Source organism: Homo sapiens, chromosome 12 (genome assembly GCF_000001405.40).
Source record: "Homo sapiens chromosome 12, GRCh38.p14 Primary Assembly".
In the NCBI taxonomy this organism is placed as follows: Eukaryota; Metazoa; Chordata; class Mammalia; order Primates; family Hominidae; genus Homo; species Homo sapiens.
In genome coordinates, this window is record NC_000012.12 from 61,640,774 (window position 1) to 62,458,980 (window position 818,207).

At 36.6% G+C, this 818,207-nt stretch overlaps 2 protein-coding genes, 2 long non-coding RNA genes, 1 other non-coding gene and 5 pseudogenes across 25 annotated transcripts, besides 18 other annotated features; 4 read left to right on the forward strand and 6 right to left on the reverse strand.

Moving 5' to 3' along the window:
* Positions 1–22,673: 22,673 nt before the first annotated feature.
* Positions 22,674–61,994, reverse strand: LOC105369793 (uncharacterized). Its single transcript, XR_945013.4, has 7 exons — positions 59,059–61,994; positions 45,660–45,720; positions 44,998–45,060; positions 41,337–41,541; positions 37,524–37,640; positions 35,965–36,139; positions 22,674–28,392 (listed from the first exon to the last, which is right to left on the reverse strand). It is a non-coding gene; the product is annotated as an uncharacterized LOC105369793 (long non-coding RNA).
* Positions 58,487–59,686: an enhancer, noted in NCBI's record as "MED14-independent group 3 enhancer chr12:62093041-62094240 (GRCh37/hg19 assembly coordinates)". NCBI's record gives its function as "activates an origin of replication core promoter dependent on BRD2, BRD4, P300/CBP and CDK7 cofactors, and independent of MED14, by STARR-seq in HCT116 cells {active_cell/tissue: HCT116}" and the evidence as "EXISTENCE:reporter gene assay evidence [ECO:0000049][PMID:35650434]".
* A 5,505-nt stretch (positions 61,995–67,499) lies between the features above and the next one.
* TAFA2 (TAFA chemokine like family member 2) lies at positions 67,500–619,261 on the reverse strand. 6 transcript variants are annotated; one of them, XM_024448962.2, is made up of 6 exons: positions 618,706–619,261; positions 617,990–618,069; positions 226,547–226,653; positions 114,099–114,251; positions 112,849–112,973; positions 67,500–69,644 (listed from the first exon to the last, which is right to left on the reverse strand). In XM_024448962.2, exons 1-6 carry the CDS (start codon positions 618,769–618,771, stop codon positions 69,633–69,635), a joined length of 543 nt encoding a protein of 180 aa, XP_024304730.1. In that variant the 5' UTR covers positions 618,772–619,261; the 3' UTR covers positions 67,500–69,632. The 6 variants fall into 6 exon arrangements, with proteins under 6 accessions (XP_024304730.1, XP_047284730.1, XP_047284729.1 ...); XM_047428774.1 differs by lacking the exons at positions 617,990–618,069; positions 618,706–619,261 and adding exons at positions 550,486–550,631; positions 551,139–552,000; XM_047428773.1 differs by lacking the exons at positions 617,990–618,069; positions 618,706–619,261 and adding exons at positions 550,486–550,933; positions 551,139–552,000.
* On the forward strand, positions 135,109–135,658 carry RPL21P104 (ribosomal protein L21 pseudogene 104; annotated as a pseudogene).
* Positions 163,425–164,071: an enhancer, noted in NCBI's record as "OCT4-NANOG hESC enhancer chr12:62197979-62198625 (GRCh37/hg19 assembly coordinates)". NCBI's record gives its function as "activates a minimal SCP1, AML or CMV promoter by ChIP-STARR-seq in primed H9 embryonic stem cells {active_cell/tissue: H9 hESC(primed)}" and the evidence as "EXISTENCE:reporter gene assay evidence [ECO:0000049][PMID:30033119]".
* KRT8P19 (keratin 8 pseudogene 19) lies at positions 238,471–240,199 on the forward strand (annotated as a pseudogene).
* RPS3P6 (ribosomal protein S3 pseudogene 6) lies at positions 380,786–381,402 on the reverse strand (annotated as a pseudogene).
* On the reverse strand, positions 488,175–496,701 carry LOC124902950 (uncharacterized). Its single transcript, XR_007063341.1, has 2 exons — positions 496,665–496,701; positions 488,175–495,233 (listed from the first exon to the last, which is right to left on the reverse strand). It is a non-coding gene; the product is annotated as an uncharacterized LOC124902950 (long non-coding RNA).
* Positions 551,392–551,925: an enhancer, noted in NCBI's record as "H3K4me1 hESC enhancer chr12:62585946-62586479 (GRCh37/hg19 assembly coordinates)". NCBI's record gives its function as "activates a minimal SCP1, AML or CMV promoter by ChIP-STARR-seq in primed H9 embryonic stem cells {active_cell/tissue: H9 hESC(primed)}" and the evidence as "EXISTENCE:reporter gene assay evidence [ECO:0000049][PMID:30033119]".
* Positions 553,295–553,589: a silencer, noted in NCBI's record as "tiled region #3206; HepG2 Repressive DNase matched - State 8:EnhW". NCBI's record gives its function as "represses a minimal TATA promoter and a strong SV40 promoter by Sharpr-MPRA in HepG2 cells {active_cell/tissue: HepG2}" and the evidence as "EXISTENCE:reporter gene assay evidence [ECO:0000049][PMID:27701403]".
* Positions 592,288–592,460: a silencer, noted in NCBI's record as "fragment chr12:62626842-62627014 (GRCh37/hg19 assembly coordinates)". NCBI's record gives its function as "represses an EF-1alpha promoter that drives an FKBP-Casp9 reporter gene in an ReSE screen in K562 erythroleukemia cells {active_cell/tissue: K562}" and the evidence as "EXISTENCE:reporter gene assay evidence [ECO:0000049][PMID:32094911]".
* On the reverse strand, positions 593,320–594,827 carry KLF17P1 (Kruppel like factor 17 pseudogene 1; annotated as a pseudogene).
* Positions 618,887–618,956: an enhancer, noted in NCBI's record as "active region_6576". NCBI's record gives its function as "activates an Ori minimal core promoter by ATAC-STARR-seq in GM12878 lymphoblastoid cells {active_cell/tissue: GM12878}" and the evidence as "EXISTENCE:reporter gene assay evidence [ECO:0000049][PMID:35858748]".
* Positions 619,217–619,276: a silencer, noted in NCBI's record as "silent region_4604". NCBI's record gives its function as "represses an Ori minimal core promoter by ATAC-STARR-seq in GM12878 lymphoblastoid cells {active_cell/tissue: GM12878}" and the evidence as "EXISTENCE:reporter gene assay evidence [ECO:0000049][PMID:35858748]".
* Positions 619,357–619,466: a silencer, noted in NCBI's record as "silent region_4605". NCBI's record gives its function as "represses an Ori minimal core promoter by ATAC-STARR-seq in GM12878 lymphoblastoid cells {active_cell/tissue: GM12878}" and the evidence as "EXISTENCE:reporter gene assay evidence [ECO:0000049][PMID:35858748]".
* Positions 619,507–619,866: an enhancer, noted in NCBI's record as "active region_6577". NCBI's record gives its function as "activates an Ori minimal core promoter by ATAC-STARR-seq in GM12878 lymphoblastoid cells {active_cell/tissue: GM12878}" and the evidence as "EXISTENCE:reporter gene assay evidence [ECO:0000049][PMID:35858748]".
* On the forward strand, positions 619,586–619,681 carry MIR6125 (microRNA 6125). Its single transcript, NR_106740.1, has one exon. It is a non-coding gene; the product is annotated as a microRNA 6125 (primary transcript).
* USP15 (ubiquitin specific peptidase 15) lies at positions 619,631–775,616 on the forward strand. Of its 16 annotated transcripts, NM_001351165.2 has the most exons (24): positions 619,631–619,730; positions 653,406–653,533; positions 662,017–662,147; positions 663,900–665,285; positions 674,017–674,143; positions 680,691–680,836; positions 685,099–685,160; positions 708,448–708,534; positions 714,558–714,702; positions 733,617–733,762; positions 740,717–740,890; positions 743,067–743,225; positions 743,305–743,529; positions 748,658–748,741; positions 748,832–748,926; positions 749,024–749,215; positions 750,091–750,206; positions 750,384–750,656; positions 751,043–751,113; positions 751,499–751,614; positions 752,280–752,429; positions 755,522–755,625; positions 760,414–760,502; positions 763,420–775,616. In NM_001351165.2, the coding sequence occupies exons 11-24, from the start codon at positions 740,801–740,803 to the stop codon at positions 763,600–763,602; spliced, it is 1,947 nt and encodes a 648-aa protein (NP_001338094.1). In that variant the 5' UTR covers positions 619,631–619,730; positions 653,406–653,533; positions 662,017–662,147; positions 663,900–665,285; positions 674,017–674,143; positions 680,691–680,836; positions 685,099–685,160; positions 708,448–708,534; positions 714,558–714,702; positions 733,617–733,762; positions 740,717–740,800; the 3' UTR covers positions 763,603–775,616. The 16 variants fall into 16 exon arrangements, 11 of the variants coding, with proteins under 11 accessions (NP_001338094.1, NP_001338088.1, NP_001338095.1 ...); NM_001351159.2 differs by lacking the exon at positions 733,617–733,762; NM_001351166.2 differs by lacking the exon at positions 663,900–665,285.
* Positions 620,087–620,136: an enhancer, noted in NCBI's record as "active region_6578". NCBI's record gives its function as "activates an Ori minimal core promoter by ATAC-STARR-seq in GM12878 lymphoblastoid cells {active_cell/tissue: GM12878}" and the evidence as "EXISTENCE:reporter gene assay evidence [ECO:0000049][PMID:35858748]".
* Positions 620,860–621,360: an enhancer, noted in NCBI's record as "H3K4me1 hESC enhancer chr12:62655414-62655914 (GRCh37/hg19 assembly coordinates)". NCBI's record gives its function as "activates a minimal SCP1, AML or CMV promoter by ChIP-STARR-seq in primed H9 embryonic stem cells {active_cell/tissue: H9 hESC(primed)}" and the evidence as "EXISTENCE:reporter gene assay evidence [ECO:0000049][PMID:30033119]".
* Positions 621,361–621,861: an enhancer, noted in NCBI's record as "H3K4me1 hESC enhancer chr12:62655915-62656415 (GRCh37/hg19 assembly coordinates)". NCBI's record gives its function as "activates a minimal SCP1, AML or CMV promoter by ChIP-STARR-seq in primed H9 embryonic stem cells {active_cell/tissue: H9 hESC(primed)}" and the evidence as "EXISTENCE:reporter gene assay evidence [ECO:0000049][PMID:30033119]".
* Positions 623,406–623,455: an enhancer, noted in NCBI's record as "active region_6579". NCBI's record gives its function as "activates an Ori minimal core promoter by ATAC-STARR-seq in GM12878 lymphoblastoid cells {active_cell/tissue: GM12878}" and the evidence as "EXISTENCE:reporter gene assay evidence [ECO:0000049][PMID:35858748]".
* Positions 624,087–624,266: an enhancer, noted in NCBI's record as "active region_6580". NCBI's record gives its function as "activates an Ori minimal core promoter by ATAC-STARR-seq in GM12878 lymphoblastoid cells {active_cell/tissue: GM12878}" and the evidence as "EXISTENCE:reporter gene assay evidence [ECO:0000049][PMID:35858748]".
* Positions 626,974–627,023: a silencer, noted in NCBI's record as "silent region_4606". NCBI's record gives its function as "represses an Ori minimal core promoter by ATAC-STARR-seq in GM12878 lymphoblastoid cells {active_cell/tissue: GM12878}" and the evidence as "EXISTENCE:reporter gene assay evidence [ECO:0000049][PMID:35858748]".
* On the reverse strand, positions 693,341–693,424 carry RNU6-595P (RNA, U6 small nuclear 595, pseudogene; annotated as a pseudogene).
* Positions 704,421–704,621: a silencer, noted in NCBI's record as "peak1750 fragment used in MPRA reporter construct". NCBI's record gives its function as "represses an SCP1 promoter by STARR-seq MPRAs in K562 erythroleukemia cells {active_cell/tissue: K562}" and the evidence as "EXISTENCE:reporter gene assay evidence [ECO:0000049][PMID:32103011]".
* Positions 755,976–756,270: a silencer, noted in NCBI's record as "tiled region #15489; K562 Repressive non-DNase unmatched - State 15:Elon". NCBI's record gives its function as "represses a minimal TATA promoter and a strong SV40 promoter by Sharpr-MPRA in K562 cells {active_cell/tissue: K562}" and the evidence as "EXISTENCE:reporter gene assay evidence [ECO:0000049][PMID:27701403]".
* Positions 794,336–795,145: an enhancer, noted in NCBI's record as "H3K27ac-H3K4me1 hESC enhancer chr12:62828889-62829698 (GRCh37/hg19 assembly coordinates)". NCBI's record gives its function as "activates a minimal SCP1, AML or CMV promoter by ChIP-STARR-seq in primed H9 embryonic stem cells {active_cell/tissue: H9 hESC(primed)}" and the evidence as "EXISTENCE:reporter gene assay evidence [ECO:0000049][PMID:30033119]".

The window sequence follows — 818,207 nt, forward strand, 5'->3', positions numbered from 1 at the left end:
AAATTATCATCATGTAATAATATTACCTTGATCATCTGTGGGTCTGTTTCTAATGTTTGTTTATTTTGATTGTTTTTAAAATTGTCTTGCCTCCTTTCATGTCTAATAAATTTTTATACCGTGTTATACTTGTTTATAAAAGAACTATAAAAGTCCCAGGAAATAATGTGCTTCATTAGAGGTGATTCCTGTGTTAGGTAGATAGTGTAAGGGTATATTGTCCTTTCCTTTCCTCTGTTAGGTTGATAGTATAAGGGTATATTGTCTGTATGGCCTTTCTATACTTCCTGATTTCCTCAGCCTTAAAGAGCTGAGGAAGATTCAGTTATGATTTTGGAGCTCTTCAGTTTAGCTTTTAATCCTCCATCTCTACTTGGCTTCAAATTAAACTATTTCAAAGAAAAGACCAGCCATGAGTTAAAACAGGCCTTTTTCTCCTATCAGGTCTTTGTTTCCTATTTCTGAAACACTAAAAATTTGAAAGAGATTTTATTCTGCTATTTAGTATCTTTTAACCCACTTATTTATGTATTTATTTATTTTTATTTTTATTTTTTTGAGATGGAGTTTCGCTCCTATTGCCCAGGCTGGAGTGCAATGGCATGATTTCGGCCCATCGCAACTTCCACCTCCCAGTTAACCTACTTCTTGAACCTCTTATGCAGGTCAAAATTTAGCAAATTTTTCATGAAAAAATCTAACCATGGATTTTAGGCTCCTCGTGTTTCCAATGTCCCACAAGTCCTGGGCAACCACTGAAATCTTTATTATTTTCTCTTCACCCAGAAGAGGTCTTCTGTCTATACCCAGCCTGCTCCTTAGCCTAAATCTACCATAGGGCAATGCCCACAAAGGAAAATAAATAACTGTTGAAAATAAGAATTCTTCTTAGGAATTTTAACCCACCTAGTTCTTATTACTTCTACAGATTACTAATATCTTCAAAAACATAAGGTTTTATTCCATATAACTTGTCCAGCCTTTTCTAGTTTTTGCAGTGAAACTACTGACCTCCTATTACCTACTATATTCTATCAAAAGCAGAAATTAGTCTGCTATATTTTAATTTCAGATAATTTTTCTTAAGATTTTCTGGTCATGTTTTTAGAAGCCAAATAGTTGTACATCCTAACCAACCATTCATTCATCCAACACCTATTTATAGAATACTTATCAAGCAGTTGTTTTATTGATTATTATTTCTATCACAAATTATTTTCAGATCTAAGTACTTCCTTGGAGTCTTCATCAAGGAACTTGATGAAGTTGGAACTTCATCAAGGAACTTGGAACTTCCTTGGAGTTCCGTTGTTTTATGCGGCAATTTTCAAAGGTAATGAAATATTACCTTTCATTTGCTCATTGTGTATTAGGCTATTATAAAAAGACTACTGTCTGCTTAGTGTAAACAGATACAAAAAGCAATGCATGATCCATTTACATGGATCCATAGGAATTAATCTGGTTCACCTTTGTGGAACAAAGGCATATCTCTGCCCTAACTCCTTGATTCTCTATCAGAAACAGAAATAAACTATTTCAGTACAGCATGGCATGCGTTGCTTTCTTATGTAGGCTTATTATATGAAAGAACACACTTTCAGGCATGTACACACACACAAATTATATCTAGCAGAATATCATATGCTAATGTGCATCATCTTTAACTCCCTGCTTTATTGCTTCCTAGTAGATGTGGGCCCCAAAGTATGCAGAATGTACAAATGGGTCCTAGAGAAAGGATGTTCCTGATTCTGCTTTAGATACCAATACTGCATCACAAGGGATTGATTGCCAATTTTCTTGATGCTACATAATCTGCATCACAAAACTAGAAGCATATACCAAGAAGAACTGAAACCACTTCATAGGAGATAGGCCTACTCTATTTCAAAATGGCGAAATATGTCACAATGCTATCTCTTCTGCTCAATCTGATCTATGGTTATTACAATTTATCCCCAGTTTCATTCAAATGGTATTCCTAAATGCAGTTAATTTCAGATAAATTAATCAATGAAAACATTAATTCAATTTATACAATGTAACTAAAATGATAATTATAAGATTGCAACAATAATAATACAGGTCAATATTAGTTGCATACCAACCGGCATAGAGCATTCAAGTATCCCTGATTACTCGCTCCCTTAAAGAGAAGCACTGATAGAGGTAGGTAAAGTATAAGGATAAAGTACAAGGATTCCATCTTGCAGTGATCTCAGAGGTAGCTTTTTGGGTAATAGGGAAAACAATTAAAAGTCCTGCTTCTTTGCACCATGGGCTCTTTCCCTTTTTCTGGAATAGAAGGGATAGCATCTTTTTGGAGTGAATACTTTGCATCCTCCTTTGAGACCTTGATTCCTTGCAACCCCTTAAGGCTGGTACAAAGTGGCTGTTAATTATTTTGGAATGGCTTCTTGTCCTGGGGAAGCCTAAATCTGTAGTTTCAACAGAAGGCAATTTTGTACCACAGAAAACATTTTACCTACTACAATGAGCAGGACAGCCCTCTACAACAAATAATTATTCATCCCAAAATATCAATGTGTTGGGGTTGAAAAACCATGGCCTACAATTACCAGATTAAAAAAGAAGAAAAACATAGGTGACACAGGTACTTACATTATGCAAGTCAAAATACTAAGTACTTCAAAGTACTCCACATTTATTATTTCTAATTTTTATTATCAAAACAACTCTATCATGTAAGTATTATTACCTCCATTTTACACATAAAGGCATTGTATCGGGAGGGATGGATAGATAGATAGAATTTTAAATATTACAAATAACCCTAAAAGTATATTAGCATTTTTTTTTTTGAGACAGAGCCTAGCTCTTTCGCCCAGGCTGGAGTGAAGTGGTGCAGTGGTGCAATCTCAGCTCACTGCAACCTCCGCTCCCCAGGTTCAAATGATTCTCCTGCCTCAGTCTCCCAAGTAGCTGGGATGACAGGCACCCACCACCATGTCCAGCTGATTTTTGTATTTTTAATAGAGACGAGGTTTCACCATGTTGGCCAGGCTAGTCTCAAACTCCTGACCTCAGGTGATCCACCCACCTCAGCCTCCCAAAGTGCCAGGATTACAGGCATGAGCCACCACTCCCGGCCAGCATATTTTAATTAACTAATTTTTCCAGTATTCAGAAAATACTATGACAGTTCAAACTTCCAATACCTTGCCTGATAGCTCACAGAGCCACGATTAAATCCAAGTCTGTTTCACTGCAAAAGGTGTTTCACTCCCCTTTCCATGGTATCATTTTAACTCTAATAACAGATAAGCATATGACAGCATTTCATTCATCTGAGCCATTGGTGACAACTCGTGCAACTGCTCTGTTGCTCTCAGGTGTGACTAAACACAGAGAGGATCAGTCTGAATATATTCACATGTGCGCAGCTTGATACAGTTTTACAAAATATCTCTGATACATTATCTTATCCTCCAAACAAACTTTGAAGTAAATAAAATTGTGTACACCAGTATGCATATGAGAAAATTGAGGCTCCATAAATTTAGGTAAGTGGAGGCTCAAACCCAGATCTTTCTAATTCTTTTCATTAACTTTACTGAAAAAGCCATTCTTACCTGAGCTTCTCTCATATCCACCATAAGTGTTCCTCCAGTGTTTCTCAAACATTGGAACAAGGTGACACACATAGACGGTGATAATATTTCCTCAGTCACTTTGGGCAAAGAAAGGTGTTATTTGCTCATCATCCTGGAGATTCACCTATTCCAAACCTTCACTAGCCACAAGAGCGGCAAGGGCCAATAATTTGGAACACCTGTATCCCACACTAGTGCGTTGTAGACACTGATTGAGATGATCTAGTTAGTCTCACATGTAAGCTTTCTGAGACTTCTCAGTTTTCTCCATTGTTCACTAAAATGTGGTAGACAAAACTATTAATATTATATCAATAAGAGCATGTTATATATAAAATTTTATAACCAAACTCAAAATGAATATCACCCACATCAGATGCCCTAGCTATACAAACATATTTTGATGTTTACTAATCTTTTAAACATTATAGGACTATTAATTCAAACACTATTCAAAATATTGCTGGGGATGGATTAAAAAAAACAGTTGCCTCCTAAGAGAGCACAAGTGGCTAGGATGTTTCATTCAATATGTTTGCTCTCTTCATCAACAGAAATCAGTAAGAAAAAATGAATTATGATATAATCATGTTCTTTTCTAGTGCACCATTAATCCCTATCTTTGCCTGCTATTATAATTCACTTTACCAAACAAAAACAATATTTGTGATATATTAGCTCAAATTTAGTGTAATGTGTCAGGAAACAGAAATATGAATCTCAGACATAATAACATGTCAATATGAGTAAATTTCTTTCTGTGCTTCAGTCACTTTTCAGCTTATTTCTCCCCCACTGGATTTTGCTCTCTTCAAATAACACTTCCCAGCCCCCATCACACCATTATAAATAAGTTTTAAACCTTTTGAATTAAATAATTTCACAGTTTCCTCTTGGCTAATCTTTTTCTCTAGCTCATCTAGAATTTATATGAAATGTGAACAGATCAAATAATCACATGCATTCTATTTCTTACTTGAATGTGATAATTGTTAACATCTTCTTGCAGTATTTTCTATTACCATGAATAAGATCCTATCAATTCACTTCATCAAAGATGCTGAAAAGATTAACCAGAATATATTAAATATTCTAGCCTATTTGATGAGTTTTTGTTGAATTGTGATTGCGAGAGATGGTATAATTTTCAAATATGATATCTCATATTAGAATATGTCTAGTAGTTTTTTAATAACTAGAAGCTTTAAGCTGCTATGTTAACAATATTTAGTAATTTAATAATTTAGTCTCCTGGTAAGAGAAGTCACATGCTTATGGAATTCCAGAAAATGAGCTGCCTGTCACCTGTGAATGAATTGTCCAAAACCTAGCCCCAACAATTCAAATATTATAAGTTCAGGTACCCACTCTTCAAAAAAAATCTGATATTTGTACCCCGTACTTCTTTTTTACATAGAAATTAAACTGAAAAAAATCTTTGTGATTGACCTTTTTTTGGTAACCAAAAAAACTTAGCTCTAACCCAAAAGTAAATTTTAAACTATAAACCATGTTTAGAACAGCAACTCCTGCCTACAGCTACACACACACACACACACACACACACACACACACACACACACACACGCAGGTACACACACACAAATTCCTTCTCCCTGTTTCTTCTAAGTAGAGAACTATGTTTATGAATTGAGAAAAAAATTTGAAAATAGCTTTTAAATTATGACTCATAATTTGTGGACTGTTAACAGAAAGCTTTTTCAAATGTAAATCTGTTTAGGTCTCTCCTGTGTTTAAAAAGTCTTCAATAATTCCAACTCCCTTCCTCTCCCCTCCAACTTCCAGATAAACCCTAAACTCTTTGTTAGGCACCCAAGGCCCTTTATAATTAGACCTAAGCTTATTTCTTGTCTCTCACTCCTCATTATGCCTTTAGATTCATTCAAGTCTGTCTGATGCTTCTTGAATCTGCAAACCATGACTACTGTTAATTCATGTCTTTGCCTAGAAATACCTTTCCCAGGTTTCTACATCTGAAAAGCTCAAGTTTTCCCCCACAACGAGAGTCATCGGCATCCCTGCCTTATTTGCTCCTATGGCCCTAGTCTACTGCTCAGTCTTATGCTACCTTGTTCAGACCTCTTCCTCAGAGCACAAAAAATTTCAAAAGAACAAGAATGTTTGATCCTCCTCCAAGAAACATAAAGGAGCTTAGAATGTGCATTTTGTACAGTAAACTTACACATTTCAGCCTAAACTTATTTTTCCCAATAACCCTATTTTTTCAGTTAATTTGTTTTTCATCGTGTTGGATTATATCACTACATTTTTAAATAAATAAATATAGCTCTATTAATTTAAAAGCTGGCATTAGGATTCTATTAGAGAAAATTGTCTTTATTAGGAAGCACGTATTTAAGCCAGGGAGAAAAGGTAAGCTGGGAGGGAATGTGTTGGTAGGCTTCAAGACAACAAAAGAGATCATTAGATTGCAACAACAGCGAAGAGGAATTCCTGGTAAGAAAGAGAGAGAAAGCAGAGAGGAGGGGCAGAAGACAGTATAGTAGAGGGTTTTAGTTTGAGTTTTGACTATCACAGAGGAATTTAGGAATGGAATGATTTTAAGATTAATATTAAGCTGGTTTTATTAATGTAATGCAAACCTTCTCATCTTCCAAACACTGAGTAAATATCCTGCATCAAGGAACAGAATTCCACCTCCGTGATGTCTAGATTTATATTAAGTACATTGAGGATGATGTAAGAGGATCTCTAAACTAAGCTAACTGTGGAAGTGGGAGTTTAGAGTAAGGTGAAACCATGAGAAGGTAGAAACTCCTTAACTTTCCAAGAATATGGTGCTAGGCACTGGCCACAATCTATGGAAAATAAGTTAAGTCAATTTAAGCTGTACTTTGAGGACAGTGTGACTCCATCTGATAGCTACTATAGAAGAAAATCAATTATAGCACCATTAACATAAGACTTTGTTTGAAAATGCTTAGCAGGAGAAGGCTCTAAATGATTGTTCTAATTTGGGAACCAAGGGGGATAATTTTTATTGGATTTTAGCAAGAGAGGTTGCATCATTTTCAGATAATTTTAAGAACAGCGTAAGGACAAAAACAAATTTGAAATAAGAGGTTTAATTCTTCTGTTGAAAATAAAGGAAGAGCATTCTCTCACTCCTTTTCTTGGAGCATTTACTTTAGAAAGCTTATAAAAGTTCCTTTTCTGGTTTTTTTGAAATGTATATAAATTTTTCCGGAAGCTAAAAAAGCATCTTGCCAGCTTTGTGATCCAGGGATGTCTTTCTCAAGGACCTAGGCTCCATATCTTTGAAGTATAAACATCAAGGAAGATAGCACCCTTGCCTCTCAGTCTCTGTGGGAGGGTAGGAGCCTAACTTTAGCCAGGGCCTGGCTCCAAGTTGCAAAGCTGCCTCCTGTCATAAAGATGTATGTTTTTCTTTTATATAAAATCAAGTTTCTAATATAGATGGTCTTCCTAATTACACAGTGAATTTAGGATGAACTATGTATAATAAATGGTGCCGTCAGCATTCTTGCTTGAGGACTAGTTATTATTTATCTTGAGAACATGAATGTAATCATTTGTTACTGCCTAGCTACATAAAATGGTGAGATTTCTTTCTGTCTTTGCAATCTCTTAGTGGATTGCCTGCAATATCATATCTCTGTTTAATATTTATTCAATAATAAAACTGTTTTCATTTTCTGCTGCATTTGTGGAGAAGTTTTCTGGGTTGGGAGAATAATTTGTTTTTGTTTTTACTTATATTTCTCTAACAATATTTGGTCAAAAAATGGTTCTCTCAAAAAGAAGGAATTGTTCTTGTGTATTAGCAGGCATTAGGCAATTTGCTGCCACTGGAAAATTTGGATTTTATTGAGAGAGAAGGAAGGAGGGGTTGTTACACAGTTAGGAGCTAAGATCTTGTGCAAAAGATGGTGGAGAAGAGCAGCTGGGGGAGACAGGAGGGAAGCAAAGACATGTGAGGACCACAGTGGAGAATTCTCATTTCTTCAATGCCTGTTACGCTGGGTTACAGAAATTAGCAAACATAATTATTTATTGATCTTAATTCTCCCTCTCCCACAAACACACTGACATCAAAAGGATTGTATGATTCATAGTTGAATCCTCAGCATCTAGAATTTTCTACCATCTAATAGATACTGAAATTAATAACTGATAAACTTTGCCCAGTCTTAGGCCTCTACCACAAATTAATTTTAGAACAGATCTAGATATTTTACAATATGCTGGTAAAAAGCTGAGGTCACGGCCTGGGCAACATAGTGACATCCTGTCTCCAAAAAAATCTAAAAAAACATAGCTGACTGTAGTGGCACACATCTGTAGGTCCAGCTACTCAGGAGGCTGAGCTGGGAGGATCACCTGAGCTCAGGAAGATTGAGGCTACATCATACCACTGCTCTCCAGCCTGGGTAACAGAGCAAACCCGTCTTGAAAAATAGATAAATAAATAAGTAAATAATAAAAGCTGAGGTCTTACAGATGAAAATGAACTTTTAGGACAGGCGCGGTGACTCACGCCTGTAATATCAACACTTTGGGAGGTCAAGGCCAAAGCGGGCAGATCGCTTGAGCTCAAGAGTTGGAGAACAGTCTGGACAACACGGAAGAAACCCTGTCTCTACAAAACATACAAAAATTATCTGGGCGCGGTGGCTTGAAACTTTAGTCCCAGTTATTCAGGAGACTGAGGTGGGAAGATCACTTTAGCCTGGGAGGCGGAGGTTGCAGTGAGCTGAGATCACACCACTGCCCTCCACCCTGGGTGACAGAGTAAGACCTTGTCTCTAAATAAATAAATAAACAAACAAACAAACAAACTTTTATGTATTTAATGATCTTATTTCTCAGATCCTTTGTTAAAAAGAGTAACTGGGCTCACAAGAATCTATAATCATCTGAAATCATCAATTTCAATTTGCTTTAGCAATTTAGCTTTTTTCCTGTGGTAGTTTTGTTTAGTTAGTTGGTACTTTGGTTCGGTTTGATTTTTAATCTCTATTTTAATATTCTCTCTGCTCACCGTCCTAGCACCTTTTCATTATCAAACATTTCTTCATTGTGCACATGTTCCATAGTTTTTCCAATAATAGATCATTATGTAGGGTTCTCCCTAAAGGACAAAGATGGTAAAAGGAAGAACACAGAGAGTTAAAGAAATCAAACGACATGGTTAAAGAAATAATAATCTCAACTCAATTTATCTTAGTTAATTTGCTATTAGCATCATCAGTGCTTGCATCTTACTTATATTGCAGATCCACTTGGAAGAAAATACTGTTTTCTATGTGCTTGCCATAGCATAAATGCAATATTGCAAGGAATCTCATAAAAATTTCCCTTCTTTTATTCTTGTTAGATGTGGCTCTGTAACTTTGAAAATTCCTTTTCAAGGTTACGTTCTGGGATTTACAGCTCTGAAACATGAAGTTGGTGAATACATAACTAACTCCCTTTGCTTAAAAAAAAAGTCAAGCATATGGGAGATGAATGTATAGTGAATGCTTTCTCGAAGACAAACACAAATAATTAGCTATGGAATCTCACAATTACAGAAAAGCAGGAAGGATATATAGTCTAAATCACACATATAGAGATTAGAAAATGAATGGCTCAAATATAATTTACAACTGAAGAAATGGAATTTTGAAAATGAAAGAACGTTGCTGAATTTTGCTTTAAAAACTTAGGAAAGGAGACGGGATGACTAGAAAAGGTGAGGGAAAGACTGAAGTTGATACAGTGGCAACAAGAAAGTAGATCATCATAGAAGCAGAGAAGCTGATACACAAAACGGGCACATTAGTAGAATAGCTGTTGGTGTGCAAGACTTGCCCTTGTGTCAAGGATGTTTCCATTCCATGACACCAACCAACAGATTGCTTGGACTGTTTCTTACACTTCTCTACTTTATCTTCCCTCTTTATAAAACAGCCCCATCCCCTGAAGAGCTTGAATGAAAACTCAAAATTCACTATTTAGCACAACGTAAACTCCAGATATTACAAAACTGTCTCACTTTAAAATATTTTCTCCATTGTCTCCCCTACTATACTTGTACTTAGCAGATTATGTGGATGAATTTTTGGTTTTTAAAAATAGTGTTCTAATAAGGGATTGTAAATGTTGTTTACAGAAAACAAAAGTTAAAGAAATAACTGGAGGCCAGGTTTTGTGACTCTCATGCCTGTAATCCTAGCACTTTGGGAGGCTGAGGTGAGCGGATCGCTTGAGCCCAGGAGTTCGAGAGAGGTCTGGGCAACATGGTGAAAACCTATCTCTACAAAAAATACAAAAATTAGCCAGGCGTGGCGGTGTGTGCCTGTAGTCCCAGCTACTTGGGGGACTGAGGCAGGATTGCTTGAACCCTGGTGGTCGAGACTGTGGTGAGCAGAGATGGCACCACTGCACTCCAGCCTGGGCGACAGAGGGAGACCCTGTCTCAAAAAAAAAAAAAAAAAAAAAAGATAGAGAGAAAGAGAAACGACTGGAACAAACACTTACAAAGGAGTAAGATAAATTTCTGTCTCAATTATGATTGCTTTGAATTTCTTCATCAATTTTTCCTTTACATAATCCAATTCCTAGTAAAAATAGGTTTCAAGAAAACTGAGAATTTAAAGATATGGCTTTCTCATTCTTAGTATACATAACCTCATGGTATTGGACACTCTTACCATTACCATCCACCTATCAGGAAAGATGCTTATATAGCCCTAGAAAATGCCATACCCAGCCCAGAGAGCAGCTTTAATCAAATTTTTAATCTCAAGGGGTTAAGTAATCATTACCTCCTCTGCATCCTCCACTGTAACTCTAATTGCCCTGTTATAATCATGACTGATTCTTTTACCAGCTCTCCCACCAGACTGGGAGATCTCAGAGGATCAGAAGCACACTCCATTTATATTTCTGTCATCAGCATTAAGTACCTTTCTTGACTTAATAATGTTTGCTGACTCAATGAATAAATCATAATTTCTCTGAATACAAATAATATTTGCTAAATTAGGCCCAGGATGAGGACATAAGTTTTATCTAGCATGTATCTCTGGACAATTGATAGTGACCAGCTGGGAAGATGTGTTGAGAAGAACTCTGATATAAATATAATTATAAATAGAAAAATGTAAATAAATAAATGCACATATAAATACACACACACCCACACACTGTCTGAAAATACTGCTATAATTAATTAGCAGTATTTGTTATGAGAATAGTATTGGCATGGGAGACACTATTTGGTGTCTTGAGACCTGATGAGAAAAAAAAAGTATCTAATATATTTAAATTCTATTTTATCATTATTTTTCAAAAATGCTTTATGTAATTTAAAACATTTCATTTCCACAGAAACAATGTCTCCTACTTTAGAGATATATAGGAGATTTGAGATTTAAGTCATTTTTCAAAGTTTATAGTTTATATGGTCAATAACTTGCTAATCTGGGTCTCAAACACAACTTCTAATAACAATAACAAAATGCCAAGATATCCACAATACTCCACCATTGCTTTCTTCTTTATTACCTGTAATTACACTCAGCTCATGTACAAGCACTCCTGAGCATATATGAATGCCTACATTTTGAGCATAATTATAGCAGAGAAACAGACCAGCTGGAAAGTGCTAACTGAACAATTTTACAAAAATATATCTGGATGTGTCTCTTGCAAACCCCAGTTGCATTTACGGGTACTAATTATACATTCTTATACAATTCAGCGCAAAGTCCTGTAGAGTCCCAGTGTTTGGAGCTTATTCAAGAGTTAGCTTAACAATGGAAATGTTCAGATAGTGATTGAGCTTTGATGGTAAAATAAAGACCAAGCTCTTTCCTGTTTGTCTTGTATTGCCCGGAAAAGTCAAGTTAGCATAAATCAGCAGATACCTTTAACAACTGTGATTCAAATAAAATGTAGTTCAACAATACCTTAGGGAAAGAATAAGACAATCTCAAGGAGGCTGGCCCAAGGCATTAGCATATTTGATATTATTTTGTTTTTTGATATTATTATTTTCTATGATTTTATCATATTTTATGTTATATTATTATATTATTTTATTATATTTTATATTATTATTTTGGTATTATTTTGTTTTATTTTGCCAGACACAGCTGAGTCTTTGATCCATTGAAAATATGTAACAGGGTGCTTTAAATTGGGGGTTAAGGGATAAGAAATTTAGGGTTGACAGAGCAGGCCCAGGGACAATGGTTAGGAAGGCTGTACGTAGGTGTGGGAAGACATCTTATTCTCTCTCTCTCTCTCTCTCTCTCTGTATATATACATATATATATATTTTTTTTTTTTTTTTTTTGAGATGGAGTCTCACTCTGTCACCCAAGATGGAGTGCAGTGGCGTGATCTCAGCTCACTGCAACCTCTGCCTCCTGGGTTCAAGCGATCCTCCTGCCTCAGCCTCCTGAGTAACTGGGATTACAGGCATGCGCCACCATGCCCGGCTTAATTTTTGTGTTTTTAGTAGAGACGGGGTTTCACCATGTTGGCCAGGCTGGTCTCGAACTCCTGACCTCAGATGATCCGCCTGCCTCAGCCTCCCAAAGTGCTGGGATTACATGCATGAGCCACTGCACCTGGCCTTATTGTCATATTAAAGTTCTGGTTCTCCCACTTACTAGCTGCATGACGATGTGCAAATAGATTGCCCTCTGCCGTCGGTGCTCTCACTAAACAATTGGAGTTTTTGTGAGTATCAGATGAATGAATCTATGCAAAATGTTTAGGAAAGTGCCAGAAACATGGCAGACACTAGTAATAAAAATAGAGTTGTCAAAATTTTTCTTATTGTTTTAATACAAATAGTGGCAATAGTAGCAGGAGTGGTATTAAGACAGCTGTATCTGCATTGCTATAAAGGAATACCTGAGGCTGGGTAATTTATAAAGAAAAGAGATTTATTTGGCTCATGGTTCTTCATTCTGTACGAGCATGGCACCAGCATCTGCTCAGCTTCTGATGAGGCCTCAGGAAGCTTTTACTCTTGGTGAAAGGTGAAAGGGGAACAGGCATGTCCCATGATGAAAGAGGGAGCAAGAGAGAGGGTAGGATGGGAGGACATGGTCAAGCGACCAGCCCTCATGTGAACTAACAGTAAGAACTCACCCAATACCATGGAGAAGGCATCAAGTCAATCATTAGGAATCTGTCCCCATGACCCAAACAACTCCTCCTAGGCCTCACCTCCAACACTGGGGATCACATTTCAATAAGAGATTTGGAGGGGACAAATATCCAAACTGTATCAACAGTTTATATTCTTAGACATAGGGGAAAGAACATAAACTCTGAAATCTAAATACCTGGATTTAAATCCAGCCCCTGCTGATTATAAATAAATCTATTAACCTCACTGTTCTTAGGGTCATCATCTATAAAATGGATCTAACATTTAATTGAAAGCTCATTTGAAGACCAAGGCCCTGCATAGCAAAAAAAAAAAAAAAAAAAAAAAAAATCTTTGTAAACTAAAAAATACATATACAAACATGGGTCACACCATTCCTTCATATCCTCTGCAGAGTCAATCTGTGAGCTAAAGTGCATAAATATTCCTAAAGTATCTCTCACAGGTCTACTGTAGATGTCTGCTATGATCTGAATGTTTCTATTCCTCCAAAATTCATGTATTAAAATGTAATCCTCAATGTATTGGTATTAAGGGCCTTGGGAGGTAATTAGGTTGTAGGGGCCAAGGAAAAGCTTCCCCTTCGCCCTCTGAATGTTTGCTCAAAAATCAACACACAAAAGGAGATTAGCTGGTGAAAAGTAACACAAATTTATAAACATGCATGTAAAGGAGAACCTTAAAGTGATTACCCCAACCCCCAAATGGGGTTCAGAAGCTTATACACCATCTAGAGGTTACAGAACAAATGGGGACTTGGATTGTGCAAAAAAGATTGTGGGAATGGGAGGAGACCTGGCTGGCAAACAGGGCCTTATTATGTAAATTAAGTCTCACAGGTAGCAGCCCTCAGAAAGAACAGATAGTATAATAAATGTTTCTTTCAGAAAAGGTGTCAGACTCTCGGTTTTTCTTCCTTAGATCCGGAAAGGGAAGGTCTCAGAGAAAACCCGGCTGCACCACTGCAAATTTTCTCTACAGATGCAAGTCTCCACAATGAAAAACAGCTCAGCTACTTCTGTTACGTGCCCTCTGAACAGCCATCTCAAAACATGTCAAAGTAGTGTATTTGGGGGAAAACTATTTCCTTCACTCTCCATTTTGAACTTTAAAAGTCTTCACAAATTAAAAACCAAGTCAATTTCTTTGGAGAGATTTGGGTTAGAGATTGTTAGATAAGAGATAGGCAAAGGAAGGAAAATATAAACTGGGATAAGCAGAAAAGAACAAATTTAAATATATCATCTCGTATCTTCTTGAATCAGTCTCAGTCCTGAAAATAGATCAGGTCAGTTAAACAGCTGTGCTCCATTCCAGAAGGTGGCACTGCAGATGAGTTAGGCCTCTATATATGAAACAGGCAAATAGAACTTTGAAGGCACCAAGCCAATCATGAGGAATCCGTCCCCATGACACAAACACCTCCCACCAGGCCCCACCTCCAACATTAGGAATCACATTTTAGTACGAGATTTGGAGGAAACAAATACCCAAACCATATCAACAGTTTATGTTCTTAGCCATAGAGGCACTTTACAGAAAGCATAAGGACTTGGATTGTCCCAAAACAGGTTATGGGAACAGGAAAAGGAGGCCTGACTGGCAAAAGGGGACTTGTTATGTAAATGAAGCCTCACGGTCTCACAGAAAACCGTAAGAAGTGCCAATAAGAGACATTTCCATGGAAATAGAAGAAAAACAGAGGTTAATGTCTGGTGTAATCTATAGATTAGTTTTTTTTTTTAAATCTCTGGAGCATCTTTAGATTGCAGTAGCAATCTGACAAATTTTCCTAGATTAGAGTTTGAATTAGATATTCAAGCAAGCCTTCTGAGTAGTCTATACATCAGCTGGCACAAAAGCTGTTTACATGTAAGTTGCTGTGGTGATTTCCCCCAGCGTTTATATCAAGTTGTCTAGTTTCAGTTAGCAGGACTTCAAGAAAAGCACAGCTTTAATGTCCAGTGATTCCAACTATGAAAAATGGGAGAAAATTTTGAAAATATTAGTTTGGAGATTTTAGCTGGGAAAGAATTCAGGATACAGTCCAAATTGTAGGCAAATAATAAAAAGCCAAAAACAATGGTCAGGGCTAGAATCTAATAACAGGTGTGCCACAGTTTTCTACTGAAACATAATTTTTTTTCTCTCTAGTCTCCAATTTTTACCAAAGATTAATCATAATAGGACCAATTTATTTTCAAAATAAGTTTTAGTCTTCTTATATTAGGCTTATTACTGGCATAAAGTACAGCAAGACTAGTGATCGGCCACACAGGCTCTTTTTAAGTTGGCTTCGCTGGAAATTTTTATAATGAATTTCAGATTAGACTCTATAGGGACTCTCAAGGCTAGGAAGTCAAGTCAAGGATTTGCCATTGGATTGTGCCTGCAATATCTGTCCAAATTGGATGCACTGCTCTGTTCTCAAGGTCCCCAAAATATCCTGAGGTTCCTAAACCTGTCAAAAAGTGACCTCCTTTACTTACTTCAAGGTCAGGAACCTTGTAAGAGAACCATGTAGACAAAGTACCAGGCCAGTCTTTCTTTGGGGCTTTTTATAGGCTCTATAAAGTCAAGTTCAAGTCCTCAAAGCAGCCTAGTCATGAAAATATGCTAGTCCAGTCAAAGTCTTGGTGAAATAACTAGTGTCTCAAATTTTATCCTGTTACAAAAGAAAACAGATTCTTATTGAATTTATGCAAATAACTATATTGTCATAAATCAAAAGCACTCACAAATAGTTTCCAAATTCTGAAGAAATCAAGTAGAGAGAAAGGTAAATCTTTCCATTTTGTAAGCTATACAAAAGTATACATTAATCAATTATTGTAAGCTACAAATAGCTCAAAAAAGTTTTCTTGACTCTGAAAACAAAACAAAAAGAATCAGCAATGTTTCAAACAAAAAAGTAATAAAAATCATTTTAGTTGTCTATCAGTTCACTACTATATAATTAATTTTATTCCGCTTTATGTCGGGTTAATAAACCTCATGAATGCATCAGCATTTTAATTAGTCCTGAAAGTTTTTTTACCTCGTCCAATGGTATGATCTCTAAAGTTATCAGAAATCTGTATTTAAGTGTACTTGTCAGGGTCCCTTTATGAATTTCCTTGAAGAGAAAGCACATTTTTGACAGTAGTTCATTATAAATTGCCTTTTAGGAAGAATTAAAGTAAAACAATAATTGCCCATGGATGACAAAATACTTAGAATAGACATGGTTAAAGACACAATTGAAAAAAAAATTGGGTTATTTTTGTGGCATAAACCATACACCATAATAATTATAATCATTACTGACAACATGTACCAAAACATATCAGAATTTTAGGAATTTCATATAATTTTGAAACACATATTAATAACACATTTATACAAATATAATTCAAGGAAAGTTAAACATAATTTCTTATTTGACAATGCTTCCCACATGATTTTAACATACCAAATAAGCCTAATATGTCTCCTTTGAACTTCTAAGGATTATTTTTGGAATGTGAAATTTGAATTTGGGAAGTTATTAAATAGCAAACTTTTATAATACTTGATATTAAAATATGAAAACTTTTAAACACTTGATCAAATTAGAATCATAGCTTCCTCTAAAGTAATAGTCATCTCTCTATTCAAAGTGATAATTCAAAGATGTCAAGAAGCAAAATCTGATAGAGAGGAGACTTAGTTTCCCAAACAATCAACAGACCTAAAAAAGAGCATGAAGTATATTGATTCTGTATCTCCCTTCTCACCTCTTTTATTTATTTATTTATTATATTTATTTTGCAGTTTACTAAAAATATAAACAAAAATATTTTACTATCTCTCATTAATACTACATGAAAATCTTGTTCAAAAAAAATCAAATTTTACCTTTTATATCAGTGCATTATTATTGTTAAAGCTAATTATAAGGAAACATTATAGTCTGTCTAATCTAATCAGCTTTGACCACACAAGATAATATTTCTATAAACCTTTTATAACCTCTTACATTTTTTCCATTCTATTTTTTCACCAACTTTGATATAGTTTGGATCTGTGTCCCCACCCACATCTCATGTTCAATTGTAATCCCATGTTGGAGATGGGGCCTGGTGGGAGATGACTGGATCATGGGGCAGAGTTTTCATGAATGACTTAGTATTATCCCCTTGGTATTATATAGAGAGTGAGTTCTCACAAGATCCGGTTGTTTAAAGTGTGTAGCACCTCCCCATTCCCTCTTGATCTGGCCCCTGCCATGTAAGACTCCTGCTCCTGCACTGACTTCTGCCATAAGTAAAAATTCCCCAAGGCCTCCCCAGAAGCAAATGCTGCCACACTTCCCGTGCAGCCTGCAGAACAGTGAGCCAGTTAAACTTTTTTATTTTACAAATTACTCAGTCTCAGGTATTATTTTTTAACATTTTTTTTTAAGTTCTGGAGTACATGTGTAGGATGTGCAGATTTGTTACATAGGTAAATGTGTGCCACGGTGGTTTGCTGCACAGATCAACCCATCACCTAGACATTAGGGCCAGAAACCATTAGCTATTCTTCCTCGTGCTCTCCCTGCCTGGACCCTACCCCAAAAGGCCCCAATGTGTGTTATTCCCCACCATATGTCCATGTGTCCTCATCATTCAGATCCCACTTATAAGTGAGAACATGTAATGTTTGATTTTCTGTTCCTGCATTAGTTTTCTGAGGATAACAGTTTCCAGCTCCACCCATGTCCCTGCAAAGGACACGATCTTGTTGCTTTTTATGGCTGCATAGTATTCCATGATGTATATGTATCACATTTTCTTTATCCAGTCTATTGTTGATGGGCATTTTGGTTGACTCCATGTCTTTGCTATTGTGAATAGTGCTGCAATGAACATATGCATTCATTTATTATATCTTTAAATAGAATGATTTATATTCCTGTATGTACATAAAGGAATTTATATACACATATAAAGCATTTATATAAAGCATTTCCAGTAATGGAAATGCTGGTCAAATGATATTGCTTCTTCCAGATCTTTGAGCAATTGCCACACTGTCTTCCACAATGGTTCAATTAATTTACACTCCCACCAACAGTGTAAAAGCATTCCTTTTTTGCCACAAACTCACCAGTTTCTGTTGTTTCTTGATTTTCTAATAATTGCCATTCTGACTGGCATGAGATGATATCTCATTGTGGTTTTGATTTGCATTTCTCTAATGATCAGTGATATTGAGCTTTTTTTTTTTCATGTTTGTTGGCCACATGAATGTCTTCTTTTGAGAAGTGTCTGCTCATGTCCTTTGCCCACTTTTTAATAGGGTTGTTTATTTTTTTCTTGTAAATTTGTTTAGGATTATCATAGACTAGAAATTAGACCTTTGTCAGATGGCTGGATTGCAAGAATTTTCTTCTATTCTGTGGGTAGTCCGTTCATTCTGATAATAGCTTCTTTTGCTGTGCAGAAGCTCTTTAGTTTAATTAGATCCCATTTGTTAATTTTTGCTATTGTTGAAATTGATTTTGGCATTTTTATCATTAAATCTTTACCCGTAACTTTGTCCTGAATGGTATTGCCTAGATGTTCTTCTAGAGTTTTTAAAGTTTGTGGTTTTACATTAAAGTCTTTAATCCATCTTGAGTTAATTTTTGTATAAGGTGTAAGGAAGGGGTCCAATTTCAATTTTCTGCATACGGCTAGCCAGTTCTCCCAGTACCATTTATTAAATAGGGAATACTTTTATCATTGCTTATTTTTGTCAAGTTTGTTGAAGGTCATATGTAGGCATGCTGTATTATTTCTGAGTTCCCTATTCTGTTACATAGGTCTATGTGTCTGTTTTTGTACTAACACCATGCTGTTTTGGTTATTGTAGCCTTGTAGTAAAGTTTGAAGTCAGGTAGCATGATGTCTCCAGCTTTGTTCCTTTTGCTTAGGATTGTCTTGGCTATACAGGCTCTTTTTTTGGTTCCATATGAATTTTAAAGTAGTTTCTTCTAATTTTGTGAAGAATGTCAGTGGTAGTTTAATGGTGATAGCATTGAATCTGTAAATTGCTTTGGGTAGTATGGCCATTTTAATGATACTTATTCTTCCTATCTATTAACATAGAATGCTTTTCCATTTGCTTTTGTCCTCTCTGATTTCCTTGATTAGTGGTTTGTAGTTCTCCTTGAAGAGGTCCTTCACTTGCCTTGATAGCTGTATTCCTAGTCTCTTTGTAGCAATCGTTAATGGGAGTTCATTCATGATTTCACTCTCTGCTTCTCTGTTGCTGGCATATAGAAATGCTAGTGATTTTTTGCATATTGATTTGTATCCTGAGACATTGTCAAAATTGCTTATCAGCTTAAGAAGCTTTTGGGCTGAGATGATGGGGTTTTATAGATATAGGATCATGTCATCTGCAAACAAAGATAATTTGACTTTCTCTCTTCCTTTTTGAATATGCTTTATTTTTTTCTCTTGCCTGATGTCCCTGGTGAGAACTTCCAATACTATCTTGAATAGGAGTGGTGAGAGAGGGCATCCTTGTCTTGTGCCAGTTTCCAAGGAGATTGTTCCAGCTTTTGCCCATTCGGTATGATATTGGCTGTGTGTTCATCCTAAATGGCTCTTATTATTTTGAGGTATGTTCCATTAATACCTAGTTTATTGGCTGGGTGCAGTGGCTCATGCCTGTAATACCAGCACTTTGGGATGCCAAGGTGGGTGGATCACTTGAGGCCAAAAGTTCGAGACCAGCCTGGCCAACATGGTGAAACTCTGTCTGTACTAAAAATACAAAAATTAGCTGGGTGTGGTAGTGGGTGCCTTTAATCTCAGCTACTCAGGGGGCTGAGGCAGGAGAACCACTTGAACTTGGGAGGCGTAGGTGACAGAGAGCCAAGATCACACCACTGCACTCCAGCCTGGGCGACAGAGCAAGACTTTATCTCAAAAAAAAAAAAAAAAAGGAAAACCTAGTTTATGGAGACTTTTTAACACGAAAGATATTGAGTTTATTGATGGCCTTTTCTGTGTCTACTGAGATAATAATGTGGTTTTTGTCTTTAGTTCTGTTTTTGTGATTAATTTCATTTATTGATTTGCATATGTTGAACCAGGCTTGCATCCCAAGGATGAAGCCAACTTGATCGTGGTGAATAAGCTTTTTGATGTGCTGCTGGATTTGGTTTGCCAGAATTTAATGAGGATTTTTGCAATGATGTTCATCAGGGATTTTGGCCTGAAGTGTCCCTTTTGTTGTATCTCTGTCAGGTTTTGGTATCAGGATGATGCTGGCCTCATAAAATGAGTTGGGGAGGAGTCTTTCCTATAAATTTTTTGGCAGTGTTTCAGAAGTAATTGTACCAGCTCCTCTTTATATCTCTGATAGAATTCAGCTGTAAATTCATCTGGTCCTGGGCTTTTTTGGTTGGTAGGCTATTTATTACTACCTTAATTTCAGAACTCATTATTGGTTTATTTAGGGATTCAGCTTATTCCTGGTCCAGTCTTGGGAGGGTGTACGTGTCCAGGAATTTGTTCATTTTTTTCTAGATTTTCTAGTTTATGTGCATAGAGGTGTTTACAGTATTCTCTGATGGTTGTTTGTATTTCTGTGGGGTCAGCGGCAATATCCCCCTTATTATTTCTGGTTGTGTTTATTTGATTCTTCTCTCATTTCTTCTTTATTAGTGTAGCTAGCAGTATATCCATTGTATTAATTTTTTTAAACACCAGCTCTGGGATTCATTGATTTTTGAAGGGTTTTTTCTGTCTCTATCTCCTTAAGTTCTGCTCTGATCTTGGTTATTTCTTGTCTTCTGCTAGCTTTGGGATTTGTATGCTCTTGGTTCTCTAGTTCTTTTAGTTGTGGTGTTAGGTTGTCAATTTGACGTCTTTCTAGCTTTTTGATGTGGGGCATTTCGTGCTATAAATTTCCCTCTTAACACTGCTGTAGCTGCATCCCAGAGATTCTGATACATTGCCTTTTTGTTCTCATTAGTTTCAAAGAACTTCTTGATTTCTGCCTTAATTTTACTATTTACCCAGTAGTTATTCAGTAGCAGGTTGTTCAATTTCCATGTAGTTGTGCAGTTTTGAGTGAGTTTCTTAATCTTGAGCTCTAATTTGTTTGTGCTATGGTCTGAGAGACTGTTTGTTGTAATTTAAGTTCTTTTACCTTTGCTGAGCAGTGTTTTTCTTCTAATTATGTGATAATTTTAGAGTAAGTGTGATGTGATGAGAATGTATATTCTGTTGTTTGGGGATGAAGAGTTCTGTAGATATCTATCAGGTCTACTTGATCTGGAGCTGAGTTCAGGTCCTGAATATCTTTGTTAATGTTCTTATCTCAATGATCTGTCTAATATTTACAGTGGGGTGTTAAAGTCTCCCACTATTATTGTTTGGGAGTCTAAGTCTCTTTGTAGGTCTCTAGGAACCTGCTTTATGAATCTACATGCTTCTGCATTGGGTGCATACATATTCAGGATAGTTAGCTCTTCTTGTTGAATTGAACCCTTTATCATTATGTAATGCCTTTCTTTGTCTTTTTATCTCTTCTGGTTTAAAATCTGTTTTGTCAGACACTAGGATTGCAACATCTGGTCTTTTCTGTTTTCCATTTGCTTGGTACATTTTTCTCCATCCCTTTATTTTGAGTATATGTGTATTATTGCATGTGAGATGGGTCTCTTGAATACAGCACACCAATGGGCCTTAACTTTTTAATCCAGTATGACATGCTGTGTCTTTTAATTGGGGCATTTAGCCCATTTACATTTAAGGTTAATATTGTTATGCATGAATTTGATCCTGTCATCATGATGCTAACTGGTTATTTTTCAGACTTGTTTATGTATTTGCTTCATAGTGTCACTGGTCTGTGTACTCCAGTGTGTTTTTGTAGTGCTGGTAAAGGTATTTCCTTTCCATAGTGCTTCCTTCAGAAACTCTTGCAAGGCAGGCCTGGTGGTGACAAATTTCTTCAATAATTGCTTGTCTGAAAAGGATATTATTTCTCCTTTACTTATGATACTTAGTTTGGCTGAATATGACATTCTGGGTTGGAAATTCTTTTCTTTAAGAATGTTGAATATTGACCTCCAATCTCTTCTGGCTTGTAAGGTTTCTACTGAGCGGTCTGCTGTTACTCTGAAGGGCATCCCTTTGTAGGTGACCTGGACTTTCTTTCTTGCTTCCCTTAAGATTTTCTCTTTCGTTTTGACCTTGGATAATCTGATGACTATATATCTTTGGGTTGATCTTCTCGTGGAATATCTTACTGGGGTTCTCTGGATTTCCTGAATTTGAATGTTGACTTGCCTTGCTATATTGGGGGAATTCTCCTGGATGATATCCTAAAGTATGTTTTACAACTTGGTTCCATTCTCCCTGTATCTTTCAGATACCCCAATCAGTCGTAGGTTCAGTCTTCTTACATAATCCCATATTTCTTGAAGTTTTTGTTCATTCCTTTCAATTCTTTTTTCTCTAAGCTTTTCTGCCTGTCTTATTTCAGAAAGATAATCTTCATGCTCTGAGATTCTGTCCTCCATTTGGTCTGTTTGACTATTGATACTTGTAATTGCATTGTGAAGTTCTCAAGTTGTGTTTTTCAGCTCCATCAGGTCATTTATATTCCTCTCTAAACTGGCTATTCTGGTTATCAGCTCCTATAATGTTTTATCATTATTCTTAGCTTCTTTGCATTAGATTACAACGTGCTCCTTTAGCTCAGCAAAGTTCATTGTTAATCACCTTCTCAAACCTACTTCTGTCAATTCAGCCATCTCAGCCTCAGGTCAGTTCTGTGCCCTTGCTGGAGAGGTGTTGTGATCATTTGGAGAAGAGGCACTCTGGCTTTTTGAGTTTTCAGTGCTTTTGTGTTTCTTCTTTCTCATCTGTGTGGACTTATCTACCTTTGAATCTTTGAGATTGCTGACATTTGAATGGTGTTTTTGTGGGGTGTTTTATGTTGATGTTGTTGTTGTTGTTGCTTTCTGTTTGTTTATTCTTCTTTTGACAATTAGTCCCCTGTTCCCTAAGGCTGCTGCATTTTTCTGGGGGCCCATTCCAGACTCCATTACCTGAATCCCTCTCACATCTGGAGGGGTCATCAGTGAAAGCTGCAAAACAGCAAAGATGGCCTTCCTGCTCCTTCCTCTGGGAGCTCTGTCTCAGAGGAGCACTGACCTGATGCCAGCCTGAATACTCCTGCAGGAGGCGTCTGGAGACCCCTGCTGTGAGGTCTCACCCAGTCAGGAGGTATGGGATAAGGGACCTACTTAAAAAAGCAGTCTCACTACCCCTTGGCAGAGCAGGTACACTATTCCAGGAAGAACCCCCTGTTCCAGATTGCCCAGACTTTTCAGAGCCAGCAGGCAGAAAAAACTAAGTCAGCTGAACCGTAGAGACCACAGCCGCCCCTCCCCAAAAAGCTCCATTCCAGGGAGATCAACGTTTCATAAAACCCTGACTCAAGATGCCAAAACTCATGCAGATTGGCCTGGCCCAGTGAGAGGGATGGATTGGGGTCTCACTTAAAGAATCAGTCTGACCACGATCTGTAACAGTAGCTGTGCTGCAACTGTGGGGAATTTCTCTTTTCTGGACTGCCCAGACTCCCTGGAGCTGGCAGGCCAAAACAGCTGACTTGAGCCACAGAGATGGTAGGCACCCCTCCTCCAACCCTCCCCAGGAACTTGGTTGTCTCACACAGTCTCCAGCCTGCTGGCCTTGGCTTGCTGGAATCCCAAGGCAGTAGGTATTAACTTGTGAGGTGCCATGGGAATGGGGCTTACTGAATGACACTGCGTGCCTCTGTGGCTTCAGCTCCCTTCCTAGGGGAATGGACAGATCTCCTCCCTCACTGAAGTTACCAGGGCTGGAGTATGCAAAAACTCCTGAGTCTCCGTGCTTGCCCAAGTGGCTGCTGAGAGTCTGCACAGCTCTCTGCTTCATACCCAAGGCTGTGGTAGTGCAGGCTCACAAGGGAATCCTGATCTGCAGGTTTCAATGATCTGTAGGAAAAGTGTGGTTTCCTGGGTAGAGTCAATCACTCACTGCCTCCTTTGGCAGGGGGTAGTGGCTCCTCTGGCTCCATGCCACTCATGGGTGGGCCATCACCCTACTCTGCCTTTTCTCACTGTCCAAGGGTCATGCTGAACACCTAGTCAGTCCCAGTGTGAGAACCGGGATACCTCAGTTGAAGGTGTAGAATTAACTCACTGCTTTTGTTCTTCTCTGTAACAACTGTGGACATCAGCTGCTTCTAATTGACCATCTTGGCCTGCCCCTGGTATTTCTTTATAGCAATACAAAAATGGACAAATACAAACTTTTTAATATCCATTTAGTTTTAACAATTTTTCATATTTTTTGAATTTAAAAGAACCTTTAAATAGCCTCTAAATAAGACAAAATTATTTTTCCTTTAACAAAAGCCACATTTAATGCCTTTTAAAAATAATCTTCCTTATTAAAAAACATTCCATCTTTCTTACACATTTTGCATATTGAATTGTTTCTCATATCTAGTAGTTTTAATTGCATAAATTAATTACAATGTTAACTCTTAGTAACCCTTAATTTTGGTGGAAAACTAAGGAAATAAGCAGTTTTAATTATGTAACAGATGCAGAGCTCAGGACAAAAAAACAGAGTTGTGAAGACAATGTCTGGAGGACTTAACCCTTCCTAGCATGGCCAAGAGGCACAGCTAGGCCAGGAAGAACTTTGGGTATCTATTTCCAACACTCACTCTGGCCACTAGTCTAGTCTTCAGAATCTAAAAGCTTAAAACCAAGACATAAACTTACAAAGTAAGTCAATATCAAAAGTATCACTGAATATTTATCAGAAACATTCTAATCCTATCAAACGAATATATCCAGGCAAAAATCTCTAAATTAAATTTTGAAAACATTTGTATTATATTTTACCAGTAATTTAAAAACTGGCTTTATATACCAAAGATTACTAAAGTCATGTGAACTTTAAAAGAATTTGAGATTATTTACTTAATCTATGAGTACTCATATACTTACAAGTTAATTTGATATCATGCAGATAATATACAAACAGATGTGTATGATATGTATACACATATATACATAAAAATACAGAGAAACACAAAAAAACTTATAACTTTTATTTTAAAATTTTATCCAGGAGGCAGGTAAAACTTACTCGTTTAAAAGGGCAGTTGGATTTAGATTTTGCTTTTGTAAATAGAAAAGATTAAAGTTTATCTGTCTCATATGGCCCACGCACTCACCAAGTTTTAGAGAAGAAAAGAGTAGCAAATTTCTTTATCAAGACACAGAAAAAAATAAAATTTTTTAAGAAGGAGTTTGGATTTGTTAGAGGGAGATTAAAAATGGATGCCAAGGTAACATAAAATCATAGAAATTAATCACAGGATTTTACACAAAAACAGACAAGTGACTCTAGAGAAAATTTTAAAACCTTTTCAAAATAACCAGCTGAATACCAGAAAGTCATATTTTGGAGAGCAATCTAGTTAGATAGATGGCTTTTAATTTAGTCTGTTTTCTAACTGCATACCTGAGCTCAAGGCAGAGTCCATTAATGAATACAGTCAACCAAGCATTTGCAGTTTCTAGGGCCTAATATTTAATATATAAAAAGCAGGCACAACTGGAAGGTAGAATACCCAGATCCACATAAATTAAAGATTTTATTTTTACACTGGATTCTAGGTCCCCACAAAGAGGAAAACACCATGCATGAGATTAGGCCGTGCAATGTTCCCACAGTATACCTCACTAAAAAGAGATCCCCCACAAAGTTGGTGCATGACCCAATGCCAGTCAGCCCACTATGATTAGCTCGTCGCCCATGGGAGTCTTATACATTGGTGGTGAGCACTCCCATATATTTCAAGTGTTCAAAGCATCCATTTCTTATCTAAGGTGCCAAGAAGTGCATATCCCCTTTCAGTAATAACTATTTATTGCAACCACTGTCAGCCACCTCTGAAACTATAGCCAGTAACCCACCAGCCATTGCACATACAAAGGTTTCCTCTTATAGTACAAAGTAACTCCTGGTACTCCCAAAAGCCAAAGAGATCAGGTGATTCAATGCAAAAGAGAGCAAAGCTGTAAACGAGGGCAAAGTAGATTTTCAGGATCCACTAGGAAGAAGAGAGAAGACCCCAGAATCAGTGTGTGTGGTGTCTTTTTCTATTTTCTTCTAGGTATTTCAGGGTTGTTAGAAGTCTCTTCTAGATTTCTTCATGTGGTATCAAAGATGGCAAAGAGGAAGGAGAGGCAAGGAGTAGAAATAAATGGGGGGGAAATTAAAAAAAAAACAGAAAACAGAGGGACAAATTACATAATCTTAAAAAGGGGTTCAGACAACTGAAAAAAAAATTCAAAAACAGATCCAAAATCAGAAAGACCTTGAATATCAGCTTCTAATTAATATGACTTCTGACAAAGGAGCACTTTAAAAAAACTTTTAAAAAGTCTCTAAGTATCAGATTTTAGCCGGGATAAATAGTTGATATCCCTGATATTACTGGCTTTTGAACCTTATTATTTTTACCAACGTTCCTCTTCCCAACAATAAATGGGTCCTCCCAAAAGGCAAAAGTCAGAAAATATCAAATGAAAGGGGTCTGGCTCTTTAACTGGGAATTGAATCCAGGCCATAGTGATGGAACAGAATTGTATCTTCTAGATTACAAGGTAGGGCAGCTTTCATTGTCAGTTCTGTGTGGGGTCTAAAGCAGGCAGTCTGAGCATATAAAGAATTTTAACTTTGTTTTAGGTCAGGTAGATTTTAGCATTTTAATTTAGTCAAAAGATTTTCTATCATGACACTATTATATGTTTTTCTATTAATTTGATGTCTCCATAAATACAAATAAATAAAACAATTTTTTAAAATGAGAGATCTCTAAAAACTTTTTTTTGTAATTTAGTAGTCTGTCTAATGTAAATGATCCACTAATGATTAGAATTTCCAATAGTGTACTTATTCCAACGGTGACTCAACCCAGTGGCAACTTCATAGAAAGCTCAGGGTGTAATTTTATAGGTTTAGAATAAGACTAAATTGATGTTTTTTGGAGAAGGCATAGGAGAGGCAATCCCAAAGATCTCTCTCCAGAACTTTTGCTTCAAAGAATAGGTTAAGATAGCAAAAGTCTCTTGTTGCCACTGATGGTTAAGGATGGTGTTTATGTGTACAGGGCCTGGTTACCCACAAGTTTGTGGGTGCTGCTCATCATAGATCTGTCAATCCATGACACCAGCTAGGCCCTCCTGGGATTAAACATTTCCTGGACTAACAAGGCTACAAGAGTTGAGATGACAAAAGTTCGTGGGAATGGAATGTCTTAAGACAAGCTCCCCTGAGAGCATGACACATTCAGAACAAAGAGTGTGTTGCATAGAATCTTATGTGTCTTGGATTCCTAATCTTTTCAGATTGGCCACCAGATGTGACCCAAAAATCATTCCCCTCCCCCTAGATGGTGCAGAGCCAGAGTGTTCCCACTGTGTCAAAAGTCAAGCCCTCAAAGACATAAAACAAGACAAGAGGGGAAACTCATCCAGTTTTTATTTTGGGGACAGACAGCAAATTTTATATACCATTCTGATCAGAATGGCAAAACTGACTGGTCTGCAGGGCCAGCTTGAGCAATGGGATTATAGTGGTTTTAGGCCTGTGTTTTACCCTATAATATCCCTTTTATGACAGAACAACATGGAAAAACAAAGGAAAATACTGTGTATTAGTCAAGGTTCTCTAGAGGAACAGAACTAATAGGATACATGTATACATAAAGGAGAGTTTATTAAGGAGTATTGACTCACACAATCACAAGGTGAGGACCCACAAAAGGCCCTCTGCAAGCTGAGGAGCAAGGAATACAGTCCGAGTCCCAAAATCTCAAAAATAGGGAAGCCAACAGTGCAGCCTTCAGTCTGTGGTTGAAGGTTCAAGAGCCGAAAAGCTGAAGAACTTGGAGTCCAATTTTTGAGGGCAGGAAGTATCCAGCATGGGGGAAAGATGTAGGCCAAAAGACTAAGCCAGTCTAGTCTTTCCACATTTCTTTGCCTGCTTTTATTCTAGCTGCACTGGCAACTGATTAGATTGTGCCTATCCAGATTGAGGGTGGTTCTGCATTTCCCAATTCAGTGACTCAAATGTTAATCTCTTTTGGCAATACCCTCACAGATACACCCAGGAACAACCCTTTTCATCCTTCAATCCAATTAAGTTGACACTCAGTATTAACCAACATAGTCTGTTTTGGGTATGATAGGAATCAAACAATATGAATATTTATACCATAAAATATACCAGCATTGCTATACCCAAGACTACTCACACAAATTTTTTTCTCCTATTAATCAGAACTTTGCAGAGAAAAAGAGAGACAAATAGTGGGTTTTTAGCGTCAGCTCAGTCAAATTCCACAGGAAGAGAGACCAGGAGCCTGGCTGGTAAAAATTCTTACCTTTCTGTTGGCTTGTCAGGTCCTGGGTTTCTTTCACTGTGGCTCCCTGAAAAGCAGAGCAGCTTTGATGAGATCCTGTTCACAGTGCCAAAACTGTAGGGGTGAAGGGCTTCCCCTTAGCCCTCTGAAGGTTTGCTGAAAAGTCAGTTCACAAAAGGAAATGAATCAGTAACATGGCATACAAATTTATTAACATGCACATGAGAAAGAATCATAGAATGATTACCTCACTTTCCTCACCCCACACCCTCACCACTTGAAGTTCAGAAGCTCATATACCATCTTGAGGTTACAGAAAGAATGGGGACTTAGATCATGCAAAACAGGTAATAGTGACAAAGAAGGTTATAAAAAGAGAAGAAGAGGAGGCCTAACTAGCGAAGGTGGTCTTGTGTGTCTGGCTGGCAAAAGTTGTCTTGAGAGGTGAATGAAGTCTCACAGCCCTGAGAGAAAATAGATGGTAAATGTTTACATCAGACTTTTAAAGGTGTCAGACTCTCAGTTAAACTTCCCTAGATCCAGATGAGGGAGGCTTTCAGAGAAAGCCTGGCTGCATCAATGCAGATTCTCTACAGATGCAAATCTCCCCCTCAAAAGGCAGTTTAGCAGGGCTACTTCTGTTTGCATGTCCTCTGAACAGCCATCTTGAAATATGTCAAAGTAGTATATTTTGGGATAAAATATTATTATTTCTTTCAAGATCACAAGGGCAGAGTCCTGTGAGTAAAATTAGTGCCATTATAAAGAAGTCCTGGAGAGGCTTGTTTGCTCCTTTGCTGACCCCCTGTATTAGTCCATTCTCATGCTATATATTAGTCTGTTCTCATGCTGCTAATAAACACATACCTGAGACTGGGTAATTAATAAGGAAAGAGGTTTAATTGATTCACAGTTCAGCATGGCTGGAGAAGCCTCAGGAAACTTATAATCATGACAGAAGTGGAAGCAAACATGTCCTTCTTTACATGGTGGCAGGAAAGAGAAGTGCCAAGTTAAGGGTGGGAGAGCCCTTTATAAAACCACCAGATTTCATGAGAACTCACTACCATGAGAACAGCATGAGGGTAACTTCATTCATGATTCAATTATCCCCACCTGGTCCCTCCTATGACATGTGGGGATTATGAGAACTAAAATTCAAGATGAGATTTGGGTGGGGACACAGCAAAACCATATCATTCAACCCCTGGCAATTCCCAAATCTCATGTACTCCCATTTTAAAACACAATCATGCCTTTCCAACAGTCCCCCAAATTAACCCAAAAGTACAAGTTCAAAGTCTTATCTGCAACAAGGCAAGTGCCTTTGACCTATGAGCCTGTAAAATCAAAAGCAAGTTAGTTACTTCCTAGATACAATGGGTAAATTGGGTAAATACGTCCATTACAAATAGGAGAAATTGGCCAAAACCAAGGGGCTACAGCCCCCATGCAAATCCAAAATCTAATAGGACAGTCATTAAACCATAAAGTTCCAAAAAGATCTCCTTTAACTCCATTTCTTACATTCAGGTCACGCTGATGAAAGAAGTGGACCCTTATGGCCTTGGTCAGCTCTGCCCTTGTCGCTTTGCAGGGTACAGCCCTCCCCCTGGCTGCTTTCATGGCTGTTGTTGAGTGTCTGTGGCTTTTTCAGGGACATGGTGCAAGCTGTTGGTGGATATAACATTCTGGGACCTGGAGGAGAGTGGGCCTCTTCTCACAGCTCCACTAGGCAGTGCCCCAGTGGGGACTCTCTGTGGAGCCTCCAACCCCACCTTTCCCTTCCACACTGCCCTAGCAGAGGGTCTCCATGAGGGCTTCAGCTCTGCAGCAGACTTCTGCCTGGACATCCAGGTATTTCCACACATCCTCTGAAATCTAGGCAGAGGTTCCTCAACATCAATTAATGACTTCTGTGCACCCACAGGCCCAACACCACATGTAAGCCTCCAAGGCTTAAGGCTTGCACCCTCTGATGCAACGGCCTGAGCTGTACCTTGACCCCTTTAGCCATGGCTGGAGCTGAAGCAGCTGGAACTCAGGGCTCCATGTCTTGAGGCTGCACAGAGCAGGGGGTTCCTGGGCCCAGCCCACAAAATCATTTTTCCCTCCTAGGCCTCAAAGCCTTTGATGAGAGGGGGTGTCGTAAAGGTCTCTGAAATGCCCTGGAGACATTTTCCCCATTGTTTTTGTAATTAACATTCAGCTCCTCATTACGTATGCAAATTTCTGCAGCTGGCATGAATTTCTTCCCAGAAAATAGGTTTTTCTTTTCTTTTGCATAGTCAAGCTGCAAATTTTCCAAACTTTTATGGTCTGCTTCCTCTTGAATACTTTGCCACTTGGAATTTCTTCCGCCAGATACCCTAAATCATCTCTCTCAAGTTCAAACTCCAACAGATCTCTGGGGCAGGGGCAAAATGCTGCCAGTCTCTTTGCATAGCAAGAGTGACCTTTACTCCAGTTCCAAAGAATTTCCACATCCCCATCTGAGACCACCTCAGCGTCGACTTCATTGTCCATATCACCATCAGCATTTTGGTAAAAGCCATTCAACAAATCTCTAGGAAGTTCCAAATTTTTCCATATATTTCTGTTTTCTGAGCCCTCTAAGTTTCTAAGAAGTTCCAAACTTTCCTACATTTTCCTCTCTTCTTCTGACCCCTCTAAACTGTTTTAACCTCTGCCTGTTACCCCATTCCAAAGTCACTTCCACATTTTTTGATATCCTTAGAGCAGCACACCACTATCTGCATTACCAATTTACTGTATTAGTCTGTTCTAATGCTACTAATAAAGACATACCTGAGACTGGGTAATGTATAAAGGAAAAAGGTTTAATGGACCCACAGTTCAGCATGGCTGGGGAGGCCTCAGGAAACTCATAATCATAGCAGAAGGGGGATGCAAACATATCCTCCTACACACGGTGGTAGGAAGGAGAAGCGCCAAGCAAAGGAGTAAAGTCCCTTATAAAACCATCAGATCTCGTGAGGACTCACTCACTATCACGAGAACAGCATGAGAGTCACCACCCCCATGACTCAATTACCTCCCACCAGGTCTGTCACATGACACAGGGGATTTATGGCAACAACAATTCAAGATGAGATTTGGGTGGGGACACAGCCAAACCATATCACTGCTCTAAAGAATCGCTGCTCTAAAGAATTGCCCAACAAGGACTTCATGTCTAAAACACCAAAAGCAATGGCAACAAAAGCCAAAATTGACAAATGGGATCTCATTAAACTAAAGAGCTTCTGCACAGCAAAAGAAACTATCATCAGAGTCAACAGGCAACCTACAAAATGGGAGAAAATTTTCACAACCTACTCATCTGACAAAGGGCTAATATCCAGAATCTACAATGAACTCAAACAAATTTACAAGAAAAAACAAACATCCCCATCAAAAAGTGGGGGAAGGACATGAACAGACACTTCTCAAAAGAAGACATTTATGCAGCCAAAAAACACATGAAAAAATGCTCACCATCACTGGCCATCAGAGAAATGCAAATCAAAACCACAATGAGATACCATCTCACACCAGTTAGAATGGCAATCATTAAAAAGTCAGGAAACAACAGGTGCTGGAGAGGATGTGGAGAAATAGGAACACTTTTACATTGTTGGTGGGACTGTAAACTAGTTCAACCATTGTGGAAGTCAGTGTGGCGATTCCTCAGGGATCTAGAACTAGAAATACCATTTGATCCAGCCACCCCATTACTGGGTATATACCCAAAGGACTATAAATCATGCTGCTATAAAGACACATGCACACGTATGTTTATTGCAGCATTATTCACAATAGCAAAGACTTGGAACCCACCCAAATGTCCAACAATGATAGACTGGATTAAGAAAATGTGGCACATATACACCATGGAATACTATGCAGCCATAAAAAATGATGAGTTCATGTCCTTTGTAGGGACATGGATGAAATTGGAAATCATCATTCTCAGTAAACTATCGCAAGGACAAAAAACCAAACACCGCATGTTCTCACTCATAGATGGGAATTGAACAATGAGAACACATAGACACAGGAAGGGGAACATCACACTCTGGGGACTGTTGTGGGGTGGGGGCAGTGGGGAGGGATAGCATTAGGAGATATACCTAATGCTAAATGATGAGTTAATGGGTGCAGCCCACAAGCATGGCACATGTATACATATGTAACTAACCTGCACATTGTGCACATGTATCCTAAAACTTAAAGTATAATAATAATAAAATAAAAAAAGAAAAAAGAAAAAAAAAACGAATTGCCCAAGATTGGATAATTTATAAAGGAAAGAGATTTAATTGACTGACAGTTCTGCATGGCTGAGAAGTCCTCGGGAAACTTATGATCATGGTGGAAGGGGGAGCAAACATGTCCTTCTTCACATGATGGCAGGAAGAAGAAGTGTGAGAACCAAGCAAAGGGGGAAGCCCTTTATGTAAGCATGAGATCTCACCCCTTATATAAGCATAAGATCTCATGAGAACTTACTATCACAAGAATAGCATGGGGGAAACTGCCCCCATGATTCAATTATCTCCAGCCAGCTCTCTCTCCAAACACACGGGGATTATGGGAACTGCAATTCAAGATTTGAGTGGGGACACAGCCAAACCATATCACCCCATTTCACCCTTGGATGACATAACAACAAGATGCTGTCTATGAAGCAGAGAGCCCTCACTAGACACCAAATCTGTTGCCACTGTGATCTTGGACTTTCCAGCCTTCCGAACTACGATCAATAAATTTATGTTTTTTATTAATTACCCAGTTGAAGGCATAGGTTATAGCAGTCCAAGTGCTCTAAGACGGTGTCGTTTTCCACAGTAGAGATTATTTTTGTAGGTTATACAAATACTTCTGAAGAACATTTAAAGCTACATGTCAGTCATACCATAGTGTAGGCATAGATATGTAACAGATTTATCCCACTCTCTTCCACTCTGATAACTAAGAGTAGATTTGAATGGAGGGCTGAAGGAGGAAGGCAAAATTAAAAGGATAAATAGAGCATAAAATACTATTTTGGAAGGGCAGAAGTGGGTAACCGATGGCATGAGCAAGAGCATTAGACCTCAGAGAAAGAAGACACAGGTAGGATGAAACACCAGTGATAAGTTTCACTCACAAATAACACAATTCAGTTAAGTTAGCTCTAGCTTGAACACAAAGGGTTTTTGTCTTTTTATTTTTTATAAAACCTATAAATAATATATTATTGGCCAAAATATTTTGCTTAGTTTGTTTGATGTGAAAGTCTTTTTTTTCAAAAGAGCTCATGTTTTTCACATGTTACTTCCCAGCTTACTAATTTAGTCCAGTTAACTATAGACACTACATATACATTCTCATTTTTTTAAACTATTGAGAGGAAAAAAGACCTCCACTATTCTAAATATTTGGTATTTCTTCTCCAAAGATTCTACCATGAACAGTATGCAATTCTAATGTTTTATAATCCCTAATACTCTGTAAAGGAAAGAACAAAATTTTGGCTACTAGAAATCTCTCCGTAATGACACTGTCATCCTGAAGGAGTAGTGAACAGTGAGAGAGGCTATTTTCCAGGGGGTCTTGGTAAAATGAGCTACATCTCATTTTATAGCAGGTATTATCTTTTGCCTATTCAATACGGAAATGAGCAATCTCATTTAGCAAAGTTTTGAATGCTTTATTTCAAAACTGCAACTGCATGAGCCATAGAAATTATAGCAGCAGTCTTCTCAATCTCAATTCAAATGTCATTGATATTTGCCTTCACTTACCTTTTTTTATTCTTTGAAAGCATAAACTCTATCTTCTCCTTTTTTTTCATCCTAAGTACCCATATGTAGATTTCCCTGAGAAGAACAACTTTACTTTATCTGTAACCTTTTGAAATACAGTATGGTAGTACTAATTCACACACAAGTTTGTAAATTGTCCATGATTCTAAATTGTGTCCTATAGCACCCTTAATTAATGGCTGAATTTAATGTGTTCCTTTTTAGTTGTTCTATACCTAGTCCCAGCAAAGTCATGGAAAGGTCTCTAAGGAGATTAAGAATTAACACTTTGAGTAATAACAAGAATATGGAATGAAATACAAAGGTAAGAAGAGAGAAGATAAGAAATACAGTTTTCAGCAAATGTTATCCCCCAAAATATTGTTTTAGCAAAGTTTTCAATGCTTTAGATGAATCTTTATCTCACTCCATACTGCACTCAACATAATGTCCAGCTCAAAGGGCATTTCATATATGCCTATTGATGACACAGATATGATGGTTATTACCAGAACAAGAAACCCAAATTGCCAGGTTTTATTACGCCCGTTTTTGTGTATTCTCTCTCAAATTCCTAAGTTATTTAGAATAACAGAACATTATAATTTCCTATTTATACTATGGGCCAAAATGCTATTGTTTTTAACATTCTCAACATCCATCTCTGGACAATGTTTATTGAGATCTTGGATGATCATACGTGGAGTTGGGTAATCCTCATCTTTGAAAGTTCCCATTTGCAAGTACTCATATATACTTCCTGGGAAGGTGAATAGGTTCGCGGTAAAAAAGGACATTCTCTGAAGTGTAGTAACATAAAAATATTTCTGATGCATTACAACAATCCCATTGAAACGTAACTTCAAAAGGAACACCAGTGCTCCTGAGAGGGAACACCATAAAATAGCCTGGACTAATGATGTAGCTGCAATCCCAAGACCAAAGTGTGTTTGTAGGATACAGTTAGACTCCAGCAGGACTTGCACTGACAGTGGAATCCATGCTGGTCTAGTCTCCGTGACACCTTCTGCAAATTTTGTGGAAACACCAAGGGCAAAATCCCCAAACGGACATAACACCACTGTTGGCCCCAGGGGGTGCGGCAGTACATCCCTTGGCGAAATGAAAGCAGGATCATTCTCTTTTCTACCTCACTAAACCTGGGCATGTAACTTGCAGCAGAAGCCACAGACTTCTGCTTTTTCTACTAGCATCAGAGCCCTGTCTTCCCCACAGACACAGTGACTCCTCAGGCAAGTGAATCCCCTTGATTGCGGCAGCACTGCCTCTGGCCAACTAAGATATTTGTGATTTTCATCCCAAGTTTACCACAGACCTCCAGGTGAGAAACACATTCCTAGGTTGATGAGTATCTTTAAGGTTTGGATAAAAAATCGGACGAATAAACCAAGGAAAAGGGTGATTTTTTTTTTTTTTTTTGACTATGTAATAGGTGGGGGCTTAGAGCAATGAGACCTGGAGGAAAACGTAAACATGGCCTTGTCTGATACTGAGTTGGCTGACTGGTATACCTAAACTTTTCGTCTCCATAATCCAACCTGCAAGAACTCTGGAGGTTATCTGGAATGAAAACAAACTAACAAATAAAACTAACGGTACTGTAGAGTTTTACTTGGAATTATAGTAAATTAAAATGTCCACTCAGTGGTACATCTGTAAAGAAGTGCCATTTTTTCACTTGCCCTAGTTTTCCTGCAAAGTGTCTGTGAGCAAGTCTAGTAGGGCTTAGTACACCAGAATTGTCCCAACCAACCTTCCTGCAGAGGAAGTGCACATCCCTCAAACTGAATACTGATCTCCATGAGTTTATTTTCCTCTCTTCTGAGACCATCCTGCTCCCATTGGCCTCTTTCAGCTGATGCCTCAAAGCCATGATTCTCATATTGAGTAGTCTGACATTCCTAAAGCATTGACTCACCTCTCCTTGCTTACTGTCACCACCTTTCCTCTTGCTCCTCCCTTCATCCAGGTGCTGTGTTCTTGATCACCTTGTAGACAGTCATTTCAAGCTTCCAGCTTTCTCCAGCCAATCCATTGACCCCTTTCCTAATGGCACTTCTAATTGCATGATGTTCAGTGGATTTTTTTTCTTTCTAATTTTAAAGGACATGAAATTGGAAAGGTGTAAAGAAAATTGCTGCATTTTAAAATAAACAAAAGGCTATCACTAATTTGGAGTTCATAACCTTTATTTTTTTTCTATGTTTATGATCAGAAACTTTACAAAAACCATTCTGATTTTGTCATTATTTTGGAAAAATAATTACATACTAAATAAAAACATGCAAAACCTTGTTAATTTGTGTCACATAGGTTCCTTTTTTTCTTGGGTATGGATAAATTACATCTTTTGGAAAAGATTTAAAGGAAAAAGAGAACCAAAATATCTATAATCAAATATGTACCATAAACCTAATAATTAGAAAATATAATAGTGCAGCAAAAAAGTAAAAATAGTATGAGGTATGAGTAATGAGAGGATAGCATTTTTCACAAGACTCAGTCAAAGTTATTAGCTCACTACACCTCCATGCCAGAGTAGCCAATAACACAAGATCCTGTTATCTTCACATGCCAATCCCACCAAAGCCTAGAGAGAAATGACAAGTGGCATTCACTGCAGGAGACTAAATGAACATTTGAAGAGAATGAAGCTACCTTGATTCAAGGATCACATGGATCTGTGCAGTAGCAAACAGGAAAATATAGGCTAGTGCTATATAAATATAGCTGATGAAAACTCCACATCTTTAATATCTGAATTGTACAGACAATTACAGACAGACAGCATAAAACTATTAGTACCTCGGATAACAAGGCTGACACAAGTAAATGATCACATCAGTGTGGTAACCAGGCTTGTTTGCAACAGACAGCAGGATTAAAAAAACAACCAAACTCCATATTGTACATACAAAGATGAGGATAGAGGCATTTAACATATGTAATCTAAATTAAATATGGCTCTAATTTTCAAGTGAGGAAGGTATACCAAATTGCTATTGCAAAGATATCCAGAAAGCAATGGTTCAAATAAGATAGAAGTTTACTTCTAAAAAGACTGGTGTGCAGGCTCCATTCCTTCAAGCTGTCTAGGGTTCAGGTTAGAAGAACAGCTCTACTACCCTCTGGGCATTGCACAAGTGAGTTTCCAGCCAGAAATACCAGTGAAAAAGAGATAGAGGGCATGAAAAAGACTGTTAAAGCCCAGTCCAAAGGACTTTTCATTTCTGCTAACATTCCACTGGAAGAAGTAGAAAGCAGAACTTGGTATATAGATAGTATAATTGAATTTAATAGGAGGGCTACACATAAATAAAAATACATTTTATTTTTGGTTTGAGAGAAATAGATGGTTGGAGAATGTTTGGAGGGATGATTGTCATTTATTAATAGTTTTATAAATATTATGTAATTCATTTGATCTAGTTTGTGCAATGACTGGTAACGGATGTTTTTTCATGAACACATACTTACAGGCCATACTCTCAATTGCTTGTGTCTGTCAGATCCATTCATTTTCACTATTTCCCTACTAATAAAATATTGGAAATGTGGCAGAGGGTTTCATGACAACTCTCAGGATTTCCTGATCTGGGAAAAGAGGGAATATAATATTAATCTTATGGCAATATATCCAAAAGCAGAGTTCAAAGAGCATGTTTAACATGACTCTTTTGAACTAGATCATTTGAAAGTCATAAGAATCCAGGTACTACTCTCTTAGTTTCCCATCACATTGATCTCAGCAACATACAAATAAAGAGAATAGGTTATTCTAAATATATGTGTATATATATATATATAATGACTGTATAACTCTTCTGACCTGTGAGCAGTGGCAGCATCTTTGGAATGCTGTATAGAAACAGGACAGCACCATTTTAAAAGACACTTCTATCAGTATTTCTTAGGATTTTAAGTTCATTTCACTGGCAAGAAACTGCTCCTTTATACCTATAAAAATCAATGTCTTCTAGCACAGTTTTATTTGTATATCAGTATTTCTTATGTTAAGTAGAAGAACACAGTGAGGAAAAGAGCATAGCAAACCCCTTATATTCTGGTTAAAAATAAAGGCTTTGCAGACAGGCCAGTATGTACCCACTACTTGCTAGTTTTGAATCCAGCCAAGTTATTTAAACAGTTTAGGGCTCAGTTTTCTCATCTGTAAAAGGGATATTGTGCATATTTTATAGTATGATTTGAGGATTAAAAGAGAGGATATGCAGAAAGCACTTAGCACAGTACCTGGCACACGGTAAGCAGCCAAAAAGCATTTGACAGTTATTTACTGTTGTTTACACTCTGATTGACCCTGGGTTTAAGAACAATCTTGACCATTGTTATAAATTATTGTAAAATATTGCTGCAGTCTCTTCACAGGTCTACAATCTGAATGTCTTTCATTAGTATTTAAATTGATAGTAAATATGTACACTTCTAAAGCATTTCAAGATTATGTTTTCCTGTATGTTTCAGCGGTGACTGATGGTCAAAACATCTGAGACTCCCTATGCCTGGGAAACTGGTAATGACGCTTATAGAGCTTATTGAAAGTGCCATTTAACAAAATATATTAGCCCATTCCAAATGTCATCTCTACCTCTATTGTATTTCAAGTTAAACGCCATGCAAAAACAGATCTAAAAGGCTCCATTACTTGCTTATTTTCAAGGGCATGAGGAAAAATGTCACCAGCTTACAAAGCAAAAACTAGAGTCTCTAACTAGTGCCTCAGACAAAATGGCGGAAAGCAAGCTAAGCACAGAACAGTCACTGGTAATGATTCACCACTTATCAGGAATAATTGACATTTCGTGATTTCCAAATCTTCTTTCAAAATGTAATCTGTTCATTTCATTATTTTATGGCATCTTTTTTGTATCCATTACTTAACATTTCCTTCCACACTCAATGGGGGAGGTTTCTCTCTCCTGAAATGTCACCCTACATAAATAAGTGTAGTGCAAGCCTTCCATCACTGTAATGGTTAAATGATGGCAAAGCTGAGCAATTGAAACAGAAAGAGAAGTCACCTTGACAGTCCTGTAACTGGGAAAAGCAGCTTAAGGCACCAGAGCTTTTACTGTGAATGAGTTGAACAAGTTTATATCTATTCACCAAACAAAATATATTTAAATAATATTCCAGCATTGAGACAAATCAAAGAAACTCTTTTTGGAGATTTTAATACTCTATTACAATAAAACATACTTTTGAAAATAAAGAAAAAAGAAATCATAGTTTCTCTACATTATGCAGATTATTGATGTCACTCTGGGAACTTTTACAAAAGAATGTGGCTAAAATAAAAAAATAGGTGAGGTGTTTGCTATTGACCTTTAGTATAATTTCTAGGAATTCTTCAGGGTTTAGGTTTTGCTTTGTTGTTGTTATTTTTTAATATCTTATAATAGGTATTATAAAACCATTTAATTAGGCAATCTGGTATATCTGGGAAGTTCTGCTATCCAAAATAGACATTAGATAAACATAAATAAAGGCCAAGAAACTTAGAAAATAATGATGCCTCTTTAATATACAGATTACTGGAGCGGGATTTTTTTCCTGAATTAAACACGTAATTTTATTAAAGTGCAATTTGGCATAACTATTACATTTTTAAATATTGTCCTTATTATTTTTTGCCCACTCCAGGAAATGACAGCACTTCACTTTATATAAAGTGAAGTTAATTTTTAGATCACTTTGAGTCACAAAAATGTAGAATATTTTATAATTTTTAGTTGGGGCAAAGACTTCATTTTAATGATTTGAACAGAAATTAAACTGCCACCTCAATGCTATTGACATTTAAATCCCATGTGAGAAATACTGCATGATCCAACAAAGAAAATTAGAGCGCTTTTTGTAAAAAATTAGAACTCTCAGTCTTAATGTTTATTGCCTAGCAAACAGACTTTTCCTAAATGTAATGAAATGTAATGTGTTCCTGCTTTGATGCATTAACATTTCCCATCACACTTTCAATGATGTGGTGATTATTGCTTTAAAATTAAGTTAAACTTTGGCGTGCCTCAAAGTCGAAGTTCAAGAGCTATTTAGTTGTTGTATAAAATTTTTCTGGAAGTGAAAGAAATATGAAAAAAGGTGCTGAGGTGAAGTGATTAGGAATATGCCTTGTGACACCTCACTAGGCAAACAGAGTTGCTTCATGGAATAGTAACAGAGTAACTTGTTTTGATGGATGCAATAGAGACCCTTTTAGTAAATTCAGGTGCCAGGCAAGTAGGGAATATCTGAAATCCCACACACGGACTCTAGATACAAGCTAAGTCATCTTTGTGACAGGTGACACAGAAGGGAATTGATATGATTTGGCTGTGTCCCCACCCAAATCTCTTCTTGAATTGTAGCTCCCGTAATTCCCACATGTAGTGGGAGGGACCCAATGGGAGGTAATTGAATCATGGGGGCGGGTCATTCCTGTGCTGTTCTCAGGATAGTGAGTAAGTCTCAGGAGAGCCAACGGTTTCATAAACGGGAGTTCCCCTGCACAAGCCTTCTTGTCTGCCGGCATGTAAGTCATGCCTTTGCTTCTCTTTTGCCTTCCACCATGATAATGAGGCCTCCCAAGCCATGTGGAAATATGAATCCGTTAAACCTCTTTCCTTTTTAAATTACCCAGTCTCAGGTACATCTGTATTAGCACCATGAGAACAGACTTATACAGCACTGCTCACCTGTCATTGGAATTTCCAGTAACACCTGATTTTTCAGCTAGGAATCCCTGTCCAAAACAGTTCTTCCCAATAGCTTATTGCCTATGCATAGGAAGCTTATAGTTTCTCTCTAATTTTAGAAACACACACATTCACAGATCCTCACATGTTGGGTTAATAGGATTTTTTTTTAACATCTTACCATTTAGACTTACTACTCTTTTCCTTCATTTAAAATACAATAAAAACAAAGTTAATGTCATAAGCCTCTAGCCATAGCACTGAAAAATCCAGAACCACCTACTGGAAAATCAAGAGATGAAATTTTTAAATTTGCCTGTGTTCTATTTATATATATTTGTGGTTTCTGAAGTTTAAATATTTATTTACCGGTATATATCAGTGGTGATTTTATTTACCAAATTAAAAATAATGTGGCATAGTGTGACACATACAAGCATACTTATGAAGAAAATATAAGAGAACTTTTTTGAAATGAGGATTTCTTTTTTGTAATTTCATTTGCTGTTACGGTATAAGTGGTTTTTAACTACATGGATGAATTGCATAGTGATTAAGCCACAGAATTTGGTGCATCCCTCACCTGAACAGTGTGCATCATACCCAATATTATTCCTCATCCCCTCCAAGTCGGCTGCTTTTGACTCTCCAGTGTCCATTATACCGTTCTGTATGCCTTCGCATACCCATAGCTTAGCTCCCACTTAAAAGTGAGAACATATGGTGTTTGGTTTTCTATTTCTGAGTTACTTCACTTAGAATAATGGTCTCCAGCTCCATCCAAGTTGCTGCAAAAGACATCATTTCATTATTTTTATGGCTGCATAGGATACTGTATATATACCACATTTTCTTAACCACTCGTCAGTTAATGCACACTTAGGTTAGTTCCATATCTTTGCAATTATGAATTGTGCTGTGATAAGCATATATGTGCAAGTGTCTTTTTGATAGAATGACTTTTTTTCTTCTGGGTAGATATCCAATAGCAGGATTGCTGGATTAAATGGTAGATCTACTTTTAGTGCTCTGAGAAATTTCCATACCATTTTCCATAGAAGTTGTACTAATTTACATTCCCACCACTGATGTATAAGTGTTCTCTTTTCACCACATCCACACCAACATCTATTACTTTTGACTTTCCGATAATGACCAATCTGGCTGGGGTAAGATGGTATCTCGTTCAGGTTTTAATTTGCATTTCCCTGATGATTAGTGATATTGAGCACTTTTTCATGATTTTTGGCCATTTGTAGATCTTTTGAGAAATGACTAATCATGTCATCTGCCCACTTTTTAATGGAATAATTTGCTTTTTTCTTGCTGATTGGGTTGAGTTCCTTCTAGAGTCTGAATATTAGTCCTTTATGGCATAAATACTTTGCAAATATTTTTTCCCATTCTGTGGGTTGTCTGTTTACTCTGATAATTATTTCTTTTACTTTACAGAAGTTTTTAGTTTAATCAAGTCCCATTTATTTAGTTTTATTTTTGTTGCATTTGCATTTGGAGTCTTAGTCATAAATTATTTGCCTAGGCCAATGTCCAGAAAAGCTTTTCTTTTAGAATTTTTACGTTTTCAGGTCATATATTTAAGTCTTTAGCAAAATGGATTAAAAAAAATCACAAAGTAAATATCTGCTGTCTTCAAGAGACTCACCTAACACATAAGGATTCTTTTAGACTCAAGGCAAAAGGGCGGAAAAAGATATTTTATGCAAATGGAACCCAAAAGTGAGCAGGAATAGCTATTCTATATCAGATAATACAGACTTTAAAGTGACAGCAGAAACAATGACAAAGAAGGTCATTATGTAATGATAAAAGGATCAATCCAACAAGAAGATATTACAATTCTAAATATATTTGCAGCTATCTCTGGAGCTCCCAGATTCATAAAACAGTTACTACTTGACCTAAGAAAAGTGATATATAGTAACACAACAATAGTGGGGGACTTCAACACTGCACAGAAAGCACTAGACAGATCATCAAGGCAGAAAGTCAATAAACTGAAAACACTGGACTTAATCTGCACTCTAGAATAAATGGACCTAACAGATAATTACAGAACATTCTACCCAAGGACTGCAGAATATGCATTCTTCTCATTAACACATGGAACATTCTCAAAGATAGATTATATGATATGCCACAAGGCATATCCCAATAAATTTTTAAAAATCAAAATCACACCCAGTATCTTCTTAGAGCACTGTGGAATGAAACTAGAAATAAACTCCAAAAGGAACCCCAAAAACTACAAATATATGGAAATTAAACAGTCTGCTCCTGAATGACTTTTGAGTTAACATTAAAATCAATATAGAAATTTAAAAATTATTCAAAATGAATGATAATAGTGACACAAGTAATCAAAACCTCTGAGATACAGCAAAAGCAGCTCTAAGAAGAAAGATTATAGCACTAAATACCTACATCTAAAAGTCTGAAAGATCACAAATCAAGGAACATCACACCTCAAGGAACTAGAGAAACAAGAACAAACAAAACCCAAAGCTAGCAGAAAAAAAAGAAATAACAAAGATAAGAGTAGAATGAAATGAAACAGAAGGAAAAAAATACAAAAGATCCATGCCACAAAAGTTGGTTCTTTGAAAATATAAATGAAACTAATAGACCGCTATCTATTAATAGATTAACTAAACTAAAAAAGAGGGAAGATTCAAATAAACTCCAATAGAAACGAAAATGGTGACATTACAACTGACACCACAGAAATACAAAAGATCATTCGAGACCACTGTGAACACCTCTCCACACACAAACTGGGAAATATAGAAGAAATGGATAAATTCCTGGAAACACACAATGCTCCTTTGCTTGCATCAGGAAGACATAGAAATCCTGAAAACATCTATAACAAACAGTGAGATAAAATAAGTCATGAAAAAAAAAAGGCCAACAAAAACAAAAGCCCATGGCCAGATGTATTCACAGCTAAATCCCACCAGATATTCAAAGAAGAATTGCTATCAATTAAACTAAAACTACTCCAAGAGATAAGAGAGAATCCTCTCTGACTGTGAAGCCAGTATCACCCTGATAACAAAGCCAGGATAGGATGTAACAAAAATGAAACCAGAATTTCCTTTCGAAAATGAAGTATATTGTTTCCTGGGCCTTATTGTGCCTTGTGGAGGGGCTATGTCTGGGCAGGATACTGGCAGGGCCAGTCCCAGACTGAACTGGGGTTTTATCCCAAACCAGATCAGAGTAAAAGGGTAAAAAAATTGAATAAGTATGGATGTAACCATCAGCCTAGGGTTGAACCTGGAAGTTCCATCAACATAAGCATTGATATACTTTGCTGAAAGCAAATTCTTAAAGAGCCAAGCCTGACAATTGTCTTCATATTTCAGTGACCTTTTAAAACTATTACAATAAATCCATAAAACAGCTATAAGCTGCTATACTATAATAGAGCCAATGGATATCCTGACATTTTCCCCTCTGTATTATCTTTTTTGGTTCCATAAGCAATGCTATAAATTTTAAGTACAACTACTCTTTTATAGAAAAAAGTTATTTAACATAAAAATCAGCCTTCAGCATTGTTTGACCTCAATATTACAAAATTATAAATTCCTTTATTCTCAGCTAAGCAATGTTCAGTTTCTTGTATTCTACACAATTATTTCATTGTCTTTATCAAGCCAATGTATACCAGAAAAGCAAAAGATGCAATAAGCTTCTTCTTAGCTTCAACTATTTGAATCATTAATTAAATTCTCTATTTTACTTGGCATGTGTAAATAAAGCCACTGATGACTGTTTAACTATCTTTCTTTAGATGACATTCTTTCTCTGGACTTATGGTCCCTGATGAAGTAGCCCCTGTGTCACTTTCGATTGCCTTGTCTCTACATAACAAATATCATGATTATCAGTTTACTATTGGATTGATTTAAAACTCCAGGTTAATGTTTAGGTCTACTGTAGTATACATATTTTTGCATAGACTAGATTGACAAATAGAAAAATCCGATTTCCTCAAATTATCAAGACTCATCTACATGGTAAGACACCAGAAGCAATTATCGTTTCAACCTGTTCCACAGGAAAGGAAACAAAATGAGTTTTGTCTTCTGGCATAATTGCTTATGACTTGTCCCTACAAAGCTTTACAAAAGTGGAAAGGTGGTAAATGCCCAGATAATCTGATCAAAGCATACAATCATAGAAAATTATTTTTCACATCCCTTCTTATCCAGACTTACATTTATAATACTGAATCCATTAATTCCCAGGTTTCTGCTTTCTCAGCTTCTTGAAGATAGATTCTAAAAAAAGAAAAGAAAACTTATTATCCAGTCCACTGGTACCCTAGAAGAAGCCCAGTGTGAGTTAAAGGTACAGTTTGTCCTTGCAATTTTAGTATTTGCAGATCTATTAAATATTATAAACAGTTGGCCAGGCACGGTGGCTCACGCCTGTAATCCCACCACTTTGGGAGGCCGAGGCAGGTGAATAACAAGGTCAGGAGTGTGAGACCAGCCTGGCCAACATGGTGAAACCCCATCTCTACTAAAAATACAAAAATTAGCTGGGAGTGGTGGTGCATGCCTGTAGTCTCAGCTACTCAGGAGGCTGAGGCAGGAGAATTGCTTGAACCCAGGAGGCAGAGGTTGCAGTGAGCCAAGATTGCACCACTGCACTCCAGTCTGGCGACAGAGCAAGACTCTATCTAAACAAAAATTACATGAATGCTTGGTTTTTGAATCTGGATTCTTTCCCTGTCATCATATCTCAAATGAATTTACTGTTCTTACAGAAAACTTTCCATTAACATTGGTGACAGAGAGAAAGCCAAGGACTTTAAATAATAGAACTCAAAACCAAACGGGCTCTTGTATTACACTTCAGAACAGGTCTTCCTTACCAATGGTGCCACTGCAAACAGGTGACTACCAAAACAGCAAGATACACAAAAGAAACATCTCCTGGTGAAATAACAGACGGAAATATTATATAAATATTATGTAAATAATACATAAATATTCCTGTCAGTTTTTATATATAGATGACAATGACAATAGTATATCAAAATATTATACAATTAGATGACAATAATATATTAAAAATCTCACAAGTAGTAGAGAGCAAACCCTCAGTAACAAGAAAAATTGAATTAAATTTCAACGCTTTTAGTTTAACTGATTTGAACCTGGATATATACCTGTTTTCTCTGGTGATTTTAATTTTGGTGAAGAAATAAAAGTTTCCATTATCTGAATATCCCCTTATTTTACCTTTTATCCTAGTAGAACAAAAGTACTTTTAAAATAAATGTATTGTTTGTGAAACTGCCCAATAATAATAATGAGGATGATAACAACTTACCTATCAGAACCTGCCTGACTTTAATTATTTTGCTAAATTCTCGCAACTGCTGAATTTGATGTCATTGGCCTTATTTTAAAGATGAAGAAATTGGTACTTAGAGACCATTAATAACTTGTACCAAGCAGTGGATCTAAACTGGAACCCAGGTCTTTCTGATTGCAGATTGCAAGCTCTGAACTGCTAAGCTAGACACTTGTCTTTTTAAAGTAAGAATTCTTCCACTGAGGGAGGTCATAGCTACAGGAAATTCAGCAGCATCCTCTCTTCTGCAGAAGAATTATGATTTCTGAATTATGAAACTCACTGACTAGACTCTTATTGGAAAAAAATCATTAGAGATGACAACCCTCCTGTCCAGGAGGCAAGTAAATGTATTGTTTCAATAGAGAATATGTTGCGTTTGTGTCTAAGACAGTGATAATTACGTCACTCCCTAATGCATGGAAAAGAAGCCTTTGCTGTTTCTAGTAAGCTGTTTACAGCAAGAACTTTATAGAATATAAATATAGTGTCTATTATATAGCATTTTCTACCAATAGCATCATTGTTCCCCTCCATATGTTCTTCCGCTAGGTGTCTAATGAGTTCCTACGTATGAAAAATGACAAGAGAATCTGAGGAATAATTCAAGCAACTGTGGCATATGGAAACTGTTTTCTAGTCCCTTTGCCATGATTTCTAGGCAAAACAGCAGGAATACTTGGCAGCAGAGGCTAGAAAAATCATCATCCCTGACTGCAACTTCGACTGAGTTATCTGGCGTAAATGTCAGGCTTTGAGTTGACAGTGATAATGATAAACAAGGCAAAATTTCTGTCAGAATTTGATACATACATTCTATTGTTCATTCCATAGTGAATATTTCTCTGCCCCTAAGCTTAATTCCACGAGTCTATGAAAGGAGTCATTAGGACTTTTGCATCCAGTGCATTTAGCTTTCCTTCATTTATAAAGCTCTCTTGTGTTTCTGAGTGTTGTGTGCTCCTCTGAATTCTTGTGAGGTTTTGCCAGATAAGCTTTTTTCAATAAGACAGTTACCAATCTATAGTTCTGCTTCTTCTCCATTCAAGGAAGGACACCATAACACTTTTGAGACAAGGTAGTAGAGAGATGTAATATAGTGAGATGTGATTCTTCATCCCCTTTATCCTTCCTGATCCTTAGACGTAATGATTGTGCAACTGTAATTTATTCTGCATTCCACCTACAGACATGTATCTACTCATCAATTTACCCATTCACAAATATATTGAGGACACTCCTAGACAGAACAAGTCAATAATTCCTTCCACCATACATTGTTCAGTGCTGCCTACTAGTATATACATTTACTTATTTAACTACATGCCGGTACCCAGTTTGGACTTAGGCATTTATGACAGTAACAGAATTGATACAGTCTTCATTTGGTATTGCCACTATTTTTGTTTATTTTTTTAAATTTTAAGTTCTGGGGTGCATGTGCAGGATGTGCAGGTTTGTTACATAGGTAAATGTGTACCATGGTGGTTTGCTGTACCTATAAACCTATCACCTAGGTATTAAACCCAGAATGCATTAGCTATTTTTCCTGATTCTCTCCCACACCCACACCCTCCTGCAATAGGCCCCAGTGTGTATTGTTCCCTCCATGTGTCCATGTGTTCTCATTATTCAGCTCCCTCTTACAAGTGAGAACATGAGGTGTTTGTTTTTCTGTTCCTGCATTAGTTTTGCTGAGGATAATGTCTTCCAGCTTCATCCATGTCCCTGCAAAGGATATGATCTTGTTCCCTTTTATGGTTGTGTAGTAGTCCATGGTGTATATGTACATTTTTAAATCCAGTCTACCATTAATGACTGAATTTGGGTTGATTCCATGTCTTTGCTACTGTGAATATTGCTACAATGAACGTGCACATATCTTTAGAATAGAATGATTTATATTCCTTCGGGTATGTACCTAGTAATGGGACTGCTGGGTCAAATGATATATTCAGTTCCAAATCTTTGAGGAACAACCACATTGTCTTCCACAATGAATGAACTCCCATTAACAATTGCTATGAAAAGAATAAAATACCTAGGAATACAGCTAACACAGGAAGTGGAGGACCTCTTCAAGGTGAACTACAAACCACTGCTCAAGGAAATAAGAAAGGACACAAACAAAACAGTCCATGCTCATGGAGAGGAAGAATCAATACCATGAAAATGACTATACTGCCCAAAGTAATTTATAGATTCAATGCTATTTCCAGTGAAGTACCATTGACATTCTTCACAGAATTAGAAGAAACTCTTTTTAAATTCATATGAAACCAAAAGAAAAAAGCCTGTATAGCCAAGACAATCTTAAGCAAAAATAACAAAGCTGGAGGCATCATGCTACCTGACTTTAACTACTAGGCTACAGTAACCAAAACAGCATGGTATTTTTACAAAAACAGACACATAGACCAATGGAAAAGAATAGAGATCTCAGAAATGATACAGCACACCTACAATCATCTGATCTTCGACAAACCTGACCAAAAAAACGGGGGAAAGGATTCCCTATTTAATAAGTGGTGCTGGGAGAACTGGCTTGTCATATGCAGAAAAGTGAAATTGGACCCTTTCCTTACACCTTTCCTTACACCATACACAAAAATTAACTCAAGATGAATTAAAGACTTTAATGTAAAATCCAAAACTATAAAAACCCTAGAAAAAAATCTAGGCAACATCATTCAGGTATATAGGACATAGGCACAGGCAAAGATTTTATGATGAAATCCCAAAAGCAATTGCAACAGAAATGAAAATTGACAAATGGGATCTAATTAAACTAAAGAGCTTCTACACAGCAAAAGAAGCTATCATCAGAAAGAACAGACAACCTACAGAATGGGAGAAAACTTTTGCAATCTATCCATCTGACAAAGGTCTAATATTCAGAATCTACAAGGAACTTGAGCAAATTTATAAGAAAATAAACATTAAAAAGTGGGCAAAGGACATGAACAGACACTTCTCAAAAGAAGACATTCATGCAGCCAACAAACATATGAAAAAAAGCTCAACATCACTGATCATTAGAGAAATGCAAATCAAAATTACAATGAGATACCATTTCACCCCATGCGGAATGGCGATTATTAAGAAGTCAAGAAATAACAAATGTTAGCAAGCTTGCAGAGAAATAGGAACATGTTTACACTGTTGGGAATGTAAATTAGGCAACTACTTTTCATTTTAGCCATATTAATTGTTTTGTAGTAATATCTCATTGTTTTTTGTTTTGCATTTCCCTAGTGGCTAATGATTTTGAACATGCTTTCATGCACTTATTTGCCATATTTATATTCTACTCAGTGAAATATTTATTCATGCGTCTTCTGTCCATTTTCTACTTGAATTGCTTGGTTTTTAACTGTTGGTTTTTGAGAATTCTTTATATATGCTAGACATTAGTTCTTTATTGGATATGTGGTTTAAAAATATTTTCTCCAAGTTTGTAGCCTGTCTTTTCAACCTTTTCATATAGTCTTTCACAAAGCAAAGGTTTTTAACTTTGATGAGGTCCAAGTTAGCATTTTTTCCTTTTATGAATCATGTTTTAGTCTCAAGTCGAAAAAGTATGTGCCTGCAATTATATCCCAAATATTTTCTTCCATAGTTTTCTAAAAGCTTTACAGTTTTACATCTTACATTTAAGTCCATAATCTGTTTTGAGTTAGCTTTTGTATAAGTGGAAAGTTTAGGTTAAGATTTTCTGTTTGTCTGTTTTGCCTATGAATATCCAAATGCCCCAAGACCATTTGTTGAAAGGTTGATTTATATTTTGAAAAATCCATTCTGACTATTGTCTGGAGAATGGAGGGTAGGAATAGGAATAGGCTGATTAGTTAAGAAACTTTTTCATTTGTATAGGTAGGAGATTATGGTGAATAGGACTGAGGTGACAGGAAAGGAAATAGGGAAAACTAAATGCAGAGTATTTGGAGCTATAGAGTTAATAATACTTGCTGATGAATTTGATGTGCAGGTAAGAAAAGAAGAACAGAATCAAAGATGATTCTAAGTTTTTAACATGAAAACCTGAGCATATGTTGATTATATTTACAAAATTAGTGGAAACTGAAAGAAGGCTTGGAGGTTGAGACAGAATCAAAAGTTCTATTTTGTCCATATTGTGTTAGACATCTGAGTGGAGATGTCAAGTAGGTTGTTGGAGTAATGTAATTGGCATTCAAGGGCAAGATCAGGGCTGAAGATACACATTTGGGGAGTCATCAGCATGGATGACATTACTTAGAGAGAAAGTCTAAAAAGGGAAGAGAAAATCTGTAATTATTATTTTGGATCAAGCAATATTTACATATGTATAGATTTCCTAAAAGTGAACAAGTTAACTACAAATCTAATTTTAATTATTTATACTTGATATGAATCTGTGATTAGAACATGTTAATATATTTTACTGCATACGCTTACTGTATAAAATATTATTAAGGATCTAACTGAAATGATAACAGAACTCAGGTTAGAATCTTGTGTGTGCCATATGCCTCACTGCACCTATAATAAAAGAATCCAGGGAAATAAAAGGCCTCAGCTTGTCATCAATAATAGTTTGTCTTTCAAGGATAGCCTCCATGAAATAAGCAAAATATATTGAAATAAATTACCACTGGCCAAACATTATAAGTTTCTTTTACCTCAATAACTGTTATTCTAAGTGAAAGCAACCCTCAAAATTCTAGTAAACTCTCACATTTTCTCCATTCCAAAGAAATCCTGAGTGGATTAGTTCTGGATATAGCAAAAGATTCAATTCTGTTTTGGAGTGGATCAAAGCTTATTTCTGGGAATCCTTAGTCAAAGATATCAGTGGATTCCTATAGGCTAAAAGAAAGTTGGTTCAAGAATGACTAAGCAATTGAAACTGAAGAAGAGTTTACCTAAAAATATTGATGTGACTACACAGAGAGCTCTATAATGAGCGCCAATTACTGTAAAAAAATGTACAAAAGACCATAGCATTTTAAATGTAGATTTGTATAGTTTTGTATAAATATTAACTGAAAGTCATAAACTGAGACATGGAAAGTTTTAGTAAAACTAATCTCTTTACTTTCTTTTAAAAGCAAACCAAAATCCCCATGTTTGGGCTAGGTGCTGTAATATTATGCTGTTAGGTGGTTGAAGGCAAACTGCAAAACATAACAGAAAGTACTGTACAAGTACTTTGGAGTTTGAGAAGCCTTAGATTTGACATTCAGCTTTTTTTGTATACATTTTGTAGCCCTGAGATAGTTACTTATATACCCGAATCAATTTTCCCTGTAAATTCACAATGATTATGCATATTCCCACATGAATTTAGAAAGTATAAAATGAAATTAAATAAATTAAGTTTCTGATATTATAGTAGGTGCATCTTACTGTACAATACCCTTTTAAAATTTCTTTTTCACTTCTATCTGCTCTCTCAAAAAGTATTACTCCTTTACAAAAGAAGTGTAAGTCACAGAAAAAATTAGGTATCAGATGCATATGTATGAGAAAGGAGATTATTTAATGAATTTATATCTCCATTTCACATAAATTATCTCTGAGAATTAATGAAAGAACTCATAGATGACAGCACCAAATGATAATTAGCACTTGAATGATAATCATTGAGGAATCATGGTTAATGTAGATCACGGATAACAAAGATAGTTCCCATTTCAAAGATTGAAAGAATAATTTATACAAAGAGTTGGTGTATCTATGTCTGGGTTACACAATAATTCTGAGAAACATAGAATTTCTTTGACCACAGTGTTAACACAGCTACAGTGAAGCATGACTAAGCCACTTACTTTAAACAAAAGACATGTAAACCTCCATATGATAGTCTGTTCAAATTATATGAAGATTTTACCTACTAATAATAGTAGGTGGGAACATTTATTTAGGAATAATGAGTTCGATGTGAAAGAACCTGGGCTTGTGAAAACATCATGTGTGTTATCATCGCTGTGCAAATATGCGAAGATGACTTCCAGTCAGCATTAAGGAGCACATGGTAATCCACTTATAGTGTTGGATATTGCTCATTTCTTCTTTTATTTTTTTTCTAGTCCATAGGAGTCATGATCCGGATAAATAAACAGCATTGATCTACATACAAATTTCCTCCTGAGAATCTGGCCTTTAACCTTGGCCTTATTTGTACAGCATTCAAATCAAATGACCTAGGAAATTACAGGCATCATTGCATATTGCTCACAGGGTTTACAGCATTTTCCTATACAGAGCTGTAGGAAACTCCATGACTGATATCAAGTTACTACCCATGAGCAAGACTCTAGCCAAATGTTAGGGATTTGAATCTTCCTTCACCATTTACTAGCTGTAGGACCTGTGCAAATTGCTTAACTGCTGATTGCTTCAATTTCCCCATCAGTAAAATGCAGATAGTAAGAGTACCTACTTCATGAAGTTCTATGAGGATTAAATGAGTTAAAATTTGTAGACAACTTAAAATCATACATGACATCTCCAAATAAATGCTTGTGAAGTAAATATTTAATTAAAATAAGACTGCTAAGTGACTTACAGCTGGTCTTTTGAAGAAAGCCAGTTTCATTTATAATTGGGAATGAAAGATCAAATATAATCTGATTCAATGCTTAGAATAGCATAAAAGTGTCATAAACCTATAATATTTACTCATACCTATGAATGTTTAAAAGAAAATGTGTCCATAATTATTATAATATTAAAAACTTGTAAGAGCCACAGTATAGTGTAACCTTGTTTCAATTAACAATGTAATGTCAAAGCTTAATAGCTCTCACTGATAGAAAATATGACGCAGATTTCACAAAGAGCATCAAGAGCTGTGTGTCTTCTCTGGCACATTGTAATAATGGTAATAATGTTAGAACACATTTGTCTAGCATTTTAACTTTGCAGAAAACCAACCAATCTTTCACTTAATCTTTATAATAGTCCGTGGTGGTAGATAGTGATGAAGCAGGAGACAGCCAAATGCTTAGGCAAACAGGGAAGGGTCCCCAGAGAACTTCCAACACACCCAGGTCATTATGCACAGGGGACTTGCCTAAACATGCCTGTGGTACAAAATTCCATCCCTTAACATATGTGCAGTAAGGGAAATAAATCAATGTGAAGTGGCTCAGACTAAGGACCCACATACACACTGGAAGAATGGGGTGGGAATTCACTCCTTATTCAGGGGAGGAGCCTGGCCTCTTCACCTTGCCTGGTATTCAATTTGTGAGGTGGAAACCTGCATGCAGGACCCCTTTCTTTTTTGTTAGCTTTCCTTTCACTTAATAAATCCTGCCTTCCTCACCTTTCAATGTGTCCATGTACCTAGTTTTTCTTGGTTGTGAGACAATGGCCACAGGCATGCTTGCATGACAGATGGGTGGCTGGCAGCTCCCCACCCCACCCTCCCTCCCAGCTGGGGAGCATGGCCATGTCTACCACATGTGTGTGTGGCACCCAATGGCCACACAGGGCAGGACTGAGCCACAGCCACTGTCTGGGACCCAGGATGGCCCTGGGCTGGGCTCCATGCAGCCAGCTGGCCCATGTTCCCCCACCATGCATTCATGGAGTCTTCCCATCCCCTATCCCCTGGCTGAGGGGTTCAATTCGGTTGGATAGCAATTAAAAGTTTCTCCACCTGTTGGAGAAACTCATTTGTGTAGGAATAAGAGGATATTCCCCCAGGCATCTTCTCCACCAGCACTTAAGCTGTTTTTATTTCTCCACCCTGTCAGGAGTTAACTTTTATGCTAGAGAATTTCTCTTGAAAGATGTCTTATTAGACCAGGACCCCAATTCACAGGACACCATTTTTCTCTTCCTTGTTTGAGAAGGACCCAATCCCACAGCTTCACCTCAGCATTTGGCTTATTGATAAGGAGGCAACAGCCAGTCTGGTGAGGGACATCTGGGACTTGAGTCCATGCACACCCCGGGGAAGTTCTTTTTTCACAAACTCAATTCCAAGCTTTGGGTCAAAGCCCTAGGAAAGAAAACTGGATCTGAGGGATCCAGAGGCAGAAGACAATGAAGGTTAAAAGGCACAGTGCAGGTGAGCATGACTAATTCTTGCCAATTAAGCCAAGCCTCCTGTTTCATGGATAGACGTCATGTTAGTAACCATGGCTCAAATGAAGTGCAGGGAACTCAAAGGCTACTGACAGCAGGGACAAAGTCAGCGCATGAGTCAAAATGGATAATCCCACCCACTAGGCTCCCTGTTAGCATGGGTGAAAGCTGCATTGGCACCCATGGGTGGCACCCTGTCAAGGTCACTGGGACTTGGGGATATAAGGACAGAAGAAGAAAAGAGGGTTTTTTCCTTCTTTCCCTCATGAACCCTGGTATTTTCTAGGAAGAGAAAGGAACTAGGGACACCTTGCTCCCCTCTTTCTAGATGAGTGGCCATTCATCTTCGGTCTTTATCCCTTTTGAATGCACCCTGAACACCTGGGGCTCCTTTGAAAAGAAACACCTTCTTTTTTCCTTTTTCCTCCTCTGTCCTCTCTTTACAGATGGTAATTGTGTCCCCGTACTACAGGACACTCCCCTTGGATGCATCCTTCACACTGAGAAAAGTTAACTTCCCAAACCTTAAACTGGTTGGCTTAAAATTGAGCTCTGGGGAAGGAAACCCAGAAGACTGACATGCTGGCAAAAGGATGAAAGTTTCTTTTTTTTTTTTTTTTTTTTAACCAGTTAGAATTTTGACCACTCTTCTTGTGCAAACTAGTAAAAGGAATGATAAGGATCATTGTTTATATTCTCTGTTAAGTTTTGATTAATGAAAAAGGATTTATGAGGTTGGCCTTAAGCTGTAGCCAATCTGGTGTGCATCACATGTCTTAATTGAGGCTTGTTGGTGTCACTTGAGGTTACTTTTGATAAAGTTCAAAAGCCAAAAATATTGGCAACTTGGCATGGCTAAAGTCAGATAATAAGGGATTTAAAAGGATTTTCTTAAAGAATGCTCAATTTAATTAAAAGTGGATATCCAGATTATGGGTATAACTTAAAGACCTTTATGTTTTATGTTTCTCTTCTTGGGTTTTGTTTTGCTGGAAAAAGTTTTTTTTTTTTTTTCCTCAGTCGACTGAATTACTTTTCTCCACCTTGTCTTGCCACTCCTAATGCACCCATGAGAGGCCCTAAGGTAATTTCTGATGGCCTGAGACTCCTTGGGAAAACCAAAAAAGGTACCACATATTCCATTTTGGGAGAAATGTCTATTTTCTTTATTGAACTCCGGGAGTTAGAGGTGAATAGGTCCCTCTCAAAATCTGCTTTTATCTTCCAGCTATACCTGTTTATTAGGCGCTAGAAACTACGTGTTTTCCTAGCCCTGCTCTTAAAGGGCCCCACCCAGAGGCCAATAAACCAATTAAAAAACTGGCAAATGAAAAATATTATAACTACTGGATCTTCTTCTGTTTGTGTAGTTATATATGTGTTGTGTGTGATGTCTATAAAAAAAGAGCTCTAATTAATTGGCTTAAAGAAAAACACTTTTTTGAAGGAAAAGTAAAAGCTGTAATGCCTTTCAGTTCATGTGACTTTAATGTTTGAGAAATAAAAAGCCTTAAAGATTATTGGCAAAACACAGATGTCATTAAAATGTAAATAGGTGGTCTAAATTATGCAAGTCAGGTACTAGGTTTGCTAGATGTTTTAAGATTGTAAACTGCTTCTTTGGTCTTTGAGAACTGTTCGACTTGCCTACCTTACAACTTGGTAAGGCTTGGGGACATATGGAATTAACCACACCATTAACGATGGTTGTAGGAGTCAAACCTTATTAATACATAGTGCATAATTAAAACAACTTACTAGATTTTACATTAAAATTAAAAATTGTTAAGAGGTACCTTATAACGTGTAATTGAGACCACTGAAAATAGATTTACATGCAAGGTGTGTAAGAAAATTAAAATGTGTTTTTTAGTAAAAGATTATACAAAGGCATAGAAATGTAAATTTTTGCCTAGGGTCAAAAGTTTGTGTTGAATTATGTAAGATAAAAGTAAAAGTTTAAACAAGTTGTGGAAGGTTTCTAAAAAATTAATCTTGTAAAAAGAAATTCTGTATGGACATTGGCTAAAGTTAAAAGGATATTATTTTTCTGTGAACTGAACATTGGAATAAAAGCACAGCAGGTTTTTCTTAGAGCACTGATTTGCTCTTTCACAAAAATTTATAAAGGGTTAGAAAATGTTTATAAGAATCTTATCTCATGGTCAAATTGGTTAAGATTAGATAGAATTTTCTATAAGGTTTCATAAAAAAGTTGGGGTTGACATTAATAATAAACTAATACGTTTATTATTGAAATTTGGCTTTCTCTCCCTTGTACAAGATTTGCATGTAATAGTAAAGGATAATGAAAATTTTTCATTCGCCTTGCAGATAGACTGCCAAGGAAAACAAAAAAGAAGACAGGAGACAAATTGTTTGAAAAGCTGTCTTCTCTCTTAATGAGTAAAGGTTTTTGGCCTCGTTTTAAAATTTCTGAGTCATCATTTTGGCAAAATAAATAACATGGTAATCTGGAATTATATTTCATAATATCTAGAGTTTTAAACCTCTAACATATTTAACAGGCTTCCCAAAATCAAACCTCAGTTTCAAGGTTGTGTTTCCTGACCCCTAGTTTTGAATGATATAGAGGGCCCCTAGAGCATCCAGAAGAGAAACAAACAGGATTAGCTGAGATGTTTAGGTATGTGGGATTGCCAAAATGATTTTTAATCTTCAGATTATATTTTAGTGAATAATATTATGTATGTTTCAAAGTTATATGGAATTTCTAAAACTCTCATGTCTGAGTATATGCTATCAATCATAATTAAGGTTGTTAAGTTGTTGTAAACCACAGGAAAAAAACAAATTCCTTTGTCAATTGTGTTTCTAACTGTAACTACTCTGGACATTTTGTTATTTGTGGATAATTCTTATCTTGTTTTAATTCTCTTCAAAAGATAGTTTATAATCATCTATAGAACTTTGACAGGTGCTCTCAAATGCAGGTTTCTGATAACTTTGGAGATTGTGGCTTTGGAATAAAGAAAAAACGTACAGGACTCATGAAGAGCTGAAATGTTCGTGAATATCAAGCAGAATAACAGTTAATGAAATGGATGGAATTAATAGAAAGCTGAAGTAATCTTTTTTTAACTTTTGCTTAAAACATTGCTGATTCTTGTTTTGTTTTTCAGAGTGAAGGAAATTTTTATGTTGAGCTATTTACAGTCTTTAATAATTGAGTAAGGTATACTCTGTGAACAAAATTTGGAGCATGTTTGTCTCTCTGCCTGATTCCTCTAGAATTTGTAGACTATCTTTGAGTATTCTTCACTTATAGCAATATGATTGTTTGTATTAGTGCAATAAGAGTCAATTTTCTTTTGCAACAGGATGCAATTGGAGAAACTGGTTGTTTTACCAAGGCCTTGACTGGAAGGGTATGCTTCATTTTAAGGAATCAAGTTTGACTTGCAGAGCTGATAAAAGCCCCTTGGGAAAACTGGCCTCATACCCTGTCTACACAGTCCCTGTACAGAGTTCCTAACCTGTGGTGGGTAAAGAATGCCACTTTCTAACAGGACCAGGAAGCCCATGTTCTTGGGACTTCAAGAAGAGAGGAATTCACCCAACTCATAGTATTTGAGGGTACAAACCCATGGTTGGGCTCAGCTTTAAAAAGTCCTATATGAGATTCCTTGTGGAATAGAGTTTTATCAAAGTGAATTTTAAAAGCCTATATAAAAATAATTATTCTTGATGCACTTTATGCAAATAATAAGGCCAAGTATAAGACTAAAGTTTATTTTGCAAACAACTCAGTCCTACTATGATTTGTTTTTAACAAAAATGAGGACTGGAGAAAGAGAAATTATGTGTCAAAACTTGTCATACATTTGTCATTAAATTCTAGACCCATTAGTTGTTGTTTTTTTTTGCCTACATTTTATACTAACCCTGCTTATTCCTGTGAACCAACTAGCTATCTCTGTCTGCAGCTCGAAAGAAAAAAAAGGGATGGGTAATATAAAAATTGGATCAATATTCTAGTTCTGGGCAATTATCCTACAAATCCTGCCAGGTGATAGGAATAAATAGGGTGCCCATAACCCAGAGGTTTCTTTGTTTGGGAAAATAGGACCAAGGGAACTAGCCAAAGCCAAGCTCCATGCACCCAAATCTTAGTAGGTATAACTATAGCTACCAGTTATCTGGCCGTGTAGGCATCCTCTAGATTTCTTAGCTGTCCTTACCCCCATCCTTATTTAGTTTTGATCCCTGTCTTCTAATAACTTATTTTGTCTCTTCTTGCCTACAGGCCATTGAACTCCAAATGCAACCAGAGCTTCAAATGATGGCCCATTTTTACCAGCGATCCTTAGATAGGCCTCTGAGGGACATCTGACTGCCATTTTCTCAAAACAGTGCCCCTTGTCAGCAGCAAGTGGTCAAGATCAGTCTTCCTCCTTTTCCTTATCTTTATTCTAATGGTAATTAAATGTACTTCTTTAGAGGAGGGAATGATAGAGGCAGGAGATAGCCAAATGCCTAAACAAATAGGGAAGGGTCCCCGGAGAACCTCCAACCCACTGATGTCATTGTGCACAGGGGGCTTGCCTAAACATGCCCACAGTGAAAAATTCCATCCCTTAACACATGTGCAGTAAGGGAAATCAGTCAATGTGCAGTGGCTCAGACTAATGGCCCGCATGCCCACTGGAAGAATGAGGTGGAGCCACCATCGTTCCTTAGGCAGGGGAGGAGGCTGGCCTCTTCAGCTTGCATGTAGTGGCCTGGTATTCAATTTGTGAGGTGAAAACTTACATGCAGGACCCCTCTCTTTGTTGGGAGCTTTCCTTTTGCTTAATAAAATTTGTCCTCCTTACCTTTTAGTGTGTCCATGTGCGTAATTTTTCCTCGTTGTGAGACAAGAACCCAGATTTAGCTGAGCTGAGGAGCAAAAAATCCTGCATCAATAGAACAGATATTATTATTTATATTTCACAGATCAGAAAACTAAGGCCCAGAGAATTTAAGTAATTTCTGTACCTAGGGTCACAATGTATCAGTTCAGGGCTCACATTCCCTAAAGTGCCTTCAGATAGTGCCTAAATCACAAATCAAAACTTCTGTCATTCTCATTCTTTGCATTCCTTTGAAAGAAAGCAGGAAGAAAATACCTCTTTCAAATTGAGGAAGCTCAGCGGTCTTCTGTTTACAGTCATCCAAGATGGGCAACATAAAACTCTAGTTGTAGTCATGCACATAATGGTCTCTGTAAACAGTGCTTCCTGGATTTTTGTACAGGGCACATCCTGCACATCCACATGAGGAATATATGAAGCAACTACTTTTACTCATGCAAAAGCCTAAGTCAGAAGCAGAAAGCTGCAGCAGCAACAGAATCGACATCCTGATTTCCATTTCATTGTGTGGTTTCACAGTAAAGAAAGGAAAAAAAGATGAAATCAAACAAAAGCAACTTTTAGAGAAAATCTGTCACTCAAGTTAAATTTTCTCTTACTTGAAATTCACCCTGTGTATATTCAATTGAATAGAATGACATTTGATTGAACTGACTGGGAAAGAAACTGACAAGATACATCCGGATTCAGGCTCTCAAATTTGGTTTATTGTTTAGTGCAGCAACCCCTGAAATTAAATGAACACATACAGGAGTCTCATCATAATGCTATCTGTGGAATCCTGTTATAGGGAGACAGTGCTATTACAAAGTCCTCCCACAGTTAAACTCCCAAGATGGACTTGATATTCTGCAAAATAGCACAATGGATTTAAGTGAGACTGGAGCTTATTTTTTTCCCATTTTTTCACTTAAATTAGAAATCTTGTAATTGGATTTTAAAAAGCTCCTTGTGAAGTAATTATGTGTAATCTATTTTCAAGTATTCTTTCTGAGTAAACCTGTAAGAGACAGAAAGTCAAGTATTCTTGCTGAATAAACCTGTAAGAGACAGTAAGAGATATCTCATACCTTTCCTTTCTTAACTGCTACACAGTTCTCTTTGAAACTGTTTCCAATAATGAGTCATTTAAAAGAGAAAATGGGCCTTTTTAGCTTTTGAAAACTTAATGGGAAACACGAGACAAGAAAAGGAGGCCTAATGTTTAGCCAGAGGTAAAATGTAGAGGGTTATATGAGTTTTACATAGTATCATTAGAAATGCTATCAGAAATAATTAAGCCAACAAAATCTTAAGCATCTATTAGTGTTCAGACATAACGACAACATACATATGTAGCTGTCATGACAAAACAGCAAATAATTCAAAAATTAATTTTGTAAGAGTTATCACAGAAGCAATTCACACACACACACAAGCCCTGAATATAAAAGGTGACCACTACTGGGGCGTTTATAGTAAAATACTTGAAATGACTGACAGTGAAATAGCACTGAAATAGATTGTTTGTGTACTCCAGAAAACAACATTTTAAAATGTAATTTGAGTGTGTTTCCTAATGCTTTCAAAGTAGAAAAGAAAATGTTTTCCATAAGAGTTCACCAGCATACACTGACAACAGTGATTAGATAATATCCTTCTGCTATTTAACAACACAGAAATTATGAGGAGTCATTTAATCCCTCAGATTGCTTAGCTGTGACACTTTTGATGTACAGTACTAGAGATTTAACTATCAGCCAGAAAACAAAAAGATTAACACGACATTTGCCCATCAAATCACAATCACAATCGTGTTCCATTTGCCAGACTATTCTCTAACAGCTGATATTCAGCATCTCTACGTAAGGATAAGTTACTCAATCAACAAAAATCAAACTCAGATACTACCAAGTGTGTCTATGTAGTATATATTAAATCCTGCAATGATTCCTTTAATAAGCAATGTCTTGGTTGCTTGCTGCATCCCAGGCACTATTACACAACAAGATAACTGAGAGGAAGAGATTAGGCTTGCAGAAGTTAGAAAGACAGCAAACATATAAGCAATTACAAAGGAAAGCAACAGGAGTGTGGCAGCTAAGTCTGTCTATGGGGGTCAGGAGAGACTTGGCAGAGGCAGGCACTGTGAAGGAAAGCTATGGGGTATTTTTCTGTGTCTCAAATCATTTCACAAAAAAAAGAGGATTTGAAAATGGGTTCCAGATAATCACCTCATTGGCAACTTTAAATCCATGTAAAATATTTTCAATTCAAACTATAAAATGTCAGTCTCATATATATATGTATACACACACATATATATATACACATATATATATACACACACACATATATATACACATATATGTATATATATTAAGATTAAATATTTAATATCACTTACTCTTTGTTGAACCCTGATTTAAGTCCCTTTGGGGAGTTTGGCTTTGGGAAAACTTTCCTTCAAAACAATCGCACCAACAGTAATCTTGTAATAACATCTCAATGTTCACACACTTAATATTATGGTGGAAATATTAATTAGTCAAGAGATTTTGATAATTTAAATTTAAGTATATGAATAGGGAAAGGCCAGGGGAAGAAGGAGTAAAGTCCAACCTCAGAGACAAATGAGAGGTTTGTAGGAGAACGGTGCATTTAAAGAACTGTACAAAGGAACTTGGGTGTGATGGGTTAGTAGCACAGGCACAGTGTATATGAAGAAGTGGACAGAGGCCAGCTAATGGAATGCCATTTACGTTTGATACAGAGTATAGGTTTCCTATGAGGTTTACAATGAGGAGCTATGAAAGAATTTTAAATTGTTGTATGTAAAAATCACATGGGCCTGAGAACATTTTTCAGATAAAAAAGCAAATTTTGTATTTAAAGGGAATGAAACTAGCATAAAATCACTACTGGTAAGTGATTGGAAAAAAAAAAAAAAAAAGACCCAATTCTTCGTCTTTTTCAATATCTAACCTTGCAATGTGACCTTGCAGCAACTTCCATCAAGAAGCGGAGTCTCTCCACTTCAGGGATATGAGCTGGCCCTGCTTTAAAAGAAAGAATGTGGCCAAAGTAATGGTGTGCCAGTTCTGAACCCGGGCCTCCCGATACTCATTTTCTCAGAACCCTGCTTTTGCTATGAGAACAAGCCATACTAGCTTGCTGGAGGATCAGACACCACTTGGTTCTCAAGCCAAGTTGTTCCAGTAAGACCATCCTAGACCAGTTTTCAGCCAGATACTCTCAATACATTTGAGAAAATCTAGACAACCTCAGCAGAACTGCCTGCAAAACCACAGATACCAATAGATATGGGAGTGAGTCCAGCCAAGACCAGCAGACCCTCCCAGCTGACCCGCAGACTTGGGAGCAATCATAGATGCTTATTGTTTTATGCCATCATGTTTTGGGGTGGCATGTTGCATAGCAGTAGATAACTGCTATAACACCCTAACAAATCTTCCCTGATGCATTATGGGTAAACACAAAGACAGAAAATTGTACTTCCAGTTGAAAATCAAACATAAACCCTTAGAATACAAACCGATTGAAGTCTGTCTTCTGAAAAATACTCAGGCATTACTGAAGTTCATAATTATCAATATGATCTACCCTTATCAAAACAGTAAGCTTCTTTTTGGAGCATGTTCCTCCCTATTCTTCAAAATCTCCCCATTTTACTTTCAGCCAATTCTCTCTCCAGTGCTGCCATGCAGCTCCAGTGCTTCATGGAATTTTTCTGGATTCTTAAGCTAAGTTGCTAAAAACTCAGTTTATTACCCCTCCCAGAAGGGTTATCATTTGAAAAGAAGGTAAAACTTACTACTTATATTTTATTCACAGCACCTAAAACAGTTTTGGTGCAGAGTAGAAACACAAAAATATTTGTTAATGAATTAATGGATCTCTCTCCCTTATTACCCTTCCCTGTTAAAACTGCTCTCCATTTTCAAAGCTATTTCTAATCTCTACCCCTCCCTAGATTCATAAACATTAATCTATTTTACTTGCCCTCCGAGTCAGGCTATACCCTTTCAATGTCATGTATACTAACTCCCTACTATTTACCACTATGGATGTTAAAGTCTTGGCTCTGCTACTGACTATATGACACTAGGGAAATTACCTATCCTTTCTATGCCCCAATTTTCTTATTACAAAATGGTAATAACAATATTGCCTGTCTCAAGTAACAGTAAATTAAATAATATATGTAAAATATATAGAAAGAACTTGTGTCAGAGTTAAGTACTCAAAAGAGGCTAGCCATTTTTTAAATCTTGCCTATCTTCATACAAAGATGATGCCAGCTATTCATTTTCACCCCTGCTCTGTCCAGATTGCAACACTGATGGACAGTGACACATCTCTACCCATTAAATGCTCTATATTGTGCCTTTACTATCTTTTGGGCTCTCAATGTCTAGAATCACCAAAGTTTGTTTCTGATATTTTCTGCTCTCATTAGGAAGAGCAGAAAACCCAAGTCCATCCCTTGTAAACCGAATAGATAAATCCTGTCTTCTGAAGACCTGTGTATGTCATTCTCTCAGCCCAGAGGCCTTTAAACATTACTTCCCTTGGCCCCACTTTTGAATTTCTCTCTAGCTTCTCTCATCCTTGTTCATTTATCTCATTGAACAGAAGTATATATTCCTTTCTCACACTAACACTTCCATTTAATATTCCCATCCTCACCTATTCTTCCTCCAGGATGTTGATCTATTCCTTTTTTAAATCAATTTCTCTTTCTCCACTGACTGTTTGCCCTTGGCCAATAAATTCTTCTGGCCTCTCCTGCCAGAAAAAATATTTTCACTTAGTCTGCCACTAAGGTTACTCATTTGCTTTCCTTTCAGCCACACAATTCTAAAAAAAAGGTGATTTAAATATAACAGCTGCACACATTTCTCTCTTATTTAGTACATGTACCAGCTGGCCCAGACGCTTTTATGTCATATATGATATGAATCTATTATTTTCCATCAACATGATTCTTATGCAATTGAAGAGCAAACAGAACTGTCATATCTTCTGCAATGAAAGAACCACCATTTAACAAATAGTTACCATTAGATTCTGTGCTAAGCTCCTTGAATGTATTAACTCATTGAATCTTCACAACAATCCTATAAGGTAGACAGTGAAAGCATTTCCATTTTACAAATAAATAAGGATGCTGAACTTAATTTTTTCTCATTTATCTGTTTATGATCTTGGAGCTAAAACTTAACTAAATCTCAGTAGCTCAGGCACAAACTGTTAATCACCCATGTGCTAATCATTACTCTGATGATTGCTCTTTGACTCATGAGCTATCATACTACCAACACTGCTCTGTTGAAGGTCACCAAAGGCCTAACTCCAAGTGCTTCTTCCCTGTTATAACCCCGTAAGATTTACTATGGAACTTCTTCCTTACTCTGCATACATTATGTGTTGCTTTCCGTCTAAATATGGATACTCCTTCCTTCATGGATTACTGTGTTTTACTCCTACACTTTTTACCTCTCTCTTTCCCTGCCTCATATTGCAGCATAGATACAAAATACTGTTATTTCTCTTGTATTAAGAAAATTACATTCCTTTTTCATTCTGCTTCATTGGCATAGCCACTACCTTACTTTTCTTTTTCACTTCCCATTGAAAAAGAAGTCTATATATGCTAGTTCCACTTTCAAATTTTTTATTCACTCCCCAACCCACTGAAATCTCAATTCTACAAGCATTCCATTGAAACTGCTCTTTCCAAGGCCAACAATAATCTCTAATTACAAATCCAATAAAACCTGTTCAGTCCTTATCTAACATGATCTGTCTAAATGTTTCATTGGCACTTTAAACTCAATAGACTTAAAAAATGAACTCATTGTTTTTGCCACCTGCCCCTCACCCTGCTTTACCTCCAAGTTTTTCTCTCATGTTTAGCTGAATTTCTGTTTTTCCATTTTAGTAGGCTCAGGACCTCCTGTAGTTTTCTTCCTCGTCTTCCTTTCATTCACCAATCATTTCACCCATCATTTCACCCATCTCATTTCAACCTTTGCAAAAACCTTCATTAGAGGCTCTTAATTCTGGATGCATGCTAGAATCACCTGGGGAACTGTTTTAGAAATGCCTATGCACAGACCCTAATCCCGGACCGATTTAGAGAATCTCAGAAAGTTAGTTGGGGATGGACGTTTTCTAAGGCTTCTCAAGTAATTGAAATTGCAACCAGGCTTGAGAGTCATAGTTTCACATTTTTGTCAGTCATATAGTCCAAACTCAGACTCTCAACAACTCTCTCCTAGATTACTTTAATACTTTCTAATTTCTTTGCATGCCCACAACCTCTCTTCTTTAAGACTTTCAAATACATTTTTGCTAAAATCTGTAAAACACAGCTTTACGGAACATGCACTGCCCTGCCATGTTCACATAACTTCTAGAATAAAATTCAATTGCTTTGCATAACAAGCCCATCCAGGAAAATGCTTAAGGTAAAGTGCATACCATTTAGTAACTTGCAATATATTGGAGAAAAACAAATATAAAAAATCAAAATAAATACGAAATGTTCATAAATCTATGTACCCACTTTCCCATTGGTTAGCATAGTGCCATAAAAACAGGGGCATGGAGAAAATATCTTCTGAAATAATTTGAAAGACCATTTTTAAGACTAAGCTTCAGCTAACCCCAAAATTCAATCTAGTCAAACATGCTTGTGTCTAGTAGGAATTCAATTATTGTCAGTTAATTGCCAAATAATTGTAATGTCTATACTACTTTTCCCAATCTCACACAGTGCAAGTTAAAGCAATGAGAAAGAAATCTCCAAGAAATCTAAATATATTTATTTCAATGTTTTCTTCCCAAAGCATTATATATACAAAACAAGGACAGGAAGGAAGGAAGGAAGGAAGGAAGGAAGGAAGGAAGGAAGGAAGGAAGGAAGGGAGGGAAGAAGGGAGGGAGGGAGGAAGGGGGGAGAGTGGGGTAGGGGAGGGAGCAAAGGGAGGGGATGGGAGGGGAGGGGGGAGGGAGGGAGGGGTGGAGGGAGGGGAATTAAGGTAGGAAGGAAAAAAGAAAGACCCTTACTTTGATAGAAATAATAACATTCTACCATGAGTTCTCTATGTGGGTAGCAGGGACAGAAGATACTCAGTATATGTCTCTCCAAACTTTTCACTTTCTCCAAGCAGAGTGTCCAGTGTCATCCTAATTCTCCCCATTAAATTAGTGGGTCAAAGTGAGAAAGGGCTGGATAAGGAACAAATACAATTTGATTTCTTTGTTTCTTTGCATCGCCCTTTCATATGGATACATTATCTATGAATTGAGAAAATGATCAAAACTTGGAAAAGATCAAGTCTCATTTAATCACTCAATTAATTACTATGCTATTAGTGATTATTATCGAAAGTCACAGTCGAATTGTATAGCATTGGTTGTAAATGGTGCAAGTATTGTTATGGGAAATAAAGAATAAAATCAAAATTTCTTTTTATTTTAATCAGATGCAGATTCTCAGATCTCTTCCTACCCGTTAAAAACAACAGCATATTTGAAATCACATATAGTACACTCTGATGTTAAAACTGGAAGTTTCTATTGTGTTAAGGCAACAAGAGTGTATAAAAAATAAAGTAAAATAAAACTATAGGATATTATTCCAAAAATAGAGGACTTTAAAAGAATTATCACAAATCAGTCACTCATTGGCCCATAGTCTCACACTGTAATCTCATCCATGTTCCAGCATATTACAATGGATGGACACCAATTGTAAAAGGATTACACACACACACACACACACACACACACAGAGTTCATGTGAAAACTAGTGAGATCTGAATTAGGTCTCTATTGAGTTAATAGCATTATACCAATGTCGATTTCCTGGTTTTGACAATGTTATATGGTTTTGTAAAATGTTATCACTGGGTAACATGGGTAAAGTTTTCAAAGAAACCCTCTGTGCTATTTTTTGTAGCTTCCTGTGAGTCTTAATCTTTAAAAATAAAAAGTTTTAAAAAAACTTTAAAAGTTAAATTATAGTCATATTTGTGATTTTAATATTTTCATACATATTTTGAAAGATAAAGAGATCATTATCTTTAACAATTTTCATAAAATGAATTTTACATATTGCTAGCAAATTATGCCAGTGGTACTCATAGTCAAGATGGGCAAGTAGCGTAAGTGTTAAGTATATCTATTTCAATTGTATCCTAGCAAAGAAGCATTCATATATTGGAACCTTGTGTAAATGGCAAGATTTGCCATGGATCTTTATTTTAAAAAAAAAGATTGAAGAATTTATGTCATCTTCCCCAGGAATTCAGAGGTTTCCCTGGATAATAACTGAAATGCTTTTAAAATAAAACACAGAAAACAGATCTATATATGTAATTTATGAAAGAGAGTCCATTTTATATCCCAATTTTATTCACCTTTTCTGAATAGTCACAACATTAATCTACTGGGGATAATCTAGTTAGTATATTTGAAATTCCATGTTTTTTTTCTATTATATGCATGTATTACACTTGTATATAATACAGAGTTTCCAGTGTTGATTTAAAGAACATAGTTTAAAAAATGAGAAGCATGATGTATAATTTCAAATCTCAAACAAACCTAGGACAAATTCATAATTTCCAAAAAGTATAGTTTTTCACTTGGTTACAAAGAAATTAATGATATTCTAATTGATGCAGAAACCCCAGGGCAACTTTTTTTTTATAATTTCATATAGTCTTGAGCCATTGTGAAAATCCACTCAAAGCCATCTAATTCATTTTATGCATGATTAAAATGGAGGCAGAAAGCCATTTCATTCCATGAACTTATGAGACAGTGGATTTTAGTTCAATGTGAGATACATACTTTTCAGATTTTATTTTTAACCAATTTTACATTTTTAGTTGCTCTTCCCAGGAAAGTGTCTGAGTAGTGTTTTGGCCTTTGAATATTGTCACAAACTAATAGACCAAAGCTCCCCAGGATATATGGGCCTCTATCCTGGAAACCAACGTATGTCTAACTGACCACGTCAGTGAGTTTTTAGAATACAAAGTATTTCCATACCTTCTTCCATACCACCTTCCATGATGGAAATTCTAACAGGACAATTTTTGAAGCATCTTCTGAACAGCCTAAAATGAGTAAAACACAGAAATCCTTCTCCTTGCATTCCTTCAAACTATAGGTTTACACAATATTGTTACAGAATGGCTATGCACTTTTCTTTCTTCTCTCCCTTCATATCACAAATGAAACAAAATAAATGTAGTACAAAATTATACATTCTATAACTTAGAAAAAAAAAGTACATACATGTTTAAGGCCTTTAAATATTTATGACTTTCCTGTAGAACCAAAACCATAAACGTTAAAATCGCTACAAAAATGTCACAAAATATTGGCCTAACAAATTGTTTGAATAGGAAAACTGTAAGCAAATATTTATAAATTTGAGACTGAGGAAAATGAACAATTTTTTCTATCAACAGATTGAACAAATATATAAGCATTCAAACAGTCATTGGGATCAAGCAAAAGAAAGTCTTTTAAAATGAGATAGGACAGTTTTTTAAAAAATACTGGAAGAAATCTAAGTGAATAATGTTCAAGCTAAGAAATCAGAAACTCACATGCATCCCTGTCAATTTTTTTGAAACTGAAGGCTACCCATTAACTTGACTGCTCACTGCTGATTTCTGTGAAGGGAATAAGTAAACATAAAAAATTAAAGAAAAGCTCACTTAAAAAAAAACAGAAAGGGAGAGTGCTCTAGAGGTACAAAGTATTATATAATGAAAATGGCAATCCAGTTCTAACTACTACCTATTTGACAAAGAGCTTCAGCAGGGTGTTGTTAGCCTTAGGGAAATATGTCAGCTTGTCTATACATTCTTATATGATTGATTTATTCAGATAACTATTACTTGCCAACATTATTACCAATGGATATATATTTCCATTCCTTTAACAAAAGCAACTTTAAGATGTTAAAACATGTAGGCTTTCTGAGCTCCAAGATTAGGATATAAATAAAATTGTCTCAGTCTACACCATGCCAGAGGAAAAGTTCTCAAAGGAAATGTCATTAAAGCCATGTGTAGTCCCACTAGCAAATGAACATAGGACCCAGGAACACATCCAGGACAGAAGGACAGTGCACTTGGGATACAGCTTGCAGAAACAAGAAAAGTAGTCACATCTGGAGCCAATAACTCAAAAGGTGACTGTCTCTAACATCACCCTGAAAAAAACAACTCTTCACCAGCTCCTCAGACAGTGACTTCAAATTCTTTTAACAATTTACAAGTTGAACACAGTTCAAATCTGCTGAAATCTTCATGACATGCAAGTTCATGTCTGACTTTTAAAAAGTCTTGATTTCAAGAAGAGGCCATGAAATCCCTTGGAAATAGACTATTGAGCGCCTCTTTCAAGTGGTATAAAAATCTTCAAGATCACCTCAGGAGTTGAGTTAAGTTTCTATGCGCATGTTCAATGTCATCAGCCTTGAGGATCACTTGATTTCTCCTGGGTTAATGGGTTACCTACAAAGGAAGGAGAAAATATAGTCAACATTTCATAACATACCGATAATCTTAAAACTAAACACAATTAAAAATTAATAGATAACTCAAAATGCTGGTGTTTGCTATATCAAATGCATTACTTAATTTTAAAGGACTAACAGATGCAGGTATTTCCATCATATAAAAATATACTTTTTTTCTCATTATCATCTCACAATATTTTTAAAGCCATTTGCACAATTATCCAAGTGAATATAACTGTGACTAGAATTATCCCAACTGGTGACAACAATATCCCTCTCACACCCAGAGAGTGATTCTGGAATCCTTGTTTTTTTGCACAGGCTTGGTAGCCATAACCCAAATATCACAAACACATCATACTAGGCCTCAGTGAAGAAAGACCTTTGTCCCCAGCAACACAGTCACATCATATTCTCAAAAAGCCCTTGGGGATTGGTTCCATAAAGTTCATTTTTGAAATAGTTTAAAAATTGAGGGTTTATTTGAGTCAATTATATTTGAAAAATTATATTTGAAAAATTATATTTGAAAAAAATCTGTTTATGGGGGACAAAAATATCTGAGGAAAGAAACAATAAGGAATAGAAAAATGTTGTACCAAATGTTAAAGGTGCCCCAAAATTTTCATAAAATTGATTGGAATATACTATTAATGCTATTTTAAGTATCACTAAAAACATTCATACTAACTTCACACCTACTAAAGTCCAAAGACCATTTGTGTACAGGAAAAAAGAATAATAAACAGATAGAATACCTGATACATATATACATACATATCTACGTATGCATAGATACAGAGGAAAACACACAGGGAGAGGGAGAAGAAGAGAGAGGGAGAAGGAGGGGAGAGGAAAAGAGATTTTGAGAGAGAGAGAGGATAGAGGGAGAAAGAGGGGAGAGGAGAAGAGATTACCAACACAGCAGAAATATCTCGATTTCTGCTGTGTTAATAAATTTCTAATTCTATTCTAATATCAGGCAGGGTATTTAGAGAGTTACCTAACAGTTCTTTTCTAGGAATGGCTAAAACAAAAAGTGATTTTAAAAAATTATTGTCAAAATTTTGATTTTATTCTATTAAGTGACATTGTTACTTGTCCTTTGAAAAACATTACAAAAGTCTGTTTGGTTTCATTGTTTTCTGATCAATTATGTAAAAAATGAATATATTAAACAAAATAATAAGCTAGTTCTAGACTTTGCTATGGCTAGTCTCAAATTATACTACCAAAGGGAGATGGTACAAAAGGCAAAAAAGTGTTTTCATGCATGGAGACAGTCATCTCATTTCTGTCTCAGTGGTCTGCTAGCACTCCCAAGGAAGGAGTTCTTTGCCTGCATATTTGAAGTGTTTTACTCCCATGCACAGAACCATGGAAGAAGTTGTGCCAAGGATGGAGGGTTGGAAACACATGAAGAGCCTACTGAATCTTTGAGATTCTGGGAGCAGGAGATATCTTAGGCATAGCATTGATCTCATTATCAATTATCAACTATCAATCTGCCTGCCATTCAGGAGTCATCATATACAATTTCTGTGAAGGGCTCCCAAATTGAGTATGAATGTGGACCATATTTTCAAAACTAATGCTGAAAAGACAAGAAAAGAGAGGGGAAGCTATATGTGTGTGTGTAAAAGATGGAGAGAGGAAATTGAGAGAGAAAGAGAGAGAGAGGAAATTGAGAGAGAATAAATGGTTTAGCCTCTGCTGTTGCTCAGTGTAGCCAAATGGAGAAACATGGCGGAAATGAACTGCATAAATGTGGTGCCATGACTCTATGATAGCAAGTGACACGTCCTCTTGATCCACTTCAAGCTCAGGTTCTAAGTAATCTATTAGTGAGTATAATAGATGCATTCCTATATCTTCATTTCAAGCTAAATATTTGACTCTACTAGTTTATATAAAGTTGAGAAATGATCCTCTCAGCTATTTACATATTAAAACTTTGCTCTCATATAATTTTGAAAATAGACATCTAAATTAAAAGTATAATACAAAAGGCTTATAAAACTAAAACAATTTTTTTCTCCATTTCTGTAGAGAAAAAACATAGATATATACACACACATAAACATACAAACACATATAAATAAGGATATAACCCATATCCTCAAAAACATCATAAACATCCATTTTCATGATGATATCTTTCTATCAGCTAACATAATTGCTAGAGAAACAAAACTTAAACATGACTAAAAGAAGTAATTGTCTAAACACACATGGATTACAGCATAATTAAAGCAACCTATTCTCACACCTAAGTTTTACACAATATTCCTGGATTACTAATTTTAAAAATATCCTAGCATATGAGATGAAGAATATGGTATAAATCATTTCTAATATTAGATGAAAGTATACAATCTAATACTTGATTTTTTTTTTTTGATTATTTGATTTTGACCAAGAGGACACATGGTGATTCGGCATCAAGAGCTCTGTATTTAGGCCAGAATGGCAGTATTGCCATGAAGATCAAGTATTATAATGTTATTTAACACCTAGCTTTGTCAACCCTGACCAACTATAAAAATAAAAGGTCTGGATTTTAGGAGGGATTTTTTTGCTTTTGAATGTATAAATCTTTAACAAGAGAGCCACTAAAAGTAGAATGAAAGAATCACACTATTAAATTTAGCCTAAAGCTTCCTCCTTACATATTTTAAGTTCAGCCTAAAGGTTTCTCTGTACATCATAAACTGTAACCTAAATGGAGGTGTAAACACAATGTAGCCCACTCTTACACCAATCACCGAGTTTTGGCCAATCAAAGGTGGCCAACTGTTCAAACTGTGTTCAAATGAGGCAGATGCTGAGCTGTAACCAATCTGGCTGTTTCTATACCTCACTTCCGTTTTCTCTATGTCACTTTCCTTTTTCCGTCTATAAATCTTCCACAACGTGTCTGTGCTGGAGTCTCTGAGCCTACTCTTGCTTGGGAGACTGCATGATTCACAAATTGTTCTTTGCTCAATTTAATTCGGCTAAAGTTTTTCTTTGAACAATACTAACAGACATTCATGAAAGTTTAGAGAACTGCATTGAAGGAATTAAAGCCTAACTAATGACTCATCCTTTTCAACACAAAATAAGGATGAACATGTATAAATATCTACCAGCACCCTCCCTGACAACCTCAGGGTTTGCACTAAACAAGATGGGAAAACCAAAGGTTTAAAAATGTATAGGAAAATGATTCTAAATATAGGTACATTATCACCAGTTGAAAAAGTTTACTATGCAAGGTCCAAATACTATTTGCAAATGAAATTATTACCTAAAATTAAACAAAAATATCAACCTTTTATGATTTGTATGCTTATTTTAAATAAATATGAGTGACCCAAGTTTAAATTCTGGCATGCTGGGGGGGAAACATATTTTAAATGTCATTTTACCTTTTGTAGACCCTAAACTGGAACACCCTGATATGCAAGATTTGCTTAAGCAATATTTATACAATCCAACATTTTAAAAAGTATAAGGAATCGTTAATATATCAAATTAAGCATTGCCATATTTTTACAACTTAAATAATACTCTTTCATTCAAACTGTATTTTTTGGAAGAGGCCAAGTACTAAGTTATACCTTCTAAGGAAGATTTTTGGCAAGTTTTCAGTAACTAAAAGCAGGAGGTTGCAATAAAATCAGTTTTACAGGATGGGAGATAGCATTTGCTACCATGAATGCACACTATCTTCTTGTTCTGAGGGCAATAGATATAAAATACTGCATGAGGGAGAGAAATGGCCCTATGATTGTTATGGTTATGCCTTGAGCTTCATGCGCTATAATCACTATCTCAGTAAATTTGCCTTTCCAAAGGCAATATTTTACATAGCTGTTCTTTTTTACGCAAATCTTATTTGTGTGTGCTGCACACCAGCCAGTTTGGTAAGTGAAACTACTGGGCTGCTGAACACATATAAAATGCAGAAATAATAATAGCTTTTCTGTCACAAGCAGGACGCTACCCTGGTAGCAATCAACCAGGATGAAGATGCTAATCTGGTAACATTAAGCAAAAAGTAGTAATTATTTAAGATCAAGGCACCCACTTATCACAGGCCAACAAAACAATTATAGGGCCCTGATTAGATTTCTAAACAACTCATGCTAAAATCATGTCTTTAAGTCTGTTCAACAATTTAAATTGAGAAAATAAAACCTGGTTAATGACATATATGGTATTAGTTAAATTTGAAATTAGGTGAACTCAATTATTTATACAGTTTCCATTTTATTGTTTGAGTATTGTGAAATTTCCTCTGCCAATCTTCAAGTTAAATTACAAAGTTGGAAGGAAATTCAATAATCTATTCTGTCCTTTTATAAAATTCTTAAATCTTAAAATTCTTACAATCATTATATTGAAGCCTAAAATTCCTTGTTCCCCCTGTTCAAGTCCTGCTGACTAGGTTATCCGCAGGAGGTAACATATTATGGTGAGAGGCATAACGACAAATAGCTCAGGCTTTGTTCGGCAGACTGCCCAGGTTCAGATCCTTGCCTTATCACTTTCTAACACTATGGGGTTGAATAAATTATTTAAACTAGCTGACCCTTGGCCTCCCTGTGTGTAATACGCTATTGTGATTAAATCAGATAATCCAGACAAAGTGCTTGTCCCATTAAATGGCTTTTAAATATTAGTAGGTGGTAGAAGTAGAAATTCTCAAACAAGATACAAAAGGTGATACATAGGATACCTATTGGAGGGCGGTATTACTTCTTATTTCTCTAAAAATATTGACTTAATTTTCTGTTGCTTATAGTGATTCATCTTGCAATTATTTCTTTTCATAATCTTGTTATGTTAATAATAAAAGTCACATATTAAAAATGAAGCACTGGCCAGGTGTGGTGGTTCAGGCCTGTAATCCCAATGCTTTAATTAATCTATTTATTTTTATTTTATTTTATTTTTTTTGAGATGGAGTCTCGTTCTGTCACCCAGGCTGGAGTGCAGTAGTGCTATCTCGGCTCACTGCAAGCTCTGCCTCCTGGGTTCATGCCATTCTCCTGCCTCAGCCTCCCGAGTAGCTGGGACCACAGGCACCCACCACCACGCCCAGCTAATTTTTTTGTATTTTTTTTAGTAGAAATGGAGTTTCACCATGTTAGCCAGGATGGTCTCAATCTCTCGACCTCGTTATCCGCCCACCTCGGCTTCCCAAAGTGCTAGGTTTACAGGCATGAGCCACCGCGCCCAGCCAATCCCAGTGCTTTAAGGGGCTGAAGCAGGAGGATTGCCTGAGGCCAGGAGTTTGAGACCAGCCCGGGCAACATGGCAAGACCCCTCAAGACTCTACAAAAAAAAAAAAAATTAAAAATTAGCCAGTCGTGATGGTGCACACCTCTAGTCCCAGCTACTCAGGAGGCTACAGGGAGGATTGCTTGAGCCCAAGAGGTCATGTCTATAGTGAGCTATGATCTTGCCAATGCACTCCAGCCTGGATGACACAATGAGACTGTCTAAAAAAAAAAATTGTAAAAATAAAAATTAAGAAAAAAATGAAGCACGACTTTGATGTTCCATGAAGGTAGGCTGCCTGTTTTCAATGCTCAGTTCTGCTGATGATTTACTGGGTAAAACAGAAATACTATTAGCATCTGCATCATAGATTGTCTGAGCTGAGAAGTAAATGAGTTAATAGGTTACATGCTTAAAACAGTATGAGGAACCTAATGAGTGCTAAAGAAGTATTAACTATTATTATTCAGATATGTGTAAATTTTTGGCCATCCAATGTATTAAATTCCCAGGTTTTGCCTCTGATTGTTTCTGCACATATGTTACTAGTCTTCTCTGATACAGAATTCCATTTTTTTCTAACTCTTTGTCTTTCTAATAAACCAGCTACCATCAGACTTTGCAGAAAGGATACATATTTAGGAAGTTGGCACTTCAGTTTATCTACACTTAAAAAATAAATGGGATATTATTATGCCAAAAAAATGCAGATTTGCAAATTTCCCTATTCTTTATTGATGGTTCCTCTATTATTTTTCTTTGAGTTCTACCCTATATCCCAGATTTTTTTAAATTTCAGTTGTTCCATTTGCTAGTCTACAACATATTTGTGAAATCACTGCCAAATCTCCACAGCATCAATGTAAATCTTATATGATATTAGCTTAATTTAAAAAAAATTCTTTTCTCCAATATGTTCATTAAAATCATGTTATGAGGAACTATTAAACAATATTTATATAATAGAAGTGAAAATGCATTATGAACAATAGAAGTGAAAATGCATTATGAACATTGCAGTCAATTTCATTTTAAAAAGTTAAATTTTCACTAAAATATCCATGTTATTAGATGAACATTTATTTTTGGACTGATGAGCACTCTTTAGTTAAACAACTGGAAGACAAGAAAATGTGGTAATACTTCTAAGAGGAGGCAGAAGGATTAAATGCAGTGCATGGTCAATCCTTTTAAGATGGCTGCTTAATAACATCACAAATAGGCACAATTTCAAACTAACATTACAATAAATTTAACTTATTCGATAAAGGTAAAAGGGGGAATAGAATACCTTCATCATTCTAAGTGCTGATTTGAATGAACTCTTCCTTTCTTTGAATATAATTGCTACTTCACTGCAAATGTATTTTTTTAATGTAGCTCTTACACATACATGAAATAAGCTCTTGCTTCACTTTTTGTGTGCTAAATGCGCAATTAAAACATCATTACTCTGCAGTAGCAGGTTTTCTCATTTAAGCTTGAGAAAAGCTGCCATTACATTGGTCGTAACTATATGTGAATGCACTTGTCATATCTTAAAGCACCTCATGCAATGAGGTATTACGAAATGAAAGACACCTATTGGTCTGGGATATTCACGCATGAGCAAGCTGACCAGACAACTTTCAGGTAAGGTAAGGCACTATAAGACAATGACATATGAATCACTTTTATAAATATACTCATCTATGTGAAAATTAAGCCTATATTTTACTTTCATGATGATGGAGGTGACTCCTAGAGACCTGAAAACCATTGTATTTTCATACCACAGCTTAGTTTTACCTCCAAAGAACTGCTTTTGCTAGATTGGCCTGAACATTTATTTTAACACTTTGAGATATGTTTAATACTTCAGCTAGGATCAACATTTCCACTAAAGGACCTTGAACTATACTCAGTTATCTATTTTATAAATTCTTGAAAAATTTAACAGCCTTGGGTGAGTGGAAAGAGTAATTTCAAACAACAGCATTTCTGTAGCTAACTGATTATATTTAGGTGTAAATCAGTGTGAGTCTCCAGACTTGGCATATAATCTTTCTAGACTTCTGGAAAGAAACAGAATACCAGATATGCCTGAATGGGACAGCCTCATTCTGCAAATCAGGAGACCAGGGTTTTATACCAGTGTTTCTACCTGCTGGTTCTAGAACTCTGGATAAGTCACTTAAAAAAATACCTGAAACTTGAGTTTTTATCTACCAAGCACATTGGTTGGAGTCAGTGAGCTTCTGACTCACTTCTTGCCTCCAACTACTATGACCTTTCTTAAGAAACACTACTTCTAAATGGGATAAAATGTCGTTTTGATGGCCTAAATTCTTCAGTGGTATAACCACTTTGAAGACTTCATTTTCTAAAAGGCCTAATCATTATATCAGAATGCAGAACTAGTGAGCTCCTACCACATATACAACATCTGTCAATGGCTTTCAGCTTCCTATGCTGTGCAAATGAAGATCTTGACTGGAAATGAATCTTTTGAACAGATGGACCTGCGCTGTTTCTTGGAACTTTGAAAGCTGTACAGTGTGCCTGCCATGAACTATTCTATGTGACTCATGGAAGTAGATGACTGTTTGCGTTGCCATTTATGCACATTCATCCACTCAGAAGCAGATCAGCCGTTTCTCTCTGGATGACATTCAATGCTAGCAAAACAAAGCATTTTCTGATTTTTAAGTAGCTAATAAATTCCTTTGACACTTTAAAAAACATTTGTTAAGACAAGACTTTGCTTCCCCTTCTCTTGGTACCCCAACACACACACACTGTGTTTGTTTCAGGTGCAGAATCACACACACAAAATTAAGATAATGGTGAAAGTCAACAGCATATGGAATAAGTAGAAATCTCTTGAAGACATTCAAAAAATCCTTAAGTCAGGAAAACAATTATTTTAAATGCCTCAAGGAAATCTTAGCAGGCTTTTTAAGATATTTATTCTATATGCCAGCATAGTTCATACATTTTTACAGACAGTTGAAATTCTGAACTCAATTCAAAGGTACTTTACCTGCTAAATTTGATATTAAGTTCATTTTTTTAGACTAGGCTTTCATTTGTAGAAGAGTAATTTGAATTGATAGTTTTTATCCCCTTTCTGCCAGAAAGCTTTACTTTATAAGTTTCAATCTGGTCAAGAATCACCAGTCTCACTACAGAAGCTTTAAAAATTGTACTTTAAAAAATGAGTTTAAGATAGTTGGAGTTAGGGGTGAAGAAGATATGAAACTTGGAAGAAATTCCTTTTCGCAGCCTAGAGAGCATTTTCTATTAACTTCTTTGTTGGTTTGTGTTACAAACACAAATGGCTCTTAGGGACAACCTTTCCTTGAGATACTGAAACCACCTTTGCAAAAACTGTATCAGGAAGAAAATTATGGCAGTTGGGGGGGATCTAATCTAGCCAAACCCTATCTTGCCTTTGGCATTCAACCTGATCTTAATTATTTCTGGGTTTAAGCCAAGCTAACTTTGGAAGACATTCAGTTTATAGTTTAAGTAATAGTAGCCTTTCCCCAAAACTCAACCGCCTTTGTAAAGCTAAGGAAAGATCACCAGGGTAGGAGGATAGAGGAGCCTGAATTCTGCTAAGGCATAGACATAAACAATTGCCAGCCATTGTTCTAGATGTCACAATGGATGCAAATTCTCCAATTACTCCTACAGATAACATCACTGTTGTAGAACCTAATATGGGTCTTTTGAGATATCTTTTCAGGGTTTTTGCATGCCTGACACCAATGGCTCCACCTGGTCCCAAGCAATTCAGCCCACAGGAGGACCATTTCCCACACCTATATGACTGCATCCCCAACCAACAGTAGCAAGCAATCATTCCCTAGCCACTCCTAGCCCTTCCCTCAAACTATCTTTGAAAAACCCTAGCCCCCAGATTATCAGAGAGCTTGATTTGAGTAACAGCTTCATCTCCTGTGTGGCATGGCTGGCCTCTGATCAATTAAATTATTTATTGCAATGCCATGGTCTCTATGAATTGATTTTGTTTGTGCAGCGGGCAAGAAGAACCCTTAGGGCGGTTACACACCTGTCTGAATGAAGAATATGTTGCTGTCACTTAAAAGGACTTGATGTAACCTGTGAAAGGACAAAAGCAGTACCAGAAGTTTGTGAGAACATGCCAGAAGCAGCACATGGAGATGGAGCATTCTCTCCGCTCCATCCCTATCATCTTCCATAGAATTAAGAGATGATCATTCTATATGTGGTAAATCTTTTATTTTAAAAATCCCCTTCTGTAAATTTCAAACTAAAATCCATTTTCTGAAGGATAGGGCAACACAGATGGCGATGTTTAACATGTTGGGTGCTTTTGCTTTTTTTTTTCTTTTTTCAGTTTCCTAGATGTAATTCTTTTTGGACTTTTCTGATAACAACCATCATAGTTCAGTAATCTTGAATTTCCAAAGTGTGTCAAAATATAAATGCTTAAATCTAATTATTTATAATGCTTAGATGCAGGTATGAAATAATATTCAATTATGGGGCAATTTAAATATATAAAGAATGGACCATTAGGTAAGAATGCAGCCTTTATTTGGTTTATGGAGATTAAGTGAAAGTCTGATGGCTCAGTACTTTTCATGCTTATTTCCAAATAATAGCACTTTGAACACTAACAGAAGTCCAAGAATACACCCAGATTTTTGTAGTATCCATTTCCTATTTTGGGGAAAACAATACTGCAGAGCCATTGTAGGTGACATAACATAATGGCTCTTTGTGGCCAATTATTTATTCAGTGTACGGGCCTCACATCAGTTTAAAGAATGATGCCTCTCTCTACTTTTTAATAACAATAATCCAATGCCTTTCTTTACTGACCACTGAGGCAGTTCTTTGCCCTCTGACTCCCTAAAGCTGTACCAAGTTCATTGTCCCCTCTGAAATCAGGGGCACTTAAATGCTAATGGTAACCACAAGAAAGAATAGGTCACAGTTAATCCTGTTAGCACCATGTACACACCTGCTGCTTTAAACCAAGACGGGAGCTCATTTCTGGAGTTGTTTTGAATCTTTACTTCTCAATGAAACTTCTGTCCCTTCCTTAGAATCCGACCAACACTAGGATTCGCCACAACTAGTGCTCCAACATGGAGCCAAAACTTTTTTGAGTGTGGAGAAATCAAAAATTGTCATCAGGCACAGCAGAAACCTTCTCTTTCTACTTCTCCATTCGAACTTGAAGAGTTTTACACGTTTGCCTAAGGAACAAACACATGTCAGGCACTCCACTGTTTAACAGATTATTACAGAAAGCAAACCTGGGAGAAAGGGGACATTACAACAAGCATAAAGGGACAACAAGACAATAATGTCCTTTACCTCCAAAAAAGCTCACAGTGGGGATAGGTTTGTATCTCTCTTAGAAGATTATATAATCTTAGTACATCATTTTTTAATTTCAAAGAGACACACACCTTTAAATGGGACTAAAATAAACAGTTTTTACAAGAAATTTAAAAAAAAAGGACAGTAAGCATTTCTTGTGAGTATTTGGGGAGCATTCTGCACAAACCTAAGAAAAAAGTTCATTAAAAGCAAGGAAGAAAGTGGACAGAAATCAAGACATAGTCATCTAAGCGCAAAGTGTAAAATAACTGTAGAAACAATATTAGGTAGTAATAATAAATTATAATTCAAAGATAAAATATTTGTGATCTTAACCATTCATAGCCTTGCCTGATCATCCATGCCTAGAGTAATTTATAATTTGCTGAGGCAGGAATTTGAACCATACACACTTTAAGGGTGATAAATGGAACCAAGTCACTTAACCAACATATGGATCTAGTCACCCCTGGGCGGCATTCATTTTTCAAGCCAACTTTGTTGCTCTCTAATCATTATTAATTATGTAATCCTCATTAACAGTCAGAATGAGATTCATGACATATTTCAGTTGTAACTTATGATATTTTATAGATATAGATAGATGTTTAAAAGTTTTATTGGCCAGGTGCAGTGGCTCATGCCTGTTATCCCAACACTTTGGGAGGCCAACGCGGGTGGATCACCTGAGGTCAGGAGTTCGAGACCAGCCTGACCAACATGGTGAAACCCCATCTCTACTAAAAGTACAAAAAATTAGCTGGGGGTGGTGGCGGTTGCCTGATCCCAGCTACTCTGGAGGCTGGGGCAGGAAAATCGCTTGAACCTGGGAGGCAGAGGTTGCAGTGAGCCAAGATCATGCCATTGCACTCCAGCCTGGGTGACAAGAGTGAGACTCTCTCTCAAAAAAAAAAAAAGTTTTATTTATACTCCCTTTTCCAAAGTACTCCAGCGATATCAAAACATACTATTTGAATTTCAAATATTTGAAGAATAATTCAGTAGTTGAGAGGAAAATATGAGTAACAATAATAAATAATAAATCGTATGTAAATTGGCTATTAATAGTAATTTAGGCTCCGACAATAGAGGGGTTTTGGTTGTATAAGTTAAAAGTAAAGTAAAGCACTTTCTACATAAATTTGAGAGGTTGGAATAGTTAAAACTAATAGCAAGAAAAAAGACTAATCATGTAATTAGAAGAAAAATATATTTTCTAATTTTGAAAATATTTGTGTTATTGAGTAATTAGAACAGGCCCCTGTTTTCTTATCACTGCTAATCCTGGCCTCTCCCTCCTAAACCAGAAAATGTAAGATTTAAATGATGGTTTGAGGAAGAGTGGAACTTTTGTATTCTGGCCAGAGTCGAGTCTAGATGCCTTTATTTAGATATATCAAAGCCAACACAGTTGTGAAGTGGGTCAGTGTTATGACCTGCAGTGGACACATGTAGTTGAAGATAAATGATAAAGACTGAGAAAATTTAGGAGAGTTTCAGTTTTTTGTTTTTCTGTTTTTAAGAAAAAGCGAGTCGCATATGGAGAAATACATCATCTACACATTTCCAATCCTCCATTTTCTTTATGTCGTTCAAAAACATAGAAATGTTTTCAGGGACTTTTTAAAAATTTCATATATACCCATTGAACACTTTAAGAGTAGAATAACTTTTTCCTATATGTCTTATCTCTAATCAGTTTCTAATCATCTTTCTAATCTATTTCCTACTCTTGGTCCCACTACTACACTCTTTATTCCACCTGGTGTGTATAATTGCAATAATGCCCTGACTTGTCTTGTTCCCTGCTGTTCCTCCTCCTCTTTGCCACCATCATCCTGAAAAGAAAAATCTATAATACTATCCTATTACAGGAAGAAACATAAACTTATTTATGATATATAACATCCTTCATGATTAGACCCCAAACACCCAGATTCATCTCCCCTTCTTCCCAATGTCTCCACAAAACATGCATGCACCACTCTAGTCATGCCTACTTAATCCTAGGACTTGATGTGCCCATTCATGTCCCCTGATCTTTGTGTTTGTTTTAGCTTTGCCTAAAATACACTTGTTTCAAATCCCAGAAGAAATGTGGCCACTTCATGATTTATCCGATCAGCACTTTGTCATAGTTCTATTATAAAACATATTTCATCATATTATGATTATTAATCTGTTTCTCTCACTAAAATACGAGGTATTGGAGAAAAAGAATATTAGCATACATTTTGTTTCGTCAGTGCTAAGCAGCATATCAGGCACATAAATGATGCCTAATATTTATTAAATGAAAGATTGAAACAATGGATGCATGGAGAGATGAATAAATAAATGAACACGTGAATGAATTAATATAAGGAAAAAGGCGATAAGTAATTTCAGAAGAAGGAAAGCTAGAATCGATATTTGGATTCTCTGTAAACAGCAAGGGGGGTGATTAGGTGACCCAAAGGGTCAGTTCCTCAATCTTTAATTTTTCTAGGATTATCCCTATGATTCTGCAGTTTCAGCATCTGAAATTATAGATACACATGGGTCCTGACATTCAGCTTCACATTTTCACCTCAGATATTTAAATTTATTCTCACTTGGAAAAGGTCTGATTTTAAAAACAAAATTAATTCATGAAAATAATGATGCAAGTAGATAATAGCAATCTGTGATGCTCTAATTGGTATTAGACTAATCACTTGGGATGTGGAAAATGTCCAAATGAATGCATCAAGGTTAATGCTGGCATATTCATTACAGTTAATATTTCAGTTAGAAGCTATCCCTTAAAAAAATACACCTATCTCCTGAGTAATTTCCATACAGCTGCTTAACACTGTCAGGAAATTCTTCTCATGAAATATTTCATGAGACAATTACCCTACACCAAGGAATTACATGCTCACTTGACATCAGATATGGTGGTGCAAATGAAATAGCATCAAATTTCCTGTAATAGAACACAGTAAACAAATAGCACAATGATTGGTTCACCATTGCCCCAAAATAATATTGTGCATGCAATCACTTATGTGCATGCACACAAACAGAATTATGTACTGTATATATTACAGTTCAGGATGGCTGACCTCTCTCCTGCTTTATTTTTCCTATCAAATCTGGAGACTAGTATTTTTAAAGCATGTATGTGGCATGATTTTTATTTTTTATTGTTGATACTTTGATTTGGGGTTTCCCCCTCATAATAGTTTCTGAATGTGGAACTGCATGAACAAAGAGAAGACACATTTTATATTTTTTGGTGTTCTTTTCTCTTTTTCTTTCTTTCTTTCTTTCTTCCTCTCCCTCTCCCTCTCCTCTCTCCTTCCTTCCTTTCTTCCTTCCTTCCATTTCAATACTTTTGGGGGAACAGGTGGTTTTTGGTTATGTGGATAAGTGCTTTAGTTGTGATTTCTGAGATTTTTGTACACTCATCCCCTGAAGAGTGTACACTATACCCAATGTGTAGTCTTTTATACCTCACCCCTCACCATCCCTTCTCCCCGAGTCCCCAAAGTTTATTGTATCATTCCTATGCCTTTGTGTCTGCACAGCTTAGCTTTCACTTATAAGTGAGAACATACAATGTTTGGTTTTCCATTCCTGAGTTACTTCACTTAGAATAATGGCCTCCATCCAGGTTACTGTGAAAGAAATTATTTCATTTCTTTTCATGGCTGAGTAGTATTCCATGGTATGTCTATGTGTGTGTGTGTGTGTGTGTGTGTGTGTGTGTGTGTGTGTGTGTGTGTGTATACACCAGATGGGTGTATATGTATATACACCCAGTAGTGAGATTGCTGGATCAAATTGTACATCTACTTTTAGTTCTTATGGAATCTCCACACTGTTTTGCATAGTGGTTGTACTAGTTTACATTCCCCCCAGCAGTGTAAGTGTTCTATTTTCACCACATCCATACCAATGTCTATTATTTTTTGATCTTTTAAATTATGGCCATTCCATTGTGGTTTTGATTTGCATTTTCCTGATAATTAGTGAGGTTGAGCATGTTTTTATGTTTGTTGGCAATTTGTATATCTTTCTTTTTTATCTATTTATGTCCTTAGCCCACTTTTTGATGGGATTATTTGTTTCTTGATGATTTGAGTTCCTTTGTAGATTCTGGATATAGTTTTTTGTTGGATGCATAGTTTGCAAGTATTGTCTCCCACTCTGTGGGTTGTCTGTTTACTCTGCTGATTATTACTTTTGCTGTGTAGAAGCTTTTTATTTCAATTAAGTCCCATCAATTTATCTTTGTTTTTGCCACATTTGCTTTTGGGTTCTTTGTCGTGAATTCTTTGCATAAGCTGGTGTCTATAAGAGTTTTTCTGATGTTGTCTTCTAGAATTTTTATGGTTTCATGTCTAACATTTAAGCCTTTGATCCATCTTGGGTTGATTTTTTTATAAGGTGGGAGATGAGGATCCAGCTTCATTCTTCTGCATGTGGCTTGCCAGTTATCCCAGCACCATTTGTTGAATAGGGTGTCCTTTCCCCACTTTATGCTTTTGTTTGCTTTGTCAAAGATCATTTAGCTATAAGTATTTTGCTTCATTTCTGGGTTCTGTATTCTGTTCCATTGGTCTTTGTGCCTATTTTTATACCAGTACCATGCTGCTTTGGTGACTATAGCCTTATAGTATAGTTTGAAGTTCAGAAAATGTGAGGCCTCCAAATTTGTTGCTTTTGCTTAGTCTTGCTTTGGCAAAGCAAGTAACCTGGATGGAGTTGGAGGCCATTATTCTAAGTGAAGTAACTCAGGAATGGAAAACCACACATCGTATGTTCTCACTTATCAGTGAAAGCTAAGCTATGCAGACACAAAGGCATAAGAATGATACAATAAACTTTGGGGATTTGGGGAGAAGGGTTGGTGAGGGGTGAGGTATAAAAGACTACACAGTGGGTATAGTGTACACTCTTTGGGTAATGGGTGCACAAAAATCTGAGAAGAGTTTCTTTTTTCTTTTTTTTTTTTTAGAAAAAGCAAGTCACACGTGGGGAAATAACATCATTTACACATTTCTAATCCTCCATTTTCTTTACATTGTTCTAAAATATAGAAATGTTTTCAGGGACTCTTTTTTTAATTTGATATATACCCATTGAATGTTTTAAGAGTAGAATAACTTTTTTCTATATGTTTTATCTCTAATTGGTGGGCTCTTTTTTGGTTCCATATGAATTTTAGGATTTTTTTCTTCTAGTTATATGAAGAATGATGGTGGTATTTAGATGGGAATGCATTGAATTTGTAGATTGCTTTTGGCGGTATGCTTATTTTCACAATATTGATTCTACCCATCCATGAGCATGAGATGAGTTTCTATTTGTTAGTGTCGTCTATGATTTCTTTCAGCAGTGTTTTGTAGCTTTCCTTGTGGAGGGTTTTCACCTCCTTGGTTAGGTGTACTCCTAGGTATTTTATTTTTTGTGCAGCTATTGTAAAAGTAGTCAAGTTCTTGATTGGATTCTCAGCTTGGTCACTATTGGTGTATAGCAGTGCTACTGATTTGTGTACATTGATTTTGTATCCTGAAACTTTACTGAGTTCATTTTCAGATCTAGGAGCTTTTTGGATGAGTCCTTAGGGTTTTCTAGGTATCCAATCATATCACCAGTGAACAGTGACAGTTTGACTTTATCTTTACCTATTTGGATGTCCTTTATTTCTTTTTCTTATCTGATTGCTCTGGCTAGGACTATGTTGAATAAAAGTGGTGAAAGTGGACATCCTTGTCTTGTTCCAGTTCTCAGGGGGAAGAATGCTTTCAACTCCTCCCTGTTCAGTATAATGTTGGCTGTGGGTTTGTCATGAATGGCTTTTATTATCTTAAGGTATGTCCCTTCTATACTAATTTTGCTGAGGGTTTTAATCATAAAGTGATGATAGATTTTGTCAAATGCTTTTTCTGAGACTATTGAGATGATTATGTGATTTTTGTTTTTAATTCTCTTTATGTGATGTATCACATTTATTGACTTCCATATGTTAAGCCATCCCTGAATCCCTGGTATGAAGCACACTTGATCATGGTGGATTATCTTACTGATAAGCTGTTGGATTCAATTAGCTAGTAATTTATTGAGAATTTTTGCATCTATGTTCATCAAGGATATTGAACTGTAGTTTTCTTTTTTTATGTTATCTGGTTTTGAAATTAAGGTGATACTGGCTTGATAGAATGATTTAGGGAGGATTCTCTCTTTCTGTACCTTTTGGAATAGTTTCTGTAGAATTGGTACCAATTCTTCTTTGTTTTATAAATTCAGCTGTGAATCCATCTGGTCCTGGACCTTTTTTTTTTGACAATTTTTTTTATTACCATTTCAAACTTGCTGCTTGTTATTGGTCTGTTTAGAGTTTCTATTTCTTTCTGGCTTAATCTAGGAGGGTTGTATATTTCCATGAATTTATCTATCTCCTCTAGGTCTTCTAGTTTCTGTGCATAAAGGTGTTCATAGTAGCCTTGGATGATCTTTTGCATTTCTGTGATATCAGTTATAATATCTCCCATTTTGTTTCTAATTGAGCTTATTTGGATCTTCTCTTTTCTTTTGTTGGTTAATCTTGCTAATGGTGTATCAATTTTGTTTATCTTTTCAAAGAATCAGCTTTTTGTTTCACTTAACTTTTGTATGGTTTAGTTACACTTTCATTTAGTTCTGATCTTTGTTATTTCTTTTCTTCTGCTGGGTATGGGTTTGGTTTGTTCTTTTTTCTCTAAATACTTATGGTGTGACCTTAGATTGTCTATTCATGCTCTTTCAGACTTTTTAATGTAGGCATTCAATGACATGAACTTTCCTCTTAGCACTACATTTGCTGTATCCCAGTGGTTTTGATAGGTTGTGTCACTATTATCATTCAGTTCAAACAATTTTTAAATTTCCATCTGGATTTCATTGTTGACCCAACATGAATCATTCAGGAGCGGATTACTTAATTTCCATGTATTTGCATACTTTTGAGGGTTGTTTTTTTTTTTTTTTTCAGTCGATGTGCAGTTTTATTCCACTGTGGTCAGAGAGAGTACTTGATATATTTTGATTTTCTTAAATTTATTGAGACTTGTTTTGTGGCCTATCATATGGTCTATCTTGGAGAATGCTCCATATGCTGATGAATAGAATGTATATTGTGCAGTTTTTGGATAGAATGTTCTGTAAATATCTGTTAAGTCCATTTGTTCTGGGGTATAGTTTAAGTCCATTGTTTTTTTGTTGACTTTCTGTCTTAATGACCTGTCTAGTGCTGTCAGTGGAGTATTGAAGTCTTCCACTATTATTGTGTGGCTGTCTGTCTCATTTCTTAGGTCTAGCAGTAATTGTTTAATAAATTTGGGATCTCCAGCATTAGGTGCATACACATTTAAGACTGTGATCTTTCTCTGTTGGACTAGTCTTTTTATCACTATATAATGTCCTTCTTCCTCCTTTTTTTAATTGTTGTTGCTTTAAAGTCTGTTTTGTCTGATATAAGAATAGCTATTTCTGCTTGCTTTTGGTGTCCATTTGCCTGGAATATCTTTTTCCACCCCTTTGCCTTAAGTTTATGTAAGTCCTTATGTGTTAGGTGAGTCTCTTGAAGACAGCAGATACTTGGTTGGTGACTTCTATCCATTCTGCCATTCTGCATATTTGAAGTGGAATATTTAACATTTAGGCCATATACATTCAATGCGAATATTATTGAGATGTGAGGTACTATTCTATTCATCATGCTAGTTGGTGTCCCAATACCTTGATTTTTTTTTCATTGTATTATTGTTTTATAGTCCCTGTAAGATTTATGCTTTAAAAAGTTTCTATTTTGGTGTAATTCAAGGTTTTGTGTCAAGATTTAGAATTTCTTTTAACAATCTTATAGTATTGGCTTGGTAGTAGCAAATTCTCTCAGCATTTGTTTGTCTAAAAAATGCTTTATCTTTCCTTCATTTATGAAGCTTAGTTTCACTGAATACAAAATTCTTGGCTGATTTTTTTTTTCATTTAAGAAGGCTAAAAATAGCACCCCAATCTCTTCTAGCTTGTATAGTTTCTGCTGAGAAATCTGATGTTAATCTGGTAAGTTACCTGATGCTTTTGCTTCACAGCTCTTAAGATGGCTTCTTTCATCTTGATTTTAGATAACCTGATGACTATGTGACTAGGCAATAATCTTTTTGCTATGAATTTCCCACTTTTTTTCTGAGGTTCTTGTATTTGGATATCTAGATCTCTAGCAAGACCATGAAAATTTTCCTCAATTATTTTATCAAATAAGTTTTCTAAAGTTTTAGATTTCTTCCTTGGGAACACCAATTATTCTTAGGTTTGGTCGTTTAACATAATCTCAAACTTCTTGGAGGCTCTATTAATTTTTTAAATTTTTTTCTTTGTTTTTGTCAGATTGAGTTAATTTGAAAGCCTTGTCTTGGAGCCCTGAATTTCTTTCTTCTACTTGTTCAATTCTATTGTTGATACTTTCCAGTGTATTTTGCATTTTTCTAAGTGCATCTTTCATTTCCAGAAGTTGTGATTGTTTTTTATTTATGATATCTATTTCTCTGGTGATTTTTCATTCATATTCTGTATTATTTTTTAAATTTCTTTAAGTTTGTTTTCACCTTTCTCTGGTGTCTCCTAAAGTAGCTTAATAATTGACCTTCTGAATTCTTTTTCTGGCAATTCAGAGATTTCTTCTTGATTTGGATCCCTTGCTGTTGAGACAGTGTGATATTTTGAGGGTGTTATGGAACCTTATTTTGTCATATTACCAGAATTATTTTTTCTGGTTCCTTCTCATTTGGGTATACTATGTCAGAGGAAAGATCTGGGACTCAAGGGCTGTTGTTCAGATTTTTTATCCCATGGGGTGATCCCTCGATGTGGCACTCTTCCCCTTCTCCTAGGGATAGGACTTCCTGAGAGAAAGACTGCAGTGACTGTTATTGCTCTTCTGGATCTAGCCATCCAGCAGAGCTACTGCGCTCTGGACCAGTATTGGATAGTGTCTGCAAGGAGTACTGTGATGTGATCTGTCTTCAGGTCTCCCAGCCATGGATACCAGCACCTGCTGTGGTGGATGTAGCAAGGGAGTGAATTAAATTCTGTGGGGTCCTTCACTGCAGTTTTCTTTAGTGCACTGGTTTTTCTGAACACTGATTATGCTAGCAGTGAAGCTGTCACATGGACAGACTCAGGACCTCTGGTTAGCCAGGATGTTATAGGCAGTGGAATTAGCTGGTGTATTTTTCTTCCTCGGAGCAGGGTTGTTCTAAGTTGTTATAATATCTTGAGTTAGTTGGCATCCAGCAAGGAGGTGGTGGTTTCAAGAGAATATCAGCTGCAGTAGTACAGGGGAGACAGAAGCTTGCCCTCAGGTCTCCTGAATAAGTATTGGGTTTCTCAGGCAATGGGTGGGGCCGTAGAGCTCCTACAAGCTTACGTCTTTTGTCTTTGCCTACCAGGGTAGGTAGAGAAAGACCATCAAGTGGGTGCAGGGTTAGGTGTGTCTGATCTCAGACTCTCCATGGGCAGGGCTTGCTGCAGCCACTGTGTGGTATGGGGATGTGGTTCTCAGGCCAATCGATTCATGTTACAAGGGGATTATGGCTGCCTCTGCTGCTTCATACAGGTCACCAGGTAAGTGGGGAAAGTTGGCAGTGACAAGCATCACCCAACACCTACACAGTCAACAGGCCAGTCTCATTCCTGCCATGCTCCCCCAACAGCCAACAGAGCCAAATTTACATCCAGGCCTTCAGTGTACAGGGCTGAGATCTTGTCCCAGGCTACAAGCCTTCCCTCTGAGAAAGCAGGCAGGGATTTCAGGCTTTGCCCCTCCCTGTCTGTTGTGCCTTCTGTGCTCATATCTGCACTTCCAATTTGCACCCCCACCATAGGATTCTGCCCAGGAAATTAGCACTCAGTTGAAATTATTACAAAGTTCAACTGGAAGTCTCCTTCCCCTTGTGGCCCTTCCCCAATTCCATTGACTGCCTTCCCCAAGGACCCCTGTGAGATAAAGTCAGAAATGGCTTCCCTGGGGACTGGGAGTACCTCCAGGGTTCTTCCCACTGCTTCTTCTACTTTCGTATCTTGCTCTGTTCTCTAAATTTGTTTCAGCTCTAGGTGAGGTTAAATCCTTCTCCCATCATCTGGTTTTTCAGTTTCCCCAGTGAACAAGATGGACTTTACCCCTCCAAACTTGGGTACTGAGTTTTTTGTCTGTCTTATGGAGTTTACTGGCAACAAGCTACATCTTGTGAATTCTTTTGTTTTTTCTGGTACGTTCCTGTGGTGGTTCTTGAAGCAAAAGTTTACAATGTTAGTCTCCACACGCTGTTCTGTGTGTCCAAGTGGGAGCTGCAAGTTAGTCCTACCTCCTATCTGCCATTTTCCAGCAGTTAATTTTTGCTTAGCAGAAGTACAACACATTTTTTGGCTTAGACTAGGACCAAAAAATTGGGTTTTGGTTAAAACTGCTGCTCATTCTGTTACTCAAGGAATCCTGAAACCCTGCTCATTCTTCTTTTACTTCCGCCTCTCAGATCATAATTGTTGCATCAGTAGACAACTTAATAAACTTCCATGTTCTTTTGTAAAACCCCGAGAATTATTCTGTGAGATAGTCCCCATTTATGATTTACTGCTATTAATATTATTAGTCTTTGTTACTAATTATCATTATCCCCAGTTTACAGTTGAGGACACGGAACCTCAGAAAAATTAAGTGAAACTTCCCAAAGATGCAGGGAAGCAGGAAGAAATAGTCTGGGGAAAAGATTCTTAGTTTTGGGCTTCAAAACCAGTGAAACAGGTTATGTGTTCTAGGTTCTTCTATTTCTTCATTTAGCTAATATTTATTGAGCATGTACTAAGTGGGAGGCACTATCCTAGGTGTGAAGAAAAAGATAAAAATCACTCCTCTGTGGAACTATCTACAGAGGCAGGCAAACAACAGACATAATACATAAAATTTTAATGTATTTTAGGCCCTGCCAAGAGAAGAATTAAGTCGAGAGAAAGAGAGGGACTTTTGAGACAGGGATGTACAATTTTAATTGATGTAGATGAGGAAGACTTGCTGAGAAAGTGAGGTTTCAGTAAGAGCATATGGAGATAAGAGAGCCAGTCAAGTGGGTAGCTGGGAAAAGAGCATTTTAGGCAGAGGTAACAGCATCTGCAGAATATCTGAGATGAAAAAAGTACAAAAGGGTGGTGTGGTGTCAGTGAAATAAGCAAGGAAGAAAGTAGTAGGAGATGAGATCACAGGTTTGTTCATTTGTCTGTTTACTTCCTTGTTTATTCGATGAATAACTCAATGAATTATTCAATGAATCTTACTGTGCTACCACGTTATTTACTAAGGCTAAACCGTAGGCAAAAGCAGACATGGTCCTTGCTGTCATGGAGTCACACTAAAAAGAAATGCAATGAAGTTTCCGGTAACACACATGACTTTGTAACTTCCTCCCTCAGAAAGCCTCATGCTTGGAATTGAAACTGAATAGAGGTTGGATGGGCATGAGAGACAATGCAGACCTCTATTTATAAGTCCTGGAGGCCAGTGTTCTGTTCCTTCTGTTCAGATGGTGATAGTTAGCAATGTTTTGGGGAGAGACAAGGAGGTTCAGATGGTGATGGTTTGCAATGTTTTGGGGAGAGACAAGGTGGAGTGAGCAAGTGATTTTTTGTGTGTGTGTGTGTGTGTGTGCGTGCGTGCGTGCATGTGTTAAGCAACAGAAGATTTTCCTGCTAAATGTTTTCAGCTGACTGATGGGAGAAAATTCCTGAATGCATGGTTTATATTCACTTAAATTTTAGCTATATTGAAATATTCCTTAGTATAGAAAACCAATCTAGAACAAGAAGTCTGTCCATGAGGAAATCTTTGAAGGCATACCCCCATCTCTTATACACTCAATCTATTCAGCTGCTCTTGGGTTAATGAAATCCAAGAGAAATTGAGCTCAGTCATGAGAAAACATGCCATGTCTTGGCTTTTAGGGGGTTCTGAAAGAAAGAAATAGATAAAAATCTGAACTAACATGTCCTTCGCCCACTTTTTGATGGGGTTGTTTGTTTTTTTCTTGTAAATGTGTTTGAGTTCATTGTAGATTCTGGATATTAGCCCTCTGTCAGATGAGTAGGTTGTGAAAATTTTCTCCCATTTTGTAGGTTACCTGTTCACTCTGATGGTAGTTTCTTTTGCTGTGCAGAAGCTCTTTAGTTTAATTAGATCCCATTTGTCAATTTTGCCTTTTGTTGCCATTGCTTTTGGTGTTTTAGACATGAAGTCCTTGCCCATGCCTATGTCCTGAATGGTAATGCCCAGGTTTTCTTCTAGGGTTTTTATGGTTTTAGGTCTAACGTTTAAGTCTTTAATCCATCTTGAATTAATTTTTGTATAAGATGTAAGGAAGGGATCCAGTTTCAGCTTTCTACATATGGCTAGCCAGTTTTCCCAGCACCATTTATTAAATAGGGAATCCTTTCCCCATTGCTTGTTTTTGTCAGGTTTGTCAAAGATCAGATAGTTGTAGATATGCGGCGTTATTTCTGAGGGCTCTGTTCTGTTCCATTGATCTATATCTCTGTTTTGGTACCAGTACCATGCTGTTTTGGTTACTGTAGCCTTGTAGTATAGTTTGAAGTCAGGTAGCATGATGCCTCCAGCTTTGTTCTTTTGGCTTAGGATTGACTTGGCGATGCTGGCTCTTTTTTGGTTCCATACGAACTTTAAAGTAGCTTTTTCCAATTCTGTGAAGAAAGGCATTGGTAGCTTGATGGGGATGGCATTGAATCTATAAATTACCTTGGGCAGTATGGCCATTTTCATGATATTGATTCTTCCTACCCATGAGCATGGAATGTTCTTCCATTTGTTTGTATCCTCTTTTATTTCCTTGAGCAGTGGTTTGTAGTTCTCCTTGAAGAGGTCCTTCACATCCCTTGTAAGTTGGATTCCTAGGTATTTTATTCTCTTTGAAGCAATTGTGAATGGGAGTTCACTCATGATTTGGCTCTCTGTTTGTCTGTTATTGGTGTATAAGAATGCTTGTGATTTTTGTACATTGATTTTGTATCCTGAGACTTTGCTGAAGTTGCTTATCAGCTTAAGGAGATTTTGGGCTGAGATAATGGGGTTTTCTAGATACACAATCATGTCATCTGCAAACAGGGACAATTGGAAATCATCATTCTCAGTAAACTATCGCAAGGACAAAAAACCAAATACCGCATGTTCTCACTCATAGGTGGGAATTGAACATTGAAAACACATGGACATGGGAAGGGGAACATCACACTCTGGGGACGGTTGTGGGGTCGGGGGAGGGGGGAGGGATAGCATTAGGAGATATACCTAATACTAAATGACGAGTTAATGGGTGCAGCACACCAGCATGGCACATGTATACATATGTAACTAACCTGCACATTGTGCACATGTACCCTAAAACTTAAAGTATAATAATAATAAAATAAAAAAAACTAAACTAATATTTGAAGCACAGAGAAAGGAATGTATTAGGCCCTATCCCATTTATGGCAAACTTGTTTGAAATGTGCAGCAGAGACAAAGCCAAAAATTATTTGGTTCAGTTAGGCTCTTCCTAGTCAAATATTTATTTTCATGACTTGGAGGCTATATAGCCTGGGTTTGATCCCAGTTCCACTGCTTACTCACAATGTAACTTGGGCAACCTCTTTTTATTTTTTTTAAATAAAGAAATATATACATATAGAATTTACCATCTTTACCATTTGTAAGTGTACAGTTCAGTGGTAATAACTACCTTTATATTATTTTCCCCTTCATCACCCCTTCTTTCCCTGTGCCAAATACCAGTATACTCACTATTTTTATGAGTTGACAACCTCTTTATGTCTCAATCTCCTCAACTGTAAAAGGATGATAATAATCAAGTCTTTCTTATGGGGTGGTTGTAAGAATTAAATGAGCTAGTATGTATAAAGTTCTTGGAGTTGTTTGGCCATAGTGAGGACTTAATAAGTGTTAGTTAGAACTTAATTAGAGTTAACCAATTCTTGTGAAAATAGAAGTAGTAGGCAGGCACTAACACAAGCAGGAAGTCATTTATGTGGTTTCCTCCTGAGGAATTAGGCCTTTTATAATTAGAAAATATCCTTCTTTAGCAATAGTATTTGCTGCAAATTCTTTGGTATTGATATTTGCATAGTGTATATCTTTCCCATTATTGTCTTATTTTCCATTTTTCTTAATTCTTATAGTTTGGATGTATTTCTGTTAAACAGCATATACTTGTGTTTTGATCTTTTGATCCAGATTGGCAATCTTTGTATTTGCCTTTCTTAAAAAGTTTATTTTATTCATAATTGACACATAATAATTGTACATATTTATGTGATACAGTGTGATGTTTCCATGCATATATACATTACATAAAGATCAATTCAGGGTGATTAGCATATTCATCATTCTAAACATTATTTATTTGCTTTTTAATTGAATTATTTACCCCATTATCATTTGATATAATCACTCATATATCTGAGTTGCAGCTACCATTATTGAGTAACTTCTATTTATTCCACCTGTTCTAGATTTATTTTCCCTCCTCTTTTGCCTTCTTTTGTATAGTTTTTATTAGTCCATTTTTTTTAGTTGACTTGGAAATTACACATTCTTTCACAAATTTTTTAATGTTTGTCTTAGTGCAGCAGTTCTGCAGCTTAATAATTCACTATTGTATATTATTTTGTTTTTGTTTACATTGCCTTATCTTCATGTTTGCCTGGTTATTTTTCATTGTATGCTGAATATATTTGCAAAATTATTTGTGGAGTGATTGTGAGACTGGGGCCATAATCTTTCCAGAGAAGAATTACATTTGCTTTTGCCAAGCATGCCTTAAACATATCTGCTCACCTCAATCTAATTTCAGGTATTAAAGTGATTCAGACTGAGCCCTGTGAGGGCTGTTCTACTTTTAATTCCCTCTTCCTCCTGGGGTGTAGCACTTTGGGTTTATAATAGGAAATAAGAGAGATTTACCAGGGCTCCCCTTCTCAGCAATCCCTGGCTTACTATGGCAGAGTCTGCTGGGTTCTGCAAGGTCGTCAATGCACTTTTATCCACTGAGCCACTCCTCTAATGTTGATAATTGCCTCCATGGGTTAAGTGATTTCCAAGAGCCGACTAATCTCTGTTAGTCTTCATCCTTCCTAAATTCTGGACAAGTAACTCTTCACTTTCTTGTTGGCTTTCCAATGCCTCCAAACATATCATCTTATATTTTGTTAAGTTCTTCAGTTTTCTTTTATGGGATGAGGGGAGGAGAAACTTAACGATATCACCTGATCTATTACTAAAACTGAAAGTCAAGTTATGTGGATTCAACTTTACTGATGAATTTGGTATTGATGAGTCATTCATAAAATTAATAATTGAAATTTATTATTGGTATTTTTCTGCCTGCATAGTACTTCTGCATTGCAATCATGCTTAGACTGTCTTCTTTCTAAACTTGCTTTCATCTAATACTTAAAATAGACATTAGCTAATTGTTACTTACAATTGGAATGATTACATTTTCCATTTTGCTTGGGATAGCTCTGATTTACCCCGTTGTCCTGAATTCCTGTTGAGTTTATCCTGGAAATATGTCCTACTATGGACAATAAATTATATCATCACCCACATAGAGTAATTATTCTTATAATGGAAATTTACTTTTAACAAATAACTCCTAGATGTAAAGTCTTCAGGCTGTGAATGAATGACTCTCTAATGCAAGAATTTCAGCCATTGTGATAGGCAAAAAAGAGGATTCCTTGAAGCATAAAACATTTCTGAAATCCACTAAATCACATCAAGTTGCTAATAAATGTTAAAGTTTGGCATTGAAGAGGTATATATAGATATAGCACTGCACTAATTTCTTCAACTTTCCCATCATAAAGATGAGACATAGAGATAGTAATGTGAAAGACTGACTATAATATTGTCAGTTAGTATTGTAGTCCAGGGTCCTGAACTCTGAGAATCACATTAAAGTGATGGCACACACTACTACCTTTGAGATAAAAGAGTTGTTATAACAAGGAGGTCAAATAGGCATCTAAAAAAATCTAGGTCTATTTTAAAACACTGCAATATTGGGATTTTATATTACCTAGTGTGCTCTTCAGTTTACCAACGAGATTTTTTAAGTTTTTTTCTATTACATTTTAAAGAAAAATTATATTATAATGAAAATTTTCTGATTTTGCCTAAAATTGAAACATGAAAATTGCATATCTTTTTCAATTTCTCCTAACTTTTTTTCACTTCTTTACCATGAATAATTAAAATTTGACTAAAATGGAATGTGTCCTACACATACTGAATGTTTATCTAATAGTAATAGTGATGAGAAAGACAATGATGAATATAGATTTTCAGAGAATCAGATGGGTAATACATATAACATAGTGGTTAAGAGCATGGGGTTAAGAACATCATCTAGTCTTGGGATTATGCTCACTTAAATATTTATTAATTGTGTGGCCCTGTTATTTCACTAAAAAAAAAAACTTAGTTTCCTTACCTATAAATGAAGACAATCCATATCTTATTACACTGCTATGAAGGTTAAGTGCAATTATGCCTCCAGCAAGAATATAATAAACAGCAACTTTTAAACATTTTCAAAACATATTTTGAAATAAGTATTTTTAAAATAAATTTATTTGCTTAAAATTATCATTATTCTATTCCTGCTACAAAATATGAAATCTAATTATTTAATAAATAAGGCAGTAAGCACAAATGTATTTCTAGCTCTTTAATACTATCATTATCCTTCACAAAGCATAGAACAAAGCTTGCTCTATTTTTGAGATTATACTAGAGTCAAGACAAATTATAAAGAATGTATGCTACGTACATAACATCTCCTAAGAGCAAAAACTTACATATTGTAACATATTTTGGTTAAAATGTACTGAGGTCCAAAAATCACTTAGGTTTTATTGGTTATTCCATTAATAGGAATTATTGGCCTCTGCTAATTGCTGAATATCTATAAACACTTTCTGCATCAGTTTCTACTTGGTGTTTTGTGATTTAGTAAGAACATTAACGTTATATTAGTAATAGCAAAATGGGCAAGGGTGACTCAGCATTCAATAAACAAGTCTTTCCTGCTGCAACAACCACTCCAGGCTAACCTCATCTAAAATTGCAACAGGCAAACAACTACAAAAACTTAAAATGAAAATGAAAACACACACACACACACACACACACACACACACACACACAAACCTAGCTCATAAACCCAGGCTAATACTCCTCCCTCTCCAGTTAACAAAGCATTTTTAAACGTAAAAGATTTGTGCATGCATATGAGGCTATCTTTGAATTATACCACTGGACATAGAAATACTAGTTGAATAAATGTCAATAATTGTGATTGTCAGAAAAAGAAGAATTGTCTCCTTCACCTGGTAGGCCTGATAAGTCCATAAGAGATGTTGCTGAAAACCCAATGTCTGATGGCTATAAATAAGAAAAAACATTTCTGCTCTTGCAGCATATCCTGGGTAGAGCACCTTTACAATTGTGTAGTCCAACAGTCCCCACCTGACCCACCTATGGTAAATAACTAGAATGGCCCCATGTCTGAGGCCAGGTGGAGACTGTTCTCAAGCACTGAAATCCATTTAGTACAGTTCTATGGTTTCTTTCTAGGATGAAATTTTGTGGCTATTCTAAAAGAGACAGACCAACCTCCAATGAATTTGTGCTTTCTCTTCAAAGCCCTAGTTTAAGTATGAATAGAGATAGTAGAGGAAGTTTTGAGTTATTTCCACATTAGTATTTCTTTAACAAGACTGACTGCTGTGGAATAATAATGTTAATATTTGAGTTATGAGAAAACTGGCCCATTTTATTAGCCTATTAACAACTTGCTTATCTGTTTTAGTTAACAAGCACATATAGCCCTTATACTTGGCCAGAAACTGTTTTAAGTGTGTTACATATATAAACTAATTTAATCCATGTGAGAAATCTATGTGGCAGATATATTATTGTCATCATCTCCCAGATGTGGAAACTGAGGAGTATTGATGTAAAGTAACTTTCCCAAGACCACCAGCTAATACATGGCAGTTGGGATATGAACTCAAGTAATGATTCCAGAGACTGGGTTCTTAATCATTATGCCATCCTTGAAGGCACCAGCAGTGCTCTGTAAACTGTGCAATGTTGAGGTAACATTGCACAGTTACCTCAAATGGTTATGGTGGGTGAAATGGAGAATCAAAAATTACCTGATACACCTTGACAATGTCTCCATCTGTCACTAATTTCAGTAACCTCAGAAAGGCTAAACCCTTAGTGAGACATCAACAGTACTACAGAAAATAATTCTATTATGATCTGTAGACATTTTTAATCAACTTATATAAACAATTTTGTTTCATGTTATGAATATTTATCTTTACCTTCAGTATCATATAGTGATGTGAAACAGTTTTACTGAATAGGATCTCCTTAGACCATTACGTAGGTACAACGTGAATTATTTTAAAGTTACCATTAACAGCTTTTATCATAATTTCCCTTATTCATAAGGGAATTCACTTAAAACCCATCTAAGAAGTCCTCAAAGCTATAATCTGGAGGCAGAGTGCTCTCAACAAGTTGATTTCATTTGTGAAATTTAATCTCAAACAATAGTTGGACTGTCTGGCCAGACATTTGCCTTCGGTAATCTCACAAATCAATCATATGTTGTAATTGAAGTTGGGGGTTGAGATTTCTAATCATGATAGTTGTTTAGATTATCCTGACTGTCGGCCAATGTGTCTGAGAATATTCAATTTGATTTCTTTCAAGATAGAATAAATGCATCTCAGTATATGAATCTTAGAAACAGGCTGACCAAATCAACTCTCCTCACAATTACTCAAACAGCCTTTTCAAATATAGAGTATTTTAAAGTTGCAAAGCAAAGATTGCATTCAATTTGCAAGCATTCTTTGAAAATAAATTTACACTGCCTGATATTACCCAGTTTCTCTTTCTCTTTCTCTGTCTCTCTACCATCCTTCTCCCTGCCCTCACCAGTTTTCTTTTAACAGGACCAAGAAGAGAACAGAAAATGCAATGTAAGTGTAAAATATGTTTGTCCCATCATTCTCAGCAAACACAGGAACAGAAAACCAAAACACCACATGTTCTCACTCATAAGTGGGAGTTGAACAATGAGAACACATGGACACAGGGGTGGGGGGGAATATCACACACCGGAGCCTGTCAGAGTTGGGAGGCAAGGGGTGGGAGAGCATTAGGAGAAATACCTAATGTAGATGATGGGTTAATGGGTGCAGCAAACCACCGTGGCACGTGTATACCTATGTACAAACCTGCACGTTCTGCACATGTATCCCACAACTTAAAGTCTAAAAAAAAAAAGTCTAAAAACAAATAAAAAAATAGACACTGGAGACTCAGAAGGATGGGAAGGTGGGAGGGGAGTGAAGGATGAAAAGTGGCTTAATAGGTACAATGTACATTATTCAGAAAATGATTACACTAAAAGCCCAGACTTCATCATTATTTGAAATACTCATGTAAAAAAACTCACTTGTAGCACTTAAATTTATATAAATAAGCAAATTTTTTAGATGCAAAAAAAAAGTTTGTCACCAGAAGAGAATAAGCAATAAAATATAAAGGTAAAATAGCCAATGGTAAGCAGAACCTCAACAAAATAATCCTTTATTGACTTTAGGCTAATCCTACCATAAATCATGGGAAGCCAACATTGCTACTTAATAGGAAAAAAAAAAATGCCATAATACTGAACCATGAGAGCAAAGCATATATTTAACAGCTAAATAACTCATGTTAAACAAGTTCAATATTAAACATTATAATAAATAGAATTCTATGGCTTAGTATAAGCTATATGTATTATTTTTTGTTTTAATTTGGCAATTTGAGTTTTATATCTTAGATCACATTTCAACTGAATGGCTGATTTTGCTAAAACTAATATACATTACTTCAAAATTTTTAAAGTGTTTTATCAGCTTAAAACATTAAAAATATGTGCAATGGTATCAGGTTCCAATATTCTTATTCGCTCGTGGGAATCTTAAATTATTTTCAATTTAATTAGAGTTATTAGTGTAGCCCCAATTTTTTATATGCAAATTATCTCCCTTCCCCTGTCTCTCCTCTCTCTCTGCTCTGTGTGTGTGTGTGAGTGTGTGTGTGTGTGTGTATGTGTCTCCATCTCTCTTGCATGTGTGTGTATATATATTTACATGCATACACACACACACATATATATGTGTATGAAGATAGTCTAGTTGAGAAAGCATTTTATTGAATTTTGTTCTATTATGATAGTACTATACAGATATAAAGGCAAGAAAAAAATTCAGTTCAATCTTGACATCATGGAATATAATATTTAGATTCTGTTAGATTGCATTTAGTTGCTATATACTAAGGAGACAAATTATAGGTAAATTGCCCTTGAATGGCATCACAATCTGGTATCATTGAGTGTTAGAAGAGTTATGGGCCATGCAATATTAAACTGCCAATGTGCTTTCGTGGCACTTACACAAACTTCTGTCCTGCCACTTCTGTACATGACAATGATTTACTGACTTTCTATCCAATTGACTGTGAACTTGTGAACTCTTGGACAGCAAAGAGTCATAATTTTTAAAAAATCTGAATCCCCAAAATCTAGCACAATGTCTGGCACATACCCACATAGAGTACATTCGATTTATCTTCACAGAGTGAATGAATGAATGAACAGACAAGCTTCCTTTAAACAGAGTTTGTTAATTCTGCTAAGGAGATTCATATTTATTCTTTTAGACAGAGTCTCACTCTGTCACCCAGGTTGGAGTGCGATGGTGAAATCTCAGCTCACTGTAGCCTCCACCTCCTGGGTTCAAGCAATTCTCATGCCTCAGCCTCCCGAGGCCGGGACTGCAAGCATGTGCCACCATACCTGGCTAATTTTTGCATTTTTAGTAGAGATTGGGTTTCACCATGTTGGCCTGGCTGGTCTCGAACATCTGGCCTCAAGAGATCCGTCTGCTTCTGCCTCCCAAAGTGCTGGGATTACAGGCATGAGCCACTGTGCCCAGCCCATATTTATTCTTATTTTTAAAGTACTTTAAACAGTGCATTCTGTTTTAAATGGATGTATATTCTGCAGTGTTTACAATGTGTTAACAATGACATCATCCAACTAGCAGGCAAGTTTTAGGATTATAATAAAACAAGTAATGTTCATCTAATGGACAAGAACTCAGTATTTCTTGTAAATCCCACATTCAGAAAGAGACATAAAGCCACATAACCTGTCTGTAGGTTCCATATCCTTGTATCAATTGAAAGCCCTGGATCCCTGGAACTCTATTTCTGCATTCCCCCAGACTCTGGTCTTTCTTGGTTTTCTGTCTATTTCTCTGTCTACACTTTTTGTTCCTTACAGGTACTTTCTTCCACATTAGTTGTTAAAATGTCTTTGACGCTCTTCTTTTTCTATGCATTTCTTTTGAGAGAGCATTCTTGATTAACTATTTCAATACCACCTAGGGAATAATAATTTCCAGATTTCTATCTTGACCTCTAGAGCTATATATCAAATTATCCTCCAGATATCTCTACCTCATAGTCTCATTAGCAATTACTATTGCAACAATAAGTCAAGCAAGAAATATGTAAGAAGTATGTGAGTCTGAATTTTTCCTTTCATTTACTTTTCATGTTCAATTAATTACCAAGCCCTATCAATTCCCTTCCCTCTGCACCCACACTACCATCACCTCCCTACCTTACTTCAGGCCCATTAACTCATACCTCCTTCAATTCTGTTGACCCATTGCAGCCAAATAGACATTATGAAGTATAAATCAGACCCTTCTCCTCTCCTGCTTGATTAAGGTTCTTCGATGATTCACCACTGCATGGAGAAAAAATCCAAATCTTTTAACATGGTATTTAAAAGCCCATCATGATACAAACTCAACCTGCCATGATTCCCCTCACAGGGATTCCTCATTACATACTTCCCCTCACACACATTGTTACCCCATGAAATGGTTTCAATTCCATGAGTAAGATATGATCTTCTATTCCGTCATGCCTTCATATAAGCTGTTTTTTGTTTTGATAGCTTGATGTAGACAACTCTGCGAATTTCTGTTCATCCCTTAAAAGTCACAAATATATGCCATCCTAAAATGAGGAAATTACTGTTTCTTAAGGCAGCCCATTCAATGTCATCTAGAGTTGACACTGAGAAAGTTATTACTATAGCCTTAGTTGTATTCCTTGTAGTCACACAGAACAAATCTACATTTTTTTCTTTCACATGCTATATCATCAAATAATTTAACGCATATTGCTCCTAGTGCTTTAATTCCCTGAGGTAAATCTCCACAAAATCCTTTACATTTGCCTCTTTTCTTCTACCCCATTAAAAGTTGGTATCCAGGACTTTCTTGACCACATCCAGATGAGGTCTGATCACTCTAAAGTAAAGCTCAACACCACCCTTTATATTAGGTGCACTTCACAAACAACTCTCCACTACTCACAGGTGAAGTGACAAGTCCTGAACAGCCTTGCAGGGAGCTAGAAATCCTGAACTTGTGGGAACATTATGTGTTATTTCTCAGCTGCATCTTCACCCCACTCTCCAGAGTAAGAAAATAAAATTGGATCTGAAGTCATTGATTACAAGAGTTAAATTTCACATAAAACGTGTGATGGACACAGGAGGGAAAGAGCCATGGGAGAACGTACATAGGAAAGATTATCCATATTTTTTAATAGGAGGTTTGCCACTCACAGTAGAGGAAAAAAGCACAGAAGCACCACTAACTATGGCTTCTTGAACATACCTTTCTATTCCCCAAGTCCTACGAGGTGCCATTTTTCTTTTATTAAGCCATTTTAGTAACCAAAACCAGGTAAAAGTGTTGCCTCTCCCAGGAATGCTTACCTTTAAACAAATATCAAGGTCTTAAACATTAGATATAAAGCCCTGACAGAATTTTATCTATCAGCCCTCAGGTAAGAGACAGAAATATTGCTCTCGCCACTTAGTTCATAGAACAGAAGCAGTCGCCTAAAGATGTACCTTGCAGTTGTAAATGAAATTCTATGGTGCTCAAACTGGTCCTATTACAATATGTGAACATTCACAATTAACTGTAAGATTATAAGCACAACATTTGGAGTAACATCTACAGATTAACACCTGGCTCAAATATTGCAGAAGCATCTACATCTTAGAGGAACTTAAAAGCACACATATATCGCCCATTTCTCATTTCAATTACAAAAATACAGGCCAAGTTTTGGACATAGAGCCGGATGATATATTTTTTTGCATTATTTTTCAATAACTCTTTAAACAAATACCAAGGTAGACACTCTTGGCCCTATTAAATTATATTTAATTAAGTAATCAGCTCTTAAATTTAAAATATCAGGTTTAAAATGTTACTTTCTTTTGAGACAGAGTCTCATTCTGTTGTCTAGGCTAGAGTTCAGTGGCACAATCATGGCTTACTGCAGCCTCAACCTCCTAGGATCAAGCAACTTTCCTGCCTCAGCCTTCCAAGTAGCTGGGGGTACAGGTGAATGCCACCACATCTGCCTAATTTTTGTTTTTTACAGACTGGGTCTCACTATGTTGCCCATGTTGGTCTTTAACTCTTGGCCTCAAGCAATCCTCCCACCTCCCACCTCAGCTTCCCAGAGTGCTGGAAACCTCTGCACCTAGTCTAAAAATGTTACTTTTACTAATGCTACTTCATGGACACCTAGCTTAGTGTCCTGTCTACCTTGAACTCAATATCTAATTAAAGAAAAAGATTGCCTTAATATATTAATCCATTTTGTCCAAATCTCTTTAAAACTTAACATTAGTATAGTGACTACATGCTCCCTTAAGTGTTATGTTTCACATCTCCATATCATTTGAGTTTAAATATTATTTAATATAAATATCACTTAGTTTCTGAATCTCTCATTACTATAGAAAAAAGTCTACCTACTCTTCTTCAGAAATATCAAATTTAAGGTGTTATACCATATTTAGTTTTTCATTAAGTTAAACGACCTAAATTTAGTAGTTATTAATGTAAAACATAAAACTTGCTCTTCCCACAGTTCTCTCCATCTCACATAATGGCAAATCCCTCATTCTATTTGTTTAGGACAAAAGTTTAAGTCAGTTGTGACATTACTCATGTTGCCTTTCTAACCTTAATTCTACCACTTGCCCTAGTTCACTCCACTCCAGCCACAAGCATCATTTCTACCCCTTGAATATGATTTGCCCAGCAAAGCTCTCATCTCAGGTACTTTCACTTCTTCCCTCTGCCTGGATAGCTTGTCCTCCATTTAGCCATGTAGCTCATGCCCTCACCTCCCAAGACCTCAATCAACTATGCAAACTCCCTTGCTCAGCAACACTCCCCACTTCCCTTCCCTGCTTAATTTTCTTCCCATGGCATCTATCAACATCCAACATACTATATATTTACTTACTTATTTTGTTTATTTTTTTGTATCCTCCCATGTGGTATGCAGAATTCCAAAGATATACTCCCGAGATTTTCATCCCTTGATTATTCAAACAAACACTAATCTAAGCACTGCTATACAGAGATTCTGCAGATGTAATTATGGTTGCTAATCAGCTGATGTTAAGAGAGGGAGATTACCCTGGACTATCTAGGAGGACACAATGTAATCATCTGTACCCCGAAAAGGCAGAGAAAGCCAAAAGAGCCCACAAGAGAAATGCAGTGGAAGAGGAAGAAAGGGAACAGATGGGGGAAGGGGAAGTCAAAGAGCTTCAGAGCATGAGACAGACTCAACATGCCATTGCTGGTTTGAGGTGAAGGAGGAAATATGATTAGAATGACAGGCACCCTGAATAAGGCCAGAGAGCCTCCTGATGATGGCTACCTTGGTAATATGGTTTAGTTGTGTCCCCACCCAAAATCTCACCTTGAATTGTAATCCCTATAATCCCCACATGTCAAGGGTGAGGCCAGGTAGAGGTAAGTGGATCATGAGGCTAGTTTCCCCCATGCTGTTCTCATGATAGTGAGTGAGTCTCATGAGATCTGATGGTTTTATAAGCATCTGGCATTTCCCTTGCTTGCACTCACTCCATCCTGCCGCCCTGTGAAGAAGGTACCTGCTTTTCCTTTGCCTTGTGCCATGATTGTAAGTTTCCTGAGGCCTCCCCAGCAATGTGGAACTGTGAGTCAATTAACCCTCCTTCCTTTATAAATTACCCAGTCTCAGGTATTTCTTCATAGCAGTGTGAGAATGAACTAATACACAAAGAAACAGTCACCTCAGTCCTACATTTGCAAACAAACAAATTCTAACAATAGCCTGAATGAGCTTGGAAGTGGATTCTCCCCAAAGTCTCTGGAAAGAAACAAAGCCCTGTTGTGAAAAGGTGAAACATATCCCTTAATTTCAGTCTTGTGAAACCCAGAGCAGAGACCCACCTGAGCTACACTGTGCCTGGACATCTGACCTAAAGATAATTACTGGATATTGTATTAAGTCATTAAATTTGTGGTAATTTGCTATGGCAGCAATAAAAAGATGAATATACCCTATTAGATTACAGGCCTGATGAAGGCAGGGATTTTCATCCAGTTTGTTTTGTTTTGTTTTGTTTTCAGTGCTCTGACCAGAATTCAGAATAGAATCTGACAATAGGAGGCAATAAAGACTTTTTGAATACAGCATACATATTCTTTCTCACAAAATCTGTATTTCACAAAGTCTTTTGAAGAGCTTCTGCACAGCAAAAGAAACTACCATCAGAGTGAACAGGCAACCTACAAAATGGGAGAAAATTTTCACCACCTACTCATCTGACAAAGGGCTAATATCCAGAATCTACAATGAGCTCAAACAAATTTACAAGAAAAAAACAAACAACCCCATCAAAAAGTGGGCAAAGGATATGAACAGACACTTCTCAAAAGAAGACATTTATGCAGCCAAAAAACACATGAAAAAGTGCTCATCACTGGCCATCAGAGAAATGCAAATCAAGACCACAATGAGATACCATCTCACACCAGTTAGAATGGCGATCATTAAAAAGTCAGGAAACAACAGGTGCTGGAGAGGATGTGGAGAAATAGGAACACTTTTACACTGTTGGTGGGACTGTAAACTAGTTCAACCATTGTGGAAGTCAGTGTGGCGATTCCTCAGGGATCTATAACTGGAAATACCATTTGACCCAGCTATCCCATTACTGGGTATATACCCAAAGGATTATAAATCATGCTGCTATAAAGACACATGCACACGTATGTTTATTGCGGCATTATTCACGATAGCAAAGACTTGGAACCAACCCAAATGTCCAACAATGATAGACTGGATTAAGAAAATGTGGCACATATACACCATGGAATACTATGCAGCCATAAAAAATGATGAGTTCATGTCCTTTGTAGGGACATGGATGAAACTGGAAATCATCATTCTCAGTAAACTATGGCAAGAACAAAAAACCAAACACCGCATATTCTCACTCATAGGTGGGAATTGAACAATGAGATCACATGGACACAGGAAGGGGAATATCACACTCTGGGGACTGTTGTGGGGTGGGGGGAGCGGGGAGGGATAGCACTGGGAGATATACCTAATGCTAGATGACGAGTTAGTGGGTGCAGCACACCAGCATGGCACGTGTATACATATGTAACTAACCTGCACATTGTGCACATGTACCCTAAAACTTAAAAGTATAATAATAATAAAAAAGAAAAAAAAAAGAAATTTTTAGCCCAAAAATGTTGCATAAAAATATTTAAAATTAAAATGTGGAAGGTAAGTTGTTTTGAAAGCTCTTCATTCAGTAGTTTGTTTCTCTTCAAGTTAGCAGCGGCTATCAGTTCTATGAATTGGACATAGGAAACAGTCAAATACCACTTCCTAAAGCAGTGTTTTTCAATCTACAGGTTGCAACACATAAACAGGTGATAACAGCAATTTATGAGGTTGAGATCATCAGAAGGAAGGAAAGGAGGAAGGGAGGGAGGGAGAGAGGGAGGGAAGATAATAAAATCAAAACATTATAATGCAACCTTAATTTTAATGTAGCATACATGAGTGTGCATATGCATGTTGTGTGTGTAGTAGATCACTAAGTAAGATGTATTTCTTACTGTGAGTTGCATTAAAATAATTAGAAAAACGCTAAAGGTCATTACAGTCTGTGCTGTGGACCAGAATGTAATTTAGGGCCTGACTGGAAGTGAGATGAAGACAAATGAATGGGGATGTGTCTGTTAAGAAAGAGCTGATCAAGAAAGAACCACACTATTCTAAACCTGTACTTAAATTTGCAAGGCTAGAGAGAGCATGATGATTGAAGAATTTACACGAATTGCACCACCTTAAGGTAAGGAAATGAACTTTTTTCCTCTTGCTGTGTACATCATTTCCCATGGGTCTGAATTAGCACCCCTGGACACTGTTTAGATCCACCAGCAGAGCAGAGTCACTGAGATTTGGTATGAAATCCAAATGGAAGAGTACAACCTGAGGCTTTAATCAGCAAAGCATCACAAGATGCTATTTCTTTTCTTCCTTACAGTGAAAGGATTAAAAACCTAATACTTATCTATCTTCTGAGATTTTCAGTTATTACTGTCATTTAAATGTAGCTGGAAAGGAAGTTAGAAATCTTCTTGTCACATGGAACCCAAGAATAAACCTTGGTTAGAGAAATTTGAAATTGAATCTAGCACAACTTCCTCATTCTTATGCTATTCTATTGTTACAATATTACTCTTAACTTATATTTACCACTGATTCCAGTGTTTGTTGTCAATAGACTGCATATGGGTAAAGGAAAGAATAATGTGGTTGGGTGTGGTCGCTCACACCTGTAATCTCAGCACTTTGGGAGTCCAAGGTGGGCGGATCACTTGAGGCCAGGAGTCAGAGACCAGCCTGGGCAGCACAGCAAAACCCCGTTGTTACTAAAAATAAAAAAAAAAAAAAATAGCTGGGTGTGGTGGGGCATGCCAGTAATCCTAGCTACTTGGGAGGCTAAGGCATGAGAATCGCTTGAACTCAAGAGGTGGAGGTTGCAGTGAGCTAAGACTGTGCCACTGCACTCCAGCCTGAGCAGCAGAGTAAGACTTTGTCTCAAAAAAAGGAGAAAAAAAGAAAAGAATAACATAACTGTACACTACTCATTCCTCCATTCAATGGCATACTCCTTGTGGGCTTGGATCAAGCCATGCATTCTCTTTAGTATCTACTATGGTTGGGTAAATTGAATAAGATAATACCTGCAATGTACTCAGCAGAGTGCCCAGATCACAGTAAGAGCTAAGTAAATGCTTCTGTATTTGCTTTTGTTGTTTTAATTCTAATATGAGTACTATTAATATAAAATGTGCTGCATAGGAAATTCTTAATATATTTTGATTTTCATTGCATTATACAATAAAATAATATCATAATGCATACCTTTAAAATCAACTTATATTTGAAGGAACATTTAAAAATTACAGAGCTCTTATCTGCTCAAGCCACTTTAAATAAATGCATAAAGTGAAAGATTTCAATTAGTTAAAAATTAGCCAGAAAATTTCTTCTTAAGTATATGAAAAGTCAATAGACCTGGGACATATGATTCATAAAGGTAATCTTCCTAAAAACAATGTAAAGTCTTATATAATACGAAGTTAGGTAAGAGACCAAGTTTCTCTAACCTGATCCTTAGGTAAGAATCAACATTAAAAACTGCACTGACCACTGTATTTTGTAGCTTGGTGTCCATACCATTAGGCAAGGACTATAAATCCTAAAAACAGAATATTATTTCCTTTAGATCTTCCACGAAGAAAGAATATCAAAACACCCCACACACACACACACACACACAGAATCACAGTCTGTTTTTTTCCGATGATTTCAACCATGTTAAATATTTTCTTTTCTTATATTTTACAAGCTCTGCAGCATCTTTCCCCCCTGTTACTTTTGTGTTGTATAATTAGCTTATAATTATGCACTCTTTCACACTGGAAAGATGATTCTTTTATTAATGACCCTTTGAAAAGTTCTTTATTTGTCTTTGAAAGTGAGTTTGAAATCAAAAGGCTTGAATGACTTTTCCTTTCCTTCTGTTTAACTTAGGAGATCTTAAAAGTAATAAAAGAGACGGTTATAGATGTCACAGAAAGTCATAAATTTTCCACCTTTAGACTGAGAAATGGGGTTTGGGAAACAACTGTTGCATCTTCCACTCTTTCCAAATTAAATGCTTGGGTGTGTGAAGAACAGGTATGCAACAAAACACTCAAGTTCCAAAAATGACTGTCTATTCTTTACCTTTTCCCCCTGTTAGCACCAATAGGAAATGGGTCAGAACCAAAAAAATTCCAGAATCCGATAGAAAAACAGAAGAAGAGTATAATTCACATTTGTAGTAAGTACAATATAGGCTCAAAATTAGTCTTAAGTGGAAAAATCACTCAGACCCTGATTTGTAGTCAATTCGGGAAGGTGCCACTCATCTCTGCTGAGGCCATGCAAGCCTTATTACTATTTCTGGCTGACTGCTATTTATTTAACAGGCTTACCCAAGCACTCCAGATTGGCTATGGGCCATTATAAGGGAGAGTGTACATTATTGCATATTTTAATTATTTCTCAAGCCATTTTGCTTGCAGTGATAATCCCATAAGACCAACATATCTTGCATAAGCAAAGCAAATAGCTTTTGGCTGAGACAGCTCTTGAGTTATTTTGTAACCTATTCCTACATAACTTCTGGCCTTTCCAATTGTGGCTGGGACCTGCCAAATCAGGAGTTCAATGGCTTTTTGGCTCATGGTGATCACAACCACATTATTGAAAACAGACATATGGACAGTAATACCAATGATTAAAATAATGACTCAAATTTGTTTTCAAAAGTAGTGCTATTTATGCATGATGGAAACACTTCTTCTATCTGCCTCTATTCAACATTTCCTCTATCCAACACTTCCACTGTGGGCAAAGTAACACATGCCTAGAGCTATTTTAAGAATTTTTCTTATCGCCTCCAATCTTTTCACTATTTCAGTGGAGATGGCTGAGCAATAATAGCCTGATGACCTTGAAAACTTTTTGCTTCATTTGTAGCACCAGGGAAATTTGCCCAAATTGTTTGGTGGGCCAAACTAAATTGCACATTTTTGCCTTTCTATTTGGAATGCCATAGTGTTCCTTTGGTTGAAAATGTCTAAGTAGCTCCATTTTCACAAGCAGCATTTTTCTTGTGAAAGAATAAAAGGATAAGAATTTACTTTGGTTGTACTCAAGAAGCTCCTTCTTTCAAGTCTTTCTCTCTCCTCTTATATATGATGATTTTTCTTTTCAAAATGGGAGTGACAGACTCTTAGAAATAGAGGGTATCTTAAAAGAAACTAAATCTAAACACCTACTGTTGTATGAAAACCCTCTATAATGTCTTAAATAAGGTCCTCCATTACCAGCTATTCTTTGGGACAAAAGAGATTAAAGAAAAATAGAAAGTGCTATCCTCTATATAGAGGATAATGTCTTATAACTAAAACAAATTATAGGATGTAGATGTGATTTTCCCTACTCATGAGTTCTCAGTCTCTCATCCACCTTGTTTCATTACATTTGGAAGAATTTGTGAAGCAGACACTCCATTTTAAATTTGGGTCATTGAGAATATGGTCAACAGGCCAAAAGGGAGTAAAACAGCACTTCCAAATTTTTTTTTTTCCATGAGAATTTAGACTGCATGGTCTTGACCTTTTCATTTCAATGATCCAGAAAGTTAGAGATATTTTTAAAGGTCGACCTCTTAAGAAAAGAACTATACGATATTTTTACCATTATTGCTTAAGAATAAGTTAAATTATTAGTACAAAGTACAGGTTAAAAGATTGGGTTTTGGAATGGAACTACATGTTTTGAAACCTGGCTTCCTAATTAATTAGCTATATGTCCTTGGGAAGTTACATAACATTTGGAAGTTTTGGTTTACTCATCTGTAAAAGGAGATAATAACACTATCTTCTCCACTGGGCTATTAGGAAGATTAAGTGAGCTAACTCATGTAAAGCATTTTGTTCAGTGTATGGCATATGTTTTAAGTATACAATAAATAATAGCTTCCCCTTGTTCACTGAAGTAATAAAAACAAAGAATTTGGTTGTCAAGAGCTCACAATTTTAAAAATTTGTTTCAGAATCTCAAAACGTTAATGAATTTCCTTAAGTCCTGTTTTTGGACTGAGAATTAATAGTGCTAGGGAAAATATTTTCATGGTATAAATAGCTTATAAGGAAAATTTACATTGCCAGAATGTTTTTAACAAATTAATACGGATTATATCATGTGCTAGCTCACTGAATAATATAATTATCCTAACTAATTGATCATGCATCCAATGGGTTTTGAAAAGGTGTGACACTTAGCTAACAGGTTAGAGTCAAGAAAAATTTCATGAAATATGTTTTTATTCATGCCATTTGAAACTTAGTCACTTCTGTGTATGTCTGATCAGTCAATGTATTAAATATATTACTTGGCAGACTAAATTACATATCTAGATGAGATCATAAAATAAGCCTCTTGTATATGTCTGGACAAGGTTTAAAAGTCTGCTATATCAAGTAGTATTGTAAATTAGCCAGTCTCTACTTTTATGTTACTTTTTATAAAACATCAATTTATACCATTACTCTGTTCTATTCTTCAAATATTCAACTCTAATTTATAGTATGCTTTTCCTAAAAGCAAAACAAAACAAAACCTTCCTTTGCTAATTCTATAAAGAAAAGAATTCAAATTCTGCCAGTCTGGAATACCCATGTGGCAAATTAGGAAATCAAAGAACAAAGCTATTTTTCAGTTCTCTACCATCACCGAGAGGTCAGTAATTACAAAGCTGAAATACATCAGTGTCTTAAGAATATTCTTTTTGTATTGATCTTGAGAATCTGAAACTCTTCCTAGTAGCCCATTACAATAATTGTAAATCTTAACCACTAGAAAACTATTTAATGATTCAGATATCAGGGAGATCAAAATAATTACTTTCATAAAACTAAAAGAATCTCAGTTAAAAAACTGTATTAAAAGTAATATATAAAATAATGTTTTCAGAATTTATTTAGATTACTATACATTAGAAAAATAAAGGATTGGGGTCACCCTCCCAGAATTTAACATGCATCCTCAGTGGGGAAAGGAGGTTCACATTACCCTCAGTATTTTATGAAGGAGCAAACAGTGTTTATTGATCAGATAATATGACAGTTGATGGTACTCTATGGAAGATGTTGTTCTGAGTGAAATAAAAATGTTTTATGAAAAAAGCGAACTAAGAAAAAAATGGGGAAAACATATCTTGCAAAACTATACTCTTCCATTCCACAATTGCCACTTAAATTGGTTACTGCACAAGCTCCGTTCTCTATTAATTCAGAGACATTCTGTTTTCCCAAGCTTGCTGTCCACTTACCCTAGTTGTTTTGACTTTATTCCCAGAGGAACAGCTCCATCCTTTCCGATCCGGAAGAACTTTACATTCTTCTCCCTCTAGACATGGCTGCATATGGCACCACCATTTCTGTTCCACTATTGAAGCTATAAGAGAGAAAAAAAATTGACTCAACATTTTTTTCTTGGGACTTATTTCTCTTGTTCACCTTTAAAGAGGAACAAAAGCCACTAATTTTTCCTACCAGTGGGAATACAGGTATTTGAGGTATGCCTTTCTTTTTGTTCAAAAGGACAAAACCTTTCAAGATTTTCTAACTAAAATAATTTTCTTTAAAACATTTTTTATTTTATTGTAATGAGAACACTTAACATGAGATCTATCCACTTAATAAAATTGTAAGTGTAGAATGCAGTATAGTTAACTATAGACACAATATTACAGGATTTTCATGTGAAAATAGACTTCATGAAAGCTAAGATATTGAAAATAAACTATGCAAATGTGTATATGCACCAATTTATATAAATATATAAGAAAATGGACCTATGACCAGTTTTTAGAGTCAACACTTTATAATCAATATAATATTCCCATGAATAAGATGGTTATCAGGAGGGTGTTTATCAGAGTTATCATAATTTTTTTAACTGTGTGCTATAACCTCATCACAAGCAATATATTATAGTAATATGAGCACTTAACAAATTACTATTTATGGTAACATCAACTAAATAAATGCATATAAAGATTTATGTCCTACTATAATTAGGTGAACCCTCAAGGAAAAAAATTAATATATTATTGCATCATCATAAAAGTTGATATTTTATGTTAATTCTATCCACAACTAAATGTTCACTCATATACATGGTGCTATTTTTTTTAATTCTTAAGAATATCCATGGGTTTAAGAACCCATAATATTAAATCATCCATTTTCATCTTTCCTTTTCCAATTAATTTACACATAATCCACCTCCCACCATCCACCGAGAAATCAACATTTCATGGTATCAAAATAAGATGCACATTAATTTAATGGAACCTCATTATAATGCCTTTTGTAACAGAACTGCATAATATTTTAGACCTCTTTCCAGAGGATTTTAGATTTCAAAATGCCACCCAAATATTCTAGTTTCAACTTATCATGGTATTTGTAGTATGTTCACCCAGGATTGACCTCCCATTGAGAGCATTATAGTGGGGTTCTAGTTCTAAGCCATCCTTGGCTGTGCTGTTACAATAAGGAATGGAAGAAGTCACACCATCCACACATGATGGAGCAGCTCGCGTGGTGCCTGCCACCTGCCCAGGGAAGCAGGAGCACTTGACTGTTTGTGACCGTTCTTCTATCTTGTTCTTATTACAGCATCTGTGGAGTGCCACCACCTCACAAGTTCCCGTTTTAACATGGTGAGCTGCACAAACAAAAAAGATAAGACAACATTGAGAAAGCTTTGGACACTTCCCCCCACCCTTCTTTTTAATTAGCAGTACATTAAATATAGCTCTATAAGGGGTCCACCAGGCATGAAACGAGAAATACAATGATGCTAACTCCATAATGCAGATTTGATTTCTTTTCTAAATGTGGTAGGAACATTTCTGTCAGTGAATGCTTGGTAAAGCAGGAACAATTAGTGACTAGATTAGAATAAGCTGTTAAAAGTCTGATACAGAAGCAGTATGTGCCGTCATCAAAAACATTTATTTGCATATGACTTTTTAATGCCTTTTTGTTCAATGCATTAATCAAAGTAAAATAAACCTCTGGCCTAGGTACCCTGCAATGGGACTGAGGCCAGCCCCATTCTCAAAGTGGGTGGTTGCTGATAAAGCTTGTGTTCTTCTAGGGGAGAGTAAGAGGACTAGGCAGGAAGTGGAGGCAGACAGTGGGCACCCACATGCTCAGTATTCTTCTGCTCAGTTTCCCTGAAAATGAACAAATCCAGTGATTCTTGAAATTGCCACCATTTTTCTGGAAGATCCAACCAGTCCCAGAAGCCAGAGTCATTCCTTTCAATTTTGCCTGAGAGGGCAACTGTCACCAAATGGTACCATGAACTTGGATAATTCGTATCTGGCAGCCAATTGCCTGTAAACCCAGTCCAATAAGCTGTCAGGCTTCCATATTCATTTTGTCAACCTTGAATAAGGACACTAAGTGTGTTGGATTAATGAAAATTTTGGACCTTACTCATCATATTATGATAAGATTCTAGTTTGTCTTCATTATTTTTTTTCAGCATTTCTTCTTCAAATAGTAATCCTACTGTGAAAAGATAAAACTTTTGCCTGCTAAAATTAAAAACAGCTTAAAATCAAACATTTGTTAAAAGATTATGCTTTCAGTAATTTTAAAAGTGTAATTGTTATAAAAACAGATATTACAATGGAAAAGCAGGAGATCTTAAGTTGTTTAATGGCATAAACATAAGGAGACCCATTGCAAATGAGATCGGCACATCATACATTTATATTAATCTTCCCATTGAAGATGAGTGAAACCAATGTGCAATAAGTCAGGCTAAGTAGTTCGCTCAGATTTTTCTAAGACAGAGCAAATCACACATATTTCCTACCTCTTATCCTTCTGTGTGAGACCAAGAAACTCAAGTGTAACATACAGCTTTGACATATAATCCTCAATAGAACCTTCAAGAGGCAGATACCATTTCTGCCACTGTAGATATAAATTGGAATGTTTTCTGTGTTTGATTCAAACACAAATCTATCTCTATGAAAGCAAAAAAATAAGAGGCAGACTTCTGTCCCTATCTTCTCGTGCTCTGGGTGAATATTTTCTTAGCTAAGAATGAGTCCATTTGTTTTAATTTGCCAAATGGTTTATATTACATTATACACGTTAATATTCTGCCTTCTCTACATTTCTTTATTAGGTCACATTTTAAGCGAGTGAATACCACACATCAGCCATGGTCTTGAGTACTGGAAACACAGCAATGAATAAGGGACACAATCTGTTCCTGCCCTCAAAGAGCTTATGTTTCTGAGGAGAAAACAAATAATAAGCACCCACGGTAATAATTAAGGCAATGTTAGATTTTTAAGCTCCTTGAAGAAAATACAGTAGAGTAGAGTAGAGTAACATGATTCAGAGTAATTTTGTAGGAAGGGAATGCATATTTTTTCAAGTGTCACAGGAAACATCTCTCTTTGAGGAGATAATCCGAATCATGAGCTGAATAATGAGAAGGAAGTCTCTAATATGAAGATCTAAGAAAGGAGGAACAAATATTAGAGCAGCAAATAACAAGGTCATGAAGTAGGGGGAAGTGTGGTATATCCCCAGGGCAGCAAAGATGGCCAGGGTGGCTGGAGTGTGGCTAAACAATTGAAAGTTTGAGGGCAATGTATCAGAAACATAAGCAGATCATGGAAAGGCTGGTACACTATGGTAAGGAGATTGGATTTTATTCTTCCTGCATGGGAAATCTTTGGGTAGAAATAGTATTACATCATCTATCTATTAGAATTTTACTCATGCTGCTCTTTAGAGATTGGGATGAAGAAGGCAAGAGTGGAGACCAGTTATGAAGAGGTGTAGGAGTCTCTGTGATCAAGGATGAGACTTAGACTAGATTAACAACAGCAGAGATGGGGAGAAGTAGCAGCTTGGATATATTTCAGTGTAGAGTTGATTTGATTTACCAGTGGGTAGAATGTGCGTCATGAGGGAAAGAAGAATCAAGAATTACCCCTAAGCTTGGACTGAGCAATGAGAAGTTGATAGTTCTGATGGATAGAGAAGGCCTAGGAAAGAGGAATTTGTCAGAAGATGGATGAGGTTAGTATATCTGTACTTCTGTTGGGGCCATGTTAAGCTTAAAAGATACCAATGCAGAGATGGAAATCAAGCAACAACATTTATAAAATAAAGCTTAGGGGAGATATTTGGGCTACAGAGGCCGTCTTGAGTGATCTAAGCCTACAGATGGTATGTAAAGCCATGGACTGAACAAGATTACCACGGAAAAGGTTTCACCAATAGAAAAAGAAGAAAAAAGAACAGTCTAAAATCTAGATCTGGAATGGGAAGACAGCAAGAAGACCGATAAGGAGCTGCACAAAAGGAAAAAGATAAAGAAATGTGTGTGTGAAGGAATGAAGAAATAGAAGACAAAAGAATAAAAGGTTTCAAAAAGGAGAGATTGATCATCTATGTCAAATGCTGTTGAAAGGTCCAATTAAAAGAAGAGAAATAATTGTCCATTTAAAAAGTAATACAGTGTAGTGGCCAAGAGTATAGACTCCAAAGTCCGAGTACCTGGATTCGAATCTAAGTTCCTTCTAGTAACTACTTGATCTTGGTACGTTATCTATTATGCATGGGCAGCTGAGTTTTTCTCATGTCTAAAAGAGGGATATTAATAGCACAATCTTCATAGGATTAACTGAGGATTAAATGAGTCATGTATAAAGTGTTTAGGACACTGCCTCCCCGTAGCAGGCACTTCTGTAAGTGTTAGCTATTTCTATTGCTGTTAACATTTGATCTTGGTAAAAATCATGTTAGTGGCATGAAAAAAATAAAAGCATTATTGAAGTAAGTTTAGTAGAGAAGGAAAGGTAAGGTTGTTATAGTTATAAAAAGTCTTTCAAGGAGTTTTTCTGGGAAGGGAGAAAGGAAATGAAGCAAGAGCTGGAATGAATCATGGGGTCAAGGGAATTTTTTTAAACGGATGCTTTAAAAGGATGCTTGTTTGCTGGAGTGATCTAGTAGAGAGGGAAAATGACAACACAGGAGAGAAAATAGATCATTAACAAAGAATGTTCTTAAGAAAGAAAAGTAAATTGTGATCCAGGGCCCCTGGAGGGTTGACATTAGATTTGTGTGAGGACACAATCCATTTTAACAAGAGGAAGGTGGGATATGTAGGTACAGAGTCAGGTAGATGTGAGTGGATTCGGTGGTGAGAAGATAAGGTAGTTTCTTACCTGATTTCATCTATTTTTCCTAAGAAATATGGCAGCCCTTGGAGAAGAAAAAAAGAGGGTCTGAAATAGATACCTAAGAAAGAGTGAATTTACCAGGAAAGAGTGGTAGGAATACCAGGCAGGGAGTTAGCTGATGCACACTGTGAATTGCAGAGAACACAGCAGAATGGGAGATGGAGTGAGACTGCAGAGCAGAGTGGAGATAAACATCTCTAAGATGATAGATTTCTGGGGATGCTTGGACTTCTGAGAGTGATTTAGGGAACCAGGGATGTGAGTCATGATGAGATTACTCCTCTAAATCTCTGAATGGAAGCCAGGGAAAGATGATTAGGGCTTCTTCAGATAGTGACATCAGTAGGCAGATCACTAAGGTGAGATAGCTTCTGGGAGAACATTATGGTGGCTAGGGCTCTGTTCTCTTTCATGGTCCTATAACAGCCAGGAGCACATGGTGAGTTTCCCCTGATCTCTCCTCTGAGAAAAGAGGCACCATTCTAGCACCAAGGCCAGCTTCCTTCTGTATTTCAAGGAGATTTTATTATATGTTGAAAAAGAAAGGAGAAGTGAAAACTCATCTGTTTTCCATTTCCATACAAAATCAAAATTTATTTCTATTTTGCCTGACTAAATAAATAAGAGGACAAAGTAACTGTGGCATTCACTAGTCCTGTTGACCAAATATGTCTGGTTCTCTCCCTTCTGGACGAAGGTTGTACTGTACTTCACCACTCCATTTAATTTAGATATAAGGGCATGACGTGCTTTGTCTAGTGAAATGAAAGTTAAAGTAATATGGGCCACTTATGAGGAGAAACTAATATCAATTCTATATGGAAGCTTTAAGAGCTACTGTGTAATTCAGCATGTTTCTCCCCACCAGCCAGAGCAACGAATTATGTTGTTGATAGCGGAGGCCACATCAATCTGAATCCCCAACTGAAGAGACATGGAACCGACTCACCACCGATCATGATGGGCATATGAGTGAGAAACAAAGCCATGTTGTTATAAACCTCTAAAATTAGGATGTTCTTTGTTACTGCGACCAACTCAGCCTACTATAACTACAAGGTAATACTTTCACTGCTTCTCAGATTGTTCAGGAGGGTACACTTTCCAAATGTATTAGTCGGAGAATAAGTCAGGGAAGCATGATATCCCAAAGCCCAAGTCATCCTAGCTTATTTGAGTCAATGCAGAGTCAAGATGAAAAATAAAATATTTAAATATTTCTATAATGTGAGGGGTTCTGAGAAACTATTCTATAATGGGATAATGACATTGGGTAAGTTTGGCATGCCAGAGCTCTGGTGAAGAAAGTGTGCCTCTTTCTTCTTGGAAGAGAAAGGAAGTGAAATGATGATCACAGGGCACAATGGAGAGTAGGGAAAGAGAGGTATGCCCTCCTTCAGAGAGCATGATGCTAGATGTTAGGAGATTAATAGTAAAGTTGACCAGGAAGGGACAAATGGTAGCCTGATAGATGCAGGGCTTTCCTGCCCAGTGCTTTTTTTTTTTTTTTTCACTGCCTATGAACAAAATGTAGAAACATGTGGTAGTTTCCTGGTGAGAAATGAACTTTGTAAAAACCTCTCTCAGCCTTTGTCCTTCTTATTAAAACTGAAGGTGTAAAACTTTTTATGGGGAAGAGAAGAGAGGTAACCTTTTAAAAATAGAATAGATGATAGATACAGATAGCTAAATATATAAATGAAATAGATGATAGATAGATGATAGATAGATAATCTTGTGCTCAAAAACTTTGAAGGCATTGGCATTGGTAGGAAAAATATCAAAATATATATATATATATATGCGCCAGTAAATATGTCAAGTGAAGTGAGATACTTCAAAGAAGGAAATTAGCCTAGCAGGATTTGAACATGAAATATGTATGCATACGTTTAGTTTTCTTATTTGTCTGCTGTATATCTTAAAGTCTTGTTATGATAACCAAATTCTTGTAGACAAAGACTAATTTTTCATGTAAACTGCTCAGTATGTGGTATGTGTTTAATAAATGGTAAACAAGCAATTTAAAAAGATAAAACTAATTCCTGTGGTTTTTCTTTAAAAGGTTAATGAGACGGGAGGAAATTCAAGCAGTTACTAGAATTCTCTACACAGATTCAGACAGAGCTTGTGATAAACTAACCTAATTGAATATTAGTGCTTTCCAAATTAACAAAATAGGCTTCACAGAAGATCAGTTAGTATCATATTAAAATGATGCAAGACCCCCGGAGAAGATTTAAATGAAAAAGAACAAACAATTTTATTCATGTCACAATTCCCAAGTCACCAAAAAAAAAAAAAAAATTCTGAAATTTTTCCTCCATGGACGTGATGCATAAACACAAAGTATTCCCTCCTACTTTTTTGTGAAATGACAGCATAGACATATAGATTTCATTAAATTCTCATGAAACAGGGATACAAAGTCTTACCCAGCTCTAATTTCTGCCTTCCAAGGTTATGGCCCTTATGTCTCATTTCAACAATAGGACCTTTGGCTCTATGGTACCCCAGAAACACGGCCTTAGGATACTGCCTCTTAAATCATATCTTAGATTTCTAAATATTTTCTGAAGCTATTATGACTGGTATATTTTGAAACGAAGTCCCATAGGCATTTTACCAAAACCTCTGCTTCAAGCTGCTTTTTTGATGTAGTGAAAGAAACTTATTCATAAAAAAGAAAATCAAATTAAATGACATTTGACTTATACAGGCATAGATTTTTAAAAATTATACATAATAATATTCATTGCATTATATATACATAATATGGTCACATCTGATTGATCACTTGTGAACCAACCATAAATACATGGGTATGAAAATATGGGTTCACAGTAGAATAATATTTATGCAAATTATTCACCTTAAATAGTAGTTACTGGCCATAGCTTAATATGAGCACTAACTTATGTATATTACATTCTATATGTGAAAATAATTTATACACTCCATAAACCATTTATGAAATAATGGTGATTGCTAACATTGACTGAATATTTATTGTGTGATGAGCATTATTTCATTTTATCAATGCAATAACCACTGACAAGGAAACTATACCTCCAATTTGCAAGGGACACAGAAATGTTAAGAGACACAGAAATGTAAGTTGGCCAAGATAAAATACTGAGTAAGAAACAAAATTAGAGATAAGAATCCAGATAACTTACTTCCAGAAATCATGATCTTGACCATTATCTTATAATGCCTGATATGGTTTATATCTGTGTCCCCACTCAAATCCCATGCTGAAATGTAATCCCCAATGCTGAAGATGGGTCCTGGTGGAAGGTGATTGGATCATGGGGCAGTTCCTAATGGATTAGCACCATCCCCCTAGTCCTGTTCTTGTGAAAGAAATTTGGTTATTTAGAAGTGTGTAGCACCTCCCCTCTTGCTCTCTCTTCCTCCTGCTCTGGGCATGTGAGATGTCTCACTCCCCCTTTGCCTACTACCATGATTGATTGTAAGTTTCCTGCAGCCTCCCCAGAAGCCTAGCAGGTAGCCAGCATCATGCTTGCTGTACATCCTGTAGAACCATGAGCCAATTAAACCTCTTTTCTTTATAAATTACCCAGTCTCAGGTATTTCTTTCTAGCAGTGTGAGAACAGACCTTTCTATGCAAGAAAGACCTTTCTATGCCTTCCTGAAGTTCTAAACACATGCAGCAGACTCCAATTCCAGATTATGTGGAGGAATGCAGTAAGTGTATCACTGTCCTTACACATAGTGCTTGATAACCTTGAAAGAGCTTAGCTTGACCTATACTATATGTGAATAAACTCTAAAGCAAGTTTATTCCTTTTCCAAAGAATTGGTTTGTTCACCTCTAAAATGGCTTTCTAGAGTCTTTATGAAGACCAAATGAGATAATGTGTGTGAAGCTGCCTTTAAATTATATATTACTTAAATGTTAATTACCTTTATTTTTATGATTAGTGTAATTAACGAATATCAAAGTAATGCAATATGCATATAAGCTGCAAAGAAGTGGCTGTTAGGGGAAGTTATCTACATTCTATAGAAGTTCTAATTTCATTTTTTATATATATATATATATACATACACATACAGTTAATTGTGTTGACTTGAGATGCCTATAAAAAAATCAATCTGACATCAAATCTACAAAAGAGAGTAAATTTAGCGTCAAGTTGTGAATTTGTTCCTACTTGGTTTCCTCTACACTAGATTTCAGTTCTTATTTGCATTCTGATTTGTCTCATTGATTATGAAATTTTGTTTGTCTCTATATACTCCTATTTAATAGTTTACCCAGCCTGACTAGCTCCCTGGAGAATCTATATTGTACCTTCTAAGCAGAAATAAAGCATCACCTACATGCACCAATAGGCAACTGAAATGCGAGCTAGTTAGTGGATTTAGGTTGCTGTAAATCACTTTAAATTGAAAAAATGTGCTGAAACAAAACTTTCTGAGACAGCTAATTTCTCACTTTAATTCATTAGAATGGGAAAATAGCTCATATTTTTTAGACTTTCATGCTGAAGCAATCTAATTAACAGAAATAGTAATTTAAATAGCTCAATGAAATTTCAAAAGTTCTCATAATTTATGAAGTCAGGATGATCAGGAGGAAACAACCAAGTGCCGATGACATGTTTACAAATTCTGTTTTTTAAAACTGTTCCACTTTTATATGGAAAAAAGAAAATGAAATTTTGGGGTGGGAAAAGATTGCCACTAAAGAAAGGATAATATCCATAAAATTTCAATTTAACAGTATGGTCTCTATTAACAAAAGCAAATTCTCAACCAGAGAATGTCCCCCAGTCTCTTTTAAGAGAAAGCGACAAAACAAAGGGAGATTCACTCATGGGATAATGCTTAGATTCTTTGCCTCTCACCTCAATCATGAATATCTTCCCACCCACATTTTAAATGACAGTCGATGTTAAGAAAGGTGTATCTAAAGGAATAAGTGGACCCTTTATACACTGTCCAGCAACTTCTGCTTGTAAGGCCTGTTCTGGAAAAGAGGTACGAGACCACTGAAATCCATCTCTTCAGAAATTTAAAGTAAAAGCTGCAGAACAGACACATGGAAATTGACACATGAGCCAAAAGTATGTCTGGTATCAGGAGTCAGGTAACCCACAGAAAGCTTCGCGCATGCCTCACGGTAAAGAGGGATGGAGCTCGGAGGAAGCAATCAGGAAAGGGAACCAAGCACAGCAGCAAAGAGAGGTCAGAGAGAAGGGAGCAGGTGGTCCATGAGCTGCCTTGGTGTATGCCCTTCTGCAGATTTTCCTGTTTTTTTCTGAATTCCTGAAAACATTTTCCAGAATATGTTTCAATTGGCCCCCTTTTTTTTCGTGAGGTAACTTGATGATGTCTCTGTTCCTTGATCCAAAACTGTGCTGACTAAATGATTTCCTTGTTTAAATTAAAGCTATAATTAACAAAAGCTCATTATCAGCCAGAAGTATTCTCCACCTTCATTTTTAAAAGGAAAAAGACAAATTCCTACCTTCTAAGTAGGATCCAGGAAACATAATCTAACAGTCACACCTCCTACATTTACCTCATACTGAAAACTGATACTTCAAATGATGACCCTAAGTCCATTTACAATTACAATAAAGGAGAAATGGTCCATTTTAGATTAGATGATTGATTGATAGATAGATAGATAGATAGATAGATAGATTTTTAATGGCAAAGTTTGAAAAGAAAATTTTCTGATTAATCTTAAATTATACAAAACTGTAAAGAAATAGAACATCCCCAATTCCCAAGCATTGTAGGAATCACATTGTTCTTTTATGATTAAGATTATTCCTATAAGCATTCCTAGGAAGGAGTGTAGTGCAGACCAAGTGCTTTCTGAGGGAATGACCCAATGGGAGAAAGAGTGTTGAAAAGACAGATTCAGGATTGGGGCTCTCATGTGTAGTTGTTTGTCCCTGAAGAGTGTGACTTGGAGTAAGGCATTTAGGTCTCTGGATCTCTTTCCTTATCTGTAAAATGAAGAAATCAGACTAGATTTGGAGTTAATTTAGACTTAGAGATTTCTCCCAATTCAAAAGTTTAATGAATTTGTAAAATGATTAGGTTTCATTAAAATGAAGACAATCTTTTAAACCTTTCAGAAAATGAAAATCTAAATATTACAGATTTTTAACCCCTTCAAACTAAAACAAATTAACTTCATTTTAGTCCCTAAACTTAGTGAGAAACTGAGGAGTTTATGAAATTTGTAGTTTAGATATATTTCTTATCTGTATGAAGTTATAAGTCTTAACTGCACAGTATAATATTCACTATAAAGTCAATCCGCACCCACACTTCTTTATGTACAAAACAGCTTGATTATGGTCAATTCCACGAGAGAGATCTAGTTCAAATAGTAATATAGGACAGTGGATTGGCTGAGGATTCTGAAGTCAGATGGTCTAGGTTCAAGTCCCAGCTTTAGAAGAAAGTGCTTTCCTATGCATCAAACCTTTTTCTTTCCTCCTGGCTTCACAGCTAGGCTATTTTCCAGTCTTCCTTGCAGTTAGATATAGGCAGTGACACAAAGAATGTGGGCAGAAGTAAGTTATGCTTTTTCAAGTCCAGGCTTATAAAAACCTCCCACTCCATCACCCACTCTCTCTCTTCTCCTTTCAGGTAGATGTTAGTGCCAAGAGTGACCTTGGAAACCATGTGTAGAAGATTGCAGAGCTACCATAAACCTGAGTCTCTGAATGACTATGTAGAGGAGAGACCCACCCCTACTACCAGCTGGATTTCACATAAGCAAGAAATACATTTAGGCTATGTTAAGCCAATGTAATCATAGGCTATGTTAAGCCAATGATTTTGATGTATATCTGTTATAGTAGCAAGCCTTAGCTTAACTAATATTCCTAGTAATAATGATATTCCTAGTAATGGACTTAGGAAGGAGTTGGGTGCAGCTCAAGTGCTTCTTAAGGGAAATGACATAGGAAGTAGAAAGAGCAGAGAACGGAAATATATAATTTGAGAAAATTGTTTTATCTCTGTAAGCATCAGCTATTCATAGGTGAAATAGGAATTGTGATATTACCTACCATTAAGTGCTATAATGAGGGTAAATTGAGCTAACCTTCATAAAGATGCTTAAACTTAGTGTTAGCTATAATTATTATGGAGAGTAATAACATCTAAACCAGACCCTTGTATATATTTATGTAATGCAGATATCTAAGAGATAATCATAGATTTTTTTAGAGACTTAAAAATAAAGTCCAAACTTGCCATTTTGTAAAAAGGGAACTGGTGATGAGAAAACATAATCCTAATTCTATATCACAGAGCTAGAGAGGAGGAGATAGCTAACTAGAACTCACTTCTCTTAATTTCTAGTTAGTTCACTGTCAGTTCCATTAACTCCTCCACCCCTCATTTCTTTGGTCACCAAATCCCTGTAAGTCTGCCTTTTGTAAACCCTTTTGATTTTCCTCTCTTCCCTACAACTTCACTTCTACTGATTTAGCTTAGGCATCCTTAACATTTCTTTCTTGCAAAACCACAAGAGCCTGTGACTTATTTCCCTACTTGTTAGCTTACTTCCCTATACACACATAAACACACACATACTACCATGGAAGATCCTTCTAAAAGTAATTCTGCAATATAGAATCATTTGTGGCTCTTCATTTTTTATACAATAATTCAAACTCCAGGCATTGCAAAAGCATCCTTCCCTCAGCCTACATTCGTCTTCTCTAGCTTCACTTTCCTGTGCACATGTGTTGCATCCTACACTGAAGGCACATAAACTATTATCAGAGTCTTATACAAAGCATACCTTCACATCTCTTTGTCTTTGCCAAGTCCATCTCCCTGTTTCTTGATTCCTTGCCCTCTTTTAATCTTTCAAGATTTAGAGCATCACATCCTCTACTCTAGGAAGCTGTTACTTAGCCCGTTAGGTAGACTGAACCATTCCCTGCTCTGATTAACAATTTCTTACTTATCTCTGTAACGCGTGTAATTGTCTTTTATATTTACTTTTTATATCTCTGTTTCCCCTACTAAATTTTGTGGACCAAATCTATGGCTTTTAATCTATGAATATCCAGCTTGAGACACAGTTTGAGAGCCAAAATAGAAAATTAAAATAATTGAAGAACAAATGAATAAATGAATGGTTTACTACAAGGGTTCTCAAAAGAAAGAAATAAAAACAGTAAATTTAACATTTTTTTTCCAGTCCAGGCTTAGATAAACTTATTGGAAATTGTAAAAACATTTGACATTGTCTCTTTGTGAATATGTGTGTATGTGTGCTTAACTTTTTTTCTAATGGAGAGCCAAGTACAGTTTTAGGAGAGATAAACCCTGGATGGGGAGGTAAGAAGCTCTGGCTTCTAGAACTTGCACTGACACAAACTGATGGTTTCATCTTTGACAAATCAGTTAATCTCACTAAGTCACAATTTATCATCTGTGGGATAAAGTTGGTGATATATGATGGTAGGGCATTTAATATCGTAGTAAAGAAAAAAGTGACATCAGCTAAAAGCATGTTTATATTGTTATATTATAGAAGAAACTTATGACATAATCAATGAAAGCCTGCTCATCAGAGAAGCAATGTGGCATTGGACTCTGACCTAGGATATCTTGATTTTGGTCCTAACTGGTCAGGAATATTATTTCAGAAAGCACTTTACTTATTTGGACTTTAGTTTCCTCAACTATAAAATTAGAAGAATCTCTAGATTTCTTTCCAACTCCAAAAATGTATTGTACAGTGTGATATGTAAAAAATTTAGATGAAGAGAGGCATTAAGTCATTTAATATTAAGAAGTGATTATTCCCTGCAAGGATGAACTTTTACTGTTTCCTGTATCTAATTTTGCAGATTTATAATTCCATACCCTTCTGTATGCTAAGAGGTTTTTTTTTCACATATGTGGTATGCTTTGAAGCCAGCAAGAGCCCTATAAACAGAGGAAATCAGTATTATTTAAGAATGAACAAAATCTTTGCCTTCCAACTACAATCCAACAAAATCTTTTCTCACACACGGAAGGTTTGCTTTGTTCCCAGTGATTGACATGAAAAGCAAATTTAGGTTATCTTTTCTCTACACTTCAGCAATTTCAGTAAGGAACATCCAGGTTCTGAGTGTCACTCTAGATTAAAAGGATATAAATCCTTAGTCAAATTATTAAAGAGGACAAGGATGAAGCTCATTTTTTTTTTAGTTTTTAGAAAAAAAAAGCTAATAGCTCTTTGAAAACTTATATTCTGAACTACCCATTCACTAGCAATTTTACACTGTCATCTCAACTAAGCTTTTCATTGTTGTTGACATCTTCTGAAAATGTCCTCTTAAAAATGACTTTAAAATTCACTTATGATGTGAAACTCAAATTAAAATAGAGAAGCAGTAAAAATGTATTAGGAGAACCACTTGTCAGCAAGTCAAGAAACCTGTGCTTTCATTTGTATTTCACTACTAACCATGAGATCACTGCCTAGTCATTCACACATTGAAGATTCCCTCAACAGGCATTGTGCTATCTCTCCTGGAAATATAAATCCAAACCATCTCTACTTTTAAAAAACCTAGAAAGCAGTAGAGGGAGAGAACCAGGCACACAAAAACTAAAATAAATTATCCATGAAAGAAAGAATAGATAAGCTGAACTTCATTAATAGTAAAATTGGAAATTTCTGCTCTGCAAAAGACACTGTCAGTCAAAAAAAATGGTGAAAAGTAGGTAGAACTAATAGTAGGTAGGACTAGGCAGCTCCCACTCGGATGGACAGAGCAGCTTGTGGAGACTCATACTGTGAACTCTTGCTCCAAGAACTACCGCAGGGACATACCAGGAAAGCTGAGAGAATTCACAGACCCTTTGAAAAAAGTGGCTTGCCACTGTAGGTTTCGTGAGATGGCCAAAAAAACTGTGAGTAACCAAAGTGTGAGGGGGAAGGTCCACCTCCAAACAAACATCCTCACTGGTGAATCTGAAGGTCCAGATCATGGGAGAAGGATTTGACCTTACCTGGAGCTGAGATGAATTTAGAGAGCAAAGTGAAATATAAGAGTAGAGGAAGCAGCTGGAAGAGTGCTGTGGGCACTCTCGGTCCCCAGGGAAGGCATTCCTGATTTTGTCTCACAGGGGTCCTTGGGGAGGTCTGCCAGTGGAATTGGAGAAAGACCACAAGGAGAAGGAAACTTCCAGCTGAATTTTGTAACAATTTTGACTGAACATGAAGTTTCCTAGACAGAATCTGGGGGAGGGGACAAATGGGGAGTGCACATAGAAGCACAGAAACTGCAGCAAATGGGGAGATGTGAAGCCTGAAAGCCCTGCCTGCTTTCTCAGCAGGGAGGCTTGTATCCTGGGGCACCTTCTCACCCCTGCTCACTGGCTGCCTTGAAATGAACTCTGTGCTGTTGGTGGGGCATGGTGGGAGTGAAATTGTTCTTCAGGCTGCATGGAAGCTGGCTGAGGCCTGTCACTGCCAGCTTTCCCCCACTTCCCCACTTCCCTGGTATGAAGCAGCAGAGGCAGCCATAATTCCCCTGGGAACATAACTCCATCAGCCTGAGAACTATATCCTTATCCCCCAAAGCAGCTGCAGTAAGACCCACCAAAGGAGGGTCTGAGCTCAGACATACCTAACCCTACCTCCACCTGATGGTCTTTCTCTACCCACCCCGGTAGTCAAAGACAGTGGACATAATTACTGGGGGGCTCCAAAGCTCTTCCTACTGCCTGAGAAATCTGAATACTTATCCAGGCAACACTAGTGCAAGCCTGTAACCTCCCTGCACTACCACAGCTGATGCTCTCTTGAAAGCACCACCTCTTAGCTGGAGGCCAACCAACACAAAACCATTGCATTAAAAAAAACTACAACAAAGGACACTCACAGAGTCCACTTTACTCCCCTGCTACTTCCACCACAGCAAGTGCTGATATTCACAGATGAGAGACCTGAAGACAGATCACATCACAGGACTCTTTGAAGACACCCCCCAGTACTTGCCTGGAGCCCAGTAGCTCCAATGGGTGGCTAGACCAGGAAGAGAAATAACAATCACTGCAGTTCAGCTCTCAGGAAGCCCCATCCCTAGGAGAAGGGGGAGAGCACCATAATTAAGGGAGCACCACATGGGAACAAAAAATCTGATCAGCAGCCCCTGAGTCTCAGATCTTCCCTCTGACAGTCTATCCAAATGAGAAGAAATCAGAAAAACAGTTCTGAAAATATGACAAAACAAGGTTCATTAGCACCCCCAAAAGATCACAGTAGCTCACCAACAATGAATTCAAACTAAGATGAAATATCTGGATTGCCAGAAAAAGAATTCAAAAGGTCAATTATTAAGCTACTCAAGGAGGCACCAGAGAAAGGTGAATATCAACTTTAAAAAATCAAAAAAATGATACAGGATATGAACGAGAAAATCTCTAAAGAAATATATGGCATAAACAAAAAACAATCAGAACTTCTGGGAAGGAAGGACACAATTAGAGAAATGCAAAATACACTGGAAAATCTCAGCAATAGAATTGAAGAAGTAGAAGAAAGAATTTCAGAGCTCAAAGACAAGGCTTTCAAATCAACCTAATCAGACAAAAACAAAGAAAAAAGAATAAAAAAATTAATAAAGCCTCCAAGAAGTTTGGAATTATGTTAATCAAACCTAAGAATAATTCATGTTCCCAAGGAAGAAAAGAAATTTCAAAGTTTGGAAAACATATTTGAGAAAATAATAGGGGAAATCTTCCCTGGCCTTGCTAGAGATCTAGACATCCAAATACAAGAAGCTCAAAGTACACCTGGGAAATTCATTGCAAAAAGATCACCACCTAGTTACATAGTCATCAGGTTATCCAAAGCCAAGACAAAGGAAAGAATCATAAGAGCTGTGAGGGAAAAGCATCAGGTAACCTGTAAAGCAAAACCAATCAGATTAACAGCAGATTTCTCAACAGAAGCTATACAAGCTAGAAGGGATTGGGGTCCTATCTTTAGCCTCCTTAAACAACAAAACTAATCAGCCAAGAATTTTGTATCCAGTGAAACTAAGCTTCATAAATGAAGAAAACATATAGTCTTTTTCAGACAAACAAATGCTAAGAGAATTTGCCACTACCAAGTCAACATTACAAGAACTGCTAAAAGGAATTAGAAATCTTCAAATATATCCTCAAAATACACCAAAATAGAATCTCCTTAAAGCATAATTTCACAGAACCTACAAAACAATAATGAAATGGAAAAAAGAAACCCAAGGTATCAAAGCAATAACTAGTACAGTGAATAGAAGAGTACCTCACTTTTCAATACTAATGTTGAATATAAATGGCCTAAATGTTCCACTTAAAGGATGCAGAATGGCAGAATGGATAAGAATTCACCAACCAAGTATCTGCAGTCTTCAAGAGACTCATCTAACACATAAGGACACACATAAACTTAAGGTAAAGGAGTAGAAAAAGATATTCCATGCAAATGGACACCAAAAGTGAAGAGGAGTAGTTATTCTTACATCAGACAAAACCGACTGTAAATCAACAAATGTTTAAAAAGACAAAGAAGGACATCATATAATGAGAAAAAAGACTAGTCCAACATGAAACTATCATAATCCTAAATATATATGCACCTAACACTGGAGATCCCAAATTTATAAAACAATTACTACTAGGCATAAGCATGATAATAGTGGGGGACTTCAATACTCCACTGACAGCACTAGACAGGTCATCAAGACAGAAAGCCAAGAAAGAAACAATGGACTTAAACTATACCCTAGAACAAATGGACTTAACAGATATTTACAGAACACTCTACCCAAAAACTGAAGAATATACATTCTATTCATCAGCACATAAAAGATTCTCCAAGATAGACAATATGATAGTCCACAAAACAAGTCTCAATAAACTTAAGAAAATTGAAATTATATCAAGTACTCTCTCTGACCACAGTGAAATAAAACTGGAAAGCAACTCCAACAAAACCCTCAAAATTATGCAAATACATGGAAATTAAATAATTTGCCCCTGAATGATTGTTGAGTCAACAATGAAACCAAAATTGAAATTTTAAAAATTACTTGAACTGAACAATAATAGTGACACAACCTAGCAAAACCTCTGGGATACAGCACAAGCAGTTCTATGAAAAAAGTTTGTAGCATTGAATGCCTACATCAAAAAGTCTGAAAGAGCACAAATAAGCAATCTAAGGTCACACCTCAAGGAACTAGAGAAAAAAGAACAAACCAAAACCAAACCCAACAGAAGAAAAAAAAAATAACAAAGGTTAGACCAGAACTAAATGAAATTGAAACAAAAAAAAAAACAGATAAATGAAACAAAAATATGTTTCTTTGAAAAGATAAACAAAATTGATAGACCATTAACAAGATTAAATAGGAAAAGAAGAGAGAAGATCCAAATAAGCTCAATTAGAAACAAAAAGGGAGAAAGTACAACTGATACCACAGAAATACAAAAGATCACTTAAGGATACTATAAACACCTTCATGTTCACATACTAGAAAATCTAGAGGAGATGGATAAATTTCTGAAAATATGCAACCCTCTAGATTAAACCAGGAAGAAATAGAAACTCTAAACAGAGCAATAACAAGCAGTGATATTGAAATGGTAATAAAAAATTGCCAAGAAAAAACAAGTCCAGGATCAGATAAATTCACAGTTGAATTCTATCAGACATTCAAAGAAGAACTAGTACTAACCCTATTCACACTATTCCAAAACATAGAAAAAGAGGGAATTCTCCCTAAATCATCCCATGAAGCCAGTATCACCCTAAAGCCAAAACCAGGAAAGGACATAACTAAAAAAGAAAACTACAGACCAATGTCCCTGATGAATACAGATGCAAAAATCTAACTGAATCCAACAGCATTATCAAAAAGATAATACACCATGATCAAGTGGGTTTCATACCAGGGATGCAGGGATGGTTTAACATATGCAAGTCAATAAATGCATTACAGCGCATAAAGAATTAAAAACAAAAATAACATAATCATCGCAATAGATTCAGAAAAAGCATTTGACAAAATCTGGCATCCTTTATGATTAAAACCCTCAGCAAAATCAGCATAGGAGGGACATATATTAAGGTAATAAAAGCCATCTATGACAAACCCATAGTCAGTATTATACTGAACGGGGAAAAGTTGAAAGCACTCCCCCTGAGAACTGGAACAAGAAAAGGATTCCCACGTTCACCACTTCTATTCAACATAGTACTGGAAGTCATAGCCAGATCACTCAGACAAGAGAAAGGAATAAAGGGGATTCAAATGGGTGAAGAGGAAGTCAAACTGTCTCTGTGTGCTGATAATATAATCATATACCTAGAAAATCCTAAAGACTCACCCAGAAAGCTCCTAGGACTGATAAATTCAGTAAAGTTTCAGGGTACAAAATTAATGTACACAAATCAGTAGCACTGCTATACACCAACAGTGACCAAGCTGAGAATCAAATCAAGAACTCAACTCATTTTATGATAGCTGCAGAAAAAATAAAATACTTGGGAATATATCTAACCAAGGACATGAAAGACCTCTACAAGGAAAACTACAAAACACTGCTGAAAGAAATCATAGATGATGTAAACAAATGAGAACATATCCCATGCTCATGAATGGGTAGAATCAATATTGTAAAAATAATCATACTGCCAAATGCAATTCACAAATTCAATGCAATTCCCATCAAATTACCACCAGCATTCTTCACAGAAGTAGAAAAAACAATCCTAAAATTCATGTAGAACCAAAAAAGGGCCCACACAGCCAAAGCAAGACTAAGCAAAAGGAACAAATCTGGAGCCATCATATTATCCAACTTCAAACTATACTATAAGGCTATAGTCACCAAAACATCATGGTACTGGCATAAAAATAGGCACATAGACCAATGGAACATAATAGACAACCAAGAAATAAACCCAAATACATAGAGTCAAGTGATCTTTGAGAAAGCAAACGAAAACATAAAGTGGAGAGAGGACACCCTTTTCAACAAATGGTGCTAGGATAATTGGCAAGCCACATGTAGAATGAAACTGGATCCTCATCTCTCACCTTATACAAAAATTAACTCAAGATGAGTCAAAGACTTAAACCTAAGATTTGAAACCATAAAAATTCTAGAAGAAAACATTGGAAAAACCCTTCTAGACATTGGCTTAGGCAAAGCGTTCATGACCAAGAACCAAAATTAAATGCAACAAAAGAAAGATAAATATATGGGACTTAATTAAACTAAAAAGCTTCTGTACAGCAAAAGTAATAATCTGCAGAGTTGACAGACAACCCACAGAGTGGGAGAAAATATTCACAAACTATGCATCCCTCAAAGGACTAATATCCAGAGTCTACAAGGAATTCAAACAAATCAGCAAGAAACAAACAATCCCATCAAAAAGTCGGCTAGGGGCATGAATAGACAATTCACAAAACAAGATATACAAATGACCAATAAAAATATGAAAAAATGCTCAATATCACTAATTATCAGGCAAATGCAAATCAAAACCGAGTAGAATGAACATAATCCAAAAATCAAAAAATAATATATGTTGGCCTGAATGTGGTGAAAAGGGAACACTTTTACACTGCTAGTGGAAATGTAAACTAGTATAACCACTATAGAAAACAGTGTGGATACTCCTTAAAGAATTAAAATTAGATCTACCATTTGATCTAGCAATCTTACTCCTGGTATCTATCCAGATGAAAAGAAGTCATTATACAAAAAAGATACGTGCACATGCATGTTTATAGCAGCACAATTTTTAGCTGCAAAAATATGGAAACAGCCCAAATGCCCATCAATCAATAAGTGAATAAAGAAAATATATATACCATGGAATACTACTCAGCTATAAAAATGAATGAAATGATTACATTCACAGCAACCTGGATGGAATTGGAGACTATTATTTAAAGTGAAGTAACTCAGGAATGGAAAACCAAATATTGTATGTTCTCACTTATAAGTGGAAGCTAAGTTATGAGGACACAAGGGCATAAGAATGATAAAATGGACTTCAGGGATTCGGGGGAAAGAGTGGGAGGATGGTGAGGGATAAATGATTATATATTGGGTACAGTGTACACTCCTCTGGTGATGGATGCACCGAAATCACCACTAAAGATCTTATCCATGTAACCAAACACCTCCTGTTCTGCATAAACCTATTGAAATAAAAAATAAAAATTAAAAAAATAAATTAAAATTGGTCTTTGAAAATAAAGACATTGTCAAGAGAATCAAATGACAACCACAGACTGGGTGAAAATGTTGTAAAAGATATATCTGAAAAAGGATTGTTATCAAAAATATACAAAGGACTCTTAAAACTCAACAATAAGAACACAACTCAAGTTTAAAAAGGAGCCAAACCATTTAGCAAACACATCACGAGAAAATATATGTAGGTGGCAAATAAGCCTGTGAAAAGATGCTCCAAATCATGTGTCATCAGATAAATGCAAACTGAAATGAGATATCACTATACACCTCTTAGAATGACCAAAATTCAGAATATCAAATTCTGGCAAGGATGTGGAGCAACAAGAACTCTCATTCATTGCTAGTGGGGAATGTAAAATTGTACAGCCCCTCTGTAAGACAATACGGTAGTTTCATACAAAATTAAAGATACTCTAAACATATAATCCAGCAATAGTGCTCTTTGGTACTTACCCAAAGGGGTTGAAAACTTATATTGACCCAAAAACATGCACATGGATATTTATAGCAGCTAAATTGCCAAGACTTGGCAGCAAAGAAGATATCCTTCAACAGATGAATAGATAAACTGTGGTACATACAGACAATGGAATATTATTCAAGCTAAAAAAAATGAGCTATCAAGCCATGAAAAGACATGGAGAAAACTTAAATGTGTGTAACTAAGTGAAAGAAGCCCAATCTGAAAAGGTTACATACTGTATAATTCCAACTATATGCTTTTCTGGAAAAGGAGAAACTATGAAGATCAGTGATTATCAGGGAGTAGGGGAAAGGGAGGGATGAATAAGCAGAACACAGGATTTTTAGGGCAGTGAAAATAGTCTATACGACACTATAATAGTGGATACATGTCATTGTACATTTGCCTAAATCCATAGAATGTACAAAACCAAAGTTAATCCTAATGTAAGCTATTAAATTGGGGTGACGATGTGTGAATGTAGAGGTAAGCCGAAAGTCTCAGTACCTTCCTTTTAATTTTGTTGTGAGCCTAAAACTACTCTTAGAAAAATGAAGTCTCCCTTTGGCAGGAACTTCCATACTTCAGTAATATGCCAAAACGACAAACACCAATGGAAAGAGGAGAGACACCTGATGTATGTTTCCTAGCCCTTTTAGAAAACATGGAGTTGTTCCTTTGACCACACACATGCGAATCTATAAGAAAGGTGATATTGTAGACATAAGGGAATGGGTACTGTAAAAAGAAATGCCCCACTAATGCTACCATGGCAAAACTGGAAGAGTCTACAATGTTACCTAGCATGCTGTTGGCATTATTGTAAACAGACAATTTAAGGGCATGATTCTTGCCAAAAGAATTAATGTGTGTATTGAGCATATTAAGCAGTTTAAGAGCTGAAATAGCTTCCTGAAACATGTGAAGGAAAATGACCAGAAAAAGAAGGAAACCAAAGAGAAATAAAGGTACCTAGGTTCACCTGAAGCACCATCCTGCTCCATCTGGAGAAACACACTTTGTGAGAACCAACGGAAAGGAGCCTGGGCTGCTGAAACCCCTTCCCTATGAATTCATGCATAATAGATGTTAAAAAAAAAGACCTCTGGACCGCATAAAAGTCAACGAACATAAAGTGATTAAGAGCCATGATGCAAATAGTCACAGCCACAGACTATACTAGGATAAAGAAAGAAGGAGGGGTCAGGTCTCCTCAGTGACAGACAGGCATGAGAATGGGGATTAGGAAATAATTCATAAAGATGATGCTTAATCTGAATTTTGTGAGATGCCTGAAAGCTAGCCAAGTCATATCAGCAAAAGTGGCCTCATTTAGTTTTCTGATCTAAACTAGATGATGTCTAAGCTCCCTTCTGGTTCTAAATTTCTAAATTTCTATGTTCAATTTTAATAAACATAAAGATATTTATATATTTCTGTTTTGTTTACATGTGGATATGTTTAACCGTGGTATGTATACTATCTAAACCCTATATTGAAATTTCTCTAATATAATTTTTCTAAAGAATAAGTAATATCTCTTAAATATTCTTTAACTTCTCAGTGTTAATCTTGTCCATAATTAGAAGCATTTGGTCCTGGAGTGTGTTGTAAGTGTAGCTTTATGCAGGGGAAAAAACGTAAGACATAGTGTGAAATGTAGTTAGTAAGTGGATACTGAGCAAGCGGCATTCCAGGAATTAATTTTCTTGAAAAGATCCCTGGTGTTAGTTTGTTCTTTTGGTAATTTGCCTTTGTCTCCTGAAAGTGAACATGCAGAGTAACATGCCCTCCTGGGCCAGGTAAAATGGCCAACATCCAGCAAAACCAATTAATGAATCAAAGACTAAGGCAGCCTTCTGGGGGGAAGCAGCAGAGCAACTAGTGGTTACAACAGGAAATCAGACAGATGCCAACTGTGTGGCTTTGAGCAAGGTACTTACATGTAAGCTTCAGTTTCCTCATCTGCAAATCAAGAATAATAATCCTGTTTTGCAGTATTATCGGGAGGATTAAACAAGATAAGGTAGGGAAAGCTCTTAACACTGTTTCTGGCATGTTGACAGTACTCAGTGATAACTGGCTATTATTATTATCATTATTATAAATTCAGGGAGAGTCCAATTATCCTATTATCCTTGTGAAAGCAATCTTCAGGATAATAGGTACAACAGATGTCAATGGTTTTAAGTAAAGTTAACTTATGGATCTAGTCCTCAGCAACTTACCTTTTCTTACCTAAGAGTCAATAGAACACATAAATAGGGGCATAGTAATTGAGAACATAGATTCTAGAGTCAGACTACTTGCACTCAAATTTTAGCTCTACCACTTATTTGCTGGGTAACCTTTGCCAAGGTTACTTAACCTCTCGGTGCCTTAATTTTCTCACTTGTAAAATGAGAAAAATCAGAGAAAAATATCTCATAACCTTGTTGTAAGAATTTAATTAATACATATAAAGCACCTGCTACAGTATCTGGGTTCAGTAAGTACTCTGTAAATATTTGCTTTTGATAGAAATAACTTTTCTTTTAACCCCTGTGGAGAGGTAGGAGGTAGTGTCATCAATGACTCAGTGACAGTGAGAGAAAGGGTGAGGTTGATGGTAACTTCTTACCTTGGTAGTAGCAGCAGTCTCACAAATGCCTCCTGAGGAAAAGGGATAACTGGGAGCTCATTCTTTAGGGTCAAATAGACCCAAACAGGAAATCTTTCCTATTGTGAATGACCTTGCGCAAGTTATTTCACTAAAAAGTCTCAGGTGACTCAGTGTTAAAAAGGGAATAGCAGTATCTACTTAACAAAAGTGTTCTAAGGATGAAATGAGATCCTGAATGTAAAGTGGTTCCCTCTTTACTTTTGGAGATTGTTGCAAGGGCTCACCCTAAGGATTAACTGGATTCAAAGCTCATTCCTTGACTACTGTCTTGTACTATCTCTCGAGCCTAAGGGGCAAGGAAGCTGCCAAGAAAAACTTTCAAACCATTCTGCTACCATCCCCACCCCCCAACTCTTGAGCTTATTACTTCATTATATCCATCTGGCTTCTCACCTGGGACTCAGTGAGAGTTCTAGTGACTCCCTGTGAACATCTACTACTGACAAACGCTTGCCACCAGTCATGATGCTGCCTTTCAGATTCCATACCACACCTCCCTCTCACCCTAGCTCTCATTCTCATTCCCTCTCCCTCTCATGCATGACTTTACTCATCACTCATTTACTATTTATTAGATGCCCATGGTAGGCTAGACAAAGGAAAGACAAATGTCCTGCCCTCAGGGAAAAGACAAACACTGAACAAATTATGACATAGCTTGAAAACTGTATAGGAGACTGATCCAGGAAACAGGCTATGAAGTTATGTCGACCTGGGTTTGAGCTCCGGCTCTCTCACTTATTAGCTGTGCTCTTGAACAAATTATGTAATTCCTATAAACTTCTATTTCTTCTTTTGGGAAATGTGAATACCAATGTTTACTTTTAACTTGAAAATACCTGCCCTCCATCACCATCTAGCCCCCATCTGCTTCTGGGAATGTGCTCTAGAACAAGAAAGAAAAACAAATTACTTTACCAGTTATCCTTGCTTATAGAGACTAGTGGGAAAGGATACCTTGCTTAAAATGTGCCCTGTTGAAAAGGCAAAGTAAAAACAAGTTACGTTTTCAAAGCTTTGGTCAATCTTTCTGTAAATAAAAGGTCACCACCAAATCTCTGTTTTTGAAAACATAAGGCAATAAGCCCTGCTGGAAAACAAACCACATTTATCATCATAATGTAAAGCTGTGTGTTCACTGTGGGCAGGTATTTTTGCATATTATGTTGCATTTAAAGGAACGTTTTTCTTCTTAAATTATGCTTAAAAGATAGTCTGAGAAGTACATTTTTCCTTTGGAGGTAGTGATGTGTGTGTGTGAGAGACAGAGAATCCAAAGAGAGTTTAATCCAATAATTGCACCTCTGAAAGCTAAGTAGAATGAGGAGAAACACCCACACTATGCACTGGTAGAAACCCCTCAGAAAGAATCAGAACTTAGAGTGGCAAAGCTAAAGTGACCCTATAATTTATCTTCCAAATCAAAACCCATTTGAGAGTAAAAGGGCATGCTATTAATAATTATTCTGAAAAAATAGGTGTTAACTGGAGCTGCCTTAGTGCAAATTGGAACATATTTTACAACCACCACAGCCTATGCTCACCCTGAAGTGTTCTGCTAAAGCCTACCTTTGCTAACTATGATCTTATTCTAAGCCAAATACCCAGGTTTTTGAACATGTGCTGCTATAAATTATGTTCTATGAACTCTCCTAGTGGGGATAAATCATAGAAAAGACTAAAATCAATTGGTAGGGAGGAGATTTTCCCATGTGAGAATAAAGATTTTCTACTATGAACATTCAGTGACATTCTCTTTCTCTGAAAAGCTGCGATAGTATATGCTGGGCAGGGCTTGAGACTTGCCCAGGTATGCTGCAGGTGGCCACTAGCCCTCACTCTCAGGAAGCAAAATTGCTGAATCTATGGTGTCTTCTTACTGGATCTGTTCTTTTCCCTTTTTATGACTATAAATATTAATCCCCAATATAATATCTCTATTAATGAAGAGACTGCAGCCAGATGCTACAGTGATTTTAGGCAAAACTTTCTAACCAGAAGTGTAAGTCATATTGGGCTTAGAGATGTGTTTGAGGACATCAGATAACAAGAGTTATAATATTAAATATGAAAATCATTAGATGCAAATGAAAACAATGTCAAATATCCCAGAAGATAATATATGTGATTCCAAGTCACAGGACATATGGAAGAGAGGGCAGGAAGCAGATTAAAATCAGGAGTAAGAGCACACAGGTAGTGAAGCAGGATAAATGCCAACAGGTGTACATGTGCTATGACAGGACACATATCACATGCGGAAGAAACTAATAGTGCAAGGACACCAAGTCAACTTCAATCAAATCAGTAAGAACCAGAAACCTTAAGGTTCTTTAGCAGAGTAGACAGCATGGAGGTATAAAAAGAAAGCAGTGTGGAAGGCAGGTGACCAAGAAGACCTTAACATGCCCCTCTGCCTGGCTTAACTTTGTACAGAATTTTTCTGACTCTAGGCCACTGACATCTCCTTTCTTACAGCATTTACTTTAGAAAACTTGTAAATTCTTTATTTGCCCCTTTGTATTAATATAAATCTTCTCCCAGTCTCTTGCCAGTTTTACAAGCCATGAATATCTTTCTCAAGGGCCCTGGAGCCATATATCCCTTTGACATTTAATCAAGAAAGACAGGGCCCTGTTGCTGTCTCTGTGGGAGGGTAGGAGCCTAACTTTGATAAACAATGATTAGCAAATACAGATGGCCCAGTCACATTCACCAATCTCCCTGCTAAAGTCCTTCAGTACTTTCTCACTCGCTCCTTCCAGTGTTTAAAAATTCTCCTGTTCTTTATGTCACCAGAGTTGGGTTCAATTTCTCTCCTCTATGGCAATAGTCTTCACTTATATTGCAACGGTCTTAAATAAAGTCTTCCTTGCCATTTTTAACAAGTATCCAGTGCAATTTTTCTTTATAGGGACTGGTTGTAGATCAACTGCTTGGACAGCTCAAAACATCATAAAATCTAAATCAAATTTGCTCGAGTCAGACAACTGTAATTTCAGAAGCTCCTGAGAGCTTCCTCCCATCTAACTATCTAAAAATAATCCCTCACCAGCTCACAAGGGAAATTAAGTTTTTCTAAAAAGGAAAAAGCCTCTCCTACAATCAGAGATAAAAGGCTGGTTGAGGTAAAGCTTCAGTGTGAAGGCATCTCAGTGACAGCATAATCAGTCAATCAGCAGGTATAAATGGGTCATTGTAAGATCCCTTCCTATTTGGACTGGGGAGCAGGAAGCCTGAGAAGGATAGAAGAGCCAGGAGAGGGAATGTGGAGGAGAATAAAAGGCAGGAGAATGAGGGTATAGACAAATTTCACAGGATTTACCACTTTGCCTAGGTTCTGCCTCATCTACCTCCAACTGGGCTAAGATTAAAAGAAGTGGAATCTGAGGTATGTTTGACATGCAGCTGCAAACACAGGCAGCACACTTGGCTTGATTAGTGAAGATGTTTGTTTTATTAAACATATTTTACTTCTTGTAAAGCAGCTTAGACTTTAGCATATCACCGTACTTGAAATCTGACATTGCTTTTCCATTTTCCTTTTTATAATATGCATTCCATTTTCCTTTCTATAATGTGCATCAAATTAGTGTGTGCATGTGTGTTTGTGTGTGTATGTGTGTGTACCATGGCCTCAGGCAAAGCAAAAGACTAACAATCCCTCATGAAAAACAAAGCCCACAGTGATAAGAATGTTAGAAATACACGATAAAAATATGTCTTAAAGTTTTTAATGAATCTTACAGAAAAAATATTATAATGCAATTATAAACTGGTACCAAAAAATCAAGAGATTTTACTAAATAACACATAACCAACAAAATAACTAAGCCAAAATAACAGCAATTACAATTAAGAATCAAAAAGCAGTAATTTTTACTTTTGTTTAGGGATGGTTGCCGGGGGAAAAAGTAAAAATTGAAATGTATGAGATTTCATGTCATTCACCAATGAATAAAATTCACAAAACTCTTTTACATGTTTCAATTTTTTTTCCTGTGACTTCTGATCTCAGAGTCTCCCTTAGAAAACAGTGGGATTTGAGACTAGGAGGAACGGTGGAATACATGCCTACTAAAGATGTATATATTTCCATGAAACTATTTGATCCCGAAGGTATAAAATATAAACGAAATTCTAATGTCCCTCAACCATCTAAATGGGCCCCTCCTCACAGCTGAGCATTCCAAAGTTAACCTCAAAAATGAGTTCAGGCCATGATGAGAAGAGGGGAGCCAAACATGGTTCGTTATACCCGCCTCCCTTTGGAATTACTGATAAAGACTATGTTTGATAAGAAACATTTACAATCTATTCTCTCTGAAGCCTGCTACTTGGAGGCTTCCTACATGATAAAATCTTGGTCCCCACAACCCCTTATTGTAACCAGGCATTCCTTTCTATTGATAATAATTCTTTCAACCAATTCCAATCAGAAAATCTTTGAATCTGCCCATGACTTCCAGTTGTGCCACCTTTCTGGACTGAACCAAAGTACATCTTACCTGTATCGATTGATGTCTTTTGTCTCCCCAAAATGTTTTTTACACATGTTATACAAAACCAAGCTGCACCCTGTCCACTTTGGACTTATGTTCTCAGGATCTTAAGGGCTATGTCATGAGCCATTGTTCACTCATAATTGTTTCAGAATAAATCTCTTCAAATATTTTACAGAGTTTGACTCTTTTCATTGACAAAGGTTAAATTATAGGCCCCAAAAAATAAATTTGCAAGGACTTTTTCCATCCTTTTATTAGTTCACCAGGTTTCAAGTTCCTTTCTAATTCAGGCACTGTTTAGGAGAAGTTTTAACTAAAGTTGACATTATAGGTAATGCAGTATTTATAAGCTAGGTGAAGCAGATATAATTATTTTCTGTTTTGTTAAAATATTTAGTAAAGACTTTAAAACTGTTTCCCCTAGGAAAATTCCAAAAAGCACATTAATTTCCTGATAATAAAGAGCACAACTGACATTTATCATTTTTTTCCAGGAGGTTCCAAAATTTAATCTTAAAGCTTGAGGAAAACATTTATTCTTGGAAAATTTATGCTAACATACTTTACATACTTAGTTTTCAACATACTTTTACATCAAAGGGTCAATAAGTTGTTTGAAAACTAGCTACATAAAACACTGCTTACAGATAATTAACTACCTGATGGACAGCCCCAGGCAAGAAAGTTTAAAGTGCTTGGAGCCCACAAAAGATCAATCAGAAATAGAAAAAAACAAAGCTATAAAGGAATATTGCAAGGAATATAAAAATTAGTATTCATTTTACACAGAATTGTTGAATAATGCTTCCTTGTTTTGGTTAAGAAAACTTCATACGAATAGACTTTGACTTCACATGTCTAATTATACAGGACAGAATCAACTTTATTTCTGGTAATAAAATTAAGAGCTTATGACAATTTCTCTTCTTTACCACTCGTGTACTTGGGCAGTTATCAAACTCTATTGTACGAATTGGCTTCCTCTACTAGGATAGGAATTTCTTGAATTTGGCACAGAGTACATGTTCAATAAGTGTTTATGGAATTGAAATTAATGAACACTACAGATATGCCAGATAGGAAGCTAACAAAGTATTCTTTATTTCTTATCCCAGACACAATGTTACTTACTTTATTAATAGAAAAGCACTTCAGAAAAGGATAGTGAGCAAGAAAACCTGCCCTTTATACAGGTGAGGCAATGGGTAGTTAGTATTTAAAATTATTTTAAATTTAACTCATTGAAATTCTTACATCCTAAGAAAAAATCAACAACTCTACTGCAAACTATAGAAGTCAGTGTCCTATATTGATATTTCTTGAGAAAATTTAATTCTATTAAGAAGGATAAGCAGCATGCTCTTCAAATATTTATGTAGCCTAATCTTCCATTTCAAGGCTTTTACTAATAGCTTATTTAGTCAGAAGAGAGAAACACATTGATATTTTTACTTAATAAACTCAGCACAATCAACATCAGATGATGTATAAGTGGAAGATTAAATAGAAATAGGAGGCATAAAAACAGCATGGCTACTTTATGAAAATAGCATAACCTATATTTTGTCCCCAAGGTTTGGGGAGCTATGTTTTCTCCTGTGAGACTGAGGCCATCTCTGGAAAAGGGAGGGGAAATACTGGAAGAAGAAAGGATATAATCTAATTATTTTGGATAGTTAGAAATAAGACCCCTCTTTACAAAAAGATAGGGAGCTAAATAATGAGAGAGGGTTGAGTGAGAGACCCAGGAGACTGCCTCCCACTTTAAATCATTTGAAGTTAGGGTGACAGAGTAGGGTCTGAGAAGTTGTTTTATTGTTAGAAGCATGGTTCAGTATCTGGGAGCATAGTACTGCCAAACACATCAAGAGAGGTGATGTAAAAGATGACCCCTCAAGAAGGTGTGAGGCATAATCCATCTCTCGTCCTCAGAGTGGCTCAGATCAGAAGTGAGCACAGCCCTCTTCTGCTTCAAGTTTAAAGGGTTGGGTTTCTTCGTTCTCTTTTAATGGTACTGATCCACAGTTTGAGAAAGAAAGTTTGGGAAGAAAATTTCTCACAGTCCAGTAAAAGGTAAGAAAATATTTTAGAGACAAATTTGGAGTGCTCAAGACTTTTTATTAAAAAACAACAAAGGTAGAAATTTGTCATTAGTTCTAATTAAACTAAGTAGGAGTTTTGATGTATCTTGTGATATCTCCCTCCCATTTTTCAAAAAAAAAAAGTTTATTTCAAATTTACGTTACATAAAAGGGAAGTTTTACATATTTAGTCTTTTTAAATTCTCTAATTTTTAATTATTTTCTTTTCTCTCTTTTCCTCTTCATTTTCTTTTCTTTTTTAATTGACATATAATAATTGTATATATTTATGGAACACATAGTGATGTTTCCATACATACAATGTACTGTGGTCAGATCAGAGTTATTAGTGTATCCATCACCCTGGACATTTATCTCTTTTGTAGGTTGGGAATATTCAATATCCTCCTTCTAGCTATTTGAAACTATATAATATATTATTGTTAACTATAATCATCCTTCAATGCTGTAGAACATTAGAATTTATTCCTATCTATCTATAATTGTGTATCCTTTAACAAATCTCTCCCTATTCCCTCCTTCCCTCCTGCCCTTCCCAGACTCTAGTATTCTCTGTTCTACATGTTACTTCTATAAGATCAACTTTTTTTAGCTTCCATATATGAGTGAGAACATTCAGTGTTTAACTTTCCGTTCCTGGCTGATTTCATGTAACGTAATGTCCTCCAGTTCCATACATGTTGCTACAAATGACAGGAGTTTATTCCTTTATGGCTGAATAGTATTCTTGTGTGTGTGTGTGTGTGTGTGTGTGTGTGTGTGTGTGTGTTTGTGTGTGTGTGTCACATTTTCTTTATTCATTCATCCATTGTTAGACACCTAAGTTGTTTCCATATCTTAATCTGAGGGTCACTTTATTTTCTGACTCATAAGGAATCACAGTAATTGAACATGATATCACATTGTACTAGAGGGTAGTTTTTCCATGGAAGCAATGGCCAGATTATTTCTACTTGTTGGCAATGAAATAATAACTATAAATATTGAAGGTGCACCTCTTATGACTTTATGAACTCTGCAGATACCTATCCTGCCTTGAACTTTCTGGAAGAATTTGGAGTATCTCTCTGCACTTCAGTATGTGAACAAACATATTACTTATTGACTCCTACATGTTGAATCTGAGACAGGCAAAAAAAAATTAATGTCTTATATATATGACCATAAGCATGCTCTATGATGTTCACATGACAAAATCAGCTAATGACACATTTCTCAAAATGTATCCTCATTGTTAAGTGATTCATGACTGTAATTACCAATCTAGGAAGAGTTTAAGCCCACATGAAAATCACAAACACAGTATGAAACTTAAAAAAAATTAGGGAGGGGGAACCATATGGAGCCTAGCTGACTCTGAGTTGAGGAGATAGAGCTGTGAGTCTTGGGAGACAAAATCAGCTAGAGTTCACAGAGATTACTGGAGACGAGAAGCTGCATAGAGAGAGGGCAGGAGTATTCAGCAGAGTACTAATCAGCATTTGCTTATGAGGAAACTATCCAATCAAAGGGAAAGAAACATCCACAAAGATTAAAAGAAACAGAAGCCACAGATCACGTGGGACTTGGAAAAGTGTCTGGTTTCAAAAGCCAGACTAGGAAATCTTACCATGCATAAGGACTTGTACTGTACTCAGAAAGCTCTTACCTCAGGAGTAGGGGATAATTAGTTCTTGACTAAATTCTGCTATGGTCCTGCCTTACTTACCTGAAAAGCAAGACTTAGAAAAAATAAAACCATTTCCAAGTAACCTGTGTCCCAGAACAAAGTTTGACAACATTTAAAATTCAAAAATACCAAGCAGTCAAAAAAGGTAAAATCTAAAAGTCTGTCATCCACTCAAAAATGACCAGCCACGCACAGAGGTACAAAAAAAGTCCTATAATGAAAATAAATTTAAAAATTGAAATTGATCCAGAATTCACACACATTAGCATTAGTAAACAAAGACATTAAATCAGTTATTGTGCCCATATCCCATGTATTTAAAAGGTGCTAGGAAAGATAAATTGAACATGTTAAACAGAAAAGTCAAAAATATAAAAACAACCAAGGTTGAACACCTAGGGATGAAAACTACAATGTATGTAATGAAACAATACACTAGATAGGATCAATGTATTATATTCTCCAATGTATTGGAGAAAAGGAAGTATACTATTATAAGGTTTTAATACTATACGTGAAAGAGTATAATATTAATAGAAGGTAATTATTTACTTGAAAGTTATAGATGTGCACTATATACTCAATCATCCACTATAATAATAAAAAGTTATAGCTAACAAGCCAAATAAGATGATACAATGAAATTATAAAATTTACTCAATCCAAAAGAACTCAGAAAAAAGAAGGGAAATGAATAAAGAACAAATGGGACTAATAGAAAACAAATAGCGAGATTAGTGATTTAAACTTAACCGCATAAGTAATCACATTAAATCAAAGTCTAAATACTCCCATTAAAAGAGATGAAAAGATTAGATGAAACAGCAGAACCCAACTATTTACTCTTTAAGAAACCAACTATAAACCTTGCAGGTCAGGAGAAAATGGGATGACACATTTAAAATACTGAAAGAAAAAAAAAACCTGTTAGCCAAGAATATTATACTCAACAAAGCTATCCTTCATAAATGAAAGAGAATAATGCCCTTCCCTGACCAGCAAAAGCTGGTCTTCTTCACCACCAGACTGATCTTACAAGAAATGCTTAAGGGAATGCTGCAACTCAAAGCCAAGAACAATAATTACTATCATAAAAACATATGAAAGTATAAAACTCAGTAGTAGACGTAAGTTTATATTCAAACTCAGAATACTCCAATACTCTAAAGGTGCTATGTAAATCTTTCATACCACTAGCATAAAGGTTAAATATCAAAGTGGTTAAAAATAACTGCAGCTACAATTAGTTGTTAAGGAACACAAAATATATATAGATGTAAATTAAAGCAACAAAAATGTAAATTGTGAAGAGGAGGACGAAAGTCTAGAGTACTTTTCTGTGACCAAAGTTACACTGTTATAAGCTTAAAGTAGTCTGTTATAACCACAATTTTTAAATCTTAGTTTCATGGTAACCACAAAAATAGACATACCAACAGACACACAAATAAGAAAAAGGAAAGACCCAAAGCTTACCATAACAGAAAATCACCAAACCACAAAGGCAAACAATAAGAGAGGAATAAAAGAACATGGGAGCTACAAAGCCACCAGAAAATAATTAACAAAATGGCTGGAGTAAGTTCTTACCTAGCAATAATAACTTGAATCTAAACAGTTAAATTATCCAGTTAAAAGATATAGAGCGGTCAAATGGATAAAAAACAAGACTCAACTGTGTGCTGCTTATAAAAGACTCACTTCACCTATAAGAATGCAAAAAGACTGAGAGTGAAGGGATGGAAAAAGATATTACATGCAAATGAAAATCAAAAGCAAGTAGGAGTAACTATAGTTGCAGCAGATAAAATAGACTCCAAGTCAAAAAGTGTAAAAAGGAACAAAAAATGTCATTATATAATGATAGAAATATCTATTCAGCAAGAGAATATAACAATTATAAATATATATGCATCCAGTGCTGGACCACCCAAATATAGAGAGGAAATATCATTAAATCTAAATGGAGAGACAGACTGCAACACAATAATAACAGGTTATGTCAACACTCCCTATTCAGCAATGGATGGGTTATCCAGACCAAAAACATCAACAAAGAAACACTGAATTTAAACTGCACTCAAGCTCAAATTAACCTAATAGATATTTATAGAACATTTCATTCAACAGCTGCAGAATACACATTTTTCTCAACTGTAAATGGTACATTCTCTTGAATATAACATATGTTAGGCCACAAAATAAATCTTAATAAATTTAAGAAGACAGAGATCATATCAAATATCTTTTCTGATCACAATAGTATAAAGCTAAAAAAGGAATAATAAAGATTAGAGCAGAAACAAATGATATAGAGCCTAGAAAACCCATACAAAACATCAACGGAATAAAGAACTGGGTTTTTAAAAAGATAAACAAAATTTTGATAAATCTCTATCAAGACTAAGAAAAAATGAAGAGTAAAATAAATGCAGAGAGGGAAAATGATAAAACTGACACAACTGAAATATAAAGGATCATGAGAAACTGCTATGAACAATTACATGCCAACAAACTAATAATCTAGAAGAAATGAATAAATTCCTGGACACACAAAACTATCAAGATTGAAACAGGAAAAAATATAAAATCTGAACAAACCAATAACAAGTAAAATAACTGAATCTATCAGTACTAAAAGTTTTTTTCTATTAACAAAAGCCATATGTTTATTGGCCACATAAATGTCTTCTTTTGAGAAGCGTTTATCTTCGCCCACATTTTGATGGGGTCATTTTTTTCTTGTAAACTTGTTTAAGTTCCTTGTAGATTCTGGATATTAGCCCTTGTCAGATGGACAGATTGCAAAAATTTTCTCCCATTCTGTAGGCTGCCTGTTCACTCTGATGATAGTTTCTTTTCCTATGCAGAAGCTCTTTAGTTTAGTTAGATCCCATTTGTCAATTTTGACTTTTGTTGCCATTGCTTTTGGTGTTTTAGTCATGAAGTCTTTGCCCATGCCTATGTCCTGAATGGTATTGCCTAGGTTTACTTCTAGGGATTTTACAGTTTTAGGTCTTACATTTAAGTCTTTATTTCATCTTGAGTTAATTTTTGTATAAGGCACAAGGAAGGGATCCAGTTTCAGTTTTCTGCACATGGCTAGCCAGTTTTCCCAACACCATTTATTAAATAGGGAATCCTTTCCCCATTGCTTGTTTTTGTCAAACTAACACATAAACAGAAAACCAAACACTGCATGTTCTCTCTCATAAGTGGGAGCTGAGCAATGAGAACACACAGACACAGGGAGGGGAACATCACACACTGGGGCCTGTCAGGAGGCTGGGGGCTAAGAGAGGGATAGCATTAGGAGAAATACCTAATGTAGATAATGGGTTGATGGGTGCAGCAAACCACCATGGCACATGTATACCTATGTAATAAACCTGCACATTCTGTGCATGTATCCCAGAACTTAAAGTATAATTAAAAAAATAAAAATAATTATAGCATCTATTACAGGGATATAACAGCATTTAAAAAAGCCAAAGACTTGGTGGTTTCACTGCTAAATCCTGCCAAACATTTAAGGAAGTAATACCAACTCATCTTAAACTATTCCAAAAATGAAAGAAGAGGGAATATTTCCAAACCCATTCTGCAAGGCCAGCATTGCCCTGATATCAAAACTATACAAGGATGCAACAAAAAGGAAAACTACAGGCCAATATCCCTGAGTGAACATAGATGCAAAAAATTCTCAACAAGATACTAGCAAACTGAATTCAATAGCACATGATAAAGATCATTGACCATGACCAAATATGATTCATTCCAGTGAAGCAAGAATTGTCTAACATACAAAAATCCAATAAATGTGGTACCTCAAATTAACAGAAAGAAGGACAAAACAATATGACAATTTCCATAGGTACAGGAAAAGTATTTAACAAAATTCAACATCCCTTCATGATAAAAAAAAAAATCCCCAAAATTAGGTATAAAGGTACTACCACAACACAATAAAGGCCATATATGGCAAACCCACAGCTAACATCATACTAAATGGAGAAAAGCTAAACACTTTTTCTTTAACATCTGGAACGAGAGAAGTGTGCTCATTTAAACAACTTCTATTCAACTGTACTGGAAGTCCTAGCCAGAGTAATGAGGCAACAGAAATCAATAAAACTTATCCAAATCAGAAAGAAGAAAGTCAAAGTGTTTCTGTTTGCAGAGGCTATAGTCTTATGTATAGAAAATCCTAAAGACTACACCAAAAATCTCTTAGAACTAATAAACAAGTTTAGTAAAACTGCAGCATACAAACTTAACAGCTAAAAATCAGTAGTGTTTTTATGCATTAGTAGTGAATTATCTGAAAAAAATGAAGAAAACAATCACTTTTACAATAGCTACCAAAAAGCAAGATACCTAGGAGTAAATTTAACCAAGGAGGTGAAAGATCTCTACACTGAAAACTATAAAATGCAGATGAAAGCAACTGAGAAGTACACGAATAATCTGATAGACATTTCTTGTTCATGAACTTGAAGAATTAATATTTCTAAAATGCTCATACTACCCAAAGCAATCTATAGATTTAGTGCAATTTCTATTAAAATACTAACGGTGTTATTTATAGAAATAAGAAAAAAATACTAAAATTTGAATGAAACCACAAAAGACCCTGAATAGCCACACCAATACTAAGAGGGGAAAACCTAGAGGCATCATATTACCTGATTTCAAAATATACAACAACACGATAGTAGCCAAAATAGGATGGTACTGACATGAAAAGAAACACATAGACCAATGGAACGGAAGAGCAAGCCCAGAAATAAATACACACATCAGCACTGATTTTCGACAACGGTCCCAAGAACAAATATTAGGGAAAAGACTGTCTCATCAATAGATGGTGCTGGGTAATTTGTATATCCAGTTGTAGGAGAATGAAACTGGACATGTATCTTTTGGCATATACAAAACTCAACTGAAAATGGATTAAAGACTTAAATATGAGACCTGAAACTATAAAACTGCTAGAAGAAAACAGAGAGAAAATACTTCTTGACATTGGACTGGGCAAGAATTTTTTTATAAGACCTAAAAAGCACAGGCAACAAAAGCAAAAACAAAGAAATGGGATTACATCAAACTTCAAAACCTTCAGCATACAAAAAAGCTTCAGCATAGCAATGGAAACAATCAGCAGAGTGAAGAGAAACCATACAGAAAGGGAGAAAATACTTGCAACTATACATCTGACAAGGGGTAAATATCTAGAATATCTAAGGCACTCAACCCAATAACAACAACAAAAATAATCCAATAAAAGTGGGCAAAAGACCTGAATAGACATTTCTTTAAAAAATTAAAACATACAAATGACCAAAAGTACATGAAAAATGCTCAACATCACTAATCAACAGGGAAATGAAAATTAAAACCACAGTGAGATATCAACTCACTCCAGTTAAATGGCTGTTATCAAACAGACAAAAGATAAGAAGTGTTGGTGAGGATGTGGAGAAAAGGGAAAACATGTACTGTTTGTGGGTATGTAAATTAGTATAGTCATTGTGGAAAACATTTTGGGAGTTCCTCAAAAAATTAAGAATAGAACTACTATATGATCCAGTAATCCAACTACTGGGTACCTATCTGTAGAAAATGAAATCAGTATGTTGAAGAGATATCTGCACCACAATGTTTCTTGCAGCACTATTCACAATATCCAAGATATGAAATCAACCTAAGTATCCAGTAATGAATGAATAAAGAAAATATGGTACATATAAAAACAATGAAATACTACTTGGCCAGAAAAAATAATTTGTTTTCATTTGCAACAACATGGATAATACTGAAGACAACTGTGTTAAGTGAAACAAGTTAGATACAAAAGGAAAAATACTACATAATCTCACTCATATATGGAACCTTAAGAAGTTGATCTTACAGAAGTAGTGAATAGTGAACCATGATTACCTGAGACTGTGAAGGATAGGGAAAAGGATGGGATGTAAAGGACAGGGAAAAGGATGAGATGGAGAGAGGTGAGTCAATGGATACAAAGTTACAATTAGAAAGGAAAAATAAGCCCTGGTGTTTTATTGCACAGTAGATTGACTACAGTTAACAGTAAGGTACTGTATATCTCAAAATAGCTAGAAAAGATTATTTTAAATGTGGCCACCACAGAGATGATAAATGTTTGAGGTGACAGATTTGCTAATTACTATGATTTGATCATTACACAATGTATATATGCATTGAAACATATCATTGTGCCCCATAAGTACAATTATTTTGTGTCATTAAAATTTTTTAAAAGAAATTAACTATAAATATGAAGACACAAATAGGTTAAAATGATAGAAAAAACATACCATGCAAACACTAAACATAGAAAACTGATGTGAGTATATTATTTTCACACAATGTTTATTTCAGTGCAAATAATATTAACAGAGATGAAAATAAAAAATACTAGCAGGGACAAAGTGGTCAGCTCATGAACAGAGAATAAGTCTTAAGCATTATGCATAATAACAGAACTTTAAGAGAAAAAAAATAACTAGAAGGAAAGATAAAATCACTATTATATTCAGAGATTAAACACCTCTATCTTTAAATAACTGACTTAAAAAGTAGAAAAAAATAGTAAGAATATAGAAAATTTGCACAACATTATCAATAAGCTTGACCTAATTGAAATTTAGAGAAAATTACCAGTCAAATATACATTTGTTTAGTGCACAGAACATTTACCAAACTATACTATATTCTGGGCCAGTTCTAAATTACTCGAGTGAAATACGTTATAGAAAGGGAAATTAAAACTTGTTTTTAACTAAATTTTTAAATGAAAACAAAAATAAAACTAATCAAATGTGAGGGATGGTAGGCACCTTATAGCACTAAGCATCTATATTATAAAAGAATAAAGATCTCAAAACAATGACCTCAGCTTTCATCTTAAGAAACTGTAAAAAGGGGAAAATTATACCTAAAGTAAGGACAAAGAGGCAATAATAAAGATTAGAATTAAAGTTGGTGAACTACAAAATAGAAAAACAATAGAGAATATCAATAAAACCAAAATATGATTCTTTGAAAAATTCAATAAAATTCATAAACTTCTACTCAAAGTGATCAAGAACAAATGTTAGAAGAAAAAAAAAACTCCATAAGAAAAATTTTAAAAGTGATGGTACTACAGATTTTATAGATAATAAAAGGGAAAAAATTAAAAAGTTGTGCCAATAATTTGAGCAATTTAGGTGAAATGGGTAAATTCTTTTAAAAACATAAACTACTAAACCTCACTCAAGAAGAATTGGATAACTCAAATAGCTCATATCTATCAAATAAATTGAATTTTTAGTTAACAACCTTCCCACTATGAGAATTCTAGGCCCAGTTGGCTTTATTTGCTAATTCTACCAAGCATTTAAGGAAGAAATTATACCAATTCTATGAAAACCCTTTCAAAAAACTGAAGAGGTATGACTATGTCTCAACTCACTCTGTGAAGCTAGCGTTATCCTGATAATAAAAACAAAACACATTGTAAGAAAAGAAACCATGGGAAAATATCCCACATAAACATAGATGCAAGAAGTTTTATTAGCAAAATAAATCCAACAATACATAAAAACGATAACACAAAGTGACCAAGTTGGGGTTTACTAGTTTAATATTTGAAAAATAAAGTAATAACTGAAAAACATATCTAATGAGCTGAATAAATTCAACACAAACTTTTGACAAAATACAATATCTATTCATGACTCTAAAAAATAAGCTCTCAGCAAACTAGGTATAGAAAACAACTTCCTAAACTTGATGAAGCATATCTATGGAAAATCTACAACTATCATACATAATCCTGAGAGACTGAACATTTTTTTCTAAAATCAGGAACAAGACAAAGAAGTCCACTCCCACCACCTGTATTCAACATTTTACTGGTAGTTCTAACTAGTTCAGTCAGGCAAGATAAAGAATTATTTCTTTTTATAAAGTATCCAGATTGGAAAGGAAGAAATATTTGCTGACAGCATGATCACCTATGTAGAAAACCATAAGCAATCTACAAAAAGATATTAGAATTAATTGAGTTTACTATTAACATAAAAATCATTTGTATATCTATATATAAGAAATCAATGTTTACAAATTGAAATTTTAAAAATGTATAATTTAGAGTAGCATCACAAAATATGAAATACTTTAGGAGTAAACCTGAGAAAAGATGTGTAAGATCTTCACACTGAAAATTATAAAACATTGATAAAAGAAATTAAGATCTAAATCAATGAATAGATATATTTTGTTCAAGGGTTAGAATACTTAATATTATGATTTCGATTCACCGTGTATTTATCTTTAGGTCCATTGTAATCCTAACTGACACCAAAAGCCCAGCAGCAATGTTGTAGAATATTATAAGCAGCCACTAAAAGTCCTACAGAAATGCAAAGGACATAAAATGCCCCCAAAAATTGACAAATGGGATCTAATTCAACTAAAGAGCTTCTGCACAGCAAAAGAAACCACCATCAGAGTGAACAGGCAACCCACACAATGGGAAAAAATTTTTGCAATCTACTCATCTGACAAAGGGCTAATATCCAGAATCTACAAAGAAATCAAACATATTTACAAGAAAAAAACAAACAACCCCAATAAAAAGTGGGCGAAGGATATGAACAGACACTTCTCAAAAGAAGACATTTATGCAGCCAACAGACACATGAAAAAATGCTCATCATCACTGGCCATCAGAGAAATGCAAATCAAAACCACAATGAGATACCATCTCACGCCAGTTAGAATGGTGATCATTAAAAAGTCAGGAAACAACAGGTGCTGGAGAGGATGTGGAGAAATAGGAACACTTTTACACTGTTGGTGGGACTGTAAACTAGTTCAACCATTGTGGAAGAGAGTGTGGCAATTCCTAAAGGATCTAGAACTAGAAATACCATTTGACCCGGCCATCCCATTACTGGGTATATACCCAAAGGATTATAAATCATGCTGCTATAAAGACACATGCACACGTATGTTTATTGCGGCACTATTCACAATAGCTAAGACTTGGAACCAACCCAAATGTCCATCAATGATAGACTGGATTAAGAAAATGTGGCATATATACACCATGGAATACTATGCAGCCATAAAAAAGGATGAGTTCATGTCCTTTGTAGGGACATGGATGAAGCTGGAAACCATCATTCTCAGCAAACTATCGCAAGGACAAAAAACCAAACACCACATGTTCTCACTCATAGGTGGGAACTGAACAATGAGAACGCTTGGACACAGGAAGGGGAACAACACACACCAGGGCCTGTTGGGTGGGGGAGGAGGGAGGCATAGCATTGGGAGATATACCTAATGTAAATGACGAGTTAATGGGTGCAGCACACCAACATGGCACATGTATACATATGTAACAAACCTGCATGTTGTGAACATGTACCCTAGAACTTAAAGTGTAATTTAAAAAAAAAACTAAGCAAAATAAACTAAAAAATGCAAAAAAATAAATAAATAAAAAGAAAAAGAAAAATAAAATAAGATTTTTTATAGAGCTAGAATAATCAAGACTTACAGTACTGACATGAAGATAGATAAATAGATAAGTGGAACAAAATAAGGAATTAATAAATAGATCCACACATATATGGACAATTGACTTTCAACATACCTATTAGAAACGCCAAAATTAAAAACACTTACTACACCAAGTGTTAGTGACAGTGATACTATGAAGGAAAAAGAAAAACTAGAAGTCTCATACTCTCCTAGTGGGAATATGAAATAGAACAACCACTTTGAAAAGCTGTTTGGCAGTTTCTTAAAGCACTAAGCATAAACCTACCATATGATACAATCATTCTCCTCCTAGCAATTTTCCCAAAAGAAATGAAAACATATTTCTAGACAGACTAGTTAATGTTTATACCAGATTAGATAGATGATTGCTAGAGAGATGATAGATAGATCTACATGCACATACACATTTTAACTCAAAACTGGAAATAACCCAAATGGCCATCCACAGGTAAATAGATAAACAAATTTTGGCATAACTATACAATATAATACCACTGAGAAATGAAAATGAACTATTTATATTAGCAACAACATGGATGTTTCTCAAATAATTATTCTAAGTGAAAGAGGACAGATTCAGAGTGTATATTGTATTTTTCCATTTGCATGAAATTCTTTTAAAAAATGCAACATTATCTACAATAACTGATCAATGTGTAATAACAAATCAATGGTTGCCCGTGAATTGGGAACTAGGGTGACTGGGAAGAGTAGGGAGGAGGAATTTTTGAAAAAGAAGAAAACAAGGAGAAAAAGTTATAACATTAATTCTCATGATCTAAGAAAATAATTTCTTAAATGGAGAAAAATAAAGCAGAAATGAAATTTGAAAATTACTATTAAAATTGTGCTTTGATTTGAAAAGTCTTGAGTGTTTAGCAGTTTTAAGTCCAGCTATTTGTCTTTGTGCTTAATAGATGAGAAAATAGTGCCTTCCTTCAATTTATCTTAAATTTAGTGCTGATCAACTTTGAGAAGCATCCTTGTGTTCCTAGATTATAAGAAATGGCATGGAGTCATGGTTAACCTGAAATTTACTGACTGTATAGTTTAACATAAATATAAAGGCAGAAAAACATCTAACAACTAGCAAGAAGTACATGTGAAGAGGTCATACCTCATTATACCTCTCTCAAACAGCTGTTACAAAACTCTCTCAATCAGTCTATTAGTTACAGAGAGAACAGCTGTAAATTCACAAGAGTAAATCTTGGTAAGTATTTACCACACAGATGTCAGACTAGCTACACTGGAAGAGCTGATTTCACTGAGCAATTAGCCTATTTAGTCCAATTGGTTGTAGAATGGTTAACAGAGTTTACGTAGCATCACACACCAATAGCATCACTAGTAGCCTTTAAAAGTGAGGCTAATGAATAGTTTACCACAGTAACAATGCTGAGCATGCCCTACCTCACAGTGCCAAAAGAAAAAGAAAAATCATCCATCAGCTCACTGCCAGCTACCAGTAACAGCATCTGTGAAGGAAGACTTCTGCTCCTTTGGAGAAAAAAAATCCAGAAAAAGTAAAAATGTAAGCATTCTCTAGGGAGCTTTGCACTAATGAGCCAGTGAAATTAAGCCCCAAACAGTCCCGGGATACTGCCCATGAGCTGCAATGGAAGTTGGATGGATTTATAGCTGCTGAGTGAGGAAATGGTTTGGAAGAATTACACAGCAAATTGGCCTAGATCAGCTGGGCACAAAAGTCTGAAAAAAAAAATATAAAACCACAGATGGAGTCCTCCATGTAGAAACTCTAAGACCTGGCCAATTTTCAGCCATCTGAATTCAGCCTCCTTGGTTTATAGACTCATTTTATTCAATCAGTGCTTCGGCACTGGTGAGAACGTTTCTCTGAATTGTTGATCTCATCTTCCACAAAGGGAAGAGACCCTTTCCATGGCCATGGGGACAGACAGAACTTTATTGCTAATGCTGCAGTTAAAACTAGGCACAAGCTAGACGCTGGTTCCTTAGATTTGCCATGCAAGAGTTTGCTGTCAGTCTATATTAGACTTTCTCCTGTATGAAATTTTTGTCTTTAAATTTTTGAAATTCAAGCACAGTAAGAAATACATTTTATATCATATACAGTGTCTACTCATATAGAAATGATTTTCAAAATATTTAATAACCACTGTGTAATGGGCATGAATCTATTAGAATAGGGCATTAACCAAAAAGAACAAGGTATCAACCACATACGACTATATAACCACCATATAGATGCTGATTGGCTAAATTATAATGAAACAGAAGTTTTAGTACCATTCACATTATGAACAATGTATTCATATGTTTTATTATTCTTTTTTTTGGTTTACATGCTGATCATGATCTATTAATTTGCTATTAAATTGCTTTCATGATCAGCTAATGCATCATGACCTATAATTACAAAATCATTTCTCTTAACTATTTGGTCTTTTTTTTGTGTGTATGAGTCTCTGCTGATTCCAGGGCCACCTGGACTTTATTTTATTTATTTTTTATTTATTATACTTTAAGTTCTGGAATACATGTGCAGGACGTGCAGATTTGTTACATAGGTATATGCGTAAGTTACACATAAAATTTACCATTTTTAGTGTACACTTCAGTGGCATTAAGTGCATTCACAGTGTTGTACAGCCATCATCACCATCTATCTCCAGCACTTCTTCATTTTCCCTAACTGAAACTCCATACCTGCTAAACAATAACTCCCCATTTCCCTCTTCCTCCAGTCCCTGACAACCCCCATTCTACTTTCTGTGTCTATGAACTTGGCAACTCTTGGTTTCTGTGGTTCATTTTTAATGCATAATGTTTCTAAGAAATAGGACAATAAAAACACATGTGAAGTGAAGGAAAGGTGAAGCTGGACAAGTAATGAGAGTACAATAGGACAACTATCAAAATGCAAAGTTCTCTCATACTTACATATTACATTGTTAAACATCTTGTAGAAATATATTAAAGACCAGTGATAAAGAAATCTACTAAGCTACATGAGATACTAAAAATGTTCTATAGAATGTTATCTAAGATAATTGATTACATAATCTTTCAGAGGAAACACTAAATGCCAACAATTTTAATTCTCTATTTTTCCTTCACTGGGCCAAGTGCCAATAGTTTGAACTCAGCAAGAAGCAGCACATCTTAGAATAGCTTTTAGCAAAGAAACAGAAGCATTAGAAAATATAGCTTCCTTTATCCTCAGCTCTACTGGGCTTCTAATGACTAGTATCAAATATGCATATATGCTTTATTATCAACTTTTGTGATTAAAATGTAGTTTTTACTTTTAAACTCATAGAACAGATAATAATAACATGTGGATGAAGAACAGTATCACAGAGTCTGTTTATATTACTCATAGCATATGTTTGGTTCTCTTTCTCTTCTCACAAAAATAATAATGTGCTGTTTATAGTTCACTTCTTAGCAGTGTATTTTTTCCACTTTTGAGAAGAAGTCACACTATAAGTGTTATTAACCATTTAGACTTTGTTCTTAAGCATCTTGATCCTATCTTGAGATCATGTTTGATAAAAATGATGAGAGGGGAGAGTGCTAAGACGAAAGTTAGAGCCCTTCCAAAAGGGCAAAGAACAAATCCCCTCTTAAGATAAGACTACTATCGAAGTCTCACCATAACCCTATAAGCAATCAGAAAATATATTCATATATACATTTAAAGGTGACAAACTGGCCAGACACGGTGGCTCACGCCTGTAACCCCAGCACTTTGGGAGGCCGAGGCGGGCGGATCACGAAGTCAGGAAATCGAGACCATCCTGGCTAACACGGTGAAACCTCGTCTCTACTAAAAATACAAAAAATTAGCCGGGCGTGGTGGCTGGCGCCTGTAGTCCCAGCTACTCGGGAGGCTGAGGCAGAAGAATGGCATGAACCCGGGAGGCGGAGCTTGCAGTGAGCCGAGATTGCGCCACTGCACTCCAGCCTGGGCGACAGAGCAAGACTCCGTCTCAAAATAAAATAAAATAAAATAAAAAATAACGGTGACAAACTAAGGATCCAGAAGGTAAATTCTTTATCCAAGTGGTGGAATTTGGGCAAACACAGAAGTCACTGGTGTTCTGATCAAGTTCTTTCTCCTTCTGGGAGAGTATTAATCCTCCCATTTCTTTGAATAAAATCAAGTAAATCACATTGTCCACAAACACTGTCATTTGGAATGGTAAATGAATAACGGACATTTTTATATGACTAATAACTAACAAGATATTATATAATTAGTTGAAATGACACTTAAAAGACAAAAATATTTGAAGTAATAAAATTAGTGATCAAGAGATAATATAATTAGTCATAGTAATGAATAATATATCCACTATCTATGTGCCAGATATAATGTTAATCACTTTTATGTACAATACCACTTTTAATCTTCACCACAACCTTAGGAAGTTGGTAATATTCTTGGCTGAGAACTCTATTTTCAAGTTTAAAAGTTCCTGAAGGAAGAATTTATATTTGGGACCTTGCTTTCAGAAAATAAATTTGACAGCTTGATGCAATTTACATTTATTAAAGGGAAACTGAAGGTAAGAAAACTTGATTCAATAATGGAAATCAGAAAAACAAGAAAGAGATTTATTTGAACAATTGAATTAGTGTTCAGGGCCCAATACTGAAGGAGAAACACCTGAAAATATGGAGCAAATACTCAGGAAATTGGCCTATGAAAAGAATCAGGAAGTGATTTGCTACAACAGTGAAATCTATGATGTTTCAAAAGTATGGAGGTCATTAGCAATAATAGAGCTCAGAATTTTAGCAAAAAAGGAGCAAAAGCAGCAAAAAGAAGGAATGTTTAGATAGAAGAGAAGCAGGATAATACCAGGTACAGAAATAAATGGGAGATAGCTTGGAGAAGGAGATAGGTAGGCAACTATGTCAAATGCTTCAGAAAGCTAAGGAGAAGATAGAAGGTAGACAACTATGTCAAATGTTTCAGAAAGCTAAGGAGGACCTTTATGGAGAAAAGTCCTTTGCTGACCTTCAAGAGAATATTTATAAGTCATAGGATCAAAAATAGTCTCCACATGGGGCAAAGAGAAAAAAGATAATGAGATGCCATTTATCATTCTTCTAGAGTAAGATACTGCAAACACTTCAAAGATCACTGTAGTACATGTCAGTTGTAAAGAATGTCTAAGAGGAATCTCATTTTACAATAGCTACAAGAAACTACCTAGGAATAAATTTAACCCAGGAGGTGGACTCTGCAGTGAACACTACAGAAAACTATAAAAGAAATGAAAGATGACACAAATAAATAGAAGATATCCCATGTTCATGAATTGGAAGAATTAATATTGTTAAAATGTCAGTACTACCCATAGCAATCTACAGATTCAATGCAATCCTTATCAAAATATTAATGTCATTATTTGCAGAAATAAAAGAAAATTATTCTAAAATTTGTATGGAACCACAAAAGAGACCAAGTATCCAAAGCAATCCTGAGCAAAAAGAACAAAGCTGAAGGCATCACATTACATGACTTCAAAATATACTGCAAAGCTATATAGTAACCGAAACAGCATAGTACTGGTATAAAAACAGACACAAAGAACAGAGAATCCAGAAATAATTCACATATTTACTGCCAGTTTATTTTTGACAAAAGCACCAAGAACATAAATGAAGAAAGAACACTCTCTTCAATAAATGGATCTGGGAAAATTAAGTGTCTTATATGCAGAAAAATGAAACCAAACCCCTATCTCTCACCACATACAAAAATCTACTCAGTGTGGATTAAAGACTTAAATGTAAGCCATGAAGCTTTAAAACTACTAGAAGAAAGCATCGGGGTAATGCTTAAGGACATTGGTTGAGCCAAAGATTTTATGGGTAAGACTTCAAAACCACAGGCAACATAAGCAAAAATAGACAAATGGAACTATATCAAACTAAAATGGCTCTACACAGCAAAAGAAACAATCAATAGAATGATGAGATAACCTATAGAATGGGAGAAAATATTTGCAAACTATTCATCCAACAAGGGTCTAATATCCAGAATATGCAAGGACCTCAAACAACTCTACAACAACAAAAAACAAATAAACCAACTTAAAAATGGGCAAAGGATCTGAATGGATCTTTCTCAAAAGAAGACATACAAATAGCCAACAAGTATACTTTTAAAAGCTCAATATCATTAATCATCAGAGAAATGCAAGTCAAAACCACAGTGAGATTTCATGTCACCCTGGTTATAATGGGTATTATCAAGAAAACAAAAACTAATTGCTGGTGACAATGTAGAGAAAGGGAACTCTTACACATCACTGGTGGGAATGTAAAAAGTATAGCCACTATTGAAAACAGTATGAAGGTTCCCCAAAAAACTGAAAATAGAGCTACCATATGATCCAGCAATCCCTCTGTTGGGTATTCATCCAAAGGAAAGAAAATCAGTATATCAAAGAGATATATGCACCCCCATGTTTATTGCAGCACTATGCACAAAAGCCAAGATATGGAATCAACATAAATGTCCATCAATGGGTGAATGGATAAAGAAAATATGGTCCATATATGCAATGGAATATTATACAGCCACAAAAAGAAAGAAATTCTGTCATTCACAGGCACATGGATGAGCCTGGAAGACATGTTAAGTGAAATAAGTCAGGCACAGAAGGATAAATACTGCATGTTCTCACTCATATGAGGGAGCAAAAAGTGTTGAGGGCATAGAAGTGGAGAGTAGAACTGTGGTTATCAAGAGACTGGGAAGGGTAGAGGGGAGGTGATGATAAGAAGAGGTTAGGCAACAGATACAAAATTACTACAGCTAGATCAACAACACAGTAGGGTGACTTTAGTTAACAATAAGCTATTGTACATTTTCAAATAGCTAGAAGAGAGGATTTTGAATGTTCCCAACAGAAAGACAGGATAAATGTTTGAGGCAATGAATATAATAATTACTTTTATTTGATCATTACACATTGTATATATGTATTGGAATATCACTCTATATTCCATAAATATGTGCAATTATTATATGGTAACAAAAAGAAAAAATTACTTAGAAAAAAAGGAATCCTCAGAGGAATTCACTGGGTTGGTTATTTTTAGTGTCAGAGAGCTCCATGGGTGCATTGTTCAATACTGCAAGCAATATAATTTAAAACTCCTAGCTGTCTCTTAATAACAGTTTCTAGACAATGGGAAAAAACTGTTCTGTTTTTAAAGAATGAATAGCATAAACAAAATAGGTGTTTAATATTTTGTTCCTGTGGAGCATAGATCTGACCAATACTTTATCCAAGGAATACAAAGGATAAATAAGACAAATTTAGAAAAATAAAAGATATATTAAATGACTGGCAATACTTACTAGTGAGCATGCCTGCTGTTTCTGCTTGAAAGCCAAAGTACTATTAGTTCAAACTCTCTGACTAGGGAAAAGCTGCCTTGGAATTCTAAGTGTACCATGCAATAGAATAGAAAATGTAAAAGAGAAATCATTGATGGCAATGTTATAAAATTAACTCTCTAGTTACACAAAACAATGTCTGGTTTCATTTAGGGTAGATAGATTTTATCCAGATTCTCTAACCAACTTTGTTCTCAGCTTTAAGCACTGATGCTCTATTCCTTCTATATACACTAAACAAGAAGTTTCTATGATTAAGAGCAATATACTACAACAATAATTGTACAGCTTATGGATTAAAAATAGTCTAAATCCCCCTTTAGCATATATATTAACAGACTCCCTTATGCTGACATAATACTTGAACATAAACATCATTTTCTCTAAAATTGTATCCAACATGCTATTAGATAACTATAGTTCATTGATTTATTTAAATTAATATTTTTATTATTTTCTAAAGTCAGAAGCATAATAACTTCTTCTATGGCTAGTTAAATGAATTATTGAGAACTTTGCTATTATACATCACTGAAATAACAAAAATATAGTACATACTTCATAATAAAATGGCACATGTATACATATGTAACTAACCTGCACGTTGTGCACATGTACCCTAAAACTTAAAGTATAATTTTAAAAAAATGACAATAGCTATAATTTATATATCACTCCATATGTGCCAAGTGTTTACTCATCTTACATATGTTAATGCCTTTAACATTCATAGTAAGCCTACATGAAAAGCATTATTAATCCCATTATTATTACTCAGCAGACTGAGGAGAGAAATAGTACTTAATTCAGTGCATTTGTTCAAAGATTCCTAGTCAAAATTCTTATCTTCAACAGACAGTGTAGATTCTTGTGAGACCTGGAGTATCAGTTCACAGTTCTCATTCAAGTCAAGACAATAATATAATGGCTTCCTATACTTTAAAAGAACTTCAAGGCTCATATTTCTCTTTTATAAGTCTTCAAAATTTAACAAGCAATTGACATTAGTGTCCATTTCACTATTACTGTTGTTAACATTATTATGTCTATCTTTAAATATATGTCACTCATTATAAACATATATGTCAAGAACTTGCCATAAATGAAGACATTCTGGTTTATGCTGCTTTCTCAGCAATTCAAATTCAAGGAGACTTGAATTAGCTCAGCAAGCACTCTCTCCTTGATCATCTTCAAGAGAAAGGCAAAATAAGAGTACTTCAACTAGCTCCTACTGACAGACAAGTATGTGCTAATGCACCCAGGAAATGGATTAGGTAAAGTTCAAAGCAGACAATTGAGTTAGGAACTTCATTTTGTATTACAATGATTCTGGGTGACATGCATACAGTTTATCAACACTGTTGAGTCCAGTTAAGTTTCTATGAAACAAGTTTCTACAGCACTCTGTGGAATTATTACCTGGAATAAATTCTAACACCTTTGAAGCACTTTCTGGCTCCCATTATTTTAAGCACTTTATACCCATTATCTCATTTAAACCTGACATTAACCCTTTACAGCTATACCTGCTATTATTACTACTTTTCAAATGAGGAAAGTAAGGCACACAGAAGTTAGGTAATTTACCTAACATACACACCTCATAATCAAGAGAATCATGACCCAAAATAAGAAAATTTCAGAATTCCAATGGTATCTGGAAAGTCACCTATACCATTTCTATAGTATTTATACTTCTACATAAAAATAATCAAACATACTCTAAAACAGCAAAGCAAGCTTTGCTATACTTATTCATAATGAACAACAAGCTTAAAACCATAATTAGTATACAGTATGAATGTTAACAGTATTCCTAGCCCAAAGTTAACAACTCTATTTTATCTGTCTAGAAAAGGGTATATGTCTGGTATTTACAAGTAATAAATATAACATATATTATAATCAAATTTTTTAGGATTATTTAATAATTATGTTTAAAATAAATGACATCTGAAGAAATGCTTTCTAATACATGGCACAATATTTACTCCCTAAATTGTTATTTTTCAAAATATATTAGCAGTTGGCACTTCTACAAACTGGTACCTGATAGCAATTAAGACCTGTGCCACACACCAGTGAGATTCTGTACATTACCTCATTCGTGATCCAATTTTTTTAAATTCAAAAGCCCAAATTTCAATAAATATTAACATCATGCCATACTATATTTACAATATATTTATATTTTTCATTGTAAACAAAAATGCACTTAAAGTACATTTTGAATTTTTGCCAAGTAAATGTTTTCAAAAGATTCATTGTCCATTGCCCAAATGTTAAACTCTGGTAACACTAATTAATATAGTGGCAGATATGATCATAGTAACACCATGGCTGTGTTAAGTAATTCCTTTGTGCAGGGTATGTTCCTCAAGATGCCCCAAACAATCCTCTTTTGAATTTCCAGAATGAATATATACCTGCAGAAACAGGACCTATATTTAGTAGATTAATGTGGAAATGGCAACTTATTTAATTGTAACTTCTAAGAATATAGAGATATCAATAACTGGAACTCACTAATACATCTTAATATGATGATATTCTATTCCTAGAGCCCTGAGCTGAGATGATAAGATTTCACCCTAAATTTCTGATGGTTTCATCTTGATGAAATTAACAAATTAAACTAATAAATCAAATTGTTTATTATGTGACTCAGAAACACATAACACTAACTACAAACATATCTCACCTTAGTCCCTACAATCAAAACACAGAGAGAAAATAATGGAAGGTAACAACAAACTATTAAGATTTGTTACTTGAGTGTGAGGGATGGAGAGGGTAAAGAACATAACTAGTCTTCCCCACATTGTGTTGTGTCTTTGCAGAGGACATGTATGATTTTTACTTTTGTATTTTATATGCTTATATAAATGTATACCAGTTAGAAAAATTGCATATGATATTGTTTGGCTATGTCCCCACTGAAATCTCATCTTGAATTCCCAGGTGTTGTGGGAGGCACCCAGTGAAAGGTAACTGAATCATGGGGTCAGGTCTTTCCCATACTCTTCTTGTGATAACTAATGAGTCTCACGAGATCTGATGTATTTTAAGGGGGAGTTTCCCTGCACAAGCTCTCTTCTCTTGTCTGCCTCCATGTAATATGTGCCTTTCACCTTCTTGCATGATTGAGAGGGCTCTCCAACCACACGGAACTGTAAGTCCAAGTCTTTCTTTATAAATTTCCCAGTCTTGGGTATGTCTTTATCAGCAGTGTGAAAACAGACTAATACCATAAATTGATACCGGTAGAGTGGGGCACTGCTGAACAGATACCCAAAAATGTGGAAGTGACTTTGGAACTGGGTAACAGCACGGGGTAGAATTGTTTGGAGGGGTCAGAAGAAGACAGAAAAATGTGGGAAAGTTTGGAACTTCCTAGAGACTTGTTGAATGGCTTTGTCCAAAATGCTGATAGCAATATAGACAATAAAGTCCAGGCTGAGGTGGTCTCAGATGGAGATGAGGAACTTGTTGGGAACTGGAGCAAAGGTGATGCTTGTTATGTTTTAGCAAAGGGACTGGTGGCATTTTGCCCCTGCCCTAGAGATTTGTGGAACTTTGAACTTGAGAGAGATGATTTAGGGTAACTGGTGGAAGAAAATGCTAAGCAGCAAAGCCTTCAAGAGGTGACTTGGGTGCTGTTAAAGGCATTCAGTTTTATAAGGGAAGCAGAGCATAAAAGTTTGCAAAATTTGTAGCCTGATAATGCGATAGAAAAGAAAATCCCATTCTCTGAGGAGAAATTCAAGCCAGCTGCAGAAATTTCCATAAGTAACAAGGAGCCAAATGTTAATCCCCAAAACAATGGCGAAAATATCTCCAGGGCATGTCAGACGTCTTCATAGCAGGACCTCCCATTACAGGCCAGGAGGTCTAGGAGGAAAAAGTGGTTTTGTGGGCTGGGCCCAGGTTCCTCATGCTGTGTGCAGCCTAGGGACTTGGTGTACTGTGTCCCAGCTGCTCCAGCCGTGGCTGAAATGCGCCAATGTAAAGCTCAGGCCATGGTTTCAGAGGGTGCAAGCCTCAAGCCTTGGCAACTTCCATGTGGTGTTGAGCCTGAGAATGCACAGACGTCAAGAATTGAAGTTTGGGAACCTCTGCCTAGATTTCAGAAGATGTACGGAAGTGCCTGGATGTCCAGGCAGAGGTTTACTGCTGGGCTGGGGCTCTTATGGAGAACCTCTGCTAGGGCAGTGTGGGAGGGAAACATGAGGTCAGAACCCCCACACAGAGTCCCTACTGGGGCACCACCTAATGGAGCTGTGAGATGAGGGCCACCATCCTCCATACCCTAGAATGGTAGATCCACTGATAACTTGCACTGTGCACCTGGAAAAGTCACAGACACTCAACACTAGCCCATGAAAGCAGCCAGGAAGGAGGCTGTACCTTGCAAAGCCACAGGAGTGGAGCTTCCCAAGACCATGGGAACCCACCTCTTGCATCGGCGTGACCTGGATATGAGACATGGAGTCAAAGGAGATCATTTTGGAGCTTTAAGATTTGACCGCCCCACTGGATTTCGGACTTGCATGGGGCCTGTAGCCCCTTTGTTTTGGCCAATTTCTCACATTTGGAATGGCTATATTTACCCAATGCCTGTAACCCCATTGTATCTAGGAAGTAACTAACTTGCTTTTGATTTTACAGGCTCATAGGCAGAAGGGACTTGCCTTGTCTCAGATGAGAACTTGGACTATGGATATCTGAGTTAATGCTGAAATTAGTTAAGACTTTGGAGGACTATTGGGAAGGCAAGATTGGTTTTCAAATGAAAAAGGATGTGAGACTTGGAAGGGGCCAGGGGCAGAATGATATGGTTTGTCTGTGTTCCCACTGAAATCTCATCTTGAATTCCCACGTTGTGGGAGGGACCCAGTGAAAGGTAATTGAATCATGGAGGCAGGTCTTTCCCATGCTGTTCTTGTGACAGTGAATGAGTCTCATGAGATCTGATGATATTATAAGGGTGAGTTTCCCTGCACAAGCTCTCTTCTCTTGTCTGCCACCATGTGAGACATGCCTTTCACCTTCTGCCATGATTATGAGGCCTCCGCACCAAATGGTCAATAAACCTCTTTTCTGTAAGTCCAATAAACCTTTTTTCTTTGTAAATTTCCCAGTCTCGGGTATGTCTTTATCAGCAGCATGAAAATGGACTAATACAGTACATAATTGTACATGTGTGTATGTGGTACATCCCCCACCTCATAGAAAATACCTGTAGTAACTCCATGGGAAAACTAACCTTAAAATATGATTAGGATTTAGATAAGCTGATGAGCAAAACAAGGTGTGAGGAAAATGGAGGTAGAAATGAGAAAAAAGTCATGTAGTTTAGCAGGAAGTTACGGTTGGGTCCATGTTTTTAAAAGCCTTTAAGTTTAGACAGAAAAGCTTAGCTTTTCAGGATGAAAGTAACATTGAAGGACTTGGTCTGAAAGTAGTAATGCAAGATGGGTTACAGAAGGGAAAGACTGGAATTAACGAGATCAATGTTGTCACAGTAGCCTTATATCTTTGCACAGTGCCTGCAGCGCATACGGAATCAGCAAATGTTTATTAAATGCAGGCACAAATGAATTAACAACTATATCAAATCTGTTACTAATTGTGTTATCTAAATTGTATTATTAAATGTATTATCTATTACATCTATTACATAAAGGTGACTGCTGTAATAACACCTAAGCGAATGTGACTCATCTATTGTCCATAACCACCATTTCTAAGTCTAGAAATAGACTTTTTTTTCTAAGTCTAGAAATAGATGAGTCACAGATGACACCCAAGTTTGAAGTATGTGAAAGCACATAGCTTGAAAGTGTGTGTGCGTGCATGTGCACGTGTGTGCATAAAACAATGCCTATAAATGAGCAGAAAGCATAGGGTTCAACGTGCAATCTCTAAAGTCAGGCTTCCTGGATCATATCACAGCCTTAATACTCACTGATTAGCTAACCTCAGGCAAAATTATTGAGCCATTATGAACCTCAGTTTTCTCATATTTAAAATAGTTATAAAGCATCTTCCTTATATTTAGGATGACATTAAAACAGTACTTATTGTGTAAGTTTAATTGGGAAAATAAATAAACTGTTTTAAAAATAGTGAGTATCAATAAATGTTAGTTATTATTCTTGAGTTTTGAACTTTACTTTTTCACTAAGTTACCTTCCTGCTGAGATTGTTCTTTCCACCAGATGTGGTTCAGAAGTAGTTGACCAAGTCTTAGGGCATTTGTCATAATAAAAATATGTCATACATAGCTCTTTACTGAAAGAACAGAACAGGCACTGATTATTAACTAATCCATGATTCCAAAAGAATCATGATTTAGAGCATTTTTAATTTAAAAAAAAGCATTACCCCTACATTTTGACTAATGATACTACTGGGTTTTCTTCCAGACTTTATGTCTTAGTTTTTTTACTATAAGGGAAAACCAATTTTTACTTATGGTTGAGGGTAGAAAAGCTTATTCTAAAGTTTCCTTGTGAACCTACTTCACCCTGTTGTCTTCAATATGAAGAATCAAGTCCTTCTCAGCTTTAACAGCCACCCCTAACATCGAAAGGGAAATCTCAATACCTCCATGCACAGTGATGTGTTTGAGACCATCAATGTGCCAACATTTCCAGGTGGTGATTTCTAATTTCTAATTAGGCAACTTCCTAACCCCACAATGTTTTCTGAAGACATAGCTGACCACCCCTCCACATCTGCCAGGGAATCATAGGAGTTGTTAAAGTCCTTTTGGGAACCACATTTCCTTCTCTCATGATCTTTGCCATCTGAATGAAGTCTTCCCTTGTGTAAAAATAAATACAAGTTTCCTGTTACTATTCCTGTATAATTTACAGTTTTCCCAAATACTGATAAATGCATACCATAACATTTTTCTTCAAAATAAACCATGCCCAACATTTTAAGAAATTCTGCCTCTATGGTTTTTGATATATCAAACTTAAACCCAGCTTCCTAAAATGAGTTATACTCTTTCTCTAATGGGGGAAAATTGTTTTTAAGAAGGCTTAGCCATTACTTTGTTTTTTTTTTTTAAGGAATATCTGTAACTTTAGATCATGACTCTTGTGTTTTTAAGTATAGATATTTCCACTTATTAAGTACACTTAAAGAGATTAAATGTAGCCTTAAATAAAGAAGACAATATGAGGAAAAGCAGTGCTGGCAATTGAGGGCAGATCAGACTTATTGTTTTACACAATGATTTCTATTACTTAAAGGTGACTGCTGTAATAACATCCAAGTATTAATAAAGTTTAAATAATGTGGCAGAAATAGCTATCTATCTCGCAAAGATTTATAGTCTTTTCCATGTTTGAGAGTTGTTGCTAGAAAGCAGCTGCCCAGATAGAGACTACATTTCCCAGCTTCCCTTGTGTCTTGGTGGGGTCATGTGATTAATTTCAGGCCAGTAGAATAAAGGTAAAAGTGAAGTGTTGCACTTCCAGGCTTGGGTCATAAGAATCTGCTGTACAATCCTCAGTGATCTCTTTCTTCCTCCCATTTTGGCAGTTGGAAGTACTTGCCCAAGGTGACCTTATAAATCATGTGTGGAAGAAAAAAGAGTTCAGTCAATTTGTGTTTTTGAAGATCAGGTAGAACTGAGACCAACCTACCACCATTCCTGCCACTGCCAAGTGGGTGGGAATAAACTGTTTACATTGGGTTAATCTATCGAGAATTGATGATTTTTTTTTTCTTTACAGAAGCTAGAGTAATCTTAATTAATACATGTAGACAAATCACTACACAGTAAAGAAAAACTATATTAATGTTATATAACTTATATCTAAATAAAAATAAGCGTTCCTTAAAAAGGGAAGTTTTTAAACGGCAATGTCCACAGAGTAACACACAAATATTAGTTATTAGTAGTAATAATGCATATGAGCATTATTTTTATAATTTGGCTAACATTTATTGAGTGCTTACAATGTTCAATTCTTCATGTATTATCACATTTAATTCAGAAAAGCCCTACAGTTGAAGAATATAAAGCACAGAGATATTAAGTTGCCCAAGATTATATAGTATTAGTTGGCAGAGAAGGGATTTAAAATACTCCATATATTGGAAGATTATTGTGTGATTAGTGAATTAAAGAAACTATTAAGAAACCAGCAAGAGAACGGCAAACTTGTAAGTTCACGGTTCATTAAATTAGGAAGTTTTTATTTGCAAGGCATGATGACATTCAAAGACTGTGGGAAATAGAAATACGTAAAGGACATGAACTATGACACAAGCATATTAAAATCTAGTTGGGAACATGAGCCATATACAAAAATAACCACTATATATCTGTATATAGTAAGTATCCTATAATATTGCAGAGTATTGTGAGACTTTAGGTGAAAAGGGTCACTTTTAGCAGGGAGTCAGAGCATACTCTTCGTAGAAAATTACAATTAATATTGGCCCTGCCTGAATGGGTAGAATTCAATAGGCAGAAGCAATTAAAAGCCCTTTCAAGTGGACACATAAATATCTATAATCAAGAACAGGAAACGGATTAACAAAGAGGTAGAAAGACAATTTGGGATCAGTTGATTGTGGATCTTGAATATCAAGCTAAGGTTTTGACTTTATGAAGCAGATAACAGAAGTCATTAGCAGAGTTATACACTAGGTAGATAAATCTAATGATCAAGTATAGATTGAACTAGTTTATAATGAGACTGAAAAGCCCTATCCTCTTTCCCCTATGTGGTATATTGTAAGAGATGTATTGTGGCTATGTGATTAATGATAGTGAGAAGGCCTACTCAAAAATCTCATGGGGCCAAAACTATGTGACACTTAGCAGCATGATGCAACCTGGCCTGGGAGTTTCCAGGAGACAAGACCACCTCAGCACAGATGCAATTCCTAGAAACCTTAAAACAAAGCTTACTCTTACAAGAATAACTTAAACTCCCTCTGAAGGAAACTCCTAGTAACTGACCTGGACTGAAGACATAATAAGAAAGGGGGAAAGATCCCTTAAACTCTGGGAATGGTGTCTCCAAGTCAAGACCCTCCCAGTCAGATGGCCATCTGATGTCCTGATTGTATCTGGCCCATGCCATTGCTCTGCTCCCAACATCTGCCTTGTAAAAGTACTGCCAGAATAAACTGCTTCAGGGTCAGATGGTGTCTGAGATTCATCATTGACGTGAATAGGACTAAACAGGAGAACTCACTCCTGAGGAAGCTAGTGACCTAGGACAACCTAAGACCCCCAAACATGACATCCCCCGAACATGAACAATAAAATTATATATGTTCCCATCTTTTTTTTTTTTTTTTGGACACAGAGTCTCACTCTGTAACCCAGGCTGGAGCGCAGTGGCACAATCTTAGCTCACTACAACCTCTGACTCCAGGATTCAAGTGATTCTCCTACCTCAGCCTCATGAGTAGCTGGGATTACAGGCGCCCCCTGCCACGCCCGGATAACTTTTGTATTTTTAGTAGGGACAGGGTTTTACCATGTTGGTCAGGCTGGTCTTGAACTGCTGACCTCAGGTGATCCACCCACCTCAGCCTCTCAAAATGCTGGGATTACAGGCATGAGCCACCACGCCCAGCCAACTTTTCTTTTCAATAAATGTTTACTGAAGACAGTTCAGAAAATACAGGTAAATATAAAATAAAAAATATCCTCTTGTTTGCTATTATCTCCTTCCCTAATTTTCCCTTGAAAATATAAACAAAAAATGCTTTGCAAAAATAGTTTCAAACAATACTTAAAGTTGTGTAACCCACTGTTTAAACTCTATCATCATCATGATTGTGTAGCATTCCATCAATTGGCTAGATCATAATATATCTAAAAATGCCCGATTACTAGAAAATTAGATTGTATTTATGTTTACTATCATTATATGACAAATAGCCCATTTTTAAACTTTGACAATTTTATGTTCAAAAATAATCTCATTGCTTTAATTTGCACTCCTTGGATTATCAGTAGTAAGTTGAGCTTTTTCCATACTTTTCATAGTATGTCTTCCTAGTGAATTGCCTACTCATGTATCTGCTGCTTATAAAATTATGTATCTTTTTCTTACTTATTTTTTGAAGACTTAATCTATATAGTAAGAATATTAACTTTTTTCTGTCATATATACTGCAAAACATCTTAGCCATTTGCCTCTAAATTAATTTTTGGCATTTCTGTCATACAAGATCTCTCAATATTCAGATAAGCAAATCTACCAATTCTCTCTTTTAGGATTTTTTCCTTTCTAAAAGATTTTCCCAATAACAAAAGTATGGTGAATATTAGCCTGCAATTTGTACAAGTATTTTAATTATTGATTTGTATTTTTAACATTCCTCCTCCAAGCTAAAACTATATATTCTTCATGTTTATTTCCATCAACACCAATTTTACTGGCTGAAACTACTAGTGTAATATAGAAATTAAGAATATGGACTCTACAGTCATACTTCCTGAGTTAAATTCTGGTTTTACTTACTAGCTGTGACTCTGAGAAAATTATTTTACTTTTTGGTGTCTCAGTCTTTTCATCTACAAAATGCAGGTAAGAAATGTACCTATCTCATACTGTTGTGAAGCTTAGACAAATTAAATCACATAAAGTATATAATACACTCTCAATAGGAGTTACTTTTATTATTATTGAGACATTCATTTGCAATACACCAACAAATCCAGGCCTTGTGCTAAATATCGGAGCACATCAATATAGTAACAGTTGAGCAATCTGTCCTACAGAAGTTTACATTCGAGAAAAGGCACACACTGTATGCAAACAATAAGCAGAATCATTGCAGTTGTGACTATTTCAATAAGGGAAATAAATGCAGTAATAATATCTCTTTTGCAGTAGAGAGCCAAAGAGCTTCACCAAGAGAAATGGGGAAAGAGGCAGCCAGCTGAGAAATTTGAAGAAGAGCATTTGTGCCAGAGGGAGTAAAAAGTGCTAGGCCTCATGGTGAGGGAAGGTATTGGTATATTTAATCAACATAAAGAAAACTAACTAGAGAGCTATAGTGAGCAAGCTAGGGAATGGGGCAAGACGAAGTTGTGGAGGTAACAGGAGCCCCATGATTCAGGGCCTTGTGAACCAACTTAAGGAGTTGAGATTTATTCTAAGTTAAATGGGCAGACATTGAAGGATCTTAACCAGGGAACGGTGTGGTTAAACTCTCTCTGAATCTGGTCAAGATCTGATTCAGGTTTTTAAAAGGCTGTATGGGCTGCTTGAGGAAGAACAGTTTAGAAAAGGGCAAGAGTAGGAGCAAGAAACACATTTAGAAGGTGGGGTACACAGAATAGTACCCCTTGCCTATAAAGATTTCCTCACTGTGATTCCAAGGACCTGTGAGTATGTTACCTCACATGCCAAAAGGGACTTTGCAGATATTTTTCAGCAAAGGATCTTGAGATGGAAGATTATTCTGGATTATCTCAGTGGGTCCAATGTAATCACAAGGACTCTTATAAGAGCAAAATAGGAGGGTCAGAGTCCGAAAAGGCAATATGACAGTGGAAGCAGAGAAAGAGATTGAAAGATGCTATGCTGCTGGCTTTGAAGATGAAGGGTGAAGCCACAAGCCAAGTAATGTCAGTGGCTTCTAAAAGCTAAAAAGGACAAATAGATTTTTCCCTAGAGCCTCCAGAAGGAACAAAGCCCTGCTAACATCTTGATTGCAGCCCAATTCATTTTGAATCTCTGACCTTCAGAAATGTAAGATAATTAACTTGTGTTGTTCTAAGTCACCTAGTGTGTGGTAATTTGTTACAGCAGCAATAGAAAATACAGAAGAGTTTTGCATTAAGTAATTCAGGTGAAATATGTTACTATTTCATGGAGTAGAGTAGTCATGGCAGAAATAGTAGAGAGGAGGACATATATCTACTATATATTTTCTAGGAAGATAGGCATTGGATTGGATCTATAAATTTTAACTTGAACAGGTAGGTAGATAATGAAAACATTTATTAAACTGGGTAGATTGTAGAGTAAACCAGTTTGGCATGGGAGGAAAAAAGAAAATCAAGAATTATGTTTTGAAAGTGTTAAGTTTCAGATGCCTATTAGACATTCAAAAGGAAATAAAAAGTAGGCAATTGAGGCTGGGCGTGGTGGCTCACGCCTGTAATCCCAGCACTTTGGGAGGCCGAGCTGGGCGGATCACGAGGTCAGGTGATCGAGACCATCCTGTGAATGGTGAAACCCCGTCTCTACTAAAAATACAAAAAATTAGCTGGGCATGGTGGTGGGCACCTGTAGTCTCAGCTACTCGGGAGGCTGAGGCGGGAGAATGGCGTGAACCCAGGAGGTGGAGCTTGCAGTGAGCCGAGATCGTGCCACTGCACTCCAGCCTGGGAGACAGAGCAAGACTCCGTCTAAAAAAAAAAAAAAAGTAGGCAATTGAATCTATTTATTGGGGGCTCAATATAAAGGTAAGAGTTGGAGACATGAATTTGAGAGACAGAATTTGAGAATCGCAGTATTTAGATGGCATTTACAGCTAGAGGCTAGATAAAATTTTTTCTCTATGCACTAAATGTTTATTGTGCATCTGCTTTTCTAAAAGCTGGGCATACAACAGTGAACAAGACAAAATTGTCGCTGTTCTCATGGAGCTTCTATTCTAGTGGAAGGAGATAGATAATAAACCAAGGGGATAAATTATAATATAGGAAGGGAGAAGCACTATAGGGAAAATAAAAAAAAGATGGTGTGGGTCTCAGAGCTATTTTATTAATTTTATTTTTAAACTTTTAGGCTTGAGGGTGCATGTGAACATCTGATACATAGGTAAACTCATGTCATGGGGGTTTGTTGTACAGATTATTTCATACTCAGGTATTAAACCTAGTTCCCAATAGTTGTCTTTTCCTGCTCCTCTCCCTCCTCTCACCCTCCACCATCAAGTAGACCCCAGTGTCTGTTGCTCCCTTCTTTGTATTCATGAGTTCTCATCATTAGCTCCCACTTGTAAGTGGAAACATGCAATATTTGGTTTTCTGTTCCTGTGCTAGTTTGCTAAGGATAATAGACTCCAGCTCCATCCATGTTCCTGCAAAAGACATGATCTTTTTCTTTTTATGGCTGCATAGTATTCCATGGTGTATATGTACCACATTTTCTTTATCCAGCTGTCATTGATGGGCATTTAGGTTGATTCCATGTCTTTGCTGTTTTGAATAGTGCTGCAATGAACATTTGCATGCATGTGTCTTTATTGTAGAATAATTTATATTCCCCTGAGTATATACCCAGTAATGGAATTGCTGGGTCAAATGGTAGTTCTGCTTTCAGCTCTTTGAGGCATCACCATACTGCTTTCAACAATGGTTGAACTAATTTACACTCCCACCAACAGTATTTAAGCGTTCCTAGGGCTATTTTAAGTAGAGCATTGGGATAAGTTATTTTTCAGAAATTGACAAGATGTATTAGAGTTTAGGGTAAAGAAGCATCCTTAGACTGGGAGTCAGAGAAGTCTTTATTGAGGAGGTATTTAAGCTGAGACTTGAATGACAAGGAGGCAGCCATACTTATTGCTGGATTTATTGTCCTTCTCACATCTGACTGAACACTTGGAGGACAAAGATATTGTCTAACTTTTTTTGTATGCATAGGGTCTGGCACTAAGACAGCCAGATTATTATATATATTGTAATAGTATGCCTTTGAGAAATTGTAAGTAAATAATAAGTATTTACTGTCTACCAGGTTGGAAGCCCAAAAGAAATAAAAGAATTTTGTTGCTACTTCCATAGCTCGCAGTCTATTTGAAGAGACTACACATAAGCACAGTAATTGAGATGGCAATATATGAAGCAGCATGACATGTACTGCTATCTTATATGCTACATGAGGACATCCTGATATAGTGACTGGAAAGTGGGCTTATATTAAGAAGACAAGATTGTTAAACCTACCCTTGTGTGTAATCAGATGGGGAATCTTCACAAGTAACTTAACTTCTATGTATTTATTTCCTAATCTGTAAATAAAAATAAACATATTTTCCTAACCTACCTTCATGTGACAAGGCCTAGTCTGTCACAAAGCAAAAAGAATAATAATCATAGTTATTATTATTATAGTGAAACTAATACATATTAAAATAATACATCCTAATTATTATTAGGATAATATTTAAGTGTCAAAATATGCCATAGAGATATAGACTATATGATAAGGAACTTATATGGCTTTGACTTACTGGAAATCTTACACATACATGATCAATTCCTAGACAAGAATTTTTTCTCCCAAGAGAGAGCTTTTTATTTTTTCAACTCCAAAGGTTATCTTAAAGTTAGTGTTTTAAAGAGGTTCTTTTTGTGTTAAGTGGCAGCTAGGTACGCCCTGGGTCTTAAAGACAGATGCCATATCTCTTCCCAATTCTGATGCAGATTAGTGCTGCACAGAGCAGCCATAAAAAGGCCACAATGAGTGAATTTTAGCAAAAAGCAATAACAGTGATATGTAAAAATGGCCAAAATAAACATAAATCAGCTACCTCAAAATGACATATTGACACAATTCAGTGGTCTCCTCAACCAACCTCTACCTACCTTCAGGCATTTTTTTTCCCCAAGTGCTCCAAACCTCATTCTCAGAAACTTTAAATCACAGGGATGGCTCTAGGGAGCCTCTGCTATTCAGTTACCTTCACTCCTTGCTTCCATCATCCTTCAGCAACACCCAAGGCTGCCAACTAGCCAAAGCAGACTCTCCCCAGTGTCCAACATCAGCTGTATCATTCCTCCTCATAATTCAGAGCAGGATGCCTGCCATCCTCACCGGGAGAACAGAATCCACATCTCCCTCTATTGGGACTTTCAGCTGATCGACTTGGATCATTTTTCTAAAGCCTCGACTTTCTCTTTACCCTCCTTACTCTTCATTAAATCTTCAACTCATTCTGTCTGTTCTATATTGTCACGTCTGTCTTTTTCTTTATCAAATAGAATCTGTCAAACCCCATTCTATAAAAATTGTTCACTTCAGTGCTTATTTTTTTTAACCTACACTGAATAGGTAAATGTGCCACAATAATTATTTGCTTGGGATAAGTAACATAACTTCTCAGGTCCTCAATCTTCTCATCAGTAAAATTGGGATGAAATGGACTACAATTAGTGGATTTTAAACTTTTGTTAAATACTGAGATTCCCTACAGCCTAGGTGACAGATCGAGACCCTGTCTCAAAAAAATACACACACACACACACACACACACACACACACACACTAGGATCCTTCAAGTGCTATTGTATACCCATGTATAGAGCAAAGCCCTCCAATGGAGCACCACTCTGAGGCAGGTGGTAATGGAACTCTGGAGCTCTCCCACGTGATGCAGCATCACTCTTCCTTACTGGGGTCCCTGAGATAGTTCCAACTCACAAAACCCAAAGGAACACATGATAGTCTTAATAAGCTGCATTCTAACTTTAATATCCAAAGACTCTATTCAAAATGCTTGTATAGTGAGAGACTGAGTAGCAAGGAAGCTATAATTTTGTTGTATGTCAACTTTTATTTTATTGAAATGCCCATAAGCAGTTTAATTCATTTAATTCCCTACAATAATGCTATTATGCTTATGGCTACCAATGAAAAGACTGAGACTCAGAGAGTAAAACTTAAATTTCCATATTTTATAAAAGGCTGTAAGGCGATTCAAACACTTGCTTCTTCCATTGTTGCACATTACCTCTAGACCCGATCATGACTTCCTAACCTAGTCCCCATCCAGCCATTATTACTGATTAATTAGATTCCCTTCCATATTTTATTGTGAATATGTTTAGTATATATCACCTACTGTTGATGTTTATATTTACTTGTCTAGTAAAAATAGAACAATAGGATGGAGTAGGTTTGTGTAGAGCACTAAGAAATAATAATTTGACTTAAAGAGAGAAACAGAGAAGGTAGCATTGATAAATTGATAGTTAAATGTTTTCAAAATCTGATACTTACTTCTAAATGTACTATAAAAATCGTGACTACCCAGAAACAGCATTACTTCAAAGAATGTATTTTTAATTCCTATAATCATATCCAAAGCAGTTCATAGCATGCACTGAATTTCTCACTTTTAAAAAGTCTTTCCAATGATAAAATGTGAAGATAAGCAAATGTAATATCTTATAATCAGCTGAATTCCATATCCTTAGAATACCTCTTATGCAAATCTAAATATCTCTGGATAATTACAGAAATAGTATTAATTGTGGAAAACAGGCTAGGATGTGAAGTCAAAAACTTGTTAGATACTGCATTATCATTCCCTATTTATCAGCTTATATTTTTCCTCAGATTCTATATTATCTTTGCTCGTTTTTCCTCTGGCAGGTGTTCAAGGGTGAATTATGCAATTAAGAATCCAAAATTCCACTGCATCCAGATGCCTAATTTGCTAACTATTCATTTGCCAAAAATGCATGTTTACTATCTATTACATAATGACTACAGAAACAACTTCTGGTTTCCATTTCATGAATTGATACTGAGAATATGACAAATGTCCTGGAAGGCATTTTTCAGTGCCCATTCCCATGCAATTTTATTAATTTCATAAATTTACCAACATCTGGGGAGAAAAACTCTCCCCTCAACAGTTTTAAGTTCCAAAGTCATTGTTATTTTTCTTTTCAAAATCCATGGACAAGTTTGTAGAATAATAATGAAATTTTAGTCTCTAAATTTTGTTAAACGTTTAGCTGATCTTGAAAGGAGCCACTCTACCTTATCCAGAAACATTTTTTAATATGTTTCCACAAGTCTTTATAGTCATTGTGAATTCTTAAAGAAAACTGCATTTACATCAGTTTGTCCCACCCCAACAGTTACCAATACTCCTCAGTACATCAAAGATTTCATGACATTATAGATCAATGGTGATGTAGTGATGGTGAATCTATGTCATTTACATTAACAAGACAAGTTTATAAAATGGTGGTGTGGGGATGGAAGGGAGAGGTAGTTGAAATAACAGGAAAACAATAATTAACATTGTATTGTGTTCCAACCCTAAATCTGTCTCAACATATCCAAAATAATGTGGTAAATATAAGTTGATGTTCACTACAATGTCTACATTCATGTCCTCTCTGATTTTTACTTAACTCTAATAAGCAGTAATAGTGTGGTACGTATGTAACTATCTATCTGCCTCACTCTCTTTTTAGGAATTCCCAATATTCAGAATAATATCTCTCAGAGTAAGGAATATAAAAAGAAGAGAAGGAGGAGAAAGAAAGGAAGGAGAAAGAAAGGAAGGAAAAAAAGGAAGGAAGAGGAAAAAAAGAAATAAAAAAAGATAATTCGATCTTAATTATACTACCTTTTGTTTCAGCCCTGCTAAACAAGGCACTCATTGAGTATTTGATGACTGGATAAATAAATGAAAAAACAAAGTGAAAAGAACTCTACTGGAAAAAGGATATGAATTTCAGTACAAGCTTTTTTCCCCAGCTAGAATACTGTAAAACTCACCTGACCTCTTAGGATTTCATATGTTAAATGAAGAAGTGTGACTAGATAAACTGCAATTCTAACACTAATGTTCTATACAATTGTTTTAACAAAGAAATAAGTATATGGAGATTCTTATTCTTTGTTTTGAAAATATTTGATTACATTGGACAGGTGTATCCATAATCAATGGACAGATGTATTTATTCACCAAACTTTGAGAGGATGTCTGTACCTTCCCTAATTGTTGGTGGGAGTGGAAGCTTTTTTTCTTGTTTGCACACATTAGGCATTCATTCAATAATTAGCTCCTTTTTACTCTTTTCTAAAAACTACCTACCTATAGTGTTGACACTTCATTTGATAGGGGTACACACACACACACACACACACACACACACACACACAATTATTTGGAGGGTGCTGAAACATCTTATTACCATCTACACTAATTGCTGTACATAACTTACTTCCTCTAGTTAAAAGGTAAAATACTTCATACTGATGATTAAGTATTTGTAATATAGGTTAATGATTTGAAAATTCTCACATTTTTACCACATGGCATCTATTTTTATTGGTTCCTTTTCATAGCTAATCTAGGAAGAGGTTAGAAAACCAAGACACACCTACAATTAAATAAAAGTTCTCTTCCAGAACCTAAGTAGGAGTTTTCATCTTTAGACAGCCTACTGAGTGTTATCTTTTAATAAACTGGATTGCAAGCAAAAAAGGGAAAAAGAAAATAAGCAGGGAAGGAAGAGAGGGAGGAAGTGGTAAAGAGACAGACAGACCCTTAGAAACAAGAGCTATTTCAGAGCTGTCCTAGGAAACTGTCTCTGCATCATTTGGACTATGACTCATATTAACATGAATTTGCAAGTAAGAACTCTAATAAAAACATATTTATCCTCTATCCAGCACATCTTCAAGAGAACATTAATTGTAACAATGTATAATTGACTTTATGGAATTTAAGTTTACAGAAAAATGTTTTTAAAAAATTTCTGCTGTGCCTCAAAACTTGTTCCAAAAACTTAAGAAATGAGAATGCTTCAGACAGTTTGCCAAATTTTAAATGCATTTTATTCCTGTAGAGTTTTTAGTTTATAAGTCATTTTCCTAGGCATTATCACCTTTGAGTTTTACAATCTACTTCTGGAGTAAACTGAAATAATTAGCCCCACTTTTTAGATAATTACAGTTTAAGTATTGAATTAATTAATTTAAATATGAGCTAAGACAGAAAACCAATTATAATATAAAGCCAGAAATGCAAGAAATGTTATGATAGGCATCATGGAAAGTCTATTTTTGAATATATTTTGCAAATGTTATTTTTCTCATTGATTCTGAAGGGTTCATTTACATTAAAAGATACAATTAATTTATGTACTAATTCAATCTGTGGCTACTATAGGTTAAAAAATACTCATTTTTCTCTTCACTGAAGATGAAAGAACATGAATTCAAAATATTGAGAAGTAGTTCTCTCACGTCTAAATCTTGTAACCTGAGCACCGCAGGTTCAAAATAAATCATCTATTTTGACACTCATCAATGCATATGTCCATTTTCTATGACATTTTAAATAGCATAAAATTTGGAGCAGTATCCAGTAGTAAAGGAAACAAATGATGTTGCTTTCAGTCCTGCTCCTATTCCAATCTACTAAAAGTTCAAAATCACCTAAATATTCTGTCAGAATAGAAACGCAACTGTGAAGTATCAAAATGCATAGAAAGTAAAATTGCTACCAAACTAAGAAAACAGTAAGTAGAGAAAATGTTCATTCACTGTGCACCTTCCTGGTGTTAAATGTCACTTCCTCTGAAGGTGTCCCCATCTCTTCAGACACAGGAATTATTTTTTTCCCATGGATTTGTTCCAGAGTTAGTTTATATAACCATGCTCCTAGAACATAATATGATGGTTTTTGTTTATGTTTCCTGCTTTCCAGAGACTAGGAAATACTTAAAACTAAGCCTTGACTTTTGTATTTTTGGTGCCAGCATACTGTCTAATATACAGTATATGCATAATATCACATGTATCAATATGTAAATAAGTAAATGAATGAGTGATTCATGTTGAAAGAAATACTAACATATTCTTTAAGAAGTAGACCTCAACCAGGAAAGGAAAAAGAGTCAAGCCTCTAGCCAAGGTTTATTTTAAAAGTGTTTCATGTCTTCATGATTGATTATTTTGACTGCTCATTCATTCCATATGCATTCTCTACAGAGTTTTATCAAACATAGGAAATACTCTTTTAGTTATTTTTTTATTCTCTATAAATAAATTAATGGCTAGCATATACATTAAAAAATCTCATTTAGAAACTTTTTAAAAGAATCTTTTAGTTTTATTCTTCATACACCAAAATAAGTAAAATATCATTATAATTTACTCTGTTTCTGTTTTCTTTTTTTTGAAATAGGGTCTCACTCTGTTGTCCAGGCTGGAGTGCAGTGGCATGATCATAGCTCACTGCAGCCTGAAACTCCTGGCCTCAAGCAGTCCTCCCACCTTGGCCTCCCAAAATGCTGGAATTACAGCCACGAGCCACCGCACCCAGCCCTAACGTTTACTCTGTGATATCAATTTTAAATGTTGTAAAAAAAAATTCCAAAACCTGCATCTTTGGATCAAAGCCAATGTCAGTATACTATATTTAGCTGAATAAATTACAGGCACCCATTAACTTTGCTAAGAGCTCAGGGTCTCCAGGTAGGCCACAAATACCCCTTCAATCCTGGGCAAGTTACTCCGTCTCGGCATTGCTGTTTGCAAATCAGTAAAATAAGTAGTTGTACCACATAGCAGGCCAGGTCCTGTCCTGGTCATCGCATTCTGCATTGGTGTAACTCCTTGTTAGGAATCTTAGTATGAACTCTGCCATAGTTTCAGCCCTTGAAACAACCAGCAAATAAATGTAGCCTTCCTTCCCCCTCCAAACCCACCATGTTCTTTAATGTCTATATCCTATCAGTGAGAATTCAGACATGAATGTTTAAGGAAAATGGGAGGAGAGTGCCCATAGAATAATACTCACACCAGAATCTGAGATAAGACTCACGCATGATCAAATAGGAACCACACACCAAAAGTCTTTGTGGGGAGACTTTAGGTAAGCCCCTAAGATACCCAACACCAACACCTGGTGTCTATAGTCTTATAGAATGCCCTCTTTTTGAGTGTGAGTGTGAGACCGGTGATTTGATAATAGTCAGCAGAAAACAGCAAAAGTGACAGGATGTCACTTCACAATTCATGCTATGTTATATAATACTGTCTTGCTAACAAACTAGCTTTAGATTCTCCCTTGTCAGCTGTGACGAAGCAAGTAGAAATGGACACTACAGGAACTGATAGTAACCTCCAGGAGCTGAGAGAAATCTCAGTCCTACCACTTCAAGGAAATAAATTCTGCCAATAACATGAATGAGCTTAGAAACAAATTCTTACCCAGTTGAGCCTCTGATGAGACTGCAGACCCAGCCAACATGTGAGTTGCAGACTGGTAAGACCCTGAAGCATTGAATCCAGCAATGCCATACCTGGACTCCTGACCCACAGAAACCATGAGATAATAAATGTGTGTTGTTTAAGCTGCTAAAATTATGGTAAGTTGCTATATGGCAATAGGTAACTAATATAGCTGTGAAGGTAATGTTGGTCTCTTCATTCCCACATTTTGTATAGAGTATGTATTAGTGCCATACACTTAGGCAGTAAAAATCATACTGACCCATTTTTATCTCCTTTAGCAAAATAATTGTAGATATATCTATTTTATTTCCAAAAAAAGTCATAATGTTTTATTGTCTCAGAATACTGAAATAAAGCACATCTTAGATAATGAATAAAGAATTTATGCTAAAAGAAACTGGCTGGTTCTTTGGCCATTCCTTGCATCTAGAGTTTACCAATACTTATAGTAAGAAGTCTTAAATTCATTTATTTATTCACTATATATTTGATGTACTCCTGTTTTATAAAAACTGCAGAAAGTGCTCTGGGGGATTCAGAGATAAATAAGACATGGTTACTGCCCCAAGAAAAATTATAACTTTGTCGCACTAAGTTTTGTGAATGTGTTGTCAATGCAAGAGTTTAAATTGTTTGTAATACTGTATGTCTTAAAGGATCACAGTTTCAGAACAGAAGAAAATAAATGCAATGCATCAAAGTGAAATTGCCTATATGAGCCCATCTATGATGTTTGTATTAAATGGTTTCAGATAAATTCCCATGGGAATAATATTGACTCTTATGGATGGGTAATATCTCAATAACCAGATACATGGAGGAGAATATTTTATTGGAGAAACTTAAAGGTAAGAATGATGGGCATATTCAGAGAACAAGTGATTTGGGCTTGAAAGCCATCATGGTTTATTGGAAAAAGCAAAAGTACAGAACATAGTGTCAATTAAAAAATAATGAGGGCCTGAACTAGGCTGGAATGGAAAGGAGGATCCAAACAGAAAATGAAGACACTGCGGATGTGGACCCTAGAATAAGCACAGCAACTGATTGTGTGAGACAGTTGATAGAGAGAAACAGAAACGACTTTGAAGTTTAAAACCTGGATTAAAGGGAATAGAATTATCATTAACAACATTAGGAGGGTTAAGAGGCAGTATTGGTTTGTGGGGAGAAAATAGCTGGGTGTGATACACATTGGATTTAAAGGGCTAGTGAAACAGGGTATTTGAGGAGGAGAAAGGTAAGGGCAATAAGATCAAGAATATTTGGCAATAAGGAAACCGCTAAAACTGCACTTTCAGATGAGTGTTGGGTTTATGATGGGTAAAAAAGTAGGTTAGTAGAAAAAATGGAGTCAAACGACAAAGCAACAAGGATCTTGAATGACAACCTAAGAAAAATTAAAGGGAGATGGGTGTTTCTAATGCTTTTCAGGGTGCAGCACCGTCTTACTACAAGTCAAAAGAGGAGCTCTAGTCTAAGTATTTTCAAAATGTGAAAAGAAATGTTTTTTGAAAGACGCCATAGAAAAAGATAAAGCACAAATTTTAAATATAATTTCATTATTTTTGGCACACATGCCCCTTTGAATATAGCACATCTCTTTTCTCTTAGGGAAAATTAATGGAATAAAAAAGACCTCCTATCCCTATTTAAGTCATTGGATCTGTAAAAATGGAACATAACCAAAACTGTGATGAATGAAACAACTGATGAAAGTTCAAAAAAATCAAAAGTTATTTTATATATATCCTTTGAGCAATTTTCTGACATACTTTCCATTTCTTAATACAGTACCCTGAGTTGAAGCAATGACAACTAGAAGCAGGATTATAACACCTATGTTTTCAGTTATGAAAAGTGAGTTATTTCTGATGATGAGTGTGAGCTGCCAACAAGCACATAACACCATGCCCACTAGTCCTATAATTTGCTTTTGTTTTAGAAAATTTTCTTGTTTTCTGCAGTTTCCATTTTCAGAGTACGTGTAGCACACAACCTGACAGTACTACCCTTTAAAAAAATATTTCCAGAGCATTTAACAAAGTTCTATGCAGAGAGGATGTTCAAAACTTCTAATTAGTTCATCTGTGTGTGTGTGTGTGTGTGTGTGTATTTGTAAATTTGAAATTCTATATGTGAGAAAATTGATGTAAAATAGCTGGCAAAGTGATTGCTTAATAAATGCTTAAAAGAAACATGAAATCTGAGAAATGCAGAATGACAAAAACTGTTGAAATAAAAGAAAATTGGGGAACAGTTATCAGCTTAGAATCTATGTCATTCAAAAATATAAAGTGTTAATACCACCACAAAGCAAATAATTTATGAATATTTGAATGCCAATGTGTCATATGGGCTTTTTGGCTCAGGAGATACTAATTTCCCAGTGACCAGAGTATCTCACCTTAAATGCAAAGTGTAATCCTCAGATTTGACTCACAGCAAGATGCATTATGCATGGCCCAGCCTGTGTTCCTCTCATTTATTCATACTCTCTGAACTCTGTCTCTCTCTCTCTCTCTCTCACTTTCTCTCATTTAGAGCTACTATTAACATTTTGTACTTTTTTCTTGGGTTTTATGATATATATGTAAGAAAATGACAGAAGATCAGTAAAGAAATACTGCTTTAATTTCTAGAGGCAATATTTCATTACAAATATCAGAAAAAAATTACACTGACAAAATGACCTATACAGCAAGGACTGCAGGTTGTTCTCTACTATGCATGCCCTCCTTCTATAATAATAGAACTTCCCAATCTTTAGCTGGGCATATAACCACTTACAATACACCAAGCCCATTCCTTTGCAATTGCAGGTAGATATATGATTCAGTTTTGGTCAAAGTGATGCCAATAGAAGTCTGATGTGGGTTGTGCCCTTAAAAGGAAGCAGTTTACCTTCTCCTTCCCCTGCATTTTTGCCATCTGGGATGATGGAGATGAGGAGATCACACTAAGGGGCTTGAGCAACAAGAGAGAATTCTTCACACTTGAATTCTTGCAGCAGAGCACTAGTATCATTCTAGAATTTTATGAGAAAGCAATAACCTTCTGTCTTGTTTAAAGAAGTATTACTTTGGATCTTAAGTCATGTTGCTGAACTTATAGCCATGTGATTCCAAAAAGCTAGTGTATATTACTGAGGAAACAGGAGGTTCTCTACCATTACTTGTTCCTAGATATCATTTTAATTTTATCTTCCTTTCAAATTTTTAGTTCTACTTTGAAAAGATGCATTATATTCAAATCATCTCAGAGCCGGAAAAGGGTTTTTTGTAACATTTAGTCTGGCGTTCCCTGATGTGTATTTAACTGAATAAGCAGTAGTCATCAGTAGTCATGAATAAAGGAGATATAAATAAATGGCAATAAAGTAAAACATGTTTAGAAAACAGCTAAAATTCATTCTCTTCGTGAAGAGTCACAATGCATATTAGCATATAAATATATGAATAGTCCTAAAATAGAGGGAAATATTTAACATTTTATTTTCCTATCAATAGACCATAGAAACATTTTTAAAACAGTATAGATTAACCTACTTTGTAACTACTGCTCTGTGGAACATTCTTTGGGGAAGTTTGAATTTCTAGATAGTGCATAAATCCTCCATGTGTTCAAAAAATGACTCTTTAGTCCTTGCTTGAATGCCTTCCAATAACAGAAGTCACTACTTCAAAAGATGATCCATTTCATCTACTTCTCACTTTTAAAAATAAAGACATTAATGAAGATGGATATTAATTATTTCTATTAAATGTGAGAATGTTTTTGACCTCAGTAACATTTGCCACAATGCATTGTTTTATTTACCAGGTTAGTAATGGCAACAGAAAGTTCAATGATCTCATTTTAAACAACCTGTGTACTCAGCCTACCTAACATTTCAATTTCCCTTCAGCAGCATTTGATCAATCCTTTTTAGTGTATCATGTATTCTACATGTGAGAGAGGAAGGAGGAAATTGAATACATTTTTCTTTAACTCAATAATCTGATAACACAGCAAATATCACTGAAATAAAGTCAATTATTTTCTGATGACCAAAACGACCATTTTGTTACTTGCTGTTTTGTTACAAATTCAAGAATCGTAAAACAAAAGAATTCTATAACTAAAATGCCCATTTAGTCTTTCTTCAGATTCCATTTCCTAATCAATAATTGTTGCCTCAACACATGGTCATAAATCCACATGTGTGTAGGCCACATTAAATACTCATTAGTCATGGTAATAAAGTGTGGTCTATTTGAATTTTAAAAATAATATGAACCTATGAAAATGGGAGAATGTATAGTAGGGCCAACTTTCTAAGTGTACACAGTAATACACTTGGCATTAGTAACTGATGGACTATAAAATGAAATATGGTTTTACCAAGATTACCAATATTTGGGAGAAAAAATTTATTTACATTATTTTTGACCAATTTTTGAATCAAACTGTTATCTTGACCAATACATTTGTTATCAAGTTGCTTTTAATCAGATCATTTACTATCTTTTCATGAAGTCACCAAATACATAGTTCAAGAATTTTTTAGAGCTGCATTCAATAAATTTAACGAATCAAATTGATTTTAATCAAATCTCTTGGCCTTCACCAACAGTAGCTTTCAGCATTAAATTTTAAAACTTTAATTAGAGAATTAGCAGTGATTCCACTGAGCTCTGAGTAATATGTAAACTTTTGAATAGCCATCTGATGACTCCACATAGACAGTATGACCTGAATACCAATATATTCTTGAATAAATTAATAATGTTCTAGTTTATTTTCCCAATTATAATTTCAAATTGAATTTATTTAAATGTCACATTAGTAAGATATTTGTGAGTATTAAGTAATTATATTTAAAACTACAAAAGTCTCAGGACACATTTGGCTCCTGAGCTGTCTATTGGACACTTATAAGAATATAAGAAGGTAGATATTTTATAGTACTGCACTGAAGTTTGGCTCCAACCTTGATTTTAAGCCTAAATCTGCTTTTAGGTTTGAGTGTTAGCCATGGATTTGAGAAGCTTGAACAGTTAAAATTCTATTTTAATGCCGTATCAGGCATTATTGAACTCGTATATGATTAATGATCATGTAATGGATAGATTATCATCATTTCTTATCACAATATGAACAAAAATAAAATAAAAACAGCAAATCACTTGCATCAATTGTTAATACATGAATAGGTAACTTGGAGAAAATCTTATATACTTTATATATTGAACAATTATTTTTCACTAATGCAAATTTACTTTTCTAAGAGTAAAATGCCACAATAATTTATATTTAATAGTGAAAGGTGTTAATTTCACATCAGAAAATGATTTAAAACAGCCAAAAAGTTAAATATATGACAGCATATGAATTTAATAAATATCAAGAAAAAACATATCAGCTAGATAAATTTTTAAAATATCTTTATCTTTTGTGCCAAAAATATTTATAAAATATAAATAGTAATTAAGTTAGAATAATAGAAGTAATGTCATAATGCTAATCTCTGTAGGATTATTTACTTTATAAGCATTGATAAGATTTAAAAATCTTTATTTCAAATCATCTTTAGCCTAAATATAAAGAACACAAAGTACAAAAAGAAGCCTTAAGAGAAAAATGTCCTACCTCAAAATATCTCCCTCCTCCATCTATTTAGTGGACAGTAAGCAATTATTTTATATCACAAACAATGCAATAGCATGTCTTCAAGAACATTGTAGACAATAAGAATGCAGAGAAGTTATTGTTCCTGTGCTATAATGTCAACAATGTAAACTTTGTATAAAAAAATACTTGTACTGGTATATTTATCACAGCACTACTCATAATAGCAAAGATATGGAACCCACCTGTATCTACCAATGGTTGACTGGATGATTGGATAAATGTTATGATCCAATGGATCCAATGAATGATTGGATAAATGCTATATATATATGTATATGGTATGTATATGTATATGTATATATTATATATGTATATATAACATTTTATGTATCTAGTCATCCACTGATCAACACAGGTTTATTCCATATCTTTTATATCATATATCAATAAATGTTATAAATGCTATATATATGTATACATACACACATATATATACATATACATACATATATACATATATGTATGATACACACACAATGGAATACTAGTCTGCCATAAAAAGAATAAAATCATGTCTTTTGCAGCAATAAGGATATAACTGGAGGCCATTATCTTAAGTGAAATAACTCACACAGAAACACCAAAACCACATGTTCTGACTTATAAGTGGAAGCTAAATAACGTGTACACATGGGCATAGAGGGGAAATAATAGTCATGGGAGACTCAGAAAAATGGGAATGAGATGGGGGAATGGGAGATGAGAAATTACTTAATGAATACAATGTATACTATTCGAGTGATGGTTGCACTAAATGCCCAGACTTATGGGCTTCTTGCCACTTAAATTTATACCAATAAAATAAAATAAACTTTGAGTACTTGATATTGTAATAATGAAATTTAATATTAACTAAAAATCTTATCAAATTTTAGATTCATTCCCATACCTCAGAATTTAATTCTACGATGAAGATATTTCACTTCGGCCTTGGTTCAGCTGAATATTTTTTTTAACAGCGGGCCAAATATGTATTTAGTGAAACTTTACCAAACATATCAGAATTTTTACAACTAAACAAGCATTTTATTCATATCAATTCCAATAAATACATATTTTTTCTAGATTTTACTTTTAAAAGTTTTTGAACTCCATTTTGTCAGAACATTGTCTTTGTAGACTAACAATTTAGTTTTGAATTAGTGGGTCACCCTAGACAAATGATTTAAATTATTTGAGCCTTCAGTTTCTGTCATGGATAGTAACATCTACTTTGCAGCAGTGTAAGGATTTAATTGGATCACATATATAAGGACCTTAGCTCAATGCTTGGTATGTAAAGATTTGCAAAAATGAGTAATTTTCACTTTCTTCTTCCTTGGTGCCTATGCCTTTAATCTTTGAAATTGCTGTCATTAACAGTTTATGGACCATACAGGAAATTAAAATAATAGAAACACGGAAAGTTGGAAAGAGATGGAAACTCTGAGAACATTTACTCTATTATTTTCAACTTCTTGAGTAGTAAAATTCTTTCTTAAAATAAAATCCTATATCTAACCCCAATATATAAAACTGATCAAATCAAAGCTACTTTGATTGAAGCAGAGACAAAGGGCCCTGAATCCACCAATTTTCTTCTCCTTTACCCTAAGCACAGTGGGTTCTAGATCACCTCACTCCTATGGAATTTCAGCCTTTTGTAATGAAACAACAGAAAGTGTGAAGCATTAAAAATACTGTTTTTCTGGAAGACTGGCTTTCCCCCAAATTGTGTGCCTTGTGCAGGTCACTAAAACTCTTCGATTAAACTCTTTAGCTTGTTTTAATTTTTAATTTTTTTTATTTTTTATTACACTTTAAGTTCTAGGGTACATGTGCACAACGTGCAGGTTTGTTACATATGTATACATGTGCCATGTTGGTGTGCTGCACCCATTAACTCATCGTTTACATTAGGTATATCTCCTAATGCTATCCCTCTCCCCTCCCGCTACCCCACGACAGGCCCCGGTGTGTGATGATCCCCTTTGGAAATGAGCGGTCTGAAATATTCCGTTCTAAATCTAATTCATTCCATCTATTTTCTTTCTTTTGTCATCAAACTTCTTGAAGAAAAATATATAAATAATTTTATCAAAATTTACCAATTATGGCAACTTGTAATTTCAAAGATGGTAGCAATGAAATCTTCCTTCACGCTTGCTCTTCTTCAATGTGATCTTGCCACTCAATCAAGAGACAGACACTAACTTTCCTCCCCTTAAGCCTAATTACCCTTTCTTAGATCAGTGCTGCCCTTAGTAACTCACTTGTACCCAACACCATAAAGCCGCAGAATAGCACTGTATGGATTTCCTAGACTAAATCAGGAACGGCCATGCAACGTTTACCTGCTTCCCTTGCAAAGCTCACCTGCCAGATGTTCCCTCTGGACACTTTCTCTAAGAAACAACCCTGCCACCACGTTGTGGTGAACCCAAGCCAGAAGAGAAATCACTTGCAGGTGCCCTGGTCCATACTCCCAGCTGAACCCAGACTTCAAGCTATGCCAGACCAGGCACTAGACATGTGAACGACCTTCAGATGATTCCAGGCAGTCATTCAAGTCACTCCAAGCCAATAAAGTGTTCCCAGCTGAGACCCCAAACAAGCCACCCCCACTAGGCTTTGTCCAAATTCCTGATTGAAATAATTCATTAACATAATAAAATGGTTGTGCTTTTGCCACTAAGTTTAAGGTGGTTTGTAATGCAGGAATGTTACACCAGAACATTAACAGCCCTACTGCTGGCCATATCCAGTGTCCTTGACTCATGTTTCATCCTCTTCAACCTTGCAAGCACTCTTTAAAACTCTGTCTAAATATTACATTCATGACATAGGACTTATGATTCTCTTCCTATCATAATCTTTTTTAAGTAAAAATCCTTATTGGATTTCTCATTTCCTCTAGCAAACTCTTAAAAGAAGGTGTTTGTAGAGATCACTTCCTCAGCTCTCTTCCCTGCCATTCTCTCTTGACCAGCTCATCCAATACTAGGATTTAAATTATCACTTGATTTATTCGTCAATTCACTCAATACATCTTTGTTGAGCATCTACAATGTGTCATTGTAGGGACTGATGTGGGAGACATTATATAATATATAAATATATATAATATATAAATTTATAAATATATAATGTATAAATAAATATATATACATATATAAATATATATATATTATATATATGATTCTCCAGTTCTCCTCTCCTTTTAGGCCATAAGAAATACACTTCTCAGTTTGGTAAAAACTATTCCACTAGATGAAGCCAAAGAAATATGAATGGAAATAACATGTCATGAACCAGAACCATGAATTTAAAGTGAGACAAAGCATCATTATTTTCCCCACCTCCTTCCCCCAGAAACATTCAAATTTATATTCCTGATTCTCGAGTCCAAACATATCACTCTTTGTCCCCATTCAATCTTCAATGAATATCTATGGCCTAGTCAGTAGAGTCAACTAACAAAGCCCCAAGATCACTTATAGAGTAGCCCCAAACTATCTTTATGAATTTATCTCCATCTATGGTGTAAGAACTCTCAGTTCTTGCTCTCTCAGTTGATTTTATCATTTGACTGGATTCTTATTTTTTCTTAATTAAATGACAGCCATTTCTCTGTTATTCTCTATTCAATAATATTGATAATATATAATTTATTTAAGCCACACTAATTATTCTTCAACTTAAATCGTGTAACTTCTATCATGGTTCTAGTTGCTTCAAATTTAATTCTTGGAACATGATCGTTTTTCTGTCATTTTCTTAATTTTTCTTCCTCTGTGACTATAATCCTCAGTAATTGCTTTTGTTGTCTATAAGAACTCTCTTGCCCACCCAGATAAACAAGGGTGATTCCCTATTCAAAGATGCCATAAACATCCTCATTCCCTTCATTTCATTATGCTTTTGTACTCCATCTATAGCCCCAGATTTGATTATCTCAAACCTGACTGTGCATCAGAATAATTTAGGGAGTTTTAAAACACACATAATCAAGCCCAACTCCAAGAGCTGGTATAGAGCCTGGAGATGCTCTATTATTAGTAAATTTCCTGCATGGTTCAAGCCAAGGTTGGTCTCTAAACAAAGGATAGAATCACTATACCTCCTGATCCCATCAAAATTCTACTTTTCCTTCAAGATCCATGACAATAGTAGTAACAACTATTGCTTACATTGTGTTTATTCCATGTACCAGGCACTTATCTAAATGCTTTTATATACACTAGGTCACTTAATCCTCACAAGCACCATAAATCAACAAAGTTTAGACATAGCTTCTGCCCCAATCTCCACCGTTTTGCTCTTGGGCCCAGTTGTGGACATGCATTCAGCTTATAGGGATCTCCTACTTCTTCCCACTCAGGAGAAATAAAAATCTGGCCGCATAAGCAGGAAGTCAGAAAGATCAATAGCATCAGGCTGTCTGCTGTTGCCACTTGCTGTTGGATTCCTTACCTGCATATCGGCTCTTATTTCTGCTATGAATAACTCCACTGATTCACAATATTGAACTTAGCCTGACCCAGTGACTTTGGCTTCTACCGAGGGAAATCTGGAAGCCTGATAGTTCCTTCAGGCCAGTCTGCAGCTCCATTTCCAATAGAGAACACCTGCAGGTTATAAGTCTCCATACAGCAGAGTACTGACCTAGTGTATGAAACTTTGTACAATGTTTTGCTAAAGGGTCAACACATGCTTTCCCAGGTCCCTTCCTGGGAAAGATGTCAACTCATGGGAGACTATCCTAATTAGATAACTTCAAACAGTGACAACCTTGCAGATAAAAATAAGTGGGAAAAAAACTGTAAGACATATCTAGCTAGAATCCTATCAACAGTTGATTTTATTATTGGACTGGATTATTTTTCTTGATTAAATGACAACCATTTATCTTTAATATCATTTCTTATTTGATAAAATTGATAATATTGCATAACTTATTGAAGCCACACCAATTATTCTTTACCTTAAATTATATAATTTATATCTTTCATGGTTTTTGTCACTTCAAACTTAATTCTTGGAACATGTTCTTTTTTCTGTCATTTTCTTAATTTTTCTTCCTCTGTGACTATGATACTCCAGAATTGCTTTTGTTGTCTCAGCTGCTCTGTCTGGACTGCTTTCTGCTCTTCTAACTAAATGCTAATCAATTTCCACTCATTGCCTGAGGGGAAAAAAACATTTCGATTTTAAACTTTCCTTTCTTCTTCTGACTATAAAATAATACATAAAATTTGGAGGCAAGAAAATAAAAATCATACACAACCCAGAGGATTACTGCTAACAGTAATGCTATTCTTTCCAGCATTTGATATATGTAGATATAAATAACGATACTCACTTTCAAATTTGGGATAATGCTATAGATAATTTTTACTATACTTACAAAAATTAATACCAAATTTTGAGCACTTTCCATGTTCTTTGAAAAAGATATTTTGGGGGGCCTGGCTTATTTTTTTACTTTAGATTCAAGGGGTGCATTTGCAGGTTTGCTACATGAGTATATTAACTGATGCTGAGGTTTGGGCTGCCACTGATCCCATCACTCAGATAGTGAACATAGTAGTACCCAATAGGTAGTTTGAAAAAGATAATTTTAACATTTGGGAAGACTAGGGTTTTTAATGATTTTATAATACTTTTCCACACATGACCATGATTAATTTTTTTGTATTGTTGTAATGAGTTTTACTATTACAAATCGATTGCTATTTTTGCTTCAATGAACAATCATATTGCTATTTTTAAACTGTCATAAAGAACTTTGAGTAAATATCCTTAAACATAGATCTTGGACATACATAGGTCGAATTTTTCCCCATGTAGATTTCTAAAGTAAAATATTACTGAATAAAATGGTGCAAACATTTTGTTCCTTCCTTCATTCAATAAATATTTGTTTCGTACCTATTTTGTGTTAGACTCTATTTTAAACCCTGGAAATACAGCCATGGATAAGAGACAGCACCCACACTTAAGCAGCCTTCAGTTCAGCAGGGGATATAGTAATTACACAATTGCCCTTATCATCTTAAGTATGGAAATAATGGTAAATACAGTAGAAGTTCCCTTAATCAACTTACAATTATACAATTCTGGAATATCTAATGTCCTCCAGTCCTAGCCTTAGACTAATGGATTCCCCCAACACCACATACTCTTGGTTGGTTAACTACTTGCTCCTACTGGTTAAATTGTGTAGTTACCGAGAAAAAGTTTTATGTGCCCCCAAACCTATTTATATCAGTTGTACATGTTACTGTGATCACATAATTAACTATATAAAAACTGATGCTATTTGAATGTGAAATGCTTGAGTAAGAGTCAACAAAGACAAGTTACTAAAAATAGATTTCTGAAGAGTTAGATGTGAGTGAAAAAATATAAAAGATTTTTAAAATGGTGAGTGTAAAGAATCTGCTAAAGAATCTGCATTCAGATTATTCTGCAAGTGTCTTAGATTCTTGAATCCCAACTTGGAAATTTAGAGGATACATTATAAACTCTATTCAAAGGGCCCATCTCAGACAAAAGGCCTTAGCCTTCCATAACAGTTGGGTGAATTCATATATTTTGTGTGTGTTTTAAATTTTACAATTTCCTTCTTAAAGCCACCTGGGGACTAACTAATCACTGCTAATCTCAATTACACTGAGTAACTTATTCCTTAACAAAATCAAAGCTCTTATAAAATAGTTCCAAACTGCTTCTTTGAAAGCAGTTCAAAACAGCTTATTTGAAAGCATTATATATCTCTTTTTGCCATAAAATAGCTAGCACTTAGTATTTAGAATTGTTGCCAATTTGATATATATATATATATATATATATACACACACACACACAAATACATATATATCATTGTTATAATATACTTTTAGGAAATTAATAGTGAAATTGAACCAGTGTTTACATGTTTATTGAGAATTTGTATTTCTTTGTGAATTCCCTGCTGACCTTTATTCCTTATTGATTTGAAAAAGATTTTTAACATATGAAGGCTATTATTTTATTATCTGTCATAAATACTTTTGAAGCCTATTTCTACCATTTTAATTTTATTTATAATGTTTTTTAAGTGACCAAAGTTTTTAATTTTTACATTAAAATTTAGAAAGTTTTTTAATTTTCACATTAAAACTTCAGAAAGTTTTTAATTTTTATTTTTATATAATCAGATCCAACACTCCATATCTTTCTTTTCTAAACTTGTCTATGTCTTGTGACTTATATAACAACCAACAAATTTGATGGGGATTGCAATGTATTGATGGCAATAGAATCAAAAATTCTATATGAAAACCACATTTATTTGTTTTTATTTTCTTTTCTTTTATGCTCTTTCTCTGAGTTTGTAAAAATCAAAAATTATGTGGTGCACCTTTGTTATTTCCATATGCGATTCCTTCTCCACTCTTTAACACCTCTCCTTACAAGAATAAAAATGAATGTTGTTCTTTAGAGACATCATAACTCTTAATCTACAGGTAAAAAGCACTTCTAATATATAACTATCTTATTGGCAGTATTTACATATGACAGACATGCCCTTGGTGTAGACAGCATGTGTATTATATAAGATCTATTAATATTCCCTTAAATTAAATCATTTTGAATCTTTGAACTTCATCTCAAACATATCACTTATATATCTGAACTGCTGTTTGAAATTTTGTGACTGGGTCCATACATTCAGGCCTTCTTCAATAATTACTAATCAGATACCCACTCTTACTGAGACTTGGTGTTCAGTGCTGAAGATCACACAGAACAAGAGAAATATAGCTGCTGCGTTCCTGAAACTTACATTCTAGCAGGGGGTGGGGTAGGAGTGCGGGGAAGAGATGGCGAACAAATTATACCAATGAAAAGTGATTATAATTTTAATAAGCATTATGAAGAAGTGCAAAGTGCTACAAAAGCTTGTAATTAGGGTTCTTTAAGAAAATTATATTAGAGCTGAGCACTGAAGGATGGGAAATAATGAGCCAGTAGAATAGACATTTGAGTTGGCAGTGTGGCTCACAGAACTCATTGAAAATTCTATGCTGCCACATCTATTTTATGTGAACTCAGCTCCCAGACAGAGTTGATTAATGTGGGCATGGGCATTTGATCCAAGGTGAGACATTTTAGGGGACTAAATCTAAGAGAAGAGAATCAATGCCTTTCTGGTGGTAGAACAGTCAATGTAGGAAGTAGACTCTGCACATTCCTATGGATCTGTTCTCTGAATGTGAGGAAGGAAATTGCAGGAGGAAAAAATAAAATTGATATCAGAGAGGCATGGAGATAAAGGCATAGACAGAAGGGGAATCCAGGCAGCATTTCAGTTCTTGTTCCAGTTGATCCAAGGCCTGGATCACTCCTGCCCTTAATACAGTTATGTGAAATACTGGAATTTGCTTCCAATAAATCCCGCTTTTCCCAAAGCTAATTGAATATGAGTTTCTGTAACTCTCAACCCAAAGCATGCTTACTCACATAAGCAGGCAAAAGGGAAGAATCACATTCCAGACAGAGAAGACAATGTATGTCAAGGCTAAAAGCAGACAGAAGACACTGAAAGAATCCTTCGGGATGGAAAGAAAAATCATCCAAGATGAAGTAGTCAGGCAGGGAGAGCTAGGATCATGTGGGGCCTTTTGCGCATGTACAGGATTTGGGATTTAGCCTAGGAGCAATTTTCATATTCATCCTACTGAAGCACAAAGAGAAGCAAACAAACAAACAAAGGCAACTCAATGATTGAAAAATGTGCTCTTTCCAGGCATTTATTAAAAGTTCGACAAATATTTTTGAGCACCTATTGTATGCCAGGTCTTGCAGAAGTAGAGTGGAGTGAGGGGCAGCAGAAGAAAGAATAAACATTTGACTTTCCAGAAAACGTTATTAAAAGGTATGTTTTTCAATAATTTTCAAATAATTTTTGTTTTTCACAACTAGAGTAGGTGGCTGCTGGCATCTAATTGGTTGAAACCAGGGATGCTACCAAAATCTCCCTCCAACAAAAAGTTATCTGGCCCCAAATATCAATAGTGCCAAGGTTGAGAAACCCTGCCTTAGGGGGAAAAAGAAATAATGCAGGACTATTAGACATGAATAGAAAGTGCGCAAACGGTGGAGTATTTCCTCAGACTTGCTTTCTCAGATATTAAAACTTGGCTATGCCTCTGGGACACTAAAGCAGACAATTTTTTGTTCTCCAGGAACTTACAGTCTGGTGAGGAAGATGGGCAAGAAAGATGTAAACAGCAATGCTCTACGTGCTGAGATGCAAAGATGCAGATGAACTTGTTTTTCAGTGGGCAGACAAAGAAGGAATATCCAACCCAGTCTCAGGCTATTAGGAAGGCTATTTCTCTAGTGGAGAAATGTCTCAGTTGCTACATAAGAAGGAAGAAAGCAATTTGGAGAGTTCTCCAAGAACTAAAAATAGAACTACCATTTGATCCAGCAATTCCATTACTGGGCATATACTCAAAGGATAATACATTGTTCTACTGAAAAAACACACATGCCCTTGCATGTTTATCATAACACTACTCACGATAGCAAAGACAGGGAATCAATCTAGGTGCCCATCAACAGTGGATTGGATAAAGAAAATGTGGTACATACACACGATGGAATACTAGGCAGCCTGAAAATATGAAATCAGGTCCTTTGCAGGAACAGGAGTGCATCTAGAAGCCATTATTCTAGGCATATTAATGCAGAAACAGAAAACCAAATACAGCATGTTCTCACTTACAAATGGGAGCTAAACATTTGGTACACACAGACACAAAGAACAATAACACTGGAAGGAAGGATGAAAGAGTTGAAAACTACCTATCAGGTACTATGTTCACTACTTGGGCAAAGGGATCATTAGAAGTCCAAACGCAATATACCCAAGTAAAAAATCTCTACATGTACCCCCTGAACCTAAAATAAAAGTTTAAATTAAAAAAATAAGGCATAAGAGAAGGATCAGAGTCAATATAAGAATACTGAGAAAAAATTAGCCAGGCAAAGTTGACATAGACATGAGGAAAAGATTTCAGACAGAAGGAGCCTCATATGCAAAGATCTGGAGCCACGAGAGTGTACGGAATGTCCATGGAGCTCAGCTTCTCAGGATGTCTGGAGCAGAGAGCCCACAAAAGGCCAAGGCTAGGAGATACGGTTGGAGCAGTAGGTCCTTGCTGTCTTTAGAGGGGCAGTTATTCAAAACTGAATCCAGTGCTTCAGGAGTCAAGTTAATAGAGTAGAGTTGTGTCTTGGTGTATTATGAAGTGGGAAGCAGTGGCATTTTTAGGTTAATTCTGACTTAATATGCTTCAAGTCTATTTTTATATTATGTGCCTGACGTGCCTCAGTTCTGTATTTCACTGTGCCTGGATATTTATATCGAGAGTGTGATAAATCAGTGATAATCTTATTTGGCATGTTTCACAACCAGTCAGTTTGACTGACACAAGGAAGCAAATTATTATATTTTAAAACTTCTTAAACTCACTTTTGTTATAAGGCAGCTTATATATTAAATATCCACCTCCATTGTTTCTTGACAAATCTTCTTTTAATTTTATGTACATGTTAATTTTCAATGATATACTCTTCAACCAGAGAATAGACAATATGCCACACAGATTCTAGGAATATAGTCTCAACCAGGGAACTGCTTGAGAGATGGCAGAATAAATGAGCCAGCCCAAAAATCTCAGATATAGCTCTTTCACTCTCTGGATATTAAAGACCTCCAGTTAAATCAAGAGTTTACTGTTTTCATGACCAGCCTATTAAAGGAACAACGAAAACAATGGTCTGCTGCTTTTCTAGAGGGGTTGAATTCAATTTCTCTTCAACACAGTGGGAAAGTGAGGATGGTGGTAGACAGGTAGATATTTGGGAGACCAATAAGAGGGTCATGAGGGAAATTTAGAATTTAAGTAAAGTCAAGACCAACAGTTAGATGCCAAAAATTATAGCAGTACCTGAAACCAAGGTAAAGCAAGGTCAACCATCAACATAAAAGTGTCAAGATCCCAGTTGTAAAAGAAACCTAATACTGGCACAAAGCCTATTCAAATGAATTCATCAAAGACATAGAGTCTTTACTACACACAGGACACTATGTTCATCCATGTGTCCTGCTGGAGCAGGAGGCAATACTAGCAAGAGGCCGGACAATGGTCTGCTTGTACCAGTAGGTGAATCTCAGTATAAATGTAGTCTATGAACACTATATCCACCATGGACAATGTGCAATCACAATGAGCACAACCCTGGCAGGACAGCTGTATTATATTATGTCAAAGTCTTTCTCCTTTCATTCAAAACTTGAATAACAGTGAAAATGGGACTTCTACTCACCCCTGCCTCAAAATAAGGTATTTGGGAATAACCTGTCTCAAACCAGTACATTTCACATAAGGCCAGTTCAAACAATTGAAGGATACAAAGTTAACCAGGTACCATTTATTGAAGAGACTGGTCTTTCTCTATTGTGTGTTCTTGACACCTCTGTTAAAAATCAATAGGCTGTAAACATGTGCATTAATTCCTGGGATCTCCATTCTATTGGTCTATACGTCTGTTTTTATGCCAATACCATGCTGTTTTGGTTACTATAGCTTTGCAGTATATTTTGAAATCAGATAGTGCAATGCCTCCAGGTTTGTTCTTTTTGCCTGGAATTTCTTGGAATATTTGGAGACTTTTGTGTTTTCATACAAATTTCAGGATTTTTTTAAATTTCTGGGAAGAATGTCATTGGTATTTTGATAGGAATTGCATTGTATTATATATTTCAAAATAGAAAAGGGAATTTTTAATGTTCTCATCGCAACAAAGACACATGTATGAGGTGAATAATATGCTGAAAACCCTGATTTGATTTTTACATAGTGTATCAAAACATCACATTGTATCACATAAATATGTACAATTATTATGTGTCCATAAAACAAAGTTTAAAGGTCAACTGTCTGATAAATGGTGTATTCAAATTGGTCAAGAAAGAAGATGGAGAAAGATGGAAGACCAAATAGAGCCCAGACAAACCGTCATGATTGGAGTTCCTTGCCACTCCACTTAATGACTAGTCAGTATCAGAAAAATATTACTCTATAAGAAAAATACGAGGGGATTCTAATGGCACTGTCTCCATAAGGACATTTTTTTTTCGCTCAAGATTCAAAGCGGTATAGAAAACAGCCACGTTTAACACTAGATCATGAGTCTTCTCAGCCACATAAATAGGTTTATTATGCACACGGGAAAAAATAGGAGAAGAAAGAAGAGAACAAAAATATGGTATATGGTATAGTTTGCTCAATTAAACAGCTTCCCCCACATGACAGAACTTGCCCTTTATATTAGGAAGGTCAAATGGCTAATATCAAGTGCAACTAAGCGCCCTTGTTCTAAAGGCAGATGCTATTTCAGATCAGCATGTTTTTTTATTTTTTTTTTAAGTTGAACTCTGTTGTCCTTGAAAATGTCAGGTACAAATCCTTTGAAATGTCTGACATTTTCAAATTCCAAGCAATGAATTGTCTAAATCTGTATGGAGAATAAGAAGCAAAGTTAAGAACCTAAGTTTATTCAGGTTTGTGAGTTTTTATAATGATCCCATTTAAAAGATTCTCATGTCAAAGTCCAGTGAACTCATTAAAATACTTCCTAGAAATCAAACTAAAGCATACATTCTAGATCAGAACAAATCCAATGATACTTACTCTTTTAAAAATCTCAAAGGCATGAAAAGCCCTAAATATTTGATGGCATTTTAATTTAATAAAAAATGAAAAATACAAAAGAGTAACCACAGACCGAAACACTGGGATAAAACCAAGAGCTATTTAACATTGAAGTAGACATCTTTCTCTTTGAAATGCTCTGTACATGTCACATGTAAACTTAAACCACATTTAGTAGGGCAATCAAATCCTCTCTCTGAGAAATCTTTACTTAATATTGAAATTCACGTCTCAGATTTAGTGTATGACTGCAACTGATCACTGTATATGCTTAAGAGAAGATGGGTGGGCATATTCATGGAGACACAAAGCTGGCCCACACAAGGAAGAAGAAACCCGACATGCAGAGGGGAAGTTGAGATGAATCACCGTATGGAGAGAGAGACTAAGGGAATAGCTACCTTGGGTCTCAGAAAATGTTCAGTAGGCCTTTAGGCAGGAGAATTGAGACAAACTTTAAAACAAATTTACCTCCCTAAAAGCATATGGGGAAAAAGAGGGCAATCATGAAAAGTTATTTCAGATGGTCCTTTCTATATAAAACTAGAGATCTGGGACCCCTGAGCCAGATAAAGAAATTATTTCCGAGTTTGCTGAACGGCTCTGCCACACTCTGTTCTTAAAACAAAGCTGGTGTACTGCTAGGGAAGCAGTGGGACTCCAGATATTGGAAAAAAAACTGCATTTAAGAGAAACAAAAAATGAGGCTGACCAAACAACCACAGAAAAAACAACAGGAAAAATTCGGAACACTATTTACCATTTTACTTTGCTTTGGATAGTCCATACTTAGGATAGTAATCTGTAATACACAGAGTAAGTTTTCAAAGGGTCATAATGGGAAAAGTCTGTTTTTGATGATTAATTGAAAGAGTTGGGGATGTGAAGCCTGGAAAAAAGAGATCTCAAAGATGAGAAGATGAGAGTCTGCAAATATTTAAATGTCCATTACATAGAAGAAATAGTCATATAAGCCTTGCTCTCCATTTTCAATTGATTGAAATTATGTGCCAGATGTTACCTTCAAGTTTGGAAGTAGATTCATATATACACACATAAATACGTAAACAAATTTATAAAGATGTGAAACAGAACTTTCCAACAAGTTTGAACAATTTGATCTCTCAAAAAATGTAGGTGAACTTGTGAAGTAGCAAGCTGTGTTAACACATTCAGCTGAAGACTGGTCAGGAGCATTGTAAAGGGGAGTCATGCATTTATTAGGGCTTAGAGCACATAGCTTCCAAGTGTTTGTTCAGTCCTGAAACTGAGTCAATATGGTTACTTGGAAAGAGAAAATGTACAGCATTAAGAAAATTATGCACACCTGGCTTATAAGAGGTAATCATAAAAATGTTTAATAATTTATGTACAAACCTAGATTATTGAGAGAGGTGGTATTTTAAAAGATGACAGTTTTGTAAACTTGTACTTTTTCATTATTCATTTAATAATTTCTGCCCTGGAACAGGCAAATGAGACCCAATGAGAATCCCACATTAAACTATTTCAACATTTTAGCCAATAAAGAAATATTTCAGCCTTGAGCTTAAGACTTTGACATTAAGTGGCAAACATCTCCACTTTGAATAAGATTGACATATTTCTAAGAGGCTTTCTGAAAACTATTTCCAGGCACTTTCAGCAAGACTGAAATCTGTTCAAGTATAAATTCAATATTTCAATACTCAGAACTGAATCATGTGTACGGAGTCATTTGTCAAAATAGAATAAAAAGTTTGTTTTATTATTATTGCAACAGTACACGAGAAAAGCTTTTCTACATATTTTCAAATGATTATTAATTCTTTGAGATACAGAAATTAATATTGCCAAGATTAAGGTCTTAGTTATTTAGGCTAAAATGGATCATTTTTATAGGAATTAGGTTTTAAAGCTCATTACACTCAAAGATTTCCATTATGATCTAATTTGAAATGAAAGTAAACAGAAATAACAATTTTGTTCTGCTAAAATAGGAAGTCACTGTGCTTCAATAAAATATCACAGCACAGTTACAGGAGAAGCAATAAATAGGCTAAGATGCGTGGCTCATGAACAATTATCAGCCATGTGAGAATTCATTATTAGTTTCTAGAAAATCATCTTTGTTTGTGAGGCATCACTAGCTGTTTTCCCAACCATAGATGGTATGTTGTTGTCTGCCTTGAAAACACTCATCTGGCAGTATCACAGAACTTAAAGAATATAGACATTGTGTGTGTGTATATATATATATGTGAATATAATGCAAAGCAACTATCCAAAATTCAAGGAAATTTACCATCATGTTGAGTTCAGGACCACCTACAGAAAGATGCCTAGGTCACAAGAGATTTAACATGATGAAATGGTCTGCTTGAACTGGTAACTGTGGGTTCCTGGGGAAAAAGTTAGCAGAGAACAAACAACAAAGGTATTTCATAAATATAATAAAGTCAAATGAAAAACTCCAAGAAGTTTCCAAGGCAATTAGTTGAGTTGGCATTATAAATCTCTGGTGCTTGAGAAGGCTCCAGCCTAATCATGCCCGTAGCAGTTGTAGTACTGGCAAAAATATAAGCTTTTCTTTATTATGACACAGGCCATCCAAGAAGACTATTGAACTTTAAATTATTCTTAATAGCTTTAATGAGGTTCCCCTGTTTTAATTTACTCAATCAGAGACACAGTCTCTAAGAAAAAAAAAGGAAAAGTATACAGAGACTCTAAATATACCCAAGTGTTTGGTCACCCCCAAGTTCTGGTCTCCAACACACCAAGCCAAGTCTTCTCATTGCCTTGTGGCACCAGGACAAGTGACACAGTTACCTTGAAACATTGCATCATGGACGATTGTGGCTTCAGGATCAAACTTTGGTTTCTTAACAAGATCTTTAACACAGAAATTTTCCCTATGAAGAGTTGGTATTAGGTCTTTGAGAGAAGTTCAGATTTGAGACATTTTTTTAATCCCCTAGAGGTAAGCATGGTAGTTTAGTATTCTTCTGGGGTGATTATCCATTTTCCAAAGAGACTATCTTAGCATTTGGACTTACAGCCACATATTTTAATGTTCCCCAATGTGTCTAGAGGCATAAGCAATTATTTGATAACTCCAAAGTCTAAAGTGTTTTGTTACTAACACTCATATAAATGATCCACAAAATAAGGTTCTACAAGAATATAAAGTGTCCAAACATACCATATGGAAGGAGTCCAAAATATTCCTGATAGAATATAAAAATGGTTTCCTAATCCCATTTTATAAGACCATAATTCCTTCACTAACACTACAAGGGAATAGTTGTGTTTAGCCACAGAATTCATTTTATAAAATAAGCTTTTATTCAGCTTTGCACAATGGTATTGAAAGTCCTATTGGTCTATGTTTTGAAATAAAAATACTATATTTTGAGCCAAGATTGGGAATCCAGACCCACTTTGAAATATGAAACTTTAGCTAAAGAGCAACAAAAGTTGATCTTGAAAAAATAGGGATTCTAGAACTGATCAATAGCAATATCCTAGAGCATCTTCATAGGTGCTGTCACTGTATGTCTGGTATACCAGACGGATAGACTTTTTTCTATATTTACTAATGCATCAAAAATATTGTTGTTGTGACTGGACAGCCCATATTCCTCAGCACACCTTCTTCAAGGTATTAAGATGTTGGGCTCTTTCTTTTCTGAGCAAACAAAGAGTCAACAGGATTTTCTAAATGATTAGATTTAAAATTCAAAAATACCTGTGTAAGATGAGTGATAATCATTCTAGTACTTCTACCAAAGTGATACAGCATTCTCACTAACAAGACAATTTCTTGTTTATGACTTATTTAGGGAAAGGGAAAAGTTTATCATTTATTTAGGAAACTTATACTCTGATAAAATAAGACCACAATCCCAAGATAGATTCAAGTAAGAAAACCTTTACCATTTTTAAATGCTTCCATAAAATAAAGGTTAACTTGATTATAACTATTGTCTTTGCTTACATAACTTAAACATTATTTCAATTAAAATAAAAACTTAATTCTTGATTAAACTAAAACTCTAATTGCATCCACGAACAACTGTCCACCCAATGATAGCTCTGAAAATAATAGTCACATTTTGGTAGAGGTATTTAATTTCCTCTACCAAAAAATACAAAGCGATTTCAATAACTGTGACATTAGTGTGGTAAAAGGTCTGCAGTTTCAAAATCCATGCTATTACTCCAGAGAAAGTGAAAACTTGAGTTCATCTCCCAGGAGTATTTCATCAAACAAGCGACTTTGTGATCATAGCTTGCAGTCTTCCTTTCCTCCTTACTTCCCACACAGGTTCCTCATTCTTCTCTTAGCTGCCCTCCAACCAACTACACTTTCCTTCCCACACAAGTCTTTTACTTACCCGCTACACAGCAACTATCTCTTACTTTCATCGACCCACTCAGGCTGACACATATTTACTCACTTCCTAGTAATTTTACTTTTTTGTTCAACGTTAAGAAGAACTTTTCTGTATTATCTCTTCTGCTGTTGTGATTATACACATGCACACATTTTGTCCCTCTCTGCGAATAGATAAGAGTTTATTAAATACTCACTGTGTTCACAATTTTATTAAACTAAAGTGTTTTTTCTTAGTTGAGGAGTTCCTTGACAGCATAATAATCTATTCATTTTCATAGTCTCTTGGTACTTAAGTAGTATCTGGTACAAATAAATGCTCAATACATATTTGTTGAATGAATGAATGATAAATAAATTACTGGGAAATAAAATGTTTGGAAGAAAAGAAACCCATAAGAATTTTATATTACTTCTGAAATTTAACTGTCCTCAATTTTGGACATGTATACATTACTTTGAGAAACGCATTACATGAAAAATGCGTGAGAGAATTACGTTAGGATATAATTATTTGCATGTCAACATGATTAACCTAAAAGGAGTGAATTTTCTTCAATTAAAATGAACTTTCTTACAAAAGTTTGTCTAACAAAAATTTTAGGAAAGGAAAAAAAATTTAAAGCAAAGTGCATCACCTATCTTTGACCCAAAAGTCTGCAGAGCATGAGCAGTTTTTGCCACAGTGTTTCATAACAGTGTTAGAGCTGCGTGTCTTTGTCAGGAAAAAAAGACCAGCAGTAAGGGTGCTTTTATTTAAGTAACATCTGTTTTGAGATATGACATTTGCAGAGTTAGAAAATAATACATAGGCTATAACTACTATACAAATAACCCAATAACTGATTAAAAGGGCATGCCAACATGTTTTCTTCCTGAATTCTCTATTAGTGGGCTTGTCAGTTTTATCTACAGTTGATTTTCATTTCTCTGTATAACGCCAATCCAGTTTGTTTCAAATCAGAAACAATTAATTCAATTGATGGATTTTCTCGATATTAACCTTCCAGTGAGTTAGCTATAACTTCAAAACTCATTATAAAACAGCTCACTTTTTTTCTACTAACAGGTGACACTGAGATTCCTCAAAATACTCCTACAGATACACATTTGCAAACGCAGATGAATTGCATGTATGGGCAAATAAATCGGAGCTGGTTATTATATGTATGATATCACATTTCAAAAGAGCAAAACAACTCCCCAGTATGACCCATACTTTAATTTTCTTTCCCAAGAAATGTCTTTAAAAGTTTATTAAGTGTTCATTTTAAATAATGTGCTCACTGTGTATAGGAATTTGTATTTTGGAGGTGCTTGATCTATCTACAAATAAAAATTAATTAGGAATGACCTTATTATAAAATGCTCCTAAAAGTCTTAATTGTACTTATTTAAAAATAAAAAGTGAATGCTAGACTTGTGTGCATGGAAGTAATTATGGTACATTATTATTGCAGTTTAAAAGTTGTACATAAGATATTTTGTTTTTACTGTATGTTTTTACTGAATGAACTATTCCCCATCCCAAGGCAATCATGAATAAAATTAAGTTAAACATAGCGTGTGGCATCACAGTCTCTTAGAATTTGTTTCATCTATTTTATTGAACACTGTATCTTCAGTTATCCTGTTTGAAGAAAAAGGACAAATAAAACATGGCCAGCAAAAAAAAAAAAATAAGTTTCAATATTTATAATAGTATTATCAGTAAAATTAAAAATTTGCATATAGCAGAAACAATAATATGTTACATTGGTAAGATATTACTTTGGTAAGATATTTATGGTAGGTACTTTTTTTTTTTTTAATGGAGTCTTGCTCTGTCACCCAGGCTGGAGTGCAGTGGCACGTTCTCAGCTCACTGCAACCTCCACCTAGCAGGTTCAAGCAATTCTCCTGCCTCAGCCTCCTGAGTAGCTGGGATTACAGGCACCCGCCACAACGGCTGGCTAATTTTTTGTATTTGTTAGTAGAGACAGGGTTTCACCATGTTGGCCAGGCTGCTCATGAACTCCTGACCTCAGGCGATCCACCCTCCTCGGCCTTCCAGAGTGCTGGAATTACAGGCATGAGTCACTGCGCCCGGCCATGGTAGGTACTTTCAAAGAATTTTCATATGCATTTTCATTTTAGGTCTTTATACCAATCCAGTGCAGAAAAAAGAGCATCTATTATTCCTATTTTACAGATAAACTAAAATGTTCAGAGGTAATATGTTTCACCCAAGTGCATTCAGCTCAAACCCTAAACACTTCTGACTTTAAATTTTCTCCTAGTCTTTGAATCTGTTTATTCTACAAATGTAGTCTTCTGTACTCATAATGAACTTACAAACTATTTATTTAGGGAAGTAGACATGTTCACCATGAGTGATCATCTAAGCACTCATTTTGCTTGGTAAATTTAATTCCCAGCCTAGTATCTTGCTTATTTATTTTCATAATATCCAAATATCATGGCTAGACTTAAATCACTAAGTACATAACTTTCTATTACACAGATACTCAACATATTAGTGATATAGAAAAGAAACTAAATGTGGAAAACTAGAAACTACAGGAGACACTTAAATTATTTTCCAGTGGTCATATTATTATGAGAATTGTCAAACAGTACGTTTTAGTGACTTGATAAGGAAGGCGTTCACAGAGCCAAGACTAAAAGCCTAGTGTGACTGAACAAAAATTTAGGTACTTTAGACGGTCTCACCTTTCTTTTTTACACGATGCTTGTGAAAAACATCTGGATAAAGGAAATTATAAGATATACAAAATAACTTTTCCCTCAAATATTTTGCTATGTGAATTCTTTAACACATAGATTGTTGATCTAGTTATTATATTAGTTCCTCCAAGTCCTTAAGATCTGTTGAATCTATACGCTATTAGGACTTTTACAAATTATCATTAATGACAAAAAATAGCACTATGAAATTGCTGTCATAATTACAAGAACTGACTAACTCTAGGTCATGCATTTTCAACAGGGGTGATAGCATCCCCCAAAAGGGTGAGAACTGGTTCATAAAAGGTGAAAAAATCTTACTCTGTATAAATCACAGATATACATACAGCACATAAACCAATATATAGTATACCTGTGGTATTAAAATTTTAAGGGAGAGGGATCAGTTAGGAAAAAAAAGTCTAAAGAAGCTCCTCAGAGGGCAAAATTGAAAAAAAAGATTGACAAGCACTTCTCTAAGTAAGTAAGCATTAGCAAGCTACTCTAAGTTAAATAATTCAATAATTTTTTTTACTTCCTTTAAGGGGATGATCAGTCATTGTAATATGTTAAATATATTATCTTATCTAAATATATTATCTAACATATTATTATCCATTATATTTTATATTATGGAATGCTTGTTATCTGTACAGTATCCACTAAATACCTGGAAACAAATACTTTTCAATTAATGAATTGTGCATGATCAAAAAAGAATAAATGCTTTATTGTTTTCAGCTCTTTTTAAGGCATACAACTATGCAATAATGGTATAACTTCATTCAGTGACTATAAACCCACCAACACCAGGAAATCTATCTTTTATTTTCTGAAATAGGAAGATTTATTCTCCTCATGGTAGACTGGTTTGGCTTTGAGATTTTATTTTTTAAAATTCTTGAATCATCTAGTATAAACAAACATGAGAGAGGAATTACAGTGAAAGATTATTCATTTCATAGACGAAATTTTAAAGTATGCAATACCTCACCCTCAAATATATTAAAAACTAGAAAGAAAATCTAAACCTTTAAATGAAAATATAGAGAGATGACATTTCTTCAATATAATGGTAGAGACTTTTCAAAAGTCAACATTATTCTTAATGCTGGAACACCAGCGCTATCAACTTAAAATAGAAAAAACAAAGATATCTGCTATCATGATTGATTTCTTAAATTCTTCTGTAACTTCTATTCAACATTTTGAAATATGAAATCTAAACTTCAGCATATTTAAAGGAAAAGACCATATCATAATTATATTTATTCTAGACACTGTTAGGAACAGCAGATGTTGAACATGAAAGACATGAATCTAACCTCAGAGAGCTTACAGTTAAGTGAGAAAAATAAACATTAACAAATAATTATACAAATATTCAATTAGTTACAATTGTGATGAGATGTAAAGAGTGCAAGGGGCCATGGGACCATATAACAGGGAAACTAACCTAGAGGGATAATAAAGGATTTCTAGGGGAGATAATAGTCATGAATAATGGCCTGAAGTTAGATGGACAAATAAAGCAATAAAACCCGAAAAGCACACAGAGGGGAATGTGGCATAAAGGGGCATAGTGCCTTCAAGAAATTGCCAAAAAGAAGCTCTGGATCATTCTGAGTAAGGGAGAAGCTGCCCAAAGGAGGGAACAGGCACAAATCATGCAGGGCTTTGTCATCCATGTTACAAGTTTTAAATTTAAGAGTTCTGGCCGGGCGCGGTGGCTCACGCCTGCAATCCCAGCACTTTGGGAGGCCGAGGCGGGTGGATCACGAGGTCAGGAAATCGAGACCATCCTGGCTAACACGGTGAAACCTGTCTCTACTAAATATATAAAAAATTAGCTGGGCGTGGCGGCGGGGGCCTATAGTCCCAGCAACTCCGGAGGCTGAGGCAGGAGAATGGCATGAACCTGGGAGGCGGTGCTTGCAGTGAACCGAGATTGTGCCACCGCACTCCAGCCTGGGCGACAGAGCGAGACTCCATCTCAAAAAAAAAAAAAAAAAAAAAAAAAAAAAAAAAAAAAAAAAAAACATGTTCTAAGTAGAGAAATAAAATTATCAAACGTTTATTTTTAAAAGTTCACTTTAGCACCTGGGTCGACAATGGATAAGAGTCAGGACATTTTGGATAAAAGACAAGCCGGGCACGGTGGCTCACGCCTGTAATCCCAGCAATTTGGGAGGCCGAGGGGGGCAGAGCACCTGAGGTCAGGAGTTCGAGACCAGCCTGACCAACATGGAGAAACCCTGTCTCTACTGAAAATACAAAATTAGCCTGGCGTTGTGGCAAGTGTCTGTAATCCCAGCTACTCAAGAGGCTGAGGCAGGAGAATCGCTTGAACCCAGAAGCAGAGGTTGCGGTGAGCTGAGGTCGTGCCATTGCACTCCAGCCTGGGCAACAAGAGCGAAACTTCGTCTCAAAAAAAAAAAAAAAAGAATTGCAATAGTTCAGAGAAAATAAAGGCTATAGAGATGGAGGATGATGGTCAAATGTGAGAGATAACTAGGAGTTAAAAGGAACTGGATTTCACAATTGACTGGATGGCAAGAAAGGTGTCAGAGATGATCCCAAAGACTGGCTTGCACAACAGGGAACAGAGCGAGTGAGCTGTGGATAGGAAAAAATGTGGCTGAGAATGCTTTCTGAACCTTCAGAATTAAACAGCAGCTGCTCTGAGAGGTCAAACAGAAAGCCAGAAGGATAATGCCATTATTCTTTGACTTCACAGCAGCAAGATCCAGGGGTAGGAATATCCTGAGAACCTGGAAAGGAAGCTCTATCAAGTCCAAAATTAAATGCACATGTTTGGTGCCTGTCAAATCAACTCCCATAAATACTAAGAAGAAATCAGTCAGAGTAGTAGTTCCCCAGTGGAACTAGCTACAGCTTTAGAATGTACAATTTATATTCTGAGAGCAGGATTCCAACAGGATATACACGAGGAGGGAAAATTCAAGTCCCACCCACCCAGTTTGGGACAAATAATAGAAAACGATGAGAAAAATAGGAAGAAAAATCAAAATGAAGGCTTGTAGAAAGATATTGTTAAATGAGAGGAAGATACAGTATTCTAAAAGCAATAGCATAACATTACTTAAAAGTATACTACAAGAGTGTGAGAAAAAAGAAATACTGGTCAAAGGGTACAAACCTTTAGCTGTAGGAAGAATAAGTACTGCAGATCTAACATACAGGATAGCAACTATAGTTAGCAATGTATTTTATACTTGAAATTTGTTAAGAGAGTAGCTCTCAAGTGTGCTTACCATACACAAAAATGGTAACCATGTGAGGTGATGAATAGGTTAATCAGCTTGTGGTAATCATTTCATAATGTATACATATATCAAAACATTACATTGTATACCCTAAATATATGCAATTTTTATTTGTCAGTCATACATTAAGAAATCTGGACATAATTAAAAATACAAGAGGCAAAAATAAAGTTTACAAAGCATCTGCTTTGTACTTTCATATAGTTCAGGAAACATGGACCTGATCAATTTAATGTTTAGGGATGAGCTACAATAGAGGGTGAAGTAAAAATATGAAGTTGGAAAAGAGATATGTGGAAATAAGACAGAGAGTGACAAGATGAGGAAGAGTATAAAAAAAATTTAAAACAGCTAAATTAAAAACACTATTAGTGTTTTAATTTTTGATGGCGGATTAAAAAAATGGATTTAAGTAGGAGGAAATGGCAACAAAACCTTGGAACTAACTTACTGGACTCAAGAAAGCAGAATCTCTAGACTGGTAACACAGAATTATCATAAGGATGGCAAAACTGGAAGCATCACGTCCATCCTGGAAGGAGTGAGGGCTATAAGTGGGAGCATTTCTGAAAGCTGTCTGAGAGGCAATTACATCTCTAGTTACTATCCATCATTCCACATCAGTGTGTGGCTGCCCTTCCACCAACCTGGTAGCAGGTTGGAAGTTTTTTGTTTGATTGGAGGGTTTTTTTGTTTTGTTTTTTAAGAGACACAGAGTTATCCTCTGAACTGGGAAACACAAGACAGAGTAGAGGGTATGTAGGCACTGTACTGAAAACAAGAGAACTGAATAAGCTACAGAATGCTGAACTTGTAACACACTCCCACCCTAACTGCTTTCACCCCTCAGCTCTCCAACAACTTAAGCCAAGAAGTAAGCTTCTTATGTAAAGAACCTGAACAGTCCAAAAGAGAAAACCTAAATGTATTAACACTAGTGGTTCTCCAACAAGAGCCCTACTGCATCATTCTACATTGAGTCTCAGTTTTTACAAGAGATTTCAGAGTAGACAGTTTGGAATTATCAATTATTTGAGGAAAGCTTCTAGTATAGAAGACAGAAGCCAAAATAGCAAAGTCAGCACAAAATCTTAGAAGGAGAGACTATGCAATAAAAAATAATTTTAAATGGAGGACATGAGAATATTCAAAAAACAAAAATGAAGAGCACTTAGAAATTAAAAGTACAATAAGAAGATACAAAATTTCACACAGGTTTGGTAAATAAAGAAATCTCCCCCCAAAAAATTATAGCAGAAAGATACAGATGAAGGCAGGAGAGGAAACAGCACTGCTAGAAGACAAGTTTAGGAGATCAAACAGCCTAACAATAGGACATCCAGAAACAGAGAGGGGGGAAGATCCTCAAATAATTCAATACATATTTTCACAACTGGAGGATATGAATTGCCAGATAAAAGGGTCCAAAAATGCACAGCTCAGCAGTTCATAATGGATCTTCACCAAGATATACATCATTTTAAAATTACAGAACAGAGTCAAGCAGAAAAGAGAGGGAGGAGGGAAAAAGGTCACAATCAAAGGATAAAGATTATAAATAAGAATCATCTTAGACTTTTATAGCAGCAACAGTACAGTGAGAAAATAATGGAGAAATATCTTCAATATTCTACAGGTAATTATTCCCTCCATAGAATTCCATACCCAGCCAAACTATCATTTAAATATGAGGGTATAATAAAGATATATTTAGAAAAGCAAGGTTTTAAAAAATAAATTTCTTACTTATGTTTTTCCTCAAGAAACAGCTAAATGATATGCTTCACCAAAATGAAACAGTAAACTAAAAAACAATGAAGATATATCAGACCCTGGAAATGTATCATCATATGTAAGAGATGGGAAAAGGTAATTGTCAGGATGATAGTGAAGAGAGATCCCAGGATGAAGTATGTACACCAGATGCAGAGGAAAACCAATCCAGACCAGAGCAGTGACTCACAGGGCAGACACATTGAGGACTGTTCTTTAACAAATGCCTGCCATCCTTGTACTGCCTTTTTAGCCTAAAAGAGATGCTTAGGTGAATCTGGCTCAGATTCTTGTCTCAGTTTGTCTTGGCAATAAGCTGATGACATTTTTGCTTTCTCTCCAGTTATTTTCCCCTGAGATATTCTGCCTGACTCAGCTGAGAACACTCATTTCAGCCATAGCAAAGTATGTTGCATTCACCTACTCTTAAGAGCTGGAAGTATGTCTTAATGAGCTTGGAAACATAAAATGCCAAGTATTTTATTCTCTATAGCCACATTCCTGTGGGACATCTACAACCTGTACTAGGCTACTACTTTTACATGTCCTGACTGTAGCCACCCTGTTTCATACATGGGCTTGTCTATTAAGCTCTGCAGAAGAATCTTAAACTATTAAGGAAGCTGAATTCAAATTTTGATCCAGAACAACAGGGGTGGGAGAAAGGAGACAGTTAGCTTTCTATGAAATGCACTTAAAATATGCTCTTTATTTAACATGTATATTTATATTTCATCTAATAATATATTATCATTTAGCTATTTTTTTCTGTATTATGACTATAGGCAAAAGAGTTTTGAAGTAAAAATAAATATATATTTTTAAATTTCTGTATCGTGCACTCTACTGGATGCTTCAGAATTATTTTAAAAATCACATTAGTAGAAATAAAGGTTAGAATCAAATTACAGAAATGGCTTATCATTGAGGAGAGTCAACTTAATATATGAGAAAGGCAACGTGAAAAAGCATTATCAAAAATGAGAAACAGCTTGCCTGATACAGAGAACAGAAAATAATGATCCAACTTAGATACTAAATGCTCCTGGGAAGAAATAACACCAAAAAGATAAAAGCATCAAAGACAAAATAAAAGTAAGATTTTATTAGAAAGTGGAAACCTAAGTTTGAAAGGTTTCACTCAATATTAAAAGACACAAAGACACAAAACCCATGTCTATCTAGATATCTATCTAGAGATGGGTTATATGTCTTTTAATATTGATCTATCTATTGATAGATATGCATGTTTATTTTTTGAATTCAAGGGTAAAGAAACTATCTTAAAAGTATCAATATTGCCATCCCCCTCCCCTCAAAAAAAATTACCTACAGCTAGTAAAGAGATAAACCTGGATTAAAATTCAAATTGTCTGTGTCTCTGAAACTGTGCTACTATACTATATGCTAATTGACTGAATGTAAAATTTAAACTACTGACTGTTAATTATTTATAAAGAGCTCTTATAAAGCCATAATAAAAACAGTGTCTACTAATACAATGAATAAAATATATGAAAAGATGATTAAAAAATATTAATGGTCAATAAACCAATAGAAGTTTTACTTATCATCTTTAGTAATAAAAAATCACAACTTAAAAGAGGATGAAATTGGAAAAGATTAAATAGAATAATAAATCTCAGTGTTGGTAAGGGCTTATAAATACAGGCACTCATTCTCTGCTAATGAGAACATAAATTGAGAGGTTTACAATTTGACAACATATATCAAAATGCATACATTTTAACATGTATAAATGTTAATAAATTAACATTCTATGAATCTAGTCTAGATCATTTTTGTTAGTGCTATTTTATACTTTCTAAATATCCTGAGTACAAATCATTTTTATAATTAAAAGTGTCATTGTCAAAACATAGTAACATTTTAGAATTTGAGTCATTTGACCTAGTAATTCCCGTACTACAAATCTAGACTAAGTAAATAAACAGATATGGGGAAAAACAGTTATATATGTGAATGTTTATTACAGCATTATTTTTACTAAAAATGAAAGGAAATAGCTCAAACACTTAATAATATGGTATGGTTAAATAATTTTCAAAGGAAATGTAAAGAAATGCTCACAAAAAGTGAGAAAGTAAGACACAAATCTATAAATACAGTATAGTCTTAATATGAACAGTATTTGAGAGTTAATAATGGTGTATGTGTAGTAGAATTACAGGTATTTTAAAGTTTCTGCTTTACATTTTTCTATATTTTTCAATTTTCTCCAACAATAGTTTATATTTTATATTCTAAAATATAAAAACATTGTTTTAAACATTACATTTGAAAAGGATATAACTGAAAATATACAAATGTAACCAAGCTTTAAGAGTTATATAAGAGTCTCAAATTAATAATAGAAACATTGAGTTGGCAAATAAATTGATAAATTATCCAAATAATAGAAACGAAAATACTTCAAAATTAACTTTATCCATTTATTAGTATTCAAAAGTATAAATTAAAATATAAATAAGACACTATGTCTAGACCTTCTCATTTAATAAGGATATTCAATTTAATTTTTTTTAAATTAGTAGCCAGCCAGTATTTTCAGAGTGGTGAGAGGGGAAGCTTTATATACTTCTGCAAGGAAATCAAAAGTAATTAGACAATATGTAGAAATATTCTTGTGGCAAATATTTGTCATTTTCTTCTAAAACATTTAGCTTTCTATATCCCTCTCTGTATTGAAGGGAGCTGGAAGCTTAGATAAGATTTCCCAGGCTGCTCTGCCAGCTGGCTTCTGGTTAGATTCTAAAGGCAACCTTTTCTCAGGGATTCCCAATTGGCCTGAACAAGACTTTTTCAAAACGATTCTGAAGTTCTAGGCTCTTCCTACTCAGTCCTCCTTCCTTCCTTCTCTTCTTTCATGGGTGTCAGACCCTCATAGTCTGAAGGTTCACCCCCTCCTTCTCCTGCACCTCCTCTCTTTATATCAAAGGTGTTTCTACCCATAAATTTCTGGTGTGTTGAATTCTATCTTGGAGTCTGCTTCTTGGAAGATGGCACTTTCGTTAAGAAAGACCCAGGGGAAAAAAAAGAGACCCAGGGAAGAAAGAAGCCATCTATTTTTTTCCTGCTTCTGGCTTCAGAAGTGGTAAGGTAGGGTACTATGGATGCCCATGGGCTTTAACAGCATTAGCAGAGAGTCTAGCAGTGTTGGAAGCATTCAGCCTCTCAGGCAGCTCTTGTAGCATCATGAGAGAATTGGTTCCTGGTTTCCTGCTCAGTGGCCATGGAAGTCATTCCTAAATCACAGGAGGGCTTTGGCAGACCCTGCAGTGTGCACAATCACGAGCCCTGTGAAACATTGTGTTGCTCCTTGCTCTTCCACCTGTAGGGGCAGGAACAGCTTTCTGAAGCTACAAGTGTCTGGTGATACTATCATGCTTCCTTATTTCTTTTCCAGCCCATTCAACACTTTTGTCACCAATTTCCTGTTTTAAACTGCCCTACCACGATTGCAATTTTCCTGACTGGATGTTGAATGACACACCTAACCATTTCATTCTTTTTGATACCCAAAATTCTCATTTGTACTAAATATTGAAAAAAATATTATTACATGTGAACAAAAATTATTTTTTATTATTATTATACTTTTAAGTTCTAGGGTACATGTGTGTGGCAATTCCTCAAGGATCTAGAACAAAAATTATTACACAAAGCTTTTTATATTAGTATTAACAAATAAAAAGTCTCCAAGAACTCTAAAAATGGGAATTTTGTTAAGAAACTTAGGTTGCATTTATATGTTTTTCCATGCCCCAATACAATATATGTTTCTGGATATTTTTAGATACATGTAAATACTCGTTATTTACTGCTAAGTGAAAAAAAAAAGCTGTAAAATTGACTAAGTGTTTATCATATGACCCATGAAATTCTACTTCTAAAAATATATCCTGGAGGAATTTTGTAAGTGTGAACCAAAACAAATGTATAGTGATGTCCACAGCAGCATTGTCAATAACAACCAACAACCAGAGTGACCCAAACATCCATCAACAGTGAAAGAGATAAATACATCTCAGTATATTAATGTAATGTATACTATTACATGAAATGCTATATCACAATATGGATGAATCTCAAGAGAAAAACATTGACAGTAAGAAGCAAATCACATTTTTTAAATGCCTATAGTAGAATTACATTTTTACAACATTAAAAACCAGATATATTAGTCCATTTTCATACTGCTATAAAGAACTGCCCAAGACTGGGTAATTTATAAAGGAAAGAGGTTTAATTGACTCACAGTTAAGCATGGTTAGGAAGGCCTCAGGAAACTTAAAATCATGGCCCAAGGCAAAAGAGAAGCAGGCACCTTCTTCACAGGGCGGCAGGACCAGGACGGAGTGAGTGCCAGCAGGGGAAATTCCAGACACTTATAAAACCATCAGATCTCGTGAGACTCACTCATTACCACCAGAAAAGCATGCGGGAAACCGCCCCATGATCCAATTACTTCCATCTGCTCCCACCATTGACACGTGGGGATTATCCCCACCCAATTCAAGGTAATGTTTGGGTGGGGACACAGAGCCAAACCATATCACCAGACAAAGCAATATTTTGTTTTTGTTTTTGTTTTTGATTTTGAGATGGAGTCTCGCTCTGTCGCCCAGGCTGGAGTGCAGTGGCGTGATCTCGGCTCACTGCAACCTCCGCCTACAGGGCTCAAGCGATTCTTCTGCCTCAGCCTCCCGAGTAGCTGGGACTACAGGCATGCGCCACCATGCCCAGCTAATCTTTGTATTTTTAGTAGAGACAGGGTTTCGCCGTATTGGCCAGGCTGGTCTCAAACTCCTGACCTCGTGATCCGCCCGCCTCGGTCTCCCAAAGTGCTGGGATTACAGGCATAAGCCACCACGCCCCGCCCAGAAAAAGCAATACTCTATTGTTCAAAAATAAGAAGTTGGGAAAGAGATACCTCTGTGGGAAGAGGGGTTGTATTCAGCGACTCTGAGGGGCTGACGACATTCTAATTACTGTCCTGGTTGATAATTGCACACTAATTTGCTTTATGTTTATTTTTCATAATATGTAGGTGTTTTATTTACTATGATATAAGCATGAAACATTTTAACATAAAAAAGAGAAAAGAATCAGGTTATGAAAGCATAACTCTTAGAAACTAGCAACTCTGCCTGCATGGTTTAAAACAGAATCGCTAACTCAGAGTAACATAATCTCTCACAACTAGTCTTTGTCAATAAATGTATGAATACATAAAATAATTAATGAACAGCATGCTCTCAAATATGTATAACATGTTTATGAATTAAACCAGATGAAAAGATGTCCAAATGTTGTTTAATAATTTCTGCATGGAAAAATTATGGGTAACTTGATTTCTCTTCTGGGTATTTTTCTTTCTTTCCAAAGTTTCTCAAATAAATATATATTACTTTGAAAATTCAATGAAATACATAATAAAAATGTGTCATTAAAAGTCCAGAATACAGTCAGTTTATGTTCTAGCTATTTTTCTTTCTCTTAGGACATTAATCCAATTGTTTTTATCAACAAGAAAAACACTATGAATTATAAATCAGTGCTCTTAAACTTTGGTGTACATCCTAATAGCTGCAAGCCAGCCCAAGAGATCCTTCTAATATCCTAGGCTAAATTGGATCAAACAATTTAAACTGTAAGAAAATCAGCATTCTGAATATTTCCCCAAAAGATCTGTCCCAGCCACCTCCCCAGGCTAACTGTGCATCACCATCCTCTTTGCTCTTTGCTCTTTGCTCTCTGCTCTCCAGTCACAGCAATCTTATTTCAGCTCCAGTGAATTCTTTGTTTCATGTCTCAGTAGCTTGGCATAGGCTGCTGCTCTTGCCTGGATGTCTAGCCCTTCCTCTGTCTTCATTCAGATCTCAGCTCCAATGTCTCCTCCCTAGCAAAGTCTTCCCTGAAACTGTACCCTATCCATTTTACAGTTTATATACTCTTAACCTGAAATTTTATCTTCACAGCACTTTAATACCATTTGTAATTAACTATTTGTGTTATTATCTGATTAATGTTTTTCTCCTTCAACATACTGTAAGTGCCGCTAGGACATGAGTCATGTCTGTTTTGCTCACTTCTGTTTTGTTTTCTTTGACAGAGTCTCCCTCCATCGCTCAGGCTGGAGTGCAGTGGTACAATCTTGTCTCACTGCAACCTCTGCCTCCTGGGTTCAAGCCATTCTTCCACCTCAACCTCTGGAGAAGCTGGGATTAGAGGCACATGCCACCATGCCTGGCTAATTTTTTTATTTTTTAGTAGAGATGAGATTTCGCCATGTTGCCCAGGCTGGTCTTGAAATCCTGGCCTTAAGTGATCCACCGGCTTCCGCCTCCCTAAGTGCTGGGATTACAGGCATAGGCCACTGTGCCTGGCCTCGCCTTTTTTTTTTTTTTTTTTTTTAAGAGAAAGGGCCTGGCTCTGTCACTCAGGCTGGAGTGCAATGGCATGATCCTAGCTCACTGCAATCTTGAAAGCAGTCCTCCCGCCTCAGCCTCCCGAGTAGCTGGGACTACAGGCACAGGCCAGCGCACCTGGATAATTTTTTTTAATCATTTTTCTTAGAAATGGGCTCTCGCTTTGTTGTCCAGGCTGGTATCAAACTCCTGGCTTCAAGTGATCCTTTCATCTCCGCTTCCCAAAGTGCTGGGATTATAGGAGTAAGCCATTGTGCCCAGCCTGCTCACTTTCATATCTCCAGAATTTGACTTAAAGCCCAACACTTAACAGACACTCCCCATATATTTCACGGATAGTTGGTTGGATAAATGAATAAACTATCAAATGAATCAACAAACAAATGAAGATCTGTCCAGAAAAATTTATGGCTATGTCTCCCAGGCTTTGAACTAAAAATCATCTTTAAAATTTGGTTATTACCGTACTGTATACACATAATGAAACATCACACTGTACACCGTAAATAAGTACAATTATCACATATCAATTAAAAATAAAATAAAATTTAAAAAATTTTGTTTTTCTTTGAAAAAGATCCATTCAATCAAAAGTTCTCACTCAGACCAGTAATTAGCTTGTATTACAATGAAGATAACATATATTCAACCTTGGCTAATCAAACTAACTTTTTTAGGCTCCTTTTTTTCGTGGGTATAACTCACCTGTGTGTATCTTTTTCAAACAAAATAAAAATTCTTTTCCAAACCCCAAACCCAATGATGACTCATTCTCCAGAAATCTAGTTTGGATGTGATGGGTAAGGAAAGAAAAGACAAGAAAACATATTAGCCTCCTAAGATTAAGGACTATATTTTTCTGTTGGGAACTTGGAATCCTAAACTAAAATGTTTGCTCTCTGATCCCCAATATCAGAAGCTGCACCTAATGTAATTGCTTCCAAGGGGGAAACACTGCTCATTCTGACTGGCTGTCACAATACTCTGACTTAATCCCTTCCAAAATGCCCAGCTCAATATAATTGTAAGAATTCAGGGCAGAATCTTTCCATGGCAGTTTGAGCAGTAAACTTATTTGTTTGTATGTAAGGGACTGTTAGTTCTCAAAGCACAGAGGTTTTATTAAGAAGATGACAACAATTTCTGATTTTTAGATACCCATTTTTTCAAATCCAAATATTCTGGATTTCTACAGTGTTCCTACATCATGTTCAGAAAACGGAGTAATACAGTTATCCATTGGTGGCTCTTAAGAGCAGGATATTATTGTACTTGTATTTCGGTAGAGGTATTTATTTATTTGGTTCTTTCATCTTCTACATTTACTTGTTCCATAATGACCTATCTACCACTCTCTCCCTTAAATATTCTCTCTATGCACACCATCCTCCTTGCTATTTCTAATTCTCTATGGCATGCTTGAAAGCATTCATACCTATTGCTGCTTTGCCTGGAGCATCCTTTCCCTGAATACTCCACTGGCTGACTCTACTGGAAACTTTAGATCTTACCCAAAGGGCTATTTAAAAATTATATTCCCTCCTGAATACTTCCTATATGCTTTCTTCCTTCATATATTTTCCAGAGCATTTATATCATAAAACATCCCATTTTATGTATTTTTCTTATTACCTATTTTTCCACTTCTAGAATAAACATTCCATGAAAACAAAGATGTTTGTCTCTTTTCTGTACCTGCTATATTCTCAGGCCTTAATGTAGCTACTCAACAATCATTAAGTAAACAAGCAACTTTTCCATGAGAAATATCCAACTGAAATGACCAATTTACTATGCTCTGGGTCTAGCATATCCCAGAAAGGGGATACGTTTACCAGAGGAAACAGTAGCAGTGACACTAAACACAGAGCTACAGCTGTTGCCTGATCATCAATCAGTCTGTGCTCCTTACACTGATAGACCAGAGAGAGAGAGAAAAGGAGTTCAATGTTGATGGGGTAAATGTAAAGGTCCCTGATGACCATGAGGAAGAAGACAGCCGCTGTGCACTAGAGGCAGAGAGGAATATATTAGGTATACAGATGATCCACAGGGGCATCTTGTGGCATTCCTGTGCCCAGTTATAACTACCAATGTATAAGTACAGCAGCAAGAGAATGGTAACCCAGGGCTCAGAACTCTTAGTAAAACATTAGGAAAGCCTCCTACATGAGTAGAAGTGCTAGCAAAAAGAGAGGAAAATCTAGAATGGCTGGGGGTAGGGTGGACAGACCATGAGCACCAACTGCATTAGTGGGACTCTTACTATTCCTCTTCAAGTAAGTCTTCTTGGAAATTCTGACCAACCAAAATCCTGAATAAGCTTTGCCTGGATGGATTGACCTTCAGTGAGAAGCAGGTGGATCTGAGGGCTGTGAGGAGTAGACTGCAGTAGAACGTAGCTGCTGATACACTACCAAAATCTTTCAGGGCTGTGCACCTTTCCTCCACTTGCTGTGAATGTTCTGTGATCACAGTTCACAGGTGCCCCCTTCTTTAGAGACTTACCTTCTGCTAAAGATGAGCCACTTCCCCAGAGAGGCCACTCCTTGCCATGGGGAACAGGCCAGTAGCTAATGGCCAATGGACACAAGGGTAGACGAGGCCATCTATCTTGCCTCAAGGAGGGACCATCTCTGTGGAGCAATTCATGCCTCGGAGATTCCCCATAGGAGCAGACTGGGCGATTCTCCAGCTGAGACTCTATTTGTGCTTAGTTTTTATCTCCTGCTCTAGCCTGCTTCACTTGCTCTCATTCTCCTGAGAGCACTCTTTCAATAAATCACGTAAACAAGAATTCCTGACTTGGCTCCGCTTCCAAAAAACCCTGCCTAAGACTCATGTCATACGCAAATTGCCTCTGAAATAATACATTATAATGACAGGCCTTTAAAATTCTTACAAATACAATTCTGATGAACATCAGCTCACAAAATTTTTCTTAAAAGTCAGAAGCCCTAAAATAAATAAATTACCATGAGTGAAAGTCACCAGGAGGAAAACATAAAATTGCATAAAATAGGATCATCAGATAGAAATATATAGAAATATATGGTATATATTTCTATATATATATACCTATATATACCATATAGAAATATATGGTGTGTATATATATATTTCTATATATACACACCATATATTTCTATAACTATATATGTAGTAAGATATAAAAAGAGAAACCCAAAAACATGAGTGAAAACAAAAAGCTATCAAAAGCTTGCAGATTCCCAGCACTTTGGGAGGCCGAGGCGGGCGGATCACGAGGTCAGGAGATCGAGACCATCCTGGCTAACACGGTGAAACCCCGTCTCTACTAAAAATACAAAAAATTAGTCGGGCGTGGTGGTGGGCACCTGTAGTCCCAGCTATTCGGGAGACTGAGGCACGAGAATGGCGTGAACCCGGGAGGCGGAGCTTTCAGTGAGCTGAGATCACGCCACTGCACTCTAGCCTAGGCGACAGAGTGAGACTCCGTCTCAAAAAAAAAAAAAAAAAAAAAAGTACCACATAGATGGTTAAGAGATTAAATGAGTTGACATCTGTAATGCTCTTTAGTGCTGTTGAGTTTCTAATATTCATCTGTATTATTTTTATCTTGAATGCTCACCAAGGTGTTCTGGGTCAGAAACTGATATCTTACTAATTAATTCACAATAAATAGAAAGTGAACTGGCCTGCCTTGCCCTAAGCCTTAACCCTGATGAAAGCCAAGCCAAATGTCCCACATTGGTAGCCAAACATTCCATAGATGACTGACAGTGAACAATGGATTCTTTTCATTTATATATAGAAGAGAGACAACCATTCCCCTCCCCCTCCTGAAAGGAAAGAAAAATCTTTTGCTCCTTTGAAATGAGGTGGAAAGGATCCTAGGTTCTTACCTTAACCATTTAGAATGTAACTATATCCTTCCACAGGTCAGATACACCAAAGGGGTCTCCAAAGTCTGGGCTTTGTACCTAGGGAGATAGCAGCCCAGCCTTTCTTGGATGGTGAGCACACTAGTAATCATTTTATGAACATGCGCTACAACTTACATATACACAACCCTTATTATTTTATGTGTAAAATAGCTCAAAACAAAAAGGATATTTTGTACAGAAAATAAAAAGAAAAGAAAGAAAAAAGAACAAAAGGAAGAAAGATGGAGGAGGGGAGAAAACTTTCATAAAATCTTCATCCAAAATATTGGTGGCAGTGTGGAAAGGGAAAAGCAAAACCACAAAAAAACTCTATCTTCTGTAATGTACCAGCTCTGACCATTTGAGTTTTCTGACACGATGTGTAATTTATTATGTTCAAGGACTATTTTCTTGGCAAAAAGAAAAGATCTTAGTTTCAGAGTTAGCATAGAACATAACACTATTTAAATGTCTTAAAGTAGCTTTAACAATAGTATGCAATATACAGTGTGAGCAGTCTTTATGAGTGATTCTCTAAGAGACCCCATCATTTGGCTTTGGACAGGGGAAAGTATCTTTATCATGAACACTTGCTGTGCTAGGCTGAAGCCCACAATTTCTATGATCCCCCACTCCTCCAATTCTTCTTTCATAAGCTGGGAAGGGGCACTAAGGTGACCAACAGAATAATGAGGATGGGGAGTGTTTTCTTGTTAAGTCCACGGCAGGGCTTGGCCCTACTGGATTGCAGCTCTTTAAAAGATGAGTATTTAATACTACTTCGTTCTTTGGTCTTGTTGGTTGCTGCCAATTTGAGACCACAGGGAATGTCCTCCTCATCATCTTTTTAATTTTACACTGATAAAAATATTAAAGAGAATTTAAAGTCTGATTTGTGGATCAGTGTGCTGTATTAAAGAAAAGGAGAAGAAAAAATATATGAATATATATATTCACACACACGAAAACATACTGTGGGTAGAAAACAGGATAACGAAATATGAAGAAACTCTTCATAAAATTTTATTTTGCAAGATGTCCCTTTTTGATTTTAAATACAGGGGGAAGAGATTAGTCTTATAAGTGTCAGTCCCACACACCATGTCTTTTCTCTCCCTGGTGTTAATGTTCCATGTAATGCTAATTAAACGGACATGTGTAACTAATTTAAGTGTTACAGAATTCAAACCAGTCTTAATTCCCCCTTCTCCCAAAAATAGAATGAGAAACTTAGTTGTTAGTCTCTAGACTTTATAGTGGGCAGAGAACTAAATTATAAAATCATATTTTACAGAAAAATCTAAATTGATTTCTCAGGTTATGAATACTTAATTATAATAGGGACAGTTCAGAAATAGCCCCATGGAAAAAGTAGTTGTTCATTATATTGAGTCTTATGGCCAAGAAAGAGGGCAGAAAGAATGTAATTGTGAGTTGTCAAGCTTAACACATATGTATAGAGCAAATATTCTCACTCTGTTCAGTGGCAGAATTGAGCCTGCTGAATACTGGGCAGTGTCCAAGTGGTGGTCAAAGTGGTCCTCTGACATAAAGAATCATGACCCACAAAAAACATTGAAAGAAAATTTACATATAGACATATTATTGAGATACATATCATTACAGACACTTTCTTTACCAGGATAAGTGCAATCTGAAACTTATCTTTATTATATACCAACTCAATTTTTATTTTATTTTATTTTTTTATTTTTTTTTCCTTTAAAAGCCAGGGTAAATTTTATTTTATTTTATTATACTTTAAGTTTTAGGGTACATGTGCACAACGTGCAGGTTTGTTACGTATGTATACATGTGTCATGTTGGTGTGCTTCACTCATTAACTCATCATTTAGCATTAGGTAAAAATTGAAGGAAAGGTAGAGTTCTATTTCCATATTCTTTGAACACTATTTACAGAAATGGCATTAGTCCTGAAAATATCATCTTTCTCTATCAAAGCCATCTTAAAGATAACACTGCATTATTACTTAAAGAAAACTGCCAGGGGGAGAATCTATACCTAGTAAAATTTAACAGACCAGTGGAGGCAAAACATAACAGTCTGTGTTAAGGGTAGTCATCATCCACATTTAGTTGAAAAAAAAAACAGAAAAGCTTACCTTTATGATGGTTTGCACTGGATACAACTTTCCCCCACAAGGTTACAATAAATATTATTATTAGCAGTTTTCCTTTTGTTGCTTTCTGTAAGTATCTCTTACTCATCCTGCAAATAAAAAAATAATAAAAATCATAAGTATGCAAATTCATAGCTTTTCCCTTATGATTGTGCTACATGTAAAGCCTTCCACTATACTTTAACCCCTTCAACTTCTGAAAACTGTATTTCTTGTATTTAAAATGCTGTTCACTGTATACAAACGATGATCAGAGAAAATAAAGGTTTTCCAAAGTACCTTGATATGATGCAAGAAATAAGCAAAGCCCTGCCTCAGTCTTCATCCACTTAACCACAGCCTAAATCAGTTTGGAAATATTATCATATTTCTCTCCATATAAACATAGATTTAGTTTATTAACAAAACCCAAGGCATGGTCATTTGGATAATCTTTAAATAAATGCCTTATTATTTTACTTTTTTCCTAACAATTGCCAAGTCAAATGGACAGTGTAACAGTTTATATAGAATTGCTTAGATGAATTCCTGCACAGAATATGGTCACTTCAAATCTATTATTCCTAATGTGCTTTTTAAAAATCACCTGGTTATATACATTTCTTACTGCAAAGTAACCTGATCCTCCTAATGTGCACAACTCCACTACAGGTGACACAATATTGTTGGACTCCACCTTGATGTAAGTTCCCAGAGGTAGGAGAAAAATGAAAAAGCAGAATGAAAAATACCAAATCAACATTTTCATATTGAACTCATAAAACTAGAAAAAGCAAAAAATGTTATAACAAAATAATAGCTACCTATAATAAAAGTTCAGAACTTACTTTCTCCAGCACTTTCTACAGCATTCTTTCATTTGTTCTGAAGAACAAATTTGGCCTGTAGGTATATCCATCCCCATTTTGTAGATGAGGAAATTTGGATATTTGCCTGGGCCACATTTAATGACAGAGTAAAAATACAAACCCAGAATTGTCTAATTCTAAAATTCTTGCATTAATCACTGGGGGATAAGCAAAACTGATATGAAATCAAGTCCATCTCCATTTATTTATGAGGGCGATTAAATATATGTCTGTCACCCTGTGACTTTCCGATTCAGATCCTATACTGAACTCCACTGTGCTTGACCTGAAGATTCTTGCCTGCCCTGCTTTTAAAGCAATTTCCTGGGGTCACTTCCTGATGTAGCCTGATTCCTTTTCCTCTTGTATTTTCTAGGTTACCCTTTTTTGTACATTTTTACCTCCAAAACATTCTATCTCCAAAAATGTGACTCAAAGGTAGAACAGGTGGCTATACAATTTCAAAGAGGAGTCCTTGACATTTTTTCATGTATGACTAAATGCATGAAAAAATAAATTATATATTATGTATTTTAATACAGATATATGTTAACATTTCTTAGCTTGAGGAGGTTATAGGGATTACTTCAAATGTTTAGATGGCAATATTTTAAGAATAAAAACATGAACTTCTAAGTCAGAATGCCGGGGTTTGAGTCCAAACTTTAATGGCTTCTAATTATTTGGCCTTTACCTGACTTTACTTTTTTTGGGTCTCCTGCTTCAGTTTCCTCTGCAAATTTCTGGATCTCCTGCTGCACTGTCTTCTACTGTAGCATAGGATAATGTATGTGAAATTCCTGGCCCACTGACAAACATGTACTAAGGATTCAATGGCTATGATATTAGAGAATAGTGAGTCATTTGTATATGTTTGATCCTTAAGTGTTTGGGAGGCTTGTCCATTCGTGAGATGATTGAAGGGAGTTTCAGTAGCACCAACAGCTGTAAACTCTCTGTGGACCTTAGCCTCATGACATGTCAAAGATAACATACAAGAAGATAGGTATTTGAGCTTTTAGATCAGACTGTTGGGGTTTAAAACCAGGCTTCCTGCTGACTATGTGACTTTGAACAAATTACTTAATAATTCAGATTATTTTCATTGTCAGTAAGACGAAGATAATAATATGTACCTAACAGTGTTGTTGGTATGAAGATTAAATGAAATAGTCTGTGTAAAAGGTTTAACACTATGCATAGCAAATAATAAATGCTCAATAAACGCTAGCCATTACTGTAATCATTACTCAGTCAGACTAGCATTTTCCTAAATTCACTCTGTGAGGCACCAGTTCCACAGACTGTTATTAAAGTATTCGTGAAAAATAAAGGGGGGATATATATTTGTAACATTGTGAGTTCAACCAATTTAACTAGATTTTTTTAACAAGAGGCATATTGCCAAATATGCCTTTTAGAAACATTTTCCAAGAACCTCCTCCACAGTGTAACAGAGCACACTAGTGTCCTCAGGAAGCCTCTTAGAGAAATATTGAGCTATAACAATAACCTGGTTTGGAACTTATTCTCAGTAAACCAAATGTCATTTTAAATCTTCCGTTCTATTGCCTTTGTTTCCTCTCTCAGCACTCCTACTATTTGTTTTAAGAATCTTCTCTTTTTTTCTACATTTTTTCAACCATCCTGACTCCCCTCTGCATCTAATCCCTGCAACATTATTGTACTGCATATCATATAACAGAATGAACAGCAAAACTCATCTGACAGGAAGAGCTGCTTAGCATAATTCTTGATAATAGCTTCTCCTTAGCACATGGCCTCTGCTACAAGGGCAATGACCCATCATTTTTCCATACCATTGTACACCCACCCAATGGGATGACAGAACTGACAGATGGTCAAACTGATAACTAGACATATGGAAACAGAAGCACCCACAAAGTTGCCAGGCTGTCAAAGTAAAGAAAGAAAGGAGAATGCAGGTCAACATTTGGAAGGCTGTAAGGACTGGTATTTTCTTCTTTTCGTAACATCGTCACTCCTGTCCAGTTAATTACCATGTTCCGTCAATACTACCTCCAGAATATCTCTCAAATGTATATTTGTATACCTATTACTACTGCAACACTGCAATACAGACCACCAAACTTTCTCACTGGCCACAGCATCCTAACTGGACATCTGCCACCAAATTGCCCTCCTATGTCTGTCTTTTTCACAACTATATTTGCAGTATTTAGTAAGTGCCTGATAAATTTTGTTGACTAAATGTAATGCATTCTCTATGCTATGGCCAAATATGTCTTTATGAGCATGAAACATACTTGGTTAAAACCTTAACATGATTCCCTTCTCTGTTCAGAACAGAAGGCCATCATTCTTAGTAGGGTATGAAAATCCTTCAGCAGAATATTTTTTTAAGCTTTGATCCTTTCTTTATGTCTCTAATCTCATTTTATGTCATTTTGTCCCATCTTTTTCTCCACACACACTCACAGTCTATTTTTAACCCTAGAAAATTTCTCCAATGACTTCCAGCTAAATCTTACCCACCATGCCACCTGAAATATGTTAGCTATTCCCTCCATTCCCACCTACTCTTCAAAATGGGTAACTTCTACTCACTAGTAGAAGGGCAGGTTAGAATTCCTCCTATAGGATTTGCCCAAGACCGTGTTGAGTGCCCTTCATTCTGCACAACAGCCACTTGCCATACCATATTATAATCCACCTACTTATATTCAACCATTATTCTCATATAAGATTCCTAAAGACAGCAACTGTGCCCCATACATTTGTGAATCTGTAGGATTCATCCAAAGTCCAGCTTAATAGCTGGTAAATAAGTACTTATTGAATGTTGGTGGTGCCTTACAGACAAATATATTGCATAGTGGTTAACATGAGAGGAAGGAAGTGTGTGTCATCTCTCTAGATGACAAACAGGAAGTGAAAAAGAGTCGGGGGGGCATGCAACAAGACAGAGCAAACTGAGAAGGAAAAGAGAAAAATGAAATCCAATCTTCAATGTGTTTTATTCTGATTTTTAAATAACAATCAAGTTTGAACAAAGTGAAACATAATAGAGTGATCAAGGATTTTTGACAAAGGGGCAATACCAGAGAAAAACACCTAAAGGAAAAAAAGCTGAATGTACATTTCTTCTTTACCTTGCAGGACAGCACAAAAGGAGGGACATTGCCTTCTTTCTCTATTTGCTAACCACCAGGTCTCAGTATAAAATTTCCCAGCACAGAAATACTGAATGTGGTCCTGGCTCCAACACAAAAAGAAAAAAGAACTGCCACATTCATTTGTGAAAACGGCAAAATTTAAGTGAATTTTGCAAAAAGCAAAAACAGTGAAAAGAAACTGGAAACTAAAGGAAAATACACATAGAGGAGGAAACCTTGAAATCGCTCCCAGGCAGCAGCAGCTTGCAAGGAGCACAAGGGAAAAGAGGAAACTGAGAAATGGTAACCCTGGCAGTGAAGGATGTTGAAGTGAAAAGTTGTCGAAGTGGAGGACTGACGATTAAATCTCCTGGACTTTCTCCCACTCTTCTCTTCTGTTACATATTTCACTTATGTACACGGAACTTTAGACTTTTGGATTATTTGAAACGCTTCTCATCCCACTAATGTTAAAAGTACATTTAATTGGCCAGATGCGGTTGTTCATGCCTGTAATCCCAGCACTTTGGGAGGCCGAGGTGGGTGGATCACAAGGTCAGGAGATCGAGACCATCCTGGCTAACACAGTGAAACCCTGTCTCTACTAAAAATACCAAAAATTAGCCAGGCGTGGTGGCGGGCGCCTGTAGTCCTAGCTACTCGGGAGGCTGAGGCAGGAGAATGGCACGAACCCGGGAGGTAGAGCTTGCAGTGAGCTCATACTGCGCCACCGCACTCCATTTAATTGTTAAAAGCAAGAAATAAAAAACTGTTATGCTATGAGAAAAATCATTTCCCCATGAAAACAGAAAGTAAGTTTAACTGGTCTATAAACAAAAACCTGGAAGGAAAAAGGGGGGGAATAAAGGAGATAGTATAAAGGAGATGTATAAAAAAGATAAAAGTGGAGGCTTAGAATCCAACCACCTGACCTCCCCTTGAGCCTAAGACACTTCTGTGGAAATAGAGATCACATAAGGGAATATTTTTTTAAGTCTTTTTAGGAAAATTCTTTACATTGATCTAAATACCGGACAAACTTGGTGTTAACTAGTTACAATGGCATGGACCTTAACAGACAAATCTCGAAAAAAATTCGCCCTTAGGGTAGAATGCGCGGTGGATTAGTCACGTGCCCCTTCTCCTCATAGGAACCAGAATGATCATTATAAAATGTAAATCAAATCACATTGCCCCACTGGCCTTATACCTTGCTTAAAATCCCGGAATTTACCTATTCATTGAAATTAGAATAAAATATAAATCTCTTACTGGAGAAAAAAACCAACATCATCTTCCCTCTCAACCACTCTGACTTCATTTCACATCCCTGTACCCCAGGTTCCCTACGCTTCAAGCACACTGGCTCTCCCACTATCCCCTCTGCCAAGCTAAATCTAGACCTTACCCTAAACGTTAATTCTGCCATGAAGGTTCTCCCACCTGTCTTTGTGTAGTGGTCTGCTTTTCATAATCACCTTCACAGAGATTATTATGACCATCCTGCCCTCCAGAGTCCAGAGAGACCCACCCTGCAGTTTCTCTCTCTCTCTCTCTCTCCAAATAGCCTGTAGCATTTTCTCTATTTATTCTAATCTAAAATTATTCTATTCACTATTTTATACATTTGTATAAGTGTCTATTTTCTCCTTCTTCCCATTAAAATGTAATTTCCATGAGAGCAGAGATCCTGCCTGTAAGTCACTGCTCTAGCACATAGAACATCACCTGGATCATGGAACATCAAGAGATGTAGAATGAAGAAATAGGTGTATTATATAATCAGAATAAAAGATGTGAGTTTTTTAATGGAGAAGTTTTATTACTTCTTTTATATTAACAACTAGAAATGGAGATGTGAAGAACAGTACATATTGGTGGAGCAATAGAAGTGAGAAGAATGAGTGGGAGATGAGGAAATGGAAACAAAGACTAGATTACTCTTTTTTTTGAGGTTGCACAAGTTTTATTTATTAATTTTTATTATTATTATTATACTTTAAGTTTTAGGGTACATGTGCACAATGTGCAGGTTAGTTACATATGTATACATGTGCCATGCTGGTGTGCTGCTCTTTCAAGAAACATGCAGAGAAGGAAAGTAAAGATGGAGTGGTGGCTAGAGAGATTTAAACAAGTCAACAGAGCCAAAAGAAAGGGAGGAGTTAAAGATACCAAAGTGAGCGTAGATTATGAAAGTTAATTTTCAAATGAGGTCAAAAAATAAGTAACAGTTTTGTAAATGTAAAGCATTCTACAAGTATAAACTATTATTGTTATTATTCCTTTAGTTTCCTTATTTTTATAGAAATTAAATGTATCCTCCAAAACTAAACCATTCTTTGTTCTTACTAATAGATTAATACAAATAACCTACTAAATAGGGCATCGAGAGCTACAAGTTTGACTACACTGTTGCTTTTATCCAAAATCATGTCTAACCTGACTAGAATTTTATGACACTATGCCTGAATATAGAATATCCAAGTTATTACTGAAATAGCAATTGTCTTTGAGGTGGATGGTGCCATCGGTATTCATAGAGATTAAATAGGTATATATGGATATTAAAGCACAAGAGACTCATGTAAGTTGTATATATAAAGGGTATACAGTAACAAATTAGGAGATAATAATGTAACTCATACATATAATCATGTATGTTGTGTGTTATATCATCCAGAAACTGAGGTGGTTGATTTTAATCATTTTAATTACTACAGTTTTTCTTTTCACTTCATATCATATATCAAGTATTATCACATGATGGCATTTTAAGCCACATTCACTAGGCACATTATGTGTGTCAGAACTTTCCTATTGAAGAACTAGTATTTACATTTCCTATATTGTAAGTTATAATCAAAAATTTATAGAGTTGTATTTTTACAAGCTAGTCATATGATTAGCCTAACTAGGTCATATTTTCTTAGACAACTTCAAAACACAGACTTTGAAACTTTAATCGGTTTCTAAACTTTGTCTGAACTGAAACACTTGTTTTAAAATGCTCATTAAGTTTGATGTATCAGTGTTTTGTAATGAATCCAGCTCTTAATTCTGTTCAGTAAAGAAGTCAACCCTGGAGATTTACCCAAGAAAGCTGCATTGGTTTCTAAGGATTTTCTGGCAACAAACACAAGCCTCATTTAAGAACCACAATTATCTGCTTCCTTCACCCAAATTTTATACTTTCATTCATTTCCCCACAATACTGCAATTCTGGTGGGCACAAAAATTCAGGAGCACTATTGCTTTATGCCTAGCCATGTATAGTCAAATTGTTGGATTTGTGCAAATACCTTTACCACCCACAGATTGAAATGATATGGAATAGAAATGTATTATCATTTAAATGATTTCTCCAGAAACACAATATTCCAATGTGCCAAGCTCTAACATCCAAAACAGAAGACAATGCTGTAAGGCAAAAATAAAGCAATCATTTACGATTTTTCAGAGCCCTAGAAAGACACCTGAAATGATCAAGGCTAAGCTACATCACCATGCATCTATTATTACAAGTGAATCACTTGCCCTCCTTTCTGTCTATAAAATGGGAATGTTGTCTATTTTTTTTTTCGAACAGGAATGCCATTAGAGTAAACAAGAAATCACGGGAGAGTTTGAACTTAAAGAAAGATGTGAAAAATCAGAGGTGTTACTGTTTCTTCAAAGGTCCTTCTCTCAGAGCATGGGCTTATAAGTCAGAAAAACCAAATGTGATCCTGGATTCCAACAAATAATAGTTAAATAAATTTGTCAACTTTACTTAACATCGAGTCTCAATGCACACATAAAGAATGTACAAATATTATTACATATAATATTGTAATGTATGTAACGAAAGCTAAAGGTATGTCTTTCATTCTCACGTGCCCTGTTGAGGCATTTTACTCTTTTCTCAGTGACTGTAGATAGTTTGAGGAGGGTGCATCCATAATATTTAAATTTTGTATCTCTTTCCACTTCAGTCTTAACCCTAAACTACTTTCTTTCTCTGCATTTCTGTTTTTTATTCAGTGCTCCTCTCCTTATCAATTGCTTATTGTTTTATAGTATTATCTATCTCCTCCAGGGTCCAAATCTGTTTTTCCCAAAGAAAAAGATTAAGGAAAATAAGGTACGGTTATATAGTATGACCAAAAGTGAGATTTCATACTGAACCACTGTAACAAGATATATATTATATCAAAAAATAAGCCATCAAAAATTTGAGTCTAACAAAGCTAAAATATAAAATATGTTAGAGCTACTAAATTGAAAATAAATCTAATTTTTGCAATTTAATATGAAATGTATGTGTCCACCAAATCATGATGATGTTTGTAAAGGACAGGGCTGGATAATTGAGATCTAGACAACACTAAACCTTGTTTTATATTTGCCCTCTGCTCCTACAAAAACTTCAGACAAAAGTAGTAACAATTAGAAAAAATTGGATTACCTTCTCCTACCGTTTTAACACAATGGCACTATGTCACACTATGAATTGAAACAGGTGGTAGGAGACAAGCAGTTGACTTGTAGATCTGTAAACAATTCACAAAGCTTCCACTCCTGCATGATCTGGAGATGACTACATTTCACAACTGCTAGGTGGAGGACCATTATATAGAATAAGAAAGGAAAATTCCAATTATATGTAGCCTTTTATAGATGGCTAAATCATAAGCCTTATATTTAATTTTGTGATTATATATGGTAAAAAGAGAGATAGCTCTGCACATAATATCTAATTCTGTATATAATATTCATAATAAAACATTTTCTTTCTTTTTTAATAAGACTTTTATAATGCAAATAATAAGGCTTTTATCAATGCAAATAAGCTATGGTAATGGAACCAGTTCTAAATATTTCTTCAGTCTATTATCATTGGGACTAGTTAAGACTTTCATTCCTTTAGTTCTGGTGTACCTGTTCTCTTGGGAAATGAGGCACAGAAGAAATCCACTTCACCTCAGCTCTTTCTCCTGCATGCTGGCAAAGGAGTGAAAAAGTGAGTGAGAACAACGAAAACAATCTTTAAGAGTTCTTTGTTAGGATAAAGTTTGTGGTCCAAGAACATTTATTCTCACCATAGTAACACCTACATATATGAAGGATTCTCCATTTTATGCATTTAACCATCCAGTATGGTCAATATGCCAGCCAGCACTAGCTAGTTAACAGCACGCATTCAAGAGAGCAAAACAGCTTAACCAGCAAACCATTAAAACATGGAACCTCCTCCTCAACACAGATTGTTCTCAAAGGTAGGTGAACTGAAGAGCTAAAGTTGCATATCCGAAGGCCTCTGCTCATATAACCATCCCTTCTAAAGCACCAACATCAACATATTTCAACCATACCATCAAAAATTACAAAAGCAAACAAACCATTAAAAAAAAAAGATAGTAGTTATGTGTCAAAAAGAATGCTATTCTATGTTCTCAAAAGAAGCCAAAAGAAAAGAGTCCAAGAATAGACTGTTTAATCAACTTCACTTGAATTCACACTTCTCTCTGAGAATAATAGTTTAAGCAAAATTTTTGGACAATTATGTGCACTAGCGTTAAATCCCTGAGCACAGCAACGTCACAATGAAAGAGACAGCGATGCTGGGACCCACACACTTTTATAACTACATTCTATTCACACTCCTTATATGTGTTTGATAGTTGTACATTACTTCATATACTTTAACGAGCTGTCTTTGAGGGAAAGGTAGAACATTACCAGATTTTAATATAACAAAGTACCATACTCAGCTTTCAGCTAACAGCTTAAGCAACTGAGAACTCAACTGATTAAGAATCAAAGCAGCAACCACTCTGTGCTACAAACCTCAGTCTACAGTAAGCCTCTATAACATATTGCTTTCTGACTTGCTCTTTTTGCAATAAGATTTCAGTAGCTTTTAGAATCTCACTTTTTTACTCTTTCCCTTTATGAATAAAATTGGTCACATAATACACACTACTCTAACTTCTATTTGCCATCAGCCGCTTTGTTCCACCCCTAACATTTTCCTTATGGATGAATTTGGTTTCCTCAGTCATGATGCAGGTATTTTCCTGCAGTATGCAATCATATGGCAAAGCAGCAGTCAAGTGGTTAAATGTGCAATCGTGAGAAATTTTCCCACTGGTGAGATGTATTCTATTGTGAAATTATGCCCCAAGGTGGTGGTGGAAGCCTATTACCTGGGTCTATTTTCAAAAAATTCTCCAAAGAACACCCTGAGGAAAGCCCTACATTATGGGGATATGAAGAACTAGTCCAAACTACAGCCATCGTCATTTCATATTGGCTTAAAACCTACTGACCTTATTTCTTCTCAATTTGTATCCCATTACTTCAATTGCTAGGAAGAAGGATTCAGGACACATCAGATATAATACTACACAAAACAAGTACCAGATATCACTACAGTTTAGCAAGAATTTAACCAGTAATCCCTGAGTTAACACTCTTCTTGCAATGTACAATGGACATGAGAGTACTCTGTAAACTGTATAGTAGTGTATAAATTAGACTTATTACCAAATCATACTAAATTAGGTAATAGGGTGAATGGATAAACAAATTGTGATTTTTATATATATATATATATATATACACACACACACACACATACATATACATATATATACACACACAGTGGAATATTATTCAGCCTTAAAAAGAAATTACAACATAGATGAATTTGGAAACATGTTAAGTGAAATAAGCCAGACACAAAAGTACAAATACTGTGTGGTCCTACTTACATGAGAGATACCTAGAATAGTCAAATTCGTTGAGACAGAAAGTAGAATAGAGATTACCAGGAGCTGAAGGGAGGGAGAAATAGAGAGTTACTATTTAATGAATATGGAGTTTTTGTACAGGATGACTTTTAAAAGAGTTCTGGAATAGATAAGTGGTAATGTACAACATTGTGAATGTACTTAATGCTGCTGAATTGTACAAAAAATGGCTACAATGGTAAACTTTATGTTATGTCTATTTTACAACAATAAAAATGAAGAAAAACAGATAAAATGGCAAGAGTCGTAATGGGAACAGCTCTGCTCATTGGCTCTACCATATAACCTACATTTATTTTCTTCGTGGCACTGAACAGTATTTGAAATAGTATTAACCTATTTGCTTACTTGTTTATTGTCTCTCTCTTCCCCTACTAGAATACAATCTACTATAAGAGCACAAACCTATGCCTTCTATTTCACTACTTTATTTCCAGCATTTATGTTTCTTATCACAGAGTGTGTGCAGAATAAATATTTGTTGAATAAATAAATAGATGGAAGAAACACTACATATGTCCTTTTAATTTTGAGCTTGGTTGCTCTGCATGATCACACACATTTTCTTATGCCCAATAACATTTAATGTCTCTACCTCTTGTAGGCAGTAGAATACTTTCAATTGTTGTTTATATTATATGTAAGTCTTGTATCTGTAAATAGAAGCTAAGCTCCTTGACAAACCATACAGTATAGTTCTATTTCCCCACAAAGTATCTTACTTTTGCATAGTGCCATATGGTATACTAAGAACTTTTACATCTGTGACCATCCTTGGTTCACATGATCATGAGGCTGGCAGATGGAATCACCCCTCTTGCAGAGATGAGGGAGCAGGCTTAAAGAAGGTAAGTGACTTGTTCAAAGTCAAAGTTAGTAATTAGCACAGCCAGAACTCAAAACCAGTTATCCACCAGGCACAGTGGTTCATGCTGTGGCTCAACGCTTTGGAAGGCTGAAGCATGAGGATCACATAAGGACAGAAGTTGGAGGCTGCAGGGAAACGTGATGGCACCACTACACTCCAGCCTGGGCAACAGAGCCAAGACCCTGTCTCAAAAAAATGTTTAAAACATTCTTCCAGCTTCAGGCCCAAAGTTCTTTCCATTAAAAGTCTGATAATGAAGAAGCAGCAGCTTCTCCACTCCTTCTCGAATCTCCGCCTGGTTGGGGCCCACCTGCTTCCACTCCTGCCTCCACCATGTCCATCAAGGTGATCCAGAAGTCCTACAAGGTATCCACCTCTGGCCCCCGGGCCTTCAGCAGCCGCTTCCTACACGAGTGGTCCCGGTGCCCCCATCAGCTCCTCAAGCTTCTCCCGAGTGGGCAGCAGCAGCTTCCAGGGTGGCCTGGGTGGAGGCTTTGGCGGGGCCAGCGGTATTGGAGGGATCACTGCTGTCATGGTCAACCAGAGCCTGCTGAGGCCCCTTAACCTGGAGGTGGACCCCAACATCCAGGCCAGGTTCTGCACACCCAGGAGAAGGAGCAGATCAAGACATTCAAAACAAGTTTGCCTCCTTCATCGACAAGGTACGGTTCCTGGAGCAGCAGAACAGGATGCTGGAGGCCAAGTGGAGCCTCCTGCAGCAGCAGAAGATGGCTCAGAGCAACATGGACAACATGTTCCAGAGCTACATCAACAACCTTAGGTGGCAGCTGGAGACTCTGGGCCAGGAGAAGCTGAAGCTGGAGGCAGAGCTTGGCAACATGCAGGAGCTGGTGGAGGACTTCAAGAAGAAGTACCATGATGAGATCAATAAGCATACAGAGATGGAGAATGAATTTGTCCTCATCGAGAAGGATGTGGATGAAGCTTACAAGAACAAGGTAGAGCTGGAGTCTCACCTGGAAGGGCTGACTGATGAGATCAACTTCCTCAGGCAGCTGCATGAAGAGGAGATCTGGGAGCTGCAGTCCCTGATCTCGGACACGTCTGTGGTGCTGTCCATAGACAGCAGCCACTCCCTGGACATGGACAACATCATCACTGAGGTCAAGGCCCAGTATAAGGAGATCGCCAACTGCAGCTGGGCTAAGGCTGACAGCATGTACCAGATCAAGTATGAGGACCTGCAGATGCTGGCCAGGAAGCACGGGGATAACCTGAGGTGTACAAAGACTGACATCTCCGAGATGAACCAGAATGTCAGCTGGCTCCAGGCTGAGATCAAGGGCCTCAAAGGCCAGAGGGCTTCCCTGGAGGCCACCATCACAGATGCCGAGAAGCGCAGGGAGCTGGCCATTAAGGATGCCAACACCAAGCTGTTGGAGCTGGAGGCCGCCCTGCAGTGGGCCAAGCAGGACATGGCACAGCAGCTGCGTGTATACCAGGAGCTGATGAATGTCAAGCTGGCCCTGGACATCAAGACTGCCACCTACAAGAAGCTGCTGGAGGGTGAAGAGAGCTGGCAAGAGTCTAGGATGCAGAACATGAGTATCTACTCAAAGACCACCAGTGGCTACGCAGGAGGGCTGAGCTCGGCCTATGGGGGCCTCACAAGCCCCCCTCCTCAGCTATGGCCTGAGCTCTAGCTTTGGCTCTGTTGCAGGCTCCAGCTACTTCAGCCATACCAGCTCCACCAGGGCTATGGTTGTGAAGATCGAGACCCGCGATGGGAAGCTTGTGTCTGAGTCCTCTGACGTCCTGCCTGAGTGAACTGCCATGGCAGCCCCTCCCACCCTACTCCCCCCTGCAGCTGCCCCAGAGCCCATGAGAGAGGCCACTGTGCAGGGGAGCACAGGGAACAGGAGACCCACCTGAGACTCAGCCCTAGCCCTCAGCCCACCCGCGGCGGGAGTTTACTGCCGGGGGACCCCCCTTCCCCATACCTCCAGCTACAAAACAATTCATTTTTTTTTCCAAAATAAACCCTCAGCTAGCTCTGCCAACTATCAAAAAGAAAAAAGAGTTTGATAATGAAAACAATTCTAATGTCATATTTCCATAATATAAAATAGAATATGTTAAAATAATTCCTACTAAATTTTTTTTTCTGGGCCTATGAAAAAAGATGCCTTGGCCATGGGTTTGTTTTAAATGCTAAACAAGAGAGGAATTACACATGGCTAGAAATAAATTTAGCTGATTATTTGCCAATATAATATTATATATACAGTTATGCATTGCTCAGTAATCAGGATACATTCTGAGAAATGCATCATTGGGCAATTTTAATGTGTGAACCTCATAGAGTGTACTGACACAAACCCATATGGTACAGCCTACTACACACCTAGGCTATTTAGGATAATCTATTGCTCCTAGGTCACAAACTTGTAGGCAACTGTAACACAATGGTACTTGTGTGTCTGAGCATATCTAATTACATAGAAAAGGTGCAGTAAAAATAGCATATTAAATCTTATGGGACCACTATTGTACGGACAGTTCATCATTGGCCAAAACATTGTATGCAGCCTATGACTGTACAGAAAAAACTGACTACAAATATATGATGGGGCTGGTAGGAGCCATACAGCCCAGTCAGTGAAGTGAGGGCTCAATCATCTCACTGTCCAATTCACCTCCAGGAAACTTTCTGCTTCAGCCCATTGAGGACACATGGGAAGGAGAGCCTCATACCACCCCCACCCTCCCTTTTCCCTTCAGGAGCCAGAAATCCAGAATCATATCTGAAATTCATCATTTTTAAATGTTATCAATTAATCTCATTTTAAAGAACATTCTGCATGTCAAATACAGCCTGGGGGCCACCAGGGTGTGGCTTCAGTTCGAAGCCATCTTATTTCTGAGTAGGTAGCACTTTCTACTCATGGACTGTGTAAACTCTGACTTGAATCAGAAAAAAAAAAGCAAGAAGGGAACATATGAATACAAAAAAAAAATCTTGGTTATCTTCTCTGTGCTTCTTATTTACCCACATTGAAAATTTTGCCTAGACCTATGGACTTCAAATGAGTGCCATTATATGAAATAACTGTGCTTATAAGAGTGCTTTAAAGTCCTTAGATTTGAAGACGTTTAATGTACTAATCCAACTTAAAAACTGCCTTCCATGGGAGAATCCAGAGGCTAAAACACAGGCTAAAAACAGAGTATTTATTCTTGAAAGGACAGGATCTGATGTTTCTACTCTACACTTTAGCAGTGGCACATAAAGATTATAATTGGGAATGAAAGAAAGAAAAGGACCTACTGAAAAACAGATGTCTTGAGCTAGAAGTAGCAATCACAGCATCTGCACTTTGGCGTCGGGAGAAAAACACTGGAGGAAAACAATAAAGCACAAGGTATAAAAATACCAAAGAAGTCAGCTGGTTTTCTCAGTTGATTGGGGGGAAAATAGAGTACAAAAGGATATTTAGAATACTTTGGTAAAATTCTGAAGACTTAAATAGCTTATGGTTCACATAAGCTGAGAAATGGAGGTAAAAGGAGAATAAAATGGCTGTGCTTAGTTTTTCTGTTACTGTAAGGCTTAAAAGACAATTCAGAACTGGCTCAAATTCAGACTCTTTCACCAAGATCAGTACCATTGCTTCTTTCTTGGTATCGTCTTTCAAATGTCAAATTCACTCCAATTTATTACATATAACTTTCCAGAAAGCACCTTAAAAAACCGCCTCACTTTATTTCCTTGTGAATACTCTATGCTATATTTATATATTCTACCTACTACATAACACAGAAAGAATGCAGGATTTGGAGTAAGAATACTTGGATTCAAGACTTGGTCACCTGTTTAGGTAGATGATTTCTGGAATCCTTTAATTCCTCTGAGCCTCAGTTGATCATTTTGTACAATAAAGGTAATATGACTTGCCTTAACTACCTCACAAGGTTGTTGCAAGGATTAAAAAAGTGTCTCTCAAGTTTTAATCTTAAAAATATATTATCTACAAAGCCAAAGGTTCATCCTCCAAGGAAACTACAACCTAACTGATCATTTAACAAACGTTATTAAACATCTACTGTTACTTTAAACACTGGCAATATAGCTGTGAAAATGACAAGGTCCCTGCCTGCACACATGGAGCCCATAATCTGATTACAGTTGTAAATTTTTAATTTGGGGTTTGATGATAACATAGTAAACAAAAAAAATTCATCTTTCAGCTAGTAAGTAGATTACAAGTTTGTGATAATGTATTGTTTTTCATTAATTTTCATAAAGAAAAGAATATAATGGCATTACCTTAATTAAATTCAAAGAGGCACTTAGCCTGAAACCACAGAGTAAAGGCATTATTTACTACACATGTGTCATTGGAATATAGTAATTATTAGTCACCACAGACACACTTGCAATCATGCAAACATAAGGAAAATGCGGCTGCTTACTCAAAGTTTGATTTGTGGAAACATGGTATATTCATCCAAAACAGCTATTACGAAGTTCTTATTTTATGCAAGGCCCCACAGTGGACACTATAAGGGATAGGTCAGCAAGCCCCAGTTTCTTGCTTCCTTCAAAGGACTTGTAATAAAGGAATAAAAGATTTGTGAGCTCATGCAAGTAAGAGAATGATGTATGAATATTGAAGAAGGGATTATAGTGGCTTAGAAAGAGATACCAAATTTAAGGAGTCAAAAGGTGACTTCATGAAATTTTGACCAATAATGCAAAGCACCAGACCAGTAGTCAAAACTCCAAGTTTGAGTCTAATGATGTATTCACCCAAATCAGGTTCTATGAACTGAAGCAAATTACTTTAACTCAGTTTTTCCATCTATGAAATAAAAAAATAGAAAACTACCAATATTCTGACCTTCTCAAATCCTTGAGTTGGAAAAACTCATGACTGAATGAACAGATTTTTCTGAATACCAGTTACTCCACAGTTTTGATTGTTGCATTAGATAACATATGTGAAGTACTCTATTTCTTACACTAAGTAGGTCCTCAATAAATGTTGAACCCTGATCTGAAGTAGGAAATAGTTGAACTAAACCTTAACATATTGGTAAGATTTTAATATAGAGAGATATGAAGAAAGTAATGTCAAGCCAAAAGAGCAGGCTGGGGAAAGACACAGAATTTAGAACATGCAAAGAGTATGAATGGCAAGTAATCTCATTTGGCTCCACGCTAAAGTGTATTAAGCGGAGGAATAAGAGGTAAGCTTGAAACGATGGCGCTGACCCAGAATATTTAGAATGCTGACGGCGACATGGAAGTGTTTTCCCTTAATGTAGTAGGTACCAGCGAGGCACTGGGGGACTGCAAAGGACATCAGCCTAAACATGTAAAATCTATACAAACCCTTTGCATCATTTGATGATCAAACATCTCCAAAGAAAGCCCATCAACGAGCTCTTTGGGTAATATATTTGACAGTAGCTCATATGACACCACTACCATTTCCAGTTAACATAAATAGAAAGAAACTCTTTGATGATTATTTGTAGTCGCTCTTTTTTAGTAGGACACCGGTGAATGCCTCTCTCAATATTAGGTGCATTGCATTTCTCAGAATTTATCGTTAATCCAGCTATCTTAAAAACTAGAGATGCTAAATGGAAAGATTTGTATCAATAAAGTACAGAGTTTATAATTTGTTTCAGAAAGACCTTCACTATACATTTATGAATCACTATGGTACTCCATATAAATACAAAAGAAAGCATGACAAAAATATGTTCTCTAGGCTACCAATTTGCACTGTGTCTTAAAACTACTATGCAATATGTTTGTACTATGATGAGGGTTACAATAAAATGAAGAATAATTTGAGGGAGAGAAAAAGAAAAAAGAAGCTAAAAGATAATTAATATCTAAGCTAAATAAAATAAGAAAAACAAAAGCATTTCAAATGTGGAAGCCTGCCTTCTTTTATGAGTTTTTCACTCCATTCCATTATTAAAATTCAGCCAAATTTCTTAACTGAAGTAAGACAATACTTGCTAAATAAACTTCTTTGTTTCTACTGTAGGAAGCATCTAAATTTAGAGTTTCTTATTTTTACAAACCTCTTTCAAATGGATGAAATATTTTCACAGTCATAATTCAATACAGTGAGTAAGATGTTTTTCCCTGTATTATAAAAATAAGAAAACTGAGGCTCAGAGGGATGAAGTGACTTGCTCAGTCAGAGCACACCCAAAAGGGACAGCTTTAAGACCCATATCCAGGTCCTCTGATTACAAATCTCTTGTTCCTTCTAGCATATCATCCTACAGCAATACTAGTGGGCATGCTATGCGTCAGATAAAAGAGTAGAGAAGGAGTTCTTGGCATTCACAATAGTTGCTCTTTTGCACAAAGGGAGAAGAATGACATAGTGCCAGGGTGCAGGGCAGCTTCATTCCTTTTTCATTTATCTAACATAGTCCCACACTTTCCATACTGAGAATTGTATAAAAATAATCAAGTTCACAGAACCCTTGACACCATCTGCTGACACCACACTGTACAAACATCAAATGTAGATGATAATACAATTAAGTTTTAATCTACTTTGGGACACTATCCAATTTGTGGACCATCTGGGGAGCATGTGTCCTCCACCTCAGTTCACCTTTGCTGTTTGCCTGATTCTGGACTAACTCTTTCTGTGTGAAGAATGAAAACTGATCACTGCATTAAAATATAATTCAGAAGGCAATGGTATGCTGGAAAACTACATAATTGTCCCCAATGGTAAACAGAAATAATTTGAAGTTCTCTGCTATTAGAACTTATAAGCATTGCTCTTTTCCTCCATTCACGCCAGTGACGTGAGTGTCGGTGTTACATCATGGCTGAACAGGCTTCATTCCACTTTCTGATTAAAGAGAATACTATGACAGATCCTCCAAGAAAGATGGAATAGGAGAAAAAATGATTCTCTTCTCCTTCCAGGTTTTTTATTCCTGTGCACATTAGACAGCATGTCTAAGGGTACTATCTTCACTCCATCACAAGAACCAATCAGAAAGGAAAATAGAGTGTACAATCAATGGCACGCACTCAACTCTGGAAATAATCCCCATAGTTATGTCAAATAATTGGTTAATAGGCTATGCTTTGGGTAAGGCCTCCCTTTGCACAGAAGAAAGCATTTTTACCAAAGCCAGAGCTTTCTTCTCCTCTTTTAGGCTCAGACCTCCCTCTTGTCATTAGGTTCATACCTAAAATTCAGAATAAAAAATTTAAGGAGACCTGACCCATTACCATGGGAGTTACATCACACTGGTCAGTCTGGCTCTAATGTGTTGCCCCAGTTCTGGAAATTGAGCTTCTACCATTTTCCCAGGCCTGACTCCTTTTCTTGGGTACCTGTAAAAGACCTCACTTTGTTCTCGCTACCACCCCCCTGCCCCCACTGCCACTGCCCCATGGAATGCTGCTCCTGAAACTTAGTCCTGCTCTTTGCTACCTCCAGACAACGTTTCTTCACACTGATTTCCCACTTGTATCCCTCCTGCCCTCCATAAGAATACTCTGGGCTGTATTGCTTTTGCCTTATCCCTAAATGTCACGCTTTGCCTACCAGAATGGATCCTGAGAACACAAGTTAGGCCTGATTCCAGCACTGGGTCCGCAGAGTGGCAAGTTCTCGTGTGGGTCCCAGTGGTCCACATCTGTGTCCACTTGCTGGAGTTGATCACTAAGGGCTTACAGTCTAATTGAAAGGATGTACATTAACAAAAGGATTGGTTTTTGACTTTTGTTGTCTTATACTGTTACCTCTTACAGGCACTTAAGGATGAAATAGTATGGTTCATGAATTGGGGGGCTATTGGCATAATTCAGCTATAATTATAACCAACTTATAATTGACGATGTAATGATAGTACTGAATAGTGGGAAACTTGGGAACCAGACTTCCTGGACTCAAACCCCAGCTTTGACATTTACCAACTTTGGGCCATTGGGCAAAATTAACGAGTGCCTCAATTTATTCAACTATGAAATAAGGAAAATCATAATGCTTTCTCAAAAGGCTTTGAGGATGAAATGTGTTAAAATATATAAAGTGCTTAGAGCAGGACCTGCTCATAATAAATGCTCAACTAATAGATGTGGATTAACTAGGCAGGCTGCCATATCTAAAAAATAATAAGAATCACAGAGAAGACCAAGTAGGGAAATCAGTCCCATATTGAAATTCACTGTTAATTCTTTCAAGAAGACTTCTCTGCCCCTCCCCAGGACAAGCTGAATTTGACTCCAATACATCAGTAACTGGCAGGGAAGTCTGGAGTACTATGTCTACCTTGACAGCTTATTACCTACATTGAAGTTTTTTATCTGTTAAATGTAGAAAATATTGCTTCCTACCTAGTAGGGTTAGCCTTATTACAAAATTAGTTAAGACAGATAAAGCCCTTAGAATCATGCCTGACATACAGAAAACACAAGTGTGAGCTAATTGCTTTTTTTTTTTATTATACTTTAAGTTTTAGGGTACATGTGCACATTGTGCAGGTTAGTTACATACGTATACATGTGCCATGCTGGTGTGCTGCACCCACTAACTCGTCATCTAGCATTAGGTATATCTCCCATTGCTATCCCTCCCCCCTCCCCCCACCCCACAACAGTCCCCAGAGTGTGATGTTCCCCTTCCTGTGTCCATGTGATCTCATTGTTCAATTCCCACCTAAGAGTGAGAATATGCAGTGTTTGGTTTTTTGTTCTTGCGATAGTTTACTGAGAATGATGATTTCCAATTTCATCCATGTCCCTACAAAGGACATGAACTCATCATTTTTTATGGCTGCATAGTATTCCATGGTGTATATGTGCCACATTTTCTTAATCCAGTCTATCGTTGTTGGACATTTGGGTTGGTTCCAAGTCTTTGCTATTGTGAATAATACTGCAATAAACATACGTGTGCATGTATCTTTATAGAAGGACATGAACAGACACTTCTCAAAAGAAGACATTTATGCAGCCAAAAAACACATGAAAAAATGCTCACCATCACTGGCCATCAGAGAAATGCAAATCAAAACCACAATGAGATACCATCTCACACCAGTTAGAATGGCAATCATTAAAAAGTCAGGAAACAACAGGTGCTGGAGAGGATGTGGAGAAACAGGAACACTTTTACACTGTTGGTGGGACTGTAAACTAGTTCAACCATTGTGGAAGTCAATGTGGCGATTCCTCAGGGATCTAGAACTAGAAATACCATTTGACCCAGCCATCCCATTACTGGGTATATACCCAAAGGACTATAAATCATGCTGCTAATTGCTTTTATAAGTGTAGCCTACACAATGGTCAGGAAGATGCTATGATGAAACCAGAATGTCCCTAAGTGATTAGAGCCAGGAGGATCCATGTTTCTGGCAAAGGGGGAAACTCATTAGCTCTAGTCATACTCAGGACCCTTCCCACTGAAAGTAAATTCAAATCTTAACTGTACCTTAAAGAAGAGACCACATGGAGAAAAACACAAAACACTGAGACCAGAAGGAAGCAATCACAGCCACATTCTCCTACAAACACAGAAAGTGGGCAAAACAAGGATAACAAGTTTCCAAGGATAACAACTCACATTTTGCAAAGCTTTAAAAGCATGTACTCTTTGAAAAATTCAGTGAGAGGGTGCGTTTAAAAGATCAAGTAGATAAAAATACTTTTTGAATAAAAATTAGGGTCCCCAAGCAAGGATGCAACAATCCAACATGTACAGGTAGGAGGCAAAAAGGTGTGAACACAAAGGAGGATCAAAACAATGTAAAGAAGAGAATTTCAGAGTGGACTGACATGTGGTAATTGCCAGATTCTTAGTGAAAAGGTCCCAGAAATGAATACCTGAGTTCTGCTCTAGTATAAACATATATTAGTTTATTTCATGGTAAATTTCAGAGCCTATTTCTTATTCCAAAAGGTGGACTCAGTTATTTTCAACAAAAGCTTTTTTAATGCTACCCCTCTCCATTGGAGGCTAAACTCCCCTGGAGTGGTTGGAGACTGTGTTTCCAGCAGCAATGGGCTGGCCTTGATTGCTAACTATCTGAGTGAGCTTAGGAAAGTTACCACAACTCCTTCTCCATTCATCTCCCGTCTACAGAGTGGACATAATGCTGGACTCTACCCAATAGAAGTAACATGATTATTGATTTAGCTAACACACATGATGCACTTAGGAAGGTCCATGACACACCGAAAGCATTATGTACTTTCTGTTGTCTCATAAGGAACCAAGTTAAAGAATGTCACCATTATTTTTTATGGATATCTAGACTAAGCTGACCCTATTGAGTATTGCAGTCAAGATTCTAAAGGAAAAGATCAAAAGGGACAAACGTGGGCAAATAACACCTCTCTTAGAATCTGTTCTGCGTTGTTCCCTATGGCTCAGTCTGCACCACTAGATTTAACAGGGTTCATTTTCTCTAGATGTATTTTACCTTACAATCTGGCTTACTAGGAATGAGCTCCCTGAGAAGTTGGCTGGTTTCTTTGTTCTATACCTTGCATTTAATGTAGTTCCAGACACAAACTAGGTTCTCAAAAAATGAGTGATGAATAATCAACAAATGGATATCAAGCAGGAAAGAATTGTTCTAAATCCAAGACTACTTGCCAAAATCAGCAAACTTTTAAATTCATTAATAGAACAAAATTATTATTTTAATATTATTTTAATAGTTTACAGCTAAAAGCATCAGCAGTGCTTTTTAAAGTGAATTGCGCCAACCGCTATGTTGGGAATCTTGAAATGTTTTTGCCGAATACTACTGCCATATCCTTCTGTCATTTAGAGACTTTTTAAATTGTTTTGTCTGCCCCAAATGTTCTGAGACACTTGTGAGTTCTCTATGCATTGGACTGCCTACACATAGAAAAATTATCCACTTCCCCATCAACCACTGACTTTTTCTATTACCAAATGAGAGGTTCTAAAGGCCCACAATGACTAGGATAAATCACTCCATTTCTTTTACTCTATTAAAGTAGATATTTTATGTTCCACTGCCACAAAATCCAAAATGAACACCAAAAATAGCCTGTGAGTTGAAGACTCTCATTTTAAAATGGCACCACAATTTATCCTATTTCTTACTGTACCATGAGCATTACATTATTCATTAGAAGATTTGGTTTTTAGGCAGCCTTTGCTGCCTTTGCTGAGTGTAGGCTTCCCAGTGCAAACTGGTGATTTAAAGAGATATCTTCCAGAGATAAGGTCACTTTGTGGATTCCCACCTGTGTGACCCCACCGTGTTTGCATAAATATAAATTTACTCTATGACATTCCTGTCATGTCTGCTCAGTGAGCAAGTAATTTGCCACTCTCATTACTCCAGGTACAAGATACCTTGTGAAAAATCAATCTTCTTTCTGCTTCATACATCACAGCTTCCCCCAGTCACCCAGTGCATTCTGACTCTGAAATGCAGCTGTGGGATAAAGACACAGGTCTGTTTCAGCAGGCTGCATTGTCCAAAGGGGCTAATGAATGTTACACCTCACTGGGAAACCCCATCTTGGGGCAAGGGAAATGTCTATATAAAAAGCAAATGCGCTGTTTTGTGCAAAGCATTTCCTATACCAGAGGGAGGGAGGTCTTAATAGTAGAACAAATAAGTAGCTACAGGGGGTTTAGCACACAGTTTTTCAGAAATATTAATCTGCCATCTCTTCAGGCTACAAATCATTTTCTCTACCTCTTGACAGGTTAAATTTTGACTTTGAAAGACAATCCATTGCAGGATCCTGACTGGCTATAATATGCCAGACTTCTCCCCGGGGACAGAGTCACCTCCCTCCAGCAGATGAAACCATTTTCAGTGTTTTCCTTGGTGCTGATTGCTGTTTTTCCACCCATGTATCCTCCTCAACATCGTAGCATAAGTGCCAGTGGGAGAAAAAAGGCAGTGGAAATATTTTCATTTTGTATCTATTTTCTGATCCAAAAAGGGGTTATATCCTGGAATTTTCTTGCTATATAGTAGCACAGATCTGTTTTAGAAAATCACCAATTCGAATGTCAGGAAATATGTTTTGAGTACCTACTGTGTTCTATTTCTGGAGCTATAAATAAAGTAATTAACAGAAGTAACATAGTCCTTCCATCATGTAATTTATGTTCCAGAAGGGAGAAAATAAATGAATACCTAAATAAACCAATGTGACAATTTTAAGTATTGATCAGTGTTTGGGGGGCTAAAACATTAGATAGGATGGTGAGAAAGATTCAGCCAAATAAACCAGCTGTGAGGAAGAAGAAAAGCAGCAGCAGAAGCAGAGGCAGCAGAAGCAGGAGAAGCAGAAGCAGTAGAAGCAGCAGCAGCAGAAGCAGCAGAATCAATAGAAGAATCAGAATCAGAAGAAAAAGAAGGGCTGCGCGCAGTGGCTCATGCCTGTAATCCCAACAGTTTGGGAGGCCGAGGTGGGCGGATCCCCTGAAGTCAGGAGTTCAAGACCAGCCTGACCAACATGGAGCAACCTTGCCTCTACTAAAAATACAAAAAATTAGCTGGGTGTGGTGGCGCATGCCTGTAATCCCAGCTACTAGGGAGGCTGAGGCAGGAGAATCGCTTGAACCCGGGAGGCGGAGGTTGCAGTGAGCTGAGATCATGCCATTGCACTCCAGCCTGGGCAACAAGAGCAAAAACTCTGTCAAAAAAAGAAAAGAAAAGAAAAAAGAAGGTAGAGTAGGAGGAGGAGAAGGAGGAGGGAGGTTGGGGAGCATATAAGCATATTCTGGGCAAAATAAAAGGAATAGAAATAGTGAAATAGAGAGAAGGCAGTGTGGGAGGGGCAGTATGTATGAGTCAGCAGAGTGATCCTGGCAGAAGTCAGTCCACAGAAGCCTGATGGCCATGAGAAAGAACTGGGATTTATTCAAAGTGCAGTAGGAAGCCACTGGAAAGTGAAAGTGGAGAGGGCTTTGAAACAACCAGGCAATTGAAATGATCTGATTTACGTTTTTTAAAGATCACATTAAAAAGTGCTGCTGCATAGACTTGTAGGGGGTAAATGTAGCAGAAGTAGGGGGAACATCTAGGATGCTCGGGCCACAGTCCAAGCAAGTTATGATGATGGCCTGACCTACAAAGCTATCAGTAGAGAGGAAGAAAAGTACACATATGTGTGATATACTTTGGATATACAGACCTTAGAACTTGGTCAGAGATTTGATGAGAGGGTAGCAAAGAGGACAGGAATCAAGGACATAGTCAAGATATTTGGTTTAAAAAACTAGATGAATATTGGTGTCATTACTACGATGGAGAGAAAGTGGAAATGAGTTAATTGTCTTTGGAACATATTAAGTTTGAGAAGACAGATGTCCAAGATATTACGTAGGAAGTTGGGAACACAAACCTGAAGCTTAGGGAGAATTAACTTCTAGAGCACATAGACACTATTTAATGCCATGCATGTAAATGAGCTCACTCAGGGCAGGGGTGCCAGCTAAAATATAAGACATCCAGTCAAGTTTGAATTTCCAAAGCAGTGAACAATGATTTAATATAAGTATGTCCAAAACATTGCATAGGACATACCTATACTAAAGTATGTCCTGGCTGGGCATGGTGGCTCATGCCTATAATCTCAGCACTTTGTGAGGCTGAGGCTGGCAGATCACTTGAGGTCAGGAGTTTGAGACCAGCCTGGCCAACATGGAAAAACTCCGTCTCTACTAAAAATACAACAGTATTACCTGGGTATGGTGGCACATGCCTGTAGTCCCAGCTACTTGGGAGGCTGAGGCACGAGAATCACTTGAACCCAGGCAGCAGAGGTTGCAGTGAGAAAAGATCGTTCCACTGCACTCCAGCCTAGGTGACAGAGTGAGACTCCACCTTGTTAAATAATAAAGTATGTCCTAATAGTTTATAGAGTGAATAAGTAAATAAATAAATGTGTATATGTATAAAATATAAATGTTTGCAGTAAAAAAAATCTGAAATTCAAATTTAACTTAAATGCTATATTTTTATCTCCCAACAATCTAGGCAATCGTAACTCTGAGTGAGATTATAAATAGAGAAGACCCAAGATCTAAAACACTCCTAACTTTAAAGGTGGAACAGAGGAAAAAAGAGGTAGCAGAGAAGACTGAGAAGGAGGTGCCAGTCAGAAGAATATGGTTTCACAGAGACTAACAGAAAGAAGGTATCCCAAGAAGGAAATGCTCAACCGAGTCCAAAGTTTTGACTATGGCTTAGGGGTTGAATAGGATGAGCTTAAACAAGTAACCATTACACTTGGCAGCATGCAAGCAAGGCTTGGTGACCTTGAAAACAGCAGCTACAGTGAAGTGGGAGGAAAGTAGGAGGAACAGAAGACCCTCTGGAGTGAGATAAAGAGATAAAGAAGTGAATACAATGAATATAGAAACCTCTTCCAATAAGCTTTGCTATGAAAGGGAGAACAAAAACTGGGTAGCAGCTATGGGAGCACGTAGGGTTGGGGAGATACAGGACGATGTGTGTGTGAAATGGAAATGATCTGGTAGAGAGGGTGAAGTGGAAGATTCAGGAGTGAGAGGGGAGAATGGCAGGACGAAAGCTCATGAGAGGGAATAAGATCCAGACCATGATGGATGGGTTGGCTTTGAATAGCAGTGGAGACAACTCTTCCATTTTAACAGAAAGAACATAGTGAATATGAGTCTGTTGGTTTCAAATTTAATAAACAACTCCAAAGATACACGTACATAAAAATATTCCACTTATAATCAAATATTTTCTATGTTTTAGTTTGTGCAAAATTACCCTGCTATTATATACTCACATAAACAAATATAGACATATTCAAAATTAGTTGTTTCAAGACATTTTGATAGCTAAATGAATGTTAGATAATCACTTAGGAAAAAAATTATTCATGTTCTCTTTTACATTCCTAGTTTACTACCATTTATATTTTCCACCTTCACTGTTTATGAATAGTATTTATCTTAGTTTCCCTATATGAACCCAAGTCAAACTGATACTGCTTTTAGAACTGATAAAATATGGATGCAGAAAAACTCCTGATTATTAAACAAACTATCATGTGGTTATGCATCGATTTACACTGTCCAGGCTAAACAGGCCTCTTTCTCAGCATGTTTACTACCATTTATATTTTCCACCTTCACTGCTTTTGAATAGTATTTATCTTAGTTTCCCTATATGAACCCTTTATTTTTCATGAATATGGGAAGTATAAAATAGTTACAACACCAAAGTTGAGGTTTTTCTAAATACAAATTAGACATTCCTAAATAACATTTCTCTTCACTGTGCCATAACGTACATCATTAAATATAAAAGTTTTGCTAATACAAAGTGAAAGTTAATACTGCCAAACTCCAGAGAAACAAAGGTCAGTTGCTGTGGGAACCAACCTTTGGACCTCTTGACCTTTGCATGTGTTGCATTAATGTGGATATTTGCATTGGATCTACTCCAAAATATAAATCAGGTATTCACTAATACAGTTATAAATGCAGATTAGCAGCAAAGAGACAGTGCTACATTTGGGGAGCACAAAGACAAACAGTAAAGACAATTGTTTAAAAATAGATATAGTATCTTTAAAACATTTCTCTCAGTGTCATGCAGTCATCTGTCACTTAACCTGAAGTCCTGGTGATATTCATACATGAACACAATTATCCCATTATACTTAATGTTCTTGTTAACAAAAGAGTGATAGTGTGGTAAACAGAATTCCCTGGTTTATTAAAGGATAATTATTGCCCACATGGTTCTTGTAATTTTCAACTCAAAGCTCAAAGCTAAAACAATCTTAAATTCTTTTGAATATTTAAAGGAATTTGTCTCTTAGCCATATCCTGCATTTGAAGTCAAACTGATACTGCTTTTAGAACTGATAAAATATGGATGCAGAAAAACTCCTGATTATTAAACAAACTATCATGTGGTTATGTATCGATTTACACTGTCCAGGCTAAACAGGCCTCTTTCTCAGCATGTTTACTACCATTTATATTTTCCACCTTCATTGTTTTTGAATAGTATTTATCTCATTTTCCTATATGAACCCAAAGAACACAGACAGAGCAAAATTGAAGTTCCATTCCATTTTTACATAAGCCAAGGGCGTTATGTACTTTCAGGGTCTGGTACCTAGCAGTGAGCCAATAAACATGCATGGATAGAAGCACGGATGGATGTATGGATGTCCAGAAGGACTATGAGGAGAGTAAGCTATGAAATGTAGTCAGACAATAAAAATAGAATCATAAATATATGTTTTATATCAGTTGAGAAAAATGAGACATAGCCAAGATTTTAAACAATCTGCTACCCTTCCTAAAACTACAAGTAGGTGACAAATGTCTTAATTCCATGGTTTTTCTTAAAGAAAAACCTATTTCTTCTACATCCTTTCACCACCCATAAAGCATACACTACCCCTCCCCTAATCTACCGACTCACACACTAAAAAAGTGAAACAGTTCTCCCAAGTATTAACTCAATGATACTCCAGGCTCTTATGGCTAAGTTTAAAAACTGATACCTGAGATTTACTCAAAGTTTCCAAAGCAAGCACAAATACAGTGTGGTAAAGAGTTGGAGAGAACAGTTCACAAAGACCCATGTTCCCAAGAATAACGTCCATGCTTACTTCAGAAGACCTTAACAGTTCAGATGTTTGGCAATTCACACCTGTAAATCATAAACTGGGGCAATCTCTTCAGAGAGTGAACGTTTTAGAGGCTGGAAATATGTCATTCTCATCTTCGTATCACAGGAGTCCATGCCACACAGCTAAATAGTAGGTACTCAATATATGTGTTTACTGGATGAACGAGTGAATGAAAAAATGAAGGCATCCATGCCTAGGTACCCTAGTAAGAAGTAAAATATAACCAGTAATCTAGTATCCTAAAGATACGTGTCAGAAAACAGATTATACCAACTCTTCAAATATTTGGTTATATACAGAAGTTAGCACCCCCAAAAACAGATTGCCCTGTAAATAAGGATTTCATGAAACTACAAATCCATCAAGCAATTAGTGAGAGAGAAGACAGAGGAGAATGAGAGAGAGAAATGAGAGGGAAGGGAGGAGGAGAGGATGTAAAGGGAGGGGAGAAAAGGAATACAACTACCAAAGGGTGATGGGTCAGCAGGATGGTACCTAAAATCTATGCTCATCGATGAGGCAATGGAAAGCCAGTTCTTTATTTTTGTTTCATTTCTTTATTTTATTTAAAGCCTAAAACTTAGCCAAAGCTAAGTATGAGGTTCACAAGGAAAGTAATGGCTCTGGGGTTGAGAGTTAATAAAATTCTGGAATGAAAAAAATTAGCAATGGCAGTCAAAAGCACAAATTAAGCCAAGATCTAATTATATTACACTTTCATGAATGTAAAAAACATTACGAAATATTTAATAATCTACCAAACTCCACACTTTTCATCCACCCAGGGATTCCATAGATTGCATACAATTATCTCTTCAGTTAAATACACAGCACTTGGCAAGCACTTAGATTCATGTTCACATCATTGTTCCTGATATTACTAGGCCACTTCAAGTGCTTGAAGCTCTTCCCTTGCCATTCTCTGTGCTTAGAGAGTTTTAGGTTATAAGGATTTCAATCTGCTTGTTTTAATCAGTAGTTCTGCACTATTTGCCTGTACCTTACATGTGAGCCTTTTGGCAGATGATTTATTTGATTTACTTTATTCTTATCTTGCCAACACTTCTAAAATTGAATAAAGGAAAAAAGAAGAGGGCTCAGCAGGCACTGAACAACATGTCACATTGTCAACCAAATGCTAAATATATATTCTGATTTCTAAGAGACCCTGGAACCTAAATTTTTAAAAACAGATGTAACTGCTTGCATTATTTATGATGTTTCCTTTCTTTTGCCTGCCATCAAGCTATTTGTGATACAAATAGCAAATGGGGGATATAAAAGTTATCTGATAACATGATAATCTAGATAATATCTTATCTCTATTGAGGGTCCAGATGATCTCAAAAATGACTGATTTCATGCAATATTACTTTTCCATATTATTTGATACATATAAAATAAGTAACATAGGTATATTTAGAAAGCAAAATAATAAGACAAATATGAACCACTACCTACCAAACCCATCACCAATTTAATAACAATAACATTACCATTGGTCTTGAAAGACAAACCCCTTGTTATCTGCAGGGGATTCATTTTAGGACCCATGTAGAGTGGATGTGCAAATCCTTGAGACAAAATGATGCTGACTGTACATCCTTAATGAATGTATTATTTCAATTTGTTTGGTTTCAGCTTCATAAATATGACATTATACTATGTGCAATTTCCTGAAACTTGCTTTTTTCACTCAACATTTTACAGGATATATCTGTAGGTTCCGCAACCATGATATAGTAGTCCATTTTCACACTGCTATAAAGAACTGCCCAAGACTGAGTAATTTATAAAAAAAAAGAAGTTTAATTGACTCACAGTGCAGCATGGCTTGGGAAGCCTCAGGAAACTTACTATCATAGCAGAAGGGGAAGCAGGCATGTCTTACATGGCAGCAGGTGAGAGAGAGAGGAATGAGTGTGAAGGAGGAACTGTCCAACACTTATAAAATCATCAGATCTCATGAGAACTCACTCACTATCACAAGAACAGCATAGGGTAAACTTTCCCCATGATCCAATCACCTCCCACCTGGTCCCTCCCTTGACACATGGGGAATATGGGGATTACAATTTGAGATGAAATTTGGGTAGGGACACAGAGCCAAACCATAGCATACTGCCCCTGGCCTCTCCCAAGTCTCACATATTTTTTCATTTCAAAACCTATCATGCCTTCCCAACAGTTTCCCAGAGTCTTAACTCATTTCAGCATTAACCCAAAACTCCAAGTCAAAAGTCTCATCTGAGACAAGGCAAGTCCCTTCCTCGTAGAAGCCTGTAAAATCAAAAGCAAGTTAGTTACTTCCAAGATACAATGGGGGTGCAGGCATTGGATAAATGCTCTCATTCCAAATGGGAGAAATTGTCCAAAAGCAAGGGGCTATAGGCCCCAAGCAAGTCCAAAATCCAGCAGGACAGTCATCACATCTTAAAGCTCCAAAACAATCTTCTTCTAACCATGTCTCACATCCAGGTCACACTGATGCAAGAGGTGGGCTCCCATGGCCTTGGGCAGTTCTGACCCCATGGCTTTGCAGGGTACAGCCCCACCCAACCACCACCCCCAGCTGCTTTCACAGCTGGTGTTGAGTGTCTGCATCTTTTCCAGATGCATGGTGTGGGTTGTCAGTGGATCTACAATTCTGGGCTCTGGAGGACAGTGGCCCTCTTCTCACAGCTCCACTAGGCAGTGCTCCAGTGGGGACTCTGTGTAGGGGCTCCAACCCCACATTTCCCTTCTGAACTGCCCTAGCAGAGGTTCTCCATGAGGGCTCCACCCCTGCAGCACACATCTGCCTGGACATCCAGGCATTTCCATACATCCTCCGAAATCTATGCGGAGGTTCCCAAAACTCAATTCTTGACTTCTGTAAACCCACAGGACTAACATCATGTGGAAGCCACCAAGGCTTGGGGCTTCCACCCCATGAAGCAACACTCCAAGTGGTACCCTGGCCCCTTTTAGCCACAGCTGAGACTGAAATAGCTGGAATGCAAGGCACAGAGCAGAGGGACCCTGGGCCCTGCCCATGAAGCCATTTTTTCCTCCTAGCCCTACAGGCCAGTGATGGGAGGGCCTGCAGGGAAGGTCTCTGACATGCCCTGGAGTCATGTTCCCCATTGACTTGATGATTAACATTCAGCTCCTCATTACTTATGTAAATTTCTGTAGGTGGCTTGAATTTCTCCCTAGAAAATGGGTTTTTCTTTTCTATTACATCATCAGGCTGCAACTTTTCCAAACGTTTTATGCTCTCTGCTCCCCTTTTTCCAAACGTTTTATGCTCTGCTTCCCTTTTAAACATAAGTTCTAATTTGAGGTCATCTCATTCAAGTTCAAAGTTCCACAGATCTCTAGGGCAGGGGCAAAATGGCACCAGTCTCTTTGCTAAAGCATAGCAAGAGTCACCTTTACTCCAGTTCCCAAGAAATTCTTCATCTCCATCTGAGACCACCTTAGCCTGGACTTCATTGTCCATACCATTATCAGCATTTTGGTCAAAACCATTCAGCAGGTCCCCAGGAAGTTCCAATCTTTCCTACATCTTCCTGTCTTCTTCTGAGCCCCCCAAACTGTTCCAACCTCTGTCTGTGTGGGACAGACAACTCTGTGGGGACACAGAGTTCCAAAGTCACTTCCACATTTTCAAGTATCTTTATAGCAGTGCCCCACTCTTGGTACCAATTTATTGTACTAGTCCATTTTCACCCTGATATAAAGAACTGCCTGAGACTGGGTAATTTATAAAGAAAGTAAGGTTAATTGACTTATAGTTCCACATGGCTGAGGAGGCCTCAGGAAACTTACTATCATGGCAGAAGGGGAAGCAGGCACATCTTACATGGCAGCAGGCAAGAGAGAGGAGAGAGGGTGAAAACAAAAACTATCAAATACTTATAAAACCATCAGATCTCATGAGAATTCACTCACTATCACGAGAACAACATGGGAATCTGTCTCCATGATCCAATCACCATTAACCAGGTGCCTTTCTTGACATGTAGGGATTATGGGAATTATAATTCAAGATGAGATTTGGGTGGGGACACAGAGCCAAACCATATCACATGGATTCATCCAACCGTGGATCAAAAATATTCAAAAAATTAAAAACTTCACCTGTACTGAAAATGTATAGACTTTTTTGCTTGTCATTATTCTCTAAACAATACAGTATCACAACTATTTATGTAGCGTTCATATTCTATTAGGTATTATAAGTGATCTAGAGATGATTTATAGTACACAAGATGATTTGCATAGGTTATAGGCAAATACTACAGCCATTTTATAGCAGACACCTGAGCATCTGTGGGAGATTCTAAAATCAATCCTCCTCGAATACTAAGGGAAGACTGTATTTCGAAGCTGGGTTTGTGTTGTTGCATCCAGTTGTATTTCATTCATTTTCACAGTTGTATAATCCATTGTATGAATATAACAAAGTATACACATCCATTTCTTGTCAAGGGATATTTGGCATATTTCCAGGTTTTTGCCATTGTGAACAATACAACTAGAAGTATTCCTATACATATCTCTTGGTTCACATGTGTAAGAGTTTTTCTAGGACTTATGCATGAGAAAAAATTATTGGTCATAGGGAATGCATGTGTTTATGTTTACAAGATAAGCCTAAATAGTTTTCCAAAGTGATTATCCTAATTTACATCCCCACCAGCAACAATGTGTAAGTTTCCATTACTCCACACATTGCCAACACTTGATGTAGAAAAGCTTATATTTCTGTGGCATTCTAGTGGTGTGTCAGTCCATTATCATGCTGCTAATAAAGGCATACCCAAGACTGGGTAATTTATAAAGGAAAAAGATTTAATTGACTTACAGTTAAGCATGGCTGGAGAGGCCTCAGGCAACTTGCAAACATACTGGAGGGGAAAGCAAACACGTCCTTCCTCCAATGGCAGCAGGAAGGAGAAGTGCTGAGCAAAGGGGGAAAGGCCCCATATAAACCCATCAGATCTCAGTGACTATCATGAGAACAGCATGGGAGAACCACTCCCATGATTCAATTACCTTCCATCAGATCCCTCCCATGACATGTGGGGATTATGAGAACTACAATTCAAGATGAGATTTGGGTGGGGATATAGCCAAACCATATCAAGTGGGTATAAAATGATATCCATTTTTGGCCTTACTATGCATTTACCTGAGTGTTGCTGAAGATTAATGTTTGTTTTTTAATGATGCTTGTTTTTAACCTATGACTTTCATTGGTATCTATTAATTTCTGAACAGTGAATAATTTTTCAAGTAAGCAGACAGTATTATCATTTCTTTGTTTCCATCAACAAGATCATGTCAAGTTTTTTTCATTAAATTGGCCAATCCATGTGGAGTTTTGAGCTGTGTCTGTGATTACCTGTTTTGGTCTACTTTATTACAGGTATGTTGGAATCTCTTTTAAGAAGCTAGACACTTTTCCATGAACTTTACCAAATATATGTCTTTATAACAATCTTTAGGAAATGTATTTGTACATATGTTCACTTGACTAATAATCTTTTCCCAATAGTGTTTTGTATATTTTCTAAGAATAATTATTCTAATGTCAAACTTAATTTGCTTTCCAAGTTTTAACTCTTCAATTTCACTTTTTTTTTTTTTTTTTTTTTTTTTTTTTTATTATACTCTAAGTTTTAGGGTACATGTGCATATTGTGCAGGTTAGTTACATATGTATACATGTGCCATGCTGGTGCGCTGCACCCACTAATGTGTCATCTAGCATTAGGTATATCTCCCAATGCTATCCCTCCCCCCTCCCCCGACCAATTTCACTTTTTAACAATAATTTTAATCCTATTCTTCAACTTTGTAGTTGAAAAACATTCTATAAATTATATTGTTACTTTCCAACTCTGATGAAACAAATATATGGTACTTCTATAACAAAAAAAAAGACACACAACATAAACAATATCTGGAACAAAAACTTATTTTCTCCAGAAGCCATTTGAAGAAAGCATTAGTACTTGGCCTGTAAAAATTATTTTTTTCAGGTAAGATCAGAAGAAGTACTATAGGAGTTGAATTGAAGGCACCACACTAATCAAACATTTGGCTCCACACAGGTTTGTTACATTAATTATCTGTCTCACACAACATCGGGAGGCAATTTTTGATTGTATACCATGCCAGTTACTGGTTATTACAATACAAATAGATATACATCCTGCCTCTGATCTGTCATTATATAATTTCTAAGAATGGGTTCTGTTTCTTTGAATATTTTCATGCATACACATCAAATTTTTCTTATTCATTGCACATGACTAGAATAGCAGTATAACTTCTATCAAACACAGTTTTATGACTTTATAGGACTTAGCTAGCTATACCTGTGGATACCACTTCCATCTCTGAACCTCTGCCAGTTAAACTATTTTATTAAAATCTATTGATGTAATCATGGTGCAGGAATGTTAAAAAAAAAAAAAAAAAAAAAACCTGTATCTTTCTGGTATGGTACTATAGGAATCCAGCCTCTTGGTAACCTGTTACACCGAGGCTGTCTACAAAATGATGTAATTGAAGAGTTCTAGCCAAACTATAAAACCAAGGAAATATATATTATCTCTGTAACAGCTTTACATCTAAAAGATGAACAACTGTCACTAACTTTAAAATAAGATGTCAATACGTGACTTCTTTCCATATTTCCAACCAGTTCAAAGCTGGAGATGGCATACAATCAATGCTCAGATTTAAAAATATCATAGAAACTATCTCCTGTGCTAGAGTTAACTTTGCTGTCTGCCTCTTCCTGGCCTCTCTGTAACATGAACACAGTTGAGCATACCCTTATTTTTTAACACTTTCCTCTCTTCTGGGAGTGAGGCTTTGAACACTCTCACAATCTTGGCTCTCCTATTGCCTTACTGGCCTCTCACTGTCAGGGTGTTTTGCTGGCATTTGCTCTTCCGGCTGACCTCTGATGGTTATTGCAGCACCTCAGGCCCTGTTAGAGCCTTCTCTGTTTACAATTTTGACCCAGATGATCTCATGTCTTTAATACAACCTCTTCACTGTTCATTCACAACATTTTTCTCCAGCCTTGATATCCTATCTGTGCCAAACCTGCACATTCAATTGACAATTTGGCACCACCAGTTAGGTAGCTAACAGGCATCTCAAACCTAACATATCCTGAGTAGAGTGATGCATTTTCATCCTTCTACCCTGTCTACGATCCCTCTCCCATTCTTCATTGCACCACCATCCAACCTAGCCAAAAATTTATAAGTCACCTGTGATTTCTCCCTTTCCCTCATTCCCATTTTCAACCTGTCATCCCATCATTTTAAATATTCTTTAAATCCATCCGCTTTTTTACACTTCTATTCTTGCCCAACGCTGACCTTCACTTCAACAATGAACTCCTATCTGATCTCTCTGCTTCTATTCTTCACCACACAATTCTTTCTACTAATAACATACAGGGCCACCATTTTCTACTTCATGTGTAAATCTCACCACTGCCCCACTTGAAAAATTACAGTGTAGTACCAATGTACTATGACTTACAATAAAATCCCAACCTCCTTACCATAACCTAATAGACTACTAGGGATCTGGCCTCATTCTGCCTCTCCCATTTGACCACCTATCCTTCTCCCCCTCCCTCACTTCCTTTGTGAAACTGCCAAACTCAAGTTCTGAAGCCCATTACACTGCTCATTCTTCATTTCTCTCTTCAAGTTTAATCTCTTTAGAGAGGCTTTCCAATTATGTGTACTTCAGCACTCAATTCATTTTTACCACAATGAACACTGCTATCAATAATTTATTTATAAATGTTTTGGTATATTTTCTGACTCCAGCATCTAAGTTCCGTAAGAGAAAACTTTTCTGTCGTCTTCACCACTGTGTTCCCATGTACTGAGTCTAGAACACTGGCTGGCTCAATAAATATTTATTAGATAAATAAATTTTTAAAGCCCCTCTCCTTAATACCAAATAACCACCAAAAAACAAGGCCATGTTTTTGTTAATTTTCATGTCAAATTTTAAAATATTGGATAAATTGCTTGATTTGCGTGCTATTCTTTAATTTTAAGAAGTAGTCACTTAAAAATTCTACAGTTTTTTTGTATGTCAACTACTGTATGTGAGTCAAAAATGCAATTGCACTCACAAAGTCAAAAAGTTCACTTCTATTTTTCCTTCTGAGAGAATTCAAGAGTAAAACCCTCTTCTTTACAAAGTCAATTGTAATTTACACCCATTAAGTTATCTGCCTTTCCAGACAATGGAATAATAATAGTCTAAGTAGTTTGAGAAAAATGCCTGGCTTTTGGCAAGTCCTGCTATTCTTTTCAAGATCTATCATCTGAAATTACTGAAGATTTCTGTATCTTCAAAGCTCTTCTTTTCAGACACTAAGAAACTGACACAATATTATAGAAGTTAAAAGTAGAAACCTCAAAGCATCCTTCTGTATCAACTACATTATTAATCTGATAAACATAAAATATGTTTATCAGAGTCAATACACACCAGCAGCTAGTGGTGGTGTTCTAAAAAATATAACACACACAATGGGTCCTCAGACTGTGCAGCCACCGTACCAGGTTGAATACAAACAATCTCCAGTATGGAATCTGGACACTTGGATCAAAAAACACTACAGGTTTTTCCCTAGTGGTACAAACTCCCCAAAAACTCATGTATTTAAGAGGCAGAGTAGAAAAGTGAGAAGGTAAAGATTTTAGATTTAAATTCAAAAATGCAGCCCTGCCTTTTACTAGTTTGTACTTAAGCATATTACATGTTTCCTTCATGAAATATTCTTGGAGCAACCACTCTCCCAGGTGCTGTGGTAGGTGCTAGGGCTCTAAAAATAAAGTAAGATTTGGTCTTTGATTTCAAACAGTTTACAGCTTTAGTTTTCTCCTAAATAAAATGGGAATAATACTACTAATCCCATTGATGATCAACCAAGGTAAAGAAGGCAACATACTCAGCAAAAAGAAAAGACTCAGTAAATAACCTGTTTTTATAATTCTCAACTAATGGTCTATGTGGGATTCCCCCTAGCAACTTACGGTATACATATGAGAGAAAAATTTAGACTCATTCCCTTTCCCTCATTCGGTCCCACTGGAAAAAAATCATACTCTAATTATTGATTTGGGCATAAAATGAATGATACTAAAAAACAGTTTATTTGCAAATTTTCAGTGTGCCTAAAGGTTTAGTTAATAAATGTTTCATTGTCCTCAAGTCTTTGATTCAATAAAATGTTACAAAAATCTACTGTGTTGATTTTACCAATGAAGATGTTTTTAAACATAGTATCTTCAACAGGTTGCCATTAAAAAATAGATACTAAAAAGCAGTCAGAGGAAAGCTTACCTTCAGTACCTACTGGACATTCAAAAGGTTTTGCTCCTTTTGATTTCTGGATCTCTACTTTATAATAATTAATTGGTTATGTCTAGGAATATGACCAAACAGTATTATTCTATTTTGTAGAGAATTACTATGCCAAATTCAGTAGTACATTATACTCCTATGGTGTAAAAAAGCTATTTTATGACTATCTTAAGAAGATAGTTTCTTATCTTCTCACAGCATAAGAGATTACTGTTCAAAAGTCTAGGCCATTACCAGGCCCTCTAATTGTGCTAATTATTTGAAATAACTTAAGTACCACAAAAGAAAGACCAGTAAATTGTCAGTTCTTTTGAAACTATAGTTCAATAACCCAATGTTACTATTACCCTAACATCAAGATTCTAATTTAGAGAGTTATAAATAACAATGAGGATTCAAATTAAATAAAATAAATTATTAGCTTACCCCCTCAGAAGTTAAAATGGTCTTGATATTATTTCATTAGCATTGAGGATTAGGTTTAATATTTTTTGTAAATGAATGTGTAAACTGCAAAGTTCTAAATAAATGTACATAATTAGCATGACCAGATAATCTCAATATCACCAGATAGATCATTGTTACATATATCAAAGACAGTGGGGGTCACCAGAAAAAATATCCTCATATCCAATTAGTCTCAAATGAGATTTCAATCAAGGAAAAGCTCTTGTCCTCCTCATGTATGAAAGCAAAGGATAATGCAGAATTTCTTTTTCATACACAGGAGAAAATAACTTTGAAAATTACTGAAAAGGCAAATACTCATTTTATTAAATCCCCTAACAAAATGCCTTTGACAACTCTTGATTGCCACCAGGCACACAGACACACTCACACACAGGCCCCAGAGCTCTCTGCTTTTCAATACTTTAACAATTCATCTGAGTATACATGGAGAAAGCCTGAACTCAGTAATCATGTTGTTAACATACATCTTTACTACTTTAATCTCTCTTTTAACAAAGAAAGTATACTAATTCAGAGTAACTTCAGAGACATGAAATTGGTCCTTAATGGATTGTCAAGAAAAAGTATACCTATTCCAAATATTGAATCTTCATTAGCAAATACAAAAGAGCCACATGTAGCCCACCACACTGCAGAATATCACACTCGGTAAGTTATGAGGATGATGTCATAAACTCTTTTACAAAGTGATATGGTTTGGCTGTGTCCCCACCCAAATCTCATGTTGAATTGTAGTTCCCATAATCCGCAAATGTCATGGGAGGGACCCAGTGGGAGGTAACTGAATCATGGGGGTGGGTTTTTCCTGTGCAGTTCTCATGATAGTGAATAAGTCTCACGAGATCTGATGGTTTTATAAAGGGCAATTCCTCTGCATATGCTCTCTTGCCTGCTGCCATGTAAGACGTGACTTTGTTCCTCCTTTGCCTTCTGCCATGATTGTGAGACCTCTCCAGCCAGGTGGAACTGTGAGTCCTTTAAACTTCCTTTCCTTTATAAATTACTCAGTCTTGGGTATGTCTTTATTAACAATATGAGAACAGACTAATACAGTAAATTGGTACTGGGTAGTGGGGTGCTTCTGTAAAGATACCCGAAAATGTGGAAGTGACTTTGGAACTGGGTAACAGGCAGAGGTTTGAACAGTTTGGAAGGCCCAGAAGCCAGGAAGATATGGGAAAGTTTGGATCTTCCTGGAAACTGGTTGAATGGCTTTGACCAAAATGCTGATAGCAATATGGACAATGCAGTCCAGGCTGAGGTGGTTATCAGATGGAGATGAGGAACTTGTTGGGAACTGGAGTAAAGGTAATGCTTGCTACGCTTTAGCAAAGAGACTGGCAGAATTTTGCCCCTGCTCTAGAGATCTGTGAAAGTTTGAACTTGAGAGAGACGATTTAGGGTATCTGGCAGAAGAAATTTCTAGGCAGCAAAGCATTCAAGAGCTGACTTGAGTGCCATTAAAAGCATTCAGTTTTATGTATTCACAAAGACATGGTTTGGAATTGGCACTTAGGTTTAAAAGGGACGCAGAGCATAAAAGTTTGGAAAATTTGTAGCCTGATGATGTGATAGAAAAGAAAAACCCATTTTCTGTGGAGAAATTCTAGCTGGCTGAACAGATTTGCATAAGCAATGAAGAGCCAAATGTTAATCACCAAGATAGTGGGGAAAATGTCTCCGGGACATGTCAGAGACATTCTGCACAGGCCCTCCCATCACAGGACTGGAGGCCTGGGAGAAAAAGATAATTCTGTGGGCTGGGCCCAGTGCCCTACTCTTCTATGCAGCCTCAGGACATGGTGCCCTGCATCCCAGCTGCTTCAACTTCAGCCATGGCTAAAAGGGGTCAATGTACAGCTCAGGCCATTGCTTCAGAGGGTGCAAGCCCCAAGTCTTGGCAGCTTACATGTGGTGTTGGGCCTGTTGGTGCAGAGAAGTTAAGAATGAGGTTTGGGAACCTCCACCTAGATTTCAGAAGATGTATGGAAATGCCTGGATCTCCAGGCAGAAGTTTGCTGCAGGGGTGGGGCCCTCATGGAGAACCTTAGCTAAAGCAGTGTAGAAGAGAAATGTGGTGTTGGAACCCTCACACGGAGTGCCCACTGAGACACTGCCTTGTGGATCTGTGAGAAGAGGGCCACCATCTTCCAGACCGCATAATGGTATCCACCGACAGTTGTAGCATGCACCTGAAAAAGCTGCAGACACTCAACACCTATGAAAGCAGGCAGGAGCGGGGGATGTACCCTGCAAAGCCACAAGGGTGGAGCTGCCCAAGGCTATGGGAGCTCACCTTTTGCATCGGTGTGCCCTGGATGTGAGACATGGACTCAAAGGAGATCATTTTGGAACTTTAAGTTTTAATGACTGCCCTATTGAATTTTGGGCTTGCATGAGGCCTGCAGGCCCTTTGTTTTGGCCATTTCTGCTATTTGGAATGGGTATATTACCCAATGTCTGTACCCCATTGTATCTAGGAAGTAACCAACTTGGCTTTTGATTTTATGGGCTCATAGGCAGAAGGGACTGCCTTGTCTCAGATGAGACTTTGGACTGTGGACTTTTGAGCTAATGCTGGAATGAATTAAGACTTTGGGGGACTGTTGGGAAGGCATAATTGGTTTTGAAATGTGAGGAAATTAGATTTGGAAGGGGCCAGGGTGAAATGATATGGTTTGTGTCCCCACCCAAATCTCATCTTGAATTATAGCTTTCATAATTCTCATGTGTCATGGGAGGGACCCAGTGGGAGGTAATCAAATGATGGGGGCAGATCTTTCTGGTGCTTTTCTCATGATAGTGAATAAATGCCATGAAATCTGATGGTTTTATAAAAGGGCACTCCCCGGCACACACTGTCTTGCCTGTTGCCATGTAAGACAACAGGCAAGACAATGTATGACTTTGCTCCTCCTTCACCTGCAGCCGTGATTATGAGGCCTCCCCAGCCATGTGTAACTGTAAGTCTATTAATCTGCTTTCCTTTATAAATTACCCCATCTCTCAGGTATGTCTTTATTAGCAGCATGAGAACGGACTAATACACAAAGATACGGATTCCAGGTACGCTCAAAAAAACACAAAGAATATAGATTTTTAAAGTTTCTAACCTAGTGATATGCAGTGCTAAGATGTCTCAAAACTGAGTCTGCCAAGAACCAGACACCCAAAATATAATACCAAATTATGGTCCACTAAATATAATATTAAAGAACATGAACCTATTCGGAGTAAATTTAGGCAAACCTCTTTATGGAGCAACATAAACATGGTTTTTGCCTGTATCTAAGAATGACAGGAGAACTATATAATATGCCATGGTCTTTCCCATTCCAATATTTAACTGTATGATCAGAATGTTGTATTCTCAGCAAAACTAAACCAAAATGATATCAGCTTTTCCCCAAAATCAGTTTATTCTCCTGCCTAAAGTGTAATTTTTCATCCTAGAGTGATCCAGTAGTGCAATTTCAGGAAGCAAGTTTTGCGTGAAGGAGCCTGCACTTCACTGTCGGACAGTTACAAGAGATGACAGTTTGTAATCCCATGGACACAGTGAAGGATGTTCACATATCAGAAAATCTAGAGAGAAAGGCATCCAGGGCCCTGCACAGGATGAGAAGTCAGCCACAAATTCATAAACTATAACAAGCATTTTGACCTTGAAGTCACAACATTTTCAAGGTTCCATTATTTTATGTGTAAAAATGGAGGTGAGTAACAAAAGTTTGAGGAAAGCCATTAAATTTTGGAGCATCCTAATATTGCTTAGGGGTACAAAGATAAATAAGGTACAGACTCTTCTCAGGGGCAAAGATGGCGAGCAGGACATCGCATATAAGGCTCTGGACCTAGGGGAAGACATCTAGGTTAGGAAATACACATTTGGAACTTATCATCATATGGGAAAATGTCAAGACTGAATCCTGATGCTATCAGCCAGGAAAGAGTATGGTGATAGCAGAGCTGTGAAAGAAAATCAATCTCTGTAGAGATGCCAATATTTAAGGAGAAGCAAAGGAAAAGATGCCTACCAAAGACTGAGTCGTGAGATGTGCTAGGAGAGTGTAAGGATAAGGCAGCCAGTAGCGATAGTCATGTGGGAAGGAACTAACTGGCAGTGGCAGATGTAGTAAAGAGCACTAAAGGGATAGGAAATTACTCACTAAATGTTTCTAGAATAGGGAAACCAGGAATTGAGAGTGGTCACATCTAAAGGCCTCTAGTTTTTCCACAAATTAAGAGGCACCACAAACCTGTGAAAAATTAAATTGGAAGGTTTTAGTAGGGTTTTAAAGAGAGTGATCAAAGTTTGGAATATTCCCTGAGAAGAATCTGCTTAAGGAAAAATTTTCTAGGCTACTAAAAGGAACAAATACCATACTGCCTTTTAAATGTGTACAGATGGGGCATACATTTAACTAATAATTATTAAAGGAGGCTATGCAAAAGGACAAAAATACGTAAGACAAATCCCTGACTACAAAAATTCAACTGTATATGTAACTTTCAATGCAATGCAAAAAACAAGGCCCCAAAAGAGAGTAGTAAGATGGTGTGCGTGCTTGTGTGTGTGTGTGTGTTTGTGTGTGTGTGTGTGTGTGTGTGTGTGTGTGTGTTTTGGGGGCTGCAGGTTATGCTAATCCATCTAACCTCCCTCTTTCAGCTACTCAGGACACAGGCATGAACTAACAAGACAATTCATGGATTTTAGGGGTACAATCCACAGTGTAGAAGGAGATGCTCTCCCATGTTATGCACTGATCGTACAATTTCAATGTTAAGAACATAATTCATATGTTCTTAGTATGAATTATAAGATATAACTAAATTATAAGAAATAACTAAAAACTGATGGAATGAGACACTCCCTCCTGACTTCCACAAAGTTCAGCTAGCTGAGCATAACCAATAACAGAAGAAGCTGGGTGACTGCACGGCTGTGACTTTCTACCAGCCTCTCAATTCAGTGACCAACATTCTCCCCAGAGGTTGACTCCAAGATAAACATAATCAACAAGCACCTACTGGTCAGGGCTGGAGTTAAAGTGGTATAAACAACAGCCCTGCCATCAAGGAGCTCCCATTTTAATTGGTAAGTATAACACAACCATGAGAAACCTTAAGTGACAATAAGATTTTGTAGGCTGGTCAAAATAACTAAGGAGGAGCTAGCCCCAGGTCACACATAACTATGAAAGTGGCAGGAATTGTTCTGGGTCTTGAAACTACTTAAAGGTCAAAACTTCTTGCTGCAGAGCAATAAATAGCCAGTCCTATTCTAATTAATTAGTATCCCTTTTGCCATCACTGCTGATAAACTCACCCTGTGCAATTCCGAACCATCTGTGTTTCTTCAAAGCTCTAACACTGCCAATGATTTGGACAACTCTATTTTAGGAGGCATTCATTTCAAAGATCAGATGTTTGACTGTTTCTTTGTTTTTAGGACTGGCAAAAATAAGAAGTAATTTGCCTGCTCGTTCCCTGCATGGCTGAAGAGTTACATCATGTACAGATGTTCACGAAGGTTGTGTTAATTGGTATTTTGTCCTCACAATTTTCAGAAGAAAATAGTCATATGCACTTTACCTTACACTTTCTAGGCCAATTATTTAAGATCAGATTGAAAAGCATTTTGGGGTTTAGATTCTACATTTTACCCCAAAAAAATAGCAATTTACCATAATTAGCACTCATAATCACTCAGCAGCAGGAGGATCCCTTCCCTGATTCTTTACTCTGTACTCCTACCTTCCCTTCACCCCTCTAGTTTCAGAATCTGGGCAACATTTCAAGCAAATAAGAATTGGGATTGGCCCAATCCTTCGAAAATTCCAGTCAACAAACCTGTCATTTATCTTACACTCATTATTCCCGTATCAAGCCACTTCCATGGAACATGAAGCTAAATTTGTGTTTAATTCTTTCCATGTATAAGTTAAACTATGACATTTTGAACTCACACAAAACTTTAAATTAGTTTCACCTAGGCTACAAAGCTAAATTCCACAAGGAATTCATTGTCAGGCTGAGGAACAGGCACTGAAGATCACCCCAAATCTTTATAAAAATTCATACTTCTCATGCATTTAATAAGCAGAGTTTTCTGTCCTAGTTTGTTGTCTGGGGCAGAGCAAAAACAAAACCAGGTTTGGTACCAGAGAAGCGGAAAGGAAGCATCAGGTCTGGACAGAGAGTCACAAATAGAATTGAGGGTGAAATCAGGATTGATTACAGGGAATCTGAATGAGAGACACCAGGAGCTTGAGAAGGTGAAACATCACAGTAATAGCCAGGAAACAAGAATCAAGGGTCAGATGAAGGAAGTGAGCAATCAAAACACAAGCAAAACAGAAACACAAGAAAAGATGTAGAGAACAAGAACCAAACAAGTGCCAAACAGAAGCTGATGCATCATCCTCCTAAGCTAACAGTTCTCATCCATCCCTTACTGAGGAAGAACTTAAAATTTTTACCAAACTCCCAGTGGAACCTAATGATACTGATAGTTGCAATTTATCAAGTGCCTGTGTGCTAAGCACTTTACATGTTTTATGTCACTTAAACTTCAGAACAACTCTGTAGTGTATTTATTAATTCCCTATTTTATGCATGAGAATTCCAAGGTTCAGCAAGGTTAAGTAACATCCTTAATGTGACCCAGCTAATAAGAACCAGGGTGGGGATTCAAAGTGCTCATTTATCTATAACATGCTATTTATGCTGAAGTTTACACATAGAAAAATGCATGCAGTTCTCATTCTATATTTGTGCTGTTCAATGTGGTTACTATTAGCTATATGTGGATATTGACACTTGAGTTGTGACTAGAGACACATGTTGAAATTATAATATTGGAGATATATCGAGTGAAATAAAATACATTGTGAAAATTAGTTTCATCTATTTTATTTTTAAAACATGCCTATTAGAAAATACAAATATATGTGGCTCATCTTATATTTTTCATCAGTCAGCACTATTCTAGAATAGAAGTTAAGTCATAACGAATCATTTTTTAAAAAATTTAGAACCTCCAAAGTTTTAGTAGTAGAAAAACAATATTCATGAGAGAGAAGAAAGCCAACCAAATGCCCAGACATTGTTGCTCGTTTCTCTTTTCTCAGTGGAATCACTTTGCTTACCACTGCCACCATCGTGTCAGCATCCAAAAGTGGAAACACACTCCTGTTCACTTCCCCCTGGTAAAGCTAAAAAACTGTTTGCCTCTTCAAAAAGATTTTGTGAACAACTGTGATAAAACACAGGTGAATCAAAGAAAATTCACAGAACATTAAAATAGGCCTCATTACAAGCCAGGGGTTTCAATTCTGATCTTAGTTAGCTTGTGTAAGAGCTTGTAAGTTTCATCTTTTCTCAGAAAAGCAGCAGCCCTCTAGGTCTGGGTCATAGAGTTAAAAATGTATAGAATCCACACTGGGTATATAAATGAGAGAAGAAGGTCTGGTGAAAACCATAAGGAGTAGTAATGAGTATGGTAAATAGATGATTTACCTATTTATCTATCTAAAGACATCACACTTGAAATTTTTTTAAACACTCTACAATAATTGCCAATGGGGTAACCAAGAAAAATCTTCCCTCTCAGTTTTGAGGCTATAGGTTTTCAATTCACTAAAATGAGAGTTAAGTTAAGAAACAACAGAAAATAAATACATAGGGAAAGAAGGTGTTAAGAAAAAAGAATACAGAGGGAAAGAAGGTGTTAGAAAGAAAATTGACCATAAAATGGCCCTGATTACTATACACAGTGCCCTTCCTATAAGACTCAAGGAATCTGCATCTTCACCTGACATGTATAACATAAAGCCTCTAACATTTGTCAAAATATTTTATGGATATGTGTTATGATACCCAATAATCCCTGAAGGTAACTTAAATTCAACAGCTTTTAATAACACAGAAGGAAAGTGGAATTGATATTGGAGAAGAAACTTACTCCAAGTTGTGTTATTTACAATAGCACTTTGACAGTCTGACTATGATTCTGGCCTCAGTCTATGGGTCATGTTCCTCTCTATTTTATAGGCTAGAAGCCAGGAGGGTGTGAATCACAGGAAACAAGTAGATAGGGATCATGATTCCTGACTTCCGAGTATCTCTAACATTCCTAATTAATATTTGTTGTGCAACTTTGCTTTCTTGGTAATTTAATTACTGAGAAAATGAATGGGGTCAGCAATAATGAGAGCTAATGTCCTTCATGAAGGAAACCCACAACCTGGTCCAAGAAGAACATATGCTTCAAAGGCAATATTCCCAGCCTGAAGAAGATTCCAGGACAGTCAGACGACAGGAGACACTGGGTGTGATATATTCACAATCCTTCAACAGATCACAACACTTGAGTTTCAAGGGTTACAGTTTAGCTATATTCAGAATAAAGGTGACAAAAGAAACAATCAGTTGAATATGAATTTTTGGAAACGGTTTTGTGATAAAGTAACAGAAACAGGGCTTAAAGGGGAAAACCCCAGCTATATTGCCATACCGACACCACCCCAATTGACCTAACCCAGGGTGCTTAACTTTGCTGGAGTTAAACTAGATTTGAGGACACCAGGAAATCCACCCTAATCACTATATTATCTCCCCACACTTGTAGGTGATGCCCTAAGGATGAAGATCCATGGGTAGAATTTCAGTCAGGATAAGGAGAGGACAGTGCTAAAAGTTCAACCAGGAAGGCATCACAGTCAAACTTCACTTACATCATAATTTTTTCATGAAACATCCTTCTCTCAGGATCTAATCATGAATTTCTACTTAGGGTCTAAAGTTAGCCTCACACCAGAAAAAGGAAGAGACCCAAAATATGGGTTGCACCTTCACCACACTGCTCCCACTGTGGCTTGCTTAGAAGTCGAATGGTATGGAAGTTCAGGCAATCACCTTGAATGCCTATAAGGTTGGAAATGCATTCTGTAGAAAGCCTGGTTTTTTGAAACTAAGAGTTACTGTAAACCTAATTAAAATGACTGGTGTTATTCCAGTTAAAGTCTCTCTTGGCCCATCAATGAATAAAAACTACCTAACAGCAAATGTTAGACATGGAGACTTTCCTTCAGAAGAGAGTTCCAAAAATTACTCTCATTGCTAGATAGTAGTACCTGACATTACGTCCTCAAAATTGTATCCTAAAATTATTACATATTATTTATTCATTCATTTCACACTCATTTCAGCTGTGTTTTGTGCCAGGCAAGACATCTGGAGTTGACAAAAAATTAGACAGATAAGATTTTTATTCTCTAAATAGCTTCCTTTCTAATTGGAAAGATAGGCTTAAAAAAAACCTAAAGACTTATTTTATATATGTAGTAGAAGAGAATGATGTGTTGGCCGGGCACAGTGGCTCCTGCCTGTAATCCCAGCACTTTGGGAAGCTAAGGCAGGCAGATAACCTGAGGTCAGGAGTTCAAGACCAGGCTGGCCAACATGGTGAAACTCTGTCTACTAAAAATACAAAAATTAGTTGGGCTTGGTGGTGGACACCTGTAATCCTAGCTACCCAGGAGGCTGAGGCAGGAGAATTGCTTGAACCCAGGAGGTGGAGGTTGTGGTGAGCCAAGATCGTGCCACTGCTCTCCAGCCCGGGCAACAGAGCGAGACTCCATCTCAAAATAAAAATTAAATAAAAGGAAAGAAAGTGATGTGGCGTAGTCTAGACATGACTTGTAACTTTCTTTACAATTCTCTTTCGATTAATAGAGTTTAAGGTTTGGAAGGATCCACAAAAATACGTAATCCATATATTCATCCAATCATCTCTACAAGCTCCCCACCAAGGGGCCATCCCATATATTCCAGAAATCCTTTGATGACAAGGAACACTCTTTCTCCAATTTATTGGTACAAACTCTTTTTCCCAGTAGATCCTGGTTCTGAGCCATGTGTATTAGCCAAAGTTCTCAAGAGAAACTGAACCAATAAGCTATATAGAGAGATATTTAAAAACGGGGATTTATTATGAGTATTGGCTTACTCAGTCATAGCGGCCAAGAGGTCTCACAATATGTCATCTGAAAGCTGAAGAACTAGGAACTAGTGTTGTAATTCAGTCTGAGTCCAAAGGCCTGAGAAGCAGGGAAGCCAATTGTGTAACTCTCAGTCCAAGGCCAAAGGTCTGAGAACTGTGAGAGGGGAAGTTTAAGTCCCAGACTCCGAAAGCCTGATAGTCTGCAGCTCTGATGTCTGAGGAGATGGATGTCCCAGCTCAAGAAGAGAGAGCACATCTGCCCTTCCTTCACCTTTTTGTTCTATCCAGGTCCTCAATGGATTGGATGATGCCCATCCACATTGGTGAGCATGAGTCTGCTTTACTCAGTCTACCAATCCCAATTCTAATCTCTTCCAGAAACAGCCTCACAGACATACCCAGAAACAATGTTTTACCAACTAGCTCAGTGTGACACATAAAATCAACCATCACACCATGTAAATCAAGTCAGAGTTTCCATCCATAAAAGGTATTTTCAAATACTAGAGGACATGGGTTACTTTGTCCCTGATTGATCTAAGCCAAGCCTAGGATCTTCAGCCTTTCGTCATAAGAAATGTCATGAAGCCCTTTGTCACTGAGGTCATTATTTTCTTCAATAGGTTCCAGTTGTCTGTGTACCTCTTGAAATTTGAGATCCAAGACTAAACAAAATTAAGAAGAGAATATATGTAATAAGAGCTAAGAAATAATTCTTGGGGTCTGATAGATCTGTGTTACTACCTAAGCTCTAAAACTGCAGCTGACTTTCTGCAAGTTAATTAACCTCTCTGAGTCTATGTTTCCTCAACTAAACTTCCACATAATAGAGATCAGAATGTTTCATTACACTCCTCGACGGTTGATTGTGAGGATCAAATGTGACAGAGCATGTATAGTACTTGGTACAGTAACCGACATACAGAAAAGGGTTGATAAATGGTCATCATTGTTCTATTGTTAATGTTTTTACTCTCCATCGTTAATCTGACTGCCCCAAACTAACACATCACTGTTAAGTAATCTTTGAAGTTGTTTAAAGTTTATTTGCAGACCCTCTATTGCCTGTTACGATTTTTCACCTTTTGGTTACAATTCCATGCTTTTGCTTTTTCATGTTTGATTTCTTGGCTTAGTAACTCACCTACCTTTGGCTTTTGCTTTCATCCCACTTTTATTTAGAGAAAAAATTCTGAGTAGAAATACCTGAGCCACGAGTCAGAGTTAATCTGGAGTGTAGATTCAAGATAAATATCTTATTCCCATCTGATAGAATCACAGTGAAAATATCAAATTAATCTAACATGCTCTCCATTTTTTTCTTGAAAAATAATTAAGGAAGGATATATTTCAGGTTTTATGCTTCCTTATCCAAATTATGTACAGATACTTCATGGAAATGTATTCTTAATAGCTACATTAACTATGATAAGTTCACTCACATCATTGTCATTCATGTCTAATTAACCTAAATGCCCAGCTGGGAGTAGTAAGAACTCATACACGGTAAGGAGAGTGAGTCATGTGAGATCTCCCAGCCCCCAATCCTGCCATTTGAATATACAAGGATAGGAGAGGGAAATGAAGATGACTGTTCAAGATCAAGAGGGATAACTGTCAGGAGAGCCTGGCAGGACTGCCTTGACAGCACAGATCTGAAGTTGTTGAGCAGGGAAACTTTTTTTGTTTTTTAAAGGAAAGCATTTGTGAAATAATAAAATACTAAGAAAAAGTACAAAACTGTCCCTATGAATCCAAGTCTACATAGCATTTTGAAAGACATATATAAAATAATTTTTCATAATTTTTACCTGTCAGAAATTAAATATTTAGTTCCCTTTAATAATAAGTTCACAGTTATATCCAGCTCTTTGTGTAGTATTCCTAACAACTATGCATCTAGGCTCTGCTTGATTATGATCACTGATGAGAGGCTTACCACCTCACAAGGCAACACATTCCATTGATTAGTTACACATTTCTTTCGTTTATTTGATTGAACTCTGCACCCTTCATAACTTCCCCTCCCGTGCCCACCCAATAATTAGCCTGTGCTCTCTCAACTGACATATCAGGAAGCTTGGCAGGCGGATATTGAAGGGAAGGAGTTGGTGGCTATTTGAGGGCAGTGCATTTTTTCATGTTACCTGTTAAAGAAGCGTGGTCACTTATTCCTACTAGAAGGAAAGCAGAAAGAATGAGAATGTATGTTACCTGGGTAAAGGTCTACCAAAGTCACACAACTCCTACATCAGCCACAGATCTTATGGCCCAAGAAGCCACATAGTAAAAAAAGTACTTTGGCCAACAGGCTGGCAGAGCCTAACCCCATGAAACAGAATCAGTAATTAGGTTCTGGAAACAAAGAATGAGACTTTATTCAGGAGCGCTGTGAATCTTATGAATGTATAAAGTTCTAGAGAGGCAGTAGTGGATAGCTAGGGATTCTCAAGTTACATGTTCATGTGTTGGGTATAAGAACCATGCTTATTTATTTTTTTTTTCATTTGTCTGGGTACATAGTGGATGTATATATCCATGGGTTACATGACATATTTTGATACAGGCATGCAATATGTAATAATCACATGAGGGTAAACAGGACATCCATCACCTCAAGCATTTATTCTTTGTGTTTCAAACAATCAAATCATACTCTTTTAGTTATCTTAAAATGAACAATTAAATTATCATTTACTCTAGTCCTCCCTAACAAATACTAGGTCTTATTTATTGTTTTTAACTACTTTTTGTTCTCATTAACCATCCCCCCTTTTCCCCACCCGCACACCCCAACTACCCTTCCCAGCCTCAGGTAACCATTCTTCTATTTCCATGAGTTCAATTGTTTTAATTTTTAGATACCACAAATAAGTGAGAAAATGTGAAGTTTGTCTTTCTATGCCTAGCTTATTTCTCTTGACATAATGACCTCCAGTTCCATCTACATTGTTGCAAATGACAGGATCTCATTATTTCTTATGACTGAATGGTACTCCATTGTGTATGTGTACATTTTCTTTATCTACTCATCTGTTGATGGACACTTAGGTTGTTTCCAAATTGTGGCTATTGTGAATAGTGCTGCCATAAACATGGCAGTACAGATGTCTCTTTGATATATTGACTACCTTTATTTTGGGTATATACCTAGGAATGGGATTGCTGGATCATATGGTAGTTCTATTTTTAGTTTTTTTGAGGAACCTCCAAAATGAAGAACCATGCTTATTTAAAATGCAGGCTGTTGGCTTCCATCCTTGGAGATTCTAATTCAGTGCCTCTGGTGCAGGGCCCAGGAGTCTTTACATTTAGCAAGGGCAACAGGTAATTCTGAGGTTCTTTGGGAAATACTGGTGCCATATTTAAAAGCTCTGGTGTCAGAAAGACCTGAATTAATACCTGGCCTTTGCCTGTGCTAGCCGTATTTCCTCTTTAGTAAAATGGAGATGAGAACCATAGTTCCAATCTCTTTGGGTTGTTGCAAGGATTAAATAAGAAAGTGTGTGTAAGTAAAGCATATAGCATACTGCCAACAGTGGCCTGTTAAGTAATTGTAGCAATTATTTTTGTTTTTCATTTTTACAATGTACTGATTTCAACTTTCCCCCAAGGAATTATTTACATTAATGACAACCTTTCCTTCTTGGCCTTCCCCTATTTCTGATTTTGTTTAAAATTCATCATATATATTTTGGAAATAGAGCATAGAGGAATCAACCAAAAGACTTGCTAATTTAGTATTCATTATGTCTTTCACATCCAACCCTTTCCAGTTCCAACTTCCCGCCCCTGGCCACTACCCCCTGCATTCTCACTGCCATTTCTCTTGCTTAGTCCCTCTCATATGTTACTCTTTTTGCCTAGAAAACCCTTCCAATTCTCTTTCTGAATATCTGTTTCACAGATGGAAGCTTCAGTGATTTTGTGGAAGTTTATAGTACAAGGATTGGGAAATTAGTCAATTTAGGTAAAATACACACACCCAAGTTCATGGCTCCTAAGTTCCATGTCTATATCCAGAGCCCTGTAAGCCACTATCTATCTAGCTGATCCAAGGTAACTTAGTGTGAAACACTCAGATCAACCATCAATACAATCTTCCTGATCATTGTATTTTATTGTACTGTATATCTATTTTATATTTTATTATATATTATATACGTTTATTTTATACTTATGTTTTATTTCATTATCTGTTATTATATTGTATCACTGTATTTTTAGTTTAATTGTATAATTGTCAATTTCTACATTTATCTCATTTAATCACTGAAGCTAAATTTCTAATAAGAGTAAGAAGGAAGTAGAAAATGGTGCAATGAATCATAGTTAATCACTCAACCAAAAACAGTAAGTTCTGATTCAATTGCCTAATTCAGGCAAATGCATTTTTGCCTCGTCAGTATAATATCTTAAATTTTTCACTTCACTTTCTTGATGTGAAGCTAAAATTTCTCAGTCTCATTACCAATATGCAATTATTATATGCAAATTTTAAAAATAAAGTAATGACTCTAATGGCAATTTTTGAAGTACTTGAAACATCAAACACTGCAAATAAAATATTTATAGTGTCAATATAAATATAACTGATGTAACAAATCAGCACTAACTTAGATGGTAAATGAGACAGTGACTGTGAAAGAATATTCACTTCTTCAATTGACAGTTAAATAAATCATAAATAAGTATACTATTGTAAGAGATCAGCTTATGCCACCCCAAAATATTCCACTTTGGCATAAAGAGGCAAATGAGAATTAATAGATGCAGAAAGAAGCCATCTTGGAGCATCCTTTATCTCACTAAAAGCAGAAACTTGAAACTTCTGGGAAATGAGGACTGCCACAAATCTCCTCTCCCAGGGAAGTTTTAAGGCCATGAAAAAGATGGAAAGTTGGCACCAAATGGATCAGCAAACAAACCTTACTAAAATAAACCTTATCTTCCATTAGTTTGCCCCATATATTTACCTTCCCACAGTTTGCTGCTTCTAAAAGCCTAAAACCCTTTTCCTTTGTCATGTCACTTTTCTACAAATGTATTGTTCCTTGTTACGATGATATATAGACACAAGTTCTAGCCAGTTCTCTGAGTAAGTCTTCACTGTTTCTTGCACACGTATGTGTGCTGTGCATGTTCATAAACTCTGTTTTTTGCTTGTTAACCTTCCTTCTGTCAGTTTAATTTCAAGATCCCTAGCCAAACAACCTAGGAGGGTAATGGAAAAAAAAATTCCTCCCCTATGCTACATACAATGTACAATTTTCTAATAATATAATAAATAAACTATATAGAATATCATATGGTAATGCTAAGATGCTCTGGGGAGAAAAAAAAAAGGAACAAGTAGGGAGTTGTCAAAGAAGCCCTTATGGAAGAGATTCAGACTTAAAGAAGATGAGTGAGTACCCAAGCGAATATTTGGGAAAAAATTCTCCCTGGATGAACCACTGAAAACGCCAAGAGGTTAGAGTGCGATTGGTGGGTTCAGAGGCCAGTGTGGCTGGAGTAGAACAGAAGAGAAAAGCAGTGGGAACCAACATCAGAAAGAAAATGGTAGGCCAAGACATAATGGGAATGATTGGCCATTATGAGGAATTGGCTTTGACTCTGAATGGCAAAGAGAACCACAGAAGTGTTAAAGCAGAAGTATGACAAGATAAGACTTAGGTTTTAATTAATCATCCTGCCAGGTACATTGAGATATTCTGTGGGGTAGGAAGAGTGCAAGTGAGCCACTTAGGAGACGATGAACTAACCCAGGTAAGAGATATTGCTGGCTTAGGCCAGAGTGGTAGCAGTGGAAGTGATGAGAAGTGTCCACTTACAGGATGTAAGGTGAGGTAGAGCAAGAAGACTCCCTGATAGATTGAATTCTGTTTTTAAGAAATAGAAGATTCAAGGAGGACCTTAAAATTTTGGCGTTTGTGCAATGGAAGAATAGAATTGCCCCTGTGTGAAATGGAAAAGGCTATGGCTGAAACAGGAGACTTTTTGTTGTTTGGTGTGGTGTGGTGGGGTATGGTGTGGTGTGGTGGGGTATGATTTGGTATGGGTTTTTTTGTGTGCAGTGGGATCAAGATTTCCATTTTGTACACATCAGATTTGAGCTGTCTATTAATTCTGCAATTAGAATTGTTCAATAAAGTAACTGGATACATAAATGAGGAATTGAAAATAATCTGAATACAAACACTAGTTTGCATACTGATGTTATTTAAAGGCATATAACTACACAGTATGACTATGCATCAATGTATACAGAAAAGACAACAGGAATAAATAATGAACTCAGGGTCTCACTAACATTAAGATGTGAGGGAAAAGAGGAGGAACCAGTAAATGACAATGAGACAAAAACGAGGTGGTACAAAAATTGAGAATGTGGTGTCCTTCAAGTCAAATAAAGAAAGTTTATCAAAAAGAAGTATGTGATTAACTATTTCAAATGCTGTTAATAGATCAAGTAAAATGAGGACTAAGAACTGAATGTTCGATTTAGCAATGCAGAAGTTTCAGTCGTCTTGACAAGAGCAAGTTTAGAGAAGAAGTACCACAAAGACCAGATTCGATTTTGTGTAGAAGAGGAGAGCAAGTGCTGCAAAATAATGGAGCAGTTGGAAGGAGCAGTCAAAAGAACTTTAAAAAAATTGAAGAAACAATGCATGTTTGTATACTACTGAAAATGATCCAATAAAAAGTAAATAACTGAAGATGAAAGGAAAAGGCAGAGTCACTGAAGTTATCTCCTCGGGGTGAAAGGAAATAGGATCCAATGCTGGGCAAGATGGCTGAATAGGAACAGCTCCGGTCTGCAGCTCCCAGCGAGACCAACACAGAAGGTGGGTGATTTCTGCATTTCCAACTGAGGTACCCAGTTCATCTCATTAGGACTGGTTAAAAAGTGGGTGCAGCCTATGGAGGGCGAGCAGGAGCAGGGTAGGGTCACCTCACCCAAGAAGTGCAAGGGGTCGGGGAACCCCCTCCCCTAGCCAAGGGAAACAGTGAAGGACTGTGCTGTGAGGGACGGTGCTATCCGGACCAGAAACTACTTTTCCCATGGTCTTTGCAACCCGCAGACCAGGAGATTCCCTTGGGTGCCAACACCACCAGGGCCCTGGGTTTCAAGCACAAAACAGGGCGACCATTTGGGCAGACACCTAGCTAGCTGCAGGAGTTTCTTTTCTTACCCCAGTGGCACCTGGAACACCAGAGAGACAGAACCATTCACTCCCATGGAAAGGGAGATGAAGCCAGGGAGCTGAGTGGTCTAGCTCAGCAGATCCACCCCCATGGAGCCCAGCAAGCTAAGATCCACTGGCTTGAAATTCTCGCTGCCAACACAGCAATCTGAAGTCAACCTGGGACGCTCGAGCTTGGTGGGGAGAGGGGCATCTACTATTCCCGAGGCTTCAGTAGGGGATCTTCCCCGACAGCGTAAACAAAGCCACCAGGAAGTTCAAACAGGGTGCAAAACCCACCATGCAGCAAAGCCACTGTAGCCACACTGCTTCTTTAGATTCCTCCTCTCTGGGCAGGGCATCTCTGAAAGAAAGGCAGCAGCCCCAGTCAGGGGCATATAGATAAAACTCTCACCTCCCTGGGATACAGCACCTGGGGGAAGAGGCGGCTGTAGGTGCAGCTTCAGCAGATGTTCCTGCCTGTCGGCTCTAAAGAGAGCAGTAGATCTCCCAGCACAAAGCTGAAGATCTGTTAAGCAACAGACTGCCTCCTCAAGTGAGTCCCTGATCCCCATACTTCCTGACTGGGAGACACCTCCCAGCAGGGGTCAACAAATACCTCATGCAGGAGAGCTCTGGCTGGCATATGGCAGGTCCCCCTCTGGGATGAAAGTTCGAGAGGAAGGAACAGGTAGCAATCTTTGCTGTTCTGCAGCCTCTGCTGGTGATATCCAGGAAAACAGTCTCTGGAGTGGACCTCCAGCAAACTCCAGCAGACCTGCAGCAGAGGTGCCTGACTGCTAGAAGGAAAACTAACAAACAAAAATAGTATCAGCATCAACAAAAAGGATGCCCACACAAAAATGCCATCTGAAGGTCACCAACATCAAAGACCAAAGGTAGATAAATCTACAAAGATGAAGAAAAGTCAGCACAAAAAGGCTGAGAATTCCAAAACCCAGAATGCCTATTCTCCTCCAAAGGATCATAACTCTTCACCAGAAAGGGAACAAAACTGGATGGAGAATGAGTTTGACGAACTGACAGAAGTAGGCTTCAGAAGGTGGGTAATAACAAACTCCTCCGAGCTAAAGGAGCATGTTCTAACCCAATGCAAGGAAGCTAAGAACCTTGATAAAAGGTTACAGGAACTGCTAACTAGAATAAGCAATTTAGAGAACATAGATGACCTGATGGAGCTCAAAAACACAGCACAAGAACTTCATGAAACATACACAAGTATCAATAGCCAAACTGATCAAGCAGAAGAAAGGATATCAGAGATTGAAGATCAACATAATGAAATAAAACATGAAGACAAGATTAGAGAGAAAAAAAAAAGAAAAGGAACGAACAAAGCCTCCAAGAAATATGGGGCTATGTGAAAAGACCAACCCTACGTTTCATTGGTGTACCTGAAAGTGACAGGGAGAAAGGAACCAAGTTGGAAAACGCACTTCAAGATATTATCCAGGAGAACTTCCCCAACCTAGCAAGACAGGCCAACATTCAAATTCAGGAAATACAGAGAACACCACAAAGATACTCCTCAAGGAGAGCAACCCCAAGACACGTAATCGTCAGATTCTCCAAGGTTGAAATGAAGAAAAAAATGTTAAGGGCAGCCAGAGAGAAAGGTCGGGTTACCCACAAAGGGAAGCCCATCAGACTAACAGCAGATCTCTCTGCAGAAATCCTACAAGCCAGAAGAGAGTGGGGGCCAATATTCAACATTCTTAAAGAAAAGAATTTTCAACACATAATTTCATATCCAGTCAAACTAAGCTTCATAAGCAAAAGAGAAATAAAATCCTTCACAGGCAAGCAAATGCTGAGAGATTTTGTCACCACCAGGCCTGCCTCACAAGAGTTCTTGAAGGAAGTACTAAATATGTAAAGGAAAAACCAGTACCAGCCACTGTAAAAACATACCAAAATGTAAAGACCATCGACACTATGAAGAAAGTGTATGAACGAATGGGTAAAATAACCAGCTACCATCATAATGACAGGATCAAATTCACACATAACAATATTAATCTCAAAAGTAAATGGGCTAAATGCCCTAGTTAAAAGACACAGACTGGCAAATTCAATAGAGTCAAGATCCGTCAGTGTGCTGTATTCAGGAGACCCATCTCACATGCAAAGACACACATAGGCTCAAAATAATGGGATGGAGGAGTATTTACCAAACAAATGGAAAGCAAAAAACCCACGGGGTGCAATCCTAGTCTCTGATGAAACAGATTTTAAACCAAGAAAGGTCAAAAAAGACAAAGAAGGGAATTATCTAATGGTAAAGGAACCAATGCAACAAGAAGACGTAACTATACTAAATATATATGCACCCAATACAGGAGCACCCATATTCAAAAAGCAACCTTTAGACACCTACAAAGACACTTAGAATCCCACACAATAATAGTGGGAGACATTAACACCCCACTGTCAATATTAGACAGATCAACAAGATGTAAAATTAACAAGAATATTCAGGACTTGAACTCAGCTCTGGACCAAGCAGACCTAATAGACATCTACAGAACTCTCCACCCCAAATCAACAGAATATACATTCTTCTCAGCACCATATAGCACTTATTATAAAATTGACCACATGATTGGAAGTAAAACACTCCTCTGCAAATGTAAAAGAATGGAAATCATAACAAACAGTCTCCCAAACCACAGTGCAATCAAATTAGAACTCAGGATTTAAAAACTCATTCAAAACTGCACAACTACTTGGAAACTGAACAACCTACTCCTGAATGACTACTGGGTAAATAATGAAATTAAGGCAGAAATAAATAAGTTCTTTGAAACCATTGAGAACAAAGACACAATGTACCAGAATCTCTGAAACCAGAATCTCTTAAATCTGTACCAGATAAAGCAGTGTTTAGAGGGAAATTTATAGCACTAAGTGCCCACAGGAGAAAGCAGGGAAGATCTGAAATTGACACCAGAATCTCTGTGACACAGCTAAAGTAGTGTGTAGAGGGAAATTTATAACACTAAATGCCCACAAAAGAAAGCAGGAAAGATCTAAAATCGACACCCTAACATCACAATTAAAAGAACTAGAGAAGAAGAGCAAACGAATTCAAAAGCTAGCAGAAGACAAGAAATAACTAAGATCAGAGCAGAACTGAAGGAGATACAGACACGAAAAGCCCTTCAAAAAATCAGTGAATCCAGGAGCTGGTTTTTTGAAAAGATTAACAAAATATATAGACCACTAGCCAGACTAATAAAGAAGAAAAAAGAGAAGAATCAAATAGACACAATAAAAAATGATAAAGTGGATACCACCACTGATCCCACAGAAATACAAACTACCATCAGAGAATACTATAAACAACTCTACACAAATAAACTAGAAAATCTAGAAGAAATGGATAAATTCCTGGTCACATATACCCTTCCAAGACTAAACAAGTCAAATCCCTGAATAGACCAAAAACAAGTTCTGAAATTGAGGCAGTAATTAATAGCCTACCAACCAACAAAAGCCCAGGACCAGATGGATTCACAGCCAAATTCTACCAGAGGTACAAAGAGGAGCTGGTACCATTCCTTCTGAAACTATTCCAAACAATAGAAAAAGAGGGACTCCTCCGTAACTCATTTTATGAGGCCAGTATCATCCTGATACCAAAACCTGGCAGAGACACAACAAAATAAAGAAAATTTCAGGCCAATATCCCTGATGAACATCAATGTGAAAAATCCTCAATAAAATACGGGCAAACCAAATCCAGTAGCACATCAAAAAGCTTATCCACCATGATCAACTCAGCTTCATCCCTGGAATGCAAGGCTGGTCCAACATATGCAAATCAATAAATGGAATCCATTACATAAATTGAACCAATTACAAAAACCACAGGATTATATCAATAGATGCAGAAAAGGCCTTCGATAAAATCCAACACTCCTTCATGCTAAAAACTCTCAATAAATTAGGTATTGATGGAATGTATCTGAAAATAATAAGAGCTATTTATAACAAAACCACAGCCAATATCATACTGAATGGGCAAAAGCTGGAAGCATTCCCTTTGAAAATGGGCACAAGAGGGCAGGTGCAGTGGTTCACGCCTGTAATCCCAGCACTTTAGGAGGCTGAGGCGGGTGGATCACAAGGTCAAGAGATCAAGACCATCCTGGCAAACATGGTGAAATCCTGTCTCTACTTTAAAAAAGTACCAAAATTAGCTGGGCATGGTGGCACATGCCTGTAGTCCCAGCTACTCGGGAGGCTGAGGCAGGAGAATTGGTTGAACCCAGGGGGCGGAGGTTGCAGTAAGCCGAGATCGCACCACTATACTCCAACCTGGTGACAGAGTGAGACTCTGAAAAAAAAAAAAAAAAAAAAAAAAATACAGGCACAAGACAAGGATGCCCTCTTTCACCACTCCTATTCTACACAGTATTGGAAATTCTGGGCAGGGCAATCAGGCAACAGAAAGAAATAAAGCGTATTCAAATAGGAAGAGAGGAAGTCAAATAGTCTCTGTTTGCAGATGACATGATTGTATATTTAGAAAAACCCATCGTCTCAGCCCAAAATCGCCTTAAGCTGATAAGCAACTTCAGCAAAGTCTCAGGATACAAAATGAATGTGTAAAAATCACAGCATTCCTATACAGCAATAACAGATAAACAGAGAGCCAAATCATGAGTAAACTGCCATTCACAATAGCTACAAAGAGAATAAAATACCTAGGAATACAACTTACAAGGGATATGAAGGACCCCATCAAGGAGAACTACAAAACTGCTCAAGGAAATAAGAGAAGACACAAACAAATGGGAAAACATTCCATGCTCATGGATAGGAAGAATCAATATCTTGAAAATGGCCCTACTACCCAAAGTAATTTACAGATTCAATGCTATCCCCATCAAGCTACCATTGACTTTCTTCACAGAATTAGAAGAACTACTTTAAATTTCATATGGAATCAAAAAAGAGTCCGTATAGCCAAGACAATCCTAACCAAAAAGAACAAAGCTGGAGGCATCATGCCACTTGACTTCAAACTATTCTACAAGGCTACAGTAACCAAAACAGCATAGTACTGGTACCAAAACAGATATACAGACCAATGAAACAGAACAGAGGCCTCAGAAATAACACCACACATCTACAACCATCTGACCTTTGACAAACCTGACAAAAACAAGCAATGGGGAAAGCATTCCCTATTTAATAAATGGCGTTGGGAAAACTGGCTAGCCATATGCAGAAAACTAAAACTGGACCCCTTCCTTATACCTTATACAAAAATTAACTCAAGATGAATTCAAGACTTAAACATAAAACCTAAAACCATAAAAATCCTAGAAGAAAACCTAGGCAATACCATTCACGACATAGGCATGGCCAAAGACTTCATGACTAAAACATCAAAATCAATGGCAACGAAGCCAAAATTGACGAATGGGATCTAATTAAACTAAAGAGCTTCTGCACAGCAAAAGAAAATATCATCAGAGTGTATAGGCAACCTACAGAATGGGAGAAAATTTTTGCAATCTATCCATCTGACAAGGGGCTGATAGCCAGAATGTACAAGGAACTTAAACAAATTTACAAACAAACAAACAAATAAACAACCCTATCAAAAAGTGGGCAAAAGATATGAGCAGACACTTCTCAAAAGAAGACGTTTATGTGGCCAAAAAATGTATGATAAAGAGCTCATCATCAGTGGTCATTAGAGAAATCCAAATCAAAAACACAATGAGATACCATCTCATGCCAGTTAGAATGGCGATCATTAAAAAGTCAGGAAACAACAGCTGCTGGGGAGGATATGGAGAAATAAGAATGCTTTTACACTGTTGTGGGAACGTAAATTAGTTCAACCATTGTGGAAGATAGTGTGGCAATTTCTCAAGTATCTAGAACCAGAAATACCACTTGACCCAGCAATCCCATTACTGGGTACATACCCAAAGGATTATAAATCATTCTACTAAAAAGACACATGCACATGTATGTTTATTACAGCACTATTTACAATAGCAAAGACTTGAAACCAACCCAAATGGCCATCAATGATAGACTGGATAATGAAAATGTGACACATATACACCATAGAATGCTATGCAGCCAAAAAAAACATGAGTCTGTTGCAGGGACATGGAAGAAGCTGGAAATCATCATTCTCAGCAAACTAACACAGGAACAGAAAACCAAACATCACATGTTCTCACTCAAAAGTGGGAGTTGAACAATGAGAACACATGGACACAGGGAGGGGAACATCACACACTGAGGCCTGTTGGGGGGTGAGGAACAAGGGAAGGAATAGCATTAGGAGAAATATCTAATGTAAATAATGGGTTGATGGGTGCCGCAAACCACTACAGCACATGTATACCTATGTAACAAACCTGCACGTTCTGCACATGTATCCCCAAACTTAAAGTATAATTTAAAAAAAAAAAAAAAGGAGAAAGGATCCAATGCACAAGTGGAGGGATTGGTGTTAGATAGGAAGGGACACATATTCTACAGCAATGATTGTCAGTGTTGGCCAGCAGAAATGTTCCCTGGGGAGTCTTTTTAAAAACACAATACCCAAGAAAAAAACAAACAACCCCATCAACAAGTGGGCGAAGGATATGAACAGACACTTCTCAAAAGAAGACATTTATGCAGCCAAAAGACACATGAAAAAATGCTCATCATCACTGGCCATCAGAAAAATGCAAATCAAAACCACAATGAGATACCATCTCACACCAGTTAGAATGGCAATCATTAAAAAGTCAGGAAACAACAGGTGCTGGAGAGGATGGGGAGAAATAGGAACGTTTTTACACTGTTGGTGGGACTGTAAACTAGTTCAACCATTGTGGAAGTCGATGTGGCGATTCCTCAGGGATCTAGAACTAGAAATACCATTTGACCCAGCCATCCCATTACCGGGTATATACCCAAAGGATTATAAATCATGCTGCTATAAAGACACATGCACATGTATGTTTATTGCGGCACTATTCACAATAGCAAAGACTTGGAACCAACCCAAATGTCCAACAATGATAGCCTGGATTAAGAAAATGTGGCACATATACACCATGGAATACTATGCAGCCATAAAAAAGGATGAGTTCATGTCCTTTGTAGGGACATGGATGAAGCTGGAAACCATCATTCTCAGCAAACTATCACAAGGACAAAAAGCCAAACACTGCATGTTCTCACTCATAGGTGGGAATTGAACAATGACAACACATGGACACAGGAAGGGGAACATCACACTCTGGGGACTGTTGTGGGGTGGGGGTAGGGGGGAGGGATAGCATTAGGAGGTCTACCTAATGCTAAATGACGAGTTGATGGGCGCAGCACACCAACATGGCACATGTATACATATGTAACAAGCCTACACGTTGTGCACATGTACCCTAGAACTTTAATAATAATAAAAAAATAAATAAATAAAAAGAAAACGGGAAGAGAAGGGCAATTGAGAAACCTTGAATCTGTTTACACAAAATAGACTTAAGTTTCAAACCAAAAGGGACTGCATAACCATAAATTGGCAAGATTAAGCCTTGTTTCCCAGAGCACAAATGAAGTTTTAAGAGCTAAACTAAGTTGAGATAAAAAATTATAAGGAAGTTTACATCTTTGTACTCCTGAATGCTAAGAAACCACTTCAATAATAGTAGAAGACATGCATTCAACACTTCGTAGTTGGCTCTGTGCTTAAAAACTTTACATGGATTGTCACATTCCTCTTCACAACAACCTTAAAAGTAAACACTATTTTTCACTTTGCTTTGCAGACAAGAAAGCTGAAACCTCACACCTACACAAGGGCAAAAGCCAAGATTCAAGCTGCTAGATTCAAAGCTGCTGACCCTAATCACTCTAATCATCACGCTCTATACTGCTCCATTTAATAGAGCAACCATTTATATATTACTTTAGGACATTAGACTCGGTGAATATCCCAACAGACTTACTTCCACGCCAGATTCATGTTCCTCAAGGCCTTGGAACATATTTTCAGAATTTTTTGTCTTCCTCTTACATCACTCTGCATGAGGAAGAGAATAAATAATTCCCATGAATAGCAATGTCTGTAATCCAATTTGTCAGGTGCCATGAGGCACAATGGTACACACGGGATTAGCACTTCCTTTGATAGCCTTGATGTTAAATCCTAAGAGGATCCATGGCAGAAGTAATTTGGTGCCAACATCTCTATAAATACAGTCAGAAGTTGTCTTCCATTCAAGCCTGGTGATAGTTGGTTTCATAAAATAAATGACTAGACAGACAGATGAGAGATCATTTATTTCCTTATATGACATGCCATATAGCTAAAGAAATTGCGCTGTTCAAGTTCTTGCTTCTCATGCCACCATCAGTTGAACCGTAATCATAAATAATTTTAGTTTTTCATAAGGTATTCTGTGATTAAAGTGTATTACCTGCTTTTTTCAATTTTAGGATTATTGGAAACTCTAATCCATTTCATGTGTTATCTTTCAGCACTCATAATTAATCTCTGCTATGAGCACCCAAAAATTAAACCTCATGCTGTATGCTTATATTAGATTGGAAATCTCAGGTACCTTGGTTCATATGACACATGAAAATAATTTTAGATGAAAATATTGTAATATTCCAATTCAAATAGATATAATAAAAAAGGCACAGTGTCTGATCTTATGCTGTGTGAGCACTTGGCACTGGCCAGCTGCTGTGAAATTGGATACCTTTTAATGTCTTTCTGTAATAAGCATATTCTACGGAAACAGTGAATGAGAAAACCACACACCTATCGTGGAATTTTTATTGCAGCTTACCTGTGGTCTTTTGTGAAACTCTATATAATACAAAAAATCCTGTATCTGTTCTGCTTCTCCCAGTAGTTTCAAAAACTGAAGGGCAATAAGCTACTTTAATCTCTAGTTTGGAAGGTACAGTTTAACTCTAGTTCCATGCATCCCTGGTGGTCATTGCCATTTTGTAATGTTACAAAGGCTTCTGTTTTAAAATGTGCTGTGGGCTTATATAGCAACTTTATCAGATTAATTATCTTCTTTGGGAAATCTTCTGGAACACAAAAAGTAATATACAGCAGACCAATTTTTGTATCAGCTATGTGCCAGGATAGTTCTAAAGATAATCAAAATTCTATATACAGGGCTCTTACCTGCCTACAAAAATGTATTTGAAGATAATTCTACGTCATCAATGTTTTTATCCCTTACAAATTTTATACCTAAGTATAAATTTCCCCCTTTGCCTCATACCTTTTTCACCTGAGCCACATCAAATAACATTATAAATCATTGAATCATTTAAAATTAAATTTTATATCAGAAAATTAATTTCCTCCTCCAAATTACTAAAATAATGTATATTACTAGTATTCATAAATGAAAAGCAGCCAAATGGTATTTTAAAGGGAGAAAACCAGATTTTAGATTTTCCTATTTGAAGAATAGTCTCCAAAACGTCACCACAAATGCAGCCCATTGATTCCAGCTGACTGGTGCCATTTATGGCAAAAAGATAAGGTGAGATGATGCACATTCCTTTTTGAATGTGTTCAGATTTTGAAAAGAAACTTTAAGGTAGTAACCCTTCAGTGACAGTGATAAATAGATGCCTCCCAAGACTGAGAAAAGAAATCACTCGAGAAGTGAAAAGTGAAAAGTGGAAGGTGAAACAGCAAGGAGAGGCATAATATCATCCACACCCATAACTCTCTGCAGAGTTTTGCTGTTTCATCCAGGCTGGAGTGCAGTGGTGCTATCTCAGCTCACTGCAAGCTCTGCCTTCCTGTTTCAAGTGATTCTCCTGCCTCAGCCTCCCAAGTAGCTGGGATTACAGGCACCCCCCTCCACCACGCCCAGCTAATTTTTGTATTTTTAGTAAAGATGGGGTTTCACCATGTTGCCAGGCTGGTCTTGAACTCTTGACCTCGTGATCTGTCCTCCTCGACCTCCCAAAGTGCTGGGATTACAGGTGTGAGCCACCGCGCCCAGCCCCATAACTCTTGTAATGGCCCAGGACAGGCCCGCAAAGTACTTCTTTGCTATTCCACAAGTTTCCGGCTTTCTGCACCTAACCAGCTCCCTTAACCTTTCCAGAGCTGCCTTCTTCCTGGCAGAGAGTTGATTCCTTAATATGTTAGGAAGATCCATTGGAAATTATTCTGCATGGTAGACTCTCTGCTGTTAGATCCTAGCAGGCTTATCCAGCTGCTGTCTCCTGGAAGTACGGAACTAAGAAAGCCAAGCTAGGTTAAAGGCAACATGAAAGCCAGCAGAAAATTGAATTGACCCAGCTGAGGTTATTATCCAGTTTTCCCCCAAACTACATCTACATAGTGAAAAAAGACCAAAGGAGTTCAGGGTAAAGGAGGTTCTTGTACTGAATCAGGAAGGAAACTTTGTATGAAAACCTGAATGTGTCTCATTTCTAGATTTATTTCTGAACCTCCATAGTATCAAGGAAGGAACACAGAATTTGCCATCAATCAGACTGAGCTCAAATCCTAGTTCAATCTGTTAAAGATTCTTTAAAAACATCTTTAACAGCTATGAGATATAGTTTCCACCTTTATGTAATGGATAGGAAACACCTACCTCATTTGCTTGTCATGAGGATTAAATAAGATAACATAATAAAGTTACTGGTGCAGAACTCGAAACCAGGGCTAAAAGATATGTTTCCTGGATGGGTACAGTCTCTCACACCTGTATTCCCAGCACTTTGGGAGGCAAAGGCAAGAAAACTGCTTGAGACCACAAATTTGAAACCAGCCTGGGCAATTATAGCAAGACCCCATCTCTACAAAAAAATTAAAAAATTAGCCAGGAGTGGTGGTGCACACCTGTAGTCCCAGCTAATGGGAAGCTGAGGCCGACAGGAGACTAAGGATCTTTTGAGCCCAGGAGTTTGAGGCTACAGTGAGCCATTATCACACCACTGCACTCCAGCCTGGGTGACAGAGACAGACCCTGTCTCTTTATATATCTAAGGAGCAGCTGTTGTAATGGTAATTGATATAGTAAGAACAATAATGACCTTTTGTTGAAGGCTTTATAAGCTAGGCATTGTGCTAAGCACATAGACATAATGTTTCTAAATCTCATTTTAAAACTCCACAACATAGATGGTATTTAACAGAAAAGTATCCCTGTTAAGTGGTAAAAGCAGCAAGGAGAAAACTGGACAGGTAGATTAAATTCCATCACTTGCTTTGAGTTGCAGTTCTGACAAATAAATTAGCATCGAATTTTATTTCAGAAAGGTTAAGTGACTTCCCCAAAGTCACACAGCCAGAAACTGCCTAATGCCTCATTTTCGTTGTATATCTTAGGTGTAATTGTTTTCCTAGTTTATACAACATATCGCAAAACCTAAAAATAAAAGAGATATTTGAGACCCAAGTAAATCCATACAAACTCACTATCCTGAATCCTGTTGCTGCACAGCACAAGACTGTCAGATAAATACTGTTCTCCAAAACTTCCCTAACCAGAAACCAGGGGAGTGGCCTAAGGTAATACTTATCAGAGAGAAGAGAATACTAGCACCCCTAGTCTGCCCACAAAGTCCCCAGGAGCTGGGCTAACAGTGACCCAGGATCACAAAATTCCAGAAGAACTCAGAAATTCAAAATTGGGAAATAAAGCCTAATCTTCACCACCAGTAATGACACAAATTAAAGTTAAGTACTGGGAGAAAGCCGACAACTAACTCACCAGGAATTAATGTTGAGTCCAAACATCAACTGAAATCAAGATAAGATCCTTCCTGTAATTCTTTATTATGCTAAACTGAACTCTGATATTTAAAAACTCTGGGACCATCAAACACATACCAAGATTATTGTTTGCCTGGGAAAACCCTGCTTAAACGCAGAAGATAAAATGACTTCAACTTCTCCAGATGTTTCTCCATGCTGTCTATGACACTTGAAAGAGATGCTCTTCTGCATCTCAGAAGCTGTGTTTCAAACACTGAGCAGAGTGAGTTTCTCTAGAGAGGACCTTTCACACTGTCTCTCTCTATGTTTATCACATAGTGAATCCAATGGCTAACTCAGGAAAAGAATAAGTAAATAGACCAAAGTCTAAATATATAAAATTGATTGATTTTGCAATATTCTCTACTTCTTGAAAGTATATATGACTCCACAGTTAGTACTTTTTGAGAAATATTTTTAATGTATAAAGTGAAGAACACATATATCTCAGATCGGATATGATTTATTAAAAAGTAGGTTCACTTGACTGAGTTTATAAGCATTGACCAAGCCTGGCACGAGTACATGAAATTACTAATTATTGACTGTACAGCACCATCAACTGAATCAGGATGAGAAAAAGAACTGTGAAGTGCTATATGCAAAGTGCTAGGCTTTACTAATATATCCTTACACTAAGAATGTTAATTCTATGATGGTATATTTTATTTTTAGAATGTCTGGTTCTGACTACATTTTCCAAAAATAAGTATTCAATAGTAAATGGCAAGAAACCCAAGCACCAAAATGATAATAAATATTTCAAGCTACCTTTCCCAGAAACACAATCTGTTTCTCAACTGATAGAAATTCATCATAAGCCACTGTCTATATCTTTGGAAAATTTTACTGTGCAATAATTCATCAAAAGCCACTAGACCAAATTGCCATTTAATCCTTGAACCAAGGAAACAATTCATATAGCTATAAGTTTATAAACATCTTACCAAGAGTTGATGTGCTACACCACAGCAATTTCAAAGTCCATCCAATATACCATCAACTCTAATTCTTGGTACAGTATATACTTACCTTCATTATGGAATTTATACAAGCTTAACAAGAATCACAGTTTTAAGAAAAAATAATATGAAATTCTTCAGTATGTTTATCACATAGAATAGAAAAATAGTGAATATTTCTCATTTTTTGAAAGATCAACTTTTGAACAAAACACAAAGAGAAACAGAGATTTTAAACATCTGAATTCTAACCTCTACACAAACAAATTAGAAAATCTAAAGGAAATAGATAAATTTCTGGAAACACACAAGCCCCCAAGATTGAACTAGGAAGAAAGTGAAAACCTGAACAGGCCAATAGTAAGTTCTGAAATTGAATCAGTAATTAAAAAAAAAACTTACCAAACAAAAAGATCTCTGGACCAGAGCAATTCACAGCTGAATTCTTCCAGACATACAAAAAAGAACTGATATCAATCCTACTGAAACTATCCTAAAAGATTAATAAAGAGAGAATCCTCCCTAAATCATTCTATGAAGCCAGCATCACCCTGATACCAAAACCAGGAAAGGACATAATGAAAAAAGAAAATCACAGTCCAATATCCTCATCAAAATACTAGCTAGCCTAAACCAATAACACATAAAAAAGATAATATACTATGATCTAATGGGTTTCATCTCAGGAATACAGGAATGGCTTAACATATGCAAGTCAATAAATGCAATACATCACATAAACAGAATTAAAAACAAAAATCATATGATCATCTCAATAGATGCAGAAAAAGCATTCAACAAAATCCAGCATCCCTTGGCCGGGCACAGTTGCTAATGCCTGTAATCCCAGCACTTTGGGAGGCTGAGGTGGGTGGATCACCTGAGGTCAGGAGTTTGAGACCAGCCTCACCAACATGGTGAAACCCTGTCTCTAACTAAAAATACAAAACTTAGCCAGGTGTGGTGGTGGGCACCTGTAGTCCCAGCTACACAGGAGGCTGAGGCAGGAGAATCACTTGAACCCAGGAGATGAAGGTTGCAGTGAGCTGAGATCATGCCACTGCACTCCAGCCTGGGTGACAGAATGAGACTCCGTCTCAAAAAAACATAAAAATACAAATAAATAAATAAATAAATAAATAAATCCAGCATCCCTTTATAATAAAAACCCTCAACAAACTAGGCAGAGATGGAAAATACCTGAAAATTATAAAAGCCCTATATGAAAATCCACAGCCAATACACTGAATAAAGAAAAGTTGAAACTATTTCCCCTGAGAATTGGTACAAGACAAGGATGCCCACTTTCACCACTTCTATTCAACATAGTACTAGAAGTCCTAGCCAGAGCAACCATGCAAGAGAAAGAAATGAAGGGCATCCAAATTGGAAAATAGGAAATCAAACTATCACTGTTCACCAATGATATAACCATATACCTAGGACACCCTAAAGACTCCTCCAAATGACTACTAGATTTAATAAACAATGTCTCAGGTTACAAAAATCAAAGTACACAAATCAGTAGCACTGCTATCACCAACAATAACCAAGCTGAGAAGCAAGTCAATAACTCAATCCTTTTTACCATAGCTGCAAATAAAATAAAATATCTTGGAATATACTTTAAAAAGAAGGTGAAAGATCTCTACAAGGAACTAAAAAACACTGCTGAAAGAAATCATATGACACGAACAAATGGAAATGCATCCCAGGTTCATGAATTGGAAGAATAAATATCATGAAAATGACCATACTGTTCAAAGCAACCTACAGATTCTAAGTGCAATTCCTATCAAAATATCAACATCATTTTTCACAAAATTAGAAAAAAACATTAAAATTCATATGGAACCAAAAAAGAGCCCAAATAGTCAAAGCAATCCTAACCTAAAAGAACAAATCTGGAGGCATCACATTACCTGACTTCAAATTATACTACAAGGCTACAGTTACCAAAACAGTATAACACTGGTATAAAAGTGGACACATAGACTAGTGCAACAGAATAGAGAACCCAGAAAAAAAGCCAAATACCTACAGACAACTGATCTTTGACCAAGCATACAAAAACATAAATTGGCAAAAGGACACACCCTATTTAATAAATGATGCTGGGAAAATGGATAGCCACATGTAGAAGAATGAACCTGGATCCCTATCTTTCACCTTATACAAAAATCAACTGAAGATGGAGCAAAGACTTAAATCTCAGACCCGAAACCATAAACATTCTAAAAGAAAACTTAGAAAAAATTCTTCTGGACGTTGGCCTAAGCAAATAATTTATGACTAAGACCACAAAAGCAAATGTAACAAAAACAAAACTAAATAAATGGGACCTAATTAAACAAAAAGCTTTTGTACAGCAAAAGAAACAATCATCAGAGTAAACAACCCACAAAATGGGAAAGAATATTAACAAACTATGCCTCTGACAAAGAATTGATATCCAGAATCTACAAGGAACTCAAACAAATCAGCAAGAAAAAAAACAAATAATCCCATCAAAAAGTGGGCAAATGGCATGAATAGAATTTCTCAAAAGAAAATATGCAAGTGGCCAATAAATATATGAATAAATGCTCACCATCACTAATCATCAGGGAAATACAAATTAAAACCACAGTGAGATACCACCTTACCCTGTATGAATGGCCATTATTGCAAAGATAAAATACAATAGATGTTGGCAAAAAGATTTCACCACTATACAATTCATCCATGTAATCAACAACAACTTGTACCACAATAGATATGGTAAAAAAAAAAAAAAAAAAAAAGGGAAAACTTATATATTGCTGGTGGGAACATAAATTAGTAAAACCTCCTTAGAAAACAGTATGGAGACTTCTTTTTTTAAAACCTTTATTTTAGATTCTAGGGTACATTTGCAGATTTGTTATGCAGGTAAACTGCACATCACAGGGGTTTGGTTTACAGATTATTTTGTCACCCAGGTACACAGAGAGGGAAACAACAGACACTGGAGCCTACTTGAGGGTGGAGAATAAGAGGAGGGAGAGGATCAGAGATTTCTAAAGAACTAAAAGTAAATCTACTATTTGATCCAGCAATCCCACTCCTGGGTATCTACCCAAAGAAAAGTCATTGTATCAAAAAGACACCTGCATGCATATGTTTATTGCATCAAAATTCACAATTGCAAAGATATGGAACCAACCTAAGTGCCCATTGACCAATGAGTGAATAAAGAAAATGTGGTATGTATATACATCGTGGAATACTACTCAGCAATGAAAAAGAATGAAATAATGTCTTTTGCAGCAACTTGGATAGAGCTAGAGGCCATTATTCTAGGTGAAGTAACTCAGGAAGGCAAAACCAAATACCTTATGCTTACACTTATAAGTGGGAGCTCAGCTTTTGGTATGCAAAGGCATACAGAGTGACATAATGGACTTTGGAGACTCAGAAGGAGGAGGGTGGGAGGTGGGTGAGGGATTAAAAAAAAAACTACAAATAGGGTACAATGTACACTACTCAGGTGGCGGGTGCACCAAAATCTTAGACTTCACCACTATATAATTCATCCATGTAATCAAAAACAACTTGTACCCCAAAAGCTACTGAATTCTTTTTAAAAAAGTATACCTATCGTTACTGAGCATTGTGAGTCCAGGCACACCCTACTAGAAGTTAAACTGCCAAAGAATAGTAGATGCATTTAAGTTTTTCAATGGTATCTGGAAAGTAATTTGAATTTACCATTTAATCCATAAATTAATTTAAAAAGACATTAATGAGATTTGTGTGTGGCTAGATGTTACTTGTTGATTACAATATTACTCTTAATTTATATTGTCATTTTAGTTGCCTAGAAAATATGACTGGTTAGATTTCTACTCTTTTGAAATTAATGACATTATTAAGGCTAAAATCTTGCTATTTAATTTTTTCCTCTGGTATTTGAATACAATGTGTATCTTTGGTTTATTGGCAAAAAATACTATCCATTTTTCTCTATGTGGAATTAGTCAAACTTTCTAATAAAGTTATTCAACATTAAAAATAAAAATAAAAAAACCTTGAGTTCTGGCAGTTCTACCCTTAACTACTTGCATGATCTTACCTGATTTGGATTTCAAATTCCGCATCTATAAAGTAGGAAAAAGTACAGTCTCTGTCTACTTCATATGCTTGTTTTGTGGAGCAAATGTGATAATTTATGATACACATAAAATATGTAATGTTATTATCAAGAGCATTTTCAAATGAAAGAAAACAGGACAATACATTTGATGGCTGCCTCTCTTCACGTGACTTTTCTTTTCACCCACTCAAAGCACAAGTGCCAAAAATAAGTTATTGCCTAAAGTAAGATCCAGAGAAAAAGAGCAATATCCTGGCAATGAAATCTCTAATCTTGGAGCAGTTACTCAATTACACTGAGCCTTAGTTTTGCCTTCTTTAAAATAGAACAGCTTACCTGCTTCCACCTACAGAGAAACATGACAATAGATTTAACAGTGTTGTCTTACTCAGCTTCCTCATATGTAAAATTGGCTTTCTGGATAATGTATTTAAAGCCAATAGCCTGGTACTTAGCATATTCATTCATTCAACAAATAATCTGTTCTGGCTGCTACAAATATAACAGAGAACAGAACAGAAAAGCCCCAGGCCCCACTGTGGTTACCTTATAGTATGGGAAGATAGATAATAAACAGACTAAGTCAAATAGATAGTGGCAGTGCCAGCTTCATAGACATGTAATGTGTGCAATTGCATAAGGTCCCAAGCCCAGACACCCAGTGCTTGGTTTAATGCCCTGCTATTGCCATCTTGAAATTCTTAATAGTTTGTGAACAAGGGGACCCACATTTTCAGCTCCTGGATGGTGGTAGATGGTGGTATGGAGAAAATAAAGTGCAAAGGGATTAGGAAACGTGTGTTGGCAGGTAGGAGGAGTGGCCATCAGGGCTTCAACATGACATTACACATTTCGGCACTACACAAAGGTGCCCAGGTGGGGAAGACAGTGAGGGCTGAAAACTGCCTAGAGGGAGAGGCCTTACTCTGCACAAATCTGATTCCAGGTAACTCTCCAAGCACCTGGCTTTAGAGGTAACAATCACATAGATTACAATGGGCCTCAGATATCTTTAGATGCAGTCAACCCAAAGCCTGCCTGCTTGTCCAGCTGTGAACCGCAGAGTGATACCCCCAGAATGGGCATCCTTTTCTCATCTACGCAGAGGTGCAGGTGAAGCTAGCAATGGGCATGCTGGTCAGTAAATGCCACTTGAGGAAAGGTCTGAAGAGGTGAGCAAGTAAGTTGTGTAGAATGGAGGAAGAAGGAGTTAGGCAAAAGGAACAGTGAATGCCGCTGAATGCCACTAGAATACTATGGTTATGAGCTTTTCATTTGGCTGCATTGAGGGAAACGGTAGTAATTTATTTAAGGGGAAAATAATTTAATACTAGATTATCCAAGATAGGAGCCACTAGCTATATGTGGCTACTGAATACTTGAAATATAGCATGTGTGAATGAGAAAGTTAATTTTTAATTTTAATTTTAAAACATATCTGATTCAGTTATTTCAAAACTTTCATATATGTTTTAAACAATATGGGCATGTAAATCTATTTTCTAACTGTAATTTTATAAAATTTAAATACAGATCATATATTTGTGATGAAAATCCAGACTCTGAACTAGATATATTGTTACCATAAACAGCACACCAAATTTTGAAAACAGTACCAAAACAAAAACTTATATTACTAATAACTTTTATATAGACTACATGGTAAAAAAGTATTTTCGATATGTTAGATACATAAAATATATCATTAGAATTAATCTGCACTCTTTTTAATTTTCTAATGTGGCTACTAGAAAATTTAAAATTACACATTAGCTCACATAACTTTATTCGAAAGTACTGGTCTAGTGAATTAATAGGGTAGGCAAAACAAGATCTTGCCAAAATTAAGAATTTTGTTGGGGAGGAGCCAAGATGGCCGAATAGGAACAGCTCCAGTCTACAGCTCCCAGCTTGAGCGAAGCAGAAGACGGGTGATTTCTGCATTTCCATCTGAGGTACCGGGTTCATCTCACTAGGGAGTGCCAGACAGTGGGCGCAGGCCAGTGGGTGCGTGCACCGTGCGTGAGCCGAAGCAGGGCGAGGCATTGCCTCACCTGGGAAGCGCAAGGGGTCAGGGAGTTCCCTTTCCGAGTCAAAGAAAGGGGTGACAGATGCACCTGGAAAATGGGGTCACTCCCACCCGAATATTGCGCTTTTCAGACCGGCTTAAAAAACGGCACACCACGAGACTATATCCCACACCTGGCTCGGAGGGTCCTATGCCCACGGAATCTCGCTGATTGCTAGCACAGCAGTCTGAGATCAAACTGCAAGGCGGCAGCGAGGCTGGGGGAGGGGCGCCCGCCATTGCCCAGGCTTGATTAGGTAAACAAAGCAGCCTGGAAGCTCAAACTGGGTGGAGCCCACCACAGCTCAAGGAGGCCTGCCTGCCTCTGTAGGCTCCACCTCTGGGGGCAGGGCACAGACAAACAAAAAGACAGCAGTAACCTCTGAAGACTTAAATGTCCCTGTCTGAAAGCCTTGAAGAGAGCAGTGGTTCTCCCAGCACGCAGCTGGAGATCTGAGAACGGGCAGACTGCCTCCTCAAGTGGGTCCCTGACCCCTGACCCCCGAGCAGCCTAACTGGGAGGCACCCCCCAGCAGGGGCACACTGACACCTCACACGGCAGGGTATTCCAACAGACCTGCAGCTGAGGGTCCTGTCTGTTAGAAGGAAAACTAACAAACAGAAAGGACATCCACACCGAAAACCCATCTGTACATCACCATCATCAAAGACCAAAAGTAGATAAAACCACAAAGATGGGGAAAAAACAGAACAGAAAAACTGGAAACTCTAAAACGCAGAGAGCCTCTCCTCCTCCAAAGGAACGCAGTTCCTCACCAGCAATGGAACAAAGCTGGATGGAGAATGATTTTGACGAGCTGAGAGAAGAAGGCTTCAGACGATCAAATTACTCTGAGCTATGGGAGGACATTCAAACCAAAGGCAAAGAAGTTGAAAACTTTGAAAAAAATTTAGAAGAATGTATAACTAGAATAACCAATACAGAGAAGTGCTTAAAGGAGCTGATGGAGCTGAAAACCAAGGCTCGAGAACTACGTGAAGAATGCAGAAGCCTCAGGAGCCAATGCGATCAACTGGAAGAAAGGGTATCAGCAATGGAAGATGAAATGAATGAAATGAAGCAAGAAGGGAAGTTTAGAGAAAAAAGAATAAAAAGAAATGAGCAAAGCCTCCAAGAAATATGGGACTATGTGAAAAGACCAAATCTACGTCTGATTGGTGTACCTGAAAGTGATGTGGAGAATGGAACCAAGTTGGAAAACACTCTGCAGGATATTATCCAGGAGAACTTCCCCAATCTAGCAAGGCAGGCCAACGTTCAGATTCAGGAAATACAGAGAACGCCACAAAGATACTCCTCGAGAAGAGCAACTCCAAGACACATAATTGTCAGATTCACCAAAGTTGAAATGAAGGAAAAAATGTTAAGGGCAGCCAGAGAGAAAGGTCGGGTTACCCTCAAAGGGAAGCCCATCAGACTAACAGCGGATCTCTCGGCAGAAACCCTACAAGCCAGAAGAGAGTGGGGGCCAATATTCAACATTCTTAAAGAAAAGAATTTTCAACCCAGAATTTCATATCCAGCCAAACTAAGCTTCATAAGTGAAGGAGAAATAAAATCCTTTACAGACAAGCAAATGCTGAGAGATTTTGTCACCACCAGGCCTGCCCTAAAAGAGCTCCTGAAGGAAGCACTAAACATGGAAAGGAACAACCGGTACCAGCCGCTGCAAAATCATGCCAAAATGTAAAGATCATCGAGACTAGGAAGAAACTGCATCAACTAACGAGCAAAATCACCAGCTAACATCATAATGACAGGATCAAATTCACACATAACAATATTAACTTTAAATGTAAATGGACTAAATGCTCCAATTAAAAGACACAGACTGGCAAGTTGGATAAAGAGTCAAGACCCATCAGTGTGCTGTATTCAGGAAACCCATCTCACGTGCAGAGACACACATAGGCTCAAAATAAAAGGATGGAGGAAGATCTACCAAGCCAATGGAAAACAAAAAAAGGCAGGGATTGCAATCCGAGTCTCTGATAAAACAGACTTTAAATCAACAAAGATCAGAAGAGACAAAGAAGGCCATTACATAATGGTAAAGGGATCAATTCAACAAGAGGAGCTAACTATCCTAAATATATATGCACCCAATACAGGAGCACCCAGATTCATAAAGCAAGTCCTGAGTGACCTACAAAGAGACTTAGACTCCCACACATTAATAATGGGAGACTTTAACACCCCACTGTCAACATTAGACAGATCAACGAGACAGAAAGTCAACAAGGATACCCAGGAATTAAACTCAGCTCTGCACCAAGCGGACCTAATAGACATCTACAGAACTCTCCACCCCAAATCAACAGAATATACATTTTTTTCAGCACCACACCACACCTATTCCAAAATTGACCACATACTTGGAAGTAAAGCTCTCCTCAGCAAATGTAAAAGAACAGAAATTATAACAAACTATCTCTCAGACCACAGTGCAATCAAACTAGAACTCAGGATTAAGAATCTCACTCAAAGCCGCTCAACTACCTGGAAACTGAACAACCTGCTCCTGAATGACTACTGGGTACATAACGAAATGAAGGCAGAAATAAAGATGTTCTTTGAAACCAACGAGAACAAAGACACAACATACCAGACTCTCTGGGACACATTCAAAGCAGTGTGTAGAGGGAAATTTATAGCACTAAATGCTCACAAGAGAAAGCAGGAAAGATCCAAAATTGACACCCTAACATCACAATTAAAAGAACTAGAAAAGCAAGAGCAAACACATTCAAAAGCTAGCAGAAGGCAAGAAATAACTAAAATCAGAGCAGAACTGAAGGAAATAGAGACACAAAAAACCCTTCAAAAAATCAATGAATCCAGGAGCTGGTTTTTTGAAAGGATCAACAAAATTGATAGACCGCTAGCAAGACTAATAAAGAAAAAAAGAGAGAAGAATCAAATAGACACAATAAAAAATGATAAAGGGGATATCACCACCGATCCCACAGAAATACAAACTACCATCAGAGAATACTACAAACACCTCTATGCAAATAAACTAGAAAATCTAGAAGAAATGGATAAATTCCTGGACACATACACTCTCCCAAGACTAAACCAGGAAGAAGTTGAATCTCTGAATAGACCAATAACAGGAGCTGAAATTGTGGCAATAATCAATAGTTTACCAACCAAAAAGAGTCCAGGACCAGATGGATTCACAGCCGAATTCTACCAGAGGTACAAGGAGGAACTGGTACCATTCCTTCTGAAACTATTCCAATCAATAGAAAAAGAGGGAATCCTCCCTAACTCATTTTATGAGGCCAGCATCATTCTGATACCAAAGACTGGCAGAGACACAACCAAAAAAGAGAATTTTAGACCAATATCCTTGATGAACACTGATGCAAAAATCCTCAATAAAATACTGGCAAACCGAATCCAGCAGCACATCAAAAAGCTTATCCACCATGATCAAGTGGGCTTCATCCCTGGGATGCAAGGCTGGTTCAATATATGCAAATCAATAAATGTAATCCAGCATATAAACAGAGCCAAAGACAAAAACCACATGATCATCTCAATAGATGCAGAAAAAGCCTTTGACAAAATTCAACAACCCTTCATGCTAAAAACTCTCAATAAATTAGGTATTGATGGGACGTATTTCAAAATAATAAGAGCTATCTATGACAAACCCACAGCCAATATCATACTGAATGTGCAAAAACTGGAAGCATTCCCTTTGAAAACTGGCACAAGACAGGGATGCCCTCTCTCACCGCTCCTATTCAACATAGTGTTGGAAGTTCTGGCCAGGGCAATCAGGCAGGAGAAGGAAATAAAGGGTATTCAATTAGGAAAAGAGGAAGTCAAATTGTCCCTGTTTGCAGACGACATGATTGTTTATCTAGAAAACCCCATCATCTCAGCCCAAAATCTCCTTAAGCTGATAAGCAACTTCAGCAAAGTCTCAGGATACAAAATCAATGTACAAAAATCACAAGCATTCCTATACACCAACAACAGACAAACAGAGAGCCAAATCATGAGTGAACTCCCATTCACAATTGCTTCAAACAGAATAAAATACCTAGGAATCCAACTTACAAGGGATGTGAAGGACCTCTTCAAGGAGAACTACAAACCACTGCTCAAGGAAATAAAAGAGGATACAAACAAATGGAAGAACATTTCATGCTCATGGGTAGGAAGAATCAATATCGTGAAAATGGCCATACTGCCCAAGGTAATTTACAGATTCAATGCCATCCCCATCAAACTACCAATGACTTTCTTCACAGAATTGGAAAAAACTACTTTAAAGTTCATATGGAACCAAAAAAGAGCCCGCATCGCCAAGTCAATCCTAAGCCAAAAGAACAAAGCTGGAGGCATCACACTACCTGACTTCAAACTATACTACAAGGCTACAGTAACCAAAACAGCATGGTACTGGTACCAAAACAGAGATATAGATCAATGGAACAGAACAGAGCCCTCAGAAATAATGCCGCTTACCTACAACTATCTGATCTTTGACAAACCTGAGAAAAACAAGCAATGGGGAAAGGATTCCCTATTTAATAAATGGTGCTGGGAAAACTGGCTAGCCATATGTAGAAAGCTGAAACTGGATCCCTTCCTTACATCTTATATAAAAATCAATTCAAGATGGATTAAAGATTTAAACGTTAGACCTAAAACCATAAAAACCCTAGAAGAAAACCTAGGCATTACCATTCAGGACATAGGCGTGGGCAAGGACTTCATGTCCAAAACACCAAAAGCAATGGCAACGAAAGCCAAAATTGACAAATGGGATCTAATTAAACTAAAGAGCTTCTGCACAGCAAAAGAAACTACCATCAGAGTGAACAGGCAACCTACAACATGGGAGAAAATTTTCGCAACCTACTCATCTGACAAAGGGCTAATATCCAGAATCTACAATGAACTCAAACAAATTTACAAGAAAAAAACAAACAACCCCATCAAAAAGTGGGCGAAGGACATGAACAGACACTTCTCAAAAGAAGACATTTATGCAGCCAAAAAACACATGAAAAAATGCTCATCATCACTGGCCATCAGAGAAATGCAAATCAAAACCACTATGAGATATCATCTCACACCAGTTAGAATGGCAATCATTAAAAAGTCAGGAAACAACAGGTGCTGGAGAGGATGTGGAGAAATAGGAACACTTTTACACTGTTGTGGGACTGTAAACTAGTTCAACCATTGTGGAAGTCAGTGTGGTGATTCCTCAGGGATCTAGAACTAGAAATACCATTTGACCCAGCCATCCCATTACTGGGTATATACCCAAATGACTATAAATCATGCTGCTATAAAGACACATGCACATGTATGTTTATTGCGGCATTATTCACAATAGCAAAGACTTGGAACCAACCCAAATGTCCAACAATGATAGACTGGATTAAGAAAATGTGGCACATATACACCATGGAATACTATGCAGCCATAAAAAATGATGAGTTCATGTCCTTTGTAGGGACATGGATGAAATTAGAAACCATCATTCTCAGTAAACTATCGCAAGGACAAAAAACCAAACACCGCATATTCTCACTCATAGGTGGGAATTGAACAATGAGATCACATGGACACAGGAAGGGGAATATCACACTCTGGGGACTGTGGTGGGGAGGTGGGAGGGGGGAGGGATAGCATTGGGAGATATACCTAATGCTAGATGACGAGTTAGTGGGTGCAGCGCACCAGCATGGCACATGTATACATATGTAACTAACCTGCACAATGTGCACATGTACCCTAAAACTTAAAGTATAATTTAAAAAATAAATAAATAAATAAATAAATAAAAAAGAATTTTGTCATTCGTTTTATCTCAAGCTTCTCACAAAACCTGAAAACTAATGATGTGTTCTGATGTTTCTGCTTTGGAAATTAGCATATACACTCTTCATTCGGTCAGTTTGTTGAAAAGCCCACTCTAATTCACTGGGCCATTTTCTACCCATCCTTTCAAAGTTCTACTCCAACAATACATGCTCTAAGAAGGTCAATTCTCTGGCCCCTGAAAGTTAAGTTGCTCTCATCTCCTCGATATGTAAGTGATAGCTGTAATACATCAATGCTTCATATGTCTGTGTACCCTAAAAGACTTTCCTACACTGAAGCAAGGGTGTGCAATTTGGTTTTGGATCTGAAGAGCTTAGCACAAATCCTGAAACAGTAAGCCTCAAAACAACTTGTAGAATAAAGAGGTGAGATGGGAGTACAGATATATAAGGATATATACAAGCATACTTTATGGAAACTCCCATTTATCAAGCTATCAGACTTATAGAAACCACAAACATCTGGAAAGAAGCCACAGAATCTGGAAGTAAGGGGAAAATAAATAAATAATACTAAGAATGACCTACTATGTGCCTGACAGGCACTTTGAAAAGTTTCTTTCATTTAATCTACACAAGAAACTTTTGCTGTTACAAAAACTTAATAATTATTGAGCACTGTTATTTGGCAGGCACTGTGGTAAGCACTTTAAAGATTTTTTAAATTTCTTTCATCATCACAAACTCCAAGCATGGGTTCTACTATTATTGCCATTCCTCAGAGCAAAGAGGTTAAGTAACTTTCACAAGATTACACAGCTAACAAATGTCAAAGCCAAGATGAAAATTCAGGTAGTCCCTAACATTTGAGATCTGAAGTAAGCATGACCTTAATGCAAAGGGATTCTAATACAAACATTTACAAATCTGTAAGCCAAGAGAAATCAACTAGAGGTAAATGTTGTTCATAGAAGTATATGAGAGCAATAATGAGACACTCCAAGAGATGTTGGAAATAAGGCAAATAAGACAATTAGAGATATAGAAGGCCACTTTAAAGATTGACTAATATATTCAGAATGATTCCATGCATATAGCACACAAAACTGGCAGAACAAAGTATATTTAGCAATATATACATAGATTATAAAAAAGCAAGCAAATGACACAAATGTCAGGATACTGGTTTTCCTTAAAGAAAAGAGAATGTATTGTAGTCATGGGAGCTTCGGGGTATTGTAAATGATTTATTGACTTAGGTGGTTGATATTTGGGTGTTTGCATTGTAATCCTTAAATGATATACATGTTTTATGTGATAACAACAACAGTGACACCTCAGCGTCTTAGCTCTAGAGCCCATGCTCCATTACACCCATAGTGTGAGCTAAGCAGAAGTCAGGTGATTGCCTGTCCCCATGGCTGAGTACTACTCATCACTCCTGACCTACCTTAAATATCATCTCTAACTCTCCCATTTTAGTAGGTCCTCCCAATCTTTTTACCATCATTTATTGCTTAGCACTTGTGATGGTTAATTTTACATGTCAACTTGACAGGGCCATGGGGTGGCCAGATATTTGGTAAGGCATTACTCTGTGTGTAGTCTGTGAGAGTGTTTTTGAATGAAATTAACATCTGAATCCATAGACTCCGTAAAGCAGATTGTCCTCCCTACTGTGGATGGGTCTCATCCAATCAGTTGAAGACCTGAATAGAACAAAAAGGCTGACCCTCCCATGAGTAAGAGGGAACATGTTCTGCTTGACTGTGTGAGCTGGAACATCAATCTTTTCCTGCTTTCAGACTCCAACGGAAACATCAGCTCTTCTTGGGTTTCAAGTTTGCTGGCTTTCAGAATGGAACTTATACCACTGGCTCTCCTGATTCCCAGGCCTTTGGACTCAGACAGGAGTCACACCATCAACTCTCCCAGGTCTCCAGCCTGTCAACTGCAGAAGGAAGGCTACTCTAGACCCAGTACCTATTATAATGACCAGTAGATAACAGACAGCCAGTCAATGGGGATTAAAAAAGCAAGAAATAAATAAATGTCATACAGCCGGTCAAGTAGACAGACACAGGCTTTGATCCAGCTAGCTCTCTACCATCAAGCCTCCTTACAAGTCACACATTCTTTATATACCTTGGGATGTCTCAGCCTCCATAATCATTTCTTATAATAAATCATATATATCTCCCACTGGTTCTGTTTTTCTAAAACCCTGACTAATACAACACTAAAGACCTTAAGACTCCTGGATAATTTTTTTAATATGTTTTTGGTTTTATTTCATGTACTTTTATTCTAGGAAAACATAAAATTTACTATCTTAGTCATTTTAAGTGTACAATTCAGTTGTGTTAAGTACATTCACATTGTTGTGACATAGATCTTCAAAACTTTTTCATCTTGCAAAATCGAAACTCCATACCTAGTAATCAACAACACCATTTTCCCCTCTTTCTCTAGTCCCTGGTAATCACTCTCTACTTTCTGTCCCATTAATTTAACAACTTTGGATACTTCATATAAGTGGAATCATACAGCATTTGTCTTATTCTGACTGGCTTATTTCACTTAGCATAATGTCCTCAAGTTTCATCCATGTTGTCACATGTGACAGGAAGTACTTCCTTTTTAAGGCTGAATGATATTTCATTGCATATATATATCACATTTTTGTCATTTCATCCATGAATGGACATTTGAGTTGTTTTCATGTCTTGGCTGTTTTATGTAGTATTGCTATGAAAAAGGGTGTGCAAATATCTCTTTAAATCTCTGCTTTCAATCATTTTAGGTCTATACCCAAAAACAAAATTGCTGGATAATATGTTAGTTTTATTTTTAATTTTTGGAGGAACCTCCATACTATTTTCCGTAGCTGCTGCACCATTTTATAGCACTACTAACAGTGCACAAGGGTTTGGAATTCTCCACATTCTTGCCAACATTTATTTTCTGTTTGTTTTGATAGTGGCCATCCTAATGTATATGAGGTAATATCTCATAGTTTTGATTTTCATTCCTATGACGATTAGTGATGTTAAGCATTTTTTTCATATGCTCATTGGCCATTTGTATATCATCTTTAGAAAAATGCCTATTCAGGTTCTTTGCCCATTTTTAATTGAGTTATTTGATCTTTTGTTGTTGTTGAGTTGTAAGAATTCTCCATGTATTTTGGATATTAAACCCTTATCAGATATATAATTTGTTCTGGTTTTTAAAATAATAACTTTATTGTTTCTGGATGTCTTTCTCATACTAGTTTGGTAGCTCCACGAAGTCTAAGTCTGTTTCTTCTCTGCTCTACACCCAGCACCTATTATAATAACCAGTAGATAGTAGATGGCCAGTCAATGGGGATCTAAAAGCAAAAAATAAATAAATGGCATGCAGCTATTAAACAGATGCAGGCTTTGAGCCAGCTCTCTACCATCAACCTTCTTTATGACACACATATGCTTTATAGGAAAGGTAGAGTCTTCTTTGGACTGGAGCCTATTGACTTCTTATTGGCTATACAATTTAGCAAACATTCACCTGGCTTTCCCTAGCCTTGACTTTTGCCCTAAATGACCAATGCTGCAAATTAGATGCTGGTAGTTCCAGAGACGAAAAAAGATCTCAGAAAAAGACTCACTGAGAAGTGAGACCTAATAAAAAGAAAGTCAGAAGCATCGCCAACTTCAATAGCAACGGAGGATATGTGACGCAGGAAAAAGCAGTCTCACACGTGGATTTTTCCCCAACAGCTTCATATAACGCTGTAAGAGTGATGCTTACGCAAATGGTCTTCCCAAGAAGAGTTAAATTCTGTGATTTTACAGGCAAATATGTTTTGAAAGATTTTGTAAAACAAAATGGTTACAATAAAAGAAGCCTGATGTTTTAAGAAGAAGAAATTTCACCAACATGAACTGTTTTCTTACCCAAAAATCTTCAAGTCCTGAAAATAACAAAGAGTAATGTACATGCCTGCAATAAATGCGCACCTATATGTGTAAATGTCCTGGCTCAAATTAGGCAACAGTAATTGGATGTAAGATGAAAATTAATGTCATGGTAAAGATGGGGAAAAGTCAGAACCACACAGGAAAGCCTTGGCAACTCTATGTCTGGAAAACAAAAGCTATAGAAGGAAAGGACATGAAGGGCATAGAAGAAAAAGGAAAAGTAAAGATGGCGTTTGAAGGAAACATAGTGTATCATTTTTTCTTTCTCCGGATGACACTAAGGCATACACTACAAATTTCAAAATAAATTAGGAAACCAGTACACAAAGCTAACAATGTGCCATAATTTCTTTGGTACCTCTACCAAATTAATCACTGTGCACACCTATTTTGTAAACTGATTGATCTTAATGTTTATGGCTTTAGTCTGAGCTGTCTGTAAGGAGCAATATTCACTTAATTAAAAAAAAAAGCTAAATAAATCTTAACTAATATACACTTGAGAAGAAAACACGAAGCATTTTAAACAATGTAATTACCAAAGATCGCCAAGCCCAGAGTAGCAACTTGACTTCTTCCTAGTGTTACTGATGGCTAAGTGGTGAGGAAAACTAATTACCAAAGAAAATAATTCTCATCTATACTGCTACATTTCCCCAGCCTTCTTTATTTATGTGTGTGCACACATATATAGTCCCAGGTCTCTGCAAATTCTATCATCTGTTTAGGTGATGACTGAAAGGAAGGTAGACAGATGTAGCCAAGACAGATATCTGCACAGCCCATTTTACACCACAGACTCTCTGATGTAAAAATGTCCCACCTATTAATATTTCAGTGTTTTCTTTAATTATTTTTCTCTATTAGGTAATGATAAAGAAGCTATGAGACTTTCAATGACAAAAGGATTAATAAAATGTAAAATATTAAATACTGAAGGTTTATATCAAACTTTTTCATCTTCAATTCACTTTGCATGCCCCTTTCAGAGTTTTTATATTTTTATTCCCTGTTCTTGTGGTCAAGTTTTGATAGTAAGTCAAGTTAACTTATTCTTTCCTCAATTTCCAGTAATTAAATATTTTTTCTTGCTCAGATCAACGCGATAAACTTCAAGAACTAACACAGATAAGCCCATTGGAAACAAAAAGACCTTCAGAACACAGTACTTGCACTCTACTATTAACAGAAAAGAAAAAAGCAACTGACGTCTTTATCTCTTTATATATAAACTTCATGTATCTATACCGTAGTTTTCCAATTGGTTAATCTTTAGGATTCTATCACCTTCAAAATTGCATAACTAAAGCTATAGAAAATTGTATTATATAAATAAGAATTTAAGAGGTATCATTTACATGTCTCAGAATCAGGCATTCTCCCTAATTAAATACGTGATTATATGTATGATTATATATATGGTCACATAAAGAACCGAGTACGTGTTTTTGCACCCAAGATCAAGTTTTTTAGATCATTTCTCCTCTTTTATATTTTATAAAAATAAAAATACATGTTATATTAAAATAGCCCAGAGAACCAAGACCAAAGTCTGGCTAGATTTCTACTTAATTTAGTAGTCAGTAAAAAGCCAGAAAACATTATCCAAGGCAAGACTATAAAAGTATCTCTTCATTGCATCCCCTCCTTATGTTTATCGTTTCCTCCATGAATCAATACGTTCTTCTTGAGGTGAAGAGAAGCAATAATAGTCATTGAGCCAGTTCAGTGTCCTGAGAACCTATTGCCATGGGAGAGCACTATGCACTTTCCAAAGAAAAAAACTGACACTCCCCTTAAAAAAAACCCAAAAACATAACTTTGTAGTATTATCATCCACCTAGTCTGTGTTTTTAAGGTGGTTATTTTGTTTGGATTACAGGTCTCTGTAATAAAAAAGTTAAATACAAAAGATACTAATCCACTGCAAAATAGGTGCAAGTAAATACCAACTTCCAAGTCAAGAAGATAATTGAGGAACTCAAAAAATGGGGTAATTGCAGTGAAGTTATATTGTAGGATAAAGGAAAATAAAACACACTATAATTCAGCTTTTCTTTGAGACATAATTACTGTCAATCACTCACTGGGAAGTTCACATTTCTTAAAGTTTGCATTATCATTTATTTGCTACATTTTTGTGGGATTTTAACCTATACAAAAAAAAAATGTGTATCCTTATTAACCAGTGGCCTCGGTAAAGAAGATACTTTATAGTAACACACAGGACATGACAAAGAGTTTTATGATTGCTGTACAATTGGAGGAGTCTGCCTCAGCATCTTCCCCAACCTTGAAGCTCCTCATCCACCAAAACACCAGGGCATGGTTGGAGAAACCCAGCACCACATGTCACATGTCACACTAACACAGAGAACTGAGCAAAGTGTGACAAGATCAGACACAGACATAGGACATTTCGCTAATAGTGCGGTGTAGTCACCGCACTACACAGGCATTTTTGAAAAGCGTATTAAGAAAGAACATACTTTGAAATTCTATCATTACCTAGAATTTTTTTCATGTTTGCATTTGTTTTTTATTTTTCTTATTTGTAGAAATTAAAGACGTACAAGTGCAGTTTTGTTACATGGATATATTGCATAGTGGTGAAGTCTGGACTTTTAGTGTAGCCATCACCCAAATAGCGTACACTGAATCCATTAAGTAATTTCTCATCCCTCACCTTCCTCCCCACCTCCCACCCTTCCAAGTCTCTAGTGTTTATCATTTCACACTCTACATCTGTGTGTACACATCATTTAGCTCCCACTTACAAGTAAGAACATGTAGTATTTGACTTGGATTTATATAGAAATAAAGTTCTAGAAACAGATGCTGAAGTTAAAGCATGAACTTAAGGCAACTACAGAGCTAGTAATAGGAAATAATAAAAGCACGGTGTTTTTTAATCCACTCAAGATTTTTAGGGAAAACACTAATTTATTTTCAGGGGAGGGTAGAACGCTATTATGTAGCATTTGGAATTTGTAATATAAAAATATAATTTAAAGTTAATTGCTTGAAAAACAAGAGTCATCTCATTCATAGTATGGATTTGGTTATTCTCAATATTTTTCTTACCTGTGTAGTTACTAATTAAAACACAAAACACACACACACACACACAAAATTTGGTATTATTGCTTACAGATATATTGTTGGGGTGGACTTGAGCTGACAAGACAATATACTTCCATGGGTAAGGTGGGCACAGCAGGTAATCAGAATCCTTCATGTAACTTTGTCCAAATGATGCTTAATTTTATTTTTGTGAGCTGCTTATTACAATGTTAAATTCAATCTCAATTTGGTGCAAAATGAGAAACTCATGTATGTGAGTGATACTAAGCAACCTCAGTATTTGAAACTAGAACAGACAAAAAAGTCTCTAGCTATTACATTAACACAGATACTTCGACTTCGGGAACTTTTTCTCATAGGAAGTCCTATTTCAGGGTTCATTGACTTACACAAAATCATTAAACAACAGAAAAGATTTATTAACCTGAAGTTTCATTTATTTTATAACTGTTAGAAGCTTACCAGGTACTAAGATAATATAACCCTTCCTGAATACTCTTATATATCACCATCTCAAGAAAGAATATATTGAAGTCTTGATATGGTAGACTACATCATCTGGAAATAATATTAGTTTTACTAAAAATGTTGAGTCTTAAATTTCACATATTGTTAGAGTAATAAAATAGTATCTGGATTGTAAACTTACTAGCTGCTATTTATTGCTTAATTTAGAGATGGTGTTAACATAACTTTGGGGCACACATAATGTTAACTATACAATTTAGAAGAAAAACTAAAGCACCATATTATCCTGTTTACCTTCACAGAATAGGTGCTAGAAAAATTATTTAATTAAAACATTGTAGGCCGAGCATGGTGGCTCACGCCTGTAATCCCAGCACTTTGGGAGGCTGAGGAGGGCAGATTAAGAGGTCAAGAGATCGAGACCATCCTAGCCAACATGGTGAAACCCCGTCTCTATTAAAAATACAAAAATTAGCTGGGCATGATGGCGTGCACCTGTAGACCCAGCTACTCAGGAGGCTAAGACAGGAAAATCGCTTGAACCTGGGAGGTGGAGGTTGCAGTGAGCTAAGATCACGCCACTGCACTCCAGCCTGGCGACACAGCAAGACTCCATCTCAAAAAAAAAAAAAAAAAAAAAAAAAAAAAAAAATATATATATATATATATATATATATATATATATATATTTAATTTTAAAAATTAAATCTGTGCAAGAACCCAACAGTCACAAGGAGGGGTATGTTTTTTTAAAAAAATTGCAAAACTAGAACTCCATGAATCTCACAAATGTCTTAATTTAATGTACATGGTTTTCACAATGAACATAACAGTGAAAGATATGACTCAACCACAAGTTAAGTACATAGGGTGATTTTATTTGTAACAATTTTTGGGGGGCCAGGAAGCTCTCATAATGTCTCAAGTGTTATAATCTTAGCGATTTTAAAACAAATATCTCAATGGTATGTACAAATTTTAAAATTTAGGCTCAATTATAATTCCTCTGTAAGATAAGAGCATGAGATTTAAGTGGCAGACAATAACACACGAATAACAGTGATCAGAAAGCTAGATTCTAGTTTCCCACAAATGTATGCATACTAGCTAGATTTTTTTCAAACACTTTCGTTCTATATTTGCTAAACATTTTCAAGTATCCTATAGCAGAGTCAAAAAACTCCATTTTATTGCATTCTATTTTAGTGGATTCTTTGTAAAGAATTATTTAGCAATGCATTCCTTTATTGGCTTTATACATGCTGATTTTCATATACTAATACATCTTAAGTTGAGAAAAATACATAATCCTTATCTTTTGTTGGTGGATAAAGAATTTCACTGATAAAGTAAAATAAAACATCTCATTTACTTCCATGTTTCTCCCCTTCCTCCATCTTCTCAAAATCAAAAAATAGGAGAGAAAATGAATAATATTGATTTGATAATTCTTTGCTTAGAGACCCTAATTTTTCTGACAATTAAGAGAGTTATAAAATGACTACATTTTCAGTACACATAATAATATCTGAAAATGTAGTTGGGTTTGTTTTTCTTTTAAAAATCTGAAGTTTTGTTTTCACAGAAAAACAGATGGTGTTTTTTTGGTTTGAGGGTGAAAGTGGTAGTAGAATTTTGTTTTGTTTTGTTAAAAAAAAAAAAAAAACAGGTGTGACAATCATTTTCTCCTGCTACTGTATTAGCACATTTAATTGCTAAGTTCACAGGCAGCCTTCTCAATTCTTTTACCAGCAGATGGTGAAAGTGATTTTAAAAGAGGAATAAGAATTTTTCAAGAACCATTTCAGAACAGCATGAGATCTGCTCTTTCTTCAATGGGTGTGTCAACGTCTGATGAACACTAAGAAAAGTCACATCACTGCATCTACAGTGTATTTGCCTTTAATTACTTGACAGTTATCCAAGTTTTGTAAAATTACTCACACATTATCTACCAAAGTACTATCTGCTTGCAGTGACTATCTTCAAATGACTTTATAACTATTGGCTAATTAAAACTTCACAATACTCCTACAAAATATGTAGGTAGAAAGTTTTACAAGCTTTGTTTCACTGAGTTCCCAGGTGTATCGCTGACAGAGATGGCAGTTAAATGTAAGTTCTGAGCTCACAAGGATTTATGCCCTGTGCCAGCATTTGCTTCTCAAATGGCAATGACTAGCTTTTAGAATAAGGAGATCTTTGGTGTCACAGACACAGTTACTTCTCCATTACCCATCCCTTTTTTCCTTCTCAGCTAATAGAACCCTAATTCTGTCCAGAATAGCCATAGACAAAGAAAAAGTTCTGACACTTGTTAAAACAGTAGGGAAGACTTTATTCATGACTATTGCAATATAGGACAGAGATTGGGCTCAACTCTGAATACAGCAAAGACAGCTGGGGATTGTAGCCCAGTTTCAGAGTGAGGGGTCAGTGGATGGAAAGTTACTAAGAGGAGTCATCAATGGTAAAGGGATTCTTCTGAAGTCAGGCCAAGGACATAAATTAAAGGTGGGGGATGAGGAACTTGGTTAGATATCAAAGTTGATCAAGTATCGAAAGTGGGGGAATTCTCACTAAACTGACTTAGCAGGATTCTTTGCTGAGATTGGACTGAGCAGGCCAAAGACAGGACTGGGGACAAGGTCAAGGCCCATTAGAGAAGACGTTCAGAGGAGCCTGATGAAAGTTGGTCAAGGAGAGAGTTTGCCACTCTATACTCAGCTAAAAGTCCGTATCTCCTCTGCAGGTGAGTGCAGCATGTTGCATGGTTTTGAAAAACAACATGTAAGAGAAAGTCTGCTGGAAAGTTTGGAGAAAGTTTTCACCTTTCTGATGCAGGCCTGCCTCTTTCCCTTATTTCTTTCCTGGACACAATGCATCCCTATAGTGATCATTGGGACTAAAACCATGCTAAAGATGATGGACAAATAGAAAGAGCTTAGGACATTGATGAAAATGTGGAGCCATTGACACAACCTTTACTCTTTGCTTGTCTCCTCCAACCTCCATCTACAATAGCATCTCACCCCAGCTCCTCAGTTAACCTACATTAGCAACCTGGTGTGTTTCCTCTCATATTTTCTCATATACTCATACAAAGACCTAAATGTGAACAGAAATATTGTGTACAGATATGTATACAGAATTTACTTTTCATTGTTTTATTAAAATTGAGCCAAATTATTAATCTTCCATTTCTCTCACACAATAATACCTCATAACAATCCCTCCAAGATATCCAGTATAGCTCTAACATTTGCTTTTTAACAGCTGCCTAGTATTCCAAAGTATGGATATACCCTAGTGCCTTCTTTTCTGATTTTTGACAGAACAAAAATGCCATAATAAATGTTTTCTTATACGTATATGCTTTTTTTATTCTACGGTATAAATTTACAACATTGCATTTCTAAATTTTTCTAGAGACTTTTTGAAAGCGTCCATTTATATCAACAATAGATAAGTACCTTTTTCCCTGTATTCCTACCAATAATTTGTGCTACCAGTTTTTTTAATTTCTGCTATTCTAGTATTTATAAAGTTATATCTCATTTTTACTTTTATTTGCATTTCCTACATATATATTTAAGTATCTCTTTATTTGTCTGTTGGCCATTTGTACTTCCTCTTCTGTGAATCATATATTCATAACATTTGTCTATTTTTCTCTTTGTCTGTGTCTTGCCAACTTTCTTGTTTATATAGATATTAACCATCACTATTACATGTGTTTTCCAGATCTTCTGTGTGTTTACCAACTCTGTTTTCGGTATGGGTTTTCATACATAGGTTTTCAATTCTTAACTGACTAAGTAAAACCCATTATTTTTTCTATATAGGTAACGGACTATTAGTCTAAGGAGATTTCCTAACCACCATATTTTTGAGACATTTACAGATTTTTATTTTTCTTCATATATTTCAGTCTGCCTGAAATTTATTTTTGAACATGGTATAAGATGGGGTCCATTTTTATTCTTTTCCAGAATAAATTGCAGCCGCTATATTTGCCAATATGAATTCATTATATTTATCATATTCTTTATTTCATATTCTCTTCTACTAATCGTCTTTTCTTGTATTGACTTGATTAGAGGGGCTTTATTGTATGCCCTGATATTTTTTAAAAGCCTCCTTTTAATTCATCCTTCTTGCATTTTTATTGGCTGTTCTCATACATTTATTTTTCCATGTAAACTATAATTTCACCCAATTAAAAAATTTGTTGGATTTCTAAATAAAATGGCATTAAATATATATGTTAATTTGGGGAAAGTTGATATTTTCATAATATTGCCTCCCTCATCCAAGAGCATGCTATGCCTAATCCTTTATTCAAATTTTGTTTGAGTATTTTAATTAAATGTCACATGGTCTTTGTATAGGTCTGCTACTCTTCTTTTTAAATTTAGTTCTAAGAATTTTAGTTTTGTCAATATTTTAAAGGTAGTGTTTGTAGGCATTTCTTGCTAGAGTAAAGAAAATCTATTGATTCCTTTTGTTATGTAGTCCATATCTGGCCAACTCACCAAATTTTCTTATTAATTCTATCAGCTGTTTTTATTCAATTATAAATGTCTTAGATATATGCTTTGTTGAGTAGGAGCAAAGAAGTAGAGCAACAACATGGTCACTGGAATTGACCATAAAGTATGTCCAGCATATTAACATTAACCATTATGCTTTTGTGTGGAGGTGGAAAGAGAGAACATCTACTCTGAGATATCAAATATGTGGATTAATTTAGCTGATTTTACATATTATTTCTGTTTCCACATTTTTTTCAGACTGAACTAGACATATCTTTATCTTTTATTTAAACATTTGCAATGATTGCATATATTAGCAGTTTATCAAAAGTCCTACTGCATCACTATTTTTTTTTATTTTTTTAGAGAGGGGTGTCACTGTGTTGCCCAGGCTGGAGCACAGTGGCTATTCACAGATGTGATCGTAGCATACTACAGTCTTGAACACCTGGGCTCAAAGCAGTCCTTCCACCTCTGTGTCCTGAGTAGCTTGGACTATAGGTGTATACCACCGGAACTAGCTTGCAGCACATTTTTATCAAAGAATAGCATGGCTGGTGTGTGTGCTGAAGTTTGATTTAATTTTTAAGATTTTTATTTGTGATTTCACATTTTAAACTTTATATTTAAATATCTTGATAATTTCCTTGTCATTCACCATTTTATGGGTGTAAATCTTAATAACTAAAATCTATATGCTGTTTTATATTATGATTTTTATCTTAAAGTCTTTCTCTAGAAAATATCGCTGGGTTCAGTGGTCCTTCTGTGCTCCAAGTTCACTCTTCCCACATCTATATTAAATGGCATCAATATATCACAATAACCCATTACATTGTATGTTATTTAAAAACACAAACTGTGTCTAATTATCATTGAATGCCCAATATCTAACACTGCTGGACATATTTTGGTGCTAAATATGTTTGCCACACAGAGTTTAACTATTTACTAAGTTTATAGTGACTCATTTTGTCTTCAAAATTATCCTGTGAGAAATGCTTTACCATTGTTCTAATTTCTCAGTGAAGAAACAGACTATGAGAAACTCAGAGAGTGATTATTCAACTACAATTTAGTCCTTCGGTTTCCCATCCCATATAAGCATTGCTGTTACCCACATCATCATACATTGCATCCTCCAATTATAAGTCCCTGTTTGGCTATTTAATCAATTGTATGATTCAATAAATCATACTACCATTTTTATCATCCTTGTGTCTGTTTTTTAAAGTTTAGCCACTTTGTCCTATTTCACCAAAAAAAAAAAAAATCTTCTTTTCTCAAATTTGCTTTGCTTCAGCCATAAACTAAACATTTATAACATCTCATAAGCTTATACAACCTGATGAAAATAGAAAAAAATAGAACTTTTATTTTCTTGCTGTATTTGCTATTGTATGAGTCTGTTCTTGCATTGCTATAAAGAAATACCTGAGCCTAGGTAATTTATAAAGAAAAGAGGCTTAATTGACTCAGTTCTGCAAGCTGTACAGGAATATGTGCCTACTTCCCCATTACCTTCCGCCATGATTGTAAGTTTCCTGGTGAGGCCTCAGGAAATGTACAATCATGGCAGAAGGTGAAGGGAAAGTAGGCACATCTTACATGGCCAGAGAAGGAGGAAAGAGAGAGAAGGTGGGAGGTGCCACACACTTGTAAACCATCAGATCTCTGAGAACTCACTCACTAGCAGAAGAACACAAGGGGGGAAATCCACCCCCATGATCCAATCATCCCCTACCCAACCGCTACTCCAACAATGGGGATCACAATTTGGACATGAGATTTGGGAAGGGACACAAACCCAAACTATATCAACTATCAACTTAAGTCTATAATTTTTACATGGATAGGTACTATATGCCCAAGTCTTAAAGTTCCATAGCTGTGGTCATTTTTGCAGGTTAAATTATCTGATTTCTAATCAAAAATGTATTCTAGAGTTAAACCTTCATTTTTGTTAACTGGGAGTTTCTTTCTTGAAATAATGCCTCACATTCTATAGTATTTTTATATAAATTTAATGTCTATAAGGCAGCATCTTTCTCCCCTTATTTTAAGATTAAGAAGCTATAGCTTAAAGAGGATAAGTACCTCATCCAAGGTCACAGAAAAACTAAATAGCCGAACAGGAATTCACAACAGATCCTACAACTCCAGACCTGAAGCTATTCCTTTTACTCCTTCTCTATGTAGTAAGGTAATAATATTTCAAGTTCTCCATGTGATTGGTTCTTGTGTTTGTTTGTTTGTCCGGAGGGTAACATCCTTTCCACATTTCTTTCAATCTCTTCTGTATCATCAAATGGTTTGTTTAGCAAGATTTCCGAAATTCATTTGGTCCTTTCCTGTTGCCTACTTAAAATAGGCAGATCTAATACTTTCTCCACAAATAGGATATAGCATTTAACTTCATTTTGATTTCAGAACATGTACTTATTTCCTCTAATCAGCAGAAAGCTTGGTTTTTCCCTTCACTAGAATTGAATAATTTGAACTTCGCTTATAGTAAACACTTGATTTACAACAATACTTTCACTACGTATATTGATTTACATTAAGGCCAACAAAATGCCATATTTATTCTTCATTCATTCATTGTTCATTGTCAAAGATTATGTGCTTTGTAGTTAATGTAGAACTTCCAGGAATTCCTGTTTATTCTCATATTTTAACCTAAATCCCTGAAAAGTAATTTATTTAAGTATCAGCTTCTCAGCTTCAATTCAAAGCAGAACTCAAGTAAAACAAGTTGTCTTCCTTAAATACTTCTTATTTTATACATTAAAGGCTGGTTCCCATCATCTTTTCCTTACAGATATACTCTATCTACTCTCCATGGTGCTCAAATGCATGTAACTAAATAACCAACCTTATAATTCTGAAAAATAAAATCATGGTGGATGAGGACTGGAATCATGGATTTTTCTTGTTGCTTATTTGGTTTTTGCTTAAGCTTTTGTCATTAATACCTGCAGTCTATATTCAGGTTTCATTGTTTTTAGATTACATCCTCATGGGAATTCTTTTTTTAAAACATATACACATTTTATTGGAGTTTTCTTTTCAAATTCAAAAAGGAGAACATTATTTTTTCAAAGCCAAGAAAGAGAAGAGTATATGAAAAAAGTCAATTTTGTGCATATCTTTTTACATTTCTTTCTATGCTCATGTAAAACATGCATTACTTATGTAATTATACACATATGTTCCCGGTCTCATCTGTATTAAATTTTTTTTATTATTGTACTTTAAGTTCTGGGGTACATGTGCAGAACATGCAGGTTTGTTACATAGACATACACATGCCATGGTGGTTTGCTGCACCCATCAACCCATCATCTACATTAGGTATTTCTCCCAATGCTGTCCCTCCCCTAGCCCCCCACCAGCCAACAGGCTGTGTCCATGTGTTCTCACTGTCCAACTCTCACTTATGAATGAGAACATACAGTGTTTGCTTTTCTGTTCCCGTCTTAGTTTGCTGAGAATGATGGTTTCCAGCTTTATCCATGTCTCTGCAAAGGACATGAACTCATCCTTTTTTATGGCTGCATAGTATTCCATGGTGTATATGTGCCATATTTTCTTTATCCAGTCTATCATTGATGGTCATTTGGGTTGGTTCCATGTCTTTGCTATTGTGAACAGTGCTGCAATAAACATACATGTACGTGTCTTTATAGTAGAATGATTTATAATCCTTTGGGTATATACCCAGTAATAGGATTGCTGGGTCAACCAGTATTTCTGGTTCTGGATTCTTGAGGAATTGCCACACTATCTTCCACAATGGTTGAAAAGCATTCCTGTTTCGCCACATCCTCTCCATCATCTGTCGTTTCCTGACTTTTGAATGATCGCCATTCAAAATGGCATTAGATGGTATCTCATTGTGGTTTTGATTTGCATTTCTCTAATGGCCAGTGATGATGAGTTCTTTTTCATATGTTTGTTGGCTGCATAAATGTCTTCTTTTGAGAAGTGTCTGTTCATATCCTTCACCCACTTTTTGATGGGGTTGTTTAGGGTTTTTTTGTAAATTTGTTTAAGTTCTTTGTAGATTCTGGATATTAGCCCTTTGTCAGATGGATTGCAAAAATTTTCTCCCATTCTGTAGATTGCCATACTGCCCAAAGTAATTTATAGATTCGATGCTATCCCCATCAAGCTACCATTGACTTTCTGCACATAATTAGAAAAAACTACTTTATATTTCATATGAAACCAAAAGAGAGCCCCTGTAGCCAAGACAATCCTAACCAAAAAGAACAAAGCTGGAGGCATCATGCTACCTGACTTCAAACTATACTACAAGGATACAATAACCAAAACAGCATGGTACTGGTACCAAAACAGATATATAGACCAATGGAACAGAACAGAGGCTTCAGAAATAATGCCACACATGTACAATCATCTGATCTTTGACAAACCTGGCAAAAAACAAGCAATGAGGATTCCCTATTTAATAAATGGTGTTGGGAAAACTGGCTAGCCATATGCAGAAAACTAAAACTCAACCCCTTCCTTACACCTTATACAAAAATTAACTCAAGATGGATTAAAGACTTAAACGTAAGACCTAAAACCATAAAACCCCTAGAAGAAAACCTAGGCAATACCATTCAGGACATAGGCATGGGCAAAGACTTCATGACTAAAACAACAAAAGCAGTTGCAGCAAAAGCCAGAATTGACAAATGAGATCTAATTGAACTAAAGAGTTTCTGCACAGCAAAAGAAACTATCATCAGAGTGAACAGGAAATTCTTTATTAGAAAATTACATCACTCCTTCCTCACTATATATTCCTAATATCCTAATTTAGACTATTGTTTTAACCTAGATTTTTATAAAAGTCTCCTGAATTATCTTCCTTCTACTGTCTTTCCTCTGTGAGAAATCTCCCCTCCATGACCTGCTCTCTGAGTAAGGCTGTCAGAATGTTCTGACCTATACTTAATGTTCCAAGCACTTCAAATCCACCTTATACCAAATGACCCTCCCTTCCCCTACCCTGCTCAAGTCTGCCCCTGCCCCAGGCTCCCTCGATATGACATCACCACATACTCAGCCAAGCAGGCAACATTAAATCATCTTTGATTCCTCCCTTTTCCTCACTCCATACTCTTCTTCATTCATCCATCCATTCATTAAATCAATATTTAAAGAGCTCTGACTATAGGGCACAGTGTGAGGTACTATTAATTTTGTACTTTCTGCCATATGTTCCTTCCTCTACCACCTCTTTTCTCCACATGTCAAAATTCTATTCATCCTTCAGGACCCAGTCCAAAAGACATGTGAACTTCCTATGTGAAGCCTTTTCTAATTTATTCCTACTATCCCCCAATAACTTTTTTTAATGTAACTAAATAATTATTTATTTACACACTACTATCATGATATTCATTGCAATTTGATTTGTATTGGAAAGTAATCTATGCCTCCTCTACCAGGTTACACACATGATGTACATATTTTTTAGGATCTCATCAAGAAGGTAGAATAGACGTTCAAAGGTCAATTATCAATGTATCCCCCAAATCCAAAAGGTTAGCTTCTATGAAATGTATGTTTGTGACTCCTTAGAAATTTAAATCCTAATCCCCAAGGTAATGATATTAGAAGGTGGGGGCCTTTGAGAGGTGATTAGATCACAAGGGTAGAGTCCTCATGGATGGGATTAGTGACCTTATAAAAGAGGCCCAGAGGAACTTGTTTGCCCTTTTCACTATGTGAGGACACAGCTAAAAGCATCATCTATGAACCAGAATGTGAGTGCTCACCAGACAACCAAACCTGCCAGTGTCTCAATCTTGGACTGCTCAGCCTCCAGAACTGTGAAACATAAACTTCTATTGTTTATAAGCTACCCAGCCACGATATTTTGTTATAGCAACCTGATAGGCTAAGAGATTAGCAGAGCACGGAATATTTGGGGAAATATCATACTTAAGAATCTGTGCGAGTATGCAGTCACTTGGGAGAAGGTAACTGGCAAGATTGAGTCCTTGTCTTAAAAGAAAAGTGATGTGCTAGGTGAATAACCAATCAAGGACTCAATCAAGAAGCAAGGCAGCAAGTTCATTTTAAACACTAGACTCTGGGAGGGGACTGAATTTCAGCAGCAACAAGTAAGAAGTCTAATTAGCAGGGATGGACTAGTTCCAACAGTACTTTGACAATATCACATAATTACTGCTACTTGACTAGTCATAAATGACACTTGTAAAGCAGGAACAAGACTGAGGTTGCAAACAAGTCAGTGGCTCCAACTCTAAGAAGCTGAGAATGGCATGGCATTGTGCAGCCGCTGAATCTCCTAATCAGAAAATACACTCAATTGCATTCAGTAAACATTTGTCTCTGAGTTAAAGGCTAAATAAAATCTATAATGGACCTAGAAATTTCTGAAAAAAAAATTTGAACCCTGCCATCCATTGATGGACATTTGAGTTGTTTCCACCTTTGGGGTATTTTAAATAACATCGCTGTGAACGTGGGGGTATAATTATCTCTTCAAGACCCTGCTTCCAGTTTTTTGAGGAACTGCCATACTATTTTCCACAGTGTCTGTACCGTTTTACTTTCCCATCTACAGAGTACAAGTGTTCCAACTTCTCCTCATCTTCACTGTCCTCATCATTCTGTGCTGCTATAAAAAAATGTAGCTGAGACTGGATAGTTTATAAAGAACAGACATTTATTTCTCACAGTTCTGGAGGCTAAAAAGTCTAAGATCAAGGCATTGGCAGGTTTGGTTGTCTGGTGAGGGCTGCTATCTACTTGCAAGATGGCACCCTGCTGCTGCATGTTCCAGAGGAAGGAACACTGGTGGAAGAGAAAGAGGGCTGAGGCTTCAGGGGACCTCTTTTATAAGGGCTGTAATCCCATCCATGAGGGAGGGGCCTTTATGGCCTAATCATCTCTTAAAGACCCACCTCTTAATACTACCACATTGAGCATTAAGTTTAAATATCTGTATTTTGAAGAGGACATATTCAAACCATACCATTCACCAACACTCATTATTTTCTGTTATTGTTGTTGTTTTTATTCTTATGGGTATGAGGTGCCATTAATCATCTTTTAAAACATCCATGTCATCAAGTCTGTGGCTGAGCAAATAGTAATATTCAATAAATACTTATGCAATTAAATTGAAAAAGGGCTGAGCTCAGCAGCATCTGAAAAAAGCAGATGTGCATTACATGATGTAATTCCATCTCAAGGAGATTGAGTGTTTTGCTCTCACTTGCAGCTATGCTAATACAAATTCTCTCTTCCTTCTTTCTAATTTTGAGGTGTTTCAAACTATGGACACATTTACAACATTGTGGGAGATTTCATGAATGATTGTGAAATTCCTTGTGTTTTGCCAGTCAATGAAACGGTCACTTTTCTATATGCATCTTTTCCTATGTGTATATGCTATTATGTTAAGTAAGTTTATATAAGAGCAGTAGATGTGTAGAATAATATCCATGTTGACCTGGAGCAAAATACATTTATATTACAAATTTTTAATTGCTCTAAATTAAAGGTAAGAAGTGATGAGAGACTATATTACAGGGGGTCCTGATCTTTGCTTGTGGGTCAGGCTTCAGCGAAGATGTGACATTTGAGTGCATCTTTTTCTATGTGCATATTCTTTGCCTTGTACTTTTCTGTAACCAGGCAAAAATTAATTCAACCAAGAGATACTGATTCATCACCTGCTAAATGTAAGCACTGTGCTAGGCTCAGTGGGGTTGCAGAGAGGAACCTAAGGACTTGGCTTGCTCCCAAGTAATGACAGAGGCTGGGAATCATCCTGGTTCCAAAGAGATTCTATAGCAGAGCAAGGTCAAAGTCCTTACATGCAAGATATAAATGTAATGGGTAAGTTAAAGAGAATCTCATAGCCATTCATCATGCACCTAGTGAAATGATTTGATTCTAAAGAACATGCTACACTCCCATTGTTTGTCCTATCCATTTGTCCATTTGAATAAAACACGTCCACACAACACGTGCATTATATCAAAATGCACTGGCAGGCTGGCACTGTTCATTCAATCTATAATAATGCAAGGTGCTGGAAATTGAAGTGAAAGTTGAACCGACTCCTTGAACCATTCAAAATAACATTCAAAGAAGCATCCATTTTTAGAATACCAAATATTTCCATTCTGAATTTGAAAATCAACCTAGTGGCAGGAGGACTGAAAAAGGAAATCAGAATAAAACAGACTGATAAGTCGAAATTTGTGAAATTCCTGTTTTTGCATAAAATGAATGGGGAAAAAATATAAAGTTGATCTATTCACCATTGTCATCCATGCTCCAATAAAGAAGATTAGAGTTAGTCCAGATAGGACAGACACACAAGCAAGGAAGCACATAAGCAGGTCTGCAGTCCCATATTTCTGTAATCTGGGTCCAGGCCTGGTAATGTTATGGTGTTCAACCTTTGCTAATGAGGTCTTCTTTTTGGTTCAATGGGTATTCATTATTTAGCAGACATCACCACATTTTACTATCATTTACAAACTGGTTGAAAACATATTCCCTGACCCCTTCTGATATTAGATGCTCTTCTAGATAGCAGTAGAAAAGAAATGGTGAGATATATAGACAATGAAATTTCAAAAACTTCATTTCTGCTGGTCTGACCTTATTTTCTTTTTCTATATACAACCTGCTTATTCCTATTTCTGGGCCTTTTGTCATGCTATTTTACCTACATAGCGTATCTTCCATACCGCTCTACAAGCACTTCCATTAAAACCCTGTCAGTATTCTCAATCATTCTCCAAGCTGAGAAAAACTGAACAGCATTTTCTTGGAGCTCCATTAGTACTCTACATATGAATTGTAGTATAATAAGCCCAGGCTTCAGGTCCCTACATTGTACTTAAGAATGTGCATTAAATATGCTTGATCATTTTAAAGCATTATACAAAAACATGAGACATACACACAAGCTTCAATCTCAGCATCATTGCCTCAAGCCCCACATTCAGCATTTTGGGCTTGTTGTGTTTGTTTGAACACATTCAGGTCTGCTTTGCTTGTCTATATTTTCAGGGGTATTATGATTAAGTAATAAAAATAACAATAGCTTCCATTTTTTGACAGCTTACTCTGTTCTAGTCACTGTGCTAATCATTTTTCACACATTATCTTAGTCAATCATTGAAACAATGCTATTCAATTGAGTTGATATGAGGATTATTATTCCAATCAATCACATTAGGAAACTGATAGAGAAGATAAGTAGAAACTTGCCCCAGAGTTCATGACTCTATGAACTCTTACTTTGCCATAGATGATATCATCTCTAATAAAGGTGGAATCAGATTGTTGGCTTTACAAACATGTAAAACTGACTGATTTCATATTCTTTCTCTGCCCTTCATAAGCTAGGTTATGCTGAAGGAGTTTGCTGATCACTTTAAGCCACAATTTCTTCATCAATAAAATAATGTGATTGTGATTATTAAATGGAATAATGTATATGAAATGCAAAATAAATGATTATCACACAGGAAACACTGAGCAAGTGTTCTGTTTTTCCCTTTCGAATACGTTGTAAGTTCTTCAAGTCAGAAATATCATTATGACATTGGAGCACTCTAGTGTTTCTAGCACAATAATGCCACCATAAGTAATCAATAAATGCTTTATGACTGAACAACAAACATTTATTATGATTAAGAAACAAATGTATCCATATTCTAGCAAATTTTAAGGTTAAAAAACGATTGTTTTAATAATCTAAACTTTTCTCTTCCTATCCTTGAAGACTATTATTCATTAGTGAGACTCTGTAAAGAATATGAAAAAGCAACAGTTGAACACAGGCTAAGTCTGGAGACATATTAAATAACTAAAAAGAATCCTGACTCGGTTTCTGACCATTAAACTATTTTAAAATATTAGACTATTTTTAAAATATACAGCCTGAAAAAATAAAAATACAGGACTTCGTCTGAGTGCCTAAATCTTATATTCCTCATTGTGTAAGAGGGCAATGCATAAGAGGTACACATCCATTAAATATCTGTAATGAAAGACCTAATAGTACTAAGTAAAAAAATAAATGACAACATATATCTGATCTCCAGTGAACTCATAGTCTAATAGAGAAAACATGTGTGACATATGTGGTAAATACATTTTTTTAAAGTACAAAAATAATGATATAATAATACAAAAGAAGGAGATATTCACTAAGATTGAAGGATCATAGAACTCAATACACGTTTGAACTTGGTCTTGAAGAGTTCAAATTCACAAGGCAAAGATGATGACAAAAGAATATTCCACACAGAGGAAACTGTAAGAACAAAGGCAGAGATATACAAAAAAGAAAGTTGCAACATTTTTGGAGAATGTCAAGAGATCCAATATGGCTAAAGCAAACGGCAAGTGAAGCTACATAGTCAGAGAAAGGATGAGAAAGGAAATACGGTTGGACTATTAAGGAGCTTGACAGTCATAATAAGAGGCCTAGACTCAAAGCAGAAGTTTGGACCCTGCCATTTCAACTCTGAGGATATTTTTACCCTGCCATTTTGACCCAGTTGTATACCAAATTCATGTCTTCATTCTTTAAAATATATAAATTGAATAAAATATTCTTGTTATTTATTCCTGACACTAAGAGCAAAAAAGAATAACTAAGAAATCAAAAAATTAATTAGCTAATTGATAATGGAGATTACTGGTAGATATCATCAAATCAGGATAGAACAGATAATGGCTAAAATTGCACAGGGTAAAATTTGTTAACAAGGATCTAATTTTCTTAGTAAAATTCATATCTGATTTTTTTGGTTCCCCAAATATTGGACTTGTTAGAAATAATGGCCACAAAAGAAAAAATACAATGTCGGAAGCTATAATTGTTAAATATGATAAGAATAAAACTGGCTGTAAAGGATAAGCAAGACTTAAATAAACAAAGCAGGGATAACACATCTGGGACACAAGAAATGAATCATTTTGGCCAAAAGAATTTTCAGAAGTTATAATCTTAAAAATTAAATTGCACATCAAACCCCAATTTGGAAGGCTTTTGCAACAGTCAAAGGAGTTTGGTAATAACAAAAACTATGTTCTTCTCGAGAAAATGATATAACAGAAGAACTGTTTTTAGATAATTGACTAGTTAACAAACATGCATTAAAGACCAAGAAATAATCACCGAGAAGTAGTTATAGAAACAAGAGTCACCAGTTTAAAAGCTAGTGCAAGAATCATCAATGGACACCTAGACTAGAATGGTCACATTGAGAGTGGTAAAGAAAAATTCGAAAAGCATTTTAAGAAATGAAAAAAAAAAAATACCTGGTCCTCAAAGACTAATTCTATACAGAAAAAGAATCTAGAAGGCTAAAGTATTTCTTCTGGAATATCTGTATTTCACGAATTTAAAACAGGAGAGGATAATGCATAACGTCTTATGATTCATTAGTTCTAAACAATGAAGATTGAGAAAAAAGTTATAAGATATAGCAAAATAGATCATTATTGAACTAAGAAGAAGTGGAAAGAAGCTGGGAGGGTATGGAAAGCAGGGAAGAATAAGGATTGAGTGGAAATCAAAGACACAAAGACAATGAATATAGAATGCTCATTTGAAAATCACACAGGAAAGGGTGATGAAGGAAGACTTCCTGGAAAGAAAATGGAAATGTTATCTGGGTCTTGAAGGATAAATAGAAATAAGACAGGCAGAGAGACAGTGGTAAATTATACAATACTCTTGAATCCACACAAAGTCTTGTTATTGCTCTTATGGTAAGAGAACTTAATAGAGAAACAGAAGTTATATTTAATAATGATCCATAGCATTAGGAGATATACCTAATGTTAAATGACGAGTTAATGGGTACAGCACACCAACATGGCACATGTATACATATGTAACAAATCTGCACGTTGTGCACACGTACCCTAAAACTTAAAGTATAATAAAAAAAAGAAAAAAAGAAAATGTGGCACATATACAACATGGAATACTATGCAGCCATAAAAAAGGATGAGTTCATGTCCTTTGCAGGGACATGGATGAAGCTGGAGACCATCATTCTCAGCAAAATTTCACAAGGACAGAAAACTAAACACCACATGTTCTCACTCATAAGTGGGAGTTGAACAATGAGAACACATGGACACTGGGAGGGAAACATACACACCATGGCATGTTGTGGGGTAGGGGGCTGGGGGAGGGATAGTGTTAGGAGAAATACCTAATGTAAATGACGAGTTAATGGGTGCAGCAAACCAACATGGCACATGTATACATATGCAACAAACTTGCACGTTGTGCACATGTACCCTAGAACTTAAAGTATAAAAGAAATCTACAGTAATCAAAATGCATTGATACTGGCTTAACAATAAACTTACAGACCAATGGAACAGAATTGAGAGTCCAGAAATAAATCTAAACAGCCATTGTAAATTGATTTCAACAAGGATGCCACGACCATTCAATGTGGGAAGGAATTGTCTCTTGAATAAATGATTTTTGATTTTGTGGGGTTTTTGTTTGTTTGTTTGTTTTTAACTTTTGTTTTAAGTTTTAAGTTCAGGGCTACATGCACAGGATGTGCAGGTTTGTTATACAGGTAAGCCTGTCATGGAGGTTTGTTGTACTGAATATACACATGTAAAAGAATGAAGCTGGACCCTCACTTTATACCATACACTTAACTCAAAATGTATCACTGGCCTAAATGTAAGAGACAAAACTGCCAAATACTTAAAATAAATATAAAGTTGAACCTTAAAAAAAAAAAAAAAGATCCAGGTAGCTGGGCCAGACATCAGTACTACCTATAGAAATGGAAAAGTTGAGAAGGGAAGATCCCAAATTAGTTTCTTTAGGAGATACAACCAAGTGGTGATAACTTCACTCTCTTGACCTTTCCAAAGTTTTATGAGCCCTAAGGCCTTGCATTAAAATCTTCACATCTGGAATTCACAAAGTGAGTTGTGTTTTCTTGGCCAAACCCTGACTGATGATATGCATGGTATAGAGGAATTAGGACTGGGTAACTTAAGGAGGCTAGAAATGGGGAAAGGACTAAGCAGTAAATAACTGGGCAGAATGAAGAATCTGTACTGGAAAGAGAACAACAAGTACCATGACTTTTTTAAAAGATCAAATAACTTGTACCTATGAACAAACTTGTCATTGGAAATAATCATTACTGGAAACACTAAGTCATCTGGGGGAAAGAGACGGGGCAATGGGATGATCTGCTAAGGGAAAAGAAGCATACAAAAGATATCTCAGGAAAAGTGAGAGGTAACATCAAACTGGGGTCAAGCGGATTACAGATAGTTCAAATCCATGATTAGAAAGCAGGTCACTCATTTTGCACCACAAAAACTGGTGATCTAAGTTGAGTAACTGATACTTTAGAAACGATTTTCCCACCTACCTACATACCCTATTCAAATGCTAGTACCAGAAAAATAGAACACTTACTATATTAGCATCCCAGAAAAAGATATTCCTGTGAATTATACAAAAGAACAGTATGTTTTTCCTTTTCAGACACATAACTCCCATTAAAGTAAATGCATGTTTTTATACACCTGTCAAAAATAGATTACAGGCACTGGCAGTAAAGGTCACTTGGGTCTATTTCTTCTACCCAGGAGCATACCTGTGAATGCAAATTAAAAGTGCACATACAAATGTTGTAAGATAAGAGCTCCAAGTGCCCTAATCCCCTCACTTATACAATGTGAACAGTCCTGCTGAAAAAATCATTTCATATCATATTTTAATCAAGTACATATCCCCCAAGGATGACTACATGTTGCAAACATATGTAAGTTCTGATTTCCTTGGAAAATATTATTTAGATTTTTTTTTTTTTTTTTTTAGTTTTCATTACAACTTAGTTTATTTAGTTCTTATAATAATTCTTTAGCTCATATTTATTTACTTAATTATAGATTAACACAGTAGTTTCCAAATTTGTCTTCACATTATTAGCAGAATCAAGTGAGATCTTTTAAAAATTTCAAATCCCAAGCTATCACCCAGAACAATTATATCTCAATCCCCTAGGGTGAGGCAAAGACCTTGTTATTTTTTTGAAGCTCCCCAGGTGAGTCCAATGTCCATACAAGTTGGAAACTACTGTGTTAACATAGAACTCCTTAAAGGAAACCTGATTAGCCTTTGAGAGCAGCAGTTCTCAGACTTAGCTATATATCAGAACCACCTGGGAAATTCTGAAAATCCCCCGACCCTGGCTACACCCAAGACTGGTTAAATTGTAATCCTTGGGGAAGTGAGCAGGGAGCCAACCATTGTTGTTCTTTAAAGTTCCAAAATGCAGCCAAGTTTGAGAACCAGTGCTTTAAGCCAGAGAATGGTTTGTAATACTTATTAAAACCATTAGATGTCTGGAAAAATAACTTCATTGATGCAATAAAAATTCTTATTAAAACTCTCCAAAAAAAGAAGGAACAGGAATGTGTATTATGTTATGTAAAGGTAATGACACTCTAGTAAGTAGACCAGCTATTGTGTTAACTACAATATTGAAAATTAGGACAGAGACAGAAAAAGCCTAAGCAAGACAAAAAGAAGAAATATAACCTGTTGTCATTTAGAGAGGTATAATTGAATCTTTCAATCTCTATATAATAAAATATATTCCTGTTCTATTCATCACTCTTGCCAAATGTATAAGTTTAAGAAAATTTAAAAAGAAAGAATATTACTGATAGAAAAAGTTTTCCAAATACTCAAAATATGTAGATTAAATGATTGAATAATTTTGAAGCAAGAAAAGGTCATCTCTTATCTCTAATTCCAATTCTAAGCAGTAGTTTCTGGCCACTTTTTGGTCCTGTTGAAAATTAGTTCAGCATGAATAAAATGTATATTATGTTTCAAATACAACAGAAGGGGTGGTTGAATTAAGATGATTTGATGCTATAATTTTTAAGTGTTTATTAAATGTTCACTTTCATGTAAATATATTTCAATGGAAGTTTTAAGTATCATTTAAAACAGATTTTATAAAGTATAATTAGATGTGCTGTCAGATGGGAAGACAAATTAAAAGTGCAATTTACACTGTTGCAGCAGCAGTGCCACCAGGAGCAGCTGAGCTTCTGTACAATGCTCAAGGCAGAATGTAATCCAGTCTCCACAGCACATGTGATTATAGACTCTCAGGGACACTACTATTTAAATTATTAATCAATCAGTTTCCTTTGGTAGAAAAATCTGTGTGCTACAAAAAGGAGGGGGAAGAGTAAGGTCTTTTTTAACTTTTGTAAATTGACTGCCTGGTAAAAAGCCTCTTACGTCTCAATCTCCTAGGGTGAGTTCATCGAAGTATCAGCTAGGCATGCCCTGCCAATTGACAGTATATGACAAAGTTAGTGGGAAACATCCATTTATCCAATTACTTTGGGATGATTTAGTAGTTGTTACAACTGGAAATCTCTGGGTAGAAGCCAGATGAACCAATAGATTTTTTTTTAACTGTATATATCTAAGGTGCACAAAGTGATGTTTTCATACACATATGCATAGTGAAATGATTGCTACAGTCCAGCTAATTAATATATAATCATCTTACATAGTTACGTTTTGTGTTAATAGCACATTAAGTCTACTCTTGGCAAATTTCAAGTATACAATATTATTAATATGTAGTCTTCATGCTATACATCTGATATCTAGACATATTCATCTGATATAAGATATAACTGCAACTTTGTACCCTTTGACCTACATCTCCCCATTCCTTCTTCCCTCACTTCCACCCAACCTCTGGTAACCACCATTCTACTCTCTGTATGTATTCTACTTTCTTTTAGATTCCACATATACGTGAAATCATGCAGTATTTTACTTTCTGTGTTCTGTGTCTGGCTTATTTCACTTAGCATAGTGTCTTTCAGGGTCATCCATTTTGTCACAAATAACTGGATCTCCTTTTTAAGGCTCAATAATATTCGTGTGTGTGTGTGTGTGTGTGTGTGTGTGTATCCCAATTTCTTTATTTACTCATCTGTTGACAGACACTTAGGTTGTTTCCATAGCCTGGCTATTGTGAATAATGCTGCAATTAACACTTCTAAATTATCCCCACAGCTTTTAATGCAGAGGTAGGTGCAATTCTACTTATTGTAATCTTACCCAAAACATCAACAGGGACCCATCTGATGATTATCCCCTTTGAGGTTGTTGGTTAAGGGTACAAACTTGTAGTTAAAAGACTAATAAGTTCTGGAAACCTAATGTACGGCAAGGTGACTAAAGTTAATAACAATGTATTATACACTGGAAATTTACCAACAGAGTAGATCTCAAGTGTTCTTACAACCACATAAAAAGCAGAGGGGAGGAGGGACCCTAGGTGAGGTGATTGATACATTAATTAGCTTGATTGTGGTAATCATTTCACAATGTGTACATATATCAATACATCACATGGTACACCTTAAATACATACAGTTTTTATTTGTCCATCATACCTCAATAAAGCTGGAATGAAAAAATAAAGGGAATCACTTTACCAAACGATATAATTACATAACTAACCTAATCTTAGGCAAACCTTTAAAAAAAATCACTTTTCTTTCTTCACCAGCTAGAAAGAATCATTAATAGATGAAAAATCAAACATGATATGTTTTGCCTTTTCATTTTCTTCACTGAGCCTCTGTTGGACTCATTAATTACCCAATCAAAAGGCAATATACTTAGTTGTTATAAGACACTCCTACCAACATGATAGAACCTGTCACCAATGCAGCCTAAGGTTTTGTTCTCCTTTCATTAAACATATCCATTATTAGTTGTTAAACAACGTATTTTGATATTTCTGGATTTCACAATACATGATTGGAAAAATAAAAATCATAAAAAACAATTTTATAATGAACTCTCCTAACAAATAAAAACAAACACACACAAATCATCTAAACAGGCATTTATTTTGAATCCAATCAGCAATGTTTATTATAATCCAAAATTTTTTTTCATTTCTTTATTATACTTTAAGTTCTAGGGTACATGTGCACAACCAGCAGGTTTGTTACATATGTATATATGTGCCATGTTGGTGTGCTGCACCCATTAACTCATTTACATTAGGTATAGCTCCTAATGCTATCCCTCTCCCTACCCCACGACAGACCCTGGTGTGTGATGTTCCCTACCCTCTGTCCAAGTGTTCTCATTGTCCAATTCCCACCTATGAGTAAGAACATGTTTAGTTTTCTGTCCTTGCGATAGTTTGCTCAGAATGATGGTTTCCAGCTTCATCCATGTCCCTGCAAAGGACATGAACTCATCCTTTTTTATGGCTGCATAGTATTCCATGTTGTATATGTGCCACATTTTCTTAATCCAGTCTATCATTGATGGACATTTGGGTTGGTTCCAAGTCTTTGCTATTGTGAATAGTGCCGTAATAAACATACATGTGCATGTGTCTTTGTAGTAGCATGATTTATAATCCTTTGGGTATATACCCAGTAATGGGATGGCTGGGTCAAAAGTTATTTCTAGTTCTAGATCCTTGAGGAGAAAATGGGGTCATTTAAAAACTTTTCAATGCACAAAACATATTGCAGCATTTCATATGAATTTGCATTATAAACTACATATACTTTACTCCCAAATGAAAGACTCAAGTATGCTTTTTGACCTAAGTCTCATTAAACGGTAGATGTGATCAGCATTTCAATTTTCCATTTAGCAGGATCTTTGGATAAAATACATCATCTCCAAATTTTAAAATGGTTCCAAATTGCTAGTATTAAATAAGCACTTTTAAAATTAATTATCTCCTTTCCTGATAGTCTATGCTTTTCACATCCATACTAGAAATATTATAAAGTGCTCCAGCAAAATATGAAACAAAGATACCTTATTGTTTGACTTTCCTATTTGACCTTGTTTGCCAAGTGTGCACTGAATGTCATGGCTTCCATTGCTAAGCCCAGACAATGAATGTGCTACTGTCAGAAAGCCCATTTGACTGAAACCTCTTCTTTTGTGAAATTCATTCTGTAACCCTATACCTGGCCTCTATAAAGAATAAAATTGTATTTGTATGTCTTATAGTTGGTAGACCAGCGAAGTAAAATTGCCACTCTTTTTAAAGCCTAGCTTTCTCTTGTTTGCTTTCATTTAATTCTACAGGTCTTTGTAGCTTCCTACAGTATGAAACCATTCTCACACTTTGTCTTTCTCAACCATAAGATAAATCAATGCAAAACAGCCACTTTTGTGAACATCAGTCTTTCTTTCAGCCAGGCTCTCACAATGCAAGCACAGTGGTGCCCTCATCTTCTAATCAGTTTTCAGATATCCTTTGATTGTGAAGGGGAGAGGATAGGAAATAAAGAGAAAAAAAAAGGAAATCGTTCCACTGATTTCAGTAGATTAGGGTTTTGCCTTCTTTTAGATTAAGAATTCCTTTTATAAAAATAATGAAAACATTGCTACAATAGTGACCATGATGAAGATGCTCAGAAGTAGCATTGTCCAGGTTTCACTTAGCAATGAATATTTAATGAGCTACATGACTCTGTGCAAGTTACTCAGCTTCTCTGTGCCACATTTTTCCATGTAAAATAATATTACCCCTCTCAGTAGGAGACTATGTGGATTAAAAAGAGATAATGTATACAAAATACTAAGTCTACCTGAGTAATTTGCTCAATAAAATTAATTCTTACTTTAAATGCAGAATTTAATGAAATTTCCAAAAGGCCTAACATCCTATATAAATATCTTCTAAAATAAATTTGGTGAATTTGATATTCTTATCAGACTTCATATATCTCACCCCCTATATTTCAAAACATATGACAAATTAATGTCACAATATTTTATAGCAAATACTCTAATAACAATTTTCAAAATGAAAATGTATTTTAAAGTTTAAAAGAGAGGAACAGTTCCTACATGAGAAAGAAAGGAGGATTGACATACACCTACATCAGACAGAAGTACCACGGGGGATGCAGAAGAACAGCCCCGAAGTCTCTACACATGCCCGCACACATTAGAACTGGATTTCCTCTTGGTTCTCAGTGGTGCTCAGCATTGAAGATAACTTGGATTCACCTGAAAGCATTTGAATCCATCTGGATAAAATGTAGATTTCAGGGCCTCAACCAAGACCTACTGAATTAGAACGCCTGGAGAAGCAGGAGGCAAGAAATTGACATTTGACAAGAAGCCCCTCCCAGGCTCAAAGTCCCACCAGTGATGCCAGTAGCTCATGTATCATACTTCAAGAAACTGCAAGGATTGAAGTCCCAAGTGAGCAGTAGCTATCATGGCCGATTCTTGCCAATGTTGCCTACATTTGCATTGTTTTTCAAAGTAGGCATACATGGAGTGATCAATATGTCTTTAATGAACACTTCTGACCGTCTCCCAATCAGAAAACCCAAGAGCCTAGTTCTCCAGTAACCAGGAAACTGTGTGAAATTCATTTTCACGGAATAATACGCATTGCTTCTTCAGTGCTAAACTATAATAGGTTATAATGTGAAACTAAATGACATTTGCCATTTTTCTGCAGATAACGTCATGTTACTCTCTTTTGCTATCCAATAATAACCACTAAAATAAAGTCTGGTCAAACAAACTCCCCCAAATACTACAGTTACTTTGTAATTGTGCAGTACATTGTCTAATTACCCTGCCACTGCATAGCACTTTCCACATAATTAGATAAATAGTAATTATCCTTTGAGGAGCCAATAACTCAGTGGAATTGCTGAATGGCAAAGTGAATCACTGCCTTCCTGGGTAAATATGGGAAAAAGATCTTCAATGAAGGTTTTAAAATCAGGCCACAGAAGCACATCTCAAAGGCTATGGGTTCTATATTATATCATATGAATAAAAAATGGAACAAATAGAAAAAGTTTAGTGAAATGGCAGTTCATCTACTGCACCATCATTTCAGAAATTAAAGCTGGTAGCATAAGTTCATCCTTTCCCAGGGTATAGGAAGAGTGAGAAAGGAGTGAGGTAAAGTATATTCTAGCAACCCACTGAAGTACTGCCCAGAAAATGTCCTAAATTGGATAAAGTATCATCAGAATTGAAAAAGGAAGGTGAGTAAGGAGGAAATTAAGAAAAGAAATGAAAAGAGAAAATAAGAGGAAATAAAGAAGAAAAGAAAAACCAATCTTAAAGAGAAACAACACTGCTGCCAAAAAGTAGAAGCACGGCACCACCCCCTCCCCAGTGGCAGATCCATCACTACAGTAAAGATGCCTAGAAGGAGAACAGTTAATGAAAGATGCAGATATGGCAAACGAGACTGGAAGGGAAGCCTCTGCAAAAGAAGTTTCATGGAAATAAATAAGAAAAATTAACCACCCTCTTTGTCCCTCTCCCACCCCATATCTCATAGGCAAGATTTACCAGTGCTGTGTCCCATAAAACTATACCTTAAAATATACTTATTCTGATATAAGCTAATGCTTATTCAGAAAATTCTTTTCTTTTACATAAATTACCTTTAAAATATATTTTATGTTTATGAACTGTTTAGAATAACTCCAGATACTTCGCCCCCATAGAAATGTATCCCTGGCCATGCAAGGCTGGTTTAACATATGCAAATCAATAAACATAATCCATCACATAAACAGAACCAACGACAAAAACCACATGATTATCTCAATAGATGCAGAAAAGTCCCTCGACAAAATTCAACAGCGCTTCATGCTAAAAACTCTCAATAAACTAGGTATTGATAGAATGAATGTATCTCAAAATAATAAGAGCTATTTATGACAAACCCACAGCCAATATCATACTGAATGGACAAAAACTGGAAGTATACCCTTTGAAAACCAGCACAAGACAAGGATGCCCTCTCTCACCGCTCCTATTCAACAAAGTATTGGAAGTTCTGGCTAGGGAAATCAGGCAAGAGAAAGAAATAAAGGTATTCAATTAGGAAATGAGGAAGTCAAATTGTCCCTGTTTGCAGATGACATGATTGTATATTTAGAAAAACCCATCGTCTCAGCCTAAAATCTCCTTAAGCTGATAAGCAACTTCAGCAAAGTCTCAGGATACAAAATCAATGTGCAAAAATCACAAGCATTCCTATACACCATTAACAGACAAACGGAGAGCCAAATCATGAGTGAACTCCCATTCACAATTGCTACAAAGAGAATAAAATACCTAAGAATCCGACTTACAAGGGATGTGAAGGACCTCTTCAAGGAGAACTACAAACCACTGCTCAACGAAACAAAACAGGACAGAAACAAATGGAAGAATATCCTATGCTCATGGACAGGAAGGATCAATATCGTGAAAATGGCCATACTGCCCAAAGTAATTTATAGATTCAATGCCATCTGCATCAAGCTACCAATGACTTTCTTCGCAGAATTGGAAAAAACTACTTTAAATTTCATATGGAACCAAAAAAGAGCCTGCATTGCCAAGACAAACCTAAGCAAAAAGAACAAAGCTGGAGGCATCATGCTACCTGACTTCAAACTACACTACAAGGCTACAGTAACCAAAACAGCATGGTACTTGTACCAAAATAGATATATAGATGAATGGAACAGAACAGAGGCCTCAGAAATAACACCGCACATCTACAACCATCTGATCTTTGACAAACCTGACAAAAAAACAAGAAATGGGGAAAGGATTCCCTATTTAATAAATGGTGCTGGGAAACTGGCTAGCTATATGTAGAAAGCTGAAACTGCATCCCTTCCTTACGCCTTATACAAAAATTAATTCAAGATGGATTAAAGACTTCAGTGTTAGACCTAAAACCATAAAAACCCTAAAAGAAAACCTAGGCAACACCTTTCAGGACATAGGCATGGGCAAGGACTTCATGTCTAAAACAACAAAAGCAATGGCAGTGAAAACCAAAATAGACAAATGGGATCTAATTAAACTAAAGAGCTTCTGCATGGCAAAAGAAACTACCATCACAGTGAACAGGGAACCAACAGAATGGGAGGAAATTCTTGCAATCTACCCATCTGATAAAGGGCTAATATCCAGAATCTACAAAGAACTCAAACAAATTTACAAGAAAAAACAAACAGTCCCATCAAACAGTGGGCAAAGGATGTGAACAGACACTTCTCAAAAGAAGACAATTATGTAGCCAACAGACACATGAAAAAATGCTTATCATCACTGGTCATCAGAGAAATGCAAATCAAAACCACAATGAGATACCATCTCATGCCAGTTAGAATGGCAATCATTGAAAAGTCATGAAACAACAGATGCTGGAGAGGATGTCCCACTGTTGGTGGGAGTGTAAATTAGTTCAACCATTGTGGAAGAGAGTGTGGCTATTCCTCAAGGATCTAGAACCAGAATTACCATTTGACCCAGCAATCCCATTACTGGGTATATACCCAAATAATTATAAATCATGCTAGTATAAAGACACATGCACATGTATGTTCACTGCGGCACTATTCACAATAGCAAAGACTTGGAACCAACCCAAATGTCCATCAATGATAGACTGGATTAAGAAAATGTGGCACATATATACCATGGAATACTCTGCAGCCATAAAAAAGGATGAGTTCATGTCCTTTGCAGGGTTGTGGATGAAGCTGGAAACCATCATTCTCAGCAAACTATCACAGGACAGAAAACCAAACACCTCATGTTCTCACTCATAGGTGGGAAATGAACAATCAGATCACTTGGACACAGGGCAGGGAACATCACACACCAGGGCCTGTCGTGGGGTGGGGGTCTGGGGGAGAGATAGCATTAGGAGAAATACCTAATGTAAATGATGACTTGATGGGTGCAGCACACCAGCATGGCACATGTATACCTATGTATCAAACCTGCACGTTGTGCACATGTACCCTAGAACTTAAAGTATAATTAAAAAAAAGAAAAGAAAAGAAATGTATCCCTGGCCAGGCACAGTGGCTCACTGTTTCTTTTTAATTTTTTTAACTCATACCATGTTCCTAATACCTATCCAGGTTCTTAACATGTATCCATGTTGCTCTGTTTATATCCAGTTTTTTGCTTTTAAGTGTCCCATGTTAAACATGGATCTTTCACATTTTAATTCCTCAGTCCCCTCAGTATGGAGATATATCCTTTAGTTCTCAAGTACCTCTCCCAGCAACACCAAAATATATGGATAAGAGAGAAAGATCATCCTCAAACATATTCATTTACCTTTGTGAGAATTTTCTGTAGGGTATACCTAGGCCTGAGATGAGTAGTCATGAAACATATGTTAACTTCATTTCACTAAGTGCTACCAGATTGCCTTCCAGAATGACTATATTCCCACCAGCAAGTGGAAGGCAAAAAAAAAAAAAAAAAAGTTACTTTTTTAAAAACTTCTGACCCAAATGCTTTTCATATATTTAAGAGTTCTTTAATTCCCTTCTTCATCCCATGGACCCACACTGTATTAAAATTTAGTTTTTTGTTTTATTTTTAAAGGGTTTATTTCAGAAAGCACAAGGTCAACAGCTGCTATGTAATTTGGGCATAGTAGGAAATAAAACATGCTATGGTTTAAAAAGATTCAGCAATGGAATAGACTATTTGGAAGCTAAAAAGCTATACAGTGCTGGAATATGACATATTTTCTATGGAACATCCTATTTTCCTTTACAATATCCTACATCTCCATAAATCCACTCTCTCATTTTATACCCATAGGATTCAAAATCATATCCTTGGGCAAAAACAGCAGTACCATTTACAGTATCAGTGACTCACAGAATGAAACACTTTCTACTATTATCACCAAACAATATAAACCAGGAAGGGGTGGAATTCTAGGTGCTAGGTCCCTGGGATTCTGTTTGTTTTGTTTTGTTTTGTTTTGTTTTGTTTTGTTTTGTTTTGGGACAGAGTCTCAATCTGTAGCCAGGCTGGAGTGCAGTGGTGCAATCTCGGCTCACTGCAACCTCTGCCTCCCTGGTTCTAGTGATTCTCCTGCCTCAGCCTCCCAAGCAGCTGGGACTACAGGCACGTGCCACCACGCCCAGATAGTTTTTGTATTTTTAGTACAGACGGGGTTTCACTGTGTTGGCCAGGATGGTCTCGATCTCTTGACCTCGTGATCCACCTGCCTTGCCCTCCCAAAGTCCCTGGCATTATTAATCAGTACTCTATAAATCATTCCAGAACCCCAGCACTTTAAGAATCAGAGAAGTTGGTGCAATTTCCTTCTCAGAGCTGAAAATGAGCTTAATAGCCACTCTTAGATAAAGCTAATGGTCTCAAGTCCTAATACTAACACCACTATGACTTCAGGTTTACTCATTGTCCTTTTTATTTATTATAATTACTGTTCTGTGACTACACCAAGCATCCCAGAGTCTCCTGCTAATCAGTCTTCCCTGAACTATCACCATAGATCACATCGCTCATTCTCTCACCTCATCCCTGGCCTTGTTCAAGTATCAATGTAAAGAGAGCTCTCTCCTACCACCCTATGTAAAGCTGTACCTGACACACTCATATAAACACGCACTCATTTTACCAACAATCTGTATCCTCTAACACTGCTATATTATCCTTCATAACACCACGTATATCTTCCCACTAAAGTGTAGACACACTAAAAGCAAGGATTTTGTTATTGTATTCACTGAGCTATCCCCAGTATGTAGAACAGTGCCTAGCACAAAGAAGGTATTCAAATATTTGTAGAACAAATCAATTTAGATTGTGATAGATGCTGAAGATCCAATAACAAGAGAGCCCAGTCCATGCCCTCATGGGGCTTACATTCATGCAAGGATACAGATGAGTAAGCTGTAGAATGTGCAGGAGAACCCCGGTCTTGTCATTCACGTAGCTCTTTCCACCCTGCCATGCTGAACACTGTACAAAAGATGGGGCTTGATTATTTAGCAACAGCTGAGGGAAAACATTAGTGAACAGAGGACTGCAAAGGCTGAGTTAGTTGCCTTTTTCCATCACATATCTTGAAATCCTTTGTGGTTTTTTTTCCAGAGACCCATTCAGATTAGAAGCTGCAAAAGAGGAGGTAGCCATGAGGACTCTTTGAAGACTTGTATTATTCTAAAGAACATTTTCCATTATGTTTTTTGTACATGGGATATTATTCAGATTTTTAATTAAATAATCACAGTAGTAATGTAATCAATGTGCATAAATTTCCACATGAACATACCCTCATGTACAGTTTAACAGTGGGTACAAGAATGGACAGCTGGAAATGTTTCAGTGGTTATATAACTTGTCCTTAATAAGTCATGATGCTTATTTCCTAACAATGCAAGTAATATCTACCAAGTCATGTTAGAATTGTGATAGTGTTCTATTTGCAAACAAGTTAGAAAATAAAGCTTCTGTTCCTGTGCTTTGGAATAGAAATAAACATCCTATTTTTATTGTATACCAGACTCTCTTTGACTACACCTGAAGAAAGTGAAAGGAACTGAAGTTTTAAATACTGTCCTAGAATTTAATTGAGAGAGGGGGAGAGGGTAAAAGTTGCTTTGAATGTGAAGTTGAGCTGATAAAACAATTTACTTTGTAGAAGCCACATTCCATTTCTGTTGACAGACTATGATATCTGACATAAGAGAAGTCCAAAGAAATAATCCCTGCACTGAGAGCTTAGGGACTCATACACCAAGATTAAAGGAAACGCTGGACATGCTGGACTTATTTTGAGTTACTTAATATGGCCTAAAGATTTTTGAAAAAAGAACATAAAAATATGCTGCGAATAATTTTCACTGGAAGTATATTTTGTCCTGTTTATACTTTCGCTCATGGGAGCCATAAAGGACAAACGATTAAACAGCAGAGTCTTCTCTTAACCATTTGAGGGGAGGAAGACAATAAAGACTGGTTTATCACATACAGTCTCTTATTATGTAATAACACTGAATCATTATAGGAATGCTGTATAGTTATTAGGGAGTAATTTTTCAAGTCTCAGTGGAAATTATCTCCAGTGAGAAGTCAAATTCTCAAGTTTCTGATATTTACTTGTGAGTCACACTCTCCCCTGTTCGATATTAACATATTAGAATGAAAGCACAAAAATTCATTTAAAAATAAAAGAAATAAGTCACCAGCTCCCTGTACTTCAGAAGTTCTCCCAATTTCTCTAACTTGCTGATAACATCTTTCTCTTTCTGTTTGTTGCTCCTGTTTTGGAATGAGGGCAAAGGATCAAATTGCATTTATTTCCACGGAATTATGATTTTCAGCACAACCAAATGAGATTGCTTTTTCTTTTGAAGGTTAAGAAGTTGTGTTATGATATGTAAAATGATTTTCTGATTGCTATATTTAGATGTGAAATACAGATCCACATGTCACCTGGTTATGCTTCATTTTTTAATGGGGCAGGCATTGGTAATCATAGCTCTGGACTACTCAGATTTTCACCAGGCTCCACAGCTACCTCAGCCCACAACCATTGCCCTTGGATACCATGGTGCTCATGGTATACAATAGCTTCCTCTGGTGACCTCGAAATAAACAGCACATGCTAAGTAGCTCTGTGCCCCACTATTGTTTGTATTATGTTCAGTGTATTTGCTAAGTAGAAAGAGTGACAGAATCTAGACATAGACAATCTAAGCTCTTCTTTTTTTTTTTTTTTTTTTTTTTTTTTTGTCTCACTCACTCACTCGCCCAGGCTGGAGTTCAATGGCATGATCTTGGCTCATTGCAGCCTCTGCCTCCCAGGTTCAAGTGATTCTCCTGCTTCAGCCTCCGAGTAGCTGGGATTACAGGCATGCACCACCACACCCAGCTAATTTTTGTATTTTTAGTAGAGACGGGGTTTTGCCATGCTGGCCAGGCTGGTCTAGAACTCCTGACCTCAAGTGATCTGCCTGCCTCAGCCTCCCAAAGTGCTGGTATTATAGGCATGCACCACCACACCCAGCTAATTTTTATATTTTTAGTAGAAATGGGATTTCGCTATGTTGGCCAGGCTGGTCTCAAACTCCTGGCCTCAAGTAATCCACTCATCTCGGCCTCCCAAAGTGCTGGGATTACAGGCATGAGCCACCACACCCGGTCCAAACGATCTAAGTTCTAAGAAAAAGTCTATCATTTACTGGCCATGAGACTTAGTTAAAAAAAAAAAAAAATCACTTAAACTGTTCAATAATCAAACTCACCCTACCCTTCTAACAGGATTAATTGCGTCAAGTTGCAACAAAAGGTATTATATGGAATTTCAAAAGAGTGTGTGTGTACATATGCTGTTTTATATGCTTGAAAACTAAAATAATTCAAATTTGAAATAATTACATAAGAACATAACATTATATAAATAGGACTTGACAGAAGCAAAATTGGGGAGAAGACAAGTAGACCGTCTATGTCCGAGGCTCACATTCTTCAGTGCTAATGCTGCCATCTGCTAGTTATTCTCTTGGTCAAGAAAATGGACTTCGGCTGGCTCACATCTTGAGGAATTATTTTAAATAGACCATATAAATTATTTCTTTTCATCTTATGTAGTTGATTCGCTCCTCCAAATATAAAAAGGTCACTAAAATAAAAAATGTTCTGTAGTTTTAAGCATCCAGTGTTGTGAGGAGAGAAAATACTGATTTTTCTTTTCTAAATTTAAAGAAAACAAGCTTGCAGTACAATCTTAAGATTCTTGTTAGTGCAGCAGGCTCCACAACTCATAAATCATAATGTGCTTCCTTGCAGCATCCTCTTTACATGTAGCTGAATTAAAAAAGCAATAAAGGGTGAACAAAAGTATCTCTGGTTTCTGTTAGAATGAGTGCTATGTCCACACATCTCTGCCTGCTTTTCAAACCAGTAATCCATCAAGTCTCAAGACAAAGAAATAAACAGTTCTGGTCAACTCATCACTGAACGAATGTGCTAATGTCCTTCTCTCTGGGTCTGGGTACCATTATTCCACAGCCGGAGTAACATGTACAATTTGTGTTTTCCCTTATTTAAACTAATGATTGCCTTTGTTAGAAACTACCATGGAAATATTATTCCCTGCAAGATGCCAAACTACCACAAGTCCAGAAAAGTCTGCACCCTTCCTAAACAATGGTTGACAGGTTAAAAATTGTACTTCCGAGAACACAAATAATATCTAAGCCAAAAATAACCTAATCTAAAAGCACTTAAATTATTCAGGCTGCTCTTTCACCTAAAGCAAATTGGCAGAATTGGTAAATTAAATAAGGTAACATCTTACAAAAGGTCTCTTTTGTGGAAGGAAGTGAACGGATGTTACGGGATGTTGCCCCATAACAGAGTGTCCTCAAAAAGATCAAGGGGAAAATCTACTGTTCTTGTAAATTGCCCAACTTAAATTCAAGCTCTCAGCAAATGTTTGTTGAAGCAAATTAAAATCAATAAATTTCTTGGAGGCTTAAATCACATAAAATAAATTGAAGATTATAAATTATCACCACAATGAATTATTCTTCAATTAATACTCTTCCACAGAAGACAAATATGTGCTGCTGATGGATACAGTGGATAACAGCCAGGAGGAAGGTTTTCCTGGCAATACCCACATTTTGAGAGTTATCACAGGAATGCTATCATGGCCCAATCTGAGCTCCAGACAGAACTTAGCACCCTACTTCACGGGTGTCAATGGGAGGATGCCTTTCTCATGAGGGAGATGTTTAGGGGAAATTATTGCCTTGTCGGTTTCCTTTTCCCATGTAATATATTCCCTTTTCACTTCCCAATAGAATTTAAAGCATTTCAAGCAGTAGATAGTAAAACAGATTAAATGTATTATAAAATGCCCCAAGATTTGGAATCTAGAGAATTCCAAATTTTATAATATTAAAATACATAAAATAGTTAATAATTAAAATGGATCAGAAGCCATTTAGGAAGTAATGAAATCAAAACCAGTATGTGAATTCATATAGAAAGACAAACTCTGCTGGTAATAAAATGTTGGAGGAGTTTTTCAAATGATACTTCCTTTGGAAGACCTTAAGAAGCAGAGCACATAATGTCTTCAATCACTCATTTATTCAGCCACTGTTTATTGAAAGCACCTACTATGTGCACTACAATTTTGCTTAAGAAATATTCTGCTTCTCAGCTTGACTTCTGATCAAAGGGACATATAATTAAATTATCATTCCACAAATACATTCTACCAGAAAACTAAGGTTTAGTGATGCAACTTGGCCCAACAACGGAGATGTGTCTCTTGTACTCTCCAGTACCCCTGCAAACATACTTCAGCAGGAGGCTGTCTGTGCAAGCTTGGGCTCTGTGATGAGTGCTACAGGATGTGGGAGCCTAAGTTTTTAATTGATGTCAAACAAGCAGAATAAAGATTATCTTTTGACACTTAGGGATACAATTTTCATCTTTGTTTCATGGAAACAATCCAACCTCCATATATGGGCAGACTACAGGGTTCTTGTGAGCAAGAGCAATTTTGTTTTACCAAAAATGAAAATATATTTTCAGCTGTTCTTACATTGTATATGATGTAAGTGCCTTTCCTCAGAAAAATATTTTAAGGCAGATATGCATTAATAGTGTGCTGTATTGATCATACCTCTTTAACATGATAAATTTAAAGGAACACTGCAGCTTGATGCTCCTGACCAAGATGGGTTAGCTGTAAATGGGTCCTGAAGGTTGTGATCCCAATTTTGTGCAGCAGCATGGAATTCTAAAATAGAGTTGCATGTGTCCTCTCACCAAGATGTAGAAAAATGCCTAGTGATCCATAGAAGAGAAGGACAATAATAACATCTGCCCTATACAAACATGAACTGTTATCCCTCCTTACCCAAAAAAGGTTTATGCCTAAGACATATTGAAAAGCTGGTCCCCCCCACTTACTCCCCCAACCCTAAAAGAGCAAAACATTGACAAATGTCCATCGCATTCTAAGTGACTTGGCTATGTGAAATCATTCCTGGCTGACAAGGAATATAAAAATATGTGCTCCCCATTCTCTAACTCCTTACCAAACCTCTCAGCACCACCCTTGCCACTGCCTTCCCCATTCAGAAAGAATGGTTACTGCCCTCTTTACAGGGGAGAAGCCAGGGCCCGCTCACGGCTTGTTTTAGAAGGTGCACATGAGAAGCTGCCACTTCTTCCCCCACTCCCAGAATAGATGTGGTTCAAAGGTGTATCTGGCAAGCTTCCAATCATTTGAAGCAAATGTGTAGAAGTGCTCCAAAATAGGATGTCAGAAAGCATATTGCCCTCATAGCCTGCTAAAATAAATAGAGAGAGGGATATGTGGAGGAAACGATACCAATTACCCATGCTGGAGCCTGCCCAAGTCAGAACAACTAACACACCTTAAATGTGTAAATAATCACCCTCAGTATTTTAATGAGTTCAGTAATGGAGAGTCATCTTTTCTTCATCCATTTCACCTCCAAAACAGCACTCCTTACAACTCAGTCTCTATTAACAATCTGCTGAGACATTAATTGAATATTGACCCAAAGAAATGTCTGCTACCTGTGGCATCACTACAACTCCCCAATTGAAAACCAGCTCTAAATCTGAGATACAGCAAGGAAAGAATTCCATCTCACCACTTTGATTATACTTTAACTGCTAGTACTTGGAAGCCAATGAACTTAAAAAATAAGGAAAAAAAATTCAAGACAGCTGCAGTATAATGAAAAAAGCCATGGATTAGCAGTCAGGAGTCTCAGCTTTCTATTACTGTTCTGTTCTTCCAAACTGTGACTATAACTATGGACCATTTGTTAGTTTATTCTTTTATTAGACTATTTATTAAGTGTCTACTCTGAGCTAAACACTGTGCCAATTTTTTTTTTTTTTTTTTTTGAGGCAGAGTCTCGCTCTTTTGCCCAGGCTGGAGTGCAGTGGCGCTATCTCGGCTCACTGCAAGCTCTGCCTCCCGGGTTCACACCATTCTCCTGCCTCAGCCTCCCGAGTAGCTGGGACTACAGGTGCCCGCCACCACGTCCGGCTAATTTTTTGCATTTTTAATAGAGACGGGGTTTCACCATGTTAGCCAGGATGGTCTCGATCTCCTGACCTCGTGATCCACCCGCCTCGGCCTCCCAAAGTGCTGGGATTACAGGCATGAGCGCCCGGCCCACTGTGCCAATTTTTGTTAAAAGGCAATATTTATATCTATTCTGACCAACACACAGGGTTGTCGTAAGAATTAAACAAAATTACTTATGTGGTAGTGCTTAGCAAACAATAAAGCACTGTGCAATTATGAAGCAACTATTATCAAAAACATTCTAACTGCTTGAATCCGCATCTGATCACCACGTGGAGGAGTGTATATGTATATAAATGGAATTTGTGGGTACATGATATGTAAATTATGCACAATGAGAAAAGTATTATAAGATATGTGAGCTATAACAAGTGAAATATAATTTGGAGAATGAATGGAAATGGAGAAGCAGAATATTTAGGTGAGGAAAATAGTGACCTTTTGTAAATCCCCATAAATTAACTGTGCATGGGGCTAAAAGTAAGTTACAATTTAGAAGACAATAAACTGAGAGAAGCAATAGAAAAAGGTACTTTATGCTCTTTTCTGGAACCAGGTTGTCTGGGTTTAATTACTTGCTCTAGCATTTATAGCTGTTGCCTAGGAAAAGTTGCTTAATATCTGTGCCTCAGTTTCCTTACCGTCAAAATGTGCTCAATTATAGTATTCAGCCTCTGGAATTGTTGGGAGGATTAAATAAGCTAACACATATAAAGTAAGTGTTATACGGTGCATTGTAAGTCTACCTAAAGATGAGCTATTTAACATGCAGATACTTTTCTTTTACATTTAAGGGGGTTATTAGAAATAATGATGCTTAAAAATTATTAAATCATAAATCAATTCAGTGAATGTTACTATAAGCACATATGTAGGTTTTTATGTCATTCCTTATTCAGAAATCTACAAAGGCTTCATTTTATCTACCATAAACAGTCTAAAGTCATTTATTGGCTTTTAAATCGCTATATTTTCATACACTATCCAAACATTTCTCACAACTTCTAATATGAATGCTACATTTCAGTTAAGTCAATTTATCCCTCTGTTGGTTCTTTTCCATTAGCGTAAATACACACTAAATCTCCCATCTTTTTTAAAAAAACTTTTTTGATCTTATTTTCTATTTTGTTCACTTTTACAGCAAAACTCCTTAAAAGATTTTTCTGTGCTTACTGTCTGAACTTCCTGTTTTATTCTCTCTTGAACTTTCTCTAATTGGGTTTCACTCCCTGCTAGTCTCGCTAAAACAGCTCCTGTCAAGGTCACCAATGATTTTAACATTGCCAAGCCCAACTGTCATTTCTCAAGGCTCCTTATACTCATCTATTCAGCAGAATTTGACATTACTGATGACTTCCTGCTTTTGAAACAGTTCCTTCATGTTGGCCTGCAAAACAGTTTTCAGTTCTTCTCCCGTATCACTTTCAGTCTTCTTTGCTGGCTCTTTCTCATCTTCCTGCCCTCTAAACGTTCATATAACTCAGGTCTTGATCCTCACACCTCTGGTGTCTCTCTACTAAACCCCCTAGCTCATCTCCTCTATTATGCAGTCTTAAAAAATTATCTAAGGGCAGACTTCTCTCAAATTTGTATTTGCAGATCATTCCTACCTTCTGAAATCCAGACACATAACCTACTACTAGTATTTGGTTCCATTTAGAAGTCCATAAAAACCTCAAAGCTAATGTGTCCTATAGAATGTTTGATAATTTCTCCCATACCTGCTACTACCACCATATCCCTAATTTCAGCAAATGGAAACTCCATTCAGAAGAATCTTTACTGATTCCCCTCTTTCTCTCACACTCCACAGGCTTCAATCCATAGGCTTATAGTAAAGCCTATAAGCTCTTTGTTGAAAATACATCTAACCAATTTTCACAGCTTCCACCACTCCCTAAACCCTCTTTGCCTCTCACTTGGACTTCTTGCAAGAACATCCCTGCTTCTGCCCTGCTTTCCCTACTGTTTGTTCCTACATAGCAGCTAGAGTGAGCCTTTGATATAAGTCAAACTGTGTCACTGCTCCCCTCAAAATGTCTAAATGGTTTCCCACTTCACTGAGACTCAAACCCAACATCTTCACCATATACCTAAGGCACTACTGAACTGGCTGCTACTTCCTCTTTAACCTCATTCATCACTACTCACCACCTCCTCCAATCCCCTTTTTCTGCTCCAACTATACCACTCTTCCTTTTCTTGTAAAACATCCCTATGCAAGAAGACAAGCTCCATGAGAGTAGAAATTTTGGTGTTTCATAAACTGCTATATCCCCTAAATCAAGAAAAATGCCTTGTGATTTCCTATGTTTGTTGAAAGAATAGACTGAATGATTAATCTCTTTGTATTGTACACAAATAATAGCTCCTACACATTGAGTGCCATGCCTGATGCCTGCATCATGTCAAACCTTCATGAAAACTCTGAAGACAAGCATTATTCTTATTATGTAGATGAGAAAATGAAGCCCAGGAAGATTACATTTCATGTCCAAAATCACACAGCTAGAAACTGGCCACGCTGAAGTTTTAACCAGAGGCTGTCCTCTTTTCATTAAGCCTCTCTGCTCACTAAACATTCTGCGCTCATTACTGTTCCCTAAACTGGGCTGATGTCCTTACCATGTCCAGAATGCCCTCCTTCTAACTCTAAATCTCAGATGTCAACTACAAATCAATGCTTCTCATTAATTTCCTTTATTGACTTCCCACTCATCCATATAAGTCATTCCAATTTTTATCAATGTCTCCATTCTCAGAACTAAAGCTCTTAAAGTTTATAAAGAATGAAAATAATCTCAAGTGTACATGCTTTTCTGTAATTTTCTAATGTATATGTGTATGTTGGTCTACCCAAACACAATTGGGGGCTTTACTATAGAACCTATTTCATTAAAATGTCTGTCTCATCTAGTGGCGATTGAGAATGTTCATAGCAAGGGTTAAATGATGTATTACCTTGAAGACACACAAATATGTAAAAGAACACAAGGTTCTTTTGACCTAGGTGTCAAAAGCTACAAACTTTAGTGTTGCCATTCAGAAATTTCTGTCATTGGCCATAAGAGCACAAAGAGTAGATGCCCATTTGCTCAGACTAAAGTCTCATAGATCAGGATTTTCCTTTCTGTCCATGCTAATCCCTAATTTTCCTCATGGTGTAAATTGGGGACTCTTCACAAACGGTCACTGTTAAATACAGACAATGAAAATAATCTTTAATTTTCTAACACAGAGACTAAAGTGTTCATGTTCGTGGGATGTTTATTTGCCTTGAGTGCTGCTTCTCTGTCCCCCTCCAAAAGGCAGATGAAAGATTCATGTTCCTTAAACAGTACTTCCCTCATAGTGCTCCCTCTCTCATAACACCCTGCACAGCTCTCTACTACCACCTATAGATGAAAGCTAGACTTCTCAATCTGACACTGAAAACCTCTCACAACCAGATCCTGCTCTCTACATACTAATGGTCCACAACTTTGTAACTAACACTCTTGCTTGCTTTTAAGTAATACAATTAGATATTCTATGCACATGACACATTTACTCTATCCTTTGTCCCCTTTCACAGATATGTTCACTTGACCCATTCAACCTTTTCCACCCCCCACTTTAACATTAACATTGTCACCATCCTTCAGAGTCCATATCTCCACTGAGAAAAGGGAAGCCACCAAAGTGGAGCTCTGTCACCATCATAACTTCATGCAGACAAACCCATCTATCTGTTCAAGCCTGCTTTTCCTTCTTCTCTCTTGATACACTGAGAAAATATCACTATCTTATTAACACTCAATGTCTCCAGCCATGCTCTGGATACCTCCTTCCTCCTGTTGCCTTTTCAAGACTTCTCTCAAGACCTCTCTCCTGAAACTCTAGTCTCTCACCCTCTCCTGAGTAATTCTCATTAACATTCAAATATGCTCCAAAATATCCCACCTTAAGGTAGGAGGAAGACCTCATTTAATTCTGTTCCTCATAGCTAAATTCTCAAGAGTTTCTAAATAAAATACCTCCATTTTTTTCATGCCATTCTTCAGTCCATTCTAATCATATTTCTAATCATTTTTCCCTCAAAATTGTTCTGGTCAAAGTCACCAATGATCTCCATCTTTTCAAGTTTAATGGACTCTCCCTTCCTCATTTTTTTATATTCTAGTAGCTTTTGACACAGTTGTCCACTCAATCTCCCTTCGTTTCCGTATCTGTGTATTCACAGCTTTCTTCTTACTTGCCTGGAGACTTTTTCTTAGCCTCTTTTCTGGTTCTTTCTCTGCTATCTCAACTCTGAATTTTTATTTAGGGTTTGAGCCTGGGCCAGCTCTTCTCTCTAAACTCTAAAATACATCCTGAACATGCTCACTTCTCTGCATTTGCACTGACACCATCCCATTCTAGACCATCCTTTTTACTAGCCTAGTCCACTGCAACTGCCCCCTAACTGTCTGCCTGTCTCATATTTCTCCAATTAGCCACTCAACAAGAGTGTTCCTATTAACATAAATTAGTCCACTTCTGTCTACTGTGTCATACTCTCAGAGGCTTCCCATATCCACAGAATAAAACCCAACTTCCTTATAATGTTCTCCAAGGCTACACATAATCTCCCCTTTTCTCCTATGAGACTTCAGTCATCTTATGCCACTGTCACTCCTAGCTCATTATTCTTCAGACACAATAGTCTTTCCTTAGTTTCCCAAATAACCTAAGTTATTTCCCATATCAGAGCCTTTACGCTTCCTATACCCTGTTCAAGAATGTACTTCTCCCATCTCCACATGACTAGTTCCTTCAAAGTCATCAATGTCACCTCCTTAGAGATTTTTACCATGATCTCACAATTCGTTTCAAATGTCTTCTTCACTACATTTTCTCTAATTGTATACTATGTTTTATCACAGCACTTCTCAGTAATTATTTTTGTTTGTTTTGGGTTTTTATTTTTTATTTGTTTCGTCTGTCTTCTCTATTAGAATACAGCCTGGGACCAGGTCGACCTTTTTCAATGTTGTGTCTTTCCATGGCTAACATTGTGCCTGGTTCATAGGGTACTCAGCAAACACATGTTGAATGAATTGATAATTATGTGCAAGATTTAAGGGTACATTTGATTACATAGTATGTGATTCCATTTATATGAAGTATTCAGAATAGGCACATCAAAAGGGACAAAAAGTAGATGAGCAGTTGTTACGGCTTAGGGTAGATGAGAGAAATGGAGAGTGACTGCTAAAGAGTATAAAGTTTCCTTGGAGGTTGATAAAACATGTTCTAAAACTGATTGTGGTGATCAATAAATAAGCATTTATTTATTCTGTAACAAATAAATAAGCATTTGTATATTCTGTAAATATACAAAAATCATTCAATTGTACATTTGGGGTGAATTGTATGGTATGTAAATCATGTCCCAATAATTCTGTCCCCCTCCTCCCCCACAAAAAGACAATTGGCTAATCCATTAGTTGATTTTTTTTTCTTTTGACATTGTATTGATAAGAAATATTTAGTAGCACACATTTTATTTGTTTTTATAGTCCTTAAGGGTACTATAAAAATAAATGACTATAGGATAATGCTAATAAGGCAGTCAAATAATAAAGAAGTATTTATTCAACACTTGCTATATACAGTGCAAAGTACTGGAGATAATCAAAAAGAAAAATGCCTCCACACTGCCATTAAAGAGTTTAAGGAACCAATTTAATTCAGATTAAGATGACTAAAAGGAAACAGTGAAGATCACTGTATCAGAAACCTCCTGTGACCCATTTCCCATCCTCCCACAACCCTTTTTACTCCAACCGATGTTTCAGTAACAAGCTGTGAGCAGGTGCAGTCCTTCACCTCAGCTTTCTACCAGGGGCTTCCACTCAGCCAAGTGGGACACTGCAGAATCGCTCAGTCATTTCAATGTGTGTGCAAAGTTGGAGGAGGTGGGAGTGAACAACTGTTGCAACTCTTGCCTACATGGGAGCTGATGCATAAATACTCCAGTCTTCTGTGTCTCAGGTGTACAATTCTCCAATGTACTATACACCAATTCTCAAAGTTTGATCAGTGGGACTGAGTCACAGCTGCCCACAGTTGTAAGCAGATCAAAAATGCACCTCAAATAGGCTTTCACTCTTCTCCTCTTTCTCTCTTCCAAGCACTCCACTTATGTACCCTGGCATCACTTCCCCAAATAAGCTACCTGTATGAAAGCCCTTGTCTCAGGTTCCGCTTTGGGGTGGGAGGGATCTAAGTCTCAAGCAATTTCCAAAGTCTATTTCTCTATTTTTATAACCTTACCAAGAAAAAACAAAATTTCTGAATCCAAAGCATAGCATACTGTCAATCAGATCAGATGACCATAAATCCTGCTTAGTCTGCACATTTGCCAAGCTATTTCATTCAACAGTTCATGCATTCCTTTATTAAATATTGATCATCCACTATTATCTAGGCTCTCTTCTGGATTCTAGAAATATATCAGTGGACATAAAATCCACCCTTTCTGGAGGTTGTATTCCAGCAGGAAGAAACAAAAAATAATAAACAAATAAACACATAAAAAAGTGTATATATGTATATGTGTGTGTGTATATAGATACATACTAGACTATATGTATATATGTGTGTGTGTGTGTGTGTGTGTGTATATATATATATATAACCCATTAAGTGGTCGTAAGTGCAATTTAAAAAAGTAAAATAATGAGTGATGGCAACAGACTATGATCAGAGAAGGGTTCTATAGAAAAGCGATATTTGAGCAAGGATCTGAATAAAGTGATTCATGAGAATATCTGGGGGAAATAATCCGAGGCAAAGGGAACTGCAAGGGTAAAGACCTGCTATTAGTAATGAGCTTGGTACAGTCAAGGAAGAGCAAGAAAGCAGTACAGCTAGTGTCAAATGAGCAGGGGCAACAGTGGAAAGAGAGGCCCAGTGGCTCTTACAGCCCAAGGTACAAAAAAGTTAGATTTCATTCCAAAAGTAAAAGGAAGTATTTGGGGAGTTAAGAAAAGGGGAGGTGGTGACAAAATTGGATTTACATTTCTGTAAGATGATTCTAGCTATTATATGACAAATTCACTGTGGGAGGGCAAGAGAGGAACCAAGGAGATCAGTGAGAAACACTAAACAGCAATCCAGGAGACAGATGACAGCAGAGAAAGATGAAGGGAAGAAGAAACCATTCCAATGACTTTACATGTTTAAAAAAAAGTGGAGGGACCTGTTAGTTCCACTTAAGCATTGTTTTTTGGATTTTTTTTTTCAAATAAACATTTTCACAAAAAGCTGTTCATATTTGAACAAAGTTAATTTTAAATGTTTTTTAAAATAACAAAGTATAAAACTGCCCTGAGATATGACATAGTATTCCTACAATTTACAAAGAAAAATGGAGACTAATTTCTATGCACCTATTTTTAAGAAAATAACTTAGATCGATCCCCCTCAGTTCCAATCTGCAGGAAATCATGGGTCAGATGTAAATTACACAGTCAGGAGGGAAAAGAAAATCCTAGATACACTGCTCTAAAGATTAAAAAATCACAAGGAATTTGATGAGAACAAATATAAGGAAAGAATTTAAGGAATAAGTCAGAGCAAGTAAAAGGAGAGTGGAAATTTTCCTTAAAAATGCAGTTGCCCATTCCTGTCATTCAGGACATCAATATGAGGGGAAATAACAGGTTTCAAGTGAAGCTACAAAATTACATCTTCACAGATTTCTTAAATAAGTGCAATATAGCATTATATTTTTAAAATATTTCCAGAAAACTTTATTTTTAAACACCTTTTGCATGTTCATTTATATTAACTCCTCCCCTTACCCTCATCTTAAAAAGATAGCGCTCTCATGAAGATTGAGCCTAGACGTAAAAATGCAAACAATACTTTTTTATACCACAGGTAAGTATCTTTCCCCTCTTTAACCAAAATTTCAGATATTAAAGGCCAACATTTCTAACTGATATGCATATATAAAAGCATTTAATAGTCACAGTTATATTAAGTGTATACTATTATTTTTCCCATTTTACAGATGGGGAAACTGAAGCTCCAAGGAGTTAAATGTCTTGACCAAGGTCTCACAGCTGGAAGCCAGAATTTAAAGCCATGAAGTCTGGCTCCATACTCTCAACCACTGTAAATATCACCTTGTAATGTACTATACAGATGGTAGCTTGGTTCAGAAGAAAAAACAAAAATAGAAGAAACACGTGGAGGATGTAATTGAAGAAAAACAAGGGAGGGGCTGGGAATACACATCTCTCCTCAACAGCTAATTCTACCAACTGCAGGGAAGGCACAAGTAACATCTGATCCTGCCAAACAGCTCACCTAGAAGTATTAGAGATTCACCTCCCGTATTGCAGGCAGCAGCTCATATCCTGAGGATTTTCTTCTGGTAGCAGCAGTTGAGTGCTAACCTGCTCTGTAACAATATAGGGCATCTTGCCAAGGAAGCTGGGTTTTTATTCAGCTGCATGAACGAGATCTAGTTTCAAATACAAGACTTCCTTACTACTTATTCTAGAGATTTCATTTAAGACTGAAAAATATACTGGCCATAAGAAGATCTTAATATGAGAGGAAACAGTTCTATTTAATTCTAGGGGGTAGTTCCCAACCTAACTGAATGACAAATTCAAAATATCATTCAGCTAAAGCATGCCCCTTCTTCAGAAATGGTCTCATGTCCCATACGCTTCATGCAATAGCCTCAGCACAATACAATTAGCTGACTTTGTTATAAACAATGGCTTTCATTCAATAGTATCCTAACTTAACCTCATACAAATCCAACTAAGAAGATTTGTCAGGTATTAATATCTACATCTGCTAGATAAGAAAGCAAAAGGACAGGGAGTTTTAAAGTCTTGCATAAGATTACATAACTAGGGGAAGTATGGAGAAAATATGTGGATACGGCTTCCTAAAATTCAAGATTAGGCCATTCGTTCATTCATTGTTGGTGAATTGACAAATCAACTGGTGACTGAAATCCTGTCATGTGCCCAGCTCCATGCTAATCAACAGAGTTCTGTAGAGAACAATTTGAAACTCCCAAGCAAGTATTTAATCCACCTGTGCCTGTTTCTGTATCCGTATGCTGAAGCGAATACTAGTACTATATCCCAGAATTGTTGAGAAAATTAAAGGAGGCATTGCATATCAGCATTTAGCACAGTGTCTGGCACAAATTATTATGATATTTTTAAAATCCTGCAATTAGAGCTGTCTAATAATGATTGAACTCCTCTTACCAGAAAAGTAGAGAGATAGGCTGAATAACATTTATCATTAACTAATGGATAAAGCCTGTTCCAAACCTATGAGACTGTGGGAAAGAGGTAGCATCTTGGCTCATATAGGTTCTTTTCCTCCCTACTTGTTGATATAGGAGAGCTTTCTCAGAAATTTTCATACATTTCCAAAGATGATACAAACAAATGAAAAATTAATATGATTTTCAGAGACACACCAAAATAAATCAGATGCTTAGATTAACTACTCATTTATTTTTCCATTAAGATCAATGTCATTTTCCATTACTTATACTTTTTTAAAAGAAAACCAAATATAGCAACTAAAACTAAATCACAGGAAAAAGTTAATAAATGTGGCTGTTATTAGTTTAACCCTGTACATTAGCATTCTAATGCATACTGCCTGTGTAGTCCTTTACTTTCTTCAGAGGTTTTCATTATCCTAACTATATTAAGAGGAGCTCAAAGAAAGAAACCACATCATATGTTTTTCTTAATTCCCTGCCATACTTTCCAGCACATAGTAGTTGGCAAATACCTTGATACGGCCATGGTAGCTGTGAACTAGATTCCATACCAAATGTTGGCAAGGATGTGGAGTACATGGACCTCTCATGCATTACAGGAGGGAGTCAAAGTTGTTACACCAGTATTGGAAAAGTGTCTGACAGTATTTTCAAAAACTGTACATATACACACCCTATGACCTAACAATTTCACTACTGGTATGTGTTTATATGGCAACTCTACAGCAATACTACAGTGATATATCTATGTATTTAAACATGCATAAATATGTGCACACACAAAAAAATGTACAAAGGTGTTTAAAGCAGTATTATGTGGAATATCCCCAAGCTGGAACAATAGAAATATTCTTCCAAGGTATAATAAATACATTGTGGTATATTCATATGATAGAATACTATGCAGCAATGCAAATAACGTATTGTCTTTCATATCATTCTCACCAACATGTTAAGCAAAAGAAATAAGGTTCAAATAAGTTTATACTCTAAGATTCCATTTATATAAAGGTCCAAAGCAGGTAGGATGGATCTATAGTGATAGGATGCAGAATAGTAATTACCTGTGGGAGAGGGACATGAGAATAACTTCTAGAGTACTAGCAATAAAAATATTTATAGAAGTAAAAAGCCACAGGACCAATATCATTGTGCTCCACTGCTCTCTTCCCCCTGCCTATTGAATCAATGTAATTTATTAACATTCTACAGAAATAACAAAAGGCAGGGGAAAGAACATTGTAGCAAAAACCCTGAACTTCCTTGAGGTTCCACTGCTGCTTGGAACTAGCTACAAGGTTATTTAAGTTGCTAAAATTTTTTGTTCCTTCTCATCTCTAAAATAAATGTATTGAACTGATCTCTTTTATCCATTCAGCAACACAATATATAGCAGCAGTCCCCAACCTTTTTGGCATGAGGGACTGGTTTTGTGGAAGACGATTTTTCCATGGACTGAGGCAGCAGGGAGTGGTTTTGGATGATTCAAGCACATTACATTTATTGTGCATTTTATTTCTATTATTATTACATTGTAATTAATATATAATAAAATAATTATACAATTCACCATAATGTAGAATCAGTGGAAGCCCTGAGCTTGTTTTCCTGCAATTAGATGGTCCCATCTTGGGGTGATGGGAGACAGTGACAAATCATCAGGTATTAGATTCTCATAAGGAGTGCACAACTTAGATCCCTCACATGCGCAGATCACAGTAGGGTTTGTGCTCCTATGAGAATCTAATGCTGCCACTGATCTGGCAGGCGGTGGAGCTCAGGCGGTAATGCAAGCAATGGGGAGCGGCTGAAAATACAGACGAAGCTTCACTTGCCCTCCTGCTGCTCACCCCCTGCTGTGTCGCCCAGTTCCTAACAGGCCACAGACAGATGCCCATCTGTGGCCCAGGGGTTGGGGACCCCTAATATATAATGATTCACATTATATATCAAAAGTAAATCAAAAAATTATAACTACAGCTAATTAAAAACTATGTAAACATACAGATGAAAATAAGATATTATGCAGCACTATAATTAGCTGCTGTTAAGTGATGATGTTGTAGAGAGGTTTTAATACAAATAAAACTTGGAATCAAAGATCCCATGATAATATGAACAAAACAATGTTACCAAAAAACAAAAGCCAGATGGTTTGATCACCAACCTGGAGGACCTTAACCATCCTATGCCTCTCTCTTCTGTGGAACCACATCGCTTGTCCCCTTTGTCCAACCAATGAGAAAACTCTTCAGAGACTGGTGATAATATGGTGGGGAAGGTCACTGCAATTAGGTCCTGTAGTGGCTTATGTTTCACTGCGTTTTCATATAGCCTAGGACATAGTACTCTGTATATTGCATGTATTCCATAAATATTTCTAGATTTATTTATTTGGAATAATAAAAAGGGAAAATTTCTGTGAGACACATATTTGAATCATAAAAGACCTTTTTTAGTTTCTCCTTTCCTTACAAATAGCCCCCATGTAACCTCAGTGTTCTTTCTCTAACTGAAATCCTGGCTCCCCGCTGAGCACCCTGCCTCCCTTGTGTCTCAAGTATTGGCTTTCTCTCATTTTTGCGTAATGGGCCTAGCTACAAGTGAGGTGCACTCTTTGCTTCTCAAGATAGCTTCCCGATTATTTTCCCCATCTCTTCCATAAAATTTCCTAGCTTAGACTCTCATGTCATCAGATTACATCACTCGCAAACCCTCATTGTTGACATAGTCTACTGATACCTGTGTCATTTCCACTTATTGCTTGACAATTTTAGCTCCTGGTTTACTATGACTTTCTAAAACACAACCCCTATCTTAATTTTTGGCTATTTCAATTCACATAGAGATAGTCCTTCCAACACTCTGGCCCCTTCCTGAATTTCTCTCTTCCAATAATCATATCATACTCCCTATTCTAGCTTCACATTCCCAAGTCATATTCTTCATTTTGTTGTTACCTATAAATCGTCTAAAATTTAAATTTTATGCATCCACCTCCTGGGTTGCATCTTTCTATCTTTCTACCTTATTCCTTCCAGTACATCAATTCACTCTAAAAATGCTTAAACCCCACAAGTTCTTGCAAAGCATTAATTCTACCAATTTTTTATGTCCTTCACCCATCTGACATCCTCTCTACCCTTCTTACTCAGATTAAATTCTATTGCCAGTCATTGGAATTACTCCCTTGCATACATCCTTTACTCCTTTCCCCTCTCACCACCATCATCTCTCACCACCATCATCTCTCACCTGGATTACTGCATTAGTCTCCTAACAGGTTCCCCAGCTTCTATCTTTCTCCATCTACAGTCTATTGTCAACATGGTAGCCAAAAGGATCCTTTTAAATGTAAATATGGACCTGTCATTCACCTATTCAATACTCTCAAGTGGCTTCCATCTCACTCAGAGAAAAACCAAAGTCCAAGCAATGCCTTACAAAGCCAGCCATGAACCGCACCCCCTTATGTCTGATTTCCCCTCCTATTCTCATCTGCTAACTCAATCCAGGAAGTTAAACTGGGCCCCTCACTGTTCCTCTATCCCATTAGACAAGCTCCCACCTCAGAGCCTTTGCACTGACTATTTCCTCTGCCTAGAATGTTCTTACCCTAGATATACTCTCTTGACTTCCTCCTTTGCCTTCAAATTTTGCTTAAATCTCAGCTTCTGAATGTGGCTTACTCTGAAATCCAATTTAAAACTGCAACCCATCCACCTCAGCCTGGTACTCCCAATCCTTCATATCCTGCTCTATTTTTCTTTTTACCACTGCACTTTTAAATGTCTACTCTACTATACAATTTGTTTATTTATTGTGTTCATTGCTTCTCTCCTGTCTACCACCACTAGGATTTAGACTCCATGAGGCACAAAGATCTTAATCTGTCTTGTTCTCTTATATATTCCAAGTACCATGAGCAATGGCTAGTATATAGATGTACAATAAATATGTTTACATAATTTAAACATAAATACATTTCTATGTGTGACTTGCTGGATTTCAAAAGAAGCAGAACCAGACTTGAGTAGACTTTCACATTTTTCATTTCCCATTTTTCACAAGAAGTGCATGCAAAAAAAGGAGAACGTTTCTAATTGACTCATATGTTACCGTCTAAAAGTTAATCTCTACATTTGCTTCCCATACAGAAAAAACATTCTTAATTGTAGATCCACAAGTCCATCTATAAAATCACTTTTGGTTTATAGTTATCTGAAATATTATATATTATAAATGAATAGCAGTGACTAAAATCATTACAATATTAAGCAAAAATACAAAATAAATAAATTATAAAGGTATTATTTTATCTTAAATACCAACACTTAAGAGCAGCCATACATAATTAAAGAAAGTGAGAAGAAAGATGAAAACTTTTATGCTAATTCTGCAGGAAACTTCAAGCCTCTTTTAAAGTTTTAAGAAATGAGGTATTTGTTATGTCTATTTTCACTTCAAAGCATGGCTTTCTTTGTCCCTGTTACAAGTGGATCACCAGCACTGCTCTGATATGGTTATATTCTTTTCAACTCATTTAAATGAAATAAAGAGAGAGCTGGAAAGGTGTTTCTGATATTACTAGGCAATGGCTAGAAGAGAGATGAAGCAAAAAAGGTGTTAAAAAGAAGAAAAGTTACTTGAGCTGAAAATAGCTGCACTGTAAAGTAGGAACAAGCATCTAGTCTCTGCTCAGATATGAGTAAAGAGAGGGAAAAAAATGAATGTCTCCAAGTTTGATGGGGAATGTGATAGGGTATAAATTGTCTTTAAGATAAGCGGGATGGGCAAGATATAGAACTACTATATGACCCAGAATTTCCTCTGTTGGATATGTACCCAAAGGAAATGAAATGAGTATCATATAGATATCAGTGCTCCCATATTCATTGCAGCATTATTCATAATAGTCGAGATATGAAAACAAAATAAGTGTCTATCGACGGGTGAATGGATAAAGAAAATGTGGTACAGATACATAGTAGATATTAATAAGCCTTAAAAATGAAGGAATTACATCATTTGCAACAACATGGATGAACCTAGAGAACATCACGCTACATTAAATAAGCCAGAAACACAAAGAAAAATAATGTATGATCTCACTTATTTGTGGAATGTTTTTAAAGTCAAATACATAAAAACAGAATAGAACAGTGGTTACCAGGGATGGGGTGAGGGGGGTAAACTACATGGAGAGATGTAGGTCAAAGAGTTCAAAATTGCAGTTATGTAGGATGATTAAATATAGAAAGCTAATGTGTAAGATAAAGACTATAGTCAATAATATTGTATCATATACTAGAAATTTGCTAGAAGAGTAGAGTTTAGGTGTTACCACCAAAGAAAGATAACTATGTGAGGTGACGGCAGTGTTTATTTGCTTGACTGTAGTAATCATTTCTTTACTATGTATGTGTATATCAAAACATTATGCAATATACCATATATATACACAATATAAATGAATAAATGAATGAATGGAAGAAAAGTTCTAATTTTATTGCTATCGTCTCCACTTTAGCCTTGCTTCTTCCTTCCTTCCATTTCCAATGAGATCTTAAATATAGATTATTTGTGACTTCAGAATACAGATATGTTTCTGGAAATTCATATAGAAAATAATTTAATGTAAAATAGAGGAAATGCATGTTTAATTCAGTTACATGCATATAGCATTTTCTAGCTTACTAGAAACTTTAATATGAAATTTTAGCATGAAAGTGCTTTCATTGACTATACACCACACATATTATAGATAATCTAGTTCAAACTATTCATTCTGAGAGCAGGAAAATTAGCACCAGAGAGGATCAATGTTTTCTCTAAGGTTATAGGGATAAACTAGAAAGCAGGTTCCCTCTCTGTCATCCTGCTTTCTTTCCATTAATCCACAAAAATACTATATGGATTTTACAGATAAGCAAAGTGAGGTGTAGACAGTTCATTTGCCCTAAGTTGCACAAATAGTAAGTGATGCAACTCAAGTTCGATGTCCTTCTGATTCGTATATCTGCCAATGAAAAAACATGTCTGAGAAAGAAATAACTGCAAAATCCAAAAATAAGTCTTAATCTACCCTCAAATCATCTACTTATTAAAATTTACAATTCATCATTTTCCTATCAAGCTCTATTAAGCAAAATAAACTTCAACATTTTCATTTTTATAATACTATGAAGACTCATAGCACAGCTTTATTGTATTTCTTTCTTCTCTCAATTTATTAAAACTACTTCAATCTCTCTTAGATGATTTGAACAGTATAAAATCTACCCTGGTGATGGTAGTACTGACTAGATCCTAAATTTCTTTCCATTTTGATGATACTTTTGTTTTGTAAACCAAGCACATGAGATTTGAAAGTTTATCAGTGGTTTGTTTTGTTTTGTTTTTGTTTTTGTCTTTAAACCTTCCTATTTCATCACTGCTTTTTGTTGACAAAGGCAAACAGGGTTGTGAAGCGTGCCCTCTGCTGGTAAGAAGAGGAAAATGGTCATACTTCAAACCAAAGCGCTCCTATAAATTTCACGTGGATAGCAGATGTATCTAAAGATCCGAAATAGAGTAGCCTACAAATGATTGATTTAGAAATAACTATCATGTTATAATAACATAATTATATATAATATCATATACACTTAAAATGGGAGATAAAATAGATTTACAAGGCACTGAATAGTAATATTTATATTTGTTCCAGCATTTTATGTTTGCTTTACTACTAACTAAAGTCTAAGAGAGGCTACAACTAGGAAGAGAAAAGGGAAATCATACTCAGATGGATGGAGCCACCCAATGTTTTTCCATATTTTACCGAGGAAACTGTCAATAGTTTATCAGCTTCAAATATCAATTGCAAGCACTGACATTGTCATTTAAATGGAAGTCACCAAATTCAGTGACCAATATATCTTCTCCCCAACCCATTTTCTATCACAATTCATTAGTAAGCCCCCATCAACCATTTTAATATCTCCTTGCAAGGAAAAAAGGGAGACAGATCCCTAACTCATCACAAATGTTCATTACAAGTGTGTGCTTCAGACATCTGCAAGTTACTTAAACTAACAACTATAAACTTATTATAATATTTCTTATCTCATAAGACTAAATGGACTATATATTTCTTTTTATGAGGTGTTAAGAAATGAATCTTGCCTGTGAAGCATGATTGAAGGAAACTCTGGGAAGGGTGATGAAGATGCGTCCTGTGTGATCTGTCACCTGGCCACCTCTCTACCATTCTTCCTGGCCCCCATGCTCCTTCTGCTCCAGCCACACTGACCGCTTCCTATTCCTGGAGCATGCTGAGCATGTCATCTCCCAGGGGCTTTTGCATTTTCTGACCCCTATGATTGTAATGTTCTTTACACACATAGACACACAGCCTCGTCTTACAGCTCATTTAGGGCATAAATGTTCCAACATCAAAAAGACCTTCCTTTATTACCCTATACGAAATCACCACATCCTCTTACCCTGATCTTCATAATATATATTACTTGTTACTATCAAAGTGATTTTGTTTTATTTATAATCTGTATCTTCCCACGAGGAAGCAAGCTTTGTGAAGCAGAGACTTAACTTATGTGGTTCACTGTTCTGTTCACAGTGACTGGAAGAGAACCTAGTTCATAGTAGGTCATAAATATTTGATGAATGGATAAGTAAATGAACTTATCAGGAACACTACAGAGATAATTTCTGCTTTGAATGGGAGAGTGATCTAATGACTTCCAGGGCCCCATTCTGTAATTTTATAAAGATAGCTCATCTTGAAAAAACAGACCCCATCTTCTTTCTTTTGATTGCTAGTACTACACTTTCAGAAGTGTACTTTTTTTAAAGTTTTACTTTCTTTTAAATTGATACATAACAATACGGGGTACAGTGTGATATTTACATACATGTATACACTGTATAATGATCAAATCAATGTAATTAGCAAATCCATCACCTCAAACATTTATCATTTCTTTGTGGCGAGAGCATTCAAAATTCTCTCTTCTAGTTATTTTAAAATATACAATACTTTATCATTAAATATAGTCAAGCCTACTGTCCAAAAGAACATAAGAACCTATTCCTCCTAATTGGAATTTTGTACCCAATTGCCAACATTTCCCCATTCCTCTATCCTTCCCAGCCTCTGATAACCACTATCCTCTCTACTTCTATGAGATCAGCCTTTTAAAATTCCACATATGAGTGAGATCATATGGTATGTGTCCTTCTGTGTCTAGCTTATTTCACTTAACATAAGGTCCTCATAACTCTTTACAAAGAAATAAAGTATAAGCAAATCAACTAAATGAATTTGGGAACACCATGAAAAAAGTTTGATTGGATGTTTAAATAATTCATTGCACTACCATGTAAGATATTTTTTCTTCTTTGTTACTGTCATTTCCTTTTGATCATGTATTTTAAGACAAATAAAATACAGCAACTATAAATAATCTATAAAAATATCACATTACTGGAGTTGATTAAGTGGTTAAATATCAAATATTTCACATAGTTTCTATACTTTTTAAAATTAACATTATAATAGAATAATGTTTTTCAAGAACTGAAAAGGTAAAGCAGTAACAGGAAGAAAACAAAATTTAAATGTGTAAGTATATGCTAGTACCTACCATTTTTTTGTTATGATACTGCCAAACTCTATTAAAAGTATCATCGCACAACATAACATCTTCTAAGTCTAATTCTAAGTCTAATACCTATGATATTCTATTTAAAATATTACTACTATAACACCCATCTTTGAGATGAACACATTTTAGGTATGCTTGTAATCCCTAAGGAATAAGCAAAATAATGAAATTGGTAACATGTCCAAATATTCCTAGCTGACTTTCTGGCATTGCTGTCTGTCTGGATGCATCAGGATTACACACAAGAAAGATGATTGCAGTTATTTGGTGTTTTGACAAATGCCTGACACTATCCATTTTATTGCCAACATTTTAGGCCCCTTATTGCACATGATGAGAGAACTGACCTTTGAAAGAAAATTGTTGGGTCGAATAGAGAAAAATCAAATGACAGAAATTGATAGAAAGAGGACTGTTGTGCAATCATACTTGGATCATCTCAGATGACGAACTTTTCTAACTAGTAAATTTTTGTAACTTAATCATGTTTACCAGTGAAAATTTCCTATTGTAAATGTACACACATTACAGGAGGGAGAATCTTTTAGCCCATGTAAGTCATTTTTTCAGAACAAAAGCAGAGCAATGAGAACTTCAGTATCTGGTCACACATAGAATCATCATATTAAACACATAATTTCAGGTGTTTATAGCATTTTGCAAAACACACTGCTTAAACAAATTATTTGAAAGTCAGTTAAGTGAATTTGGGGGGCATCATAAGGCCAAAAGATGATGCAGGTCCCCTTATTTATAAAATCATCATGTTCTCTTTTACTAATCCTTCTTATATTGGTTCCAGTAACAGCAGAGAAAGCTCAACTTTCTTAGATGTATTCATTTATTCATTTAAAAAGCATTTCTTAAGTGTCTACTATGTAGCAGGAACCAATAGCTGCTGGGAATTTGAAGATTATACATAATCCCAACCTCTTTAGAGCGGACAGAAGATATAACATGGCACAGATGATTTCCGATTTGTGTTTAACATTACCACTATGAAACGCTCTCAAAGAAAAGTCAAAAGGACACTAGGCATTTAGACACGAGCAATTCAGAAACACTAATTTGGCTTTATCAGATATAAAAAATATATAATTATGTGAAAGTCTAATATTATTTCAAGTGACTAAGACATCCAAAGTGACACATTACGTCATTCCATCCATTTATTACTCACAGAAAGTAATCAGAGAATTCTATTCCTTGTTTTGCAGATGAGGAAACCAATATTCTGAAAACTTGTGACACATACAAAGTCAAAAAATGAGCAGTTCTTAGATATGAACTCCTAGTCCATGTTTTCTTCCATGATAATAATTATCCAACCATATGGAATAAACTCATCTTCCTTCCCTTTCCGTCTTCAGACACTGATAGGAATGCCTTGGTGACAAAGTACTGTGTGTTTAAATAATTCAACATTCTTTGAAAACTGCCCCCAAATAGCTACTCCCCTGCCAGAAAAGAATAAAGGAGACTGGTCAATTGAGGTAGTCTCATAACATATTTAAATGTGCCTAAGAAACACACCATTCTCCATTAGCTTTTACATTTTTGTACTATAGGTTTACTTTTCCAACATTCAAAATATCTACACAAAAACACTAATTTGAAACTGTAGTCCCTCTCCCTCTCCCTCTCCCCCTCCCCCTCCCCCTCCCTCTCCCCCATTTCTTTATTTGGTCTCCCTCTGTTACCGAGGCTGGATTGTACTGCCGTGGTCTCGGCTCGCTGCAGCCTCCCTGCCCCGGGCTCCCGTGGTTCTCCTGCCTTGGCCTGGGTTTGCCAGCGCGCCGCCATGCCTGACTGGTTTTTGTATTTTTGGAGGAGACAGGGTTTTGCCCTGTTGACCGGGCTGGTCTCCGGCTCCTGACCTCGAGTGGTCTGCCCACCTCAGCCTCCCAGGGTGCTGGGATTGCAGACGGAGTCTCGCTCACTCAATGCTCAGTGTTGCCCAGGCTGGAGTGCAGTGGCGTGATCTCAGCTCGCTGCAACCTGCACCTTCCAGCCGCCTGCCTTGGCCTCCCAAAGTGCTAAGATTACAGTCTCTGCCCAGCCGCCACCCCGTCTGGGAAGTGGAGAGCGTCTCTGCCTGGCTGCCCTGTCTGGGAGGTGAGGAGCGCCTCTGCCCGGCCGCCCTTACTCTGGGAGGTGGGGAGCGCCTCTGCCCAGCTGCCCCGTCTGGGAAGTGGGCGCCTCTGCCCGGCCGCCCCGTCTGGGAGGTGAGGGGCGTCTCTGCCCGGCCCCCCCGTCTGGGAGGTGAGGGGCGCCTCTGCCCGGCCACCCTTCATCTGGGAGGTGGGGAGCGCCTCTGCCCAGCAGCCCTTCGTCTGGGAGGTGGGGAGCGCCTCTGCCCGGCCGCCCTTCGTCTGGGAGGTGGGGAGCGCCTCTGCCCGGCCGCCCTTCGTCTGGGAGGTGGGGAGCGCCTCTGCCCGGCCGCCCTTCGTCTGGGAGGTGGGGGGCGCCTCTGCCCGGCCACCCCGTCTGGGAAGTGGGGGGCGCCTCTGCCCGGCCACCCCATCTGGGAGGTGGGGGGCGTCTCTGCCCAGCCGCCCCGTCTGGGAGGTGGGGAGCGCCTCTGCCCGGCCACCCATCGTCTGGGATGTGAGGAGCGCCTCTGCCCGGCCGCCCCGTCTGGGAAATGAGGAGTGCCTCTGCCCGGCTGCCCCGTCTGGGAAGTGAGGAGCACCTCTGCCAGGCCGCCCTGTCTGGGAAGTGTACCCAGCAGCTCAGAAGAGACAGTGACCATCGAGAGCGGGCCATGATGACGATGGCGGTTTTGTTGAAAGGAAAAGGGGGAAATGTGGGGAAAAGAAAGAGAGATCAGATTGTTACTGTGTCTGTGTAGAAAGAAGTAGACATAGGAGACACAATTTTGTTCTGTACTAAGAAAAATTCTTCTGCCTTGGGATGCTGTTAATCTATAACCTTACCCCCAACCCCATGCTCTCTGAAACATGTGCTGTGTCAACTCAGGGTTAAATGGATTAAGGGCGGTGCAAGATGTGCTTTGTTAAACAGATGCTTGAAGGCAGCATGCTAGTTAAGAGTCATCACCACTCCCTAATCTCAAGTACCCAGGGACACAAACACTGTGGAAGGCCGCAGGGACCTCTGCCTAGGAAAACCAGAGACCTATGTTCATGTGTTTATCTGCTGACCTTCTCTCCACTATTATCCTATGACCCTGCCACATCCCCCTCTCTGAGAAACACCCAAGAATGATCAATAAATACTAAAAAAAAAAAAAAAAAAGAAAAGAAACTGTAGTATAAGGTAGCCAGTGGGCTTGTATAAGACAGACCAGAGTTAAATCCCCTGCAACTGCACTAAGCTCTTCTGTAAACCTCAGTTTGCCTCATCTGTAAAATAGAGCTAAAGCTGACTTCACATTTGTAAAATATTTGGTTGACCTCTCAGCACACACATGCTAAGTAAATCATAAGCACTAATAGGGATTCTATGAGAATAGATCCCTAATAGTGTTTATACGCTACTGACAATTGTTTGTACTTGATTTTCAAGTGTTCTTAAATCATTTCATAGTACATGCTGAACATTACTGCTAGAATCTGTAGAAATCTGTAATTTCTAAGGCTTAATATTTTTAGTCACATTCAGTGGAGATTAAATAAAAGTGATTTAGTGGTGATAAGAAGAACTCCAAACCACCTCATATACACTGGTGCATTGAGAAACATCAATAAATGTTAATTATCTGACTGTCACATTATTAAAACTTTAATAAATCTGTTTTTTCATAAAGGAAATATAGAAAACAAAACATTTTGCCTGTAATAAAACTCTAATTTTTATCACTTCTATTTTCCTTTAGGTGATGTGCCCTATTGAAGACAATAGGAGACACGTATATCATCTTTCTCATATTTCAGCATTTAAAAAAAAAAAAAAAAGACTGTTGATTTGTTTTAACCTCCGCAGATGCTTTGTGAAGGTACAAAGGTGCATATGGTCAAGATGAGACATTTCCTATTTTTATAAGCACCTTCAAACTTCCATTGCTTACATTTGTATTGAATTTCCTCAAAGCACAATAGTAAAAAAGTCTCTACAGGAGTAAAACTGTATCCAAACTATTCCATCTCAGACTTTGTCTTATTCCTAAAAGTACTCTATGGAAGAAAATATTTGAAAATGTAATGGGAAATAATCCAATCTAAAACACAGCACCCAAAATTTAACCTTATCAATAAAAAAGCAAATCAGTATTTTGGTACTATGATACTACTAAATATTCCACAAATAACACACTCAGAAGAAAAAAAATAAAATTCTATATTCCTGATTATTGCAAGGTTTAAAAAATCACTTAAATCTAAATACTGGAGGGAAATGTAGTTTGCAGAAAATCATGGAAGCACACTCATGCTACAGACAAAATTGCCCTGAAATTTGCCCAGTTCAGAGCCTCAATGCATACTTACATATTCTCCTTATTAAAATGCTGGAAATTAATTTCTCGCCCAAGAGGAATTCATAGTCCCATGTTTAAAGCACAAAGATTACAAGGGGAGCATTTAGATTATCTAGAGATGCCATCATGTGAATTTAGCCTATTATTATTGAACATTCGTAGTTTATGGACAAAAAATAGTAAATCAGTTCAGCAGGATAGGCTGCTTAAGAAGGATTAGACTATCACACTATAAATGAGATAGAATTTTACTACATGGAATTCAGTGAGATAAATTTAAGCTTTGTAGCTTACAAATTTGTGGTATTTACCATAAGGGCAGCACAATAGAAATCAATGCCTGCCAGTACCCACTCATAAATCTCTAATCACAGCACATAACAGGTTTGAACTAATGCAGGATCAAGTAGAACACAATTTTCCTGGTTAACATATTATAAAAGTAGGTGTGTTCATAAACACACAAGAAAAAGGAAAGAAGACTTCCCACTGCTAATGGGTGCCATTTGAGACTTAAGTTAATAGTAAGTCTAAAATTCCAGTATCTAATCCTTCAGGCAAATACTGCACCCAGATATTAAACACTACACACATCATCATCACACAGCATGGTGGCTCTGTTGGAGTTACTCTATTAGAAAAATCACCCTTATTACTAGTCTAATACCACAGTGTGAGTAATGAACTGCACTGTAAGTTGTACAGAATCATTTAATGAACTGAAATAATATGAAATTTCTTTTTGCTCTATTTAATAACAACTTATTCACTCAACTACTGAGGCTTCAAATCTTGACCATCTAATATTAGACACTGGGAGATTCAAAGTGTAAATATAACAAACTAGTTGTAAGTTAGTCGATAATTTAAGGTCACCTTCAAATATAGCACAATCAAAAGCCAAAATACTATTGCACTTTTACAACAATTGGTATAATGGCAACAGGTTCTATCTTACAAAGTCTACCTAATAGGCCTCATCAATATATGCAGAAGAGAAATTAACTATCTTGGACCCACTTTCCATGAATAGTGCCAGGGACATGCTAGATACTTCTTAAATACTTGATATCTGACTGTTGACTGATATCTTAGTGAACTACTGTGGAATGCATTTAACAAAATCTTTAAAATATGTATTATTCCACTGGGCTATATAAACACACATCAAAACATTCTACTGACATCGAAAACCTTAATTTTATACTTCAGGCAATAAAATACAAAGAATTATAAAGCTACATCCTCAAGAATACAGGGTAAATTTAACACATTAGTGGACCAACTTTGGCAGCAAGATACCAAAATTTACTACCCAATAAGATAGTATTTTAACCAGTGTTGCTGCATAATTTATTTTGAGTTTGTGAGCTGAAAATACTTCAAAATGATGTTCTGGCTGTGCGCAGTGACTCATGCCTGTAATCCCGGTACTTTGGGAGGCCAAGGCGGGCGAATCGCTTGTGCCCAGAAAATCAAGACCAGCCTGGGCAACATGGTTAAGCCCCATCTCTACAAAAAAAAATACAAAAATTAGCCGGGCATATTGGTGCATACCTGCAGTTCCAGCTAGTCAGAGGGCTGAGGCAGAAGGATTGCTTAACCCCGGAAGGCAGAGGCTGCAGTGAGCAGAGATGGCGCCACTGCACTCCAGCCTAGGTGACAGGGCCAGACTCTGTCTCAAAAAAATAAAAAATAAAAATAAAATCATGTTCAGTTGTCAGTAATTTTCTTCTTGGCTGCCATAGTTAAACAGGCCATAAAGAAACTTGAAGTCAGACTCAACTAGCATTTATTAAACAGAACTATTAAATATCAAGTATTGTGCTAGACTTTTCCACATAAATTGATAATTCTTATGACCAACCAGATTTGGAAACCACCCTGCAATGCTGGGCCACATAACTCCACAATGCTATGCCCAGTACCTTCAATGATAGGACAGGCAACCTCCAAAAAAAAAGCCATCCATTTCATCGTGGCAAATTCTTCTATTAGCAAATTCTAATATTCTCTATTAGCAAATTCTTCTATAATTAAACCAAAACTGTTTTCCAAAAAAGTCTATCCTAGCAACTCTTCTAGTATTACAAATGAGCCTTCTTCTCCCCTATATGAGAAAACAGCTATTCACAAATATGAAAAGTTACTATGTCTCCAACTTCCTGCAATTTAAACTTGTCTGCCCCATCCTTGATCTTTCTGGTAGCATTCCATCTTTTTCCTTCTTATAATTTACAACTAATATATCATTTGTTTGTTCACTTTTTATAGCTTGGGTTCTTCACTAAACTAGGGCTCTGTAAGTCCAAGGATCATGTCTATTTTGTGCACCATTGCACAGCCAGCATCTAAAACATAACAGGTACAATAAATATTTGATGAATAAATTAAAGAATAAATGATTTAGGTGCATATGCTTATAATCTTTGATTTATATCACCACACTCATTTTTAGAGATAGTGTCACAGGAGAAGAATAAGAGTTCCTCAATTAGCTGATCTCCTACATAGTAGGAAATCTCAGTAAATGGTTTTTAAGTGGATTTTTTAATGATAAAGATCAGCAGCATTTGTTTATTCTATAAATACATATATTGATTTTCTACAAAGTGCAAACAATGTACCAGACACTGATGATATAGTGGTGAGCAGAGTAGATACAGTCTTGCCCTCATGATGTGATAATGAAATTTAAGAGGTTACTATATAGAGAAGCAAAGTACACTATTTATTGCAAGACAATTGCATTAAGTTCACATCCTCACATAGATCCAGCAGTGAGACATCCATCCCAGTCATCAGATAACAACTACAGCAAGGAAAAAGAAGATGGTAGGCCTCAATTTAAACAAGTAAATCATGGAGTTATAAAGCTGAGACATGAGTGGTCCAATTCATAAATGCAGAAAGTAGAATGGTGGTTGCCAGGGGCTAGAGGGATAGGAGAATGGGGATTTGTATTTAATGGGTATAGAATTCTACTTTGGGAAGACAAAAAGTTTTGGAGATGGATGATGGTAATGGTTGCACAACGTTAATAGATGTAATGCCACCAAATTGTACACTGAAAAATAGTTACAATGATAAATTTTATATTGTGTATATTTTAACACCATAAAGAAAACTACAAAAAGAACTGTGTCACACATGGCAGTTATATTTCAAACAATGTAGTAGTCATTTACCATGCACATGTACAGAACTCTGGGTCCTCGGTTTGTTTTTGAGTTCCACGTGCACAAATATGGAGAAAAACTGCCAACAGCAGGAACTTCAAGTGAAGGAAGACAACCACATTTGACAAATGATGTATTATTATGTGACCAGTGAGAAACCTCAAGGATGCCGACAGCTCATTTTTTACTTAAATTTCTTTTCAGGAAAGCTCTCTAGGACTGTGAGACTCAGTAATTATTTTTTAATTCTCTCACCTCCAAAACACAAAGAAATTTTTACCCCTCAAGTTAAAAAGCTTAACTTTGAAAATATCCTAAGGACACAACTGCCAGAAATGACTTAAGGATTAAGTCAGAAAATACTGGAAAAGCTAATCGGAAAATGTTAACTCTGTCTGAACACTCCAACTGCCCTCAGACCCTTCTTCCCACAGGCACCAGGGAAAGAAAATTTAGAATCAAGATGCAGGTGGCATACAACTGAGGAGAAAACCTCCTTTCCTAATATAAAATGTAAGGCATACTGCAACAACATTCCTCCGAGCCCTTCTCAGAATCAACCATCCTACCAATCATTCATACCGATAGCAAAACCAGAATAGTGTCACCGCCAAGCCAGTCAAACTGTCAACAACATTTATTATTGTGTGTACAGGGTACCAGTAAGTACCTGGTACCCTGATGAGACAAAAGGATGAGACAAAAGAAAAAGTCTCATCCTTTGCCCTTCGAGAGCTCATAATAGGAAGACTAATTATTTCTGCCATACATGTAGAGCAGGGGAGTTGGAAGGCAATGAAGAAAAGAGCGTGAGCTCTGCAGTGAGACAGATCAGTGATCTAATACCAACTCTATAACTTTTTAGCTGTATGATCTTAATGATAATACATAGCTAAATTACTGAGGGCTTACCATGCACCAGGAAGTTTGGTCCATAATCCACCCCAGCTAATCTTCACAAGCCCTATAAAGTAAATACTATTAATGTTTCATACATAAACTCAAGTTATTTAATCTCCCTGAGCCTCAGTTTCCTTGAGGGGATGGAGGATTAATACCAACTTTATATCATTGTTTTGAAAGTTACATGAGTTAATGCGTAAAAAAAAAATAGCTTAAGATACTGTAGACTCTCAGTGAATGAATACTGATACCACTATTTAATTAAATGTCTATAAAATGGCACATATTTAGAAAAATTATTCCAAGAAAGCATTTTAGATATTCGTATTTTGTTATAAATAGTCTGAACTATTTGTAAATGCAATTTAATTCAGCAAGTATATGTATTCTTGCTATATACAAGATGCTGTGGCAGCTACTGCAATACGCACACCAATATATGACACAATTTTGGTCATTAAGGAGTTAGTAATCCAGGGAATTAATAACAGAATATATTCTATCTTAAAATTAACTCAACTAACCAAGACCTAAGAGTTGGCCACGTGGTGAAATATTTTTATTCTGGAGTGTATTTTGTTATATTCTCCACCACTGTTTTGAACTGCAAGATGACTTTTTCCCTGAAAAATATAACTTTCTACAAGTTAAATACCAGGTTATCTCACTAAAGTATGGTTCCTCTTGTTTTTCACATCAATATAGCATATATTTTTATAAACAGCTGTACCAAGTGAACACTTGCTGATTTTCAATCATCAGTATGCAATTCACTCAATAAAAGAAAACAAGCAGCCAATATTCAGGCATTCTGTTTATAATGACAACCTAAACTGCCATTCAAGCTCAATACTGTCTGTTATAATTATCAGAATGAGTGGAAACAAATGATCAATAATGGGAAAGCTTCTTATTCATCTCCCATGGCAATGTGCTTTCAATTCCTAGTGAGATTTCCCAAGATATTTATGGAGAAATCTTCCCAGAACATTGATCTCAGCTGAAAATCTTATAGTTTGGGAGAATGCAGGGAATTTCCCCATGGAAATGGGGAGAGATATGATATAAGGTACTGGGCATTCCTGCAGTAAATGAGTACTGAGCATTTATAAAATGTTTGAGAGAATTGATAACATGGACACTGTAATTAATGTGCATTATAAAATATTTCCCATCCCTCCAGGTAAACTCCATCAAACTATAGTTTTAAAAGCAGTTAACATACTGGAATAACAATCATTAGTCAAAACCCATTACATTTCATTGTGAAATCCCCAGTATTATTATTCTCCTTCATCTTTCCAGGAAAGAATAGCAATCCATGTATATGATTAAGTGATATCACCATTTATTCACACAAAATCAAGCAAAGGCTTAAAGACAGTATTTTTTTAATATATCTAGAAATGTCAGTTCAACTAAACTTAAAATTAATATAGACCAATGGAGCAGAACAGAGGCCTCAGAAATATCTACAACTATCTGCCACGTATCTACAACTATCTGATCTTTGACAAACCTCACAAAAATAAGAAATGGACAAAAGATTCCCTATTTAATAAATGGTGCTGGGAAAACTGGCTAGCCATATGGAGAAAGCTGAAACTGGATCCCTTCCTTACACCTTATACAAAAATTAATTCAAGATGGATTAAAGACTTAAATGTTAGACCTAAAACCACAAAAACCCTAGAAGAAAACCTAGGCAATACCATTCAGGACATGGGCATGGGCAAGGACTTCATGTCTAAAACAACAAAAGCAATGGCAACAAAAGCCAAAATTGACAAATGGGATCTCATTAAACTAAAGAGCTTCTGCACAGCAAAAGAAACTACCATCAGAATGAACAGGCAACCTACAAAATGGGAGAAAATTTTTGCTCTCTACTCATCTGACAAAGGGCTAATATCCAGAATCTACAATGAACTCAAACAAATTTATAAGAAAAAAACAAACAACCCCATCAACAAGTGGGCAAAGGATATGAACAGACACTTCTCAAAAGAAGACATTTATGCAGCCAAAAGACACATGAAAAATTGCTCATCATCACTGGCCATCAGAGAAACGCAAATCAAAACCACAATGAGATACCATCTCACACCAGTTAGAATGGCAATCATTAAAAAGTCAGGAAACAACAGGTGATGGAGAGGATGTGGAGAAATAGGAACACTTTTACACTGTTGGTGGGACTGTAAACTAGTTCAGCCATTGTGGAAGTCAGTGTGGCGATTCCTCAGGGATCTAGAACTAGAAATACCATTTGACCTAGCCATCCCATTACTGGGTATATACCCAAAGGATTATAAATCACGCTGCTATAAAGACACATGCACATGTATGTTTATTGTGGCACTATTCACAATAGCAAAGACTTGGACCCAAATGTCCAACAATGATAGACTGGATTAAGAAAATGTGGCACATATACACCATGGAATACTATGCAGCCATAAAAAATGATGAGTTTATGTCCTTTGTAGGGACATAGATGAAGCTGGAAACCATCATTCTCAGCAAACTATCACAAGGACAAAAAACCAAACACCGCGTGTTCTCACTCACAGGTGGGAATTCAACAATGGGAACACATGGACACAGGAAGGGGAACATCACACACCGGGGACTGTTGTGGGGTGGGGGGAGGGAGGGGGATAGCATTAGGAGATATACCTAATGTTAAATGACGAGTTAATGGGTGCAGCACACCAACATGGCACATGTATACATATGTAACAAACCTGCACGTTGTGCACATGTACCCTAAAACTTAAAGTATAATAAAAAAATTTAAAAAAATAGAATAAAATAAAATAAAATTTATGTTTTAAACCACAAATGATGCTTCTGATTCTTAAGTTTCCAATTTAATTATTTTCAATTTCTTAATATATTTTTATTCAATTTTAGTTTTATGCATTTCAATGCTCAACATTCAGACTACCTCACTATAAATATTGAAAGACAGTCTCATCATTCAGACTACCTCACTATAAATATTGAAAGACAGTCTCATCATTATAGATTAAACTGATTCCAAATCGTCTCAACAGGATATTGAGAACTTACCTTTAACTGAAAATGTTTCATTTTATTAAGTTGATACTAAATGACTACAAATGCCAAGTTCTATACTGGTACTAGGCACATAAAAATGACTTCAGAACATAGTAAGAAGGAGAAACACAAGAAAGACAAGAATTAAAATACAACGTGAAAACTGCCACACTAGTATTATCATACCAATGCCCCACAGAAACACAGAGGGAATATGCCCTCATTACAGCCCCCATCCTTTCATTTCTACTGGGAAAAAATGGCGACCCTACACTTCCAAAGGAGGTAGTTTTGAGCTGAATATCAGGGGACAAATAATAGCTCACTAAGAAAACTTAAAAAGAATGAAAGAACATTCCAAGTAAAGAAAAATGTAAGACACAAAGCCCAAAGGTAGAAATGGGCATGGTGTTTTCAGAGAATGTCAATTAGTTGTGTCAATGAGTTGCAGCACAGATAACACTGGGATATGGACAGGGAGTCAGATAATAAGGATGAAGGTGAAAATTATCTACCTACAAACCAAACTGTAAAGACTATTCTATTTCATGCTAAGGAGTTTATACTACAGGCAACAGCTACTCATTTAAGTTTTCTCTTTGTGTTTGAAAATGATTTCAGTGAAAACACCCCTTTACTCACTTCTCATTTACTGAAATGTACTGATTGAGCACCATTTCTCTGCCAGGATTGGCAGATATCACAATGGCCAAAATTTTTCTGTAGCCTGGTTTTATATGGCCCACAAACTGAAAATAGTTTTTACATTTTTAAATGAATGAAAACAATCAAAGTAAGAATAATATTTCACGACACGTTTATATAAAATTTAAATTTTAGTGCCCCTAAATAAAGTTTTATTTGAACTCAGTTATATTCACTCCTTTGCCTATTGTCCATGGCTGCTTTTGTGATATGGTAGCAGAGATAAGTAGTTGCAATAGAGACAGTATGGTCTGCAAATCCTAGAACACTTACTAAAACAGAAAAAGGTTGCTAATTTCTATACTAAATACTGGGAAAACAAGAGGTCTAATTATGGAGACGAACAGAGAAACAGATCTATACAATTCAGTATGATAAGTACTATGGTACAAGTAATCTCATAATATTTGATTAGCAGATGCTTGGGACACATAGCCCAAATTGTGGGAAAGGACTCTAAATAAGGAAAGGCTTCTTTTTTTAATTTTTTTTATTTTCAAAGGTTTTTGAGGAACAGATCGTGTTTGGTTACATGAATAAGTTCTTTAGTGGCAATTTGTGAGATTTTGGTGTACCCATCACCTGAGCAGTATATACTATACCCAATTTGTAGTCTTTTATCCCTCACCCCCTCCCACCCTTTCCCCCAAGACCCCAAAGTCCACTGCATCATTCTTTTTTTTTTTTCTGTCTTTGTACAATATTTTATTAAAGATCTTTACAGAACAACATCCAGACTCCAGAATACAGCTGCCAAGGAGACCCTGTTACGCTGTGGGGACTGGCTGGGTGACGGCAGGCGGTTCTGGCTTCCCACCCTTCTGTTCTGAGATGGGGTGGTGTGCAGTATCTCATCTTTGGGTTCCACGATGCTCACGTGGTCAGGCAGGGGCTTCTTAGGGCCAGTCTTACCAGTTGGGTCCCAAGGCAGCATGATCTTCACCTTGATGCCCAGCACACCCTGTCTGAGCAACACATGGCACATGGCAGTGACAATGTAATAGTTAACACGGTCTCCGCTGTGGATCATCAGGCCATCCACAAAACTTCATGGATTTAGTCCTCCGTCCTCGGAGTTTCCCAGACACCATGACCTCACAGCCTTTGGCCCCACTCTCCATGATGAATTGCAACACACCATGGCAGGCCCTCCTCACAGCAAGCCCTCCTAGGAGCTTGTAACGCAGAGACTCTGCCTGGGCAATGGCACAGACCCCTAGCGGCCACCTTATCAGCATAAAGCTCTACACTGCCCTCTGGAAAACCAAACCTCTTCTCAACTGCAGCAGTCAGTTCCCCAACCCACTGGCCCTTCTCACCAAGAACATTCTGTGTTCTGGTGGCTAAGATAATGATTTCTGTCCTGGTTGGTGTAAAGGAAAGGCTTCTAAAACTGGATTAGATAAAATTTAGAGACCAAGCGATGAAGAGCCTTACATGTCCTGCTAAAGACTTCCAATTTCATACTGAAGGCAACGGCAAGCCTTTGATGGGTTTTAAGAAGGTCTATGACATGATCAGTTTTATATTTTAAAATGGTGATCCTAGAAGAAATGTATATAATTATATGTAATGCCATTTTCTTCCATAGCAAACACAACACTGGGATGTAAGGATTATTTCCTCTAAGAAGAATTAATTATCATTCCTGTCAGGCAATCATTCACTTTTTCTCTCTTAATAAAATAATAATAATAACAATAATAGCTAGTACTTTTTGAGTGTTACCATGTGCCAGGAACTTGCTAAGTGCTTCAGTGTATTAATTCATTCAATCCTCACTCATATAATCTGAGCAAGCAATTCTTGTCGAACTGGGTACTTAAAATAATGTAATTAGATTTAACCCTTTTCTGGATGAAAACCTTTCTAGTGCTCAAATCACATATTCTTGTCTGCTCTTAGGCAAATGTACTGAACAGCTGTAGCATAAACTTTAACTCCCTTCGTCAAGCAAGACAGATAGTTACATAATCACTCGTTTATCCACTCCGATTATTGACTGAGTGTCTATCATGTGCCAGTAACTGTGCTGGGAAGATATGAGTGTATACCAGCAAGTAGTTCTCATTCCCAGGGGTTCCCATGGCTGAATGAGGGGAGCAACCATACCAGCAATCACAAACCTGAACCACAGTCACTGTTTCCCCCTCTGCCTAGGATTATACTGTTGGATACATCTAATATTTGAAATTCTTATTAAAATATTTACCTACTAAGCAGTTTTGTGAGTTGATGTTCTGGTAAGAGAGAGAAAAAGACAGTGAGAGACAAAGAGAATCAATGAGCATTAGTGATGAAAATGAAGCCAAGAAAGACAGAAATCACGGGTTCATAGAGAGCCAAGGATTGGTATTTCGGCCTGTTTTCCAATAGCAAAATGAATGAAATAACAATGGATTGTTACCTGGAGTAACTAGGTTGGAAGTGGAGGGAAAGGGGCTTAGTGAGGGGAGGGTGAACAGCTACTGTGTGGACAAGAGGTGGACCTCCCTCTGTGATATGTGGCATTTGCCTTGATTTATGCTATAAAAGGTGCAGGAAATTTTTTATACATCTAAATATTTTTTCTGTTAGATAAACTTTCTTTTGAGTTCAGATCTAAATTTAATAATCATATATACATCTAGGATATAGGATATACTATGCTTTACAGGCTGAATAACTTTATTGGAAAATTAGATAAAATCAGATAAAACAAAGAATTTGCCGTTTTACTGGAGCACTGCACAAACTACAAGGTTCACAAACCAAGACTTATGAACCATGAGCTTAAAATCATGATTTTGTAACTAAAAAGATACTGAAGTGTATCTGGAATTTCCTCTAAATTTCCAACAGCAGCAACATACCTCTGAGCTTCACCAGAAATCAACACAGAGAGGGAATGATGGCATTTTGTAGTTCTTTACTTTTTCAATTCACCTGAGATGGACAGCTTCACTACTGCATCTACTCCTTACAGTCTGAACTTGACATGCTGTCGAATGGAAGGAGAAAAATTAGGTACAGAAAAAAAACACAAATCTCCCCCAAAAACTTCCCATATATAATTTTCTCTCATTCAATGTTTTTCTTCTGCACGTCATCTTTATCCTCAGTTATGTTATTAGAAGACTTATAGGAGAGTTAAATAGGCATTTGTTAAGATTGTGAAAAGTCGAAAGTTTAGATAACTTTGAAAGATTCTTTTTGTATCTGATTTAATTGCAAGTTTTTCAATATTGGAATCGGTTGCCTTACCTCTACTGCTTGAAAACACTCTTTGTTCCTATTTCTCTTGCATGCTTCCCATTTGGAGATATTTTCTGCATCAGGCAGATTTCTTTCCCCTCTCATCCCAACAAAATCTGGTATTCAGGAAAGTCAGTAAACAGCTCCATGATCTCAGCATTCATTCTCTTTCATTTTCTGTGTATTCTTGATATATGCTATTGGAAATAGAGTGCCCCAAAATCCACCGTATAAGTAACCTGACTGTAGTATATTAATAGAAAATGAACTCTCATGGAAAGTTAGATGAATAGTTGCCTGGATAGAGATATAGGTCCTATTGTTCATACCTTCTTCTAAAATGATTTAGTGATAATGTCCAAAATGCCTATTGTTTGGTTAGAGCCCAATCCCTGCAGATTGGTTTTGCTTTGCAGCTAGACAAAGTTAATGTCCCATATGAGAAACCATTTTGGATCTCAAACTATTAAGAATCCTAGAATAAAACTTAGAAAACACCAATTTGGACATTGGCCTTGGGAAAGAATTTGTGACTAAGTCTTCAAAAACAATTGCAACAAAAATAAAAATTGACAAGTCAATGCTAATTAAGCTAAAGAGCTTCTGCACAGTATAAGAAACCATCAACAGAGTAAACAACCTTCATAATGGGAGAAAATATGTGCAAACTATACATCCAACAAAGATCTAATATCCAGAATCTGTAAGAAACTCAAACAATTGAACAAGCAGAAACCAAATAACCCCATTAAAAAAATGAGCAAAAGACATGAACAGACACTTCTCAAAAGAAGACATTCAAGCAAACTACAAACATATGAAAAATGCTCAACACCACTAATCATCAGAGAAATGTAAATCAAAACCGCAATGAGATACCATCTCACACCAGTCAGAATGACTATTAGAAAGTCAAGAAAAAGAATGCTGGCAAGGCTGCAGAGAAAAGGGAACACACATACACTACTGGTGGGTATGTAAATTAATTCAGCCATTGTGGAAAGTAGTTTGATTTCTCAAAGAACTTAAAACACAACTACTATTCAACCCAGCAATCCTAATTCTCTGTATATTTCTCTGTATCCAAAAGAAAATAAATCATTCCACCAAAAAGACACATATACTCATATGTTCATGCATGTTTTCACTTATAAGTGGGAGCTAAACATTGGGTATTCATGGACATAAAGATGGCAACAATAGAAACTGGGTACTACTAGAGGAGGGAAGGAGAGAGGGAAACAAGGGCTGAAAAACTAACTATTGGGTACTATGCTCAGTACCTGGGTGATGGGATCAACCATACCCTAAACCTTAGCATCATACAATCTACCCAGGTAACAAAACTGCACATGTACCCCCAAATCAAAAATAAATGTTGAAATTTTAAAAATTAAAAAATAAGCAAATAAATGAAACTTTTTGAACGAGAAAAAATTCTGATTTCTAATGAAAAGCTAATCTTTGACAGCCCTTCTCTCAGTAGGAAATAGATTTTTTAAATATTATGGACTGTTTGTACTTAAATGAAACAGTTTCTGCATGAAATCTATCATTCATATTTAAGCAGAGTGGGTAAAATTTAGTCAGAACATTGGATGGCTATTGTTTTACAATTGCTATTGTAAAAATAATAAACTCTGTTTTAACTTGCTTTGTGTAACACTTAGTAGAGGATAAGCCTTGCATTTTAAAGGCATCTAATAATGAAAAAGATGTCTTATAAGAAAAATTAGGACAATTCAAATTTTGTATTCTAGCTCTGATTTTTGCAAATTGCTTGCCCCATCTTAATTACAATGCATACTAGAGTTTTTACCTAAGGAAAAAATATATTTAATAAAAATATTGAGCACCTACCATATGTACTGCAGAGGAACCCAAAATAAAGAAGTAGTCAAGACGAAATTAACTGGTAATACACACTAACATGGCAAACAACCAACCCTGTTCATTTTTTATACCATATATATTTTAGTACATGCAGGAACCCAATCAATGAGGATCGTTAATAATTTAAATTCCAAGGGTAAAAAGAAGCCTACTTAAAATATAATTGGAAGAGCTTTCACATCATCCTGTTTAGATGAGCATAAACATTAACCATGAAAAGGATTAATTAAAATGAGTTTATTGTCTTTCTCTAACCCTCTGATACACTAATGTTGAAATGGAAAGGTTGCTAAGGTGTTCCACTGGTGTGGTTTCCATTCCTCACTTGTTTCAGAGATTTACCTGAATAGATATCCAGTCAGAGTCACGTAAAGAAGACAGAAAGAAAAACATAAGTTCCTTTGAGGTTTGCCCTTAAAGCGCCCCTGCTTGGATTCCCCACAAGACACAACAGGGCAAACCCATGATGGATTTGCTTTTTTCTTGCTGATACAAACTTCTAAACTTCCAGGTTCTTGGCAAAACCTGGAAACATCTCTTGTCACTAGAACAAGAAGATCTGCTTCTTGGTCTGATTCTCTTTCCGACTCCAGCTCAACTTGACCTTTCATGATGTACACTTCCTTGTTTTTCTCACAAACAGCTCTGATTCCTCTATCAGCTGGCAGACAGTGCTCATTCTGTCCAGCTTTGTTTTGGTTTGCAGAGCCTGGGAGACAGTCTATGTTTTGAATTTGCTGAATAATGCTATTATTTGGTTTATTCTTTGTATCTTCTATTTTTAGCAAAGGTTTCCATTTCTAAAAATACTCAAAATTATGATAAATATTTTGGGGATTTAGAGTTTAAACAAAATGGCTTCAACAAAAGAAAGCATTTGGAATTGTAAATTTGCATTTAAACGCTTGACCATGCTGGTATCACTTATGCGGCAATATTAAACAGCATGAGATAAATCAGAACACAGCTTGAAATTATAGGCCTAACTTATTTGATTTCATAATAATTTTAGGGTCTTTCCTTTAAAAATCAACAGCTCGAAGACGTATTTTTTCCCAGCGAATTCTCTTCTCTTTTTGAATAATGACTCTCCCATGGGTCACAGAATGGCATATATAAAAGCACTATTTCTACAATAATTATTCCTAATTTTTAAATTTAGCTAAATAACATCTGCCAGATATTTATAAGTATAAAATTAGACAAAGTCATTTAACTGAAAGCAAACTAATTTAAAATATGTAAATGAAAATGTTCTATGCTGGACCAAGGATTTGCATATAAGTTACTATTTTGAAATGCACTTGTGTGATTGCAAGATAAAGAATTAACATGCAGCATACAGCCCTTTAGCATAGCCCTAGAAAAAGGAAAGGAACTAAGAACATAATATTCACAGTCAAACAAATTAATAAACTGGAGTATTGATCATGGGAAAGTGGAGTTGTGGAAAGAAAAGCTACTAGAGAAGATTCAATTATTCTCAAAAGAAATCATAAAATTTAAAAATTTCTAAGAAGGTGAAATTTGTTGCAACAAACAAAGCAAAAAACATTCCTAGTTTTTTTGTGTGCTAATGTTGTGATTGATAATATTAAAATTTGTGTAGCACCTTTCACATTGGAATCCCAAAAGTCTAATGATTTTTTTCTTGCACAGAACATCAAAGTTGTCCTACGATACACAGAGTAAGTTGTACCCCCTTCCTTCAGCAGAACCTCCTTTGTGGCACTTTGCCATATGTCAGCCTCTCTTCAAAGTGTATTTTTTTATTCTAAATCTTCAGTGCAGCAGATTATATTTCCCTTTTAGAGATGAGAAACTAAAGTACACAAGGATTCATTAATTTGCCCAATTTTTCATAGGTAGAAAATAGTAAAGCAGAGACTTTATCCAGGTATCTGCCTGTAAAATTCACTAGTTTAATTGCCATGTTTTGCTGCTTCTGCTCTACCAAATCCTTCGGGGAACCACAAGATTAGCTCCAGATTTCTAAGATGCAGTTGGCTAATACCCTGGTTCCCTGTTATCCAACTAGCCTTCGTTTTCTATGTTGAAGGACTTTGAATCTCCAGTCTAGGTCTTGGTTTCCTAACTCATCTGCTATAGAGGTAAGCTCCAGGGTCAGACTGGTTGAGTTCAATTTTCATGGGGCCACATTATGGTTAGAAGAAGACAATGTCTCTTGTGTTTTTGTTGTAAGAGAAAATTCTCAAAATACCTCTCTAATAGCCTAGTACTATAACAAGTTCTCAAGGAATGTATCCAAAGGCAAGTGTGAAAACTTGTTTTCTATGGATTTAGCCTGGCCCTCTCCTGTGGTAAGCTGAGTTAGGATCAATAACCTCGTCTATCTAGACTAGTACCTAGACTCAAGAACCAGCTAGACCCGTGACAGAAAGACAGTTCTTGGCTCCTTCACAGTGAGTTCCCACTTCCTCCTCTCATCTTTATCCTTTGCACTTCTCTCTGTCTACAGGAGAGGAAGCCAGTAAGCCTTGGAGAAAGAACTCTTTTCTCTAAGGCTCAAAGCAGAGAAATGTATGAAACAATTCTCAACTCTCAGCTATTGAATGCTTACTACATGGCTAATTCTAGAGTTGTGCATGGTCAAACATAACAACACAGCACAAAAGAAAAGCATTGTGAGAGTCACCAGAATCCATCTTAGCTTACAAGTAAGTTCACACAAATTGTACAAACTCAAATAACTATCCTAAGTTTCCTCTAAACTATTGCTTTAATCACAGCAGAAGGCTCTCAAAGCTACTGACAGCCAGCAGTTGCAGAGTCGAATGCAGTCTGACTGGCCACCTGTTGTGAGGTAGAAGCCAGGAATAAATGTGAGTAAAATCAACTTTATTAGTCAGAAAAAGAGACATCTGCCATAACAGTCAGTACAACCACCCAAAAGGACAAACTATAGTCCAAACTACTTCCCAGTTCCTGTTTGCTTCTCTTCAACCCTCCTTCACATCTAATATAGGAATATCTGCCATTTACTATCTGTATGCTACCACAGCATAATTATTTTTACTTTTTCAAGTATAGGCTAAAATACATGTATTTAATATGTAACTAATAGATATGCATTAGAAAATTTATAAAGAGATTTTTTAACTGAATAATATGTTAAATACTAAAAACGGAAAATGTCCTCACCATATTTAATTTTTTAATTAAAAATTAGGTGACATTTTAACTTTCACTAACTGGTTTTAAAAATCCTTTTGTTTTGATTCTAAATGAAATCAGGCAAGCTATCTCAAAGCATTCAGTTACGATTTATAATCTGTAAGGGAAGCTCCCAGTGGAAGCAGGGTTTCACTTGACGGAAAGAAGAAAACCATTAATTGTGAAACACCTAGCATGTGTCTGATGTGCTGGACAGATTTAACTACATGTTATCTTTTTAACATTAATATTATGCTTGTTAGGGAGGTGTTATCAGAACCATTTTATTGATAAGAAAATTATGTTTCTGAAAAGTTAACAAACTCATCTAAGGTCACATAGCTAATAATTAGCAGGTTGTCTGCTTGCAGAGCTGCCAACCCTAGTAAACAGCACAGTATACAGTTTCCATGTCCCATGCCTGAGGAACTTAAACTGATGTGATAAGATGGCTAAGTATCAGAAAATATGGCAGAACATGCCATAATGACATTATAAACAATTACTTTTTTAAAAAAGCCAAAACATGGATTACTTGGATTATAAAGGCAAAGGAAAGTGCAATCACCCTGTACTTCTATATCACCATCACCTCATTAGTTAAGTACAGGTCAAGGTCTCCCTAGAATAACAATGAACCCAGGTGAGGAGAGTTGACTCCAGCCCTCATGATCATGCCCACACGGAAGAACCACATTAAATGTCTTCCTATCTCTCTCTCTCTCTCTCTCTCTCTCTCTCTGTCATGCAGACACACACACACCCCATGCAGGACTCTAGAGAAGTTTCTAGAGAGTCAAGATAAGGATAGCAACATTACCACAGCAATGTCTGAAAGAAAAACGATCTTAGAATTAACACAGGGCACTGCTTTCAGAGCTTCATTTACCTCCCATTGAGGTCTCATCTGGCTCCTCATGTAAATAAGGAATAATCACAACTACCTCTTCCATGAAGTCACCCAAGTGTATTTTAGGAACGTAAAGGCACAAAATCTAACTTATTATCAGCCACTGCTGAGGAGGAAAAGCTCAGAAAGGATCAAAGACACACTGGCATCCTTGGGGACCCAAAGATAGTGGTCAGAGTAGAATGCCTGAAACTGAGATGAAGACGGGGTTGCCATTACTGATAAGGTCTGGGTATGAGTGAGGAAGCAATTCACTGAGGTTGGAAGATAAGGTCATGGAGAAGTGGAATCCTAGGAACTGGGAGTGTGTAAGAAGGATCATCTATATACATATTTAAATGGCCCCGAATTGAGATAATGTTAATATGGGAGAAATAGAATAAGCCACAAGAGAAGATTGCTAGGTAAAGAGGAGAGAGGACCCAAGGGTAGGGTAGGCAAAAGAAACAAAAGTAGTGTAAGGGAGTTTAAGAGAAAGGCAAGAGCATGATCTGAAAACCACAATGACAAACAAGGAAGACATCTATTCTACTCCCAAGCCTAGTGGTATGAAGTATGGTTGTAAGTGGGAAAAACAGCCACCTCTTGTCAGGCTTGCAGTGAAAGCAGCAACCTTAGGGAGAGCCAGTTGTCAGAGCAAGAAGGTGAAAGGAATATTTCAAGAAAAATCTGAAACTATAGAAGACTTTGCTGAAAATGGTCCATGGACTCTAGAAAGTATAGAGAGAATGGAACATGATGGGGTGGGACCTGGGAAACAGAGGTTTGTTGTTGTTGTTGTTACTGACTTGAGGTTAAGGACACAATGAAATTTGTCTCAATAAATTCAAAGCAAATGGTAAAGGTAAGGCTTTGGGTTTCAGAAGTAGGAGTAACGGGTTTCTGGAGCTTCCTCTTCACCCTTAATGATGCACGCAGAAGTTATAGAGGAGGTGTGGCCTTAATCTCAGGGCACATCAGCTCCTCACTACAACCCTTATATGGTAGGTACTATTATTATTTCCACTTTTACTTATTAAAGAGAGAATGACCATGATAACTCTAGACTGTACCTAAAGCTCCATGGTAAAGGAGTCGTGGACTGTGTGATGTTTAATACTGAGTGTCAATTTGATTGGATTGAAGGATGCAAAGTATTGATCCTGGGTGTGTCTGTGAGGGTGTTCCCAAAGGAGATTAACATCTGAGTCAATGGGCTGGGAAAGGCAGACCCATCCTTAATCTGGGTGGTCACCATCTAAGAAACTACTAGTGCAGAAAGAATATAAAGCAGGCAGAAAAATGTGAAAAGAGAGACTGGCCTAGCCTCCCAGCCTACATCTTTCTCCCATGCTGGATGCTTCCTGCCCTGGAACATAAGACTCCAAGTTCTTCAGTTTTTGGGAATCAGACTGGCTCTCTTTGCTCCTCAGCCTGCAGACGGCCTATTGTGGGACCCCGTGATCATGTGAGTTAATACTTAATAAACTCCCCTTTATATATATATATGCATAGAGACACACAAACACACACACACACATCCTATTAGTTCTGTCCCTCTAAAGAGCCCTGACTAATACAGTAAGAGCTGAGTTGTCTGTTTTAGGGTGTAGGGCCAAGGAGGCTCTTGAAGGCAGACAAAGTCAAAGAAAAGTATAAAGAATGACATTTACCTGTATATATATACACTTTGAGAACTTGGGGATCACAATTATAGTAGTCAACTACACTACGAATTTCTCCCTTTCAACAAAAACCCTACGACCTCCATGTTCCAGAACAGTGCCACCTCTGTTGATATATATGTTGTAACATCTGAAGCATAATTTGAATATTTATGGTGGCCTACTTTATTGTTAGTCTTAATTATGTTTTAGAGTAGTCTAATATTTTCAGGATGACTTTTCCAGACCAATTTAGTTTATCCGATAAGAAAATTTAGCTAGTATATTATGAGAAATATTGTAAAACGTTATTTCTTCTTAACATTAGCAAAGATTTTAACAAGGCCCTGCTTGCCTCCTATTATCAGACTGGGGAAACATGGTTTATAACTTAAATAACATTGAAAATTTGGCTGAAAAGTGCACTTAAAAAGCAGTTATTGATGGCACAATACCAACCTGGAAAAGTATAGCATGTGTAAGTCCAAGAGATCACGGTGAATGATGAATTGCAAACATCTCTCTTGGCAATTTTAACAATAACATAATGTTTAAAATATGGAGCAGGAGGATATAGCTATGAGGAGGAAAATCAGCTGAGAAAGGGTACAGGAAAGGACTTCATTTAAGTAATATGACCTTTCTCAATTTCATTCAACCCAGAATTTCTCTGCTAAAATCCAGTAATACATCTTGTAATTGATTGGCATGCACATTAGGATGTAAACAAACTTTGCCAATATCTCTGACAAGAGTTCTGAGGACTGTTTTGCAAATCAAATATATGTGAAATGTTATAAGGAATAAAAAACATTATGTTTGTACTAATAATTGTAACTATAATAATAATGTTGGTATTATTCCTACTCAGACTAGTATGAAGTGTTCACAGCTTCAAGACCCCCGGCATGAAAAGCATTGGTAATCATGTCATTATCTGTCTGATTTATTTGTTTAAGTTCCATAGGAATACATTTTTTTCCAGAAACAACCCTCATATAAGACTTCTTGATGCATTAATTAAAAAAAATCTGTGGCTCCTTTTTAAACAAGGCAAAAACAGCAGACCTGCTTGGAGCTACTCATATTTATGGGCATCGAGAGTGTTGTTAGCTTCTCTTACCATATATGAATCAGACAAAAAGAAACAGAAGAGTATGTGAAGCTTCCCATATTTTTCTACTTATCTAAAAAAACTAAAATCAGAAAAGGAAACAGCATTCTCACCTAAGAATATCCTCCCACTCAGCAATGCTTCACATTTTTTCATGGATTTTATTACTATTATTATTCTACCCTCAGGGAATTCCAAGAGTAAATAAAAATTTTTGATCCAAACCGCAACCTCTTCTTCTCCCCCAGCTAAGGATCTGCCCTGCATGGAAACACGTACATGAACTGCCAGCCTACCCACACAGCCATGTCAGACTAGCACCTGGGAAGTTATTCCACCCTGTCCAGGGAGCAGAATGACACTCAAGCTGTTACCCTTGCTTTTCAAAGGCTGGAATTATTGTGGGTTACATCACCCTTTAGCAGAAATATTACCCTTCCTGTGTCACCTTATGAAACACTACCATGTGCCCACTCACATTATGGGGCTTTTTCATGAACATACATATATTCCTGAGGGTCAAATGTCCATGAACTAAGGAATTCCCAAAACCCTAATATTAGGAAATAGATAATGACTAAAAATGACCTTCATTCAATGCAGACCACTGACACAGACTACATCGGCCCTTAGGAAGGAGGTTTGCTTTTTGTAATTGCACATTTTTCCTACATTTGATCAGATCCCAAAGACTCTGCTCCCTAGACAAAGATTTTCTTTCACCAGTGAGAGTTAATGCCTCAAGAAGAGGGCAGAGTTTCCAACAACACTGACATTATCACCTAATTCTCTATCCATCCCTAATTGCTAGTCCAAGATCAAATGACTAGAAAATCAATTTCTATTAATTATTCTATCACAATATGAAGAAAATTCTTCAAGGTGTCATGATGTATGTCACCAACCCATAAACATGTTATATATATATATACACGTTATATACCAAATATGTTATATACTCATATATGAGTGTTCAGCCTGAGATGCCTTTCCCTACAGAATCGCTGGTTTAAATTATAGCTATGTTCTCTGGTTAGCCTATAAAAATCTATTTGAACCATTATGTACCTACTCCAAGTACACATAGAACTCTTTCAACTTTGTTTCACTATTAGATTACTTTTATGAAAAAATGAATACAAAGTTTGTATTTATTTTAAGCTGAACCATATGAAAATGCAATTTTTGTAGTTCAAAAATGGCTGAATCTTGGCAATTTCATGTGGTTCAATCTAATCCCTTTATTCAAAAAGCATTAACTGAATAATATGCACAAGAGAGAAAGAGGTTGGGGGAAAAAGAGTGGAAGACATAATTCATGTATTTAGAGATCATCACATCCAGTTAACACGTAAATGGATATAATGGGTACATGACATGATAAGCGGTGATTTGATGCCTTTTAACTCCAGGAAAACTAAACACAGACCACGTGTGTTTTATATTACCAAGCAATGTCAGCAGATATGTTCACCTTGAGCCCAGCCCCCTTTGCCAAACCCACACTGTAAGGGACAGGATGAAGGTCAGGTACCGCCTGGCAGATAAACCATAAGAATAGGAGTCAAATGTTTATTAGATTTTACCTACCTCGGAAAGGGCCAATGATTCAGCCATTCTCTATAAAAGTACTCAAACAGAATGACCTGTAATTTAAATTTTCTTATTACTCTCTTTAGCTGTAATGTTTATTCTAATTTGTTTTGGATAATAAATAGATTAATCGTTTTAATAAGGATATTCAGTCTGTTTTCTATTTGAAAAATCCAGAGGACAAACACCTCTGCTTTGTGTTGGCTCCCTAATTATGCTAACTATATTTGACTGAGTATATATTAGACAGAGAGCCAAGCAGGATGTTTGGATCATAAAATGATCCCTTATTCTCAACTCCAAATTACACCATTAATCTTCAATTTAATTTCTCACAGATTTCTCCATAGTCAATAATATGTATGTATTATATTAATACTATTAAACTCCTGTAAAATTATAGTTTGGGAAATTCAATGATACAATCTTAGAATCCAGTTCAGCATCAATATAATTTTAAATTTTTAGTCATCTTTCTTAATATAGAAGCAATGCTCATTAAATTTTTAAAAATCAAACAATGTAAAAATACAGTAGAAATTGAAAGTTATATGTAATTGAGGTGAAAGGGGTGAGAGAGCAAGAGATGGTGATTTGAAAACAGAGTGACATTATATTGTTGTATCAAAATAACCACATCCAAAAAGCCATGACATATACTGTTTTGCCTATAACTACTGCATAGAACTATATATGATTAATACCAAATATTGGTTTACAAATAAATGCCTTATCAATTTAAAGGAGGGAGGTCACCCCTCTATGTGTCAAAAATAGTTGATGGGTCTAATTCTTTGTAAATCACTGTAAGATACATTATCTTACTTGATGACTGATTCATTGAAGAGAGATTTATTGAGTGACTACCAAGCACAAAGCACTATGCTGGCCACTGAGGGAACCACAGTGAATAGGACCTGCCCTCCTGAAAATTGTATTCTAATGGGAAAGATAAGATACAAACAACCAGTTACACAATGAATTATTTAATTAGAATTGTTAATAATGTCCAAGGACAGGAATACATAGCGCTCTAAGGGGAAAGCAATCTAACCCAGTGGGAGAAGTATGGGAGGCTGCTTTGAGGAGTGCTATTCACTGAGCTCTGAAGTTCCTACTCAGCAAATGAAAGAAGTGGGAAGAGGGTTGATATAGGGAGAGCCACAAATACAAAAGCCATAAAATAAAAAAAATTAAAAAAAAAAACCACACAGGCTATTCAAAGAACTGAAAGGAAGCTAGTGTGCCTGGAGTGGAGAGTGCAATGGGAAAACAGCCAAAGATAAGGCTGGTGAAGCAGGCAGGGGCCAGACCCTCTAGGGCAAGGTTTCCGAACTTCAGTGCTATTGACGCTAGGGGTCAATGATTCTTTCTTTTTTTTTTTTTTTTTTTTTTTTTTGAGGCGGAGTTTCGCTCTGTCGCCCAGGCTGGAGTGCAGTGGCGCGATCTCGACTCACTGCAAGCTCCGCCTCCCGGGTTCACGCCATTCTCCTGCCTCAGCCTCCGGTGTAGCTGGGACTACAGGCGCGCGCCACCATGCCCGGCTAATTTTTGTATTTTTAGTAGAGACGGGGTTTCACCGTGTTAGCCAGGATGGTCTCGATCTCCTGACCTCGTGATCCGCCCGTCTCGGCCTCCCAAAGTGCTGGGATTACAGGCGTGAGCCACCGCGCCCGGCCAATGATTCTTTCTTTTGGTGACCTGTCCTGAATACTGTAGCAGGCTAAGCAGCATCCTTGACCTCCACCCACTAGGTGCCAATAGAACCCGTTTCCCATACCCAGTTGTGAGAACCAAACATGACTCCAGGTTTTGCCAAAAGTCCCCTTAAGGACAAAATCTTACCTGATTAAGAACCACTACTATACAGCCTTATAGGTGATATTAATAAATTTGACCTTTATTCTGCCAGCAATAAGAAAACATTGAATATTTTAAGAAAGTGATTGATTTTTAAAACTATCTGGGTAGGACAAGAGGAGGTTAATTAAAAGAGCAAAATGCTGCAGCTGCCAGATAAATAAATGCTCTCTAAGCCTACAGAAGAGAAAGCAGGTTGGTAGGTCAGCCGTTCCCAAAATGTTCTGAATTACCTCGACAGAAGTGGGAACAGGGCCACTAGTTATGTACTTCCCCATTGTCCATTCATTTATCTGAAGTTAGACTTTAGGGCTTCTTGTGTATCTGTGTTCACCATTCAGCCTGGTAGTAGTACTCTACATAGCAATTGCTAAATAAAACCTTTGCTGATGAATTGTCAGAATTCTAATATGCTTATTAGGGAGAAGGTGAGAATAAATTGTAAATGGAAATTATTACAATGTAAAATATGTAGCAATGATTATATACATATATTATGCTCCTTTGAGGACATAACACAAAACTAGGAAATCAAATAGCACAACTAAAGCAGATACCAAATACTGAAAGAGAAGTTGCACCACCAGAAGCAGTAATTCTGTTTTTAGTAGAAGTCTCCTGGCTGTACTAACTTGAGATCTTTACTGGCTAAAACAAAAAATCAGTCAACTGCTTCCATCCTTGTTAACTCAGTTCCTTCTGCTTTTTAGGAAAAACATGTAATTTCTCACTGAGGTCTCTTGCTATTCCAATTCTGCTGCATTGTTATTTTTATTTTAATGAGTGCTTGGAAGGTATTTATTATGTAATTTAATAGCAATAAATAAAGTAAACCTGGATGAGCTCCTAAAACATTTGCTATGTACCTGCTTATTTAAAGTAAGAAAAAATAGAACATTTTCCATAATGACCAGGTAAATGTTTATTTTGCTTAGTGCCTCTACCTCCAGCCTTCATCTTTTTCTCTTACTTGTTCCTAAGTGTGGGCTCTGCCCATGAACTTACTGTTCCTTCTCCATCTGTGCTCGAAAACTATTGCCCATCTGTGCAGGGTGAGTTTCATTCAAACCAATAACCAAGAAGCAAGATCCAATGTCCTTAAGCACACTAGAAGGAAAGAATAATACCAAAAGAATCCTTCTGATCCATGAACAGGATTAAGTCTTCAACAGCTAACACTGTGATTAAATTGCTCTCTCTTGAGTTCTGGCTCAAAATTCCAGGCAAATTCCTGATTTTTAAAAAATCATACAATTCTTAATCCACTCATGCCACAAGTAAATAGAATGCCTGCTTCTAATCACATGCAGCAGAGGTCCCTGAACTTTGGTAGGCATCAAAATTATCTGCATTACCCTTTACAAATACATATGCCCACGACCCACTACAGACTTATGGAATAAAACTCATCGGAGATAGGGGCAGACCATCTGTACTTTTAATGAAATCTCCAAGAAAACTTACATACCAAATTCCAATGCACACCAAAACTTAAGAATAACTACTTTATAGACCAGAGCAATAATTAGTAATGGTCATACAATAATTATTAATTGGACAGGGATAAATATAAGTCACAACATAAATTATTTTACCGCCTGACAGATGATTTAACAGTCTCCCCTAATAAATCAAAATCTCTTTGGAGGAAACAACAAATCTTAGTCACCTTTATGCCCAAACCAGTTGTATAGCAGACACTCAATAAATTTTAGAAAAATAAGTAAAAACATCCATATCCACATGAACATCTAATCAGTTTTATCATTTCATTTGTATGTAAGAAGACTTCTGTACTGTATGATCTCACATGTGAAATCTAAAAATAAAAATCAAATACACAGAGAGAAATTAAAACAGTGGTTACCAGCGGCAGGGTGGAGAGGAAATGGGGAGATGTAGGTCAAAACAGACAAAGTAGCAGATGTATAGGATTAACAAGTCTTGAGATTTGATGTACAACAGAGAATTATAGTTAATAATATTGTATTCAAGATTTTTGCTAAAATAATAGATTTTAGATCCTCTTAACACAAAAAAGGTAACTGTGGAATATGTCAATTTTCTTGACTATAATAACTATTTCACTATATGTATATTAAAATACCATGTAAACCTTAAATACACTATCTTCCTTCTTTGTCTGCAGGCTCTGCATCCACAAACTCGACCAACTGCAGACTGAAAATATTCAGAAAAGAAAAGCATTACAATAAAAAATACAAACTATAAAAACTATGTACATAGCATTTACATTGTATTAGATATTATAAGTAATCTAGTGATCATTTAAATTTTACAGGAGGATATGCATAGGTTACATGCAAATTATACACAGTTTTACATAAGGAACTTGAGCATCCACATACTTTGGTAAGCAAGGGGAGTCCTGGAGTCAGTGCCCCACAGATACCAAGAGACGACTGTATGCAATAAAATTTTTTAAAGAAAAACCCCTAGACATACAAAAAGAAAGGGAAAAAACAAAATACCAAGACTTTCACTTCATTTGATCACTTAAAAATACTATGCAAAAAGGTACAACAATACAACGTTCCCAGGAAAGAAATGCATGTTCCTCTCACCCACTTTTTCCGCCAAGAGTACACTGTACATCTTGATTTTTAAAAGAAATGAAAATAAGCCATGTTATACATGATAGTCATAAAATTCTCAGGAAAAAATATTAGATGACTCCCAAACCCTTCACATAGCCTTCTCCCTCATACTCCCATTTGCTGACCTGATAGCTCATTACTGCATTGCTCCTTTGCAACATCTGCCCCAGATGATGTCTGCATATTTTCAAGAACAGGGTAAAAGTTTCTGTCCTTGCAACAAGGGACCCACTAAAAAATTCTAGACCCTCTCACTGGATTTGAGACGTCAGTGCAGGGAAAATGCAAAATAAGAAATGTAGACCCAGAATTACCAATGTGCAAGTACAAAAGCATTCATCCATTGGTTTGTAATGATATCCAAATTCCATAAATATAAAATTTGGTATGGTAAACTCTATGCACCTTACACTAATTCACTATTTTATTTATTCTGAACCTGTCCAAAAATAACAAATGTTTTCCTATTCTTGGAGCACTCCATGAAAACCGCTGAGTAAGGGCAGTAAAATAGGTTCTTCATTCCTAATAAATCATTATAATTTATGTTGTACTTGTCCCATTGGAGAGGATAATAAGAGGCTGCTATGCATAACATATTTCCTCAAAAAAATTTTTCACTGGGTTCTTACTCACTCTGGACAAGCAATTGTAAAGCAGAAACTTGATGGTTGAGAGCAGGGCATTAAGCAATGTTGAGAGAGATCAGTTGCCAAATGGAGCTTAGAATAGGACTTTTAAAGGTAACTTGGATGAAATTAATGTTACATCACCTCAATATCAATGCTGCCTTTGTCATAAGTATGTTTGAGAATACTACTAAGAACTCAAGGTAAAGAAGAGAGATGGCTCTTCTAACTGTTGCATGAACAATCCTGAGATGCATATACACTTGCACAATCAACTTACAAGCTCCACCATTGTCACCAAAGCAGATACCCGATCAAATTCAGTACTTCTCAACCTGCAGCATGCATACGATTCACCTGGAGAACAGACACATGAGCACTACTCCCAGAGATTCTGATTCAGTAGCTTGAGGTGAGGCCCAAGCATTTGCATATCCAAAAATCTCCTAGGTGATGCAGATGCTGAAAATCTGTGGACCACACTTTGAGTGGCATTCCTCCGGTTGATTTTTCTGATTCCTTTTACTCAGGGTTGCTTCTAGATGTTCATTTTAATTAAGAATGCTGTGGGAGAACACACTGGGGGATTTGACGTGTATTATACCACTCTGAGACCTGCATAAATAAACATCTGTGATGTCTACATTGCTAAACTCACCAAAAAGTGAAATAGCCAGGGTCCAATGTAAGACAGTCTGACTCCAAACACCATGTTCTTTTCATTACACTACAGTTGTTATTAAAGTCAACAACTAGATAAGATTACTTGGGGAGAAAGACAAGACCCAAAAGGGGCTGAGGTCAGAACCTTTGGGAATACCAATTGTTATAGGTGGAATTGTGTCCCATCCCCCAAAAAAGAATATATTGAACTCCTAAACCCCAATACCTCAGAATCTGACCTTATTTGGAAACAGAATCTGGACAGAGGTGATCAAGGTAAAATGAGATTATTAGTATGAGCCCTAATCCAATATGACTTATTTCCTCATAGAAAGAGGAAATTTGGACATAAAGACAGACACATGCAAACAGAAGACACACAGGAAGAAGACAGTCACGCAACTAGAAGCCAAGGAACCTCAAGTATTGCTAGAGCTAGAAGAGCCAAGGAAGCACTCTCCTCTAGAGGCTTCGGGGAGAACATGGCTGTGCAACACCTTGATTTTGAACTTCTGGCCTCCAGAACTGTGTAACAACACATTTCTGTTATTTCAGCCACCCCACTTCTGGTACTTCATGACAGCAGCCCTAGAAAGCTAACACGAATATTTACAGGAACAAAACGAAGTACCCACGAATGACACTAAGAGGCCATGTTTAAAGGGAGAGGAGTGCTATACCATAGGACTGAAGAGGTCAAACTGAATATAAAGAGAGACATGTAAAAATTTCACAGAAACTTCCTAAACAATTATTGTTTTTCTAAAATGACCTTTCTGGTCAAAAGAACAACTTCAACAGGCCATGTGATTAGGAAATCTCAAAATATTTTTGAGCACTTGAGCCGTGAACAAGAAAGACTAATAATAAACAAACACTTATATGTCTAACAAGACCCTATTATTCAGACCGTTTTTATCATTTGTTCTCAAAACAATCTGATGAGGTAGGCAGTATCTATATTGTTCATATCAGAAACTAAAGCTGAGAAAAAACTAATCTTTATGTGAAATTATAAGCCTGCAGGCATTATGTTATTGATTTAACTGTTTTCTTATGTAATATCTACAATCTTCTGAGGGAGGTGTCTTATCCACCTTTCATCGGTCAGAAAACACAGAAATGTTAGGTCAATTGCCCAAGATCAGAGAGCTTTGAAAAAAAGAAAAATTTTCAAAGTCACATCTATTGCCCCCAAAACTCATATTCTTTGCATGGCACTATAACTGGCCTCCTGTGGACTGGTGAACTCCATGAAAAAAGTTATTAAAGTGAGGAAGGTACTGAAAGTGGATTTCGGAAACTAAAGCTTTGTAACTTTACAGAAATAGTTAAAAGATATTTCTCTTATCTAGGACATTGTGCATAAGGTGGCTGAAGAAACCATTCACATAAAGGTAATCAGAGTTTACTGCTGACAAAATAAAATATTTTCCCACAAATGTGTTAGTAAAATGGCTTTTCTGGTCAGGTGAACAACTTTAACTGGTCATCTAGCTAAAGGCAGAATTTGGAAGTAACTATCTGAATTGCATGTATACTTAGTTATTCCTCTCCTCAATAAAGAGTAAAAAATCATCAAGACATAAACCATAGGTACATTACAATATAGAATCTAAGTGCTTTTATTAACATCATGTTTTTGTGCTATGCTTAAGATTACATAAAGGTTTATGCTTTAATAAAGATTTCTCACAACCCTAGAAGATTTTTTTCAAAGATTATCCTACTTCATTTTAAGGCAAACTTTCATTCAGATGTAAATTCTGAAAGAAGATTTCAATATTGCTTAAAATACAAAAATACAAAAGAGCAAATGATATAGCATTCTTTTTATTATGAAATGCTTATTTTCAGAATCCCAGAGCTATAAAGGATCTCTGAGAGGCATTTAATTTATCCATGTGGTCTTAATACTGTATATTAATGTATTTCAAATAATGATCAGGATGGAAAGTCTCAAAGAAGGCCGCCTCCATTGTGGCAACTCCTTCATATCTGAAGGGAATCCTCAAGGCAGAAGACACCCCTTCATGGGGAGTCGTACCCATTCCCAAGCTCTCTTATCCCTACAAGCAAAAGCACGTAAATACTCAACTCTGCTCAGTGTCTAGGTCAATCCTGATCTCATGGAGGAACACTGTTAACAGTTCTAGGCCACAATTAGGTTCAAACAGAAACAGCATAAGTCTCCTTGGCTGCTAATCCAGTTCAGGTGCTTGCATCCCAATTCTGACCACCAGATTTAGTCCTAAATTCTGCATTGAAGTCTGTGTGTGTGTGTGTGTGTGTGTGTGTGCGCGTGTGTGTGTGTGTGTGTGACATGCATAATGCAAGTATGTCTCAAAAACTGAGACTTTGCCTTCATCTGGCCAGTGTCCCTGCTGGAATAGAGCCTTGCCCTGAATTCTGTTCTAGTACCTGAAACCTTACTATTAGTTGAATGGTTTCTCTTGTTTTACCAGCCTACATATCTACCTAGAATCCTAAGTACTTGCATGATATTACTTTACCTTGCCTATCAAAACACTTATAACTCCATGATGAGCCTATATTTTTTCTGTTACTATACATCTTTATAATGTGCCCTCCATATCATCAACTGTATTGAACCACACATATCATCTCAATGCCTGCCTCATTCCAGCGGGGTCGCCTGTAAGCATAATCTATCCTGGCAAGGTTAATTGTGCTACATCCAGCCCAGTCTTAAACACAACCTGTGTGGTGACCATTCCTTGGATCTGCCCCAATGCAAGACCGTCAGCACCCTGCCTTTCCTCCCCTTCTGTAGGGTCCTCATCATCAGAACTTAATAATTTCTAAAGATCACTATAGTTTTATAAAATAAAAATTATATCTTCAATAAAAGGGGGATAGAGATGTCAGCCACAGATAACAAGGACAAAAGTAACATTTATAAGTAGTTATTTTTCATTCCTAAAACAGAAATGTAAAATATGTCATTTTAATTCACAATATTTTAATGTATGTATTAAATCCTGCTGTATTTAAGAAGAATATTTTCATTTAATTAGTTTATTGCGGCACTATTCACACTAGCAAAGACTTGGAACCAACCCAAATGTCCAACAACGATAGACTAGATTAAGAAAATGTGGCACATATACACCATGGAATACTATGCAGCCATAAAAAATGATGAGTTCATGTCCTTTGTAGGGACATGGATGAAACTGGAAACCATCATTCTCAGCAAACTATCGCAAGGACAAAAAACCAAACACCACATGTTCTCACTTACAGGTGGGAATTGAACAATGAGAACACATGGACACAGGAAGGGGAACATCACACTCCGGGGACTGTTGTGAGGTGGGGGTAGGGGGGAGGGATAGCATTAGGAGATACACCTAATGTTAAATGGCGAGTTAATGGGTGCAGCACACCAACATGGCACATGTATACATATGTAACAAACCTGCACATTGTGCACATGTACCCTAAAACTTAAAGTGTAATAATAATAAAATTTAAAAAAAAGAATTATTATGGTAACTGAATCTCAAGTATTAATTAAATATATCTTTAAATTTTACTTGGTGTTTTTATATTAAGCATCTTGCAAGGAATCTAAGATCTTCAAAGGTAAGAATTATATCTTGCATATAATACATGATAGTTTCATCCTATGTCAAATCCATAAATCCCTACACATTGATTGAAACCACATGCTGGGGCATTTTATGGAGATTTGTAAAAGCTTTGCTGGCATTAGATTGAAGGCTGTATTAACAATTATGATAACTACTTTGGAAAAATAAAACAAACGAGGGAAAGCACAGAAAAGTTACAAGTGGCACTTGTTCTAACACTCTAAAGCAAATATAATCCCCTTCAATTCACAAAACTATTAATTACTCTCGAGGCTTGCAAGTGTTCTACACAATCTGCAAACCTTTTTCCATCTTTGCAATGCATACTTTCAGACATAGAGGTATTTGAGAACCCACTAACAGTATGCTCCTAAGGTATTATTGGGCAGTGGGTGTTAAAAAAAAAAAGTATTTTTTTAAGATACCAGGAAAACTCAGATTCCAAAATCTCCTCTACTCCTCATGTATTTCCTATTGTTTGAATTGCCGAAAGCTTTTTAGTTCAAGTTCTTAATACTAGTAAAATTGGCAATAATCTGAGTGTTTTAACATTTGAAACTTCTACCATATTTATACTACTTAGAGTAACAAAAAGTCTATAATTACAAAAAGTGGTGAGAGGAAATGGATCACAAGGATGCTAAGAATCTAAGTCTGGGAAAGGGGCTATCAAAAGGGAGCAAAGGGCAAGATTCTGGGGATAAAACAAGACCAAGTGTGGACATTTCCCACAAGTAAAGAAAGCCCGCATAACCTGAATTCTGGCTTACACCAGGCAGGTGTCAGCGTGGCACAGACCAAGAGAACCAGGACTAATAAACATGAAGATGGCAAGTGATTTTCAACTCAGGCTCCTGCTCTTTTTGTCCAGCTCCACTGTTTGCTTCCTACCTGCTGTTAAATCAACAGTCCTAGGCAGACTTCAGTCACGTGCCAAACAACATGGGGGCCAACTGGTTTTGGAAAAGTTCATGAGAACTAGGCTCCATCTTTATCTTTCTGCCTTTTTAGGTACTGCTATCCAAATGCTGGTTGAACAGCTGAGCTTAAAATCTCTCCCAGATATAATGGAAAAATGAAGGCAAACGATCAATCTCCTGCAAGCTTCTAAACCATGTGAGAACAGAATAAGACCCAGGATGATCAGGCTGAATTCTGCTTCCCCTAAAATTTGGCAGAGAAGCACCTCCATCTGTGTTCCTTGGGCCCTTGGAAAATCACTGTGCCTGACATTTTAAGGCCCTGGATACCAAAGACAACATTCTTTTTGCAGGGAAGAACAGACTGAATCATCCGTTAGATATAGCAATAGCTTTCTTTATGGAGAAACCTAACTAGCTTATCTGGCAGACATCTGAGGCACAGATACTCTTTACTTAATGTAGACACAGCCTAGGTCGTACAGAAAAATAAATAAGAATGTACTTCCAAAGAAATATAAATCCATACAATTAAATTGATTTCATTCATGCTCCAGTTGCCCTGTTCATTTCCAACTTTTTTTATGCTGATACCTTCCCTCCCAACTTCTCTGTTCATGCTTGGGCTCACACATTCTCTTAATCTGTTAATTATCTGTATTAGTTATTCATTAAATACTATATGCTTTTGGCTGGAACCTGACCAAGAAATTTTTTTTAAGTTTCATGCTCTCCTGGGAATAACTTATAAGACAAAAATCCAGATTTCATCACACGATGCACGTAGTGACCTCCCTGGGGGAGATGTTACCAGTAAAACAAAGCTGCTTTCTGTCAAAGCAAAGTGCTGTGGATTCTGAAATTTGAAGCCAAAAATAAAATATTCACAAACAACCAAAATATTTATGATTAAAGATGTTATGCTTTCAAAATTATGCTCTACAAACTTTTGCTATGTCTTCTATTAAAAAGCAGTAGCCTAATGCTAAAGTGTCAGATTCTAACCTGAAGCTATTTTAGATGTTCCTGTTTTTAAAAATTGAGAAACACTATATGTAGAGAATCTAATGTTTTTTTCTTTTTCCTCTCTCCTTACCAAAATCAATCAAATTACAATGGCTACCCAGAACAGTATGAGGGAAACTTTATCATTCACAACACATACATAACCAACAGCAAGGAGGCTACCCTAACCAGTATTGTATACAGAGTGTCAACAAAAGACAGGAAAGAATACAAACTGCCTGCTGTAAGGAAGACCAGAGCAAGAGATCTGAGAGCTAACGGAGAACTTAAGAATGAGAACTGTGATCCAAAAGAAATTCTGAGGGAAAATAAGATGAATGGTGAAATCGGAAAGGAGGAAAACTAGCTAGAGAAATAAGAGGCCCCAGATAGATAGGGATACAAAGGTCAAAGTAGCCCATGGCCATAATGATGGATTCAGAAAGCAATATGCTATAATTTGCTCTTTAAAAATTAGGACTGGATCCAAAAGATTAAAGTGTGTTTCTGATATTATTTGACCCCAAAATTCAACCTGCTCCCGTGTTTGGTGTGTATCAGAGCTAGAAAAATGAGTCAAGATAAGTCAGTTCTTGCACTGATTTATTGCCATCCAATTAGGAAGCTCTTGGCTCACTGATCAGAAACAAAGATTAAAGGAAAAAAAGATACCATAAAAGCTAAAACTTCTGCAATCTTCTATCTCAACCGACTATACAAAAAGATATGCAGTACCTAATTTAGTAAGAGTTATAAATCACTGCAAGTGCTAAAGAAAAAAAAAACGATGTTAACATTTAAACATATTTCTTCTGGATTTTGGTGTATTATTATGTCACTGATAAAAATATTTTTAAATGAAGCTTTAAATGCCCTGATTTTGGCTGTCTACACAGAATAAATCTAATATAAAACCATACTTAAGTAAAAAATATTTATACCAATATAAAATACTCTACAGATTTCAGTAAATATTGTTGCTATAATAGTTATTTGGCCTACTTCTTTCTAACTCCCTATGCCTTACTAAATCAGCAAACACATTGTTCAGCGTCCATAGATGAATAACTAACACTATGTGATGGAAGGATTTGTCTTAGTCTAATGGTTATTTGACAGATTACTTCTCTGTTCATTAGGGGATGTTATTATTTCAACATATTATTTGTAAAACCTTTTAAAACATTATTTGCAAAATTTTAAAGTATACCTTTATTTTTTATTATTATTTTTTATCTTTTATTTTAGGTTGGAGGGTACATGTGCAGGTTGTTACATAGGTAAACTTATGTCATGGGGGTTGGTGAACAGATTAAAGTATAAGTTTATTTTTTATTCATTAGGTTAACACCCATAGAAAATGTGCATCAGAAAATGAATATCATCTTAAAACAAGGAAAGTAAAATAGTAATAATAATAATTAGGTCAGGAACTGAAGCATCAACAAGTGTACTGATTTAATAATAAGTAATAAACATTCTCTTATCAAGAGATTTTGATGTCTATTCAGCACCTAACTGGTAGCAAGATCTATGAGACAGAAATAAGGTAGAAAGAGAAGAAAGAAGAGCAAACAAAGGAAGGCTAGGTCGCAGAAAGCCTGGAGTTTAGGCCCTCACTGATAAACTGTATGATATTTGGCAAGTGACAACCTCTATAAACCTCAATTTTCTCTTAATATAAGAGCACAACTTATGTCCCAGGATCATCATAATGATTCAATTAGATGGTGTAGGTAATATTGTTTTACAAATGATAAAGCTCTATATAATATAAATTTATTACTTCTGCTAATATTTAGCTGAACAGAGGAAACAACTTCAGAAATAATGAAGACTAAATTTGGTTAGATGCCAGGTTTATTTGATCACAGAGTACTGTTAAGGTTTACTAATTTAATTTCCAATGTAGCTTTTCAAACTTATTTATCCAAAGTGTTAGTTTGCATTTTTTTAAATACCTATTAAACCAAAACCTAACCATGTAATTAATAAATCATTTTCTTTCCTTGAGGTATACATAGCCAAAGATATAAAAGAATTGTCATTTTACTACCTAAGAAAGTTTTTTTAAATATTAAGAATAACCTTTTGTGCCTACCTCAGTCTACCTGCCTTCAAGATTATAGTTCCAGATTCCAAATGCCAGAATGCATCTAAATGGAGGTTAAAAAGGAGAATATGCATGCTGAAAGTTCCTAAATAGAACCTCTTCACAAGTTCTAGATGTGTAGGTCTTCAAAATATCACAAGAAAAACAAAAAAACATAACCACATAAATTCCTGCTTTAAAGGAAAAAATGTGTTACGATAAAGTGATCTTTGAAGCAAATCTTTTCAAATAATTTTTTGTGATCACCCTAAGATGATTAGAGATTGCTTCTAATTCGGAATTAATCTTTCAAATATCTGAGTTGAATAGTTTTGATAACAGCAACACAAGACAATATTTGTATTAGTCTGTTTTCACACTGCTATAAAGAACTGCCCGAGACTGAGTGATTTATAAAGGAAAGAGGTTTAATTGACTTACAGTTCAGCATGGCTGGGGAGGTCTCAGGAAACTTACAATCATGGCAGAAGGTGAAGAGGAAGTAAGGCACCTTCTTGCCAAGGAAGCAGGGAGGAGACGTACCAAGCAAAGTGGGAAGAGCCTCTTATAAAACTATCAGATCTCGTGAGAACTCACTATCACTAGAACAGCATGGAGAAAACTGCCCCCATGATTCAATTACCTCCACCTGGTCTCTCCTTTGACATGTGGGGATTATCAGGATTCTGGGGATTTTAATTCAAGATGAGATTTGGGTGGGCACACAAAGCCTAACCATATCAATACTCATGGAATACTGGAAATTAAAATCCTCACTTAGCAGCTCATTTTTTTCCTGATTATATTTCCCCAATTTTCAAATCTTCATTTGTCACCATTTACTCTATTTACTGTTCAACCTTTGATCATAATGTTGTTATATCAAATTCATTATTACTTTGCCCCCACTAGTGTCATTTTATTATTACAAATAAGCCTTATGATAAGTAAGCTTAATGTGAAAATTGTTAATAGATTAATAAAATGGAGAAATAAATGATTCTGCATAACCCAAGGCCTACACTTTGCTATCACAATTTAGTTACTGCATAGCAAATGACAGCACGACCAGCAGTGTGTATTTCAGCTGAGTACTGCATATATAGGACATAGATAGACCAAAGGAGAGGAATATGTCATCCAAAGATTAAACAATTTAGACAAAATATCTGTAGACAGAGCCACACTAAGAGGCAGACTACCCATGCAGCTGTTCATGTTGCTAAGCTATCAGTTGAAATATAATAAGATGGAGAAAATTATATTAAACAATGTCCTCTTAAGGAGGAGATATATGAAAGAATACTTTGATAAGTCTCATTAGGTGGAGTACAACCTCCAGTGGATATGTCAAAGTCACAAAGGTAATATGTCTTCTAGGGAGGTGGGTATGGATTTACTGAATGAGCCATACATCCTGGCAAGCTGCCCCAGAACCCCTTCTCCACCCTCCATGGCACTCCTCTAAATGAACATTGAATAAAGAAATAAAGAGAATTTTCTCAAAGAGTCACCAAATCATGATCCTACCAGGACAGCAAGACATCCTATTTTCATGTGAGATGATGCATTCTGGCAGCACTGTGACTTGGAAGGGAGACACCTACACTCACAAAGAAACATTAGCAGACAATTGGAATTACTCAGGCAAGAAGTACCTAGCACCTGCACCCAACCAGTGTTATTGGGAACAGGAAGAAAGCAGCTGAATCCATGAGTTTGGATGAGGTTGTAAAGGGAACAAGCACATAGTGGGGAGAGCAACTAAAACATTTTCAGTTGAATAATGAGCAAAGAAGCCAAACTGCACTGAGTTCAGTATGAAGCAGGAGAATATGAAAAACCCTTTTTTCATAAAGATTGACAATAAAGGGATGTTTTAAATTATCTTAAATGTCATAATCTTGCTAGAAAGTCAACATATACAGGAAAAACAGAAGGCTACAAAAACCGAGTTTTCAGTATGAAGTCACCTTATATATAATGTATTATATTGTGTATGTATATTATTAAGTTCATTAAGAGACATATTAGAAACAAGAGAATATGTAGGAATCTTGCCAAGAAATTGCAGAACAAAGATCAACTCTCTGAACTGAGCACATCAGCAGAATTGACGTGATACCACAGGAAAGTGTTGCTACCAATTGTCTATAAAAGAAAGTGGCTTCGAAAAATTTGCAAATTGCCACATGAATATCCAATATGATAACTCAGCTAAACATGAAAATGTACAGATTCACAAGCGTAAATCCAGACTAATGCTGACTAGAGCAATTGCCCTGTGCTGGCTTATTTGGGTGTAGAGTAACATTCCTGAAGTTATCTATCCCCTGTACCTGCAAGATAGCCTACTCTTTTGAAAAGAGAATTTTGAGATGCTTCTATTGTTACTACTACTGATGGGCAAAGTAAATGCCTGAGACCATGCCCTCCGACCTTCCAGGGGACACAGATTCTAAAAATTATAATTGCCTCTCTCACCAAGATGTCAAACAATAAAAAGGAATTAAAATTTTATCACAGCTGGGCTCGGTGGCTCACGCCTGTAATCCCAGCACTTTGGGAGGCCGAGGTGGGTAGATCACGACATCAGGAGATCAAGACCATCCTGGCTAACACGGTGAAACCCCGTCTCTACTAAAAAATACAAAAAAATTAGCCGGGCGTGGTGGCAGGCACCTATAGTCACAGCTACTTGGGAGGCTGAGGCAGGAGACTGGCGTGAACCCGGGAGGCAGAGCTTGCAGTGAGCCGAGATAGTGCCACTGCACTCCAGCCTGGGCGACAGAGTGAGACTCTGTCTCAAAAAAAAAAAAAATTGTTACAAACTTTACACAGCTCCATATTCCCTTGTATAACAAATGGTCATATCTATACTTATTAGTTAAAAACATGAAACTCCTCCACATTATCCCTACTAACCTGGCAGTAAACTCCTGCAACCAAAAACTGAAGTGATTTTCAATTAGCCATGTGCTAATAAGAGCCAAATCTGAGCATTCTTTTCCAGCTCTGTGTACAGTGATGTCACATCAGTAGCTTGAATCAGCCATGGTAGGAGTATTTACACCATAGGAACTGGCAAACACTATAAATTACAGTTTTATATCCTTCTAGAGTGCTGGTTATCAAACCTTTTACCATCACATTACTACTCTAAGCATCCTTTTCATCAGTGCTTTAAAAAGCAGAATTGAATCCCTTCCCATCGCTCAGTCTCGAAGAGTTCTCCAGGATTTCCAAAATGCCAACATTTCCCACTCTGAAAGTTTACTCTCTCCAAGGTAACAGACCTTAACAGCATCCTTAGTGTTGCTAAATTATACCAGAGGAAAAAAATTCTTTTTTGCTAGATCAGCTTTTGGTGTTGCTGTAATATTTTAGCTCTGTGCTTCCTGACAGCTAGGAGTCTAATTACCACTCTCCCATTCATCCATTCAGCAATCTTTGACTATCTTCAACCCAGTGAGGCATACAGATTGGTCCTTACTCCTCCTCCTCCTGCCTGCTTCATGCAAAAGGACTTCATTCAGATCCAGAAACAAATTCCCATGTTTTTCATAAAGAATGCCAATTTTATAGCTAATAACCTCACTTCACAAGTCTATAGATCATGCTCTATGGTAGGTACTGACAATAGAAAAATGAATCAAACACACTTCCTCCTTATGAGAGGATACAAGGTCAGGTATGGAAAACAGACATTTAAGCAACTGCTTTTCTACCCCATTTTAAGTAAGCTTCCAGTAAGAATAGGAGCAGCAAGAATTGAGATTCCAGGAGAAATTCAAAAATGTACAATTTTTCATTACACAAACACTTCAATTCAATGTAATTCGTTTACTTAGTGCCCACAGTGAGCCAGGCACTAGGCACACCTGTCACCTGTCCATGAGGAGAGAGGCGACAGGAACTATGCATACCTGTCACCTGTCCATGAGGAGAGAGGTGACAGGTGTGCATAGTGCCTGATTCACTGGGGGCACTAAGTAAATGGATTACATTAAATTGAAGTATCCATGTAAGGAAAATTGTACATTGAACTTAAAGAAACTTGCAAATAAGTTTTATAGATAATTTACACCAGGAGTCAGCAAATGTTTTCTAAAATGGGCCAGATAGTAAATATTTTACACTTTGTAGTCCATATGGTCTCTGTTGCAACTACTAAGTCTGCCTTTGTAGTATGAAAGCACTAATAGACAATACATAAACTAATAAACATGTTATATTTCCATAAAACTTTAATTGCAAAAGGCAGGCAGTAGGCCATAAGTGGCCCATAGCCATAGTTTTCCACTCCAACTCCAATTTCAATTATAAAAATTGAGATGACTCAAACATTTTCATGGGTGCCTCTGACATTTACCAATGTCTCTTCTCATTTTACCTTCTCCTTCTTTTGTGTGTGTGCATGTGTGCATGCGTGCGTGTGTGCATGTGTGTGTGAGAGAGAGAGTCTGTTTCCCAGGGACTGGAAGGCAGTGGCATGATCACAACTCACTGCAGTCTCAATCCCAGGCTCAAGTGATCCTCCAGCCTTAGCCTCTCAAGTAGCTGGACTACAGGTGCACGCCACCATGCCCATCTAATTTTTTTGTTGTTGTACAGATGGAGTCTCACTATGTTCCCCAGGCTGGTCTTGAACTCCTGGCCTCAGGTGATCTGCCCGCCTTGGCCTCCCAAAGTGCTGGAAATACAAGTGTGAGCCACTGCATTGCACTCAGCCAACCCTCTTCTCTTTGTGCTCTAAGCAATTAGTAATTAGACACTTTTATATATTAATATTTTATTTTGAAACAATCCTCTGCTTGCTCACCTTCACTCTGTTTTCCTAGCACCTGGCAATCAATAAGAAGCAGGTAAGTCCCCAGTATACGCAATTGACACCATTGATTCCATTAGAATGATGAAAGCTGCTCTACCTAAATTCTAATTATTCTAGAACTTCAGGGTCTGAGCCGCAGCATAAATGCAAAAGTAGAATCTAAGAGATTCTTAGATTTGTGGAGATATTAGCCACAAACGAAGACTGTATCCAAGCACCGATATTTATTGTTTGCTAAATAAAGAGTGCAAGTTTAAAATCAGTAAGATCATTTCTTTAAAAGTTATTTAGTTATTTATTTGAATCTTTACTGAGAAGTCAGTTCATTCTGACCTTTTCATAAATTAAATTAAACTAGCACTGGCTAAAAGGTGATGGGAAGAAAAGGTGAAAAGGTTAGTGGGTCGTTGTCGTTTTTATTGCACAGAAATTTCTGAATGGAGCTTCAGCCAAAATATTGCAAAGATTCAAAATTTAATTTCCTGGGACCAGCAAACCAATTTTTGATGGTACCATAAAGACTTCCAAAATGAGAGTTAATTTAATTCATTGTCATCCAAATCAAAATTGTGAAAGTATATAAAAAAGCAATCAGTACATTTTCTCCAAGTAATAATTTTCCTTTCTCCAAGTTTCATGTATATTGCTACAACCCAGAGTAATATTTTCTCAGTAGTATATTTTTACTTGTTTTGTTAGCATAAGATGCTGCTCTAAATACATATATTTAATATTCTGGTATGTTTTTAAAAATAGTCTTATTTCCTTTCATTGAGACTTTGAAAGAGCACCTTTATGCATATAAAAAAAGAAAAGACCCTAAATACAAAAACTAACATAGAGAGTATGTAAAATTGTTATATGAATATAATAAATGCTGCTTTAACTTTGAAATAACACCAACCATTAACAAATTGAAAATTTTGTAACTTAAGCTATTTAATGTAATTCTGTTTGAAATACGTATTGTTTACTAAAAACTTATTTTAGCCAAAAATAACACAAAGCTTCTAGACTGCCAACAAAATGTGTTTTAATAACCCAATTCATTAGAAAAATGTTGAAGAGGACTCTCTACCCCTTTTCGCTCCTTTACAAGTTGAGGAGCTGCATGACATAGTGGAATGAAATTCCCTAATTTGAAACCTGGTTCTACTGCTTAGCAGCTGAATGACTGGGCAAGTTATTTAACCTGGCTCTGAGTTTCATAAACTGGAAATAGTATTAGAACCTATCTCACAGGCTTGATGTGCCACTTACATGAGATAATATTTATAATCCACTACAAACAGAGCTTAATACATAGAAAATGTTGAATAAATGTCAGCCATTAGTAATATGTTCATTTTTCTTGGTTGAATGTGATTTTATTATTTAGTACAATTTGATCTCATAAATAACAGAGACTACAGGCTATAGCTACATAAAAAGGAGAATTGGGGTCAAGTAGTTCAGACAGGAGAAACACACTAGAGCTCAACTCAGCATACATGATACAGCTGTGTACTTCCAGTGACTAACAGTGGATGCTGTTGCAGGCAGGATACTAAAGCAATGTTTTGTGTCAGCAGCATTAAGCAGATCAGAAATCAAAAAAATTACATACAGTAACAGATTCTATGGTTAGCAACTGTAACTTAAATACAGAAAGCCTGTCTATGTGTGTACAAATTCAAATATGGACGTGATGCTGAAAAGTTTTTAGTTAGTCTTTTCAGCCCTTTTCACCATTAATGTCCTAGATTCAATGTAAAGACTTACCCATTGTATTGCCAACAAAGAAACATTTCAAAATTAAAGTTCCAGGACACTCGAATCTAAGTCTGAGATCATACACAATCTCAGAGTTCACCTCAATATCTTCGGCCTGAAGAAAATGGATAAAAAGTACAAGATACTTTAAGCTTTAGTGAACTGTAACTTATTTTTAAACAGAAAGGGAAGGTATATTTTAATGTGAATTACATTTTAAAGCAAAAGCAATATAATGGTACTTTTAGAACCTCATAAACTTTGAATAAAAATGGATCAGTTCATACTTAATGCTTTGTTCCATAAAGCTCTTCCAGATACTTGAAATGTTAAAGCTGCTACTTTACATAAAACAATATGCTCTTCTATAAAGCTGTGTTCTAAATATATAACGCTTGGGTACATTTCATGGCATTTTAAAATGCATTGTTTTCTGGACTTGCATTTATTGGTGATTTCAGGAATACAGAATTATAAAACAGTGTCACAATTTCAAGTATGCAAACATGATTTCATCACAGAATCTTATTTTTAAAACAGTATTTTTTTATCTTCTAAATAAGATTAAAGAACAGAAATTAGTCTCATACATATAGTAGGTTTTTCTAGATCACTATTGCTATAGACAATGTTTGTATCCCTCCAAAAATTCATGTGTTAAATTCTAATGGTCAATGTGATAGTATTAGGAGGTGAGGCCTTTGAGGCTGATTAAGTCATGAGAGTGGAGTCCTCATAGATGGGATCAATGCCCTTATAAAAGAGGTCCCAGAGAGCTCCCTCCCCACTTCCACCATGTGAGGACTCCAGGAAGCAGTCCCCCACCATATACTGAATCTGCCAGCACCTTGATCTTGGACTTCTCAGCCTTCAGAACTGTGAGAAATAAATTTCTGTCCTTTATAAACAACACGGTCATTTGTATTTTGTTACAAAATCCCAAACAGACTAAGATAACTATAGCAGTCAATATTTAGCCCATATACTTCAGAATACTAAAAAAATAAACCCCTGAAATAGAAAAGAGTCTCTCCATGTGATATTTTCTCATACCATTTAGTCAACTTATTACAATGATAAGTATAAATATTTCTACATTGTCTCCACTGGTATTAATTTTGATCTTCAGCAGCAGAATTAAACTTATCAAAGATGATTATGTGTTATGCAGGTCACAATTACTATTGTGCCACCATTTCAATGACAAACTAGAAAGATTGAAAAAAACAGTAATGATTTTAGATAACTATACCTAAATAATTTCTAATAATAAAAATCAACAGTCATCTAAAAAGATATTAGCTATCTGGTTATATTTTAGATCGCCTTTTTCAAAGTTCAGGTTATAACCTTTTTATAAATCCCCAGAATCAAAGCAGTGGCTCACAACTTGCAATTTTTTAGTAAAATGATAGACTAGAAAAAAATACAAAAGAATAGAGATACTAGAACACATCATATCTATAATAAAAGTATCTTTTCATAAAGTATATTTTTAGTTACATGAGTGTGTGTGTATGTTGGATTACAATTAAAATCCATTTCTTATTATAGGTTACTGTCAAAAACCTTTGAAAGTCAATAGAGAGCTATCATACATAAATGTAAGTATAAAACTAAAATGCAAAATTCTTAACTCTTGCTTCTATGTAGTTCACTTCCCACTCAAAATCAGGATTTCAGTATATGCCCACAATATCTAAAGTTCTAACAAATATAGAAAAATTGTTTTCTGCATTAAAGGCCGAATTCATTCCTGATATTATGACTTAGGTTTTTGAAAAATGGAAATTATACTTTTCTTTTTTTATTTCTCTATCTCCTATAATGCTTTTATTATGAGGGGGGTGGTGAATATTTGAAGTTGAGTAGGACAAGGCAACCCACACAATAGCTTGCTACATCGCCAGATATTTAAAACACTCCCTTCTTCAATTTAGCAAAATGCTATTACAGTAACCAATATTTCCTCTAATTTTTGAAAGTATGAATAGAATACGATTACATAAAAACAACTAACCACAATATTTAGACATTGAAAAGTTCAACTGATGTTTACAACCACCAGTGTGGCATATAATAATAATTAAATTTAAATTAGTAGTAGTGTTTGTACATGGCATAACCAGTCAGTGATAGTGTATTGGTGGAAGAAATTGTTCTAGAACTTGCAGTGACCTGGAGGCCTGAAGTCCATGGGCTCCCCCACCAACCCCACTTCCCACACAACATGCCCACTCTTCTGGTGTCCCATCTCTGCATTTTGCAACTTTCTAAGGCTGAGCTAAGGCAACCACTGGACACTTGGGTCTGCTCTGACTCAATCTTAACACCTAGGAATAAGCAAGTCCTTCCTCAAAGATATCCCAAAAACAGGGACATCACCTATGTTTTGACCATGAAAATGAAAATCAAAAACCATTTTGGACACACCAACTACTGCATTCACTAGGAGGAGAAATGGGTGCTGCCTACATCAAGCGTAACAATAACCACAACAACAAAAAAAGATGGGGGCCCGAAGGCGCTTCTAATCTGTCGTTAGGATAAAGTTAGCTAGCATTTTGTTTAAAGTTTTTCTATCTATGCTCTTGAGAGAGAAAGGCCTGTAGTTTTTAGTCTCTCATGCTGTCCTTTTCTAAGTTTGGTGTCAAGAGTGTACGTACCTCCATTGCTATTCCCTGGAAACCTTTTTGGTGGAATACTGAAATTATTTGTTTTTGAAGGTTGGGATGAACTTACCCATAATACCATCTGAGGCTAGTGTTTAACTTGTGGGAAGATTTTTACTGATTTAATGTCTTCAATGCTCATAAAATGTTTCAAGTTTTCTATTTCTTCTTGAATTTTGGTAGGAGGTGATTTTCAAAATTTTCCCCCTTTTGTTTAAGTTCTCAAACTTATTACCATTAAATTATTCACAGAATGTTTCTGATCTTGTTAATATCTCAGTTTTGTCCCTTCTTTTAATTCTTAGTATTTTTTCTTGATTGCTTTTTTCTCTTCTTCTTCTGATCCATCTCACAAGATGTTATGTTAGTCTTCTCAAGAAACCAAATTTTGATTTTGGTGATCCATCTCCTAAAACTGTGTTTTCTTTCTAATTATGATTATATGAGGGTTTATTCCTACTGTATTATGTTGTGCTTGCTATTTTTCTCTCATTTTCTATACTGTTGGTTTTTCTTATTTTTTGCTTTATTTTAAATTATTAAATTACTTTGTCATTCAATTTGTTTTACTTTACTCAGTTTGGAAATTATGTACTCTTGTCTCTTTTCCTTGAGTTCCTTTTCTGTGAAATTTTACTATGCATACTTAAGAAGGTAAAGTCTAAAATTAATCAGTATCATTACCTTTCTTTCAAAAAAGATAGGAATTTAGGCCACTTTAAATCCTTAATACTTCACACTCAATTATTTGCAATTGCCATATATTTAAGTTCTATCATTTTAACCACACTAATTAGACATTGTTTTTATTGATTCATGTGGTGGGTATCAGTTCAGCTGTAACCACAGGTTTCTGATTTTCTTCGCTCACCATTCCCTCTTGCATTCAGATCTCACTTAAGGAATCACTTCTGAATTCATTATTTATAATTTCCTTTAATGAAGGATCACCCAATGGCAAGCTCTCTCTTTGTCTGAAAATACTTTCATTTTGCTCTCATTCTAAAAATAAATAAAAACAAATAAATAAAACTGATTTGTTGAATATAAAATTGAAGCTAGACATTGTTTTCTTTTAATAATTTAAGATATTATTCCACTGTCTCCTGGTTTCCATTCTTGCTATTGAGAAGTCAACTATGCCTGTCATTCCTTTGTAAGGAATCTGTCTTTACTGTGGAGCTGATTATAAGATCATCTCACTCCCATGATGATGGGCCTTTAGTGAGATTTCCGTTTGTTCACTTGGGATTCCTTGGGTTTTCCTAACCTAAGGAGTAGAATCTTTCATCAATTTTGGAAATTCCCACTCTTCAAAATTTGCTTCTCCCTCATTCTCTCTCTCCTCCCACAATTCTAATTAGATAGATATTAGACTTTTCACGTATTGTTTTATTTAGCCATATTTATAGAGTGCTCACTATGTGCTGGGCACTGATTTACAGACACTGGAGATACAGCAGTGAATAATTCCGTCTGAGTCCTTCCCTCAGAGGTCTCACATTTGAATGAGGCAAGGCAGTCAGTAAATAAGTACAGCTATAGTATGTCTGACAGCGCTGTGTTTCATATCCTGCCCTCCTTTTCATGTTTTCTCACCTCCCCCCTTTTTTTTCTGTGTCCCTTTCATGCATTCTTTCATTCAAGAAGTAATTGTTCAACTGGGCATGGTAACTCACGCTTGTATTCTCGTCATTTTGGGAAGCCAAGGTGACAGGATCACTTGAGTCCAAGAGTTTGAGACCAGCCTAAGCAACACAGTGAGACCCCATCTCTAAAGAAATTTTAAAAAATATATCTGAGTGCGGGTGCAATGGCTCACGCCTGTAATCCCAGCACTTTGGGAGGCCAAGGAGGGCGGATCACGAGGCCAGGCGATCGAGACTATCCTGGCTAACACGGTGAAACCCCGTCTCTACTAAAAATACAAAAAATTAGCCTGGCGTGGTGGCGGGCGCCTGTAGTCTCAGCTACTCCGGAGGCTGAGGCAGGAGAATGGCGGGAACCCGGGAGGCGGAGCTTGCAGTGAGCCGAGATCACGGCACTGCACTCCAGCCTGGGTGACAGACCAAGACTCCGTCTCAAAAAAAATAATAATAATATATATATATGTGTGTATATGTGTGTGTGTGTGTGTGTGTGTGTGTGTGTATCTGAGTGTTCTGGCATGAGCCTGTAGTCCCAGCTATCAGAGGGCTGAAGCGGAAAGATCCCTTGAGCCCAGGAGCTTGAGGCTCCGGTGATCTATGATTGCACCACTGCATTCCATCCTGGGCGACAGAAGGATACCCAGTCTCTAAAAAAATAAAAATAAAAAGATGAAAGTAATTATTGAACTGCTGCTATGGAACGAGCATTATTTTAGGCCCTGGGGCTGCTGCACTAAGCATGAAGAACAGTCTATTGAGTAGGATTGGGGAGACAAGCAACAACTATGTTAATAAATAGAATGTCACCAGGTAACAACTACTGTGAAGAAAAGTAAAGTGTGGTAAGAGATAGCAGAAGTTTAGCAGTGGGGCGGGGCGGGGGGTTGCTGTTTTATAATACATGGTCAGGAAAGGGCTCCAGAATAAGGTATTATTTGAGCAGAAATCTGAAAGAAATGAAGGAGCAAGCCATGTGGCCACCTGAAGAAAAGTATTCCAGGCAGAGTCAACAGCAGGAGTCATGATAAGTTTATCTTGAATAATTTTCAGTGCTTCTTGTAGGCCACAAATTCCACTTTCAGCTATGTCTATTGTTTAGGCTGTTCGTTAAGTTTTTAATACCAATTTTTATTTTTCATTTAGATGTTCTATTCATTTTTCAATTCTGTATACTCAGTTTCAAGGTCACTTGTTCCTCATTTATATTTTAATTTGAACTTTTATTTCTTCCTACTATATTAAAATATTTTTATAATTTTATGTCTGATAATTCCTGTATCTCAAGTTTTTGAGGATCTGTATTAGCTATCAGTTATCATTGTTTCAGAACAATATTACCACAAACTTAGTAACTTAAAATTACACACATTTATTGTTTCACAGTTTCTGGGGGTCAGGAGTCTTGCCTTGCTTTCTTGCACAATGGATTTTTACCATTTTACTCCTTCACTGAGGATACAGGCTTTTAGTCTCTAAAATGACCCACTTTGGGTGGGCTTTAGACTTTGTCTCCTGTCCTCTGCCCTCAGCAGCCAAGAAATACAAGCTTCTACAGGCAGACAGATCTAGGAATGTTGCAAATAATAAATACAATCATGCATCACATAATGACATTTTGGTCAACAATGGGCCACATAAACAATGGAGGTCCTATAAGATCATAATGGAGCTGAAAATTTTTTCACCTTGTGATAACTGTTATAATGTCCTAGATCAATGCATTACTCAGTTTGTAATGATGCTGTTTGTAGTGATGCTGGTGTAAACAAACTTACTGTGTTGCCAGTCTTATAAAAGCGTAGCACATACAATAATGTACAATACATAATACTTAATAATAACAATAAATGACAATGTTATTGGTTTATGTATCTACTATACCATATTTATCATTGTTTTAGTGTGTACTCCTTCTGCTTAAAAAAATTTAACTGTAAAACAGCCTCAGGGAGGTCCTTCAGGAGGTATTCCAGAAGAAGACATTGATATTACAGGAGATGGTAGCTTCATGCGGGTTACTGCCCCTGAAGACCTTCCAGTGGGACAAGATATGGAGGCTGCAGACAGTGATACTGATGATCCTGACCCCGTCTAGGCCTAGGCCTAATGTGTATGTTTGTGTCATAGTTTTTAACAAAAACTTTAAAAGTAAAAAATGTATTTAAAATTTTAAAAATAGAAAAAAGCTTATAGAATAAGAATTAAGAACATCCCATGTACCCCATAAATATCTACTATGTATGCATAAAAATTAAAAATTAAAAAAGTTTAAAGGGAAAGAAAATATTTTTGTACAGCTGTAAAATGCATTTTAAGTAAAGTGTTATTACCAGAGTCAAAAGTTTAAAAGAAAAAAAAAAAGCCTATAAAGTAAAAAAGTTTTAGTAAGCTAGGGTTAATTTATTATTGGAGAAAGAATATTTTTAATAAATTTAGTGTAGCCTAAATGTACAGCATTTATAAAATCTACAGTGCCATATAATAATGTCCTAAATCTTCACCTTCTCTCATTACTCACTAACTGACTCACCCAGAGCAACTTCCAATCCTGCAATCTCCATTCATGGTGAAGTGCTCTGTACAGGTGGGCCATGTTTTGTCTTTTCTACAGTATTTTAACTCTACCTTTTCCATATTTTAATATTTTAAATTCACTTGTACTTACCATTATGTTACAATTGCCCACAGCATTCAGTACAGTAACATGATGTACATGTGTGTAGCCTAGGAGCAACAGACTATACCATATAGCCTCGGTGTGTAGTCGGCTTTACTATCGAAGTTTGTGAAATTACACTCTGTGATGTCACATGACAAAATCGCCTAACAGCGCATTTTTTCAGAACATATCTCCATCGTTAAGAGATATAAGACTGTATATGCTACCATCGGGTAATGAAAGAGGAGTCACAAGATGAGAAAAAGAAAAATATGCTACATTTTTAGTATAATCTCCTAATATAATTTAATGAGATTGTCACTAGGAGGTTACTCATTTTATGAGGTGCAAGAATTAATTTTGGAAAGTAGAGGCACCACATGAATAAGTTAAACTATACTATGCCTAAGGAAAACTAAGAAAACATCATTTATTCATTCATTGAATATTTATTGAACATCTACAATGTATCAGATCAGACTATTTTTTTACTTTTGAAGACATATTAGTGGATAAAGGTGACAAAAATCCTTGCCTACTGGGAACCTACATTCTAGTAAGCATGAGAGTACTGAGCTATTTATTGTAAGAGCGGAGAAGACGCAGCACCAAGAGGCCCAGGGGAGGCTCGGGGAAAAAAAAGAGATGCCAGCCTGGCCAACATGGCAAAACCCCATGTCTACTAAAAATACAAAAATTAGCCAGGTGCAATGGTGCACGCCTGTAGAACCAACTACTCCAGAAGCTGAGGCATGGGAATTGCTTGAGCCTGAGAGACAGAGGTTGCACTGAGCTGAGATGGTACCACTGCACTCCAGCCTGGATGACAGAGCAAGACTCTCTCAACAAAAAAAAAGAGATGCAAAACATAAAACTCCCTTACCTGGCCACTTTACTTACAGTTGAATGTTACCCCTCATTTTCAAGATCAAGTCTACTGTCTTAATATATTTGCTAAATCTGTTAACAATACACTGTATCCTCTTGGGAGAACTCACACTTCTTGCATCTGGAGGGGAACACTGATGGGGCGTAAGACTAATAATACTGGAATAGGAGATGTGGTTTCATTGCGACCTGACAAGAAGTGAAAGCCTTCCTCATGCTGCAGCTGTGATAGGAGGCTACTCATTGAGTCAGTAGTACAGACGCCAAGCCACCTTGGCCTCTTTCCACTCTGAGGTTATATCTAATAAGGTCCAATCCCACTACCTCCTTGTCTTGACTTGCTTGGAACGGTATGGAGACGTTAACACACCTGTATCCATTTTCTGTTGTTGCCATAACAAATTAACACAAACTTAGTGACTTAAAACAACATAAACTTATTATCTTCCATTTCTCAAGTACAATAAAGGTCTCACCAGACTAATATCAAGCTGTCAGCAGGCTGCATTCCTTTCTGGAGGCTCTAGAGGTGAATCCATTTCTTGCTTATTTATGTTGCTGACAAAATTAAGGTCCTTATGGTTGAATAGTGGAGGTAACCATTTTCCTGCTGGCCCTAAGGTAAAGGCCTTTCCCAGCTTTTAAAGGCCACCGCATTCCTTGGCTCATGGCCCCTTTCTTCTGCCTTCAAAGCCAGCAACAGCGGATGGAGTCCATGTCATGCTTCACATTTTTCTTCTTTCTCTTTCTGTCTTATCTCTCTGACCCAACCAGGGAAAGGTTCACTGCTTTGATGGACTCATGATTAGAGGGCATATCTAGATAATCTAGGAAGATCTCCCATCTCAATACCCCTACTCTTGATCACAACCTGTGTCATATAAGGTAATATATTCACAATTTCTGAATATTAGGACATGGACATATTTGGGGGGACCGTTATTCCGCCTGCCACACAGCCCTAGTGACTTGACTCTATGGTGGTCCTTCAGCATGAAAGTTGTCCTGGCTATTTGTAGAAGGTAAAATTGGTTATAATCTCTTACTATTAAATATTTCCTTAAAATCTTAACATGAAATAGTAGTCTAATTCCTGATGCTAATCTAAACTAATAACCATAATAATTGGGCTATATATCTATCTACTCAGAGTTATGAATAAATCCAGGAGCCATTTCCTACCATCAAATTCTTATTCATTTATCTGTTAAAGTTTACCTGAAGAAACAGAAATATGTATTCTATATATAGTTTGGGTTAACCTTTATTCAACACTCCTGGGAACTTTCTATTGCAATGGAATCCATTTAGTATGCAGCCTTAGAAAAGGCACCTTTGATAGAAAGGCAGATACAGAGACACCGAAGTGTTCATCTTAATGATTAACCAAATTATATTTTGCTGTCTTTCCATTTGCACAATGAATGCTATTCACATAGAAAATTCTGTGTTATCCAAATGAACACCAGGTGGTTTGATGTATCAACTGTTATGGTTAATAGAGACATACAACATACAAATTTCCTATAATCAAAAACCTTTAAGAGCAAAGCTTAATCATTGTTCATGATATAGATATTTCTAAAAATGAATCAAAATATAAAGAAAACCAATGGTTTTTGCTATGTAAGGGTGGCTGGACACACACACACACACACACACACACACATGCATACACACACACAAAATAGATTGGATAATCCTAATATTTAAGATTAAGAAAAGGAAAGCAACTTGTAGAAAAACAATGAGAGCTATTATTTGTTGTTCACTTACATTGTTTCTTAGACAATGGTAGGTGCTTAATATATATTAATACATTGCTTACGAGAGCTGTGTAATTTATGTGTCATGATCATTTTAGAGATGAGAAAACTGAGGCTCAGGGGGAAATTTCTAAGCTGATTTAAGGTTAAGTAACTAACAAATGACAGCGCTGGAATTTTACATCTGAATCTGAGTTCATTTTTTAAATGCACTAAAAACTTTACCCAACAATTGTAAACACTATTATTTTTTACATGATGAAGACAAAGATATTTATATTTTGTGGAATTTTGGAACACATAGACAGAGCTATTTTGCCATAGTGTATCACTGTACATATACACAAAAAAGTTTGAGCCTATTTAAAACCTGTAGTTGCCATTCCACAAACCCACTTGGTTTTGAATAATTAAAAAAACAAAAACACAGTTGTGCCAATAAACAACTTACCTGTTTTCTTATTAATGTATTGCCAGTATAACATTAAAAGGGAACCCAGAGGCAACTTGTCAGCCAAGAACAATGAAAAGAGGATAAAAGAAAAAATATACACCACTCAAATCTGTTGGACTTCGGTTTTCAAATTTCCTCCAGAACCATACCACTTGGTGGATTCAACAGAAAGAATGCAAAATCTTAAGCTAGTTATCCACATAAAAATGTTTCTGTTCAATATCATTAAATGTTTCATTTTCTTCATATGTAATTTTTAAGTAACTTATATGACTGAATTGCATTCCCTCATAAGTGCTATTAAGGTACACTTTAGTTCACTATGTATTAATCCATCTGCAAACCTGTCACAAATTGTGGTCAGTAATAGCTTCCAAATGAGCATGGTTTTCATATAATCCTCAGAACTTCCAATACCTATTACTGTAGGAATACCACTAACAATCTTCACAGTAAGTCTTCTATTGAATTTGTACCATTTTATAAACTAGAGGTTCAGTTTCCATTGTCTATGTTTCTCTAAGGCATCAATATTAATTTTACTATTTTAACTGACAATATGAAGTCTTGTGCATATACTATTGAATGCTACATATAATATTACTTTAGATAGCTGTTGTTGCTATATTTTAACACTATGCTCCCTCAAGATTAAAATCACACAGCCTTGTTTTTCCTCCAAGGAATTTAGTTCCAAAAACCAGTCATAGTACAAGCATTTTCTGCAAGCTATTTTCATATTGAGTATAAGCTTTGCATGAAATCAGAAAGTATTACACAACTTATGTGTTTTACTAAGAAAAAGCTCGTTAAGGTGATACACCTCACTTCCAGGAAAAAACCTGAGCACAGAACATCAGTCCAAACGTCAACAATATTAATATGAGTAGTAAACAGGAAAAGGAATTTCCAAATTACAAAAATCAAATATTCAGCAACCTATTGCAGACTAGGATTCTGTGAATAAACAATGACGGATTATAGCAGAGAGCCTCTTGGCTCTCATTTTCCTGCCTTGTCTTACCAATGAAAATACCAAAACAATGTTGAAAAAATGTGCACTTGAAAACTCCAAATCATAATCAGTATTGAAACTAAAATATGTGTGATAGTATCTGGGCACAGGCCCAGAGCCCCATATATTATAAGCTTCTTTATATTTATTCTTAGCATGTGTTCATATCATAAAAAGCATCAAGTGTGGTCAATTTTTAAAATCATATGGTTTCACTAGCCAAGAAGAACTGTGTATGCTGATAAAAATTCTGTGTGTGTGTGTGTGTTGTGTGTGTGTGTTTACTGATTAGTAGGGGTAGAACTAAAACTGAGTTCTGTACATATATTTCACCTCAAAAGTAATATTTACACCTGTACTCAGCCTTATCATCCACAAAATAATAAAAGAAAAGTGGTTTTTACTTGCATGTCAGCTGCAGAACACACCAACAGCCTCCAGAGCCATACCACTTTATAAAAAAGCTGGTTACAATTATTAATATCAATGTAATCTTGAAAGCACCAGTGCATGTAGGAAAAGCTGTAGATAAACCCTGTCATTTCTGTGTGATTAGGAACAGTAATTTTTTCAAAGTGAAAGAATTAGTAACTGAGAATTAGTAACTGAAAAGTAAAAAACAGAATTCCCCATTCAAATAAAAGGCTGGATAACACTGTTTTTTGCTGAAACAGCCGTGTGTGTGTGTGTGTGTGTGTGTGTGTGTGTACATAGTAGGGTATATATATTTATGGGGTATATGAGATATTTGGTATCAGCATGCAATGCATGATAATCACATTCAGATAAATAGAGTATCCATCACCTCAAGCATTTATCCTTTGTATTACAAACAATCCAATTATACTCTTTTAGTTATTCTTAAGTGTCCTTTTAAGTGTCCAATTAAATTATTTTTTACCATCCACCCAGTTGTGCTAACAAACGCTAGGTCTTATTCATTCTTTCTAACAATTTTTTGTACCCATTAACCATCCTCACTTCCCCCACTTCCCCCCACCACCCTCACTACTCTTCCCAGCTACTGGTAACCATCCTTCTACTCTCTATTTCAATGAGTTCAATTATTTTCATTTTTAGTTTCCACAAATAAGTGAGAGAACAAGCAATGTTTGTTTGTTTGTTTCTGTGTCTGGCTTATTTCACTTAACATAATGACTTCCAGTTCCATCCATGTTGTTGCAAATAACAGGATCTCATTCTTTTTATGGCTGAATAGTACTTCATTGTGTATGTGTACCACATTTTCTTTATCCATTCATCTATTGATGAACACAGGTTGCTTTCAAATCATGGCTATGTTGAATAGTGCTGTAATAAACAAGGGAATGCAGATATATTTTCAACCTACTGATTTCCTTTCTTTTGGACATATATTCAGCAGTGGGATTGCTGGCTTATATGTTAGCTCTATTTTCAGTTTCTTAAGGAACCTCCAACCTGCTCTCTATAGTGGTTGTACTAATTTACATTCCTACCAACAGTGTAGAGGGTTCCCTTTTCTCCACATCCTCCTCAGCATTTGTTATTGCTTGTCTTTTGGATAAAAGCCATTTTAACTGGGATGAGATAATATTTCATTGTAGTTTTGATATGCATTTATCTGAAGATCAGTGATGTTGAGCACCTTTTCATATGCCTGTTTGCCATTTGTATGTCTTCCTTTGAAAAATGTCTATTCAAATCCTTTGCTCATTTTTTAATTGGGTTATTTGATTTTTTCCTATAGAGTTGTTTGAGCTATTTATGTATTCTGGTTATTAATCCCTTGTCAGAGGGGTAGTTTGCAAATATTTTCTCCCATTCTTTGGGTTGTATCTTCACTTTGTTGATTGTTTCCTTTGCTGTGCAGAAGCTTTCTAACTTGATGTGATCCCATTTGTTCATTTTTGCTTTGGTTGCCTGTGCCTGTGGGGTATTACTCAAGAAATGTTTGTCCAGTCCCATGTCCTGGAGAGTTTCCCCTATGTTTTCTTTTAGTAGTTTCAATGTTTGAGGTCTTAGATTTAAGTCTTTAATCCACTTTTATTTGGTTTTTGTGTATGAAGAGAGATAGAGGTAAGTTTCATTATTCTGCATATGGATATCCAGTTTTCTCAGCACCACTTATTGAAGAGAAGGTCCTTTCTCCAATGTATATTCTTGGCACCTCTGTCAAAAAATGAGTTCACTGTAGATGTATGGATTTATCTCTGGGTTATCTTTTCTGTTCCACTGATCTATGTCTGTTTTTATGGCAGTACCATGCCATTTTAGTTACTATACTTCTGTAGCATAGTAGCCCAATTTTTCAATGGTAAAGTATCAGACAGAATTTCACTCTCCTTACAATATCAAAATGAACTTTCAAGAAATATTCAGGTGACTTTTAAATATCCAGATATCATTGAAAAAACTAATAAAACATCAGACTTCACAATTAGATTTGCATTTGTATATTATTTGTTTACTGCATTTATTTCAACTTGAGTATGTGTCTATTACTTTCCTTTTCTTTCCTTTTAATAATTTTTGTTTTTACTTTTTTTTTCAGATTCTTCTAAAAAAAGGAAAATTCTTAGTGTCAGATCTTCATGTCCACAAACTGCATTCCACAATTCCACAATAATGCAATTCTGTAGTCACTGGACTACAATTCCTTTTACCAAAAAAAAAATTAAATAAAAATTTTAAAAAAAGCTTATTTACCTTCCTCACTTTGAAAATACAAACTCTAACACAAATCAGAACAGATCTCTATTTTTTAAATACAGGAAATGTTGTGATGAATGTTCTTATAGATATGAAAGGCATGAACTAGCTATACAAAGTTAATCTTCAAGAAAGTTTAAACTACAAATACCTCCACATAAGGTGACTTTCGCTCTCTGTGAACCTCTGTTCAGTTCCTATAGCACACCCTCAGCTACCTAGGCAAATCAACCACATTAGTGTCTTGAGGATGGAGTTCTGAGAGAACAAGATGAGATGGTATTCATTCTCTTTTTATAACTCACCTCTGCTCTCTTTTGAAATGCTAAACATTAGAAAACTTAAGCTATTTTTTCTGCTGGTATCCAAAGAAAAATTAGCAAATCTTCTACCTGTCTCTTTGAAATAGGTCTTACAATAGTTAAGCAAGGGGCTCATCTATCATGCCAGTCAAATCATCAGAGGGGCTCACATTCTATTAGAACATGACAATGGAAAATTTACAAAATATTATTCAAAATTTACAAATATAATTCAAAAAACCAATTTAGAAGATTTCTCCTTTACCAAGCCTAAAATTATTTTTGACTTCATATAAAGGATTCAGATGTCTTGTACTACTTGGCCATTGTCAAGAATCACTGGGAAATAAGAACAAACAGACTACATGATTACATCCATCAGAAATATTTATAATCATAGACAATCATTTAAAAGTAGAAACTATGAATTCATACTAACTGAATGCATCAGTGTTACCAACATCAATGCCAACACAAATAGAAAGATGTGACTCCTAAACTATGAGGTCTGAATGTCACAAATTTTCTCCATGTTCTTAAAGTTTCCTGTGTGGGGACATCATAAAGCATATCCTCTCTAGAAATAAAGAAAGCCAGCTTGAAAACCTCAATCACAAAAGCAGAGCAATTTTTGTGCTGCAATTTCCACAGAGAGGATTTATTTATGTGATCTATGGAAGCCATCATTAAATGGCTTCTGGGCTCCACACTGGTCTGTAGTTCTCCAGGCTGACTCCTTTCTCACTGCTCCATGGCAGCCTATTAACCTTTTTAGTTTATCTGTGACCCTAACAGCAAATCCCTAATGGCATAGGGGCAGGAAAGAATCAAAACAGAGGTTTCTTTAAAGGTGTGTTTTGTTTATTTTCTGGAAATCACTAATCTGATGCTCTTACTATGAGTCCAAGGGGACAGGGATGGCATCTAATCCTCTGCCCTATACACACCACATAATGAATTACCAAAATTAAGAGCATGCTGAACTACAGCTTTCTAGGGCTTAAGGTACTTCCTGGATAGATAGCTACTTTCAGATGCTACGTACACCAGGAGTACAGTCAAACTGTATTTCAATAGCATGAACAACTCCCAATGGTACATGAAAAATGGACAAGAAATGCCTTAAACCTTATAATAACACTAGCTAACAAAGGTTGAGCAGTTCAAAAGAACCAGAAAACATATAAATTCCTTACATACATAGAGTCCAAGTGCTCGTTTTTTATACTTGAAAAAAGAAAACACATAATATATTGTTACATAGGACTCAACTGTCCCCTTTGGTTGTTTGAATTTTAGTTCCTTCACATGACAAGAACAACACAATAGTGACCAAGCACACTGCTTCACTTCAATGTGCATAATCATGGCATGCACCATTAACACTAAAAAGATTTGCTAACCCACTTTAAAATAACACTTTTATTTAGATTAAATACGATGTTTGCTATAGCCAATGTATATATGTCAAGTTCTTCATAAAATTTATAATGTTGCAAGGTGGCCTTACTTCCTGAAGACATTTATACACTTGCATGCAAGTTTTGGGAGTAATATTAATTCATCCATTCATTCATTCCTCCCAGAGCTGCCTGAGACCAGCTCTCAGCAAGAAACTAGAGGAAATTCCAAAGACACAGAAGGCAGTTTCCTCTTTAAGATATTTGTTTCTTGTGCTGCTTTATTTTTAGAACATTATTGGGGAATTTGAGGTTAAAAAATGTCTTGAATGAGGTGCAATAATAGCAATGGACTGCAGAGATATCTTAATCTCTTTCTAATACTGACACAATTGGCAACATTTTTAAGCAAACCCCAAGTAATACTATTTTTTCTATACAGACAAGAAAAGTCTGTGTGTGTGTATGTGAGAGAGAATATGCTACAAAGCTCATGAGACACATAGTGAAAAATGGCATTAAAATATACCAGCTAAGAGCAATAACCACAAAAGCAATTATAGTCAACAACCTGATACTTCACTTTCCTTGGTTTAATTGAAACACAAAGACTTTTGTTAGCAGCTCTTTCCTAGGGAGTTTACATTGAGTGCTCCCTTACTGATGGAAGAAGTGGCATAGCTCTATTCTCTTGCCTCTGCTAGTAGTTAGGGCTACACCTAGAGTAAAAGAAAAATCAATTGTAATTATCCAATGAGTTCAGAGTGATCTGATAACAAATTCAGAAATCATTTGCACTTCAAAAAAAATAGCATCCCAGCTTTCCACAGAAAAGCCTCCTAACTGCCTTGGACTCCGAATACTTTACCTAAAGGCTAAATAATCATGAATATCATATTAGTATATTATAAGCTGTCACTACACTCTTTCTTATTTATTTTTTCTCTTTTCTGTTTTTCACGTTCATCATTGCAGGGGACAGTGTCTGGTTTATTATATTCTTATTGTTCAGCTTTTGGTTATAAAACATGAATGTTTCAGCTGCACCAAATTTCAGATAGAATTATCAAATCTGAACATACGAAATAAATTGGCACAACCCACCATCACTTAATGCCCTTACATTATTAATGTGAAGTTAAGTCCTGTTTAAGATGCAAACTGCAAATAATGCTACTTAAGTAAAAAGCAAAAGAAGTCTTTCAACAAATAACGTATTAAACCTCTTGCAGACACAGTTCTGAGTACTGTGAATACAGTGATGAAGAGAATCTGTGGAGTTCCTCTCATGAAGCTGACAGCCTAGTGATCAGAGGGTATAAGTGCTACAGAAAGACTAAATGCAACAATGTGATGGAAAGCAATAGAAAAGGCCTCTCTAGAAAGGTGGCATTTAGGCTGAAATCGGAATGCTAAGAAGGAACAGCTCTCGGACCCGGGAAGGTCAGCATGTGGCTAGAGCACAGGAAGCGGGGGTGAGAAAAGGATCACAAAATAAGCTCAAAGAGGAGACAGGTGAATGATCATGTAGGACTTTGTAAGCCTGAGTAAGGAGAGTGATTTTTCTTCTAGGTGAGATGGGAAGCTTTGAGGGAGTTCAAGCAGGAGAGCAACATGGTCTCATTCGCACTTTTAAAACATTACTCCAAGCACTTTGGGAGGCCGAGACAGGAGGATTATTTGAGGCCAGGAGCTGGACACTAGCCTGGGCAACATAGGGTGACTCTGTCTTTACAAAATAAAAATTTTTCAAAAATTACTTCAACTTCTCCATGGAGGGATGTACTGTTGGGACATAATAATCCATGGGAGGACTCTAAAGAGAGTTGTAGACCTGAGCCATGATGTTAGAGGAGAGGAGACAATTTGAGATAGCTTTTGAATATTAGTTTAATCATACCTGGCTGACAGGATAAATGTGGAGAATAAGGCTAACTTCTAGATACTTGGCTTGAACAACTGGGTGGATGATAGTGTCATCCTGAGATGAAAAAGACTAGAAAAAGCAAACTTGTGAGGATAGGGGAAATACAGTTGTGTTTTGGCTGTGTTCTTTTTGAGATGCCTAGAACATTAGTTCTTGATGTTTTATTATGCAATACACTTCACTGCACTAATATTTATAAAAAATTAATAGCATATTCATAAGCAAGGCAACTAAACTTCTTACATTACATTTCAGGTACTATTTTTTCACACTCATTTTTCTCCAAGCATCCTGGCTTAGACAAAGTTGCATATCCAGAGAAAGATAGGTAAAGTAAAATGTAAAATGGGCATGAGGACGAACATCCTTGAGCAAAAATCTTGCACCTTTTGTGTTAAAATAATCCATTCCTGGCCGGGCGCGGTGGCTCACGCCTGTAATCCCAGCACTTTGGAAGGCCGAGGCGGGCGGATCACAAGGTCAGGAGATCGAGACCACCCTGGCTAACACGGTGAAACCCCATCTCTACTAAAAATAAAAATAAAAAAATTAGCCGGGCATGGTGGTGGGCACCTGTAGTCCCAGCTACCGAGGAGGCTGAGGCAGGAGAATGGCGTGAACCCAGGAGGCAGAGGTTGCAGTGAGCCAAGATCGCGCCACTGCACTCCAACCTGGGTGACAGAGCGAGACTCCATCTCAAAAAATAATAATAATAATAATCCATTCCAGGCCGGGCATGATGTCTCATGCCTGTAATTCCAGCACTTTGGGAGGCTGAAGTGGGCAGATCACTTGAGCCCAGGAGTTCAAGACCAACCTGGGCAACATGGCAAAATCCCATCTCTACAAAAAATACAAAAAATTAGCAGGGTGAGGTGATGTGCACCTGTAGTCCCAGCCAGCTACTTGGGAGGCTGAGGTAGAAGAATCATCTGAGCCTGGGAAGTTGAGGCTGAAATAAGCCGTGATCACACCACTGCACTTCAGCCTGAGTGACAGAGTGAGACCTTGTCTAAAATAAATAAATAATAATCCATTCCAAAGATCAAAATACCGAATGATCCAAATAAGATGGAGCAAAGTAAAGAAAGAAAACTGATACCCTGATCAACTGAAAAAGTTTACTTTAATCCTAGGATGACTTATTCTTTTGCAATGAGAACTGTTTAGTTAGCTCTTAAATGATAGGGGAAGCCCATCAACCTAAAAAATGTTCTTGTTCCCATCTAAAGCCAGTGAAACCTTTAAAATCTCTTCCAACTGAGCAGCACAGAGGACAGAGCAAGAGCTAAAACAAACTAATCCAAGATACTGCTTCTGATGGCAGGAAGTGCCATATCCAGTTTATAGTATCATGGAAAACAAAAGCAGGCAATACAGATCAGGGGACAGAGTAAGACAAAGAATAGAGACTGGAATCTGAAAAACATCCTACGGATATCCTAAATGTTCACCAGAAGATTTCACTATTACTTTGGTATTGTTCCCTTCTGTGTACCACACATTTTACATATCTTGTATTCCTCCATTTCATCTTTGCATTAAGCCTTTGAGGTAGATGTTATTATACTATAGGTAGGTGTTATTATCTTATCTATATATTATAGATAAGAAAACACCTTTGAGGTAGGTGTTATATTATAGGTAGGTGTTATTATCTTATCTATATATTATAGATAAGAAAACACCTTTGAGGTAGGTGTTATATTATAGGTAGGTGTTATTATCTTATCTATATATTATAGATAAGAAAACACCTTTGAGGTAGGTGTTATAGGTAGGTGTTATTATCTTATCTATATATTATAGATAAGAAAACTCATGTTCAGAAATCTCATGTTCAGAAATACTTGAATAGCATTGCACAGTTGGTAAGTGGCAGAGCCAAAATTTGACTTTAGGTCTGTTTAACTTCAAAATTCATGTTAGTATCCCCTTATTTTTTATTACATTTTTGATTATATGGTAGATACTTAGAATAGTTTTAGTTATCTGCAGTCATAAACTGACAGGCCATGAACCAAGTGGACCCACATGGTACTGAGGTCTTCCTATGCCACGACTATACAGATGAAAATGAATCATTTTGTAGAATGGCAAGAGTAGGGATTGTCTCCAGTGAGATGAAATAGCCCTCACACATGGCATGCTGTTAAGCAAACTAGGTGTCTTTGTATCTTGACTGTGCCATAGTATACAATACAAATGTTTTGAGTCTATGTGTGCTGAATTCGAGGTTGGTGAGTACAAACTTGCTTCCAGTTTGTTGACTTGCCTAGCATAGCATTAAATAGGAACTATTTCTCATTGAATGTACAATAATTAACTTATGCAGCACAGTCATTTAAGTTTAAAGTGTTTTACCCTTCCCCTTCCCAAAGTTAGAACACACACACACACGAGAAAGATAATGTATGGCAAAGTCAAGATTAATTTTAGGTTTCTGTGCTCAGACAGTACCATGGCATTCCAGCCAGCATGACTGCACAGGCACAGAGTTTTTCCAGCAAATATCATTAAGTACTTTATTTTTGCATCACAAAAATTTCAATACTTAATTTTGCTTAATCTTGAAATTAAAGGGTTCATTTAAAGGGAACATTTTTTAAAACCCTTCAAATTCTAATCTCTACTGCAATTTAATTGTTTGGAGAGTGACATGTCTTATGAGCTAATTAATAATTTATTAAAATTAAGTGGTGATAAGTTTATTAATTTTGGAACTTCTGCAGGAAAACATTCTACATTTTCGTTTAGCTAACAAATCCATAGCTATAAAATGCCATAAAATTAAGAAAGTCTTGTTTCCTCTTGCTTCTGAAGCCATGATCTTCAACCATCAAATTTGTTTTCATACAGACAGTAGAATGCGAGCTTATAAATGAAATATTCACATCTAGCACATCCAAATCCTTCTAACTACATGAATTTTTTTTTTTTTTTTTTTTTGAGACAGAGTCTCACTCTGTCACACAGGCTGGAGTGTAGTGGTGTGATCTCGGGACACTGCAACTTCCATTTCCTATGTTCAAGCAATTCTCCTGCCTCAGCCTCCCGAGTAGCTGGGACTACAGGCACACACCACCACACCCAGCTAATTTTTGTATTTTTAGTAGAGATGGGGTTTTGCCACGTTGCCCAGGCTGGTTTCAAACTCCTGGCCTCAAGTGATCTGCCTGCCTCAGCCTCCCAAAGTGCTGGGATTACAGGCGTGAGCCACCACACTTGAAGATCTTGAATTTTAAAGATTTAATGACTACAAGAAACTCATCACAAATGAAATATGGACATAAATGTTATTACATTTTCAGATGACAACCATTGAACCAATAACACAACATTCTTCTTCATTGTTATGAAATGAAATATTTGTATAACAATAACAGCTATCACTTGAGTACTTACTATATGCTAGGCACTATTTATATATTATTTAATATGTAAATAATTTAATGTACTGTGTATTTCATTAAGGGGGAAATAAGGAAAAAGCAGTGTCCATCATGGTGGACATACTAACTATCCACTAAAATCAGTTATTCTTCTGATAGTAATTAATATGTAGGTAGGACACAGATGCTAAGCTAGAGGGCATACATCCCCAGGCTCTTTTGCAGTTAGGCATGGCCATGTGTCCAAGCTCTTGACAATGGAATATGGAAGGAGGCAACATGTGTAAATTCCACCTCTCTTGCTTGAATGGAAATCACTGGACCCAGATTAGACTCTCTCCCCCTTCTCACAGCTAGACTGGTCACATCAGACCTGTTCCTAGACAACTATAAGGAGTGAAGCTGCCAGTCAGATAAAAAGATTAAACTTGGGACAATTATTTAATCATTTCATGTCCATTCATTTCAGCAGCTTAGCCTACCCAAAGTAATAGATCACACAGGCACACATACACGCATATATATATACATACGCACACATATATATTGTTTTATGGTCAATTACCAGTAAGGGTTTTTGTTTTTACTCTTGCAGACTTATTAATCCACTAAGTTATTTAAGAATACTTACTGACCACATGAGCTATACATAAAACCATTGTTTTCTGATTATTATATTGTTAGTGATAACTAACTTCAATTATATGGTTTTGAATTTGAATTTTATTGTTTATAAACCTTTTCCAAAAATATTCTTACTTTGTCTTCCTTACACTCTTTTTATTTTGTAGACCCTAAACTGAACTTCAGAGTGGTTAAGTACCCTGGCAAATATTACTCAGTTATCAATTGGCATAGACTGAACTGAGCCAAAATCCACGCCCTTTAAATTCATACTTCCTCTTTGTGACAATATCTTTAACCTTTGACTTGGTAAATGAAACTGATTTAAATTGTACTTTTCAAAAGGGAAGTGAATTTTGCCTGGTGTTGTTGTATTAAAAGTTAGCTAAGATCAGTCTTCCCTACTTCTTTATATTTGAGCATGTCTGGTATAATCCATAGTATGCTGAAAGATCAAACAGACATGTGGAGAAATATGAAAAAAAAATTTATTTGAAGTTTCTTTGAGAAAAAGCCTCCAGATTATCTTCAGTTTTGTTAGCAGAGTAACTCAGTGAGATTTAAGGCATTAGAAACAGAAGTTAATTTAAAATAAATACATAAATATTTATAGTGCAAAAGCTTTTTTGAAAATCACTTTTCTGCCCTACAATTCAGCAAAGTGTCACTGTGAGATAATTATACTTTTTCTGCTTCCTAAGATTTTCTTTAGGGTTTTCAATTCATCTACTCCAATGAAATCTAATGTTCTCCTCACTACTCTTCCAAATTCCTCTTCTGCTAAGGTTCGACACCACACATAAGTCTGTGTATTGTGGCCAAGAACCTTCCAGGAGCATTCTTCACCCTGTCTCATGGTGTATTTAAACAATACTTCTCCTACCCCCAAACAGAAGGGAATAAAACAATAGCTTCCACTAAATACTTTCTTCCACAGAATTACCCAACAGTTCTATTGCTATGCACACAAAGCACAAGGAAGAAAGATATAATTGATTTCTTATCACGCAAATATCTTCATGGGTTCATATTCAGATGAGACAGCTTCTTTGAAGGCCCTGGAGATGTGCAGAGCTGCTCAGAGCAGCATCAAAGACTTTCAGGAAAAAATAATCTAAAACTGGAACCTCTGAGAAGGAGAAAAGAGCTCATGAGTGGAAGTCTAAAAGAAATGAAGCCTCGATGAGTTTTAGATTCCTCATTATATTAGTCTAGGTTTAGGTGATTAACTTTCTGATATGTTCAATATAAATGAAAATATTGCAAATTCTTCTAATCCTAGATAATTATTTATGGATCCATTAAGCATAAAAGGAATTATTCAACACCAGATAAATTATTAAAGTCATTAATTACCAACATAGAGAATTATTGTTGGCTGACTTGATTAAGTCTCTCCTTAAAACCAACAGTGTAGAGACACTTCTTTCAATTAATTTGACACTAGTGATTTCAGAAGCTGAAAAACATATAAACATGGTTTAATGAGGATGCTTTTATTCTGTGTTCTGTTCCCATTAATTGACAAAGAAATATTCACTGATATTTTGGCTCAAAGTCATTGCAAAAGCTATCTTTCGCATAAGAGTAAATTAAAAATTAAAATTCTTTCTTAAATTAGCAAGTAATGATTGTTCAATTAGAAAAGAGGAAAGCTTGGCTACTCCTTTTTAAATTGCTAAAAGGAAAGTAATATTGTTGGTGACAGAACGAGGATCAGCATCAAGTGTGGCCAATTTCGGAGAAGAAATTTCCTTTAATGACTGGATTGTTAAATCCCTCTAAGGCTATGCAACAGGTATTATAAAGCATGCAATAAATTTTATAAAGACATCAAACCTCTTTTCTCCCTTGGCTGCCAGTATACCACTTTGTCCCAATTCTCTTCTGCACTCTCTAAAGACTAATCAGTATTTTCCAGTATTGCCTGTCTGCCCCCAGAGTTCTTTTCTTATTATGCCATGTACTCTCACAAGAGTACCTCATCCACAGCCATGAATCGCACTGGCACCAATATGTTAATTACCAAAATCCACATCTTCAACACAAACCCCATTCTAAGCTCTCAAGCCTTATTTTTATACTACTTCTATATCACAGGGACCTAAAAACACTGAGCATCTCTACTTCTAAATTATTATAGGGATCTCAAAATCAACATGTCCCTAATTTGCTATATCTACTCCCTATCACACATTCAAATAATCTGTTAGCCCTCCTACATTCTCCCCTAAATGAGTGGTTTCAGTCTTCTCCTTCAGGGCTTTGTCAGTGTTCCTCTTGAGACAGCACAGGTCCCGGTAGACAAGAGACACAGAGCTCAGGATCTCCATGGGCCTCATATGTCCGGGCATATTTCCTCCCCTACCCTCTTACCTCCCTTAACAAGCTGACCCAAGTCACGTAGCAGAAAGCTGCCCCCTCCTAACTTACCCGGCCAAGCTGAATTCCTAACCATAAAAGGCAGAGCCTAACGTTTACCTCCTTGAACAATGTCTCCCAAGGTTGCTAAAGTGGGACTCTGGTATTCCTGATAAGAAACTGACCATCTCCCAAGGTTACAAAAGGAAGAGTCTGGCATTCCCCATAAGAACTATGCACACGTACCCTAAAACTTAAAGTATAATTGGAAAAAAAAAAAAAAGAACTGGATCAGATCCAGCCAGCTAAAGACAAGTTGGACTCAGCACTGGCCTTTCACTGATTTTTTTCCTCTTCATAATCTCATTATAATACTAAAATCACACCCAGGGGTGTAGATTTAACAGGCCAATGAGACATATGACACATAAAGAAGCATGTTATCAGACTGTGCAGATGCTAAAAATTCCCCACCTCTACGTGCCTACACATCACTCCTTTTCTCGCTTCAGCTTCCTTAAAATGACAAGAGCTTAGCCCTTTGGGGAGCTGGCACCAGGATCTCTTTCCCTTATGCTCCTCCCTTGTCTTGCTAGAGCTGCAAGCCTATTAAACCTTGCCTGAGAAAAATTTCTTTTTGGCGTGATGTTAATTTCTATTTATGCAAGAGCCAATATTTATCTGAACTACAGTGACACTCTGGGTACCTCCATCATGAGCTATGGCCTTCATATCACCAGAGCAATGCCATGTGCGACAGGAGGAAGAGGGAAGAACACTAAAATGCTCCACCCTGGTTCACTTTGTCCCCTGGAGATCCATGTAGTTCAGCTTATGGGCATGTTTCACAAATTTTTCTTAAAAACAATTCTTTAGCTTCCAACTACAGCCTTTCTTTCTAAAGGACTCGAGTGTTGCCAGTGAAGTCACACTGAGTTTACGATGCCATGTTATCATCTGCAGCTGCCCCTCTCTCCAGCGTCAGCTCTTCAGGAACCACACACTAACATCTCCCTTGCAGGATGCTTTCCTCTAAACAAGTCTACCCATGAACAAAGAAGCCTAGGGAAATTGTTGGTCCCATACACCCAGCTACAACTGGATCACCCATACATGCCTCTCTATCAAATATATATTTTATCAATTAATTGCAAATTAGTTGATATTCCTGATAGGCCTCTGGGACTGTAGACAACACTGTGGCTTGATAAAAGTTTAACAGTGGCCGGGCGCCGTGGCTCACACCTGTAATCCCAGCACTTTGGGAGGCTGAGGAGGGCTGATTGCCTGAGGTCAGGAGTTTGAGACCAGTCTGGCCAACATGGTGAAACCCCGTCTCTACTAAAAATACAAAAAAAAAAAAAAAATTAGCCAGACATAGTGGCATGTGCCTGTACTCCCAGCTACTCGGGAGACGGAGGCAGGAGAATTGCTTGAACCAGGGAAGTAGAGGTTGCAGTAAGCCGAGATCGTGCCACTACACTCCAGCCTGGGTGACAGAGCAAGACTCTGTCTCAAAAAAAAAAAAAAATTTTTAACAGCATGTTGTTACTAAATCTGTGATCAAAAATCAACATTCCTGTCTCAAAATAATTCTAGGATATTCAGGTTAATCTGACCCAATCTATCCACTTTTATCAGGTGAAGCTTCTCACAAAAAAAGTGCATCAAGCAGCACACTAACAGCAAAGTCAGTATCTTCCCTCTTTATTAATTCTCTACTGCCACATCGCAAATTACGACAAACTTGACAGCTTAAAACAATACCCACTTATTAGCTCACAGTTCTACAGGTCAGAATTTCAGGCACAAAGAGACTGGTTTCTCTGCTCAGATCTTATAGGCTAAAATCAAGGGGTCAGCCAGGCTGCATTCTCATCCGGAGCTCAAGTGCTCTTCCAAGACCATGTAATGGTAGCAGAATTCAGTTCCTTGAAGTTGTAGAACTGTGGTCCCCAATTCATCACTCTCTGTCAGCAGAGGCTGCTCAGCTCTGAGGGGCCAGCTACAATTCTTGCCATAGGGCCCCCTTCATCCTCAAAGCAAGCAACAAAGATTCTCCCTTATGTCAAAGGGATATGTATATCCCACTCACTTAGAATCCCTTTCTCCAGGAAATGCCCAGTCTCTTTTAAAAGCTTACCTGATTCGGTCAGGCTTATCAAGGATGTTTTTCTTGTCTTAAAGTCCCTTTTATTCACAGTTCTGGCCCACTCTTGAAGGCAGAGGATTATACAAGTATGTACAGGGGGTGAAAATCTTGGGGGTTGTCTTAAAATTCTGCCTACCACATTACCCTTCCTACTGATAATAGTTTCTTTCTACCACATAATCATGCACTAAATTGAATTATCCCCTGGGTAGAAAGAAAAGAAAAAAAAAAAGTAAAAGTGAATCATAGACATGGGAATGAATGTGTGCTACTGGTATGGCTTCTCTGATTTGACACATATGTGAACTTTACAAAATTCTAAAATCTATACATAATGTAGTGTGCATCTATTAAATCCCTGAACTTCTTTGGTCTTCAGTTTCATAATTTGTAAAACAATGATTGCCACTTTGTATGAAATAGTCATAAATACAGTCATAAATAAAATATTTATATTCTAAAATTTACAAGGTGACGGAAATGAAAAAAATGGTCTCAACTTATCTTTCTGTTAATGTCCATGAAAAGTAATCTCTACAACAGGTTCATTAAAAAGTAGCCTCCTAAACCTTTGATAAATGATCTATTTGACCTTGCATTAAAACATTCCCCTGGCCAGGCGCGGTGGCTCACGCCTGTAACCCCAGCACTTTGGGAGGCCAAGGCGGGCGGATCACGAGGTCAGGAGATCGAGACCATTCTGCCTGACACGGTGAAACCCTGTCTCTACGAAAAGACACAAAAAATTAGCCGGGCGTAGTGGGGGGCGCCTGTAGTCCCAGCTACTCGGGAGGCTGAGGCAGGAGAACAGCGTGAACCCGGGAGGTGGAGCTTGCAGTGAACCGAGATCGCGCCACTGCACTCCAGCCTGGGCGACAGAGCGAGACTCCATCTCACAAAAAAAATTCCCCTATATATTATTTCTATTTATAGAATTTTAAGAAAATATTTGCAATTATTTAATCACTTTAATTTTTCAAGTTACTTTCATAATTATTGTCACATTCGTTATTTAAAAAACTATATAAAATAGGTAAAACATGAATTACTTTCTTCATTTCACAAGTGGAAAAAACCCTGAGTCTGAGAAAGAATAAATATTTTTCCACAGCAAGTTAGGTAAAGAACCAAGAAGCAGATTCCAATTTTTTTCTTCAACTTGTTTTTTTTGTTTTTTATTTTGTTTGTTTGTTTGTTTGTTTTGATATGGAGTCTCTCTCTGTCACCCAGGCTGGAGTACGGTGGTGCAATCTCGACTCACTACAACCTCCGCCTCCCAGGTTCAAGTGATTCTCCTGCCTCAGCCTCTCAAGTAGCTGGGACAACAGGAGCCCGCCACCACACCTGGCTAATTTTTGTATTTTTAGTAGAGACGGGGTTTCACTTTTTTGGCCAGGCTTGTCTTGAACTGCTGACCTCAAATGATCCGCCCGCCTCAGCCTCCCAAAGTGCTGTGATTACAGGCATGAGCCACCGCGCCCAACCTCTTCAACTTGTATTTTAAGTTCAGGAGTACATGTGCAGGATGTGCAGGTTTGTTAGGTAGGTAAACGTGTGCCATGGTGGTTTGCTGCACAGATCATCCCATCACCTAGGTATTAGGCCCAGCATCCGTTAGCTATTCTTCCTGATGCTCTCCCTCCCCTCCTCCCCACCCCCGACAGGCCCCAGTGTATGTTGTTACCCCCATGTGTCCATGTGTTCTCATTGTTCAGCTCCCACTTATAAGTGAGAATATACAGTGTTTGGTTTTCTGTTTCAGCATTAGTTTGCTGAGGATAATGGCTTCCAACTCCATCCATATCCCTGCAAAGGACATGATCTCATTCCTTTTTATGGCTGCCTAGTATTCTATGATGTATTTGTACCAAATTTTCTTTTATCCAGACTATCATTGATGGACATTTAGGTTGATTCTATGTCTTTGCTATTGTGAGTAGTGCCACAGTGAACATATGTGTGCATGTATCTTTATAATAGAACAAATTATATTCCTTTGGGTATATACCAGTAATGGAATTTCTGGGTCAAATGGTATTTCTGCCTCTAGGTTTTTTCTAATGTGGCCTGAGGCACTTCCTATTCCACTAATGCTCCTTTCATCTTTAGTAGTAAGCAGCTATTTTTTTAAGGTGTACAAATATCACATCTTGTTTATCTTGCATTCCAAGGGGCATAGCACAGTCAATGTTTGTTGATGCAACCAACATTGAGCACTGCTAAGTGCCAGATATGGTTCCAAGCAGTGAGGCGCTGGGGCTATCTGACACACATGACACAGCCCTGCTTTCATGAAGCTTGTCAAGTTTAGATATTTCTTCCAAGGAGCATGATTTCTGACTAAGTCTCCAAGGAGCACTTAAACATCTGAGCACATAGAATCTTTTGATGTAGGATATGAAGTCAAGCAAAGGAAACAGTAATTACATCAAGTATTGAAATAATAACCAGTCACCAACTCATCACAGTGGAACATTTCAATTGAATTCTGAAGAATATTCAATATAAATTTAAAATATAGCCTCTAAGAATAATTTATGTCATTTAGTCATTCACAAAAAAGGAAACTTAACACTTAACACAAGATATACTATTAATCTGCATTGCTCTACAGTGATTTTTTTTCCATTTAATCCTTGCAACATCCCTTTGAGAGTAGGTGCTATTACTAACCTCCTTTTACAGATGAGGAAACCAAGGCAAAAACAGAAACTTGCCCAAGATCACACAGCCAGTAAAAGCCAAGATCTAAATCCCCAGTATCTCATTCTGGAATTCAGGCTTTTAACCAGTAGGCTCTGTTACCCAGTAAATATTTGCTGAGCATCTTCTAAATTCCAGGCACCGGGGATTGAAAAGCTGTTTTCGTTTTATTAATAGGATTATGAACTGAAGGAGAAATCTGATCTGATATAAATCTCGTATGACCTGATTTGCATATGAGCTTATCTGAATCATTTCTTTGGGTGGAAAATGCACTACTACAGTTTCTATAAGTTTCTGAATGGTAATGACAACTTCTTCCTTCTATACCTCCCTGCTATTACAAGAGTGTCTTCTCAGAAGAGAGTAAAGGAGTTTCCAAAAAGAAGAAAAATACTTATTGGACACCCCCTAGCCAAAATTCAGGTAAACATTTTTCTGGGGCATATGCCATATATATCAGGTTTTCTCTTTGGAAATGCCTCTATCCTTCAATAAAACCTCTCTCCTCTCCGCCATGAAAGTAAAACAAAATAAGGGTGGGTTCTTATCAATTTGAGCCTGAACAATACTTTTATAGTTGCAAACCCAAACCACATTTGACTACAAAGACATGAACATCATTTACAAATAAAATTTTATTCTGCCATTAAGAAATTTGGTTCATCTTCCAAAGTTTTAACATAAGACAGAGAAATGTGTCTTACACTTTTTAAATATATTTTTTTTTGTAGCAATGGCTAGCTAAATAGCAGAGAAACCAGTGTAGGAGTATCTTTAGTGTATTGGAGTCTTAATAGATTATCTTCATCATTAACATATCTGCAACATTTACATTGTGTTAGTAACCTTAGCATTTATGTGACTTTTTTATTTTTTATAATCTAATTTGAATTCTTCCCACACTGCTGTTATTTGGAGAATGCTTTATTCTCATTGTATGTGTGCTTGAGTGTGTGTGCTTCAAAAGACACATACAAGAAAAGATACATCAATATTCTCAGGGTGTTTTTAAACTGAACTCCAAATTCAAGAGATTTATGGTTTAAGTATGAGTACACAGTACATTTTCAAAAAAGCCAACCTTTCATCAAAATCTGTAATAGGTAAGCAAAGAGAAACAAAATCATCTGGCAACAGCGCTACATTTTTCCAACATTTCCCCTCACTATTTTACATTCCTTTTCCTCCTACAATTTTAAAATCCAAATTTACAGGAAAGCTTTTTGAGAGCACAAAACCACTTCCCAATTATATGCTTGATACTTAAATACCTAACAACTTATCTAATACTTATTTAAATGAGCCCAATTATGACAATCATTAGCATTTCTCCATTTACTCTTCTCTAATTATAATAGTACAGTACAAAGGTAGAGACGTAACACAAACGATGCTGAGCAGAGCAATGCAAAGTCATTTATTCACAAGAAGGAGGGAAGGGTCTCTTGGCATATTTACTAACGCAGAGTCAAAAATGTTTGCCAAAGCAGTGTTTGGAGGTGAGTCTGCAATCATTTTTAAGAGAAAGGAAATTTTGCTCCCCAAAAGGAGAGAAAAAGAGAATAGTCAAAAGCAAATTTCCTCCAGGGGCTCATTCACGTCTGCTGATTTTTTCCTTTCTAATTAGAAGGCCTTATGCTTGGGCAATCAAAAACACTCAGGCTTAGAGGTAAAAACTGGACAAAGAAGTAGTAGAGTTATCAGACAAATACAGGTCCCAAACTTACAATAGTGAGACTTCCAATTTTTAGACTTTAAAATTTTTTGAGAGTGATATGCATTCAGCAGAACTATACTTCAGATTTTGAATTTTGATCTTTTTTCAGACTAGCGATATCTGGTAGAATACTCTTTCTCCCAATGCTGAATAGCATCAACAAGCTGCAGCACCCAGTCAGCCATGCACGGAGGTAAACAACAGGGTTTTGGGATCATAATGAAAAGAAAAAATACACTGTGCAGCCAAACTTGATACCTTCCTGAAGAACACTACTCCTGCTAAACCATCAACAAGTGTTCATAACTCAGTGTTTTCTATCATCTGTTCTCGAGCCTCCCCAGAAAAGAGAGAAACTGATGATCCTGCTGCAGTAGCATCCCAGACATCCAGCAATTAATTTTACTTTGTTGCTTCATATGTTAATAACAATAAAAAGGACTGGATTTCTTCAGGCTAAATATAGAAACTAGCCAAAGTCACAGGGAAAAGACATCTGACATAAAACCTAAAGAAAATGAAAAGTGCATCTATTCTGAAGCTCATTGTCCTTATTTCTTCTTCAGATGAAAGAACTGTTTTCAATGTTATATTTGTGTTATGTTATGTTTTATCCCAAGCTTAGCAGATTGAGATAAATCTAATTAACAATGCTTCTAGGAGTATAACTTGTAGACCACGTGTTTACAAAAGAAGCAAAAGTAGCAGAAGAAAATTGTCCTGGAGGTAACCAATATTAATTAAATTAATTAATTAATTCTCATGCTGGCACAGGATTCTATGATTCTGAGAAGTAAACATGTATTTGCCTTAAATATCCCATTTAAATGCCTTCTTTTATTCATTCATTCCACATTTTACTATGTGCCAATCCCTGATTTAAGGATTGGAGATGGAATGTAGTGTAAGACAGGCATGATCCATGATCTCATTGAGCAAATATTTCATTGGAATTATAGAATTCAAAAAGTAGAATAGGTACCATATACCTGACATAAAATTTAAATCAAAATGGATAACAGGCCTAAATGTAAGAGCTAAAACTGTAAGATTCTGATATGGTTTGTTTCTGTGTCCCCATCCTAAACTCCTGTTGAATTGTAATTTCCAGTGATGGGGGAGGGACCTGGTGGAGGTGACTAGATCATGGGGGCAGATTTTTCCCATGCTGTTCTTGTGATAGTGAGTTCTCATGAGATCTGATGGTTTAAAAGAGTGTGGCACTTCCCTACTCACTCTTTCTCTTTCTCTCCTGCCACCATGTGAAGAAGTTTCTTGCTTTCCCTTCTCCTTCTGCCATGATTGTAAGTTTCCTGAGGTCTCCCAAGAAGCAGAAGCATATACAGCCTGCAGAACCATGAGCGAATTGAAACTCTTTTCTTTACAAATTACCCAGTCTCAGGTGGTTCTTCATAGCATTATGAGAACGGACTAAGACAGTCTCAAAAAAACAAAACAAAACAAAACAAAAACAAAAAAAAAAACAGGAAAAAGCATCATGACATTGGATTTAGCAAGATTGTTTGGATATGACATCAAAAGCAGAGGCAACAGAAGAAAAAAATAGGTAATTTGGATTTCCTCAAGGTTAAAAACTTTTGTATGTCAGAGGACAGTATCAACAGAGTGAAAAGACAACCCATAAAATGAGACAAAATATTTGCCAATCATATACCTGATAAGGGAATAATATCCAGCATATATAAAGAACTCCTACAACTGAATAACAACAAACCAACCATCCAATTTAAAAACGGACAAAGACTTGAATAGAGATTTCTTCAAAGAATGTATACAAATGGGTAATAAGAATATAAAAAGATGCTTAACATCACTAATCATTAGAGAAATGCAAATCAAAACCACAATAAGATACCACTTCATACATATAAAGGATGGCTATTACCCAAAAAAGGGTAGGGGGTGGGGAATGAATGTTAGTGAGGATGTAGAGAAAATGAAATCTTGCTCATTGCTGGAGGGAAGGCAAAATGGTATTGCTACTATGGAAAACAGTATTAAAAATAGAATTACTATGTGATCCAGCAATTTCACATCTGGTTATATAACCAAGAGAGTTGGGAGCAAGGACTCAAGCAGTTATCTATACACCTATATTCATAGCAACACTATTCACAATAGCCAAAATGTAAAAGCTACCCAAGTGTCCACTAACAGATAAATGGATAAATAAAATGTGGTATATACATAAGATGGAATAATATTCAGACATAAAAAAGGAACCAATTCTGACACATGCTACAATATGGATTAACCTTGAGGATTTTAGGCTAAGTGAAATAAGCCAGTTACAAAATGACAAATACCGTATGATTCCATTTATAAGAGGCACTTAGAGTAGTCAAATTTGTTCATAGAGACAGAAAGTAGAATGGTGGTTGCCAGGAGCTGGGTGAAAGAGAGGAATGGGAAGTTAGTGCTTGGTGGGTGTAGAGTTATGGGACTGGGAAGCTGAAAAAAGTCATGGAGATGGATAGTCATGATGGTTATACAACAATGTGAATATACTTAATACCATTGAACTGTACACTTAAAATGGTTAAAATGGTAAATTTCAGATTATGTACACTTTACCACGGTAAAAACAAAGTATACAAAGATAATTTCAGGCAGTAAGAAGTGCTACAAAGAAACATTGTATCACTGAAAGTGACTGGAAGAAGCCCGAAAACTACATTAGAATGAGAGTACTCAGTGGAAATGACATTTGACTGAGGTCTGATTGACAAGAAAGAATCAGAAAGGTGAGACCTGGGGGACAAGCATTTGAAGCAGAGAGTATAGCAAATGCAAAGTCCTTGAAGCAGGGATGAGCTCTGCATGTTGAAGAAACAGAAAAAAGGCACACTAGAGTGGATCCTGGGAATGTAGATAAGGGATGACCTACAAGGGATAGGTAAGATGTGGTAGGCCAGGGAAGGAGCCTAGATTTTCTTCTAAGGACAATGTAAAACTTGGAGGATTTTTGAGCAGGAGAATTAAGTGATCTAATTTGTTTGTAAAAGATCACTTTGGCCACTGTGTAGGAAATGAATCATAAGAGGGCAAGAGTTGAAGCAGATCCATTAGGAGTTGTTCTAACAGTAGGGACGGTGGTGGCTTGGAATAGATGATAGCAGTCATGACAGAGAAAAATGGAGGCATTCAACATATGTTTTGAAGGTAAAGCCAACAAATCTTGCTGTTTTCATTATAAATAGGGTAATCATACATTCCCTGTTTCCCTGGGACAGAGCTGATTTCTGTCTGTTGTCCCAGTGCCCTGTATGGTTAGTATCTCTTTTATTCTCAACAGTATCCCAGTTTGAAGAATAAATCATATGGTTGCCCTAGCTATGAAGAACAAAGGAAAAATAAGAATCAAGGGTAACTCCTCAGCTTAAGGCAAATTTGTAGTATTGATGTTTCAAAGATGCACTATTAACAGTATTGTTAATGAAGGAAAAACAACAGAACTCCACATTTGTTTTATTCATGAGTCCTTTTTGTCCATAGTCACTTAACAATCTCACATTCCTCTTTCCATCCCAATTCAGTAGCTATGTAAATGTACTAAAACTTCAGAAGAAAAAAAAAAACAAGGCAAATTGAATTAGCCAACTAAAAGACAGTTCAAGTAATTGATCAAGAAATACAAGAGAAAAGGAGCAATTCCCAGGAGACAGCAGCACGTACAGGAGTAGCTCTTAGGCTGTCCCCGGTCCTTCTGCTCAGACAGAGACAAAGAACATGGAACCGGGTCTTTGGTCTGCTAACACTGTGGTAGAAGGAGCTTTATCCTGGATCCTGGACCAGGGAAGATTTTATGCTACGAAGAGATAGAAAAGAAGACTCTCGGGGAAACAGCCCTGTAGAGGGCCTGGACCACATTAAAAAAAAAAAAAAAAAAAGACACTGGAAATTAGTTAGAAAAAAGCATCAAAAATGAAGAAGGCTATATGAGAATTCTTCCTTTGAAGGAGGATTGTGGCACAGGAATATCTAGCATCTAAAACCAAGAAACATATTTTTCTATCTGGAAGCTGTTATTTCCTGAGATAACCCTCAAGGAGTGCCAAACACATTATTATTTTGCATTCTGAAAAAAACCACAGGCTGATGTGGCCTGAGAAAATACCTGCTACATATGTTTTTCTTTCTCTCTCTCTCTCTCTCTCTCTCTATCTCTGTGTGTGTGTGTGTGTGCACGCGCGCGCACGCATCTGTCTCACATACACACAAACACACACACAGTTCTTATGATACATTATTGCTTTCTTCCTTTATCCAAAGAAGTAGCAGCAATGAAAAAAATCCTCTGAAGTTTGCTTTCATAATTCTGAAGTTCAACAAATATCCACAAGGCCAAAATAGAACTTCAGGCCACCCTGAAATAACTGTTAAACGAAATTAACACCAAAGCTTAGTACTAGAACTATCCACGTTTATTAACATTTGAAAGCAAATTCGTCAAAATTTACACCTCTTGTTACACAATGAACCGATATACTTTTTTAAAGTGATGGGTAATTGACTGGGGACTGTCAGTGAATGTTATCTGGGTAAAGAAGAAAATAGATTAGTTGTGTTTCAAAGGGAATTACTGTATGTCACCTGCTACCCATAATTTTCAGGCTATTTTAAGCCTTGGTTTTGTGACCATCTACATACTATGATTTCGAATATTACCCTAAATAGAAGAACTCTAGTAGTGCCCAGGGACTCAAAGCTGATTTTTTTTAAATTTCAGTAATTGTTTTTTGTCAGTTGATAGCCCTAGGATATGAAGAGCACCAGGACTTAACTAAAGTCTAAATTCAGCTCTAACATAAAGAAAGAGTGAGAGAAAGGGAGCGAGCGAGGGAGAGAAAGGATGGGGGAGACAGAGAGAGATACAGAAAGAATCCTTTTAGGCCAGCCAAATCTATATTTATGGCAACCTGCCCCAATATTTTAAATACATATGATTCATGGAAGCATCTGAATGATCTTTTTAAAACCACAGAGCTGAAACAAGTAATTGCTAAAGAGTCATTGGATTAGAAGGCTAGGTGAAGCCCACTATTTCTTCAGGTTTTCATGATCAACAGCTGCCCCAAACATACTTGATTCCACTTTTGCTTATGCAAATATCATTCATCTTGCCACCAGCATTTGCTTTAGTCCCTTAACAGAGTTCTTTAATCGTAGTTGTTTCCACAGATCCATCAAATCGCATTCATTATTGTATCCTGGACTCTAAATTAAGCTGAATAACACTGAGATGTTATCTTTCACGTGTTATGTGCTACCCAAATATTATCAATTCTCATAAGACTGCCTGAATATTGTGAGCCACACATAGCTACCTCCAGGCCAATGCAGTGATTGCTCATTTTACCTAACATTAGTCTCCCTTGGTTTTAATTCACGTTCAGATCTTGGCTTTTCCAGTGGATAAAATTTCAACATGATTTTAAAGTAGTCTCCAGCCTCTAGTCCAGCAGAGTTAAACTCTTGGGGACTTTCTTCAAGAATTTCAATTAATGGACTGAATTGAAAAAGCTTTTCCTATAAACAAGTGATGAGCTATATAGGAAATTTGACTCTGAACAAAATGCCTTGGCAGTCATTTACACATCCATAATCTAATAGATGATTTTCAAACTGGACCACATATCAAAATTATACTGTAAAATTAAAGAAAAATGTTTCTACTTTAGAAAAATAGGAGCATTTTTTACTGTATGAAGAATGGTGAAGTTTCTAAACAGAACAGTTGGCATCACTTTGAGTAGTCTGCTGATTTGGAAAGAGAAAGAGTGCCTCAAGACTGTGAATAAGCCATTTTCCTTTGGCAATCAAGAAATCGTTGGGGACAGAAATAGAGTCACTACCAATCTTAGCACCAGAGCCTCAAGGTCAACTGAAGAACTAGACTGTTCTCTACCTCTTTCCCACAATCATGTGATTATTCCCTTTTTGTTCTTGCTGAACATGACAAATATTTTTTCTAAAGAATATATAAACCCTATTGCAGCATTCATTTTCCATGGAAAATATTCTGTTAGAGTAAGAAGAATGAACAAAAGTATCTCTCTTCTTTGGTTGTTCAGTCCTTTCCAGAAATCTGCCACTTCTGCCAACACATTTCATAAATCCAAGGATAACTAGTTTGGGCCAAAATTATGTTTTCAATAATTAAGATAGAATGATGCTGGCAAAGCTGAGTTTTTACCTCATATATACAGATACTTATGCCTATTTTCCATTGTTTTGCCACTTTCAGAGAATTTGAACAAAAGATTTGAATATCCAGACACATTATATATCAAAATTAATCAACAGGTATTTGTTGAGTGCTTCATATGTAGCAAGCATTTTGCTAGAAACAGGTACCTCCTTTTCTTATCTCAGGTGCCAAGACAAAAAAGTTGGTTTGAAGTCCCAGTCCAAGTTCCAGCTTTTCATCTAAGTAGTTGTCTGCAGCCATTCCAGTCCACAGTGAATTTTTTCTTTCTCTAAGCAACTATAGCATTTATATCTGTATTTCTTATTTTAATTCAAGGCAGTGAATTCCATTTGATGGAATTGATGATGTTAAATAACATCATTGCAGAGCTTGGCACATGCTTTGTATGTAGTAGATATGTATCTACTGTATTAAATACTGTTAAAATTAAGTATTAAAAATGAATATTTGCTTCCCTCTTTAAGATAATGTCTATACTTAAATACATGGAACTCACTATGTAACATATCTCTAGGTACAGCTCTTATATTTTTATACCATGCACTTTACAATCTTGTTATCACTAGAGGGGTGAAGAAGAGGAAGGTCACCAAACTACCCATGAAGCTGAGGTGGTAGCAGCTAGAACATCACAACTGATAGGTCAGTTGATACTCTGAGCCAGTGATTCCAATCTCATACAACAATTTGCCATTTTTATCATTACCCATACCTCCAATGCAATCATCTGAAGGTCCTAATTAACCGCCACATCCCCTAGGTGATCCCAGACCCACGATAGTCATTCAGTGATTTGTCAAACTCAAGGTAAAGTGCAAGCTCAATCACAATACTGTTTCATAACTGTCTCATATCTGCTCTAGGAAAGATATTTTGAAACACTTTTTGAAGATTTGCTATTAAGTGTTTTTAATAAGCTTCCAAAGAAATGTAAAGCATTCTAATTGCTGTCGACAGAGTATCAAGTTGAGTGACATATTCTTTTCAGCTAGTCATTCTTTGGTGTGACACTGAACAATAATACTGAACCATTTGAACATTTAAAATTATTTTTAAAAGAATAACTAGTACCCACTGTTAAATCTACCAACCTGTTGGCATCGGTGCCCAAAATTCTACCTTCTTTCTTGATAATATAGATAACCAGTCTGTGCTCCTAGTTAAGATTAACCCACCATTTGTACACTTGATTCCATCCCCATGTACCTACTCAAGAGCATGGGAACCAGCTCTTCTCCACTGGCTCTTACAGGAACAGATTGTCCTATTAAACCACTATATAAAAACATAAATATGCTGTAATTTCTCTTAAATAAAAACTAGTTTCTTCACCCCACTCCCCCTGTAACTTCATCTTCTATTACCCCATTTCTCTTCAACTATTTCCACCAAACCTCCTTGAAGGAGTTATTTAAATTCCTGTCTCCAATTTCTAGCCTTTCATTCTCTCTAATCAGGGCTTTGCTCCTGCCAAAACCATTCCTATCAGGGTCACAAATGACCCTCCAGTTTGATAAATCCCACAGTCAGTTCTTAGCCTTCATATTCCTTGACATGAATAATCTAAATTCTTTGAAATGTCATCCTCATTTGACTTCTAGAATACCAAACTCATCTGGTTTTCCTTTCTACTCCTTCTTAGCCTCCTTTACTGGTTCCTGCTCTCCTCTCCAACTTCTAATAACCCCAATGTCTAGAAAAGGATTTGAAATATGGTATATGTCCAATATGTATTTTGTGAATAAGTGAATGGATAAATCAACCTCATTAACAAACACCTACTATAGTAGATTAGAAGCTGGCTCCAAGGTCAATGATATGATTTTTTTAACATATCCATCTGCAAAGGAAATATTCTATCAAGGAAAGAAGGGCATAATGTTTAAACTTCTCTAGACAGTTTCAGAGATATGGGCCCTGCAAATTATCTTCTCCCAAATCCCATATAATTTTTAAACCATTACAATTAAGTGAATACTCGGCACTTACCATGGTCAGCCATCAGTTTCCAATCAAATTTACATATCAGCGAAGGCTTTATTTGATATAGGAAATTTGCTTTTTAGTCCATTCGCATCTTCTTTATAATCAATACATCAGTCTATTTATGGATTTTTATAGGATTTGGTATTCAACTTTATTATTTTAGACTATTACAGAGAACTTGGCTGTTATAAATTTTCTTTTACAATGCTTTATTGCTGAATCTCTGATTTGTTTGCTTTTGAGTCATTGGTTAGGAGCACAAACTTGCAACAATATTATTCTTTTAGGAAAATATTAATCTGACATATAGAACCATTTTCAGGAATGCATTGTGATGGAAAGCAATTTACAAGTTTTTATTGTAAGAGACTCTGTGTACATTCTGTGGGTTTATCAAGGTAATATTAATGATGGAAATGAAGATTTCAAATACATGTAATTAAAATAATAAATGCTTAATAGCAAGGTGCAGCACAGACAAAATCTATTGTATATTGGCATTGCTAGAAGTGGCTTTTTAACAAATAGAATTTACACATTCAAATGAATTTTCATTTCAAACCGGTTACATATCTTAAAAACAAAGAATCAGCAAGACCCCCTGGGGAAGTCTGTAAATTTTAGCTATAAAAATAATAACCACTAGAATTTATACATCCAAACAGGTATTGTTCCCCTCACAGTGATAACCTTGCAAAGCTGCCCCACATTCCAGTGTTGGTGTCATATGCTCAGAACATTTTTGGAACTCCATCTTCAAAAACAGCACCAAAGCCTACATTGCACTCTTTATTGCCCTCAGAGGGCCATGTGTTCATACTTTGAGGGTGTATTCTTTTAAAAAACAAGACAAAACAAAATTATTCAGTGTTAAGACCAACAAATCAGATAATGATAAAATTGAGTAATACCATCATGAATCCAAAATGAGATTTAACTACAAAATAAAAAGTCAAATTTCCTTGTAAAAGATTGCAAATCTGCTCTGAAGGCAAGTCCCAAAGAGGAGGAGATTTAAGTATGTATTGAGCAACTGAAGCAAGGTTAAAATGAATGTAGCCTCCAGGGTGGCTACTGTGAAGGGTACCAATCACTTTGGTTTTAAATTCAGAAAACTTTGTTTTAAAACTTCTTTTCGGTGGATATTTTGTAACTTAGGTACCTAAGACACTAGAAGCTAATGTTCCCCATTCTTCTCAGGGTTATGCTTCTCAACTTCAAAAATATCTGTATAATTGACTAAGGTAGCTCTTAGCTTTTTATTAAGAAATAATTTTAGCCTCACTCCGGAATGGAAAACCAAATATTGTGTGTTCTCACTTATAAGTGGGAGCTAAGCTATGAGGATGAAAAGGCCTAAGAATGATATAATGGACTTTGGAGACTCAGGTGGGGAGGTTGGGAAGAGGCGGTGAAGGACAAAAGACTACACATTGGGTAGACTGTACACTGCTCAGATGACGTGTGCAATAAATTCTCAGAAATCACCACTGAAGAACTTACGCATGTAACCAAAAACCACCTGTACCCCAAAACCTTTGAAATACAAATAAAAATTTTTAAAAAAAGAAATAATTTTAGAAAGAAATCAGTTTACCTTTTAAAATTTTAAATGGATAATAACAGAAAAAATATAAACCTTAATATCATTCCAAAATTCCTTAATTTACAGATTTGTTTATTTATTTTGGCTAACATTGAATGCTTACTCTATTTCAGATACTTCTAAACACATTAAGCATATTCATTCATTCCATCTTTATAAGAAACTTGTAAGATACATTCTATTACTAGCTTCATTTTACACATAAAAAAAATGAAGTCAGAGAAATTAAGAGACTACCAAAAATCACATAGAGCCAGAACAGGAACACAGGCAATTCAATCCAGAGCTGTTCTTTGAACTACTGCACTCCATTCTGAGAATATTCACCAAATTATCAAGACATATTAGAAAAATATATATTACAAAGATAATAAGATATGCAGAAATGAGGAGAAAAGCAACAGTAAAGCATTAGCCATTAACAAATTCTTCTAAATTGTTCAGTTTTTTAAATGCTAAGAATATTTGTAATTGTATCATTATTCCTGTTTATCTAACCCCAGGCACCAGGCCACTTAGATAAGTCCTTGCTAGGGAATCTGAGTGACATAGTAAAAGTGTCCTTCGTAGGACACTTACTTATTATTATACGGTCTTAGAAAACTGTCCTACCACATGACACATACAACTATAAGAGCATCATAAGAATGCTATGATAAGAGTAAGAAATGCAAGGTCTTTGAGCATCAGGCACTGTGCTAGGCACTCAGGCTGCAAGTGAAAGAAGGGATATAATTGCCACCCTGCTGGAGTTAATGTCTTAAGGGATAGACAGTCGATTAACAATTAAACAAATAAATACGTGAGTGTTATTCTAATCATGAGGAAAATAAACATGACACTGTGATAGAGAATAAAGTGGGTGGTTAGGAAAGGTCTAAAAGAACATGGTCAGGTCCAGTGCACTGAAATTCTGTAAGGCCAGATGGCATAGCAATGAATAACATTAAGAAATTGCATAGCAAGAAATTAGTATCTATATCTGAGTGGCACAGCTCAAACAAATTTCATTTAGTAAGGCAGACTCCGTGAGTTGATATGTCCAATTCCCATACTAACCTATAAATGGTTAAAAAGCAAAAGGCCCTGGTTACCTAAAGGATCTCTCACCTGATTTTAGTAAACTTTGAGTGAGCCTCTGAAAAACAGGTGGTTCCAGGAATCTGCATTCAACCCTACCATAATATTGTTAGTCTCATGTGTAGGCTTGCATTGCTTATTTTCTGGCTTCAATCATACAAAGGAAAACTAATATTGCTCAGAGGTAAAGAACGCTTTTTGCCAGTCCTCAAGTTTGAACCAGTCTTTGTGAACTGTCTTTCCCCAGAAAGCCTCTGTGAGCATTTAATATTTAAACTGAAATCTAAAGGATGAGAAGGAGCCAGTTTTGCAGAACTTCAGGAAAAAGAATGCTACAGGTCTGGTTCAAAAAGCAAACTTTTACAAAGACTGATATTAGCAAAACATCTCTCTAAATTGGCATATCTTTACTGGTCCCTTTTAACATTACCATTTCCCATTACCATAAAGCCAGCATCCCATATTAAGATGTGGAAACCATTATCAAGGGAAGCAAAGGGGTAACTGCTGGTTCTCTTATTTGGAGGTCTTATCTGCGTTTGGACTCTTAATCTTTAAGCACAGCCCAACTCCCCTGCTGGATCTGGGATTCCTGTCTTGGTGCCAGAGATGTTGCTTAGATTGTGAGGTACTCTTTCAAAAGCCAAGCATCCACACATCACTGATAATAAAAACACTGAAGTCACATAAGTACTATAGAGAAAGCAGGAAAGGTGAAGGACCTTTGCTTTAACTATACCTGAGTCAAAAGGAAACTGTTTAAAAAATCTGAGATACACAGACACATAAGATGTCACAACAGGATCCTATTCATAAACAAGAAAATGCAGAACATTTGTTTTTTAAAAAGCAGAGGAATAAATGAACCAGACCAAGGTCTGGTTTCTTAAAAAAGGCTTTACTAAATTGGGTGTCCAGGATTATAAATCCCAATTACTATTTGAGTCTCCCCTTTTCTAAGTATTTCCAGAATAAGATAAATGACCACATTTTGCCTTAAAACTATGTTAATGAAAAAACTTCTAAAGCATACAATGCAATTTCCAAAATTTTAATAATGATAACTCAGTGTCACAAATGAAGCCAAATCTGGTGGGTAAGCCAGTGTTGAAACATAGGCACAAATGGCTTAGCTTGTCACTCTCGTGCAGTTTGCAAACCCTTCCCCAAGCTGCCAAACTGTACTGATTGCCAGGCCTCTGTAATGTCACACAATTTCTCTTAGGGGCTGTTGAGCAGCAGGTACACATACCTGTGCATGTCCTCATGGGGCACATGCCTGAAATCACACAGCTCCACACCCCAAGTTGCAAAACTGTTTTATGGACATTTTGCATATCTCTCTCTCTCTTTGATTCCCCATCAGAATGTCTCCTGTTTAACACCCCCTTGCTATTTCTAATCTCTGTAGTCAGCTGTTGCAGCTGTGTCTAATTCCACAATTCTGCTTCTGTTTCTTCATTGATTATTCAAAAAGAATTTATTAAGAATTATGTCCCAAGCACTGTGTCAGGCAAAAACTGAACCAAAAAGACATGATCTCTAATTGCAAGGAGCTTAAAATGCAGAGTAGACAGATGTTAAACAAACAAATATAGCATTAGAACTTGCAGTAATATAATACTTTGAGGGGGAAGGATAGAAAGGAGCTTATTTGGACTCTGGTTCCTGAAGGCATTTCTGAGGAGGTAATAATTAAACTAAGGCCTAACAGATAAATAGGAAAAAGCCAGAGAAAGAGTGAAGAGAAGACACTGAAGGCATAAGGTGCAACACAGGCAAAGGCCTGAAACCAATGAGAGCTTGGCACATGTGGGGAATGGAAATAGGTTGGTAAACGGGAAGAGTGAAACTGGCATGCAATCAAGTAGCAAAAGAAGTAGGAGTCAGATCATGGCTTGTAGGTCATGTTAAATATTTTTAACACAAGGGTTGGCTAGTAAACAGTATTGACATGATCTGCTTGATTATATTTTAAATGGCTGTCTTGTCTGTCCTATAGGACAGAACTAAGAAGAAGGCAAGAGTGGAAGTTAGAAAGTCAATTACAGGGACATTGCAGTAATGCACGTGGACTCCATCTCTTCTCAGTGAGTTTATTCTGTCTCCTCCAGTCACTTATGACCCACTCTGATTTTTCATGGAAAAGCTTGACTTAGAGGCACTGGTATCCCTCAGTAGTTTTCTCTTTTCTTCCATGTGGTAAATCAAACAATCAGCATGAGAAAAGTTCCAGCTTTTCTCAGCTGTGTTCAAGATTCCCAGAGGCTGCTTTGTCATGAAAGTTTAAAGATGTCTTAAGCTTGTGAAGCTGAACCCCGGAAAACTAAAGTCTACATTCCACTATATTAAAAAGAGATAGTTTCATGGATTCTATGTGACAATATATATAACTTTAATATATACTTATCAGCAAGAATTTCCCATTTTGGAAGTGAAAACACATCTGTCAAAATTTGACTTCAGTGATAAATGGTGTTGCCTTAACATTTTATCACCCGGGTCCTTAACTTGACATCTATAAACACTAAGGAAAGACCATTAATATCCTGAAAGAGTATGCAAACACTTAGATGCATTCGTGCTTGAAGACTTTTCTGCAGAGGTCTGTAACACTCATCAGAGTTTCAGCAGGATTCAAGAGTGAGTGGCTGAGGTTTACCTACCCATGGCTAGCAAGCTTTCTCATCATCTCAACAGGCACATGACCAAGGCTGGCCAATCAGAATCTTCCCTGACACTGATAAACGGATATGAAGAGAAAAAAGCTAGGTTTTCGCTGGAATTCCTAAGCTTGGGCTGCAGTGGCTATGTTCCCTGCCATGTGGAAAAATCCTTCCAAAATAGGACAAAAGTATCAAAAAATAGACATTTAGGTTAAAAACAAACAAACAAAACAGGCAGAGACAGACAGATTTCTGCCATCATTAAATTAAGGCTCTAATTCTTGCCTCTGTTCCTCCAGTTCTGGAATCTACCCCAGTATCCTTCCAAGCTACTTGAGCTGATTAATTCTCTTTTTGTTAAGCTAGCTTGAGTTGGAAGTCTACGCCTCTTGCAAGAAAATTAGTCCTGGCTTATAAAATAATACTCAAATCCTTAAGAATTATCTCTTCAGTGTAATGATCTGATATCGAAATCCATCAGAGACTTAAAGATATTAAAATTGAAATTGAATAAAAATATGAATTCATATTTGACCACTTAACTTTCAGAGATATTACTATGACTACCTACAGATATTTTACCAGATTTAGTTCTAGCAGCAGAAATTAAAGCCTAATTAGACACCTGTGGGAAGCTTATTAAATTATATTTACACATTAAATGTTTGCTTAATAATCTAATAAACCATAAGACCACTTGAGGTTACAAACTAGATGGCATATTTTAGACAAATTTAATGGAATTAGGTAGCTCACATAAAATTATTTAATCCAGTACATGTCATAAAAGACCTAAAATGCCATGACAGAAAGAGACTTGTAATTTCATTTTAGTGGTAATGATGATATAAGGAGTAAAAACTGGTAAATCACAAAATATAGAAACACTCTGCCTAATCAATAGTGTAAGTCTATAGAACATCCTCCAAATCAATATGATATATAATAATGACAAGAAGCACGTAAATGAAAAAAAAAGTGAATTGTCTCCCAGCCCAGAACTATTATCCGTACTATATTAAAAGAGCATTTAACACAAAAATGTGATCAGTCTTCTTAACTGCAGTAGCACTGACAATAAATAAAATTTATCTTTCCTTCTTCATAATAGAGAGTTATAACGCTCCAGAAACCTCACAAAACTAGAAAACAAATAGTTTTGAGAATCTTAGACCACACTAGCACTTAACTACAGACTCACACCTGCAGGCTTTTGGCAATATTTAGAACATTCAAAGTTTATAATTACTGAGTTCAATGACCATTTATGCATAGGATGTGCATTATAAATTTAACTTCCAGTCGGAGAAATAGCAATGCAGTAAAATCTCATTGAGAATGGAGCATTTTAGATAAATAAATTTTGCCAAGCATATGAGGAGGCAAATAATACACCAAGAGCCAGCAATATGCCAGGCCCTTGCTGGCTGCACTTCACATATATGATGTCATCCCAGCCCCGTGGCACCCCTGCATGGTGGGAAGTATCCCCTTCACTTTACAGATCAGTAAACCAAAGCTCAGAGCATAAGTAACTTGCCCACATCACTTCAGCCTAAGAGATGGATCTGGATGCAAATACAGTCTGACTCTGAGTCAGAAAAATTTTTTTCATTTAGATGATGTTTTATTCAATAAATGCTTATAAAATGAGAACAAATTATAGATGTAAATATTCTTTTAAAGTAGAAAATATTGAATGTATTTTCTCAAAGTCTCAAGGATAATTATCAATATGAATTTTTTTATTTTTCTTGTTATCCCTCAAGGTCAAGTTTTTGATTATTCCACTTCCTGTCATTATGTCTGCCACAAACACTGCCTCTTCATAATAGCAACTCCCTCTACACACACACACACACACACACACACACACACAGCCCTTCAAGTTTGTTCTTTCAATCTTCTCTGGGTGGGAAACGAGAACACCATGTTGTTTAACTATTATATGTTCATTGAGAGCCATTAAAATTCTGGAAGAACTGAAAAAGTCAATTCCATGTTACCAAAGTCTTTGAAACCACTATGTCAGAGGCCTCCTTGGTTTATTCCCTTACTCCTAGTAACATTTACATCCCAAAGGACTGAAATTTCAGAAATGAAGGCTGGAGATAGAAAATTGCTTCCAAATACATGAAAAGTGGCTGTATTTATACCCCTGTACAGTTTGGTCTGAGATTTCTGGTATACTAGCTAACTTCTAAATATAGACTCCAGCAATGATTTATGGACTAGATCATATTTGCAATCCCTTACCCACCTGTTAGATCACTTGAAAATCTTGTTATAGCCTATATCATACATCTCATCCCATCCAGTCATCCTAAAAGAACAGTGTAGACCTTTCTATAACAATGAAGATCATCACTTGTGTACTTCTTGAATGTCAAGCACTGCACTAGGCACTCTGCATGCAGTGACTCACTAATCTCATAAGCAAACAGTTCTGCCCATTGTGGTATGCACATTGTGCTCTTCAAAACTTTTGAGTGCCAGTTATATGGACTACTAGGTGAGTGGTACTCCTTGCAAATGTACAATGCCCAACCTACACAGTGGCATAAAGGTAGGTATTATTGGATTCCCATGGCACAGAAATTGAGGAAACTGAAGCGTAAAAGTTTAAGTGATATAGGTATGTCAGGAAAAAAGGTCTTAATCACTGTGTTATACTGCACCCTACATTTTCCTACAGAATAATGTTGAGTTTTGATACCTTAAAACATACCCATACTTGCAGACACTTCAGATATATCTATACACAAGCACTCAGAATGCAGAAATGGCCTAGGTTAGTAGATTACCCAACAACAACTATCTACTTCTCAAGAGTGCCCCAGAATAAACCAGGACCCAGAAGAGTCCTGATGATCCTAAGAGACCCCTCAAATATAAGAACAGCTCCATAGATTAGATTATGGAACGAATTACCCATGCCCACCTAAGATCCCTAAGAGCCAATACATACATGACTAATGGATTTAACCAATACAGTGCCATGGCTGACATCAAATTATCAAACTAATTCCTAAATGAGTCTATAGGTGCTAAGAACTGATACATCTCTGATCCATAACCATGTCCAGTACGAATTTGGACTTAGCTGGAAATATACACTGAATACACTTTGCATTTACCTGGAGATGCACACTCATCATGCAATACTTGGTAACCAAATTTCCCTAGATTGTTAGTTCTTCCATAAGCCCAAACGTAACTCTTATTCAGAAAGGTAAACACTGTAGAGTTCAAGCAGGTTCCAAGGCAGCTCTGCAGCTGATAAGCCACAGAACCTTTTGTGCAGCTTCTATAAGAGCAATCCATCAGATGGCATGTACCATCACTACCCTACACAGTAAGTTCTACTTCAGCACAGTAGGAATGGACCATTTCTGGAGTCTATTTGAGAGCCCTTTCATTTATCTCAATTTTTACTGTTTACTGAGTACCTACTCTAAGTCTAATACTAGCCAATGGTATAGCACTAGCCAATGGTATATTGAAATGAAAGTGTAGCACTAGCCAATGGTATATTGAAATGAAAAGGAATAGTCCCTGTCCTCAAAGAACCCACAGGAAAAGGAAGGAGGAAGATGTAAAAATAGATAAATCCTAAAACACATAGTAGTGCTGACAAAATGGTGAAAGAGCAATTAGCTCTGCCTGTGGGTGGGACAGGAGGTTGGAGAAAGATTCATAGAAAAAAAAAAGTGACAGTACTAATGGGTCTTGGAGGACAAGTAGGAGTTTGCCTAGTTAAGAAGCTGAGGTGGAGAGCAGGTGGGAGAAAGCTGTTTCTTGCTATATAATTAACTGCAAGAGCATAAAAGGAAATTTTCTTCCTGCTTTCATTATACTTGTGCTTTGTCCTCCCTTGATTATATTTTCTTTGAGTTTAAAGTAAGCAATCAGGGGAGATTCACTAGAATGTTATTTGGATTGAAGTGGAATGGTCTGGGTTCAGGTAGAAACTATTGCTATTTTTAAAATATTTTTCTGGGTCCATTAAAAAATCAGCTGCAATATCATGACTTTTCAACAGTTCATGTTGTGAAAACATGAGATATTTTTCTTCAGAAAAGTGTAACTTGAAGGTCACAATTAAATTAAACATCAACATTTATTAAGATCAAGTTAATACTCTCTGAAAATTAGATTACTCCCCCCAGTGTGTATTTAAATTGACAGCTGGTGACTAGGGTAACGTGTTCCACATTGTTGCACCATAGCAACATAGAAATCTTTACAGAATGTACAATGATTGCTGAAATGGTGATTCCTGAGATCTTTTCCAGTAAACCCCATGAGCTGAACTACTTCCTAAACAGCAGTGTCAGAAGTGTTCTAAACTACATGGCTTTATAGAGAACTCCAGAGCTACCTCCTAAATCTGAACAATTCCTGTATTATGATACAATAATGTACTCTGGACCCAATTTCCTCATCAGCTTAAAGAAAGAGAAAAATACTAAGATGTATTACGGTAGAGGAAAAATAAGCTAGCACATATTTAGGTAAATCATATATCTACCATGTTTAATACTCATAGACTTCACTTAAGAAGACTCTAGGGCTGTCCTGAGCACAGTTGGTCCATCGCCTTTGTATCTGTCTTATCAGCAGTCTACTACAGTCTCTCCAAAGAGGAGAGAAACTTATGTTTCCCACATATATTCTGGGTAGTACTAGCCTCGACTTCTCTTTCTACAGCACATCCTTGTGCTCATGCAACCTCTAGCCCTGCTGACAATAGATGTGTGAACTCAATTTCATGACTCCCATTCATCTGATCAGAGTTCACACTCAGAAAAGTTGAAGAAAAGCATCTTTTAACACTGTCATCTTACACTCATTACAGCTGAAATCAGAAGCATCGCACTGGAGGAAACGTTGACCAAAATCCTGTTTGCTGTTCATTCAGAAATGTTGCTTCCCCAGAACTTCTGGCATTCACCTTGCTAACACTGACTACTTCTTCAAATCTGTAATATTTGCTGTATGTCTAGCTGGATGTTTTCATTTCCAATTTCATCCTAAGGTCAAAATCACACACTTACCCCATCAGAACCAGCAATGATCTGTTATTATCCAGTCCAATATATGAAGGGTGTCTTCAAACAGCAACTAGAGTTGTGCAGAATGGCTTATTAAAGACTACATGCTTCCGGCCAGGCATGGTGGCTCACACCTGTAATCCCAGCATTACAGGGAGGCTGAGGCAGATGGATCACCTGAGGTCAGGAGTTCGAGACCAGCCTGACCAACATGGAGAAATCCCATCTCTACTAAAAATATAAAATTAACCAGGTGTGATGGCGTATGCCTGTAGTCCCAGCTACTCGGGAGCCTGAGGCAGGAGAACCGCTTGAACCCGGGAGGCGGAGGTTGCGGTGAGCCAAGATTGCGCCATTGAACTCCAGCCTGGGCAACAAGCATGAAACTCCTTCTCAAAAAGAAAAAAAAAAAAAAGACTACATGCTTCCTCATAAACACCTGGGAACTGGAGGGGCAGGATGGTATGCATTGATAGGAAATGATACAAATGATAAATGAACAATGTCTAATTATTCAGGCATTGCTCAGACTCAGAGACAAAAGCAGGAAAACTGAGAGTTAGGGATGAAACTCCATCCTCCTCTAACCCTATTGTGCCTGTGTACTGCAGTACATATTAAAGTAACATCAAGACCTATTTTTAGACTTCTGCAATTCCACAGGCATAAATCATTCCTGTACCACAAGTCACCTTTGAGTTGGCAATGCCAAGTTTAACATTTTGCAGAATCCTACAATATAATTGAAAGCAAGTGATATTTAAAATGAATAGTGATAATTTTAATAGAATAAAATTAGCCTAAATATAGCTTGTTTGAGGGAATTTATTGAGTAATAATTAAAAGGAAAAGTGACAAACGTGCCATTTAGCTAATCCTATCTTCACAATAGCTTTCACAGTTGAATTTGGAATGCTGTTCTTCTGAAGCAAAAAAAAAAAAAGCTAATGTAATGGTCTTTTTCTTTTTACATAATATTGATTAACCCTCAGCGATTTTAGACACCAGGGTTTGCTCTGAATTGCGCATCTGATTAAAGAAGGAAAAGCATAGTACAACTAAAGTCACAAGCTGGTCAAAGTGTTACTTTTTATATTAGCCCGTGTCTTTTGTTGAGGAGAATTAAAAACAAAATCTTTTCCCAACCCAGAAATCTTATCCATAAAAGTAGCAAGAAAGAAAACATTTTTACCATTGAATAAGCATTAAACCAAAATGGAATGTGCATCATAGGTAATCTGCTTAGAGATTCCAGAGAATGAAAGAAATCTCACTCTTGTATACAGCCACACAGATACAAATCATTACATACATATTTTCAAGATAAGCAATAACTAGTCCTCAACTAAGAGGACTTGATGGTACAATTTGTCATGCACGCTTCATCCTAAATTTACCTGGTAATCGGGGTGACCATCGGTGTAAGCTAACTGGCTTTCTCTAGGGGAGAGCAAACTTCTCATCTCTTTATGACAAGGTGATTTTGAGGCTCAAGTTTGGCTCCTACGTCTCACAGAAACTGAGAGATTGAGTTGCTATCTCCCTGGATGTTTACATTTCAAAACGTTGGCTGCCAAGTCCTTGAGGGGGTAAACTGACAAAAAGTCTATTTAGTTTTCAAAAGGATTTACATACATTTCAAAGAGAGGAGAAAGTACTTATAATTACAAGTTTCCTAAAGTAAAGGAAGGGGGAAAGGTCTCCCTTTTTTTTGTTTTGTTTTGTTTTCTACAGAGAGAATTAAGCCTCTTATTTTCAACTTTTATTTGTCCTTACACCATACAGGTTTGGTGTGATTACCATAATGCAAACTCATTTACAGAAGATATGTGACTGCTCCGAGTCCCCAGAAGAGAAAATCAAAAACAAAAAGAACAAAATGAAAATGGTTTCTAAACCATTAAATCAGCACAAATTAATATGTCATGCCAAACCACATGCATTATAGACTGCAATGATTATTGATAATGTATTTCACCAGGGGGAAAAAGCAAATTCTTAATAAGCCTTTGTTTTCCTGCCTGTTTCTGACAGGGATGATGATTTCATTTTTAATTTGTTCAGAAGTAAGTTTATAATGATAACCAAAGGGAAACAATTTGCTCCCCTGTATGAGATTATCTATAGTATCATTAGCCATTAAAAATGTATTAGATTGAGTACAAAGGGGAGTTTTGTATTCATCTAAATAATGCATGTTACTCTACCAAATACAAAATGTATAACAGAGATGAGTTAAATGAGTCAACTTACCAAAATTTCAAATCAGTGCTCATGTTAGAACTTATTTAGCTGATACATTTGGCTGATGACGCATCCCAGATACGTAGTTCAAACTATTTAATGAACTTTCTACCTATATACAGTAATTTCCCACTAAGTGCTCTGATAAAGCACCATCTAATGTTAGCATTAAGAGGGATGTGTAATACGAATCAATAGCCAAATAAAACAAAACCACCAGAAGTCAGAAGGGGATAATGCAGAGAGTAATGCTTTCTGATGAGACCTTTCTTTAGAGGGCAACATCAAAAGGAATCATCCAGCGTCTGCTGCCATTAGCAGATCACATGCAACCGTTAGGAAGTTGCTAACAGAGTTCCTATTTAATGAAAAATAGGTGCACTCTTAGCTCTTGCTAACTGTGTTTCAATTTATCTTGGAAAGTGCTACGGTAAAAAGAAATGTCATAAAGAAAAGTATAGGCCGGGCGCGGTGGCTCACGCCTGTAATCCCAGCACTTAGGGAGGCCAAGGTGGGCAGATCACCTCAGGTCAGGAGTTTGAGACCAGCCTGGCCAACATGGTGAAACCCCATCTCTGCTAAAAATAAAAAAAAATAGCCGGGTGTGGTGGTGGGCGCCTGTAATCCCAGCTACTCAAGAGGCTGAGGCAGAAAAATCGCTTGAACCTGGGAGGCAGACATTGCAGTGAGCCGAGATCATGCCACTGCACTCCAGCCTAAGCAACAGAGTGAGACTCCATCTCAAAAAAGAACAAAAAACAAAAAACAAAAACAAAAAAACAAAAACAAAAACAAACGAACAAACAAAAACTATAAAGGTTTAAGGCGAACACTAAGGAGAGTCCTAAATTCAGACGTTATCCAAAAAGTTAACTGGTTTGGGGTTTCTGGGAAAATAAAGGGAGAGGCAGAAGGGAAGGGATGCTTCGAATTCCTGACTTGAATTTTAATTCTGTCAATTCTAAAATCTGCCCTCCAATCTGATGTGTTTGGCAAATTAAAAGAAAGCGTAGAAAAATTGCTATAGATGACACTGTGGCCTGCTTGATGAGAATCTGTAGAGTAACAGTAAACTTTTCTTTAGTATACTCCCCTTTAATTTACATGAAAAGAGAAGCTGTTTCTCCAACACTCGCCCCTAACATCCCACTGTGAAGACAGCTGCCTTATTTGCCTTTCAGCAAATTAAAAGTTAAAATAGCTTCACTGTCAGGAGTAGCAGCAGCAATTGAAAGACTTGTAAAAGAGCTCATTTTACTGCAATAGAGCGTTCTGTTTTCCAAAGGATCACCGTACCTTTTTTTTATTATTATTTCAGCACAGTCTTCGAAGAAATGACACCCTTCCTCTATTATCACCCTCTCTGCTGTTCCCCCTGTTGACATAGGTCAAGACAAAATTCCAAAAGCAGAACGAGAAAGGTTCTGCTTTCTTAATGTTCCTCACGCAGAGTTTTGATTTCATTTTCTTATATTGTTAAGATTCACTTCTATCTACCTCCCAGTAATGAAAGTAATTAATAGAAGTTAAACGTACAACAAAAATGCAGGTCATTCTCTACTTCAGACAAAAGTGTAAAATATCTCTGGTATTTCTCCACCCACCCGCCCCCCAACCCACTCCCACATGCACACATACACTTTTTTAAAAAAGGGATGAGAATGGAGGACCAATCAGAGTTGATAAAGCTACTGGAAGAACTATATACATCATTTCCTCAAAATGCCAGAAGAGAAAAAAGGAAAAACTACCAAAGGGAAGAGCAAATAAATTCTACCAGAGTCTTAAGTTTGGCTTCTACTCTATTTTTCCAAATAAACCAAATTCTGTCCCCAAAATAAAAATAAAGTAGTGAACTCAAAAACATTATTAAAGCCATATTTTCTTAATTTTGGTCTTGTCAATTTTAGCCTAGGGACCTCAAAAGTTAACTTTTCCTTAGATATTTTTCAGAATTCTGACTTACCAAAATGAGCTAAGATTATTTTCTTAAGTAAGGTTTGCATTCAGAAAGGAAACTGAAATAGAAGATCTGGAAGAATAATTATTTAATTAGGATGCCATTGCTGGACTTTTTAACTCTTCTGTGTTCATTTTTTTTAGTGCAAATTCATAACAGCCTCCTCTTTCCTTACTTAGCATAGAAAACCTTACCATTTACTTTTAGTTTAAAATCTCCTGGATGACTGAAATAAGAATACTACTAAATAAAATACAAATTACTGTAGTATTTGTTACTTTAATGTTATTATTAGTATCTGCAAGAGGCCATAAAAATTATCTTCTTTTTCCTATTTTGCTTAATATGCTGTAAAGAGTATTGTCTAAAGAATTTAATTGTTTCATTTCTTACCTTTTCATGGCTTTTTTACCACACTTTTAATTCACTTCCATATAAAAGCTTTTTTTATATACACTTTAAGTTCTGGGATACATGTGCAGAACGTGCAGGTTTCTTACGTAGGTATACACGTGCCATGGTGGTTTGCTGCACCCCTCAACCTGTCATCTACATTAGATATTTCTCCTAATGCTATCCCTCCTCTAGTCCCCCACCCCCCAACAGGCCCCAGTGTGTGATGTTCCCCTCCCTGTATCCATGTGTTCTCACTGTTCAACTCCCACTTATGAGTGAGAACATGCGATGTTTGGTTTTCTGTTCCTGTGCTAGTTTGCTGAGAATGATGGTTTCCAGCTTCATCCATGTCCCTGCAAAGGACATGAACTCATCCCTTTTTTGGCTGCATAGAATTCCATGGTGTATATGTGCCACATTTTCTTTATCCAGTTTATCCAGTTTAATGAGCATTTGGGTTGGTCCCAAGTCTTTGCTATTGTGAACAATGGTGCATTAAATGTACATGTGTATATGTCTTTACAGTAGAATTTATAATCCTTTGGGTACATACCCAGTAAGGGGATTGCTGGGTCAAATGGTATTTCTGGTTCTAGATCCTTGAGGAATCGCCACACTGTCTTCCACAATGGTTGAACTAATTTACACTCCCACCAACAGTGTAAAAGCGTTCCTATTTCTCCACATCCTCTCCAGTATCTGTTGTTTCCTGACTTTTTAATGATCACAATTCTAACTGGTGTGAGATGGTATCTCATTATGGTTTTGATTTGCATTTCTCTAATGACCAGTGATGGTGAGTTTTTTTACATATGTTTTTTGGCCACATAAATGCCTTATTTTGAGAAGTGTCTGTTCATATCCTTCACCCACTTTTTGAAGGAGTTGTTTTTTTCTTCTAAATTTAAGTTCCTTGTAGATTCTGGATATTAGCCCTTTGTCAGATGGAAAGATTGCAAAATTTTTCTCCCATTCTGTAGCTTGCTGGTTCATTCTGATGACAGTTTATTTTGCTATGCAGAAGCTCTTTAGTTTAATTAGATCCAATTTGTCAATTTTGGCTTTTGTTGCCATTGCTTTTGGTGTTTTAGTCATTAAGTCTTTGCCCATGCCTATGTCCTGAATGGTATTGCCTAGGTTTTCTTCTAGGATTTTTATGGTTTTAGGTTTTACGTTTAAGTCTTTAATTCATCTTGAGTTAATTTTTGTATAAGGTGTAAGGAAGGGGTCCAGTTTCAGTTTTCTGCATGTGGCTAGCCAGTTCTCCCAACACCATTTATTAAATAAAGAATCCTTTCCCCATTGCTTGTTTTTGTCAGGTTTGTCGAAGATCAGATCGTTGTAGATGTGTAGCATTATTTCTGAGGCCTCTGTTCTGTTCCATTGGTCTATATATCTGTTTTGGTACCAGTACCATGCTGTTTTGGTTACTGTAGCCTTGTAGTATAGTTTGAAGTCAGGTAGTATGATGCCTCCACCTTTGTTATTTTTGCTTAGGACTGTCTTGGCTATGCCGGCTCTTTTTTGGTTTCACATGAAATTTAAAGTGGTTTTTTCTAATTCTGTGAAGAAAGTCATTGGTAGCTTGATGGGGATAACATTGAATCTGTAAATTACTTTGGGCTGTATGTATATTGTCACAATATTGATTCTTCCTATCCATGAGCATGAATGTTTTTCCATTTGTTTGTGTTCTCTCTTATTCCTTGAGCAATGGTTTGTAGTTCTCCTCAAAGAGGTCCTTCACATCTCTTGTAAGTTGTACTCCTAGGTATTTTATTCTCTTTATAGTAATTGTGAATGGGAGTCCACTCATGATTTGGCTCTCTGTTTGTCTGTTAATGGTGTATAGGAATGCCTGTGATTTTTGCACATTGATTTTGTATCCTGAGACTTTGCTGAAGTTGTTTATCAGTTTAAGGAGATTTGGGGCTGAGACAATGGGGTTTTCTAAATATACAATCATGTCATCTGCAAACAGAGTGAATGTGACTTCCTCTCTTCCTATTTGAATACCCTTTATTTCTTTCTCTTGCCTGGTTGCCCTGGCCAGAACTTCTAATACTATGTTGAATAGGAGTGGTGAGAGAGGGCATCCTTGTCATGTTTTCGTTTTCAAAGGTAATGCTCCAGCTTTTGCCCATTCAGTATGATATTGGCTGTGGGTTAGTCATAAATAGCTCTTATTATTTTCAGATGTGTTCCATCTATACCTAGTTTATTGAGAGTTTTTAGCATGAAGGGATGTTGAATTTTATCGAAGGCCTTTTCTGCATCTACTGAAATAATCATGTGGTTTTCGTCATTGCTTCTGTTTATATAATGGATTCTCTTTATTGATTTGTGTATGTTGAACCAGCCTTGCATCCCAGAGATGAAGCCGACTTGATGGTGCTGGATAAGCTTTTTGATGTGCTGCTGGATTCAGTTTGCAAGTATTTTATTGAGGATTTTCACCTTGATGTTCATCAGGGATATTGGCCTGGAATTTTCTTTTTTTCTTGGGTCTCTGTGAGGTTTTGGTAACAGAATGATGCTGGCCTCATAAAATGAGTTAGGGAGGACTCCCTCTTTTTCTATTGTTTGGAATAATTTCAGAAGGAATGGCACCAGCTTCCTTTTGCACCTCTGGTAGAATTCAGCTGTGAATCCATCTGGTCCTGGGCTTTTTTTTTTTTTTTTTTTGGTTGGTAGGCTATTAATTACTGCCTCAATTTCAGAACTTGTTATTGGTCTATTCAGGGATTCAACTTCTTCCTGGTTTAGTCTTGGGAGGGTGTATGTGTCCAGGTGTTTGTTCATTTCTTCTAGATTTTCAAGTTTCTATACATAGAGGTGTTTATAGTATTCTCTGGTGGTAGTTTATATTGCTGTGGGATCAGCAGTGATATCCCCTTTATCATTTTTTATTGTGTCTATTTGATTCTTCTCTCTTTCCTTCTTTATTAGTCTGTCTAGCAGTCTATTTTGTTAATCTTTTCAAAAAAACAGCTTCTGGATTCATTGATTTTTTTGAAGGGTTTTTTGTGTCTGTATTCTCCTTCAGTTCTGCTCTCATCTTAGTTATTTGTCTTCTGCTAGCTTTTGTATTTGTTTTCTCTTGCTTCTCTAGTTCTTTCAATTTTGATGTTAGGGTGTTGATTTTAGATCTTTCCCACTTTCTCCTGTGGGCATTTAGTGCTATTAAGTTTCCCTCTAAATACTGCTTTAACTGTGTCCCAGAGATTCTGGTACATTGTGTCTTTGTTCTCATTGGTTTCAAAGAACTTATTTATTTCTCCCTTAATTTTGTTATTTACCCAGTAGTCATTCAGGACCAGGTTGTTCAGTTTCCATGTAGTTGTGCAGTTTTGACTGAGTTTCTTAATCCTAAATTCTAATTTGATTACACTGTGGTCTGAGAGATTGTTTGTTATGATTTCCATTCTTTTGCATTTGCTGAGGAGTGTTTTACTTCCAAGTATGTGGTCAATTTTAGAACAAATACAATGTGGTGCTGAGAAGAATGTATTTTCTGTTGATTTGCGGTGGAGATTTCTGTAGATGTCTATTAGGTCTGCTTTGTCCAGAGCTGAGTTCAAGTCCTGAATATCCTTGTTAATTTTCTGTCTCATTGATCTGTCTAATACTGACAGTGTGGTATTAAAATCTCCCACTATTATTGTGTGATAGTGTAAGTCTCTTTGTAGGTCTCTAAGAACTTGCTGTATGAATCTAGGTGCTCCTGTATTGGGTACATATATATTTAGTATAGTTAGCTCTTCTTGTTGAATTGATCCCTTTACCAATGTAATTCCCTTCTTTGTCTTTTTTTATCTTTGTTGGTTTAAAGTCTGTTTTATCAGAGAGTAGGATTGCAACCCCTACTTTTTCTTTTGCTTTCTATTTGCTTGGTAAATAATCCTCCATCCCTTTATTTTGAGCCTATGTGTGTCTTTGCACGTGAGATAGGTCTCTTGAATACAGAACACTGATGTGTCTTGACTCTTTATCCAATTTGCCAGTATGTGTCTTTTAATTAGGGCATTTGGCTCATTTACATTTAAGGTTAATATTGTTATGTGTGAATTTGATCCTGTCATTATGATGGTAGCTGGTTATTTTGCCCATTAGTTGATGCAGTTTCTTCATAGTGTCGATGGTCTTTACAATTTGGTGTGTTTTTGCAGTGGCTGGTACCAGTCTTTCCTTTCCATATTTAGTGCTTCCTTCAGGAGCTCTTGTAAGGCAGGTCTGGTGGTGACAAAATCTCTCAGTATTTGCTTGTCTGTAAAGGATTTTATTTCTCCTTTGCTTATGAAGCTTAGTTTGGCTGGATATGAAATTCTGTGTTGAAAATTATTTTCTTTAAGAATGTTGAATATTGGCTCCACTCTCTTCTGGCTTGTAGGGTTTCTGCAGAGAGATCTGCTGTTAGTCTGATGGACTTCCCTTTGTGGGTAACCCGACCTTTCTCTCTGGCTGCCCTTAACATTTTTTCCTTCATTTCAACCTTGGTTAATCTGATGATTATGTGTCTTGGGATTGCTCTTCTCAAGGAGTATCTTTGTGGTGTTCTCTGTATTTCTAATTTGAATGTTGGCCTGTCTTTCTAGGCTGAGGAAGTTCTCCTGGATAATATCCTGAAGAATTTCCAACTTGGTTCCCTTCTCCCAGTCACTTTTAGGTACACCAATGAAACGTAGGTTTGGTCTTTTCACACAGTCCCATATTTCTTGGAGGCTTTCTTCGTTCCTTTTCATTCTTTTTTCTCTAATCTCATCTTCAAGCTTTATTTCATTAAGTTGATCTTCAATCTCGTATCTTTTCTTCCACTTGATCAATTTGGCTATTGATATTTGTGTATGCTTCAAGAAGTTCTCATGCTGTGTTTTTCAGCTCCACTAGGTCATTTATGTTCTTCTCTAAACTGATTATTCTAGTTAGCAGTTTCTCTAACCTTTTATCAGGGTTCTTAGCTTCCTTGCACTGGGTTAGAACATGCTCCTTTAACTCAGAGGAGTTTGTTATTACCCACCTTCTGAAGCCTACTTCTGTCAATTTGTCAAACTCATTCTCCATCCAGTTTTCTTCCCTTGCTGGCAAGGAGTTATGATCCTTTGAAGGAGAAGAGGGATTCTGTTTTTGGAATTTTCAGGCTTTTTGGGCTGGTTTTTCCTCATCTTGGTGAATTTATATACCTTTGTTCTTTGATGTCAGTGATCTTCGGATCGGGTGTTTGTGTGGCTGTCCTTTTTGTTGATGTTGATGCTATTCCTTTCTGTTTGTTAGTTTTCTTTCTAACAGTCAGGACCCTCTGCTGCAGGTCTGCTGGAGTTTGCTGAAAGTCCACTCCAGACCCCGTTTCCCTGGGTATCACCAGCAGAAGCTGCAGAGCAGCAAAGATTGCTGCCTGTTCCTTCCTCTGGAAGCTTCATCCCAGAGAGCCACCCACCAGATGCCAGCCAGAGCTCTCCTATATGAGGTGCCTGTCGACCCCTGCTGAGAAGTGTCTCCCAGTCAGGAGGCACAGGAGGCACGGAGTTCAGGGACTCACTTGAGGAGGCAGTCTGTCCCTTAGCAGAGCTTGAGTACTGTGCTAGGAGATCCACTGCTCTTCTGAGCCAGCAGACAGGTACGTTCAAGTCTGCTGAAGCTGCGCCCAGAGCTGCCCCTTCCCCCAGGTGCTCTGTCCCAGGGAGATGAAAGTTTTATCTATAAGCCCCTGACTGGGACTGCTGCCTTTCTTTCAGAGATGCCCTGCCCAGAGAGGAGAAAAATAGAGAGGCAGTCTGGCTACAACAGCTTTGCAGAGCTGCAATGGGCACTCCCCAGTTTAAACTTCCTGGCGGCTTTGTTTACAATGTGAGGGAAAAACCACCTACTCAAGCCTCAGTAGTGCTGACCGCCCCTCCCCCAACCAAGCTCGAGCATCCAGGTCGACTTCAGACTGCTGTACTGGCAGTAAGAATTTCATCCCAATGGATCTGAGCTTGCTGGGCTCCATGGGGTTGGGATCCACTGAGCTAGACCACTTGGCTCCCTGGCTTACGCCCCTTTCCAAGGGAGTGAATGATTCTGTCTCGCTGGCATTCCAGGTGCCACCAGGGTGTGAAAAAAAACCTCCTGCAGCAGCTCGGTGTCTGCCCAAACAGCCACCCAATTTTGTGCTTGAAACCCAGGGCCCTGGTAGTGTAGGTACCCAAGGGAATCTCCTGGTCTGCAAGTTGTGAAGACCATGGGAAAAGCGTAGTATCTGGGCCAGAATGCACCATTCCTCAAGACACAGTCTCTCATGGCTTCCCTTGGCTAGGGGAGGGAGTTCCCTGACCCCTTGTGCTTCCCAGGTAAGGTGATGCCCCACCCTGCTTTGGCTCGTCCTCCGTGGGCTGCACCCACTGTCTAACCAGTCCCAATGAGATGAGCTGGGTACCTCAGTTAGAAATGTAGAAATCACCTACCTTCTGCATTGATCTCACTGGGAGCTGCAAATAGGAGCTGTTCCTATTCGGCCATCTTGCCCAGGTCCCCTCATAAAACTTTTGTCATATATCAATGATTTATAATGTGTAACAAAATTGTTTAAGAATGCAAAAATTATAATGTCTCAATAATTGATGATATTTTATTTAACTAAGAACAATGTTTATATCATGGGTCATGTTGCTAAAAGACCTCCAATTACCATTGCCAGGCATATTAATTATGTAGTCAGATTTAATATCCCAATACTGTGGAGCGTGTCCATATTCCCATTTTACAGAAAGGCAAAGTACATGGCCGAGGTTCACAAAGGTACTAAACTATAGGGCCAGCCTTTGAATCAGAGTATACCTGAATCCAAAATCCATACTTTTAACCATTCCTTAATATTACCAGGCACATTTATACAAAGTCTCACTATTATATTTGTACAGGTTGCTTTTCTTGGTATAATTCATAGCACCAAGGGTCCCCAAAGATTCCTCCAATAACTCAATTTTTATTAGTAATTTTTGTCATAGCTCTTACATGGGCCATATTCTAATTCAAGGGGCTCGTTTAATTAAAAATTGACTGATCTTATGCAGTGTGACTTTGGTCATTTAGACCAACATTAAATTCTAAAACCAATGCAATATCTTCATTTTTACATATTTTCTCAAAACATTGACCTCCTTTGGGTAATTTCTTCCCTATAATTTGTCTATTTTCCATTTTAATTTTAATTCTAAGCCTAGAATTTTAATTCTAAGCCTAGAAAAGAAACTACTAAGATCATCCTGACCAGAACAGGTCAGTTATCAAACTGAAAACACCAAAATTTGCACCCTTTGCACCAAAATTGTGTATGTCTCCTTCCCCAGGCCCCACTTTCCAAGTGTATGTATCAGATCAACTCCATGCTGCAGCAGGAGGCCAGTAATTCACACTGCACTGATTTTTTTTCTATTTATGACAGCATATTACAGCGCTATGGTAAGATTTTTAAAGTTCATGAGCCTCTAGCCTTGGATCAAGCCATGCCGCAGCTCAATCTTTTTCAGTCTTTGTTAGCAGTGCACATCATGTCTAAACTAAAATATACGGAATATAGAGTGTCATGTCCAAATCACAGTCTGTAAGCTCAGGTGGGCAAGAAGTACCACTTTTTGTATATTTATGTTTTTATAACTGTGTGATGAAAATGTCATCTCAGTACATTTAAAGATGTATCCCCTCCCAACCCTCACACCCACTCTCACCTCCCACAGTCCTGCTTCCCACGGTTGTGTCTGGTTTGTACCAGATGGAGGGAGCTTACTTAACTGCACAGGAAGGAGAAAGTGAATCTGATTCGCAAACTCTATTTATCTGCAGTGGTATCCACTCTGACATCCAGCTTCCTTTCTTGTCCTTGGTCACTGGCCCAAGCAGGTGATTACACGGTGTTCCTCAGGACCATCCACATTAGCCCCATTACGTCTAGCTGGCTCAACTTCAGTAAAATCATTTGACCCTGTTGTTCTCTGCATCCTTCTGTGTGGTCTAGCCTCCCAGATAAAGGACAGTCAAGGGAATAACAGAAAGTCATATGGAGAGAAAAAGGAATCATTAACTAATCTAGGAAAGTAACATTTTAAATAAAATTGAATATTAGTTCTTTAGTCTGTTACTGAAAAAAAATGAAAATAACTGGCACCAGATTTTCACAAAATTTGGAGGGTGTGCTTGGAACTCTTTGACTTCAAATACGTACAGTGTGGCTAACCCAAATTCCACTTTGAAGGGACCTGAGAAGTACCTCAAACAAGACAGATAGCTATCTTTCACAGCAGCATACACTGAGATGCACGAAGCCCATGTGGCTACAATTGGAGGAGACATACCTGAGGCATGCATACACAGAGGAAAGCCTGTGTGAGAGCCAGGGAGAAAACACAGTAAGACCTTGTGGACAGAGAAAACGTAGTGGTTCTAAATATAAGCCCACAATCATTATCACAACGACAGATGCTTCTAATTACAGGTGTTCCATTGCCATTAAACTGCTCTCATGTGCAAACCTCCATAAAGTATCTTGTAGGCTCTGGCGTATGTGGCAGCAGGGATTTATTTATTTAACAGTGGTTAATTTTTTCAAACAATTAAGAAGGAAGCCTTTAGTCCTCAATAAAAATGACAGGGATTTAGGGATAATGGCACTTGCAAATGTAAAATTTTTCCTCTAATTTTGGGTCTTTGCTGCTTTCTCACGTACATCTGTGATGTACAGACTGTAGGCTTTACTGTTGTGTCCCAGCAGAACCTAGAACGGGACCTGGAAAACAGCAGACACTAATTATGGAGTTAAGTCGTGGGAATCACAGTAACAGAAATGGAGGTTGTAATGGGCTGATCTGTGTTCCTCCTAAACTCATATGCTGAAGCCCCAGCCCCTAGTTCCTCAAAATGTAACCTTATTTGGAGATAAATGAGGTTGTCTATTTGGCCACTTTTATCTATTTGGCCATTTTAAATAAGTTAAAATTAGGCTGTTGGGGTAGGACCCTAATCCACCATGACTGGTATCCTTAAAAGAAGAGGAGACACCGGGGATGCATACACAGAGGAAAGACTAGGTGAGGATCCAGGGAGAAAATGGCCAACTGCAAGCCAAAGAAAGAGGCCTCAAGAGAAACCAAATCTGCCAACTCTTGATCTTGGACTTCTATCTTCCGGAAACTTTGAAATTTCTGTTCTTTAATATCACTCAGTCTGTAGTATTTTGTTATGGCAACCCTAACAAACAGATGTGAATAAGTATCTGGGCTTCATTACAAAATAGTATTTACAAATTCTAAAGACTGCCAGTTGCTTTTGTAAGCTGAAATTCCTACTCGTTTTATTGGTTAGTTCCTGTGTTTGTTTGGATCTTGCATATGCCCTCATTATATTGGCATTGTGTTATATTTGCAATAATTCACAATAGTTTTAATTTTGCTATTCTAGAATGCTTCCAATTTTGTTTTCTAAATATAAAAAAAAAGTGGTGCATTTTAGGAACTATGTTTTAGTAAATTAGATATTTAGATCTGAAATTCCACATATTGACTCACAGTATTCAGCCTGGGACCCCACATATTTCCAACAGATGTGTTTAGGCTGATTATTTAAATGCTCAACACTTCAAATGTTCCAAGTATCTTATCTGTATTAAAACTGGTTTCAGTACTGTCTCAATTTTTTCTTTAGAAAATATATAAAATATAATTTAAGTGAGCACCAAGAAAATGTAGTAGAATGAGTCCTATGTTTCCTTTTTTATGTGATAGACACAGATAACCTGGGAATGAGTTCTTAAAGCTGTTTTTCTTATAACATACAATCTAAACATGCATTGATAAATAATATAAAAATAGCAACAAAATAGAGCCTGCCATGCCAACTCTTAAAATATAGCTAAAAACTGAATTTCCTTAATATTCATCTATTTTGGGAACTAGTTCATCTTTTTTTCCTCTTTGTACTTCAGGTGCACAGAATTGGATTAATAATAATCCGTGGCTTATAACATACTCTCAGCATTGGTAATTGTATGACCCACTTTTATCTATTTGGCCATTTTTAATAATGTGATAAGTACACATGAATTTTCCCAAAACAAATATTGGGGCTCTGATTGCAACCCACATTCAACTATGCAGTCACCTCATATGACATCCCTCTGAATCTTCAGATTTGAGGCAATAACCAAATTTCATCCCATACTCATTATTCCCTTTATTCCCTTGCTGTTGTACACAAAGAATAATTACATATATATGTATCTAAAGGGATATTTTAGTTTTTAACTCTATAAAATGGTATCATTAATTTTTTAGAACTTGCTATTTTTGTGCAGTATTATATTGCTAAAATTTATTCATATTTGTAAATGCTGTACTTCATTCATTTTACTACTGTGTCATATTTTAATGTGAATATACCACAGTTTATTCATCCACTCTCCTACTGATGTCTATTTAGATTGTTTCCAGGCTATTCCATTCCAAGTGGCAATGATGTTAACATCTTTACACATATTTTTGTTGTATATGTAAATGAGTTTTATTGGATATCTAGGAGTATAATTCTGAAGTCATATGATATATGAATGTTCAATTTTTCCAAATTGTTTAATGTTTTTTAAAATGATTGCACCAATTTGCCCTCCAGTCAGCGAAGAACATTCAGTGGACCTATTTCCTCTCCAATAATTGACACTATCAGGCTTTTATATTTTCTTCCAAAAGAACAGTGTAAATTTATGTTGTATTATTATGTTTCTTTGTGTTTTCATGATCACTAATGGATGTGATATCGTGTAATAAACATCTCTTCATATGTTTGTTAGTCATATGAGTTTTCTCTTCTGTGTCTATTTATAACTTTTGCTACTTTTCTTACTGATTTGTAGATAATTTTTTGTGCTCTTAACACCAATCCTTTGTCCGTTATGTAGATTGTCAACTAGTTTGTGACAGTACTTCTCACTTTAAGACATCTCTTTAATGAACTAAAGCTTTTAATTTTAATATAGCAAAATATATGTCTTTTCTTTTATAGTTAACATGTTTTATGCCTTATTTAAGAAATATCTTTCTACATCCTAGACCTAAAAACCATTCATCTGGATTATCTACTAAGTGTTTAAAGATTTGCTTTTGATACTTAAATCCTTAATCTATATGGAGTTGTTTTTTCATGTAGTGTGAGGGAAGGACCTAGTGTCATGTTTTCATAGACATTTAATGAATTATTTACTCTTCAGGCATTGATCTGTAGTTACTGGAAATTATTATTACATTATTCTTAAAAAAACACTCCCAAATTTTACTACTTACATAAAATTCTAATTAGTTATATAATGTTTTCTTAAATGAAAAAAAATTTGCATAGTAGGAGTTGAGGTTACCAATACTATCAAATACAATCAGAATGATTATAAAAAGAAGAGAAACAAGAAGATGATTTCCCCGAAGCATCCCCAATCGTCTCAACAAGGCATATTTAAAAATCTGTTTTGACTAACTGGAACACACACAAATTCACACATACATATATACACATACACCATACACAAAAGTAACCACAATATGGGAAAGGCAAGCATAATCATTGCTCCACATATCCACTTCTATTTTCATTTTTGCATTCCTACTATGACATAATTTGTTTTACCTCATTTTTGTATTAGCTCTTTTGAACGCTGCTTTAAATGAAACCGAATTAACCTGTACCTTATAGATAAGTAGGTCACAAATGAAGAAAAGGCACACCAAAAAGTAAATTAATTGCCACATATCCACTATTTCAGAGGAGCTCTTGTTTCTCTGTTTCTGCTCCATCATGGTATGACTGCATCTCTGTAAAAGCAAAAGGGTTTGGCCGGGCACGGTGGCTCACACCTATAATCCCAGCATTTTGGGAGGCCGAGACGGTTGGATCACCAGAGGTCAGGAGTTTGAGACCAGCCTGACCAACATGGAGAAACCCTATCTCTACTAGAAATACAAAATTAGCTGGGTGTGGTGGTGCAAGCCTGTAATCCCAGCTACTCAGGAGATTGAGGCAGGAGAATCACTTGAACCTGGGAGGCAGAAGTTCTGGTGCGCCATTGCACTCCAGCCTGGGGAAAAAGAGCGAAACTCCATCTCAAAAAAAAACATTAAAAAAAAAAGTAAAAGTGTTTAATTTCCAAACCATTTAACAAACATCTATTAAACATCTACTATGAGAAAGTGCTGTGCTAGATACTGTAAAGAACAAAAATTTGCTCCACAATATAATCAGGGAGCCATAAATAAATCTAAAATAGGCCCATCTATGTCGTTCCACAACTGATATACCCACAAATGTTGACTGACTTCAACTACGTCTGTAATTACTAAGCACGTAAGAGGATATGGCATTGTACATTTCAATGGTCTCATTAAATAGGCATTTGTATTTCTTTTTAAAGATTCCATTTAGTAATTTCATTATGTAGGAAATTTAAAATAGAAGCAGTCAATAGCGGTAAAATTTTTAAACAACATCCATTTCCAGACATGCTTCAGACTATAATGTAAACATTGGCATAGAAAATGTTGAATATTACTAACATATTTGATGAAGACTTTTCTCCAAAACTAGAGAAGAAGAGAAAGTAAGAAATAGTCTTTCCAAACTCTTCCTTCGTGTGGTATGTACAGTCAAACACAACTCCAGCCTACTCAGTTACTTGGCTTTAGGTTTCCAGCTGACCCAACAGCATGACCAGCTTCACATAAAGGTATGAAAATCTATAATGCCCACTCCAGGCTCTCTATTTTCCAGTCTCTCCTGTTCTATCTCTTTATGCACTCCTGCCTTTACTCCAGAGTCTCTAGTGGGGTATCCCATCTAGGCCTTCCATTTCCAATGGCTGCATTATGGTTTCTTTATTATTATTATTATTATTTATTTTATTTATTTATTTATTTTTGGAGATGGAGTTTCGCTCTTATTGCCCACGCTGGAGTGCAATGGCGTGATCTCGGCTCACTGCAGCCTCTGCCTCCTGGGTTCAAGCATTCTCCTGCCTCAGCCTCCCGAATAGGTGGGATTACAGACGCATGCCACCAGGCCCAGCTAATTTTGTATTTTTAGTAGAGACGGGGTTTCTCCATGTTGGTCAGGCTGGTCTCAAACTCCTGACCTCCGGTGATCTGGCTGCATCATGATTTCTATGAACTACCCTAGGTAAGTTCAATCTCTCCTCACCTCAAGGTTCTGCTCAGTATCACATTCCCTATGAATCCCTCTTGGGGTCTTCCATGATAACCCCTACCTAATCTCATAAACATATATACACCAATATGAGGAAGTTAGAAAGACTTTATTCCTGCCGGGGGAGTGAGTATCATCATAAGGCTTTCAAGTCAGATATTTAAAAAGTATAGTGCCACAAAAATTTGCGCTTGTAGTCAGAGACCTCAGATTAAGTCCAAAGTCCACAATGATTTGTGTGTAACATTGAGCCAGTGATTCAACTTTACTGAGACTCAGTGACTAAATCTATTAGTTATGAGAAATAACGAATTCCCATGAATGCTGTCAGAAATTACATGATGTATGAGAGAGTATTTTTAAACTATAACGTGATCTAAAGTATAAGTGATTTTCATCTTATGGCAATGATTCAACCACCAGGAAAGATATTAAATTTGGCATCTCTCAAGATATTCTGTAGTAATAACCTGTTTCAACTATGCTAAGGATAGGACAGCCAACAAATTTGTGAGAAAAAGAGATAATTATCTAAATCATGCCTCTATTCAATCACTGACCCATTCATTTGAGGGTAAAAGCAAATGTAAGGTTCAGGAGATAGGACAGTGACCAAGGTAGACATAACCCCTGTTCTCATGGAGCTTATATTCTGTCCATGGTTCAAAACAACTAGAAAATGTGGGAAAGCTGCAAGCACAAGCATGACCATTGAATTCCCAGGTGAACATCACTCTTCCTGAAATCAGTGTCACCTTTGTATTTTACTGAAACCAGAAAGAACAGAGATGGAGCTTAGCAAATTAACACAGGAACAGAAAACCAACTACCACACATTCTCACTTATAAGTGGAAGCTAAATGATGAGAACACATGAACACACAAAAGGGAACAACACACACTGGGGCCTTTGGAGGGTGAAGGGTGGAAGGAGGGAGAGGATCAGGAAAAATAACTAATCGGTACTAGGTTTAATACCTGGGTGATGAAATAACCTGCACAACAAATCCCCATGACACAAGTTTACCTATGTAAAAAACCTGCACTTGTATCCCTGAACTTATAAGTTTTTTTAAAAGCCCATGCTATCTGATTTACCTCAATGAATCCGCCTGTGAGATCAGCATATGATCTGCTCCATCATTCTCAAAGAGCAAAAGACAAAGTAGTCTAGATGAAACCCAGGATGTTCATAACGAAAAGCCTAATGGAATATTTCTACACTTGAAAAAGTAGGATATTTCCTTCTGTTAGAGCAACACATCAGCTCTTTGAGGATAACAGCTAACACTCAGGCTCTAGGTGCTCCTTTAAGCATTGACTTTTTATCTCATTTAGCCATTACAACTCCAGGTAGTAGGTACTATCATTATCGTGTGGTTTTATAAATGAGGGGGAAATAAGGCATAAAGAGGTTAATAACTTGAGCTAGGTCACACAGTTATTTTCTGATGAACCCAAGATTCCAATGTATTACATAGTCCATATATACCCACCGTACTGCACTGCCTCTGTATAGATTCCTCTCAATGAGTGATTGATAACATACAAAGGGCTAGGAACCACTCACTGTTCCATATAACCCCAATCACCACAGAATTCATTCTAGGGCACTGGGTACATTGAGAAACACCATTCACACTGGCTTGGTGTGAACTGCACCGCATAGGGGTATGCAGCACACAAACAGCATAATCCCACACTGTGACCTGCAGCCCCATCATAAACCATACCTTCTTTTCCATGGCCTTTCTTATGTTGCTTTTCTACCATGGAGAACCCTCTTCTCTCATCTCAACATGCATAAAACCAGTCATCATCTAGCTCATATCACCCTTGAAGCTTTTCTAGGCTCTTCCAGCTACAGGTATCTACATATTTCTCCTCTGAACACCTATTTCATATTCACTTTATGGACATTTTGAACTACTGCTTAGCATTTAGATACATAACATTTTGTATTTTACCAAATACGCTTATATACTCAGCCACATTTAAGTTTATCGAGGACAGAAAACAGCTTTTATTCCCTCTCTCAACTGCATACTCTCTCTCTATGCCCACACTCCACACCTCATATAGCACTAGAAGCTCAATAAGTCTGTTTGGATAGTTGGTGGACTAATTGATTAATCTATTGAATAAACATTCACCTAAACTTAAATAATCTCCAAGAGTTGCTATCTCAGATGTAGGTGCACACACAATGTGTGGGCCTGTAAGGTAATAGACTGAAGAAGGGAATAAAAAAAAAAGCTTTCACTGGGAAATTGCCCTAAATATAAAAATCACAAGAAATGGAAATGTATAAGAATTCAATCTGAAAACTTTTAAAGGGAGAACAGGCTAACTGGAAAAGTAAGAAAAAAAAAGTGGTCAGATCTTTTCAGGATCTGAAAATCAAATGCTTCTCCTCATCATTTCTGTCATTTTTCTTCAGAAGATGTAATATATCCCCCACATTTGAAGTATATATTAAAATTCAAATGGTTAACACTTTATACTTCTTCATTCTACTTTCTCCCTCTCTCTCACACACACACACACATACATTCTGAACCCTCCCCCAACACACACACACACACACCTACCCCACATATTCTCAAATCTCCCCCACCACACACATACACACACACACACACACACACACACACACACCACCTTTTGAGGGAGAACTAGTTCTAAACCATCAAAATCGCTCCTGAGATTGGTTCATGAACTTGGGCTCCCTCTGCTGGGTCTGCAGCAGTACAACAGACAAGTCTGTAGAGTTAGGAGGTTACAGAACTTATTCATCAAATATTCTCCTGTTTAAACTCGAATTTAAGCTGACTAGCCTACAAGATGCAACAATTTGGAAACAGAAAAGATTTAGAAGTTGGATAAATTAGTAACAATAACTCAAGACAAGTGGTTTTTAAACCACTGCGAATCAGTATTTTTGCCCCTGCTTATTTCCATTTGTAGAAGAATGGTAGAATTCATCAGAGAATCGCAAAGATTGCAAAGATAATGATATAAAACTGTACAGAAAAAAAAGCTTCAAGAGATAAGCTCTGGATTACATATGTATTTGTCAGAAATAAATGCAGATGAGTATGACCAAAGGTCATATAAGGTCTCTAAGTAAGATTTCTGAGGAAGTTAAAAAAAAAAGGGAGTTAAGAAGTATTACTAAAAGAATACAAATCAAAGCTGTTGATAACATCACTGAAATATATTAGCCAACCCAAGAGTAGAGTATATTGAGCCTACAGTCACACACACCAAGAAATAAAAGAAAATGGAATCACAAAGTGCATTCCACATTTACTAAGGATAACAGAAATGTAACTTATACATCAAAAGGGAAATAGTAAATATTGATTGCTGTTAAAAGGAAATGTTATCTCTCATTGAATTGATTTGGTGTTTATTATAAAAGGAGAATGGTTAAATTGGCCTAAAACAAACCATCAGACCAGAAAAAAAGAATGAAAATAGATCTAAGACCTTTAAAAATTAGGAAATTATATATAACTGTCTGTAATATTATTTTCCTTAAGATAGGCTAGTATTCAACAATAAATACATCTTAAATCAATCCCAGCGTGATCTTGCAGAATCGTCAAATACACAGGGAATTGGATATTCCACGGCTTAGAAATTCCAGTACAGATATTGGCAGAACCTCTAGTTACTGGTGTAGCCAGCCCATATCCTTTCTCTATTGTCAAATAATGCACTGTTGTAAAGGGTCAATCAAGACTCCAGCCCATAACTCACTACATAATTTGAAATAGCCAGTGCAAAATGAAAATGCAGGGCCCCTTGTTCAAAAAAAGTACCAAGAATTTCAAAACAGTGAAAACGGAGCAGGAACCCAACCAAGTCAACTCTTCTAAGCACAGCTCTTTTAAGATGGGTGATAGTGAACTTTCATGTACATAGAAAGAGGTTGGGGAAAAAGCCAAAAAGGATTCTATGAGCACCTGAGTTGTAAAACAGACGTTCACTCCCTCTGCAGAATTGTATACCTTTTATTTTTTTAAAAAATTAATAATTACAGGAATATGATTGATAGGAATTCACCCTTCCCCTCTGGAGTCCTCACCCTTAGAAATATCCAGGGACTGACTGATTGAAAACAGAGCAGGAACCAAACCAAGCAAACTGCTCTAAGCACAGCTCTTCTAAGTATGGGGCCCTGTGTGACTACACAGATCACATGCCCATGAAGCTGGCCCGGCTCTGCCCTAGTTTAGTTGAAGGTTAGCAATAACATATCTTCATGCATCCCCAACCTCAGCATTCACAGACGAAGACACTCATCTTACCGTCGTGAAGAATTTCCTTTCAGAGAGACATCTTTACTAAAACGGTTCAGTTTAGTTTAGTTCCCAAATGCTAAACGGTTCAGTTTAGTTTCCCAAATGCTCACTGAACCTGTTAATAGGGCATATTTGTGTTCTGTCTATCCAAGTTTGGTATGAGAGACAGAGCACATGTTTAGAGAACCTAAGATAACTCCCGCAGATATTTTTTTTCTTTTGTTTCCTGTGAGGAGTCGCACAACTTAAGTTGTTAAAACACAATCTTCAGCGTCGAACTGCCTGGGTTCAAATTCCATCTCCACCACTGACCACCTGTATGACTTTGAACAAGTTACTTAAACTTTTTGTTTGAGTCTTTCTTTAAACTTTCTGAGTCTCTGTTACCACTAGCAGATAATAATAGTACTACTCATAGGGTTGTTTATTGGGATATACTGAGGCATTATTTATAAAGAGTTTAACTCAGTGCTTGGCATATAATAAGTGAATCTGATATTATCATCATATAATAAATTTTTTTCGCATATATTAGAATCCAGATCACGGAAAACCAGCTGGTTGTCTGTGGGCCACTTGGCATTTGAAAACCAGTTGTCTTAGTGTGGTTTAATGGATTATTCGCTATAAAATAATTTGAAATATAGCTCCCCATATTCTCCATATTTTAAAAGTCTTTATTAATTCATTGATTTTATAAACATACATTGATTCTCTACTCGCTGACAAGCATTATGCTGAATAGTAGGGATGAAAAGATGAAAAAGATTACCTTTCTGCCCTAAATGAGCTCACCAACCAGACACTTAAGTGGATAATTTTAATACAATGTGCCAAGTGCATCAGCTGTTGGGAGACAATTCTCCATGGGTGGCTCCCATTTCTGCACTTTCCAAGCAAAGGCATTAACATATATTTCGTTCCAGATTAGCTGTTCAGGAATGTTTTTATGTCAAACTGCCTTGGAAGGTAGAAATAGTGTCTCTTTCCAGGGCAGAAGGCAGGTTTGTTTTCTCACTAGGATAATAAAGATATTTTTTCTTTCCAGGGTAAAGTTTGAGCAGGTTTGCTGGCATCCTTTTGAAAACATGGAGGTTTCCAAAGTTTGAGATTCTTCCGTTGTGCCACAAACCCCCTCTATGTGCATAGAAGGGGAAAGTTGATATTCCATGCTGAGAGAATCAAGGTATGAAACAGCATAGTATGAATGCATAAGTATAAACGATGCAGTAATGCTGACAAATTAGAGATGAGATGAGAAGAGGGAAGAGATGACGCCGGAGAGCCACAGAAGGACAGAACCTTGGGGACTTTACAGGCCAGGTATAAACTTACTTCATAATAATCATTTAGCTAACAATTTTACAATTATAGCTCTTGAAAAGTTATGCCAGTTTTTGAACAAATCTTTCTTTTTCAGTAGAGAAATCTTTTCCCCCAAGATCCACTAAATAAATACACATAAGACATGATATAGTAATATTACAGTTTCAGGGAGACATGGTCACCCATGTACTTGACTAGCCAGAGAATATCTTATAGGACACATTTGAATTAAACATCACATTTGGATGAACCCAAACACTTCTTAAGTAAGTTGAAAAGAAAGTATCAGTCTATTATACATATATGTATGTGCTAGTTTCATCATGGGTTTATGTATTACTACATGTGGTCTCAAGTCAGGCCTTTATTTTGCCCTAAAGGTATGCTATCAGTTACAAAGTAAAGTTTGAGTGCAAGGTTATCAGAAACCCAAAAAGGCTGCTGAAGGATTGGTTTAGAAAACGGGTCAGAAGGAAGATTGCACCTTCCGAAGAATGATTCAATTGCACCCCACCCACCTCCATCATTCCCTACCCACTCCTAAGTCTTTCCTTTCTCCATTGGCAGGTATAATAAACCTTTATTTTTTGTAGAAATTGGACTTACTTATTTTTGCATTCTTGTTGTTGAGTTATATACACTCATTTTCAGTATTGAATTGCTATCTTTTTTCTGTGAAAACTGGTTCATCTTAAGTTGTGACAAAATCCATTATAATTTTTCTTATTAAAATTAATAAAAGTTTTTACCTTTAGTTTTTCATTTAGCAAAAAGTTTTTCAGAAATGAATTAAAGTCATTAATGGGGGATGGACGTACTTTGAACTTCACGGTAGGCTTTGAGGAGACCATGAAGGTCTTAAACACAAGGGCTTGAGCAAGTTATGAGCCAGTGCTCCCAAGTCAAAATGCCTGGGGCTAAAATGTGTCTCTGCCACATTCTAGGTATGTTACCTAGAGCAAGTTTCTTCTTGTGCCTTGTCTTTCTTGTCTGGATTTCTTGTCTGTGAAATAAAGGTAATAATAGTTCTAATATCATACTGCTGTAAAAATGGAAAGATTTAGAAAAATACCAAGTACATAGTAAGTACTCAATTAAATGTTGTCTGCTAATATTATTATTTTCTTCACATTTTTAGTGTCTGTAATTCACACTGACAGCACAGTGGGGAACACATTTGAGGGTATCAAGACCATCAAGAAAGAAATCCATGGGAGGCACAATCAAGGCAAGAAAAAAAATGGGTAGGGAATAAGAAGCAAGCATATGGTGGAAAATAATGTGTTTTATTTTGGACATGTTGCGATTAAGGTGCCTGAGTAAAATTCTTTTACTTCTATCTCAGCAGTTTGTTCAGGTCAATTTTATCACTGCCTTCTAGGACAAAAAAGATTAAGTCCAATTAGGATTATGGTTTGAGATAGAAACAGAAATAATATAGGTTCAAGAATTTTCATTGTCTATTCGATGTTAATCTATTCAGGGAAATGGTCCTAGAAGCCACATGCTTGTTATTGTTAACTGTGACAAAATCAATGCACTGGTTTTGTACTCAGATAATTCATTTCCTTGGAAACTCAGAGGTTGTGAAACAAACATAAATTAAGCTTGTGTTTACCCTGCCTTTCCCAAAGCTAATTATTCAACATAGCTGAGACTTAAGAGTTTCTAACAGAAAGGGCTAAAAACAAATCCAGGTAAAGAACAAGAGGCCAGCACAGGTGTAAATTGCTTTCATGCTTATTTAGCCTTTTACCACGTATATCTCCCCACCACTCCTGTTCCGCTCACCATTCTCAGTACTGCCCTCTCCCCGCTCTCCCTTCCCTGTCCCTGACATCTCTTTCCATAGCTGTGCAGGATGGCAAGGACTATTCATAATTCATGTTTATGCCCCTTGTTCCCAGAATAGCATGGCACATATTAGGTGTTTAATATGTGCTTAGTTAAAAAGGAATCATTGTTGCATAAAGCCACTTCCTGATGATAAGCTCCTTAATCACCTCATAATTGAAAACGTACTTCCGTGGATAAGATCAGGGTCACATAACAGGCAGTTTCTATTGTGTAAGTCTGTATAGTTGTAAATACGATACATTAAATCTGAATCCATGTGTGAAAGAGGTTACTGCAGACACATAAAATTAATTTCAGTCTCATGCTTTAAACTTTTATTATTTTTCAAATAAATCAGTAAACAACATCATAAAAAGTCCTATCTTATTTACTGCTCTAGCCTGAATGTGAAGAAGACAGTCCTCGGTAAATATTTAAGTCACTGACCAATAAATAGATTCCTCTGGTTTTCTACCCAGAAGCAGGTATTTTTCTTTTTTATTTTCTTGGACTGTATACACAAACTTTATCTAAATGGCAGAAAAAATGTTTTTCTTCTTTTTTAGGTTCTCCTGGTAACCTAAAAATAAAAGCATAGTACACTGTAATAACAGCAGTGCTGAGAGAAGTACTCTTTCAATACCATACCACCTATTATTTTTAAAGGAGATTAAAAACTCATTAAGAAAGATCCAGTTGTATTTCCATTCTGTTGTAATGTGAAAAGTGAATAATTTTGTCTATAAGAAGTAACAATTCTAACTCAAATAACTGTTATGACATAAGAATCAATTGAGCCTCTTCAGATAACTATACCACAGCATAACGTCTCTACCCATCTGGCAATCAGGAATCTCCACAAACCAACATTTCTGCAGTTCACCGATACGGTGGTAATGAACGTTGACAAAGACACTGAAGCACTGTAAGATGCTAAATTGTTATCTAAATCACCAAAAATGCTCACTGTCATCTTGTAATTTTACTAAATCCTAATTTAATTTTAAAAAATGTTAAGTGCAGGGTAGGGTCTCTCAAATTCAGAACTACTGACATTTTGGACCAGATAATTATTTGCTTTGAGGACCATTAGTGCACAGTAGGATGCTTAGCAGCATTCCTGGACTTCACCCACGAAATGCTTCTAGCACCTCTTCCTTTCATCCCCAGGACAGTCAAAAATGTCTCCAGGCATTACCAAATGTCCGCTATACGGCAAAATACTATCTGTGGTGAGAACCACTGCTGTACAGGTTATAATGTGTGGCAACTCTTGAAGATCCAGAATTCTAAAACATACCATTTCTCAACCATTCTGGATAAATAATAAGTTTTCATGTTATGTTTTAGTAGCACTCCATTACCCAGCATATCAGATTAACCCATAAATCCCATTTCCCAGTTATAACAATGATAAACATAAATCCAAAGTACTTGCTCTATTCAGGAACTTAACTTTCTTACCTTTTAGCAGCTATTTTTAACAGTAAATTATAAGACAAGGGAGAGTTCCTCTGGTAAATTGCTTTCATCTTCCCAAGTGACTGGAGGCCTGAGGGACTGTACAACCATAGTTGCAGCCTAACACATAATGTCCCCCTTAGCATTTTCCTTTACTCTCCGTAAACAAAGTAATTCACATCTTTTCGGCTGCTATCAGGAAGACTTTAGACTTTCTCTTGCTGTTGCAGAAACTCATATGAAGGAACAAATTTTGCAGAGAAGGAAAAACTTTATATTTTTGTTCAAAATTAAAGTAATGAAATTGAAATACACAATTCAAGGGGGTAAGGAATTAGTGGATATATTATATTAATATAAATTAATATTGCAAATAAAGAAAGACCAGTTATGACATTTTTGCTGGCTAACCCGCTCCCCAGGGTGTATGGGGGTAGGGAAATGAATGAAAATTAGTGTTCCTTATTATTTCAACTTTGTGACTATTCACATGTGTTCCTCTTTTCGTTTCACTGGACATTTCCTGAGTACCTACTATGTGGCAGGCACTGTGCTAGGGACATTCACAGCGGTTGACAGTATTTCCACACATAGATCTATATTACATGCTCCACATAATGGTCTTCTCTAAGTGATACTTGAAATTCACTGACCCATATTTGATCTGTTTTAAGTGTTCTGATTTTCAAACACAATATGTTTCTTTGAGAGGGACATGCCTATTTTTGGACAAGGGTCAAGAAAGGGAGAAGAGAGGAGAGAAAATGGCATGTTGAATAACATTTTATTAAACTGTGAAAATCTCTTTCTGAACAAGAAAGCGAAAATCATGTCAGTGGCTAGCAAACTGAAAACTTGACAAGTGATAAGCATCAACAAATTGCTTAACAAAATGTTAGCTACTGATTACAATGTTGATGCAGAACGGAAAAAGCCAGCTGACATAAAATAACATGTTAAAACTGAAAACCGCACTAATGAAAAGGGACAATGCTCTATAGCTCATTGGCTTTTGTTGGGGGTGGGGAATGGCACATATGAAGCAATGCAAAAACATACATGGCAGTTCACTGGAGTAGCTAGAAATTGAGGGCACAAAAGCAAAATGTCAGAGCCCATCCTCTGCTAAGTAATTATAAAATAAATAGATCACCTACAACCCCTTAAACTGTAGGGACTCTGGGTGGCATCCACACACAGAGAAAGAAAAAAGAAGTAACATTTGCAATTTCTCTACGCACTTAACCTTACCCAACAGCAAATAGTTAGCTCCTCCCTATTAAGGGCTGGATGCCGGGGCAGCGGGTTGCTATGTATAATCAATTATTTTGTTAAAACATTTAAAAAGTCCTGGAATTACAGGGCTTCAGGCATGTTACCTGAGTAGTGTTCCACTAATTATCTTTGAAAAATGTTTTCAATTGTGCTCCTGCAACACTCCAGATTGGCTTCCCAGGCCATTTCCAAGACCACTTTTGAAGAGTGGCCCTGTGTGTACTGCACCAAATACATTATAACAAAGCAATAGAAACACGATTTAAAAAAAATTAATTCAAGGAAACAGACAAAGTGTTCACTTGAGTGTAAATTTTGTAGCAGTAGAGAAAATCTGTTTCCACTATCTAAAATGACCATTTTTTAATGTTCTTTTTTAATCTCTACTTTAAAGGAGTCAGATATGTTTGTATAACTTCAGTCTGAGTTAGTATATCACTGTTCAACCTATTAAATAAGCCAAACCACTATTCCCCATTTTTTATTTGCTGTATTCCATTTCTATCCTTTCATTGTTTCTATGATGACTGTTTCACTAGAAATTTAGTATTTCTGTCATTCCTATTCACAGCTTCATGGCCAGGTCAGCTTTTGTATTTGAAAACCCTTGATGTTCAAAGCATGCATTTAGTACACAGCACAAAAATAGGAAATGGTATGTTAAAACAATGAACAAGTGAGAGATGCCTACACAAAACTGAATCAAGTCAAAAAAAAAAAAAGAATTTAAAATCTACATTGATAAGATAAAATTTTCAACATGAAATAAAATTTGTATCACATTTCTCCCCAAATTAACTTCCTTTTTAAAATAAACAATTCGAGCTCACATTCACAAAAAGTTACCTTAATCTGGATTTTTCCCTCAGAAAGCACTTAACATGAAAATATTAAACTCTAATCACTTCTATATTAAGAAAGGCCCACAGTTAGCAGAAAAAAAAAAAAATGAGTTTCCAGGAGACACTGAGGGTATCTCCCCAGTATCTATTTCCTCTCTCCTGTGGCTTACAGTAACCAGGCAATACAGGTATTGACCCTATCCCCAGCTCCAAGAGTGGTCTCTGATGTGTCTAAACCAGTTTTTTCAACCCCACTAAATGCAATAGTCCAATTATATAATAAATATTTTATAATGGCCTCTCTCTATACTAAATTTTTTTAATAAATACAATTATCTCCACACATTTTTTAAAATCAATACATTGCTCAAAATAAAACAACGTAGAAATAAACAAAAGTAATTTGTTTTAAAATGTATTTTAATATGTAAATCACAATATTGTAGTCAGATGCATACACCTTTATATGGAATTACCATGAAGTGAGACACCTAAAAAACAGGTGATAAGGCATGTTGCACAGATAATTCAGATGCCAGATCACCCTCCCATCTGTGATATGATTTTTCAAATGAGCAAACAAATCTCAGAAAAGTTCTGAACAAAGTATAATATTATTACAATACATCCATAGCTACATTTCTGGAAAATTCAGTGTATGTTAAAATACTGCCCCCAAAAATATATTTTGCAGAAGTCTAGATTCAGATTATATAAAATTATATACAATTTTTCACCAATATTGTGTTGTCAGTACAACATTTTCAATACAATATTGTCCAGAAGCACATTCCAAGGGAATGCAGAATGTGGAATAATTATTTGTGGTACAGGCCCATCCTGTACATTGCAAGACCTCCATAGCATCCTTGACCCTCATCCACTATATGTCAATTTTGACACACAGGCACCCCCAGCATTGTCACAACCCAATATTTCCCACAAAATTCCATGTGCATCTTCCATAATTTTCCATGCACACACATTCCCAAATGTTGGTATAACTCCCTGTTGACACACTCCCAAAGACTGGTATAACTTTCCACATTGGATATTCTAAATAACTGGGAATATCCTTGTCACCATGGTTGTTTCAGTAATAAATATGGAACCCAGGACTAAGCATGTCAGTGTGAGTATTTTCCTGGCTCCATGAAGGTCAACTCAGTGAGCACAAAGCTCAGGACTTATAATGAAAATTCTGGAACCCTCTTTCCTTTTGGATAATGTAGATACAAAGTCCAAAACTGGGCAAAACTAAATCAAAGAAGAGGAAAGAACTAAAAGAAGGGTAGAAAAAAAAATAGAGAGGGAGATTTCCTCAATCATCCCAGAAACCTTATCTCCATTATGTGAGCAAACAGTTCCGTTAAATACGTAAGCCATATTGAGCTTTGTTTTTCCATTGCTTACAAATGAAAGTTCTCTTATCTTCCCCTTGCCCTCCAAGGATACATGACTCAGGGAAAAGAGCAAGCAAGATAGAGCCCCATGAAGGCAAGGAACTTGAATACCTGGTTTAATTGTTTGTCCTTGGACTGTAGCATGGTATGTGGGTGCCAGTAAATATTAGTTAGTTGAATGAATGAACAAACAAACATAGGCTTGGACAAATAATCATTGAGCATATAGGCTTGGGCTAGCTTCGTGGCTTTGCCATTTACTACCTGAGATAACCCTAGGCAAATAGCTTATCCATTTTCTTACCTATAAAACTGGAGGCAGAGTTCTACCTGCTCACCTCTCTAACTTCATCTCACGATACTCTACTCCTAGATTATTACACTCCAGCAACACTAACCTCTTTGCAAGAACCTCAAACACCTCACTCTCTTTTCTGAGGCATGGCCTCTGCAAAGAATATTTCATCTGCTTAGGACACTCTTTCTCTTCCCCTTCTTATGCTTGGATTTTTCTGGTCCTTCAAGATTCAATTTAAAGTGCTGCTTCCTCCACCAAGTCATCCCTGACAAACCTACAGCCTTTCCCAGATTGCTATCACAATACTGTTGATACAAACTGAATATTTGTGGAGCCCTAATACCCAATATGATGGTATTAGAGGTGGGGCTTTGGGAGGTAATTAGGGTTAAATGAGGTCCTAAGCATGGAGCACACGATGAGATTAGTGCCCTTATAAACAGAGGAGGAGACCAGAGCATTTGCACATCCTCTCTTCCTCTCTCTTTCCCTCTCTCTCTCCACCCCATGTGAGGACACAGCATGAAGACAGCCATCTGAAAACCAAGAAGATGGCCATCAGCAGATACTGAATCCACCAGCACTTTGAACTTGGACCTTCCAGCCTCCAGAGCTGCAAGAAAAAATGGTTGTTTAAGGCACTCAGTCTACAGTAGTTTGTTAGCCCAAGCTGAGAAAGACAACTGATAGATATCAATAGCACTTGTCACAATCTACACTTTGTGGCTATGATTTGTTTCCTTGTTCATCTAGTGTCTCTTTCACTAGAAAGGAAAATCCATGAAGGCAGGGAGCACGTCCATCTAGTTAATCCATCACCAACACCTAGCATATAATTGTCAATACCTAATATCGAATGAATGGTTCCTACTACTTCTCCAGTTAACTTCATACTCCTCAATCTCTATATTCTCTAGCTATATAGGCCTTATTTTAATTCCTCAAGCTGCTATTGCACATTCCATTCCCCCTGCCTGAAGCCTTCTTTCATCCCAGCACTGTAACATTACCTACTTTCTTCCTGATCTCATCTCCTTTACCTGTCTAATTTCTACTCTTCTATCAGATCTTAGTTTAACATTGTTCTTTTTCCAGAAGGCTTTCTCTGACCCCAAATACTAAGTTAAAACCCCCTACTATTCACTGCAATAATTCCATGTCATAATACTAATCACAAGTACTATAATAATTACTAAATTACCTCTTTTCCATGGTAAGCTCTATGGAGTCAAGGACTGTGTCTTAGTCACAGCTGAAACACATAGTAGGTGCTCAATAAAACCTATTCCCTTCCCTCTTTTGATAAGACTGGTACCTAAATCTGAGGTTGTCAACAACATCCTATTGCAAGAGAGAGACTTTTGGACTATTCCCAAAGTCCAAAGTCTATTCAAGCAAAGCCACATTCTTAACAAAATCTGACTCCTCTAACTTGATATCAAGCAAAATGTCAGTTCTGAAGGACTAGATAGTTCAATAAATTGCACAGAACTCCAGTGACAGGCATCGCAAGATTGCCATCAGATTTATGATTTGAAAACTCAACTACTCAAGTAAAAATCTCTTCATCACAAGGTTATAGGGCCAGCAGAGTGTTACTATTACAAGGTTGAAAAGATTCAGAAAATTCACTATAGAAATAAAGGGTTATTTGAAAATAAAATTAAACATTAGAAAAAAACAGGTAATAAAAAATAGATTTCACATATGGTAAAACAACAAAATTAAACAAGGAAATAGGCTTTCTTTTTAGAAAGCAAACTCAGAGACTGATTTACCATCTCTGAATTATTTCACTTATGAATATCATCAGCTCAATTAAGTTAGTAACAAAGCCTGCATTGCGCAATAAAGTAAAAAAAAATCATATTATGCAAAATGTTATTAGGAAAGCTTACCTTTTGGCTGGTCAGTAGACAGTTAAAAAGTGAGGATTTTCTTATTCTGTGATGTGAACTGATAAACAACATAAATCTCAGGAGAAATCATACATGTATAGAAGAAATGCATGGCTTCTTCACCCTGATTGACTTTTCCCTGCTCCCCATGTGTCTCAGGAGAAGAATGCTCTTTTTTATGCCAGACGCATCATGATGAATGCTGATGAGACAATATTTGACTCATCACTGCTTAGATGGTTATTTTGCATGCAATCTTTCAACTTCTTCATCAATTCATTGGCTTGCACACACAGCAGTATTTGGGGTGCGATTCCTAGTTAGCAGGTGAACATTTTTGTTTTTAAATTACAGGGATTTTATTAGAAGAAAAGGTATATTTACTTTCATCAGTTTAGATTAAGTTGATCCAAGAATCAATTAAAAGATGCAATAATCTTCAAAGTTATTTTCTTTAATACAGTGACCCACAATTGTTGTGAATCGTTTCATGTCTATGGAGATACAGATGAGCTAAATAGATATAAATCTAGAATCATACAACATGTGGCAGTTTTTGTCTTCTTTATGATTCTTCTGTCAACCCTAATAATTTCAGAGGAAAATAGATCTGCTTTTTCCCTCTATGAAACTATCTCATTCCAATATTCAAAAAATACAAATAACAGAGGACAAAACTTTTCAGAATATAATTTCTCCTAAGGTTTTGGGAAATCACTGCACAGAAAAAATGAGCTATCCTTGTAATTCACAATGGCAGTTAAGCATAAGGTATAAAGACATCCAAAGCTTTTTCTGTAAACACTATATACGCAGAGAAGTTTATAATTAGCAGTGGTTGAGGGAACCAAAGACAGAAGATATTGACAACTGAGAAGCCAGGATAACATCTTCTAACCACAAAGTGTTGTGTGGTGAAATATTTGTTAAGAGAATTAGCAAGAGTAGGCAACAATTTCTCTCGCATGCAGAGAGTGGTATTTAGAGTATAGCCATTGGCTAAGTAAAGCTTTATAGAACAGTAATTGGTAATGTTTGGGGGGACATGCACCCCTTTGAAAAATGTCATAATCTACCATTTCTTATTCCCAGAAAATATATGCATATGCACAGAATTTTTCATAAAATTTGAAGAGATTCCCTGAGGCTCTCAAGTCTGTCCTTAGAACTTTCCTCCATCCTCCACCCCCATCCCCAGCAGAAGTCTCTACTTTGGAGAGAACCCTCACCTTAAACATGGGACTGAAGCTTACAGGGAGAAAAAAGTACTATGCTGTTAGGAATTTGTCTTCAATACAATCACACCTATTTAGCAGAAAAGCTCCTGTTTCTTACCCCTGCTACCTCAAGGACAGATATGTAGAGAAATGTCCTGCACCGATTCTTCCTGAAGAGTCAAGGGAACATATTTACAGTTCATGGGCAAATAAACTTACACTGTAAATGATCATATATAAGCTAATGAGGAATTGAAGGAAAGTAATATTTATGAAGTATTTAGGTATGCTAAGCCCTCTATGAGCTGCTTTAATACAAATTACCACATTAAATCTTCACAAGAACCCTGGGAGCTAGTTATTATTATTCCTACTCAAGAATAAATGGAAACAATGGTTCCAAGAAGTTAACTAACCTGCACAAGGTCACACTGCTGGTTGAGGATGGAATTTAGGTTCTAACTCGGAATTATCTCATTCCAAAGCTCATCTTCTTTCCTTTACCTTCTATTTCTTCATGGCTAAGTTTATGGCATGGTCATCCACTGTGCTTGGAAAACACGTTAGAGCTTAGGGCCTTTCTCATGGAGTACATAACTAATCCACTCAAAAGAATCCCAACCCCTCCCCACCACCTCCACTCCAACCACCCTGATACAAAGCATCATCATCTCCCCCTGGATTATTGTAATGGCCTCCTCACTAGTCCTGCAGCTTCCTCCCTGACCCTCATACAGCCCATACTCAACACAGCAGCCAAAGTGATGCTTTAAGAACAAAAGTTAGATCACAGCATCGCTCCTGTATTCAAACCCTGCAATGGCTCTCCAACATGCTCAGAATAAAAACTGCATGCCTTATGAAAGCCTACAAAGTCCAATTTCATCAGGTCTCAGACCTGCCTCTCTGACCTCACCTTAGATCTTCAAAATCCTCCTGTCTAGCCTCATTAGCCTGCTTGATGCACTCTTCAATTTTGTACTGCTTATCCCCTCTGTCTGGAATGCTCTTCCCCCATATCTCTATCACAAACTCCTCAAATCTTATGTCTTTGCCTCAAATGCCGCCTCCTTTATGAGGGCTTCCCCAGTTATGCTATTTAAAATTGCACATCAGCCAGGTGTGGTGGCACCCGCCTGTTGTCCAAAGCTACTTGAAAGGATGAGGCAAGAGGATGGTTTGAGCCCAGGAGTTCAAAGTTACAGTGAGCTATGATTGTACCACTGCACTCCTGCCTAGGCAACACAGTGGGACCCTGTCTCTAAAAAATAAAATAAAATAAAATTGTGCACCAACTAATACCCCAATGTTCCTTATTCTCCTACCCTTCTTTATTTTTTCCATGGTATGTATTATCATTTGATATACCTTTAATAGCACTCATATGCTTATGTTCTCCTTCTTGCCTCCTGTAGAATATAAGTTTCATAAGCGCAGGAATTGTTGCCTGATAGTTTACTGCTATAGTTTTAGTTCCTGAAACAATTCCAGGCACACAGTATGTGCACAATTAATGTTTGATGAATGAATAAGTAAATAAATGGTCACTGGCACTCCAAGTCTTAATTGACAGACCAACAGAACACACTGAACTGTGCAGTCTTCTAGAGTCTACTTGCATGATAACTGCTGTAATAGGAGGGCTGCCTCTCAACACTCCACTGCACGCCAATTAAATGCAGCCTGTGAGTGTGTGCACAGTCCCCAGCAAAGTTTGGCCTCCCCTGGTACAACCAAAGGGCTCCTGCATGTCATCTTTTCAGTTCAGTGCACCACTTAAGACATCTAAATCAATGGAAACAGAAACGTTCATTTTAATTTAAAATAGCCTTTGCAGAAGAGGTGTGAGCTTTACATTTTAAGCAAGTTTGCCAACTTTATCCTTAGTTAAATAATAAGTGCCACAAGAATTAATAGATTTCATGCCACCCAGAGATCAGAAATAAGGTGAAAAAAACAGTTTCCTTCCTTTTCCATGGAGTAATTAGATATATAAGTGAGGACATCTATGGTTTTAAGAAATTGTTAGATATGGTTAAATGCTTGGGGGCGGGGGAGAGGATGAGAAGAAGAATCCTCCCAAAGCTGTTTACCTTTACCAACCTAGGAAAAGATCTTGTCAATCTCTGCTAAAAGGTGTGTTAGGGGAAAATAAAATAAAGACAAATAAGCAAATGTGTTTTAATACTCCTGAAAAAACTAATAGTCAGCAAGATAGTCAGTATTATAATTACTTGTGCTGTCACAAACAGGGCTTCCAGCAGTGCAAAATGAGTACACCTTACTGAATTACTGAATGTTATAAAATGCTTAAGTATTTTGCAGAATTCATTTTCCCCATTTACGGATTGTCATTGACAAAGTGAAATAAAATGAAACATTACACCCCAGAGTGTCAACTCAGGTTGTTCTTAGTGGAAAAGCAAAATACAAAATTTTATAATAGAATGTGAGAATTATGCCTACCATGTTATAGTTTATACATTAATCTAATATAAAATCAAACATAGCAATTCAAAGAATTAATTAATACCTCTTCTCCTGGTTTGGGACAGAAGAAGGGATACTTTAGCCAACATCTGCACCAGAGAAACATTTTCTCCATTTAGGAGGCTGTGTGAGCAGTAGCATGCATCTTAGTAACAAGCATTACTTGAACCATAGCATGTGATAAAAAGAAAAAAAGACTAAGGCCAACACTTTGGGGAGAGGCTTTCTTATTATTCAAAAGGCATAACACATTAGAGCTGCAAGGGATCTAGACCAATTTCCTCACTATACAGACAAGAAAATGGGGGTTTGGATTTGAGAAGTGACTCGCCCAAGGTCACACAGTGACTTAGCCAGGACAAAAATCACGTCTCCTAACTCCCAATCCAATTATCTTTTCACTACCATGTGGGTACTCAATAAACATTGGTTTCTCTTTCTTTTAAGCAGCAGGAGGAAAGACAGAGAGAAAGGACATTGCCATTTATTATTGTTTTTTGTATTTTTTAATATAAGGACTTTAGAAAGACAATACCAAAGCGGCAATGTGTATTTTATTTCCCCAGAGCATGATGTGTTCTTGGGTAAATGTGTTTTATGAAGAGATTTGTCCTGGGAAGTTGGCAGATTTTACTGTAAATATTTTAACAGTTTCCTATTATTTAGTTGTGGGATTAAATTTTTATCCCAGCTGCCCCAGACCGATGTCTGCAAGTTATAAGTGGTTTTGTGAGGGAGTGCTGGCAAGAATTATGGCTTTCTTCTTTAAAGAATGTTTTGGTAGACATTCAAAGAAGAACTTCTCCTGTCTGCAAGAAATCAGCTCTCAGCTTCTTCAGCTTCCCACCAGCTTCAGAGAACTGCTGTGCTGCAGGTCAAGGCCTTCTGGTGCTATCCATATCTGGTGACCAAGCAAGACATGAGGAGTAGAAAGGCTTAGACAGTTTGACCAACGCAGAAGAGCTCTGATGAACAGTACTCACTTCAGAGCTCCCTGACAGTGATCAAGGCTTTTTCAGACCCACATCACAATTCAAATTCTCCCTCCACCCAATATGCTTCTCCTCTTAACCTTCATAAAGGTTAATCTCTAATAAATATCTCATAGGCAGAACTCTGCCTCACTGTCTGCTTCCACTCAATCCAACCTGCAACAAATGTCTGCTTGGTTTCTCAGGCAGACACTCTAGCCACAAGTTTTCAGCCAGCCTAGGGTGGTGCCCAGTTCATACTAGAACCAGCTTCCCCAGGGCTGCCAGGACCATCAGAAGTAGGTTTTATGTCCTATAGGAACAGGGAAATACAAGAGACTAGCTGATCAAAGACTATAGGCCTTGCTTGCATCACATCAAAAAGTTAGCACATGGGGTCAAATTAAAACAGCCTTGACTGTAGAGAGAACAGATGAGCCCCTGGTAGACACCAGGGAAGAACCCACTGTTCATGTTTTATCTTGATCAGCTTCTCAGGATCAGGTGCTGTGCTGAGTGCTTTACATATGTTGTGCCTTTAAATCCTCACAACCACCTTCTGTTCTAAGGCAGATTTCTTTATCCTCATTTTACAGTTTTAAAAATAGTCTCAGAGAAGTTAAGTAAATTGTCCAAGGTTACCAGTCAGATCACAGATGCCTGAAATACCTTGAACAATGAACAAAGTTCTTCATTTTACACAGAGAAGGTGGGCTTAAAGCCCCTAAGCATCTCTGAGGAGGAAAGTTCAGAGAGAACAATGACTGGGTTTCTGAAGCCTGTGTGTTCTGTCTATGTAGACTGATCGTGTAATTGACCTATAGCACTGCGAGAATGGGGCTTACTGCAGTGAACAGCTTTGCTTTTCTCTGAAGTGGTTCCAGTTGTTTCTGCTTGCCTCGAAGGTTCCAGTTCCTAGCACCGTTGGTCAGGCTCTCCAAAGAGGTGCATGCAGCTTCAACCTGCAGAAGCTTTACCTGCCATCTTCTATGTCTCTGTTCCCTTCTTTGAGGATAAACCTCAGACTTGCTATTCATGCCATTCAAACAAAGAATTTTGCCTGACATTTTGACTGCTATTTCAGTGTTTAAATTTTACTATACATTGCAGTTCAATGGTTTTGTCTTTTTTAGTGAGTAATCTTTTGATTTGGCTTTATATTATTATATTGTTACTTCTGCTTTTTAAAACTTTCCTAAACTGTAAACACTAAGAGATATGCAAGCCAAACAATTATGCTAACAGCCATGCCCCAAACAGGGGGAGCTGAATGACTATTTTATATAGTTAGTTCTGCACAGGGCTTTTCTTTATCCCTAAGGAAGACTCCTAGGCAAGCCCCAGTAAACATTAAATTCAGTCAACTAAGAAAAATTGACAGAGCCACACTCATCACTGATCTTGATCATTTGGGAAAACCACAAACAAAATCTTCCTATGGAAATGCATTGAAACTGTCCCTAACACTAGGTTATCATTGTTTCTGTAAGTATTAACAACCACGTATTGAGTGCCCACTAATGCCAGGCATCACACGGTCTCCTCACCATCCAACAGGGAAGCACCTTTATGTTCATATGTGCTAGCTACCAGTAGGATTACGTTCCCCTTCTTATAAATGAAGAAACTGGGGCTCAGAAAGGTTAAGTAACTTGCCACTTTATAAGCTTGTGATCTTAAGGAAGCTATTTAACCTATCTGAGACAGTTTTGTCATGTATACAATGAGAAAAATAATAACTACCTGAGCCTGGTGTAGTGCCCACACCCCTAATGCTCTGCCTGGCCCACAGCAGGCCTTCAATTAACATTTGTTGAATAAACGAAAGTCATAAGAATTGAATAGGATGAGAATTATAAATACTGTAAGAAAACTGACTAGGACAGTGTGTGGCAAATGGTGGCTATGTTATTGTCATTTCATAGTGGTAAGTAGTTACAAATGCCTATGTTCCTTTCACTCCATGACATCATGTTTCAGATCATGGCACTGTAATGTTTTCAGAAAAAAAACTGGAGCCTAACTAAAAACATACTACCACAGTGACAATTCATAGTGTCTTCCATGCATGACTACCCAATATTGGCCAATATTGCAGAGCAGCTACACCACACTTAGAGGAGAGAGTAGGAGAAAAGTTCTACCCAAGTCAGATCTTTCTATTAAATGCCTCTGCTTTATCTCAAGCAAAGTTTCCCATGGTATTTGCTGGAAGAGGGTATAAAAGTCTTTAATTAAATTATGAGAATCCTCTTTAAATCTTGGTGGCTTCTTGAAAAACTCCAATGAAAAAGATCCACCTTTTGTCAAAGCAGTGTGTCACAGATAATTTCTTTAATGTTTAATATTTACTGGATTGTAACTATTTGCTGGGCAATGTTTTAACCACCTGGTGCAGATTAACATCTTTAATCCTTATGAGAACGCTATTATATAAGTACTACTATTGTTTTCATTTTCCAGAGGAAAAAAGTGAAGCACAGAGAGGTCAAGGAATGTACTCAAAGCTATACTGTGAATAAGGGCTTACCCAAAGTTCAAATCCAGGATTCTACGGATATCACTATGCTATACAACCCCTCCATACCTGCCTTTCCAAACTTCTTTGTTTTTAAGGAGACCTAAGCACTGGCTAAGTTTAAAATTTTGCCTAGCAAGGTTTTTCAACACGGAGATGGCTGCAACATGTAGGGTTACCTCCCAGCCTCCTCTTGCACCAGCCATGGCCAGATAAGAATCCTTCCAAGACTAACAGCCTTCTTTATCTCCCTAAAAATGCTAACCCCCTTCAGCAGAAGAATCCCCCATGGATGAGTAGTCAATTGGAGAAAGTCTCCTAATTGCATTTGCAAATTGACTTGGGAAAGAACCAGGTATCATTAAGGCCATGCCTGATCTACAAAGTAATCAGTATACAGAGCTTAGGCCTTAAAACTAATTATAAAACGGAATTTTTTCCCCTGCTGAAATTCTTAAAGAATCTGACCAGCCCAAGGACTATCTAACTAAGAACTTTGTTTCATCTATAAAACCTGTCCAGGGTAACATCCCTAGGGACACCACACAGCTTGACTCCAGCATGTGCCATTCATGTGATCTATGTGAAGGTAGCTGGCTAGACCAATACAGCCCACAACCTGAGCAGCTTTCAGCAGTAGCCCTGACACTTCTAATGGCAGCCTCTGCCCACCCCCCACAACCTTATTAACCAAATCTCTTCTTGATGTCATCTTTCCTATAGACCCTCAGTCAAATTATCCTTTAGAGTCTTAAAATTCGGCAGGGTGTGGTGGCTTATGTCTGTAATTCTAGCACTTTGGGAGACCAAGGCAGGTGGATGGCTTGAGCTCAGGAGCTCAAGACCAGCATGGACAAAGTGGCAAAACCCTCTCTCTACAAAAAATACAAAAAAAAAATTAGCTGAGCATGGTGGCACATGCCTGTGGTCCAAGCTACTCGGGAGGCTGAGGTGGGAGGATCGCTTGAGCCAAGGAGGTTGAGGCTGCAGTGAGCTGAGATCATGCCACTGCACTCCAGCCTGGGTGACAGAGTGAGACCCTATCTTAAAAAAAAAAAAAAAAAAAAAAAAGTCCTAAAACTCTCATACGATGACCATAGAGTTGATAGTTTTCCTTCTCTGCAGGAAACAAATGGAACTGGCAAACTGTGACTATTGCCTCTTGTTCTTAAGTAAGATCTGTGTGTCCTTCTCTAGAAGATACATTTCAATATAGTACAGAGAATGAGATGTTAGGCAACCTCCTGTAAGAAACATCTCTGTCCAAAATTATGCTAGGTTAGTGTTGAATATCACTATTGAAAAGCAGAAAGTGGCCTGCCTCTGGAACCACCACTATAGAGGCATGCAGTCATGACTGGATATCGTTCCTGCCAGTTACTTCTGTCGCAGGAGAGCTCAAAAAAGAGGTAAGGTCACCTAAGCCCCATGAAGGAATGATTCTATCCCTCCCTCCACCAAAAAAAAAAGATCCAAATCTAGTTGTATATTTGTGGAAAAAAATTTTTTCAAGAACCAGCACAGAGCTGACACCATTGTGGTAGTACACAAATTGTGGATACAGAAGCAGCCACAGAGCAACTCTACTGATTTGCCTCTTGGGGAATTGTTACATTTCTTTTTTGTCTTAATAAAAACATTAAGATACAAACATTCAGATTATCCAAAAGAAGGCACCCTTAATATTTGGCATACATTTAAAGCAATGTCCCAGGCCCTTAAGTAGAACCCAACCTATGTCCTATGTCATAGGATGCCACCATCCCAAGGCTGGCAGTTTTTTTTATTAAACCACTGCCTTCCCAGGATGGACTGGTTGAGAAAGCCTTATATCCCATTTCATAAGAAATCGGTCTAGTAGTTATGCCTCAACCAAATGAACTTGCCTTGATGTCCAGTCTAGCAATACTGATCAATGGTCAACTACTTGTAATCAGTTAATGTCAAAGCTTGTACTTGGTGAGGTATATGTATAAAATGGATTTTACTTTTCTCCAAAGCCTTCTAAGTGGATGTTCCCTTCAACAATAATCAAAGGTGATGATCATTTAACACCTTAGGTAGACACCATAACTTCTTATTCAGCTTTTGTTTATAATAGTTTGTCCAATCTAATGTTCCAGTCGCCTACCAAATTCAAAGCTTGTCTTTCCCCCATCACTGTTTAGTTTGTGCTACATGGCAGGGGTCCCCATCCACCAGGCCGCAGACTGGTACTTGTCCCTAGACTGTTAGGAAAGAGGCCACACAACAGGTGAGCGGTAGTCCAGAGAGCAGTACCGCCTGAGCTCTGCCTCCTGTCAGTTGGCGGTGGCCTCAGATTCTCGTAGGAGCCAGAACCCTACTGTGAACTGCGCATGCAAGGAATCCGGGATGCGTGCTCCTTATGAAAATCTAACTAATGCCTGATGATGTGAGGTGGAAGAGTTTCATCCCGAAACCATCCTCCGCACCCCCGTCCGTGGAAAAATTGTCTTCCACGAAACCGGAGTCTGTTGCCAAAAATGTTGGGGACCACTGATATAAGGGACCTAAAGAAGTGGAAGAAAATATATTCATGAACTCATCCTCCTCCTTCACCTTGGAATGAAAAGCAGTAGCCTCCCTCTGGGACATTCTCCTCCCTGTTCGGAGCCTCCGCCTATTCAGGAGAAAGAGAGAAGGGTCTTTTATTAATACTTGAATGGCACTATCTACCACTAGCTGGCTGCGGATGCCCAGTCTGGAGAAAATATCCAACTCCTCACTCTCTTGGTGAGGCATGCACATGAATTCTCTAGCTGATTCAGCAAGGCATCCTCGCTTGACATAATGGAATTTAGTTGTGACTTAACCTTTGCTAGTGTGCTATCAACTCCTATCCCAAGTGTTATACCCCACAGCCTTTTGCTGTTGGCGATACCCCCTTGGGTAGGATACCAGGAAGGCAGCTTAAGCACAACTATTCTTTGGTATCTACATAACCAATGAAAAATTCATGCTTCCTTCCTTGCCATGCCAAATGATGGGAATGTTGGTTACTATGCCTCCTCTTCACCCTACTCTTTCACTCCAGTTCTCCATTTCCCCACTGGCATAAGCACAGTTCTTTGCCAAATCTAACATCTATCCTGGAGTAACAGTTTCCCCGTCATGAAGGATCCCTCAAGTTTCTGTGAAGAGGTTTCTTGGAGGCCCTCTCATCTCACCTCAAGAAGGGGAAGCACCTTAATTCTCCCATCCATATGCCATACCACTGCCCTCCTAAGGTTGCTTTGCCTTCAAAGCTTTCTCCCCTTTGCTGCTTTTTTTTTTTTTTTTTTTGACAGGATCTGGCTCTGTTGCCCAGGCTGGAGTGCAGTGGCACAATCTTGGCTCCCTGCAGCCTCGACCTCTGAGGCTCAAGTGATCCTCCTACCTCAGCCTCCCAAGTAGCTGGGACTACAGGCATGCCACCACAACCAGCTAATGTTTTGTATTTTTTTGTAGAGACTGTTTCATCATGTTGCCTAGGCTGCCACTTCTCCTTTAATCGGCTGGAAATAGGAAGTGGTCTTGGGAAATGACTGGAGGTAGGAAGGCTTCTGGTTCTTAACCCTGAATGAATTGTATGGCTCCCTATAACGATGGCTCTCTTAAGAATGGGAGGTACTTAACCTCTCTGTCCCTAATTTTGATATCTAGTCCCTGTATCCCAGGCAATATGAAAAGTGCCATGCAACATCCTGTTACAAATAGAAACACAATCCAGGGCTTTTAGAGGCAAAGAGCTACCTTTTCCATGACCCTGACAGTTCTCTGGAATACACCTGATAAAAATTAATAATCTCAAGATATGTAAGATATAGCCTCTAACCTGATAATCTTCTTTTGGGAGCTTTAAAACTATTTGTTTGTATAGAGACTAAGATCCTAGAGAGTTACTCCCTCTTGGTAAAGTTTGGGTCCTTTATTAAAATATGACCACTAATACTGGTATAAAAATAGACACACAGACCAGTGGAACAGAATGGAGACCCCTGAAATAAAGCTGCATACCTACAACCAACTGATCTTTGACAAAGTCAGCAAAAATGAACCATGAGGAAAGGATACTCTATTCAATAAAGAGTGTTAGGAAAACTGGTTAACCAGGCACAGAAGACTGAAACTAGATCCATACCTCTCACTATATACAAAAATTAACTCAAGATGGATTAAAGGTTAAAGGTAAGTCCTCAAACTATAAAAGTTCCAGAAGAAAACCAAATACATATATATATATGTATATATGTATGTGTATATATATGTGTGTGTGTATATATATGTATGTATATATGTATGCATGTGTGTGTGTGTGTATGTATGTATATATATATATATATATATATATATATATATATATATATATAGCAAATGCAACAAAAACAAAAATTGACACCTGAGACCTAATTTAACCAAAGAGCTTCTGCACAACAGAAGAAACTATCGGCCGGGCATGGTGGCTCACGCCTGTAATCCCAGCACTTTGGAGGCTGAGGCGGGCAGATCACAAGGTCAGGAGATCAAGACCATCCTGGCTAACACAGTGAACCCTTGTCTCTACTAAAAAATACAAAAAATTAGCCAGGCACGGTGGCGGGGGCCTGTAGTCCCAGCTACTTGGGAGGCTGAGGCAGGAGAATGGGGTGAACCCGGGAGGCGGAGCTTGCAGTGAGCCAAGATCCCGCCACTGCACTCCAGCCTGGGCAACAGAGCAAGACTCTGTCTCAAAAAAAAAAAAAAAAAAAAAAGAAACCATTAACAGAATAAACAGACAACCTACAGAATGTGAAAAAATATTTGCAAATTATGCATCTGACAAGGGACTAATATCCAGAATTAATAAGGAACTTAAAAACATCAACAAGAAAAAAATAACCGCAATAAGAAGTTGGCAAAGGACATGAGCAGAAACTTCTCAAAAGAAGGCATACAAGTGATCAACGAACATATGGAAAAAAATGTTCAACATCACTGATCATCAGAGAAATGCAAATCAAGACCACAATAAGATACCATCGAACGCCAGTCAGAATGGCTATTACTAAAAAGTCAAAAAAAAGCAGATGTTGGCGAGCTTGCAGAGAAAAATGTATGCTTATACACTGTTGGTGGGAATGCAAATTATTAAAGTTCCTGTGGAAACCAGTTTGAGATTTCTCAAAAAACTAAAAATAAAATTACCATTCAATCCAGCAATCCCAAAGGAAAATAAGTCATTCTACCAAAAATACACTTGCACTTATAAATTCATAACAGCACTATTCACAATGGCAAAGACATAGAATTAAACCAGGTGCCCATCAATGGTGGGTTGGATAAAGAAAATGTGGCATATATACAACATGGAATACTATGCAGCCATAAAAAGGGTAAAACCAAGTTTTTTGCAGCAACATGAATATAGCTGGAGACCACTATCCTAAGCGAATTGATATAGAAACAGAAAACCAAATACCACATGTTCCCACTATCAGTGGGAGCTAAACATTCAGTACACACAGACATAAAGTTGGGAACAATAAACACTAGAGATTCCAAAAGAGGGGAAGGAGGAAGGAGGGCAAGAGTTGAAAAACTACCTATCAGATACTATGTTCACTACTTGGGCAACAGGAACATTAGAAGCCCAAACCCCAGCATCACTCAATATACCCATATAACATACCTGCACATGTACCCTCTGGATCTAAAATTAAATAAATCAATAAGTAAAATATGACCACTAAGAAATGTAGAGACAAAGGGTTTTGTCTCACTAATCTTGAGTAACCTTAAAGAGATTTTTCTGAGTAACCGGTATACTCAATTGGAATTCAGTCCTTCTAATGCCAATATGACCCTGTCTCCAATTAAAAAATAATACATATGTCTTAATGTATATGCAGGTCTCCCCTTGTTGAGGTATTCATGGATTTTTGAGACATTCCAATCTAATTGCCTTTCAAGTTTTTCTTTGATCCCATTACCTAGCATTATAATCTTAGGTTCACCTGGAATTCTTTTCTAGGCCTTGCCTAACCAGTACCTCAGCTAGAATGGACCACACCCTCAGCCTGATCCAGAGCTAGGCCTTAGCACAGACTTACAGCATTTATTAACGTATCATTTGCTTTCAGTTCCAAGACAAAAAGATTCATGAACCCACTATGTATTCTTGATATGAACTCTAGTAATATTCCTTCAGGTTCTTTCTTGTAATTACTTAAGAATCAATATGGATAGGAATTGGCTCTCGAGAATTAAAATCCAGGTCCTGTTCAATGGTGTAGAATAAAGGATAAGACATAGATCTAGGCAATGCTAAAGCCCTTAAAAAGAGTTTTAAAATCTGTGCTCTGCAGAGCCTGGGGTTCCTCAGAGGTATCATAGGAGCTTTCACAGAGGGGGGAAATTCAGAAGTGAGGCTCTCCTTGCTCTCTCTCCCACATTCTGAACCGAAAGGATTTTATTTTACATGCTTTATATATCAGGCTTCTAACTAAGATTTTATATGAAAATACAGTTTTGCTGCCAAAAAATAAACATTTGCTATATGAATTTCCTTAAATAGAATATATATATTCTATTTATATATATATACACATTATATATATATATATACTCTTGACTTATCAAATGAGAATAAATTCTGCCTTAAGGAGAAGCTGAACTTAATTTTACAAATTACTATCATAAAAAAAGTATATTAATAACTATGACAAAATATAAGCATCATTTTTAAGGTTCATTCTTCAATATTCAGCTGTACTAAATACTTTCCTCCAACTCTCACTCAGCCACAAAAATGCTTTCACAGACTATAATTTAATATTATGCCTTGGCCTTTATCAGAGGTTGATACAAGGAACTGCAATATGACAAACATTTCTGCCTTATTTGTGAAATTGCTGTTGAAGATACCATCCATCTCCCTTTTATAAAGATCGACGCAATTACTCTCCTTAAAGCTAAGGGACAGAAAACTCTTCTCTTTCCTATTTTTGAAATTCCAAGAAACCTGTAATCCCTTAGGTTTGCCTTTAGCCTCCAGTAAACTGAAAGTTAAATTTAGTGTTTAAGCAGCAGGGGATGGGGCAGGGGTACATTCAGATGCTGTGTTTTTTGACCCAATTACCACCCAGTTCTTTTCTAATTCAGCCAACATGAATTGAGTATTTAGGTGCTAAGCACTGTGATAGACGCCAAGGGCACAAAGATTATTAAAACAAGATGCTTTCCCTAAAAGAGATCTTGGATGAGTACCTCTTGTTCTTTCATTTTATTTTCATGATCTTTCTGTATATGGACCTTTATTTGTAGCCTATCTCATTCCTATTTTTGAAAACAGATATGGTATTAGATACAAGTAAATAAAATAAATTAGCATATTCTAGAAAAAGAAGGCATTGACTTAAATTCATCTAGAGGCGTAGATAACTAATACTATATTCTTCTCTCTTAGCCTCCTAAATCATCTCAAAGACTGAGCCCCTCTTCCAACCCATCCTACACACAATCATCTGATTAATATTCTAACAAGCCTATTCTAATCATATCATTCATCTTCTACTCAAAAATACTACTGTCAGTACCACACACATTGCCTTCAAAATAAAGTCACAAAACAGTAGCAAACCTGGCTGGGCATGGTGGCTCACACCTGTAATCACAGCACTTTGGGAGGCCGAGGCTGTTGGATCATTTGAGGTCAGGAGTTCGAGACCAGCCTAGCCAACATGGTGAAACCCCATCTCTACCAAAAAAATACAAAAACTTCGCCAGGCATGGTGGTGTGTGCCTGTAGTTCCAGATACTCAGGAGGCTGAGGCACAAGAATCACTTGAACCCAGGAGACGGAGGTTGTGCTACTGCACTTCAGCCTGGGCAACACAGTGAGACCCTGTCCAAAAAAAAAAAAACTGCTTCATCCCTCATAAGCACTTATCAATGGATGGGGCTGGGTTACCCATTCCTAGACTGAAATAGGCACATCCAAGTGTTGAAGGCCTTGTCAAAAAAAAAAAAAGACAGTCACAGTAAATCCACATGAACTTTCTTCTAAAACACTAATTTCTTTATTTAGCCATTTGGGATCTTACATATCAACCACATAAGTTATTAACATTATTTCTCACGTCTGTTCAAATTCACATCACCACCATCACCTTCTTTTAGGCAGGAAGGGTATTCTTCTTGCCCTTTACAAACTCAACAACTGGAGCAAACCCAGATCCGAGGTCACCTGGCTAATCAGTACCTATCTTGCTTGCTTCCTCCTGATGTGCCTCTAAGAAGCAGAATGCAGCCCATGCTGAAGGCCACCCACAGTGACTGCCTGCTGTCCATGAAGGCATTCCTCTTGCGGGTTAGTCCTTGGTTGAAAGTCTTTCGCCACAGAGGAAGCTAGTGTTCCTAGATTTTGTCACTTGCAGAGAAACTTAAAATGTGTTCTCTATAAAAAGGAAGGTCTTCTTTACTTTCAATGTAGAAGATTGCCCGGAATGACAATATATATGGTTCATTTGCAGTAGCTGATGTTTGTGTAGTTATTTAGTGTCATAGAGAAAAGACTTGATACTTTATGACGAGACTTTAGTGCCAATTTAGTCATGCAAATATATAGTGGCATAGAGACAAAAATCCTTTAGCTATTTATTCTGATTCCAACTGTAATTTTTCCACTGTTCTTGCCAGAAAAGTGTTAGTAAACTAATTTCTTTCTTCCCCAGACTTGTGTATCTTGTACATAAAATAGAAATCTCTACTTCTAATCATGCTTTAGTCCAACAGGGCTTCTAAGCCATACATTAGAATAGACTCTATTATTTAAAGAAGTATATTTACGGGGTTAAGAATACTAAGAAGACTCAAGAAATAAATTCTTCAGTTATGTTTCATTTAGCTATCAGATACAGTTACCTAGTGAACTAGTGAAACAAAGTAATGTTAGCCTTTAGAGGTTTATGGTTCTAGGGAGGAATAGGGAAAACCATGGAAAGCTGTAGTGCAAAATATTTTCAATAAAGTGGACATTTTTGATTTAGTGTATTCCTCTGAAACAGCAGGCCCATCTGTAAAATACACAACAGAATGCTATTGCTTTGGGAAATGTGTAAGCATCCTTACACTGCAGTCAACTCTATCTAGAGGAGAAAAAAAGATGATCTCTAGAAGCTTTTTCCTGCCACACTCATTAGAGAGCATTTTTTAATTACATTCACATTCTCAGATACTGTTTTGTATGCACAGTGAACAATGCAGAGAAAAAATTTAAAATGAATATGATTTTCTGCAAACTACTGGAAGAAATGTCAGTTTCTTACACAGATAAAACAGCACAGGCATAAGAAAACCCCCAGGAAGATAAGTCACCCTGACATTCCCAAAATTCAGAAATTCACTAGACCCAAATGACACCACGAAAATGTGATGAATCATTCACTCCTTAGAGATTTTACTTATGCATGGATTGATTGCCTGTGGCATAAAGGGGTCCCAAGTTCTCTGGAGACTTGTAATCCAAAATTGTTTAGTCTGGATTTGAAGGATAGACAAGAATATTTTAACAATGTTCTCTTTTGCATGATAATTTATCTCCTGCTTAAAGATGTGTGTTATGCTATTCCAAAATTCAGGGTCACTCTCCCATAGAAGTGAGGCATAAAGCTCTGATGGGGGCAGTGAATAATTTTAGGCTAGTTGTACACAGCTGCAGCTACTTGCATGGGTAATTGCTTTTGCCCAAATCACCAGCATTATTGTGGCTCTAAAAGACATATATTTAAAAGCCATTGAAGTGCCAAATCATATTACAACAATAGAGCCAGTTCTCCAGAAAATATTCATGTTTTAATTTTAACCAATCTCCACGAATGTGTTGAGCCCTTGCTATAGGACAAAAAGCTGCCAAGGTATTGTGATACGTTGATGTCTAGCATGACAAACAGAGAAAGGGTGTTGAAACTGCATATACTACCGGACTCTAAGTTTCCATGATGGAAAGGATCTATTAATAATGCTAGCACCACCGCCTCACCCAGCTTTTGGCATAAAAAAGACATTCAATAATTTTTTTAATGAATGAATACAATGTCTAATTCCCACAATTGAAATTGGAAATTTGCAAGTTGAAAGCAGAAGGTCCAGCTATGATGCATGAGAGTGGCTGGTGGTGGCTGTGGAAAGTAAGGTGGTGACTACAACAAAAATGGATTTATCTGCTACCCATGCAGGTGTTTGTCACACTTGAACTATCACATCCCATTATTATATTATGTGATATAAGACATACAAGAAGTGGAACATTATTCCTTGCTCTGGAAAATGTTCCAATCTAATTAGACAAGATTTCTGAGAAGAATAATAACAGGAACATACAATCAAAGTGCCAGTATCAGTGGTCAGCTGTGGTGGCTCACACCTGTAATCCCAGCACTTTGGGAGACAATGGTGGGAGGATCACTTGAAGCTAGGAGTTTGAGACCAGTCTGGGCAACAGAGCAAGACCCCATCTCTACAAAAAAAATTAACATTAAAAATTAGCCAGGTGTGATAACGCGCAACTGTCATCCTAGCTACTTTGGAGGCTGAGGCAGGAGGACCGCTTAACCCCTGGAGTTTGAGGCCACAGTCAGCTATGATTGAACCCCTGCACTCCAGCCGGGTGACAGAGTAAGACCTTGTCTCAAAAAAAAAAAGGCAACATCAATTGTGTGCTATAAATAAAGCAATGTCGTATAGTGGAAAAGAGTATAGGATGCGGAATAAAAAGACATCTTTAAGTCCCAAAGACTGACACTTAGGTGCTGTGTGCTCTTAGTCAAATCACTGAAACTCTAGATATAAAGTTTACACCTATATATTTAGAGATGGAAGTCTCATTATATTGCCCAAGTTGGAGTGAGCACAGTGTCTATACACAGGCATGAACATAACAAAATTATGTTATGTTATGTTATGTTATGTTATGTTATGTTATGTTATGTTATGTTATGTTATGTTGTTTTGTACTAGAGCCTCATACTCCTGGAATCAAATGATCCTTTGCCTCAACCTCCTGAGTAGCTGAACCTACAGGCACCTGCCACCACACCTGGCTAAATAATGTATTTTATTATTAAAGGAATGCATGTGGATAAACAAATGTGATGGTTATTTGTTTTCATACAAGAAGTCCAGGAGTAAAGGGCTGCTGGAGTTGGTTTAATGATTTAAGGCTGCCAAGGTCATAGTCACTAGAGTTCTCTTGATCTTTCCCTCTGGTCCCAAGAAATCTATAACAGCTCTAACTATTGTGTCTGTGATATATGAAGGAAGGATGGGGGAAGCAGGAGAATAGGGGAGAAGCTTTTTTGGAGGAGACAAAGCTTTCCAGATCAGAGTCAGGCTTCCACTAATAGCTCATTGGCTACATTTATGTCACATGCTACCCCTGATAACAAGGGAAGTTAGAAAATGTAGGCTCTTAAAGCTAGACACATTTCTAGCCCAGTTAAAATTAGGGTTATGTTAGTACAGAAAAGAAGGATGGGAATGAATAGGCCACTAATAGTGTCTTTGTCAATATTTAGAGAGTTGGTGTAAAGAATTATAAGAGATAATATATTTGAAAGTGTTTTGTTAACCATAAAGTTAAGGAAGTCAATTTATTTTTGAATGCACTAAGTGTTATACCATTTTCACGTGCATCCGGTATCATGAAAAAGACCTTTAAATAAAACATTTACGATAATTTTTCTAATGTATAAACATTACCTAATATATGTTAGCTCACACACATACACACACACAAACACACACATTGCTGACTCAAACAGGAGGAGTGACTTTCTTTTTCCTGTATATTTTAGACAATATAAATTAAAAACATATGTGATTCACAGCATTCCCCATGACAGGTGAAATAGGACAAGGTGCCCACTCTCAGCACTCCTCTTCAACATAGTACTGGAAGTCCTAGCCAGAGCAATCAGACAAGAGAAAGAAATAAAGGGCATCCAATCGGTAAAGAGGACATCAAACTGTCCCTGTTTGCAGACAATGTGGTCATTTACCTTGAAACCCCTAAAGACTCCTCCAGAAAGCTCCTAGAACTGATAAAAGAATTCAGCAAAGTTTCCAGATACAAGATTAATGTACACAAATCAGTAGCTCTTCTATACACCAACAGCAACCAAGTGGAGAATCAAATCAAGAACTCAACCTCTTTTACAATAGCTGCAAAAATATATACATAATGCTTAGGAATATACCTAACCAAGGAGTCGAAAGACCTCTACAAGTAAAACTACAAAATAATACTGAAAGAAATCATAGATGACACAAACAAATAGAGACACATCCCATGCTCATGGATGGGTAGTATCAACACTGTGAAAATGGCCATACTAACAAAAGCAATCTACAAATTCAATGCAATCCCCATCAAAACACCATCATTCTTCACAGAATTGGAAAAAAAAATTCTAAAATTCATATAGAACCAAAAGAGAGCCCACATAGCCAAATCAAGACTAAGCAAAATGAACAAACCTGGAGGCATCACACTACCTGACTTCAAACTATACTATAAGGCCATATCACCAAAACAGCATGGTACTGGTATAAAAATAGGCACATAGACCAATGGAACAGAATAGAGAACCCAAAATAAACCCAAATACTTACAGCCAACTGATCTTCAACAAAGCAAACAAAAACCTAAAGTGGGGAAAGGACACCCTTTTCAACAAATGGTGCTGGGATAACTGGCTAGCCACATGTAGGAGAATGAAACTGGATCTTCATCTCTCACCTTATACAAAAATCAACTCAAGATGGATTAAGGATTTAAAACTAAGACCTGAAACTATGAAAATCTTAGAAGATAACATTGGAAAAACCCTTCTAGACATTGGCCTAGGCAAGGATTTCATGATCGAGAACCCAAAAGCAAATGCAATAAAACCAAAGATAAATAATTGGGACTTAATTAGACTGAAGAGCTTTTGCATGCCAAAAAGAACAGTCAGTAGAGTAAACAGACAACCCACAGAGTGGGAGAAAATCTTCACAATCTATACATCTGACACAGGACTAATATCCAGAATCTACAACAAACTCAAACAAATCAGTAAGAAAGAAAGAAACAATCCCATCAAAAAGTGGGCTAAGGACATGAATAGACAATTCTCAAAAGAAGATATACAAATGGCCAACAAACATATGAAAAAATGCTCAACATCACTAATGATTAGGGAAATGCAAATCAAAATCACAATGCGATACCACCTTACTCCTGCAAGAACGTCCATAATCAAAACATCTAAAAACAGTAGATGTTGGTATGGATGCCGTGATCAGTGAACACTGCCACACTGCTGGTGGGAATGTAAACGAGTACAGCCACTGTGGAAAACAGTGTGGAGATTTCTTAAAGAACTAAAAGTAGAACTACCACTTGATCCAGCAATCCCACTACTAGGTATCTACCCAGAGGAAAAGAAATTACTATATGAAAAAGATACTTGCACACACATGTTTATAGCAGCACAATTCACAATTTCAAAACCGTGGAACCAACCCAAATGCCCATTAATCAACAAGAGGATAAAGAAACTGTAATATATATATAATATATATGATGAAATACTACTTAGCCATAAAAAGGAATGAATTAACAGCATTTGCAGCGACCTGGATGAGATTGGAGATTATTGTTCTCAGTGAAATAACTCAAGAATGGACAACCAGACATCATATGCTCTCACTGATATGTGGGAGCTAAGCTATGAAGACGGATAAAAGACTACAAATACGGTGCAGTGTACACTGCTTGGATGTTGGGTGCACCAAAATCTCACAAATTACCAATAAGGAACTTACTCATGTAACTAAATACCGCCTGTACCCCAATAACTTAAGGGAAAAAAATTTAAAAACTATATGTGATTCACTATGGTCTATAATTTAAGGCACAGTATAATAGGATTTTTTTTACTCTTTGCTTTATTTCTTTAAGTACATTATTTGCCTTGGATGACTAAATTTTGTCTAAAATTGGGTATATATGCCCTTAGACCTCATTTGCAAGTGATAAAATTAAACTGTAATTATGCAGTTTGTGAATTAAAATGCCTGAAGCACAATGCTCTTCAAAAAATGAAGGACAATAATAAAAAATGTTAAGTACAATTTTTTTACAATTATCTTCAATATCCAACAACATATAATAGACTTATTGTGTTTTTTTCTTTCAAGAAGCCTATGAATTTTTTCATATATCAAAAAATGATTTGGGAAGAGGATTTTTTTTTATTTAAAAAAAGTCAATGTAGGAAAGAAGAAACTAGGAAAATATTCTGTCTCTTTGACAATATAATTACAGTGCCCTATGAAGAAAGAAGTTGGCACAGTAATCTGATTTTTATTGAATACCAAAGCACACATGAACATTAAAATGCAATTTGAACATGCATGGTGTCAGAGTAGTCAGGAATCTTAAGGAGCAGATTGTTTGGAAAGCATCTGAAAACACCTTATCTTCACCTACAGCTCACCACGGCTGATGAACCACTCTGCGGTCCAGTCTGCCCTACCTGGCTCCACCTCTATCTACCTCACTGAGTCACACCAGGTCATTCCCAGATCAGGGCTTTTGCACTTGCTGTCCGCTCCTCAGTTTTCTACATGGCTGTCTCCTTGGTATTCCAGTGCTGGCTCAAATGTCACCTCCTCACCACTGTGACCATCCTGACTAAAGTAGCTAACATCCTCCAGCCCCTCCTTCCCTAAACGAGTCACCCTCCATCCCCCTGCTTTTATCTCTTCATACAATTTACCATTATCTGTCATATCTTAACTGGGTTTATTTGTGTCTCTTACGTCTTCCCGCTGATTAGACTATAACCTCCACAAAAGCAGGGGCACTGTCTGTCTTGTTTAGAGCTCTATCTCCAAATACATAGAACTGGGTTCATCACAAAGTGCACCATAAATACTTGTCAGGTGAAAATTTACATATCTATATGTCTTATATATAAATAATACATATATGACATTTCTCATTCTTATGTGACTCTGATAGTCATAGGTTAAATCACATTCCCTATAAACTTTTCTGGAAAAAAAGTCAATACATTCATGGTTTATCCCAAATAAATTCTTTAAACCACAATCAACATTCTATACTTTGTATAATCTAAAGAGATAGAGCCTGGCACATAGTAGATCTCAATAATTATTTGCTGAATTGCATTAATTCAAATTTTGTTTCTATTTAATATTTAAATATGACAAAGTAAAAAGAGAATATTTGGAAAGGAATAAGCTGTTGTATATAGGTGTATATAGTAGGCAGTATCTCAGATCATAAATGTAATTCTTCCTCAAATAATATTTTGTTAAAACACATTCTTTTGGTACTAGTCTAAAAGGGAGAGAGTCTAAATACCTAAAGAAAACAGCTAAACAGCTGACCCAGGTCTTCTCCTGGTGAGTTCTTCGCAATTTATTAGCACGTAAGAAGCTATTTTTCCAGATGCTGTCAATTCTCAATGGAAACAGTGTAAAGTGAGTCCTCTCAAACCTATGAGCTAACTTTCCTAGACTAAGGACTCTTAAATTGCTGTATCATCTTAAATCTTCATTGCAAACTTTGGTTCTGTTCTGTTCCAAGTTCCTTCCTACCCAGCCCAGTGATTGTGAAACAGTTGTAAAAATGTAACTGATCTTAATTTGAACAAGTTTCTTTTTTAAAAGCAAATGTCCATTCTCCCTTCTTTAGTTTCCAAGACAGTATGGGAAAGGTAAGATATCTACTTAAAAGCAAAACAGAATGTTAATCTCCTGAGTTGTCTCCATTACTTAAACAAGGTTCATGTGCTTACAAAGTCTAAAGACCCAGCACAAGTGATACAGAAAAGGCATCAGAAGAGGCATTCAATACCTTCAACTAATTTGAAGCAAGGAAAAAGGGAATGTTCATCTTTACTTGAAATACTCCAGTTTAGAAGGAAAAAGTTGTAACTTTACAGATTATACAGGTATGATAACAAAATCTTTAATTAAATATAGAGTTCCAAAAAAATCATTAGAGTTCAGGCTGTTGACAGGAAACATAATTTCTTCCTGTCCCATGGTATAATTTAGCATGGCACTGAAGAGCTCTTCTGTTTCTGTAAATGCGTTAGATGTGGCTAAAAGACACGTTTTTAAGGTTGAAGTTGTTTCCTTAAAGCATTGCCACATGCAGAGTCACTCGCCAAAAGGTGGGTGCAGGAGAGAATAAAACAAACACAAGTAACTAGCCAAAGGATTCTAATAATTCTGAAGAAACTAACATTCAGTGTAATGGCCATTAATAAAAATATTTGTGCTATCATTACCAGCAGAACAGCCACCATAAACTGAGTAGACTATGGTGAATTACTGAGTATCATAAAATTCTTAAGTATCTTGTAAGATGCATTTCCCCCATTTAGGAATTACAACTCAGGAAGAAACATTCTAAAAGGAACAGACTGTTCCTTTGAGTGTCAGAAGCCACAATAAATATTTTTACAGTAGAATCTAAATAAATGCTTGCATTTTCCAACAAGTCTCAGCTTTTAAACTAAACTTAGTCCAATCAAGATAAAATTGTAGGGAAATTCTTTTTCTATTTTGTCTTGATTGGACTGAGTTTAGGAGCTAAGCTATGAGGACTGCAAGGCATAAGAATGACACAGTGGACTTTAGGGACTTGGGGGAAGAGTGGGAGGGGGATGAGGGATAAAAGACTACAAATATGGTACAGTGTATACTGCTCGGGTGATGGGTGCACCAAAATCTCACAAATCACCACTAAAGAGCTTACTCATGTAACTAAACACCACCTGTACCCCAATAACTTGTGGAAAAAATAAAGTAATAATTATTATTATAAGATAAAATAGTAGGGGAAGACTGTATTGGATGTTCTTAGACTCCCCATGATATGCGTGTTTCTGCACTTCTTGGGCATCCTGCCCCTGCTACTCTATGTATTTTAGCTTCTCCTCTCACTCTTTACCCATACTCAAGTCATTCAGCTCAAGAAATAAGTAATGAACATCATCTGCGTGCCAGTTCCCATACAGTCCCATAGTGTTAGAGCTCAAAGAGGCAAACTAGTGGGTGTTGAGAAAATATCTGAAGCTCTTTTTGTCAAATCTCCTGGGAACCCAGCCATGCAGCTGCCCTTTCCTCCCACTAGAGATGTCCCTGTTGGGCTTTCTTCTCTCCCTAACAGATCCATGATCCCAAAAAATGATTAGGTACAAGAAAAATCCAATGTGTCTATGAGTATGCATTGAGGCAGCTCATGGGAGAAATTTTTACAAAGGTCCAATGTTACCTCCTAAGGAAAGCTTTCCAGAATCCTTCAGGTAATTACTCACTTGCTTCTTTGAGCTCTCAGATCATTTCGTTCATACTTCTATTAAAGGCCTTGGCCAGTTGCATTGCAATTACCTGGTTTCTCCTAGTAAACTGTGACCTCTGCATTTGTCTTTGTACCCCTAACCCTTAGCACGGTGCCTACGTCACAGTAAGTATTAAATAAATGTTGCTAAATGTGAAGGAGTTAGAAATTGTGTTTTGCCTGCCATCCAAGGCCCCAAGTCATGCAAAGTCATGTCATAACTTCAGCATATGACAGACGCTTCTGACTTCCTCAACATGATCACCTGCAGTTGGGGGCCATTATCTATGTAGAGTTTACACGTTCTCCCCATGTCTGCGTGAGTTATCTCCAGGTACTCTGATTTCCTCCCACGTTCTATACCCATTAGGTAAATCATCATATCTAAATGGTCCCAGTCTAAGTGAGTGTAGGTGGGTATGTGTGTGAGTTTGCCCTGCGATGGTCTGGTATCCAGTCCAGTGCTGGTGCCCCCCTTGCACCCTGAGCTGTGGGAGAGACTCCAGCCACCCAAGACTCCAAAGTGGAATAAGTGAACTGGAAAATGAATGAATGAATGAATGAATGAATACAGATTATTGTAAAATAAAAATCTGTCAAGTCTGCAAGAATCATATGAATGTATGACAATTAAAGATACGGTACAAAAGTACTCAGTGAGCCTACTCTATTTGTTATTATTTGGTTTTGAACTACCCTGTGGTAGGAGGTATTCCTTACAACTTTCGCTTTGCAAACATCTATTTCTTGATTTAATTCACCACCACTACAAATGCCATCACTCACTGATTCATCAAAAATCAGATAAATACCAAAGAAAAAGAAATCAATATATCAAAAAGATACTCACACTCATTTTTATCACATCACTATTCACATCGCAAAGATATGGAATCAACCTAAGTGTCCATCAGTGGATAACTGCATAAAGAAAATATGGTGTCTATATATAATGGAATACTATTCAGCCATAAAAAGAACAAAGTCATGTGTTTTGCAGCAACATGGATGGAACTGAAGATCATTATCTTGAGTGAAACAAGCCAGACAAAGTCAAATATCACATGTTCTCACCCATAAGTGGGAGCTAAACAATGTGTACACATGGACATAGAGAGTGGAATGATAGAGGATGGAGACTCAGAATGGTGAGAGGGCAGGAGGGGGTGATGCTGAGAGATGACTTAATGGGTGCAGTGTAGGTTATTCAGGTGATGGATGCCCTGAAAGCCCTGACTTGGCCACTACACAATCTACACTTGTAACAAAATTGTACTTGTACCCATAAATTTATACAAATTTCTAAAAGGGTAAAATAAAAAAAGACAAATGTAAACACTCTTTTGTTCTTTATTTTAAAATTGTGTAAATAATTATCTTGTGTGATTTTATTAATCTTTCTTAAATGTCTATATACCACACATGTATTTCAATGTTTAATATTATAAGTGTTTGGGGTCTTTATTTAGAAATTTGATGATGTTTTTATGACCAGAAATATGTCATAGGAGTTAACTCTTGTCTAAATCAATTAGCCTATGGTAAAATTGATTTCATTATACATCATTTCACTTAAGTCACAGTTTCTAAGAACCTATAAATGCTATTAAGTGAAGACTTGCTGAAATGTGTTAAGTTCTTTCTCTGTCTCTTTGAAATGTATGTAAATCCTTCTAAATGCTAAATAAGACTTTTGCTAGTTTTAAGACTCAGGAATGTCTTTCTCAAGGACCCAGGAGCCATCTCTTGGAAATCTAAACTTTAGGGAAGATAGAGCCCTATCTCTCAGTTTCTGTGGGAAGATAGGAGTCCAGCTTCAGCAAGCATCTCGCTCTACATTGTAGAACTATCTCTCATCATAAATATGTGAGAAATTTATTTTTCCTTTACATAAAACTTCTTAGCTAACACTGATGGTAGCTCTAATTACCAGGTACACTTAGGATGAGCTATGTGCAACAAATGCTGCTGTCAAGTCCTCTTACTGGAGAAGTAGTTCCTGTTTATCTTGAAACTGTGTATATAGTGGGGTTTACCTGCTTAGCTATATAAGACTGAGATTTCCTGTCTTTGCAATCCCTTAGCAGATTACCCGTGATGCATATCACCTACTTTTAATGTTTATTCAATAATAAAACTGTTTTCCTTCTCTTCTACCTTTGTAAAGAGGTTTTCTGGGATGAAGGAGTTCTTGTCTTTAATTACATCTCTCCAACAGTATCATATGTGAACTGTGGACACTGAAATGTCTGGTCCACTGCAGGCTTTCTCTGGCCCCAACTAGTCTGCCTTGTCAATTTGACTGGGATTCCCCATTGATATCTGATGTCATGGAATAATAAAATCTTATAATTTGAAAGGAATTTAGATCAACAAATAGAAATTTAGATCAATTAAAAGAACTCTATATTACTATATGAATACCTCTCTGTGGGATTTTCCCCCAAAAGAAGAAAAAAGTGGTCAGCTTCTGCTTGAGAACTTCCAGAGTTCATGGAAGAAATGGTACTTAAGGTCTGAAGAATGGGGAAGATTTATCCAAAGGCATAAATCAAAAAAGGCAGCACTGCAAATAGAAGACACAGCATGAACAAAGCACAAAGGAGGAAAAATAAAGGATTTTTGTAAATGCTGAGTAGTCTAATCATATTAAAATATTGAGTATGCATAGGAGCTGGAAGACAAAACCAGTAATGGAAGTCAGGACAATAGACAGAGAACCAAATGCCAGGATAAAGACTTTCTGCTCGACTACTAAAATAGAACTCTACTTGTCTCTGAAAGGAGTAACATGACTTTACAAGGATCTCGCCCCAGAAATATGATGAGGTATGTTCAGTACCAGGCTCCCTTTACAATTCTGCAAAAATGAGCCTCAGTTCTAGAAAAAATCTCCAAACACTGAAAGAAAACACGAATCACAACTTTCCATTGCTCTTAGGAGCTGGGTTTTTGTTTTTGTTTTTGTTTTTATCTGACAGCAATTATCTGCTTTATCTCCATAACAGCTAACAGCAGTTTGGGGTGTTGTACTAAGATGGCATGGCTGTTTAAAAGAGCCATTTTTTGTTCTCAAGTCCTTAACTTTTGGGCCAGAAGCAACCATTGCTATCACTTTTCTTATGCTGTCTCCCACAGTGGCTAAGGCAAGTGGTTTTAGTTTTTCTTTGACCTTCCTTCTCATATTCAGGGAGGTGTCTTACCTATTTAAAGATGATTTGTTGAAACCAAATGAGCAGTCACGGAAATGTAAGTGCCCACAGAATGTCCTCTTTCATTTGTAAAATCTGTATTCCAAGACAGATGCTTTTAGAGAGGCTATTTAAATATGGCAAATATATCAGTTTGTCTTCAAACTAATGTAAATCCCTCATTGGTTTATCCTAACTGCAAAGAATCTTCAAAAAGCTGGACAAAGTAAAAAAAATAGCCATCAGCAATAACCATCTGTATTAACGTGTAGTATTTCTTTTGAAGGGTACATTAAAAACACAGAGATTGGGAGATGGGGAGAAGTAAGAAAAAAAGTTCCTTTTTAACTTTTTCTTAGGACTTTATTAAAAGGATTTTCACTTCAACAGATACTTCTATAATCATAGCTGAGATATAATTTATTTTTGGAAAACAGAAAATGAAAATGTTATGAATAGTCTTGTTTCAGGCAATCAAAGAGAGTGGAACAAGAAATCTTGTATTTGATTTGTTTTCACAAGTACGATTCAAAGAACATCTGTGCTTATGCCATGAATCCTTCTGCATAGCGCTCTTCCTTAGAAGTTTTAGTAATAGCTGAGTCCATTGATCTGCGATTTGGTAAACTTGAGGTTTTTGAAGGGCAGCCAAAGTTTCACTTAGTTTCTCAACAACTCTCTCTCTTGAACATGAGAACATCTATCTTGTTCCTCGAGAACTTAAGATCCATTTTTATACTCTGGACATCATAGTGCTGGAACTTGCAGACAAAAGCCAGGCAGCCTTACTGAGACACTGAGTTGTTTTTAAATAATTATTTCATTTAGATTCTTAATCAATTATCAGTTTTTAGAAGAAATATGCCCAAAATTGCAAGTGCTACTTCCCGTGGGCATTTCCATGTTTTAAATCTAGTTAAGGCTCAGGCCTTAACACACACGATTCACTCATGATTTGAGATAGACAAAATAATCTGTACAACAAACCCTCGTGACATGAGTTTACCCATATGACAAACCTGTACGTGTACCTGTGAACCTAAAAAACAAGATAATTATTGTTATTTCTAAAAGTCCACCCAGCAATTAACCAAAGTGGAAACATTTTCAGACATAATCTTGGTTAATTCAGAGTAGTTTCTAATTGTTAACGCTTCTGTTAGCTTCCAGAATGACCATGAAACTTTAAATAGAAAGGACATTGAGGATCACATAAATGAAAGAATAGGTGTAAAATAATTAGTACAAGGCCTGGCACAGAGGGCTAAACAAATAATAGCTCCTAATTTAGTAGTGCAATAGTGGCAACAGTAGCCCTACATCCTCTTCAACAGTCCAATTTACAGATGAAACCCAGAGAAATTAAATGATTTTCCCAAAGCTACAAAGCTTGTTAGTGGCAGAGCTGAAACTGAAATGGAAGTTCCTTAACTAGTCTAATACTGTCCCCAATACCTTGGGGAAAATCATTTTTTCAATTATGCTGAATTGGTCTCTCATATAAAACATACAGAGGGCGAGACTTCACATATCTTCAGATAGCAAACCTTCTCAGTGGCTATTCTGATTAATTTGTAATTTCAGAATCTGATGGCCTTTCCCAGCCCTCTCTTCTTTTAACCTTTCTGCTGCATTTAGCAACCATTGCTTACACTGCCCTTTAACCTGAGCAACACCACGCTAAACCAACTTCTACCTCTCTGTCTACTTACCTCCCTCTGTATTTACTTTCTTCCTCCTTCCTCATGTACTCAAGGCATGGAACTTTCCAAAGCTCCACTCTTGAATCTCTACACTCATCCTTGAGAGATCCCATATATTCCCAAATAATCTCTGTATGAAGATAACCTCAAAACATTTATCTTGAGCCCTAGTCTTTCCTGAAATTTAGCCACAAATTTCCAGTTTCCTATTGGATGTTACTACCTAGATGTTGTGATATTATCTCAAAATTACCATGTCCAGAATCAGTCATCATTTCCCTCAAAAGTAGCTCAAAATCTTTACTTTCATGGTGTAACAGTCCCATAATTCCTCCAGTCTTGAAACCATAGAGATATCTCTGTGTTTCCTCACCCTTCGTAAGTAATCTGCCACAAATTCCATCATATCCTTTCTTTTTACTTCCTTCCCATTTCCACTGACATCACATCAGTTCAGTTTCTCACCACCAAGGCCAGAACTACTCCAAGAGCTTCTTAACTGATGGCTGTGTCTTTAGTCCTCACAATCTTACAAACTCCCCAAGTTAGGGGACCCAGCTTAGGGACATAGAATTTAACATGTTGCCAGTTTAAACTTAATACAGTCTCTCTCTCTCTCTCTTCCTCTCTCTCTCTCTCTCTCTCACACACACACACACACACACACACACACACACAGACGCAAACATTACAGAATTTGCAAAAATGATCTGAATTCTGACTCCTCAGGCTGTTTAGAGACTGGTGTCATGAATGTCCCCCAGGAAAGCTATTGGCTAAATCCCTCTGTGAAGAAACACATCCACGAGAGTGGTTCCTTAATTTTCTCATCTTTTCTTATATTTTATCTATTTTTCTTTTATGTATTTCTTATTCTTTAAAAAAATTATCTCTCTAATGCAAATTTAAATTATACTGAAACACTAGTTCTCACCTATAAGATTGGCATAAATGGAAAATTTGACAACATATTCTTTTGGCAATTTGGTATAACAATTGGCAGTTTATACACTGCTGGTGTTAACACAAAATAGCAACCCCTATGGAGAGACATTTGGCAAAATTACATGTAGTTTTAGCCTTTGATCCAACAATATCACTTCTGGGAATCCATCACAAAGTAATACTGGCAAAAATACAAGAGCTCATTTTTGTTGCACTATTTAATAATAGTAAAGGAATGGTAATATTTCCAAATGGATTAAAGCAAACCCCAGTTTCCCTTGCTTCAACTTTTGCTTCCTTTCCCTTTTTTTCTCATCTTTTTCCCTTTCCCCTCTGTTTGCTACCTCCACCTCCCCTGAAACTTGACAAACTGCAAGGATTGCAAAATAGCTCTTTAAAGAACTACTCTGGCAATTGCCAGAAGGGGATTGTCCCAGTGATCCCAAACAAGAAGCATGAAGAATGAAAACCATCTCCATCTGTTCCAGTCACAAGTTCCACATAGTTAGAAGTTGAGCAACATGACCAATACACAACAACACATACCCTCATCTTCTTCTTGCACTATAAAATTCCAATCGTGACACAGCTTGAAGAATTATCTGGTCTTCATGTGCTCCCTGATACACGCCAGTGAAATAAAACCTTTGATCTCTATTCAAATCATTTCAGCTATTATTTTCTTTGACAAACCCAAATGTATGTCAAAAAGGACTGGCTAAATAAACTATGCTACATGCACAAATGAAGTGCCATGCAGCTGTAAAAAAATGACTTAGCGATGTTTCCATATGCCACAATGGAATGATCTCCGAAAACACTAAGTGAAAAAAAAATCAATGGAGAAAAAGTTGTGTGGAGTATGTTATCAGTTATCTAAGGTATTGGACATAAATATACATATGTATTTATGTATATATTTTTCTTAAATTATAAACCAAAATTTCTAAAGTTACTTATAGAGAAAGAAAGAAAGGAAGATGAAGGGGACAAGGACAGAAGCTAAACTTCTCTGAATATGTCTTGTTTTCAACGTAAATATCTTACATAATAAAAAATTAAATTTTAAAAAGCAAGCTTTAAAAACTAAAAGCAACATGAACCAATGAATCTCTGTAACAAACCAGCAGTATAACCAGAGAGAAACTGTTAACTAATGTTACGTGCTTTTAGTAATCATTTTTGGTAGTAGTGTTAGTATTGTCATTCGGAGACTGTTGTATGTACATTGCAGGATAAAACAAATAAACAATTATATTGGTGTCATTGATATCCAGGATTTCAAGCGTGGAAGAAGGTACAGACATAAATCAAAGAAATTAAGTTAAAACCCTTTAGCCCTAAACTTGAACTGGAGGTATTATTATGACTTTATAATACATTTTATCTTTAAAAGTTCACATATCCTAGTACTATACACTGGAAAGGCTTTGAAATAACATTCAACCTAAAAAACAACAGATGTCCCTAGCTCCCAGACTGTAGTTCTAAATTTCTAGTCATTCCTACTAAAAGGAGCCATGGCTTCTTGGGAAAATCATTTATTACAGATTTGGGGAAGGAAAAGTAAAAGACACACTTGAATCATCTTGTCATATTAAAAATCAGGTTGTTCAAAAAGACTCACAACCCAACTTGAAAAGATGCTTACTGACCAAAGATAGGGCAATTTGAGCCTCAATGAAAATAATATCTGCAATGGATTGAAATACATGAAATATGGCTAAATTCTATAAATTCATAATCATACTTTCTTTAAAAAACTCATTAGCAATCTTTGAAAGATGCTAAAGATTCCACTAATATTTAAAAACACATAAACATTTGTGTGTGTCTGTGTGTGTGCATGTGTCTGAGTGTGTGTCTAGCCTGCCTTTCCTGTATTGTACCTCTGGGTAAGTGATTAGCTGACAAGGAGAAATTTCTCTTTATAGAGATAGTCTCACCAATAAATAAAAAAGGAATCATAGAATTCTTATATCACGACTTTGTAACCCATCACTAATTAATAGATTTAGGAACTGAGCATTAGTGGCTACTAGCATCAATAAAGATACACAACTATACACCACCACCTATGAAATATTCTTGCCCAAAAAAATCTAAATTGAATATGATCAAGCTTCTTGTTTGAACTACCAATTAACCAAAACAGAGAACAAATAAAGAGGTTAAAAACATGGCAAAGATTCAATCAGCAAAATTCAGACTGAGAAATTCTACTGGACAAATGACCTAAATTATTCTGCTGATAAACTGCAAAGAAAAGGAAAAAAGATATGAGGGGGAAGTACAGGCCAACAGTTATTTAAGGCCAGGTGTCATGACTCATGCTTACAATCCCAGAACTTTGGGAGGCTGAGGCAGAAGGATCTCTTAAGCCCAGGCGTTTGAGACCAGTCTGGGCAATATGGCAAGACCCAGTCTCTAAACAAAACATTTTAAAATTAGCTGAGCATGGAGGCGTGCACCTGTGGTCCCAAGTACTCTGGAGGCTGAGGTGGGAGGATCACTTGAGCACAGGAGGTAGAGGCTGCAGTGAGTTATGATTGCACCACTGCACTCCAGCCTAGACAACAGAGCAAGATGTTGTCAAAAACAAACAAACAAACAAACAAAACAGGCATATCAACAAATGACTGTATGGACCTCTTTTGGACCCTAATTGAAACAAGCACTCACTCTCTCATTCTCACTCACTCTCTACACACACACACACACACACACACACATATTTTTAAAACCCCATATATGTATATATTTAAAAATTGGGGAAATTTCAACACTGATTAGCTATTTGATAATGTTTGGGAATTAATGTTAACTTTTTAGGTGTGATGACATTATTGTGGTTAAATATTTTCTGGAAGAGTCATTATCTTTTAGAGAGATACTGAAATATTTACAAAATAAATGATAGATATCTTGAACCTTCTACAAAATAATGGATGGGTAGAGGAATGTGCCTAGTTCTAAATGAAACAATCTAGCCATAAGCTGGCCTTGTAAAAGTTAGGTGATCTGGCCAATACCACACATCTAGTAAGCAATGGAGTTAGCACTCCAATACTAGTTGTCTGATTCCAAAGTCTATGTTATCTTCAATACACCTACGATGCCTCTCAAAAGCACCCCTACAGATAACTGGCACACAACCACTTGTAAACTGATGAATAGCTGTATTACCTGGCTCTGCAGGGTTTTCTGTGCCTTAAATACGTATTTAGTAAAAATTTTGTAAGTGTTTATTGGTTATAATAATTCGTAAAGCCACCTAGAAGAGGTGATACATTAGACTTAGAAAAGCATCACAAGAAATAGATGTTTTAGGCCGGGCACAGTGGCTCACGCCTGTAATCCCAGCATTTTGGGAGGCCGAGGCGGGCAGATCACGAGGTCAGGAGATCGAGACCATCCTGGCTAATGCAGTGAAACCCTGTCGCTACTAAAAATACAAAAAATTAGCCTGGCATAGTGGTGAGTGCCTGAAGACCAAGCTACTGGGGAGGCTGAGGCAGGAGAATGGCATGAACCCGGGAGGCGGAGCTTGCAGTGAGCTGAGATCACGCCACTACACTCCAGACTGGGCGACAGGGCGAGACTCCGTCTCAAAAAAAAAAAAAAAAAAAGAAATGTTTTAAAATAAATAGCAGGTCTTCTTTAATAAATGCTTTTGTTAATTTGTTCTACCCAAAACTGATAGTAGCTGTATAATAAAAATGAGCCTAAGATATATAATAGAAATGAGCTTACAAGCACATATCGAAAAACCAAGTTAAGATTCTAAGATAATTTATATATTATATTGCTTTCCGAGTTCCTTAAAAACCATAAATGCTCTCTTGTTTATCTTGTTGTGCCAGTGATTTGTGGAAGCCAAAAGTGAAAACTGCAGTCACAAGGACCCTAGGGCAAGACTTAATAGTACCCTTGATGACTAAAATAATTGATATCTCTCTTTGAAATGTGGAACAAAGGAAACTATATGTTGAGGTCCAGTGTTATCATAATAATAATAATAAGTAAAAATATGTTTAAGTCAGGTGAACCTGATGTTAAGTCATTAGCATCACATTGGGTGAGGACTTGAGGCAATCTCTTTGAGGAAAGAAATCTTCTACTGATATGGCTAGCGTCAAGGTGCACCTTCTTCTGAAATGTTGCCAAGACATGAAAGAAATACTAGTTTTGAAACTTGTCCAACTTGTACATCAAGTCAGTCAGGATCTTGAGATAGATCACTCTGCTTTGATGCTTTTCCATTTTCATGTTTGCTTATTTACTGTGCCAGAGTTATGTGTGTGTTTATTACTTCTCTATAGGATTCACTCACTAAAGAGGGACCATCTAGATCTATTCACCTCAAATACTATATGGGGTTTTTCTATTTGTATCAATTTAAGGGGTACACATGCAGTTTTTTTACATCGATACAATGCAGAGTGGCGAAGTCTGTGTCTCTATTGTAACCATTACCTGAATAATGTACATTGCACCCATTAAGTAAATTCTCATCCCTCAAATCCCTTACCTCCTTCCCACCCTCCATCCTTTCTAGCCTCCAATGTCTATTATTCTACACTCTGTGTTCATGTGTACACATTACAATATGGGTTTCATCAGGTAGCAGATTACCTTGGCCGTTGGCTTATTGTTATGTCTCTAACCAAGAACATTTTGTAGTCACAATTTTTAAAACTAGGTTTACTCTTAATTTTATACTTACACTCCTGTAGCATTTCTAAATTGATCCATAGTTTAGGACAAATAAGTAGTTTACCATCTAACATCAATATATTATTCACTTTATTATGACTCATGACATTTAATATAATTGTGACACTTTAAATGTAACATTTAAGGTGTCACAATTATACCCTTGTTGTTATTATTTTAGTATAATCCCCATTATTATTATTATTATTAACATTTTATTCTTAATCATCACCTCTCAATTAATAAGTAACTCATGTGGACAACCTATAGTATTTGAAGAAAAAGGATAAAAGAAAGAACATAAATAAGCAAATCCTCCATGCACCATTTTTGTGTTCCACTCTACTAAAATTTTACACTGCAGAACAATTCCAGATCCTGTAACTTAGGTCCTGTATGTTGACAGTATTTAAAGAAAATGCCAGCTGTGACTACAGCAAAGTTGCAGCAATAACAAGAAACTTCTGCTATATGGCATTTCCTTTGGTAATTGCTATGGTCTAAATGTGTCCCCCGAAATTTATGTGTTGGGGTCCTGGCCCTCAAAATCATGTTAGGAGATGGAGCCTTTGGGATATGATCAGATAATGAGGGCACATGGGATTAGTGTCCTTATAAAAGAGGCCGAAGGGAGCTTGCTTGCCCTTTTCACCATGTGAGGACACAGCAAGGGGTGCCTTCTACAAGGAACCGTCCCTCACCAGACACCAGATCTGTCAGTGCCTTGATCTTGAACTTCCCAGCGTCCATAGCTTTGAGAAATAAATTGCTATTGTTTATAAGCTACCAGTTTATGTTATTTTATTATAGCAGTCCAAATAAACTAAGACAATAATAAATCATCTAGAAAAAGTATACCCCCTACCAACAGACAAAAATTTCACAGAGTACTTTAAAGAACTTGTTTCCTTCTTTTGTGATGCATTGCATGCTGATAATTCTGAGATCAAGCAAGGATAAATATATTTATCTATTATAATACTAAGAAACTGGCCAGAAGCCCACATATATCACTTTTTAAAATTCATGGAGGATTAGGAAAATGGTCAGAGTGTATCTGTATTGTCTCTTATAAATGTATTTTTAGTATAACTAGAAACCTACTGAAGCAAATTATCACAAAATCTCTGTGTCAAAAAGAAAAACAGTATAGATCATGAGTTTAAAAATGATTCTTTTAAAAAAGAAAACATTTCAGACAAATTTAATATTCTTCTTTGACAAAATTATAGGTTTAGGATATAAAAAACAAGGATGCCTTCCTCCCTCCCTTCCTCCCTTCCTTCCTCCCTTCCTTCATCCTCCGCTTTATTAAGAGACAAAAATGTGCCAGGAAATGTGCAAAGAACAGTTCCTGTCCCAAGGATCATATAATCTAATGACTAAAGCAAACAAATAAGCAATTTCATTACAATAAGGTGTCTTCGATGTAAATTGAAGTTGTGTATGTGTCCAAAAGAGGGCCCCAAAAGCTCCACATAGAAGGAAGTCTCTCCTGATGTTACTTGAATGATATAGTCATCAATATGCCAAAAAAAGTTTCTAAGAGCATGTAACTCCAACAGTTGATTAGAAGAAATGAAGTACCACAGGCACTAATCTTGATTCAGAGGAGTTTTTCTGTGACATTCATGATGGACCAAACAAAATGCTCAGTAACACTGTAGCCAACTATGTCAAAAGTTATTTCAAGGTAGGGGCTGACTTCTGCCTCTTTTTAACAGGTAAAATGCTCAGTATAAACACAAAGTAGGTGCCTAATACAGACTAATTGCACACTGAAAGCTAAAGGAACACGCAAAATATTTTCACATATTAAGATAGAATTTAAATGCTAGTAACCTTGATAAATTTAAAATATCAAGAGAAAATAAATGAAGACTGAAGCAATGCTTTGCCTTTAAATTCAAACCACCTGTGTTCAATTCCAATTTAGTCACTGAATAAGCTCAGTGGCCTTTAGCTGGGTATTTAGCTTATTTGACTCTCAACTATCTAACCATAAAATGAGGATATTGATACTGATCCCTTAGGCTTGGGTCTTTGTGAGGAATACATGAACTAATATATTAAGGTTCCTAACTCAAGGCATGGCCCAATGTAGGGTACTCAAGAAATGTTAGCTTCATGTCCTTATTACATACACGGAAAAAAGATTTCCAAAAAGTGTAAAAGGCTGGGTGTGGTGGCTCATGCCTGTAATCCCAGCACTTTGGGAGGCCGAGGCGGGAGGATCACCTGAGGTCAGGAGTTTGAGAACAGCCTGGCCAACATGGTGAAACCCTGTCTCTACTAAAAATACGAAAAAAATTAGCTGCACGTCGTGCGCGCCTGTAATCCCAGCTACTCGGAGGCTGAGGCAGGAGAATCACTTGAACCCAGGAGGCGGAGGTTGTGGTGAGCCAAGATCACACCACTGCACTCCAGCCTGGGTGACAGAGCAAGACTCCATCTCAAAAAGAAAAAAAAATAGTGTGAAAGACCTTAAAGGGTCTCCTCGTCAATTTCCCTTTAAGACATTCTAAACTGAAAGTACATAGAGAAGGTCATTCTACAATATACCCCATCATATGGTTTCATCTTTCTAGGAAGCAGCACAAAAGAAAGTGGCCTGAGTATCTAGCATAAACCTCATCAATTCGTTTATTTAACATTTATTAAGTATCTCCCACATGCCATGGATTATTTTCCAGACAAGTGTCATTTAAACCTGTGTCCAAGTTTCTGATCTATATGAACCAATGAATGCTAAGTATCAAACAACCTCTAGTGTTGGAAATTCATCATTTTCTTTAACAATTCTTAGTCTTTGGACAGATTTCAGTATTATTTACTGATGCAGGAAAACGGAGAAGAGTTCAGAGAGAACAGGAAATGAGCTCTATCTGAGATTGCTGAGTTTGAGATTAATCTGAGATATCCAGATGGAGAGACATAGCGTATAGGTGGAAAATCAGACCAAAAGGTCTTACCAGGAACCTTAGATTTGGAAATTGTCAACACATATGCAGTAGTTAAGTGATGAGAATAAATGAGATCAATAAGAAAATGTTGGCCAGGCGTGGTGGTTCATGCCTGTAATGCCAGCACTTTGGGAGGCCAAGGTGGGCGGATCGCTTGAGGCCAGGAGTTCAAGACCAGACTGGCCAACACAGTGAAACTCCGTCACTACCAAAAAATACAAAAATTAGCCGGTGTGGTGGCGCACGCCTGTAGTCCCAGCTACTCACACGCCTGTAGTCCCAGCTACTCAGGAGGCTGAGGCAGGAGAATCGCTTGAACCTGGGAAGTGGAAGTTGTAGTGAGCTGGGATTGCACCACTGCCCTCCAGCTGGGCGACAGGGTGAGACCCAGACTCAAAAAAAAAAGAAGAAGAAGGAAACGTTGGTAAGAGAGACATATCGAGAACAGGCTGCTGGGGAACACCAATATTTCAAGGAAAGGCTGAGGAAGAGGAGCCAGCAAGGAGGCTTTAAAGAAAGTATCATAGAAATAAGGAGAGAACCACAGATACTGTTTCATAAGCCTAGGAGTGGAGGGAAATTGAGTTGGAAAGAAAGGGAGTGGTCACCTACATCAAATGTGAGGGATATCAAACAAAATTAAGGATAAATAAAATCCACTAAAGAATTTAATCTACCTATCAGGCAGTTCAAAGAAAGATAATTTAATAAAGGGTCCATCTAAAATTTGAATGCCCTCAAAATAATGCTGTCTTGGGAACTGTCCAGTTGCACTTTTATGAACACTCCCAGTGTTAAAACTTTACCACTTAATGAAACCCTTAATCTTTACACGGCTCTAAATATTATCAAAATCTTCCTCATTTTGAATACGAATATTTCTCCTTATATAACTGTCCACTGATACAATACCGTTTTCAAATATTTGAAGATAACTTTTCTAATATAGCACTTATCATAATTTGCAGATCTATTTGTGTATATGTCAATACATACAGATATATTCTTGATTATAAACTCCGAGAGTAATGATGCTCCCTGTTTCACTAAGTATCCACAGCACATAGCACAGTGCCTGAAACCTATTAGATGCTCCACATACAACGATTGAATTAATAAGTGTATTGATGAGCAGGGATTTAGACTCCAGAATTAATTATTGAATGAAATTTTAGCATTCCTTTCCCTGTGGATTTTTTTTCTTAATTGGATCAATGCTTATGTAACTTCTAAGTCAATGCAAGAAAGCAAGATATATTGGGTGCCCTCTCAAACTTCCTTCCAGAACTTTGATTCTGTGAAAAGCTGACAAAGATTACATGCAGTGGGAACATCTCATTGGAAAATTAGGAAACCTGGGTCCCAGACACAGGTCTGTCACTATTTCTGTGCTCTTCAATAAGCCTGGCTACTTCTCTGGGCCTTGGGACCACATTTATAAAGTGAACCTTTTGTATCTACACACTCCAAGGTCTTTTTCTAGTTTAATATATAAGACTATAAAAAATGTAAATATTATAATATACTGTGTAAAGAAAGATACCTGAAATGCCTAGTCATTGCTCTGATTATATTATCATTTCTTCAAACTTCACATTTCTCTTTTTTTTGAAGCTATTGTATAGCTATAATAAGCTCCTTTTATACCATATTTTCACTTTGCCACATCTTCAATCATCTGAAATACAACTGCCCTATCATCTCTAACAAAGTAGTTCTTCAAATTGAATTACATTGTTGTTTTCTATGACACTGAATCTATTCTTTCAAAAGGGGCCTTTCTCTTAGCCTCAGCTAGGAAGTTTTATTGCTAGTTATAATTCTAAAGCACAATCTATAGCAATACTTATTGATAATTAAGGCGAATTATCAACAATTACTATTCCATTATATAAGCAACAATTCTAATGAGACCAAGAAAGTGAATTAAGTATACAAAGAACATATTATATATATATATATATTAAATTACAAGAAAATTTGCCTGATACCTCTCATCTATTAAAAAAAAAGAATTCAACCTGTTCCCACCTTTTTCAGCAATATTTCTAAGACATTCAAAAGAAAATACAACATAGGTGTAATACACTGCTCCTCCTTTGATGTTGCCATATTAAAGACATCCATAAACTTCAAGAATAGAAATCCACTATTACAATACCATCATATTACACCATCATATTACCATACAATATCTGCTGCCTGCATTGTCATATTATTAGAAAAAATCTATTTACATATATATTTTGGTTTTATTCTGCCATTTGTTACAAATAAAATTAATTTAAAATAGATTTACTTGGAAAGGGATTGTCTGAATTCTTCCCATATAACTAATGTTTTCATAAGGCTTTGTCATTAATCAAAAAATTAAAAGATTGCATTGTTCATCACTCACCCAGCATTTAGCATCTAACTAGTCTTCTATTGATGTTCTACAAATGCAACTGAGTTCTGCACCAGAACTGCTGCATAGACTATTCCCACCCTACCCCCAAGAAACCCATTTCTTACACAGCAAAGAGCCCAAGAGAGGTTTTCAGAAGGTAAATGTAATCGTACATTTTGGCCTGAGTTTAAATTCCAGAAAAAGACACACTTTGGCTCACATTTATTGAAGAGTTAGAGCTTTTTTTTCAATTCGAATGAATAAATATTTGAGTACATAACATGAATTTTTCAAATTTCCTTAGATGCTAGTTCCTTATTTTAATACATAACAACGCTTTTCATCAAATGAAATTGGAGAATCATAGAAATGCATTTATAGGAAATCTGAGACATATTCAAAGAATGCTATGGATGTTATGGTATAATTTTAACTGAACAATTCTAAAATTGAAAAAGGGGGTCCTACTTAGCATTTCCAGATACAAATAATTTGAACCAAAAGAATTCTCTAACCAGCATTCTGTTAAGCAGAATGAATCTAATGTTCTAATGGTATGATTGAGATGCAATACTGTGTGGTTAAAAACTCAGCTCTGAAGGCAGAACATCTGATTCAAGACTCATGTTTGCTTCCTACAAGCTGTGTGGCCTTGGTCAAGCCACTTGCTTATAAAATAGGAAGGACACTAGTCCCTTACTCTTGAATTGCTGTGTGAGTTTAAAAAGATCACTCACGTGAAGTACTTAGCACAGTGCCTGGCATGTTGGTCAGGTTTTAAATTCTTTTAATGTTTACAGATCTCCATAGAAAGCAAAGACAACAGGGGGGAAACCTTCATCCCTTCAGAGTGTTCCTGTCCATGACAACTATGCAGGGGCACAGCCTCAGTGCACAATGACACTCAAGTGGTAACAGAAAGCAAAATGGAAATACAGAACTCTGGGCATGCTCCTCACTTTCATCCATGGCTCTCTCTTCCTGCCACCACCAACTTGTCTAGGCAGCAGAATGCTGCTAGAAAAGTGGACTTCATGGTCTATGAGGCCAAGTTGCTGCAAGCTGGGCAAAAACTCAGGAAGACAACAATAGAGAGAGAGGTGACTTTCTGCTGACATTTTTAAAGCTAAGTTCTTTTATACACATTATTGTTCCCCAAATCTCTCTCCTTGGTGTTAAGACATTTCCTGGGAGATCTCAACCATTCAGAGGATTTCAGCTGCTAACAGTACACTAATGACTTCCAAACCTGTGTATTTAAGCCGTAATTCTGTTCTGAACTTCAAACCCAAATTTACCATTACTCACATTTCCTCTTGGGTATCGCAAAGGTACCTCAAACTCAAAATGCTTAAAATTAAACCAATTATCTTCATCTAGGTGGGCTACAGTTGCTCTGGGGATCTCATTTTATAACCCCCAGCAGTCACCTAAGCCAGGACCCATTATTGACTCTTTTCTCTCCCACTACCACATATTCAGTCTCCAAGACCAGTTCGTTTCATCTCCTACCTCTCAACTGTTCCTTCTTTTCCACCTTTCTTCCACCTCTTTTCTTCAAACTTTTGCCAGTTCTCACCAGAATGACTGAATAGCTCTGTAGCTGGTGTCACTGGCTTCCTACTCTCCCCTCCATGGAGTCTATCCCCTATATTCTCACCAAAGCATCTTTCTAAATATCAGAGGAGGGTAAGCCTCAAAGAGACCACAGTTAGGCACGGCAGCTCACACCTGTAATCACAGCACTTTGGGAGGCTGAGACAAGAGGATCACTTGAGGCCAGGAGTTCAAAACCAGCCTGGGCAACATAACAAGACCCCATCTCTATAAAAAATTGAAAAATTAGCCAGGCATGGTGGTGCAAGTCTGTAGTCCTAACTTTTTGGAAGGCTGAGGCAGGAGGATCACTTGAGCCCGAGAGATCGAGGCTGCAGTCAGCTATGATTGTACCTCTGCGCTCCAGCCTGAATGACAGAGTCTCTAAAAAATAAAATAAAATATGAAAAAAGAAAGAGACCTCAGTGGGGCAGTAATAAAATTCTGTCAGGAGTATAAAAGGTCACCGTTTATGTTATAATTTTTCTTAGAGTAGCTATTATAGCAGACATAAACTAGGAAACAAAGGTTTACTTTGATGTGACAGAGATACTATCAAGAACTCTGAAGGGTCTGAGAGTTTACCCTATTTGCAAACTCACAAGTTAGTCTACCATATTTCACAGATCCTGGCAAAAGACACAAGATTCCCAGATTAGAGACAGAGGAGTTTATTATTCATCATACAGCAAGCAGCATGAATATCCTGTTTAAGTCAGTTCTCTTTCTCCCCAAGACTCACAGGTATGACATAAAGGATCCCATGCAGATGCTGCATGTGGCATCCCTAGCACTTATGGAACCCATATCTTTTATAATGGGCTACAAGAAGATCTGCCCTTTGCCTCGAAGGGAGATTATTTTTATTATGTTGGACAGTAAGTAAATCTGCCCTGTAATCCAGAGACAGAGATTGTTTTCCAAGACTAGTCACTTGTTAAACATCCTTGAAAAGATATTTTGGAACAGAAGAGTAGTTAGTGTTCTGAGACACTTGTAGAGAATCAGGTTTTGAATTCAAACCTGCCTCTGGCATTCACTGTCTGTATGATTTTTACCTTTCTCTATCAGAGTTTCCTTACCTGAAATTGAGGATCGCACTCATTTCTAACTCACAGCCATTTTACAATATCAAAAGAAATCACTTGCATACAAATGTTTTGTAAACAATATAGCACTATTTAAGTATAGTTATTATTTATGATTCTGGAATGTATTTTGTTGTTTCTTATGGAAATGAAAGAGAAAAATTATTTAGAATTTTTAAATTATACAATTAATGAAACGCTTATTAAATGCCTTATTAAAGGTTAGATTTGGGTGGTACAAGGTGAAGAATTATGACACATTCCTCAACCTCAAGAATTTCACATTCTAGGGAGGAAGTCGACAGAAAGGACAATGACCAAGATGTGTTCAAGTGACAGAATAGAAGCATTATATGCTTCTATAGAACTTGGAGAAATCTTTATAGAACTTGGAAGAATCTAAGTAACCATTAAATCCAACCCTCTCATTTGCCATAGAGAAAACTGGTGATGAAAATGATCAGTAATTTTTTTCCAAGGGCTGATAGCTATCTGTGGCAGTGTCAGAACTGGAACTCATTATTTTTGACTTTTAGTTTAATAAACAACCTTGACAGAAATTTCTTGTTCCTGAATAGAGGTTTTACAAGACTGAGGCAGGACACTCGGTTTGGCTCCACGCATTTTTCTCTCCTCTATGGTCTTACTTCAGTGCATTGCCATTTTACCTCTTTGTTCCCCAAGAATTTCAATGGATTTATTCTTTTCTAACTTCTTACTTTTCTCAAAGGTCAAGGATTTCCTCTTTTTTTAGAGAGAAATCTAGAACAAACTTCCCTTCTGATCTTCTTTTCTCTCTTACTTTTACTCCATCTGGCTCCCTACCTGATAATTCTTCCTCGTTATATCCCACAAAATGCTAACCCTGCCACCTTCTCAATCCCTGACTGCCAGTTATTCAGTCTGCTTTTTTCTCTCAGTTCACTCCGGTCTGCCATACCATCTGCCCAGTGAACTTGATGCAGATTTCATAAAATGCAAAGTAAAATATTAGCTACAAACCCTGAAGTTCACCTTAAAGACTAGGTAATCAGCTGCTAGGAAAAGACAGTAAGCAAGGAAAATCATAGCTCACCCAGTTTTCCTAGTAGTGTAACATGGACTCTGCTCCAAGGTAAAATTCACCAATGTGCAGTAAGCTTGATTTCAATTCCATGTATTGATTTTAAATTTTTTTCAGTACTATACAGTACCTGAATTTTTTACGAATTTTCATATTTGGGATTGCATTGGGGAAGAAGAATAGATACATCTTTTTCAATAAGTACCACCGTAGCCATAGCTCAAAAATTAGATTGAGCTTAGAGCTTAGTTACACAAGTCTGAGTGTTTTGGGACAATACAAGGAAAAATCAGGTTCATTCCATTTAAAGCCTTTCTTGAGAATCATCAGAGAATCCCAAAAATATTATACTTCAAAGACTAAAGACATCATATTCAAGGGTTTTGAGAAAGTTTCTAAGTGTGTAGCAATGCTAATATATACAGTTATAATCTTTTAAAATACATGCAAAGAAAAAATATTCAACTTTTTTATAATCTAATAAACTGAACTTTTTCAGGTTTTATTAAACATATGTGTTTTTTAAATAATCAAGTACAGTCAAAGAGTTTTAATTTTGTGGAATCTTCTATGGTGGCAAGAATTTAGAAGCCTTACTTAACTCAGAAGGGTGAAAATGAAATCAATAAATATCTGAGCATATTAGCTATACTAAATAGCATTTAGAATTAGAATAGCCAAAAAAATTTAGTATCATTGAAGCCAAGAACAATGGTATCATGGTCAATAATGTTTCTGAAGTTAACAAAAAAAAAGCAAATCCCAGTTCATGATAAATTACAAAAATGGTAATTATGTAGATAAGAATAAATGGCTTTAAATTCCCTAATGAATGAGTCAAGTTACTGACAAGAGCAATCAAAATATATTCCATATGTGATTAACAACACTTAAATTTGACATTGACAAATATTATTTAATTTATACAACAGTAGAATCACAAGTGTATGTAGTCTCTAAGTCTCCAGGTTACAATAAATTATGGAAAGAATGAGAATTTCAGTCAGCATGCTTACTTTATTTTTGTCCTTGACCTTTTGCCTAGAATGTATTTGTTAATTCGGGTGTAGGTCAGAAAAACTGGTGCCCCCCGCCCCCTGAGTCTCTCTCTCACATACACACACGCGTGTGCACACACACATAATTAGAAATGACACTTCTTCACAGAATTCTCCCTTCGGCATTGAAGAAACATATAAAGCTACACTCTATCAATTTGTAACTATGTAACTACTGATCCCATCTTCCCATTAAGTTTATTAAGTACCTATTAGATGCCAGACACTATGCTAAACATTGAGAATCAATAGAAATGAGATATACATGGGTCTGCCTCACAGAGCTTACAGTCTAACAGATTCAGTGGAATGAATTGATATCATTCCTCTGCTATAAGCAAAGCTATTCTATATAGTAGAAACTTGTAAACACTTAGAAGAAAAAAACTGAGTAAGATTTAATAGCATGACTATTACGAACTATATTAATCATACAACTTGAAAGAAAACAAATTGCTTCACTCCCTCAGACTGACATGTCTAAATCTAATCTCAGTTTATAATTAATACACCAGCATAAGGAAACATAAGAACTTCCAGAGCATTGATAAAACTGATGACGAAATATTTCATCCAGTGAACTGAGCTTGTGACATGAGGTCCTAGACAGCAGTAGAATAGAGTCACGTACCTTAGCTATGACACCTTCTGACATTAGCCAAACTGGCTTAGGGTGAGAAAATCCTTCTAATATATGAAGATAAGAAGTTCAAACTTCCTAAATCATAAAGTATTATGTCTTCAATCCTATAGGAATCACTTATGGAAAGTTATTTAAGATTAACAGGGCAAAATTTACAAAAAGGAAGAGATATTCATTTTAAAATTGTAAGCCCAATAAATACACAAGGAAAGCTTCATCTTTTCTCAAGTCCATCCCCCCCCCGCTACACATAGTAGCTACTCAAGTAGAACAAAAACCTAGACATTATGGCCAAAATTTTGACATCTAAGCCCTAAAAGGAATAAGTCACTATTGAAATTCCAAAAATAATTTGGAGAACTAAAATTGACTTTGTATACTAGAATATATTGATATATAATATAATGTCTTAGTTATGAAATAAACATCTCTTCAAACTGTAGGATGTAAACCAAACTTGTATTAATATGTGAAAAACAATTTCTAATTTACGTATTGGAGGAAAAATATGTTCTCTAAATGGAAGGTTAAAAAACTAAGCAAAACACTTACAAATTCTGTGCTCCTATGAAAGAGCCTATGAGAAAAATGTTTGGAGTCAGTGACCAGGTTTGAGCTGCTTGCCACAGGGAGAAACCTGTCAAAGGGGTAAGAGTTGAAGGCTTCCCACCTTTTCGAATGTGCAGAATAAAATTTAGTGATAAAAATGCTTTCTAAAGCCATGCAACTCAAACCATAGTCCACGGGCCAACAGTATTCAGCTGGGAGCTTGTTAAAAAGGCAGAATCTCAGGCCCTCTTCCAGAACCTTCATTTTAGCAAAATTTCCCTGGTAATTTGTGTACACATAGAAGTTTAAAAGGCACTGTTATGAGGAATAAGGCATTCTGGGACTACAGAGCCTGTTCCAAATATTTTGCATAAATTTAAACTTCTGCATCTACCATTTGTGTCACCCTCCATTTGAGGACAGACCTTGTGAGCTAGAATCAATCCACTGCATTACATACCTCACCTCAAATATATTCTATAATATTTTTCTTCACAATCCATTTCAACTCAAATATTTAACTATTTTAATTATTTCTTTTCAGACCTATACTTCACAGCTATAAATAAGAATGACTAAGAAGAAAACATACAGCACAATACATTGTTGAACCATTCCTTCAGATTAATTTCAAAACTCCAAGTAATATACTAAAATGGTAAATATCATGAGGGCAGATGTCTGCCTTTTTTGTATACTAAGATAGCCCAAACACCTAGAGAGTGCTTTCTATGGACTGAATGTTTGTGTCTTCCCAAAATTCATATACTAAAGCCTAAATCTCCAATGTGATGGTATTTGTAGGTGGGACCTTTGAGAAGTAATTATATCATGAAAGTGGAGCCCTCATGAATAGTATTATTGTCTTATAAGAAGAGACATGAGAGAGATGATACCTGTTCCCCCACCCCACAACCACCACATGAGGGTCTAGTAAGATGGTGGGTGTCTACAAGCCAGGAAGATGACCTTCACCAGACAAATCTGCTGGTGCCTTGATCTTGAACTTCCCAGCCTCCAGAATTGTGAGAAATTACTGCTTATTGTTTATCACTCAGTCTGTGGTTTTGTTTTTGTTTGTGGTGGTAGTTGTTTTGATACAGGGTCTTGCTCTGTCAGTCAGGCTGGAGTGCAGTGGCACCATCACAGCTCACTGCAGCCTCAACCTCCTGGGCTCAAGCAAACCTCCCACCTCAGCCTCCCCAGTAGCTGGGACTACAGGCACTTGCCACCATGCCCGGCTGATTTTTGTATTTTCTTGCAGAGACAGGGTTTCATCATATTGCCCAGGCTGGTCTCAAACTTTTGGGCTCAAGTGATCCACCTACTTCGGCCTCCCAAAGTGTTGGGATTACAAGCGTGAGTCACTGCACCCAGTCAATCTGTGGTATTTTTATCACAGCAGCTCAAACTGACTAAGACAGTGCCCAATAAATACTTATTGAATAAATGAACAGACTTTTCCAAGGATTATAAATTCTCAAAATTCATACATAGATTTTGAATGAATATGTTTAATTATCATATAATATATGAAGATTATTTATTTTCTAGCCTAGTTGATCGAACTAATTTTATTTCAGTGACTATGAAAGCCATCAGTAGAGCAAAGACATGTAACCCTAAAAAACCTGAGACCCATGACCTATCACAACTTGTTTTATAACAAAACAGCATCATGCAGATAAAGCAACATTACTAAATTATAAGATTAAATCTGATTCAATTTTATGTCCCAAGGTCTATAGCCTTTAGTCATCACCATAATCATCATTATCATCATCTTCATCATCTCCATCTCAATCTTACAAAGCTGAAGAACCCAAATAGCAAGCTAATGAATTTTAACCACTCAACAAATGACGGAAGGAGCAAACATATCTTCAACTAGAAAAGTATAAATTTTGACCCAATTCTGAATGTATATTGATAAGCACACCAATCATCAGTCTAAAAGGGGTTTACAATAATGCTTAAATGCATACATATCTTAGCAGGAAACAACTGTCATATAACAGATTACTTATCTATTGGAAAGTATATATGAGGTATTTAAATGCCAGAAACTATCTGCTAGATTTTCCTTGACTTCCTAACTAAAAGGGAAGCTCCTTAAGGTTAAATATGTCACGCTATATTATTGCACTTCCATGCCATGATACTTAGTGGGTCTGAACACACGGGAAAAAAAAAATTCTTTTTTTTTTGAGGCATAGTCTCACTCTGTCACCCAGGCTAGAGTGCATGGTGTGATCACAGCTCAATGCAGCTGTGACCTCCCAGGCTCAAGTGATCCTCCCCCCTCTCAGCCTCTCAAGTAGCTGGGACTACAGGCACACACACCCATGCCTGGCTAATTTTTTTTTTTTTACTTTTGTAAAGGCAGGGTTTCATCATGTTGCCCGGATGGTCTTGAACTCCTGGGCTCAAGTGATCCTCTTGCCTCAGCTTCCCAAAGTGCTGGGATTACAGGCATGAGCCACCGTGCCTGGCTGAAAAAACACTTTATTTTAATTGTCTTAAAAACTCCACTGAAGAAATATGTTGCTGAGAAACTGAGGCACAGAGAAATAAAGTGGTTTTTTCATGGCCACATGGTTATTTATTGTTAGAGCTACAAAGCATCTCCAGAGCTCTCGCCACTGCACCACACTGGTTTTATAATAGTCAATTTCAAAATTTATCTGCTAACCCAAATAGCAAGCTAATGAATTTTAACCACTCAACAAATGATGGAAGGAGCAAACATACCTTCAACTAAAAAAGTATAAATTCTGACCCAATTCTGAATGTATATTTATAAGCATGCCAATTATCAGTCTAATAGGGGTTGGCAATAATGTTTAAATACATACATATCTTAGCAGGAAAAAAACTGTCATATAACAGTCATTAGATTTAGTCCAAGAACTAAACTTTTAAAAATTAGGTTAAGTTTTTTCCTTAAAGTTTTCCAAAATGGGGCCTCTGTTTTGTGGAGGATGAGATTTCAATGCCCTCTCATTCTCCCCTTGGCCTTTGAATTGCTTCACTGAAATGTGGATCGTCTACCTCTTTTCTCTTTCTACACTGTGAAAAAGAACTAAAGTTAGAGCTATTTCACTCAATTTGACTCAACTTTCCAAAGAAAATACAAACAAAGCTGGAGAACCCAAATAGCAAGCAAGACCAGTTCACAGCTACTGACTTGTCTGATAGCCATTTCTGAGAAATTTTCTGAACACTCTAGCACCAACAAATTTGAGTATGCCATTTACCATATAACTATAACAAGGTAAAACTAAACTAAGAAAGAAATGGTAACAGTAACCAGGTTTCCTACTTTAAATAAAATAGTACTGGACAGTGCCTCTGTGAAATTAGAACTGTCTATAAGCTAGTAATGATAAAAATATAAGTATAAATGTTGTTTTTCTCAAGTAATATGAATGGCCATTTCTAAATTCTTGACTGATCTGAAAGTCACAAATTCATTCCATCAATATATAATGCCCTATTGTTTGTAAGGTCCTGGAAGGCCTGCCCTCTCAAAGAATATATTTTAATAAAGTCTCTTTGTTCTATCACTAGGTGGAAGTTTGCTATTAAAATTCCTATAACCACATAACCCTTTTAAAACCATGGCAGAGTTTTCAGATATAGACAATAATTTTGAATGATCAGTTTTTTGTACCAGAAGGAATCTGTCTCCTCATAGCCCAGGACATTCTGGTTTGAAAACTTTAATTCCAAAGCACAAATGCACCTTTACAAAAATCTTCTGTTCTAGTGCCCACTATAATTTATTTTCAAAGACTTGTTTATAAAGAGCTGCATAATCCACCCAAAGAAAGTCAAAGTGTTTTTCTTTATTATTAAACTCAACAGAAAGTTCCATGTGCAGCTACAGGAGGCCATAGGCAATTAACACTGAAAATTGAAAGGTTCAGAATGTTTGCATGACCTTTAAAGGGCAACACCGTTGCCCATTCACATGCATGCAATTATGCAGTGACTAGTTTGTAGCAGCAAATATATATATATTTATTTATATTTAGTAAAACAAACCTTGCATTCATCAAAAACTACTTTGAACTTTCCAGGCTTCATGTAGAGAGTTAGCTTTACATAGTACAGGAGACTTGTTCAGCTGGTTCTCTTCATTTTGTCAAATTACTAAATTCAGCCTATCACCGTAATTGCTAGAATGCAACATTATCACATTATTGAATCTCTCTGTAGAGTTTCCAAAATCTACTGCATAAAGCTACGTTTAAAAGAAGCAATATAAATATAAATTTAATTGAATGACTATGTTTGTACTATTGCTGGGGAAAGGGAGATGTAACTTTGCTAACTAGCCATTCAGGGGAAATCATAAAACAATTACAGCTACTATGGAGTAACTTAGGAGATTGAAGGAAGTGATTAAAAGGACTTTATCTAATATAAACATATAAGCTCTGATTCCTTAGTTATATATCTCATACTCCACATGAACCACTGAACAAAATAGAGTATTCTTCTTACAGCTTAAATATTTACTCTTCATCTGATTTCAAGTAAACTAGAAACCTTATGTTTTCCAATGGCAATACCAATCAATTGCCTAAGTATTCCACTGACTAGCTTGCCTAATATTACAGCACAGGATAAAATCCAACATATCCATGTGGTATACACATTAGAAACAGGTGGATTTTGGAAAACTAACATAAATTTGGAGTATGATATCAATATATTTCTGGCAATTTTGTAGATACCATTTTAAACGAGAATAGTACACGCCAATGTAATACATAGTTTGTGCATTGACTATGGAGGTGTATATTCAATAAAGACAGCAGCACACAGATATGTTCAGCGTTCAAAATGTGTCAAAATTCCCAGTTGTAGTGTCAATAAAAACATCCACAGTGTCTCCGCATTGAGGACAAAAATGATTTTTTTTGCATTTGTAGCCTAGTAAATAAAAGTATCTCCAAAAGAAAAATTCATGAGAAAAATAGAATGTATTAACAATGGCTCAAACAGTAAAACTCAGTTATAAATGACGTTGTCACACTATGCATACAGTTGTACTGCAAGTCAAATCATGGAAAATAGTGGAAAAACTATGCACCTATAAAGGCAGACATTCTACAAAGTTGTTCTGATCACCCTGTTACGTAAAACCAGTATTTTACATGGGTGTCATTTAAAGCATATGTATGTATGTATGTATGTATGCATGTGCATATATGTATAGATACAGAGATTATATTGTTAGGTACTACAGAGAAATATATTTAAATACTTTCACATTCCAATATGTCTAACTTATCCTCTTAAAATTTCTGTAAGATTAAGAAGACAAGAATTGTTTATTTCATTGACGACACTGCACTGAATGAATCACTGCACTGAATGAACAAAATCAGACCTTCTAAAAATTACCCAATAAGTCAGTGGCCAATGACAATTAAAAAACAGAAACTAACTTCTATGTCTCTGTTTGCTGGGCTCACCTGTCAATCTCCTGTTTCAGATTGTGCTCCGAACCTAAAGTAAAACTGTTTTCTAAAGACTAATGGTAACTCAGTGTGAAATTATTTCTTCTCTTTCGATGGAATAATTAAATAGTTCAATATGCTCAAAGTAGTTCAAAATAAAGTTAACCAAAGAATTTTCAAATAAGATGGTAAATTCACCATATTACATGGCATTATAAAATCAGTGGTCCAAAAGCAGGCTATATCATGTGAAATTTTGTGTAAGCATGTGGCCAGATATGAAGTTGATGCAGCTGGTTTGGCCTTCATATCTAGCAGCAGGCTGTGTTAATGCATTTCTTCTCTTTGTTTCGATGAAGCCCTACTAATAACAGGTTGATGAATTGCATTTGCAAATGTCAGGCATAGATCAAAGGGGATGACGGCTTGGATGATTATTTTACCCCAAGTTGTGATTTTTCACCAAGAAAACAAAACTGCATTGCACAGTAAGGTTCCTTATTTTTACTTGAATCTTCAATGAACAAAACAGCTGCAGAAAAATGTGACTTAATGAGGCATCCCTAATAAAATACTGCAGAAGTAAAAGCAGGGGCACTGAACTGTTTGCACTCTGGTTGTTTCATCTTTTCAAATATATTAGAAATAACTGATGACACTTTGGAACATTCCTTGTTTGGGACATGCATTAGAGAGTTCGTCAGTAAATGTTCATCAGTTTGCAGTGATTGCTGAACTTTGGTGCAATCTGACAGGACCTTTTCTTAGGGGCCAAGATAAGAAATGACTGAGAAATCCTGAAGATACATATCTTACCCTTCCTGTATAAGGTAATCCATAACTTGCAATTAGTGATAAATCATCCTTAAATGTGTATTTTAACACAAAAATACATTTAAAAATGATCATCAAAATACTACATTGAAGACACTGGATCCAGGACTACTAACATTTTCTGATAAAATATAAAATAATTTTTAAATTTTTCTACCACCCTCTAAATTTTATCATTTTATAAATTTTTAAATAGGAAAACTGGCCATATCTAAAAACATATTTTTACAGCCATGTCATCACATTTTATAACTTGGTGGTTAGTAAATACCATATTGCCATCTCTAAGCAATATGTAATCTATTTTTACATAAATCCATAGGCAACTCAATGAATCTTCATTCTCCAATTTGTCATTGTTAAAATAGCTAATATTTTTCTAATGCAATATCACATATACTTAGAAGCCTTAATTCCCCTTTAGCAGAACCTGTAGCATTATATAGGCATTTGCTTTAATGTCAAAAATTCTGGGTTCATCTTTAAGAGACACATATCGTAGCACTCTACATAAATATGAATTCAAGCATCCTAAAGTACTAAATTTTTTAAAGGCAAGAAAAGAATCAAGATTTTCACATAAAAAAAAAAATGCCTAATCTGAATAAAACAACACACTAAAGCCATTTGCCTCTTAAAAGATTCCCTGTGCCTAAGTATTCAGTTGGCAGTGACATCAACCTCACGGACTTTTAGTATCTATAAATAATACAATCCAACTTTTTTATTGAAAATTAGGAAAATGAAAATATTTATAAGCTCCAGTGTGGTAACTGATGGCCTTTAAGTGGCTACTGGTGGCTTTAAAAATTAAGATTCTAAAAAGAAAGGTCAACTCAAACAATTGACTCAGGATGAGATTCAAAACAAAATAAAGTAAGGAAAGAGACAAACATGTCTGATCTTTTATTTGAAATATAGGATGTTAGGTGCCAATTTTGATATTGCAAATGATTAATCAGTCTGAGAGTACAAATGCAAACATGGAAAGGCTGGGGTAAGTACAAATAATCTTAATCTTCTGATTTTTAAAGCTTTAGAAGTGTTTTTAATCTCCTTTCCTGGTTATTTTGGTTTAGCACTTTACACAAAAATCTTAAATTAATTGTTCATTTGTCTTAACTTATATGCCTAATAAAGCAGTTTAGGAGTGTTAATTGACAACTCTGAATGTTGATGTTTAAAACAATCTAGTTGAGAAGACAAGAATCAGATAATTATCATTCAGTCAATAGTAACTGAAATTCATCCTGTCCTGTGTGAAGGACCCTGCTACACTACCAAGTACTTTGGGGACACTTCAGAGTAAAGGTTGCTTATGAGTTTGCTTTGTGTGTGTGTGTGTGTGTGTGTGTGTGTGTGTGTGTGTCTGTGGTTTTTAAGGTTTTTTTTCTCCACGAACCATTTTGTAAAATCCAAGAGGGGATTTCATACTCACAAAAAGATAATTTTTTCCCTCTCTCTCTCTTATTGCCATAATCAAACTCACGCAGCAAAGGTGAAGAGAGACTAGCCGCTGGAGTAACATTACTACACATTTGATTCCAAACGCTTCAGGCAATTGTTTAACACTCGGTCAGGACGTGGAATACTCAATAGGGAAGCCTCGCGTCCACCCAAAGGCTCTACGAGCGTCTATGGTTCTTCCTTTTCAGACAGGATAACTCAACCTGCAGTTCTGAGAGAAATAGGGCGACGGATCTCAAACTTTCCTTTGCAAAGCCAGTTTCTGAAAATAACACGTTCCCCCATTGATAAGTGAAGATCAGTAGCCTCAAGAAAACAATACTTGGTAGGCACCTGGCCTTTCAGAATTGAAGGGGGAAGGAATGGCAAAGCAGTTAGCAGAAAACCCGGGTACTAGTAGCAAGATCCGGGAGACATCTAACCGGAAAGAAATAAAAAACCATTAGTTTCCCGAAGCCATTCTTATTCTGAACGCTGTTCGTTAAGAGAATCATTTACTAAAGCTCTCTTGTAGTAGCCTTTACAAAAGCTTTATTTCATTCAGTAAGAAAGCGCCCCGTCCCAAATCTAAATAAACCTTACATAGATGAGGCTCCGGAAATTATCAGCTTGATTCTTTATGAAGATAGTTAGAGGTGGATAAATCAATAGACTCGCTGAAACACCCACCTTCTGCAAACAGGCCTGAGAATTAACTAATCAGAAGTGGACAAAAAGTAGGGATTTCAGAAAGATGACCTGACACATCCCATTGATCTTCCCTGGAATGCGACCCCCAACTCCTTATTAAGAGTCCAAAATGGTTACCAGCCAGGATGGGTCTGGGTGAGGAATCGAATTACAACCCACTTCAATCCTCGACCTGGTCGTTTGCTGTTATTAGGAGAAATGGGGCAGAGAGGGAGGGCACCGCTCACGGAGCCTCATTTCGCATGCTCCGATCCCCTCTCGGCGTCCCTCTACTCCGCCCCTACCCTGACCGCCCGCGAGGGAGACGCCGGCCGATGGACCCGCATCTGCCCTCACCTCTCGCCTTCCCCGGGCGATCCCTCTACAGTCCCGGACCCCCGAGAAAGGGGAAGGGAGACGTGTGCACACGGGGGCTTCCGGGACCGCGGTCCTGCAGTTGCCGCTCCGGTCCCCAGCGCTGGCCGGCGACCCGAGGCGCGGCTCGCACCTACCTGCAGCCCCGCTTCCCGGTGGCGGCAACACCTAGCGATGCTCCTGCAGCTTTTGCGGGCCGGCGCCAGCCTTATCGCTCTCGCATCGCTTCCAAGATGCCAATCCGCCGTCACCATCCAGGGGCATAGGGAACCGAAGTCTGGTGCTGTGTGATCGTGGAGGGCGGCGTGTGAGTGTGGCCCTGAGCGTGCGAGTGTGCGCGCGCGTGTGTGGATGTGTTTCCTCCTCCGATGGCAAAGACGGTTCAGGAATCTGACATCCAAGCTGGAATCCCCCTGAAGCGGGTGAAGGTGAGCCTGATCCTTCTCCCCGCTTCTTTATTCCACAGTGTCAAAGTAATCAAAAGATTTGTTTACTGAGGAAAAGCCAAAGTCCCGCAGCCCTTGGCAGCGCCCGCGGTCGCCTCCTGTCCTCGCCGGATGCGCGCGGTGCGCTCAGCTCCCTGGACTGCAAGAATCAAGGCGGTCTTGCTGCAATTACCGCTCTTATTCCATCTCTGATTTGTTTGCTTTTAAGGCCGACTAAAGACTTTTCCTCTCGCCTCACGTCGTCTCTCCCTCTCACACACACACACACTCACACATCCTCCGTTCCCTCTCTCCCGCCCTCCCTCTTGTTCTCTGGGGAAAGGCAATTGGACAGAATGATTCACCTTCAGGAAAGCAGCCTCGGCCACGCACTTCTCGAGTTCCCTGGCTCTCGCAGGTACCGGGTCTCCAACGTGGCGGAGTTGCTGGGAAGCTCGGGACAGGAAGGAGGAGAGGCTCTGAGCTCAGCCGATGTCCCCCCTCCAGACGCCCGCGTTCCTCCGTCCAGGTGCCCCTGTTCCCACTGCTCGCAGATAGGTCCCCGCTGGTGCCCTCGCGGAGACTTGGCGCCTTCCACTCGAATCCACTTAGCAGCAACTCCTGGCCAGCTTCAGCCCCTCAATCCCGCCTCGAAGTGCTGCGGGCAGAGCCCCACGCAGCCCACCCGCTGCCCTTCTAGGCATCGTGGGCTGGAAGGAAGGGAAACCCGCCGATGTCCCCCTGGTAGCAGTGCCCTGGCACCGTCACCACCGAGGAGGTGCGAGTTCCAACATCGAACACAAGCGAGCAGGTGTCGCCTGTGTCACTTTGCTAAAGGCGGGAGGGGAGAAAGAAAGGAGCGGGGGGAGGGGGCCGAGGAAACAAATCCAGATCACCGGCGGAGAAAGAAGCCGTTTAGCAAGCAAAGCCTCCTCTCCGCGTCCCACCCCAGATGCTATACTGTCAAAAGACACTGATGCTAATCTTTTAGAAAGTCGCCATAAAGGGCAGAGCCCCTGCTCCACTCTAGAACCCTATTCCACCCAGCCTGGCTGTCCAGTGAGTACAGAGTGACTTGGCTCCCCCGTATAGTGCAGCGAGAATGCAGGAGAATAGGTCCTGACACTCCAGGTTGAGTTAAGCAGTAAAATGGAATGGCAGGGCCGGGCGGCGTTGCCTCGCCTCTCTCTCCCAACAGCCAGTTCTGTTAGCCCCAGCAACTGCCGTTGAGAGCAAACAACGGTCCTGCAGAAAAAGAACGAGACAGTAAAAGATGAGGAGGCAACTGGTATAAAAGCTGGACTATGTCTCCCTCTAGAGGGTCAACCGGATTAGAACGCTTTACTAGATGTAACAGACCAGTTTCTCTCCATAAAGAAAAAGAAAAAAATATCTGGTTTCAGATAATTTGCATTTTTACAAATTACAACTTCTCAAGGATTTAGACGGAGGATTTTCACTGCAGCCCTATTAAGCAAAGCCCTTGCTAAAGGAACGTCGTGATATTCATGACGCTGGAAGGTCATGTCCTTACATGTTTGGTCAAATTGGGTGTCGGTTTAAGCGCTGTGCATATGAGCTCAAATGAAGGGTCTTCTGAGGCTCACTTCGATCATGTTTGGAGATGAGCAAAACCTTAATCTAGTGATTAGAAGACTATTCAAAAATGAATAATTAGTAAGAATGAATTCAGAAAAAGAAAATCTGAAACAAAGAAAGGGAATGCTGACCCAGGAAATTTTACAAGTCCTTTACAAGGAAAGATAACTCAAGAATCTGGTTTTGGAGCCAGTTTTCATACCTCTTTTTCAACTAGACCAATAATGGTCAAGATAGCTAAATTCCTTCCAGCTCTAAAGGTCTGTGCTTTTATATAGCTGTGATTCACTGAAACCATTGACAAATTAGGTATCACAAGCTCTCTTCACCAGCTATAAAATAAAAGTAATACTACATACCATATTTACAAAGAAATATAGAATATGTGCTTCACTTAGCTATTTTATCTTAACATGCTTAGTAAATCAACCATATTTTGTATCTAAAATGCATCAAGTAATTTAATTATGTTGAGGTGGTCATTTTTATAAAAAATAGCTCCACCGATTTTATAAAGTTTTGTTACATCAGTCCAAATCAAGCTAGGTCCCATCTGTAACCTTAACATTTAGATTTTTGTGAACTTACTATTTGAGCTGGGGGTTTGCTTTCAAAATGTTTCTGTATGTTCAAAAATTGTAAAATGTGTATTAAAGTTATTATTAAACACCCTTCCATTCACTCTGAATTTCTGGAGCAGTTCTATTTTAACTTGATAATCTAAATTAGCACAGTCATAAAGAAAGAAAAGAATGTATTTTTTAAATAGCTGAGACTAGTTGAAATCATTTAAAACAAAGCACCAAAACTAAACAAGGCAAGTTTTACCGTAACTAATTGCTCTATGGCATATTTGACTTTGTCTAGTAGTATACAGCAATCATTTGTTTCCAAGGATCTCTCAGATAGTCTCTTTCAAAAGATTTATGCCATGTGATTAAATATTTCATTCCACTTACATAGTAACTTATATCCAGGAAAGCAACGTTTACATTTTAAAACACCTGGCACTGTTGCACTGCAAATCTTACAGTATTTTTTTGTCTGCTGTGTTCAATAGTGTGATGAAATTCAAGCAGGAATGACATTGGAAACTTGGACTCTGTACTAGAAAGAAGTCACTTACAAAATCACTTTAGAACATTGGCTTTCTTTTCACACACACACACACACACACACACATACAAAAAAACATAAAGCATACATTATAATCTTTCTACCTTCTAATTCATTAACTTTTTGTGGTTGTAATCTATAGTTTTGTCATCTTGTTAAAATTTTATTTGTATTGTTTAAGTGTGGGACATTTTCAGCCTTATTTTTCTAACTAAACCCACTGTGTTTTTACAATATATGAAAAAGTAAAGAGAACAGATATATAAATTAATTACAAAATAGAACAAAATTTCTTATCCAATGTCATATGATGCTGAAATTCTATCATAACCTCTGTGCTTTTTGTAAATAATTCCCAATAATTTTTAGATCAAGATATTCCTATTTCCAGCATCTCCTAGACAAAATAAAATCTTTTGCATTCTCTTCAAAGGAAACAAAGTAGTAAAGATTCTCCTAATTTAACAGAAATTTTTTGTTGATACTTCTTACCTTCTACAGGCATGCCTCAAAAATGTTGCAGGTTTGGTTCCAAACCACCACAAATATTGCAATAAAGTGAGTCACACAATTTTTTTGGTTTCTCAACACATGTGAAAGTTATGTTTACACCATACTGCAGTCCATTAGGTATGCAATAGCATTTTGTCTTAAAAATGTACATATCTTACCTTGAAAATGGTTTAATGCTTTTTTTAAAAAAAGTGTACTGATGATCTGAGCCTTCAGTGATTCCTAATCTCTTTGCTGATGGAGAGTCTTGTTTCAGTGTTGATGGCTGCTGATGGATCAGGGTAGTGGTTGCTGAAGGTTGGAATTGCTGTGGCGATTTCTTAAAATAAGACAATAATGAGGTTTGCTGTGTCAATTGACTCTTCCTTTCACAAAAGATTTCTCTGTAACATGCAATGCTGCTTGATAGCATTTTATCCACAGTAGAACTTCTTTCAAAATTGGAGTTAGTCCTCTCAACTCTGCCACTGCTTTATCAGTCAGGTTTATAAAATATTCAAAATCCTTTGTTGTCATTTCAACAATATTCACAGCATCTTCACCATGAGTAAATTCCATCTCAAAAAAAACTACTTTGCTCATCCACAGAAGCAACTCTTCTAGCATCTAGAATGGTGAATGATCTCCAGAAGCTTTTCAATTTACTTTGCCCAGATCCATCAGAGGAATCATTATCTATGACAGATGTAGCCTAGCAAAATATATTTCTTAAATAAGAAGACTTGAAAGGCAAAATTACTCCTTGACCTATGGGCTGCAGAACAGATGTTGTGTTAGCAGGCATGAAAACAACATGAACCTTCTTGTACATCTTCATCAGAGCTGTTGGATGACCAAATGTATTGTCAATAAGCAGTAGTATTTTGAAAGGAATCTTTTTGTGAAGCCAGTAGCTCTCAACAGTAGGCTTAAAATATTTAATAAAATATGCTGTAAACAAATGTGCTGCTATCAGGCTTTCTTTTTCCATTTATAAAACACAAGCAGAGTAGATTTATTATAATTCTTAAGGGCCATACGATTTTCAGAATAGCAAATGAGCATTGGCTCCAACTTAAAGTCACCAGCTGCATTATCCTCTAACAAGAGAGTCATCCTGTCCTTTGAAGCTTCGAAGCCAGGCACTGACTTCTCTCTAGCTGGGAAAGTCCCAGATGTCATCCTCTTCCAATATAAGGATGTTTATTTACATTGAAAATCTGTTGTTTAGTGTATCCACCTTCATCAATGATCTTAGCTAGATCTTCTGGATAACTTGCTGCAGCTTCTACCTAAGCACTTACTGCCTCACCTTTTACTCATGTATTATGGAGACAGCTTCTTTCTTTAAATCTCATGAACCAACCTCTGCTAGTTTCAAATTTTTCTTCTGAAGATTTTTTACCTTTCTTTCAGCCTTTATAGAATTGAAGAGAGTTAAGGCTTTGCTCTGGATTAGACCCTGGCTAAAAGGAATGTTGTGGCTGGTTTGATTTTCTATCTAGACCACCAAAGCTTTCTCTATGTCAGCAATAAGACTGTTTTGCTTCCTTATCATTGTGTGTTCACTGGAGCAGCACTTTTCATTTCCTTCTTGAACTTTTCCTTTGCATTCACAACTTGCCTAGCAGTTTGGCTCAAGAGGCCTAGTTCTCAGCTTTTGACATGCCTTCCTCCCTATTAAGCTTTTGATTTAAAGTGAGAGACATGAGACTCTTCCTTTCATTTGAACACTTACAGACCACTGTAGGGTTATATTAATGGGCCTAATTTCAATATTAGGTCAGGGAATAGGGAGACCCCAGGAGAGAGAGGGAGTTGGGGGAACAGCCAGTTGGTGAAACAGTCAGAACCACACAACATTTATTAATTAAGTTTGCCATCTTACATAGGCACAGTTCATTGCATCCTAAGACAATTATAATAGTAACATCAAAGACCAGTGATCACAGACCGCCATAACAGATACAAGAATAATACAAAAAGTCTGAAATATTGTGAGAATTACCAAAATCTAACACAGAGACATGAAGTGAGCACATGCTGCTGAAAAAATGGCACTGAGGGACTTATTCAACACAGGGTTACCACAAACCTTAAATTTGTAAAAATAAAAGAAAATAATAATAATAAATAAAAACAATATTTGCAAAGTGCAGCAAAGAAGGGGTCTCCAACCCCCAGGGACTGGTACCCTCCCTGTTAGTAACCCAGCCTCACAGCAGGGGTGAGCTGTGGGCAAATGAGCATTACCGCCTGAGCTCCATCTCCTGTCAGATCAGCTGCGGCATTAGATTCTCACAGGAGCCTGAACCCTATTGTAAACTGCACATGCAAGGGATCCAGGTTGTGCGCTCCTTATGAGAATCTAATGCCTGATGATCTGAGGTGGGATGGTTTCATCCCGAAATTATCCCCCACCAACTGTCCATTGAAAAAAATTGTCCTCCATGAAACCGGTCCCTGGTGCTGAAAAGGTTGGGGACTGCTGCAATAAAGTAAGGCACAACAAGCTGAGGAATAGCCATATTTGTTTAAATTGCCATCCTCCTCAAGTCTAAGCAGTAAAAAATAATTTCTTTAAACACTGAACTTAACTGGATTGTAACTCTATCATAGCTTTCCATGTTCTGTTCGCTAAAAATCACTTTGGTGCACTTCAGGCTTTTTCTTTTTTGCCTTTTATAGAAAATTACTTTATTGAAGTATAATTGATATACAATCAACTGCATGTATTTAAAGTGTACAATTTGATGAGTTTTGACACATGGGTATATCTGTGAAACTACCACCAGTCAAAATACCAAATGTTTCCATTCCCCCAAAAGTTACCTCATGCCCATTTATAATCCATATCTTCTTCCAGTCCTGTCTCTAGCATCCACTGATCTAGTTTCTGTCACTATAGTTTGCATTTTCCACAGTTTATATAAATTGAATAGTATTTTATGTGTTCTTTTTTTGTCAGGCTTCTTCCCATTGGAATAATTATTTTCAGATCATCTGTGTTGTTGTACATAGCAATAGGTCATTCTTTTTTACTTCCAAGTAGTATTTCACATTGTAGATATACCACAATTTCTTTAACCATTCACCTCTTAATGAACATTTGGGTTACTTCTAGTTTGGGGATATTAAAAATAAAGCTGCTATGAACATTTGTGAAGAAGGCTTTGAGTGAACCTATGTTTTCATTGCTCTTGGGTTACTACCTAGAAATGAAATGGCTGGATCATATGGTAGGGTATGTTTAACTTAAAAACAAGAAGTATTTTCTAAAGTGTCTGTGCCATTTTGTATTCCCATCTGCTGTGGTGGAGAGCTTTTGGAGCACTTCTAGCTTTCTACAAAAGGCTTTGTATTATATCCAAACTCCTTACCTCAAATCCCCACAACATCTCATAAAGCAGACGATATAAACCCACTTATCACATGAAAAAAAAAATGAGACAATCTACCTGTTATTATATATTGGAGCTGAGATTCAAACCAGATCTATCTAAAGTCAGAGCCAGTCATTGATTTTTTGTTTGGCTTGGTTTTGTTCTTGTTTTTGTTTTCCCAGCCTCCTCTCTTTCTGCCTCCAACCCCTGTATCACAGGGAGATCAAACTCATTTGGATCTGGATATGGAAAAGGCTTTAGCCAGAGAACCTGGGTTCATTAGTAAGAATAAAGAGAAGAGATTAGTAAGAGAGATAGAATAAGGAGAAAAATTAGCTCTGGCTCCCCGCAGTGTTCTGCAAGATACGGTATTATAACAATTAAATTAAAACTTACGAGTCCCAGTTCATAGTTCTTAGCTTGTAGGATTGCTACCTACAAGCCATTCATCCCCACTTGTCTCCTCTTATTTTATTTGATGTTAACCAAGTTATTTCTAACTTATGCAATAATGTGTCTCTCACTTATCTTTTAAATGTTTTTTAAAAACATTTACAGAATATTTTCATGTAATCAAGTGAATGGAAGGAAGCACAGAATTCATTCCACACAACCCAAGGTTACATGCATGTTATTAACTTATGCTATCCCCATCCCCTAGCATGGTACCTTACACACAATAAATACTCTATAAATACTTTGTGGTCAAAACTCAGGAAACCAAACAGGCCAACTGAATAGACACATGCCATGGAGATAAGTCAAGAAGACCATTTCACAAAGTGATGTGAGAAACAACTGAGGCAGGAAAACTGTCCTACATGTAGTAGGCAAATATAACAAACCACCCCAAAACTTAGTTACTTAAAGAAGAAACATTTATTTAGTTCACATTTCTGTGGATTGGCAATTTGTTTTTGGCTCATTCTTCCCGACTCGGTTGGGCTTACTCATGTGTCTGAAATCAACTGGCAGTGCATTGCCTCCGTCATTATCTGACAATTGGCTGATTGTAAGCTGGAGTACTGGGGATAAGTAGGCCACATGCCTTTTTATTTTATTTTACTTCATTTTGTTTTAAGTGCCTGGATACATGTGCAAGACGTCTAGGTTTGTTACATAGGTAAACATGTACCATTGTGGTTTGCTGCACCTATCAACCCATCACCTGGGTATTATACCCCCATGCATAAGCTATTTATTCTGATACTCTCCCTCCCCACACCCTGCCAACGCCATCAGGCCCCTGTGTGTGTTGTTTCCCTCCCTGTGTTCATGTGTTCACATTGTTCAGCTCCCACTTATAAATGAGAACATGCGGTGTTTGGTGTTCTGTTCCTGTGTTAGTTTGCTGAGGATAATGGCTTTGGGCTCCATCCATTTCCCTGCAAAGGACATGATCTCATTCCTTTTTACAGCTACATAGCATTCCATGGTGTGTGTGTGTGTATGTGTGTGTATATATATATATATGTATGTGTATATATATATAAAACATTGTCTTTATCGAGTCTATCACTAGTGGGAATTTGTGTGGATTCTATATCTTTGCTATTGTAAATAGTATTGCAATGAACATATACATGCATGTATCTTTATAATAGAATGATTGATGTTCCTTTGGGTATATACCCAGTAATGGCATTGCTGGGTCAAATGGTATTTCTGGTCCTAGGTCTCTGAGGAATCACCACATTGTCTTCCACAATGGTTGAACTAATTTACATTCCCACCAACAGTGTAAAAGTGTTTCTGTTTGTCCACAACCTCAACAGCATCTGTTGTTTCTTGCTTTTTAATAAACACTATTCTGATTGGTGTGAGATGATATCTCATTGTGGTGTTAATTTGCATTTCTCTAATGATCAGTGATGTTGAGTTTTTTTCACATGCTTGTTAGTTGCATATATGTCTTCTCTTGAGAAGTGTCTCTGTTCAAGTCCTTTGCCCACTTTTTAATAGGGTTGTTTGTTTTCTTCTTGTAAATTTGTTTAAGTTCCTTGTAGATTCTGGATATTAGACTTTGTCAGATGGATAGACTGCAAAATTTTCTCTCATTCTGTAGAATGTTTGCTCACTCTGATGATAGTTTCTTTTGCTGTGTAGAAGCTCTTTGGTTTAATTAGATCCCATTTGTCAATTTTTCCTTTTGTTGCAATTGCTGTTTATGTTTTCATCATGAAATTTTTGCCCGTGCCTATGTACTAAATGGTATTGCCTAGATTTTCTTCTAGGGTTTTTATATTTTTGGACTTTACATTTAAGTCTTTAATCCATCATGAGTTAATTTTTGTACAAGGTGTAAGGAAAGGGTCCAGTTTCATTTTCTGCATATGGCTAGCCAGTTATCCCAGCACAGTTTATTCAACAGGGTATCCTTTCCCTATTGCTCATTTTTGTCAGATTTGTCAAAGATCAGATGGTTGTAGATATGCAATCTTATTTCTGAGATCTCTATTCTGTTCCATTGGTCTATTGTCTGTTTTTGTATCAGTACCATGCTGTTTTGGTTACTGTAGTTTTGTTGTATAGTTTGAAGTCAGGTAGTGTGATGCCTCCAGCTTTGTTCTTTATGCTTAAGATTGTCTTGGCTATATGGGCTCTTTTTTGGATCCATGTTAATTTTATAGTAGCTTTCTCTAATTCCGTGAAGAATGTCAATGGTAGTTTAATGAGAATAGCATTGAATCTCTAAATTACTTTGGGCGGTATGGCCATTGATTCTTCCTATCCATGAGCATAGAATGTTTTTCCATTTGTTTGTGTCCTCTCTTATTTCCCTGAGCAGTGGTTCGTAGTTCTCCTTGAAGAGGTCCTCCACATCCCTTGTTAGCTGTATTCCTAGGTATTTTATTCTCTTTGTAACAATTGTAATGGGAATTCATTCATGATTTGGCTCTCTGCTTGTCTATTGTTGCTGTATAGAAATACTTGTGATTTTTGTATGTTTATTTTGTATCCTGAGACCGCTGAATTTGCATATCAGCTTAAGAAGCTTTTGGGCTGAGATGATGGGGTTTTCTAGATATAGGATCATGTTATCTGCAAACAGAGACAGTTTGACTTCCTCTCTTCCTATTTGAATATGCTTTATTTCTTTCTCTTGCCTGACTTCCCTGGCCAGAACTTCCAATACTATGTTGAATAGGAGTGGTAAGAGAGGGCATCCTTGTCTTATGCTGGTTAAAAGGAATGCTCCCAGCTTTTGCCTATTCAGTATGACATTGGCTGTCAGTTTGTCATAAAAGGTTCTTTTTATTTTGAGGTATGTTCCATCAATACCTAGTATATTGAGAGTTTTTAACATGAAGAGATGTTGAATTTCAGCAAAAGCCTTTTCCTATGTCTATTGAGATAATTATGTGGTTACTGTCTTTAATTCTGTTTATGTGATGAATTATGTTTATTGATTTGCATATGTTGAACCAGCCTTGCATCCCAGGGATGAAGACAACTTGATCATGGTGGATAAGCTTTTTGATGTGCTGCTGCATTTGATTTGCCAGTTGAGGATTTTTGCATTGATGTTCATCAGGGACATTGGCCTGAACTTTGTTGTTGTTGTTGCTGTTGCTGTATTGCTGCAAGGTTCTGGTATCAGGATGATGCTGGCCTCAAAAGATGAGTTGGGAGGGGTCTCTCCTTTTCAATTGTCTGGAATAGTTTCAGAAGAAATGGTACCAGTGCCTCTTCGTACCTCTGGTAGAATTCAGCTGCAAATCTGTCTGGTCCTAGGCTTTTTTTGGTTGGTAGGCTATTTATTATTGCCTCAATTTCATAACCTTTTATTGGTCTATTTAGGGATTCAAATTCTTTCAGATTCAGTCTTCAGAGGTTGTATGTGTCCAGGAATTTATTTATTTCTTCCAGATTTTCTAGTTTATTTGCATAGATGTGTTTATAGTATTCTCTGACGGCTGTTTGTATTTCTGTGGGGTCAATGATGATATCCCCTTTATGATTTTTTATTGTGTCTATTTTATTCTTCTCTCTTTTCTCCTTTATGAGTTTAGCTAACAGTCTATTTTATTAATTTTTTTCAAAAAACAAGCTCCTGGATTAGCTGATTTTTTAAGGGTTTTTCATATCCCTATCTACTTCATTTCTACTGTGATCTTGGTTATTTCTTGTCTTCTGCTAGCTTTGGGGTTTGTTTGCCCTTGGTTTTCTAGTTCTATTAATTGTGATGTTAGATTTGAGATCTTTCTAGTTTTTTTTTTTTCTTTTTGAGACAGAGTCTCGCTCTGTGGCCCAGGCTGGAGTGCAATGATACGATCTTGGCTCACTGCAACTTCTGCCTCCCAGTTCAAGTGATTCTCTCGCCTCAGCCTCCCTAGTAGCTGGGCACCCACCACCATGCCCAGCTAATTTTTGTATTTTTAGTAGAGGTGGACAGACTGGTCTCAAACTCCTGACCTCAGATGATCCACCTGCTTTGGCCTCCCAAAGTGCTGGGATTACAGGCGTGAGCCACTGTGCCCGGTCCTTTCTAGCTTTTTGATGTGGCATTTAGTGTTATAAATTTCCCTCTTAATACTGCTTTAACTGCATCCCAGAGATCCTGGTACTTTGTCTCTTTGTTCTGATTGGTTTCTAAGAACTTCTTGATTTCTGCCTTAATTTCATTATTTACCCAGGAGTCATTCACGAGCAAGTTGTTCAATTTACATGTAGCTGTGTGGTTCTTTTTTTTTTTTTTTTTTTTTTTTTTTAGACAGTCTTGCTCTGTCACCCAGGCTAGAGTGCAGTGGTGCAATCGCAGCTCACTGCAACCTCCACCCCCTGGCTCAAGTAATTCTCATACCTCAGCCTCCTTTGTAGCTGGGACTAAAGGCACATGCCAACATGCCCAGCTAATTTTTGTATTTCTAGTAGAGACACGGTTTCATCATGTTGACCAGGCTCGTCTTGAACTCCTGACCTCAAGTGATTCACCCACCTCAGCCTCCCAAAGTGCTGAGATTACAGGCATGAGCCACCACACCCATCTTACATGTAGTTATGTGGTTCTGAGGGGGTTTCTTAAGTCTTGAGCTCTAATTTGATTGTGCTGTGGTCTGAGAGACTGTTTGTTATGATTTTGGTTCTTTTGCATTTGCTGAGGAGTGTTTTACTTCCAATTATGTGATTAAGTTTAGAGTAAGCGCCATGTGGCGCCAAGAATAACGTATATTCTGTTGTTTTTGGGTGGAGAGTTCTGTAGATATTTATCAGGTCCACTTGATCCAGAGCTGAGTTCAAGTCCTGAATATCCTTGTTAATTTTCTGTCTCGATCATCTGTCTAATATTGACAGTGGGGTGTTAAAGTCTCCCACTATTATTGTGTGGGCATCTAAGTCTCTATGTAGGTCTCTAAGAATTTGTTTTATGAATCTGGGTCCTCCTGTATTGGGTGCCTATATATTTAGGACAGTTAGCTCTTCTTGTTGAATTTAACTCTTTACCATTATGTAATGCCCTTGTCTTTTTTTAATCTTCATTGGTTTAAAGTCTGTTTTGTCAGAAACTAGGATTGCAACCCCTGCTTTTTTTGGCTTTCCATTTGCTTGGGAAATTCTCCTCCATCCCTTTATTTTGAGCCTATGTGTGTCTTCGCCCATGAGCTCAGTCTCTTGAATACAACATACCAATGGGTCTTGACTCTTTACCCAGCTTGCCATTCTGTGTTTTTTAATTGGGGCATTTAGCCCATTTACGTTTAAGGTTAATGCTGTTTTATGTGAATTTGATACTGTCATCATGATGCTAGCTGGCTATTTTGCAGACTTGTTGATGTAGTTGCCTCATAGTGTCTTTGGTCTTTGTACTTCAGTGTGGTTTTGTAGTGGCTGGTAATGGTTTTTCTTTTCCACATTTAGTGCTTCCTTCAGGAGCTCTTGCAAGGCAGGCCTGGTGGTGGCAAATTCCCTCAGCATTTGCTTGCCTGGAAAGGATCTTATTTCTCCTTTGCTCATGAAGCTTAGTTTGGCCAGATATGAAATTCTGGGTTGGAAATTCTTTTTTTTTTAAGAATGTTGAATATTGGCCCCCAATCTCTTCTGGCTTGTTGGGTTTCTCAGGAGAAGTCCACAGTGAGTCTGACGAACTTGCCTTTGTAGGTGACCTGGCCTTTCTCTCTGGCTGCCCTTAACATTTTTTCCTTCATTTCGACCTTGGAGAATCTGATGATTATGTGTCTTGGGGTTGATCTCCTCATGGAGTATCTTACTGGTGTTCTCTGGATTTCGTGAATTTGAATGTTGGCCTGTCTTGCTAAGTTGGGAATGTTCTCCTGGATGATAACCCAAAGTATGTTTTCCAATCCCCTTGTCTCTTTCAGGTAGTGCAATCAGTTGTAGGTTCAGTCTTTTTACATAAGCCCATAGTTCTCGGAGGTTTTGTTCATTACTTTTTATTCTTTTTTTCTCTAATATTGTCTGCCTGTGTTATTTCCACAAGATAGTCTTTAAGCTCTGAAATTTTTTCGTCTGCTTGGTCTAGTTGGCTATTGATACTTGTGGTTGCAATGTGAAGTTCTTGTGCTGTGTTTTTCAGCTCCATCAGGTCATTTATGTTCCTCTCTAACCAGAGAATAACCAGTTATTCTGTCATGTTTTATCATGGTTCTCAGATTCTTTACATTGGGTTAGAACATGCTCCTTTAGCTCAGTGAAGTTCATTATTACCCACTTTCTGAAGCCTACTTCTGTCAATTCATTCATCTCAGCTTCCACCCAGTTCTATGCCCTTGCTGGGGAGGTGCTATGATCATTTGGAGGAGAAGAGGTATTCTGGCTTTTTGAGTCTTCAGCATGTTTTCATTGATTCTTTCTCATCTTCATGAGTTTATTTAGCTTCAACTTTGAGACTGCTCACCTTTGGATGGGTTTTTATGGGGACATTTTGTTGATGCTGTGGTTGTTGTTGTTTTCTGTTTGTTTTTCTTTTAACAGTCAGGCCCCTTTTCCATGGGCTGCTGCAGTTTGCTGGGGGTCTACTCAAGACCCCTTCACCTGGGTCCCTCCTGCACCTGTAGGTATCACCAGTGGAGGCTGCACAATAGCAAAGATGGCTGCCTGCTCCTTCCTCTGGAAGTTCTGTCCCAGAGGGGCACTGATATAATGCCAGTGGGAATGCTCCTGTGTAAGGTGTCTGGTGACCACTCTTGGGGGGGTCTCACCCAGTCAAGAGGCACAGGATCAGGAACCCACTTAATAAAGCACTCTGGCTGCCCTTTGGCAGAGGGGGTGCACTGCACAGGGGGAAATCTCACTCATCCAGACTGCCTGGATTCCTCAGAGCCAACAGGGAGAAAGACTAAGTCTGCTGACCCAGAGAGACTTTGGCCACTCCTCCCCTCAGCAGTTCCATCCCAGTGATATCAGAGTTCTGTTTGTAAACCCCTGGCTGGAATTGCTGAAATTCCCCAGGGAGGCCCCACCCAGTGAGGAGGGATGGGTCAGGGTCCAGCCTAAAGAGGGAGTCTGGCCATGATCTGCCACAGCCACTGTGCTGCACTGTGGGGAATTCCTCCTGGGTCCAAACCGCCCAGTTTCCCTGGCATCAGCAGGGGAAACACAGCAGACTGGAGTGGCCATAATGACTGCTGCCCTTCCAGGAAGCCACAGTGACAATGGTTGCCCCTCCCCCTGCAAACTCAGTAGTCTTAGGCAGTCTTCAGCCAAGTGGCCACCAAGAATGTACACAGTTCTGTGTTTGGGATCCAAGGCCCTGGTGGCATGGGCTCACAAAGGGGATCTTCTGATTCATGGGTTGCACAGATCTGTGGATAAGGTGTGGTTTCCCAGGTGGGGTAGCACAATCACTCACTGACTCCCTTGGTTGGGAGTGAAAGCTCCCTTTTCCCCATGCGGCTCCCACATGGGCTGTTACTCCACCCTGCTTTTCCTCGCTCTCCATGGGTCACGCCAACCGCCTAGTCAGTCCGAATGAGAGAACCTGGATACCTCATTTGCCGGTGCAGGAGTCACTCACTGTTTTTATTCTTCTCAATGGGAGCCTCCAACCCCAGCTGTTTCTAGTCAGCCATCTTGACCCTTCCCCACCATATGTATTTTATCAGCCAACCAGCCAGCCTAGATATTTAACATGGAAAGCAGAGTATTCCCATCATAGATGAAAGGACATCTGTCTTGGATAAGTACAAGAAGTTTGTCTAGAATATCAAGTGTCTGGACACACTCCCATGATCAGTGTAATTAATGTAATCTCTCCAACAGCATTCACCAATACCATGAAACATGTCTTCATATTCTTTTTCTAAGAAGTACAAATTTTCCAAGATTTATTATTGTTTTCACTTTAGACACAGAATTAATTCCAATGCTTTATTTTACAATTGAAATCTATCAACCTTATACTAAAATTGACTTGTTATGCTAGAAATCACTAGCAACTTTTTTTTTTTTGAGACAGGTTCTCACTCCTGTCACCCAGGCGGGATGCAGTGGCACAATCACAGCTCATTGCAGCCTCAATCTTCCAGGCTCAAGAGAGCCTCCTGCCTCATTTTTTGACTTTTTTGTAGACACGAGTTCTCACTGTTATCCAGGCTGGTCTCAAACTTCTGGGCTCAAGTGGTCCTCCCACCTTGGCCTCCCAAAGTGCTAGAATTACAGGCAAGAGCCACTGTGCCCAGCCCACTAGCAATTTTTATATGGCAGTGGTTATGTCATCTTTGGTGCATGGACCTGATATCACATATTTTGGTTATTTAGGCTTTATTTGTTTACATCCTGGTTTTTTTTACCATGTTTCAAAGTATTGAGTTCATGATATAAAGAATATGTTATAAATGGCTCCTCAAATGGACTTAATTGAAATCCTTGGCACCATCATACTGCATCTGTCAACAACCTCCTCTGCCTAGTTAGCTCCAACTCATTTGTTAAGGCTCAGGACAAGAGTTATCTTCTTTAGGAAAACATACTTAATTTTGGTAACCCACTCTATTAATTATTTTTCCTATGTGTTCCCAAACATCTATACTTCCCTCCATCTTAACACTTATCCCATTGTGTTATAATTGTCTTACTTTTTCTAGATTATCCAACATTAGACTGCATGCCTTTTGCAGTATACAGTGATGTACATCTTTGTTTCACATAGTAAACCTGCAGACATAAATGAAGGAGTAATTAATATATTTCAATTTACAAGATTAGGGAAAAATATATGGCCACATTTATTTTAATATCCAATAATAATGACTTTAAGCCTCAATACTGCTGATCCTAAGAGTTACATTCTCCTAGCTACTAGAGTCCCAAGTGGTTTCTGGAAATCTTGAAAAATGCTGACATGGTCTGTAAAATTATCCCTCTTTCACACACAAACACACACACACACACACATACACGAGACAAGAAGCTCAAATGCACCCCTATGGTCTCCTTTGTCTTGCTGACCTCCAGAGGCCCACCCATTTGTTTCTGTTATCTACATTTAGCTGCTTCCATGAACTTTTTAGCACTAAACCTCATTTTAGAATTGTAAATGAAGTCCAATTTTCTCCAACATCTGAACCACAGTGGTTCCTAGGGTACAGGGGATGTTCCACTTCTCCACAATGTTATACTCAATCAAAGATCAAAGAAAAATAAGCCCTAGACTCCAGAAGTCCCAGCTCTTCATGATCAACTCATCTGAGTTACAAGCACGTAGACATTTTCCCCAAGGTGTGCCCACATTGCCAGAGTATCTAGGTATGAAAGAGACACAGCATCAGCTTCATGCTGAACCCAGTACTGGGCCCTCCCTGTGGTAAGTCAGGTAACTTCGGCACTGGGCTTAATCCTCCTTCAATCCCAGGTCTTTAATATCTAGACATCCTCATTCCTTGTGAACACTGAGGTCTGCCACAAGGAGGATGAAGTGAGATGGGCAATCTTGGTCTCATTCCCTGGCTGGATGCTTGTTGAATTCAGAGACCAGAACAAGAAAGAGTCCATGGGAAAATCTAACCTTTTTATCTAGTAGTTTGAGGTAAAATTTGAAATTAGAGAAACGGGCCTGCTTCTTGTCTGAAAAATTCTGAAAATAGGAGGCTAGCTTATGTGACCAAGAACAGCAGACAAAGGAGAAAGGTCATCAAATAGTCAAGGAGCAATTCTATCATTTCAGGGGTCAAGGACATATGAACCAAGTGGCATCATAAAAGATAGTGGCCTAAGACATTCAGGCAATAGGAGAAAAAAAAAAGCTGTTTCTTAATTGAACTTAACAGTTTGCACCCATGAATTAATGGGCTGAACATTAGGTTCTATGAATATTGGTCTTTTAGACATTTTAGTTCTGTAGTATAAGGCAGCAGAAAACTATTTACAGACACCACTTCTAGTTAAAAAAAAAAGGCTCTTTATAACATGGTAGGCTGAGATCTAAGGATTTCTGCAACTTGGTAGGCAGCAAGTAAGTAGCTATAAAATCATTGTGAATACCTAGCATGGGGCTAGGATTAGGCAGGGACTGATAAATTCCAAATTTATCAGGAAATTAATGGCCCATATAATGAATAGAATAGTCTCAGAAGTACCGATTAGAGGATAGGATTATCAGGATTGAAGATATTGTCTTACTTAATATTCCCCTCTTCCATCATAAAAATATCCATTGGTATGACATAGGAAATCCAGGTCTTTAAAAACTTTATCTCACTTAATTTATTGACTGTCTTGAGCCATAAGATTTTCATAAGGGTTACCCAGAATTAGTCCTCCTTCAGTCTCCACCTGAGGTGTGATACACAGCCTCCTGTCAACACTACCAGCTCCAGGTTATCTCTCTGTTGACTTTGTCATGCTGGTAGTCATCTTGGACAATTAATGTTTCTTCTAATCCTCTTTCTTTCTGCCTGGTTTACTAGATTAACAAGATCGCTTTTGGCCTCTGAATTTCTTTTTGCCCTCTTTCCTCTACCCACTTCCCCAACACAAGGTTTTTGAAAACAAACAGACTTCCACTTCAGCAGGAAATCAAAGACTTCACATGCTGATACAGTTAGGCTTTGTGTCCCTACCCAAATCTCATCTTGAATTGCAATCCCCATAATCTCCATAATCCCCATCTGTCAAGGGATTACCAGGTGGAGGTAACTGAATCATGGGGACAGTTTCCTCCATGCCATTCTCATAATAGTGAGTAAGTTCTCATAAGATCTGATGGTTTTATAAGGGGCTCTTCCCCCTTCACTCAAAACTTCTTCTTCCTGCTGCCTTGTGAAAAGAGTGCCTTGCTTCCCCTTCACCTTCTGCCATGATTGTAAGTTTCCTGAGGCCTCCCCAGCAATGCTGAACTGTGAGTCAATTAAACCTCTTTTCTTTATAAATTACCCAGTCTCAGGTATTTTCTTATAGCAATGTGAGAATGGACTAATACACATGTGAAAGTACATTCTGAAAGTACAAACCATGGTGAAAGTCAATTTTCAGTACCATTCTTAAGAGGAGCTTAGCTCAAAGTCCTATTCCTCTGTATTATTTGCTAGCTAAATAGATATTAGCAATACCTAATTATGTTCATCCTCAGGGCTAAAAATGAGGAGAAGGGGAGTGAGAGCCACTGAACTATTTAACTGCACTTTGAAGACTGGTTTTAACTAAACTAAGTAGAGGACGATGTTTACAATTTTTTAACCAAAAGTGGGAAAGAAAACTAATACTTATCTCTTTGTTTTTGTAATCATTCTATATGATAGATATTATCTCATTTTATGACTTATAAACTGAGGCTTAAAGATTAAGTAACTTGCCCAAGCAATTAAGTTAAAAAATAAGGGCATCTGGCCAGGCGCAGGGGCTCACGCCTGTAATCCCAGCACCTTGGGAGGCCGAGGGAGGCAGATCACGAGGTCAGGAAATCGAGACCATCCTGGCTAACACAGTGAAACCCCGTCTCTACTAAAAATACAAAAAATTAGCCGGGCGTGGTGGTGGGCGCCTGTGGGAGGCTAAGGCAGAAAAATGGAGTGAACCCAGGAGGCGGAGCTTGCAGTGAGCCGAGATCACGCCACTGCTCTCCAGCCTGGGTGACAGAGTGAGACTCTGTCTCTAAATAAATAAATAAATAAATAAATAAATAAATAAAGGCATCCAGATTTACAAATAGATTATTTTCCCTCAAGAGCATCAACAAGAATTCTTATTTTCTAGTTCCCAGTTCATTGTTTTTTCATTTGACATATTGTTGTGATTTAATTATTTCCAGAAAGCTTAAGTTTAAACTCTGAAATTCCTCCATCCAAACTCTCTATAGATTCCTTTACAAATTTTTTGCCCACTTTTAATATGATATAGGATTATTTCCTTCATTCAACATTGTCAAAATGTTGCTTGAAAAGTTAAGACAGAGCTTCAAATTCCTTATGCGCTTTGGCCACCCAGCGTCAAAACAGGGCAACTGCAGGCAGATGCTAACATTTTTAGACAAGCATCGCAGTACATGTTGTCTGTTTTATAGCAACAAAAATAAATCATGCCAGAGGTTCCGGAGTCTTTGAATGGCAAAAAGCATGTACATATTGAAGATGCTTCCACAACAGAGAGAAGTACATGAAAATGAGCAGCCAAATTTTTTAATGAAAGATTTTAGTAGTGAAAAGGATGTACCGATTCCAAAATGCTAGAAACAATCGAAAGGAGTAAAAAATAATAAGAATAGAGAAAATGAGATAGAACATAATCGTATGTGAGGAAGCAGCCAAAAATAAGAGAACGTATATTGTCTTTTCACACTTTTCTTTAAGGTAGAAGTTAATTAGACAGGGTAATGACACACACATACACCCCCCGCCCCCCAAAAAAACGGTGAAATTGCTAATATTGTGTTATTCAGAGAAATATCTAGCTGGAAAACTGAAAGGAAACCTATAGAAGTCAAGTTCTACCAAGCTGTAGTGACAAATTCAAGTGAGCAATATCAGCAAGAGATCTTTAGGACTAGTGTTAGAACACTGTCATCTGAGTGGATTTACTACACATTTAATTGTACATAGATAGCACCTGCCCTTTGTCGAGCACAATCTAATAAAATAAAAATGATGATACCACCAAAGAGAGAAGTTATTAGCTCATTAATCCAATTACATGAATGACAAAGAGGAGTGAATTTCAGAGATGGGTATAGAGTATGTGCTTACTTAAAATTTAAAAAGCAGAAAAATGGGCCAGGCACAGTGGCTCATGCCTGTAATCCCAGCACTTTGGCAGGCCAAGGCAGGTGGATCAAGGAGGTCAGGACATCGAGACCATCTTGGCTAACATGGTGAAACCCTATCTCTACTAAAAATACAAAAAATTAGCTGGGCGTGGTGGTGCCCGCCTTTAATCCCAGCTACTCGGGAGGCTGAAGCAGGAGAACTGCTTGAACCTGGGAGGCGGAGGTTGCAGTGAGCCAAGATTGTGCTGCTGCACTCCAGCCTGGGTGACAGAGCGAGGCTCCGTCTCAAAAAAAAAAAAAAAGGTAGAAAAATGGCCATAGAACTCTGGGTATGATAAGAAAAGGACTTTTATTGTTAATAGGTCTTCTTTCATAATCATTCAGGGGTTGGGCTTAGGCTCCCTGAGTCAACCGCTATTGTGAAATCCTATCTTTTTAGGGTGTCTGCCCAAGCACAGTGCATGAATGTATAAGACTATAGATATAGATTAGACCAGTGGCTCTCAACATTTTTATCAGGTTCCATATATGGGATAGGAAGCACTCTCATATATGTACTTGAGTTATTCAAAATTCCTGACTCCTTTCCTGAAAGTTCTTTCTCTTCCACTGAAAAAAGCATGGTTAATGCAAGTCAGTAAAAAGAACAATTATAGTAACTATTCTACTTTACATTTCAAAGTAAATACATCCCAAAAGTCAATACTCTGTCAGTAGTAACTTTATTATTAGTGACCCACTTCACAACAAATTATCAACTAGTATGAAACCTGTAGTCAAGCAATAAATATTGTTAAAGGTAATAATTTAATTATCCTTTGTGATTCAAGATATACAGCAAATCAGGGAAAAGCAGGTAGAAAGAAATTTGGTGTATAGTCACCATTAGCTAACAGAATTGGAGAGGAAGTTTCAAATAGTACTCAGCTTTCCTTTATTTCCAAAAGTTTGTATTCAAAATATCCCAGACCCAAAACCTTCCTGTCATTTTAATGATATTCAGCAATGGAAATTCAACAACCTCTCCAAGAATCCACCTATAAAGAGGTGTTTCATTGAGCCCTGTATTTCACACATAAGCCTACTTCTTCAGGTTTTGCCCTTTAAGGGGTTTGGATAAGCACATTTTCATCTCTTTATGATCATGATTCATATTCCCCAGGGATACCCTCTAGGAATAACTCCTTTCTGCCCCCATTAGACACTTTTCGAGCTTGCAAACTATTATAGCTGAGCCTACCAAAGTCGTCTGACATCCATGAAGGAAAAGTCCCTCTTCTCCTCTGTCTGCTGAATAACGATTCTCTAAATATGTGTCCTCTTTTCTTGGTAGATAGAATTGCTTTCCTTTGAAACCCTGTTACAATAGTTGAGATTCTCATATGCTCTGCCGAAAAAAGGTACTAATAAAAGCGAAACATTTGAAAAATCCTCTTTTTTATTCATTTGGCATTCTAAATTATCAAAGGTGTAAGCCATTTCTCAAGAGAAATAAATAAATTATAACTGTACTGATACAACAGATTTCTTAATGATTGCATTAATGAGAGCAAAAAATACACCTAACCACATGAATCCAAAAGATATAAATGTTAAGGTAAAAATTATTAACAGAAGATTAAAACTTTTAATATTAGAGTGCTTAAAGATGCCTGAAAATAAGCCTAAATATATTATTGCTATCTGAAGTCTTTGCTTCATATGCTAGTTCTAAAAAAAGTGCAATTATGAAATTATATAAAATAGAGGCCGCAAATTTTGGCCCATCTCTGAATCAATTCATACCCGGGAGCCACTATAAATGCCTGTCTTTTCTTTTGGATTTACACCAGGCAGCTGCTCATATACCCCACCACGGTTCATTCCCTTCTTACTTGGGTAAGGGTCACAGTTAGAGAAGTAGTAAGAAGGATGAATGGAATAGTGTTAAAGCCATGCTTCAGAATTCAGGTAAAAACAAAATCCCTAGGTGTACTCTGTTTATGGATAAGCTGCCTAGTTTTCAAGATGATTACCTGAACCATTTAGGTAAGTTCAATTTGTTAAATAATTATTAAAAGTATAAGTTGCAGCTGGGCGTGGTGGCTCACACCTGTAATCCCAGCATTTTGGGAGGCCGAGGTGGGCAGATCATGAGGTCAAGAGATTGAGACCATCCTGATCAACATGGTGAAACCCCGTCTGTACTAAAAATACAAAAATTAGCTGGGCATGGTGGCGCGTGCCTGTAGTCCCAGCTGCTCAGGAGGCTAAGGCAGGAGAATCACTTGAACCCATGAAGCAGAGGTTGCAGTGAGCCGAGATCGTGCCACTGCACTCCAGTCTGGTGACAGACTGAGACTCTGTCTCAAAAAAAAAAAAAAGTGTAAGTTGCCATTAGGTACTCCTGTGTGTGGTGCTGTGCCTTGTTAATACACATGGTCTTGTCTTTCAGAATTTACAATCCAAGTTAAATAATAAATACTTATCATCCACTGAAATTCATTAAACTCAATTATTCTTCTTTACTCCAAGAGTAGGTAGCCTCAACTTGTGAATAAGATACCTTTCAAGATTTTTATATATTGTTTTGAACTCAGAATGTCCCCATCCTATAGAAACTCATTAAGATGGAAACTAGGTTCCTAGACCTGTGTACAAACAAACAAAAAACTATTAAACACAGAGATATCGAATCAAGTTCCCAGTTTGCATCATTACCAGTATGTAAACACTATTTGGACTCTTAGCCTTTTGGGGAACTAAGAACCTAATGAAAGCATGTACTTCTAAAATTTCACAAACCATTAAGATGCACCAGGTTAAGAAGGGTTGATTTAGCCCCTTGTTTATTTAGGAATTTAACTGCCAATGTGAGAAATAATCCCCCTTATAAGAGGCTGACTTATGGCCCCTAACCCCAATATGGTTTGGCTGTATGCCCACCCAAATCTCATCTTGAATTCCCATGTGTTGTGGGAGGTAATTGAATTACGGGGGCAGTTCTTTCCTGTGCTGTTTTCATGATAGGGAATAAGTCTCACGAGATCTGATGGTTTTCAAAATGGGAGTTCCCCTGCACAAGCTCGCTCTCTCTTTGCCTGCCACCACCCATTTAAGATGTGACTTGCTCCTCCTTCCTTCTGCCATGATTGTGAGGCCTCCCCAGCCATGTGGAACTGTAAGTCCATTAAACCATTTTTTCTTCCCAGTCTTGGGTATGTCTTTACCAGCAGCATGAAAATGAATTAATACACCCCCAAAAATTTATATGTTGAAGTCCTAACTCCTACTATCTCAGAATGTAACTGTATTTGGAGATAAGATCTTTTTTAAAGTAATTAAATTAAAATGAGGTCTTTAGGGTGGGACTTAATCGAATATGACTGGTGCCCTTGTGCCCGTGGACACAGACATGCACACACACAGCAATATCATAGAAAGATAGCCAAATAAAAAGGCCTTGGAAAAAATGAACCTGCTGACCCCTTGCTCTGAGAAATCTAGTCTCCAGAACTGTGAGAAAGTGAATTTCTGTTGTTTAAGACATCAGTCTATGGTACTTTGTTATGGCATCCCTCACAAACTAACACACACACCCATTATCCCCACCTTCTAATATAATATGCCTCAAAGCAGTGATAAGAAGGGATACCACTCTAGAGATACTATCTTTAAAGGCTCCATTTATTTTGATAACCATTTCTACTTACATCCCTGCACCAATTCTGAGACCCACTCTCCTGACTCAAAGGGGCCAGACTAGAGAGAAAAGGAAGTTGTGCAACTCTCACCTAAGAGAGAGTACTAAGAAGTGAAATCATTACTTTTGCACAAGCTATCTCTGTATATCCTCATAAGAGACCAAAACTTTCCAAGACAATCATACCTCCAGGTTTTGGAATTGAAGAACAAAAGTCAATGTCTACTTGTTCACATTTTGGGTTATTGGTAAGTCAATTTTTCACAAATTGTTTATTAATTGAATGCAGATGTGCAGTCACCAAAAGCAGCCCTGTGTGTCTTATCTCTAAATCATTTGAGTTTTCCCTTCTCAGTAGTTGCTCCAACAGTAGGAATAACCTGAAATGGGAAAAGGCAAGGTAATAGGATACAAGAATAACAAATTTTCCAGAACATCTCATAGCCTGGGGAAGTACTGACATTTTCACCAAGCTCTTGCTATTCAACTCTGCTTTTTAGACACAAAAAATTAAATAAGTACAATCTTACTCAGGGAAAATTTACTGCAGCCACAGTCTCTGCTGGAAAAAAGAAAGAACTTGTCTTTCAAAAAAAAAAAAAAAAGGGGCGGAAGAACTTGTTTCTCTTGCTTAAGAGAAACAACTCGTTTATCAAAAAAAAAAAAAAACAAGAGGAAGAACTTGTTTTTCTTGCTTAAGAGGAAGAACTTGTTTCTCTTGCTTAAGAGAAACAACTTGTTTCTCTTGCTTAAGAGAAACAACTTGTTTCTCAAAAAAAAAAAAAAAAAGAGATATGACACTTGCAAGTTACATTTTGTGTGACCTAAACTCCCTGAATCTTGGTTTCTTATTTGTAGACAGAGAGCTCTTATATAATAGCAGCTACTCTAATGATAATGGTTGTCATGAGCATCAAATGAAATTTTATAAGAATTGCTATTTGTAAAGACCAGTGGGTTTTGCCCATCAAAAGATGGGGTTTCTAGAGACCCTGTATCACCATGGCAAGTGAATAAAGTAACAGTTTCCTCAATCCTTCCCCAAGGGGACAGTACCAAAAGCCATTTTCTCAACTAAGAAAATACCCAAATGTTTCAAGGACTTTTGGACACAGAGTCTGAGTTGACACTAAAGCATCATTACATTCCTCTGTTAGAGAACCAGCATATGGGGGTAAAGTAACAAATGGAGTCTGGCCAAGTGCTATCCAATTGCGGGTCCACACACCTATCCAGTAGTCACTACTGCCATTGCTAATTGAATAACAATAGTGGACATGCTTGGTAATTAGCAGAACCCCCATGTTGGTACCTTAGACTGTGGAATAAGACCCATATAGTAGAGAAAGGTAATTTTAAACTCTGAAACTGCTCCTTCCCAAGACAGTAAATTTTAACAAACAGCATTTCATCTGTTTGTTAGTGTGGGTATTGGGGAAGTGGTGGCAGAGATTAATGACACCTTTAAAAACCTACATAATATTTGGTTGCTGATTTTCATCCTATTCCCTTTCAACTGACCAGCAAGGACCCTACAAAAAACAGACATATCTTGGAGAATGACAGTAAAGTAAGGCAAACTCGATCAGAAAAGTAGTTCCAACTATAGATGTTGTCCCAGATGTGGCTTCTTTGCTAGAGCAGATTACCACAAATTCTTAATACACAGTATACTATTGTTGATCTGAAAAACGCTTTATTTTCCAATCTTATTGGAAAGATCAGAAATGGTTTGAATTCACTTGAAACAGATAGGTGTATATGTTTACAGTCTTACCCAAAGCTAGGTTAATTCTTTTGCCCTCTGACATAATGTATTTCAAAGATGCCCGAACTGGTCATTTGTCAAAACATAGCATTGGTTCACTATTTCAGTGGTACCATATTAATTGGACTAGACAAGCAAGAAGTTAGCATATACATTACGGTATACCATATGCATTCCAGAGTGCGGGAGCTAAACCCTATAAGGGTTCAGGGAAATGCCATGTAGGTAGTATATGGGAGTCCAGTGATCTGGTACAAGCTGCGACATCCTCTCTAAATGAAACAAATTATTGTATCTTATATGTCTCTCCGCAAAAAGGGAAGCACCATGCCTGGTATTCTGGTATTCCTCTTTGGCTAACATGTTTAACATATTACATATTGGCAAATACTGCTTTTACCCACCCTCTAGATAGCATGAAAGGCTACAAGCTTTGAGTGGGGTCCAAAGCAGCAGACAGCCCTGCAGCAGGTACAGGGAGTACTTGGGCCATATGATCCAGCAGACCTTTCAGTATGAAAAGCATCAGTAATAGGAAAAGATAATATGTGGAGTTTATGGCAAGGCCCTAAAGTAAAACCACAATGTAAATACCTAGGATTCTGGATCAAACCACTCCATCTGAAGTAAGGAGTTACACACCATTTTTTAAAATAAAAGCTCTCTGCAGTGCAACTGGGCCCTGGTAGACAGAGAGAAAAGACAAAGAGTCTAATTACAGAAGATCAAGTGATTAATGGACTAAAACTGTCTGTTATGAGGTAGGTTCTCCCAGAGCTGCCCAAGTCAGCTGAAGAAAGCCTCTTGCCCAAGATCAAGTCCCTTTCCAGAGGGAAGCTCATTTTCAGTGACTGATCCAGATGTAAAGTTATAAGGCCCAGCCCTTCCTTCAAAGTAGGCCAACTCTGAAGGGCCATACCTGTTCCAGAGCTTCCCTCGAGGTGGCTGAAGCCATTATCACAATTGCATCACAGCTCAGCTCTCCCATGAATATTCTTACTTCCTCTGCTCTCTCACAGATATCGATCCCAAGGACATTCTTCAGTAAACTTCTTTCAGACAAATTTGCATCTTAGAATCTTTTTTCCCAAGCAAACATACCTGAGATGGGTACTTACCAAAATGCTATTGAGTTGAGTAAGTGAAAATGAGCCAGGAGAAAAAAGTTTTACTTCTGAACTTTTCAAAACTAATGCTGATTGAATTTATCTATTTTTATGTATGTATTTATTTATTTATTTATTTATTTATTTATTTATTTATTTATTTTTGAGACAGGGTCTCACTCTGTTGCCCTGGCTGGACTGCAGTGATGCGATCATAGCTCACTGCAGCCTCAGCCTCCTGGGCTCAATAGATCCTCCCACTTCAGTCTCCCAAGTAGCTGGGACTACAGGCACGCACCGTCACACCGGGCTAACTTTTTAAATTTTTAGTAGAGATGAGGTCTTACTATGTTGCCCAGGCTGGTCTTGAACCCCTAAACTCAAGCAATCCTCCCCGCTCAGCCTCCCAAAGTGCTGGGATTACAGGAGTGAGCCACTGCACCTGGCCTGAATTTTAATTTGTAAAGAAAAAACAGTGGAAGAAAGGAAATGAGGGAAGGAAAGGAAAAGAGTCTCTCCTACCCGTGTCTGATGAACACATCCCCTATTACTTGAAATGCTAGTATGTGATCAGTTGGGTAGGCTCACATCCCTAGTTATCAAAGTGAGGGATAATGTTAGCCTGGAGAACTACCACAATTTGCTATTCAGCAAAGAAAAAGCTAAATATCCTAACCCAACCCGTACTGTGTTTGCCTCCTGTGAAAATTCTGAATTTCATTCACTCATTTAATAAATATTTATTTAGCACCTACAATATGTCAAGCACAGCTCTATATTTTATAATATAGTACTACTATCTTTACGATCTTTATAGCTTTAAATCTATGAATGAAATAGATGTTTCAGATATTCTTGGATATAATATTATACATAGCCATTTATTTTCTTTCTCTTTTTTTTTGTTGCTTTCTCATTGCAAGTCACAAAGTCAATAAATCAGTGATAATCAGAGTAGATATCTAAAGGACATTTAAATTGGAATAGTTTTCTATTTACCAAAGATATTCTGAAGGACATTTTTCAGGCTGTTACACATTTACATAGGAGATTCAATAATATCATACTTGCAAAGTAGCTAGACATTATGACATTTTGGATTTGAGATGATAGAATTAAAATGACAATATAAGAAAACTGTAATTTACACATAATTAGAAAAGATGAGGACAAAATAGCATTTTAATTACTGACAATGAATAACATACCAGGGAGAATATAGCAAAAGAAAATTTAGTGGGAAAACATTTTTGAAAACACACAAAACAACTTAAGTTTCTCACAGTAAGATTATATCTCTGCAAATTGATGAATAAAAATATGCTCCAGCTTTGAAAAAAAAAACTTAGGTTAACATAAAAGAATTCAAAAACAAAACTAAGAGAAATTCATCTGTGAAATTACTTAAAGTGTAGAGATGAAAAATTAGCTTCGGTTAAAACTGTAAATGAAATCATAGGTCACAATTTTATTAGTCTTTAATAGAAAACTTGAAGAAGTTGCTAACACAAGTGCTTTTGGAAATGCAAAGCATTGGCAGATACAGGAGAAGGTTAGAGAATATTTACACACAGCAACCCCAGAATTTAAATTAAATCTACAGTTAGTCTAAATCACATAAACCTGAATTTTTGTATACCAAGGATGAAGTTATTCGATAATAATCAAAAGTTAATTTTAATAGAAAATTCCAAGTCTTGTTGAATTGAACCTTTGAAATTGGGTGTTTGTTATAAAAGAAACTTATTTTCTAAAGAAAAGTTTGTTCACTTAAAGTTGTAAGCACTATTTGTCATAAGGGGTTGAATTTGCTCACCAAATTTACAATTAAATCACTGACTATATAACCTAACTGCTTTTAATATAAATCACTCACCCAGTACATGAAAACTGTGCCTCCTTCTATTAAGTTATAACTATATCTGCAAGTGTTCCTCTTTCAATAGGTTGTTAAAGTAAAGAAATGATTCTAACACATTACCTTTAAAACACAACACAAAATCTCATTCTTTTGCAGAAAATACTCAACAAGCTAAGCTGTAGATATGAACTATTTTTAAACCCAGTGATCAGCAGATCAAAGAGAATATAAGATGAAAACTGAAAATACCTAGTACATTTTGGGAAGTGGAAAAATCTAGAAGAAAGTTATGGAGCATTTTTAAACAACTAAATTATTGAAATGTTACCAAAAATAAAACAACTGCTCAGATGCAATTGTTTTATTTAATAAAGGCAAAACCTCACTAGAGGCAGAAACAAGCCACCAAATAAAAAAAACCTAATGAAGTTAGAACTAGAACAAAGTAAAAGTCAAATGAAAGAAATGGAAACAATAAACTCAAAGGAAAAATCATTTTAAAAACTAATCATTACTTTTAAAAAATTACAAAATTACACCCACTTACTAAAAAGGAAAAAACTACAAATTAATAAAATGAGAAATAAAATATAAAAAACAAGACAAAAAATTTTTAAAAATATCTAAAACAATAATGAGATACCACTACACACCTGTAAGAATGGTCAAAATCAAAACATTACAACCCCAAATCCTGGTGAGGATATAGAGCAACAGGAACTGTCACTCACTGCTGGTAGTAATGCAAAATAGTACAGCCATTTTGGGAGACAGTTTTGCAGTTTCTTACAAAATTAATTGCGGATGCATGTCATCATATATTTGTCAAAACCCACAAAATATATAACATCAAGGGTGGATCCTAATAATAACTGTGGACATTGAGTGATAATGACGCATCAATGTAAGTTCATTGACTGTAACAAATGTACCACTCTGGTGGGAGATGTTGATAGTGGGGGAAGAGTATGCGTGTGTGTACGCAGTGGCATATGGGATCTCTCTGTACTTTCCACTCAACCTTGCTATTAATCTAAAACTGCTAAAAAAAAATAGTCTATTTAGAGAGAAAGAAAAGAACAAAGGAAGGAAGAGCGAAAAGAAAGAAGGGAAGGGGGCCGGGCGCGGTGGCTCACGCCTGTAAGACCAGCACTTTGGTGAGGCCGAGGCGGGCGGATCACGAGGTCAGGAGTCGAGACCATCCTCGCTAACACGGTGAAACCCCATCTCTACTAAAAAATAGAAAAATTAGCCGGGCATGGTAGCGGGCGCCTGTAGTCCCAGCTAGGGAGGCTGAGGCAGGAGAATGGCATGAACCCGGGAGGCGGAGCTTGCAGTGAGCCAAGTTTGTGCCACTGCACTCCAGCCTGAGCGACAGAGCGAGACTCCGTCTAAAAAAAAACAAAAACAAAAACAAAAACAAAACACAAGGGAAGGGAAGGGAAAGGAAGGGAAAGGTAAGGAAGGGGAGGGGAGGGGAGAAGGAAGGAGGGAAGGAAGGAAGGGGGGAAGGAAGGAAGGAAGGAAGGAAGGAAGGAAGGAAGGAAGGAAGGAAGTTTGAAAGAAAAGAAACAAAAATATTCACCAAAATACCCATCTCCAAATAGCTAGATGTACAGATCATTTTTGTATTCTTTGATATTCATTGTTCAAAAACATTGAAAATATTAGACCAACCAACTGATTTAGTAGGCATCTAGGTTGGTAACAGATACTAAGACTTATTACTGGGCTATGATAACTAAGACTATTAGTTCAGGGAAACTAATAGTCTAAGTGCTATTAGTTCAGGGAAAAACAAATAGATCAATGACTCAGGATAGATAACTCAGAAAGATCTATTCATATATGAATACTTAATATATGACAGCAGTGGCACAAAAGATTGGTGGTTTTTAGCAAATGGGTGTGGGATAATTGGGAAAAATAAAATTGGACCCTAACCTCTCATTGATTCATGAGAATCAATTCCAGGAGGATCAGAGAAGTAAATATAAAGACAAAAATGATAAAGATTTTAGAAAATAGAATTGGAGGATATTTTTATGACCCTAGAGAAGGAAATCATTTTTAAATAAGATGCAAAAAGCTCTGACCATCAAGTTAAGATTGAAAAAATCTAGTACATTAAGGTAAAGAATTTATGTTCACCAAATAACAACATAAAAGGGTGATAAGAGAAAGCTTAAAGAGGGGAGAATATATTTTTAACACGCAACTACAAAGTGCTAGTATTCAAACTCTTAGAAATCAGTAAGTTGGAGAAAAGAAATTGCCACAGTAGAGATTTCTAAACCATGTAAAGCAAAGAGTCTAAGAAGATGGGAGTGGACCTGAAAAAAAGTAAGATTAAAACAAGCAATGTTTATTTTAGGAAGTCGGTCTGTTTCTGTGATAGAGGGGTGAAGAGAGACATTGCATTGTAAGAACCCTCACAGATGCCTACCTGTGCCTATATGCCTACAGAGAAGCAAAGGTATAATAAACACACACACACACACATCTGGAGTCATAGGGAAATTTCACCTCACTTCAACACAGCCCTGGCTCATTCTCAGTATAAGCCACCTACATGTACCTTGTCCAGGAAAAACTTACCTCCCTCAAAATGAGTAATCAAGAAAGAACCAGTGCAGGATCTAATCAAAGAAACCACCAGAGAAAATTAATAGGGAGAGCTTAATGATAGACTTTTTTAAAACTTTCTTCAAAAAATACTGCTGAAGTGTAAGTGAAAATGGTGGCCCACACATTTTACCATGAAATCAACATAAATATTCAAGGATATTATTTATTATTATTATTATTATTATTTTGAGACGGAGTCTTGCTCTGTCGCCCAGGCTGGAGTGCCGTGATGCGATCTCGGCTCAGTGCAAGCTCCACCTCCCGGGTCATGCCATTCTCCTGCCTCAGTCTCACGAGTAGCTGGGACTACAGGTGCCCGCCACCACGCCCAGCTAATTTTTTTTTTTTTTTTATTTTTAGTAGAGATGGGGTTTCACCATGTTAGCCAGGATGGTCTCGATCTCCTGATCTCGTGATCCGCCCGCCTGGGCCTCCCAAAGTGCTGGGATTACAGGCGTGAGCCATTGTGCCTGGCCTCAAGGATATTATTTTTGCTCCATGAACTGAAAACAAAGAAATGCAATGTCTTCATGTACACACACAGCAACCAATTAAAAGATACTAAGAAAAGATCTTATAACAATTTTTAAAAAGATAAAACACCTGAGAATATACTAAACAAAATGTAAGCAAAATCTATATAAAGACAATTTTAAAATGATATTAAAGGACAAAAAAGAAGACAAATGAAGCAGGAAACCATGTTCTTGATTAGAAAGACTCAGCTGTATTAAAATATAAAGTTTTCTTAAATTAATCTATAAATTTAATGCAATCTTTTTAATTAGGCAAGCTGATTCTAAGTTTGATACATAAAAAAGTAAGTAATATATGATCAAATGATTTATTTTGAGACAGGGTCTCACTTTGTCACCCAGGCTGGAATGGTGCAGGGGCATGATCATGGCTCAGCTCACTGAAGCCTCTACTTCTTGGGCTCAAATGATCCTCCCACCTCAGCCTCTCAAGAAGCTGGGACCACAAGCATGCGCCAACCATCCCTGGCTAATATTTTGTGTGTGTGGAGATGAGGTCTCCGTATGTTGTCTAGGCTGGCCTAAAACTCCTGGGCTCAAGCAATCCCCTCACCTCGGCCTCCCAAATGAAGTGATTTTTGACAACAGTGCCAAGACCATTCAATTCAGATAGGACAGTCTTTTCAATAAATGATGCTGAAAAAAACTGGATACAAATATGCAAAAAAAACGAAGTTGGATCTTTACCCAACACTACATACAAAAATCAACTCAAAAATAGATTAAGACCTAAATGCAAGTGCTAAAACTACAAAATTTGTGATTAAGACCTAAATGTAAGAGCTAAAACTACAAAATTTGTAGTGGAAAAAAAGGGAAACATTTCATGATATTGGATTTGGCAATGATTTCTTGGATATGTCACCAAAAGCACAGGAAACAATAAAAAATAGATAAGTTGGACTTTATCAAGTTTTTAAATTTTGTGCATCAAAAAACACTATCAACATAGTGTAAAGGAAACATAAGATAGTATGATTGCTTTGGAAATTAGTATACTGGGTACTCAAAAAGATAAAAGAAACATATAATTACCATATGATCCAGCAATTCTATTTCTGAGTATATATCCAAAATCATTGAAAGGAGGGACTTGAATAGATATTTTTACACCTATAATCTTATTATTCACAATAGCCAAATAGTGGAAGCAACTCAGGTATCCATCAATGGATGAATGAATAAACAAAATGTGTTTTATATGTGCATACACACACACACACACACACACACACACACACACACACAATGGAATATTATTCAGCCTTAAAAAGGAAGGAAATTCTGACACATGCTAAAACATGGAGGAGGTTTTAGGACATTATGTGAAGTCCATACAAATGCTTCATAAGCATAAGCATTTGTATGATTCCACCTGTATGACGTACCATGTTAGATGTCTTGGTGTATTTAGGCTGCCACAGCAAAATACCATAATCTGGGTGGCTTATCAATAATAGAAATTTATTTCTTACAGTTCTGGAGGCTGAGAAATCCAAGATCATGGTGCCAGTAAATTCTGAGTCTGGTGAGTGCCCACTTTCTGCTTCATAGGTGGCTGTCTTCTCACTGTGTCCTTACATGGTGGAAGGGGCCAGGGAGCTCTCTGAGGTCTCTTAATAGGGGCACTAATCTTATTCATGAGGGCTTCACTCTCATTCGGGAGGTAATTATACCTCCCAAATGCCTCACCCCCTAATACCATCACATTGAGCATTAAAACTTAACATATGAATTTTGGGGTGACACAAACATTTAGACCATAGCACTGGAGTATTAAAATTCATAGACACAAAAAATAAAATGGTTGCCAGAGGCTGGGGAAAGGGAGGGATGGGGAGTTATTGTTTAATGGGTTCAGACTTTCAGTTTGGGAAGATGAACAAAGTCCTGGTAACAGGAATTGATGGTAACAGTGGTTGCACAATAATGAGTGTACTTAATGCCACTCAACTGTATACTTAAACATTGATAAAATAGTAAATTTTACGTTATTTACATTTTCGCAGATTTTTAAAATTAAAATTAAAAAATAAGTAATGGGCAATACATTTCTGAAAAAGAAGAGCATTAAAAAGGGCTTAGTTCCACACGCCTGTAATCCCAGCTACTCAGGAGGCAGAGGCAGGAGAATCACTTGAACCCAGGAGGCGGAGGTTACAGTGAGCTGAGATCACACCACTGCACTCCAGCCTGGGCGACAGAGTGAGACTCCGTCTCATAAAAAAATTTAAAAAAAAAAGTTGGTGGGGATGGTGGCGGGCTTAGTTTAATCAATTAATTAAGACAATGTGGTACTAGCACAATATTAGACAAACAGCTGGAAGAAATGAACTAGAATGTCCAGAAATTGATCAAATATAATGAGAATTTAGTTGCTTCAAGTCAGTAGAGAATGACTACTTTAGCAAATGGTGTTGGGACAATAATTATCCCTCCAGGAAATAATGAAATTGGATACACACTTTCCACCTTATAACAATAAAAATTCCAGACTGATCAGACTCAAATGTAAATAAATCATAAAGAAGCTATAAGAAATCATGTGAGAAAAACTGTTATAATCTTGAAATCAGAAAAGCCTTTCTAAGCGTGCTTCTAAACTGAAAAGCCATAAAAGAAAGCACTGATTAATTTTACTAGAAATTAATTTTTTAAATACATGAAAAAAACCCAACAAAGTTAAAAACTGGAGAAAGCTATTGCAACATACAAATAAATGCTTAATTTTCCTTATATAGTAAAGATTCCTCCAAATCAATATTAAAGAAAAAAAATGGAAAACAGAGAAACATCAAAGGAGACATTTTATAGAAAAGGACATACAAGTGACTCTTAGTCATATGGATACACAAACTTTCTCACAAGAAAAGAAATATGTATAAAGATACCCCAAAATATGAATTTTTACATGTAAGTTTGACAAGGATCAGAAAGTTTAATAACACATTCTTGGCAAAAGCATAGAGAAACAGGCAGTTTTATACATTGCTGATTGGTGTATAAATGGGTTTAAAATCTGTGGAGGGTAATTTGGCAATATTTATAAAAATTTCCAAAGTATGTGCATTTTGAGGCAGTACTCCCACATCTAGAAACTTACACTACAGATGATCTCACATAACATGCACTCCATCCTCAAAGTGTTTAGGTTTTGCCCCTCAGGTTATACCCATTGCCTTCAAGAAGTTTTGTTTGTTGGCTCTTTCTAAGATGTTCATAGTGGTGTGCTCTCTTTACTTTCTCCAGTAAGTACCTTTGCTTAAATGCTGTTGTGTTTTAGGACTCCAGTCTTGGTCTATATCTTTCTCTTGATTACTCTTTTTTTTTTTTTTTTTGAGACGGAGTCTCGCTCTGCCGCCCAGGCTGGAGTGCAGTGGGGTGATCTCCGCTCACTGCAAGCTCCACCTCCTGGGTTCACGCCATTCTCCCGCCTCTGCCTCCCCAGTAGCTGGGACTACAGGCACCCGCCACCACGCCTGGCTAATTTTGTTTTTGTATTTTTAGTAGAGACGGAGTTTCACTGTGTTAGCCAAGATGGTCTCGATCTCCTGACCTCACGATCCACCCTCCTCGGCCTCCCAAAGTGCTGGGATTACAGGCGTGAGCCACCGCACCCGGCCTTGATTACTCTTTTAAGCAATCTCATTCCACTCTCTGGGCCTTAACTACCATCAGTAGGTTAATCACCTCCAAATCTTTAATACTGATACCTATCTTGAGGCTTTTAAACCTGTGTGTAACTCAAGCCCTTCAAACCCTGAATATCTAAGAGAAAGTTTACCCCACTTTCCATCCTCCAAACACATTCTTCCTCTCATATTTCCAAAATCAATTAATGACTCTACTATTCACCAAGTTACCCAAGGCAAAAATATGGAAGTCATCTTTAGTAATTTATTCTTCTTTACTTTTCACTCACAATCAAATGGTGCCAGTTTTCCCTTGTAAACATTTCTCAAATCTGGCCCGTCCCCTGTAACCCTGCTACTGCTGCTTTAGTTCAGGCCCATCTTTTTTGGCCTGGCATATTGCAGCAGCTAAACCACTTCTCCTGCTGTGTATAGCCTTGCTCTCATCAAGGTCACCAAAGCCTTGGTAGTCTATCTGAAACCCAGATTTCAATATGGGAACACCCTGCTTAAAATCCATCAGTGAATCCCCACTTCCTTCAGCCTGAAGCCTAGACTATGTATCATGACATAAGGTCTTCATAATCCATTCCCCTTTCCTTATCCTCACTTTATTTCTTGTTATTCCATACCTTGCACTTTGTGTTCTGGTGGTGTAGAATTTCTGGTAGTTTCTTCCTCAGATCACATTATTTTTTCCCTCTAACCTCTCTTACACTCTTACATTTCTTCTTGGCTAAGCCTTATTTATCTCTCAAGACAGAAGTCGTTAATCATATCCCCCAAAAAGCCTGCTCTGAACTTCCTGGTCGGAGTAAGTATGCAGTCCTACTGTGTACAGTTACATATGCATACACTAAAGTGTCTGGCTGATGGGACAAGCAGGGGCAGCAAACTCTCTGGCAGAAGGGTATTTGTCTTTTTTTGAGAAATAGCTCTGCAGATCTTTTGCCCATTTTAAAGTAAATTATTTGTTTTCTTGCTATTGAGCTGAGTTTCTCATGCATTCTGGTTATTACTCCTTTGTTGGATAGATACCGAGCAATATTTCCTCCCATTCTGTAGGTTGTCTTTTCTCTTTGTGGATTATTTCCTTTCCTGTGTAGAAGATTTTAGCTTGATATAATAACATTTGTCTATTTGTGCTTTTGTTGCCTGTGCTTTTGAGGTCTTATCCAAAATGTCTTTGCCCAGACCAATGTCCTGAAGCGTTTCCCAAAGTTTTCTTCTCATAGTCTCAATCCTAGACTTAAGTATTTAATCCATTTTTATTTTATTTGTGTATATGGTGAGAGGGCTCAAGCTTCATTCTTCTGCTTATGGTTTGTAGTTTTCTCAGTATCATTTATTGAAGAGACTGCCCTTTCCCCAATGTACGTTCTTGGTGCCTTTTCCAAAAATGAGTTGGCTGTAAATGTGTGGATTTATTTCTTGATTCTCTCTTCTGTTCCATGGGTCTATGTATATGTTTTTATGTGGGTGCCATGTTGTTTTGGTTACTATGGCTTTGTAGTGTATATATTTACTTTGTATATACACATACACATGTATATATACACGTGTGTACATACACACACACTTATCTCTGAAATAATTGTTTTAATTTTTAATTTTTTTATCGTTGCCCAAGTAGTAAACTTAGCACCTGATAGGTAGTTTTTCAACCCTTTCCCTCTTCCTCCCTCCCCACACTTGGAATCCTTCGTGTTTATTGTTTCCATCTATGTGTCCATGTGTACGGAATGTTTAGCTCCCACTTATAAGTCAGAACATGCAGTATTTGGCTTTGGCTTGGGTTGATTTCATGTCTTTGCTATTGTGAATAGTGCTGTGATAAATATATGAGTGCAGGTGTCTTTTTGGTAGAATGACTTATTTTCCTGTGGGTATATACCTAGTAATGGAATTGCTGGATCAAATGGTATTTCAATTTCCAGTTCTTTGAGAAATCTCCAAACTGCTTTCCACAGAGGCTAAACTAATTTGCTTTCCCACCAACAGTGCATAAGCATTCCCTTTTCTCTGCAACCTCACCAACATCTGTTATTTTTTGACTTTTTTATAATAGCCATTCTGGCTAGTATAAGATAGTATCTCACTGTAGTTTTGATTTGCACCTCTCTGATTATAGTATATTTTGAACTCAGGTAGTGTGATATCTCCTACTTTATTTTTTAAGTTCAGGATTTTTTTGGTTATTCAGGATCATTTGTGCTACCATACAAATTTGAGAATTTTTTCTGTGAAGAATGTCATTGGTATTTTGATAGGAATTGCATTGAATCTGTAGAAAAATTTGGGTAGCATTGACATTTTAATGATATTAACTCTTCTAATTAATGAGTATGGAATATCTTCTATATTTATACACCCTCTTCAACTTCTTTCATCAGTGTCTTAACAATTTTCCTTGTAGAGAACTTTCACTTCTCTGGTTACATTTACTCCTATGTATTATATATTTTTATAGCTACTATAAATGGAATTATTCTTTTTTATTTCTTTTTCAGTTGGCTGTTGGCATATATAAATTCTACTGGTTTTTATATGTTGATTTTGCATCCTGCAACTTTACTAAATTCATTTATCAGTTCTAACAATTCTTGGTGGTGTCTAGGTTTTTCGAAATATACTATTATGTCATCTGCAAACAAGGATAATTTGACTTCTTCCTTTCCTGTTTGGATGCCTTCAATTTATTTTTCTTGCCTAATTGCTCCCGTTAGGACTTCCAGTACTAGTACTACATTGAATAAAAGAGGTAAAAGTAGGCCTTTTTGTCTTTTTCCAGATCTAAAAGAATGGCTTTCAATTTTTCCCCATTCACTATAATGCTAGCTGTTGGTTTGTCATATGTGGCCTTTATGGTTTTGAGGTATGTCTTTTTTATAACCAGCTTGTTGAGGGTTTTTATCATAAAGGGATGTTGAATATTGTCAAACACTTTTTCATCATCTAATGAAATGATCATATGGTTTTTGTTCTTGATTCTGTTAAGGTAATGCATATTTTTATTGATTTGCATATGTTGAACCATTCTTGTATTCCTGGGCTTCCCATCTAATCATTATCAATTTTCTTTTTAATGTGCTATTGTATTTGGTTGCTAGTATTTTGTTCAGGATTTCTACATCTATGTCCATCAGGAACACTTGCCTGTATTTTCTTTTTTTTTTAATTGTGTCTGTCTAGTTTTAATGTCAAGGTAATTCAAGATTTGTAGAATTAATTTGGAAATATTCCTTCCTCTTCAATTTTTTGGAATAGTTTAGGTAAAATTGTATTAGTTCTTTTTTAAATGTTTGGTAGAATTTAGAAGTGAAGTCATCGTGTCCTGGATTTTTGTTGTTGTTGTTGTTGTTGTTGTTGGGAGACTTTTAAATTATTGCTTTGATTTCATTATTCATTACTGGTGAGTTCTGGTTTTCTGTTTCTTCATGGTTCAATGTTAGTAGGTTATATGTGTCCATAAATTTTTCCATTCCTTCAAGTTTTCCAATCTGTTGGCATATAGGTGTTCATAATAGTCTTTAATGATCCTTTGCATTTCTGTGGCTATGTGGTTATGTTCCCCTTTTCATTTCTGATTTTATTTATTTGGGTCTAATTTTTTTTCTTAGTCTAGCTAAGGTTATGTTGGTTTTGTTTATCTTTTTTAAAAACTAACTTTTAATTGATTTTTTTTGGTATCAATTGTATTTTATTTCTTCTCTGATCTTTGTTATTTCTTTCATTCTACTAATTTTTAGTTTGGCATATTCTTGCTTTTCTTATGATCCTTGTGATGCATCATTAGGTTGGTTATCTGAAATCGTTCTATGTTTTTGATGTAAGCATTTATTGCTACAAACTTCCCTCTTAGTACTGCTTTTACTAGATCCCATAGAATTGGGTATGTTGTGTTTTCATTTTCATCTCTTTCAAGAAATTTTTGAATTTTCTCTCTAATTTCTTCATCAGCCCCTTGATCATTCAGGAGGATGTTGTTTTATTTCCATGATTTCTATGGTTTTCAAAGTTCCTCTTGTTATTAATTTCTAGTCTTATTCCATTGTGGTCAGAAAAGATATTTGATATTATTTAGACTTTTTTGAATTTGTTGAGGCTTGTTTTGTGGCCTAACATAAGGTCTATTCTAAAGAATGTTTTTGGGTTTTGGTTTTTCTTTGTTTGTTTGTTTGTTTGTTTTTGATATAGGGTCTCACCCTGTCACCCAGGCTGGAGTGCAGTGACACAATCATGACTTAGTGTAACTTCAACCTCTAGGGCTCACATGATCTTCTTGCTTCGGCCTCTCAACTAACAGAGACCACAGTGTGTACCACTAGGTCTGACTAATTTTTTATCTTTCATAGAGATGAGGTATCACTATGTTACACAGGCTGGTCTTGAACTCCTGGGCTCAAGCGATCCTCCTTCCTTGGCCTCCCAAAGTGCTGGGATTATAGGCATGAGCTACCACACCCAGCCAAGAATGTTTAATATGCCAATGAGAAAAATATGTATTCTGCAACAGTTGGATAAAATTATCTGTAAATGTCATTTATGTCCATTTGATCCACAGTGTAGTTTAACTCTGATGTTTCTGTATTTATTTTTGGTCTGGATGATCTATTACTAAGAGCTGGGTGTTGAAGTCCCATACTATTACTGTATTGCAGTCCATCTCTCCCTTTATATCTATTAATGTTTGCTTTATATATTTGCTTTATATATTTATATGTTTGCTTTATATATTCTATAATGTTTGCTCTATATTGTTTGCTCCAATGTTGGGTGCATATAGATTCACAATTATTATATACTCTTGGCCTCTTTATCATTAAATAATGACCTTGTCTCTTTTTACAGTCTTTAACTTGAAGTTTATTTTATCTGATATAAATATAGCTACTTGTACTCTTTTTGGTTTTCCATTTGTGTGAAATATCTTTTTCCATTTCTTCACTTTCTACGTCTTTTTGGTAAAGTGAGTTTCACGTAGGCAGCATATAGTTACGTTTTGATTTCTATCCATTCAGCCACTGTCTTTTAATCAGAGAATTGAGTCTGTTTACATTCAGTGTTATTATTGATAGGTAAAGACTTACTACTGCTATTTTGTTACATGTTTTTTGTTTTTTTTAACAAAATTTTCCAAATTTTATTAAGACTATAAAGATTTAGATTGAAAAAGTTCAATGAATCACAAACAGAATAAATTTAAGTTTAAAACCAAACAAAAGCAATCACTATACTTAAGAACGGATACGTTATGTGGTAAAAACAATAAATAGCTAAGGCAAGATTAATCAAAATTCAGTATAGTGGTTACCTCTGCAGAGAAGGCTGGGGAACTCAAAGCTTTAAATGTATTAGTACATTATTTTTCCTTCTTTTCTTTTAATTTTATTTTTTACAGAGACAAGGTCTTGCTGGTCTCAAACTCCTGGCCTCAAGTTATCCTCCACCTTGGCATCCCAAAGATTACAGGCCTGATCTTAGGGGTAAATAAGTATTTTTATTAGTTTTCTTTTTTTCCTTTTTTCTTTGACCTTCCCAATGTGAGTGCATTTATTATTAAATTGGATATATACAAAATATTTCTTGCAGGTGTGATAGACATCACAATAAATGGAAAATTAATGAAGTTCATCATTCTTCTTCTGTGTTACTTATAACACAAGCCAGAAACCTGGAGGTCACCCTTGACCTCTCCCTCACCTACCAAAAATTCAGTTAACTGTCACTTTCCTACTTCTCCTTACCTCCACTCTCACACCCTGGCCAAAGCCACCTTGACTCTCTCCTGAAATACTGATATGTCCCTTTCTCTCCATTACACCCTCACTCTAATCTAATCTCCACATTGCAGCCAAAGAAAACACTTTCAGCCTTATCTCTCCATCTTGAATCTATCTCACCATCCCCTTTACTATCAGAAGCAAGAGTGACAAGTAAATTTCCCAAGACATCTCATAGCCAGGAAATGGCAGAGGCAGGATTCAAAATCTACTAGAGAGTCCACGTCTTTGTTTGTTTGTTCTGACATGGAGTCTCACTCAGTCACCCAGGCTGGAGTGCAATGGCACAATCTCAGCTCACTGCAACCTGTCCCCCAGGTTCAAGCAATTTTCCCATCTCAGCCCCCCGAGTAGCTGGGATTACAGGCACCCACCATCATGCCCGGCTAATTTTTGTATTTTTAGTAGAGATAGGGTTTCACCATGATGGCCAGGCTGGTCTTGAACTCCTGATTTCAGGTGATCCACCCGCCTCAGCCTCCCAAAGTGCTGAGATTACAGGCATGAGCCACCACACGCAGCTGAGTCCACGTCTTATCCACCCACTGTCCTACTTTGGGTGATACTAGGAAAGACTTAGCCACTGCCTAGCACAGGGCCATCTCTGGATAAAGACTTATTTCTCCTCCAATCACCACCCCACCTCCTTTTATCTGCCGTTAGCTCCTAGTTTTCCTTAAATATGACTTCAAACCACAACTTTCAAGAAATGCCTTTCTAACCCCCTTACCCAATTGCAAGTCCTCACTATTTGTCCTCCCAGCAATTTCTGCATCTCTTTTTTTTTTTTTTTTTTTTTTTTTTTTTTTTGAGATACAGCCTCATTCTGTCACTCGGGCTGGAGTGCAATTGTGCCATCCTGGCTCACTACAACCTCCGCCTCCCACGTTCAAGTGATTATCCTGCCTCAGCCTCCTGAGTAGGTGGGACTATAGGTGTGTGCCAACATGCCCGGCTAATTTTTGTACTTTTTGTAGAGATGGGGTTTCACCATGTTGGCCAGGCTGGACTCTAACTTCTAACCTCAAGTGATCTGCCCACCTCAGCCTCCCAAAGTGCTAGGATTACAGGTGTGAGCCACTGTGTTCAGCCCACTTTGTGCATTTCTAGTAACATCCCTCCTCCACTAGATTGTGACCTCCACAAGAGCAGGAGCCTGTTTTGCCCACCATTGGAATGCACTTCATACACTCTTGATCACTCTGATCCTCTCCACGTCCATTTCTTGGTGAAAGTGCTAGATCATCAACCAGACCTCTCGTCTTACATAACAAGCAATCTGGTCTGCTGACCCTACCCACGAGGCTGTGTGTGAGCCAGGTGGGCTGGGGAACAGAGACCAGCCCTGGCCCAGTGAACCCGAGATGGCCTGCTCCATGGAAGGGATCTGGTGCCCTGGTAGAAATGAAAGATTCTTTGAGTATCCAAGACCTCAATCCCTGGGGCTAGTGAATGGGTCAAAAATGAGCCCCTTCTGCTCCTGTTCTTTTAATCATGTCCACTCCCCTCACTTGGGAGCTTGGATGGAGGGCACCTGGATGTCCATCCCAGGTATACTGGGGCCACTAGTAACACAGACCGAGGCAGCAAAGTAGGACAGGGTCAGGGTAGGGGTGGGAGAGCAGGGCAGACACAGCCAAGGCTGTGGGCTTCTCTAGAGGCCCAGATAAGCTTGAGCCTGTAGAGGACCAGCTTATCTCCTTGGCAGCACTGGGCACATTCAGAAATTTTGTCTATGATCTTTCTGCTCTGCAGAGGCAGGGTGCCTTCATACACCTCTGAATCCTTACTGTCCATGCCATAGTTTTCAGAAGATAGAGACATGTCCAATGGTATATGTCCAAGAAATGGGAGGTGCAGCTAGCCGCCATGAGTCCTTTGGATCTGACTGAGGCACCTCCTTGAGAAGTCTTTCTTCCCTGACACATTCTTTAGTTATCTCCATGCTCCTCGCCATGGGTCCCCACAGCCTTGGTGCTCTCAGTATTGTAGGCTCAAAAAACATTTGCTGAATGAATATAGAACTTGAAGACTGCCTCTCCTCTGAGCAGTTGCCAGGTCCAGTGTTCTCTGCCTAGAATCCTCTTCCTTCATTCACCTAAGGACCAGGAACAGGACCGTCCTGCTGTCCATTGTTGGCCCGTGGGTCTGAGGGTCCTGGCCAATGAGTCTTCTGGTGTTGCTTGAGATGGTCAGACCTCATGAACTCTTGGCTGCACTGATCACATTTATATGGTCAATGTCTGGTGTGTACCCACGTATGTCATCTACGCTCATTAGAACGGAAGAAAGACCATAAACACCTTTCCCGTTGCACAAATAGGGCCTCTCACCCATGTGCTTGCACTGGTGGCTAACAAGGTAGGAGCGTTTGGTATAAGCTTTTCCGCAGTTCTCGTAGTTGCAGCAGTAAGGCCTTGCCTCTGAGGAGCCCCGTCTACCAGTCCTTTCCTGAGGCCTGGAGTTCTGCTCTGCTGTCTGTGGAGCAGGTCTGGGATGCTCCGGTAGGAATGGGCCTGCTTGGGAGTCTGGCTGACTTACGAGAGTCCTGAGATCCTAAAACCAGCAATGACTGGGACTCAGCTCGGGGCATCCCACGATCATGGGCATCTTGTGGGGGCAACATCTGAGCCACGGAGGGGGCATAGCCTGGGCCTCAGTGGAAGGCATGGTCGAGGCCAACAATGTTTCATCAGAAGGTACTGTCGAGAGGCCAGGGTAAGGCATTGTAGGGTCCCCAATATGAGACATCACTGGAATTCCAGTGGAAGCTGAGACTGGCAGCCTGAAGGCCCTGGCCACCTTTGGAGTACTGGCCTCTCCTACAGGCATTATCTGGGGCCCACTGAAAATCATCATCTCTTGCTGAGGGGGAGACACTCCCTGACAGTAAATCATCCGGAAAGGAGTGGGAGTCGCTTAGGGGCAGTAGCTCACGCCATGCTCAGGCAGTGGCATACTGAACTGTGGCCCCCCTTCATCCACAATCTTCCCTGATGCCTCAACAGACAACAAGGGGGCCCTCGGCATCTCTGTCCTGTGAGGAAAGTGCTGAATGCTTGGTAGGCCATGGTTCCAAGAGGTGTGCACTCCGGAGCTTCCAGAAGATGAGTCATGTTCAAGATGGGTGCTGAGTTCTACTTATCCTGGGCAGCCTGGTGCGCCGCCTGCCACTGGCTCAGCTTCCCAGCTTCCTGCTCCTTCTCAGCCTGTGGTCGGCTGTACATGAAGACTAGGTGGTGTCTAGACTCTCTGCTGAACAGACAGGGAGCAACCCACCACGGCATCGCAGGTGGTTATCGGGACATTGCCCCTGGTTGTTTTGTAACTCCTTTCTTCCTTTATTCCTTTGTTACTGTCTTCCTCAGTGGTTAAATGAGTTTCTCATTTAATGGTAATATGTTTAAATTTGTTGCTTTTTATTTTTAGTGGATCTATTTTAGGTTTTTGGAGGAAGGTTTGCTTGTTTGTTTTTGTTTTTTAGAGATGGGGTCTCATTGTGTCACCCAGGCTGGACCCTTGGGCTCCAGAGATCCTTCCACCTTAGCCTCCTGAGTAGCTGGGACTACGGGTTCATGGCACTGCACCCAGCCTATTATAGATTTTTTGCTTTGTTATTACCATAAGGCTTTCCAAAAAATGTCTTATAGACATGGCAAGTTATTTTAAATAGATGACAACTTCTGTCGCAAAGAAAATTAAAAAAAAAACAAATGAAGGAAAACCTAAAAGTCTCTACACTTTAACTTAATTCCCCCACTCATACATTCTGACTTTGTGTTGTCTCAAGTATATCTTTTTATACTTCCTATCTTTTAACAGATTTCTGCAGTTATTATTTTTGATAGATTTGTCCTTTAGTCCATACTAGAGATATGAAGGATTGTATACCATAATTACAGTACTAGAATATTCTGAATTTATGCGTGTATTTACTTTACCAGCGAGTTTATGCCTTCAAATGTTTTTTTTCTTTTTTTTTTCTTTTTTTTTTTTGAGCCAGTCTCACTCTGTCACCCAGGCTGGAGTGCAATGGTGCAATCTCGGCTCACTGCAAGCTCCACCTCCCGGGTTCACACCATTCTCCTGCCTCAGCCTCCCCAGTAGCTGGGACTACAGGTGCCTGCCACCATGCCTGGCTAATTTTTTTGTATTATTAGTAGAGACAGGGTTTCACCGTGTTAGCCAAGATGGTCTCCATCTCCTGACCTCGTGATCTACCCACCTCAGCCTCCCAAAGTGCTGGGATTACAGGCGTGAGCCACCGCACCCAGCCCAAATGTTTTCTTTTTGCATGTTAGTATCCTTTTCCTTCAGATTGAAGAACTCCCTTCAGTATTTCTTGTAAGACAGGTCTAGCAATGATGAATTTCCTCAGCTTTTGGTTGTCTGGGAAGACTTTATCTCTGCTTTATGTTTGAAGGAAAGCTTTGTTAGGTACAGTATTCTTGTTGGATAATTTTTTCCCTTGACCGAATGTCATCCAACTTCCTCCTGGCAAGTTGCTTTCCACTGAGAAATCTGCTGTTAGATGAAAATGAGCTCCTTTATTTGTTATTTGCTTCTTTTTTCTCACTACTTTTAGAATCCCATCTTTGTTCTTGACTTTTGAGAGTTTATTATACGCCTTGAGGTAGTCTTATTCGGGTTGAATCTGTTTGGTGATATGTGACCTTCCTGTACCTGAATATCAGTATCTTTCTCTAGGTTTGGAAAGTTTTTGGTTATTATTTTGTTGAATAGTCATTCTACCCCTTGCTCTTTCTCAACTCTTCCTTGAACACCAATGACTCTTATATTTTTCTCTTTTGAGTTTATTTTCTATATCTTGCAGGCATTCTGTGTTCCTTTTTATTCTTTTTTCTTTTCTGGATGTGCATATTCTAATAGCCTGTCTTTTAGCTCAGTAATTCTTTTTTCACATGATCCATTCTGTTCGCCGGGCGCGGTGGCTCACGCCTGTAATCCCAGCACTTTGGGAGGCCGAGGCGGGCAGATCATGAGGTCAGGAGATCGTAGATCCATTCTGTTGAGAGCTTCTAATGCATTTTTCAGTTTAACAAACGTATTTCTCTGTTCCAGATTTCTGTTTGACTTTTTAAATTATTTTAATCTCTTTGTTAAATTTATCTAGCAAATTTATATATTGTTTTGCTGTGTTATCTTGGAATTCACTGAGTTTCCTTAAAACTGCTTTTTGATTTCTTGATCTGGGAGCTTACTATTACCATGTCATTAGAATTGGTTCCGGGTTTCTTGCTTTGTCCATTTGGAGATGTCATGATTCCCTGTTTGTTGTTGTTTCTTATAAACATACATGTGTTGCTTCACTTTGAAGAATAATTTATTCTAGTCTTTGCTATCTGGCTTGTTTTCAACTTTCTAGGATATGTTTACCTAGAGATTCTTTGCAGTTGCCTGTAAGTGCCCTTAATCCTAGATTGCTGCTTCCTTTTTGGCATTAGATGGTGCATTAAGCCCCAGTTTGCTTCAGCTCTTGAAATCATTCAGAGCACTTCCCAACCCAGATTAGGGGTTACAGGGTCCCAAAGGGGATACCCTGATTGTGTGGGAAGGTTGGCTAGGAGTTCATGCACAGAAGACCAATGGAGGGTGCATCCTACATCTTGGTGTTGCTGAACAGCCAATCTGCTTTTACGTCTCTGGCTGAGATAAAGAGCAGAGTTTCATGAGCTGGGGTCTCCAGTCCTGCCTCTGTTCTTTGTTGCTAGCTAGACTCAGGAGTTTTTCTCCCTATAGGCATTTGCAATGCTTCCCATGAAATAAAGCAGGAATGGTTTTCCTGCAAGGGAACCCAGGATGGTGGGAAAATTGGCTGTCTCCCTTGATGTCACTTTTTATAGTGTGGAAACAATGGGTTTCCACATGGCATCTGGCAGATGGAAGGAGGGGCTTGATGGGTAGAAAAGTCCATTTCTCTTATTGTCTTCTCAGAGTTTCTCAGTGCTTTGTGGTCCTAGGGGTCATCTCAGCCCCAAATTTAAATTCTAGGATACTGCTGGCTATAATCTTGGCACCAGATATTTGTTTTCAATTTTCCGTGGGGAAGAGTGAAGCCAGATTGCTTCCACTTCACATTTTGGTTACATCACTCAACAATAACCATTTGTTTTTGTGAGCACTTTCCATGTGCCAGGCACTGTGCTAAATATTTTACCTACATTATCTCATTTAATCCTCCCAACAGCTCTCTGAGTTAGGAACTATTATGTTCCTATTTTACAAATGACAAATCTGAGGCTTGGAGAGATAAGTAACTTGCCCAGAGTTAGACATTTTGATTCCACAATCCAAACCCTTAATACTCAGTAATTTTAATTGAAACCTTCAATTTATAAATCTGACCATCCCACAAGATTTAGAGCAGAAATTATACTTTATTTATCTTTTTAGCCCTGATAACTAGCATTGTCTGAAATATTCTAAGTACTTACTAAATATTTGTTGAACTAAACCTAATCTATAATGACTTGTATTTACAAGTTATCAGCAGAACTACAGTATACAGTATATGGATACGTAGGTATGTTTTCTGTATATTTATATATATCCTAAATGTGACTGATTATCCTTGGACCACTCTTGCTCTGCCACTGCAGCTTCCTCTAAGCCAATTATAATCCATCTTTGCAATTCCAGAAAACAAATGTCTGATTCCAAGACGATTTATAAATATGCACGTTTTTATGAAACAGAAGAACAAAACTTTTTCCAAATTCCCTTTGAAGACTTTAGATCTTTTCACAGAATTTCTCTTTCCACAGAAGCCAGCCTTTCACTCCCTTTTTTCCCTCTGTGCCAATTTCAGTTATTTCTACCTCCAGAGTTTTCTCCCTGACTGTTCAATCTATAGTGAAGATAAATTTAGCTCTTTCTTTAGGTTTATTCCATTTCTATCTGCAATGGGCTGATTATATTTTCTAAAGGTGACCACCACAATAAATCTCATACCACAAGCCCACCTCTTAAGTGCTGTTCATTCTTGGTTCACATCTTTTTCTTGATGTATTCTTCCTAAGTAATTCCACCTTATCTCTGTATTTTAACTACCATTAGTATGCTAATGGCCCCTGAATTATAAGCACTGATCCTCATCTTTAGACTTTTACACAAAACATTATAATACAAATCTCATTACAGAATGACAGTGATACTCCTCTCATCAATTAATAGCTCCTCTTTTTAGTTTTGGTGGACAATTGTGACTAGTTCAATCAAAAGAGCAGGGTAGGAGTGATGCTAAATGACTCCCAAGAACAGATCACAGAAATGATATGCACTTCTACCTTGTTTTCTTGGGATGCTCCCTCTTTTAACCTAGCCACCATGTTGTGAAAAAAGAAAAACAGCTGCTTGTAGAGGCCATGTGTAAGTGATCCATCTGACCAAGAACCCCAACTGAGGTCCTATGCAACAGCCAGTATTAACCATCAGATATGTGACCGAGTGAGTCTTCAAATGATTCCAATCTCCCACCATTGAGTTATACACCACCCCATCTGATGCTGCATGAAGCAGAAGTGAGCTGTCCCCACTGAGCCCTTTTCAAATTGAAGTTTCATGAGTTAAATAAATGATTGTTGTTGTTTTAAGCCACTAACTTTCAAGTGGGTTGTTACGCAGAAAAGATAACTAGAATAGTCAGCCAATGCTTCTCTCAACATTACTAAAGATCTACTCTCCAAGAAGGACAGAGAAAGAGTATAAAAAATGTTTCTAGTTATATATATTATATAACAAATATATATGTTGCATAATTATATATATTTATCGTACATAAATATATACTAAATATGTTATATAATGATAATAATAAAAACAAAACTGGGCCAGGCTCCGTGGCTCACATCTGTAATCCCAGCACTCTGGGAGGCCGATGTGGGCGGATCACCTGAGGTCAGGAGTTCAAGATCAGCCTGGCCAACATGATGAAACCCTGTCTCTATTAAAAATACAAAAATTAGCTGGGCGTGATGGTGTGCACCTGTAATCCCAGCTACTCTGGAGGCTGAGGCAGGAGAATCTCTTAAACCCAGGAGGCAGAGATTGCAGTGAGCCGAGATAGCGCTATGGCACTCCAGCCTGGGTGACAGAGCAAGACTCTGTCTCAGGGAAAAAAAAAAAACTAACAATAATTAATTTACTGTATAGTAAACTTAATGTAGTTTGTTGTATGGTTTATAATTGTAATGCTCACATATGCTTTTAAATTATTATAATGTATTATTTTTGCTAGTATTATTTTTATTAATATTATCACTAAGTCCCAAGATAAAGCCCTTGGGAATCATGACAACTAGTTGAATGAATAGATTCCATTCAATTATTTTATTCAAATTTTGGCATCTACAATGGTTGACCAGAAAAATAGCATCCATTATAGAATACATCCAATAAAGCAGGGGTTCCCAACCCCCAGGCCACGGACCGGTAGCAGTCCATGGTCTGTTAGGAACCAGACTGCAGAGCAGGAAGTGAGCAGTGGGCAAGTGAGAGAAGCTGAGGTCCACCTTCTGTCAGATTAGCGGCGGCATTAGATTCTCATAGTAGCATGAACCATATTGTGAACGGTGCATGGGAGGGATCTAAGTTGCATGCCCCTTATGAGAATCTAATGCCTGATGATTTGAAGTGAAATAGTTTCATCCCAAAACTATTCTCCCACCCAAGTTTGTGGAAAAATTGTCCTCCAGGAAACCAGTCCCTGGTGCCAAAAAAGGTTGGGGACCACTGTTTTAAAGGCTTATTCTGTCTACTTTTGCAACATGTTATATAAACTCCTTGAGGAAGTATGTCTGATTTCGGTTTTGGTACCAACCAGCACCAAACACAGAACAGTAGAACTCATTTCTAGGCTCAGACACTCCCTTTGCAGCACATGAGGAGAGTTGCAGACCCAGAATCAAGGGTAGTTAAGCAAGCAGCAAAGATAGGAAATACTAGCAATTGTTATTTGGACTGTAACTATCCCTATTTTTCTTTTGATGCCATAAAACTAATTTTTCTTGGCTGCTAATCAAAGAAAAGCATGACCATTATAGCAGCCAAGCATTTCTCCAGGAGAGGTAAATGTAATTCTCAGATTCAAGAAGTTTTTAGCTTGACCTCAACCTGAGTGGACTTACCAGGCAAATGATGGCTGACTCAGGCAGTCTGAATTTATAAGTACTATTGCATTTATTCGTTGCACTATAATTTCTTGTTTCCATTGTTGTGTAATATTTTAGCCAGTAAATAATACTTAATTGGCTTCCTAATTATCAGGCATGGAGATCTAAGGTGGCTTTCATTGCAGAGTTGTTTTCTGACATAGGGACTTACAGATTGTAGGCTTGAATAAACCCTTGAAGATTTGTATGTTACCTACATTTGGAAATATTATAGCTAGCCAGACTTTTAATATTTTAAACTCTACATTCAAACATGAAAGAAAGAATGATTAATACTGACCTGCCACTGAATATGACCTTATCATCACATCCTATAGACTTCTAATCTCAGTTTTCTTCATTAAAAACAAGCACCTCATCAAAATTCCATGCAACAAACAAATATTTATTGAATACCCACTTACACAAGTCCCTGTGCTACATGCTTTAAGTGAGGTAAAAAAAGGATATTTTTAACAATTTGAAGGTCACCAGGCATAGATGAAGATAGTTAAGAGAGTTCATACTGAGCAGTGAAAGCCTTCCCCTCTTTCCTCTCTTTAACTTCAGAGAGAAGAAAAAAGGAAAATAAAGAGAATTCTAAGAATGATGACAAAGGAAATTACCAAGACAATAGCAAACATCAAAGCAGAGAATGCAATTAATTCAGACTAGCAGAAGGTCAGATGTGTCCAGTGTTGATGTTTCCAAAAAAGAAAATGGAACTGATAAATTATCTTAAAGTTTAGGAGTAATGAAAATTACACTGAGACATATTTTATGAATATTTTGAAAGTATGAGAAAATTCTAGCCAAATTCAAAAAACTAATAAATAAAAATTAAAAATCAAGCAATTATCAACTTAAAAAAAGAAAAAAGGAAAAATGAACAAGATAGAAGATAAAAGTATAGTTTAACACTTGGCTCAGCAGTGATAGATATTTGCATAGCCATAAGATGCAGACACAGAATAGAGATTTATTTGTTTATTAATTTTAGAGATGGGTCTCTGTCACCCATGCTGGACCACCACACTGGGTTGTTTTGAGATGAGGAGGTCTCACTGTGTTACCCAGGCTGGTCTTCAACTCTTGGCTTCATGTGATCCTCTCTAATAAGAAATTAAGGTACAATTACATAGAAGAGTGACAGAAAGGAATGACAAGATGTAGATAAGCTAAAGTTTTTATGTTCCCAAACAGGAAAACAACAGATGTCCATGACTGATAATCTAGAGATGGCAGTATGCACATATTATTTTTTAATGGAGATAAATATCTGATTAAGTTTTTGAAAAGCGGCAGCTTTGGCTGGGCATAGTCTATAAGGGTTAAAAAGCCAAGCTTCTTAGTTTGAGAAAATACAGTCCTTTGAAGTAAAATTAACATAGATGGAAGTATACATACCCTTGTAAACATAATCTATGAGTAATAGGAACTAACCAACTTTTAAAACTCCCATCAAAAACATTTTGTTAACAAAAGCACCTTTTTTCAAACCCAGATTCATTTAAACATCCTTTGAAATGAGCCATTGACCTGAAAATTGGATAACAATGTGTGTTTTACCAAATTGTTTGGAAAACTATAGCCTAAATTATTAAGATTTTAAGCCAGTTATTTAGATTTTTTAAATATTAAGCTGTTTAATATATTAAGAAAATGAAAATACCTGTAGTTATAAAAGATTTTCATGCTTTGAATAAGAAAGACCAGCTGGAAGCCAGTTTCTCATTACATATTTTTATATTGAGACAATGTTTGAATGTCAGGCTGCTCCACTTACTAACCTTACTGATAAAAGAAGCATGGCAGGAAAATGCTTTAATACTTATGATGCTGAACCTGCAATATAGCCCTAACAAATTTGGCTTTAAGAACTGCCTAATTACATATTTATAAATGCATGTTATGTATCTACTAGGCTGGAATGAAGCCCTATAGCCATTTCAGTTTATCAAGTAAATGAAGTAATTTTTTAAAAACATTATGCAGTTGATTACACAAAGCAACAATACATACTCATGACTATTTGTAAAGGCTACCACTTATGGACTGATTTTCTGTTTCATTGTGTGCTAAAATGCCAGGCACTTGAACCAGCAAAAACTAACTATATGCCAGAAAGCTGAGATGATGGCTCAGTAGCAATATTCTCTAATCACTACAGCTATTATTTAACATTCGCTGCACATTGGCAGCATTCTAATCATTTTATAAAATGACCCTGCCCAGTGAATTTACAGTTAACATCAAACAAAGTTAAGACACGAAAATGTCATTGAACCATTACAACATCTGCTTTTTATTCCTCTTCCAAGCTGTTTAACATTCTTTTTTGAGACAGGGTCTTGCTCTATCACCCAGACTGAAGGGCAGTGGTAGCATCATGGCTCACTGCAGCCTTGACCTCTCCAGCTCAAGCAATCCTGCCTTAGCCTCTCAAGTAACTGGGACTACTCTAGCTCCCAGGGCATGTGCCACCACACAGGGCTAATTTGTTTTGTCTTTTGTAGATGCAGGGTCTCACTATGTTGCCCAGGCTTGTCTCTAACTACTGGGTTTAAGCAGTCCTCCTGCCTTGACTTCCCAAAGTGTTGGGATTACAAGTATGAGCCACCATACCTGGCCTTTTTTTTTTTTTCTATCAGGAATGTATTGTATGCTCATTAAGAAAATTAAGAAAAACAAAGAAAACTAAAAAGAAAAAAAAATCATCCATAATCCATAGTCTATCATCTGAACTCAATCATTGTTATTTGGGGGTGTTTCTTTTGTCTTTTTTTTTTTTTTTGCATAATGTTTTATTTGGGGTTTACGGAAGAACAAAGATAGATATATAAATCATGCCACATATATATTATAGTTACATACACACACATGCATTTTTTTAATCTTTTCTATTTTAATAACACTGCATCAAGGCTTTTCCCATGTTATCATGCACTCCTTATGAAATAATTTTTAAGATGTGACAATTTATTGACCAAATATGCAACAGTTTATTAAACCATCCACAATCGTTTACTATTTGATTTACTTCCATTTTGCCAGAATAAATAATGCTCTAATCAGTATACTTGGGTATGTTTCCTTCTGGATATCTGAAGAAGTTTCACTACGGTAGATTCCAAGATGTAAAATTGCTGAGGCATGAGGTTGAAACATCTACAACTTTACTAAACACCAAATTGTCCCCCAAAGTAGTTTTTTTCTATTTATACTCCTATCAGCAGAGCATTAAAATTCTTATTGTTGCACAACCTCATTAACACTAGATAATGTCAAACTTTTAAAAAATTTGCCAAACTGATGGATGTGAAATGGTATCTCATTGCACTTTTATTTTGCCTTTTCATATTTACTAGTTTTGGTATGTTTATTGTCATTCAGGTCTCCTTTTTGGTAAATTTATCTATCTTTTGCCTATTTCTCTTTGTTTATTTTCTTACAATTTGTAGTAATTCCATTTTTTGTCAGTAATACTCACTTCAAATATCTTCTGCCACTCTGTGGTTTATCTTTAATGATATCTTACATTGTACAGAAGTTTTTCATTTCAGTATAGGCAAATTTGTCACTCTCTTACTTTAAGGTTGATATTTTATATCTCATAAAATAAAGCTTTCCCTACTCAGAGTGTATAAAAATATTTTTTTTCTAAAAATTTTAAGTTGTTTTTACATCTGGAATGTAATCTGTGTTTGATATGAAATCAAAATTACATTTTATTTTTTCCTATGGATATCTAGTGTCTCAGCACCACATAATGAATAGTGCAACATTTCTCCATTGCTTTGTAATGGAACCTCTGTTATATTTCAATTTCCTCTATATGCATTTATCTAATTGCAAGCTCTCAATTTCTTCCCTTTGTCCATCCCTTACTAATACCACAATATTTTACTTAATAGATAATTGATATTTGTGTGATCTTATGTTCAACAAGTTTGCCAAGTACTTTTACATGTCTGCAGATTATCTTGAATTTCCACATGGACATTGACATATTGTCAATAAATAGAGACAATTTTCCTCTTATCTCACAATTATGCTCTATTTTTATATTATTAATATTGTTTAGTATGACTTAGTTTTCTTGACCAGTTTTGTTGAAATATATATATACACATTTTTCTATGTAATACATATAAATATATATTATACATAAATATATAAAATGTATATTTTATAGAATATACATTAAAATATTTTTATAAATATATAAAAATGTAATTTTTATATATTTATATATTTTATTTATAATACATATAGATACATATATACATATTTATATATAAAGCAATATATATATATGCCTTTTCAAAAGATCAGATTTGGGGTTTTTTGATTCTTATTTTGGTTTCTGTTTTCTATTTTATTAATTTCTGTAGCTTATTCTGTTGTACTTTTTTCAACACCTTAAGATAAAATTTTAGCTCATTAGTTTTCATCTTTTCTTATATATATATAAGACCTTAAATATCACTCTTGGTATTGTTTTAGCACCAAATTACTTTTATTGTTATTCCTTTTTTTTTTTTTTGAGACGGAGTCTCACTCTGTCGCCCAGGCTGGAGTGCAGTGGCGCAATCTCAGCTCACTGCAAGCTCCGCCTCCCAGGTTCACACCATTCTCCCGCCTCAGGCTCCCAAGTAGCTGGGACTACAGGCGCCCGCCACAATGCCCAGCTAATTTTTTGTATTTTTAGTAGAGACGGGGTTTCACCGTGTTAGCCAGGATGGTCTCAATCTCCTGACCTCGTGATCTGCCCGCCTGGGCCTCCCAAAGTGCTGGGATTACAAGCGTGAGCCACCGTGCCCGGCCCACTTTTATTGTTATTCCTTTCTATATGCTATGTAATCTCTAACTATGATTTATTTTACCATGAACCATTTGGTTTAGTTTTCAAGGTGGTATTTACCACATGGACTGTTTTAGATTTGTTGAAATTTGCTTTATGATTGTACTACTCAATTTTTGTAAATATTTCATCATTATTTGAAATAACCTATATTCTTTAATTGGGCTGAAGAATCAATATATTATCATTAGATCAAGCTTGTTAATTATGTTGTCCTAATCTTCTGTATCTTTACTAATTTTTGCTTTATGAGTTTTTAAAACAGTTTGTCACTTTCTACTTGTAATTCTTTGTCTTTCTGCTTTATGTGTTTTGAGGTCATTTATTTAGAAACAAAAAGATTCAGAATGGTACATTTTCCTAATAAGCTGTTCTTTTTACCATTAGTGACTTTTTTTCTAATAAGTCTTTTTCCCTCAAAGTCTGTATTATTGATATTTGATTGATAGCAGATGTAAAGACAACTCTAAATTTTGATATGCCAGCAAAACCAGTATTCTTTCATCTTGCATTCCATTTGCCTGGCATGTTGTTTTCTATCCTCTTACTTTCAACATTTCTGTCTTTAAGATGCCTCTTATAAACAGCTTAAGGCTGTTTTGTTTTGTTTTTTTTAATTAGGTATAAGAACCTCTGATTTTTAACAAGTCAAATTAATCTATTTACATTTAATGTGAATATATTTGGCCTTATTTCTACAATCTTATATATATGTTTTCTATATGCTATGCCTTCCATTGCTTCTTTTTCCTGCATGCTGCTGTTATTGTTTCCTTGTCTGCCTTATATTAGATTGCTTAATTTACTGTATTATTTCCCCCTTCTACTCTTTTGAAAGTTTTTAACTCTTTTTTTAATCAGTGACCCTTAAATTTTTAACATGCTTGTCTTAAGATCTAAAGTTAACTGATACTTCTATCTTATGTAAGTTGGAACTAATTCCTCGCCACCATTTTTTTCACAACAAAATCATTTATTATTGTGTAGTATTAAAGTTATAGAGGTGTAATGTCAAAACAGAATTGAGTAAACCCTACAGGTCAGTGAGAGCACTCTAATTCCACTTACTCTCATTCAACTTCTCTCAAAAACTATTATCACCAAACATTCTGAAAGTGCAGACATCAGCATTTGCCTTGTTCTTTCTTGTAGACAAGCTCCTCGAGTTTTCCTACTTTACTGTGCATTACAACTCATGTCATGTTCAAAGTACAAAACCGCATTTTTTTACTTTAAGGGCAAAGTAAGGAATTTTCAACAGTACCTTTGACTACACAACAATTTTCTAGATAGCTTTGGAACATAACCCTTACGTAGAATGTGACTTCACAGTGATATATTTTTTCCTTTTACCAGGCCAACTAGAAGATCCATAAACAATTAGATTTTTAAAAGAAAAGCTAAAATCTATACCTTGCAGGAATAAAAGTTACCTTGCAGATTCCCAAAGACCTATAATCAGGCAAATGACACATTCAGTTGTAAGTTTTAGTGTTCCCTTTATTTTGAGTGTTTTTATTCAAATAAGTTGCAACTTTATTGTTCAGAGAAATAGTCACTGAATTAAAATCAATGAAAAATTAGAAAGACTGTTTCTTTTTTTGAGTTTTTGAGTTTTTGTTTCTTTTTCTTTTCTTGGCTCTCCTTTTGATGCAGAATTTTTTGCTCTTTAGTTCAGCTAAAATCTTGTTCTTGTGTCACAACCAGGAAAAATTAGGTACATGGACACATTGAAAGGTGAGGAGAGCAGAATTTATTAAAAGAAAGCTCTCAGAAAAAAGGCGGTCCTTTCAACAGGCTTCCACCTCACAGACTGAATACCAGGTCACCACACATGAGCTGAAGAGGCCAGGCTTTGCCCAACTTTATCAGGTGTGGATTCCAGGTGGGTCCACCCCATTGTCCCAGTGCAGGGGTGGGCCCTTAGTTTGAGCCACTCCATATTGATTTATTTCCCTTACTAGGCATGTGTTAAGGGACAGAATGTCTTTGAACATGACACATGAGTTGTAATGCACAGCAAAGTAGGAAAACCCAAGGAGCTCGTCTATACATACAACGCATGTGTTAAGGGACAGAATTTTTCACTGTGGGCACGTTTAGGTAAGCTCCCTGTGCACAATGGCCTGGGCAGCATTTGGCTGTCTCCTTCTCTATCACTTTTATGAGGTGTATAACCTTTTTAAAAATGTGTAAAACTTATTATTTTACTGTATTGTGGCAAGAACACTTAACATGAGATCTCAACACATTTTTAAGTGTACAGTAAATTATTGTTGACTATAGGTACCAAGTCGTCAAGCAGATCTCTAGAGCTTATTCATCTTGCTGGACTTAATGCCTGTTTATTACCAGCTCTCCATATCTCCTTCCACTCCATTTACTTTATTTGTTGAAATTATTTCCCTTCAAATTCTTTTTTATTTTTAATTGCGGCAAAATATATATAATAAAATTTACTAACTTAAACATTTTTAAGTGTGTGATTTAGTAGTTAAGTACATTAACATTGTTGTGCACCCAGTCTCCCAAACTCATCTTGCAAAACTGACACTCTGTACCCATTAAACAACAACTACCCATTGCTCCCTTCCCTCAGCATCTAGCAATCATCATTTGAGAAAATGGCTCAGAGCAGTCTGAAGAATGTGAGAGATGCAAAATTATCAGGCCCAGACAGCAGTGAGCATGATACTTCAGTCGCATCCCCCACACCCATGCCCCAGGGTAATTGTTTAAAAATTTTTTTTTTTCATTCCTTCCCTGTGGTTTCAGACTAGCTGATAAATTACCTAAAATGTTACCACACATTGCACAATGTGACCCTCACCCAGTATCTTCATGTTCCTGGAATTTGTGATAGAAAGAACAATGTACAGCCAATTGATAGACTGTTATTTTTTAAATTCTTGGTAAACAACTTAGGGACTGCTCCCTCCTTTTTTTTCCTAAAAAAAAAAAAAAAAAGGAAAAAGACCACTTGTAACTGCTGTTAATCAGAGCATATATTGAGGGCAACTAGAATCTGATTTCCAGGCTGCAGTCCTCACCTTTGGCTTAAATTAACTCTCTACTTAATCTGTGTCCTTCAAGAATAGCTTGATGCCATCCTTGTGGTAATGAGTAAGTTCTTACTCTATTAGTTCCCATGACAGTTGATTATTAAAAAGAGCCTGGCACCTCTCCCCACGCTCTCCCACTTTTCCTCTCTCACCATGTGATCTTTGCATATGCTAAATGTGCCTCAGTTTCTTCCTCTTTGCCTGAGATTCTTCCCTTAGGTCAAAATTTCTGGTGTAGTCAGCAAGATTCAGAGCAACCTTCCAAATACCCATTGTTCCCTCTCAGACTCAGTGCTCAGTACCAGCAAAAACCCATTGCATTCTTCCAACACCAGATATTTCGCTGGGTGCAAAAGTGTGAGGTCTACATTTTATGTGGGCTTCTTTTTCAAACTCTCTTTTTTCTTTAAGAGCAAGAGTTTCCATCTCCATCTCTAAACAGGAGATTCAGACAAAGAGCCCTGAAGAGAATTTTTGCCCTCTCCACCTGTGCCTCACAGCGGGTTTGGATTACAGTATTGGCAGTCTAGCAAGGGTGGTTTCACTTTTTTGGGGGGCCTAAAATTAAGTAATGTCTTAGTCCATTTAGTGTTACTCTAAAGGAATACCTGAGTCTGGGTAATTTATAATGAAAAAGGGTTTATTTGTCTCAGATTCTGATGTCTGTAAAAGTTCAAGATGGGGCATCTGCATCTGGTGAGAAGCACTCATGGTGGAAGGCAGAAGGACTTCTTTTAGCAAGCATCAATATGTTGTAAATTCAGTCTCTTTAAAAATAACTCTTTATTTCCCTTCGTCTTGAATACTTTAACTGAATACAGAATTTTAAGTTAACAGTAATTTTCCCCTTGGCACTTTGAAGATGATATTCTGGCATATATTTCTGGCATATACTATAACTGATGATAAGTTTTCTATCCAATGCTTCTATCTAAATCGCATTTTTAAAATAAGGAACTATCTTTTCTTTTTATATTTAAGATTTTTCTCTGAGTTCATATTTTTATGTTCATGAGAATGGGTCAAGGTATTTATAGTTATGCATGTATATGTATGACTTGTTTTATTTTTATTGTTCTTCTCAAACTCATTATAATTTCTGTACATATAGATGTGTGTGGGTGTGTATGTGTGTGAGTTTTGTTCTTATTAAATTCATTGTAATTTCTGAATCTAAAAACTAGAGGTTTTTTTCCATTCTGGAAAAAAAATAGGTATTATGTCTTTGAATATTGCCTGTTTATTTTTTATTCTGGAACTCCTATTAAACATGTTGGGTTTTGGCCATTCTCTATGTATCTTAACTGTTCTTCCATATTTTCATGCTTTATCTTTCTGGCAAAGCAGTATATTAGAGAAATTTTCAGCAAATGATTACTCCCTTCCCCTCTCCTACAGAAGGAATGTACTTCCCTGATATTAATTGAGGTCTTGCATAGTTAGGCTTGTCTCTTGATCTCTTTTTGCAACGAGAACATGACTCAGCTAGCCTCTGGTTTAAAGAGGATGAGAGATATGTGGAACAGACCAGGACCTGACCTAATCCTCAGAGAGCAGCTGAGTCTCGCCAAGACCAGCCAATCTCCAGCTAACCCAAAAATGCATGAGTAGGAAATATGCGTATATTGTTGTATGGCACTAGGACTTTGGGTGTTTTGAAAGTCAGAAAAATTGGGCTGATTCAGAATTTGATGTATAAAGTACAGTGCTGCCATAACTAAAACCCAAAATATGTGGCACTGGCTTTGGGAATGGGCAGCAGGTAGTCATGTAATTGTTATAGGAGGCTGGAATAATGACAACAGTATTATGCAGTGGCAAAACATTTGGTAAAATTGTCACCTGCAATACTATGGAATACAGAACATGCAGATCTAGTAAACTTGTGAATTTGGATGAGGTGATTTCAAAGAAGAATATTGAAGAGCAGGCTGCTGCCAGGTGCCTTTGAAAAAGCATAAGAAAGTGGTGAGCTCAAAATGAACTGCCTGGGTTACAAACAGAATTGAGAGGAAATAGAGAGTTTAGAAATACTGAAAGTTGTAGGCTTAAAAATGAAACTGTTTCTCAACATGTCCCCAGCTCAAAGAAAAAGTAAATTTTGGCCACTGCCAGGGTAAAGACCAAAACAAGGGTGTGGTGCAGGCCCAAGTGCCCTGAAAGCAGACTCTGAGATGGAAAATAGCCTGTAAAGAAGTGCTCTCAGGATCAACACTTGTGGAAGAAAGGAAGCAAACAAGATTGAGCAGAGAAAGAAAGTGGGCTGTAATTAATTTATAAAAAGAACTTAACCAACCCACTGAAGCTAGATTGCTCCTCACAGTTGTTTCCAATAGAGGAAATGAAGCCAAGTCTTTAAAACCCTACATCAATTAGTTATTGCACACTGGCTGCCCCCTGAAGAGAGCATGAACTACACAGGGTGCCTCTTTTCTATTGAGAGTGATTCCCAAAGAAGACTGACAGCTGAGATCAGTAGAAATCCCAGCAGCTAGAGGAATAAATTCTTTAGTCATGAAGGATGATGTTAATGGCACAGTAGATTATCCAATTCAATTCACCCCATGCTCCACTCAGACCTTTATTTTTGCAAAAGTTTTTGAAGCAGCTCCAGAACTTGGGAAGAAAGTTAGCGAGATACATAGATTCCATTGCAAAGACCAAAAGTGATACTCAATATATGCTTCCTGATCTACCATTCTAGAGTTTCCTCACCTTGACTAGCTCCTCTGCTGGTCTTGTTGGCTTACCTGGTGGGATGATCCAGTCACTCATCCTTGAGAGTCACCATACCTTTCTCAGGTCATCAATACTTTACTAGTCAATTTACTGTCAAAGTTGTGCAAGGGCATACCAAGAGATGCCAAATACATTCCTTTTTGCCATCACTGTATAAGAGCAGCCTGACCTCCTCCCAGTATTTAGAATGATAAACCTGCCAGGATGGTGACTGCTCTCGTTGCCTGATCCTTTGGCAGTAGAAGGCAGAAATGCCCCAGTGACAGCCATAGTTTAAAGTTCACTGGGCCTCTTGCTGTGTCTCCTGGTGGAAATGCTCACCTTTTGGGAACAATACCTCTAAACCTACAAATCTCAGAGCTATGGAGATGAGTAGCACAAAATCCCCAATTGGGTCACTGACAATGATGGTAAACAGGACCACCTCTACTTCTACATTTGATTCCCATATCCATAAATTCTATTTGCTGGGAACACAGCAACATATGCTGGCCATTGATTCAGAGGGTATACTGCATAGGGTATTATTGTATCTAAGGTGGTGCTTAAGCTGATTCTTCAACAGGCCATTCCGTTGCTCTATCCGGCCGGCAATTGTTTACAGTTCTGGGTGAAGTGTTATGTGAAAGAATCAGTGAATCACATGGTCACGTGCTCACTACCACATCTCTTTTGCAATAAAATGAATCCCTTTGTTTGATGTGATATTGGGAAGATCCTGTGTCATGAGATCAAACACTCCATAAGTATGGTGGAAGCAGCTGAAGCACTATTGGCAGGAAAGGAAAATCCATACCTGAAATATGTGTCAATTCTAATCAAGATGAATCATTCATTGCCCCTTACATAATAGAAGGGATCCATGTAATTAACTTGTCATTTGATTCTCCTCCATGGATGATTCTATATCAAGGGCTCAATATTGGTCTCTGTTCCTGACAGGTTGGACATTTGGCAGCAGCAATAGCCAAATCACTGTTGGTAAGTGAGAGCTCATGCTGTGGGGCCATCCACAGTCATGATGACTACCCTTCTTGTGCCCATTGTTCCAGCTTTGAGGATAGAAGCTTGTTGATGCCAACCATTGGAGTCATTCTGTTTATTCAGTACCTCTTTTGTGATATATCCTTTATGGTTGGTGTTCACTTGTAATGCAAAAATCTTTACACTTTGTGCCGAGTCCCATAGGTCCATCCACATACTTTCTCATCAGACTTCCTAGTCCTAAACTTTCTAACATTTCTTCTTCCTTAAAGTAGGCTCTTCTACTACTTATCACTGCTATAACAAATTACCATAAACTTAGTGACTGAGACAACAGAAGTATTGTCTCTTACATTTCTGTAAAAGTCTGACACAATTCTTACTGTGCTAAAAATCAAGGTTTTAGCAAGGCTCTGATCCTTTCTGGAGGCTTTAACAGAGAATTCATTTCCTTGTTCCTTCTAAATTCGAGAAGCCTTCCACATTCCTTGGCTCATGGCCCCTTTATTCCATCTTCAAAGCCATTCTTCCATAGTCACATCACTCTCTGGCCATAACCAGGAAAGTGTCTCCTACTTTTAAGGATTCATATGATTAGATTGGACCCAACTGAATTATTCAGGAAAATCCCCCCATTTCAAGGTCCTTAATTTTAATCACATCTGTAAAGTCCCTTTTGCCATTTAAAGTAATATATTCACAAGTTCTGGTATTACGATATAGTCCTCTTTGGGGAGCCACTCTTCTGCCTTCCATGATTTAAGTCCACATGGCAGTCTAAAATATGTCTTTGATCTGTTATGTATCTATGTTTGTGGTTACAGAACATTCACAAGCATTTAAAAATATTCTTTGCACCATATTCTTCCAACAGCTTCCAAATACATTGTTTTATCCCTAAGAATACCTTCACACAAAAGACTGAGTAAAGCTACACTTTAAATATTATCCTTCTTAATCTCTTTGTAATTGTGTTTCTTTGATATGGGTCACTACTAATTTTAACACAGCTGTTTATGTTATTACATAACAACTTTGTGATCTTATTAATTTGTTTATCTTATTATTAAAATCAAATTTAGTAGCTGCTCTGGTCTAAGGGAGGCAAATATTTTATAAATCATTACTACTATATGTTAAGCTCTAATATGAGTTTCACATTCATTATTTTATTCACCTTTAAATGAATCCTATAAAAGAAGTCTAGTATCACTATTTTACAGATGAGAAAACTAATGTTTCCAGTATCACAGAACTAGTTAAGTATCGGAGTAGGGCATACAAATATAGGTCTTTTTGACTCTAAAATGCATACTATTTTCACTATATCCTTAATAAATTCCCATTGAGTAAATTAAATTATTTGTAGAGGTATACTATACATCCAGCACATTTCATGAATTTCTCATGCTGTAGAAATCATGTCCAATGTATTACACAGAAGCCTTGGGCCACTAATAATTCTTGAACTGACATAGTTCAAGACGACCTAGATAGAAGCATACTGGCTAGAAACAAAAATCAATGGTAAATATTTTTATGAAATCACTAGACTTGTTTTTTACTTCATTGTTGGTATCTTCTAATTTGACCTAAATCTACTGTGTGGTCTATAGTGTCCTGTTGCTTAGCAAAACCTGGAACACATTATAAAGAATACCTATTTAATGTTTCCATCAGTCCTGAAACATAGATACATTCTTGAAGACATGCTATTATATTGTTCTAAGACTCTTTGTGAGCAATTTAAATCCTTTTGCCATCTCAGCCCAAATGAAGTGAAGGGTTGTCCAAACAGAAAGTCTGAATAATTCAGCTTCTCTTGGGAGAAAACAAAGTTAATCTCTCTGGAATCTATATAGCTGCAGAATCACTGGACCATTGAACAACTCTCTACTTCACTTTGGTAGTATAGATTTCCAAGATCCATGAGCATAAAATAATTATTTTTAAACTTTCGAATGAAACAGATTTAAAGTAAAACGGATCAAGTATATAACATTAACGTATTTTAATTAAATTTGACATTTAAAACAAAAGATCAGCATATTTTTAAATGAGTATAAAAATTTAAAAATGATCAGCATATTTGAAATGATTTTTAGCTTTCTAAAGTCCATCCATTATTATGAGGCTTAAGAAAGACTTCAGAGGCTGCTTAAACATTTCAATATTTTCATGTAGAGGTTCTTTATCAACCTTGAAATCTGTCAATAAATGTAAATAACAAGAAAATATAAAGTAGGCAGATTTTTCCTACTATGAACCTTGATTTTATCTATATCACTCTTAGTTGAATGGGATAAATTAACACTTTCTTGAAAGTTTCCTACCATACACGTACATTTAATTTTTAAATATTCAGGACCTGCAGAATATACTATGCCTATTAAGGTTTTTTTATTATAATTATAGACCTGTTAGATACTTGATTTGCTTATCAATTCAAATCAATTTAGTTCTGGCCAGGCACAGTGGCTCATGCCTGTAATCGCAGCACTTTGGGAGGCTGAGGCAGGTGGATCACTTGAGGTCAGGAGATCGAGACCAGCCTGGCCAACATGGTGAAACCCCATCTCTACTAAAAATACAAAAATTAGGCTGGGCATGGTGGCACATGCATGTAATCCCAGCTACTCAGGAGGCTGAGGCACGAGAATCTCTTGAACTTGAGAGGCGAAGGTTGCAGTGAGCGGAGATCATACCACTGCACTCCAGTCTGGGCAACTGGAGAGTGAGACTCTGTCTCAAATAAATAAAAACAAATCAATTTAGTTCTATTAGCATGTAGTGAGAGTCCACTATAGGGCAGACTGATATCAAATTTCATGGTATAGTCAGCTTTCTAGTACACTTTATGTACTTCTTAAAAAGAGGATAGGCCAGGCACGTGGCTCATGCCTTTAATCCCAGCACTTTGGGAGGCTGAGGCGGGCAGATCGCCAGAGGTCGGGAGTTTGAGACCAGCCTGGCCAGCATGGTGAAACCCTGTCTCTACTAAAAATACAAAATTTAGCCAGGCATGTTGACAGGTGCCTGTAATCCCAGCTACTCAAGAAGCTGAGGCAGGAGAATCGCTTGAACCCGGGAGGCAGAGGTTGCAGTGAGCCCAGATCATGCCATTGCACTCCAGCCTGGGCAACAGAGTGAGACTCCATCTCCAAAAAAAAAAAGGATATAAAGTAGGAACCTAGATTAATTAATTTGTAGACCTTATGCCCATGCTAAAATTAAACTTTCTAGATCCTATAGGACAGAAAATATAATTTTGTTTGCTCTAATTTTTTTAAATTTAGACCTTTAATTGGGATAGACAGCTCAACAGTCCCACAACTCCTTATTATCCCCAACAGATTTCCTTCACCCATTTACATTAGCTGTATCTAACCCCTGCAAGTATTTGAGTTTCAGCCTCCGAAATCTAATCACTTTATTTTATAATAAGAAAACGAATGGTCACAGAGAATAAATAACTTAGCCAAGGTTACCAGCTAGCAAGTGGCACTGAGCCAGAGTCAAAATCCAAGTATAGTGGCTCTTTGTAAAAGGCAGTGTTTTCATCTTACTATATTTTCATTCTCTTTTTCAGAACCTAACATTTGTCTGAAATAAGGACCCTCCGTAATTTTTTTTAGCTTTCAAAAGTGCCTCGTGGCACTTACAATTTTTATTCATATCCCAAGTTTCAAAATATCATTAACAGATTAAGCACTTTACTACATGCTATTTTGGTGTTTGCACTACTCCCCCGCCTTTCCACTGCCTTTTAGCTGCTCTGAGAGCTGGTAAAGAGAGACGAGAATTATACAATTACATAAGATAAAAGAATGAAAGGTTTAGAGAGGTGAGTAAGAATGAGGGGGTGGTAGGGTCGTGGGCGGGAATAACTGTAGAGGAAGGACAAGGAGAAGGAAAAACTGAGACAGTGGTTCCTGAATATCAAAGACAGGAAGAGTTGAGAAATAAAGACAGCCAGTCATCAAACACTGTTCTTTTATGGGATGTGCTGATTCTGTGTGTGTGTATGTACATGTGTATATATATATACATATATATGTGTGTGTGTGTGTGTGTGTGTGTGTGTGTGTGTGTGTGATTTGCTAAGTCCACTCAAATTTTAGGCAGATTTTTCCCTTAGGCTCATGTAGCCAGTCCCACAAAAAATTATGAAATAGGCAAAACTTATCTTGAAATTCTCCTTTGTACTTTCTTCCATTAAACTGTATTACAAAATGCAGTGCTTTTTTTCTCTGGTTCACCCCAGGCTGAAAACTGGCTCTCTTTGACACTTTAGTTTTAAACCTAACTCTCTCCTGGAGTATTTACATTTGAAGTCCCATCTCTTAATTGTTGAGTAAAAGAACCTCTCTTAAAGGAATTGTTTAAATATCAGTAAGCAGAGAGGTTTGGAATTACTAGAGGGTAAAGGAATCCTTCCTAGAGAATCTCTAATTTCACAACCAACTGTGACTTTAAGAGGTCCAGCTTGTTCATATCTAGCCTAAGTACTCAGCATACTCAGCTCTCTAGGTTACGTTTTAAATTGACAAAAAAGGTACAGAGAGTCTGAGAAGGCAATAACAATCACCAAGCAAACTGGTACATTCATCAAAAGTTAACTAAGGAATGCATCAGTGAAGACATTCATTCTAAATAAGCAGATATAATCCCTGATTTATATTCAATTATTGGTGATTAAGGTGAAGTAGCTTTTCTCATCAATTTATCTACTTAATTATTCAGTAGGGATGTGGACTTTAACCAATTTATGAACAATATCTTATTTCTCTTCATAATTGAGAGAAGCACCAGTAAAATAAGCAGAATTTCCATAAACTGATCAACTGAGATCACTAAAACGTTGATTGCTGTAAACAAAATAATAAAGGTCAATAGAAAAATTGAAGTTTACCCAAACTTTCCAGATTCTGCAGCCAGACTGCCTGGTTTCAATTTAGGTTCTGCCACTTACTTGCCTCAATTCCTTATCTATAGACTTGAAATAATAATAGTACCAAAATCATGTGATTGCTGTGAGAATTAAGTTAGTATTTTAAAGTGTTTAGAACCATGCTAGGCACTCTGTAAGTGCTTGCTAAATAAAATACTATAATTTTATCTCTTTCCTGACTCTGATGGCAGTTACTTAGGTCTACAAAACGGCTCCATAAATCTGATGTATAATTCAAATTGGCATTGAATTTACACGTCTATATCCAGTTAACCTGCTGCCTTGAGCATGGTGCAAGTGAAGAAAATATTATTTTACTTCATTGTATGGTTGTAGCTGTCAACACTTCAAAAATGCATTTTCTCTTAAGGGAAAGTGGACATTAGGGTATAAATGATTTATTGCTACTTGGTTATGTTATGTTTATACAATGAAGGAGAGCACAGTTTTGCCTTCAAAGCCCCTAACACCTTTTTTCAATAGCTTTATTGAGGTATAATTCACATACTGTACAATTCACCCTGTCATCAATAAACAATACTAGTGTTTATTGAATGGCTATTACGTCCCAGGCAATAAACACAAATTGTTTCATTTAATCTTCATAAAAATCCCTTAAGGTAGGTATTATTATACTCAATTTTATGATTCAATTAAAGGGCAAGAACTTTGCAGCTAAAGGTTGAAGTGAGGTTTGAACTTACATCCATGTAGCTCCAATATATGTTTTCCATATTCTGCAGCTTCCCTTCAGAAAATTACTTTGTTCTCTTTCAGAGAGTGACTGGAAAAAGGGGGAAAATGTGACTTTTAGAGGGTAGCCGTGGTTAGAGAAACTCTTAATCTTTTAACCTGTCAGGAGAAAAGCCAGAAATAGCAGTCACTGAAAGTTGTTTTAAAACTCTCAATTCAAGGTTGGCATGATAATGCAAAATAGTATTATTACGCAGAAATAAGCAATCATAATCATAATACTGATATACACAAATCATAATGCCAATATACACTACTTTCACTTGGATTCAGCACTTCCTACTAGCATAACTACACCTACCTTTATCGCATTCTCACCAAATGAGTTAGGGTTTAAAATGGGCAAACGAGAAATGATGTGGGGATTCCGGCCCATCTTTTAGACTTTTCACATCAATATGGTATGTTAAAATCACACCCCTGGACATCATGCTCGGGAATACTTAAGTAATTTTGCCACAATTCATTTACTAAACAAATATTTAGGTAATTTTTACATGTCCATCAGTACTGTGCTAACCACCAGGTGTACAAAGGCTAAAACAAAAGATGAACCCAGTTCCAGCTCTTAAAGAGTTTACATTTTAGTTCAGGCTTTCAGAAGGAGAGGCAGTGAGTGTGCTATACTGTATAGCATGTGGGCTCTTGAACCAGCCTCTCCACTCACCTCTCCACCTGCTGTGTGACCTTGGCATTTGATTTTTAAGCGACTCGATTTTCTATTTTGTAACATAATCGTTGACTTCAAATTAAAGACATATCTAGTTTCATTTCAGGTGTACGGCACCATACGAAGATGGGGCTAAGAAAATGTTACTATCCTGTATAAACAAGAGGGTTTCTCGCACGTTTTCTTCCTTTAGTATCTGGCATTATTCAATACTGTCCATATTCTACTCCCTGTTCACCGATGAACTGGGACATGTTTTTCACTGCAGCTTAGTCGTCTGGGTGTGCCTGGGGAGGCGTCACAAAGAGCCTATAAAGGGTCCCCACCTACAACGGGAGTAAGAGCGCTGGAAGGAACCCAGGAAGGGCATGGAGACCAAGCGTTCGGTTTCGGAGTGTTTTTTGTGTGTGCCCATATTCACCGAGCTTGGGTTCTCCCACTCGTAACGAAAAGCCCAGTCACTGAGCTGCTACATTTTCTGCCATATCTTAGCCGTCCCCACGCCCCCACACCACCGCCCCACCCTACCTCACCCTCAAGCGTGAGTGAATGCGCAAATAAGGGTTTTCAAGGCGTCAGTGGGAAAGAGGGAGGGGAAGGCAACGCTGAGGACGGGAGGACAGGGCGGTGGCATCCCTCTAGCGAGAGAGAGCCAGAGCCCTCGGCGGCGAGGAAAGCTAAAACCCGGCAGTCCCGGGCCAGAGGAGGCCAAGGCAAGATGCTGGACGGGCGGGGACCGATGGGGGGCAGCAGACCATGGCCGCGCACCCAGTGCGCCCCCGGGGCCTCCTCTTGTCCCGAGGAGCACCCCCGCTCCCGGTGTCTTTTGGTTTCGACCGGCCGACTGGGAGGGGCCGTGGGACGCCATTCCCATAATGCTCTGGGGCGTGCCGCCGCCGTCGCTGCCACCTCCCCTACCGCTAGTGGAAGAAGATGGCGGAAGGCGGAGCGGCGGATCTGGACACCCAGCGGTCTGACATCGCGACGCTGCTCAAAACCTCGCTCCGGAAAGGGGACACCTGGTAAGAGAAAGGGGTTGAGATGCCCGCGGTTGCCCGAGGATAGTGGAGAAGTGGGCGGGAGCCGCGAGCTGGTTCTTTCGCTAGTGACAGGTGCGGGCAGGTCCGGCGGCGGCCGCCGGGGCAGCGGGATTTTGGCCGCTTCTGAAATGTTGGGGCAAAGGTTGGACTCTAGATGAGGGTCAGGGTTCTTGGCTTGCCAGGGCATGCTGAAAGGTATCCGGGGAGCGGCGGCGGCGGCGGTTCTGACTCGTGCGGTTCTCTTCGTCCTCCTTCCTTCCGTAGTGCCGCTCCCACCTCAGGCCTTCCCGAATGATAGGTTATAGTGGTTTGGTTTGAGTCTTATATACGCCGTTTTGACAGGTCCCGGTGCCGCGGCTTATCACGATCTCACCGGCTTTACTTCTCTGTTCATTTCCTTTCCTAGAATTGTCGGCGTCCAAGTTCCCTTTTATTCTGATTCTTGGTCTTCCGGGAGGCAGGCTGCAGGATGTTTGCGGTCTGTACTACACAGGTGGCATGTCAGGGCTCCACATAAGAGAAAGAAACCCTAGTTTCCAGTTCCTTGTCAAAGGAGGGAGAGGAGTAGGGAACCTTGGGCTTATGAGAGACCACGTGGTCTTGTGCTTTAGTGGTGGCTTGATAGAAGCCGGCAGCGTTTCTGTTAGACGTGCAGCCCTTCCCTTCTGTTTGAAAGATAATGTAGGCCTGCAAAAAGTAGATAAGTCCACTTGAGGCTTAACTAACTGCTAATATTCAAACTTGTAAAATACCAAAGGTTATACATTTAAAATACTGAAGGATGTATGTGGACATTTTCACACTTGTCGACCATATCAAGTGGCATCTACAATAACTTAAATATGTGAATATGTAACATAATTTAAAATTCCTTATTTTTTGGGAAGCATAATGTGCCTCTTCATTATAATAAAACATATTTTCACTTTCCACTGTTACCATAACAGTAGTATATAATTCATAGAGTGTTTCAGTATGGCATAGTGAAAGGAACAGTAAGATTTAGACCTGAGTTATGTCACAGTTTCACCACTCAACTTGCAGTATGGCTTTGAGGAGAGTTAATTTAAATCATTGCACCTCATTATCTTCATGCTGTAAAATGGACAGTAATTTTATTATAAGGATTTTATCTTGATTCGTTTTAATATCTTAAGAATTTCATATTTATGAGATATCAAATTTTAGTTATCCTCTTATCTCTGCTCTTTACTCCTGACAAAAGGCTGTGATATTGGGATCATTTTCAGTTAAGCTAATAGGTGGCAGACTTAGGACCTTAATTTAACCTTGATCTAAGTCTTAGTCTCTTTTTTCTTTTTTGGTAGGCTATATACTATGTTTGTATGATAGAAATCCCTAAGGATGTAAATACATACTTGTTTCATTATATCAAAAAAATAGAATCTTCAAGTGACTTAATAATAGTTATTGTTGGCCTGGCAGGGTGGTTCACGCCTGTAACCCAGCACTTTGGGAGGCCGAGGAGGGAGGATCACTTGAACTCAGGAGTTCCAGACCAGCCTGGGCACCATGGTGAAACCCCGTCTCTACAAAAATACAAAAAAATTAGCTGGGCATGGTGGCACGCCTGTGGTCCCAGCTACTCAGGAGGCTGAGGTGGGAGGATTGCCTGAGCCTAGGAAGCGGAGGTTGCAGTGAGCCGAGATCCGGCCACTGCACTCTAGCCTGGGCAACGTGAGACTCCATCTCAAAAAAAGAAAAAAAAAAGTTATTGTTTTTATTATAATGTTAGATGTTTATTACTGTGGGGAAATTGGACATTTCCTAGGACACCCATGTTTACCTTGGCTTGTGGTAATGACAAATAAGTCCCCGCTGGCTATTGTAAGTTAAAGAACATTTAAAAATTCTTAATTCACCCAACCTAGTACCACCTTATTTTAAAAAGTGAATTTCCTTAAAATAGAAATCTGTAAGTCTATAAGTTAAAATATAAGTGTTATTGTCTCTCATTAATGTCACGTTTTTGTATATAGAGTAATTGGTAGCATTGACACTACAGGATGATAGGAGCAATATGTGCATTGTGGGCGTTTAACTTTATGAAGTTTGGTATTTTCAAATAAGTATATTTTTGCTTTTTTACAAAATTAATGTAAATTGTTTTATATATGTGCGTGTGTGTGTGCGTGTATAGCTGTATAGGTACAGTGTCTCACTATATTGCCCATGCTGATCTTGAACTCCTGGCTTCAAGTGATCCACCTCAGCCTCCCAAAATGCTAGTATTACAAGTATGAACCATGACTAAATACAAGAGGCTCATAAATTTAAGTCATTTCAGTGCTTTTATTTTAAATAAAAGTAAACTGAGGGCCACATATTTAGATAAAAGCAGATTGTGCAAGTTTATCCTCACGTTAATTTTCTCTTAAAGGAAAAAAACTGCAAGAGAAAGATGGTACTGGGAGTTGCAGAAACCAGTTTGGTTTATTTGTGAGCCAGTTTATTTGCAAATTAGCAAGTGAAACCTGTCCAAAAACAAAGTAGTAGAGAGCAAAAATTTGATTCAGAATTTTAAAGAGAATAATTTGATAAGTATAAATTTGATGATGAACTTACAGGTACAGAACTGGTGGTGATATGTAATAATTTAGTTTATGTTTTTGGAACTCACTAGAAAGTTGTTTTTCCTTTTAATATCTTTTTTTAATCTTTGAATCAGGTTATTTGAAATTTGCCCTGTGGAATATTGTCGTGGCATATGTATGTAACTGTCTAGGAAAGACTGATTGGGCTGTTGAGAAAAAATGGTGGGTTTACCATAAGTTTATTCTTGAAAGTTTAATACACATGTCTGAAGTTATAGTCATATGCATCACAGTGAATAAATTTCATTTACTAGCTTTTGAGCACTTTGCAGATAATGACTGTCTCATGGTAACTCGGGTAACTAACTTCCATACCTAGGCAAGTATAAAGATTTATTTCATTCTGTGTAAGTACTACAGTTTCTCTTTATTTGTAAGCAGTGAATGATTTTTATCTAAAAACTGATTTTCTAGAGATGAAAATAAGTTACACAAGTGTGAGATGAAGAGAAACATACTTTATGATGTATTTAGTTCTAGACTTTATATTGAGAAGTAAATCAAAATTAATACGAGAGTAATACCTTTTTAAAAAGCAAGAAGAAGGTAGCACTGATTTGTATAAGGAATAAAGCAGTCTCAAAATGATATTTGTTGATCTGTGTTTCAATTTCAACAAGAGATCAGAAAAACACGAACAAAATTTAGAGTTTAGGAACTATAGGAAAGAGATAAATGAACTAGAATTGTATCGCTTAGGATGAATTAAAAACAATTTTCAGATACATGGTGGTTTCTTCTGATGAGACAAAAAGATAATTTGCTTAAGGTACATATGAGTATTTTAGGAACATATTTAAGGAATGGTAGTTAATGAGTTACAAAGAAAATTATGGGTTATAAAATACTCTCTTTGGAAAAAAAGTTTTTGAAACAGAGTCTCGCTGTGTCGCCCAGGCTAGAGTACAGTGCGTGGTCTCGGCTCACCGCAACCACCTCCAGGGTTCAAGTGATCCTCCCACCTCAGCCTCCGCAGTAGCTGGGCCTGCAGGCACATGCCACCACGCCCAGCTAATTTTTTATTTTTAGTAGAGACAGGGTTTCCCCATGTTACCCGGGTTGGTCTCGAACTCCTGGCCTCAAGTGATCTGCCTACCTTGGCCTCCCAGAGGGCCGGGATTACAGGTGTGAACCACCTGCAAAATTTCTGGCCTGGAAATTTTTAAAGAAATGGGCCTATTATGAGTAAGTAAAACATAACCACAAATCATCCAAAGCACTGCTTCGTTTCCACCATTTTTATTAAATGTTATTCATCTGCCAATCATTTTCAGTAATTTTTATGTGTGATTATGTTAAGTGGTAATGTGTAGTTAACTTTTGCAGTTTAGCAAAACATTGCATGCCATTTTTGTATAAACCCTAATAACTGTAGTAGGTAACTTTACAGAGTAAGTAATTTGTGTGTGAAGTCATTTAAAATCTCTGTGACATTTTCATTTCAATAATTGCCAAAGAATCTGATCAGTGAAGTTTTAGACAAGAGACATTGATTTCAGTTTTTAGAGCTTTCTGTCCATTCCGACTTTTACTTAGAAATCTTTGAGGCTTAATTTTATTTGATCCCTTATGTTCGTGCAACTTTGAAACTAAAAGAAAATAACCTTATACTCACAAATCCCTTAATAATGAAAAGGAACACTATTACTCAACATGAATTTCAAAATATTTAGTGTATACTTAAAGAAATTTTTATATTACTATTACTTTTAAAATTAGTTTCAGTAGTGCCAGGGTGTTTACGACCAGAGTAGGGTATATACTACATCATTTATAGGAAATGAAACTAAAAGGAAAAACTTCTTCAGTCTTGGTAAATTGGTGAAAACAAGGACAGAGATAGTGACCTTAAGGCATGTTTCACATCTTAGATGCTTAAAAATCTAGGAAAGCAACTTTTCTTAATTTAAGCCTTTTTCGTAAGTTTTTAAATGACTTCTGTTAGTGAGTCCAGGGTTAATGTACCCTAATAGTCCAGGAAGGTCCAGAGCTAGTCAATGATTTCGTTTATCTGTTTTGTGAAATTAAGGCTTTTTTTCCTAAATTATACCATTTTCCTGTTAGCACATATAAGGCATTAAATGACCTTTTTGCAAAATGGTTTTGTGACAGTTAACAATTTTGCTTCTACGTAAGTGTAACAAGATAAAATCAGTTTGTCAGGCCATGACCTGTAATATTACATTTAAAAACACTATGTGCCAGGTACTGTTATAAATGCATATTGACTTATTTACTCATCACCATATTACCACAATTCTGGGAATCGGTGTTATTCACATTTGACAAAATAGGAATCATAGGCTCAAAAAGGTTTTCACATAGTGGTATAGCTGGGATTTGAACCCAAGTAGTTTAGGTCTTTGGTTTGTGCCCTTAAAGCACTGTACCACATTGCCTCTGATTTTATTTAAAAAAATTTTTTCTAGAGACAGAGTCTCGCTTCATCACCCAGGCTGGAGTGTAGTGGCATAGTCATAGCTCACTGTAGCTTCAAACTCCTTGGCTCAAGCAATTTTCCTGCCTCAGCCTCTGAAATAGCTGGAACTACAGGTGTGCGCCACCACACCCAGCTAATTTTTAAAGTTTTTGTGGAGACGGGATCTTACTGTGTTGCCTAGACTGGTTTGAAACTCCTGACCTCAAATGATCCTCTGACTTCAGCCTCGCAAGTATTAATAGCTGGGATTACAGGTGTGAACCCCTATGCCCAGCCTCTGTCTCTTATTTTAAAGATTCATTTTTTAAAAAGTAGATTCACTTTAAAAAGAAAAGAACCTATTTTTCTTTTTAAAGGAAGTCTATTTTATATTTAGTAGCAGAATTCTACCATTTGCCTCTTGTGACTGTTCAGTTTAGATATGATAGAACATGTAGGAAATCTTAACACCTTGCTTCTGGATATTAAAACATGCTTAAAGATTGATAGGTGAATAATTGAATGTACAGAGCAAATGTCATTTTGATCCACAAGTACATTCAGACAAAAAAATTTGAGGTCATTTACTATTGAGCTTTTGAATTTTAATTGTCTATCAATAATCATAAGCTCTTATTAGAGATGATATGGCCCCTTCACATATAGTTTTACAGAAATAACCCATGAAGCATATAGTAAGATCTTGTAGGCTATTTTGTTTCGGTACTTGGTCCATATTTTAAAAGTATGGTATTGGTTTACTATAAGCCACAAATACATACGGCTTTCTTCTTGGACTTAAATCCATATGAACCACTCAGCACAGAAAATGCAAATATGAATGCATTATTATGTTCACCAACTGATTTTTTCCCTAGAGATAACTCTTAAAGAATTTTTGAAGTGAAAGAACATTTAAATTAAGATAGTGGAAGATACAATGATAATAAAACAGTCAATTTTGCTATCTTAGTCTTGAATTTATCTTATGATGTGAGTTTAGAGTGATTCTTCTTTTTTTCACTGAAAATCACTTCATTAATAAGTCATGATTATTGACAAAAGTAAATTGAAACCATTGGGCATATTGGTAGGGAAATAAGGGGAAGATAGAGAACAACTGATAAAGGTTGATTATGTGCATTACGAGATTTGATCCTCAAAAGAAGGACCAAAATATATATATTTATATGACTTATAGATGAGGAATCTGAGAGAAATTAATTTGCTTGCTCATAGTTTACTACCAGCGGACATTTATTAAATGCTTAGTCTGTCGCAGCCACTATTTTAAATGCTTTACACTTACATAGCCTTTAAAGTACATGCTCTTATTACACTTCATTTTATCTTTGATGATTTCAGAGCTGGTTTAAATACCTGGTTTATAAAGATTTAAAGTACTAGATACTATCTAATACTAAGAATAGATCCTTAGTATTAAAAATGGTTTTATGCTGTCACTACTCGAATGTAATTCAAACAATATTTCATTAAACCATGGGAATTTCTCTTTTTTCTTAGTCCTTGTATAGAATTTTTCAACAATTACTAAATACTTTTTTTCTTCCCTGAGTAATGTCAGTCTAGCTTGTTTCTTTTAATTTCCTCACTTACCACTGTAATTCACATTCTGTGTCTCATATTCATTCCTCTGAAGCCACTTCGCCAGACTCGTTCTCCCATTTATCCTTTAAACAGGGGAATGTAGATCCTTTAGATTTTATCACCCAGTTTACACAAAAGTCACTATTCAAGAAATCTAGCATAAGCCTAGTAAGTAGCCTCAGTTTTGGATACAGATTAAAATTATTTGAGGGAAGGGTCAAAAATGGCTCCTTACAAAGAAGGAAATAAGTTCCAATTATAATATAAAACAGAAAACCCCTGTAGGATTAACCTGCATTTGATTATGTCTAGACTGCCTTTACTACTTCCATCACTAAGATTCTACATGGTTTCCTTATAGCTCTCCAAAAAGAAAAGAGTAATGATGCCTTTTTTTCCTCCAAGGAATGGAGAACTAAGAATGCTAACTGTCCCTTCCATTCTCCCTTTAGTTTTGAGAAGACCCAGATATTAGCGTGGTAATTCCCCACCATAAGAGAAAATCATTTAGCAGAAGTACCAGTAGCAAGGACTTCTTTGTGAAGGAAGTCAAAGATCTCACAAAGAAGTTCAAGGGTGGCTCTGAGGCCAGGGTATTCTAAGTTTAGAGCCAGTTAAATCAAGACCTGAGAACATTTAGAGACAAAGTTACTTAACTGAAAAGAGCATCAAGTTCCTTGTTCCAGGTAGAAAACACCTGGTAATCTGGATTGATTTCTGTTATTTACCCATATGTTTTTACAGCTTAACAAAGTTTAACAGGTTAGTCAAGAGATTTGCCTTTGATAAAAAGATGGGAAATTTATATTCATACATTTGAATGGATTTCAAGCTGAAGAACTTTTTAATTCTCAGGAGAGATGTAGCTAAGTATTTATATGTACCACATAGTTGTGGCTATGGTTTACAATAACTTATTACTCATTTACTATGTTAAGAGCATTTTAAAAGTTCTCTAGATACAGGTTCCATATATAATGTAATATATTTATTCCAAATATATTACATATATGAAATACATGGTAGTATTCTCATTTTACCAGTACAGAAACTGGGATAGTTAAATGTATATGGTCATAACACTTAGTCAGTGGTAGAGCAGGAGGTCTAACTTAAAGCTTGCATTTTAAATTCTAAGTGTACTGCCTGCCTATGTGTGATAGAGCCATACCCAGATTATGGAAGCAACTTTTTGAAAGACAAATACTTGAAAGTATTAAAATCAAGAAATGACAGCTTTGTAATACTTGTTAAACACATTTTCATTTGTTATTAATATCAAGAGCCTCTAGAATTTTGTGAGTCTTCTTGTTTTAGCCTTGTAGTCTCAGCAGTCTCATTTCTAATTAACATATCTCTGTTTTGATACAGATAGTGTCTCCCATTTCCTGCAAATTATTTGCTTTTTCCTGCTTTTGGGGCCTTTATGCCCCATTTCTGTTGTTTCAGATACTTCTTAAAAATTACTGACTTTCATTTCAAAACCTAGTTCAAAGTCAGTCTCTAAAACCACCTCTAATCTCATCCAAATTTGTGGCCCCTCCATTCTTTGCTTTTAAAATATATATGTATATATAAAACAGCTTTATTGTGATGCTATTCACATACCTTACAATTTGCCCACTTAAAGTGGACAGTTCACTGGGTTTTAGTATACTCGAAAGAGTTGTGCAGCCATGACCATAATCAATTTTGGAATCCAAAAAGGAACCTCATACCCATTAATAGTCACCTCCCATTTCTCTCCCAAACTCCTCTGTTCTAGGCAGCTACTAATCTATTTTCTGTCTTTATATATTTGCCTATTCTGGATATTTTATATAAATGGAATCGTATAGTATGTGCGATTTTTGCATCTTGCTTCTTTTACTTAGCATACATGTTTTCTAGGTTCATGCATGTTATAGCATATATCAATGTTTATTTTTACTGCTGAATGATACAGTCATGAGTCACTTAATGACAAGGATAACTTCTGAGAAATGTATGGTTAGGCAATTTTGTCGTTGTGTGAACATCTTAAGGGGGTACTTACACAAATCTAGATGGGATTGCCTACTACATACCTAGGATGTATTGCCTATTGCTCCTAGGCAAAAAAAACCTGTACAACATGTTACTGTAGTGCATACTGTAGTCAATTCTAATACAATGGTAAGTATATATATATGTGTGTGTGTATAAATATATATATGTGTGTGTGTGTATATATATATATCTAAACATAGAAAAGGTAGAGTAAAAATACAATATTATGATCTTTTTTGTTTTTAGAGACAGGGTCTGGCTCTGTCACCCAGACTGAAATGCAGTAGCCCAATATTGGCTCACATTGCCCTTGATCTCCTGGGCTCAAGCAATTCCACTGCCTCATCCTCCCAATTAGCTAGGACTACAGGCAAGCACCACTGTGTCTATTTTTTATTTTTATTTTTTTGTAGAAATGAGGATCTTGCTGTGTTGCCCAGGCTGGTCTTGAACTCCTGGCCTCAAGCACTCCTCCCACCTTAGTCTTCCAAAGTGTTGGGATTATAGGCATGAGCCACTGTGTCTAGCCAGACATAATGTGTCTGTTATTGACCTAAATGTTGTTATGTGGTATGTGACCATATTCCATTGTATAGATATAACACATTTGATATATCCATTTATCAATTGATAGACATTTGAATTTCCAATTTTTGCCTATTTTGAATAATCCTGCTATGAACATCCATTACAAGTTTTCATTTCTCGTGTATATACCTGTAAGTGGAATTGCTAGGTCCCTGTTTAACTTTTTAAGGAACTGCTAGACTGTTTTTCTAAGTGGCCGTAATTTTACATTGCCACCAGCAGTGTATGAGGGTTCCAGTTTTTTCACCTCGTCAGCACTTATGTTCTTTTTTTTAATATATAGCCATCTTAGTGGATATGAAGTAGTATCTCATTGTAGTTTTGATTTGCATTTTCTTGATAGGTAATGATGTTGAGTATCTTTTCACCTGCTTATTGGCCATTTGTATGTCTTTTGGATGTCTGTCCAGATTCTTTGCCCATTTAAAAAATTTGGTTATTTTGTCTTTTTATTATTGCATTGTAAAAGTTCTCTAGATACAGGTTCCTTATTAAATAGTTAATTTACAAATTTTTCTCCCATTCTGTGGATTTTCTTTTTACTTTCTTGGTAGTGTCCACTGAAACATGGAAGTTTTTATTTTATTGAAATTCAATTTGCCTGTTTTTTCCTTTGTCACTTTTGCTTTTGGTATCATGTCTAAGAAGGCTTGGCTTAACTCAAGGTCATGAGGATTTACTCATATATTTTCTTTTCCAAGTTTTGTAGTTCTGGCTCTTACATTTAAGTCTGTAATTCAATCGAGTTAATTTTTTGTGTATATGGTCAGGGGAGGAGTTCAATTTCATTCTTTTGCATGTGGTTATCCAGTTGTCCCAAAACTATTTGTCAAAAAGATCATTCTTTTCCCTGTGCAATTATCTTGGTACCCTGCTTGAAAATCAATTGACTGTAAAAGTGAGGGTTTATTTCTAGATTCTATATTTGATTGACATATACCAGTACCAGATTATAACTGTGTAGACAGTTTTAAAATCTGGAACTGTGTCCTCCAACAACTTTTCAAGTTTGTTTTGGCCCTCTTCTCTTATTAGTTTACACTATGTTGAAATGTTGTTTTGTAAATATTCTTAAATATGTGTATTTCATTACTCCGTATAAATGACACACTCATCTTTTTGCAGCCTGTCTTCTTACCTTCTCTCATTCGAAATCTACCCCATCTCTTTATTTCTTAGAGGTATGTGGTATAGTAGTATTTGCAGTGAATGTTTTGTGTCATTTAACCCATGGATCTCTCTTCCACTCCTAATCTCATGCCCCAAAAGCACAAACAATGCGCTGTCTTAAGAACATAGATAAGTGTGCTAATTATCAAAAACACATTTACAGTACCTGGAAAATGTAAGACAACACCCTCAGCAGATGAAAATGACCTGGCATCCTAAAAGGAGGCTAAACTCACATTAATCCTTCAAATGAAAAAATCGTCACATCATACCCTTTAAATAATGCTTTAAAACATTCAAAATTATTTATGAATAATTATTTATGAGTCTTTGTGGAAATGCAGTTATGCAAGAAAAGTATAAAAATATTCATGGAATGATAAATGCTAAATCAGAGTAAGGGTATTCCAAGAGAGGGGCCCACAAGGGGCTATATTAATATTTATGATAATTTTCTTTAGGTGCTTGTTTTGATGGTATGTATATAGATGCTCGTTATTATTCGAAGTTTAATGTATGCCTTTATATGATACAAAATACTTTTAAAAAGCGAAGTTGATTGTAAGAGCTTTTTATTTTGAGGAAGTCCCAATTTTTCTTAGTTTTTTCTGTTTATTATTTTTATATTGTTAATACCAAACCTAATTCTCCCGGTGTAGAAAAGTTACACAGAGCTGAGAGAATTTATGTAGAGTCAAGCATTATTAATTATCATTTCCTTCTTGCTTCATATATGCTTATCACGCTTATATGTCACATATGGTTACAAGATATCTTTAGTATGGAGAGACATACACATTTAAGATATTAATGGTCATGTATGTGTATTCTGGATGAATAGTTTAAAAACAATCTTACTTGGCCTCCTTGAGTTTCTTATTTGTCTTAGTTTAGATCTAAAAAGAGATCATAAAAATTATTTATTGCTAGGTGATGGATTTAATGTGTGGAGAAGAAAATAGGTTAGAAGTGCATGGAATCTAAAAATTAAGCTATAAAGAGATGGTAAACTATTCCATTGGTTTATTTGAGTGAATTTCATAGTTTTATTTGTTTCAGTTTTACTGAAACCATGAAATTCTGAGTCTTAGTTTGTGGTACTTAAAAAAAAAGTCAGTGAAATATCTGATTTATAATAATTTAAAATACTAGATGCTGCCAGTATCTCCTTAGTGTTGAAAATTGTTTTATGCTATCACTACTCAAATATAATTTAAGCATTTTGTTAAATAAGAGAATTAGTCATAAGAGTGAATTAGTATCCAGAATTGTTTATGCCATTCTGCACAAGATGATTATAAATATTTTTCTGAGATTAAGTGTGCTACATTGGATTAGGCTGAGATTTTTGTGTATTTTTTTACTTATAAAAGGACTGCCTATGCCTACTCTGTAAAGAGGCAGATAGGATTTCAAAAAATAAACAAGGTTATATTTATTTTAATATTAGGCAATTAAGCAGGAACATTTATCTGAAAATTGTCAGCATAAACATGTACAAATCAATAACAACAAAAAAACTGCTTTACTACCTCTCTGGTTTCCTAAATCCTGCTGTTGGAATTTCCACATATTCCTTTTATACTCTGTTGTATCTGGAACTATTTCTTAATCATTTGTTGGTCCTTGTATATCTTTCTTAAATTTGCATCTAGTGTAAAAGCACCAAACAACTTTTGATATTCTCTTTCTCCCTGCCAACTCCAAAACCTTTTACATTCATATAGTAGCTTTACTGCATTTGAACAGTGTCTTAAAATTGACTCTGAAGCCCCAGTTTCTCCAGAGCCATTGAAAATTATTCTATCCACACCATAATACAAATTATTTATCATAATGCCTTCAGAATATTTAGCACCATACAATTTAGATCATTTTGAGGTATTCATGTTAATATAACTTTATGTAAGTTTTTGACGTAGTATTTCACATGTATTTGATCGTTCCAGTAATCTTGTGAGGTAGTCCCAGTGGTCTTCATGAAATGTAAATCAAATCATATCTCTTTACAGTTAAAAATCTTTCAGTGGTTTTCAGATTACTTGAGATGAAATCCTTGTCATTGCATTAAAGGCACTATTTAGTTCGGTCTCAGTCTAACTCTTTAGTCTCATCTACCATTTCTCCCCCACCTTGTCATAAACTCCAACTTTATTTAGTCATTCCTTCAACACTCAAAATTCCCAAAGTCCTTCTGGCCTTAGCATGTCATCCTCATTCAGTTTAGATACTTTTTCTTACCACTTTTCTTGGAGTAACTCTTATTCAGAGGCTAAAACATTTTTTCAGAGAGATTTTCATTTATTCTATATAGGGCCCTCATTATATGCTTTCATAGCTCCCTGTACGTTTACTTCACAGCACTTAACAATATTTTATTATGTACCTTGATTGCTTACTTTTCCTCTCTCCTCCACTGGACTCTTGAACAAAGGGACCTTGGCTGTTTTGCCAACCACTTTATTCATATGAAGTATTTTTTGAATGAATGAATTCCCATTTCTAAGATGGACAGTCGAAGGGTTTTATTGCTGAGTAACTTTTCTAAGACTTCATAGCAAGTAGTGTCAAAAATAGAAGTTTGGTGTGGTGCTTTTTCTATAGTAAATTTAGAATTTATATCTACTCAAGTCTGATTTCAGGAGATAAGAATATATATAAACAAAAATAATCATGAAAACAAATTGAGATTGGTATGACAAATTCATCCACAGTTTAGTGTTTGCTACATTTCTAGGAAACTTCTTCAGAGAATGGTAGTGTTTTTGTGTGTGTGTGATCTTTATTGATGTGAAAACATGAATCTCTTATAGGCATGCGTGTGAACATTTGGGCTCTTATTCTACGAAGTTTCTGATAGTCAAAGCTCTAACCCTAAAGATACTCACTTTGAAAATACTCATTTTCTCAATAAGTAAAGTGGATTGTTAGAAATTGTTGGAATTTATCTTCTAAATAAGCCTTCCAGTTCTATTTATAGCTTGGTGATAATGTTATCATATCCTCTGCTATCTCACTTTTAAAAGTGAACTTATTGTTTCATAAAGAGGGAGTGTGGTATATGATTTTACTAGGCATCTGTTACATTTCTAGGTCTTTGTTAAATAAATGGAATTTAAAGTTTGGTGTAATGAAAAGAACACTGAACTTTAGAGTCTGAAAACTAGAGTGCGGGACTTTGTGTACCCACCGAGTAGTGTTACATGACCTTGATAAGTTATATAACCTCTCTGAGTTTTGGCTTTTCCTTCTGTTAAAAAGGAGGCTGGGCACAGTGGTTCACACCTGTAATCCCAACACTTTGAGAGGCCCTGGCAGGAGGATCACTTGAGGCGAGCAGTTCAAAACCAGCCTGGGGAACATAGGATTTCAAAAAATAAACAAGGTTATATTTATTTTAATATTAGGCAATTAAGCAGGAACATTTATCTGAAAATTGTCAGCATAAACATGTACAAATCAGCAACAACAAAAAAAAAAAACGGTGCATTTACTACCTCTCTGGTTTCCTCAAATTAGACCTGTCCCTACAAAAAATTTTTAAAAATTAACCGGGTGTGGTGGTGCTGTCTGTCGTCCCAGCTACTTGGAAGGCTGAGGCAAGAGAATCACTTGAGCTCAGGTGTTTGAGGTTACAGTGAGCTATGATCACAACACTGCATTCCAGCCTGTGCAAGAGTAAGACCACCTCAAACAAACAAACAGATAAATAAATGAAGATAAATAAAAGGTTGCTCTACCCTGTCTCAAAGGAAGGAGGGAAGGGAGGGAAGAAAAAGGTTGCTCTACCATCAACTAATATAAAAACACTTTGTACGAAAACCTTATATAAACATTAAACATTTATATTATGCAGATACTAAGATTTTAAACAGAAGTGAGATGATCACGTTTGTGGTTTTAAAATGTTTGGCAGCAGAGTGGAGGACAGCTTGGAAGCAAGCAAAACTTAAAGTAGTTGGACAAATCAAGCAGCTATCATAGTAATCTATGCCACTAAAAATAGTGTGGAAGGGGAGCTGCAGAACTAAAGTACTTTTCTGAGGATGAAGAGGCGAGGGGCAGACTCTTAGAAATATTCTGGAGGTGCTTGGTTAATGGATGTTATGGAGCGGGGAATATAGGTTAATATTCTGGTTTGTGGCTTGGGAAATTAAATTACTGATGAAGTCACTTGTTAAAGTAATAGTAGAGAATGGGTAAATGGAGAGAGAGAGGATTGACTCAAGGTTGAGATGTCTGGAAAATCCAAGTTGACATGGACTAATAGGAATTGGAAATACGATTCAAGAACTTGAGGACTAGCTCTGAGATGCAGATTTTGGAATTATTGATATGAATTATAGGAGAATATAAACAGTGAAAGAAGAAATCAAAGAGCAGGGCTATGTAATACATTTAAGCAAAAGAGAAGGTTGTAAAAAAAATTGGGAGGAGTATCACCCCCCCACCCAAAAAAAAAAAAGAATTACAGAGGCTAATTTTTAGAGGGATTAATAGATATATAAAATTATGAATCCGTTGGATTTGTTAAGGTGGTCATTGGTGATTTGTGAGGGCCCATTAGACTAGGAAGACCTGTAAGTGAAAGTTGAGGAAATGGAAACTTGAGAAGCTTGACTGTAAGGACAAGTCATAAAATGAGAATAGATGAGAAAATACGAGAGTTGAGAGGTGATATGAGGGGAGAGGAGGAAAAGACTTAATCCCTGTTGAAATGCTGGTAGGAAAAGGTCTCCAAGGAAGCAGAAGGAAATTAGATCCACAGCATAGGAGCAAAAATTATTGGCCTGGGATTTGAGGAAGATTACTTCCTCTACTGATACGTAAGGGAATCAGGTAAGATTCAGGTGTGATGCAGTAGAGTTGGACAGGCTTCTGACTGCTTTGTAAGGTAGGTAGCAAGGTTGTTCAACCTAATGGGTTAGAGACTAGGTAAGACTGCCAAAGGTTTGAAATAATTATTGAGGATATAGAAGGGTATGCTATGGACATGGTGGAAGATTACAGGTCATCTTTGAAGGACTTGAGAGATTGAAAACCATAGGTCTTCAGTCTCTATATCATTTTCTTTAGTAACTATGAACCCAGATAATATTAACATTATGATAAAAATAATTTCAGATTGATGTATGTAAGAATCGTGTGTAATGACCAGGTATGAGGCACCCTCATAAAATTCCTTGTAATCCTCTGAAACAGGAAGATTATAGTGATTAAGCCATAGATCTTTTAGATTATACATTGGTACATTTACTTCATAACTTCTTTACAGGAACACAGTCAAATGTCTTAGTATTCAGAAATACTTCACCTTTGGTTTCATTTATAAAGCATTGACTCCTTTGTATAAGAAATTTAGCCTGTTCATCACAAAACAATTTAATTACTACTCTGGGCTGCTCAAGATGGTTTGTACATTAGTATTTAGATGAATTTTAGATGGTTGCAGGTCTGTAGTTAGTATAATATTTGGTACCAAAATTTGATCAGCTTCAAATCAGTAAATATGTCAGTTTTGGAATTGTTTGTTTTGCTTATATTATCTTCCAAGATATAAAGGGTAATAATCTGTCCTTTATGTGCTTTTCCTTTTATATGAGATATCACTCATATAAAATCATATATGAGATAACACTCATTATTTTTCTGGCTTATTCACTGGTTGCTCTAGTTACCAAAAGGAAGTATTTTCTCAGGAATGAATACACTACCGTATATCAGAATCACATTTTGATAAATTTAGAAATGATTGCAAATGAATTGTGCTTTTCCAAGTCTTGAAGAAAATTCTTCAAGACTTACGTAAATTTTTAATTAAAATCTAATGCAAATTCACCTGTTTAGAAAAAGTACAACTATAAAAAATAAATACAAAAGATCATATAAAGTTATGAATTTTTTCAGAAATAAAAAGTAATGAATAAAAACTGTGCCTTTTATGCATTTTGCTGTGTATATTTTGTCCCAATTTTTAAATGTGTTTGTAATTAGTTTTCTTATTTTTATGCATAAAATTTCCATTGTTGACTGTCACTGAACACTATCACTTTTGCTAGCCTCAATATTATTCTTAGTCTATTTGACTGTACTTCATTCTGTGTGCATATATGTGAAGATGTATCTATACATAACTTCTGTGTTAAACAAAAGACGTTTACTCTTGCTGTTAAAACTTTCTGGCAGATTTTGGATAACCCTCCTTGCACCACTTGATAATAACTCACAAGCTGCAACTCTTCTGAATTCCACTTCCACAAGCAGACAATCTTTTTTAAGATAAAATGTCATGTTTATTATGGTATTTATATATTTCCTAACCATTCAACACATGTAAAGCTGTGCTACTGTTTTTATTATCTTCTTTAAAACATGTCACTGACAGTGCTTCAGCAAGAGAAGGAAGGGGATGGTATTAGGGAAGCATGCAAACCTGTACAGCATGTTACCATACTGAATAGTGTAGGCAGTTTTAATATAATGTTAAGTATTTGTGTTTCTAAATATAGAAAAAGAACAGTAAAAATGGCATATAAAAGATTTTTTTAAATGGTACACTTATTTAGAACACTTACCATGAATGGAGTTTGCAGGGCTGGACGTTGCTCTGGGTGAGTCAGTGAGTTAGTAGAGAGTGAATGTGAAGGCCTAGGGCAGGGTTGTCCCATCTTTTGGCTTCCCTGGGCCAAATCAGAAGAAGAATTATTGTCTTGGACCACATGTAAAATACACTAACGCTAAAAATAGATGATAAGCGAAAAAAAAAATCACAAAAAAATCTCATAATGTTTTAAGAAAGTTTACGAATTTGTATTGGGCTGCATTCAAAGGTGTCCTGGGCCACCTGTGGGCCTCAGGTTGGACAAGCTTGGCCTAGTGCATTAATGTACACTGCTGTAATCTTTATAAACACCATACACTTAGGCTACACTAAGTTAATTTAAAAATATTTTCTTCAATAATAAAATTAACTTTAGCTTACTGTAACATTTTTACGTTATAAACCTTAAAAATGTTTTAAATGTTTTTGACTCGTTTGTTATAACACTTGGTTTAAAACACCAATACATTATACAGCTGTACAAAAATATTTTCTTCATATCCTTATTCTATAAGCTTTTTTCTATTTCTAAATTTTTTCTAATTAAAAAGTTTTTTTGCCGTAAACTAAGAGACAAACACACATTAACCTAGGCCTGCACAGTCAGGGTGATCAGTATCACTGTCTTCTGCCTCCATATCTTGTCCCATTGGAAGGTCTTCATGGGCAGTAATATTCATGGAGCTGTCATCTCCTGTGATATCAGTGCCTTCATCTGGAATACTTCCTGAAGGACCTGCCTGAGGCTGTTCTACAGCTAACTTTTTTTTATATATAAGTAGAAGGAGCACACTCTAAAATAACGATTATAGTAACAAAGTATAGTAAATACATAAACTCATAACAGTTGTTTATTATTGTCAAGTATTATATGCTGTACATAATTATATGTGCTATACTGTTGTAAGATTGGCAGCACAGTAGGTCTGTTTACACCAGCATCACCGTAAACATGTGAGTAATGAGTTATGCTACAACATCACAATGGCTACATCATTAAGCAAAAGGGCTTTTTTAGGTACATTATGGTGTATGGGACCACCATCATATATGTAGTTTGTCATTGGCAAGAAAGTCATTATGCAGTGCATGACTGTATACAGATGGTCCTCAACTTAATGATGGAGTTACAGCCTGCTAAACTCATTAGAAATTGAAAATATTGTAAGTAAAAAATCCATTTAATATGCCTAACGTACCATACAATATAGGTTAGACTAGCCTACCTTAAACATGCTTAGAACACTTAAATTAATCTACAGTTGGGCAAAACCAGCTAACAGAAAATCTGTTTTATAATAAAGCATTGACTACTGTACTGAAAATGAAAAACAGAATCATCGTATGGATATTAGAAATATGGTTTCTGCTGAATGCTTATCAGTTTCACACCATTATAAAGTCCAAAAATCTTAAGTCACACCGTAAGTTGAACTGTCTATATCAACTTTTTTCATTGTAGTAAGAATACTTAACATGAGCGCTGCCCTCTTAATTTTTTTCTGTACAATATAATATTGTTAACTATAGGCACAATATTGTACAATAGACTTACTCATTTTGCATAACTGAAACTTTATACCCACTGAATATCATCACCTCCTTATTTCTTCCTTTCCCCAGCCCCTGGCAGTCACCATTTTACTCTGTTTCTATGACTATGATGTTTTAGATACCTCATAAGTGGAATCATGCAGGATTTGTCTTTCTGTGACTCATTTACTTCATTTAGCATAGTGACCTTCAGGTTCATCCATGTTGCTGCATATGGCAGGATTTTCTTTTTTCAGGCTAAATAGTACTCCATTTTTCTTTATTCTTTCATCCATCAAAAGACATTAAGGTTGTTTCCGCATCTTGGCTATTGTGAATAATGCTGCAGTAAACATGATAGTACATATATCTTCAGGACTCTGATTTTAATCCTTTTGGATATGTACCCAAAAGTAGGATTGCTGGATCATATGGTCATTCTATTTTTAATTTTTTGAGGAACCTTCATACCATTTTCCATAGCCAGTGCACCATATTATATAGTCTACAAGAGTTCCAATTTCTCCACATCCTCACCAACAGTTACCTTTTGTTTTTTTCAATAATAGCCATCCTAACACGTGTGAGGTGATATCTCATTGTGGTTTTGATTTGCCTAATTAAGTGTTGTAACACCTTGAAATTTTCAAAAACAAGCATTAGAAAAGAACCGACTGCATGTATAATAAGATAGAGCTGTAATTGATTTTTTCCTTTATGCATGATCTGTTGTGCCAGTACCTTTTATAGAATAGTCCATCTTTGCCTATTAGTTTGTAATGATGCTTTTGACATATGTCTTCATATATATGTGAGTCTGGCTCTTATTTCTTTCCACTGTTTTCATTGGTCTTTTTACTTCTCTCTATGCCAATATCACATTTTCTTAATCACAGCTTTGACACTTTGTAACCTTGGGCAAGTTAATTTCTGTGTGTATATATACTCCATCTGAAATTAAGATAATAGTACCTACTTCATTGGGTAAATGAAAATATATGAATGTGCTTAGAAGTATGCACATGGCTCAAGAGTAAAACTCAAATATTAGTGATTTTGTTATTAAACTTAATAAAGGTAATAATTAACCTTAATATGTTAATAATTAATAATAAATTAAGCTTAATAAAGAGGCTTAGTAATGAGGAAACTGAGATTTCCACTTTGTTTTTCTTCCAGACTTTCTGGGGAAGTGGGGAGAGGGTTATGGAGGGATTCCCTGAAGCAGTGACATTTAGGCAGATATGTGAAAGATTATAGTTGTTAACTATGTGTCTTAGCCCCTTCAGGCTGCTATAACAAAGTACCTGTAAGTGGCTTAAAAACAGCAAATTTATTTGTCACTGTTCTGGAGGCTGGTAAGTCCAAGATGACTAGGTACTGGCAGGTTCTGTGTCTGGTGAGGAGGACACAGCATACTTTCTGGTTCATAGATGGAACCTTCTAGCTATAGTGGAAGGGATGAGGTGTCTCTCTGGGAGCCTCTTTTATAAAGGCATAAATTCCATTCGTGAGGACTCTGCCCTTATGATCTAATCACCTCCTAATTCCCTATCCTTGGGGGTTAGGATTTTAACATTAATTCTGGGGGAGGAGACACACGCATTCAGACCATAGCTCTACATGTTGAAAAGAATAAGGGAATTTTCTAGGTAGAAGGGGTTATGAGGCAGAAAATGGTGTGTCAAGGAAATGAAAGAAGGCTCTTGCAGCTGGATCTGGGCACAAAGAAAAATGGTACCAGCTGAGTCTAAAGAGGTAGCTAGGGATTAGATCATGCAAGACCTTTTAGACAATGTTAAGCATTTTAGACTTCATCCTACATAGTTATAACTATTTGTATTGGTTGATATCCTAATGACTTTAAGTCCATAAAAGAAACTCAAAGTGAAAATTGGGCTTATCTGGACCCTAATAGTATATAAGGATTAAGAATACCATTGAGAATATATGAATTCAGGTCTTTGTTCATTGTTTGTAGTCTTTGTAATCTGTTGATTCCGTTCTAGTATTTTATCAGTTCAGATTGAACATTGGGAATTTTGGCAGATTTCATAGATGTAGAAGTATAGTTTTTACAGTGCAACAGATCTATATAAATGTATTGAAATAAAATCTTTTCATTTATTTGTCTGTGTCATCTAATCTTACCTTTCTTAGTCTTCTTTCTTGTCTACGTCTTCTAATCTCATCTTTCTAATATATACCTAACAACACTATACATTGTTTCTGGAGTAGATTCTCCTATTTTTCTTTTTCTGTTTGCTTTTTGAGACAGAATCTTGCTCTATTGCCCAGGCTGGAGTGCAGTGGCATGCTCTCAGCTCAGTGCAACCTCCACCTCCTGGGTTCAAGCAATTCTTGTGCCTCAGCCTCCTGAGTAGCTGGGGTTACAAAAGTATGCGCCACCACACTTGACTAATTTTTGTATTTTTAGTGGAGACGGGGTTTCAACATGTGGGCCAGGCTGGTCTTGAACTCCTGGCCTCAAGTGATCCAGCCATCTTGGCCTCCCACAGTGCTGGGATTACAGGCGTGAGCCACAGCACCTGGCCAGATTCTCCTATTTTTCTACTTTCCTGATGTTTCATTACCATAAAATTGTGTAGATAGCCCTAAGAGAAATATGGTGCCCTTTTTCAATTGAAGATAGTATTGAAAGCAATTAAATATCATCAAATGGGAAAGTCTCCTATCATAATAGTATCATTGTACAGAAAGAAGTCACTACAAGATCTAGGAAAGATAGTTGATACAGAAATATATGACAATAGACAGTTGACATAGAAATGTATGACATTATAGAAGGTTTACCAAGTATATACTTTTAGTACCGCAGTCCCTTTTTATCTGCAGAGTATAAGTTCCAAGACCCTCAGTGGATGCCTGAACCTGCAAATAGTAGCAAACCTTATATACACTGCTTTTTCCTATGCTTACATATAATAAAGTTTAATTTATAGGCCAGGCACACTGGCTCATGTCTGTAATCCCAGCACTTTCGGAGGCCAAAGTGGGAGGGCACCTTGAGCCCAGGAGCTTGAAACCATCCTGGGCAACGTAGTGATATCTCATCTCTACAAAAAATAAACAAAATTAGCTGAGTTTGTGGCACATGCCTGTAGTCCCAGCTACTCAGGAGACTGAGGTGGGAAGATCACTTGAGCCAGGGAGGTTGAGACTACAGTGAGCTGTGATCATGCCCCACTGCACTCCAGCCTGGGTGACAGAGCAAGACCCTGTCTCCAAAAAAAAATAAATAAATAAGTTTAACTTATAAATTAGCCACAGGAAGATTAACAGCAACAATTAATAATAAAATAGGACAGTTATGACAATATTCTGTAAAAGTTATGTGGATGTGGTTTCTCAAAATACCTTACTGTACTGTACTTACCCTTTTTGTAATAGTGTGAGATGATAAAATGCATAGGTGATGAGATGACATGAGGTAAATGACATAGGCATTGTGATGTAAATGGAAGATTTCAGAAATAATTTATAGGTTTTAAATTACATGTGTGCTGCATAGCATGATGAAATACTGTGCCATTCCACCCAAACTGCCTTCAAGCCCTCTTGGTTATCAGGTTGACTGTTGCAGTATCACAATCCTTATGTTCAAGTATCCCTTATTTTATTTAATAATGACCCAAAATGCAAGAGTAGTGAGAGTACCACAGTTGACAGTTAACCCGCAGAAAGTGAAACTGCAGATAAAAGGAGGCTACTGTATAACTGTAAAGGATTTATTAAGTACTTTGGGAGATAAAACTCTATATCTTAAAAATGTCTAAGTAACTATAAATAGAATTTCTATACTTTTCCACAAATTGTTTTTAATGTGTTTTATAAATGATATTTGTAACTGTAGTATTAATGTTATCTCAAGTCCATATTCTATTTTTAATGGATATGGCATTAGCTTTTTAAGAAAACTAACGGGAAATTTTGCATTTCCATTTTAAAGGGAAAAATCAGTAACTAAGAAAAATTAACTGAAGATCAGAGTCTACCCTCCCAAATGATACTATACTCCCCAGTAGTTTTTCATACAAGTAAATCATTAAGGGGCAGATAACCCGTTACAAACTACTTTTGTAGATAGTAGAAGAGTAAAAGCTATTCCAGGTTTGTTCAGAAGAGTACAGGAGAAAAAGCTTGGCAAGTGCAGAAAATTTTCATCACCTTTAACACTTAGTCATGATAGTCTAAACAAATGTTGAATAGAAAGGAACTTCTCTAAGTTCATAAGCAGTATTTATCAAAAACCTACAGCAAGCTAATAAGCAGCATTTATCAAAAATCTACCTAGTGGTGAAACTTTAAATGTTGTCATAAAAAAAAAGACAAAAATGTTTGCTGTCTCTTCACCTATATTTTAGGAGCCCTAGCCAAGAAAAATAGGCAATAGACAAGAACAATAGGAATACAATTAGAAAGGAATGATTAAACACATTATTTGCAGCAACAGTATGAGTTTTTACATAGAAAAATCTAAGGGAACCTACAACCAGGTAAAACTACTAAGAGTTCAGGATGCTGGTGGATATCAGATTAATCACTTAAAAAAATTAGGCTGAGCACAGTGGTTCATGCTTGTTATCCTAGCACTTTGAGAGGCCGAGGCAGGCGGATCACTTGAGGCCAGGAGTTTGAGACCAGCCTGGCTAAGATGGCAAAACCCGGTCTTTACTAAAAATAGAAAAATTAGCTGGGCATGGTGGCACAAGCCATAATCCCAGCTACTCTGGAGGCTGAGGCACGAGAATTGCTTGAACCTGGGAAGTGGAGGTTGCAGTAAGCCAAGATCGTGCCACCACACTCCAGCCTGGGCAGCAGAGCGAGACCCTATCTCCAAAAAACAAACAACAAATATTATTTCTATGCATCAACTACAAGCAGTTATAGAATTTAATTAATTGGGGAAAAAATGTAAAATTCACATAGAAAAACTGAGGTTTCTAGGAACGAATTTAGCAAAACATGATTTTTATTGGAAAAACATATAAAATTTATTGAAAGACATTAACCTGAATAATGGAGAGATACGCCGTGGCTGTGGATAAGAAGACTCACTTTGGTAAAGATGGCAGTGTCCCTCAACTTTGTAAGTGTAATGTACTTCCAATCAAAATCTTATTAGACTTTTTTGTGGAACTTTGCGAAGAAAGCAAGTCGAATGTCTGAGTATAAGTAAAGTCATTGCTAGTCTAGTCAATATTTATTTTAGAAAATAGGATTTTCTTAAGACTTAGTCCCTCAATTCTTTTCTCACAAATCTTAAATTCCACAATGTGTGGGGGCTTTCAATTGCATAATCTTGACAGTGAGTTCAGAATACTGGTACATAGATAATTCTGCATATCCACTTTTAGGGAGTTAAACTCATGAATATTCTTTAAGAAATCTGAGGTTTTGTTAGGTTAGTGCCTTTGCTTTAGCTATTTTCGGACGTAACTGTGGGTTTTTGTTCTTATAGTGCTATATATGGTAAGCATAGAAAAGAAACACTAGAATGGATAATCTTCTAAAAAGCTTTGTTACCTGTAGTATTACACACATGAGCTTTAAATCTCTCATTAACCTTTATCTTTACCTTTGATTCTGCTTGTGATTGAACCTGGTTAAATGTGGGAGAAATGTTTCTAGAAAAATTTAAAATCATTGTGAACCAATGACAAAGCAGTATTTTATAGCAGGCATACTGTAGTCAGAATAAATTTTTACAATGTTTTAGGTTTTTTTTTAATGCTTTCTATCCTAGTGAACTCTTGTTTTACTTTTTCTGTCATTGGTCATCTGATGAGAAGCTAGTTTCTAGGCAGCTGAAAATAAGATGGATATAGTTTCAGTAATGTTTACAGTGTTAGCTGTATCACACTTTTGAAATCATTCAAAAACCAATCCTGCTTGCCCCATATTTTACTACTATAGGAGGAACAGTCAGAGATAGTATTGTTGTTATTAACTTCTGTTGGTAAAGAAGCTTAATTAAGGTTTTAAGAGTTGATTATACTTTCTATTAATATTTTTATAGATTTAGGGACTACAAATGCAGTTTTGTTACATGGATGAACTGCATAATGGTGAAGTAAGGGCTTCTAATGTAGCCATCAGCTGAATAGTGTATATTGTACTCATTTAATAATTTATCATCCCTCTCCTGCCTCCCACCCTTCTGAGTCTCCAATGTCTGTTATTCACGCTCTATGTGTATACATGATTTAGCTCCCACTTATAAGTGATAACATGCAGTATTTGATTTTGTATTTCTGAATTATTTCCCCTAAGATAATGGCCTCCAGTTCCATCCATGTTGCTGCAAAAAACATGGCTTCCTTCTTTTTTATGGCTAAGTAGTATTCCATGGTGTTTGTGTCTTTGTGTTTGTGTATGTGTGTGTGTACATGAGTGTGCCACATTGTCTTTATCCAGTCATCCATTTATGGACACTTAAAGTGTTTCCTAAGATAATGGCCTCCACTTCCATCCATGGTGCTGCAAAAAACATGGTTTTATTCTTTTTTATGGCTGAGTAGTATTCCATGGTGTGTGTGTGTGTATCCATATATGCTACATTGCCTTTATCCAATCATCCACTGATGGACACTTAGGTTGTTTCCATATCTTCACTATTGTGAATAGTGCTGTGATAAACATACAAGTGCAGGTGTCTTTTTGATAGAATGATTTCATTTCCTTTGGGTATATACCTAGTAGTGGAATTACTAGATCCAGTGATAGTTCTATTTTTAGTTTTTTGAGAAATCTCCATACTGTTTTCCATAAAGGTTGTACTAATTTCCATTCCCTCCATTCCCACCATTCCTTTTCTTCTGCATCCTTGCCAACATCTGTTATCTTTTGAGCTTCTAATAATAGCCATTCTGACTGGTATGGATGCTTTTTCACTGTGGTTTTACTTGTATTTATCTGATAATTAGTGATGTGGAATTTTTTTTCATATGTTGACCATTCATATGTGTTAGTTTGAAATTTTTCTGTTTAGAGTAAACAGACAATCTACAAAATGGGAGAAAATATTTTCAAACTATGCATACAACAAAAGACTAATATCTGGACTCTATAAGGAACTTAATAAGAAAAAAAACGCCCATTAAAAAGTGGACAAAGAACATGAAGAGAATTCTCCAAAGAACACATACAGACAGCCAGCAAATGTATGAAAAAATGCACAAAATCACTAATAATCAGAGAAATACAAATCAAAACCACAGTAAGATACCATCTCACACCAGTTGAAATGGCTATTATTAAAAAGTTAACAGATTTTAGCAAGATTGCAGAGAAAAGGGAATGTTTAATATGTTATTGGTGAGAATGCAAATTAGTTCAGCCCCTGTGGAAAGAAAGCAGTTTGGAGATTTCTCAAAGAACTAAAAATAGAAATACCATTCGCTCAGCAGTCCCATTACTAGAAAATAAATCATTCTACCAAAAAGACACTTACACTCATATGTTTATCACAGTACTGTTCACAATAGTAAAGACATGGAATCAACCCAGGTGCCCATCATTGATGGATTGGATAAAGAAAATGTGATACATGGCCGGGCGTGGTGGCTCATGCCTGTAATCCCAGCACTTTGGGAGGCTGAGGTGGGCGGGTCACCTGAGGTCAGGAGTTCGAGACCAGCCTGACCAACATGGTAAAACCCCGTCTCTATTAAAAATACAAAATTAGCCAGGCGAGGTGGCGCATGCCTGTAATCCCGGCTACTCGGAAGGCTGAGGCAGGGGAATCGCTTGAACCCGGGAGGTGGAAGTTGCGGTGAGCTGAGATCGCACCATTGCACTCCAGCCTGGGCAACAAGAGCGAAACTCTGTCTCAAAAAAAAAAAAAAAGTGATACATATATACCATGCAATACTGTGCAGCTATCAAAAAGAATGAAATTGTATCCTTTACAGCAACATGGATGCAGCTGGAGGCCATTATTCTAAGCAAATTAACACAGATACAGAAGACCAAATACTGTGTGTTCTCACTTATAAGTAGGAGCTAAACATTGGGTATACACGAACACAAAATTGAGAACAATAGACACTGGGGATTCCAAAAGAGAAGAGGGAGAGAGGGGAGTAGCGGTTGGAAAAAAACCTCTCAGGTACCGTATTTGCTACTGGGCAACAGGATCATTAGAAGCCGAAACCTCAGCATCACGCAATATACCCATGTAACAAACCTGCATATGTACCCCCTGAATCTAATATTTAAAATAAAATTTAAAATTTTTTAAAACGAATTTATGATATAAAAATAAATTTTAAAAATCTGTGTTCTTTGCCCACATTTAAATGAGTTTTTTTGGTTGCCATTGTTGTCATTGAGTAGTTTGAGTTCCTTGTAAATTCTGAATATTAGTCCTTTGTTGGAGGCATAGATTACAGATGTTTTCTCCCATTGTTAGGTTGTCTGTTCTCTCAATTATTTCCTTTGCTGTACAGAAGTTTTTCAGTTAAACTAAGTCACTTTTGTCTATTTTTGTTTTTTGTTGGATTTGTTTTTGAGATGTTAGTCATAAATTCTTTGTGTAGGCCAGTGAACAGAGAGTTTTTCCTAGGTTTTTTTTAGGACTTTTATAAAAGTTTCAAGATCTTGAATACACCTTGCGTTAATTTTTGTTGTTGTTGTTTTTCCACCTTGAGTTAAATATTTTATATAGTGAGAAGTAGGGGCCCAGTTTCATTCTTCTGCATGTGGCAATCCAGTTTTCCCTGTACCATTTATTGAATAGGGTCTCCTTTCCCAGCGAATGTTTTTGTCAGCTTCGTTGAAGATCAGTTGGCAAAGGTATGTGGCTTTATTTCTGGGCTCTCTATTCTGTTCCATTGATCTGTGTGTCTATTTTTGTACCAGTACCATGCTGCTTTGGTTACTATAACCTTGCAGTTTAATTTGAAGTTGGGTAATGTGATGCCTCCAGCTTTGTTCTTTTTGCTTAGTATTGCTTAATCTATTGAGATTCTTTTTTTTATTTCATATGAGTTTTAGAATTGTTTTTTCTAATTCAGTGAAACATGATGTTGGTATTTTGATAGAAATTACATTGAATCTGTAGATTGCTTTGGGCGGGGAAGTATGAGTTATTTTAACATTATCGATTCTTCTGATCCATCAGCATGGGATGTTGTTCCACTTATTTGTGTCATCTACAGTTTCTTTCATCAGTGTTTTGTAGTTTTCCTTATAGAGGTCTTTCACCTCCTTGATTAGATGTGTTCCCTGGCATTTTACTTTTTTTTTTTTTTTTTTTGGTAGCTTTGGTAAATGAAACTGACTTTGATTTGGTTCTCAGCTCGATTGTTACTAGTGTATAAAATTGCTTCTGGTTTTTGTAAGTTGATTTTGTATGCTGAAACTTTACTGAGTTCGTTTCTCAAAGAAGTCTTCGTGGAATCTTTAGAGTTATCTAGGTATAAGATGATATTGTCAGCAAACAGAGATAACTTGGCTTCCTCTTTTCCAACTTGGATGACTTATTTCTGTTGCCTCTTTTCTGGCTGTGACTTTTAGTACTATACTGAATCGGAGTGTGTAAGTGGGCATTTTTGTCTTGTTCCCATTTTTAGCAGGAATTCTTTCAACTTTTCTCCATTCGTATGATATTGGTTGTAGTTTCGTTGTTTGTGACTTTTATTATTTTGAGATATGTTCCTTCTGTGCCTAGTTTGTTGCAGGTTTTTATCATGAGATGTTGAATTTTACCAGATGCTGTTTTTGCGTCTATTGAGATTATTATATGGTTTTTGTTTTTAATTTTGTTTAGGTGGTGAATTGCATTTATTGATTTGCATATGTTGAACTTCCTTTGCGTGCCTGGAGTAAAACCCACTTGATCATGGTGTATTATCTTTTCGAATGCTGTTGTATTCAATTTGCTAATATTTTCTTGAGGAATTTTGCATCTATATTCATCAGGAGATATTGATCTGTAGTTTTCTTTATTTGATGAGTCCTTGTTTGGCTTTGGTATCCGGGTGACACTGGCCTTGTAGAATTAGAAAGGGAAGATTCCCTCTACTATTTTGGAACAGTTTCAGTGGGATTGGTACAAGTTCTTTGTATGTCTGGTAGTATTCAGCTCTGAATCTGTCCTCTCCTGAGCTTGTTGTTGTTGTTGTTGTTGTTGTTGTTGGGAGATTTTCATCTTACTGATTTAATCTTAGTACTCATTATTGGTCTGTTCAGGGCTTCCAGTTCTTTCTGGTTCAGTACAATCTTGGGAGGTTGTATGTTTCCAGGAGTTTACCCACTTCCTCTAGGTTTTCTAGTTTGTGCATGTAGTGATGCTCATAGTAGTCTCTGATGACCTTTTGTATTTCTGCAGTATCCGTTATAATATCTTCTTTTTTATTTCCGATTGTGTTTATTCGAATCTTCTCTCTTCTTGGTTAGTCTAGCTAGCAGTCTGTCCGTTTTGTTTCTCTTTTCAAAGAACTAACTTTTCATTTCATTGATCTTTTTGTATTGTGTTTTTGGTCTCAGTGTCACTTACTTTTCCTCTGATCTTTATGTCTTTTCTTCTGTCAAATTTGGATTTAGTTCTTGTTTTTCTGTTTCATTGGGTGTGACATTAGGTTGTTAATTTGTGTGTGTGTGTGTGTGTGTGTGTGTGTGTGTGTGTGTGTTTAGACAGCAGTATAAACTTTCCTCTTAGCACTGCTTTTGCTGTATCCCAGAGGTTTGGTATGTTGTATCTCCTTTTTCATTCATTTAAACATTTTTTAAAATTTTCATCTTAATTTTGTTGTTGACCCAAAGATCGTTCAGGAACATGTTGCTGAATTTCCATGTATTTGTATAGCTTCAAGAATTCCCCCTTGGGATTGATTTCTAGCTTTATTTCACTGTGGTTTAAGAAGATACTTGATATGATTTCAATTTAAAAAAAAATTCTTTAAGACTTGTTTTGTGGCATACCATATGGCCTATTTTGGAGAATGTTTCATGCATGATGAAAAAGAATGTATATTCTGCTATTTGGGGCTAGAATGTTCTGCAAATGTCTGCCAAATACATTTAGTTTAGAGTCCAATTTAATTCTGGTGTTTCTTTGTTGGTTTTGTGTCCTGATGATCTGTCTAGTGCTGTCAGTGGAATATGGAAGTCCCCCACTATTATTGTATTGCTGTTTATATCTTTTCTTAGGTCTAGTAATATTAGTTTTATGAATCTGGGTTTGGGTCTTCTGGTGTTGGGTACATATATATTTAGGATTGTTATGTCTTTCTATTGAATTGATCCCTTTATAATAACTTTGTGTATTTTTTTACTGTTTTTGATTTAAAGTCAGCTTTATCTGATCTAAGTATAGCTACTCCTACTTGTTTTTGGTTTCCGTTTGCATGGAGTATCTTTTTGCACCCCTTTCTTCAGTCTGTAAGTTTCTTTACCACTAAGGTGAGTTTATTGTAAGCAGCATATAGTTGGATCTTGTTTTCTAAATTCGTCCTGCCAATCTTTATCTTTTAAGTAGAGCATTTAACTCATTTATGTTTAAGGTAAATATTGATATGTGAGGTTTTATTCCTGTAGTAATGTTAATTGTTATCACATTGCTTTGTAGTTTCGTTGGTGTAATTATTTTACAAGACCTGTGGATTTTTTACTTTCTTACATTTTTATGATGGCAAGTATTGACCCTTCATTTCCATGTTTAGACTTCCCTTGATCATTTTTGTAGAGCCAGTCTAGTGATGACAGATTCCCTCAATGATTGTTTTTCTAGGAAAGACTTTATATCTCCTTTATTCCTGAAGCTTTTTCTAGCAGGATACAAATTTTCAGGTTGACAGTTTTTTTTTTCTTTAAGCCTATTTTGAAAATAGAATCCCAGTCTCTTCTGACTTGTAAGTCATCTGCCAGGAAGTCTGCTGTTAGTCTGATGGAGTTTCCTTTGTAGGTGTCCAAATGCTTTTCTCTTGCTGAGACCACACAGTCTGATGACTCTATGTCATGGTGAGGCCCTTCTTGCAATGTATTTTTCTGGGTTTCATTGAGCCTCTTACTCTGGATGTCTAGATCACTTGCTGGACAAGAGAAGTTGGTTTTCCAAACTTTTTGCTTTCTTTTCTTTTCTTTCTCGAGAATACCTACAATTCCTAGATCCAGACATTTTATTGTAGTCTCCTACTTCTCAAAGGCTTTGTTCATCTTTAACATTCTTTTTTCTTTCTTCAAAAGACCTGTCTTTATGTTCTGAGATTGTTTATTCTCCTTGATCTAGTTTATTGTTGAAGCTTTCATCTGTATTTTGTAAATCCTTCAGTGAATTTTTTATTTTCAAAAGATTTCATTTATATCCTTAATTGATATTCTGTTTCTTTGTGTTGGTTTTTCACATTTTCCATGAATCTCATTGAGCTTCCTTAAAAATCAATATTGTGAATTATTTAGCATTTCAGTAATGTTGGTTAGGATTTATTGCTAGAGAGTTAGTGTGATCCTTTGAGGGTATCGTAACACCCTGTTTTTTCAAACTTCCAGAATTATTACACTGGTTCTTTCTCATCTGGAAAAACACATTTCTCAGTTTGAATTAATTTTTGTTTGAACGAGACTGTTTTCCCTTGAGGATGTGACTGTAATGTATGTTGAATATGGTCATTTGGCTTTGCTTCTGGGTGCTTTTAGTGGCAAAGACTCTATATGAATTTCCTGGTTTTAGATAGCCTTTGGTGGCTTTCTCAAACATCAGGTGTGATAGTGGTATACTTGGCTTGTGAGCAGGCTCACAGCCTCCTGTAAGTCAGGGTAGCAGAGGTCTCAAGAAGTGTATCTTGTTCCCAAATTGTGTGCATTTATGTTACCAGATTGGGTTGTGCAGTTCATCTCCAGGCCAATAAGTAGCATTTGCAGGTATGAGTCAGCTTCAGTGGTAACAGTGGGGTTTACGCTTGACCTTTGTTTGCCAGGGAAAGCTCAGATATTCTGATGACTGGCAGAGGCACCAGCCCTGACAAGGGTGGCAGGGGAGAGGGGAGTCATTGGGCCACTGGTAAAATGCACTGAGGTCTCTTGTGGAGAGGGGTGGGATGGGGGGGTGTGGGCCAGGTGATGAGCTGTCTTAGCACCCTGGCCTCAGCAGGCAGGAATGTGATGTTTCCCTCTCACACTCCTATTCTGGTGCTCAGGTTGTTCAGTTCTCTTAGACACTGCTGTTTATCTCCAAGCTGCAATGTAGCCTAGAACTACAGGAGATGCTTGCCCCATGGCTTGACAGTACACTTCTGTGCTATCTGGAAATGGGTGCCATGCAGACTCTGCTCCCTCCCCATGGCAGGACCCCTGAAACTCTAGGCAGAGAGTGGGACAGGACCCACCTTTCTCATGAACCTGGGCCCAGAGGCCACTGCCAGTGGAACTGCAGTTGCCCCTCACAGCTTCAGATAGCCTGCCCTCTGGTTTCTTGTGCCAGCTTCCCATGGGAGCAGCAATTACTGTGTCTGCAGCAGTGGGTGGAGGGGGAGGAGAAGTTCCCTTCTCTATGTCTGGGCTCAAGCACAGAGGCCACTTGGCCAGTGGTACAGGACCTTACTCCTCACTTGCAGTGCTGAGCAGAGTTTGTGTCTCTGTGTCTCTGCCAGGAGCAGGCATTCACTTGCAGCCCCAAGCAGAGAGCTCTTGGGGGGCGCTGGAAAATGCATGCTTTGGTTTCCTTTGTCCCAGAGGCTGTCCTTTTGGTGCACTGCACTTTTCCTTCTCTTAAAAGTAGCACTCCTTGTGGGATAGATTATTGGGAACCCTGCAGCACCCCGGGTCTAACTAGCACTGTGCCACTGCTGCCTGCTGAGTGGGTGCTGGGGAATGTCAGCAAGAGCTCCCAGGATGTGGAAGCACAAGGGCTGAGGTTCCCTGGGCAAGATAAAGTCCCCTGATGGATATGCTCTGATAATGATGCCTTGCCACAGATGCTCGAGTCTAGGATGGTGGGAAGGTGAGCAACCCAGCGTGAGCTTGCAGTCTGGTGTAACACCCTCAAGAAATCCCTACCCATACCACAGTCTAGGTTTGTGAGAGCAGAGGAGCTCTCCCATAGATCGCATACTAGCACTCTGCCACAGGAATGAAGGATCCCAAACACTCTCGCTTACCCTTTCCGTGCAACACCAAGTCCCTTGGGGCTCCCAGCCACTCTTTTTTGGCCTCTCACTTCCTTCTTTTTCTATGCCTAAATTTTTTCCTGTGATTTTTGTGTACTAGTATTCTCTCTCTGATATTCTGTTAGAGCTGTGATTATGTGTTTGTAATTTTGGTTCTTTTTTGAGACCGAGTCTCTCTCTGTCGCCCAGGCTGGACTGCAGTGGTGCGATCCCGGCTCACTGCAACCTCTGCCTCCCAGGTTCAAGCAATTCTCCTGCCTCAGCCTCTTGAGTAGCTGGGGTTACAGGCACCTACCACTATGCCTCCCAATTTTTGTATTTTTAGTAGAGACGGGGTTTCACGATGTTGGCCAGGCTGGTCTTGAACTCCTGACCTCAACTGATCCACCCACCTCAGCCTTCCAAAGCGCTGGGATTACAGGCGTAAGCCACTGCGCCCGGCTGTAATTTTGGTTCTTTTTTCTGAAGAGAACTGGAACTTGATGTCTTTAGTCAGCCATCTTGAACCTCTCTCTCTGATTATGATTATTATAATTAACCTTGCAACCCTTGATAACTGGTTTCCTTTACCTCCGAAACACACAATAAAGTACATAAAATTATTTGCAAGCTTCTTGTAAAAGAACCATTTTTTCTATTTACCATATTGCATTTTTAAATTTATTTTGACAAATTCTTACGGTTATTTCCATTTTTATTCAATGAGAAGCATTTTCTTGAATACGTATATTTGTATTTTTATGTCAGTATTTGTCATTAAGTAGTATATATTTATAGAACAATAGGAATAATACTTTATACAAATGAAGTCTTGTCTTTCTAATACTAAGGGGCATTACAGTTTTCAAATATCCTTTGAAGTAGATATGTCTTTTAATATAAAAGGAAATATCAAAAAATAGATGGCTGTTCTACTGTTCCTGTATTTTCAGGTATTTTCCTTAACCAATTTCTTTTATTTTTTAGGTACCTAGTCGATAGTCGCTGGTTCAAACAGTGGAAAAAATATGTTGGCTTTGACAGTTGGGACAAATACCAGATGGGAGATCAAAATGTGTATCCTGGACCCATTGATAACTCTGGACTTCTCAAAGGTCATTATTTTCTTCCTTCAGTCAAGTTGTAAATGTGTTAAATTTCATTATATAAATGTCAGTGGGTTGAATTTGGAAAATGTTAGCGCAAATAAGTTGATAAAGTTTTGCATTACAGATTTTACCTAATGAACTCATTATTCTAATAAGTTATTAAAAATTTTATTAGTTATTATTCTGTATGACAAGTTTTGTTTTTCATTTATGATGTAATAAGGTTTTATTGTTGTTTAAACCCTTAAATGAAGAACTGATTTCTTCATTTAAAGATTTCATTATTAAGTAATCATTATTTAATGATTATTTATTACTAAATAATAAGACTCATTATTTGTTATTAAATAATTAAACACTGATTATTTTGAGAAATGCTATGTCACATATTGTTTTTCCTAGTGGACACATGACATTTTTTAAAATTTGAGGAATAATCATATATGCTTAAGTTCTTAAATTTTTGCATTAGCTTTCTACAACCCTCACTACTTGCCAGTCCTTCTATATACCTCTTATTATGGGTAAAGGGAACAAAACATAAGTACCAGAACTTCCATTTCTAACAGTGGTTCTCAAAACACTGTGTATCAGGCAACGGAAAACAGTGATCCTTGAGAGATGCGAAACAAAATAGGTAAGCCCTCCAACTGCCTTCAGTTTACTGCATTAAAAGAGATTTCCAAGACACAACATGGGAAGATGAAACCCATGCAGACCCTTGCTATCTCCCTTAGTTGAGGAAACAGAGTTTGCAGTCTAGGAAAACCAAGGCTACAAGAGTCCAGGAAAATACCAGAAAGTAGTGAGTAGCTCAGAGAGAGAGAGACCTAGACCCCCCCCCATAGGGTTGCTCTTAAGTCTTCAACTATTAAACCGCACTTTGCATATAAGAAAACTGCCCAAGGTCAGACAAGGTACCACTGAAAAGAAGGAACAATCATCGAGGCTAATATAGGATTGGGAATCGTTTGTGTTCTCAGCAGCCAGAGTGGAAAACCACATAATTTAGAGTAGACTTCTGAGAACAGTTTTACTTATGTAATAGGGTGAAATTAATTTTCCTGCTCTGCTAACCTGAAAGCATCAAACTATTTCGAAGAAACTTAACTGCATTTCAGAATAAAACTTGAGTATTTATAAGAATACAAAAATATCCAGCATACAAAAATGTAAAATTTATAATGGCTTGGATCTGACCAAATATTACCTGGCATGTGAAGAAGCAGGAAAATATGATCAATAATGACAAGCAATGTCAATCTTAAAAACAAATCTCCCCCACAAGACATGGAAAAAATTAATAAAGAACAGATGAGACAAATACAAAATTAAAAGTTGCTAGATTGAAACCCAGCTCTATGAATAATCACATTAAATGTAAACACCTCAACTAAAGGTAGTGAGGGTGAGACTAGATTAAAAAGTTAAGAACCAGCTATAACTGCCTACAAGAAACTCACTTTAAATGCAAGAACACAGATAGATTAAGATATGGAACAAGATAACACCAGGCTGTGGTAAGCAAGACTAACCCCCAGTGATCCTCACTCTTGTATAATACTCTCCCCTTTGAGTGTAGGTGAAACCTGTAAATAGGATGAAGATATCACTCTTGTGATTATGTTATGTGGCAAAAAGAGACTATCCTGGTGAACGTAATCTAATCACACATACCCTTTAAAAACAGAGAGTTTTCTCTGTCTGGTGGCAAAAGAATTCAGAGATGCATGAAAGAGGGTCAATATGTCATTGCTGGTTTGAAGTTGGAAGGAATCATGTGAGATGCAAGGCAGGCAGCCTCTAGGAACAGAGAGTGGCCTCAGGTTGACAGCCAGCAAGGAAACGGGAACCTCAAACTCACAACCATGAGTAACTGAATTCTGCCAACAACTGAATGGGCTTGGAAGCAGATTCTCCCTCAGACCTTCAGATAAGAGCCCAGCAGGGGTGATATCTTGACTTCAGCCTTGTAAAGCCCTAAGCACAAATCCATTTGGGCCCTCCTTAACTACTGACCCACAGAACTGTGAACTAATAAATCGGTGATGTTTAAGCCACTATGGTAATTCATTATGTAACAGTGGAAAACTAATAACACATGCTAACACTGTTTTTTAAAAAGCCGGAGACATTAAGTTTCAGAATAAAGAACATAATCAGGGATAGAAAAGGTCACTTGATAATGACTAATGGGATGGGATAGTTCATCAAGAGAATATAGTAATCCTAAATACATACCTACCTAATGGCATAACTTGAAAATATGTGAAGAAGAGTGATGTCAGCAGGATGATAGAATAGAAAGTCCCAGCCCCCAACACCCAACAGAAACACTGAAGTAACAATGGACCAGACTCTTTATGAGAAACCCAAGATCCAGTTAAGAATTTGTAGTACTCCAGATGAGCCCAAAACTGAGAACAACAACATTGAAATGAGTAAGAACAATTTTATTTTGCCCACATCAGCCCCTCCTCCAAGGAGTCTTAGCTTAGTCTCAAGAGAGATTGTCTCAGATCAGGACCTCTCCCTTGGGGGAAAAGAGGGAGATCACGTGCTTAATTTTCCAGCCCTTCAGTGTACTACCCAACAGGCCAGTTTTCTAAAAAAAAATTTTGATCACCTTACATAGAGTGCTGAAGGAACCAGCATAGTTCTGATGCCTGGGGGCAGTTAACAAAGGAAAGAGGGTAGGTGGTTGCTGCAGCTGGAAGGCTCTGAGAGATTGAGAGAAGGCTAAGAACCTGAGGCTTCTCTCCCAGGAAGGAAGGAGAGGAGTGGGGGCATCCTGCACTGCCCATGCCTTTCAGTGTGCTGCTTGAGGGGCCAGTTTCTGTCATGCCTTATTGTACCAGAGAGCTGACATAGTTCAAATAACTGGGGGAAGTTAACAACAAAAGAAAAGGGATAGGTGGCTTGCTGCAGCTGCCACAACCCTGTAATATTGGGAGAAGGCATAGAACCTGAGACTTGTCTTCCAAGGAAGAGGAAAAGGAGTGGAGTGTACCCCCAGTGTTCCAGTCTTTCAGGGTACTGCTTGAAGGACTGACTTCTGTCTTACCTTACCCAGTGTTTGGTGGGGGCAGATAGGAACAAAGGAAGAGGGGCAAGTGGCTTGCTGCACTCAGCACAGCTCTACAAGATTTGAGAAGGCAGAGAACTCAAGGAAGAGGGAGACAAGTGGGATGTTCCTCTAATGTTCTGGTCTGCAGTATGATGTAAGATACCAGAAGGAGGAAGAGATTATGGGTTTCTGAAAAAAAAGGAAATCAACAAATCCTTCTAATTAGGAATCTGCATGCACAAGTACAGAAAAGACATATCCACAAAAAAAGTTTGAGATGTTCTCAGAATCTCTAGCCAGGCTTTTGGGTGGAAGTGAAGCTATTTGCCTTTCAAAGCCAGTTGATAAAGACTGGGAGAGAGGTGGCTGTTTCTTCAGTTGCACAAACACCTGTGCAAAGCTACAAGAACTCAATCAGGGAAACGTGACACAAAAAAACAAAATCTCCAGAAACTGACCCTAAAGAAATAGAGATGAATTGCCTGACAGAGAATTCAAAATAATTGTCTTATAAAGCTCACTGAGTTACACGAAAACATAGACAACTTAACAAAACAAGAAAAATAAAAATTCACAAAATTAAAATATCAACAAGGAGCTAAAAATTATGAAGAACCAAACAAATTTTGGAATACGATAACTGAAAAATTCACTAGAGGTCTTCAACAGCAGACTTGGACAAGTAGATGAATTGGCAAACTTGTAGACGGATCATTTGAAATTATCTAATCAGAGGATTAAAAATAATAAAAAAGCATAAAGGAAGTCCAAGTGACTTCTGGGACACCATCAAATGAACCAATTTGTGTGTATGGAAGTTCCAGAAGGAGGAAAGTGAGAGGGGCAGAAAGCATATTTAAAGACATACTGGCTGAGGCCAGGTGTAGTGGCTCACACCTGTAATCCCAGCACTGTGGGAGGCCAAAGTGGACGGATCACATGAACACAGGAGTTCGAGATCAGCTTGGGCAACATGGTGAAACCTTGTCTCTAGAATAAATACAAAAAAAATAATCCAGCCAGTCGCGATGGCTCACACCTGTAATCCCAGCACTTTGGGAGGCCGAGGCAGGAGGATCACAAGGTCAAGAGATCGAGACCATTCTGGCCAACATGGTGAAACCCCGTCTCTATTAAAAATACAAAAAATTAGCTGGGTGTGGTGGCGCGCACTTGTAGTCCCATCTACTCAGGAGGCTGAGGCAGGAGAATCGCTTGAACCTGGAAGGCAGCGGTTCAGCAAGCTGAGATCATGCTACTGCACTCTAGCCTGGCGACAGAGCAAGACTCCATCTCAAAAAAATAAAATAACATAATATGTGGGTGGTGGCATACACCTGTAGTCCCAGTACTTGGGAGGCTGAGGTGAGATGATTGCTTCAGCCCAGGAGACAGAGGTTGTATGGAGCCGAGATTGTACCACTGCACTCCAGCATGGGTGACAGAGTAAGACCCTGTCTTGCAAAAAAAAAAAAAAAAAAAAAAAGAATGAGTGAAATAATGGCTGAAACTTCCTGAAACTGGGAAGGGAAATTGGACATCTACATTCACGAAGCCCAAAGAGTTGAACAACACTGTTAATCAACTTGACCTAATTGAATTTTGTAAAACATTCCTTGTACCCATTAAGAATCACACCCTATCCCTTCTTTGCTGCCACCCCCCACTCTAGACAACTACTAATCTCCTTTGTCTGTATGTATTTGCTTATTCTGGACATCTCATATAAATGGAATCATACAATATGTGTGTTTTTTTGTTTATTTTATTTTTTGAGATGGAGTCTCACTCTGTTGCCCAGGCTAGAATCTCAGCTCACTGCAACCTCCGCATCCCAGGTTCGAGCGATTATCCTACCTCAGCCTGCCAAGTAGCTGGGATTACAGATGCGTGCCACCACACCTGGCTGATCTTTGCATTTTTGTTGAGATGGGGTTTCACCACGTTGGCCAGGCTGGTCTCTGAACTCCTGACCTCAGGTGATCCATCCGCCTCAGTCCCCCAAAGTACTGGGATTACAGGTGTTAGCCACTGTGCCTGGCCCAATATGAATTCTTTTATGTTTGTCTTCTTTTATTTAGGACAGCACAATGTTTTCATGTTTTATCCATGTTGTTGCATGAATCAGTACTTGATTTCTTTTTATAGATGAATGATTTCTACTGAATGGTGCACATTTACTTTATGCACTCATCAGTTGATGGACATTTGAGTTGTTTTCACGTTTTGGCTCTTCTGGATATTGTTGCTATGAACATTCATGTAAAAGTTTTTGGGTAGATAATGTGTTTTCCTTTCTAATGGGTAGATACCTAGACATGAAATTGTTGGGTCTTTTTAAACTTCGTTGTTTAACTATTTTAGGAACTCTTAGACTGTTTTTCCAAAGTCATTGCATCCTTTTACATCATTGCTGGCAGTGTATGAGGATTCATTGCTTCACATTATTACCAACACTTGTTCTTGTCTGTCCTTTTTATTATAGCCGTCCAAGTGGGTGTGAAGTGGTATCTCATTGTGATTTTTGACGTGCATTTCCCTAGTGATTGATGATAAGTTCTTTTTTTGTGTGCTTGTTATATATCTTTTTTAGTGAAATACATTCAGATCCTGTGCCTATTTTTAATAGAATTGTTTGTCTTTTTATTGTTGTATTTTCAGTTTGTTATTTATTTAGGATGCTAGACCCTTATCAGATGTATGATTTGCAAAAATTTTTTCTTATTCTGTGGGCTTTTTATATTCTTGATGGTGACCTTTGAAGCACAAAAGTTTTTTAATTTTAAGTCCAATTTGCCTTTTTTTTCTTTGTTGCTTGTGCTTTTGGTGTCAGAGAGCATTGCTGAAACCAAGGTTGCAAAGATTTATGTAAGATTTATACTTACATTTTCTTTTACGAGTTTTATAGTTTTGGCTGTTACATTTACAGCATTGGTCTACTTTAAGTTAGTTTTGTATATGGTGTGCAGTAGTGTTCTAACTTCATCCTTTTGCATGTGGATATTAAGTTGTCCAGTAAGCTTTTTAATAGAAAAGGATAAGCTGATCCAAAAATTCATGTGGAAATTCAAATGACAGAATGGCTGAAACAACTTTGAATTTTAAAATAAAATCATAGAAGTTAACACTATTTGATTTCAATCCTTATTTTAAAGCTGTAATAATAAATATAGTTGATATTGATATAAAGACAAATACATCAGTTGACCAGATTAGAGAATCCAGAAATAGATCTACACATATATAGTCATTCAGCTTTAGAAAAAGGTAAAAGAGGAATTCACTGGCAAAAGGATAGTCTTTTAAACAAATGCGCCTTGAGTATTTGGATATCTGTTTGCAAAAAACTGAATTTTGATGCATACATGGCACTGTATACAGTATTAATCCAAAATGGATTATAGACCTGAATGTAAAAACTAAAACTTTTAGGAAAAAGTCTTTGCGATGTTGTATTAGCCAAAGTTTTCTTGGATATGATTCAAAAGCAAGGTTGCTAAAAGAAAAAATGTAGTTGTGTCTCATCAGTAACAAAAGCTTCTTTAAATGACACTGTTAAGAGAAAGAAAAGAGAAGCCACAGTGTGGGAGAAGATATTTACAATCATGTAGCAGATAAAAGACTTGTTTGTAGAATATACAGTTTATAAAACTCATTTTGAAGAAAACGTAAAGCCCAATGGAAAAAGTAGGCAAAAGATTTGAACACATAATTCACCAAAGAAGATATAGGTTTCAAAAAGCACGTGCAAAAATGCTCAACATAATTCATATTAGAGAAATGAAGATTAAAACCACAATGAGAAAACTGATCCATACCAAGTGTTGGCAAGATTGTAGAGGAAGTAGAACTCTCATACACTGTTTCTATCGATGTCATATCATAAAAGCACTTCAGAAAATAGTCTGGCAGTTTCTTAACAAGTTAGACATACGTTTATTGTAGAGCCCAGTCATTCCACTCCTAGGTATTTACCCAGAATAAATGAAAGCATTTTATCCATATGACCGATTGTACACAAATGGTCATACAGTGTTATTTGTAATAGAAAAAGTTGTGAACAACTCAAATGCCCATCAACACCTGAATGGAGAAACAAAATGTAGCATATCCATACAATGAAATCCCACTCAGCAATTAAAAGAAATTAAGTATTGATATGTAAAAACATGGATAGATCTCAAAATAATTACATGGCATGAACAAAGCCAAACAAAAAAGAGGACATACTATTTTTATGTAAGACTCTAGAAATTGCAAATTCGTCTATAGTAACAGAAAGCAAGTACTGTTTTCATGTACAAGTCTAGAAAATGCAAAGTAGACTATAGTTGCAAAACACAGAATAAGTAACATTCTCTTAATCCCTCAGGTTTTTTCTCGCTTCTTGATTTTTATTGTTTATATCTTATTGGGAATACTGTGTTCTCATTATTGAAATGCTACCAAGAACAATTTTGCTTTCCGTATCTGTTAATTAAGACTAACTTAGGACAAGAAAAATCTCCATTAAGTTGGATATAACTCAGTGAGATATTTCTGTTCCTCTTTCTGCATTTTAAAAATTCACATGGACAGATAACAAGTCTCAGATTAGGACTGTGATGTAGGTATGGTTCCAGAAATTTCTTCTAGATCTGTGGCCTGTCTTATACTAAATTTTTTTAGTCTAGCTAGAAATTTGAAAGTGGACTGTGAATTAGAATCACATCTGAAGAATTACCTCCATTTTAGTTCTTGGGAGAAATCCAGATTGTGGGCCTTCTGGAATAATGAAATGGTTCACAAGATGCCCATTTGTGATTTCTGTCATGGTTCCTAGCCCGTGTGTCTTGGTGTCATTGTAAAAGGTTGTTGATTTGCTTCTGAATTTCCTACAAAAGCTGATGCTAGAATGAATATTGTTACCATATGAGGGATCTCTGCTACTCAAAATATGTGGGAAACACTCTTTTGTCAAGTCTCTTGACTAACAGTTACTCCATAGTATTTTTTAAAGAACCTAATAAAAGAATTATGTTTTTAAATATTGCTTTTTGATTTATGGTACAAACTGAAAGTTTTAAAGCAATAGTTTATTTTGAAATATGTATGGCAGGCTTGTCCAACCTGCAGCCCATGGGCTGCATGCGGCCCAGGATGGCTTTGAATACAGCCAAACACAAATTTGTAAACTTTCTTAAAACATTATGAGTTTTTTTTTATGATTTTTTTAAGCTCATCAACTATTGTTAGTGTTACAATTCTTCCAATACGGCCCAGAGAAACCCAAAAATTGGACACCCCTGATGTAAGGGAGCTGAATTGCTTTAGAGCTTAAAACTTGTTTTAAATACTTAAATTAGCCTTCATGAGTTTAATTTGTAATGTGTCCAAACAAAGTATTTAGAGTTAGGTATTGAGTTTATTTTTTCTTTTGCAGATGGTGATGCCCAGTCACTTAAGGAACACCTTATTGATGAATTGGATTACATACTGTTGCCAACTGAAGGTTGGAATAAACTTGTCAGCTGGTACACATTGATGGAAGGTCAAGAGCCAATAGCACGAAAGGTACATTTTAATAATAACTGACTATAAATATTATTTTTCTTGATTAGTTCACATTTTATTATTAATTCAATGAATTGTGAAGTTTCATCACTTATCTTAGAGAAAAAGCCAGCAAAATAACCGTACACTGTGTTACAATAATGGCAAGTAACATGTTAAGAAGGTTTACTTATGCTAGCCACTATTGTAAGTATGTATTATTGATTAATCCTCTATATATAGAGAGAAAACTCTGTAAGGTAAGTAGTAGGAAATGAGGATAAAAAGTTAGGATCTAGTTATTTTAGAAAGTCATATCAGGATACAGACTTTGGCAACCTGACCCTGTTTTCTGTGCTGCACTGTTTTTGATAAAACAATTAGAAAACAATGAAGAAACTAAAAGTTGAAGCAATGTTTTTTGGAACATAAAAATTTTTTAAACTTGAAAATGTAGATTTTTTTTCATATCCTTTAACATTTTAAAATTGTAGTCTAGAAACATTAAGAATAACCAATTTCGTTTTTTTAGGGAACTAAAAAGCAATAAGTAAGGGTGTTGCTGTAGTAGAATACCAAATATTCAAGGTAAATGAGTGAACCTTACACATGTATTTGATCATTTATTGTAGGAGGGGTGGGAGGCTGAGAAGGGACCAAAATCTCTTGGCATAATTTTGTATCTGGTTTGGGTCCCCCGACCCTCCCCCCATCCCCCGCCACATAGAAACAATTAAAAAGTTGGATTAGGTAACATAAGGGTAAAAAAACCTCTAGTAGACCTAACTATATTTGAATTTATTTGGAATTGATGCTACAAAGTTGCCATGTTAACAATTTGTATTTGTGTATCCATGGTTTTAGGTATATTAGAAGCTAACCTTGGATCTTATTTTCTGAATAGATCTTGAATGTACCTTTTATTTATTTTTGTTTAGTTTTATTCCTTAGTTTCACTCAGCCACTTCAAAATTAGAATTTCTCTGTTGTAGGAATGCTAGCCTTATAGATCTGTGAAATGATCTAGTTGCTTTATCTATAGTTGCTGGAGAATTGAGTGTTTTGATCAAAGGTAGCCTATTTAGCTGTAAAACTGTCTAGAATTATTTCATTCCTAGGATAAAGGAAAATTTGTGTCCAAAATATCTCTAAAGGTATTACACTGTATTCCTTTAATCTTAATGATACACTTTTTTTTCTTATAAATGTAGCACATTATACACTAGCGGTCTTCAGTATGATAAACAGATCAACTACCAATTTCATTGCCATTACTCTTTGAAATAGTCCTCATTGAGAGTTCTTGAAACCTGTGTCTAATAACAAAGTAAAATATAATCAAAAATTTCACACAAGTAGAAGAAAAAACATTGACAAATCTCTTGGGAGACCACATACTTATTTTTAACAAGATGAATGAAATATATTCAACCTGTAAAATAGTTTGCAAATGTTCATGTGCTATATTACATTGCGTGGAGTTCTTATTACAGATGCAATTTCCTACAACATTAAATCTGCAGTAAAATTTAATTAATCACACTTAAATTTGGGAATTTCATTTGCATTTTCACTGTGGCCCACATGACTGATGCAGGTGGAACTCAAAGAAGTAAATAGACCAGCTTATAGTGTCTGAAGCCCAACTTTCAATGTTACCCATCTCTGATTGCATTAAAGAATCTAGGATTGGTGGTTCCCCTAGCTATAATGCAGAAACCAAGTTAAACATCTTCCTGTACCTCAAAGATCTCTAAAATGCGTCATTTATAGTGTCAACACTCAAAGAATGGACGAAAAGAAAGCAAGGATATAAGCAGAAAATACGATGGAATCAAAATCCAAGAGAAACAGCAGACAATAGAAACAGACCCATAAGAAACCCAGGTAATTGAGTTAGTAGATTTTAGAATAGTGGGCTTATTATGCTTAAAAAAAAAAAAAAAGGCAGATGAGAAGTAGGGCAAAACTATTAAAGAAGAAGCAAATAGAATTCTAAAACTAATAATATGGAAATTTTATGGATTTAATGTTTGGGAATAAAATTATTAGACCAAACAGAACTGAAGAGAAAATTTGTAAACTAAATGATTTGTCAATAGAAAATATAGAGTCTAAAGCTTAGAGAGACAAAAGAATAGAAAATACAGAAAAAAGCTAAGGCATAAATGGAATGCAGTAAGTAAGTTTAACATGCATACATATAGTTGGAATCTTGGAGAGGAAAGAAAGAGTGGGTAGAACTAATACCAAAGGACGTAATAGCTGAGAATTTTCCCAAACTGAGAAAGGTGTCATGCTTTAAAGAAATGCTATGAATCCCAAACTGAAATAATACAAACAAAACTGTACCTAGTACAAATGTTGAAAAGCAAAGGCAAAAAAATTTCTAATAATAGCCAGAGAAAAAGACATGTTATCTTCAAAATAAGGATAAGACAAAATAATGATTTCTCAAGAGAAACCATGGAAGCCAGAAAACAATGGACTTTGATATGTTAAAAGAAAATAACTGCCAATGTAGGATTCTGTGACTAAGAAAATAATCCTTCAGGGATGAAGGTGAAAAAAGCCATTTTCAAATGAAAACTAATAGAATTTGTTACCTGCAGACGTGTATTAAAGGCACTACAAAATAATCTTAAGAATGGAAGGAAAATTATTCCAGATGAAAGCTTGGAGATGCAGGAAAACAGTGTAGACTGACAAAATGTAAATGTTGTGAGTAAGTCTTAAGATGGACTGTTGAAAACATTAATAATAATTTTTATGGAGTTGAAAATGTGTATAGAATTAACTACACAATAGTGTTAGCATGTAAGTTAAGATAATATTCTCTACTATGTTCCCTGGTGATCCCCAGCTCCTCATATCCATATTCTTGGGCACTCTTCTTCCATGTTGTACTGAGGTTGGTCTGTGTGGCCAATAGCATATAGCAGTACTCATGGTACATCGCTTTCGAGATTAGGTTATAAAAAAACACCGCGGCTTACATCTTGGGTGCACACGCACTCTAGCTGTCTCTCTTTCTCATTTCTCACTCGGGGAATTCAACTGCATATGGCGAGGACACTCAGGCAGCCTATGGAGAGGCCCACATGGTGAGGAACTGAGATCTCTGGCCAATAGAGAGGAACGGAGGCCTGCAACAACCATGTGAGTGACCTTGGAAGTGGATCCTTTAGTTCTAGTTTAGCTTTCAGATGATTGAAACCCCAGCCATACCTTGAGAGCAACCTCATGAGAAACTCTACACCAAATCAACCCAGTTAAGCTGCTCCCAGATTCTTGACCCTCAGAAACATTGTGAGATAATGTTTGCTGTGTTAAGCTGGTAAATTTTGGGGTAATTTATTATGCAGCAATAGATAACTAATACTAATCATGGTACCTGTAAATAGGTGCTGATATGAAAACTTGAAATGTGGCGTGGCTTTGGAGCTGACAGTGAATAGAGGTTGTCAGAACTTTAAGAGTATCAATGAAAGCTTAAAGGGCCTTAAACAAACCGTTAGTAGATTACTAGACTTTGAGATAGCTGCCAGTGAGAACTTGAAGTGAGGAAAGTCTTACTGGAAACTGGTAGAAAGTGGTCTTTGTTATACAGTGGTAGAGTAAGTTTAGCAACATGTTGCCTGCAGTAAACTGAAAGGTTAAAGATAGTATTTAATGAAATTATAGGTCTGCCAAAGTGTTAAAAGTACTGCCTAGTTTCTTTTTGTGTTGGTTATAGTCAGATGTGAGAGAAGAGAAATACACTAAAGAAAGGATTGTTCAATAAAACAGAGCCAATATTTACTAGTTTTGAAGATTCCTAGTCCCTCCAGATGGCAAACGGTGCTAATACTAAGCAGTGTTTCTGAGCAAAGATAAAACTCAGAGTATTCTCAGAAAAAAAGTGTGATCTAATCTGGCAGCCAAGGGTGTGACTGTAAGTTACCTCAGAAAAATCAAAGGTCATGCCTCACAGTACTATTCAGACAAAAGGCCCTATAAAGTATTTAAGGGTTAACTTAGAGGTTGTCCTGTCAGTAGTAATATTAATTAATATTAAGGGTGTCTTCTCAATATGTGGCTTCTAAGAACAGGAGGGCTTCAAGAAGCTTACGGGCAACCCCTTAGCTTTCTCAGCATAAAGCCAAAGTAGAGAGGACTTATCCTACAGAACATTTGTGGATATGGCTTTTGTCTAATGGAATGAACTCCAGTAAGATCCAGTGGAGACCTACATTGTTTTCGAATTACCTCGCAGAACCACTGCCATTTTGGACTGCAGAAGCAGTATTAAATGAAAGACGCCTTTGACCTCCCAAACTCCAATAAGTAGGAATCAGGCTGAAAATTTACTTAACTTCAAGCATGTGCTAATGCATGAAAAAAGGATGACTCAGAGAACAGAACCAAATGTTAGATAGAATAATTTTCAGGCAAGGGTAGAACTGAGTTCCAGTCAAGGAATTTCTAGTATTTGTCCAGGTAGATTTCATAATCGTTATGGACCATTGATTCCTTTGTACGTCCTATTTCCCCTCTTACAAAACAGGAATATTTAAAAGGCTATGTTCTGTGTGCTTCATTGTTTTATTTTGGGTGTATGGGGGGCAGAAAACTTGTCTCTTAGTTCACAGGCCTATACATCAAGAGGCACTACAGTAGTCCCCCTTATCTATGGTTTTGCTTTCCGCGATTTCAGTTACCTGCAAGCAACCATGGTCCAAAAATATTAAGTGGGAAATTCTGGAAATAAACAATTCGTGAGTTTTAAATTGTGCACCATTCTGAGTAACATGATGCCATCCCACTCCATGTCCTCCCCATGGACACTATACACTACCTTCCCGTTTGTCACTTAGTAGCCATCTTGGTTATCAATCTACTGTCACAGTGCTTTGTTGAAGGGCATTAGTAGCATAATGCAGCGTTACAATGTACATCATTCACTTCACCTCTTCTCATCAGGTAGACATTTAATCATCTCATATCATTACAAGAAAAAGGGTGAGTACAATATGATAAGCTACCTTGAGAGACCACATACACATAACCTTTATTATAGTATATTGTTCTAATTGTTCTATTTTATTATTAGCTATTGTTAATCTCTTAGTGTGCGTAATTAATAAATTAAACTTCGTCATAGGTATGTATGTTTGTAAAGGAAAAAACATAGTGAATATAGGGATTAGTGTGCTATTTGTAGTTTCAGGCATCCACTAGGGGTCTCGGAATATATGTCTTCAAAGGCTTATAGAAAATTTATAATTTGTCAATTATAGATGACAAATTTCTGAACTCCAGGTTGCTAAAATGAATTGAGACTAGTTGGGGCCTTTGGAAGAACTGAGTGTATTTTGTATTTTGGGGGAAGGAACTGTGAATCATTGGGGGCCAGGGGGTAGACTGTGGTAGCCAGCCTCAAAGATGCTCCCCAGTGATTGTGACCTCTTAGAATCCTTAGTCTGGTGTAATCCTTTCCCACATTGTACGACAGTTGGTCTATGCAGTCAGTAGCATGTGGCAGAAGTGGTGGTATGTCACTTCTGAGATTAGTCCTTAATGGATGCCTGTACTTCTATTGGGAGTGCACATACCTCCCTCATCCCCTCCCCTCGGATCACTCACTCTGGGCGAAGCCATAACTTTGCCCTTAACTTACCCTATAGAGAGACTCACATAATGAGGAACAGAGGCTGCCAACAGCTACATGAGTGAGCTTGTAATTAAGATTTGAACAACATGATTAACCACCATAACCTAATTGACATGTACATTGTACTTAGTCATTGCAGAATACACATTTCTATTAAGTGGAATTTTTAAGCAAAATTGACCATATTCTGGGTTATCAAAATTCCAGTAAACTTCAAATGATAGAAATTGTTCACTGTATTTTCTGTCATTAGTGGGATTAAGCTAAAATCAGTAACAAAGAGATAACCTGATTATCCCCCAACTATCTAGAAATGGAAAAATATACTTTTAAGTAATCCTTGAGGCAAAGAGAAGAATGAAAATTAGACATATTTTAAACTGAATAATAATTAAAATACAACTTAAAAGATTGGCTGAAATTCTCAGAAGGAATTTTATAGCTTCAGTGCAAATATTGGAAAAGAAAGTGAAAATCTATTGTCTCAACAAGTTAAGGAAATTGAACTTAAGAAGAAACATTATAATGTAGACATTAACAAAATAGAAAACAAACCTACATTAAATGAACAAAATTCAGTCATTGTAGAGAGCAGTGAAATTAGACCAGTAAAGTAAAGATGAGTCCTGGCAGGATTGTTTAAGAATAAAAAGAGAGTAGGCACAAATAACCTATATTGCGAATGAAAAAGGAAACATCATAGCAGAGTCTAAAGACTTTTTTGAAAAGATTATGTTTTGAACAGTTTTATGTAAATTTGAAAATTTAGATGAAGTGGATAATTTCTAGACAAACAGAACTTTAAAATGTCAATACAGTAAGAAATAGGAAACTCGAATTCACCTATGTGATTAAAGAAATTGAGTCATTGAAAACCTTCCCACAAAGAAAGCTTCAGGCCAAGAAAGCTTTACCAGTGTATTCTACCAAATATTTAGGGAAGCCATAAACCAATACCACACAGATTCTTTCTGAGAATAGAAGCAGTACTCCCCAACTTATTTTATAAGGCTAGCATAAACATGACATAAAACCTGAAGGACATTACAAGAAAGAAAAATTACAGGCTGGTCTCACTCATGAACATAGATGCTTAAGTCCTAAACACAATGTTAGCAAGACAAATCCAGCATTATGTAAAAAGGACAAAAATGACCAAGGTGGATATTTTTCAAAGAATACAATTTTAACTTTGAAAAGCATTCATAATTTTAGCAGACTAAAGGAGAAAAATAATCTCAATAGAGATACAAAGAACATTTGATGCTCAACATCCATGTATGATCTTAAAAAAAAAAACTCCTAGAAAACTAGGACTAGAAATCGCCTGTAAATATTGTACTTATTGGTAAAATATTAAAAGTTCTTCCCAAGTCAAGAATAACTGTGTTAGAAATCTTAGCCAGTATGGTAATATAGTAAAAAGAACTAAAAGAGTGAATCTTGTAAAAGAAGATACAAGACTGTCAGTGTTTTTAGAAGGCACGATTCTACAGGTTTAAAATTCCAAAAATATGTACTGGTAAACAATTAGAATTAATAGGTAAATTTAACAGGTTGCCTGATATAAGGGCAGTATAGGGAAACCAGTTTTTTATTGGCAACAAATAAAGTTTATTTTTATTTGTACAAATTAGTGGTGTACATGAGAAAATCTGTTACATATATATAATAAGTAGTAATGAAGTCAGGGTATTTTGGGTGTCCTTCACCCAAATTCAATACATTTTTGTTAAGTATAGTCACCCTGCTCTGCTACCAAACATTGAATTTATTCCATTTTACTGTATGTTTGTACTTTTAAGCCAGTTCCCTTCATCCTTCCCTGCTCCCTTCCTTATCCTTCCCAGTGTCTGTTATCTATCTTTCCACTCTTTACTTCATGTGATCAAATTTTTTAGCTTCCACGTAAAAGTAAGAACAGATGATATTTGTCGTTTTGTCCCTGGCTTATTTCACTTAATATAACGACCTCCGGCTTCATCCATGTTGCTCAAAAGACATGATTTCATTCTTTGTAATGGCGGAATAGTACTCCATTGTTTATATATATATACAATATTTATCCATTCATCCATTGATGAGCACCTAGGTTGGTTCCATATCTTGCTATTGTAGATAGTGCTACAATAAACATGTGAGTGCAGGTATCCCTTTCATATACTGACTTCTTTTCCTTTGGGTAGATATGCGGTAGTAGGATTGCTGGATTCAATGGTAATTCTGTTTTTAGATTTTTGAGAATCTCCACACTGTTTTCTGTAGTGGCTGTACTAGTTTACATTCCCATCAACAGTGTATAAGTGTTCCCTTTTCTCCGCATCTTCGCTAACATCTGTTGTCTTTTGTCTTTTTAATAATAACCATTATGGCTTGGTTAAGGTGATATCTCATTGTGGTTTTGATTTGCATTTCTCTGATGATTAGTGATGTTGAACATTTTTATATACCTGTTGGCCATTCATTTGTCTTTTGAGAAATGTCTATTCATGTCCTTTGCCTACTTTTAAATGGGATTGATTTTTACCTGTTGAGTTGTTGAGTCCTTGTATATTCTGGATATTAATCCTCTGTTGGATGAATAGCTTATAAATATTTTCTACACTTCAACAGGTTGTCTCTTAATAAAGTTGAATTTTAAAATAACATTTACAGGTCAAAATACTTAGGAATAAACCTAGTAAGAACTGTGTTTTTCTATACTGAAAATTGTGAAACATTACTGGGTAAAATTAAAGAAGACTTAATGAATTAATGGATCTAGCCTGAAGGTCTAGAAGCTGAAGATGTAGGAGAAGGAGTAGGTCACTAATGTTTTTCTGTAAAGGGCCAGATAGTAAATATTTTTAGCTTTATGCGCCCTTTAGTTTCTTTTGAAATGACTAAACTTTGCTGATTTAGGCATAAAAGCAGCCCTAGATAATTAATAATTGGGTATGAAAGTAGCCGTAAACATAAATGAATGGGGGTTGTTGTGTTCCGGTAAAGCACTATATACAAAAATAGATTGATGGGTAGATTTAGCCATCTAAACCTAAGTTTAGCCAAACTTAGTTCATAAGTTTGCCCATCACTAGATCTAGGCATTGGCTTTAATGTCTACCAGCATCACAAAAAAAGGAGCAACTAGATGTTTGCATCCTGTTCAGAGTGAGTGTATGTCACCATCTATGCAGTGGTCTAAAGTAAAAATTACAAGAATAGGAAAGATGGAGAACTTCTAGGTTAAAAGACACTTAAGAGACGAATTAGTCTATTGGCAATATATGGACCTTATTTGGATCCTGATTCAAACAATACATTAAAAATGAGACAGAAGGAAAAATTTGACTTTTGACTGGATATTTGATATTAATTGATTAGTTTTAATTTTTTAGGTGTGATGATGGTATTGTGGTTATGTTTGAGTCTTTGTTTCTGAATATTCTGAAGTATTTGTGGATGGAAAATCACATACATAGGATTTGTTTCTTACACATTAAGAACTATGATTTCATAGTTTTGTTGTATTTATCTACTTCTCTGTCTTCACCGTTATCTGTTCTCACTCAGGCTCCAGGATCTAGGTCTAATTTATCTGCACCAAATGTAGGTACTCAATAAATGCTTTTAAAATGAATGAAGCTAGCTCTACAAAAGAGTAAGTCAGTCTGTTAGAGGCCTGGTATTATGAAATTGTTTATATAGTACTAGATTTTTTTAGAAATTACTTATATTTCTCTTCCCATTTCAGGGAGGGAGCATACTTGGAATGAAGGTAAAGTTTCCATGAAACTTTTCATACACAGACATAAAGGGTAGACTATATTAGGTTTATTTAATATGTTTAATGGCCTTGTAAAAAATACCCTAAATATTCACAGCAAAAAATGAACAAATAGAAATTATTTATTTTAATCCTCTGTAAACTTATATGTAGCTCAAATACTTAGTAAAGAGACTTTGCCTTCATTATGGTTATAAATTAATGAAAATATGTTTACATATCCATAAGTCTTCCATTTTGGACAAGGAGCCAGATTTCATCATGTACTCACTTTTTATTTATGGTAATATAACAGTGTTATAATTCACTTAGAGTAAACATTATAACTATCATCTATAATACTGAAACATAACTATCACTTCTGAATATCCCCCTTCCGATCTTATTTCAAATACATATTTTAATAGTTATAATAATTAGGTAAATAAAACTATACTTTTTTTATAAGCTTGTTTCTTCCTGTTAGTCTTCATGACCATCATTTTCAATGCATACATTTTTAATTAAGGTAGGAAGGAGATTTTATGTAAACAAATATGAAGGAGATTATATAAGCAAATAATCTACATGTGACCATTACACATTGATTCGTAAATGTGCTAATTATTTTTCTTTTTATGGTGCTGTTATTTTCAAGCTTTAATAGTACATATAGTATGACCTTTTCATATAAAAATAGTTTGACAACAAACTCATATTTTTAAAAACAACACCTTGTTAATACACTACTTTGGGAATTAGTAAAATAAATATCTTATAAATATAGTAGCAGTTTTCTGAGTAGTGATGATGAAGATTTTAGCAATGTAAAATGTAGGAAAGAAGAAAAAAATGTTGAGAAAAATTCTGAATCCCAGTAGTGTGGACTTTGAAATATTCTTGATATTTTGTTTTCATAGATCTCACAATAACTCTGACAGTTAAGTCACCAGGTTCTTTCCAGGAAAATATCTATAGTATTATGAAAATGTATTTTCATTTTTAGAAAACTATGCCTATTTAGAAAGTATATACCTCAATATAAATCATAATGGGGGTTTTGTTTTTTAACCATACTTATTCCTTTTCCTGCTTTGTGTTGGTCATTCCATTTTTCTTTTTCTTCCATAAAAATGAGGCCTGCAGTTTACCTTAGTTTTAGTTACTACCAGTGATTAGTAGCTACTTTAATGTAGTTTATTTTAGGATTTTACTCAGCTATTGAGCCCCAGTATAGAAATTACTGACTGATAAGAATATTTGATTCCTTGTTTCTCTACTTAAATATAACTACAAGTAATCTTATAAAATTAAATGTTACTACATTTGTAACCATGAAGTAAATCAGCCTAAGATGTTTAAAACAAATCTCAGTAGTTTAACATATTGGTTTTACAAAACAAATTACATTTATTAGCAGAAGGAGAGGTACAGGCTGCTACCTGTTTAAAAAAATTGTAACAAGTATGATTAAGAAAATATATATGACAAAGTATCATAAAAATGTGTGTTGGATTAGATAGTAAATACTAGATGAACTGCATTTGAATTTTTTCAATGCAGTGAAAGACAAGTTTGTAAAGTCCTCTTTTGAATTGATGTAAGCTTGTGAGTATATCCCAACGGTCATTTGGAGCCTCCCTTTTGCCATATTTGTCTAATGGATCACATATCAGGCCTATTACTATTTTCAGAAACAGTATTCATGACTGAAATCCTACAGTTAACCTTTAGAAGATCGAAAGGAATTATACTTATTTAAAAGGTGACCTTAATATATACATATTTCCTTTTTATGCTTTATGGCTTGCATGCTTAACAGCTTTCTTTTAATTGCTGCATAGAATTACTAAGTGTGTAGTTAAAGGTCAAACAAAGTAAGTCACTGTAGGGTGAAACTAACATATCAGTTACCTAGCCATAGCTGGATATTTTGGCAACAGTGATTTGGAGTTATCATTTTAATAGATATATTTTAACATAACAGTGATAATATAGCCATTAAGTTCAAATTGTATAAACAACTTTTTAAAGGTTTTCTGCTTGGGATCACTACTAAAAGCTAAGAAGTATGTTTGTATCTTCAATCAGAACTCTGTTTATTTGTATTATAATGTATAAACAGAGAACGTACATATATATTTGCACATAGTCATTTTGGGTAATCTTTCTCATTATAAATACTGAATATTAATTATTTATGGTGTACTAGTGTATCTTCATAGATCAATAGAATGCCTTTCCAAACTGTCACTTAATGTTTTAAAATCATGATTATTTCTTTCTTTTAAATATCAAAATTTCCAAAAAGTTTTCTTGCTTTTGAAGTTTTAACTATCCAATATCTTTTTTTATATATATTGGCAGGCTTTAATAGTGACTGGTTTTTCACTGGAGATCTGCAGTTTTCTAAAGTCTCTTTAAATGTATTGTTATTAGAGTGAAATATATTGATATAGGTGACACTGATTTGTTTTGTTTCATTATTTTAGGTGGTTGAACAGGGTATGTTTGTAAAGCACTGCAAAGTAGAAGTATATCTCACAGAATTGAAGCTATGTGAAAATGGAAACATGAATAATGTTGTAACTCGAAGATTTAGCAAAGCTGACACAATAGGTAATGCAAGATCCTGTCTTGTTTTTAATCCATTGCTATTAGATATTTAATTAGAATTATCTTTGTATATGCTACTTGGATGATAACCATTTTAAGGATTTATATATAGACATTTGATTTCCAGCTTTGATACAATGTCTTAGAGTTAAATTATTTATTGTTTCTTGTATGCTTTTGCATTTATTAAATGAATTTTAACATTTGTGCTGTTTTGCTTTTTTATAAAACATCAAATAATTATTGTTTTTATTTAGCAACTGGTGTGTCATTTGTAACATAGACCTTTAAATAAAAACTTAATTAAAACTTGGTAAGGTAGCATGGAAAATGACAATTGGTTATTTCCTTTTTTCTCTTAGTTTATTCTTTGGTACTATAAATACAGTCAAGTAGCCAAGGCAGCAGGCTTAGCGTTATTTTGACACATTGATTTTTCAAATTAATGAGTAGCGTAAGCAGTTGTAAGTCAAATATAAGTGGACTTAATTCTCTCTATATATTAAAATATATATAAATTGTTTTCTTTCTATTTAAAAGACACATTTTTAATTTTAGGTAAAGAATAGATTGAATAAAATGTTTTTTAAAATAAATGATTATGAATTTAATAAAAATTACATGGTTTTTGTTTCATAAAACTCAAGAATTTTTAAAGTATTTAATTTCAAATGAAGTTGTAAAACAAGATTAATGGTAATACCATTGATCTTAGAAAATACAAATGAACAGTGAAGAAGGACACATAACTTGTAGAACCCAGCTTGGAAACAGATTAGCCAATTTATGAATTATAGCGTGGCATAAGATTTCCTTGTTGGAACCAGTCATTAAAGTAAATGAAAGTATTTCTGAATTTCATTAACTGCATTTGGCTTTCTTTCACCACTTACCCACTTCACAGCTGGAAAATCCTTTTAACCCGTATTTTTTATGAAATAGTAGCATTATTCAAGTACTCAGTGCTTGGTTAATCCTAATGTTTGCACCAAATAAAATACAGCATTATGTTATGAATCTTTATTCTCCCCTCTTCATTTAGCTAGAACATTTATAAGTTCGAGATTAAGTTTCAATAAGCTGATAGTTGGCCGGACGCAGTGGCTCACACCTGTAATCCCAGCACTTTGGGAGGCTCAGGCGGGTGGATCGCCTGAAGTGAGGAGTTCGAGACCAGCCTGGCCAACATGGTGAAACCCCATCTCTACTAAAAGTACAAAAATTAGCCGGGTGTAGTGGGTGTGCGCCTGTAGTCCCAGCTACTTGGGAGGCTGAGGCAAAAAAATTGCTTGAACCGGGAGGTGGAGGTTGCAGTGGGCCGAAACCGTACCTCTGTACTCTAGCCTGGCAACAGAGTGAGACTTTATCTCAAAAAAAAAAAAAAAAGCCCATAGAGTCATCTTTCTAAAATGAATGCTTAAAAGATAAGGAATTTCATATGTAAGTTTTATTATAATTATTATTACAGATAAATTGCTTGACTTTTGAATTTCCACATTTGTAGAATATATTCAGGAAAATAAGATATTTCTACATATTAAAAACAAAGTTTTCAACATATGAAAATTATTTTAATCATATGAATATGTACATGAGAAGAGTCTATAAATTTAATAAGGGTAGTCTGTTAAAATTAATTCAGAGAGTCGTCTCTGAAGTTTATAGCCAATTGGAATATAAATGAGAAGCTACCTCTTAAAATAATGTTTTCTAGTTATTTTTAAAGTTTGGTATTTTCTTCTCTCCCTGCCTCATTTTGATAGGAAAATTAAATATGAGACCATCAGAGATATTATTTTAGAACATTATTATACTAGGTATTTTGAAACTCAGGAAAATCAGCAACTGATTTAATTTCTGAATTCAAAACAAGAATTATGGGTTCTCATGATAAGAACTGTGTAAGAATTTGTCACGAAGATATGTAATTTATAAAGGATCACTGCTTCAAAAAGTTTACAATCTAGCATAGATTTTAATCAACATATATACTAATACTTTAAAATGCTAGATAAATTGGATATGTACTTTAACATTATATATGAACCCAATTTTTGCATAGCTATAATTTTTTACTGTATTAAATCATTGTTTTTCAAACTGGATTGTTGATATTTTGGTGGTTCATTAAACAGTTTTGGGAGTAAAGAAAATTGAATGGGAGATATTAGAATACAAAATATCAACATATATGTTTATTTCCTGGGTCACAATTTCTTACTATAGCTCTTAGTTTAAAAAATTTGAAAGTCTGTGGTAGAATGAGTCTTCTTCTTAAGCAAAAAGGTTTGCAAAAATTAGTCAAGTCAGGAATTTTAGACACTTCATGGTTATGGTTATAGTACAGGTTAACAGTTGTTGAATATTTACTATGTTTTAAGCACTTTACAGGAATTTTCTTGTTTGAAGTTAAACAAGCAGGTATCTTCCTCTTATAGATAATGAAGCTGAGATTTAGAATCTACTTCAATTCACCCTGGTACCAAGTGGTAGAGCTAGTACTTTAACTTCATAAGCAGAGCTCTTAAACTAGAGTCTCATCTCTCAATTGCTGCCTTACACAATCTGTGTATGCTAAAGGAATATTCGTTTTGGAGATATTAACTGGGCTGATTTTGTTTTTCTAAAGGAAGTGGGTTTTGAAACACAGAATTTACATAAGGAACTTAAGATGGATATGTATTTTTCCCTTATGGTCTTTTAAGAAATCTTGATTGAAAATGATTAAAATAGCTATGTATGTGAAATACAGCTGTATAAATTTTATGAACAGATTTAGGAAATATAAGTGTCTGTTTTCTCTTGTTACCAAATTAATAAAATATTCTGTTTTCAGCTAGTACTACCTACACTGATATATAGTAAAAATGATAGCAGGCCATAGGCCATATCTAAATGATTTACCTATCAGGGCCAAAATCTTCTGCCTTCAAATGTTTTCTGCCAAAATTGATATATTTGAGCATTGAGCATGTTTAAGTAAGAGATAAAATAATAGTTTTATTTTCCTTTAAGATTAACTACCAAAAACATAAAACTTCTTGAAAAATATGATTTAATTTCTATGACCTGTATTAATATTTTTTAATTTCTAATTTTTGTGAGTAACCTGTATTATTTTTCTACCTCTGTATGCTTTTCATTAACTGGCTAGTACAGTTGAATTAATATGTGGAAAAATAAGCACACACTGTCAGTCCTTTGACCATTCTCAACTTCAGTGATCTCAACCATCAGCCAAGCTCAGCCACCAATTATTACAGTTAAACCCTAGGCTGTTGTTATCTGTAACTGCACTTGCCAGATCTCAATTTTAGCATCCTGCATTCTGGCCACCACTTTCTCTGCTCCCATTTTCTCTTGAGCCCACTACATGAGACATCGAAACCTACCACTCTGTTGGTACTACTACTGTCATAGTCTCTCATGACCTTGCCATTGACAAATCCAGTGGTAATATAGAAATCTTCCATTTTCCTGACCTGCCAGCAAAGTACAACACAGATAAACTACTTTTCTATCTAGAAGCACTTTCTCTTCACTTGGCTTCCTGGGCACAGTTTCTCACTGGCTGCATCTTGTTGGAGTCCTTTGTAAAACCTTCTTCATATTCTTTATCTCAAAATATCAGTGTCTCCATATTCTCCCAGCCCTCCTTTCCTTGGTGATTTCTTTTGTTCTCCTGGCTTTAAATATTTTCCATGTGTTGATATCTTTTAAGTTGATAGGTCCTGCCCTGAAGTCTCCCATAATTCCAGTTTGAACTATCCCATATCTTCATTTGTATATCTGACAGGCTTCTCAAGAAGACTATCAGATATAAAACTAAGCTCCCTTTCCCAAAAAACCTTAGGCTCTGTCATTCTTCCTTATCTCCATAATTCCCACTTCTGCTCTTCCAATTGCTTAGGCCAAAAATCATTTCTGATTCTTTTATTTCTCACCCTTCATGTAATCTAGCAGCATATCTTCTTAGCAATTCCTTCAGAATTTATTCTCAGTCAGACCACTTAACACTGCTTCCATTGCTACCACTTTGGTTAGGATTGTTGCAGTAACCTAGTTTCCCACCTTTGACCTTGAATTAGTCCATTCTCGCACTGCTATAAAGAACTACTGGAGACTAGGTAATTTATGAAGAAAAGAGGTTTAATTGACTTACAGTTCCATAGGCCGTACAGGAAGCATGGCTAGAAGGCCTCAGGAAACTTAACAGTCATGGTGGAAGGCAAAGGGGAAGCAACCACATCTTACCGTGGCATAGCAAGAGAGAGAGAGCAAAGGGGGAAGTGCTACACACTTTCAAACAACCAGATCACATGAGAACTCACTCACTGTCATGGGAACAGCAAGGGGGAAATCTGCCCCCATGATCCAGTCATCTCCCACCAGGTGCCTCCTCAAACACTGGGGATTACAATTTGGCATGAGATTTGGGTGGGGACACAGAGCCAAACCTTATCAGACCTTCTGCAGTGTTCTTCACTACCAGCAAAAGTGAACATTTAAAATGTCAGTCATATCATGCCACTTCTCTTCCCAACTCCTCAATAGCTTTCTCTTTTGCTCAGATTAAAATATAAATACTTTGATAGGTCACAGAAGTGTATATAATCCTACAGAAGTACCTTTATAGTCTCATTTCTACCTCACTTATTCTACTTCAGCCACATTGATGTATCAGGCTATTCTAAAACATGCCAAGCACATTTGCACCTCAAGGCTTTTGCGTTACTACCCCTATGCCTGTAATGTTCCCCCATATGTAAATTAGATCACAAAACTCAATGAAGAGGAAATTTCCACATTTGTTTATAACATGTTATGTACACAGATGCCTGTATTAATAGAAAAAACATCTAGAAGAAATATCAGAATGTCAACAGTGGTTATATCTAGGTAGACATTTTATTTATATTTGTCAGTATTTTTGGTATTTTTGCCAAAAGCAAAAATTATTTCTGCCCTCAGGAAACATTTATTCATTTTTATAGAAAGATTAAAACAGCTCCCTTCCTTGGCTTCTTCCTTTATCCTCTTTCTAGGTAATGTTTTGTTTCTTGATCTTGGTGCAATTTACATGGGTGTGTCCACTTTGGAAATTTATCACAAGATACTGATGATTAGTGCATGTTTCTGTATACATGTTCACTTTAATAAAAAGAACAAAAAGAAAAAAATACAACCCTGCCAAAGTAGAAAGCAGTACTGATAAGGCTTGGCTATGTGTTCCCACCCAAATCTCATGTCAAATTGTAATCCCCCATGTGTTGGAGGAGGTGCCTGCTGGGAGGTGTTTAGATCATAGAGGCAGATTTCCCCCTTGCTGTTCTTGTGATAGTGAATGAGTTCTCATGAGATACGGTTGTTTGTGTGTAGCACTTCCCCCTTCGCACTCTCTCCTGCTCCTCCATGATAAGATGTGCTTGCTTCCCCTTCGCCTTCCACCATGATTGTAAGTTTCCTGAGGCCTCCTAGCCATGCTTCTTGTACAGCCCATGGAACTGTAAGTCAATTAAACCTCTTTTCTTCATAAGTTACCCAGTCTCAGGTAGTTCTCTATAGCAGTGTGAGAACAGACTAATACAAGTACTAACAGTATATTTATTTTATGTAATTATTTAAATATTCTGGGTGATTTGCTTTAAGTTTTGAGATAACGCTGTTGATATTTTGAATTAGTGCCTTTTTTTCCTACTGATTTAATGCCCTTATCAAAACCTTACTGACTACAAGACTATTACAAAACATTAGCTGCTAAGTAGATAGTATTATTGGACTAAATTATGTAGGATAGATGTGGGTTTTCATATTTCTTCGGAGAACGTATATTATTAAGTTTAATATTTTATAAATTTTTTCAAAACTACAACTATTCTAAAATCTAAAAGTATTCTGTATTCATATATCATAAAATATTTTGATTACTATTTTCTTGAGTTGATTAGGCAAGTTATTGACCAGAACTAGATGAAATTTCAGTAAATTGATTTAGAAATCAGAAAAAGACGTGACTTTACTTTGAAAATACTAAATTTTGGTGAATACAGACATCCCTTCAAACAAGGCACTTTCTTTTTTATTGTGTCCATATATTCTAGTGAGCTGTTCAGTTTAATATAAATTATTTTTAAATTGCTTATGTGGTACTTAAAAAATTTTGCACACTAAAAAAAATCTGTAACATCTCTTAATCATACTTTAATTTCTAATTCCTACATCTCCTCAGAAAATATTTGAATTATAGTATGTTAAAATTTAAAGTTTATCCTGTGTAGCATAAATTGTATTTTAGTGTTAGGTGATTGAACTCTTACCTTTTGAGATTTTAAATTCCCCAAGTAATTTGTTGGAGTACAAATACCATTTTTTCCATAAAAACTTGGTCTTAAAAACCCTTTTGTTGGTTTGTGTTTTATAGATTTATTACATATTTAGTCTTGATTTTCTATTAGTATTTTAAAGAATTTTTGTGCTGGTAACATTTAGCTGTATGTGGTATATTTTGAAATACATACTATATTTATATATCTTTCCTCCTTAAATCTAGATACAATTGAAAAGGAAATAAGAAAAATCTTCAGTATTCCAGATGAAAAGGAGACCAGATTGTGGAACAAATACATGAGTAACACATTTGAACCACTGAATAAACCAGACAGCACCATTCAGGATGCTGGTTTATACCAAGGACAGGTATTGTTTATTTTAAGCATACTGTATTATACATGAAGGTTTTTGGATTCACAAACTTTAATAATTATCCTGGCAATATATAATGGGCTGTACTGTTTCTGGCTTCCTCTTTCTAAACTCATCTCTTGTCTTTCCTTGCTGGTTACTGACTCTGACTTTTGATTCCCTCCTTGAGCTTGGGAATAATCTACTTGTTAAAAAGAAATCATTTTTAATTAGAAAAAAATCCCAGCTAATATTATAAGGTGGGTCAGCAAACTTTCTGTGAAAGACCAAATAGTAAACATATATGGAGCATCTCTTATTTACACAGTTCTTTATTACAAATTACAGTTCTCTGCAGGCCATAAAGTAGCATCTAAAACATTGCCATTGTAGTACACAAAAACAAGCATAGATGATACATGAATAAATGAGTATGGCTATGTTCTAATAAAGCTATTTATATAAATGTGCAGCAGGCTAAGTGAACTCTAGTTTGCCAGCCCTTGTTGAAAGGTGTCAGCTCCCAATTTGGCTTTTTTGTTTGTTTGTTTGAGACGGAGTCTCACTCTGTTGCCCAGGCTGGAGTGCAGTGATGCAATCTCGGCTCACTGCAACCTCTGCTTCCCAAGTTGAAGTGATTCTCCTGCCTCAGCCTCTTGAGTAGCTGGGACTGCAGACATGTGCCACCACACCCAGCTAATTTTTGTGTTTATAGTAGAGATGGGGTTTCATCATGTTGGCCAGGATGGGCCAGAATGGTCTCGATCTCTTGACCTCTTGATCTGCCCGCCTCAGCCTCCCAAAGTGCTGGGATTACAGGTGTGCGCCACCGTGCCCGGCCGGTATTTTTTTAATAAAGTATTGAGAAATGAAGAGGTTTAGTCACTGTCAGCAAGTCCTACTGATTCTATCTTCTAACTGTGTCTTGAAGTAATCTCTGTGCTCCATTCTCAGCCCTTATCTTTCATAGTCTCTTTACAAATTCCTGTATCTCCAGGCTCTTGTATGTCTGTTCAATCTTTCTTCCTTTGTTTTTTTGTTATTAGCAGATAACCATAGGACAGTCTTGTTTTTGCAAGAATACTCATTCTAAAATGTAAACTTCACTGTCTTCCTTTCATAAACTTTTCCTGGTTCCTTAATAATTAAGTCCAGGCACTTTAAGCCAGCATGCAAGTTATGGTTTAACCTTGTACCTACTCTTCCACCATCTCTAGATTATCTTTGTTTTGTGGTTTATACTCAAGCAGTACCAAACTGAGCTGCTTATAGTTCCCTGAACACACTATGCTATTCCATATTCTTGTGCTTTCTGATGTGTTATTCCATCTGCCTGATGATGTAAACGTCTTTGGAGTCCCTGTATTCATCCAGCAAAAAGTCCTTTTAACCATCCATATAATAAAATTAACCATCCCATACCATCATGTAGGCCAGCCGTATCAGATTATTCATCCTTCAGGTTCTAGCTCAACTGTCACATCATCTATTCAGCCTTCCCTATTTCTCTCAATGTCCATTGAGGTATAGGATGTTTCTACTTTGGAGAAAAGAATTGCTTCCTTAACTTCCACAAAGATGTATGTATATTTGTTTTGTATCGTTCATTATATGCTTTAGTTATTTGTATTTTAATCTCCCCAGACTATGAGGTCCTTGTTTTGGTTAGACTTTGTACCCTATTTTTATTTTCAGAACCTAACATGCCCGGTGCTCTGATAAATGGAAGATTTTTTTGTTTTGTTTAAAAATTACTGTTAACATCAATAATATGATTCTGAGTTGTGGAAAAATTCAGATAAAGTGAGGGAAATTAATTTTTAGTAAATGCCCACTATATGTCAAGAATTGTACTAGGCTGTCAAAATACAGTGGTTTTCAGATTTATTTTAGTCATTATATTCTTAAGAGAAATCTTACAAAATCCAATATGTATTACAGTTAAAAGGGAAATGAAGCTGATAGAAGCTTGAAGTGTGGACCTTGGAAATCCACTGATTAGCCAACACCGCCCTTTTATGTAGCCAGCTCTCTCTTTCTGTCTTCCAGTAGACATAACCTCTCTCCTTGGTTTTCATCCATTAGGCCTTGAGGTAGCTCCAAAAGTACAATTTGAAATCTATAGAATTCTTTATTTAAACCTTTTCAGCAATCCTCTGAAATGAGTGTTACTCTTTTCATCGTGTACATTAGAAAACTGAGACTCAGAGAAGTTAAATAATTTGATGTTCTTGATAGGTATGTATTTATCAGATGGCAGATGAGAAAATAATTTAATAAGATTAAGTATCCTTAAGGACTTGACCTTTAAAAACAGGAATGTTTCAAAGAATAGTCATTAAATTTTTCAGACTTTATAATAATTCTTCAGCCAGAGAAGATAAGTGACATAAACCCTCTCCTGGACCTTTTTTTTTTTAATACTTAGATTGAAAGTATCCTTACTAGAAAATAAAACAAAGACATATTATTGAAGAGTTTGCCTCCCAAAATGTGAAGCATTTCTTCTCTCCTTTTTGTGTGGGTTTAATTTTAATTTTGAAATCTTTTCAAAAATATTTTTATTTGGAGTTAAAGTTTTAACTATAACAAAATTTTATGCAGAAAATGATGCACTTGAATAAAGGACTGAATTTTAATCTTTCTGATGGTCTTCAGCATTAGTATTTGTGGTTTTTAAAACATGGAATTTTAAGTATAAATACTGTTAGGAATTAAGGCATTATGGTTAAATAATTATATTAAATGCATAACTTTGAAATCTTCTATAGCTAAAATCTCTTGTTTTAAAACTGATTTAAGTCCTCAAATGATTGTAAAGTTTATATGTATATTTATACATATAGTTAATATGTAACTGTTACTCTTGTATAAATTGCAGTAAAGCAAAACATTCTGGAGAAGTGAAAAATCACTCTCTAAATTCTACTTTGTAAATCTTCATAAATTTATAAAACTATATCAGAATGAAAATCAGAAAATTGAGACAGTGATTACTTGTCTCTAGTAGGTAGGGAGAGGAAGGTGATCAGGAAGGGATCAGTATATTAGGTACATGGTACATTTATTTTTTATATGGTACAAATACACTTTTTAATGTGTGAAATAATAGATTTTTTAAAGCTAACTTTAATATTTTAATTAGCATCTCTTTTAACAACAAGATTTCATGAATTTTTTTAAAATCAACATTTTATTGTTACATATACTCTGAAACATGCTTACATTTTACATAGCTAGGCTCTAAATGCCAATTTATAAATGACCTGGAAACATATAGTTCACAAAAATATATTACTAAGTGCATGTAGAGTAGTTTATGAAATTGCAACTTTAAGAAAAAGACTTAATGAAACAGTAAATGAAATGTATTCAAATTTATAATGCCTTGGATTTATTTCACGTCATATTGTCTGTATTACAGTTTTTCAATGGAAATTGTAGATTTTAACTTTTTATTGGTATTATCGTATATTTCCTTTGCTAATTTAATTATTTTTGCTAAGTTTTTCTTCTTTGCACAGACTAATCCATAGCAAAAACTAGAAAGACTTATTAGACTGGACGATATAAGGAAAGATTTTCGGGTGTTTTAAAATAAAGTATAGCTCTCCCTAAGCCTATACTTTTTATTTATTAGAGGTGATTTCTGTCTGCCTCATCCATGCTGTAACAGAGAACTTCAGTCTGATTCTCATAAATGGGACTCTATCATTTGTATATTTAAAGATTCTATAATTTCCATTGTGATAATGTAAATACACACTAATTTCAAAACCCCAAATAAATTCTACATAATCTGTAATTTGGAATTATCTGTGTCGCCCTTCGTCTGCATTTGCATAAAAATAAGTTACCCAAGATCCTATGTAAGTATGTTTAACAACTGCAAACATTTATTGACCATCTGTTATTTACAGAGTTCTCTGTTCAACCTACAAATACAAATAGAAAATATATTCTCTAAATTCAAGGAATTTATATTCTGTTTACTTGGTTTAAGTTTTCTTATACTTAATGGAACCAATAGTTTCTTTACAGTTTATCTTCTAGGATTCCTTCTCACTATCATTACTGATTTCTTGTTATTTGAGGTCTTTTAGTCTCACCTGCCTAGCTTTGGAATCGAAATGCAGATTACCTGTTCACCTTGTCTACTGTTTTCCTTTAAATAATCACAGAGTTACTTTAGTTTCTTAGTTTATCCAGCTATCTTCTAAAGTTATTTTAACTTCAGAGTTATGGAAAAACACCCTTTTATTGTGTCATATTTGCAGGTATTAGTGATAGAACAGAAAAATGAAGATGGAACATGGCCAAGGGGTCCTTCTACTCCTAAGTAAGTGCTCCCACTTCTTATGGCTTATTGTATGATTTTGAAGCCCTTGATGCTAGATAATCAAATCCACAATGATAGAAGAACCTAGATGTGTATTGCAGAAATTCATGCCTTGTTTATATTTGAGTATTTTGTTCTTAGTATACAAGCTATCTAAATTTGCTCTTAATTAATATGTTACTATTTTAAAAGCCTCCAATTCAAATATCTTAAGGCATAGTATAAATGTATGGTATAAATGAGAAAGTTGCGTTGTCTGATACAGTCAAATCATTAAACATTTGTTTAATTTCTTGAAGCTTTTTCGTGGTTTTTAAAAGTATCTTAAAATATTTCTTTATCAAAATGAATCTGATGTGAAAGTAATATATTTATTCAAATGAAAAGTTTTAGAATAAAAAAGAACAAATAGAGGTAGAGGAGTATATGAGGTATTTTTGAGGGTAAATGAAAGAAGAATTAGGAATCTTTTTATCTGTTTTAGAACTAATAGATCTACACTCCATTATCAAAACACAAGGCCAGTTGTGTTTAAATATACAGACTTCTCAAAGCTCTAAGAAGTAATATGGTACATGTCCCTCCATTACTGTAATGTTTCTGTTTCTGCAAAAGGACACTTCTTTATAATCAAACACATTAATATTTTTTCAGCAAATATTCACACTAAGTGGGATAAATAAGGACTATAAATAGCATTATATCAGTTCAGGTTAGGTTGCCACCAAATGAACTGTGAAAAAATTTTTAAGTTTTTGGAGCTTTGGAATTTCACATGTTCTGATAAGGGATTGTGAACATATATTTTGAAATTCTTAAAATAATGATATTTTTAAAAAACTAATAACAATTTAGTACATTTTAACCAAGTGAATAAAAAAATCTGCTACTTTATTTGATTTAAAACTACAATGCCCTCCGGGTGCAGTGGCACATCCCTGTAATCCCAGCACTTTGGGAGGCGAAGACAGGCAGATCAAGAGGTCAGGAGTTTAAGACCAGCCTGGCCAACATGGTGAAACCCCATCTCTACTAAAAATACAAAAATTAGCCAGGAGTGATGATGCATCCCTGTAATCCCAGCTACTCGGGAGGCTGATGCATGAGAATCACTTGAACCCAGGAGGCAGAGGTTGCAGTGAGCTGAGATCGTGCTGCTGTACTTCCAGCCTGGCCAACAGAATGCGACTTTCTCCAAAAAATAAATAAATATAAATAAATAAAATAAAACTACAATGTACCTTTTATAAGTGGTTTTCTATCCTTTTTTATCTTACGTGAAATTTTTTTTTCCCATTTAAAAATATCATGAGAAGGCACCTAAATATGTTAATTACATGGAGGTGATTTTTATTCTTACCCTACTTAGTTGGATGCAGTACAAGGGTAGAACTTAGTATAAAAGTAGAACTTTTAAGAAGATGTTAATATTAAAAGCATGTGGGTTGAATTATGGAGATTTCATAACTGATGAAGGTTTAGATAGGAATATTTTTTGTGAACATTTACTTTTAGTCTTCAAAGCAGAACCACTGTTGTTTCCTAAATGTTTAGATTGCTATGTACTTGCTATATCTTTAAGTTATTTTTGAAATTACAAAATTGTTTGTGGATTAATATTAAAAAAAACCCATGAGTTCTAAAGATTGAGAAATCTTTTCTACTTAAAATGACTGATTTTTGCCCAAAAGATGACTAATTTTATATTTTCTTTTATTCCCTAATAGCACAATATCATTTTTATTTATTCCAACAACTTTAGTACTTGGCTTTGTGTGAAAGAAAACAGAATTCCCTATGTAATACCCAACACACCATACTCATGCAATAAATATTGGTGAATACAGGTGCTGTACTAGAGATGACAAAAGTACAATTAAGAGTCCTATTTTTCACTGGATCTACTAGTTGAATAAGGATGCCATATACTAAAGCATAGAAAAGTTAAATATCCATTCCCTATAAAATCTAAGAAATACTATGCAGTAATATGTCATAAATTGCCAAATAATAATTTACTGTAATACAGAAAAAGATCTGCACCTATGTATGAAAAGATTCTCAGAAAACTAAGAATAAAGGGAAATTCTAACTTGATACATCCTGTGCACCTCAAGTCTATAGCAAAAGTTACATTTCATTGAGAAATTTTGAGCACAATTTAAGTAAGAGGAGAAGATAAGAAAGAAGAAATAAAGTTCACTATTCGTATATGATATAGTCATTTGTATAAAATCCAAAACAGCAAACTACTAGAACTGAGAAAATTCAGCAAGGTTGTCTAATATAAGATTAATTTATAAAAAGCAGTTGTTTTTTCTATACCGAGAGATCAGCAATCTTTTTTAAATGTTTTCAGCTTTGTGGGCCATATGGTCTCTGTCATAACTATAACTGCTGATGTAGTATGAAAGCAGCCTTAGACATCATGTCAAGACATGGCAATGCCTGTGTTCCAATAAAGCTTTCTTTGTAAGTAGATGGCAAGCTTGGATTTGGCCTGTGAGCCATAAATTTCTAACCCCTGCCATTTATCATGAGAAACCCACTTAGAAAATAGTCTAACAAAAATTAACTTAATTAAAAACGCATAAAACCTTCATGGGAAAAAAAAAATCTAAGTTTATTAGAAAATAAAAGATTGTTATGTGATATATGGCTTAACCTAGTAATGCCTGTTTTCTTTAAAGCACATCAGTGTCTCCTGTTCAAAATTTTTTTTTTCCTAGAAACTTGACAAATTCATTTTAAAGTTAGCATAGACCAATACAGGTCCAGAATTAGCTGAGTCAGTTTTGACAGAAAGAGGAAGGAAGGAACACTAGACCTACAAGGTAAATGAGAGTTACTGTAAAATTATACTAATAAAAACAACATAATGCTAGCAAAAGAAAGGCAAATAGATTGGTATAAACTAGTAATCTCAGAAAGATTCATGTATATTTGACAACTTGGTATATGATGTGGCACAACTAGGTAGTGAGGTTGCTTAAAGAAGATGATTATTTAGATTTAGTAGGAGTACTGGCTATTTGGAAAAAAAAGCTAGATCCCTACTTTCAACTTTATATGCAAAGGCTAACTCTTGAAGGATTAAAGACCTAAATAAGAAATATAACACTTATATTTAATGAATTCACTTATATTTAGTGAATATTCACTTATATTTAGTGAATAGTAGGCTGGGCATGGTGGCTTATGCCTGTAATCCCAGCACTTTGAGTGGTCAGGAGTTCAAGACCAGCCTGGCCAACATGGTGAAATCCTACCTCTACTAAAAATACAAAAATTAGCTGGTATGGTGGTGGACACCTGTAGTCCCAGCTACTCGGGAGGCTGAGGCAGGAGAATCACTTGAACCCAGGAGGCGGAGGTTTCCGTGAGCCAAGATCGTGCCACTGCACTCCAGCCTCGGTGACACAGTGAGACTCTATCTGAAAATAAATAAATAAATAAATGTGAATAGTAGAAATTTTGGAGAATAACTACATCATAGGGATCATAGAACATAATGTTCAAATTTAGTAGATCTGATTACATCAGAATTAAAGATTTCTGTTAAAAGAACTATACACAGAGTTAAAAGTCAGATGTCAGCTTTGGAACTTTTAAAACCTAAAGGGAATAATACCTGTAATATATTAAGAACTCCTAAAAGTTAACAGAAACAAAGAACAATAGCTTTTAAAAAAATAGGTAAAAGATACTAACAGACAATTTAAATAAAGGGTAGCTAAGTGCTAACAGGTAGATGAGAAGATAGACAAACTCACTAGTAATCAGAAAAAAATGAAAGTAAATGAGATACAATTTTTCACCCATCAAAATGACAAATATTTAAAAGTTTTCTGATGCCAAGTATTGGGTATGGTGTAGATATCTGTGTACTTACGATGTGAGTGTAAACTAATATTGTCATTCTGTAAACCAGTCAATAATTAAATCAGAAGTGTTTAATCCCTCTGACCCAGCACTCAGAGGAATTTTTAAACAGATCTTTGAGGATATAATCTTTGTAGCTGCATAGTTTGTAGTAGTGGGGATTTGGAGATAGCCTAGCTAAATATCCATCACTGGTAAATAGAGCAAATAAGAAAAATGAAATGGGAGTAACAATGGTGAGATCTTTAAAACTAGATGAAACTTTAAAACATACAGTTGAGAGAAAGAAACAATGAGATTCATAAATATTTAAGAAAATAGAAAAAGCACAGTAGAAGGAAATCGGAGTAGAGATAATAGGAGGAAAGAGGAAACAAGTTTGAGGAAATATCACTTGCTAAATTTATTTATATTATATTTCTATAGATGAAGCAAGGATGATACAGATTCTTTTTTCTGGATGAAGCCTGGCTTGAAAAAAAAACAAATGGGGCTGGGCACAGTGGCTCATGCCTGTAATCCTAGCACTTTGGGAGGCCGAGGCAGGCAGATCATTTGAGGTCAGGATTTCAAAACCAGCCTGATCAACATGGTGAAACCCCATCTCTACTAAAAATACAAAAATTAGGCATGGTAACAGGCGCCTGTAACCCCAGCTATTCAGGAGGCTGAGGCAAGGAGAATTGCTTGAACCCAGGAGGCAGAGGTTGCAGTGAGCCAAGATCACACCACTACACCCCAGCCTGGGTGATAGAGTGAGACTCCATCTCAAAAAAAAAAAAAAAAATAGAATGCCTCTGTGTTCATTGAAAAGCACATTTTAGGCTGAGCAAGGTGGCTCACACCTGTAATCCTAGCATTTTGGGAGGCCAGAATAGGAGTATCACTTGAGCCCAGGAGTTCAAGACGACTCTGTGCAACATAACAAGACCCCGTCTCTACAAAAAAAAAAAAACAAAAATTAGCCAGTTATGGTGGCATGCACCTGTAGTCTCAGCTACTCCAGAAGCTGGGGTGGGAAGATTGCATGAGCCCAGGAGTTCAAGGCTGCAAAGAGCTGTGATCACACAACTGCACTCTAGCCTGTGCAAAAGAGTGAGACTCTGTCTCCAAAAAGGAAAAAAAAAAAAAAAAACAGAAAAGCATGTTATAAGCACATGATGTTAGCTTAGGCAAATTTAACTCCAGCACAGAACACGTAATTTTAAGTCCTTAGGAAGGACTTCAAGATATTAAGATACAGAACAGTTTATACTCCTCAAAATTCTCACATTTGCCAGAAGACAACCCCTGGCCTTCAAGATGGCATGAAAATGCTAGTTCTGATATATATCACTAACCTGGAATTTGTCCATAATGTTGCATAGCACATAACCAGTTCCTAGCTAGGGTGTCAAACACCAAAGAAAGATAATTAAAGCTGTAATATGGTGATAGAAAGAAGAATCACTGGTAGAATTTATTAAAACAGTTTCCTGGGCCCCATCCTCAGAATTTCTTATTATGTCTGGGTGTGGCTCATTTCTAATAAGCTTGCAGGTCACACCAATGCTGTTGGTCTAAGGATGACACTCAGAAATTTTGTAGGTGATGTTTATTGACATTTACTAGGTGAACCACATAGTGGCATCCAGGGTTCCCACCCCAGACCAGCAAAATATAAATATAGTTAGCCAAGGAATTTGCATTTTAAGTACTTCATATGAACAAGAAAATAGAAGAATATTACCACAAGTAGGCACACGTGAAACCACATGTTAGTATTTTGTCTGTTCTATACTGCTGAAAATAGAGGAACCTACTTAGTGCTCTGATGTCCTATTGTATTGGCCCCATTTTGATTAGTTTTGAAACTGTGTCTTCAGCTGAAGCATAAATTTTTGGGCTCCTTGAGAAGAAATGCTAAATATTCAAAAAATGTTAAGGGTAAAATTTAATTTAAAACATGTAGTCATTTAGTTACAAAAAAAATATGTGTATATGCTTTTAATCAGCACCTAAAACAACTCAAAGTCTGTATTAGAGATCTAAGAACCTACCCAAAAAATACTCACTCAAAAGTCTTCTGTTCAAGCACAGTGGCTCACTCCTATGATCCCAGCACTTTGGGAGGCCAAGGTGAACGGATCACTTGAGGCCAGGAGTTTGAGACCAGCCTGGCCAACATGGTGAAACCCCGTCTCCACTAAAAATACAAAAATTAGCCAGGGGTGGTGGCGGCGCCTGTAGTCCCAGCTACTCGGGAGGCTGAGGCCGGAGAATCACTTGAATGCTAAAGGTGAAGGTTGCAGTGAGCTGAGATCGCGCCAGTGCACTCCACTTTGGGTAGCAGAGCAAGACTCTGTCTCAAAAAGAAAAAAAAAAAAAAAGTTTTCTAACTGAATTTTTCTACTAGATATCAACAAAGAATTTGAAATTTTTATTTTTATGTTCATGCTGCATTTTTAACACTACTTGTTTTATCAGGATTTGCATTTCTTATCTAGTTTTTAAGTTTGATTTCTTAAACAGCCTCTTAAAAACATGATCTTTTCTAATGATACCTTAGAAAAAGTTTTCCCCCCTAGTTTTAAAAATTCTGTAAAATTTCATTTCTTTTTTTTTAAGGATGTTAGCATTGGGTGGATAATCTAGTTGTTCTATTGCAGACGTGTAGCTAGTAAAATCTTGGATTTCTAAAAAATGATTTTACAGTGGAGTCATTATAGAAACCTGGGGGTTCCTAAAGAGAAAATTTGATTTAAATTTATTCATTTTCATTGATTAGTCAAAAAGTATTGTCAAAAGATATGTGCTTAAGTATTGGGTGGAAAAAAAATAAGAGTCATTGATGATTTTGAAGAGGTGATTTTTCTTGGACTGGAAAACATCCAGAGAAAAATGTACTATCGTCCAGAATAGGACATGAGTGGCAGAAAGAAAAATCAAATGGAAAACCATGCTAATAGCTCTTACTCATACACTGTCCCTCTGCCATTTGTGGTGTTCTGATTAAGGGAATTCCAAATTGATGACTGAAACACTATAAACTTAATTTCATGACACAATAGTATTTTCACAGCACTGTCTTCTTGAGTGCTCTGCTTGGAGAGAGGAAGAACTTTATAAATAAAACCATTGCATACTACTTTTTTGGTTGAGACAGATAGTAAGCACTTAGGTGATTCTGCAATATTCTGTTTTTATTTTTTTTACACTATCTTAAACGTCTTTAGAAATTTTTAGAGAGTATTCAATCCCTGTTTGCATTTATAACTGCGAAGCAGCTAAATGGATTTGGAAATGATGCATAGACTCATTTGGTTAAAAATTATTAAAATACATGTTGGCTGTAGCCATTCTTTATTCCTTGTCATTCAGCCAGTTCATACATTTCAGTAACACCAATCTTCAATTTGAAATGCAATCTGTGAACCATAAATCTAGAGTGATACTCCAAAATCTATAATTTGTTGTTGTTGTTGTTTTAAGACAGGACCTCACTCTCATTACCCAGGCTGGAATGCAGTGGAGCAGTCACAGCTCACTGTAGCCTCAAATTCCCAGGCTCAGGTGATCCTCCCACCTCAGCCTCCCAAGTAGCTGGGACTACAGGCACACCACCACACCTGGCTAATTTTTGGGTTTTTTTGTTCTTTTGTTTGTTTGTTTTGTTTTGTTTTTATAAAGATGGGGTTTCACCATGTTGCCCAGGCTGGTCTCCTGGGCTCAAGCAGTCTGCCCACTTCAGCCTCCCAAAGTGTTGGGATTACAAGTGTGAGCCACCATGCCCAGCTGTTATCTTTTTAAAAGACATTTTGAATCCTTAAATTTCCTTTTATGCCTTTTTTTATGTTGTTATTCTCATTAAGAAACAGATGTAGAATGGTGTTTTCTGAGACTTTAAAGTTGGAGGTAATGAAATAGCCAAACAAAAATGCTTAGGTTACAATTAAAGGGAACTGCAGTATGGAGTACTGAGAACTGCAGGTATGGAGTCATATTCCTATAAATGGGAATATAAGCATATATAAATTATCTAACCAAAAATGTAGAGACAACATACCAAAACCTTAAAGAGCATCCTGAGGTAATGAAGAAGGACAGTTGGCATCAAATAGAATAATCATGAAGGCTCAGGAAAACTTGTGCTGATTAAAACAAAAAATCCCTTATTTTTTAGGGATACATACATACTGTTGTGTTTTCAGGTGAAATTATGGGTGTCTAGAATTTGCTTCAAACTACTCCAGCAAAAGAGGGGGTCGGAGGGAAGCTGAAGGGATTATAGAAAAAGTAAGAATGGTAGAATGTTAATTTTTGAATACCATCCTTTTGTAGTGGCCATACTAATCTTCTCTGTATCGTTCCAATTTTGGTATATGTGCTGCTGAAGCGAGCACTAGAATGTTATTTTTAAAGCTAAGTTTCTGATATTAGGTACATGAGGGTTAATGTATGTTTCAAAATTTCTGTAATAAAGTTTAAAAATGGGTTGCAAGTTTTGGTGCTTAGATTCATAATTGGCTGAAAAAATTATTGTAATTTCATTTATTTAAAATGGAACATTTTGTGTTATCAAATATTATATGTAAAAGTAAGCAGTCAAAATAAGGAAAAATAGAGCTATGAAAAACAATTTATATATAGTATAAATCTACTTAAACTCTCTTTTGTGTATCTTTAAGTACCTAACACCCTACCTGGCATATAGGAAGCATACAGTAAATGCTGTTGAACTGAACTAATCTGTATCTTACAACAGTAAAAGTGTTTAATTTTTTAGGAGATTTAGAATTTTCTTTTTCTTTCAGAACTTGTCTTAGAATGTTGATTAGAAATGGAGAGTGTAATGTTGGTCTTGTTTTAGTTACTAAGCTAATTTTTGTTTTATGATGTTAGGTTGTATGAAGTTACGTTGTTTTACAATGTTGGGTTTGAAAATATAAAAATCTTTAAATAACTGTTTTGCTGTCTCAACGTTCAGACTTAACTTCTCTGTATTTTGGTTGCTTAATATGGTGGTAGATTTCCATGAGTGTTAAATGTTTAGTTGACTTACTAAAAGCAAGTTATGTTTTTCTATTGAAGTAAGAGGCTCAACTTAGCCTTGAATTGCATGTTTTTAGTTGAAACATATTGGGCATAGGGAAATTCAGATACTACAAACTTCCATTTGTCAGGAGTAAGGCTGAATTTTCTGTCTTCATGAAACCACTTCAGCTAAATGGAAGTCTTACCTTTTTCTGTCTGAGGGCACGATATGTTACACCTAGCCCAAACTGGCCAAAATTAGTTTAATTCTAGGTAAGTGGTTTGATGTCTAGTTAATGTATGATATTCTTAGCACTTTTTTTTCTCCTTTTTCTAGAAAGCCACTAGAGCAGAGTTGCTAGTGAACAGTTTAATTTCCACATACGTCACAGAAAGAGAGCTAAAGGGCTCTGGTTATCATCCACAGACTGACCAGTCAACCCCTAAATAACCTGATATTAACTCCACAAATGTTAGCTAGATTGGACCATGTGTAATCTGAGTCAGAAGTCGGAATCAGAAGAGATAAATGATGCGTTATCACTCAACAGTAATGTCTGCAACAGTATTGTAAAATTGTTGTACTTTACCTGTCGACCACATCCATCCTTAGCTCTCTGATCACCTTACTATTTAAGGACAGTCCCTCTACTCTACCTGTAGTATTTATCTCAATGCTTCCTGGTCCTTGCTTTTTCTTTTATTATCTCCTCTCTCCTACATATATAAATGCCTAGCATAGTGCCACACATATGGTAAACACCAGTTTATTATTTTTATTTCTTTTCTAATGTCATCTTCCCCCTCAGCCTATGAATATAAACACATCTTCATCTTTAAAACCAAAAACCATATACTTCCTCCATTTACCATCCTTAAGCTTTTTTTTCTTTGACAGCCACCTACATTTAAAAGGCTATACTTAATGTTGCTTGCCACCCATTCAGGATTTAACAAAGTTCTTATTTGTCTTTCTTTTAACCTAGTTTATTTGACCTGTCTTTAGTATTTCTTTTTGATAACCATCTTCTAAAGAAATTCTCTGAATTTGAATGCATGATACGACCTTTTATGCCAAGGACTTTGCCTCTCTGACCAGTCCTTTGTCTGTCTAGCTCGGTTCCTCTTTAGGGTTGCCACATTTAGTTTTGCAAATTGTGCACAGCTCTAGGAGGCATCATTCATATCATATGTAGTCTATGTGATAGGCCCTCCTTGGCACGGTGCAGTGCAGCTTCACTAACTGTTTGCAGCAGCTCTACTCAGACCTTAAATGCATTGACATTCACTAAATTTCTGTCAGAAGACCTCTTTTATCATACCATAGTAGGTGTTCAAAATTAGGTGATTCTATGCTAATCCTCTCCCCCAGCTCAAACTGACACAAAATATGCCATTCTGTATTTCTAGACTAGACCACTTTTCTGAATTCCAGATTTTTCATAAATTTCATGTAGGACTCACCACCTCAAATTAAACCAAATCTTTTTACCCCTCCTTCTCCCATCCCCTCAACCTAAACTGTCTTCATTTCCTGTATTGCCTATTTCAAGTACCATCCAAGAGCCATCCTGAGTTCCTCCTCCAGCCTTTCTTCTCTTGTCTAGTTAGTCAGCAAGTCTTGCAGATTCTGCCTCCTCACCTGAAGTTTTCAAACAGTACCCCTTTACATTCTTGAAAATTATTAAAGATCCAAAGAACTTCTGTTATATGGGTTATAGCTGTTAATATTTGTCATATTCGAAATTGAAATAAGATTTTAAGGTATTTTAAAATAACAGTACAAAACCATTGTATTTTGACATGAATAACACTTTTATGAAAATAACTATATTCCAAAACAATAAAATTACCAAAAAGTTGCATTGTTTTTTATTTTTGAAATTTCTTTACTATCTGACTGAATAGAGGACAGCTAAATTCTTGTATATTCTTCTGCATTTAATTTATTGTAATACAATGTTTGGGTTGAAGTACATGAAGCAAAATCAGCCTCACACAGATACATAGTTGAAAAGGAGTATTTTCAGATCATTAATACTACATCAAAACTTGACTAGTGGTGGTTTAAGTCTTAAAGTTAAATGATAGAATCTGAAACCATATCAATGAACCTTTTATAGTATTAAAATCTTTCAAATGTAAATTTCATGCATTTTGGTCATTTGGGAAATATTCACGGAGTTATGCAGATCTTCCAAATGTTGACACATTTTATTCTACAATTTTTTTCAAATCACATTTTTTAAAACATCACCTATCTTATGAGAAACGCCTAAGTATTGGGAAGCTGTCAACTTTGTGGTGTCAGAGTCAAGTTTTCCAAGATTCTAATTCTTCATCGAAAGCCCAAATTTTATCATTGGCTGCAAATACATTGTTTTCCTTAAAGACACAGCCTTCCTTCATTCATTTTTCAGAAAACCTCTGCTTGATAGCTGTATTAGTCCATTTTCATGCTGCTGATAAAGACATATAGGAGACGGGGCAATTTACAAAAGAAAGAGGTTTATTGGATTTACAGTTCCACATGGCTAGCGAGGCCTCACAATCATGGTGGAAGGCAAGGAGGAGCAAGTCACGTCTCAGAGCTTGTGCAGAGAAACTCCCGTTTTGTTTTGTTTTGTTTTTTGTCTTTTTTAAATTTTATTTTATTTTAAGTTCTGGGATACACGTGCAGAATGTGCAGGTTTGTTACATAGCTATGCATGTGCCGTGGTAGTTTGCTGCACCTATCAACCCATCATCTAGGTTTTAAGCCCCACATGCATTAGGTATTTGTCCTAATGCTCTCCCTCCCCTTGCCCCCACCCCCCAACAGGCCCTGGTGTGTGTTGTTCCCCCTCCCTGTGTCCATGTGTTCTCATTGTTCAACTCCCACTTATGAGTGAGAACATGTGGTGTTTGATTTTCTGTTCCTGTGTTAGTTTGCTGAGAATGATGGTTTCCAGCTTCACCCATGTCCCTGCAAAGGACATGAACTCATTCTTTTTTATGGCTGCATAGTATTCCATGGTGTATATGTGCCACATTTTCTTTATCCAGTCTATCAGGATGGAGATTTGGGTTGGTTCCAATTCTTTGCTGTTGTAAATAGTGCTGCAATAAACATACATGTGCATGTGTCTTTATAGTAGAATGGTTTATAATCCTTTGGGTATATACCTAGTAATGGGATTGCTGGGGCAAATGGTATTTCTGGTTCTAGATCCTTGAGGAATCGCCACACTGTCTTCCACAATGGTTGAACTAATTTACGGTCCCACCAGTAGTGTAAAAGCATTCCTGTTTCTCCACATCTTCTCCAGCATCTTTTGTTTCCTGACTTTTTAATAATCACTATTCTGACTGGTGTGAGATGGTATCTCATCGTGGTGTGATTTGCATTTGTCTAATGACCAGTGATGAAGAGCTTTTTTTCATATGTTTTTGGCTGCATAAATGTCTTCTTTTGTGAATTGTCTGTTCATATCCTTTGCCCACTTTTTGATGGGATTTTTCTTTCTCATGTAAATTTGTTTATGTTCCTTGTAGATTCTGGATAATAGCCCTTTGTCAGATGGATAGATTGCAGAAATTTTCTCCCATTCTGTAGGTTGCCTGTTCACTCTGATGATAGTTTCTTTTCCTGTGTAGAAGCTCTTTAGTTTGATTAGATCCCATTTGTCAATTTTGGCTTTTGTTGTGATTGCTTTTGGTGTTTTAGTCATGAAATCATTGCCCATGACTGTGTCCTGAATGGTATTGCCTAGGTTTTCTTCTAGGTTTTTATGGTTTTGGGTTTTACATTTAAGTCTTTAATCTATCTTAATTTTTTATAAGGTATAAGGAAGGGGTCCAGTTTCTGTTTTCTGCATATGGCTAGCCAGTTTTCCCAGCACTGTTTATTAAATAGGGAATCATTTCCCTATTGCTTGTATTTGTCAGGTTTGTGTAAGATCACATGGTTGTAGATGTGTGGAGTTATTTCTGGGGTCTCTGTTCTGTTGCATTGGTCTATATATCTTTTTTGGTACCAGTACCATGCTGTTTTGGTTACTATAGCCTTGTAGTATAGTTTGAAGTCAGGTAGTGTGATGCCTCCAGCTTTGTTATTTTTGCTTAGGACTGTCTTGGCTATACAGGCTCATTTTTTGTTTCACATGAAATTTAAAGTAGTTTTTTCTAATTCTGTGAAGAATGTCAATGTCAATTCAATGGGGATAGCATTGAATCTATAAATTACTTTGGGCAATGTGGCCATTTTCACAGTAGTTCTCCTTGAAGAGGTCCTTCACGTCCATTGTAGGTGGTATTCGTAGGTATTTTATTCCCTTTGTAGCAGTTATGAATGGGAGTTCACTCATGATTTGGCTCTCTGCTTGTCTATTTTCGGTGTATAGGAATGCTTGTGATTTTTGCACGTTGATTTTGTATCCTGAGATTTTGCTGAAGTTGCTTATCAGGTTAAGGAGATTTTGGACTGAGACAATGGGCTTTTCTAAATATACAATCATGTCATCTGCAAACAGAGACCATTTGACTTCCTCTCTTCCTATTTAAATACTCTTTATTTCTTTCTCTTGCCTAGTTGCCCTGGCCAGAACTTCCAGTACTTTGTTGAATAGGAGTGGTGAGAGGGCATCCTTGTCTTGTGCTGGTTTTCAGAGGGAGTGCTTCCAGCTTTTGCCCATTCAATATGATATTGGCTATGGGTCTGTCATAAATAGCTCTTATTATTTTGAGATATGTTTCATCAATAGTTTATTGAGAGTTTTTAACATGAAGGGATGTTGAATTTTATTGAAGGCCTTTTGTGCATCTATTGAGTTACTTATGTGGTTTTTGTCATTGGTTCTGTTTATGTGATGGATTACTTTTATTGATTTGCATATGTTGAACCAGCTTTGCATCCCAGGGATGAAGCTCACTTGATCATGGTGGATAAGCTTTTTGATGTGCTGCTGGATTCGGTTGACCAATATTTTATTAAGGATTTTTGCATCAATGTGCATCAGGGATATTGGCCTGAAATTTTCTTTTTTTGTTGTGTCTCTGCCAGCTTTTGGTATCAGGATGATGCTGGCCCCATAAAATGAGTTAGAGAGGAGTCCCTCTTTTTCAATTGTTTGGAATATTTTCAGAAGGAATGGTACCAGCTCCTCTTTGTACCTCTGGTACAATTTGGCTGTGAATCAGTCTGGTCCTGGGCCTTTTGTGGTTGGTAGGCTATTGATTACTGCCTCAATTTCAGAACTTGTTATTGGTCTATTCAGGGATTCGACTTCTTCCTGGTTTAGTCTGGGGAGGGTGTATGTGTCCAGGAATTTATCCGTTTCTTCTAGATTTTCTAGTTTATTTGCATAGAGGTGTTTATAGTACTCTCTGATGGTAGTTTTTATTTCTGTGGGATCAGTGGTGATATCCCCTTTATCATTTTTATTGTGTCTATTTGATTCTTCTCTCTTTATTCTTCATTAGTCTAGCTAGCAGTCTATCTATTTTATTTTTTTCCAAAAAACCAGCTCCTGGATTCGTTTATTTTTATTTTTTGAAGGGTTCTTCCTGTCTCTATCTCCTTCAGTTCTGCTCTGATCTTAGTTGTTTCTTGTCTTCTGCTAGCTTTTGAATTTGTTTGCTCTTCCTTCTTTAGTTCTTTTAATTGTGATATTAGGGTTTCAATTTCATATCTTTCCAGCTTTCTGATATGGGCATTTAGTGCTATAAATTTCCCTCTACACACTGCTTTAGCAGAATCTCTGGTACATTGTCTCTTTGTTCTCATTGGTTTCAAAGAACTTCTTTATTTCTGCCTTCATTTTGTTACTTACTCAGGAGTCATTCAGGAGCAGGTTCTTCAATTTCCATGTAGTTGTGCCATTTTGGGTGAGTTTCTTATCCTGAGTTCTTACTTGATTGCACTGTGGTCTGAGAGACTGTTAGGATTTCTGTTCTTTTGCATTTGCTGAGGAGTGTTTTACTTCCATTTATGTGATTGATTTTAGAATAAGTGCCATGCGGTGCTGAGAAGAATGTATATTCTGTTGATTAGTGGTGAAGAGTTTGTAGATGTCTGTGAGGTCCACTTGATCCAGAGCTGAGTTCAAGTCCTGAATATCCTTGTTAATTTTCTATCTCATTGATCTGTCTAGTATTGACAGTAGGGTGTTAAAGAGTCCCACTATTATTGCATGGGAGTCTGAGTCTCTTTCTAGGTCTCTAAGAACTTGTTTTATGAATCTGGGTGCTCCTATATTGGGTCCACATATATTTAGGATAGTTAGCTCTTCTTGTGGCATTGATCCCTTTACCGTTATGTAATGCCCTTCTTTGTCTTTTTTGATCTTTGTTGGTTTTATGTCTGTTTTATCAGAGACTAGTATTTCAACCCCTGCTTTTTTTTTTTCCTTTCCATTTGCTTGGTAAGTACTCCTCCAACCCTTTATTTTGAGCCTATGTATGTCTTTGCATGTGAGATGGGTGTCCTGAATAAAGCACACCAATGGGTCTTGACTCTTCATCCAATTTGCCAGTCTATGTCTTTTAATTGGGGCATTTAGCCCATTTATATTTAAGGCTAAATATTGTTATGTGTGAATTTGATCCAGTCATCATGATGCTAGCTGGTTTTTTTGCACATTAGTTGATGCAGTTTCTTCATAGTGTCATTGGTCATTATATTTTGGTGTGTTTTTGCAGTGGCTGGTACCAGTTTTTCCTTTCCATATTTAGTGCTTCCTTCAGGAATTCTTGTAAGGGCTACCTGGTGGTGACAAAATCCCTCTGCATTTGCTTGTCTGGAAAGGATTTTATTTCTCCTTTGCTTCTGAAGCTTTGTTTGCCTGGATATGAAACTCTGGGTTGAAAAATCCTTTCTTTAAGAATGTTGAATATTGGCCCCCACTCTCTTCTGGCTTGTAGGGTTTCTGCAGAGAGATCTGCTGTTAGTCTGATGGGCTTCCCTTTGTAGGTGACCTGACCTTTCTCTCTGGCTGCCCTTAACGTTGTTTCCTTCATTTCAACCTTGGAGAATCTGACGATTATGTGTCTTGGGGTTGATCTTCTCATGGAGTATCTTAGTGGTGGTCTGTGTATTTCCTGAATGGGAATGTTGGCCTGTCTTACAAGGTTGGGGAGGTTCTCCTGAACTAGGTTGAGGAAGTTCTCCTGAGAGTTCACGTCTCTCTGAAGTGTGTTTTCCAACTTGGTTCCATTCTCCCCGTCACTTTCAGTTACACTAATCAATTGTAGGTTTGGTCTTTTCACATAGTCCCATATTTCTTGGAGGCTTTGTTCATTCCTTTTCATTCTTTTTTCTCTAATCTTGTCTTCACACCTTATTTCAGCAAGGTGATCTTCAATCTGTGGTATCCTTTCTTCCGCTTGATCGATTGAGCTATTGATACTTCTGTATGCTTCTCTGATTTCTCGTGCTATGTTTTTCAGTTCCATCAGGCCATTTATGTTCCTCGCTAAACTGGTTATTGTAGTTAGCAGTTCCTGTAACCTTTTATCAAGGTTCTTAGCTTCCTTGCATTGGGTTAGAACATGCTGCTTTAGCTCAGAGGAGTTTGTTATTACCCACCTTCTGAAATCTTTTGTTAATTCATCAGTCTCAGTCTCCATCCAGTTTTGTGCCCTTGCTGGAGAGGAGTTGTGATCATTTGGAGAAGAAGCATTCTGGCTTTTGGAATTTTCAGCGTTTTTGTGCTGGTTTATCCTCATCTTCATGATTTGTCTACCTTTGGTCTTTGAGGCTGATGACCTTTGGATGGGGTTTTTATTGGGGGGTCTTTTTGTTGATGTTGTTGCTTTCTGCTTGTTTGTTTTTCTTCTAACAGTCGGGCCCCTCTTCTGCAGGTCTGCTGCAGTTTGCTGGAGGTCTACTCCAGACCCTGTTCGCCTGGTTATCACCAGTGGAGGCTGCAGAACAGCAAAGATTGCTGCCTACTCCTTCCTCTGGAAGCTTCGTCCCAGAGGGGCACTGGCCTGATGCCAGCCGGAGCTCTCCCGTATGAGGTGTCTGTCAACCCCTGTTGGGAGGTCTCTCCCAGGCAGGAGACACGGGATCAGGGACCCACTTGAGGAGGCAGCCTGTCCCTTAGCAGAGCTGGTACGCTGTGCTGGGAGAATCCCCCTTGTCAGGATCAGCTGCTCTCTTCAGAGCCAGCAGCCAGGAAAGATTAAGTCCACTGAAGCTACACCCACAGCCGTCCCTCCCCCCAGTGTCTCTGTCCCAGGGAGATGAGAGTTTCATCTGTAAGCCCCTGGCTGGGGCTGCTGCATTTTCTTCAGAGATGCCCTGCCCAGTGAGGAGGAATGTAGAGAAGCAGTCTGGCCACAGCCACTTTGCCACACTGTGGTGAATCCTGCCCAGTCAAAACCTCCCAGTCTCCATAGCACTGTCAGGGGAAACCACCTACTAAAGCCTCAGTAATGGCAGATGCCCCTCCCCTAAACAAGCTCGATCGTCCCAGGTCAACTCCAGACCTGTGCTGGCAGTGAGAATTTCCAGCCAGTGGTTCCTAGCTTTCTGGGATCCATGGGAGTGGGACCCGCTGAGCGAGACCACTTGGCTCCCTGGCTTCAGCCCCCTTTCCAGGGGAGCGAATGGTTCTGTCTCGCTGGCATTCCAGGCACCACTGTAGTTACGAGAAAAACTCCTACAGCTAGCTCAGTGCCTGCCCAAACAGCCACCCAGTTTTGTGCTTGAAACCCAGGGCCCTGGTGGTGTAGGCACAGGAGGGAATCTCCTAATCTGCAGATTGCAAAAACCATGGGAAAAGCGTAGTACCCGGGCCAGGTAGCACAGTCCCTCATGGCTTCCCTTGGCTGGAGGAGGGAGGTCCCCCAACTCCTTGCACTTCCCTGGTGAAGCAGTGCCCCACCCTGCTTCTGCTCACTCTCTGTGGGTTGTACCCACTACCTAACCAGTCCCAATGAGATGGATACCTCAGTTGGAAATGCAGAAATCACCTACCTTCTCCATTGATCTCCCTGGGAACCTCAGACCAGAGCTGTTTCTATTTGGCCATCTTGGCCCCTCCCCGAAACTGCCATTTTTAAAACCATCAGATCTCATGAGACCCATTCACTATCACAGAACAGCATGGAAAAGACTCGCCTCCATGATTCAGTCATCTCCCACAAGGCCCATCCCACAACACATGGGAATTACAGGAGCTACAAGATGAGATTTGGGTGGGGACACAGAGCCAAACCATATCATTCTGCCCCTGGCCCCTCCCAAATCTCATCTCTTCACATTTCAAAACCAGTCATGCCCTCCCAACAGTCCCCTAAAGTCTCAACTCATTTCAGCATTAACTCAGAAGTACACAGTCCAGTGTCTCATTCAAGACAAGGCAAGTCCCTTCCACCTATGAGCCTGTAAAATCAAAAACAAGTTAGTTACTTCCTAGATACAAGGAAGATACAGGCATTGGGTCAACACAGCCATTCCAAATGGGAGAAATTGGCCAAAACAAAGGGTCTATAGGCCCAGTGCAAGTCCGAAATCCAGCAGGGCAGTCAAATCTTAAAGCTCCAAAATGATCTCCTTTGACTCCATGTCTTGCATCTGGGTCACGCTGGCACAAGAGGTGGGCTCCCACAGCCTTGAGCAGCTCTTTCCCTGTGGCTTTGCAGGGTGTAGCCCCACTCCTGGCTGTTTTCATGGGCCAGCATTGTCTGCAGCTTTTCCAGGTGCACAGTGCAAGCTGTCAGTAGATCTACCATTCTGGGGTCTGGAGGACAGCGGCCCTCTTCTCACAGCTCCAGTAGGTGGTGCCCCAGTAGGGACTCTCTATGGGGGCTCCAAACCCATATTTCCCTTCCTGGCTGCCCTAGCAGAGGTTCTCCATGAGGACCCCGCCCCTACAGCAACTTCTGCCTGGTTATCCAGGCGTTTCCATACATCCTCTGAAATCAAGGTGGAGGTTCCCAAACCTCAATTCTTGACTTCTGTACACACACAGGCCCAACACCACATGGAAGCTGCCAAGATTTGGGGCTTCCACACTCTGAAGCAACAGCCTGAGCTGTACCTTGGCCCCTTTTAGCCATGGCCAGAGCAGCTGAAACACAGGGTACCAAGTCCCTAGGCTGCACAGAGCAGGGTGGTCCTGGGCCCAGCCCATAAAACCATCTTTCCTTTTAGGCCTCCAGGCCTGTGATGGGAGGGGCTGCTGTGAAGACCTCTGACATGCCCTGGAGACATTTTCCCCATTGTCTTGGGGATTAACATTTGGCTGCTCGGTACTTTTGCCGGCTTGAATTTCTCCTCAGAAAATGGGATTTTCATTTCTATTGCATTGTCAGGCTGCAAATTCTCCAACCTTTTATGCTCTGTTCCCATTATAAAACTGAATGCCTTTAGCAGCACCCAAGTCACATCCTGAATGGTTTGCTGCTTAGATTTCTTCTGCCAAATTCCCTAAATCATCTCTCCCAAGTTCAAAGTTCCACAAATCTCTAGGGTCGGGGCAAAATGCCACCAGTCTCTTTGCTAAAACATAACAAGAGTCACCCTTGCTCCAGTTCACAAGTTCCTCATTTCCATCTGAGACTACCTCAGCCTGGACTTTATTGTCTATAACAGTGTCAGCATTTTGGTCAAAGCCATTCAGCAAGTCTCTAGGAAGTTTTAAACTTTCCCACATCGTCCTGTCTCCTGAGTCCTCCAAGTCTCCAGGAAGTTCCAAACTTTCCCACATTTTCCTGTCTTCTGAGTCCTCCAAACTGTTCCAACCTCTCTGCCTATTACCCAGTTCCAAAGTTGCTTACACATTTTCGGGTATCTTTTCAACAACACCCCATTCTACTGGTACCAATTTACTCTTTTAGTCAGTTTTCATACTGCTGATAAAGACATACTTGAGACTGGGCAATTTACAGAAGAAAGAGGTTCATTGGACTTAACAGTTCCACGTTTCTGGGGTGGGGGGGCCTCACAATCATGGCAGAAGGCAAGGAGGAGCAAGTCATGTCTTACATGGATGGTGGCAGGCAAAGAAAGAGAGCTTGTGCAGAAAAACTCCCATTTTTAAGACCATCAGATCTTGTGAGATTCATTCACTATCACAAGAACTGCATGGGAAAGACCCGCCCCCGTGATTCAATCATTTCCCACCAGGACCCTCCCACAACACCAGAGGATTATGAAAGCTACAAGATGAGATTTGGGTGGGGACACAGAATCAAACCATATCAATAGTCAAGTTCACATAACCACACGTAGTCGTTTCCTAACGTAAAAGAGAAAAAAGAGTGGTGTCATGAAAACAATGACTGGTTCCACTTGTAGTTCATGCAGTTCAAATAACTACACAAGCTTTTCCTCATGACAGCCATGATACTTCAGTTTGTAGCAGATATGCTTTATGCAAACTTCCCAGTTTGTCAGATAATATTAAAAAGAAATATAAGAGTTAAGATTTAATAAAATCAATAATTTTTTATTTTTTTCAATGTGGATATTCTCAAGTGAAACTTTTTTACTGTGATGTGAAGTATAGGTTAGTGCTACTCCTTTGATTCATGCTAAGGTTTCAGCAGTTTTATCCACCATTGCTTTTGCACTATCAGTGCCAATATCCACTCAGTGAAAGAGGTCAAATAACATTTAAATAACACTTTGATATTATTATGAAAATAGTTTTGACCTCACCAATGGACACCTTAAAAAGGGTCTTGATGACCCCCAGGATCCATGGACTATACTTTGAGAACTGCTTCCTAAACATCCAAGATATGTTGCCCTTGCCCACTCTACTTTCTTAACTCCACCCCTTATTAATTCTTACCTTTGTTGTTTTTATAGTTCCCTAACTGGTCTCCCAATCTTCAGTCTTTTTCTCTTCCTTAAAAGTTCCTAGAATAGAAATCTGATTTTGTTGATACACTATTAAAATCTTTCCACATGCTCCAGCACAATTGGATAAAATCCAGATTTCTTCATAGAATATAAAAGACCCTTTATTATCATACCTACCTTAGTAACCTCTGTTCCTGTCAGTACTTCCTAGTCTTTCAGCCAAGCTGAATTTACTGGTAATTCCCTGAACACATCATGGTTTCTACATGATTTCTACATGCTATTCTTCCTAACTGTAATACTCTTTTACTTCCCACCTATCCCTCTAATTGTACGTCATTTTTAAATCACCTTATGTCACCACCTACAAAATTTTATATTAGAATTTGTTATCATACTTGTATTGTATTATAGTCATTTTGCTTATATGTCATTTTTTCCTATTGTGAGCTGTTTGAGGTCAGGAACTGTGTCTTTCTTTGTATTCCCAGTACTTATCAAGGGTGAGGCATACAGTAGTCATTTAATAAATGTTTGAGTGTTTAAATGAACTCCATAAAAACTGAAAATACAAATTAATTCCATGGTATTTCATTTTCTTTTCCAATATAGTTCTCAGAGTTGCTAATTAATAATAAAAAAGGCCACAGATGAGAAGAAAAAGAAAAAAGTGTGTGTGTGTACATATATATATGTACACAGACATACACAGTGTGTGTGTATATACACAAAGTGTATACACTGTGCATATATATTATATATAATATATATGTCTCAGTCACTTTATTGGATGAAGCAATGGATCTTTATTTCCATAATTTTTACTATAAGATTCAGGGGAACATTCGATTTATATATGTTTTTGAAAAGTTGTAATGAATTACATTTTAAAAAATTAACCTCCTTAATTTATTATAACTCAGTCTCTAATCAATTTAGACGTTTTTTCCTAATTTAGAATTCTTAATGTGGAGGCAAAAATGCCAGGATATTTCCATTTTTATTAATATTTTAAAACTACTATCTGGGAATATTAGGATTATTAAAATTACTTTTTAAGTGTGTTCTATACATTGTTTTATGAGAAAACTTGGTTGATTCTATTTTGTTTTTGAGTTTAGTACAGTAAAATAAAATCTTGTTAAAGGGACTTCTATCAGAAGGGTACGTAACTAGAAATCCCACTTAACAGAATCCAGTAATATATATCATTTATCAGCTAAAACAACCTCGTTGAAAAGAAAACATTTTTTTCTAAGATTTTATAATGTATAAAACTTTAAAAGTTAAATTAGGCCTGGTGCAGCCTGTAATCACACCTGTAGTCCCAGTGCTTTGGGAGGCTGAGGCAAGAGGATCACTTGAGGCCAGGAGTTTGAGACTAGGCTGGGCAATATGGTGAGATCTCTGTCTCTGCAAAAAAAATTTGTTTTTAAATTAGCTGGGCACGGTGGCACACGCCTATAGTTTCAGTTTCTCAGTAGGCTGAGATGGAGGAGCTCTTGAGCCTGGGAGGTCAAGGCTGCAGTGAGCTGTGATTGTGTCACTGCCCCCCAGCCTGGGCAACAGAACGAAACCCTGTCTCTAAAAAAGTAAATAAAAATGAAATTTAAAATGTACATTTTTTTATATTTAAAAAATTTTATTGCCCACCATTTGTTCTGCATAATGCATTGTAGATATATATATTTAGATAAATCCAAATCACCTAAAAGCAAATTTTGTAGATTATGCTTTTCTGCCTGTTGACCATTTCATTGTTCGTTAGCATAATATTTAAAAGTGAATCATTCGGGGCCTCACTGATTTAAAATTTACAATGACTGAGTCACTGGACTGAAGCCTAGCTTTTTACAGCCCCTTGCCTAGATGTTGCCTAGTAAATTAAAATAACATGTTTACAAAATTACAAGGGGAAATAAAACTTTTAGTGACCTTTATGTACTTAAATTATTGCTGTATTATAGATTTGTTGATTATAAGTCATGCCTTTAATACATACTTGTTGATTAAAAACCAATAGTAATTGCAGTTTCTTCAAAAAGATTCTGAATTAATAAGGTATGTATACTATAGTCAGATTTATGACTTTTCCCTTTGGCCAAATATAGCATATTGGGATTATGCTTGGAATTATTTTATCTATTTTGTCCCCATTGCCTTAAATTTTTAAAAATTGGAATGTTCTCTGATCTCTGTGTCAGTGTTGTACATAATTAGAATGCCATGGTGTACCAGTGAGAAACAAAGTAGAATAGTTTAATTCCATTGACTGATGGAAATTGATCGTAAAATGTTAAAAATGGTTACCTAAACTCGGAAATGGGTATATGTAGTTAGTAGATTTATAGGAATAATAGCAAGTCGCATATTTAATTTGATAAATTTTATTTGAAAATAGTTCCCTTTTGTACTTTTATGTTTTTATAAGGAATAATACATTCAAAATTGAAAACCAAAGGATAATAGTGATTTTGCTCATAAATCTATTTTTCAGCATTCATTTACTACAAACATTGTCATCTGTTCTTTTATTTCATAATTAATTTAAAAATTCTTCATTTTTTTATCTAATTTAACATTTTCATATTTTTAAAGGTCCCCAGGTGCATCCAATTTTTCAACTTTACCAAAGATCTCTCCTTCATCTCTATCAAATAATTATAACAACATGAACAACAGAAAGTAAGCACTGAATCTTAAAAACTCTTTGTTTAATTGATCACCCTATTATGGTTGCAAAAAATCTCTTGTATCTAAAATTTAGGATAAAAGTCTTAATGCATTAAAATTGGTTTTCTTTTAAATTACCGGTCAGTTCTTCCATGAGTAACAACAAAAAAGAAAGCAATTAAATTGCTTCTTGATTTAATACATATACTGAAAGAAATAAAACACTTAAATTTTATATACTAAACACTAATCATTAAAATATATTTAGAAGTTTGTTAGAACACAACTTTTTAGGAAGAATTTAAATTCAGATGTCATTTTAGAACTAGATGTGTAATCACATATAATAAAGTATTTTTAAAAAGTGTGTATCAGTGATTCTCAAGTGGAAAGCACACAATAAATTTTTGTTTATGAAAAAGGCAATCACTTTTTCTTGAGAAGTTCAGAAAAACAATTTCCTTACCTCTTGCCAAATAAAATTTAGAATCATGGAATTTATAAAAATTTTATTGAAGTGTGTGTTATATTGCTATAAGAAAAACAGTTGAAAGTCAAGGTTACACAGCTTCACTCTGAGTGTATTATCTTGTATTGACTCTTAGTGTATTACCTTGAACATTGACATGTTTTTTTAATTCAAAAAGGAAAAAAGAAAACCTTTATTATTTGTAATTAGCCCAAATTGTGGGAAGAACATTGATCTAGAGATGATTATCCTTTTATTTTTTTTTGACATGTATAGTGCCTTTTATGGATTAGATTGAAAGTATTTAGATATTTGCACTAACATATTAGTATTAGATATTTATCTAATACTTATACTAATTATGTATTACTATTATACTAATCAAAAATTTTAGTATTTAGATTTTTTTCAGTTTCTAAATGGCATCTGATTATCTCAGTGAGTAAATTCTAAAAGACTAAAGCTATTTGTGAAATAATCTTTAAAATTAAAACACCAATAATTAAATTAAAACACCAATAATTAAAACACCAATAGTTAAATTTATTTTCTAACAGCTCAGAAACAGATCTTTGTATAAAAAGAATTTAATATGATCAGGAGGCATTGTAGACTAATACGAATGGGCAGATTATCCAGGAAATATGGTTGAGAAAATTGGCTCATATCTGAGAATTCTTCTCTGGAATTTTAAATCCAAGATAATTGTTAAGCATATTTAAAAAGGAAAAATAAATGGAAAAAAGAACTTGTTACAAATGATAAAGGATTTATATTCTAAATATATCAAGCTCATAAAAATCAGAAATTTTCTAAGACAGTCTTAGAAACACTGGGCAATACAAGTAAAGGAATTAAATAAGGGACAAACTTTTTTTGAGGTAGGATCTCACCCTGTCACCCAGGTTGAAGTACAGTGTCACAATCACAGCTCCCTGCACCCATGACCTCCCAGGCTCAAGTGATCCTCCCACCTTAGCCTCTTGAGTACTTGGATTACAGCACACGCCACTACACCCTGCTAATTTTCTTTTTATTATTTTCATAGAGACAGTCCCACTATGTTGCCCATGCTGGTTTCGAACTCCTGGGCTCAAGCAATCCTCCTGCCTCAGCCTCCCAAGTGCTGAGATTGCAGGCATGAGCCACCTTGCCCAGCTGGGATAAATATTTTACATTTTCACATTCACTACTGATTAGAGATATGTAAATTAAAACCATGAAAAACCCCATTTGCTTTCCCTTACCTCAGTCACATTGGGAAAAATTAAACAATGACATGTATTTTTATAATGATTCTGAGTGTTTGGAGTACTAGAATAATTTTTTCTAGCAAAATTGTTTACCAATATGAATCAAGAACATTTAAAACATTTACATTCTTATTTCAGTAATTCATAAAAAGATATGTGCACTATGTGTAATAATATTACAACATAGTGTAATACTAAAATACTGAAGACACTGAATATTCAGAATTACACTGCAGTATCTTCTCTTCTATTTAAAAATGTATGTGCACAGGCCAAAAAAAAAGAGTGAAAATAACCCCTCGTAATTTGGTTTGTATTACATGAGAGCTTTAAGTAAACTTACCAAAAGTCATTTTTTCATACTAGATAAAATATTACTTATGATTTACTCATTGCAGATGGCTCTCATACTTACTGTAAGAGAATTCATTTACAGGTATTTACAGTCATTCTTTGGAGAGATTTTTAACATTGTATATAGACTATGTTGAATGTAGACTATATTTTGACCAGAATTACCATATTGGTATGAGTGGTCTGGTGTGTTTCTGGTTTTGTTCTGTTTGCATTCTTAGTAAATACGTGACAGTATAATCTAATCTCAAAACCTCTGACTGCAGAAACTATTGAGAGAAATTAGAGTCTTAAGTTTGAATGATTCTATCATATGACTACATTATATTTTTAGCTATTTATATTTTTTTAATTCAAACACTAAAATAGCCCTGTCATATTATGGAATTTTAATAGCGAATAGTCACTGAGGTACCATGAAGCTGTGAACCATTTTGAGCTTAAAAATACATTTTTATGTAAGGATTATCTTTCTTAGTAAGGAACAGAACTTAAGCATTCGTAAAATGGAAAGTTTTTTTTTTTTAACTTTAAAAAACTTGAATTCTATCGTATTTAAACAACTGTTTTACATACAATTTATTTCTTGAATTTCCATTCAGCTTGTGGGAAGACTTCAGATAGAAATAGCATAGTTTCTTTAAAAATATGTAAAATAGGTAATGACCTTTTTGGATTAAGTATGTTTTTGAAACCTTATGTATGTGGAAATAGTCTACAAGTATAAGTAATATATTAAAATCAATAGTTTATGAAATTTATTTATAAATTCAAGATTTAACCCTACACTGATACATTTCTAAGATATAAAATTTTTATTTCCAGAAATAAGAATATTGTTATAAAATAATTCCAAGTAATAAAGTATACTTGGAATTATTTCATTTAAGTTTAATAAGTTTTTATTAAAAACCAGTATTATGAAAAATCCATTACTGTAATATAGTTTGTTTACCTTGTGTCATAATTTTACCTATTAGTCCCTTGTGTATTTGGTTTTGCCTCAGTTATAATTTAAGTACATTTTTAAATATCTGTCAGATTGTCTTTCTGGTAATAGTTCTATAACCTGTATTTTTCTGCCCTGCTATATTTGCTTTGGTATATTACTAATACTGCCTTTTAAAAATATTTTTAACGTGTTTATTGTCTCAATTTGACATTCCAAATGCAGAACACTTTTTTATTTTTCTGTTAATTCATTTATATCTTTTTCTTTGAAATGAAAATGACTCCCTGTATGAGATTGAGCCTCAACAGGAACTGTGAATTTTGGAAACTACCAGAGCTAGCCATCTGGCTCTTGATAAATTTGTTAGCTAAAAGCATCATTTCATTAACTGAAAAATGGGCATAATTATAGTTTTGAGGATTAAATTATATATTTATAAAGTCAGGTGTCAGTGCTAGTTTAAAAGTCAATCTGACATCTTTTATGGAAAGGTAAGGTTCAATTTCACAAAAAAAAAGTGTATTTTTAGTGTATTTTTATTAAAGAAGGATATAATACAGAATTAATCTAATATAATATTACAATTCCCATTACTATTACTGTAAATTTATTTTTGCAAAGTAGCATAGCCTTAAAAGATGATGACTAGCTTAAGATCTTTAGGAAATAATTAGTAGACATAGTCATGAAAGGTACTAGAGGCTATCTTTAGGGCCCAGATTTTCATATATTTTTTGAATTATATAAACTGCTAGTTTTGATATTTTCCATGACAAGCCTTAATATTTCATTTAGAGCACACATAATATGTGGATTATAAGTGACCGATCAAGATATTAAAGTATCTTAAATTGATTGATTTTCATTATCATTTTGAGCATCTAGACTATCTCAATCTTTGAGCAAAGTTGTAGATATTATTTAGGGATTTAGATTTTTTTAAAAACAAAACCAAAAAACTGCTTTGCAAGTAAGTTTTTTGTTCAGTTCTCAGTAAATAGCAATTTCTATCCCATCAAATTCCATCATGTTGCTGCAAAGAAGAGTAGAGCTTCCAGCATCCCTTTGTGTTACACGTGGGGAGAGACAGGATATCTGAATATATACTTATGGAATGAGCATGTAAATGTGCTTTTAGTCTTTTCACGTGTGTGTGTGTGTATAGGCATGACCATGCATTTGGGCATACTTTCCTGTGTGCTCTGGCTGCTTAAATTTTACTATGATTTTACAGCCAGAAGTTTTTTCTTCTCTGTAATGTGTAGAATGTGTAGAAAATGAAAGCCTTGCTTTTTTTAAAATAATATACAGCAGATCTTCATTTTTAGCACTACTTAAACTTATAAAAGAAAAACAGGATTTTTTTTGTACTTCAGCTTTTTGTTGTGTGTACCCAAAGTTAGATTCAATAATCCAATTATGAGCGAAAATACTTAAAATTGCTAATAGGCGCTTTGTACTTTATTAGTTACTAGGAATATGAAATAAAATGTGAATCATGGGCTAATGATTTGCCAAAGAAAGATGCATGAATTATATTTTTTGTGTTTTGTTTTAGTTTAAGTCAAGTAAATAGCTATAAGTCTAGCAATTCCGAATTTGAATTGATTAATGTTACATTTCTTTGGCGCCTGCTGTTTTTATCTCAGGGTGGATTATTTTTTCAGAGTTGAGGAGTTGACCTCTTTTGTTTGTAGAAGAAAGGAGTGTTTTTTAAAAAATGCAAAAACATTAGTAGGCCAACATTGTATGTGTAATTTTAGGTTGGTTTGGTTTTGTGTGTTTTCTCTGGGGGTGGTGTGTGTGTGTGTGCGTGTGTGTGTGTGTATGTGTGTTTACTAAAGACTTTCTTAGAACAGGTAGTATAGTTCACATAAACTTTTATAATAATAAAGTGAGAGCGTCCTATATGGAATAATAAAGTGAAGTATTTAAAATTATAAGAAAAAACTACTTTAAAAAAGTAATACCAGGAATAAATTATAGCCAGTTGTGAATTGCTAGAGATACTGATTTATCATGCTCATTTATAAAGCTGTTCTATTTATAGCATCATTTGCTTTTAGGAAAGATCTCATTCAGGTTTTTTCTAATTAATAAAAACAGATTGAAAGCATGCTTTTGAATTATATCCAAAATATTCATCATACATATTTTATAAGATAACCTATTAAAAAATAAGAAAGAATCCATTCTTTTTCACAAAATTATTTTTTATTATATGCCAAAGGAAGAGGGATCGTTTAACTTATTTTCTTCTTTCTAAAAATTATACTGATTTTGTAACTTTTAGAATATTACAGTTTTTTAATATTAACATTTAAAATATCTTGAGGTTATATTTATCTGATTAAATAAACTACATTGTTCTGAGAAACCAAAAGAAAGAAAAGGCAAATAACACTGGGATATACTTGCGTGGAATCATTTTTGCATTCCTGTTCACCCAGGCTTTTTTCTGCATTTGAATACTAGTTTTTGCTGGTCTCGCATAGAAACTATAAATGGAATCTTCAGTGCATCATAACAGTGAGGTCACAGTGGCCTTGGAAATCTCTGCTCTTACCTGTAACTTTTTAAAGCATAACTCTTACTGTTTCTACCATTTTTACTCTATTACAATAACAGAATGCAAAGGGTCATAAAGGAGATGATTTGTTGCTGCGGGTGGTATTTAAAATCTGAATGTTTTAAATTTGATGGAGCAATGGGGAATGGAGCAAACTGTAAAGCTGCTCTAGTTAATCAAAGGTAGGAAGATATAATAGTGCTTTGTATTGGTTGGTGTGGTATATGAGAGTTATTTTGTTGATTGGATAAGGAGTATCTTAATTCAGGGTGAGTTATTTTTTTGAGGTTCAAGTCTTTAAAAAAGTATCTGAGTTGAGTACTTTATAAAAGAAATGTAATGATCAACCACATATCTCATAAATAGGCCTAAAGTACTCTTTATTATAAATATGTTGTAATATAATTGGCTGCATTATGAAAATTTTTTTTCTTCCAGTGTGAAAAACTCAAATTACTGTCTTCCATCATATACCGCTTATAAGAACTATGATTATTCGGAACCTGGAAGAAACAATGAACAGCCAGGCCTCTGTGGCCTAAGTAACTTGGGAAATACGTGTTTCATGAACTCAGCTATTCAGGTAGGTCTTTGTAAACAAAATGAAACTCATGTTTCATGGAAATCTGTAATACAAGAAGATAAAGTTGGGTTTTTCATGCCAGAACATGAGTATATGTTTTGAAAGTTCATTTTTCATGGAAGATTTAAGCATACATATTTGACTTATTCATTCTACTACTGGTAGTGGAATATATGTTTCTCAATTAGGTGACCTGTGATTGATTAACATAATGTACAAGATTATATATCACTTTGCAAAAATATAATATCAGACAGAAAACTTAAGCTGTCTAAAAAGGGAGGGAAAAAAAAGCAAAACTAATGAGTTCCCTCCATTATTCAGTAGAAGTCTGTTGCACTTTTTTTTTCTTTTTTTTTTTTTTTTGTCTTAATGGGAAATTAAAATTTTAAAAAGGAAAATCTTGGGAACTTCTTTTTGTATACATACTTTAACAAATCACTTTCCCTTAAAGGTCTTTTAATTTGGGGATATAAGAGATAACTACTTTTCCCCTGCCCCCACCCCCTTTTTCTTTTCTTTCTGCTCTAGTCTATATCCTCAACTTGTTAAATATTTATGTCTTTGATTGATTCTGAAGTAATGAGAGAGATATATTTTTTAATATCACTGTTACTGTGTATAAACTTAGGGCTGGTTATTTTATTCCCCTTTTACAGATAAAATTTCTGTGTTTATAAAAGCTCAGAATAATGGCAAACCATTTTTGATATTTGAATTTTAACCTTTTTTTCGTCAGTCTCTTGTGAATTCTGGATTTTTAGTTTTAAATCTAAACTTTTCTGTTCTCTATTCTTATTTTTTTGTTGAATCTCCTATGCCCAGGAGGCAGCCTCAAAAGATATAGATTAAATGCAGGGTATAGATTGATAAGGACATTATTAGACATCTTTCTCACTATCTGAGAAAAGGATGACTCTTCACCATTCAGTATTCTAAGTGAATCTTTTTGTACATCATCATTCATACAGCTGTTTCCTAAATTAACCATTGCCTTTATAGCATTCTTGGAAATTAGAATCTGTCATACACTATAGGCCAGGAGTTAGCATCCTTTTAGAAATTGAATAGGGAAGGCATAATCGATTTCTGGTATTTTGCTTTAGAGTTGAACCACTTGGGAAGTGGCCTATCTGCCTAAGCAGATAGGTTAATATATAGGTTAATAAACTCTTCCTTTAAATCTTCAAATGAGTAATCCTGCTCATAGTATAGTGTGAATTACTTTATTCAAAATAGTTTTTCAAGAATTCTAGCACTAGTTAGACATAGAGACAATTTAAATTTTTATCTTTATTTTTCTAGATGAGGAAGAAAGCCAAAATGTATTATTATCCTAATAGTTAAATAACAAAGTAAAGTACATGGGTGCTTAGCTTTCAGAGATAGGAATGGGACAGACAAATTATAATATCTGTTGGACCATCTCTGGAACATGTTTTATGTAAATTGTGTTTATACCAGTACTAGAAAACCCTGTTCTCAGATCACCAAGTTATATTAATTTTTATGTACCTCTTTATCCTTGAACTGCCAAAATTACTTTGGTTCCAGATGCTTGATATCAGCTAGAGTTTTTTTTCCTAGTTTAGAAAACCAATCTTGGTGCTTTTTCATAAATATTAATAAAATATTTCAACAACATAGGGATTCAAAATTTGAATCTGTCAGGAGAGCACAAGAGTTTGTGTTGATGCTAATCATTCATGGGAGGCTTGGGCCAGCATTCAGACTAAATTCCTTCTAAAGCAATACTGCATCCTAGTTTTCTGTGCCTTTGATACATCTGTTTAGTATTGTCTGCATATGGTTAACTGCAATTTCTCAGAAATAGGTATTCAAATTGAATCTTTTAACCAGCTAGGTTAAGCTAGATTTGGCATCGTTTAGCTTTCTTGCATGTTATGTTTAAGGTGTGAGGATCTTCAGTTTATTCATTTTTGCTTCTATTCAAAACTATTTTATTAGAATAAATTGATAGCTCTATTGCAGACACTCCTAATATATTTTACCATCACGTATTCCATTTCATCTGAGACACAGCCGTGAGCGTGATGGTTTATAATTTTATGGTAATAGCCATAAAATTTTTTGACAAAAATTTTAGCAGTGAGTATTTTAAGCAGTGGATATTATTTCATCATTATAGCTTTATTTAGTTGGAAACTATATTGTCTCTAAAATAAAATTCTTCAAACAATTTGGAGAAGAGAAAAATGAGTTTTTACTTGTGCGGCTTTAGCTTTTAGTTCACATCTGGAATTAGAAAAGCTAGGCCTTTAGTTTTATTTTCTTAAAACTTCCATGATTTTTAATTGATTAAGATGTCAGCTCTCGAGCTGAAAATTGACTGTAAGAGGGAGTACAAAATGGTGGCAGTAGCCTTTACTCCTCTATTTCACAAAAATTCATGTAGTTCATAGATCCAAAAATAAAAAGGGTAATAGATAACTAATAGAATAGATTCTTTAGGTTTTGTCAGATACTATTTCTTCAGTATGCTTTTTTCAAGTTTCCTTGTAACTTCTTTGAAATTGAAGACGTTCATGAATTTTAGAAAATATTATCAAATATTATCTCTACTGACAATTTGAATTTTAATGTAACCTCTTAAATTAATTCAGTGTCCTCCAAATTTAAGTGATCATTTCAGCACATCAGGTGGTATAGTATTAACATATGTTAAAAAAAAAAGAGTGTAAAAAGTATACTTTTTTAATGTAAGCGTGGGTTATACTTAGCCCATCAGTAGCCTTGAGATAGTGAAATCTTTTGACCACACATGATTAAAAACTAAGCAGCACCAATCTGAGTGTGATTTAACATTATTACTGTTATTATTTAATTTAATGATATTGGTACTTAAGATTTTCTGATGTAATGGTATGAGTATTAACCTTGTTTGGTGAATATGGTACTGCCATATAGCACAGTAAAAAATAACAATACAACAGTTTGTCCAGGCATGGTGACTCATGCCTGTAATCCCAGCACTTTGGGAGGCCAAGGCGAGTGGATCACCTGAAGTCAGGAGTTTGAGACCAGCCTGGCCAACATGATGAAAGCTCATCTCTACTAAAAAATACAAAAATTAGCCGGGCATGATGGTGGACACCTGTAATCCAAGCTACTCGGGAGGCTAAGGCAGGAGAATCGCTTGAACCCGGGAGGCAGAGGTTGCAGTGAGCCAAGATTACACCATTACACTCCAGCCTGGGTGACAAGAGCAAAACTCCATCTCAAAAATAAATAAATAAATGACAATTTAAAATAATGTGAATTTTAAAACAATGCAGTATAACAATTAACATAGCATTTACATTTTATTAAGTATTATAACAAATCTAGAGATGATTTAAAGTATATGTGAAGATATATGTAGGTTATATACAAATAACAACACCATTTTATATCAAGAACTTGAGCATCTGTGGATTTTGGTATCCCCAAGGTGGAGAGGGGGCTCCTGTGACCAATCCCCTGTGGATACCAAGAACAACTGTATATCCTGACCTTATGAAGATTATAGCCTAGATATTGTGATTTTCAAACTCTTTGTATTTTAGCATCAAAACTTTTTTTTAAGTTACCGTGGAAAGTTTAATTGTATCCCCAATATTTAAGTAGATATGGTAAAATTGCTTTGGTTGGGTGAAGTTCCCAGAACCCCATCTGCTTTCCTTTACTTTCCACAATGGCCCCAGAAGCTTTCTCATGGATCCCAGGACTCTGAGGAACAGTTTGAAAGCCAAAGTCTGGCTTGAAAAAAAAAAAAAAAAAGAAACACATAAAAAACTAATAATACAGATTAAGATCACAGTTTATGGAGTTACACTACTTGGATTAAAAACATGGCCTTCCTGCTTATTATAATAACTGTATTTCCCTAGACAAGTTAATTCCACAATTCATTTTTCTCATCGTCTGACAAGAAAATAATAGTACCCTATCTTAGGAGTTTTGTAAGGGTTACGTGAGTTGATGGTTTTAACTCGTAGGATGCTGACTGGCACATTATAAATACTGAATACATATTATGTAGAAATTATCTCATCTTTTTTTAAAATTCAACAAGTTAAGCAGAATGACTCTGGAAAGATTCTGTTCTCCATAACCGTTCTATCTGTCCTCTTTTCTTGAGTCTTTTTCCACGTGGACCTTAGTGGACTAAGAAGAAATAATTGAGTGTACTTTTATTTTTCATATAGTGTTATTGTAGGAATGGTATTTATCAACCCTTTAATTTCTGAACTATGCTAATTTAACTCTTCCTAGGCAAGCTGATAAGGAAGGGATATAATAGCATAGAATTGTTTATGAATATTCTATCTGTAGGGCACTAGGAAATTCAAAATTGTTGAGTTTGGTTACCCCTAGCCCCTGCCTCCTGAGTAGTTATGATTATAGGCATATACCACCATGTCCCATTGGTTCAAATAATATAATAAGATAGTTTTCTAGTTCCCTAAATCTGTTACTCCATCTAGAGAATGCCCAGTTTTTAAATTTTGCATTATTGGTGATAATTTTAATTAGCATTAGTTCAGTAGATTCAAGAGCACTTCAACCCTTGTCTTTTTCATTGTCAAGGCCTACCTAGGAGGCTCATGGTTAGTTTCCTGGATGAAGCATCTCCTCAGATGGATTTGAAGCAGGGGAGTAATGTGGTCTTTTCCATTGGAAAGCAGCATGGCATAAGATGGTTATTTTCAAAATATTTACTTGGACATAATAGAGCTCCTTAGATAGATTCTAGGAAGTCATTGAAAAAAATGATACTAATCAAAGACTTATTCATTATTCCTGTCATAATATATAAAATAAATTGGGATTTCAAGCATTTTTAAGGTCAGCTTTTTTTTCTATGATCTGTTTATTAGGAAAAAACTTAATTTCAAAAATTTAGAAGAATGTTAAATAGAAAGTTTAAACTTTTTTAAAGATTTAATTTAAGAGAATAAGTAATACTACACAGAAATAACATTTTTAAGAAACTAGATAGATCTTCATTACATTGTAAAACAGAGAAAAAGTTATTTCTGAAGCTGTTATTTCTATGTTACATTACTTCAACTAGCCTACTCTTACCTTGAGACTTTCTTTTTGCATTTATTGGAACTCAGTTTCTTAGAAGTCCAGTTTAACACTAAACCTTCTAGTTTTATTTAAATTACCAACCTTATATTTAAATGAATATACTTTTCATCGTAAAAGGAAAAACCTCACTTCTGAGACACAAAACACTTTTTAAAAAATAGTTTAGGATCTTATATTTGTTCTGATAAACTGAGAACGTGGCTAATGAAAAATTTAAAACTACTACTTTCTAGGTCAGGTTTTCATCCTAATCCAGGATGTTAAACTCAATTATGTGAGTTCCTTTCATGTTATGTGCCAGAAATTACATAGCAAATTGTCATCAAAAATATATTCAATCCTCTGTCAAATGACAACTCAGTCAGGTCATCTATCCATTTTGATAAAAGCAAAAAAAAAAAATGTAAACAACCTTACTTGCATTAGAACCATTCATTTTTCTCAACATGAATACCAATGTTTTTACTTTTCCCTTTGGACTAGAATAGCCCTTCCTTTTTGAAAGAGAACAGAGGTGGGAAAGAAGAACCTACGTTCTCAGACAGATTATTTTAAGAAAGAGTATATATGGGATAGTTCTGTAAAAATTTAGTGTTCACAACTAGGGGAAAAATGGTATCTCTAAAAGAATGCCTTGCACTTGTGTAACTTGGCTAATAATGATTTGTTATGAAAACATGCCTTTCTTAATCTCAGATGGAGACATGAGATTTGATTTGTCGCTGTTCACATTCTTCTCAGTGAATAAGCAAAATTCCCTAAGATTAGTGCCTCTTTCTGAATTAAGTTTTTATGTGTTTATCTGTCCCTAATTCTGTAGTAGGAAAATGACATAATAGAGATCTTAGAGAAATAGAGAGGTTCTTTTAAAGAGTTGTAAATTATTACATCTAATTCTAAAATACAAAGTGGTTTTACTATCCTGGCTAGGAAAGGCCAACACCAATTTAATAATATACTTATTAGATAGTATTGTAGTGACTACATCTTATAACAGAAGTTATTAATGTAATTAGGCTGAAGTATCTTGTATCAATTATTATAATTATTTCAAGGATTTTTTTTGTAATTAAAAGCAAAACAAAAGAAATGTCAATCTGTAGTCTGTAATGGGAACTACAGATTTGCTCCCTCCCTCCAAGAAAATAAAAGGAAAGAAAAACCTATTTCAGATTTACTTCTCTTACTTAAAATCAAGCAGCTCATTTTTTTGATGTCAAAATGTTTTCTAAAAGTTTACCATTTACTTCTTTACAATGATTTATAAACTATTCTGGGCAGGGGAGAGGGTCAGTGAGTTGGTTACTTAAACCATTGTTCGATTAATAGTAATATCTAAATCAATTACTAGTTCTCATATAAACCCATATTAAAACATTAACAGCCCTGTATTGAACCTGCAGCCTCTGTTAAGAGTGGTACCCTTCTTTGCATAATGCAGGTTATTTTTTTATATTGTTTTTCACTTAATTTTCTCTTCACAGAGGTCTGTGAGTTAGGGCATAAGAATCTCTATTCCACTAATGAGGAAATTGAAGCAAGGAAAGTTTGATTTCCAGTCACTAAGACAAGTTATTATGAGTTGTTATTCAGTACATTTTGAGATAATGTATTTTTTTGAAATTATGCCAATCAACCTATAAGAAATGCTTATGTTTTGTTTTTTGTGGTAAAATATAACAATTTGCCAGTTTAACCATTTTAAGTGTATAGTAACATTAAGTATATTCACATGTTGTACAATTATTAAAAATGTTTTTATGTTTAGTTCAAATGATTGGCCCCCATAATACAAGATGCTCTCATTAAGTAGCATTAATGTTGTGCCATTTAAAACAGTTTCCCTAGGAGGTGATATACACACTTACTCATTCAATGTTCAGAATGTTAAAAACTATTCAAGTACTCCTTTTGGAATTGCTTTTATTCTTCTGAGTATCACTGGTGGATATTTTTCATCCTTCAATGACAAAGTTGATTTTTGAAAGCCAGAAGTTATTCAGAGCACTATTTTCAGAATATTGTAGATTATCAAGCTGGGTAATTTTTTTCAAGTAATTCATAAGTAATGAATGACTGATGAAGTCATTTACTCAGCAAATATTTATTGAAGGTCTATTAGGTGACTCTCACTCTCATAATCACTAATTATGCCATGATGAACAAAACAGTTTTTTCCCATGGAGTTTACAGTCTAATGAGGGAGACAAATATTAAATCAATCATGAATTATGATAAGTATCATGAAAGAGAAAGTAGAGTGCTAACAGGAACTTGGAGAGCACCTGTTTTAAGCTGGGTGTCATATTTACGAAAAGTAACATGAGCTTTGACCAAAGAATATGTATGAGTTTGGCAGGTGAAGTTAGAAGGACCAAAAACATGTGCAAAGCCACTAAGAAGGGCAAGTTTGAGGAATCAGAAGTGTAGTTTGTGGAATAATGTATGAAGGGGAGTGAGACAAAATGAGTTTGAAGGAGTAGGCAAAAGCCAGATCATATAGGGAGAATTTAGATTTTAATGTTACAAAGGCACTAAAGGTTTCAGGCTACTATCTTCTTAACTGGTTCATTCCATTTGTCTGCTAGCTGGTTTCTTTGCTTCTATCCTTACCCTCCACAATCTGTTCTTAAAAGAACAGCCAGCAATTCGTTTCAAACCTAAGGCATTTTCTATTACTTAGGCAATAACACAAAATGCCTTCTCATTTCACTCAACGATCAATGAAAGCCAGAGTCCTTAAAAAAAAGTACAAAGCCCTGTAGGATCTGGCCCCATGCTAGCTTATTTCCTATCACTTACCTCCATGCTTACCTTGTTCCATCCTCACCCTCACATGTGCCAAGAGCGTGCCTGCCTTAGGGTCTGTGAACTTGCAGTTTCCTATACCTGTAATGTTCTTCCTCTAAATATATATATTCTTGCACTCTCACTTCCATTAGGTCGCTATTATCTATCAGTGAGGTGCTTCTTCAGTCACCCTGTAAAAAATAATGACTGCCCCACATTCCACACAGTACTCATAACCATCTGGCATGTTTTATTTCTATTAGGGTTTTTTGCTTGTCTGTGTATCTTCCCCTACTCCCAACACAGACACCCTCTCCCCGCGTCCCCACCCCGTGCTCTCTCTCTCCCTCTCTCCCTCTCTCCCATGACTGCTGGAATTTTGTTTTAGTCACTGTTGTAGCCCCATTGCCTGGAATAGTGTCTGGCATGTAGAAGGCACTCAAATTAATGAAAGGTGAAGGGAATCACAAGTGTCTCTCTAGTTTTTGGCTTATATATCATAATGATAGATGTAACCATTTAATGAAATTCCAGAGTAGTAGGAAGAAGAACATAGTAGGAGAAGTAAATTTGGGGTGGGGAGGAGATTATGAGTTAATTTTAGGCATGTTCAGTTTGTGATGTCTGTGAAACATCCAAGCAGATAGATCATAGACAGTTGGATATTCTAGTATGGAATGTAGATCAGAGGCCTAAGCTGGAAATAAAAATCTGCGTGTCGTAGGTGGTGGTTAAAATCATGGAAATGGTTGTTTCTAAATGAGGGTATCTATGAAAAAGACGTCCGAGAACTAAGCCCTGCAATACATTTGAATGGAGGAATGAGACTTCGTTTGCAATAGGAGGAAAGAAAGGGATTACGGATGCAAGCAATGTCTAGATTCTCTGACGGCTTCCATTATCCCCAAAATACAAGACTAGATCATTAGCTAAGAATGAAAGGGTAAGAAGATTGCTCAGCAGTATTGAGGTCTCATTTGATATTGGAGATCATCAATTCAGAATAGTATAAATGTATTCACTTGAAATTTTTTTCCAACAATGTTCAGTTGCATGGTGCATAAAACAGATGCCTAGATTCATCTAGAGTTGGAAAGAGAAAGGGGCAAAGGAGTTATTAATAAAAAGCAACCAAACTTGTTTTCTTGTTTGTATTTATTTATTTATTTAGTGAATGGAATTATTTTTTTAATTTTTCTTTTTTATCATATTATTATACTTTAAGTTCTGGGGTACATGTGCGCAAAATGCAGTTTTGTTACAAAGGTATACACGTGCCAAGGTGGTTTGCTGTACTCATCAACCTGTCACCTTCATTAGGTATTTATCCTAATGCTATCCCTTCTCTAGCCCCCCAACCCCCAACAAGCCCTGGTGTGTGATGTCCCCCTCCCTGTGTCCATGTGTTCTCATTTTTCAACTCCCACTTATGAGTGAGAACATGCAGTGTTTGATTTTCTGTTGTGATAGTTTGCTGAGAATGATGGTTTCCAGCTTCATCCATGTCCCTGCAAAGGACATGAACTCATCCTTTTTTATGGCTGCATAATATACCATGGTGTATATGTGCCACTTTTTTTTATGCAGTCTGTCATTGATGGACATTTGGGTTGGTTCCAAGACTTTGCTATTGTGAAAAGTGCCGCAGTAAGTGTATGTGTGCATGTGTCTTTTTAATCAAATAATTTATAATCCTTTGGGTATATACCCAGTAATGGGATTGCTGGGTCAAATGGTATTTCTAGTTCTAGATCCTTGAGGAATTGCCACACTGTCTTCCACAGTGGTTGAACTAATTTACACTCCCACCAACAGTGTAAAAGCATTCCTATTTCTCCACATCCTTTCCAGCATCTGTTGTTTCCTGACTAATGATCGCCATTCTAACTGGTATATGAGATGGTATCTCATTGTGATTTTGATTTGCATTTCTCTAATGACCAGTGATGAAGAGCTTTTTTTCATATGTTTGTTGGCTGCATAAGTGTCTTCGAGTAGTGTCTGTTCATATCCTTTGCCCACTTTTTGATGGGGTTGTTTGTTTTTTTCTTGTAAATTTGTTTAAGTTCTTTGTAGATTCTGGATATTAGCCCTTTGTCAGATGGATAGATTGCAAAAATTTTCTCCCATTCTGTAGGTTGCCTGTTCACGCTCATGGTAGTTTCTTTTCCTGTGCAGAAGCTTTTTAGTTTAATTAGATCCCATTTGTCAATTTTGACTTTTGTTGCCATTGCTTTTGGTGTTTTAGACATGAAGTCTTTGCTCATGCCTGTGTCCTGAATGGTATTGCCTAGGTTTTCTTCTAGGATTTTTGTGGTTTTAGGTCTTACATTTAAGTCTTTAATCCATCTTGAATTGATTTTTGTATAAGTTGTAAGGAAGGGGTCCAGTTTCTGTTTTCTGCATGTGGCTAGCCAGTTTTCCCAACAACATTTATTAAATAGAGAATCCTTTCCCCGTTGCTTGTTTGTGTCAGGTTTGTCAAAGATCAGATTGATGTAAATGTGTGGTGTTATTTCTGATGCCTCTGTTCTGTTGCATTGGTCTATATATCTGTTTTGGTACCAGTACCATGCTGTTTTGGCTACTGTAGCCTTGTAGTATAGTTTCAAGTCAGGTAACATGATGCCTTCAGCTTTGTTCTCTTTGCTTAGGATTGTCTTGGCTATGCCGGCTCTTTTCTGGTTCCATATGAAGTTTAAAGTAGTTTTTTCCAATTCTGTGAAGAAAGTCAGTGTAGCTTGATGGGGATAGCATTGAAAGTAAATCACTTTGGGAAGCATGGCCATTTTCACAGTATTGATTCTTCCTATCCATGAGCATGGAATGTTTTTCCATTTGTTTGTGTCCTCTCTTATTTCCTTGAGCAGTGGTTTGTAGTTCTCCTTGAAGAGGTCCTTCACATCCCTTGTAAGTGGTATTCGTAGGTATTTTATTCCCTTAGTAGCAATTGTGAATGGAAGTGCACTCATGATTTGGCTCTCTGTTTATCTGTTATTGGTATATAGGAATGCTTGTGATTTTTGCACATTGATTTTGTATCCTGAGACTTTGCTGAAGTTGCTTATCAGGTTAAGGAGATTTAGGGCTGAGACGATGGGGTTTTCTAAATATACAATCATGCCATCTGCCAACAGAGACAATTTGACTTCCTCTTTTCCTGTTTGAATACCCTTTATTTCTTTCTCTTGCCTAGTTGCCCTGGCCAGAACTTCCAATAATATGTTGAATAGGAGTGGTGAGAGAGGGCATCCCTGTCTTGTGCCAGTTTTCAAAGGAATGCTTCCAGTTTTTGCCCATTCAGTATGATATTGGCTGTGGGTTTGTCATAAATAGCTCTTATTATTTTGAGATGCATTCCATCAATACCTAGTTTATTGAGAGTTTTTAGCATGAAAGGGTGTTGAATTTTGTCGAAGGCCTTTTCTGCATCTATTGAGATATTCATGTGGTTTTTGTCATTGGTTCTGTTTACGTGATGGATTACTTTTATTGATTTGCATATGTTGAACCAGCCTTGCATCCCAGGGATGAAGCCGACTTAATCATGGTGGATAAGCTTTTTGATGTGGTGCTGGATTCGGTTTGCCAGTATTTTCTTGAGGATTTTCACGTCGATGTTCATCAGGGATATTGGCCTGAAATTTTCTTTTTTTGTTGTGTCTCTGCCAGGTTTTGGTATCAGGATGATGCCAGCCTCATAAAATGAGTTAGGGTGGAGTCCCTCTTTTGTATTGTTTGGAATAGTTTCAGCTGCTCTTTGTACCTCTGGTAGAATTCGGCTATGAATACATGTGGTCCTGGAATGTTTTTGGTAGGTAGACTATTAATTACTGCCTTGATTTCGGAGTTGTTTTTTTGTTTGTTTGTTTGTTTTTTGTTTTTTTGAGATGGAGTCTCACTCTGTCGCCCAGGCTGGAGTGCAGTGGCGTGATCTCAGCTCACTGCAAGCTCTGCCTCCCAGGTTCATGCCATTCTCCTGCCTCAGCCTCCCGAGTAGCTGGGACTCCAGGCGCCCGCCACCACACCTGGATAATTGTATTTTTTAGTAGAGATGGGGTTTCACCAGTTAGCCAGGATGGTCTCGATCTCCTGACCTCGTGATCCGCCTGCCTTGGCCTCCCAAAGAAATTTCAGACTTTTTTATGGGCCTATTCAGGGATTTGACTTCTTCCTGGTTTAGTCTTGGGAGAGTGTATGTGTCCAGGAATTTATCCATTTCTTCCAGATTTTCTAGGTGTTTATAGTATTCTCTGATGGTAGTTTTTATTTCTGTGGGGTCAGTGGTGATAACCCCTTTATCATTTTTTATTGCGTCTTTTTGATTCTTCTCTCTTTTCTTCTTTATTAGTCTGGCTAGCAGTCTGTCTATTTTGTTTATCTTTTCTAAAAACTAGCTCCTAGATTTCATTGATTTTTTTGAAAGGTTTTTCGTGTCTCTGTCTCCTTCAGTTCTGCTCTGATCTTAGTTATCTCTTGTCTTCTGCTATCTTTTGAATTTGTTTGCTCTTGCTTCTCTAGTTCTTTTAATTGTGATGTTAGGGTGTCAATTTTAGATCTTTCCTGCTTTCTCTTGTGGGCATTTAGTGCTATAAATTTCCCTCTACACTGCTTTGAATGTGTCCCAGAGATTCTGGTACGTTGTATCTTTGTTCTCATTGGTTTCAAAGAACATCTTTATTTCTGCCTTCATTTCATTATTTACCCAGTAGTCATTCAGGAGCAGGTTGTTCAGTTTCCATGTAGTTGTGCAGTTTTGAGTGAGTTTCTTAATCCTGAGTTCTAATTTGATTTTACTGTGGTCTGAGAGACTGTTTGTTATGATTTCCGTTCTTTTGCATTTGCTGAGGAGTATTTTACTTCTTATTATTTGGTCAATTTTAGAATAAGTACAGTGAGGTGCCAAGAAGAATGTATGTTTTGTTGATTTGGGGTGGAGAGTTCTGTAAATGTCTATTAGGTCTGCTTCGTCCAGAGCTGAGTTCAAGTCCCGAATATCCTTGTTAATTTTCTCTCTCATTGATCTGTCTAATATTAACAGTGGGGTGTTAAAATCTTCCACTATTACTGTGTGAGAGTCTAAGTCTCTTTGTAGGTCTCTAAGAACTTGCTTTATGAATCTGGGTGCTCCTGTGTTGGGTGCATATATATTTAGGATAGTTAGTTCTTCTTGATGCATTGATCCTTTACCAGTATGTAATGCCCTTCTTTGTCTCTTTTGATCCTTGTTGGTTTAAAGTATGTTTTATCAAAGATTACGCAACCCCTGCTTTTTTTTCTTGCTTTCCATTTGGTTGGTAAATATTCTTCCATCCTTTTATTTTGAGCCTATGTGTGTCTTTGCACATGAGATGGGTCTCCTGAATACAGCACATTCATGGGTCTTGACTCTTTATCCAGTTTGCCTGTGTCTTTTAATTGAGGCATTTAGCCCATTTACATTTAAGGTGAATATTTGTTATGTGTGAATTTGTTCCTGTCATTACGATAGTAACTGGTTATTTTGCCCATTGGTTGATGCTGTTTTTTCATAGTGTCAATGGTCTTTACAATTTGGTATGTTTTTGCAGTGGCTGGTACTGGTTGTTCTTTCCGTGTTTTTAGTAGCTAATTTATTTAGCTGACTCAACAAGCATTCATTGAGTCTCTACTATGTGCCATGCATTATTCTAGACATTGGCATACCCAGTTTTAAAAGACAGTACTTGTCCTCTAGAAGTTCATGTTTAGTGAATGAGGTAGACATATAAATAAGATATAATATGTTATATAATAGAAAACATGATCAGCAAAATGTCATGGAAGCAAAGTTCTTTCTTTGAGTCTATGGGACATAAGTGAGGCTGTATCAGGAGGGTGAAATTTGAGTCACATTTTTATTTCATTTATTAGAGCACATTACTGTCCATTATAACTTATATGTTCATTTGGTCATAAAATAGAGAATTACCAGGGATGCAAATTAAAACATTATAGCTTATGCTAGTTTCTACATTTTTTTCACCTCAGAAATTCCCGTATCAGAAATCCGTTTTGCCACAGCAAAAACACATTGTTCACACACTCAATAAAAACATATTGGAATCCTTTATATGCCAACTGGTTTTTTTTTTTCCTGCTACCTGATTTTTTTATTTTTTCATGTGCCAGCTGTCGATGCTTTTTCACACATGTGCCAGCTCTAAAAAGAGGAGTACCTAAAATATCTTGAGCAATATATAATGCTTATTCTTAATGCCTCAATTATATACCGGATTTGGTGTATACCACATAATGCTGCTTCTGTTATTTACTATATTTGATACGTAATTGAGGCATTATGAATAATTTCTAGGGCTTTTCTAAGTGCAGTTTTCTATACTTTGCCAGGAGAAGACTTCTAATAAGTATTTTTAAAATGAAACAAATTTGTGACAAAAATGTTACTTTTTTAAATAAGGAAATCCTTAATATTAATAGTAGAATGAAACATACATTTAGCTTCCTTTTATACTTACAGTAGTATCATTGTATAATAACATACCAAAAATATATGTGTCATCATGATGATACCTGGAACCCCTCTTACCATCCCTGAGACCTGTTCCCTTGTTTACTCTTTGTTTTATTCTTCTTTTTTGTTTGGTTTTTTGAGACGGAGTCTCGCTGTATCACCAGGCTGGAGTGCAGTAGCGCAATCTCAGCTTACTGCAACCTCTGCCTCCCGGGTTCAAGCGATTCTCCTGCTTTAGCCTCCCGAGTAGCTGGGACCACAAGCGTGCACCACCACTCCCGGCTAATATTTGTATTTTTAGTAGAGACAGGGTGATCTGCCCGTCTCGGCCTCCCAAAGTGCTGGGATTACAGGCATGAGCCACCACGCCTGGCCTTGTTTTATACTTTTAACCTCACCTCTTCACTGTCTTTCTTCCTTTCAGCGTATATACATAGTCAAGTCTTTTTTCATCTGGGAAGTAGAGTGAGGGAGACCCATGACCTTGAACAGGATGATCTGTGCTTTCCCCCTACTTTCCCATCTCCCATTCAATAGTCCTTATCTCACCATAGCCTGTCAGCTGCTTAGCATGGTAGGTCAAAGCATGGATTTTGGAACTAGACTGCCTGTATTCAAATCCTAATTCTGCCACTTACAAGTTGTGTGACCTTGGATAAGAAACTTCGTAGTTTCTTCATCTGTGAAATGAAGATAAAGTGCTTAGGAAGTGCTTGGCACATGTAAACATATAAAAATATCAAATACTGTTATCATTACTGTTGTCATGATACCACCCTATAGAAATTGCTTTTGATTAGCTCACTCTTGACCTCCTGTTTGCTAGGTTCCTTGTACCCCCTTTACCTTTGAGAATTTGACATCCATCTATATACTAATATCCAAAATTTCCCTCATCCGTAATTCTCTCTTCTGAATTTCCCTCCAATATGTAACTGTTAAATGGACATTCCTGCCAAGTTAAACTACATGTAACTTAAACTCAAGATGCCTACTTACACTAATCTTGATTATTTTATTTCCTACACTTTCTTATAGGTACAACCCAGTAACCCAAGTCAAAAACCGAAGACTTATCCCAAGTCCTGTTCATTCTACTTCTTATATAGCACATATTTTTCCCTTTCCTCTCCTGTTACATTATTTCAATGCTTAAGCATCTTTTTTGTGAACTATCAAAATATATCTGTGTCATCTCTTTGTTCCATCATTTGTCCTCTTCAAATCCATTGAATACAGTGCTTCCAAATTTATTGTTTTATAAGGCAAATATGATTATTATGTGTTTAAAACCTGTGCCCCATCACCTAAAGGATAAAATTCAAACTGGATTCTGTCTACCTGTTTAGCCAAAACTACTTTCAATTCTTAGAATTTATTATGTTTCAAAACTCTTTGTATATACTGTTACCGCTTCCCTACTTGCGTTTTTCATACTTTCTCTCTTTCTTCTATCCATTTCTCATGGACAAATACGTATTATGTGGTGAGAATTGTGAAAGCAGAGGCTATCTTTGGTTTTCTTTTATATCCCCAGTGTTAGTATAGTACCAGATAATCGTAAGCACAGTAGAACAGTGTTTTTTACAATGTGTCTATGGACAAGATAATTCTGGTCAACAATAAAATAAGCACAGAAATTGTAAGTGATCAAAAGTCTCTATAGCAATTTGATAGGGTAATTTTATATCAAGTTTAATAATAAAAAGCAAGACTTGTTTTTTATATGAGTGTTTTTAATTTTATTTTTCTAGCGGTTCATTTTTATTATATCTTACACAAGTACCAATCTGTGGTGGAATTTTTAAAAAATTAGTCCTTTCCATGTAATTATTGCACTTTCACACCCACAATAAAGCTTCTACCTGAAGTGCCTTCTAGGTCATTGAGAAACATGGAAAATTATCTTCCATATAGATTTAGAGGAAAGTGTATTTTGCTGTGGAGCTAATCATTTGAAAACTGGGAATAGCATCAGGAGGTAAAAATAGCTCGAGCGGAAATATTTGGGTTTGTATATTAGCTCTGCAACTTCTTCTGTGTGTGTGAGTAAGCAGGTTACTTATCTATTCCAAGACTTAGTTTCTTCAGCTCTAAAACAGGAGATAACGCTTACTAAATTTACTTTTCAGAGCTGTTGCAAGAATTAGTGAAATGTACATCAAGATGTATTTTAATAAAAATAATGTGTTCGGTATTTTAAAAAAAATTAGTTCTTTCACACACCTGGTTTGCAAAACACTGCATTAGAAAAAATTATTTACCAGAGATATTTGAAACTTGACCTGAGCTATCTAAATTCCCAAAGATTGCACAGTAATTTTAGTAAGAATTATAGCACATAATATATATATTTATTTCTTGCAACTGGAGGGTCAGAGAGCTACCTATATATGTATAATAACTCTTGGACCATATACGGTCCTGCAAATGCAGTCGATCTGATAGCACTTGAATTGAGCTGGCATGTTAGTCACAGCTGGGCAGATCATATCAGTACCACCATGGAAATAGTTCCTTGAAAGATTTCAGTGAATGATAGGAAAAAAATTCTTTTAGAACATTATTTGTATACTTACAGAGACTCTTGAAGTAATGATCTCTTAATATTTGTTGAACAATTAAAGTTTTTTTATTACAAAAATGGCTTGTTTCTCTTAAAGAATGTAACAAATCAATAAACTTTAAAAAAAAATTCTGCTGTCCTTTCCTGTATGCCTTTGCAGAAGAACTAAGATCAGTAAACTCACACAATTCTTAATATTTATTTATTCAAAATTGTTTCTTTACTGAATATTATGTGCAAGGGACTGAACACATACAAAATTATAAAGAACCATTTTTTCATAAATCCTTTGACTGTCTTGCTTGCCTAAAAAGTTAATTCTTTTAAATTTCATTGTGAGTCAGTTTTGAATTATTAATGGGATAGGAAATAACGTAATTTAACATTAAAATTGAATTCCATTCAATTCTTCTATTTAAGCTTCCATTCTTTAAAATAAATATAACTTACACCAACATTTCTTAATGTTATTAGAACCTTCTGGTTTTAGCATACTTCCCATAAAGTGAATATATGAAAAAGTTTTAAAATTCACGAATAGCCTGTTACTAAAAATAAAATAATGAAGTCAGACAACTGCTGACATAATCTAGTATTAATAGTTTCAAAACCTTATTTAAAAACAACTTGTCCTAGTCTTCTAGCCTTTTTGCTGGTGAAATAATTATCACAGAGACTTCCACTTTTATCTGTGTCATAAGTGAATCCTCTATCCATATTTTTTTTGGCTTTCAATATGAAAATTAATGGTCTTCACATAATCATGGCTTTTTTAACATTGACATCTGTAGTTACAGAATTTACTCACTGCAAGTAATAGGGTAGTCTTTTTGACAAACTTAGAGTTTTCCTTCCTTGGTCCTGTGTAGATGAGGGCAAAAAAGGATTGACATTTCTTTGCTAGCCAACAAAATGTTTCCCATCAGTGTCAGTATTTATACTTCCTAGAACTTTGATAATTCTTCATTGAATTCAAATAGTATGTGAAGAAGAAATACCATAGAATTTCAAAGAAGGGACAACAGTGGGGACTTTAAATGAAGTTTAATTTTATTCATGTCTTAAGCACAGGGACCAGATTAATGATATATATTCAAGTGTTAGGACAACATCCTTGTCCAGTTCAAAAACCTTGCCTTTAAAACTACCTTTATTTAACATTTTAATATTTTAAGTAGAGTATGCTAGTTCTCTCTTCACTGACGGGGGAAAAAAAGCAGTTAAAAGTCTTAAAAATATAAGAGGAAAATTATATCCATTTCTATTTTACTTGCCTAAGTTTGTTCTTTTTTTAAAGTTGAAGAAAAATGGAGATATAAAGTAAAACAGAGCTGTAGCTGTATTGCTGTCACAAAATATGTGATCTTCAGAATTGATCTCTCAAATTTAATGAGATTTCCCTTTCTTAGAAAAAATATAACAAAAATAAGAACATCAAGTGACTTAAAATATATCATTTTAAAAATCTGCTTGATGAAGAAACAGGCCTATATTTGTAGTTTTTAATTGAAAAAGTTTACCTCAAACTTTGCTGTGTTATCCACTTGTGTAGCATTACAGAACTAGAGCCAATATCCCAATATTAGTAGATTGCTTTGGAATCATACAGTACCTTTTCAGAATGCTTATACTATTGTCATGATTAATTAGAAAACAATTGACATGGCGAATATGAAAATTCTTTTCCATCTAACCTTAAAATCCAGAAAAAAACTGTTTAAAGGTATTCCAAGATGACTTTAACCATGGATTACTTCAAGTTTTATTTTTTAAATCATAACAAACTAAGAATGAATCCCTTATTTTATTTAGAATGGGCTTTTATTTTTAGTACTGGTCAGTTAGAAGGTATAGCCATTTTTTTAAGGGTTGTGAGTGGTATTACCTTTTGATTAGTTATAGAATGAGTTACACAACTCAAAAGCTTTAGGTAATCAAAAATTAAGTTTGTTTTCTTTCCTGTTCTAGTTACCGGTTTACTAAAATAGTGAGCATACATGATCACTTGAGAATTGGGCTTCTGGAGCACCTGAACAGAAAGGGAGTGGTTCATATTCAGCATTACAAAAGACAACTTTCTCTTTTTGAAGGGGATTACTTTGGCTATTTTCCAGGTACTGGGGAAATTCCAAATGCATTACAAGTTATTGGGATGGCTATTAATTATTCATTTCCTAAAATATGTTGACTGAAGACTTGAGATTTGGTTATATAATAGAACATTATTTGACTTCATCAATTTATAAAAAACTTATGTAGAAATTTAGCAAAATACAAAATTGAGACTCTTACATGCAGCAGTTATATTTTTTCAGATAACTCTAGAAACATCAGGCTTATTAGTCAGAACATACTTAGTAGAAGTACTTTCTGAAAATAATGGAAGAGCAATAGAATTTGTGCATGTGTATATAAAGAAAAGTTATGTGCAATGCATTGCATCTTTCCAAGTAATTACATAACAAAAGAAAATCATATTTTGCATAATATTTCAGTTTTAGGATATTAGGTTAAGGAAGGGTATTTATAACTAGAGAGTTTTTAATAGAGAATTAGTACTTTAATAAAGAATGCATAAACCATTCAAATATTTTTATAAATAATTCTTCAAGGTGTAATTAATGGCCTGAATATATTGAACCATATCACAGAGTGTCCATTGGATGAGACATTTGATTATTTAGAATAATTCTTCTTTAGAATTTTTATGTCTGCTTCGAGGTTGAAGATTTAGGGGAAATGATCTTCATAAAAATATATTTCCAAACATATTTCCTTTGCATACCTTTTCCTTACGGATTTATCTTGATAGTTGTTGGGGAAATCATAAGGGTTATTTTCCTTCATTAGGAAAACCTCTTTAGGCATCATTTGGACTTTTATTTTTGAACATGGAGAACTTTGGGCTGCATTTGAATTATAACAGAGTGCAATTCAGATCTCATTTTAGTCAAGTTTTTTCTCACTGCTCTAAGTCTCTCTAAGGACTACTTCTAATCTTTCTACTATACAAGTTCCCATTCATTCCACATACCTGTTTGAGTGTGCCCGATATTGTGATAGACCCTGAGGTACAAGGGTGAATAAGACATAGACTCTGCTCTCAAGTGCGGTGTAACGGAGTTCGAGGTATCAAGTTAGCCCAGAGAAAGGAATATTCGTTCTTCCTTGATACACAGAGGAAGATACGACATTTAGAAGAGATGTTGAAATAAGTGTTTAAGAATAAATAGGAATTTCTTATAGGGGATGAATATTCTAAGAAAGGCAAGAGTGCATGCAGTCTCAATACATTAAACTAAGGAATATGTCTTAAGACGCCTAATTCAAATTCGAGTACTCTTATTACTTGCAGTTTCCCATATAAAATATATATGAAGGCACAAGTAGAGAACCACAAAGCCAGTTCAAAACCACAAAACCACTTAGCAGTCATTTCTCACTAAATAATTGTCTTGCACATACAATAGCCATTGTTACCTTTCCTTGTGGATCAGCTTTTCATAATAGCTCATGTCCTAAACTTTCCAACAGTCATTATATCATAGTGAATTCCAAAAGTCTACCATATATTAAATATGAAATTTAGTTTTTTAATCATTACTCATGGATCAACTTTTCATAATAGCTCATGTCCTAAACTTTCCAACCAGTCATTATATCATGGTTAGTGAGCTCCAAAAGTCTACCATATACTAAATATGAAATTTAGTTTTTTAATCCTTAAATTTTCAAATGCTGTTGTCAGTTTTGTGTGCTAATAACTTACATAGGAGCATTTGAAAATATTTAAATATAAAAATAACCTAGTTAATAAGTACATTTACTTGTTAATATAAATTTTTTTCTTTTTCTCTTTTTCATTAAAAATTGGAACTATTAGTACAAAGTCTTTTTCTTTAGTCTGGCTATTGCTTTATTTTTAACATATTTAAATTCTACCCAATTTTAGGACCAACAGTAGGTACCATTATGATATAAACAAAAATGTGGCTTAAGAAATATGTTTTATGATCAGTCACATAGCCTCATATTTGGACCTTGTTATATTAGTGATAAATTTTAAGATCTAGTTCTCCTGAAACACTGAAGTTTTGGCATTTGTTAATGTCAGGCAGTTGAACTCCAATAAATTAACAGGGGCATAGCTCCAAATGGCATGAGACTGGTAGACATGTCACAAAACTTATAAGTAGCCACAAAAATAACATACTAACTAATACTGTTTATATAATCTCTTTCATTTGTCATGATACATTCATATATATTCTCAGTTTTTATTAAGAACAACCATGGCTGTTGCAGAAAGTTTTGTCCTGTTTAACAGTCCAGGAAGCATTGAGAGTAAGAGATATTCACGTAGGCACAACACATATCCGATTTTTAGTCCATATTATAATGCATCACTCAGTAAAGTGTCTTACAGGATAAAAGGGAAGTTTTCTACTGCTACCTACACATGGAAGATTTTTAAAACATATATGTCTTTAAGAAAAGAATTGTTTTGGGATAGTCTCATCTGATAGGAAAATGATTTTTTTATAGTAGAAGAATCTTCGAGATAGATACTTCAGAACTGATTATTATTTTAATTACCTTATAAAAATTATACATTTTTAATTTTATGTATTTTTAATTTTTATGGGTACATAGTAGGTGTATACATTTAGGGGGTACATGAGGTATTTTGATAAAGGAATTCAATGTATAATAATCACATCAGGGTAAATTAGGTATCCATCACTTCAAGCATTTATCCCTCCTTCATGTTTCAAATAATCCAATTATGCTCTTTTAGTTATTTTTAAATGTACAATAAATTATTGTTGACTGAAAATTATCTTTGTTCATTAAAACATGGTATTTAATTGCAGCCAGTCCAAGTAACTAGTGTTCTTATAATTGTCAAAAATGTTCATGTTCTAAGATAGCCTCATGTGAAAATGTTAAATAATGAATTGCATAAAGTAATTACTAATCAAACTACATTATGACCAACTTTAAGAAACTGGCTTCAGCCAGGTGCGGTGGCTCACGCCTGTAATCCTAGCACTTTGAGAGGCCAAGGTGGGCAGATCACTTGAGGTCAGGAGTTCAAGACCAGCCTGGCCAACATGGTGAAACCCCGTCTCCACTAAAAATACAAAAATTAGCCAGGCATGGTGGCACGTGCCTGTAATCCCAGCTACTTGGGAGGCTGAGGCAGGAGAATTTCTTGAACCTGGGAGGCAGAGATTGCAGTGAGCTGAGATCACGCCATTGTGCTCTGCACTCCAGCCTGGACAACAAAGTGAGATTCCATCTCCAAAAAAAAAAAGAAACCGGCTTCTTTTTTCTGCCAGAATGATGACATTGAATACTGATATAACATCACGTGGGGCGTGGCAATATTTTTAATTGCTTGATTTTTTTTTCCATTTATGCCTTGAAATTTAGCAAAAATTATGAGAACTTTTAATATTTTAACCGGTCTTTATGCTATTTTAAGAACATACTAACTCAAGGTCTGGTGCAGTGGCTCATGACTGTAATCCCAGCACTTTGGGAAGCCAAGGCGGGCAGATCACCTGAGGTCAGGAGTTTGAGACCAGCCTGGCCAACATGGCGAAACCCCAACTCTACAAAAAATACAAAAATTAGCCAGGTGCGGTGGTGGGCGCCTATAATCCCAGCTACTGGGGAGGCTCAGGCAGGAGAATCGCTTGAACTCGGGAGGTGGAGGTTGCAGTGAGCCAAGATTGTGCCACTGCACTCCAGCCTGGGTGACAGAGTGAGACTCCATCTCAGAACAAAAAATAAAATGAACATATTGACTCCTAATGGTATTTTCAAGATGAGGGTGGAAAGGATGGTATTTTTATGAGGGAGAAATATCGGACATCATCTTAGTTTTTAAACTAATATGATTTGTGTATTAGTAGAACAATTATATTGACTATTGAATTTATGTATTTATATGTGTTTATACAACTTGTTAGGAAGTGTAGCTTGTTAGAATATATGTTTAACAAATAGAATGTTTATTTGGGCCCATTTAGGACTAAATAGCTTAAATTTAAATATTGGTTATGATATCTTCACAGATAACACAGGCAAATTATCATTAAAATGATTTGTGTTTTGTTGTTATTTGTTAACATTGAATTATAATCAGTTTGAAACCAGCATGTATCACTGTGAAAATAAATGCTGGTCTCTGTTTCAAGGAGTTTTTAAAAATCAAAGCAGAGGATCATTTACAAAGCAGATAGTAGATTGAATGAAAAATCAGACAAAGGGGCAGAAAAATTTGTACTGCCCGTATGGTTTAGTATTAGGTAGAAGTACTTGAAGATATTTTTGAGATTATTCTTTAGAAATATATTTTTCCTCCATTTAGTAAGTAGTATTTCATTCAACAAAAATTTATTGAACCCTCTATGCCAAACATTGAAGGAAAAGAGTAAAAATCAAGAGGATAAATGCATTAGTAAATACAGGCAAAAATATTTTTAGTAAGCATACATTTATTGTGAACATGATCAGTGCTACGTGACATAGTGCTCAGTGCTGGAAATATAAATAAGAATACCCTGGTACCTGCTTTCATGGAGGTCTCAGTTCATTTGGCAAAACAAACTAAAAATTAAAGTTACAGTATATTATCAAATAAGTGCTGTAATAAAAGTAAGCAGTAAGCATTAAGGAAACATACAGGAGAAAACACTGTAAGGAAATCTAAGGGAGGCTTCCCAGATAGGATGCCAGAATCTTGATGGATTTATAGAAGTTAGTAAGGCCAAAAAAAAAAAAAAAGTACATTTCCAAGTAGATGAAGTAATGTTGCAGACTTTCAGATTGAGAGAGTATGTGGAGGAATGACTAATTAAATAAAGCTGGAACAGTTGAAAAGAAAAGGGTATTGACAAAGGATGAGGCTACATAGATGAGCAAAAGACAGACCCTTCTAAGAATTTGGGCTTCCAATCTGTAAGCAGGGAGAGCCGTTAAAGGATTTATAGCAAGGAAGCAACATGATGAGATGTACATTTTAGGGAGAGCACTCTGGATACTACTGGAAAGCTAAAAAATGTTCAGTTATACCTTTAAGCTCTTTCCAAGATAAGAGTATATGTGAATAATTAAGTTATAACAAAGTTTAAGAATTACTCAGGTTTGTGCAACTTGGTTCTTTTGAGATATTTGTAAATTAGGTTCTTTATATAATTGCATTAACAGACAATAATGGAATGTTACATTCTTAGCATAACCCTGAGCTGATCAAATATAAGAAGCGGAAAACTATTGATAATTGTTGGAAATTCCTATCTGACCTGTCCTTTGTCTGACTATTTAATGTTGATCTTATTTTGTACTAAATCAGATGATACTAAGTGATGGCATTTACCCTCTGTGTAGCTATGATGCATTCTAAATTGCCTGGATCTCCCTTTAGTGCTGGGTTTATAATTAAAAGGACATATAATACAAAGGAAGAAGAGAAACTGAAACTCAAAAGGAGTATAAGATTATGAGAGAGGTTGAGATCTAAGAGGTAAAAAGTTAGGGAAGCATCCTTTCTCTTAATTGCCTCCTACACTGTAGCATACCTCTCTTTCTCCTGCTCACATATATTAAAAAGTTCTACTGCTGAAAATATGTATATGACTCTAAAGGCCTATATAGCTCACTCCAAACATTTTAGCTGTTTTTATTATTTTCGTTGCCTAAGAATTATATAATCGTAAATTCCATGATATTATAACCAGTTGTCCCTTTTGCCTTGAGGTAGGGGCCAGGCTAGCAATTTATAATAAATAATATTATTTTTATTATATAGAAAGTTTCTAAATAGATATTATTGACTACTTCAGTAAACATGTTGATTTATAATTGAAACCACAAAATTGAGTACCAGAATTATTCTAAAAAACTAAGTAAATGTTGACTCTGCTTATTTTGGAATTTTAGCTAAACAATGCATAGTATATAGTCGTAGTTTATGGCATGTAAGTTATCTGTGTGAATTCAACAGGCTGAACCTTTCATAGCTACCAAACCTGTCTAACTTAATACAAATGACTATAAGCAAGCTTCGAAAAACTCTGATTTCCATTAATGTGAATCCAGGCTCTCATAAGAGTGAGTTTCTACTATTTTCCATGCAAGCAACTAGCTTCCTTGCAGCACTTTGCCACTTAATTCCAACACAAATATCATCCTACAGCAAAAAAAATTTACTTATGTGACCATATGTCTGTGTTAGTCGTTGCATATTATAGACATCTAATTGATAATGTAATACTGGGTTTGTATTGAGGTCAAATTATATGGATCATCACCTTAAAATTATTCCAACTTGAGATAAAATGTTGAAAAATTGTACGTCTGCCATGTTTTATTTTAAATATGAAATTTTTTAATTCGGAATTGGAAAGAGTTGGAAAATTAACTTATTTATAGTTTTTATTTTGCCATAAAGGAAAATTGTATCGTTTATGAAATTAAAGAGCTGGAAGTGAGAACACACTTACCAGAGTTCACATACTAAAGTTTGTTCTCTCAGGCTCAAGTAATCTGTACTGTCTCTTCTAAAAATGGTTGACCATATGGAAGGTTTAAAGGCTGCTCTTTCATGATAAATAATTGACAATGGAAGCAGTAAATACCTCTATTAAGTTAATTTCTTGCTTGCACTCTATCTCAGTTTTTACCTACTCAGGCTAATTTGCAGGTGCCTGGGATGAGTAGACAATCCATAATTTCTACCAATCAAGTAAAAGAAGGAAAGAAAACTGAGCTTCTCTCCCAGTTACCAGGTAGTTTGCTGTGGTTAAAATTAATGCAGATTTTACAGCAGCGGATATTAGCATTTTTATTTATTATAAGTAATTATTTTGAAATTTGGGAAATGAATAGTTGAGTACATCATTTGAGTGTTTATTTGACCAGTTATTAGTGCAAGAAACCATCATTTAAATGTTCTCTGTGTTATAGCAAATCAATTTGTTTCTCTCTTCATATTAATGTGTTTTAAGAAAAATTCATTATGATTACTTTTACTTGAAAATATATTTTATTTTTTGCAGTGTTTGAGCAACACACCTCCACTTACTGAGTATTTCCTCAATGATAAGTATCAAGAAGAACTGAATTTTGACAATCCCTTAGGAATGAGAGGTGAAATAGCTAAATCTTATGCCGAACTGATCAAGCAAATGTGGTCTGGAAAGTTTAGCTACGTCACCCCAAGAGCCTTTAAGGTTAGTGTGGTAAATGCATTTTAGCAAGGGTACCTGCAAGGGTACAAAAGTTGGTTCTTGGGGATAGGGGGAGTGAAAAATAGTAGCTATTACAATGGTTTGTGGCCCTCCAAAGGAACACAGTACATAAATAGATATACAGTACATCTGTGATATAAAATTTAGGTGGGAGGGATATGGAACAGTTTATCTGTTTTGTTTTTGTTTTTGTTTTTGTTTTACATCTAAATCTGGAATGGAGAGAATAATGAAAAAAAGTTGAAAAACACTGGTGTGGTACAAGAATGAGTATAGAGACAGCAATGAGCGTTTGTATAGTTGTTTTGGAATATAGTACATCTCTGGAAAACCTATGTGAATATTCTATACAAATGTAAAAGACTAAATTTGGGCATGTTACTGAACTCTAAGAACCCATTTTACTTTGAGAGTCATTATGAATTTGAAAAATTATCAAAATGAAAATAGTCTGCAAACCAAGCATTAAAAATTAAATGTACTTTCAATATAGTTCTTAAACTTTTAAGGTTATTCACATGTGTGAATTGTTACTTATCAAATAATTTATTGTTCAAATAAGAATTGAGCTGAAATTTAGCTTTATGGCTGAAATTTAGCTTTATATTGTTAAAAAAATGCCTACTTAATTATATAGGTGAAACTTTGAGAAGTTTTAAACTTGTAGAGAGAATAAGCAGTTTTAAGTCGTTATTTATACAAGTAATTTAAATGGCATTGATAGAGGACATCTACTGGACAACATTTTTTATTAGCTATATACTAGTTCTTAGAAAATAAAAAACCAGCAAATCAAAATGCCTCTGTATTGTCTTCCTTAACATTCTAAACTTTGGACAAACTAGTCCAGACAAACCATCTCTCAGCTCTTACTAGCATTCTAATTGGTTTTATTTTGGTAGATTTTCTCTCTTAAAATTATGTGTAAATAGGTTCTTTATGTGTGACTTTTTTTCTGTCAGATGATGATTCATACTATTACATTTATTTTCAGTCTCATCCAAAAACAAAAATACTTAGTGATGAAAGATTAGGAAAATTGAATATGAACATTAATGTTTCTGTTATCTCTGTGATACTCATCCTCCTTTTGCGCATAGAAACTAAGTGAGAGCCTAGAGTAGTTATCTTAAAAATGCTTTCAGATACGTAATTATCTTTATGTGGTAATATAGCAAGGATGAGAACCTGCCTCTTCCTGTCTACCTACCAGACATTTATAGGAGGAGGCAATAGGAATACCTAAAGCTAAGAATTAAGGACATCTGGAAAATCCTTTGACAAATAGTGAAACAACAATTAATGACAATGAAATCTATGACCAAACAAAGATCAATACATTTTTATATATTAAAGATTACATGTGTTGATCTATTTTGTCCCAGATAAGCTTTGTTGAGTGCTTACTAGGAATGCAAAACAAAATATAATTCATATATATTCCTGTTGTTCGTGTATACAATTTTTATTATTCACAGGAGTTATGTTCAATGAAGCTGCCACAAACACTGAAATAACAACTACTGAACCATTACTCCTAGGGAAACTATAGGGTTTGATTCCTCCAAGCCTTTGTTCACAACATTTTCGTCAACCAGACAATGTATAACTTTGTTTTGCATGTGTTTCTGTTTAAAAACAACTTGTTTAATATATATTGTTGAGTCCTTAACATTGAACTCACAGCAAACAGTGCTATAACTCATGTCTTAATGAAGCATATCTAACACATACTTTTTCTCCATAAAGCACATCACAGCTTTCTTGCATTTAGGAACACTAGCTGGCATGTTTGTACTTCATTTAGTGACCATTTTAAACACTGAAATTAACAACAAAACAAACAAAAATGTGAAAAAACATAACACTAAATAAACTACAAAGGACACTTGTTTATAGATTCAGAGCTGAAACAACAAGCCAAAGCATCACCTTGTTCAACCCCAGCTGGTAACATGCATATCAGGTGACTCAAATTTTTTGCCACTCTGAAAATATCTACAAATGACCATGAATTGATTTTGGGGTTACAAATACATTTTAGAAAGCAGGCAAATTCACAAATGTGGAATCCATGAATAATGAGAATCTATTGTACATATGTTTAAAAATCAACCCTGTTCCTAGAACTGATTTGATGGTTTTGCATTTCTTACAGACACAGGTAGGACGTTTTGCACCTCAGTTCTCTGGATATCAGCAGCAAGACTGTCAAGAACTGTTAGCTTTCCTATTAGATGGATTACATGAGGATTTGAATAGAATTAGGAAAAAACCATATATACAATTAAAAGATGCAGATGGAAGGCCAGATAAGGTAAATTTCATGATCCTATTGTCACCATTGTTATAATTTTGTGATACCTCTTTCTAATTTGTGTCTATTATCCTTGTAGGTGGTTGCCGAAGAAGCCTGGGAAAACCATTTAAAACGAAATGATTCTATCATAGTAGATATATTTCATGGCCTTTTCAAATCAACTTTAGTTTGTCCTGAGTGTGCTAAGATTTCAGTAACATTTGATCCTTTTTGTTACTTGACACTTCCATTGCCCATGAAAAAAGAACGCACCTTGGAAGTTTACTTAGTTAGAATGGATCCACTTACCAAACCTATGCAGGTAAATCATGGGTTGGTTTGTTTTGTTTTTTTTTTTTTTTTTTTGCATTTGTTATTTTTATTAAAAAATTAGTGTTGAGTCCTTATTATAAAAATTAAGTATTGAATTATCAAGCCCAATCAATAATGTTTATTTGTATAAGAGATTTTATAAGCTGAATACTTTGGAAATCAGTGTAACTTTTTACAGTCTTGAAAGAGCAACGTGTGTCTTATAAAAAATTCTCAAAAGGCTTTTTATAGAGGTTTATTTTTATAATATTGGGGTGAATATTAGCTTATGAAGATCAACATAATATTTTTAATTTTTTTAAACTTCAACTTTCTTTAGTGTTAATTGTAATTTTTTTTTACTAGTGGCTATTGGAAGTAAAGCTAATACTTTTAATTCATAGTGTGATAGTAGTGTATTTAAATACCTGTAATTTTTAGGCATTTTAGGAACTTAAAAGAAAGTAGAAATTCAGTTAGACTAAAAATATTTTGTTCAGTGATGTTCTCTAATTTCTAATACTTTGAAGTATCACATATTGTTTATTCTGTGCAAAAGTCCTGTGGTAAGTCTTACTGTCAAATTGTCTGCCTGATTCCGTTACCTAGTGTTATAATTGGATTATTTATATTTTGTGGGTAAAGCACTATCTTTTCTCCCTTATTTATTAATCAGTTAATCCTCTTCTGACACTTGACCCATCCCAGTGAAAGTAACTTCTTCTTTTTCTACCTCTCTTTCCCTAAATTCTAACACTTAACTAATTTTGTTATAACTTTTGGCTTACTTTTATCTTTTATCCCTAGACTACAAGTCTTTGAAGACAGAGACCTTGTAAACCTTTGTATTTCCAGCTTTTGTGGCTGGTAAATATTAATGCACAAGAAGTATTCAAAAATTTTATTCATCAAGATACTTAACTATGCACCTACTAAGTATAAAGCTCTTTGGCTAAACAAAAAAGATATGATTCCTGCTTTAGAAGATTGTTTTCTGTAAATTTTTAGCCAAATAGCTCAGTTTGTTAGTGCATAATAGTCACGATGTCTATATGAAAGCTATATTTGAACAAAATTATGATCTTACCATTCAGGGATGTATTTGGGTTTATTGTCAACAAAGACAGGGTATATGTAGTGTTCATAAACACACAGTCCTTTTATTCAAAGTAATTAAAGTCTAGTAGATACTAGGTATGTACTCAGTTATGCAAATTTAAGCAATTTGTTTTTCTGCTGCTTTATGTTTTCTTTATGAACTCATTGAACACAATGCCCTCATATCAGTATTTCACTGGAGAGTGCTAAGTACTATCCCTTATCTGTGAGCAGAGCCAATAAAGACCTGCTTTTACTTTTGGCCTGGGGAATATGTGTTCACATTTTTAAAGTTATATCCTTTAGATATTCACTTATTCACTCGTTTATAAGTACAAGATTGTCAACATTCTTTTCAATGGTGAGAAACTATAACAGTGCCAAACCACATCCTTACCTCTCTAGTTTATAACTTTGCAGATATACACCAATGAGTGTAATGGAGCAAGAGAGCGTAGAATAATAAGTATAAATTTACTGCAACAAAAAATAAATGTAGATGTTTTATTTCTCTACAGCACATTTGTTAGAGATAATATTCTCCCATGCCAATAATATAAGGTAATCTATATCAATAGTGGCAAATTGCATTAATTTACACATTAGTCCATAAGGTATATGATAAGTGCTCTTCCATAAATTGGGCTCTAAATTATTTTTCCAGCAATGTGAATTTCATTGACTTATCACTTTTCTCATTTGGTGACCAATAATATAAATTTGCGGAGGTTAGAGCCATGGTTAGCACAGAGAAATTCGTTTGTTTTTGTGTTTTGTGTTTTTTTTTTTTCCTTTTTTCCATTTAGAGGCAGTAACAACTCAAATACAAAATGATCACCTCATTTCATTAACACTATGCTTTGACCAGCTTGTAAGAAAAGTGAAATTAGCTGAGTTTCCCTATTTGTTGAGTTTTCCCGTCATTGAAGTTGATTTAGGTCATGGAAGCTTATTAGGAAAAATATTGAATATATATTATATCTTAGGCTCTTATGCTGTGCAAGGTGCTAGAAATATAATGGTGTTTCTAGTCCTTGTTCTTCAAGAAGCTTGTCATACAGTGTGAAAATTGCTCTGACAGGGTGCTGCAAGAGAACACAGAGTAACCTACCCAAACTGGTTATGAGGCCTGTGATAAATTCTGAAGGACAATTAGGTTATAAGCAGGTGAAAACTAGAAATAAAAGCATTATAGGCCAAGATAATGGCATGTACAAAGAACTTATGGGAGAAGAGGACATGGCCCACTTCTGTAATCTACAGTAGTTAATATGGCAAGCAGGAGCTAGATCACGAAGAACTTTGATGCCAGTATAGGAAGTTTGAACTTCATCCTAAAAACTAGGGAAGCCATTAAAGACTATTAAGTATAGATATTATATGGCCACAATTATGTTTCAGAAAGATGATTCTGGGTAGCACAGAGATCAGTTAGAAAAGGCTTAGTACTAAGACCAGGTAAGAAGCTTTTAATGATCAGACGACAGACAAATGACAAACACTTCAACTCTGTCAGGATGGCAGTTTGAAGAACCAGTTGAATGTAGGAAGTGAAAATGTGTAAGTATATTCAAAGATGATGCCAAGTTTACTTGACAGGAAAAGAGGAGACAGCAGTGCTGTTTTAGTGGAATATATAGGAAGAACAAGTTGAAGAAGGAATCCATTTTAGTATTGAACGTGGTGGCCTAACATGACCCAAACCTGTGTTTAGTATTGGATATGCTGACTTACAGATGCATGAGGAACACTTAGGTAGAGATATCCAGTAGGCATTGAATTTGTGTATCTAGACCAAAGGAGAGAGACTGCTTTAGCTATAAATTGGACAATCAGCTCTATGAAAATGATAGTGTTTTAGAAGGATGAGATTACTTAAGGCTAAGGTGACCCCGTGATTTATCATCTAAACAAGAACTCTTGAAAATAGAAGGGACTGTCATTAATAATTATACTAGGATAGCAGGCTAATCCAGGACTGGCCAAAGCAAATCAGGAGACACTGTTGCCTCTTCCAAGGAGAGCATATAAAATTGAGAAGAAGGCTAAAGACAACACTCTAAAGAACAATGTAGGAGAACTTCAAAAGAGGAATATGATCACAGCAATAGAAAAGAATTAAAAGTAGTCGTGTTATAAGGAAAGGGAATTTTTTAAGGAGAAAGTGGTCAGCAGTCATATTACAAAGAGGTCAATAAAATAAAGACTGATAAGTTGTACAACATTATTGGCAACCTTGGAAACAAGTTAAATAAAGAGGCGAAGACAAGCCAGCAAGAGGGTTGAGAAGTAAATGGGAGATAAGGAAGTTATGATAATATAGATATCATTAATAAAGTTATTTATAAAATAGAGGAGAAGGGGAGATAATTAGAGGGAAAGCAATGAGGTACCCTTGTTTTTTGAGAGACTTTATATTCCAATGCTTATGCAAGAGTTGAGATAAAATGGAAGAAAGAATAATTGCTTGGTTTAGGTCCCAGAGAAAGCAGAAGAGCATGGGATTTAGAACATAGACGCTAAGGTTAGCTTTGAATAAGAAGAGAGACATCTTTCTTTCCATGTGTTGCAAGAGACAGAAAAGTACCTATGTGGATTCAAAGAAGTTAGTAGAACAGGAAGTTGGAGATTTTCCCACCCAGTAGTTTCTGTTTTTGAGATGAAATAGGTATTCTGCTGATATTAAGGGAGCAGTAGTGAAATAGGAAGCCTAAAGAATGGTGAAGATTTTTTTTTTTTTTTTTTTTTTTTTGTTAATGAGACAGGGTCTTGCTCTGTCACCCAAGTTGGAGTACATTAGGGTGTGATCTCAGCTCACTGCAACCTCCGCCTCCTGGGCTCAAGGGATTCTCCCGCCTCAGACTCCCAAGTAGCTGGGACTACAGGTGTGCGCCTCCGAGCCCAGCTAATTTTTTGTATTTTTGTAGCAACAGGGTTTTGCCATGTTATCCAGGCTGGTCTCGAACTTTCGGGCTTAAGCGATTCACCTGCCTTGGCCTCCCAAAGTGTTGGGATTACAGGCGTGAGCCACTGGGCCCAGCCCAATGAAGATTTTAAATAGTTATTGAGATAAATGAGAGAATAACCACATGTGTGATATGCAGAATTATTTCTGAGTACTGTCAAAGGATCAATTGATATTGGGCACTGTGGATTTGTAGCACACCAGCCTCTAAAATTGGGAAATTCTCTTCAGCACATGTGAACAGCTCTGAGAAAGTTTAGCAAGAGTGGAATGAATAGAATTGAGTAACAAAGACATTAAAGGTTCGTGATAAAGCATGTAGGGCCTGGATGGAAGGGCTAGAAGACAGTAGGGAGCTGGTAAACTGGGAGAAAACAAGAGTTAAAAGGAATAGAAATCTCTGTGCAAGACAAGAAGAGATAAGAATGAATTTCCAGGAGAAGCAAGAAGTAGTGGTTAGACAGTAACCCGAGTTTAAGATACTAAAAGTGGGGCCGGGTGCAGTGGCTCAGTCCTGTAATCCCAGCATTTTGGGAGACTGAGGCAGAAGGTCACTTGAATCCAGGATTTTGAGACCATTCTGGGCAACATAATGAGACCTTGTCTCTAAAAAATAAAAATTAGCCAGTCATGGTGTCACACGCATGTAGTCCTAGCTACGCAAGAGGCTGAATTCGGAAGATGGCTTGAGCCCGGGAGGTTGAGGCTGCGGTGAGCCAAGATCATGCCACTGCACTCCAGCCTGGGCAACAGAGTGAGTGAGAGCCTGTCTCTAAACAACAAACAAAAAAAGATAGCAAAAGTGGGAGCAGTTTCAAGTAATGACAGGATCTAATAAGTTGACTGAGGTTGAATTAATGCAAGTGTCTTTGAATTGAGGAGCCAAGGAATGATAAAACTAGGACAAATTATCCATGTGGGCATTGTCACACAGGACCCAGGATAGTGGCAAGATTGGAGACAAACACTAATCCAAATGCCAAATGAATGTGAGATAGCAACCATGAGGTCACTCTCATTTACTGAATTTTTTTTCCAAAATAATAAATTCATTACAATTTTTTTTGTTTTTTAGTACAAAGTGGTTGTCCCCAAAATTGGAAACATATTAGATCTTTGTACAGCATTGTCTGCTTTGTCAGGAATACCTGCAGATAAGGTAAGATGTTTCTGGGGTTGAAGTATATAAGTTGGTATTTAGTTTCTCAGTGCTGTAAAACCAGCTTAATAGAAATTCGTTTCCTTTTAGATGATAGTTACTGATATATACAATCATAGATTTCACAGAATATTCGCTATGGATGAAAACCTTAGTAGTATTATGGAACGGGATGATATTTATGTGTAAGTATAAAACTCATTGTGCAAAATATTACTTGAAAAAAAATTAATAGAAGTAACATAAAATTTTGAGAGTTTATGGTCAGTTTTGTCCTTGTAGGTTTGAAATTAACATCAATAGGACAGAAGATACAGAGCACGTGATTATTCCTGTTTGCCTAAGAGAAAAATTCAGACACTCGAGTTATACCCACCATACTGGTTCTTCACTTTTTGGTCAGCCCTTTCTTATGGCTGTACCACGAAACAATACTGAAGACAAACTTTATAATCTCCTGCTCTTGAGAATGTGGTAAGTGCCAGACAATTCTACATTGACAAAATAAATATGGGAATAAAATATAAAATAGCTAATAAAAATAAACACATAAGGTACTATTGGAATATAATTATTCAAGTCTGTATTATCTCAATTTTGTTCATAGTCAGATTATAGTCCTAATCCACTTTCTTATTCATGTAAAACATATTATGGAGGTAATTTCAAACCCAGGAAGCACGAAGTCTGTAGCAGTTTTAAACCAAAAGTTTACAGTTAGAAGGACATAGGAATTTATGTTATAATAATTATGTGTTACATGTTCATTCTGTGAAATCATAACAAATGTCAAATGCCATATGTTTGCACTGTGAAATAACAAATGTCAAATGCTTCATTTCTTTATATACATTACCAGTTCATGATTAATAGTATTGTAAGGCAGCCTATTTTTTGCCTTCCTGAATAAATCCCTTGATTTGAATTATGAAGTTATCAAGAATGTCATTTGATCCCTTTTATCCTTGAAAGCTGGTATATTTAGTATTCTTTCTTGCATATCTAATTATTATAGTTTCATAACCCATATATAAAGATCACATTATACAAATATAAGTGTTTTTAGCAACAATATATACCATCTAAATAGGGTAAGTTGAGAAATTATTTGCAACAAACATTTAACATTTAACCTAAAAGGTAACATATTAATTATTTTTATAAAGATGAGCAAAACAAATTACTAGTCAGTTATACTTATGGTACTAAAAGTTTGAATTTATCTTTGAATCTACTAAGTGACCACTGTTACTGCATTAAAAAGTTTTGTTTTACTGATAGAAGGAAAACTTTTTAAAAGTTTTTATCTTTGTAGTACTGAACTTGTTTGATTTTTGATTTTACTTAAGCCGATATGTCAAAATATCTACTGAAACTGAAGAAACTGAAGGATCCCTACACTGCTGTAAGGACCAAAATATTAATGGGAATGGCCCAAATGGCATACATGAAGAAGGCTCACCAAGTAAGACTTTTCTGTTAAATTGTACAAATGTTTCACTTAGATAATTGCCTCAGAGAAAAAGTTAAGAAAATGGGAATTAAAGAACTAAAAAATACCTGGAAACCTAGGATTAATAATATTAATAATTTAAAAATATAGCATTGGGTTTATTTAAAGCTCTCTAATATCTAAAATTAGGTGAAATGGAAACAGATGAGCCAGATGATGAATCCAGCCAGGATCAAGAACTTCCCTCAGAGAATGAAAACAGTCAGTCTGAAGATTCAGTTGGAGGAGATAATGATTCTGAAAATGGATTATGTACTGAGGATACTTGCAAAGGTCAACTCACGGGACACAAAAAACGATTGTTTACATTCCAGTTCAACAACTTAGGCAATACTGATATCAACTACATCAAAGATGATACCAGGCATATAAGATTTGATGATAGGCAGCTTAGGCTAGATGGTAAGTATTTGTGAAAAATGGCTTGAACATTAAACAAGCCGAGCATGTTATTTTTTTTTTAGGTGAAAACCATGAAATTCAGCTCTGTCAAGAAATATACCATTTACTTTTCTATCTCAAATTTTACATGAAAGGACTTAATATCTAAGTAGACTAAAATGTGTGTTTGTGTTTCATAAATGGAGATTGAACTCATGCTTCAGTTTTCTATCTTTTTTTAAACTCTTAAATTATTTCAATGGCTTGGAAACTGCTGTTTGCCCTAATCACCAGTACAAGTAGAAAAGATTGCTGTTTGTTTATTCTGGTGTATATCCTAACATTAAAATATACTTTAATACTAAGACATATTAAATTTTAAAGAAAAAATATGTTTTCCACCTTAGAAAGATCTTTTCTTGCTTTGGATTGGGATCCTGATTTGAAAAAAAGATATTTTGATGAAAATGCTGCTGAGGTAAGTCATCACTCACTCACTTATTTACCTTTCCTTGATTTACTTTATGTGATTACCAGAGATAATCATACTGTTGTGTTACACTCTTTGCTTCCACCAAATATGTTTATTTTGCCAGTAAAAAATTGGTCATGAACTAGAAAAAAAAGTCTTTGCAAAAATACCTTTTTTTTTTAAAGGTTCAGAGTTCATTTTGAACGTGTTTTGGTCATCCATATAGAAGTGTACAGGAATTATTTAGAAGTATATAAATCTCAACTGAAATAAGCTTTATGATTCTTTTGAGAAAGTTTAGGAGTTTTCATTATTATTCATAGTAAGATGGTATCACTAAAATGAGTTTTGTTTCATTTGTTCTCTTAACTCAAGAAATACTTCTCTTTAGGACTTTGAAAAACATGAAAGTGTGGAGTATAAACCTCCTAAAAAACCCTTTGTGAAATTAAAAGATTGCATTGAACTTTTTACAACAAAAGAAAAGCTAGGTGCTGAAGATCCCTGGTAAGAGACAAAATTAAATAATTGTTTTTGTTTTCTTTAAGGATTTATTCTGAGATATGTGCCACATCAAGTTGAAAAAGTAATTACTAAATTCTCTTTGATGTTTTAAATAGTAAAGGATTCTTTATATAAGTTGTAGCCTATTAAGAGGGATGGGAATGTCTTAAAAAATACGATTACAGTGTTGCCTTAATTTTATTACTGTGTTTTTCATAATAGCCATTATACTATTAATTCATTTTAGTTACCTTTTTTCCAAGAAATTTTAGCTATGTAATCATTTTGAGAGAAGCTTTTTAGGAAAAATGTAGTGATATATTTTGTGGTGTTATTCCATTAGAGCCCAGATTTGAGATTTTCTAATACCTGTCTTCCAGCACAGATTTGTGACCTATGTCTTTTTTGCATACTAAAAGAGAAATAATCTAGCCCTCATTATGTCTTTAAGTATTTATTTGTATATTAATTTGTAATGGTTTAACCTATTTGGAAAATGTCTTGAAAATAAAAATAATAAGAGTTGCTTTCAACCTGGTACATATTAGGCATACTATAATTGCCCACTGAATAAATGTAGAACTTTCCAAACATTTTTGTTTATTATTTTCATTAATGGGGGTTGTTTGTACCTCTATCAAGTGTTAAATACTTCTGTTTATTCTTAGGTATTGTCCGAATTGTAAAGAACATCAGCAAGCCACAAAGAAATTGGATTTATGGTCCCTGCCTCCAGTACTTGTAGTACATCTCAAGCGATTTTCTTACAGTCGATACATGAGAGACAAGTTGGATACCTTAGTTGATTTTCCTATCAAGTAAGCTTTAATTGTACTTTATAAGCATTGGGCAACTCTTCTTTCAAACTTATTTGATGCTTTTTGTTATTATCCTTTAGTAAACATCAGGTGCCATTGGACCCAATTTCAGCTTTCAAGTTTGTTTTTGAGTAGTTCTAACAGTTTATAAGGATCAGTGTTTCAAAATTTTTATTTTTTCTTAGAGATTTTCCAAAGATCAAAGAGAAAATATACTTTAAAAAAATAAAAACAATAAAAATCCTTCTGTGTTATATTACCTATGGGTTAATTGGTCTCATTTATAAATCTAAGATACTTTATGGTACTTAGTGATTTTGTTTATCCTAGGAATTACTTCATCATTACTCATCACTTACTCCTAAATATGTTGGGGTTTTTTGGTGTTTCTTTTGTTTGTTTTTTGAGACAGGGTCTCACTCTGTTGCCCAGGCTGGAGTGCAATGGTGCAATCTCGGCTCACTGCAACCTCCACCTCCTGGATTCAGGTGATTCTCCTGCCTCAGCCTTCCAAGTAACTGGGATTATAGCCACCCGCCATCATGCCCGGCTAATTTTTAGTACAGACGAGGTTTCACCATATTGACCAGGCTGGTCTCGAACTCCTGACCTCAAGTGATCCACCCGCCTTGGCCTCCCAAAGTGCTGGGATTACAGGCATGAGCCACTGTGCCCAGCCCTAAATATGCTGTTTTCAAAAAGACTAAAATAAAACAACAATGGAATTGCTTAGAAGGATAACACAGTAGTGAAATAAATCATCCCTATTGCATTATCCTTCAGTTTTCCTATTGCCATTATATGACATCATATTTGTAAAAAGATATATCTATGGCCATACCACCTTGAACGTACCCTGATCTTGTCTGTAAAAAGATACAAAGAAGTCTGTATACATCTTCACACTTTATCTCTCTTTTTTTCTTCCCCTGCTTTTAACAGTTGAGAATTCAGAATGACAAAAAGGGAACATTGTATTCCCCGTCACTTAGTTATTCAGCAGAAGGACTTCATCACACAATATTTTGTACAAGTACTTGGTACTATCCCATTTTGCAAAAAGAACTTTCAGCGGTATTATTTCATATCCTGTGATATTTGTACACCAAAATGTACTTGATACAGTTAGTAAGTAGACAATTGCTAAAGGCAGGTGTATCTATAAAGGTAACTAGAAGGAAATAGATTACATAAAACAAAATATTCACTGGATTACTCATTCTAATTGGTGGCTATAAATTTAAAATTTAAAATTATTTGTAATTATTGAGTGAAAAAAAGATCATTTTCTCTTTAACAAAATAGTGAGCCATAAGTTTTCAAGAATATAGCATTTGGCAATGTAAGTATAAGAAAAAGAATCAGGGCTGGGCACAGTGGCTCACGCCTGTAATCCCAGCACTTTGGGAGGCCGAGGTGGGTGGATCACAAGGTCAGGAGAGCAAGACTATCCTAGCCAACGTGGTGAAACCCCATCTCTACCAAAATTCAAAAACATTAGCCGGGCATGGTTGTGCGCGCCTGTAGTCCCAGCTACTCGGGAGGCTAAGGCAGGGGAATCGCTTGAACCCAGGAGGCGGAGATTTCAGTGAGCTGAGATCGCGCCACTGCACTCCAGGCTGCCTGGCGACAGAGCGAGACTCCCTCTCAAAAAAAAAAAAAAAGAATCAGAAGTAATGACAAACTAGAATCTATCAGAGATGTATTTAAAATTTAGAATCATTATTGCTTTTTAATGATGCAAATACAAGAAGAACAACCAGAAATAATAATAAGCTATTTACAAGAAGTCGTTTTCCAGGTTCTTGAATGATAGATTTTGATTAGTCAGTTACATTCAAAGGATGTTGCCCATTTCGGGTATATAGGTCATCAAAGACAGCAAATGTAGAATAAAAATTAAGGTTTGATATATTAATATTTTTTAAAACTTCTAAGGAAGTTTTCACTATTCCTGTATTTTTCTTCATATAAATCACTTCCTCTTTTTTAATCTCTGACCCTGCCCATAAATTACTTTCTAAAATTGACTGTAAAATAAAGATCTACTGGACCCAGATGGTCAATAGTGATGACTGTTTTTCCTGGTATACTGAGAGTTAAATGTGTTAGCATGAAAACGTTTATCTGAATGACAACATTCCACATTTTTATTTTATTTTATTTTTTTATTTTTGTGGGTACATAGTAGGTGTATATATTTGTGGGGTACATGAGATGTTTTGATGGAGTGTGAAATAGTCACATTATGGAGAATGGGGTATCCATCCTCTCAAGCGTTTATCGTTTGTGTTATAATCCAGTCACACTCTTAGTTATTTTTAAATGTATAATTAAGTTATTATTGACTATAGTCACCCTGTTGTGTGATCAAATAGTATGTTTTATTCATTCGTTTTTTTTTTTAACCCGTTAACCATCCCCACCTTACATCTCCCCTACCTTCCCACCACACTTGTCATCCTCTAGTAATCATCCTTCTACTCTGTCTGTCTATGAGCTCAATTTTTTTTTATTTTTAGATCCCACAAATGAGAACATGGGATGTTTGTCTTTCTGTGCCTGGCTTATTTGATTTAACATAATCTCCAGTTCCATCCATGTTGTTGGAAATGGCAGGATCTCATTCCTTTTTATAGCTGAATAGTACTTCATTGTGTATATGTACCAGATTTTCTTTAGCCATTTATCTGTTGATAGACACTTAGTTCCATCAACATTGCAACACATAGTTTCGTCAAATCAACAAGATTTGGTTGTTTCCAAATGTTAGCTGTTGTGACCATTGCTGCGACAAACATGGGGAGTGCAGATATCTCTTCAGTATACTCAATGAAGCATTTTAAAATTTTCAACCCATAAACAAATGTTTGCCAAAACATTAATATCTCAGAGGTACATGTATGATTTGTTTTGTAAGTTATTTGACTCATGATAATTTCCTTAGTGAGATATATATATATATAGATAGATATATATAGATGGATAGATATAGATATATATATGTATGTCAAACAACAATGGCAGAAGGGAATAGAATTCATTGCATTTAGGGACAACATAAAAATTAACTTGGTTTCTTTTTTAAACAGTGACTTGGATATGTCGGAATTCTTAATTAATCCAAATGCAGGTCCTTGCCGCTATAATCTGATTGCTGTTTCCAACCACTATGGAGGGATGGGAGGAGGACACTGTAAGTTGACAGTTTGCCTTTTTACCCAAATCATGGTGTTTGAAGAACTCCAGACTTTTTTCTTTAAGATATTTATTACTTCTTAAGGATAAAATATCAGATGTGTCTTGCATATAGTAGTTCAGTATTGATTAATGAATGAGTCAGCTTTTGAACCTTTTTTTTTTCACATAGGGTATAGAGAATTGAGTTCATCATACTCCTCAGTTCAAGGCCTAGTAGGGAATGTTGTCCCATTTAGAGTGCATTTCCCTCCACGTTCTCCTTCCCCTTTGCTTTCTAACATGTTTGATGCATATACTCTTGTAAATCATTAATATTTATTCATTTATATAATTGGTACTGTGCTGTAGATATCACTAGGTCTCGACACTTATGAAGACTTATCTGTGTTGCTTTGTGTCCATTTAGTCAGTTGTTTCTCACTGCTTATGATTTACATCTGCCATATTTTATCTCTCCACTTACCTCATGATAGACATCTAAATTCCCTTTCACTTCCTACCACTGTAAGACTGATAAACCATTGTTTATGGTATCGTATGTAAGAATTTATTTGGGCTGCGTGCCCAAAAGTGAAATTGCTGAGTTTAAGTGAGTAAGTGTTGCCAGATTGCCCCCCACCCCCCAGGATGGCTCTAACACTCGACACTCTGCAAGCAGTTGATTTTTCTGTTGAACAGTATTTACATTCCTTGGATATATCCTACTTATCATTATATATTTTTAGACACACAGTTGGATTCAGTCAGATTTATTTAGGGTTGTTACAATTTCATTCATAAGTGAAATGGTTTTGTAAGTTTTTTATATTTTCATTATCTTAGTTTGGAATAAAGATTAGAGTCATAAAACAAGCTGAGATGCTTTATCCTTTTTCTGGTTTTTGGAACAGCTAGTACAATATAGGAATTAACTGTTCATCAAAGTCTAGTAGAATTAACCTGTAAAGCCATCTAGGCTTTGCAGCCATAATTGTTTTTATTTATGTCATGCATATTGGTCTATTCAGTTTTCTTTTTCCTTTTCTGTATATTTTGATGTTCTGTTTCTAAAAATGTATCCATTTCATTTAGGTTTTTCAATTTATTTAAGAATTGTTGTTTATAATGCTTATATTACACTATTTTTGTCCTTTTTTCATTCTTTTTCTCTTTTTTTTTTAAATCAACCTTCCTGGCCAGGCACAGTGGCTCACGCCTGTGATCCCAACACTTTGGGAAGTGGAGGCGGGTGAATCATGAGGCCATGAGATCAAGACCATCCTGGCCAACATGGTGAAACCCTGTCTGTACTAAAAATACAAAAATTAGTTGGGTGTGGTGGCACGTGCCTGTAATCCCAGCCACTCGGGAGGCTGAGGTAGGAGAATCACTTGAACCAGGGAGCCGGAGGTTGCAGAGAGCCCAGATCACACCACTGCACTCCAGCCTGGCAACAGAGCAAGACTCTGTCTCAAAAAAAAAAAAAAGTATCAGTCTTCCCAGATTTCTATCTTGTTAGTCTTTTCAAAGAATTACTTTTCATCTTATTAAATTTTTATTTTTGTTATTGTATGTATTTATACTTTATATTATTATTATATTTTATTTTATCTATACGTTTTTTTTTTGAGACTGGCTCTCTCTCTGTCACCAGGCTGGAGTGCAGTCGCATGATATTGGCTCACTGCAACCTCCACCTCCTGGGTTCAAGCGATCCTACCACCTTTGCCTCCCGAGTAGCTGGACTACAGGCACATGCCACCACACCCAGCTAATTTTTTTGTATTTTTAGTAGCAGTGGGGTTTCACCATGGTGCCCAGGCTGGTCTTGAACTCCTGGGCTCAAGCGATCCTCCTACCTCAGCCTCCTGAGTATCAGGGACTACAGGTGCATGCCACGACACCTGGCTTGTATGTATTTATTCTGTCTAATTGATTTCTTCCCTTCCCTTCATTGTATGGTTCCTCTTGTTACTTTGGGTTTCTATGTTACTCTTCTTACAACTTCTTGAATTGAATGCTTAGCTTTGCTTTTCATTGTTTCTCCTATATTGAAGGCTGTAATTAAAAGGCTATAAATTTCTGCTAAGTACTGCTTTAGCTGTACTTCAGATTTTCATTATCTTTCAATTGTATGTATGTTTTAATTTCCTTTATGATTTCCTAATTAGCACAATGTCATTTAATCATATGCTTAGTTTTCAAATGTAGAGAGTTTTGTCACTTCATTCTTACCTTTATTACATAGCAGTTGAGAGCATTGTCTATATTAATCTTTAGGAGTCCGAAAGTTGTAACATGTCTTAATACATGGTCAGTTCCTTAAACGTGTGTATGCTTGGAAAAAAATATACATTCCCCATTTAGATACAGAGTTCTTTATATCTCTGATAATTTAAGCTTATCAAGTGTATTCAAACCATTACTATCCCTGGTTATTTTTTGTGTTCATTTTATTCCTGAGAGGAATTTGTCAGGACTCCTACTAAAGTGTTGATTGACCTGCTTCTCCCAGCAGTTTTATTAGTTGTTATTAATATTTTGCATAATTATACTTATGTTCATAATGGGTAGCTCTTCTTTCTCTGTTCCTTTTAACACCAGGATTTGACATTCTTTGCCCCTTTTTTTTTAGGTATTACAAGTGTTACTCTAGCTTTCTTTTTGGTATCATTTAATTTACAAACTCTGTGCCTTTTTGTTGAATGTGTCTCTTATAGATCACACAGATCTAAGTGCAGCATCTGCTCTGCACTGATCTTGGGTTGAGATCAACAAACTCACAGCACGCAAAAGCATTCACCCAGCACCAGGTTTACTTAGATTTAAGAAAGGATACAGGTCAAGAAACAATACAGCATGCACAGCAACAGCTTAGCAGAGGTCCTGTGTAGCTGGAAGGAGAGAAAATAGGGAAAAGTGTGCTCAAAGGAAGCTGTTCATCCCATGGCTATTTCCTTCCACTCCTCACCAAGGCTGATTTTTAACCAGAGTTCATGGGGTACAGTCATATTAGTTGTCAAATATTTTGTTAGCCCAACAGGACTTTTAAACAGCAATAAGACTCTGATTCAGGTAGCCTGAGTATTGCTGATTTCTGTGACAAAAATTGAAGCAAGAAATTTAAACGCTTTCTTCTAGATTGTTTTCTCATTTCTGCCTCCATCCATTCTGTCGCATTCTTCAGCCATGTTGCATGCACACAAATATTCTTGAGTTCATATATTGAGAACAGGGTTCTCAATTTTTTTTTGTTAGTTCCTTTGACTCTAACTTCCATCTCTTTCTACGGTTTCTCTCCATGGTTGATATTTGAGGAGAGGGAACCAACAACAGATAGAATATGAAACATTTCTTCCACATGGTAGTTACTCAGTAAAATTGTTAACCAAACAACTTAGAGTTTAAACCATTATTTTATTGTGATTGGTTGGTTGGTTGGCTGGTCGGTTGATTGGCTTGTCTTTTGAATTATCTTCTGACCGCCAGTGGAGTTTCACCAAAGATAATGCTTACCTTACTTTCAAAGTATTGCCATTCCCTCTGAACATCATCCAAACAGGTAACTTAATAGAAAGAGAATATTGCCCTTTGATTTCAGCCTTATTAAGGATAATACCTCAATTTCTTATTTATATACAAATGGGAAGAATAATTACTTTAGGATGGGAAGAATTATTTAGAAGCCGTACCCTACAAAGTGTCACTTTTTAGAAACAATGACCACATATAATTATTTTGGAAACATTGTGCAACTTTATTTCTTCAGTTATTGAGTAGTTTATACAAGGCATGGGATGGGGAAAGGGGCATTTTTTTAACTTAAAGATAAAGCAGATCTTTAAAAATTATGTGGATTAATGAATCACTTTTTGCCTTTTTCTTGCTGTGTACAGTCATCCCTTTGTATCAGTGGATACCACAGATGTTCAAATTCCTTATGTAAAATATTGTAGTATTTGCATATAACCTAACCACATCCTCTCATATACTTGTATGTGTAGATTATTTATAATACCTAATACAATGCCTGCACGTCACTTCATTCACATAAATTGAACATAGTACTCAGCACGTGGCAAATTCAAGTTTTACTCTTCAGGACTTTGTGGAATTTTTTTTTTTCCTCAAATATGTTTGATCTGTGGTTGGTTGGGTTCAGGGACGCAGAACCCATGTATGCACAGGACCGACTACACTTTTGTTAAAGACTAAAAGAGATTCTGGTGTTAAAAAAAAAAAAAAACACTATAGCATAATGAGTAGAGGTATCAGAAAAGAAATCGTCATAGAAAATTTAATAATAAGTTGAAATTTCAAACTATGAAGTCAGAAACAGATCTAGGTTTAAATCCTAACTGCTAGCTAACAGTATAGTACCTTGAGTAAATTATCCTTCTTTTGATGCCTTAATTTCCCATCTCTCAGGTGGGGAGAATAATAATGATAATACCTTCTTTATGAGACAATACATGTAAAGTGCATAACACTATGCCTGGTACACAGTAAGCACTACATGAATGTTAATTACCATTTATTATCATTAGTGTTATTATGTGAATTTAAAAATAATCTGTTTTTTCCTGAGATGAAAAAAGAATGTTTCAACTTACATGAAAATTATTTTTGGCATCTAATTGTAGAAATTAGAAATCATTTGAATCAATTGAATATGTAATAAATAAGCCTCATAGATGATTATCAGTGTTAATAGATATTCCTTATATAGATGATTATAGAGTTTTGAGGAGTCCCCAGAAAACCAAGATCATTTTCGTCACAGTGATTATATTTTTTTCATTAGATACTGCTTTTGCAAAAAATAAAGATGATGGAAAATGGTACTATTTTGATGACAGTAGTGTCTCCACTGCATCTGAAGACCAAATTGTGGTAAGTTTGTCTTATATTTCCTGAGAACTATGGGATTCACTGTCTTAAGGAGTGAATATAAATTAATAAAAGGGGCTCATGGAACACTGTAGTCTATATTCTAGCAGCTTGAGTAGCTAAAAGACACTAACTCTTATTTAAAGAAATGTCAAATTGTCCCCTAAATGGAAATTTGTCTTCTAAATTTGCCCACTAACAAAAGCATAAATTGCAAGGTGAAAAAATTTTTGGTAGTTTTCAACATGGAGTTTCTAATAAAAATAATTAAGTTTTGCTTTGGAAAGTAGATTCAGCTCTTAACTTTCTAGACATTGAGTACTTAAAGCCAGAATGTTTAAACAAGAGAAAAAAAATCCTTGAAGTACCTTACCGTACCTGTGATCTTTAAAGTCATATCCTGCCTTATGAAAATTAACTAAACTCAAAATGACATAATTAGATAAAACAAATTACAGATTTATAAAAGATTAATACTTGTGTACTTACTACTTTGATATTTTCTGAATAGTAAAAAAAATGAGGAAGTTCCGTCTGTTCACACTTACATCAGTTTATCATCCACCGCTGACTCTCAGTATGGGTTTGTGTGTGTGTGTGTATATGTATATATACACACAGATGCATACATATATATGTATATATACATATATATATATATATACTGTTATTTCTCTCCCTATATCTATGACAAAAAGAGACTTGAATACTATAAATTTTTAAAATTGTGTTAGTTTTAATTAACCACATTTTTTGTTTATATTTAAACTCCTAATTTTTTTTCTGCAAAAGAAAATCAATTCTGTTCTCCTCAAATTGCCCACCTCCTCCATCAGTCTTTTTAACAACACTGCCCTAATCTTGGCTTCAAATAAACAGTTATCTTGTTTATATATAGTATACAAATTTGAGGTTGCCATGCATTTTAACAATGATGATTCTTCATTTAGTCAACAAATTGAATATGATATATATAGAGAGAGAGAGATACACAAAAGACTCCATTCTAAACAGAGTTAAAAAGATAGCTGTCACTCAGTCCAGAGTTTAAAAGATAGCTATCTCTGATTTATAAACCAAAGAAGATAAGTAAATTAACAATTACAGCATGATAAGTACTATTAAATACCTTACTATGGCCACTTAGAAAGGGAACTTCTGTCTCAACTCAGATTTGGGGTTTGAGGGGACAATAACCAGCACAGGGAAGTTCATGTGGTAAAGATGATGTCTGACCTGAGTCTAGTAAAAATAAGAGTAAATTAAACAAAAGGTGTTCTAAGCAAAGAAAACGGTATCTACAAAAACAAGGAGGCATGACAAAGCGTGACATTTTAAGGGAACAGCACATAATTGGATGTGACTCAAAGGAAAAGCTCTTAAAGGGACATGGGGAAGAAATTAGTCTGGAGATAAATTTAGCGCTTAGATCAAGAAAAGTGGCATTCTAGTTGTTTAGACATTTTCTTACAGACTATGAGTAGCCATTAGATTGTTAAACAAGAGAATAACATTGTTCAGTTTGTATCTTAACATTTCTCTGAGAACATCATAGAAGATAGATTGGAGACACTGAGTAAAGAAACAGAAAAGCCATACAGGAGGCTGTCACATAATTTAAGCAATTAAAATAGTAGTTAGAACAATACAAACAAGGGGAGAATGGATTTATGAGATATTTACTGGACAGAATTAATATAACTTGATAAAAGATATAATAAGGATAATAGATGTAGAGATCCAGAGAAGGAGAAGTTTAAGATGACTTTTACTTCACCATTCACCAAGATTGGGAATATAGGAAGAATAGTTGCTGTTGAAGTTTGAGATGCCTGTATGATAGCTGTGTGGAAATTTCCATTAGGTTGTTGGACTCATAAGACAGGAGTTCAGGGGTGAGAACTGATTTAGGTTATACATTTGAGTTGTCAGCCTCAGGCAGCAGTTGAAGCCATAGGTTTAAATGAGTCACCTAGTGAGAGGATTCAGGTTGAGACAATGGTGGGCTGAGGACAGAACATAGTATGTTTAAAGGTCAGGATTTAATAAGTCCACAGAAGAGCCTGAGAAGAAACCAAAGAGATAGTAGGAGATCTGAGTAGTGTTGTCACAGAAGCAAAAAATTGTTTGTTGATAGGAAAAGAAATAGTGAAGCATTAAATGCTACTGAGAGATTGACCAAAAGAACTGGAAAGGTCACCCATTTCAGTTGTTTATTAGGTTATTGACCCTGCTGAAAGCCATTTTGCTAGAATGGTTTGGGGAAAAGCTAGATTACTTTGAGTTGAGAAGTGTGCATGAGAGTGAATGATGAGTATTGACAACTCTGTTTATCACCCTGACTATGAGGAAGAGGAAGAGAGGTATATGGCAGCTAGAAGGGGAAGTAGAATGGAGAGGGACTTATGATAGGAAAAACCTTAGGTATTTTTTAATGCCAAAGAGACAAGTCCAGTGGATAAGGACTCATTGAAGATACACAGTGATGATTGATGGAACAGCATCCTTAAGATGGTAGGAAAAGTTGGACTCTACAGCAAACATGGGATGAAGTGACTAGTATTAGAAGGGAGGAATTTACCTTTTCCTTAAGAGATGGTAGGAAAGAAAGCATAGAATTCTATTTTTACGTTAGAATTGTGATACAGTTTGTGTATCACAGTTAGAACTGTGATACAGTTGCATTTATTTCTTTGTCCAAATAATTTAGAAGCACATAAAAATTTGTAATTCTAATAACGATTCTTTATTAGAAATCATCTTATATTTAATGAATTTTAGTAACTTCCATTTGACCATGCATGGTTTTTCTATTTGATTTATGCCCTCTTACCAAAATTGGTGACCAGCTAAAAATTCATAATGTATTTAACGTGATCTTTGAGAATCATAACTGTTTTAACATCCTTTGTTTTGACAGTCCAAAGCAGCATATGTACTCTTCTACCAGAGACAAGACACTTTCAGTGGAACTGGCTTTTTTCCTCTTGACCGAGAAACTAAAGGTGCTTCAGCTGCCACTGGCATCCCATTAGAAAGTGATGAAGATAGCAATGATAATGACAATGATATAGAAAATGAAAACTGTATGCACACTAACTAATGAAAGTCCTAGAAGCCATAAAAGAGACACTTTCCTGCTGGTGGTATCTATGGAAATGATGAAGTTACCCACCACATTAAAACAAAAGTCTGAGATGGGGAGTTTCAGATAACCGAATGTAAATCCTTTATCAGATTTTAACTTGTGCAGTACTTGAAGTGAAACACAATGAAAACTTTAACAGAAATTGTCTCTTAATACATTTACAGTCTTGTATTTACAAGCTAAATATATATAGGAAATCACAAATAAATCCCTTTTAAGTTTGCTGCTGTTTTGATTAATTATGTTTCCTTTAATTTTTTGGATGTGAGTTGATGACAAATGTTAAATTTGTGGATGTTGGTCATTTATTTTGCTCTAATAATACTGCAAGAAAACTATGGCTGAACTTAGTTTTTGGATAATCTAGTTCATGTGCATTAGGCTGCCGTATATACTACTATGATATTTAGCTGCAGTATCAATGTGGCATAAATACTGCGGCAGCATTCTTCGAAAACCGCATTTTCAAATTTATCCCCGTAATCAATGTGGGCCTATTAAAAAACCAAATCATGATACAAGAAACAACCTTGGAAAAGTTATTTCCCTTTGTAATACCTTTAAAAATCCAGAGTATTATATTCATTTTACTGCCACTGTGGAAACAGGTTCTAGATTTCATACTCCATCTAAAGTCATTTTTCAGTTACATGTAAGTATTATTTACTGCTATTGGGATCTATTCTTCAGATATTCAAAAACATTTTTTGCTTTAAAATGCATATCTTTAATTGGGTGTTGGTCCAAAATTAAAATTTTTGCTGTCTGTTTTTCTCTACCCCATTTTGTGGTAATTTGGCAACTTGAGCTCTCCCAATTATTGTAATATAAGGACAGACATAATAGTATTCTGTACCCATAGTAATAATTGCATCAAGCTTAGATGAGAAATTTTTTTCATATACTGGCCTTTAAATCATTAATGGACAATTGGCTATAAAGGTAGGTCTGTTAACTTTCTTTGTGTGTTCCTGATGGAATTCACCATAGCCTTACAGCTTTTCTCAGAAGGTAACTTGTTATAAGAGAAATGGCATTTGCATGTTCCAGAGTCAGAACCTGTACAGTATATAAAGCATAAACACCTTGAATTTGATTTTAGTTCACCACATTCAAGGATCCAGGATGCCAAAAATATGTGTGAACATTTGAAACATTTTTATTTGCTGCTTTTTCCCTTTGATATAGTTGAAAGAATGTATTGTAAATTGGCATACAATACTGCCTTTAATAGAAAACCTAAATGCTGGGGCACATTTCACATATCGACTACCTGAGAAATTGCTTTGTGTCCCACTGTTATTAAAGCAAAAAGTATAATGTTCTTCACTTGAACTAATCAAATACAATAGATTATAAATTGTGTATTGTAAATAAAAGTTCACTCTGTGAGTGCACATTTTGGTAAATTATTTATTTATGTTAGCATTTAAAAGTTTAAAAAAAATGCATTTGACCAGGATAAATGAGGTATGTTGATCATGGCTTTGCTTTATATCTTGATATTAAAGCTGGTTTATCATCCTGGTATTTTAAAAGCTGCTTTGGGGTTTTTTTTTTCTTTTTTTTTTTTTTAATGTAAACTAACCTCCTGCATGACAGAGGTTAAAATTTTGTCTGCACTTGAGTTCACTTGAGTTTACATTTGAAATGTGCATGTTTATTTATATAGATTTCAATAAAGCTATTCAAGGCCTTATTTAGTCTTTTATTTCTTACTCTTAATCTTTTAATAAAAATCCCCTACTTTATGGTTAGATGACTATATGCTAGACTTTTTAGTTATAAATAGTTAATACTAGAAAGGAAATTATGTCAGAGCAAAATGAATCCTACTATTAAGGACGTTTTAAAGTTGATTTTTGTCCACTTTAATATTTATTCATTAAACATATGTTTGTGTACCAATCACTGTTGTAGAGTCTGGAGATACAGCAGTAAACAAATATCCTTACCTTCACAGAGCTTACATTCTTTCTGCCATCTACCAACTAATGAACTATATTTCCATTTTTCTGAAGATTTAAAGAAAAGTCAAAGCTAAATCTTTTAAACCTATATTGTGGTCTCCATCCTAATTCTTCAGAGACCACTTTCTTTTTAATGCCTGTCATTAACTTCTGTTCCCACTAAAAGAAGTGATGTTAATAATGCCATTGAAACTGCCAAACTCAAATGTCATTTTTCAGCTGCAAGAAGTATACTTTAAAAATAGTGCAAAAGGATAATACATATTCTAATTAAAAGTAGGCATTCAGACTGGGCACGGTGGTTCATGCCTGTAATCCCAGCACTTTGGGAGACTCAGGCGGGAGGATCACTTGAGCCCAGGAGTTTGAGACCAGCCTGAGTAACATAGTGAGAACCTCATCTGTACAAATATATGTATTTTTTTTTAATTAGCTGGGTGTGCACACACCTGTGTTCCCAGCTACTGGGGAGGCTGAGGTGAGAGAATTGCTTGAGCCCAGGCAGTCAAGGCCGCAGTTAGCCGAAATCACACCCCTGCACTCCAGCCTGTGCAACATAGCAAGACTCTGTCTCAAAAAAAAAAAAGATATTCATAGGTAATACAGGGTAATGGGAATATATCTAGACTAGAATTTCTACTTCTAGCTTTGCCACTTAGCAATCATATGACTTTGAACTTAATCTTTGATAGTGTTTCTTTACCTGTAGAATAATGATGATAATAGCCAGCATTTATTGAGCACTTACTATGGACCAGGCACTATATTAAAGTGTTTATATGCATTCTCTCATTTAATCCCACAACAGCTATGAGGTAGGGATAGTTGTCATCCCCATTTTTCATATGAAGAAACCAAGATACAAAGCATTTAAGTAATATTCCCAAGCTCACACAATTGCTATGGGGTAGAGCCAATATTCTATCCTCAGATATATACTACCTCTCACTGTGTTATAGTGTCTGCCTCATAGGATTGTTGAGAGCTCAAATGAGATCATGTATTTTATGGGAAGAGCTTTGTAAACTTTATTACACACTCACTGATTTCTTCAGTCTAAATAGAAAGACATCTTGAAGTCTAATAACTTTGCTTCTAAAAGTATATTTAGCTCAGTATTCGAGCATTGAATAAGAAAGTACCCACTGGAATATTGACTAACCCATTCCCTTTTAAAAATTAATTTCATTTAATTTATATACCTTTATTACAATTTTAATTAAATGGTAAATACAATGTGACATTTTTTTCTTACCTTTTCATCTAACTTGTGTCCCCTTCTTTCCATTTCCCCAAATGCAACCCTGAATTTCAGGACTTTGTAAACTCTACTCTAGTTTTGCTTTCTGTTTGTTTGTTTGTTTGTTTAGAGACAAGGTCTCCCTCTGTCGCCCAGGCTGGAGTGCAGTGACATAATCATAGTTCACTGTAACCTTGAACTCCTGGGTTAAAGTGATCCTCCTGCCTCAGCCTTATAATTTAGTTTTAATTAACCTCCTTGAAAAAGTTGCAGCCTGGTGCTTTATTTAAATATCTTGCTTTCTCATAATCTGTGTTATTTTAGTAGTCCTGTATTTATCCTTGCTTTCCTGACAACTGGATATAAAACTACACAAAACATTGATTTGGGCACAAAGAAAATCAGTAAGTACCAAAATAGATACAACATAAAGGTGGTGGGGTTTTTTATGAACTAATTTGATTGAAGTGAGTTTATCTTATAAAATAAGCCGGGAGACTGAAATGGAGTCTCCTTCAGTGGTACACCAAAGGGAGTGTAGGGTGTAGTAGGAGCTCTCTGCCTCCGAGAGGAGGAATATATTAGACTGATAACGTTTAAGTCTGATGTATGGTGACAAGAAAAAGGCCAATTTTTTGTTTTGTTATTTTTAAGTTACCTACAGATAATGCATTTCATTATTGCCTACTTCCAACTCTCCCTATGTAGTATGTTTCTGATCTTCTGTGCTTGTGCAGTGTAGATGAGCTCACCGCTTTAATTTTTAAGATAGAAATGTGGAAAACTCTTGAATCATAGACTAGGGGAAGGAACCAGAGGTCCTCTAAAATATCAGAGGAGTGAGAAGGAAAGGAAGAGCTCCTTTCTAGGGCCATAGAATAAGAGTAGAAGTTTTTGCTCATTTTTTTTGTTTGTTTTTACTTTACAAAAAAATAAAAAATTTTTTGCTCTTTGAATAACTTAACATGAGGAATTTGGAAACAACCTCTCTTGAAAATATATTGGTATTCATTCCCAAATAATTCTTCTAAGTACCACTTGACCAGAGGATAGGGAAAGGAGGAAAAGGTGAGTGTATTTATATCCTTGCTAGTTTTTGTTATATATTCAGTTGCAGATCTATATTATATATCATTTTATTATCAGATTTTCTAGTGAGAAATATATATGATGGTTTTTTAATAATCATTTTAGGTTTGGAGGCCATTTCAATTCAATATGTATGTGTTTTACGTGTTTAATTCGTATTTACTATATATTAAAAGAATTTCCAAATAGCTCAGATAAGAAAACTTTGGTTTAAAATTGAGTTATTTTATAAGCTACATAGAATACATCAAAATTTTATAAGCTGCATAGAATAGGCTTTAAAATATCAGAATTAGGAAAATAAAATATAGATGGTAAAAATTCAAATATTTATCAAGACTTTTTTCTTCACTAATGATGGGGTAAAGAATTTTTAAATGGATAATATAAAACAGACAGTTCAAAAATTATTTTTGGAAAATATATGCATCGGGAAACATACCCCACACGGTGCCATGGTTTAATTATTCCCCAGCTCTACTTTTGGGAGCCTGGAACTTGTCAGGGTTGTGAAATAGATCTCAGACTATTAAGGACATTCAGAAACTGGCTAAGCCATTCAAGGAAAATCAGGAATTTACGTAATATATTGGACTACAGTCTCAAAGGACAGAGAGAAAATCAGTCAAATGGGTTTTGATATTTTTTTTTCCTAGAAATGTGTAGCAAATGTGATTTTACAAAGCAGCTAAAAATACAACTATCTCTCTGGAATTGAAAATGTGTAAAATAAGACCACACACTTTCAATATGCACAAAATATATTTTAAATGTTTAAGTTGTATTGGTAATTTACTATGTTCTCCTGTAGAAAATCATAATTAAAGTTGGTGCTCGTGTTGCTAAAGTTTTTTTTCTCATGTCAGGAACTTGCAGCTTGTTCTATATAGTTTGGTGAAACAAACAAAACAGTTTTTATCTGCTGTGACATTTAAGTTTGTTGTTAGCTGGAGTTAAATCTACATACATAAAAGTAAAACAATAAATATGGAAACATCCCAACAGTCTTTCCCACAATGTGTATTATTACATTATTCTCAGTAATGACACATACTTAACATTTCCCAAGCTGTTGTTTTAAACCTTAAACATCACCACATTTCTAATTTTTATTTAAAATCTTTCAGAATTCTTAGATTTTGTAACATATCAAGCACAAGTCTCTCATTAAAATTTTTTTTTAATAGTATTTGCTTTTCTTTTAAACTCCATAAAGGAGTATTCGATGTTAACAGACGTAACTCTTTAATGCTCCTCTGTTCATGATTAAGTATGCTAAGTTTTAAGTAATTTAGACTAATGTATTAAAGTGTTCACTTATGTCTAGTCATATGCATACCTACTCTCTTCTAACCTTGAGTCATTTCTATTAAATACAGCATTTAATCTTCTTTCAAGTGAGAACCATCTTTCCATTATATCAAGTGGGCAATATTTAAATTGTCTGATAAGTTCATCCAAATTAATCCCATCATGCCTGTTTAACTCATTTCCCCAAAAAGACCGCGACCTCCAGCCAGTCATTCAGTTCTTGAACTCCCTAATAGAAGCACCAAGGATTATCTATTTGTAATCACATTGTGGTGAATTATCAGTCTCCCAAGAATTATGTAAAGCAAATAGGAATTATTTTAGAGTTGCCCTTATTTTAAAAAACAAAAAAAAAGTAAAGATGGGAAAATTACTTATAGTATTTTTTTTTAATTTGAGAAAGAATTCCTGTAGGTCTCCCTTAAATAGTGACTTTGGTAAAGCTTTTTAATTTCTAGAACTCAGAGCTATATTCACTTTTGAGCTATGTACCTATTGTATAAGTTGAAGTAATACTGCAAATTCAAACAGTAAACATCATTAATCCTAGATATTTGGGTACTACCTACAGTGAGATATGGTAGGAAACATTCTACACTTACAACAACTTCCACCATAGCTAGCTCCAAACAGGTCATTAACCTCTGAATTACTGTTTTCACAACCATAAAATTATGCTGGTCTCTTGAAAGTATTAGTTTATGGGTGTGGAGAGGAAGGCTTAAATTTCATTTTTGAAGCTGTCGTTAAAAGTATATATTTTTAGCAAAGGAATTAATAACTAATAGCATTGATGAGTCAAGTTAATATTTGTTTTTGTTTTTTTTTTTTTTTAATTTTGGGCCTCACTCCTATAAAAGACTTGGAACAGAAGTCTTAGTATGATGGTAAACTTGAAAATTAAAATTTTATCAGGGATATTAGAATCCAATTATATGAGACTGCATCCTCAACAGGCACCTTGGTTGCAACACCATGAAAGACCTTGATCCAGAGGTTCTCAGCAAGCCACACCTGAATTCCTAACCCACAAAAACTGTGAGATAACAGATGTTTGTGTTTTTAGCTGCTAAGCTTTAATTTGTTTATGCAGAAATAAGGGAAAAGGACCCTAGAGATCCTTGAGGAATCCCACTTTACAGATGTAGAAGCTGAGGGCTAGAAGGAGAAAAGTCATGTACACAAAGTCTGGAGACAACTCAGATAGTCACTACATCCTCTTGCTCTTTCTCATTTTTACTCTTTAACTGGCTCCTCACTTTTTAGATGGATGGCACTGGGCTCTGGAGCAAACCATCTGTTCTGTATCTGTTAAGGCCTCTAGAGCTTCATTCATTCCTTCATCAAATATTTTTTGAGTGTCCACTATGTGCCAGGCACTATTCTAGATTCAAGATATAAAGTAATATACAAAAACAAAATCCAGTTACAAATATAATTTTTAAAGCTATTTGTGAGCATAACTTCGTAACACATTTAGAACCTTTGCCTTCAGCTGACATGAATTATGTTGTCTTTTTGTTTTTTGGTCCAGTTTCATTAGTCATTAAAGTCATTTGAATTAAAGACAATAATCCAGACTCCAGAGGTTATGGCTTTTATGTGTTTGGATACTGTCATAGTCTGCTCAGGCTGCCATAACAAACACAGACTGGGTGGCTTAAATAACAGAAATTTATATTTTCACAGTTCTGGAGGCTGGGAATCTGAGATCAGGGTACCAGTATACTGGGTTTCTGGTGAGGGTGCCTTTCCTGGCTTACAGATGGCTGCCTTCTCACTGTGTTCTTGCATGGTAGCAGAGGAGGGTCAGAGAGGAGAGCAAGCTCTGAGGCATCTCTTTTTTATAAGGGCACTAATCCCGTCATGAAGCCCTCACCCTCATGACCTCATCTAAACCTAATTATCTCCTAAAGACTTCCTCTCCAAATACTATTTAAGGCTTCAACCTGAATTTGGAGGTGACACAGTTGAGCCCATAGCAGATATATTTAGTAACAACTGTGGGTACAGGCATGCCTCAGATATTGCAGGTTCGGTTCCCAGCCACCATAAATATTTAAATAAAGTGAGTCACAAATTTTTTGGTTTCCCAGTGCATATAAAAGGCATATTTACCCTATACTGTAGTCTATTAACTGCAATAACATTGTGCCTAAAAAAGATGTACATGCCTTAATTTTCAAACTATTGCCAAAAAATGCTAAATAACCATCAGAGCCTTCAGCAAGTAGTAATGTTTTTGCTGATGGACAGTCTTGCCTCATTTTGATAGATACTCACCAGGATGGTGGTTGCTGAAGGTTAGGGTGGCCGTGGCAATTTTTTACAATAAGACAGTAGTGAAGTTTGCTTCATCAATTGACTCTTCCTTTTACAAGAGATTTCTCTGGCATGCAGTGCTATTTGATAATATTTGATACCCACAGTAGAACTTCTTTCCGAACTTCTTTCACAATTGGAGTTAATCTTCTAAAGCCCCGCCACTGCTTCATCAACTAAGTTTATGGAATATTCTAAATCCTTTGTTGTCTTTTCAACAATGTTCACAGCATCTTCACCAGGAGAAGACTTTCCCCCCTTCTTTTCACAGATGTTGAGATTGTCAAGAAACTACTTTCCTTGCCCACCCATAAGAAGCAACTTATCATCTGTTCAAGTTTTATCATAAGATTGCAGCAATCCAGACACATCTTCAGGCTCCACTTGTAGTTCTCTTGCTATTTTCACCGCATCTGCAGTTACTGCCGCCACTGAGGTTTTGAACTTCTCAAAGTCATGAAAGTTGTAATTAACTTCTTTCAAACTCTTGTTAATGTTGATATTTTGACTCCCATGAATCACAAATATTCTGAATGAATGGCATCCAGAATAGCAAATCCTTTTCAGAAGGTTTTTATTTTGCCCAGATCCATCAGAGGAATCACTATCTATGAAAGCTTTTGCCTTATAAAATGTATTTCTTGGATGATAAGACTTGAAAGCTGAAGTTATTCTTTGATCTATGGCTGCAGAATGGATGTTGTGTTAGCAGGCAGAAAAACACTAATCTCATACATCTCCATAGAGCTCTTGGGTGACCAGGTGCACTTGTCAATGAGCAGTAATATTTTGAAAGGAATCTTTTTCTGAGCAATAGATCTCCGCAGTGGGCTTAAAATATTTAGTAAACCTTCCTATAAACGGATGTGCTACCATCCAGGCTTTATGGTTCCTTTTATAGAGCAAAAACATTATATTTAGTTTAATTTTAAGGACCCTAGGATTTTTGGAATGATAAATGAACATTAGTTAGCATTGCATTGGCCCCTAACAAGAAATCAGTCTCTCGTTTGAAGCCAAGCATCAACTTTTCTCTAGCTATGAAAGTCCTGGATGACATCTTCCAACATAAGACTTTCATCTACATTGAAAGTTTGTTTTTAGTGTAACTACCTTCATCAATGATCTTAGCTAGATCTTCTGGATAACTTGCTGTAGTTTCTACTTTAGCAGTTGCTGCTTCACCTTATGCTTGTCTGTTGTGGAGACAGCTTGTTTCCTTAAACTCCATGAATCAACCACTGCTAGCTTCAGACTTTTCTTCTGCAGCTTCCTTACCTTAGCCTCCATAGAATTGAAGAGAGAGGGCCTTGCTCTGCGTTAGGCTTTGGCTTAAGATAGTGTTGTGGCTGATTTGATCTATTAAAAAAAAAAAAACTCAGGCTTTCTCTATACCACTTTTCTTATGATTCATGTGTTCACTTGAGTAGCACTTTTAATTTCAGGAACTCTTCCTTTGGATATACAACTTGGCTGTTTGGCTCAAGAGGCCTAGCTTTCAGCTTGCCTTGGCTTTCAACATGCTTTCCTCACTAAGCTCCAATCATTTATAGCATTTGATTGAGAGAGAGAGAGAGATGTACAGCTCTTCACCTGAACATTTAGAGGCCATTGGATGGTTATTAACTGGCCTGGTTTTAATAGTGTTATGTCTCAGGGAATAGGGAGGCACATGGAGAGGGAGAGAGATGGGGAATGGCCAGTGGAGCAGTTGGAACACACACGTCTGTGCCCTCAAACAAAACAGTAACATCAAAGATTACTGATCACAGATCACCGTAACAGATACAATAATAATGAAGACATTTGAAATGTGAGAAGTACCAAGATATGACACACACACAGTAAGCACATTCTGTTAGGAAAATAACACCTATAGATGTGCTCAATGTAGGCTTGCCACAAGCCTTGTTTGTAAAAAAACAAAAACAATTATCTTCAAAGCATGATAATAAAGTGAAGCAGAATAAAACAAGGTATGCCTGGTTTTTGTTTTGTTTTGTTTTGAGACAAGGTCTTTCTCTGTCACCCAGGCTGGAGTGCAGTGGCACAATCTCATCTCACTGCAGCCTCCAGCCTCTGGGCTCAAGTGGTCCTCCCACCTCAGCCTCCGAAGTAGCTGGGTCTACAGGCATGTGCCACCACACCACACCTGGCTAATTTTTGTAGAGACCAGGTTTCACCATGTTACCCAGGCTGGTTTTGAAGTCTTGAACTCAGGCGATCCATCCACCTCGGCCTCCCAAAGTGCTGGGATTACAGGCATGAACCACAGCACCTGGCCATGTATTTTCATTTAACCAGTACTAAATAACTACATGTCTTTGGCAGCCTATAATGTAGCATCCCATTTTTAAAAATAGAAGTGTGTATTCAGGGTGCACTCAATAGGATTACATCTGGCTGGCAGTCCCTTCCTACTTCAGTCCATTATCCTGCTACCAGAATGATCTTCATGGTTTCATTTAAAAAAAAAAAAAATGAGATCCTGTTTCTGTCTTAAAGTTCTCTTCTAATTCCTTGTATTAATCAGGATTCTCCAGAGAAACAAGACCAATAGGATGCATATGTGTATACACATATATGTATAGCTCTCTCCCTCATATATACACATATCATGTATATACATATATATCATATATGTACATATATATATATATATATGAGGGAGAGAAAGATTTATAAGGAATTAGTTCATGCACTTAGGCTGAGAAGTCTCATGATCTTCAGTCAGCAGGCTGGAGACCCAGGAATGCCAATGGTGTAGTTCAAGTCCGAGTCCAAAGGGTTGAGAACCAGGAAAACCAATGATAAAAGTTCCAGTCCACAAGCTACCTGGCTAAAGACCCAGGAAGACTGAATGTTTCAGTTTTAGTGCAAAGGCAGGAAAAGACTGATGTCCCAGTTCAATCAGGCAAGAGAAATTATCCTTACTTGAGCCTTTTTTGTTCTATTCAGGCCTTCAATTCATGAGAGCCACCAACATTAGAGAGGGCAATCTGCCTTACTCAGTCTACTGACTTAAATGTTAATCTCATCCAAAAACACCCTCATAGATATGCCCAGAATAATGTTTGACCACATATCTGGGCACCCTGTGGCCCAGTCAACACATTAAATAAACCATCACATCCCTTCATGTAGAAAAGAGTGGTTTGGACCATAGGCTCAGGAGTTAAACCACCTCTGAGCCTACCACTTTTGTGCAACTCACCTCACCTCTCTGCCTTTCACCTCTCTGTAAACTAGAGCAGCTCCCGAATGTCCATCTAGGAAGGCTTGGGGTGAGCAACCTGATTAGAAGGGAACAATGTGACTTAAAACTGCATATTTGCTTAGCAAACCTATGACTTTTCTCAGAATATACAGTTTGCTTGTGATGGAGGGCTATTAATATTTATAAGGAAACCAAATCCCCATTCACTTAAGCCATCCACTCCTACCACTGTAATTGAATATTACCTACCTTTCAGAATAATTGCAAGGTTTTGTGTCTTGATCATTATGAAAAATGTGGCAGGTATTATTACTAATAAAGAAGTACCCAACTATGGGAATGATTGTTCCTTCCTTATGAATGAGAGCAGCTCTCTGTTCAATACGATTCATACTCAAGTTCTAATAAACTTTCTTTAGCAAGAGAGCAAAGAGTATGGTACAGTCAGTCCACCCAGGTTGCCTGTTAACCTGGTGCTTGAAGGAAAAAAAGTAAGAATTTGCCCTCATCTAATTCCTCACTTGCCCTCAAACATGTCATACTACTTGACAATGGGGCTTTCCCACATTTGTCCCACATTTGCATGGTCTGCCTTATCTCTTACCTGGCGAACTCCTACACTCCTTCAAGACTTGCTCCAAAATGCACTTGCTAGATCTTCTGACATCAACTGCCACCTTGGGCTATAAGTTACGTGTGTCTCTTCCCCCACTAGACAATTACCTGATGGAAGAATATTGTTCTTAAGATGTTAAGATGGTGTATGTGTGGCATAGTATTTGTTCCTAAATGTAAAAGTTATTAAACAAGTTTTCTGAAAGTCTGAAGCTTTATTGTGTTTATTGTGATTGTGTTGTATTCCTGACATGTTGCTGGCTACATATTTTAACAGCTTTAAAAGTAATTTACCTTATGAATGTGCACTAAAAACGTACATTTTAGATATACTAACATTTTAAGTTCGGTATTTATGAATTTGGAATATTCAAGATTAAATGTAGAAAATTTATATTTCATTTATATTTTTCTAAAGAAGTTTTAATTGTAAGGAATTCTTTTTTCCAGTAAGGAAGATACAGTTGCTATCTCTTGCTCCAGTTGGAGGGCATCCTGAATTCCCATTTGTTCAGACGCTTTTCACAACTTGGAGCTTCTGGCATCTCCACAAAAATAATACTTTGACTACACAAGGCCAGGAATACTTTTTTGAGTTGGGGATACCCCAAACATTTATCTGTTCAATACAGTTGTCCAAAGACAAGGAATGTACTCTTGATTTGGGTTCTTTGTCACCTCAAAAATCTATATTACACCTTAGACAAGGGGAGAAAATTGTCAGAAGTCTCTTCTTCTCCATGTCAAATTTGGCTACAACAGACATGATTGTTATCCACCCAATAGTCATCCTTCCTTGCTAGTGGGCATAGCAAGTTATCCACCCCCTAACCAGGTAACTAGGGATAGGAATTTATTATTTAAAGTCAATTTTATGGAAAGTAGTCCTATTCTCCTTGTCTTTTTGATTTAGTGTTGGGCCCATAACCCATTAAAGGCCAGTGAGTCCAGAAGGGAAGTCTGCTGGTGTACTTGTGGGAAGTTTTTCTGGAGGAAAGAAAAAATGATCCTTCTTTAACAGATTTCTGTCTACATGTGATTCCTGGAATGGCACAGTGGCATCTTGGGACTGGGCTTGAAGTGTGAAGGTGTGTTAACCTTGAGTATATTCTTTTACTTTAGTCTTTATGCCTGATAACCAAAACTGTATTCATCTGGGGTGGAAAATGGCCTTTTTTCTACTTACTTTTATCCCTAAAGCCCACAAGCTTTGCATTGTAATATTTGAACATTAAAAACAAAAAAAAAACCATTTTACTCTATCACATATCATATCCCAAATCCAAGGTTTTGGGGACTTTTTGTTTAATGATACAATTTACAATAAAGTGAACTTATGCTGCATGAGCAATTACTTATTTAGAATAAATGATGGCCCTTTGTAATATAAATAATATAAGCATATAACTCTACAATTATATATGTGTTTTGCCTGTCAGACATTGTCTAATCCCTACCTCATAACTTACAGCATCTTTTACCTCTTCTCTAAGCCTTATATCATCCCTGAGCCACACTTAATCTCAGTTCTCCTCCTGAGCTACACTACAAGGGAAGTGGTGTACCATGGGATATGGCCTAGTAATGAGTTAAGACAGTTTTGCTTACTACTTGGTAATTTTTAAAAACAGAGTTTATTTTAATTAACTAGCTTTAACATTAAGAGGAGGAGGAAAATTCTAGTATCAAAATCCTTGTGGCAAAATGTCCACATCAGACTTCTGGCTTCTGGTAAGGAAAGAGGGGCTTGTATCAGCCTAGCAGTCTTGCAAGTAACATTAAGAAACTCTAAATATAAAAACAGTTTGAAGGCACTGAGGCATAATCATACAGTCTATGCTGTTGACAGAGCTTATGTGGAAGATGCCAGTTTATGCTGAGGGGTCTCAGAGATCATAGTTTTGCAAAGCAAGAGTGACTAGTAATTGAAAAATGAAATCCTAAAAATGATGGAACCATTGTTGATTGCAACAAAATCTAACTAAAAGTGTATGCCCAACAGGTTCACCTTGCCCACTGCCTAGACAGAGCCAATTTGTCAAGACAGGTGAATTGCAATAGAGAAAGAGTAATTCACAGAGAGCCAGCTTTTCTTAATATCAACTGATTGTTCAAAGCAAAATATATGACAGTATACTGTGGGGCTTGTAACATGTGTAGGAGTAAAGATACATGACAACATAGACAAAAGATGAGAGGGGTGTAAATGGAATTATATTGTTATAAAGTTCTTACATTAATATATGAAATAGTATAATATCAATGCAAAAGAATATATGTTAAGAATGTATATTATAAACCTTAGAACAACCATCAAAAAAGAAGAAAACAAAAAAAAGTTACAGCTAAAATCCAATAAGGGGGATAGAATGAAATAATAAATAACATTGTTCCACTCCCTCTCCCCCAAAAAGTAAAGGTAGAAAACCAAGGTTTACAGGCAACAAATAGCACAATGAATGGAATGGTACTTCACATCTCAATACTAACGTTGAGTGTAAATGGCCTAAATGCTCCACTTAAAAGATACAGAATTGCAGAATGGGTAACAATTCACTAACCAACTATTGCTGCCTTCAAAAGACTCACCTAACACATAAGGACTGACATAAACTTAAGGTAAAGGGGTGGAAAAAGACATTCCATGCAAATGGACACCAAAAGCAAGCAGGAGTAGCTATTCTTATATCAAAAAAAAAACTTTAAAGCAACAGCAGTTTAAAAAGACAAAGAGTTAAAAAAGACAAAATGATAAAAGGTTTTGTCCAACAGGAAAATATCACAATCCTAAATATATATCCACCTAACACTGGAGCTCCCAAATGTATAAAAACAATTACTAATAGACCTAAGAAATGAGATAGACAGCAACATAATAATAGTGGGGGACTTCAATTCTCCACTGACAGCACTTAGACAGGTCATCAAGACAGAAAGTCAACAAAGAAACAATGGATTTAAACTATATCCTGGAAGAAATGGACTTAACAGATATTTACAGAACATTCTACCCAGCAACTGCAGAATATACATTCTATTTATCAGCACATGGAACTTTCTCCAAGATAGACCATATGATAGGCCATAAAGTGAGCCGCAATTAATTCAAGAAAATTGAAATTATATCAAGCACTCTCTCAGATCACAGTGGAATAAAACTGAAAATCAACTCCAAAAGGAACCTTCAGAACCATGCAAGTACATGGAAATTAAATAACCTGCTCCTGAATGACCCTTGGATGAAAAATAAAATCAAGACCTACATCAAAAAGTCTGAAAGAGCATAAAGTGACAATCTAAGGTTACACCTCAAGGAACTAGAGAAACAAGAAGAAACCAAACCCAAACCCAGCAGAAGAAAGGAAATAACCAAGATCAGAGCAGAACTAAATGAAACTGAAACAACAACAACAGAAAAATACAAAAGATAAATGAAACAAAAAGTGGGTTCTTTGAAAAGATAAGTAAAATTGATAGATCATTAGCATGATTAGCTAAGAAAAGAAGAGAGAAAATCCAAATAAGCTCAATTAGAAACAAAATATGAGCTATTACAACTGACACCGCAGAAATACAAAAGATCATTCAAGGCTACTATGAACACCTTTACGTGCATAAACTGGAAAACCTAGAGGAGATGGATAAATTCCTGGAAAGATACAACCCTCCTAGCTTAAATCAGGAAGAAATAGATACTCTGAACAGACCAATAATAAGCAGCGATATTGAAATGGTAATTTAAAAATTACCAACAAAAAGAAGTCCAGGACCAGACAGATTCCCAGAATTCTACCAGACATTCAAAGAATTGGTACCAATCCTATTGACACCATTCCACAAGGTAGAGAAAGAGGGAATCCTCTCTAAATCATTCTATGAAGCCAGTATCACCCTAATACCAAAACTGGGAAAGGACACAACCAAAAAAAAAAAACTACGGGCAAATATCCCTGATGAACATAGATTCAAAAATCCTTAACCAAATATTAGCTAACCAAATCTAATGACATATAAAAAGATAATCTGCCATGATCAAGTGGGTTTCACACCAAAGATGCGGGGATGGTTTAATATAGGCAAGTCAATAAATGTGATACACCACATAAAAAAATTTAAAACAAAAATCACATGACCATCTTAGTAGCCACAGAAAAAGTATTCCACAAAATCCAGCATCCCTTTATTATTAAAACTCTCAGCAAAATCAGCATATAAGAGACATACCTCAATGTAATAAAAGCCATCTATGACAAACCCACAGCCAATGTAATACCAATTAGGGAAAAGTCAAAAGCATTCCTTCTGAGAACTGGAACAAGACAAGGATGCCCACTCTCACCACTCCTCTTCAACATAGTACTGGAAGTCCAAGCCAGAGCAATCAGACAAGAGAAAGAAATAAAGGGCATCCTAATTAGTAAAGAGAAAGTCAAACTGTCGCTGTTTGCTGACAATATAATTGTTTACCTAGAAAGCCCTAAAGACTCCTCCAGAAAGCTCCTAGAACTGATAAAATAATTTGGCAAAATTTCTGGAGGCAAAATTAATGTACACAAATCAGTAACTCTTCTATACACCAACAGTGACCAAGCTGAGAATCAAATCAAGAACTCAACCCCATTTACAATAGCTGCAAAAAATAAAATAAAATATTTAAGAATATACCTAGCTAAGGAAGTGAAAGACCTGTACGAGGAAAACTACAAAACACTGCTGAAAGAAATCATAGACGACATAAACAAATGGAAACACATCCCATGCTCATGAATGGGTAGAATCAATATTGGAAAAATGACCATACTGCCAGAAGCAATCTACAAATTCAATGCAATTCCCATCAAAATACCACCATCATTCTACACAGAACTAGAAAAAACAATCCTAAAATTCATATGTAACCAAAAAAGAGCCCACATAGCCAAAGCAAGTCTAAGCAAAAAGAACAAATCTGGAGGCATCACATTACCTTACTTCAAACTATGCTATAAGGCCATAGTCACCAAAACAACATGGTACTGGCATAAAAATAGGCACATAGACCAATGGAACAGAACAGAGAACCCAGAAATAAACCCAAATACTTATAGTCAACTGATCTGCGACAAAGCAAACAAAAACATAAAGTGGGAAAAGCACACCCACTTCAACAAATGGTGCTGGGATAATTGGCTAGCCACATGTAGGAGAATGAAACTGGATCCTCATCTCTCACCTTATATAAAAATCAACTCAACACGGATCAAGGACTTTAAGACCTGAAACTATAAAAATTCTAGAAGATAACGTTGGAAAAACCCCTCTAGACATTGGCTTAGGCAAGGGTTTCATGACCAAGAACCCAAAAGCAAATGCAATAAAAACAAAGATAAATAGTTGGGACTTAATTAAACTAAAGAGCTTTTTGCACGGCAAAAAGAACAGTCAGCAGAGTAAAGAGACACTCCACAGAGTGGGAGAAAATCTTCACAATCTATAAATGTGACAAAGTACTAATATCCAGAATCTACAAGGAGCTCAAACAAATTAGCAAGAAAAAAGCAAACAATCCCATCAAAAAGTGGTCTAAGAACATGAATAGAAAATTCCCAAAAGAAGATATACTAATGGCCAACAAACATGACAAAATGCTCAACATCACTAATGATCAAGGAAATGCAAATCAAAACCACAATGCAATACCACCTTATTCCTGCAAGAATGGTCATAATCAAAAAATAATAGATGTTGGTGTGGATGCAGTGAACAGGGAACACTTACTTCTACATTGCTACTGAGTATGTAAACTAGTACAACCACTATGGAAAACAGTGCAGAGATTCCTTAAAGAACTAAAAGTAGAACTACCGTTTGATCCAGCAATCCCACTACTTGGTATCAACCTGGAGGAAAATAAGTCATGACACAAAAAAGGTACTTGCACACGCGTGTTTGTAGTAGCACAATTTGCAATTGCAAAAATGTGGAACCAGCCCAAATGCCTATCAGTCAATGAGTGGATAAAGAAGCTGTGGGATATATATGATGGAATACCACTCAGCCATAAAAAGGAATGAATTAATGGCATTTGCACCAACCTGGATGAGGTTGGAGGCTATTATTCTAAGTGAAGTAGCTCAGTAATAGAAAACCAAGCATCAAAAGTTCTCACTCATAAGTGGGAGCTAAGCTATGAGGATGCAAAGGCATAAAAATGACACAATGGACTTTGGGGACTCAGGGAGAAAGGGTGGGAAGAGGTTGAGGAATAAAAGACTACAAATAGAGTACAGTGTATACTGCTTGGATGATGCACGAATCACCACTAAAGAACTTGCTTATGTAAACAAACACCACCTGTTCCCTAATAACCTATGGAAGTAAAATTAAAAAAAAAAAAATGTAGCACAGGCCACGAACGGTGGCTTATGCCTGTAATCCCGGCACTTTGGGAGGCCGAGGCAGGTGGATCAACTGAGGTCAGGAGTTCAAGACCAGCCTGGCCAACATGGTAAAACCCCGTCTCTACTAAAAATACAAAAAAACTAGCTGGGCATGGTGTTGGGCACCTGTAATCCCAGCTACTTGGGAGACTGAGGCAGGATAATCGCTTGAACCTGGGAGATGGAGGTTGCAGTGAGCCGATATCGTACCATTGTACTCCTGCCTAGGCAACAAGAGTGAAACTCCATCTCAAAAAATAAATAAATAAATAAATAAAAGATATAGCTAAAATCCAACAAAGGGGATAGAATGGAATAACAAATAAGATTGTTTCACTCCCTCCCCCCAAAACAGTAAAGGTAGAAAAGGAGAGGAAAAGGAACAAAGAACAGAAAGAACAAATAGAAAACAGAGGAAATAGTAGATTTAGACCCAACCATATCAATAATTAAGTTAAATGTAAATGAACTGAACTCTCCAAGAAATGAAGAAATTGTAAGATAGCCCCTAACCAACAAAATCCAATTATATACTGTTCCCAAGAGACACAATTTAAATATGAATACCAGACAGGTTAAAAATAAAACGGTGGGAAATGATATGCCATGCAAACACCTATGATAAAAAATTTAGGGTGGCTATATTAATATCAGATGACTGATGCTTGTAGAACACTACACATGGCAAATGCACATGGAATAATCACTAAGATGGACAAAATGCTGGGCCATTAATTAAGTTTCAGTAAATTACAAAGAATTGACATCATACAGAATATGCTCTCACCAAGTTACTTCAAGTTAAAAATAACAAGTTATCTAGAAAATCAACATGGGTCAAAGAAGAAATCACAAGGGACATAACAGTATATTTAGAACTGGTTGATCATAAAAAACTATCAAACTTTGTGGGCTGAAGCCAAAACAGATATTCAAGTGAGGGCTGGGTGCCGTGGCTCACGCCTGTAACCCCAGCACTTTGAGAGGCCGAGGTGGGCGGATCACGAGGTCTGGAGTTCGAGACCATCCTGGCTAACACAGTGAAACCCCGTCTCTACTAAAAATACAAAAAATTAGCCGGGCATGGTGGCGGGCACCTGTAGTCCCAGCTACTCGGGAGGCTGAGACAGGAGAATGGCGTGAACCTGGGAGGAAGAGGTTGCAGTGAGCCGAGATGGCGCCACTGCACGCCAGCCTGGGTGACAGAGCAAGACTCCGTCTCAAGTGAGATTATACTTGAAGTACTTATTTTACAAAAGAAGAAAGTTTAAAATTAAGTATCCATTTTAAAAAGCTAGAAAAAGAAAAACAAGTGATGGCTATGTGGGAAAGACCCAAAGGGAAAGAGCAAAGGTGTGAACAGTAATGAGACTGGAGCCACCATGGACAAGACAGAACTTTTGGTTTGATCCTAAATTGAGTTGATTGACTTGTTGAGAAAAAAAAACTTAACACCCTTCATGGAATTATAATAGAACCCACGGTCTACACAGTATAGCCGTCGCATTTCCTAGGACAGAATCAAAAGTTATTTGGCATGTAAAGAATAAGGGAAGTGTGACCAATTTACAGAGGGAAAGACAAACAGCAGATTTCAAGACATAAAGCTACAGTAATCAAGACTGTGATATTGGCAGAGAGATAGACACACAGATCAATGGAACAGAAGAGAGGTCTCCCAAGATGGCACACACCAGTACAGTTTGCTGATATCTGACAATATTGAAAAACCAACTCAATGGAGGAAAGATAATATTTTGAACAAATGATGCCGGAGAATTGGATATGCATAAGTGAAAGAATGAACCTAGACCTAAAACTTCTATCTTATACAAAAATTAACTCAAAATGAATAATTTAAATGCAAAGCATACAACTGTAAAACTTATAGAAGATTACATAGAATAAAGTGTTGGGACAAATTCTAAATACTGAAAAGGAGGCAAAAAAACAGGATTTTATGCATTGCTGGTGGGAATACAGAATAGTATAGCAACTCTGGTAAATAGGCACTTTCTTTAGAAACTAAACAAATACTTAGGTAACACAGCAATCACTCCTAGCATTTATTCTGAAGAAAAGAAGTCATTGTCTCATTAAAAACCTGTAAATGATTGTTCATAGGCCAAAACTAGAAAAAAAATGTCTCTCTATAGGTAAATGGTTAAACAAACCAGTACATCTATACCATAGAATTCTACTTAGCAATTAAAAGGAAAAAACTCATTGAAAACATAACTTTGATAGATATTAACGGCATTGTGCTGAGTGGGGAAAAAGCCAATTTCAAAAGCTCACATACTGTATGGTTATATGTGTATGAAATTCTCAAAATGACAAAATTATAGAAATAGAAAGCAGATTAGTAGTTGCCAGGGGTTACAGATGTTGGGGGATGGAAGTATGACTATAAAAGGATAACACAAAAGATCTTTATAGTGATGGAATAGTTTGGTTTCTTGATTACAGTGGTGATTACACAAATCTACACATGTGATTTAATGATACAGAGTTATAAATACACATTGTACCAACATCATTTTCTGATTCTGATATCGTACTATAATTATACAAGATGAAACCATTGGGGTAAACTGGATGAAGAATACATAAGGCCTTGCTGTACTATCTTTGCAACTTACTGTTATTCAATAATTATTTCAAAATAAAAAAGTTATTTTATTTTATTTTATTTTATTTTATTTTTTGAGGTGGAGTTTTGTTCTTGTTGCCCAGGCTGGAGTGCAATGGCGTGATCTCGCTCACCGCAACCTCCACCTCCCAGGTTCAAGCGATTCTCCTGCCTCAGCCTACCAAATAGCTGGAATTACAAGCATGCGCCAGCACGCCCAGCTATTTTGTATTTTTAGCAGAGATGAGATTTCTCCATGTTGGTCAGGCTGGTCTTGAACTCCCAACCTCAAGTGATCCGCCTGCCTCGGCCTACAAAGTGCTGGGATTACAGGCGTGAGCCACAGCGCCCGGCCTAGTTATTTTAAATTAAAGATAATAATCACTGGATGGGCTCAATAGCAAAACAGAGATGTCAGAGGAAATAATCTGTGACCCTGAAGAGGATAAACAGAAATTAACCAAATTGAAGAACAGAGTAGGGAGAGAAGATTTAAAAAAAAAAAAAAAAAAAAAAAAAAAGAGCAATAAGAACCCATGGGACAATATCAAAAGACCTAACACATTATTTATATGACTTTGAATTTCTCATCAGAAGCGATGGAGTCCAAAAGAGAATGGAACACCTTTAAACTGTCAAGAGAGGAAAAGACTGTCAACTCAGAATTCTTTGTCCAGCAAAAATATCCCTCAGAATAAAAAGGAAATAAAGACATTCTCAGATGAAGGAAAATTGTGAGACTTCATCACCAGCAAATCAGCTCTAAAAAATACTTAAAGGAAATTACTCAGGCTAAAGGAAAATGACACCAGAAACTTAAAACTTGAAAAATGAAAGAAGAGCAATGAAAATTATCACAGTCTGAGTAAATATAATAATCTATTTTTCTCCCCTTAAGTTTTGAAAAATGTGTGTTACTGAGGAAAGCAAAATATGATTGGGAGGCAGTCTGCTACGGACCTCTTGTACTCCTACATGTCTTGCGGAGTGTGTAAAGATTGCAAGGCCCTAACAACTCTTTCAGCCAGGTCATTTCTCAGAGTTGTTTATGCAGCTGGTAATTATCAAAGGTGATGTAATATGTGCTCTCAGACAAAAAGCTGGCCTCTTTGTGGCTTGCCATAAAAGTGAAAGACTCCTTAATTTTTTTTTTTTTTTTTTTTTTTTGAGATGGAGTTTCACTCTTGTTGCCCAGGCTGGAGTGCAATGGCAAAATCTTGGCTCACTGCAACCTCCGCCTCCTGGGTTCAAGCAATTCTCCTGCCTCAGCCTCCCAAGTAGCTGGGATTATAGGCATGTGCCACCATGCCCAGCTAATTTTGTATTTTTAGTACAGATGGGACTCATTAATTTTGATGTTCCTTTCCTCTGGCCCCATAAACCCACTGTGCATGTTGGCTTCTTTAGGCCTTTTACATTACCTCATGGGTGTGGGGCTCAGGGAACCAGCACAAAATGCTGATTCTCTGGTTTCTGCCACTGGTGTGTGTGAATAAAAACATCGTTTGTCTCTGACACAGGATTCTAGTGTCTTCAGCATTCATGAAATTATAGCATGCTAACTTAATAAGCTTAAAATAGGGTAAAATAAATCTCCTCTCAAAATTATACCATTGCCTGGTAGGAATATTAATGTCTGTAAGTGTAATACATATGACAACTGTAAGATAAAGAGAGGAGGGTACAACAACCTGTGTGGTTGTAAGGTTTCTACCTTTTACTTAAGTAGTAAAATATTAACCTGAATAAAATGGGAAAGGTTAAGTAAGGTATGTATAATTTAAACTACAGAGAAGCCATTAAGACAAAAAAATCTAAAAGACATTGCCAAAAAGCTAATAAACTAAAAAGGAATAATAAAGTATTCAAATCATACTAAAGGATGCAAAAAAGGTGAAAGAATCAAAAAGCAGATAAGACAAGTAAACAAATCATGAATTGGGAGACTTAAACCCAATAATATCACTAATTACATTAAATGAAAATGATCTAAACACACTAATTAAAAGATAGAGATTGTTAGACTGGGTGACATCATATTCTGCCAAATATGCTGCCAAATAAAAGTACCACAAACTTAAGAGAGAAAAATAGCTTAAACAACAAAAATTTATTTTTCGTAATTCTGTAGAGAAGTCTGAAACCAGGTGTTGGCAGGTTTGGTTCCACCTGAGGTTTGTGAACGAGAGCCTGTTCTCCATGTCTTGCCTACCTTTTCTTCCTTGATGTTCCTTGGCTTGTTTGCATCATCCCAATTTCTGTCTATGTTCACATGACACTCTCCCTTTCTCTGGGTCTGTCTCCATTTTCCCCACTTTATAAGTACACCACTTTATTTATTCTTTTTCTTTGAAACAGGGTCTCACTCTGTCGCCATCTCAGCTGGAGTGCAATGGTGCCATCTCGGCTGGAGTCCAATGGTGCCATCTTGGCTCACTGCAACCTCTACTTCCCAGGTTCAGGCAATTCTCATGCCTCAGCCTCCCAAGTAGCTGTGACTACAGGTGCACACCACCATGCCAGGCAAATTTTTGTGTTTGTAGTGCAATCAATCTACAAGTTGTTGTTCAATGGATATTGACTTTTAGTAGTGCACGATGAAAAAGTTCTAGGGATGTGTTACATGTCAATGTGACTATAGTTACTTAAAAATGGTTAAGATGGTAAATTTTATTATGTTTTTTTGCCACAAATAAAAAACCTAATTCACTTATACAAACTTAGAGACAAATCATAGTATGTGTTTTTGTATCATTAGGAGTAACAATAAAGTTTACAAATTGATTTTTAAAAACTAATCACCCGTGAAAAAATCGTAAGATCATCTCAGTTGCAGAAAAAAAGCATTCAGCAGATTCAACACCTTTTGTTCAACAACTGTGTTGAGGTACAATTGATATATAAAAATCACATACATTTAATGCATACAATTTGATGAGTTTGGACATATGCACACATATGTGATACCACCACTACAATCAAAGTAATAGATAGATTTATCGCATCCTGAAGTTCCCTTGATTTTCTTTGTGGGTTTTTTTCTGGCGAGGTAGGGGGGCGCAGTAGGCAGTTAGAACACTTACCTAACTTTACCCTATTAACAAATTTTGAAGTGTACAATACTATATTGTTAATTATAGGTATAATGTTGTACAGCAGATATGTAGAACTTATGTATCTAGCATAACTAAAACTTTATATCCATTGAACAACGCCTATTTCCCCTACCCTTCATCCCCTGGCAACCATAATTGTAGTTGTAATTTCCATCAGTTGGAATATTATAAACACCTCATATAAGTGGAATCATGCAGTATTTGTCCTTGTATGTTGACTTATTCTCTTAGCCTAATGTCCTCAAGACTTATCCATGTGGTCGCAAATAGTAGGATTTCCTTATTCTATAAGGATGAACATTTTATTTATACGCAACATTTTATTGCATATATATTTTCTTTATCCACAATTTCTTTATCCATTCATCTGTTGATGTAAACTTGGGTTGTTTACATATCTTGACTGTTGTGGATAATGCTGCAGTGAACATAGGAATGCAGATGTCTCTTCAAAATCCTGATTTTAATTTTTTGGGCATATACTCAAAAGTGAAATTACTTTTGAGTGATTTCACTCAAAAGTAAAATTTCAAAAGTGAAATTTTATGGTACTTCTATTTTCGATTTTTTGAGGTACTTCTATATGATTTTCCATGACGGATGCAACATTTTACATTCCTACCAACAGTGTACAAGGGTTCTAATTTCTCCACATCCTTACCAGTATTTGTTATATATATATATTTTAAATAGACATCTTGGTAGGTGTGAGGTGATATCTCACTGTAGTTTTGATAAAGACTCCACAAAAAACCTGTTAGAATAGATAAATTCAGCCGGGCGCGGTGGCTCACGCCTGTAATCCCAGCACTTTGGGAGGCCGAGGCGGGCAGATCACAAGGTCAAGAGATTGAGACCATCCTGGCCGACATGGTGAAACCCTGTCTCTATTAAAAGTATAAAAATTAGCTGGGTGTGGTGGCAGGTGCCTGTAGTCCCAGCTACTCAGGAGGCTGAGGCAGGAGAATCGCTTGAACCCGGGAGGTGGAGGTTGCAGTGAGCTGAGATCACGCCATTGCACTCCAGCCTGGGCGACAGAGTGAGATGCCATCTCAAGAAAAAAAATTTAAAAAAAAATAGATAAATTCAGTAAAGTTGCTAGATATAAAATCAACATGCAAAAATAAATTGTGTTTCTATACACTAACAGTGAACCATTCAAAAAGAAAAGCAAACAAATCCACTTATAATAGTATCAAAAAGAATAAAATACTTAGGAATAAACTTAACCAAGAAGGTTGAAGGTTGTATTAGTCAGTCAGTGTTTTCTAGGAGGGACAGAATGAATAGGATGTATCAATAGATAGGATAGATAGATAGATAGATAGATAGATAGATAGATAGATAGATGACAGATAGATAGATAGATGATAGATAGATAGAAGGAGATTTATTAGGGGAATTGGCTCACATAATAATGAAGGCTAAGAAGTCTCATGATAGGTTGTCTGTAAGCTGGAGAACCAGGGAAGTGTAAATATGTCTCAGTCCAAGTGTAAAGTCTTCAGAACTAGGGAAGATGATGGTGTAACTCTCAGTTCAAGGCTGAAGGACTGAAAACCTGAAGTGGGAGTGGGGTGGCTGGCATAAGCCCCAGAGTCCCAAGGCCAGATAATCTGAAGATCTGATGTCCAAGGGCAGGAGAAGAAGGGTGCCCCAGCTCTGAGAGAGAGAGAGAGAGAAAGAGAGAGAGAGAGAGACAGACAGACAGAGAGTTAGTTTACCTTTCCTCTGCCTTTTTTGTTCTATCCAGGCCCTCAGCTGATTGAGTGGTGCCCACTGACATTGGGTGAGAGTGGATTTTCCTTAATCAATGCATTCATTCAAATGTCAGTCTTTTCTGTAAACCCCTTAATAGACATACCCATAAATAATGCTTTACCAGGTGTCCGGACATCCCTTAATCCAGTCAAGTTGACACCTAAAATTAAGCATCACAGAGGTGAAAGACTTCTACACTGAAAACTATAAAACATTGATGAAATAAACTAAAGGAGACACAAATAAATGGAAAGATACACTATATTCATGAATTTGAAGACTTCACATTGTTTAAATGCCAATACTATCCAAAGTCATCTACATATTCAAAGCTATGCTCATCAAAATCCGAAAGGCATTTTTTTTTACAGAAATAGCAATAACAGTTCCAAAATTCATATAGAACTATAAAAAACTCAGAATAGCCAAAGCAATCTTGGAAAAGAAGAACAAAGTTGGAAGCATCACACTTCGTGATTTCAAAATAGATTACAAAGCTACAGTAACTAAAACACTATGGTGCTGGCATAAAAATAGACATATAGATTAATGAAATAGGATAGAAAGCCCAGAAATAAATCCATACATATACCACCAACATGTCCTTGACAAGGGTGCCAAGAACATACAATGGGTGAAAAGAGAGTCTCTTCAACAAATAATGCTGAAAAATTGGATATCTACATGCAAAAGAATGAAATTATACCTTTATCATACACTGTACACAACAAAGCAGTTCAAAATGGGTGAAAGACTTAAACATATGACCTGACACTGTAAACTTCCCAGAATAAAAATGGGGGAAATCCTCATGACATTGGTCTTGGCGATGATTGTTTCCATATGACACGAAAAGCACAGGCAGCAAAAGCAAAAATAGACAAGCAGGGCTCATCAAACTAAAAAGCTTCTGCACAGTAAAGGAAATAATCAACAGAATGAAAAAGCAACCTATGGAATGGGAGAAAATACATGTAAGCCACGTATCTGTTAAGGGGTTAATTTCTAAAATATAATGAACTCCTACAACTCAATAGCAAAACAAAACAAAATAACACAATTTAAAAATGGGCAAAGGACTTGAAAAGACATTTCTTTAAAGAAGACATACACATGGCCAAGGGGTATGTGAAAAGATGCTCAACAACAATATCTTTTATGAATAAAACTCAGTGAACTGAGATTAAGAAGGCTCTTCCCCAATCAGATAAAGGGAATCTATGGAAAACCTATAGCTAACATCATACTTCATGGTGAAATACTGAATGCTTTCCCTCTAAATGAGGCAACATGCAAAAATATATGCTTTCACAACTTTTATTCAACATTGTACTACAGGTCTTAAATAGGTAAGAAAAAGAAAAGTCCTAAAGATTGTAAAGGAAACTAAAATTGCATTTATCCCGGCTTTGAGCAATTTGAGCATTATGTACCTTAGTGTCATTTTCTTCATGTTTCATGTGCTTGGAGTTTGTCATTCTTGATCTGTGGGTTTAGTTGTTTCATCAAATTTAGAAAATTTTCAGCCATTATTTCTTTAAATATTTGTTGTATTCCTCTCTTATTCTTTGAAGAATCTGATTATACATTTATTAGTCCCTAGAAGTTGTCCCACAGTTCACTGAAGATGCTTTCATCTTTTGAAATTCATTTTTAATGTTTCAATTTGGTTAATTTTTATTGCAATATACTGCAAAACAAATTCACTTATTTTTGTTCACTAATCTTTTATTCTGTCTAATCTGATTTTCCCATATATTGTATTTTTATCTTATACTTTGCATTTTTCTTACCTCCAAGTTCATTTGAGTGTCTTTTATATTTTCCATGTTCCTGACTTGGGTATATGGGATATAATTTTATTATTTTAATATCCTTGTCTGCTAATTGTAATGTCTGTATCAGTTCTGAATTCATTTTAATGGTTTAATTATTCTCCCAGTTATGGATCATGTTTTCCTGCCACTTTGCATGCCTGGTAATTTTTATTGGAAACCAGACACTGTGAATTTTAGCTTATTGGGTATTGGATATTTGCCTGTATTCCAATAAATACTATTGAGCTTTATTCTGGTATGCAGTTAAATTACCTAGAAGCTGTTTCAGATCTTGTTTTTATGATTTGTTTGACAGGTTCATAGGAATGCTCAGTTAGAGCTAATTTTTCCCCACTACTGAAGCAAGGCTCTGCTGACTATTTTACCCAACGTCACATGCTTTAAGTTTTTCACTATGGCTGGTGCAAACAGGAACCAAGCCATATATCTGATAAGGGGTTAATTTCTAAAATATAATAAACTCCTACAACTCAATAGCAAAAAATGAAACAAAACAAAATAACACAATTTTAAAATGGGCAAAGGGCTTGAAAAGACATTTCTCCAAAAAAGACATTCTACCCAATGTCACATGCTTTGAGTTCCCAGCCCCAAGTGAATGCCAGTCACGGTTTCCTTTACTCTTTCGGGATGATTTTTTCTTCCAGACTCAACTTCTTTTCTCACACTTATGCCCTGACCAGTACCCTGAAGGGTGTATCCTCAGCAGATCTGCTCTTTGTGAAGAAAATCTCCACTCCAAGCACTCTGCCCTGCAAGCTTGAGGTACCTTGGTTTCCTTGGACTATCAACTACATCTCTCAACCCAGGATGTTCACTACACTCCATCCCATTTCTCTTTCTCTGCACTATAGCCTGCAAACTCTCAAGGCAGTAAGCTGAGGAAATCATAGAGCCCTACTACTTACTTCCCATCTCTCAGTGATGACTGTCTTTTGTTGACTGATGCCCAATATTATGAGAAATGCTATTTCATATATTTTATCTGGTTTATTTTTGGTTGTTTTTGGCAAGAGTGTAAATCCAGTCCCTGTTACTCCATCTTGGATTGAAATAGAAATCTAGACTTCTTTATGTAAGAGAAAAAAAAAATCCTGATTTAATTCAGTGTTATTTGAGTATTCTGTAATATACAGACAAACCTAATCCTAACTCCTAACACTGAGTACTTGGATGAGGGGATTAAAGAAAGAAGTCTTCAGGCACCTCATGAGGCCAACTCTGTGGATTTGTGTCCAAATCTCCATCAATGAAAGTAATTTCTATGTCTCTTTTCCACAAGACTCCGGGGCATGTGAAGAGGACATTTTGAGACTGAGGGTATATACTGGGTGATCAGTTCAATTAGTGATGCCATTAACTGAGGAAGAAATACCTCCTAGAGCTGATTCAGGCATCCTAATAGTATATATATTCAAAAAGGTACAAAATTATACACAGAGCATCACTAAATACGTGGGTCTGAAGGTATTTTATATATGAATAAATAACATCACTATATTCAACCAATATTTCCTCTTGTTAAAGATGACATGCCCATAGATTTATTTACATTTTATTTTCTTTTTTAAAAGGAAAGGCTGGGCATGGTGGCTCACACCTGTAATCCCAGCACCTTTGGAAGTGGAGGCAGGTGGATCATCTGAGGTCAGGAGTTCAACACCAGCCTGGCCAACATGGTGAAACCCCGTCTCTACCAAAAAAAATACAAAAATTAGCCAGGCGTGGTGGTGCGCCCCTGTAATCCCAGCTACTCAGGGGGCTAAGGTATGAGAATTGCTTGAACCCGGGAGGTGGAGGTTGCAGTGAGCCAAGATCACGCCACTGCATTCCAGCCTGGGCGGCAGAGTGAGACCCTGTCTAAACAAAACAAAACAAAACAAAACAAAGAAAACTTCTCAAAGCACTTGTAAATAGTATTTGAAGGCATCACACTAGTGCAGAAGCATCTTCTGTTTGGTCAGTTAGTGGTTATTATAATCCTTCATCTCAAGATATGTAACTCTCAAGTTTAAACATAAAGAATATTTGTGCTTTCTATGCCATGTCTCTCTCTCTCTCTCTCTCTCTCTCTCTTTCTCTCTCTCTCCCTTTTTATTTATTTATTTATTTTTTTGACACGGAATCTTGCCCTGTCACCCATGCTGGATTGCAGTGTCACGATCTTGGCTCACTGCAACCTCCGCCTCCTGGGTTCAAGGGATTATCCTGCCTCAGCCTTCCAAGTAGCTGGGATTACAGGTGTGCGCCACCATGCCCAGCTGATTTTTGTGTTTTTTAGTAGACACGGGGTTTCACCATGTTGGCCAGGCTGGTCTCGAACTCCTGACCTCAAGTGATCCGCCCACCTCAGCCTCCCAAAGTGCTCGAATTACAAGCGTAAGCCACCGCTCCCGGCCGCCTGTCTCTTTTTAACAACTTAATTTTCTCCCAGTAATTTGAGGTGTGGGGAACTTTTATATTAAGGCAAAACTAAAGAAAGGAATAGATCTGTGTTTTCAAATTGAGGCGAACGTCACAGTAGAGTCACAGGATGAACACAGTACATCTTCTTGGAGTATCAGTTTTGCTCAGTGGTAACTATTTTAAAACCGTTTTATAGCAAAACAAACAGATCTCATAGAAAATACAATTCAAGACTTAATGAATTATTTTTAAGCTATAATAGAAAACTACTTCCCCAAGACCGTTTTGGGTCCTACAACCCACCCCACGCATGCTTTACCCTCCTCTGCCATTAGTTTCCCTTTAGTGCTCAAGTGTGAGTAGCACTGGATTGATGACGACGTTAGTTCTCCATTCTAGTGAGGTCGTCTCTGATATAATTAATATTTTTATCTAAGGCCGTTTTCCCTCTCTTTTTTTTTCGGGGTTTTACTATTACCCAAAGAGTGTCCACAGCGCCTGCCCAGAATCCCAGAACAAGGAGGTGAGCTGCAGAGTGACAATACAGGAAGGGCAGCTTCGCAGCTGTGTCTGAGTGGGGAAGCAGGTTCGCCGTGTCCTGGAGAACTTGCTCAGCTCCACAGCCTCCTCCATCCTCCCCTGATGTCTCAGGACTGGACTGAGACCAGACGCCCCTCTGGGCAAGTTTACCCAAGAAAATGGGCTTACACATGGTGAAGCTTGGAACCTAGCAGTTCCTACTCTGCTGTTTTCCAGGAATTAGCATTCCCTTATTAAAACTGTCCTCTGGATCGTCCAGTTCAAGATGTCTGACTACAGACGTCAGACACCCCCCGCCTCCTAGAAAGAAGAAGCAAACCTGTGAATAGATCATCACACCTGGAATAGAACATCTAGGAGACAGTCCAACAGAGGAATACCTAAGGTTCAGGAAAAGAAAGTGAGCAGTCAGCTCTGCTGAAATGGGCTAGGAGCCCCGAGGGCCTCGGTATTGCGGCGAGAGGGTAAGTGAGAGGGCTCGACGTCTGCATCCCTAAGCGAACTGCTGCGATCCTAAGCGCGGGGAGCTCCCCCACCCAGAGGTACCCAGGCGGTGCTTGGGCGGTAGTTTGGAGACCCTGAGAGGGCAATGCACCAGACAGGAAACTCGCCCTGGGTCTCTCACCACACCCCACCTGAGCTGCGGCAGGTGCCATTGCAGGAGTGCAGCCACCACGGGACTGCACCCTGCCCTGGGAACCACAGCCCCCGTATCTCCACATCCCAGGATCTCCTGCTGACATTCCCCAGTGTCCACTGGACAGCTGCAATGGTACAGCGCTGGCTGGACCCAAAAGGTGCTGCAGGGGCTCCAGTACTCTAGCCCACAGGGAGTACGACTCCCTAAGGAAAGGACGAAAGGCTGCAGCTGCTGCAAAAGAAACCAGAGCAAGTTTTCCAGAGCCCGAAGCTTCCTTTCCTGGGGCTGTGAGAAGTCACTCTGCCCCCAGCGGCAGCACAAACTCTGCTCCGCTTTGTAAGAGAAGAGAGAAGTCCCCATCCAGAGGCCGAGCAGCATCTGCACCTTGTGCTAACGCTGTAGAGAGTGAGACCTCTTCCCCTCTGCACACCGCTGCAGGCACAGCCACTGCCGCTACCCCCAGAGGTAGGGCAGGCAGGTTGGAGGGCTGCCTGTCTGGGGCTGTGAGGGGTGACTACCCCATTGGAGTTGTGGCCTCCGTGCCCGGGCTTGCACATGAAGGGAGGGGTGGGGTCCCTCCCACACTCTGCACGGTGCTGTGGCACTGCTGTATCAGAGAGCAGGAGGGCCTGAGAGCTGCAGGTTTGGAGCTGTGGATGGCGACTCGGCACCGCAGCCACAGCCAACACCAGTGCACACCGATCAGGACCCAGAGGGTCTTCCTGCTACCGCCATTGCCCACACCACGCCCACTGTCTAGAAACCCAAGAGCGGGCTCGCCCGCCTAGCCTACCGTTGCCACTACCAGACTCTAAGCAAGCTACTGGAGGTCCAAGGGTCCACTGGCCTGGGTCTGGTCCAGCTAACATCAGCCAGCATTCGCCCAGGGCCCAGCTCAGGCATACTCAGCCCACTGCTGCCACCACTGGGGCCCAAAGACCGGCCCACTTGGCTTCCCTATCCTCAGCAAAACTTTGCATAGCCTCCACTAATAACCCAACCCTAAACCACTGAGGAAATCAAAAATACTACTGAAACTGTTAACAGCTGAAGAAATCATAGAGTCTACACTATCACAGGTATCCAGAAGCAAAGCCAAAGTGCCCCACCCAACCAACACCATTGATACTCCTCAGGAAAATGTCTTCCCTATAAAAGCAAATTCAAAAAACTGGAAGAAGTGATTATTACACTAGTTGAGAAGGTATCAACGTAAGAATAAGGGAAGCTTGAAAAAGCAAGGAAATGACACCTCCAAAGGAACACAATAAATAATTCCTCAGCAACAGACCCCAATCAAAAAGAAATTCATGAAATCCTGGAAAAAGAATTCAATACTATTATTATTATTTATTATTTGAGACTGAGTCTTGCTCTGTCACCCAGGCTGGGGTGCAGTGGCATGATCTCAGCTCACTGCAACCTCCACCTCCTGGATTCAAGGGATTCTCCTACCTCAGCCTCCTGAGTAGCTGGGATTACAAGCGTGCACCACCACACCCAGCTAATTTTTGTATCTTTGTAGAAATGAGGTTTCACCATGTTGGCCGGGCTGGTCTCGAACTCCTGACCTCAAGTGATCCGCCTGCCTCCGCCTCCCAAAGTGCTGAGATTACAGGTGTGAGCCACTGTACCCGGCCAAGAATTCAAAATTATGATACTAAAAAAGCTCAGTAAGTTACAAGAGAATTTCAAAAAAACAATACAAAGAAATCAGAAAAACAATTCAGGATATAAATGAGAAATTAACCAAAGAGATAGATATACAAAAAGAACCAAACAGAAATTCTGATACTGAAGAAGTCCTCAAATAAAATACAAAATATAGTTGAAAGCTTCAACAATAGACTAGACCAAGCAGCAGAGAGAATGTCAGACTTGAAGACAGGTCTTTTGAAATAACCCACTCTAACAATGTTCCAGAAGGCAAGTGACTTATGTGGAAAGATTGGTACAATTCTTCCGCAACTATTTTTCTCCCCTCTCTGTGCTCTCCCCTATCTCTGCTCTCCCCTCTTTGCATTTTTTGGAGAGGCAGCATGTGTCTGGTTAAAAGTGTGAATTGTGGAGCCAAACTCCCTAGGATTAAATCTCAGCCCCATCACTTATACTAGCAATTAAACATTGGGGAATTTCACTTAATCTTCCTGCTTTAGTCTCCGAATTTGTAAAATAAATATAATAATGTTCACTTTATAGGTTTATTATGAGGACTAAGAATATTTGTAAAGTGCTTAGGACAATGCCTGTTTATGCCTACTTAACTGAGTTCCTATTTCCTATGCCTGGCACATACTAAGGATGATATTAGTATTTCTTAAATAAATATCTCTCCCAAATAGAGGGGAGAAACAGTCCATGAAAGAATAGGTTCTCTTTCTTATCCTCGTCTCTCAATCTTTCTCTCCAGCTTTCTCTCCAACTTTGCCTCTGCTTCTTATTTGCTCAACATTTACTGAGCACCTTCTGTGTACTGGATACTATTTTAAACTGTTGATTACATTTGAATTATAAACACACTGCCCTTATCTTCTTACCATATAATGAAACAAATCAGCACTTGGGCAGGCTATGACAAGGCAACAAGATGGAGGAAGAGGAGGGAAAAGCAGAATGCAAGCTGTTCCCTCTCTCTCTCTTTTGAAGAAAATAAACTAAGAACTTTACCCGTCAAAGTAAGGGAAGAGCTGGCTATCTTTTATTAGAAAAGTTGAGAGGTTTCAAAGTGTTGTTCCTACAGTTAACTTAAAATCGTCTGGTTTTAGTTAATTCTAGCCAGCAGGGGGCAGGAGTGTCCAGCTGTGTGAACCCAGTTATTCTGATCTTTCCAAGACTTCACTAAAGAAAAAGTGCTTCCAACTTGATGTACGGGAGCTTCAAATTCTTAAGCTATACAATTGGTGCACAGAAAAATGATTATTGGTATTAACGTGTTAAAATTGGTAAATAGGAATACATTTCTACTGATTTTGATGGTCGATTTGACTGTCGTTTTCCCACAAACATTTGGTCTCTCTTCAAATCTCCAGGTAACAAAAATTTCTGCCTTTACATTCCTCAGATAATCTCAACTGAGGACAGGGATGTAGGGAAAACACAGATTCTCAAGACATCAGGCCTCCCCAACTGGGCAACCTTGGCTTGTTATTTAACCTCCCTGAGTTTTTGCTTAAAAAGTCTGTAAAGACTAGGCTGAAGTCCCACTTTGGACCATCCAGGGAACCGCATCCTTTAGGGAATGGGGCTATTATGAGGATGTGTCCAGGTTGACACTGAAGGGCTAAGTCACAGGTATCACCTTGCTCTCTGATCTTTTGGGTTTCTGCACTCACAGCTGCTACAATAGGGGCCCATGCAGTCCTAGAAGTCAAACCCAGCTCAGAATTTTGTTTAAAAGTTTTGCTTCTGGTATGTTTCCAGGAAATTTACATTGTATTTCTTTGTTTAATAATGGTTTTATAAAAGATACAATTTTCACTTTCTACACAACATATACCTTATCATCTAACATTTGCAGTGCTTTTTACAGTTCTTATTTGTGCTTTTTAAACTTTTCTTAAGGCAAACAGGCCTGTTTGCTTTAAGAGTACAGAGAAGAGCATTCTTCAATTTTCTGTTTTTATTTTTTAGTTTCTTCTTAAACCTGAGTATTTTTTTTAATGTTGAAAACAGTACAGGTTCAATATAAAGCATTTGAATGATCACGGTTAAAAGCAAAAATTGTCTAATATCCCACCAACCAGTGATAACCAGCATTAATATTTTGCTGTTTATCTTTCTGATCTGCTGTCTCTGTCTCTTTTTTAAATTTAACTTTTATTTTAAGTTCAGAGGTACATGTGTAGGTTTGTTATATAGGTAAACTTGTGTCATGGGAGTTTGTTGTACAGATTATTTCATCACCCAGGTATTAAGCCTTGTACTCATTATTTTTCCTGATCCTCTCCCTCCTCCCACACTTTGCCCTCAAATAAGTCCCAGTGTGTGTTCTTTCTCTCTATGTATCCATGTGTCTCATAATGAGAACATGTAGTATTTGGTTTCTGTTCTTGTGTTAGTTTGCTAAGGATAATGGCCTCCGGCTCCATCCATGATCCTGCACAGGACATAATCTCATGGGGTTTTTTTATGGCTGCATAATATTCCATGGTGTGTCTGTACCACATTTTCTTTATCCAGTCTACCACTGATGGGCATTTAGGTTGATGCCATGTCTTTGCTATTGTGAATAGTGCTGCAGTGAACATACATGTGCATGTATTTTTATAATAGAATGATTTATATACCTTGGGGTATATACCCAGTAATGGGATTGCTGAGTCAAATGGTAGTCCTGTTTTTAGGTCTTTGAGGAATCACTACAATGTCTTCCACAATGGCTGAACTAATTTACACTCCCCTTTCTCCCACAGTCTCAACAGCATCTGTTATTTTTTTACTTTTTTTTTTTTTTTTTTGAGATGGAGTCTTGCTCTGTCGCCCAGGCTGGAGTGCAGTGGTGCGATCTCGGCTCACTGCAACCTCCGCCTCCTGGGTTCAAGCGATTCTCCTGCCTCAGCCTCCTGAGTAGCTGGGATTACAGGTGCATGCCACCACATCTGGCTAATTTTTGTATTTTTAGTAGAGACGGGGGTTTCACCATGTTGGTCGGGCTGGTCTCGAACTCCTGACCTTGTGATCTGCCTGCCTTGGCCTCCCAAAGTGTTAGGAGTTGGGATTACAGGCGTGAGCCACTGTGCCAGGCCCTTTTTTTTTTTTTTTTTTTTTTTGAGACAGGGTCTCTCTCTGTTGCCCAAGCTGGAGTGCAGTGGCACGAACTCGGTTCACTGCAGCCTCAACCTCCTGGGTTCAAGCAATTCTCCCACATCAGCCTCCCGAGTAGCTGGGATTACAGGGTGTGCCACCACACCCGGCTAATTATTTTTTTGACTTTTTAATAGTAGCCATTCTGACTGGTGCGAGATGGTGTCTCATTGTAGTTTTGATTTGCATTTATCTAATTATCAGTGATGGTGACCTTTCTTTCATATGATTGTTGACTGCATGTATGTCTTCTTGCGAAAAGTGTCTGTTCATGTCCTTTGCCCACTTTTTAATGGGGTTGTTTGGTTTTTTCTTGTAAATTTGTTTAAGTTCCTTATAGATGCTGGCTATTAGGCCTTTGTCACGCACATAATTTGCAAAAAAATTTTTTTCAATTCCGCAGGTTGCCTGTTCACTATGTTGATAGTTTATTTTGCTGTGCAGAAGCTCTTTCATTTAATTAGATCTCATTTGACAATTTTTGCTGTTGTTATAATTGCTTTTGGCATCTTCATCATGAAATCTTTGCCTGTTCCTATGACCAGAATAGTATTGCCTAGGTTGTCTTCCATGGTTTTTATAGTTTGGGGTTTTACATTTCAGTTTTGATTCATCTTGAGTTAATTTTTGTATATGGTATAAAAAAAGGGTCTAGTTTCATTCTTCTGCATGTGGTTAGCCAGCTATTCCAGCACAACTTATTGAAGAGGGTGTCCTTTCTCCATTGCTTATTTTTGTCAACTTTGTTGAAAATCAGATGACTGTAGGTTTGCAGCTTTATTTCTAGTTCTCTATTCTGTTCCACTGGTCTATGTGTCTGTTTTTGTATCAATACCATGCTGTTTTGATTACTGTAGCCTTATAGTATAGTTTGACATTGGGTAATGTGATGCCTCTGGCTTTGTTGTTTTTGCTTAGGATTGCTTTGGCTATCCAGGCTCTTTTTAATTTCCACATGAAATTTAGGATAGTATTTTTAGTTGTGTGAAAAAAATGACATTGATAGTTTGATAGGAATAACTTGAATCCGTAGATTGCTTTGGGCAGTATGGCCGTTTTAATGATGTTCATTCTTCCAATTAATGAGCATGGAATGTTTTTCCATTTGTTTGTGTCATCTATTATTTCTTTTAGCAGTGTTTTGTAAGTCTCCTTATAGAGATCTTTCACCACCTTCGTTAGATGTGTTCCTAGGTATTTTATTGTTTGTTTTTGTGGTTATTGTAAATGGGATTGCATTCTTGGTTTGGCTCTCAGCTGGAATGTTATTGGGGTATAGAAATTCTACCTACTTTTGTACATTGATTTGGTATCCTTAAACTTTATTGAAGTTGCTTATCAGTTTCAAGAGCCTTTTAGCAGGGTCTCCAGGGTTTTCTGGGTATAGAATCATATTATTCATGAAGAGATATAGTTTGACTTGTTCTTTTCTTGTTTGGATGCCTTTTATTTCTTTTTCTTGCCTGATTGTTCTGGCTAGCACTTCCAGTACTATGTTGCATGGGAGTAGTAAGAGCGACCATTCTTGTCTTGTTCCAGTTCTCAAAAGGGAATGCTTTCAGTTTTTGCCTATTCAGTATGATGTTGGCTGTAGGTTTGTCATAGATAGCTCTTTATTATTTCAAAGTATGTTCCTTTGATGCCTAGTTTCTTGAGAGTTTTTATCAGATAGAAGTTATAGCTTTTATAGAAAGCATTTTCCGCATCTATTAAGATGATCATAAGGTTTTTGTTTTTAATTCTGTTATGTGATGAATCATATGTATTAATTTGTGTATGTTGAACCAACCATGCATTCCATGAATGAAACCTACTTGATCTAACTTTTTGATGTACTGATGAATTCAATTTGCTAGTATTTTGTTGAGGATTTTTCTGTCTGTGTTCATCAGCAATATTGGTCTGTAGTTTTCTTCATTTGTTTTATCCTTGTCTAGCTTTAGTATCAGTGTGATGCTGGCTTCATAGAATGAGTTAGGGAGGAGAACCTCCTCCTCAATTTTTTGGATTGGTTTCAGTAGAATTAGTACCAGCTCTCTTTTGTATATCTGGTAAAATTCAGCTGTAAATCTATCTGGTCCAGGGCTTTTGTTAATTGGTTGATTTTTAAATTACTACTTCAATTTCAGAACTCAGTATTGCCCTGTTTAGGTTTTCAATTTCTCCTTGGTTCAATCTTGAGAGATTGTGTGTTTCCAAGGATTTATTCATTTCTTCTGTATTTTCTAGTTTGTATGCATAGAGGTGTTCATAATAGTCTCAGAGGATCATTTGTGTTTCTGTGGAATTGGTTGTAATGTCATCTTTGTTGTTTCTGATTGTGTTTATTTGGATCTTCTCTTTTTTTTTCTTTTGATAATCTAGATAGTGGTCTATCAGTCCTGTTTATCCTTTCAAAGAACCAGCTTTTGGTTTTGTTGATGTTTTGTATGAATTTTGGGGTCTCAATTTCATTCAGTTCAGCTTCGATTGTAGTTATTTCTTTTCTTCTGCTAGCTTATGGTTAGTTTGTTCTTGCTTTTCTAGTTTCTTTAGGTGTGATATTAGATAGTTTGAGATATTTCTAATGTTTTGAGGTAGGCATTTAGACCTATAAACTTTCCTCTTAAGACTGCTTTTGCTGCACTCCAGAGATTTTGATATGTTGTGTTTCTGTTATCTTTTATTTCAAAGAATTTTTAAATTTTTGCCTTAATTTCATTATTAGCCAAAAAGTCACTCAAGAGCAAGTTATTTAATTTCCATGTAATTGTGTGGTTTTGAGAGATCTTATTGCTATTGATTTCTAGTTTTATTCCACTGTGGTCTAAGAGTATGGTTGGTATGATTTCAATTTTTTTGAATTTATTCAGACTTGCTTTATGGCTGAGCATGTGGTTGATCATGGAGTATGCTCTGTGTGCAGATGAGAAGAGTGTATATTCTGTGGTGGATGAGTGGGGTATTCTGCAGATGTCTATTAATTCCAATTCATCAAGTGTCGAATTTAAGTCCAGAATTTCTTTGTTAGCTTTCTACCTCAACGATCTGTCTAACACTGCCAGTGGGATACTGAAGTCCCTCGTTATTATTGTGTGGCTGTCTAAGTCTTTGCATAGGTGTAGAAGTAATTGCTTTATGAATCTGCGTGCTCCAATTTTGGGTGCATATATATTTAGGATAGTTGAGTCTTCTTGTTGAATTGAACCCTTTATCATTATATAATGCCCTTCTTTCTACTTTTTCACTGTTGTTGGTTTAAATTCTGTTTCATCTGATATAAAAACAATAACTTCTGCTCTTTTTTTGTTTTCTGTTTGTGTGGTAGATCTTTCTCTAACTCTTTACTTCGAGCCTGTTGGTGTAGTTACCTGTGAGATGGGTCTCTTGAAGACAGCAGACAGATGAGTCTTGATATTTTTATCCAACTTGCCACTTTGACTTTTAAGTGGGTCATTTAGACCATTTACCTTTAAGGTTAATATTGACATGTGAGGTTTTGATCCTAACACAAATTTGTTAGCTGGTTGCTTTGCAGTTTCTGTTGTGTGGTTGTTTTATAGGGTCTGTGAGTTATGTACTTTAGCGTGCTTTTGTGCTTTTATTTCTGTTTAGAACTCCCTTAAGGATTGCTCATAAGGCTGGTCTAGTGACAATGAATTCCCTTAGCACTTGCTTGTCTGGAAAATATTTTATTTCTTCTTTGCTTATGAAGCTTAGTTTGGCAGGATGTGAAATTCTTGGTTGGAATTTCTTTTGTTTAAGAATGGTAAAAATAGGTCCCCAATCTCTCCTAGCTTTTAAGGTTTCTGCTAAGAAGTCCACTGTTAGCCTGATGGGGTTCCCTTTGTACATGATCTGACCTTTTTCTCTAGCTGCTTTTAAGATTTTTTTCTTGCCGGGTGCAGTGGCTCACACCTATAATCCCAGCACTTTGGTAGGCCAAGGCGAGTGTATCACAGGGTTAGGAGTTCAAGATCAGCCTGACAAACATGGTGAAACCCCATCTCTACTAAAAATACAAAAATTAGCTGGGGGTGGTGGTGCATGCCTGTATCCCAGCTACTTGGGAGGCTGAGGCAGAAGAATCGCTTGAGCCTGGGAGGTAGAGATTGCAGTGAGCTGAGATCACGCCACTGCACTCCAGCCTGGGTGACAGAGTGAAACTCTGTCTCAAAAAAAAAAAAGGATTTTTATCTTTAGCAATGACCTTGGACAGTCGTGACTATATGCCTTGATGATGTTCACTTTGTATAGCATCTTTCAGGTGTTTTTTGGATTTCTTGTACCCAGATGTCAATGTTTCTGGAAAGATTAGGGAAATTATCTTAAATTATTCCCTCAAATATGTTTTCCAGTTTGTTTGCTTTTTCTCCTTCTTTCCAGAATTCCATACTTCATACCTTTGGTCGCTTTATATGCTCCCCATATTTCTTGAAAACTTTATTCATTTTTTTAAATTATTTTCTTTATTTTTGTCTCGCTGGATTAGTTTGAAAGACAAGACTCTGAAATTCTTTCTTCTGCTTGGTTTAGTCTATTAATAAAGCTTTCAATTGTATTTGAAATTCCTTAAGTGAGTTTCTCAATTCCAGAAACTCTGGTTGATTTCTTTTTAGGATGTTTATCTCTTTCTTCATTTCCTGGATTGCTCTAGAAGTTTCTTTGTGTTGATTTTCAATCTTATCTTGGATCTAATTGATTTTCCTTGCAATCCATGCTTTGAATTTTTTTATCTGTCATTTCTGAGTTTCCATTTTCATTAGGAACCATTACTGGAGAGCTGTGTGAACTTTTGGTAGTGTCACTACATTCAGATTTTTCATGGTGCAAGAATTCTTGTGCTGGTTCCTACTAATCTGGAGACACTGGTATTTCTAAGTTTTGTAAATTTTTTTTTTTTTTTTTGACAGAGTCTCACTCTGTCTCCCAGGCTTGGCTCACTGTAACCTCGGCCTCCCAGATTCAAGTGATCCTCCCACCTCAGCTTCCCAAGTAGCTAGGATTACAGGCATGCACCACCATGGCCAGCTAATTTTTTTGTATTTTTAGTAGAAATGGGGCTTTGTCTTGTTGGCCAGGGTGGTCCCATACTGCTGACCTCAAGTGATCCACCCACCTTTGTCTCCCAAAATGCTAGGATTACATGTGAGAGCCACTGCACCCGGCCAGTTTTGTAATTATTTTATTGTGGGTAGGACTTTTTCTTTTTCTTTCTTTTCCTCTGTATTTTCTTTCCTTTCTCTTTCTCTTCCCTCCCGTTCTTAGGGGATGTGACTGTAGAGAAGACTAGGTAAGATCTTCTGGCTTTTCTGCTATACTCCTATGCATTTCTGTCAGCAGTTTTTATATCAGGCTGTGCAGTTCAACCTGCAAGCCAGTAGATGAAACTTGTAGGTAAGAACAGGCTGTGACCAAGGGTGCTGGGTATATACTTGATCCTTTTTTACTGGGAGAAGCCCTCTGTTGCCTCAGGAAATGGGCTGGTTCTTGGAGTGCAGAGTGGTCTGAACTCCCTGCTCAGCCCCAGGGTGGTGGGGACAAGATGGGCAGGTCTGGACTGGGCAGGTCCACCTACAGGTCCCCCAATGGCAGACACAAGCACCAGCACTGAGGGAAAATCTAGTGGGTGGCCACCGAGTACCCAGAGGTGTGCCTAGGTATGGAGCTGGGAATCCTCCTCAGCCCCAGTTCTCTGCATGGGTTGGGAGGTGGCCAAAACACTTAATCCAAGAAAGTGGGTGCTCTTCATGCCTGGAAATCTGCTTGAGTGTGGATTAGAGAAGGCTCCCTTGCACCAGGATCTCTGCATAACATAGGTGCCACATTTTCTTTACCCATTTATCCGTTGATAAACATTTGGGCTGCTTCCACCTCTTGGCTATTGTGACTAGTGCTGCAATTAACATGGGTGTGCAAATATCTCTTCAAGGTATTGCTTTCAATTCTTTTGAATATATACCTGGAAGCAGACTTGCTGTATCTGATGGTAGTTTTTTGTTTGTTTGTTTGGTTTTTGTTTTGTTTTTTTGAGATGGAGTTTTGCTCTTATTGCCCAGGCTAGAGTGCAATGGTGCAATCTTGGCTCACCACAACCTCCATCTCCCAGGTTCAAGCGATTCTCCTGTCTCAGCCTTCTGAGTAGCTGAGATTACAGGCATGCACCATCACATCTGGCTAATTTTGTGATTTTAGTAGAGATGGGGTTTCTCTATGCTGGTCAAGCTGGTCTTGAACTCCCGACCTCAGGTGATCTGCCTGCCTCGGCCTCCCAAAGTGCTGGGATTACAGGCATGAGCCACCACACCCAGCCCCCAGTGGTAGTTTTATTTTTAATTTTTTGAGAACCACCACACTGGGAGGGTAGGAGGATGAGAGATAATTCTCTAATCCACCTCCCTAAGAATTTGGGGACTAGGGTTTCTCAAGGACAGTTTGGTAGGCAGGGAGCTAGGGAATGGAGAATACTGATTGGTCAGGTCAGAGATGAAATCATAGGAAGTTGACACTTTCTTCTTGTACTGAGTTAGTTCCTGGCTATGGGTTACCAGTCTGGGTGGTGCCAGTTTAACCATAACAAATGCAAGGTCTGAAAAATATCTCAAACACCAGTCTTAGGTTTTACAACAGCAATATTATCCATAGGGACAATTAGGGAAGTTGTAAATCTTGTGACCGTTGACTACATGACTCCTGAGCAGTAAGTAGTTTTAAAAAGGCAAGTTATAAAACAATGGTTAGTTAGAGTTTAACTGTGCCTACATCTTAGCAGAATTCAGGCCTTTATCACAATTCTAGCATTGTGAATTCTAACCATAATTCTACCTTTTGTTAGTTTTACAAAGGCAGTTTCAGTCCTGAGCAAAGAAGCATTTAATTTTGGAAAGGGACTGTTATCATCTTTGAATCAAAGTTAAACTATAAACTGAATTCCTCCCATAGTTAGCTTGGACTGAGCACACAGCTCGTGAGGTTAGAAGCAAGAGTCAGTTATGTTAGATTTCCCTCACTGTCATAATTTTTAGATTTCCTTCATTGTCATAATTTTTGCAAAGGCAATTTCAAACCTCCATGTATTAGTCCATGTTCATGCTACTAATAAAGACATACCCTAGACTGGATGATTTATACAGGAAAGAAGCTTAATGGACTCACAGTTCCATATGGCTGGGGAGGCCTCACAATTATGGTGGAAGGCAAGGAGGAGCAAGTCATGTCTTAGATGGATGGCAGCAGGCAAAAAGAGAGCTTGTGTAGGGAAACACCCCCTTATAAAATCATCAGATCTCATGAGACTTATTCACTATCACGAGAACAACACTGGAAAGACCCGCCTCCATGATTCAATTATCTTCCACTGGGTCCCTCCCACAACACATGGGAATTAAAGGAGTACAATTTTTTTTCTTTTTTGAGACAGAGTCTCGCTCTGTTGCCCAGGCTGGAGTATAATGGGGCAGTCTTAGCTCACTGCAACCTCTGCCAAGGGAGTACAATTTGAGATGAGATTTGGGTGGGGACACAGAGCCAACCATATCACTCCACCTATATCTCACTGGCCAGAATTTAAAAGCATGTCCATATCCAACTGTATAGAAGGCTAGAAAATATAGTCCCTTAGTTGGGCAAATTACTTATTGAATTTTATTTTATTTTATTTTATTTTATTTTATTTTATTTTATTTTATTTTATTTTTGAGACGGAGTCTCACTCTGTCACCCAGGCTGGAGTGCAGTGGCATGATCTCAGCTCACTGCAAACTCCACTTCCCGGGTTCAAGCAATTCTCCTGTCTCAGCCTCCTGAGTAGCTGGGACTACAGGCACATGCCACCATGCCTGGCTAATTTTTGTATTTTTAGTAGAGACAGGGTTTCACCATATTGGTCAGGCTGGTTTCGAACTCCTGACCTCAAGTGATCCACCCACGTCAGCCTCCCAAAGTGCTGGGATTACAGGCATGAGCCACCCCGCCCAGCCTTATTTAATATTTTTTAAAGAGAGTTGTCAAACTCAGCTGATCAGTACAAATGGTGTAATCTTGACCGCAAACATGGATAAATACAAAAAAAGGAAAAGGCCACTTAATTTTTGAACTTTAACAGAAATTTTGAATATTTTAACAGAAATATTCTAAATAAACTACATGTATACTCCACTTTAGACATTTCCAACTAACGTTTTCCCAGTAGAACACCTTTTTGTTATTACTATTCAGATTTCATAGGATGTATACAATACAACATTTTTTGGCTGATGCTTATTATAAAGAATGTTTATACTTATGCCCAGAAAAATATTCAATACAATTTTTAAACAAAACAATATGTGGGGAAAGTTTTGAGTTACATCGTAAATGCAATAGTTGAGCTGTCAAATCTCATGTGGAAATTTTGAAAAGCATACTGCGAGTCAACAAAACCAAGAGAAATGTGCACTGGGGATGTTGCTGGCCCAGAGAGGCCAAGCCATACCTACAGAGCAACTATATGCTTACAGTCAGTCTTAATTTTCAGGTGATCAAGAAGTGATGTTTTAAGCATTATATATATATATATATATATATATATATATATATATATATATTTTTTTTTTTTTTTTTTTTTTTTTTTTTTTTTTTAGATGGAGTTTTGCTGTTGTTGCCCAGGCTGGAGTGCAATGGCATGATCTCACCTCAATGCAACCTCTGCCTCCAGGGGTTAAAGCAATTCTCTTGCCTCAGCCTCCCAAGTAGCTGGGATAACAGGCACATGCCACCATGCCTGGCTAATTTTGTATTTTTAGTAGAGTTAGGGTTTCTCCATGTTGGTCAGGCTGGTCTTGAACTCCTGACCTCAGGTGATTCGCCTGCCTCGGCCTCCCAAAATGCTGTGATTACAGGTGTGAGCCACTGTGCCGGGCTGCACTTTATATTCTTACAGTACTGTTTGTTCATTTTTATGGATTTTTAAAATGGGTTTCGTATGGTTTAGGAAATTGATTTGGGGTTTGGCTTGATATGAAATGCATCAAAACTTTTCCTGGTTGGTGACTTCATTCATGACATCTGATTTTCAAAAACTGATTACAGAGATTAAGCAGGAAATGCCTATATTAAGGGACTTAAATCCAAAAGTGTAATAAAAAAATTATTTGGCTGGGCGTGGTGGCTCACACCTGTAATCCCAGCACTTTGGGAGGCCGAGGCGGGTGGATCACTCGAGGTCAGGAGTTCAAGACCAGCCTGGCCAACATGGTAAAACCCTGTCTCTACTAAAAATACAAAACTAACTGGGCATGGTAGCACATGCCTGTAATCCCAGCTACTCAGGAGGCTGAGACAGGAGACTCGCTTGAACCCAGAAGGTGGAGGTTGCAGTGAGCCGAGATCGAGCCACTGCACTGCAGCCTGGGCGACAGAGTGAGACTCCTCAAAAAAAAAAAAATCATTATAATCAAGTTTATCCTAAGACTGCAAACATAGTCCATACCAGAAAAGTCTAGCAATATAACTTCTCCCTAATATTCTAAAAGAAAAAATTACATGATAAACTCACTAGATTCTTAAAATAATTACCACGGGCTTGGCCCCATGGCTCATGCCTGTAACCCCAGCACTTGGGGAGGCCAAGGCAAGCGGATTGCCTGAGCTCAGGAGTTCGAGACCAGCCTGGGCAACATGGCGAAACCCCATCACTACAAAAAATACAAAAATTAGCTGGGCACAGTGGTGTACACCTATAGTCCCAGCTACTCAGGAGACTGAGGCAGGAGAATTGCTTGAGCCTGGGAGGAGGAGGTTGCAGTGAGCCAAGATCACGCCATTGCACTCCAGCTGGGGCAACACAGCAAAACCTTGTCTCAAAATAAAATGAAATAAAATAATTCCCACATATACGCATATGCTAATTTTTTTTTAAAAAAAGCACTTTTAACAAAGAAACAGACTAGAAGGAAACTCCCTCATCTTGACAAAGGTGTAATACCAAAAACAGAGCAAACATAATACTTAATGGAAAAAAATTGAGATGCATTCACTTTAAGCTCAGGAAAACACAGGTTGCTCATATACAGCCATACAGTTTTCAGTGGTTTTGAAGGAGCTGGTAAGTTGTATAAGAAAAGAAGAAGAAAGGAGATGTAAGAATTGAAAAAAAAGATAAAGCTCTCATTATTTCTAGATGATGTAATCTATGTAGGAAACTCAGAATCAGTAAGCAAGCTATTTGATGAATACGAGTATCCAGAAAGATTGCCAGATACCAGATGAATTCATACAAATCATCCATATGAGCAATAATCAATGGAAAATATAATAGAACAAGCAAAAGTATCTAAGAATGTAACTTAAAACAGAAATTATGAAAAAATTATCTATGAAATTATCGATGAAAAAATATTTTAAATCTATTCAAAGTCATAACCAGCCTGGGCAATGTAGTGAGACCTCATCTCGACAACAACATCAACAATAATAACAGCAACAACAACAAATTAGGCGGTTGTCATGGCATGTCTGTGGTCCTAGCTACTTTGGAGGCTGAGATAGGAGAATGGCTTGAGCCCAGGAAGCTGAAGCTATAGTGTGTGGTGATTGCACCACTGCACTCCAGCCTGGGCAAAAGAGCAAGACCCTGTCTCCAAAAGAAAAAGTCAACAGAGCAAGACCCTGTCTCCAAAAAAAAGTCATAGGGAAGTATTTGAATAAATGGAAAGATATTTTATTCTCTTAAATGGGATAATATCTATATGTCTATATATCTAGATAGATAGATATTCTCCCCAAGTTAATCCATAAGTTTCATGCAATCCCAATCAAAATTTCAGCTGTAGCTTTTTTAAATAGAAATTCAACAGTCAAAAGTTATACAGAAGAACAGAGATCCTTATTTATCTTTTTCAGCTGTAAAAGAAGAACCACATGGGGAGGAGTTGCCTTAGCAGATATTAAGACACACAACAAGGTCATGAAGTAGAATGGGAGTAGGAAGGCCTGGGAGGTCTTGCAGGGGTAGAGGCATCTGATGCATATTATCTCAATACATTTCTTCACAACCCCGACTTTACAGTGGACATTTCAACCTCGCCCCATGGCTTTCTTAAGCATTCTTTCACTATGTGGTCCCCTCTGTTACACATCCTAGACTGCTCTGAGACCCTGAAGTTGCGCACCATGCTCAGAAGAATGAACAGGAAAAAAGAGAAATGGGCAGAGCAGGAATGTGAGAAATGACCCAGGCTTGGATGACTTTCCTGTGATCTTCCCCTCTGGGATCTGCTCTCTGATGGAATACTTAATCTAACACCTGACATGCTCAAAGACTGTGCAGGTGGCATGGGCTTTCAGGTATTGGTAAGATTATGGTTCATCATTGGAGCAGAATGTTAGGAGAGCAGGCCTTACCTATCAATGCACCCTTTTCCTACATCTTTTTTTCTGCATTGATGCTGGGAAACTAAACAAGGAGGAGAGCATGGGACACAATTGTCAATCTCCCTTTTCAAGGCATCCTTAAGAACTTCATCCATGAATAATATATTGTTTGTACTTAGTATGGTATTAATTTTTAAAGTGGATAAAGTACTTTTTCATTTTTGTTTAAAGCACATGTTATCATGTTGAATAACATGAAACATGTTTTTCCAGAGGGGAGCCTCAGTTGATTTTTCCTCTGTTGAAAAGGCACTGAATTTCATTCCTACAGGTTATGTATGCTCCATTTGATAGGATGATGTTCCCTGAGGACAAAATTTAGACTACAACATTGCTCTGCATATCAGCCCTTACACAAATAAATGGTTTGGCCTAGAGATACCTGATATGGGAAGGGGACTGGTGAACAAATGTTAAGGAAATCTCTTTTCCTGTGGGGGTCCTGAATCCCTAAATATTATAATCCATAGCCTAACTAAAGTACTAAATTATTGTGTTTGAGATTTTATTCTAAAAGTCCTCTGCCACACCCAGATGGATAGTCTGCAAGTCTGGATTGAAATAGTAACCTCTACTCTAGTATCTTTCCCATCTAATCTGTTATCTTAGATAATAATCTTTCCTTTCCCGAGAGTTCTGTTCTAAGATGTCCCTCTGGGCCAGCACAATTGAGTTAGAAAAGTGGGAAGTGGACAGGAGACAAAAGAGTGAATCTCTACTATGAGCTGGTCCTAAGGATCACTTACCTTAATGATGTCCTGATGTTTCATTAATATGGGTAGAATTTGATTCCTCTGTTGGTAGTATATTCAGTACCATAAGGTGGAACCCCACCACTCACAAGAGAAAACAAAGAAGAAAATGAAGCTTTATGTAGTTGAGCTTGAGCTCAGCCATGGGGCTCTAAAGAGATATTCTCCATCGTCTAAAGCACAGTGCTGCTTCAGGCAACTGAGCACTGAGACAGCCCACTGTAGCCACCCTCAGTGAAGTTCCTGCCAGCCCACTCTAGCCACCCTCAGTGAGGTTCCTGCCATCCCTGCTTACCTTTCCCTATAAAAGAAAAGCCTTTTCCTATTTGATTTTGAGATGCTTCTAGATCTTATGTTCAGAGCATTCTCTGAACATAATTTTCATATTGCTGTAGTCACTATGAAAAAAAACTCTCCTTAGTTGTCAAGATTTGTTTATTTGATAGTTTTATAGTGTCATGACTTGCTCAAGTGCTGTTTGTTCCTCAGAACCTACTGTCTTTACCCGGGTATTCATATTCATGCTGTCTTCTCAGATCTTTTGTGCCCTCCTTCTTGGCTGGGGAAATCAAGATCCATGGTACATTGGTTTGTTATGGCTGCCATAGCAAAATACCACAGACTAGATGGCTTAAACAATGGAAATTTATTTTCTCACAATTCTGGAGGCTGGGAAGTCCAAGATCTAGGTATCACCATGGTTGGTTTCTTCTGAGGGCTCTATCCTGTCAAATGGAGCATACACAACCTGTAGGAATGAAATTCAAGAAGGCAGATAGCTGCCTTCTTGCTGTGTCCTCACATGTCATCTCTGTCAGTTTCCTAATCTGTGTCATTTTCCTAATCTCTTCTTATAAAGACATCGGTCATATCAGATTAGGGCCCACCCAGATGACCTCATTTTCCTTTAATTACTTCTTTAAAGGCTGTATCTCCAACTACTCTCACATTTAGAGGCACTAGGGGTTAGGAAATCAACACATAAATTTTGGAAACACGATTGAGCCCATAAAGCACAGTAACTCCTAATCTGGTGACTTAGAAAGTTGTCTAACATAGTAAGGAATTACTTTGATTCTATTGAATGGGGAATCTTCCTCTTTCTTTTTTTTTTTTTTTTTTTTCTATTTCAGCAAGAATCTTCCTGGATGGCTGGGCATGGTGGCTCACACCTGTAATCCCAGCACTTTGGGAGGCCGAGGGGGGTGGATCACCTGAGGTCTGGGGTTTGAGACCAGCCTGGCCAACATGGTGAAACCCCATCTCTACTAAAAATACAAAAAAATTAGATGGGCATGGTGGCGGGCGCCTGTAATCCCAGCTACTTGGGAGGCTGAGGCAGGAGAATCTCTTGAACTCAAGGGGCAGAGGTTGCAATGAGCCAAGATCACACCATTGTACTCCAGCCTGGGCAACAAGATTGAAACTCTGTCTCCAAAAAAAAAAAAAAATAATAATCTTCCTGGATGAAGGTCATCTTGGCAAGTTTTTTTAAAAAATTATTTTAATTGTTAAACAAAATAAATATTGTTAAATATTTATATTATATATTGTTAATATTTTAAGGAACTGTCATACTATTTTCCATAACAGCATCTTGGCTCTTTTTGAGTGGAAATTTAATCTATGACTCTTTCTATTGAGAGAGACTCTTACTGGTTCTTTTCTGTTTGAATGGGAATTTTCTTGGATGGAAGTCTTGACCCTTTTTGAGTGAGAATTTAATCCCTGAAACTTTCTATTGAGTGGAATTCTTCCTGCCTTTTTTTTTTGAGACACATTCTCACTCTGTCACCCAGGCTGGAGTGCAGTGGCGCAATCTAGGCTCACTGCAGTCTCTGCCTCCTGGGTTCAAGCCATTCTCCCTGCCTCAGCCTCCCCAATAGCTGGGATTACAGGTGCCCGGCACCATGTTCAGCTAATTTTTGTAGTTTTAGTAGAGACAGGATTTCACCATTTTGGCCAGGCTGCTCTCAAACTCCTGACCTCAGGTGATCCACACACCCGCCCGATTTGGAGCGAGAATTATTAATGGGATTAGTTTAGTATTCAGGTAAACAAAACAGACCTCACAAAAGATCCAGGAGGATTCCCATTCAACAGAAAAGAGCCAGGAAGGGCCAGGCATGGTGGCTCATGCCTGTAATCCCAGCACTTTGGGAGGCCAAGGCTGGCGGATTGCTTGAGGTCAGGAGTTGGAGACCAGCCTGGCCAACATGGCAAAATCCCATCTCTACAAAAAAATCCAAAAAATTAGCAGGGTGTGGTGGTGCATGCCTGTAGTTCCAGCTACTCGGAAGACTGAAGGATGAGAATCGCTTGAACCCAGGAGGTGGAGCTTGCGGTGAACCAAGATCATGCCTCTGCACTCCAGCCTGGGTGACAGAGTGAGACTCTGTCTCAAATAATAATAATTCTCACTCCATCAGGTGCTTGTCCACTTTTTCCCTTCCAGACTATATGCTCCAGCAGTACTATGGCACTAATTCGGTCCAATATCTCCAAAAAATGGCAACAATTTTTTTTTTTTTTTGAGATGGAGTCTCGCTCTGTTGCCCAGGCTGGAGTGCAATGGCGTGATCTCGGCTCACTGCAACCTCTGCCTCCCGGGTTCAAGCAATTCTCCTGCCTCAGCTTCCTGAGTAGCTGGGATTACAGGTGCCTGCCACCATACCCAGCTAATTTTTGTATTTTTAGTAGAGATGGGGTTTCACCATGCTGGCCAGGCTGGTCTCAAACTCCCGACCACAGGCGATCCACCCACCTTGGGCTCCCAAAGTGCTGGGATTACAGGCATGAGCCACGACACCCAGCTGGCAAAATTTTATAAAGAATAATTTGAAGCCACAGTGGCCTCTTTCCCCAAAGTTGATTCATCTATGGGAAGCCCTTGTATCCTGGGGATTCAAAGTCTCTAATTTCTCTTGATATGGAGAAGCTGACAAATGTCTTTCTCAGTCTAACATTTTTTATTTTTTTATTTTTTGTTAAGATGGTGTATTAATCAATTTTCAAACTGCTGATAAAGACATACCCAAGACTGGGCAATTTACAAAAGAAAGAGGTTTAATGGACTTACAGTTCCTCTTGGTTGAGGAGGTGTCACAATCATGGTGGAAGGCAAGGAGAAGCAAGTCATGTCTTACATGGATGGCGGCAGGCAAAGAGAGAATGAGGAAGACAAAAGCAGAAACCCCTGACAAAACTATCAGATCTGGTGAGACTTATTCACTAGCACGAGAACAGTATGGGGGAAACCACTCCCATGATTCAATTATCTCCCAGTAGGTCCCTCCCACAACATGTGGGAATTATGGGAGTACAATTCAAGATGAGATTTGGGTGGAGACATGGCCAAACCATATCAGATAGGGTCTCGCCCTGTTATCCAAGCTGGAGTGCAGTGGTGCCATCACAGCTCACTGTAGTCCTGAATTCCTGAATTCAAGCAATCCTCCCAGCTCAGCCTCCCAAGTAGCTGTGACTACAGGTGTGTGCCACCATGCCTGGCTAATCTTTTTGTATTTTTTGTAGAGACAGGGTCTTGCCATATTGCCCAGGTGGGTCTCAAACTCCTGGCTCAAGCATTCCTTCCACCTCAGCCTCCCAAAGTGCTAGGATTACAGGTGTGAGCCACCACACTTAGCCTCAGTCTAACCTTAATCAAGTCATGAACATTCTCAATATTCTTTATCTAAAGCTATTCAATCTCTCAAGGATCATTTGTCCTCCTCAATTATTACTCCTTCATCTACTCTAACCTCAGAAACACTCACTCCTTTCTCCTTTCCCTCTTCTTATCAATCTGCTTCTCCAACCCCTTCCTGTCTCTCTCTCTGCTACGGCCTGGACCTCCTTGTCTACCCACTTCTCCCCAGACCTATAACTACTTTTCTGGCCCCCAGTTTCCTGTAGTTACTTGAGAAGTTGGCCCTACTCTCTTGGTACTCAGACCTCAAGGCCTCAAGGAAGGAAAGTTGAAGGATCTCAATTGCCCCTCCTCAATAAGTCATTTTAAACCATTGGTCTCTATCTGTCCTCTATAACAGAGGACTTCCCTGACCCATAAGAAAACAGAGACGTTTTCTACACAAATTAGGTTTAGGGGCATATTATCTAGGGCTTCCAGAGATTTACCAACCATTCAAACTTGTTGTGGGTCCTGGAGATGCCTCCTTATCTAAGGCTAAATGGGCCCGAGTCAATGAAGACTTATAATTAAATCAAAGTACACCCATCACCTATCATGAAGCTAAGTAAAGTAAAGATTCCTACCCTATGGCCTTGCTATCTAAAATAGACTGGTCAAAGTTTCAAGGGTGCAGATAATAAAGAGACAAATCAGTCTCTGATTATAGTCACTGCTTAAAAAACATTGGGAAGGTTCATTTGGGCCTATTCCTGATTGACTGCATGGTGTCTGATTAGGTACCAGCTTTGTTAATGGGTTTGGTGTGGTACTGAGAGAGGCTATTCAAAAACATCATATAAACTGGTAAAGTGCCTCTCTCTTTGAAATCCATGAACAGGCTGGTAAAATTAAATCTATATAATGCAAACTCATGGCTCATGGCTTTTCAACTTAAACAACTTGAGAAAAGTTGAAAGTTAGAGAAGACTACCAGAAAGCACAAACCTTAAGATGAAGGAATGATGCAAAAAAACAATGAAAATTTCTGTCCCAAGACTTGGAATAAGGTTTGACTTTATAAAATTAAGGATTTCCTTTCAACAAAGGACTTTATGAAAAAAGTTAACAAACACATAGCAAATTAGGAGAAATCATTTATACTGTCTAATGCTAAAGAGGCACTGATACCTAGAACATATGATAAATGCTTCCAAATTAACAACAAGAAAATACAATAGAAATATGGACAAATGATAATGGGCAATTCACAGAAGAAGAAACCCAAATCTTAACACATACATGAAAACATGCACAAAATCATTAGTAATAAAATACAAATTAAAACAGTGAGATTTTATACCATTAGATTGACACACAGTAGAAAATCTAATTTTCCCAAGTGTTGGTGGAAATGTGGAGATACAGGGACCTAGTGCTGCTGGTGAAAGACCAGACATATTTGTCCATTCTGTAAAGCAATCTGGCAGTTCATAGTCTAAATATGTATATTATATACGTTCAAGAGAGGGATTCCTAAGCTTGTTTATGTGCCTTTAAATGTTTTTGAAGAATGCCCTCACTTAGCCATTTTTCTGCCCCGAAAGAGTTCTGAGTAAGGCGAAATAAAGGCAATCCTGTTTTTCAGTCCTTTAGGGAACTCCCAGACATATTGCAGCTAACAAACACAATTCTTTGAAAGAAGGTCCACTCTATTTCATTCAGAACCAGATATCCCCAGCAGGAATGTAGATTGCCATCTAGAAGACCTGCTATTATTCTGGGAATGTGAGTGAGGCAAAGCTAAGTTAAATGCCACAAAGCTCTCCTGCTGGCTTAAGTCATTTTCTTAATTCAGTGTTCACTTGGTTGCTATAAACCTTTGACTATTTTCCAGATTCTGGAGAAGCGGATTCTGACAGTTTTTGTTCATTTTTTGGTGTTTCTGTGAAGGGTAATGAGCCTTGGGAACTACCTACTCCACATTTTGACTGAGGTCTGGCCTTGCCAATAATTTTAAAAAATAAAACCAGATCCTCAAAAATGTCTTACAATAAAAAGATACAATAATCAGTACATAAATGTAGTGAAGGAAAACATTCACTGTCTACTCTTGGCTCTGTATTAAGACAATAAGGAGCTAATAATTTCTGTGCACCAGTCGTGTTCCAAACACTATGCTAGGAATTTTACATTGACTTCACTGATTTTTTTTTTTTTTTTTTTGAGACAGAGTCTTGCTCTGTCGCCCAGGCTGGAGTGTAGTGGTGCTATCTCGGCTCACTGCAACCTCTGCCTTCTGGGTTCAAGTGATTCTCCTGCCTCAGCCTCCTGAGTAGCTAGGATTACAGGGGTGCACCACCACACCCAGCTAATTTTTGTATTTTTTTGGTAGAGACAGGGTTTTGCCATGTTGGCCAGGCTGGTGGTGAACTCCTGACCTCATGATCCACCTGCCTCGGCCTCCCAAAGTGCTGGGATTACAGGCATGAGCCGCCATGCCAGGCGAATTCACTGATCTTAAGAATAATTATTGGTTGTGATTCAAACTTTATTTCAAAGATTTAAGACATTTACTTTTGGCAAACACCATATGCCATGTACAGTTGTTTTCACAATGGCTTAGTATTTTTACAGTTGTGGTCTTAAACTCCAAAGGCAGAAAGCTTATCTTAGTTGCAGCATTCCATTCACTCAACAAATATTTCTTGAGGTAAGGAAGCAGCTATTTGGGATAAGATGTACCGTGGCAGGTACATGATGGCACTCACTTCAAGATTTATTGAGTCTCCTCTGTGGGAACAAGTTGCCTAACATGTATATCCCAGTCCACTAGTGTTTTCCTTTGCTCAAATTCTTGCCTTGATAAC

Coding starts and splice junctions, on each gene's coding strand:
- USP15 (NM_001252078.2), top strand. CDS start 619,642: ATGGCGGAAGGCGGAGCGGCGGATCTGGACACCCAGCGGTCTGACATC. Junction 653,534..662,016: donor TAACTCTGGACTTCTCAAAG/GTCATTATTTTC, acceptor TTTCTTTTGCAG/ATGGTGATGCCCAGTCACTT. Junction 740,891..743,066: donor TCACCCCAAGAGCCTTTAAG/GTTAGTGTGGTA, acceptor CATTTCTTACAG/ACACAGGTAGGACGTTTTGC.
- TAFA2 (XM_024448962.2), bottom strand. CDS start 618,771: ATGTTACAAAATAGAAAATCGAGTCGCTTAAAAATCAAATGCCAAGGT. Junction 618,070..618,705: donor GTCACACAGCAGGTGGAGAG/GTGAGTGGAGAG, acceptor CCCTTTTTCCAG/TCACTCTCTGAAAGAGAACA. Junction 226,654..617,989: donor TATATTGGAGCTACATGGAT/GTAAGTTCAAAC, acceptor TTTTATTTGCAG/GATGAGTAAGAGATACTTAC.